The sequence below is a fragment of the Homo sapiens genome, chromosome 18, assembly GCF_000001405.40.
Source record: "Homo sapiens chromosome 18, GRCh38.p14 Primary Assembly".
Classification (NCBI taxonomy): Eukaryota; Metazoa; Chordata; class Mammalia; order Primates; family Hominidae; genus Homo; species Homo sapiens.
The window spans coordinates 21,056,214-22,156,035 of record NC_000018.10 but is presented as its reverse complement, the minus strand read 5'-3'; the positions used below and the strand labels follow the sequence as shown (position 1 = coordinate 22,156,035).

At 41.2% G+C, this 1,099,822-nt stretch overlaps 6 protein-coding genes, 7 long non-coding RNA genes, 6 other non-coding genes and 9 pseudogenes across 67 annotated transcripts in view, besides 44 other annotated features; 17 read left to right on the top strand and 11 right to left on the bottom strand.

The window, feature by feature from the left end:
- RNU6ATAC20P (RNA, U6atac small nuclear 20, pseudogene) lies at positions 25,307-25,433 on the top strand (annotated as a pseudogene).
- Positions 46,079-46,988: an enhancer, noted in NCBI's record as "H3K4me1 hESC enhancer chr18:19689009-19689918 (GRCh37/hg19 assembly coordinates)". NCBI's record gives its function as "activates a minimal SCP1, AML or CMV promoter by ChIP-STARR-seq in primed H9 embryonic stem cells {active_cell/tissue: H9 hESC(primed)}" and the evidence as "EXISTENCE:reporter gene assay evidence [ECO:0000049][PMID:30033119]".
- Positions 52,166-52,745: an enhancer, noted in NCBI's record as "OCT4-NANOG hESC enhancer chr18:19683252-19683831 (GRCh37/hg19 assembly coordinates)". NCBI's record gives its function as "activates a minimal SCP1, AML or CMV promoter by ChIP-STARR-seq in naive H9 embryonic stem cells {active_cell/tissue: H9 hESC(naive)}" and the evidence as "EXISTENCE:reporter gene assay evidence [ECO:0000049][PMID:30033119]".
- LOC124904259 (uncharacterized) lies at positions 57,250-71,227 on the bottom strand. The gene is made up of 2 exons (XR_007066304.1): positions 71,125-71,227; positions 57,250-57,665 (listed from the first exon to the last, which is right to left on the bottom strand). It is a non-coding gene; the product is annotated as an uncharacterized LOC124904259 (long non-coding RNA).
- Positions 58,828-59,037: a silencer, noted in NCBI's record as "fragment chr18:19676960-19677169 (GRCh37/hg19 assembly coordinates)". NCBI's record gives its function as "represses an EF-1alpha promoter that drives an FKBP-Casp9 reporter gene in an ReSE screen in phorbol 12-myristate 13-acetate-treated (for megakaryocytic differentiation) K562 erythroleukemia cells {active_cell/tissue: K562(+PMA)}" and the evidence as "EXISTENCE:reporter gene assay evidence [ECO:0000049][PMID:32094911]".
- Positions 68,202-68,374: a silencer, noted in NCBI's record as "fragment chr18:19667623-19667795 (GRCh37/hg19 assembly coordinates)". NCBI's record gives its function as "represses an EF-1alpha promoter that drives an FKBP-Casp9 reporter gene in an ReSE screen in phorbol 12-myristate 13-acetate-treated (for megakaryocytic differentiation) K562 erythroleukemia cells {active_cell/tissue: K562(+PMA)}" and the evidence as "EXISTENCE:reporter gene assay evidence [ECO:0000049][PMID:32094911]".
- Positions 71,194-71,488: an enhancer, noted in NCBI's record as "tiled region #2149; HepG2 Activating DNase matched - State 4:PromP". NCBI's record gives its function as "activates a minimal TATA promoter and a strong SV40 promoter by Sharpr-MPRA in HepG2 cells {active_cell/tissue: HepG2}" and the evidence as "EXISTENCE:reporter gene assay evidence [ECO:0000049][PMID:27701403]".
- Positions 85,774-86,068: an enhancer, noted in NCBI's record as "tiled region #2921; HepG2 Activating DNase matched - State 8:EnhW, and K562 Activating non-DNase unmatched - State 21:Repr". NCBI's record gives its function as "activates a minimal TATA promoter and a strong SV40 promoter by Sharpr-MPRA in HepG2 and K562 cells {active_cell/tissue: HepG2 | K562}" and the evidence as "EXISTENCE:reporter gene assay evidence [ECO:0000049][PMID:27701403]".
- Positions 103,294-103,886: an enhancer, noted in NCBI's record as "H3K4me1 hESC enhancer chr18:19632111-19632703 (GRCh37/hg19 assembly coordinates)". NCBI's record gives its function as "activates a minimal SCP1, AML or CMV promoter by ChIP-STARR-seq in primed H9 embryonic stem cells {active_cell/tissue: H9 hESC(primed)}" and the evidence as "EXISTENCE:reporter gene assay evidence [ECO:0000049][PMID:30033119]".
- RNU7-17P (RNA, U7 small nuclear 17 pseudogene) lies at positions 112,618-112,679 on the bottom strand (annotated as a pseudogene).
- On the bottom strand, positions 161,059-174,942 carry LINC01900 (long intergenic non-protein coding RNA 1900). The gene is made up of 3 exons (XR_001753529.2): positions 174,877-174,942; positions 161,607-161,773; positions 161,059-161,226 (listed from the first exon to the last, which is right to left on the bottom strand). It is a non-coding gene; the product is annotated as a long intergenic non-protein coding RNA 1900 (long non-coding RNA).
- Positions 164,003-164,875: an enhancer, noted in NCBI's record as "NANOG-H3K27ac-H3K4me1 hESC enhancer chr18:19571122-19571994 (GRCh37/hg19 assembly coordinates)". NCBI's record gives its function as "activates a minimal SCP1, AML or CMV promoter by ChIP-STARR-seq in naive H9 embryonic stem cells {active_cell/tissue: H9 hESC(naive)}" and the evidence as "EXISTENCE:reporter gene assay evidence [ECO:0000049][PMID:30033119]".
- Positions 220,902-221,548: an enhancer, noted in NCBI's record as "OCT4-NANOG-H3K4me1 hESC enhancer chr18:19514449-19515095 (GRCh37/hg19 assembly coordinates)". NCBI's record gives its function as "activates a minimal SCP1, AML or CMV promoter by ChIP-STARR-seq in primed H9 embryonic stem cells {active_cell/tissue: H9 hESC(primed)}" and the evidence as "EXISTENCE:reporter gene assay evidence [ECO:0000049][PMID:30033119]".
- Positions 221,549-222,195: an enhancer, noted in NCBI's record as "OCT4-NANOG-H3K4me1 hESC enhancer chr18:19513802-19514448 (GRCh37/hg19 assembly coordinates)". NCBI's record gives its function as "activates a minimal SCP1, AML or CMV promoter by ChIP-STARR-seq in primed H9 embryonic stem cells {active_cell/tissue: H9 hESC(primed)}" and the evidence as "EXISTENCE:reporter gene assay evidence [ECO:0000049][PMID:30033119]".
- RNA5SP451 (RNA, 5S ribosomal pseudogene 451) lies at positions 226,942-227,051 on the top strand (annotated as a pseudogene).
- On the bottom strand, positions 239,293-259,103 carry LOC105372016 (uncharacterized). 2 transcript variants are annotated; one of them, XR_935276.3, is made up of 4 exons: positions 258,820-259,103; positions 248,521-248,553; positions 240,685-240,789; positions 239,293-240,087 (listed from the first exon to the last, which is right to left on the bottom strand). It is a non-coding gene; the product is annotated as an uncharacterized LOC105372016 (long non-coding RNA). The 2 variants fall into 2 exon arrangements; XR_935277.4 differs by lacking the exon at positions 248,521-248,553 and having other exon boundaries at positions 258,820-259,102.
- Positions 244,658-245,255: an enhancer, noted in NCBI's record as "OCT4-NANOG hESC enhancer chr18:19490742-19491339 (GRCh37/hg19 assembly coordinates)". NCBI's record gives its function as "activates a minimal SCP1, AML or CMV promoter by ChIP-STARR-seq in primed H9 embryonic stem cells {active_cell/tissue: H9 hESC(primed)}" and the evidence as "EXISTENCE:reporter gene assay evidence [ECO:0000049][PMID:30033119]".
- RNU6-1038P (RNA, U6 small nuclear 1038, pseudogene) lies at positions 276,132-276,235 on the bottom strand (annotated as a pseudogene).
- Positions 285,083-451,120, bottom strand: MIB1 (MIB E3 ubiquitin protein ligase 1). Of its 6 annotated transcripts, none has more exons than XM_047437676.1 (21): positions 450,913-451,120; positions 390,093-390,264; positions 387,284-387,413; positions 382,308-382,412; positions 377,867-377,933; positions 376,351-376,555; positions 364,479-364,662; positions 357,808-357,952; positions 356,062-356,195; positions 352,022-352,129; positions 340,223-340,420; positions 336,390-336,541; positions 317,539-317,671; positions 312,819-312,905; positions 311,783-311,944; positions 308,911-309,092; positions 306,648-306,840; positions 302,818-302,896; positions 298,793-298,906; positions 297,390-297,490; positions 285,083-291,510 (listed from the first exon to the last, which is right to left on the bottom strand). In XM_047437676.1, exons 2-21 carry the CDS (start codon positions 390,242-390,244, stop codon positions 291,370-291,372), a joined length of 2,772 nt encoding a protein of 923 aa, XP_047293632.1. In that variant the 5' UTR covers positions 390,245-390,264; positions 450,913-451,120; the 3' UTR covers positions 285,083-291,369. The 6 variants fall into 6 exon arrangements, 5 of the variants coding, with proteins under 5 accessions (XP_047293632.1, NP_065825.1, XP_011524400.1 ...); NM_020774.4 differs by lacking the exon at positions 450,913-451,120 and adding an exon at positions 414,224-415,244; XM_011526098.2 differs by lacking the exons at positions 352,022-352,129; positions 356,062-356,195; positions 357,808-357,952; ... (5 more) ...; positions 390,093-390,264; positions 450,913-451,120 and adding an exon at positions 342,132-343,554.
- Positions 293,742-293,941: a silencer, noted in NCBI's record as "fragment chr18:19442056-19442255 (GRCh37/hg19 assembly coordinates)". NCBI's record gives its function as "represses an EF-1alpha promoter that drives an FKBP-Casp9 reporter gene in an ReSE screen in phorbol 12-myristate 13-acetate-treated (for megakaryocytic differentiation) K562 erythroleukemia cells {active_cell/tissue: K562(+PMA)}" and the evidence as "EXISTENCE:reporter gene assay evidence [ECO:0000049][PMID:32094911]".
- RPL34P32 (ribosomal protein L34 pseudogene 32) lies at positions 301,049-301,391 on the top strand (annotated as a pseudogene).
- Positions 324,630-330,557, top strand: MIR133A1HG (MIR133A1 host gene). The gene is made up of 3 exons (NR_110369.1): positions 324,630-324,714; positions 325,242-325,416; positions 326,584-330,557. It is a non-coding gene; the product is annotated as an MIR133A1 host gene (long non-coding RNA).
- On the top strand, positions 326,948-327,032 carry MIR1-2 (microRNA 1-2). The gene has a single exon (NR_029662.1). It is a non-coding gene; the product is annotated as a microRNA 1-2 (primary transcript).
- MIR133A1 (microRNA 133a-1) lies at positions 330,251-330,338 on the top strand. Its single transcript, NR_029675.1, has one exon. It is a non-coding gene; the product is annotated as a microRNA 133a-1 (primary transcript).
- On the bottom strand, positions 338,208-338,412 carry LOC124904362 (small nucleolar RNA SNORA73 family). The gene has a single exon (XR_007066476.1). It is a non-coding gene; the product is annotated as a small nucleolar RNA SNORA73 family (small nucleolar RNA).
- RN7SL233P (RNA, 7SL, cytoplasmic 233, pseudogene) lies at positions 361,877-362,153 on the bottom strand (annotated as a pseudogene).
- Positions 394,075-397,045: an enhancer, noted in NCBI's record as "VISTA enhancer hs1650". NCBI's record gives its function as "enhancer in: neural tube[5/7] | hindbrain (rhombencephalon)[5/7] | midbrain (mesencephalon)[5/7] | forebrain[5/7]" and the evidence as "EXISTENCE:transgenic organism evidence [ECO:0001131][PMID:17130149]".
- Positions 404,948-405,448: an enhancer, noted in NCBI's record as "H3K4me1 hESC enhancer chr18:19330549-19331049 (GRCh37/hg19 assembly coordinates)". NCBI's record gives its function as "activates a minimal SCP1, AML or CMV promoter by ChIP-STARR-seq in naive H9 embryonic stem cells {active_cell/tissue: H9 hESC(naive)}" and the evidence as "EXISTENCE:reporter gene assay evidence [ECO:0000049][PMID:30033119]".
- Positions 414,248-414,297: a silencer, noted in NCBI's record as "silent region_9345". NCBI's record gives its function as "represses an Ori minimal core promoter by ATAC-STARR-seq in GM12878 lymphoblastoid cells {active_cell/tissue: GM12878}" and the evidence as "EXISTENCE:reporter gene assay evidence [ECO:0000049][PMID:35858748]".
- Positions 414,418-415,047: a silencer, noted in NCBI's record as "silent region_9344". NCBI's record gives its function as "represses an Ori minimal core promoter by ATAC-STARR-seq in GM12878 lymphoblastoid cells {active_cell/tissue: GM12878}" and the evidence as "EXISTENCE:reporter gene assay evidence [ECO:0000049][PMID:35858748]".
- Positions 415,238-415,457: a silencer, noted in NCBI's record as "silent region_9343". NCBI's record gives its function as "represses an Ori minimal core promoter by ATAC-STARR-seq in GM12878 lymphoblastoid cells {active_cell/tissue: GM12878}" and the evidence as "EXISTENCE:reporter gene assay evidence [ECO:0000049][PMID:35858748]".
- On the top strand, positions 443,917-444,086 carry LOC124900411 (small nucleolar RNA SNORA81). The gene has a single exon (XR_007066494.1). It is a non-coding gene; the product is annotated as a small nucleolar RNA SNORA81 (small nucleolar RNA).
- Positions 448,581-448,781: a silencer, noted in NCBI's record as "peak3067 fragment used in MPRA reporter construct". NCBI's record gives its function as "represses an SCP1 promoter by STARR-seq MPRAs in K562 erythroleukemia cells {active_cell/tissue: K562}" and the evidence as "EXISTENCE:reporter gene assay evidence [ECO:0000049][PMID:32103011]".
- Positions 450,855-450,924: an enhancer, noted in NCBI's record as "active region_13138". NCBI's record gives its function as "activates an Ori minimal core promoter by ATAC-STARR-seq in GM12878 lymphoblastoid cells {active_cell/tissue: GM12878}" and the evidence as "EXISTENCE:reporter gene assay evidence [ECO:0000049][PMID:35858748]".
- Positions 451,095-451,864: a silencer, noted in NCBI's record as "silent region_9342". NCBI's record gives its function as "represses an Ori minimal core promoter by ATAC-STARR-seq in GM12878 lymphoblastoid cells {active_cell/tissue: GM12878}" and the evidence as "EXISTENCE:reporter gene assay evidence [ECO:0000049][PMID:35858748]".
- ABHD3 (abhydrolase domain containing 3, phospholipase) lies at positions 451,262-505,135 on the top strand. 8 transcript variants are annotated; one of them, NM_138340.5, is made up of 9 exons: positions 451,262-451,532; positions 452,289-452,452; positions 453,538-453,720; positions 472,071-472,116; positions 491,806-491,918; positions 496,693-496,866; positions 498,884-498,932; positions 499,010-499,175; positions 504,273-505,135. In NM_138340.5, the coding sequence occupies exons 1-9, from the start codon at positions 451,371-451,373 to the stop codon at positions 504,443-504,445; spliced, it is 1,230 nt and encodes a 409-aa protein (NP_612213.2). In that variant the 5' UTR covers positions 451,262-451,370; the 3' UTR covers positions 504,446-505,135. The 8 variants fall into 8 exon arrangements, with proteins under 8 accessions (NP_612213.2, XP_011524149.1, NP_001295185.1 ...); XM_011525847.4 differs by lacking the exon at positions 504,273-505,135 and adding an exon at positions 500,953-501,147; NM_001308256.2 differs by lacking the exons at positions 472,071-472,116; positions 491,806-491,918.
- Positions 452,385-452,534: an enhancer, noted in NCBI's record as "active region_13137". NCBI's record gives its function as "activates an Ori minimal core promoter by ATAC-STARR-seq in GM12878 lymphoblastoid cells {active_cell/tissue: GM12878}" and the evidence as "EXISTENCE:reporter gene assay evidence [ECO:0000049][PMID:35858748]".
- Positions 472,447-472,518, bottom strand: MIR320C1 (microRNA 320c-1). Its single transcript, NR_031565.2, has one exon. It is a non-coding gene; the product is annotated as a microRNA 320c-1 (primary transcript).
- Positions 504,361-504,561: a silencer, noted in NCBI's record as "peak3066 fragment used in MPRA reporter construct". NCBI's record gives its function as "represses an SCP1 promoter by STARR-seq MPRAs in K562 erythroleukemia cells {active_cell/tissue: K562}" and the evidence as "EXISTENCE:reporter gene assay evidence [ECO:0000049][PMID:32103011]".
- Positions 517,361-517,561: a silencer, noted in NCBI's record as "peak3065 fragment used in MPRA reporter construct". NCBI's record gives its function as "represses an SCP1 promoter by STARR-seq MPRAs in K562 erythroleukemia cells {active_cell/tissue: K562}" and the evidence as "EXISTENCE:reporter gene assay evidence [ECO:0000049][PMID:32103011]".
- Positions 522,516-543,722, bottom strand: SNRPD1 (small nuclear ribonucleoprotein D1 polypeptide). Of its 2 annotated transcripts, none has more exons than NM_006938.4 (4): positions 543,593-543,722; positions 533,235-533,311; positions 532,097-532,288; positions 522,516-526,974 (listed from the first exon to the last, which is right to left on the bottom strand). In NM_006938.4, exons 1-4 carry the CDS (start codon positions 543,604-543,606, stop codon positions 526,898-526,900), a joined length of 360 nt encoding a protein of 119 aa, NP_008869.1. In that variant the 5' UTR covers positions 543,607-543,722; the 3' UTR covers positions 522,516-526,897. The 2 variants fall into 2 exon arrangements, with proteins under 2 accessions (NP_008869.1, NP_001278845.1); NM_001291916.2 differs by having other exon boundaries at positions 532,097-532,165.
- Positions 543,574-543,663: an enhancer, noted in NCBI's record as "active region_13136". NCBI's record gives its function as "activates an Ori minimal core promoter by ATAC-STARR-seq in GM12878 lymphoblastoid cells {active_cell/tissue: GM12878}" and the evidence as "EXISTENCE:reporter gene assay evidence [ECO:0000049][PMID:35858748]".
- Positions 543,924-543,973: a silencer, noted in NCBI's record as "silent region_9341". NCBI's record gives its function as "represses an Ori minimal core promoter by ATAC-STARR-seq in GM12878 lymphoblastoid cells {active_cell/tissue: GM12878}" and the evidence as "EXISTENCE:reporter gene assay evidence [ECO:0000049][PMID:35858748]".
- Positions 550,999-551,068: an enhancer, noted in NCBI's record as "active region_13135". NCBI's record gives its function as "activates an Ori minimal core promoter by ATAC-STARR-seq in GM12878 lymphoblastoid cells {active_cell/tissue: GM12878}" and the evidence as "EXISTENCE:reporter gene assay evidence [ECO:0000049][PMID:35858748]".
- Positions 553,703-553,782: an enhancer, noted in NCBI's record as "active region_13134". NCBI's record gives its function as "activates an Ori minimal core promoter by ATAC-STARR-seq in GM12878 lymphoblastoid cells {active_cell/tissue: GM12878}" and the evidence as "EXISTENCE:reporter gene assay evidence [ECO:0000049][PMID:35858748]".
- Positions 555,107-555,626: an enhancer, noted in NCBI's record as "active region_13133". NCBI's record gives its function as "activates an Ori minimal core promoter by ATAC-STARR-seq in GM12878 lymphoblastoid cells {active_cell/tissue: GM12878}" and the evidence as "EXISTENCE:reporter gene assay evidence [ECO:0000049][PMID:35858748]".
- Positions 555,332-626,752, top strand: ESCO1 (establishment of sister chromatid cohesion N-acetyltransferase 1). 5 transcript variants are annotated; one of them, NM_052911.3, is made up of 12 exons: positions 555,332-555,413; positions 571,596-571,726; positions 580,259-580,364; positions 580,606-582,722; positions 587,942-588,056; positions 589,830-589,890; positions 591,719-591,833; positions 595,046-595,177; positions 616,027-616,116; positions 619,851-619,994; positions 623,376-623,563; positions 625,546-626,752. In NM_052911.3, exons 4-12 carry the CDS (start codon positions 581,193-581,195, stop codon positions 625,691-625,693), a joined length of 2,523 nt encoding a protein of 840 aa, NP_443143.2. In that variant the 5' UTR covers positions 555,332-555,413; positions 571,596-571,726; positions 580,259-580,364; positions 580,606-581,192; the 3' UTR covers positions 625,694-626,752. The 5 variants fall into 5 exon arrangements, with proteins under 5 accessions (NP_443143.2, XP_011524100.1, XP_011524101.1 ...); XM_011525798.2 differs by having other exon boundaries at positions 555,332-555,621; XM_011525799.4 differs by lacking the exon at positions 616,027-616,116.
- Positions 556,694-556,988: an enhancer, noted in NCBI's record as "tiled region #3945; HepG2 Activating DNase unmatched - State 1:Tss". NCBI's record gives its function as "activates a minimal TATA promoter and a strong SV40 promoter by Sharpr-MPRA in HepG2 cells {active_cell/tissue: HepG2}" and the evidence as "EXISTENCE:reporter gene assay evidence [ECO:0000049][PMID:27701403]".
- Positions 562,197-562,924: an enhancer, noted in NCBI's record as "H3K27ac-H3K4me1 hESC enhancer chr18:19173073-19173800 (GRCh37/hg19 assembly coordinates)". NCBI's record gives its function as "activates a minimal SCP1, AML or CMV promoter by ChIP-STARR-seq in primed H9 embryonic stem cells {active_cell/tissue: H9 hESC(primed)}" and the evidence as "EXISTENCE:reporter gene assay evidence [ECO:0000049][PMID:30033119]".
- Positions 563,655-564,384: an enhancer, noted in NCBI's record as "NANOG-H3K27ac hESC enhancer chr18:19171613-19172342 (GRCh37/hg19 assembly coordinates)". NCBI's record gives its function as "activates a minimal SCP1, AML or CMV promoter by ChIP-STARR-seq in naive H9 embryonic stem cells {active_cell/tissue: H9 hESC(naive)}" and the evidence as "EXISTENCE:reporter gene assay evidence [ECO:0000049][PMID:30033119]".
- Positions 626,753-629,923: 3,171 nt separating the features above from the next.
- Positions 629,924-913,804, bottom strand: GREB1L (GREB1 like retinoic acid receptor coactivator). Of its 29 annotated transcripts, none has more exons than XM_006722547.4 (34): positions 913,643-913,804; positions 789,900-790,009; positions 772,361-772,526; positions 771,633-771,830; positions 760,475-760,651; positions 754,710-754,886; positions 752,042-752,164; positions 720,961-721,089; positions 716,399-716,515; positions 715,648-715,767; positions 714,499-714,636; positions 711,627-711,812; positions 706,200-706,526; positions 704,885-705,013; positions 703,819-703,953; positions 701,473-701,670; positions 682,825-683,005; positions 678,680-678,872; positions 670,283-670,416; positions 665,685-666,024; positions 660,251-660,366; positions 659,338-659,582; positions 655,730-656,307; positions 655,394-655,496; positions 650,469-650,624; positions 650,087-650,226; positions 647,757-647,918; positions 647,445-647,652; positions 642,050-642,215; positions 640,392-640,619; positions 639,282-639,423; positions 637,802-638,002; positions 635,213-635,348; positions 629,924-633,378 (listed from the first exon to the last, which is right to left on the bottom strand). In XM_006722547.4, exons 3-34 carry the CDS (start codon positions 772,515-772,517, stop codon positions 633,215-633,217), a joined length of 5,904 nt encoding a protein of 1,967 aa, XP_006722610.1. In that variant the 5' UTR covers positions 772,518-772,526; positions 789,900-790,009; positions 913,643-913,804; the 3' UTR covers positions 629,924-633,214. The 29 variants fall into 29 exon arrangements, with proteins under 29 accessions (XP_006722610.1, NP_001397796.1, XP_047293772.1 ...); NM_001410867.1 differs by having other exon boundaries at positions 647,445-647,649; XM_047437816.1 differs by having other exon boundaries at positions 647,445-647,649; positions 704,969-705,013.
- On the top strand, positions 704,989-775,992 carry GREB1L-AS1 (GREB1L antisense RNA 1). Its single transcript, NR_187982.1, has 4 exons — positions 704,989-705,153; positions 754,137-754,215; positions 768,449-768,523; positions 775,361-775,992. It is a non-coding gene; the product is annotated as a GREB1L antisense RNA 1 (long non-coding RNA).
- On the top strand, positions 705,280-705,383 carry LOC124900410 (small nucleolar RNA SNORD23). Its single transcript, XR_007066482.1, has one exon. It is a non-coding gene; the product is annotated as a small nucleolar RNA SNORD23 (small nucleolar RNA).
- Positions 753,007-753,506: an enhancer, noted in NCBI's record as "H3K27ac hESC enhancer chr18:18982491-18982990 (GRCh37/hg19 assembly coordinates)". NCBI's record gives its function as "activates a minimal SCP1, AML or CMV promoter by ChIP-STARR-seq in primed H9 embryonic stem cells {active_cell/tissue: H9 hESC(primed)}" and the evidence as "EXISTENCE:reporter gene assay evidence [ECO:0000049][PMID:30033119]".
- Positions 753,507-754,008: an enhancer, noted in NCBI's record as "H3K27ac hESC enhancer chr18:18981989-18982490 (GRCh37/hg19 assembly coordinates)". NCBI's record gives its function as "activates a minimal SCP1, AML or CMV promoter by ChIP-STARR-seq in primed H9 embryonic stem cells {active_cell/tissue: H9 hESC(primed)}" and the evidence as "EXISTENCE:reporter gene assay evidence [ECO:0000049][PMID:30033119]".
- Positions 764,189-765,041: an enhancer, noted in NCBI's record as "NANOG hESC enhancer chr18:18970956-18971808 (GRCh37/hg19 assembly coordinates)". NCBI's record gives its function as "activates a minimal SCP1, AML or CMV promoter by ChIP-STARR-seq in naive and primed H9 embryonic stem cells {active_cell/tissue: H9 hESC(naive and primed)}" and the evidence as "EXISTENCE:reporter gene assay evidence [ECO:0000049][PMID:30033119]".
- Positions 768,480-769,280: an enhancer, noted in NCBI's record as "OCT4-NANOG-H3K27ac hESC enhancer chr18:18966717-18967517 (GRCh37/hg19 assembly coordinates)". NCBI's record gives its function as "activates a minimal SCP1, AML or CMV promoter by ChIP-STARR-seq in naive and primed H9 embryonic stem cells {active_cell/tissue: H9 hESC(naive and primed)}" and the evidence as "EXISTENCE:reporter gene assay evidence [ECO:0000049][PMID:30033119]".
- Positions 813,129-813,727: an enhancer, noted in NCBI's record as "OCT4-NANOG hESC enhancer chr18:18922270-18922868 (GRCh37/hg19 assembly coordinates)". NCBI's record gives its function as "activates a minimal SCP1, AML or CMV promoter by ChIP-STARR-seq in naive H9 embryonic stem cells {active_cell/tissue: H9 hESC(naive)}" and the evidence as "EXISTENCE:reporter gene assay evidence [ECO:0000049][PMID:30033119]".
- Positions 892,583-893,110: an enhancer, noted in NCBI's record as "OCT4-NANOG hESC enhancer chr18:18842887-18843414 (GRCh37/hg19 assembly coordinates)". NCBI's record gives its function as "activates a minimal SCP1, AML or CMV promoter by ChIP-STARR-seq in naive and primed H9 embryonic stem cells {active_cell/tissue: H9 hESC(naive and primed)}" and the evidence as "EXISTENCE:reporter gene assay evidence [ECO:0000049][PMID:30033119]".
- GREB1L-DT (GREB1L divergent transcript) lies at positions 913,308-915,361 on the top strand. 3 transcript variants are annotated; one of them, NR_183513.1, is made up of 3 exons: positions 913,308-913,426; positions 914,701-914,759; positions 915,029-915,361. It is a non-coding gene; the product is annotated as a GREB1L divergent transcript (long non-coding RNA). The 3 variants fall into 3 exon arrangements; NR_183512.1 differs by lacking the exon at positions 913,308-913,426 and adding an exon at positions 913,806-913,884; NR_183515.1 differs by lacking the exon at positions 913,308-913,426 and having other exon boundaries at positions 914,442-914,759.
- On the top strand, positions 972,521-975,193 carry EXOGP1 (EXOG pseudogene 1; annotated as a pseudogene).
- On the top strand, positions 975,703-1,015,463 carry LOC107985161 (uncharacterized). The gene is made up of 3 exons (XR_001753365.2): positions 975,703-975,824; positions 975,908-975,985; positions 1,015,204-1,015,463. It is a non-coding gene; the product is annotated as an uncharacterized LOC107985161 (long non-coding RNA).
- Positions 1,023,863-1,025,062: an enhancer, noted in NCBI's record as "BRD4-independent group 4 enhancer chr18:18710935-18712134 (GRCh37/hg19 assembly coordinates)". NCBI's record gives its function as "activates an origin of replication core promoter dependent on BRD2, P300/CBP, MED14 and CDK7 cofactors, and independent of BRD4, by STARR-seq in HCT116 cells {active_cell/tissue: HCT116}" and the evidence as "EXISTENCE:reporter gene assay evidence [ECO:0000049][PMID:35650434]".
- On the top strand, positions 1,035,530-1,035,632 carry RNU6-120P (RNA, U6 small nuclear 120, pseudogene; annotated as a pseudogene).
- Positions 1,036,333-1,036,886, top strand: RPL21P128 (ribosomal protein L21 pseudogene 128; annotated as a pseudogene).
- Positions 1,043,625-1,043,684: an enhancer, noted in NCBI's record as "active region_13132". NCBI's record gives its function as "activates an Ori minimal core promoter by ATAC-STARR-seq in GM12878 lymphoblastoid cells {active_cell/tissue: GM12878}" and the evidence as "EXISTENCE:reporter gene assay evidence [ECO:0000049][PMID:35858748]".
- Positions 1,043,715-1,043,934: an enhancer, noted in NCBI's record as "active region_13131". NCBI's record gives its function as "activates an Ori minimal core promoter by ATAC-STARR-seq in GM12878 lymphoblastoid cells {active_cell/tissue: GM12878}" and the evidence as "EXISTENCE:reporter gene assay evidence [ECO:0000049][PMID:35858748]".
- Positions 1,043,975-1,044,364: a silencer, noted in NCBI's record as "silent region_9340". NCBI's record gives its function as "represses an Ori minimal core promoter by ATAC-STARR-seq in GM12878 lymphoblastoid cells {active_cell/tissue: GM12878}" and the evidence as "EXISTENCE:reporter gene assay evidence [ECO:0000049][PMID:35858748]".
- Positions 1,043,975-1,044,570: a biological region, named in NCBI's record as "NANOG-H3K27ac-H3K4me1 hESC enhancer GRCh37_chr18:18691427-18692015".
- Positions 1,043,982-1,044,570: an enhancer, noted in NCBI's record as "NANOG-H3K27ac-H3K4me1 hESC enhancer chr18:18691427-18692015 (GRCh37/hg19 assembly coordinates)". NCBI's record gives its function as "activates a minimal SCP1, AML or CMV promoter by ChIP-STARR-seq in primed H9 embryonic stem cells {active_cell/tissue: H9 hESC(primed)}" and the evidence as "EXISTENCE:reporter gene assay evidence [ECO:0000049][PMID:30033119]".
- Positions 1,044,034-1,044,328: an enhancer, noted in NCBI's record as "tiled region #9828; HepG2 Activating DNase matched - State 1:Tss, and K562 Activating DNase unmatched - State 1:Tss". NCBI's record gives its function as "activates a minimal TATA promoter and a strong SV40 promoter by Sharpr-MPRA in HepG2 and K562 cells {active_cell/tissue: HepG2 | K562}" and the evidence as "EXISTENCE:reporter gene assay evidence [ECO:0000049][PMID:27701403]".
- The window catches only part of ROCK1 (Rho associated coiled-coil containing protein kinase 1), a 164,908-nt gene continuing 109,308 nt past the window's right edge, over positions 1,044,223-1,099,822 (top strand). Inside the window, exons 1-2 of the mRNA NM_005406.3 lie at positions 1,044,223-1,045,218; positions 1,085,423-1,085,504. Coding sequence (NP_005397.1) covers positions 1,045,126-1,045,218; positions 1,085,423-1,085,504 — 175 coding nt within the window. The 5' untranslated portion in view covers positions 1,044,223-1,045,125. The remainder of the gene's footprint in view (positions 1,045,219-1,085,422; positions 1,085,505-1,099,822) is intronic.

Sequence of the window (1,099,822 nt, the reverse complement as noted above, 5' to 3'; positions counted from 1 at the left end):
TGAGGCACGAGAATCACTTGAAACTGGGAAGCGGAGATTGCAGTGAGCTGAAATCATACCACTGCACTCTAGCCTGGGTGACGGAGTGAGACTCTTGCCTCCAAAAAAATAAATAAATAAATAAATAACTTCTGGGTCATTCTCTTAAAAGCAAAGAAACATGCTTTTCCTCTAACCTTTGCTCAAACTACTGGCTAGAATTTAGACGTGATGGCAGGCACTGGATCAGCCACAATGAGACAGAAGCCACATATTGCACAAAGTTGCAGTAGAGGGTGTCAGTCTGTGACATCATAGAGCTTTAGAAAAAGATCACTTAGTCTCAGACTGTTCCATGAAAGATAAATAACTTTAACTTGTTTAAGTCACTGTAATTTTGGTATTTATCTTTGCAGCCAAAACATATACTTATAAATATGTACACTTATAAGGGTATATCTAATATATATGTGTGTGGGCTATGAGAATACTGAAACAAAACCCAGTGCGGGTATTATCCAGCTTAAGAAATAAAACATTATCAATATCGGCTAGGCATGGTGGCTCACGCCTACAATCCTAGCACTTTGAGAGGCCACGGCAGGCAGATGGCTTGAGCTCGGGAGTTCAAGACCAGCCTGGGCAACATAGCAAGACCCCTTCTCTATTTCAGAAACTTTTAAAATAATAATAATAATTTTAAAAAGACATTATCAATATCTCCGAAGCCCTTGTGTTAACCTCTTTGGTCATTTCCCCCTTGCTATCTCCACAGCCAGCAGCAATCAATACTATGAAGGTTTTTGCAAATAGGTAGCTCAGATTTCTGATAGGCAGCACCTGGCACCGGGCCCTGTGCACATCAGCATTTAGCAAGGGTTAGTTCTGATGGAGATGGTAATATTACTGTGGTCTCTTGAGGTTTCAGGCTGCCCTTCAGTCCAGGGCTCAGAACCTCCCAGGCTCCCCAGGAGATACTCTTGCTGCTCCTGCACAGAATCCCTGGTGCCTTGCATTCCATTGCTGGGTGCCTCCTCCTGGATCTCTGCTGGCCAGAGTTTCCTTCACCCACACAGTGGATGGTATGTCTGCCTTCACCAATGGCACTCCCCGCTGGCTCCCTGGGCAAAGCAAAAAATGAGAAACTGTATCATCCATTGTTGACAGTCTCTTCCTTGGAGTAACTGCATAGGAGAGTTTAAAATATCTATATATCCACAGATCCACAAAATTATCTACATATATCTATAGTCAGCTATTAGCTTACCAAGTTGTTAAGACGTAGAACATGATCAGTCAGTGTCTACTGAGTGAATTCATGGTCCTATGATTGAGATTGAGGGAAGCTTTGAAGATTACTAATGTTAATAAGAGTTAATATTGGACTAGCACATGCCTCGTACCAGGCATTGTGCTGAGAGCTTTTGCGTTTTGTCTTCCTAACTCTATAAGGTAGGTACACATTTTACAGGGGAGGCACAGAGAGGCTAAGAAAATTCCCCAAGGTCACTCAGCTCGTTAAATGACAGAGATTAACTTCAAATACAAGCAACCTGGTTCTAGAGTCCAGGTACTGTCATATCTTTTATGCCTAAGACTTTCAAAGTCATGCTATGGATTCTTCTTTTTCATCCAATCCATCTGTTAAATCTAGGATTTTCCTTGCAGCAATGAGAGGCTTTAGAGACCAATCTCTCAAAATAGGGACTAGGACAAGATCAATTTCCTCTTCTTGCCACTACTCAGAGAGCAGCTAGTATTAAAATTATTTACTGCAAGGACAACTTAAAATAATCTCTTTATAAATGTGATTCCCGGCCCCCAACATACTGGCCTTGTTCCAGAAAGTCCAACTCACAAGTCTGACTCTCAATTCAAAAGAGCCCCATTCATGCACTCTCTGACAAATTTATCAGCAATTTTGTAAAAACAAAAAATAATACCTAAGTGTATATATATACATTCGTATGCACACATACATTTATATATATGTATACACATACGTACATGCATGCAATTGATTGTTATTATTAATGATAGCTATGTGCTATAAAGTTACCACAAACACTCAATTGGTGGGTACTGAGCCATTGCCCCCAGGGGAAATAAAGGGTTAAGTTTCTATGAGCCTCTGGTCACAATGTTTTCATCAACCTTGTTTTATGTGTGTTTCTGTTTAAAGACACCTTATTTCATATGTAGTGTTGATTCATTAACATTGAATTCACAGCCAATAGCACCGTAACTCATGCCTGAATGAAGCTTCTCTAACACATATATTTTCTGGGTAAGGCACATTATAGCTTTCTTGCACTTAGGAACACTAGACAGCACTTTCATACTATGCTCAGAGGCCATTTCAAATGGCAAAATCACCAACAAAAGGCACAAAAATGTGAAAAACGTGGCACTACAGAGACTTTGAAAGGACACTTGTTTACAGTATGAGCGCTGAAACAAGGCAGAACATAGTCCTGTTCAACCTCAGCTGGGAACAAGCATGTTGAACAACTCAGATTTTTTACTGCTCTGTACATATCTGAGAATGACCAGGAAAGCACCATGAGTATTGATTTAGGGATTACCAATAAACATTATTGAGTATGCAAATTTGCAAATATCAAATCTGCCAATAATGAGGATCACATCTATTTAGTCTCTCTGCCCTTTTTAAATAATCTATGATAGACTGGGCATGGTGGCTCATGCCTATAATCCCAGCACTTCAGGAGGGCGAGGTGGGCAGATCACGAGGTCAGGAGTTCGAGACCAGCCTGGCCAATATGGTGAAACCTCGTCTCTACTAAAAATGCTAAAATTAGCTGGGCGTGGTGGCACACGCCTGTAGTCCCAGCTACTCGGGAGGCTGAGGCAGAAGAATCGCTTGAACCCAGGAGGCGGAGGTTGCAGTGAGCCAAGATTGCGCCACTGCACTCCAGCCTGGGCGACAGAGGGAGACTTCGTCTCAATAATAGTAACAATAATAATAATTTATGATAACCAAAATGTGGGATCAGCATTAGACAGTGATTCCATGATGTCAAACCTTCTGATTTAAAAGTGAAAACAGGCCGGGTACAGTGGTCATGCCTGTAATTCCAGCACTTTGGGAGGCTGAGGCGGATGGATCACTTGAAGTCAGGAGTTCGAGACCAGCCTGGCCAACATGGTGAAACCCCATCCCTACTAAAAATACAAAAATTAGCAGGGCCTGGTGACAGGCGCCTGTAATCCCAGATACTCGGGAGGCTGAGGCAGAAGAATCACTTGAACCTGGGAGGCAGAGGTTGCAGAGCTGAGATCGCACCACTGCACTCCATCCTGGGTGACAGAAGAGACTCTATCTTAAAAATAATAATAAAACATAAAAGTGAAACATTTTATCTGCCTTCCAATGTGCTGTCTACACAATGACAAATGTGCCAATAATTTCAAATATGGAAATGTTCCTCTGCATACCTAGGAACAGTACTAATAGCAGCTAACATCTCCCCAGTGCTTTCTGTGAGCCAAGCTCTCCATGTGGATTGTCTCAATGTAATTCCCATAACAGCACTGCAAGGTGGGCACTGTTACTATCTGAGGGTGAAATGAAGAAAGTGAGACCTGAAGAGTTCAGAGGCTTAACCACAGAGCTGGTCACTCCAGTTCTCCAGCCCACGTGACCGCCTGACCAGCCCGAGAGGACCATCTCTTCATTATTCTATCTCTTCACTTTATGGGTGAGGGAACAGAAGCGGGGAACTAGCCAAGTGCTGAAAACCAGTCATACAATTGGGGTAAGACTCAGACATTCCACTCATCATTGCTGCGCCATTTGCTCCCTGAGTCTGTGAGATCTAAGGAGGGCCGATTACGTCTCGTTCATCTTTTTATTCCCCTCGACGCAGTGTCCAGCACACAGAAATCAGTAAATGCTGGTTGAACAAGTTGTTGCTCAAGGTTTTAGATAATTCTCCAAGCCCAAAGCATACATTCCAGCATTATCCATAGCATACCATTCCACACTAAAGACAATGATCTCTTTAGATGGCTTTTTACATTTCAACTTTTTTTTCTCTCACATCCTCCTAAATAGAATTCTAAGTCAGAAAGTTTGAACATCAGTTTTTGGGAGGATTCCATATTGAATAGAGTTGATGATCAAATGATATCTTTGGAGTCATTTTCTGATCCAATTATCCAAATATAAACAAATCCTTACTGTAGCCTGTGGAAATTTTCTAATCCCAGGCATTGTACAATTGGTTCTTAAAGGGGCTATTATTGTAAGGGTATTATTGCATTGGGCATTGTTCCTTTTCTTCTCAGACTTTGAATTTTTATAAACTTTATATTTCACAACATTCCACTCCTTCAACTTCAACTCCAATTCTAGACCCCCAAAGTCAAAATATACTCCACATTTTTTCTCTGAATTCAGCCACATATTGGTTGTGTTTAGAATTCTGAATTGGCCAATAATTTATTAAGCCTCTTAAAACAACTGCTGAGGCAAGAGTTTGAGACCAGCCTCAGCAACATAGGGAGACTTCATCTTTCCAAAAAATAAAAAAAGCCAGGTGTGGTGGCGCATGCCTGTGGTCCCAGCTCCTCAGGAGGCTGAGGTGGGAGGATGCTTAAGTCTTGGAGGTCAAGGCTGCAGTGTGTCATGATTGCACCACTGCACTCCAGCCTGGGCAGCAAAGTGAGATCCTGCCTCAAAAAAATAAAAATAGTGGGAAGCTGAGGTGGGTGGATCACTTGAGGTCAGGAGTTGGAGACCAGCCTGGATAAGATGGTGAAATCCCGTCTCTACTAAAAATACAAAAATTAGCCAGGCATGGTGGTGCGCACCTGTTATCCCAGCTACTTGGGAGGCTGAGGCAGAATTGTTTGAACCTGGGAGGCAGAGGTTGCAGTGAGCTGAGATTGCACCACTGCACTCCAGTGTGGGTAACAGAGCGAGACTCCATCTCAAAATAATAATAATAGGCCGGGCGCAGTGTCTCACACCTGTAATCCTAGCACTTTGGGAGGCCAAGGCAGGTTGATTGCCTGAGCTCAGGAGTTGGAGACCAGCCTGGGCAACATGGTGAAACCCTATCTCTACTAAAATACAAAAAAAAAAAAAAAAATTAGCTGGGCATGCTGGCATGCGCCTGTAGTCCCAGCTACTTGGGAGACTGGGCAAGAGAATGATTTGAACCCGGGAGGTGGAAGTTGCAGTGAGCTGAGATGGTGCCACTGCACTCCATGCACTCCAGCCTGGCAACACAGCGAGACTCAGTCTCAAAAAATATATATAATAATAATAATAATAATTAAAGAATTAATGGCTAATAGTACAAATCACCATGAATTTATTAAACACCAACAATGTCTTCAGCACCCTGAATGTAAAACATAGGCATACCTTCCATTTTCAGGACCCAACTCATTCTCCTCTTTTGTTTTCATCATTCTAATATTAAGGAACAGATTTCAGTCTTGAGAGTGAGCAACTTCCTTTTGCCATTAGGTATAATATAAAGAAACAGAATGACGACTGGCACATGCCAAAACAAAAACAAACAAACAAAAAGATAAAGTCACATCAAAAAAAGAGAGAAAAGAGTACACAAGAAATAAGGGTCACTGTGAAGGGCTCATTCAAATAAAATGTCAAGGTTTTCCTTTTTGTTGATCTCAATTTAAGAATACCATCACTTGGCCAGGCACGGTGGCTTATGCCTGTAATCCCAGCACTTTGGGAGGCCAAGGCGGGCGGATCACGAGGTCAGGAGATCGAGACCATCCTGGCTAACATGGTGAAACCCTGTCTCTACTAAAATACAAAAAAAAAAAAATTAGCAGGGCATAGTGGCACGTGCCTGTAGTCCCAGCTCCTCAGGAGGCTGAGGCAGGAGAATCACTTGAACCTGGGAGGCGGAGGTTGCAGTGAGCCAAGATCATGACACGGTACTCCAGCCTGGCGACAGAGTGAGAATCTGTCTCAAAAAATAAAAAATAATAAAAGGAATACCGTCACTTACATTTTCCACTGCTTTGTTCAGCATGGACTAGGGGGCCGGGGCAATGCATAGTGTGAGAACTAGAACGGGTAACCTACTTGAGGAAAATCAGTCATCGTCCTTACCAGTGTTCCTCCCTTCCTGGAAGCTGCCAGTACAGGGAAACAAGGACAAGACTGCCAAGCAAACTAAGTTTAAGCACACTTCACGTAAGACATAAGGCAGTAATTTTACAAGAATACTGGGCTCGGTGTAGTGGCTCATGCCTGTAATCTCAACACTTTGGGAGGCTGAGGGGGGAAGATTGCTTAAGTCCAGGAGTTTGAGACCAGCCTGGGCAACACGACAAAACCCCCTCTCTATTAAAAAAAAAAAAAAGAAAGAAAGAAAGAGAAGGTAGGTGAGGTTGCTGCCCTACAGAATCCTTTTTAAAAATTTGTCACCATCAGATATTCTACCTAATGGATGCACCCCAAATAGATCCATAGCAGAGACTCAGCAGAGACTCACATCAGGTCCCCTGTCCTTCTGTTCCACAACACCAAGAGCAAACATCAGTATCATCCTTTCTCTTATTTGCTTCATATCTCTCTCCCCACCTTTTTTTTAAGACGGAGTCTCGCTCTGTCACCCAGGCTGGAGTGCAGTGGCGCGTTCTTGGCTTACTGCAACCTCTGCCTCCTGGGTTCAAGCAATTCTCATGCCTCAGCCTACTGAGTAGCTGTGATTACAGGTGCACACCACCATGCCTGGCTAATTTTTTGTATTTTTAGTAGAGATGGGGTTTCGCCATGTTGGCCGGGCTTGTCTTGAACTCTTTATCTTATGTGATCCGCTTGCCTTGGCCTCCCAAAGTGCTGGGAGTACAGGCATGAGCCACTGTGCCCAGACTTACTTGCTTCATCTCTGACACAGACACAAGGACTGTGGGCTGGAAATGAGGAGGAAATAAAGGAATTGTCTCTCACTTCCTCCCCTGCCATGCACCAAATCAGGGGCCCACTGAAGAGGCATTATTCCTGGATATAATCCTAAGGCAGTCATTCTGAGGAGAGAAGCAGCATCCAAACAGCTGTTCTTTTGCCAAAGAACAACTGTCAGGCCACAGCAGAGGGGGCCCAGTGAGACTTATTGGTGGGTGACCATACACTGAGAAGTAAGAGAACAGAGAATGGGAATGATGTAGAAGGAAGATCTCTTCCAATCTGAACCCTCAGAGACTCAAGGAAAATGAGATCCATTGACTTCTTTTGAATGGAGATATAGAGGAACGCCCAAGAAAAAGCCATGAAATGGGCCAGATGGTCTTTGGGCCCCTGCTCCCATACCCAGAGTTGTGTACCCAATAGGGACTTTCAGTAGGGTACCCCAGATTCAGTCTTTCCTTCCTCTCTGTCTCAGCACTCACCTCCAAACAGGTGGCCATCAGGCTGGTCTCAGCTAGCGTGCCACTGGGAGGTAATGGGTTAAAAAACTTTTTTTTTTTCCAGTGGACACTCTGTGTAGCACAGTTTCTTAAAAGAGTGATTGGTAGAATTTCAGACTTCTTGGTGTGGTCTAATGGGAGAGAGGTTTTAGAGGAGTCTCTTAGAAACATTTAATTCCTGCCAGGTAGACAATCACTGACCACACCTACAGGTAAAATAGGTTTTACCCAATTATGACTACAGACACGGATCTTTTTATTTCAAGGCACTCTCTGTGCTTCCTAGACCACTTATTTTTCAATCTATAACTTAAATATTGAACCAAAGTATTATGAACCACTGCATTTTTGTGTTGAAATTACCTCAAGAAGGCCAATGTCTCTACTCTTAGAAAAAGTCCCTACTTTGTCTAACACATGGATGGAGAAGGAGGAAATTACTATTTGCTTTTGCTTAGAAATGTGAGCCTGTTTGGATTTCTCAGGTTTCCATAAAAACTCACAAATCAAAATAATAAGTTTGCTGCAACAAATAGGGTATTTTGTTTATAAATATTTAGTGGCAAGATGTGAGTGCTAGAATTTCAAAAATAGTTAAAATAATGGTGGTAAATCCTCAACTGCTGTGAAAACAAACAAGATACAGCTTGCTGAGCAGAGAGTGAACAATCTTCAAGTGCCATGTTATTCAAGAATGCTGCCCTATTTCAGCCATTCCATTTAACTGACTTAAAATGAACTGGTAACAAAGATTCATAGAATGTTAAACTTGGAAGATACCTTAAACTTCATTTAATATGACACCCTCACAGGAAACCTGAGACCCACAGAGCCCTGACAATTTCATTTGTAAGTTGCTTATATGGAACTTGTAACAGATTTCTCCATAGAAATAATATGATACCAGCCTGGGCAACATGGCAAAACCCATCTCTACAAAAAACACAAAAATCAGTCAGGCATGGTGGTGTGCACCTGTGGTCCCCAGCTACTCAGGAGGCCGAGGCAGGAGGATGGCTTGAGCTTGGGAGGTTGAGACTGAAGTGAGCTGTGATTGTGCCACTGTATTTCACCCTGGGAGACACAGGGAGACCCTGTTTGAAAGAAAAAAGAAAGAGAGAGAGAGAAAAGAAAAAAAAGAGAGAAAGAGAAGGGAGGGAGGGAGGAATGAAGGAAGGAGGGAAGGAAGGAAGGAGAGAAAGAGAGAGGGAGAGAAGGAGGGAGGGAGAAAGGAAGGATTGGGAGGGAGGGAGGAAGAGAGGGAGGGAGAGAAGGGAGGGAAGGCGGGAAGGCAGGAAGGCAGGGATAAATGATGGTTAGAGCCTCAAATACTGCCCTTCTCCTCCTCATTGTACAATGTTGTATACTTGAACTGCATTGTTTTCTACTATTGTTAACTGCAAGGGTATACATTTAATCTACATTCTAGGTGCATGTGAGCAATTCACTACCATTCATAACATCATGTCAGAGGGAAAACATGGCCCCCAGAGATGGGTGTATGGAGGCACCTCCAACCCTCAGTAAAAGGCTAGAATGTTTTTGGTTCCAAGAAACAGAATATCTTCTCTAACTGGGTTAACAATAAGGACATTTATGTGTTCATGTAACTGGAAGTTCAGAGCAGAATTGGCTTTAGAGTCACCTTAACCAGGACCTCCTGCCACATTTCTCTGCCACTCCCTTCCATGTGCCTCTCTCATTCTTTGGACTTCATCTTTAAGTTGGTTTTCTCTGGTGGCAAAAGGAACACGATGGTTCCTGCACATCCTGGCAGGCAGATGAAGGGAGGACTGTCACAGGATCCCAAGCAGGAGTCTTGAGATACACCTTGACTGGACCCTGTAAGTCACATGCCCACTCCTGAACAATGGCCTTCAGTGGTACATGGAATGAGCTGATTGGTTTAGCCAACCAAGTATGAGGTTGAGATCTTCTTTTCCCCAAGTACATGGGTGACGATGTAAACTAAAGTAAAAATGTGAGTTCGTTGAGATGGGTGAAGGGGAGAATGGATAGATAACTCACCATGTCCACTAACCTGTCTCTCCCCATAGTCCCCATCCCCAACCACTACGGGGAGGTATTGGGTGGCAGATCTGAGGAAGCTAGATTATCCCGGGCAGGCACATGGGTGTGGGGAGCAGAGAAGAAAATGGAAGGATTCTACTTCTGTTCACCCTACCCTAGAGTACACTCTACCCTCACCCTCTAGAAGCCCCAGATCACAGACACCCACCCTCTGTCTCAAATCCCAGCTACGTAGACTTTCACTCCAGTTTAAAACTTTAGGATCTGCCACCACCACCAGAAAGAAAAATATCAATAGAAACATACATTTTTTCTGCATAATTTAGAAGCGTCTATGTGTCTTCTGTCTTCCTCTCAACTCTACTTCCTTGCCAAAGAGAAATATAGCAGCCCTAGAAACATAACTCATTCTGGCCCGGTGTGGTGGTTCATGCCTGTAATCCCAGTACTTTGGGAGGTCAAGGTGGGTGGATCACCTGAGGTTGGGCATTCAAAACCAGCCTGACCAACATGGAGAAACCCCGTCCCTACCAAAAGTACAAAATTAGCCAGGCATGGTGGCGCATGCCTATAATCCCAGCTACTTGGGAGGCTGAGGCAGGAGAATCACTTGAACCCAGGAGGCGACAGCTGTGGTGAGCCGAGATCATGCCACTGCACTCCAGCCTGGGCAACACAGCAAGACTCCGTCTCAAAAAAAAAAAAAAAAGGAAGTGTCCCCAACTGTCTACAGAATATCCTTCTCTTTTTAGTTTATGATGGTCACAGTGTTCATTTAGGAGCCATGAAGCTATAGAAGGTAATAAATAGGATTGTGATTAGAAAATAAGCTGGAATTAGATGCGTGACAATCAATAACAACATGAAAGTAAAATAAAGGGTTAATTACTCGGCCTTTTCAGTACAATTGTCCTACATAGAGTGCGTTCAGTCTCACTCATGCTGTGCTCCTAAAATCCCAATTTCTAAAATGGTGGTTTCCCACTGAGTGACTGGCTCAGAGCCTAGGACTCTATCTCTAGAAGTTTCCACAGGGTTCCACGTAGAACAGCCTTTACTTGACTGAAAGCCTGGAAATAAATTGTCTTGTTAAGGGTTAAATTTAAAACAGTTGAGCTATTCTCTTGCGATAATAATACTATTTTAGTGTTTGTAATGGTTTACAGTCATTTTAAATGCTAACTAACTGAAGGGATGTGTATGTGCTGTATCGAGGGGCTGAAGTGAAACTCAGTGCCTGTGGTAGGCCCTAAGTGAACTTTCCATTCTAACATCTGGTCTACCAGTCTCTGCGGTGAATGAAATACCAGTATCTGAGGTAAAATACACAGCAGAAAAAGACAGCTGTCAGAATAGAATATTCTTTATAAGAATGGCAAATAATTTTTGAAAGCTTTGGCTTTTATTGAATATTATTGTTGAAAATTAAGTTTTTGTTTCAGAATGAAACAAATACATTCCTCAGAGTAGAAATGAATGTTACCTTTTTTAAAGTGATTTTTTTAAATGGATTTCTCTCCCAAATATTTGCTCCTTTTAACTAACATGATTTTATATTTTGTTTTTGTTTGAAACAGGGTCTTGCTCTGTCACCCAGGCTGAGTGCAGTGGCACAATCTCAGCTCGTTGCCGCCTCGACCTCCTGGGCTCAAGCAATCCTCCAACTTCAGCCTCCCGAGTAGCTGGGACTATCGGGCGTGCACTCTCATGCCCAGCTCATTTTTGTGTTTTTTGTAGAGATAGGGTTTCGCCATGTTGCCCAGGCTGGTTTTGAACTCCTGGATGCAAGTGATCCTCCTGCCTAGAGCCTCTCAAAGTGCTGGGATTCCAGGTGTGAGCCACTGCTCCCGTCCGATTATTTATTTATTTATTTGAGACAGAGTTTATCTCTTGTTGCTCAGGGTGGAGTGCAATGGCACAATGGCACAATCTTGGCTCACTGCAACCTCTGCCTCCTGGGTTCAGGCGATTCTTCTGCCTCAGACTCCTGAGTAGCTAGGATTACAGGTGCACGCCACCATGCCCAGCTAATTTTTGTATTTTTAGTAGAGATGGGGTTTCATCATGTTAGCCAAGCTGGTCTCGAACTCCTGACCTCAGGTGATCCACCTGTCTCGGCCTCCCAAAGTGCTGGGATTACAGACGTAAGCCACCGCGCCCAGCCGATTTTATCTTTTGTGAAGAAAAAATCATTTTAAATTTGGAGTTAAGAATAAAGTGACAATAATCAGCATAATGATATTAACCATGTTGTGTTATTAATAGCTCAATTTCAGGTATTGATTCTTGGGACCACGAACTTCTACTTTGGCATGGCCTAATGCTTCTTGCCTCTCTCTCACAAGCTTTTTCAAAAAGGACCAATGCTTTCTGGCTAATGCTGTCTGCTATTTAAATTGAGCTTTCAAGGCATGTTTTCCAAATAAGTACTCACCTGTGATTGACTTGACCCTTCACAGGGATTGAGACTGGAGGAAAACAAATGTTCACTGTAAGTGGAACATGCTGGAAGCTGTTTAAATGGAAGGGGCTGTTTCTAACCCTTCAGTTTCCCAAGAAGTTAAATGCTGACCATTTGAAACTGTCAGTGTTTCAAATATATGGGCACTAGCAAGTGGGCTTAAATGGATATAATCTTTTTGTAAAGTAACTTGATAATCAGCTATAGTAGAGAGTTTATTGCGTAACGTTACAACATTATTTCCAGGGGTGACAACTCGTACAGAATGTAGATGTTCCACAACATAAGAATGGTTAATTATGGCACACCCACACAACGGGTCATCCTATTGCCATTAAAAACATGTCTTTGAAGAATGTTTAATGAATGAGAAAATGCTCATCTTTCTGACATAATCATCTCTATGGCCAGTAAGATAATGGACAGCTTTGTTTTCTCTGTTTTGTATGTGTGACTTTCTCTATTTTACAAGTTTCTTTAATGAGCATATATTGTTATTTGAAATAAAAAAAAAATTGCAGGAATTCAGGAAGGCCCAGGCTGGGTCCTCGCCCTGGGTGTGAAGTCAGTCTGGCTGTCAGTGGGTCAGCAGGTCGGTCAGCAAATATTTATCCAGTGCCTACTTTGTGCCAGGCACAGAGACAAACACTGGAAACACAAATGACTTAAAAATAAAACCAAGCAGGCTGGGTGTGGTGGTTCACTCCTGTAATCCTAGCACTTTGGGAGGCCAAGGTGGGTGGATCACTTGAGGTGGATCACCTGGTTTGAGATGAGCCTGGCCAACCTGGCAAAACCCCGTCTCTACTAAAAATACAAAAATTAGCCAGGCGTGGTGGTGCGTGCCTGTGGTCCCAGCTACTTGGGAGGCTGAGGCACAAGAATTGCTTGAAGCCGGGAGGTGGAGGTTGCAATGAGCCGAGATTGCGTCACTGCACTCCAGCCTGAGCAACAGAGCAAGACTCTGTCTCAAAAAATAAAATAAAATATAAAACAAAACAACAAACAAGAAGGGTTCACTGAGGCACTCAGAATTCAAAATGAGTCTTGATGGTGTATCTAAGGTGAATGTTTGCAGTCCTCCTTAGGCTGGAATCCTAAGGAAAAGAAGCTAGCCTGAAAACAAATGTCTTAATAACTTTAAAAATGCAAGATATCAATCACCAGGATGTACAAATAATCTAAAAATGTTTTCTCCTACATGTCACTTTAGAAAATACAAAAAGATAAATGACAAGAAAACAAGATAATGTAAAAGATGAATTTAGAAAAAAACAGCTGATCGACATTTTTAAATGGGACTATGCTATGAGAGTTGCTGTTCACACTGATGTGAGACATTGTCCAATTTTAAGGTAAATACTTTCCTCCAGTTTTGTGTTTGTATTCTTTGAAGAGTGGAGATCCTGCTATATATGGGAATGCTAATTAACCAGAACCTCATCACTATTCTGGATAAATGGAAGATTCTGTGTTCAGAATTTAAAGTTGTTGTTAAGAATTCAGCTTGAGGTAAAGATAATTTTTGTAATTTATGTCTGTAAGAAGCTTCTATGTAAATAACTGTTATTGTTGTTTGCAAATAGTAGATTGGATTATAATGGCTGAAAATGTACATAATAATTAGCCAAAAGAATGGTAATCTTTTTTTTTGAGACGACGTTTTACTCTTGTTGCCCAGGCTGGAGTGCAATGGTGCAATCTCAGCTCACTGCAACCTCCGCCTCCCAGGCTCAAGCAATTCTCCTGCCTCAGCCTTCCTGATTAGCTGGAATTACAGGCATGTGCCACCACACCTGGCTAATTTTGTATTTTTAGTAGAGACGGGGTTTCTCCATGTTGGACAGGTTGGTTTCGAACTCCCGACCTCAGGTAATCCACCCACCTGGACCTCCCAAAGTGTTGGGATTACAGGTGTGAGCCACCGCGCCCAGCCTAAGAATGGTAATCTTATTGATAATGATTTTATTTAAGAGCAAATATACCAAAGGTGTCAAATGAGGGGGAAAAACTGAAATAAAAAACAAAAAGAGCAAGCAAGTAGCCAAGCATGGTGGCTCATGCCTATTGTCCCAGCTACTGGGGAGGCTGAGGCAGAAAGATCACTTGAGCCCAGGAGTTCAAGGTTACAGTGAGCTACAATTGCACCGCTATACCCCAGCCTGAGCAACAGAACAAGACCCTATCTCTAAAAATAAAAATTAAAAATGATAATTGTTTTAAAAGCAAATGTCTTTTCTTGAAGATGTATCGTGTTATCTGTATAATAGAAGTAATATAATTTTGAGAGAGGTCCTAGATAAGAACTAAAAATCTCTGGGCACTGGAAACTAGTTCTAGCTGTGCCCCTATCTGATCTGAGACAGTGTATCTATATCTCAGGTTTTCATTTTTCTCATCTGTAGAACTGATTCCTTGGCAGAATTGTCTGTACCTAGCTGAGGAAGACAGAAATTCACGCATTAATGCAGATACATGAAGATGTCCTTCATCTTGGTGTGTGTGCCGGGCAGCTCACCTTTTGTGGTTTCTCTGTGTTTTCATAACAGGAACAGCACAGAATAAGTGATAGATTACTATTCTTTTATTTTGCTTTAACTAAAGGAACATTTAGGCCTATTTAGATTAAGGATAAAGCTTGTCAAGTTAAATTACTACTAATAAACATGGAATAATGAAACTAGAAAACTACCATCTGGAAAACACCACAGTAACAATTGGTTCCGAGATGACTCATCAATGAAAGCTAGGCAGTCACATTATGATGAGAAACAATATTTTTACATAGTCACAAAGCAGGTCCCTAGAATACTTACTGAGGAAACAATCCTAAGTTTACAGTGGAGAAATCTGACAGATACCCACTTAACCAGGCGATTAAAGTTAACGTTGCTTGTCATGGGACAGACCTATATCACATGCCTCCTGAGACGTTCTGAGAAGAACCCAACGCCATTGCAGTGGCATGAAAATTCCATAAGGAAATATGAGACAATCCAAAACGCAGGCCATTCTATAAATAATGGACTAGTACCTTTCAAAAGCATCAAGACTTTGAAAAGACAAGGAAAGATTGAGGGACTGTTCCAGATTAAAGGAGACTGAGGAGACATGACAGCTAATGCAACCTGGGGTCTCCGGTTGGATTCTGGGCCAGAAAAAGGAGACAGTGGGACGGTTGCTGAAATTTGAATCAGGTCTGTAGATTTGATAAGAGTATGTTTTAAACTTAATTTCCTGATTTTGATAATTATAATATGGTAAGGCAAAATATTCACTTTGGGGGATTCTGAGTGAAGATTATACCTGTATTCTTCGTACAGATTTCGTATTTTTTATGCATACTCGAACAAAAACCATGTAGGATAGGCAACGATACAGAAATTTCTTAAAATTATTTTTGTGAAAGTGATACTCAGAGGAAACAACAGAAATCTGACTAAATGTAACATACATCAGAGCATCTCACAAGATCCCCCTTAAAAAGAATTAGAGAAGATAATTTGAGAAGTGGCTTGCATTTCTCTTTGCCAAACACAGAATCTCAGTACTGGAAGAAACCTTAAAGAGAATACTGAAAAGAAAGAAACCAGCCACAGCCTTACCATCCAACCATAGAGTAATAATTCTTTAGGGTTCACCCATTCCATAGACCTATACAACCATTAAAGTTTCTACTTATGAGACATCGTGTAGCAAAATGGGAAAATGTTTTTACTATAATTTCATTTATTTAAAAATCAGGATACAAGGTATATGTACACTTTCTGGCAGGGCTTGGTGGCTCACGCCTGTAATCCTAGCACTTTGGGAGGCCAAGGTGGGCAGATTGGCTGAGCTCAGGGGTTTGTGACCAGTCTGGCAACAAAAATATAAAAAAATAGCTAGGGATGGGGGCACATGTAATCCCAGCTACTTGAGAGGCTGAGGCAGGAGAATTGCTTGAACCCAGGAGGCAGAGGTTGCAGTGAGCCGAGATTGCGCCACTGCACTACAGCCTGGGCAACAGAGTGAGACTCCATCTCCAAAACAAAAACAAAAACAAAGCATGGGTACACTTTCTAAATCCAACTATTTAAAATATACACACATGAAGAAAGACAAAGGAAATACATGATGAATTTGGTTAAGGTGGTGAGATTGTAGGAGTTTTTTTCTTTTTCTATTTCTATTTTCCGAATTTCCTATGATATTTTAAATTTCAAGTGTTTTCATAAAGAAAAATAAAAGTCTTCCCAATTTTGAGCCAAAATTTTCAACCTTATTCCATATAACTACCTCTTACCTCCACCCCCTCCACCATGGGTATCTGGGGACTTCCACATACACCAGCCTCACCCACCCACGGGGCCCCTTTCCATGGGGGCAGCCAACCTTCCTAGGTTCTTGCTGCCCTAACTTGATAGGAGACTAGTCCTGAGGAAGCCCCTGAGCTGTGTAGCTTTAATATCACTGAGTTAGCCCAAAGCCTACCAGGCATTGTCTAGGTGCCTCTTTTTCATTTTTCTTCCTCCCCTGGGGTGCAGTTTCACTCCCCTGCGTGGCTGCTACTCTAACATCCTGCCTGGGCCTTGCCAGTACTCCTCCTCTTCTCAGGGGCTGAATCCTATTCCCCTTGTAAACAGTTTGCCCGGGCCGCTGTAACAAAGACCACAGATGGAGAGGCTTAATAACACTAATGTATTGTCTCACTGTTCTGGAGGCTGGAAGTCCACGTTCATAGTATCAACAGGGCTTGTTCCTTCTGAGGGCTGTGAAGGGACCTCTGTTCCAGGCCTCTCTCCTTGCCTTATAAATGTTCATCTTCTCCCTCTGTCTCTTCACATTGTTTCTCCTCTATGTGTGTATCTCTGTCCAATTTCCCTCGTTTAATAAGGACGCTCATCATTGGATTAGGACCCCCCTAGCCCAGTATTCCTCATCTTGACTTGAATATATTTACAAAGACCTTATTTCCAAATAAGGTCACATTCTGAGGTACTGGGAGTTAGGACTTCAACTTATGAATTTGGTTGGGATGGGGACACAATTCCATTCATATCCCCAGGTACCAATGGAGCTTTGCTCCAAGAGAGATAGACCACCCAGCTGGGCTCAGTGACTCATGCCTATAATCCCAGCACTTTGGGAGGCCAAGGCAGGTGGATCACCTAAGGTCAGGAGTTTGAGACCAGCCTGACCAACATGGAGAAACCCTGTCTCTACTAAAAATACGAAATTAGCCAGGCGTGGTGGTGCATGCCTGTAATCCCAGCTACTTGGGAGGCTGAGGCAGGCGAATCACTTGAACCCGGGAGACAGAGGTTGCCGTGAGCCAAGATTGCACCATTGCACTACAGCCTGGGCAACAACAGCGAAACTCCATTTCAAAAAAAAAAAAGAGAGAGAGAGATAGACCACCCAAGGGCATCAAGGTGCCTCTGGCTTGACACTTCCTAGATGCTCCTACTGTTGAATTTTTATCAGAGTCCTTTGAACAGCCTCATGATCCTTGGCTACAGGTGGTTATTAATCTGGCTGGAGGGTTGTGCCCACAGGCAAGACATGAGTGTGTCTGTCCATCATAAGGAATCTGTTTGTTACATGCACTCGTATGCTTATAGCAGCACTATTCACAATGGCGAAGATATGGAATCAACCTAAGTGTCCATCAACAGGGATAAAGAAAACATGGTATATGTACACAATAGAATACTATTCAGCCATAAAAAAGAATGAAATCATGTATTTTGCAGCAACATGGATGGAACTGCGGTCATTATCTTAAGTGAAACCAGTCAGACCCAGAAAGACAAATATCACATGTTCTCACTCATAAGTGGGAACTAAAAATTGTGTACCCCAGAGGAAGAGAGTGGAATGATCCACAATGGAGAAGTAGAAGGGTGAGAGGATGGGAAACAGGGTGGATGATGAGAAATTACTTAATGGATACTATGCATGTTGTTTGGGTGTTGGATACCCTAAAAGCCCTGATCTGAGCTCTCTGAAGTGTAAGCATATCACAAAATTGCGCTTGTACCCCATAAACTTATACAAATTAAAAAAAAGGGGGGGGGGCCAAGCGTAGTGTCCCACGCCTGTAATCCCAGCACTTCAGGAGGCAGAGGCAGGCAGATCACTTGAGGTCAGGAGTTTGAGACCAGCTTGGCCAACATGGTAAAATCCCATCTTTACTAAATATACAAAAATTAGCCAGGCATGGTGGCAGGCGCCTATAATCCCAGTTACTCAGGAGGCTAAGGCAGAAGAATCGCTTAAACCTGGGAGGTGGAGGTTGCAGTGAGCCAAGATTGTGCCATTGTACTCCAGTCTGGGCAACAGAGAAAGAATGCGTCTAAAAAAAATAAAATAAAGAATCTATTGGCCTTATCACATGAATTTTGACATTACATTTGTCAGTGAGAAAAGGAAGTATTCTTAGATTCCCTATATTTCAATTGTTTCACATTTTTAATAGTTATAAAAACATTTTACTTTTTTTTTTTTTTTGAGACAGAGTCTCAGTTTGTCACCCAGGCTGGAGTGCAGTGGCATGATCTCTGCTCACTGCAACCTCCACCTCCCGGGTTCAAGCCGGGTTCAAGTGATTCTCCTGCCTCAGACTTCTGAGTAGCTGGGACTACAGAGGAGTGCCACCACGCCTGGCTAATTTTTTTGTATTTTTAGTAGAGACAGCGTTTTGCCATGTTGCCCAGGCTGGTCTCAAACTCCAGAGTTCAGGTGATCCACCTGCCTCAACCTCCCAAAGTGCTAGAATTACAGGCGTAAGCCTCTGCACCCAGCCATTTTTTATCAATGATGACTATTGAGAATTTCAAGAGATCATTTTGTAAAAGTCTTTGTCAAGAAGTATACATGGCCATTTCAAGTATAAAAATTGATATAAAAATTTATGAAATCACTCATATTTCTCATTAAAGTTTTTCAAGGGATTTTCTTTGAATGTCTTATACAAATTTTATATTTAATATTTTCCCTATTTTTTCTCTGGTCAAACGGTATGTAGTAATTGCTTTATTTTATTTTATTTGAGACAGTCTTGCTCTATTGCCAGACTAGTGTGCAGTGGCACAATCACAGTTCACTGCAGCCTTGACCTCCCCAGACTCAAGTGATCCTCCCACCTCAGCCTCCCGAGTAGCTGAGACTACAGGCACGTGCCACCACACCAGGCTAACGTTTGTAATTTTTTTGTACAGACAGTTTTGCCATGTTGCCCAGTCTCGTCTCAAACTCCTGGATTCAAACAATCCACCTGCCTTGGCCTCCCAAAGTGCTGGGATTACAGGTGTGAGCCACTGTGCCCAGTCATTAATGCTCTAACATTAAATCTCCTTTTAAATATTCGTCTTTATGCTCTTCAATGGGCTTCCACTTAGTTTCTCTACAACACACACCAATCTCCTTCACCACCTCATGGCTATGCTTCTTTTAAATAGGATGTAAATGTGATTTCATAACTGAATGTCAGGCTCAGGTCCTATCCTATAAGGTTTCAATGAGATCATGTTTTACTGCCTGATGTTATAATCCCCACTTTGCCCTGTTTGTTACGTATGCCCTGTGTGTTTGTATATAGACGTCTAAAACCTCACTATTGTTTCTGGCCTCCTTCCAGCTGTTTTCTCATGTGAATCACTAGGCTCCTCCCGCTTCACTATTCTCCATTCTGCATTGTGCCTATTACTCTTCAGAGTGGCTGGGATCACACGTTTACCTGCCATTTTCCTCCCTTTCTCTTACTCTTTTCAAGCTCCATGTAGAAATTAGTATTTATACACTAAACTGCTGGGTTAATCATTATTTCCCAATTTTGTGAGATGCTGTCCATCCCAAACCAAAAGGCCATCATTTTAATAGCATAACTACTCAGAATCAGGATCCATAAATCCAAATTCAGTAACAAAACATCTTGATGGCCTGCCAGTCATGTCTCAGACCTTCCCTCTTTCAGACTTACAAATGTCGGTAGTGATATGCAAAGAAAATAACCAACTGGGCTCCCAAGTCCTAAACTTCATAAACTCTTAGAAATGCCTCCTTTCTTTTCTGATGAAGCCATTCATCCCCACAGAAGGAAGGGTGAACATTTTTCAAAGTCCTAGGTATTATCTTCAAGCAAACCATCCTTCTGAACACTCATCTCGGTCAATCCATTGTTCGATCAATTCTTCCTCCCCAAACGTTTCTTGAATCCATCCCATCTCTATCTCTGCTGCATTGGCTTCATTGAAGCTCTTATTATGTTCTGCTGGAAACATTAAGATGACCTCTTGTACAGGTCTCTGTCTCAGCTTAGTCTCCATAGTGCCAGGAGAGTTATTGCCTGATGCTTCTCAAAAACTGTAAGTAGCTGGCTGGGCGCCATGGCTCACTCCTATAATCCCAGCACTTTGGGAGGCTGAGGCAGGTGGATCACCTGAGGTCAGGAGTTCAAAACCAGCCTGGCCAACATAGTGAAACCCCGTCTCTACTAAAAATACAAAAATTAGCCAGGCATGGTGGCACGCAGCGTCTGCAGTCCCAGCTACTTGGGAGGCTGAGGCAGGAGAATCACTTGAGCCAGGGAGGCGGAGGTTGCAGTGAGCTGAGATCACGCCACTGCACTCCAGCCTAGGTGACAGAGCAAGACTCTGTCTCAAAAATAAATAAATAAATAAATACTGTAAGTAGCTCTCATTACTGCACAGCAAAATGCAACACTTTTGATCGTATGGTCCCAACCCCCTTTTCTGGCCTTATTCTCCATTTTGTGCCAATATTCTTGTGCAAAGAGCAACCTGAAATTCCCAAGTGTCTTATACACTTCTGCACCTGGGGCCTTTCCCAATCCTCTATTAGAGGATCCATTCTTTCAGAGAACTCCTCTGATTCTCCCCTTTACCCATACCTTGCCAAAGTTAATTCTCCTTCCTCTAGTTCCTCTTTTAGCTCACCTACTGTATTTCTGCTGCCAGGTAGACAAGGACTACATGATAATCTTTTGTTTTTTTTTTTTTTTTGAGATGGAATTTCGCTCTCGTCGCCTAGGCTGGAGTGCAGTGGCGTGATCTTGACTCACTGCAACCCCCGCCTCATGGGTTCAAGCGATTCTCCTGCCTCGGCCTCCCAAGTAGCTGGGATTACAATGCCTGCCACCATGCCTGGATAATTTTTGTATTTTTAGTAGAGATGGGGTTTCACCATGTTGGCCAGGCTGCTCTCGAGCTCCTGACCTCAAGTGATCCACCGGCCTCAGCCTCCCAAAGTGCTGGGATTACAGGCATGAGCCACCATGCCTGGCCCATAATATTTTTCCAATCTTCCCCTAGCACTTGACTTGGAGTCCGGTACATGATAAGTGCTCAAACTGTTAAATTTTCAAAAATTTTTTAGCTACTTGACCTTATATTGTTGCTTAAAATCAGCCACAGAAGAAGTATCTACAATTTACATGATGGAAATTGACAAACACTACAATAGGGACTTTGGGGACCATGGGAAAAGAGCGCTTTTCTGAAAAATTTACTAGCACTTAGTTGGACACAGTGCCTCATGCCAATAATCCCAGAACTTGGGAGGCCAAGTTAGGAGGATAAATTGAGGCCAAGAGTTGGAGACCAGCCTAGGCAACATAGTGAGACCCCATCTTGACAAAAAAAAAATTTTTTTTTAATCAGCTTGGCATAGTGGTGCACACCTATGGCCCCAGCTATTCCGGAGGCTGAGGTTAGGAGGATCACTTGGGCCTGGGAGGTCAAGGCTATAGTGATAGATGATCACGCCACTGCGCTCCAGGCTAGGTGACAGAGAAAGACCCTGCCTCAAAAAAAGAAAAAAAAAATTTACCAGCACGCCACTGATTATGTAAGTAATGCATGACTATAATCAAAGTCAACTGCTTTTTTCAGTATCCCCCACACCCAATCCCAATCTCTTCCCCAGAATTGAACACCTTGGTATGATATTCGAGACTCCTTTTTACACATTTTATGTATTATATCATTTCACAAATGTAAAGCCTGCTAATTCATTGCCTCTGATCCATGAAGCCTTCTCAGGCCTCTCCTGCTGTCACTCTTGTGACTTTCCTCTGACCTTCAGCATCAACTAAGTCATTGCTAACTCTTGTGTGCCTTGTGTTTAAGATTTTAAGTTGTTTGGAGAAAGATAACATTCATCTTTTTGTTTGTTTGTTTCCTTTGAGATGGAGGCTCCCTCTGACGCCCAGGGTGGAGTGCAGTGGCGTGATCTTGGCTCACTGCAACCTCTGCCTCCTGGGTTCAAGTGATTCTCCTGCCTCAGCCTCCCAAGTAGCTGAGACTACAGGCATGCACCACCACACTCGGCTAATTTTTGTATTTTTAGTAGAGACAGGGTTTCGCCATGTTGGCCAGGCTGGTCTTGAACTCCTGATCTCAAGTGATCTGCCCACCACAGCCTCCCAAAGTGCTGGGATTATAGGCGTGAGCCACCACCCCACCAACATTCATATTTAAATGTTTCTATGTCACACAGAACAGACCTTCAAAAATGTCAATAATTTAATTCTATTTAAATTGTTGTTTGTTTGGTTGGTTGGTTGGTTTTTGGTTTCATTTTGTTTTGTTTTATTTTGTATTCTTGAGACAGAGTTTCGCTCTGTCTCCCAGGCTGAAGTACACTGGTGAGACCTCGGCTCACTGCAATCTACGCCTTCTGGGTTCAAGTGACTGTCCTGTCTCAACCTCCCAAGTAGCTGGGATTACAGGCTTGTACCTCCACGCCCGGCTGTTTTGTATTTTTAGTAGATACCGGATTTCACCATGTTGGCCAGGCTGGTCTTGAACCCCTGGTCTCAAGTGATCCACCCCTCTCCGTCTCCCAAAGTACTGGGTTTACAGGCATGAGCCACTGCGCCCAGCCAAAAATGTCAATAATGTAATTCTTTGGTCCAAAATCTGCTTGCAATCATCCATTGCCATCTGAATATACCATTAGACATGGAAGTAGACAAAAAATCATAAGCACATTTGGGTTTTTTCCCTTATTTTTTACATAAAGGGCAACTTCAGTTTTCTCAAGGTACTGCAGTGCCACAGTCAGGAATAAAAGTTAGCATGTCTTTAAGGAGGTAAAGCCTCCATCTCTTCCTATTTCACTCTGCTGCCCTGAAACCACAGAGAATGAGAGAGAAACTTCATGAGAACCTTTGTGCTCTCAGAAAGTATTCTAATGCTAAGAGAGCACTCTAATGCCCTTCCCTGTGGGCATGGAGCATGCCATCTGACCGCTGAAACCACTGCTGTGCCCAGCAAGACACCGATGCAGCCTGAGGGCCAAAGTGGGACCCCAAGTTTGGTTTACAGGCCCACATGTCAGATGTGGGAAAAATGATCCTATCTCACAGTTCACCCAGTGTAGGTGAATTTCTTTATAACCTCAGAAGCAAAAAGAGTGGGGGTTCTGCCAGCAATCTCTGCCCTCTCTGCCACAGCCCCTTCTGAAGTGAGACCACCACAGTATCTTATCTGAAGAACTCCAAGGAAAAGGCAATAGTCTATTTACACAAATTAAGCCAGCTAAACCAGCTCTTTCTACAGTAAGATGATAAAATTTAGATATCTGAGGAGAGGTCATAGAGGTCACAGCTTTCAGTTCTTATGAGTTGTTTTCTTAAGGGTTAAATGAAAAAGTTAAAGCAAATATTGTTATGCATGGGAGAGCTTAGCCTTCTTGACCACAGTATGAGAACACCTCAGCAATGAGAAGTTACGGCCAAGGCCACCCTGTACCATCAATCTCTTCAGAGCCTTTTGGAAAAACTGAGAGATGCTGCTCTCCTTGGAAGGCAAACGAGTTCTGCATATTTTCATAGGTCTTCCTTACTTTCTTTCTTTTTTTTTTTTTTTTTTTTTGAGACAGAGTCTCGCTCTATCACCCAGGCTGGAGTGCAATGGTGTGATCTCGGCTCACTGCCACCTCCACTTCCTGTGTTCAAGTAATTCTCCTGCCTCAGACTCCCGAGTAGCTAGGATTACAGTTGCCCACCATGATGCCCGGCTAATTTTTGTATTTTTAGTAGAGATGGAGTTTCACCATGTTGGCCAGGCTGGTCTTGAACTCCTGATCTCAGGTGATCCCCTCCCCTCGGCCTCCCAAAGTGCTGGAATTACAGGTGTGAGTCACCACACCCAGCCAAGGTCTTCCTTACATTTCAAACGTCATCCTTGCTTCTTTTCAAATAAGTAAAGAGGGTTGATTCCCTTTCACTCAAAATGGAGCTGTTGGCCAGGCTCAGTGGGTCACGCCTATAATCTCAGCACTTTGGGAGGCCAAGGCAGGAATCTGCCTTGAGGCCAGGAATTCGAGACCAGCCTGGCCAATATGGTGAAGCCCCTGTAACTACTAAAAATACAAAAATTAGCCAGGCGTGGTGGCAGTTGCCTGTAATCCCAGCTACTTGGGAGGCTGAGGCAGGAGAATCCCTTGAACCCGGGAGGCAGAGGTTGTAGTGAGCCAAGATCACGCCACTGCACTCCAGCCTGGGCAACACAGCAAGACTCTGTCAAAAAAAAAAAAAAAAAAAAAAAAAACCTGAGTTGTAACAATTCAGGGTGATTATATGCAAGGCTCGCTTCTCCTGGATTCCAGGAAGTGGGAAGCAAGTTATTGCTAAAAGACAGAGGCCCCAAGATCTCAATAAAGCCAACATGTGCATTCCAGGTACCACACCTGACATGTCCATGCTGAGTGACCCCAAGATCCCTGAGTCACCTTACATAATTCAACAGCCCTTACTCTTCAAGCAAGATCCCAACAGCCACCAGACCTGGCAAACATTTTATTTTTCTTTCCTGAAGAAGCATAGGAAAAGATTTTTGGCCTAAGCTTTTAGAGTGGTCAGCTTCACTGTCGCCTAGAGCCAGCATTGTGAACCTACTGTCCCTACTCATAGCCATGATGCTCCTACTGAACCCCATGTCCCTGAGGCCTCCTGTGACCAGAGCTAGAACTTTCTGAATTGAGCTGCCATTTTCCAAATCTATCAGGGCTTGCCAAATCCCTACGCCTTCACCCACGCTGCACTTGAGCCCACAGTCTGCCTCTCTGGAATACTACCGTCACTAGAGACATTCTCTAATGTCCAATCAGAAAGTGACTCCTCTCCATTTATTCCTACAGTTCTTTATGCCTGCAGTAACAAAATATTACCAGGCCATACTATAGGTTTTTGTTTTATGGTCTCCTTTTTCTGATAAGCCTGAGCAAGTCTGTGCTCAGGAACCAAGACTCACTTCCTTTTGTGCACCCAAAGGCTATCACAGCACCTAGCATGGAGTGGGTGCTCAAATGCCAGTTGAAAGAACTGGTGAGTTTTAGGTGAAGGATATCATGGTGTCCAGGGTGCTATTCTCTCAACTTTTATGTAGGCTTGGAATTTTTCAAAGGTGAGTGTTGTATGAAAGGAGAGACTTGTTAGCACTCCCCTTGACAAGGATGGAAGAGGCCCTCAGGCCTGACAACTAACATGAAGTTAACACATTTCCACCTATTTTGTGGCATCTAAAGCATCATTTTTAAGCTGGATGTGGTGGCTTATGCCTGTAATCCTAGCACTTTGGGAGACCAAGGTGGGAGGATTGCTTGAGGCCAGGAGTGCAAGGCCAACCTGGCCAACATGCTAAGAACCCATCTCTCTCTCTCTCTTTTTTTGTTTGTTTCTTTGTTTGTTTTTTAAAAAGAAAAAAAGACATAGAAAAAAGATGAGAGGCTGAGCATGGTGGCTCACATCTGTAACTCCAGCACTTTGAGAGGCCGAGGTGGGAGCATCACTTGAAGCCAGGAGTTCACATCAGTCTGGGCAACAGAGGGAGACCCTGTCTCAGGAGAAAGAAAAGGAAAGAAAGAAAGAAAGAAAGAAAGAAAGAAAGAAAGAAAGAAAGAAAGAAAGAAAGAGAGAGAGAGAGAGAGAGGGAGGGAGGGAGGGAGGGAGGGAGGGAGGGAGGGAGGGAGGGAGGGAGGAAGGAAGGAAGGAAGGAAAGGAAGGAAGGGAAAGAAAGAAAGAAAAGAAAAAGAAAGAAAGAAAGAAAGAAAGGAAGAAAGAAAGAGAAAGGAGAAAGGAAGGGAAGGGGAGAAAGGAAGGAAGAAAGGAAGAGAGAGAAAGAAAGGGAAGGGAAAGGGGAAGGGGAAGGGGAGGCAAGGGAAGGGAAGGGAAGAGGGAGGGAGGGAGGAAGGAAGGGGAAAAAAGTGACGAAGAAAGATGAATTGAAAGGAGGTCCCTAGAGTTCTGTGTCACAGCACTTAGGATGTTCAATCTGATGAGCTCAGTCCTTCCCCCAGGGCAGCAGTCCTACTGGAAAGCCCCATGGAAAGGGGTTCTGTCTGCATGTGAGTGTGCATTGGAAGGGGTAGGGCAGGATTACTGGAATACAATATCCCAGCTTCTGGGAGGAGGAAAGGGGTTGCTCCTGAGCCTTGGGTCTGCTCTCTGCACACATGCCTGCCAGCACATCTGCCCAAGGAAGCCTTGAATTAGTATGTTGGAGAGCAAAAATCTGAGATCTAGAACTCTTCCCACTCAATTCCTCAATACACAGCTAGCAGGTGTGCAAATCCTGCCCCTTGGAAGTGGCCACTGGTGATACCACAGCAAGGCATCTGGCTCCATAAGTGGGTCTCTGTAGGTCTCTAAGCCTTATTTTCTCAGGTTGAGACTCTTCTGCCACCAGGCTATGCCTACTAATCCGAGTAAGTCAAGACCTCTCTCCCCTAAATCGTCACCTCTCTTTTGTCAGTGTCAGCAGCCACAGAGGAACCCTCGGGGAATCTTAACACTTACCTTGAGAATTTTTACTTAATAAAACGATTAGCTATCAGCTACTGGGTTCCAACAGCCTGACATCCTGCTAAGCACTAATGTTAATAATAGCATTAGATATTTGTTGAGTGCTATATGTGGTTAGTGCTATCTAAATTTCCTCATGGAATCCTAATATTGATCGTTCCTGAGCAGTGTTATCTCCATTCTACACATAACAAAACTGAGACACAGAGACGCCAAGACTGGTAGAACCAGAATTCAAAGCTACGTCTCTGTCTCCAAAAACTGTGCCCTTTATACATTATGCTCAACTTCTTCTCTTAGGCAATTTAATTTGAAATGGATGAGTAGTTTAAGCTCAAAATATGTTGAAAAGTGGGCAAAATTTAACCTCCTGAAAACGGTGAGGTTTCTGTTCTCTTGAAGAGGCCCACATATTATTCCTTTTCTTCAGCGTTAATACAATCCTAAACAGGTTAGGCCAGTGATGCTGCCCCCCAAACCTCCAGGACCATACAATGCTGCCAATAAAGGGGCTACAGGTAATCCCAGCATGTTTGCCCCCAAAACTCTGGGCATTAAGAATGGCTGGGAGGGGTCAACAATGGGTTTGAGAACAAAATAACTCAAAGTTCAGCACCATAAGATAGGGCAGGGAAAAAATAAATAAATAAAAGATGGCCAGGCAAGGTGGCTCATGCCTATAATCCCAGCACTCTGGGAGGCTGAGGCAGGTAGATTGCTTGAGCCCAGGAGTTCAAGACCAGCCTGGGCAACATGGCAAAACTTGGCCTCTATGAAAAATTAAAAAAAAAAAAATAGCTCAGCATCGTGCCATGCGTCTGTAGTCCCAGCTACTCCAGAGGATTGCTTGAGCCTGGAAGGCAGAGGTTGCAGTGAGCCGTGATTGTACCACTGCACTCCACAGAGTGAGACCCTGTCTCAAGAAAAAAAAAAAGATAACTCAAGGTTTCCTTCTCAGCTCTGACATTTGCTCTATGACATCAACTAAATCACAGTTAAATTTATTGTCCTATTTCTTAGCCCCCGATTTAGCAAATGGCCTTAGCTATACTTGTGTTATATGTTGTGCTAGTCATCTGGAGGATTAAAAATCAGTAATTAATATACAAATATTTTAAAAACTAAAAATAATTGTGTAGATCTTGAAATATGTATACAGACATTATTATATAAGCCACAGGTTATATTAATCTAAAACCTACATTTACATTTATATGTGCACAGCAAGTCATTCAGATAGACATGTGACCGGTTAACAGGGATTTTGTGTGGTTTGGTTCTGGGAATGTTGGCGTTTGTTTCTCTTAGTTTTCTTTTTCTTTTTCTTTTTCTTTTTTTTTTTTTTTTTTTTTGTGATGGGGTCTCACTCTGTCTCCAGGCTGGAGTACAGTGGTGCAATCTCAGCTCACTGCAACCTCTGCCTTCCAGGCTCAAGCAATTCCCCGGTGTAGCTGGGGCTACAGATGCATGCCACCATGCCAGGCTAATTTTTTTTTTTTTAATTTTTTGTAGAGATGAGGTTTTGCCATGTTGACGAGGCTGGTCTCCAACTCCTGATCACAAGTGATCAACCCACCTTGGCTTCCCAAATTGCTGGGATTACAGGCATGAGCCACCAAACCAGGACTTTTTCTCTCACTCTTGCTTACCCAAATAATTTCTTTCAATTTATTTATATTAATTCTAAAGTAAATGGGCTGGGTGCTGTGACTCACACCTATAATCTCAGCACTTTGGGAGGCTGAGGCAGGCAGGTCGCTTGAGGCCAGGAGTTCCAGACCAGCCTGGCCAACATGGCAAAATCCTATCTCTACTAAAAATACAAAAAATTAGCTGGGTGTGGTGGCATGTGCCTGTAATCCCAGCTACTTGGGAGGCTGAGGCGGGAGAATCACTTGGAGGCGGGAGAATCACTTGAACCCGGGAGGCAGAGGTTGCAGTGATGAGCTGAGATTGCGCCATTGCACTCCATCCTGGGCAACAAGAGCGAAACTCCGTCTCAAAAAAAAAAAAAAAAATTTGCATTCATCTCAAAAGGACATAGCCAATTTAAATAAGTCCCTACTTGTCAACAACATGCCCATTTTGTGGAGCACGGTGGCTCCCGCCTTTAATCCTAACACTTTGGGAGGCCGACACAGGTGGATTGCTTGAGCACTCGGATTGCTTGAGCTCCAGAGTTCGAGACCACCCTGGGCAATACGGTGAAACCCCATCTCTACTAAAATACAAAAAGTTAGCCGAGTTTAGTGGCAGGCACCTGTAGACCCAGCTACTCGGGAGGCTGAGGCAGGAGAATCATTTGAACTCTGGAGGCAGAGGTGGCAGCGAGCTGTGATGATGCCACTGCACTCCAGCCTGGGTGACAGAGTAAGAATCTGTCTCAAAAAAAAAAAAGTGCCCATTTCCACATTAAAAGGGATAATAACTACATTGGATTGAAGCACATCAAATATGTTTAAGTCTTTTAAATCATAGTGATACTCAAAACCAAATAAAACTAGTTCACCTGTGGAAATACAAAGGAACCATTATTTTGAAAACTGGTAGAGAAAGCATTTAATCTGCCCTTCCTATATAAACAAGATCTCAGGGCAATTGCAGAGTTGAGGAAGAAGATTTTCTTAATTGAGGTATTCCAGCTCACAAAGGAAGAAGTGATAAAATTCATCACCATTTTGCAAGCCCTAATGAATTCGTCATCTAGGCAATGACCCCCAATGGCTACAAACTTAAAAACACAGACACCTAGACATTATACACCTCCTGAGGGAAGTATATGTGTACATAAGAGATCTTGATTTTTATAAAATCTGAATTTTATCAAGCCTAAAGACCTATCAACTTACAGGAAAAACAGTTCATAGGTGAACATGTACATCAGATATCAGACTATACGGACTCTACAGGGCTAACAACCACTTTCTTCAGCATCATTCACAACAATAAATCTAGACATATTAAATCTAAACTTAAAAAAAAGGAAAAAAGCCCCTCACATTTATAAGAAAATTGGGAAAAGGTGATTGCTGACTGGGTATTTAATGAAATTAAATATATCTTTTTAGGTGTAATCAGAGGGTTTTTTTTTTTCTTTTTTTTTGGGGGGGGGGGGGATGGAGTCTCGCTCTGTCGCCCAGGCTGGAGTGCAGTGGTGTGATCTTGGCTCACTGCAAGCTCCACCTCCCGGGTTCACGCCATTCTCCTGCTTCAGCCTCCCGAGTAGCTGGGACTACAGTTGCCCACCACCACGCCCGGCTAGTTTTTTTGTATTTTTAGTAGAGACGGGGTTTCCCCGTGTTAGCCAGGATGGTCTCGATCTCCTGACCTTGTGATCCACTCACCTCGGCCTCCCAAAGTGCTGGGATTACAGGTATGAGCCACCGTGCCCGGCCCAGAGTTTGTTTTTTAAAAAAGTTCTTATCTTTTAGGATGCATACTGAAATATTTACAAATAATTTTTATTTCTAAGATACAACTGGAAAAAGAAGGTTTGAAATGACTCTTCAAATACCTGGCCAACATAGACTTTTTTTTTTTTTTTTTTTTAACTTAAAGACAGTCTCACTATGTTGCCCAGACTGGACTTGAAGTCCTGGGCATAATCAATCCACCTGCCTCAGCCTCCTGAGCAGCTGGTACTAGTGCATGCCACCACTGGCTTAACAGAGGCATTTTTAAAGTTGGTCAACATTATTTAGGTAATAAACATTCTTGTATGGCTTATAAATCCATTGTGCAGACAAATGCAAACAAGATATTTTCAGCACATGCAGTATTTTTGAAGTATTAATCTCACATTTTTTACAAATTATCAAAGAAACGACAAAACAGTGAAATTTTAGGAAGTAAGCACAATCATACATTACTGGTAGATGCATATATCAGAGCAGCCCCTTAGGAGAGCAATTTGATAATATATATTAAGAGTTAAAAACCTCTATACTCTTTAACACAGTAATTCCACATCTGGAAATAATTTGAACTATAAAAAAATGCACCAAGATATTCATTGCAGCATTTTAGATAATATCCCTAAATTTAAAATAACTCAGTCTTGCAGTAGGAGAGGGTTTACAAATCTTGAATCTACATTACACATCAGAAATTGTATTTATAATGATTTTTAGTAATGTAAAATGTTTTTTATGTTAAATAAAAGGTGATGCAATATTTGTAAAATGTTTGTAACTATATATTTTTACTTATAATATTTAATTTTAATTTTGTTTCACACTTAAAGTCACATATAAAAGAATTGGCGATTTAGAAATGTTGCTTTATCCCCACTCATTTTATGAAAAAAATTTAAGCTCCTCACAAGCATCATGAAAACTGTATCTTCTCTGTTAAATGACATTTTTTAGAGTAGACTTTTCTTGACATTTATACACACAGTATAAAGTCACGGGTTTATTGCTCAATAGGTGAACACAGGCATGTATGCACTACCCAAAAAGGAAATCAAACAATTGTCAACACCCTAAATTCCCCTTAAGTCGTCCCCTTTCCCCTTTCCATCACTACCTACAAAAAGTAACCATTATCCTAACTGTCATCACCGTAAGTTTTGCCTAATTTTGAAGCATATAAATGGAACCATGCACTATGTACCTCTTTGTGTGTGTTATCTTTCGCTTAATGTAATATTTGTGAGATTCATGTACATTGCTGTATTCAACAGTAGTTCCTTCTTCTTGCTGTGTAGTATTTCATTGTATAAATATAGCATATTTATATATTCTGTTGAACATTTTTTTTTTTGAGACAGAATCTTGCTGTGTCACCCAGGCTGGAGTGCAATGGTGCAATCTCAGCTCACCGCAACCTCTGCTTCCCAGGCTCAAGCAATTCTCCTGTCTCAGCCTCCGGATTAGCTGGGATTACAGGTGCATGCCACCATGCCCGGCTAATTTTTTTGTATTTTTAGTAGAGACGGGGTTTCACCATGTTCCCCTGGCTGGTCTCAAACTCCTGAGCTCAGACAATTTACCTGCCTTGGCCTCCCAAAGTGCTAGGACTACAGGCATGAGCCACCATGTCCAGCCTGCTGATGAACATTTTATTGTTTCTAGGTTTTGGCTATTACAAAAAGGTGCTTTAATGAACATTTTTCTATGTGTCTTCTCTTACACAGATTTACACACTTCTGTTGGGTATATGCCTAGGAGAGGAATTGTTGAATGTAAGGTGTGCATGTGTTCATTTTTATTAAATCCTGACTCAAAGTTTTCTGAGGAGCTGTGCCAATTTACACTTTCATGAGATGTATATGAGAGTCCCAGTTGCTCCACATCTTCACCAACACTTGGTGTTGTCAGTCACTATAATTTTTGTCATTCTGGTAGGAGTCTTGTTAGGTATGCTATTGTGGTGTTTTGTTGTTGTTTTGTTTTTTGTTTTTTGTTTTTAGACAGAGTCTCACTCTGTCGCCCAGGCTGGAGTGCAGTGGCAAGATCTTGGCTCACTGCAACCTCCCCCTCCTGGGTTCAAGCAATTCTCCTGCCTCACCCTCCCGAGTAGCTGGGATTACAGGTGTGTGTCACCACACCTGGCTAATTTTTTAAATTTTTGGTAGAGACAGGGTTTCTCCATGTTGACCAGGCTGGTCTTGAACTCCTGACCTCAAGTCATCCGCCTGCCTCGGCCTCCCAAAGTGCTGGGATTACAGGCGTGAGCCACCATGCCCGGCTGCTGCTGTGGTTTTAATTTTCATTTTCCTTATGATTAATGAGGTTGAAAACGTTCATGTGTTTATTGGCCATTTGTGTGTGTGTATGTGTGTATAGATAGATAGATAGATGATAGATAGATAGATAGATAGATAGATAGATAGATAGATAGATAGATGATAGATAGATAGATAGATAGATAGATAGATGATAGATAGATAGATTTTTTTTTTTTTGAGTTGGAGTCTCACTCTGTCACCCAGGCTGGAGTGCAGTGGCATGATCTCAGCTCACTGCAAACTCCACCTTCCAGGCTCAAGTGATTCTCCCGCCTCAGCCTCCCAAGCAGCTGGGATTACAGACATGCACCACCATGCCCGGCTAATTTTTGTATCTTTGTAGAGACAGTGTTTCACCATGTAGGCCAGGCTGGTCTCAAACTCCTGACCTCAAGTAATCCACTCCCCCTTGGCCTCCCAAAGTGCTGGGATTATAGGCGTGAGCCACTGTGCCCAGAATTTGAATATCTTTTGAGCGATGTGCCCATTCATGTCTTTTATACGTTTTTCTCTTTATGTGTTAATCTTTCGAAAAAAAGGTTTTAAGAAATGGGGTCTCCCTATGTTACCAAGGCTGAACTTGAACTCCTGGGCTCAAGCCATCCTTCCACCTTAGTCTCCAAAGTAATTGGAACTGTAGGATACACCACTACCCATGGCTCCTTTTGCATATTTTTCTGTTACTTTGTCTTTTTTTTTAATTTGTAGGAGCTTTTTAATATTCTGAATGCATGTCATTTGTATGATACTTTTTTTATAAATATCTTTTCCCAAGATTATCTGTGTCTTGAATGGGGAAAAGTCGAACACCTTTCCTCTAAGAACTGGAACAAGGAAAGGATGACCACTTTCACATTTTTCCCCATGTTTATTACAGCATGACTGACAATAGCCAAGATATGGAAACAGGCCAGACAGAATGTCTCATGCCTGTGATCCCAACACTTTGGAAGCCCTAGACAGAAGTTCGAGAACAGCTTGGGCAAGATGGTGAGAGCCTGTCTCTAAAAAAATAAAAATAAAAATCAGCCAGGTATAGTGGCACATGCCTGTAGTCCCAACTGCTCAGGAGGCTGAGGTGGATGGACTGCTTGAGCCTGGGAAGTCAAGGCCACAATGAGCTATGATTACACCACTGCACTCCAGCCTGAGACCCCGTCTCAAAAAAACCCCACAAATTAAAAAAAAAAAAAAAGATATGGAAACAACCTAAATATCCATCAACAGATGAACAGATAAAGAAAATATGGAAATTATCCAGGGCATGGTGGTGCATGCCTGTAATCCCAGCTACTTGGGAGACTAAGACAGGAGGATGGCTCAAGCCTAGAAGTTCAAGTCCAGCCTGGGCAACATAGTGAGATCCCATCTCTTAAAAAAACAAAGAAAGAAAATATGGCATATTTACCTGATGGAATATTATTTAGCCTGAAAAAAAAGAGAAGAAAATCTCTTTTTTTCTTTTTTTTTAATTCTTTTATTTTTATTTTTTATAGAAACAGGTCTCACTATGTTGGCTAGGGTGGTCTCGAACTCCTGGCCTCAAGCAATCCTTCTACCTCAGCTTCCCAAAGTGCCGGGATTACAGACATGAACCACCATCCCTGGCCAAAAAATGGAAATCTTGCCATTTGTGACAATAGAGATGAACGTGGACGACATTATGCTAAGTGAAATAAGCGAGCTGCAGAAATACAAATAGTGCATGATTTTACTTATAAATGGAAATTAAATTAGTCAAACTCAAAAACAGACAGTGGAATGGTGGTTGCCATGTGCTGGGGAGAGGGTGAAATGGGACAGTGTTGCTTCAAGTAGTATGAAATTTCAGTTATGCAGGGATCTAATGTACAGCAATGTGACTATGGTTAATAATAGTGTATTATATACTCGAAATTTACTAAGAAGTATCAATAAACAAAATTACAACAAATTTAGTTTAAATATCTCAGTTGTCTTACTTGTGATTCTAGAATCAGTCAGTGCTTCATTCCATAAACTAGAATAAGTGTTCTCTCACTTTCACTATTCTTATTCAAAATAGTACTGAAAGTCTTAAACAAAGCAATCAGACAAGATAAAGAAATAAAAAGCATCCAAATTAGAAAAGAAGTAAGTCAAATTGTCACTCTTTGCAGATTACATGATCTTATATATAGAAAAACCTAGACTCTCTCAAACAACTCTTAGAACTCATAAACGAATTCAGTAAAGTTGCAGGATACAAAGTCAACAGACAAAAAGTAGTAGCATTTCTATATGGCAACAATAAACTAGCTGAAAAAGAAATCAAGAAAGCAATCCTATTTACAATAGCTACAAAAATAAAACTAAATAGCTAGGAATAAATTTAACCAAGAAGGCAAAAAATCTCTACAACAAAAACTGCAAAACACTGATGAAAGAAATTGAAAAGGACACAAACCACTGGAAAGACATCTCATGTTCATAGGTCAGAAAAATTAATATTTCTAAAAGGACCTTATACCCAAAGCAATCTAGAGAGATACAATGCAATCTCTATCAAAATACCAATGACATTCTTCACAGAAATAGAAAAACATCTTAAAATTCACATGGAACCACAAAAGACCCAAATAGCCAAAACAACACAAAGCAAAATAATAAAGTGGGCATGGTGGCTCATGCCTGTAACCCCAGCACATTGGGAGGCTGAGGTGGGAGGATTGCTTGAGCCCAGGAGTTTGAGACCCCCCTGGACAACATGGTGAAACCCCATCACTACTAAAAATACAAAAAATTAGCCAGGTGTGGTGGTGCACACCTGTAATCTCAGCTACTCTGGAGGCTGAGGCAGGAGAATCACTTGAACCTGGGAGGTGGAGTTTGCAGTGAGCCATGATCGCACCCTGCACTCCAACCTGCATGACAAAGAGAGACCCTCTGTCAAACAATTAAAAAAAAAAAAAAAGAATAAAGCTGGAGGCATCACACTATCTGACTTCAAAATACACTACAGAGCTGTAGTAATCAAAGCAGTGTGGTACTGGTATTAAAGACAGACATATAGACCAATGAAACAGGTAGAGAGCCCAGAAATAAGTTAATGTACTTATAGCCAACTGATTTTCAACAAAGGCACCAAGAACATATATTGGAAAATGAATATCTTCTTCAATAAATGGTGCTGAGAAAACTGGATATTCATATGCAGAAAAATAAAACTAGATCCACCTGTCTTTCATCATATACAACATCAACTTTAAATAGATTAAAGCTTAAATGTAAGACCCAAAACCGTAAAGCTATTAGAAGAAAACACAGGGAAAATGCTTCAAGACATTGGTCTAGGCAAAGATTTTATGGCTAAGACTTCAACAGCACAGGCAACAGAAACAAAAATAGACAAATAGGACTATATCAAATTAAAAAGCTTCTGCACAGTAAAAGAAACAACAGAGCAAAGAGACAACCTGTCATATGGGAGAAAATATTTGCAAACTATTCATATGACAAGGGACTAATACCCAAAATATACAAGGAATTCAAACAACTCAATAGCAAAAAAAAAAAAAAAAAAAAAAAACCAGAAAAAAAAAATCCCATTAAAAGGTGGACAAAGATCTGAATAGATATTTCTCAAGAAAAGACATACAAACAGATATGTGAAAAAATATTCAGCATCATTAATCATCAGAGAAATGCAAATCAAAACCACAGATTTTCATCTCAACCCAGTTAGAATGGCTATTATCAAAAAGACAAATAAATGCTGGCGAGGATGTAGAGAAAAGGGAACTCATACACTGTTGGTGGGAATGTAAATTAGTACAGCCTTTATGGGAAACAGTATGGAGGTTTCTCAAAAAACTAAAATTAGAATACCAAATACCATATGATTCAGTAATTCACTACTAGGTATTTATCCGAAGGAAAGGAAATCTGTATGTCAAAGGGATACCTGCACCCTCATATTTATTACAGCACTATTCACAATAGCCAAGATACGGAATCATTCTAATCACCAACAGATGAATGGATAAAGAAAACTTGATATATACACACAATGGAAAACTATTCAGTCATAAAAAATAATAAAATCCTGTCATTTGCAGCAACATGGATGGAACTGAAGATCATTATGTTAAGTAAAATAAGCCAGGTATAGAAAGGCAGATATTACATGCTCTCACTCATATGTGGGAGCTAAAGAAGTTAATCTCATGGAGGTAGAAAGCAGAGTGAGAGACACCAGAGGCTGGAAAGGGTGAGGAACACGGATGAAGACAGATTGGTTAATGGGTACAAACATACAGTTAGATAGAAGGAATAAGTTCTAGTGTTGGATAGCACAGTAAGGTGATTATGTTAATAGTAATTTATTATATATTTCAAAACAGCTAGAAGAGAAGATTTGAGGCCAGGTGTGGTGGCTCATGCCTGTAATCCCAGCTGTTTGGGAGGCTGAGGCGGGCGGATCACCTGAGGTCAGGAATTCAAGACCAGCCTGGCCCCAGCATGGTGAAAGCTCGTCTCTACTAAAAATACAAAAATTAGCCAGGCGTGGTGGCGCACGCCTGTAATCCCAGCTGCTCTGGAGGGTGAGGCTGGAGCATCCCTTGATCCCTTGAACCCGGGATGGGGAGGTTATAGTGAGCTGAGAGCACACCACTGCACTCCATCCTGGGCGACAGATCGAGACTCCATCACAGAAAGAAAAGAAAATATTTCAAAGATTTGAAATGTTCTCAATACAAAAATAATGATAAATGTTTGAGGTGATGGACATCCTAATTGCCCGAATTTGATCACTACTCATTGTATTCATGTATCAAAATAACATGTGTACCCCATAAATATGTACAATTATTATGTATCAGTTTTAAAAAAGAATGTATGTGTCTTACCTTTTCATTCTCCATATTACATCTATATTGGGTTTTGATAATCATTATGTGGAATAAAGACAGCATAAAGAACCTCAAAATATCATTTTTAAAATTTTTTTAAAAATTTCATTTATTTATTTTTATTTTTTAGAGATGGGGGTCGGTCACACTATGTTGCCCAGGCTGGCCTGAGACTCCTAAACTGGAGCAATGCTCCCACCTCAGCCTCCTAGGTAGCTGGGACTATGGGCACACATCACAGTGCTCATTGACGTTTTGATTAGTGGAAATATTTGTGGCATTTCCTCTTATTTTTACTTGTTAATGTTTTCCTAAATTTCGGTCTGTTTGTTTGTTTGTTTTGAGACGGAGTCTTGCTCCATAGTCCAGGCTGCAGTGCAATGGCACAATCTTGGCTCACTGCAACCTCTGCCTCCTGGGTTCAAGTGATTCTCCTGTCTTGGCCTCCCGAGTAGCTAGGATTACAGGCGTGCACCACCACACACGGCTAATTTTTTGTGTTTTCAGTAGAGATGGGATTTCACCATGTTGGCCAGGCTGGTCTCAAACTCCTGACCTTAGATGATCAGCCTGCCTTGGCCTTCCAAAGTGCTAGGATTGCAGGCATGAGCCACCATGCCCAGCCATATTTTCCTAAATTTTAATTTCTCACTATAAAATAATAAAATTACTATTAAAGTAAGTATATTAGATCAATGATTAAACCCTTATATATTAGTGATGATGATAAGTTAGAAGGAAAAAATCCAGGAATCAGATTTGATTTTATCATTTGAAATGAAAGAGTTTCTATGCTCATTATTAGAAAACATAAATTAAGATAGTGTCCCTAAAATTTCACTAGAAAGTGCTCCGGAGATACTACTATAAACTGGAAGAGAGAAGCTTGAAGGAAAGAAGATAGCGTCTCTCTAGGGGGATTGTGGTGCTCCCAACTTCCTCCATTTTCCCTAAAAAAGAGGCCCATGTTGGCATCACTCATGTGACACAATGGTGAGGTGCTTCAGGAAGCCTGGAAGTTACTGTGTCCTTCTTGGGACTAGAAGGAACTAAAGTGAGTGGCAGCTTCAGGACAAGCCAGTGGGTAAGAGCCCTCCTGTGTCAGAACACAGGATCAACCCATTTGTCATCTTCACTATTAGAGCTCTCAGTTGGAGCATGGAACTGTGAGTTTAAAATAATTTAATTGGCCAGGCACAGTGGTTCACACCTGTAATCTCAGCACTTTGGGAGGCCGCGGCGGGTGGATCACTTAAGGTCAGGAGTTCGAGACCAGCCCGGCCAACATAGTGAAAACCCTCTCTACTAAAAATACAAAAATTAGCCGGGCTTGGTGGCAGGTGCCTGTAGTCCCAGCTACTCGAGAGGCTGAGGCAGGAGAATCGCTTGAACCAGGGAAGCAGAGGTTGCAGTGAGCCAAGATCATGCCACTGCACTCCAGCCTGGGCAACACAGCAAGACTCCATCTCAAAATAATAATAATAAGAAGAAAATAATTTAGTTGCTTGATATCTCATCATGTAGGAAAAAATTAAAAATTTTATTTAAAAACAAACAAAAAAGAATTTAGTTGCAACATCTACTTTCACTTTTCTTTCCTGAAATGCATTAGAAAGTCTGATTATTGGCCAGGCGCAGTGGCTTATGCCTGTAATTCCAGCACTTTGGGAGGCCAAGGTGGATGGATCACGAGGTCAGGAGTTCGAGACCAACCTGACCAACATGGTGAAAGCCCGTCTCTACTAAAAATACAAAAATTAGCTAGGCATGGTGGCGTGCATCTATAATCCCAGCTACTTAGGAGGCTGAGGCAGGAGAATCGCTTGAACCCGGGAGGCGGAGGTTGCAGTGAGCCAAGATCACACCACTGCATTCCAGCTCTGGGCAACAGAACGAGACTCTGTCTCAAAAAAAAAAAAAAGAAAAAAGAAAGTCCCATTATTGAGGAGAAAACTAATGGAAATGGAAACTCTCTGGATGTGTGGTGTGCCACCCTCTTCCCTTAGCAGTGATTTCCAATCATGCTCATCTTGTCCGTTTGTGCTTGGACCCAAGGCACAGCTTCCTTCCTGTGCCATACCCAATGGGTATTTTTACTTCTTCTTTGGAATGGAGTTGTTTTGTGGGGACACAATGATTTCCCTAGATTGCTTCATAGCTCTAAGAATGTATCCTTGACCTGGAAAATCTCTTTTTTTTTTTTAATATGACAGTATGACCTAGTGGAGTTTTGCAAACTGTGCTGCCTACTGCTAAGAAATGTAGTAATTCTGTTGTGTTCTATTCCCCACCTTAAACACTTGAAGAGGCTCATGGATTTCCTTACTTAATATTTCTTGCCATCTAAATCTACAGAGTTTCCAGTGTAAAGCAGAGAGCAAGAGATAACTTTGAATGATTCATGAAGATTCTTAAGGCCACCTTTCCTCTGCATCTATGATCACAGTAATACATTTCTCAAAGTTACCATGTTTAAGAGTAAAGTTCAATTTTGTCCCCCAAATGTGTTAATATATCTTTGAAAATATTCTCTCCCTATTTTTTTTTTTTTTTTTTAGAAACAGAGTCTTGCTTTGTCGCCCAGGCTGGAATGCAGTGGTGTATTCACAGCTCACTGCAGCCTTAAACTCCTGGGTTTGAGCACTCTTCGCATCTCAGCTTCCTGAGTAGCTGGGGAAAGTATTCATTTTTGAACTTGGAAAATGTATGAGAAAGGTCCAGATTACCCAGCCCGCAGGAAAGGGCCATTGTCTCTCACATCTCCTAGCAAAACTTCTGATCCTGCCTCACACAGTTAACAGGGTGAATCCTCTACTTAGGAGTGCTGTACAGGGGTTTCAAGAAAACAAACACCTGTGCCTGCACCCGGGTCTCGTCTTCACTCCCCCATCCCAGCCTAGGAGGTGCTGGCCAGGCTCGCCTCTCCTGTTCCCAGAACCAGGAGCAGCTCCCCCCTCCTTTCCTCTCTTCTCCCTCCGCCTGACCAAACCCTTCCTTCCTACCAAAGGACAGACTTTGGAAGCTGGAAAGTCACATGACTGTAGATTATAGTGCCTGCAACCCTTCTATATTCCTTCTAAAGTCCACTCTGAAGTTTGTTATTTTATCTTTGTTTGTTTTGCTTGTTTTTTCTTTCCTTTTTATAATACCTCTGTAAGTGGTTAGAAATCAAACCTTGCCAATAATCGGCTCAGCCAGCCCTAGAGGACAGGGTATAAAACTCTCTTTGTGACTTAAATTGAGATTTTCCTAAATGTTGTACACATGAATGCTGGCAGCAATTATGCTAAATTTTGTCTCTAAGGTTTTACTTTATCACATTACCACCAAAACATCTATCAAACTATAGTTACTTAGAGGGATGACAATAGATATATTTTGGAGTGAAAAAAAAAAAAGAACCCACACAACACAGGAATCCCAAGGACATCAGAAAGAGCGTTCCCCATATATTATCTCTGGGCTATGCCTTCCCATGCAGCGAAAATGCCACTCAAATTAGGCTGTTCAGAAAACTAGAAGTGTAAGAGTTTAAATTCCCTTGTCTTCTTTTACAGACCAACTGTAAAACAAACAACCTGTAGTATCAACAATAAAAAAGTAATTGCTTGAGCTTCTCATTCTCTCAAGACCTAAGTGTTGGCCTGGAATGGTGGCTCATGCCTGCAATCCCAGCACTTTGAGAGGCTGAGGTGGGAGGATCGCTTGAGGGTTCGAGATCAGCCCAGGAAACATGGTGAGACTCCGTCCCTACAAAAAAAATAAAAAAATCAGCTGGGCGTGATGGTGTGTGCCTGTAGTCCCAGCTATTTGGGAGGCCAAGGTAGGTGGATTGCTTGAGCCCAGGAGTTCGAGGCTGCAGTGAGCCATGATTGTGCCACTGCACTCCAGCCTGGGTGACAAAGCAAGAACCTGTCTCAAAGAAAAAAAAAAGAGAGAGAGAGAAAGAAAAAGAAAGAAGGAAAGAAAGCAAGAAAGACAGAGAAAGAGGGAAGGAAGGAAAGAAGAAGGAAGGAGGGAGGGAAGGAAGGAAGGAAGGAAGGAAAGAAAGAAAAAAGAAAGGAGGGAAATACTGGCACCACAGGCCCTGCAGGAAGAATCCCCAGTGCTGCTCCTGGTTTGTCAGAATATCTTCCTGTCATTGGTGTATGTGTCACCAGGTATGCAGGATGCTGAGTTCTGTTTCCAAACACCTTCACCTTCCTTGCTGGGCAGCTTGCAGATAAGGGAGGTGGATAAGATGAGATATGTTTTTTATTTGGGTAAACTCCAATAAAATTAATGAAAGGAAAGAGAGGCCCTGGAGTTTGGCGTCAGAAAGAAATAGTCTGTCAGAATCATCTTTTTCTGTTTCCAGTTCATCAACGGAATGGTAAAATCCCTGAGATTTTGAGCTTTCCAGAGGGTTCTAACAGGCAGAGTTGAGAACCACTGATCTATACCTACCAAATAGGAATCATCCTATTAATAAGGCTTTTATAGATACTTGATGAAAGAGCACTAAAGCGGTCCATATGCCTTGATTTATTCAAATAGCTACTATCTGGAAACTCACTCCCAACCTTTGGGCCACTGTGGTGAAGAGGCAGCTGTCCCAGTGGGGTACTGAGCACCCACCTCCTCCCTTCCCTTGAATGTGTTGAAAGTGGACTCTGGCCAAACGAGGAAAGATGTCTCAGAAAAACACCACCACACCAGGGAGATTAGAAGAAGAGAAGGGCATTTGCCTCCCATCCCTGACCCCCTTGACTGGGGCTGATTATTATGGGATGACACCATGTGTACAGGTTGTAGGTCTTTCACAGAGAACCCATCATTTGGAGCTACAGACTTTTCCCTTTCTAGGTTACTTCCTGAGTGGGGTTTCAGATGACCCACCAGGCAAAGAAACCTCAGGATTTCATTCTCCTTTTTTGGTGTATTTTTTCCTCCTAAGCTTAATGACAAAAGTCCAGATAATTATTGTGATCTTCTGTAGACCCCAGGGAAACCAGGTACTACTTAACCCTGCAGAGAGAATGAGCCACCACGTCCCACAAAGCCACGTGCCCTCTCAGCGCTTCTCTGCTGGAAGCAGCTTCCCCAGCCTCAGGCTGCATGCCCAGAGCGCCCTGGACGGATGACCCAGGGGTGAGGCAGGTCACCCTGGCGCAGGGCCACCTCCAGGGTGTTCATGACAGGCAGGAAACACTGCAGGAATCCGGTCTCTTCACTACTGGGCTCAGCTCTTCACCCACTATCTTTTTATTGTTTAGCTATACTCATAGTTTGTTGTTGTTGTTGTTGTTGTTGTTGCTTGTTGTTTCATTCACTCACCTAAATCAAGGAGGCCCAAATGTTCCAGATAACTCTAGATAACATAAGTGTGGCAGCAGTTCATACACAGTAAGCCATAGCAGAGTGAAGAAAATGCCTCCAGCAGAACAGTCGTGGATCTCAGACAGATGGGGAAATTCCCAACTTATTTATAAAGCAGGTATACACACATACAATACTAAAGATCAGGTAAACACGAGCCTAGAAACCTTCTAATCCTTGGTGGAAATAGAAACTGCTGAAGATATACACCTGAAGAGAAGTTAGTTTGATGCATAATGTTAACCCCAGACATGTATTTAAAAGTATAACAGGCTGGGCGTGGTGGCTCACACCTGTAATCCCAACACTTTGTGTGGCCGAGGCAGGCAGATAATGAGTTCAGGAGTTTGAGACCAGCCTGGCCAACATAGTGAAACCCTGTCTCTACTGAATATACAAAAATCAGCCTGGCGTGGTGGCACCCGCCTGTAATCCCAGCTACGCAGGAGGCTGTGGCAGGAGAATCACTTGAACCTGGGATGCGGAGGTTGTGGTGAGCCGAGATCGCACCACTGCACTCCAGCCTGGGCAACAGAGCAAGACTCTGTATCCAAAAAAAAAAAAAAAAAAGTATAACAAAGGAGGCAGCCATATTTGTTTATAGAAAAATATGCCAAAGCTCTACTTATGTAAAAATGTGTTTTTAAAACAACCAAATATATGTTAAAACTGACAAGTACTTTTATGGCTAAGATCCACATGAATGGACAACATTTCATTATTTCCTTTCCCTGCCTCCTGGGCCTTGCCCATCTCACCTAACGCTGGTGATAGAGTTTTGGATATATACAATGTGATTCACTCAACATTTACTGAGGACCTACATAGGCAATAGTTTTATGCCTTGAAAACAATTTGAGACGTATTCAATTCAACCCCATCTGAGGACATTGAGGGTAGGAGAAATGCCTGTGTCCCCAGGTTCACCCCACAAAATGCTGACGCTTTTGTCAGCATTCTGCCTTGTCAGCAGGGTGATATGAAGGATCACAGACCTCAGAGCCGGGCAGGCCCGTATTCAAATCCTGCTCTATAGTTCACCATCTTCATGCAAATTACTTAAGCCCTCTGAGTCCTGGACTGGACATTTTACATGTGTAAAATGGAGATGAGGCCAGGCACAGTGGCTCATGCCTGTAATCCCAGCACTTTAGGAGGCCAAGGCGGGCAGATCACCTTAAGTCAGGAGTTCAAGACCACCCGGGTCAACATGACGAAACCCCGTCTCTACTAAAAATACAAAAATTAGCCAAAGGTGGTGGCGAGCGGCTATAATCCCGGCTACTCAGGAGGCTGACGCAGGAGAATCGCTTGAACCCAGGAGGTGAAGGTGGCAGTGAGCCAAGATCACACCACTGCACTCCAGCCTGGGCAACAAGAGTGAAACTCCGTCTCAAAAAATAAATTAAATAAATAAAATGGAAGTGAGAAAGCCCACATTTCAGGATTGTTATGAGGCTTAAATAAGATCATTTAAAGTGCTTGACAACTAGTAAATGCTAATAATAAGTGCTTAAGAAATAAAAGTTTCTTCTTTCTTTAGTTTACTTTTTTTTTGAGACAGTCTTGCTCTGTCACATGTATATATACCTGTATATATATATATATATATATATATATATGTATATATATGTATCATGTCATATTATTATTGACAATAATAATATGTCACTATTATGCTTCTCTCCTTGGGTACAGAATCTGCATGTTCAGGACAAGAGGAACAGCAAGATCACATAGGTCCTATAGAGCAGTTATTAACTCTTCTGGGTTTGAACATTTGGCTGTACCCTCCTCTGTGGATAAGGATGGTCGCTGTGTGGGGAAGAATCTGTTTATATATATCCCTCAGATCTAAATTGCCTGGGCAAAAACATTTTCATTTTGCTCCTCTGGTTTCCCATCTTATTTTCACAACCTTCTTGTGGCATATTTTGAAGGTATTCAAGTCAGTTTCCACATAAGATATTTACATATCATCAGAGCATTGCAATGATGTTTTTGTTTTTTAATAAAAAACACATTTATAGATCATTGGCTTATAATTTGAATGCCTTTTTATTAAAAATCAAGATTACACAAGCAATCACTGAGGCTTTGCTCTTGAGCGACTAGGGTTTCTAAGAAATAAGATGAATTATCTAATGCATAGTGAGTCTTTTTCTTATCCTGTCAATTGCACTCAATTTTTCTAGCTAAGAAAGATTTGAAGCCAGGTGTATGCCTATAGCCCCAGCTACTTGAGAGGCTGGGGTGGGAGGATCACTTTAGCCTAGAAATTTGAGGCCATCCTGGGCAACATAGGAAGACCACATCTCAAAAAAATTTTGTCTCGAATTTACACACACATTCACATCTGTCATTTAGATATACTTGTTTGCTTAAAAGCCTTTTAGATCTTTAAAAGCTTAAGATACACCCGCCAAAAGAAGGCACTGCCACTGATGAAGAGGAGCCTGAGGAATGGGAAAGATCTGATGGGGGTGAGAGTAATTCTTCTGAATTGTTAATCCGGGAGGGCACAGCAAACAGTCTCCATTTCCCCTGTGGAGGGAACTCAGGGCCTGCAGCGAGGTGGGAAGGCTCCATCTGAGCCTCAGCAAGAACCTCATTATCGCACAGATGGCTCTCTCACCGCGGGGCTCGTTCAGTCCACTCCGCTGCTGACTGCCTCTTTGGTACCTCCTTCTAATAGGATTGTGACCTCTCCTTTGCAAGTTACTTGGGCAGTTTACAGAATGCAGGAGGTTTACTAGGTGACCTGGAAGTCCTTTCTGCCTTGTCATGCTCTGGGGCAGACCAGAGGAGGTTGGAACTCTCCCCGCCCCCCACCCCCACGTGAGCCACACCCTCAGAGGCTCTGGCTGACTTTGAGCCAGGTTTTCCTGGAGCCAGGACCAGAGACAGAAGGAATATACCAGAGGCTTTACACCCACCTTTGCCTTTATTTTGTTTGTTTATTTATTTATTTATTTTTGAGATGGAGTCTCACTCTGCTGCCAGGCTGGAGTGCAGTGGGGCAATCTCGGCTCACTGCAACCTCCGCCTCCCAGGCTCAAGAAATTTCCGTGCCTCAGCCTCCCGAGTAGTTGGGATTACAGGCATGCAACATCGTGCCCGGCTAAGTTTTGTATTTTTAGTAGAAACGGGGTATTGCCACATTGGCCAGGTTGGTCTCGAACTCCTGACCTCAAATGATCCACCCACCATTGCCTTTAATCTTTACTACACATCAGTGAGGAAAATGCTGTCATTCTCACTGTACAGATAAGGAAACTGAGGCTCAGAGAGCTCAAGGAACTTACCAAGGCTGCAGGGCTCGTTAGTAGAAAAGTCAGGATTCCCACTCTGCCTGTGGACGCTGACACCCTTCTCTCACCCACTCCAGCTCCCTCCATCCAAAGTGTGGAACCGGACCCAGGCTTCTATGACCCATCTCTGTTCTTACTTCAGCAGCTAGAGCCTAAGGTGATGGCAGACTTGCACCTTTACTCTTCCTTCCTCTCTATAGGTAATTCCTGATTGTAATGGTGGCTGACAAAAGGCAAAGTGAATTGAGGAAGATGAAGTATCTGGGTGAAGCCAGAGGTGCTCTTGCCTCAGCCCCTGGGGAGTTTTCATTCTTTCCGTTTCAGGAGGAAGTGAGATGCCTCCAAAGACAGGCAGACATGTGAAGGAGCAGGCCAGCAGCAGGACTGCTCCTTACCGCCTCCAAGTGAGCCCTACTCCCATCTCCCCAGGGTGGGACCACGTGCCCTGGGGCAATGTCCAGCACAGTGGTCAGTCGCCTCAAAGGCCTTCCTCATGGCAGGGCTAATCCCAGCATTTTGGGACCCTGAGGCGAGCAGATCACTTGAGGTCAGGAGTTCAAGACCAGCCTAGCCAAACGGTAAAATCCTGTCTCTGCTAAAAATACAAAAATTAGCCGGGTGTGGTGGCGCGTGCCTGTAATCCCAGCACTGGAAAGGCTGAGCCAGGAAAATAGCTTGAACCCAAGAGGCGGAGGTTGCAGTGGGCCAAGATTGCACCACTGCACTCCAGCCTGGGCGACAGAGTGAGAGTCCGTCTCAAAAAAACATCAGGCCTGCATCAGATCCCACTTACCCATAAGATAGGCGAGTTCTTGACCACAAGCCAAGGGGCAGAACCCCAAGATTCTGGAAGCTCCACAGACCCAGAGCCAATGTCTGGTATCCTCAGAAGAAACCTCTAGAACTTTTTGAAGCTTTGTTCAGGCCACACATGGGGAAACTGGGGCTTGAAGGGGGCCACGAGGAGGAGCAAGCCTGCCAATGTGACTCTGGAAAATTCCCCTTCCCAGGGAGCTCCTGCCCTAATACCCTACAGATGGTGACTTCCCTCCTAGGCCTGCCACAAGAAGACACAGATGGGCAGGATCTCCATAGCTTAAAAACTGAAGGCATGTTCTATGCCTGGCAGGGAACATCGGGAGGAGCCAGGCCTTCCAGGTAGCAAGGAGGATGTTTGTGTGAGGGTCAGTCCCAGCAGCACCATCTGTTGGTGAGCTCACTTTATTAAGGGCATTTCCAGGGAATTAGATGTTTGTTTTAAAAGAAAAGCTGTTCAAGGACACTTGCGCAGGGTTCATCATGTGAGACAGCCACAGGGGAATGGTAGAGGCAGGAACCCCCTACCCCCCAGCTTTCTCTCCACATGGCCTCAAAGAAAGGTGCTGGAGCCATGGACACCAGGGTCTTCTGCAGCCCAGGACTTGGCTTGGGTAGGAGTTAGGCCAGCCAGCACAAGGAAAATCTTTGGAAATGGGCTCAATTAAAGTTTCTGGATTATCTTTCCCCAGCACCCTACATACTCCTCCCTGCTCCCATTTTAAAAATATATAGGCTGGGCATGGTGGCTCACACCTGTAATCCCAGCATTTTGGGAGGCCAAGGCAGGAGGATCACTTCAGCTCAAGAGTTCGAGACCAGCCTGGGTGATATAGTGAGACCTCCCCACCCCCTACAAAAAAATTAGCCAGGTGTGGTGGTAGTGCATGCCTGTAGTCTCAGCTATTCAGGAGGCTAAGGCAAAATCGTTTAAGCCTGGGAGATGGAGGCTGCAGTGAGCTGTGATCATGCCACTGTACTCCAGCCTGGACAACACAGCAAGGCCCTGTCTCTAAAAAAAATCCAAAAAAATTTTTAAAGAGTTTAAAAATTTTAAAAAAGAAAGAAACAGTCATTCAAAAGATTAACTATTACCATACTATGGGTCAAAACATTCCACACAGTGAACTTTCTCTGAAATCCTTTGCCCCAGAAAGGAAGTATTTGGATACACAGCATGTTTCCTCCTAACTTTATCCAAAGAAGAAAATAAGCATTGAAATAGAAGAAGCTTAATTTTGTTAATGTCCTGGGATGTTGATGATAATCCATTCATATTTTTATTAGAGTAACTCTTAATGTTGAAATAGCTTTATAACTAACAGGCTCAGGGCATCTTCATTGTCCAGAGTAATTTCCCTGTGTAGAACTCTCAATGGCTCCCCACTGCCCACAGAAAAAGGCCACGCTCTTTGGCATAGCACATGGTCCTGCCCCAGCCTAAGTTTTGACTCCTCTTTCTACCACAACTGAAGCAGGCCCTGTTCTTTCCTCCATAATCTTGAGAACCATCATCTCATTCCTAGAATTGCCTTCTCCTTTATCTGTCCTCTGACCTCTTATCCCTTAGGATTCTGTTCAAATATTATTAATACCTCTTTTCCTATTAATAATTTATCATGCTTAACCATGTTCATTATTCTCCTCTTTTTTTTTTTTTTTTTTTTTTGAGACAGGATCTCTCTCTGTCGCCCAGGCTAGAGTGCAGTGGCGTGATCTCAGCTCACTGCAACCTCCACCTCCCAGATTCAAGTGATTTTTGTGCCTCAGCCTCCCAAGTAGCTGGGACTACAGGCATGTGTCACTATGCCCGGCTAATTTTTGTATTTTTAATGGAGATTTCACCATGTTGGCCAGGCTGGTCTCGAACTCCTGAACTCAGGTGATCCGTCTGCCCTGGCCTCCCAAAGTGCCAGGATTACAGGCGTAAGCCACTGCTCCTGGCCTATTCTCCCCTCTTTGACTCCACTTTTTAATCAGCATATGTGTCTCATGATGCATTTAATGATTTGTTTGCCCATCTGTCCCTGCCAATATGTTGTGATCTTAACAACCAAGAGCTTGGTGTTTGCTAATACCTCTAGAATCTAGCATTGGATATTGAAAGGACAGTTTAAGCACCACTTTTCTGTAAAATGGGAAAAAATACTACCCGTCAGCATTTTCATGAGATTAATATTATACGCAGAAGGGCCTAGCATACTGCCTAGAATGTAGTACCTATCCATTAGCATCAGTATCCATAATACCAACAATATTCATATTATGTTTGTTAAGTGAATGCTTAAATCTTGCTTTATAAAATTATAGTCACATGGTTATGCAAAAGTATACTTCATTAGATTTGGGCAAAGCTGGCAAGGTAAAAGAAGGCAGTTTGGAGGCTGAGCTGCAGGGTGACTTCTGGAATGACAGCACCTCATTGCTGACTCACTTAGCCCGTCTATGGCTCAGCTTCCAAGACTCTACAAATTAGCCAGTGAGTATTAAACACCAGCCCAGCCCACAAGGTAATCAGATCCAGGAGAGCCAGCTGATAACATTCCTGGAGTTCTATCAAAACACTGAAGGCTTACTATGAGGCAATGACAGTGGTGGATACAAACATAAATCAGGTGTTTTCCTGGCTCTCAGCTCACAGCTTCATGCGGGCAGCAGAGACATATACAAGGGACAACAAGACAAGCTGGAATTTGGCAGATGTTATAGTAGAGATACAAGCAAATACATTGATGGTGCAAAAGAGCACAAGATGAATTTTATTTGAGGGAATGGGAAGCAGGAACGCAGGTTTATTCTGTACCCATGCTGGGCCGGGGGTAGCTCATTTGGTCTTCATAATATGGTGAGATAGAGAATGTTGGCCGGGCATGGGGGCTGATACCTGTAACCCAGCACTTTGGAAGGCTGAGGCAGGAGTATTGCTTAAGCCCAAGGAGTTCAAGACCAGCCTGGGCAACATAGCAGGACCCCATCTCAAAAAAAGAGTGTTAACCTACTTTAGAGATGAGCACCCTAAGGCCCAGAGAGGTGAGATAACTTAGCTAAATCACACTGATAGTACACTAGGCTTCGAATGAAGGCCTTTCTGGTTTTGACGCCAACACTCTTTACTGCACCAGCCTAATCCCCAAGGGAGCTGAAATGGCCACATGGAAGCAGAGCGACCAAGTAGGGAGAATTGAGTGCCCCAGATAGAAGGGATCATGTAGACAAAAATCCAGAGAAGAAGGTTCAAAGATGTGTGAGTGTGTGTGTGTGTTTGTGTATGTGAAAGGGGAGAGTGGAAGGAGGGAGTCATGGCTGGAAAAAAGCCTGACAGACTAGGGCCAGATCACAGAGTACTTTGAGTTTTAGTCCTAAGATTGTTGTCCACTGTTATTTTTTAAATGATGATAATGAAACTATAATAATAATATTATATAGTGCCTTTATTTTTTTTGGTCTTATTGAAGTGTAATTGGCAAATGAAAATTGCATACAGGACCAGGTGCAGTGGTTCACGCCTATAATCTCCGTGCTTTGGAAAGCCAAGGTGGGAGGATTGCATGAGGTCAGGAGTTCAAGACCTGCCTGGGCAACATAACAAGACCCCATCTCTACAAAAAAATTAAAAATTAGCCAGGCATGGTGGCACGCACCTGTACTCCTAGCTGTTTGGGAGGCGGAGGTGGGAGGATTGCTTGAGCCTAGGAATTTGAGGCTGCAGTGAGCTATTATTGCACCACTGCACTCCAGCCTGGGTGACAGTAGAAGACCTTATCTCAAAAACTTTTTTAAAAAAATTGTATACAATTGGCTGGGCACAGTGGCTCACACCTGTAATCCCAACACTTCGGGAGACTGAAGCTGGTGGATCACTTGGGCCCAGAAGTTCAAGACCAGCCTAGCCAATATGGTGAAACCCCATCTCTACAAAAAATACAAAAATTAGCTGGGCATGGTAGAGTGCACCTATAGTCCCAGCTACTTGGGAGGCTTTGAACCTGGAAGGTGGAGGTTGCAGTGCACCAAGATCACGCCACTGCACTCCAGCCTGCGTGACAGAGTGAGACCCTGTCTCAAAAAAAAAAAAAAAAAATTTATACAGTCTTGCATCCATTGAAGTATAGAGTACATTAAATAATAAAAATAAATATTGTATATAGTAGGCCCTCTGTATCCATGGGTTCCACAGTCATAGATTCAACCAACCATAGGTCAAAAACTTTTGGAAAAACATTTATGTTTATATTGAACACGTACAGACTGTTTTTTTTGTCATGATTCCCTAAACAATACAGTATAACTACTATTTACACAGCTCTTACATTGTATTGGGCATTACAAGTAATCTAGAGATGATGTAAAGTATACGGGAGGACCAGCCTGGCCAACATGGTGAAACTCCATCTCTCCCAAAATATACAAAAATTAGCTGGGCCTGGTGGCAGGCTCCTGTAATCCCAGCTACTCTGGAGACTGAGGCAGGAGAATCACTTGAACCTGGGAGATGGAGGTTGCAGTGAGCCAAGATCGCGCCACTGTACTCCAGCCTGGGTGACAGAGTGAGACTCAGTCTCAAAAAAAATAAAATAAAATAAAATAAAATAAAGTACACGGGAGGATGTGCATTGTATATGCAATGACTATACCATTTTATATCACGGACTTGAGCATCTGTGGATTTTGGTATCTTTGGTGGGGGTTGGAGGGTCCTGGAAAAAATCCCCCATAGAAAGCAAGGGACAACTGTATATTTAAGGTGTACAGTGTGACGTTTCAATACACATACACATTGTGAAATGATCACCGCAATCAAGCTAACATATCCTTCACCTCACATGCTTTTTATTTTTATTTTTTGTGGTGAGAACATTTAAGATCTACTACTCTCTCAGAAAATTTCAGGCATATAATCCAGTCTTCTACCTATAGTCACTGTATTGTATCTTAGATCTCCATTACTTATTCATCTTGCTTAGCTGAAACTTTGTGCCCTTTGACCAACATTTCCCCATTTTTCCATCCCCACAGCCCATGGCAACCACCATTCTACTCTGCTTCTATGAGTTGCACGTTTTTGGATTCTACCTACAAGTGAGATCATACGGTATTTGTCTTTCTGTGTCTGGCCTAAGTCACCTCACATACTGTCCTCAAGGCACACCAATGTTATTACAATATAATGCCCTTCTTATGACCAACTTAAGGGTATTTCGTATCTATGATGCCCATTTCCTGCCGACATTTGCCCCAGTTTATGGATCGGATCACTGAGACAAGCACTTGTTTCAGTAACTTGTGCAAAGTCATGACACAAGAGGCAGAGCAGACCCTTAAACACCTGGTCGCTAACAATCTACTGTGCTCTAGACAAAGCTGAAGAAGATGTGGACCCTGAGCCTCAGTTTCCTCATCTGCAAGATGGACATAATACCTACAAGGGTTGTCTCAAAGAGATTTTGCAACTTCACAAGACCGCACGGCGGGGGTGGGGTGGCAGGGAGGGGGGGATCTACTGATAGGGAGATAAGCAAATATTTCCTGTAACCCTGGAAATGTCATTAGGGCCCTTAGCAAAAGAGTTCTAATGTTCAGAGAGACTATCTGGAAGAGAGAAATCTACAACTGAAAGAGGCTGTAATGATGGGCACTCAAGAAAGGAAACCACCACCTTTGCACATCTGAGCCACTAACAATGACTTTAGTTGCTGAATATGCTTCTTAGCTCCTACTAGTAAAGTCTTGTCAAACAGGAAACAGGTTTTTAAGGCAACGGGGTCCCTGTGAGTTCAAACTTCTGCTTTCAAATGTTCTTACAAGATGCACAATTGGCACTGACTTACAGGAAATATTTAATTGGAATCGGAAGGCGCTGGCTCCACGGGCCTGGTTTTATATTGTCTACAGGCTTCTGCTGAAATGATTTTGGTGTGTAAGCACCAGTCCGTCACTTATTTATATTTGCCAAGGGGGAGTAAAACCAAAACATAGCCCAAGGGTGTTTCTGGGGCACAAGTGCAATCTGCACAGGGTTAGGAAAAGAGTGGGGGAGAAAAATTGCCATGCAAAAATTCCTCTTAAAAAGGAGAAGGGCTGGGACTGAACTCAGAGTGACATATTTATGAGCTCAGTATCAGTTGCTTGAGCTGATAAGCACTGGTCATTAAAGGAAGGAAAAGTCACCTTTGTGTATATAAAATATACAAGATTCGTAGTCTGAAAAGACTGAACAGGAAAGCATTGGGTAAATAGCGGATATCCCTTAAAGTATAATGTGAAAATCAAATAACTTCAAGAAGGAAGAATGTAGGTGTTTCTTTGTAAGTGAGAGGTTGAGAAAACGAATGAGTCCTTAATTTGAAATCAACATTAACTGGCCTTCAGCCTTTTGTGGCTCAATTCTGAGAATGTAGGACAAAGAAATGCTTCCTTCCCAAAAAGCCCTTTGGTCCCTCTTTTATGTGTCCCCTGCCTGGACTCCACACTGGCTGAGAGGACAGGTTATAGAGTCAACTGCATGGAGGTCAGGCACTCAGATCTGCCTGTCACTGGCTCGGTGAGATTGGGCAAATTACTTGTTTCTTCAAGTTGTCTTCTTCTTTTTTAAAAAAACTATTTTATGTACATATTTATGTATTTGTTTGTTTGTTTTAGAGATAGAGTCTCACTCTGTCATCCAGGCTGATGTGCAGTAACATGATCATAGCTGACTGCAGCCTCAAACTTCTGGGCTTAATCGATCCTCCCACTTCAGCCTCCCAAGTAGCTGGGACTACAGGGGCATGCCACTGTGCCTGGTTCTCTATTTCTTTATTTGCAAAATATGGATAATAATGGTACTTGTCTCCTGAGATTGTGTGAGGATTACATTGTAAAGTGCACTTCCGCTGCCTGTCCCGGAGCCTGGTCTATAACAAGCATTCTGTAAAGATATGTTCTTTTTATCATTATACCCAAGACCACTGGTCTTCCCAGAGATTTCCAAACCCCAGAGGAGTTTTGCAATTATCCCAACAAAGTGTCAAGGAATGAATTCTTCCAATACCCTCAAAGAGGTTAATTTATTTTAACAACAATATGACAGTCTAGCGCACCTTGGTAGGTGAGGGTGGGAGTGCGGACAGAAGAAGAGCATTTCCTGGAAATCCTATAATGATTTCATTTTCTAATCCCCAAATGACCTTGGTCCATGGGGATGCTGGCCCTCCCTCCCTCACCCCAGGCCTTGGTTTTTTGCAGTCTTCATCTGTAGTGTCATCAGTGGCCCTTAGATTAGGCCTCCCAGGGTAGACAACAATACCCCCCCACCTCCTGTCTCCGTTCAGAGACCACTAACTCTTCCTTATCCCTTATTTCTACTTCCTCTCGGAACCTGCAGGATTCCGGTCTGATAAGCATATCTGCATTAGAAGCCAGACTTTGCATATCTCAGGATCCACCCTCACCCTTGGAATATTCACCTCCATAATCCACTAACTGGCCTGTCCCCATTCGGTCACAATTGTAGGTTCCTGCAAAATGATGGTTTATGACAAGTGTTCTTCCCTCAGGCTAGGTTAGAAAAGATTTTCTCCAGTAGAAAACAGACTAGAAAAATACCTTATTTTTGTAGAATGTTCTACCATGCAGGATAAACTTTTGTTCCTTTGCATCCACCATGTATACTGTTGGACATGCCCCTTCAGGAGCTCCTGCTTGTCAGGGAGCTGGCTGCATGGGTAAAAGTTAAAAGTTGCTCATGGAAGCCTCAATTTTCATTTCTTTTTTTAAAAATTGACATATAAGAGTTGTACTGGCTGGGCACAGTGGTTCACTCCTGTAATCCCAGCACTTTGGGAGGCCAAGGCGGGCCAGCTACTTGAACCCAGGAGTTTGAGACCATCCTGGGTAACATGGTGAAACTCCCTCTCTACAAAAAATTAGCTGAGTGTAGTGGCACACATTTGTGGTCCCAGCTACTTGGGAGGCTGAGGTGGGAGGATCACCTGAGTCTGGGAAGTCAAGGCTGCAGTGAGCTGTGATGACACCACTGCACGCCAGCCTGGCGAAAGAGTGAAGCTCTGGGCTCTGTCTCAAAAAAAAAAAAAAAAAGCACATGGGGGGCACATGTGATATTTTGATACCTGCATACAATGCATAATGAACATATTAAGGCAACTGGTATATCCATCTATCCATCACCTCAAACATTTATCTTTTCATTGTGTTGAGAATTTCCTAAAACCTCATTTTTCAGACTGATTAGAAATAGAAGTGTGGGTGCTCTCTCTCCACTTTTCCCTTCTCAAGCCTCTATGATCTTTTCCTCAGTAAAATACATTCCTAGTTTGATTTTAAGTCATTCCTAATAACCCCTGTCCTGGATTCACCTAAAATGAAAACCTCAGAGACATTGTAACGCCTCTCTCCATCTCACACCTCACAAATCCATCAGCAAATTCGAGTTTGCTTCTATTTATTTTCTGAACCCAACTACTCCTCATCCCTTGCAGCGTTCCTGATCTGGTCAAAGCCACCACTACCTCCTACCTGGTTTTCTGCAAGTCTCCTAACTGGGCTCCTGGCTTCTACTCTGTCCCTCTGGTGTCCATCTCCACACAGCAGCCAGAGTGATCCTTTTAAAACTTAGGTTAGGCCGGGCGCGGTGGCTCACGCCTGTAATCCCAGCACTTTGGGAGGCCAAGGCGGATCACCTGAGGTCAGGAGTTCGAGACCAACCTGGACAACATGGCAAAACCCCGTCTCTAGTAAAAATACAAAAATTAGCCAGGCATGGTGGTGCACTCCTGTAATCCCAGTTACTAGCGAGGCTGAGGCAGGAGAATGGCTTGAACCCAGGAGGTGGAGGTTGCAGTGAGCAGAGATCGTGCCATTGCACTCCAGCCTGAGCAACTAGAGTGAAACTCCATCTCAGAAAAATAAATAAATGAATAAATAAATAAATAAAAGTTAGGTCAGATCATGTCACTTCTCTGCTCAAAACCCTCCAATCCCCCGACCCCATCCTGAGAAAAGGTGCAGCCTCTACAAGGCCTGCAAGAAAAGGCTCTGTACCCTCCAGCCTCTCTCCCCTCATCTGTTGTGCTCCTCCTTGCTCGGTCCTTCTGCAGCCACACTGGTCTCCTCATGGTTCCTCCAATATGCCAAGCATAGCCCTACCCCAGGGCCTTTGCATGTTCTATCTGCCCTGGATGGTTCTGCCCCCAGGTAGCCATATGGCTCACTCCCTCACCTCCTTCAGCTCTTTCTTGGAATCTCACCTTCTTAATGAAGCCTCCTCAGACTGCCATATTTAAAATTGCAGCCCCTGCTCTCATATCCTCTATGTTCATTTCTTTATTTTTCGCCATATCATCTCCACCATTCAGTTGGTATTTAGTTGATCTTTGTTTTGTTGAGTTTAGATTTCATCACACTAGACCTCACTAGACTGTAAGCTCCACCAGGGTAGGGGTTTTGTCTGCTTTGTCCCAGCATCTCCAGTGCTTAGAACAATACCCAGTTCCAGTAGATGCTCTATTACATTTTATATTCAAGCTCAACAGATAAATGAATAAGATGGATGTGCTTCACAACTGAGTCACAGCTGATGTATTCATTCAATCAAGGGAGTAAGAACTGCTTAAATCCCATCTTCCACTGTTTATCAGCTGTATGACCTGTAACAAGACACAACCTCAGAGTCTCAGGTTCTGATGAGTAAAATGAGAATGACAACGGTTCCTACCTCATAAGATTGTGTGGCTAAATAAGTTTATAAAGGCCAGGTGCAGTGGCTCATGCCTGTAACCCCAGCCCTTTGAGAGGCCGAGGCAGGCGGATCACTTGAGGCCAGGAGTTTGAGACCAGCCTGGCCAACATGGTGAAACCCCATCTCTACTAAAAATGCAAAAATTAGCCAGGCGTGGTGGCACACGCCTGTAATACCAGCTACTCAGGAGGCTGAGGCAGGAGAATTGCTTGAATCCAGGAGGCAGAGGTTGCAGTGAGCTGAGATGATGCCACTGCACTCCAGAGTGAGACTCTGTCTTAAAAAAATAAAGTTTTAAAAAGTGCTTTGTCTAGCACTTCGATATGTGTTAGACGCATTGGTTAGTATTATTAGTATTATTGTTTTTGTTATTACTACTGTTGTTGTTATTCTCAGATATCATAATACCCCAAGTAAAACTCTTCAGCCACTGGGTAGAAGAAAAAAGAACATGGAATCGTTTTATAAGCAGCTACCACATAGGAGGGTGGCTGCAACCTAGGAATCTTTTGGATTTCTCATTAGAAGCTGCTGCATTCTAATACTGTAAAGTGCACCATTAATAACTTCCTTAGAGAAGCCAAAAAAGGGCATGGTAGGAAGTAGGAAAATATTTTCCAACCACTGCAGATTACAAAATAGACTCCCTGCATTCATCAAGTGTTTTCTTCCCCCAATGGGGTAATCTCAAGTACATGACACAAGATAAACACAGAGCCATGCTCCATGAAATTTATGAAAGGATGTTGTTTATTTTTATCACATTTATTGGACTTGAAAGATATCCTTTAGTTCTCAAATCAACATCGGCGTGCATGTTTAGTTCTGGGTTGCTGAGTGCTTTAACAAATAACAAAGGTCTGATCTTTCACCTCCTGAAATGCAGGCCACTCACATGCCAGAGGGCAGAGGTCTGAAGATGGTTTGGGTGGTTTTGTGCAGCAGCGATATGTTGAGGTTTTATAGCAGCTTTTTTGGGCAGTTTAAGGCAATCTGAAATTCTGAAAGATTCAGAAAATGGGAGTGGGGCTGGGCACTGTGGCTCATGCCTGTAATCCCAGCACTTTGGGAGGCTGAGGCAGGAGGATTGCTTGAAGTCAGGAGTTGGAGACCAGCCTGGGCAACATAGACAGATTCTCATCTCTGTAAAAAATAAAACAAAATAAATTAGCCAAGCATGGTGGCATGTGCCTGTAGTCCCAGCTACTCAGGAGGCTGACGTGGGAGGATTGCTTGAGCCCAGGAATTTGAGGCTGCAGTGAGCTATGATCACACCACTGCATTCCAGCCTGGGTGACAGAATGAGACCCCGACTCTCAAGAAAGAACGAAAAGAAAGAAAATTGGAGTGGTTATACCTGTCAGGAGAGTCAATCAACTCCAGTTAGGCTATTTGGATCCTCACACAGGCCTCTAATGAATGGTAACAGCTCAGTCCATACTTCAGAGCGATTTGGTGCTCTTGCCACTGCCTGTGCTAGGAGTGTCCAAGAAATAGCCCTCATCACCCCTTCCCTAACTGCCCCCTGACCTCCCCTCAGCCCTTCCCACCACTGCTGTTTTCCTTTCTGGAGAAGTCTGAGGAATGAAGAGGTCAAGGCTAGGATGATGAATGGACAGTCACGCACGTGTTCCCTCCAGCTCTGTGATTCTGCCTGGCAGTGCCAGTGTGTACTCACCCATTTCCCTATCTTGGGGTCCCTCTGCTCTGCTTCTGAGGTAAAAGGGGATCTGGGAATTTGGAGGAAGAAGCCTTCTCCATCTTTTATTCTTTACTATCCTCTTAATATCAAAAGTATCAAAATTATTTTAACTCCAAATAAAAGTAAAATTTGGATCTCTGATATTTTATCATTTTTGGATGAGAGAGAACTGTAAAGAATAAAAGATGGGGAAGTCTTCATGGCCTAACAACCCCTGTCCCCCTTTCATTTCAGAAACAGAGGAGAAGGACCCCGGGACAAGGAAATGCATAAGTGTGCACTGCCAGACAGAATCATGAGAAGTAGATCAATACTCTAGGAGGGCTCAAAATATTCTCCAAATCGTGGGCAGCAAGCATGCTGTGACTAAAGTACTGAGGGCTGAGTGGGGCAGCCCTAGGGACTTGATTTCTGAGGCTTGCCAGCTCAAAGAACTTCCGCTATTAGACAGGTAATTCTATAAGCTCCACACGCATCCCATAACATTTCCAATAAATGTCCTGCCCAAAAGATTTAGTCGAGGGCCAGGCCAGTATCCTCCTCCCTACTCTGCACTAAACACACACACACACACACACACACATGCACACACTGCACCCTCACTAGTATTATTAAGCCTCCCAATCAATTGCATATTCAAAAATCAACCTTGGCTGGGCACGGTGGCTCACATCTATAGTTCTAGCACTTTAGGAGTCCGAAGTAGGAGGATCACTTGAGCCCAGGAGCTTGAGACCAGCCTGGGCTACGTTGAGTGACCTTGTCTCTGCAAAAAATACAAAAATTAGCCGAGTATGATGGCACATGCCTGTAGTCCCAGCTACTTGGGAAGTTGAGGTGGGAGGATCACTCGAGTCCGGGAGTTCAAAGCTACAATGAGCTATGATTGCACCACTGTACTCCAGCCTGGGCAACAGAGTGAGACTCCATCTCAAAACAAACAAACAAACAAACAAAAACTAACCTTTCTGGACACTCACACCACAGTGTTAGTTGACACTGATGCCTATGGTCAGGTCCTCAGGAAAGCTGTTGCTCCCATTAAAATATCAATAGTAGGCAAAATACGCCCAGTCTGTTCCCAGAAAATTTTCCCTCTACAGTGGGATGAGAACCAGTTTCCATTTTTCCTTTTGGGTCACCTGCCCCCCAGTGCCCAGAATGATGAGAGGAGAACCGGTGGCCAGCAGAGAATCCTGAAGCCTGATTCTACCACTCCTTCGGAAGTGAGACCATAGCAAGGTGATAACCAAAGTTGGGAAAAGACACTCTTCATCATTGACCCTTCTAAGAAAAGGCGAGGTCCTTGAATTTTACCTGAAAGAAAAGATCACCCCAGAGGAGGAGGATAGTAAAATAGCATTCTTCACTGGTACAAGGAAGGCTTTCATTCCTCAGTGAAAGATGGTTCATGATTAAAACAACTTTGAAGACTGGTAAAAGGATGCTTGGAACTTCCTGACCAGGCTGAGAACACAATGACTTGAGGAACTATGTGAGGCAGGTTTTCTAACTCTCCCTTTTATTGATTTACTTTTTTGAGACAGAATCTCTCTCTGTCACCCAGGCTGGAGTGCAGTGGCACAATCTTTGCTCACTGCAACCTCCACCTCCCAGGTTCAAGCAATTCTCCTGCCTCAGCCTCCCAAGTAGCTGGGATTATAGGCATGCACCACCACACCCAGCTAATTTTAGGATTTTTAGTAGAGACAGGGTTTCACCATGTTGCCCGGCTGGTCTCGAACTCCTGATCTCAAGCGACCCACCCACCTTGGCCTCCCAAAGTGCTGGGATTACAGGCATGAGCCACTGCGCCCGGCCTCTTTCCCTTTTGTTTTCTAACATTCCTGGGCCCTATAACACTTTTGTTTCTTCTGAGAAGGGGTCTCACTATGTTGTCCAAGTGGGTACCAAACTCCTGGGCTCAAGAGATCTTCCCACCTCAGCCTCCCAAAGTATTGGGATTACAGGCGTGAGCCACTGTGCCTGGCCAGTGGAGCCTGCCACATATGGGGAATGTACCCTGCTGTGCTGCGGGGCGTATTAGACTCATTCAGCTGACTCGTGGTTCCACCTCGGGAAAGTCACTCAGGCGGCTCCAGCCTCAGCTTCCTCAGCTGTAAAACGGAGACACTGGGCTTGATGAGCTTTGAGATCCTTCCCAGTTTCCAAGTTTAGTGATTCTGGAAAGCAATGACTTCCCTGACTACTTTCTATCCTGCAGTAAGAGCATTGGAGTGGTAGCTGGTGTCCTTCTGAATCTAAAAGGTCTTCTCCAGAGTTTCATATCTGCCCATGAGTCAATGCTGAGCAAGAGTCAGTGCTGAGGCCAGGCGCGGTGTTTCACACCTGTAATTCCAGCACTTTGGGAGGCTGAGGCAGGCAGATCACCTGAGGTCAGGAGTTCGAGACCAGCCTGGCCAACATGGTAAAACCCCATCTTTACTAAAAACACAAAAATAAGCCAGGCGTGGTGGTGGTGCACACTTGTAATCCCACCTAACTGGGAGGCTGAGGCAGGAGAATCGCTTGAACCTGGGGTGGGGGCGGAAGTTGCAACGAGCCAGGATTGTGCCATTGCACTTCCAGCCTGGGTGAGAGAACGAGGTTCTGTCTCAAAAAAAAAAAAAAAAAAAAAAGAGTCACTGCTGAGGGGCCCACCCAGGAATCCCTCAGGGACAGAGGGGAACTTCCAGTGTATTCACAACCCCAGCCTGGAATGAGGATCCTGTGAGGTCCCCATGGTATCACTCCTGGTTTTATTAATTACAGAATCCCTGAGATTGGTCCTCCCTTGTCTAATAACTCAGTCATTTAATCACGCACTTGAAAAAAATTCCAAGTTCTTTACCCCAAAGCTGAATGTGAGAAGTAGCTATGGGTCAGAGGCAAAAGAACAAAGGACGCCCTCCCCCAGAGAGGAAATACAGAAAGGATTATCCTTTTTCAAAGGTGAAATAATGAAATGCTTTCCTTCCCCTGGACAGGCAATTTTATCAGGGCTCACTGCAAGGGGAACAAGATGCTACTGTCTTGACTTAATTGGCATAATATCTCCCCCTCCTCCAAATGATCAGTCAGACGGCTGCTAAACGCTTTTTGCTTAAGGATGAAATCCCTTTTGAACATTGCACCTTCCATCTGGCAACCACCCCAGAGCCTTCACAAGGCCTTGCTTTTGCTAACAACTCCCTCCTTCACTGAGCTGCGAGCTGCTGTTTCCAAGGGCTCTGGGGGATTCTCTCTGGCCCTGTTATCTTTGCCCCTCGCCTCCACCCAGCATGGGTATTAGACTTGTCAACAAGGGAGGCAGTCTCTACAAGGGAGGCAGTCCCTAGAAAAGTCATAAACTTGGAAACCAGAGGGAACATCTCTCTGGGTCTTCATGGAGACTCCACAGCTGTATAAAGGGGACCTGGGGGTAGAGACCCACTGGAGGGGAATATTGTGAGGAAAAGCCTAAACTTTTTGTCCCTTGGAGTGGAAGAAAGGGAAGAATTGAGCAATCGGTAAAGAGTTCTGCAGGTCAGAGCTTGCACGACCCGATTGATCTACCTCTTCCTTATTGTTCTTGTCAGACACCGGCCAGCTGTCCCCCCAGCCAACAAAGTCTGGCCGGCTCCACAAGGCAGGGCTGGGTGGGTGGCCACTGCTCTTATCTCCACCACCTTCTGGTGTGGAGAACGTGGAGGCAAGCTATCCAGACATCGTAGCTGCCTGCTTGTCCCTCCGGGAACCTCATTTCCAGAGGAATTTGAGAACAGAGAAACTTAAAAGTGATCTGGGGTGGGCGAAAAGGTGTAATCTCACAAGGAGAACAATAGAAAGTCCAAATGTCAGGCGGACAGATAGCAGAAGACACTTACATACAGAGCCCCATGCTGTTCCCTGCCCAATTCTGAGCTTTCTTGATAACTGAATCGGATGACTAATGGAGCTCCCACCTCACCCGCCCCCAAATCATGCATATTATTGAAGAAGACTCTTAGATCTCAGCTTAGAACTTCAACCCAATAACAAGTTAATAAATTACCAAAGGTCAAATTAAACTTACTCATTAGATACCCACCCATTCCCCACTATTATACCTTTTTCCCACCCATACACCCACACCATTCCATGAAAAAAAGAGAATTTAAATCTCTAGGATTTTTTGTTGTTTGCTTTTTTTAACCAGGACTTTCTGCACCAAAGCTTATCCAACCCAACTTGTCTACAATTGTGTCTCAGTACATGGGTTTCCATAGCCCCATTCCTGGTATGCATGAAACTCACAGAAAAGCCAGGGATCCAAATCACACTATTAAATTTCAACACGAATTACCACCAAAGAGACAACGGGCTTAAATGTCAAGAAACAAGAGGTTCCTAGCTGTTTTCTTCTTGTGGTGTTGGTTTTTTGGAAGGCTAGAAAGTTCAAAAGGACTTCGCCAAAAATAACTATACAAGTGAGAGGATTTCTAACATTATCTTCCCCTTTTTTAACTGGATAGCATCTTTCATTGGAACTGAATTTCAGACCGAGTCTGGTGGCTCACGCCTGTAATCCCAGCACTTTGGGAGGCCAAGGTGGGTGGATCACTTGAGTCCAGGAGTTCAAGACCAGCCTGGCCAACATGGTGAAACCTCATCTCTACTAAAAATACAAAAATTAGCCAGACATGGTGATGCACGCCTGTAATCCCAGCTAGTCGGGAGGCTGAGACAGGAGAATTGCTTGAATCCAGGAGGCGGAGGTTGCAGTGAGCCAAGATCATGCCACTGCACTCCAGCCTGGGTGACAGAGCAAGACTCCGTCTTGTGGGTGGTGGGAGGGTGCGAAGGGGTGAAGAACTGAATTTCACACACAATACTTCATATCTCCAGACACAAAATAAGATCAAAGAAAATTTTTAAATAACTCCAGAAAAGAAGCCAGTTTTCCTCAGTAGGTTGGAAGAATGTGATGAACTTTTATTTTTAAGTTTTAATTCTGGAACATAAGATTCCATCATAAGCTGTCCAGGATAAAAATCAGTGGTGTCGACCTGTGTATAAGTCAGTCTACCATATTGCTGGTGGTTTGGTCTAAAGGGATTATTACAAAAGCTCAAGTGCGTCAAAGAAAGGTTGTATAGAGTCATGCCCATCACAGCTGTCATACTCTTGATTGAAAAGGAGGCCTCATCCCTTGAAGCCTTCTCCAGCCTGTACGAGAATCTCAGAAAGTAGAGTGATGGTGACCTCATTATACGAAGTCCCCTGAACCAAGAATGACCAGCCTAAAGAGGCTTCCTGTTCCCCACCCCAGCACCAGCTAGCCCCCCATCCACATTTCAACGCAGAAACACACAAAGAGGCATCAACAGCCCTTAGGACTTTTGAGAAGCGATACAAAGTTAGAATGGAAATAGGTTTTAGTTGTAAAATACCAGCTTAGAGCTGAGCTTCATTTCATGGGAACCATGTTGTCCTTAGTCTTTCCCTGCTAGCATTCCTGGGGCCGGAGCATGGGGAAGAGTTAGTTTTCCCCGAGCCCAACCCCACTGAGAAAAGTGTTCACATCCATTCCAGACACAGCTCAAGTTGATAAAGCAGAGAAAATATCAAGCCTTCTCTCCTTTGACCACCATGAAGAATCCTCTTTGCAAACCTGTGTCTCTTATGCTCGAGTGTTGGGTATTGACCCATCTGACTAGTTCTCAGGCAGCAGAACTTCTGAGAGAAAAGAAAAAGAGCAGACTTAAGGGCAGAAGTGAAAGGTTTACCTTCAAAACCACAGAGCAAAGCTTCTCGGCCTTTCTGTATTACAATCCCCATTTTGAAAGTTCATTTCGCAGCCCCTCCCACAAAAAAAGATGTTAAAAAAAATTTTTTTTTCCACAAAAAGCACAGCTATTAGATCTGAGAACCAGAACCAGTTGTAAAATGGGGGCCTTAATGTTACCTGATAATAAAAAGGCAAACAGTGATGAGGTCCCCACGGCCACAAGGCTGCTGACTCCCCTTGGAATCATTTCCAGGACGAGGTAGAACAGCCTGCTACTGCTGGTGAGCAAATGAACAACTCAGCTGTTCTAGGCAACTGGTTATCCATTGTCTACCAGACATGGGGATGCTTCCTGATTATTGTCCAAAATTCTGAGTCATTCATATGTATGGGTCTTCCTATTGCCACTTACTTTTCTACTACGAAACAAACAAAAAAATTTCCATATATAATATAATAATATACAATATTAACATAATATGTTTTATATATTATAAGACATATAATATAGCATAATATATATCTTAAATAATATTAAAATATAACATATAATAATATGGTTGTATAGAGTCGTGCCCATCAAAGCTGTCATACTCCTGATTGAAAAGGAAGCCTCATCCCTTGAAACCTTCTCCAGCCTGTATGAGAATCTCAGAAAGTACAGTGATGATGACCTCATTATATGAAGTCCCCTGAACAAAGAATGACTGAGCCTAAAGAGGCTTCCCATATCCCCACAGCACTGTCTAGCCCCCCCATCCACATGCCAGTGCACAAACACACACAACCTGGTTGGCAAGTTCATATATAACATATATTATATGAGATATATATCATATCTTATATTACATGTTATATGTTATATATGATATTATAGATAATTTATATATTAGTAGTATTACTTATATAGATAGGATCTCACTATGTTGCCCAGGCTGTTCTCAGACTCCTGGCCTCAAATGACCCTCCTGCCTCAGCCTCTCAAAGTGCCGGGATTACAGGCATGAGCCACTGTGCCCAGCCTTTTAAAAAAAAAATGTTAAGACCAGCCTGACCAACATGACGAAACCCCATCTCTACTAAAGATACAAAAATTAGTTGGGTGTGGTGGCACATGAGTATAATTCCAGCTACTCAGGAGGCTGAGACAGGAGAATCGCTTGGACCCAGGAGACGGAGGTTGCGGTGAGCCGAGATCACGCCACTGCATTCCAGCCTGGGCAACAGAGCGAGACTCCGTCTCAAAAAAAAAAAAAAATTACAGAGACAGTAGATTTTTATTCTTTTCTTTTCTCTCTCTCTTGCCACCAGCACACTTTTCTAAGACCTAGGACACCTGGTTTATTCTGCTTCCTCTGCTTTTTTTATAAGCTCTGGCCTTGTGGCTGCACAGTCACAACTTGATTCTCCTTCTGCTTTTCCTTATAACAAGGATGTACTAGTTCCCCTAGTAGAGACCTAGAACTACCACTGACCTCTTTCCTCATGAAGTTAACACTTCTATTTGCTCAAACTATCTTCCAGGTTTTTTTTTTTTAATGCTTCTTTTATCATAGAAAATTGACTTATTAATCCTGGACATATTGCTACTGGTATTTAAGTGTTGTTCATCAAAAAAAGAAAAGTGGAGAGGGGGCAGGTGCTAAGAGAAGCTTTAATACCTAAGCACAGATTGCATATCAGCTGGTTTTTCTTCTCTCTAGCCACTGAGGGTTTTAACATCTTATTTCCAAAAATGAGTTCTTAAGAGAGGTTAACAGTAAAGTGTCAAATACTTTTGATGCTACTCTTAGTTGGCAACTTACATAATTAACCAAATATATTAGGAGAGTTTATAGCCAACATTTGTTACTTTGGTTATTTAACCAAAGACAATGGCTCTGGTCAAGATGAGGAGTCCGAGCCTGCAGCCTGGCTCCCTCTCAATTTGCTGTGAATTGGGCAATCCATTTAGCTTAGTAAGGTCTCTGTCTCTTCACGCAAAAACCTACCTTCTGTCTACTTACCCACAATTCAAGGCCATCACAAGATCAATAGAAGAGTGGTTGCAAAGCTGCTTGCAAGAAAGAATGGGAATCATTAATGCACCCATTCAATCAGATGCCATATGGACCTAGCACGTGTGTCAAGGGCCTAGCCCGGCATAAGGATTAGGAGATGGGATGAGACCTGGAGCCTTATTCTGCTTTTATCTATCTACATATCTGCTGCCCCCTCTAGACTATTTCCTGAGGGCAGATATTTTATGCGTTCATTCATTAATTTATTCATTGGCTTTTAACCAGCACTTTGAGAGGCTGAGGTGGGAGGATTGCTTGAACCCAGGAATTGAAGACCAGCCTGGGCAACATAGTGAGACCCCATCTCAAATTTTTTAAAAAAGCATGAGCAATTTACAAAATATTTTGAAATCTCTGGTCCCATTTTACATTGCCACAACCCGTTTTTCACGTGAAGAAATGAAAGCTTCTATAACTCTTCCGTCTGTCAGAGAGAACCGAGGCCCACAGCAGCGGCACATCTTTCCCAAGGTGACCCAGAAGCATAAAATCTGCAGGCCCACATTTCCAGAGAGTTGCTTAGCAACCTCCAATTGTCAAAAAATATATTCTCACAAGACGCATAGAGATAAGAAGGCAGTGTCTGTAAAGCCGCATAAGAGCAATCATGTAAGAGTTGTGGACTAAGCTGGAGATTTCCAGAATCAGCCATGTTCTCATACCCACAGCATCACCACAACCTAGCATGTACCATACGGAGCCAAACAAGGGAGGCTCTTAGTTACTGAGACATGTAAGAGGCACATTTCTCCATGACCCCTGAGGGAATTTATAGCCTGCTAATCCCAGCCCAGAGCATTCTTGGAAATGCCACCTGCTTATGCCAGCATTTCAGAGAAAGGAGCAGTAGGCCACAGCTACTGGTGAGAGAGCCGCAGAGTCATTTAGGGATGAGCGGTGCTGTGGGAACAGCGGGGCCTGCCAGGCACCCCCACACGGGAGGGTAGCTCTGACTGTGCTGTGCATAGGCCATTTATGCCATTTTCTTTGCAGAATCCCAGCCTTCTCCCCTCCTACTACTGCTTTCTGGTTTTCAGAGAAGGAAGAAGTCCCAGAGCAGACTTCTAAGCAGCAGGGGGACCAAAAAACCTCCTCACCGTTCCTTGCTGTTTGGGGAGTCAGTGGCCGCCCCTGCAGGCTGTTTCCCAGGACTTGTATCAATGGCTTCTGTCCAGATTTAGCAATGCCCAATGGTGGGAGATAGGGAGGAAAAGGAGGAACCTTTCTCCCCGCTCCATCACCACTGTAGAGGATGCATCTTGTCCAGGGCTCAAGCTCCTGAGAGATGGACCCACGGCGGTCCCAGCCTCTGCTAGGTGACCCCAGTGCCTACACCCAAGTAGTACAACCTCCTCCTCTGTCCCTCCAGCCTGCGTGGCAGTGGCTTCCTACGGCAGCCAACCTCTCTGTTGTCTCACTGTCCCATTTGGCTTCTCAACCATCCCTTCCCCCACATAACCAGTTCCTGGCATGGCAGCAGTCCCTCTGTTGGAAATACTCAGAGTGGGTCCTGTTTTACTTGGTTGGACAGTGACCCCGGCAGAAATAGTGGATACTATCCCAGTAGCCTTCTTTCCTGTTTTCAGGTCACAGGTCCAAAAGTAGGAAGAAATCAGTCTGGACTGAAAGAAACCACTTTGTGAATAAGGAGACCTCCCAGCGAAAATCAGCAGTGCAGCCGGCCACACGTCCTCCTGACTGGAGTGTTGAAAACAACACGAGGCTGTGGCACACCCTTGCCACGCTGAGCCACCGCACACATGGAGCCTCTTTATAACCTGCCTGCAAGGATTGGGCAACACTTGGCAAGAAACCCTGGAAAAATCAGCTGACTGTATGGAGACTTTCCTCAGCATTCAATGCCACGCAACCACCCCTGAAGTTCCCCTTGGGAAATCACCTTTGGCATCTTCAAAAGTGGCTGGGTCAGAGGTTGTTCAGAAAAAGCTCAATGTGAGCTCATGGAGGAGGCAGGGAGGCAGAGGATGTCAGGGAACCACTCGTGATGGCCAAGTATACTTCAGAGAAAGGAGCCAGGGATGGCCTCCATCAGTCTCTGGCTTTGCAGTCCCAAGAGCAAGACTTCAGAGAAGCAGGCATGGCCCATCCCTGGCCCAGCCACAATGGCTCTGGGCTGCACGACAGGAAGACAAGGGGAGTTCTATTCTGTGACTTCGACTCTCCCAGATTGTGGGGAGCAGCAAGTACAGGATCAAATGAGTTTCCCGTCAAGTAAAGTGCTCTGCTGACTGAAGATGTTTGACGCCAAGGCCCAGAGGGCACATTTGTCAAACTCTCAAAAAAATAGAAACCAGGATCAAAGCAGAAACACTTTCCAAATATAAACATTTGTCACCTACATTTACTTTTGATGTGCCCCATTTTGAATACATTTCTCCTTTATAAAAAGGGCAGCTTAATCTTTCCGTACACACACTCGGGCCCTTCAGACGGAGACCAGGGACAATTTGGGGTGGGGGGGGGGGGAAGTGAGAAAGGAAGTGCCAGCTAGGCGAAGTAAAGGTTTAGAGAAGGAAAAAAATCCCTCCAGAAGAGTGAAATGGGAAGAAAAAAGGAAACCAGCATTTATGGAGGCCCTGGAATTTTATATATTACCTCATATTTTCCCGCAAATTAACTCTGGAAAAAGGGCATCATTATTCTGATTTTGCAAAGCGTTTAAGTTGGTCACGTATCCAAGATAGCCCAAACTTGTAAGAGTACAGTCAGAATTTCCTCCCAGCTGTGTCTGACTCTGAAATCCTTGCTGTCCTCTGTAACAAACAGCCTCATCAGCTAAGAAAGGTAAGTGACCTCAGGTCAGTAGAAAGTCCATAGGGCACCCAGGGTCCAATCACACTCATGGCTATGCATGTTGAAGGTTCTAGAGCTGGAAGACACCTCTGTGGTCCTCAGATCCAGCTTCTCCCTGAGACCAGCTGCCCAATTCCAGAAGCACGGGGCTTTGATTCTACTTTTCTTCTTCTTCGCTTTTATTTTTTGAGGCAGGGTCCAGCTGTGTTGCCCAGGCTGGTGTGCAGTGGCATAATCATAGCTCACTGCAGCCTCAAACTCCTGGGCTCAAGGATCTTCCTGCCTGAGCCTCCTGAGTAGCTGGGACAGCAGGTGCGCACCACCATGCCCAGCTGATTTTGTAGAGATGAGGTCTCCCTATGTTGCTCAGGCTGGTCTCAAACTCCCGGCCTCAAGCAATCCTCCCACCTTGGCCTCCCAAAGTGTTGGAATTACAGGCATGAGCCATCACACCTGGCCTGATACTACTTTTATTTCTATTTATTTATTTATTTATTTAGAGATGGAGTTTTGCTCTTGTTGCCCAGGCTGGAGTGCAGTGGCACGATCTCAGCTCACTGCAACCTCCACCTCCCGGATTCAAGTGATTCTCCTGCCTCAGCCTCCAGAGTAGCTGGGATTATAGGCATGCGCCACCACGCCCAGCTAATTTTATATTTTTAGTAGAGATGGGGTTTCTCCACATTGGTCAGGCTGGTCTCAAACTCCCAACTTCAAGTGATCCACCCGCCTCCATAGTGCTGGGATTACAGTCGTGAGCCACTGCACCTGGCCTTTTATTTTATTATATAAATATAAATTTTTTCGAGACAGAGTCTCCCTCTGTTACCCAGGCTGGAGTGCAGTGGTGCAATCTTGGCTCACTGCAACCTCCACCTCCCAGGTTCAAGCGATTCTCCTCTCTCAGCCTCTCGAGTAGCTGGAATTACAGGCATGCACCACCAGATCCGGCTAATTTTTTGTATTTTTAGTAAAGACAGGGTTCCACTATGTTGGCTAGGCTGGTTTCAAACTCCTGGACTCAAGTGATCTGCCGGCCTCGGCCTCCCAAAGTGCTGGAATTATTGGAGTGAGCCACCGTGCCCAACCCTTACTTTTAAACCACGCAGCTCTGGCACAAGTTTCAACAAAACAGCACAAAAGATCGAGGTCTAGAAAACTAGCGTGTACCTGCCATCTATCTACGGCATGACATGTCCCTCATCTAAAATGCCTTCTCTTTACCTGTCCAAGCCATACTCACTGCTGGAGTCTCAAAGATTACCTTCTGTACAGTCTTTCAGAATATGTCGCACCCTGCCTCCTGACCTCTTTTGAACTCTATTGTCTTCTATGTGTTCCCAAATGGTTTCCATGGATTAGTCCCTATCCTTTAACAGGATTGTAAGTGCCCTGGAGAAATTAGAGCAAAGGGGAGAAATTTCAGCAAGGGATGTGGGCCGTTCTCCTCTCAGAACCAGGCTGTATGTTTGGAAGCCACTGGGGACTGAGCAAAGAGAGTAAGGAAGACGGAGCTGGGGAGGGCTCTGGCCACTCTAAGAGGTCCGTGCAGTTGCTGCCCACAGTGAGTGGCTTCTCCTACTGGCCTAGAAAAGGGAGAAGAGGGGCTGGGCATGGTGGCTCACATCTGTAATCCCAGCACTTTGGGAGGCCGAGGCAGGTGGTTCATGAGGTCAGGAGTTCAAGACCAGCCTGGCCAACATGATGAAACCCCATCTCTACTAAAAATACAAAAATTAGCTGGGTGTGGTGGTGCGTGCCTGTAGTCTCAGCTACTTGGGAGGCTGAGGCAGGAGAATTGCTTGAACCTGGGAGGCAGAGGTTGCAGTGAGCCAAGATCGTGCCACTACACTCCAGCCTGGGCAACAAAGTGAGAAAAAAAGAAGGGGGAGAAAGGGGTGCTAATGTTCTCTATCACAAATCATGAACCCTTGAAAGCCTCACTTCCTAAAAGAAAAACAGACAAAAAATTAGGACCTAGAGGGAGGAAGATGGAGCAGAGTTTGGGAGGGAGCTTCCCTCAACCTGTTACTCTGACAGGCACTGCTTTCTGCTTGTCCCCAGTGTGAAACCCTCCTGCCTTTGCTTCTGCCCAACTGGGAATCAGCCTTCCGATTCACTGAAAGGCCATCCCAGAGAGATTTACACTTCCCTAGCTGATCTATTCCTCTTGATGAGATTGTGAAATTCAGAGTTATAACATGAGGATCAGGTTTAATTTAGGAAATTTGGTCATTGTTGAGCGTGGTAAATCATCTTTCAAGCAAACACACTTACAGCCTTCAAGATAAAGTTCATTCCCCTGTGATGAGGTCGTTTCATGGAATGCCACGAGGTCCCCGGCAGGGTTTCAACGCCATTCAGTTACACTAGGTGAGACAGAGCTGCTTATAGCTGCTGGGATTTATGGGAACGTTGGCACCCAGGTGACGCGTTGGATAATCTTTAACAGAGGAAGACTGGCTGGTGCCTGCTCTTTGTTCCAACTCGACTTTCGTATTTGAGAACCCTTGTGATAGACTTTCTATTCACAGTTGCGTTTTGGGCTGTCACGGGCATGGCCTGGCGTGAGGTGCTGAGCAAACAAAGAACCCCCTGCCTGCATCTCCCTCCTGAAAGCTGGCAAGGCATGGACAGAATTCGCTCTCCACTGTACTATTTTGCAGAGGCAGCAGGGTGCCTTCTCCAACACATGTCATACCATCGCTTATTTTCTCAGGTAAAACATGATACATTTTGAGCTTCGAACACGTTTTACAAGTTTAGCTGCTGGTGTCACACAATGCATCTCTTGTCAAGGGCAGTCCATTTAGGAGGACATAAACTCACATACCCCCCCAAGCCATCACGCCCACATCCCAGGCAACTCGTTTAGACAATTTCTTGAAGATTGTTAACAGAGAAGGACTCAGGAGACAAGAAGTTGTCTTCATAACCAAGGGGAGACATTGGGAAACTGTCTGAGATGCCAAGTTCTTTGATTTGAAAGCTCTGAGTCTTTTTCTCCCCTGCACAAAAAATGCTTTGAGATACACAAAGGATATAACACAACTAGGCACTGAATGGCTAGACCAACCATTATTTTTCACCTGCACTGTACCTAATGCTAACTGTACTTTATCAATGGCCACAACATCCAACATGACTTTCATGCATTGGTTTTTTCCCAATGTGCCTCTGATGAAGATGAAGGTCTAGTCCCCGTGAGGCCAGCACTGGTCAGCACACTTTGATTAAGTTATCCAATTCTATTTGTCATATTAGTTAACCGGAAGTTCCTTGAGAGTGGGGACTGCATGTCTAGTACTACTCTGGCACCCACTCATAGGATGGGCTCAATGACTGCTTCATTAAAAATGATTGATGTGAAAGGCAAGTGCTGACCGGGCGCAGTGGCTTACGCCTGTAATCCCAGCACTTTGGAAGGCCGAGGTGGGTGGATCACCTGAGGTCAGGAGTTCAAGACCAGCCTGGCCAACATGGTGAAACCTCGTTTCTACTAAAAATACAAAAATTTAGCCAGGCATGGTGGTGGGCACCTGTAATCCCAGCTGAGGCTGAGGCAGGAGAATCACTTGAACCCGGGAAGCAGAGGTTGAAATAAGCCGAGATCATGCCACTGCACTCCGGCCTGGGCAACAAAAGTAAAACTCCATCTCAAAAAAAAAAGAAAGAAAGAAAGGCAAGTGTTTTGTTTTGTTTTGTTTTTTACAGATGCAAATGGCCACTGAGCATCACTTCATGCAACAAACATCTCTTAAACACTCACCCTTGGTTAAATACAGGGATGCAGAAATAAATCAGACACAGGCCAGGCGCACTGATTCACGCCTCTAATCCCAGCACTTTGGGAGGCCTAGGCGGGCAGATAACTTGAAGTCAGGAATTCGAGACCAAGCTGACCAACATGGCGAAACCCCATCTCTACTAAAAATACAAAATTTTCTACCAAACTGGTGTACTAATTAAAACCTCCTATGGCCCGGGTGTGGTGGGTTATGCCTGTAATCCCAGCACTTTGGGAGGCCGAGGCTGGCAGATCACCTGAGGTCAGGAGTTTGAGACCAGCCTGGCCAACATGGCAAAACCCCATCTCTACTAAAAATACAAAAATTAGCCGGGCATGGTGGCATGCACCTGTAATCCCAGCTACTCGGGAGGCCGAGGCAAGAGAATTGCTTGAACCCAGGAGGCGGAGGTTACAGTGAGCCGAGATTGAGCCACTGCATTCCAGCCTGGGCAACAGAGTAAAACTCTGTCTAAAAAAATAATAATAATAAATAAAGCCCAAAAACCAACAATAACAACAAAATAAAAACAAACAAATAAATAGGTAAGACCCAATCACTGCCTTCAAGAGCTCTATGGGTTGGGGGGCTGATGGGTGAGCAGCTAGGAAAGAATTGGTGCATTCAGTCCGTGCAAGGAGTAGGGAGCATGGCTGGGCATCCCCTCCCTGGAAGGAGAACGCGGCTGATTGACCACTGGGCCTCCTGGGCCTGCGGTAGCTCACGCTTCTCATAAAGGACACCCCAACAGCGTTAACAACTTCTGAGGCCGGAGCTGGTGCCAGTGGACAGAGCTTGTCAGCAGCCACAGAGCCAAGTGGAGCAGGGAGAAGTCTGACTGTGGAACGGAGCCTGAGCCCGTAGACCTGTGCCTTGCGCACAGAGAAAACTTGCCATTTCGCAGCACCGCCCCACACAACCGCTTGCCAATTGCTTTCCTATGGAGGCGGTGAGACCTTGGGGCAATGCAATGCAATGAACTGAATGCTTGTGTCTCCCCAAAGTTTGTATGTTGAAATCCTAATCCCCAATGTGATGGTATTAGGAAGTGGGACCTTTGGGAGGTGATTTGGTCATGAATGGGATCAGTGCCCTTACAAAAGGGGCCCAGTGGCTGGGAGCAGTGGCTAACGCCTGTAATCGTAGCACTTTGGGAGGCCGAGAGGGGCGGATTGCCTGAGCTCAGGAGCTCGAGACCAACCTGGGCAACACGGTGAAACTCGGTCTGTACTAAAATACAAAAAATCAGCCAGGCGTGGTGGCGGGCGCCTGTAATCCCAGCTGCAGCAGGAGAACCGCTTGAAACCAGAAGGCAGAGGATGCAGTGAGCCCAGGCCGCGCCACCGCACTCCAGCCTGGGTGACAGAGCAAGACTCCCTCTCAACAAAAAAAGAAAAGAAAAGGGGCCCAGAGAGTACTTCCTACCATGTGAGAATCCAGTGAGAAGGCGGCCAGATGTGGGCCAGGAAGCAGGCCCTCCCTAGACCCCGAATCTGCTGGCACCTTGATCTCAGATTTTCCAGTGGCCAGAACTGTGAGAAATAAATTTCTGTAGTTTGTAAGCCACCCAGTGTATGGGATAACTCTGTTAAATCAGCTGAAACTGACTAAGACAAAGGACTAGGGGTTGGGAGCAAAACCTCAAGGCACAGAAACCTCTCAAGGATCAACAAGAGTGAGAACCAGCATAGCCAAAATTCACTAAACATGGAACTAGATGCCCAGGACAATAATGACCTTCCCTGAATAACAGATTTTCTATTGGCAAACTGAAAATCTGTTATTTATTTATTTATTTATTTATTTATTTATTTATTTATTTATTTATTTTGAGATGGAGTTTCGCTCTTGTTGCCCAGTCTGGAATGCAGTGGCGCGATCTCGGCTAACTGCAACCTCCACCTCCCGGATTCAAGCGATTCTCCTGCCTCAGCCTCCAGAGTAGCTGGGATTACAGGCATGCGCCACCACGCCCAGCTAATTTTGTATTTTTAGTAGAGATGGGGTTTCTTCATGTTGGTCAGGCTGGTCTCAAAGAGAATAGAAGTCATTATGGAAGTAACTCAAGGATTTCTTCCCTAGGAAGGTGTTTTTTTTTTCTTTTTTCTTTTTTTTTTTTTTTTTGAGACAGAGTCTCTCTCTGTCACCCAGACTGGAGTGCAGTGGTGCCATCTTGGCTCACTGCAACCTCTGCTTCCTGGGTTGAAGCAATTCTCCTGCCTCAGGCTCCCGAGTAGCTGGGACTACAGGCACCCGCTACCATGCCTGGCCAATTTTTGTATTTTTAGTAGAGACGGGGTTTTGCCATGTTGGCCAGGCTGGTCTCGAATTCCTGACCTCAGGTGATCTGCCAGACTCGGCCTCCCAAAGTGCTGGGATTACAGGCATAAACCACCACACCCGGCCCATAGGAGGTTTTAATTAGGACACCAGTTTGGTAGAAAAATAAGTGTATTTCTTATGTGTCATATAGGACACAGGTGGGTCCTGAAATGTCGTGAGATGAGGCTTCGTGCCTTCTCAAATCATACCTGCCTGGATTCAGTGCTCTTATGTGTAAAATGAAGGATTGAACCAGGTGATCTCTGAGGTTTCACATTTCATCTATTAGCTTCTCTGCCCTGACAAATCATTTCCCCAAAACCCTCTATCAGCAAAGCCCAACACTGGCTTTTCATTCAACCACTATTTATCTTCATCACCAAAGGCCTTTCTCAAAGAAAGAAAACTCCTTAGGAAAGAAAAAGTAAGGAAAAAGAAAAAAGACTCAATAATCTCCTTACCCAGATATTTATTCATCACGATGTCTTAGGTTTAGAGTGATTTTCTTGTTATATTTAGATTACAATCAAACTGTAAAAGAGCTGTTATCTCCCTGTTCCTGCATTTTTTACTTTAAGCTCTGAGACCTTTGTCCTCCTATATTAGAGAAGCTGTAAATACTACAAGGGAATGTTTACATTTTAAAAATCCATTTTCCTGGATCATTTGTAAAAGAAAAAAAAAATCTCTGTACTAACACACCAATTCATCTTGACTTTGTAAAAACCGTTTCCCACAGCAATTACATTTTGCACAAAGCCACCTTCCCTTCAGCAACATTCCGTTTCTCCCAGCTTTTGTTGTAGTTTCACACTATGTCTCTCACTCAATCTTTCATTCTCTTCACCTTGACAAGTCCCTGATAGGGCTGAAAGTGCTATCCAAGTGGCCAAGGAAAAAGACAGGCAGAACTTGCTCTTGTAAACGTGAGACAGACCTTGTGAAAGGTGTGGAGCTTGGGAATTTGTTGTGTTCTGAATTTGAAATCAGTGTTAGTGAGGGATTTCTGTTTAGCCTTTCAGAAAAAATGGGCTTGGGAGTCCTTTCTAAAAGTTAGAAAAATCCTAATCTAGTTCTCAGGAAACCAAATAGCAGCTCTCAGTTGGTCACTGAGAAAGCAAACACCTTGCCAGAAAACCCTTTGATGACCAGCAAAAGGTCAAGAGAAAGACAAGCAGAGGTAATCCACAGGAGATGTCTGGCAAGAGAGTCTGGGGGGATTTCAGCCATCCCCAGAACAGACTTGTGGAGGGCTGCACCCATGCTCCACACGTGCACACGAGTCCAGTGGGGAACACTCCAACGACTCAAATCAGAACATCAGACAATATGGCCAGGCACGGTGACTCATGCCTGTAATCCCAGCACTTCAGAACACCAAGCGGGGATGGATCACCTGAGGTCAGGAGTTCGAGACCAGCCTGGCCAACAGTCAAAACCCCATCTCTACTAAAAATACAAAAATTAGCCGGGCATGGTGGTACATGCCTGTAGTCCCAGCTACTCCAGAGACTGAGGCAGGAGAATCGCTTGAACCCAGGAGGCAGAGATTACAGTGAGCCGAGATTGTGCCACTGCCCTCCAGCCTGGGCAACAGAGCAAGTCTCTGTCAAAAAAAACAAAAACAACAACAACAACAAAAAAAAAAAACAGCCAACGTGTGTTCAGGTAGAGCATTGACCTTGGCAGGAAGAGCCACACACAATTCACATGAGGTGAGTGGAGAGTGGAGGCAGGGCGGTGGCGAAGTCATCGTGATTGGTGACCAAACAACTCAGATCTTCACGTCTGAGGTGGACTCTGGAGAAGATGTTTCTCATCCACTGTAGGCGCCGCTGGAAGGATTTGCAGGGTGGCACTCTGTGTTCTTACTGGAGGTTCCCTTCATTCTGAAGTCACTTCTCAAACTTCTGTAGGTGTTGTGCCTTACAGAGCCTTGATAGGTCAAAATAAATACCATTACCCATATCCAGAAAAAACATGTGTGCAGTTCACACTGCCAAGACCACATTCAACAACACGCAATTCAGTCAACTACATTGTTGCACACAACCATATGAAAAGCACTGTTCTTAGAAAGAAGGGCTTGGGGGGGATAGTAAAAGAAACAAGATTTGGTTGGGCGCGGTGGCTCATACCTGTAATCCCAGCTGTTTTGGAGGCCAAGGCAGGCAGATCACGAGGTCAGGAGATCGAGACCATCCTGGCTAACACAGTGAAACCCCATCTCTACTAAAAATACAAAAAAAATTAGCCGGGCGTGGTGGTGGGTGCCTGTAGTCCCAGCTGCTCGGGAGGCTGAGGCAGGAGAATGGCATGAACCCGGGAGGCAGAGCTTTCAGTGAGCCAAGATCATGCCACTGCATTCCAGCCTGGGCAACAGAGCAAGACTCTGAGAAAGAAAGAGGAAGAAAGAAAGAATGAGAGAGAGAGAGAAGGAAAGAAGGAAAGAAAGAAAGAAAGAAAGAAAGAAAGAAAGAGAGAGAAAGAAAGAAAGAAGGAAGGAAGGAAGGAAAGAAAGAAAAAGAAAGAAAGAAAGAAAGAAAGAAAGAAAGAAAGAAAGAAAGAAAGAAAGAAAGGAAGGAAGGAAGGAAGAAAGAAAGAAAGAAAAATTCATCTCCTCCCCTCATATAAGAACCAAATAATTATAGTAGCATATGGAGTGGCCAGGCGTGGTGGCTCACGCTATAATCCCAGCAGTTTGGGAGGCCGAGGTAGGTGAATCACCTGAGGTCAGGAGCTTGAGACCAGCCTGGCCAACATGGTGAAACCCTGTCTCTACTAAAAATACAAAAATTAGCCAGGCATGGTGGCACGTGCCTGTAGTCCCAGCTACTCGGGAGGCTAAGACGAGAGAATCGCTTGAATCCGGGAGGCAGAAGTTGCAGTGAGCCGAGATTGCACCATTGCACTCAAGGCTGGGCAACAAAAAAGAAACTCTGTCTCAAAAAAAAAAAGAAGAAAAAAAAATAGCATACGGAGTGAGAGGATGGATAAGTGAACCTGGCACATATTTGGTGCTCAATAGATGTTTACTGAGTGAAGAATAATTAAATGGCAAGAAAATAGTTATCTTAGAAGAACAAATGAGAAGGGAATCATTTCTGGCTGGGGACACCCAGGAGTTGACATTTGAATTTGACCTTGAACAGTGGGTAGGATGCTTTTGGTGATGAGAAACCCATTCTAGGTAAGGGAGGAATGCCAGGAAAGAGTAGGGACTTAAGAATGTGCGAGTATGCCGGGCGCGGTGGCTCCTGCCTGTAATCCCAGCACTTTGGGAAGTTGAGGCGGACAGATCATCTGAGTTCAGGAGTTCGAGACCAGCCTGACCAACATGGTGAAACCCCATCTCTCCTAAAAATACAAAATTACCCAGGCGTGGTGGCACATGCCTGTAATCCCAGCTACCTGGGAGGCTGAGGCAGGAGAATCGCCTGAACCTGGGAGGCAAAGGTTGCAGTGAGCCAAGATAGGGCCATTGCACTCTAGCCTGGATGACAGAGCAAAACTCCATCTCAAAAAAATAAAAAAAAAAAAGAATGTGCAAGTTTATAGCAGAAGGGCTGGTGGCCTATTGGGATGGAAAATTTAAAGACAAGCAGTAGGAATCAGTTGGGATTATGACAGGCAGCTTTGGGTTTGAAAAAGGAAGTTCCAGATGTCAAAGCAGTTTAGACTGAGGGGAGGCTTTTAACTTTTTAGGATAACATCTGTAAGTTTCAATATATGGAAAAGATATCTGCACTCCCATCTTTATCGCAGCACTATTCACAATAGCTAAAATATAGAATCAATCTAAGTATCCATCAATGGATGAGTGAATAAAGAAAAGGTGATGTATACACAATGGAATATTATTCAGCAATGAAAAAGAATGAGATCCTGTCATTTGCAGCAACAGGCATGGAACTGGAAGTCACTGTGTTGTGAAATAAGCCAAGCATGGATAAGCAAATATCACATGTTCTCACTCATATTTGGGAGCTAAAAACATAAATCTCATGAAGTTAGAGAATAGACTGGTGGTTACTGGAGGCTGAAAGGGGAGGAGGTGGGGGGATGAAGAGAGGTTGATTAATGGGTACAAATATACAGTTTGATAGAAGAAATAAGACCTGGTGTTTGATAGATCAGTAAGGTGACTATGGTTTACAATAATCTGTTGTATATTTTGAAATAGCTAGAAGGGAATAAAGCAAATGTTTTAGCATAAAGAAAAGTATTCAAGGTGATGAATATCCCAATTACACTGATTTGATCTTTGTGAATTCTATGAATGTATTAAGTTATCATATGTACTCCCCAAAATAGGTACATCTATTATGTATCAATAAAAAAATTTAAAACAAAACTTATGAGGTCCATCAATTGATCAATCTATTTGCAAAGCAGTGTTCAGTTCATGGCTTTTGTATTCTCATCTATGTTGGCCTGAACCACTTCAAGTGCATTCGTAGGCCCACAAAACAATCTTGTAATTAATATTTGAGCCAAACTAGACCTACTGCAGCTGGTGCAGCCCACCTCATGAAGGGTGAATTATCAGGGCAAAAGAGGAAAGGTGCCCAGCATGGAGGAGGAAAGGATGGATTCAACTCCTGGACAACCCAGGAGAATCCAGAAGCAGCTGAGGTTTCCATTGAATTCAATATAACTAATAGTTACTAAGAACAATGCTGTGGTCATTTTGGTCTATGCTATAGACATCCTTCAGAGGCAGACAGTCTACTAGGGGACGTACATCACCAATAACCATAAAGAGCTCCCATGAGGGGCCAGTCTCAGTGGTTCATGTCTGTAATCCCAGGTGTCAGCCTGGGCAACGTGGCAAGACCTCATCTCTACAAAAAAATTTAAAAATTAGCTGGGCATGTTGGCACATGCCTGTAGTCCCAGCTACTTGGGAGGCTGAGGTGGGAGGGTCGCTTGAGCCCAGGAGGTAGACGTTGCAGTGAGCTATAATGGCACCACTGCACTCCAGCCTGGGCAACAGAGCAAGATTCTTTCACAAAACAAACAACAACAACAACAACAAAACCCCGCAAAACTCCCAGATGATTCTACAGCACAGCCTGGGTTGGTAGCTACTTCTATAGAGCAGGAGCTGACTGGGGACTTTTGGGGAGGAATGAGCTGTACCATTTGGAAATTTAGGTCATAGGAGGTGGGCAAGGAGAGGCAGAACCTGCAGAATTGGGGGACACCTAGGAGTTAGCAGGCCTTGGTGCCTGTGATTCAGTCCACAAGTACTGAAGGCCTTGTTCTCCTTAAATGAATCTCCCTGCTGTTTAGGACAGGCAACAAAAAAGAAGCAGTTTTACACATCTTAAACCTAGAGAGAGTCCTATGTTGGGATTGCGTAGGGCATTTCACCACTTTCTCTAATAAATCCTTCCAACCAGCACTCATAGATAATAAGGAGAGTAGAGAGAAGGCAAAGGTTTCATTTTATCTTAGCAAGAGGAGAAATAGCATGAATTAGAGGAAAGCTGGGGAGATGGGTATCTTAAAAAACATTTTTTCCTCTGATCCACCACCCTAGCAACCTTCCACCAACAAATAATACATGACAGAGCATATATCCTCTCTTTGGAGTGGCTGTTAATCAATATTCTAGAGGAACCAGTTAATTTCTCTGATATTAAAGGCCAACCATTCAAATTATATCAGGCTTAACTTGTAAGCCACAGACTGTACAAAGCAGGTAAGTCTCCATTTAGTAAAATGTATTGCGCATCTGTCCTGGGTGCCCCCGCACCATGCTCTAGGGGCTTGAGAACACAGGGCTGAGCAAGTCTTGGCCCTGCTCCCAAGGCCATCCAGTAGAGGAGACAGCTTCTCATGGGATAAGGACTGGGATTGTGGTAGCACACGGTTTTTGGTGGGACACACAGGAGACACATCCCAGCTGGGCCAGGGTGACTAGGTAGCCAGACAAATGGTGGTGGGTGGGCTGGAGGGTCAGGGCTTATTCATTCCAGGCAGAGGAGGCAGCAAGAGCCAAAGCATAGGAAACCTGACCGAGGATGGAGGGAGTGACCTATTTCAGTTACTTGTGATGGAACTGAGAATTCCAAGGATGAGTTCATTTTTGAAATGAGACTGGAGATGCAAGGCACATGAAGGCAGGGGCCTCAGGGCCATGTTGAATGAGAACTGTGGTCTTGATGCTAAGAGCCAAGGGTGGTTTCACAGAGCAGGGAAATGACGTCATCAGATCTGAAGACTACTCCAGCAGCTGAGTGAAGAGAACGTGGCAAGTTTCAAAAATATTAAGAACAAGGAAGGTGCCATAGAGGGATAGAAGCCCATGAAAGAGACAGAGGAGCACCTGGGGAAGCAGGAAGAAAACCCTAGAAGTGAAGGGAAGAATGCTCAAACGTGAAATCCAAGAAGCTAGGGACTGAAAAGTGTCTGCTCAGCTCAAATTTCTCTGGAGCAGACTATAGGTGACCTTGGCCAGACCTTGGCCCACAGAGTGGTGGGATCAAGCCAGATTCCAGCGGTTTGAGGTATAAATGGAAGTGAGGGAACAGGGTTGAATGTAAACAACTCTTGCCCCAAGCAGGGCAATTAAAGAGAGTAGAGAGATAGCTTGATGGCTTATGGTAAGGGCCAAATGAGATAATGCATGCACAAGGACCTGGTGACTGGTGCTCTAGGACACTTACTCATGATTATTAGAGCATGAAGTCCTATCCACATCCCCGCCACCAGAAGCTAGAGTCCTAAGTGCCAAGGAGGGCTTCCTGCCTGCCATACACCAGCTCCTTTATTCTACACTACTTCTGTGTGAGATAGGGATTATCACTCCACTTTATAGATGACAAAATTAAAGCTCAGGGAGGCAATTTGCCCTGGGTCATTACCAAGCCACAGAATGGGGATTAAACCAGACATCAGTCTTTGTGGTCTGTCTTCTTTTCAATATGTGACACTGTCCCTTTGTGTTCTTTAAATAGAGGTTCCTGGAAGATGGGCAAGGTTTTCCAGCAACCCGAGTCATGGCTTGCCAATGGTGAAGTGTGGCCAGTATGGGTCTGAGTTTGAACACTTCTTGGTTGAAGTGTGGTGGAGCCCACAGCAGCGCTTTGCTCTGGTTATGCTGTTGGAGGCATCTTCAAATATGAGTCTCCCAAGTGATGTGGCTACAGTAACTAGACTGTTTCCTCACTCTCCACTCCCTGGGTTCAAATCCTGCCCTCATCACTTATCACCTGCAAGCTTTAATTTTCAAGTCAGGGGAAAAAAATAAAGAGAATAAAATAAATCTAGAGTTTATACAGAGATAATTTAATCATCAGTCACATGGGGGAATGTTTATAAAGTACTTTGCCCAGTGCTGACACAATAAACACTGAGTAAATGGTGGCTATTAGCATTTATATTGTTCCTCCACCTCCTCCCCATTGCACATCTGCACTTGAACCCTAACCCAGGCTTACTCTCCAACAGCATAATCGACGGGGCAAAGTGCTGCTGCCGCAGGATTCAACATACCTCAGCTGAGAACTGTTGAAACTCGGACCCATGCTGGCCCAACCCCGTGGGTAATTTCAGGGAAGTCCCTTGACCAAAAGAGTCTCCTCCACCACTGGCAAAAGCCATGACCTGGGTCTTGAGAAACCTTGCCCATCTTCCAGGATCCCCTATTTAAATGCAAGTAGCCATAAGAAGGGTCTGTAGAAGGCAGGACATTGACCTCTGGCAAACAGAAAACAGGCAGAAGGCGGAAAGAAGAACCAACCGTGTCAGTGCTAATAATGTTAGAGCTTTGGCCCGGCGTGGTGGCTCATGCCTGTAATCCTAGCCCTTTGGGAGGCCGAGGCAGATGGATTGAGAACAGCCTGATCAACATGGTGAAACCTCATCTCTACTAAATACAAAAAAAATTAGCCAGGCATGGTGGTGCATGCCTGTAATCCCAGTTAGTAGAGAGGCTGTGGCGGAAGAATCACTTGAACCCGGGAGGTGGAGGTTGCAGTGAGCTGAGATTATACCACTGCACTCCTACCTGGGTGACAGAGCAAGACTCGGTCTCAAAAAATAAGTAAATAAATAAATACAGTGAAAAAAAATAATGTTAGGGCTTTGAGGTCACTGACCATAACCCTATGCTCCCCTCATTGAACCTCATTGTAATTCAGCACTGAGGCCACTCCAGAAAAATATGTAAAAATCAACAATTCCTCCCACTCTTTTCTATATCCCAGTCCCAGGAATGGACAAGGCCTTCCATTTCATGCATAACCTTCCAAATCTTTCTCTATACATACAAAAAAATTGCACATGAATGTTTGAGGATGATGCTGTTCAATTTTTCTCCAATTCACTTTCTTCACCACTTGATACCATAGACATCCTCCATGTCAGAAACCCAAATTGGCCAAGCATGCCATGGCAGCTCATACCTGCAATCCCAGCATTTTGGCAGGCCAAGGCAGGAGGATGGCTTGAGCCGAGAAGTTTGAGACAAGCCTAGGCAACAAAGCGAGACACTATCTCTACAAAAAAATAAAATAATTAGCTGGGCATGGTGGCTCGCGGCTGTAGTCCCAGCTACTTGGGAGGCTCAGGCAGGAGGATCTCCTGAGCCTATAGTGAGCTAGAATTGCACCACTGCACTCCAGCCTGGCCAACAAAGAAAGACCCTGTCTCTTAAAAAAAAAAAAAAAGAAAAAGAAAAGAAAAGAAATACAAATCTACTCTTCCCTTAATAACAGCTATATAGTTTTCTTTTTTTTTTTTTTGAGATGGAGTTTCGCTCTTGTCACCCAGGCTGGAGTGCAATGGCACGATCTCGGCTCCCTGCAACCTCCGCCTCCCAGGTTCAAGTGATTCTCCTGCCTCAGCCTCCCAAGTAGCTGGGATTACAGGCATGCACCAACACGCCTGGCTAATTTTGCGTTTTTAGTAGAGATGGGGTTTCACCATGTTGGTAAGGCTGGTCTCGAACTCCTGACTTCAGGTGATCCACCCGCCTCGGCCTCCCAAAGTGCTGGGATTACAGGCATGAGCCACTGTGCCCTGCCCAACAGCTATATAGTTTTCTGCGGTATCAATGTCGCTGGGCCTTTTAACCATTAGTTCCAGTATTTCATTTCCATAATATAGGGTCCTAGAAGTGGAAGCATTTGATCCAACTCATTTGTAAAAGCTGTTAGTTAATACAAAATCACCCTCTAAATATGCTTTCCTTTCCTTCCCAAGCCTGGAACACGAGGACTACATGGTATCCAGATACAATTGTAATCTAGCACAGTCTACGCAGGAAAGCAACTAAGCCAGACCCAAAAAAAAAAAATTACATTTTGTTGAGCTCACTTTGTTTAAAAAGGTACATAATACATATTAGGAAAGATTCCAATTCAAAATGACTCAGCAAACAATTTCTGAGCCCCTGTATTTTGCCACCTGCATTTGGTGAAGTTCTGGGGATAGGAAGACAAATAAGACATCACCCTGCTTGTTCACAGCCTGGAAGAAGAGGCAGAGACTGGGCACAGTAGGACGCTTGTGCAGGGCCTACGGAGAGTGGAAAGCCAGCCAGAAACATGGAGCAGATCTGGCTGGAAGAAACTTGGTGTGCACATGAGAAGGAAAGAGAGAGAGAGGGAAGAAGGTGCCAGATCTTGAAGGACTCTGAATGCCACACAAAGGGCTTTATACTTTTTCTCAGAAACTCTACAAAACTATTAAAACCCTTTAAGCTGGAGAATGACAGGCAGATTTTCATTTTAGAAAACTTGCTCTGGCTACAGGGTGGAGAATGGATTGAAAGGAAGCTGACTAGAGAAAAGGATGTAGGCTAAGTTGTCCCAGGGTTCCGCATATAGGGACTCAGCGTGGGTTTCTGAAGCCACATTGGAGAATGTTCAAGGCAGAAGGATGGTGTGGATTCTGTGCCTTATTCTACCTGGAGGTGAGGCCGGAGCAGGTAGAGATGTGGGGATAAAGAGGCATGGTGTCTCATGCCTGTAATCCCAGCATTTGGGGAGGCCGAGGTGGGAGGATCGCTTGAGCCCAAGAGTTCAAGACCAGCATGGGCAACATAGCAAGACCTTGTCTCTATTTAAAAAAAAAAAAGTTTCTTGAAGGTTACTGGAGAATAGACTGATTTTGCTAATGTCATGTACTGGTGAAGCCAGTTCAGGGAAGAGTTATAGGAGATCCCTCAGTCTGCTGAAAAGAAAGTATTGTAAGAACGTGACAGGGAGCACACACTAGGGATCCGCCCTGGGGTGAAGATGATCCCTAGGAGTCACAAGTCTGACTTGGCAATTGAGGCCCTGCAGGACATTTGCTCCCAAGGCCGTCTCTGTCCTGGGCCTTGTCTCCTGATCTAGCAGACGGCCCTCTCTGCTTTCCTTTACTCAGTTTATAACCTCTTTAGCAGGACACAGGGCCCGACATGCCCACAGTCTTTCTGAACGGGAAAAACAAAAACTACAGCAAAATGACAGCTGAAGTTTTTCAAAATAAGAGACCATGACTATGATTTAAAGGATTTGGGGAAAAGATGCATTATATTTAAACCCCACAGATTTCACTGTTACGTATATTTCAAAAATTTTTTCCAACATATCCCCGGAGACATTTCTTGTGTATTTTAAATGAGCCTGTGGACTTCCCTGTTTTCCAGAGACCCAACTCTGAAAAAACAGTGCCCTCAACTCACTTCAAGGAGACAATGGGCTTCTCAAAGAACCCAATACCTGGAGTTTTACCCCAATCCTGGTCAGAAACTTGTTTTCTGAGCCCAGGAATGAGCTCACCCTCCAGGGGTGTAATTCAGTATCGCGTCAACCAAGAGGGATCACAGGACACCCTCTGGGGTGGGCTGAGCACTTCCAGCATACTCCAGAGACTAACAGAGGCCAGCATTGTCGTTCCCCTCCCCCAAAAGGATCAATATGAGCCAGTCGGTGTAAACAGATCCTCCTCTGCACCAATGAAGCCACACAGGAACATCTAAAGGAGAGGTAACAACGCCACTTTGTGAAGCTGCTGGCATGGCGCCATCTTGCTTCTCTCTCCCTAGAGGGCAGGGCCATGGTGCCACCTGCATATTTGTGCAGTAAGCCTCACTACACATTTGGGAAACATCCACGAGCTATTTGAGTTGTTCGTGTGGGGCTGCAGATTCACCCCAGGCAGGAGCCAAAGCCCCTCACATAGTGGTACAAGTGCTATCTTTTCTCTCTACAGGGGCCAGAGATACTCTGTAATGTGGGTAGGGCAGGGTCTGGTCTCAGACAAATGAATGGAAGTGGGGGGGATACGGGCCGGCACTGTGTGTTCTTTTCCACCATACAAGTCTTGAGCCTCACACAAAGACCCTCCTTCAGGCGGCCAGTCTGTGCCAAGTCGGTTCTGTTTTCACACCTCTGTTTCGAGATAAGAGGTAATGCTTGGGAATCACATAACCGAGTTGCGAAATGAACCTGATCAGCTAAAATTGACTATTTTAGGTGCCAAAGTGGGAGCAAGCTTGGGAGGTGTTCAATGGGGCCCGTTTTCCTTCCTGCACACCCAAGAGCAGCACTTGCCTATAGGCCTCCGGTTGGCTGGCCCATTGGCTAAGGCTCAGAGAACTCAGGGACTTGTGCTCAGCCAAGTGCACTGACTTTCACTCACTGCCTCTTAGAAAGAACTGAGGTTAGCTGACACCAGGAAGCCCGCCTCCGACCCTCCCAACAGCCCAGGCAACTGCTCCGTTGGCAGGCAGCACCTGTCAGGAGCTCAGTTTCCCAGACCTTGGGGGTTTTAGGGGATGAAGGCTAAATGTTGAAGGGCCCTTGGATCTCTGGCCCCCTAAATATGACCAGCTGAGACACCCACAGCACAGAAAAGCAAAGTGCATAAGGATGCCATGCACTCCTGATCCATGCTTGATCCATTTCTTAAAAGGAGATGGGAGGACACCCATATTCAGATGTGTAAGCAGAAGCTGTAGGGAGGTCCACTCCTCGGAGTGGCTAATCATGATCATGTTGTTGCTGCTTCTGCTTCTTCTTCTTCTTCTTCTTCTTCTTCTTCTTCTTCTTCTTCTTCTTCTTCTTCTCCTTCTCCTTCTTCTCCTTCTTCCTCTTCCTCCTCCTCCTCCTCTTCCTCTTCTTCTCCTTCTCCTTCTCCTTCTCCTTCTTCCTCTTCCTCTTCCTCTTCCTCTTCTTCTTCTTCTTCTTCTTCTTCTTCTTCTTCTTCTTCTTCTTCTTTTCCTTCTTCTTCTTCTTTTTCAGACAGAGTCTGACTCTGTCACCCCGGCTGGAGTACAGTGGCACAATCTCAGCTCACTGCAACCTCTGCCTCCTGGACTCAAGCAATCCTCCCACCTCAGCCTCCCCAGTAGCTGGAACCACAGGTGTGTACCACCATGCCCAGCTAATTTTTGTATTTTTGGTAGACATGGGGCTTCAGCATGTTGCCCTTGGGGATTTTAGAGGATGAAGGCTAAGTGTTGAAGGGCGCTTGGATTCCTGGGCTCAAGTGATTCTCCTGCCTTGGCATCCTAAAGTGCTAGGATTATTGGCATGAACCATCACACCCAGGTATACTGCTTCTTTAATCTGTCCTGGCTACAGCCCTGCTCAAGCTTTGTCTCCTTTGGGCACCATACCTGCCTGGCTCCTCTCCTAGCCAGCAGGCTTAGGAGGCTTCTAACCACCAGCCTCCTCCAAACAACGGCTAATTACAGTTCATCATTGAAATTGTCATGGTGTCAATCATCATCCCCACTACTCTCGTTGGCCTGGTATTGCTAACTTCAACTTCATAGACCTTGGGCTCAGAGTTGGCAGCCCACACATCCTCCACAATACCTTGCACAATGGAGATGTGTTGAATGAATGGATGGGAAACTGGGTGGATGAAGAAAGTCTTTCCTATCATTGACATTTAATGAGATTAAAGGCTAACTCCTCCACAGAGCTAAGCTGAATGTGGTTTCTCTGAGTTGGGAGGGGAGTAGGGGGCAGGGATAGGGAAGTGGGTTTCATGCTCCTTGCAAACAGTACTACTTGTGTATCAACAGGTAGGTGCCAACTAATGCCAAATTTGGATAGAAAACCTGATAGAGACTCAGGATGTATTCCAAAGGTTAATTGTAACTGATGGCTGCCACTCAGCAACAAGTAGAGACAAGTGGCAGAGCACCACCGCCTCGCCTTCTTTTCTCCCAGACTCCGTGACCTTGACTGTGGTGCTTTCCTGGGTAGAAGGCAGCTTTGCCAGGCTTATGTCACTCTCCCATGTCCTTATTCCCTCTTGCCTGGCAGAACTTGGTTCTCCTCTTGGTTATTCAACAAGCCTTTTAGGAAAGGGGACTACTTATCTTTATTATTATCAATATAATTGTTAAACCATGGACTTAATGTACTGAAAGATCCTGTCCACCAAACAAACTGTATTTTTTATTGTTTTTTAAATTAAAAAAAATTTTTAGAGATGGGGTCTTACTGTGTTGCCCAGGCTGGTTTGAACTCCTGGCCTCATGGCAATTCCCCTACTTCAGCTTCCCAAGTAGCTGGAACCATAGGCGGGAGCCACTGTGCCCAGTATAAACTGAATTTAAGTAATGCATCTTTGAAATCAGCATAGATGACCAGTGTCACCATATTGGGTAGATACAATTCAAGCCCAAAGCAAAGAACCTGAGTTTCGTTTCTTTTCTTTCTCTCTTTCTCTTTCTTTCTCTTTTTTTCTTTCTCTCTCTTTCTTTTTTCTTTCCTTCCTTCCTTCCTCCCTCCCTCCCTTCTCTTCCTTCCTTCCTTTCCCTTCTTCTTCCTTTCCCTTCCCTTCCCTTCTCCTTCCTTCCTTCCTCTCTTTCTTTCTTTCTTTCTCTCTTATTCTCTTTCTTTCTTTCTTTCTTTCTTTTCCTTCCTTCTTTCTAGACAGAGTCTCACTTATCACCCAGGGACTGGAGTGTAGTGGCATGATCTCAGCTCACTGCAACCTCCACCTCCCGGATTCAAGCGATTCTCCCACCTCAGCCTCCTGAGTAGCTGGGATTGCAGGTGTGCACCACCACCACCTGAGTAGCTGGGACTACGGGCACGTGCCACCATGCCCAGCTAATTTTTGTATTTTTAGTAGAGATGGGGTTTTGCCATGTTGGCGAGGCTGGTCTTGAACTCCTGACCTCAGGTGATCTGCCTGCCTCAGCCTCCCAAAGTGCTGGGATTATAGGCATGAGCCACTGCACCCAGCCCTGAGTTTCTATAACTCATGCATTCTTATTTCAGGTCAACGCATTAATTTTGTTTTGCCATTTGTAACATAAAAATGGCTTAGAGTGGTGCTCCCACCTCTGTCCCCCCAGCACTACCTGCAGATACCAAGTTAGAACTAAAAACCATATATCGCTCCTCCTACAGGAGTGAAATCAAGGGAGACTGCAGTATAGGAAAGATCATTTTCTCCTGGTTTTTCTGGGGTAAGAAAAGCCACTGGACTCAGAGACAGATCTCATGGAAAACCCATCTCTTCAGCTTCGGGGTTGACCAAAGCAAGTTTTTTCCTATATCAGACCACCTCTTCCCCACTCAACAAGAACCGAGCTGAAGACGGTCCCCTGGAGGTGTGCTCACTTCACTCTTGTGCCATCCTAAATGACCCTTCTTTGCCCACCTCATGTAGGAAGAATGTGTGCCTCAGGTGACAGCGGTTGCCATGGCAACATTTTATTTATTTATTTATTTCAGACAGGGTTGCTCTGTAACCCAGGCTGGAGTGCAGTGGCATGATCACGGCTCACTGCGGGCCTCAACCTCCTGGGCTCAAGTGATCCTCCCACCCCGCCCTCCCAAACTGTTGCGAATATAGGCCCGCGCCACCACGCCCAGGCACCGAGGCAACATTTAAGGCCCTCTGTTATCTGGCTCTAACCTACCTCCCAGAGGATCTTATCTCCTCCACCCACCCATCCATACTACTTATTTTGCAACCAATGGTCCAGGGGAAATCAGGGCCACAGCTGGGGGTAGGTGGGGTGGGGTGGAGGAGGTTCAGAATTTCCGGGGAGGGGTGGGTGTAGTTTGAAAAATATAGTATGATCATTTTATATGTGGAAAATGAAAGCAAACTCCTATTTTGGTCCAATATAAATTACAGGAAGAAAATTTTGATAACATCTTGGCTAATGGAGAGCCACTGAAAATAACCAGGGACCACCTCAGTTTGGGGGAGTAGAGCAGTGAGTGTGGAGGTGGGGGATGAGATGGCCATGTTTATCGGAAAGTGGGGCAAGGGCATAGCAGAGCGCCTGGAATCCCAGCTGCTTGGGAGCTTGAGGCAAGAAGATCACTTGAGGCCAGGAGTCTGAGACCAGACTGGGCAAAACCCCTGTAGAGAAGGACCCGTCAAGAAGGGAGGAAGGGAGGAAGAGGAGAAAGAAAAGGGAGGGAGGAAGGAAGGGAAAGAAGAAATGGGGCAAGGCTGGGCAACCCACAGACCTCTTTCTCTGGTGGACCCAGGACAGAGCCTTTGTATTCCTGTGTTGGGCTTCACTCCACCCCTCCACCCCTCTTACTTCTTCACCTCCATCAGCTCTCTGTTCAGAGACCTCTGACCCGGCTGGCTCTCAGCACGCATTTGCTTCCTGATATTCTCACCCCCACTGTTAAGGACGCCACTGCTACTTAAGCGTTCATAGTTGGGCTCCCTAACTTGACTTTCAGTTATTTAGTAGCTTAACAGCTGTAAAGGCTCCAGAGTAACAAAGCAAGCTCAGAACTTCTTTTTGTTTTTTGAGATAGAGTCTCGCTCTGTCACCCAGGCTGGAGTGCAGTGGCGCGATCTGCAACTTCACCTGCCGGGTTCAAGCGATTCTCCTGCCTCAGCCTCCTGAGTAGCTGAGACTACAGGCACACGACATCACTCCTGGCTAATTTTTTTGTATTTTTATTAGAGATGGGGTTTCACCATGTTGGCCAGGCTGGTCTCAAACTCCTGGCCTCAAGCGATCCTTCCACCTTGGTCTCTCAAAGTGCTAGGATTACAGGCGTGAGTCATTGCACCCAGCCACATGCTTTTTGAATACATGCTGGTGTATCTATATCAAATTCCTTGCTTCTAAACACTGGACAGAATTCCATAACTTACACCAACCAATGTTGGCTTATCTCTTCCGAGAGCATTTGACACCTCAGTTGCCTCTAATCCCCGCCACCACACGACACCCCAGTGCCCTTTCCATCCCTCTGGAAGTAGGCTCCATTCTTCCATGACTGTGCCAGGCAAGTTGCAACTGGAGACATGAGGTTGGGAGAACAGGCTGCCTTCTTCCCTCTGACACCTTGGATGGTGACAGGCAGGATCAGAACTGACCCACTAATGTATTTTGGCTTTGTGCCCTCAGAATCTGAGTCTCCAAGTATAGCTTCAGAAAGAATTTTTTTTTTTTTTTTGAGACGGAGTCTCATTCTGTCACCCAGGCTGGAGTGCAGTGGTGCGATTTCGGCTCACTGCAACCTCTGCCCTCTGAGTTCAAGCGATTCTCCTGCCTCAGCCTCCCAAGTAGCTGGGATTACAGGCGCCTGCCACCGCACCCAGCTAATTTTTTGTATTTTTAGTAGAGACGGGGTTTCACCATCTTGGCCAGGCTGGTCTTGAACTCCTGACCTCGTGATCTACCCGCCTCGACTTCCCAAAGTGCTGGGATTACAGGCATGAGCCACCACGCCCAGCCAGCTTCAGAAATAATTTTCTACAGCATGGTTTAGTTTTCTTTTTGTTTTTTTTGTTTTTTTTCTTGAGACGGAGTCTCGCTCTGTTGCCCAGGCTGGAGTGCAGTGGCGCAATGTCGGCTCACTGCAAGCTCCGCCTCCCAGGTTCACGCCATTCTCCTGCCTCAGCCTCCCGAGTAGCTGGGACTACAGGCGCCCACCACCACGCCCGGCTAATTTTTTTTTGTATTTTTAGTAGAGATGGGGTTTCACTGTGTTAGCCAGGATGGTCTCGATCTCCTGACCTTGTGATCCACCCGCCTCGGCCTCCCAAAGTCCTGGGATTACAGGCGTGAGCCACTGCGCCCGGCCTAGTTTTCTCTTTGTTATGCATATGAACCTGCCCCAGCTGTGCTGTTGAGAGCCATCAGAACTTAGAGGTTATGTTGGCAGATTCTGGAGACATGAGCTTGGGTTCAAATCTCAACTTCACTGCTTACCAGCTGTATTCAGTTTCTCTTTGTCTCAGTTTTCCCATCTGTAAAATGGGGATTGCAATAGTCATAATAACAGTACCCACCTCCAGGGTTGTTGCATTTAGAACAGTGCTTGGCAGTAATAAGCATTTAGTAAATGCTGGCTGTCACTGTTTAAACTACATATAAGGGCAGAGCCTGCAGAACCATACAAGCAATTTCTGACACTGTTCAAATAGAAAAGTTAAGACATTCAAAAGAAAAGAAAGAAAAACAGAAGATGTGTCTGGCTACACCAAAGTAATTCTCTTTGTAATCTCTAATGACAAGGCCTTTACAGGCCGATTGTGGTCTTCTAATTCCAAACACTTAAGTATAAACAACAGAACCCCAAAGAAATCTGTTCCCTTCCCTCTGTCTGGCTCTGAGAGTTTTACAACTAACAGTTCTGGCTCCAAGAAGACCCCATTCCCCTCGGCTTGTAAGGTGTTCTTGGCTGCCCCTGCAGATTTTCTACTTTGTCACTTTCCAATGCTGGAGCCCTGAGAGTTTAAGTTGGATTTGGGAGAGACAGGACCAGCCCTTGGGAGCTTGAAGGCTGATACTGGCTGCAGAGATCTCCTCTTTCATGTTGTGTGACTTGCGAGTGACTCAGTCCTGACAGCCTTGATTTGGGCTGTATTTAGGAGGCAGATCTGGTGGGGCTCAAGCCTGAAATTTATAGCTTGTTTGTCTTGGACCGTGCCATATTTTTCTCGCCTTGAAGATGAAAGGGTTACTATGCCACACACTTCCCTGTCTCCTGCATTTTGTAACATGTAAACTTCTGCAGTGTCCCTTTTATTTATCTGGAGAATTAACTTCTAAAGGTTATGCTCATCTCCCTAACCAGCCATAGTTGAGGGTCTTGAAATAGAAGACTCTAAATGGACAATTTGATGGCGTTCTGCAAAACTTCTTCATGCACACTCTCTCATGTTCTTCTCACCCCACGACTATTATTTGTACTCTAAACTCCACAGAAAGACCTTTGAGTGGACAAAGAATAGTCAGTCCTGCCATAAAGCTGTAAATTATTTAAGGGTTCGCCTCTTGTGTTTCTTTGATTCATCTACAGAGCCTAGCACAGTGCCTTGAACATGGTAGATACTCAAATATTTGTTCACTGATAAGATTCCAAGACTTAGATGGGAGTGAATGGACAACACTGTCTAAGGAAACATGAATGGTTTTAATTCTCCTTATCAGGAATAGTCAAAATGCTAATTTATACCAAAATATTTAAATACAAAACTTGCAGTATCTGTGAAATATTTTATAAGCTTTGGAATCTGCCTATTGAGGTGAACTTATTGATTTGTTCATTGACAAACACTTACCAAGTGCCCATATGTGTCAGGCACTATTCTGGGCATTAGAGAAGCAAAGAGGGAGGCAGTCCCTGCCCTTGAGTTCACAAACTTAGAGGGGAGACTGGCAGGCAAGCAAGCTGCTGAAATATTCTAAGGTAAGCTCTTTGGCAAGGTGTGAGGAAATGTACAGTAGAGAGTGCAGCTGAGGTCCGGAGGCTCAGAAGCAGATCACAGGTGGAGCTGGCGTCATGTGGATCCAGAACTACTTAGGGTCATCCTATGAGCTGGGGTTGAGAAGTGGGTCCACAGTGGGCAGACCTTAGCCGGCAGGAGGCCTCAGAGAAGCCACGGAAACAGGAAATTTCCATCTATTCTTTTTTTTTTTTTTGAGAGAGGGTGTTGCTCTGTTGCTCAGCCTGCAGTGCAGTGGCAAAATCATGGCTCACTGCAGCTTCAACACCTGGGCTCAAGTGCGAGCCATGTTCAATTTTTTTTGGTAGAGACAGGGTCTCGCTATGTTGCCCAGGCTGGTCTCCAACTCTAGGCCTCAAGCAATTTTCCAGCCTTGACTTCCCAAAGTGCTGGGATTACGGGCGTGAGCCACCACACCCAGCCTATTCTTTTTTAAATCATGATGATAACACTAAAATTACAGATTTGCTGGGAGAATTAAAATTGCAGTTTGAAAATTATAAAGCACACACAAATAAGTTGTCAGAAAAAGAAGTATGAGGCGAGTGTGGTGCCACACACCTGTAATCCCAGCTACTCAGGAGGCTGAGGTGGGAGGATCGCTTGAGCCCAGGAGTTTAATGCTGTAGTGAGTCATGATGGAGCCCCTGCATTCCAGAGCCTGGGTGACAGAGCAAGACCCCGGCTCAAAAAAAATAAAACAAGAAGGATGCTCACAGGACAGGCCGCAGAGAACTGTCACAAGAATACATTTATTTTGTGGCTGTGAGGGTGCTTCAACATTATGAGGGGCTACACAGATGTCTGTACCACTGTAAAATTAATTAACACCCTACCTCCTCAAATTCTCCAAGGTTAAAACCAAAACTGGAAGATGAAAAACTAGACATCCCTTTCAAAATCCCTTACTATCATACAGGAGAACTTGACCCAGAGTTGGGCCAAATCTGAAGGCAGAGGTTTGGATGTGGCCATTTGATAATAGACAACAGCACTGTTTAATATATTTAATCTGCTCAATCTAGGAGAACAGAAGTCAAAAGAACTCCTCTAAATGCTAATCAAATTGAGTGGAATTCCGGCCGGGTGCTGTGGCTCAAGCCTGTAATCCCAGCACTTTGGGAGGCCTAGGCAGGCAGATCACCCGAGGTCAGGAGTTGAGACCAGCTTGGCCAACATGGTGAAACCCCGTCTCTACTAAAAATACAAAAAAAAAAAAAAAAATCAGCCAGGCATGGTGGCACGTGCCTGTAACCCCAGCTACTCTGGAGGCTGAGGCGGGAGAATCACTTGAACCTGGGAGACAGAAGTTACAGTGAGCCAAGATCATGCCACTGCACTCCAGCCTAGGTGACAGAGTAAAACTCCATCAAAAAAAAAAAAAAAGATTGAGTGGAATTTCATTTGACACAGTTCAATTATTTGGAACTAGCAGTAATCTACAAAAACAAAACAAGAGAGCAAAGCAGAAAACAGCTTTAGCTATCAAGCCCATAGTTTCTACTGCAAGTCCAAATGACACGTGTTCTTCCTCTGGACTGAGACTGAAAGAGTCTTTGTGTCCTGCCCTAACTTAGGTTTTTCTTGTTGAAACATCAAGGGAGGCCACACCTAAAGAGATTCTTTATTTATGTTCCTTCAGTATTATGACTGAAGAAATGAGCCCCTTAAAAGCAGGTCAGTTACACAGCCAGCCATGAATAGAGAAACCTAAAATACAAGCATGAGAGCCAGTGAATTGTTTGTGCTCTCCACCCTCTTCGGTTAAAAAAAAAAAAAAGTAAAGGATGAAGGGAAATGGGCTTAAATTTAATCAAATGAGTTTGCTAACATATCCCTCTTTTTTCCATTTCCTAATCCTTTTATAAATTCCATTGAGATGGGATTTGCTTTAAGACTGATTATGTGACTGAAAATCAGCATAATAACAAGATATTTGTTGAAAGGGAATTTCTTATCTCGGCTCTGTTTGGTTTCCTTTGTGGTAGTGAATGGATGGATGACCTGGCTGAAACCAGTTCCATCTGAGGTCTTCCCCAAACATCTCAGAGGTAAAGAGGATCTTCAAGGTAACCTCTCCATTTTTACTTTCTTTTTTCAATTTTTTTCTTGCCTGTAAACATTATATCATAAGATTCATTTTTAAATGAGGAAACCAGGACCCAAAAGAAGGCAGATAATTTTCCCAGTGACTCCGGGGCAAAACCAAAAATGGGACTCTTGACGAAAGAAGTTTTTGGATATGGAAAGTTCAGGCTTCCTCCAATTCTCTTTTTCGGCCTCAGAATGTATCTTCTGGAATATTCCAGGCCAAGATTTTTCTTGTTATTTCTTTGGTCCTCCAAAAAGCTTCCAGAAATTTTGGGGTTAATTGCTGTTCTATTATCAGTGACTATCACTTGCTTATTGTCACAGAGACATTTGTAGGAGCCAGATAAAATCTTCACTTTCCTAGGGCCTTAGTCTGGATAATATGATCTGGGATTAGGGGAAATATTTTTAATAATAATAATAGAAATAATTTTTTTTGAGACAGGGTCTCACTCTGTCACCCAGGCTGGAGTACAGTGGCACGATCATGGCTCACTGCAGCCTTGACCTCCCAGGCTCAAGCAATCCTCCTGCCTCGGCCTCCTGAGTTAGCTGGGACCACAGGCACCAGCCACCACATCCGGCCAATTTTTGTGTTTTTTGTAAAGACAAGGTCTTGCTATGTTTCCCAGACTGGTCTTGAACTCCTGGGCTCAAGTGATCCACCCTCCTCGGCCTTCCAAAGAGCTGAAATTACAGGCATGACCCACCAGCCCCCACCAATAATAATCTTTATTCATCCAAGTGCTAAGTGCTTTACTTGTTTAGCTGTTCTGATTTTCACAGTAAATCCCACACCCATTTTAAAGACAAAGAAACTGAAACCCACTCAAAGGTCACAGAGCTTTACCTCCCTCCAATCAAAGGTCACAGAGCTTTACCTCCCTCCAATCAAAGGTCACGAGCTTTACCTCCCTCCAAATTTCATGCGCTTAAACACTAAATGAAACTGTCATGCAGGAGTAGGGGTAGGAGGGTAGGAATACCTGAGGAAAAAGAGTAATAGAGACTTTCCTTAAAGAGGGTCCTAAAATATTATATATTACAAATAATATTTTATAATTACTATAATGGTTGTATAGTCCTATCTTAAGCCTCAGAAAACAAGGGTTTTTTCTCATTAAGGACACTGAAAAGACAGCCTCTTCTTACAACACCATTTCAAGTTCATGGAATATTTTAATGCATTAATGTTCCCTTTGTATCCACAGAGCCATCAAATAAGTTTGTTATTTATTCTTTTTTTTTTTTTTTTTCTTGAGACAGGCTGGACTGCAGTGACATGATTTCAGCTCACAGCAACCTCTGCCTTTCAGGTTCAAGTGATTTTCCGGCCTCAGCCTCCCTAGTAGCTATGATTACAGGCTCGCACCACCACACCCAGCTAATTTCTGCATTTTTAATAGAGACAGGGTTTCACTATGTTGGCCAGGCTGGTCTTGAACTCCTGAGCTTATGATCTGCCCGCCTTGGCCTCCCAAAGTGCTGGGATTACAGGCTTGAGACACCATGCTTGGCCTGCTTTAAATTTCTTCTTCTTCTTCTTTTTTCTTTTTTTTTTTTTTTTTTTTTTTTTTTGTAGAGATGAGATCTCACTGTGTTGCCCAGGCTAGTCTCGAACTGCTGGCTCAAGCGATTCTCCTGCCTCTGCCTCCCAAAGTGCTGCATAAGCCATTGCACCCAGCCTTATTCTTAATTTCTTAAACACATATAACATTTCTAAGCAGCAAGCATGCTTCTAATCATTTAGTCCTCACAATATCCCAAAGAGGGAGGGTCTATTATTATTCCCATTTTACAAATGAAGAAACTGAGACCCAGGAGAAGTTAGGTAACTTGCCCAAAGTTTTACAGCTGGTAAGTGGTGATGCCAGATTCAAACTCAGGCATTCAGGCTCCTGAGTCCAGACTTGACTCATTCACTGTGTTGCGTCTTACACGTTGTACAAACAGGAGTGCTGCAGCCCGGGAATGTTAGATGCGAACTCAACAACTACCAAGAACAAAGTTGCTTTGCTTTGTACAGTTGTAAGACTGCTTGTTAAAAGTGGCACAGGGCTGTTCCCAGATGATTCTCGCTCCTGTTGCCTCCTCCACAGCCCTTTACAGAGTTTGAGTATCCAGTTGGTTCTAAGGAGAGGAGGAATTAAATGAGCCAACATGTTCACTGAAGGTCAATGTTGAAAGAGGTGCCCTTCAGTGTTTCCTTTTGTTTGTTTCTTCTGGAAGTAAACAGACATTTGGAACATAAAAAGCAGCTGGGAATGTGGACCAAGGACAGTCAGGGTGCAAAGAAAAATAGCATTACTGAAGTTGTTCAGGGTGGAAAGTATTTTGGGGGGGTTGTTTCTGTTTTTGTTTTGGAGGAAAATTGCAAAATAGTTTAATTTATAGTCAAATTGGACAACTTCTTCATTGTTCCCTCGCAACATTCCAAATTTCCTAGTTAATTTCTGGTCACTTCTAAGGTCTGACGTTATTTAATCTGTATGAAAGAGGACTTTTAAATACATATTTTTAATGATAATAATTAGTTTGTTTTTACACCTTAAAAAAATGGCCTCACAGTGTAAACCAGCTATACGAAAAGTTACTTGGCTGAGCAACTTTATAATTATCAGAATACCCCTGAAATGCTGAAGCAGTTCTTTTCTTTCTTTCTTTCTTTTTTTTTTTTTGAGGCGGAGTCTAGCTCTGTCGCCAGACTGGGGGTGCAGTGGCATGATCTTAGCTCACTGCAACCTCTGCCTCACAGGTTCAAGTGATTCTCCTGCCTCAGCCTCCCGAGTAGCTGGGAATCACAGGCATGCACCACCACGCCCAGCTATTTTTTGTATTTTTAGTAGAGACAGGGTTTCACCATATTGGCCAGGATGGTCTCGAACTCCTAACCTTGTGATCCATCCACCTCGGTCTCCCAAAGTGCTGGGATTATAGGCGTGAGCCACCGGACCCAGCCTGAAGCAGTTCTTGAATACAACAATATACTCCCGTTCTAACTCAAATGGAAGAGACAATGAGCAGTGAGGGAATAGCTGGTTTTCTTTATAACTAAGCCACAGGCTCGGCAGTATGTCAGGGATAATAATTCTTACCTGCTCTCAACTTTATTCCCAGGATGCTGGAAATGACTAAGACATCAGACAGTAAAATATAATACCCGGGAAGTTAAACAGTGACTTGCGTGTTTAGAGTCTTAGGAAAAATAGGCAGGAGTGTCTACAAGAGAATTTACTACAGCAAAGCCTCACCTTTTTCCTGGCTTTTCATGAGAAAGGCGTGGAATAAGGAGAGACACAGAGGGGTTTTCGCTTTAAGTTGATGCCTGAATGCTTTTAGCTTGGCAACCAATGGGTAATTGAATAAGGGGGTGGGATGGAAGAAGCTCAGATAGTGGTATACTCACCATTACACCAATGGTATGCATTAATTACACTAATAATGCATTAGTAGTTTAATAACACCCAGTGCAGTGGCTCACGCCTGTAGTCCCAGCACTCTGGGAGGCCGAGGTGGGTGGATCACGAGGTCAGGAGATCGCGACCATCCTGGCTAACATGGTGAAACCCCGTCTCTACTAAAAATACAAAAATAAAAATTAGCCAGGCGTGGTGGTGGGCACCTGTAGTCCCAGCTACTCGGGAGGCTGAGGCAGGAGAATGGTGTGAACCTGGGAGGCGGAGCTTGCAGTGAGCTGAGATCACACCACTGCACTCTATCTAGCCTGGGTGACAGAGCAAGACTCTGTCTCAAAAAAAAAAAAAAATAGTTTAATAACTATGAAGAGGTATGGTACATTTTGTTACGTTTATATTACCACAATTTTTAAAATGGAAAAAATGTGAGGAGGAATAATATTTCATGTGACATATAGAATTGTGGGGAGATAGACAGGTTTTGAACATCATGTTCAAGACTATGTTTGCAGTAGATTGTTTGAAAAATGGACTGAGAATTCCTCCCATTCCTGTTCATATGCCCCTTTTTAAAATGGCCTTACCCCTCCTCCCATTGAGAGGTAAAATCTATTTCCCTATCTCTACCTGTGGACCAACCTTGTGTCTAACTTTGACTAGTCGAATGTAGCAAAAATTATATTGTATGACTTCTGAGCCTAGGCCTCAAGAGACTGTACAGGTTCCACTCCTGCCCTCTTGCAGTGCTGCTGTTCTGAAGAAGTCCAGGCTAGCCTCTTTGAGAATGAGAAACTATATGGAGAGAGAGGCCTAGCTGATAGCCAACACAAGACCCAGGCATGTGAGTGAGGCCACAGGCTTAGCTGGTCCCAGCCTACCTGACACCTGACTACAGTCACCTGAGTGACCTTAGCTGAGGGCAAAAGGAGAACTGCCCAACTGAGGCCATCCCCAACTGCTGACCCACTGAACTATGAGCAAATCAGTGGTATTTATTTATTTACTTATTTATTTTTAAGTTGGAGTCTCACTATGCTGCCCAGGCTGGTACCTAACTCCTGGGCTCAAGTGATCTTCCCATCTCAGCCTCCCAAGTAGCTGGGACTACAGGTGCAGGCCGCCACCCCCAGCTAAATCATTATCATTTAAGGCCACTGCATTTGGGGAAGGTTTGTTACACAGCAATAAACAACTGATATAGAAATTGGTACTGGAAGTGGGGTGCCACCATATATAACCTAAAACAAGTGGCATTGGCTTTAGGACCAGGTGGAGGGCATAAGCTGGAAAAACGATAAGGAAATTTTTTTTTGAGTTGGAGTCTCCCTCCACACTCCAGGCTGGAGTGCAGTGATGCAATCTTGGCTCACTGCAGCCTCCACCTCCCAGGTTCAAGAGATTCTCCTGCCTCAGCCTTCCTAGTAGCTGGGATGACAGGCACCCGCCACCACACCCAGCTAATTATTGTATTTTTAGTAGAGATGGGGTTTCACCACATTGGCCAGGCTGGTCTTGAACTCCTGACCTCAGGTGATCTGCCCACTTCGGCCTCCCAAAGAGCTGGAATTATAAGCATGAGCCTGGCCAATGATAAGGAAATTGCTAGTAAATGCTGGAAATGCTGTGAGGAAACTGCAATAGGAGACTGGGGGAAAAGGCAATCTGGTTTTTTGGATTTTGTTTTGTTTTATTTTGTTTTTGTTTTTTGAGACGCAGTTTCCCTCTTGTTGCCCAGGCTGGAGTGCAATGGTGCAATCTTGGCTCACTGCGACCTCTGCCTCCCAGGTTCAAGCAATTCTCCTGCCTCAGCCTCCCGAGTAGCTGGGATTACAGGCGCCTGCCACCACACACAGCTAATTTTTGTATTTTTAGTAGAGACGGGGTTTCACCGTGTTGGCCAGGCTGGTCTTGAACTCTTGACCTCAGGTGATCAGCCCGCCTCAGCCTTCCAAAGTGCTGAGATTACAGGCGTGAGCCACCGAGCCCAGCTGCAATCTGTTTTATGTAGTGACAGAACAACGGGCAAAATGTCATCTGCAGTGGCTTGGAAGATAGAAAATGTACCTAATGAACGATGGATCTGAGTAAGAAGATTTCTGTTTGGAGAGAGAAAGATAAGCTAAAGAAGGGACTACTCAGTTTGCAAGCAGAATTTGGAGGGACTCTAGAAGGTCTGGTATGTGCTCGACTGAAAAATAAAACCATTTTTCATCTCCAAGTCTCTTGAGTTAGCAAAATATTATCAGAGAAAGAAAGGGCTTCAGAAAAAGATAAAATCAAAGGTGTGGCTTTAAAACTCTCTGATCAATACCTCAGAAAGCCTATCCTCTCATTGGATAAGAACTCCACAAATCTTAAAGGCATTTTCCTGTAGCTGCTTAACTCATTGCTCAAACTAAAAAGAGGTCTACCTACTAGAGGTGACTATAATTTGATTTACTAGAAATCCATACAGTTTTAAGGGAGATATATTATATGAGACTAAAGGGGACAGAGTTTGTTCAAAATAAAAGGTTTCTGGGTCCCCAATTTTCCATGGGCAGGAAGCAGGTTGAGAAAGCTATTTATCTGAAAACGGGCTGTTCCTAGAGAAAAGGATAGGACCGCTTAGACAGTGGAGCGAAGAGCCCAGAGGGCAGAACCAAGAGTCAAGGAGAGCAATGGACTAGGAAATCACTTTCAGTTAGCAAAACTGGGCCCTAATCAAGGAAAATTCCCTACCCTTAGAGTAAAGAGATCTAAAAACATGCACCAGCCGGGCGCGATGGCTCACGTCTGTAATCCCAGCACTTAGAGAGGCCAAGGCCGGCAGATCACCTGAGTTCAGGAGTCCGAGACCAGCCTGGCCAACATGGTGAAACCCCATCTCTACTAATAATACAAAAAAATTAGCTGGGCATCATGGCACATGCCTGTAATCCCAGCTACTCGGGAGGCTGAGGCAGGAGACTCGCTTGAACCTGGAAGAGTTGCGTGAGCCGAGATTGCACCATTGCACTCCAGCCTGGGCGACAAGGGTGAAACTCCATCTAAATTAAAAAAAAAATGCACCCAGCTGGATTTCAGAATTGTCATGGACCAGTGACTGCTGTGAGTCTCTGAATGGGAATGTCCACAGTGGTTGTCTGGTCCTTCTAGTGCCATAGTATGTTTAGGGGCAGAATGGTGCAGATTCTTTTCTTTTCTTTTTATTTTTTTATTTTTGAGACAGAGTATTGCTCCATCACCCAGGCTAGAGTGCAGTGGCATGATGTGGGCTCACTGCAACCTCCACCTTCTAGGTTCAAATGGTTCTCTTGCCTCAGCCTCCTGAGTAGCTGGGATTACAGGTGCCCGCCCACCACATCCAGCCAATTTTTTTGTATTTTAAGTAGAGACGGCATTTCACCATGTTGGTCAGGCTGGTCTCGAACTCCTGACCTCAAGCAATCTGCCTGCCTCGGCCTCCCAAAGTACTGGAGTTACAGGCATGAGCCACCGCACCCAGCCAGAATGGTGCAGATTCCTGTGAACTAAAAAATACAAGTTCTCTTCACCATTCTGACTCTAAACCTACTATGGCACTTTTTACGATTTACTAGAGGAGTCTCATCCAGATCTGGATCTAATATTAAAGACCACATCCTGGACTTCAAGGCCTGATGCCCTAATGGGATAAGCTTTTGGGGAATAAGTATTGCCCATGAAAGAAGGACGTGATTTATTATGACCAGAGGTGGACTTTCGTAGATTATTTGCAAAGATGGGTATAATAATTTCTCCCATTCCTACATGCATGTCCATTTGCAGTATGACTTTGCTGTGTTTCCCATCAAGAGGTAGAGTCTGTTTGCCTATGCTTTGAGGCTGAGGGGTCCTGCAGTGGATTGTGGCTAAGATGACACTGTGCAATACCCGAGTCTAGGCTTCAAGAGTCCAGACTTTCTGTGTGTGTCTTCTTGGAATGCTGCCACCTTGTGAAAAGCCCAGACTGGCTGGCCTCCTTGAGGATAAGAGACCAGATGCAGAGAGAGACAGCCCCGACAGACAGCACCAAATGCCAGACATGTGAGTGAGGCCATCAAAAGCCATTGTCCCAGCCGGCCCACCAACTGACCCAGTCAAGACAGGCAGAACTGTTCAGCTGAGCCCAACCCAAATTGCTGACCCACAGAGGTATGGGTAAATAAAAATGGTTGTTGTGGCCGGACGCAGTGGCTCACACCTATATTCCCAGCTCTTTGGGCAGCCAAGGAAGGAGGATGGATTGAGCTCAGGAGGTCAAGGCTGCAGTGAGAGCTCTGATTGCACCACAGCACTCCAGCCTGGGAGACAGAGTAAGATGCAGTCTCAGCCCGGCACAGTGGCTCACGCCTGTAATCCCAGCATTTTGGGAGGCCGAGGTGGGTGAATCATGAAGTCAGGAGTTCAAGACGAGCCTGGCCAAGATGGTGAAACCCCATCTCTACTAAAAATATAAAAATTAGCCGGGCGCGGTGGCAGGCACCTGGGATCACAGCTACTCAAGAGGCTGAGGCAGGAGAATTGCTTGAACCCGGGGAACCGAGGTTGCAATGAGCTGAGATTGCGCCACTGCGCTCCAGCCTGGGCGACAGAGTAAGACTCCATCTCAAAAAAAAAAAAAAAAAAAAGGCCGGGCGCGGTGGCTCACGCCTGTAGTCCCAGCACTTTGGGAGGCCGAGACGGGTGGATCACGAGGTCAGGAGATCGAGACCATCCTGGCTAACACGGTGAAACCCCGTCTCTACTAAAAATACAAAAATTAGCCGGGCGTGGTGGAGGGCGCCTGTAGTCCCACCTACGCGGGAGGCTGAGGCAGGAGAATGGCGTGAACCCGGGAGGCGGAGCTTGCAGTGAGTCGAGATCGCACCACTGCACTCCAGCCTGGGCGACAGAGCGAAACTCCGTCTCAAAAAAAAAAAAAAAAAATTGCTGTCTCAAAAAAAAAAGTTGTTGTTTGAAGCCATTACATTTTATGGTTGATTTGTTACACAGTAGTAAATTAGTAGATAACTGATATTAGAGGGAAATGTTTATCACAACAGTAAAAGATTTTTTCTCACCTTCCTTTAAAATAGTTTCTGGCTCACTATGAAGTAGGTGAAGTTAGGAGGAGCTGGGCCTGGTGGCAGGGCACTTGCTGTGCGCTGGTGTGGGGTTTGAGTTTCCTGCCTCTCCCTGGGGGAGGGAGGACTCTGGGCACATGTAGCTCTCCATTAAGTCTTTTTGAGGCTTGGGACTTCCTCAATAGTGGGCAAGGGTAAGAACAACAACTTGAGCACTTATTAGCGTCAGACGCCATGCCAACTGTTTGACTTGGATCATCTAGTTTAACAACGGGTCCTATTGTACCTATTTTCAGTCAAGGTAACTGAGCCTTGGGGAGGTTATTTTGCTGGAATTCAAACCTAGTCTCCTTCCAGAGGCCTTAACCACTGTGCTAAAGCCCCTGTTTTACTGGGAACAGCAATACACGTATGGGGGGCAAATAGGGAACTGGGGTGGGCTTCAGAGGTGCTGAAGGTTGAATATGGAAAAAACGTTCAGACGGTTCTTAGCTGAGCTCTCCTCTTTTCTCCAGACTTTCGAACCCCCAACCTGGTTATTTCATTAGTTTTCTGCAGTTATGGCATCTTTGCAAATTGCTTCTAAAGGCTCACTTCTAGTTTAGAAACTCCGGGAATCTCTGTTGTAACCACCAGGTAAAGAGAATGCAAGTCGGTCTGAATTGTGGAAGGGAAGACAATTGCATGTTTATTTCTCCAGCACAACCTCCTTACCAGCTGCTTGTCAGGCATTTGGTTGTTTTGCTCTTTGCCAGCTTACCAATGACTAGAAAGCCTCTTTCTTTGATTAGCAGCTATTAAAATCACAATATGAATACAGAATCGTGAACAAAAGCAGAGCCCTGGGTACATGTACTATGGCAAACTCTACAAGCCTCTTGTGCTGGCAGGCTTTATTTTAAAGAAACGTGATGTAGGGAATAGCTGATGTGTCTGGCCATGCTCTGGGTCAAGTTCAAGTTCTCTGACTTACAGCCCCTGGGGAGAGTAGCAAGAGAAAAACAAATAAGAGGGGGAAGCTTAAAAATAGAATTAAAATAAATAGGAAAAAAGTAAAAATTAGGAAGTAGACAAAAAGGAGATTATGTTAGAAAAATAAGGAAGATGAGAGCAGAAGGGATTCATTTAAAGAAAAAAGTAAAATAAATGAGAGAAAATATGGAATGTTAGAAGGTGAGGGAAGGAGGCAGAAAGATTAGGTTTTATTTTATTTATTTTATTGTTATTATTATTTTGAGACGGAATCTTGCTCTGTTGCCTAGGCCGAAGTACAATGGTGCAATCTCAGCTCACTGCAACCTCCACCTCCTGGGTTCAAGTGATTCTCCTGCCTTGGCCTCCCTACTAGGGATTAGAGGTACCTGCTACCACGCCCGGCTAATTTTTGTATTTTTATTTTGTTTTGTTTTGTTTTTGAGACAGAGTCTCCCTCTGTCACCCAGGCTGGAGGGCAGTGGCGCGATCTTGGCTCACTGCAAGTTCCGCCTCCCGGGTTCACGCCATTCTCCTGCCTCAGCCTCCCGAGTAGCTGGGACTACAGGCGCTCGCCAACACGCCCGGCTAACTTTTTGCATTTTTTTTTTTTTTTTTTTGGTAGAGACAGGGTTTCACCGTGTTAGCCAGGATGGTCTTGATCTCCTGACCTCGTGATCCGCCCGCCTTGGCCTCCCAAAGTGCTGGGATTACAGGCGTGAGCCTCCACGCCCGGCCAATTTTTGTATTTTTGGTAGAGACAGCATTTTGCTATGTTGGCCAAGCTGGCCTCAAACTCCTCCCCTCAGGTGATCCACCCACCTTGGCCTCCCAAAGTCTGGGATTACAGGCATGAGCCACTACGCCTGGCCAGATTAGGTTTTAGAAATGAGACAATGAAAATACATATTTGTTTTGTTTTGTTTTGTTTTAGAGATGGGGATCTCACTATGTTCCCTAGGCTGGAGTGCAATGACCATTCACAGGCTCAATCATATCTCACTGCAGCTCAAACTCCTGAGCTCAAGCAATCCTCCTGCCTCAGCCTCCCAGGTAGCTGGACACAATAGGCAGACATGCACCACCAGGCACAGGTATTGATTAGAGGGTCTCATATGTTATGAAAATACATATTTTTTAAAACCCTGTTCCCCATATTCCTCCCGCCTACCACAAGGCACAAGGCTAAATGGAAATACAGTGGGATCCCTGTGGAATCAGCATCCCCACCCCGACATTCACACACACGTGCATTCACACATGGAATGATGGTCAGAGGGTCAGGGATGCTAGACTCTGTGCAGGCCTATTTTCTGTTCTATAATTCTCTGGCTCTTCCCTTTCTCTCCAAAAGACCTGTAGCCTCCCAGGTCACCTTAGCAAAGGGCAGACATGCTGGTCTGTGCTGAGTGCTGGTCTGATGTTGTCATCTCCCAAACATTTTCATAAGATAGCAAGTTAGGGACCAGTGTGTTCAAAGGGAGGATTTAATCTATTTACAGATTCATATCAGTGGGTGGCCAACTGAGTCTGAATCTTGATAGAGGACAGGAAAACAAGAAGCCTGGCTCGCTTAATCAAAGGTTTTCAAATATCCATTTGAAAAATACATGGAATTTTGAGGAAAGTCCCAAATGTTTTCAGAGGAGTCTGGTCCTCCATTCTAAGTTCCACATGACCAATAATTAACACACTGTTTACTTAGGGTTTTACTTCTTTGAGGCTTAGAACCAATGACAGAAGATTCTACAATAGCTTCAAAGGACCTTTTAACAAATACTTTCTGGTAGTTTAAGGAGCTATTTTTGTCTTTCTCCTTGAAAAAAAAAAGGCCAGCGTCTTTTCCCAAAATGAATGAAAAAAGAAGAGTTACATACTAAAAGAACTATATTCTAAATTAGAGCACTAAATACCAGTTCTTTCATCTTCCAACCTTCAACTTCGGCAAAGTTTATGTGTATTTATATGTATATGTGTATATATATATACCTATTTCTCCCCTCATGAAATGGGGTCTCACCATAGTGAGACCTTGGCAACATAGCCAAGGCTGAGCTCAAACTCTTGGGCTGACACAATCCTCCCTCATCAGCATCCCAAAGCGCTGGGATTACAGGTGTAAGCCACTTCACTGTATACTTATAATTGAAGTATAACTTGCAAGATACGGAAGATAACTCTTTACAACTTTCCAATGTCCAGAAATCACAGCTAACAAAATATGAAACACCAATGAAAAACAAACAACCATCTTGGTGTCTTTATTTTCTCTACCACGCCACCATCATCCCCCGACCTCCGTCCATAATCCTGGCTTCACTATAATGGGACAAAGCAAAGGAACTGGGCATTGAATGAGATTCTGTCTTTGTAATGAGAGCAAATAGAGAACCGCCACCACCATCTGGGTGCTACCCAGAGTCAGAGCACAGGTGCTTATGTGATGTCTAGGTTCCCATTGGCCTTCAGCAAACACCAGCACGTTCATCACCATAGCCAGGTAGGCAAAGGAAGTGGAACCATTATGATCCTCTTTTCCACAGGTGGAAAAACAAAAATCAGAGTGGTAAGGAGCTGTGTCAAAGGTCACACACACAGCCAGAAACCCAAACTGGTGGCAGTGATACAGATAGCTGTGGATCTGGCACCTCAGGGCACCTGGCACTGAAATGAACAGTTGGGAGCAGCACTAAGCTCTCCTGGTAGGTTACAGCAAGGTTTATGCCTTGGTCCTCACTGCCTGCTCCATTTCCTCAACAATGAGGCAGTACGACCTCAGAATGTCCCTTTAACTCAAAAGTACAGGAAAAGAAGGACATTGGCATTTTCCTGCAAGACGTTTAAACTTTCCCATGCTGTATGGAACAAATGTTTTGTGTAATTTTCCAGTGGCCTTGATGAAAGATGTTATGTAATTCAATATAATTGTAGCATGAAGAAATTAAAGGCCATGCCAGGCTTATCAAATGTTTGGACCCAGTTAAAGATCCAGAAGCATTAAGCATTCAAGACACGGCCAGCTTATTTCTGTGGATTCTGTTCCTTCAGGGTCTCTCCTCCTTTGCTTGGCACTCAAGTCCTCTTATAATCTGTCCCTGATCTACCATTCTCACTGTTCCAGCCTGTTTGCACATATCGTTTACTCCAGCCAGGCTGCTGGCATGAGCTCACTGCCAAGGCTCCTGTGCAGCCTTCCCACTCCAGTTCCATCTCTCTCCCGCATTTCCTGCTTACCCAAATCCAATCCCTTCATAATCCAGTGGACACACTGCTTCTTGGAAAAGACTTCCTTCACCACCCCAGTCCTCTGAGCTCCAAACTTGTCCCAGTTCAAGTCAGTCTATTGGTTTGTAAATCATTCAGGAAGCTTTTTGTGTGTGTGTGTGAGACAGAGTCTCACTCCATCGCCCAGGCTGGAGTGCAGTGGCGCAGTCTCAGCTCACTGCAACCTCCGCCTCCTGGGTTTAAGCAATTCTCTGCCTCAGCCTCTCAAGTAGCTGGGATTACAGTCATGTGCCACTGCACCCAGCTAATTTTTTGTATTTTTAGTAGACACAGGGTTTTGCCATGTTGGCCAGGCTGGTCTCGAACTCCTGGACTCAAGTGATCCTCCCACCTCCCAAAGTGCTAGGATTACAGGTATGAGCCACCGTGCCTGGCCCAGGAAGCATTTTTTGCCAGCCTGTACCCTGCATACATCCTTGGCCTCTCAGAACCCCCTTCCTCCTTCATATGAACATCGTGGTCCCTACCTCAATGGAGTTTGTAAAGATGAAGTGAGAAGGCCCACGTTAAGTGCCTAGCAGCATCTGGAACATTGGCGGGCTCCCCAGAAATGCATTTCCCCATCCCTTGTGCCAGGTACGGCACTAGGCACTGGAGGGGGCAGCTGGGGAAAGTTACTAGTATGTGCAATGGACACTGCAGAGTGGTAACAGGTGTTCCCATGTGCCTTTGAGCAAGTTTTTGCATTTCTCTCTCACCCACTTTTCCCATCCTGAAAATGGGCTGATGACAGTATCTACATCATAGTCTATGTGATAAGCTTAAAAGAGCTAATGCCTATGAAGCACTGAGAACAGTGCCTGGGCCAAAGTAAGTATTCAGGGAGCCTCGGCAATAATGCAGATGTGCGCAGAGGACATATCATGAGCAAGACAGATGTGGTTTCTGTCTTCAGGGAGTGAGTGGAAGAGATAAGACACAAATACATTTGCTCTACAATACAACTCATTTGGCATTTGACATATGTTATCTTGAGTTGCTATCTAGCTAATTACATGTATGTCTTGTCCCCCTATCAAGATGGTAAATTTATTGAGAGAGGAGAGCCTGGATCCAATTCTGCTAGGTCCCCTGCACTGACCAGAGTGTCTTGTGTATAGACATCCAATACTATTTATTGCTAATTACCTAAAGGATTGATCTTGCCTTTGCCATTAAAACTTTATTATGAAGATCCTATTCATTGATGGAGTTCTGTGGCTTTCTTGGTGTGATCAGATTCATATGTGAAAAATTAATGTGTAACCACCGTCCTGTGGACACCAGCGTCCCCAAGTCTCTGCTACACATAAATCTGTCATCATTCTGGTTAAAATGCATCGAACCCAGATACCATCAACCCACAGCTAAAGCTATCTCTGAGTCCCCTGAATTGCATTTTTCCATGAAATAATAATAATGACACTTTATGTCATTTAACCCCAACGATATTCTATAAGGCAAGTACTATTACCATCCCTATTATATAAATGGGGAAGCCAAGGCTTGGAGAGCTGAGGCTGTTTGCCCGAAGCCACAGGTGAATGATGGAGCTGAGATTTGAACACAGGTAGTCTGACATGAGGTGGAAGCATGTAATTGCTACGCCAGTCTGCCTGATTTGGTGACAAAAAGACAGCCTGGTCTCTAACAAGAAAGCAAAGACATAAAAGAACCGGTAACATGGCACAGTCCTCCCTGCAAGCCCCCAGGGGAAGATCTTAATGGCAGAGACTTCTTTCTCCACAGCCATGGTGAGACAGACAACCCTGGCCCACAGGGGGCCATTTTTTCATGGGATTTGTGGCAACTGTGCTGTTCATGCTGGCGTGGGGAACACTGGCTCAGTCTCTCATCAAAGGCTCCCACGTGGGACCTTCACTCATGGCTCCCCACCCAGGGGTCCCACTAGGGGTTAAACCTAGGGGTTCCTCCTCTAGAGCAAGGACACTGAGCCACTTTTCTCCTCCTTCCCGTTGTACTGTCTCTTATTGGTGATTTTTTTTTTTTAATTTATGATTTTCGGCCCAGCCGGTTGTTAGCCTGCTGTGTTTGGAAAAGGTAGATGATTAAACCTCCTGGCCAGGTGTAAATGCAACCTTTGTCATCTGGAGGCTGGGAGAATTACCTTGTTGAGCTGCAGCCTCTCTGTGGCTCCACATTTTCTGCTTGAAGCAGAACCTCTCCCAGGCTAAGGTCTACAAGTCTTAGGCCTACCATTGGATTGCCCTGCTCTGAGTGAGCCCAGCCCAGAAGCCAGAGATCACAGATGTCCCCACATGGCCACAAAAGCTCTGAATAGACCCTAAAATTTGGAGGTGGAGAATCAAGCACCTGTCTCTCTCTCTCTCTCTCTCTCTCTCTCTTTCTTTCTCTCCTCTTTCTCTCTCCCTCTCAAGGGAATTTTTACTAGGTAAATAATAAAAATATGTAATCATTGACTAGGCCTTTAAACCTGACCTGAAGGTACGTTTGCATTTCTGTTGCCAATAGAGATTCCCACTAGTCCCTTACTCTGCCTCAATAGCCACCTCTCAGAGTCTACTTGTCCACTTGGCTACTGGGATGTTCAGCCCCAGAGAGCTACAGCCATGCAGAGAGGAGAGAACCAGCCCGAAGGCTGCAGCTCAGGGAGGTCACTTAGAGAAATGGGTTTACAAACCCCTTCCCTTAAGGAAGCCCTACAGTTGGCCACAAACCCTGACCACAGGTCTGTGAGAGGGAGAGGCCAAGCCAGGACTGACTCCCTGTGCTGTGAAATTGTGAACCCAGAGGACAAGAAGTTCTGGATCTGCGTGGAAGGCATCAGCAGCCCAGTGTCCTGGAGCATCAGCCAGAAGCCTTGTGTTGACTTTGTAAGGCTGAGTTCTCACCAATAGACTCATGCTTCAGGAAGGCTATTTCTGAACAAACAGCATGCAGCAAGTGAGCTCTTTGTGCCTCTTCCCAACGCACTGAGCTTGGCCCCTGCTCAAGGTGAGCTGAAGGCAGCAAAACCTGTTCTCAAGTTGCTTTCATTGGTCAAAGTCCTTTCCTAGGTGTTGGGTGGCTCTTGTTGAATTTTGGTGCCATTTGGGAAGATAAGTAAAAATCGACTTGAGCCTTCTCTGTAGGCAGTAAATAAATGTTTGTCAAAGACCAAATGACTAACTCAATAAGTCAATTAGCGTGTGTGTAGTGAGCGTCTCCCCCCGCCCCTGAGCCCAGCCCTAAATAACACGCTGTGAGAGGCTCACAGACACCCCAGCAGCAGTAGCAAATTGGGAGGTGGGGGGACAAAACTAACATCCCTGGGATCATTCAAAAACAACCCTATGCTAAATGACTAAATTTGCTTTAACTTTGACCAGTTTTGCTCTTTGCAATGTATGTGACAGATGACATGGCTCTGTGAAGTTTTCAAAGGCTTTTGGCTGAAAGCAACACCATTTTAACCAGCAAGAGGATAGAGACATGCCCAGCAATGGCAGGCTCATTTAATATGCAAGCAAAGAAGGAGACTTCAGCCTGGGTTGGAGTCCTCTCATGGATGGCAGGATGCAGATTAAGTGGCAGATTAAGTGAGGAGGAGAAAGGTTTATCTCAGCCAGTGCAGGAATGCAGGGTCAGGAAGAGACTGGGGACTGGAGACAGCTCTAAAAACTGCATTGAGGGGTTTCCTTTCGGGTGCAGTGAGAAATAAGTATGCCGAGTCAGAAGGAAGAACCCCCTGCAGGGCCTCGAGGTCACTCACGTTTCTCTAACTGAGGATGGGCATCCCTGAAGAGGTGCATTTGGAAGACTGGGCCACACAGGACCATCTGCAGAACGTATCGCAGAGGAGCAGGATCAGCCCGGGAGATGGAACTTGATGGAGAGAGGAAAGGAAGAGTCAATCTTAGAGATATTTTGAAGAAGCAAAAGATAGAATGTGTGACAGGCAGGTTGTTGGAGCCAGTGGCAAGAGAACAGGGGAAGCTGCCCTGACTATCCTGAGAGATATGAGACAGGATAAACAGAACCAGGATAGATGGGAAGGGACAACCATAAGCAGAAGCGGCACTTCATCAGAGTCTACTGAACTCAGAGCTGGGTGTCCTCTGAGCAGCCACAATTCCCAGGCCCTTCTTTCTCTTTTATTTTTTAAATCTTTCTTTTTTATTTATTCGTTTTTATTTTTTTGGGGGGGGGCACTTTCCAGTAAAAAGCAGAAAGCATGCTAGACAAATTCAAAAAGAGCTGTAACACTCAAGACCTCCTTATCTGCGGCCTTAGCATCTTCTTTTCTCCTCGTTCTCAATTTGGCTTCATTTTGCCCCAGATTCTTCCCCAATCCAGTCTTTCCTCCTCTTCAAATGACGGCTGGCTCATCTTTGAGGAAGAGATGCTACTGCAGAATAAAAGATAGAACCAGTGAGACTTTTTCTTAATATGGAGACCATAGTCTTGGACATCATCAGTAGGCTCATCTTGGAGAGTTTTGATTATCCTTCTCCAAAAGACCACCCTCAGAGCACACCTGGTTTTTATACAGGGGTAATCCAAATAGAAAGATAGACAGGGGCATTGTTCTAAAGAAGGAAAGAGGGAAAAAGAAATAACTTTGTTCAGGAAGGAACGTAGGGGTTGATGGCAGGCAAGGAGAGATAACACTTTAGGCCTGGCACAGACCTCAGAAAGGGTTTCCGTTTGTTGACCAGGCACGGTGGTTCACGCCTGTAATCCCAGCACTTTGGGGAGCCAAGGCGGGAGGATCACTTGAGGTTAGGAGTTCCAGACTAGCCTGGCCAAAATGGTGAAACCCCCTCTCTACTAAAAATACAAAAAATTAGCCAAGTATGGTGGCGTGTGCCTGTAATCCCAATTACTCAGGAGGCTGAGGCAGGAGAAACATTTGAACCCAGGAGGCGGAGGTTGCAGTGAGCTGAGATTGTGCCACCGCCCTGCAGCCCGGGTGACAGTGAGACTCCACCTTAAAAAAAATTAAAAAGAGACAGGCACGGTGGCTCAGGCCTGTAATCCCAGCACTCTGGGAGGCTGAGGCGGGCGGATCATGAGGTCAAGAGATCGAGACCATCCTGGCTAATACCGTGAAATCCCATCTCTACTAAAAATACAGAACAATTAGCCGGGCGTGGTGGTGGGCACCTGTAGTCCCAGCTACTTGGGAGGCTGAGGCAGGAGAATGGCATGAACCCGGGAGGCAGAGCTTGCAGTGAGCCAAGATCGCAGCCACTGCAATCCAGCTTGGGCAACAGAGCAAGACTCTGTCTCAAAAAAAAAAAATTAAAAAATTAAAAAGAAAGAAAAGAAAGGGTTTCTGTCTGCAAAGTCCTTTCACGGGATGGGGAGGGAGGTTAGGAAAACTGGATACCAGCCACCTGGTAGTGGCTGATCGAATGAAAGAGCAGAGTAAGTGAGTGAGCGAGTGGCTTTAACACTAACATTTATGTAGTGATTAAGGCATACTCTGTGCCAAGCACTGTGCTAGGGTGGGGGGCACCTTTCAGGAAAAAGTAAACACAGCCCCTATGTGATGGGGACCCACAGTTCATACAAAGACAAATAATCAGCATGTGAACTGTCTCAACAAGGTATAGTAACAAGGGACTGATTCTTCCTGGAGGAGGTGAGAAAACTCCATGGATGAGGAGGCAGTTGATCAGGATCAAGGAGGGTAAAAACACAGATATGCACACATGCAGACATGTACACACCCATGCACGTGTGTACACACACAGTAAAGAGGAATGCAGAACCCACCAAATCAAGGGTCAATGGAAGAACATTGTTGATCCATACCAAAGCAGGGACATATGATGGTGTCCAGGGTGTTCTCATGAACTCAGGAAAGTTCTGAGGGGCTGGCACACAGGGTGTGAGGGGAGAAAGCCGAGAGGAGACTGGCCTTCCTGTGATGCTGTTAACTGACAAGAGGCCTGTGGGTGGGTCAAGAAGTTGGTGGCAAAACCATGAATTCTGTTTTGGACAGGCTTCTCTCTCACTGCCGGTCTCTTTATCCTCCTCTCACAGCAGCCTAAACGACCCCCCAAAGCCTTGTCACTTGATCTATCTCATGTTCCAAGAGCAAAATGGACAACTGAGCATGAAACAGGATTACTTTCATGTAAGTGTTTCAGATGCCGGCATTTTTTTGGTTTTCTTTTGTCTTGCTTTCTTGAAATGGAGACTTGCACTGTTGCCCAGGCTGGAGTGCAGTGGTGCCATCTAGGTTCACTGCAACCTCCACCTCCCGGGTTCAAGAGATTCTCGTGCCTTAGCCTCCCAAGTAGCTAGGATTACAGGTGTGCACCACCACACCTGGCTAATTTTTGTATTTTTAGTAAAGACAGCGTTTCACCATGTTGGCCAGGCTGGTCTCAAACTCACGACCACAGGTGATCCACCCACCTCATCCTCCCAAAGTGCGGGATTACAGGCATGAGCTACCGCACCTGGCCAGATGCCGGCATTTTAATTTACAGTCATTCTTCACTTTGGAAAGCAACTCCCAAGTGGTCAGCATTCAGTATTGTCCTAAAATGTGGTACTCCTGATCTCCAGTTTAAAATTACTAAGAGATTCCGACAAAGGAACATGACATTTTAATATATGCAAGAATGTGGGCACGTGATGGGAGATATTCCCATCTATCTTTACGCTTATGAAATGAATGACTGTACGGACTTCATGCCAGGCCCTGTGTGAAAGGCTGCAACAAGCTAAACAGAGTTCCTGCCCTCAAGTGCTTCATAGTCTAGCAAGGAAGGCAGGTGTGTAAACAAATTGTTTCAATGAGATTGCCATCATATAGGAGAAAAAGCCAGACATAAAATAAGAGCTCTTTATTGCTAAAGTACAAAGGGCAAAGGGGCATGTGGCCCAAGCCAACACAGGGACCTGGTGCCAAGTCGGAGAGTCTGATCTTTATCTAGAAGGTAATGTTGAGCCACTAAAGAGTTTTGAAGCTGAGGAGCGACATTATCAAAACCGCATTCTGGAAAGATCTATTTGGCAGCTGTGCTGATGATAGCTTAGTTAAAGAAGATTTGGGAAATAGTAGACCAGCCAAAAGGACATTTCAAACATCTAGATCTGGGGTGTCCAATCTTTTGGCTTCCCTGGGTCACAATGGAAGAAGAATTGTCTTGGGTCACACATAAAATACACTAACACTAGAGATAGTTGATAAGCTTTAAAAAAAAATCGCAAAATAATCTCTCTCTCTCTGTCTTTTTTTGAGATGGAGTCTCTGTCACCTAGGCTGGAATGCAGTGGTGAGATCTTGGCTCACTGCAACCTCCACCTCCCAGTTCAAGTGATTCTCATGCCTCAGCCTCCCAAGTAGCTGGGATTACAGGTGCATGCCACCATGCCTGGCTAATTTATAATGTTTTAAGAAAGTTTGTGAATTTGTGTTGGGCCGCATTCAAAACGGTCCTGAGCTGCATGTGGCCCTCAGGCTGCAGGTTGGACAAACTTTATCTAGATCTAGCTTTATCATAGATGTTGACATTCTGAACCAAAGGGGTGCCAGGAGGGGACAGAAAGCAAATCTAGGAGCTATTTGCAAGCTAGAATCAACGGAGTTTAGGGACTGATCTGATCCTGGAGATGCAGGAGAGGGGCATGTTGAGATACTTCCCCGGTTCCTGGCTTGGGTAACGGGGTGGTTGGTGAAATATTACCAAGAGAAGAGATCAAGACGAAAAGCAGTTTGAGGTGGGGAGATGAAGAGCAAGAAGGAGAAGAATGAATTCCGATTTAGATATGATGAATTTGAGAAGCAGAGAGTCCCATCAATGGAAGGCCTGGGAGGCAGCGGATATTCAAGCCTGCAAGAAACAAAATTGGGGCCAGGAGAACTAAATTACTGCATGACTTTCAGCAAGTGTCTCAGCCTCAGATTCTTTACCTGAAAAACGGAATAGCAGATTTGTGTATGACTCTAGGGTGCACAGAAACTGGGGGGTACCGGGGAATGCCTAGTCCTGAGGTTTCCATCACATAAGAAAGGGTCCCAGGCCCACCAAAAGCTTCAGCCATATCTTTCACCAGAAAGAGCTGCAAATGCTTGTTCCAAGGCCCCCAAAGTGGGACTGAAGATAACTCACCAAAGCAGTGCTCACTCAGCCCTGATGGTATCGCTGAATCTCAAAGTCAGCTCCTGCTCAGGCACCATCTTTAAAGAGCCAAACCATGAGACCCGGGCTTGGTGGGGGTTGTTCCTCTCAGCAGCCCGCAGTGGGCACCATTTAGACGAGGAATAGGGGTGGGCTCTCATGACAACTTCTACGGAGCCAGAGCCTCTCAGCAGCCCCCTCCACACCTCATCCCCTCCTGGCTAACACGGTGAAACCCCGTCTCTACTAAAAATACAAAAAATTAGCCGGGCGTGGTGGTGGGCACTTGTAGTCCCAGCTACTCAGGAGGCTGAGGCAGGAGAATGGCGTGAACCCGGGAGCAGAGCTTTCAGTGAGCCGAGATCGCGCCACTGCACTCCAGCCTGGGTGACAGACTGAGACTCCGTCTCAAAAAAAAAGAAAAAGAAAAGTATTGGAAGTTTTAAGATGCCTTTATGTTTCAAGTAACAGTATTAGAACAACTGAATATTCCTATGCCAAGAAATAAAATAAAATTAACCTTGACTTATACCTTACATCATAAAACAATTAACTTGGAAAGAGTCACAAACCTAAATGTAAGTCTTAAAACTACAAAATTTCAAAAATGAAACACTGGGGAAAATCTCTGTGATCTTGGGATAGGCAAAAAATTCTAAGATAGAACACAAAAAGCACAAACCATTTTTTTTTTTAGACAGGGTCTCACTCTGTCATCCAGGCTCTAGAGTGCAGTGGCGCAATCACAACTCACTGCAGCCTCAGTCTCCCAGGCTCACACAATTCTCTTACCTCAGCCTCCCAAGTAGCTGGGACTACAGATGTGAGCCACCATATCTGGCTAATACTTTTTTTTTTTTTTTTTGAAATATGGGGCCTCATTATGTTACCTAGGTTGGTCTCAAACTCCTAGGCTCAAGCAATCCTCCTGCCTCAGCTTTCCAAAGTGCTGGGATTACAGACATAAGCCACCATGCCCAGCCATATTTTTTAAAGTTCATAAATTGAACTTTACCAAAATCGAAAACATTTGCTCTCCTGAAGATGCACTTAAGAAAATAAAAAGTCAAGTCATAGACTGGGATAAAGTATTGGTAAAAGTTTACCTGATAAAGGATAATATCCAAAATCTATAAAGAATTCTCATACTTAGAAATTAGAAAGTAAAAAATGAACAAAAAGAAAATAAATCTGGCCAGTGAGGTGGCTCACACCTGTAATCCCAGCACTTTGGGAGGCTGAGGTCGGTGGATCGCTTGAGGTCAGGAGTTCAAGACCAGCCTGGCCAACGTGGTGAAACCCTGTCTCTACTAAAAATATAAAACTTAGCCAGGCGTGGTGGCAAGTGCCTGTAATCCCAGCTACTTGGGAGGCTGAGGCAGGAGAATGGCTTGAACCCGGGAAGCGGAGGTTGCAGTGAGCCGAGATTGCGCCACTGCACTCCAGCCTGAGGGACAGAGCAAGACTCCATCTCAAAAAAAAAAAAAAAAAAAAAAAAAAAAAGAATTTTCACACTTAATGATAAGAAAACAAACAACTCAATTAAAAATAGGTAAATATTTGAATAGACATTTCACCAAGGAAAAGATATGGATGTCAAATAAGCACATTAAAAGATGTTCAGTATCAGTAGTCAGTAGTCACTGCACACTTATATGTGCAGTGGTTTGGTTTCTATGACTAAACCAAAGAAAGAAAAGAAAATCAACCCTGTCAATATCGAGTGCTGGTGAGAATGCAAAGCACTGGAACTCTCATGCATCAATGGTGGGAATGCAAAATGGCCCAGCCACTTTGAAAAATCGTTTGTTATTTTCTTTTTCTTTTGTTTTTTTTGTTGTTGTTGATCAGTTTTTTGCAGATTGATGCTCCTTTCTCTTTCCCATCGAGCACCCTTCTAGCTTCAACAGGGCAGAACTCTTCTCCAGATGTGTGTAACTTATGTCTGAATATCGGGGAGTAGCTGAAGGATACAGAATTTCTTCCAAATATCACACCTCTGGATGCCAGGAGCAAGCAGAAAGCCAGTAACCTCGCTCTGTTTGTTATAGGTGGAAGATCTTCCTATGGTTCCCTTCATTTCCTGATGGGTGTTTTGGAATGGATTAAATATTCTCCCGTTTTTTATTTTTATTTATTATTTTTTTGAGATAGAGTTTGGCTCTGTCGCCCGGGCGGGAGTGCAGTGGCGTGATACTGGCTTATATATCTCAGCTCACTGCAACCTCCACCTCCCAGATTCAAGTGATTCTCCTGCCTCCAGTCTCCCAAGTAGCTGGAATTACAGGCGTGTGCCACCATACCCAGCTAATTTTTATATTTTTAGTAGAGACAGGGTTTCATCATGTTGGCCAGGCTGGTCTTTAACTCTTGACCTCAGGTAATCTGCCCGCCTCGGCCTCCCAAAGTGCTGGGATTACAGGCATGAGCCACCGCACCCGGCCACATTTTTTTTTTTTTAAACAGCGTCTCACTGTGTCACTCAAACTGGAGTGCAGTCGTGTGATCTTGGCTCACTGCAACCTCCACCTCCCAGGTTGGAATGATTGTCATGCCTCAGCCTCCCAAGTAGCTGAGACTACAGGCGTGCACCACCACCCCTGACTAATTTTTGTATTTTTAGTAGAGACAGGGTTTCACCATGTTGGCCAGGCTGGTCTCGAACCCCTGACCTCATGTGATCTGCCCACCTCAGCCTCCCAAAGTGCTGGGATTACAGGCATGAGCCACCACGCCCAGCCTTCTCCTGTTGTTGTTGTTGTTGTTGTTTAATTGAGAGGACCAGTGTGAAGACACTGGAGAAGATGGTTCTTCAACAAAAACCGATTAACTTTATGTAAAGTAAATTATATCTCAATAAACCTGTCTTAAGAAAAATAACACACCAAAAGAAAATCACTTTTACGGGATTTCTCTTTTCACTTCTAAGATAAAGTGTTTATATACATTGTTCACCAAACTGGCTCCATCATTTGGATCAGTCAGCTTTATGCTCTTCCTTGCATGATAGGATGGACAAAGTGAGAATGGAAGTCTAAGAGATGAACTCCACACAACCCTAATTAGAGTTCATTCTTCCTAGGTGTGTGCCTCACCTCAGTCAATCATTTTATCTCACACACACATACACACTCAACACACACCCCACAGAGGCTTTGCATCCAACAGCCCCTCGTGCACTGCTGTTGGAGATGTAAATGGGTATAGGCTCTGGTGGATGGGTAATTTGTATGAAAAACACTAAAAATGCTCAAATATACTTACCCAGAATTTTTTTTTAATAGAGTCTTGCTCTGTTGCCCAAGCTGGAGTGCAGTGGTGCAATGTTGGCTCACTGCAGCCTCCACTTCCCAGGTTCAAGCAATTCTCCTGCCTCAGCCTCCCGAGTAGCTGGGACTACAGGCACACAACACCATGCTCGGCTTATTTTCTGTATTTTCAGTAAGGACGGCGTTTCACAATGTTGCCCAGGCTGGTCTCAAACTCCTGACCTCAAGTGATTCACCCGCCTCGGCCTCCCAAAGTGCTGGGATTACAGGTGTGAGCCACCATGCTTGGCCTCACCCAGAAATTTAACTTTATTTTAGGGAATTAGCAAGTGCGTAGGAAATAATAGTAAATATAGTAAAGACTGTGACTTATAATGGCAACAAAGTGCCTAAATGCACAACTCAAGCTAGACTGCCTGGTTTGGATCCAGCTCTACCACTTACTTGCTGTGTGCCCTTGAGGTAAGTTACCACACCTCTCTGTGCCAGTTTTGTTATCTGTGAAATGGAAACAATAATAGTACCTACATCCTAGGTTTGTTAAGGAGTTAAATGAGATGCTTTATGTAAAGCAATCAGCACAGTTCCTGGCCCATAGTAAGGCTTTAAGAAATATCGGCTATTGTTATGGGTTGAATTATGTCCCCTGCCCAAAAAACTCATATATTGAAGCCTTGTCCCCAGTACCTCAGAATGTGACTATATTTGAAGACAAGGTGATTAAAGAGGTAATTCAGGCTGGTCGCAGTGGCTCATGCCTGTTATCCCAGCACTTTGGGAGACCAAGGCGGGTGGATCACCTGAGGTCAGGAGTTCAAGACCAGCCTGGCCAACATGATGAAACCCATTTCTCTACTACAAAAATTAGCCAGGCGTGGTGTCGGGCACCTGTAATCCCAGCTACTTGGGAGGCTGAGGTAGGAGAATCCCTTGAACCTGGGAGGCGGAGGTTGTAGTGAGCCAAGATTGAGCCTGGGAAACAAAGTAAGACTCCATCTCAAAAAAAAAAAAAAAAAAAGGTAATTCAGTCAAAATGAGGGCATTAAAGTGGACTCAATCCAATATGACTGATGTCCTTATAAGAAGAAATTAGGACGCAGACAGGCACAGAGGGAAGACTATGTGAGGACACAGGAGAAGACAGCCATCTGTACGCCCAGGAGAGAGGCCTCGGGAGAAATGAAATCTGCTGACACCTTAATCTTGGACTTCCAGCATCCGGACTGTGAGGAAATAAATTTCTGTTAATTTAAGTCACCCCATCTGTGGTATTTTGTTATGGCAGCCCTAGCAAACCAATACAGCCATTAAATTACCAAATAGGGCAATTGATTAAACAGATTTTGGTACAATCACAATGGAATACTATATACAGCCATTCAAAACAATGCTCCTGGTACGTATTTACTGATCCATAATGAATGAATTATTATTAGAGTGAGGAAAACAGGCTACTAATATGCATAGAATAACACCTTTTCGTTTATGTGTGTGTGTGCATGTGAAATGCGGAAAGCATGATTATCTGCGAGAAAGAGGATTATTTCAGATTTCTTTTTTTATTATTCATTTTTATAGAGACAGGGTCTCACTATGTTGCCCAGGCTGGTTGCAAACTCCTAGACTGAAGTGATCCGCCTGCCTCTGCCTCCCAAAGGGCTGGGATTACAGGCGTGAGCCACCGCATCCAGCTGTGCAAGACATTTAGATTTGCCCCGAAGATTAATGACTTCACAAAGCGTTTGCCAGGAACTCTTCAAAGCTGGAAACAGAAGTCCTGGAGCATTAAATATAAATAAATACTTAGTCCATTGGTTTCTTCCTTGCTTTTCAAAAGGCAATTTACTTCCTGGATTATCATTACAGTAGTCTGTTCTCCGGAAACCAAGATTGTTCAAGTGCCACAGATCAGGGTTGGGGCAAAAGAAAAAAAAAATCTCAAGATCACCCTGTTATAATTCCCCTGTGCTTGCTGTTTCCTCGTGTTGAGCCTGTGTCTGGAAAAGCCAAGGCATAAAGCATTCTTGCTGTGCGTGTTCCCCCAAAGGCATGCGGGTTTGGGCTGCAGACCCGGATTCTTTTCTCTTTGAGATTTACTAATTCCATTTGGAGAAAAAGTTCAGTTTCATTACACTAAAAAAGAAAGCAGTTGCACCGGTCACTAAGGTGGGGATTCACATCAACAAATATTTATTGAGCTTCTAGAATTTGCCAGAAACTGTATCAATGCTAGGGAAAGGCCAGGCCCAGTGGCTCACGCCTGTAATCCCAGCACTTTGGGAGTCTGAGGTGGGACCACCACTTGAGCCCAGGAGTTTGAGACCAGCCTGGGCAACATAGCGAGATCCTGTCTCTACAAAAGAAAATATGAGCTAGGCATGGTGGTGCATGCCTGTAGTCCCAGCTACTTGGGAGGATCGCTTGAGCCCAGGAGGTCGAGGCTGCTGTGAGCCATGTTTATGCCACTGCACTCCAGCCTGGGCAACAGAGTGAGACCCTGTCAAAAAAAAAAAAAAAAAAAAGCTAGGGAGAATACCAAAATAACTTAAGACCTGGTGCCACTGTCAACAAATTTGCAATCTATTGTGCAGACAAACATGTAAACAACAATATAAGATAAAGGAAATAGCTGTCTCAGCAGTGTGGGTTTTTAACTGAGGCCACGGGATGGGCCCCTGTTCTGTGACCTGCAAATATTATAGGCAAAGTGTGCATGTGCAGGCCTGGAGCTCTGCCTGGAGGTGGGGGCACACGCATTTTTCAGTTCTCAAAGGGTGGTGGCACCCACAGGCAAGAGACTACAGAAATGGGTTGGGAGACATATTCTAATCACTTCCATTTCCCCAGCAGCATCTTGCGAGTAAAGTGAAGAATCCTGCGGCAGGAGCATAAGGGCTGGGGGCCAATGGGGCATTGTTCGATTCCATCTGAAACGGGTTCTTCCAATTCTTTTTCAGTTTCCTCACATTATCCCTTTCTACGGGAGGGCATTCCCCAGAGCATTAGGTCTCAAGCTCCCGGCAGTGTGCCTGTGTTCATGTTGAAAGACTTTGGGGGCTCTTTAAAAAGTGTTTCAGACTCCCCTGGCAACACGACTGCAGCTGGGAACAGGCTCATTTGCCTATCCTGGATTTGGTATTTCTCATGGAATTTTGACCAATAAGAAAAACATATTCCCAGAATCACAGAAGTTTGTCCGCAATTTTAAGGTGGTTTTTCTTACCCCAAAAAGTATTGTTGAAAACTCTAAGTAGACTTTAGGAAGTGATACTGGAATTACCCTAACCATTTGAGAGGTCCATTCTCCCAATCCTAAATGGCAAATGTTGGTGACAGATTCATGTTATGATCCAATTAGCTAAGACAGGAGGCAAATCACAGCCCAGGAATATTCACTGGGGGCCGTAAGTACAAAGGAAAACTCCTGATCTTCAAAGTGTTGCAAAAACTGGTCTTCCCGTCTCATTAACTCTATTTTCATTCTCCTTTCAGCTTTTCTTGGAGATTTTCCATGCTATTTCATCTACCAAGAATGCTTTTTCTCTTTTTTCAGCCAACCTGTAATCTGTGCTTCCTTCAAAATCTGACTCATAATGGTCACTCAGCAAACACCTAAATCACGCCTACCCGCCTCCTATCACTCCCCTACTTACATTCCTTGAAGGCTCACTCACTCCAAACTCACCATAGGTAGTGATTCACACATGTCATTCATTCAAAACACATTTACTTAGCACACATCATGTGCTATGCACTGAAGCAAGAAATTTTATTTAAATTCTACCCCAGTCCTGTTATGACTGTTTGACAGATGAGAAAACTGAAACTCGCAAAGGGCAGAAAAAGTGTCTATTTAATGAACTCCTAGAATTTGCCAGAAGCTGTGTCAAAGCTAGGGTAGCAAAATTGTCTAAAGTTCAGACTCTGAAACCCACCCAAATCTGGTTGTAAATGTCAGCAACTGCACAGCAATTATTAGATGCTGTGCCGGTTAAGTGCTTCATCTGTATTCCTTTAATCTTTATAAGAATCCTATGAGAGAGGTACTGTTATTATCCCCATTTTATAGACAAATAAACTAAGGAGGAGAGATTAAATGGACAAGGTCACACAGCTAATACCAGGAGAGCTGTGATTTAAACCCAGGCTGTCTGGCTTCAGAGTTTATGCTCTTAGCCACTGCTGCCTTTGAAGATACAATTTCAAAGTTCATCCTTATTCCTCTGAAGCACAGTACTAATTTTCACTCCATTTGTTGCTTGTCAGTTAATAAAGTCCTTTTAACGCATGTTTGCTTTGTCTCCCCAACAAAATCACAAGTTTGTTCATTGATTCATTCCTTTAACAAGCAATATTAAAAGTCCACAGTTGTCCGGAGCTTCGGGAGCGGGTGTGGGGTGTGGGGGTCACGTGCTGTGCCAACTATTTCCTTAAGGTTTATACCACTCCTCTACATGCTAGGACCTCCCACAAAACTCAGCAGAGTTTGAGCAACAGCAGGCCCTTAGAAAATGTTGTAACTGGGACAGGCATGGTGGCTCACGCCTATAATCCCAGCACTTTGGGAGGCTGAGGTGGGAGGATCATCTGAGGTCAGGAGTTTGAGACCAGCCTGACCAACACGGTGAAACCTCGTCTCTACAAAAATACAAAAATTAGCCAGGCATGATGATGGGTGCCTGTAATCCCAGCTACTGGGGAGGCTGAGGTGGGGGAATCGCTTGAACTCAGGAGGCAGAGGTTGCAGTGAGCCGAGATCGTGCCATTGCACTCCAGCCTGGGCAACAGAGAGAGACTCTGTCTCAAAAATAAATAAATAAATAAATAAATAAATGAATAAATAAATAATGCATTTGCTATTCCAAGACCAAAGAGAGTCTAATCCAGCTCCCCTTGGAGAAATTACATTTTTTTCTTGATGGATTTCTGCTACTAAGCCATAATTTTCATTTTGTCTCTCTAGGGAAAAAAACAAAAGGTCTCCATATTTTGAACCATATTAGTCCAAGCTTCCATGCCAGAACTAGAACTTCCACAGTTGGACAACGGTACTCATGCAGCCTCATCTTCTAGAACCCCTCAGTATGGACCATGAGGTTGTTCATTCATTCAACAAATATTTACAGGGTTCTCCCCACTGTGCCAGGCACAGTTCCAGGCACTAGAGATACAGCAGTGATCAAAACAGATAAAGTCCTTGCCCTCATGGAGCTTCTATTCTAGTTGCGGGAGACAGACAATAATCACATAAATACTGCAATATGTAAGAAGGTGATGAACGCTGTGAAGATCAAGCAGAGAGAAGGTAGTGGAGTTGCTGGTTTAGGTAGGGAAATCAGGGCTCCCCATGAGAAGGAAACACTTGAGCAGAAATCCAAAAAGCATGTGGGAGTCAGACCTGTGCAAATCTTTGGGAAGAACATTCAGGCACCAGCAATAGTTTCAAAGGCCCCGAGGCAGGAGGGTGCCTGGCCTGCTGAGGGGGATGTAGGAAGAAGTGCAGCTGGCACGGTGCAGGCTTGGGGAGGGCGGTAGGAGACAAGATCTGACACGGGCCCTGTGGAGCCTACAGGCCACTGAAAGGTCTTGGAGTTGACTTTGAGCGAGATGAGAAGCATTTAGAGGGGTCAAAGCAGAGGGTAGCTTGCCATGACAGGCTATAAACTGGCCTTCAGCTGGTCTCTTCTTCCCAGCTCCAGAGATCTAGAGAATTCCTCTTTTTTACCCATCCAGATGGAGGTCATCCTTTTTTCCTTCGTAGTTCATGCCAATCTTTCCCTTTTCTGAGCTCCTAGTGATGAACAGTTCAGTCAATGGTCATTTCCCTTCTGAAATCCCCTAATGATCATGAACTCCTTGCGGGCAGGAACCCATCTTGTCATCTCTGGCCATTCAGTAGACGATCCCTCCCACATAGTGCCCAGAGGTTGTCAGCCACTGCCCGCAATAGGACTGCAATGGTCCTGTTGAAAAGTTCTTCTGTTATTGCCCTGAAAGCCACATCCTTACAACTCTCACACTTCATCCTAGTTTTGGCCTCAGAGCTACACAGGTGTGTCTGTGTCCTCTTCCACATGGCAGCACCTGGAAGCTGCTGTCATATCCTTCTTTCATGTATGCACTCTTCCTAGCTCCCTCAGTAAGTGGATAACTTCCACACAAGGCCCCAGGCTAGACCTGTCTCCCAGGCCCCAGAAGACAGCTTCACTGGGATCCCAGCCACTCCTCGCCACCATCACACCCAAAGTCAGGCTCACCCACCTCTTCCTCCCCAGCTTCTTTATTTTGGTAAAAGGCTTCATCTAGTCACCCCTGGGGGCATCCGCATCAGCTCCACACTCCCGTCCTTCCACTCCCCACGTATCCTCTGTCCACCCCCTTCTCTCGGCTCTCACTGCTGCTGACTTGGAGGAGGCCTTCCCCAAGTCTCCTCTCCGAGGTCCAACATGATCTCCGTACCTGGTATCTTGCAGCCGCCAAGTTAATCCTCACCTCTGCTCCTTGGGTGATATCTCTAGCAGGAAAATCTGTTATTATTATCCTGCTTAAAGCCCTTCAGTGGCTCCCCATTGCCTTCAGAATAAAGTCCTGACTTCCTAGTTTGGGAAAAAAATGTCTTGAAGACCCCCAAACTCCGATTATTTAGAATTAGGAATCAGCATCTCAACAGAGTAAAACACAGGTGAAACTAAAGAAAGGAAACTATTGGGGGGAAAACACAAACATCCTGCCCTGAGGTTGAAAAATACATGCTTACGTAGAACAGAATAAGGATCAGTTGGTTTAATAGCTATTCCTAATAGCTATTTTGGGAAAAACTCACAAACACCCTACACTGAGGTTGAAAAGTACAAGCTTATGTAGAACAGAATAAGGATCAGTTGGTTTAACAGCTATTCCTGAAAAAACAAGCAACCCACTTACCCTAGGGGTTTCTGACAACTGTAAACTCACTATGTGACAACAGGGTGACATTACCATCCACACAAATAGCAACTGCCTCCTCCATCCTACTGTGTAGGTGAGATGTTGGCATCCTGGAGTTTTCTTTTTTTTTTTTTTTTTTTTTTGAGATGGAGTCTCACTCTGTCGCCCGGGCTGGAGTGCAGTGGCGTGATCTCGGCTCACTGCAAGCTCCGCCTCTCGGGTTCACGCCATTCTCCTGCCTCAGCCTCTCTAGTAGCTGGGACTACAGGTGCCCGCCACCATGCCCAGCTAATTTTTTGTATTTTTTAGTAGAGATGGGGTTTCACCATGTTAGCCAGGATGGTCTCCATCTCCTGACCTCGTCATCTGCCCGGCTCGGCCTCCCAAAGTGCTGGGATTATAGACGTGAGCCACTGCACCCGGCCGGCATCCTGGAGTTTTCTCAGAGGAGGGTAGTCAAGAGAGTGAGGGTCTGAAAATCTAGCCAAGTAGAGGACTTTTTTTTTTTTTGAGACGGAGTCTCGCTCTGTAGCCCAGGCTGGAGTGCAGTGACTCAGTCTCTGCTCACTGCAACCTCCACCTCCTGGGTTCAAGCGATTCTCCTGCCTCAGCCTCCTGAGTAGCTGGGATTACAGGCTCCCGCCACCACACCTGGCTAATTTTTGTATTTTTAGTAGAGGCGGGGTTTCACCATGTTGGCCAGGCTGGTCTCAATCTCCTGACGTCAGATGATCCGCCCACCTTAGCCTCCCAAAGTGCTGGGATTACAGGCGTGAGCCACTGCGCCCAGCAAGAACTTCTAATTCATTCGAATTCTGTTCAATCCAACTGAAATGTATCACTGGACATCCATGCCACAATCTACATCACAGACATATATCACGACACCTGGAGAACTTCAAGCTCATCCCCTGTCCTGAGACTCTAGACTCCCTATACACTGCAGTAGGTACTCAATATGTAAGTGATAAATATAATTTGTATATAAATGAGACTATATGAATGATAGTCTCATGGAGATACACATAGAACTCTGTCCACCAATTGTACTAGTTTTACCTTTCAGCAAAACGGAAAAATGTGCCTTCCATATTTTTACCCAAGTTGTTTATTAAGGTATTGAAAGATGTAGGGCTATAGGTACACTGACTCAGGTGCTCCAAGAAGTAGGTACAAGGATATTCATGGGGTCAACATTGAACATAGCAAAATATCATATGTACCTGTTGGTCAATAGAGGCCTGATATGCCCAGGTTATAGAATGTCATGCAGTCTTTTATTTTTATTTTTATTTTTGAGACAGAGTCTCACTCTGTTGCCCAGGCTGGAATGCAATGGTGTCATCTCGGCTCACTGCAACCTCTGCCTCCCGGGTTCATGTGATTCTCGTGCCTCAGCCTCCCAAGTAGCTGGGATTACAGGTGTGTGCCTCCACGTCTGGCTAATTTTTGCGTTTTCAGTAGAGACAAAAATACACCATTTTGGCCAGGCTGGTCTTGAACTCCTGGTCTCAAGTGATTTACCCACCTCAGCTTCTCAAAGTGCTGGAATTACAGGCATGAGCCACAGCATCCAACTTATGCAGTCAATTTTTTAAAAGAATGAGGCAAATCTCTAGGTACTAATTTAAAACGATCTCCAAGATGTATCACTAGATTGAAAAGTAGAAAACTCATAACAGCATTTATAATACTTTCATTTGTGTTTTTTAAAGTATCCTGAAGGAATTTAAATATCAGCCTTTCCCCTACTTTTACTTTTTGTTTTGGTTTCTTGCTGTGGCCTTGGTGGTTACATTAATATGGTGGGTCTGTTTAGGAATAATTGGTCAAACAAACATTACCTGAGCACCCACTATCTGCCAAGCAGGGGCTGGAATCTAATATGTTATTTCCTTTAGTCCTTTGACATAGTGGTTACTGTTCTTATTTCACCGTTGAAGAAATTGAGACTCACTGGATTTCAGTGCTCAGGATCACACAACAACTAGATTTTACCTGACCCAGTGGCAACATGCTCTTTCCCTTCCAGCCCAGCACCTCTGTCGAGGGCAGGGTTTGCCTGTACATTCCTCTGCTTCTCCTCCTGGTACACGGACGATGCAGGGGCTTCACAGAGGCCACATGATCTTCCAGACACTCTGGCTTCCTGGCTTTGGGAAGCCTGGCCATCTCATCCCCTCTCCCCTGCAGAGGTGTGGAATGACAAGGTATTGTCACAGCCCTGTCAGAGAGCATGAGCTGGCAGGCCTGTCTCTCACCTGCCCAGGAAACAGACCCTTGCAGACACTCACAGTCTGCCTGCCCAGGTGGGGGACGGGGGCCAGATTAGTCCCATAGCCTCTCCACCGGCCGCTGCTTTTCCTCTTAGGAGCTACAGGGAGGAGAGAAGCACAGCCCATCAGGACAGCTGCAGTATCAAAGCGAGCTCTGTTATGTCTAAGACAGAAGGCCAGTAAAAATTTAGTTAATTTTATCATTTTGGGTAATTCAACAGTTTTAATGAAAAGAGGGGACCTTGGAGCGGATGGCGTCACAGATAAGGGAGTGTGGAAAGCGGCAGCAGATGGGTGACCTTGTTCTGCTTATTAACTCCTTTCCTTCCCAGCTGCCCTTCCATGCCCCCTCCCTGATTTCATTTTCTAGTCCAAGGTTTTAACAGTAGGAGGGGAAGGAATAATTAGCACAGCCAAACCTTGGGAAAATGCTGCTTCAGGGCAATCCACATGTGCCCAGTGGAGCCGCGGCCTTCAAGCAGGGCCCGGCTGGACGCTTCCCAAAGCCAGGCCTGCATCCACGTGGGGAAGAAGGCAGCCAGCCGCGCACCCACAGGGACAGGAGGCTAAGGCCATCTGCAGGGCCAGCCTGGTTGTCTGGGCTGAGGCACTCCAGGAGGTATTGATCCAGGTGGCTCAGGAAGTAGGAGAACATTGCTAATTCTCACCCACGCTAATTCAATCTCATTCAACAAACACTGATTGACTGCTTGTTCTGGATCAAACCCTATACTAGGAGCTGGGGGATTTGAAGAGGAGTTAGATGTGTCCCACTAAATAACTAACTTGTGATTGTTTTAGTAGACAGAGCCCAATGGGTAACCTACCCAAGGACCAGGAAGAAGCTACTGGAATAGACTAAGAGAAAGAAATGGGGTTGGGCGCCATGGCTAACACCTACCAGCACCTTGGGAGGCCAGTGTGGGCAGATGGTTTGAGCCCAAGAATTCGAGACCAGCTTGGACAACATGGCGAAACCCCATCTCTACAAAAAAAAAAAAAATACAAAAATTAGCCAGATGTGGTGGCTTGTGCCTGTAGTCCCAGCTAGTGGGAAGGCTTAGGTGGGAGAATCTTTGGAGCCCAGGAGGTGGAGGTTGGAGTGAACTGAGACCACGCCGCTGCACTCCAGGCTGGGTGACAGAGAGATACCTTGTCTGAAAAAAAAAAAAAAAAACAAAAACACACACAGAAATGGGCCCAAGATCCCAAACCATAGGGACCATTTGGCCCTCAGAAGCCCAAGATCTACTCAGAAACATGGGAGTCACAGCCACGGGAGAATGTCAAGAGGCCATGGAGAGTCCAAGGCAGTTCCACGTGGTAAAGATTCTATTCCATTGTTCCCCAGGGCCATTTGTATTTCTCGTACTATCTATCCTGATTTTTGGTTTGAAAATATATCTTCCTGAATTGGACGTCATGTGACTGTGTGTGTGTGTGTGTGTGTGTGGTTAATATGCTTGAAAATCTCCCGCCTTTAACCAGTCCTGTCTCTGACCTACCCCTTGAGAGGTTTATCCACCACACTTCCCACTAATTCCATCCATCTAGTTGGAAACCTACTGTGGATGTGTAAAGTTGTGAGGGTTCTATACCTGACATATTTAAAAAATGAAACAACCTCATTGGCTTATATGTAAGGGGATTATGAAGTACATTAAGTGTTTTGTTTTGTTGTGTTGTGTTGTGTTGTGTTGTGTTTCAGCCAGGAGCTCATGCCTGTAATCCCAACACTTTGGAAGGCTGAAGCGGGCAGATCACTTGAGGCCAGGAGTTTGAGACCAGCCTGGGCAACATAGTAAGACCTGCCCACCCATCTCTACAAAAAAATATATATATATATATATATATGAAAATACATAAAAATATATATTAATATATAGGAAAATATATTAAAATATATATTAAAATATATATATATATTAGCCAGGCATGGTGACATGTGCCTGTAGTCTCAGCTACTTGGCAGGCTGACGTGGGAGGATCGCTTGAGCCAGGGAATTCAAGGCTGTAGTGAGCTATGACCACACTCCTACACTCCAGCTGGGGCAACAGAGCAAGACCCAGTCTCATTTAAAAAGAAAAAAAGTATATTCTTTCAAAAATAATCATATCCCTCCATAAATGATTTTTCAAGTCATCATTAGGATAAATCCCTGGAAATTTTCAAATAAGGGAGTTCTTTTTGTTTTTTTTGGTTTTTGGTTTTTTTTCAAGAACAACAGTTCTCTGAAACAGAGCAAGACCCTGTGTTTAAAAAAATACAAAAAACTCCCTGATTTGTTATCCTTTTAAATATTAATACATGTCCAGGGCTGGGTGCAGTGCTCACAATAGTCATCCCAGAGCTATAGGAGGGAAGGCTGAGACAGAAGGATTGCTTGAGGCCAGGAGATAGACACCAGCCTGGGCAACACAGTGAGACCCTGCCTCTACAAAGTTTTTTTTTTTAATTTAAATAAATTGGCCGGGCATGGTGTCTCACACCTGTAATCCCAGCACTTTGGGAGGCCAAGGTGGATGGATCTCGAGGTCAGGAGATCGAGACTATCCTGGCTAACATGGTGAAACCCCATCTCTACTAAAAATACAAAAAAATTAGCTGGGCATGATGGTGGGCGCCTGTAGTCCCAGGTACTCGGGAGGCTGAGGCAGGAGGATGGTGTGAACCCAGGAGGCAGAGCTTGCAGTGAGCCAAGATCGCACCACTGCACTCCAGCCTGGGGGACAGAGTGAGACTCTGTCTCAAAAATAAATAAATAAATAATAAATAAATAAATAAATAAATAAATAAATTGCTACTTATTAAGCAGGTTCCATGTATCTGGCATGGTGCCAAGCACTTCATAAATATTTCTTCATTTAATCTTCTTAAAGTCCCTATAAAGTAGTACTTTATCTAAATTTACAGACAGGGACACAGAGATTTAGAGAGATCAATTAACTTGCCCTCGTTCACACAGCTGGAGGCATGAGGGAACGTTATGCTATCCAAATTCAGAGCTCACGCTGAACCATACTGCTGTACTGGCTCCTGTTGTAGCCTGGCAGGGTGTCGCTCTGTTGCCCAGGCTGGAGTGCAGTGGCGCGATCTCAGCTCACTGCAAACTCCGCCTCCTGGGTTCAAGCTATTCTCCTGCCTCAGCCTCCCAAGTAGCTGGGATTACAGGTGCCCACCACTACACTTGGCTAATTTTTGTATTTTTAGTAGAGATGGGGTTTCACCATGTTGGCCAGGCTAGTCTCGAACTCCTGACCTCAGGTGATCTGCCTGCCTCAGCCTCCCAAAGTGCTGGGATTACAGGCGTGAGCCACCGCGTCCAGCCAGTTACAAATATGTCTAAACTAAGAGTTCCTAGGCTCCAGGTCAGGGTCTGTGACGCTCTCCAACTAGGAAGGCTTCTAGGCCTTACTGGGTGTCCTTTCTTTGCTGACTTCCTTGTCCTCAAGAAGAGTTCAGACAGCTAAGACGGCCGAGAAAATGAAGCTGGCTCACTGAGGTGGCTTTGGCCCCTGGAATAGTACCTTACTCTTGTATAGCACCTATCCTAGAATTTGTTCAGAAACACACACCTAAAGCACCTTCTTTATCCTTACATCTCTGTGATACACTCTTGTTCGTCATTTTATAAAAGCGTTACATTATTATAAGAGCTTTACAACTTTAAAAATGAGGCTAGAGACCCCAAACGCCAAGATGAGAATCCACAGGAATCATGGCACTCGTGACGACCCCAACACTTCTTTGACCCACTTTCCCAAACTGTAGAGACCACTTGGCCCTTGGAAGCCCAAGAGCTGCTCAGATAGCTTTAGGCAAATATTTGCTCTCCTTTTCTTTTTCCCTTTTTTCCATTCCTTCCACATGGTTTGTTGACAATGTGGGAGGACTGATGCCAGGCACCCAAGGCAACTCCTTTCCTTCCATGGCTTCTATTCCCGTATATTCAGGAGGGAATACAGGCCAGGCAAAGGAGAGGATTTCACATCTTTGTCTTCTCAGCAAATGGCAGCTCCATTCTTGCAGTTGCTCAAGCCAAAGTCCTTGGAGTCATCCCCGACTTCTTTCCCTTTTTCTTTCACATGCCACATCCCATTCATCAGAAAAGCCTGTCAACTCTACTCCCTAAAATATACCCCAGATCGAGGCTGCAGTGAGCCATGATCGCACCACTGCACTTCAGCCTGGCTGACTGAGCAAGACTCTGTCATATACATATATACACACACCCAGAAACTGACCCCTTCTCACCACCACTGCCATGGGAATTGCCTGGTCCGTGCCACCATCCCCCTCCTACATTAGGGCAATGGTCTTCCCACTTCCACCCCTCTCCCCCTCACTCTGTTCTCCAACAACAGCCAGAGTAGTTCTTTTAAAAGTCAAATCAGGCCAGGCGCGGTGGCTCACGCCTGTAATCCCAGCACTTTGGGAGGCCAAGGCAGGCGGATCACTTGAGCCCAGGACTTCGAGACCAGCCTGGGCAACAAGGCAAAACCTCATCCCTACAAAAAATACAAAAACTAGTCAAGCATGGTGGTGCACGCCTGCAGTCCCAGCTACTTGGGAGGCTGAGATGGGAGGATCACCTGAGCCCGGGAGTTCGAGGCTGCAGTGAGCCATGATCACACCACTGCACTCCTGGACAATAGAGAGAGACCCTGTCTCCCTTGGAAAAAAAAAAAAAAAGAAAAGAAAAAAAAAAGAAAAGAAAAGAAAAAAAAGAAAGAAAAAGAAAAAAGTTAATTCAAGACAGACAGTGTACTCCTCTGCTCAAAACCTCCCCACGTCCCCCTGTTCACACAAAACAAGAGCCAAAGTCCTCTCAAAGGACTGCACCGCCTCCCACCCACTCCGTCAACCTCCTCTAAGGCATCCACTGGTGACAATTGTGTATGTATCTTTCCAGAGTTCAGTTTTGATTTTTGTTTTTTTATTCTCAAGCTTTTTCCCTGCAAATGAGACCTGGGATGCCGTGCAAAGCTGCCTGGCAGTCCTCGGAAGCCTTGGTAGTGCCTGTCTTTCCTCATGCACCAGCAAGGGGGTCTGGCGCTTGGCCTTCCCAGGCCACCTGGATGGCTCCCACCTGAGCGCTGGACTCCTCCCTCTATCCAGCAGGTGTGTCCGGCAGCCGCTGGGGCCCACCCTTCCCCCAAGGGCCACAGCAAACATTGGTGGCGACAGTAAGGACACATTTTCCTTTTCTATTTGCTGTAGATGGCAGAATGCCCAGGACCAGCCCAGTGCTAGCATTTTGGGGAGAAATTCCAGCCTGAAGAGACACCTAGAGAAAAAAGGAGACACAGAAATCTCTGTGGGTTTCAACAGTTATGCTTAGCAGCAGGCTGAAAACAGGCAGGTTAACAGAAGTGTTGGAGGGCTACCTCAGGCCAAGTCAGAACCAAGTTAGAAAATGTCGGCCCAGGCCGGGTGCAGTGGCTCACACCTGTAATCCTAGCACTTTGGGAGGCCGAGGCAGGTGAATCACTTGAGGTCAGGAGTTCGAGACCAGCCTGGTCAACGTAGTGAAACCCCGTCTCTACTAAAAATATAAAAATTAGCCAGTCATGGTGGCACACACCTGTAATCTCAGCTACTCAGGAGGCTGAGGCAGGAGAATCGCTTGAATCCAGGAGGTAGGGGTTGCAGTAAGCCGAGATTGCGCCACTGCACTCCAGCCTGGGTGACAAAGCAAGACTCTGTATCAAACAAAAAGAAAAACAGAAAAGAAAACATCTGCCTTAACCAGACAGAGCCGGGCATCTGGTGCTGGCTCCTTTACATGTCAACTCCCTCCTGCTCCAGTTGCCCCCACCAAGGGCCACCACGTGGGTGCCCAGGCAGCTTTCCACCTGCCAAGGCCAAGTCTCTTCCCCGGCCTCAGCTCATTGCAGTGTCCAGGGTCAGGGAGGGGTTAGCCAGCCATCAGACCAGGTCTCCAAATTTGTATCTCAGCCCCGTCATGCCACACCTTGCACACAGTAGGCACCTCATAAGTGACTGCTTGCAGAAGGAGTAAGTTAAATAGAGCCAACCCTGCAGAGCCCCTGGCCTCCTGCCTCCCTGCTCTGACCCTCTTTTCCTTTGATTGGGAACCCAGGAGACCCGCCCTGTCTGTTTTCTCTAGTCCCATTCCTCTGGCTATGCAAACGGCCACTTCCCCTGCTTGCTTTCCTGTCCTCTTGGAGGGACAAAGAGGCCCAGCTCCCAGAAACACCATGCCCTGGAGTCAGGAGAATTCCTGGAATGGGCAGGGACGTTGCCTGAAAAGGAGAAAGGAGAACTCTAGGTGAAGGCAGAGAGGAGCAAGGGACAGATCAAAGCGAGCCTGGACAGGGTCAGGCATAAGGAGGGCCAGCAGGGAGATAAATGAGGCCCCCGAGGGGTCAGCCGAGGGACAGGGGCCTGCAGAGGCAGTGGCAGCACAGGCACATGCTGGATGGACGTTCGTCACAGGGAGACAATAGATGCAAAAGATAAGAGAAGGTGTAAATTAATGGAGAAAACATCTGGCCAGAGATAAAGGTATCTCCTTGTAATTAAAAACGTATAGCCTTGCCATAGATTGGTGGTGTCCAAGGTTGGTGGTGGCCCAGACTGTCCTGTGTCTGAGTATGGGTAGAGAGGAAGGCGCAGGAGGGGCAGAGATAGAGCCAGTTAATCATTAGCTCCCAGCGAGGAGGTTTAGGAGCTGACTCCTCTCAGTCCCAGGCAGGAGAAGTGCCCGAGCCAAAGTTACAGCGATGGGCTAAGTGACCTACCCAGCTCAAGAAGAGCCAGTGGTGACCTCAGGCCTGTCACAGACATCCTCACTTCTTAGGCCTGGCCAGCATAGGCCCTTTTCACATTTTCAAGTTTTTATTGTTTGCTTGGTGTTAGCATGATGGTTGTTTTGGTTCTAGGGCCGGGAGCAGTGGCTCACACCTGTAATCCCAACAATTTGGGAGACCAAGGCGGGTGGACGGCTTGGGGTCAGGAGTTCGAGACCAGCCTGGCCAACATGATGAAGCCCTGTCTCTAATAAGTGGTAGTGCGCAACTCTAGTCCCAGCTACTCAGGAGGCTGAGGCAGGAGAATTGCTTGAACCCAGGAGGTGGAGGTTCCAGTGAGCCGAGATCGTGCCACTGTACTCCAGCCTGGGTGACAGAGCGAAACTCCATAAAAAAAAACGAAGGTTCTAAAATCCTAAACTCTTTCTCAAACGCTGCTTGTACCTGAACTACACCTTACTGGTTCTGCATCCAAAAAGTATGCTGGATGGCAATGCCCAACAAAGGGCATCTGCCTACATTCAGAGCCAGCTTAATAGCACGGTGGTAAAAACAGCAGATTCTAGGGCCAGGCCACCTGGGGGCTGTCCTGCCTTGTCGCCTTGCTACCCGTGTGACTTAGGGCAAGATACTTGGCCTCTCATAGCGTGGCTGTGGGTGCCCGGCTCATAATAAGAGCTCAGCAAGTGTTAGCTATAATTGTTATTATTAATTATCATCTTCATTTTAACTATTGTCACTTTTTTTTCCCACAACCTGGGAGAAATGGCCTGAAACAAGTGTAGGCCTCTTTTCAAAAATCCCACTTCCTGTCTAAGAACTTCAGAGAGCCGCCACCCCCTCAGCACAGATGCATGTGGATGCTACGCTAGGACAGCCGTCTCAGAGTACAGTGTAAAGAAACCAATATCTCAGATGTTAGTTGCAGGGGTCTGGGGAGATGATTACAGGTTCACATGCATGCTGTCTATAAATTCCTCTGTTCCTCTCCCTCACTCCTCACATCCAGTCCATCCCAAATCCTGCTTGGTCTACCTCCAAAATAAATCCTTGCCAGCTGCGGTGGCTCACGCCTATAATCCCAGTACTTTGAGAGGCTGAGGCCAGCACTTTGGGAGGATCACTTGAGATCAGGAGTTCAAGAGCAGCCTGGGCAACATAGTGAGACCCCATCTTTACAAATAAAAATAAATTAATAAAATTAAAAATTAAAAAAATAAAGTACAAAATAAATCCCGACTGCATCCATTTCTCCCCATCTTCACTGCTTCACCCCTGCTCAGTCAGAGCTACCATCATCTCCCACCTGAACTGCTGCAAGATCCCCCCTGTTTCCCTGACTTCAACTCTTACCTGCACCCCGCAATGTGCTTTGCATGCCTCATGTGCAGGGATACTTTTAAAACTATGACTATAGAAGCAATGTCACTCCCCCACTTAACCACCCTACCCACCACCCCACCACCACTGCCAGTGGCTTTCCATTGCACTTCAGATAAAAGCTCAAGTTCTCAGCGGCCTTAAAAGCCCCTGTGTAGCTGAGCCCCTGCCCACCTCTCCACAGGCTCGTCGGAGCCACACTCTTCCCTGTCAACTACACTCCAGCCTCACTGGCTTCCTCTCTGTTCTTCAAACATGCTTTCTTCCTCTTTCAAAGGGCCAACTCCTTTTCAAGTCTGAAGGTCAATGGTATTTCTTCAGAGAGGCCCTCCCTGGCTGTCCTATCTAAATACTTCCCCAACCCACCCCCTTTGCTCTCTTGCACAGCATCAAGTTCATTGGTTTCATAGTGTTGGTTTCTGTAATGAGATATTGATTTGTTTGTTAGTTTGTTTGGTTTCTTTTGTCTCCACTACCATGCTTCACCAATGTGAAGACAGAGGCCTTACACAAACAATGAAGAACTGAGGGGTATGAGTAATTTGATCACTAGGATTTGAGATCTGGGAGGAAGGAAGAGGCAGGAAGGAGGCAGGGGGAGAAATTCAAAGATTTTTTTTTTTTTTTAGATGGAGTCTTGCTCTGTCACCCAGGCTGGAGTGCAGTGGCACAATTTCAGATCCACTGCAACCTCCACCTCCTGGGTTCAAATGATTCTTCTGCCTCAGCCTCCCCAGTAGCTGGGATTACAGATGCATGCCCCCACACCCAGCTAATTTTTTTTTGCATTTTTAGAAGAGATGGGGTTTCATCATGTTGGCCAGATTGGTCTCGAACTCCTGACCTCAGGTGACCTCGGCCTTTCAAAGTGTTGAGAGTACAGGCTTGAGCCACCACAGCCAGCTGAAATCCATACTTTTTTTTTATTTTTTTATTTTTTGAGACAGAGTCTCGCTCTGTTGCCAGGCTGGAGCACAGTGGCGCGATCCAGTTTTAAAGAATTGGATTCCAGCGGGGCGCGGTGACTCACGCCTGTAATCCCAGCACTTTGGGAGGCCGAGACGGGTGGATCACAAGGTCAGGAATTCAAGACCAGCTTGGACAATATGGCGAAACCCCATCTCTACTAAAAAATACAAAAATTAACTGGGCATGGTGGCATGCGCCTATAGTCTCAGCTACTTGGGAGGCTGAGGCAGGAGAATCGCTAGAACCCAGGAGGCAGATGTTGCAGAACCCAGGAGGCAGATGTTGCAGTGAGCCAAGATCATGCCACTGCACTCCAGCCTGGGCGACAGAGCGAGATTCTGTCAAAAAAAAAAAAAAAAGAAAAGAAAAGAATTGGATTCCAAGGTGGCAGAGTAAAGACATTTCCATTTGCTGCTCTTCTCAAAATATAAATAAGTAAAATTCCAAAACAATGAAAACAAGAAATTAACACAAAATTAGAAATTCAATGAAACTAAAATATCTGAAACCCCTTCCCCAAATGTAGGAAGAACTAAAACTGATGGAGAAATGATAACTGATTCAAAACAAAGGAGGAAGGTCAGCCTAACTATTAGTAAGGTATGAAAATAGGATCAGACACAGTCCATTTATTTTGCAAAATTCCTGAAATGCTCAAGTACAGGCAGCAATTAATACAGAAGATAAGTGTAAGAGCCGGGTGTGGTAGCTCACGTCTGTAATCCCAGCACTTTGGGAGGCCAAGGCAAGTGGATTGCCTGAGGTCAGGAGTTTGAGACCAGCCTGGCCAACATGGTGAAACCCTGTCTCTGCCTAAAATACAAAAATTAGCTGGGCGTGGTGGCAGGCGCCTGTAATCTCAGCTACTTGGGAGGCTGAAGCAGAAGAATTGCTTGAACCTGGGAGGTTGCAGTGAGCCAAGATCACGACATTGCACTCCAGCCTGGGCAACGAGGGAAACTCTGTCTCAAAAAAAAAAAAAAAAAAAGATAGGTGTAAGAGAGTAGTGCTATGTTTGGAAGGTTATGTAAGAAATAGCCAAGTTCCAACCTCTACGCTGCAGTCAGGCAAACCATCACCATACCTCTACCTGATCACTCTTTGTGATGAAACTAGAGATTCCTTTTCTGGAGAAACCAAACAAAAGAAGCTCTATCCAGGAAGTTCTACTTCCAAATACAAGGAAGTCCAGAAATAGTTAAAAAAGAAAATGGAAAGGAGGAAATTATCAAAGAAATAATACAAGAAAATTTGAAGGACATGAGTCTCTGGATTAAAAAATCCAGTGCCAGCGGGGTGCGGTGGCTCACGCCTGTAATCCCAGCACTTCGGGAGGCCAAGGTGGGCAGATCATGAGGTCAAGAGATCGAGACCTTCCTGGCCAGTGTGGTGAAAGCCCATCTCTGCTAAAAATACACACAAAAAAATTAGCTAGGCGTGGTTATGCGCGCCTGTAGTCCCAGCTACTCAGAAAGCTGAGACAGGAGAATCGCTTGAACCCAGGAGGCGGAGGTTGCAGTGAGCCGAGATCACGCCACCACACTCCCACCTGGCGACAGAGTGAGACTCCAAAAAAAAAAGAACAAAGGAATGAAGAAAGGCAGAAAGGCCTGGTGTGGTGGCTCACACCTGTAATCCCAGCACTTTGGGAGGCCAGGGCAGGAGGATCACTTGAGGTCAGGAGTTCAAGACTGGCCTGAGCACCAGAGATAGACCCCCGTCTCTACTTTTTTTTTTTTTTTTTTTTTTGAGACAGAGTCTTGCTCTGTTGCCCAGGCTGGAGTGCAGTGGCACAATGCTGGCTTACTGCAACCTCTGCCTCTCGGGTTCAAGCAATTCTCCTGCCTCAGCTTCTCAAGTAGCTGGGACTACAGTTGCCCACCACCACACCCAGCTAATTTTTGTGTTTTTAGTAGAGACAGGGTTTCACCATGTTGGCCGGGCTGGTCTCAAACTCCTGACTTTGTGATCTGCCCACCTCAGCCAAAGTGCTGGGATTACAGGCGTGGGCCACTGCACCTGGCCCCCATCACTACTTTTTAAAAATAAATTAAAAAACAAAAGAAGAAGAAAAAAGAATGAAGAAGGACCCACAGCAGGACACATTATCATCAAATTTCACTAATAAATGAAAAAAAGATTCTAAAAACTTCCAAAGAGAAAATATAGGTAATATTTAAGGAATCATTTGAGACTGGAATCAACATTTTTAATAGCATCATTGGATGCTGGAGTATAGTGAAGTAATAACCTCACAATTCTGAGTATATTTTCTACCTAGAATTTTATATGTAGCCAACCACTAATCAAGTGTAAGAGTAAAATAAAGACATATTTTAGATGTTTAAGGAGACTAAAAAACAAATGTACTTCCCATGCACCCTTTCTTGGGAAGGTACTGGAGTGTATGTTCCACAAAACTGAAGAAGTACATCAAAATAAAGTGAAACATGGAGCCAACAAGCAGGGAATCCAGCAGAGAAGAGGAGGAAGGAAAGTCTCAGGATGAGAGTCATGAGGAGCTCCAGGACATCAGCTGTAAAACCACAGGCCAACTGAGTAATCATTGCAGATGGAAACAGAAAGTCAAAGGCTCTAATAGAAAATATTATCAAGAGACACACTTAGAAGAGAGGGAATGAGGTTCCTATATATGAAACGAAGTGAGAAAAAAAAAAGTGAATGAGTGAGAGAAAACTTAGGCTTCTTTTTTTGTTGTTTTTTGAGACCGAGTTTCACTCTTGTTGCCCAGGCTGGAGTGCAATGGCACGATCTTGGCTCATCAAAACCTCTGCCTCCTGAGTTCAAGTGATTCTCCTGCCTCAGTCTCCTGTGTAGCTGGGATTACAGGCATGCACCACCATGCCCGGCTAATTTTGTATTTTTAGTAGAGGCAGGGTTTCCCCATTTTGGTCAGGTTGGTCTTGAACTTCCGACCTCAGGTGATCTGCCCACCTCGGCCTCCCAAAGTGCTGGGATTACAGGTGTGAGCCACTGTGCCCAGCCAACTTAGGCATTTTTTAAGAATTAGGCAGATAGAATACACCAGCCGGATATTAACTCCAGGAAAAAAAAAATTTGGACAGGAAAGGCAACATGATCAGAGTGCTCAATTTGGCTTAGCAGGGGACAGGGTTTACAAATCCATAAAAACAAAAATCTGAAAATGAATATTATCAGAATAGGAATGTAATTATATTATGAGAATAAAGAGAGGGAAAAAGGAGTTTAAATGAGCTATTATTCCATAAGAAGCCAATAGTTAATGTTTAAAATTGATGAATTAATGATATTCATATTACTTAGAAATATGAATGTAAAAAACAGACTTCCATTTCTGTCACACAGAATAAAAAATTTTAGACTTATTCTATAGTCTTATAAAACTATAAAAATAAACAAAATATATGATGTAACTCTTTCTAGGCATCAGACAAACAATATCACAAGGATGTGGTCCTTGAGAGAAGGGAAATACACAAGGCAAGCTCCACATTCATCCCAGTTTTCTGCCTGGGAATACTTCCCAACCCAAGGCCAAGGGAAGTGGAGCCAAATAGAAAGCAACCATCTTTCTGGGTGAAGGAAACAGATTGGAGAACAGGGCTGTTGAGGCAGCAACTAGGACTTGCTTGGAAGGATAACAGAGAGGAAGCCACTGTGCAGAGGAGAAGCTCCATAAATCTGCATAGGCATCTCCTTTCATCTTCAGCTGAATATTAAGTCATACATGCACAGGGAAAGATTTTGCCAAGTATGGCAGAGAACAGTTCTGGGAATATGTGAACTAATCAGAGAAGTTCTGGAAACTGGACAATGCGGGAAGAATTAGAGTTCTAACCAGCCAGACTGGAGGTATTTCACTTAAATCCCAAGTATTCAGTTGAGACTCCAGAAAGCCATAGGAAAAATGGCTACTCTAGCCTTAAGAGTGTCCTAACAAAAACTTAAAGTAAGCCTTAATATGATCAGACTGATCCACCAGAAAATAACTTCTTTCCAGAACAAAATTCAATGCACTTTAAAAGAAAATAACAAATCCAGATTATCAATAAATACAGTACATAATACCCAGTAAATCATCAAGTTATGAGGTATGTTAAGAGACAGGAAAGTGTGACACATAATCTGGGAGGAAAATCTACAGAAACAAATGCAGAGATGACATAGATGTTGGAAATGGCAGGCAAATCTTTTTAAAATAGCTATTATAGATATGTTTAAAGATTATAAACAAAAAGATTGACACAATGAATGAAGAGATGGGTGAAATTACCATATAAAAAAGGAAAACTATAAAAGTTAACCAAGTGGAAATTCTAGAACTGAAAAGAAATTAATATCAATTCTGAAGCGAAAACTCAACTGGATGGGCTTAACAGTATATTGGAAACTACAAAGTAAGGTATTAGTGAATGGATGACAGGTCAATAGAAACTATCAATACAAAACAGAGGAAAAAAAAGACTGAAAGACATGAACACAGTTTTAATGACCTGCGGGCAATACCAAGTGATCTAACATACAGCTAATTGGAGCCTTGGCTATAGAAGAAAGATCAAGAAATAATTTTTTTTAAGAGATGGGGTCTCACTGTATCACTCAGACTGGAGCACAATGGTGCAATCATAGATTACTGCAGCCTCGAACTCTTGAATTCAACCAATCCTCTTGCCTCAGCCTCCCAAGTACCTAGGACTATAGGTGTGCTCAACCATGCCCAGCTAATTTTTTAAATTTTTTGTAGAAACAGTTTCTTGCCATGTTGCCCAGGCTGGTCTTGAACTCCTGGCTTCAAGCAATCCTCCCACCTCACCCCCACAAAGGGCTGGAATTATAGGTATGAGCAACAATGCCCAGTCTGAAAAAAATTTTGAATATAGAATGGCCAAAATTTTCTAAATTTAGTGAAAAATGTCAGCCTAGATATCTAAGAATCTCCATAAACCCCAATCTGAATAAAAACAAAGAAGATTACACCTAGGTCCATCAAGATCAATTTGCTATGAACTCAAGATACAGAAAAAAATCTTAAAAGCAACTAGAGTGGGAGAAGACAATGATACATGATAACAAAGGGTAAACAATTTATCATAACCAATAAGGTAACTCAGAAGACAATGGAATGGAATAAAGCACTTAAAGACAAAACCTGACAACCTAGAATTTTATATCCAGTGAAAATATCCTTTAAAAAATAGGTAAAATATTTTCAGACAAACAAAATTTGTGAGAATTTATGACCAGAAGACTTACACTACAAGAAATACAGAAAGTCCTTCACATTTAGTTTTTCTTTCTTTTTCTAATCACCCAGCTCAAAATGTCAAAGTTCTTCACATTGGAAGGAAGTTATCCAGATGGAAACAGATCTAGACAGAGGAATAAAGAGCCCTGGCAATAGTAAATATATGACTCTTATGTGAATAAATATAAAATACATTTTTCCTTATTTTAAAATTTCTTGGGGCCAGGCACGGTGGCTCACGCCTGTAATCCCAGCACTTTGGGAGGCTGAGGTGGGTGGATCACGAGGTCAGGAGATCAAGACCATCCTGGCTAACACAGTGAAACCCCATCTCTACTAAAAATACAAAAACTTAGCTGGGCATGGTGTTGCGTGCCTGTGATCCCAGCTACTCAGGAGGCTGAGCCAGGAGAACTGCTTTAACTCAGGAGGCAGAGGTTGCAGTGAGCTGAGATTGTGCCACTGCACTTTAATCTGGGTGACAGAGCGAGACTCTGTCTCAAAAAAATAAAAAATAAATTTCCTTAAAATACAATTGGCTATTTAAGGCAAAAATAATATCAATTATGAGTTTGTAGCATACATAGAAGTAAAACATGTCTTTGCATGTAGTAAATGTATAGTAAATAGCAAAGATGAGAGGTGTAATACGTGTAGTGAATGTATAGAAAATAGCAAAGATGGGCACATGAAAGTTTACTACTATTGAAACATTCTTACATTATACATAAAGTGGTACTGTATTAATACTGTATTAATTCAAGGTATGACAAGTTAAGGATGCCCCCCACCCAAAAAAAAAAAAAACAAAGATATGTAGCTAAAAATTCAATAGAGGAGACAAAAAAAAAGGGACTTAAAAATATAATTTATTCCAGAAGAAGTCAGGACAGAAGGAAAACAATTCTTTAAAATGGGATAATGGAAAACAAATAGCAAAACGTTACCTTTAAAGCCAACCAAATCAATAATTACATTAAATGTAAATAGATTAAAAGACAGAGATTAACAAACTGGATAAAAAAACAAGAGCAATTGTATAATGTTTATTAGAGAAATATAAAATACAGAAATATGATGCAATTACCAGAAGAATGAGCATAAAGAGTTGAAAGTGGTTGCCTCTGAGAAAAGACAGAGGAAAAGAGGAACTATTGGTTCTTCATGTAAACCTTTTTAACACTATTTGTAATCTTAAACCATTTGCTTGTAATGCGCTAAAAAATACATTTTTAGAAACTGAATGAATTGTTCTGGGAGTGCTTTATAAGCTGGCTCTTATTCTTTATCATTTTTCAAGGCATTTAAAAACTGTGAGGAGTCTGGGTGGGGTGGCTTATGCCTGTAATCCCACCATTTTGGGAGGCCAACTCAGGAAGTCTGCTTGAGGCCAGGAGTTTAAGAACAGCCTGGGCAACAGAGCAAGATCCTGTCTCTACAAGTTTGTTTGTTTTTTTGTTTTGAGATGGAGTTTTGCTTTTTCTCCCGGGCTGGAGTGCAGTGGCATAATCTCAGCTCACTGCAGCCTCTGCCTCCTGGGTTCAAGTGATTCTCCTGCCTCTGGAGTAGCTGGAATTACAGGCACCCACCACCAGGCCCAGCTAATTTTTGTGTTTTTAGTAAAGACAGGGTTTCACTGTGTTGGCCAGGCTGGTCTGGAACTCCTGACCTCAAATGATCCTCCCACCTTAACCTCCCAAAGTGCTGGGACTACAGGCGTGAGCCACCACATCCAGCCTATATATATATATATATAATTTTTTTTTTTTTTAAGCTGGATAAAGCCAGGCACGGTGACTCATGCCTATAATTCCAGCACTTTGGGAGGCCAAGGTAGGAGGATCGCTTGAGTCTAGGAGTTCAAGACCAGCCTGGACAACATAGTGAGACCTCATCTCTACAAGAAATAAACAAAATTAACTGAGCATAGTGATGCTTGACTGTGGTTCTAGCTACTCAGGAGGCTGAGATGGGAGGACTGCTTAAGCCTGGGAAGTCAAGGCTGCAGTGAGCCAAGGTCATGCCACTGCACTTCAGCCTGATGATAGAGCAAGACCCTGTCTCAAAAAAGAAAAAGAAAGAAAGAAAGAGAGAGAGAGAGAGAGAAAGAAAGAAAGAGAGAGAGAGAGAGAGAGAAAGAAAGAAAGAAAGAAAGAAAGAAAGAAAGAAAGAAAGAAACAAACAAACAAACAAACAAACAAACAAACCTGGGTGTGGTGGCACATGCCTGTAGTCCTACCTACTCAGGAGGCTATGGCAGGAGAATTTCTTGAGCCCAGGAGTTGGAGATGTACAGTGAGATATGATCACACCACTGCACTCCAGCCTGGGTAACGAGGTGAGACCCTGTCTTAAAAAAAAAAAAAAAAAAAGTGATGAGGTACAAAAACAAGGGAAAAAAGACATTCTACCCAGAAAGGCAAATGAATTGTAAGTGTGATATTATTTGCTCATAATTTCTAGGTAGAGAGGTCGAGGTACAGGCTAACATAATGACCTCAACAAAAGCACATAAACCCAAAAACCAAACCCAAGAGTGTTTCTTCTCCAGTTACTTATGCCATGTGGAAATCAGTGGGTGTCAGACTGTAATCACAGGTGGTCTCACTTAAGCCTTCTGCTACTCTAGTGGTGATTGAGACTTACAGATATTAAAGTAACAAATAGTTTTTGAATACCCATTTTATGATAGGACCTGGGCTAAACATTACATGGGGGACACAAAGTATAAAACAAGTTAAAGAAGCTTACCATCAATCTCACTCATTTACATTTTCCTTCAGTGTCACAAAGTACAATAAACTCTTTTACCAGCCATTGGATGATGCAGTGAATTGTTATAGGATAGACTCAAAGAATCATGCATCCCTATATCCACACACTTGGGTAATCCCCTCCTACATTGACTCTATATGCTTGAACATGTGCTTTGCTTTGGCCAATGGGACACTGGTAAACATAATACAAGCAGAGGCTTGAAAGGTGCTTGCTTGTGCATTGAGGCTTGGTCTCTCTCTCTTTCACTGCCTTTGGAACACAATATCATATGAATAAGGCCAGGCTAATCTTCTAGAGATACATGACCCAAACAACAACCAGCACTAATCAGCAGATATGTGAGTGAGGCTATCTTAGACCATGTGGCTCTAGCCACACTGTTGAGTGAGTCTAGGTGAGACCAGCAGAAGAACCATCCTGTTGAGCCCAGCCAAAATTGCTGATGCACAGAATTATCAGCAAATACAATGGTTGTTATTTTAAGCCAATAAATTTTGCTGGTTGTTTCTACCACAGTGGTTAACTGATACAAATGGGATGATCTGGCTGTCACAAGGGCATAACAGCATGCCTTGAATATGTTTTTAAAAATCTAACAATTTTGTATTAGGGTTCACTCAAAGAAGAAGAACCATTGGTAGGTTATTACACATACACACACACACACACACTCAATAAGAATTTGTTAAATGCAATTATGCAATTGCAGGAGCTAGTTAATCAGTCTCCATAAGGCTATTGTTTTACTATCTAATGCTAGAATTTCAAGTCCACAGGAAGATGGATGTAAAGTAGGCAAGAGCAAGGACAAGACAGGACCCACAAGTATCCACTAGAATCAGGAGGATGGACTGAAATGTGTTGTTTTTTGCCACCTCTTACATTAGCGTCCTGCAGGAGAAGCTGGTGCCGTCATCATGCAGCTGAACACAGGAGTCAGAGTTGGCCCAGAAGTTTAGTAAAGCTGCAAAAGGATCCAAGGGAAGGCAGAGCCATTGCAAGCCTGGCTGCTGCCCACGCCAACGAGGGCAGCAGGCAGATAAGTGACAATCTGTGTGAGCTACAAAACATCTTTGCTTCACTTCCACCCTCCCAGTTCACACAGTCCTCTCTTTGGGGGCCTACACTAACTGGAGACACACACAAGAGGGAATTCTGGGAAGTTCAGCCTAGCCAAGGTGACACACTACAAAGCTGCCATCCATTCAGAAAGGTTCACACTGAAAAATGTCTCCCTCCCACCTTAGTTTCTCCATTTCTCTGCCTTCAAACAATCTGTTATCAGTATCAGTTTCTTATGTTTTCACCCTGAAACATTCTATGCACATACAAATATACACAAATATCCAGCATGTGTTTTATTTTACACTAAAGATCACATATGGCTGGGAACAGTGGCTCAGGCCTGTGTAATCCCAATGCTTGGAAGGCTGAGGTGGAGGGATCGCTTGAGCCCCAAAGTTCAAGACCAGCCTGGGCAACATAGAAAAAATAAATTAAAAATAAATTTTAGGCCAGGCGTGGTGGCTTACGCCTGTAATCCCAGCACTTTGGGAGGCCGAGGCAGGAGGATCACCTGAGGTCAGGAGTTCGAGACAAGCCTGGCCAACATGGTGAACGCTATCTCTACTAAAAATACAAAAATTAGCCAGGCATGCTGGCAGGAGCCTGTAATCCCAGCTACTTGGGAGGCTGAGGCAGGAGAATTGCTTGAACCCAGGAGGTTGCAGTGAGCCAAGATCACGCCACTGCGCTCCACCCTGGGCCACAGAGTGAGATTCCGTCTCAAAAATAAATAAATAAATTTTTAAAAATTTTAGTGGGGAATGGTGACACATGCCTGTAGTCCCAATTACTCAGGAGGCTGAGGCACAAAGATTGCTTGACCCCAGGAGATCGAGGCTTCAGTGAGCTATGACTGCACCACTGCACACCAGCCTGGGTGACAGAGCAAGACCTTGTCTCTAAAAACAAAACAAAACAAAACAAAACAAAACAAAACAGATCACACACTATACCCACTGATCAACATCTTGCTTTTTTTTTTAACTACACAATATATCCTGGAAAAGTTTCCATATGAATATATAAAGATTTGCATTTTGGGGTTGTTATATTTTATAAATTTTGATAAAATAGAGACAGAGTCTTGCTACGTCACCCAGGATGGTCTTGAACTCCTGGCTTCAAATAATCCTCTCGCTTTGGCCTCCCAAAGTGTGCCTTTTTTTTTTTCTTTTTTTTTTTTTTGAGACAGAGTCTCCCTCTGTCACCCAGGCTGGAGTGCAGTGGTGCGATCTCGGCTCACTGCAAGCTCCGCCTCCTGGGTTCACGCCATTCTCCTGCCTCAGCCTCCTAAGTAGCTGGGACTACAGGTGCCTGCCACCGTGCCTGGCTAATTTTTTTGTATTTTTAGTAGAGATGGGGTTTCACCATGTTAGCCAGTATGGTCTCGATCTCCTGACCTCGTGATCCGCCCACCTCGGCCTCCCAAAGTGCTGGGATTACAGGCGTGAGCCACCGCGCCTGGCCACCTTTTTTTTTCTTTAATAGCTGCATAGTATCCCACTGTGTGGCTATATTATTATCTGTTTAATTAGACCCTTATTGATGAACATTTAGACTATTTTGAAAGGTTGCTATGTTATACAATCCTACAAAGAATGGACTTGCACAAGAGTAAATGTTTTTATAATTGATGCGTATTGTCAATTTGGCATGATATCAACCAAAATTGAGGCCAGAGTGAGAGACTGATGGTGCCAATCAGTGTGCGTGGGCTGCAGTTGCAATAAAGTTGCTCTCAGACACTCAATTCACTTTAATGGACACCATTTATAAATTCATTTTACACCTTCTGTGGACCTGCACCTTTTTCCATCTTTGACTTGGTCATGGGCTGTGACTCAGATTGTTTTGCAGCACCCTGGTGAAGTAATCTTCCCAATGAATAGCAACTAACAAGCAATTTAATATTTATGGGATCACGCTCTAAAATCCCTCATTGGCAAAAATTTACTTAATGATATAGATGTAATCATCAAAAACACAGTAACATGGAAATCTATTGACAGATAAAACAAGTGATTGACAAAGCTGAAAAATCCTTCACTGTTCCGCCATCTTAATGTTACATTTGCCAACAGTGGACCTTGCAACTATCAGATGGAAGACAAGCTGTTTCAGCAAAGAAATGTGACACTCACAAAGACAGATTGGCCAGTTTCTTTTCATACGAACATTTTCATTGATTTTTCCATTATTGAGTGTTTGCTCAAAGGCCCTTCATCACAAAGGGTTTTATAAATATCACATTTACTTCATTCATACTTTTAAAGATTTAGACCTCTCTGGAGAGAAAATATTTTTCTTTTAGAAGTCATGGCTTTAAAATATAAGCATAGCATGTCTTCATTCTTATAGCATAGTGGCAGAGAGACAAGACATGTTCCCAAAAGACAAAAACAGAGGCACTCATAATAGTACACCCCAAAGCAGTTTGTGGTACTGGCCTAAGAAAAGCTCTCAAAGAGCAGAAAGAGATCTGAAAAGCGTGACGCCTGAGCCTTCCACCCAGACTCCCAGAGCTTTTTCTGGCCCTCCAGGTCCCTGCCATCTCTACCGGCCTGTGGCTCTAGAAGGCACTTACTAGACAGTAAGTCAAAAGGTCCAGATCCCAGAGAGTCAAGATTTTGAGCCAGAAAAGAGCAGTCTCAAGGAATCATGTAAAGCCTCTTTTGGCCAGTACAAAATATAAAGGCATGAAAACAGGGGAAATGAGTTGGACTCAGACTGGGGAGACCCTGAAATGCCAGATTTGTGAGAATCAAGTAAAGTTATTCCACAAGAGGATTGGTCCCAAAGAGTGATTCCATATGAAAATACCTAATCAGGGACCTTGGGGAGGAAGTAATCTTAATAGCCATTTTATAAATGGGCACACACAAGCCTGGATGAGAAATATTAGAATTAGGACTAGATAGTGGCCGATTTCCAGGTCTGTGCTTCAGCTATCTAGCAGGCATGGCTACTTACAGGGCTCAAAAGATTTACAAACACATTAGGAAGTCTCAGCAGAGCCAAAAGCCAGGCGTGCTCCCCATTCCCAGGCCTGGTCTCCTTCACAGAAAGGCTACAACAAAACTGAGCCGTTGGCCTCCAGCCCCATCATGAATCAAGTACAGTGAGAATGCTTCATGAGCTGAGTCCAAACAAGCTCCCGCTGGGGCCTACAGACCAGCTCCTAATTAATAGGCTCTTGGCCCACAAGTAACAGTAAAAAAATGTTTGCAACAATGAAAGGAAGACAAAGAGGGAGGGGGCTCACAAAGAAAGCAGAAGGGAAAATTATGATGGGAAGATGAATCCAGGTCTCAAGTTAGCTAGCTGAGCCATAACTCAAATCTGTGTTTATTTGTTCAAGTCAGATGTGAACAACTACATAAATTTGATTCCTGGTTTTGTAATTCAGCCTACACAGCAAAATCTGAGAAAGCAGCTGTGTTGATAGGTTTCAAAAATACAGACAAATCTCCATCCGTTAATATTTTGCTCATGCCAGCTTGAGGCACAGCTAGTGCTAAGGCCTGGGAGAGTTCACCCAGAGGTGGGGAGTTGCAGGGGAACCAGACAGAGATGGAGAAGTGAGGAGACTGCCCTGACAATCTGGCTTCTGAGTGTCACTCTGAGATTCCTAAATGGATACGCCTTCTGGGAACTCTTTCTTCTCCTCACTTTCAGAGGATTCAGGACCACAGTCCAGACAGGGCTTGGGGTTGCTGTCTAAAGTGCTGGCAGATTAGAAAAGGGTGCCAGGAGCATAGAAAACAAGAGACTCCTTTAGAATAATCAGGAACACGACTTCAGAACGTTTGGAATCTTCCATTTGTTTTCACATTTGATGTGCCTTCCTGTTGCCCATCTTTTGGCATAAATTTTCTGGCACACTCTAGCCTGATCATGTCTTCATATACTAGAGAAATTTGTAATAAGGAACATTAGTTTTCAGAGACCAGTTATCAGGACAGTCAATGACAGACTTCCCATCGACAAGTGGTCAGCATTCTTAAAATGTGTGAGTTGGAGTTTTGGAACCAACAACACCTTTTTTTTTTTTTCTTTTGAGACACAACCTCACTCTGTTGCCCAGGCTGGAGTGCAGTGGTGTGATCTTGGCTCACTGCAACCCCGCCTCTTAGGTTCATGCAATTCTCCTGCCTCAGCCTCCTGAGTAGCTGGGATTACAGGCGTGCACCACCATGCCCGGGTAATTTTTGTATTTTTTGTAGAGACAGCATTTCACCATGTAGGCCAGACTGGTCTCAAACTCCTGACCTCAAGTAATCCACCCACCTCGGTCGGCCTCTCGAAGTGCTGGGATTACAGGTGTGAGCCACAGCACCCGGCCAATAACACCTTTTGTGATAGAAACAGTGTTGGCCAGACACGGTGGCTCATGCCTGTAATCCCACACTTTCAGAGGCCGATGTGGGCAGATCACCTGAGGTCAGGAGTTCGAGACCAGCCTGGCCAACATGGTGAAACCCCACCTCTACTAAAAATACAAAAATTAGCCAGGCATGGTGGCACACACCTGTAATCCCAGCTACTCAGGAGGCTGAGGCAGGAGAATCGCTTGAACCTGGGAGATGGAGGTTGCAGTGAACCGAGGTTGTGCCATTGCACTCCAACCTGGGTGACAGAGCAAGACTCCTCAAAAAAAAAAAAACAAAGAAAAAAGAAAAAGAAACAGTGTTACAAGTGGAGATTAAGTCCCTGTGCTAGTTCACAAAGTCTATTTAATAAAGTTCCTAAATATCGTGTGTGCATTTGAAATGAAAATCTATAATATTGGAAATAACTTTTTGTCAAAATTTTTATTTTATTTTATTTTTTTTTGAGATGGAGTCTCCTCTATTGCCGAGGCTGGAGTGCAGTGGTTTGATCTCTGCTCACTGCAACCTCCGCCTACACGGTTCAAGTGATTCTCCTGCCTCAGCCTCCTGAGTGGCTGGGATTACAGGCACGTGCCACCATGCCTGGTTAAATTTTTTTGTATTTTTAGTAGAGATGGGGTTTCACCATGTTGGTCAGGCTGGTCTTGAACTCTTGACCTGGTGATCCACCCGCCTCAGCCTCCCAAAGTGCTGGGATTACAGGCGTGAACCACCTCGTCTGTCCCAAATTATGTTTTACTTGTGGATTATGCTTGAAGTAAAATTACAAAGGCTATCGTGGGAAATCAACTTATGATAGTGTCTTCAAGGCAAAAGGGGTTCTGAATTCCATCTCACTTGGAGATGGAACTTGGAACTTGGGAGAAAGTCACACACAAAACACACGTACACACACCCCAAGCAGCAGAACATGTCCATTCAGGGACAATTTTTTTTCCGGGGGGTGCCAGTAGGAGAACAAGGCTGGTGGTTCTCATGTGTAAGATATTTCTAGGATATTTCTATATCAGAGATTTTTAATTTGGAAAAAAAAAGCCTATTTAATTTCTTAAATGGTAAAGAAAGTTTTAAGTCAAATTTATATCTTTCCTAATACATTTCCTCCTAAGGCTTTAATCTTGCATGGTTCCCACACCAGCCGGCTGGGCTGGCCCTTCCTTCCGAGACGCAACAGAGCACACTGGTCCTGCTCCTGGCTCGTCCTTACCAACTGGGTGACTTTGGACCTGGCAACCTCATTTACCTACTCCTTAACCCAATCAAATTAAAAATGAGGACGGTGATCTCTGATAAGTCAACCTTATAGAGTCATGGTGAGCTCTAAATGAACTAATAATACCGCCTTCCTTTTCTGTAATACTTTAGTTTTTTAAATACATTCGCACATTTTATTCTCCTGCCAATTTAGGGAGAAAAGAAAAAACCTAACTATTTAGACTTTAACATCCTCCAAGGGCCCGAAACAGAAGGAAATAAGTAACAGTCCCAGAGTACTTGGCAACTCCTGTACCCACCCATCACACCACTGCCTGCCTCCACCTCTTTCTTGTTGGCCTAACAACCAGCTGGAAAAATAACTGGGAAAAACACTGTATTTCTTGTTTCTTCTTCAATAACTCGCTCAAGTGCATAAAGAAGCCCCAAGTTTTGATTGTGGAGAGTTAAGAAGAATGTTATTCTCACTCACTTTCACAAATGTTTCCCTTGGCCAGGCGAGGTGGCTCACGCCCGTTATCCCAGCACTTTGGGAGGCCAAGGCAAGAGGATCACTTGTGGCCAGGAGCTCAAGACCAGCCTGCACAACATAGCGAGACCCTATCTCTATTTTTTTTTTTTTAAAGAAAAATCAATAAATTTCCCTACATTGCCAGTGACAGGCACAGGATCTAACCCAGGTGTACCCATCCAGGTATTGCTTGTGCTTAGCTGGTTCATGGAAAATCAAAGAGTCCCTCTTCCTTCAGCAGGTGGCAACATGCAGGCCTGCCTTCTGGCCACAACGTGCCAATTTCTTGCTCTCTCGACCTTCTTTATGGTGCCCTCAACTCACACCTGGATGGAGGCACAGCAACTGCACAAAAAAGTCACGACTCAAACGGCGGTCACTGAGACCACGCTTAACAGTGGAGTCACTGGGTTAATCATAAATCATGGTTGTCCTCGCCTAGTCTTTAAGACCAGAGTTCGCCCTTCTCAAAGCAAGTCCACGTCCTCCCTTTGAGTAATGGGTCTGACAACCCGAACTCAAACACAAGCCTGCCCACCACGCAGACTTATCAGGGCTGCCCGCAGGGCGCGGGAAGGCGCAGGGAGAGAACAAGGGCCCCTGCCGCAGGGTCGGGCATTATCGGCGGGACAGGGCCACCGCTTGTTTTCCTTTCGCTGAGCGTGTGAACTGGTGCCCGTGTACAGTACCAGGCGGTGTAAAAGGTGGTTGCTGGGCCCCTCTGTTTGTGAGGGCTGTTGACACAAGGTTGGGTCCGGGTGATGAAGGCTGATTCCCGCCCTATTTTTCTGATAGCCATAAATGAGAGAAATTCTACAGGCCCCTTTGCCCGGAGCTTGGGAGTTCCATCTTGCTGGGGAAGGAGGCTTTTTGCATCCTGGGAAGAGCTGAGCTTTCCCCTTCAGTGGAACGAGAGCACGTCAAAGAAAAGGGGTTTTGGCGGGACACGGTGGCTCATGCCTGTAATCCCAGCACTTTGGGAGGCCTAGGCGGGTGGATCACTTGAGGTCAGGAGTTTGAGACCAGCCTGGCCAACATGGTGAAACCCTGTCTCTACTAAAAATACAAAAATTAGCCAGGCGTGATGGCGTGTGCCTGTAGTCCCAGCTACTCCGGAGGCTGAGGCATGAGAATCGCTTGAACCTGGGAGGCAGAGATTGCAGTGCAACAGAGGGAGACTCTGTTTAAAATAAATAAATAAATAAATAAATAAAAGAGGCAGGGAGTGGTGGCTCACACCTGTAATCCCAGCACTTTGGGAGGCCGAGGTGGGTGGATCACCTGACGTCAGGAGTTCGATACCAGCCTGGCAAACATGGTGAAACCCTGTCTCTACTAAAAATACAAAAATTAGCTGGGTGTGGTGGTGCACACTTGTAATCCCTCCTACTCAGGAGGCTGGGTCAAGATAATCACTTGAACCCGGGAGAAGGAGGTTGCAGTGAGCTGAGATCATGCCACTGCACTCCAGCGTGGGCAACAGAGAGACTGGGTCTCCCCTCCCACTGCCACAAAAAAAAAAAAAAAAAAAAAAAGCCGGGTGCAGTGGCTCACACCTGTAATCCCAACACTTTGGGAGGCCGAGGTGGGCAGATCACGAGGTCAGGAGATTGAGACCATCCTGGCTAACACGGTTAGAGAATGGCATGAACCTGGGAGGCGGAGCTTGCCAGTGAGCTGAGATCACACCACCACACTCCAGCCTGGGCAACCAAGCAAGACTCCGTCTCAAAAAAAAAAAAAAAAAAAAAAAAGGGAAAGGAAAGGGGTTTTAGTGAAATATCACATGCAACAGTACCACGGAGAAAAGGCACTAAGAACTTGAGAACTGCTGCAGAGAGGGGGGCCTATGGCTCTTCAGCCAAACACTTGTCTTACCCTGGGGCCTATAAGACAGACTAAGGAAGGGCCTGTTCCCCAAGCAGAACTTTAGCTCTAAGGCCAGACCATGCCTTGAAGTATCTCCCATTTTCTACAGTAATTCACCTGACCCAGGGACTCGTGAGGAAGTTACTTGGATTTTGCTGCCTATAGTCCCTCTGGGAGTAAATGCAGTATTTACTCCAATTAAAAATACCACACGGCCTACCTGACCTGATTCAGGGCTATTGGCATATATTTTGGAAATTAACCTTATTCCTAGCCTAAATTTCTCCTTCCTACCTAAATTTTCTGTTTTCTTGTGGTACAGTTGTGTAGTTGTGAGCTGCTTATAATTCATACTGGAAAGGGGTGAGCCATAAGTCCAAAGTAAAATACTTCTAGAAAGGAGCTTTACATGCCCTTCCAGGACAGAATTTCCAACAGTTCTACGGGAAGTCCTTCAAGCTGTGTTAAGACTATGATGAATTTGGCAGAGGAATTTGGCAGTGGTATCAGGTTTTAGGGACTTTGGGAAATTGGGAGAGATCTAATTTTCCTCTGGGTCAAAATACAAGTCAGGGCTCCGCATCTTTTTTGAGCTAGCTTGGGCTTTGGGCTCAGGCTCAAATCCCAGCCCCTTCACTTACTAGTTTATATCCTGGGCACATGACTTAACTTCTCTGAGGCTAAGGTTTGCTCTCCATGACTATGTAGGTCATATCCACAAAGGGTTATTGAGTTCATGCATGTGACTGTCCCTGGCACAGCACACAGGAGGTTAACAGATTTTCCAATCCTCCTTTCTTTTGTTTTCAAGCTACTCTCTTTTTCAACTTGCAACCATGTATTTTCTTTAAAATGTATCACAGCATCAGGCCAGAAAACAAATAGCACCTAATTTGCCACCAATGGAAAGAGCATTTTGTTCACTGGTATATTCATGTGGGAGCTAGTGTAGTGGTTAAGAGAGCAATTTAGAGAGCCAGGCAGTCTGGATTCCAATGTGAGTTCCACGTACAAGCTCCAGGCCTTGGGCCCAATACCTAATCTCACTAGGCCTCAGTTGCTTCATCTATAAACTGGTGATAGTATTATACACATCATACACGTTTGAAGAATCAAATGAGATAATCCAAGTGAAGTGCTTCATTTAGTGCTTGGCATATATTAGGTTGGTGCAAAAGTAATTGCTCTTTTTCCAATTACTTTTAACGGCAAAAACCACAATGGCTTTCACACCAACCTAATGATAAGCATCCAGGGAATGTTAGCTATGGTTAGTGTTTAGTATGATATAATTATTGTTGCAGTTATTGTTGGTTTTACTATTATTGTAATATGGTATCATCATTATTCATACTGGGAACAACAAAAAATTGGTTTAGCTACTTGAATCTCAAATTTACTTCCATAATCTTTACTAATAATTGTACTAGTCTTGATAAAAAATGTGTCCCTCTCTACCTCCTATAGGTCAGTAGCAATTTGATAATATTATATGTTGTTACTTAATTAGAGTCAGGCATTGTGCTAAGTGCTTTCCATGAATTATCTCATTGAATCCGCATAGCAACCTGTAAACTCAGTTATTTATTGCCCCATTTCACAGCCAAGAAAAAAGGTTTAGTGAGAGGAGGTCACACTGGAAGTGGCAGATGAGAGAAGTCCCTACACCAGCTGAGCCTCAGGGGCTGAAAGGATTAGACTGAAAATGATCTCCAAGATTCCCACCCAGCACCATCATCTATTATTTTAAATTAATAATAGTTTTGCTTTATTACCATCTGCCGTATATGTGAATTTATTCATTTGGATGGAGTCTAATGTATAAAGAAAGCTATTGTGACTTTTAGAAAAGACTTTGCTCTAGCAAATTCTACGTAAATAGGCTGATTTCTTTCAGTGTCTCTTGGCTCCATGCTCCCAAAGCCTTGGAAGAACTTTTCCTCCATGTCCAGCACACTATCTCCTTCTTACACGCTCCCAGCCTTCCTAACTTCCACCTTCTGCCAACAGTGTCCACACCTCCCCTCCTCCCCCTGCCATCCCTACACCCAGACCCGCGGCGCATTCCATCTGCCGCCAAGTCCTCACAGCTATTTCTGTCAACGTTATCAAGACCCAAATCCGACCAGCAACACTCCTCACTTGGAGTCCAAAGTCACTTCAGAAAGGCCGGAGAACTCTACAGATGTAAGCTGCTGCTATTATCCTCTCCATATAGATCTGTACACTGATTATTTGTTCCTTGAGGACAGGAATTTTAAACGTTAACATACATGCAAATTACTGAGGGATCTCATTAAATGCAGATTCTGCTTAGGTTACTCTGGGGTGGGGCCTGAGGTTCTGCATTTTGACAGCTCCCTGGATGCTGCTGGTCCCAGACTACACCCTTATCTCAGTTATAGCTCTCAACACCCCTTCAAGGAAGGAATATTGCTCACATTTTATAAATGATCAATGGGCAAGAGAGGTTAAGAGATGTATCCAAGGCCCCAGAGCCGGCGGGTAGCAAAGCTGGGATCTGAACCCAGCTAGATCTTTCTGACTCCATACAACAAAAAAGAAAATAAAATAAAACAAAAAAGAGTATACACACACACACACACACACACACACACACACACACAGAGTTATGTATACGTCTGTATAATGATATCAAACATATTTCATTCTTTATCTCATTTTAACAGCATGACCCTCATAAATGCCTAGAGAAATTTTCAGTCCTGCATGTTGTCAGAACTTAATAAACATTCAATCCGTATGTGGAGTAGGAATGTCTGGGACCTGTTGCTTGGGAGGCCTCTTCCTTTCCTTATAAGCAGACTCATGAAGATCTTTCCTAAAGGTTTCCCTGGGGACTCTATACTTTACTTCTGTTACTGATTAAACTTATTGACTCTAGCACTTTTTTTTGCCTCTAGCAATCCAGTCCCATAGAGAAGCTGACAGATACGTGTTTCCCAATTAGTTTGAATTATGAAAGTAAGGGTGTGAATAATAGCGACCACTAGTGGTGAGTCAGTGCCATCTCACGAAGTAGAAACAGGACGTTGTTAAGTCAGCAAAAAAAAGGGGATGCAGCCTTGCTTCTCCAAGGAGGGTAGCTCCTCTGCGGCAGCCATGAGCCAGTCCAACACTGGCTGCCTTTTCAGGGCCCTGGAATCCAGTTGGAAGATGTGTGTAGGGTCGGAAGGAGGAACAGGAAGATACAAATTAAACAGAAAACACAAAACGAAGCAGCAAACACACAAAAGATGATTACTGGGCAGCTCTCCTGTGAGGGGAGAGTGGACGTCATAGGAGGCTGAAGGAGGTGCTCCCGGGAGCTGGGTAGACAGGAAGGTATCGTGAGGAGGCAGGACTTCAGCTGGGACTTGAAGGGAGAATGGGATTTGGAGATAATGGCATTCCAGGTGGAAGTCATGGGCCACCCAGACAGAGGCCCAGGAGATAGGGGAGTGAACCAAGGTATTCTCAGGATGGAGTGGAGGTGGGAGGGATCCCAGCCCATGAGACAGGGCAGAGAAATCTGGGTGGGCGGCCTGCTTAGTGGAGAGTTGATTACCCGGCCAGGGACTGTGGCCATCACACAGTCGGGGAATGACTTGAGGGAGACAGCAGGTCAGGGAGTAAGTAGTAGACAGGCCATCTACAGCCAGGCAAAGTGGCTTTGGACCCTGACTTCACTCCGTAATAGGTACAAAATAGGAAGGGACACACCTGTTTGAACTTTAGGTACCTCTATTTGTTACTTGGGCTTGATAGGTATTGTCCCAGCGCTTTTCTGGGGCCCCTCCTGGCATCAGAGAACAGGAATCAAGTCCAAACAGGCCTGGAGAGGCAGATACACCAGGCCCTTTCCCAATCACCTGTCACAGCTCTCTGCCCAGGGCCTTTTAGAGAGGCCAAACAGGAACAAAGACAGGGGTGCCACTAGCCACCCCGGGTAGGACACTTCTGTCCTTTGTGGGATATAAGCCAGAGGTCCAAATGAAGGATATTTAGTTTGCCTTTTTGCTAACAGATTAGATGAACAAATAGTACAAGGCCTCCCAGAACAATGAGCCCAAGAAAGGGCTGGGCCAGAACGGACTTGAGTCTGGGGTTCCTGACTCCCAAAGCACAAGGCCCAAAGGCCGCCTGGGTGAAAGGTCTGAGTCAGCCTGGGAGGGACCCGCAGCTGCTCAGGGCTGCTCCTTCTTGGGTGATTTCAAAAGCTACTCCTGGCCTCCAGCTCAGAGGACTGTGTGCCTTCAAGGATTCATTATTCAGTAAGAAGTCAGATGCTATTTGGAAAACAAACATTTCCTGCATATCCATCCAAGTGGGACACTTTAACATAAGAACACTATCTATCATCACAACAGCCCTGTCATTTAGGTATTTTTAATCCACAATTTACAAATGAAGACATTAAGCTCAGAGAATTTGATCCAAGTTTCAGAGCTGGTAAGCCACAGCTCCAGCATTCAATCCTTGGTCTCATTCCTTCCCAGCCCACCGTTTTTATCCAAGATGCCTCAATGACCTCTTCCCTGCAAGAGCCTGCCTTGAGGCTTCCGGGAGTTTTGTCCATCAAAGCTTTCTTGGCTCTGTTTTCACAGTTTGGGAAATGGTACCAACACAGGCATTTCTTCCTACTGTTTGCCCATCATGACCCACCCACTGTTGCCTCCTTAGACTGCTCCTGTGCTATTCCCAGGAGAAATATTACTGCTACTACCACTACTACTAATACAAATGATCTTCACATATTGAGTTTCTACGGTGTGCTGAGCACATGAGTTTATAAATATATGGTCTTATTTAACCCTATAATTATACCTTTTTTTTTTTTTTTTTTTTTGAGACAGTCTCACTCTGTTGCCCAGGCTGGAGTGCAGTGGCCCAATCTCAGCTCACTGCAACCTCTGCCTCCCGGGTTCAAGCAATTCTCCTGCCTCAGCCTCCCGAGTAGCTGGGACTACAGGCTCACACCACCATACCCAGCTAATTTTTGTGTTTTAGTAGAGATGGGGTTTCACCCTGTTGGCCAGGCTGGTCTCAAATTCCTGAGCTCAAGTGATCTGCCCGCCTTGGCCTCCCAAAGTACTGGGATTATAGGCGTGAGCCACTGCTCCCGGCTTATACCTATTTTCTATATTAGGATCCGAAAACACAGAGAGATAAACCCACTTGCCCAAGATCACCCAAGTAGTAAGTGGTGAAACTGGGATTTGGACGCATGACCTCTGACTTCAGAGCATGTGAGTTTAAGCACTGGATTCAATACACATATGTACACACCCAACCTGTTCTCCCTATTTCCTGTCTTGATCATTTTGGAAATAATTGAAACAGGAAATAAATGTGACAAATAAACTTGTCGCAGGTCCTTTCCTTGAGAACTAACATCACCATCTACCCATCAACCCCGTGGCTCTAGCCAAATATCTAAGAGTCATCTTGATTCGTATATATATATTTTTTTTCCTTTTTTTTGAGACAGAGACTCACTCTGTCACCCAGGCTGCAGTGCAGTGGCACAATCTCGGCTCACTGCAACCTCCACCTCCCGGGCTCAAGCGATTCTCCTGCCTCAGCCTCCCCAGTAGCTGGGATTAGAGGTGCCTCCCACCACACCCAGTTAATTTTTGTATTTTTAGTAGAGACGGGGTTTCACCAGATTGGCCAGGCTGGTCTTGAACTCCTGCCCTCAAGTGATCCTCCCGCCTCAGCCTCCCAAAGTGCTGGGATTACAGGCATGAGCCACTACACTCAGCCTTGATTCAGTGTATTTTCACATACTGATAATTATAAAGCAGGCAGAGTCTTATTTAAACCTGTGATTATTCTATGTAACAGAATTTTAATCCATTAGCATGGTGATTATTCTTCCTGAGTGGGAGACACTAGTCTCTGTTTGGTCTTTAGCCATGAAACACCTTTATACACATCACACTAAATCTCATTCTCTGCAACAAGCGCTGTCCCTCCTCTGAACGCGTGAGCCATCCAGCCTAAAACAAAGAGAAACTTTTATGACTAGCCACATTGTTTTCACTTTTAAACAAACCTACAGAAAAGAACACTCATTATCAATGTATTTGTTAATTGTAAATTGCTATCATCAAACCTAACAAGGTTTGGGCCTTTCAAGTGTTGGGAGCTTGGAATTTGGGAAGCCAGGATTGGGGCTGGAGGAGGAGGTGGCATTCTTAAAGAGATGGAAGGATCTTATCCATCTGATCAAAGAATCCAATCAAAGAACAAACTTCCTAATCTTTAACGATCCATGCATACCTTAGTGAGGACAGCAAAATGCAAAATAAATTATTATGTTAAAATTGACTGGCATGAAATTCTCATGGCGGGAAGAGAAATGGAAACCCTGGCTCACCCATGGCCTGCTCATATCCTCAGCTCGGCCAATGGGAAGTGCATTCCCAGCATCCTTGTGGTCTCCATGATGTGATCGAGGCCAGCAGTGTCCCCTCTGAGTGGCAGCTGTGCAGCGTCGAAGCCCCTCTGATGTCTACAGGACTCACCTGCTGCATCCTCTGCAAACTGCAAAGGATAAAAAGACACTGTCTGACCCTCCAGTGCTGCACCACCAGCCTCGCTGCACTTCCATTCCTCCATATTGTAAATACTCCCTTTACTTAGCTGACAGCTTCAATTTTTTTTCTTTTTTTCCCCAAGACGGAGTCTAGCTCTGTCGCCTAGGCTGGGGTGCAATGGCACGATCTCGGCTCACTGCAACCTCTGCCTCCCAGGTTCAAGCAATTCTCCTTCCTCAGCCTCCCCAGTAGCTGGGATTACAGGCATCTGCCACTATGCCTGGCTAATTTTTGTATTTTTAGTAAAGACAGGGTTTCACTGTGTTGACCAGGCTGTTCTCTAACTCCTGACCTTGTGATCCACCCGCCTCGGCTCCCAAAGTGCTGGGATTACAAGCATGAGCCACCGCGCCCAGCCAACATCGTCAATTTTTAAGTATTTGGAGCCAGGCAGCCTTCTGGTGTCAAAGACCTGGAGTGCTAGAAGAAGCTATCAGCTCCCACGAAACCAGTGTGGTCATGGTGTGATTTTGAAAAGCCCCTTGGCTCCTACCTTAAGAAGCCCTCAGAGTCTAGGAGAATGGAGTTGCCAAATGGCATAGAAACAGCGATTGTTCTGTGCTGTCTGTTACACCACTGTTTGCACAGTGGTTCTCTATGCCCATGAAATGACACCCACCAGCCAAGCAACAGAAGTAGCTGCTGCTTGGAGCCGGTGCAAAACTGAGCTGCTCGGCAAGTATAGAAAGCCCTTTTCTCTGAAAACAATATTCTGAAGTATTTGTCAAAATACTGTTATGAATCTTTTAAATTTTACAAAGCTGGCTGGGCATGGTGATTCACAGCTACGATCCCACCTTGGGAGGCTGAAGTGGGAGGATTGCCTGAGGCCAGGAGTTCAAGATGAGCCTGGGTAACACAGTGAAAACAAATAAATTAAAAATAAATGTTGAAAAATTTGAGCTGGGCATGGTGGCATACACCTGTAGTCCCAGCTACTCAGGAGGCTGAGGCAGGAGGATTGCTTGAGCCCAGGAGTTTCAGGCTGCAGTGAGCTATTAGTGCACCACTGCACTCCAGCCTGGGTGACAAAGGAAGACTCTGTCTCAAAAAAAAAAAAAAAAAAAAGCAAAAAAAGACAACGCCTTTACAAAGCTATTTTTCTTTTACAGAGATAACCATGTTAAGAGTGAAAGGTTAGGCCAGGCACAGTGGCTCACACCTGTAATCCCAGCACTTTGGGAGGCTGAGGCAGATGGATCCCTTGAGTCCAGGAGTTTGAGACCAGCCTGGGCAACATGGTGAAACCCTGTCTCTACAAAGAAAAAAAAAACCCACAAAAATTATCTAGGTGTGGTGGCTTGTGCCTCCCAGCTACTTGGGAGGCTGAGCTGGGAGAATCACTTGAGCCCAGGAGGTGGAGGTTGCGGTGAGCCCAGATCATGCCACTGTACTCCAGCCTGGGCCACAGAGTGAAACTCTGTCTCAAAAAAAAAAAAAAAGGTGAAAGGGTAAATGTACCCTGTCAGGTATTGTTCCACTAAATGTTACAAGATACTTGACTACGACTTTATTTTAACTAAGGGCTAACCTCAAAAACTGATAGCCATCTTAAAATGAAGATGACAAGCATTCCATCCTCAAATAATCTAAAATGTATTCCCAATCAGAAGATCAGTAGGTTTTACCAATATTAACATTTCTATCCTTTCCCTAATTGATTGTTTATTTAGCTGAAGGCCTCTATGTGTGATATGCTACTGGCATATCAAAAGAGGGTTATTTGTTTTTGAACCTGCATGGTGATTAATTCTGCATTTTCATTCTTTTTTTGCAGGGTAGGGAGAAGTATGAGTATAGTGTATTGGAAAGAGAGTTTTGAAAACAGAAGGATCTTAATGCAAATCCAGATTGAACCATTTCCCTCTTTGTGGTCTGGGCAAGTTCATTTCACCCCTCTGAGCCACAGTCTGTTTTTCTAACTTCTGTCACAGGTTCCAGCAGTGATTAAGTAAAATTACAAATTTGGGAGCCCGCCACGTAATAGGAGCCCTTTACCTTTTCTAATTATTTCTTACATGGTAAGCATCCCTAATAAGTATTCACACCTGGTTTGTGGAGTCTACCTGCATGCCTCAGGTGACGTGAGAACATGGTTCACGTGAGGTCTGATCTCACAGGGCGGTGCTGGCCAGGCCCAGCATTGCAAAGATTCCTTCTATTATTCCCAGATTCTTCTCATTTTTTTAACACTCTTTGCCCTTTTCCCTAGGTCAAATGGAAGGGTATGATCCCTACAATAAAGCACAGACTTATTTTTTCCATAGGCCTGTCAAATACTCCCCGATAGCCCCTGTTCTGTCCCAAGGAATGATGTAGCAACTCCTTAAGAATTCCTACCCAGCATTCTTACTAGTGAAACCTGAGTTGGTCATTACAACTATTTTTGTGGGATTTTAAAAAATCAGATCTAAATAACAAGCAAACATGTAACCGTGCATTTGTGCTATCCTTAGATTGTTATGGTTAAAAAGGGATAATTGATTTTAAGTTAAATATTCCTCATATCCTGATCCACCCCTCAAGTACTAGCTTTAATATTTTATAGACTACATGGTCCGACCTATTGACCCAGGTCCTGATGTGCCCACGGACAAGCCGGAAGGGCCATCCTTCCCACTGGCTTTGCAATCTGGAGGCTGACAACCACCCAGCCTGCCACCCATCAAAGTCCCTGCTGGTGACTCTCTCCCCCAGCAAGCTGCCTCCCTTCCCCCACTTTCCCAAACATCTTGGGCATCTCAAACAATCCAATTACACTCAGGTTGTTTAAACAAACAGCAGCACAATTCCCCAGCCCAGAGCCCCAACTGAGGGATTCCCTTGGGCCGACTCTCACCACCTCCACCCCCAACCACAAGCCACTTTCAGAGAAGAGCAGCCCTGAGCAGAGACAATGAGCTCTGGGTTAACAGTGGGTAGTTTTCCATGTCTAAATGTTTGCAGACACTTGGTAAAGTGTCCCAGGCCAAGTTTCCAAAGGACAATACCTCCACACCACTGAGTTTGTTTAAGCAGGCAATCCCAGATAAGAAGGGGGTTGCCCCTCCTCTTCAAAAGCCAAGAATGCAAGATGGGCTGGAGGCAATGCTGTGGGAGGTTGGGACAAATTCCACTGGAACAAGGAATACTTGAGTCCCTCTCTCCACTCCCACCCTCCCTTAAAATAATAGATTTACCCTAAAGGAAAGGTGAAGTCAGGAGATTGGTGGAGTTTTTCTAAGTATTTCACAAATAAGACAGCTGGGACAAGGCAGAGTGCTATTTACAATGCCACAGCTGAGCTGGATTTAGAAGATGCAAGGCATGGTGGTGGGTGCCTGTAGTTCCAGCTACTCGGGAGGCTGAGGCAGGAGAATAATGTGAACCCAGGAGGCGGAGCTTGCAGTGAGCTGAGACCAGGCCACTGCATTCCAGCCTGGGCAACAGAGCGAGACTCCATCTCAAAAAAAAAGAAAAAAAAAAAAGAAGATGCAAAGGTTGCTTACAGTTTCTCACTGAGCAGGCATTCAGTCCCTGCAGAAGGACTGACTACCTTCCCCACTGGGCATTTCACATCATGTAAAATGCCAGTCAATGCCCAATGCCTTACATTTTTTGTTGAAAAGCAAAAGAACCAACCATTCTTATCTCCAGGCCAATTCTGAAGGGCTGCCACCAAACTTGTAAGGACCATCACTCGCCCAACAAATATGTCTAGATCATCCACTTAGAACAAATCCATAATGGTACAGGGGCAGCGAATAGAGGCAATATCTAGTTTCACATGTGATAGAAAGTGGCGTCTTATTTATTTATGTATTTATTTATTTTGTAGAGACAGGGTCTCCCTATGTTGTCCAGGCTGGTCTCGAACTCCTGGCCTCAAGTGATCCTCCCACTTTGGCCTCCCAAAGTGCTGGGATTACAGGCATGAGTCACTACATCTGACGGGTAAGTGTCTTAAAAGAAGAGCAAGCAAAGACTCTGGAAGCTCAGAGAAGAGACGGCTTCTGGCTGAGAGGAGGTGAGCTGATCAGAGAAAGCTTCACAGGGAAGAGGTGTTTGAGTCAGCCCTTGAACCGGTAGGAAGGGTGAAGATGAAAGCCAGCTCCCTCATCAGGCCATGGATAGGCTCTTCCCACATATTTCTAGTTCTTTCTACGTCTCTGGAGCCTTCAGCCATTAAAACAGGTATTCTTATATTTTCTGGGTTACAGACCCTTTCAAGGGAATCCTTGAAAGCTGTGGATTCCCTCTCCAGAAGAATGTCCCAAAATATGGCATGCCATTTCAGCCAGTGCCCAGACTTATCCAGGGACTTCTGGTTAAGAATTCTTGGGATCAAATGTTGCAGACCCATTTCTGCCCAGGGTCTGATAGGAGAATTGAGAGAAAAACAAAATTTCCATCTATCCGTTCTTTACACTTTTATTCTTATTTTTAAAATTAACTAATGTATTTGGTCTACAAAACCCTAAAGAAGAAAAGAAAGGGCTTGTTCACTTTCCATGTTATTTGAAAAGTCCATTGATCTAATGAGCGACATCTTGGGAGAAACCAGAAAGCCTTTTGTACCTTCTTTGGATTGCAAATTCTGAAGAAGGCTTTTCAAAAGCCCAAAAACTGACACTCCAAAAGTGGTTTTCACAAAAGAATCTAAATCAGACTTCAGCGTGTCACTTCTACAATATCTGGGAGCCACAAACATGGATAGAAAGGTCTGGCTTAATGGTGCGACACCAAGATGGCACTGAGCCTCACTCATCCTTTGCACACCAAACATGTTTGAATGAATAAATCACTGATTGAGGGAGTGGATGAGAAGTTTTATGACAGAACAAATGGGACAGACACACATGGAGTTTCGGTGAGAGTAAAAGTGTAGGTTGGCTAGGTGCGATGGCTCACGCCTGTAATCCCAGCACTTTGGGAGGCCAAGGCAGGTGGATCACCTGAGGTCAGGAGTTTGAAACCAGCCTGACCAACATGGAGAAAATCCGTCTCTACTAAAAATACAAAACATTAGCTGGGCATGGTGGCGCATGCCTATAATCCCAGTTACTCGGGAGGCTGAGGCAGGAGAATCGCTTGAACCCGGGAGGCGGAGGTTGCGGTGAGCCGAGATTGCGCCATTGCACTCCAGCCTGGACAACAAGAGTGAAACTCCGTCTCAAAAAACAAAAAAGTGTAGGTTACTTTATACTGTAGCTCATTCCAGAATACTGGATAAATAAAACAGATGTGGAAACAAACAGATGTGTATGTAAATAAAACAGATGTGTTAAATATTAATTTGAGCAACTACCTAAAATATATACAAGCTCATAATTTAAAGGTATTTGACTACAATTCCTGATATATCTGAAAAAAAAATTTTTTTTTTTTTGAGATAGAGTTTCGCTCTTGTTGCCCAGGCTGGAGTGCAATGGTGCGTTCTCGGCTCACCGCAACCTCTGCCTCCCGGCTTCAAGCAATTATTCTGCCTCAGACCCCCGAGTAGCTAGGATTACAGGCATGCACCACCACACCCAGCTAATTTTGTATTTTTAGTAGAGACAGGGTTTCACCATGTTGGTCAGTCTGGTCTCGAACTCCTGACCTCAAGTGATCCGCCCACCTCAGCCTCCCAGAGTGCTGGGATTACAGGCGTGAGCCACCGCACCCGGCTGAGAAATATTTTTAATTAAACCTTTGATATAAGTGTAAACTCACATGCAGTTGTAAGAAATAATGCTAAGAGATCCTGGGTACTCTCTAGCCAGTTTTTTGGGTACTGATTCTTCCCACTTTATTCTCTTTCAAGATTGTTTTAGCTATTCTAGTTCCTTTTCCTTTCCATCTATATTTTACAAGAATCAAAATGGTATATCTCCCACTGATAACATCCTGCAAAACTACAGCACAGTATTTCAACAGGGATATTGACAGCATTACAGAGAAGACATAGAATAGAATGGTTCCATCACTACGAGGATAACTCATACTGCCCTTCCCTTCCACCCCTACTACTTCCTTAATGTTTGGCAATACTAATCTGTCGTTTGTTTCCGTAATTTTTTCATTTCAAGAATATCATATGAATGGAATCATTTTGAGATTCGCTTTTTTCCCCAATACCCTTGAGATCCATCCAAGTTGTTGTGTGTCTCCACCCTCTGTTTCTTCTTATTGCTGAGTGGTATTTCATGGTATTGATGAACCGCAGTCTGTTTAACCAGTAACCTGTTGAAGGACATCTGGGTTGTTTCAGTTTTGCTATTAGGAATAAAGGTGCTACAAATATCCATGTACAAGTTTTTTTGTGAACATAAATTTTCATTTCCCTGGGATAAGTGCCCAGGAGTGTAATTGTTGAGTCACATCATAATTGCATACTTAGTTATCGAAGAAACTGACAAACTGCTTTACAGAGATGCTGAAGCATTTTACATTCCCATCAGCAAAGCATGCTGGTCTTCAGCACATCTTCACCTGCAGAAATAGTGTTATCAAAACGTTTTGTTTAAACATTCTGATAGGTGTGTGGTGATATCTCATTTTGGTTTTAATTTGTATTTTCATAATGGCTAATGGTGTTGAACATCCTTTCATGTGTTTATTTGCCATCTGTATGCCTTCTTTAGAGAAATGTCTCTTCTGATTGTCCATTTTTCAATTGGATTGTTTGATGGTTTTATTGTAGAGTTTTGAGGGTTCTTTATATATTCGAGATACTAGTCCTTTGCCAGATATGTGGTTTGCAAATATTCTGTCCCAGCTTCTAGCTTGTGTTTTCATCCTTTTCACGTGGTCTTTTATAGAGTAAAAGTTTTCAATTCTAATGAAGTACAGTTTATCAAGTTAAAAAAAATACCCAACTAATTTTTTAAAGTAGTTGGGTATATTTTTTAGAATTAAAAAAAAATAATTTTTTTATTTTTAATTTTAAAATTTTTTTCTACAACTTTTTATTTTTTCCTATAATTTTGATTTTTATATAAGGTGTGAGACTTGAGGTTCTTTTTGTTTTCTTTTGTTTTGTTTTTTGCCTATGGATGTCCAATTGCTCCAGCACTGTTTATAAAAGGCTATCTTTCACTGAATTGCTTTTGTACATTTGTTAAAAATTAGTTTTGTATATTTGTGTGAGTCTATTTCTGGGTTCTCTGTACCACTGATTTATGTACGTATGTCTCTGCCAATACTACACAATGTTGATTACTATGTATATTAAGTCCTAAGATCAGGTAAGTTGATCCCAGCACAGTGGCTCACACATGTGATCCTAGCACTTTGGGAGGCTGAGGCAAGAGGATCACTTGAGCCCAGGAGTTCAAAACCAGCCTAGGAAATATAGCAAGACCTCATCTCTATTTTTTTCTCTTTTTATTTTTACTTTTTATTTTTTGAGACAGAGTCTTGCTCTGTTGCCCAGGCTGGAGTGTAGTGGCACAATCTCGGCTCACTGCAACCTCCATCTCCGGGGTTCAAGTGATTCTCCTACCTCAGCCTTCCTAGTAGCTGGGATTATAGATGCACGCCACCATGCCTGACTAATTTTTGTATTTTTAGTAGAGACGGGGTTTCACCATGTTGGCCAGCCTGGTCTCGAACTCCTGACCTCAAGGGATCCACCAGACTCAGCCTCCCAAAGTGTTGGGATTACTGGCATAAGCCACTATGTCTGGCTTATTTTTTAAAAATAAAAAATAAATAAAATTAAAATCAGGTAGGTTGATTCTTCCCACTTTATTCTTTTACAAAATTGTTTTAACTATCCTAGGTCCTTTGTCTTTCCATATAAGTTTTAAAATAATCAAAATCCTGCTGGAATTTTGACAGGAATTACATTAAAGCTGTACTTCAGGCCAGGTGCGGTGGCTCACGCCTGTAATCCCAGCACTTTGGGAGGCCAAGGCAGGCAGATCATGAGGTCAGGAGATCGAGACCATCCTGGCTAACACAATGAAACTCCGTCTCTACTAAAAATACAAAAAATTAACCAGGCGCGGTAGCGCGGGTCTGTAGTCCCAGCTACTTGGGAGACTGAGGCAGGAGAATCACTTGAACCCGGGAGGTGGAGGTTGCAGTGAGCCGAGATCACGCCACTGCACTCCAGCCTGTGTGACAAAGCAAGACTCCATCTCAAAAAAAAAAAACAAAAAACAAACAAAAAAAAAACTGTACTTCAATTTGGGGAAAATTGACATTTACTATAAATGAATCTTCCAGTCCATGAGTGTGGTATTTCTCTCCATTTGTTTAGATCTTGTCTAATTTCCCTCATTAGCATTTTGTAGCTGTCAATATACAAATCCTATATATGTTTTTTCAGACTTCCTAAATATTTTTCTCTCTTTTTTTTTTTTTTCAGCCAGAGTCTCGCTCTGTTGCCCAGGCTGAAGTGCAGTGACACGATCTCGGCTCACTGCAACCTTCACCTCCTGGGTTCAAGTGATTCTCCTGCCTCAGGCCCCTGAGTAGCTGGGACTACAGGCGCACGCCACCACGCCCAGCTAATTTTTGTATTTTTAATCGAGATGGAGGTTTCACTATGTTGGCCAGGCTGGTCTCGAACTCCTGACCTTGTGATCCGCCCGTCTTGGCCTCCCTAAGTGCTGGGATTACAGGCGTGAGCCACCGCATCCAGCCTATTTCTTTTTTTGAGCGATTATAAATGGTGTAGTATTTTGTTGTTGTCGTTTCCATTGCTAGTATATAAAAATACAATTGATTTTCATGTGTCTATCCTGTATCCCATGACTTTGCTGAACTAATTTGTTTTAGTTCTAGAGGTTTTTGTTTTGTTTTTGTTTTTTAATTCTTTGGGATTTTCTATGTAGACAATTATGTTACCTGCAAATAAAGACAGTTTCCATTTTTTCTTTTTAACCTGTATGTCTTTTATTTCCTTCACCTGCCCTGTTGCACTGAGTAGCACTTCCAGAACTATGTTGAATGTGAGTAGTGACAGCACACATCCTTACCTTCTCCCCAGTGTTAGTCTTTGATTGTCAAGTATAATGTTAGTGGTGGATATTTTATAGATGTTCTTTATCAAATTGAGGAATTTCTCATCTCTTCCTATTTTTCTGAAAGATTTTTTTATCAGGAATAGGTACAGAATTTGTCAAATGCATTTAATGATAAATGGGTTAATATAAAGTTATTTTTCTTCTATAGCCTATTAATATGGTGGATTACATTGATTGGTTCATTTTACAAAGTTTGAACCAGTCTTGCATCCTACAATAAATACTACTTGGTCTTGGTGTTTAATTATTTTCATATATTGCTGAATTCTATTTGCTATTATTTTATCAACAATTTTTGAGGCCAGGTGCAGTGGCTCCTGCCTGTAATCCCAGCACTTTGTGAGGCCAAGGCAGGAGGATCACTTGCATCCAGGAGTTTGAGACCAGCCTGAGCAACATGGCGAAACCCCGTCTCCACAAACAATACAAAAATTAGCCCAGTGTGATGGCATGCACCTGCAGTCCCAGCAACTAGGGATGCTGAGGTGGGAGGGTTACTTGAGCCTGGGAGATTGAGGCTGCAGTGAGCCATGATAGTGCCACTGCACTCCAGCCTGGATGACAGAGCAAGACCCTTTCTCAAAAAAAAAAAAAAAAAGGATTTTTGAATTTGTATTCCCAAACGATATTGTTATGTAGTTTTCTTTTTTTGTCATTCTTTTTTTGGTTTTGTTATCAAGATTATACTAGCTTCATCAAATGTATCACGAAGTGTTCCCTCTTCTATTTTCTGGAAAAAATATTGTGTAGAATTGGTGTTACTTCTTTTTTCTTTCTTTTTTTAATTTGTGTGTGTGTGACAGGGTCTCACTCTGTTGCCCAGACTGGAGTGCAGTGGCACAATCGTGGCTCATTGCAGCCTCGACCTCACAGGCTCAAGTAATCCTCCCACCTCAGCCTCCCGAGTAGCTGAGACCACAGGTGTGTGTCACCACATCTGGCTAATTTTCTTCCTTTTTTTAGAGATGGGGGTCTCCTTATGTTGCCCAGGCTGCTCTTGAACTCCTGGGCTCAAGTGATCCTCCCACCTTGGCCTCCCAAAGTGCTGGGATTATAGGTGTGAGCCAGCACACCCAGCCTAATTCTTGTTTAAACATTTGATAGAATGCTCTGGCAAAACTATTTAGGTCTAAAGATTTGTGTGTATGTGTGTGTGTGTGTGTGTGTGTGTGTGTGTGTGAATGTCCTTAATAACTATAGAGCTAGTGAAATTATCTATTCCAACTTAGATGAGTTGAGGTTGTGTGTGTGTGTGTGTGTGTGTGTGTGTGTGTGCATTCTGAGATGGAGTCTCGCTCTGTCTCCAGGCTGGAGTGCAGTGGTGTGATCTTGGCTAACTTCAACCTCTGCCTCCTGGATTCAAGCGATTCTCCTGCCTCAGCCTCCCGAGTAGCTGGGACTACAGGCACGCACCACCATGCCCAGCTAATTTCTGTATTTTTAGTAGCGATGGGGTTTCACCATGTTGGCCAGGATGGTCTCAATCTCTTGACCTCGTCATCTGCCCGCCTCGGCCTCCCAAAGTGCTGGGATTACAGGTGTGAGCCACCGCACCCGGCCTGTAGTCTGTGTTTTTTGAGGAATCAGTACATTTTATCTAAGTCATCTCAGATCTAAATTTATGGATGCAGAGTTGTTTGCAGTATTCCCTTATTGTCTTTTTGATGTTTTCAAGACACGTAGTGAAAGCCCCTATTTCACTTCTGATAGTTGTAATTTGTGTCTTTTCTCTTCCTTGCTTTGTCTCTCCTTCTAGAGGTTTGTCAATTTTATTGATCTTTTTAAAAACCAACCATTGCTTCATTGATTTTCTTAATTGTTTTTCTGTTTTCAATTTCACTGATATCTACTTTTATCTTTATTGCTTCCTTCCCTCTGATTGGCATAGGTTTTTTCCCTCTTTTCTAGTGTAAGCTTTTTTTTTTTTGATACAGAGTCTTGCTATGTCACCCAGGCTGGAGTGCAGTGGCACAATCTCGGCTCACTGTGAGCTCCGCCTCCTGGGTTCACGCCATTCTCTTGCCACAGCCTCCCCAGCAACTGGGACAACAGGCACCCGCCACCCTGCCCGGCTACTTTTTTTGTATTTTTAGTAGAGACAGGGTTTCACCGTGTTAGCCAGGATGGTCTCGATCTCCTGACCTCGTGATCCGCCCGCCTTGGCCTCCCAAAGTGCTGGGATTACAGGCGTGAGAAACTGTGCCTGGCTAGTGTAAGCCTTTAATGCTATAAATTTTCCTCTCAGCACTGCCTTAGCTGTATCCCACAAATCTTGGTATATTTTATTTTCATTTTCACTCAGTTCAATATGTTTTTTAATTTCCCTTGACACTTCCAAAAAAAGACTTTCCTCTTTATGTTTAGTTTCCAAGTGTTTGGAGATTCTCCTGTTAACCTTTCTGGTATTGATTCCTAGTTTGATTCCATTGTGGTCATAAACACTCAGTATGATTTCGACTTTCTTTCTTTTAATTTAATTTAATTTTTTTTAGAAATCAGATCTTGCTGTATTGCCCAGACAGGAGTGTAGTGGCTATTCACAGGTGTGATCATAGCGTACTACAGCCTCACATTACTGTGGCCTCAAGCGATCCTCCCAAGTAGCTGGGACTACAGGTGCATGCCACCACGCCCTCAGTATAATTTCAATTCTTTTAATCATATCTTTATATGTATCTTTACATATATCATTAATGCATCTTTTTTTTTTTTTGAGACAGAGTCTCACTCTGTTGTCCAGGCTGTAGTGCAGTGGCGTGATCTTGGCTCACTGCAACGTCCGCCTCCCTGGTTCAAGCGATTCTCCTGCCTCAGCCTCCCAAGTAGCTGGGACTACAGCACGTGCCACCATGCCTGGCTAATTTTTTGGATTTTTAGTAGAGACAGGGTTTCACTGTGTTAGCCAGGATGGTCTCAATCTCCTGACCTTGTGATCCGCCTGCCTCGGCCTCCCGAAGTGCTGGGATTACAGGCATGAGCCACTGCACCCGGCCCATTAATGCATCTTTACACATATCTTTAAATGCATCTTTAATGTATTATATATTTTGTAAATTGGGTTTATTTTAATGTGGCCTACCAGTATCCCCAAGGGCTTGTTTGCGAGTACTTCCAGCTTCTGGCTTATCTGAAGACATTAGCTCCTTTAGACCTTTTATTAAATTGGGCTATTTTCCATAGCAAGCAACTGAGTTTTAGATTAAAAAGTCTTTTTCATCTGCAATAATGAAATTTTAAATGCCATCAGCTCTTTTTTTTTTTTTTTTCAAACGGAGTCTCACTCTGTTGCCCAGGCTGGAGTGCAGTGGCATGATCTCGGCTCACTGCAACCTCCACCTCCCAGGTTCAAGCAATTCTCCTGCCTCAACCTCCCAAGTAGCTGGGACTATAGGTGCGCACCACCACGCCCAGCTAATTTTTGTATTTTCAATAGAGACGGGGTTTCACCATGTTGGCCAGGATGGTCTCAATCTCTTGGCCTTGTGATCCGCCCACCTCGGCCTCCCATAGTGCTGCGATTACAGGCGTGAGACACCGCGCCCGGCCCAGCTCTTCTTTTGATGTTGCATCTTTTTTCTGCTCCACACTGTCCTCAAATGAGAGAGAATTGGGAGATGGCTAAGCCAAGGGTCCACGGGGGAGGACAATCTTCACTTTGCTAAAAGTCAACTAAGGAAGCTATAAAACATACCCCTGCTTTCCCCTCTCTATCAATCTTAGAGAGCCAAGCACAAGAAAAAAGCAAGATTAAGATCACTCTCTAAAAAAGCCCCTAGCTGGTAAGGAATGTAAACCTGGCAAAATATTTTCCAGGAAAATCTGTAACATCCAGAAGAGGGAGAGGGACAGGGAAAGTTTTCCATTTCTTCAATTGTCTTTTCCAATGCTTACTGCAGCCAGCTCCCCACAGTGATCTATTACCTCACTCTAGGCCTTGGAAGACCCTTGCTTCATTCTGCAGCCCAGGTGAGCTGGCCCCACACATCTTGCAATCTATATTTCCAAAATAACTTGTTCATCAACTCCTGTAAAAAATACAAGCCTGCACCCATACCTTTTACTGGATTCCTGGGAGCAGAGGGGATACCAATCCACTTCCAGAGGCTCTGATGAGTAGGCCAGGGATGTTTTCCCAGCGGAGACCCAACCCTCTGGCCCCTCCTGCTTTTCTCCCCAGCATAAACACAAAGCAGAGACCAAGCTCCCAGCAGGATGACCTATAAGTGACCCTTGGACTGACCTAACACTCTGGTCACTCTCACCGACAGATTTGTTTATCTTGGAACCTTGGAGGCTCTGCACCCAAAAGCTTTGGCCCTAGACTCTAAGTCCGCCCCCAGCAAACTGTCAGTCACAGCTTAAGTGCATGTTGGGCAGTTGCGTGATAGCCTGAGTTTATTTACCAGAACCTGATGTTTATGCTGTCCAGCAATGAGTAGGGGCCATCAGCTGCTGAATTTAGTAAGCGAGGAGCCAACTAGACGTCTCCAGTGGACATCAGCCTTCATGTCCACAAAATTATCCGGGGACCCCAATAGTGTGCCTCTCTTCCTCCACCCTCAGAAATTAGAGGTCCCCTGGAGATCCAAATTTGGCATCTCCATCCAAAGGAGGGATCTGTGTTCAGGCCATTTTCCTGAGAGCTTTTTTGTTAGTTAGTTTGTTTGTTTGTTTGTTTGTTTTTTGAGACGGAGTCTCACTCTGTCGCCCAGGCTGGAGTGCAGTGGTGTGATCTCGGCTCACTGCAACCTCTGCCTCCCGGGTTCAAGCAATTCTCCTGCCTCAGCCTCCCAAGGAGCTGGGATTACAGGCACGCGCCACCACACCCGGCTAACCAAGAGCTTATTTTTATGAAACTTATGTGGCACAGCTATATCTAAGGCGAGAAAGAAGCTTTAGCTTCTAACCCTTAGTGCATGATGAAAAGCAGCTTGTCTGAAAGTACCATGGGCGTTGTTTACAAATGAGAGTGACATCTTGATATTTACCTAAAGAGAGACAGATGCTTCCTAAGTTGTGGCACTGGAGGGAGTGATGATCAACAAATTCAGAGCAAAATGGAAATCAAATTTTTACCTTTTTTTTTCCTCTTTGCCCAGGCTGGAATTCTGTGGCACAGTCATAGCTTACTGCAGCCTCAAACCCCTGGGCTCAAGGAATCCTCCTGCCTCAGCCTCCTGAAAAGGTAGGACTACAGCCATGTGCCACTAATCCTGGATAATTTTTTGTAGAAACAAGGTCTCACTATATTGTCCAGTCTGGTCTCGAACTTCTGGCCTCAAGTGATCCTCCCACCTCAGCCTCCCAAAGTGTTTGGATTATAAGTGTGAGCCACCACATGCAGCCTGAATTTTTTTTTTTTTTTTTTGAAAAATACAGTCACTTAAGGAACCCCAATTGTACTCCTATTCACATTTCATTGGTAATCCCAAGGGGATTATGGCTGTTTGGAAGATTGAATTCATTCTTACTTAGACCCTCCCTACATAATGTCTTTAAGAATGCCTTTTTCAAATGGCTAAGTAAGGTAAACATGAACTTCTAAATAAATGAGGCCAAACCAAGAAAGATGACAAGGTTGATTACAGAGGTGGGCTTTTTTTCCTCCTCTTAGCAGAAGATTTTAAATAGATCTGAACCTTCAAGGAATGCTTTTATTTGGTAGACAAGATGAGGAGAATGAGAACTACCCCTTCAGAGGGCAGTGCAGAAAGGGGACTCTCCCCTTCTCTTTATCCCATTAAAGTCCTGCTGGTCAGTGACTCACAAGGCCCCTCTATTATCAGCCTTGGCTTAAATAAACCTTCTGCCCCTGCACCCACCCGCCTCCCTCAAAGCTGCAGGCTCCATCCATCAATGTCACCTTTGCAGAGTGGCTGCCATGACAGTTCATGATCATTAACCAGCCCTGGTGTGCTTTGTGTTAAAAGTTAAGACACATCAAACGCAGCAACTCCGCAGTTCCTTAAAGTTACAGGAGACAGGGATGCACTAGGGCTGGGGCCCCCCAAACTTGACGCACAGCTTTGACAAAAGGTGAAAGATGAGCCCGGGGTTTAAAAATGCCTCAGTATCCCTCCCTGCCCCCAACTTCACTCTCAGGGGCAGAAACCAGGAGGAAAACAGACACTGAGAATTGGGCTAAAGAGCAGTGATAAAAGAATGTGAGCCACGGACACAGCGGCCCTGCTCCGGAACCCCCAGCTGCCCTGTGACATGGCCCCTCCTGTGCCGGTGACCCCCCACCCCACCCGGAGCAGACAGGCTGCTCCACGGAGAGAACCTCACAGAGAACATGCCCCTTTCTCCTGCACCCTCATCTCCTGGGCCTTCTCCCTCCCGGGCTCAAATCTCTGTAAGAAATGGAGGTTGGGCAGTTTCTCTTTCCACTTCACAAAGGTTTAGAACATCTAAGTAAGAGAGCGCGTGAAAGGTGTTGTTTGTGCCTTTGGGTGCCCCTGCTTACATTTCGTGATTTCCCTTGGGGCCACTGTTTAACGAAGACATTTGCTTTTCTTATCATGGCTTTTCTGTGGCAAGGCCCAGCTTGGGGAAATGACCTTGAGAGGAAGTTGGAAGAGGGAAAGAGGGAGCTGGCTCTGCCCACCAGTATGTAAAAATTAAATAACAAAAAGAAAACCAGCAGCCCACAACCGCCCTCCCTGCCACCCAAGCAATTCTCCTATCCCTCTATGCATTCACATGACACATACTCCACCCCTCCCATGGGCCGGGCATTGAGTTAGGACCCAGGGTATAAAGAATCAAAAATGGGTTATAACTCTTTAGGAGCTTAAATTCTATGAAGGTAGACAAAATATCTACCATAGAAATAGGCATTGAGGAACCAGAAAAAGGAGGAGGGGATCTGTTCTGATGCGATGTGTGGAGAAGGCTTTGGGGATGTGGCCAGTTGGCCAAATCTCGAGGTAGGAGCAAGACTTCAACAGAGAAGGAGGAGGATGTGTAACAGCATGAGCAAAGGGAGAAAATTTATGACAGCTAGCATTCATTAAGTGTGCACTGAAATTCAGGCAGTACACCTAGCGTGTTGCACACCTGCTCTGTAGCCACCAGCCACAGTGCTCATGAGCACTTGAAATGAGGCTGGCCCGAATTGAGATGTGCTATTATGAATAATGCACACCAATGGTTTCAATGATTTAGTATGAAAAAAATGTAAACTATCTCAGTAATAATTTTATATTGATTACATGTTAAAATGATAGTATACTGGATGCATTCGATTAAATAAAATATATTAGTCAAATTAATTTCATCTGGGGCCACGCTCGGTGGCTCACACCTGGTATTACAGGTGTGATGCCAGGATGCCGAGGCAGAAGGATCGCTTGAGCCCAGGAATTGGAGACCAGCCTGGGCAACATGGTGAAACCCCGTCTTTACAAAAAATACAAAAATTAGCCCGGCATGGCGGTTCACATCTGTAGTCCCAGCTAATTGGGAAGCTGAGGTGGGAGGATGGGTTCAGCTAGGGAGGTCAAGGCTGCAGTGAGCCATGATCACGCCACTGCATTCCAGCCTGAGCAATAGGGCAAGACCCTGTCTCAAAAAAAAAAAAAAAAAAAAAAAAAAAGGCTGGGTGCAGTGGCTCATGCCTGTAATCCCAGCACTTTGGGAGGCCAAGGCGGGCAGATCACGAGGCAAGAGATCGAGACCATCCTGGCCAACATGGTGAAACCCCATCTCTACTAAAAATACAAAGATTAGCTGGGCATGGTGGCGCGTCCCTGTAGTCCCAGCTACTCAGGAGGCTGAGGCAGGAGACTCGCTTGAACCTGGGAGGCAGAGGTTGCAGTGAACCAAGATCACGCCACTGCACTCCAGCCTGGTGACAGAGCGAGACCCTGTCTCAAAAAAAAGAAAAAAGGGTGCAGGACACCAACATGGCACATGTATACATATGTAACAAACCTGCACATTGTGCACATGCACCCTACAACTTAAAGTATAATTTAAAAAAAAAATCAACCATTTAAGGGAGTAGAGTGACATGTAAGGATCCCTTCACACCTGGCCACAATCCCCACAATTCTTCCTCATCACCATTTTATTGTATTCTCTGACAGGTTCCCAAGGCATCACAAACATAAATATATATAAAATCTCCCTTCTTGTACAAATACTGTGGCCTCTTTTTCAACTGTTTTATCTATGGACTAATAAGATTTTGCTGAAGAAGAGGTTTCTCTGCTTTAGAAAGTTTTAAAGCTACTTACTCTGTCGTCTCTGAGGTCCCTTTGAGTTCTGAAATCCTTGGATTTTGAAGTGTAATTTTATTGTTTGGTTCTGCTTTTCCACCATATTGTTGGTCATCGGTTTGATTTATTGGATGTGAAATTCTCAGCCAAGAACAAGGCCCTTTATTACAACATTGCTCCTATGGGAAAATATGATTTACTTTACAATAGGTCGCTTTATGACATAGAGTAGCTCCCTCCAACATAAAATGTTGAACTGCATGGTATTTTTGCCATATGTATTTAAGAATCCGATGGAAATGGAAACAAAATTATCCTTCTTTTACTTCAAAGAAGAATAAAGCTTCCTGCTGCTTTAACTGCATAATGGCTTTTGCATTATCCTGTGTATTTGTATGTTTCAAATCTCAGCCCCCAGCCTTTTAGTAGTTCACTGGCTTTAGTTACGTTCATTATTTAACCTCCGTCTATCTTATTTTCCTTGTATGGATCACAGGGAGAATCTTCTCCACCTCACAGGATTAGGAGGAATAAATGAAATAATGTAAAGGTGCTTAGCTTAGCTCCCTAAATATAAAAAATAATACATGTAATTTATTATTATTGTTATTGTACTTATATTTATTGACCTCTGTTATGTGCATAATATATAAAGATGGGTAATTTTTTTTTTTTGAGACAGGGTCTCACTCTGTTGCCCAGGCTGGAATGCAGTGGTGCAATCACCACTCACTGCAGCCTTGACCTCCCAGGCTCAAGCCATCCTCCTGCCTCAGCCTCTCAAGTAGCTGGGACCACAGGCACACACTGCCACACCTGGCTAATATTTTAATTTGTTGAAGGGACAGGGTCTCACTATGTTGCCCAGGCTGGGTTTGAACTCCTGGCTTCAAGCGATTCTCCCACATTGGCCTCCCAAAGTGCTAGGATTACAAGCATAAGCCACCATGCCCAGCCAAAGTGGATAAATTTTATTGCCAATCTCATAGGACTTTTTGTGGATTAAGTTAAATAACAGCCATTAAGCCTTTCTGGTACCAGAAGTATAGTAATCATTCAGTATTATAGTACAGTTAATCCTTGGAAAAACATGGGATTAGGAGTGCCAAATCCCTCCTCAGTCAAAAATCTGAGTATAACTTTGACTCTCCCCCTAACTAACTACTAACAGCCTACTCTTGATCAAAAGCATTACCAATAACATAAACAGTCAATGAGGCCTGGTGCAGTGGCTCACGCCTGTAACCAAAGCACTTTGGGAGGCCGAGAAGGGTGGATCACTTCAAGTCCAGAATTTGAGACCAGCCTGGCCAATATGGTGAAACCCTGTCTCTACTAAACATTCAAAAATTAGCCCAGTGTGGTGGCACATGCCTGTAATCCCAGCTACTTGGGAGGCTGAGGCAGGAGAATCACTTGAACCTGGGAGGCAGAGGCTGCAGTGAGCCAAGATTGTGCCACTGCACTCCAGCCTGGGCGACAGAGCAAAACTCTGCCTCAAAAACTCTGCCCAAAAAAAAAAAAGTCAATGAACACATATTTTGTATGTTATATATATTATATACTATGTTCTTACAATAACGTTAGTTAGAGAAAAGCAAATGTTATTGAGAAAAATCATAAGGAATAGAAAATATATTTACTATTCACTAAGTGGAAGTGGATCATCATAAATGTCTTCATCCTTATCGTGTTCACGTTGAGTAAGCTGAGGAGGAGAAGGAGGAGTTGGTCTTGCTGTCTCAGGGGTGGAGAGGAAGAAAAAAATCCACAAATAAGTGGACCCCCAAAGTTCAAACCTTCGTTATTCGAGGCTGAACTGTATATGCTTGTAACTTACATCTTATAAACTAAAACCTTTAAACTAAAATAGCATGATATATACAGTTGTATACTTAATGCAAAAACTAATCAGATCATCAAGCTGACATTCTTTTTTTCTCCTAAGATGGAGTCTCTCTGTATCTCCCAGGCTGGAGTGCAGTGGCCCAATCTCAGCTCACTGTAACTTCCACCTCCCAGGTTCAAGTAATTCTCCCTGCTTCAGCCTCCCAGGTAGCTGGGATTACAGGTGCCTGCCACCATGCCTGGCTAATTTTTGTATTTTTTAGTAGAGATGGGGTTTCACCGTGTTGGCCAGGCTGGTCTGGAACTCCTGACCTCAGGTGATCTACCAGCCTCGGCCTCCCAAAGTGCTGGGATTACAGGCCTGAGCCATCGTGCCTGGCCATCAAGCTAACATTCTTAATGCTATCCTAAATTGGTGCTACTCTAAGGGATTATTCCCTCATCACATTTGGCTTTTACACTCACAAATGAAAGGTGACATTTAATACCAAAGAATACTCACTGCTCTTCCATGTCACTCAAAGTCCTCATGCATGCCATCTCCTTAATTCAAATCCTTATCATACTCGACCAGAACAATTCTAGATACCATTTTATAGCTAAAGAAACTAAAGGTCTGAGTCAGCTAGGGATAGAATTTGGGTCTTCTTCTTTTTTTCTGAGGCAGAGTCTTGCTGTGTTGCCCAGGATGGAGTGCAGTGGCGCGATCTCGGCTCACTGCAACCTCCGCCCCCCCGGGTTTAAGTGATTCTCGTGCCTCAGCCTCCCGAGTAGCTAGGATTACAGGCGTGAGCCACCGTGTCCAGCTAATTTTTGTATTTTTACCAGAGATGGGGTTTCACCATGTTGGCCAGGCTGGTCTCAAACTCCCGACCTCAGGTGATCTACCAGCCTCGGCCTCCCAAAGTGCTGGGATTACAGGTGTGACCCACTGCACCCAGCCACAATTTGAGTTTTCTTTGACAAGACCCTAACCTCACACCATCTTCACCACAGGCCTCTAGGCTTAGAAAAGTGGTTCTCATACCCCGGCTCTGGTTTGTAATTGAATTCTAAAAGAGCCCACTTGTGGCTCACGTCCTCCAGGACAAAAGGACTCAGAACCTCATGAAGGTTCATATGAACTCAGTTAAGTGAGGACACTGGATAGCAGTTTGACCCAAAGTCTAGTGAAAATATTCCCCTGGTGGGAGAGAGGAAGGGGAGCCAGGGTTGAAAAACTAACTGTCGGGTACTGTGCTAAGTACCTGGGTGATGGGATCATTCATACCCCAAAGCTCAGCATCACACAATATACCCAGGTAACAAACCTGCACATGTATCCGCTGAACCTAAAATAAAAGTCAAATAAATAAATTACCTATTCCGGGTTGGCATAGTGGCTCATGCCTGTAATTCCAGCACTTTGAGAGGCCAAGACAGGAGGATTACTTGAGCCCAGAAGTTTGAGACCAGCCTGAGCAAGAGAGCAAGACCCCTGTATCTATTTATTGGTATCATAAAAAAATTTTTGGCCAGGTGCATGTGGTGGCTCACGCCTGTAATCCCAGCACTTTGGGAGGCCAAAGTGGGCGATTGCTTGAGTTCAGGAGTTTGAGACCAGCCTGGGCAACGTGGCGAGACCCCATCTCTACTAAAAAAAAAAAAAATAGCCTGATGTGGTGGCGTGTGCCTATGGTCCCAGCTACTTGGGAGGCTGAGGTGGGAGGATCACTTGAGTCGGGGGGTGGAGGTTGCAGTGAGCCAAGATCATGCCACTGCACTCCAGCCTGGGAGACAGAGCAAGACACTGTCTAAAAAAAATAATAATAATGATTTTAAAAAATTAATAAAAATAAATTTTAAAAATTCTCGGCTGGGCGCAGTGGCTCATGCCTGTAATCCCAGCACTTTGGGAGGCCGAGGCAGGCAGATCAATTGAGGTCTGGAGTTTGAGACCAGCCTGGGCAACATGGTGAAACCCCATCTCTAGTAAAAATACAAAAATTAGCCAGGTGTGGTGGCAACACACCTGTAATCCCAGGTACTCAGGAGGCTGAGGCAGGAGAATCGCTTGAACCTGGGAGGCAGAGGTTGTGGTGAGCCGCGATTGCACCATTGTACTCCAGCTGGGTGACAGAGCAAGACTCCATCTCAAAAAAAAAAAAATTCTCCTAAAAATAGACTTAACTGCATGCTAAGCATGCTAGATGGACCTTGATGAAACTGATAAAAGGAAGAGCAAAAGGTAAAGATTTTCTTTTCTTTTCTGCCACATACTGCAGACACGGCAGAACAAATGAATGTGAGCTTTAGGTGGAAAGTTGTAGTCACCTTGAAACCAAACCTTGGGATTTCTGAATCCAAAAGAAGAGATGTCAGGTTTCTGAATGAGTGACAACAGGCTTTTGTTGATCTTGTAACATGTTTTGGCACTTCCCCAGTCCCGTTATTTATGGGGTTGTACTTTCAAGTTTGGATTTATATAGATGTTTGCCGCTTTCATCCTAAATGGAGTTTTCACCAATCCTAAGCACATCCCCCTCAGGCAAACCCCCCTCACCACTTCCTAGCAACCCAGGCACTGCCAGGCCAGGCCGACCCATTCACTGACTGCAAGGGAAAAGCGACAGGCAGAGAGGACACGGTGGCCCTGTCAGTGCCAAGGGGAAGAACAACTTGGTTGCTGCCCATCAGCAACCAGGACACAGAGGGCAGAGGTTAAGGGTGAGGAGGTGAGTGCTGCGTCTCCCTGGTCCCCAGTCCTAGAACCACTCCAACTCCCAGGCCAGCTCAGGGAAAACAAAAGAAACCATAAAAACACGGCTTCCTAACATAGCTGCTATGGCGTGTTGGTGGTGGGTCTGGCAATAGGTAGAACCATTTTGGAGGCAATTTGGCAGTGGCCACCAAAATGTAAATATGTATTTCTTTTGACTCAGCAATTCTGCTTCTAGAAATTCACTCTACTGGCATGCTCACCCAAGTGAGAAAGAATACTCCTTGCAGCAATTTTATTTACTGTAGCATCTGTTTGTGAAATTAAAAACTAGAAACAATCTAAATGCTCATAAATAAAAGAGTCGTTACATAAATAATGGGGCAGCTCAATCTATGCCATTGTTAAAAGGCGCAGTGGCTCATGCCTATAATTCTAGCACTTTGGGAGGCTGAAGGTAAGAGGATCACTTGAGCCCAGGGATTCAAGACCAGTCTGGACAACATGGCGAGACCCCCATCTCTATATTAAAATAAATCTCTATGTAGAGGCATGAAGAGATCATTGAGATTGTTCTGAAAATACACATTCATGACTAATGAATCATACTCTACCACCCTGCAGTAACACTGTATGCTTTTTTAGAGAAGGCAGGGGAACTGAAGCAAAAAGAAATGAATCTGGAAGAGTGGCATTTGCAGATATCCTCAGGTGGACAAGGGAGGCTTTAGTGGGGATAAGAGGCTCCCCTATGATGCAGAAACCACAAGGTGGAAGGAGCTGCTGTTCTGCTGACTGCTAACTCGGCTTCTTTGGTTTGTTTTTGGGAGACAGGGAAGAGGGACAAGGGACTCTCAGGAACATAGTGTCAGATTGTGATTGAATCATCATCCTGGCTCATCATCATCCTGGACTCTATTCGTTGACTTTTTTTGAGACAGGGTCTCCCTCTGTCACCCAGGCTGGAGTGCAGTGGCATGATCACGGTTCACTACAACCTCCACCCACTGGGCTCAAGCAATCCTTCCACCTCAGCCTCCCAAGTAGCTGGGACCACAAGCGGCCACCACCACACCTGGGTTTTCTGTTGTTGTTGTTGTTGTTGTTGTTGTTGTTTAGTAGAGACAGGGTCTCGCCACATTGCTCAGGCTGGTCTCAAACCCCTGAGCTCAAGCAGTCTGCCCGCCTCAGCCTCCCAAAAAGTGCTGGGACTATAGGTGTGAGCCACCACACCCGGCCATCTTCATTGACTTCTGCACCTGCTGTTATTTAGTTACTTCTTTTTAATAATGCAATAAGCACCCTCAAACTCACCACCCAAAATAAAAGCAAGGAACTGGGCAATGGCCCTCATCAAACCATGTGGCCCCATCCTAGCCTCCTTCATAGCTGCTTGAATCTCCTGTTCATCCTGCCCTGGCTTTCCTTTGTAAATAGTTGTATTGAGTCTATATGTATATTTTAAAGAATACAGTTATTGACATTGTTTTTAATTATAAAAAGGGGTACCATGCTGTCACTAATCTTCTGGGACTTTTAACATATGCAAAGATTCATTCTCATTGTTATATATTGCTTAGTCCATACATTTCAATTGCTACATAATACTTATTTATACATTCTCCTGATGTCTCCAGTGTTTCGCTATTGTGAACAGTACTGTTTGATCATTTTTGTACTTATCCCTTTTATTGTTATTGTTGCTGTTGTTATTGTTATGGTGCAGAAATCACTCTTTCGTGTATCCCATAGAGTGGAACTGTTCAGTCATAAGGTATGTAAATATGCCACTTTAGGAACTAAGACCAATCAACTTTTCAACGTGGTTATACCAAATTATACTCCCACTAGCATGTGTAAGATGATCCTCTCCAACATTTAGTATTGTCAGACATTTTGTTTTTTTGCCAATCAAAGGATGCAAAATGGTATGCCAACAGCTGCCTTGATTTTTATTTTGCGGACTACTGATAACTCTGGGTGTCTCTTTAAATGTATCGTATTCGCGTATATTTTCTTTTCTACGACATACCTACTCATGTCTTTTTCTTCTCTTGTTTTTGGCTAAACAAGTCTTGCTGGTACCTGAAATGAAAGTTCCAGGGGAAACCATTTATTTTTTGTTTTTTGGATTTTTTTTAGAGACAGAGTCTTGCTGCATTGTCCAGGTTAGAGTGCTGTGGCTATTCACAGGCACAGTCATAGCATGCTACAGCCCAGAACTCCTGAGTTTAAGTGATTCTCCTGCCTCCCGAGTCACTGGGACTGCAGGTGCACCACTGCACTTGGCTGAGGGGGAAACTATTTTTTTCTTTTACTTGCCATTATATAAATGAGGAGGGAGACATTTTAAAATGCAATCCATTTCCACCTATCAAAGGAACAGACAAAATTCTAAGAGGCTGGTTTGGAGAGAGAGAGTTCAGCAAAGGTCGAGCATGAAATCCTAAGCAGTCAGAGACTCGAGGAGGCAGGTGGGGCCAGCGGGGAGGCTGGAAGGTTAGACCAGCTGTGTCCAATTCCTCCCCTTTCCTGCCCGCTCCCTATGGCAGCAGCACATCCCTGGGGTCCTGTGTCAGGGGCTTCCCTGCACTTCCCACAGCACCCTGCCAGGAGCCCTCAGCACCTAAATGTTTGGTGTTGCTTCTGGTGAGAGCAGAACAGCGAGTTCAGATTCCTACCCAACTCATTTGGCAACTGAAGTGATAACTGTAGCTCCAGTTATTAGGAAACATTGAATTTCCAGAAGTTTCTGAATAGTGAGGGAAGAACAACAACTACAGGCACAAATTTTCCAATGCATACATACATACATAGGAAACTGCAGGCCCCATTCTTTTTTTTTTTTTTTTTTTTAAGAATCTCACGCTGTTGCCCAGGCTGGAGTGCAGTGGCGCAATCTGGGTTCACTACAACCTCCGCCTCCCGGGTTCAAGCAATTCTCCTGTCTCAGCCTCTCAGGAGGCTGAGAGGCGCCCACCACCACGCTCAGCTAATTTTTGTATTTTTACACAGGCGCCCACCACCTGTGTATATTTACACAGGCGCCCATCACCACACTCAGCTAACTTTTGTATTTTTAGTAAAGATGGGGTTTCACCATATTGGCCAGGCTGGTCTCAAACTCCTGAACTCAGGTGATCCACCCGCCTCGGCCTCCCAAAGTGCTGGGATTACAGGCGTGAGCCACCATGCCCGCCTCAGGCCCCATTCTTTTAAGGAAATATATTGATATTCAAGAGGAGAAGGCCAGGCACAGTGGTTTATGCCTGAAATCCCAATACTTTGGGAGGCTGAGGCAGGAGGAGTGCTTGAGCCCAAGAGTTTGAGACCAGCCTGGGCAACATAGTGAGACCCTGCCTCTATTATAAAAAAAAATTTTTTTTAAAGAATTTCATTCCTTTTTAAGGCTAAGACTCCATTGTATGTACATTCCACGTCTTGTTTCTCCATTCATCTACCGATAGACATTTGTGTGGTTTCCATCTTTTGGCCGCTGTGAATAACGCTGCTGTGAACAACGCTGCTGTGAACATGGGTGTACAAGTATCGGTCTAGTGGTGTTTTCAAACACTTAAAATTATGTGTTCCTGCAGTGTACAAACTGCCTTGAGCCTATGTGACAAGCTAGTAAAAACTGACCCCCCAAGGCTAGGTCATGCCATCACAGTGGGATCAGTTTTAAGCTAGGACGCAGGGACCATGCACTGTCCAGGTTCTGCACAGTCTGCACAGTGCTCAGCTCCCAGGACACACCCAATCCACATGGCGTGCTGGGACGCAGAGGCAATACGGATCATGTGGGGCCTGCCAAGGCTAGACCTCACAAAGAACTCCAGGGCCAGTGAGGTCCGGGTTATCAATGCTTGCCATGGCCCTGCCTTATCAGAGGGCTATTTCACTCTCATTTTGATTAGCCAAGTACTTTATAATCATTTACTAATAGGTCTTTTCCATCATCAATAACCATCACCTGGTATGTGGAAATGAAGTATTTGGACAGGGAGGGAGCCAATTTTATATGCAAATATGAATGCAACCATAGAGGCCAAACCTACTTTGCTCTTGGGAAATAGTGGTTCCATTTAGCTAAGGGTAAAAATTAAATGTGCTGTTCTACATGAGAAGCCATAGTGCTGAGGCTGGCATGTAGCCCACTGCACCTGAACATGGTGTTAAGAACCTGCCATCCAAAAGGTTGGCATTAAGACCGTGGGCCTGCACGGGCTCCACCCCACATCCTCCTCGACTCTCCTTTGAGCTTAGAGCTTGTAGCAATAAGAAGGACAGTGGGGTAAGGAGCATGACCTGTAACAACTGATCTCAAAAAGGTAGGCCCAGGTGAGATATATATATATATATATATAAAACCACTGAGCACTGAGCAGCCTGCCTCAATTACCAATACATTCTCTCATCCAATAATGTCAACATAGGGGCTTCCAAATTCCACTCTGAGTTTCCATTTTCCTAGTCTTTTCTCTGATCCTTGGCGTGTGAAATTACACAGATTTTTTTAAAATTTTGTTTTCTAAAATGAGCATGTGATATTTAAATATAAAATGCATTTTCTTGAATTTTTTTATTTTTTTTGAGACACGATCTCATTGTGTCACCCAGGCTAGAGTGCAGTGGTACAAACATGGCTCACTGCAGCCTTGACCTCCTGGGCGTAAGCCATTCTCCCACCTCAGCCTCCCAAGTAGCTGGGACCACCATGCCCGGCTAATTTTTTTTTTTTTTTTTGAGATGGAGTCTCGCTCTGTTGCCCATGCTGGAGTGCAGTGGCACAATCTCAGCTCACTGCAACCTCCACCTCCTGGGTTCAAGCAATTCTCCTGCCTCAGCCTCCCAAGTAGCTGGGATTACAGGCATGCACCACCACACCCAGCTAATTTTTGTATTTTTAGCAGAGATGGAGGTTTCACCATGTTGGCCAGGAGGGTCTCAAACTCCTGGCCTCATGTGATTTGCCCATATCAACCTCCAAAAGTGCTAGGATTACAGGCCTGAGCCACCGTGCCCGGCCCCCCGCTAATTTTTTAATTTTTGTAGAGACAAGTTCTCACCATGTTTCTCAGGCTGGTCTCAAACTCCTGGGCTCAAGCAATCCTCCCACTTCAGCCTCCCAAAGTGCTGGGATTATAGGTGTGAGCCACCGTACTAGGCCTTGAAATCGTTTTTAACACATAAAAATCACTTGCAGTCATCATATTAAATTTGTATGTGTGTGTGTGTGTGTGTGTGTGTGTGTGTGTGATACGGGGTCTCACTATGTTGTCCAGCTGGCCTTGAAATCCTGGACTCAAGTGATCCTCCTACTTCAGTCCCTCGAGTAGCTGGGACTACAGATGCATGCCAATTTTTATGCCACATATATTATGTTATTCATTTTATATGTACAAAATATTTCACAATAAATTTAAGAATTTGTTTGTATGCATTAGCTATACTTGCACTGTTATTTTTCCATTTTTTGACCATGATATTCTCATTACACATTTCCATATCATATACTGAATTTTCCTATCTATCTTCTTATGTATTCTATCTATATATCTCTGGCCTAAGGAATAGGACAGCAGAAGGAAGCAAGCAGGAGCCAGAAAGTTCACTTATACAAAAATTATGACACATTCTTATTTCATTATCTGAAACAGAAACTGAAAAGACAATAAAAGATAGTTACTTGGGAGGCCGAGGCAGGTGGATTTTCTGAGCTCAGGAGTTCGAGAGCAGCCTGGGCAACACGGTGAAACCCCGTCTCTACTAAAATAAAAAAATTAGCCAGGCATGGCAGCGTGCACCTGTAGTCCAGCTACCTGGGGAGGCTAAGGCAGGAGAATCGCTTGAACCCGGGAGGTGAAGGTTGCAGTGATCCTAGATCGCAACACTGCACTCCAGCCTGGGCGACAGAACAAGACTCAATCCAAAAAAAAAAAAAAGATAGTTACTTGGTAACTGAGAATCTGTGCTTCGCAGATTATGGGCAGCCAAATCTTAATGGCCTCATTCAATATATTCATTTTTTTTCATTAAGCATCTATTAAATGCCTCTGATGCATGAGGTCCTGAAACTGCCAAAGTGAATAAAACCCTGTCCTGGAGAACCTGACTGTCAAGTGATTCTATAAACCAGTGGTTGGCAAACTATGGCCTATAGGCTAAATCCAGTCACAGTTTGTTTTCATAAAGTCCTGCTGGGCGCGGCAGCTCACGCCTGTAATCCCAGCACTTAGAGAGGCTGAGGAGGGCAGATGACTTGAGGTCAGGAGTTAGAGACCAGCCTGGCCAACATGGCAAAACCCTGTCTCTACTAAAAATACAAAAATTAGCTGGGCATGGTGGCAGCTGCCTGTAATCCCGGCTATTTGGGAGGCTGAGACACGAGAATTGCTGGAACCCCAGGGGACGGAGGTTGCAGTGAGCCCAGATTGCACCACCGCACTCCAGCCTGGGCAACAGAGCGAGACTATGTCTCAATAAATAAATAAAGTTTTATCGGAACACGGCCACACACATTAGTTCACATTTTGTTTTGGTTTTTCTCTTAAGAGACAGGGTTTCACTCTGTCACCAGGTTAAAGTGCAGTGGCGTAATCAGAGCTCACTGCAACCTTAAACTCCTGGGCTCAAGTGATCCTACTGCCTCAGCTTGCTGAGTAGCTGGGATTGCAGGTGTGTCCCACCATGCCAGACTGATTTTTAATTTTTTGTAGAGATGGGGCCTTGCTGTGTTGCCCAAGCTGGTCTTGAACTCCTGTCCTCAAGTGACTCTCCTGCCTCCACCTCCCAAAGCGCTAAGACTACAGGTGTGAGCCATTGTGCCCAGCCTAGTTTATGTATTGTCTGTAATTAATTTCATGCTATAATGGCAGAATTTAGTAGCTTTGAAAAATAATGACCCATAAGCCTAAAATATTTACTATTTAGCCCTTTACAGAAAATGTTTGCTGGCACCTGCTTTTCATTTTTTATTAATTAATTTATTTATTTATTATTTTGAGACAGGGTCTCACTCTGTCACCAGGCTGGAGTGCTGTGGTGCAATCACAGCTCACTACAGCCTCAACCTCCTGGACTTGAGTGATTCTCCCACCTCAGCCTCCCAAGTAGCTGGGACCACAGGTGCGTGCCACCACGCCTGGCTATAACCCCTGCTTTAGAGGAAGGAACTAACTATGGACTCCTTAAATTTCTGAAGATTCTGAGAGGACTTGTCCCTACTCCTTTCAAGAAGCCCAGATGCTCTGAGAACCCAGGGAAGGTGCTCTTGCTACTCAAAGTGTCACCCATAGACCCATATCATCAGCATCCTCTGATAACCCAGAAATGCAGAATGTCAGGTCCCACCCCAGAACTACATCAGAATCTGCGACTTAACAAAATCTCCAGGTGATTCGTAGTTACATCAAAGTTTGAGAAGCACTGCTTGTATGAGTCAGGGTCCTCCAGAGAAACAGAACTAATAGGATATGTGTATAGAGAGAGGGATCGATTTTAAGGAATTGGCTCATGTGATGATGGAAGCTGGCAAATCTAAAACTTGCAGGACAGGCAAGCAGGCTGGAAACAGGCGGGAAACTCCAGCAAGAGTTGACATTGCAGTCTTGAGTTTGAAGGCAGTCTGGAGACAGAATTTTTTTTGGGGGGGAGGGGGAGAGGTGGGGGTGGGTATTGAGACAAGGTTTCTCTCTGTCACCCAGGCTGGAGTGCATTAGAGTGCTCATGGCTTACTCTAACCTCCAACTCCTGCATTCAAGTGATCCTCCAAATTCAGCCTTCCAAGTAGGTGGGACTACAGACATATGCCACTGTACATGGCTAATTTTTTTGTAGAGACAGGGTCTCACTATGTTGCCCAGGCTGGTCCCGAACTTCTGGCCTCAAGCTACTCTCCCGCCTCTGCCTCCCAAAGTGCTGGGATTACAGGCATGAGCCACCACACCCAGCTAGAGACAGAATCATTTCTCTTTTTTTATTATTATTATTTTTTAAGACAGGATCTTGCCATGTTGCCCAGGCTGGTCTCAAACTCCTGGGCTCAGGTGATCCTCCCACATCAGCCTCCCAAAGTGCTGGGATTATAGGCATGAGCCATGGTGACTGGCCCAGAATTCTTTATTCTGTAGACTTCAATTTTCTAAGGGCTTCTACTGATTGAATGAAGCCCATCAACATTATGGAGATTAATCTGCTTTACTCAAAGTCTACTGATTTCATTGTTAATCACATTTAAAAATATATACCATGGCAACATCTAGACTGGTTGTTAACCAAACAACTGGGTACCATACCCTAGCCAAGTAGACACATAAAATATCAGCAGCATTTTTGAAGTCAACTGTTGAGATCAATAAGCATTTTAATTAATATATTTTCTAGAGGTTTATATGTTAGCCTTTTTCGATACATCACTTTCTTTTTTGTGGAGGCAGGGACAGGGCCTCGCTCTGTCACCCAGGCTGGAGTGGAGTGGTATGATCTTGGCTCACTGCAACCTCCATTTCCTGGGTTCAAATGACTCTCCTGCTTCAGCCTCCCGAGTAGCTGGGACTACAGGCACACACCACCATATCCAGCTAATTTTTGTATTTTTTAGCAGAGATGGGGTTTTACCATGTTGACCAGGCTGGCCTCAAAATCCTGACCAAGTGATCCACCTGCCTTGGCCTCCCAAAGTGCTGGGATTACAGGCATGAGCCACTGCACCCAGCCTCATTATTTCCTTTTTTAAAACCTTGGAACCTTTCCCAGTGTCTTGTTTGTAGGTGCCATTTCTGTTCTTAATTCTTCAGATATTGTCTTCTACGCAGGTTCCCATAAGGACTGAGACCACGCACGATCCCTCCTTTTCACCTGATGACACACGGCTTAAGGCACTTCCCCAGAAACGGTGGCAAGTGCAGGAGCAGAGGACCTGAATGCCAGCTGTCCTTTGATCCATGACATGGTTCTGATGTTCATCCACTCAGTCAGAAACATGTCCTGTGCCACACATCATTCTAGGCATTGAAGGGAGATACAGCTGTGAATGAAACAGGTAAATCCCTGCCCTCACAAGATGTGTATTCTAGTGGGATATACAAATGACAAATAAGATAGATTAGTAAAATACATGGTATGTTAGCTAGTGATGAGTGCTGAGAATAAAATTAAAAACGGGAATGAAATAGAAAGCAGAGAGTGGGAGTTGAAATTTAAGCCAGAGTGCCCAGAGAAAGCCTCTTTACTATCTGAGTAAAGTCCCGAAGCGAATCGGGAAGGCAACGAGGCCGTGGTCTGGTGTGTGTTGGAACAGTCCAGTGTGCAGTGGGTAAGAGGGAAAAGGTGTAGGACAGGAAGGAGGTCAGGGAAAAGGTGTAGGACAGGAAGGAGGTCAGGGATGAACAGGGGGAGATCTGTGAACACTCCATGATGTTGGTATAGATAGGTCTTCTGTAATCAGCAAATATCCTTTCTTAGGATCTACATCTGGCAGGTTTGTCTCCTCCTAGGCCCCATACCAAGGACATCATGACATCATGAGGTAGAAAAAGATTAAGACCTGTGCTGTCCAATATGGTAGCCACCAGCCACATGTGGCCATCCAAGCATGGACATGTGACCAGTCCAGATTGAGAAATGTCTGAGAGTGAAATTCACACCAGATTTCACAGGTTTTGTATAAAAAAGAATGTAAAGTATCTCAATAATTTTTATATCAATTATATGCTAAAATGATAACATTTTAGGTCAACTGGGTAAAATAAAATAGATCATAAAAATTAATATTGCCTATTCCTTTCTTTTTTTATTTGGTGACAATTTTATGTCACCAATTGTCTGTTTCTTTTTTATTTTTTTAAAATGTGGCTCTCGGAAAATTTTAAATTATATGTGTGACTTGGCCAGACCTGCTTTAAACCCTTGCTACCTGCTGTGGACTGAATTGTGTCCCACTAAAATTCATGTGTTGAAGTCCTAACCCCCAATGTGACTGTATTTGGAGACAGGGCCTTTAAAGAAGTCATTGAGGTCATAGAACCCTAACTGGAGAGGACTCATGTCCTTACAAGAAGAGGAAAAGACACTAGGGGTGCCCATGCAGAGGAGAGGCCACATCAGGACACAGCAAGAAGGCTGCTGTCCACAAGGTAAGGAGAAAGATGTCACCAAAAATCAACCCTGCCAACACCTTGATCTTGGACTTCCAGACCCCATAGCTGTGAGAAAACGAGTTTTAATTGTTTGAGCCACCCAGTCTGTGGCATTTTGCTGTGGTGCCCCTCACTGACTAATAAACACTACTTAAAGTATGGTCCCAGGGCCAGTAGCAACAGCCTCACCTGGGAGCTTGTTACAAATGCAAAATCTCAGGTCCCACTCCAGATCACCTGAACCAGGATCTTCATTTTTAACAAGATCCCTGGGTGGTTTGAGGAGCCCCGTTCTAGCGTATGAACCAGGTTTTGAGAGGATAGAGAACGCTTGTTAGAGATTTCAAAGAAGGATGGGAGAAGGGATACAGGAAAGGCAGGTGGAGAGGTGATGAAGTCAAAAGGGTTTGCTACATGGCCTCTGTCTCCTTAGGAAGAGCCTGGAATTCACACGTCCAGCCCTGGCAGCTTTGCTCTTTCTGATGCTAGTGATTAGAATCAATGCATTCCAGAGCTGGAGGTGATCTTTCAGAAAATACTCATTTCAAAAAAATTAAAGTTAGCTGGGCATGGTGGCTCACACCTGTAATCCCAGCACTTTGGGAGGCCAAGGAGGGCGGATGACTTGAGGTCAGGAGTTCGAGACCAGCCTGGCCAACATTGTGAAACCCCATCTCTACTAAAAGTATAAAAATTAGCCAGGCATGGTGGCAGGTGCCTGTAATCCCAGCTACTCAGGAGGCTGAGGCAGGGGAATTGCTTGAATTCAGGAGGTGGAGGTTGCAGTGAGCTAAGATTGAGCCATTGCACTCCAGCCTGGGTGACAGAGCAAGACTCCATCTCAAAAAAAAAAAAAAAAATTAAAGTTAAAAAATTTCAACCAAACAATATGTTATTTATTTATTTATTTGAGACAGGGTCTTGTTCTGTCAGGCTGGAGTGGAGTGACACCATTTCAGCTCACTGCAACCTCTGCTCCGCCCACCCAGGCTCAACCTCTGCTCCACCAACCCAGGTTCAGCCTCCCAAGTAGCTGGGACCACTGGCACGCGCCACCACGCCTGGCTATTTTTTTGCATTTTGGTAGAGACAGGGGTCTCACCATGTTGGCCAGACTGGTCTCGAACTCCTGAGCTCAAGCAATCCGCCCACCTCAGCCTCCTAAGGTGCTGGGATTACAGGCGTGAGCCACTGCTTTTAAGTAAGAAAAAGACTATTTTAAAAATAACCAAAAAAAGAAAATATTTCATACTCTTGACGAAAACATTGTGACTTGTCCAAGGCCATTTAAGGCGGGAGGGGGATGAGAATCTGGCCTCCTTGTTCCCAATCTTAAGCACTTTGCTACTATTTAACTCAATAGTTTAATTTATTGAAAATTCTAAGAAATAGTTACATTCTCGGAGCTGCATGGGTGGAGATTTTATTTTTTTTCAGTGCAGAGAAGCCAGTCAAGTACCTGTCCTGGACCAGGCACAGTGGCTCATGCCTGTAATCCTAACACTTTGGGAGGCCAGGAGTTCAAGAGCCCAGGAGTTCAAAACCAGCCTGGGCAACACAGTGACACCTTGTCCCTATTTTCCAAAAAATAGAAGTGACCCTGGGAAAAGGAGAGAGAATGGGCCGAATCCAGTGGGTCTGAGAGGTGAACGCATGCTGTAATATCAACCACATGTCCTTCACCCATCTGATAGGGACCCACACTTCTCACTGCAAGCTTTCTACTAAAACTTACCATATGCTGGAGGAATGTTTGTTTCACCACATGGACTGGCCATAGAGGCTGAGAGCTTTAAGTTACCGCACAGTCAGACGCAGTTAATCTGTGCCTTCATTATCTGTGTGTCTGGCTATCTAAAAACGCCCCTGGCATGGAGCTGTAACTTGTGACTGACTTGCTAATTTGAAATATAGATGTGTGCCTCCCTCCGGGGCCCTCCCTGCACTCGCATACTTCCATGTGCATTCAAGTGCAGTCAGCAAATGGATTGCATGTATTACCAACCCTGCCTGCCCTTCAGTAATTCCTGTGGCTGCGCTGCTGATTGTAGTTGGAGGATCACGCTACAGTGGAACGTCACAGAGAAGCTTGCAGAAGGGGGAAAGGGGTGGGGAAGGTGGAGGTGGAGAAGGGTTGGAAAGGGGAAATGAGAAGTATGTGAAAATTCAATTGCTGTGTGCTTCAGCTGACAACTCTTGCTGCCTGGGCGATGGGCTGAATGTTGGTTTTAGAGTGGGCTGGTTTGGAAGCAAATCTCAGCTTTGCCGCTTGCTGCATGAGTGAACCTGGGCAAGTCATTTCTATATGAGTCTCCATTTCCTGACCTTTAAGAATGGGAATAAGTTTTCCTGTATAATTTTTGCAAGGATTAAATGAGAAGATACAGAAAATGCCTTGCACATGGTAGACTCTCGGTCAATGTCAGTTTTCCTTCTTTCCTTCTGTCCTTCTTTCCTCTCCTATTGAAACTGAGGTGTTTTCCACACACAATGCTGGCATGAATTCATGTGCCCAGTAAAAGGAGAGATGACAGACGGACAGATACAATCTTCAGGAACACTGATTGCCTGGCTTTTAATGTTTTAGTGAGCTACTCACCCAAAAGATAATCTAGTGATGTTTGTGGCTGAATGTGTCATGTACATATTTTTTATAGAAACAAAGTCTCACTATGTTGTCCAGTCTGGTCTCAAACTCCTGAGCTCAAGTGATCCTCCTGTCTCAGCTTCCCAAGTAACTGGGATTCCAGACACGTGCCACTGCACCCTCGTATACCTTGAATGGACATCTCAAGGTCTGGCTACTTCTGTGCACATAAATTTAGAAGGTACCACCTCCAGAGATCTTTAGAATCAGCAAGTTTTTTTTTTAATCCCAACAGTATATTTTTAGAATGTCCTTGGCAAATAGGGCCTGTCTAGGTATAGGATGTTCAAATATTGCCCTATTATTTCAGGAGTCAAGGACACTTAGATGAGGAATGAGGCACTTCCCTGGATGAAGGGACAGTGCTGGCTCCTTGTTGCTCTGTGGCTCTGAGCGGGGAAGTTGGCCAGCTGGACCAAGAGCGGTGGCCAAAAGCCAGAGGAGGAACCTGGGCTGTCAGCCCATCCCTAGACATGAGGACATGGGAATTCAAAGGCTTTCTCCTCTAAGGAGCTGAGGACAATAAAGACCCCAACTGAAACAGACGTATGCCTCTTTTCATCTACTTCTGCCAACTCATTCCCTAAATCACCAGAAAATAAAAATAACACTATTTATCAGGCACTTAACTACATACTAGAAATATGAATTAACTCGTTCAATACTCAACACAATCCTATGAGGTAGGAAATATTGTACCCATTTTACAGATGAGAAAATTGAGGCTCAATGAAGTTAATTAACTTGCCCATGTTTCCCCAGCAGCAGGCAGTGAGCCAGGAATTGAATTCAAGTTTGACAAGTGATGCCACTTTCCAGATCAGAGGCGTTTCCTCAGTTCCTTGGAGGCTGGCTTTATACCTGTTTCAGAAGTTCATTGTATTTCCCTGGCATCTCCTTTTCCTTCAGCTAAGAAAACACCCAGGCTGGTTTTGAAGTAGTATCAATACCTGGACCTAAACCAGAAATGACTACTTTGTCTGAGCTTAGAAATTTTGGCAATCTTGTTCCATTTTGCAAACATTCATGCCGTGTTTAAATACCTGCATTTCATCCTGTTTCTTTTTACTTCGCTAATCTCACAGAGCTGCTTCCTGGGCCCCTGTCTGCTCTATATTCATTTATTTGTTTGAACACCCACTGCGGGTCTGCTGTGAGTCAGGCACTGTGTGCTTTCCCAGAAAGACAAATGTTGATAAGTACCCACCCTCAAGGTGCCCCCAGTCTAGTGGGAGAGACGGACATGCAAACAGTTTCAGTGGAGTTTTGTGACCATGACTCATTTATCTTTTGAGACCGAGTTTCACTCTTGTTGCCCAGGCTGGAGTGCAATGGCGCGATCTCAGTTCACTGCAACCTCAGCCTCCTGGGTTCAAGCGATTCTCCTGCCTCAGCCTCCCAAGTAGCCGGGATTACAGGCATGCTCCACCATGCCCAGCTAATTTTGTATTTTTAGTAGAGACAGGGTTTCACTATGTTGGTCAGGCTGGTTTCAAACTCCTGACCACAGGTGATCCACCCACTTCAGCCTCCCGAAGTGCTGGGATTACAGTCATGAGCCACCGCGCCCGGCCTGTGACCATGATAATACACTATGGCCAAAGCTGGAGGATCAGTAATGACATCAGCTGGGAAGCACTGGCGAGTGGTTCACATTTCAGTTGGTTCTTAAAGGTTGAAAAGGAGATGGCCAGGCATCAAAGTAGGAAGTGAGTAGGATAACAATAAGGTGTTCCGGGGCCGGGGGTATTTCGGGAATGTCAGTGTGTCTTTGCCAGGTGGGGAAAAGAGATGTATGGGTGATGGGGGAGGAGTTAGGAGAAGAAGTCTAAGCCAAGTATGGCAAGCCTCGTGTGCCTTGCCCAGGAGTTTAGACTCTAGACTGGGGGGCAGGAGGCGCTAGGGAGGTTTTACAAGGGGCTTGACAGAGTCTTCTTTTAGGAAGATCCCTTTGGCAGCAGTGAGAGTGTTTGCCAAGACAGCCCAGTGACAGGGAAACCAATGACACAGCTATGCAACGTGAGCTTGATTAAAAGAATGGAGATGGCTGGGCATGGTGGCTCACACCTGTCATTGCAGCACTTTGGGAGGCCGAGGCGGGAGGATCACTTGAGCCCAGGAGTATGAAACCAGCCTGGGCAACAAAGTGAGACACCGTCTGTACCGAAAATAAAAAAATTAGTCAGACATGCGGCATGCACCCATGGTCCCAGGTACTCAGGACACTGAAGCAGGAAGATCACTTGAACCCAGGAGGTCAAGGCTGCAGTGAGCAGTGATTGTACCACTGCACTCCAGCCTGGGTGACAGAGTGAGATCCTGTGACAAAAAAAAAAAAGGAATAGAGATGAGAGCCACATTTGAAGACATTTCTGAGTTGGCAATGACAGGGCAGATGGTAGCCTGAATGCAAAAATTCTGGAGCTGAGTTCAGGCCAACTCCAAGGTGTCTTACTTGGGAGTTTGGAGGATGGTGACAATATTAAGTGAAATGAGGCAGATTATAGGAAGAACAGGTTTGGAGGATTAGAGGATGGGGTAAGTGGTGTGAAATATTTTTTTTAAATATAAGTATTAATTCCTGGATCCTATTCCCAGAGATTCTGGTTTAATTTGGCTGGGATGTAGCCTGGACATCAACTTTTTTTTTTTAATCTGTGTAGGTGATTCTAATGAAAACCCAAGGTGAGAACCAGTGTTATGAAGGGATAAGATAAGAATATTAAAACAGATTCCAGAAACACGACAATTTAAAAGGCAGGAAGAATAGCCCAAGTATCCATTAATCAGTATTAATTAGATTAACTACATGATTCAAAACTCAGCCCAGGTTTCAGGTAAGATGGGGCTGAGTTTTGAGTCATGTAGTTATGACCCTATCCCCCCACCGGATGAAGCGATAAACCTGGACAGAATGCACGGCACAATGACTTGGATACTGTGAGCATCTAGTAGCAGATAGACCAGAAAGGAAGACCAGACTTTAAAGTACCTCTGAATGGGTGGTGAGTCTACTGTATTTTTCGCTTCAGTGTTGCCCAGACTAGGTGTAAGGTAGTGTGGAACCTGGACATGGGCGTCTGCATGAATGGAGAGAAGTCCAAGAGAAACCCTCTGGTTCTGGCTCAAGGGCGTGGTCTCCTAATGCTCAAAGGAGAGGGAGAAATCCCCCATTTCTTTTTTGTTTTTCTTCAGGTTGGAGGACTGAAAAGGGGAGCCCAGGACTCAGAAAGTACTAGGGACATTATAGAGAGGGAGGTATTAGGGAAAGGGACTTGATAAAGTTGTTTAAGAATCCCTGGGTTTATCCACAAGTGGAACATTCATGAATCTGACCCTAAACAGTATATCAAAAGCTTTGAGATACAACTGTAAACTATGAGGTGAACCATGTCCCACCTCCTAGACTGCCTAGACTGGCCACCAGGTGGCGCACATGCAGGACTGCTCTGAATAGCAGTGCGTGTTAGTGGAACATTGAAACCACACACCACTGAAGGATGATCAGAACTTACAACTTGAACCCAACCATACCTATAACCCACTAACGTTAAAAAACAGAATAAAATGTTTTCCATAGAATTTTAAACAAGACCCAGAGACTCATAACATTCAAAATGTCCAGAGTACAATACAAAATTTCTCACTCTGTGAAGAACTAGGAAAATCTCAACTAACATGCTGAGATAACACAGATGTTGGAATTAGCTGACAAAGACTTTATTTTTGTTTGTTTTTGTTTTTATTTTATTTTATTTTAAGTACTGGGATACCTGTGCAAGACGTGCAGGTTTGTTACACAGGTAAATATGTGCGATGGTGATTTGCTGCACCTATCAACTCATTACCTAGGTATTAAGCCCTGCATGTATTAGCTATTTATCCTGATGCTCTCCCTCTTCCCACCCCTATCCCCGACAGGCCCCAGTGTGTGTTGTTCCCCTCCCTGTGTCCATGTATTCTCATTGTTCAGCTCCTACTTACAAGTGACAATATGCGGTGTTTGCTTTTCTGTTCCTGTGTTAATTTGCTGAAGATAATGGCTTCCAGCTCCATCCATGTCCCTGCAAAGGACATGACCTAGTTCTTTTTTATGGCTGCATAGTATTCCATCGTGTATATGTACCACATTTTCATTATCCAGTCTAACATTGATGGGCTTTTGGGTTGATACCATGTCTTTGCTATTGTGAATAGTGCTGCAATGAACATACATGTGCATGTATCTTTATAATAGAATTATTTATATTCCTTTGGGTATATGCCCAGATCTTTGAGGAATTGCCACACTGTCTTCCACAATGGTTGAACTAATTTACCTTTCCACCAACAGTGTAAAAGTGTTCCTACTTCACAGCCTCACCAGCATCTGTTGTTGCTTGACTTTTTAATAATCGCCATTCTGACTGGTGTGAGATGGTATCTCACTGTGGTTTTGATTTGCATTTCTCTAATGATCAGTGATGCTGAGCTTTTTTTAATACGTTGGCTACATAAATGTCTTCTTTTGAGAAGTGTCTGTTCATGTCCTTTGCACATGTTTTAATTTTTTTTTCTTGTAAATTTGTTTAAGTTCCTTGTAGATTCTGGATATTAGACCTTTGTCAAATGGATAGATTGCAAAACTTTTCTCCCATTCTGTAGGTTGTATGTTTGCACTGATGATAGTTTCTTTTGCTATGCAAAAGTTCATTAGTTTAATTAAATCCCATTTGTCAATTTTTGCTTTTGTTGCGATTGCTTTTGGTGTTTTGTCATAAAATCTTTGCCCGTGCCTATGTCCTGAATGGTAGTGGCCAGATTTTCTTCTAGGGCTTTTGTAGTTTTGGGTTTACATTTAAGTCTTTAATCCATCTTGAGTTTAAATTTTTGTACAAGATATAAGGAAGGGGTCCAGTTTCAATTTTCTGCATAAGGCTAGCCAGTTTTTCCAGCACCATTTATTAAATAGGGAGCCCTTTTCCCATTGCTTGTTTTTGTCAGGTTTGTCAAAGATCAGATGGTTGTAGATGTGTGGACTCATTTCTGAGATCTCTATTCTGTTTCATTGGTCTGTATGTCTGTTATTGTAACAGTACCATGCTGTTTTGTTTAATGTAGCCTTGTAGTGTAGTTTGAAGTCAGGTAGCGTAATGCCTCCAACTTTGTTCTTTTTGTTTAGGATTGTCTTGGCTATACGGGCTCTTTTTTGGTTTCATATAAATTTTAAAGTAGTTTTTTTTTTTACTAATTCTGTGAAGAATGTCAATAGTAGTTTAATATGAATAGCATTGAATCTATAAATTACTTTGGGCAGTAAGAATCACAATATTGATTCTTCCTATCCACGAGCATGAAATGATTTTCCATTTGTTTGTGTCCTCTGATTTCCTTAAACAAAGGTTTATTGTTCTTGAAGAGGTCCTCCACTTCCCTTGTTAGCTGTATTCCTAGGTATTTTTTTTTGTAGCAGTTGTGAATGGAAGTTCATTCATGATTTGACTCTCTGATTGTCTATTGTTAGTGTATAGGAATGCTTGTGATTTTTGCACATTGATTTTGTATCCTGAGACTTTGCTAAATTTGCTTATCAGCTTAAGGAGCTTTTGGGCTGAGACGATGGGGTTTTCTAAATACGGGAGCATGTCGTCTGCAAACAGAGACCGTTTGGCTTCCTCTCTTCCTATTTGAGTACACTTTATTTCTTTCTCTTGCCTGATTACCCTGGCCAGAAATTCCAATACTATGTTGAATAGGAGTGGTGAGAGAGGGCATCCTTGTCTTGTGCCAGTTTTCAAGGGGAATGCTTCTAGCTTTTGCCATTCAGTATGATATTGGCTGTGGGCTTGTCATAAATGGCTCTTATTATTTTGAGATATGCTCCACCTATACTTAATTTATTGAGAGTTTTCAACACGAAGGGATATTGAATTTTATCAAAGGCCTTTTCTGAGTCTATTGAGATAATCATGCCTCAATACAGATATAATTTTGTCTTTAGTTCTGTTTATGTGATGAATTATATTTTTTCATTTGCATATGTTGATCCAGCCTTGCATCCCAGGAAAGAAGTCGACTTGATGGTGATGGGTAAACTTTTTGATGTGCTGCTGGATTTGCTTTGCCAGTATTTTATTGAGGCTTTTCACATCAATGTTCATCAGGGATATTGGCCTGAAGTTTTGGTTTTTTTTGTTGTATCCCTGCCAGGTTTTGGTATCAGGATGATGCTGGCCTCATAAAATGAATTAGGAAGAACTCTCTCCTTTTCGATTGTTTGGAATCATTTCAGAAGAAATGGTACCAGCTCCTCTTTGCACCTCTGGTAGAATTCAGCTGTAAATCTATCTGGTCCTGGCTTTTTTTGATTGGTAGGCTATGTATTACTGCCTCGATTTCAGAACTTGTTATTGGTCTATTCAGGGATTCAACTTCTTCCTGGTTTAGTCTTGGGAGGGTGTATATTTTCGGGAATTTATTCATTTCTTCTAGATTTTCTAGTTTATTTGCATAGATATATTTATAGTATTCTCTGATGGTTGTTTGTATTTCTGTGGGATCAGTGGTGATATTCCCTTTATCATTTTTTATTGTGGCTGACAAAGACTTAAAAGCAACTGTTACAAAAATGCTCCAACAAGTAAGGGCTAACTTCCTTTAAATAAATGGAAAAATAGATAGTCCCAACAAAGAAATAGAAAATATAAAGAAAAGCCAAATGAAAGTGTTCGAACTGAAAAATATAATAACTGAAATGTAAAAACTCACTGAGGGGCTGAATGGCAGAATGGAGATGACAGAGGAAAGAGTCAGTGAGCTTGAAGACAGATCAATAAAAACTCCCCAATCTAAACAACAGGAAGAATAAAGATGGTTTACCACGAACTTCACTATATGGAACAAAAAGACAAGAAAATAAACAAACAACCAAAAAAAAAAAAAGGAAGAAAGGATAAAGATGGACAAGTTGGGGAGAGAATGGACAAGCCTCAGGGAACTGGGCAACGACAACAAAAGGCTGACCATTTGTGTTCTCAGAGTGCTAGGAGAAGTGAGTAAAGAGTGCAGTGCAGAAAAAAAAATTGAAGAAATAATGACTGGAAATTTCTCAACTTTGGTGAAACACAGGAAACCTACAGATTTGAGAAGCTCAGCAAACCCCAAAGAGGCTAAACACCCCCAAAATCCATGTCCCCCAATATTATCATCAAACTACTTAAAACTAAAGACAAAATTGAAATATCAAAAGAAACCAGAGGGCCGGGCACGGTAGCTAACACCTGTAATTCCCAGCGCTTTGGGAGGCCGAGGCTGGCGGATTGCTTGAGGTCAGAAGTTTAAGACCAGCCTGGCCAACATGGTGAAACCCCATCTCTACTAAAAATACAAAAATTAGCCAGGCATGGTGGCGCACACCTGTAGTCCCAGCTGTTCAGGAGGCTGAGGCAGAAGAATCACTTGAACCCGGGAGGCAGAGGTTACAGTGAGCTGAGATCATGCCACTGCACTCCAGCTGGGTGACAGAGTGAAACTCCATCTCAAAAAAAAAAAAGAAAAAAGAAAGAAAGAAAAGAAAAGAAACCAGAGAAAAATGACATGTTATTTATAGAGGAACAATAACTCAAATAACTTGGAGATATCCCACAGAAATCATGGAGTTCAGAAGAAAGAAGAAGAGCATTTTTTAAATGCTGAAAGAAAACTATCAACTCAGAATTTCATATTCAGTGAAGATATACTTCAGGAATACAAGGTTAAGTAAAGACCATCTCAGAACAAAGAAAATGGAATTTTGTTGCCAGCAGAGCTGCTCTAAAAGTACATTCTTCAAAAAGAAGGGAAATGATACCAGAAGGAACTTGGGATACCAGGAATAAAGGAAGAGCAATAGAAGTGGTAAATATAGATGAATGTAATAGACTATTTTTCTTCTCTCAGTTTCTTAAAAATATGCTTGATGGGCCTTGTGTGGTGGCTCACGCCTGTAACCCCAGCACTTTAGGAGGCCGAGGCAGGGAAATCACTCGAGGCCAAGAGTTGGGACCAGCCTGCCCAACATAGTGAAACCCCATCTCTACTAAAACTACAAAAATTAGCTGGGCGTGGTAGTGCACACCTGTAGTCCCAGCTACTCAGGAGGCTGAGGTGGGAAGATTACTTGAGCCCAAGAGGCAGAGGTTGCAGTGAGCTGAGACTGTGCCACTGCATTCCAGCCTGGGCGACAGAGCAAGACCCTGTCTGAAAATATAGATATAGATATAGATAGATACATATAGATATAGATTAGATATAGATATACATAAAGGCTTGATGGTTGAAAACCAAAAGTATAACATCGTTTGGTACAATGTATATAGGTGTAACACATACGATAATGACAAAATGAGCCGGGGGGGAAATGAAGGGCCCTATATGATGGTAAAGTTTCTGCATTCTACTCGAAGTGGTAAAATGTCATGAAAAGGTAGCTTCTACTTGGGGGCAATAAAAGTTAAAAAATGTCATGAAAAGGTAAGGATGTATTTTGTAATCTCTAGAGCAATCACTAAAAATATTATACAAAGAGATACAGTAAAACATACACATACACACAAAATAAATAGAATACTACAAAATATTCAAATGACCATAAAGAAGGCACTATATGGGAAACTGAGGAACAAAAAACAGAGGAAACAGAAAACAAATAATAAACTGGTAGGCTTAAATCCACACATAAATAATCACATTAAGTGTAAATAGACTGAACAAATTAATTGAAAGAGATTGGCAGAATGGACTTTTTAAATGACCAAACTATACGCTGTTTTACAAAAAAACTAGCTTAAAATTATATATGAAGGTTGAAAGTAAAAGGATGTAGCACATTCCAGAGAAACAAAAACTTATGTCCACACAAAAACCTGTACATGAATGTTTATAGCAGCATTATTTATAATGGCTCCAAACTGAAAACAATCCAAATGTCTTTCAACCAATGAATGGTTAAACACGCGACGGTACACCTATACCTTGGAATACTCAGCAAATAAAAGGAACCAGCTATTCATACACCCAACATCTTGAATGGATCTCAAGGGAATTATGCTGAGTGAATACAGCCACTCTCAAAAGGTTATGTATTGCAGGATTCCATTTATATAGCACTCTTGAAATAACAAAATTATAGAGACGGAGGCAGATTCGCAGTATTCAAGGGTTAATAAAGAGTGGGGAAGGAAAGGGGTGGCTGTGGCTATAAGAGGATAGCACAAGGGATTTTTGTGATGGAGTAATTTCGTATCTTTTTTTTTTTTTTTTTTTTTGAGATGGAGTTTCATTCTTGTACCACAGCTGGAGGGCAATGGCACGATCTCAGCTCACCACAACCTCTGCCTCCCAGGTTCAAGCGATTCTCCAGCCTCAGCCTCCTAAGTAGCTGGGATTATAGGCATCCACCACCACGCCCAGCTAATTTTGTATTTTTAGTAGAGATGGGGTTTCACCATGTTGGTCAGGCTGGTCTCAAACTCCTGACCTCAGGTGATTCACCTGCCTCAGCCTCCCAAAGTGCTGGGATTACAGGCGTGAGCCACCACGCCCGGCCTGTATCTTGACTATAGTGGTGGTCACATGAATCTACATTTGTACATACATATCTACATATATCTACATACAGAGGTATGTATTTTCTCATAACTAAATACATACATATACACATACAAATGAGTACACATACATCTAAGTAAGGTCATATTGGTGAAATCTGAAGGAACTCAGTGGATTGTATGAATGTCAATTTTCTGGTTGTGATTGTACTGTAATTATGCAAGATGTTGCAATTGGCGGGAGGCGGTGGGGCGGGGCTGGGTTAAAGCTATTGTGTTGGTTGCTAGGGCTGCTGTAAGAAAGTAACACACGCTGTGTGGCTTACACAACAAAAATTTACCATCTCACAGGTCTGGAGGCCAGAAGTCCAAAATCAAGGTGGCAGCAGATTTAGTTCCTTCGGAGGGCTATGAGGGAAAATCGGTCCCATGTCTCTCTCCTTGGCTTGCAGATGCCCATCTTCTCCCTGTCTATTCACCTCACCTCCCCTCTATGTGTGTTTCTGTGTCTACATTTCCTCTTTAAGAACACCAGTCATTTTGGATTAGGGCCCATCCTAATGACCTCACTTTAACTTGATTACCTCTATAAAGATCGTATCTCCAAATCCTCACATTGTGAGGCACCAGAGTTAGAACTTCGACATGAATTTTGGAGGGGAAACAATTTAACCCATAAGAGGTATACATGGTTTTTCTCTACCTCTCACAACTACCTGCAAATATACAATTACCTCTAGATAAAAAGCATTTTTTTAAATTATGAAAAAAAGGATAAAAGGAAAAGTATGGGAAGAATTAAACTCATACAAAGTAAGTTCTATGATCATAATGGAATTAGACAAGAAATCAATAACCAAAGGAAAAAAAAACAGAAAGAATATCCAAGTACTTAATTAAGCAACATACTTCCGTTTGTTTGTTTGTTTGTTTGTTTGTTTGTTTGTGACAGCCCAGGCTGGATTGCAGTGCTGTGATCTTGGCTCACTGCAACCTCCGTCTCCCAGATTCAAGCTATTCTCCTACCTCAGCCTCCCCAGTAGCTAGGATCCCAGGCATGTACCACTATGCCTGGCTAATTTTTTGTATTTTCAGTAGAGACAGGGTTTCACCATGTTGGCCAGGCTGGTCTCCAACTCCTGACCTCAAATGATTCACCTGCCTCAGCCTCTCAAAGTCCTGGTATTACAGGCATGAGCCACCACGCCTGGCCCCCTAAGCAACGTGATTCTATATAACAATTTGATCAAAGAGAAAGTCTCAGGGGAAATTTTAAAATACACTGAACTACATGATAATAAAAATCATAAAAATACAGCATATCAAAATTTGTGAAATGCAACTAAAATATTGCTTAAATTTATAGCATCAATGCTTGCATGAAATAACTTATGTTACACACGCACTGTGGAATATCATCCAGATATGAAAATATTGGAGATGTGGAAAGAACTCTTGAATGTATTGTTAGGTGAAAAACAGTAAAAATCCTATATAGCTTGCTATCTTTGATGTGAGAAAATCAGAATAATTCACATCTGCTTGCTTCTATATAAGAAACACTGAAAGGATACACAATGAACTAATAAAAGTAATTATTAGGTCAGATATCGTGGCATGAGCCTGTTCATCCCAGCTAGTTGGGAGGCTGAGGCAGGAGGATTCATCGAGCCCAGGAGTTTGATTCCAGCCTGGGCAACATAGTAAGACTCCAGAGACCCTGTTTCTAAAAATATTTAAATATTAAGTAATTACCTGGGACAGATAGGGACAGAGGTAGGAGCATGATTTTTCAATGTATACCTTGCTTATAGTTTTCCTTTTTTACAAAATTGAGGTGAACTTTGCATAATATAAAATTAACCACTTTAAAGTATACAAGTCTGTAGCATTTAATACATTCAAAACATGTGCAATCAACCAACTTTATCAAGTTCCAAAACATTTCATACCACAAGAGAAGACTCTGTACACATTAAGCAGTGATTCCCCATTTTTCTTTCCCATCAGCCCCTGGCAACACCAATCTGCTTCCTCTATGAATTTACCTATTCTGGATATTTCATATAAATGGAATCAAACACTATTTGTCCCTTTGTGGCTGGCATCTTTCACATTGCATAATGTTTTCAAGGTTCACTCACATTGTAGCATGAAGGAGTACTTCATTCCTTTTTATGGCTGAAGTTCCATCATATGGATATACCACATTTTACATACCTATTTATCAGTTGATACACGTTTGACTATCATGAGTAATGCTGCTATGAACATTAGTGTACAAGTATCTGTTTGAGTCCCTGCTTTCAATTCCTTGGGGTATGTTCCTGGGAGTGGAATTACTGGGTCATATAGTAATCCTAATTTAACTTTTCAAGGAACCACCTCTCTGTTTTCCACAGTGGCTGCACCATTTTGCATTCCAGCTAGCAATGTACTAGGGTTCCAATTTCTCCACATCCTCACCAATACTTGCTATTTTCTGTATTTTTTATTATAGTCATCCTAGTAAGTATGAGGTGCTATCTCATCATCTTAGTTCATTTTGCACTTCTGTAACAGAATTCCTAAGACTGTGTAATTTATACTGAACAGAAATTTATTTCTCACAATTCTGGAGACTGGGAAGTCCAAGACTAAGGACGCTTCATCTGGCAAGGGCCTTCATGCTGGTTCCTGGTGGAAGGGCAAAGAGAGGGTGAGAAAGAGAAAAGGAGGCCAAACTCATCCTCTTATAAGGAACCCACCAGTCTGGGCATGGTGGCTCATGCCTGTAATCCCAGCAGTTTGGGAAGCTGAGGTGGGAGGATTGCTTGAGCTCAGGAGTTCAAGACCAGCCTGGGCAACATGGTGAAACCCCATCCCTACAAAAAAATACAAAAATTAACTGGGTGTGGTGGCACACACCTGTAGTCTCTGCTACTCAGGAGGCTGAGGTGGGAGGATTGCTTGAACCCAGTAGGTCAAGGCTGCAGTGAGCTGTGATCGCGCCACTGCAATCCAGTGTGGGTGACACAGGGAGACCTTGTCTCAAAAAAAAAGAAAAGCCACTCCCATGATAATGGCATTAATCAATTCATTAGGGCAGAGCCCTCATGGCCTAGTCACCTCTTAATGGTCCCACCTCCCAATACTGTTATGATGGTGATTAAGTCTGCAATACATGTTTTTGAGGACATATTCAAACCATAGCACTAATTGTGGTTTCTTTACTTGCATTTTCCTAATGACTAATAATATTGAGATTTTTTTCATGGACTTGTTGTCTGTTTGTATATCTTCTTAGGTTTTGTTTTTCTTTGAGAACCCTATGAATATATTTTCTATTTGAAATTTTAAAATAAGTCCATTTTAAAAGGAAAAATATAAAGATCAGGTACAAGAGAAGAAACCAGATCACTGTGGTAGGCAGAATAATGCCCCCCAATGATGTTAACATTCTAACTCCTGAAGCTGGTAAATAGGTTACCTTACTTGGCAAAAGGACTTTGCAGGTGTGATTAAGACTAAGGAGCCAAAAGTGAGGGGACTACCCTGGAGTATGCGTGTCGACCTGATGTCATCACAAGGGTCCTTATGAGAGTGAGGCTAGAGATCAGAGTCAGAAAAAGAGGCATGATGATGGGAAGCAGGAGTCAGAGAGAGAGAGAGACAGAGGCTGAAGATGCTACAGTGTGGCCCTGGAAGACAGAGGTAGTGGTCTTGGAGTCAGGAATGCAGGTGCCTCTAGAAGTAGAAAAGTCAAGGAAACAGATTCTCCCCTGCAGCCTCCAGAAGGAAGGCATCCCTGCACACACCTTGATTTTAGGACTTCTAACTTCCAGAATTGTAAGATAATAAATTTGTGTTGTTTTAACACCACCAAATTTGTGGTTTCAAATCTGTTACAGCAGCAATAAGAAAGTAATCCCATCATGAATGTCCCACTCCTTCCAGAAAATGGCATTCCCTGATAACCGCCTCACCATTGCTCACTCTCAGGAAGCACAGCTGAGTCCCACATGTCTCCTAAATCCCTGAGGGGAGGAGAAATGAACCAGAAGGGGCAAAGCTGTGTTGTCCCATGAGGTGTAAAAACATTGATGGCAAAGCAACCCAGCATGTCACACACACCCCTCCAGAGAGATGCTGAGCTGTCACTCTTGTTAGATACATGTACATGACAGACAGGACTCCAAAGTCTTGTGAACATGTAAGACGTCATTACCCTTTACAGATGCTGAGCAAGGTCTACAGAAGTCAAAGCCAATAGGCTTTTTTTTTTTTTTAATCCCCACTGCTGGTGTTACCTTCAGGTGGGAGCTGCAAGACTGAGAAGTTTACCAGTTGGCCGGGCACAGTGGCTCACGCCTGTAATCCCAACACTTTGGGAAGCCGAGGCAGGTGGATCACCTGAGGTCAGGAGTTCAAGACCAGACTGACCAACATGGTGAGGCACTGTCTCTACTAAAAATACAACAATTAGCCAGGCGTGGTGGCATGCACCTGTGGTTCTGCCTACTCGGGAGGCTAAGACAGGAGCATCACTTGAACTCGGGAGGTGGAGGTTGCAGTGAGCCGAGATTGCACCACTGCACTCCAGCCTGGGAGACAGAGTAAGACTCTGTCTGGGAAAAAAAAAAAAAAAAAGAAGAAGAAGTTTACAAGTTGCCCTCCACAGCATTCCTCCTCCCTACCTGATTCCCAGAGTTCCACTGTAACCACAGCACCTGTCCACCTACAGGTCACTCATGCTGAAATGTCTGCATGTGGTTTTGCTTCATGTGCGTCCTCTTTCAAAGCCCTAAACATGCTTCTCATCTACTGTGTGTAATGTGTTCACTTCGTGGAGTTAGCCGCAGTGTGTAACACCACGTGATAAATGATCCAATCGCAGGCTATGTAGCAGGTTCAAATAGCCAATGACCTATGCATTTTTTCCAGCTTGTTCTAGCTTCAGACGAATGAGGATACCACCATCACTATCATCACCTTCAAAGAAAAAAAAAAACACTTTGGCTCTAGGTCAACTATGAACCTAAAAATTCACTTAAAATTCATTGAAGAAGCACTTGAAGAATGTAGATCTATAACTGGGGGATAGGGCTGAATAAAACAATATAATATTTTTAGAACCCAAAAGACAAGAAGGGGTGCAGAGAATGGGTGTGGTGGTTCACACCTGTAATCCCAGCACTTTGGGGGGCCGAGGTGGGTGGATCACTTGAGGTCAAGAGTTTGAGACCAGCCTGGCCAACATGGTGAAGCCCCGTCTCTACTAAAAATACAAAAATTAAGTGGGCATGGTGGCATGCACCTATAATTCCAGGTATTCAGTGGATCACTGGATGTCAGGAGTTTGAGACCAGCCTGGCCAACATGGTGAAACCCTGTCTCTACTAAAAACACAAAAATTAAGCAGGAGTGGTGGCCGCTGTAATTCCAGCTACTCAGGAGACTGAGGCACGAGAATCCCTTGAACCCAGGAGGTGGAGGTTGCAGTGAGCCAAGATCGAGTCACTGCACTCCAGCCTTGGCGACAAAGTCTCAAAAAGACAAAAAAAAAAAACAAAAAATAAATAAAATAAAGGGAGTGTCAGTTCATCTGGGCTGCTATGCTAAAATATCTTAGAAACAACAGAAGTTTATTGCTCAGAGTTCGGAGGCTGGGAAATCAGGGCACCATCAGATTCAGTTTCTGGTAAGGGCTTGCTCCATGCTTCGCACATGGCAACTTTTTGCTGTGTCCTCACATGATGGAAGGGAGCAGGGAGGGTCCTTCCACTTCTTTTAGAAGGACACTAACTCCAATCATGAGGGTGCAGCCTCCATGACTTACTCACTTCCCAAAGGCCCCATCTCTTAAGATTATCACATCGGATGTTAGGTTCCAACATAGAATTTGGAGGGTGAAAGGGCACGAACATTCAGACCATAGTGGGAGGTAATACTCAGTATCAGCCCTAAGGAAATGTGTTATCCACAATGTGGAATTTTGTTATTGATAAGAACAATAACAATAATTGTCGGGCACCTGCTGCAGTACACCTGTGCTGTCTCAGTAACATGCTCTCTTCTAGGCATGAAGTTTGGAAAGGATTAACCTGCCCCCCAGATCAAGGTGTGAACCCTGATTGGTCCAAGCAAATCAGTTATTTCATACCCTTGGCAACAATGATTGGTCCAAGGATAGGAACCCAATGCAGACCTGAGCCAATCAGCACTTAACATTTCACAGCCACTGGTTCAGGGAAGGACAGCACCTGACCAAGTAGAGCCTAATCAGAAGGAAGCCCAGGATTTTCAATCCATGGTGGAGGGAGAGACAGCCTCTCTTCCTGACATTGACAAGGATGCATATCTTCCTGCACAGGAAAAGCATTCATCTCGCAAGAAGGAGGGGAAGTTGTGGTCAACATCTTGAAGGGCCTTGGTACAGTAACTGGGCAACTAGGTTAAAACAGCCCTGAAGTCGGCCTTGTGGATTTCCAACGACATGAAGCAATCAATTCCCTTGTTAGTTAAGCTGGTGTGTGTTGGGCTTTTTGCTGCTTGCTAACTGATGTTATCCGCTGTGTGTCAGGCAATGTATTAGGGGCTTTTCACACCTTTTTTTTTTTTTTTTTTTTTTGAGACAGAGTCTGACTCTGTAGCCCAGGCTGGATTGCAGTGGCATGATTTCGGCTCACTGCAAACCTCCGCCTCTCGGGTTCAAGTGATTCTCCTGCCTCAGCCTCTCAAGTAGCTGGGATTACAGGCACACCACCATGCCTGGCTAATTTTTGTATTTTAGTAGAGACGGGGTTTTGCCGTGTTGGACAGGCTGGTCTCGAACTCCTGGCCTCAATCCACCCACCTCGGCCTCCAAAAGTGCTGGGATAACAGACGAGAGCCACCGCGCCCAGCCGGTTTTCACACGTTCTGTCTCAATTAATCTTCACTACAGCCCAGTGGTGGAGGTTTTATCATCCCCTTTTTATAAATGAAGAAACTGAGGCTGAGAGAGGTCAAGTGTTCTATTCAAGTTCAAACTGCTAGTAAGTGATGGAGCCGGGATACGTCTCAGGTCTGTCCAGTCCCATGGCCTCTGCACCCCACCATCATGCCCCATGGGCCTCTGCTGTAAAGCATGTGGACACAGTTCTGGAGAGATTCCACCTCTGCAGTAATTCTACAGATACACAGATAACCCCCAGGAGAAATTGTTCTTATTGTTATACAAGTTGCTGTATTTCTTTTATTTATTTATTTGTTTATTTATTTTTTGACATGGAGTCTCGCTCTGTTGCCAGGCTGGAGTGCAGTGGCATGATCTCGGCTCACTGCAACCTCCTCCTCCCGAGTTCAAGCGATTCTCCTGCCTCAGCCTCCCGAGTAGCTGGGACTACAGGCGCCCGCCACCATGCCCAGCTAATTTTTGTATTTTTAGCAGAGACAGGGTTTCACCATGTTGGCCAGGATGGTCTCGATCTCTTGACCTCATGATCCGCCCACCTTGGCCTACCAAAGTGCTGGAACTACAGGTGTGAGCCACCACGCGCCGGTCTAAGCTGCTGTATTTCATATGCACATCCTGTTTCAGCAGCTGGGTATTTCCTGCAATTGTTGATGAATCACTATCAAAACATAGTAATAAATCCCTCATTGCAGAAAGCACTGCATAAAGATCTTAAATAATTCTTGTTGCCATTTTAGCTAGCAGAACTTAACACTGAGATCCTAAAGGTCACTATATGTCTAATATAAACTTACGTAATCTTAATGATAAATGTGTTATATAAGTCACTTAGCCTGGGCAATATAGTGAGACTTTTTTTAAATTAGGTGGGCATGGTGGCACGTGCCTGTAGTCCTAGCTCCCCAGGAGGCTGAGGCGGGAGAATCGCTCGAGCCCAAGAGCTTGAGGCTGCAGTGATCTATGATTGTGCCACCACACTCCACCTGGGTGATAGAGTGAGACTCTGTCTCTAAAAAGAACAAACCAGGTCGGGCACGGTGGCTCACGCCTGTAATCCCAGCACTTTGGGAGGCTGAGGTGGGTGGATCACCTGAGATCAGGAGTTTGAGACCAGCCTGGCCAACATGGTGAAACCCCATCTTTACAAAAATACAAAAGTTAGCCAGGCATGATGGCACATGCCAGTAATCCCAGCTACTCGGGAGGCTGAGGCAGGAGAATCGCTTGAACCCTGGGGGGTAGATGTTGCAGTGAGCCGAGATTGCACCACTGCACTCCCGCCTGGGAGACAGAGCAAGGTTCAGTCTCAAAACAAAACAAAAAAAATTGTTTTCCCATTTCCATTGCAAAATACACACATGTATGTATAATTCCTTAAATAATGTTCAAGGAGTTTTTCAGCTTGAACAGAAAATAAAAGGCTTCCGAAGACATTGATCCAAATCTTACCTCTGGGGCTAAAGAATCCAGCAACATCCCTGCTTCCAGCCCCTGCGAGGAGACTCACCACAATTCATGATGCCCGAACCCTATTTCAGGCATTTTTACCTGGTCCAAAGTGCCCTACATGTTTAACTCAAATCTGTATCCCTACAAGAAATAGGCTTTGGAGTTGGACAGACCCAAGTTCACAAGTTCAAATTATTATTCCTCCAGTTCCTATGGGGTGACCTTGGGCTGTTGTCAGTCTCCCTGGCTGTAAAAATAGAGATGATTATACCTGTCTCAGATCATTAATATAAGGCTTAAAAGAGATGCTGTACACAAAGTGCATAGCAACTGTACCTGGCACAGGGAGGAAGCCTCAAATAGTAGCTACTGTTGACTATTTTGGAGCACGCCCCTGAGTCTATTAAGTAGGGTTGCCAGATTTACCAAATAAAAATGCAGGAAATCCAATGAAATCTGAATTTCAGATAAAAACCATGCAATATTTGGGACATACTTATACTAAAATATTATTCGCTGATCACCTGAAATTCAAATTTCACTGGACAACTTGTATTTTACCTGGCAACCCTACTATTTAGCCAGTGGGACCATCAAGGTTGAATTGGGGATAGGATAGTGGGGAATGAACAGTGGGGTCAGGGCAGGGGAATATAGAGAAACCAGGGATGTGGCACCAACCCACAGACCTGGTGCAGAGATACTTACCTGGGATCACCTGTCACCTGCTGTGGAACTGGCTCTGGATGCTTAAATGGACACTCAGCCATATGGAGAAGAACCTGGTCATAATGGTTCATTTCCTGTCCCTTTGGAGACTTTTATTCTTGTAAAAAATCAGCCTTGGCTGGGTGCGGTGGCTCACGCCTGTAATCCCAACACTTGAGGAGGCCGAGATAGGTGAATCACTTGAGCCCAGGGGTTCGAGACCAGCCTGGGCAACACAGTGAAACTCCATCTTTACAAAAAATACAAAAAATTAGCTAGGCATGGTGGCATATGTCTGTAGTCCCAGCTACTTGGGAGGCTGAGGTGGAAGGATCACCTGAGCCGAGGAGGTTGAGACTGCAGTAAGCCATGATCATGCCACTGCACTCCAGCCAGAGAGACAGAGTGAGACCCTATATATTAAAAAACAAAATAAAAATCAACCTTAGTAACCACAACTTGAGTTGGATCACTATATAATTCACTATTTATTACTCTTGTATTAAAGAGTTCTACCTGTTCCATACTTTCTCATTTAACCTTTCAAATATATATTGGGCATATATGTTGCCTCACCTACAATATTGGTGGATATAAATTGAGGCTAAAATAAGACCTCGCTGTCAAGAATCTCATTGTCTAGTGCAATGGTCTCCAATGACTTTTATTATTTGTTCCATCAGCGAAAAAAAATTGAGCAGATATCCCTCTATATGTAAATTTATTTATGTATTAATCACATATATAAAGCCAATAATATATAATAGTGATCTAATATATATGTGTATGTATGTCTGTATATATACATATATAATAAAATATAAGTATACTAACATATTTATGTATTACATAATATACAAATATAAAAATATACAAATATAAAAATAAAATGCATTGAAATGGAGGAGATAAACAATATATAGAATTTATAAAATCCCCCCCACTATGAATCCTCTTGCATTTACACCCTGGTAAGCTCAAGCTCCAGTTTGGAAGCCACTGGGCTAGTGGATAAGAAAGACCTGGATCAAATACGTTGCACACAATGTGATAAGTACTGTCCCTGGGAGGTTAAAAGAGCACAGAGAGGGAGCGAGGAGCTCTGCTGGGGAGGAGAAGGCAGGCTACACAAGGTGGTGACCTCTGGGTGAAACTTGAAGGATGAGCAAGACTTTTGCAAGACTTGAGGACAAAAGTGGTTTTCAGGCAAAGAAAATAGCCTTTTCAAAAACACATTAGCATGGAGGAAGATGACATACTCAGAAAACCCAGAAAAAATTAGTATGATTTAAGCACATAGTTGTCAAAGGAAGAGTTAATTGCAGTTCAAAGAGTAGATTCCAGGAGATTCAAAGAATAGACTCCAGCTTATGCAGTACAGATGAAATTCAGGAAACAACACAAATGTCAACCCTGAAATGATTTGCTCACACACACACACACACACACACACACACACACACACACATACACATATATATGTTTTGTTTTGTTTTTTTGAGACAGGGTCTTTCTCCGTCACCTAGGCTGGAGTACAGTGGTGCCATCATAGCTCATTGCTCAAGCAATCTTGCCACCTCAGCTCTTGAGTAGCTGGGACTACAGGCTCATGCCACCATGCCCAGCTAATTAAAAAAAAAAAAAATCTGTAGAGATGGGGTCTCACTATGTTGCCCAGGCTGGTTTGAACTCCTGGCCTGAAGCAATCCTCCCCACTTGGCCTCCCAAAGTGCTAGGATTACGGGGGCAAACCACCATGCCCAGCCTGCTCACATTTACATATTAGAAATATCACTCTGCTGGAGATAAGAAAATTCTAAATGAAGTCTCAGAAAATTGAATTAAAGGAGTATATTACATTATAGAGTATTATGTCTAAACAGCATTTATCCTAAGATGGCCCAGATAGTTCAATTATTATTACCACAGGAATAATATGCTAATTATTATGGCTCATTATTATTTGCCTAGAATGTTGTAAAATTAAAAGAGTTAATGCATATAAAGTACTTAGAATAGTGGCTGGCATGCAGTAATTTCCTATATTGATTCCTTTTTTAATTGTGTTAAAATATACATAATATGAAATTTGCCATTTTAACCATTTTTAAGTGTACAACTCAGCGGTACTATACGTGTACATCTACATGGTTGTGTGACCAACACCACCATCCATCTCCAGAAGTTTTTCATTATCCGTAACTGGAACTCTGTGCCCATTAAACCATGACTGTCCATTGCCCCTCCCCCCAGCCCCTGGTCACCTCTGCTCTACTTTCTGTCTCTATGAATTTGCCTATTTTAGGTATCTGTCATAAGTAGAATCATATAATTTGTCCTTTTGTGACTGGCTATTTCACTTGGCATAATGTTCTTGAAGTTCATCCATGTCATGGCATCTATCAGAACTGCATCCCTTTTGAAGGCTGAATAATATTTCATGGCACGTATGTATCACTTTTGTTTGTTCATCTATTGATGGACACTTGAGTTGTCTCCATCTTCGGGCTCTTGTGAATAATGCTGCTTATGGACATGGGTATATAAATATTTCTTCCAGTCCCTGCTTTCGATTATTTAGGGTATATATTCAGATTGCTGAGACATATGGTAATTCTGTCTAACTTTTGTTTTTGTTTTTGTTTTTGTTTTGAGAAAGAGTCTGGCTTTGTTGCCAGGGCTAGAGTGCAGTGCAGTGGTGCTATCTCAGCTCACTGCAATGTCCGCCTCCTGGGTTCAAGTGATTCTCCTGCCTCAGCCTCCCAAGTAGCTGAGATTACAGGCATGCACCACCACACTCAGCTAATTTTTGTATTTTTAGTAGAGATGAGGTTTCACCATGTTGGCCAGGCTGGTCTCAAACTCCTGACCTCAAGTGATCCATCTGCCTCAGCCTCCCAAAGTGCTGGGATTACAGATAACAGGCATGAGCCACCACACCCAGCCTATGTCTAATTTTTTTTTTTTTTTTTTTTGAGACAAAGTCTCACTCTGTCTCCAGGCTGGAGTGCAGTGGCATGATCTTGGCTCACTGCGACCTCTGCCTCCCGGGTTCAAGTAATTCTTCTGCCTCAGCCTCCCAAGTAGCTGGGACTACAGGCACCCGCCACCACTCCCAGCTAACTTTTGTATTTTTAGTAGAGATGGGGTTTCATCATGTTGGCCAGGATGGTCTCAATCTCTTGACCTCGTGATCCGCCCGCCTCGGCCTCCCAAAGTGCTAGGATTACAGACGTGAGCCACTGCGCCTGGCCTAATTTTTCGAAGATCCCAAAAATACTGTTTTTCACAGTGGAAACACCATTTTACTTTCCCACCAGCAATGCACAAGGCTTCCAGTTTCTCCGCATCCTCACCAACACCTGTTATTTTCTGTTATGTGTATGTGTGTGTGTTTTCCTATAATAGTCACCCTAACGGAAGGGAAGGAGTATCTATTTTGGTTTTGACTTGCATTTCCCTCATGATCCTATATCAATTCCTAACTATAATAGCATCACAATTAGAAAGAGAAAAATTGAGCAACATAGGGAGACACCGTCTCTACATAAAATTAAAAATTAGCCAGGCATGGTGGTGCTCACCTGTGGTCCCAGCTACTCAGAAGGCTGGGAGGATCTCTTGAGCCCAGGAGGTCAAGGCCGCAATGAGCCATGATCTCACTGTACTCCAGCCTGGGTGACAGAGTAAGACCCTGTCTCAAAAAAAAAAAAAAGAGTAAAATCAGCCTCCGTACTAAAGAATTAAGAGAGAGAAGGGTTTAAGAAATACCAGTTATCTCCCTGCCTTTCAACTAAAATGTGCATTACATTCTTAAGTAAGACACATTTTTTGCATAAGATTAAGAAATGGTAGTTTTTAAAGAGCCTCTCAAATTCAAAGACAAAAGAGGGAGGATCACAGGGATGATGAAGCCAGAATTGAACCCTAGACTGATTGATTTAGAACCTGCATGCTTAGCTGCCTAAGCAAACATGAAGAAAATAGAAACTTACCATAATTAAATGGTCCTTAATTTGCTTATCTGAAGTCTAAGTTCTGTGTTAAAGAGTAAAGAGCCATCACAGTCATCAGTGTCCAGCCCTGAAGGTTAGGCAAAGAGTTGGGTAGGGATACAATGAATAACAGGGAACCACCGATGTTCTTGAGTAAGAAAGTAAGAAATTGATAAGATGGAAACAATGTTGGAGGAATGCAACCCACCTTCCCCAGTGAGCAGTTATAAGAAATGGAGTCTAGGGCTTGAGGTCAGAGAGATTTGAGTTCTAATCTCAGCACCGACACCAACTGTGACCTTAAGGAATTCACTTAACTTCTCAAAGCCTCAGTTTCTTCACCTGTAAAATGATCATAACACTTGCTCGATAAGATCTACATGAGGCGTAAATAAGATAATATATAGAATCGCTCAGCATCACACAGTACACTGTAAGCATGCATTCAGCCATCCATTCACTCCTTCAACAAGTATTTATTGAGCACCTACTATGCACCAAGCCCTGTGCAAGGCATCGCTATAGCATCTGAACAACATAGACATGGTCTCCATCATGGAGTTTAGTCTGAAAGAGGGAAGCAGACAGTATATCTATATAAATATGAGCAAATGACCAGTGGAAGCTTGTTGGAGGGAAGGAACAGGATGCAATAAGAGAATAAGAGAGTGAACATACTTTGGACCAGAGCAGATGCAGAGGTTTTGGGCAACTCCTCTCTGAGGGAGCTCCACTTGGGCCCTGAAGGATGTGTAGGAGCTGAGTGAGGACGAGGGAGGAGCAGGAGCTGGCAGAGGGCCTGGAAGAGGGAGGAGAACCCACAGAGTGTGTGGCCCAGAAAGCCAGGAGAGAGACAGGGCCAAAGGGCAAGAGACCAGCCTGCCAGTGCTGCCGCTAAGATGGAGCCTGGAAGGTGGATTTGCCACCAAGACTTGGACGAGGACCTGGACAAGAGGAATGTCAGGGGCATGGGATTCAGAACCAGTATAACTATCATCCTCCAAAAGGCATGACAGGGGAGCCTTCAAGAGTGGACGCTCCAAAAAAGCCAGCAGGAGCAAAGAAGTGTCCCTCATGGAGGGGGGCGGGCTTTGTGAGCTGAGCCTCGGACCAAAACCAAGAAAGTTTTTCAGCAGCTCATCCCTGTTCACCCGTTCACCTGTTCACCCACCCTCACCCTCCACCTCTGTGACAGTCCCCTGGAGATTCAGTCCCAAGTGGCAGCCTTTGAACTGGGACCATAAAGTAGGCATCTGAGCCTGAACAGTCAGAATTTTTTTTTTTTTTTTTTTGAGACAGGGTCTCCCTCTGTTGCCCAGACTGGAGTGCAGTGGTGTGATCTCAGTTCACTGCAATCTATGCCTCCCTGCTCAAAGGATTCTCCCACCTCAGCCTCCTGAGTAGCTGGGACCACAGGCGTGCACCACCACATCCAGATAATTTTTCTGTTTTTTAGTAGAGACAGGATTTCTCCATTTCGCCCAGGCTGGTCTCAAATTCCTGGGCTCAAGCCATCCACCCACATTGGCCTCCCAAACTGTTAGGATTACAGGCATGAGCCACCACGCCCAGCCAAACAGACAGAAAATTTGTCATGAGTCTTCACATAAGAGTCTCTGGTCACAGAACCAAGAGTCTGTGTCTGCAGTCCCACATGGAAGGGGGCATAGCAGAAAGAATTCCATCCCTGAATGTGGGGAGGCTTCCAGACATCACCCAGGCGCCCTCTCAAAGGCCCTGTCGGGGCTAAGTTGTGCTTATTCTTCATCAATTCTGAATCTGTGTTTGAAATCACCCGTTCCTTGGTAGCATCTCCAGAAATGACTTCAAAGTTCTTCCCTGGGCCTCAGACCGGGGAGTGTGAAGATGCTTTGCAATTCTGACACTGTAAGAGGTCCAGGCTATGTCCCCCTGAGCAAGACTTGTGTGTGTGAAATCACAGCAGGATGTGTCTCAAGAGCACCAGTTGCTCCAGAAAAGCTACCATTTCCTCCCTTACGGAGCCACGCTTTAGCCCACCCAGAAGGGTGCCTTTGAGGAGGAGGACATGGGCTGACAGGAGGCAGAGCCAGGAGAAGGTAAAGGAGGCCAGAGGCCACTGAGACTGGGGCTTATCTGCGACATCCCCAGGTGATTAGCTTTGGGTTCACTCTGTCTGTGAAGGTGTCATCTCAGCGCCAGACTCTCCTCTGCAGGTCAGTTGGAAGAATGAATGAGCTGACACCTTGAGTGGGAGACAGCCTTCACGAGGAAGTCGGGGAGGGCAGAGAGTCCACAGGGAGGCAGGCTGCATCCCACAGCAAGGCCCCAGGTGACAGACACCTTGTCAGAAAATCACTAGCACCCAGGAGCACTGACAACCACCTCTCTCCAGAGAAGGCCTCAAACCCTGGGGTGGGGCAGCTGGAGAGAGGCTGGGACACCCAAGGCCTTTTACGAATCCTGAGCTGGAAGGGCTGCCACTGCCAGCCCCTGCCCCTTCGTACACTGGCCCTTTTGTCCATGAGCAATTTGGCAGTTATTCTAAAGTGGCTAAAATTTGGTACATCCTCCCAGGCCTTTCCTGGTCAGATCAAATGACCGTTTCGCTGAGACCTTTAGAGAAAGGAAGGATTACCTGCCACCCCTCCCCCGGGAGGCAGGTGAGAGTAAATCCACTTAACTGACCAGCACAGCCAGTTTACATATACAACAGCCGCTGAAAATGCGGCCTTTGTTCAACTGAGGCAGGTTTCCTGGCAGTGAGGTTAGATTAGCAATTTGTCCTTTGTCAGAGAATTAGCAGAGCCTCATTGTTTTAGTGTTTATTTATCAATTTGCATCTCTTAGTAGATTGGACCCAACTTGGGGGGGCCCCAATTCCCTCACATCTCTACTGCTCATTTTACCTCCTCTGCCAAGGACCTAAGGAAGCTGGATTAGAGCACGCAGACCAAAGCACATGCAAATCCTCCTGGGCTTTTCTTCTGTTCAGGTTCAACCTCTTTGGCTCTCCCTGGCTGCAGAGTGGAAATGACAGCCCCACCAGCAGGGAGAAACAATGGCTCCTCCAGACAAAGGGGCTCATTCTCACCTGTAAACATGCTGCTTCTAGCACAGAACTCTGAACTCATAGATATTTGTGGGATAAAGAGAGTCTTAGATTTTGTTTTGTTTTGTTTTTTGATACAGGGTCTCACTATGTTGCCCAAGCTGGTCTCAAACTCCTGGCCTCAAGAGATCCTCCCATCTTAGCCTCCCAAGTAGCTGGGATTACAGGTGTAAGCCACAGCACCTAGTCCTTACACTCCCAGTTTTGATGCCAATCTGTCTTTGGGTAGTTGGACAGTTCTCACCAAGTGTGAGAGTTTCCTTTAGATGTCACTGTGGTTATGGTAAATCTGAGAGGGGTGAAGATGACCACATGAAGCTGACAAAATGCCACACAGAATTCTCTGAAGGGGCTGACCGATGGGCATCACATCCCTCTCTCCCTGTCCAAAGAAAATTATGTATTAAGCACCAAATTGTACATGATTCTGTACAGGGAGAATTGTATTATCCCAATACCTTCTCTCCTAGGATATTTTCACCTTAGGCTTTAGCTTACCCCTTTGTTTTAAAAAAATTACAGTTGCACGCCACCACACCTGGCTAATTTTTGTATTTTTGGTAGAGACAGGATTTCGCCATGTTGGCCAGGCTGGTCTTGAACTCCTGACCCCAGGTCATCCACCCACATTGGCCTCCCAAGGTGCTGGGATTACAGGCATGAGCCACCACGCTTGGCCCAGAATTTTCAAGTGTATTGTAGTGAGAGGCCGGCAGAGTTCAGGCTTTTAAGTCTGCAATGTCTGTGTGATTATCTCTTCAACTAAAGTGTAAGTCTCCATGTATATTTCTTTGCTTTATACACATAACACCTAAATCTGTGCCAAGTGCATATCAAATGATCAACAAACATGACAAATGAATAACATTTGTTCTATTCCTTTCATATAAAGATGGTACTTCTTTAGAGCCTAACTAGCTGTATGACGTTGGGAAACTTTTATTTCTCTGAACCTGTTTTCTCATGTGCAAAATGGAGAAAATCCCTCTCTTACATGGGAGCTAGGAGGATCAATAAGCATTTAATTCATCTAGCATAGTGCCCCCTGGCTAGTGCTCAATCATCATAGTGTGGGCCTGGAGGGCACACACTGAATGTTTTCTACTTAGTGACAATGGCTAAGTCTGATACATAAAATATCCTTCTGTTATTCATTGTAAAATTCTTGCCAACATTTGTAGCTACAGACTGGAACTAGAGAAGTAAACACTTCTTGAATGCCTGCTAAGAGCTTCCACAGACATATTTTTAACTCCCTCCCAACCTGATAAATCAAGTGTTATTCTTTTTCTTTTCAGAGAACTGCAGGGAGGTTAAATGACTTTGTAAGCTTGCCCAACAGTGCAGAAAGATCCGAGATCTATCTAACCTATATCAGGTACCACAAGCTAATGAGACCACAAACAAGGGCATCGGGTAGGTCTGCAGCCTCAGAATCTAGACCACTTGATCAACCCGTCATAGAAGCAATTTGGAAATAAAGACAAAAGTATAACCACAAACCTTCTCTGTCATCCAAAATTTCTTCCAGCCCTGGGCAGCATAGACTTCACAAATGCCTGACTCCTTGAGGAACCAAGCCATTCTGAAGACCTCATAAGCTGTGGCTGAGATGGTTACCTCAACTTTCAGTCACTCCAAAACATTGGCAAGGTATTTTTGCCAACCATAGTGGAAGAAAAGAGATCATGGAAGAGAAAAAAATAGAGTCACGACATATCTCTCCAAATGCAGATGAAAAGGAAAGGAGCTGCAACAGCTAATGTACCATATTTGTGATTGGCCACGTCAATATAAGAAGATATATTAGCAAACTGATTAAGAGCAAGTCATCAGGCTGGTGCAATGGTTCACACCTGTAATCCCAGCACTTCGAAAGGCTGAGGCGGGAGGATCACTTGAGCTCAGGAGTTCAAGACCAGCCTGGGCAACATAGTAAGACCCTGTCTTAAAAAATAAAAAAATTATATATATATTCTTTTTTTTAAAAAAAAGAGCAAGGCATCAGATGCAGGCAGCCCTGGGTTTGTATCCTGGTTCTACCACTCATTAGTGGAACCATCTGAATGAGTTACTGAGCCTTAGTGTCCTTACCTTTAAAATGGGTATAAGCATACTCCTCTCACAAGGTTGTTGTAAGGGTTTAAATAAAATACCTATGAGATACTTTTAATAGTGCCTGACATTTAGTGAGCATCCAATACATGGTAGCTGTACTAACAATAAAAATAATAGATGACATGTGAAGTTTTAAGAATTTACACATATTTACTCACTTCTAATTCATGACAACCATATGAAATAGAGACTATTACAGATGAGAAACTGAGGCACAGAGGGGTTAGGCAACTTGCCCAAGGTCACACAACTAGTAAGCAGCAGAAATAGAATGTGAACCCAGGTAGTCGGCCTGCAGAATCCACACTATTCTATACCGCCTGTCAGTCCTCTTGCTGCCATTGTCATTTTCATTGTCAATATCACTAAATGGTGGCAAAACTAGGGGAGGCAGAGACAGTTACAGGCAGGCAAAGAAAACCCACCAGTAGTGACAGCGAACATCTAGAAACACCCAGCCAATCCTCACAGAGAGCTTAGAGCCCCTAAGGCTGAAAGGCACCTACCTGCCCACAATTGGATCTATGCTCTAAAAAAAGATGAAACCAGCTCCAAGCCCCAGGCAGGCTGCAGAACAGCCCCAAGTATGTAACTCAATATATGTGCTAGGGATTGCATTAGGCACCGTGGGAGGTTTCCAAAGAAATACAACTAGGCCTTATGGGAGAGACATGCCATCCACATGAAAAGCCGGGCTTAGAGAAAATCCTTGGCAAAGATGGCATGAAGCTAGCCTCGAGACATTGGGATGACAGGGGACCAAAGACAGTGCTCAGGTGGGTGCTTGAGGAGTTCCTTTGGTGCTGCCATCTTACTGGCTTAGTTGAAAAAACATTGTTTCCCACAGTAGCCCAGCAAGGCAGTAGTTGCAGAATTAACCGCAACCAGGCCGGGCACAGTGGTTCACACCTGTAATCCCAGCACTTTGGGAGGCCGAGGCGGGGAGATCACCGGAGGTCAGGAGTTCAAGACCATCCTGGCCAACATGGCAAAACCCCGTCTCTACTAAAAATACAAAAATTAGCTGGGGGTAGTGGTGCGCACCTGTAGTCTCAGCTACTCAGGAGGCTGAGGCAGGAGGATCACTTGAACCCAGGAGGCAGAGGCTGCAGTGAGCTGAGATCACGCCACTTCACTACAGCCTGGGTGACAGAGAGGGACTCCGTCTCAAAAAAAAAACAAACAACAACAACCAAAAGAATTAACTACAACCTTTCCCGGGTCAGTTGAATCAGCTGGTATGAAGCAAACCAAATGTCTCACTTCCTTAAGAACATCACTGGGAAACTCTAGGGTGAAAGGTTGGCTTGGAAATAGCAAGGGTCCTGGCCCTGGAATTTTTTGACACGTTAGATTCAGGAAAAATAAATCTGTGTAGCAGGGTCATCTGTGGAGTTGCGGAAGAATGTTGGCCTTCGTTGCAGGAAAAGAAAGTGCTCCAATGAGGGTTTGGGGCTCCAGGAAACGCTGCATCTTGGCCTCTGCCCCACTACTCCTCTTCCATGTCATTAAACCGGGGGGCGGGAAGGAGGCCCCTGCTTTCTCTTCTGTGCTGCATAGATGGTGAGCACTCTTGTTTACTCTCACAGAGAAATCTTGGTCTTTTTTTTTTTTTTTTTGAGATGGAATCTTGATCTGTCACCCAGGCTGGAGTGCAACGGTGCAATCTCGGCTCACTGCAACCTCCACCTCCCAGGCTCAAGCAATTCTTCTGCCTCAGCCTACCAAGTAGCTGGGATTACAGGCATATGCCATCATGCCCAGCTAATTTTTGTATTTTTGTACAGATGAGATTTCACCATGTTGGCCAGGCTAGTCTTCAATTCCTGATCTCAAGTGATCCACCCACCTTGGCCTCCCAAAGTGCTGGGATTACAGGTGTGAGCCACCGCACCTGGCTGTTCTTATCTTCAATGTAGAAAGAATTAAGACTGGAAATATTTTGTGTCAGTAGAACTGGATCCAGATGCATCCTGAGAAATTCTAAATTCAGCTCCGAGAAAATGGATTAACATTCCACTTGATTAAAGCAAGAAAATTAAAACAAGAAGTAATAATAATAATTTAGAGTCCAAGAACAAGCCCCCTTTTCATCATAATCAAGAGAATTGGGAAATGTTAATGTTTTGCCAATGTGTGTCACTAAATTGCATTTTCATTCATTTCTTACTGGGTTTCTAACACCTAGTATGATCAAACCTGTCACCAAGAACAGGAAGTCAAGGAAAAAACAAATCAGCTGCTTGCTCTGGAATCAAGATGGCCTCAGAACCATTAGTGAGCCTGACACCTCTGGAGGCTACAATTAGGATGATCACGCGTCCTGAAGCAAAAATCATAACCGTCCTCTGACAGTAGGACAGAAGAGTAAGGCAATGAGTGATTCTCTGATCAGTGAGGTCTTTTCCCTGGACTCTTCAGTACAGACCAGGAACACCAAAGAAGAAACAGGCAGCCCAGCAAGAGCAATGAAGGATGCTGTAAGCTCAGGGCCCAGAGAAGCTAATTTCCCTTCAAGCATCCATTTATACGCAAAACAAAGTGTAATCCCTAAAATGCATCTGAACTACTCACTTTGTGGAATTAAAGAAAAAATAAACAATGAACCTACAATTCACATTTGATGAATGACCCACTAGATTAATCAAGACGCTCCTGAACCTGAAGGGGGCAGGGTTCTATGGATAGAAAGTTGGGTAGGGCCTGCTGCCATAGTACTCTGAAAGCACCCAATCCTGTCTGATCTCAAAAGCTAAGCAGGGTTGGGTCTGGCTAATATTTGGAAGGGAGAAAGTTGGGTAGGAATACGTGGTTTCGTTCTTAGCTAGCTAAATGTGCCTCTCCCCTAGGGAGGAGAGGAGTGGAAGCCACCATAACCCCACAGCCCAAGATATTCCCAACTCTGCAATACAGCTCAGTGCAGAATGGCAGAGGCATGATAAGAAGCTGAAATTCAACAGGTGCATCTCATTGGTTCTTATACGTAAACAAGGATCTTTTTTTAAATTGAGATATAATTTACGTACATTAAAATTTACGCAGTTTAGCATGCAGTTCTGTGACTTTTGACAAATGGATATAGTCACATAACTACTCACACAACCCAAATATAGGACAGTTCCATCAGAACAGGCATGGTGGCTCATGCCTGTAATCCCAGTACTTTGGGAGGCCGAGGTGGGAGAATCACTTGAGGTCAGGAGTTCAAGACCAGCCTGGCCAATAGGGTGGAACCCTGACTCTACTGCAAATACAAAAATTAGCCAGGCATGATGGTGCATGCCTGTAATCCCAGCTACTCAGGAGGCTGAGGCAGGAGAATCACTTGAACCTGGGAGGCAGAGGGTGCGAACCTGGGAGGCAGAGGTTGCAGTGAGCAAGATGGCACCACTGCATTCCAGCCTGGGTGACAGACTGAGACACTGTCTCAAAAAAAAAAAAAAAAGAAAAAAAAAAAAAGAACAGTTCCATCAACTCAAAATATTTCCCCAGGCTTTGTAATCAATCACTCTTCTATCCCTACCCAGCCTCTGGCAACCACATTTGTTTTCTGTTCCTGTAGTTTTACCTCTTCCAGAAAGTCATAAATATGAAATCATATGGTACATGACTTTTAGAGCCTGGCTTTTTCCACTTAGCGTAATGCATTTGAGATCCATTCTTGTTACCTCAGGTATGGGGAGTTCATTTCTTCTTATTGCTGAGTAAATTTCATGCCATGGATGTACCATAGTTTGTAGAACCGTTTACCACTTGAAGAACATTTGGGTTGTTTGCAGTTTGGGGCAATCACAAATCAAGCTGTTTAAACATTTGCATAAAAGTTTTTGTGGCCAGGTGCAGTGGCTCACGCCTATAATCCCAGCACTTTGGGAGGCCAAGGCAGGCAGATCACTTGAGGTCAGGAGTTCGAGACCAGCCTGGCCAACGTGGTGAAACCCCATCTCTATTAAAAATACAAAAATTAGCTGGGTATGGTGGTGTATGCCTGTAATCTCAGCTACTCGGGAGGCTGAGGCAGGAGAATTGCTTGAACCCGGGAGGCAGAGTTTGCTGTGAGCTGAGATCATGCCATCGCACTCCAGCCTTGGCAACAAGAGTGAAACTCCGTCTCGAAAAAAAAAAAAAAGTGAAATTTATATTTACCATTCAACCATGCAATCACATGTTTAGATATTTACCCACATGAAGCAAAAACTTACGTTCACACACAACTTTTTTTTTTTTTTTTTTTTGAGACAAAGTCTCACTCTGTCACCTAGGCTGGAGTTTAGTAATATGATCATAGCTCACTGCAGCCTCAAACTCCTGGGCTCAAGGAATCCTCCCACTTTAGCCTCCCAAAAACCTGGGATTACAGGTGCATGCCGCCATGCCTGGCTAATTTTTTGAGTTATTACTGTTTTTTTTTTTTTGAGACAGAGTCTTGCTCTGTTGCCCAGGCTGGAGTGTAATGGCGTGATCTCAACTCACTGCAACCTCTGCCTCCCAGGTTCAAGGAATTCTCCTGCCTCAGCCTCCGGAGTAGCTGGGATTACAGGTCCCCACCACCATACCTGGCTAATTTTTGTGGTTTTTAGTAGATAAGGGGTTTCACCATGTTGGTCAGGCTGGTCTCGAACTCCTGACCTCAGCAGATCCACCCGCCTTGGCCTCCCAAAGTGCTGGGATTACAGGCATGAGCCACCGCACCTCGCCCTTAAATTATTACTTTTTGTGTGTAGAGACAGGGGTCTCACTATGTTAACCCAGGCTGGTCTCAAATTCCTGACCTCAAGTAATCCTCCCCACTCAGCCACATGATTTTTTTGTTTTATTTTGGTTTCTAATTGTGGCCATTTTAATAGGTGTGTAGCAATATCTCCCTGTGCTTTCAAAAGGGTCACATTGGAAGTCACATAGAAAATGGCTAGGAAGGGGATTGGCACTAGTAGTGAGACTAAGGAGAAGACCATTGACAATTTCCAAGCAAGAGATAATGAATGGCTAAAACCCAAATGCAGCAGCAGGAACAGAAAGCAAGGGACAGATATTAATGACTCAACAGGTTATCATCTGGCCCAAACATTATGTGAATTTGAAAACATCTGACCAATACATATCCTTACAAGAAAAAATAGAGCCATTTGTAGGGGGCCCCGTGTACATTATAAATTGCTTCCTTCCAGCCCCCATGCAAACCCACATCTCTCCCTGGTCATCCCCCCACAAGACATCACAACCAAGTCTCTTTCCTAAAGGTGTCCATTTGCTCACCTCCATTTCATACCTTTTCAACTTACGTGTGATAAAATCACAATTTACCTTGATTCAGAAGCCCAAGTAGATTCTACTGAGATAATTATATTATTGAAGTTAAGTCAATAATTTAATGATCCAGTTAGGATGGGTTCATCATGAATGTATGAAATAAGTAAGCCCCTCTTTTTATGTTGCTGAATCACGTCCTATAAGTCACTTCTCCCTGCCTTGTCTGCTCACTCCACAATTGTCTGGATGCACAGAAGCATGGGCATTTGAAGAATCAGGACTCAAGACATGGACGGTCGGGATGCTGCCTTGCAGACATCTGCTTTCAGTGGCCCCTCCAAGGAAGCAACAGAAATTGTCCAGGAGCGGACAGTGCCCATAAAATACAGTATGCTACAGCAGCAGGAAATCTTTGGGGAGACATTATTATATTCCCAATTCAAATGCCTTTGCCACTAGTCTTTTTCTGCCCCCTGTTGTTGGCACCCCTGGTTCCCTATGAAGAAGAGTTAAAAACAGCGGGAGGGTTCTAGTCCGGGCTTTGCTCTTCATTCACTCTGAGAAGTGACTTAATCCCTCTGGCCCCAGTGTCCTCATTTCACAGATGAGATGGGACTAAAACTGGATCATCTTTAAAGTTCCCAGTTAAACAAGAAGCTGGTTATAAACCTAACTTTGCAGGAAACATCCTAATTTATAACCACTGATTTTAGTGATTAGGGCAATAAATGTCTTGTTAAAGATTTAAAACACTGAATGCTCCTTTAGTGTGCCAGTGGAACAAATCAATACTTCTTTTTGATCCACTTACAACTCATCATCCAGAACAAAGAAAAAAAATCTGGTGTCTGTTAGCAAAGTCAACTTTTTAAAAGAAATATGCAATTGTATATTTATATGTCAGCCACAGCTAAACTTTTTGCCACCTAAAAGCCAAACAAAAGAACTCTAATTACCCTTCAGTTATCTTCAGCCATCATACCAGTTTCATCACTTACTTAACGAAATTTCCAAAATCCCCTCTGGAAGAAAATTCAACCCACATCCACATACGTAAATATTGTAGAATGAGGAGTGGTATAAACTATGTAACTCTTTTCCTCACAATAATTCCCAATAAAGAAGTACTGTTAAATTTTCAGATTTTAGAGATGCAATTTCGAGAAATATAATCATTAGAACAAAATCCCATTACAACATATCAGATATAGTTATATAAGTATCGATATATAGTTAGGTGTAGTTATGTACAGATAGTTATGGTCAGATATAGTTATGCAGACTCTGTAGTAATAAAATTCCATTTCTCATCAGACAAAATCCAAGACCTGAACATTTATTTGTCCTTAAAATGACATGTAAAAACCTTTAGTGTTACCTGTATCATGTAGAGACATAAAACATTAATTTTTTATACATTTAAACCTGTTCATGTTTTTTCTTTTATGATTTCAAGGCTTCCAAAATTTCTAAAAGAAAAAATTTCCCAACTCTGAAATTATGTAAAAATAGTCTGCTAAATTGTCTCCTAATATTTCAAATTTTTTACATTTTAGTCTTATTGCATCTGGAGCTTATTTCTATACATGGTATAAAAAAGAAGTGTTATTTTTGTCCCAGGTGGAAACTGTTAGTTATGCTAGCATTACTTATTAAATAAATCATCTTTGTTTTGTTTTAGGATCTCACTTTGTCACCTAGGTTGGAGTGCAGTGGCACAATCTTGGCTCACTGCAGCCTCAACCTCCCAGGTTAAAGCGATCCTCCTGCCTCAGCCCAGCAAGTAGCTGGGACTACAGGCATGCATCACCACGCCCAGCTAATTTTTTCTATTTTTAGAGATGGGTTTTCACCATGTTGCCCAGGTTGGTCTCGAACTCTTGAGCTCAAGCGATCCTCTCACCTTGGCCTCCCAAAGTGCTAGGATTACAAGCATGAGCCACCGGCACCTGGCCTTTTTTCACTGAATTGAAATGTCATTTTTATGATGAATCAAGTTGCTATATATTCTTTGAACTATTTTTGGACTATCCATTTCCACTGATCCAAGGATATTTGTTGCTTGTTTATTGTTATTTATATTCACAAAAGCTGGAAAAAACTAGCATATCTATCAGTAAGAGAATAGATAAATAGATTGTAGAACATCCATATCACAGAATGTTATTTTTAATTATTATTTTTTGAGACAGGGTCTCATTGTGTTGCACAGGTTGGAGTGCAGTGGCTATTCACAGGTGCAATCATAGAACACTACAGCTTCAAAGTCCTAGGCTGAAGGGATCCCCCAGCCTCAGCCTCCTGAGTAGCTGGGACTACAGGCCCACACCACTGCACCCAGCCAAAATATTATTTTTCTAAGAAAATAATGAATTAAATTATAAATATTGGTCTGATGTGATAGCTATAAATACCATGCTTTCTTTTTAAAAAACAACTTGCAAGGCCGGTTGCAGTGGCTCACGCCTGTAATCCCAACACTTTGGGAGGCCAAGGCGGGCAGATTGCTGGAGGTCAGGAGTTCGAGACCAGCCTGGCCAACATGGTGAAACCCTGTCTCTACTAAAAATACAAAAATTAGCTGGGCGTGGTGGCACATGCCTGTAATCCCAGCTACTCGGGAGGCTGAGGCAGGAGAATCGCTTGAACCCGGGAGGCAGAGGTTGCAGTGAGCTGATATCAGGCCCTGCATTCCACCCTGGGTGACAGAGCAAGACTCCGTCTCGGGGAAAAAAGAAAAAAAAAAAAAACTTGCAGAGTAATGATTTGAGAGATAGAAGCTTCTATAAGTATATACATTTGTGAGAAAAGTGTTTACATTAATTATCTCAGAGATTGATCATGGGGGAGGGGAAGAATATTAACTTTATAGCCTTTCAAATTGCTTAATTTGTTTATGTCAAGTGTGTACTTTTTAAATTTAAAAATCTAACAACAGCTAGGCATGGTGACACACACACCTACTTGGCTGAGGCGAGAGGATTGCTTTGAGGTCAGGAGTTCAAGATTGCAGTGCACTGTGGTCACCAGCATTGCACTCCAGCCTGGGCAATATAGCAAGATCTCATTTTTTAGAAAAGAACAGCAAGTTTTAAAAAGTAAAAATAAGCCAGGCATAGTGGTGCATGCCTGTTATCCCAGCACTTTGGGAGGCAGAGGCAGGAGGATTGCTTGGGGCCAGGAGTTCAAGACCAGCCTGGGCAACATAGGGAGACCCCCCATCCCTAAAATAAATAAATAGTAAAAGTAAAAAATAAATATTTAATAAATAACAGATTTGTTTAAAATCCTCATTTGTCTATGTGTGAGGGGTTTTATTTGCATCACTAAAATTAAGTAGAGGCATAAAACCCAGAGGTCATAAATGAAAAATAAAAGACATATTTAGCTATATAAAAATTAACAAGGCTGTTTAGCAAAGAAATATCATAAATAAAGTTATAAAAGGCAACTCATTGAAACAGAATACGAAAGCTACATAAGAAAAACTATTTATCACATACAAAGACATTTTATCAATCAATACAAATAAATAAATAAATAATAAAATGGGCAAAGTGAATTAACAATTCATAAAAGAAATCCTTGTTGTAAAATTTATATATACTGTGTGTATATATATATGTACAAACATATATAACATATATATGTATAGTTCAACCTCATTTATTATCAAGGAATCCAAATTAAAATAAAAATATATATTTCACCCATCTCCAGAGAAATTGACAGCAACAGCCCCAAGCCTGTCCCATGTCAGAATGGTAATATCAGGGTAGCACAAAAGTCCTGCTGGAGTGAGATATTAATAAAAACAGGCCTGGACTGATGGTCCCCCACACACCAGTTGCCCATGACTGGGGTACTACAAACTAAGGAAACTGGCTTCTACTAGAGCTGCTTATTTCAAAGAGTTTAAAGAAGGATTCCTGAGGCAGAGTTGTCTGGTGGATATTACTCCTGAAAAAGAAATAATTAACAGTAGCTGAGGGCATCTCTCTGCACTGGGACTTCCTACTCCCCTCTCCCTAATACTCAGAGAGATTTGGCTTGGGGTCTGGCCTTCATCCCTTTCCCCAAACACATTACCAGAAAGAGCAGCTGTTATTCCCAGGTGAACATGAGCTCACAGGCACAAATAACTAGATACCTGAGAACGTCTCTAACAGACAAACAGTGAGCTAAACACAGATACCAGCTAAAGCAAAATGGAAACAGATGGACGAAGAATTTTAAATAAACACTATATATATATAGTTTGTATATATAAACAAGGGGTTATATATCTTAGGACCAAAAATTAAGAATTAAAAACTATAAGAAAAAGGTAGAAAAGTTGACTACGAATATATAAAAGTTGACGTAAAGAACACAATAGATAGAAAAAATAATAGAAAATTATAGAAAGCCGGGTGCCATGGCTCATGCCTGTAATCCTAGCACTTTGGGAGGCCAAGGTGGGTAGATCACCTGAGGTCAGGAGTTCCAGACCAGCCTGGCCAACATGGTAAAACCCCATCTCTACAAAAAATACAAAAATTAGCTGAGCATTGTGGCACGCACCTGTAATCACAGCCACTCGGGAGGCTGAGGAAGGAGAATCACTTGAACCCGGGAGGTGGAGGTTACAGTGAGCCGAGATTGCGCCACTGCACTCCAGCCTGGGCAACAAGAGCGAAACTCCATCTCAAAAAAAAGAAAAAAGAAAAAATAATAGAAGACAAAAGCAAAATTAGATGAACTCTCTAGCAGGCAGCAGGAAAGGATAAGGACACATTAAAAGTGCTTTAAAAGTTAAAAGATTTGAAGGGCAGAAAACATATCAATATCTAATATGAGTCCCAGGAGACTTTTTAAAATAAAAGCAGGGAATATGTGAATAAATTATGAAGAAAAATATTTTAGAATTTTTTTCAAATTAGCTCACCAATTAAAAGACAGACTCTAAGATTAGATTTGAAAAATAACACAAACAAAATATGTTGGGCCAGGTGCAATGGCTCACACTTATAATCCCAGCACTTTGGTAGGTCAAGCCAAAAAGGATCGCTTAAGCCCAGGAGTTCAAGACCAGCCTGGGCAACATAGCGAGACCCTGCCTCTACAATTAAAAAAAAAAAAAAAATAGCCAGGCATGTTGGCACTTGCCTGTGGTACTAGCTACTCAGGAAGCTGAGGCTGGAAAGTTACTTGATCCTAGGAGTTCAAGGTTACAGTGAGCTCTGATAGTGCCACTGCACTCCAGTCTGGGCAATAGAGTGAGACTCTGTCTCTAAAAAAAAAATAATTAAAAAATTATAAATAATATGTTGACCACAAAAGACATACTTGAAGACACAGAAACATTGAAAAATAAAGAATGGATAAACACATGCTAGGTAGCTATGGACCAATAGAAAGCAGATATAGCTATCTTAATACAGAAAAAATCAATTTCTGAAAAAAGTATCAAAAGTGAACAGGAAAAAACATAGAAACTGAAAAGGAGGAAAATGAAAAGCAGATATAAAAGTCGGCATGGTGTTGTGCACCTGTAATTGCAGCCACTCAGGAGGCTAAGGCAGGAGGATCACTTGAGTCCAAGACTGGGATCAGTATGTTTCCCAGGCTAGTCAAGCGATCTTCCCACCTTAGCTTCTCAAAGTATTGGGAATAAAGGTGTGAGCCCACCTCACCCAGCCAAAATAAAATTTAAAAAAAGAAAAGAAGACATAACCATCAAAACACATATACACTTAACAATACAATCTCAAGATATGTAAAACAATAAATAATTGACCTAACTCTAAGGAAAAACAGACTATAACTGGAAATTTTAACAGACTACTTTCAGGAACTAATAGATTAATAAAAAAGAAAATAAGAGATATTCAGTGCAGTTAACAACCTCAAACTTTTAGAAATATATAAACTCAGCCAGTCACAGTGGCTCAGGCCTGTAATCCCAGCACTTTGAGAGGCCGAGGTGGGCAGGTCACCTGAGGTCAGGAGTTCGAGACCAGCCTGGCCAACATGGTGAAACCCCATCTCTACCGAAAATACAAAAATTAACCAGACATGGTGGTAGGTGCCTGTAATCCCAGTTTACTTGGGAGGCTGAGGCAGGAGAATCACTTGAACCTGTGAGGCAGACGTTGCAGTGAGCCGAGATCATGCCACTGCACTCCAGCCTGGGCAACAGAGCGAGACTCCATCTCAAAAAAAAAAAAAAAAAAAGGAAAAAAAAGAAGAAAAAAAATAGATAAACTCTACATTCAACAAATATAGAAACACATTCTTTTCATGTGCATGTAGAACATTTACAAAACAAGATGATTTATTAGACCATAAAGGTAGCCTCAATAAATTCATAAAATAACAAATTAAAACTTAAAATAGTTGCTTAAAAATACTATATGCATCAAAACTAAAAAGCATATTACAAAATAATACTGTTTTCCAACTGAATAACTTGATGTTTTAAATATTGAGAATTATTTGTCATGTCAAATAATACATGTCAATGTATTATTTGTCATGTCAAATATACATGTCAAAATTTGGAGGACACAGCTAAAGCAATGCTAAAGGAAAAGTTATATTTTTAAACAAGTCTTTTTTTTTATTTTTTTGAGACAGAATCTCGCTCTGTTGCCCAGGCTGGAGTGCAGTGGCATGATCTTGGCTCACTGCAACCTCCACCTCCTGGGTTCAAGCAATTCTCGTGCCTCAGCCTCCCAAGTAGCTGGAATTACAGGCATGCGCCACCACACCAAGCTAATTTTTGCATTTTTAGTAGAGACAGGATTTCACCATGTTGGTGTCTGGTCTCAAACTCCTAACCTCAAGTTATCCACCCACCTTGGCCTCCCAAAGTGCTGGAATTACAGGTGTGACCACCGCACCTGGCCACACAATTCTACCAAGAAGCAAGAAAGGTTATACACCAGTGAGATTCAACTCAAAAAATTGAGTAAACTGTAACAGGACAAATTTTTAAAAGCAAAAAGGAAGGAAATTATTACACAGAGAAGGGTAGAAATTAATGAAGTAAGGGGCAAAAATAAGAGAATCTTAACAAAACTAAAGGGCTATTTTCTTTTAAGACTAATAATGTAGCAAACATGTTGCAAGACTGATGAAGAAAAAGAGAAAATATTTAAATGAATAAAATAAAGAATGAAAAGAATAGATATAATAGATTAGAAAATAATTATAGAAATATTATTAACAATTGTACACTAACACATTTTATGACCAAAATGAAGTGGACAAATTCCTAGGGGGAAAAATGACAAAATTGGTGCAAGAAAAAATAGAAAATTTAAATAAGCCAATAAGCATGAAAGACATTGAAAAGGTAGTCAACAAAACCTCCCCTCACAAAGAGAAAATTTTACCTTAAATAATTTACAGAGGAAGTCTAGCAAACTTTGAAAGTACAGTTAACTCATATTATACAAGTTGTGCCAGAAAATAAGACAGGTTTACAGTTCATTTTATGAGACCTATGTAATCTTGATTTCAATGTCAGATAAGAACCTGATAAGAAAAGAAAATTACAGGCCTCTTGCCCTTAGAAATGTAGATATAAAATTCTTAAATAGAACAATAGCTAACTGAATCCTGATCAATGAAGTTTATCTCAGAAATGCAAGGATGGTTCAATCTGTGAAAATCTATCAAATCAATTTACCTCGTTAGTAGGCTACAAGAGGTAAATTGCATTATCTCAAATGATGGAAAAAGTTTCAGATAAAAGTCACCACTTAATTATGATTTTTTTAAAAATCCCTAGAAAACTAGGAATAGAAGGAAACTTTCTTAACTTAGTAAAAGTAATACACCAAAGCCTTTAGTAAACATTATAGTTAAGAAAAAACTTTAGATGTATTCCCTTTAAGATAAGAATAAGATAAGACTGCCCACTGTCATTACGTCTGTTGAACATTACAAGGAAAAGTCCTGGCCAACCCTACAAGAGGAAAAGAAGTAAGAGAGGTAAGAATTAAAAGGGAAGACATAAAAATTGTATTATTCACCTATGTAGAAAACTAACAGAACAATCAGGCAAATCATTAGAACTAATAAGAGAGCTCAGCAACACCATAGACTAAAAGAGAAATGTACACAGGTCAATACCATTTTTCTACACTAGCAACTGGAAAACTAACATGCTGTGGGCCAAATGCCCTCTAAGGCCTGTTTTTGTAAGGCCCCCACCAGCTAAGAATGGTTTTTACATTTATTAAAGGGTTGTAAAACAACTAAGAAAAAGAAAAAGAAGGATATGTAACAGAGACCTTACATGGCTGCCAGGCTTAAAATATTTACTATCTGGCCCTTTACAGAAAAAGCGTCCCTATCTCTGCTCTAAACTAATGATAACTGCCTAGGAAACATCACTTTTTAAAATATAGTATTATTCATAACAGCAACAAAAAATATATAGTAACTGAGAAGTTACTAAGTTAAGAATTTATAAATCCTCTGATGGAAAACATTTTAAACTGTAACAAAGGATGTACAAAATGAGCTGAGTTAGTGGGGAGCTATGCCATCCTCTTGGATGGATTCCCTGAGTTCTCCCCCAAATTAATCTACAAATTTAGTGCAATTCCAATTGGACTTTTAAAGAAATTCAATAAACACATTCTAAAATTTATATGGAAGAAGTATCCACCAAAAATACATAATTAACTTTATTTGTTTGTTTGTTTGTTTGTTTTGAGACAGGTTCTCACTCTGTCACCCATGCTGGAGTACAGTGGTGCAGTCACAGCTCACTGCAACCTCTGGCTCCCAGGTTCAAATGATCCTCCTACCTCAGCCTCCCAAGTAGCTGGGACCACAGGCGTGTGCCACCACGCCCAGCTAATTTTTTGTATTTTTGTTAGAGACAGGGTTTCACCATATGTCCAAGCTGGTCTCATACTCCTGGCCTCAAGTGATCTGCCTGCCTCAGCCTCCCAAAGTCTTAACTGACTTTATATAAGATTGAAGAGGGGGACATACTCTAGCATATATTAAGATATATTTAAAAGCTATAATAATAAAAGCAGTGTGGTAATGTACTCATGAACAGACAAACTGACCAATGGAACTGAAGGAGACTTCAGATATACCCTCATGCATATGTGGGAATTTAACATATGATAAAGGTGGCACCATAAGTGAATGGTGGAAAGTCTGTTTAGCAGAAGCCTGGGGGAAACTTTTTTACTGTAATAAAAATAAAACTCAATCCCACGTAACATCGCAAACAAAGGTGGACTCAAGACGGACTAAAAAATTTAGGAATGAAAAATAAAACTATGAAGTCAAAACAAGAAAATGTTGAAGAAAATCTTTGTGACCTACAGGAAAAGGACTCCTTAAACAAAACTTCAAAAACATGAGCTCCCAGGCAACAATGTTAAAAAACTCAATTACATAAAAATTAGGAATTTTTGTTTAACAAAATATACTATAGATGAAGTTAAAAGATGAAATGGGAGAAGATATTTGCAATGTCTAAAACCAAGAAGGTTTTAGAATATCTCACCCTAATTTTCCCTCTTATCCCCATTTCTCACTTCTATTATCTATATGACTGAGATAATTATCACCCAATATTCAATGACAAAATCAGAGATAGGTCTAGCACAAACCATTGGTGAAAATATGACCTGAAACCAAGAATTATGATCAACCTCACTCTCTGCCTCTGAGGTCCATGGCGGGATAAATCATATTTCACAAAATCTGAGACACTCCTTGATTGTTATGATGTCATTATTTTACGTCACTAAGGAAGAAAAGCTGCCAATTAATGATATAATGCTTCCTTGTCATGTCAAATTTTATTTCATATTTTTGCAAATGCTTTTACTGCAAGAATTTTTTTTCAAGCTATGAATAGGCCTTTAAATAATTTTTTAAAAAATATTACTCTTGTCATATGTATAAAGAAGGAAAATATAAGTAAAACAAACTGGTTTAAATATTCCTAAAACTTTTTATATTCAGAATGCAACCCTTCTAGATTATGTTTTAATTCCGACTTGTCAATGCCCTTATTTCTGCACACAGTCCCATCAAGAGTGTTAGAGATGGAACTTTTCTTGTAAGTGGAACCAAGTGAAATTGCTCATTAGACTGTTTTTGACCAAAAGATGGCAAACTTATGTGATTCAACCTAAAAAATTATTGCTCTCTTATCTCCAGAATTTTCTTCCAAGCTGGTTGAAGTTTTGACACTAGTGCTCTCTTGTTCTCCCCAGAAGATATCGATGGAAAGTTGTTTTAAAGACAATGACCAATGACCAGTGATGAAGATATTACTGCTCTTTTCTCTTTCTTTCTTCCTTTCTTTCGTTTTTTGTTTGTTTGTTTGTTTGTTTTGTTTTTGTTTTGTTTTGTTTTTTAGAAACAGCGTGCCACTATGCTGCCCAGGCTGGCCTCAAACTCGTGGGCTCAAGTGGTCCGCCTGACAAATGGCTCTTAAATACCTTTTTGACTGGAAACATCAAGAGGCTGCAGGTGTCCAGTCATGCCACCAAGAATAATATCCAAGGTCATTCATGCACAGGAAGGTAAAATTCTGCTGCCAGTTGGCCAGGAGCCATTGAAAGATGTCCTGTGAATTATAAGAGGTGTTCTAATTTAAGAAGTGTTAAGCAGAGAGCCATCCTAGAATTAATAAATACAGTATGATATTCACAATAAATAAATCATATTAATAAGTGATGGCAAGTGTTTTCAAATGCATACGGTAGAAGGTGACACGAGTGCTGCGGACGCCGTCAGTGCCGTGCCCACAGTCCCCTGTACTCCTCCTGCATCCCACAGGCAGCCGATGCTGCTCACAAGGCAAGTCAGAAATTCCAGGGAGCTGCTACCCCTGGGAGTAGCTGTCAGCCAATGATGAGGACAAGTTAGAAGGAGTTAGTGATCAAATGCCTCAGCTTCCTCGCTCTTCAAGAAAGAGACTCTGAGACTGGTTCTTCATCAATTCCGAGAGCCCCCCAGGGAGCTTGAGGCCCAGTCGCCCACAAGAGGAGCTGCTCAAGATCACATCCTCCACTGGTTTCCGTCTCTCCCCTGTATCTCTTCTCTACTCTCTTGTTGATGCTTCTATTTTTTAATTTAATTTAATTTTTTTATTTGTAGAAATGAGGTCTCACTCTGTTGCCCAGGCTGGTCCCGAACTCCCAGGCTCAAGCAGTTCTCCTACCTTGGCCTCCCAAAGTGCTGGGATCGACCCTGATGCTTCTTGAAGTCTCCCATGAAACAACTTGCACTGAAATCCTTGTTTCGGTGTCTTCTGGGGAGATGCAACCTAAGAGAATTAGCAATTTCATCAAGGACCTTGCAGCATTTGGCCATCATCAGACACAAAAAAGTCATAAGCATCCCTCCCCTCAACATTAGGATTTTCCTGGGGTCTGAACCTGAATGTCACCCCCTCCTAACTTCTCCCTGCAGTCCCAGTTCTCCCAGTCTTCCCTTTGAGTTCTCAGCTTCTCTCAACCCCTCCCCATCCCACCATCTCTACCTTCCCATCATTCCTCATTATTCAGTCTACTTAACTCCTCTTCCCTCTGCTGCCCCCAAGAACTGCATTGTGGGATGGAATGAGCAGAAATTCCCCATACTGAGCCTGACCCCCAGTGGTGGAGATAAGGCATGTCCACAAGTTTCAAGATAAAAAAAAATCAAATTTAAATAACATTAAACGAGCAAGTAATTTTATCCCCCAAGACACTTATATTTAATGGTCAACATACATCAGAGAAGGCCAGGTGCAATGGCTCACACCTGTAATCCCAGTGTTTAGGGAGGCCAGGCAGGTGGATCACCTAAGCCTAGGAGTTTGACACCAGCCTGGGCAACAGAGGGAGACCCTGCCTCTACAAAAACAACAAAAACATTCATCAGAAGTAAAAAAGAAGCAACTCCAAAACTTAGAAGATGCTTGTGATGACCTCATGCTTGCAGATGATGACTGTTTAATGATACCTTATCAAATTGGTGATGTTTTCATTAGCCATTCTCAAGAAGAAACACAAGAAATGTTAGAAGAAGCAAAGAAACATGCAAGAGGAAATTGACACCTTAAAATCCAGAGTGGAATCAATTCAGTGGGTGTCAGCAGATTTGAAAGTTCAGCTGTATGCAAAATTTGGGAGAAACATAAACCTTGAAGCTGATGAAAGTTAAACATTTTATGGGCTGGGTGCAGTGGCTCACACCTGTAACCCCAGCACTTAGGGAGGCTGAGACAGGTGGATCACCTGAGATCAGGAGTTCAAGACCAGCCTGGCCAACATGCAGAACGCCCATCTCTACTACAAATACAAAAATTAGCCAGTGTGGTGGCACACACCTGTAATTCCAGCTACTCAGGAGGCTGAGCCAGGAGAATCGCTTGAACCCAGAAGGCGGAGGTTGCAGTGAGCTGAGATCATGCCACTGCTCTCCAGCCTGGGTGACAGAGTGAGACTCTGTCTCAAAAAAAATTATAATACTCTTAAATATTTGTTTAGTAAACTTGAACATTGTTTTTTAAAAATGTTCAGAATGCAGGTAAAGTCTACATGTAGCCTGCTAGCAAATCCCTATCTTTAACTAGTCATATAGCGTTAATAGGTTTGGAGATAGAAGATGTCAGCAAGCAATGGTGCCTTTTGAACTGGAGGTGGGGGAAAAAACCCCGAAAAGTTAAAACATTTTTTACTCTCCATTCTGCAATTCTTCTTTAGTAACATTAAACAGAAAATATATTCAATGAGCCATTGAGAGACACTGGGTCTCATTATAAAGCAGCAATTAGGCTCACAGAACACAAAGCCATTCAGAGCAGCGCCCATTTCTTGCACTATGCTCCCTGCAGCTCTAGTTAGATGTACAAACTTATGGGTTTAGTAAAGGAAATATGGGCTATTTTGCTTTTTTTTTTCTATCTAGTAGAAGAGGAAGAGGGACTATGAAAGGGGGACTATGGCAAACACATTTAGTTAGAAATCTTTTATTAAAATAAAACACTAAAACAAATATCTTTTTGTTATAATGATCCAGTAATATAAAAGGACACAAAATTAAAAGCACACAATGGCTTATTGCTGCACCTAGGCCAAGGGTGGTGCTGTTCATTGAATTCTTAAATAAGCAATTATGATAACCTATGGTATTAAAGACTGTTGTATTGTCGGGGAAGGTGGAGGTCGAATGCACTGTGCCCGAGAGGACTGCCTTCACTCCTTTGTGGGTTTGATCACACAGATGGGCTTGACCACAGCGCCATCTTTATCAAAAGAACAACATGTAGTTGTTCCAAAATTTTTGTTTAAAAATTTTTAAAACAAACCCCCCTGCATTTCTATCCCCACCAGGGAATAGAGTTTTAATGAACACACGAAGCAACTAGGTGACATCTTTATCAGTCCTCATAAACCTTGATTGAATACACAGTGATAAGCCCTATTTAAACTGTCCTCCTCCTGATAACACACCTGGAGGCAGCACCAGCCTTAGTAACCAGCTGGAAATAAGGCCTCTCCAAAACCCAGAGTGCAGGCCTGTCAGGCACAGAAGCTGCAAGCAATGCAAAGCTCTGGGCCCTCATTTATTTGGGGTGATGGTGGGTAGGTTGGTGCAGGCTTTTCCCTGCTGGACACTTTTTTCAGAACCAGCTTGGGCCTCTAAGGGGCAAGGAAGTGGCTGGAGGTAAAAAGGTGCTTTAAACCCTGCTGACCTTTAGCATTTACATTTGCAAACACAAAGAACCCGGGAGGGGCAGTTGTAAAGGATTTGGGAATGGCCAGCTCTGGTTTTCTTTTTACCAGCATCAAAAATGAGTGAAAGGTACAGACATCTAAAAGGAAAAGGGAGACATGGGATTTTCCCAATCAGCTTGAAGTCTGGATCCTCCTAGTCCTTTGCTTTTTTGGCCCTAGCACACCCTGGGCACTACCCACTTCCAATCACTACTTGCTTCTTCCAAATCCCATCCCCTCCAGCCTTCCCAATACAGAGCCCACAGTGACCCCCACAGGCTGCAGCAGCCAGGGTCACTGGTGTGGGAGGCTGTGATTCTAGGAAACTGGTAGGCTGGTTTTAGCAGCAAGACACACAGGCTTCTGTGGAGGCAGGCTAAAGATCCACTTCACCTGCTGCAGCAGAAACGGCTCTGATACGTCAATGGCAAAAATCGCAATTACTTTTGCACCAACCTAATAATTGGTTTGACTGTTGGAACCATTTAACTATGTACATGTATATCAAAGCATCATGCTGTACACCTTGAAAATGTACAATTTTTGAAAATTAAATTAGGCTGTGCATGGTGTCACAAGTCTGTAGTCCCAGATACTCTGGAGACTGAGGTGGGAGGATTGCTTGAGCCCAGGTGTTGGGAGGCTGCAGTGAGCTATGATCATACCACTGCACTGCAGCCTCGGTGACAGAGGGAGACCCTGTCCCTAAAAAATAATTTTTTTTGGAAAGTAAAAAATGAAATTAAGTCAAATGAGTCTATTAAAAAGAATTTTTCATATTCTCTGCAATTTTTAAAATAAAATTTAATTACCACAACAAGTTATCTTATATAGATCAGGCTGAAATACACAGCATGTCATTCCCGACATTAATAAAATAGAGGTTTTTCACAATAGCCTCTAACACCTGGATGACAATAAAATCTCCCCTCTTCTCCCACCTTGAATGTGCCAATGAAGGCAAAGAGAGACCCCTAAGATGTCTTCCTGAATGTCAGCAACCTCACGCTGTGGCAGACGGTAGTGGAAGGAAGTTTTGCAGCTGGGGAATTCCACTGATCTGTGGAAAACACCTGGCCTCTGCGATGTTCAGGGACATATATCTTCAGATGAGTTTGCAAAAGAGCTCAAGCTCTTTCGACCCAGCAAGTAAATGGGAAGCAAGGTCATGGTCATCTCTAGGGAATTTAGGCTTTAGGATAATAACCTGACTTTTGAGCTATACCTGGCACATGCTCCATGCCAGCAATTGCCCTTGAAACTTTACATGGAATATTATTTGTAAAGTGGTTTCCCATCATTTTACTATAAGTCAGCATCCCTACAACATCAGTATGGTTAATATTATTTGCAATTTTCTTACAAAGAAGGGGTTTTATGCACAGAGAGTGAGAACAAGCAAAGTGACAAAACTAGTAAGTATTGAGGCGAGGATTCTGGTTTTCTGGGTGATAACCTTATGCACATCAGTACACTGTGTGTATTTTCAGACCTAAAACCAGCAGATGTGATGATGACCATCGGTGGGCTTCTGAGGGTGATGAGGCAGCATAGCTGAAATCTCAACTGCCCGGGGCAATCTCATGCAGTCACCAAACCTACCAGAGTTCCTGGGAAGCTCCCAGAAAAGAAAAGATGCCTGGGATCCACTTCGCAGAGCAGAGGCAAGAGACCATGTCTTCACACAGCACTGAACCATCCTAACACTCATGCATTACAAAGGGAAGGAAGTTGACCTCAGGGAAGCGCCAGTTAATCTAATACTACTTCCCTGTGTTCCCCTTTGCACTTAGAGACCCTGCCTCTTTCCATACCATTTCTAGACTCAGAGCGACCATGTAACTTATCATCCAAACAAAGCCTGTGAAAAGAGAACTCTTTTCTAATTCCAACAGGCACCAACTGGGACTGGCCCGGGCAAACGGGACACCTGGTCACCCAATCCACACCCTAAGGAACCCCGTAACATTCATTCCTATCCCTTAGAAGCCATGTTCCATGCAATTCAACCGAGATCATTTTTCCAGATTTGCTGCTTCTCTATGAAAATTCAGTATGTCCAGGTCTAGACTATTATCATTTTTATTTCTTCTTTCCTTCACCAAATATTAATGGAGTGCCTACTGTGTGATATCTTCAGGTCCCCTCAGAGAGCTTGTAGTAAGTTTAGTGATCCTCGAGAGAGATTGGACATCTGGCTTCACCTTGGGTGCAGCACATAGCTTCCCTGAGCTTCAACTTTCCTAATCCATCAAATGGGGACATAAAGTAACGACAGCACAGGATTGTTGTGGGATTAAATGAGTCGGTGCTGTGTGTTACTGCAATCAACAACAGCCACCTGTTTCTTTTTTATTTTCTTTGAAACGGAGTTTCATTCTTGTCGCCCAGGCTGGAGTGCAGTGGCGCAATCTTGGCTCACTGCAACCTCCTCCTCCCAGGTTCAAGTGATTGTCCTGTCTCAGCCTCCCGAGTAGCTAGGATTACAGGCATGCGCCACCACGCCTGGCTAACTTTCGTACTTTTAGCACAGATGGGGTTTCCCCATGTTGGTCAGCCTGGTCTCAAACTCCTGACCTCAGGTGATCCGCCCCCTCAGCCTCCCAAAGTGCTGGGATTACAGGCGAGTCACCGCACCCGGTCCCCCATTTCTGTCTTAACCATTTCATGGAGAGTGATTTTTCTCCCTATAAATGTAGGTGACTCCACAGAACACTCACCTTGTCCTTTCAGCTTGACAGTGGCCTCCAGACGCAGGGCTTTGGGGAAGACACAGGGAAGCGTAAACAATGTACCTCTCTGCCTTTGGGTATTTTAAAGTGAATGGAGGAGGGAAGACATTCATAATTGGAAGTGAGAAGAACCACATGAGTACTTTTAAAAATCAGTGCTGGCCGGGCGCCATGGCTCACGCCTGTAATCCCAGCACTTTGGGAGGCCGAGGTGGGCAGATCACTTGAGGTCAGGAGATCGAGACCAGCCTGGCCAACATGGTGAAACCCTGTCTCTACTAAAAATACAAAAATTAGCCGGTTGTGGCGGCACATGCCTGTAATCCCAGCTACTTGGGAGGCTGAGGCAGAAGAATCACTTGAACCCAGGAGGCGGAGGTTGCAGTGAGACGAGATCGTGCCACTGCATTCCAGCCTGGGCAACAGAGTGACACTCTGTCTCAAAAAAAAAAAAAAAAAAATCAGTGCTTAGTAACCCTGACTACACATGAGAATTGTATGGAGATTTTATTTTTTAAAGCAGTGACCCTACTACTTACCAACTCAATGAGACTTTCTAGGGGGAAAGTAAATAACACAACATTAATAAAAGTGTTTCCTATGCCAGTGAATGGTACAGGAGTAAGTTGTGAGTCCTTTGCAATACTTAGTCATAGAGTAACAGCTGAGCTTTCTGCCGTGTTTACTATGTGCCAGGTATTATAACAAGAGCTCCATGAGTTGGTTGGGAGCAAGATGGCTTCATGGAGCTAGGACTGTGAAGGATAGTGGGACTAGGGTAGATAGAAAGAAGCTGGGCCTTCTATGATGCAAAGAAGGAAATGTCAGTGCATTTTTGGACGGGGGACAAATGGAAGAATGAACTAATTGACTTTTAAAAGGAAAGCAAATTGGTTTTATTTTATGTGTAGTTCACACGTCCTCTGTAGCCTGGATGTATTACTGAAAGCGCACATTCATCCAAAAAAGGGGAGATTTTTATCTTAAAGTACAAAATGTATGGCTTCCTAGACATAAACAAGCAAGCCAACCAACCTATATCCTCACTTCATGGGGCTTTGTGTAACTGACTGTATTCAAAACACAAACTGCAGTGAAACTCCATGGAAAATAAAACAAGAGTAGATCTGAGCAAATTCCTTCCACTTCACCCTTCCTATCTCCTGACCTCTGCTGTATTCCTTACAAAACCAGCAGTGAGTTCTCAGGGCCAGCCTGGAAGCAGCACTTTGGAATCTTAAATTTGACTTTTGGATAAACAAGAATAAAAGAACAACAATCAAAAAGAGAGACAGAGAAAGAGAGAGAGACAGAAACAAAGATTATTAGATTTTAAATTAAAAAATAATAATAAAAGCATGGTCTCATGCAATGTGAGCTCTCTCTCTAAGAGAAGTTACATGAACTGGGGTGTTAGTTAGAAATAGACCAACTGTGAGAAAGCCAAGATTATACAGACAGGAAATAAATCCATCACGTTGCACCATAGGATTTTCTTTTTTTTTTTAAGACAATTTTTTTTTCTTTTTTGTGGCAAGGCCTTGCTCTGTTGCCTGGGCTGGAGTGCAATGGCATGACCAGGGCACACTGCAGCCTCCACCTCCCAGGTTCAAGTGATCCTCCTGCCTCAGCCTCCCTAACAGCTGAGAATACAGGTGCACGCCACCATACCTGGCTAATTTTTAAATTTTTTGTAGAGACTTTTTAAAAATTTTTTGTAGAGATGGAGTCTCCCTATGTTGCCAAGACTGGTCTCAAACTCCCAGGCTCAAGCAATCCTCCCACCTCAGCCTCTCAAAGTGCTGAAATTATAGGCATGAGCCACCACGCCAAGCCAAGACAAAAATATGCATACATATAGGAAAACCAGGGGTCAAAGGGGTTAAGTGGTTTCTGGTAAATTTGGCACACAGTTCCTATTCCAAATCCCATTTCTTTCCACTAAGGTATTTTTTTTCTGCCTCTTTAGTGGGTATTCCATGCTCTCACTCACCCTGGGGTGGGCGAGATAGAGAAAGAAGCCATATTTCAAAAAGCTCTGTTTTGTTCCCAAGAGTTTACTTGCATTGACATCTCTGACACCATCTTAACCATTTAAAGCATCTGCAGACGCTATCTCTGCGTGCCCACATTCATCCCCTCCCTTGCTAACCCAGAGGATTGCATTGGCTCTGCTTGCTAAGCCCTAACACTCAAGCTGCCCGGGGTGGACTGTCCACAGAGGCCATCCTCACTCCCCCTACGCAATGATGAATTGTCCCCCAAGTGTGATGGACCAATTTCAGGAGCCAAAGAACCAAAACCCGAAGAACTTAGTAATCCTGCAACAACAACAACAACAAGAAGCAAACTCCAAGTATTATCCAGGGTCAGGTCGAGGCATGGAGATACTCCAGGCTCATGTGTGTGTTGGAATTCCCGCTGAGCCCTTCAGCCGTCCTCGCTGAGTTTTCAGTCTGTAATGTCTTACAGATTTCGGGGCTGGCCTCTGACAGCTCTGACATATCTGAACTAAGGCTAACCTCAGCTAGTTCCTTTAAAGCCTGATAAGTTATACTGTACCTGTCAAAGCCTCTCTGTTGAGATTTTTCTCCTCTTCTCCAATGGGGCAGCAATAACAACAACAACAAAAAGAATAAAGAAAGAAGGGGAAAATGAATCTTCATTTGACTGGCATAATCTCTTCTGCGTATTATAATTACTGTCATATTATTCCAGATCCTAATTCATATCAAAAAGAAAACATAGGCTGCTTAGTTGAGGGGAAAACATATCAACTCATCTTCCTCTCACTTTCTAAGAGTCATTGTCCTTTCCCAGAATTTATGAAGTCTGAGCTGGGTAAGAGAGAGAAGCAATGTCCACATTGTCCAGAAATGAGACATATCAATTTGCCCCTCCAAAAATTCAACAGGTTCTAAGATCCTCCTCGGCGGAAGTCATTTTTCTGAATAGTGTCACCCTCTGTCACCCGTGTCACCCATGTTGCCCCATCCCAAGCATCATCCTAATAGTTGCACATGTAGCTAGGCCCTGAGTCAGTCTCTGGTGGAGGAACCCTGAGGAGCTCACAGGGAAACTTTCTCAAAAGAAACTGGAAGAAAGGTAAGACCCACCTCCCTAGTCATCCATCCCAAGTCCTGACTAGTGAAGAGGTGTCACTTTAAAATTCCCAAACATTTAGGAAACAAACAACTTAGGGAGATCCAGTCAGACACTACTGCAATCATTGAGTCAGATCGGGAAGGAAAGCATTAGGAAAAAGGTAAAGGCATAAGCAATAATTTCTACTCTTTGCTAATTGCAGTTACATAAGACCTTGAAAAGATCTTTTTCATCTTTTTGTCATAATTATTTACCCATTAAAAAAAAGAAAAGCCTATATATGTACCTTTCAAGACTAATGCAACAGAAAGTAAACTAAAAGCACTATCAGAAAATAAGAATTCCGTAAATGTCAAATCACAAATGATACTGCAAATGATTTCTCAGCAAATAAAATTATCCCAGCTAGACAAATATAATTGCAAAAAGAAACTTCCGAAATGTGCTTTCAGATTGGGTCAGAGCATGTATATTGACGTGCCCAGGACTTGGGTATACGGGAAACATCCAGCCCTCTAGAAGTTTCCATTCAAGATACCTCACTTTCATAACAAATTGTCAAAATCTTTCTTACATGCATACTTTCTTATCGGAAAATTTAAACAGGCCAGGCGCGGTGGCTCACACCTATAACCCCAACTTTGGGAGGCCAAGGCGGGAGAATCACTTGAGACGAAGAGTTCAAGACCAGCCTGGGCAACATACTGAGACCCTATCTCTACAAAAAATAAAAACTAAAAAAAAAAAAATAGCCAGGTGTGGCGGTGCACACCTGTAGTCCCAGCTACTTAAGAGGCTGAGGCAACAGGATCACTTGAGCCTAGGAGCTCAAGCCGGGAGTGAACTATGGTTGTGCCACTACACTCCAGCCTGGGTGACAGAGTGAGATCCTGTCTCTCAAAAAAATAATAATTATAATTTTTTTTTATTTTTGAAAGCACCCTCTTTTTCCCCTCCCACCCCTACCCCTAACCAGCCTCACCTTTCCTCCCAGCTGTAACCCCTGTCAGCTATTTGGTGTTTGTCCCGCCAGGCCGTGTTCTGGGCATTTACTTACACATATGTATATAGTATTTGCCTTTTAAATACGCAATTCCTTACTTAAGGATTAAGGTATCTAAGCTGAGGCAGTTAATTTTTTTTGAGATGGAGTCTCACTTTGTAGCCCAGGCTGGAGAGCAGTGGTGCTATCTCAGCTCACTGCAACCTCCGCCTCCTGGGTTCAAGAAATTCTCCCTGCCTCAGCCTCCTGAGTAGCTGGGATTACATGTACCCACCCCCACGTCCAGCTAAATTTTGTATTTTTTAGTAGATACAGGGTTTCACCATGTTGGCCAGGCTGGTCTTGAACTCCTGACCTCAGATGATCTACCCACCTTAGCCTCCTGAGGCACTTAAATATTAACTTGAACCTCTGGATACGAATTTCATCTCTGCATCTGGCTTACACCCTTTGCCTGATAGAAGCTGACTCTGTAGTAATTATAAAAGAAACCAGTTCTATAGTTAACTCTCAATTATCCAGGGATTCATTTTCCTCATCAGATAACTCCTCGGCCCCCCTGCTTTTTCAGCTCTACTTGGATACCCCTCTTTTGACCATTTCACTTCTCATTCATGAGCCCCTCACCCAGAAAGTCAACTTTCAGTAAGATAGAAAATTGTTGTTATGTATTAGCCCTTTTCATCAATGTGTTCAAAAGCAGAGAAGGTAGAAACAATGTATTTTTTGTTCAATAATGCAAAATATAAGATTTGAGTCTATGTGCAAATTCCACCTACTCACTCCCTAGGGCACCCTTCCTCCACTGCCCACAAACACTGACAATCAAGGTTTGGCTTTGGTTGAGATTTATAGGGGAACATAACTGGATTTCCCTCTCCGTCCTGGTCTGCTAATGTCCAGTTGGCTGATGTTCAGGGCAAGGTGCCAGGCCTTGATTTTGGAGAAGGATCATCCAGAGAGATAGAGGCAGATGTGATTTGGCGGCTGTGTGAGATCTGGCACGGGATTTTACGTGCTGTGGTGTTATGTTTCTTAAACTCAGTACACGCACTTAGAAGGCTGTTCATCATCATCACAGAGTATCCACGCTGCACCTACTTGGCACCAGAAGCATTCTGAATATCTTTTTAAAATAATATTTTTGTGAGAGGCCCAGGATATGCCTGATAGAGTGGCACTGTGTAGTACCACCATGTTATGCTGACACTGGCATTTCATGGGAAATTCAGATCTTTTCCTGCTCCTGACAATAGAGAGAATCCTGGAAAGACATAACAGACATTTTATCATTGCTTTCATTTATTCAGCAAAAACAATAGCAGGCACACGTTTTGAAATGAAACAATATTTCTTGAGCTAATAAAAATGAAGAAGGAAAAAAGTAATTTGAGACCTTTCTCTCCACTCTTCCTCTTTGCCCTTCTTGCATATAATTCACAAATGAGAAAGATGTGCCCCTCTCCTGAACAAAGCCGTCTTACCTGCTGCTTGCAAATCTTTCTAAAACTGGTTTCCAGACCAGGCTGGGATTTCTGACTCATGATAATAGATTCTGGCAGCAGGATTTTGGAAGAGGTGCCGTTAATACTGCACGGTGAAACTCCATCACTTCATTTAACCAAGAATGCTATGATTTTGCTGTCATCAGAACAGAACCCACATATCACTCAAGAAAATAATAGGATTCCAGATATTTTTTAAAAGGATCCAAGTAAAACACCTGGGTGAGCCTTGCAGAAAAAGGTCAGCTAAAATAGAGGTAGCATGGCCCCTCGTCCCTTACTGTCATCAAGTAGCTTATGAAGTTCAGGTTACACAGATGAAGAGCATGGTTCATCTGATTTTGGACAAGGAGTTTAGTTAATTAAAGAAATGCCCTCCCATGTGGAGACTGCCTTCCTGAGGGCTGAATTTCTTCCCATACCAAAGGCAGGAGGCAGGCCCCGTGATCTCAAAGGCCCCCTTCAGATCAAGAATCCTCAGGCCGCCAGTGGGGTTTTCCCTAGTTGGCCTTTTTCCCAGTAATAAAGTTATTAGAAGATTAGGAGGAGAGGGAGATGAGTGAACAAGAGGCCAGCATATTTGCAAGGGGACCATTCACGTTACACAACACCTTGTCCTCACGCCCAGCCCAGCCTCGTTCATAGAAGAAGGCTTGGGGAAACAGACACAATGCTGACACCGCAGTGTCATTTTTTAAAAAATGACAAGTCACTCTTTCTTTCTCTCTCTCTCTTTCTTTCTTGACAGGATCTTGCTCTGTTGCCCAGGCTGGAGTGCAGTGGCATAATCACAACTCACTGCAGCTTCCATCTCCCAGGCTCAAGTGATCCTCCCACCTCCACCTCCCAAAGCTCTGGGATTGCAGATGTGAGACACTGCACCTGGCCAAGGTTTGTAACATTCTAACCAGCTAATTCTATTTTCAGTCTTTCTCATTGGCACCTTAGTTACTATAAAAATAATTTCTTTTACTAAAAATAATAAGTATCAGCTGGCACAGTGGCTCTCGCCTATAATCCCAGCATTTTGGGAGGCCAAGGTGGGAGGATTGCTTGAGCCCAGGAGTTTGAGACCAGCCTGGGCAACACAGTGAGACTCCACCTCTACAGAAAATAAAAAAATTAGCCGGGCATGGTGGTGCACACCTGTGGTCCCAGCTACATGGGAGGCTGAGGCAGGAGGATCACTTGAGCCCAGGAGGTCGAGGCTGCAGTGAGCTATGATCATGCCACTGCATTCTAGCCTGTGTGACAGAGCAAGACCATGTCTCAAAAATAAGAATAGAAATAGACAAATAAACAAATATCAATAGATAAAATGACAAATAATAATAGGTCTTTCTCTCATTGGTGTTATGAGGATTCAATGAGATAATAATGTATGGTAAACCCTTAACACAACAATAATTAGCTGTAGTAAGTAATAATTGTTAGCTATTGTTGCATGGGTGGCAACCCACTTTTACATGGTCCCTTGATTTATGATAGGAATTTCATAAATTTCATGTTATTTCACCTAGTCCAATGTTTAACACATATTTAATGAATGCCTACCACCATGTGCCAGACACCCTTCTGAGCACTGAAAATACATGAGTGTACAAAAGAGACAGAACCCCTAGTCTCACAGGATGTGTGTTCCAGTTGGGGGAGACCAATAATAAACAAGAAAATATGGCGGGGCGTGGTGGCTCATGTGTGTAATCCCAACACTTTGGGAGGGTGAGGCGGGAGGATTGCTTGAGCCCAGGAGTTCAAGACCAGCATAGGCAACATAGTGAGACCCCATCTCTACAAAATATATATATATATTTTTAAATTAGCCAGGTGTGCTGGCACATGCCTATAGTCCCAGCTGCTTGGGAGGCTGAGGTGGGAGGATCACTTGAGCCCAGGGTTTGGAGGCTGCAGGGATCTGTGATCATGTCCCTGCACCACAGCCTGGGTGACAGCAAGAGACCCTGCCTCAAAAAAGAAAGTTTAAGAGCTCTGAAGCTTAGCGTAGAAACAAATGCTTGTGTCTGCTTCAAGCATTTGTTGAGATGAAATAAACCTACTGGCTTTGGGAGCCAGAGAAGAGAACCTGCACAAACGGGGAACAAACTCATCAGCCACATCCTCACTGTCCTCCTGAATCCTTACAAAATAAATCCCGCAGCCGCTGAATGTGGCAGGTTCTGTGACACCCCCTGTTTCCGGCAGAGGAAAGGAAGGCTGGGAGGGTGACATGACTTAGGCCAAGGTCTCATACAGCTTGTGGGGGCAGAGCCAGTATTGACTGAATCCAGATCGAGGGAGACTCAAGCCTGATCTTTCCCCTTCTCTGCACTGCCCCCCAGAACGGGAGCAAGATAAGTGAAAGTAAAACCAGCCAGGAGACTCCATGCATGCTTGCATTATGAGATACTCAGTTTGATCCAAACATTCTCAAACCTTGCTAGCTCACAAAGTAAGGAATTTGGGGTGGGGTTGAAAAGGGTCAGTAAATTAGATTTAGACTTCTACTTTGGTTAAAAATCCAAATTTCTAATCAGTTTACTGAAGAAGAAAAGTTGCTTCCACTACAGGCTGCAGAGTGTCCAAGAATCCATTAGCAAGATTTGGGGGAACTCCATTAAAATTTCTGCAGGAGATAACCCTACCTTCTCCACCCAGTTAGGGAGTCCCCAGCCTACTTAGGAGGAAGCTGCCAAGAGCTTTGGTCCTCAGAGAGGAGACAAAGCTACATCAATCAAGTCAGTATTTATTCAGTGCTGACAAGCCCAGAACTGGGATCTGCCAGCAAGAAATTCTGGTCCCTGTCACCAATTTGTTTATAATCTGACTAAACAGAGATCTGCTTACGCAAAATGCTTTGTAAGCAATTCAGTAAGATTTAACTGCAGGCTAGCCCAGAATGGGTGCTTAACAAATATGTGTTTCAGAATTTCTTTTTCTTTCTTTTTTTTTTTAAACTTGTAAGAGCTCAGATGCAGGAGAGATCCACGGGCCTCGGAGCTGCTGGGAAGGTTTCATGGCTGGGGGTCAGAATGGGGATGTGCACTGGATGGGGAAGATTTAGAAAGGGAAGAGCCTGAGCAAAGCTTTCATCATCCCCGAGCCCTGGTGTGTTAGTCCGTTCTCACACTGCTATAAAGAACTACCCGAGACTGGGTAATGTATGAAGAAAAGAGGTTTAATTGACTCACAGTTCCACAGGCTGCACAGGAAGCATGGCTGGAAGGCCTCAGGAAACTTACAATCATGGCGGAAGGTGAACGGGAAGCAAGCACGTCTTATCATGGCAGAGCATGGGAGAGAGTGCACGAAAAAGGAAGTGCCACACACTTTTAAGCAACCAGATCTCGTGAGAACTCACTCATACCCCGAGAACAGCAAGGGAGAAACCCACCCCCATGATCCAATCACCTTCCACCAGGTCCCTCCCCCAACACTGGAATTACAATTCAACATGAGATTTGGGTGGGGACAGAGCCAAACCATATCACCTGGAGAAAGTGGACAGTTGTGACCCAAGAAGGCTGTCTCTTCTCAGGTCCCAGTTGAGCGCTTGCTTTTGTGACATGAATGTCCCCTAACCTTTTTTACTGGCACAGTGACTCATGGCAAAAGCAATGCACTTTGTCCCAAGCAGAGACTGCAGCAGTAGGGAATATCAGGAAACCTTGGGATCTGCCCGCCTGCAGGTGGTGAGGTCCTATTAGTGGGTGGACAACGCGTCCTTGTTTGCCATGGGTGTGAGATCATTGCTCTGCTGTCTGCTGGCACTCCCCTGGAGCTGCCTCAGGCTGGTGGGTGAGTTAGGTCTCTAAGGATGTTCCATACAGGGACTGGCCCTAAAGTTAATGCAGCTTAGGCTGCAGGACCCTCATTTGCACAGGCCCTCCAAGGCTTGGGAAGGGTCCAGCAGTGTTTTCACATTTGCATGATTACATTGTTTTTTCTTTTTCTTTTCTTTTTTGAGACAGGGTCTTACTCTGTCAACCACACTGGAGTGCAGTGGCACAATCTCAGCTCACTGCAGCCTCAACCTCCTGGGCTTGAGCAGTCCTCCTGCCTCATCCTCCCAAGTAGCTGGAACTATAGGCACACACCACAATGCCTGGCTAATTATTTTATATATAGAGAGAGAGATGGGGTCTCACTGTATTGCCCAGGCTGGTCTCAAACTCCTGGGCTCAAGGGATCCTCCTGACTCGGCTGTATTCCCAAAGTGCTGGGAATACAGGTGTGAGCCACCACACCCAGCCAAAAATAATATATTTAACTGCTATCAGTTATGACTATTTTCTGTTTCTACTCTCACTTTCCTTTCTCCACTCTTTCCCTGTGCCAGGTGGGATGGACCAGCCATGGGCATATCTGAAGGTACATTGAGGCAGATGAGAATGCATTGAGGGTACATTTATTTGGGGTTTTGTTGGATACATTTATGTGGCTTACAATTACTTCTGTGAATTCTTCACTTATTACTTATTACTAAGCTATCTTAGGAGCACCCTCATCTCACTCCCTGCCTAGTGTTATGACGGGAAGAACCAGGGCTATCCCTATACACTGTGTCCTATGGCATCTGGCATGAGAAGTACATAGATTGTGGAGGAAAAAGGTTTGAAATGAATCAAGCCAGAAGGTGGTCTGTGAAAAATTCTTCCAACTGTCAGACATGGAAAATGGTAAGCCAAAGGTTCCATTAACAACTACTAGTCAATGGCGGAGTATGGTGACTCATACCTGTAATCCCAGCACTTTGGGAGGCCGAGGCAGGTGGATGGCTTGAGCCCAGGAGTTTAAGACCACACTGGGCAGTTTAGTGAGACCTCATCTCTATTTAAAAAATAAATTAAAAGAAAAAAACTAATCAAAATGGAATTTGTCTCCTGTGAAGAATATGTTAGCCGGGTGCGGTGGCTCACGCCTGTAATCCCAGCACTTTGGGAGGACAAGGCGGGCAGATCATGAGGTCAGGAGATCAAGACCATCCTGGCTAACATGGTGAAACCCCATCTCTACTAAAAATACAAAAAATTAGCCGGGCGTGGTGGCAGGTGCCTGTAGTCCCAGCTATTCTGGAGGCTGAGGCAGGAGAATGGCGTGAACCCAGGAAGCGGAGCTTGCAGTGAGCTGAGATCGTGCCACTGCACTCCGGCCTGGGTGACAGAGCAAGACTCCATCTCAAAAAAAAAAAAAAAAAAAAAAAAAAAAACGAATATACCTGATAATACAGCACATACAATTATGAACAAACTTTGCTTTTTTTCTTTTTGGAGGGGATCACACAAAATACAATTTTCAGAATTTCTCTATAGGTATGGGATAAAACTGCAGAAGCACTACAAACAGCAAGTTATAGTCATGTGTGAAATCCTATGTGTTATGCATCCCAACCATCAATAATAATTACCAAGCAACCACGCTAATAGGAACAGCTGAATTACATTTCTATTTTCTCTACTAAAAATGATTGTAGAAAATTGCAGACACATTGAAAGACAATCAAAGAGTATAAAGCTAAAGATATGGGGGAAAGAAGCATTAGATACGTTAGGGGGCTCAGTAATAAAAATGTGCATTTTTTCTGGATTTGGAGACATTTGTAGTCTTTTTTCTAATTGTGATCAGTTGTGATTTATTTTCTCATTCTAAATAAAAATTTATTTTCACATATACATTTGTATTTGTCATTTTCTGTTATCTTCCTAAAGATGACACCCAAATTATATACGCTCTGGGCCTCACAAAACCTTGATCCACCTCCTGAATGTCCATATTAGCTTATAGAACTGATAATCATCCTTGCCAGGACCATGGAAAACACTGATTTTTGTTTCTCTGGTAGACAGGCAGTATGTTATGATGCTTAGGGGCCAGGAACTCTGGGACCAGAATGCCAGAGTTCAAATGCCACGTAAAGCATGACCCACAGTTTCTATCATTTATAAGACACTTAGAAAGTGCCGCTTCATAACACTTCGTAAATATTCACTATATTATTATTAGACTTAGACATGTCTTCTCTTGTTCTAAACCCTTATCCAGTTACAATAATTGCAAGATACAGAATTTTGAGAAATCATTTGTGATTATATTTTATGTACAGCAATTTTTAAATGAAACACTACTCTAAACTAAAAGTAAAGAATGAATTAGGGCTGGGCACGGTGGTTCACACCTGTAATCCCAGCACTTTGAAAGGAGGTGGTGGCAGGAGAATCGCTTGAGCCCAGGAGTTTGAGGCTGCAGTGAGCCATAATCATGCCACTGCATGCCCTCCTGGGCAAAAAAGCAAGACCCCAACCCTAAGGGAAAAAAAAAAAGAATGAATTGGAGCTCTCTGTCCCTTTGTTTCCCACCACATGGTAGCATGAGGATGGAGTGCAAGCGCTGGATGAATTCAGCTTGAGTAAAGCCAGGTGATGGAGAGGAGAACGTGTAAAGGTCAGAGGTCCATTCACCAATGCAATGATCCTCACTGCCCCAACGCTAAGCCAGGGAGGAGCAGGGCTTCATTCTATTCACTAAGGGGATTTTACTGACCCCTTGTGGGAGAAGAGGTTGGTGCATCCAATAAACATCCCAGTTTGGGGAACATGTTCTCCTGCAGTCCTTCACCCGAAAAATTCAAGGAACAGAAAGGTGAGGTAGGTTACTAACTGCCCGAGTTCTTCCCATTCAACTCGAAACTCTTTACAGTTACTTCTCAGATCAACTTCTTTCCTGACACTCTTCAGAGTTCTCATCAAAGGCAGGAGGAGTTTGATGTCAGGAATATGGGCTTTGGGTGTTCAAAAACAAAATGAAGGAAGGAAAGCAGGGAGGAGGGAAGCAGGCAGGGAGGGAGGAAAGATAAGAAAAAAATTTTTTGGATCTTAGCACAGCTACTGGCAAATGAAAGACTGTAAGCAATCTGTTTAACTCCCTGGGCCTCCCTATCCTCACAGGTGAAATGAAACTCATAATGCTAATGATTGAATCAGATGGTGTATATAAAGTGCCCGTGCGCAGCCCACAGTGGATGCTAAATAAGTGTCTGTTGTTATCGTTAAACATGATGCTGCCATATTTACTCAGTATCATGATACTCATTCGACAGTTACTTCACACTACTATAAAGCACATCTTTTGAAAGAAAAAAAAAACAGAAGTTTCTTTTAAAAGAACAATTTCCTCAGCAGAGACCAGGCTTGACATAGTCTCTGACAGTATACACAGATGGAAACCACTTCTTGTCCAGACAGCCCGGCTTACCTCGTGCAGGCCAGGCCATTCCGGGGTGGAGAGGGTTGGGAGGGGTCACGGACAGCACCACCCCTTCTGTAGAGCGGGCGGGGCAGCCTAGCTCGGGCGTGTCTTCACTTCTTTTCCCGTAGGAAATGCCTAGGGTCCTACGCAAGTAAATTCTCTTTGCTGCGACTGGAGAGAGACGATTCCCATTTATCCAGCCTCCTCATGTTCTGGCCTAAGACGCCCTCGGCCCTCCAGGGGAGTGGGCTCCCGAGCAGGGCGGTTCCACGGTTAGATGGAGAGGAGGGGCGCGGGAAGACCGCACAAGGCCGGCTTCGCTCCCTCCGCGGCAGGTACCAGGGGCCTGGGCAATGCCTCCTCACTCTTTTCGCCTTCGTCCCCAGGGGAGGGGAGATGGGGCTGAAGGATAACAGACACAACTAAACTGGAGAGACTGGGTTAGAGGAAAACGAACTGCCTGGCTTGGAACCACTTGGCCAGACCCCTGGAGTGAATCCCACACCTTTCCAGGCTGCTTGACCTCCCTACTCATTAAGCCAGTGCAGCCCAGAATCCTGACCTCCCAGGCCTCCTTCCCAAGGTCCCCCCGCTCTGGAATGGCAGCATCTCCGACTTTTCCTTTTTCTGTCTCCCGCTACAGAGCAATCGAAAAAATAAGTTCTTCTATGTATAGTAAGATATTAAAAGTCATTATTGACCATGCGCAGTGGCTCACGCCTGTAATCCCAAAACTTTAGGAGGCCGAAGCAGGAGATGGCTTGAGTCCAAGAGTTTGAGACCAGCCTGGCCAACATGGCAAAACCCCATTTCTACCAAATATATATATATGTATATATATATTTTAAATATATATATATGTATATATATATTTTAAATATATATATATATTTTAAATATATACAACATATGTATGTATTATATATATGTATGTATGTATACAAAAATTAGCCGGGCTTGGTGGCACACGCCTGTGGTCCCAAGCTACTTGGGAGGCTGAGGTAGGAGGATTTCTTGAGCCAGGGAGGTTGAGGCTGCTGTAAGCTGAGATCCCGCCACTGGACTCCAGAGAATGCGACAGAGCAAAACCTGGGCATCAGAGTGAGAACCTGTCTCAAAAAAAAAAAAGTCATCGTTGTTAAAATGTGAAAAGTTAGATGAGGTCATCATGTATGCTATATGTATGTTTTTAAAAAGAAAGGAGATACCAATACATACATGCGTGTATTTCATAATATTAAAATAAAAAACAGTGTATTTTTCTACTAAAAATACATTAAACACTGTCTCTACTAAAAAATTAATAAACTATACTATTGTTTATAGGAGAATGAGGAGCTGAGTGGAAGAAACAGGGATAGAAGAGAGACTTCTTCCTTGCAGATGAGCAGTCTGGGTAATAATCATTATCATCATTTAAAAAAGAAAGAAAAATAGGAAGATAGACTTCTTTGAATATATTGTTTTGGAGAACTGACTTTGGAACAGTGTACATATTTTTCATAATTTAAAATGAAATTAATAAATGAATTAATAAAATAATTCTTAATATCCAAAAGTAAAATTAAACTTCTGCACCCAGTTGATAGCATAACTACACAGATACTATACCAACAGACTGTAAAACACGATAATTTGATGATCTATCTCTAGTTAGATACACCCTAATGATAGAGCCAAACAAAAAAATTCAACTTTTCGGAAATCATATTGTTGATAACATTAATATTGTTATTGTACAATAAATCAAATAATTTTTAAAACATTTTTTAAAAAGAAATGTAGGTATAAGATCAATAAGGTGGCTGGGTACAGTGGCTCATGCCTGTAATCCCAGCACTTTGGGAGGCCAAGGCAAGTGGATCACCTGAGGTCAGGAGTTTGAGACCAGCCTGGCCAACATGATGAAACCCCATCTCTACTAAAAATACAAAAAATTAGCTGGGAGTGGTGGCTGGCACCTATAATCCAAGCTACTCAGGAGGCTGCAGCAGGAGAATTGCTTGAAGCTGGGAGGCAGAGTTTGCAGTGAGCTGGAGTGCCCGCTGCACTCCAGCCTGGGCAACAAGAGCAAAACTCTGTTTCAAAAAAAAAAAAAAATCAATAAAGTTGTAAGCAGTCCTGAATTTGAATTGCAAAGTTCAGTTTGAACTCACTTATTTTTTTTCTTTAAAATATTCTTAGCCAACTGGGTTTGGTGGTTTACACCAATAATCCCAATATTTTGAAAGGCCAAAGAAGGAGGATTGCTTGAGGACAGGGGTTTGAGACCAGCCTTGGCAACACAGCAAGATCCCAACTCTACAAAAAATAAAAAATTAGTCAGGCATGGTGGCACGCACCTGTAGTCCTAGCCACTTGGAAGGCTAAGGCAGAAGGAGCCAAGTACTTGAGCCAAGTAGTTCAAGGCTACGGTGAACTATGATTGCATCACTGCACTCCAGCTTGAGCAACAGCGTAAGACTCTGTCTCTTTAAAAAAATCAAACAAACAGAAAACATTCTTAGCTCTTTCCACTGAAAAGAAAAAGTCTAAGAAATAATGACCAGCCCAGTAGCACTGACGCCCCTGATACCCACATTGTGATCTCTAAATGTCATTTCCTTAAACAGAATCAGGACTTCTTGGAGCAATGTTTTATTTCAGGTCAGGCATTTCAGAAACAAGAAAGCCATCAAAGATTAACAGATTTGTGTCAATAGGACTGCTGAATGAGTGTCTGCTAGCCAAAGATGGGCAATGTGAGCATCAGTGAAGACAAGAACTGAAATACATTGAAACATCTAAAACATGTTTAAATCCTTAGATTTGTACTGTTATTTTTAAAAAACATATTGGTCATCTTTGGAAGATGCTAAGGACCAACTCATTAATCAATAAAATAAGAAATGGCTGGGCACGGTGTAATCCCAGCATTTTTGGAGGCTGTGGTGGGTGGATCACTTGAGGTCAGGAGTTCAAGACCAGCCTGGCCAACACGGTGAAACACTGTCTCTACCAAAAATACAAAAATTAGCCAGACCTGGTGGTGCACGCTTGTAATCCCAGCTACTCGGGAGGCCGAAGCAGGAGAATCACTTGAACCCGGGAGGCGGAGGTTGCAGTGAGCCAGGATCACAGCCACTGCACTCCAGCCTGGGTGACACAGCGAAACTCTTGTCTCAAAAAAATAAATAAATACGTAAGAAATAACCAGTCCCTGCCTTCGTTTAGCAGGGGTAAGGAGTGAATATACCACACAGAAACAAAGCTCCGTGTCTGCTGTGAAGGCTTTGGAGGAGACAGACCATGACCAGACACAGGCCCTGTTTCTGATGCTGAGAAGAGAGGAACTAAATAAATCCTGGTTAACAAGTGCATCAGGTGAAGATGGGACTTGGAGCCCCAAGCCAAACTTTAAATTTTCTCAATAGGAGCCTTGACAGGGACAGACTCAGCACGATACTTGTGAAGGTCATTAATATTCTTTTTCTTTTTTTAAGTTGAAGTACCATTCACATATTATAAAATTCACCACTCTAAAGTGTGCAATTCAGTGGGGTTTAGTAAACTCACAGAGTTGTCCAATCAATGTCACTATTTAATTCCAGAACATTTTCCTCAATTCAAAAAGAAACCCTGTACCCACTAGCAGCCACTCCCGTTAACCTCTCCCCCAAGCCACCAGCAATTACTGAAACCTATTTTCTGTCTCTATGGAATAGGTGTGTCTATTCTGGATTTTTTTTTTTTTTTGAGACAGAGTCTCGCTGTGTTGCCCAGGCTGGAGTGCAGTGGCGCGCTCTCAGCTCACTATAACCTCCGCCTCCCAGGTTCAAGTGATTCTTGTGCCTCAGCCTCCCAAGTAGCTGCAATCACAGGCATGCGCCGCCACACCAGGCTAATTTTTGTATTTTTAGTGGAAACGGGGTTTTACCATGTTGGCCAGGCCGGTCTCGAAATCCTGACCTCATCCTCGGCCTCCCAAAGTGCTGGGATTACACCCGTGAGCAACTGTGCCTGGCCTGCACACTTTCATATAAATGAAATCATACAATATGTGGCCTTTTGTGTCTGGCAATTTCTCAAAAGGTTAAACAAATGGTGAATATGACCCAACAATTCCACTTCTAGTTATATACCTAAAATAATTGGAAACTGTAGTATAATTGGAAATATACTTGGTCTTTATTCCCCATTCCTGGCACAGAGCTCCTAAAAACCCTTGAAATTTCCTATGTGATCAGACTGCTTTTTGTTTTTCATAATGAGCCCCTTTTGACTGCACCTAAATTTATGTTATTGAGGTGGTTTACGGTGGGCCCCTAGATAGCCTCAGGATGGGGCTTGTCACCAGGAAGATCAAGTGATGGGAGGGTTGGACCTTTCAGCCCTAATCACTAACCTTTGAGAAGTGAGGCAGGGATGGAGATTAAGCTCTATAAAAACTCTTGAACTAAGAGATTCAACAAGCTTCCAGGTTGATGGATGCATCTAGGTGCTGGGAGGGTGGCACACCTCAATTCCACATGGACAGAAACTCCACTCAGGACCCTTCCTGGCCTTGCCTTATGTGCCTCTTTATCCGGCTGTTTCTCTATATCCTTTATAATAAACCAGTAAAATGTAAGTAAAGTGTTTCCCTGAGTTCTGTAAGCCATTCTAACAAGTTATTAAACCCAAGGAGAAGATTTGGAACTTGCAGTTCACTAACTGCTGCCCGTTGGTCAGCAATATGGGAGGCCAAGACTTATAGTTAGTATCTGAAGTGGAGGAAGTCTTGTGGCATGTAGCTCTTTTTTTTTTTTTTGAGTCGGAGTCTCGCTCTGTTGCCCAGGCCAGAGTACAATGGCGTGATCTCAGCTCACTGCAACCTCCATCTTCCAGGTTCAAGCAATTCTCCTGCCTCAGCCTCCCAAGGAGCTGGGATTACAGGCTCCTACTACCATGTCCTGCTAATTTTTGTATTCTTGGTAGAGACGGGGTTTCACCATGTTGGCCAGGCTGGTCTCGAACTCCTGACCTCATGATCGGCCTGCCTCAATAGAATCTGACACTAACTCTAGGAAGATAATGCCAGAATTGAATTGAATTGTAGGACATCCATTCGATGTCAGAGAACTGGTGGTTGTGAGAAAACCTGCACATCTGGTGTCAGAGGTGTTGCCTGTGACAGTATAGAGAAACAGTATTTTCCAGAGAAACATATATTGACAGAAACACTTTTTCACAAATATTGCTAACATGCTAGCAGTATTATTCATAATAGCCAAAAAGTGGAAACAACAATCCAATTTCTATTGACTAATGAATTGATAAACAAAATGTAGTATATCCATGCAATGGAGATCTGTTTTCATTCAATTGTTAATTTATTAATTTCTCCTTAATTTTTGAAGGATAGTTTTGCCATATACAGAATTCTTGGTTGGCAGGTTTTTTCCTTCAGTACTTTGACTATGTCATTGTACTGCCTTACTCCATGGTTTCTGATGAAGAATTAGCTGTTAATCTTATGAAGACTCCCTTGCAGATGATGAGTAGCTTCTCTGTTCCTGCTTTCAAGATTCTCTTTCTTTAGCTTTTGACAGTTTATGATGTGCCTAATTGTGCATCTCTACTGCTTGAATTTATCCTACCTGGGTTTATTCTACTTGAATTTCATCATGTTTATTGCATGCATAGATTAATTTTTTTATTAATTTTGGGAAGTATGGGGCATTATTTCTTCAAAATGTTTTTCTTTTTTCTTCTTCTAGGACATTTTGCTGTAATTCATTCATTTAAATTGCTGCATAGTATTCCCTTTCATGAGCTTACCATCATTTAATGGTATTTAATTGCTGAGGGACATTTGAGTTTTTTAAAACTTTTGGTTGTAATAACACTGCTCTAACATTCTTGTACATGCATCCTGCTACACGTGTATACACATTTCTGTTAGATACTTATCTAAGAATGAAATTTCTTTATTTCAGGGTATTCATGTCTTCAACTTTAATATATAATGCCAAACTCTTTCCCAAAATGTTTGTATTCAGAGGAAGATTTACAAAATTACCATGACATTAATGAATATAAAGCTTGCATGGCTTCTGTGAATAGTTAGAGTGCTGGCAGAATGCACTAGTGAGGGATGGGTCACCAAGTAGCAATTAGAAAGCATTTCTGGCCAATTGCCTAAAGAGATTTCAAGAGAAAGAACCTGAATCTCCAAGGCTTCTGTAATTATTTTGTGGTTAGTTTTCTCGTTTAGATATTCATTTTTGTATTAAATTTTATTCATAATTTACAGTTTTTAAAGATGGCTCTCAAAATTGTATGTTTCAGACTCCTCAAAACTTGGACTACTCCTGTTTATACCAGAGTGACTTCTAAATACATTTTTCCAATCCAGACATCTCCCTTGACATCAGGATCTTAAATACAACTTCTACTTGGGTCATTTGCATATTAAGAATCTCAAACCAAATGTAGCTAAAATATAATTCATTATTTTTCCTCTTAATCCTGTTTCAGTCACTCTCCAAACATGTTCCTCTCCCACCACTCACCATTTTGGTTAAGTGACACCATTGTTTACCCAGTTACTCTAGTCATTGTTGATTCCTCCTTATACCCTCTACATCTAATTCAATGACAAGTCATATCTGCTCCACTTATTATACAAAACATATCCTGAATGCATTTACTTCTTTCCAACTCCACTGCTATCACCATCATCCAAGCTGATGTAATTTCTTTTTTCTGAGATGCCGTCTTGCTCTTGTCACCCAGGCTGGAGTGCAATGGCGCGATCTCAGCTCACTGCAACCTCCTCCAGGGTTCAAGTGATTCTTCTTCAGCCTCCCAGCTAGCTGGGATTACAGGCGCCCACCACCATGCCCAGCTAACTTTTGTATTTTTAGTAGAGACAAGGTTTCACCATGTTGGCCAGGCTGGTCTCAAACTCCTGATCTCAAGTGACCCACCCGCCTCAGCCTCCCAAAGTGCTGGGATTACAGGCATGAGCACCGTGCCCGGTCAAGCTGCTGTAATTTCTTACTTGGAATGATTCAATAGTCTTCCATTTGATCTTCCAGTTTCCATTTTTCTCAAGTACAATTCATTCTCAACACAGCAACCAACATGATTTCTTTTTAGTTTTTTGTTTGTTTGTTTGTTTGTTTGTTTGTTTGTTTTTTAAGAGATGGGGGCTCACTGTGTCACCCAGGCTAGGGTACAGTGATGCAATTATTGCTCACTGCACCCTCAAACTCCTGAGCTCAATGTATCCTCCTGCCTCAGCCTCCCAAGTAGCTAGAACTGCAGGCATAGGCCACCATGCCCAGATAATTTTTTAAATTTTTTTCTGTAGCAGCAAGGCCTTGCCATGTTTCCCAGGTTTGTCTTGAACTCCTGGCCTCAAACAATCCGTCTGCCTCAGCTTTTCAAAGTGCTGGGAGTACAGGCATGAGCCATCACCACTGGCCCCAACATGATCTTTTAAAATATTAGATTACATCAGTCCCTTGCTTAAAAGCTTCCAGCAGTTTTCTTTTGCATTTAAAATACAATTATAATCCCTTTTCCTTCCCAGAAGGAAAATGATCTCAGATGGAAATGTGAAAATGCAAAAATCATGACAAACACCAGGAAGGTAAATATGTGACTAAATATAAATGAGTATTAACTGAACAAAACAATGAAAATAATATCAGGCTGGGTGTGGTGGCTCACGCCTGTAATCCCAGCACTTTGGGAGGCCGAGGCGGGTGGATAATGAGGTCAGGAGATCGAGACCATCCTGGCTAACATGGTGAAACCCCATCTCTACTAAAAATACAAAAAATTAGCCAGGCATGGTGGTGGGTGCCTGTAGTTTCAGCTACTTGGGAGGCTGAGGCAGGAGAATGGCATGAACCTGGGAGGCAGAGCTTGCAGTGAGCCGAGATCACACCACTGCACTCCAGCCTGGGTGACACAGCGAGACTCCATCTCAAAAAAAAAAAAAAAAGAAGAAAGTAATATCATATGGTATTTAAATTACATGTGCAACTAAAATGTGTAACAATAACAATGTAAAAGGTTAGAGGAGGGTAAAGTGAAATTTTACATTTCTAAGTTTATAGCTATTTTAGAAAAGTGAAGTCATAATTCATATTAGACTTTAAAAGTAGTTTCAGGGGTGGAGCCAAGATGGCCAAATAGGAACAGCTCCACTCTACAGCTACCAGCGTGAGCAATGCAGAAGATGGGTGATTTCTGCATTTCCAACTGAGGTACCGGGTTCATCTCACTGGCGAGTGCCGGACAGTGGGTGCAGCACACCATGTGTGAGCCGAAGCAGGGCGAGGCATTGCCTCACCCAGGAAGAGCAAGGGGTCAGGGAATTCCCTTTCCTAGTCAAAGAAAGGGGTGGGAGACATCACCTGGAAAATCGGGTCACTCCCACCCTAATACTGCGCTTTTCCAACGGGCTTAACAAATGGCCCACCAGGAGATTATATCCCGCACATGGCTCAGAGGGTCCTACGCCCACGAAGCCTCGCTCATTGCTAGCACAGCAGTCTGAGATCAAACTGCAAGGCGGCAGCAAGGCTGGGGGAGGGGTGCCCACCATTGCCGAGGCCTGAGTAGGTAAACTAAGCAGCTGGGAAGCTCGAACTGGGTGGAGCCCACCACAGCTCAAGGAGGCCTGCCTGCCTCTGTAGACTCCACCTCTGGGGCCAGGGAACAGACAAACAAAAGGCAGCAGTAACCTCTGCAGACTTAAATGTCCCTGTCTGACAGCTTTGAAGAGAGTAGTGGTTCTCCCAGCACGCAGCTTGAGATCTGAGAACGGGCAGACTGCCTCTTCAAGTGGGTCCCTGACCCCCGAGTAGCCTAACTGGGAGGCACCCCCAAGTAGAGGCGGACTGACACCTCACATGGCCGGGTACTCCTCTGAGACAAAACTTCCAGAGGAACGATCAGGCAGCAGCATTTGCGGTTCACAAATACCTGCTGTTCTGCAGCCACCACTGCTGATACCCAGGAAAACAGGGTCTGGAGTGGACCTCCAGCAAACTCCAACAGACCTGCAGCTGAGGGTCCTGACTGTTAGAAGGAAAACTAACAAACAGAAAAGACATCCACACCAAAAACCCATCTGTACGTCACCATCATCAAAGACCAAAGGTAGATAAAACAACAAAGATGGGGAAAAAACAGAGCAGAAAAACCGGAAACTCTAAAAATCAGAGCGCCTCTCCTCCTCCAAAGGAACGCAGCTCCTCACCAGCAATGGAACAAAGCTGGACGGAGAATGAATTTGATGAGTTAAGAGAAGAAGGCTTCAGAAGATCAAACTACTCCGAGCTAAAGGAGGAAGTTCGAACCAATGGCAAAGAAGTTAAAAACCTTGAAAAAAAATTAGATGAATGGCTAACTAGAATAAGCAATTCAGAGAAGTCCTTAAAGGACCTGATGGAGCTGAAAACCATGGCACGAGAACTATGTGATGAATGCACAAGCCTCAGTAGCCAATGTGACGAACTGGAAGAAAGGGTATCAGTGATGGAAGACAAAACGAATGAAATGAAGTGAGAAGAGAAGTTTAGAAAAAAAAGAATAAAAAGAAATGAACAAAGCCTCCAAGAAATATGGGACTATGTGAAAAGACCAAATCTACGTCTGATTGGTGTACCTGAAAGTGACGGGGAGAATGGAGCCAAGTTGGAAAACACTCTGCCCGTTATTATCCAGGAGAACTTCCCCAATCTAGCAAGGCAGACCAACATTCAAATTCAGGAAATACAGAGAACGCCACAAAGATACTCCTTGAGAAGAGCAACTCCAAGACACATAATTGTCAGATTCACCAAAGTTGAAATGAAGGAAAAAATGTTAAGCGTAGCCAGAGAGAAAGGTCGGGTTACCCACAAAAGGAAGCCCATCAGACTAACAGCTGATCTCTTGGCAGAAACTCTACAAGTCAGAAGAGAGTGGGGGCCAATATTCAACATTCTTAAAGAAAAGAAGTTTCAACCCAGAATTTCATATCCAGCCAAACTAAACTTCATAAGTGAAGGAGAAATAAAATACTTTACAGACAAGCAAATGCTGAGAGATTTTGTCACCACCAGGCCTGCCCTAAAAGAGCTCCTGAAGGAAGCACTAAACATGGAAAGGAACAACCAGTACCAGCCACTGCAAAAACATGCCAAATTGTAAAGACCATCAAGGCTAGGAAGAAATTGCATCAACTAACGAGCAAAATAACCAGCTAACATCATAATGACAGGATCAAATTCACACATACCAATATTAACCTTAAATGTAAATAGGCTAAATGCTCCAATTAAAAACACAGAGTGGCAAATTGGATAAAGAGTCAAGACCCATCAGTGTGCTGTATTCAGGAAACCCATTTCATGTGCAGAGACACACATAGGCTCAAAATAAAGGGATGGAGGAAGATCTACCAAGCAAATGGAAAACAAAAAAAGGCAGGGGTTGCAATCCTAGTCTCAGATAAAACAGACTTTAAACCAACAAAGATTAAAAGGGACAAAGAAGACCATTACATAATGGTAAAGGGATCAATTCAACAAGAAGAGCTAACTATCCTAAATATATATGCACCCAATACAGGAGCACCCAGATTCATAAAACAAGTCCTTAGTGACCTACGAAGAGACTTAGACTCCCACACAATAATAATGGGAGACTTTAACACCCCACCGTCAACATTAGACAGATCAACAAGACAGAAAGTTAACAAGGATATCCAGGAATTGAACTCAGCTCTGCACCAAGCGGACCTAATAGACATCTACAGAACTCTCCACCCCAAATCAACAGAATATACATTCTTTTCAGCACCACACCACATCTATTCCAAAATTGACCACATAGTTGGAAGTGAAGCACTCCTCAGCAAATGTAAAAGAACAGAAATTATAACAAACTGTCTCTCAGACCACAGTGCAATCAAACTAGAACTCAGGATTAAGAAACTCACTCAAAACCACTCAACTACATGGAAACTGAACAACCTGCTCCTGAATGACTACTGGGTACATAACGAAATGAAGGCAGAAATAAAGATGTTCTTTGAAACCGGCGAGAACAAAGACACAACATACCAGAATCTCTGGGACACATTCAAAGCAGTGTGTAGAGGGAAATTTATAGCACTAAATGCCCACAAGAGAAAGCAGGAAAGATCTAAAATTGACACCCTAACATCACAATTAAAAGAACTAGAGAAGCAAGAGCAAACACATTCAAAAGCTAGCAGAAGGCAAGAAATAACTAAGATCAGAGCAGAACCAAAGGAAATAGAGACACAAAAAACCCTTCAAAAAATCAATGAATCCAGGAGCTGTTTTTTGAAAAGATCAGCAAAACTGATAGACCGCTAGCAAGACTAATAAAGAAGAAAAGAGAGAAGAATCAAATAGACACAATAAAAAATGACAAAAGGGATATCACCACTGATCCCACAGAAATACAAACTACCATCAGAGAATACTATAAACACCTCTACGCAAATAAACTAGAAAATCTAGAAGAAATGGATAAATTCCTCGACACATACACCCTCCCAAGACTAAACCAGGAAGAATTTGAATCTCTGAATAGACCAATAACAGGCTCTGAAATTGAGGCAATAATTAATAGCTTACCAACCAAAAAAAGTCCAGGACCAGATGGATTCACAGCCCAATTCTACCAGAGGTACAAGGAGGAGCTGGTACCATTCCTTCCAAAACTATTCCAATCAATAAAAAAAGAGGGAATCCTCCCTAACTCATTTTATGAGGCCAGCTTCACCCTAATACCAAAGCCTGGCAGAGACACAACAAAAAAAGAGAATTTTAGACCATATCCCTGATGAACATTGATGCAAAAATCCTCAATAAAATACTGGCAAACCAAATCCAGCAGCACATCAAAAAGCTTATCCACCATGATCAAGTGGGCTTCATCCCTAGGATGCAAGGCTGGTTCAACATACGAAAATCAATAAACGTAATCCAACATATAAACAGAACCAAAGACAAAAACCACATGATTATCTCAATAGATGCAGAAAAGGCCTTTGACAAAATTCAACAACCCTTCATGCTAAAAACTCTCAATAAATTAGGTATTGATGGGACGTATCTCAAAATAATAAGAGCTATCTATGACAAACCCACAGCCAATATCATACTGAATGGACAAAAACTGGAAGCATTCCCTTTGAAAACTGGCACAAGACAGGGATGCCCTCTCTCACCACTCCTATTCAACATAGTGTTGGAAGTTCTGGCCAGGGCAATCAGGCAGGAGAAGGAAATAAAGGGTATTCAATTAGGAAAAGAGGAAGTCAAATTGTCCCTGTTTGCAGATGACAGGATTGTATATCTAGAAAACCCCATTGTCTCAGCCCAAAATCTCCTTAAGCTGATAAGCAACTTCAGCAAAGTCTCAGGATACAAAATCAATGTACAAAAATCACAAGCATTCTTATACACCAATAACAGACAAACAGAGAGCCAAATCATGAGTGAACTCCCATTCACAATTGCTTCAAAGAGAATAAAATACCTAGGAATCCAACTTACAAAGGATGTGAAGGACCTCTTCAAGGAGAACTACAAACCACTGCTCAATGAAATAAAAGAGGATACAAACAAATGGAAGAACATTCCATGCTCATGGTTAGGAAGAATCAATATCGTGAAAATGGCCATACTGCCCAAGGTAATTTATAGATTCAGTGCCATCCCCATCAAGCTACCAATGACTTTCTTCACAGAATTGGAAAAAACTACTTTAAAGTTCATATGGAACCAAAAGGGAGCCCGCATTGCCAAGTCAATCCTAAGCCAAAAGAACAAAGCTGGAGGCATCATGCTACCTGACTTCAAACTATACTGCCAGGCTACAGTAACCAAAACAGCATGGTACTGGTACCAAAACAGAGATATAGACCAATGGAACAGAACAGAGCCCTCAGAAATAATGCCGCATATCTACAACTATCTGATCTTTGACAAACCTGACAAAAACAAGCAATGAGGAAAGGATTCCCTATTTAATAAATGGTGCTGGGAAAACTGGCTAGCCATATGTAGAGAGCTGAAACTGGATCCCTTCCTTACACCTTATACAAAAATTAATTCAAGATGGATTAAAGACTTACATGTTAGACCTAAAACCATGAAAACCCTAGAAGAAAACCTAGGCAATACCATTCAGGGCATAGGCATGGGCAAGGACTTCATGTCTAAAACACCAAAAGCAATGGCAACAAAAGCCAAAATTGACAAATGGGATCTAATTAAACTAAAGAGCTTCTGCACAGCAAAAGAAACTACCATCAGAGTGAACAGGCAACCTACAGAATGGGAGAAAATTTTTGCAACCTACTCATCTGACAAAGGGCAAATATCCAGAATCTGCAATGAACTCAAACAAATTTACAAGAAAAAAACAAACAACCCCATCAAAAAGTGGGCAAAGGATGTGAACAGACACTTCTCAAAAGAAGACATTTATGCAGCCAAAAAAACACATGAAAAAATGCTCATCATCACTGGCCATCAGAGAAATGCAAATCAAAACCACAATGAGATACCATCTCACACCAGTTAGAATGGCGATCATTAAAAAGTCAGGAAACAACAGGTGCTGGAGAGGATGTGGAGAAATAGGAACACTTTTACACTGTTGGTGGGACTGTAAACTAGTTCAACCATTGTGGAAGTCAGTGTGGCAATTCCTCAGGGATCTAGAACTAGAAATACCATTTGACCCAGCCATCCCATTACTGGGTATATACCCAAAGGACTATAAATCATGCTGCTATAAAGACACATGCACACGTATGTTTATTGCAGCACTGTTCACAATAGCAAAGACTTGGAGCCAACCCAAGTGTCCAACAATGATAGACTGGATTAAGAAAATGTGGCACATATACACCATGGAATACTATGCAGCCATAAAAAATGATGAGTTCATGTCCTTTGTAGGGACATGGATGAAGCTGGAAACCATCATTCTCAGCAAACTATCACAAGGACAAAAAACCAAACACTGCATGTTCTCACTCATAAGTGGGAATTGAACAATGAGAACACATGGACACAGGAAGGGGAACATCACACACCAGGGACTGTTGTGGGGTGGGGGGTGGGGGTAGGGGGTAGGGATAGCATTAGGAGATATACCTAATGCTAAATGATGAGTTAATGGGTGCAGCACACCAACATGGCACATGTATACATATGTAACAAACCTGCACGTTGTGCACATGTACCCTAAAACTTAAAGTATAATAATAATAAAATTTTTTTAAAAAGACTTTAAAACTTCAAAAATACATATTATAATATTTAGGGTAACCATTGAAATATAACTATAAAATAATGCATAACAAGTTAATCAAAGGGGAAAATGGAATTTAAAATATTGAATTAGCTCAAAAGAAGTAAGAAAAGAAATATACAGAAGGACTAAATAGAAAACAGTAAGATTATAGATACAAATTCAACTATATCTATAATTACATTAAATGTAAATAGATTAGGTGTTCCAACTAAAAGACTAAATTGTAGACTGGATTTTATAAAAGAACTACAGTTTGTGTTTTGCACAATTACTATATGTACACGTTTCAGTTAGCACAGTTTAGTTAAATACACCAATACCACAACATCATGGCTTAGATTTCTGTTACCGTGGCATATTAACTGTAAGTGATTGCATAAAATACAAACTTTGCAGCTATCTCTCCAGTCTACAAATCAATACATAAATAACAGGCATATGATGATTACTGACAATCTACATCCTTCTTTCCAAGTCTACTAGTGACTGGCCAAAGCAGATCTGTTACTCAGTTCACATGCAGACAGCAAAGAATGTCGTTGCGTTGCCTCCTCGTCTCCCAGTGGTAAACCCAAGTGACGCTTTACAAAAATGGATAATTGAAACAGGTAATTTGGCCTCTAAGATAAAAGTTCGCTAAAGCAATGAAAAGTGATAATGCTGGAAGTGAAAATCAAATAGAATGTAAATGGGGTTATAGAAGAAATAGGTGAGCATGGAGTTCCCATTTACCTCCTCCCCCACATGCATGACCATGGGAACGTTGACACTGCCACCGTAAGAGAAACTATAGACAGCGAGAAGAACGCAGTGAAGGTGGCCTGATCAACATAAGCAAGGAAAGTAGTGTGACAAAAAGGATGAAAGTGACCTGAAGAAAGCAATGAAGGCAAAATATTTCACATTAAAGGGACTCTGGGAGACATTTTATGACATTGAAAGCACAAAGATGACATGTTGGAAGCTGATCAAACTTAGAAAGGAGTATGACAATTTGCCAAAGAACAGAAAAAAATGCTTGCTCTGTATGGTATGTTATACAAGAAGCCAAGCATGGTTCAAACTACGCTTGGCTTTGGTTTTTTTTAGAACAGCTTTAGGTTTACCAAAATATTGAGCAGATAGTACCAAGAGTTTCCGTTTATCCCCTTCCCCACATAGAGTTTTTTAAATTATTAACATCTTGCATGGGTGTGGTACATTTGTTACAATGGATGAACCAATATGAACACAGTATTATCAACCAACACTCATAGTTTACATTAGGCTTCACTCTTTATGTTGTACAGTTCTATGGGTTTTAACAAACGCATGATGTCTTGTATGATATGTATGATACCATTACAGTATCATGCAGAATTGTTCCACTGCCCTAAGATTTCTCTGTGCTCAGTCTCTTCATCCCTTCCTACTTCTACCTGAACTTCTGACAATCACTGGTCTCTTCACTGCCTCCATAGTTTTACCTCTTCCAGTATGTCATATAATCAGAATCAGAACCATATGCAGCCTGTTAGCCTAGTGCCCTTCAGTTAATGATATGTATTTAACAATCCTCCAAGTCTTTTTTTTTTTTTTCAGTCTCGCTGTGTCACAGGCTGGAGCGCGGTGGTGTGATCTCGGCTAACTGCAACCTCCGCCTCCCGTGTTCAAGCCGTTCTCCTGCCTCAGCCTCCCGAGTGGCTGAGATTACAAGCACGTGCCACCACACCTGGCTAATTTTTGTATTTTTAGTAGAGACAGGGTTTCACCATGTTGGCCAGGGTTGTCTTGATCTCCTGCCCTTGTGACCCACCCACCTCAGCCTCCCAAAGTGCTGGGATTACAGACCTGAGCCACCACACCCGGCCATTCCATGTCTTTTTATGGGCTGATAACTCTTTTTTCAATTTGACATTTTTTTTAAATATTGATACATATTAGATATACACATTTTCAGGGTGCATATGCTAACAGGATACACTCATCTAATTACATAGGAATATTCATCACCTTAAATATTTATCTTTTCTTTATGCTAGGAATATTTGAGTTAATCTCTTCTAGCTATTTTGTTGTTGTTGTTGTTTTTCTTTTTTTAAGATGGAATCTTGCTCTGTTGCCCATGCTGGAATGCAGTGGTACAGTCTTGGCTCACTACAATCTCCACCTCCTGGGTTCAAGAGATTCTCCTGCCTCAGCCTCTGAAGTAGCTGGGACCACAGGGGCCCACCACCACGCCCAGCTAATTTTTTTACTTTTAGTAGAGATGGGGTTTCGCCATGTTGGCCAGGCTGATCTTGAACTCTTGCCCTCAGGTGATGCGCCTGCCTTGGCCTCCCAAAGTGCTGGGATTACAGGCATAAGCCACCGCGACCAGCTTTCTTGTAGTTATTTTGAAATGTATTACCAATTAATGTTAACCCTACTATCAGTATAGCCACCCTACTGGTCTGTTGACTACCTGCTCTTTTTTTTTTTTTTTTTTTTTTTTTTTTTGAGACAGAGTTTCACTCTTGTCGCCCAGGCTGGAGTGCAGTGGTGCAATCTCGGCTCAGTGCAACCTCTGCCTGCCGGGTTCAAGCGATTCTCCTGCCTCAGCCTCCTGAGTAGCTGGGATTACAGGTGCACACCACCACACCTGGATAATTTTGTACTTTTAGTAGAGACAGGGTTTCACCATGTTGGCCAGGCTGGTCTCGAACTCCTGACCTCAGGTGATCTGCCTGCCTCGGCCTCCCAAATTGCTGGGATTATAGGCATGAGCCACCATGCCCAGCCGAATACCAGGTCTTATTTCTTCTAACTAAATGTATTTTCAGGGGAGGGTGAAGACAGGTTTAAAAAAAAAAAAGGTCAATTAATGAGAACAAAATAATTGAACACAAAATAATATTCTCACATAATTAAGAATATTATTTCTGAATAATATTCCATCCTATACACTTACTACAGTTTCTTTTTTTTTTTCAGGCTTAATTCACTTTATTTTTCTTGTATAAAAACCCTATGTTAACAATATGGAACGCTTCACAAATTTGCATGTCATCTTTGCGCAGGGGCCATGCTAATCTCTGTATCTTTCCAATTTTAGTGTATGTGCTGCTGAAGCGAGCACCTACAGCTTCTTTAACCATTCACCTATTAAGGAGCATCATGGTTGCTTCTAGTTTCTGGCAATTATGCTTTTAGTTTTTGGAGCTACCAACATTCATGTGCAGGTTTTTGTGTGGATGTAAGTTTTTCAGTTTATTTGGGTAAACATCCAGGAATATGATTGCTAGATTGTATGGTAATATTGTGATTAGTTTTATAAGAAACTGCCAAATTGTCTTCCACAGAGGCTGTACCATTCTGCACTCCCACCAGCAATGAATAAGAGTTTCTGTTGCTCCGCTTCCTTGCCAGCATTTGGTGGTGTTCATTTTTTAGATTTTACAGACATTCTAATAGATTGGTGGTGCTATCTCATGGTTTAAATTGCAATTCCATAATGACATTGGTTCTGAGCATCTTTTCATATGCTTCTTTGTCATATATATAGATATACATATGTCTATATCTTCATTAGGGAGGTTGTCTGTTCAAAGCTTTTTGCCTTTTTTTTTTTTTTTTTTTTTTTTGGAAACAGAGTCTTGCTCTGTCACCCAGGCTGGAGTGCAGTGGTGCGATCTCAGCTCACTGCAACCTCCACTTCCCGGGCTCAAGCAATACTCCTGCCTCAGCCTGCCAAGTAGCTGGGATTAAAGGTGCCCGCCACTGCATGCAGCTAATTTTTGTATTTTTAGTAGAGATGGGGTTTCACCATGTTGACCAGGCTGGTCTCGAACTCCTGACCTCAAGCGATCTGTCTGTCTCAGCCTCCCAAAGTGCTGGGATTAAAGGTGTGAGCCACTGCACCTGGCCGCCTATTTTTTAAATTGGGTTCTTCATTTTGTTATTATTCAGATTGAAGAGTTCTTTGTATGTTTTGGATAAAAGTCTTTATTAAGTGAATTTTGCTAATATTTTCTTCCAATCTGTGGCTTTTAATTTCCTTTTTTTCTTTTTAACCTTTTTTTTTTTTTTTCGACTGGGCGTTGCTCTGTTGCCCAGGCTGGTCTCAAACTCCTGGTCTCAAGTCATCCTCAGCCTCTCAGAGTGCTAGGACTGGCATGAGCCACTGTGCCCAGACTCTTTTCATGGTCTTGACAACGCCTCTTACAGAGTAGAACTTCTAAATTTTGATGAAGTACAACTTATCAGGCTTTTCTTTCATAGATAATGCTTTTGGTGTTGTATCTGAAAACTCATAGCCAAACCCAAAGTTACCTAGGTTTTCCTCTGTGTTATCTTCCAGAAGATTTATATCTTGGCATTTTACAGTCAGGTCTATGACTCATTTTGAGTTAATTTTTGTGAAAGGTGTAAGACCTGTGTCTAAATTTTTTTTTTTTTTGCATGTGGATGTCCAGTAGTTTCAGCACCATTCTTGAAAAGACTATCCTTTCTCATTTAATTGTCTTTGCTCCTTGTTAAAGACCTGTTGACTATACTTCTCTGCAGAGTTCATAGAAATAAAGTTAAAAAGAAAAACAAAAAGTCCGGGTGCGGTGGCTCACGCCTATAATCCCAGCACTTTCGGAGGCTGAGGCAGACAGATCACAAGGTCAAGAGATTGAGACCATCCTGGCCAACATGGTGAAACCCTGTCTCTACTAAAAATACAAAACTCAGCTGGGCGTGGTGGTGCGTGCCTGTAATCCCAGCTCCTCGGGAGTCTGAGGCAAGAGAATCACTTGAACCCAGGAGGTGGAGGTTGCAGTGAGCCAAGATCGCGCCACTGCACTCCAGCCTGGGTGACAGAGACTCCGTCACAAAAAAAAAAAAAAAAAAAAAAGATCCGTTGACTATTTGGGTGGGTCTATTTCTGGGCTCCGTTTCTTTTTTGAAAAAAAAAAAAACAATGTTAGACTGGGCGTGGTGGCTCATGCCTATAATCCCAGCACTTTGGGAGGCCGAGGCAGGTGGATCACCTGAAGTCAGGAGTTTGAGTCCAGCCTGACCAATATGGCGAAACCCCATCTCTACTAAAAATGCAAAAATTAGCCAGATGTGGTGGTGTGCGCCTGTAGTCCCAGCTACTCGGGAGGCTGAGACAGGAGAATTGCACCCAAGAGGCAGAGGTTGCAGGGAGCCAAGATCACGCCACTGCACTCCAGCCTGGGCGACAGAGCAAGAGTCCGTCTCACAAAAAAAAAAAAAAAAAAAAAAAATATTGAGGTAAAATATACATATAAGATTTACTGTCTTTACCAATTTTACATGTATAATTCAGCTGTAATAGTATATTTATATATTTTTCCCCTTCATTGCCCCGCTTTTCACCTCCTCTTCCCCACCTCTGGCAACCACCAGTCTAACTCCTTATGTCATGAGATCCACTTTTTTAGCTCCCACATATGAGTGAGAACATTGGGATATTTGTCTTTCTGTACTTGGCTTATTTCACTTAACATAACGGCCTCCAGTTCCATTCATGCTGCTGCAAATGACAAAATTTCATTGTTTTATGTTTGAATAATAGCTCATTGTGTATATATGCCACCTTTTCTTTATTCACCCATTGATGGGTACTTAAGTTTATTCCATATCTTGGCTATTGTGAATAGTGCTGCAATAAACATGGAAGTACAGATATGTATTAATTTTCTTTCTTTTGGGCATATACCCAGTAGTGGAATTACTGAATCATATGGAAGTTTTGTGTTTAGTTTTTTTGAAGAACCTCTATACTGTTCTCCATAATGGCTGCACTAATTTATATTCTCACAACAATGTTTGAGGCTTCCCCTTTCTCCCAGCATCTTTTTTTTTTTCTTTTTTTTCTTTTTTTTTTTTTTTTTTTTGAGACAGAATCTCACTCTGTCACCCAGGCTGGAGTACAGTGGCATGATCTCAGCTCACTACAACCTCCTCTGAACTCAAGCAATCCTCCCACCTCAGCTTCCTGAGTAGCTGAGACACAGGTGCATGCCACAAAGTCTGGCTAATTTTTGTATTTTTAGTAGAGATGGGGTTTCACCATATTGCTCAGGCTGGGCTCAAACTCCTGGCCTCAAGTGATCTGCCCACCTTGGCCTCCCAAAATGCTGGGATTACAGCCCTGAGCCACCACACCCAGCCACCAGCATCTTTTATTGCCTGTATTTTTTATACAAGCCATTTTACTGGAGTTAGCTGATATCTCATTGTGATTTTAAGTTGCATTTCTCTGATAATTAGTGATATTGAGCATTTTTTCATATACCTGTTGGCCACTTGTATGTCTTATTTTGAGAAATCTCTGTTTAGATCTTTTGCCCATTTTTTAATGAAATTGTTTTTGGTTTTTGCTATTGAGTTATTTGAGCTCTTCATATATTCTGCTTATTAATCCCTTTTCAGATGGATAGTTTGTAAATGTTTTATTTTGTTGATTGTCTATTCACTTTGTGGACTGTTTCCTTTGCTCTGCAGAAGCTTTTTAGCTTGAAGTAATCCTAATAGTCTATTTTTGCTTTGGTTGCCTGTGCTTTTGAGGTGTCACACAAGAAATCTTTGCTCAGGCCAATGTCTTGGAGTATTTCCCCAATGCTTTCTTCTAGTAGTTTCATAGTTTCACGTCTGGGATTCAAGTGTTTAATTCATTTTTGTTTGATTTTTGTGTATGATAAGAGGTAGGGGCCTAGTCTCATTCTTCTGCATATAGTTATCCAGTTTTCCCAGCACCATTCACTGAAAAGATTGTCCTTTCTACATTGTAATTTCTTGGCACCTTGGTTGAATATGAGTTGGCTGTAAATGCACGGATTCATATTTGGGTTCTCTATTCTGTTCCATTGGTCTATGTATCTGTTTTTATGCCAGTATCATACTGTTTTGATTACTATAGCTTTGTAATAAATTTTGAAGCCAGGTAGTGTGATGTCTCCAGCTTTGCTCTTTCTGTTCAGGATTTCTTTGGCTATTTGGTCTTTCGTAGTTTCATATACATTTTAGGATTGTTTTTCTATTTCTGTGAAGAATGTTATTCATGTTTTGAAAGAAATGGCATCGGATCTGTAAATTGCTTTAGGTACTATGGTCACTTTAAAAATATTAATTCTTCCAACCCATGAGCATGGAATGTTTTCCCATTTGTGTGTGTGTATGTGTGTCCTTTTCTATTTCTTTCATCAGTTTTACAGTTTTCCTTGTATAGATCTTTCACTACTTTTGTTAGATTGATTCTTAGGTATTTTATATTTTTTTGTAGCTGTTGTAAATAGGATTACTTTTTTGATTTTCCAGGTTGTTTGCTGTTGGCATATAGAAATGCTACTGATTTTTGTATGTAGGTTTTGTATTCTGCAACTTTACTGAATTCATTTATCAGTTCTAACATATTTTGGTGAAGATTTTAGGTTTTTCTAGGTATAAGATCATGTCGCCTGTGAACAAGGCTAATTTGATGTCTTCCTTTCCAATTTGGATGCCCTTTATTTATTTCTCTTGCCTAATTGCTCAGCCTTTAATTTTTCTCCATTTAGTACAATGTTTAGCCATGGGTTTGTCATAGATGGCCTTTTATTATTTTGAGGTATGCTCCTTTAATACCCATCATAAAGGGATGTTAAATTTTATCAAATGCTTTTTCAGCATCTATTAAAATAATCACATGGTTTTTATCCTTGATTCTGTTAATGAGATGTATCATGTTTATTGACTTGTGTATTGTATGGCAGATGCACCTGACAGCAGTAACTTAAGCATACCCTGAGAATGACCCTATGGTCTAAGAAGAATGTGTGCTCAGAGTTCCATGCTAAGGAATCCAGTAGTGGCTAATCTGGAGATTCACTTCTTATGAAGGACGTTGAACCCCTCTGCCCATTCCTTGAAACATAGGATGTGCAAGGAAACGAGGCCACTTTTCTTGGTTAAATGAAGTTTGCTAGGTTGGTGTTGCTACGTGAAAATGCCATATAAACTGCATGCTTTTTACAAACAGTAGCAGTGCTCCTGTCCACCCTGTCACCTCTGGACTGCCTTGTATGTAAGTCCTCTGTAAACCCTGTCTCGTTTACTGGCTCCAGGTCTCTTCTGGGCCTCTCAGACACAATGCCATCTCTTTTGGAGTCAGTAGGGGTCTGGCATGACACATATGTTGAACCATCTTTGCATCCCTGGGATGAATCCCACTTGACCATGGCGAATGATCTTTTTAATGTGTTGTTGTATTTTGTAATATTTTGTTGAGGATTTTTGCATCTATGTCCATAAGGGATAATGGCCTGCAGTTTTCTTTTTTTTATTGTGTCCTTGTCTGGTTTGGGTATCAGGGTGATATTGTTTGGCTCTGTGACCCCACCCAAATCTCACCTTGAGTTGTAATAATCCCCATGTGTCAAGGGCAGAACCAGGTGGAGATAATTGAGTCATGGGGGCAGTTTCTGCCATGCTGTTCTCATGATAGTGAGTTCTCATGAGAGCTGATGATTTTATAAGGGGCTTCCCCCTTTGCTCGGCATTCATTATCTCTCCTGCCACCCTGTGAAGGGGTGCCTTCTGCCATGATTGCAAGTTTCCCGAGGCCTCCCCAGCCATGTGGAACTGTGAGTCAATTAAACCTCTTTTCTTTATAAATTACCCGGTCTTGGGTATTTCTTCATAGCAGCGTGAGAATGAACTAATACACAAGGTAATGCTAGCCTGATAGAATTTGTTTGGAAGTATTCCCTCCTTTTCAATTTTTGGAGGAGTTTAATTGGTATTAATACTTCTTTTGAACGTTTGGTAGAATCCACCAGTGAAGCAATCAGGTCCTTGGGCTTTTCTTTGATTGGAGACTTTATTGGGGTTTCAATCTCATTACTTGTTACTGGTCTGTTCAGGTTTTCTACTTCTTCGTGGCTCAATCTCGGTAGGGTGTATGTGTCCAGGAATTTACCCATTTCTTCTAGGTTTTCCAATTTATTGGCATATCATTATTCATAATATTCTCCAATGATCCTTTGCATTTATGTGGTATCAGATGTTATGTTACCTTTCTCATTTCTGATATTATTTGGGTCTTCTCTTTTTTTAGTCTAGCTAAAAGTCAGTCAATTTTATCTTTTCAAAAAAACAACTTTTCATTTTATTCAACTTTGTTTCTTTCCTAGTCCCAATTTCATTTATTTCTGTGCTGATCTTTATTACTTCCTTCCTTCTACAAATTTTGAGTTTGGTTTGTCTTTTCTTTGGGAAATTTAGTCCATTTGCATTCCATGTTATTATTGATAAGAACTTACTATTGCCATTTTGTTCTTTGTTTTCTGGTTGTTTTATAACTAACTCCTCTCTTCCTTTCTTCCTTTCTTTGTGGTTAATTTTATCTCTGGTAAAATTTTTTTTTGTTTTTTCTTTTTATTTTTGAGACGGAGTTTCACTCTTGTTGCCCAGGCTAGAGTGCAGTGGTGTGATCTCAGCTCATTGCAACCTCTGCCTTCCGGTTTCAAGTGATTCTCCTCAGCCTCCCGAGTAGCTGGGACTACAGCTGCGTGCCACCACACCCAGCTAATTTTTGTATTTTTAGTAGAGACGGGGTTTCACCATGTTGGCCAGGCTGGTCTCAAACTCCTGAACTCGTGATCCACCCACCTCGGCCTCCCAAAGTGCTGGGATTATAGGCATGAGCCATTGCACCTGGCCATATGGTTTATTGCTAAATTAAAATAAAAATGAATAAACAAAAATTAAAAATGTTTTATTTTTTTCTATGAAGATCTTCTATTAACACTTCTGGTAAGGCCAATCTACTAGCACCAAATCCCTTCAATATTTGTTTCTCTTAGAAAATCTTTACTTCTCCTTTATTTTTGAAGGATAATTTCACTAGATACAGAATTCTTATTTGGTACTTTTCTTCTTTCAACCTTTTAATCATTTCCTTTTACTCTTCTTGTTTGCACAGTTTCTGGAGAAGTTCAATATAATGCTTATCCTTGCTCCTCTATCAACAAGGCCCCTCCCCAACACCCCAACCCCACCTGGAGTTCTTTCACAATTTTTTCTGTCTTTGATTTTCTGTACTTTGAATATGAGATGGTAATGTTTTGATTTTTAGTATTTATCCCGGCTGATATTCTCTAAGCTTCCTGGATCTGTGGTTTTGTGTCTATCATTATCTTTGGGATATTCAGTCACTCTTGCTTCAAATGTTTCTTCTATTGCTTTTTAAAAAAATAAAAAATAAAAAAAAATCTGGCTGGGCGTGGTGGCTCACGCCTGTAATCCCAGCACTTTGGGAGGCTGAGGCAGGCAGATCACCTGAGGTCAGGAATTTGAGACCAGCCTGGCCAACATGGTGAAACTCCGTCTCTACTAAAAATACAAAAATTAGCTGGGCATGGTGGTGGGCGCCTGTAATCTCAGCTACTCAGGAGGCCAAGGCAGCAGAATCGCTTAACCTGGGAGGTGGAGGTTGCAGTGAGTGGAGAGCGCACCATTACACTCCAGCCTGGGTGACAAGAATGAAACTTCATCTCCAAAAATAAATAAATAAAATATTTAAAAAGTCTTCTGGTATTCCCATTTGTAGCATTTTTTATTTCAAGAATCTTTTGATTCTTAGAGCTTCCATCTCTCTGCTTATATTACCCATCTTTTTTTTTTTTTTCTTTTTTCTTTTTGAGACGGTCTTGCTCTGTTGCTCAGGCTGGAACACAGCAGCACAATCAAAGCTCACTGCAGCCTCGAACTCCTGGGCTTAAGTGATCCTCCTGCCTCAGCCCCTGAGTAGTTAGGACTAGAGGCACATGCCACAATTCATGGCTTTTTTTTTTCATAGAGACAGGGTCTTTCTGTGTTGTTTAAGCTGGTCTTGAACTCCTGGCCTCAAGCAATCCCCCTACTTGGGCCTCCTAAAGTGCTGGAATTATCTGAATTGTCCACTTTTTTCATCAGAGCTCATAGCATATTAATTGTTGCTGTTTTAAATTCCTTTGATAATTCCAAAATCTCTTGTCATGCTTGCTGGTTCTGGTTTCCCTATTGGGGTAACCTCACCTATAACAGTATTTCCCTGCCTGTCAGTGTCATACTCTTAATATTAATGTTTTGTGGAAAGAAAGAACACAGATGGGAAGGAAGACAATACTTTCAAATATATGAAAAATAATGAATATATTATCTTGGAAATCTGCCTTTCAGAAAGCTCCTCTAACTGTAAATGCAGAGCCCTAGCATGAAGTGGTACCTGCAGCCTGAATGCATCGCATCTGAGTTATGGGCAAAGGCAGCACTGCCTGATGGCCTCCTTCCCATGTCATCTCCTCACCGATGATCTGTTACAGGTCTGGTCTTCCATTTTCAAATAAGGTCTATCATTTTTTTGTCCTTAATAAGATAAAAATGAATTTATCGAGTTTTATTATAAGGGAAAAACTATTTGCCAAATGATTATTCTTCAATAAATAATTTATCTGAGAAATTATTCTTGGTGTTCTATTTTAATCTGTATACTCATTATTATCTTATAAATGCCTATGCACCCTTTAAATGTTTTGGGTTTTTTGTTGTTGTTTTTAAGAGACAGGGTCTCACTCTGTCACTCAGGCTTAAGTGCAGTGGTGTAATCTCGGCTCACTGCAGCCTTGACTTCCCGGGCTCAAGCGATCCTCCCACTTCAGCCCCCCAAGTAGCTGGGACTACAGGTGTGTGCCACCATGCCTGGCTAACTTTTGTATTTTTTGTAGAGACAGAGTTTTGCCATGTTGCCCAGGCTGGTCTCGAACTCCTGAGCTCAGGTATTCCACCCACTTCAGCCTCCCAAAGTGCTGGGATTACAGGCATGAGCCCCTGCGCCTGGCCTTGAATGTTTTCATTGTCAATACATTTGGGAATGTTGTGCCAGAAGACTATCAAATAATTTTAACCTCTGTGAACAATGAAAAACTATCAATGATGAAAAATATAAAGCAAATTTTCTAAAATGTCTTTATTTTTAAAACCTATAGTTTCAATTTAGTAAAAAATATTGCCATGAAATTTCTAACTATACAGCAACAGAAACAAAAAAATACAGTTAATTAGAGGTTACTCAAAATAAATTCACAATTTTAAAGTTGGAATATATATGCTTTTTTCAAATAAACAAAAGATATTTTTTCAGATGTTTTTCCTCTTAAACATCAGATATACATAATCTTTTGAACTGGAGCTAGATGACCTCTCAATAACTTCAGAAATAAGTGCTTATATTAACATGGAAAATAAAATAACCCCCAAACCATACAATTAATGATTTACTCATAAAACTAAAACCCAAATAGATCATTGCTTTAAAATATCTACCTCTTGAAAATGAAATCTACATCTGAGTTGTGAAGAGGAATAAGCTTTTTATAGAAAAAGCTGAATCTTCCAGACTGGTTAAGTTACTTCCTATCAAATTTATCCTATTCAGACTATTTTCATATGTCTTAATCCTGAAAGAATGTGAGGTGTTAAAATATGAAATGCTTCTTTGGCCCTTTAGATAGAGGTACCTTAACTGTAAACAACTGCAATGAGAGCCTTCTAGATGTGGACACTTATGCTGAATTGAAGATGTACATCCTTGTTTCTTAAAGGCATGGTAATTTCCTTTTTAACAATAACAGGTTTTTTAATGTATTGAGATTTGTTTTTAAATGCTTTAAAAATCAAAATTCATGTATACTACTATAAAAGAATAATTCTCCAAAGATCAAAGAAAAGCATTATATGATATTACACCATAGGTTTTATTAACGATAAATGTTTGCATTACTTTTAAAAGCTTAGCTCTTACTAAGCATTCTTTAACAAAAGCTAATAAGCAAGAAATCATTTGCCATACGGAAACTATATTCACAAACAAGACTTTAATCCAATATTGAAAGCTAAAGAATTAGAAAAAATACAAAACACTGCTATGAGTCAATTGAACTGCTATCATTGAATTTGCTGCATTTAGAATGACATAAACATACTGAACATAAAAACAATTTTATGGATTTATTCTATAAGACTAGCATTAAGAATGACATACAATTTGTGATTTCCTTTAAAAATAATTTTTTACAACAGAATCCATTTGAACAAAGGGTCTTTTTTTTTTCCCCTCATTTGAGGGGAAGACAATCTATGTTTCCCAAACAGATCCTCCTTTCATACTAAAATAGCAAACTGTGGCCTCGATCTCCTCTTCCCAGATGCTACTTATAGATGACTTTGCATAATAACTTAATTAGAATTACTTTTCTGGTAACAGTGTCACGGCCATAAATAATCAGTTTTTAAAAAACAAACATCAAGTGCAAATCTAGAAAACTTCCTTTAAAGAATTACCCAAACCCAGCACACATGCAGAATCATTATTAACAAGCTAAGCAATATGACTTTAAAACGTGTATATAATGATACACGTGCACTAAAGACCATCTTTTATAAAGTTTTAATAGTGTTGCCAAGTTAATAATTCTTTCAAGGCACTGGAGAATTACACAGATGGAGTTTCCAAAATATAACTGACAATTGCTTGAACTGTTAAAAAGCCCTGAGTCAGAACTTTCAATAACTTCCTGAAATTATAGATTGCAGACAAAATGGCACGTTTATTTTACTTTAAAAATTACAGGACCATTTTGCTTTTTGGAGGAAATAAGCTGGGTTTATGAAACAAATCATGCAGACTATACAGGAAAAGTAAAATATTCAGCATATGACCTTTCTTAGACATTTTGTACATGTCGATCACAACTTGTAGTTACAGATTTAGGCACCAAATTAATGTGACAAGTCACTTCTCCTGTACCTACTGCTTAAATTCTCAATGAAACAAAAATGTCAATTTTAACCTCAGGTTCCCATTTCCTCTTTACTCACAAATAAGAATAAATGCTGGAAAAAGTAATACTCTGACAGAAAAGGAGGTAGAAAATGCCAATGTAGCAATTTACAATTTTAATTCATCGGCTCTACTGTCTAGTTTACGTTTTTATACCAGAGTTTCACATACTACTAACCAGTAAATTGAGGCTCAATCTAAAGGATATTCCCCCTCACTGTAGTAAAGCAATGTACACGAGACAGCATTAAAGTTTCCTCAAATTTAATGTTTTAAAGAAGTACAACTATCATTATTAATACTGCTATAGTTATATATATGTTAAATTTCCTAGGCTATATATGACTATCAAGTAATATCAGTAAGCATTCCTATCATAATATTCAAGCAAATGAAGTAACGTTGCCTTTTTGAGGGAAAACATATTTTGAAACTTTTACAAGCAGACATAAAGACAGTTGACACTTCCAACAAGGCACACATAATTTATGAAAATCTATTATGTTCCCAATTGTACAAACTCAAAGCTAATCTAATTCTGATATTTAAAATGTGCCTCTCCCCTCTGGCTCAAAATGAAATAACAAACCCTTCCAATGAATAGACATTTAAAACCTACTCAATTTAATTGCTAACAATTCAGAGGAGAGGTGCACTGTCCCTCCCAAAAATTTTAAGAACTTAATGTTTACCATGACCTTAGATCTTGCAAACACAAACAACTAAAGAATTTAGGTGTTTCTTGATTTATATGGAGTCAAAATTCTATTCCACTGAGGAGAAAACAAAAAGGGGAGTTGTTTAATGGGTATGGAGTTTCAGTTTTGCAAGATGAAAAAGTTCTGGAGATCTGCTTCACAACAGTGTAAATGTACTTCACATGGCTGAACTGTATTCTTTAGAAACAGTTAATATGGTAAATTTTATGTTATGAGTTTTTCATCACAAAAAATACAAAAAACTATTCAAAAATTCAATTTTTTACACAAATTATTACTATAAAACATGGTAGACATTCTGATAGGATAAGTGCTTTTCCTTTTGGATTAAAAAAAGCAACCTGTATTAAAGCCTATAATTTGATGACATCTGTATGATCCTCTTTTTTTCTCTACACTCAAATGCTGACTTTCCTTTCCTATCTGTTGTAACCCCACTGTCCTGATCCTACTCTACCCCATCTCTAATTCTCTTAGTTCATGAATTTAACTAATTCTTAGTCCAAAAAGGGTCCAGAATTCAGAGTGGACAAACAGCAATTGGGCAACACATAGACAGTATGTTTCTACTATGTAAAAATGACCCAGCAAGTTTTGATATTTGAACCAGACACATCTTAAGCAGCATGCATTTCAATATGCTAAAATGCTCTTACAGGCTAACACCATAAAAATATAAATTTTAGAAATGTATTTCCAACATTAATTATCAATTAATTTTATGCTTCCATAGCTAGCTGGTCAATTTGCAATGTTTAAAGTTACAAATATCTTATGCATAATTTGACCAACTAAACATTTGTCTAATATATTCCTACACTAATACAAAATTATCTTTTCTTGAAAACCTTCTTGCTCCCAACAAAATTAAATATGTATATAGTATAAGCAGTAAGAACGTTAAATTACGTGAACAAATACCATTAGAACAGCACCATCTGGTATGTTGTATGTGTATGTTTTGAGTAACAACGCTAACAATCTTAGAAGAATAAAGGAGAAAATGGTAGGGTGAGGGATACAGAGAGGAAATCCAAACACTACTCAATGACAACTCTTCTGAAACGTTAGGAAATGTTATCAGGACCTTTGGATCTCTTCCTTTTAACTACAGATTCCTTAAAATACACAACTGCTGCACAATAAATTCTGAGTGTGCTAAGATGCCATTTTTCCACTGTTGTGTATCTAATCCCTAAAGCCCAATAAATACTTTTTTGAATGAATGCGTGTCAGTTTTTTTCTTTTTTATAAATGTTTCTAAGAAAAGTAAAAGCTCTTTTGAGGCACAAGATAAAGAGGTTTAGCTAATGAGCAGGGTAACGAACCTAACTGGAAAAGTACTGCTAAGGGACATATAATAAGAGGTAGCAGATTCAGAGAGTTGGAGGAAAGTCACTGAAATGATGAAGTTCTTAATCTTATTATCTCTCACAAACCCAAAATAAATTTAAAATAATTCTAAGTGATTGAAAACATGAATAAAGAAGTATTTTCTATTCATGGAACAAATTTCAAGGTGATACAAATACAGAAAACCCACAAGTACTAGCACTAAAATTATAATGACATTATTTCTATAATAAAAATTTATGTCATATTCTTATAAAGGAAATAATTAAACTAGTCTGGAAGATGCTATTACCTTTTAGGGATCTGTTTTAGCACTGCAGCTCAGAAAACAGAAAGGATTTGTTTAAGGAAAGTAGAGCTGGAGACCACACAATTCTCTGATTGGCCAAACTCTGCATGAGTCAGCCAGGTGCTCCCTCCTCACCAGGTGATCTAGTGGGAAGAGATGGGTAGCCCATGGCATGGAAGGAAAGGAAAAACCTGACATGCTGTTTTCATGTCTGCAACATGATAGTCTGTCTGTCTCTTTATGTGAACATCATCAGTCAGATGTTCTACCTTTTTATAACTTCAAAATAGTTTTAAAAACAGCGTCGGTGGCCCCTTATTAGATAACTGAGTGTACATGAATTTTCAAATTTGAAATCTATAAAAATTTTACTGTTCTAAATGATAGCAGTTACTCAGCTAAACACAGACATGGAATTGTTGAGACTACAAAACCAGCCAGCAAAGCTCCCCATTGCTTTCACCAGGACTTGCAAAGGCAGCAAGGATTAAACAGCCAGAAACAGTGTAAGAGGGCTAGAGACTTCATACTTTCAAATTTAGTTGGTGTTCTATAAAAACTGAAGTAAGAAAAGCTAGCCAGATTTAAAGGAGGGAAAAAAACTACAAAAGAGGATAACTATTTTTAGGAAAAAGCTTATCAACAGCATATAGTAGACACTATGTAAACACCTGATATAATCTAGCAGCAATGAATCCCCAAACATTTATGTGTATATTTACTCAGGAGACAATAAGATTACAAAGGAGATAAAAGGAGAAAAAAAATGATTAAATGCTCCAAAAATTTTGTTTGTTTTTAAAGTCTACAGGTAAGCAGACATTTCTATACATGTCCTGGTCACTCTTTCTAAAGTATTTATAATTAGGTTATTGACCATGTCTTGGATATTGTTGGCAGTTTAAATAATACCCTCATCCGTAGGTATACACAGAAAGACTGTTTTCTTTATAACAAAAAATACTATAAAGAAAGAGATAATGGAAATAAGGCCTATAATGAAGACAGAATCACTAACACTGTCAGAATTAACTGATACAGAGAAGAAAAGATTTTTTCTTGGAAAAGGCATTAATTTTGCAGATCACTGGGATACTATGTACATCTGCAAAGCTAAATAGAACCTCAGAGGTCCAAATAGGGCAATGTCATTTCACTGGTCAGATCAAGCCCAGATAAGTAATCACAGAAAACCGGAAGTACACTTTTCATAGATTTTTTTTAAAAACACTGGCTGAACAAAATAGTGTATAAATTAATGTAAGAAAGGCAACTGTTAGTGGCCAGTTAATAGATACTCGTTTTTTTTTTCTCTTCAGTTGCCCACTATTATTGCTTATTTTTCCTTTTCTTGTCTATCAGTCACCTTGAAACTGGTAATCTGATTCAAGTTAAACAATGTTCCTTTTGAATCTAGAAAACAAGAGAAATGCAAAGTCATTATTCCCTCATTCTATGCTTCCATTTACTCTAAGAATTCAGAAACAAACATGTGGGTAACTTCCTGTTATCTTAAAAAAAGAATCATCCCTTCGGTATTCCCTTAACTATCTGGAACTTGTACTGTCATTTTATAATTTACCATGTGACATAATTGTTTGACCTGCCTCTTTTATTTGATGCATGACTTCTCAGAGAACCTGTTATCAACTCACTGTGTAAAACCACGATGAAATGAAGGATAACTGATCACAAAGAATTATGTCTTTTGAGATCCAACAAATTTACAAATTATAAGAGAAAAATGCAATTTTTTAAAAAAGGATATCCTTAAAGGACTTTCCTCTTAGAAGCCAAAGGTAAATTATCCTATGAGTTACATGAATTTGATGTTTCAAATTTAAAACAAAAACAAAAAACACAATTTCCAACACCATTTTGTAGGGTTTTTTGTTCTGGTACATTTACAGCCCAATTATACTCTAGTAAAGAAACTATGATATTAGAAATTAACTCATCAGAACTTCCAACTAGATCAAAAGCCTATTAAGATCTCATGACTAGATACATTAGCTAACAAAATACACCATGTGTCTTAGTTAATACAAAAGAATCCTTCGTTCAATAGCCTTGCGACAGATAGGACATTCACTCATGCGGTCTCCACAGAGTTGACAGGTTCCGTGACCACAAAGGAAAATCATATTCTTCAGACGATCTAGACACACAGGGCACATTGTCTGTAATGTGAGATAACAAAGTAATAAATTAGACACTTTATATTTGGAAAGTGACAGACTGTTATATATCATTAATTTTCTTTAGTTGTTTTAGTCAAATAATATTTTGGTGGTTTTTAAAAACAATTTTTTAACATTTTTAAATAGTTAAAATGTCATCCCTATAAAATAAAATAGAAACACTGGTTGTACTATCAGGATAGTATGAAAGGTACTACATAAGATTAAAAACTATTAATATATAAAACACAGCCAGACACCCTGGCTCACACCTGTAATCCCAGCTACTCAAGAGGCTGAGGCGCGAGAATCACTTGAACGCGGGCAGCAGAGATTGCAGTAAGCCAAGATCGCGCCGCTGTGATAGAGGCAGGAGGCAGAGAAATTCTAGGCAGACAAGGGTGGGTCCCCAGTGAAACCCAACCTTTGAGCTGAAAAGCCTGAAACCCACAGGCCAAAGTGAGAACTTCTATTCCTGCTTGCCCACTCTCTCCCAATTGGTTCTTTCTTTCTTTTTTTTTGAGATGGAGTCTCACTCTGTCGCCAGGCTGGAGTGCAGTGGCGCAATCTCGGCTCACTGCAACCTCCGCCTCCTGGATTCAAGTGATTCTACTGCCTCAGCCTCCTGAGTAGCTGGGACTACAGGTGCGCACCACCACACCCAGCTAATTTTTTTGTATTTTTAGTAGAGATGGGGTTTCACCATGTTGGTCAGGATGGTCTTGATCTTCTGACCTCGTGATCTGCCCACCTCAGCCTCCCAAAGTGCTGGGATTACAGGCATGAGCCACCACGCCCAGCCCAACTGGTTCTTTCTAAATAATGTCTTTTTACCAATCGATTGTTGCCTTTTCCAAAACTACCCACAGCCCACCCTGCCCACTCCTCCCATGTTGTGCCTTTAAAGACTCCAGACCCAGGTAGTAGAGGGGAGAGAGGCAACTTGACTTCAAAGGGATGACTGGACTTCGGAGGAGAGATGGCTTAACTTCAGGGAAGAGATGGCCGGACTTCAGGGGAAGATTACCTACCCGTCCCACCCCCACTCCAGTTCCCCTCTCTGCTGAGAGCCATTTCCATCACTTAATAAAACTCTCTGCCTTCACCATCCTTCAAGTGTCCAGGTGACCTCATTCTTCTTGAACACTGGACAAGAGCTCGGGACACACCGAGTGTGGGTACCCAAAATAAGGCTGTTACACTGGCCCTTTGCCCTCACTGGCGGAGGGCAGCTACCCCACACTATGAGGCAAGGGGCCAACTGAGCTGATAACACACCGCTGTCCGTGGACGGCAGAACTAAGAGAGCACTCTAACATGCCCTCAGGGGCTTTGGAGTCGCAGGCACCCCCACCTGGGTGCCGCTGCATGGATCCTGCAATTGCTCGTTCATGTGCTCCCTCCCGCAAACAGTTGAGCACAGTGGCCAAGTAAGCAGCGCACCTCTGTCGCAAGTATGACAAAGGGGTTGAGAAAAATCCTGCATCAACTGCTCTCCAGCCTGGGCGACAGAGCAAGGACTCTGTCTCAAAACAAACAAACAAAAAAACCTATATAAACCAAAACGTAATAGGAAATGGATGAAAATAGCTCCATTCAGTCTAACTGAAATTCCCTGAATCTAGGTACTCAGCTGCTCTTGCATAAAAAGAAGGCAATGTATCATGCAATACATGGTGCAGGGTGGGGAGCAGTGCTGAGAAGTAGCTGAGAACACTTGTCAGGCACTATGCTTAGATAGGATACAATCTCAGTCCTGGTATCATTCCCACTTGGAAAATGAGGAAAACGAGGCTCAGCGGGATTGAAAACCTTCCTCAAAGCAAGCCCTAGAGTGAACCAACTCAGGGCCCCAAAGTTCTTGCTCTTAGACACTGTGCTGCACTGTATTACTATCAATGTAGATTCCCCTGAATTAAAACAAATTAGCCTTAGTTACATATTAATAAATGTAAATTTCATGAACTTGAAAGAATGTAAAAGTATGTCAGGTATATGTCTGAAATACTATTTATTCACAAAACACATTTTACATTTATAAAATCATATTTGCCTTAATGTATAATACTTCTGATTTATAGCTTTCCCAAATAACATGGAAATGAAATAATTAAAAAGAAATGTCTTCATTAAAAAACTAGGCCTAAAGCCTATATGACATGTTGTTACCAACTGTTACCAACTTTGAGAATACCAGAGATCATTGTAAAAGGAATTGTAGCCTAAATTGGTAGCCCCACTCCTCCAAAGCAAACTGTCACATTTTTGTCTTAAAGTTTTGAGAAGCAAAGCTATAGAAAATCCCATCTTTTTAGATTTTTAAAAAGCCGGCCAGGCGCGGTAGCTCACGCCTGTAATCCCAACACTTTGGGAGGCCGAGGTAAGAGGATCACTTGAGCCCACGAATTCAAGACCAACCTGGGCAACACAGACATCATCTCTACAAAAAATAATAAATTAGCCAGGTGTGGCAGCACATGCCTGTAGTCCCAGCAACTTGGGAGGCTGAGGTGGGAGAACTGCTTGAACCCAGGAGTTTCAGTATGCAGTGAGCCATGATTGTGCCACTGCACTCAAGCCTGGGTGACAGAGTAAGATCCTGTCTCAAAAAAAAAAGAAAAGCAAAATAGATTGATAATGTTATTAATAATTTCATGTCTATTAAATTTTCAAGAGGTCTTTGTAATATTGAATAACTCTTATTTCCAAAAGTAGACACATCTGTGCAGCCTGTGTTTACTTTGAGATTAGTATATCCTTAATACCAAGTTAAATTAAATTTTATCTGTTAAAGACACATTGGGGTAATAGACTGGAGATTTAAATGAGCAGAGTTATTCGAATGTTTTCTGGTTGTTGTTTGTTTTTTTTTTTTAATAACCTTGAAGGGAGTCCCTATAAGAAATCCCATCATTCCTCATAAGATGAGTTTTGATAAAACTGTTTAAATACTTCAGTGATAAAATATGGCGATGAGGATTATTTAAGAAAGTATAAACTTGGGTAGAATGCTAAACTTTGGATATAGTAGAGCAGAATTATTCTTTTAGGATCCATATAGGGTTCAATAAATGTCACTATTCATGTTAAGAACAATTTTAATTCATAATTAGAATATAAAATGCTTTTTATAGAAGATGTGTTCAAAACTCAGCTTATTCTGTAGATGTCTTATGGGAAAGGAATCAAGATGCTAGGAGCTTCAAATGTTTAAAAATGTTTTTATTTTATATTAGATGTATTATATTAGATGTATTAGATATATTAAATGTTTTATTTTATATTAGAACTAGCCAAATATGTCCCAAATTACATTAAGAACCATTAAATTCATATTGATCTTCACTTATTCATTCTATAAAAAGTATTGCTAGATGCTGGATTTCAAAAGAAAAACTGGCCTAATCAGAGTTTTCATCTCTTCAGATGGGGGTTTAAATGCCTAATAAATTCATACATTCAATTCTTTCCCTCCACCCCCTACAAAGAGATGGTTTCTCACTCTGCCGTCTGGGATGGAGTGTAGTGGCGCTGTCATAGCTCATTTCAGCCTCAAACTCTTGGGCCCCAGTCATCCTCCTGCCTCAGTTCCCCAAGTAGGTAGGACTCCAGGCATGTGTCATAACAGTCTGCTGATTTATTTTAAAAATTTTTGTAGAGACAGGGTCTTGTTACGTTGCTCAGGCTGATCTCAAACTCCTGGGCTCAAGCAATTCTCCCAGCTCAGCATGCTGAGCAGCTGGGATTACAGGTACACATCACTCACTGCAACTGACCAATTCTTAATTAGTTATCACAAGGGTCATTAGTTATCCTGGGCCGCTAACTACTGACTATGTTATTTTCTTATAAATTCAGATAGAAAACACAGGAGTGATGATTCTAACAACTGCATGGCAATACTGACGTGATTGGCCAAACTAAAGAACTGCTCAAGCCTGTGAATCAGATTTAGTAACTTGGTCAAATGGTAAGGTATGGCCAGAAAGAAAAAATACTTGCTATCTTACTTAACATAACAAACCTACAAGTTTTTGCTAATTTTTTTATCTTATTGTTGCTTTTATTAAATATTAGGTAGAAATAAAAGAGCATATTTGTTGATATATATAAGACGTAAAGAACAGCCAGGCACAGTGACTCACGCCTGTAATCTCAGCACTCTGGGAGGCCAAGGTGTGTAGATCCCTTGAGGCCAGAAGTTCAAGACCAGCCTGGAAAACACGGCAAATCCCTATCGCTACTAAAAATATAAAAATTCGCTGAGGGTGGTGGTGTGCACCTGTAGTCCCAGCTACTTGGGAAGCTGAGGCATGAGAATCACTTGAATCTGGGAGGCAGAGGTTTCAGTGAGCCAAGATTGCGCCACTGCACTCCAGCCTGGGTGAGAGTGAGACTCTAAAAAAAAAAAAAAAAAAAAAAAAAAAGACATAAAGAACAACATAACCAACACCCAGGTTAAAGTATGGAACGTTACTCTTATTTTTGAAGCCCCTCTATAAATCCTCCCCAATCCTTTCCATGTATCCCCCACTGATGACTACTATTGTGAATTTTGCATTATGTTTCCCCTGCTTTTCTTTATGGTGTATATGTATACAGACACATTTTTCCTTTTTTTTTTTTTTTTTTTTTTTTTGAGACAGTCTCACTCTGTCGCCCAGGCTGGAGTGCAGTGGCATGATCTCGGCTCACTGCAACCTCCACCTCCCGGGTTCAAGCGACTCTCCTGACTCAGCCACCAGAGTAGCTGCGACTACAGGTGCGCGCCACCATGCCTGGCTAATTTTTGTATTTTTAGTAGAGACGGGGTTTTGCCATGTTGGCCAGGCTGGTCTTGAACTCCTGACCTCAAGTGATCTGCTCGCCTCAGCCTCCCAAAGTGCTGGGATTACAGGCATGAGCCACCACGCCCGGCCCCTTTCTATTAAAGTATCACATGTATATAGAAATGTTCATGACTCATAAGTGTACAGTTTAATACAAGTTCACAAACTAATCAAATTCATTTATCTGGTACTCAGATCAAGAAACAGAGCATCCAGACTCTAGAAACTTCCCTTCTTCCCTTGTGCCCCTTCCCAGCCATCTCTTACCAAGAAAACCACTATCCTTGACTTTTTTTTTTTTTTTGAGATGGGGTCTCACTCTGTCACCCAGGCTGGAGTGCAATGGCGTGATCACAGCTCACCACAGCCTCGATCCTCAGGTTCAAGTGATCCTCCCACCTCAGCCTCCAAGTAGTTGGGAGGTCACCACACCCAGCTAATTTCTTATTTGTAGAGTTGCGGTCTCACTATGTTGTGCGGGCTGGTCTTGAACTCCTGGGCTCAAGAAATCCTCCTACATTGGCCTCCCAAAGTGCTGAGATTGCAGGCATGAACCACTGCGCCTGGACTACCTTCAACTTTTAATACCATCTGTATGGGTTTTTTCCAAGTTTATATTCCAAACAATAACCTGTTCCATTTTATTAGATAATGACAAACTGTCTTCCGAAGTGTTTCTACTAATATATATTCCCACCAGCAGTGTATGAGTTACGGCTGCTACATATTCTGCCTAACATTTGATACTGACAGTCTTTAACATTTTCCTCAATCTAATACTTATGAAAACTTCCTTGTGGCTTTAGTTTTCATTTCCTGATCACTAATGTGGTTGGACCATTTTTTCATATTCATTGGCCATTTGTGTGTTACCTATTTTGGAAAGTACCTGATTAAACCCTCTAATCAGATTATTACTCATTGCAAATATGCAAATAATACAAGTGATACACTAATATAAACCATACTTATTACAGAAACACTAGTAGTTTTACGGGAAAATATTCAGTGCCATTCACAGCATCACTGTTTACATGAAATCATTATTACCTGCTCTTTAATGTCTTGTAACTGTTGCTGCAACTTTTGCACATCTGCATTGACATTGGTATTATCCTTGTCCTTTTGTAATACTGGAATATTCCCACTTGCTATAATATAGATTTAAAAAGATTTTCAGTTATTATTGCTTTGACAGAATGACATTTATAAAATAAAATATTACTGTTTTGTTTATTAAAAACATAAAACTATTATTAAAATCCTCTTCAAAAATTTTTCTCACACTTGGACAACATACAGTAGTGACGTTCTGTTACACTTTTCCATTTATGAACTCCAAAAAGAAACAGTTTGCACATTAATTTCTAATTATATTTATCTCAGCCAGAGCACAATCCAGACACAGACTTCTGGGTTTTCCAAGGCTCTACGTGCTTCCTTTGGCAAGCTCATCAATACATTTTATGCTTGCTTCCTCTGCTCCTGTACCATATGAACCAAGAAAGTAACCAGCAGGGCTTTGGTCAGCTTTGGCAGCAATAATTATTTTAAAGTCTCTCAGATGATTTTTATGAGGACGTACACAAATCTAGCCTCCTTTCTTTATGACTAAACTTCCTCGTTATTACTGATCTGAGATGAGGAACTCAAGAAAGGCCATCATCTGTAGTATGCAAACATGGAGGGAAATCTTTGATTTCACTTTTCCTATTCTCTAGATTCTTGGTCTTTTATTCTAGTTAATCTGTCCCTGAGATTTTTATTATTCTGTTCTATTTGTGATAAAGACAAAAGCCTCAGACAGAAGTTGCTACACACTAATGCTCTTCCTCATCTGCTCATAAAACATGTTCAGAGAACAAAGAAATCAAAGAAACCATTCAGCTAATATCTAATGCAAAGAGAAAAAATACTTTGAAACAACTGTACTATTGAAAATGTTGAGGGTAAATCATTTATTTTTCATTTTTCCACCCTTTCACTGTTACATTTTTGTTTACCTATAGTTACTCTGTCCCAAATAATTACCATTCCATAAAATACTTAAATGAAGCAAATAAACCTGTTGCATAATGGAAGCAGGTTAATACTTTCAGTAAACTGAAAAATAAATTGTAATATGGTGTCCCACCCCTTGACAAAACACACTAAATTTCATCTTAAAAATAGAGCACAAATTTTCTTTATGCAAGAACACAACAATATTCTTTATAGCATACATGCAGGTTTCTCAGAAGACTGATGTTCACAGTTCCATAATCACACAAAAATAGAACTTCAGGTTTCTTATAATATAATAAGAGCACCAGAAAACAATACCTGTTCCACTGTGGATCCAAGTCAGACATCTTAGGTTTTATAAGGCAGTAGTGTATTACGAAAGAGAAGAGGTGTTTATGCAAGTCCCAAAAAAAAGCAAAATATGAAAATGCTTAAGACAATCGACTTACAGATATCATCAGTGGCATCTTCTGAACTTTTCCCTCCACAGCACATAATGAAAGGCACTCTTCGTTCAACTACTGCTCGACACTGCACACACTTTTTCATCAGGTTAGCACAGTCTGGAAAACGGTAACACAGACACTTCTTACAAGAGAGAACATTAATAGGAGTGTTGCCTTTCTCTGCTAATTTTTATGACTTAAATTTCACACTGAAATAAATGTTATACAAGTTATAGCAATATGCAATTCTACCTCCTTAAAATGTTATCAACCTAAGAATGAGTATTCTCCATCGGTAGCCTCCAGAATAGAGAGCCCATCATTATGAAAACAATGACATTTTCCAATACAGCTGAATAAACTGTGAAATTTGTTTTTTAAAGAAATAAGTGACACAATAAATATTTCAAGATTTTAAGACTTGAGAATAAAGGAGAGAGATACTATTGACAAATGTCAACTAATACTAGAATTATAAGCTTGCTTACGTGATAATTTTCTTTATATTTCTTTATTTTTATTTTACTTTAAGCTCTGGGATACATGTGCGGAACGTGCAGGTTTGTTACATAGGTACAAGTGTGCCATGGTGGTTTGCTGCACCTATCAACCTGTCATCTAGGTTTTAGGCCCTGCAGGCATTAGCTATTTGTCCTAATGCTCTCTCTCCCCCTGCCCAACACCCCCGGACATGATAATTTTCTAAAAACATTTTCTTTTGTAAATGGCTTTTCGCTAAAATACAATGAACAATTATTTCCTTCTCTTATCAAATTGATGCAATGTAACAAGGAAATTGCTTAGTGATTACTTTTTTAATATAGCAGTTCAGGAAAAAAATTTAATTTTCATAAAAGACTATCTTTCTAATATTTGATTTACAAAGGCTATAAACAATATTTCAGAAGAATGCATTCCTATTCCAATAAGAAATATCTAGGCACAACTGTATGTTGTTATGATTGTTTTTTTTTTGTTTTGTTTTGTTTTTTGTTTTTTGTTTTTTTTTTGAGACGGAGTCTCGCTCTGTCGCCCAGGCCGGACTGCGGACTGCAGTGGCGCAATCTCAGCTCACTGCAAGCTCCGCTTCCCGGGTTCACGCCATTCTCCTGCCTCAGCCTCCCGAGTAGCTGGGACTACAGGCGCCCGCCACCGCGCCCGGCTAATTTTTTGTATTTTTAGTAGAGACGGGGTTTCACCTTGTTAGCCAGGATGGTCTCGATCTCCTGACCTCATGATCCACCCGCTTCGGCCTCCCAAAGTGCTGGGATTACAGGCGTGAGCCACCGCGCCCGGCCCTGTTATGATTGTTAATACTACCTTACATCTAAACTTGTTAATTAATTATAAAATAACACACAGCAATTCAACATATTCTTTCTCATTAACATTCATTATGAAAATATATTCCATATCTTAGCCTACATATCAAGTGTCTTGTTCATTTCAAAAATGGGAAAAATAATGGGAACCATGGCAGAATATCCAGGTTATGGCAAACCACTAGATTTGAACAAAGCACAAAACCACTGATGTGGACAAAGTAGGGCCTACACTCCTAATAGTTTGCCATGCACACTGCTGGATGGAGAACAGTCAGTTACCAAGGCTGACCTCTTGCCAAAGCCTAAACATAAATGGGTCTGACGCTCGGTTATACAAGTGCACTAGGTAGGAGCCAACGTTAAGTAGAAATCTGGTTTGGGATTTGTCTTCAATTTGAAGGCAGATTTTTTTCTTAAACATAAAGGACTAATTGACTAAATATATAATACATAAACACAATTATCTAAAATTAACTGTTTAGTTCAGTTATTGTATTGTTTCTATCTTTGCTTCTATCTTCTCTATTTGTGTTGTTTCTATCTGTATTGTTTCTAATCTTTCTTCAGCACCTCCAAAAGGGATGTAATCTCTCCTTCCTTTGGCTTGCCAAGGCACTTTCACCGCCTAACATGACTGCGATGGGGGTACTGGACGAACTACATTACTGTATACTCCTTGGGAAAGGCATATGTTCCACCTCAGTTTCATCTCCGTTAGCAAATAAATGTTTAAGAGCATGTCTATAAAATCAAGAAAACCATCTACTTCTTAGGATTGTTCTGAAAATAAATGAGGAAATACTCAAAAAGAGATTAAAATGCCTGGTACAGAATTAAGAGCTCAATAAAAGTTGGTGTTGCTCTCGTTATTAAATGCATTTTAAAGCAAAGACTGTTTTTCCTCTTCCAGAGATGCTATCTAGAGGCACTCAGCATGATCCAGTGTTTGACGCACCATCATAGGCTTTTCTACAACACAGCATCTAACAAAACTAGGCTGTCCCAAACCCTGGTATTGTTTACCTTTATATCAAGAAGGTAGGGAAAGCACCAATGTCTGCATGTGGCGTGTGCCCAGGCAGACTTCAAGGGATTTATGCTGTGAGACCTCAAGTTCTTGTGAGGTTGTCTAAAATTTTAAAAAGTGTCAGCACGACCAATGGTGTTTCCATGACTGCTAAATGTATCCACGACAGGACCAAGCATGCTTTCCTTTCAAAGAGCAGAATGTCGTCGTGAAAATGTTGAAGGCACAAGCCCAGAGTCAGAAAGCTAAATTTAAAGCTGAAGCTTTTTTAATTAAAAAAAAAAAAAAAAAAAAAAAAGGAGCAAACGCCATGTAAAAAATTCTGGAAGCTCCTGGGGGGAAATATTATATTAAGGCTCTAGAATCTGTGTGAACAACTAATAATTATAATCATCTTTCAAGTCTCATGTAGGTATCACTTTGGTGAATGACAGATGTCAGCAAACTACACCTGAGGGCCAAATCTGACGTGTCATCTGCTTTTATGAGACCAGTTTTATTGAACACAGTCAGGCCCATTTATTTACATATTTTCCATGGTTGTTTTTGCACTATAGTGCAGAGTACAGCAGTGGGAAAGAGCTGAGTGGTTACTACAGAAACCATGTGGCCTACAAAGCCAAAAATATTTACTATTTCACCCTTTACAAAAAATGTCTGCCAACCTCTGGCCTATGAAAACTTAAGTAACCTGAGTCCTTTTTTACTTAAGACAGAGAATTCTCTATGTGCCCTTTTGATAGTATTGGGTAATAGCCATTATACCACTCTTTGGTAAACAGAAACAGTCACTTTAGGCAAAATGTTACAGAAGAAAACGTTCACCCTTTCTTTAGTTGACCAGCTGCCTATTGGAATTTTTTTTTTTTTTTTTTTTTTTTTAAGACTGAGTCTCAGTCTGTTGCCTAGGCGGAGGACACGAGAATCACTTGAATTGGGAAGGCAGAGGTTGCAGTGAGCCGAGATTGTGCCACTGCACTCCAGCCTAGGTGACAGAGCGAGACTGTGCCAAAAATAAAAAATAAAATAAAATAAAATCTTTTATTGACAAAATGAAGAAAAGCAAAGGGAAGAGAATATTTAACAGTGTATGAACTTGAACAAGGGCAATATGAAAAGCAAAGGACTTCAAGAGAATATGTTTAAAAGAAACTTAAAAACATTTTTTAAATTTTAATACTGCCCTCACAAAGAAAAGATTTCTAAAAGCTCTCTTGACATAAAAGCTTACAGAAGGCCAGAAATTACAGCCCCAGAAATGGTTGCTGTTGGTTCTTCTGCAGTGAGGAAAGTACACAGGAGAGGCAATATTAAGGTGAAGCCAAATGAAGACGTGCTAATTTCATATGTGAACAAAGGCGAGACTAAATGTTTCAACATTTATTTTTCAAAATAAATTTCTATTATGTGTGGAAAGAGACCCTTTTGTGCTAATACAACTGAAATCAAAATCCAAGGTGGCAGAACACAGCATATTCAGTCTTCCCTAATGCTCAGACGCATGGAGGGAAACAGCTGACGTTCTAGTACAGAGAAAGAAATAGAAGGTACTCGAGGCCCATCAACTTTTTTATGAGTTATCCAAAATCAAAAGCAAAAAAACCCTCAAAAACATAATTTTTGTTTCACTTTCTATTTTTATAATAATATTGAGGAACTCTGCATAGGCTACTTACTCTCACAAGCACACATGTGGCCACAGGGTTGAAAAAGAACAGCTGCTTTCTTGTCAGAGCATACCACACATTCTTCAATCTATAGAAAAAGAGGTTACAGCACAGTGACCATTTACAGATAAATCTAGTAACTCTTAACAAGTTCAATTATATCCAAATGTATTTCCTCTGTAAGAAAACACCTAGGCACAGAGAAATTTAACACACACTTTCCTCCCATCCTCTACTTTCCTGGTTATTCATTTTCACATCTTTATATACCCTAGCTTAACAGGCACTTATTTCTATTCTACCTTCATCTCCCTATCTGTCCTAAAATATAGAATAGAAAAAACTCCATTTCCTCTGAGGAAGCCTCTGGAGGCTTCAATATTTTTTTCCCCCAAAAACTACTTTTGAGGGGAAACTAAAAAAGACAACGAACAAATAAAGTAGTAAAATAAGAAATGACTGAAAGACAGATTTCTAATATTAATAAAAATCTAGCTAGATTAGCCAAATTGCTAAAATCCACGAGGGATTTTTCTGTTTACCCACATTTAAGAAACTCTACCTTAAAGTGCCCTTTTCCAGGACTTGGTCAATTCCCATGCTGCCTGAAGCCCACAGCTTTGGGCTATTCTTTTTCCCTGATCTCTAGCAAGACTTCCACAGCCTATTCATAATCTCCCTCACTTTCACCTCTTCTTCATGTCCACTTAATCTGAGCTTGGACATTTAACTATTAACCACCTTGGCTCTGGCTTCCTGTATCCCTACCCCATAGCCCTTGGCTACTCATCTGTCTTTCACCTATTCTCCCTTCTAACACACAGTCACATTTAGCCATCTCTTGTGTCACCAAAAATGGTAACTACTACTCACCTACAGCATCATCCAAACAACCAAATACATGCACGTGTGCTCTCTCTCTTTCTCTCTATGGACTTTCCCAACTTACACCTCAGTATGTACATAGAATTTATGTAAGTATAGAAAAAGCAGAATGCAGAATGCAGTAAGACATAGTTGATCAAGACACTGACATTCCTGGATTCAAAATCTACCTCCAACACCAACAAATTACCTAACATTGTTGAGCTACAACATTATTTATCTAAACAATAAAGAATAATCCTTCACAGAGTGATAAAGAGTAAATCAGATATGTATAAAGTAGTTCAATGTGTAATATATAAAATCAGTGCCTAATACATAATAATTATCTTCTCCTTTCTATATAACATGTTGATTTTTAAAATGATTTCCATTGCATTTGTCTTTTTGTCTGAATTGTTTCTGAAGAGTTTAAAATAATACAGCAAACTGATCTAAAAACCATATCTGTACCTATTCCGCTATTATAAGAAAAAAAAACTGTAGCCATACCTTTTCCTCCAATTATTTCCTCAGGTTATACTTCCAGGAGTGGAGTTACTAAACCAAAGCATATTGTGTAATGTCTGTACATATAGCCGGGTTGGCCACCTAGCCTCCAGCAGTGTTTAGAGAGTGCCTGTTTGCCATTTTCCTTGCTAGCACTTTTTAAAATGTATTTTTGCTACTTCAACTGAAATAGTTCATGTTAATTCAATTAATTTCCTTCTTTGTATTTCTCTAACAGAAAAGGATCCCATGCTTGTTTATACCTCCCTCCAAATACTGTAATTTGTTTTTCTTCAATGAAGACATTCATTATCCTTTAACCACTTGGGGTCACTATTTCTTCGTAGTCAAAGGCTCTACAACCAACCTGGCAAATCTGTTGGGTGGGTATATCCGTAGTTTTTCTACTTTTCTATAGATTATAAATTTATAAGATTATAAATTATAAAACTTTCATAATTTAAAAATCAAATTGCAAGCCTATTAATTCTCAGAATAACTATATTCAAAAGGTCTGAAAAAGAACGAAAGCATATTCTTTCCTCTTTCCTCTCTCCTCTGTTCCATCAACTATCCCTTGCAGACATCGTTCTTAATTTTGTCTATGCATCATAACACAGTGAAAAGAACAGGGGCTTAAGAATCAAGAGACCTGCATTCAAGAACCAGATGTCAGTCCATTTCTTTGAGCTGCAGCTTTTATAAGAATAACTTCATAGCTGAGACTCTGCTTCTGACAACCAGAGGCTCTGAACTCCTACTCAGTTTTTAACTCTCTTAAAGCACCTACAACACCCAATATGGCAGAGTTGCTTATATATAAGTCATAGTTTACCAATAGATTACACATTTTTAGCAGGTAATTATTATATACATCTTTGTCTTGACTATAAAACAGATGTTCAATAAAGGTTTGTTGAAATAGGGCTTAATCTAACAAAAAGTTTCAAACACAATGGCAGAATACACAGATCAATCTAAAGACAAAAGAATGGCTTAAATTTTTGTTCTTCTTTTGTATTCTTTCCCAAACTATTACTTCGTAAACAGGTAGCTAAAGCGAATTATAAATGCTAAGTAGAATGATCCACATTAATTTATTAAGCAGGGTTAACACCTATTTAATACAAATGAAATGCCAACACAGTGTCTGGCACACAATAAGTGCTATTAGTTCACCCTTCTCAGCTTTATGAATTGATCAAGCAGCTACATACATACAAGCACTCCAGTATTCCTATCAAAAATAACTTCCTTGTGCTTTTTCCTGTGCCAAAAATTCTACGAAAGATACATTAATTTGGATCATAAAAACCATCCAGGCTTAGAAGGTTGAAAGTAGAAGAAGCAGGGGCAAGGCAACACCTTTTAAGTCCCTGCCAGCTAATTCATTATGATAATTACTAACAGCTCCTTTCTTATTAATGATGGTTAATGAATAGCTTAAGAAAAAATAAATAGCAAGACAGAAATAAAGATTATAAAAAGAAGGGAATGGAAAAAGAGTATAAACTCCATGAGTTTTTACTTCAAAACCAACATGCTCTTTGGTTTAAACTATTCACCTTGAGAGAAACATTTGTAAGAAACTCAAATTTCACTTTATATGCAATACACACACACATTTGAGTATTGAAAAACTAAAAAATAAATTATTTCAGTAAACCAAAATTAGTAATCTGGTACAGTTATAATAAAGCACTAAGTTACTCAGAAAAGAACTATACTTCTCAAAAAGCAAAAGGAGTCAGGAGAGAGAAAAAGTTCAGAGTAGATATAGATTTTGGCCATCACTAATTACAGGGAGACAAGACTTTATTTGCCTCCAGATGGGACATAATGTAAAGTGTGTGGCACCAACTGTGAAGCTTTCTTGCCAAAAATGTTAAGCTGACCCTGATCAAACTATTACATCTAACTTCCAGCTTACAGGAAACACAGAAGATAGCAAGTTAAACAACACCACGATAGAACAATCAAATCTAGAATGTGTGACATTCTACCAAAAAAATGAATTATTTTACAAACATGAATGCAAAACAGTTTTTGTACTCCAAAAAAAGTGCAACATATAAGTAACTATAATCCAAAGTGGAAGTAAATGTATCCTTAGGTTATAGGGAGCTTTGAAAGCAAAATGGTAGATAATTTTAACTTTACCATACTTTAGATATAATGAAGGAAACACATTAAGAGCTAAAAAAATTTGACAGTAAAAATGGTGTATCAATAAACTCAAACAATAATTAACTTAGCAAATCAGTACATTAATAAGCAAGACTGTAAACAAGCAATAAAATAAGAAATTCTGATCTGATAAATGCAGAAATTATATATTCCTATATTTAAATCATTGTTTGGAAGAGCAAAATTACACAGACGCATGATGTCATTAAATCTTATTTATCATTAATTCTAGTCTCAACTTCATAAAATGACAAAATACTATATTAAATATATCTTACCTTTGTCCTGGATTGAACCTGTTCTTTACAGATGAGGCATTTCTTGACACGTGGAGAACATAAAGAACAGGTAGCAATATGTCCACATGGACCAAAAAGAGTATCTCTCTTCATATCTGAGCACACCATACACTCTTCTAAGGTTTCAGAATCATTACTAATCATAGAAGGACTCCGAGAACCCACTTGACCACTAATAAAAGAAAGTATTTCAAATCAAGCCTATCTTATTACAAATTCACTAATTAAAATGTTTTAAAATATACCTGGAGCATCATTAGTATACATAAAAACTAGTCATATTAAAAAATTAAGCTTTAACATCTGTATGTGAAACATTAAATTTTTGTGTTTATATGCGTCTCTGCATCTTTAGATACTTCTAACACAATTCAAACTTCAAACTGAACACTCACTCACCCAATGGAAAAGGGTGAATCTTCTAACAATGAAATAAAAAACAGCAATTAAAAAAAAAACTTAGCATAAACAAAATTTTGCTCAGAACCTGTTGTATCTATATAGAACCAGCAGAGGAAGGCATAGGAATAAAACAAAAATCCTCACTAGCCCCCATGTTAGTTGCCTTACTAAAGACGGAACAAAGCATCATCAGAGTCCACAACAGATAGGGCACTTTGGAAAATTTAACACTTCAGCTGCTGTTTTGACATTTTTAAGTGTATCCTTAAGGAACATAAAATTATATTACAGAAAGATAGACTGCATCCGTAAACACAGATACAAGGAACAGAAATACATATGACCACCTACAGCTACAGAAAAGGGATGCCCTGTTTCTACCACAATCTTCAGAAACTCACGAACACGTACACAACACGTACACAGAGGGTCCACCTTAGACTCCATTGTTTAAAAGTTATTACTGCAATAATTATAGTGCCTTATATCTTTATATTTATAGATTTTTTTTTTTGGAGACAGAATTTTGCTCTTGTTGCCCAGGCTGGAGTACAGTGGTGTGATCTCGGCTCACTGCTGCAACCTCCGCCTCCCGGTTCAAGCAATTCTCCTGCCTCAGCCTCCCAAGTAGCTGGGATTATAGGCATGCGCCCAGCTAGTTTTTGTATTTTTAGTAGAGACAGGGTCTCACCATGTTAGTCAGGCTGGTCTTGAACTCCTGACCTCAATCCACCTGCCTCGGCCTCCCAAAGTGCTCAGATTACAGGTGTGAGCCACCACGCCCGGCCGATGCATTCTCTTTTTGTAATAGAATTTCATGTTCCTTAACAATACACTTAAAGAAATGTATATACCTCACTATATTAATTTCCTCTATAACACAGTTCTATGCACAGATTCCAAAGAGATGACATTTCATCACTACACATAAATTATGAGAGAGGCAAGGAACACTAAGGTTAAGGAACAGCTACTGAAATTTCAGTGACAAGAACCAGGTACAAAGGGCAACAACAGTTGCACAGCACTGTTCAGATTTAAAAAAGCAATGAGATGTGTACCTTTTTGTACATCTATAAAATCTCATAAGGAAATTAGTTATGTCATAAATAATAATTAAAATCACTGACATATCTTTCAGAAAAAGAGACAAATGTGAAATGATCATCTTTAGAGAAAACTCCACCAGGACTTGGTGCATTCATTTGTTCATTCTCCACTGATACTGAGTGCACCTGTCAGGCACTGAGCAGGGTGCTACAGTTTGTGTGAGATATACCCTGTTCATGGAGTATAAGTTGCCTGTCTTAGGAAGATTCTATTTAAATTTTAAATATAGAGCCAGGCACAGTGGCACATGCATACAGTCCCAGCTACTGAGGATGAAGCAAGAGGATTGCTTGAGCCCAGGAGTTTAAGCCCAACCTGGGCAACACAGCAAGACGTATTTTTAAAAAATAATAATAATACAATAAAAAATAAATACAATTTAAAATACATGTAACATTAACAACAGCAATTTTACTAGAAGACTTTTTCTCATAAATCCCTCTAACACATGGGAGTACTAGAAGATCAGACTAGTTTAGAAAAGTTTCTCAGAACTTATTAAGTATAGAGCATTGCACTCAATAATGTGGGGAATATGGCATAAAATAAGAGACATGCTGCCTGCAGAAAAATTTTCAAGGAAGAAAAATTTCAGGAAAGAAAGGGTCAACACAAATATACAGGAAGAGCAAAGATGAAGACATTTTCAAGTAGCCACGTCCTCCATTACGAAACCACATGATATTTTCTGTACAGAATATTAAGTTTTATGATAATAAATAATACAAACCTGACTTTTTCCTTATGACACTTTGCCAGTGCTTTGCAGAGATTCGGATCAGGACAGAGATCAAGTGGCGATTGACCCTTCTTATTTCGAATGCTCAGGTCAGCACCATTGGCTGCCAAGAAACAGGCAATAGATGCTGCACTCTTCTTCTCTGCCCCCTGGGTACCAAGTCCCATTATTAACTGCAATAAAATAAAGAGTCATGATTTTCCCTCTAGGAATCTGCCATCAATTCTTGTCATCATATATATGTATGTGTGTGTGGTGGACACTTATGAGTTCTAGTCCTAATGTTCCCTCCCCACCACTCTACCCCTGGTTTTCTCAAGCATACACACAAGTATGCTTTCTCCAGTTGTAGAGGTGGACCTACATTCTCCAGCTGCAGAGGTGGACCAAACATGGCCCAAACCAGTCAGATACCTCTACCTTACCTATATGGCTAGAACCGGGATGGACACATAACACAAATCAAGTCAATTAAGCCCAACAGAACTCAAAAGTGGAACTTCTGATTGAGATACTAAAGAAACAGTACTCTCTTTCCTAATTAATTTGGCTCTGGAGCAGCTAGCAACCAACTTGAAACAATGACAGGAGAGACAACTGAGAAAAGAACCAATGACTAGGAATTGAGCCAAGATACGGAGAATGAGACAAATTAGGTTCTGATAATATTATCTGAGATTCTTCTCATCATCTTATGTGAAAATAGTCACAATAACTGTTAACATTTATTGAGTGTCTAAAATGGATCAAGTATTATTTTACACACTTTCCATGATCTTTACAACAACCTTATCGAGGTAAGTGCTCTCCTCTTCCCATTTTAAAATGAGAAAAAAAGAGGCACACCGAGCTAAGAGAACTTACCCATGGTCATAAATAAGGCAGAGGTCTCAAACACTTTGGTCTCAGAACCTTTTTACCCTCTAAAAAATGATTTTAAAATTCTTATGGAAATGTGAAGGACTTAGAATAGTCAAATAACTTCGAAAAAACAAGAAAACTGGAGGACTGACACTACCTGACTTCAACACGTATTATGTAGACAGTAATTAAGACTGGGGGCTGGTATCAAATAGCTAAAAACATAGACCAACAGAACAGAATACATGATCCAGAAAGAGACCTTCACATAAACAATTAACTGATTTTGGATAAAAGTATACTGGCAATTCAGTAGAAAAAGAAAGTCTTTTCAGCCGAGTGTGGTGGCTCATGCCTGTAATCCCAGGACTTTGGGAGGCTGAAGCAGACGGATCATGAGGTCAGGAGTTCGGGACCAGTCTGGCCAACATAGTGAAACCTTGTCTCTACTAAAAATACAAAAAATTAGCCAGGTGTGGTGGTGTGCACCTGCAATGCCAGCTACTTGGGAGGCTGAGGCAGGAGAATCGCGTGACCCCAGGAGGCAGAGGTTGCAGTGTGCCAAGATCACACCATTGCACTCCAGCCCAGGCAACAGTGCAAGACTCTGTCTCAAAAAAAAGAAAAAAGAAAAGAAACAAAGTCTTTTCAACTAATGGCACTGGAACAACTGGATATCCACAAGTAAATAAACCTGGATCCATATGTCACACAATATATACAAATTAACTCAAAAAGAATCATAGACCTAAACATAACAGCTAAAACTTTATAAACTTCTAGTACAAAACATAAAAGAAAACCTTAGCGATCTTGGGTTTGGCAAAGATATCTCAGACAGAACACACACAAAAAACACAAATGATGAAAGAAAAACTTGATAAATTAGACTTCCTCAAAATTAAAAAATTTGACTCTTCCAAATCACTATTAGAAGAATGAAAAGGGCTGGGTGTGGTGGCTCATGCCTGTAATCCCAGCACTTTGGGAGGCTGAGGCAGGCAGATCACGAGGTCAGGAGATCAAGACCACCCTGGCTAAGGTGAAACCCCGTCTCCACTAAAAACAATACAAAAAATTAGCTGGGCGTGGTGGCATGCACCTGTAGTCCCAGCTACTTGGGAGGCTGAGGCAGGAGAATTACTTGAACCCAGGAGGCGGAGGTTGCAGTGAGCCAAGATTGTGCCACTGCACTCCAGCCTGGGCGACAGAGCGAGACTCCATCTCAAAAAAAAAAAAGAATGAAAAGACAAATCTCCTACCAACTGGGAGAAAATATGTGCATTCACATATAAAGAACTTGTATTCCGATTACATAAAGAACTCTCAAAACTCAGTAGTAAGAAAACAAACAGCCTAACAAAATAATGAACAAAAGATTTGAGCAGACACTTCATAAAATACATATGGTGACAGACAAATGAAAAGATGCTCAATATCAATAGTCATTAGGAAAATGCAAATTAAACCACAATAAGATACCACTACGTATCTATTTGAATGGCTGATGTTAAAAAAGAACTGAATGGCTGGGCGCAGTGGCTCAGGCCTGTAATCCCAGCACTGTGGGAGACCGAGGCGGGTGGATCACCTGAGGTCAGGAGTTCGAGACCAGCCTGACCAACATGGTGAAACTCCGTCTCTACTAAAAATACAAAAATTAGCTAGGTGTGGTGCAGGCGCCTATAATCCCAGCTACTTGGGAGGTTGAGGCAAGAGAATGGCTTAAACCCAGGTGGTTGCAGTGAGCCAAGCACTCCAGCCTGGGTGACAGAGTGGGACTCCACATAACAACAACAACAACAACAGAACTGAACAACTTTTGGTAAAAATGTGGAGCAATAAGTTAGTACTGACTAGTACTAAGTTCATAAACTAAGTTTCTAAGTACATAGCTCTGATAAAATATTTTATCCAATACAGGTTAGATTACCAGTAAATATAAGATCTTGCATGAAAAGATTCTTCCACTGGTACTGAATGAAAGATGATCTTTACTCACCGTGTTTTTGGATGGCTCCCAGGCAGCATCCACCTTCCCCACATCTTGCATATCTTGGAGCTGACGTAGCTGAGACAAAGTGTGATGCCTTAGAGCTTCATGCAAAGGAGTATCCCCATCCTTATCCTGAATATCAAGCTTGGCACCTGCACGGACCAAAAGCTAAAAGAGAAAGATGTCTCATTTTGGCAAAGTGTCCACATCCATAAGAAACTTCAACATATCTAAAGTAATGGTGAGAACACCCTGGACCTACTGAAGAAGTTACCACTAAAGCTAATCATTTTTATGCTTTTGCCTTCTACTCTTCTCCAACCCTGTGGCTCCTTACAAAGAGTCACGTGTTCTGGTTATTTAAATATATTGAATTAGAGAAAATAAAAATATATGAGAATCAATATGTTGCTTAATTCATCTACTCTAAGATGATGATAACGGAGGGATATTTAGGACTTTATTTCTCTTTTCAACTTTAGATGTATGACTTGAGATATTTTAAGCACTTCCACCAGGACCAAATCATAATGTTCAAAATTCTTCTATTATGTAAACAAACAAGGAACTGTTATTATTGATTCCATTCTCTTTTGGTCAATTTTCTCCAAATGTATGGTCATGAAGAAAGCCATGGAGGATATCAAGAGGAATTTCAAATAACAATAAATACGAACAGTGTTTGCTAAACTACAACCCCCTAAATAAAAATGCACAGTTGACATATTTCAATAGATTACTTAAGCAGTAAATATAAGTTTATTAAAACTTTGCTTATGGTGCTTTAACAATTTTCCTAATCCCTTCTACGATACTTACTGAAGAGCTTTAGAAAAGTACCATCTATATATAGAAGCCAATCTCAAGCATATGGTCTCATCTGTCTTGGCAGATCACATTGTATTTAGATATTTAGATTTACTTATATCTAACTATGCCAGCTTGAGACATGTAACACTGTATCATTTCAATTTTCAGGAAGTTCTAAAAATCTGTATGGTTAAAATGTAATTATAAGCTAAAATGTATGTCAATACTTTACCCTAACAATCTGGGTATGCTGTCGTTCAACAGCAAGGTGTAGGGCAGTTTGTTGGTTCACATTCTGGATATCCAGGTTTGCATTACCCTGAACGAGAAGAACAAATGTTAAATGGTTAAAATTTGACAACAGTAAAGAACATGAAAACTATAACTACTCATAAGGAATAAATAACACCGAACACTGCTGGCTACTTTCTCCTTCAGCTGCTGCAATGTTATTCTCATATGGTAACAGTTGCTGTTAAAGTAGAAAAAAATGGATGGGGCAACAAACTTTCTGAAGTAAAACAGCAAGTTTTAAAAATCATTTTTATTATGGTAATTCCACCCAAGAACAGTTAAAAAGGACAAAGCACAGTAGAGTTCAAAGACAGATCTCTTTCAATCTCCACTATAAAGCAATGGAGATAATCAACTCCTTAGAACTCTAAATATTTCCTGAAAAGTTATAATAATGAGTCTTCATACTGGATTTAGATTTACTTTAATGACCTAATAAGTTCACTTCCCCTTGCTGCATATTTGAGCTCTTCCTCACTCTGTGAAAAGAAAGTTTGCTTTAGGTGAGAAGGTAATGCTTAATTCGTACATAAAATTATGCATTAAAGTAAGCAGAAAATCCTACCCAAGAACCTAGGGCAGCTGAAGAACCGTATGAGAACAGCTGAACCCTAATGAAGAAAGAGACTGAGGAGCAAAATAAGTGCACTTGGGAGTCAGGGGACCTAGGTCAAAACTCCATCATCTACTTCCTCAGCTCCAAAATGGTGACAGTTAAAACCTATTTCACAGGGCTAATGTGAAGATTAAGTAAAATAACATATGAAAATGCCTAGCAAATGTCTAGCATAATTTAAAAATTTTTTAAAATGAGATCAAGAAAAGAGCTAAAGATTCAAAAGATAAACCGATCATTTCGTTTAGGTCTTAGAACCATGCATGCCCTCTGGTTACAACTCTTGATACTGGCGGGGTATGCAGAGCTGAAACTTTGGTAATGTTATGTCATATTCTTCAAGATGGGAATTTCTCATTTGTTTTTATTATGTTTCTTTGAAGTGTGGTCAGAAGGTACCTGATCTCAGCTTCTTTTCTTCTTTTTTTTTTTTTTTTTTTTTTTTTTTGAGATAGGGTCTCACTCTGTCACCCAGGCTGGAGTGCAGTGGCACATAGCTCACTGCAGCCTCAAACTCCTGGGCTTAAGGAATACTCCTGCCTTAGCCTTCCGAGTGTCAGCTTAATTCTTTATCATGTCTATTTCTCACATAAATGTGCACAATGGGGATTTTTCTTTAAGTTTCCTGAGCTTTTCCATCATTGACATTTCACTAAGTAGTATTCATTGCATAGGTGCACCACAATTTGCACAATTTGTTTATCCCAGCACTACCTGAACATTTGGCTTCGCTTCCAGTATGGGGCTAATAATAGCTGCTACAAACATTTAGTACAAGTATTTGCTTGGAAAGGTGTCCTATGTTCTCTTGGGTACATACCTAGAAGTGGGATAGCTGAGTCACATGATAAATATATGTCAAACTTTGTAAGAAACCACCAATTTGTTTTTCAAAGTGCCTGCTTTAAAAAAAAAACACCAGCAATGTATACAAATTCTAATTGTTCCACATCCTAACCAATACTTGGTTTTATTGGTCTTTTAATTTTAGTCATTCTAAGTGGGCAATTGTAGTAACTGGTTGTGGTTATAATTTCTATTTTGTTAATCACTAATAATGCTTTCACTTGCCTATTTGCTAACTGTATATCTCCTTTAGTAAAGTGGATGTTTAAATCTTTTGACCATTTTTATAGAGTTATTTGTCCTTTTATTTATTCATTTATTTTGGAGATGGTGTCTCACTCCCTCTTCACCCAGGCTGGCATGCAGTGGCATGATGCTGGCTCACTGCAACCTCTACTTGCTGGGTTCAAGCAATTCTCCTGCTTCAGCTTCCTGAGTAGCTGGGGACTACAGGTGCGTGCCACCACGCCTGGCTAATTTTTGCATTTTTAGTAGAGAAGGGGTTTCACGATGTTGGCCAGGCTGGTATCAAACTCCTGACCTCAAGTGATCTACCCGTCTCAGCCTCCCAAAGTGCTTGGATTACAGGCATGAGCCACCGCACCCAGCCAGTCCTTTTATTATTAAATTTTCAGAGTTCTGGATTCCAGTCCTTTGTCAAATATGTTCTCCCTACTGTGGCTTTCCTATTTGTTTTCTTAATGGTATCTTTTGATGAGCAGAAGTTTAGTTTTTGATGAAGTGTTATTTATTAATTTTTCTTTTAAGATTATGGCTTTCTGTCTCCTAAAAACCTTTGTGCACCTCATTGTCAGATAATATACTAATACTAATTTTTTGTGTTTGTTTTTTGTTTTATTTTTAAGACAAGGTCTTGCTCTGTTGCCCAGGCTGGAGTGCAGTGGCGCCATCATGGCTCTCTGAAGCCTCAACCTCCCAGGCTCAAGTGATCCTCCCATCTCAGCCTCCCAAGTACCTGGGACACAGGCACATGCCACCACACCCAGCTAATTAAAAAAAAAAAAAAATATATATATATATATATATATATATATATATATATATACAGTAGAGATGAGATCTCACAATGTTGCCCAGGCTGGTCTCGAACTCCTAGATTTGAGCTATTCTCCTGCCTCAGCCTCCTAAAGTGCTGGGATTACAGGCATGAGTCAACAGGCCTGGCTGGCTTTATGGTTTAAGCTTTTACATTCAGGTCTATAACTCATTTAATTTTTGCGTAAGTTGTGAAGTAAAGTTAAGGTTTTTTTGTTTGGGTTTTTTTGTTTTTGGTATACGGATATCTACTTGGTTTAGCCCTATTTGTGGGAAACAATCCTTTCCCATATTACTTTGGCACTTCTATAAAAAAAGTAATTGACTATATGTGTGGTTCTTTTTTTTCTTAATTTGAGTTGCTGTTTATACATATGTGTGGTTCTACTTCTGCATTTTTTATTCTTTTAGTTTGTATGATTGCTATATAGAAAATACTAAGTAATCTGTAGAGAAGATACCAGAATAAGTTTAAGCAAGGTCACAGGATATATGGAAAATATACAAAAATTGTATTTATATATACTAGCAATATGCAAATGGAAATTGAAATGTAAAAACAATTCTATTGAGTGACTCATTGATTGACTGGGTCTCGCTCTGTTGCCCAGGCCAGAATGCAGTGGTGTAATCATAGCTCACTGTAACTCAAACTGCTGGGCTCAAGCAATCCTCCTGCTTCAGCCTCCTGAGTAGCTGGCATTACAGGGGTGTGCTACCACATCCAGCTAAAATACAATTTATAATAACATCCGCAAAAAGCTGCTGAAGAACAAATCTAATATGTGCAAGAGCAATCAAACTCCCAACAGACTTTTTAATAGAAACTAATAAGCTGATTCTAAAATTTATATGGACAAGGCATGGTGGCACTTTGGGAGGCTGAGGCAAAAGGATCACTTGAGCCCAGGAGTTTGAAACCAGCTTCGGCAACATAGTGAGACCTTGTCTTACAGAAAAAATAAATAAATAAAAGCCAGGCATGGTGGCACATGCCTACAGTCCCAGCTACTTGGGAGGCAGGAGGACTGCTTGAGCCTGGGAGGTCAAGGCTGCAGTGAGCCATGATTGTGCCACTGTACTCCAGCCTGGGTGACAGAGTGAGACCCAGTCTCAAAAGCAAACAAAAAATTATATGCAAATGCAAAAGATCTAGAACATTAGAGTAATCCTGAGAAAGACAAAGAAAGAGGATTTAATCTACCTGATTTCAAGACTTTCTATAAGGCAACAATAACCAAGGCAACATGATAGTGGCATAAGTTCACTTAGATTTTTGAATAAAAAGGAATTATCATAATTAACAGAGAGCAGTAATTTTAATAGCAAAGATTTAAAGTAGTGGGGGGGAGGTGGCTTAACTTTTGATATATTTCTTTAAATTTCTGTAGTTTTTGGAATGTATACCTTATAATTTGGTATTTGATTACATATATTATTTGCTAAATTTTTCTGCTGTTTCATCTTCTTAACTAGACTATAAATTCCTTGAAGTCAGGAATCACAGATAATTCTTTGATAACTTCAGTGCATCTATATGGTTTATGCTTGCACATGAAAAATTTGCTGAAATTACTAAAATATCCTAAAACTACAAAATAGGCTCCTCCCAAAATCCAGGCTCATAAAAACGTAGTGTCATCCTATTCTGAGATGAATGAAATGACCAAGGTGAGTCTGTACTGCTATCGAGCCATAAATTCCAGGGGTCAGCAGTAGTTACGAAATAAATCCCCTGATCTTAGCTGCAAACTGCAGTCTGATGACAACTGGCCATACTGTTTAAGTATCAACACAGATGGTTCTTGGTGCTCTGGTTGATGATACTTCCGTAACAGTGGCAGCCATTCTGGGAAATCTCTGTTAGTTGATGCCCATTTCACAGGACCAATCCAGGAAGACTGTGCAGAGGAAATCCTGGGAATTGAGGGACTCACTCTCAAACACACATCACCATCCTGCATTTAAGAAGTATTAGGCAGAAGACAGAATATGCATTATATCTGAATTTTCATCATCATGAGGTTTTACTGGAACCTACTAATAGGCAATTTATAAAGCAATAAATAAATGAATGGCAATGGTCCCAAATTGTTTAAAAAAAAATAAAAAAGAGGGAATTATTTAACTCTTTTCTTACCTGATGTACCAACAGTTCAGCCACTTCTACGTGATTATTAAGGGCAGCCAGATGTAAGGCAGTATAACCATCATCTTTCTTCTCATCCACAATCCATGGTCTTGGTAATTTAGATAGTAAAACACGCATTGCACTGAAAGTTAAATTCACATTATTTCTATATTTGCATAATTTGATATACTCAAAAGAAAAGTTTGCAATCAAATGAAGATACTCCTCTTTAAAGAAAAAAATGCTCTTAGAGACAAATAGAAATTCTACTTTTCTAATCTCAAATGTGCAGCTTTAATTTAATTTTTTTTTTAAGAGATGAGGTCTTGCTATGTTGCCCAGGCTGGCCTTGACAGAGACTACAGGTACATGCCACCATGCCCAGCTAGCTTTTTGATATTTTGAGAGGTAGACACACTATTACTATCTGGGAAATAGAATCAAAACAGAATGGAAGTGCTACAAGGAGGAAACCTAAGAGGAAAAAACCAAAGAGAAAAGAAATATACCCTAATGAGGGCACCACTTTGGCTTTGGGGAACCTCTCAGGTTCAGTATCAACAGTATTTATTAATGAAAGAGTTAATGAAGAACAGCCAGATAATAATTTTTAGAAGTAGGAAAAACTGTGATAATTAATACACTATATATGCTGAACCATCTTAGCTGACGATTATTGTGTAGCTGGTTATCATGAATTGCAAAGTTAAAACTTGACATATGTCATTTAGAAGTGGTAAACCAAGTCTGGAGCAAAACACACAAAATGGCCATTATAATTTAATATTTAAAATTTAAAAATCAGTAATAAAGTATTTTCAAAGCAAAAAAGAGAAAGTTATACAAAAGAGAATTAAAGATTTAAACTCCAACCACCGAAGAGCAGAACTAAGTTCAAGAAGTCTGAGAATGGGTTGTGGAGGATTGAAGAACCTCTAAAATTACACTTAAATCATTTGGAAACTTTTATTAGACTTTTGTTTGTCTGTTTGTTTTCCTGAGACGGAGTCTCGCTCTGTCGACCAGGCTGGAGTGCAGTGGCACGATCTCAGCTCACTGCAAGCTCTGCCTCCTGGGTTCATGTCATTCTCCTGCCTCAGCCTCCCGAGTAGCTGGGACTATAGGCGCCTGCCACCATGCCCGGCTAATTTTTTGTATTTTCAGTAGAGATGGGGTTTCACCGTGTTAGCCAGGATGGTCTAGATCTCCTGACCTTGTGATCCACCCGCCTCGGCCTCCTAAAGTGCTGGGATTACAGGCGTGAGCCACTGCGCCCGGCCTTTTATTAGACTTTTTAAACAGGTTTATGAACCCAAAGTATACTGAGAATCACAGCTTACAGAGCCCCTTCCATGGCTGTAACTGAGTAACAATCACTGTTTGGGGATAACAGGCTTCTTTGGAAAGCTATAGGCTCTCCTCCAGAGAAATGCATGTCAAAATCTTTACCTATTAATACAATTTTGGGTGAGTCTACAAACTCCTAAATCCCATTCATGGGCTTCATAGAAGACTAAGGTTTTCTGCTTTTGTTTTCAGTCACTAGTAAGGATTTTAGTCCTCCTCATTCCATAAATTAAAATAAAATACTAGATATTGTATAGACTTTGAGATTCTCAATGGGAAAAAGTATTGGTACGACATTATACTACTGATGTTTGGATAGTCATGATGTTAATGCCATACATTATCTCTTACCCTACACATTTGAGCATGTGAGAAACAAAATTTACAGGGGTAAACAGTTCTGGAAAATTTAAAAGATACAAGTATTAAATCATGTGAAAAGTGGAAAAACGTTTTATTAAAAACAAAATGTAAAAATAATAATGTAAATACTTGTCATTAATTTAAACAAAAATTGTGATATAATCATGTTGAAAGGAATGGTAGTAACAGAGGGTATTAGTTTTAAATCTTCATTTTCCATAACATGAAATCACTAGATGCCTATAATTGATAAATTAAGAAATTACAGGATAAGTTCCAAGTTGTTGGTCGGGACAAAAAAGGGGTAAGGAGGGATGACGCAGAAGACATTTCTCTTTCATTATAAGTTTTGTAGTAACATTTGACTTAACTATGTACATATATTAGCTTGATTAAAAACTTTTTGTTTTTAGGAGAATGGCGTGAACGCAGGAGGTGGAGCTTGCAGTGAGTGGAGATCGAGCCACTGCACTCCAGCCCAGGCGACTGAGCGAGACTCCATCTCAAAAAAAAAAAAAAAAAACCTTTTGTTTTTTTCTGAGACAAAGTTTCTCTCTGTTGCCCAGGCTAGCGTGCAGTTAGTGGCACGATCAGAGTTCACTGCAGTTTCAACCTCCCAGGCTCAAATGATCCTCCTGCCTTAGCCTCCCGAGTAGCTGGGAGTATGGGTACATGCCACCAAGCCCAGCTAATTTTTTTGTATTTTTTGTAGAGGCGGGGTTTCACCATGTAACAGCCCAGGCTGGTCTTGAACTCCTGAGCTTAAGCCATCCACCTGCCTTAGCCTCCCAAAGTGCTGGGATTACAAGCATGACCCACCATGCCCAATCTAAAAACGTTTTTGAAACTCTTCAATATAATAGTATTATGACAACTCTAAGATTATAGATGTATACTCAAACATAGTACAAATACCTCTTTGCCCCCTCCTCTTTCCCAATACTCCTCGTGTGTGTTTGTGTGTGTGTGTGTGTGTGTGTGTGTGTGTGTGTGTGGATATATATATATATATTTTTTTTTTTTTCTTGAGATGGAGTCTTGCTGTGTTGCCCAGGCTGGAGTGCAGTAGCTCAATCTCGGCTCACTGCAACCTCCACCTCCCAGGTTCAAGCAATTCTCTGCCTCAGCCTCCCGAGTAGCTGGGATTACAGGTGCCCACCACCAGGCCCGGCTAATTTTTTATGTGTATTTTTAGTAGAGACAGGGTTTCACCATCTTGGCCAGGCCGGTCTTGAACTCCTGACCTCGTGATCCACCCACCTGGGCCTCCCAAAGTGCTGGGATTACAGGCGTGAGCCACCGCACCCGGGCTCCTCCTATATTCTTGATCTTGATTACCCTTCTTACCATTTAATCAGCCATTCTACTCAGAAACCAGGGAATCATTCTAGACTCTTTCCTCTCTTCTTATGTCCACATTCAATTTGTCCTGCCGTTTCTCCTTTTTAAAACTCAACTGTTCTTCCCAATGGCCCCCAGTCTCCTTTCCACTCTATTCTCTATACCACCCCACACAAATCTGACCATTTCACAATTTTCACATATTCTTTTTAAATAAATCTTTTAAAAATAAGACTAGTCTTGATAAAAAAAAAATTCTAAAATATACTTCCCTGCCTTTAATACACTTTTAAAAGAACATGAGACTAAACATAATATTTTCTTGAAATCAATTATAGCAAAATCAACTTGATTTACTAAGCTGTGGAGAAACACTGCAGATAGCCCCAAATCAAAACTAATGCAAGGGTCAACTAGCCAGGAGTGGTGAACTTTTTGGTTTTGTTTTTAAATATCTATTTTAAAGCAATGTTAGATTTATAGAACATTGCAAAGCTAGTACAGAGTTCCCATATACTCCTCCATCCTTGTTACTAACATTTTACATAGTATGGTACATTTGTTTCAATAAACCAATGTTGAAGCGCTGTTATTAACCAAAGTCCACACCTGAGATTTCCTTAGTTTTATTCAATGTTCTTTCTCTGTTCCAGAATACCCCTTTACATTTAGTTGTCTTTTCTCCTTAGCTCCCTTTGGTTGTGACAGTTTCCCAGACTTTCCTTGTTTTTGATGAGTCTGACAGTTTTGAAGAGTACTAATGGGATATTGTGTAGACTATTCCTCAGTTGGAATTTGTCTGATGCTTTTCTCATGATTACGCTGTGCTATTGGTTCTTAGTAAGAAGGCCACAGAGATAAAGTGTCATTTAATCACATCACACCAAGGGTACATACTATCAACATGCCATATGACTCTAGAAGTTAACCTTGATCATCTGGCTGAAGTAGTGTTCTTCATGTTTCTCCAATGTAAACATTTCCGTATCTCTAAACTATGCTCTTAGGAAGGAAGTGACTATGTACAGCCCACACTTAAGGAGCGGGAAGTTATAGTTCACCTCCTTGAGGGTGCTACATAAATTATTTGAACAGAGACCTACAGCCCTCTCATCTTAATCAAAAATTGCCAACCCCCTCAAAAAAAAATAATAATACAGGGCCTCAAGAAAAGAGGTCATCTTTGGGCCCAGCCTGCAAGGTAAGCTAAGGGAAAGTTAAGCAAAACAGTTTCTGGTCCCATCACTCTCACGTCAACAGCAGTAGTTCAGAGCAGCCTGTCTCCTTTCTTTCCATGAGGCAGGCAATCTTAGGAAGACACACTATAACCACAAGGACAGCAGCAGGCTGTTCCCTGCAGCACTTTAGTTAATTAAGAGGAGACTGTTAAGCTGCAAGCACTGAGGTCCGTAGAGTTACTGGGAAAAAGGTGTTACCAGCTCGAGAATTCAGTAATTTTGTTAAGCCAATAGACTGTCTCACCTGTGGAGCATAGTATATGAGATTTAGAGATATTTTCCCTAATGCTCAATTTGGTTGTTTTCCAAGAGGTTAAGGACATGGATGTTTTAAAGATAAGATCTTACTACCAGTTAAGCAGGCATTTGTGAATAGTGCCAAAGAAGCATTAAGTTCCAGAACAACTAATAGCAGTGCCTACCATAATCCCTGGCACATGATAGTATTCAAACGTTTGCTGAATGATGAACAAATGAGTTATAAAGAAGCAGAGGGGACAAGCAGCTGTCTACACTGGTATGCAGTATTCAAGTGGCACTGGGTCAATTTTTAGGGCCTGCCATGCTTTGCAATCTTTCTTCAGAGGCAGGCAACATTTTCCCAAACCCTACTAGCTAAACTGTGGAGGCCTTACATGTTAGTACTACTTAAGGCAAAACAACATTAGAATAGCACTGTAGCACATATTAGGTGTTCAATAAATGCTTGGTAAATTAATAAACAATCCCTCAAATCGGTAATGTAGATTAGTCAAGAATTCAAAAAGGAATTTATTAAGAAAACTGATCAACTGCCAGTAGTTCTTTTGGGCATGCTAAAAGCAGGTTACTATAAAACTGAACACATTTTGATCAAAAAGGTATACTTTGTATACCTAGTATAGGGAACTCAAAGTTTTGTTGAATGGAAGAAATGAATAAACAAATAATCAAATAATCATCTTTCTGAATATACTGAGGCAAAGATATTGGCAATATATATTTGATGCATGGTTTTGTTCCCAAGAGGAATAATTTCCTAACTCATTTCATTATCACAAATCTGAGGAGCAATGTGGCATAGTGGTGAAGAGCTCCCAGTCTGAAACCAAATTATCTGAGTTCAAATTCTGGCTCTAGCCACAATGGCTAGTGACTTCAGCAGATTACTTAACTTCTGTGCCTCAGTTTCCTCATCTGTAAAATGTGAGAAGAATCACAAATCCTACTTTATAGGGTTGTTATGAAAATTAAATGAGTTAATATTTATAAAGGGCTTAGAAAGAGAACCTGGCACATAACACATTATGTAAGTGTTTGCTTAAAAAATAAGTACTTTCACTGCTACAAAATCATTAACAAAATGGGGTACTTGAGAAAACTGAAAATTAACCTACTTTATACTCTGAGACATGTCATCTTCTCATAATATGAGTAAAATTATTTCAATATCTAGGAAAGCTGTTTAAAATTGCCCAATATCTAAAGAAGTATTCCTTATGCCACTGTTTTAAAACAGACATTCAAAATAATTAAACTGCTATGATATTAAATGCTAAAGACAACAAGAATGTGAAGGACAAACTTCCGTAGGTGAGTAAGCTCAGAAAACTCGTAATAGTTTTTCTTGTTTCTTAAGAGGACATATTTGGATTAAAAAACAAGGTATAGCTGGTTTCTCTTCTGCATTTTTATGTGAGATCTTAAACTATATCTCCACAGGTTTACTGGACTTCATGTTTTAATATTTTTTCTCTTTGATTAAAAAAATTTCAGTATCAAAATCTATTGTGAATATGCTATTAAAATTTAAAACAAAAGTATTTTTACCTCTGAGTCACATACTATGTAATAGAGTTATAGACAGGTTAATGACTATTTCAATCTGTGTAAAGTGTGCAATGATCATGCCTAAAAGTCACTTCAGAAAATTAGAGAAACATGACAATGTAGAAGGGACAGCAAAAACACTACACATTTGAATATAAAGTAGAATTCATAATAAAATGCATCTGAATACTTGTATAATTACTCAAAAGCATACTGGACCCTGTTTTTTACCAAAGCATTATAAAAAAAATTAACTGAAATTGACAGTGAATTGTTTTAAGTAGCACTTCTAAGATTTCATTTACATACTACTTTCTTCTCCCTTGATGATGTCTCTCCACCACCAATATACAGGTCTTACCTACCATTTCTATACATTTTCCATTCAATAAACTTTAAAAGCATGTATATGGCAACAACTAGCTCTAAAGATAACCCTACAAAATCCTTTCAGGCCTTTAGATATGTAACATATCACCATCCATAACATTTTTTATCAATCAAAAAATCAGGTTATAAAATGTATTTTGGCAGCAGAGGGACTTCACTTGTTCCATAACTGTCTAAAGATTGTCTTGCTACTAGCCATGGTAATTTTTTTCCTCTTTCCTTTTTTCTCTGCAGTGCTTCTAAGTATAGTGACAGTGCATCAGGCTTTCCTAGTCTCAGCGCAAGCTCAGTGAAAATCTGGGAAATGTAAGTGGAAACATGAGAGACCGCTTTATTTGGCAGTGCTTACCCCCCCTCAAAAAAAAAAAAGTGGGGGGCAGGACAAATGGCTAAGCAGTGTTTGGACCGCAGGATGAACAATCAATAGGCAGAAAGCAAGATTGAGGCTTCCTCAGCTTTTGGATCGACAATCGACAGCTGAGAGGCTATTTTTTGCTATGGTTGACTAAATATGGTCAGGGAAGAGAGAGGCACAAGAGAGCCTGTTTGCCTGGGAGTGCATGTTTCAAATGCTTAGCTGCCTATAAAGCTGTAACAGTTTAGCCAGTGGTCACTGAGGAAGAATATAAGTTAGCCTCGTAGTGACCATGTGGAAGTCCTGACCTCGCTTGCAGACTTGACCTCTGGATGTGACAAGGTAGCTTCACTACAGCTCTACTATTTAATCCTGGAAACTAAAAACCAAAAAAAAAAAAAAAAAAAATCTAAAAGCAAGAAAGATGCAGACTATTTCCTAAGAAGTCAGAAGAACCCAATGTATTCTGGAGGGCAAAGAAAAACAGGGTGAATGTTTACAGTTATTTGGGGGGAGTAAGGTGTGTTTTGGGTTCTGTTTTTGTTTTTTTTTTTTTTTGTCTTTTTTAGACTATAAAATTAACTTCTGCAACTTTTTCCCCTCTTCTGAAGCATTTCATCTGACAAGCTAGGTTCATTTTCTTGGCCTTTGTAGCAACCTTTTTTGATTGCTTAACTTTCCCTATATAACTGTGCAAGACTGTTATATGACATTCCAAATCAAATGGCCAACACTGATTCAATTTTAGAGTTGTTTTTGTTGGTGGTTTTTGTTTTTGTTTTTGTTTTTGGTAAAGGGAAGAGGGGAGGAGAGGGAAAAGTAAGCTTGTTTTTTGTTTGCTCGTTTGTTTTTCAAATTTATCTTAAAAGGTGAGGTTCTGTGTTCACTGATACATCCCCTTCCTTCACCGGGCTCATGAAAAGAAATGCTGAATCAGCAAATAGAGTGAACGAACAATCAAGATGAGATGGCTGCTGTTGATGTGATTCTCTAGGTTACTACCTTTCTTCCTGCTGCAAATGCTGCATGACACTAAGCTTACAGGTAACAGAGCACCATAAGGCCTGTACTTTTAAGGATGCTTATGACTTTCTGCATGCTTACCTATTATTGACTCAATATATGTTCTCATTGTTAAATTAAATTCTATCTAACCATAGCCTAATTTCACAATTCAAGTTAAGAGCTAATGTAGTGTAAAAAGGAATATTGTTCAGATACTATGGCAGTAACTTTTTATCTTAAAAATGTACAAATACATTATTGTCATTTACATTATTAAAGATTTAGTCATTATTGTTTCAGATTAAGTGATGATTTTGCATCTCTAGTAAGTCACATCCTGCTTCCAAAGTATACTTATTTTCTAAAACTATTAGCTTCTATTTCAAGGTTTAGTCAACCAAGAAACTTGGCAGATCATAAAATACTTTTTAATGCTTACTAATAATTGGCCACAAAAATAAATCAGAACGTGCATGGTGTAATTCTAATGCTGCATTGCTGAAACTGCTGTAGTGCTGGGCTATCTACTGCTACATTCTGATTTGCTCTCTATAAGCTGCACTAGCTTTTTATCACAAGCTGCAGAAATTCTACTATCCCTGCCCTTTTTTTTCCTCCTTTGACAAATCTGAAAATTTCTTGAGGTTTTAAATTAACCTTCTAATACCACAATAACTGAAGGCTACTTACCAACTATAATTTCTTTTCATTCTAAACTATCAAGGTAAATAAAACCCAGGTGCTCACAGACTAAAACCTTTCAGTTCTTTGAAGTGATACTTTCTAAAAGTTGACGATTCTGACAGTTATCCTTTATACTAAAAAGATTAAAGAATCAAAACAACTTAAACTCACCAAAATTAGATATTTCTACATCTATTTGAATTTGTATTCAACTCATATTTGTATTTAACCCAAAGAGAAGCATCAAAGTGCAAACTTCAGGTAAGGAACTAATAAAGAAAAAAGAATGACAAATTTTCAAATGATCACGAGTTCTTATCTGTGACCTTATAAAACACTAACAAAAATTCATAATCTTTAAAAAAGTTCAATTCACCCACACTCATCCTGGTTTTTCTCCTTGTTGTTTCAACTTCTAGAGTCAATATCAGAAATACTTATTGGTTAATTTGTTAGGTTTTGAGTAAGATATCTAGTTTGTAAAAAAAAAATTGAATTTAATTAATTACTATCTACCTGTAGGATCTAGAAGCAGACTACAAAAAAAGAAGAAATTCACTCTGAAGACTGAAGAAACACTAGGCTGATCTTAAGTTTCCGAAATACACTCTGTAACACTACACTGATTCTTTGAATCTCTTGCAAAAAGAATCAAACCAGGACAAAGTTCAACAGATAACTGGTCAAATGCTTAGGAATGTCTATGTCCACCAAGAATATGGAACCATTAATGCCATGCTTCAGGTAAACTTGTTACAAAATTTAGTCTTCGATAAATTAGTCTCTGCAAATGATTTACCATTGCTCTACATTAGTAAGCTGAATGTTTCACTAACAAATAAGAAAATAAAATATTTCATGTTTTTACAGCTAACAACTTAGTAATACCTACTCAGAGTACATACTTCTTTATGTACCCATATGAACATACAATGCTATGGAATGTAAAGAAGTATGTATTTTTGGTAGGCAATAAACCACCAAGGGAGAATTAAACTGAGCTAAAAGAAGCTCTTGCTTCTTTCTACGTGAATGACCGTCATATGGTAAATTAACCTAGTCATGAACAGATGACCTTTGGCAATACTAACACCAAAAAAAAAAGGTTATCTACTACTGATAGATAGAAACTATCCCTAAGGTTTTTATTTCATGAAGGAAAAGAAGATCCAGTGAAGTAGATTTCAATTATCATGAAACTCCTTTTAAATCATCTAAGTTTAAAACAGACATCTTACATTTTTAAATTAGGCACTCTCATTATTAAAATTTGACTGCAAAAGGGAAAATAGTATTACTAGCACAAAAGAATGAGGAATACACATGACCTATTTTCTGTCTCCACAATTTAATCTTAAGTATATCTCATTAGTAGGGCTCACTGATTTGTACAGAAAAATAAGATACTAAGAGCTGGCTTCATTCACATAATAAGCTATTTCTTCTCATTTTGATAAATGTATAATTAATATTAGAGGAATTTCTGACCAAAAGTTTTGTTGTTTTAAAAAGGCTTTCTTTTTTGACAGCTACAAACATAGTGGCCCTTGTCCTTCCTTCTCAAGTTTATCAGGGTCTTAACCCAAATCTCTACTTTAAATGTGAAGTTAAAACTTAAAATTAATTAAAATGTAAGATTTAAGCATGAAAAATGACAAAATTCTGGTCCACAGCTGTAAGTCAGCAGGGTATATTGGTAACAGACTACCAAATATTTAAAAGAAATTAATTTATCTGTATTATCTTCGAATTTGCTTTCTCCAAAGAGGGCATGTAAAATGAAAGCACTATAGTCAAGAACCAATTTATACAGATCGAAGAACTGTTTTTATTGTACTATGCAATTACAATTCAATTTCTCTAAACTTGATCAATCCATTGTTTAGAAATATCAAAATACTTTTATTTCACACAGTTTGTATATTATTTATAAAAAATTCCAAATAATGCTCTTAGCAAAATTTATAAGCAGTACCTGTTTTAAGCTACTAATGACAAAGTTAGAAAATAAGAGTAATATTCACATATTCTAACCATTTCTTACTAAAAGTATTATTTCAACTGAAATATTTACACATGTATAAAAGCATAATATTTTAAATTTTTTGTATCAGAAATTGAATGGAAATGACTAAGTTTAACTATAGTTCATTTTCTGTTTAATAAGACTAGTTAATACAAAGATGATTTTCATTTTATCAGATTATAAAGAATGAGAATGACTTACACATGGCATCATATGTGTTACTGCATGTTTACTGGAAATTATAAAAGGCACATAATTTTAAAATTCTACACTTTCAAAGAAATTAGTTCAAAGCTTAACTCACATAAGCATAGCCCTTCTGATCATCCACAAAACAGAATGGCAATGATTCATGTTCTATTTGGTAAGTTTACCTGTATAGGTCCTAAATACCAAGAACTCAAAATATATACCTCAAAAGTAGAGGTTCTTCTATAAAAATACTCAAAGCTTATTACTCTACTTGTGTTTTATAATAAACAGTTATATTGGTCATTCTATAGGTATACAAGTTGTTTAATAATCCTTCTCAAACATCCTAGCAACTAAGACTCTCTTTGCTATAATATTAAGACTATATAAATAATCCTTAGAAAATAAAATGACAGGCTATTCATTTTTAAAAGTAAAATTATATGCTGATTCTGGTGCTTGCGAGTTTAACTTATCTAAGAGTATTTTCAATCACTCTAAAATGTCACATCTATCACTTAGATCAGCTGTTCATTTTTAACTGAGTACATATTAAACTCTGGGCATCTGCTGACACTGGTATAACTCAAACATTTCAACTGTCTCCCTGACAGGGATAACAGATGCTGACATTATCAAATGCTGTACTATTTTTTTCCCATGGCCTCTCCTTGCCCCGATATGGCCAGTATATGAAACTGAACTGCCATCCAAAAACACACTTGAGCAACTGGATCTGCTAAACAGCTCCCATATAACTAGTAAAAATAGAAGCCAGTATTATTGCTATCTTCAGCACTTAAGTTTAGGCAGTTTAACACCTGTTTCACTTCTACTAGAAAAAATGATGAAAAAGAATTGTAGTTAATTTCACCAGCAGTATGATACTTACCAACCAACAGACGCAGAATATACTTAGTGTAAGAGTCATTTGCATACTGCCTGAATTAGCGTTGACCTCTCAGTTTAAAATAGTAACTGTAAAGAATATTTCTCTACTCTATATTTCTCTGAGAGCACTTAACTTTATAGGCAAATTATAATTTATCAAACTTTTATTTTATGCAAGAAGACACCCCTCTCAAGACATTGAAATCAACAGTAAAACCACATTATAACAAAAATTTACTCTGATTTTTCAAGTATTATCCACACAATAGATTTTAATACTTGTATCCATGGATTGTAACTAACCACCATGTATTACTAAGGCGATAATGAGAAGTAACTTGGCAATCTGTACCCAAAATGACAAAGAACTTAGTCAAGGAAATAGACCTTTAAAAGGGTTAAATTACTAAGCTATGATTAGTAACACCACGTAAGCAAAAACAAAGAAAAACTGGCATGCATGGTAGTTCCTTTCGACACAAGTCCAAGCAATACACTGAATACACATGTGATCTATTTATAAATCAAAGGGCAGAGGTACTTTCTTAAGGCCACTGATATTCCTACACCCATCAACAATTTGCTATTAGCCCTCAACTATAATGCTAAAAGAAGCAGTGGCAGTAGAAGGGGGTGACTAACTGAACTCTTCCCCAACCTTTTAGCTTAACTATTTATCTGGTTTGCTGCCTAGAGATAAATGGAAAACATTACTCTAAAATACATCAAGGTCTATTTGTTCCTTTAAATACTATTGGTTTTGAAATAGCTTATTGTCTACATGTAAGAATTAAGCAAAGACTTCGGCTGTGGACAAGATTAGAAAAAGAAAAAGAAGCAAAGATGTTGAAAACAAAGACGTACATTGATCATTCCTTAATGCAGTAATGTGTTAAAAGGAAAAGATTTTTAAACCATTAAGCGCAGGAAAACAGTAGGAAAGTGACTTCAAAATGGAAAATTTGACATTCAGTGACTGAAGCATTGGTATGATAATTTCTAACACTTGTAGAAGGTCCATGACTGTAATTTTACCAATGAAAAGCATTTAACTGTTTTGGATTCCAAACTAGCAGCACTACAATGCTTTGCTAGAGCTGGTAAAATGGAACCAAATCGCCTCTTCAATGGATTTGGTCCCCTTCAACCAGCTGTAGCTATGCATTGATTACTACGGGACAACCAACGTTTTCATTTGTGAATATCAATTACTTGCCAACTAATTTCAACTTATTTACATTATGCAGACTGTGATTATAATCAAATAACTTGTTACTGTTAATTCTACCTGGAAAAGCTAGAATGGTTAAAGATGTTTATAAAAAGCTTTATGAAAAATGTATGGATGACTTAAGGATTTCAAATAAAAATTTTACTTATTATGGTCTCTTGGTATTAAATTTCTTATCCTTCAGAAAAGAAAAGAACTGGTAATAAAATGTAGGCTATGCTTCATAATAACAACAACAACAAAAACTTCCTTCAAAGGAAGAAAATATCTGGAAAGGTCACCTAAAACCCACCTGAACACATAATGGGATTGTACAGTGTGGTTTACATGGATGTGTGCATATTTAAATTAAAGAAAACTGTAACATTATATAACACTCTAGAAATGTTTAGTCACTATCTTCCATAGTATTGGCCTTTAATTTTACCGCTATTTACCTGAATGTTAGCAGGTAAGGTGAAAAAGATGATAACTGTAGAATATCTTGTGGAGAGGCTTAAAACAGTTATCTAGTTCTTCTGACCCTGAATCAAAGGTTTTTAGTCTTCAAAAAAGAAAGAAAATGCTAAGCATCACTACTTTTACTCATGAAATATTTCACCTCTCCATATTTGTTTTCACAGCTGTAAAATGAAGAACTCTGCTAACAATAAATACTATGACTCTCCTCACTGTCTTCTTTGTCCCTTATAAAAAATATACACACAATATTCTCCTTCAGTGGGGATAAACTGAAGTAAAGAAAAAAAGTGACAATTACTCTAACATCCGTATAATTTTCTTAATGATTGCAATAAAACTATAGATAATTTAATATTATTTAATAGAGACAAACATTTCAGCAATTAATGAAGATTACTGAAGACAAGAGTAGTTTAAAGACCCAGATGTTCACACATTCTCAACTCCTGACCACTCCTCCATTTCAAAATGAACATCATTCTCTAAAAGACTGTGGGCAAAAGGAGACATATATAAATATATATCTTATCACTTCATTCAAGATCTTCTTCCTCCTATTAATTACACCTCAGTCACAGAAAGTACATTTGTGTATTACAAGGAATATGGTGTTTGAGAGTAGATGCATGAGCATACATTAGAGAAAACACACTCTAAGTATCCTATTACCGAATAGACTCAGCTATATTTTGTAGATAGCACTCAGCATGTTTACAGTTGTAAGGAAAGCATTAAACACCAAAATACAGTACAGCTTATCAAATCTTCAAATAGCCAACATAGTCTTGTTTACAGACCATATTTCAGAATTTAAAAAGTAAAAAAAGCATCACAACATTCGAGAAGGAAAACTATGAGTTGCTCACATATTCAGTAAGATTTGTAATATGTGTCTTTGTGGGAATTAGTAAGCAAATAAGAAACGCCTGTGAAATTATCTTAGTACCAACCTAAAAACAACATATATCACATCAGGTGATTCACTCATATTTTACGTTTACTTTTCACATTCAATTTCTATTCAAGAAAAATTCGTAAATACTATATAAACTTTATAATTATATTATTGTTACCTGTACTTCCAAAATACCTATCGATTGTTTTTGCCAGCTCTGCAGAGAATACTGCTGACTAATTTATTTTCATGCCTGTAAGGGAGCTCTAAAAACAGCTAAAAATGCAGCATCTTTACAGAAAGTACCTAAGTAACATGCTGATTATGCTACTCCAAAGAAATTCAGTTTTCACTTTTATCAGCAGAAATAATTTCTACTCTTACTTTAAATCCAAAATTTTACCTATATACTAAGAGATGATAAATATGGCTAAACTCTAGATGAAAACATGCCTATAAATATTAACTATCAGAACAGACAAACAGCATTGTTCTTAGTTAAGATTTCTCAAAAAAAACAAAACTGTATTAAAACATGGTGTAATTTCTACTTAAAATGCTCCAAACTTTATAAAGCACAACCAAAGTACTCAGGGTCTCATAGTGAAAATTTATATTCCCTTCCACAATTCTAAAAGACAACAATAAATGGCTTTGTAACTCTTTTCTCTTAATGTGTTTCAGTTACTATCATACTATGAGAAAACATCAAGATCAGCTTTGAAATCTAGACTCATATTGATCTGCACCTTTGAAATAGAGACTTCAAAGGACAGTCTTCAAAAATATAGGACATCTAGACACTTCATCAGGTTCTGGAAATAACAACGTGCTATATCTGGTTTTCTTTTCTTTTCTTTCTTTTTTTTTTTTTTTAGAGACAGGGTCTTGCTATGTTGCTCAGGCTGTAGTGCAGTGGCACGATCATACCTCACTGCAGTCTCAAACTCCTAGGCTCGAGCAATATTCTCGCCTCAGCCTCCCAAGTAGCTGAGACTAAAAGTCTGTGATGCCACACCCAGCTGATTCTTTTTTTTTTTTTTTTTGATACAGTCTTGATCTGTAACCCAGACTAGAGTGCAGTGGTGCAATCTCAGCTCACTACAACCTCTGCTTCCTGGGTTCAGGTGATTCTCATGTCTCAGCCTCCCGAGTAGCTGGAACTACAGGTGCGCACCACTACACCCAGCTGATTTTTGTATTTTTAGTAGAGACAGCATTTCACAATGTTGGCCAGGCTGGTCTCAAACTCCTAGCCTCAAGTGATCTGCCTGAGTTGGCCTCCCAAAGTGCTGGGATTATAGGCATGAGCCACCACGCCCAGCCTAATTTTTTAATTTTTTAGAGACAGGGTCTTGCTACATTGCCCAGGTTGATCTCAAGCTCCTGGCTTCAAGCAATCCTCCTGCCTCAGCCTCCTAAGTCGCTGGGATTACAAATGTAAATCACCACACCCTGCTGGTTTTCTATAGTATAAAGGCCAAAAAGACTGGTTGTTATTTTTAATTCCGAGTACACTAAAAATGGCACCTTCTGTCTTCTGACATCACTGGACAGTATAGGGGGGGAAAAATCAACCTTAAGAAAAAGAAATTTGATATGAAAAAAAGAATTCAAAACATCCCAATTTGCAATTACAACTGGTAATATAAGCTGTGTCATCTGATACTCTTCAGTGTCCAATTAAAATCACACTCTATCTGGCAATCTATAGTCACAACTACCTAAAAATGTCTTAAGGAAGTAGGAATAAAGAAGGCATGTAGCTTTAACTGAAGCACTACTTTGTTAAAGAATAAAAGCATTTTTTTTTAAATGTCACCTGACACCAAATATCTGGTTGGAAGAGGTGCTGTTTTAAATTTTCAGGGGAACCCTCAAGATTTATGCAAGAATTGAAAAAAATAAAAGTAAATTTTCTCTTCCTTGTATAGGCTTAGCATTATTGAATATACTATGCCTACTCTCAATAAAAATGAAACAACTCAAAATATTTAAAAGATACTTGTTTCCTAAGCACTTCAATTCTCAGTTTATACTAAACTTTATGATTTCATATTCCCTCAATAAATCCTAAATTCTCTCAATAAAATCTTTTTGACCATTGTAATCTGAAGTAATTGCTGTTTGAATTCCTAACACAGTTTCTCTACAGAATTCATTTTGTAATTGATCATATAACATCTTGTGATATTTAACAGTGTGCTCACTGTCAAAGTAAGACTAACATTTATTGAGTGCCTTGTATAGCCAGAGCATATGTAGGATGAACAGATGAATATGAATGCCCACAATGTAAAGAGAAAGACAGAAGTGCACATAGTAATAAACAGCACTAAGCAGAGTATATAGTAAGTATAATAAATAAGAACACAGAGGAAGGGCGCGGTGGCTCACGCCTGTAATCCCAGCACTTTGGGAGGCCGAGACAGGCGGATCACGAGGTCAGGAGATCGAGACCATCCTGGCTAACGTCGTGAAACCCCGTCTCTACTAAAAAATACAAAAAAAATTAGCCGGGCATGGTGGTGGGAGCCTGTAGTCCCAGCTACTCGGGAGGCTGAGGCAGGAGAATGGCGTGAACCCAGGAGGCAGAGCTTGCAGTGAGCCGAGATTGTGCCACTGCACTCCAGCCTGGGTGACAGAGCAAGACTCTGCCTCAAAAAAAAAAAAACAAAAAAAACAAAAAAAACACACACAGAACAAGGAAGTATAGAGCAAACAAAATAATTCCAGTGATGACACAGGAGGTAGCTCTGGAAGAAAGACGGTTAAGATAAAGAAGCGGGATGGGGCATCCCAAAGAAAGAAAATGCTCCAAAAAATAGAAGAAGAAAGCAGACAGCATATTTTAGGAAAGGAGAATAGACGATGGGCAAAGCGGGCTGAGGGATTGGATTAGCAGGAGATAAAGTTAAACAGACTCAGGACACACAGAATATGGGTCTGAATGCCAAGCCAAAGTGTGTAGATTGTATTCTATGTTAACAGACAAAAACTGAAGTTGGGAAACAGGGGAAGAGAGCCATTTAGACCTATGCTTTCAGAATGGATAATTTGTAAATGTATAAAATTTAAATCAAGAAAAAGACTGAAATCAAAGAAAAAAATTAGAAGAATAGTATAATAGTCTAGGTAAATGTGGTGAGTACTTAATTGGGTCAGCAACAGTGGGAACAGAATGGAATGGGTTGGAAGGATTGGTAGAATGAGTAAAATTTTAAAACTAGTTGGAAGCTAAGAATTGGTGAGAGAGCAAAGATAACTCTAAGCAATGAAGCAGCAAGAGGAATGAGGTATTGACACATTCACTGCCCATGTGTTTTGGTCTTGCTTCACAGACAGACCATAATACAGAAAAGGTGATGTAAAGTGGTTTAACAGTTATGATTCTAAAGTCACCTAGACCTTGCTCAAGTTACAGCTGCTTCAGTAATCAGCTACGTGTTCTTGAATAATTAAATTCATCTCTATAAGCCTCATATTCTTCACGTGTAAAATGAGGATATTAACACCTGCCCCAAAAAGCTGTTGAAAGGATTAAGTGAGATGATGCATGTGAAGCACTTTGCAGAGGCTGGCATGTGGAAAGTGCTATCATAATCTTCTGTTTGAAGGGCAGGGAAATATAATACTACTGTCTTCTTCACAATGCCAAAATCTGAAGTGTTCAAATATTTGCAATTTGGAAAAAAAATCAAGATGTGATCTAAAATATGATCATTCATTTTGTCCTACAATATATACCCACTGTTACAGTTACCAATAAGCAGTAGCAATAAAATCCTTTTGTTTCCTGTGGTCACCCTCTAGTGGTGATCCTAAGAAGCTAAAGGAAACATGATATAAAAATACAATAAGGAACCAAAGAATAAGTGTTCAGAATAGATAAAATTATCAAAATAAAAATCAAAGTGAAGATTTTTCTTAGTCCAGGTATACAGGTTTGACTCAAACATAAACAGAAGACATCCAATGCAGAATTTCCTAAAATGCTTAGGGTAAAGTTGTTCCAAAAAGTGAGTTAATGGAAATCTCTAAATTAAGCAAAGCTAAGCATTTTCCCATTCTGTGGGACACCGCAGATCCTTCATAAAGAATGTGATTCTCCAAAAGGAGTCTTTCTCAAATGTCAACCAGCAAATACTTTTTTCAGTAGAATACTATTGCTGTAACAATGGATGAGGGGATAGCTATACTAGAAGTTTATATAACTAATTACATTATTAATAAGGAATTAGGTAACTTAGTATTTATTTAGTCTTAAGTTTTAAAAAATAATTATCGTGCAAATGGCAACATGAAATTAGAGGACACCCAGATAATTATTTTGAAGAAACATAAATCTCAAAATAAAATGCATTTTAATTAAATCTTTAGAAAGAAACTAGTATTCCTGATATTTTACAACCACATTTAATATAAACTTAAATAATCATTTCATAATATTTGTATTAGATTAACAACCAAATAATCATCATATAAAACTAAAGGCATAATATTCACAAAACTTTAAAATGATTTAAAATACTAAAATAGCCAAAATTATTTCTTCATCAGTATCAGAAAAAGAGAATCAACAGTAGGAAAATATTTTTGAATTGCACCTAAAATAGTAAGGGGTGACATACCTGGGATTTCCCCTTAGTGCAGCATGATGCAGAGCATTAAATCCATTATTGTTTGTGATGGTAACATCTGCTCCAGCTTCCAAAAGAACTGCTAGGATATCATCACGTTTCTTACTTATTGCATCATGAAGAGGGGTATCACCTTCAGAATCCTTTAAGTTTAAAGAAATTTTCATTAGTTCTTCAATTAATTATCCCATCTAATAGTAATACTTACACCAAATGCTAAGCAAACAGAAGCAGAGACCACATCCAACAAATACCAATAAAAGAGCACTTTCTGTGATAACTACAAAAATATAGGCAAAGGCTGGGCATGCTGGCTCATGTCTGTAACCCTAGCACTTTGGGAGGCTGAGGCGGGAGGATCAGCAGAGGCCAGGAGTTCAACACCAACCTGGGCAACATATAGAGACCTTGTCCCTACAAAAAATTTTAAAAATTAGCCGGGCACGGCGGTGTGCACCTATAGTCCTAGGTACTCAGGAGGCTGAGGCAGAAGAATGGCTTGAGCCCAGGAGTTCAAGGCTCCAGTGAGCTATGATCATGCCACTGCACTCCAGCCAGGGTGACAGAGCGAGACTCTATCTCCAAAAATATAAAAAACAAAAATACAGGCAAGAAACACTGGCCACATTATAGTAAGGAAAGACATACTCAAATCTAGTTGGAAAACAAAATAAGCATGCTGGAATTTTTTTTTCTTTTTTTTGAGACCAAGTTTCGCTCTTTCACTCAGGCTGGAGTACAATAGCGCGATCTCAGCTCACTGCAACCTCCACTTTCCGGTTTCAAGCGATTCTCCTGCCTCAGCCTCCCAAGTAACTGGGATTACAGGCACCCACCACCATGCCCAGCTAATTTTTGTATTTTTAGTAGAGACGGGGTTTCACCACGTTGGCCAGGCTGGTCTCAGACTCCTGACCTCGTGATCTGCCCACCTCAGCCTCCCACAGTGCTGGGATTACAGGCGTGAGCCACCTTGCCCGGCAAAGTTCTTTTTTTGTAGAGATGGGGGTCTCAGTATGTTGCCCATGCTGGTCTTGAACTCCTGTGCTCAAGTGATCCTCCCACATGAGCCTCTCAAGGTGTTGGGATTACAGGCATAAGCCACCACTCCTGGCACATGCTGAAGCTTTACAAAGCAAAAAGAAAAGAAAAGAAGTAGCCTCAAATATAACTAATGACAAAAACCAGTGAAGTGATAAAGCTGCCCCCCAAATTTTATAAGTTTAAAATGGCCTTAATTGTCATACCCTGAAATTCCATACCAAACCTACACCATAACAATGAATTGAAAGTCGGTGGCTTTCAAACTTGGCTGCTCATTAGAACCTGCTGGGGAGATCTTTTAAAATCTGTTGTACAGAGGAAAAAAAAGAGAAAAAAAAATCTGATGTCCAGGCTGTTCACCATACTAAATCTCTAGAGGTGAGAGTGAGGCATGAGTAATTTTTCAAAGCTCCACAGATGAACATCTTGTGCAGTCACAGGTGAGAAACATTAATCTAAGCGTTTTCAAAGGGCAGCAAAGTGGCTAGTTAGCCAAAGGTAAAACAATTGTAAATTAAAATTTAGCAATCTCAGTCTACCATTTTTTCAAGCTGACTACTTTTTACATTAATCAATTGACTTAGCAGTAAGTTTTTATTCATTAGCAGTCATGTACAGACATGAATAATTTAAATTTCATTCATTTCATAGTTGAACAGATGCTATTCTCAGTAAAGTCATATACAACCTGGCCTACAGCATATACTACAGTTGCCAAATTCAGTTTGCCACTTGTTTTTTGTTTGTTTTATTCTTTTTTACTAGACATATTTCCTGCATGGTTTGTCTCCCCAGTCACTGTCCACAGGATTCTGAGAAGCTACAGGAATATGAAAGTGCAAACACCAGACCCAGCTTCATCTCCAACACTGAGGAAAGGGACTGTACATCATGGGGCAGAGCCCTATGCTCCCCTAAGCCATGTGGACAAAGCCTAGAAAAAATGATATCCCAGGATATTACACATTGGAGCCACCTGTTTTTGTAAATTAAGTTTTATTGGAACACAGCCACACCCATTCATTTATGTATTATCTATGGCTGCTTTCATTCTGCAATGAGAGTTAGATAGTTGTGGCAAAAGCCAATAAGCCACTATTATCTGTGCCCAATATAGAAAATGTTTGCTAATCCCAGGAATATATTCATCCACCTACATAAAGAATTCCTGCTAGGCATGGTGGCTCACACCGGTAATCCCAGGACTTTGGGAGGTGGGAGCAGGAAGATTGCTTGAGACCAGAAGTTTGAGACCAACCTGGGCATTTCTACAAAAAATTAGCCAGGCATGGCAGCTCACACCTGTAGTCCCAGCTACTCGGGAGGCTGAGGTGGGCCCTGAAGGTTGAGACTGCAATGAGCCATGATCACGCCACTGAATTCCAGCCTGGGCAACAGAGCAAGACCCTGCCTCAAAAAAAAAAAAAAAAAAAAAAAAAGAATTCCTAACCCAAGTTCAATCCAACCATCTACCATCTACCTTCTACTCCTGTATCTGGCGGCACTAAAAATCTGTAGTGTTCAACCTGAAACGGGCTTCTAACATGATTGGAACACCCTTCTGCAGGTCCCCAAGTCCTTATCACTCTTCTCAATTACTCTTTCTCTACCCACCACTCTCAACAGATGAACTTGTCTCCCATTTCAGACAAAAAACGTCAGCAGGTATAAATCACCTCTCCTTACAGATTAACACCCCCCCAATTCTTCCCTCATCCTCCAATCCTGCCTCCCACTTACAAGGACATACTCTAGATCCCAACAGTTCCAAAACAGCTGCACTTCAAAAACCTTAATTTCTAATAATTATCTAGCTGAACAAAATCTATTCTTTCAGTTCTTCTCAAGCCCTCATTCCCACTACTACTGTTCTTTATTTCTTCTCTGAGATCTATCCAATCCAGCAACCAATTCCTGGATGCTGTAAATTATCTAAACTACAAGCAGCTTATGATTCTAACCACTGCCCTACTTTTTAAAAAATCATTATTGAGTTTCCAATGGAAACAAATTATGTTTTACATATTCAAATAGTATTTCAGGGAACACTTTTATTTAAAAATAATATGTTGTTTCAAGCCTATTCGGTTAAGGAACCTAAAAGTTGGCAAATTAGATTCAGGAGCTACAAAATTACTAAGTATAGAAACTTTAATCAAACAGGTGCACAAAAGACAAGTTGCTTAGTAACCAAACTAAGCAGAAAATGGACACAGACTACATTTTCTATATATTTGTGGTTTAATTTATCTGGTTATAAAACTGTAGCTGGGGATAATCATTTCTTAGGCAATCATTGCTTCAAAAATTAGATCCTACTGTAAATCAACTCTAAAATCCTATACATTTTCCAAAACAGAAATCTCCGAAGATTACACTAACGACTATTCAAAGTCCCTAAGCTACAATAAAAGCTACAATTAAAATAATTTAAATAGTTATGAAGTAACTATTATGAAATATAGCCTATTACACTTCTTTAAGCTGTTGAGCTCACTGTCATGATCAATAAAGTTAAATCCATTCATAAGCTGATATTTTTACAAAGAAGTCCTCATTCTCCCTGCCCAATCAAAACCCAATCTATTGGCATTTTCCCTAAAAAAAAACAACTTTTTAAAAAAGAAATAGCTGCCAATTTTGTAACATCTTACGCCTTTGGTATCATTTACTATGACATATGAGAACGGTAACAAAGGAATGCTTACCATAGAACTTAATGTTTCCCTTTAATAGGATCCTAGCAATACCTGCAGGATGTGTTTCTTTAAAGGTTTTACCTGGAGACTGGGATGACAGCCAAAGTCCAATAAAGTCTTCACAACTTGAAGATGACCTTTATTGACAGCAATATGAAGTGGTGTCTGTCGGCGCTTGTTTCGAGCATTCAAATCAGCACTACCTCGATGTAGTACTTCTATAACAGCGCCTTCATCTCCAAAAGCTGCATGGTGAACTGCTCTATCACCATCTTTATCCTAATCATTAGTATTGAAATGTGAATTAGTGAATATTTTAGAAAGAAAAAAACCTTGAAGCTATAATAATATACCAAGAAGCAGATTAATTTGAGAAAAGGCAATGTAGGAAACAACAAAATAACTAGAACTTGACCAGGTGCAGTGGCTCATGCCTGTAATCCCAGCACTTTGGGAGGACAAGGCAGAAGGATCACTTGAGGCCAAGTAAACTGTAAATGTGAGTAAGATTTCCAACAATACCAATCTGGGCAACATAGCAAGATCCTGTCTTGTAGAGAGAGCCAGGCATGGTGGCACCCACCTGTAGTCCCAGCTACTTGGGAGGCTGACACAGGAGGATTGCTTGAGCCAAGGAGTTTCAAGTTACAGTGAGCTATGATCGCACCACTGCACTCTGACCGGGGCAACAGAGTGAGACCCTGTCTCTATAAAAAAATTTTTTAAAACCTAGAAACTGACTTGAACAGTGACTAACTCCCAAAGATAAATGATAAACTTAGATCATTTTATATATATGTATTTATTTATTTATATATATACATTTATATATAATTTTATATATATATATATATATATATATATATATATATATATATATATAAAACCAACAGCTTGAACTTTCAGCATTCCTCATTTATCAGCCATGATGGTAAGCCAATTTTTTTTGACATTTAAAAATTTTTACAAAGACCATTTTTGTTGTTGTTGTTGTTGTTGTTTTTAAAGAATCAGGGTCCTAGGCCAGGCGCAGTGGCTCACACCTGTAATCCCAGCACTTTGGGAGGCCAAGGCGGGCGGATCACCTGAAGTTAGGAGTTCAAGACCAGCCTGGCCAACACGGAGAAAACCCGTCTCTACTAAAATTACAAACATTAGCCAGACATGGTGGCACATGCCTGTAATCCCAGCTACCCGGGAGGCTGAGGGAGGAGAACTGCTTGAATCCGGGAGGCAGAGGTTGCAGTGAGCTGAGATCGGGCCACTGCACTCCAAGCCTGAGCGACAGAGCAAGACTGCCTCTCAATAAAAAAAGAATCAGGGTCCTGTTCTGTCACCCAGGCTGGAATGCAGTGGCAGTCATAGCTCACTGCAGCCTTTAACTCCTGGCCTTAATAAATTCTCCAACTTCAGCCTCACAAAATGCTGGGATCATAGGTGTGAGCCACCGTGCACGTCCTACAAAGATGACACAAAAAGTAAACTAAGATGAGTTGTGTGATTGAAAAAAAAAAAAAGAATGCCAAACAATGTGATCTCAACTGGCTTTAATGGGGAGCAATTTATCAACACATTAAAACTGGTTAAGTGATGAGCATACATTTTTCTGTATATTCGAGAACAGAAAAAAAATTAAATACACCATTAAAAGATAAAAACGAAGCATAAACTACCAAAATTCCATATATCAAAAATTCCAAAACTATTTCAGAAGAATCAAATAGATTTGCCTCACCTCCTGTAACAGGCATATTTCTGAAGAAATGAGAAGGCAGGAAAGACCAAATTGCTTAAATTTTTTAAAACTAAAAGAAGGTACTTTATAAAGGGGAAAAACTGCCTGCACTGCGCCATGAAGGTAGTATACATAGCTTATACCAAAAAGTATGAAAAGAAGTCTCACTGCCTTGCCAGAAGCAGATGGAAAAGGGTAGTAGGTATAAGCGTATTGCATTTATTCCAATACTGCATTGCAAATTTTAACACCCACCAAGACCATGTGTCTGTCCCTGATCCTGGTACTCTAAGACTTCCTCCATCCAAAGCAGTGGTTTCCGATTCCCAATACCACTGTGCCAGCCCCTGGTGGACTCCCTAGTTTTGCAAGGGGTCTGACAATCCATATGGCACCCAGGATTATCTGAACTACTTTCAAAGAAAGCACAGATAAACACTGTTATGATTAAATGCACTTAAATAGTTCATTCAAAACAGTTACAGAACTCAAAGTAGTTTTTGGTCTTTGCGTATTTTCTCAAACAGGTATTAAAGGTAAAAGCACTCATGTAGGAATCCACAACAGTAGGGACCTACAACTCAGGGATATTTCTACCTTACTGATATTTCCAGCTGAATCAGTTTTTGTTACGTATCAATTTTGAGAAAGGAACTGGCAAACAACCACATCTAAGATTTAAGATTCAACTCTTGTGCCTTTTCCCTGGGGGTCTTGTGGTTAGGATTTGGCACCTCTCTCAACTCTTGTGCCTCTGAGTAGCATTATATTCAAACATCCCAGAAAAACAAGTGTTTTAAAAAACAAAACAAAAATAAGATATATATGCATGTATACATAAGTTAATCTCTCTAAGTTAATCTCTCTAGTAACAGATATAATTCAGAATCTTAGAGTTAAAATCTTCCTAACTTCCAGTCTTTTTTTTTTTTTCTGTTACAGTTTTTAACCCTATTTTGTGATTCACCTTCCATTAAAAAAGGGAACATCAGGCCACTAACACTGTATGGTTGTTAGAAAATCACTACTGAAACACTTAATGCAGGCTGTCAATAATTTACATAAAAATAAACACCAAAGAATTAAAAACTGATATGTTTGTCAAAAGGAAATAAATAAGAATAATTTTTAAATTATGGAAAATACACACGCACACTAGAAAATTACAATTAAATATAATTAAATTTACTTCCAGGTTTCTCTTCTAAATTAGAAAACTGCAGTTATAATAAAATCTTAACTTGTAAGTTTTGTTGCTTTCTTCTGAATCCATCTTAAATACTCCAAATAAACCTAAAACACAGCTCATGTGCCTGTCCTGTTCCTAGTGCCAAAAGAGAATTTCAAGGAACAAGGTTACAGCTAACCTCTATAAGATTATCTCAAAGAATTTCATAAAGAGGCCTCAAATTAAATCTAAAACGGATCGTGTTTCTTTCTATCCCCCTGCCCTATTCTCTCTCCATTTTCCAAAACCTGCTCTTATTTAGTATTGCCTATCTTAGCTGATAGAACTACAGACCATATGGTCAACAAAATCAGTATCTGTAAGTCACAGTCAACTGCTTCCTCTCTGTGACCCTCTATGTGCAATCACCAAACTCTACAGCTTTTACTCCTCAATTTATGCTCATATCTATTCTCTTTTCCAACTCTACCACAGACTAATTCAGGCCTTCATTCTTACTCACCTGGATGATTACCACAACTCAACCTCCCTTCACTTTCTTATCCCAATCTATTCTTCACACCAAAGTCATAATTCTTTCTGTAAAACACAAATTTTATGTTTAAACCTCTTCAATGTCTCTCTACTATGTACAAAACAAATCTCTTTAGAGACCTACGTCTGTGAACCATTCCAGCCTCGCCTGCTGCCACAGTCCCCTCAGATATCAGGCTCCAACTTATCAACTTATGGGATCCTATACATTTTCATATGCTACTCCCTAGACCTGGAGTGCTCTTTGTCGTCACCCTCTTGGACTGGAGACTAGATATCTCATAAAACTCAGCTCAGGCATCACTTCTCCTGTGAAATTTCCCCTGACTCTCACAAATTTATTATACCATTTCTCACACTATAGTATAATTATTTGTTTGAAGTCTTTTTTACTTGGCTGTGGGCTTCTTGGGGGCTATGACTGTGTCTTAGTCATCCTTATTTCCAGGAGCTAGCACAGTGATTATTAACTAGTAAGAATAAAAATGGGTGTTGAATATAATCCTTAAATAACCATCATGATTTTTTAATATTTTTATTGCAGCAAAATATACATAAAGTTTACCATCTTCACCATTTTTAAATGTACAATTCAGTGATATTAAGTACATTCATATCACTGTGCAACCATCACCACCATCCATCTCTAGAACTTTTTTCATCTTGCAAAAGTGAAACTCTATACCCATTAAAAACTGAGAAAACTGAAACTCTACACCCTATTCCTCCTACCCCCCCATCTCTGGAAACCACCATACATTCCACTTTTTGTTCCCATGATTTTGACTACTATCTATACTTCTTAGTGGAACCATACAGTATTTGTCTTTTTGTAACTGGCTCACTTCACTTAGAATAATGGCCTCAAGGATCTTATGTGTCAGAATTTCCTTTCTTTTTAAGTTTAATGATCTACCATTATAAGCACATACCACATTTTGCTCATCCATTCTTCTGTCAATGGATACCTGGGCTGCTTTCATGCTTTAGCTATTACGAATGCTGCTGCTAAAAACACAGGTGAACAAATACCTCCTCAAGACTTCCTTTCCAATCTTTGGGATATATATTCAAAAGCAGAACTGTTGGATCATATTGTAATTCAATTTTAAATCTTTTGTGCAACTGTCATATTCTTTTCAGCAGTGGCTATACCATTTTATATTCCTATGAACAGTGCAAAGAGTTCTAATTACTCCACATCCTCACTGACAGGTTTTTTCTGGTTGTTTTGATAACAGCCACCCTAATGGCTGTAAGGCAGTATCTCACTGTCATTTTGGTTTGCATTCCCCTAATAATTAGTGACGTTAAACATCTTTTCATGTGCTTATTGATCATTCATACATATTCTTTGCAGAAATGTTTATTCAAGTCAAAAGGAGTTTTTTAGGTTTTCTTGATGTAGAGTTTTAAGAGTCTATATATATTTTGGATTTTAATATCTTATCAGATACATGATTTGAAAATATTTTCTCCCATTTCATAGGCTGCTTTTTCTCTCTGTTGACAAATGTCCTTTGATACACGTTGTTTTTAATTTTCATGAAGTCTAATTTGTCTGTTTTTCTTTTGTTGACTGTACTTTTGGTGTCATATCCAAGGAATCACTGCCAGATACAATGCTGTGAGGTTTTTGCCCTCTTTTTCTTCAAAAAGGTTTATAGTTTTATATCGCACTTTTAGATCTTTCAGGTATTTTGAATTTATTTTTGTATATAGTGTTAGGTAAGGTTCCTACTTTATTCTTTTACATATGAATATCTAGTTGCCCAAGCACCATTTGTTTAAAAGATTGCTCTTTTCCCATTAAATTGTCTTGGACCCCAAAAAGCAATTGACCTTAATGCAAAGGCTTATTTCTGAATTCTCAATTCTCTTCTTTCAGTCTTTATGTCCACCCTTATGTTAGTAATACACTGTCTTGATTACTGTTGCCTTGTGGTAAGTCTTGAAAGTAGGAAGAGTGAGTCCTCCAACTTCTGTTCTTTCTCAAGATTGCTTTGGCTGTTTGGGGCTCTCTTGAGATTCCTTATGAATTTCTGGATAGATTTTTCTATTTCTGCAAGAAACATCTTTAGGATTTTGACAGAATTTCATTGAATATGTAGATCTCTCTGGGTAGTACTGACATCTTAACAATATAAATTTTCTAATCCATGAACATGGGAAGTAGTTCCAGTTATCTGTCTTCTTTAATTTCTTTCAGCAATATTTTGTAGTTTTCAATGTATAAGTCTTATCTCCTTCGTTAAGTTCATGCCTAAGTATTTTATTCTTATGCTATTGTAAATGGAGTTGTTTTCTCAATTTCCTGAAAGATTCATTGTTAACAGATTGTTCAATTAACAGACTGTTCATTGTTAATGTATAGACATACAACTGATTTCTGTGTTTTAACTTCGTATTCTGCTAAACTGCTAAATTTGTTCTAAAAGTTTTTTTGTTGAAATCTTTAGGTTTCACTAAGATCACTGCAAACAGAGATAATTTTTATTTCCTTTCCAATTCGGATGTCTTTTCTTTTTCTTGCCTAATTGCTCTGGTCAGCACTTCTAGTACTGTTAAATAGAACTGGTAAAAGCAGGTATCCTTGCCCTGTTCTTATAAGAAAAGTTTTCAGTCTTTCACCATTGAATATCATGTTCACTGTGGGTTTTTCATATATGGCTTTTATTACATTGAGGTAATTCCCTACTATTCCAAGTTTATTCAATGTTTTTATCATGAAAGGGTGTTAAATTATGTCAAATGCTTTTTCTGGTCAATTGGAAAGATTATGCAGTTTTTCCCCATCATTTTGTTAATGTGGCATATTACACTAATTGATTTTCCTATGTTAAACCATTTTTAACATTCCAGGAATAAATCCCATTTGATCATGGTGTATAATCCCTTTATCATGCTGCTGAATGTAGCTCACTAATATTTGGTTAAGGATTTTTGCATCAATGTTGATATGGTATATTGGTCTGTAGTTTTCTTGTAGTGCCTTTTTCTGGCTTTGTACTGGTTTTGCTGGCTTTTTAGAATGAGTTAGGAAGTCTTCCCTCCTCTCTAATTTGTTGGAAAAGTTTGAGAAAGAATATTAGTTCTTTTTTAAATGTTTGGCAGAAATCCCCCCTGAAACCATAAGGTCCAAGGCTTTTCCTTGTTAGGAAAATTTCAACTATCGATTCAATCTCCTTACCAGTTATAGGTTTATTCAGGTTTCCTATTTCTTCATGATTCTGTCTTGACAGGTTTTGTGTTCTAGAAATTCATCCATTTCATCTAGGTTATCCAATTTGTTGGCATATTGTTCATAGTACTCTCTTATAATCCTTTTTATTTCTGTAGAATTAGTAGTAATGTACCCACTTTCATTTCTGATTTTGGTAATTTGAGTCTTCTTTTTTCTTAGTCCATCTAGCCAAAAAATTTGGGTTATCTGACAAAGTCTAGTATTGTTCCCTACTACTAATCTTCTCCATTTGAAGCAGTTTTTTTTTAATTAAATGATGAAACTACCCCAAACTACCCCAAATGTCCTTATAACTTAAGCAGATGTACTATGTTTGGAAACTCATAATAAAGACATATTTTTAAAAACTCATCTCCCATCCAAATCTCCATACCTTTACTATTATACTTCATCAGTGGGGGAAAAAAATAGAGTCCACGGCAGATCCAAAATTAGCTCACCTATATCAACATACCTAAGATATCATAGTCCTTGATGCCTTTACCTATACGTTAAAGAAGAAACAGAATGTAATCCTACTGAATTCAGTAGGTCAATATATGGAGACAATCAACTTTCCAAAAGAGCTCTTTGAGGTTTCCCTAAGAAAAAGAAATAGGAAACAAAATATAATCTTATCACATGTTCCAAAGGTATGCTATGTACCAAATAATTGTTTGATAACAGCTTAAATCAACCAAAAACTCTGCAATAGTCATCTATGCTACGGGCCAGCAACTTTTCTGTGAAGGGCCAGAAAGTAAATATTTTACTTTTTACAGGCCATATAGTCTCTTATCGAAACTACACAGCTACTTTACTGTCACACTAAAGGAGCCACAGACAGTAAATAAATGAATGGCTGTGCTGTGTTTCAACAATACTTTACAATACAGATGGAGGGCTGGATTTGGCCTGCGAGCTGTAGTTTGCAGACCCTGATCTATACTCTCTTGAGCCTACTTCCTAATGCATATAAAAAAGAAAGGTTACCAAATGAGATAACTAGAGAACAAAATATATTATTTCCTTTATTCTTCTGCTAACTCCAAAGCTTTTAATAAAATCAGATTTTTAAAAAATCAATTATTACCATTTTTAGGTGTAATAAAGTTTTTTAACATTTTCAGGTGTGATAAAGGTGAGAAACTTTTTAAAAGAGCCCTTACGTTTTGGAATACATATTAAATATTTACTAATGAAATAATATGGTATCTACCTAAATCTGCTTCAGAATAATTCAGTAGGGGGAATGGGAGGAAAGGTGTATAGATAAAACTGGCTATGAGTATTAATTGAAGTGGGGCAATGGGTACATAAGATTCATTATACTATTATCTCTACTTTTGTATATGTTTAATATTTCCAATGATAAAAAAGTTGATAAAAAAACAAATCACTTTATAAACAGGCTGGCAAATTATGAATGACAAATCTAAGTGCATCTGCAAAATTAACTATTTTCTCCACTTTAGCACTACTGACATTTAAAGCCAGATCACTGTTGTGAGAGCTGTCCTGAGCTCTGTAGGACATTCAGTAGCATCCTTAGCTTCTATCCTCTAGATGTCAGCTGTACCTCCTCCACCCACCCACTTGTAACAATTAAAAATGCCTCCGGACATTTCCAAATGTCCCTTGTGGAGCCTAAATGCCCCCAGCTGAGAACCAATGTATTAAACAAACTATATAGTTGTTTAATAGGCAATGTTAATTCTTATATCCTAGAAAAATTAAACTTTGATGAACTTTTGCTTTAGTCTTGGGCTGTAGTCTTGTTTGAGGTAGGGTCTCACTCCTGCCACCCAGGCTGGAGTGCAGTGGTGCAATTTCAGCTCACCACAGCCTGGGCTTCCTGGGCTCAGGTGATTCTCCCACCTCAGCCTTCCAAGTAGAAGAGACTATAGCTGTGTGCCAGCACACCTGGCTAATGTTTTATATTTTTAATAGAGACATGGTTTTGCCACGTTGCCCAGGCTGGTCTTGAACTCCTGGGATCAAGCAATTCATCCACCTCAGCCTCCCAAAGTGCTTGGATTACAGATGTGAATCAGTGCATTTGGCCGATATTTATATTTTAACTCAATTTTTCAATATAGTTTTTCCTTTACCAATTGGGAAACTGTGTTCTTAATATCCCTTTTCACACTTCTACAAACCGCACCTGCTTATAATGAATTTTAAAATAAAAAAATGCACAAAATGGAAATCCAAATGAGGAATATGGTAAAAGTCCCATGTATCTCACCGTTCTAGTTAGCAGTCAGTTTGCAAACTTAAAAATACATTATTTGGCTGGGCACGGTGGCTCACGCCTGTAATCCCAGTGTTTTGGGAGGCCAAGGCAGGTGGATCACGAGGTGAGGAGATGGAGACCATCCTGGCTAACACGGTGAAACCATTTCTACTAAAAATACAAAAAATTAGACAGGTGTGGCGGCGTGCGCCTGTAGTCCCAGCTACTCGGGAGGCTGAGGCGGGAGAATGGCGTGAACCCGGGAGGCAGAGCTTGCAGTGAGCCAAGATCGCGCTACTACTACACTCCAGCCTGGGCGACAGAGCAAGACTCCGTCTCAAAAAAAAAAAAACAAAAAACAAAAAACTATTTATAAATATCTAGACTACCAAGACTCACTTCAACTCCCATCATACCATGTTTATAGTATTAACTAACTGTTTGTTTTGTATTTGAGTACAATTAAGAAAAAAAGAGGCTGGGCGCAATGGCTCACACTTGTAATTCCAACACTTTGGGAAGCCAAGGCAGGAGGATCACTTGAGTCCAGGAGTTTGAGACCAAACTGGGCAACATAGTGAGACCATCTCTTTATAAAAATTTTTAAAAATTAGCCAAGCATGATGGCACACACCTGTAGTCCTAGCTACCTGGGAGGCTGAAGTGGGAGAATTGTTTGAGCCTGGGAATTCAAGGCTGCAGTGAGCCATAATCATGCCACTGCACTCCAGTCAGGGCAGAGCAAGACCCTGTATCAAAAAAAAAAAAAAAATCTGGCCAGGCATGGGGCTCATGCCAGTAATCCCAGCATTTCAGGAGGCTGAGGTAAGCGAAATCACTCGAGGTCAGGAGTTAGAGATCAGCCTGGCCAACATGGCGAAACCCCAACTCTACTAAAAATACAAAAATTAGCCCAGCGTAATGGTGCACATCTGTAATCTCAGCTACTCGGGAGGCTGAGGCACAACAATCACTTGAACCGGGAGGCGGAGGTTGCAGTGAGCCAAGAACACTCAACTGCATTCCAGCCTGGGCAACAGGGGGAGACTCTGTCTCAAAAAAAAAAAAAAAAAAAAAGGAAAGAAAGAAAATTACTCTTGAAAAACAGTGCCAATTTCATTCCTAATTCCACAGCCGCAAACCCATTCTGCAAAACCTCTCATGTGAACAAAAATCTCTAGAAACGCAAATATATGAATAATCCCATGCTGCCAGGTTGGTGATTAAATTCTGAATCTGAAAGCAACTTTAAAAAGAAACTTAGGCAAAAAGAAATGTGGTTTTTCAGCTTCTTGCCTTATTAGCTGTAATCAGAAGGACTTTGGTTTTTCAGTAGTTGTTGCTATTGGAGTTTCTGGATTCACTAAATTAAAAATCAGATATTCAACTCAAGAAATTTCATACCATTCCACCAAATAAAACTAAAATAATAAGAAAATAAAGTAATTATATTCTATATACAAAACACTAAAATTAACTTTAATTACCAAAACAAAACTTGTAACACACACTAGGTTCCTAAACTTACAATCAAGAAAGATGCAACTTAAAAATTACTAGTGCAAAAGTAACATCAAATTATATAATCTCATTCATAAAGACATCATAGTAATAAAACTATTGTATAGTTCATAGATATCTAATATGCTAATTTAAAATTCAAGTTCTTAGGCGCGGTGGCTCACACCTGTAATCTCAGCACTTTGGGAGGCTGAGGCAGGCACATCACTTGAGGTCAGGAGCTCGAGACCACCCCGGCCAACATGGCAAAACCCTGTGTCTACTAAAAATACAAAAATTACCCAGGTGTGGTAGCAGGCGCCTATAATCGCAGCTACTGGGGAGGCTGAGGCATGAGAATCACTTGATCCCAGGAGGCAGAGGTTGCAGTGAGCTGAGAACACGCCATTGCACTTCAGCCTGGGCAACAGAGTGAGACTCTGCCTCAAAAATTAATTAATTAATTAATTAATTTCAAGTTATTTCTAGGCAGCAGAAAATTCCAACATTATAGATGACCTGTTTACCCTTAAAAACCACAGGCTCTTTAGTAGCTGTCCAACAATTCAAAATACATACAATTAGAGAAAAAAGAAAAAGTAACATAAGACTAGAAAAGGCTTCTCTTTTCCAATATGCATCTTTTTAAATTTTTTAATTAGTAAAATCAGGTTGATCCACCAATTTAGCCCTCAGCAATTCAAGTCCTCATTAAGCACTCACAGATGAGAGTGTTTTTTAGACAAAATTGCAACATTCTGCCTAATTTAAATTTGCTAGAATTTGATTTATTCTAAATAATCTTGCACTATACTAAAATAAGTGTGATTCAAATACATTTTTAGTAATGAGTAGTTAAGTAAGACAAAGCAAGACATCCTTCACAATAGAGATACAGAGAGATCCCCAGTCAAGACTCCAATGATATTAAGAAGTGTTTCTCTTTTATAAGAATATATTCTAAATTAAATGAAGCATATATACACACATATGGTGATAAACATGCATTATGAACTCTTCAAATATTCACATTAAGGTCAAGAAACAATAAAACTTAAAAAATGCTAATTCAGTTATGACAAAACAACAACAAAAAAAGTTTCCAACTGTCACAGAGATCAGGAAAGATTCTGACCCAGTGGATTTATATTCCTCGTCCTTCAATTTCCCTAGTATGATTCTTGATTCTTGGACAAGCCCACCTTTAGCTCCTAAAACATGATGGTTACACCACAGTAATATGAAACTCAACTCCTATCTTTACCTAGGACTATGGCTAAAATATAAAGGATCACAGAAAGACAAGAACTGTTTCAAGTTGCCTCTGTCAGATTTTTATTTTCAATCAGAAAAGCCTTAGTTGGATACTAAATTTCAAAAATAAAAACAATCCATCTCATGATATAGAAGTATTATTTCTAGGAAATAAATGTTTACTTAAAATATTTTTCAAGTTTACTTACCTCTGCTTCGACATCCACGTTTTGCTTCAAAAGTAACTTCAAAATGTCAACATGTCCATTCTGACTAGCAGCTTGCATAGCTGTGTGGCCAGCACATTGCCCATTTACCTACATTTTTTAAAAAAAAGAATGAAAGAATGAATGAATAATCAGAAACAGGCAATATATACATACGGTGTAGGTTTAAGTCTAGTATACTGTATGATTCCACGAGAATAATTTAGGTTGGTGTTCCATATATCATAGTTCAGATAACTACAGACTTCTTAATTTTGAGAAGGGAAGCAAGCATTGTTTTAAAAAACAAAAGTTTCATTGTCCAAAGAGTTACGAAATAACTGTTAGGCAATCTGCAAAGTTGAAAGAAGGGAGAAAGAAAGGAAGTAAGTTAAGTTGGTTTTGTATATATATTTCTTTTTAGATTAATCTCTGAGTCCATGGTTCAATGAAAAAAAGCACTGAAGTGAAAAGAAAACTTTTAGAAAAGATATTAGCTGCTAGGGATAAATAAATTCAATTCAACAAAAATACCAAACATCAACTTGCAGGCAAACTGCAAGGACAATAAATAAGGATATATAAATAAGTTAGCAAGGTAGTTATATACAACTATTATAAAGCAGTAATTTCCAACCTTTCCTTCACTTCAGATGTTGTGGACATGTATAACTAACCCATGGACATACCCAAGGCCAAGTGCAATTCTTTAATTCTACCCCTTTTACATCCCATCCACAAAATCATTAAAGATAGTTAAAGATGGTAGCTTGGCCACATGTTTATATACTATCTTTCCTGAAACCACACTAAAATGACAATAAAATAATTTAAAAGGTAAAAATCCATAAAGATAAAGGGAGAACATTAGAAAACAAGAAAAAGTAACACATTTGTGAAAGAGAGAAAACAAATGGAAAAGCATTATCTGACTTTAGAGAGAACAGGAAGCCACAGTGTAAAGAGCACAGGGAATCCCAGACAAACTCAAAGCCTACAAACACAAGCACATCATAGGTAACAAGGGGAGCCTCAGGTATAAGTCTGATGTGCAATGGCCACACTCCAAGCCCACTACTCAAACTCAAGGACAGAACACTAGCTGCCTGCATCTCATCCCTAGACAGGAAAACTTGAACAACTGTAGAGAATAGATTGCTATAGGATGGTATTTAGAGATCCCCCAAAACTCTACATACCCAATCACCATAATGCAAAGTCAACAAGTCCAAGTGAGGAGAGCTATCAATCAGCTTGTTAAGGTCCTATTGAGATATGAATGGACAACCAAGGATTGGAGATTTGTCCCCTCTTATAGAAGAACAAACAACCAAGGATTACCAGACATCTAAGGAATGGCTCTGACGTGAAAAAAGTAACTTAGAAGAGACAAAAACTTAAGCAGGCACAAGAAAATGTTTTCTTATAAAGACCTATCATTAGTATGTTCAGTAAGGAAAGACATGACATTGTATCCTCTTTAAATACCAACATGATACTATCAAAAGGAATGTGAAAAGAGCAACCAAGAAAAGCTTGAAATTTAAAACTGATGGAATAATAAAAACCTTGGAAAAAGGGTGGGAAAATTAAGTTAAGGAACCTCTCAGAAAAGGAGTGGAGGAAAGAAAAAAAACAGGAAAAAAAAAGAAAATTCGATGAATAGTCCAAGAATAACCAATAAAATAACTAAAGAAAATTTGCAGATATGAATGACATGATTTCTAGTTTTAAAAAGTCAAACACCTAAAGCAATAGATGAAAAAAGATCCACATCAAGGTGCATCATTGTGCAAGTTCTTAATGCTAACCAAGACAAAATATCATCATGCTTGAGAGAAAAAACAGCGTACATGTAAGATCAGGAATCAGAATGGCTTATATCTTCTCAATAGTAATTCTGAAATTATTCTACAGGAAAATGACTTCTAACCTAGAACTCTATTCCAATCTAAAACTTAATTGTGAAGTTAAAAAAAATTCAGATATTAAAGGTCTATTTCCCATGCATCCTTTCTCAGAAGCTAATAAAAACCTTACTTCACCAAAAAGAGAGAAAATGTAGAAACAAAAAGACAGGGGATACAGAAAACAAGAAATCCAACACAGGAGAGAAGAGAAGGGAACCCTCAAGCTGATGGGTGAGAAGACACTCCAAGTGGGCATCCAGTGCAGAGGACCCTGTTCAGACGGAGATTATCAGAAGGCCTAAGAGAAATGTCTCCCAGAAGATGAAAATGAACACATTTCATCTGTTGTACCTAAATGTCTCGAGCAATTGAGGTATGTTACAGTTAAAGGGGAATTTAGGAAGAAATTAAGTATAAGAATACAGATTACTAACAAATGAAAAAATATAAAAATTACATGTAAGGTAAAGAGGGACTGGGAAAGACCACAAGTAACTTTTAGGAATGAAGGAAATATTCTACATCTTAATAGAGGTGTGGACTACGTGGGTGGTATGCATTTGTCAAAACTGGCTGATCCACATATTTCACTGTATGGAAATTATACTTCAGCTTTTTAAAAATGACAACTGTGAACTCCAATTAAAACAAAAAGTTAGGCAGGAAAACATAATCTAATATACTCCACAGCATGGCTATGAATGTCATTTATATAACATACACAACTAATTTTAATCCAAACAAAATTACAATATAACTACATGATGAAGCTAGAAACAGTATGTGTGTGTCTTGTGGGCATGGGATGGAAGTGGTGAAATAAAGCTAAATCCTCACCTTCCACTGTGAGGTATCAAAAGATCCAGGAAAGGAAAAGGTAAAGGAAAGGAAGAAAGAAAATTAAGACATTATAACAGAGGTATACTGGTATGTTACTGGAAAATGTAGAGGTAAATATGAAGGCTATCAGCCAGCTAAGAATAGCTGCCTCTGTAGAACAGGAAAATAGGGGTGAGAAAGAGGAGATGTTATTTTTCATAACAAATCTTATAGAACTGTATTTTCCTTTAAATTTTTAGTACTATAATGTTCTTAAAAAATAATTTTAAAATAATTTAGTAAGTAAATGAAGAAAAAACTTAAGTACAGTAAAACCTAAATCTGCTTGACTGGAATACAAAGGAAATCCGACTATCTTTCAAACACAAAAAATACTTGGTACTTCAACATTTGAAGCAAATTATTTTTACATAGCTCATAACCAATCAACAAATTGCTGTGCTGTATTGCTACAATTGATTTCTCTATAATAAAGCTAACATGTCGAGCTTATAGGAGAAATAAGACATTAATACTTTACAATTATAGATCTCATCTTCAAACTGTCTAGCATACTTAAAAACAAACAAACATCCAAAGAAAGGTATGGCAACAAAAACCCTTACAACACAGTGAGAATGATTCAAATTGTCACTCCAACTACAACTTCTTGGCTGACACCGAACGTAATACTGGTGCCAGCAAGGTATCAATGCCAAAGCCAAAGCACAATGACTAGAATCAAAACTGCCCACTTAAAAGATAGCTTGAATGAATGGCAAAAACACAACATAACCTAGGAAGAGTTATAAAATATATGGCCTTTAATTCATCTGCCTTATAAATTGTGAAATAGTCAACTATCACTGGGGTGGAGAGGAGTTACATTAAATATTTTGAAAAGAAGGATTGAAAATTGCTTATATACACATCTGCTATGTACTCACAAAAATTAAAAATAAAAAGAAAATTGCTTATAAAATTCACTAAAATATACTTAGAAGATGTCATAAAATGATGTTTACATGAGGAAAAAAAAAATCGCTGAATTTCCCAAAAGGATACTAGTCTTTAAAAACCAAAATGTAAGTGTGTAAATCATAAAAAAGGTCATAATGTTAAATACAAAAATGTCTGGTTTTTTTAGAAATGCACACTGAAGAATGTCTGATGTCTGCTTTAAAATACTTCACAAAAACAAGAAAGAAGAAATAAATGAAGCACATCTGGCAAAATCTTAGTAATTGTTGAGGATAAGGTTCATTATACTATTCTACTTTTTGTATGCTTCAAAATAATTTTTAAAATGCTCACATCCACATCTGGTCTTTTAAGCAAATCTTCCACTTTAGCAACATCTCCATTGGCAGCAGCCTTAACTAATTCTTCATTGAGGTCACCAGATTCTTGGGTTTCAAATAATTTCTTCAGGAGTTGTGAGAGTCTTTCTGTAAAGCATCAAATAAAGCTGCTAATATAGGAGGATCTCAAACCTTAACTACTAAGAAACAAGTATTACCCAATATTTCTATAATCTTTTCCTATTTTATTCTTTCCATCATTAATGTTATTTTTCTACCCATGCAAGTTATAATCACTACTATAAAAAGCTGTATTAAATGCAAGCCCTTAAGTATTCCAAGTTTTCTCCAATTCATGTATATCAAATTATAATTTTAGAAAAAGTAGTGCATTATATACTAATAATAATTCAAGATTTAAAAGTCATCATAAGAAGTTTATGAATAAACACACTACCATGGGAGTACCACAATGATACAAACTTCCTTTCAGGTTTTAAGGACACTACAGTGACTCTCAGAGCTCAATACTACAGACTTTAAAATAATTCAACAGATTAATGGTTATGATCAAAAGCAACAATCTCTGTAATATCTGGGGACATAGTTTAGGGTCAAACCAATTTTCTTTAGGTTGAAACTGGACATCTAAGTGCTAATAACTTTCAGTAAGTGCCAAATGATTGGTTTTGACAAAAACAACAATGAACCAGGGATGAATATACCTAAACCCTTTCATAAGATATTTTTTTCTAAATAGTATCAATCAATACAGAAGCTACAAAGCTCTAACTCCTTAATTCTTGGGGTACTTATTATAAAGCAGAGAAATCACAAAATAGGGCAAGGGACAAATGACAAAGTGGGCCAAGTCCACATAATTTGAGAGTAGGCTATTAACTGTCCTTCACTCTTTTACTTTGTATGTAGTCAACCTACTATGGTGTCATTTAACCTCAAGGTAAAAATAAACACTGGATTTAAATGTTAAGCATACTAGCAAATTACAGCAGGAAAGAATAAACAAAAAGGCAGAGGAAGCAGAAAGCAGGACAAAAATAAAATTGGAAGTCACTTTATGTTTTCCTTTTGTTTCTTACTATTTATAGTTATAGTTCTATCTCCTTTTCTGGATGACAACATGTACACACAGTAACTTGTATTATGTTGTAAAATGAACTGAGTCTGTGTATACAAAGCTGGAGCACAGGAAAGAAAGACTATGTGAAAGAGTCAACTCAAGCATCCAGGATGTTCACATTTTAGCATAGTTTCTAGTCACGGTAGCATGTATAACAACTCATTAAATGGTAAGAGAAAAAATAACTGATATGTAAAAATATACAGGAAGGAAAGCCATCTGCTAGCAATAATGTTGGAAATACAGAAAAAATAAAGAAGTCTAAGAAAGTGATGGTTCTTTGGCAGAAAACAAAAGTTCTGACTAAAGAGTAGAATTCTGAATTTTAGGAATCTCAAATTTGATGTGGAAAATCCCCTGATATGCCCAAGAAAAAGCACACATTTTATGGAACTTCTCCAGGGAGTACTTCAGCCAGAATAAAGGTTGTTCAACACATTATAAAAAACAAAAATTTTTAGTGAAAGTTTAAAAGGTGGTCAACATTCAAGTAAGGCTGTGTAATCTGGGACAAAGCCAAGCACATGTACAACATTATCTGTATATGAGAACTGGGGAATTAGCAAAGGTTTTAATGTAAACCACATTACTCTTAAAGAAACACAATATAAAACATACCACCAGATGCATTGCTAATGGCTGATCCTGCAGATGCCACCTTGGAAACTGCTGCTGGATTGTATGTCCAAGATGTTCCACAAACTTCCACCTTTAAATCACTGTCTGAATAAATCTGTTGTACTCGGCCAACTTTACCTAAAGTCTTGGGGAAAAAAATAGATTCATGTTTCCAAGTCTAAAGTATATACCATAAAGTCAATCACTAGTTTTTATATGCTTAAAGTAATGATTTTACTTATTACTAATGAAAAAACTTTCAAAGGATAACCATACTGAAATGGGTTATTTGAATAAGTACAAATGTTAAAAAATATCTTTTAAAATAATAATAAAACTACTTCCACAAGAATATGAGACAAATCATGATAAAGTCTATCCTATTCATACGAGTTCATAAACATCTATTTTGATGTTCAATCCTTACTTCTGAAATCTGTAAGGTACATTTTGAGAACTTGCAACTCAAGTAGTCTAAAATCTATCATCAATATAGCCTGAAAAAGAAAATTGGATTTCTAAAAAAAACAAAAAATAAAAAAATAAACTAATTTGGCCAAGAAGGGCTCAAGCTTACATCTATGTTTAAACCCTTTTTGGAATCATCTGATTTCTGCCAGTTCCTTTCCTTCCCTTCCTCATATTCCTAAACCTGTTCATTTTCCCAAAATTTTATTCCATAGGTTTTCACTCTTCTTCGTTGAAAATTCAACCCACTTTGACAACTATCACCTTTTTTTTGAAAACACAAAATTACCGCTCACCCCCACATACACATACTAATTCTAATTTTTTAACAGCCTATTAGACATTTTCACTTGGAATTTTCCATTATCATCTCAAACTCTATGAGGCTACATTCTTTGTTTTTTCCCCTCAACTTTTTATTATGGAAAATTTCCAAGAGATACAAAAGTAGACAACAGCATACTGAATCCTCATGTACCCATCAACCATTTGTAACAATTATCAGCTCATGGCTAATCTTGTTTCCTTTATTCCCCTACCCATTCTCTCCTCCAGTATTATTTCAGTATGTACCTCCAAACAATAAGAACTCTTTTTTTGATAACATATTCTACAATGCTATTTATTATCAACTCACCCAAAGTTACAATAGTTACATATCACAAAATTCCAGTGTTCAAACTTCCAATTACCTCATAAATTATCAATTTTTTGTTTGTTTAAATCAAGATCCACATAATCAATTTTTTGTTTGTTTAAATCAAGATCCACATAAAGTCCACAAGTACATGTTTTTCTTTGCAAATTATTTGTTGAAAAAACAGTTCTTTATCTTACAAAGTTTCTTACCATTTGAATTTTACTAATTGGTGTAGTTTTAATAACTCGTCAGCCCTCTGTATATAGTCAGCAAGAACCCCTTCAAGTTGGCTCCTAGGTCCTTTTAACATGGTCCTAGAAACCAGTGACAGCTTCCTTGTTACCTGGTACGAGGCTCATTTTGTTCACCTCTTGTCAAAGAGTCAGAATTAGCCATTTCTCCAAAAAGCCTTGGCTCTTTATTGAGAAAGGCTGCTTGAAAACCATAACCTGGGCACTAAGTTTGGTTATTACTAAAATGGTCACAGTGGAGGCATTTTCATGAATACAGCTAGGAAATAGGAGCTTTTGTTTGGGACATTTTTTTGTTTTGTTTTAATTTTACTTTAAGTTCTGGGATACATGTGCAGAAAGTGCAGGTTTGTTACATAGCTATACATGTGCCATGGTGGTCTGCTGCACCTATCAACCCATCATCTAGGTTTTAGGCCCCGCATGCATTATATTAGATATTTGTCCTAATGCTCTCCCTCCCCTTGCCCCCCACCCTGACAGGCCCCAGTATGTGATGTTCCCCTCCCTGTGTCCACATGTTCTCATTGCTCAACTCCCACTTATGAGTGAGAACATGTGGTGTTTGGTTTTCTGTTCTGTGTTTGTTTGCTAAGGATGATGGCTTCCAGCTTCATCCATGTCCCTGCAAAGGACATGATCTCATTCTTTTTTTATGGCTGGAAGAAAATTTTTGCAATCTACCCATCTGACAAAGGTCTAATATCCAGAATCTACAAGGAACTTAAACAAATTTACAAGAAAAAAACAAACGACCCCATCAAAAAGTGGGCAAAAGATATGAACATACACTTCTCAAAAGAAGACATTTGTTTTGTTTTTAAAGAAGCATAAATCATACATTCAAACACTCTTTTCATTCAAATTCAAGACTACAGGGTTTTTACTTCACCTCCTCTATATTATATCTGCATCTCCTTTTACAACTCTGATAATTCTGATTCTCAAAGTCAAAGGAGTAACAGAATTATCACACAAGTACTCATTTGTTTTTTGGTACATCTAACAATCTCGGAATAACAATATCAACGCTACTACATGCAATAAGATTTCTGAAAAGTGTTAAACATTTAATTTCCATGCAGTTCTTTAGGGTCTATTCTTCCTATGAAGATATAAAGAAAAATTAACTGTGTTTAAAAAATTACTTGGAATTTTCTCTCTACATGGTTATGCTAACAGAAACACACTTAGTTTCATTTATTTCATTTCATTTTCCACTTTGAGGAGTTTCCTTTTTAAATTTAACTTCGTTTTACAATTGTATTAAATATGTATGTGATTTCAAATCAAATCTATAAAACAAGACATATTCAAAGAGGTCTCCCTTCCTTCTTTGCCCCTTATATCATCCTATTCCCTTTTTATATAGGTAACGCTTATTTGTAACTTCATAGTTTATCATTACATTGTCTGCTTTAATATAGTTTGTATTGTCCTAATAATTATATATTATATATATGTGTGTGTATATATAAAAATAAATATAAATATATATTTATATATTATGTATTATTTATATATTATATATATTATATATTTATATATTATATATAATATATATTTATATATTATATATATACATATATATTTATATATATATAAAATCTCGACTTGGTTCCCTAATATGTGCAATACTGAAATTAGTCATTCATGTGTCCTTACTCTTTCCTAATATTTTGATCTAAAATAATAATATTTAGTCCCAGTTAATACAACTAAAAGGCAAACAGCATATTAAACTTTTCATGTGCTCAATTTCCACCCCATTTTTTACAACTAAAATTTACATTGTTAGAACATATAATTGTTATATATTCTACCCTTTCCTTTACAACATTCATTTAATCTTAGTTTAACAAATCAATACATATTCCATGATCACTAGTCCTTCACTTGATGTCTCTACAGTCGTTTTGGTTGTCTGAAACTCATTATCTAGCAAATTACTTAGAAAGGACTCATGGGAACAAGAATTCTCACATATTCATAGCACAGTTATACTTGAAAGTTAGTTTGGTTACATATAAAATCTTCAGCTTATATTCTTTCCTTGAGTATCTTAAATGCGATCTCACTGTTTTCTGGCATAAAACACTGAGATGAGACTTTTTTCTTAACAGCAAAATAATTTTCTTTCCTTTAGCACCAATAACCTGTCTGGTCTTTTTTCCTGGATACTTTCTCTCATCTTGAAGATTCAGTTATTTTACCAGAATATAGCCCAGTGTTTGCTGTTCTGGGTCAGTTTTCCCAGGTATGCAATGTGCCCCTTCAAAATTTAGTTTCAAATTGTTTTCTTAATTCCAGGAAAATTTTTCTAAAATTACAAATTTTCATATTTGTTTCATTTCATTTATTTGGGTTTAGTTTTCCTTTCTACAAGGACTCTCTTGTAGAGAGAGAGAGAGAGAGAGAGAGAGAGAGGCTATTTAATGTTTACTTCTTTCTCTGAAATACTTTTCACCTTTCCTATTTTTAAAATTTTCCTGCTTTTTCACCTTCTATTTCTCTTAGCCATTATCTCTTGCATTTATTTGCTCTGCTCTGTGTTCCTTCCAGCTTAGTCTTCACTTATAAAATGACTTTTTCACTTCTTTTTAATTATGTCCTAAGTTATATCACCTAATTTCTGATTTCATTCTCTTACACTTTTTTCATTTTCTTAATTTCTTTTAGCTCATTTTTCGTTTTTTTGCAATTTTTTTTAAGAGTCAGTCTCACTACATTAGCCCAGGCTAAAGTGCAGTGGCTATTCACAGGCATGATCCCATTACTGATCAGCACGAGAGTTTTGACCTGCTCTGTTTTTGATTTTGGGCCAGTTCCCCACGCCACAGGCAACCTGGGGTTCACCCAGGAGGTCACATCCTTGCCGAACTTAGTGCAGACATCCACACTACACCCAGAGCTCTTGAAGTCAAGTGATCCTCCTGCCTCAGCCTCCTGAGTAGCTGGGACTACAGGTACACACTACTGTGCCCAGCCTTTTAGCTCATTTTAAATTATAAAAGTACAGTTTTCATCATTTTTCTGCACGTATCTTTCTGATATGCCTTTTTTTTTTTTTTTTTTTTTTTTTTTTTTTGAGACAGGGTCTCACTCTGTTGCCCAGGCTGGAGTGCAATAAGTGTGATCTCTGCTCACTGTAGCCTCAACCTCCTGGGCTCAAGAGATCCTCTCACTTCAGTCTCCCAAGTACCTGGGATTACAGGCACACACCACCACACCTGGCTAATTTTTGTATTTTTAGTAGAAACAGAGTTTCACCACGTTGTTCAGGCTGGTCTCAACTCCTTGGCTCAAGCAATCCACCCATCTTGGCCTCCCAAAGCACTGGGATTACAGACATGAGCCACCACGTCTGGCCTGATATACTTTCACTATCTGTAGAGAAGTTCTATTCCTTATTCCCTTTTTTCAATAATAACTGTGTATGGGAATTTAACCATGATCCCTTCTAAATTTTATCTGGACCTTCTCCTTCCTTTGTCCCTACTGTCTCCGTCCTACTAAATTTTGTTTCTATTCCCAGCACTTTCTCCTCAAAGTGAGGCTCTGCCTTGGAAGGGAGCTTTGGCTGGTTAGTTTTGAGTTTAAAGGCCCACACTAGTTCCATCCTTTCTGACTTTAGCATGGACCTATTTTCTCATCCCAAACTGGAGTCTTCAGGAACTCTCTCAGGTTCAGGTGCTGCTAAGACAATTGTCTACCACACTAGCCAATGAATATTTGCTAGCTGTTTTGGAGCTTTCCTGTTCTCGGATCTATCAGATGCCTCATTAATTCTCTCTGCTCCCATACGAAGAGATGCAGACTCAATAGCTGTCAGTGGTTTATCTCTACTCATTCATATTTAGGGTTCAACAGGTTACTCTGAAACCTAGTTTTGTTATAGATGTTTGTGGCTTTTTTGGTTATGCTAATCTAATTGTCTATTTTTATCAAAAAGGATTTGATAAGACACAAAATCTGTAACACCACTACTGGAATCCCAGAATTTCCCTTTAGAATTCTCTAGAGGTTTTATCTATATAGCAGTTTGAAATGGCAGAAAGACTGCTTAGGTTTTGAAATAAGACAGGTCTGCGTTCAAAATCCAGTTCAGAATCGCACCTCTGATTTCCTCATCTTTAAAATAAGGATGCTATAACATCACCCTCTTGTAATATTGTATGTATATGTGTACGGCAGCTACAAACTGTGAAGTGTCTTTGAATAAAAGCATCATAACAACAGAGATTTTATTTTTTTGTTTTGTTCACAATTATTCACTATTTTTTCTGTATTGTTCACTATTGTAGCCCTGCCTAATAGGCATATTATATGTGCTAAAATACCTACTTAGGGAATAAGGCAGAAAGGACAGAAGGGCTAATGGAGGGTCAGGACAACAGGAAGGAGGGACTAGGCAGGATGGGAGGGGATGAGATGGGGCAGGAGTTGGGGCTGGATGGGAAGAGAAGGAGGTGCTGGCCAGGAGAAGAGACCGAACAATTACAGTAGAGTGGGGGTAATAGGATACTAAGAGGGATGTGAGATGAAGTACATGGGACAGGATGGAGGCACTGAATGGGACTGGAATGGAGGGACAGGCAGGACAGGAACTGAGAGGCTGGATGAGACAGGAGATGGGAGTACGCAAGGTGGAGAACTACAGAGGAGGACACAGCAAGGTGGAGGAGGAAGGGAAACAGAAGAAGGAAGCATAAGGGATGGCAAGGTGACAGAGTAATACCAAAGGCAGGGACAGAAGGACAGAAGCAAGGGATACAGACAGGGAAAGGGAAGGATGGTTGAAGAGAGGGCAGAACAAGCAAATTTGTTTGTTGTTGATGAACATTTGACGAAAAAATGACTAAATAAAAAACTGTAGCTCTTTGGGAACAAATTCACTCTATGAAAGCACACACATTTCTGAGCTGCTCTTTCATACTCAAGTTTTAAAGAGGCAGGCCCCCACATCAGGAAAGCTGCACTGGTCCAGCACTGCTAGAGACCAGATGGGCATAGACCTATATCATTCTGGGGTTAAGTATCAGAAAAACCACTGCTGACTTGCACCACACAACATTCTCCAATAACCACTCTATCAAAAAATATTAAATATTAACTGTAACCTTTTCTGGATCTTCCCAGGCTAATTTAACTGGGATAAATTAGAAAACAAAATGCACGAGTATGTCTAGGTGCAAATGGAGAGTACAATTCTAAGAAGTTTTATGCCAATTTAATTTCTACATTAATTTACTTTTAAAAATGACATAAGTATATTGTAATTTCTAGCCCAGAATTATTCTAAACATACTTACTGGAAGCATCGCTTCAGCCCATTCTCCATGTCCTCTTTGTAGAAGTTTAATTCGTTCCAGGTCATAACAAACTTGTACAAGATCACCCACTTGAAACTGCGAGGTGCCTCCTTCTGCACCCTGAGCAGCATCTCCACTTCGGACAATGTTCGCTTTAGTGAGAACAGCAGGATTGAAGGTCCACCTACAAGAGCAAAGCTAAACCTCAAAATGGGTAGCTTTGCTTAATTTTAATACAAAATTCTTAAACAGTGAAGATCAAAAGAGTAAGGCAATCCTTTGCAATTATATCCTGAATGATTTGTGTTTATTTATATATACACAAATACATATATATTGATACATTGTTTGTTTTCTGTTTTGTTTTTTTTTTTTTTAGACAGAGTCTTGCTCTGTCACCCAGGCTGGAGTGCAGTGGCATGATCTCGGCTCACTGCATGATTCTCCTGCCTCAGCCTCCCAAGTAGCTGGGATTACAGGCGCATGCCACTGTGCCCAGCTAATTTTTGTATTTTTAGTAGAGACAGGATTTCACCATGTTAGCCTGGCTGGTCTCGAACTCCTGAGCTCAAGTGATCTGCCTGCCTCAGCCTCCCAAAGTGCTGGGATTACAGGTGTGAACCACCGCCCCAGCACCTCCTTTTTATAATTTTAATATACAAATTTGGGGAAAGAGTCATCCATAATCTTACCACCTTAATACAAGTGTAAATACTTTGGTATACGTTTGTCTATTCTCCCCTGCATGTTTTCAAAACTGTTATAAAAGTAATATACAATTATTGTTAAAAATTCAAACATTTCAGAAACATGTAAAGTAAAAGTTCCATTTCACACAAACACGCTGGATCACCATTCCCATCCCACTAGAAACCACTATTAATATTCTACTCTGTGTCCTTACAGACATTCTATCAATACACTGAATGACATTCATAATCTAGTTGTTTTCCATAAATGGGAATATTATATACATATATATGTATACGCAGACATAGGGACACATACATATATTTTGTGACTTTTTTTTCAAAGAATGCATCTTGGAAGATTTATTTTTTAGTGTCACAGATACAGACCTATCTTAAATAGGTCTAAGAATACAGACCTAAATTGAATAGACCTTAATTCAATTTAACTGCTACAGAGTATTCCATCACTTGGATATACACTAATGTACTTAACTATTCTCCTATTGACTAGCATTTAAAGTGCTTCCAAATTGTCACCAATATGTACAGTACTGTAAAGACCATTCCTGCGTATACATCTTTGTGCACATGAGGTCGGTATTTCAGTAGAGATTCTTAAAAGAACTATCTGATCAAAGCATACATTTGTTTACAATTCCAATAGAGCCAAACTGCTGTACAATGAGTGTACCATTTCCCCACACCATTGCCAATTTAATGGATAAAAATATTATCTAGTTTTAATTTTCCATGCATGGATATTTACCATAATTGTAATCATTGTAGCAAACTAATTTGAATGCTGATGTCTTTATACAGGCATTTTCCACGCTGCTATCATCTTCAAAATAATCGTTTTAATGACTACTTAATATTCCATCAAATAGATGTACCACAATTGATAACAGAACACCTACCCTAATTCCACACTGAACTCCAAGAGTAAAGGTTCCCTTGTCAAGTAAGTTTCTACAATATTGGCATATTATATCCTCTTCTCCTTAGTCCAAATGGTTATTAGCATATAAAAGCCTGTTTACTAACTTTCTGTAACCACACAAGTAAACTGTTCTTTGTTTGCTTTATTTTTTCTTTTTTTGATACAGAGTCTCACTCTGTTACCCAGGTTCAAGCAATTCTCCTGCCTCAGTCTCCCAAGTAGCTGGGATTACAGGCATGCACCACAACGCTCAGCTAATTTTTGTATTTTTAGTAGAGGCAGGGTTTCGCTACGTTGGCCAGCCTGTTCTCGAACTCCTGACCTCGGGTCAGGAATTTTAATATCAGTGTGTCAATTTCTGCAAAAAAAAGTACCAGGATTTTGATAGGGATTACACTTAATCGGAAGATTAGTTTGGGAAATACTGCCATCTATTGTGGGTTGAATTATGCCCCCTTCCAAAATATGCTGAAGTCCTAATCCAGGTATCTGTTAATGTTACCTTATTTGTAAACAGGGACTTTACATATGTAATCAAGTTAAAGTGAGGTCATACTGGATTAGGGTAGGCCCTAAATTCAATGTTTAGTGTCCTTATAAGAGAGTCATGTACCGACACCCACCAAGAAACACAGACTCACAGGGAAAAAGGTCATGTGAAGACAGTGGCAGAGAATATAGAGTGATGCATCTACAAGCCAAGGAACAAAGATTGCTGGGAACCACCAGAAGCTGGGAGAAAGGCATACAACAGATTCTCCCTGAAAGTCTCCAGAACAAACCAATCTTGCCAACACCCAGACTCTGGACTTCTAGCCTCTGATACTGTGAAAGAATAAATCTCTGTTAAGCCACCCAGTCTATGGTAATTTGTTATAGCAGCCCTAGGAAACTAATATACCATCTAAACAATATTAAACCTGATCTAAGAACATGGAATGTTTTGTCATTTATTTAGGTCTTCTTTAATTTCTTTCAACAATGTTCAGTAGTTTTCACTGTACAAGTCTTGCATCTCCTTGGTTAAATTTATTCTTAAGTATTTTACTCTTTTTGATGCCATTATAAATGAAATTGTTTTAATTTCATTTTCATATTGTTCATTGTTAGTGTACAGAAAGACAACTGATGTTCCTATATCAATCTTGGTTCCTGCAATCTTGCTGAACTCATTTATTAGCTACAATAGCTTTTGTGGATTCTTTGGGTTTTTCTATACATGGTATCAGGTCATCTGTAAGCAAAGTTAGTTTCACATCTTCTTTTTCTTTTACTTCTTCCTTTTATTTCTTTTTCTTACCTAGTTGCTATGACTAGAACCTCTGGTATAATGTTGAACAGAAGTAATAAAGTGGACATTCTTGTCTTGTTTCTGATGTTACCGGGTAAGTATTCAGTCTTTCATCATTAAGGATGATGTTAGCTGTGGTTTTTCATAGATGTCCTTTATCAAGCCAAAGAAGTTCCCTTCTGGTCCCAGTTTGTTTAGTGTTTTTATCACGAAAGGGTGTTGGATTTTGTCAAGTACTTTTTCTGCATCTACTGATATGATCATGTATGCTCGTAAGATTTGAATACAATCAGGCCTAATGCTATACCTAGGTAAGCAACTTAATGTTAACTTTTCTTATTCTATATAATATCACTTCCCCAAAGAACCTCAGGGAATTAGTTTCTTTATGTACATGTCAGTAAGACAATTATTCAATTTATTGATTTTTCTTTAAAATACTATAAACATACTAAAGTGGATTAGATATGTTTTGGCCCAAATAAAATTAAAAAGACATCCCTAGCCTCCAAGAAACTTGCAATCTAGAAATCAAATGAATTTTAATAGGTAAGAGTAAACCTAAATAGATGAAGAGTATATGCATATATAATACTATGGAGAGTAAAAGGAGAGAGGAGGTTCGCAAATCATATAAACTCAGTATTTATAGGATGTAGAGGAATTAATCCAGGTAACAAGGGAGAAAAAGAGGAGCAGGCATTTTACTTAAAGGGAGTAGTATGTTAAAAGGTACATAAGTGAGGAAGTGCATACAATTTTATACCGCTGATAAGGATTAGTATATGTGTACATATCTGTGGCAACGCCAAAATCTCAGAGTAGAAACAATCTGGCTTCACTCTCCCCAACAGAAAATCGAAAAAAAAAAAAAAAATACCCAGCACCAAGATTATCACCAGCAATATCCCAGAACTCAAGTCTGAAGCTGAAATGATCCCTGGGGCCAGAGACATGAAAAACGCCAAGCAGATAATAAAAGAAACGAATTTCTGTATCTGCAACATCCTTCCCCCTATCTACCAGGCACAAAGCACAGAAAATTCCCCCAGGAATCACAGTCTCTACACTGGAAAAAGTGAGATCAAGGCAGAGAGCCAGCTTCCTACCAACTTGGGTTCCCTTGCAGGAAAATCATTCCTGCCTCAATCCACAGGAAGCCTTATGAGTACCTGCAGGAAGAAAAATCCCTAAGGGTAGCTACAGTCAAAGAGAAGAGACAGGACTAGCAAACCTAGCCCTTGAAACTCTGCTCTTTATCTTAGCCAAGAGAGACATCAAATCAGAGTGGCTGTTCAGCAGCACTATACTGCAGGAGGCACACATTCCATGGGTCTTCTGGCCATAAATCCCTAACCAGACTTCCCACATAGCCAAGGTACCACTTTTGGGATCCACCCCCACTCCTTCCCGCCCAATTCAGGATGAACAGAGTTCCAAACATTTGTGACACCCAAGGCAAACTTGGGCTTAAGGCACCATTTAGCTCTGAAAAGGAGGCAGGCAGCAATCTATAATTTAGGGGATTCAACAGGCAATTGCAAAGAACTTCTAAGCAAGTATGCCCTAGAAAGACCAAAATAAGCAGACAGCAAAAACTGGGAAAAAAAAAAAAAATGATCTTTCAATACGAAGCCATATAAGGCAGATAAGAAAATAAACAGGAAGCCAATGGACAAAGCAAAGTGCCAATGACCAACCCTAATAAGGCAGCAATATGTAAGCTCTCAGTTAAAGAATTCAAAATAGCAGTTCTAAAGAAACTCAGTTGAACTCTAAGATAACACAGAAAACCAATTCAGGAATTTATCAGAGAAATTTAACAGAGATGGAAATGATGTTTTCAAAATCAAACAAAAATCCTAGAACTGAGAAATGTATCTGTTGAAATGAAAAATGCATCAGAGGCTCTCAACAGCAAAATTAAGCAGTGGAAAAAAATAAAAACAGTGGGACTGGATATAAGCTATTTGAAAATACACAGAAGAGAAAAAAGAATGAAAAGGAATGGAGAAGGCCTACAAGATATAGAGACTAACTTCAAAAAAGCAAAACTGAGTCAATGGCATTCAAGAGAGAGTTGAGAAAGAGCAAGGGGTAAGAAGCTTATTCAAATTACAACAGAAAACTTTCCAAATCTAGAGAAAGATAAAAGCAAAAACTATAAAAAAATAAATATCAATGTACAGCAAGGTCAGAAATCACCAAACAAATTAAATCCAAATAATAACCAAATAGAGCTGGGCGCAGCGGCTCACGCCTGTAATCCCAGCACTTTGGGAGGCCGAGGCGGGCGGATCACAAGGTCAGGAGATTGAGACCATCTTCGCTAACATGGTGAAACCTCGTCTCTACTAAAAATACAAAAAAATTAGCCAGGTGTCGTGGCAGGCGCCTGTAGTCCCAGCTACTCGGGAGGCTGAGGCAGGAGAATGGTGTGAACCCAGGAGGCGGAGCTTGCAGTGAGCCGAGATCGTGCCACTGCACTCCAGCCTGGGTGACAGAGAGAGACTCTGTCTCAAAAAAAAAACAGAAAAACAAATAGACTACCCCAAGACATATACTAATCAAACTCTCAAAGGTCAAAGACAAAGTAAGGATCCAAAAATAAGCAATAGAAGAGAAGGAAATAACACATAAAAGAGCACCAATTCATCTAGCAACAGACCTTTCAGCAGAAACCATACAGGACAGGAGAGAGCAAGATGACATATTCAAAATGCTAAAAGAAAAAAACTGGTAATTAAGAATACTGTACCAACCAAAACTTTCCTTCAAACATGGAGGGGAGATAAAACCTTTCCCAGATGAACAAAAGCTGAGGAAATTCATCACCATCATTTCTTATAAGAAATAGTAAAGGGAGTTCATCAATCTAAAAGAAAAGGATAGTAATATGCAGAAAGAAAACATGTGAAGATACAAAATTCCCTGGTAAAAGTAATTACACAGACAGATTCAGAATACTCTTAATACTACAATTACGTGTAATCACCTCATAACTCTAGCATAAGACTAAAAGACAAACTTATCAAAAAAATAACTACGGCAAACAGTTAAGAGATAGGCAATATCAAAAGATGTACACAGAGACAACAAGTCACAATGTGGAGGAGTTAAAAAGTGTAGAGTCTTTTAGTTTTCCTTTGTTTGATTTTCTTTGTAATCAAAGTTAAGACGTCACCTGTTTAAAATAACTTGTTATATCTATAATATAGGGTCCAGCCCTACTGGGCCTGTGGGTTTTTTTCTTCGTGGGCGGAGACGAGAGATCATAGAAATAAAAACACAAGACAGAGAGATAGAAGAAAAGACAGCTGGGCTTGGGGTACCACTACCACCAAGACGCGGAGACCGGTAGCGGCCCCAAATGCCTGGCCACGCTGTTATTTATTGTATACAAGGCAAGGGGGCAGGGTAAGGAGTGTGAGTCGTCTCCAATGATAGGTAAGGTCACACAAGTCACATGTCCACCGGGTCACACGAGTCATGTGTCCACCAGACAGGGAGCCCTTCCCTATTTTGGTAGCCGAGGCAGAAAGAGAGAGAGGACAGCTTACATCATTATTTCTTCTACGCATTTTTCGGAGAGATCAACAGCTTTAATACTTTCACTAATTCTACTACTGCTATCTAGAAGACGGAGCCAGGTGTACAGGGCGAAACATGAAAGTGGACCAGGAACGTGACCACTGAAGCACACCATCACGGGGAGAGGTTTAGGCCTCCGGATGGCTGCGGGCGGGCCTGGCTGATGTCAGATCTTCCACAAGAGGTGGTGGAGCAGAGTCTTCTCTAACTCCTCCGGGGAAAGGGAGACTCCCTTTCCCGGTCTGCTAAGTAACAGGTGCCTTCCCAGGCACTGGCGTTACCACTAGACCAACGAGCCCTCTAGTGGCCCTGTCTGGGCGTGACAGAGGGCTCACACTCTTCTCTTCTGGTCACTTCTCACCATGTCCCTTCAGCTCCTATATCTGTATAGCCTGGTCTTTCCTAGGTTACAATTGTAGAACAAAGATTATTACAATACTGGAATAAAGAGTAATGCTACAAATTAATGATTAATAATATTCATATATAATCAAATCTATACTCCATTTCTAGTATAACTATTATAACTATTCTTATTCTATATATTTTCTTTATTATACTGGAACAGCTTGTGCCCTCGGTCTCTTGCCTTGGCAACTAGGTGGCTTGCCGTCCACATATAAGATGTTTTTTGTAAGCTTCATGGTAACCAAGAAGAAAAAACGTATAGTAGATAAACTGAAAATAAGCAACACAGGGCTGGGCGCGGTGGCTCACACCTGTAATCCCAGCACTTTGGGAGGCCGAGGAGGGCGGATTACGAGGTCAGGAGATCCAGACCAGCCTGGCCAACATGGTGAAACCCCCTCTCTACTAAAAATACAAAAACTAGCTGGGTGTGGTGGCACGCGCCTGTAGTCCCAGCTACGCGGGAGGCTGAGGCAGGAGAATTGTCTGAACCAGGGAGTCGGAGGTCACAGTGAGCCGAGATCACACCACTGCACTCCAGCCTGGTGACATAGCGAGACTCCGTATCAAAAAAAAAAAAAAAAAGCAACACAGGCTGGGTGCAGTGGCTCACACCTGTAACCCCAATATTGTGGGAGGGTGAGGCAGGAGGATTGCCTGAGGCAAAGAGTTCAAGACCAGCCTGGGCAACATCGTAAGACCCCATCTCTACAAAAAAAATTTTTAATGACCATGGTGGTGTGCACCTGTAGTTCCAGCCACTTGGAAGGCTAAAGTGGAAGGACTGCTTGAAGCCAGGAGTTCAAGGCTTCAGTGAGCCATGATCATGTCACTGCACTACAGCCTGAATGACAGAGTGAGACCTTGTCTCAAAAACAAAAAATGATAAAATTTATTTAAAAAACACATTAAAACGTACTACCAAAGAAAATCACCTAACCACAAAGGAAGAGGGCAAGAAAAAAAAAAGGAAGAGACGAGTTACAAAACAACCAAATAACAAGTAACAAAAATAGCAGTAGTAAATCTTTACCTATCAATAACAACAATGAATGTAAATGAACTAATTCTCCAACTAGAAGACATAGAGTGAGGCCGGGCACAGCGGCTCACACCTGTAATCCCAGTACTTTGGGAGGCTGAGGCGGGAGGACCACCTGAGGTCAGGAGTTAGAGACCAGCCTGACTAATATGGTGAAACCCCATCTCTACTAAAAATACAAAAATTAGCTGGGCTTGGTGGAGGGCACCTGTAGTCCCAGCTACTCGGAAGGCTGAGACAGGAGAATTGCTTGAACCCGGGAGGCGGAGGTTGCAGTGAGCCAATATCGTCCCACTGCACTCCAGCCTGGGCGACAGAGTAAGATTCCATCTCAAGAAAAAAAAAAAAAGGCATAGAGTGGCTGAATGGGTAAAAGAAAATTGTTTAAATGACCCAACCCTGTGCTCCCTACAAGAAATTCATTTCACCTATAAAGACACATGCAGACTGAAAGTGAAGGGATGGAAAAAGATATTGCACACAAATGGAAACCAAAAAAGAGCAGGAATAATTATACTTTTATATCAGATAAAATAGACTTTAAGTTAAAGACTGTAAAAACAGACAAAAGTCACTGTATAATAATAAAGTGGTCAATTCAGCAAAAGGATATAACAATTATATATGCACTCAACACTGGAGCAACCAAATATAAAACACAAACATCAATAGATCTAAAGGGAAAGATACACTGCAATATCTTTAACAGTAGGGGACATTTCAACATTTAACTTTCAGTAATGAACAGATCATCAACTAGAGAGAAAATCAACAAAGAAACATCAAAGTTAAACTACAATCCAAACCAAATATACATAATTGACACTTACAGAATACTTCATCCAACTGCCATAGAATACACACTGTTCTCATCAGCACGAGGAACATTCTCCAAAAGAGACCACATATTGGGCCACAAAACAAGTCTCACTAAATTCAAAAAAGTTGAAATGGTATAAAGTATCTTTTCTGACCACAATGCAATAACACTAGAAAGAAATTAAACATTATCCTGAACAATGAAAGCGTCAATAAAGAAATTAAGAAGGAAATTTTAAAATTTCTTGAAACAAATGAAAATGGAAACACAACATATCAAAATCCATGAAATACAGAAAAAGCAGTAGTAAGAGGGATATCTATAGCAATAAACACCTGATCAATAATTTAACGCCAGATGCAGTGGTTCATGCCTATAATCCCAGTACTTTGGGAGGCCAAGGTGGGCGGATCACGGGAGGTCAGGAGTTCAAGACCAGCCTGACCAACATGGAGAAACCCCATCTCTACTAAAAATACAAAATTAGCTGGGCGTGGTGGCACATGACTGTAATCCCAGCTACTCGGGAAGGCTGAGGCAGGAGAACCGTTTGAACCCAGAAGGCAGAGGTTGCAGTGAGCTGAGATCGCGCCATTGCACTCCAGCCTGGGCAACAAGAGCGAAACTTCGTCTCAAAAAAATAATAATAATAATTTAAAAAGTAGGAAGATTTCAAATAACCTAACAATACAGCTCAAGGAACTAGAAAAGCAAAAACAAAGCAAATCCAATAGTAGAAGGAAGAAGTAATAAAGATCAGCAGAAATAAATGAAATTGAGACAATAAAAAGAGAAAATATCAACAAAATGAAAAGCTGGATTTTTCAAAAGATAAACAAAATCAACAAATCTTTAGGTAGACCAACTAAGATAAAACCAGAAGACCCAAATAAAATCAGAAACAAAAATGGGGACATAAATGATACCACAGAAATGTAAAGGATCATGACAGAATATCATGAACATCTATATACCAACAAATTGAAAAATCTAGAAGAAATAGATAAATTATTGGACATAAACAACCTACCAAGATTGAGACATGAAGAAGTATCAACCCTGGCCAGGGGCGGTGGCTCACCTGTAATCTCAGCACTTTGGGAGGCCAAGGTGGGCGGATCACTTGAGGTCAGGGGTTCAAGATCAGCCTGGCCAACATGGTGAAACCCCATCTCTATTAAAAAATACAAAATTTAGCTGGGTGTGGTGGCACATGCCCATAATCCCAGCTACTTGGGAGGCTGAGGCAAGAGAATCATTTGAACCTGGGAGACGGAGGTTGCAATGAGCTGACATCGTGCCACTCCAGCCTGGGTGACAGAGGGAGACCCCATCTCAAAAAATAATAATAATAATTTTATATATATATATATATATATATATATATATATATATATATATATATATAACTTGAACAGACCAATAATGAGTAACAAGATCAAAGAAGTAATAAAAATATCTCCCATCAGAGAAAAGCCCCAGGGCCTGATGGTTTCAATGCCAGATTCTACCAAACATTTAAAGAACAAATATCAATCCTCTCAAACTACTGTTGCTTTTACTGGCCAGTCGAGGTGGCTCAAGCCCCCAGCACTTTGGGAGGTCAAAGTGGGAGGATCACTTGAGGCCAGGGGTTCAGCGCCAGCCTGGGCAATATGGCAAGACCCTATCTCTACTATAAAAAAAGTTTTTAATTTAAATTTTTAAAAAGAGAAAAAAAGAAAATGGCTTTTCGGATGCTGACAAGAACACACGAAAAGGGGAACACCTGTAGACTGTTGGTGGGACTTTAAATTAGTACAGCCACTATGAGAAACAGTATGGAGGTTCCTCAAAAAACTAAAAACAGAACTACCATATGATCCAGTAATCCCATTGCTGGGTGTATATATACCCAGAAGAAAGAATATCAGTATGTCAAAGAGAGATTTGTACTCCCATGTTTACTGCAGCACTATCCACAATAGCCAAGACATGAAATCAACCTAAGTGTTCATAAATAGATTGAAAGGATAAAGAAAATGTGGGCCGGGTATGGTGGCTCATTCCTGTAATCCCAACACTTTGGGAGGCCAGGGGAGAAACATCACTTGAGACCAGGAGTTCAGGACCTGCATGGGCAATACAATGAGACCCCTTCTCTAAAAATAGAATAGAACAGGAGGTACATATACCCAAAGGAGTATTACTCAGCTATAAAAAGAATGAAATCCTGTCATCTGCAGCAACATGAATGGAACTGGAGGTCATTATGTTAAGTGAAATAAGCCAGACACAGAAAGACAAATACCACATGTTCTCACTCATATGAGGAGATGTAAAATGTGGATCTCATGGAGATAGAAAGTTGATTGGTGGTTACCAGAGGCTGGGAACAGTAGGAGAAAGGGGGGGATGAGTGAGATGGTAAATGCGTACAAGACTACAGCTAGATACGGGGAAAAAAATCTAATGTTTGATAGTACAGTTGGGCGACTATAGTTAACAACTTGTATAGTTCAGAACAGCTGGGGAGAGGAACTGGAATGTTCCCAATGTAAAGAAGGGGTGATGTTAATACTGATGGTTGCCCCAATTGCCTGTTTGATCATTATACATTGTATGCATGGATGAAAATATCACATGTATCCCAAAATATGTACACCTCTTGTGTATCAATAAAAACAAAAAATAAGAGATGACCCTGGAGATATGCACCAAAGGAGTTTTAATGTAAAACCCTTCCTATTCAGGGTAGACTGATATAGTCCAATACGAACACAGAACTTTTAAGCTGTATTCAGACCTAATAGTGATATAATGTATTCTCCTCTTGAAGGAAAAATAGTGTACAGAACACTGTATCATAAACATCCTCATATAAATTCACATACACACACAAGACACACACACACACACACACACACACACACGTAATTCTTATCATTTGTTTCTCTCCACCTTACCAATATATATTCTGGATTTTTACTTACCATCTAAAAGCTAGCTTTAATGAGTATTTGGTTGTATCACTTTATTTGCTTTCTCTAAGACTTTTCTCTATATTAGTTTTATTTGTCATTGTCAAAAATTGAGAGATATCACCCACCTATTGCCACTTGGATACTGTACTACAATGTCATGATCTTCATCAATGCCACAAACAGTTCCAGTTGTAGTTAAAGTCTCAAACATTCCATCAGTCCATCCTCCATGACCATGCTGCAAAGACTGTACAATTTCGAGGTCGAGATCTATATTTACCAGGTCACCAATCTGCAATCCACCAGGATTCCTGTTGCCATTCTGCTCACCTGTAATTTCAGAGGCAATTGAATAAAGGGAGAAAAAAACCTCACAACAACAGGCAGCTGCATTATCTTTAAATAACATGTAGATATTTTAGTTTCAGGTACCATCTAGTTTTAAAAGGTCTTGAGAATTCCCTATAAGTATAAAATTTTAGAACTAGAAAGCTTTTTTTAAAAAAAGAAAAAAGCCAAACAGACTCAAAAATTGAAATAATATGAGTTATAACAAAGACTGAGTAAAAGTAGAGTCTATAAAAGACTATTCAACCTTGTATCAGAACACAAAGTTCCAGGTGTTGAAAATACTCACTTTTATGCCTGGATAACTTACTATCACTGCATTAGAACCACAATAACTAACTAGAGAATATGAATGAAAGCCCTGGAATTATTTTTTCCATTAAGTGCTTAGTACTATCTTATTTTAACAAATGGTTCCTGTGATTCTTGCCCTAAAGAGCTTTTTAAAATATGTCAAAGCTTATTCCCTAGATTATTTTCAAAAGCTAGTTCTGAGATGAATTCATGATCATGAAACACTATACTGAGATCCAAAATATGCATGTTGATTTTGCATTTTTCTTATGAAAGCAAAACACAAAACAAGAAAGCTTGTTTTGTGAAAGCAAGATAGATGAGCTCATTAAAAAATGTAAATTTTTTTATGCATTCTCCTTTTTTAAAAAAAAATTAAGGTATACTGCAAAAAAAACAGCACTTTTTGCGACAAAGGCAAGTCAAATGATTTGGAAGGAGAAACACAGTTCACATGAGAAAGAAAACCATTCAGAGAATAAAGATCAGGAGAGTGTGGTAAATGTTCATCCAGGCAACAATAAATCTACAAAATGAAGGTAGTTTTGGTTTTCTTGTTCCCTTTTTTTTATTTTAATGATACATGAAATTACATATATTATCTTAATCTTGGAGCTGTACTTAGGAAGACAATTTGACAAAAATTCTAAGGAATTTTTAAGCACAAAAGTGTCAAATCCTATTCTCAATAGTGTATAACATACAATTGTTGTAATCTAATGCAAAATTTTTCAACAATATAATTTGCAGTTAAAACATAAAAGTTTCAAATGTATATTATGACATAAATGGCCAATGAATTCTCAAGACATGACAACTCTGAGTCCAAATAAAGCATAATAAAAGAAAAAATACTTTAAGACCAAAGGAAAGCCAAAAAATTTTTTCTCTAAGTAACTTTAGTGGTAATTAACTTTTCTAACATCCAATTTAAGCATTTTACTGATTCCACGAACTCTGACCCATTATTTAGTAATACTCTCTAATCTTCTCACTCACCTAGCACAGGGCAGTGATCTCTGTAGAAAGAACCTCCCTTGGCATCCTGGACACATTTCAGATCAGACTAAGAAGAAAAGAAACCAGAAAAATCACCCATGAAACTTCAAATATGGCTCAGTATCTGAAACAGGCAAGAATATTCATTCAGAACATACCCAAAACAGAAATCAAGAACAGTCTAGGTCAACAATCACACTAAACACTGCTTTCAAAAGTACTTGTAAAAACTAGAAACCTGATCTTCAGATAGGTCATATTTTATTTACTTTCAGCATTCTTTTAAAGCTCAAAATTAGAATGTCTGAATCTGGCTGTACACGTTGGCTCACGCCTGTAATCCTAGGACTTTGGGAGGCCAAGATGGGCGGATCACTTGAGGTCAGGAGTTCAAAACCAGCCTGGCCAACATGGTGAAACCCCGTCTCCACTAAAAATACAAAAAAAATTAGCCATGTGTGCTGCTGGACACCTGTAATCCCAGATGCTCAGGAGGTGGAGGCAGGAGAATCGCTTGAACCCGGGAGGCAGAGGTTGCAGTGAGCTGAGGTCACGCCACTGCACTCCAGCCCGGGCAACAGAGCAAGGAGACTCTGTCTCAAAAAATAAATAAATAAAATAAAATGTCTGAATCTTATTACATTAGACTAAAATGCTTATAATTAATAAATAATTATAATAGTTTGAAAAACACATGTTAAAAAAGGACAACAAATATCTATTATTGGAAATGTGCACAGCACATTCTTTTTTGTGTGTGTGTGACAGAGTCTTGCTCTGTTGCCCAGGCTGGAGTAAAGTGACTCACTGCAACCTCCGCCTCCTGGGTTCAAGCGATTCTCATGCCTCAGTCACCTGAGCAACTGGGTATTACAGGCATGCACCACCACGCCTGGCTAATTTTTGCATTTTTAGTACAGACAGGGTTTCACCACTTTGGCCAGGCTGGTCTCAAACTCCTGGTTTCAAGTAATCCACCCACCTCAGCCTCCCAAAGTGCTGGGATTACTGGCATAAGCCACCACGCCGGGCCAGCACATTCCATTTTAAAGATACTTTTACCAAAAACAAACCAAAACCTGGAAATTATTCAAAACTAATAGCCAATACAAAGTAAAAAATAACAAAACCAAATACAGTCTTTTGATTCCTTGTCCAGCTAATTTTCCTATTTACATCAATTTTTTTTTTTTGAGATGGAGTCTCGCTCTGTCACCCAGGCTGGAGTGCAGTGGCGGGATCTCGGCTCACTGCAACCTCCACCTCCTGGGTTCAAGCAATTCTCCTGCCTCTGCCTCCCCAGTAGCTGGGAATACAGGCATATGCCACCACACCCAACTAATATTTGTATTTTTACGAGGTTTCACCATGCTGGCCAGGCTGGTCTCGAACGCCTGACCTCAAGTGACCTGCCCACTTCAGCCTCCCAAAGTGCTGGGATTACAAGCGTGAGCCACTGCACCCGGCCTTACATCAACTTTAGTCCTTACTTCGCCATAACCTGGTTAACTAACATTCCTTCCCACTTATCTTTTACAAGGAAACAAATTACTAAGTATCTGAATGGGGGAGGTAGCTGTGGTATAATTAAAAGTACAGAAAATGTGGGCTTAGAGGAAGAACCTTGTGTATACTGTGAAAATTTAGATGTGGATTTACTTAAAAGTGCCTAATAGTACAGGTGTATATAGTAGATGATTAGAACATCTTACCCTATCAAGGAAAGGAGCTCCTCTAATACAGATGCACATGTGCACCTGCAGGTATGCACATGCATGTGCACACACACGCACACTCACACAGTACCCAACTCTTTTATAGCATCTTTTACTGTCATTGAATCCTGGCCAAAGAGACATAGGTGTCAAATTGGTTTTTTGGGATTTTTTTTTTTTTTTTTTGAGACAGGGTCTCTCTCTGTTGCCCAGGCTGGAGTGCACGATCACGGCTCACTGCAGCCTCGACCTCCTAGGGCTCAAGTGATCCTTCTACTTCCACCTCAGCCTCTCAAGTAACTGCGACTACAGGTGCAAACCACCATACCCAGCTAACATTTTTTATTGTTTGTAGAGATGTGGTTTTGCCACATTGCCCAGGTTGGTCTCAAACTCCTGGACTCAAGTGATCTACCTGCTTTAGCCTCCCATGGTGCTGGGATTACAGGTGTGGGCCACCCCTCCCAGCTGTCAAATTGTTTTAATATACTACCCTACCCCAGCAATTTTACTTCTAGGAATCTATCCTAAGGAAATATACCCATAATGTACAAAGGCATATACACAAGGATGCTTACTGACACACTGCTTGAAGCAGTAGGGGAAACAAAATCCAACCCAGGTACCCATCAAGAGATCTCATTAAATAAATAATGGCACAACAACATACTCGGCCATCAATCTATATAAATACCATTCATTTAAGTACCTGAGCACATATAGCACACAGGCTTCATTTGAAGAAAATTAACAATCAGTTGGAATCCTAAAAAATTGACAATTTAAAAACAGGCAGAGGCATGAAGAAAATGAAAAGCTGATAATCACTGCTATATACAATAATAAAAATTGGCAACTAAAGTATTTGTTTAAATTCACATGGCTGGCTTTTAATATATAAGTGGCATGAATTGGTCAGCTGTAGTAGCTCATGCTAGTAGTCTCAGCATTTTGGAAGGCCAAGGTGGGGGATCGCTTGGAACTCAGGAGTTCAAAACCAGTGTGGACAATATAGCAAGACCCTATTTCTACTAAAAATTTTTTAATATTAGTTGGGCATGGTGGCACACGCCTACAGTCCTAGCTACTCCAGAGGTTGAGGTGGGAGGTTTGTTTGAGCCCAGGAGTTCAGGACTTCAGTGAACTATGATTGCACCACTGCACTCCAGCTTGAGTGACAGAGCAAGACCCTGTCTCTAAAAATAAATAAGGCCAGGCGTGGTGGCTCGCGCCTGTAATCCCAGCACTTTGGGAGGCCGAGGCAGGTGGATCACGAGGTCAGGAGATCAAGACCATCCTGGCTAACACAGTGAAATCGCGTCTCTACTAAAAATGCAAAAAATGAGCCGGGCGTGGTGGTGGGCGCCTACAGTCCCAGCTACTAGGAAGGCTGAGGCAGGAGAATGGCATGAACCCGGGAGGTGGAGCTAGCAGTGAGCCAAGATCAGGCCACTGTGCTCCAGCCTGGGCGACACAGCGAGACTGTGTCTCAAAAAATAAATAAATAAATAAATAAATAAATAAATAAATAAAATGGAAATAAATTAAGGGGACACTGGGATACTTTCTCCATTCATTCAGGCCACTGCATTCCAGCCTGGGAGACACAGCGAGACTCTGCCTCAAAAAATAAATAAATAAATATAAAAAATAAATAAATAAATGGAAATAAATTAAGGGGACACTGGGATACTTCCTCCATTCCTAACAAGAACATAGACAGTTGATTTTTAAAAAGGAAATGTAAAGAATTCTTTGAATACGGAATGTATTCAAAATGAAAAGGATGTGAAAGGCATTAATATTTTGGCATTTATTTATTATACTCTATACATTAAATAGCAAGATCAACTTTTTTTGAGATACAGTCTCACTCCATTACCTAGGCTGGAGTACAATGGCGTGATCTCGGCTCATTGAAAGCTCTGCACCCCGACCCTCGTGGTTCAGGTGATTCTCGTGCCTCAGCCTCCCAAATAGCTGGAATTACAGGCACATGCCATCAAACCCGGCTAATTTTTGTATTTTAGTAAAGACAGGGTTTCACCATGTTGGCCAGTGTGATCTCAAACTCCTGACTTCAAGTGATCCACCCACCTGGGCCTCCCAAAGTGCTGGGATTACAGGCGTGAGCCACCGTGCCCAGCCAAGATCAGCGCTTGAACAATGGTCCATGAAATACAAAAACATAGGACAACTCATTGAATAAACCTCCATTATTTTTCTAAACACTTAAGTAATTCAAGGTGTTTCTAAGTCAATCATTTTCAATTATCAACACTATACTTTAAAAAATACCAAGGGGTGGAGAGGAATCTCCTAAAAAATAATTTTAATATTTGTTGTAATTTATACTTTTATATAAGCTACCAGAGCACAGAATACAAATATATCACAAAACCTCATTATAATACCGTCTTCCAGGTCCATCCACGTCAAGGAATGGTCTTACAGATGATTCCCAATCTTTTTGATAGATTTTCGTAAATAAACCCCCTGGACTTACACTGAAAATGGGTCACCTCTACACCACCAATATATAGTAAGGTACTCAAACATTAAACTAAAGGCAAATCATATTTACTATTAAATAGTTTAGAGAAACATAGTAAAAACGTAAAGGTTCTGACAAAGGGAGATGACAAAGGAAAAATAATAAAAGAGCAGTAAGAGCTATTCACCCATCCAACATTTTCTTTCACCTGCTATGGCTCTTCACTACTTACCATGCCCTCAAAGCCAACTCTGTAAAGGTTCTTAGCACCATTATCCCAGAGGACATATGCTGCGCTATGTGGGCTTGATGCACTCCAGTCCTGGATTTCTGTTACCTAACAGAATAGTTTTTGAGAAAAGAAGTTTTTTAAAGGGGAGGGAAGAGCTTAGTTCTTTTAATTATTACATTTAAATCTTAAAAATCATTTCATCTAGCAACCTGTGTAACAGGATCATGAAAAATACTTATTTGCCAAATATGTCACTGCTAACATAGTTAAATTATCATTAGAGCCATATTTTTCCAGAATTATAAGGTAATTTCTAAAACCTCTGTAGAAATTTTTAAATCAAGAGGCTTGGGGATTACAGTGATAGATTATCAGAAAATAGAATTTGATAGAAAATTTAAAATATTTTTATTCTTAAAGAGATTCCTTTAAGAACAGTTTTTTGTTTTTTGGTTTTTGGTTTTGAGATGGAATCTCGCTCTTGTCGCCCGGGCTGGAGTGCAGTGGTGCGATCCTGGCTCAATGCAACCTCCGCCTCCCGGGTTCAAGCTTCTCCTGCCTCAGCCTCCTGAGTAGCTGAGATTACAGGTGCCTGTCACCACGCCTGGCTAATTTTTGTAGTTTTAGTAGAGATGGGGTTTCACCATGTTGGCCAGGCTGGTCTCGAACTCCTGACCTCAGGTGATCTGCCCGTCTAGGCCTCCCAAAGTGCTGGGATTACAGGTGTGAGCCACTACGCCCGGCAAGAACAGTATATTCTTTTAAGCCCATTACTCAATATGAAATTTAAAATCTCTGTAAAATACCCAAAATGATTCAAGATAAACCTTTTTGGTCAACTAAAAATTAACAAGCACAAAGCTCTTGAAGAGCCTTGGTGGCAATGTTCAAGTAGGTCTTGAGTTGCTTTTGCTCCTCCAACAGTATCCCGCAGTTGCAGGCCACCTAAGCTAAAATGGCATGCCTACCATGGAAACCCAGACAACATCTCCAAGCCCCACACCCAACTAGTCTGATTCTTGAATTCACTGGATTAAAAAATATATATATATACTGGGGTTGCCATTGCTTTAAGGCCTAGAATCACATACAGGTTGAGTTTACTTATCTGAAATGCTTAGGACAAGAAATGTTTTAGATTTCAAATTTTTTCAGATTTTGAAATATTTGCACTGTACTTAGAGCATCCCAAATCCAAAAATCTGAAATTCTAAATGCTCCAATGAGCATTTCCTTTGAGCACCATGTCAGTGTTCAAGAAGTTTCATATTTTGGAGTATTTCAGGTTTCAGATTTTTTTATTTGGAATGTTCAACCTGTACACAAAAATGACAAACAGCATTAAACTTGGACCTTCTCAAGTAAACCTGACTACAGCAAAGAGTGGGAAGCTGCACACATGCAATTCAGATTACTCTTCTCCATCTTGATACTTACAATCACAGCCATCCTTCATAGTTACTTAGAATGACAGGCTGAAGTATAACTTTCAAGGTATACACTTAAAAACTATTACTTTAAATAAGATATATAATGACCATTCTTTTTCATCCTGTACTAAATAGTTTTGTAAGCCAGGTATTTTATGATATATTTGTGGAAATAAAAAGGTTTTATGTTTAAGATCTAATGAATCACTTGAAACATATTTTAAATTGTTAGTAATTTAGTCCATTTACTCTTTTAAATTTTGAAATACATTACACATTATAAAATACAGCATATGTAAATTTTTTTTTTTGCTCTTGTCACCCAGGCTGGAGTGCAATGGCACGATCTCGGCTCACTGCAACCTCCGCCTCCCCGGTTCAAGTGGTTCTCCTGCCTCAGCCTCCCAAGTAGCTGGGATTACAGGTGCCCACCACCATGCCCGGCTAATTTTCGTTTTTTTTTTTAAGTAGAGATGGGGTTTCGCCATGTTGGCCAGGCTGGTCTCAAACTCCTGATCTTGTGATCTGCCTACCTCAGCCTCCCAAAGCATATGTAAACTTTAAGGAATAAAAAAATAAACTGAACACCCATGTAATTATTACCCAACCTAAGAAAAAAAATAGAACCAGTACTTTTCAAGTCCCCTATGTCCATCTCATCAATCCCATCCTCCTGCCTTCCATTAGAGGTAACTACCATCCTGAAGTTAAGAGTCCACCATTTACCTTAATTTGCTTTATGATTCCTGCTCAACTAACCACTACATAACCTTCTAAAGTAACAGTTTCTAGCACTCGAAGGTAAAACATGCAATCTGTAGCAAAAAGTTCCTTCTGATTCTAATATATTCAGATTCAACTTCATTTGTTTTAAAAAATGTGATGCTATATTAAGTCTGTATTTTATAGGATGAGTAAAAAAGCATTTGGCTAGCTAAAAAACAAAGACAAATTTTAAATCAAATTTACTTTAAATTTCAAATTACTTGAAATAGAAGTAAGTTCATTAGTCAAGCTCCAAATCATTAAATGAAATTCCTTCATTTGTTAATATGACTTGATTTATTATTGAGGAGGAAACAAAGTGGAGGGCATAAGAAAATAACTACAGTAATTTCACATGTAAGGAACAGCTGTTAAAACCATTAGGTATAATGTTGCCAAGAAACTCTGTAAAGGATACATCTGACAAAATTTGCACCTGTTCATCAATCTTAACATCACTAATAGCAGAATAATCAGACTTTATGTGCCCCTTTATATGATACAATAGAAAATACACAGCATCACATATGAGGTATGTTTGCCAAAATAAAATTGAACCTGAATCTATCTAATCAAGCCTCTAGATCTAACAACTAATTTATAGGAAATACAAAGATTAAAAGAACAAGTTAAAGAAGTTAAAGAATACTATAAAGAATCAATTGGCCAAATAGAATCTGGTTTCTTCAACAAATAAATGGTATTTTTTTAAGTTAATAATTGTTGAAGTTGGGTATGAGTGCATGGGAATTTATTATACTATACTTTCTACTCAAGTGTATGTCTGAAATACTCCATAATAAAGAGCTTAACAAAAAAACAAATATGATCTAGTATACTTAATCATATTTGTAAAACAAACAGCTTTAAAAGACTAACACGTATAGTGAGACTTAAAAAGCCCTTTAAGAATAGGCTGGGCGCGGTGGCTCATGCCTGTAATCCCAGCACTTTGGGAGGTGGAGGCAGGAGGATCGCTTGAACCCAGGAGTTCGAGACCAGCCTGGGCAACACAGCAAGACTCCATCTCTAATATATATTAGAAAAACAAAAAGGAAGAATACACTACATACAATTAACGTGGGTTACATCAGGGGAGTGGGATAAAGCATCCAGCACTGAAGGGGAAAAAGGGATGTTAACTTTCTTCATTCACATACATAGGCCAAAACAAAAAAGTCAGACAACAGAAGTTACACTTGGTCTTAAACAATGTGCTTAACAATGTTACTCTAAAGATTTATTTTATAAAGTTCCCTCACTTGGAGTCACATGTACAAGATGGTTTCATTTCTTTTTCTTCATTTTGTTCTTTTCGTTTGTCTGTTTTGAGATGGAGTCTCACTCTGTCACCCAGGGTGGAGTGCAGTGGCACAATCTTGGCTCACTGCTACCTCTGCCTCCCAGGTTCAAGTGATTCTCCTGCCTCAGCCTCCCTGGTAGCTGGGACTATAGGCATGTACCACCATGCCTGGCTAATTTTTGTATTTTTAGTGGAGACAGGGTCTCACCATGTTGGCCAGGTTAGTCTCAAACTCCTGACCTCAAATGATCCACCCGCCTCAGCCTCCCAAAGTGCTGGGATTACAGGCGTGAGCCACCATGCCTGGCCCTCATTTTGTTCTTAAAACACAACATGTGTTAAATCAAAGCAAACCAAAAATGTAACAGAATGACTCAAAGCCTCAAGAATGCCTTCTTTTATCCCAAAAAAGTGCCAATACAGAAAAAACCAGGAAGTTCCATTTATGTGGCTTCAAACAGCAAATGCCTTCAAAAGCTGATGAGGAAAGATGACTTCCAGCCCCCTCTGACCATATAATTAACTATGAGGAAAAATACACAGTCAATTAAAATTTGACTTCTCACATACTCTTTCAAAAGAAGTTACTAGAATGTGTGTCCTACCAAAAGAGACAGTAAGCTAAGTAAGATATCTAATGGGATACAGAAAACATGAGATCCAGCCAGGAAAAGAGGCAAAGGCATCTTTGTTAATCACAGGGCTTCAAAGGGCGCTTCCAGGATGACTGCTGGGCACCAGGCATGGAAGGTGACCCATCCAGATTGCAGCCGTGTAATATGTGGTGGCCAAACAAGTTGAAAGCTCTTATCCCTACTTCCACTGTACCGTTTTTATTCAACTGTGGATACACTGCCCAAGTGAGCCTGACTCACGTTCTCCAAGTGTACTTGGCTTATTTGGACTATGTAATGATGACATTCCCACTCTCCTCTTCACCCCCATTCCCTGCCACCTAGATCAGCTGAGGTCTCTCATTTCACCACACAGAATATTCTGCTTTGACCTACTCCTAAAACTCTGAGCCCGCTATGCTATCTGCAAAGGATAACAGAGGTAGGTGGGCTCGATAACAGCATAATTGCCCACTGTGCCTCAGAAACAGGTCTTTGAGGGAAGAGAATATAAAACAAGTCAATTCAAATGAAATTTAAATAGCAGGAAAGTTGAGGACATGAGATACTGCTTAGGGAGGGACTGGCCCAAATGCGTTCAGAAAAGCATGCTAGGTAACAAAATGACAATATGAAACCTGAAGGTGGGAAGGTAAAACCTACCTAATGACCCTCTAAGGAACATCAATGCTTACAAAAAGCAAGAACAATCTTTTTACTTCCAGAGAAAAAAGAAATCAAGATTTTAAAAACTGTTACTGGCATGGAAAACAATGGACCAAGAAATTCATTTATAGTAGTAATAAAAAGGTTCTGAACATATAATACTCTAGAATACATAATGAATTCAGAGAAACACTGTACCTTTCCCCTACGTCCATTTCCTCCATCTTGATCTTCCCACTGCCAGTCCACTCCTCGCACCACTCTGGCACCTGCAAAGATTCCTCTGGCTGTAATCTTCTTAGATTTCCTACGAGACTCTAACAGAACCCTAAAAATAAAATTATTTATTTTCAAGTTTATATAAAAATAGGTAACAATAATTTACTTTTTAAAACAAAATTATAAAAATGTTATTTTGAAAGTAAAAAGATTCTTCATTGTTCTGGTTACTACCATAATAGCATGATACAGGAATACCTTTTATATTCCACAGGTGATGATGATGATGGCAGTAGTAGCTGTAATAATAATCACAGCTAACTTTTACTAAGCTTTTATTATATAATATGTAAAAGCACTTGCATAGGAGTAAAGTGTGTTACACTCCTTAAGAGAAAGTTACCGCTATATTATCCACTTTATAAATGAGGAAACTGAGTCTCAAAGAAGTAATGTGCCCAAGGCCACAAAAGTTAAAATGTAATGGACTCCACATATGATCCTAGTCTAAGCATTTCAGGGTATCTGGGTATCACTATACTCTTCACTATTGTAGAGATGGCAAACTCAAATCGCTATAGCTTCTAGGTGAGTAATGACAGCCCAAGAAAGACAGCACTACAATGGCAAATGGCACTTGACCTCAGACTTGGGAAGATAACAGGAAATGGCAGGGACTTTGGTTGACTCAAAAGCATCATCAGTCTAAAAGGTCCAGTCTAAAGGGCTCCATTGCTTCAACAAACTGTTGCCAAGAACAAACGTAAGCCCAGTACTGATAGTCTTCTGTATTGGCGGGGGCAGTGGGGGGAGCAGGGTGTTCTATGAATCCATCAACAGATTTTTGTGTGAAATCACCTGTTTTTAAAAACTAGCCATTATTCCAGCCAGGCATGGTGGCTCACACCTGTAATCCCAGCACTTTGGGAGGCCAAGGCAGGTGGATCACGAGGTCAGGAGATCGAGACCATCCTGACTAACACGGTGAAACCCTGTCTCTACTAAAAATACAAAAAATTAGCTGGGTGTGGTGGCGGGCGCCTGTAGTCCCAGCTACTCGGGAGGCTGAGGCAGGAGAATGGCGTGAACCTGGGAGGCGGAGGTTACAGTGAGCCAACATTGTGCCACTGCACTCCAGCCTGGGCAACAGAGAGAGACTCCATTTCAAAAAACAAAAAAAAAATAGCCATTATTCAAAAATTTAAGAGTACTGTATTGATATGATTTGGTTGTGTCCCCGCCCAAATCTCATCTTGAACTGTAGTTTCCATAATTCCCACACGTCGAGGGAGGGACCCAGTGGGAGGTAACTTAATCATGGGGGCGGTTACCTCCATGCTGTTCTCTTGATAGTGAGTTCTCACGAGACCTGATGATTTTAATAAGGGGCTTTCCCCCTTTTTTGCTCAGCACTTCTCCTTGCTGCTGCCATGTGAAGAAGGAAGGGCGTGTTTGCTTCCCCTTCCACCATGATTATAAGTTTCCTGAGGCCTCCCCAGCAATGCTGAACTGTAAGTCAATTAAACCTCTTTCCTTTATAAATTACCCAGTCTCGGGTATTTCTTCATAGCAGTATGAAAAGGGATTAATATATGTATGTATCGGTAAAATACATCTGTGGTCTGGATTTTACCTACACTAACCTGTTCTCACAGTACTACATACTTACAGAAGATTATGAACCTTGATAAAGATTCTACACTCAAGTATCTGGTCCAGCTTGGTTCTCCAAGACCATGTATCCCTATTGTTCTACATCTTTCTCATTCACATAATCAGAAAGGTTTGGAGATTTTTGTTTTGTTTTCCTAATTTTATTTTATTGTTCTATTCTTTTCATTTATTTACTTATTTTAATAGAGATGAGGTCTTACTATGCTGTCCGGGGTGGTCTTGAACGCCTGGCCTCAAGTAATCCTCCCACCTCAGGCTTCCCAAAGTGCTAGAATTAAAGGCATGAGCCACCCGCCCAGCCTTATTCATTTTTACAGTGTCTTTATTATTCCTTAATTTTAATTGCAAACAAAAGACAAAAATAACCAACTTGTTCAAAATTACTCAGTTAATAAGTGGCACGATTATGATCTACACCAAGAGAGGTATGACTCCAAAATCTATTTATCTACTCCTACTCCTAGCTGCCTCCCTATGACTGGCTGGATTCTCGCTCCTTTGCAGTATCTGTATCTACATGAGAAGATCCCATTACCTAAAACTCCGCCCCCATTAACAATGAATACTCCTCTCTCCTTGCTCCTAAGACACTTAATACATATCTCTAACACAGTCTAAAACATCACATGATAATCACTGACTCATTATTTCCTTTAATTTGTAAACTCCTTAAGAATACTATGTGTCTTATTTATCTTCTAGTGTCCATAAACATAGTAGATGTTGTATAGTCCTAATAAATGCCTACTGACTCAATCAATGAGCCCTACCATTCATCTGATATCAATTAACAGACTAGAAGGCATAGTGAGAAGAAAACAATTGGTATCTTTTTGGATACCCTTGTATTTCCAAATGTAGAGTAGTGCTAACCCTCTAAGCCAGAGAAAGAATAGCCCAGATTACCTTGGAAAAGTACAGACAGCTCCATCTTCAAAGAGCTCTTCTCTTGTTATATGGCAGATTTGGTCCACTTCTATCCTACTATTGGGTACCTCCTGTTAGTAAACCAACTGTCAGAAGCTATTTGCTAATCCTATTTTTAAGGCCCAGAAGTACATAACTTGAATACAAACAAAAACCCTCGGTTGAAGAAGAAAAGGGTTCTCCCTACCTCTCACTTCCCGGTGTAGTAATTCGGTAAAAGCGATGTCTTAAATGATGTTTATCTCCATGATAACACACTGTGCACAAATCATAATTTGTACACTCTGCACACTTCCATCGAATGCCAATGATTGGTTGCTGGCGGCAGGTATCACACATGGTTCCATCATGCTTGATGCCTATTAAAACAAGGACACATGCTCAGATTAATCACAAATTTTATTTATTTGAATATTATTCCTTGGGGGAAAAAAATAAGAACAGAACATTTTACAAGATATTCTAATAAATTAGGAAATAACACTTCAAATTTAACACATATAGCTTCAAGATAATGGATCTCAACTACGTTAATAAATGCGAATTATATATATTTTCCCTCTGCTCCCTTTTTCATTAGTAAGAACACATCTCAGTAACTCTTTCCTCGCTCTCATCCACAAACTAGAACTTAAGTTCAGCACAGAGAAAGAAAGAATCCTTTATCACTAAGGAGATGTTTCAGACTACAAAACCTCAGAAATCTTTGAAAGAATTTTCAACTATTTTCTAGGTAAACAATTACTCCAAAAGAAAAGACCATTTTGCCTTCATGATATCATGGAAACAAACTATCAATTAACCTAAGCATTTACCACCCTTAGATATTGACAAGTTTTTCCCATAGTCAGGAAAAGTTAGAAAATGATTAGGAAGCAAGTTTCCCTATTTTAAAGGAAACAATACACTATAGTGGGGTTTTATCCCCTTAGGAAACAAGAAATAATAAGCTCTAGAAAAAATAAACACTTGGTAAAATGACCTCCACTAAAATTAATCACATGGATGAATGAGACAGACATTAGAACTATAAAAGGTACCAATATAAGTAATGAAAACAACCTTCATTTTCAGGTGAAATAATTGGGGGTAATACTCCTTTACTATTCTATTGTTATATTAATATCACTTGTTCAATAAATAAAAACTAGGATTTTTTTTTCAACAATGTGTGGCTTGTCAACATCAGTGTCACTACTTTATAAACACATCCTGGATGGTCAAGCTCAATGCTGACCAAGCAAGGGCTGTATTATCTGTCCAAAAGTGACACTCTCCTGGATTCAAGTTCTGACTCCGTCTGTATTTACTTTTATGTCCTTGAAAAGGTCGTTTTATCAGAAGTATTTACGTATAAAATAATGTGGGGTTTTTTTGTTTTGTTTTGTTTTGTTTTTTTTTTCAAAATAACTGGAGGGAGGCAGAGGGGAAGTAAAGTGGGATTTAGGTAAAACAAGATTAGCCGTGCTGAAGTTGGGTAATGGGTACATGGGAGTTCATTACATTATCTTCCTCTTTGTATCCATTTAGAACATTTCCATAATTAAATAGAAGAAAGGAGCCCTTTCATTCTCACAACCTCAGTCCCCTTTGGGGAATGTAATATATTCTTTAAAGGTGAGACAACGTGTTCTAAAAATCAAGTAACATGCTACATATGTAAAAACTAGAGTACAAAAGTGGTCATATTACTAATATAATACACTACTGGGTACTTCCCGATAAGAAAGAAAAACAAACCCTATGTTATTCATTTTCTATATTCAGATAACCAGATTCTAAACAAAGGGCCAAACCTGAGTGGTATGCCTGTTTTGAGGGAAAGGGAGGGGAGGGGCAAGGATCAGGAAGGAAGAGGGAGGGAAGGCAGGAAGGAGGGAAGCAAGGAAGGAAGGAGGAAGGGAACGAACACCTGAAAGAACTGGGATACCTAGTGGACTACAAAAAAGCCTGATACCCCAACACCAAATATGTTTTATGTGCAATCCTTCTGCAGTCTCCTGTCACATAAATGCTTGACTGTAGGGACAGAAGATAGTGGACATGAGTGGCTACTGATTCATCCAGAACTATTTCTTTATTACTACTGCAGGCATGCCCTCTGCTGCTTTCAAGTATCACTCTTAGAGCCATGTTCATGCCACTGCACTCCAGTCTGGGCAACTAAGACTCTAACTCAAAAAAATAAAAAAAATAAAAAAAATAAAAAATCACTCCTGCTGCAGTGTGGAGAAAAAAGATATGAAAAAAGTAAAAGTGGCTAGAGAAAGGGAGTCAGATTAAAAGAAGTTAGTAGCAGTCCAGCTAAGATAATGGTAGCTTAAATTAGGGTGTTGACAGTAGAAATTGAGAGAAATGGTTCCAGAGATATTTAGGGCTTGGTAGCTATGGGTCAGGAGACAAAAGATGTAGAGGATATAAATGAGAAAGTCTAAACGAGATCATTCAAGAGGAAACAGGTTAAGTATTAGAAATATTTAGCAATTAAACAGTATAATAAACTGAAATCTAGAACTGCTCTGCTTAAAAACAAGAAGGGAGTCACCAACAAAAAATAAGAATATCTAATAAAAAAATACAAGCCCAGGTCTCCATTGATAGAAACTCGCCTTAGAAACTAAACAGGAAAAAAAATCAGGAAAAGTTCCACAGAAATGATGGACGAGTAGATCTTTCTAAGAAAGGAAGAAATCACAGAAAAGCAGAGTATGTTCAATGAACCAGGAACGACTTTGCTTAGCAGAAACATGCAATACAGCCAGAGACTTGGAGATAAATTATAGAGTTACGCTAGAAATTAACAAGATCAGACATGATTTCTAACCTGTATACAATATGGTAAAACTGCTACCTCAAATGGTAAAAACAAGCGTATGTGATTTAAGAATTTACTTGTATAACTTACTATCCACTTAATATTCAAAATCAACTTAAATACTCTGGGACCAATATTCTCATCTATAAATTAAGAAAACACTTCCTTTCACATGGAAAGAGACATTGTGAGGCTAAATTGTTAGAAACTCCTAGAAACAGAAACTTCATTTAAAAAAAAAAACAGAAAAAAATTAAAGTGATAGGTAAACACACTTTCAAAAACTTTAAAGCAAAATATACATATAAAGAATTATACTGCACTTAACTTCATCTTAATATAGATTTAGTAAATGCACTAGTCATCTATTTAAATAATATCATAATCAGAATCATCACCTATCCCAGACAAATTTTGCAATACTTATACAGAAATCAAAGAGCTTAATAAAAGTTTAAATTTTTTCAGAGACTGTATATGGGGAACATTTAATTATTCATCTGTGAATTAAAAGATTAAAATAAATAAAAACTTCTAAATAGCAATTATATACCATATTACTAAAGTAACTAAAGTAATTTGAAAGTTGGTTTCTGTAAAGATTTGCTTAGGTTCCTTCCTGTTTTTGTTTGTTTTTAGTTTAAAGTGGCATACATGGCATCTCTGATGCTTATACTTCATGTTAAATGCTCCTACTCACCCAGCTGCTTCCTAGGATTAATATACACTCAGTGTAGAAAACTTGGAAAACCACAAAGGCTAATCCCATCAGCACATCCAGGGAATTACCTTTCTAGTTTTTATATTACATGTATTATGCAATTTAGATGCAAAAATGTCACATTGTAGTTCCTTGCAAACTACTTTAAAAATGGTATTTTACCATGTCAGTAATAATTCTTCTACAACATGGTTTAATAATTGTATAGAATTTCCCTCTGTTAATTAACATAATTTACATAATAATAGTCCCATATTTTCAACACTGGTTATGTTAACTTTTTGTCTTTATCTGCCACAAACAAGTATCTTTGAATGTGCCTTTTTAAAACATTGAAGGCAGGGTCAAAGTTTTTGATGGCATTTGAAACACTCTGTAAGTGCCTTCTATAGAGATTGTATCCATTTATATTTCCCTTTCAGCAGTATCTGACTGGCTTTCTTGACACATCTTTAACATGCACTGAAGTAGTATTTTTAATCTGTGCCAATTTGAGAGGAAAAAATTGGTATTTCCTATTTTCTTTTTAAAATTATAAAATTAATAACACACTTATAATAAAACTTTAAACAACTCAAAAGCATACAGAACAAAATGTGAAAGTCCCCCCCACCGTGTACTCCCACCCATTATTAGCAGTTTGGTGGGGGTTTCCAGATTGTTTTCTGGGTACACATTTTCTATGTGTGCTCTCATCGGCATGTGTGTAACTTCTGAGGCTTCGTGCTTAGAAAGACTTTCCTTAAAATGGTAAAATATACTACTCAATTCTTAACCTAGCACTTTTATGTTTTCTCAGCATTGGCTCAGAGCTCCCGGTGCAGGCAGGTTGTGAATCCTGAGGGGAAAGACAGTGACAGACAGACAGACATGGACAGACAAGCGACATCTGCCTTGCCTTTTGTGACCAAACCTCAGAATTCACAGTGTCACTTCCTCTATACTCTATTAATTGAGGCAGTTACAAATGTCCACCCAGGTCCACTGAGGGAGGGAAGCAGCCTCTTTAGGTGGAATGTCATTGTCTCCTAAGAAGAGCAGGTGGGATGGGATGTAGACTGGTGTGGCCATCTTTGAAAAATAACATCCGGCATGCCTCTCCTCCATTTTAAATATACATTTGGTCTTCCAGGAATAGAACTGTGTATAATGCCTATATAAAACAGAGGTATACCTGTATTTCAGTATTAAAGTGTGAATTTTAAAAAACTAATTAAATGGATTGTTACTGTTGGCACTTCTCTTTACAAATGGCAGTTTCATGAAAATTTAATATTCAGTTTAATAGCCCTGCACCAGACAATTATGACAGTTCTTCAAAATCTTTTTGTTTATGGGTTTCACAATTTACCTTAAAAAAAAAAAAAACCACTTTGTGTGACCGAGAATAGTTTTGCAACTAATTTTGTAAACTTTTGGTATTTGTGTTAGAAGCAATAATATAGAAATAATTATAAAATTATTTTTCCAAAATGGACATTATATGGAATTGATTACATATTGATTTAAAGCAACCTCATTGCCAAACACCTGAAATCAGATTCTAATAACTGTATCTGTCTTAGCACAGGAAAGCCGACAAAAAATACCACAATTAATATCAAATACCAATGACAGTAAATGTCCACAAAATGGCTAAGTTTCTGAACAAGGTCTAAAATAAATCTGATTTAGTTCCATCATCACAAAAAAGTAAAATAGACTAAACAAATCAGTATTCACTGCACACTTAGAAGTTTATCCTGAATTAACTGACTGTGCAGCTCTTCAAATGTGACTTGGTTGATGAAAGACGTAGGGAAAATGTATCCCAACTACCCCATTCAACAGAAAAAAACTGTCCAGTTTGCAACCACTGCCTCATTTACATATTTTTCATTTCTAAGTTCATTTTCCACAACATACAATGATAACAGTCATGAGCTCATAATCTGTGTACAGGCTTTCTTTAAAAGGAACCATTTAAACACACATGACAACTGGTTAAAAAAATTCTATAATTCATGGTTTTAAAGAATACCTCAGGAAAACCATTAATGCACACAAAAGCACATCCAAATGCTTTCTTGGTTCCCACACTTCAAATGCCAACAAAGCTACTGAACAGCTGTGAAACAGACTAACACTAAGAATTGAAAAATGTAAACAAAGCAACCCATTCCACTACCAAAATGAGCACTACAGAATTTTTAATGAGAATACAATTAATTGACTTCAAAACAAAAGTTGGTATTTAAAGAAAACATAAAACAGAAGAAAGGGCATTAAATAAACAAGACCAACATTTTACTAATCTCTTACTGTACAGTGGTAGCTTTTTTGTTTCCCTCACTACATCCACCCAATTCATTTTCATCTAAAACCATTAGCCCTGGCAACAGTTTTTCCTTAAAATTTTTATTTCATAAAATTTAATTCCTTAACTGGATCCATTAAGTTCTTTTTTTTCCTTTCTATAGAATACCATATTACCCTAAGGAGTTAATGCCCTTTTCCTTTGCTAGGCTTTATGAAGACATCTGCCGCCGTTAAATGAACCACCTGATGACAGCTTTTGACCCATTCTACTAATACTCAAATGACCATCTGCTCTAAGTTTTAATGGTATCTTGCCTGAGTTTAACAACTTAGAGAATTTGTATAGCTGAAGTATTTTTGTTGGAAAATTTTATGAAAATAGTAAAACATGTTGCTTAAGATCAATAACTACATTCTTCAGAGACCTAATGAAAATAGCTCAAACTCACAAAGCACTGATTTAAGTAAAATGTTAAATTTCTGGGTAGAAATGATGGCTGAAAGAGAAAAGTAGAGTTTTCACTACAAGCAGTTAAATACATATGAAGTGCTTCAACAGAACAAAAATCTCTAAATTATCACTTCGTATAATAGCAAAAGTAAAAAGTAAACAACATAATTGTTCATTAACAACAGAATGGATACATATATTAGGGATACAATGGAATACCAAAAATGAATGTTCAACGGCCACGCAATTCAACATGGACATACCCTTCACCATAATGCTGAATTTTTTTAAATATGGAATACAAAGGCCAGGCACGGTGGCTCACAAGTGTAATCCCAGCACTTTAGGAGGCCGAGGCAGGCGGATCAAGAGGTCAGGAATTCGAGAACAGCCTGGCCAACATGGTGAAACCCCGTCTCTATTAAAAATACAAAAATTAGCTGGGCCCAGTGGTGCGCACCTGTAGTCCCAGCTACTCGGGAGGCTGAGGCAGGAGAATCGCTTGAACCCAGGAGGAGGAGGCTGCCGTGAGCCGAGATCACGCCACTGCACTCCAGCCTGGGCTACAAAGCCAAACTCCGTCTCAAAAAAATATATATATACATATATATATATACACATATATATACACACATATGTATAGAATACAAAATGTTGAAACAATACTATTATTTACAGATATAGACAAATGTGTAATATAAAGAAACTCATGGGAATGATAAAAACTAATTTGTGACAGCTGGTTACCTTAGGCGAGGAGGGGAAAGAATGCAAGTGAGAAATACTACAAAGGGTGTTCAAATGTTATTAGTAATGCTTTCTTTCTAGATGGATTCCCAGTTATTGGTTATATTACTCATTTATTCACTTGTATACATTAAATGTTATGTAATAAATTTTAAAACTTTTTTAAAAAAGAAACAGTCCTTCTAGACTAGTATGGTGCCTAACTATACCCTAAACTTTGCCCAAATTCAAAGATTTCACCTAACATCAAAAAAAATTTATAAGTCAGCTGGGCGCGGTGGCTCATGCCTGTAATCCCAGCACTTTGGGAGGCCGAGGCGGGTGGATCACGAGGTCAGGCGTTCAAGACCAGTCTGGCCAACATAGTGAAACCCTGTCTCTACTAAAAATACAAAAATTAGCCGGGTGTGGTGGCACACGCCTGTAGTCCCAGCTACTTGAGAGGCTGAGGCAGGAGAATTGCTTGAACCCAGGAGGCGGAGGTTGCAGTGAGTCAAGACCACGCCATTGCACTCCAGCCTGGGTGACAGAGTGAGACTCTGTCTCAAAAAAAAAAAAATTTACAAGTCAACCTTTATTTAAATGTAACTACTTATTGTGGCATAACTGTTGATGTCATTCAACAAACCAAGAAATTCTAATTTATGGATTCATTCAACTTTAACCGCAAATCAAATGTAACAAAAAGTATTACAGAGACTAAGGAGGGTTAACCAACAAGAATATCCATCTTATTTTCCCTGAACCATCAAAATATTTAACTGGTTTAGAAATTGCCTCAACTCTAATTAAAATTCCCAGTGAGGGCAAGGCCTTTGTGACCTGCCAGCTGGTTGGTAAAGTCCACATTCCTTTCTCTAGAGAAATACTAAATTAATGAAAATAGGATTGTTGTTATTAATAATACCAGCCACTATCTATTAGTACCAAGCTTGGTTCTTTACACACATTTTATTTAACCTTCCCAACAATTCTAAAAAGTAAGCAATTGTTATCCCCATTTTATGGATGAAGAAACTGAGTCTCAGACAAGTAACCTGCCTGAAGTCACACAACATTAGTAAGTGGCAGGTTCAAATTCAAACCCAACTGGGTCTGATCACAAAACATGGCCTCTTAAAGCACTTCATTCACTCTACCACGGTTTTTTGTGGTTTTTCTTCCGCACCTAGCATGGATCTTATTTAAAGAATAATTACGTATCTAGGGCATCATGTTCCCCCATGCACTCTACTGGATTTAGAGTATAAGTTATTAAATCCTATTTCAATATTCAAATAAATCTCAGACATATTTTAAAATGTTAAAAGACTGGCCGGGTGTGGTGGCTCACATCTGTAATCCCAGCACTTTGGGAGGCCCAGGTGGGTGGATCGCTTGAGGTCAGGAGTTTGAGACTAGCCTGGTCAACATGGTGAAACCCTGTCTCTACTAAAAACACAAAAAAGCAGCCGGGCGTGGTGGCATGAGCCTGTAATTCCAGCAACTTTGGAGGCTGAGGCAGGAGAATTGCTTGAACCAGGGAGGCGGAGGTTGCAGTGAGCCGAGATCGCACAACTGCACTCCAGCCTGGGAGACAGAGTAAGACCCTGTCCCAAAAAAAAAAAAAAAGACTGTCTTTTTTTTTTTTTTTTTTTTTTTTTTTTTGAGACAGAGTCTCACTCTGTAGCCCAGGCTGGAGAGCGGTGGCATGATCTCGGCTCACTGCAACCTCCGTCTCCCAGGTTCAAGAGATTCTCCTGTCTCAGCCTCCCAAGTAGCTGGGATAACAGGCATGTGCCACCACAACCGGCTAATTTTTGTATTTTCAGTAGAGACAGGGCTTCACCATGTTGGCCAGGCTGGTCTCGAACTCCTGACCCCAAGCGATCCACCCACCTTAGCCTCCCAAAGTGCTGGGATTACAGGCGTGAGCCACCGCATGGCCTAAAAGACTGTCTTTTTTAAGTTAATGTAAATAGTGTAGTTGACCACCACACCATCTACTTCCAACTCTTACCATAGTAAGAGTTGCATTAAGAAAATGCATTAAGAAAATGTCTTGAGCTGCTAAAGGATTATGTAGGAAAAAAAGAAAATGTCTGTGAATGTGTCACCCAAAGTTCACAACTCCTTCATACCTTTTCTGTTAGACAAATTATTCTATTTTGGAAGCCTCTGCCAGTCTATTACAAGTATGCATAATGCCACACACATTCCAAAAGAAACAAGTTCTCAAAACTAGACATAAAACTGGCAATTTTAATAATGGATTTGTTTATATTTTTGGCATTTTTTTACATAGGAGTCAAAAAATTAATGAGGTGAAACATAAAATTAAGAAAATACATTTTGACTCCACGTGCGGTGGCTCACGCCTGTAATCCCAGCACTTTGGGAGGCCCAGGTGGGCAGATCACCTAAGATCAGGAGTTTGAGACCAGCCTAGCCAACATGGCGAAACCCCATCTTTACTAAAAATACAAAATTTGCCGGCCACGGTGGTGTACGCCTGTGATCCCAGCTACCTGGGAGGCTGAGACAGGTGGATCACTTGAACCCGGGAGGCAAAGGTTGCAGCGAGCCAGGATTGCACCACCGCACTCCAGCCTGGGTGACAGAGCAAGATTTCATCTCAAAAAAAAATAAAAAAAAGAATTTTATACATTTTGAAATAACTGCACTAACTGGTAAAAACTCATAATTTGATTTTAGAAGCAGAACACCTGTGTACCTTGAACTACTCTGATTTCATTTTACAGGTGATGAATGAAGGCTCGAAATGGAGGGAAAAAAATGACTGACAGACCAAGATTTGAATCTCCACCATTAACTTATTACTTGTGGAGTCTTGGACAAGTTAGTTTATTTCTCATGGCCTATTTTATCATCAATAAAATGAAGCCTAACAAACAACGAGATAAAGTATACAATGCCTGACACATGACTGGAGCTCAGTAAATGTTAATCCATTCCACTAGTTAATAGTCTCAATTGATAAAATCCTTGATTTCCTGGCTCCTAAGCTACTGCATTTTCTACTATCCCCTGCAAAGAAACTGGGGGGTAAGGGATGAGTAAGGCACCATGATGTAAAATATTTCAATTCAAAGCTCTCGGGATTTATTATCACTAGCCCTGCAAAACTGCCACAAATTAAACAATAATTTATTTTAATATTACAAAGTCTCTGCTCCATTTCTTGTTGGTTTAGGAATAAAATTATCATCAAGACAATAAATCCACTCCTGAGGAAACCAAATACTCTTATCGTAAGTGTGCTCTGAGAATATAAACGAATTCTAACCCAAGCAAATATCCATGAAAGTAAATTTGCTTTTAAAAAAGTAATAAATATATAAATAAATAAGTATTCCAAAGCCAAAAATGAATGTCTGGACTATCTGCTGTTTTCCATTTCTTATGACATTATCTCCTCCACTAATTTAAATACTACCTTATCTTGGTTGTGTTCCACAAGTCCATTTTATAAAAGCCAGTTGTTGGCCGGGCACGGTGGCTCACGCCCGTAATCCCAGCACTTTGGGAGGCTGAGGCAGGCGGATCACGAGGTTAGGAGCTCAAGATCAGCCTGACCAACATGGTGAAATCATGTAAAAATTAGCTGGGCGTGGTGGTACGCGCCTGTAATCCTAGCTACTCAGGAGGCTGAGGCAGGACAATCGCTTGAACCTGGGAGGCAGAGGTTGCAGTGAGCCGAGATAGTGCCATTGCACTCCAGCCTGGGTGACAGAGTGAGACTCTGTCTCAAAAAAAAAAAAAAAGCCAGTTGTTTACAATTCAGAACCCATTTTCCCTCAGAAACAAAAGTTTAAAGATAACTTAGGTATCAGACTAGTTCACAAGAACCTGTTTACACTACGTAGTGCTAATCTACAGGCTTACAAAGATAAAAAATGTTGTGTTCCTAGTTCCATCTGAGGAAATGGTTAAATTGCTGTAACTATGTTCCCAGACATGATAAGACAAGCTAAACAAGACAAACCACATAATACACCACCCCTAGAAGTGGGGAAACAATGAAAAAAAAATGACTTAAAGAAGGGGTCCCAAGGAACTAGGATGCAGACCTTTAAAGAGGTGCTATGACTGGCTGATACAGGTGTCCCGGAGGAGGGTGCAGAGTAGAGTTTCGTTGTTGTCAGAAATACTGTAGACCCTCCTCATCCAAAGGGACTACTTTCCAATACTCCCCAACGGATGCCTTAAAGTGCAGATAACAGTGAACCCAACTGCTGCCAACTGGAACAGATTTCTGTTCACATCTTCCACCCACAAATTTAGTGCCGTTTCCATCTTAACTAAGCACTTAGGCACTGTGGCCCTAACTTTTGTAGTTTAAGATGTGACAGCAAAACTAACATGAATTTCTTTTACTTTCTTCACAATTTCATGGATAGACGGTTCATTACTGTAGATCTCAGAATCCTCAGCATAGGATTTTTTCCTCTTTCCCTGAGAACTTTCACCTTTTTACTTAAAGGATGCACTTGATGGCTTCTCTTTGACCTGTCTGAATTGCCAACATCACCGCTCTTCAGCTTTGGGGCCATTATAAAGTCAAGTAAGGGTTATGTGAACACGAGCCCCACAATACCATGACAGTTGATCTGATAAGAGGCAGCTACTAAGTGACTAAATAGGTGGGCAGCATAGGCAGTGTGGGGAGGCTGGACACGGTGACAGATTTGGTCCCAGGCAGGAGAGTTCATCACACTATTCAGAATAGTATGCAATTTAAAATGTATGAATTGTTTATTTCTGGAATTTCTGATTTTATATTTTCAGACCATGGTTGACCTCAGGTATCTGAAAATGAGGAAAGCAAGAGGATGGATAAAGGGGGACTACTGTATGCAAACTAAAATCAAATACTGATAGGGAAATCAACATCCCATCCCAGCTTGCTGGGTGGAATGATACCACACAGGAAAGAGCAAGTCAGATCCCCAATCCAGCCTTCCAGTCTCCCTCTAGTGCCTCCTACTGGCAGAGCCAACAGGGATCCAACTGGCAAAGGAGAAATACAGTGTGCAGAACCAGTCCAGCCTCACAGGGCAGAGATGGGGGTTAGGAGGTGAGTTTAATAATCAGCATACATCCATCAGAAATGCACTTTTTGGCCAGGCGCCATGGCTCACACCTGTAATCCCAGCACCTTGGGAGGCTGAGGCAGGTGGATCACCTGAGGTCAGGAGTTCAAGACCAGCCTGGTCAACATGGTGGAATCCTGTCTCTAATAAAAACACAAAAAATTAACTGGGTGTGGTGGCAGGCGCCTATAATCTCAGCTACTTGGGAGATCGAGGCAGGAGAATTGCTTGAACCTGGGAGGCAGAGGTTGCAGTGGGCTGAGATCGCGCCACTGCACTCCAGCCTGGGCAACAAGAGCAAAATTCTATCTCAAAAAAAAACGAAAGAAAGAAAAAGAAATGCACTCCTTTTATTAGGATCTATGATCTGTCATTTTGAGGTCTCTTTTTGAGCTACAGCATCCAGTAAAACCAAGAATTGAAACAAACAAAACTTAGACTTGACTTACTATTAAACTGAAATTTTCAAAAATGAAATCAAATTGGTCTCATCTCATTTAACAAAAAAAAATATTTTCAGGCTGGGCATGATGGCTCACACTGTAATCGCAACACTTTGGGAGGTCAAGGTAGGTGGATCACTTGAGGTCAGGAGTTCAAGACCTGCCTGGCCAACATGGTGAAACCCCGTCTCTACTAAAAATACAAAATAAGCCAGGTGTAGTGGCAGGCACCTGTAATCCCAGCTACTTAGGAGGCTGCGGCAGGAGAATCGCTTGAACCTGTGAAGCCAAGGTTGCAGTGAGCCGAGATCATGCCACTGCACTACAGACTGGGCAACAAGAGCAAAACTCCATCTCAAAAATAAATAAATAAAAATAAAGAATATTTTGAGAAACAAAATACCAAAATATCATTCTGAAGGTTTAATCCCTTCAGTCTACTCATCCTTTTTCTACATATATTTTTCCATAAATAATTTTTTAGTCTTTCAAAAATGTACTTTAAAAGCACAGTATTGGGGTAGGGAGGGGGCAGAAAAAAAAGAAAAAGCACAGTATCTATGTTAGCCCTTTGAAACTTGCTTTTTCACTCAACATGTATTTGGCAAACACACATCTAATTCTTCCATTTTAACTGCTAATATTTTACTTATGTTTTCATTAGTCTGTATATAAACTTTTAATTCCTCAATTATTATTTTTAATAAACAATATTGCAATGAATTTCTTCATACATATCTTTGTAAATATGTGCCTGAGAATCTCATGAACATACACCTGGAAGATGTTTTCAGCTGCAGAACATGTGTTTTTTGTTGTTTTTTGTTTTTTAATTTACAAGATGTTGCCAAGTTGCTTCTCAAAGTGGTTGTACGGATTTACTGTACCACAAGGCCTGGAGAGTTGTTTCCTTATATTCTTCATTAATACATACTATAATTAGACTTTTAATTTTTGTCAATCTAATTGAAGTGAAAAGATATCTTTTGTTTCATGTGTATTTCCCAGGTTACATGAGTTCGTTGTATGAATAGCTTTAGTTATTAGCTTTTTCAAAGCCAGAGGAATATTTATACTTAAATTTATCTAATCCATTTATTTCCTAAAGGAAAAAGCTGGCTGACCCAATTCTAACTGCTAACTGAAAATTTTCTCCCTTATCAGGTAACATAATTATCCATGACCACATACAAACATAAATATTAATTGGGCAATTTTCCTCATTAAAAAAAAACTTTATAAAGCATGTAACATTTCAGTAATTTGAATACTATTATATGATAGTTGAGCAGATATGACAATGTCACATCTTCTGCTGAGGGCAGAGCTTGTCCTCAAGAGCAGAGCTGGGACTTTGAGCCAATGTGTTTGGAATAAAGAATAAAAGATAAAACGACCCCAGTACTACTACAATAGTAAAGGCTGACCAGCTCAAGCTGGAGGATCTGACAGCCTTATATGAAGCTCAATTACTTGCTTTAACAACAAAAACTCTTTCATGGGACTAATATGTTTTCTTACAAGAAGCTAAATATAATTATATATAATAAACTACCTGTGACATATTGTGTACACACACACACAAACACACAGAGTCCCAAAAACCTATTAATGTCCAACAGTGGTATTACATTAAGTTAATCAAATAACCACAGCATGGACAAGCATAGGACTTCTCATATCCAACATTAAATGCTAGAACAAGGAGGCAGTTCTGACAGAAAAATATTTTGAATCTAGAATTGCATATTCAACCAAATATCAGTCAGGTTTAGGGGTGAGAGAGACAGTGTGGCAAAATAAAGCAATTTTCAGGCCTGCAAGGACTCAAACTACTAGAAAGAAAGAAAAGAAGGGAAGAAAAGGGAAGAAAGAAAGGAAGGGGAAAGGATTTTTCCCCCAATAAAATGAGAAGGGAATGACATGAGATATAGTATAAGCAGCAGTAATAAGAAAGAACTACAATTTTAAATCCAATTAATTATTAATAATATAACTGTGAGCTGGGTGTGGCAGGTCACGCCTGTAATCCCAGCACTTTGGGAGGCAGAGGTGGATGATCACTTGAGGTCAGGAGCTCCAGAGACCAGCCTGGCCAACATGGTGAAACCCCATCTCTACTAAAAATACAAAAATTTGCTGGGCATGGTGATGCACACCTGTAGTTACAGCTACTTGCAGGGTTGAGGCAGGAGAATCACTTGGCTGCAGTGAGCCAAGATCGTGCCACTGCACCCCAGCCTGGGCAACAGAGACTATGTCTCAAAATAAATAAATAAATAAAATAATAATAATAACTGTGACGTTTAATGCAATTTTATGAGCCAATCTTTTTCTTTTCTTTTTTTTTCCCCTCTGTTTGAGACTGGGTCTCATTCTGTCACCCAGGCTGGAGTGCAGTAACATGATCTCAGCTCACTGCAACCTCTGCCTCCCAGGCTCAACTGATCCTCCTGCCTCAGCCTCACCAACAAATAGCTGGGGCTACAGGCACACACCACCATGGTGGGCTAATTTTTATATTTTTTTGTAGAGATGGGGTTTTGCCATGTTGTCCAGGCTGGTCTCAAATCCCTGGGCTCAAGCAACCTGCCTGCCTCAGCCTCCCAAAGTGCTAGGATTACAGGCGTCAGCCACTGTGCCCAGCTGAGCAAATCTTACAACATAAAAAGAAGCATATATTTACAGGAGTATGGTTGGGGAGAAAGGACAATGCAAACAAAAATTTGGGACTAATTTTCCTGAAAATTTACATAAAACCAACACAATGAAAAAGGTAAGAGGTGTGGGGCAGGAGATGGCCGGGCGCAGTGGCTCACGCCTGTAATCGCAGGACTTTGGGAGGCTGAGGCGGGTGGATCACCTGAGGTCAGGAGTTCCAGACCAGTCTGGCCAACATGGTGAAACCCCATCTCTACTAAAAATACAAAAAATTAGGCCGAGCGTGGTGGCTTACGCCTGTAATCCCAGCACTTTGGGAGGCCGAGGCGGGCGGATCACAAGATCAGGAGATGGAGACCATCATGGCTAACACGGTGAAACCCCGTCTCTACTAAAAATATGAAAAGTTAGCGGGGCATGGTGGCATGCGCCTGTAATCCCAGCTACTCAGGAGGCTGAGGCAGCAGAATGGCATGAACCCGAGAGGCGGAGCTTGCAGTGAACTGAGATCTTGCCACTGCACTCTAGCCTGGACGACAGAGCGAGACTCCGTCTCAAAAAAAATAAAAATAAAATACAAAAATTAGCTGGACATGGTGGCACCCGCCTGTAATCCCAGCTACTCAGGAGGCTGAGGTAGGAGAATCGCTTGCACCCAGTAGGAGAATTGCTTGCACCCAGGAGGTAGAGGTTGCAGTGAGCTGAGATCATGCCATTGCACTCCAGCCTGGGCAACAGAGTGAGACTCCACCTCAAAAAAATAAAGAAAGAAGTATGGGCAGGAGTAATTAAAGAGACTGTTTAGTTTTTCTACATGCAAAAAAAACCTAATTTTTCAATCTGTTTGTTAAATATTAAAAGGTAATAATTAGCAGAGCAGAAAAAAAGGTGATAAAATTTCTAACTCACTGGTTAAAAAAAAAAATACAAGAAAACTGGAAAGTTAAAAAGTAAGGTAGCAGCCAGGTGTGATGGCTCATGCCTGTAATCCCAGCACTTTGGAAAGCTGAGGTGGGTGGATCACCTGAGGTCGGGAGTTCGAGACCAGCCTGACCAACATGGGGAAACACGGTCTCTACTGAAAATACAAAAAATTAGCCGGGAATGGTGGGGCATGCCTGTAATCTCAGCTACTTGGGAGGCTGAGGCAGGAGAACCACTTGAACCTGGGAGGCAGAGGTTTTGATGAGCCAAGATCGCGCCATTGTACTCCAGCCTGGGCAATAAAAGGAAAACTCCATTTCAAAAAAAAAAAAAAAAGAGTAAGGTAGCAGTAATTAGAAAAAATGTATCAGTTGTCACAATACATATGAACAAGTTAAATTCCTCTATTAAAAGACAAATGTTCTCAAAGTCAGTGAGGACAATATTTAGCCATGTCATTTATAACAGAAATTCCTGTAACAAATTAATTTAAAAGCTAAAAATTAGTACACAAAGGTATGTATACACAAAGATACTTGTTGCAGTGTTGTTTAAAATGACAAAAAAGAAAACACTATAAATGTCTATCAAAAGAATAGTTAAGTAATATATTTTTTAACTATTAAATACTATGTACCGACCAAAAAGAATAAGACAGATTCTTATGTGCTAACACTGCAAGATGTCCAAGACAATATTCATTTAAAAAGAAAGCTGAAGAACAGTACATATGGCATACCTATATGGAAATACATATATATTTCTCTCTAAGTAGTTAAGACATAAATGTCACCTTATTTTACCATATAGGAAGTACATATTAGATTATTTATAAGGAATACAGAAAACACACGTCAAGTGGAAAAAAAAGAATGAAACAAACTATGTATACAGTAAAACCTTAGCTGTGCAAAAAAGACACACTAGAAAGAAACAAGCAGGGCTCAGTGGCTCATGCCTGTAATCCAGGCAATCTGGGATGCTGAGGTTGAAGGATCACTTGAGGCCAAGAGTTTGAGACCAGCCTGGGTGATACAGCAAGACCTCAACTCTAAGAAAAATAAAAAATAAAAAAAAATTAGCCAGGCTTGGTGGTGTGCACCTATAGTCCTAGCTACTCGGGAGGCTGAGGTAGGCGGATCACCTGAGCCCAAGAATTCGAGGTTGCAATGAGCTATAATCACACCACTGCTCTCCAGCCTGGGCAACAGAGTGAAACTCTTTAAAAAAAAAAAAAAAAAAAAAAAGGCTGGGCATGATGGCTCACAGCTGTAATCCCAGCACTTTGGGAGGCCAAGGCAGATGGATCACTTGACCTCACAAGTTCAAGACCAACCTGGGCAACACGGCAGGACCCTATCTCTACAAAAAAATACACAAATTAGCTGTGCATGGTGGTGCGCACCTGTAGTCCCAGCTACTCAAAAGGCTGAGGTGGGAAGATGGCTTGAGCCCAGGAGGCAGAGGTTGCAGTGAGCCAAGACTGCACCACTGCACTCTGGCCTGGGGGACAAGAGTGAAACTCCAGAAAGAAAGAAGAGAAAGGGAGAAGGGGGGAAAGAGGGAGAGAGGGAGAGAGGGAGGGGGGAGAGAGGGAGGGGGGAGAGAGGGAGGGAGGGAGGGAGAGAGGAAGAAAAGCAAAGCAAAGCAAAAAAAGAATGGTTTTGAAAAGAGCACTGAACAATTTACAACAGGATGTATCACAAAGTTTCATTTCTAAATTGGTTTACATTTCATTATCAATTTTCCCACAAGCAAAGTGTTACAGGTGGTCATGTTTCTGAACCACTATACTATAAAAGAAAAAGAGAATGATACTGAGGAAAAGCAATCAACTGGCATTCATCCCTACTATCTGCCACTCACCAGCTTTGTGACTGGACAAATTTCTTAATCTCTCTGAATCTGAGTTTCCTTTTATCTTGTTTTAGGATAATATCTATCTAATCTCTGATCCAATGAGTCAAAAGCTCTTTGAAAAGTGTGTCTGATTCAGAAAATACTCATCCAGAGACATGGTTCTGCTAGAAAATGGAGATACAAGAATAACACAGACCCTTTCCCTTAAACTAATAATCTAGTGCAAAAGACAATTACAACACAGCATACCCTGCTTTAACAGATGAAAGCACACATGTGGGGATATCACACTAGCTAGCAATTATAGAGGGTGGAGGAGAGACCCTGGTGGGTGGCTACCTGGGAACACATTCAAAAAGAAATAGCTAATCTAATCAGAGGGACAGGCTGGAAAGTATAGGATCGAAAATACACATTAAGATAGCATTACACTTACAAAAAGTACATATATTAGAAAGGTGTTACATGCTCCTTTATTTCAGTTGTACACACTTCTCTTCTCCCCAACTAATAATGCCAATCTAGTTTTAAAGACATGTATTACCAACAAACAATCAAGGCTTGGAATCTGTTGAAAGGAAAAGGAGAAAACAGAAACGCAGGGCATCTCAAGTAGACAAATAGTCACTTAGTACTCTGCTATTCAAAGTGTGTCCTTGAGCCTGCAGTATCTGCATCACCTATGAGCTTATTAGAAATACTCTCGCAGAATCCCAAACTTACTGAACCAGAATCTGCATTTTAAAAGGTCCCCAGGTGATCTGTGTGCTTTAAGTTTGAGAAGTACTGACACAGGGGTCTACTAGTTGATTTCTTGAAGTCCTCAGCTCAACCAAGCTGCAATCTACAGGGACTATTAAGAACTAGATAGACTTTCATAATTTACAACATTGTTTTAGTGGAGGAAATAAAATAAGAAAGACATTTTACAGAAGCCTTTAAAATAGGTAGGATCTATGAGGAAATAAAGTTTTCCTTGCAGATGTCATTAATAAAAAACATTTTGTGATATTTCATCCTTTCCAGGTGTGGCATCCTGCTCCCCAAACATTGTTCCCTCAAATCCTGTTTTTTCCTACGGCTTTGTGTCCTGACAAATACCCCTTTCTACTGTGGTTCTAGAAACAGATCAGAATAGGGGACTCTATTCTGATAAAGAAAAGCTGAGGATTATTAATTCATTTCATTTTTTTAATCCAGGGTCAGCCCTTTTAAACCTTCAACTGAATACAAAACATCTGAGAAGTTTTTCCACGTATGACTGGAGAGGCATTCTTTGCTAGCGGTCAAAGACAAGGACAAAGAACTACCCCCAAAACAGTTTGAATGAACTATGACCAGAAGCTGGTTTTGAATAAAGCTGATTTTCTATACCTCTAACTCTGTATTATCGACACGAAGAATGACAGAACCTTAACAGGAAATCTACATTCATTTTCTCCATTATCTCTGGTAACAATACAACACTGTAGTCAAGTGAACACAAAGCAAGCATAAATAAAAACACATTTTTCTCCAACTCCTATAAAATCAGTGCCTAGATGATAAAAAGTCAACTATACCTACTTGACTACAGACTTTACAAAATTAGTCCAAACTAATTAAATAACATCCCATATAGTCCCAAAATCTTCTTGCTCACTACAAATGAGCCAAATGAATCTCGAAACAAGACAGACGTTATATCACTCAAACAGATACTAAATGCTCCTCTCTGCAAAGTTTAACTATCCTAGACCATAAATTCAAACATATCATGTGTGTCCTGAAAGAAAAAATAAAGCTGATATGCCAAAATATTAGAGACCCGCATACAACTCCCAGACAAAATCTTCAAAATGTAGTGAGAAAAATCGTATCAGAAAGATTCACAATGATCCAACCACTCCAGAATCCTTAACTCCCAGAAAAGTTGCAAGGAATCTTATGCTGAAGGTTACCCATTTCTTAATTCCCAATCATACTGCAATAAATTTTCTATTCATATAATATAGGTGGAACTAGGGAACAAATGATGAATAATCAAAGGCAACCTCAGTTCTCCCTCTGATAAATATAAGGCTTTTTTTTAAATTAAGTACAAAAATATGACACACACAAAAATATAGAAAGGGCTGGGTGTGGTGGCTCACACTTGTAATCCCAGCACTTTGGGAGGCTGAGGCTATGGATCACTTGAGGTCAGGTGTTCGAGACCAGCCTGGCCAACATGGTGAAACCCCGTCTCTACCAAAAATACAAAAGTTAGTCAGGTGTGGTGGTGCATGCCTGTAATTCCAGCTACTCAGGAGGATGAGACAGGAGAATTGCTTGAACCTGGGGGACGGAGGTTGCAGTGAGCCGAGGTCACACCACTGCATTCCAGCCTGGACCACAGAGGGAGACTGTCTCAAAAAAAATAAAATTTTGTGTGTGTGTGTGTGTGTGTGTGTGTGTGTGTGTTTAACACCTATGCACTCACCATGGGGTAGGTTTAATCACAGAACATTACCAAAATACTTAAATGCCCCTGGTGTACTTCCACCAATCGTGCTCTCCACTCCCTTCACCATAAGGATGTCCCACTCTCTTAAATTTAGTGTTTATCTTACCTTTACGTGGCATACTTTTACCACGCATGTACATATCCCTAAACCAATGAGTCTCAATTGGGAGCAATTTTGCCCCCACTAGGGGACATCTGGCAATGTCTGGAGATATTGTGGGTTGCCACAAGGAGGTGGGGTGCTACTGCTGCTAATGGGTAGAGGCCAGGGATGCCTGCCTACAATGCACAGGACATTCCTATAACAAAAAATTATCCTATCCAATTCAAAATGTCAATAGTGCCAAGGCTGCAAAACCCTACCCTAAAATAGTTTTGTTCCGCACTTTAACAGACCGTAGGTTTTCTTTTGCAACTTACTTTATTTGCTTAACATTCTCTTCTATACAGTACTGCACTATACAAATTCATACAACTTATCCAGTCTCCTGCTAAGGTACATTTAAGTTTTTTCCAATTTTCTGTTTTTACATGCAACACTGCTGTGAACATTCTTTTTTAAATTTTATTTATCTCAAAACCATAGTAACTGCTGTGAACATTCTTATACAAGCTTCTATGTGCTCAAATAGAGATTCTCTCCAGGGCAGTGACTTTTAAAGTGTTATTCTTCAACCTCTAGGGAAATCCTCAAGACCCTTTGAGGGACTTCATGAAGTCAAAAGTATTTTCACAATAATATGTAAGATACAAGTTATCTTTTTCATACTGGCATCACATTGCTGGTACAAAAGCAACAGTTGGTAAAATTCCTGGTGACCTAGCCGAGTTAACGCTATAATTAATGAGACATACGAACACCATGTACCTCCTGGTACGATGCACTAACAAGGGCAAAACATCATTTCTATGATATTCTTGCCGAAAATACATAATCTGAATTTAATCATGAAAAAGCAGCAGAAACACCCAATTTGAGAGATAACAAGATTGTTTTTCATTACTTTGACACTGACTAAAGACTGAGGAACTCACCCAGATTGGAAGAGACCACTAAATGCAACGTGTGATCTTGGATGAGAAAAAGAATACTAGTAGGACACTAATAATAACCACTGCATATAATTTGAATAAATAAAATTTGAATAAGGTGTATAGATTAGTTAATACAGTATTACCGTATTAGTGTTAATTTTCTGGTTTTGATCATTGTACTTGCTAAGATATTAACAGCTGAAGAAGGTGGGTAAAGGGCAAAAGGCAACTCTTACTAGTTTTGTAATTTTTCTGGAAGACTACAATTGTTTCAAAAACAAAAGTTAATTTTTAAAATGTTAATATTATGCAAATAAATATCAAGTACTTAATAAATATTGAGTAATCTTATAGAATGTAATAAAATGTCAGTGAACACTGATTATTAAATATTTTGAAGAAAAAGGAAAACACTGAAAGTAGTATTATAGTCCTGGGGCAAAACAAGAGCCAGGAGCTTACAATTTTGCTCAGTTCTAAAAAAAAAAAAAAAAAAAAAACCCTGAAGAATTTAAAAGGTTGAAATTAAAATATATTTCAACAAGTATTTCATATGAAGGTTGGCTATCCTGCTCTTAAAATGTTTGTTAAAAGACCAAATGAACAAGATAAACCACTACATATAACAAATTAATGTATAAAATTATCTTATTAAACTAAGATTCTAAAACAGTTACTTCTGAAAAACATCTACGTTTATATTAAGATAATAAAACTATTAATATGATAGATACACCCCATACTACAAACATATAGATAACATTAATGTCCCTTCAAAAATCACCGTAGTAAAGAATCTGTTACACTTTACCCTAGATACTTAAATTTCCTCATAAAGCTACAATTACTGATACCAAGAATTCCTCCAAATAAGGGTTGTGGTCAGACTTTAGCTTGAGCTAGCACGACAACAAAACTTCAAGGCTGCAGGTAACAAAACAAAACCCTGTCTCAAAAAAAAAAAGAGTAGGCAGAAATTAGGCATAGGCCTCAAACACTGTTGCTGGCAGTTTCAACTCACAAAACGTCTTCAAAAAGCAATTAGTCAACATCTACCAAAATGTTAAATATGTGCAATGTTTTGATGCAGCAATTCCACTTCTTCAGAAATACTCAACACATATACACAAGGATATATGTACAAGGATATATTCACTGCATCATTGTAAAGAAAACATGAAATAATAAAACGCCCATCGATAAAGTCCTGGTTAGATAAATCACCGTATCCAATCACTGGAATACTATGCAGCCATGAAACAATGGAACAATCACCAATATAATTTAGTGAAAGAAACGAAAGTGCAGAGGAGTGAATATAGTTTATTATCATTTGCACTTAAAAGGGGATTAGATTTATAGTATAGTCACACACATGCTTGCCATGCAATAGAGTATTCTGCAAGACTACACAAAAAACTGGTAACAATGGCTGCCCCTTTTTGTGCTGTTGAATCTTTTCATTTTCTTCTAGTCATGTACATACACCCTTTTTAATATTCAAAAAGCTATCTGAAGCCTGGCCTTGTGGCTGACTCCTGTAATCCCAGCATTTTGGGAGGCTGAGACAGGAGGGTTGCTTGAGGCCAGGAGTTCCAGACCAGCCGGAGAAATAAAACGAGACAACTGTCTCTAAAACAAAAATTTTTTTTAATAAATGTTTTTAAAAAGCCAGCTAAGGAACACAATTTTACGAATTATCTGTTCAAAAACTGAGTTGGCTTGTGTTAATTTCTTTATTGCTACTGATAATAACTGTGAGCCCATTCCAAGATTTGTAAGGCTTTGCCAAACTCAATGTCTTAGAAGTAGCTCATTTAGGAATTCTGAAAAGTACCCAATTTTAAATGTGAACTATTTTCTACAGAATCAAGGATAAATATCAAGGATAAATAATACCAAAGATGAATCTATATGAAAATGAATTTGTTATTTATTTTGTGAAAGCAAGCCTTTGGTTTAATCATTTAGAAACTCTAGCGTCAATAACAGACCCCTAAAATTCACTAATCAAGATTCACTAATCAAGGACCCTGACTCACTGCTGGGTGAATGAGTAAGATTCTGACATCACCTTACTGAGACGGACGTTAGTGTAACAAAAAATAACATCAGGTGTCCCCCACGCCGATCTGCCACTTGGAAAAAGTATTTAACACAAAGAAATGGTTCAAGAGCTCAGGATGTTTTTCTCTCTATTGATATAAAGATATAAAATAGAACAATTTGGATGAAAAATCATTCCAGAGTCCCAAGTAACATTTGGCTACTGAACTCCAAGTAATTCTGTGTCACAGGAGGTTAAAAAAAAAAAAAAAAAAGGCATCTCCACAAATCCGAGGTACCAAGGCCCCTTGGCAATTATAAACGGTCAGCTGAGCACCATATGGCAAAGCAAGCCTCCCTTCAGACAGTTATCACTTGGTGGCTGATTAATTTCAATGGCTTATTAGATAGGCCTCTCCAGACCCCTTCCCAAGAGGAGGAGTCGGGTTGGGGGACCTGTGTCTGTTCTCTTCCCGGTGCTTTGTGTCTTCCAGGCTTGAAAGCATCCCGGTGATGGTGCTGCCATCATTTCCCTTGGGGGTAGAGGGTCTTTTCTGAAAGTGTTTGTTCACCCGTTCGGAACCTAGAATTCCTTTGGCGCTTTGCCTTTCCGCTCGCTCCAGCCGGGCGCTGCCCACCAGGTGTCCCACTGCAGACCTCTCCCCGCGACACCGACGCCCACCGCAGCTCGCCCCTTCCCCCCGCGCGCGCAAGCCCTGGCCAGGTGGCCGCGGCTTACCGGTGGGCGCGCTGTCCAGGATGCGGAGGTCGTAAGCCCCGGAGCAGCGGTAGTTGGCAGCTGTGCCGTTGTCCCACACTACCACCACCTCCTCGGGGCTCTCGAAGCTCCGGACGGTGCCCACATGGCCCTCGCCGCCGTCCTGCTTCCCCCACTTCCAGTCCGGGCCGCGCACTACCCGAGCGCCAACCCCTTCCACCATCACCCGGTTATTCCGGGAGTTACTCATCGGGGCCCGGGCGGTGGGCTCCGCCGCTGCCGCCGCCGCCGCCGCCGCTGCCGCCGGGGGGCCCGTGAGGGAGTTGGGCCCGGGCCGGACTCTAGGCGTCGGCGGGGGCGGCAGCGAGCCCCGGGGGACGTGAGAATAACTCACGGGGGCGGCGGCGCGGTCCCCGCGGAGCCCAAAGCCGCTGCCCAGCTGTCGCCGCCGCGCCCCCCGCTCGGAGTGGAGGGCGGCCCGCGGCTGCTCGGAGGCGGCGGCGGAGAGCGGGCAGAGGGGAGGGGGCCGTGGGCGGGGACTCTCCCGCTTCCTCCGGGCTCCCCGGCCAGGCTACAGCGACGGCCGCAAGGAAACCACGCTCTCCCCCGGCCGGCAGCGCGAGGAGCGCAGGGGGCCGGGGGAGGCTAGCCCGAGGGGGGCGGCGGGGAGCAAGCTTAACTGCCGGCCTTTCTGCCACCCCGGCCCCTCGCTCGGGGGCGGGCACCCAAGCGCCGGCGCCGCCTCCTCCCCCGTGGGCAGCGGTGGTACCTCCCGGCGTCCGGCGAGCGCCCGGGCCCTCAGGCCCCCTTCTCTCTGCCCCCGCACCAGCCGCCGCGCTCCGCCCCGCCACAGAGTCCCAGCCGGGCGAGAGCGACTCCACATCCGGGTACCGCCGTACCCAAGGCCGGAGCGGCACCTTCTCAGAGTGTCTAGGAGGGGGATCCTCGGCAATAATAGAGTGGGAAGGCTTCCAGAGAGCCGCGCGATCGCGGGAAGAAAGGAGGAGAAAACTGATCCCTAAGCGTCTCTCCAGGGTCCAAGGAGAGTGCGCATGCGCGCGGTCTAGAAAAAGGGCGGACGGTTGCCCAACCCCAGCCCCGGGCGATGGAGGGGCGGGCCCAGGGGCGGATCCCTGGAGTTGCCGCCCGGTGGTGCCGCGCGCCCAATGAGCTATGAGGAAAGCGGTTAGGCCGTCCTGGAGGCGGGGCTGGAGAAAGTGAGGGTGGGGAAGCTACCCGGGCTGCTGGAGCTGTGCGGCTGTGATGTGGCCAGTTTTTCACTAACTGCTAGTTTTCCTAGGCGAACTAAATGTGAATTAGGGATTCCATATTCTTTTAGTCTTCTTTTTTAACGAAGGTAGAAATACATTCACAAATTCAGGGCGATCTGTATTTGTGTGTAAATTGAAAACATTTCAAACCAGACAGAGCAGGTTAGTAGTGTGTTTTTAAGCTGAACAGCATGGTATGGAATGTTGTGAGCAACGGTAAAGACTTTTAGAAGGTGTGTCTTGACTTTATGCAGAATTAGGGTGATAGGCAGACTCCAAACTTTGCTCATTAATAATTGCCTCCACTCACGAAAAAATTCAGTCCCTAATTACAAAATACAACCTTCAAAGGAAGATTCGAAGACTGTAAGAGAAGTTTCTGGTTGCCGTTATTCAAATGACATTATGCTGCATAGGGTTTAAAACCAGTGTTTCCACAGGCCAGCACTGTTGGCACCGTTAGCATGCATTGTTAGCATAAACTGTTGCTTTTCCTGATAGTCAAAGGAGGGAAATGCTAACAGAATGGATAATCAAGGGAAAAGACAAGAAAACGGACGTAAAATGTACCCAAGGAATTACTATGTACTGAAATAAAATTTTTTTTGTTTGGTTTTTTTTGTTGTTGTTTTTTTTTTTGCTTTGTTTTTGAGACAGGGTCTCACTGTCAGCCAGGCCGGAGTGCAGTGGCGCCATCTCCGTTCCCCGCAACCTCCGCCTCCTGGGTTCAAGGGGTCCGCCCACCTCAGCCTTCTGAGTAGCTGGGACCTCAGGAACGCACAACCACGCCCAGCTAATTTTTTGTATTTTTGGCAGAGATGAGCGGGGGGGCAGTGGGGAGCTTCTTGGGGGATATATCTCACTATTTTCCCTGGCCGGACTGGTCTCGAACTCCTGAGCTCAAGCAATCCTCCCACCTCAGCCTCCCAAAGTGTTTATCCCAGGGATAAAGCCAACTTGATAGTGGTGGATAAGCTTTTTGATGTGCTACTGGCTTCTGTTTGCTAGTATTTTATTGAAGATTTTCGCATCGATGTTCATCAGGGATATTGGCCTGAAATTTTCTTTTTTTGTTGTGTCTGTGCCAGGTTTTGGTATCAGGATGATGCTGGCCTCGTAAAATGAGTTTTACGAAGGAGGGAGGATTCCCTCTTTTTCTGTTGTTTGGAATAGTTTTAGGAAGTACAGTAACAGCTCCTCTTTGTACCTCTGGTAGAATTCGGCTGTGAATCTGTCTGGTCCTGGACTTCTTTTGGTTGGTAGGCTATTACTTATTGCCTCAATTTCAGAACTTGTTATTGGTCTGTTTAGGGATTCGACTTCTTCCTGGTTTAGTCTTGGGAGAGTGTATGTGTCCAGGAATTTATCCATTTCTTCTAGATTTTCTAGTTTATTTGCGTAGAAGTTTTTATAGTATTCTCTGATGGTAGTTTGTATTTCTGTGGGATTGTTGGTGATATCCCCTTTATAATTTTTTATTGCATCTATTTGATTCTTCTCTCTTCTTCTGCATTAGTCTGGCTAGTGGTCTATCTATGTAGTTGATCTTTTTCAAAAAAACAGCTCCTGGATTCATTAATTTTTTTGAAGGGTTTTTCGTGTCTCTACCTCCTTCAGTTCTGCTCTGATCTTAGTTATTTCTTGTCTTCTGCTAGCTTTTGAATTTGTTTGCTCTTGCTTCTCTAGTTTTGTTGGTTTTTTTTTTTTTTTTTTTTTTTTTTTTTTTTTTTTTTTTTTTTTTTTTTTTTTTTTTTTTGAGATGGAGTCTCACTTTGTGGCCCAGGCTGGAGTGCAGTGGTGTGATCTCAGCTCACTGCAAGCTCCATCTCCCGGGTTCACGCCATTCTCCTGACTCAGCCTCCCGAGTACCTGGGACCACAGGTGCCTGCCACCATGCCCAGCTAATTTGTTGTATTTTTAGTAGAGATGGAGTTTCACCATTCTAGCCAGGATGGTCTCCATCTTCTGACCTCGTGATCCGCCCGCCTCGGCCTCCCAAAGTGCTGGGATTACAGGCGTGAGCCACCGTGCCCAGCCTCTCTAGTTATTTTAATTGTGATGCTAGAATGTTGATTTTAGATCTTTCCTGCTTTCTCTGTGGGCATTTAGTGCTATAAATTTCCCTCTACACACTGCTTTAAATGAGTCCCAGAGATTCTGGTACATTGTGTCTTTGTTCTCACTGGTTTCAAAGAACATCTTTACTTCTGCCTTAATTTCCTTATTTACCCAGTAGTCATTCAGGAACAGGTTTTTCAGTTTCCATGTAGCTGTGAGGTTTTGAGTGAGTTTCTTAATCCTGAGTTCTAATTTGATTGCACTATGGTCTGAGAGACTGTTTGTTATGATTTCCATTCTTTTGCATTTGCTGAGGAGTGTTTTACTTCCAATTATGCAGAATAACCAGCTAGCCTCATAATGACAGGTTCAAATTCACACATAACAATATTAGAATTTTAGAATAAGTGCGATGTGGTGCTGAGAAGAATGTATATTCTATTGATTTGGGGTGGAGAGTTCTGTAAATGTCTATTAGGTCTGCTTGGTCCAGAGCTGAGTTCCAGTCCTGGATATCCTTGTTAATTTTGTCTTGTTGATCTGTCCAATAGTGACAGTGGGGTGTTAAAGTCTCCCACTATTATTGTGTGGGAGTCTAAGTCTCTTTGTAGGTCTCTAAGAACTTGCTTTATGAATCTGGGTGCTCCCGTATTGGGTGCATATATATTTAGGATAGTTAGCTCTTCTTGTTGCATTGATCCCTTTACCATTATGTAATGCCCTTCTTTATCTCTTTTGATCTTTGTTGGTTTAAAGTCTGTTTCATCAGAGACTAGGATTGCAACCCTTGCCTTTTTTTGCTTTCTATCTGCTTGGTAAATATTCCTCCATCCCTTTATTTTGAGCCTATGTGTGTCTTTGTACATGAGATGGGTCTCCTGAATACAGCACACCAATGGGTCTTGACTCTTTATCCAATTTGCCAGTGTGTGTCTTTTAATTGGGGCACTTAACCTGTTTACATTTAAGTTTAATATTGGTATGTGTGAATTTGATCCTGTCATTATGATGCTAGCTGGTTATTTTGCCCATTAGCTGATGCAGTTTCTTCATAGCGTCGATGGTCTTTAAAATTTGGCATGTTTTTCAGTGGCTGGTACTGGCTGTTCCTTTCCATGTTTAGTGCTTCCTTCAGCTCTTATAAGGCAGGCCTGGTGGTGACAAAATCTCTCAGCATTTGCTTGTCTGAAAATGATTTTATTTCTCCTTTGCTTATGAAGGTTAGTTTGGCTGGATATGAAATTGTGGGTTGAAAATTCTTTTCTTTAAGAATGTTGAATATTGGCCCCCACTCTCTTCTGGCTTGTAGGGTTTTTGCCGAGAGATCCGCTGTTAGTCTAATGGACTTCCCCTTCTAATGGGATTCCTTTGTGGGTAACCCGACCTTTCTCTCTGGCTGCCCTTAACATTTTTTCCTCATTTCAAGCTTGGTGAATCTGATGATTATGTGTCTTAGGGTTGCTCTTCTCGAGGAGTATCTTTGTGGTGTTCTCTGTATTTCCTGAATTTGAATGTTGGCCTGCCTTACTAGGTTGGGGAAGTTCTCCTGGATGATATCCTGAAGAGTGTTTTCCAACTTGGTTCCATTCTCCCCGTCACTTTCAGGTACACCAATCAAACATATATTTGGTCTTTTTACATAGTCCCATATTTCTTGGAGGCTTTGTTCTTTTCTTTTCACTCTTTTTTCTCTAATCTTGTCTTCTCACTTTATTTCATTGAGTTGATCTTCAGTCTCTGATATCCCATCTTCCACTTGATCGATTCAGCTATTGATACTTGTGTATGCTTCACCAAGTTCTTGTGCTGTGTTTTTCAGCTCCATCAGGTCATTTATGTTCTTCTCTAAATTGGTTTTTCTAGTTAGCAATTCATCTAACCTTTTTTCAAGTTTCCTAGCTTCCTTGCATTGGGTTAGAACATGCTCCTTTAGCTTGGAGGAGTTTGTTATTACTGACCTTCTGAAGCCTACTTCTGTCAATTCGTCAAACTCATTCTCCATCCAGTTTTGTTCCCTTGCTGGCGAGGAGTTGTGATCCTTTGAAGGAGACGAGGCATTCTGGTTTTTGGAATTTTCAGCCTTTTTGTGCTGGTTTCTCCCCATCTCTGTGAATTTATCTACCTTTCGTCTTTGATGTTGGTGACCTTCGGATGACGTCCTTTTTGTTGATGTTGATACTATTCCTTTCTGTTTGTTAGTTTTCCTTCTAACAGTCAGGAACCTCTGCTGCAGGTCTGCTGGCATTTGCTGGAGGTCCACTCCATACCCTGTTTGCCTGGGTATCACCAGCAGAGGCTGCAGAACAGCAAAGATTGCTGTCTGTTCCTTCCTCTGGAAGCTCCATCCCAGAGGGGCACCTGCCAGATGCCAGCCAGTGCTCTCCTGTATGAGGTGTCTGTCGGCCCCTACTGGGAGGTGTCTCCCTGTTAGGATACATGGGGGTCAAGGACCCACTTGAGGAAGCAGTCTGTCCCTTATCAGAGCTCGAACGCTGTGCTGGGAGATCCACTGCTCTCTTCACAGGTGTCAGACAGGGACGTTTAAGTAAGCTGAAGCTGTACCCACAACTGCCCCTTCCCCCAGATACTCTGTCCCAGGGAGGTGGGGGTTTTATCTATAAGTGCCTGACTGGGGCTGCTGCCTTTTTTTCAGAGATGCCCTGCCCAGAGAGGAGGAATCTAGAGAGGCAGTCTGGCTGCAGTGTCATTGCTGAGTTGCAGAGGGCCTCCACCCAGTTCGAACTTCCGGCAGCTTTGTTTACACTGTGAGAGTAAAACTGCCTACGCAAGCCTCAGCAATGGCGGATGCCCCTCCCCCCGACCAAGCTTGAGCATCTCAGGTCAACCTCAGACTGCTGTGCTAGCAGCGAGAATTTCAAGCCAGTGGATCTTAGCTTGCTGGGCTCTGTGGGGATGGGACCCGCTGAGCCAGACCACTTGGCTCACTGGCTTCAGCCCCCTTTCCAGGCGAGTGAACGGTTCTGTCTTGCTGGTGTTCCAGATGCCACCGGGGTATGAAAAAAAAAAAAAACCCTTGCAGCTAGCTCAGTATCTGCCCAAATGACCACCCAGTTTTGTGCTTGAAACCCAGGGCCCTGGTGGCGTAGGCACCGGAGGGAATTTCCTGGTCTGCTGGTTGTGAAGACTGTGGGAAAAGCACAGTATCTGATCCGGAGTACCCCGTTCCTCCCAGTACAGTCTCTCACAGCTTCCCTTGGCTTGGGGAGGGAGATCCACTGACCCCTTGTGCTTCCTGAGTGAGACAATGCCCTCCGTGGGCTGCACCCACTGTCCAACCAGTCCCAGTGAGATGAACCAGGTACCTCAGTTGGAAATGCAGAAATCACCTGCCTTCTGCATCCATCTCGCTGGGAGCTGCAGACGGGAGCTGTTCCTATTTGGCCACCTTGCCAGCCAGCAAGTTCTTAAAATCAACACTTAATCATACACTGCCATATGATCCAGCCATTCCACTCTTCAGTACTTACCCAAAAGGAAAGAAAATACACAAGGAGACTTGAAAATGTTCATGGAAAATGTGTATTATGAAAAAACTGCATGGAGTTCCATTTTTTGTGTACCAAAATTAACTCCTATTGACTTGTTATAACATGTCTGAACAGGATCTAGTTTGAAGCACTAAGAAGGATAAGACATTAGTTTGAAAAGAGTCCCTGGCTGGGAGCGGTGGCTCATGCCTGTAATCCCAGCACTGTGGGAGGCCGAGGCGGATGGATCATTTGAGGTCAGGAGTTCGAGGCCAGCCTGGTCAACATGGTGAAACCCTGTCTCTACTAAAAATACAAAAATTAGCCAGGCGTGGTGGCATGCGCTTGTAGTCCCAGCTACTCGGGAGGCTGAGGCAAAAGAATCACTTGAACCAGAGAGGTAAAGGTTGCAGTGAGCTGAGATCGTGCCACTGCACTCCAGCCTGGGTGACAGAGCAAGCCTCTGTGAGAAAGAAAGAAAGAGAGAAAGAGAAAGAGAGACAAGAAAGAAAGAAAGAAAGAGAGAGAGAGAGAGAGAAAGAGAGAGAGAGAAAGAAAAGAAAAGAGTCCCTATTAGAGCAACATGAATTCTGTTAAAATCAAAGCAGGAACAGCCAGGCACGTTGGCTCACACCTGTAATCCCAGCACTTTGGGAGGCTGAGGTTGGTGGATCACGAGGTCAGGAGATTGAGACCATCCTGGCCAACACGGTGAAACCCCGTCTCTAATAAAAATCCAAAAAATAGCCGGGCGTGGTGGCGGGCGCCTGTAGTCCCAGCTACTTGGGAGGCTGAGGCAGCAGAATGGAGTGAACCCGGGAGGCGGAGCTTGCAATAAGCCAAAATCGTGCCACTGCACTCCAGCCTGGGTGAAAGAGCGAGACTCTGTCTCAAAAAAAAAAAAAAAAAAATCAAAGCAAGAACAAATATCATATTTATGGTGAGGCTTAGATGCTTAGATGGAAGAATGGTGAAATCGATGATGCTTAATGAGACGTTTATGGGGACAATGCCCCAAAGTAATCAGCAGTTTTTAAATGGATAACTCATTTTAAGAAAGGATGAGATGGGCCCATCTGAGGTCAGGAGTTCGAGACCAGCCTGACCAACATGGAGAAACCCTGTCTCTACTAAAAATACAAAATTAGCTGGACACGATGGCACATGCCTATAATCCCAGCTACTCAGGAGGCTGAGGCAGGAGAATCTCTTGAACCTGGGAAGCAGAGGTTGCAGTGAGCCGAGATTGCACCATTGCACTCCAGCCTGGGTGACAAGAGCGAAACTCCATCTCAAAAAAAAAGAAAAAAGAAAAAAGAAAGGACGAGATGATGTAGAAAAGCCTACAGCAGCAGACCCTCCAGCTCAATTTGTAAAGAGAAAAATTAATCTTGTTCATGCCCTAATTGAAGAGGACCAACTATTAACAGCACAAAAATAGGCAATACCAGCCAGGTGCTGTGGCTCACACCTTTATTCCCTCAGGAGGCTTACGTGGGAGGCTGAGGTAGGAGAATGGCTTGGGGCCAGGAGTTCAAGACCAGCCTGGGTAACACAGTAAGATCCAGTCTGTTTAAAAGAATATAAAAATTAGTCAGGTGTGGGTACACACGCCGGTAGCCAGCTCCCACCTACTTCAGGGGCTGAGGCGAGATGATCACTTGAGCCTAGGAGTTCAAGGCTGTAGGAAAGTATGAACCCCCACAAAAAAATATTATAAACATCTCAGTTGGTTCAGCTTACATAATTCCACTGAAAAATTAAAATCAAGCAAACTCTCTACTGAATGGGTGCCAAAACTATTTCACTCACATCAGCTGCAGACAAGAGCAGAGCTTTCAAAGGAAATTTTAAACAAATGGAATCAAGCCCCTGAAGCATTTTCTGAAAGGACTGCAAAAAGAGATGGAACACAACTTTACCAGTACGATCCTAAAGACAAAGTACAATCAAAGCAATGGCTACCAAGAGGTGGAAGTGGTCCAGTCAAAGCAAAAGTGGACCGGTCACAAGCAAAGGTCATGGCAACCGTTTTTTGAGATGCTGGAGGGATTTTGCTTGTTGACTTTCTGGAGAGCCAAAAAACAATAACATCTGCTTATTACAAGAGTGTTTTGAGAATAATGTACAGAAAACCTCACCAGAGAGTTCTTCTCCACCACAACAGTGTTTCTACTCATTCCTCTCCTCAAACAAGGGATATTTTGTGAGCGTTTTGAAGGGAAATCATTAGGCATCCAACTTACAGTGCTGCTTTGGCTTTTTCTTGTCTCCTAACTTCTTTTTGTTTACTAATCTTAAAAAATCGTTTGTTTCCTAATCTTAAAAAATCTTTAAGGCCTATAATCCCAGCACTTTGGGAGGCCAAGGTGGGAGGATCACTTGATCCCAGGAATTCATGACCAGCCTGGTCATGAATAGCAAGATCCCATCTCTACAGAAAAATCAAAAAGCTAGGCAGGCATGGTAGCACATGCCTGTGGTCCCAGCTACTCAGGAGGCTGAGGTGGAAGGATCATTTAAGCCCAGGAGATGGAGGTTGCAGTAAGCCTAGATCATGCTACTGCACTCTGGACTGGGCAACAGAGCAAGGTCAATCCTGTCTCTCTCTCTCTCTTGCTCTGTGTGTGTGTGTGTGTGTGTGTGTGTGTGTGTGTGTGTGTGTATACATATAATATATATATTTTTTTAGATGGAGGCTTACGCTGTTGCCCAGGCTAGAGTGCAGAGACATGATCTCGGCTCACTGCAACCTCTGCCTCCTGGGTTCAAGTAATTCTCCTGCCTCAGCCTCCCTAGTAGCTGGGATAACAGGCACATACCACCACACCCAGCTAACTTTTGTATTTTTAGTAGAGAGACAGAGTTTTGCCATGTTGGCCAGGCTGGTGTTAAACTCCTGACCTCAAGTGATCTGCCTGCCTTAGCCTCCCAAAGTGCTGTGATTACAGGCATGAGCCACCGCGCCTGCCACCAAGAAGTATATATATATATATATTTAAAGGGCACCCATTTTTCTTCTTCTTTAGTGTAAAAAAGACTATTATCAATATGGTTAAATTCCCAGTACCCTCCGTTCTTTAGGGATGGACAAAATGGCTAGAATCATTGCTTACAAAAGTGTCTTAAACTTTATGGAGCTTATGTTGGGAAATAAAGTTTGCGTTTTTAATATTTATCTTTTAATTCCATTTTTCCACAAAGTTTTTGAAGTCTCCATATTCATACAAAGTTTTGTACACAGATGTTCACAACAGCTTTTTTTTTTTTTTTTTTTTTTTTTGTGAGACGGGGTTTCGCTCTGTTGCCCAGGCTGGAGTGCGGTGGCGCAATCTCGGCTCACTGCAAGCTCTGCCTCCCGGGTTCACGCCATTCTCCTGCCTCAGCCTCCCGAGTAGCTGGGACTACAGGTGCCCGCCACCACGCCGGCTAATGTTTTGTATTTATAGTAGAGACGGGGTTTCACCGTGTTAGCCAAGATGGTCTCGATCTCCTGACCTCGTGATCCACCCGCCTCGGCTTCTCAATGTGCTGGGATTACAGGCATGAGCCACCGCGCCTGGCCAGCTTTATTTGTAGTAGTTGAAAACTGGCAAAAATATCATCTGTCCTTCAACAAGTGAATAGATCAGCATCTTGCAGTATAGTCATACAATAGAATAATACTCAGCAATAAAAAGAAATGAATATTGAAACATGCAACAGCCTGGATGAATCTCAAAATAATTATGCTGAGTGAAAGAAGCTAGACAAAAATAAAGTACCTACACTCTGGAGGTTGATTGATGAATGAGAAAGACAGTCACTGCACCCCAGAAACTTATAATCCAGTGGGGAATCAAGACCAATACTCAGGTACGTACAATTCAGAAGGATAAGTGTATTTGATGGGAATAAACCCAGAGAGCGTCACCTAAGTCCATTTTAATGGATCAAAGAAATATTTTTAACCAAGGGTTGAAAGGTAAGTACAAGTTGGCCAATTCACTCAGGAGGTGAAAGTAAAAAAGAGAACTCCAAATTTCTAGGTAAAAGGGACCACATACATGAAAGCCCATTGGCAAAAGAGGGGGAAAGCATGAAACACTGGAGAAACCAAAAGATCTGCATGGCTTCAACAAAGAACAAGAGAGAGAAGTAGAGGTCCTGCAAGACTGTTGAAATTTATCCTAATAGCAATGAGAAGCTATTAGAGTTTGAAGGAGGGAGTGACATGATCAAATTCGGATTTCACAAAAAGCAATTTAGTTGCATTATATAAATAATGAATTTGAAATGAATGAGATTTAAGTCAGAGAAATTGTTTGGCAGACCATCAAACTAATATTGAGAGAAGATGGTGACCTGGACCAGTGCAATTACAGCTTTCTGGCTTGGGCAACCAAGTGAAAGGGTAGAGCCATTCATTGAGACAGAGAACAACAAAAGCACGGTATGGTTGGTTTTTTTTAGACAGAGTCTTACTCTGTCTCCCAGGCTGGAGTGCAGTGGCGTGATCTCGGCTCACTGCAACCTCTGTCTCCTGAGTTCAAGCGACTCTCCCGCCTCAGACTCCTGAGCAGCCAGGACTACAGGCGCACACCACCACACCCAGCCAATTTTTTTTATTTTTAGCAGAGACGGGGTTTCACCATGTTGGCCAGGCTGGTCTTGAACTCCTGACCTCAGGTGATCCACCCGCCTCGGCCTCCCGAAGTGCTGGGATTACAGGCATGAGCCACTGCGCCCAGCCCAGTGTTAATTTTTTTAAACGTAATTTGGAAGCTTGGAGGAGAAATATGAGCCGAAGAAAGGAAAACATGAAAACCAAAAGGATCTAAAGGACACAGGAACAAAGAAGACACTGATGACTTTGAAAAGAGTAATTTCAGAAGCTTCATGGTGGCACAAATCAGACTACAATAAATAGATTGAAGAATGAAGGAATTCAAGGAAGGTAAGATAGTGCAACCACGCTGGCATAGATGGCTAGTTCTTGATCCAATATTCATTCTTTCCAACCATCTTAGTCCATTTGAGCTGCTATATCAAGATACCTTAGTCACAGTTCTTGAGGCTGCAAAGTCCAAGAGCAAGGCACATAGATTGCTGTGATCTGAATGTTTGTCCCCCAAAAAATGCATGTGTTGACACTTAATCTCCAATGTGATAGTATTAAGAAGAAAGTCTTTAGCAGGTGATTAGGTGATGAGGGCAATGGGATTAGTGCCTTTATAAGAGAGGCTTGAGCTGGGTGCAGTGGCTCACTCCTGTAGTCCCAGCACTTTGGGAGGTTGAGGCAGGCGGATCACTTGAGGCCAGGAGTTCGAGACCAGCCTGGCCAACATGGCAAAATCCTGTCTCAACTAAAATTACAAAACTTAGCCGGGCATGGTTGTGGGTGCCTGTAATCCCAGCTACTTGAGAGGCTGAGGTGGGAGAATCAATTGAACCCGGGAGGCAGAGGTTGCAGTGAGCTGAGATCATGCCACTGCACTCCACCCTGGGTGACAGAGTGAGACTCCTTCTCGAAAATAATAATTATCATAATAAGAGAGGCTTGAGGGAGCCCTTTTGCATCGTCTACCATGTAAGAACACAGCAAAAAGGTGCCATCTATGAGGAATGGAGCCCTCATCAGACATCAAGTCGGCTGGTGTCTTGATCTTGGATCTTGGACCTCTAAGCCTCCAGAACTGTGAGAAATAAATTTCTATTGTTTATAAATTACCCAGTCTAAGGTATTTTGTTATAGCAGCCCGAACAGACTATGACGCCATCTTCCTCACTAACCAAGCCCAGATTTGTTGAGGGAAGTACCCAACTAATAACTATCTTTCCCAAAGACCTATAGAGGTGATGTTGCCATGTGACACAGTTCTATATAATCAGATATATAAGCAGGTCATTGAGTGGGCTGTCTGAGATAGCTCCTTAAAGAGGAGATCACCTCTGCAGGCACCTGCCTGAGATGCAGTTGAAATGATTGGGGGAGTCATAAAAGTAACCACACACTGAGCAGCAGAAAGAAGCAGCCAGGGACACTGACGACATTCTTTGAGTTGTGGCCACAACCCTGGGATACCTGCCATTAGACTTTTTGTCACATGAAAGAAGAAGTCCTATCTTAGGAAGAATAAACTCAAGTTTTATATACCACAATAGAGTGACTATCATTGGCAACAATTTATTGCATATTTTTAAATAGCTAGAAGAGCAGGTTTTGAATGTTCCCAACACAAAGAAATGATAAATGTTTGAGATCGTGGATATGCTAATTACCCTGATTTGATAATTACACATTGTTTACATGTATCTAAATATCACACTGGACCCCCCAAAATATGTACAATTATTATGGGTCAATTAAAAGTAATAAAATGAAAAAAGAAGAGGCCCTATCTTGATGAAGTCCCCTGTGTAAGCAATATGCAATTTCTGTCTGATATCCTACTCTTTTAAGATATTGGTGATGATGTGGAGAACGGGTGGACCAGTAACTACAGGAAGACATTGGATTAGGGATAGTTTTTTGTTTTTTTTTGAGACGGAGTTTTTTTCTCGTCTCCCAGGCTAGAGTGCAATGGCACCATCTTGGCTCACTGCAACCTCCACCTCCCGGGTTCAAGCAATTCTCCTGCCTCAGCCTCCCAATTAGCTGGGATTACAGGTGCCCACAACCATGCCCGGCTAATTTTTGTACTGTTAGTAGAGACGGGGTTTCACCATGTTGGCCAGGCTGGTCTCGAACTTCTGACCTCAGCCAAGCCGCCCACCTCGGCCTCCCAAAGTGCTGGGATTACAGGCGTGAGCCACTGCGCTCAGCCTAGGGATAGGTTTTTAAGACAAGAAAGACTTAACTTTATTTAATTGCTGATAAGAGAGAGCCAAGGGCAGGGAAGCGGTTGGGGGTGGTGGGTAGTTGAAGGTACCAGAGAATGGAAATGCTAACTGCATATTAGTTTCCTATTGCCTAGCAAATTGCCACAAATTTAGTAGCTTAAAACACATGTTTATTCGCTCTCAGTTTCTGTGGGTCAGGACTCCAGACACAGCTTAGCTGGGTTCTCTGCTCACAGTCTCACAATGTTGCAATCAAGGGGATGGACATGGCTTTAGTCTAACCTGAGGTTCAGGGTCCTCTTCCAAGTTCATGTGATTGCTTGCAGAATTCATTTTCTTGCAGCTGTAGAACCCGTGGCAGCTTGCTTCTTCAAGGCCAGGAAACCAAAGAGTCTCTGACTTCTTTTTCCATTCCTGACCTCTGGACTCTATTTGTTTTTTGAGACAGAGTCTTGCTCTGTCACCCAGGCTGCAGTGCAGCTCACAGCTCACTTTAACAAATTCCCTGGCTTAAGCTATCCCCTCACCTCAGCCTCCCAAGTACTTAAGACTACAGGCATGTGTCACCATGCCTGGCTAATTTTTCATTGTTTTTGTTTGTTTGTTTGTTTTTTGTAGATAAGGGAGTCTTGTTATGTTGCCCAGGCTGGTCTCAAACTACTAGCTTCAAGCAATCCTCCCACCTTGGCCTCCCAAAGTATTGGGATTACAGGTGCAAGCCACCACACCCAGCCAGTGTTAGTTATTGCAAATTAAATTGTGGGCCAGGCGCAGTGGCTCACACCTGTAATCCCAGCACTCTGGGAGGCCGAGGTGGGCGGATCACTTGAGGCAAGGAGTTCAAGACCAGCTGGCCAACATGGTAAAACTCCCAACTCTACTAAAACACAAAAATTAGCCAGGTGTGGTGGTGCATGCCTATAATCCCGTGGTGGTCAGTCCCTTTAATCGCAGCTACTCAGGAGGCTGAGGCAGGAGAATCACTTGAACTTGGGAGGTAGAAGTTGCAGTGAGCTGAGTTCACACTACTGCACTCCAACCTGGGCAACAGAGCAACACTCTGTCTCAAAAAAAATAAATTGAACTGCGAAGTCTCCTAGGAGGGTTTACTTTCCAATGCCCACTTAGCATGGGGCCGTGGAGAATAATAAACAAGGAAGCATCTTCCAGAGTGTGGAGCCAAGGGCCAGAGAAATAAGTGCAAAAGTGTTCATCCTTGAGAGCAGAACCAGGATGTAATCCCCCAGAACTTCCCCCACTGCCAAAGTGAATGATCTTCACAATAACCACCTAGAAGGATTCTGATTCTCCCATTTATATGGACTTTGCTGTGAGTCTCACATTTTTCACTGAACTTAGGGTTTTAATGCAGTGTATCTATGTAGAAGCATGTGGGAATCATTGTTACGGGGGGAGTGAAGGGATGCACAGGCAATGATCTCAGTCAACATTTAATAATGTTCCAGGGACTAATGCATCATCTCAATCTACATAGCCACTCCCTGAAGTTTATACTATTATGATGGAGTCAAGTAGCTTGGTCAAGGTTACACAATAGGCAAGTCTTAGAGCCAGGATTCAAAACCGTGGGGACTACCTTCAGAGCGTTCACTCTGAACCCTATCATCTTTTATAATTACGGAACTCTATTGGGCATGATGAGGGACATAGAAATCTCAAAGAGGAGACAAGGCAGATACACAAATTCAGGACAAGATAGTGTTTTATCTAATGCAGGTGACATTGAACTGTTTTCATTCTGTCGGAACGTAGACAGATTTCTCTCATTAACCATTTTTTTTTCAATAGAGATGGGGTCTTGCTATGTTGCCCAGGCTGGTTTCAAACTCCTGGGCTCCAGCAATCCTCCCACCTCAGCCTCCCAAAGCGTTGAGATTACAGGTGTGAGCCACCACGCCCAGCCAATCTTTTTTAATTTTTATTTTCTAAAGGGACAGGGTATTGTTCTGTCACACAGGCTGGAGTGCAATGGTGCCATCATAGCTCACTGCAGCCTCAAACTCCTGTTCTTGGTGATCTTCCCACCTCAGCTTCCCAAAGCACTGGAATTACAGCTGTGAGCCCCCATTCCCAGCCTCTTTTCCATTCTTTTTCAACTTAAATGAGTTGCCTTGCTTCAAAACTGATTTTAGCACATCTCTGAAGTGTTTCATATGACCACTCCACACTTGAAAACAAACTGTTTGAGAGTTAACAGACAGGGTGTTTTCACAGATGCTGAGGTGGCCAAAAATATTTCTCTTTTAACTACTTATGATCAGAAAGTTACATCTTTGCATGAAGATGAAATAGAGAAGATTTATATTGAGGTTTTATTAAAATAATGGTATCTCAATCATTGCAGTTAGAACCTGATAGTTTTCCTTCCTTCCTTCCTTCCTTCCTTCCCTCTCTCCCTCCCTCCCTCCTTCCTTCCTTCCTTCCTGTTCAACTGTCTTTCAATCTTACACAAAGTGTGTCTTTGACTTTCCCCTCGGGAAGGAGGAAGAGGAAGCTTTTATTTACTTTATGTTTGTCCAGTTAGGTTATAGTCTGTAAATTAATCCCCTCCAGAGGAAGATAGTCTCAAATGACTCCAGTTACCTTAGAGGAAGGTAACTTATCTCCTATTATGGATACGACTTGGCTGTCAAACCCTGAATCTAATAAACACAAATTGATAATGATGGAAGCTTTAAGCAGATTTCGACTGCAGGCTCCAGTGGTAAGTCTAAACAGTACAGATGGGGAGTGGGGACTAGGGACCACAACCTCATCTGCCCCCTTAACCACTAAGCCTTCAAATAATTCAACTTGCTTCTTCACTAGGACTCCACAGGCGGTCTCACATATACATTCCTCCTTTCCAACATGACCTTTCTGCCTTCCACATTTTACATTTTTTCATCTTGAAGTCTCCAGCTTCAGTTCCTAAGACAGAATGCGCCTCCAAAAGAAATGAATCAATTGAAAATCAAATTGTTAGTGTTAAAATTAGGGCCACAAATAGTGCAATAAGTATTAGAACTGAGGTTGGGGTCACAATGGTTTATTAATAAATAATTTATGACATTCGTCTTTTTTTTTTTTTTTTTTTTTTGAGACAGAGTCTCGCTCTGTCACCCAGGCTGGAGTGCAGTGGCACAATCTCAGCTCACTGCAAGCTCCACCTCCCGCGTTCACGCCATTCTCCTGCCTCAGCCTCCCGAGTAGCTGGGACTACAGGCGCCCGCAACCATGCCCAGCTAATTTTTTGTATTTTTTTTAGTAGAGACAGGATTTCACCATGTGAGCCAGGATGGTCGCGATCTCCTGACCTCGTGATCCGCCCGCCTCGGTCTCCCAAAGTGTTGGGATTACAGGTGTGAGCCACTGCGCCGGGCCAACATTTGTCATTTCTTATAACAATCCATATAGACTAATATATATATATATATATATATATATATATATATATATATATATATTTTTTTTTTTTTTTTGGATGGGGGAGACAGAGTTTTGCTCTGTCGCCCAGGCAGGAGTGCAGTGGCATAATCTCAGCTCACTGCAACCTCCGCCCCCACAGTTCAAGCAATTCTTGTGCCTCAGCCTTCTGAGTAGCTGGGACTACAGGCATATGCCACCACGCCCGGCTAATTTTTGTATTTTTAGTAGAGATGGGGTTTCACCATATTGGCCAGCCTGGTCTCAAACTCCCGACCTCAAGTGAGCCACTCGCCTCAGCCTCCCAAAGTGCTGGGATTACAGGCATGAGCCACCACACCCGGCTGACTCTAATATATTTTTTAATTGAATGTAACCTAAAATTTTTTTCATTAAATGTATATGTTATGATTTTCAGTTTTGGCATTCTCTTCAAGTATAAACCACTCTGTATTCCTTCTGATTTCTGTTACTGATTTGACATAGATTTGAGGAAGATAAGGATATAGTCTGTATCCTATCACAGATAGAATTTTTTTTTAAGGTTAGTCAAGTGAAGCAGTGGGAGTAAAGAAGAAACAAAGAAATCTGTTTCTTCCGTAACTGGTTGTGATCAATTAGTTGTAAACACCACTGTACTCAGATCAGCCACAGATAGAATGTTACTTTAACCAAAAATCAAAAATAAAATATGAAAAACATTGCTAAGAGGTTTAATTCCTCCTAAAATCCCTGAGGGAGTTCACATAAAAGAGTTATGCTCTGGGCTGGGCAAGGTGGCTCATGCCTGTAATCCCAGCACTTTGGGAGGCCAAGGCAGGAGGATCCCTTGAGTTCAGGACCAGTGTGGGCAATAAAGGGAGACCTCATCTCTTAAAAAAAAAAAAAAGTTAAGCTCTGAATTTATGTTTAGCTTACTTTATAAACAGATGTGGATTTATAAAAAAACAATTATAGCCGGGCACAGTGGCTCATGCCTGTAATCCCAACACTTTGGGAGGCTGAGGCGGGTGGATCACGAAGTCAGGGGTTCGAGACCAGCCTGACCAACATGGGGAAACCCCGTCTCTACTAAAAATACAAAAATTAGCTGGGCGTGGTGGCGGGTGCCTATAATCCCAGCTACTCAGGAGGCTGAGGCAGAAGAATTGCTTGAACCCAGGAGGCGGAGGTTGCAGTGAGCCGAGATAGCACCACTGCACTTCAGCCTGGGCGACAGAGAAAGACTCTGTCTCAAAAAAAAAACAATTATAGATATGTATATACACATGGTTTAATATACATACATATATTACTTAGCTCTGTTGACTGAGAGGCCCTAAAAGCAGTGATATCCAGTAGCAGTGAGTACACTCAGAACCCACATCTTGGTTTCTAAATATCATTCTGCAATAAGAATAAGGGAAACCAGGGATCCTTGGTGACATGGCTCATTCTAGGCCTGAGATAGGGAAAATACAAGATGAGCCTGGAGTATCAGCCTCCACAAAGTATCAGAAAGTAAAGAATTGCTTAAAAAAAACAAAATAATGGGGCATGTCAAAGGGACATAAGCCAACATAAGAGAAATTCCAAAGGCAAAAGCTGGAAGAATTCGAAAAACAAAATAATATAGTTTTGGATTATGATCCAACTATAAAGTAAATATACATTGAGTCTATACTGATATAAATAAAAGATTGGATAGATAAATAAATGGGGAGAAGAGACAAATATTCCTCGCAAAAGAATTCCAAATAATATATATATAGATACTCCCTCCTCCAGGAGGTAGAGCTTAATTTCTGCTACCTCCGTCTTAAGAGTGTGCTAGACTTGTGACTCTCTTCCAAATAGTTACTTTACAGTGCAGAAACCTGGCAAACAACTGCTTTAGCCAAGAGAGGAAGGTGAACATTCCTGGTGATGTCATGTGGCTATTAGGTACACCTTCATAGGATGTGATAAGAAAGGCATTTTACCTTTGAGGTATCCTTTCCAAAAACCCATAACCACTCCAATCATGAGAAAAAATATCAGACAAACCCAGATTGAGAGGCATTCTACAGGATACCTGACCAGTTTTCTTCAAGCATGTCAAGGTCATAAAAACAAGGAAAGAGGCAGGCATGGTGGCTCATGCCTGTAATTCCAGCACTTTGAGAGGCTGAGGCAAGCAGATCACGAGGTCTGGAGTTCAAGACTAGTCTGGCCCACATGGTGAAACCCTGTCTCTACTAAAAATACAAAAATTAGCAGGGTGTGGTGGCAGGCGCCTGTAATCTCAGCTACTCAGGAGGCTGAGGCAAGAGAATTGCCTGAACCCAGGAGGTGGAGGTTGCAGTGAGCTGAGATCCTGCCACTGCACTCCAGCCTGGGCAAAAGAGCAAACTCCATCTCAAAATAAAAAATAAAAATAAAAACAAGGAAAGACTGGGCCGGGCGTGGTGGCTCATGCCTGTAATCCCAGCACTTTAGGAGGCCGAGGCAGGTGGATCACGAGGTCAGGAGTTCGAGATCAGCCTGGCCAACATGGTGAAACGCTATCTCTACTAAAAATACAAAAAATTAGCCAGGTGTGGTGGTTCGTGCCTATAATCCCAGCTACTCAGGAGGCTGAAGCAGGAAAATCGCTTGAACCCAGGAGGCAGAGGTTGCAGTGAGCTGAGATCACGCCATTGCACTCCAGCCTGGGCAACAGAGCAAGACCCCGTCTTAAAAACACACACACACACACACGGAAAGATTAAGAAGCTATCACAGACCAGAAGAAACTAGGAAGACATGACAAGTAAATGCAATGATAGACCCTGAATTAGATTCTAGAACATTAATAGAAAACTAGTAAAATTCAAGTAAGTCTGGAGTTTGGTTAATAGTAATGTATCAGTGTTAGTTTACTAGTTTTGACCAACACTCCACAGTAATGTAAGATATTAATGAAGACAACCAGGTGATCAATATGGGAACCCTGTACTATCTTTGCAACTTTTCTCTAAGTTTAGAATTATTCAAACACTTTCAAATTTATTTAAAATATATTTTTAAACATAATTATACTCTAAAAGAGCATTTTTCACCCTACCCACAAGCTACAGTTTTATTACAAATGCCTCTTGAAAATGAATAATGTCATACATACACAATTGCTTTTCAAAGATACCTGAGTTTCTTCCTTCACAACTTGGTATTTTCCCCAAAAAATATTCCCTTGACACACATCTCTCCCTCCTCTCCCCAAATTCTATCAGATACTATCCCAGTCACAAAAATAAGTTTTAGTAAAATCATAATTTTAAAGCTTCTTTAGGCTGGGCACGGTGGCTCATGCCTGTAATCCCAAAACTTTGGGAGGCTGAGGCGGGCAGATCACTTGAGATCGGGAGTTCAAGACCAGCCTGTCCAACATGGCGAAACCCTGTCTCTACTAAAAATACAAAAATTAGCTGGGCGTGGCGGTGTATGCTTGTAATCCCAGCTACTTAGGAGGCTGAGGCAGGAGAATCACTTGAATCTGGGAGGCGGATATTGCAGTGAGCCAAGATCGCACCATCGCACTCCAGCCTGGGCAACAGAAGGAGACTCTGTCTCAAAAAAAAAAAAAAAAAAAAAAAAAAAAAAAAAAAAAAACTTCTTTAAAATGTTTAAATCTTTCAAAAAAATCTCTTACAGGAAAAATAACTTTTTATTACATGAAATTTCTAATATATACAAATTTAGAAAGACTAGTACAATGAATGTCCATGTACCCCAGTACCATCACTCAGTTGCAGCAACCTTGTTTCATCTCAATCCACACCCACTTCTCACTAGATTTCTTTTGTTAAGATAATGGCTTCTCACTTTGTTGCCCAGGCTGGAGTGCAGAGTGCAGTGGCATGATCATGGCTTACTGCAGCCTCGAACTCCTGTGTTGAAGCAATCCTCCTGCCTCAGCCTCTCAAGTAGCTAAGACTACAGGTGCACACCACCATGCCTGGCTAATTTTTTATTTCTTATTTTTTGTAGAGACGGGGTCCCCCTCTGTTCCCCAGACTGATCTCAAACTCTTGGCCTCAAGCAATTTACCCCTCTCAGCCTCCCAAAGTGCTGGGATTACAGGCATAAGCCACCGTGCCAGGCTTGTAACTCCTTAACTTCGCCAAATATCCAGTGTCTTCACATTTCTCTGATTGTCTCAGGTAATTCCATTTTTTTCTTCTGTTTGTTTGCTTTGAATCAGGATCCAATCATGAGTTACACATTGCATAGACCTCTGATTCTACAAGTTCCCCTTCCACTTTCTAAAAAAAAAAAAATTATTTGAAAATAATGTATTTAATAAGCCAGATTGTTTGACCTATAGAATTTTCCATATTCTGGATTTTCCTAATTACATCCCTGAAGTGTTGTTTATCTCTGCAGGATACCCTTAATTTCTGGATGATCATGTGTTCCTGATGGTCAGATTGATTCGGAGAATTGTCATCCTCATTCACCTATTTAAAATGTCCCCATTAGCTTTTATGGCATAAACAGCTATTGATACTCATTTACTAGACCTATAATTATTTTATTAAAGGTTACAACATAGTGATATTCTATTTCTACCATTCCTTCATTTTGTTAGCTGGAATTCTTCTATGCAGAAGAACTTTCCTTCAAAGCTATTTGGTTATCCTGAGGTATGATTGATATAGAAAAGGCAGGAAATGCTGGTTTCTTTCCCTTTATTTAGTATTATTTGGACTAATGAACAGGTTCCATACTATCCTTCAAATGTGACCAAAGTTTTCTGCAAAACGTCTTATAAATCTTTTTTTAAACGTTTTATTCTTAGATATCTCATATTTGGGTTGCTAGTATAAATGTGTATACATAAGCTTTTCCATTGTTTAGTTAGGAAAATTTTACTTTGAAACTTTTATCAATGACAACAATATCAAGGAAGACTTATTAGAAATGAGAAAATTTTAAGTCAGTGCTTCTCAAACTATATTAAAGGGTCTGTTTTTGTGTAAATAGGAGTGAGTTTTTAGAAAAAAGTAAAAAAGGGCCGGGCACAGTGGCTCATGCCTGTAATCCCAGCACTTTGGGAGGCCAAGGAGGGCGGATCATGAGGTCAGGAGTTCCAGACCAGCCTGGCCAATGTGGTGAAACCCCATCTCTACTAAAAATACAAAAAAAAAAAAAAAAAATAGCCCAGCGTGGTGACGTATACCCATCGTCCCAGGTACTCCGGAGGCTGAGACCGGAGAATCACTTGAACCCAGGGGGCAGAGGTTGCAGTGTGCAGAGATCGCACCGCTGCACTCCAGCCTGGGCAACAGAGCGAGACTTCATATCAAAAAAAAATTTTTTTTAAACTCTGTTTCTGAGATTTTTAATACTTCCCATCTATTGAGGCCAGTATCTAAAATATAATAAAAATTAATTACCGACTTATATGATTTCATATGGTCCTTTTTTTCTTCACAGACAAGGTCTCACTCTATCACTCAGGCTGGAATGCAGTGATATAATCATAGCTCACTGCAGCCTCAACCTCCTGGGCTCAAGCAATCCTCCCACCTCAGCCTCCTAAGTAGCTACCATGCCTGGCTAAATTTTTTTTTTTTTTTTGAGACGGAGTTTTGCTCTTGTTGCCCAGGTTGCAGTGCAATGGCATGATCTTGGCTCACTGCAACCTCCGCCTCCTGGGTTCAAACGATTCTCCTGCCTCGGCCTCCCAAGTAGCTGGGATTACAGGCATGCGCCACCACTCCCGGCTAATTTTGTATTTTTAGTAGAGACAGGGTTCCTCCATGTTGGTCAGGCTGGTCTCAAACTCCCGACCTAGGGTGATCCACCCACCTTGGCCTCCCAAAGTGCTGAGAGCCACCACACCCAGCCATGCCTGGCTAATTTTTTAAAATTGTTTTTGTAGAGATGAGGGTCTCACTATGTTGACTAGACTCGTCTTGAACTCTTGGCCTCACCTCATAACCCTCCCAATGGGTCGGGATTACAGGCATGAGCCACTGCACCCAGCCCCACATGGTCCTTTGTCTACTAACACCAAGGAAGGTGCCTGAACTTGAACCTGTCTTGCCAGTAACTCACCCAAGATAGTTGGCCATAGTTTTGGTTAACTATTGATGCGTAAGAACTCAGCCAAAACTTAGTTACTTAAACAACAATGCATAATTCGCTCTCAGATTTTTGTAGGGTGGCTGGGCTCAACTGGGCAGTTCTTGCTTGATGTCTCTTGTGTGTTTGCAGTCAGATGACATCTGAGGCCAAAGTCATCTACAGATTTCACTGGGCTGAACATTCCAAGGTGGCTTCTTTACTCACATGTCTGACACTTCAGCTGGGTTGGCAGAAACAGTGGGAGCTGACCAGCTATTTTTTTCTTTCTTTTTTAAAAAAATGTTTTATTTCCATAGGTTATTGCGGAACAGGTGGTGTTTGGTTACATTAGTAAGTTCTTTAGGGGTGATTTGTGAAATTTTTGGTGCACCCATCACCCAAGCAGTATACACTGCACCCAATTTGTAGTTTTTTATCCCTCACCCCCTATCCACCCTTTCCCCCTGAGTCCCTAAAGTCCACTGTGTCATTATTATGCCTTTGCATCCTCATAGCTTAGCTCCCACTTATGAATGAGAATATACAATGTTTGGTTTTCCATTCCTGAGTTACTTCACTTAGAATAAGTCTCCAATCTCATCCAGGTGGCTGCAAATCCTATTAATTCATTCCTTCTTATGGCTGAGTAGTATTGCATTGTATATAAATACCAGTTTCTTTATTCATTCACTGACTGATGGGCATTTGGGTTGGTTCTATATTTTTACAATTGTGAATTGTGCTGCTATAAACATGTGTGTGCAAGTATCTTTTTCGTATAATGACTTCTCCTCTGGATGGATACCAAGTAGTGGGACTGCTGGATCAAATGGTAGATCTACTTTTAGTTCTTTAAGGAATCTCCACACTGTTTTCCATAGTGGTTGTACTAGTTTACATTCCCACCAGCAGTGTAGAAGTGTTCTTCGTTCACCACATCGATGCCAACATCTGCTATTTTTTATTTTTTGATTATGGCCATTTTTGCAGGAGTAAGGTGGCATCGCATTGTGTTTTTGATTTGCATTTCCCTGACCATTAGTGATGTTGAGGATTTTTTCATATTTTTTTGGCCATTTGTATTTTTTCTGTTGAGAATTGTCTATTCATGTTCTTAGCCCACTTTTTGATGGGATTGTTTGTTTTTTTTCTTGCTAATTTGTTTGAGTTCATTGTAGATTCTGGATATTAGTCCTTTGTCAGATGTATAGATTGTTAAGGTTTTCTCCCACTCTGTGGGTTGTCTGTTTACCCTGCTGACTGTTCCTTTTGCTGTGCAAAAGCTCTTTAGTTTAATTAAGTCTCAGCTATTTATCTTTGTTCTTATTGTGTTTGCTTTTGGGTTCTTGGTCATGAAATCCTTGCCTAAGCCAATGCCTAGAAGGGTTTTTTCAATGTTATCTTCTAGAATTTTTAGAGTTTCAGGTCTTAGATTTAAGTCCTTAATCCATCTTGAGTAGATTTTTGTATAAGGTGAGAGATGAGGGTCCAGTTTCATTCTCCTACATTTGGCTACCCTGCACCATTTGTTGAATAGGTTGTCCTTTCCCCACTTTCTTTTTGTTTGCTTTGTCAAAGATCAGTTGGCTGTAAGTATTTGGGTTTATTTCTGGGTTCTCTATTCTATTCCATTGGTGTATATTCTTATTTTTATGCCAGTACCATGCTGTTTGGTGACTATGGCCTTATAATATATAGTTTGAAATCAGATAATGTGATGCCTCCAGATTTTTTCTTTTTGCTTAGTCCTTCTGTGTTAGGTAAGTCTCTTGAAGGCAGCAGATAGTTGACAGGTGAATTCTTATCCATTCTGCAATTCTGTATCCTTTAAGTGGAGCTTTTTTTTTTGAGATAGAGTCTCACTCTGTCCCCCAGGCTGGAGTGCAGTGGCGCCATCTTGGCTCACTGCAAGCTCCACCTCCCGGCTTCACGCCATTCTCCTGCCTCAGCCTCCTGCGTGGCTGGGACTATAGGCGCCCGCCACCATGCCCGGCTAATTTTTTTGTATTTTTAGTAGACACAGGGTTTCACCGTGTTAGCCAGGATGGTCTCCAACTCCTGACCTCGTGATCCGCCCACCTCAGCCTCCCAAAGTGCTGAGATTACAGGCGTGAGCCACCGTGCCCAGCCTAAGTGGAGCATTTTTTAGGCCATTTACATTAAACATTAGTATTGAGATGTGAGGTACTATTCCATTCATTGTGCTATTTGTTGCCTGTGTACGTTTGCTTTTTGTGTTTTTTAATTATATTTTTGTTTTATAGGTCCTGTAAGATTTATGCTTTAAAGAGGTTCTGTTTTGATGTGTTTCCAGGATTTGTTTCAAGATTTAGAGCTCCTTTTAGTAGTTCTTATAGTGCTGGTTTGGTAGTGGCAAATTTTTTCAGCATTTGTTTATCTGAAAAAGACTGTATCTTTCCTTCATTTATGAAGCTTAGTTTTGCTGGATACAAAATTCATGGCTGATAATTGTTTTGTTTAGAGAGGGTGAAGATAGGGCCTCAATCTCTTCTAGCTTGCAGGGTTTCTGCTGAGAAATCTGTTGTTAATCTGATAGGTTTTCCTTTATGGGTTACCTGGTGCTTTTGCCTCAAAGCTCTTAAGATTCTTTCTTCCTTCTTAACTTTAGGTAACCTGATGACAATGTGCCTAGGCAATGATCTTTTTGCAATGAATTTCCCAGGTCTTCTTTGAGCTTCTTGTGTTTGGATGTCCAGGTCACTAACAAGGCCAGGGAAGTTTTCCTTGATTATTCCCCCAAATATGTTTTCCAAACTTTTAGATTTCTCTTCTTCCTCAGGAACACCAATTATTCTTAAGTTTGGTCATTTAATATAATCTCAGATTTCTTAGAGGCTTTGTTCATATTTTCTTATTCTTTTTTCTTTGTTTTTGTTGGATTGAGTTAATTCGAAAACCTTGTCTTTGAGCTCTGAAGTTCTTTCTTCTGCTTGTTCAATTCTATTGCTGAGACTTTCCAGAGCATTTTGCATTCTATAAGTGCATCCATTGTTTCCTGAAGTTTTGATTTTTTTTATTTATGATATCTATTTCACTGACGATTTCTCTCATTTCTTGTATTTTTTTTTTAATTTCCTTAAATTGAGCTTCACCTTTCTCTGGTGCCTCCTTGATTAGCCTAATAAGTGACCTTCTGAATTCTTTTTCAGGTAAATCAGAGATTTCTTCTTGGTTTGGAGCCATTGCTGGTGAGCTAGTGTGGTTTCTTTTTGGAGGTGTTGAAAAACTTTGTTTTGTCATATTACCAGAGTTGGTTTTCTGGTTCCTTCTCATTTGGGTAGACTCTGTCAGAGGGAAAGTCTAGGGATGAAGGCTGTTGTTCAGATTATTTTGTCCCACAGGGTGTTCCCTTGATGTAGTACTCTCTCCCTTTTCCTATGGATGTGGCTTCCTGAAAGCCAAGCTGTACTGACTGTTATCTCTCTTCTGGATCTAGCCACCCAGCAAGTCTACCAGGATCTGAGTTGGTACTGGGGTTGTCTGCACAGAGTCCTGTGATATGAGCCATCTGTGGGTCTCTCAGCTGTGGATACCAGCACAGTATTTGGAGTGTCTCCTGGGTCCTACAGGAGCAATCCACTTTCTCCAGAGGGTTCATGGGTTCTCTCAACTTTCTGATTTATTCCTGGAGTAGGTCTAGAGCAAAAGTTCACGAAGCGAGACTCCACACACTGCTGCCCAAGTGGGAGCTGCAATCTAGTCCTATCTCCTGTCTGCCATGATCCTCCATGGGGTGATCCCCCCCAATTTACTGCCTTTTCATGAGCTAGGGCCAAAGCTCTGCAATTCTCATCATCTGGTCTTTTAGGCTACCAAAATTGAGATAATGAGGACACAGAGCTATTTTTCCTCTCCAGTAGCAGCTGATGGAGCAGAAAGCTCCTGATCAGGTATTTCAATATGAGCAGCCTCACAGCATGCTGGTTCCAGAGGAGTAGGACTTCTTACATGGCAGTTGGTTTCCCTAGAGTGCATGTTGTGGAAGGCCAATTTGGAAACCACAAGACTAGTTTCAGAAATTTCAGTGTCATTTCCAACTCCCTTTATTGGTAAAGCAGATCACAAGGCCAACCCAGATTCAGCATGGGAGGATACTATGCAAGAGAGTTGTAGTGCACCGAAAGGCCAACATTGAGACTAACTCCCAAGGACCCTGGAGAAGGAGACTCCTGGAGAAGAAAGAAACTGTGGAGACAGAGATGGGGGAGCTAATTAAAATATACTGAGCAGGAGTGGGTCTTTCAGAAATTATGCAGTGTAGAGGTCTGTGGATCCACCTATTTCACACTACCTGTTCCCCATGCCCTATCCTCCCTACTCCCAGCATGAAACTCACGTATTCACCACCAAGAGATCTAGCATTTGTGCACTTTCTGCAAAGAGGACATTTGCAATGAAACTCCCAGTCCAACAATTCACAACTCTGCTAATCTCTTCCTCTCTGGTCTGTTACGTAGGCAGGGAGGAGGAGGAGGCACCTAGAGTGATGGCTTTGGGCGATTTGGCCAGCTCAGACATTTCTTACTAAACCCTGGAGATCTGTGTAGATCCACAGCTTTTGGTACTTGACTCCTCTGTGCATGGATATGAACTGCATTCACCAATTCCAGAGAAGGAGGGAAAGCACTACTTAACATCTTGTTACACTGGGCAAGGCCACAGCTGCAAACAAGCCTGCATTATAGCTGTTTGTGCTCCTATTAAAAATTTTCTCCAAATTTCATCCTGTAAGGAATGTGACTTAATGAATTTCCTGTGTAATTTAAAAAATGGAAAATGGGGCCAGGTGTGCTGGCTCACACCTGTCATCCCAGCACTTTGGGAGGCCGAGGAGGGTGGATCACTTGAGGTCAGGAGTTCAAGACCAGCCTGGCCAACATGGTGAAACCCCCACCTCTACTAAAAATACAAAAAAAAAAAAAAAGGAGAGGGGTGCAGGCATGGTAACTCATGCCTGTACTCCTAGCATTTTGGGAGGCCAAGGTGGCAGGATTACTTGAGCTCAGGAGTTCAACATAATGAGAACTTGTCTTAATTAAGCTTTTTTTTTTTTTTTTTTTTTTTTTGAGACAGAATCTTGCTCTGTCGCCCGGGCTGGAGTGCAGTGGTGCAATCTCAGCTCACTGCAACCTCTGCCACCTGGGTTCAAGCAATTCTCCTGCCTCATCCTCCCGAGTAGCTGGGATTACAGGCGCGTGCCACCATGCCCGGCTAATTTTTTTTGTATTTTTAGTAGAGACGGGGTTTTGGCATCTTGGCGAGGCTGGTCTTGAATGCCTGACCTCATGATCCACCTGTCTCGGCCTCCCAAAGTGCTGGGATTATAGGCGTGAGCCACCGCGCCTGGCCCAGAGTTCTTTAATTTATTAATTAAATAATTTATTTTCCATCTGGAAATTTAATTTATTCCAGATGGGCTTGGTGGCTCAGGGTTGTAATCCCAGCACTTTGGGAGTCTGAGATGGGGGGATTGTTTAAGGCCAGGAGTTCAAGACCAGTCAGGGCAACATAGTGAGACCCTGTCTCTATGAAAACAAAAACAAAAATAAAAAAATAAGCTGGGCATGGTAATGCACACCTGTAGTCCCAGCTACTCAGGAGGCTGAGTGGGGAGGATTGCTTGACCCCAAGACTGATTCAAGGCTGCAGTAAGAGGTGTTCAGACCATTGCACCCCAGTCTGGGTGACAGAGCAAGACCCTATCTCAAAAAATAATAATAATAAATATAAAATATTCCTATAATAGATACATTGGTGGGCAAAAAAAAGAGCCATTAATATTTATTAATCTTTAAATGATTTTGTAGGACCCTTTTATATTCTCTATTAGGTTTCTATTGCTGCACAACAAATTACCACCAACTTAGCAGCTTCAAACAACACATTTCTTATCTAGCAGTTCCCATGGGTCATAGGTCCAGGTACAACTTAACTGGGTCCTCTGATCAGGGGCTCACAAGGCTGAAGTTAAAACGTTGACCATGCTGTATTTTCATCTGGAGATTTGACTGGGAAAGAATCTCCTTCCATACTCATTCAGGTTGTTGGCAGAATTCATTTCCTTGCAGTTGCAGGACTCAGGTCACCAGTGTTTTTTGCAGTTGTCTGATGGAGGCCACCCATAGATCCCAGAGGCTGCCTACAGTTCGCTGCTATGTGGCTTTCTCTGGGGCAGTTCACATGGCTGCTTCCTCAAGGCTGAAAGGACAGTCTAGCTCCAGTCTGCTAAGGAGTCTTATATAACATAGTATAATCACAGGAGTGTTGACATCCCATTACCTTTGCTATCTCTATCGTATTGGTTGGAAATGAATCACAGGTCCTATACACACTCCAGGAGAAGGGCACCAGGAGGCAGAGATCACTGGGGGTCTCCTTAGGGTCTGCCTACCACACATTCTCTGTGCAATTCTGATTTCTCCTTTGAAATACAAATAGAATTAGAAAAAAAATGACAAAGAGCTTCATGAGCATTTTATACCAACCTATAAAGGACAACTGTGCTGCTTTAGGTCTGTTGTTTCAGGTACAGACTTGATCAGGATTTTTAAAAATAAACAACTTCCTGTATAAGCACTGTGCTAAAATCGCAGAAACTAGGACCATATCTTGGTTTTTGTGATAATGCTAGCAGAGTACACAGAAGAATAAACGTAACAGCATTGGATTATAAAGACTAGGGTGAGGCCAGGCGCAGTGGCTCACACGTGTAATCCCAGCACTTTGGGAGGGCAAGGCAGGAGGACTGCTTGAGCCCAGGAGTTCGAGACCAGCCTGGGCAACACAGAAAGACCCCGTCTCTATAAAAAAGAAAAAACTTAGCCAGACATGGTGGCATGGGCCTGTGGTCCCAGCTACTTGGGAGGCTGAGGCAGGAGGATGACTTGAGCCTGGGAGGTCGAGGCTGCAGTAAGCCATAATCACACCATGGCATGCCAGCCTGAGTGACAGAGCAAAACCTTGTCAAAAAAATAAAAAGAAAGAAAGAAAGATTATGATACCAAAGTGACACAAGTCGTGAGCTCTTGTGAGGAAAGTCATCGGCTTTATCCTCTTTAGAGTTAGATTGCTGGGGTGGATATAAAAGATAGGGTCTGGCTGGGCGCAGTGGCTCATGTCTATAATCCCAGCACTTTGGGAGGTCGAGGTGGGCGCATGATTTGAGGTCAGGAGTTCAAGACCAGCCTGGCCAATATGGTGAAACTCATCTCTACTAAAAATACAAAAAGATTAGCCGGGCGTAGTGGCAGGCACCTGTAATCCCAACTACTCAGGAGACTGAGACAGGAGAATTGCTTGAACCCAGGAGACAAAGGTTGCAGTGAGCCAAGATTGCACTACTGCACTCCAGCTTTTGTGACAGAGTGAGACTCCATTTCAAAAAATAAAAATAAAAATAAATAAATAAATAAAATGTGGGGTCTGGAAAATCTTTCTTTCTTAGAAATTTATTTCCTAGTTCTGTAGAAATGGTAGTATTAGGTATTCTCTATCATTTAATAATATACTTGTGGACTAAAAGATATAAGTGCTGTATAAAATCAGCCAATTAGGCCAAGTTCAGTGGCTCACGCCTGTAATCCCAGCACTTTGGGAGGCCGAGGCAGGTGGATCACCTGAGGTCAGGAGTTCAAGACCAGCCTGGCCAACATGGTGAAACCCTGTCTCTACTAAAAATACAAAAATTATCTGGGTATGGTGGCACATGCCTGTAATCCCAGCTACTTGGGAGGCTGATGCAGGAGAATTGCTCGAACCAGGTAGCCAGAGGTCGCAGTGAGCCAAGATCGTGCCACTGCACTCCAGCCTGGCGACAGAGACTCCATCTCAAAAAAAAAAAAAAAAAAAAAATCAGTCAATTATGTTAAACTAGCATATCTATCTTTTTTGTGTTTGTCATTGGCCTGAATAGAAAGGCCTTATATATTTGAGACAAGGTCTCACTCTGTCACCCAGGCTGGAGTGTAGTGGTGTGAATATCCCTCACTGCAGTCTTGAACTCCTGGGCTCAAACGATCCTCCCACCTTAGCCTCCCAAGTAGCTGGGACTACAGGCATGCACTACCACACCTGGCTAATTTTTAAATTTTTTGTAGAAATAAGGTCTCAGTATATTGCCCAGGCTGGTCTCAAACTCCTGGACTAAAGCAATCCTCCCAACTTGGCCTCCCAAAGTGCTGGAATCAGAGGTGTGAGCTACTGCACCTGGGCAAAAATTGATTTTTTGGGGAAAGTATTTGAATGAATTTTGTTTAGTATTGTATTTATCCAATAAAGTATTTCAAGGCCAGGTGCAGTGGCTCACGCCTGTAATCCCAGAACTCTGGAAGGCTCAGGCGGGCGGATCACTTGAGGTCCGGATTTCTAGACCAGCCTGGCCAATATGGTGAAACCGTCTCTACAAAAAATACAAAAATTAGCTGGGCGTGATGGTGCATGCCTGTAATCCCAGTTAACTCGGGAGGCTAAGGCGGAGGTTGCAGTGTGCAAAGACCACACCACTGCACTCCAGCCTGGGCGACAGAGAGAGATTCCATCTCAAAAAAAAAAAAAGAGAATTTCATTAGTTTACAAAAATTAAAAACATAAGCATATTCTAAGCAAGTGTCTTAAAAAATTTTGAAGCAATGATTTCATTTTCTTTGTTTCTTCATCACAAAGGTAATATTTTTAATGTAGCATTGTAATTCCCAAAACAGGTTTTGGAACCACCCAGTCTTTGGTTCAAACCCCACTCATTTGCTATGGAAACTTATTTCACTTGATATTTGCTTCTATCTTCAGACCCTTGCACATGCAGTTCAATCGTCCTATACAAACTCTTCACCTTCATCTCTTCTTATCTAGGTCTTTGCTCACATCTCTGTCAGGAAGTCTTTTCTGATCTTCCCTAGGCTGTTGGATGTGGCTAAGTTGCTCCATTACATGCTTGAGGTAAACATTTGCATTCTTTTTGACTGCCCAGCATCTGAACCTTCATCTGTGTTTGGGGACTTTTCAACAAATGAAGCAGCATGCATGTCCCCCCACAGACACTGAAAATGCCAGATATTTGTTTTCCTACCTCCACAGCTGGGAGGAAGGTGAGATACAACCTAGACTGCACCAGTCAGTTCCATTCACAACAGACTTTGAATAAATAAGGATACAGTGAAATTAAGAAGCAGGGATAATCCATTGTAGTGAGGGGGCAGAAGTGGTAACACCCTGTTTCCAGAGGCAACAGTGTCAGGGATTTAGAACACAGCCTTGTGCCCAGCATAGCTGGTCTGGATGCCAAAAACCATGCAGTGTAGCCGAGAGAGAGCAGGAGTATTGTCATCACAGGACCAGCACCACGACTTTTTTTTTTTTTTTTTTTTTGAGACAGTCTCGCTCTTTCGCCCAGGCCGTAGTGCAGTGGCGTTATCTGGGCTCACTGCAAGCTCCACCTCCTGGGTTCAGGCCATTCTCCTGCCTCAGCCTCCTGAGTAGCTGAGACCACAGGCACCCGCCACTGCACCCAGCTAATTTTTTTTGTATTTTTAGCAGAGACGGGGTTTCACCGTGTTAGCCAGGATTGTCTCGATCTCCTGACCTCGTGATCCGCCCGCCTCGGCCTCCCAAAGTGCTGGGATTACAGGCGTGAGCCACCGCGCCCGGCCTCGCCACGACTTTTAAAGGCATTGTTCCCAACTTCTAAGCCTTGTTCTCTGGCCCTTCTGGAGTTTCATCAGCTATCACATACCATTGTAATAAATTTCCTTTCTGCATATGGTAAGCCCAAATTGACTTTTGCTGTTTGCTACTAAGAACCCTGTGTACCTGCTGCATCTGGAACCATCCCCAGACACCACACTTTTTGTAATGTAACTGCTTACTCCTCTGTTGCCACACTAGACTCTAAGTATTATTATGATTGGATCCTCAGTGCCCTGTAATCACCCAAGAAGACACTGATTGAATGAATGAATTAAACTTTCTGAGCTCTCATTTCCTCATGTATAAATTGGGAATAACAGTTACTTGGTTTTTTGGGTTTTTTCAGGCAGTTTCCCTCTGTCGCCCAGGCTGGAGTGCAGTGGCATGCTCTTGGCTCACTGGAATCTCCGCCTTCCCGGGTTCAAGCAATTCTCCTGTCTCGGCCTCCTGAGTAGCTGGGATTACAAGCACCCACCACCATGCCCAGCTAATTTTCTTGTATTTTTAGGAGAGATGCGGTTTCACGATGTTGGTCAAGCTGGTCTCGAACTCCTGACCTCAAGTGACTCAACTGCATCGGCCTCCCAAAGTGCTGGGATTACAGGCGTGAGCCACTATGCCCAGCCAAAATAGTAGTTCTAAAGAAAGATGGAGAATGTTTTTCTAACAGGAAATAAACTTGGACAACCTCCATCTCAATCATCTCATTTTACAGACAAGGAACTGAGGCCCCCAAAGAGTAAATGATTTGCCTAAGTTTGGTGGATAAGTTCAGAGCTGTTTTTTACTCCTAGGTCAGTACATTTTCTACACACCATGATGGCCATAAAATATTATAGGCATCAATGTTTGTATCCCCCGCCTCCACCTTCACATGTTGGAGCCCTAGCCCCTCAAGGTGATGGTATTAGGAGGCACGGCTTTTGGGATGTAGTTAGGTTTAGGCGAGATAATGAGGACAGGGTCCCTATGATGGAATTGGTGCCTCTAAAAGAGGAGGAAGAGACATCAGAGCTTCCTGAGAAGCCATCTGCAAGGCAAAAGAGGGCCCTCACCAAAACCCAACCACATCGGTACCCTGATCTCAAACTTCCAGCCTCTAGAACAGTGAGAAATACATGTATGTTTAAGTCACCTAGGCTATGGTATTTTGTTATAATGCCCAAGCTCAGACAAACATTTTATTCGATAATACTTTCACTTTAAACTTAAACTGGGCCAGGCACAGTGGCTCATGCCTGTAATCCCCGTGTGTCCAGAATTAGTGGGTTCTTGGTCTCACTGACTTCAAGAATGAAGCCGCGGACCATCGCAGTGAGTGTTACAGTTCTTAAAAGAGGGGCGTCCAGAGTTGGTTCCTTCTGATCTTCGGATGTGTTTGGAGTTTCTTCCTTCTGGTGGGTTCGTGGTCTCCCTGGCTCAGGAGGGAAGCTGCAAACCTTCGCAGTGAGTGTTATAGCTCATAAAGACAGCGTGGACCCAAAGAATGAGCAGCAGCAAGATTTACTGCAAAGAGCAAAAGGACAAAGCTTCCACAACGTGGAAGGCGACCCCAGTAGGTTGCCTCTGCTGGCTCGGGCAGCCTGCTTTTATTCCCTTATCGGCCCCACCCACATCCTGCTGATTGGCCCATTTTACAGAGAGCTGCCTGGTCTGTTTTACAGAGAGCTGACTGGTCCGTTTTGACAGGGTGGTGATTGGTACATTTACAATCGCTGAGCTAGACACAAAATTTCTCCAAGTCCCCACAGAGCACTGATTGGTGCATTTACAAACCTTGAGCTAGACACAGGGTGCTGATTAGTGTGTTTACAAACCTTGAGCTAGACACAGAGTGCTGACTGGTGTATTTACAATCCCTTAGCTAGACATAAAGATTCTCCAAGTCCCCACCAGATTAGCTAGATACAGAGTGCTGATTGGTGCATTTACAAACCTTGAGCTAGACACTGAGTGCTGATTGGTGTATTTACAATCCCTTAGCTAGACATAAAGGTTCTCCAAGTCCCCACTAGACTCAGGAGCCCAGCTGGCTTCACCTAGTGGATCCCACAGGGGAGCCGCAGCTGCCCACCAGTACTGCCCCGTCAGCCCCACACTCCTCAGCCCTTGGGCGGTGGATGGAACCCGGCTTGGCAGAGCAGGGGGCAGCGCTCGTGGGGGAGGCTTGCCCCGCAGGAGCCCACAGTGGGGCGGGGGGTGCGGCTCAGGCATGGCGGGCTGCAGGTCCTGAGCCCTGCCCCGTGGGGAGGCAGCTGAGGCCCAGCAAGAATTCCAGTGCAGCGCTGGCGGGCTGGCACTGCTGGTGGACCCGGGGCACCCTCCACAGCTGCTGGTCTGGGTGCTAAGCCCCTCACTGGCCAGGGCCGGCGGTGCCAGCCGGCGCTCAGAGTGCAGGGCCCGCCGAGCCCACACCCACCCGGAACTCCCGCTGGCCCGTGATCGCGGGGCACAGCAGCCCCGGTTCCCGCCCACGCCTCTCTCTCCACACCTCCCTGCAAGCAGAGGGAGCTGGCTCCGGCCTCAGCCAGCCCAGAGAGGGGCTCCCACAGTGCAGCAGCGGGCTGAAGGGCTCCTCAAACGCGGCCAGAGTGGATGCCCTGGCCTGAGGAGGTGCTGAGAGCGAGCGAGGGCTGCTAGCACGTTGTCACCTCTCACCAGCACTTTGGGAGGCCGAGGCGAGTGGATCAGGAGTTCCAGACCAGCCTGGTCAACATGGTGAAACCCTGTCTCTACTGAAAATACAAGATTAGCTGGGTGTGGTTGTGCATGCCTGTAATCCCAGGTACTCGGGAGGCTGAGGCAGGAGAATCACGTGAACCCGGGAGGTGGAGGTTGCAGTGACCCGAGATCTCGCCATTGCACTCCAGCCTGGGCAACAAGAGCAAAACTCTGTCTCAAAAAACAAAACAAAACAAAACAGAACAAACTTAAACTGAAATACGCATGCATTTATTGGTAGGTAGTGCAGAAGGCTGGTGCAGGGGTTATGAAGAATGCTATGAAGTTTCAAGTATGGCAACCAGCATATGCATTCACGTTTGCTATGTGTGCTCAGGTGTGAGAGCCAGAGCGTGAAAATTACTTCTGCTCACGGGGAGTCCAGTATATACACTATCTTGTCCTCTCGGGAACTCTATAAAGTAGAAATTGTTACGCTACAGATTATTAAAACAAGAAAAAAACAGGCTCAGTAAAGGTAATTGAATTATTTTGGGTGCTGCAGCCAACCACCAAGTTGCAATGACCAAATCGGAGCCAAATAAATTGCTCACTTCTGGTCCGTCTCATGTCCCCATCTAAATTACATCATTAATTTACAATCCTTTGGCATTTTTCATAATCTAGACAGCACTTTCCCTTCTTTCGTCTGTTTAAGTCTTGCCATTCTTCCTACCTCTCTGAGGAAGGAGTTCATAAGAGTAGGAATAGGCTATTAAATTCTAACCATTTCAGATAACCATAAGTATCCTGATTTATCATATTGCCATAAATAAGCCTAGGAGACCCTACTTCATAAATGGTTTCTTGTCTGTACATTAGGTAATCGGTGTGAATTTCCATAAGTCTCTAAATTCAAAGCATTAATGAACCACAAATAGGCTTTTAACAATTGAATCCCGGTTGCTATTCTTGACCTTTTCATTTATTTTCAGAGACCACTTCTCATTTAAGTGACACTTAGCAACTAAAAAGATTCACAGAGTGATTCAGAGTCGAGTATGATGTCCTCACTGTTGAATGCTCATAGAATATTTTTTCTCTTTCCATAGTCTTGAGGACCAACGCAAACGTCTAGAGGATGTGGGATTCTTACCTGCTAACATATCTTTGGCATTAACTCCCCAAATCTTTGAATGCAAGGCACGCTTACCTGACACCCTAAACTGCTAGTTTAGGGACACCCGCCGCAGAGCGGAATCGTTCAAGGTCACTGGGGCTGCAGGTGCGGGGCCTTAACCAGCGCTGCCGATCCGTCAGCTCTCGGCCCACCCTTGGGGATCCCCATCGCCCACTGCGACCTAGCTGGGAGAACCCAGTCCGCCCGCCCTCCCGGTGGCCGGTCTTGGAACCGCGCTTCTGGAAGGTTCCTGAGTGGCTGGCAGTGGGGGCGGCTCCAGGAAGCCGGGGCGGAGCGGGCGGCGTTGGAGTCTCGGGCTACGCCTCCCTGGGCCGCTCCGCCCCGCCCGTTGTCGGAAGCCGCGCTCCGCCAGGCAGGAGACACTGTGGTCGGGAGTAGGCAGCGGCGCCGCGTCCGCTCTCGCCCGCTCTCGCCCGCTCGCCAGCCGGCTCTCCTCCCGCCGCAGGACCCGCGCGCCGCGCTCGGGGGCCATGCAGCGCCTGGCCATGGACCTGCGGATGTTGTCCCGGGAGCTCTCCCTCTACCTGGAACACCAAGTCCGGGTGGGGTTCTTCGGCTCGGGGGTGGGCTTATCCCTTATCCTGGGCTTCAGCGTCGCTTATGCCTTCTACTACCTGAGCAGCATTGCCAAGGTGAGCCGGGGGTGGCGCAGGGCCGCGGGCTGCTGGGCCAGGAGCTAGGGTAGCAGGCGCGGCGCGAGGCTGCGCGGCCAGGGGCGGTCGGCAGCCCCGGGGATAGGCGGCGAGCTGCTCCCGAGCGGCAGCCCCCAGCGCGCGCGGGAAAGCCAACAGGCCCCGCCCGTTCGCCCGCCCCCTGGGGGTCCCGGCCGGGTGGTCCTCGGAGCGCAGCCTGAACCCGGCTGACTTCTGCGCTGCGGCGCTGCCCGGTCACCGATCGCGAAGCCGGCGGCGCACTCGGGAACGCCGTGGCGCTTTTGAAAATGACTCCGGGCAGGGCACGGTGGCTCACGCCTGTAATCTCAGCACTTTGGGAGCCCGAGGCGGGTGGATCACCTGAGGTCAAGAGTTCGAGACCAGCCTGACCAAAATGGTGAAACCCCGTTACAATTACAAAAAATTAGCCGGGCGTGGTGGCGGACGCCTGCAATCCCAGCTACTCGGGAGGCTGAGGCAGGAGAATCCCCTGAACCCGGGAGGCGGAGTTAAAAACAAACAAACTCCCTTATCGCGATTCTCGCCTTCCCCTCGGGGCATTGGCGAAACCCCCGTTTCAGTCCTCTGTGACTGTGAATTTTTTGCGTCAGCCCTCCAGAAAGAGTTGTAATCGGAGGAAGCGCGCGCGCGAGCGACAAGTCTTTGCCGGTTTCTGGTTTACGGTTGGCAGAAACTTTGCTCTGGGCCCTTCTCTGATACTGCTTTTCCCTTCAGAAACCCCAGTTAGTGACCGGGGGTGAGAGTTTCAGCCGCTTCCTTCAAGACCACTGTCCCGTGGTTACAGAAACGTACTACCCGACGGTCTGGTGCTGGGAGGGTCGAGGACAGACCCTGCTTAGACCTTTCATCACTTCGAAGCCCCCGGTGCAGTACAGGAAGTAAGTGAATTTCCGTTTTCAGTCATTTCTGCAAAATCACAGGTTGTTTGTTTGCTTGCTTGCTTATTCCCAGTTCTTGGTTAATAGAATCTGCTTTAGGAAGTATATAGAACAGAAAGAGGGAATGAAAATGGAAGGTACGTCCCCGGCTCCACCCCCAGCTGCAGGAAAATACCCCAGCTGCAGGTATTTGCCTCCTGGTCCCCGCCCTAACCGCCAACCTGATGTAAATGGTTTATTTTTAGGATGAGAGAAGTGTTTGGGGATTACTGTCTCGCAGTTTGTCATACATCTGTCAGAAAGACCCAGATCTTTTGATGATCTGCATTCATTCATTGATAAGTAGCAGATACTGGGGGGGGGGGTGGGGTGAGAAGGATGCCACTTAATTTGGGTTTTGGGCGATTTATTGGTGTAAAATGACTTCCTATTGACAGGCAAATGGGATCTTGATGATAATAGCTCTTGATGTGTTAAAGATACGGTCCAGGATTTATCAGGAACCAGATTTAAATGGTGCCTGTTATTAATTTCCCTTAGTCATCTATCCTTCTGGAGTTTATTTTGTTGCCTGGAACTTGCACTGTTTGTTTGGGAAAATTCTGTAAGTTCATGAATACTATGTGAGAAATAATTTAAATTATTTCAGAAGAAAATCTTGAAGTATACTATACAAGGAGACTGCATTATTGAGTCCAAAGAGCTAGAGCAGTGGTCAGAGATTAGATCAGCATTTTACTTACTCAGACTTCCCTGTCGCATTAGTTGAGTGACCTCAATCAAACAAGGGTTAAATGCTGGATGTTTTGGAGTAATGAGTAAGTATTCATTTATCTTAATAATTAGCAGTTCATTTTTATATACGACCTTGTACGGAGGTTGCTGGAAATACTTGATGGTACTAATCTTCATAAAATCCTTCTAATGAAAGAAAATGATATGTAGATCGAGATATGGGTGTGTGTTCGTGAATGCTGGAAAAATGTTATTTTTTGATGAGCAAATAATGTCATGTGTTTAGAATTAAAATTAAGACATGACTTAAAACATGTAAATAGTAATGTCTTCTGAATTATTCCTTTCAGTGAACTTATTAAAACTGCAGATGGAGGACAGATTTCACTGGACTGGTTTGATAATGATAACAGTACGTGTTATATGGATGCCAGCACCAGACCTACTATCTTATTGTTGCCTGGCCTCACGGGAACAAGCAAGGAGTCATATATCCTTCATATGATCCATCTTAGTGAAGAATTAGGATACAGGTACCAGTAAAAGATTTCTTTTTTTTCACTTGATCCATTCCAAATGAAGTACAAATATATCTACATGTTTGTTTCAGAAATACTTAGTACTTCTTGCATAGAAAAGCAGTCCCTTAAATTATTATTTTTCTCTGCATTCTTTTTTTCCTCTTTCTTTTCAGGAAGATGCATAACTGAATCATCTCACAAGAAATGTCACTTAGCATAGTAGACACTCTGCAGATTTAGGCTGAGTTAATGAATGAAATTAGAATCATCTGAGCATTGACTGAGCCCTTCCCCCCATCCCCACCCCAATGGAGAGTGTGTTATGGAGGGAGAACAGCAATTACAGACCCCTGAGAGAGTACACAGTGGCCGTCATGCCACATTCTGGGGCCTGGATTCACTAATCTTGTCGCCCTGGCTCAGCTCCCAAGTGCAAAAAATATTCAGAATCAGCTTGTAGGTTGTCCCTATTTATCAAAGGTGATCTCTGCCTCTTCTGACCACCTGAGTTTGCAGGTGCACTTGGCTAGTCTCCAGTTGTTGATGCCACAGCTTTTCTGAGTAACCATTATTAAGCTCAGTCACCAGGTACAATTTAATTTTTTGCAAGTGATTAGCAACTTTGAGTTTCAAGTTCAGCTCTAGAATCTTAGAGTCATTATAAAAGGTACTGCTTTTTTGTGCCTCAGCTTTTTTTTTTAGCTGATAATTATTGTAATGGAACACTCTGTGAGTTGTATTTAAAGTAGAGTTGTATCTTTTGTTAAACTTGAAACACTTGTGTGAAAAGCTGATGGTAAGTTTACCTTAAAAAAATAATTTTAGGCTGGTCACAGTGGCTCATGCCTGTAATCCCAGCACTTTGGAAGGCGTAAAGCCGGTGGATTGCTTGAGCCCAGGAGTTCGAGACCAGCCTGGGCAACATGGTGAGACCTAGTCTACAAAAATTAGCAGGGCATGGTGGCATGCACCTATAGTTCCAGCTACTGACAAGGCTGAGGTAGGACGATCAGTTGAGCCCGGGAGGTAGAGACTGTAGTGAACCATGATCGTGCCACTGGACTCCAGCCTGGATGACAGAGTGACACCTTGGGCAAAAAGAAAAAAAAAAAAAAGGAAAGAAGAACATTTTGATGTTTGATGTAAAGGGGAAAATTCCATGATAGCTAACTTAATTTTAACAAGTTAATTCTGATCTTTTATAAATAATAGCCTATTTTGTCCATGAAGTAACATTCTCTCAAGAACTATGATGTTCAAGAATTATATTCAAGAAATTTGCTTAGCAGTAGCAGGAATTCATCATTATTCCATGTTTAAGCACCATACAGTTAGATGTGAGGCTTGGTTCCTTTTTTTTTTTTTTTTTTTTTTTGAGGCCAAATCTGGCTCTGTTGCCCAGCATGGAGCGCAGTGGCATGATCATGGTTCACTGCAGTCTCTTACAGGCGTGAGTTAATGCTCCCAGCCTGGTTCCATTTTTTTTTTTTTTTTTTTTTTGGCTAAAACTTAGTCATGCTCAGAAAGTACAGAAGATCATAATGCCTTTTGTACATATTTAAATTACTGCTTCTAGATTTGGCCTGAGCTGTCTCTCAAGACTTAGAACTGCTTTTAAAAACAACGTGGGCCAGGTGCAGTGGCTGACGCCTGTAATAACAGCACTTTGGGAGGCCGAGGCAGGTGGATCACTTGAGGTCAGGAGTTCAAGACCAACTTGGCCAACATGGTGAAACCTCGTCTCTACTAAAAAATACAAAAATTAGCCAGGTGTGATGGTGGGCACCTGTAATCCCAGCTACTCAGGAGGCTGAGGCAGGAGAATTGCTTGAACCTGGGAGGCAGAGGGTGCAGTGAGCCAAGATTGTGCCATTGCACTCCAGCCTGGGCAATAAGAGCAAAACTCCGTCTCAAAAAAAATAAAAACAAAAAAATTTGGGCCAGGTACAGTGGCTCACGCCTGTAATCCCAGCACTTTGGGAGGTCAAGGCGGACAGATCACAAGGTCAGGAGTTCGAGACCAGCCTGACCAACATGGTGAAACCCTGTTTCTACTAAAAATACAAAAAAATTAGACAGGTGTGGTGGCACATGCTTGTAATCCCAGTTATTCGGGAGGCTGAGGCAGGAGAATTGCTTGAACCTGGGAGGCAGAGGTTGCAGTGAGCCAAGATGGCACCACTGCACTCCAGCCTGGGCGACAGAGCGAGACTCTGTCTCAAAAAAATAAATAAATAAAAATAAATAAATAAAAACAATGTGGTTGAAACTCAAGGACTGAGTCTTATAAGCTCTGGAGTTGCCAGTGCACATACCTTTTGTCCATTGCTTATAAAGGTTGCCAGATTTTAGCCGGGTGCAGTGGCTCACAGCTGTAATCCCAGCACTCATCCACAGGCTGAGGCATGCGGATCACAAGGTCAGGAGTTCGAGACTAGCCTGGCCAACATAGCGAAACCCCATCTGTACTAAAAATACAAAAATTAGCCAGGCATGGCAGCGCGTGCCTATAATCCCAGTTACTCGGGAGGCTGAGGGAGAATCGCTTAAACCCGGGAGGCGGAGGTTGCAGTGAGCCAAGATTGCGCAATTGCACTCCAGCCTGGGCAACAAGAGCGAAACTCTATCTCACAGACACACACACAAAATTACAAAAGCAGAAGCTGCAGGGCCTCTTGAGGCCCAGGCTGAGAACTCCCACAGTGCTACTGGTCAAAGCAAGTCACATGATCAGCCCAGAGTCAAAGTGTAGGGAAATAGACTCTGCCTCTTGATAGGAAGAGCTTCAAAATATTTTTGCAACCTACCACAGAAAGCCAGGTAGTTTTAAAGACCACTAAGAATAAAAATAGATCTGGAAGTTTGGCGCAAGGCTGAGTTGAGTCTTTAGGTACCAAAATGATCTAAGTCATTGGTACTGTAGCATGGGATCTAGCAGATAACAGGGTTTGTGAAAAGCTGTGTAATATGACGGAATGTGTTTGGGCTTTGGAATCAAGCTGGATTCAAATGTTCGAACTGCCACTTTCTAAGGGACCCTGGCCAGTTAATTTAAGTTCCCTCATCACAGCGTTCTCATCTACTTCACAGGGTTTAGTTAGAGTGTGTAAAGTAGGCCAGGTGTGGTCGCCCATGCCTGTAATCCCAACACTTTGGGAGGCTGAGGTGGGTGGATCACTTGAGGTTAGGAGTTCGAAACCAGCCTGGTCAACGTGGTGAAACCCTGTTAACCAGGCATAGTGGTGTGCGCCTGTAATCCCAGCTACTCAGGAATCTTAAGACACGAGAATCGCTTGAACTTGGGTAGTGGAGGTTGCAGTGAGCTGAGATCGTGCCACTACACTCCAGTCTAGGAGACAAAGCAAGGCTCCATCTCAAAAAAAAAAAAGTGTAAAGTACTTGGTTGGGTGCCCTGCACAAAGTGGGTCTTTAGAAAATGTTTATGTCAGCCAGGCACAGTGGCTGACGCCTGTAATCCCAGCAGTCTGGGAGGCCAAGGTGGGTGGATCACCTGAGGTCAGGAGTTGAAGACCAGCCTGGCCCACATGGCGAAACCCCATCTACACTAAAAATACAGAGAAAAATTAGCTGGATGTGGTGGTGGACACCTGTCATCCCAGCTACTTGGGAGGCTGAGGCAGAAGAACTGCTTGAACCTGGGAGGCAGAGGTTGCAGTGGGCCGAGATGGTTGAACCCGGGAGACAGAGGTTGCAGTGAGGTACTGCACTCCAGCTTGGGTGACAGAGCAAGACTCTGTCTTAAAAAAAGAAAAAAAAGAAAATGTTTATGTCTTACTTCCCTCATCATCTATTCCCTGGCCAGGGTAGAAAATGTTTTATAGGCCGGGTGTGGTGGCTCAAGCCTGTAATCCCAGCATTCTGGGAGGCCGACGTGGGCAGATCCCCTCAGGTCAGGAGTTGAAGACCAGCCTGGCCAACATGGTGAAACCCCGTCTCTACTAAAACTACAAAAACTTAGCTGGACGTGGTGGCGGGTGCCTGTAATCCCAGCAACTTGGGAGACTGAGGCAGGAGAATCGCTTGAACCCAGGAGGCGGAGGTTGCAGTGAGCTGAGATCGCACCATTGCACTCCAGGCTGGGCGACAGAGCAAAACTCCATCTCAAAAAAAAAAAAGAAAATGTTTTATAATTCAAAAGAATGAGTACAAGCAAATCTACCTCTTGGGATAGAGAAACATGTAGTTTCCTTGTGGGAGTATATAGATGTTACCATGTCTGCTATAGATGAGAGTTTCAGTATCTTCAGTATGAACATCCCTGAGGCGCAGGGTGCACTTGCCATCCTGTCCCAGTTACTATTTGTGTAAAGGTTGAAGGTTTAGGGAGAGTCATGAATTATGTCAGGTCACCAGGGAACTGTCAATGATTTACTGGTGAGATACGAGATATGATTTAGACATTAGAGAGAACCTAACTCCCAGCGTATGGTCAAAGGAGACATAATGGTTTATTGTTGATGTTAAACCATTGTTTTTTCCCCTCTACCTGAAAACTAACAAAGTACTTTTCTGTTAAGGTGCACTAATTCAAAATTCAGGATGGATGGGATGGAAACTAGGCTTAAGTTTGTTTAAGATAATTGTGAGCAAACGCTTTACTATGTAAGTCAAAGGTAAATAGAATGAGGCTAGGCATGGTGGCTCTGGCCTCTTATCCCAGCACCTTGGGAGGCCGAGGCGGGTGGATCACTTGAGGTCAGGAGTTTGAGACCAGCCTGGCCAACATGGCGAAACCTTGTTTCTACTAAAAATACAAACAATTAGCCGGGCATCATGGCATGCACCTGTAATTCCAGCTACTTGGGAGGCTGAGGCAGGAGAATCGCTTGAACTCGGGAGGTGGAGGTTGCAGTGAGTCAAGATCATGCCACTGCACTCCAGCCTGGGCAACAGAGTGAGACTCTGTCTCAGTTTTTTTAAAAAAAGGATAAATAGGCTGGGCACGGTAGCTCACGCCTATAATCCCAGCACTTCGGGAGTCCGAGGTGGGCTGATCACGAGGTCAGGAGTTCAAGACCAGCCTTGCCAATATGGTGACACCCCCTCTCTACTAAAATACAAAAATTAGCCAGGTATGGTGGTGCGTGCCTGTAGTCCCAGCTACTCAGGAGGCTGAGGCAGAAGAATCACTTGAACCTGGGTTGTGGAGGTTGCAGTAATCCGAGATCGCACCACTGCACTCCAGCCAGGGCGACAGAGTGAGACTCTGGCTCAAAAAAAAAAAAAAAAAAAGTTAATAGAATGAGATGGGAAATGTTTGGCCTGCCTACATGAAGATAACCTGTCCATCTTCACTGGTGGATTGAGTATGTACTCTTTTGGATAGTTCCTGCCCGCAAGAGGAGAAAGTTGCTAAGCCAGATAAATTCTTTCAGATTTTATTAATCAGTTATGTCTACCACCTCCTGGAAGGTAAATAAAATAAGAGAGGCCAGGAATGCCAGGTGCAGTGGCTTATTCCTATAATCCCAGCACTTTGGAAGGCTAAGGCAGGAGGATTGCTTGAGCCCAAGAGTTTGAGACCATCCTGGACCACATAGTGAGACCCCCCATTTCTACCAAAAAAAAACCAAAACTAAATAATAACAATGAATAATAATAATAAAAGACCAGAAATATGTTTAGAGAGAAGCCCTCTTCATGGAAACCAGAAAGCTGGAGAAAAGGCAGTTTTCTCTAACAATTTATACCTATATGATTGATAAAGTAGTTAGAAACTTTACCATTCATTCCAAAAAATCTCCAGTAATATAGCCTAATAGGTATTATTTTATGTACATTAATAATATCTTGTTTTCTTAAATCCTTTTACCATTTTCTGAATTGATTTCCAGTACTACAACAAAAACAAGGAGAAAGGCCAGGCACGGTGGCTCACGCCTGTAATCCCAGCACTTTGGGAAGCCAAGGCAGGCGGATCACAAGGTTAGGAGAGTGAGACCATCCTAGCTAACACGGTGAAACCCTGTCTCTACTAAAAATATTTTTTAAAAAAACTAGCCGGGCGTGTTGGCAGGTGCCTGTAGTCCCAGCTACTTGAGAGGTTGAGGCAGGAGAATGTCGTGAACCCGGGAGGCAGAGCTTGCAGTGAGCCGAGATCGCGCCACTGCACTCCAGTCTGGGCAACAGAGCAAGACTCCATCTCAAAAAAAAAAAAAAACAAGGAGAAAAACAGTAACTCCAACAAAATCTGAATCATCTTTTGACTTTTTAAAATTGAGAGCCATTATTACTAGGGGGGAAGAAAAAGAAAAAAATTTAAAATTTAAAAAAATAAAACCGAGAGCCTTCATTTACCATTGTATTCCACCCCCAACTAATATTAACAAGAATGACCCATCCAGAATTATACAGTTGTAAGTTCATTGAAATCTAGGTCAGTCATAAGTATTTTGGGGCTGCAAAGTACAATATCAGAACCTATTCCCAAAGAGCATACAGTCTAGTTGAAGTGGCAAAGACTGTGCAGCAGCAGCAGGGAAATGTACATCAGAAAGGAGCAAGATTGGCTGTAAGTGACAAAAAACTCAAAATAGTAGTGACGGTATAAACTTATTTCTCTCATGTAAAAATCTAAGAAGGTAGATCACGGCTTGTATGGCACATGTCAGTGTCAGGAACCTAAGCTGCTTTTATTCTTAGGTTGGTGCAAAAGTAATTGTGGTTTTTGCCATTAAAAGTAATGGCAAATTTAATGCCATTAAAAGTAATGGCAAAAATAAAAGTAATTTGCCATTATGTTTAATGACAAAAACCCCAATTACTTTTGCACCAACCTAACATGTTGCTTCATAACATGGATGCTTCAGCAGTAGCCATCACATCTGCATTCTAACACCCAAGAAGGAGAAAAAAAGCAGGAATAGGAAAGGTACCATCTTCCTTTAAAGATGCAGCCCAGCAATTGTGCACACCACTTTTGCTTGTATCACATTGGCCCGCTCTTGGCTGCAAGGGAAGCTTGAAAATTAAATCTTGGCCATGCATGATGGCTCACGCCTATAATCCCAGCACTTTGGGAGGCTAAGGCAGGCGGATCACTTGAGGACAAGAGTTCGAAACCAGCCTGGCCAACATGGTGAAACCCCATCTCTACTAAAAATACAAAAACTTTAGCCTGGTGGCGGGTGCCTGTAATCCCAGCTACTTGGGAGGCTGAGGCAGGAGAATCGCTTGAACCCAGGAGGCGGAGGTTGCAGTGAGTTGAGATTGCTCCATTGCACTCCAGCCTGGATGACAAGAGCGAGACTCCATCTCAAAAAAAAAAGAAAATCATATCTTTATTTTGGACAGCCATGTCCCAATTAAAATTGGGAGTTCTGTTGCTGAGGAAGAAGGGAAGGATGGATATTGGGAGATGACTAGCAGCTCGTGCCGCTGAGTAGTCAAGAGTTGGCAGTACTGGGATTCAGAAATATCAGAAGAGCCAAAAGGGTCATTTTATGGAGGGAAGGAGTAGATCAGCGGTGTCACATACAACTTAAAGGAGAAGGAGGATGAATAAAGCAAAACATGAGAATCTCAGTAGAGCGATGAGGAAGGAAGCCAAACTGCTGGATAGATGACCTCAGTAGACAGAGCAGGAATGGATCACCCATTCGATGAGTTTGACAGAGAAAGGAGAGAAACAGGACAGTTGTTAGAAGAGGGCAAAAGGATCACTCGAGGGATTTTTGCAAGATTGTAAACTTGTGTTTTAAGACATTTCTTACTGTCTTGTTACTTTATTTCCTACTTAGAGAAAAAACTAATTTTTTGGTATGGTTTGACAGAATTAGGATCTCTTATTCTTCATTGCAGAGCCCACCTACTGGTAGCAAGGATGTCACCGTTCATCATTTATATTCTTGAGAGACTCAGTGTAGGAGATTATTTAAAAGTTGTTAAAATTTGCTTCTAAATGTGGTACTGGCTGGGCACAGTGGCTCACGCCTGTAATCCCAGCACTTTGGGAGGCCAAGGCCGGCGGATCGCTTGACGTCAGGAGTTCGAGACCAGCCTGACCAACATGGTGAAACCCCATCCCTACTAAAAAATACAAAAATTAGCCAGGTATGGTGGCCCCCACCTATAATCCCAGCTACTCGAGGGGCTCACTGCAACCCAGGAGGCAGAGGTTGCAGTGAGCCGAGATTGTGCCACTGCACTACAGCCTGGGTGACAGAGCGAGACTTAGTCTCAAAAAAAATAAAAATAAATTTTAAAAAAAAATGTGATCCTGAGAATATTTTATGTAGAGGAAGTAGCAAGTAAATGTCATTTGAAGTTATCATAGCTCTAGATGCAATTTAGCTTTTCCTGCAGCATTAGAGGTGCCTTGGTGGGGGACAGGGGTGGAGAGTCTAGCTACAGACTTCCTGAGGGAGGAGAGATGAGAGAGGCTGAACTAAGGAAAACGAGACAGCAAAACAAAAGGGTTAGTTCTGACCACGCTTTCCCTCATCTAAAAGCAATGTCTTAGATAAGAAATCATTTTAAATTAACACCAGAATATTTTTTTCTCAGTAACTCATTTTGTTGTTGTTAAAATAATTTGGTTTTTAAACTTTTGGGAATAAGGCAGTTAACTGATCATTTGTGAGACTAGCCAGATTGAGTAATGCATGTTAGAAAGCACTGAATGAAGAGGTTAGCTTCTTTCTTGGTATTCCAGAAAAAGTTATGGTGGAGACTGACAAGTGGTCCCATTCTCTAGGGCACTAATTGTTAGCTGTTCCACTGCAACATGGCACCTCAATTAAACCTTCAGGGACAAAGCTCTTTTTATCAGAGTTGGCATGCCCTCAAAGGGTACTCTGTGTTCAGAGCACCCGTCTTCTTTGGAAAAAGAGACCTGAGTGTTACAGCTTAGGTAGTGCTGGGCAGTGAAGTGAGGTGGTTAAGTGGATTCTTGAGTCGGATCTGCCTGGGTTCAGATCCTAACTCTGTCATACACTACCTGCCTACCCACAGACAAATTATGTCATTGCTCAGCACCTGTTTTCTCATCTGTAACAATACCTAGACCTCACAGGGTTGTGTGGATTGCGTGTAATGTGTATAAAGAATGTTGACTAGTACAGGGCCTATGGCAAACATTTTGTTAAGTGTTAGCTATGAAACCTTAAGAAGTGAATTAGGACCATTGTATGGCTTAGGAAAGAGCCCCACTGTTGTAATCTGGTCAGATTAAAATGAGATACTGCCTACGCCTTACTGTTATTAATACGAAGAAGATGCCACTCCAAGAGAGCCCAGAGACAACAGTGTGCCTGGCAAGCCAAAGGGTAGTACAGAGAGAAGGAAGGAAATGTCTTGCTAAGGTAGAGTGGCCGCTGGAATCGACATTGTCCTGTAATCCATGTCTCTGAGTTTGTTTTGGGTAATATAGTTTCCAGCAGTGACTTGTGACACTGGAGTAACAACTGTTACTTACAAGCACTATAAATTTAGAGCACTTTGCTTATTAAATAGGGCCAGTTCAACTGGGTGTTTTATTGACAAAATCTGCAAAAATACCAAAGAGACACAGCTAGAAATCAAATGAGTGAAATGAAATATGAGAACATCAGAAAGCAGCTGAGTAAATTTTAGGATCACAGCTAAAGCAGAGAAGGGAAACGACTGCAATAAAATAGAATAAGATCACTGGAAGAATTAGCCATGCTGGTTGTATCATTCGTTTCCAGCTTCCTCACGTTAAAGACACCTTTGACTCTTTTCCCTTGTGCCCACTGGTTTTGAAATATACCTAAAAAATAAACTGCATTAATTAAATATTAACTTGCTATTCTTTTTTTAAAAAAATTCATAGGGCCGCTTAGAACTTATGATCAGCAAGAAATAACCAGAATTGCCACTTTGGTTGGTTACAATTAAATTCAGCTTTGCTGAGTGCCTGCCACATGATAGGCCCCATGCCAGGCATTATATATAGGTTATCCTACTTAGTATATATCCAGTTCAAGATACATATTATAAACCCCATTTTACCAAACAAAAAGCAGAAATTACTAACAAAAGTTAGTAATTTGATCAAAATTAGCTGGTGTGTGACAGGGTTAAGATTGAAATGTAGGGCCGGGTGCGGTGGCTCACGCCTATAATCCCAGCACTTTGGGAGGCTGAGGCAGGTGGATCACCTGAGGTCAGGAGTTCGAGACCAGCCTGGCCGACATGGTGAAACCCCGTCACTACTAAAAATACGAAAATTAGCCGAGTGTGGTGGTGGACGCCTGTAATCCCAGCTAGTTGGGAGGCTAAGGCAAAAGAACCGTTTGAACCTGGGAGACAGGTTGCAGTGAGCTGAGATTGCACCATTGCATTCCAGCCTGGGCAACAAGAGCAAAACTCCGTCTTAAAAAAGAAAAGATTGGAATGTACAGGCTTATTACAGATAAACATATGATTTCTGTGAGGCTTTTTGAAATGTTGATAGTTCCTGAAAACCCTTCTTTACTACTATTTTATACCCTTGGATGCCTTAGGCTCTTAGCTTGGGAAAATCTAGCTCTTCCAATCCCATGATTGTTGCTTAATATGATAATGCATACCTGTGATATCATTGGGACTCAGTTTTATCAGGGAAATTCAAGACATGACAGGCAAATAAATCATGTTTCCTACTCAGATAATAGATTTTATAGGGAAAGAGTTGAAACGGGAGATAATGAGGTTCCTGAATTATGAATTGACTTTCAGTGTTCTCCATTACCATATGATAATCATGAGTTAGGCATGTAATAGTGAATAATATACTCACATTAATTACTGCGTTTGATTTCTGAAGCATCTTAGAAAAAGGTACGTGAATTATGTTCATTTGTTTTACCACCTTTATGACCTTAGTAAGCTTGGAAATGTTTAGATAGCATCATTTCTTGAAAAGAATGTGTATTCTCTTGTTGGATGTGGTGTTCTGTACATTTAAATTTGGTTACTATTGATAATGTTTTTCAGACTATAGCTCACTTTTATCTTTTATCGATAGAAGCATTTTAAAATATAGTTGTAGATTTTGTGTTTCTCCATTTAATTCTATTAATTTTGCTTCATGTATACGGAAGCTCTGTTAGACACATACACATTTAAGATTGTTAGTCTTCCTATGAATTAACTTTTTATCATCATGAAATGTTCTTCTTGACCTCTTGTCATGAAGTTTGCTTTACCTGATATTATCATAGCCACTTCGTTCTTTTTTTGCTGAGTGTTTGTGTGATATATCTTTATTTACACTTTAACTTTCAGAGTATCTATGTCATTGTATTTAAAGTGTATTGTAGATAGCATGTAGTTAGATCTTGCTCTTTTTTTTTTTTTTTTTTTTTTGAGACAGAGTCTCACTGTTGTCGACCTGGGCTGGAGTACAATGGCATGATCTCGGCTCACTGCAACCTCCTTCTCCCAGGTTCCAGCAGTTCTCCTGCCTCAGCCTCCCAAGTAGCTGAGATTACAGGCACCCACCACCACACCAGGCTAATTTTTGTACTTTTAGTAGAGACGGGGTTTCACCATGTTGGCCAGGCTGGTTTCAAACTCCTGACCTCAGGTGATCCACCTGCCTCGGCCTCCCAAAGTGCTGGGATTACAGGCATGAGCCACTGTGCCCAACCAGATCTTGCTTTTTTTTAAATCCTGTCTGACAATCTCCATCTTTTAATTGAGGTTCTTATTCATTTACATTTAATGTAATTGTTAATGTGGTGGATTTTTTTGTTTTGTTTTTGAGACAGTCTTGCTCTGTCGCCCAGGCTGGAGTGCAGTGGCATGATCTCGACTCACTGCAAGCTCCGCCTCCTGGGTTCAAGCGATTCTCCTGCCTCAACCTCCTGAGTACCTGGGATTACAGGCACCTGCCACCACGCCTGGCTAATTTTTGTATTTTTAGTAGAGATGGGGTTTCACCATGTTGGCCAGGCTGGTTTCAAACTCCTGACCTCAAGTGATTTGCCTGCCCCGGCCTCCCGAAGTGCTGTAATTACAGGGGTGAGTCACCGTGCCCACAATTACATGTATGTTGTTTTTTTTTTATATTGTTTCACAAATCACTGAGGTTCTACTTTTTTTGGACCTTTTTCCTCTTATCCTATGTTCGAGCTGCAATTTGCAAATCCAGTGAATTTTTTATTTCAGATTTTATATTTTTTTCTAGAATTTCCATTTTAATAAATTTTATTATGCTGAGATTTTCTTTTTTTTTTTTAAATTCTTTACAAGCTCCCCCACCCCACCACCCTTAATGTCCTTGAGTTATAGTAGCTACTGTAAAACTTCATCTGCTAGTTCTAACATCTGGACAATCTCGGGACCAGTTAGGTTATCTCTTGAGTGTGGGTCATGTTTTCCTGTTTCTTCATGGTCTAGCAATTTGGGGTTGTGTTCTGGACAGTTTGAGTGATCCATTGTAGAGACTCTGGATTCTGTTATACTTTTGCAAAGAGTGTTGCTTTTTGTTTGCTTTATTAGATAGTTAACTTGGCTGCACTCAAACTTCAAACTCTCTCTCCTCTGTTGTAAATTGCAGTTGAAATCTTTGTCCAGTTTTTTAGCCTTAATTGGGTTGCTTGTAGTGTGTTTCACATATGTATAGATGAGGGATCAACTAGAGATTTGGGCCCAGCTTTTAGTCAGAATTTACTGCTCTTTCTCTGTGTATCCATTCTAAGATTTTTTTCTGCTTGTTTTTCAACTTCTATTGTTGCCCCAAACTGTTTTAATAGTTCTTCAAGCCTGTGAGACTGAGCATTTCCCTTTTTTTTTTTTTTTTTTTTTTTTTGAGACCAGATTTCACCCTTGTTGCCCAGTCTGGAGTGCAATGGTGTGATCTTGGCTCACTGCAAACTCCGCCTCCCGGATTCAAGCAATTCTCCTGCTTCAGCCTCCCAAGTAGCTGGGATTACAGGTGCCTGCCACCACGCATGGCTAATTTTTGTATTTTTAGTAGAGACAGTGTTTCACTACGTTGGCCAGGCTGGTCTCGAACTCCTGACCTCAGGTGATCCACCCACCTTGGCTTCCCAAAGGGCTGAGATTACAGGCATGAGCACTGTGCCCAGCCAAGAGACTGCGCATTTCTATCCAACTTTTATTTATCATTGAGTAATACCCAACTACTGCCTTCCCTCAGGTAAAAAAAGGAGAAGCTGTAAAAATTGAAAACTCACCCAGTATGATTTTCATTTTCCTAGTGTCAACTCCCATTCAGTTTCTGCATGCTTTTTGTTGTCATTGTTGTTCTCTACTGCCTTTATATTTTTTCAAGAATGTATAGTTATTATTCCATGGAAAGTTTGGCCCTAAAGGATCTACCTGGACATTACTAGAGGCAGAACTTCCTTATCTTTTCTTTACCTGGAATTCAGAGCCTTATGTTTATTTTTGTCCTAACCTGTTTTTCCATTCTTATTTTCTATTGTTACTGTCCGTGTAACCACTTCTCAACTGATAATTGATTTTTCGTCCCTTAGAACATTTAATACATACTCACCTTATATCTTTGCTTGGATTACTCCCTTTACAATGTATCTCACACTTGCCTTTTGCTGGAATCTTTACTGTTTTTCAAGTCCTAACATAAGATCTGTCTACCTTTTATGAAGCCTTTCTTAATCAATTTTGCCCATCCTGACCTCATAGGGTTTTATTGTCTATACCACTCCTTGGACATTGAATCCTATACTGTCTTGTTTTTTGTTGTAGTCACTCAACTGAAAATATGGTGCAAATCTTTTCAATCTAACTAGATTGTACCCTCCTTGAGGCCAGGAACCTTATGTTGATACTTTATTTCTCTACTACAGGCTCTAACTCAATCTTTAGTTCAGTAAATATTATTGAATGAATAAATGAGTTATTCCAATATTAATATTCATGTAAAGTGCTTAGAACATGATCTGGCACATAGTAAACACTAGTAAACAGTATCTGTTGTTATTATTATTACCTGAAATCAATCATATGACTAGCTGATCTCTGAATGTTCCTCTCATTCTACCCTTTGCTGATTATCATTTCTATTGTTAGACTTGAAGATTTGGGGAATCTTAGAACTGAAATATTTCAGATTGCCTGATAAAATTACAGATTTGGAAACTAGGCCTAGACAGGTACTCACAACCCATGGAAGTTTCACTGCTTTTCTTAGGTGCCCAAGCTCAGAGTCTGCTACTTTTTTTGTTGTTTTTGTTTTTTGAGACAGGCTCTCCATCACCCAGGCCGGAGTGCATTGGTGTGATCACAGCACTGCAACCTTGACTTCCAGGGTTCAAGCCTGAGCAGATTCAAGGTTCTCTGGTCCATCTCACTGTGACAGTGGTTCTCATCCTAGGGGCCGTTTTTCCCCCAGGGAACATTTGGCAATGTCTGGAGACATTTTTGGTTGTTATGCCTGGGGCATGTGCTACTGGCATCTAGTTGGTAGAGGCCAGAGATGCTGCTGAGTATCCTATAATGCACAGGACAGCACTGCTACAAAGAATTATTTGGGCTGAAATGTCCATAGTACTAAAGATTGAGAAACTCTGTGCTATAGGTAGTCTCTTCCTTTTATTTAACCTTCATTAAAGGACACCCACCTGTTTCCCTGGTTAATGGGTTATCTTGTCACAGAAAGTTCTTCTTACCAGATCTGTTCTTTATTTGATATTTCTTCTCTTTATGTTTTCCTTGTTTTGAGGGAAAAAAATTATATAGTTCAAATATGTAGGAAAAATATGCTTTGCAGAACAATTTCCCTCATATACACGCCCTTTAGAATTGTTTGAGGTAACTGTAAAAATTAATTGGAGAGAACTGTTACAGAAGTTTAACAGAGGCGGCTGGGTGTGGTGGCTCACGCCTGTAATCCCAGCACTTTAGGAGGCCAAGGCAGGTGGATCACGAGGTCAGGAAATCGAGACCGTCCTGGCTAACACGGTGAAACCCTGTCGCTACTAAAAAAAATACAAAAAATTAGCCTGGCGTGGTGGTAGGCACCTGTAGTCCCAGCTACTCGGGAGGCTGAGGCAGGAGAATGGCTTGAACCCAGGAGGCGGAGCTTGCAGTGAGCCGAGATTGCGCCACTGCACTCCAGCAGGGGCAACAGAGCAAGACTCTGTCTCAAAAAAAAATAAAAACAGGCTGGGCACAGTGGCTCATACCTGTAATCCCAGAACTTCAGGAGGCCAAGACGAGAGGATTGTTTTGAGCTCACAAGCTCAAGACCAGCCTGGGCAACATAGGGAGACCCCGTCTCTACAAAAAGTTTAAAAATTAGCCAGGCATGGTGGCATGCCCCTGTAGTCCCAGCTACTCGGGAGGCTGAGAATCACATGAGCCCAGGAGGTTGAGGCTGCAGTGAGCCGTGATTGTGTCACTGCACTCCAGCCTGGGCAACAGTGAGACCTTATCTCTAAAGAAAAAAAGAAGAAGAGGTTAACAGATTTTTCAATGCCTTAGGAATAGTAGTTTCACAGCCAGCCCTTTTAGTTCAGTGTTCCCTGATGACTGTCAGAGTAGCAAAGGGGTTAAATGAAAAGAGCTGGTTGCTCATCCCCAGCTGGAGTGGGAGAAAGGGCAGGATGGCAGCCTTCTTTCTGCCGTCCTCTGTAACTGCTTTGCTTCCTCATTCTTCCTTATCTCTCTGCCCCACGTCCAAGGCTTTAAGTATACAATGATGACTGCTACTGATTGAACACTGTTAGGATCAAAGCCTTATGGAGTGGTGAGTACAATTCGTCCTCTAGCAAGAGCTACCAGAACTATGATCCACTTTCCAAAGTTGCCTGAAGGAAAGTGCAAATATCCCACTCTGCAGTTTAGAAGAAAATCCCAGATGTACAGGCTGCTTTTTCATGAGTTTGCAGATCATCTTTTTCTTTCCCGTCACTAGTGTTCTTGCCTTCTCTCACTGGCAGTCACATGATGACATCTTGCTCCAGAAGCCATTTTAATCCTTATTTAATGTTTGTACTCTAAAGTGGTTCTTTTCTGAATGACTGGGAGCTTCAAGTTTCAAGATCATAATTAACTTTAGCACCGGTTCCTGTGTGACTTAAGTGCTTATGCAAGTAAATACAAATGGCCAACTGAAATCTTATTTATATCAAGATATCTTGCCATTGTTTTTAGCAAGAAAAGATAAAGGAGTCACTGAGACTACTCTGACTTTTCTGTATGTATTTACAGTTTATTTAAGATTTCTCTGGCCAGGCACAGTGGCTCATGCCTGTAATCCCAGCATTTGGGAGGCCAAGGCAGGAGGATCACTTGAGCCCAGGAGTTAGAGACCAACCTGGGCAACATGGTGAGATCCTGTTTTTACAAATAACTTATAAAAATTAGCCAGGCTGGCCGGGCACGGTGGCTCACGCCTGTAATCCCAACACTTTGAGAGGCCGAGGCAGACAGACCACTTGAGATTAGGAGTTTTAGAACGATCTGACTAACATGGGGAAACCCCATCTCTACTAAAAGTACAAAAATTAGCCGGGCGTGGTGGCACGTGCCTGTTATCCCAGCTACTCAGGAGGCTGAGGCAGGAGAATCACTTGAATCTGGGAGATGGAGGTTGCATTGAGCCGAGATCATGTCACTGCACTCCAGTGTGGGTGATAGAGCGAGACTCTGTCTCAAAAAAAAAAGAATAAAAATTAGCTGAGCCGTGTTGGTGTGCACCTGTGGTCCCAGCTACTCAGCAGGCTGAGGCAGGAGAATTGCCTGAGCATGAGAGGCTGAGGCTGCAGTGAACTGTGACCGCGCCACCGCACTCCAGCCTGAGTTGCAGAGTGAGACCATGGTCTCAAAAAACAAAAAGATTTATCTTAGGTGAGTTAATAAAATGTAATATTTCTAGCTTTTTCTCAAATAGGATTTCTGAGGTTTCTAAACATTTCTCTTCTTTCAACTGGGCCTAATAAAATTTTCTATATGGCTTTTCAGTTGCAAGAAAATTCCTTTGCAAGAACATAGCCTGCATACCACATTAAATGAAGCTGGTGTGCCTTGAGATCTAAACTCCCTGAGAAGAGACTCAGAGTTGTGTATGTTCTATACAGCAGTAGGTTCTTTGTTGCTTAGAACCTGTACAGTGCTCAGCAGCACCCTGCAAGAAGAGATTTGGAATCTTAAATGGCCTTGGTTGGTTGAATAGGTAATCAGACAAAAACTAAATGAATTTTAATTGTTATGAATATAGACTCACTAAATCAGTGAGAACCTGTGTAGACACAAATCAAGATTTTGTCTAAGGATGGTAAAAATACATATCTGGGCCTGTGGCTGCCTGAAAGTTAAATGAGAGTTACATATTTTAAATACTGAATAACTTTTGAAACCAGCACGACACTACAACTACCATTATTACTAATAGCTAACTTTCACCGAGTACTTACTTGAGCCAACATTGATCTAAACCCTTTACATTGATCTGAGCCCATTTACCCAGCAGATGCAAACAGGATCAGAGAAAGCACAAGGTCATCTTTCCTCCCTAGGTCAACTGAACACTAAGCAGTAGCATAATGGGGCCCATCCCACCAGCTCAGGTGCCAGGCTCTTTGTGGCTCACCTGTGATGTTTACACCTCATGTAAAATTCTGGTGTCCATGTTTGCTGAGCCTTAAGAGAACAAGAGCTGTTTCTTAGAATATAAATAGATACGTATGAATGTTACAAATGCAATGGGTAGAGGATATATATTTTTTCTTTGTTTAAAGCAAAAACAAGGCCAGACGCAGTGGCTCACGCCTGTAATCCCAGCACTTTGGGAGGCCGAGGTGGGCGTATCACCTGAGGTCAGGAGTTCAAGACCAGCCTGGTCAACATGGTGAAACTCTGTGTCTACTAAAAATACAAAAAAAAATTAGCCGCGCATGGTGGTGGGTGCTTGTAATCCCAGCTACTAAGGAGGCTGAGGCAGGAGAATCGCTTGAACCCTGGGAGGCGGAGGTTGCAGTGAGCCGAGATCGCACCATTGCACTCCAGCCTGGGTGACAAGAGCGAGACTCCATCTCAAAAAAAAAAAAAAAAAAAAAAAGCAAAAACATTTAAATTTGACTTGTATTTAGAATTGTTTTAAAAACACTTGTTGGAGGCCCACGTATGTGCGTAGGAAGAAGTTGGAAATAGTCTACTCTTGGTAGGAAAAATTAACATCACTTCAGTATACAGTTTTCTAATTTGAACCCACATGTGGAATTTAGAGAACTGGAATTTTATTTTAGTGCATTGCATTTAGATGAAATTGCCAAACATTACAACTACAAGACAGATTTTTAAAATCTTTTAGTGCTCTAAATCAGTGTCAGTAAGATGACTTTAATATTATATCATGAGCAAGAATCATGTGTAAAAATAACAAAAATTGCTTTCCTGGTTTTTAGATGTGTGGTTTTTAACAACAGAGGAGTGGCGGGGGAGAATCTCTTGGTAAGTAAATTTAAATGACAACAGTCTTAACTTTTTAAAGAATCATTTCTAGTTTTATAACAAAAAGCATATTCTTTTTATTTAAAATAACTCTGTTTATGTAAGCAATACAAATTTATTATACAAAAATACAGATATGGAAAAAAAGGAAATTTACAAGACCGATAATTGTATAACCAAGGAAATTCCCTTAGTCTGTGTTCATTCAGATTTCATATATAAATAAAATATATATAATATATTTCTATTTTTATAAAAATTAAGATTCTATTTTGTAACTAAACTTTTGTACTTACTACATTTTAACATCGATAGTTATTCACCTACATCATTTTTTTTCTACCCTCTCAACCCAGCTTTTCCTGACTCTGGGAAGAACTGGGAAGAGAAGGCCTCATTTTTAATGCAAAACACATTTTCCTTAAAAATTAACCAGTGCAAAACAAATTAACTAATACAGTGATTTTTTTTCCACTTATGAAATTTACATTTGTCATGAAACAATTTTGTATGTCACATGCCTGTTTGCCAGCTGAAGTTTACATGGTGGGAATGTTATTGAAACCTTTTAAAATTTATATCAGGTCTTTTTTTCCCCCTCTAATTCTGAGTTTTTGCTAGGATAGATCTTTCACCTCTTAGAAAATCACTCTATCTGATCTTTAAATCCGTGAGTTGGAATGAGAAATATTCCACTTGCTAAAATTTTCTTCAGCTTTTTAACTTTTTACAATCTCAACAGGTCAAAGGCAATTCTACTAGAATTGAAAGAAACTTTTTTTGGGTCATTGATAGAGAATGACATTAAGACTATAAATAAGTCATGCTGGAAATAAAAATTTACAATCAGGTCACAAATGTCAACACTTTATAAGAACTTGGGAAGTAAAAACCTCTTGTACTTGGCTTTACAGTGACTTAGGCACTGGAGGAAATGAAGATCAACACGATTTCGAAAGCAAAAGTTGCAGAGTGTTATGGTCTTACTCAAGTGCCTTGTAATAAATAGCTTGACGTGAAGGTTCACGTTTTCTCATTCAATCCAGCCCTTTAGGAATCTCGTAGACAGATAGTACTCTAAAGGGAAAGATTTGAATGTGTCACTGTGGCCCTGGCCCAGGCAAATCATTTTGAGCAGCTCCTGTCTGCTGTGCATTCTTCCAGGACACAAAGCCGGGGGGGAAGACATGGTCTGAGGCTCTCAAGGAAATAATGTGCTGCAAAGCCAAGCTCGTTAGTTCTTTATGAAGTGAGGGACAAAGATCTGTTCATTCAGCAGAGCCGTGGTATGTGCCTGTTAAATCGGGCACTGTGCAAGCCAATAGGGTGAAGATATACATATTAATGAGACACAGCCCTAATCTTTAGGAGCTCAAACTTTAGTTGTGGGAGAGACAGTCAAGTCCATTAAAATATACACAGTGCTAAGTGTTTAACAGTAGCCTTTGTTAAGGCTACAGAGCACAAAGGGAAAGAGTAACAAAGCGCCTGGGGGAGGTGGGAGAGCTTAGAGAGGAGGTAGCGTTCTGAGTTGGATCTTGAAGGCTGTGGTATTGAACCTCCAAAGCGGGGAGAGAGGCTCTCTCAGCGCAAAGACCAAGGTATTATAAAGTGCGTACAGTAGCAGCTACTTACTATGGCTGGATGATGATGATAATTTTATCTAATATTTATGTAATCCGTAGAATGTATCAGTTATGTCTTTTCCTATTTAATCTTCAGAAATAGAAACAGCCCAACAATTTAGGTAAGTATAGCCCCCATTATCCCTCATTTCCTTTTGGAGACAGGGTCTTGCCCTGTTGCCCAGGCTGGAGTGCAGTGGCACAATCATGGCTCACTGTAGCCTCGACCGCCTGGGCTCAAGTGATCCTTCCACCTCAGCTTCCCAAGTAGGTGGAACCAGAGGTGTGTGCCACCATGCCTGGCTGATTTTTTATTTATTTATTTGTTTGTTTTGTAGAGATGGGGTCTCACTCTGTTGCCCAGGCTGCTCTTAAACTCCTGGGCTCAAGCGATGCTCCCAAAGTGCTGAGATTCCAGGTGTGAGCCACTGCACCTGGCCCCTGTCCTGCATTTTACAGATGAAGAAAACAAGACACTGGTAGGTTAGGAACTTACCCCTCCCAACAAATGACAGAGCCAGGATTCAGACCCAGGTGATCTATGTGCTTATGTTTTTGACCATTATGTTTTATGCTTTCTTACTTTTCTGGAAGTGACAGGAATTTGCTAGAAGGGTAGGGCCAGAATCACATGTAGACTCCTAAGAACCTGGTATTGAATCATTGATATTTTGAAGCAAGGGCATAATTTGATCATGGTCATGTTTTAGAAAGAGAACCATGGCAGTGGTGTGTAGGAAAGAAAGAGATGGAGGGGAAGGAGGCTGGAGGCTGGAGGCTGGGAGGCCAGTTAGAAAGCAGTTACTACAGACCTACATGGAGTTTGGAGTTTGAAAGCAGACGGAGGGGGAATAAAGACGAGAGAACAAAAATGAGTAGTATTCAAGGGGAAGAAAATAGTATTAGTCGTATTGTGGGAAGTAAAGACAAGGGAGTCTAGGGTAATGTTTCTAGCTTGGCTGGCTGATGGAAGATGCTGCTATTTGCTGAAATAGGAAATTTAGAAGAATTTGTGAGATTATGATGTAACAAAGATAACAGATTCCATTTTAGATGTTTAGGGTGCTTTTAGATAATCCCGGTGGAAATTTTCAGTAAGTTTTTGGATGTACTGGACTGGCCTTCAGGAGAAATAGGCAAGCAAGAGAGAGACAGACTGAGATTATCAGTGTGCAGGTAGAAGTTGAAGCTCAGGAGTAGCTGAGATTAGTTAGGGCACGTGTAGAGTGAAAGGGGAGATTGGTGGTTAGAAGCTTAAGAAACAACAGGCTGGGAGTGGTGGTTCACACCTGCAATCCCAACACTTTGGGAGGCCCAGGTGGGAGGATCACTTGAGCCCAGAAGTTGAAGACCAGCCTGGGCAACATATGGAAACCCTGTCTCAAATATATATGTGTGTGTGTATATATATATACACACACACACACACACACACACACACATTTGAAAAAGAAAAAAAGAAACAACAAATAGGAAGGAGGAGAGAAAAAGAGGAGAAGGATACTTTAAAAACATACTCTCCTTAGTATTTAAAGTTAAATTAGAAATTTGCTTTGAAATAGTACAGCAACCCAGTAATTTTCAGCCCATAAGCTTTAATTGTATTTTTGAAAAACCTCCAGGAAGAATTCACTGAGTTCTAAGTAACGTAAGAGTAGCTGGGTCTCTGGAGTCTTACACAGTGTGTCAGTTAAATTTTGATTAACTAGTACCCCCCAGCAAATATGTGTCTCAAAATAGCTAATAACACACTAAGCTGTTAGAGTTACAGTCTGGCAGGCAGCTTGGGTTTATGTAGCAGAAAGTACCTCGGACTCAGAAGTCCCAAGTTCAAGTTCGGTTGTCACCACTAACCAGCTATAAGTGATAAAGTACAAGTCAAATAACCTTTCTGTTTCTCTTTTTCTTAACTGAATATGATAATGTGTACTTGCCACCTCACAAGGATGTTTCAAGTTCACATGAAATAATAAACATGAGACTGGGCACGGTGACTCACACCTGTAATCCCAACACTTTGGGAGGCTGAGGCGGGTGCATCACTTGAGGCCAGGAGTTCGAGATCAACGTGGCCAATATGGTGAAACCCTGTCTCTACTAAAAATACAAAAAAATTAGCCAGGTGTAGTGACACATACCTTTAGTCCCAGCTACTTAGGAGGCTGAGGCAGGAGAATCATTTGAACCCAGGAGGTGGAGGTTGCAGTGAGCCAAGATGGCATCACTGCACTCCAGCCTGGACGACAGAGCAAGACTCCATCTCAAAAACAAACAAAAAGAAATAATAAACTTGAAATATCTTGTAAGATAAAGCTTTTTAGGGCCAGGCACAGTGGCTCATGCCTGTAATCCCAGCACTTTGGGAGGCTGAGGCAGGCACATAACTTGAGCCCAGGAGTTCAAGACCAGCCTGGCCAACATGGCGAAACCCCATCTCTATTAAATTAAAAAATAATAAAAAATAAAAATAGGCCAGGCGCGGTGGCTCAAGCCTGTAATTCCAGCACTTTGGGAGGCTGAGGTGCGTGGATCATGAGGTCAGGAGTTTGAGACCAGTCTGGCCAACTTGGCGAAATTCTGTCTCTACTAAAAATACAAAATAGCCGGGCATGGTGGCACATGCCTATAATCCCAGCTACTCGGGAGGCTGAGGCAGGAAAATCATTTGAATCCAGGAGGCAAAGGTTGCAGTGAGCCCAGATCGTGCCACTGCACTCCAGCCTGGGCGACAGAGCGAGACTCCGTCTCAAAAAAATTTAATTAAAATTAAAATTAAAAAAAGTTTTTTATAACCCAAGGCATAACTACTACTGTATTAACTCGTTAGATCATTAGGGTATAAGAAGTATACATTTAATTAATTAGTTTACTTCCTTGAATTTCTTTTTTAAAGTACTTGTTCTAAATGGACATAATTACCTTTGGTTATTCTACATCCTTATTACTCTTTTTTGAGTTGGATCAAAAAATGAGATGCTAATATCGATTATTAGAGCTAACGTTGATATTTAGATCCCTTGATAATCCTGCTTCTTTCTGTCTTCAAGCTAAGAACAATTACTGTTTCATACTAGAGGAACTCTGATGTTTATTTATACCTCACCTTGTTCCAGAAATAATTTAATGTAGCTTAGACCCAGAGTAAGCGAGACTTTAGGGTAGGCATAAAAAAGAACAAAAGATGAATCAGCAGAGATCAAACAGGAAGGAACTGTCTCTAACAGAAATTAGCTCACAAGAACTAGCAAAGCTGAAATGAAATTTAGGGTAAGCAGTTCTCCTAGGAGTGGCAATGTTAGAGATATACTTAGAATTTATAGAGATTACTATGGCTCCTACAAAGGAGAATAAGGAAGTAGAAATTTTCCACTGCCATTCTGTCCTCATTTCCAATTAGTTATTGTAGGATTGAGGGAAAGCCCAAGGCCTTTCTTATTAGGAAATGAGCATCCTATACACCTTTTCTCCTTGGGTCTGTTTCCTGCAGGAGACAGACAGTCCTAGTCTCAGTAGAGCAAACCTCAGATATTCCTGTAGGGTTCTAGGAGCCTTGGAATAGACAGGACTTTTTCTTCTACTCTGCAGATTGGTTTTCAAGGATAGGAATCCAAGCTACCCACAAATTCTCTAACATTGTTGATTACTTTGTAAACTTAGTTTAGGAATAATTTACAAATAACTCAGCCAAGATTTGTTGAAAGCTATTTTTAGTTATAGGATCTATAACTAAAAGCTACAAATTTAGTTATAGATCCTATAACTAATATTCAAAATAGGCAAATCTGTAGACACAGAAAGCTATTTTTAGTTATAGGATCTATAACTAAAATTATAGATCCTATGTAAAGTTATAGGATCTTGGGTTCCCTATTTTTAGTTATAGGATCATGCAGACTTCTGTGTTCCTAACCCAGTAAGAAAAGCATCCTAGCCACTTTGGAAAATAGTCTGGCAGTTCCTCCAAAAGTTAAAATAGAGTTACCATATGACCCAGAAATTCCTGAAATGAAAATATATGTTCTCACAATAACTTATACATGAGCCAGGCACAGTAGCTCATACCTGTAATCCCAGCACTTTGGGAGGCAGAGGCAGGAGGATCACTTGAGTCCAGGAGTTCAGGACCAGTCTAGGCAACATAGTAAGATCTTGTCTCTACAAAAACAAAAAATAGCCAAGTGTGGTGGCATGTGCCTGTTATACCAGCTACTTGGGAGGCTGAGTACAGGAGGATTGCTTGAGCCCCAGGAGTTTGAGGCTGCAGTGAGCTGTGTTTGTGCCATTGCACTCCAGCTTGGGCAACAGAGACCCTGTCTCTAAAAAATAAAAATAGGTTGGGCACGGTGGCTCATACCTGTAATCCCAGCACTTTGGGAGGCTGAGGCGGGTGAATCACATGCTGGCTAACATGGTGAAACCCTGTCTCTACTAAAATACAAAAAAATTAGCCAGGCGTGGTGGTGCGTGCCTGTAGTCCCAGCTACTCAGGAGGCTGAGGCAGGGGAATCGCTTGAACCCGGGAGGTGGAGGTTGCAGTGAGCCGAGATCACGCCACTGCACTCCAGCCTGGCGACAGAGCAAGACTCCGTCTCAAAAATAAATAAATAAATAAATAAATAACCAAAAACAAAAAAGTAAAAAAACCTGTACATAAATATTTACAGCAACATTATTCATAATAGCCAAAAGGTAGAAACAACCCAGATATTCATCAACAGATGAATGGATAAGCAAAATGTGATAGCTCCATATCCTGGAATACTATTCCACATTAAAAAGGAATGAAGTCGGCTGGGCATAGTGGCTCACGCCTGTAATTCCAGCACTTTGGGAGTGCCCAGGCGGGCGGGTCACGAGATCAGGAGATCGAGACCATCCTGGCTAACACGGTGAAACCCTATCTCTACTAAAAATACAAAAAAAAAAAAAAAAATTTGCCAGGCGTGGTGGCAGGCACCTGTAGTCCCAGCTACTTGGGAGGTTGAGGCAGGAGAATGGCGTGAACCCAGGAGGCGGAGCTTGCAGTGAGCCAAGATTGTGCCACTGCACGCCAGCCTGGGCAACAGAGCGAGACTCTGTCTCAAAAAAAAAAGGGAATGAAGTCTTGAATGCATGGGCACTTTGAAAGCATTATGCTAAGTGAAGAAGCTCATCTCAACAGGCCACACATTGTATGAGTCCATTTATATGAAATATTCAAAATAGGCAAATCTATAGACACAGAAAGTAGATTAATGGTCACCTAAGGCTTGAGGTGGACGATGATTGCTAATGGAGGTTTCTTTTTGGTGTGATAAAAATATTCTTAAATTATGATGGCACAACACTGAATATATTAAAAACCATTGACTTCTACATGAATTATGGTATGCAAATTACATCTCATAAAGCTTTAAAAAGAAAATCCTCCTTTAGGTGCTTTCTAGTTCAAGTTAGGGCTGGCTCAGCAGGTAAGGGAGGGCCAAGAAAGTCAAGCAGAAGCTGGAAAATAATTTAAAGCAGCACTGCCCAAAATGTATCCTGTGGACCAACTCTTTTCCTCAGGGTACCTGACTCTAGTCCCAGACAAGATAAGGAGCTGAGATAGAATGTCAGCCAACTTAAGGCCGGATGCGGTGGCTTATGCGGGTAATCCCAGCACTTTGGGAGGCCAAGGCGGGTGGATCACTTGAGGCCAGGAGTTCGAGACCAGCCTGGCCAACACGGTGAAACCCTGTCTCTACTGAAAATACAAAAATTAGCTGGGTGTGGTGGCGCATGCCTGTAATCCCAGTTACTTGGGAGGCTGAGACAGGAGAATCACTTGAACCCAGGAGGCAGAGGTTGCAGTGAGCCAAGATCACACCACTGTGTGTAGCCTGGGCTACAGAGCAAGACTCTGCCTTAAAAAAAAGTTAGTTTTAAAAATGGACAAAAATTTTATGTATTTATTGTATACAACATGATGTTTTGAAATATGTATACATTGTGAAATGGCTAAATCAAGCTAATCAACATATACATTACCTGAGAACATTTAAATGAGTAAATGATTTACCTAAGTTTGGTGGATGAGTTCAGAGCTGGTTTTGACTCCCAGGTCAGCACTTTCTACACATCATGATGGCTATAAAATATTGTTGTAGACCCAATGTTTGTGTTCCCTGCCCCAGCATTCATATGTTGAAGCCTTAACCCATCAAGGTGATGGTATTAGGAGGCACGGCCTTTGGAGGTAGTTAGGCTTAGGCGAGATCATGAAGGCAGGGTCCCTATGATGGAATTAGTGCCTGTAGAAGAAGAGGAAGAGACATCAGAGCTTTCTCCCTCCACCATGGGAAGACTTTCAAGTATATAATACATTGCCATTAATGATAGTCACCATGATGTACAATAGATCCCTTGAACTTATGCCTCCTGTGTAACTGAAATTTGGCTGAAGTGATCTGCCCACCTTGGCCTCCCAAAGTGCTGGGATTACAGGCATGAGCTACCAGGTCCACGGCCTGTAAATTATTTTTTTTTAAATAATGGTTAATATACTTTAAAAGCACATAAACCAATTTCAGTTCTGTACACTTTTTAGATAAGCTGACTTTTTTTCCCTCATCGCAATATTTCCTTAATGAGAGAAGCAGCTTGCTGATTTACATTCTGATGCCAGCAGCTTATCCTGAACTGGCATTTTGAATGGCTCTACTTCAGAGGTCCACAAATCCTCAAAGACAAAACAAAACAAAACCACCTCAGGCTGGGTGCGGTGACTCATACCTGTAACGCCAGCACTTTGGGAGGCCAAGGTGGGTGGATCACGAGGTCAGGAGATCAAGACCATTCTGGCTAACACAGTGAAACCCTGTCTCTACTAAAAACACAAAAATTAGCTGGGCGTGGCAACAGGCGCCTGTAGTCCCAGCTGCTCGGGGGGCTGAGGCAGGAGAATCGCTTGAACCCAGGAGGCAGAGGTTGCAGTGAGCCGAGATCATGCCACTGCACTCCAGCCTGGGCAACAGAGCGAGACTCAGTCTCAAAAAAAAAAAAAAAAAAAAAAAACCCACCTCATTCCACAGATGAGGACACCTCTGGAGAAGTGGGGTGACAATCAGAAGTCATAAAGCTGATGAGTGGTCTCACGGCAGGAACTCAGGCTGTGCAGCCTGGTGTCTTGACCTTTCAGTACTGGCTTCCAGTCAAGTCAGCCTGAAAATCTGGGGATAGATGGAAGGAGGGTTTTCAGAGAGAGGATCGTCCCTCCAACCTCAGATTCTTTGGGGTTAAGGACTCAGGTTTAGAGAAATCTGTTTTTGTTTTCTACTAGCTTTTCCATGGAAGCTAGTAGTGTAGGAGGGACTTAGAGTTCTTCCCCCACCCCATCCCTCCAGTTCCTCCACCCCACCCCACTGTGGGCCATTTTCTGAAGAAGGCATTTAGAAAGGATTAAAGGACCTCCCTGATAGCCAGAGGGAGGAGGGGTATAGAGGTCAGGGCCAGCCAAGGCACAATTCAGTTTCAAACTTCTACCTTCAGGCAGTGCCTTTCTCACATGCAGTACCTCCCTACTGGACATATTGTTGCACCCAAGTCGGCCCTTTCCTAAATGCTTCAAAAATAACCTGTTCCTGCTCCCCTTACCTTCCTCTATATAACAACCCAGGAAGGCTGGTCTCAGCCAGGTGTAGGTGTGAACACATTTAATCCTTGAGAATTTTCTCCCAACATTGATAGGTGCAGTCCAATAATAACAAAAATTTTAAACGTAGAAGATTGTGACCAGGTGTGGTGGCTCACACCTGTAATCCCAGCACTTTGGGAGGCCAAGCCAGGAGGATCACTTGAGCCCAGGAGTTGGAGACAGGCCTGGGCAACATAATGAGACCTTGTCTCTACAAAAAATTTAAAAATTAGCTGGATATGGGCATGGTGGCACGTGCCTGTAGTCCCAGCTACTCAGGAGGTTGAGGCAGGAGGATCGCTTGAGCCCAGGAGGTTGAGGCTGCAGCGAGCCATGATCATGCCACTGCACTGCAGCCTGGGCAACAGAGCAAGAACCTAGCTCAAAAAAAAAAAAAAAAGTTCAAAATAAAAGAAAGAATGTTTTGTTGAATAATGGAAGAGTTTTAGAAATAATAATTTAATAGCTAGGTATCATGCTTAATATGTGTCAGGTGATCCTGTAAGGTATGAGATGTTTGGGAGTACTTCCCCATACACTTCAAGGAATCCAAGAGTTCAGACCCATATAGAACTGGATTTCCCTTCTCCCAAGTCACTCAAGAAAGGTTTTACCATTCTTACCACTGCAGCATCCTCCTTGGCTTAGCTCTCACCCTACTTATTCTCTTGTTGCAGAGGTTCTCAACTCTGGCCACCCATTAGAGTCCCCTGGGAAGCATTGAAAAATACTGATCCCTGGCCAGGTGTGATGGCTCACACTTATAATCCCAGCACTTGAGAGGCCGAGGCGGGTGGATTGCATGAGGCCAGGAGTTTGAGACCAGCTTGGCCAACATGGTGAAACCCCTTCTCTACTAAAACTACAAAAATTAGCCAGGCATGGTGGCAGGTGCCTCTAATCCCAGCTACTCAGGAGGCTGAAGAAGGAGAATTGCTTGAACCCAGGAGGCGGAGGTTGCAGTGAGCCGAGACTGCCACTGCACTCCAGCCTGGGTGACAGAGCAAGATGCTGTCTCAAAAAAACAAAAAACAAAACAAAACAAAAAACAGCTGGGCGCGGTGGCTCACGCCTGCAATCCCAGCACTTTAGGAGGCCAAGGCGGGTGGATCACCTGAGGTCGGAAGTTCCAGACCAGCCTGACCAACATGGAGAAACCCCGTCCCTACTAAAAATACAAAATTAGCCAAGCGTGTGGTGGTGCATGTCTGTAATCCCAGCTACTCGGAGGCTGAGGCAGGAGAATCGCTTGAACCTGGGAGGCGGAGGTTGCGGTGACCTGAGATCGTGCCACTGCACTCCAGCCTGGGCAACAAGAGCGAAACTCCATCTCAAAAAATATTGATCCCTGAACCCCATCCCCCAGAGATTCTGATTCATTTGGTCAAGGGTGGAGTCCAGGTATCTGTAATTTATTTTAAATAAACACTTCTTGGTGAGTCTAATGTACAAACAGGGCTGAAAATCCCTGGGAGGTGATGAGTAGTCCTGCATGTGATAGCCTCCATGACCCAGGTGAGTCACGAGATTTGCCTCTTAGGAGCCTGGACTGAAAATAATTCCTGGCTGACCTGCTCTAAGCCACTAACAAAACTGCTCATTTATTGGTGTAGCTTGTATAACCTGACATCATGAGCATGCACGGCTGCCATCTGGAGCGCTGGCAGGAATGTGACACAGAGGCCAGCCTCAAAGCTGGCCAGGATATTTCCTGGGGCCCTTTGTTTTATGGGTAGTTGATTTTTAAAATTAGCAAACTCCCAGGCAAATTTAGACAATGGTCATTTAATATGTCTATCAATGACTGGGTGAAATGATGGTTCATTAAACTGCTGGTTTTATTTATGTGCAAGTAATTTTTCTTCTGTCTGACTCATTATTTAATTAACTCATATTCCAAAAATAAAATCAATTTTCCTAGGGACAACTTAGGCAATTTGTTAGGTACTGGACAGGGGATGGGTGGAATGAAAACCACATCACACTGTAGAGATCAATTAAGGAGCATAATTAGTCCTATTTTAAAAGCATTGTTCCTCTTGGGGAGGCCCACATCCACACAGGAATCACAGACTTCATTTAAATGCATCTTATCCAATATTTGAGTGCAAATCATTAAGTACTTGAGAGAGGAATACTCAATGAAATATTCTAAGATCCTGATGATCATCAAACATTACAGTTAATATGAAACGTAAATGATTTTTTTACCAGGCATTCGTGTGTCTTTTTCAGATTTCACTTTGCTGGACAGAAAACTAAAATTCTCGATAGCTTAGTTCAGCATTGGAAGTGCGGTAACCCCAGCCCTGAAAGAGAAGGATTCTGAGTTATGGCTTCCACTGCAGAGTAGCAAATTAATCTCCTCCAAGAATAGCTAGGGAGAGTCTGGCTACCTGATTAACAGAGGGAATTTTAAAATTTGAGTCTAGGTCAAAAATTGTTTTTTTAATGAAAAGAATTTTAAATTCTGAAACAGATTTTCTAAATCTGGTACAAGAAAACTGTCAGGAGAAATCAGCTTGTCAGCTTTTAAGAAGCCCTTAGTTGATTAAGAAGGATAAATTAGATGTAGTCCATAGGTAAATATAAAATATATGCTTTATTGTTTTTCTATTATATATGAATAATAGTAATTAATGATATTTCATTCTCTTCAATGCATCTTTTAAAACTAACCTCTTTCAGCCATTAAATTACTGTTGTTGGCCAGGCATGGTGGCTCACGCCTGTAATCCCAATACTTTGGGAGGCTGAGGCAGGAGGATTGCTTGAGCCCAGGAGTTTGAGACCAGCCTGAGCAAAATAGTGAGACCTCATTTCTATAAAAAATAATAATGATAATAAATAAATTACTGTCATTGCTCTCTGATCATAGTCACAGTTGGATAATTTAAACAACCTTGGCTTGTAATTATCATCAAATTATTCTAACTTATTGAATGTTTATGTCCAAATATCTGCTGGAAGTGATATATCTTTTGGATTTTTTACATTTTTCCCATCCTCATCCCACCCAGAAGGAGTTTCACCACCCAGCAGAATCCTCCCAGGTCTTCCTTCGTCTCTCTTCTGATTAGATGTGATTTCATCTACCAGAAGGATAGCTGCCAGTTGCATTACTAGCCCGAGTAACAGAATTTAACCAGAGTTTTTTGTCTAAAAGGCTTCTAGTTGTATCTTCAGGCCTGGAGACAGTTTCTGCAAAGCCTATCAATTCAATATACTGCCCCATAAATGTCTTTGCTGTGTATTCTGGGTGATTCTTTAATGGGTCCCAAGTTCTGTAGGCTGTGCTTATTTCTAACTTCAGCTCCTGTGAAGAAAGAAGACAGATGATGTTTCCTGTTGGAACCCATCAAGCAGCAAGCGGCTGTGCGATAGAACTGCATAGTTGTGTATATCAGAACTTATTAGTTAATCAGGTCTCCTCCCTTTTAGTCCTGTGTGTCAGTTCAGTTTGACAAGGGTTTATTAACAAAGCTAGAGGTGAAAAGACAGTGATAGAGACTCACATGGGATAGGGCATGGAGCAGGCTGGACAGGGCAATTAGCAGGATTGAGAACAGCTGTGAGGTCCTAAAGGACAGGGGCCAAGTCTCACCTGTTGTGACATTTATTTATTTTTTTGAGACAGGGTCTAACTCTGTCACCCAGGCTGGAGTACAGTGGCACGATCTTGGCTCACTGCAACCTCTGCTTCCCGAGTTCAAGCAATCCTCCCACCTCAACCTCCCAAGTAGTTGGGATGACAGGCATGTGCCACCACACCTGGCTAACTTGTATTTTTTGGTAGATAGGGGGTTTCACCATGTTGTTCAGACTGGTCTCGAACTCCTGACCTCAAGTGATCCACCCTCCTCAGCCTCCCAAAGTGCTGGGATTACAGGTATGAGCTACCATGCCCAGCCTTCTTGTGACATTTATTCCATGCACAATTTCAACAGGCAAGGTTGACAGAGAAGGACACCAGGCAGGTGAAGGTCACAGGTGGCAAGGATATTAAGGGGCCTAGCAGGCAAGAGAACAGTATCCCATTGGTCTGCATCTGTACATTTGGAGAAATAATAAAATACAGAGCTGGAAGGATTGCTCGGCGTCATATTGTGGAAAGTCTTGAATGCTTGGCAGAGGCTTAATTCAGTAGGCAGTGAAAAGCTAATGAGAAATTTTAAGCAGAAAGACTGTCATGATTACAGCTGCAAGTGTTCATTAGGAAGATTAATCTGATAGTGTAGATTAATGATGTAGGATTATGAATGATTATCAAGAAAAACTGGGAGTTAACCAGTTTTGTGGCAGTCCAGGTGAGAGGCAAAAAGGCCTTGTAGCAAAGACAGCTGGTGCTACATCCTTACCCCCTTGGCACTTACCATTCCCACGTATGCCTTTTTGAGGGCTTCCTGCATCTCTGTGACTGGGGGCCTTCTCTAGCCATCGGAGCCTGCTGGAACTGCACTTAGGGCAGACCAGAAGTACCGGGGCGTTAACATCCTCCAGGATAGGCTTCAACCAGTGGCTAAAAGGGAATTGGTGGATAAATAGCTCATTTGCCACTCAGTGGGGATCATTGTAAGCCTTGTTCAACAGTCTCCCAGACTATCCCAAGGACTTGAGTCCCAGTTGCCCACAGCCATAAACTGCCTGGTATCATTTTCTTATTGACTTCCTGCCTTTCCTGACTCACTCTGCCACTCTCCCGCGGGTGCTTCCTGGTGTCGCCTTCCATATGAACTGCTGGCACTCACATCCTTGCTTCAGGGCCCCTTTTGAGAGAATCCAACTTACCAGCCCTGTACTCGAGAGGAGTTTCCTTTCACTGAGGAGGAAGAAGCTACAGGATTGGGCAGTTTATCAGCTGTGCAGTTAAGGGAGAGGGAGAATGCCATGTCGCCCACAATTTTAACTAGGAAAATATAAGTGCCATTTATAGGGAAATGGGAAGTTAGGAGAAGCGTTGGGAGTTTTCATGAAGAGGAAAATGGGTTAATCTTCGTGCATGTTGAGTCTGAAGTACTGGTAGAACATTACAGGGCAGCTGCCTGCTGGAACTTGGAAATTTGAATCTGGAGCTGAGGATGAAAGTGACAGTGGAGGTTTAGGTTCAGTCACTGGGGAGAGGTGATTGATGAAGATAGGGGAGTAGATAAGAGCTTCAAGAACTGGGTATTGACCAGAAAATAAGCAGATACAAGCCTAAGACAAAACTTTTGGGAATGAATACCTACCTGCATTTGGGGTTGGGGGAAAAGTGAGAGACTGGGTAGGAAATGGAAAGCTAGCAGAGCCGCCAGGGGAGGAGCTAGCAGGAGGCCGACTATGATGGAAAGGTTCTAGATTTGCTGAATCTCAGAGTTCTGGAAACTGTCGATCTTTACCATTGGATCATTATGTATTGAGGCATAAGGAGCTTTATATAGTTTATTTACTCATTTTGAGACAGAGTCTCAGTCTGTCACCAAGGCTGGAGTGCAGTGTCATGATCACAGCTCACTGCAGCCTCTACCTCCCAGTCTCAGGTGATCCTCCACCACACCTGGCTAATTTTGGGTGTGGGTTTTTTTTGTTGTTGTTGTTTTTTAATTTAGAGACAGGGGTCTTGCTGTGTTGCCCAGGGTGCTCTCAACTGCTGGGCTCAAGCGATTGGCCCACCTCAGCCTCCCGAGTACCTGGGACTACAGGCATATGCCACTACACCTGCCTAGCTTTACATATTTTAACATTTTAAGTGTCTATTGCAGTGTAGCACAGCTGGGGCTATACGGCTATACTATTATAAAAGAAAATAATATGTCAGATTGTATAGTGCTTTATCTAGAATGAAGGCAGTGCCAGAAATCCACACTCCTTCATTGGCAATATTATCAGTGTTGATCTTAATGCAATCTATTTGGAGAAAAACGTTTAGGGAAAAATCAGCCCCTATATCTGAGGGTACCAGATAATGATTTATTCACTGTATACCTCATGGAACCCTGGTGCTTTACAAGAATTAGGTTCTTATTACAAACATATAACGCAGGCTCTGCTACTTTGTGACCTTTGGCAAATTACTCAACCTTGCCAGGCCTTAATTTCCTTATGTGTAAATAAGGAACCAAGTGACATCTATGGTCCTTTTGACACAAAGATTCTGTGATCCTAGCAATTTTCCTTAGGGCATTTTTCTTATGCCCTAACTCTGTATGTGTCTATATGTATGCATTCTTACATATACACATATAGTTAAAGCCTATATAATAAGAATATATATTGGGGACTATTCATAAATAATTCAGAAATTTTAAAGCTGTGCAGTGTGAATAGACTCACCTGCAATAAAAATGCTGAGTAAGGATGATTTCATCACCCAGGTTCTCATGACAAATTCTGAAGTCACTATGAATGAGCATAGTAGAAGATATTTTCTTTTCTTTTTCTTTCTTTTTTTTTTTTTTTTTTTTGAGATAGATTCTTGCTTTGTTGCCCAGGGTGGAGTGCAGTGGTGTGATCTCGGCTCACTGCAAGCTCTGCCTCCTGGGTTCGTGCCATTCTCCTGCCTCAGCCTCCTGAGTAGCTGGGACTACACGTGCCTGCCACCACACCCGGCTAATTTTTGTATTTTTAGTAGAGATGGGGTTTCACCATGTTGGTCAGGCTGGTCTCGAACTCTTGACCTCAGGTGATCCACCAGCCTCAGCCTCCCAAAGTGTTGGAATTCCAGGAGTGAGCCACCACCCCTGGCCACTAGAAGATATTTTCTATTTAGATTTTACGTTGAATTTGTGCCCCCCGCCCCTTGTGATTGACGTGCATTCAATCAAAAAGTATTTTTTTTAAGTGTCGGAGCATAGTCAGTTAGTAGCTGTTAAGATGTTACAGGAGTTATTTAACCTCTCTAAATTCAGTTTCCTCATTTATAAAATAGATACACTGGGATCTTCCTCAGGGTTTTGTGGACACAAATTTAATGATCCAATAAATGTTAGCCATCGGAAATATTGTCAGGTTAACGTTTTTCTTTCAGAGAGTCATGTTTGCAGATTCCAAAAGATGCCAGTAGGGAATAGGCTGTGTTTTAGGGATGAGTTTAATTGAGGCAATTGTTAAAAATTATAATTTTCGGCTGGGCGCGGTGATTCACGCCTGTAATCCCAGCACTTTGGGAGGCTGAGGCGGGCGGATCACTTGAGGTCAGGAGTTCAAGACCAGCCTCAACATGGAGAAACCCCATCTCTACTAAAAATACAAAATTAGCCAGGCATAGTGGTGCAGGCCTGTAATCTCAGCTACTCGGGAGGCTGAGGCAGGAGAATTGTTTGAACCTGGGAGGCGGAGGTTGCGGTGAGCCGAGATCTCGCCATTGCACTCCAGCCTGGGCAACAGCAGGGAAACTCCGTCTCAAAAAAAAAAAAAAAAAAAAAAAAAAAGGGTGTGGTGGTGGGCGCCTGTAATCCCAGCTACATGGGAGGCTGAGGCAGGAGAATGGTGTGAACCCAGGAGGCAGAGCTTGCAGTCAGCCGAGATCGCACCACTGCACTCCAGCCTGGGCGACAGAGCGAGACTTGTCTCAAAAAAAAAAAAAAATGTAATTTTCTCAGGCTACTCATTAGTGATTGAACAGTGGGTGATACAAAACTTTCCTAGCATGATCATGGTTAATTGACATAGTGAAATTGGGTGGTGTAGATAACTAGTTTCCATGTTTTCTTAGAGTAATGTTACCAGATTCCTCTCCTTGTTATTAAATTTCTGGTTATTTTTTCGCACATATACTTAATTCTGACACACACACTCACATATATTCTACCGAGAGGATTGCCCCCTCCTCCCAGATCTCAAGTGAAGCATCCGTGATGCTTTTCTGCTATAAACAGAGCCCTTATTGATGACATTCACATGAAAACCATGTGTTTAAATGTGTTATATATTGAAGCATGGTCAACTTTACATATTTTAATATTTTAAGTGTCTACTGCAGTGTAGTACAGCTGAGGCTATCTGTATATACATACTATTAGAAAAGAAAATGTTTGGCCAGGCACAGTGGCTCACGCCTGTAATCCCAGCACTGTGGGAAACCAGGGCGGGTAGATCATTTGAGGTCAGGAGTCCCAGACCAGCCTGGCCAACATGGTGAAATCCTGTCTCTACTAAAAATTCAAAAAAAATAGGCCGGGCACGGTGGCTCACACCTGTAATCCTAGCACTTTGGGAGGCCAAGGCGGGCAGATCATGAGGTCAGGAGTTAGAGACCAGCCTGGCCAACATGGTGAAACCCCATCTCTACTAAAAATACAAAAATTAGCCAGGCGTGGTGGTACGTACCTGTAGTCCCAGCTACTCAGGAGACTGAGGCAGGAGAATCGCTTGAACCCGCGAGGCAGAGGTTGCAGTGAGCCAAGATCGCGCCACAGCACTCCATCCTGGCAACAGAGCGAGACTGTGTCTCAAAAATAAAATAAAATAAAGATTAGCTGGTGCACACCTGCAGTCCCAGCTACTCAGGAAGCTAAGGCAGGAGAATTGCTTGAACCCAGGAGGCAGAGGGGTACTAGTGAGCTGAGATTGTGCCACTGCACCCCAGCCTGGGCGACAGAGCAAGAATCCATCTCAAAAAAAATAAATAAAATAAAAATAAATTTAAAAATAAAAGAAAATATTCAGTTAATAAATTAGACCGTAGATTGCTTTATCTAGAGTGAAGACAGCACTAGGAAACCATACTCTTTCATTGGCAGACAGCACTCAAGGTGGAGAAAACAGTTCCCCAGTTAGAAATGAGCTACAATTTAAAATTTTGGGGATTTGGGGTACACTATTGAAAAGCCCCTTTTGCTTTTTTTTTTTTTTGAGATGGAGTCTCACTCTGTCACCCAGACTGGAGTGCAGTGGCGTGATCTCAGCTCACTGCAAGCTCCACCTCCCGGGTTCACGCCATTCTCCTGCCTCAGCCTCCTGAGTAGCTGGGACTACAGCGCCCACCACCACACCTGGCTAATTTTTTGTATTTTTAGTAGAGACAGGGTTTCGCTGTTTTAGCCAGGATCTCCATCTCCTGAGCTCATGATCCACCTGCCTTGGCCTCCCAAAGTGCTGGGATTACAGGTGTGAGCCACTGCGCCTGGCTGCTTGTTTGTTTTTTAATAAATAATGATTTTACTTGGGAGGCCAAGATGGGAGGATTACTTAAACTCAGGAATTTGAGACCAGCCTGGGCAGCATAGCAAGATCCTGTCTCTACAAAAAAATAAAAAATTTGCCAGGCATGGTGGTGCATGCCTATAGTCCCAGCTACTCAGGAGGCTGAAGCAGGAGGAGCACTTGAACAAGGAAGTCGAGGCTACAGTGAGCTGTGATCATACCATTGCACTCCAGCCTAGAAACAGAGCAGGACCATGTCTCAAAAAAATTTTTTTTGGCCAGACGTGGTGGCTCATACCTGTAATCCCAGCACTTTGTGAGGCTGAGGCAGGCGGATCACTTGAGGTCAGGGGTTCAAGATCAGCCTGGTCCACATGGTGAAACCCCATCTCTACTAAAAATGCAAAAATTAGCCGGGCATGGTGGTGGGTGTCTGTAATCCCAGCTACTCAGGGGAGTGAGGCAGGAAAATCATTTGAACCTGGGAGGCAGAGGTTGCAGTGAGCCGAGATCACATCACTGCACTCCAGCCTGGGCAACAGAGCAAAACTCCATCTCAAAAATAATAATATTTTTAAAGTTACTTTGGGCCAGGCACAGGCTCACACCTATAATCCCAACACGTTGGGGGGCCAAAGCAGGTGAATCACTGTAACCCAGGAGTTCAAGACCAACCTGGACAACATAGCAAGACCCCCCTGTCTCTACAAAACATTTTTTTAAAAATCTGTTTGTGGTGGCCTATACCTGTGGTTCCAGCTACTTGGGAGTTTAAGGTCAGAGGATTGCTTGAGCCTGGGAGGTCGAGGCTGCAGTGAGCTGTGATCATGCCACTGCAATCTAGCCTGAGTGACAGTGCAAGACTCTGTCTTTCCAAAACAAACAAAAAAAAAGGTTATTTTGTCTTTGAGGGTACAGGTTGTTTTTTGTTTAATAGAAAGCACAGTTCTCTGCTTTTTTTCCTAAACTGCTCTGGTTAAGTTGGAGACACGTTTGAGTATGGTACTTTGTTTAATTGAAGGTATTTGTATTGGTCTTGCCCCATCTGCATCAAGCCTTCCTTGCATGTTCATGGTCTTTTTGTTAGTGCCAACTCTAACTGTGCTGACTTTAAATGGCATGTATGTGCGCTGCAAGACAGGAAAATGATAAATTATTAATACTACAGTATGTGCAAACAAAGGTTATTTTCTCATATGTATGACTCCTTGCTCCTGTTTACATTTCTGCATTTTACAAATCATTAACCTCACATTGTAATTTTTGTGCTTTACTTGTCACTACTTCCAGACGCCAAGGACTTATTGTTGTGCTAACACTGAAGACTTGGAGACAGTTATTCACCATGTACACAGCCTGTACCCTTCTGCTCCTTTCCTGGCAGCAGGGGTTTCAATGGGAGGGTAAGGTTTTCCCTTTCTAAAATAATCTCTGAGAGGGAAGCTATTTTATTGGCTGTCTCTTTGAGAGGACTATAAGCTAGCTGTATGGACACTTTTTAAATAAATGTCTGATTATGTTTATCATATTTTATTAAATGCGGTTGATTGAATGAACGAAGGAAGGAAAGAATTAATTCAGGTGAATTTTAATATTTTTCTTAACTACGGGTCTCTGTGACTGCGGATTTTGTGAGCCTGAAGGTTTGTCTGAAGCCCATGAAGTCGATTGCATCACTCACCGGCTGCCATGTTGACCTTCTGATTCCTGACGCACTCCCAGCCATCCCTGGAGCTGCGTTCTGAAGCTGAACTTGTAGCATGACTTTCATCACTCCAGTTACAGAAATAATCACTTATTGCTCTCTCCAGCTGCAGTGGCCTTCAAAATTATTTTTCCCCAGGTGGTATTTTGTTTTGTTTTGTTTTGTTGCTGGGCAAATGGAACTACTGTGGAGTGCTCTCCTAGAAACTGAAATTTTGTTAACCCCCTACTCCAGCTGTTATTTTAAGCATACGGATATTGTCATTTGTGCTGCTTGCAATTACTTTGGGGCTTATTTGGAACTTTCCTATTTAGGCTTATTTCTACTAATTGTTTTTGGGGTTTTTTTTTTTGGTTGTTCTAGTGATGGTGAGCTTAAGGAAATCCAAAATTTTTATTATCGGGAATTTTACTAAGCTTTTAGATTCCTGAAGCCATTGTCCAAAACTAGTTTTTTAAATCAGCAAATACTGAAGATAGAAAATGATATTTTTTCATAATTTTATAATTGGTTTATCTGTCATTTCAGTTTTTAGAACATCTTGAACATGAATCACTTGAAAATGAATAGCATTTTTCTATAGCCAGTGGCTGTGAAAAAGAAAAAAAATTTTAATTTTTTTAAAAAGATAATGAACAGCATTTACAAATGATAGACTCTAAAAAACAGGCCTTTAACCACAGCTTTTTAGATTCTGATAAACATAAAACTAAGAAGAAAAGAATACATTTCTTCCATTAGCATGGAAGGTCTGACTTGACCTACTAAAGGAAGAAATCTCAATCAATGGAGAAAACCCACGCAGACTCTCTGAATTGTGCTTAATGGACGGAGTTTAGCGTCACTTTCCTTTCCCCCATAATGTGAACCTTAAAGGACTGGGTGAGAGCTGAACTTTTCCCTTAATCATATAAACGCATGGCTTTTCTAAAGGCCGGAGCTTACATACACAGGTTCAGATTCTCTATTCAATGCTCCTGGGAAATGTCTATTCGTGCCGCATTGAAGCCTCAGTGCCTGAAGGCAGAACTTGACCATTAGCCTTTACAGCTGGTTGAACATTAATGTCTTGTGAACTGTTAGACGGAAGCACCCCTTCTAGTTGCCTAGCACTGTGACACGATCCCAAGTGGGCTTACCACTTGGGGATGTGTTTTATATCTTGACACATTTTTTCTTATGGAGATGCAACACGCAAAAACAGTCCATGGACGATCCTTATGCCCAGTGCCCCATGGACTGGGGTAATCCCTGTGATAGAGCCTATGATGCCCCTGGGGCCAAGTGCCAGCAACTCATGGATCATCTCGTTTCATCAGTGTCACCCCCTCCCCTCTCTCTCCCAACTCTGATTATTGTGTACCAAATCTCAGACATCACTTATAAATAGTTGGTATCTCTAAAAGGTGGGCCAGGTGTGGTGACTTACGCCTGTAATCCCAGCACTTTGAGAGGCTGAGGCAGGCAGACAACCTGAGGTCAGGAGTCCGAGACCAGCCTGGCTAACATGGTGAAACCCCCCATCTCTATTAAAAATGCAGAAATTAGCCGGGCATGATGGTGCATGCTTGTAATCCCAACACGCTGGGAGGCCAAGGCGGGCAGATCATCTGAAGTCAGGAGTTCAAGACCAGCCTGGCCAACATGGTGAAACCCCCATCTCTACTAAAAATACAAAAATTAGCTGGACATGGTGACGCATGCCTGTAATCTCAGCTACTCAAGAGGCTGAGGCAGGAGAATCACTTGAACCCAGAAGGTGGAGGTTGCCATGAGCTGAGATCGCACCAGTGCACTCCAGCCTGGGCAATAGAGCGAGACTCCGTCTCACACACACAAAAAAAGGCCAGGCGCGGTGGCTCACACCTATAATCCCAGCACTTTGGGAGGCCAAGGCAGGCAGATCACCTGAGTTCGGGAGTTCGAGACCAGCCTGACCAATGTGGAGAAACCCCGTCTCTACTAAAAATGCAAAATTAGCTGGGCATGGTGGTGCATGCCTGTAATCCCAGCTACTCAGGAGGCTGAGGCAGGAGAACTTCTTGAACCCAGGAGGCAGAGGTTGCGGTGAGCCTACGTTGTGCTATTGCACTCCAGCCTGGGCAACAAGAGCAAAACTCCATCTCAAAAAAAAAAACAGTGGAGTTTATGTTTTGTGGGTTTTTTTGTTTGTTTGTTTTCTTTTGAGATGGAGTCTCCCATTGTCACCTGGACTGGAGTGCAGTGGTGCGATCTCAGCTCACTGCAACCTTTGCCTCCTGGGTTCAAGTGATTCTCCTGCTTCAGCCTCACGAGTAGCTAGGATTACGGGCGCCCACCACCATGTCCAGCTAATATTTGTATTTTTAGTAGAGAGGGGGTTTTGCTATGTTGGCCTGGCTCAAACTCCTGACCTCATGATCTGCCTGCCTCAGCCTCCCAAAGTGCTGGGATTACAGGCATGAGCCACTGCGCCCGGCTGGAGTTTATCTTAAAAAACAAGCAACAAAAAAACAAAACCATATTACTGTTATTACACCTGAATAAAATTAACACTAATTTCAAACTATCATACAGTATTCAGTAAGTGTTCACATTTCCCAAATAGTCTTGTTTGCTTGTTTGGTTTTAGTTTAGTTAGAAGCCAGGAAAAGTCTATACATTGAGATTGGTATGCTTTTTAAGTCTCTTAATCCAGGGGTTATTTCTCTTTTTTTTTTTTTTTTTTTTTTTTAGCTTGTAGTTTTTTTCTTTTGGTGAGAAAATAGGGTCCTTTTCCTATAGAAGTAAAACAGTCTTTTTGGGGATAACATCTTAGCATCATTTTGCTGCTGAGTAATAACCAAGACGTATTCCACCTGCTTGGTCATATCTACTTCTGAATCTTCCTAGTCCTGAGTTTCCCTTCAAGGCCTTCTAATTTGTGCATTTTACCAGCCTCCCAACAATATCTGACCTCCCATCAAAGAGTAGGGCCACCAAAACTAGGACTCTAGAATGAACCCTTTGCAGAAGAGTAAGCATTGTCCTATATATGGTTTGGTGAATCACAATACTGTATACAGATAGTTCAGTTGTTATGAAGGATCATTTTCAAAAGCTAAATGTCCACTTTCCATCTAAAACTTCATCATATTCACCCCAGCAAGTCATTTGAACTGGAAAAAAGAATGAGGGGGAATTTTAAGCCATTTCTCCTATTTCAAAACATGGACAATTGAAGAAATCAAGTACAAAAAATATAATGAGAAACAATTAGGATATCATCCTGTTACTAGGCAGCATTAAACTTTAGATTTTCAACATTGTGTATGTAGATTAGACATGATTATGGTCTCTCTTACCAAAATAGAATTAGCATAGAATCAAGAAAATTAGTAGAACAAAAAGAACAGAAGAAAATATGTGTTAGGAAATAAGGACAAATAACAGGAATAGAAAGAGAAAACAAGTTACTTTAGGGGTCAGCTGTTCTACCACAACTCAGAAAGTCTAGACTAGAGAGCAATTTAGAAACTTGCCACAGGGTGCAAGGATCCTTGGCAGCTAGGGTAGTGATCCAGACCAGTTAACTCACAATCTCTCAGGGTAAGACCTAGACATCAGTAGTCATTTACAAACTCCTCAGGAGCTAGAGACCAGCCTGAGCAACATAGTGAGACCTCATCTCTACAAAAAAAAAAAAAAAATTTTTTTTTTTTTTTTTAATTAGCTGTGTTTGATGGCGGACACGTGTAGTCCCAGATACTGGGGAGGGTAAGGTGGGAGGATCACTTCAGCCCAGGAGATCAAGGCTGCCCTAAGGTGTGATTGTGTCACTGCACTCCAACCTGGGCTACAGAGCCTATCTCAAAAAAAAAAAAAAAAAAAAAAAGGCCGGGTGCAACGGCTGTAATCTCAGCACTTTGGGAGGCCAAGGTGGGCAGGTCACTTGAGGTCAGGAATTCAAAACCAGCCTGGTCAACACAATGAAACCCCGTCTCCACTAAAAATACAAAAAATTACCGGGGCGTGGTGATGCATGCCTGTAATCCCAGCTACGCGGGAGGCTGAGGCAGGATAATCGCTTGAACCAGGGGGGTGGAGGTTGCAGTGAGCCGAGATCGCACCACTGCACTCCAGGCTGGGTGACAGAGCAAGACTCTGTCTCAAACACACACACACAAAAAAAAAAAACTCTAGGTGATTCCAGCATGCAGTCACATCTAAAAACCACTCTTAGGGTGGATTTCTCTTATGTTTGACTTCATAGGATACATATATAAGGAATAACTATGATTTGTCCCATTTACCACATAGTTGACTGCAAGACAAATAAATATATGAATATAAGGAAAGAATGAAGATGCTTGCATGCTTTTCCAGGATAGAGGACTTAAACACTAGTTTATATTTTTCTTCTCCATAGTTAACATAAAGTCTGTAGTTAGAAATGGATGTCTTCTGTGATACAACAAATTAATCACTGAGTTTCCTGTTTCTCCCCATTTTAGAATGCTGCTTCTAAATTACTTGGGCAAAATTGGGTCCAAAACGCCTTTGATGGCAGCTGCAACTTTTTCCGTTGGTTGGAACACCTTCGCTTGCTCAGAGTCATTGGAAAAACCACTGAACTGGCTACTTTTTAATTACTATTTGACAACCTGCCTTCAGTCTTCAGTTAATAAGTGAGTCATCTTTAAAATCTGTTGTCTCCAGGGCCGGGCCCGGTGGCTCACGCCTGTAATCCCAGCACTTTGGGAGGCTGAGGCGGGGGGATCACGAGGTCAGGAGATCGAGACCATCCTGGCCAACATGGTGAAACCCCGTCTCTACCAAAAATACAAAAAAATTAGCTGGCCGTGGTGATGTGTGCCTGTAGTCCCAGCTACTTAGGAGGCTGAGGCAGGAGAATTGCTTGAACCCAGGAGGCGGAGGTTGCAGTAAGCCGAGATCGTGCCACTGCACTCCAGCCCGGGTGACAGAGCAAGACTCCGTCTCAAAAAAAAAAAAAAAAAACTATTGTCTCCAAATGATTACATGCCCCAACAGTAAAAAAATTTAAAGCGTAATACTACCAATATATGTATATGTGTTTATACACTGAATAAATTTACTACTGTACCAAAATATTATCTTTGTTGTAAATGCATATAAATAAAAAATGTAAGTATAAGTTAAAATTTAAGCATAAGTTAAAAATATAGCTAAAAGTTGTAATGTTTTCCTTCTGAACCCCAGTGGATTGTCTTGTACAACCCCTGAAGTATGTGCCCCATTTTTAGTGAAGGTACACTATTGAAGGTTACTATTCTAATCACCATTCTAAATTATTCTAAAAGACTAAAAATGTTAGTATGGAATGTGTTAAGTGGTGTGATGGGCTGTTTCCCTGGATTTTCTACTTGTTGCTAATCTTAGTAATACCTAAGTCTTTCCTGGATAGTAATGTAGTAAGTACTTTCATTGCTGAATAATACAGCTCCTTGAGGGTGTGCTTATGAGCATAGTATGTTTTAGAGACAGGAGAATGCAGTTCACTTAGATAATCTCAGCCCTCACAGCTCTTATACTACCAAAATACTATCTTTGCATTAGTTTTCTCTGGAATTGTTTGTGTATTTTCTTTTTTTCTTTTTCTTTCTCTCCCTCTTTTTTTTTAAGACTGGGTCTCTCTCTATTGCCCAGGCTTGAGTGCAGTGGTGTGATCATGGCTCACTGCAGCCTCAGCCTCCTAGGCTCAAGTGATCCTCCCATCTCAGCCTCTCAAGTAGCTGGGACTACAGGCACATACCACCACACCTGGCTAATATTTTATGTTTTGCAGAGATGAGGTTTTGCCATGTTGCCCAGGCTGGTCTCTAACTCCTGAACTCAAGCAATCCATCCACCTCAGCCTCCCAAAGTGCTAGGACTACAGACGTGAGCCCCCCGCCCAGCAGAGATATTTCTGTTTGCTTATTTCTTTCTTTAATTTTTTTTATTTTTAATTTCTGTGGGTACATAGTAGGTGTATATATTTATGAGGTACATGAGATATTTTGATACAGGCACGCAATGCTATAATCTTTATTTTTTTATGACTGTTACGTACTTTTAAGTGAATTGATGAATATAAACTTTAAAAGTACTGTTGATTTGCACATGACTTACTGAAAACCTTAGTTATCCTGGAAGTTGACATTAAACACTGGATTAGATTTTACCAGGCCAGGCAAGGTGGCTCATGCTTATAATCCCAGCACTTTGGGAGGCCGAGGAGGGTGGATCACTTGAGCCCAGGAGTTTGAGACCAGCCTGGGTGACATGGCAAAACCCCATCTCTACCAAAAGAAAAAAAAAACCCACAAAATTGGTGGGGTGTGGTGGTGCACACCTGTAGTCCCAGCTACTCTGGGGCTGAAGTGGGAGAATCACTAAAGCCCAGCAGGCTGAAGGTGCAGTGAGCCGTGATCATGCCACTACACTCCAGCCTGGGCGACAAAGCAAGACTCTGTCTCAAAAAAAAAAAAAAAAGTACTTGAAGAAAATATCTTCAGCACAAACATTATTATTCTAATCCTGCCGTACCTGATTAAGCAAATATTTATTGAGTGCCAACTTTGTGCCCTGTGGTAGGCTGTTTAGTAATTTGTTTTTAAGTCCTTTTAGTATGATGGAGTAGGAATGATCTTGATTTTTACTTCCGAAATTCTTTTGTTCCAGGCACCGACATATGTTTGTAAAACAAGTTGATATGGATCATGTCATGAAGGTAGGAGAGAAACTTTATGTAATACTTTTATTTCTTCTTTTGGGCAAGACTAGATATAATTTGTTTTTGTGTTTCAGGCTAAATCCATCAGAGAGTTTGATAAGCGATTCACTTCAGTCATGTTTGGATACCAAACAATTGATGATTATTATACTGATGCCAGTCCGAGTCCTAGACTGAAGTCAGTAGGAATTCCAGTATTGTGTCTAAATTCTGTGGATGATGTTTTCTCACCCAGTCATGGTAAAATTAACATATTTGTATATATTTTGACATGAATCAACTTTTAATATATTGTTATTTTTAAGGAAATATAGTAATAAGAAAATGTGTCATTTCCATTATGATAAAAAAACTAGATACTCATAACACAGTATCTAAATGTCTCAAATCACTTAAATATTTTCACAGACCCTTATCTAGTCCATTGTGAGAGGCTCAGAACAAATTATGACTCACTGTTTTGCTCATTCTCATTTTTATAACCTTTCCTTCTTACCAAATACACTGTTCTTTGGACAGATTATGTTACAGTCCTTTTGCCTCAGGAGAATATTGTTATCACTTGCCTCTTCTTCCTGAGATTCCTATAAAGAAGAATTTGAAGTTTTTCTTCCCTTTTAATCTGGAAGAGAACTTGAGACTTTATAAACACAGTGGCTTTGAATATCTCAATTAGTGAAGCATATTTGGACTAGAAGGTCATATTTAAAGAGAAACATCCTTTCCTTTTCCCTGGAATACTGTATAAAAGAAAATTAATTAGCTGGGCATGGTGGTGTGTGCCTGTAGTCCCAGATACTTGGGAGGCTGAGGTGGGAGAATCACTTGAGCCCAGAAGTTTGAGGCTGCAATGAGCTATGATCATGCCACTACACTCCAGCCTGAATAGCAGAGTGAGACCCTGTCTCTTAAAAAAAAAGAAAATTATTCAGAAATAAACTTTCCTGCTTTCTTTTTCGCTCTGTCGCCCAGGCTGGAGTGCAAAGGCACGATCTCGGCTCACTGCAACCTCCGCCTCCCGGGTTCAAGCAATTCTCCCTCCTCAGCCTCCCAAGTAGCTGGGATTACAGGCACCCGCCATCATGCCTGGCTAATTTTTGTATTTTTGTAGAGATGGGGTTTCACCATATTGGCCAGGCTGGTCTCAAACTCCTGACCTCAGGTAATTCGCCTGCCTGGTTCCCCCAAAGTGTTGGGATTACAGGCGTGAGCCACCACACCCAGCCTAAACTTTACTGCTTTCCTTTTTTTTGTTTGTTTTTTTGTTTTTTGAGATGGAGTCTCACTCTGCCACCCAGGCTGGAGTGCAAAGACACGATCTCGGCTCACGCCTCCCGAGTTCAAGCAATTCTCCTGCCTCAGCTTCCCAAGTAGCTGGGATTACAGGTGCCCGCCACCATGCCTGGCTAATTTTTGTATTTTTAGTAGAGATAGGGTTTCACCATGTTGGCCAGGCTGCTCTTGAACTCCTGACCTCAGGCGATCCGCCTGCCTCAGCCTCCCAGACTGCTGGCATTATAGGCATGAGCCACCACACCCCGCCAACTTTCCTGCTTTCTTAAGTCAAGAAATATGAAATTTGATAACAAAGATAAGGAGCAGCCTGGCCCACGCAATGAAATTCCACCTCTATTAAAAATACAAAAATTAGCTGGGCATGGTGGCATGTGCCTGTAATCCCAGCTACTTGGGAGGCTGAGGCAGGAGAATTGCTTGAACCAGGAGGCGGAGGTTGCAGTGAGCTGAGATCGTGCCACTGCACTCCAGCCTGGGTGACAGAGTGAGACTCTATCTTGGAAAAAAAAAAAAAAAAAAACTTTTTCTCTCTTTCCCCTCAATGCATTAAAACCATTTTCCCCAAATACTTCATTTAAAAAATGATTCTGACTATAAACATAACACATATGTTGTGAAATTTTCAGAAAATCCCCAGTGTGTGTATATATATATATTTTTAAATTACCTATCATTTCTCTAGGAGATCCTATTTTATTGTGTGATTTATGTTTAATCACAGGTAATCTTAGAAGCTGAAACTTACAGCCTTGACCACAATTTAGAAAATGAAACTCTGAACTTTAATATCAGTTGACTTACATGGTGATTGTTTTAGCATATTTTCATTGGATTAAGGAAGTCCAGTATTTCTCTACCCGTTTTTATATTTCACTGCCCTTTTTACCAATAAAAAGTTCCCAACATTTTAACCTTACCCACTTGGGTGAAGTTTGAACTCATTATTTCCTATTCTTTCCCAAGCCTTTAAAATAGTCTTGCCGCAATGAAATAGTGGACAATTGTCTGCAGTCTGAGAGAACAGGCAGCCAGCATCTTTCACATGCCTCAAATGTGGCCCAGCCTTTTGTTCTTCTGATATGACTGTAACTCTCTGTTAGAAATTTCTGAATGTATCCAGAGTGTGAAGTTTAGGCTCTTGATAATTCCTTTAGAGGCAAATGAAACACTCTAAATGTTTGGTGAAAAAGGAAAAGCAAAAATAGTATCAGCCATTCCCCCTTAAGTTCCCACACCTGATCCCAAGATAGATGTTCACTTTTAGGTGTTCTTTCTTGGGACGGACGTGGCTAGCTAAGGACGTGAACTCAGGACCACTTTTTGATAAGAACTTAGCTTGTTGAGCCTTGCTTTAGGGCTATCGGTTTATTCTTTAGAGTGTTATGAAGGGTCAAATTTAGAGCACTGTCTAAACAGTCAATTTGTGGAAGGGCCCCAGTTCTCTTACAGTGAATTTTAGCTTCCTTTTTCTTACAAGGGGGTGAGGTAGAGAAGCTGTTACCTTTAATTAGCTCATTTGCCCCTAAAACTCAGCCCAAGTTGTGAAGTTGTAATTATTGCATCAATCACATTATATATATATATTTGGAGACAGGATCTTGCTCTGTTGCCCAGACTGGAGTCCACTGATACTACCATAGTTTACTGCAGTCAGGCCGAGCGAAGTGGCTCACGCCTGTAATCCCAGCAGTTTGGGAGGCCGAGGTGGGTGGATCACCTGAAGTCAGGAGTTCAAGACCAGCCTGACCAACATGGTGAAACCCCATCTCTACTAAAAAAAAAAAATACAAAATTAGCTGGCCGTGGTGGGACACACCTGTGATCCCAGCTACTCAGGAGGCTGAGGCAGGAGAATTGCTTGAACCCCGGAGACAGAGGTTGCAGTAAGCCAGCCGAGATCACACCATTGCACTCCAGCCTGGGCAACAACAGTGAAATTCCATCTCAAAAAAAAAAAAAAAGTTTACTGCAGCCTTAAACTCCTGGGCTCAAGCTGTCCTCCCACCTCAGCCTCAGCTAGGACTACAAGTGCATGCCACCACACAAGGCTTTTTTTTTTTTTTTTTTAACATTTTTTGTAAAGACACGGTCAGTCTCGCTATGCTGCCCAGGCTAGTCTCAAACTCCTAGCCTCAAGAGATCCCCCCAAAGTGCTGAGATTACAAGCATGAGCTACCACACTGGCCTCAACCATGTTATCTTAATTAGGGAGATAAGATTTGGCAGTATCTGAAATCAAAACACTTCTCATGCCAGGTTTTGATCCATTAGAGACCTTATATCAAAACATTTTCACTGACCTCTAAGCATGGGAGAAAAAAAAAACTTTAATTCATATCTTTTAAAGGTTATACTCAGGCCAGACAGGTAGCATACGCCTGTAATCCCAGTGCTTTGGGAGGCTGAGGCAGGCAAATCACTTGAGGTCAGGAGTTCTAGACCAGCCTGGCCAACATTGTGAAACCCCGTCTCTACTAAAAATACAAAAATTAGCTCTGTCACCAGGCTGGAGTGCAGTGGTGCGATAGTTCACTGCAGCCTTGGCCTCCCAAGTAGCTGGGATTACAGGCGTGCACCACCATGCCTGGCTATTTTTTGTATTTTTAGTAGAGATGGGGTTTCACCATGTTGGCCAGGCCGTTCTTGAACTCCTGACATCATGATCCACCTGCCTCTGCCTCCCAAAGCACTGGGATTACAGGCGTGAGCCACCACACCCAGCTCTTTTTTTTTTTTTTTTTTTTTTTTTTTTGAGATGGAGTCTTGCTCTGTCGCCCAGGCTGGAGTGCAGTGGCATGATCTTGGCTCACTGCAGCCTCTGCCTCCCGGGTTCAAGCAATGCTCCTGCCTCAGCCTCCCCAGGAGCTGGGATTACAGGTGTGCGCCACCACGCCCAGCCAATTTTTGTATTTTTAGTAGAGATGGGGTTTCACCACGTTGGCCAGGATGGTCTTGATCTCCTAACCTGGTCATCCACCTGCCTCAGCCTCCCAAAGTGCTGGGATGACAGGCGTGAGCTCTTTCTTTTTTTTAGTTGGAGTCTTGTTCTGTTGCCAGGCTAGAGTACAAAGGTGTGATCTCGGCTCACTGCAATCTCCGCCTCCCGGGTTCAAGCGATTCTCCTGCCTCAGCCTCCCAAGTAGCTGGGACTACAGGCACGTGCCACCACGCCCATCCAATTTTTGTATTTTTAGTAGAGACGTGGTTTCACCATGTTGGCCAGGATGGTCTCGATCTCTTGACCTCGTGATCCACCTGCCTCAACTTCCCAAAGTGCTGGGATTACAGGCATGAGCCACCACACCTGGCCTCTCTCTTTCTTTCTTTTTTCTTTCTCTCTTTCCTTTGTTTTCATTCTCGTTCTTTCTCTTTTTCTTTTTCTTCTTTTTGTCTTTCTCTTTCTTTCGTTCTTTATTTTTCTTTGCTTTCTTCTTGTCTTCCTTTCTTTCTTCTTCCTGTCCTTTCTTTTCTTTCTTTCAAGATGGGGTCTCACTATGTTGCCCAGGCTGGTGTCGAACTCCTGAGCTCAAGTGATCCTCTCACTTCGGCCTCCCAAAGTGCTAGGATTACAAGCATGAGCCACCATGCCCAGCCACATCATGTAAAGTTAATCAAAATAATACCTAATGAATTTCTAACTCTCACAAAGATGCTAAGCTTAGTTTTTTCCCCTGCCCTAACACTTCAGTGGGAATTTTATAGCCTATTATGAGGATTCACCATTCCTTGAATTGTCTTACTTTAATTTCTCAAAGTAAGACTTGATGTATACTTTTGTGTTATGAAGAACAATCTTGGATTGATTCTTCCCAAAATGATTGTGCAGACATGACCATATATATGAACTGTTGTAAGAATATAGTTGATATAAGGTAGACTCATTCCATTTAACTATGCTCATTACATATATTTATATAATGGTGTTTTGATTTCTGTTTATTAGACATGATAAAGGTATATGCTTTTCCTGACAAAAACATAATGATTATATTTTTCTCTCTCCTTCTTCTCTCTTATTGCCATGTTTTTTTTGGTCTGAAGCTATTCCAATAGAAACTGCTAAGCAAAATCCTAATGTTGCTTTGGTCCTTACTTCTTATGGAGGCCATATTGGTTTTCTGGAGGGAATCTGGCCAAGACAGTCCACTTACATGGATCGTGTCTTCAAGCAATTTGTGCAAGCCATGGTTGAGCATGGACATGAACTCTCTTAACATGTAGTTCTTTGGGTGCATTTTGTCTGAACCACAATTGTGAAGGCAGCTCAGCTTAGTGCACAAATTTTAACTGTTGTATATAAAGCAAATAAGCCAGCAGATGGGTGAAGAGGTCCAGAATGATATGCAAAAACTACTTTTTAGAGAAACAAAACAACTTTGTAGCAACAAATTAAATATAGTATTAGATTGTTACTTACGTAGATTTTATTTTTACTATGCCTTACCAAGTACATCCTTAAACAAAGTAGTATGTACATGAAATTGCACTTAACCAAAACTATTGTGTAAAACAAATTTTAATTCCTCAGGGTTTTAATTTAAACTAGTATTTTTTTAGATTATTTGTTTTAGGTGATTTAATGGTACTTTAATAACTACTAAGAAATATTGGCTATTTCAATGTAAGTTATAAGGTGGTACATTCCTAAGGGTATTTATAGTTGATGATAACATGAAAACTGAAATAAGATAAAATACAACGTGCTAAATCTTTTATGTATTCTAACTTTAAAAGACAAGTGCAACAAAGTTAGACTGACTTCTATATGTGCTCTTTTACTCTGATAATATTAAATTAGGACTAACTTATGTTTTATAATGATTATAATTTACATGCTTATTTTTAAAATAGTATATGTGGACACATATATATCATTATATTAAAATAAATTCTACCATTTTAAATTGGTCCTTTGTGAGTTTTTATCTGCTAAAAGGGCCCAGAAAGTAATCCCTAGAAAGTAATTTATGATAATTTTATTAATGCATTAGTAAGAAACATTAATACTGTTTTGCTTTACTGTTTCCAGAATATTGAGCTCACACCACTTGTACCAATTAAGAATACTTTCAGCTGCAGGAAACCTAACAGTGCCTTAAGGAAAAATTATATCTCATTAACTTGTATTATAAGAATTCTGGTGGGCAGGCCAGAGCTGGTGCAGAGGCTTACCAATGTCATCAAAGACCCAGGCTGTTTCTATTCCATCCTTATCACGGTGGCTAGTTATCTCCTAAACACAGGATGGCTGCTGCAGTTCCAGATGACACATTTGTGTTCAAAGAATGAAAAGGGAAGAGTGGAGCCAGACACATCTCCCCTTTTAGGAAAGTGAAAGCTTTCCCAGAAGACTTGCACTTACATCCATTAGCTAGACCCCTGTCACATGGCCATCCAGGTGGAGTGAGAGACTGGGAAAGCAAGTAATTTGTCAGTTACATACTTTATCAATCATAGTGAAGGCAGGCAAGGGAAAGGGGATTGGCAATGGTTATTGGGCTAGCCAGCTAATAATAATAATTTTCACATTATTCAACATCTTTTCCCTCCTCGTTACTTCAGCCTGTTTATAAAATACATATTTTTTTCCTCAGGTAACACGTTGAGAGAACCATGTACAAAAAATATATATTAACATAAAATTATTTACTAAAAATGCCACCATTTGGAGAACTCCTGAAGATGTACTTGTAGACTCCCTCAATACTGTATCTAAGATGATAGCAATAATAATACCAGTGCTTTTTTGTCTGTACAAAATATATTCTGATTCAATCATAATAATTACATTAGGTCTGTATGGATGAGGGGGCTGATCCTGCCATGGATGCTGGCTGGCCTGAATCTTTTTTTTTTTTTTTTTTTTTGAGACGGAGTCTCGCTGTCGCCCAGGTTGGAGTGCAGTGGTGCGATCTCGGCTCACTGCAGGCTCCGCCCCCCGGGGTTCACGCCATTCTCCTGCCTCAGCCTCCCGAGTAGCTGGGACTACAGGCGCCCGCCTCCTCGCCTGGCTAATTTTTTGTATTTTTAGTAGAGACGGGGTTTCACCGTGTTAGCCAGGATGGTCTCAATCTCCTGACCTCGTGATCCGCCCGCCTCGGCCTCCCAAAGTGCTGAGATTACAGGGGTGAGCCACCGCGCCCGGCCCTGAATCATATTTTTTAACTTCTTTTCTTTTTATGAGATGGAGTCTCACTCTTGTCACCCAGGCTGGAGTGCAATGGCGCGATCTCGGCTCGCTGCAACTTTCGCTTCCTGGGTTCCGGCAGTTCTCCTGCCTCAGCCTCTGGAGTAGCTGGGATTGCAGGCGCCCACCACCACACCTGGCTAATTTTTGTATTTTTAATAGAGACAGGGTTTCACCATGTTGGCCAGGCTGGTCTTGAACTCCTGACTTCGTGATCCGCCCGCCTCGGCCTCCCAAAGTGCTGGGATTACAGGTGTGAGCCACTACACCCGACCTTAACTTCCTTATTGAGATGTAATTCACATATAATAAAATTCACCCATTTAAAGTACACAATTTGGAGCTAGAGCAGTGAGCATGCACCTGTGGTCCCTGCTACTCGCTACTCGGGAGACTGAGAAAGGAAGATCACTTGAGCCCAGGAGTTCGAGGCTGCAGTGAGCTATGATCACACCTTTAAACATCTGCCGCACTCCAGCCTGAGCAACACAGCAAGGCCCCATCTCTAAAAAAAATTAAAGGGCATAATTCAGTGGCGTTTGTTCACAGAGTTATGCAGCCATCACCATAATCTAACTTTAGAACATTTCATCACCCTGAAAAAAAGACCCTCTACCCCTTTTAGAAGAAGTCACTAATCCCTCAGCCCTAGACGACTGCTAATCTCTGTGTCTATAGATTTGCCTGTTCTGGGCTGTTTTACGTATATGGAGTAAAACAATGTATGCTATTTTGTGACTGGCTTCTTTCACTTAGCATAATGTTTTAAAAGTTCATCCATATGTGGCATGTACCAGTTCTTGATGTTCCTTTTTTTTTTTTTTTTTTTGAAACGGAGTCTCGCTCTGTCACCCAGGCTGGAGTGCAGTGGCACAATCTCGGCTCACTGCAACCTCCGCCTCCTTAGTTCAAGCCATTCTCCTGCCTCAGCCTCCCGAGTAGCTGGGACTACAGGCACACGCCCCCACGCCCGGCAAATTTTTGTATATTTAGTAGAGACGGGGTTTCACCATGGTGGCCAGGATGGTCTCGATCTCTTGACTTTGTGATCTGCCCGCCTTAACCTCCCAAAGTGCTGGGATTACAGGTGTGAGCCACGGCGCCCAGCCTGATGTTCCTTTTATGGATGCATAGTATTCTACTGTGCAGATAGAGATCAAATTTTGTTCATCAGTTGATGGACATTTAGGTTATTTCTTTTTGCTATTATGAATAATGCTGCAATGAACATTTGTGTAGTTTTTGTGTGGGCATATTTTTCATTTCTCTTGGGTATATACCTGGTCATATGGTAATTCTACACTTTTTGAGGAACTACCAGGCTTTCCCAAAGCAGCTGTACCATTTTACATTCCAACCAGCAATGTACATGGGTTCTAATTTCTCCACATCCTCACCAACACTAATTGTATGTTTTATTTATTATAAACATCCTAGTGAATCTGAATTATAAGTTTTAACCATGATATTCTACCAAGACCAAAATATGAACTAGCACTGTAATGTTTAAAGATTTAAAGATAACCACTAGTGTAAAACAAAAATAAAACACAACTCTACATGCATGTAATTATGTACTTGTTATTTATAATGAGATGAATATTTTCAAGTACTGATTCTTGTATATCGAGGATTATTCTCCCCAGCTGTTTCTTCACACACTAGCAAGCTCTGAGAAAGAAAGGCTGTGTTTTAATTATTTCTTACATCCCAAGCAACTAGCATATTGCCTAAAACACAGTAGGTCCTTAGTCAAAATTAGCTGAGTGATAGTGGTATAAACATGAAAATACAACTTTGTGAGCTGGCGCTTATTTTGAAAAGTTCATTTTAAGCATATCATGGAATTTTTTTCTAGTTTCCCTCTCATGTTTCTGTTTATTGTCATTATCGAAAATTTATCCCAAGTCTTCTCTATATAGAGCATTGTATTCAGCACTAGGGATGAAAATAGATACAGTTTTCTCTTTTCTTTTTTTTCGCCAGGGGTGGGGTGGGGTGGGGGGTGGGTGGGGGAGAAGCCTCAAACATTTTTTACACTTTGAACCCAATAAATAAACACACTCCCCCGCCCCCCGACCGAGACAGGGTCTTGCTCTGTCGCCCAGGCTGGAGTGCAATGGCGAGATCTCGGCTCACTGCAACCTCCGTCTCCTGAGTTCAAGTGATTTTCCTGCCTCAGCCTCCTGAGTAGCTGGGATTACAGTCATGCGCCTCCACACTCGGCTAATTTTTTGTATTTTTAGTAGAGATGGGGGTTTCACCATGTTGGCCAGGCTGGTCTCGAACTCCTGACCTTATGATCCGCCCACCTTGGCCTCTCAAAGTGCTGGGATTACAGGCGTGAGCCACCACTCCCGGCCAATAAACACACATTTTATAGAACAATACTCGTATTACGTGCAATACATTCTCATATTTTCTAGCCCATCCTAGTCTAGTCTGGTCTATTTTTTTTACTTGAACATCACTGTTTTTTCTTTTTAAGACACTGTCTCACTCTGTTGCACATGCTGGAGTGCAGTGGTGCAATCTCAGCTCACTGCAACCTCCACCTCCCGGGTTCCAGCGATTCTCCTGCCTCAGCCTCCTGAGTAGCTGGGATTACAGGCATCCGCCAACAGGCCAGGCTAATTTTTGTATTTTTAGTAGAGACAGGGTTTCACCATGTTGCACAGCTGGTCTCAAACTCCTGACCTCAGGTGGTCTGCCCACCTCAGCCTCCCAGAGTGCTGGGATTACAGGCATGAGCCATCGCAACCGGCCCATTTTTATTTTTAAAATGAAAGTGAGGCCGGGCGTGGTGGCTCACGCCTGTAATCCCAGCACTCTGGGAGGCCAAGGCTGGGGGATCACCTAAGGTCAGGAGTTCGAGACCAGACTAGCCAACATGGGGAAACCTGTCTCTACTAAAAATACAAAAACTAGCTGGGCATGGTGGCACACACCTCTAATTCCAGCTACTTGGGAGGCTGAGGCACGAGAATCGCTTGAACCCTGGAGGGAGGTGGAGGCTGCAGTGAGCAGAGATCGCACCACTGCATTCCAGCCTGGGTAAGGGAGTGAGACTCTGTAAATAAATAAATAAATAAAAATTACTGTAAAAATGTATTTTTTGAGACATACCAATGGGTTGCAACCTGCAGTTTGAAAAACACTGGGATTCTAGAAGTTACTAGAAGTTAAGGAAATCACTATTCTCTAGCAGTTATCACACTTACTGATAGCTTCTTTATTTACCTGCTTTCTCCAGCAGACTATAAGCACAGTGAGGATAGGAAACATGTCTTTTTTGCTCTCCTTTTTTTCCCCGGGGCCAGTATAGTGTCTGGCTCATTCAAAATTCTTAATAATTATTTGTTAATAATAATAATACTTGAATGTTAGGCCACGACACTGATGGAAAGGTAAGACTTGCAAATCAGGAGTGGGGAGAGGAGGGATTTTTGCAACCTGTCTCTGAAGCAGAGCATCTGTTAAAGCATTCTGTTTCCCCTGCAGACTTCAGAATCAACATGGTAATTTTTAAAATCTCACAGTTACTCCGAACCTAATATAGCACTGGTTGGTCACAAGGTAAGCACTCAACATTTTAGAACTTAATTTGGAGTTGATGAGGACAATTTGCAAGGTCAGGTGATAAAGAATACCTAAGAAATGTGCTATTTTAACTCGAGGCCTCACTTAAAAGACAGTATTTTGACTCTCACCTTTTTTTTTTTTTTTTTTGAGACGGAGTCTCGCTGTGTCGCCCAGGCTGGAGTGCAGTGGCACAGTCTCAGCTCACTACACCCTCCACCTCCCAGGTTCAAGCTATTCTCGTGCCTCAGTCTCCTAAGTAGCTAGAACTACAGACACGCACCTCCATACCTGGCCAATTTTTGTATTTTTAGTAGAGATGGGGTTTCACAATGTTGGCCAGGCTGTTCTCAAACCTGGCCTCCAGTGACCCTCCTGCCTTGGCCTCCCAAAGTGTTGGGATTACAGGCGAGAGCCACCGTGCCTGACCCTGAACATCTTTTAAATAAAAATATTTACTTGGATCAAATAAGAAAGACTTCTTGTTACTGTTAAGACTGTGACTCAGTATTAATTTATAACTCGACAATTTGTCTATTTGTGCCTTCTATAAATAGTTATCTTCCCCCTAGAGTTAGATACTGGTACCCAAATCTTGCAAACAGTACAATAATCATATCTATTCTATATATACTTCAGGTTTGTTGATCATATTACCAAGAACTAAATACCAGCTGGATATTGGTAGACAAGCTAGCAATACATTAACAGATCTGAATGATCCCAAAAGAGCATTATTCAGCAGGACGTGGTGACTCACGCCTGTAATCCCAGCACTTTGGGAGGCTGAGGCGGGTGGGTCGCCTGAGGTCAGGAGTTCGAGACCAGCCTGGCCAACATAGTGAAACCCCGTCTCTACTAAAAATAGAAAAATTAGCCGGGCATGGTGGTGCATGCCTGTAATCCTAGTTACTCAGGAGGCTAAGGCAGGAGAATCACTTGAACCTGGGGAGCAGAGGTTGCAGTGAGCTGAGATCATGCCACTGCACTCCATCCTGGGCATAAGAGTGATACTCCATCTTTGGGGGCAGTGGGGGTGGGGGGAAGAGCATTATTCTCTGCTTGAAACTGTTAACCCACTAATTAGTATCTGTAAATTTTAAATATACTGTTTATCTATTTTACTTTACCTATGGGCAGATGCAAGGATTTCAGGCCTCTATTTTTCCAAGCTCTGTACTTAACTCCTGGTCCCTGAATATAGTTTATTTTTCCTAATGCTATACAGAAGTGTTCCAATATGACATTTGAAACTTCCAGGTTTTCTTAGAGTTGAAGTAATGCTTGGAGAAACATGATGTAGAATAAACTAGTATATATATTTTCATGACACATATTTAGAAATAGATTTTTACACACAAAAAATGCCTAATATTCTATATATATACCTAGAGCTCTTTATAATCATTAATCATTGATCCTAGTATTTGTAAGTTCTTTTCTTGGGTAAGAAATTTGGACTTGAATTCAGAGCACTTGAATTTGGTTCTTAGCTCTGCTGCTGATCTGCCATTTGACCTGAAGCAAATCATTTACCCTTGCTAGACCTCAGTTTCTTCATCTATAAAATGCAGATAGTAATATCAGTTTTAGAGTTTGTATGAGGATTAGAAAGATAACATAAAAATGCTTGAACTATTGAGTACTATTAAAATATAAGAAGTTGATGGCCGGGTGCAGTGCCTCACATCTGTAATCCCAGCACTTTGGGAGGCCGAGGCGGGTGGATCACAAGGTCAGGAGTTCGAGACCAGCCTGGCCAACATGGTGAAACCCCATCTCTACTAAAAATACAAAAAGTAGCCAGGCGTGGTGGTGTGTGCCTGTCAAAGAAAAGAAGTGAAAACATTAAGAAATACCAGAAAATGAGAGGCAGAGAAAAGGTATGGGAATAGTTAATCTAAAATAGTTATATTTATACTCTCATTTTCTTTTTTAGTTCTTTTTGTTGTTGTTGTTATTGTTGTTGTTTAAGCTTCTGGAAAGATAAATGGTATCTGCTATGGTTTGAATGTGCCCTTCAAAGCACATGTTGAAATTTAATCCTCCACGTGGCAATTTTGAGAGGTAGGGCCTTTAAGAGGTGATTGGCTCATGAGGGCTTAGCGCTTATGTATGGATTAATCTATTCATGGATTAATGGATTAATGGGTTATCATGGGAGGGTACTGGGTAGCTTTATCCGAAAAGAGAGACCAGAGCTAGCATGCTCGGCCTCCTGGCCATCTGATACCCCGCACTGCCTCGGGACTCTTCAGAGTCCCCGCCATAAGACAGCTCTCACCAAATGTAGCTCTTGACTTTTGACTTCTCAGCTTCCATAACTGTAAGAAATAAATTTCTTTTCTTATAAATGACCCAATCTCAGATATTTGTTATTAGGAGCAGAAAACAGACTAAGGCAGTATTAATCTAATTAAGTAATAAACAAAAGTTACTCTGCATAAAAAGATAAGAAAATTGAGTAAATGGTTCAAATAACTGACACATTCAACAAAAGCAGGAGCGCTAAATTTGACCCCATTTTCTCTTTTCCCTAACTTCTCACACCAGGATTTTTCTCCGACAGAAGGTAAGTAACAGGTGACACCTTCTCTATGCACACCTTGTCTCCAGCTTTAGCAAAAAAAACAAAAACCTCATACTTTGAGAGGGAGAGGCCCACTGTCTTAGTCCCTTCAGGCTACTATAGCAGAATACCATAAACGGAGTGGCTTTACACAGCAGACATAAAGGTCTCACAGTTCTAAGAACTCCCTCCATCCAGCCTCTTTTATAAGGACATTAATGTCACTCTGGTTCTGCCCTCATGATCTAATCACCTCCCAAAGGCTCTCTTTTTCTTTGAATTGCATTTTCCAATTAAAAAAAAATTGTTGTTTTGTTTTTGTTTTTGTTTTTTTTTTGAGACAGAGTCTTGCTCTGTCGCCCAGGCTGGAGTGCCATGGCGTGATCTCGGCTCACTGCAACCTCCGCCTCCTGGGTTCAAGCAATTCTGCCTCAGCCTCCTGAGTAGCTGGGATTACAGGCTCGCAACACCACACCCGGCTAAAAATTGTTTATTTTTTAGAGATGGGGTCTTGCTATGTTGCCTGTGCTGAAGTTCAGTAGCTATTCACAGATACAATCATCAAGCACTAAAGTTTTGCACTCCTGGACTCAAGCAATTTTCCTGCCTTGGCCTCCTAAGTAGCTAGGACGCCAATTTTTTTTTACTGATATACAATACCTGTATCATACAATTAACTCATTTAAAATGTAGAATCCAGTGGTTTTTAGTTTCGTCACAGAGTTATGCAATCATCTCCACAATTTTAGAACATTTTTATTATCCTCCAAAAAGCTCAATAACCATTAGTAGTCATTCCCCATTTCTCTCCCCTCGCCTCTTAATACCATCACTTTGTTGCTGTTTTTTACTTTTATTACTTTTTTATTCCTTTTTTTCTTTTTTGTATTTTCTGTAGAGACGGGGGTCTCACTATGTTGCCCAAGCTGGTCTCAAATTCCTGAGATCAATCCATCCTCCCACCTCGGCCTCCCAAAGTGTGGAGATTACAGGCATGAGCCACCACGCCTAGCCATACCATCACTTTGGGGGTGATAATTTCAACATATAAATTTTGGGGAAACACAAACATTCTGATCATAGCACCCACCATGAATTCAGTCTGTATGTTATTAAATGAAAGTAAAAATACTCAAAGTGTTAAAAACAAAAGTAGTATACTACTCTTCAAAAACAGGCAAATATGGGCCAAGTGCAGTGATTCATGCCTGTCATCCTAGCTATCTGTGAAGCTGGGGCAGGGGGATTCTTGAGCTCAGGAGTTTAAGACTGCAGTGAGCTATTTTTGTTTGTTTGTTCATTTGTTTGTTTTGGAGACAGGGTCTTGTCCTGTTACCCAGGCTGGAGTGCAGTAGCGCCATCTCAGCTCACTGCTGCAGCCTCTACCTCCCAGGCTCAATTGATCCTCCCACCTCAGCCTCCTGAATACCTGGGACTACCGGCACAGGCCACCATGCCTGGCTAATTTTAGGGTTTTTTTTTTTTTAGAGATGGGGATCTCACCATGTTGCCCAGGATGGTCTCAAACTCCTGAGCTCAAGCCATCTTCCCACCTTAGCCTCCCAAAGTTCTGGGATTAGACTCGTGAGCCACCATACCCAGCTCCTACAGTGAGCTCTGATCATGCCACTGCACTCCAGTCTGGGCGACAGGGAGACACTGTCTCTAAAATCAAACAAAACCCCAACTGATAATAATAATTCATAATAATAACTAACATCTACTGATCTTAAACTTTATGCCAAATACTATTCAAAGTACTTTACATGTATTTATTATTTTAATCCACCCAATGCACCTTTCAGGTTTGATGGATGAGGAAAACGAGGCACAGAAAATTTAGATAGCCTGTCCAAGGTCACTCAAATAATTGAAGGGCAGAGCCAGTACTCAAATTCAGAGTCTGGCTCCAGGAATCCCCTCTTTCATCAATATGTTACACTGTATAAGAAAATTTAGCCTGGTGCGGTGGTTCACGCCTGTAATCCCAGCACTTTGGGAGGCCGAGGCGGGCGGATCACTTGAGGTCAGGAGTTCCAGACCAGCCTGACCAACATGGAGAAACCCCGTCTCTACTAAAAATATAAAATCAGCCAGGCATGGTGGCGCATGCCTGTAATCCCAGCTACTCAGGAGGCTGAGGCAGGAGAATCTCTTGAACCCGGGAGGAGGAGGTTGTGGTGAGCCGAGACCGCACGATTGCACTCCAGCCTGGGCAACAAGAGTGAAACTCCGACTCAAAAAAGAAAAGAAAAGAAAATGTAAATAACACAAGAATGAAATACAGTATGGTAACGGAGGGCGTCAAATAATCGACAAAAGGAAAAACCAAAAAAAATTAAAAATGATAAACAGTATGAATGCCAGGTATGAAGTATTCTTGACAAAAACATTTTCTTCTCTTTTTTTCTCCCAGCGCCTTCAGATGGAGACAAAAAAACTAAACTTGAAGAGTTATCAGTCCAACTAGATCAAACCTCCAGTTTAGGAGACATTCAGGGGACAGAGGAGCATGTTAAAAGATAAGCTGGGGGCCGGGCGCGGTGGCTCAGGCCTGTAATCCCAGCACTTTGGGAGACCGAGGAGGGTGGATCACGAGGTCAGGAGATCGAGACCATCCTGGCTAACACAGTGAAACCCCATCTCTACTAAAAATATAAAAAATTAGCCGGGCGTGGTGGCGGGTACCTGTAGTCCCAGCTATTCAGGAGGCTGAGTCAGGAGAATGGCGTGAACCTGGGAGGTGGAGCTTGTAGTGAGCCAAGATCGCGCCACTGCACTCTCCAGCCTGGGTGACAGAGCGAGACTCTGTCTAAAAAAAAAAAAAAAAAAAAAAAAAAAAAAAAGATAAGCTGGGGATGCAATCTTGCAATCTGCAAAATACAGAATTTGGAAAACTTTATTAATTGTAAGGGAAGACCTAAAATGGAGTAAGAAAACAAACAGGGCCAGGCTTGGTGACTCACACCTGTAATCCCAGCACTTTGGGAAGCTGAGGTGAGCGGATTGAGCCCAGGAGTTTGAGACCAGCTTGGGCAACATAGAGACATCATCTTTACAGAAAAAAAAAAAAATCAGGTGGGTGTGGTGGCATGCACCTGTAATTCTAGCTACTCAGGAGGCTGAGATGGAGGATTGCTTAAGCCCAGGAGTTTGAGGCTACAATGAGCTATGATCATGCCACTGCATTCCAGCCTATGTGACAGAATAAGACTCCATCTCTAAAAAAATAATTAAATTTTAAAAAAGCACAGAAGGATAGATAAAATGTATGCATGTATGTCACAAATATGCATCAGCAATAAGCAGTCAAATTCATTTTGGATCCTATCTGTATATATATTGTAAAGTTTTGGGGTTTCAAAAGTACCAATTAACTACACTCTCCATCTCCAGATTTTGAATTAAATTGAGAAAACAGATGGGGGCTATCTGCTTTATTAATGGTAAAGCTAGATTTAAAACATAGATTGGATTGGAAGATAAAGTGAAATGCCCTCCTTCCCCCAAGGCACAACTCAGGATGAGTTTATAGGGAGAGCTGAATGCACACAGCACATTTACCCCAAGTGTGGGTCACGCACAGAAAAGAAAGCTATATAGTGTGGAGCTCCTCCAGGCCTGCCTTTTGGTGGATGCCCCCAGGGAATGCCAGCAGAACACAGACTCCCTTGCTGAGGGAGGGAAACAAAATGGTCAACCCTCTTCTACCCTCAATATTTTATGAGCTGTATTCTATTTTATAGGCTCAGGCAGGAATATAGAAAGAGGAAGAAATGTGTTGCCCTTATACAAAAGATAATTTAGCCAGACACGATGGCTCATGCCTGTAATCTCAGCACTTTGGGAGACCGAGAAGGGTGGATCACCTGAGGCTAGGAGTTTGAGAACAGCCTGCCCAAAGTGGTGAAACCCTGTCTCTACTAAAAATGCAAAAAATTAGCCGGGCATGGTGGCAGGCGCCTGTAATCCCAGCTACTCGGGAGGCTGAGGCAGGAGAATCACTTGAACCTAGGAGGTGAACGTTGCAGTGGGCTGAGATCGCACCACTGCACTCCAGCCTGGGCAACAAGACCGAAACTCCATCTCAAAAAAAAAATAAATAAATAAAGGTAATTTATAGGTTAAAATTTTCATAAATATTCCCTGAGAGGTGTCATTTTATGAGAACATTTAATAAAGGCTAGAACCTGTTAAGTGTGATTAGGAAACTCAAGCACATTATTTCTTACTGAAATATAATCCACAAAAAATAAATCCATAATAAATTCAAAATTATAACTCCAAAGAGACCTTGGCCTAATAAACATGCTTCTCACTGAACTACAATATGTTCTTAATAGAACATTTGCTTCTTCTAAGTTGGATGCCAACAAAACATCCACATAAACAGACATTGTCAATGTGTAAATATAGAAGAAAAATATTACACAAAGTGTAAATATAGAAGATACATGCAGAAAGGCAAGGTTGCAGTTTAGTGGGTGGGAAAAACTAGGTTAAAGGTGAAAGTGACCGGGCACAGTGGCTCACGCCTGTAATCCTAGCACTTTGGGAGGCTGAGGCAGGCAAATCATGAGGTCAGGAGTTCGAGACCACCCTGGCCAACATAGTGAAACCCCATCTCTACTAAAAGTTCAAAAAATTAGTTGGGCATGATGGTGGGTGCCTGTAATCCTAGCTACTCAGGAGGCTGAGGCAGGAGAATTGCTTGAACCTGGAACGCAGAGGTTGCAGTGAGCCAAGATTGCACCACTGCACTCCAGCCCAGGTAACAGTGTGAGATTCTGTCTCAAAAAAAAAAAAAAGTGAAAGTGACTAATGGTGAGTAGATATGCAAATGAGGTGATGATCAGGAGAGAAGATGTGAAGAATTGGGCTCTGTGATGGTTAGTTTTATTGTGTAAACTTGACTAGGCCACAGGGTGTCCAAATATTTGGTTAAACATTATTTCTGGGCGTGTCTGTGAGAGTGTTTCTGGATGAGATGAGCATTTGAATCAACAGATTGAGTAAAGAAGATTGCCCTTCCAAATGTGGGTGAGCCTCATCCAACCCATTGAGAGCTTGAACAAAACAAAAAGGAATTTGTTCTCTCCACCTGTCTGAGCTGAGACATTGGTTTTCTGCCCTTACACTGGAATTCACACCATCAGTGCTCATGGTTATCAGGCACTGGGACTCACCCTGAACTATGCTACTGACTTGTCTTAGTCTCAGCCTCCATAATCATAGCCAATTCCTTACAATAAATTTCTTTCTGTATCTCTCCAATCGGTTCTGTTTCTCTGGGGAATCCTAATACAGTCCCCCCAAATAGTTGATTGGTTTTCTTTAATCTATTAATGTCCTGGCCCGGTGCATTGGCTCACACCTGTAATCCCAGCACTTTGGGTGGTAGAGACAGGCGCATCACCTGAGGTCAGAAGTTCGAGACAAGCCTGGGCAAGATGGCAAAACCCTGTCTCTACTAAAAATACAGAAATTAGCCTGGCATGGTGGTACACACCTGTAATCCCAGCTACTCTGGAGGCTGAGGCATAAGAATCACTTCAACCCAGGAGGCGGAGGTTGCAGTGAGCAAAGATCATCACACCACTGCACTCCAGCCTGGGCAACAGAATGAGACTGTCTCAAAAAAAAAAAAGAAAGAAAAACAAAATTTCAACATGAGATTTGGAGGGGACAAACACCCAAACTATAGCAACCTGTATATTTAGATGCATGCTAGCCAAATCCCTCAGATGATGTAATCTTTCTAGCAAGCACAAAAAATAATTATCAAATGCTCTAATCGTGCACAGTTAAGGGGAAGTACTCAATAAAAACAAATGCTAGGCCTCTGACTCAAATCTTTTTTTTTTTTTTTTTTTTTGAGACAGAGTCTCGCTCTGTCGCCCAGGCTGGAGTGCAGTGGCGTGATTTCGGCTCACTGCAAGCTCTGCCTCCCAGGTTCACTCCATTCTCCTGCCTCAGCCTCCCAAGTAGCTGGGACTACAGGCACCTGCCACCATGCCCAGCTAATGTTTTTGTATTTTTAGTAGAGATGGGGATTCACCGTGTTAGCCAGGATGGTCTCGATCTCCTGACCTCGTGATCCACCCGCCTCAGCCTCCCAAAGTGCTGGGATTACAGCCACTGTGCCCATTTTTCTTTTTGTTTTTTAATTGAGACAGAGTTTCACTCTTGTTGCCCAGGCTGTAGTGCAGTGGAATGATCTCAGCTCACTGCAACCTCCGCCTCCCGAGTTCAAGCAATTCTCCTCCCTCAGCCTCCTGAGTACCTGGAATTACAGGTGTGTTCCACCACGCTCAGCTAATTTTTGTATTTTTAGTCGAGACGAGGTTTCAACATGTTGGCCAGATTAATCTCGAATTTCTGACCTCAGGTGATCTGCCCGCCTCGGCCTCTCAAAAGTGCTGGGATTACAAGTGTGAGCCACCACGCCCAGCCCTCTGACTCAAATCTTAAAACTTCAGAATAGAAGTCGGATTCAGATTGTGCAGAAATATACATCAGCCTGTGACAAGGAGCAGACATGGAAGTGACTCTTAATTGGAAACATCCTGCTGGAACCTGAATCTTTCTTTTTTTTTTTTTTTTTGAAACGGAGTCTTGCTCTGTCGCCCAGGCTGCAGTAGTACGATCTCGGCTCACTGCAAGCTCTGCCTCCCAGGTTCACGCCATTCTCCTGCCTCAGCCTCCCGAGTAGCTGGGACTACAGGCTCCCGCCACCACGCCCGGATAATTTTTTTATTTTTAGTAGAGATGGGGTTTCACTGTGTTAGCCAGGATGGTCTCGATCTCCTGACCTCGTGATCCGCCTGCCTCAGCCTCCCAAAGTGCTGGGATTAAAATCTCATCCCTGATTTAGAAGGCTCTTACTGGGGAAAAAAAAGTAGCCATTGAATGGCTACTCAACCAACCATGGATTAAGACAAATGAAACCGAAGCTCTAGTCTTGGAAGTTTTCATCAGTTGCCTTTCCATATTTTATTTTAGCTTCTAGAATTCCATGGCTGATTTTCATCCCCAGATGCATCAGACTTACCCGAGAGGTTCCCCAGAGTGGAAGGCTCCGGGTCAGGTCTGTCCTCAAATGGCCAGCTCTGTCACTGTGAAGCCTGCTTAATAGTAAACACAGGACAATCGTGGCCTTAGCTGCCTTGCAGTTTCCCTCCTCCAGGACCTAGTGCTCCCCTGCAGCCAGCAGACAAGAGCCAATTATTATGAGATATGCAGTGATTTGGAACGAGAATTGATAGAGAGGTTTTGTTTCCAGAGCATGTAGCTTATTGGAACCCTATTTCAGTCAAGAGATATTGGATGGTTTCTTACCTCCTCTCCTAAAGACAGGCTGACCCAGTGTGGTGTGTTCCTCACTGTAATTCTAGGGTACACTCGGGTAAAAATATAATTGTTGCTTAATTTTCCTGAGCATCACTATAGAAAGATGGAAATAGTCATGATTATAGTGGTTTTAATATGATTGTCATGTTTTATTTTCGAGTCCATCAACTTTTATCTTTAATTACCCAAAGGTCAGTCTGTACTGACCTTTGTATGAAGCCATAATGGAGCCAGGCGTGGTGGCTCACACCTATAATCCCAGTACTTTGGGAGGCCAAGGTGGGCGAGGTCAGGTGTTCCAGACCAGCCTGGCCAAGATGGTGAAACCTCGTCTCTACTAAAAGTACAAAAATTGGCCGGGCGCAGTGGCTCACACCTGTAATCCCAGCACTTTGGAAGGCCAAGGTGGGCGGATCACGAGGTCAGGAGATCGAGACCATCCTGGCTAACATGGTGAAACCCCATCTTTACTAAAAATACAAAAAACTAGCCGGGTATGGTGACAGGTGCCTGTAGTCCCAGCTACTCGGGAGGCTGAGGCAGGAGAATGGCGTGAACCCGGGATGCAGAGCTTGCAGTGAGCCAAGATCGCACCACTGCACTCCAGCCTGGGCAACAGAGTGAGACTCCGTCTCGGAAAAAAAAAAAAAAAGTACAAAATTAGCAGGGCATGTGACACACACTTGTAGTCCCAGCTACTAGGGAGGCTGAAATGGGAGAACTGCTTGAACCCGGGAGGCAGAGATTGCAGTGAGCTGAGATCATGCCATTGCACTCCAGCCTAGGCAACAGAGTGAGACTCCGTCTAAAAAAAAAAAGAAAAAAAGAAAAAAAAAAAAAGAGAGAGGAAGAGGAAGGAAGGGAGGGAGGGAGGGAGACACATAATGGAGAATACAAAAGGAAGAAAAGAAGAAAAGATTTCTACCCTAAAAATATTAAAATCGGCTGGAGACAAACTGAACAAGACAGCAAGACTTAAGGATATATGCTGAATAGCATTTGAGTAGTACAGAACAGCTTAGCACAGAGAAAACCCACACAAAGGGAAGCCATCAGTGACTGTGACAGGGAGTGAAGGAGGGCAACTGGGGAATACATCCTAGGAGGTAGGAAAAGCACAGAGCCCGTGCATCCTCCAGACACCAGTGGCTTATTGTGGCCCTTGGGCAAATAAGTTCCACCTCTGTCAGCTTCAGTTTGCTCAACTTGAAAACAGAAGGCAAGGACTAGATGGTCTGTAATGTCTTTCAGCTATAATGATACAGGATTCTTAAGGACAAACACAGAGAACTTGGGAAGGTGAGGATGTTACAGGAAGAGGAAAGACAAGCACAAAGCCACAGAAGTAGGAAAACACTAGTTGTGCATAGGCAGCGTGTGTTGTGGGATGGCAAAGACCCTAAACAAGCCTGTTTAACTGTTCTTTTTTTTTTTGAGACATTTAAAATGGCCCCCAGGTTTAGTGCTGTCGTGTTCCTAAATTCAAGAAGGCTATGATGTGCCTTTTTGAGAAAATAAGTGTTAGATAAGCTTTGTTCATGGATGAGTTAGTGCTGCTAGCCATGAATTAACAAATCAGTAGTATATATGTATTACATATACTACTATATATGTCTCTAAACAGAAACACTCATAAAACAAGGTTATGTATTGGTTGGTTGATGAAAATGTGACTAGAGGCTTGCAGGAACTTAACCCTATATTTTCCCTAGAAGTAGTGGTTTAGTATTAACAGCAACTTTACACAACTACTGAAAATTCCAAGAATTGACTGCACTGGGTATCTACAGCCTTGCTATTATTACTATTTTCTTCATAAACTGAATCTCACTGTATATTAACATTTCTCAAAATATATGGAATACGTAAACAAAACCCTAAAACTTCACTGAGAAGAAAAGCTGGTTCAGATAGAGAACACTACTATGTTCCCACACAGAAAGAACTTAGTATTACAAAGTTTATCAGCCGGGTGTGGTGGCTCACGCCTGTAATCCCAGCACTTTGGGAGGCTGAGGCAGACGGATCACGAGGTCAGGAGATCGAGACCATCCTGGCTAACACGGTGAAACCCCGTCTCTACTAAAACTACAAAAAATTAGCCAGGCGTGGTGGTGGGTGCCTGTAGTCCCAGCTACTCGGGAGGCTGAGGCAGGAGAATGGCATGAACCCGGGAGGTGGAGCTTGCAGTGGACTGAGATTGCACCACTACACTCCAGCCTGGGTGACAGAGCAAGACTACGTCTCAAAAAAAAAAAATTTATCTTCCTTTTCAAAAGTACTCCTATTGGCTGGGCGCAGTGGCTCACACCTGTAATCTCAGCACTTTGGAAGCCTGAGGCAGGCAGATCGCTTGAGGTCTGGCATTAGAGACCAGCCTGGCCAAAATGGTGAAACCCTGTCTCTACTAAAAATACAAAGATTAGCTGGGTGTGGTGGTGCATGCCTGTAATCCCAGCTACTCGGGAGGCTGAGGCACGAGAATTGCTTGAACCCGGGACACAGAGGTTGCAGTGAGCCAAGATCGCACCACTGTACTCCAGCCTTGATGAAGGAGTGAGACTGTCTCAAAAAAAAAGAAAAGAAAAAAAAACGAAAAGAAAGTACTCCTCTTTATTTCACAGATCCACAAGAATTTCACATTAATAAAGGCCAGTATCAGATATACTTTTAATGCCTTTAGAAAATGTCTGCTGTTGGTTTATTATGACAGAGATTCTTCTTGTTATGGAGTTATTTTCTAGGTTAAGTCTTCAGGAACAAGAACTGTATGTTATTAAATGTTATATGTATGATATCTATTATAGGTAATACATGAATTGTTTGCTGACTACATTAATCTATTTCAAAATACTAAGTTATGCTCACATAATTATGATAGATTAAAAGAAACTGATATTTCATTTTCTATTCCTTCACTTTGGGTTTTCTATCTATATTCATAATACATTTCTTTAAAAACTAATGTTCGGCCGGACGCGGTGGCTCACGCCTGTAATCCCAGCACTTTGGGAGGCCGAGGCGGGCGAATCACGAGGTCAGGAGATTCAGACCATCCTGGCTAACACAGTGAAACCCCGTCTCTACTAAAAGTACAAAACATTAGCCGGGCATAGTGGTGGGCACCTGTAGTCTCAGCTACTCAGGAGGCTGAGGCAGGAGAATGGCGTGAACCCGGGAGGCAGAGTTTGCAGTGAGCCGAGATTGCACCACTGCACTCCAGCCTGGGTGACAGAGCTAGACTCTGTCTCAAAAAAAAAAAAAGAAAAGAAAAGAAAAGAAAAGAAAAGAAAAAAAACTAAAGTTCATATGTAACATCTCATTAAATATCAGATGTGTACAAAATGCTGCAGTCCTAAGATCCCATCTGCCTTTTAGGGGGTGGTGAAGAGGGGTCAAGAGAAGCATGTTAAACTCTAGTCTGTTTTCTATTCATACTATAATGCTTCCTTTATAGCAAATGATGGTAATCAGTTCAAATAGCTTTTTCTTCACCCAATTTTAGCCCTTTCACATGGAAATGAAATAATGACCTCTAGTGGAATAAACTCAATCTAGTACCCACTGTGATTTATTATTACATTTAAACTGTTACTAGACTGGCTTCACACTGCAAACATCCTAGACACAAAAACTCTCAAAACAAATTTTTTTTTTTTTTTTGAAACAGTCTCGCTCTGTCACTCAGGCTGAAGTGCAGTGGTGTGATCTCAGCTCACTGCAACCTCTGCCTCCAGGGTTCAAGTGATTCTCCTGCCTAAGCCTCCTGAGTAACTGAGATTACAGGCACCCGCCACCACACCAAGCTAATTTTTGTATTTTCAGTAGACAGGGTTTCACCATGTTACCCAGGCTGGTCTCGAACTCCTGACCTCAAGTGATTCGCCCATCTCGGCCTCCCAAAGTGCTGAGGTCACAGGCATGAGCCACCATGCCAGGACAAAACGTAATTTTAGATCTCTTATGCTAAGTGGCCATTTTCATTTAAATTTTAAATTTAAGAGCCAGGTCTCACTAGGTTACCCAGGCTGCTTGCAATCATAGCACGCTACAGCTTCAAATTCCCAGGCTATAGCGATCCTCTTGCCTTAGCCTCCCCAGTAGCAGGGACTACAAGTGTGCACCACGGCACTAAGCTCCAATTTTTATTTGTTATCTGCTTCTGTCTATAAGCTCCACGAGGACAGGAGCCAACTGTTTATTTCCTACTCTTGCAGGGTTTTGTTTGACCCCTTCAACAAATCTCTCCACTTGCTGCATTACAGGGGTCTCTTGCCTTTTGCCTTCTACTTGGATACAAGCAATAGGAGCACCAACAGGTCAGAAGATGGAAAAGAATGAAATCCAGTTATTTATTCCCCCAGCTTATTAATTAATGAAAGGTATAGGCCGGGGACGCACGGTGGCTCACGCCTGTAATCCCAGCACATTGGGAGGCCTCGTGCAGATCATGAGGTCAGGAGAACGAGACCATCCTAACACAGTGAAACCCCGTCTCTACTAAAAAGACAAAAAATTAGCTGGGTGTGGTGGCAGGCACCTGTAGTCCCAGCTACTCGGGAGGCTGAGGCAGGAGAATGGCCTGAACCCGGGAGGCAGAGCTTGCAGTGAGCCAAGATCGCGCCACTGTACTCCAGCCTGGGCAACAGAGCAAGACTGTCTCCAGAAAAAAAAAAAAAAAAAAAAAAAAAACGTGTGGAGAAAAATTACATATTGGTTGTATCTTGTCAAGCCAACTCACCTTTAATATATTTACTATTAAAGAATTGTCTTAAGTCTGGCCAACATGGTGAAACCCCGTCTCTACTAAAAATACAAAAAAATTAGCTGGGTGTGGTGGCGCACGCTTATAATCCCAGCTACTCTGGAGGCTGAGGCACAATAATCTCTTGAACCCGGGACGCAGAGGTTGCAGTGAGCCAAGATCGCACCACTGCACTCCAGCCTGGGTGACACAGCAAGACTCTGTCTCAAAAGAAAGAAAGAAAAAATTGTCTTAATCATCATGAATTTCATACATCCCTTTTTGGATCATAGAACCTGTAATACAACTGGGTGACCACTGCCAATAATTTGTGGGGGAAAAAACGCTAATTACTATATAACTTCAATGACTTACAAAAAAAAATTATCAACTGTGGAAAAATCAAAAAGCATTTGAATTTACTTGATGAGGTAAGATACTTAAAAAAATATATATCTAGTATTTATTTATACCAATATATACATTTATATATCTAATATATATGACAGGTACATTCTACATGTATACTAATATATCTATTAGTATATATTTATATATTAGTATAAATACATATATATATAAATACATATATATATCTCTCTCTCGATTTTTTTTTGAGACGTAGTCTCACTCCATCGCCCAGGCTGGAGTGCAGTGGCACAATCTCGGCTCACTGCAACCTCCGCCTCCTGGGTTCAAGCAATTCTCCTGCCTCGGCCTCATGAGTAGCTGGGATTACAGGCGCCTGTCACTGCACCTGGCTAACTTTTGTATTTTTAGTAGAAATGGGGTTTCACCCTCTTGGCCAAGCTGGTCTTCAACTCCTGACCTCGTGATCCACCTGCCTCGGCCTCCCAAAGTGCTGGGATTACAGGCGTGAGCCACCACACCCAGGCTAAACTTTTTTAAGGTAACGATCTTTGCAGAAAATTTCTTTACTTAAAAAAAAAAAAACTCACATACATGATGAAAATACAGATTTAAGCCACCCACATCCTCAGTTGTTTTCCTTAGCATATAAATACTTCGTAGTAAGCTTTACAAAGAACTGATGCACTGAGAGACATTTTTTCTGAGCTTAGCAAATCAAAAACAATTTTTAAAAGTCCTTATTAACAATTAGAACAGTTTTGCTGTCAAATAAAGTAGGTCTTTTCTCTTTTATTCTCAAAGAACCCCTTAATAAAGGAGGCACTGACAGGTACATTACACATTAATAGGAGATTTTAACACTGCTCATAACTGATAATCTAGTGACCATTAACTCCAAGTTATAACTTGGAAAACATAAAACTATATCCTATTAAGAACTGATTAAAAAGCAAAAGAAACAAAAGTAAGACATTAGCAGCTAGACAACAAAGCAATGACCCTTAATTTAGAAGACAACTTTTTACCAGGTACCTAAGACTCCGTGGAGTAAAACTCAGGAAAGGAGAATCAATTCTAGACCCCATCCCATAAGGACTTTAGTTTCCGAAATACCAAAACAAACTTCTTACTTCCCCTGTGGGTAGGTGCCACAGAATGAAGAGTAAAGCAATAAAATGCATATTCAGTGCATGTGAAGTAGAAGGGTATATATCCTATATATATTGTTAAGTTTAGCCTAAAGTCTCTTTACATATCTCAAGTTCAGCTTAAAGGTTTCTCAGTACATAGAACTGTAGCCTAACTGGACGTGTAAACAGACGGTACCCTACTCTTGTGGCAATCACTAAGTTTCAGCCAACCAAAGACAGCGAACTGTTCAAACCATATTCAAATAAGGCAAACGCTGAACTGTAACTAATCCGGCTGTTGCTGTATCTCACTTCCATTTTCCATACATCACTTTCCTTCTGTCCATAAATCTTCAACTATGCAGCTGGGCTGAAGCCTCTGAGCCTATTATGGTTCAGGGGCTACCTGATTTGTGAATTGTCCTTTGCTCAATTAAACTCTGCCAAATTTAATTTGTCTAAGGCTTTTATTTTAACCTTATTCATCATAAAAAGAAAAAGAAAAATTTTAGTTCAAAAACTTAAAACCTGATCAACTAAAAATGAAACTGCCCAGTAGAAATGCTTAGCTCTCACTGTGGTAATTTCGTGAATGTGGAGGAAACTACTAAAACTTTGATATACTAAATAGACAGCTCTGTCCCACATTTATGTTTATTAAAAACTGACATAAACAAACACAACCTGTACAAAAAATATCCCAAATCTCATATGACTTTGAAATCTTGAGAGACATTATCGCCTAGGACCCCCTCTTCCTCTGCCACGGCCACGTCCTCTTCCTCTTCCTCTTCCTCTGCCTCTTCCTGCAACTGAAGGAAAAGAAAAACAAACCAAGTTCAATTCTCTCCTGCACCAATGTTACCTAGACACCACAAACAACATTTACACACACACCTTTCCCTGTTTATAGCTCTTTATTAGTAGCTACAGTAAATAAAGTTTAACTAGCTTCTGTTAAATGTGTTAGACTTCAGATTCCCTCCACCCCCCAACACATTATCATGCAGAACCAATAACTAAAGGCCTAGGGAGATTATTATTTGTTTCATTTCAATTTATTTACTAAGAAATGTGTCAAATTTAAAAATACTTTTTCTTTATATCATGTCTCAAATTCACCATAAAATGATTTGAACCTCACAAAAAAAGGGAAGATATATATCACAGAATAAAACATGATCACCTTGATGCCAGAGTTTTGGTAACTGAATAAAATCCAAGCAAGTTAATTCAAAACCAGGAAAGTTTAAATGTATTACATCAAATCACAATCTTATTAACTCTTCAGAAAATTAAAACTCATTTGACCTACACATAATCTAGTGCTTTAATCCAAATAGTAATATCCCTACTGGGTCATCCTAACTCTAGTTGAGTATCATGGTGATAGGGAATTCATGACCCAAATAAACTTATTTCATCTTCAGACAGCTAAGAATATTAGAAAATCTTGACATAGAAGTCAGTCACATTCTAAATGTTTTTGTTTTTGTTTTTTAAATACAGGGTCTCACTCTGTAGTCCCATCTGGAGTGTAATTACACCTCACTGCAGCCTTGAACTCCTGGGCTCAAGTGATCCTCCCATCTAAGCCTCCTGAGTAGCTGGGACTACAGGTACAAACCATCATGTCTGGCTAATTTTTAAAATTTTTGTAGAGATGAGGTCTCCCTTTGTTGCCCAAGCTGCTCTCAAACTCTTGGGCCAAAGCAATCCTCCAGCCTCAGCCTCCCAAAGTGGTGGGATTACAGGTGTGAGCCACCGCACCTGGCCACATTAGAAATTTGTACACACTGATTCTAGTCTTACCATTCTAAGCAATAAATAGTAAGTTTAAGATGCTAATTAAGGGACATTTCACAAAATAACTGGCCCGTACTCTTACAAAGTATCAAGGTCACAAAAGGAAAACTGAGGAGAACCAGCTGATACGCATTAAAGGAAACTAAGGAAACGTACAAGTAAATGCAACCTGTTGTACTGGATTGGATCTTGGACCAGGAAAAGGACATTAAAGGGACAATCAGAGAAATGTGAGAAAGGTCTCTAGATAATACAGTAGTGACACATCAATGTAAAATTTCTAATTTTTTGTAGTTATATGACATTTTAACATTTAGACAATCTTGGTGAAAAGTGTATGGGAATTCCTTGTACTATTTTTGCAACTTTTTGTGTCTAAAATTATTTCAAAATGAAGTGTTTAAAAAAATAAAGAAAATGGGAAAAACAGAGTTGGAGGGGTGTTGTAAAACAACAACAACAACAACAACAAAAGGGCTGGGCACCTGTAATCCCAGCTACTTGGGAGGTTGAGGCAGGAGAACTGCTTGAACCTGGGAGGCAGAGGTTGTAATGAGTGGAGATCGCGCCATGGCACTCCAGCCTGGGCAACAGAGCATGACTCTGTCTCAAAAAAAAAAAAAAAAAAAAAAACCCAAGAAAAGAAAATGGACCAGGTATGATGGTGGCTCACACCTATAATCCCAGCACTTTGGGAGGCCACAGCAGGAGGATTGTTTGAGACCAAGAGTTCAAGACTATCCTGGACAACATAGGGAGACCCTGTCTTTACAAAAAAATAAAAAATAAAAAATTAGCCAGGTTTGGTGGTGCATATCTGTAAAAAAGAAAGATAAATTAAGAAAACAACTGCTCACTGCAATCTCCGCCTCTCGGGTTCAAGCGATTCTCCTGCCTCAGCCTCCCGAGTAGCTGGGACTGCAGGCGCCCACCACCACGCCCAGCTACTTTTTTGTATTTTTAGTAGAGATGGGGTTTTACTCTGTTGGCCAGGCTGGTGATCCACCTGCCTCGGCCTTCCAAAGTGCTGGGGTTACAGGCGTGAGCCACCGCGCCCAGCTGCTGCTTCTTTTTTTTTTTTTTAAAGAAAGAAAATAAATGTTTATTCAAAAAAAAAAAAAATCCAAACATTTGGGAGGCCAACGCAGAAGACAGCCTGAAGCCAGGGGTTTGAGGCTGCAGTGAGCTATGATCATGCCACTTCACTGCAGCCTGAGCAACACAGTGAGATCTTGTCTCTTACCAAACAAACAACAAACAAAACAATTTTTTTTTTTTTTTTGAGACCAAGTCTCTCTCTGTTGTCCAGGCTGGAGTGCAGTAGTGCGATCTCGGGTCACTACAACCTCTGCCTCCCAGGTTCGAGCAATTCCCTGCCTTAGCCTCCCGAGTAGCTGGGATTATAGGTGACCGCCACCACACCTGGCTAATTTTTGTATTTTCAGTAGAAATGGGGTTTCACCATTGGCCAGGCTGGTGTTGAACTCCTGACCTTGTGATCCAGCTGCCTCAGCCTCTGAAAGTGCTGGGATTACAGGCGTGAGCCACCACACCTGGCCCAAACCAATAATTTTTAAATAACTCCCTAACACTAGACTATGACAAACTTGAAACGAAGACTCATTTTCATTATTTAATTTGTTGTAGTTTCCTTTTTTTTTTTTTTTTTTTTTGGCGACAGGGTTTTACTCTGTCACCCAGGCTGGAGTGCAGTGGCGTAATCTCGGCTCACCGGAGCCTCCATTTTCTGGGTTCAAGAAATTCTCCTGCCTCAGCCACCCGAGTAGCTGGGATTACAGGCATCTGCCACCATGCCTGGTTAATTTTTGTATTTTTAGTAGAGACAAAGTTCATGCCATGTTGCCCGGGCTGGTCTCGAACTTCCGAGTTCAGGCGATCTGCCCGCCTCTGCCTCCCAAAGTACTGGGATTACAGGCATGAGCCACCGCACCTGGCCAATTTCAGTTATTTTAAACCGTACTATTTTAAATGTGTACACACAAAAACTGTAAGTCTAGAACACGTTAAAATGGGCCAAATTGACCACACTTACCTTCAATTTCTTCTGAAATAGTATTTATGATAGAAAAGGAACAAAAATGATAACTACCCAGAGGAACAAAGAAAAGCAGAGAAAACACAGTAGATAAAAGATTTTGGGCCAGGCACCGTGGCTCACGCCTGTAATCCCAGCACTTAGGGAGGCCCAGGCAGGCGGATCATGAGGTCAGGAGATCGAGACCGCTTGGCTAACACGGTGAAACCCCGTCTCTACTAAAAATACAAAAAATTAGCCGGGCGTGGTTGCAGGCGCCTGTGGTCCCAGCTACTGGAGAGGCAGAGGCAGGACAATGGTGTGAACCCGGGAAGCGGAGCTTGCAGTGAGCCGAGATCGCGCCACTGCACTCCAGCCTGGGCGACAGAGTGAGAGTCCATCTCAAAAAAAGATTTCGGCTGGGCGCGGTGGTTCCTGCCTGTAATCCCAGCACTTTGGAAGGCCGAGGCGGGTGGATCACTTGAGGTCAGGGGTATGAGACCAGCCTGACCAACAGGATGAAACCCCACCTCTACTAAAAATACAAAATTAGCTGGGTGTGGTGGCACACACCTATAATCCCAGCTACTTGGGAGGCTGAAACAGAAGAATCGCTTGAACCCAGGAGGCAGAGGTTGCAGTGAGCTGAGATCCTGCCACTGCACTCCAGCTTGGCTAACAAGAGCGAAACTCCATCTCAAAAAAAAAAAAAAAAATTTTTTTCAACAAAATTTTAAATAGAAAGTAGACTGGGAACTGTAACATTTAGTAAAGGAAGAATAACTTCTGAAAAATCTAAGATTCAGAAGCGTGGAGTAAGATGATATGAGGCGGGGGGCTTTCAATCATCAATTCCCCGACAGGTAGGTAGGTAGTAAAAAAAAAAATGTAGAATAACCCTAACGACATTAAAGCAAAACATCCTCAGATTTGAAAATACAGCCAGCCTTCAATATCCATGGGTTGCACATCCATGGATTTAACCAACTGAGGATCAAAAATGTAGTTTAGGCCTATGATGGTTGTATCTGTACTAAACACATACAGACTTTTTCTTGTCATTAACGCCTAAACAATACAGTATAACTATCTACAGAGCATTTACATTATACTAGGTATTACAAGTAATCTAGAGATGATTTAAAGGGTACAAAAGGATGTGCACTGAAACACTACTACCATTTTATGAAAAGGGACTTAAGAATCTGTAGATTTTGGTACCCACAGGGGGTTTTTTTAAAGTGGAAAGCAGCATGAGATAAAGGACCGAGAGAGAGATTAAATCATTGTTTTTCAAGCTATGGATTACAATCATATATATATATATATATTTTTTTTTTTTGAGACAAAGTCTCACTCTGTAGCCCAGGCTGGAGTGCAGTGGCGTGATCTTGGCTCACAGCAACCTCCACCTCCCAGGTTCAAGTGATTCGTCTGCCTCAACCTCCCGAGTAACTGGGACTAAAGGCACGCACCACCACGCCTGATTTTTTTTGCATTTTTAGTAGAGAGGGGGTTTCGCCATGTTGACCAGGCTGGTCTGGAACTCCTGGCCTCAGGTGATCTGCCCACCTTGGCCTCCCAAAGTGCTGGGATTACAGGTGTGAGCCACCCTGCCCGACCACATCGATATTTGTTGTTTGGTTTTTTTTTTTTTTGAGACAGTGGCTCTGTCACCCAGGCTGGAGTGCAGTGGTGAGATCTCGGCTCACTGCAACCTCCGCCTACTGGGTTCAAGCGATTCTCCTGCCTCAGCCTCCCGAGTAGCTGGGATTACAGGCACCCGCCACCATGCCCAGCTAAGTTTTATATTTTTAGTAGAGATGAGGCTTCACCATGTTGGCCAGGCTGGTCTTGAACTCCTGACCTCGTGATCCACCCGCCTTGGCCTCCCAAAGTGCTGGGATTATAGGCGTGAGCCACTGCGTCCGGTTGCTCAATGTTTTTAATAGCAACACCAAGAATTACTATACATACTATAGGAAATATTAAACAACAAAGACACTTGTGTTGTTTGCAAATAATATCTATATTATGAATAGTGTGGATTAGGATTAGCATTCACAAAAATGTTTATAATCCTTCAAACTTACCAGCTTCCCTTTTCTTAGATTTCACCTTAGGTTCAACATCCACAAGTAGTGTATCCAGAGGTAAACTGTCTGGTAGAATAAAATACCGAATGTTATTTCCTCGAATACTCAGCGTTTCCAGCTGTACAGGTTCTCTGTTCTTCAGGGTCATTTTCACAGCTTTAAGATGTGTATTCATGCTGACATCCACACCTAAAGAGGAAAATAATTGTGCAGTTATTAGTATGATACAAGTTAAGGCAACTAATTAATCTACTGAGCCACAGTAAATACTGGACTACAAAAGATTACTGTTCTTCTACAAAGTGCAAGTTTTCTATGACACAATTTAGCACATGTGCAACTGGTAAATGGGGGAATGTCAGCAGTGTTTCCTTCCTAGAGATTTTTCCTAGCACACTAATGTTTTGCTTACAGAAGTGAATGCAGCAAGCCATGGAAGAACCCTGACTGGGCTTTAGGCTCACTACTGATGTGACAGGTATTTCTTTCATGTTTCTCCCACTGTCTTTGTAACTTCCTCATAATCCCCATTCCACCAAACTATCCTCACCTTTGTTTCTGCTTCTCTCTGTATATAAGAATTGTTACTGCTTTTGTTAAGATGGATCATGAGGTCAGGAGTTCGAGACCAACCTGGCCAACATGATGAAACCCCGTCTCTACCAAAAATATAAAAAATTAGCTGGGTGTGGTGGCACGCACCCATAACCCCAGCTACTTGGGAGGCTGAGGCAGGAGAATTGCTTCAACCCGGACCCGGGAGGCAGAGGTTGTAGTGACCTGAGATTGTGCCACTGCACTCCAGCCTGGGTAACAGAGTGAGAATCCGTCTAAAAAAAAAATTTACCCGGGCATGGTGGCAGGCACCTGTAGTCCCAGCTACTTGGGAGGCTGAGACAGGAGAATTGCTTGACCCCAGGCGGCGGATGTTGCAGTGAGCTGAGATCGTGCCACTGCACTCCGGCCCAGGTGACAGAGCAAAACTGTTTAAAAAAAAAAAAAAAAAATTACATAATTCAGACAAAAAAAATAAGGATTTGTACTACAATAATGTTCATTAAGCAATAAAAAAATAAACTCTGGCTAGGTAAAAGAGAAGAAAAAAAATGTTATAAAAGCAGTCCAACCTCCGTACCTGTGATTGTTCCATGGACCTGTGTTCCGTTCTTCAATTCAATGGTTACAGTTTCATGACTCAATTTCATCAAAAATCTATAAATAGGAATAAAACCATTTTTACCTGTAACACTTTAAAATCACATTTATTAAGGTGAAAGGGTGAAACAACTCGATGTTGAAAATTTGCTAGATGCTATCTGCATCAATTCCTATCAATAATCTGCATAACAATTTCAGCTTTCCTGAATTATATCCTCAACCTTTATGAAGGAACACAACAATACTAACATAAACTGTCATTTGGACGTTTCTAATTCTCAAACCTGAAATCCAGACATACAAGATCTTAGACTCATTATAAACCATGAAAAAGAAATAGGCCAGGCGTGGTGGCTCACGCCTATAATTCCAGCAGTTTGGGAGGCCAAGGCGGGCGGATCACGAGGTCAGGAGATCGAGATCATCCTGGCTAACATGGTGAAACCCCGTCTCTACTAAAAAATACAAAAAATTAGCTGGGCATGGTGGCGGGCACCTGTAGTCCCAGCTACTCGGGAGGCTGAGGCAGGAGAATGGGGTGAACCTGGGAAGCAGAGCTCTCAGTGAGCCGAGATCACGCCACTGCACTCCAGCCTGGGCAACAGAGCGAGACTCCGTCTCAAAAAAAAAAAAAGAAATAAAGAATTACAGTCGGTAAAAAGATTACAAGCTTATTATAATGCCTATAAAGTAAAAATCTCCCTTCCTAACCCCCTGCACTGTGGGTATGTAGGAATATTATTCCAGATCACTTTATATGCATTCAGAAGGATATATACAGATTTCTTTTGACATAAATTGGGTCATATTTTATTCACGTCTATAACTTGTAGTCCTCGTTTAGCAGTTTATATTGGACATATTTCCATTTCAACATACAAAACATTCTAAGAACTGAGGCTGGGCGTGATGGCTCATGCCTATTTATAATCCCAGCACTTTGGGAGGCCGAGGAGGGCGGATCATCTGAGGTCAGGAATTCAAGACCAGCCTGGCCAACATGGTGAAACTCCATCTCTACAAAAACACAAAAATTAGCTGGGCAGGATGGCGTACGCCTGTAATCCTAGCTACTCAGAAGGCTGAGGCAGGAGAATCGCTTAAACCTGGGAGGCAGAGATTGCAGTCAGCCAAGATCGCACCACTGCACTCCAACCTGGGGACAGAGCAAGACTCCATCTCAAAAAAAATTAAAAAAAAATAAAAATAAATTAGCGAGGCAAGGTGGCGCACGCCTGTAATCCCAGCTACTTGGAAGGCTGGGGCATGAGAATCGCTTGAACCCGGGAGGCAGCATTTGCAGTGAGGTGAGATTGTTCCACTGTACCCCAGCCTGAGTGACAGGGCAAGACTCCATCTCACAAAAAGCCAAAATAACAAAATAACATTCTAAGAACTGGAAAGTATTCCACTATATGGAAATGTCAAAATTTATTACCGCCTGTTGACGGACATTACTTTGGTTCAATTTTTTCCCATTACAAACCCAATTATGCAAACCCTCACCAACACAAGTTGCTATAAGTCTTTCAAATTTTTGTCAATTTGATGGGGAAAAAATTTGCTTTTCCTTAATTACCTGTGAGATTGAATATCTTATCTTTTTTTTTTGACACAGAGTCTCGCTCTGTCACCCAGGCTGGAGTGTAGTGGCACAATCTCGGCTCACTGCAACCTCCGCCTCCTAGGTTCACGCCATTCTCCTGCCTCAGCCTCCCGAGTAGCTGGGATTACAGGCGCTCGCCACCACACCTGGCTAATTTTTTGTATTTTTTTTTTAGTAGAGACGGGGTTTCACCATGTTAACCACGATGGCCTTGATCTTCTGACCTCGTGATCCACCCGCCTCGGCCTCCCAAAGTGCTGGGATTACAGGCATGAGCCACCGCGCCCTGCCTGAATATCTTTTCATTAACATGGGAAAACTATTTCTTCCGTGAATTACCTGTTCACATTATTGACATTCTCAATTAGGTTGAGTTTTTCTTTTATTTTCTACTGGTTTGCCAGTCATTCAAGTTTGTTGTTTATGGTTTCTTTAGTCACACAAACTTTTTTCACTTTTATGTTTTGAATTTGTTCACCCTCCTGGGATACATAATTTACCTAAGAAAGGGTTTTTTCTATGCCAAGATTGTAAAAAAATAGTGTCTTATTTTCTTCTACTTTTAGAGTTCTAATCTACTTGGAATTGATCTTTTTTATGCAGTGTAAGGCACAAATCTGTCTTTATTACTTTCCCCAACTGAATAGCCAGTTGCCTTGATAATATATAATGAACAATCTATCCACTTCTCACTTCATCTAAATTTCCGTTCTCCCCTTTTTATAAAATTTTGCAGAGGATGAAAAGTTAAAGGGTTTACAAATATTGTCAATTGCCAGTGCAGTGGCTCATGCCTGTAATTTCACCACTTTGAGAGGCCAAGGTGGGATGATCACTTGAGGCCAGGAGTTCGAGACCTGCCTGGTCAACAAAGCAAGATCCTGTCTCTACAAAAATAAAAATAAAAAAAAAATTAGTTGGCCGGGTGCGGTAGCTCATGCCTGTAACCCCAGCACTTTGGGAGGCCAAGGTGGGCGGGTCACAATGTCAGGAGTTGGAGACCAGCTTGGCCAATATGGTGAAATCCCATCTCTACTAAAAATACAAAAAATTAGCCAGGTGTGGTGGTGCAGGTCTGTAATCCCAGCTACTCAGGAGGCTGAGGCAGCAGAATCGCTTGAACCTGGGAGGCAGAGGTTGCAGTGAGCCAAGATCATGCCATTGCACTGCAGCCTGGGTGACAGAGCAAGACTCCATCTCGAAAAAAATACAAATAAAAAAATTAGCTGGGCCTGTTGGCTCATGCCTGTAGTCTCAGCTCCTCGGAGTCTGAGGTGGGAGGATCGCTAGAGCCCAGGACTTTGAGGCTGCAATGAGCCATGACTGTGTCACTGCCCTGGAGCCTGTGTGGCAGAGCAAGACTCCGTCTTTTTTTAAAATTCTATTTTTTTTTGAGACGGAGTCTCGCTCTGTCACCCAGGCTGGAGTGCAGTGGCATGATCTTGGCTCAATGCAACCTCCACCTCTTGGGTTCAAGCAATTCTCCTGCCTCAGCCTCCCAAGTAGCTGGGACTACAGGCGCCTGCCACCACACCTGGCTGATTTTTGTATTTTTAGTAGAGACAGGGTTTCACCCGTTGGGCTGGTCTCGAACTTCTGACCTCAGGTGATCTGCCCACCTTGGCCTCCCAAAGTGCTGGGATTACAGGCGTAAGCCACCAGGCCTGGCCCTTTTTTTTAAAGACAGTCTTCGCCAGGTGTGGTGGCTCATCCCTGTAATCCCAGCACTTTGGGAGGGCGAGGCAGGCGGATCACCTGAGGTCAGAAGTTCGAGACCAGCCTGGCCAACATGGCGAAACCCCGTCTCTGCTAAAAATACAAAAAAATTAGCCAGACTTGGTGGCACTTGACTGTAATCCCAGCTACTGGGGAGGCTGAGGCAGGAGAATTGCTTGAGCCTGGGAGGCAGAGGTTGCAGTGAGCCAAGACTGCACCACTAAACTCCAGCCTGGACAATAGAGTGAGACTTTGTCAAAAAAACAAACGAAAAAAAATTGATCACACCATCTCAAAGTAAGTTGTAGGCATTACGACACTTCAGCATGCATTTTCTAATGACATTCTCCTATATAACCATAATCTCACAATCACATCTAAGAAAATGAACCCCACACTATCATACAATACACAGTTCATATAAAAACTTTTAGTCTATAATATATACTTTGAATTAACAGATCCTATCATCACACTAAATGGTACACATAAGATAACCTATTATCCTCCCGCACTAGACTATTCTTGAGGGTAGGGATCGTAAGCTCTATATCTAATCCTAGACTGTAATAGGCACTGAATAATGTTGGCTGAAATGTTTTAATGAATAAAGGGAAACCAACCTTAAAATGCCTTTTTTTAATTTCTTTTTTTTTAGTGGTATAGACAGCCATCACAAAAAAGAAATTACTTGGTCTGGGATATAACAAGCCTCAAACTTTAAGAAGACTCATGAGTTGAATCTCTTTTTATATATGACATCAAGAAAACGTTTTTCTCAACGAATTGGTAACACTTTATTTCACCAGAGAGTTATTCAGCTCCAAATTTAACAATCAATTATAACTAGAAAAGCCTAGAATTCTGAACTAATGGTTTCCTCCCATTATCAAGTTTTTGTTTTTATCTTTTACACGAATTTACTATCCCAGTTAGTAAGAACTTTTACTATAAAAGTTCTTCAAATCATTTTTGGAAGCAAAGAAGATAAATAAAAGGAAAAAAAAAACCTTATGTGGCCAGGCGCGGTGGCTCAGATACATAAAAGATACGTAAAAATAACTAAGTTGTAGAAAGCAATAAAGATATACAGAGGTTTTTTTTGTGTTTTTTTTTAAACAGAGGTTTTTAGTTTAGGTTTTTTCTGAGACTATGCCACCATGCCCGGCTAATATTTTTTAAATTTTTAAATTTTTTGTAGAGATGTGGTTTTGCCATGTTGCCTAGACTAGTCTTAAACTCCTGAGCTCAAGCAATCAGCCTGCCTTGGCCTCCCAAAGTGCTGGGATTACAAGCGTGAGCCACTGCACCCAGCTACACACAGGTTTTTTACTAAGAATATATTGTAGCATGTGGAGAGGGGAGTCAGGTATTAGGGGACTCCTAGTAAGAAGCCTGAAAAGTTGGAAATATGCAGCAAGAAGAAACAAAAGAAAAAATACAGCATAAGACACAGAGTAATTATAGATACAAAGATGGAGTCTTGTTCTGTTGCCCAGGCTGGAGTGCAATAGCGCAATCTCAATCTGAGCTCATTGCAACCTCCGTCTCCCGGGTTCAAGAGATTCTTGTGCCTCAGCCTCCCAAGTAGCTGAGACTACAGGCGCATGCCACCACACCCAGCTAATTTTTGTATTTTTAGTAGAGACGGGGTTTTACCATGTTGGCCCAAGTGATCTGCCTGCCTCGGCCTCACAAAGTGCTACGATGACAAGCATGAACCACCACGCCTGGCCGATGAAATGTTAAGTTCAATATTTTAGGTCCTATGAGTAGAGAGGAGTTAGGCAGGTTCCTTTCATGGAAAGCCTAAGCTCTGTTAAAGAATTCCTCTAGGAGAGCTACTGAAGGATTTTCATCAATGAAGTGGAGTACCAGGCTCATATTCACATTTAAAAGAGAACCTAGGGCCAATGTTCAGAAACAGATTTTAGAAAGACAAGAGACCAAAGTATAATCTCTAGGAAGACAAATTATGTGACTAGAGCAGTACATATACAAGTTAAAACTACAGTAATCGAGACATAAGGAACAACAAATAGATCAATGAAACAATACAAGCAAACAGATCTATTTCTGGTCCCACATTTACATGGTTGATTTAGCTGGGATTACAGGCACTCGCCACCACAACCAGCTAATTTTTGTATTTCTTTTTGTTTTAGTAGAGCCGGGGTTTCACCATGTTGGTCAGGCTGGTCTCGAACTCCTGACCTCAGGTGATCTGCCTGCCTTGGATTCCGAAAAGTGCTGGGATTACAGGCATGAGCCACCAAGCCTGGCCTTATATGGTTGATTTTTTACAAAGGTGCCAAAGACGTGTAACAGGCAAAGGAAAGTGTTTTCAACAAATGATGCTGGAATAACTGGAAATCCATACAGAAAAAAAACGAACCTGGACCACTAACACCATTTTCCAAAAGTAATCCAAGATGGATGATAGTCACTTGAGCCCAAGAGTTCCAGATATAGGCTGGGCACAGTGGCTCACGCCTGTAATCCCAGCACTTTGGGAGGCCAAGGCAGGCAGATCACAAGGTCAGGAGATCGAGACCAGCCTGGCCAAAGTGGTGAAATCCCATCTCTACTAAAATACAAAAAAAATAAGCCAGGCATAGTGGCACATGCCTGTAGTCCCAGCTACTCGGGAGGCTGAGGCAGGGGAATCACTTGAACCTGGGAGGTGGAGGTCGCAGTGAGCCGAGAGTGCGCCACTGCACTCCAGTCTGGCAACAGAGCAAGACTCCATCTCAAAAAAAAAAAAAAAGACTTAAAGAGTTCCAGATACATAAAAATCGATCAGTCAGGCATGGTGGCTCACGCCTGTAATCCCAGTACTTTGGGAGGCCAAGGCGGGTGGATCACAAGGTCAGGAGTTCGAGACCAGCCTGACCAACATGGTGAAACCCTGTCTCTACTAAAAATACAAAAATTAGCCAGGCGTGGTGGCAGGCGCCTGTAATCCCAGCTACTTGGGAGGCTGAGGTAGGAGAATCGCTTGAACCTGGAAGGCAGAGGTTGCAGTGAGCTGAGATCGCACAATTGTACTCCAGCCTGAGCTACAAGAAGAGAGACACTATTAAGGAAATGAACATGTAAACCACACACTGAGAGAAAACACATCTGACAAAGAACTGGTATCCAGGACACAGATCTAATTTCTACAACTCTGGGCTGGGCGCAGTGGCTCACGCCAGTAATCCCAGCACTTTGGGAGGCCAAGGCGGGCGGATCACGAGGTCAGGAGATTGAGAACATCCTGGCTAACACGGTGAAATCCCGTCTCTACTAAAAATACAAAAAATTAGCCGGGCGTGGTGGCAGGCGCCTGTAGTCCCAGCTACTCGGGAGGCTGAGGCAGGAGAATGGCGTGAACCCAGGAGGCGGAGCTTGCAGTGAACCAAGATCATGCCACTGCACTCCAGCCTGGGTGACAGAGTGAGACTCCGCCTCAAAAACAAACAAATAAGCAAAAAACCGACTAAACCCTAAGGAGATACCACTACATACCCACTAAAATGGCTAAAATTAAAGACTGAGCAAACAACACCACATACTGGTGAGGATGTGGACCAATTGTTATTCTAATATATTGTTAATGGAAGTGTAAAATGGTACAACCACTTTGGAAAATGGTCTGGAAATTTCTTAAAAAGCTAAACACATAACTATGTTACAGTCCATCAACTCCACTCGAGTATTTACCCACGAAAATTTGTTTCCCTCCAAAAACCTGAAGAATATTCAACGTAGTTGTAAACAAAATACATAACTTTTTATTTTATTTTCTTGTAATTTTTTAAAATACGGAGCTTTTTTTTTCTTTTTTCTTTTTTTTTGAGACGGAGTCTCGCTCTGTTGCCCAAGCTGGAGTGCAATGGCGTGATCTCAGCTCACTGCAATCTCCACCTCCTGGGTTCAAGGGATTCTCCTGCCTCAGCCTCCCTTGTAGCTGGGATTACAGGCACCTGCCACCATGCCCAGCTACTTTTTTGGTATTTTTAGTAGAGATGGGGTTTCACCATGTTGGTCAGGCTGGTTTCAAACTCCTGACCTCAGGTGATCTACCCGCCTCGGCCTCCCAAAGTGCTGGGATTACAGACGTGAGCCACTGCGCCCGGCCTAAAATACAGAACTTCCAAACACACAATGCACTAATATCCAGTAATAAAAATGAACACATTACTGATACACTTCACAATGTGGATGAATCTCAAAAACATGTAACTAAAAGAAGTTTTACGCAAAAATACTTTGTGATTCCAAATATATGAAATTCTAGCGCAGGCAAAATTCATTTCTGGTGGAAGAAACTGGTTGCATCTAGGGGTATGGAGCCAGAGGTTGCCTGGGAAAGGCTTGAGGAAACTGTCTGAGGTTTTGGTAATGTTACTTCTGTTGATATGGGTTTAGGTTACAAAAGTGTTTACATTTTTCAATAGCAGGAAATATACACTGCATTTCATTGTATAAGATATTTACCTTAAAGAAGGAAAACAAAAATCCATGAGTGGGATAAAAAGGGCCTGAACTTAATGGTGGTGACTGGAATGAAAGGCTACTATGGGCAGGACAAATACACAATTATCCCTCCCTAACTGAGCCCAGGAACCAAATGGATTCAAATTATTTTCAGATGAATCTTTCACTGTCTGAATTCTTTCCACTTAGTGAAACTTGGATATCAAATAGTAACACAGTGTCCCTCAGTATAAAACACACTATTTGAACCCAAAAACCAAACAGGATAATGTGGGTCACTTTTATGAAGTAGGTAAAACTGGCAAAATTGGCAATGTATCAAATGTCAAGGACATCAGGAGAGAAAAAGTCAAGCTCACCTCCCAGGTTTTTGGTTAGGGTGACAGTGAGAATAAGGATGACAATGCTGCCAACTGAGATACAGAAATAAATCTACTGAAAATGCAAACCAGTTAGTCAAACAATCATTTTCTGGAGGAAAAATACATTCTCTGGTAAGAAAAAAAATTTGTTTCTATATTTTACCTAAGACACAAAACAGGATTCAGTACAGGTATTAAAAATTACTGGAAAATTGTCATAACATGCAGTATCTTTAAAGGGAACAAATGGAATCCAAGGTGTATTACACAAAATTGAACTATGAGTGGATTAAGATTCAGATTGGCAGGTATGGAGAAATTTCAAAAAATGTAATTTTCTTTTTTTGAGACCGAGTCTCACTCTGTTGCCCAGGCTGGAGTGCAGTGGTGCGATCTCAGCTCACTGCAACCTCCCAGGATCAAGTGATCCTCTTACCTCAGCCTCCTGAGTAGCTGGGATTACAGGCGCCCGCCACCATGCCCGGCTAATTTTTGTATTTTTTCGAAAGAATGGGTTTCACCACGTTGGCCAGGCAGGTCCTGAACTCCTGACCTCAGGCGATCCGCCTGCCTCAGCCTCCCAAAGTGTTGGGATTACAGGCGTGAGCCACCACGTCCAGCCTAAAAAATGCACTTTAAATTCTATGACTTCCTATCCAAAGTTATAGTTCAAATAAAAATATACCAAAAATTAACCTTAAATGTCTTTTGTACCAACTCCTCCCTGAATATAATTTTTTTTTTTTTTTTTTTTTTTTGAGATGGAGTCTCGCTCTGTCGCCCAGGCTGGAGCGTAGTGCCACGATATCGGCTCACTGCAACCTCTGCCGCCTGGGTTCAAGCGATTCTCCTGCCTCAGCCTCCTGAGTAGCTGGGATTAAAGGCGCGCGCCACCACGCCCCACTAACTTTTGTAATTTTCGTAGAGACGGGGTTTCACCATGTTGGTCAGGCTGGTCTCGAACTCCTGACCTAGTGATCCACCCGCCTTGGCCTCCCAAAGTGCTGGGATTACAGACGTGAGCCACTGCGCCTGGCCTCCTCCCTGAGTGTTGAAGGCTTTTATGTGTTATTTAAAACGTTTCAAACAAACGTTACTTCAGACGTTATCTACTTGTCTGTCATCCCCACTAACCAGAAAACTCCAACAAGGCAGGTACTCTGCCTTTTAAAAAATCCTATTACCAGCGCCTAGTATGTAACAGGTGCCCAATAACTATTTAGCGGATATTGACAATCCTTGACTCAACAGGAAAAAAACAAGCTAAATATTTATAATTGCTGGCTTAGCTATTAGAAACGTCTGCCTCTGTTCCAGGCTTAGTCTCAAGGAAAAACACCAAAACCAAATCTACTTGCAGGTAGTTTAGAATTATTCACATCAGCAAACAAGTTTTCAGAAGACTCACCTAACTGACAGGGTCTATTTATTTCTTAAGAAATAAAACAGGAGAACTATATATTATCTGAGTAATCAGCCACAATTACGTTGTGATAATTTCTGCCCTATATTGGGAGATTTTCCTAAATAAAAAGCCTACCTTAAAGGGAAATAGAGGTGGAATAATCAATCACAAATCTAAGGAGGATAAAAAGGTAAACTTAAAAATCGGCCGGGCACGGTGGCTCAAACCTGTAATCTCAGCCCTTTGGAAGGGCGAGGCGGGCAGAAAGCTTGAGCCCAGGAGTTCGAGACCAGCCTGGTCAACAAAGTGAGACACCATCTTTATTTAAAAAAACAAAAACTTGTGAAGCCGGAAGTCCTTCTCTGATTTAAAATATTTTGCAAACAGGTTTGTTTCCAGATAAGCTCATACAGCTTTCTAAGTACTGTTAAGCAGGACTGGGGAGTTCCACTCAAAAAGAAAATGAGTAACTGTAAGAGGGAGATGTGTCCCAGGAGGCGCTGCATCTTTAAAGCCTCTAAGTCACTAGGCAGGAAGAAAAGGCTCGGCCTTTATACCAATCTCTTGGAAGACACGCGGGATCCGCGAGCGACCCAGGCGGAAGCCCAGGCCCGAGCACGAGCTGCGGGCGCAGTAAGGCCGGCCGTTAGCAGGCCGCGCACACGCGGCTTTCCCGCCTCCTGCAAATGGGAGAGCCCAGCCTTCCGGACTCCGGGCCAAGCCCTCCCTTCACAGCCCCCAGAGCTGCTTGGTCACTCCCTCACCTCACGAGCTTCATCCTAGCGGCGCCGTCACCCTCTGGGTCCGACAGCACACAGAATCCTTCAACCGAACACTGACCGACTGCAGTATGAATGGCCGGAAGCGCCTACTCCAGGGGCTCCGGACGTCAAGAGCGCGCGGAGCACTGCAGGCGCATGGCGGAAACGCCGAGGCTGCGCTGGGCCGCACTCTCTTCCGGCCGCGAGGAGCGCGACTGCGGCCCCTGGCGGCTGGAGGTTGCCTTGCGACGGCTGAGGGTATCGAGGGCTGGTCTTGGAGAAAAATGTCCTACAAGAGAGGGAGATTCGAAGAGATTAAATCCAATTAATAGGACTGTCGCATTTTGGGAGGCCGAAGCGGGGGTATCACCTGAGGTCAGGAGTTCAAGACCAGCCTGGCCAACAGGGTGAAACCCCCGTCTCTACTAAAAAGACAAAAAATTAGCTGGGCGTGGTGGCGGGCGCATGTAATCCCAGCTACTCGGAAGGCTGAGGCAGGGGAATCGCTTGAACCCGGGAGGCGGAGGCTGCAGTGAGCGGAGATCGCACCACTACACTCCTGCCTGGGCAACAAGAACGAAACTCCGTCTCCCAAAAAAAAAAAAAAAAAAAAAAAGTACTGTCACCATCACGTTTCTGAACAGCAGGGCACTGTGAGTGCAGCACCTAATACAAATTCCTCACTGAACGGAAAGAAGGTCTTAGAGAAGCCCAAAGTCTTATGCTGATTCTGTTCCAACACCAGGAACCTAGCATTGCTTACTGTACCTGAAGCAAATCACACAATGGGCCAGGCGCTGTGGCTCAAGCCTGTAATTCCAGCACTTTGGGAGGCCGAGGCGGGCAGATAGCGAGGTCAAGAGATCGAGACCATTCTGGCCAACATGGTGAAACCCCGCCTCTACTAAAAATACAAAAATTAGCGGGGCGTGGTGATGCGCGCCTGTAGTCCCAGCTATTCGGGAGGCTGAGGCAGGAGAATCGCTTGAACCCAGGAGGTGGAGGTTGCAGTGAGCTGAGATCGTGCCACTGCACTCCAGCCTGGCAACAGAGCGAGACTCCGTCTCAAAAAATAATAATAATAAAAATAAAATCCACAATGTAGCAGATTATTTTCACTTTAAGTTCCAATCTATAAGACAAACTTTTCAGTCTTCATCTTTCTCAACATCTCATCAAAATATATATATTTTTTATTTTTTTGAGATGGAGTCTCACTCTGTCGCCCAGGCCGGAGTGCAGTAGCGCGATCTCAGCTCACTGCAACCCTTGCCTCCCGGTTTCAAGCCATTCTCGTGCCTCAGCCTCTCCAGTAACTGAGATTACAGGCGCGCATCACCATGGCCCGCTAATTATCGTCTTTTTATGTATGTATGTATGTACGTACGTATGTATGTATTTTGAGACAGAGTCTCCCTCTGTCGCCCAGGCTGTAGTGCAGTGGCGCGATCTCGGCTCACTGCAAGCTCCGCCTTCCGGGTTCACGCTATTCTCCTGCCTCGGCCTCCCAAGTAGCTGGGACTACAGGCGCCAGCCACCACGCCCGGCTAATTTTTTTGTATTTTTAGTAGAGACGGGGTTAGCCAGGATGGTTTCGATCTCCTGACCTCGTGATCCGCCCGCCTCGGCCTCCCAAAGTGCTGGGATTATAGGCGTGAGCCACCGCGCCCGGCATTATTGTCTCTTTAGTATGTGAGCTTCATCAAAATTTAACACAAACACTCCCCTTCCCTCTTTCGGGTTTCAGGATGCCAAGCTCACCTGGCCTTTTTCCTTATCCTACTAACTACTCTTGCTTTGTTTTGTTTTGTTTATAGACAGGGTTTCTCGCTCTGTTGCCCAGGCAGGAGTGCAATGGCACAATCAGGGCTCACTGCAGCCTTGACCGTCTGGGCTCAAGCTATCCTCCTGCCTCAGCCTTCTCAGTAGCTGGGACCACAAGTGCGTGCCACCATGCCCAGCTAATATTTTATTTTTTATTTCGTAGAGAAGAGGTCTTACTATGTTGCCCAGGCTAGTATCCAACTCCTGGGCTCAAGAGATTCCACTGCCGTGGCCTCCCAAAGTACTGGGTTTACAGGCCCAGAGCCTCCATGCCCAGCCTCTAACTACTCTTTCTAAATCTCCTTAGCTGGTTCCTCCTTCCCTATGGAGCCAATACATGTCACAGTGTTTCCCGGCTTGTGGCTGTAGTCTTTTTATGTATACTTTTTCTTTTAACCTGGTAATCTCCTCCAAAACCATGACTTTGATTTGTATCTCTAGCCTAGACTTCATCGCTGATCAACAGAACTCTTAGATATTGTAAGACAATACTTATCGGCTGGGCATGGTGGCTCATGCCTGTAATCTCAGCACTTTGGGAGGCCGAGATGGGCAGATCATGAGGTCAAGAGATCGAGACCATCCTGGCCAACATGGTGAAACCTCGTCTCCACTAAAAATACAAAAATTAGCTGGGCGTGGTGGCGCATGCCTGTAGTCCCAGCTACTTGGGAGGCTGAGTCCCAGCTACTCGGGAGGCTGAGGCAGAAGAATTGCTTGAACCCGGGAGGCGGAGGTTGCAGTGAGTGGAGATTGTGCCACTGCGCTCCAGCCTGGGCGACAGAGCAAGACTCCGTCTCAAAAAATAATAATAATAATAAAAATTAAAAAAAATAAAGTTTCCCCAGGTGAGTCCTACACACATTAAACTTTGATAAATATTGCCCTTTTTTTGTTGTTTGAGACTGACTTGCCACGCCTGGCCAAAACTTTATATTTATTTATTTATTTATTTATTTATTTTTGAGATGGAGTTTCACTCTTGTTGCCCAAGCCGGAGTGCAATGGCACGATCTCAGCTCACTGCAACCTCTGCCTCCTGGGTTCAAATGATTCTCCTGCCTAAGTCTCCTGAGTAGATGGGATTACAGGCACTCACTACTGCGCCCAGCTAATTTTTTGTATTTTTAGTAGAAATGGGGTTTCACCATGTTAGCTCGGCTGGTCTCGAACTCCTGACCTCAGATGATCCATCCACCTTGGCCTCCCAAAGTGCTGGGATTTCAGGCTTGAGCCACCACGCCCAGCCTGGAAACTTTAAAATGAAAATCTGATTCAATCGTTGTGGGGCCTGAAATTCTGCAGTTCTAACAAGCCTTCAGTTGATGAAGCTGCCCCTACTCTATACACATCAATTTGAGTAGCAAGGCTAAAACGGATATTTGTGTGTTGCCTTCTCAACATCTATTCCCTTGTCTTTCCAAATGTTTCTAATATTCTTCTTGTGATCCTTGTGGTCCTAAGAAAGCTGACTCTACCCTTTTAATACTCCATTCCATTACTTGTTCACAGTAGGTTTGGGATCTAAGTTGATCCAATTGGACCTTTAGAGGGAATGTTCTTTTCTTTTGTTGTGAATGGAAAGGGAGTAACCCCTGGAGCTGTTGGGAACTTCCTTACAACCAGGAGAAGAACCAATTTCAGGACATAGTGTTGTTTGTTTCTTTGTTTGTTTGTTCATTTAGACAGGATCTTGCTCTGTTGCCCAGGCTGGGGTGCAGTGGTGTGATCCTAGCTCACTGTAGCCTTAGGCTCCTGGGAATAAATTGATCCTCCCACCTCAGCCTCCCAAAGTGCTGGGATTACAGGGAGCCACTGTGCCCAGCCAAGGACAGAGTTTATAAAAAACTAAAACCTGTGATGACATCAATGAGCCCCTAGATAATGAATACTGCCTGAATGTTGCTATTTAGAATTAAATAGCCAGCCCTGCAGTGCATGCCTATAGTCTCAGCTACTTGGAAGGCTGAGGCAGGAGAATCACTGGAGCCCAGGAGTTTGAGGCCAGCCAGGGCAGCACAGGAAGACCCTATCTCAAAAATGAAAAAAATTAAATAAAATTTAAAAATTCAGCTCCTCAGGCCAGGTGTAGTGGCTCATGCCTGTAATCCCAGCACTTTGGGAGGCCGAGGCAGGTGGATCATGAATGAGGTCAAGAGATCAAGACAATCCTGGCCACCATGGTGAAACCCCATCTCTACTAAAAATACAAAAAAATTAGCCGGGCATGGTGGTGCATGCCTGTAGTCTCAGCTATTCGGGAAGCTGAGGCAGAAGAATTGCTGAAACTTGGGAGGTGGAGTTTGCAGGGAGCCGAGATCACGCCTCTGCACTCCAGCCTGGGCGATGAGCAAGGGTCCATCTCAAAAAAAAAAAAAAAAAAAATTCAGCTCCTCAATTTTGGTAACTGCATTTCTTTTTTTTTTTTTCGAGATGGAGTCTTGCTCCATCACCCAGGCTGGAGTGCGGTGGCTCCATCTCAGCTCACTGCAACCTCCACCTCCTGGGTTCCAGCAATTCTCTGCCTCAGTCTCCCAAGTAGCTGGGATTACAGGGGCCCGCCACCTCATCCGGCTAATTTTTGTATTTTTAGTAGAGACAGGGTTTCACCACCTTGGCCAGGCTGGCCTTGAACTCCTGACCTTGTGATCCACCCTCCTCGGCCTCCTCAAGTGCTGGGATTACAGGCGTGAGCCACCATGCCTGGCCTAGTAACTACATTTCAAATACTCATATGTGTCTATGGCTACCCTTTTGAACAATGCAGATATATGAATATTTCCATCATCATAGAAAGTGTGATTGCACAGTGTTTTTTGAGGACCATATTTGTTTCCTTCTTAGCATTTAATTATTTACTTATTTATTGTCAGATACAAGATTGCAAACTGAAAGCAGGGAATTATGTCTTTTCTGTTGACTGCAGCACCTCCAGCATCTAAAATAATGCTTTGTTGATATGTCCTCAATAAATATTTGTGAAATAACTAAATGCCTCGGCTGGGCGTAGTGGCTCACACCTGTAATCCCAGCATTTAGGGAGGCCCAGGTGGGCGGATCACCTGAGGTCAGGAGTTCGAGACAGGCCTGGCCAACATGGTGAAACCCTGTCTCTACTAAAAATACAAAAATTAGCCGAGTGTGGTGGCGGGCGTCTGTAATTCCAGCTATTCAGGAGGCTGAGGCAGGAGAATGGCTTGAACCTGGGAGGCAGAGGTTGCAGTGAGCCAAGATCGTGCTACTGCACTCCAGCCTGGGCAACAAGGTGAGACTCTGTCTCAAAAAAAAAAAAATAATAGGCCGGGCGCGGTGGCTCATGCCTGTAATCCCAGCACTTTGGGAGGCCGAGGCGGGCAGATCACGAGGTCAGGAGATCGAGACCATACTAGCTAACATGGTGAAACCCCATCTCTACTGAAAATACAAAAAAATTAGCCGGGCGTGCGCCTGTAGTCTCAGCTACTCGGGAGGCTGAGGCAGGAGAATGGTGTGAACCCCGGAGGCGGAGCTTGCAGTGAGCCGAGATGGCGCCACTGCACTCCAGCCTGGGCAACAGAGCGAGACTCCATCTGGAAAAAAAAAAAAAAAAAAGAAAAAAAAATAATAACTGAATGCCTCTTCTATTAGGATGCATGCTCCATGAGGAAGGAGACTTGAATGTATTGTTCTCTGCAGTATCCCCAGTACTGAGCATGGGGTACTCCTCTCTATTATCTTGAAGGCCCCTCCTACTTTGGGCTGATAAAAGAAAATAACTTGTATTTGATGAATCAGAGTTTTTTAACTTTATCAAGCCCAGAGAAACATTAAAATGAGACACACGTCTCATTCATCTATTGAAACTGTTTGTGGCCGGGCCTGGTGGCTCACACCTGTAATTCCAGCACTTTGGGAGGCCAAGATGGGAGCCTCCCTTGAGCTCAGAAGTCCAAGACCAGCCTGGGCAATATGTTGAGACCCCAAGTTTCTACTAAAAATACAAAAAAAAAAAAAATAGCTGGGCATGGTGGTGCACGTCTGTGGTCCCAGCTACTCGGGAGGCTGAGGCAGGTGGAGGCTGCAATGAGCTGAGATGGTGCTACTGCACTCCAGCCTGGGCGACAAAGCCAGACCCGGTCACACACACACACACACAAAACTGTTCACTATTATTACAAGTAGCTATAAATTACCTACTAATGCCACACCAGACACTAAACCCCATACTCTATAGCTTAACAATGCATAGTCAATCACTAATCAATGTTATTTCTGTAAGCCAATGATAATTCTTGAAAAACAACTTTCTATCAGCTCACTCCCTGTCCAGGTTTTTTGCCTTTAAAAACCTGCTTGTAACAAAGGCCAAAAGGAGCTCGTATTCAAATTTACTTGTGTCTGAGTCTTCCGGGCAGCTGTCCTCACTTTGGCTCAAGTAAACTCTTTAAATCACATTTTGTGTTTCAGCCTCTTCCTTTTAGGTTGACAGGGGCCTGCCTACTTCTTAAGCCATCCCCTTTCCCCTCAATAGTATAAGAATATTTGGGGCTGGGCGTGGTGGCTCACGCCTGTAATCCCAGCACTTTGGGAGGCTGAGGCAGACAGATCATGGGAGGTCAGGAGTTTGAGACCAGCCTGGACAACATGGTGAACCCCCGTCTCTACTAAAAATACAAAAAATTAGCTGCGTGTGGTCGTGGGTGCCTGTAGTCCCAGCTACTTGGGAGGCTGAGGCAGGAGAATCACTTGCACCCAGGAGGTGGAGGTTCCAGTGAGCCGAGATCGCACCACTGCACTCCAGCCTGGGTGACAGAGTGCGACTCCATCTCAGAAAAAAAGAAAAACAAAAATGGAGTTCTTGCAATTCATCAAGCTTACTTCCTCTCCAGTCTTTCATACATACAGTTCTTTAATCTGGCTAACACCTACTCATCCCCTCTCAAGTATGTGGGGCCAGCATTATTATTTGTATGGTAGTGATGTGTCTCCCAGATGGCAAATTGAAATGTCATTGTCAGTTGATTTATCCTAAATTGCTGTACTTTTTATTTTCTAGCTCAAAAATTTTTTAGGATTTTTACTTTCTCATAGCATAAAACCATCAAAGAGTCCTGAAATAAAGTCAACAAGAGTGGGGCAACAAATAATGCCTTAATTTCCTGCTAGCAGGAGGATTAATCTGAAAGTGAGATTGTCCTGTCCTCTGTGATTTGGCAGAGGCTTTATCTATTGCAGGCATTTAGATTGGTCACAAGACAGAAAAGGAACAAGGAAATGGGAAAATAATACATGGAGCAATGCAACTATTCCATTATTAGTTTTCAGAAGTAGACATCCTACTGATAAGCAAAGGCAGAAAAGTATATACTGCAATTTAGAGTCAGTAAGGAAACAAGCAATTTAAACAAGTCCAGGAAATTACATTCATGGTTTTGAGTTCAGCAGGAGAACATGGTCTTTTAATTCTTGCTGTAGGGGGTGTGAAAAAGACCTTCACCACTTATGTAACTATAATGTTGAGCACCACGATGTGTCATCTAGGTTATAGCGTTTATTTCTAGCACTGGTACACATCAAAGCTGAAACAATCAAAGATGTCCCCAGGACTTTCTTGGGAGATCTCAGAACGGGGGCCACTCTTTTCACTGAAACCAGTTTGCTGTGAACTTATGTAATCTCTGCCGAGTTGTCAGGAAAGCATACTTGAGAATGAAACTAATACAGATGAAAGAAGAGCTGGGCATTGTAGAGTGTCCTGCTGACATCATCTGACATCCTCAGGTTTTAGGATGACCTGAGGTCAGCAGTTCCCCTATAGCTCCTGGTTATGGTAGCAATACTTTTTTTTGTTTTTTTTTTTAAATGTTGCTCACATGAGTTTGAGCTGGATTTCAGTCATTTTCTAACTAAAGAGACCTGACTAACATTTTGTTTGGATTATCAAACACTACTTTCTTTTTCTAAGTTGAATGTCTTCCTACAGTTATCTGAAAAAATATTTTCTTGCTAGTCTTAGACCCCCTTTGAACTAAAACTTGTGATTCTTTCAGTTGTGATCTATAATTCTCTACCTGTTCAATGCTAGGCTTCTCACTAATTGTAAAACTTTTAACATTTAAAAATATTTATTCATTCATTAATAAAAATGCTTTAGATGTAGACATAAGTAACAGTTATATTTCCAAATTATAAGTTATATTTTTATTTTTCTTTTTTACAAAATTTTTAACTTTTATTTTAGGTTTGAGGGTACATGTGAAGGTTTGTTACACAGGTAAACACGTGTCATGGGGGTTTGTGGTACCCATTATTTCATCACCCAGGTATTAAACCCAGTACCCAACAGTTATCTTTTCTGCTCCTCTCCCTCCTCCCACTCTTCCTCAAAAAACTTTAATTCTTTTTTTGTTTGTTTGTTTTGAGATGAAGTCTTTGCCCAAGTGGCACGGTCTCAGCTCACTGCAACCTCTGCCTCCAGGGTTCAAGTGATTCTCCTGCCTCAGCCTCCTGAGTAGCTGGGATTACAGGCAGGTGCCACCATGCCCGGCTAATTTTTGTATTTTTAGTAGAGACGAGGTTTCACCATGTTGGTCAGGCTTGTCTTGAACTCCTGACCTCAGATGATCTGCCCGCCTCGGCCTCCCAAAGTGCTGGGATTACAGGCATGAGCCACTGTGTCCGGCCAACTTTAATTCTTTACTCTTTCCTGAAAGAGACTGTAATCTCAAAGACATTTAAATAATAATGGATTATTATTTAATCAGATTATTATTGTTTCTTAGTAGACAACCAAATTAAATGAACCAAATTCCAAAGCTCATAGATAGAATGCTCTAAAAGAAAACTACCGATAGAAGGAAAAACAAATATGATATAATAGTTCAGAGGAAGATTTAATCAATTACACTACAAATTGAGACTACTGGTATTCATGAATCGGAAGTGAAAAATATCCTTCAAAATGATAAAGAATAATGCTCAAGAAAGTTTATTTTTTCCCATGAACGCAAACTATTTATTCTTTTCACAGAAACTGATTATATATAGTTTTAGAAAAGAAAATAAGGCCAGGCACGGTGGCTCATGCCTGTAATCCCAGCACTTTGGGAGGCCGAGGAGGGTGGATCACCTGAGGTCCGGTGTTCCAGATCAGCTTGACTGACATGGTGGAACCCTGTCTCTACTAAAAATACAAAAAAATTAGCTGAGCGTCATGGCGGGCACCTGTAATCCCAGCTAATTTGGAGGCTGAGGCAGAATTGCTTGAACCAGGGAGACGGAGGTTGCAGTGAGCCAAGATCACGCCACAACACTCCAACCTGGGCAACAGAGCAAGACTCTGTCTCAAAAAAAAAAAAAAAAAAAAGAAAATACAGCATAAATTGCAGGCATGAATTATGTATCGAAAATACATGATTTATTTCGTTTCTTGTTTTTTTAAGGCCACTGGCTGGGATCAGACACCAGGGTCAGCAGAGCAACAAGCTGCTATGGCCTAGGCTCCTGGCCGGAGGGCTATGATTTCATATGGTCTGATATTTGCACGAATTCCTATGCTCCTGATTGAGGCCAATTTAGCACATAGAGTGGAATAGACTACTCAGAAGCAGAGGCCTATTTTGTGAGAATCGACACTCATAAATATGGTTTCTTTGTATGCCAGAATTTGAATTACTATAGACAAAGTAGTTTATCCAACCAAAAGAAGTCCCACCAGTTGTCTGGCAATCAGAAGACGAAGATGAAGGGAAACATAGGTCAGGTCTCCTGATAAATAACCAGCTTTTAACCAGACCAGTAGTTTACTCCTGTTCCCCCGCCCCACCCCCCGCCCCCAATTTGAGCTGTTTGGCATATGTCATTAAAGTGTGTATCAGGGACTGGAGCTGAAGGTGGAAGCAGCGGACAGGTCTTTGCCAAGTAACACAACTATGGTAATGTGAAGAATGGCCTCACCCATCAATACCTCCCAAACAGCTGGGATTACAAACGTGAGCCACTGCGCCCAGCCTCGTTTTTGTTTTTAAGCCATAACATCTCCCTGCGCAAACTGACAGGCAGCTCACTATTCGTGGAAGATGAATTGTCAGAAAAACATCAGGTTTGACAAACTTAGAGCACATTTTGGTTGTACTTGGCTTCAAAGAAGGAGGGCAGGAAGGGGAAAACCCATTTATGATCACCTCTTCCCATTCTGAAATGCAGAAGTACCGAACTAGCCTCACAGTTCCGCAAATAAGCAAAGGGTAGCACAGAACATATGTTCAAAAGCAGTCTAGTAGCCGGAGCAGTGGCTTAGGCCTGTAGTCCCAGCGCTTTGGGAAGCCAAGGAGAGAAGAGAGGATCACTTGAGGCCAGGAGTTCGAGATCAGCCTGGGCTGGTCTCAGTGAGACCTTATCCCTACAAAATATAAAAAAATTAGCCTGGCGGCCGGGCGCGGTGGCTTACGCCTGTAATCCCAGCACTTTGGGAGGCCGAGGCAGGTGGGATCACAAGGTCAGAAGTTCGAGACCAGCCTGGCCAAGATGGTGAAACCCCGTCTCTACTAAAAATAAAAAATTAGCCGGGCATGGTGGCAGGCACCTGTAGTCCCAGCTACTCAGGAGGCTGAGGCAGGAGAATTCCTTGAACCTGGGAGGCGGAGGTTGCAGTGAGCCGAGATCGTGCCATTGCACTCTAGCCTGGGTGACAAGAGTGAGACTCCATCTCAAAAAAAAAAAAAAAAATTAGCCTGGCATGGTGTCGTGGGCTTCATACATGCAGTTCTCAGGGAGGCTGAGGCAGGTGGGATCGCTTGAGCCCAAGTCGAGGCTGCAGTGAGCCGTTACTGTGCCACTGCACACCAGCCAGGGCTACACAGCAAGATCCTTCCTGTCACAAAAGAAAGAAGTGTGGGAACCATGAATCCTAGTGATAGAATCTTGGATTCTATCTCTAGAGGCGTCCAAGAGCGAGCCAAAGCTTTGTCTGAACACTCAGTCTGACTAAGTCTAGCAGAATATTTTACAATTTCTGATGATTCTTGCACTCTGATACACAGGAAGAAAGTGTGCAAGGAGAGGGCGAAGCCCTGCATTTTTTGGAGGTGCTGGAGGGCAGTGTAGGGACTGCACCCTCCTTTTTTTTTTATTTGAGACAGGGTCTCACTCGTCCAGACTAGAGTGCAGTGGCCCAGTCTCAGCTCACCACAACCTCCGCCTCCCAGGCTCAAGGGATTCTCCCGCCTCAGCCTCTCGAGTAGCTGGGATTACAGTCGCACGCCACTACCACCCGGCTAATTTTTGTATTTCTAGTAGAGACGGGGTTTCACCATGTTGGCCATGTTGGCCAGGCTGGTCTCGAACTCCTAACCTCAAATGATCCACCCGCCTCTGCTTCCCAAAGTGCTGGGATTACAGGCGTGAACCACCGCGCCCGGCCCCACCCTCCTTCTTTACATTGGCTCATATGGAAGACCAAAGGCACTTGGATTATACATCGCAGACAGAAGCAGCCAAAACCTACATGGCAACCAGTTGCGACAAATTTCCAAGGTAAACCACAACCGCTGGGGGCCTGGGTGGTTTTCAGCTCAAAGCGATGACCCCAGGAACGACAAGCGGCCGCCGCTAGGGGGCGCCGCCACTTCCCTGCCAGGCGACCACCCGCGGAGGCGCGCGCGCTAGGCCTCCCACCGCGCCTGCGCTGAGGATGGACACTAGCTCGCCTTTCCTCGACGCCCAGCCGTCCGGGCCGGGGTGAAAAACTGCGTGACACGCAGTGAGCGTGGCGGCCATCTTCGTCTTCTGGGCACGTCAGCTGAGCCGGTTAGGGCTGAAGAGGAGCGTTGCGCAAGCGCACCCAAGACGGTCACAGGTAACTCCCATCTGACGAGCGAGGCGTCGCCGTCGTCGCCGGAAGTTTGGTGTTTGCGCCGCGGGGGAGGCGGCGGCCGCAGCAGAAGCAGCTGAGTGTCTCCTGATACCCGGATGTGAGGCGATCCGCTGGCGCTAGTCTGACCCTCCGCCAGGCAAAAGGAAGGTACGCGAGCGTCCCTGACGGTCCCCGCCGCCTGTGTCTTCACCTCTCTTTTGCCAGCCCCTTCAGGGAGCGGACAGTTCTCCCTCTTCCTGTTCCACCCTCGGTGGCGTGTTGCCTCGCACGCCCCTTCCTACTGCTCCGGTCCCAGCTCTTCGCGCCCCTGGGAGGGAGGTGGGAGGCTCTAGGCTCCAAGACGCCGTCGCTTGAGGTAGGCAGCTAACGTGCTCGCGTGTCCGCGCACCACCTGCCGCTGTTTGCTGGGCGGTCGAAGTTCATAAGGGGTCGTGACCGCCGACGGGGCAGGGCCGGAGTTCCCAGCACTGCCGCGAGGGCTCCGGGAGCCCCGAGGTGGCGCGCAGCCATTGCTAGCACCGGGGCAGCGCCAGTGCTGGTCCCGCAGGTAGCTCCGGGCCCCGTCTCCGCCCCCTGCGTTTTCTCTTCCCGGCGCTTCACCGGAGCCAGTCCCTCGCCGCCTCCTGGCGCAACCCGCTGACCCGGCCTGAGCCTGGAGGCCTCTGCAGTTTGCGGGGCGCGATGTGGGGTCTTGGTTTTACAGCCTTCAGTTTGGGAGGGGAGCGGGCCCAAGGTCATAGAGTAACTCATGCTGCAAATGGGGGTCTCGGCACAGGTAGGGCGGCTCTGGAGTAGAAATGAGTGCATTGAGGGCCGCAGTGAAGTTTATAGCGATGGAGAGAGGCGAACCAAAGAGAATTGGGTCCTCGATTTTTATCACGGGTTAAGATTATTTTACTATGGGGGTTTATTTTGCACAGGCAGAATGGGATAGCAAGTCCAACAATTCGAAGACTACCTCCTCTCCCTCCGCCTCTCAATGATGCGTCCGAAAATCCGGCGTGTGCTTTATTTTCCGGGGCGATGGGGACGCAGCGGGGACCAGGGGAGGGAGGAAGAGGAGGAGGAAGGAGCTCAAGCTTTGCGATTTGAGAAGTACTATGAACCATGTTTTCTGTAGTCTTAGCTGCAATGAGATTCCTTTAAACAGGAATCGCAGCACACAGTATCTAGATAGTATTACAAAACGATATCTCAATAAATAAGCTTCGCAGGAAACAAAAGCGCTACTTGGTGGCATAAGGTGTGGTTAGTCCCCCCACCAGCATTGGCTTTTTTAAAAAAGTGGATAAAACATAGATTTCAGTTGAAAACATCCAGGTTGCAGTGAACTATGCTATATTCACTTTGTCTTCTGGTCAAGTACTTAGTTTCTGCTTTACACAGGACACCAACACGAATAAAGTTTTAAGTTATTATTTTATTTTGAGACGGGGTCTCGCTCTGTCGCCCAGACTGGATTGCAGTGGTGTAATCACTGTTCACTGCAGCCTTGACCTCCCTCCCCGGCCCCAAGCAATCCTCCCACCTCCGCCTCCCTGAGTGGCTGAGACTACAGGCGTCCGCTACCATGTTAGGCTAAGTTTTCTATTTGTTGTTGAGACGGCGTTTCGCCATGTTGCCCAGGCTGGTCTCGAACTCCTGGGATCAAGTGATCACCTGGGCCTCCAAAAGTGCTGGGATTACAGGCCTGAGCCACTGTGCCTGGTGAATTTTTTTTTTTTTTTGAAAAGCAAAAAATCTAATCAATGGAATTAGACATGGGAGTAGGATGAGAAGTGCTTTAAAACGTGCTTAATTTGGAAGTCGCAAATTCAGGCCTAGAGCATGTGAGGAAATGAGGAAACTAGGACTGTAATAGAGCCACTTTTTCCCTTTTAGGCAGAATGCAGAGTATCACTGTTGGGTCAGATATGTGACTTTGGAAGCACAATTCCAAAATTTGTCCTGGCTTACGAGCTAGAACTCCTTTATCATTGCTAACTGAGGAAAATATGCTATTGTCTCACCTTTCTCAATCAATATTATAATCCTGTAGTGAACAAGTAATTGTTTGTTTTTTTTTTTTGAGATGGAGTCTCACTCTGTCGTCCGGGCTGGAGGGCAGTGGCGAGATCTCGGCTCACTGCAATCTCCGCCTCCTGGGTTCAAGTGATTCTCCTGCCTCGGCCTCCCGAGTAGCTGGGATTACAGACAAGTGCCACCATGCCCGGCTAATTTTTTTGTATTTTTAGTAGAGATAGGGTTTCACCGTGTTGGCCAGGCTGGTCTTGAACTCCTGACCTCAGGTGATCCGCCTGCCTCGGCCTCCCAAAGTGCTGGGATTACAGGCGTGAGCCACCATGCCCGGCCAAGTAATTTTTTTAATGTCCGTCCCATACAAGGTGCTGGCATTTAAATTGATAAATTATGCTTCACAGAATAACTAAAAAAGTACCCTAATTAATGAATGCCATTAACTTCTTTTGCCAGATAGTCCTTTTTAGCTTGGTAATTTATTATGCAGAGCTGATTGTATTTATTCTGTTAATGAACGTGACCAGCGCTGCACAGTTCGAATAATGGATTTTTTTGTAATAGTTAAATATTTTTTCATGACTTTTATTGGCAGATTTTTGTACCACATAGAGTTCTTGGAATACCTTCTATTGAAGGTGATTAAAATTTAGGTACTAGAAACCAACTCCAGTAAAATTGTTACTGTAGATAATTAAGGACTATATTACCCCTTTTGTAACCCTGACTTTCATATTTTTCTGTGGATCATTCAATGAAAATCCTTTGGTTCTGTTTTTCCTGTATAAGTTCTGTATTATAGCTGTATTATAATACTGTAGTTACTTTTGGCAAATAAGAGCATTCTGTTAACCCAGCCATCATGTCTTGTCTTTTCCTGAGGGGAAGGGGCATATACATCTTATGCTTGATTGCATTACAATGCTTAAAGGAAGATTTATATCCTCTGCTCTGTTCAGCTTCCTTTAGACATTTATGGCAGCACGTGTAAGATTCACACAAAAACTCAGAGGGTAAATTAAAAGGTGGTATTAAGTATTACTTTAATGTAGTGGTTCTCAAACTTTTTGGTCTTAGGATCCCCTTACACTCTTAAAAATTATGTAGGACTCCAAGTAGCTTTTGTTTATATAGGTTTATATCTATTGATAGTTACTGTATTAGGAATTAATTTCATATATATTAATTCATTTGAAATAATTAAACTACAGCTTAATATAAATAACATTTTAATTTTAATTAAATTTTTTTTTTTTTTTAGTAACAGTGGCTCACTGTGTTGCCCAGGCTGGCCTTGAGCTCTTGGGCTGAAGTGATCCTCTTGCCTCAGCCTCCCAAATAGGTGGGACTACAGGTGTGCATACCCAGCTTAATATATTTAATAAATAACATTTTAATGAAAAACTATATTCCAAAATAAGTTAGTGAAGGAATGGTGATGGTATTACATTTTTGTAAATCTCCTTAATGTTTGGCCTTGATAGAAGACAGCTGGATTTTCCTATCAATCTGTTGCTATATATGTTTCTGGTTGAAGTTTATGACCAGTATGTTGGGTGGGGTATTTTAGCTTTTTCAGATAGTTGTAATACTCTGATTCTGCAACAAAACTTAACAAGTGGTAATTTCTTAAAGGTTAGTTGTGATGTAGAATCTGAAACCATGTCTACATGTGTTTTGCATTCTGTTGCATTAGAATTCATTGGTCTGTTTTGTACTTTTAATCTTTTGCTCTCGTATGATTTTGATCTCAGGAATCCTGAGAGTCCCCATATCACATTTTGAGCACTACTGCTTTAAGGTAAATAATTGAATGTTTAGAATTAATGTAGTTGTTGAAACTGAAGGGGATAATGATAATATGGAAATTGAGTTGGCAAGTAGTTAAGCGAAGCCAGGAGTAACTAAGTAAATTTTTTTTTATTTTTTTGAGACGGAGTCTTGCTCTGTTGCCCAGGCTGTGCTATCTCGGCTCACTGCAACCTCTGCCTCCAGGCTTCAAGCGATTCTCCTGCCTCAGCCTCCCGAGTAGCTGGGATTACAGGCACCTGCCATCATGCCTAGCTAGTTTTTTTTATATTTTTGTGGAGACGGGGTTTTACCATGTTGGCCAGGCTAGTCTTGAACTCCTGACCTCAGGTGATCCCCCTACCTCGGCCTCCCAAAGTGCTGGGATTACAGGCGTGAGACACCATGCCTGGCCAATATTTTCTATCTTTTCATAAAAACATTTTCCCTGTAATATTATTATAGCTAATTATTAATATTATTATAGCTAACACTTAAGCACTGGTGATATATCAGGAGCTTTTCTAAGAACTTTAAACATTTATGGCAGCATACGTAAGATTCTCACAGATAAAAACTCAGAGGGTAAATTAAAAGGAGGCATTAAGTATTACTTTAATGCAGTGTTTCTCAAACTTTTTGGTCTTAGGATCCCCTTATACTCTTAAAAATTATGTAGGACTCCAAGTAGCTTTATATTAGGAAAGGTTTCTTTCTGTTTTTTTTTGTTTTGTTTTTTTGAAGAGACGGGATTTCACTATGTTGCCCAGGCTGGTCTCAAATTCCTGGGCCCAAGTTATCTGCCCACCTTGGCCTCCCAAAGTGCTGGTATTATGGGTCTGAGCCACCACCCCTGGCCCAGGAAAGGTTTCTATTATGGCATCGTTGGAGAGGATTAAATTTAACTTACTTTTATCCCCCATAAATAGTATAGTCTTTGTGACAAGTATTATTCTTTTTATTTATTTATTTTTATTTTATTTATTTATTTATTTATTTTTTGAGATGGAGTCTCGCTCTGTCGCCCAGGGTGGAGTGCAGTGGCGTGATCTCCGCTCACTGCAAGCTCCGCCTCCTGGGTTCATGCCATTGTCCTGCCTCAGCCTCCCGAGTAGCTGGGAGTACAGGCGCCCGCCACCATGCCCGGCTAATTTTTTGTATTTTTTAGTAGAGACGAGGTTTCACTGTGTTAGCCAGGATGGTCTCGATCTCCTGACCTCGTGATCCCCCCTCCTTGGCCTCCCAAAGTGCTGGGATTACAGGCGTGAGCCACCGCACCCCGCCTATTTTTTTTTTTGGAGTCGGAGTCTCGCTCTGTTGCCCCTGCTAGAGTGCAGCGGCGCAATCTTGGCTCACTGCAAGCTCTGCCTCCCGGGTTCAGCCATTCTCATGCCTCAGCCTCCCGAGTAGCTGGAACTACAGGCACCTGCCACCATGCCTGGCTAATTTTTTGTATTTTTAGTAGAGACGGGGTTTCACTGTGTTAGCCAGGATGGTCTCGACCTCCTGACCTCGTGATCCACCCGCCTCGGCCTCCCAAAGTGCTGGGATTACAGGCGTGAACCACAGCGCCGGCCCCTTTTTTTTTTTTTTTTTTTTTTGAGACGGAGTTTTGCTCTTACAGCCCAGGCTGGAGTGCAGTGGCGTGATCTCGGCTCACCATGCCCGGCCAAGTATTATTCTTTGTAACACAGATACTGTTCAGTTTTAGAAGATATACGCCACTTAGATAATTTCTCCATAAGCTATTTGAGGGTGGGAATATGCCTATACCCAGCATCTATCATAATATATGTTTAAAATATATACCATAGGCTAGGCATGGTGGTTCACATTCAAGCCTGTGATCCTAGCACCTTGGGAGGCCGAGGCAGGTGGATCGCTTGAACCCAGGAGTTCGAGACCAGCCTGGGCAACATGGCGAAACCCCGTCTCTACAAAAAAAACACTAGCCAGACATGGTGGTGCTCTCCTGTAGTTTTTCATATATAAAAAAGATACACACACACACACACACACACACACACACACACACACACAGTAGTTGTAGACTATTTTAGCCCATCAGAAAATCGAGTTGTTAAATTAAACAAATACTTGTTGCTTTTAAGAAGTTAAAGTTGCTCCCATGGAAATTTGAAATTTACTGTTGTGTTTTGTTCAACTAGTGTTTGAAAGTTTGTTGTTATCACAAGACACTGGATTAAATTTTTCTTCAAAAATAGATAATTTTCAGAAGATAAATTTAGTCTTTTTTTTTTTGAGATGGAGTCTCGCTCAGTTGCACAGGCTGGAGTTCAGTGGTGCGATCTCAGCTCACTGCAAGCTCCGCCTCCTGGGTTCACACCATTCTCCTGCCTCAGCCTCCCGAGTAGCTGGGACTACAGGCGCCCACCACCACGCCTGGCTAATTTTTGTATTTTTAGTAGAGATGGGGTTTCGCCATGTTGGCCAGGCTGGTCTCGAACTCCTGACCTCAAGTGATCTATTAGGCATTTTAGAATGTGAGAAATACTTGGGTTACCTTAAATAATAGTAGTTCATTGGGAGGATATGTAGAAATAAGAGAAGACTGTTTACAGAGCTACATCTTGTAGAAGAAAACAGGAATCACCAAACACTAGGCTTTGCTGAAGAACAATTCACCAGCTCTTACAGAAACCTGAATATATTTCAGGACTCAGAAGGTGGCTGAGAATAGTACAGCTCTAGCAGTAGGCTTGCCTTGTTTTAATTCCTCAAGCAGCAGGTATCCTGTAATTCCTAATTTAGTTCTTTGCTGTTATAGTAGTAGGTCTCAACCCAGGGTGATTTTGCCTCTGAGGAGACATTTTGTAGTGTCTAGAGATATTTTGATTGTGAGGACTAGGGGAAGGGTTGCTACTGGCATCTAGTGGATGGAGGTCGGGGCTGCTGCTGCTCTTGCTAAACAGGCTGCTGCTCCTCCATGCACGGGACAGCCCACCCATAACAAAGACTCTATGTGGTTCAAAATGTTAATAGTGGTGAGTTGGAAAACCCTGCTTTATAGTGACTAGATATTGGCACCTCTTGGGTCACAAACCCACACTTGATCTAGTTAGCTATGGGAAGCGTAGCAGGGTCAGGACTTTCAGGATATAACTGAATTGTCTAAGGTTTTTTTTTTTTTTTTAAAGGAGGTGCCTGTGGCCATGGCAGGTTTTTCAGAAAGGAGTTATGAATTTGACAAGCCACTAGACTCAGATTTGTAGTCAGTACTTCTCTCTTGTTCCTTTGATGTGGTTAAAAGGTTGTATAGTTGAAATGCATTAAGAATTGGTAAATAATTAAGGAGATTAAGAATCTGTGGTGGCCCTCTCCCTCTCCCTCTCCCTCTCCCTCTCCCTACGGTCTCCCTCTCTTTCCACGGTCTCCCTCTGATGCCGAGCCGAAGCTGGACTGTACTGCTGCCATCTCGGCTCACTGCAACCTCCCTGCCTGATTCTCCTGCCTCAGCCTGCCGAGTGCCTGCGATTGCAGGCGCGCGCCGCCACGCCTGACTGGTTTTCGTATTTTTTTGGTGGAGACGGGGTTTCGCTGTGTTGGCTGGGCTGGTCTCCAGCTCCTAACCGCGAGTGATCCACCAGCCTCGCCTCCAGAGGTGCCGGGATTGCAGACGGTGTCTGGTTCACTCAGTGCTCAATGGTGCCCAGGCTGGAGTGCAGTGGCGTGATCTCGGCTCGCTACAACCTCCACCTCCCAGCCGCCTGCCTTGGCCTCCCAAAGTGCCCAGAGTGCAGCCTCTGCCCGGCTGCCACCCCGTCTAGGAAGTGAGGAGCGTCTCTGCCTGGCCACCCATCGTCTGGGATGTGAGGAGCCCCTCTGCCTGGCTGCCCAGTCTGGAAAGTGAGGAGCGTCTCTGCCCGGCCGCCATCCCATCTAGGAAGTGAGGAGCGCCTCTTCCCGGCCGCCATCCCATCTAGGAAGTGAGGAGCGTCTCTGCCCGGCCGCCCATCGTCTGAGATGTGGGGAGCGCCTCTGCCCTGCCGCCCCGTCTGGGATGTGAGGAGCGCCTCTTCCCAGCCGCGACCCCGTCTGGGAGGTGAGGAGCGTCTCTGCCCAGCCGCCCCATCTGAGAAGGGAGGAGACCCTCTGCCCGGCAACCGCCCCGTCTGAGAAGTGAGGAGCCCCTCCGCCCGGCAGCCGCCCCGTCTGAGAAGTGAGGAGCCCCTCCGCCCGGCAGCCGCCCCGTCTGAGAAGTGAGGAGCCCCTCCGCCCGGCAGCCACCCCGTCTGGGAAGTGAGGAGCGTCTCCGCCCGGCAGCTGCCCCGTCCGGGAGGGAGGTGGGGGTCAGCCCGCGCCAGGCCAGCCGCCCCGTCCGGGAGGGAGGTGGGGGGGTCAGCCTCCCGCCCCACCAGCCGCCCCGTCCGGGAGGGAGGTGGGGGGTCAGCCCCCCGCCCGGCCAGCCGCCCTGTCCAGGAGGTGAGGGGCGCCTCTGCCCGGCCGCCCCTACTGGGAAGTGAGGAGCCTCTCTGCCCGGCCAGCCGCCCCATCCGGGAGGGAGGTGGGGGGGTCAGCCCCCCGCCCGGCCAGCCGCCCCATCTGGGAGGGAGGTGGGGGGGGTCAGTCCCCCGCCCGGCCAGCCGCCTCGTCCGGGAGGTGAGGGGCGCCTCTGCCCGGCCGCCCCTACTGGGAAGTGAGGAGCCCCTCTGCCCGGCCAGCTGCCCCGTCCAGGAGGTGAGGGGCGCCTCTGCCCGGCCGCCCCTACTGGGAAGTGAGGAGCCCCTCTGCCCGGCCACCACCCCGTCTGGGAGGTGTGCCCAACAGCTTATTGAGAACGGGCCATGATGACAATGGTGGTTTTGTGGAATAGAAAGCCGGGAAAGGTGGGGAAAAGATTGAGAAATCGGATGGTTGCCATGTCTGTGTGGAAAGAAGTAGACATGGGAGACTTTTCATTTTGTTCTTTACTAAGAAAAATTCTTCTGCCTTGGGATCCTGTTGATCTGTGACCTTACCCCCCAACCCTGTGCTCTCTGAAACATGTGCTGTGTCCACTCAGGGTTAAATGGATTAAGGGCAGTGCAAGATGTGCTTTGTTAAACAGATGCTTGAAGGCAGCATGCTCGTTAAGAGTCATCACCACTCCCTAATCTCAAGTACCCAGGGACACAAACACTGCGGAAGGCCGCAGGGCCCTCTGCCTAGGAAAACCAGAGACCTTTGTTCACTTGTTTATCTGCTGACCTTCCCTCCACTATTGTCCTATGACCCTGCCAAATCCCCCTCTGTGAGAAACACCCAAGAATGATCAATAAAAATAAAAATTAAAAAAAAAAAAAAAGCATCTGTGGTGATCCATGTGAACTTTGGAGTTGATGATAACAGTGTGATTGGAGAAGAAAATTATGATTGAAGAATTTCTGGTGATCAGTAGGAATACAACAATGAAGAAAGAAAGTTTGATAGCAGAATGGCATAAACCTTAAAAGAGATGTGTAAAGAATTTTGTGTAAGATAAAAAATGGTTGTGCTGGGAAAACTGTAGGCTTCTTGATGTGATATATATAGCCTGCTTAGGAGAGACCAGTTTCCTATGTCTGCTTTAATAAATTATCAGAAACCTGATGGCTTAAAACAATAGAAATTTATTATCTTAAATTTGTTCCTTGCCTCATCTAGCTTCTGTTGGTTGCCCTGGCATTCCTGGGCCTATGACCACATTACTCCAATCTCTGCCATCATTTTCATATTATTTTCTCTTGTCTGTGTCTGTCTCCTTCTCTTACAAGGATATCTGTGCCACTCTCTTACAAGGATATTTGTTATTGGATTTAGGGCCTACCTGGATAATCCAGGATGATCACATCTCAAGATCCTTAATTTGATTATGTCTGCAAAGACCTTTTTTCCCCAAATAAGATACATTCACAATCCCTAATTCAGGGATTAGGACACAGGTGTATTTTTTGGGGGGCCCACCATTTAGCCACTACTGGAGAGTTTTAGAGAAAAGGGTATAATTTCAAGAGAGTGGATTTTTTTCTTTTTTTTTTTTCTTTTGAGACAGTCTCGCTCTGTCGTGAGGCTGGAGTGCAGTAATGAGATCTTGGCTCACTGCAACCTCTGCCTCCTGGGTTCAAGCAGTTCTGCCTCAGCCTCCTGAGTAGCTGGGACTATAGGCACGTGCCACCACGCCCAGCTAACTTTTTTGTATTTTTAGTAGAGATGGTTTCTTCACATTGGCCAGGATGGTCTCGATCTGTTGACCTCGTGATCTGCCCACCTCGGCCTCCCAAAGTGCTGGGATTACAGGTATGAGCCTCTTGCCTGGCCGAGAGTGAATTTTCAATTAAGGGTAATTAAATTAAATTTAAATTAAATACAAATTCAATTAAAATTGAAATACAAATTCAATTAAAGTAAAATTTGTATTGTGAAGAGATTGAATATAGGAAGCTGCTTTTCATAGAAAAAGGGTTCATGACTGGGTGCGGTGGCTCATGCCTGTATTCCCAGCACTTTGGGAGGCTGAGGCGGGCGGATCACGAGGTCAGGAGTTCATGATCAGCCTGGCCAATATGGTGAAACCCCATCTCTACTAAAAATACAATAATTAGCTGGGTGTGGTGGCGCGTGCCTGTAGTCCCAGCTACTGAGGAGGCTGAGGCAAGAGAATTGCTTGAACCGGGGAGGCGGAGGTTGCAGTGAGCTGAGATCATGCCACTGCACTCCAGCCTGGGCGACAGAGTGAGAGGCAGTCTCAAAAAAAAAAAAAGAAAAAGGGTTCATGTGGGTGAGTTTAAGAAAGGAAGTGATCAGCAGTATAAGGAGAGTTGGAAGGTAGTAAGGGAAAATAACTGACATGATGGACTTGCGGCCGGACGCAGTGGCTCATGCCTGTAATCCCAGCACTTTGGGAGGCCGACACGGGTGGATCACGAGGTCAGGAGATCGAGACGATCCTGGCTAACATGGTGAAACCCCGTCTCTACTAAAAATACAAAAAATTAGCCCGGTGTGGTGGCGGGTGCCTGTAGTCCCAGCTACTCGGGAGGCTAAGGCAGGAGAATGGCATGAACCCGGGAGGCGGAGCTTGCAGTGAGCCGAGATGGCACCACTGCACTCCAGCCTGGGTGACAGAGCGAGAAAAAAAAAGAGAGGAAAAAAAAGACGGACTTGCATTTGACTGGTGGGAATGGATCTGTGCAAATTGAAGGCCTTAAGTGTGAGAGGTCTGATGTTCTCGGTAGACTTTGCCGTCTTTGCTTTGTGCCATCTTCGAGCTAAGTATTGCTGAGAACTTACTCTCTACTCTGTTGTCCCAGAAGAGAAATCTTTCCCAGCTGTTTAGATGGCTTTCTGAATTTGCACCAGTGTTTTATGGAACTGAAGAGGCTTTCATAGCAGCTTGGGGAAAAAGTCCTTCAGTAAATTATGTTGGGATTGAGAGGTATACGGGGTTTGATTCTGCAGTAAATCTGATGGAATTACTGTACCTTGAGATAGCTAGAAGTTTCCAGTGGTGTGTTGAAATACAAGACGATTGGATAGGAGACTATTTAAGGGCAATAAATAAATAAATAACAAAGAAAAAAGTAAAAAAAACCATCAAGATGAGGTTGGGCAAAATAGTCCTAGGGTTGTGTAGGAAAAAGGCTGATTAATTTTAAGAAGTGACTTGGAGGGGGAAAGTGGCTACATTGAAGTAATAGGGTAATTGTTTTTATTTGACTTGTTGATGTTATCTATTTTTTTTTTTTTTTGAGACGGAGTCTTGCTCTGTTGCCCAGGCTGGAGTGCAGTGGTGCAATCTTGGCTCACTGTATCCTCTACCTCCCAGGTTCAAATGATTCTCCTGCCCCAGCCTCCTGAGTAGCTGGGATTACAGATGCGCACCATGCCTGGGTAATTTTTGTATTTTTAGTAGAGATGTGGTTTCACCATGTTGGCCAGGCTGGTCTCAAACTCCTGACCTCAGGTGACCTGCCCACCTCGGCCTCCCAAAGCGCTGGGCTTACAGGCGTGAGCCACCGCGCCCAGCCGATGTTATCTATTATTAACATTTCTAAAATTAAATCATCTCTGTATCCTATTTATTTATTTATTTATTTGACACAGAGTCTCACTCTGTTGCCCAGCTTGGAGTGGAGTGGTGCGATCAAGGCTCACTGCAGTCTCCCGCCTCAGCCTCCCAAGTAGATGGGACTATAGGTGAACGCCACCATGCCCGGCTATTTTTGTATTTTTTGTAGAGATAGGGTTTTGCCATGTTGTCCAGGCTAGTCTCAAACTCCTGTGCTCAAGAGATTTGCACGCCTCAGCCTCCCATAGTGTTAGTATTACAGGCGTGAGCCACCATACCTGGCCCATTTTTCTCTTTGGTTGGCTGTTTTATTAATTTGTAGGATATCTTATACATATTGTATAATCTGTGCATACCAATCCTTTGTAAGTTACTATTTTCACCTTTCACATTTTAGGTCTGTAGTCAGTCCATTTGGCATTGACTTTAGTATTGTATGAGGTAGGGATACAATTTCTTTTTCTTTTTTTTTTTTAGAGTAAAGTAAAAGCAAGTTTATTAACAAAGTAAAGGAATAAAAAATGGCTACTCCTTAGGCAGAGCAGCCTAAGGATCCAATTTCATTTTTCCCCCATGTGATATCCAGTTATCCCAGTACTATTTCTTTAAGGTGACAGTGCTGTCTCTTAAAAACCAAATGATCATATATGTTAAATACTTGGTTTGATTCTGGTCTATTTTGTGTCATTGATCTTTTCCATTGGTCTGTTTGTTTATCCTTGAAACAATATCACACATTAACGTGGTTTTATAGTAAATCTTGATATCTGATAGGACAAATCCACCCACCTTGTGGGTTTTGCTTTTTTTTTTTTTTTTGAGATGGATCCTTGCTGGGTTGCCCGGGCTGGAGTGCAGTGGCTGTTCGTAGGCAGGATCATAGCACAGTCTAGGCTCAAACTTCTGGACTCAAGTGATCCTCTCACATGAGCCTCCTGAGTAGCTGGGACTATCGGCATGTGTCACCAGACCCAGGGGCACCTTGTGTTTTATTTTGTTGTTGTTTGTTTGTTTTTTGTTTTGACGTTTTGCTGTGTTGCCCAGGCTGGAGTAGAACTCCTGGCCTCAAGTGATCCTCCCGCCTCAGCCTCCAAAGTTGCTGAGATCATAGGTGTGTGCCACCACACCTGGCTAATTTATTTTTTGTAGAGATAGGGTCTTGCTGTGTTGCCCAAACTGGTCTTGAACACCTGGGCTCAGGCAATTCTCCCACCTTGGCCTCCCAAAGTGCTGGGTTAATAGGCATGAGCTACTACACCTGGCTACTTTTATCTTTTTTAAAAAAGTTTTTAATGAGAGAGGACTCAAATTACCAAAATAAGGAATGAGAGAAATTACTAAAATAAGGAATGAGAGATATTACTAAAATAAAAAGGGTTAAAAGGGAATATGAACAATGGTATGCTAACCATTTCGATAACCTAGATAAAATAGACAAGTTCTTATAAACTGACTCAAGAAGAAATAGAAAATCTGAATAGACCTATAACAAAGAGATTGAATAAAAATACCTCCAAAAATGAAAAGCCCAGGCTCAGATGGCTTCACTGATGCAATCTACCAAACATTTAAAGAAGAATTAACACCAATCCTTCATAGACTTTTCAAAAAATAGAAAAGGAGGGATCTCTTAGTTCATTTTATGAGGCTGGTATTGCCTTAGTACTAAAAAGACATCACAGTGCTAAAAAGACCTTAGTACTAGGCAAAGACATCACAAGAAAACTACAGATTAATATTTCTTATGAATATGTCCACACAAATCCTCAACTAAATATTTGCAGACTGAGTCCAGCAACTTATAAAAATGATAACACACAATGACCAAGTTGCATTTATCCCTGCAGTGCACAGTTGGTTCAGCATATAAAAATCAGTATGACACACCATGTTGATAGAATAAAGGAAAGAAACGGACATGATTACCTCAATAGATGCAGAAAAAAAATCTGACAAAATGAAATATCCTTTCATGATAAAACTGCTCAACAAACTAGAAATAGAAGGGCATCTGTGAAAAATCCACATCTAACATCATACCTAACAGTATGCAAGACTGAGAGCTTTCCCCCTAAACTTAGGAATAAGATGAAGATACCTGCTCTTACCACTTCTTTCAACAGTGGAAAGGAGGAGGTTTCCACTGGAGGTTCTAGCCAAGGTAGACTGGCAAAAGGGAAAGAAATAAAAGGCGTCCAGATTGGAAAGGAAGCAGTAAAACTCTCTCTCTTTGCAGATGACATGATCTTACCTGTAGGAAATCCTAAGAAATTCACACAAAAAAACCTATTAGAACTCATTAAATTTAACAACGTTACAGGACACAAGATCAATGTACAAAAATTAGTTTTGTGTACACTGTGATGAATCATCCAAAAAGGAAATTAAGAAAATAATTGCTTTAATAAATCAGTATATGGAAGAGATACCTGCATTCCCATGTTCATTGTGGCACTGTTCACAATAGGCAAGACATGGAATCAATCTAAGTAAGTGTTCATCAGCAGATGAATGGATAAAATGTGGTATGGAATGGAATATTATTCAGCCATAAAAATATGAAATCTTGTCTGCAGCAACATGGATAAAACTGGAAGACATTATGTTCAGTGAAATAGCTAGGCATGGAAAGATTTACTGCATATTCTCGTTCTTATGTGGGAGCCACAAAAAAGTTGATCCCATGGAGGTAGAGAGTAGCATAGTGGTTACCAGAGGCTAAGAAGGGTGTGGGGAGGAGAGGATAGAGAGAAAGTGATTAATGGTTATAAAAATACAGTTAGAAGGAATAAGTTCTAGTGTTTGGTAGCTCACTAGGGTGACTGTATTTAATAATTTGTTGCGTATTTCAAAATAACTAGAAGAGATATGAAATGTTCCTGATACAAGTAATAAGTGTTTGAGGTGATGAATTATCCCAGTTATCATGATTTGATTATTACGTGGTTGTATGTCTGTATCAAAATGTCACATGTACCCCAGAAATATGTGTAATCATTATGTATCAATAAAAAAATTCTTTTAGGCTGGGCTCAGTGGCTCAAACACCTGTAATCCTAGCATTTTGGGAGGCCGAGGTGGGAGAATGGCTTGAGCCCGGGGGTTTGAGACCAGCTTGGGCAACACAGGGAGACCCCATCTCTACAAAAAATAAAAAAATTAGCCAGGTAAGGTGGCATGTACCTGTGGTCTCAGCTACTCAGGAGGCTGAGATGGGATGATCACTTGGGGCCAGGAGTTTGAGACTTGCCTGGGCAACATAGAGAGACATAGTCTCTAAAAAAAAGAAAAAGAGTAGCAAAGTTTTGGGCTCACACTTCATCTTTTAAAAACTGACTAGAAAGCTACAGTAATCAAGATTGTGTAGTCCTGGTATAAGATCATAAAGACCAATGGGATAGAATTGAGAGTCCAGAAATAAAACCATACATTTACGGCAATGGATCTTATAAAAGGGGCCAGGACAATTCAATGGGTAAAGAATACTATTTTTTAACAAATGATACTGGTACAACTTGATAACTATAGGCTGGCATCTGGTTGGCCAAAGTAAGTCAGGTGGCCAAGACGATCAGGTCAGGGAAGTATAGATACTCTGTCCCCACCGAGGCCAAAATAAGGCATGTGACCAAGCCTGGTATCTTTTCAGAAGGAAAGTATAATTCTCTCATGGAGGTGGGATAAGAAGTAGTGATTATATTTTAAGAAAAACTGTATTATATGGTATAAGATTGAGATGGTGACCATGCAGTTGTGTAAGTTTTTTTTTTTTTTTTTTGAGATGGAGTCCTGCTCTGTAGCCTAGGTTGGAATGCAGTGGCTCGATCTCGGCTCACTGCACCCTCTGCCTCCCGGGTTCAAGCAGTTCTCTGCCTCAGCCTCACGAGTAGCTGGGATTACAGGCACCCGCCACCACACCTGGCTAATTTTTGTATTTTTTTAGTAGAGACGGGGCTTCACCATCTTGGCCATGCTGGTCTTGAACTGACCTCGTTATCCACCCGCCTCGGCCTCCCAAAGTTCTGGGATTACAGCAGTTGTGTAATGTTTTGCATATAATTGTGAAAAATCATCACAGGCTTTTTGTTGTTGTTGTTGAGATGGGGGTGTCACTGTGTCACCCAGGCTGGAATGCAGTGGCATGATCACAGCCCACTGCCAGCCTCTATCTCCTTGGGCTCAGGTGATACGCCCACCTCAGCCTCCGAAGTAGCTGGGACTTACAGACGTGCCAGCACCCCAGGCTAATTTTTGTATTTTCGAAGAGACAGAGTTTCATCATGTTGCCCAGTCTGGTCTCAAACTCCTGGGCTCAAGCGATCCTTGATCCTTGATCCTTCCACCTCTGCCTCCCAAAGTGCTACAATTACAGGGATGAGCCACTGCACCTGACTGGGCCATTTTTTAGTCTAGGTTTGTCTAAGTTGTTTTAATGTATCAGTTAATAGTGATATTTTTGTATTTTTTTTTTTCAATAGATTGTCTTTGGCTATAGAGTTTTTTTTTTTAAAGATTACTAAACATACAGGAAGTGATAAGAAGTATCATTCATCAGAAGCATCATTCATCAATCAACTTGAAGAAAAAGGTGATATATTATTTCTTTAAGGTAAGTGGCATATAATTTTATGATTTAGTATCTTCCAAGATGATTAATCAGTGTACCAAATATATTTTATATTTTCAGAGAATTTTAACTTACATTTTTATTTTTCAACAAGGTTATATGTCTACATGATAAAACATTTCAGTGGGTATATAGTGAAAAGTAAGCTTTTCTCCTACTCCTGGTACTTGGTCTAGTAGTTCTCTTGTTTAGAAATCATCACTATTATTAGTTAGTGTCTCCTTCCAGATATATTTTATGCATAAAAGGCATATGATTCTGTATATTCTCTTCCTTCCACCATCTCCTTTTTCTCTCTTTACACAAAGGGAGACATGCTACATTCTCTCTTCTGCACTTTGCTTTTTTGGTTTAATAATGTTTCTTCGTCATGGTTCCATATAACTTACATCTCTATTTGTTGGACAGCTTTATTAAAGCATAATTTATGTATAATAAACTGTACTCTCTTAAAATTACAATTTGGTAGCTTTTGACAGATTTAAATATTCATGGAATCACCACTACAGTCAAGATAAAGAACATTTCTGTCACCTCCAAAAGTTAATCTCCCTCTCTCCACTCTTCATCCCAGGCAATGACTGAGCTGCTTTTTGTCACTGTAGATTAGTTTGCTTTCTCTAGAATGTCTTTTCTTTTTTTTTTTTTGAGACAGTCTCTCACTCTGTTGCCCAGCCTGGAGTGCAGTGGCATGATCTCGGCTCACCATGACCTCTGCCTCCTGGGTTCAAGCGGTTCTCCTGCCTCAGCCTCCTGAATAGCTGGGACTACAGGCACATGCCACCACACCTGGCTAATTTTTGTATTTTTAGTAGAGATGGGGTTTCACCGTGTTGCCCAGGCTGGTGTCAGGCCCCTGACCTCACGTGATCTGCCCGCCTTGGCCCCTCAAAGTGCTGGGATTACAGGTGTGAGCCACCCTGCCTGGCCTAGAATTTTTTTTTTCTTTTTTTTATTAGTGCCTTTGTAAAAGACAGAATTTCTTGAAAAGTGGAATCATACAGTATGTACTCTTTTGTGTCTAGCTTTTTTATTCAGAATGATTGCAAGGTTCATCCATATTGTTTACTATTAGTAGTTTGTTTCTGTTGATTTTTTTGTTTTGTTTTTGAGACAGAGTCTCGCTCTGTCACCCAGGCTGGAGTACAGTGGCACGATTTCGGCTCACTGCAACCTCTGCCTCTTGGGTTCTAGCAGTTCTCCTGCCTCAGCCTCCTGAGTAGCTGGGATTACAGGTGCCTGCCCGCTAATTTTTGTATATTTGTAGAGACGGGGTTTTGCCGTGTTGGCCAGCCTGGTCTCGAACTCCTGACCTCAGGTGATTCGCACACCTTGGCCCCCCCAAAGTGCTGGGATTACAGGTGTGAGCCATCACGCCAGGCGTGAAATTAAACTGTTTGAAAATTAGCACTTAAAATTTTGATAGGTGGATTGTCCTGCATAGACATTGAATCATTTGTAGTAATGTAAGGTACCTGACACAAACATTTACCAAGAGTGTATTGTTAAACTTCTTGATCTTTGGCCAGTTTGATAGGTGAAAAATGATATTTTGTGTTGGTTTTAATTTGTATTATTATCTTGTTATCTATTATACCAGCCATTTGTAGTTGTTTCCCTGTAAATATATTTTGGTTATTAGCTTTTGCTATTTCTTGCCAGTATTTTTCCCCAGTTTTGCCCTTCAAACTTGGCTTCTCAATTTTGTGACAAGGCTTAAAAGTTAAGCCTTTCTCACGTGAAAACAAATATTTAAGGATTTCCTGGCTGGACATGGTAATGCCTGTAATGTCAGCACTTTCAGAGGCCGAGGCGGGCATATCACCTGAGGCCAGGAGTTCAAGACCAGCCTGGCTAACATGGTGAAACCCCATTTCTATTAAAAATACAAAAAATTACCTGTGCATGGTGGTGTGCACCTGTAATCCTAGCTACTCGGGAGGCTGAGGCGGGAGACTCGCTTGAACCCAGGAGGCGGAGGATGCAGTGAGCCAAGATTGCACCATTGCACTCCAGCTTGGACAACAGGAGCGAAACTCCATCTCAAAAAAAAAAAAAAGATTTCCCATACTTTAATCTGTGTTTTAATGTTTTTATTTTAATGATTAACATTTTTCTTGAACATTTTCTTACTCATAAACTAGAATAGGTTACCTAGATGGTTACCCAGTTTTTCTAACACCAATTAATTAACTAATTAATTTATTGGAGATGGGGTCTCTGTCGCCCAGGCTGGTGTGTAGTGGCATAATCACGGCTCACTGAAGCCTTGATCTCCCAGGCTCAAGTGATCCACCCACCTCAGCTTCCTGAATAGCTGGGACTATAGGTATGCACCACACCTGGCTGATTTTTTTTTTCTTTTTTTTTTTTTAGTATAGATGAGATTTCACTGTGTTGCCCAGTCTGGTCTCAAACTCTGATTAATAAATTTTTCTTTGAGATGGAATCTTGCTATGTTGACCAGGCTGGTGTCAAACTCCTGGGCTCAAGCAATCCTCCTGCTTCATCTCTGAAGTAGCTGTTATTACAGGTGTGTGTGCCCAGCTAGCAGCAATTGTTGAGTAATCTATTTTCATTAATTTGAAATGAATGAAATCAATACCACCTTTATATGTACTAAATTCCCTGATGGATTAGGGCCTATTTTTATTTTTATTTTATTTATTTATTTGTTTTTTGAGATGGAGTCTTGCTCTGTCGTCCAGGCTGGAGTGCAATGGCGCCATCTCACCTCATTGCAACCTCTGCCTCCCGGGTTCCAACGATTCTCCTGCCTCAGCCTCACAAGTATCTGGCATTACAGGTGCCCATGACCATGCCCAGCTAATTTTGTATTTCAGGCCTATTTTAGAGTCTATTTTGTTCTGTTAATCTCTACAAATTCATATGTTGGAACTAAACTGTTAAATATTACAGCTAAGTGTATTTTAATATTAGTGTAAATCTACCCTGTTTTTTTTTTTCTTTTGAGATGGATTCTCGCTGTGTTGCCCAGGCTGGAGTGCAGTGGTGCAGTCTCGGCTCACTGCAAGCTCTGCCTCCTGAGTTCACGCCATTCTCCTGCCTCACTGCCTCAGCCTCCTGAGCAGCTGGGACTACAGGCACCCGCCACCACGCCCAGATAATTTTTTTGTATTTTTAGTAGATACCGGGTTTCACCATGTTAGCCAGGATGGTCTCTTATCTCCTGACCTCGTGATGAGCCCGCCTCGGCCTCCCAAAGTGCTGGGATTACAGGTGTGAGCCTCCGCACCCGGCCTACCCTGTTATTTTTTAAGTGACAGAATGAGACTCCGTTTCGATGGAGTTTTGCTCTTGTTGCCCAGGCTGGAGTGCAATGGCGCGATCTCAGCTTACCGCAACCTCCGCCTCCTGGGTTCAAGAGATTTTTCTGCCTCAGCTTCCCAAGTAGCTGGGATTACAGACATGCACCACCATGCCTGGCTAATTTTGTATTTTTAGTAGAGACGGGGGTTCCTCCTTGTTGGTCAGGCTGGTCTCGAACTCCTGACCTCAGGAGATCCGCCTGCCTTGGCCTCCCAAGTTGCTGGGATTACAGGTATGAGCCACCGTGCCTGGCCAATAGTAATTCTTTTTAAAAAATTCCTTTAAACTAACTTATTTATACTTATATTTATTCATATAAACTTCAGTAAGCACACACATGTGCAGTCTCATTTTTTTGTTTGGTTTCTAAACTCCCTCCTCTTTTCTTCATTTTAACATGCTTATTTTTTGGTGCACATTCTCTTGTAGACCCTAGAGGAAGATGTTTGGGAGTTAAATTTTTTGACACCCTGCACATCTGAAAAATATTCTAGACTCCACACTTAATTGGGCATTGAATTCTACTTGGGACATAATTTTTCTTCAGCATTTTGAATAATTTTCCCATTATCTTGCTTCCAGTGTTGCTATGGAAGGTTTGTTGTAATTCTGATCTTAATCATCTGTATGTAGTCAGGATTTTTCCCCCCTCTAGAAGTTTGAGAGTCATCTTTTTATCCTTATGATAGGTTTTTTAAAAATTAAAAAGTTTTTTTCCTCATTGCCAGCAGAAACATAGAAAGGCTGAAAAAAAATTTTTGGGGGCTGGGCGCGGTGATTCATGCCTGTAATCCCAGCACTTTGGGAAGCCGAGGCGGTTGGATTACCTAAAGTCAGGAGTTCGAGACCAGCCTGACCAATACACCGAAAACCCGTCTCTACTAAAAATACAAAAAACATTGGCTGGGTGTGGTGGTGCGTGCCTGTAATCCCAGCTACTCAGGAGGCTGAGGCAGGAGAATTGCTTGAACCCGGGAGACGGAGGTTGCAGTGAGCCAAGATTGCGCCACTGCACTCCAGCCTGAGCAATAGAGGGAGACTCCATCTCAAAAAAAAAAAATTAAAAATAGATAATTTTTTTCATCCATTATTCTAGATACTCTTAGGTCCCCTCCCTGCTGTGTGTGTGTGTGTGTGTGTGTGTGTGTGTGTGTGTGTGTGTGTGTGCGCGCGCGCGTGTGTGTGTGTGTCAGAATCTCGCTCTGTTGCCCAGGCTGGAGTACAGTGAGTGGCGTGATGTCGGCTCACTGCAACCTCCACCTCCTTGGTTCAAGCAATTCTCCTGCCTCAGCCTCCCGAGTAGCTGGGATTACAGGTGCCTGCCTCCATGCCCAGCTAATTTTTTTGTATTTTTAGTAGAGACAGGGTTTCACCATGTTGGCCAGGCTGGTCTTGAATTCCTGACCTCGTGATTCACCTGCCTTGGCCTCCCAAAGTGCTGGGATTACAGGCGTGAGCCACTGTGCCTGGCCCCATTTTTTTGTTTTTTTGTTTTTTAAAGAGATGGGGTCTTGCTTTGTCACTCAGTCTGGAGTGCAGTGGTATGATCGTAGTTCACTGCAGCCTCAGACTCCTGAGCTCATGTCATCCTCCTGCCTCAGCCTCCCGAGTAGCTGGGCCTGTCTACAGGCGCGTGCCACCATGCTCAGCTTATTAGAAAATTTTTTTGGCCAGGTGCAGTGGCTCATGCCTATAATCCTAGCACTTTGGGAGGCCAAAGTGGGTGGATCACTTGAGGCCAGGAGTTTGGGACCAGCTTGGCCAACATGGTGAAACTCTGTCTCTACTAAAAGTACAAAAAAGGCCAGGCGCAGTGGCTCATGCCTGTAATTGCAGCACTTTGGGAGGCCGAGGCAGGCAGTTCATGAGGTCAGGAGTTCGGGACCCGCCTGGCCAACATGGTGAAACCTGATCTCTACTAAAAATACAAAAAAATTAGCCGGTGTAGTGGTGCGTGCCTGTAATCCCAGCTACTCAGGAGGTTGAGGGAGGAGAATCACTTGAACCCAGGAGGTGGAGGTTGCAGTGAGCCGAGATGGTGCCACTGCACTCCAGCCTGGGCAACAGAGTGAGACTACATCTTGGGGGAAGAAAAAAATAGCCAGGCGTGGTGGTGCATGCCTGTAGTTCCAGCTACTTGGGAGGCTAAGGCACGAGAATCGCTTGAACTTGGGAGGTGGAGGTTGCAGTGAGCTGAAATTGTGCCACTGCATTCTAGCCTGGACAACAAAGCGAGACTTTGTCTCAAAAAAAATTTTTTTTTTCTTTTTTTTCGTGGTAGATCTTGCTCTGTTACTCAGTCTGGTCTGGAACTCTTGGCTTCAAGTGATCCTCCTGCCTCAGCTTCCCAGAGTAGCTGGGATTATAGACATGCCACTGTACCTGGCAGTCTTGGCCCTTTTAATCAGGAAACTCATGTCATTCAGGTCTAGGAAAATTTCTTGAATTCTTGATTTTTTTTCCCCCAGTGCTTTTTTTCTATTCTCTGAAAGGTCCAGTTAATGGCCAGTTGGACCTCATGGCTCGTCCTCTAATTTTCTTACTTTTTTTTCTCCCATGTGCCATCTTAGTCATTTTGATCTACTTTATAGGAGAGCTCCTTGTCTTTACCTTCTGATGGCATCTGTTGACTTTTTCACTTTTTTCTGTAGTGTTTTTAATTTTCAGGAGTTCTTTTTTGTATGCTGTTCTTGTATATCTGTTTCATGACAAATTAGCTTATTTTTAGTTTTTGTCTCTAATTTTGTCTTCAAAGCTACTTTTTTCCTGTTTTTTCTTCATATTAAGGCTTTTCTTGTATTTGTGGTGATTCTTGTTTAACTGCTTATGGTTAAAAGTGATTGGAAATTGTATGTATTTGGATGGTGGAGTGGCTGGTAGACTCCCGATTATAGGGTGTGTGTTTGTGTGTGTGTCTTAGCGATTATAGGTAGACCTTATCAGTATTTTTAGGTATTTTCTCTAGGGCTTGCCAAATTCAGTAGTACTCATCTTCAGAACGATCAGTAGAACACAATCTTTCCACTTCCTTAGTAGAAGGTATAGGCTTGGCTGCTATCCTCTAGGAACCTTTGAGTAGGCAAAGAGGGTTTTGAATGAACAGAGTGGGTTTCAGCAATCAGTGTGTATATTCCTATTTATTCCTTCTGTTGTCAGTATGATACTTCCATCCTCAACTGTGCCTGTTAAGCCTGTAGACCTCCTGTTTCACTCCTTCTAGAGATTTATACCTCTAGTCTTCTGAGTGCTAGTAATGGGAATGGCAATCTGGGAGAATATCTGCTTTTTTTTTTTTTTTTTTTGAGACGGAGTCTCGCTCTGTCGGCCAGGCTAGAGTGCAGTGGTGCAATCTTGGCTCACTGCAAGCTCCGCCTCCTGGATTCAAGCAATTCTCCTGCCTCAGCCTCCCCAGTAGCTGGTACTACAGGCACCTGCCACCACACCCAGCTAATTTTTTGTATTTTTAGTAGAGACGGGGTTTCACCATGTTAGCCAGGATGGTCTCGACCTCCTGACCTCGTGAATCTGCCCGCCTCGGCCTCCCAAAGTGCTGGGATTACAGGTGTGAGCCCAGCCTTTTTTTTTTTTTTTTTTTTTTTTAAAAAAGATGGAGTCTCACTCTTGTTGCCCAGGGTGGAGTGCAATGGCATGATCTCAGTTCACTGCAACCTCCGCCTCCCAGGTTCAAGTGATTCTCCTGCCTCAGCCTCCTGAGCAGCTGGGATTACAGGCATGCACCACCATGCCCAGCTAATTTTTTTGTATTTTTAGTAGAGATAGGGTTTCACCATGTTGGCCAGGCTAGTCTTGAGCTCCTGGCCACAAGTGATTCGCCTGCCTCGACCTCCCAAAGTGTTGGGATTACAGGCCTGAGCCATTGTGCCCGGCCCTATCTGCTTTTTTGAGTCCCATTTTCTTTTTTTTTTTTGAGACAAGAGTCTCGCTCTGTCGCCTAGGCTGGAGTGCAGTGGCACAATCTCAGCTCACTGCAACCTCCACCTCCTGAGTTCAAGCGATTCTCCTGCTTCAGCCTCCCGAGTAGCTGGGATTACAGGCGCCTGCCACCACGCCTGGTTAATTTTTGTGTTTTTAGTAGAGACGGGGTTTCATCATCTTGGCCAGGCTGGTCTTGAACTCCTGACTTCGTGATCCACCTGCTTTGGCCTCCCAAAGTGCTGGGATTACAGGTGTGAGCCACCGCACCCGGCCTTTTGAGTCCTATTTTCATCCGCATCTCTATGGAGTCTGATACTGCCAATTCCTGAGTCTCGGGTATAAATAGATCTTCTCAGCTTTCCACATTTCTACCTGAAGATTCAGATTTTCTTGAGCCTACTAAGTCAATTATTTGTCCTTCTCTGTAGCATCTGTACTTCTAAATTTTTATCTTCTACTGTCTTGTTCTTTATCCTTTGGGTTTATGGCATTGTCTTGGTTTTTTATTTACTTACTTATTTTTAGATATGGGTCTCACTCTTTTGTCCAGGTTGGAGTGTACTGGCATGATTATAGCTTACTGCAACCTTCAACTCCTAGGCTCAAACAATCCTCCTGTCTCAGTCTCCCAAGTAACCTGGACTGTGGGTGCATGCCACAATGCCTGGCTAATTTTTAATTTTTGTAGAGACAGAATCTTGCTATATTCTCCAGGCTGGTCACAAACTCTTGGCTTTAACCTTCTGCCTCAGCCTCTGGAGTTTCTAGAATTACAGGTGTGAGCCACCACAACTGGGTCTTGTTTTGTTTTAGTCCCTCTATTGCTTTTTTTTTCCAGTAGGGTTTGAATCGGAATAGAGGTAAATGTGTTTGCTTAAATCTTCCTTCTTTAACTGTATTTCAGTCTTTTTCTATGTATATAGTTATCTATGTGCTTTGTTTTTTCCCCAAAATAGGATTTTACTTTATTGGTTTAACCAATTTTATGCTTATATTATGAATTGTTTTTCATATTTTAAAACTTTTTTTCACAACATGAATGAATGCCTACTAGTCCATTGGCTGCATATAGTTGAGTGCAAATTAGAAATACTAAAATACTGTACGTGTAATATGAGCTTTGAGGAAATAATGACTAATGGTAGGACAGGATGAAATTATGGAGCGTTATATTTGATGAGAGCCGAATGGATGATTACATCTTTCCTTTGTCCTTTTGAACATTAAAAAAAACCCTTTTTCTTTCAGGTGCTGTGTGATGTGTTAAGAGCATATTAGAAGGAATGGTTTTGTCTAATTTTCTTCATGAGTTATGGTGGCTGAGACATCGAGTCTATATTTTGGGGCAAAAACTGTAAGTAAACCTCAAGGAATACACTGATTTTCAACTATTCTATGCTTATGTAAGACAAGTTATTGATTATTCATAGGAATATACTTGGGATACTTCGTTCTGTTAGCCTTAAGTGTACTGATTAGATACTTCAAAAGGAGGAGTTAGATTTTCCTTAAATCAAGGTTATTTCTGTGTAGTATTAGCATTGACATATTTCATGGATTGTACAAAACTTTATTTTTGTTTTTTAATTTTTCAGAAACGGCAGCACAAAAGGAAATCTATATTAATAGAATATTTTGTTGAACAAAGGAGGTTAGATAAGAACTGCAAACCAACAGACTCAGCAAACAAGGAAAGAAACGTGTTAGCCATAAGACATGTTTCAAGTGAATCGAAGTCCAATAACTGTAGACTTCAGAAGAAAAAAGTTTTCAAAAATTTTATCAAAACAGGTCACTGATAAATAACTCCTCCAGTAATAGAGCTAGGCCTGAAACCAAAATTAATTAAAAAATTAACAAAACAGATTGAACCTGAATTAAATTTCTTTTGATAAAAAAACTTATTAAAAATAATCAAAATTTTCCTCAAATTTTTATTACCTTGTCCAAAGTAAAGCAAGTGTCTTTTAGCATTCATGCCAGCTTTTCTCATGTTCTAGGAATGACAGAAACCTTACTTGAAGCAAACTAGTATTTTTGTTGAAAATGTATATCAGCATCAGTTAAAGTTGATTTTTCAGACCTGCTCCTCAGTAATAATACTAGCTAGTCAGCATTCACGCCTACCAGGACACAAAAATCCTCTTCAAAACTACTCAGAAAAGAAAGTCATTACTCAGGAATGATGTCCATTCAGGAGAAATCAAAAGAGAATTCCTCCAAAGTTACTAAAAAAAGTGACGATAAGAATTCAGAAACAGAAATTCAGGATTCTCAAAAGAATCTAGCAAAAAAATCAGGTCCAAAGGAGACTATAAAATCACAGGCTAAATCTTCCAGTGAAAGTAAAATAAATCAGCCAGAATTGGAAACACGCATGAGTACAAGGTCATCAAAGGCAGCATCTAATGATAAAGCTACTAAATCCATTAATAAAAATACGGTGACTGTGAGGGGATATTCACAAGAATCTACAAAAAAGAAATTATCTCAGAAAAAATTAGTACATGAAAACCCTAAAGCAAATGAACAGCTTAACCGGAGATCACAAAGGCTACAACAATTAACAGAGGTTTCAAGAAGGTCGTTACGCAGTAGAGAAATTCAGGGTCAAGTTCAAGCAGTTAAACAGAGTTTGCCACCAACTAAAAAAGAGCAGTGTAGCAGTACTCAGAGTAAATCTAATAAAACAAGTCAAAAACATGTGAAGAGAAAAGTACTGGAAGTAAAGTCTGACTCTAAAGAAGATGAAAATCTAGTAATTAATGAAGTAATAAATTCTCCCAAAGGGAAAAAACGCAAGGTAGAACATCAGACAGCTTGTGCTTGTAGTTCTCAATGCACGCAAGGATCTGAAAAGTGTCCTCAGAAGACTACTAGAAGAGACGAAACGAAACCTGTGCCTGTAACTTCTGAGGTGAAAAGATCAAAAATGGCTACTTCAGTGGTCCCGAAAAAGAATGAGATGAAGAAGTCGGTTCATACACAAGTGAATACTAACACAACACTCCCAAAAAGTCCACAGCCATCAGTGCCTGAACAAAGTGATAATGAGCTGGAGCAAGCAGGAAAGAGCAAACGAGGTAGTATTCTCCAGCTCTGTGAAGAAATTGCTGGTGAAATTGAGTCAGATAATGTAGAGGTAAAAAAGGAATCTTCACAAATGGAAAGTGTAAAGGAAGAAAAGCCCACAGAAATAAAATTGGAAGAGACCAGTGTTGAAAGACAAATACTTCATCAGAAGGAAACAAATCAGGATGTGCAATGTAATCGTTTTTTCCCAAGTAGAAAAACAAAGCCTGTGAAATGTATACTAAATGGAATAAACAGCTCAGCCAAGAAGAACTCCAACTGGACTAAAATTAAACTCTCAAAATTTAACTCTGTGCAGCACAATAAGTTGGACTCTCAAGTTTCCCCTAAATTAGGCTTATTACGAACCAGTTTTTCACCACCAGCTTTAGAAATGCATCATCCAGTGACTCAAAGTACGTTTTTAGGGACAAAGCTACATGATAGAAATATAACTTGCCAGCAGGAAAAAATGAAAGAAATTAATTCTGAAGAAGTGAAAATTAATGATATTACAGTAGAAATTAATAAAACCACAGAAAGGGCTCCTGAAAATTGTCATTTGGCCAATGAGATAAAACCTTCTGACCCACCATTGGATAATCAGATGAAACATTCTTTTGATTCAGCATCAAATAAGGTAATCTGTTTTTATTATGCACAATAGAGGTGCCGAAATATTTTCTGTAAGAAATGTCTTTATAACATTTTAGCATAAGAATGAAGTCATAAAAGATTGAAGAGTTGTTTAAGTTCTCCTGTTAAGTTGTTAGCGAGAGTTTTATTAACCCAGTCTTGTGATAGAACTTCAGATGTCTCACATTTACTTGGGGTGCTTCTCATTGTTTCCTCATTTTTACTCTTCATTTTTATTTTATGTAAGCATAAGCCGGTTGAATTCCAGCTTTTCTTTTAAATTTAACACACTGATTTTCTGTTAATTATAACCATAGAAAGTACGTTTCTTAGGGACTACTTTTTTTTTTTTTGAGATGGAGTTTCGCCCTTGTTCCCCAAGCTGGCATGCAATGGCACAATCTCAGCTCACTGCATCCTCCGCCTCCCAGGTTCAAGCCATTCTCTAGCCTCAGCCTCCCGAGTAGCTGGGATTACAGGCATGCATCACCATGCCTGGCTGATTTTGTATTTTTAGTAGAGACGGGGTTTCTCCATGTTGATCAGGCTGGTCTCGAACTCCCGACCTCAGGTAATCCATCCACCTCGGCCTCCCAAAGTGCTGGGATTACAGGCGTGAGCCACTGCACCTGGCCTTTAGGGACTACTTTTGACCTAAATATTAAAATTAATTTCAACTAGGACTAATCAGCCTTTTTTCCTACTGGATATAATTTAAAAGTTAAACATTTTTAAGGAGATGACCTTTGTGGCCATTTTGAATAGTTGGCAAGTAGAATGTCTGTCTGAGAGGTATAAATAATTCAGTCTTCAGCCTAAGAATAAAATTGTAGTGGCCAAGACTCTGAAATGGAAAAGTAAACTGAAAACCAGAATCTTGTATCTGGAATAAATTTTGATTACCTAAGAAAGTAGTTTTAAATTTTATGAAAGCAGCTGAGCCCTTTTCTTTCTAAAGTAAATTATATGTAGACTACTAATATATAAAACCAATAAGCAGAAATTTTATATGCATAGAACCCTGGAACTCTAACATAGATCAAACTGATTTATTTGTACTGTTTAATTTTATAATAAGAAAACTTGGAGTGGAATGTGATTTAGGCAACACGTTTGGTGGCACAAATAGAATTAGAATCCAGGTGTTCTAATTCTTAGCCCAGCATTCTTTCTAAAACAACATACTCTGAACATTAGAAATCATTTGAGCAAAAAAAGTAATCATGAATAGAGAAAAAAGTCAAGTCATTTCAAAGTTTTGCAAGTGATTTAAAGTTCTCTTTTGAGACATTTTGTCTAGGAGCAAATGTGAGTGCATTAGGAGTCTGGGCTTTATTCCAGAAGCCATGAAAATAGATCAGTGTCTATTATTTTTCTTAAAGGGAGAAGACACCATATTGTACTCTCAGATTTTATTTTCTATATAGACAGGAATGCAAGCATCAATTAAAAGATGATTGTTCAGAGAGATTTTACCAGTCAGTGATAGTAATTAGAAATAAGTAGTGAGTTGTAGTATGAGTAATAAGTTGTGGCTTTGTGCAGAGATGTAGTGGCTTTTTATTCAGGATTGTGTCTCCAGATGTAGTTGGAGAGTGTGTCTTCTAATTGCTTGCTGCATAAATGCCTGTCAAAACTCAGAAGGCAGTTTATGGAGAGTATATTGATGGATATGAAATCTAATTCATTCCTTTGTACTAAACTGTACTTGAATGAAGATGTTTATGTAGACCACATTATTTTGACCTTTGATAACATTGCTTTTACTGAAAGATACTTTGAATTTATGCAGCCCCTCTGTTTGGAGGAACATTATAAGAAACCATCCTGCCAGGCGTGGTGGCTCATGCCTTTAATCCCAGGACTTTTGGGAGGCTGAGGCAGTTGGATCACCTGAGGTCAGGAGTTCGAGACCAGCTTGGACAGCATGGTGAAACCCCATCTCTTCTAAAAATACAAGAAATTAGCTGGGTGTGGTGGTGCACACCTGTAATCCCAGCTACTCAGGAGGCTGAGGTGGAAGAATCATTTGAACCTGGGAGGCGGAGGCTGCAGTGAGCCAAGATCACGCCACTGTACTCCAGCCTGGGTGACAGAGTGAAAGTCTGTCTTCAAAAAAAAAATATCCTAAGAAACTTGTTGCTATGTTAAAAATCTTACGGTTTGAAATTCTGGAATATTGCAAACATTTAGAATATAGCAGAGATGAACATTACTCTCATATGTCTACCACCCAGATTTGACAAAAGTTAACATTTAAAAAAAATTACTGAAAATCCTTTAAAGTTACAAAAGGTACATTACAGGTGTAGATGAAGACTGCAACTCTTTTTTTTTTTTTTGAGATGAAGTCTCACTCTGTCACCCCGGCTGGAGTGCAGTGGTGCATCTCGGCTCACTGCAGGCTCCGCCTCCTGGGTTCACGCCATTCTCCTGCCTCAGCCTCCTGAGTAGCTGAGACTACAGGCGCCTGCCACCACGCCCGGCTAATTTTTTGTGTTTTTAGTAGAGACGGGGTTTCACCCGTTGGCCAGGATGGTCTCGATCTCCTGACCTCCTGATCCTCCCAACTCGGCCTCCCAAAGTGCTGGGATTACAGGTGTGAGCCACCACGCCTGGCCGAAGACTGCAACTCTTTATTCCATTTACCCATCTCCCTATAGTTAAAATGTGCTCCTAAAGTGGATGTGGATCTTTTCAGTTTTTATTTCTGTGATTTTATGTGTATATAAATTCATAAAGAATACTTAGCTTTGTTTGTGTTTCAGTGTTTTACAAAAATACTAGCACATATATTTTTGTAACTTGGCTTTGTGTAATCAACATTATATTTGATACTTATTGATACCTGAGTATTTTTAAAACTATGGGAATATACAACAAGTTTATCTTTTCTTCTATGAAAAGACTTTCACCTTGGGCCAGGCACAGTGGCTCATGCCTGTAATCCCAGCATTTTGTGAGGTTGAGGTGGGAGGATCTCTTGAGCCCAGGAGTTTTAGACAAGTTTGAGCAACATAGTGAGACTCCCTCTCTACAAAATAATTTAAAAATTAGCTAGGAGTGGTAATGTGTGCCTGTGGTCCCAGCTACTTGGGAGGCTGAGGCGGGAGGACCTCTTGAGCCCAGGAGGTTGAGGCTGCAGTGAGCTGTGATCATTTCACTGCATTCCAGCCTGGGTGACAGAGTGAGACTCTATCTCAAAAGAAAAAGAAGACTTTCACCTTTCAGATTGTTTCCAATTATTTTTCACTAATCTCAACATTTTGACCACTGTCACAGAGTGATCAGGAAATGTGGTGGTGACCATATTGGTTCAGGACATATTTGAGTGCCTGCTGTATTCAAGGTGCTGTGCTGTGCTAGGACCATAGAACATGGATAGGTTTCCTGCCCTTAAGAAGTTTCCATTTCCATTTCCCTGAGATAGCCACTGTTGATGGAGTTTGGAGTATTTTTTTCTTTTTTGAGACGGAGTCTTGCTCTGTCGCCAGGCTGGAGTGCAGTGGTGTGATCTTGGCTCACTGCAACCTCCGCCTCCCGGGTTCAAGTGATTTCTCCTGCCTTAGCCTCGTGAGTAACTGGGACCGCCACCACACCCAGCTAAGTGCAATGGCATGATCTCGATCACTGCAACCTCTGCCTCTTGGGTTCAAGTGATTCTCTTGCCTCTGCCTCCCAAGTAGCTGGGATTACAGGTGCCTGCCACCACACCCAGCTAATTTTTGTTTTTTAGTAGAGACGGGGTTTCACCATCTTGGTGAGGCTGGCCTGGAACTCCTGACCTCAGGTGATCGGCCTGCTTGGGCCTCCCAAAGTGCTGGGATTACAGGCGTGAGCCACCATGCCCGGCCTCACGCCCAGCTAATTTTTTTGTATTTTTGGTAGAGACAGGGTTTCACTGTGTTGGCCAGGATGGTCTTGATCCCTTGACCTCATGATCCACCCGCCTCAGCCTCCCAAAAGTTCTGGGATTACAGGCGTGAGCCACCACGCCCCGCCTGAAGTATTTTCTTTTGTTATTTACTAATTGAGTATCTGCTTTGGCAAGGTTCTGAATTAGAGGCTATTAGGAATAAAAAGGTAAATATAATATGGTTGTTGCTTTTAAGCTTTATAGGTAAGTCAGACACAAATAACTGATTGAAAATAAAAAGTGATAAGCACACGAAAGAGATTTAGACAAAGTAGATGAAGAACAGCTAGAGAAGATTGGGAAAGGCTTTATGGAAGAGGAGCAATGAGTGGAATTTATATAGGGGGAAAGGTATTCTGGATCAGCACTATCCAGTAGGAATATAAGTGAGCCACATATGTGATTTAAAATTACCTGGTAGCCACATTAATGGAGTAAAGAGAAATAGATAAAATTAATTTTAATATCTTTTATTTAACCTGTCTTTTTTTTTTTTTTTGAGATGGAGTCTAGCTTTGTCACCTAGGCTGGAGTGCAGTGGCACTATCCTGGCTCACTGCAACCTCCGCCTCCCAGGTTTAAGTGATTCTCCTGCCTCAGCCTCCCGAGTAGCTGGGATTACAGGTGCTTGCCATCACGCCCAGCTAATTTTTGTATTTTTAGTAGAGACGAGGTTTCACTGTGTTGGTCAGGCTGGTCTTGAACTCCTGACCTCAAGTGATCCGCCCGTCTCGGCCTCCCAAAGTGCTGGGATTACAGGCATTAGCCACTGTGCCCGGCTGGGTGCTTAAGTTCAAAATCTGGTGTGATTTATGCTTTCAACACATTTCAAGTGATACCACATTTTAAGTGCACTCACTAGTTAGATGTGGGAGTGATGACCATATTGGACATTATAGTCTAGACAGACGAAACTTGGAAAAAAGGTATAGAGCCAGGAAACTATTGAATATATCTGTGGAAGAGATATTTCCTTTTTTTTGAGATAGGGTGTCACTATGTTGTCCAGGCTGGCTTCAAACCCCTGGGCTTAAGTGATCCTCCCCTTTTAGTGAGGCTTCTGAGTAGCTGAGACAACAGGCATGCACTGCTGTACCCTGCTTGTTTTTAAATTTAGCATGAAGGGTAATAATGGGCCCTGATGGTGAGAGGGTAGCTTGTAGCAAGATCATGGGGAGACTTCATGTCTGTATTAATTGCTCCAAATAAAAAGTATGTTAAATTTTTTTAGTATGCTAAAATTTACTGAAAGTTTATTTAGATAAAACCCAAAGTTGATGTAAAAATTTTGAATTATATGTGTTCAGAATTTCAGCCAATGTTTGGAATCCAAGCTAGAAAACAGTCCAGTGGAAAATGTTACTGCTGCTTCGACTCTGCTCAGTCAAGCAAAAATTGATACAGGAGAGAATAAATTTCCAGGTAATACTTTGGAAATATTATTTGGATTTCATAGTCTTCAGTGACATTTTTGTCAGTATTACAGAAAATGTTATATACCAAATAGGGTTGTTAAATTCTTTTTAACCATTGCTGTATTTTTCAAATATGTGATTATCATGACTATCACCCATGCTTTCAGAATTACTTCTGTTGATTGGTTTGTTTAAAGTACCTAAGTACTACCCTTTGACTCCCTACCAAAAGTTCTTTTGTTTTTTAAACAACTTTTATTTGTGACTTACTTTCTTGAGAAGTGTTCTTAATGAATTGCATAAAATAGTGGTAGCAGCTTATTTCTTAAGTACTTTATTATTTGTGCTTTACCATTTCAGGTTCTTATCTTTAACCCTTATTTACTCAGTTTTCCATCTGAATGATCCTATCTCTAAATTAAGGATTTAATAAATGCTGCAAATTGTCCACTTTGCAAATTGTCCAAAAGCTTTAGTTTTGGAACCTTGTGAACTTTTTTTTTTTTAATAACACATTATTTGGGCCGGTCGTGGTGGCTCAAGCCTGTAATCGCAGCACTTTGGAATGCCTAGGCAGACAGATCACTTAAGGCCTGGAGTTCGAGACCAGCCTGGCCAATGTGGTGAGACCTCCGTTTCTATTTACTAAAAATACTAAAAAAATTAGCAAGGCATGGTGGTGCACGCCTGTAATCTCAGCTACTTGAGAGGCAGAGTCAGGAGAATTGCTTGAACCTGGGAGGCAGAGATGAGCCAAGATTGCACCACTGCATTCCACCCTGGGTGACAGAGTGAGAATCTGTCTCAAAAACCAAAAAACCAAAAGAAAAAAAAATTATTTGAACTGTTGGATGAGGATTTGGTCACTTATATTGGATGAGACAGCAGAGGGTATAGAAAAGAAATCTCTTAATTCCTGTTGTTTCTCTGCTAAAGGAAAGGTATACATGGAGCAAAATGTTGAGTTCGGATAATCATTGACATGATTTAACTTTTTCTCTGAGTTGGGGAAGAGAGAATGTAATATAAATATGAGAAATGCATTTATTCATTAGAAAATAAAATGAATTGCTTATTGCCTTTATTATTCTGACTAAAATTCCAGAGACCATTTTTTTTTTTTTTTTGAGGCAGAGCCTTGCTCTGTCCTCCAGGCTGGGGTGCAGTGGCGCGATCTCAGCTCACTGCCACCTCTGCCTCCCAGGTTCGAGCAGTTCTCCTGCCTCAGCCTCCTGGGCAGCTGGGATTACAGGCACACATCACCACACCCGGCTTATTTTGTATTTTTAGTAGAGACAGGGTTTCCCTATGTTGGCCAGGCTGGTCTCGAACTCCTGACCTCAGGTGATCCGCCTGCCTTGCCCTCCCAAAGTGCTGGGATTACAGATGTGAGGCCACCATGCCCGGCGTCTTTTATTTTTATTTTTTTAAACAAGAAAATGTTTTCATTTGTTTCTACTTAGAGATTATATAATTATGCAGGCATTGAAACAATTTCCTTATTATTCAGTCCTAATAATTGCTGGTTAAATTAGAGGCAAGCTAATCTACCATTACAGCTCTTTGCAGCTTTGTAGTCTGAGTATGAGACAGCCTTTCTGCCTTTTGTCTGAAGAATGGTATCTAGGAAGAAGGTTCTAATTTTATCAGATGGTCTTTATTAAAAATAAGTCATTTAATGCATTGAAGGTTTTTTTCTTTATGTATAATGATTTTATCCATTAGATGGAAAACTAGTATAAAACTCAATATATAACCCACCTTCTTGATTAAATTACAGGTTCAGCTCCCCAACAGCATAGTATTCTCAGTAACCAGACATCTAAAAGCAGTGATAACAGGTAAGCTATTAATTAAATTTTAGAGCTTAAGGATTTTAACTTACAAGTTTTGAGTTTAGGGGATTCTTCCCTAAAAAGTTATGCTAGTAACCCTCAGTTTACCTACAGATTCTCTTTTCATTACAGCTTTTTCTATGCCTATACATACTGTTTACTATGGACATTTTTTCTACCCTACTACCTCATTCTTTATTTCTTTATTTATTTATTTTTTAGAGTTGAGGTCTTGCTCACTTACCCAGGCTGGAGTGCAGTGGCACAATCACTGCAGCCTTGAACTCCTGGGCTCAAGTGATCCTTCTGCCTCAGCCTCCCATGTAGCTAGGACTATAGTGTGGCACCATACCTGGATAATTAAAAAAAATTCTTTTTTTAGAGAGAAGGTCTTGCTATGCTGCTCAGGCTGGTCTCGAACTCCTGGCCTCAAGTGATTCTCCCACCTCGGCCTCTCAAATCTCTGGGATTATAGGTGTGAGCCACAGTATCTGGCAGCTACCTTATTCTTCTAAATTCTGCATTAAATTTCATTGTGTGACTTTACCGTGGTTTAACAGTTCTATGCTTTATGAACATTTTGGATATTTCTGGTTCATTTCTATCCAGAAAAGACAAATCCTATGTTAAACACATGTATCTTTGCTTACTTGTGTGTCTGTATCTCATAGCTATAGAACTTATCCCGCATTGTCAGACTTTCCTCCAAAGTGGTTGGCCTGTCTCAATAGTGTTTGAGAATGCCCTTTTCCCTAGACTTCTAGAAATACTAGGTATTAGCAACATGTAAGAGTGTTTAAGTAAGATTAAAAGCTTTTTGTTTTCTTTTTAATGTCAGAATTAAATAGATCTGACTTATTTTGCCTTTTGGATTAACAACAAACAGTATTTAGTACAAATTGGAATGACTTAGATAGCTAAAACTATAAAACTTAAAAGCATATTCAAACTGTGGTAAGTGTTGCCTTTTTTTTACTGAAAATTAGTTTTTGTTTTTTTACTGAAAATTAGTTTTTGTTTTTTTACTGAAAATTAGTAATTTTCTTTCCCCCTTTATTTTTATTATTATTATTTTTTGAGACGGAGTCTCGCTCTGTCGCCAGGCTGGAGTGCAGTGGCGTGATTTCGGCTCACCGCAACCTCCGCCTCCCAGGTTCAAGCAATTCTCCTGCCTCAGCCTCCTGAGTAGCTAGGACTACAGGCACACGCTGCCACACCTGGCTAATTTTTATTTTATTTATTTATTTTTATTTTAGTAGAAACGGGGTTTCACCGTGTTGCCCAGGCTGGTCGCGATCTCCTGAGCTCAGGCAATCTGCCTGCCTTGGCCTCTCAAAGTGCTGGGATTTTATAGGCATGAGCCACCATGCCAGGCCTGCTCCTTGATTTTTAAAAGGTTTTTCTCCCTCTCTTGAAGCTGAAATTTATCAGCGTTGTGTAGAAAATAAGTTATTTTTGCCGGGCGCGGTGGCTCACGCCTGTAATCCCAGCACTTTGGGAGGCTGAGGCAGGCGGATCACGAGGTCAGGAGATCGAGACCATCCTGGCTAACATGGTGAAACCCCGTCTCTACTAAAAATACAAAAAAAAAAAATTAGCTGGGCGTGGTGGCTGGCACCTGTAGTCCCAGCTACTCAGGAGGCTGAGGCAGGAGAATGGCATGAACCCAGGAGGCAAAGTTTGCAGTGAGCCAAGATTGCGCCACTGCACTCCAGCCTGGGCGACAGAGTGAGACTTCGTCTCAAAAAAAAAAAGAAAATAAGTTATTTTTTCCCCTTCAAATGATGTGAAATGACTTGGATCTGTAACATTTAGTAATTTTATTTTTTTTAAGGGAGACACCACGAAATCATTCTTTGCCTAAGTGTAATTCCCATTTGGAGATAACAATTCCAAAGGACTTGAAACTAAAAGAAGCAGAGAAAACTGATGAAAAACAGTTGATTATAGTAAGTACACAACTTGACCATTTTGGTGAATTGTTGTTAGAACCATCTTAGTATATTTCATGTTGCTATAATACGATATCTGAGGTTGGTAATTTTTATAGAAAAGAGGTTTATTTGGCTTGTGGTTCTATGGCCTGACATCTGCATCTGGTGAGGGTGGCAGATTGCTTCAACTTATGGAGGAAAGCAGAAAGGGAGTGAGCTCATGTGCAGAGAGACCACGTGGTAAGGGAGGAAGCAAGAGAGAGAAACCAAGGAAGCCAGACTCTTTTTTTTTTTTTTTAACCCTGCTCACCCCAGCAGGAGGGCATTTGAGGGCATTAACCTATTTGTGCGGGATTCACCTCTAAGACGCAAACATATCTCACTAAGCCCCACCTCCAAACACTGTCACATTGGACATCAAATTTCCCCATAAATTTTGGTGGAGACAAATCAAATCATATCAAAATCATAGCAGCATTGTATTTATGCAAGGTTTTAAAGAATAAATTCATTCACTTTTGCCAAAGAGCCTTTTTGTCATAATAAATTTTAGTATGAAAAATGTTCCCAGGCCAGGTGCAGTGGCTCATGCCTATAATCCCAGCACTTTGGGAGGCCAAGGTGGGTGGATCACCTGAGGTCGGGAGTTTGAGACCAGCCTGGCCAGCATGGTGAAATCCTGTCTCTACTAAAAATGCAAAAATTAGCCAGGCGTGGTGGCAGATGCCTGTAATCCCAGCTACTTAGGAATCTGAGGCAGGAGAGTCGCATGAACCTGGCAGGCAGAGGTTGCAGTGAGCTGAGATGGTGCCATTGCACTCCAGCCTGGGCAACAGAGCGAGACTCTGTCTCAGAAAAATATTCCTGGTGTTATTACAACCCCCTTCTTAAATAGTGACTTTGTCTTGTAACAGTAATTGTTTTCATACTTCTAGTTTTATAACAAATTGTGATACTTTATTTCACATCTGTTACTTTCTTAGATTTGTCATTTGATCACTACCTCCTTTCAGTAGTTGATTTAAATGTTAAAATAACATGGAACTTGTCCAGGTGCAGTGGCTCACGCCTGTAATTCCAGCACTTTGGGAGGCCGAAATGGGCGGATCACCTGAGGGTGGGAGTTCAAGACCAGCCTGACCAACACCGAGAAAGCCCATCTCTACTAAAAATACAAAATTAGCTGGGCGTGGTGATTCGTTCCTATAATCCCAGCTGCTCGGGAGGCTAAAACAGGAGAATCCCTTGAACTCGGAAGGTGGAGGTTTCGGTGAGCTGAGATCATGCCATTGCACTCCAGCCTGGACAACAAGAGCGATACTCCATCTCAAAAAAAAAAAAAATAATAACATGGAACTTAATGTATAAAATGATTTTGAATATCTATATTGCAGAATACATTATTATTTTAAAGTTACATTTTAAATTACAGGAAGATAAATTGGAAAACAGGAGATATTTTGATTGATTAAAAATCTAACTTGAATGAGTGAATATAAAAAAATTAAGGCACCCAAAGTACTAGGAACATTTATGTAGTTACAGTCAACATAATCAGTAGGATTTTTTTTTTTTTAAGATAGGGTCTCATGCTGTCACCCAGGCTAGAGTGCAATGGTGTGATCACAGCTCACTTGCAGCCTCAACCTCCCAGCCTCAAGTGATCCTCTCACCTCAGCCTGCTGAATAGCTGGGACTAACAGACATGCGTCACCACACACAGCTAATTGTTAATTTTTTTTTTTTTTTTGTAAGACGGAGTCACCCAGGCTGGAGTGCAGTGGCACAATCTTGGCTCACTGCAACCTCTGCTTCCCAGGTTCAAGTGATTCTCCTGCCTCAGCCTCCCTAGTAGCTGGGTTTACAGGCACGCACCACCGTGCCTGGCTATTTGTTGTATTTTTAGTAGAGATGGGGTTTCACCATGTTGGCTAGGCTGGTCTTGAACTCCTGACCTCGTGATCCAGAGTGCTGGGATTACAAGCGTGAGCCACCTCAGGTGGCCCCCCAGACTTTTAAGACATTAAAAAATGGAATGGATTGGGTGCGGTGGCTCATGCCTGTAATCCTAGCACTTTGGGAGGCCGAGGCAGGTGGATCACCTGATGTCAGGAGTTTGAGACCAGCCTGGCCAACATGGCAAAACCCGGTCTCTATTAAAAGATATAAAAATTAGCTGGGCATGTTGGTGGGTGCCTGTAATCCCGTCTACTCAGGAGGCTGAGGCAGGAGAATCGCTTGAACCCAGGAGTGGGAGGTTGCAGTGAGCCAAGATGGCGCCACTGCACTCCAGCCTCGGTGACAGAGCAAGACTCTGTCTCAAATTAAATATAAAAATAAAAAAGAGTCTACCTGGGTGCAGTGGCTCACACCTGTAATCCTAGCACTTTAGGAGGCCGAGGCAGGAGGATCGCTTGAGCTCAGTTCTAGACCAGCCTGGGCAACATGGTAAAATTCTCTCTCTGCAAAAAATATAAAAATTAGCCAGGTGGCGAGGCGTGGTGGCTCATGCCTGTAATCCTAGCACTTTAGGAGGCCAAGGCAGGTGGATCACCTGAGGTCAGGAGTTCAAGACCAACCTGGTCAACATGGTGAAACCCCATCTTTACTAAAAATACAAAGAATTAGTCCAGTGCAATGGCACGCTCTTGTAATCCCAGCTACTTGGGAGGCTGAGGCAGGAGAATTGCTTGAACCTGGGAGGCAGAGGTTGCAGGAGCCAAGATCATGCCACTGCACTCCAGCCTGGGTGACAGAGCGGGACCTTGTCTCAAAACAAAAACAAACAAAAATTAGCCAGACATGGTGGCACATCCCTGTAGTCCCAGCCTGGGTGACACAGTGAGACCGTGAGACCCTGTATCAAAAAAACTTTTTCCTCTACACACTAGTAGTATAATTATTGCAAATACGAAATATATATTAGTTCTCATTCATAGAGTATTTCCTATTTGGGGCTTTAGGACTAAGTTTGTAATATTAAAGCTATTTGTCAGTTTTTAAAAAATTGTTATATGCCGTGGATCAGGTTACTAAAATGGAAACATTTCCTAGTAAAATTACATGCAGATTTCAGATTAACGTGTTATTTTTAGTAATTAACATTGAATGTTATTCATGTAGATTAAACAATTCTTACTTTATGCTCACACTATAGCCTTAGAGGCTGATATTCTGAAATAATTCTTTTGGGAGGAAAAAAACTTTTGTGTGTTTTTTGTAAATAGGATGCAGGACAAAAAAGATTTGGAGCAGTTTCTTGTAATGTTTGTGGAATGCTGTATACAGCTTCAAATCCAGAAGATGAAACACAGCATCTGCTTTTCCACAACCAGTTTATAAGTGCTGTTAAATATGTGGTAAGTGGAATTTGTGAATTCTAAAATGCAAAAATCAGATAATTAGGTCGGTCTCTTAATGAGATGAGTTGCCAAATTTAAATCACTGAAAAATTTATGTTTTTAAGAGATAATAATATGTACAAAGCACGTGTAGTATGTATACTGGCTTTTTAAAAACAAAGCCAAACATAAAAACCAGCTAATTTATTCTGACTGGTTTATGTTGTGGGATTTTGAATTTAAATTTTACTTTTCTAAAGTAGTGATTGTACTTGTCAGAAGTAATGCTATTTAACTTGTATGTTTTTTAATAAAATTCCTTTGATTTCAATAATTATTTACTATTGATAAATCTATTTAATATTTACATTTCTTGGCACAGTTTTATATTGGAGATTGATCGTGATAGGTATTATACCAAGTAGGTTGTTTGGAGATTTCCTTTACCTTCTCTTTGTTATCATGAGGGTTTTTCTTTATAAGATTAAAAAAGAAAAATTCTAGAAAATTAAGACCTCAGAATTTGTAGTATACTAAAAAAAAAAAAAAAATTCCCACAGAGTAAATCTGTTTTAGTACAAAATATATTTTTTAATGGAAGTGCATTTTAGGCATAATGGGTATTATTTAATATTTGTGGAAATAGCAAAATTTTTTTAGCAATATTGAACCATTTCAGATATCTTGTGAAAATAGTAATTTAATTGAATTGCTGTTTACCCATATCTGAAATGGAATCTCTTTTTATTGTATACATGTTACCTTCAGTACTGTACACTCACGTTAATAAGACCTCCAGGATATCTGAACTGAGATCACCAATTCATTTCATATAAATCTTTATATAGGTACCAGATACTAGATTATTTAAAGGTCTTTATTGGCCTCCGTTAAATTCATATGCTTGTATTAATACTTACCTTCGGTTGAAGGGTTTGTATTCATTGTTTCATTCATCCAGCTACTTCTACCCAGGATAGGGTGAGTTTTTACTTTTTTGGTTCTCTACCTGTGGTCATCCTTTATATTTCTTATTTCATCTGACTTCTCCACACACTCTCTCCTACCACTTCACCAAATATAAGGTGCGTGGACATAGAATATCTATAGCTGGATATTGTTTTATCATTTGAAATTTGTACTTTTTCAATTTGACTATGTTAATATCCTTGCATTGTGAAAAGAAAAATAGTTCTCTCAGGTAGCTAAATTATAGAATACTTCTAGGACAAAAATAGTTCAGTATATTTTATATACAAACCTCGTAGAGGAAGTTAGTTCAAGTAAATTCTACTCAGTGTACATTATTCAATTCTGGTGATCATTTAGTTTCCTAAAATTATAAAAACATTTTATTTCAAAGTCTTAATTCTTCACCTTAAGGAAAATTCTTAATTTCTGAGAGGAAAAGTAAATAAATCAATCAGGAAATATCTGCTCTACTCTTCCAAGATGTCAAGGGAAGTTGATTTATGGAACAAGGTGGAGTCATCATCTTCCAAACACATTCTGGCTCTCTTGCAAAGCTGCAAAGCAATGTAGCAACCTAGGGAAGATTATTTCCTGCCCCAGCCAGACCCCTCCTCCAACCCCCCCTTGATGGGACAGAGCCATGGGTTATTTTTTTCATTTTTGAAATAAGCTCAAGAGAAGGAATTGAGTTTAGCAGTTGGCCATTCTTTGCTGTTATCAAGGTCGACATTCTTATCTTTTGCTGTTTTCAAATGTAGGTATACACAGAGTCTAAGGAAGAGACTCTTCCAAAACATTGTGGTATTCTATAGTGTATGGAGAGAAGAAGAAAACGTACCTATCTTAAAGCTGTTCTGCTATGATCACTGTTCTAGATTTTGGGTTGTGACTTTAAAACATTTATTGGGCTTTTCATTTTATGCCTTTCATAGACATTAAGTACTCACAAATGCTTGACAAAATATCTTAATTTTATTTAATGCCAATTTTATCTGTTAGGTTTGTCTGTTGGTGAGAAGTATATAGAAGAAGTCATATGGTACTCTGGTGTTAATTCATGTTAAATGGACAGTATCAGGAAGTGGAAATAAAGTTTTGTTCTACTTAAGACTAAAAATAGAATAAATTAGAAACAACTAGTTTTACTTAAAACAAGTTTTTTTTTTTTTTTTTTTTTTGAGGCAGAGTCTTGCTGTGTCACCCAGGCTGGAGTGCAGTGGTGCAATCTTGGCTCACTGCCTCCTCCACCTCCTGGGTTCAAGCAGTTCTCCTGTCAGCCTCCCAAGTAGCTGAGACTACAGGTGCATGCCACCACTCCCAGCTAATTTTTGTATTTTTAGTAGAGATGGAGTTTCACTGTATTGGTCAGGCTGGTCTTGAACTCCTGACCTCAGGTGATCCACCCACCTTGGCCTCCCAAAATGTTGGGATTACAGGCATGAACTACTACGCTTGGCCAAAATTTTAATCAAACATTCTGTAGAAAATATGATAAATACCTTTTTCTTTGGGTAAAAATTTTTTCTAGGCAGATTAATAATCTGATAACAATTGGAAATGGCTAAAAGTCGTATTTTCAAAAGGTTAAAATAAAAGGTAGAAAATACAGTAAGAAAATTTTTTCTTACTGTATTCTTTCATTTTACCCCATCTGCTTGGCTGACACCATTTGGGGAAATGAATTTTATTTGACTTATTAGAAACTAGGAAGCAGCTGAGGCAACATGTGGAACCCCATCTGTACAAAAAAAGTTAGCTGGGCGTGGTGGCATGCGCCTGTAGTCCCAGTTTCTTGGTGGGGCTGAGGTGGGAGGATCGCTTGAGCTCAGGAGGTTGGCTTGAGCCCAGGAGGTTAAGGTGAGCCAAGATTGCATCACTGCCTGCGTGACAGAGCAGGACCCTGTTTCAAAAAAAAAAAAAACCCCAAAAAACAAAAAAGCCAAAAAACTATTTAGGAAGAAACCTCTTAATGCTTTCAGGTGGAGCCTGGACTCTGGTTTAGACCTAGGAAACTACTTCAGTTTCCTTCCAGAACTAAGGTACTGTTCCCTAAAGATGTGAAGAGAAAGCACGAGTTCTCTCCCCTGGCATACATATTGAGCCACGTTGCAAGGCCAGGAAACTGCCAGAAACCTATCAGGAACCTATCAGGAACTCAGCTATATTTTGAGCTTTTAGTAATGCCAAAGAACAATGTATGTGTTCTTGGCTGAGAAAAACTCAATCCTTTTTTCCTGTATTATCCTTCTTAACTCCTTTGAATTAATTCACATCTGAGTGAATGTTGTGTGGAGAGCACTACTCTCAGGGCTATGCCCTTTCCTTCAAGTTTAGGAACAAAGGCTGAAAGAAATGAAAAGTTAATAAAAGATCTAAGAAACTATTAAAGCAATAAATCAATATTAAATATTTAAATAAATCATACATTAGCTTTGCAACTTAGAAGTGGTCAGAATGGTTTGTTTTCATAGACAGGAAAGAGTTAAGATTTGATTTTTAAAATGAACATAGATAGTCATCTATGATTGGTAACAGTACAACTAAAGAGAAAGCTTAACATTTTTGTGAGGAATAATGAGTAGATCCTTTTTATTGAATCAGGATTTTTGTGGATAATGAGACTAGAAAAATACAATCAAGTCAAATTGTGATACTTTGATTTTGAAAGCTATATGGACTTTATTCTTTCTGTTCTTTTAAGTTTTGAAGAATCTCGAATATTTTGAATGATAAAAATTTAAATAACATTAAAACAATATTTTGATGAAGTGTAGGGAGAGAAGTAATATTTCAATGGCATATATAGACAGTAGTATACATATTAGGCATGTATAGTGCTGAATTACTATGACGTTGGTAGAAATAGGAAAGAACATTGATGAGAAACTTTGAAGAAAGAGTCGACAATACCGGTCAGTGGCTCATGCCTGTAATCCCAGCACTTTGGGATGCCGAGGGGGTGGATCACTTGAGATCAGGAGATCAAGACTAACCTGACCGACATGGTGAAACCCCATCACTAGTAAAAATACAAAAATCAGTTGGGTGTGGTGGCACGCGCCTGTAATCCCAGCTACTCAGGAGGCTGAGGCAGGAGAATCGCTTGAGCCTGGGAGGCGGAGGTTGCAGTGAGCCGAGATCGTGCCACTGTACTGCAGCCTGGGCAGCATAGCGAGACTCCATCTCAAGGGGAAAAAAAAAAAGAGTTGACAGATCTCTGATTGGCTACAGAGCTGTGCTGTCCTGTGAAGTAGCCACTAGGCTACATGAAATTAAAAATACTGTTCTTCGGTCGTACTATCCAGTGCTTAAAAGCCACACATTGCTAGATGCTACTGTGTTAGGTGGTATATAGAATGTTTGCATCATCACACAGAACGTTCTCTTGGATAGTGCTGCTACAGAAAGTTGAGGAAAGAAGTTACATGTGATTAAATTTTTGATTTAGGGAAACCATGTTCCAGTAACTCTTGCTTAATCTTTATTTTTTTATGTGAAATTTGAGTGCATATAATTTAATTATGTATACTTTATTCCTTTTCAAGATTGTTAGGAAAAAGAGGAAACTGGGCATTAGAGAAAAGAGAAGTGAATAGTAGTAGAGCAGGATTAGAGATTTTTTTTCTGATTTTTAAATTTTATTTTTATTTTGAGTCAGGATCTTACTCTGTTGTTCAGACCAGAGTGCAGTGGCACAGTTATAGCTCACTGTAGCCTCAAACTCCTGGGCTCCAGCAATCCTCCCACCTCAGCCTCCTGAGTATCTGGCACTAAGTTGTGTGCCACCATGCCTGGCTAATTTTTGTATTTTTTGTAGAGACAGAGTTTCACCATGTTGCCCAGACTGGTCTTGAACTCCTGAGCTCAAGCTATCTGCCTACCTTGAGTTCCCAAAGTGCTGGGATTATAGGTGTGATCCACTGCGCCCACCCTGTTTTATTTTTTGAGACAGGGTTTTGCTGTGTTGCCCAGGCTGGAATGCAGTGGCGCAATCATAGCTCATTGTAACCTCAAACTCCTGGGCTCAATCTTTCTTAGCCTCCTGTGTAGCTAGAACTATAGGCACAGGCCACCAGGCCTGGCTAATTTTTCTTTTTCCTTTTGGGACAGTGTCTCGCTCTGTCACCTAGGGTGTAGTGCAGTGGCACAATCATGGCTTACTGCAGTCTCAACCTCCTGGGCTCAAGCTATCTTCCTGCCTCACCATCCTGAGCAGCTGCCACTACAGGCGAGTGCCACCACACCTGGCTAATTTTTAAGTTTTTTGTAGAGATGGGGTTTTGTTTTGTTGCCCAGGGTGCTGACTTTATGGGTGTAAGCCACCATGCCTGGCCTAGACCTGTTTTAGATCCACAACAAAATTGAGCAGGTAGTACAGAGAGTTCCCATATACTCCTTAATTCCACACGTGTATAGCCTCCCTCACTGTCAACATCCCTTATCATAGTTGTACATTTGTTATAACTGGTGAACCTACACTGACACATCATTATTTCCCAGAATCCATGTTTCATATTAGGATTTTCTTGTATATTCTGTGGGTTTTGAGAAATGTATAATGACATGTATTCACCATTATGATATCATATAGAATAGTTGCACTGTGCTAAAAATTCTGCTTTGCTTATTTATCCCTTCTTCCTACCTTAACCCCTGCCAACCACTGTTCTTTTTAATGTCTCCATAGTTTTACCTTTTCTAGAATGTCAGAGTTGGAATAATATAGTATGTAGCCTTTTCTGATGGGCTTTTTTCACTTAGTAATATGCACTTAAACATCTCCCATGTCTTTATTTAGTTAGTTAGTTTGAGACGAAGTCTTGCTCTGTCACACAGGCTGGAGTGCAGTGGCGTGATCTCTGCTCACTGCAACCTCCGTTTCCCGGGTTCAAGCAATTCTCCTGCCTCAACCTCCGGAGTAGCTGGGACTACAGGCGTGTGTCGCCACACCTGGCTAATTTTTTTATTTTTTATTTTATTTTATTTATTTATTTTTTGAGACGGAGCCTCACTCTGTCCCCCAGGCCAGAGTGCAGTGGCATGATCTCTGCTCACTGAAACCTCCGCCTCTCGGGTTCAAGCGATTCTCTGCCTCAGCCTCCTAAGTAGCTGTGACTGCAGTTGTGCACCACCACTCCTGGCTAAGTTTTGTATTTTTAGTAGAGATGGGGTTTCACTGTGTTGGCCAGACTAGTTTTGAACTTCTGACCTCAAATGATCTGCCCCCTCCGTCTCCCAAAGTGCCGAGATTCCAGGTGTGAGCCACCACGCCTTGCCTAATTTTTTATTTTTATTTTTTTAGTAGAGATGGAGTTTCACCATGGTGGCCAGGCTGGTCTTGAACTCCTGACCTCAAGTGATCCACCCGCCTCGGGCTCCCAAAGTGTTGGCATTATAGGCATGAGCCACTGAGCTGGGCTCCCATGTCTTTTTATGGCTTTGAAAGCCCGTTTCTTTTTAGCGCTGTGTGATATTCCATTGTCTGGATGTTTCACAGTTTATCCATTCACCTACTGCAGGATGTCTTGGTTGCTTCAAAGTTTGGCAATTATGAGTAAAGCTGCTGTGTATAGGTTTTTGTGAGGACGTGTTTTCAGCTCTTTTTGGTAAATACCAAGACGCTTGATTGCTGGATCGTATGGTAAGAGTGTGTTTAGTTTTGTAAGAAACTGCCAGACTCTATTCCAAAGTTGCTGTATTCTTTTGCATTTCTATCTGCAATTAATGACAGTTTGCCTTGCTTCATGTCCTCACCAGCATTTGGTGTTATCAGTGTTCTGGATTTTGGCCTTTCTAATAGGCTTGTAGTGGTATGTTACTGTTTTAATTTGCATTTCCCTATTAATACATGATATGGAATATCTTTTCATGTGTTTATTTTCCATTTGTATATCTTCTTAGGTGAGGTCCTTTGCCCATTTTTTATTTTATTTATTTTAATTTTAATTTTTCAATCAGGCTGTTTTCTTATTGAGTTTTAAGAGTTCTTTGTATATTTTGGGTAACGGTTTTTTTTGTGTGTTTGTGTTTTTTTTTTTTTTTGACAGAGTTTCCTTCTTGTTGCCCAGGCTGGAGTGCAGTGAGTGGCGCAACAATCTCGGCTCACTGCAACCTCCACCTCTCGGGTTCAAGCGATTTTCCTGCCTCAGCCTCCCGAGTAGCTGGGATTGCCGGCATGCGCCACCATGCCCAGCTAATTTTGTATTTTTAGTAGAGACAGGGTTTCTCCATGTTGGTCAGGCTGGTCTCGAACTCCCGACCTCAGGTGATCCGCCCGCCTCAGCCTTCCAAAGTGCTGGGATTACAGGCATAAGCCACTGTGTCCAGCCAGGTAACAGTTTTTTAATCATTTACTTCTTTTGTAAGTATTTTTTTCCAGCCTGTGGCTTGTCTTCTCATTCTCTTAACAGTATCTTTTTCAAAAAAAATTTTTTTTTTTTTTTTTTTTTTTTTTTAATAAAAATAGAAATGGAGTGTTGCGGTGTCATCTTAGCTTATTTCGAACTCTGGGTGCAAGTGATCCACCTGCCTTGGCATCCCAAAGTGCTGGATTACAAGCAAGAGCCACCGTGCCCAGTCCAAAAAATACTTTTAATTATACACTTTTTCTTTTGTGAGACAAGGTTGTGCTCTGTCACTCAGGCTGGAGTGCAGTGGTGTGATCACTGCTCACTCTATCCTTGACCTCCTGGGCTCAAGCAATCCTCCTATCTTAGCCTTCCTAGTAGCTGGGACCACAGGGGTACACCACCGTGCTTGACTAATTTTTTAATTTTTTGTAGAGTTGAGGTTTCCCTATATTGCCCAGCTTGGTCACAAACTCCTGAGCTCAATCAGTTCTCTTGCCTCTGCCTCCCAATGTGTTGGGATTACAGGTGGGAGCCACCATGCCTGGCCAACAGTATCTTTTAAAAAGCAGACATTTTAAATTTTAATGAAGTCCAGTTGATCAGTTATTTCTTTCATGAATTGTGCCTTTGGTATACTTAAAATGTCATTGCCATACCCAAGGTCATCTAGTTTTTCTCCTATGTTACTTATATTTCTGCATTTTATGTTTAGATCCATTTTGAGTTAATTTTTGTGAGAGATGCAAGGTCTGTGTTTAGATTACTTTTACATGTAGATGTCCAGTTCAGCACCATTTGTTGAAAGGCTGTCTTTTCTCCATTATATTGCCTTTTCTCTTATATCAAAGATCAGTTGACTTTTTATATGAGTCTGTTTCCGGGTTCTCTGTCCTGTTTCATTGATCTGTTGTTTCACCAGTACCACTGTATTAGTCCGTTCTCACGCTGCTATAAAGAACTGCCTGAGACTGGGTAATTTATAAAGGAGAGAGGTTTAATTAACTCACAGTTCTGCATGGCTAGGAAGGCCTTAGGAAACTTACAATTGTTGCAGAAAGGGAAGCAGATTTGTCCTTCTTCACATGGTGTCAGGAGAGAGAAGTGCCGAGCAAACGGGGAAAACCCCCTTATAAAACCATCAGATTTTGTGAGAACTCACTGTCACAAGAACAGCAGCATGGGGGTAACTACCCCCATGAGTCAATTACCTCCCACTGGGTTGCTCCCATGACACGTGGGGATTATGGAAACTATAATTCAAGATGAGATTTGGGTGGGGACACAGCCAAACCATATCAACCACACTGTCTTGATAACTAGCCTTATAGTAAGTTTTGAAATTGGGTAGTGTCAGTCCTCCAACTTTGTTGTTCTTCAATTTTGTGTTGGCTATTCTAAGTCTTTTCCCTCTCAATACAAACTTTATAACTAGTTTGTCAATATCTACAAAATAGCTTGCTGGGATCTTTATTAGGATTGCATTGAATCTGTAGATTAAATCAGGAAGAACTGACCTTTTGACAATATTGAGTCTTCCTATCTGGTTTTGTAAATTTTTATTGTACACTGGAGATTGTGTGTAAAGGAAAAGTAGAGACTGAAGTAGATAGTATCCTTTCCCTTACCCATGAGTGCTTTCTCTTTTCTTTTGTCTTAACTGTGGTGAGGGGCTGATTGCTTTGATCTAATTAGAAATTGAATTGGGTCAGGTCAGAGTTGGGTTTGAAACTGTAGTTTTCTGTTCTGGTATTAGGTGTCTCTCTCCAGCTGAGATTGGGGATCTAAGCTCCACACGACACTAGAACTCTCTATACCTTCCAGCCCAACTGCAGTTGTCCCATGGGAGAGAATTGGTAGATAATTATTGCTGTATTTGGAGTTTCTTCAGATTTCAGACTGCCATGTCAGGCCACGTAATTCTGGTTGGTTTCTCTTTGTTCCAGCAAGAGACTCTTCTCCTTGTCCTCTGTCTGTGGCAGGCTTGCTTGTTCACTCATGCTTCCAGACTTGGTCAACATCTTATGGTTAAAAATGGCTACTTGTGTCTGCTCACTTAGGAAGGGCTGGTTCATCTCTGAAGATCAGTTCATTTAGACATTGAGTTTCTTTTTTTTTTCTTTTTTTGAGACGGAGTCTCGCTCTGTTGCCCAGGCTGGAGTGCAGTGGCACAATCTCGGCTCACTACAAGCTCCGCCTCCCAGGTTCCTACAGGTGCCGCCACTACGCCTGGCTAATTTTTTGTATTTTTAGTAGAGACAGGGTTTCTCTGTGTTAGCCAGGATGGTATCGATCTCCTGACCTCGTGATCTGTCCGCCTCGGCCTCCCAAAGTGCTGGGATTACAGGCATGAGCCACTGCGCCCGGCCTGGACATTGTGTTTCTATACATTTTCAGTGTCTTTTAAAAAAACATGCTTTTTGTTTTCTTTTTTTTTTTTTTTTTGAGACAGAGTTTTGCTCTTGCAGCCCAGGCTGGAGTGCAGTGGCGTGATCTCGGCTCACTGCAAGCTCTACCTCCCGGGTTCATGCCATTCTCCTGCCTCAGCCTCCCAAGTAGCTGGGACTACAGGCTCCTGCCACCATGCCCGGCTAATTTTTTGTATTTTTAGTAGAGGCGGGGTTTCACCATGTTAGCCAGGATGGTCTTGATTTCCTGACCTCGTGATCCGCCCATCTCGGCCTCCGAAAGTACTGGGATTACAGGCGTGAGCCACCACGCCCGGCCAACACGTGCTTTTTCATTTATTGGGTGTTTTCTTATTACAACAGTTACAGTGATCTTTTGTGACCTCCTTTATCCTAAATGGGAGCAGAACTCCCAGAGATGTACATTGTGATAACATTTTTCAGTAATAGACTTGTTGGCTTTGTTTAATTTTGGCTGTAGAGGTGGAGTGGAATTTGGACCATGAGTCTTTTAAAGTCATAAGCAATACCGATGAACTCAATGTGTTTGCTAAGTCCAAATGACCTTTGAGATGAGATTTACATCAAATAAAGTATTTCTTACATACTGGGATATTGTTGCTACCTATTGAAAAGTGCTTAAAATGTGAATCCTAATAAAGAGATTTTTAGGATTCTTTAATATTTGAAGACAGAAGAGAAAAAAGTATCATAATTCTTCCCATTTGACTTTTTATTGGGTCTGACCCAGGCATATCTTATGAGAAATATTCATATAGTCGTAAGGTTTAGATGTTATAGTAGAAGTTCACTTAATCAACGTAATTGGGAAAATTGGATCAGTTAACTAAATAATAACTGAATATCTAAAAAGTTGATGACTGTTGGTTATTAACTGACCCAGTTCTCCCAATTACGTTAAGTTGATGAGACTCTTCTTGTTCTCTGTTGCAGGCTTGCTTGTTCACTCATGCTTCCAGACATAATCAACATCTTAGGGTTAAAAATGGCTACTGGTCTCTGCTCACTTAGGAAGGGCTGGTTCATTTCTGAAAATCAGTTCATTTAGACATTTTGTTTCTATGCCTTTTCAGTGTCTTTAAAAACACATGGATTTTCATTTATTGGGTGTTTTCTTACTACAGTAGGTACAGTGATCTTTTGTGACCTTCTTTTTTTTTTTTTTGGAGATGGAGTCTTTGTTGCCCAGGCTGGAGTGCAGTGGCGTGATCTTGGCTCACTGCCACCTCTGTCTCCTGGGTTCAAGCAGTTCTCGTGCCTCAGCCTCCCAAGTAGCTGGGATTACAGGCATGTGCCACCACACCCAGCTAATTTTTGTATTTTTAGTAGAGACAGGGTTTCAGCACATTGGCCAGGCTGGCCTTGAACTCCTGACCTCAGGTAATCCACCCGCCTCGGCCTCCCAAAGTGCTGAGATCACAGGTGTGAGCCACTGTGCCTGGCCTTTGACCTTCTGTATCCTAATTGGGAGCAAAACTCCCAAATACATACATTGAAACCAACCGGACCAACATGGTAAAACCCCGTCTCTACTAAAAATGCAAAAATTAGCTGGGCGTGATGGTGTCTGCCTGTAATCCCAGCTACTTGGGAGACTGAGGCATGAGAATCGCTTGACCCCTGGAGGCGGAGATTGCAGGGAGCTGAGATCGTGCCACTGCATTCCAGCCTGGGCAACAGAGCGAGACTCCGTCTCCAAAAAAAAAACAAGGAAGTCTGGAGGTGTGTCATGTCAGGGTGGTTCCATCTAGCAGTTCAATAGTGTCATCATGAATGCTGGCCATTTCTCATTCAGCACTCTGCTGTCCTTAGTGTGTTGACTCTTGTGCTTCACAGTTGTAACATCATGGTCCTAAAGTAGATTTCTGTAGTCCAGATACCATATTCAGGTTCAAAGCAGGAATGTTGGGTGAGATGGATACTCAAATGGCATTTTGGGGTTTGTTTTCTTTTTAGAGACAGGGTCTCAAAAATTAGAGCAGGGTTTTATATTAAGAAACAGCCTTTACAAGCAAGTTGTATCAAATGATTCTACTTCTAGGACCCTATCTTATGGAAATGCAGTTTTTGAGATCAAAATACTGGAGCTAATGGTTAAAAGACCCAGACACATTGATACTTCAGAAAACTCTGTAGCTGTTAATAAGGAGGGAATAGATTTATATTTCTTGCCTCTTTTTTTTTTTTTTAAGAGACAGGGTCTTGCTCTATTGGCCAGGCTGAAGTGCGGTGGTGCGATGAGCTCACTGTTGCCTTGAACTCCTGGGCTCAGGGGATCCTCCTGCCTGAGTCTCCCAAGTAGCTGGGACTACAAGCATGTGTCACCATGCCCAGCTGATTATTTTACTTTTTGTAGAGATAAGATCTTGCTTTGTTGCCCAGGCTTGTCTCAAACTTCTGGGCTTAAGCAACCTGCCTGCCTTGGCCTCCCAAAGTGCTGGGATTACAGGGGTGAGCTACCATGCCTGGCCAATTTTTAAATTTAAAAATTTTTTTTGAGATGGATATTGCTATGTTGGCCTGCTGATCTTGAAACTCCAGCCTCAAGCAGCCCTCTCACCTCGGCCTCCCAAAGTGCTGGGATTACAGGCATGATCCACCACCCCCCTGGCCTTTTTATTTTTGCTTTTTTTGAGACAGGGTCTTAACTTTGTTGCCCAGGCTGGAGTGCAGTGGCGCAATCATGGCTCATTGCAGCCTCAACCTCTCAGGCTCAAGCGATCCTCTTGCCTCAGCCTGCTGAGTAGCTGAGACTACAGGCATGTGCCATCACACTCAGCTAATTTTTCTATTTTTTTTGTAGAGACAGGGTCCTACTGTGTAGCCCAGGCTGGTCTCAAACTCCTGGGCTCAAGCAATTGTCCTGCCTTGGCCTCCCAAAGTGTTGAGATTACAGGTGTGAATCACTGTACCTGGCCTTCCTATATTTTTTAGTTCATAGCATTCCCACCACCAAGAATGCCATCCCATTTTTATCTGTGCCTTTCAAGCCCAGGGAAATAACTTTTCTTTTTCTTTTTTCTTTTTGAGACGGAGTCTTGCTCTGTTGGCCTGGCTGGAGTGCAGTGGCGCCATCTCAGCTCACTGCAAGCTCCACCTCCTGGGTTCACGCCATTCTCCTGCCTCAGCCTCTTGAGTAGCTGGGACTACAGGCACTCTCCACCATGCCCGACTAATTTTTGTATTTTTAGTAGAGACAGGGTTTCACCTTGTTAGCCAGGATGGTCTCGATCTCCTGACCTCGTGATCTGCCCACCTCAGCCTCCCAAAGTGCTGGGATTACAGGTGTGAGCCACTGCGCCTGGCCGGAAATACTCTTTTCTATGAATATTTTTCTTTTATTCCTCTCTTATCCCAATAAGCATTTTCTCTATCTTCCTAAAACTATTTTAACACTTTGCTTATATTATTTTGCCTTTTCTTGTAGGTTCCTGCTTCAGTTTGATAGCTGTTTTTTTGAGAATTAAGAAATATATTAAATATACATATTGGTAGACTGATTTTGGATTCAGAAACATTGAAGTATAATAAATAAAGCTTATTTTAGAATCAAGGAAAATTTCCTTTCAAGCATATACTTTATTGCACCTTGTATTAAAGACATTTGTATACTATATGTTTCTCCTATTAGATTTATAAGATTCTTGAGGTCAGTGTGGCATAGTAGAAAAGAAAGTGAGCTTAACTATAGAGATGTGGTTTCCTAATGAGCCACTTTCTAGTTGTATGACCCTAGCAAATTAACTCTTTTTCTCTTTAGTTTTTTTTTTTTTTTCAAATCTGTAAGCAATGACAGTAATCTCTTATGTGATAATTTTTTCGTAGGCTTATTTATTTCTTAAACATTTATTAACTGTCGACCTTGTTTTTAAAAATTATTATAAAGATCTTTTATGTAAGTTCACAGATCAGTGCGAGGGACGATGGATAAACATTTAAATAGTGTGGAAAATGCTACAGTAGTATTTTAGGATATACAGGGTATTATATAGAGCATAGAGCAAGGACATATGACAAAGATTGGAAAAGTCGGGTTAGCACTTAATAAATTCAGAAAGGATAAGTAGGAGTCCCTTGAGCTCAGAAGGGTATAGAGCAAAGGCATATCAGGCCAAGAGAGCAGTATGTGAAAGGCCAGGCAAATAAAAGTATTCCATTATGACTTGTGACTGTGTTGTATTGGAAAAGCTGCAAGAGATAAGGCTGAAAGAGGTAAATGGGGGACCGGATCATGAATGACCTTGTAAGGCAGGAAGGCATTGAAGGTTTAAAAACCTAAACCAGCCAGGCACGGTGGCTCACACCTTTAATCCCAGCACTTTGGGAGGCCAGGGCGGGAGGATCACTTGAGCTCAGGAGTTTGAGACCAGCCTGGGGAACATGGCAAAACCCTGTCTCTACAAAAAATAGAAAAATCACCTGGGTGTTGGGCTGCATGCCTGTGGTCCCATCTACTCGGGAGGCTGAGTTGGGAGAGTTGCTTGAGCCTAGGAGGCTGAGGCTGCAGTGAGCCATGATTGCACCACGGCACTCCAGCCAGGGCAACAGAGTGAGACCCTGTCTCAAAACAAAAACCAAAACCTACTAAAACAATTAAAATGCTTAGTTGCTGTAATAATCGGAACTGTTATTTATTGAGTACATATTATTGTGCTAGGCCCTATGGTCAACATTTTATAGTGTTTTCTCATTTAGCTTCTCAGTCGTTTTCTGTTGTTTTTTTGTTTTTATTTGTTTTTGGTGGAGGCAGGGTTTCACCATGCTGCTCTAACAGGCTGGTCTAGAACTCCTGGGCTCAAGTGATCCTCCTTCCTCTACCTCTCAAAGTATGGATTATAGGTGTGAGCCACTGCACCAGGCCTGTTTTTGTATCTGTTTTATAGGTGAGGAAACCAAGTTTTAGAGAGGTTAAGTAATTTGCCCAAAGCAGGGCAGCTAGTGAGTAGCAGAGTTTGCATTCGAATTTTAGGTTTTTCTGATTTTTGAAATCCTCCTTACCACTATGCTATACTGCCAAGATAATGGTTTGTATACATGGTAGGTAGTCAGTACAAATTTACTGAATTGAGAGAATTTTTCCATGTGTATGTCACTTTCAAACTAGTAGTAATATCTAAGACTTTTAAACACTTTGAAGTTCAATATGGCCATATGGATTAGACACACATCTTTACCAGTATTGGGTTTTTTTTGTTTTTGAGATGGAGTTTCGCTCTTGTCACCCAGGCTGGAGTGCAGTGACATGATCTCTGCTCACTGCAGCCTCCGCCTCCTGGGTTCAGGTGATCCTCCTGCCTCAGCCCCCCCGAGTAGCTGGGATTACAGGCGTGCGCCACATGCTCAGCTAATTTTTTGTATTTTTAGTAGACATGGGGTTTCGCCATGTTGGCCAGGCTGGTCTCGAACTCCTGACCTCAGGAGATCCACCCGCCTCAGCCTCCCAAAGTGCTGGGATTACAAGTGTGAGCCACTGCGCCCGGCCTCAACTTAACTTTTTAAATTACTATTGAAATGCCTATTTTTCTAATTCCTTTAGTAAATTTTTTTTTTTTTTTTGAGACGGTGTCTTGCTCTGTTAACCGGGCTGGAGTGCAATGGTGTGATCTCGGCTCGCTGCAGCCTCTGCCTCCCAGGTTCAGGGGATTCTCCTGCCTCAGCCTCCTGAGTAGCTGGGATTACAGGTGCCCGCCACCAAGCCTGGCTAATTTTTGTATTTTTAGTAGAGACGGGGTTTGCCATGTTGGCCAGTTTGATCTCGAACTCCTGACCTCAGGCGATCTTCCCACCTTGGCCTCCCAAAGTGCTGGGATTACAGGCATGAGCCACCGCACCTGTCCAGTAATTGTTTTTAAGTAAAATTTTTACTGACTTATAACATGTAAAGAAAGTACACAGGCTAGACATGGTGTCTCACATCTGTAATCCCAATTCTTAAGGAGGCTGAGGTGGGAGGATGGCTTGAGCCCAGCACTTTGAGACCAGCCTTGGCAACATAGTGAGACCCCATCTGAACCAAAAAAAGAAAAAGAAAGTACACAGCGAGTACACAGCTTAATAATGGTGTATTTTCACAAAGTGAACACACCCATGTAAGAAGAAGCAACATTACTGGCACCTCCAAAACTCCTTTGTGATCCTATTACAGTCACTGCTTTATCACACTTCAGGTCTAGCTGCTCCTGTTACAGTCACTACTTTACTGCACTTCGGGTCTGGCTGCAACGCTGACTAGATTAGTTTTGCATTTATTTTTTACTTCTAAATACTTGAACAAACCTTGGGCCATTGGTACAGTTTTGACAATAGGCAATTTGAATTTTCCAAAACAAGTTTAATACAGCACACACACACAGAGTAATGAACCCCTTTGTACTGATCACCTACCTTCAACAATTCATGGATAATCATCTAACTTTCCCAATTATTTTGAAGTAAACTTAGGCATCATGTTATTACTTTAGTAGATATTTCTAAGTATGTACTTCTTTTTTTTTTTTTTGAGATGGAGTTTCACTCTTGTTGCCCAAGCTGCAGTGCAATGGCATGATCTTGGCTCACTGCAACCTCCACCTCCTGGGTTCAAGTGATTCTCCTGCCTCAGCCTCCCAAGTAGCTGGGATTACAGGTGCATGCCACCACGCTTGTCTAGTTTTTGTTTTTTTTTTGTTTTTTTTTTGTATTTTTAGTAGAAACGAGGTTTCACCAGGTTAGCCAGGCTGGTCTCGAACTTCTGACCTCAGGTAATCCGCCTGCCTTGGCCCCCAAAAGTGCTGGGATTACAGGTGTGAGCCACCATGCCCCACCTCTAAATATGTATTGCTTAAAGATGAAGATTACTCCTTTTTTGTTTGTTTTGAGTTGGAGTCTCGCTCTGTCGCCCAGGCTGGAGTGCAGTGGCGCGATCTCGGCTCACTGCAACCTCTGTCCCCTGGGTTCAAGCAATTCTCCTGCCTCAGCCTCCCAAGTAGCTGGGACTACAGGCGTGCACCACCACACCCAGCTAATTTTTTTGTATTTTTAGTAGAGACAGGGTTTCACCGTGTTAGCCAGGATGGTCTCGATCTCCTGACCTTGTGATCCGCCTTCCTCAGCCTCTCAAAGTGCTGGGATTGCAGGTGTGAGCCACTGCGCTTGGCCAAAGATTATTCCTTTTTTAAACATAAAAGTACCTTAAAGAATATAACTACACCTTCAATAAATGAATTAATTGTTGAAATCAAGTTTTCTATCAGAGTTCAAAGCTTCCCAAATAGCTCATGATTTCCTATGTTGCTTATTTGTTTGAATTAGGGTTTATATATTACATTGGTTGTTATGTCCCTTTAGTATCTTTTAATCCCAAAGTTCTCCCTGGTTCTGTTTTTTTCCCTTGTAATATTTGTTTATTTTTTGAAAAGCTGGTTGTTGGTTTTATTTCTTCAAATATTCCTTCAAATGTATATTCTCATTCAACCTTTTCATGAAATTGTGATTAATGTGAACTTTTAAAGTCGGGGTATTATTTATACAATTAAATCTACACATCTTAAGTGTTTGGTTTGAATTTTGATCATTGTATATACTCAGTGTATTTACCACTCAGTGTATTTTGTTTCCAATTGTAATCCTTTTTTTGATGGAAAAAGGAGAAATCCATTCTTTAGACTGTACAGTTTAGAGTAACTCCAATAGCAAGGAGAAAAGAGTAATAATTTCTTAATCCCAACACTTTGGAAGGCCAAGGCTGGCGGATCACCTGAGGTCGGGAGTTCGAAACCAGCCTGACCAACATGGAGAAACCCTGTTTCTACTAAAAATACAAAAAAAATCAGCTCGGCGTGGTGGCACATGCCTGTGATCCCAACTACTCGGGAGGCTGAGGCAGGAGAATTGCTTGAACCCGGGAGGCGGAGGTTGCAGTGAGCCGAGATTGCGCCATTGCACTCCAGCCTGGGCAACAAGATTGAAACTGTCTCAAAAAAAAAAATAAATAAAATAATAATAATTTCTTGCTGTTAGAAATACAAATTAGGAATATAAAGTTTTCTGCTTTTCATGAAGCAGAAATGGATGAAGTAAGAAAAAATGGGTTTTGGAAAATACTACTTGTTAGCAGAGGGTTATGTGTAACATACTAGTCCTGAAATATGTTGGAGCTAAAGGTCAGAAGTGTAAGTGCACTGCATTGGAATTTATTTCTTTGCAAAAACGTTGTGGCTATTTGATTATTCTTCTAAATTGCATGCACTCTTTCCTGAACCCTGCTTCTCCTCTGCCTTAATTTTAAGCATTGGATGGACTTTATCGCCTCTAAGTTTCTCTGAAGTAAGGAGGGTCATGTGGTTATTGTGACTAGCAGTTAACTGTAGTTGAGGCATAGATATGTCTTGAGTATGTTATTTGAACAAATATTAGCTAACTTGTTTCTTTCATCTTTTATTTGCCTATGATTTGAATTTATTGCTGTATTTACCCTTGGGAACATTTATTGATTGACTGTTTTGTTAGATTAGTGCATTGATCTTAGTTTGATACTAGTAAGAAGGGAGAATGGAAGTTGCTAAGAGTTACTTAGTGGCTACTCTTTGAGCAGTCATCTTAAATACAGCACCCTCGTACCTACCCAAGTGATGGAGGTGATGATAGCCATTTTTTAGAATGCTAAGATCAGGAAACAGAATCAGAGTTCCAGTGATTTGCCTAAGGCCATGCATCTAGTAACTACCAAGAACAAGGATCTAAACCCTGAACTTTTACTCTAGAGTTACTTAAAAGTTTTCACTGAAATATGCTTTCTTAGCTTGGCATGGTGGTGCACGCCTGTAGTCCCAGCTACTTGGGAGGCTGAAGCAAGAGGATTGCTTGAGCCCCAGGAGTTTGAAGCTGCTGTGAGCTGTGATCTTGCCACTGCACTCCAGCCTGGGTGACAGAGTGAGACTCTGTCTCAAATAAGTAAATTACATTAATAAATAAAACTTGCTGTTTTCATGAACATTAGAAATCTAAGCAATACTAAGTATCCTTTTGCAGCCTTTGCTTCTTAAAGGGCTTTTATTTAGTACATGAAAAAAAGGTACTATTTAAAACATAAAATTATATCAAATGGAATTGTGATAAAAATTTCGGCATGAACATACAAGTCTGAAGTTGTTTCAAGAGAAAGTTTTGCACTCAAAAATTAGTAAAGCAAAATAATTTGTCTAATGTCTATAATGCAATATAATGACATGAAACCAGTATTACTGTTTTCAAAGGCATTTAATAGGAAAATAGTTTATGGAACTGTCTTTAGATGATTCAGTTCAGGAAGAATGGTTTTCTTATAACTTGAGGTTACTTACATTTTTAGGTCTTTTCGATGTTTTAAAGTGAAAATCTCTTTTCATTTTATTAAAAATAGGTTCATAAATTTAAAAGCTTTTTCATAAAGTAACATTAGTAATAGAAATTTGTTTTTAAAGAGGTGATGTCTTGTAAATCTTCTAAAAATTGTTTACCTATATTCAGATCTCTATATGATTCAGATTTACTTTCTTTCTTTTTTTTTTTTTTTTTTTGGGACAGTGTCTCGCTCTGTCACCCAGGCTGGAGTGCAATGGCGCGAACTCAGCTCACTGCAACCTCCACCTCCCGAGTTCAAGCAATTCTCCTGCCTCAGCCTCCTGAGTAGCCAGAACTACAGGCGCGTGCCACCACACCCGCCTAAAAATACAATAATTTTTTGTATTTTAGTAGATTCGGGGTTTCCAGGATGGTCTCAATCTCCTGACCTTGTGATCTGCCCTCCTCCCAAAGTGCTGGGATTACAGGCGTGAGCCACTGCACCCGGCCTTAAGTTTCTTTTTTAAAACCTTATTTACGTTGAAGAACTACAGATTTAGTTTCTTAGATGAAAAAAGGACTTCTGTGGCTATTGTTTCTGCTCCTTTCTTTTCAAATCTTGAGAACATTTTACCAATCATAATTTTAATCATCTGAATTTTAACTTGGGTACTCTATTATGTAAACAAATTTTGGATTTTAAATATTTTAATTTAAATTGTTACATATACCAAGCTTATTACCTAGAATTTTTGTTCCCAACTATGATCTTTCTACCTTCCCCCTCCAAAAAATTCCTGATGGTTTAAGAAAACGAATCTGCTTTCACACTTGCCATAGTATATTTTTAAAGAAATCTAGTTGCCATTTTCTTGGTTTCATTGAGCTTTTTGTGTTCTTAGAAGAAACATCAGAAAAAATATGGTGGTTTTCTCTACTAGAAGTATAAATGGCTTCTGGAAAGGCCTTTTTATGTAAAGTTGGTTGGGTTAAGACAACTGGAACAACTAGTTAAGCTCATTCCTTCTGTACTTATTTTGAACTTCAAAGCTCCTAGTTTTAACCTCTGGTTCAGTCCCATCTTACTAGATTTAAGTGGCTTTTGTTTTGTTTTGTTTTTTTATGCAGGTTCTGCTCATTAATCACCACGAGTGTGGATCTGAAGAAGAGTTTATTACCTCTCTTTTTTTGAGTATGTTTAACTTCAGATACACACAACGTAGCTTCTCCTTCCCTATTAGATTCTTAGAAGGTAGTTATATTTTTTATAGTCTCCTTCTTGTGGCTTTGGTAGTTGTGATCAATAAGCATAAGACTATTCCTTTCATACTGGGCTACTGCATGCAAATCAGTTCATTTAAAACCTCCTGGAGGTCTTTGGCATGCCAGACATAAAACTTGGAGTGTTTGTTTGTGGAGGTAACCATGTTCCAATGAAATATAAGAGTTTAATTCTTTTATCAAGAATCTGGGAGAGTTATAGTTTCTGGGAATTACTGACTTTAAGGGGCTTGCTTTTGGTGTGTGGCTTTCAAAATTAATTTAAAACGGGAAATGATAAATTAGAAATACTCTTGTGGTATTAGATATATCTCTGAATGAGTAGTAGAGAGAAATTAGCTTGCCTTGTACCTATTGTATGCTTAACAAAATAGCCGATTTATCATGCTTTATTAAGCATTAATGAGCATATATTTTTCATGTTTGCAATTTTTAGACAAATTGATGTACTTTTTATCTTGTACGTGGATATAATGAATAGAATATACATAAAATTCATACTTTACATATGTGTGTATATATATATATATATATCTAGGGCTGGAAGAAAGAAAGAATTCTGGCTGAATACCCTGATGGCAGGATAATAATGGTTCTTCCTGAAGACCCAAAGTATGCCCTGAAAAAGGTAAATTTCCAGTGAAACTTCATGTAGAGTGGATAATATCATTTTGCAGTTAATTTTTTTTTTTTTTACCCTGAGACAGGGTCTTGCTCTGTCGCTCAGGCTGGAGTGCAGTGGCACGATCTCGGCTCACTGCAACCTCTGTCTCCCGGGTTCAAGGGATTCTCCTGCCTCCACCTCCCGAGTAGGTGGGACTACAGATGTGTGCCACCACACCTGGCTAACTTGTATTTTTAGTAGAGACAGGGTTTCACCATATTGGCCAGGCTGGCCTCGAACTCCTGACCTCATGATCTGCCTGTCTTGGCCTCCCAGAGTGCTGGGATTACAGGCTTGAACCACTGCGCCTGGCCCATTTCGCAGTTAATTTTAAGAGGATAACAGATTGCTGGCATAGTATATTGAAACACCTATTCTGAAAACAAGAAATAAGCGTTTAAAGGGTATAACCCAATTCAAAAATTATGTTAAACTTTGTAGTGTGTCCAGTATATGAATTCTAAATGAACTGAGTACTGTCCAGTATTATTACTAAATTGTCCTGTATTAGTAGTAGTTAATAATTTGAGTGCCAAAGTAGATATGCTTATCTTCTGTTAAGTGAATAATGCCAACTAAAAGATTTCACGATCAGAAATAAAAGCTGAATTATAATAATTTGGATAATTAATAAAATGTAAAGTTTCATTCTAAGGGAAAATTTCTAAATAAAAGCTTATTGCAGAAGGGGATTGCTAAGTAGGTCATAGTAAACCTGAAATTAAACATGACTTAATCTTATAATATTTTTAAGATATAAGGATATATTCCAGTTTATAAATATAATGCGGAAACATAAAAGTTTATTTTATCTAGTGTGAGGCAGGTGTTAGTCTAACTTAGAGTTCCATACTTCAAGTGTTCAGAGAGTTTATTGTGTTGAGAAGTGAACCAGATAATGAATCCTGGAACCATTTTATTATATAGGTTATTTTAAAAATCAGGAACCAAAAGGTAAACTTATTTTTAAATAAGTTTAATATGTTCATTACACTTTCAAATAATATACTCAGTATGTTTTTCTTCAACCTCTGGATGCTTTTTCAGAAGAAATACCTCATAATGTTAGCAATGGGTTCAGTTAAGTTTATCTGAAACACTTTAGTAATTATACTAGAGTGTGTCCCAAATGTCTGGAAACAGGAGGAAAACAGTTTATTATACTTTTTTTTAGGTTAACAATTGGACTTCTTTAAACTTAAGAATACTTCACCTGAAAAGTTGGTTGAAGGAAAATACTTTGCGCCTGTTATTTGAAAGTTTAGCTAATAATCTATTTAAAATATGTAAGTTTATTTTCTGATTCTTAACTTTAGATACTCTGTTTATCCGAATGGACAATCTTAGATACCCAAATAAGCTTTCATATTACTGCTGCCTAACAGAATAGACAACAGTATTTACAGTGACATGTAAACATGCCCAACCTGTCTTGTATTTGAAACATTGATTCTTGCACAATAGTAAATTCTTGTTGAATTAATGTTGGATCAGTGATTAACCACAGCTGACCCACGAACAGTGTAGTAGTTATGGGTGCTGGCTTCTCATGCAGCCAAAAATCCAATTATAACTTTTTTTTTTTTTTTTTTTTTTAAGAGACAGGGTCTCACCGTGTTGCCCAGGCTTGTCTTGAACTCCTGGTCTCAAGGGATCCTCCTGCCTCAGCCTCCAAAAGTGCTGGGATTATAGGCGTGAGCCACCCTGCCCAGCCCAAGTACAACTTTTGATTCCCCCAAAACTTAACTGCTAATAGCCTACTGTTGACTGGTAACCTTATTGATAACATAAATAATTGATTAATCCCATACTTAAACTAGTATCTACATATATTCTATGCATTCATGACATACCTAACCTTTTCTTGATTTTTTTTTTTTTATGTTTCTAGGCTACATGGTTCATCTGCTAGTTTTTTCATATTGTCACAATTCCCAAAAAAATTTTCCAATATGTTTATTGAAAAAAGCCCTACATATAAGTGGACCCACACAGTTCAAACTTTTGTTGTTCGAGGGTCAACTGAAATGAAAATTAAATTAATGAATTTTTGGAATTCCAGCTATTCACATTTGGAAATGCACATGGGAACTTTTGCTACACTACCATATATGGCAACCAGACTTTTCTTAGAAGGAACCCTCAGTAGATGCTAATTTCCTCATTTTAGTTTATCGGAACAAAATCTTAGTAACCCATAATAGGTTAAAAATTAAAATCTAGGGAATTGTGAATCACTTGTCTTTAGGAATTAGGAGTTGTAGGATGCTGTGTCAGGATTAGGAGGACTTAATAACATAAATGAGTGTTATTGGACTCTATTTTTAGTTTTTTGTTTTGTTTTGTTTTTTAAGAGAATTCCACTCTGTCACCCAGGCTGGAGTGCAGTGGTGTGATCATAGCTCACTGTAACCTCAAACTCCTGAGCCCAAGTGACCCTCCTGCCCCAGTCTCCTGAGTAGCTGGGACTACTGGCAAGTGCCACCACATCTGGCTAATAAAACAATTTTGTAAAGATGGGTTCTGCTGTGTTGCCCAGGCTGGCCTTGAACTCCTCTAGCCTCAGCCTCCCAAAGTGCTGGGATTATAGGCATCAGCCACTGCTCTCTGGCTTTTGTTGGCAGTATCTTTTAACTGGGGAAGGAACTAATGGTTGAGTACCTACAGAGGTCTTAATTTTGGTTGCCTGCAAACAGTTTGAGCTTACCATGTTTGACTTTGGTCAGTTAGGAGCTAAACTGCAAGAAGCATGGTTTGATGCCATAGTAACATTTTGGGTTCACATGTGACTCTGCTGCTTGATTTTCTAGATGTCTAATATCTGACATGGGAAAGTTCTTTAACTTTTGAGTATTATTTCTTCCATATGTAAAGTGAAGAACCATAAACCTCCAAGAAATGTGGGATTTAAGTGAAATATTTGTAAAGTGCTTTGAATAATGTCTGGCCTATAAGTGGTTGATAGGAAGTAAACATGAGTTCCTTTTCTCTATACTCACTTTTGTTTTACCGATGAGAGTACTAATTAAGGGTTGGGAAGAAGAGTGGCTTGCCTGGCTAAGATTGCAGTGAAGTTCTCTTCAATTCACAGATTAGATGCTTCTAATAGGAAGTCTTAATGTTCCTAATAATCTATTGTAGGAGCTCTCACCCCATCCCTCTTGTTCTCTAGACTGTTGGGTTTGGCATCCCCCTCCAGTTCTTCCTTCATTTTGCAAAGTGTTCCAAAGGGGTTAAAAAACAGTTATTGATCAGTACAGTCATTCAAAAGAACTTTTTTTTTTTTTTTTTTTGAGATGGAGTCTCACTCTGTCACCCAGGCTGGAGTGCAACGGCGCAATCTCGGCTCACTGCAACCTCCACCTTCCAGGTTCAAGGGATTCTCCTGTCTCAGCCTCCAGAGTAGCTGGGATTACAGGCGCACACTGCGGCACCTGGCTAATTTTTTAATATTTTAGTAGAGACAGGGTTTCACCATGTTGCCCAGGCTGGTCGTGAACTCCTGAGCTCAGGCAATCCACCCGCCTTGGCCTCCTAAAGTGGTAGGATTACAGGTGTGAACCACCACACCCAGCCCAAAAGAACTCTTTAGAGGATGCCCTGCTTGGAATAAAGTTGATCTACTGAACTGAAATAGTGTGTTTTTACATGTATATAATATTTTCATTTAAAAATAATTACTGTTCTTTATTTGGCAGGTTGACGAGATTAGAGAGATGGTTGACAATGATTTAGGTTTTCAACAGGCTCCACTAATGTGCTATTCCAGAACTAAAACACTTCTCTTCATTTCCAATGACAAAAAAGTAGTTGGCTGCCTAATTGCGGAACATATCCAATGGGTAAGTGATAAAAGAGTGTTCTTAAGTAATTTGGTGTTTAATGAGTTTACAACGTAATCCCAAATAACATAAATCCTGATAAATTTGTCTCCATTTCATGTAAAGATCAGTTTTAATGCAAGAATTCCCATGTGTGAGTCTTCACCATAGTGGAATAATGGTTATGCATGGGAATTAGTTTCTCAAGTCAGTAAGATAAAAATTCTGTAGAATCAGAATACCATCAGGCTGGGCACACTGGCTCACGCCTATAATCCCAGCACTTTGGGAGGCCAAGGTGGGTGGATCATGAAGTCAGGAGTTTGAGACCAGCCTTGCCAACATTGTGAAAACCTGTTCTCTACTGAAAATACAAAAATTAGCTGAGTGTGGTGGCTCACGCCTGTAATCCCAGCACTTTGGGAGGCCGAAGTGGGAGGATCACAAGGTCAGGAGTTCGAGACCATCCTGGCTAATACGGTGAAACCCTTTCTCTACTGAAAATACAAAAAATGAGCCTGGCATGGTGGCACGTGCCTGTAGTCCCAGCTATTGGGGAGGCTGAGGCAAGAGAATCGCTTGAACCCGGGAGGCAGAGGTTGCAGTGAGCCAAGATTGCGCCACTGCACTCCAGCCTGGGCGACACAAGACTCGGTCTCAAAAAAAAAAAGAAAAAAAAAAATAGCCAGGCGCGGTGGTGTGCACCTGTAATCCCAGCTACTCAGGAGGCTAAGGCAGGAGAATCGCTTGAACCCAGGAGGCAGAGGTTGTAGTGAGCCAAGGTCACGCCATTGCACTCCAGCCTGGGTGACAGAGTGAGACTCCGTCTCAAAAAAAAAAAAAAATCAGAATACTATCAAAGTTTATTTTGGAAGTTTCCATGTTGGATACCAATGTAATGTCTTTCTCAATTAGTCCCTCTAGCACTGGAGTAAGTCAAGGCTAGGCGAACTAGAGTGGGCAAAATCCAGCTTGTTTTTGTAAATAAAATTTTATTGTCGCCCACCAACACCCATTTGGCTTACATATTTATGGCTACTTTTGTACTACAAAGGCAGAGTTGAATAGTTGCAACAGAGACCAGGTGGACTGCAGTGCCTAAAATATTTGCTATCTGTACCTTTATAAAAGGCCCACACCACCAGGCATAGTGGCTCAGACCTGTAATCCCAGCAATTTGAGAGGCTGAGGCGGGCAGATCAGAAGGTCAGGAGTTTGAGACCAGCCTGGCCAACATGGTGAAACCGTGGTCTCTACTAAAAATACAAAAATTAGCCAGATGTGGTGTGTGCCTGTAATCCCAGTTACTCGTGAGGCTGAGGCAGGAGAATTGCTTGAACCTGGGAGGCAGAGGTTGCAGTGAGCTAATATCATGCCACTGAACCCAGCCTGGACAACAGAGCAAGACTCCATCTCAAAAAAAAAAAAAAGGCCCACACCTGGAATAGATCACCACTTCCTTTGTTGAACTCTGAATGAGTAGTTATCTTGTGTTTAGGAGCCAACTTGTACAAAAAACAAACAATGGAATCATGTATGTTTACATTATGAGTGTTACTAGAAACTGCCGAGACCATTCTAAGAGAACAGAAGCTTCTGGACTCCCTAATAATGCTCACTTTGAGGCAGACCTGAATTCTATCTTTTTCCAGCTAAGTGCTTGCTCATGAACTCAGTGTACATTGTGTGTGACTACTGTTCAGATGGTGTCTTTTAGCATATTAACTCATTTATGCCAAAGGTTGCAACAATTTTTTGATTTTTTTGCATGAGTGAAAAATAAGACCTTGGCGATGACCTTGAGCAGTAGGATATAAATAACTCCCACATGCTTAGTGTTCCAGTAATGGAACACTAGGCATAAGTGGGTTAATAGCTGCTTGCACAGATGTATGCTTGATCATAAAATTTTCTAAAAAAGTGAAAAGTCAAAGCAAGTTTGCAGGAGTTTCTCTATATATGTTAAGCTACGTGTTTAAAAAATTCAGCTGGGTGTGGTGGCACCTGTAGTCCCAGCTACTTGGGAGGCTTAGATCGGAGGACTGCTTGAACCCAGGAGTTTGAGGTTGTAGGGTGCTATGTTTGTGTCTGTGAATAGCCACTGCACTCCAGCATGGGCAGCATAGCCAGACTCTTGTCTCTTAAGAAAAAATAATAAATGAGTAAATAAATATTCAGCCTGAAATTATTATATAGTGCTTATGAACCTTGCTATAATAACAAAATTGATTTAAATAAGTAACTGATAGGGTAGTTTGGGGAAATTAATTTGATATAAATTGACTAATTCATAGAAGTTTGCCATACTGAAATTGAATTAATTTTACATAGTGCGAACTATTGTGTTTTTAAGGTTCTATTCCACCTAGATCCATAAATGACTTATAGCGGTGTTTAGACTAGAAGGATAACTATGTAATGTTTGTTAGGGTTGTTTTTGCTGACTCTTAACTGTGTTGTCTGTTTACTTTTAAGTTTTATATCTTGTCCCATCAGAAGGCTAGTCATGGCTGGGCACGGTGGCTCATGCCTGTAATCCAGGAGTTCAAGACCAGCCTGGCCAACATGTTGAAACCCCATCTCTACTAAAAATACAAAACTTAGTCGGGCATGGCGGTGCGTGCCTGTAATCTCAGCTACTTGGGAGGCTGAGGCATGAGAATCTCTTGAACCCAGGAGGCAGAGGTTGCAGTGAGCCGAGATCGCACCACTGTACTCCAGCCTGGGCGACAGAAGAAGCTCTGTCTCAAAGAAAAAACAAAAAAAACAACCAATTGTGTTATTTTTTGGCAGCTAGACTGGCAGAGATATTTTTTATTTTTTATTTTTTTCCCATAAAGCCAGCCACCATAAAAGAGATATATGTTTTTTAAGGTATTTTTTTTTTAAAGAGATTGCAGTGTGATGAAATGGCTTTTTAAATTATTGATTTCTCTGCTATCCCTAGTCTCAGTTCTTGTACAACTGTGAAATCTAGAACTGTGACAGCAATCACAGAAACAGTTACTGCTGTGTTCTTAACATGTACTTTTGCTGGTTCTTGGAGTGCGGGAGGTAGAGAGAACTAATGTTCAGTTCCTATTGGGGGGGCTCCTCATGATGGCAAGGTACTTTGCATATATTACTTGGTTTAATCTCTCAAAATGAGAGATGATGGATATCGCCAGTGAGGAACCCAAAGGTTAGAGAAATTGTAACTTACTTTCATGGTCATACAACTAGTAAGTGAACTGGAACAGAATGCAGATCCAGATTGTCTGTTTCCTAAAAATGAGAGTGAAAGCATAAGTGGCCCCATAGTTTGTTAAGCCAGTCAAATGTCATAACCGCCTCAACCAGATCAGTATTAGTTGCTAATTAATAATCTCACTTAAATTTTTTCCCCATTTTTGACACCTGTAGGGCTACAGAGTTATAGAAGAGAAACTTCCAGTTATCAGGTCAGAAGAAGAAAAAGTCAGATTTGAAAGGCAAAAAGCCTGGTGCTGCTCAACATTACCAGAGCCTGCAATCTGCGGGATCAGTCGAATATGGGTATTCAGCATGATGCGTCGGAAGAAAATTGCTTCTCGCATGATTGAATGCCTAAGGTAACTTGAATGTAATCCTTCAAATCATTTTTAGTAGTTTAGGACTTAGGCAGAGCTTTAGTGTAAAGATTGGCATTTAATTAACATGCGTATAATCTTTATTTGTATTAATTACAAATTTTGCATGAGGTTATCAGTGTATTGGATCTGTAAGTACTTTTTATGAGAATGTAATGTGAGGAGGAAGAAAGCACTATAGGCTAAACACTATTAATATTAAGCTGTTTCGACTTACTTATTTGTAACTATGATGTTAGGCCAAAATAACCTGCCTATTTCAAGTTGTGCTTCATTTTGAAGAATTTTAAATATAACCAAAGAAATGTGGAAAGTTCCTTGGGAGTTCAGCTTTTAGAGAAATTTATCTTAATTCAAGAATATTATTTGTAAACTATCAAAATCTCTTATTAGTTTTTCTTTTATCACTTGACTGTCAGAGATATCAAAGGGACACTCAGAAAAATTGTTTTGTTTTTTGTCCTATAAAGTACCTCTGATAAAGATTAATGAAGGAGGTTAAAATTAATTATTCAAAAGAGGTTTTTAGGTCAGCCAATTTTTTTTTTTTTTTTTTTTTTTGAGATGGAGTCTCATTCTGTTGTTCCGGGCTGGAGTGCAGTGGCGTGATCTCTGCTCACTGCAACCTCTGCCTCCCAGGTTCAAACGATTCTCCCACCTCAGCCTCCCAAGTAGTTGGGATTACAGGCACCCACCACCTCTCGAACTCCTGGTCTCAAGTGATCCACTCGCCTCTGCCTCCCAAAGTGCTGGGATTACAGGCGTGAGCCACTGCATCTGGCCAATTTTTCTATTTTTTGTAGAGATGGGGTTTTGCCATGTTCCCCAGGCTGGTCTCGAACTCCTGGGCTCAAGCAGTTCACCACCCTGGCCTCCCAAAGTGCTGGGATTACAGGTGTGAGCCATCGCGTCTGGCCCTAGGTCTTTAATGTCTTACTGCAGTGTTTAATAGTTTTCAGTGTACAAGTCTTAATGCTTCTTTTGTTACATTTATTCCCAAGTATTTTTTTTCTTTTTTGGAGACAGCATCTCACTTTGTCACCCAGGCTGGAGTGCAGTGGTGCAAACACAGCTCACTTCATCCTCAACATCCTGGGCTCAGGAAATCCTCCTGCCTCAGCCTCCTGAGTAGCTGAGACCATAGCCATGTGCCTGGCAAAAATTTCATTTGTTTTGGTACAGTCGGAGTCTTGCTATGTCGCCTGGGCTGGCCTTGAACTCTTGGGCTTAAGCAATCCTCTCACCTTGGCCTCCCAAAATGCTGGGATTACAGGTGTGAGACACTGTGCCTGGCAAGTATTTAATTTTTTTTGATGTTATTATAAATGGACTTTTTTCCCCCTAAATTTCAGTTTTAGGTTGTTCATTACAAGTGTATAGAAACAGTTTACTTTTGAATATCAATCTTGAATATGCAGCCTTGCCAGACTCGTTTATTAGATTTTTTGTTTGTTTTTGTGAATTTTTTAGGATTTTCTATAAACAAGGCCTTTTCATCTGCAAAAGAGATAGTTTTATTTCTTTCTTTCCAATCTGGATGATTTTTATTTCTTTTCCTCATGACGAGAACCTCCAATACAATATTGAATAGAAGAGGTGAGAGTAGTCTTCTCTTATTCCTGATCTTTGAGGAACAGTTTTCAGTCATTCACCATTAACTCTGATATTCCTTGATGTCTTTGATCAGGTTGAGGAAATATTTCTACTCTTAGTTGAATATTTTTATCATGAAAAGATGTTGGGTAAATGTTTTTACATTGTTGCTTTTATTAAAATTTAACCTCAGGTTATTGATATTATAGATGAATAATTATTTTCAAAAATTTTGAGCACATACAGCAGTATCTAAAAAGCTTTTTTAGTCAAATTGTATTTGACAGGTTATTCCAGTTTTAATGATTAGAATTTTTTTTTTTTTAACATTTCACACTTAACCCTTCCCCCCCCCCATTTTTTTTTAATAGGAGTAACTTTATATATGGCTCATATTTGAGCAAAGAAGAAATTGCTTTCTCAGATCCCACTCCTGATGGAAAGCTGTTTGCAACACAGTACTGTGGCACTGGTCAATTTCTGGTATATAATTTTATTAATGGACAGAATAGCACGTAAAACAAATTCTTGCCTACACCACTAGAAGACATCTATTGAAGAGAATGGATTGGTTGCTGACTTTAACCAGGAACTAGGGCCATTTTTATTACAATGAACTCAGGACTGGCAACAACCATATGGTTGTTCCATTTTCATAAAATTGGAAACAATGCAGTAATAGCTTATTGTTTTGTTTTTTAAAGAAGATATTTTATTATCTTTTACAGAAATTTATGATTGATGTATTTTATCTATAGTTATTTAGACATGTTTACATGCAGCAGATAATTGTTCATAGTGGACTGAAAACTAATGCAAGGACTATGGTCTCAGTGATAAGTATATTTTGAAGTTCTTAATATGGAAATATACCAGTGTAGCTTGGTACTGTATTTTTTTATATTGATCTGCTGATACCAGTGATAGGCTTAAAGATTGTATTTTCACAGAGTGGAAACCAATTTTTTTAGTTATTGTTCAAGGAGGGTGCAATATTAAGTGTTTTGGAATTTGAAGCTAATTTTTAAAAGGCCTGAACTATACTTTGAAGAAACCCCTATAGAAAAGGAAAGCTCCAGCTAAATAGGAAGAATTAGAATATTGAGCTTTTTTTTCCTGATTTTTCTCTTTCCTATCTTTGATGGAAGGAGGAAGTAGAAAGTGGTAAAGAATTGAGGCTTTCCTTCTTGGAGAGCTGTAAATGACAAGCATTAGGAAAGGTACCCTCCTAGATTCATTATTCTTTCATTCTGGTTTCACTTTTAAAATAAATGGCAACTTGGCACACCTAGGCTGTTAACAAATCTCAAAGAGGTTTATAAAAACGTATAGAATACTTGGAAGCAAAGTATGGATGACTCGGTATCTGCTTTGTTATTCCTCAGAAATACTGCACTGAGTATATGCCCTCATTACTGGACTTCATTTTGATACTTGTCTATCCTTCATAGTGCCCTCTACTTTTAAAGGGTTTATATGTTGAAAAACTGCTGTGGCCTTTTATGACCTGTATATAATGTAGAATAAAAATAATAAAATACTTGATAGCTTTTTCTAAGTGACCAATGTACTAACTGAGAATAATGGTGTGTTGTCATTTGTGCTTTTTCAGGGTGTTTTTTTGGTTTGATATCTTGAAATATGATTAAAACATTGGCTTCCTAAAGGCAGTTTCCACCAGTTTGCCAAAGGATCATTGTGTCAGCAGCAAATCAGCTGAACTTTATTTCCAAAGGCAAAATCCTTTCTGATTATTTTAGTAACATAGTACTTTTATGATGTTGCAAATAAATGAAGGGCCCACAGCCCAAGAATGAATTACCACTGTGGTTCAACTTAGGTTATTTTTGTGAGCTGAAATGATCATATCTCAGTTGAAAACTGGCTAAAATTTAGGGCCTTAAATTAACAGGTATACATTTTATTTCCCTATAAATTTTTGCTTTTACAATTTCTAGGCCAGGCGCGGTGGCTCACGCCTATAATCCCAGGACTTTGGAAGGCTGAGGCGGGCGGATCACGAGGTCAGGAGTTCGAGACCAGCCTGACCAATATGGTGAAATCCCGTCTCTACTAAAAATACAAAAATTAGCTGGTTTTGGTGGCATGCACCTGTAATCCCAGCTGCTCAGGAGGCTAAGGCAGGACAATAGCTGGAACCTGGGAGGTGGAGATTGCAGTGAGCAGAGATTGCACCATTGTACTCCAGCCTGAGCAAAAAGAGCAAAAAACTCCACCTCAAAAAAAAATTTTTTTTTCTAGAGTGGTATAAGACTCTACATTTTGTATGGGTAGAATGATAGGGCACGGTAAATATTTCCCCGTGATTCATCAAGCTGGTCTAGCTTTTTTTTTTTTTTTTTTTTTTTTTTGAGACAGAGGCTCACTCTGTCACCCAGGCTGGAGTGCAATGGCATGACCTCAGCTCACTGCAACCTCCACCTCCTAGGCTCAAGCGATTCTCCTGCCTCAGCCTCCAGAGTAGCTGGGATTACAGGCACCTGCCACCACGGCCGGCTAATTTGTTTTTGTATTTTTTAGTAGAAACAGGGTTTCACCACATTGGCCAGGCTGGTCTTGAACTCCTGACCTCACGTGGTCCACCTGCCTCGGCCTCGCAAAGTGCTGAGATTATAGGTGTGAGCCACTGCACCTGGCCCTAGCTTTTGATACTGTCATTTCCCTTTGGGCTTGAGACTGTTCTAGTCAATCCTGGTCTCATTGTTTGCCTGACAGGTACCATGATTTAAAAAAAAAAAAAAAAAACAGAATGAAATTTTGGGATATAGTGTAGACTCTCTAGTAACTGTTAATCCCATAATACAGGTCCAATTTCCATAAACAATAGTATACTACTTTGACTACTTTTGACTTGGTTTCAAGGTGACCTGGAGGTGGAAGAGGGTATATTGGGTGGTTGGTTTATATGTTATTATTACTGAGAAACCAGTTTATTTTCATGTTTATACTGAAGATATAGCCTCCCAAATTTTACAATTTAGGTATTTCTCTAAGAATAGTATTATTAGTTAATACCTAACATTTGAGTGTTTGCTATGTGTCAGACCCTGTGTGTTTAGTCCTGCATTATTTTATGTAATCATTACGACAGTCCTATGAGGTAGGGTTTATAATTGAGGAATCTGGAACTTAGATGATAATTAAGAGCCGTTTGTGTGAAAAGTGTTGAAACACTGAACTAAAGCTGTGATGTGGAGATGAAGACGAGACAGATACACATTGAAAAGATAAAATTGAAGAATTGACACAGTTGAATTGATAGGAATTTATAAACAACCAGAAAAAGATCATGGCAAAGAGGTTAAGGTAAGTGGGAATTTTGGTTTGGGTAATTGAATTAGATTGACAGATGGGAATACAGGGGAATTAGGTTGGGAGGATTGGATGGGGATGTCCTCAGTTTTGGTCAAGATTTTAAGGTGGTTGTAGAAAGAGTCTCTTAAGTGGAGAAACCTTTTAGTATACAATTGGATATGTGAATCTAGAGTTTCAGAAAGGTTCTAACTGAGAAACAAATTTATGAGTTCACTTATTTATTTGAAGGTTCACAAGGTCACCCTGGGGTTTGTAAAATGAGAAGGTAGAAGAGAGTTGTGAGGTACACCATCATTTAAGAGTCTCAAAGAAGACTGCCTAAGAAGGCATGAGCAGCAAGGTAGGAGAGCCAGAAGAGAGTGGTAGAAACCAAGGGAAAAATGTCAAGAATCAAAGAATGATCAACCCTGTCATACCACAGTTGAAGACTGAAGAGAGCCCAAGTGATGTTAGGAAAAGAGCAGTCTCAGTGGAGTGGTGGAGGCAGCAGGGACACGGTGAGTGTACACTAATGGCCACAGACTGTAGAAGAGGGTGAGTCTGTAATTGCTGACTATATAAAGGTGCTTATAGATTTTTTGTTAGCAGCCCTCATGTAGTTGTTGGTTGTTTATAAAAATATCTAGCATAGAGACATGGTAAGAGCCACAAATATAGTCAGGAACTACAAGATTTTATGGGCGATGCTTTTATCTGCATGGACACACAGATAAAAAGCAGTATTTTACTACTTCATAATATGCAAGAGTGAACTTGGTTTATCTACTGAAAGCCTGACTGTTGTAAGGACAGTCAGTGAGTACAACAAACCTGCAGTGTTATTTTAATTGTTCTTGTTTACTTTGCACGGCTGCCCAGCTATAGAGTCTTATCCTTCTGGATGGGAACACAGCTGTATTCCTGCCCATCCACATTGCAGCTAGGGTTGAGATTGCTGAGTGAGTTGATTTCTAGGGTAGTGACTCTAGACATACATTTTCTTTCTCATGGCTCCTGAGTCTTTAGGCAGAAAAAGGGATGAGTTCTGTCTTTTAGCAACCCCCCACCCCCACCCTTCTGGTAAAAATAAAATACACTGGACTAGTAAAAATAAAATATGTGGAATGAAGTGGTCAGAAAAGAACTTACTGGTGTTGCCTTTTTTTTTTTTTTTTAACTTAATACCATCATCTATTGTCATAGTCACTGAAGTAGATGCTTTAACTCAACAACACTTGATAGTTGAGAGCACAGTGAATTTATTATGTGAATGACTTTTTCTTTGGCCTTAGCGGCAATTCCTAAAGTCATCTTTAGCAGTATTTTTACTGTTGTTGTTTTGTTTTCAGTGAAGCCAAGGTTTCAGTGTTAGAGTAGTATTCTCCTAGACTCAGAGGAAGCTTTAAGGGCCAATTTCCAGTTTCTGTGTCTAAAGAGAAGCTTGATAAATGTTCGTTCTCTGGATGTTGTTTCAGGCCTAAGTAGTTTAGTGTGATGTTGCAGCAGTCAGTTTCACAGTTAATTAATAGTCTTTTCAAGGCAGCTGCTTTGGAATGTATAGTGGAACACCAGTAGTCTTTACTTTCCTCTGAAAGTCTGTCATTACACTTACAAATATTTATTGCCCTTCCTGAGGGTCCTTTGGCCTAGAAGATTGTTTTCATGGAATCTATGTCAAATTCTTTTAATTTACTACACTTTATTAATAGATTGAAAGCCATTTTTCTGGGACAACAAAGTTGTTATTCTCAAAAGTTGGTAAAATTTTTTAAGAAGATATAATTCATACTACAATAACAGCATCTTCATACTACATAGTTCTAGCAACTTTGAGACACTCTCAAAAAGTTTGAGAAGTTTTAACTGGAGATTAACAATAACAAACACCTTGTATTAGTTTTAGCAACCCAAAGTTGTTCTGTTTCCAGAAGGACATCAAAGTGAGTGTAGTTGCAATCTGTCAAATAAAAGATTGGTATCTACTATGTATGTTTTCAACACCTCTTTAATCTTGGTTGTCCAACCTATAATGTGACTGACTTCCAGCCTTTTTAGGACATTGCCAGAGTCAGGGAGCTTGTTTTCTTAACAAACATGCCAGAAAACTATAAAGAAAAAATAACTTTTTGGAGGGGGTGGGAGATAACTTTAATACATTAAGCAAATTAAATCAAAGGACAAAAATATAACAGTAGACACAAGACAATTTTGAATCATTAACAAAATGTGAGGTAGACTAGTGAAATTCACCAAATTTTGGTTAAGAACATTTTACAGTAATAACACGGGTGCCCCATTTTCTAAAAATCACAAAAAGCAATTGCATAAATTACAGCCAAAAAAAATTATAACAATTGTCTTCTAGTTTTTCGTTTACATTCAGTATTAACCTGTGTGAACTGTCATACATGCTGAGGTTCAGCAGGTCTACAGGTGAGTTACTGTGTGGGCCTAGCGAATCCATTCATCCCACATCAGTGTCCTAAGGGATTGCAAAGCTTAAAGCTGAACACACTAGGATATATATATATATACACACAAATCATGGTGTCCTGTGCTTGTGCAATTTTATCCTTAAAGAAGGACCTAACATACTCAAGAATTATACTGATGATAAGATGATTTTAAAAGATCCAAACATTAGTAAGATAGGCTTTGAAAAGAATAGGCAGATCAATTTCTCCATTATAGGGGTGATGGTCTTTTGGCTTTATTCTGGCATATCTCTTCCAGAGTTAAATAGTATTTAAGAGCTCATAATAATAATTTGAATTTTCAGAGTGCAGCCCTAACTAATGGAGTACCTGCATCTGATGTAACTACTTAAAAAAAAAGTTCTTTAAACTATGAAGTCATAAAGCCAGAAGAAACCCTGAGAGGCCATCCACCCCAGGTACAATTGTTTCAGAATTCTTTCAAGTATTTTATTTGCCCTATGTAAATGTTATTGGAATATTGCACAGACAGTGGGTTTCTTGGTATTATTTGCATTAGGCCCTTTCAACAAAACAGGAACAAGTGAAATACATTCATATTTAAACCAAATTGCTTCAAAACATACCTCTTTACCAAAAATTCTGCTGTACTAAAATTAAGGAGTATTTTTTAAAGCATATATAAGGCAGGTCCTCTTTGAAGGACAATTAAAAATGGGGTTAAAAGGAATTGTTCACTTCAAAATACAGTTAAAGCATTATAAGTAGCTATATTAAAACCAAGAGATCTGCAAACCATTTTTAGTCTAATACATTCCATTTTTTCACTAGCTTTGTAAACTCCTTGTTGTCATAAGATAATAAAGCTGGTCAATTAACACTATTTGTTCTAAGTAAATGCAGGCTTAGTAGGCCCCTCAGTAGTTTCAGGTCACAAACAAGATTGATTCAAGTAAAAATGGCCATTTTAAGTGGGGATAAAGTAGTAAATATGGGCTAATGAGAAAACTCTCAAGAGATTGTTCAATGATGAGAACTGGAGTAATTTAAGAGTAAACTTCTAAGACTTAGTTTTATCTAGAACACTTTCTAAAAATAATGTTTTTGATTAAAATATTTGAGAAATCTGTAGAAACATATGCCTCCCATTGCCGATACTGGACAAACACCCCCTGCTGATTTTAATGAATCAAAAAGACTCTTAATGGAGTCTTCCTTACTCCTCACAAGAGTCACTGGTAAGATTAAGTAAAAAAACATTTCTCTTTCTATGGCTCAATTTCCCAATTCGGCAATTTCTGTGGCGTTGTCAGTGTAAGGTGGTAATATTTAGTGCATCTTTTAAAGGAAGCTTTGCTTGAGTCCCTGAAAGGAAACAAACTAGTTTCACTCTGCAACAGAACCTCAGCCTGACATTTAGGTTTGCTGGTGCCAACTGCTTAATTCCAACCAAACGGTGGGTGCAGGTTACCTGCTGAAAGCTTCTTAACTGACTTAAGTTCTTGCAAAAGATTAATCACTGTTCCATAGTCTCATAGATAAGATATTCTTAAAGACTGGAAACACATTTAAAGAGTGGGTAAAGCAAAGGAATTAGGCTAGGAGAAGATGCATAAATGCACACAATGCCTGCTCTGCATTTACTGATTTGTTTGTTCAGTTTAAATAGTAAACTTCTAACTCCTGTGGAAATTTTGCCAAAAGTTTCAATACATAGAAGATTATAAATCTTAAACTAACACTGCACAGAGAAAGACAAAGCTACTTCTTTTTTTAAATACAAATATCGTCTACATTCTATCATTTCAAACCCCTGAGTAATACTGTACCAAAGTACAGATCTGAAGAGAAACTGAGGGTTCAGGCCTCAAACGTTAATCTTCAATTGATTCCACACCAATGGCATGAGTCTCATGTAACACATTCAGGCTAGTTAATCCTGACAGTCAGTTTCCCCCTAACATAGTAATAGAAAAAAATAATGCAAACTCCATATTCACTCTCCAAAGTATATCCTCCTCAGGATCCCATGGGCAGACCGTATCTTAAGTAATTGCATAACTGCCTAGGATAGAGTTTACCTGAATTTAAGGGTCCTGTAATTGGAACTGAAGGAAAGTGATGTCCCCAAAGACCTGGATCAGATTTGGGGAGTTCTTTGGAGAATTTAGACAAATATGTTGCACTTTGCTCCACAGTGATTGTACTTTAAAGGAAAAAGAAAAATCCCAAATTGTTTCTGTCCCATCCCACCTAGGCATCTTTTTGCTGTTTTGGTCTCTTCAAAAGCTCATACATGACGTCCAGTAAGAAAGTAGAGAGGCTTGTCATCACTGCTGTTAGCAGTTTGAAACTCGTCCCGGAGGCGGAACTGCCACTCATCTTCTAGCTCTAAGCGGACAATTGTTTGGCGCAAGGAACTTCTGTCTTGGCAGATGACACACAGTGTAGCACCTTCAGGAAAAAAGACAGAAATATGTCCTAGGCTCAGGGATTGAATTTATAAAGAACTTTATCTCTGATTATATTTCCTAAGCTAACACATCTGAGAACCAACAGATGGATAAGCAATCTATCAGAATTGTTTTATTTTATTAAGTAGTTTTGCAAATTCAGTAATTTTTTTTGTTTCTTTTTTTGAGACGGAGTCTTGCTCTGTCTCCAGGCTGGAGTGCAGTGGTGCGATCTCGGTTCACTGCAACCTCTGCCTCCTGGGTTCAAGCAATTCCCCTGCGTTAGCCTCCCAAGTAGCTGAGACTACAGGTGTCTGCCACCAGGCCCAGCTAATTTTTTTTTGTATTTTAGTAGAGATGGGGTTTCATCATGTTGGCCAGGATGGTCTCGATCTCCTGACCTCGTGATCCACCTGCCTCGGCCTTCCAAGGTGCTGGGATTACAGGTGTGAGCCACTGCGCCCAGCCCAAATTCAGTAATTTTTAAGAGTATAAAGTAAGTAATCTTCCAACCACATTCCCTCTTCCCTGTGATAACTAATGTTATGTTTCTCATGTGTTCCTCCTAGATTAGGGTTTCTGAACCTCAGCACTATTGGACTTGGATAATTCTTTGTTGTGGGGGCTATTCTGTGTCTTACCTTTTTTTTTTTTGGAGACGGAGTCTTCCTCTGTTGCCCAGGCTGGAGTGCAGTAGTGCAATCTTGGCTCACTGCAACCTCCGCCTCCTGGGTTCAAGCAATTCTCCTGTCTCAGCCTCCCAGGTGGCTGGGACTACAGGTGCACGCCACCACTCCCAGCTAATTTTTTGTATTTTAGTAGAGACGGAGTTTCACAGTGTTGCCCAGGCTGGTCTCAAACTCCTGAGCTCAGCCAATCCACCCACCTTGGCCTCCCAAAGTGCTGGGATTACAGGCGTGAGCCATCACACCTAGCCTTGTTCTGTGTCTTGTAGGATGTTTGGAATCTAAACATCCTGCAGTCTTGGCTTCTGCCCACTATATGCCAGCAAGCAGCAGCCTCCAGTGCGACAATCAGAAGTGTCTCTGTCTCCTGGGAGGCAAAATCTACCACTCCCCCATCCCCAATAAGTCTCTAAATAAATAAATAAATAAATAAGTGAATGAATGAATGCACAGTCCCCGCACAACCCCTCTCCCTGTTCTCATGCTGCACAGCGTTCTGAACCTCACTTTCTTCACTGATCTCAAAGGTCATTTTATAAGGATTATCTGTGATGTTTAATCTTAGTTTGTTCTTAGGCCAGTCTCTCTTTTTTTTTTTTTTGAGATGGAGTTTCACTGTTGTTGCCCAGGCTGGAGTGCAATGGCGTGATCTTGGCTCACTGCAACCTCTGCCTTCCGGGTTTAAGCGATTCTCCCGCCTCAGCCTCCCGAGTAGCTGGGATTACAGGAGCCACCACGCCCGGCTGATTTTGTATTTATTTATTTACTTTTTTTTTGAGACGGAGTCTTGCTCTGTTGCCCAGGCTGGAGTGCAGTGGCGTGATCTCAGCTCACTACAAGCTCCGCCTCCCAGGTTCACGCCATTCTCCTGCCTCAGCCTCCCCAGTAGCTGGGACTACAGGTGCACACCACCATGCCTGGCTAATTTTTGTTGTATTTTTTAGTAGAGACGGTTTCACCATGCTAGCCAGGATGGTCTCGATCTCCTGACCTCGTGATCCACCCGCCTCGGCCTCCCAAAGTGCTGAGATTACAGGCGTTGAGCCACTGCGCCTGGCCTCAAGTGCTTTTTAAAAATATCTTTATCTTCTGTATTTTGCTCAGTGGGAACCAATAGCAATTACAAGCAAGATACTAAATTTGACTTACCTTTTAGAAATTTAAATTTCTTAAGATCAGCACCTACAAAAGAGTCACAGAGGTACAAAAGGAGTCCACTGAAAAACACCCCTTCACAGTTGACATTGCTGGAGTGGGGTCTGGAGCTGATATAGCATATGGCCACCTGAAATCATCAAGCAAAAATAGCATGGGCATTTCAAGAGCAAGCAAAATATCTGCAGTTCAGCAGAATGACTCAGTACCTTCCTTTTTCTCTATTTCAGGATAAGGTAAAGGAGATGAGTTTTTTCCAATATTAACTTAAATGGCTTGGTTAGTTAAGCTTTGCAGCCTCCTTTATGTAGCGTGCCAAGTGTTAACCTGTTTAAAGCTTCTCTTATTTATGTTTCATAATAAAGGACTATTAGGAGACAAATTAGTAGTAAGAAACAAGCCCTTCCATTTAAGAGTCTTTATCAAATTTAAAAAACTACCTTCCACAAAAAAGCATACTTAGGAAAGATTAAATGTTTGGATTGCCTTATTGGTGAGAATAAAAAATATTTTTGATCAGCTTTCCATTTAGATATACTTAAATTTTCAATTGGATAGAAGCTTAAGACAGTGCATGGGCTGGGTGCGGTGGCTCACGCCTGTAATCCCAGCCCTTTGAGAGGCCGAGGTGGATGGATCATCTGAGGTCAGGAGTTGGAGAGCAGTCTGGCCAACGTGGCAAAATTCCATCTCTAGTAAAAAATACAAAAAAAATTAGCCAGGCGTGATGGTGTGCACCTGTAATCCCAGCTACTCAGGAGACGGAGGCAGGAGAATCGCTTGAACCCTGGAGGTGGAGGTTGCACTGAGCCGAGGTTGCACTGAGCCGAGATTGCACCATTGCACTCCAGCCAGGGTGACAAGAGTGAAACTCCATCTCAAAAAAAAAAAAAAGACAGTGCATGAATTTAAATTTTTGGTTCTATCTGGCTTCTGTGAACAGATGATAACTGCAAAAATTACGGAGAAGTAAGTAAGATAGTTGGGAGTTAAAACAGTGGAATGGCTAAATGCATGAGCCAGTCTGCTTGGGTTCAAATACTGGTTCCTCCATTTAGTAGCCATGGAACAATGAACAGTCTCCTTCATTTCACTATACCTCAGTTTCCTCATCTGTAGAGATAACAATAGTACTTGTTTCATAGGATGTTTTCTGAATTAAATAACTTAGTATTCAGTAAATGTTAGCTGTTGTTAAGTATTGAGATTGTGTTAATACGTAGAGCCCTGGACTCTAGGATAGGGGAATTGGAATATCTGGGTCAGACATGTAAATTACATACATCTTTTACAGTACTTACATAAATACTGTAAAAGATGTTATTAGATCTCGTGGGTGTGGGTTTGTTTTGTTTTTTTTGAGATGGGGTCTCTGTCACTTAGGCTGTAATGCAGTGGCACAAATCAGATCACTGCAACCTTGAACTCCTGGGGTCACGTGATCTTCCCACCTCAGCCTTTTGAATAGCTGGGACTACAGGCGTGCGCCATCACACCTGGCTAATTATTTTTATTTTTTGTAGTGACAGGGTGTTACCATGTTGTCCAGGCTGGTCTCGAACTCCTGGCCTCAAGTGATCCTCCCACCTCAGCCTCCCAAAATGCTGGGTTATAGGCACGAGCTTCTATGCCTGGCCTTTATATCTGATGGTTTTTAAGGTTCCTTCTACTTCTAAAATTCTATAATTCATTACCCAATCTACAGTGTAGATTACTGAAACATAAAAATGGGAATGTAAAATGTTTACACTGTGAAATTTTAAAAATTAGTTTCCAAAACTGAATACAGTGACTTTAGCGTTAAAAGAGTACGTGTATGGATATGTGTGTTTTTTTCAATACATACAAAGAAAAAGCCCTGGAAGGAAATGTAGTACACCAAAATATTCTTCTGGCAGGTGACTTTACTTTCTTATGATTTTAAAACATTTTTTACAAGGAGGATGTAGTACAGTAATCATTTCTAAAGGGACAGCTTAGTAGTAGGAGCCTGGAGGTGCAAGTGGCAGTTTAAAAAAAACTAAAATGTGAAAAATTTTAGAAAGAAGTCCAAGGGGTGGGAAGTGGAGAAATGCCACCTCTAAAGGCTTCAGGTGATACACATTTATTTGTTCGGTAATCACTGAGCTCCTCTTACGTATGTCTAAAACAATGCCTAAGACATTGTATGTCTTTGAAGAACTCACACTTTTATGAAGAAAAACCCACATAATTACAGTATAATCTGATGAATGTTAAGAGAAGTGGGAACAAGCAACTGCTGCCCAAAGTCACCGAGGTAGGCTTCTTAGAGGAGCTGACAGCTGAGTTGTATATTCTCTGGCTCATTTGTGGAGATAAAATAGGCATGGGGAGGGCAAACTGCCATTGCATGTTGTGTGAACCTTTGCATAAGTGAGTATGCAAAAGGGTAGAAATACAAGTTTTGATCTGTATTACTATCTTTAATAAAAGTTCTGGCAAAGGACCAGACTGGCATCTTGATTGATATTTCATGTCACAGGCTCCTTTTTTGTAAACAGCTAAAATGAGAAAGAAATGGATGGATGTAGGTAAGCACAGTATCCCCCACACCCTTTTTACCTCTGGTCCAATGTTAAGGTAGCAGTCAATGGCCAGCACAGGACTCCTGAAGTTATGGATGGCTTTGGGGAAGAGTTTATATGAGGCGTGCTGAAGGAATTTCTCCAGGAGAAACTGTGCAGGGGCTGCCAGTAGTGTGTGTTCACTGTCGGGAGCACAGATGTATTGAAGGGGCAAGATGGGTGCTAAGCTCTCTGACACCTGAAATCAGAGGCGAGATGATCATGGGAAACTTGTCTGTCACTGGATTAAACAGGTGAGGAAACACTGAAGTGTATCCTAACAGTCGCCAAATAATAGCAGTAGCACAGTGAGGGGTGCTAGGTTCAAATGTATGTTAGTAAAGGGTCCTGAAAATTTTTTTCTCTTGGGAATAGTAAAATAGGATTTAATGTAAGTTACACACAGCGAGGGCAGAAGAAAGCAGGCTTCTCTGAAAGTTACCACATTTAACAGGTACACTGTGAGATCCAATCGGAAGCCTTTTACAGTGTGTGTGGGTTAAATCCTATCTCATCCTAACTCTACCCCACAACCCCACCAAAAAAATGGCAAAGAGGTTTCTAAGCTCCACTGGTAGCCCCCATGCTGTGAATTACTACATTCAGTAGATTTCTTAGAAAAGGGTAGTAATACAGGTTTTGATCTTTATTACTATCTTTTAAGAAACTTCTAGCAAAGGATCAGACTGGCATCTTGATTTATATTTCTCTCATGTATTACATAAAGAATGTAAAAATGTGGTGGTGCGTGGTGGCTGAGGCAGGAGAATCGCTTGAACCCGGGAGGCAGAGGTTGCAGCGAGCTGGGATCATGCCACTGCAGTCCAGCCTGGGCAACAGAGCGAGACTCTGTCTCAAAAAAAGAAGGTAAAAATGTAAAGTTTGCCATCTTGAAACTAAAGCCTTGAAGGATGTGTTAAGGCTTAAATCCAAAGAAACTTAGATTTAAGGCTGACATCTAAAGTAATTTTGTTGGATTGTCAAAACAAATGTTTTGGCTCTAGATGAGTCTCAGTAACAGAAATGAGATTGAAAATTTGACATTAAGAACTCCCTAATGGCCGGATGCGGTGGCTCATGCCTGTAATCCCAGCACTTTGGGAGGCCAAGGCGGGTGGATCACTTGAGGTCAGGAGTTCAAGACCAGCCTGGCCAACATGGTGAAACCCCATCTCTACTAAAAATATAAAAATTATCCAAGCGTGGTGGCACGGACCTCTAATCCCAGCTACTTGGGAGGCTGAGGTACAAGAATCGCTTGAACCCAGGAGGCAGAGCTTGCAGTGAGCCGTGATCACGCCACTGCTCTCCATCCAGCCTAGGGGACAGACTGTCTCAAAAAAAAAAAAAAAAAACTCCCTTGTGTTATTTCACTTTTCTAATAAAATAGAAAGTGCTTAATGCCAACATCTAATAACAAAGATAGTCATTATCATTGTGCTTATTTTCAGCACTTGAATCAAGCTTGCGGTACTCACCATGATCTTTGGTTTAATGATAAAGTCCCTTTGCCCTCCAACCTGAACATGTTTCTTCATGAGACTGAAGTTATTAAAGCGGCAGATGAGCAGGCCACTACTGTTTGTTCTCAGATTAAAGTCAGCATCTTCACAGAAATACCTAAATTGTAACCACAACAATAGTTTTCTTCCGCTGGCATATCTCAACCATGATAACTATACACAGAGAAATAAATGTGTGGCAAGATATTAGGAGCCTAAAATAATCAACCATGCTTTTGTGGAGCTGGCCCTCGTAACACTGACCTGGAAAAACTCTGATTTGGGCATTACAGCCTTTCAAGGAAGGGGAAAGTGAGATTATTTTTGTCCCAGCTATGTCACAGGTTTTAGGTATCCCTATGCAAAAACAGGACTATATTCCTATTTGATACACTCCGGCAAAACAGGAATGCAGAGGTGCTCCCAGTTTTAAATTTCTGGCTACAAGCAGGATGAAGCCTCTGTCAAATTTAAAACAGGAGTGAAAGCAGCAGCTATTCTATAACCGTAAGTTTGGCATAAGGACTTTATGGTTCCTGCCTTCTTGCTTGGCCCTCTCAGGTTTTGTAGGAACCTGGACATAATTTATTTGGGAGGCAAGGCCATGGCTACCCTGCTCATCCCCATCTGCTGCCTTTTCCCTACAGTAGGATTTCCCTGAATCCTACTAACATTCAGGAAAATTGATTTCCTTCTGAGTCTGGAGGGTGAAGGAGGGCTTAGTCTAACATTCAGGAAAAGTGATTTCCTTCTGAGTCTGGAGGGTGAAGGAGGCTTAATCTTAGATGTTTGTGGGTCCACACACTGACTTGAGTCAGTAGTTTTTGTGTCTTGAGTTCTTGTTGAATAATGAGATGGCTAAAGTGTTTTCTCTAAGCATTTCACATTGTAACCCCTGTTAAGGTCTAGGTCAGTTTGCTGATAAAGGGGCACACTTTGGGGCTTGTGATCCCCCTTTCTCCTTGCCCACATAAAGAGTCAGCTTCTCAACTGAAGACATACGAATAAAAGCATTACAGAGGCTAGAGCTGGGCAGAAGCAATCAGTAGATGCCAGGATTACCTGCATCCATGAGGCCTGACTTACCTGTTGAAGTCATACTGCACATTCTGAGTCAAGTCTGTGTTGAGGAGAATGAAATCATGCACGTGACACCTAGAGAATGGGGCCTTTAGGCTCTGAGAAGTCAGCTTGCTGCTCCATTTCTGTATGCCCAAGATTGCATAGTGGACAATTTTTGGTGTGGCTTCAATGTGCTGCAAGACAGTCTTCAAGGACACATTCTTACTGGAAACTCCTACTTCCATGGGCTGGCTATGAAATATAGTTTATATAAGATGTTGATAAATATTACAGAAGAGAGGATCATTTGTGAAGTGTCTACACACTACTATATACCAGTAATACTCTCAAGGATAAAATTAACTGATTTACTTCGTATTAGCAAATGGAGAAGAATGTCAAGCCCAGTTTTCACACTGCCTGTCACTATTATAAAGAAACTGCCTTTTGGGGTGGGGCTTATCACTTTCGGGCAAAGAAAGAAATCCGGCCTGTGTCAGAGTGAACAGTGAATAAAGAGTTGCCAAAGAAGAGGTAGCCGGAGGTTGGAAGCATAGAGGTATCCTTCCCAGTTCTGGTAATTGTGTATAATAAGGAATATTTGAAAATTTCACTGGCTTCAAATCCAAAATAGGAACAAGGACACAAAATCACAGTGTTTGAGCTGGGAGGGGCTTAAAGGTCAGCTGGCACAGTGTTGCAATGGGAGTGCTATTGAATTTTGGGGGTTTATTGTGTCGGACTTCTTAAAATGTTTGGCATTCTCTGGTCCTCACAGATGCCCCGACCAGCACCCCCTAGCAATGTGAGGGGGCACTACCCCAGGAAGAGAACCACTGATTTTGGCCCAGGCGTAATTTTACAGGTGATGGACTTGAGATATGGAGAGGTGAGATGACTTTCCTTTTTCATACAGACAGTTAAGAAGCATGACTGCGTGTGGTGGCTCACACTTGGTAATCCCAACACTTTGGGAGGCCAAGGCAGGAGGACTGCTTGAGCCCAGGAGTTCAACACCAGACTGGGCAACATCTCTACAAAAAATTATAAACAAAAAACAGAGTTGGGGCTAAAACCAGGTCTCCTGATTTGAGATGTCAGCAGTCTTTCTCCATAAATCATAGTGTCTCAACAGACTTTATTTTTGTTTTTTTGAGACAGAGTCTCGCTCTGTCACCCAGGTTGGAGTGCAGTGGCACAATCTCAGCTCACTGCAACATCTGCCTCTTGGGTTCAAGTGATTCTCTTGCCTCAGCCTCTCAAGTAGCTGGGACTGCAGGCATGCGCCACCACGCTCAGCTAATTTTTGTATTTTTAGCAGACAGGATTTCACCATGTTGGCCAGGCTGGTCTAGAACTCCTGGCCTTAAATGATCAGCCCGCCTTGGCCTCTCAAAGTGCTGGAATTACAGGCATGAGCCACTGTGCCTGGCCGCAGTAGACTTTAATAGCTAACCAACGCTGTGATCCCAGAATGGTCCAGGAATTTAATGGGCTACTGAATGTCTAAATAAAAGATTCCTAAGTCACCACAAAATGTTCTAGTGAGGGTGGTCTCATGGTTGACTGTTTTGCTCTGGAAAGCTGTCTCTCTCTTTCTTACTTCCGTATGTAACTGTAGTCAAGAAATGTATTGTCCTGTCTATAGCATTGTGTCATACGCCCCCAGCTTGGAAGTCTACCTGGATGGCTCCTGAACACTGTGAATGTTCCATAGGACACATGAGTCATCCATCATGACGATGAAAGGCCAGACACACTGGCGTTTAATGCCTAGCTCCTCCAGGCGGTTTCTCTCCAATTCTAGGTTGTGATATGATAGCTCCTTGATGAGGAACCTGGCAGCACCTGGAAGGCAACATAACCACATCTGCATATCCACACATCCTTCACTCAGGCTTGGCTGAAGCCCCACAGGCAGCTATATTCTCTCCACAGAATGCCTGTTCACATGGGAACCATGCAGGTGGGAGCCAACCAAATGTTCAGAGCAGTGGCTCTCAAACCAGTGTTACTGGGAATCACTTTTAAATGTAGATTCTTAAGAGTCCATTACTAGAGCTGCATTTGAGTCGGTATGGTGTAAGGGCCAGAAACCAGAGATATCTTTGAGGATGCAAATGGTATGAACCACACTTTGAAAGTATTGCAAGAATCCAGTTTCCCTCACAGGACAAAGGAATCCACATCTAGGAAATGCTGTTACTGTTTACTTCCTTGAAGCATGACAAGAGGCTCTCTCAGACTTGGAAGCAGCCACTCACATGTCCTGTACTAGGGAGTTAACTGGGCTGCAGTGAGTGGGTATGCCAATTCCACTGATATGTCCCCTGCTTTAGATACTTCAAGGAAACTGACGGCAGCTTCTTTGAAGAAGACAACTCTGGAAACTGGCACCCTTTCCCTAGATCTGCCTTTTGCAAGAGGCAATATGGTATAGAGATTAAGAGAAGAGACAGGAGCCAAACTGTCTGATTTTGAATCCTAATTCCACCACTTTCTAGCCATGTGACCCTGAACAAATTAAACCCATTGTGCCTTGGCTTCCCCACCTCTAAGAAGACAATAATAATGCCGATCTCATAGGGTTGCTGTATGATGCTCAGGATAGCGCCTAGTACCCTCTAAGTACTCGGTGAATGTTAGTGATTATCAAGATGATAGTCAGTAATCAGCCAAATTTTATGAGTGGGCCATCGTAAAATGAAACAAAACGTAGGTGATAAATGAAAGAAAAGCTATTAAATCTATGGAAGAACCAGAAGCAGTGTGAACAGATCAAGGGTAAAACTGGGATTTAGGAAAATCTACCTTCCAAGAACGTGTGTGTAATAGTTTGCATTCTCAACATAATAAAGGCCATATATGAAAAGCCCACAGCTAACATCATCATAGTCAATGGTGAAAGACTGAAAGCTTTTCCAAAACTGAGATCATGAACAAGACAAGGATGCCACTTTTACCATTTCTATTTAACATAATACTGGAAGTCACGGCCAGAGAAATTAAGGAAAAAATAAATAAATAAAAGGCAACCAAAGAGGAAGGAAGTAAAATTATCTCTGTTCTCAGGCAACATATACATAGAAAACTAAAAATTCCACCAAAAATCCCCTTTAGAATGAATATGTGAATCCAGCAAAGATGCAGATGCAAAATCAACACCAAAATCAGTTGCATTTCTATACCTCAACTGTGAACAATCTAAAGGAAATCAAGAGTTCCATTTACAATAGCATCAAAAAGAAAGACTTAGGAATCAACTAAGGAGGCAAAAGACTTGTACAGTGAAAAGTACAAAGCATTGATGAAGGAAATTAAGGAAGACACCAATAAATGGAAAGACATCCTGTGTTTATGGATTGGAAGACTTGATATTAGATATCAGTGCTACCCAAAGTGATCCATAGCCTTAATGCAGTCCCTATCAAAATCCCAAAGACTTTGCAGAAATAGAAAAATCTATCCTGCGATTCATCCAGTATCTCAGGGGACCCCAAATAGCCAAAACAATCTTGAAAGAGAGGCAAAGTTAGAGATCTCACACTTCCTGATTTCAGAACTTACTACAAAGCTATAGTAATGAAAACAGTGTGGTAGTTTTGATCTGGGCCTATAGAAAGCCCAGAAATAAACCCTCTCATATATGGTCAAATGATTTTTGACAAGGGTGCCAAAGCCATTCAGTGGGTAACAGATGGTCTTGTCAACAAACACAGTTGGGGGCTGGGCACGATGTCTCACACCTGTAATCTCAGCATTTTTGGGAGACTGAGGTAGGAGGATCACTTGAGGCCAGCAGTTTGAGAGCAGCCTGAGCAACACAGACCCATGTCTCTACAAAAAATTTAAAAATTAGCTAGGCATGGTGGCATACGCCTATAGTCCTAGCCACTCAGGAGGCTGAGGTGGGAGGATTGCTTGAGCTCAGAACTTGGAGGCTACAGTGAGCTATGGTCGTACCACTGCACACTCTAGCTTGGGTGACAGAGCAAGACCCTGTCTTAAAGAAAAATGGTGCTGGGAAAACCTGATAGTCACATGCAAAAGAATGAAGTTGGACCCTTACCTTAGACCCTACACAAAAATTAACTCAAAATGGATCAAAGACCTAGACATAAAAGCTAAAACTATAAATCATTTAGGAGAAAACATAGGGGAAGGCCTTGTGACATTGAATTTGGCAGTGATCTCTTACATATGATATCAAAAACAAAAGCTAAGAAAAAATAGACAAACTGGACTTCATCAAATAATAGAGTAAAAGGCAATCCATGGAATGGGAGAAAAATTTTTTTTTTTTTGAGACGGAGTTTCACTCTTGTTGCCCAGGCTGGAGTGCAGCGGTACGATCTCAGCTTACCGCAACCTCCACCTCCCCGGTTCAAGTGATTCTCCTGCCTCAGCCTCTTGAGTAGCTGGAATTACAGGCAAGTGCCACCATGCCAGGCTAATTTTGTATTTTTAGTAGAGACGGGGTTGGTCAGGCTGATCTTGAACTTCCTATTTCAGGTGATCTGCCCGCCTCGGCCTCCCAGAGTGCTGGGATTACAGGTGTGAGCCACTGTACCCGGCCGGGAGAAAATCTTTACCAAGAGTGTATCTGATAAGGCATTAATACCCAGAATATATTTTTTAAAAACTGCTACAACTCAACAACAACAAAATAATTCAGTTGATTTTTCAACAAAGGACTTTGGAGACAAGTCTTCAAAGAAGATATACAGATGGCTAACAAGCACACAAAAAGATGTTCAATATTACTAATCATTAGGGGAATGCAAAACAAAATCACAATGCAAAACACCTCAAAAAAAAAAAGTGTTGGTGAGGATGTGAAGAAATTAGAATCCCTGTGCACTGTTGGTGGGAAGGTAAAATGGTGCAAGCCACTATGGAAAACAGTATGGTGATTCTTCAGAAAGTTAAAAATAGAATTGCCACATGATCTAGCAATCTCGCTTCTAGATACATACCCAGAAGAGTTGAAATAAGGGTCTGAGATATTTGTATACCTGTGTTCATAAAAGCATGATGCACAACAGCCATAAGGTGGGAGCAGCCCAAGTGTCCACTGACGGATGAATGGATAAACAAAATGTAGTAGATACATAAAATGGAATATTATTCAGCCTTTAAGAAGGAAAGGAATTCTAACACATGCTACAACATGGATGAACCTTGAGGACATGCTAAGTGAGATAAGCCAGTCAGTCACTAAAGGACAAATACTGTATCATTCCACTGATATGAGGCACTTAGAGAAAGTAGAATGGTGGCTGCCAGACGCTGAGGGGAGGGAGGGAATGGGGAGTTGTTTAATGGGTATAGAGTTTCTGTTTCACAAGGTGAAAAGAGTTCTGGAAATCAGTCTTAAAACAATGTGAATGTACTTAACACTTCTGAACTTTAACACTTTAGAAGTATTAAAGCAGTACTTTTTTTTTTTTTTTTTGGAGACAGTTTCACTGTTGTCACGCAGGCTGGTGTGCAGTGGCATGATCTTGGCTCACTGCCGCCACCAGCTCCCGGGTTCAAGTGATTCTCCTGCCTCAGACTCCTGAGTAGCTGGTATTACAGGCGCACACCACCACACCCAGCTAATTTTTTTTTTTGTATTTTTAGTAGAGATGGGGTTTCACCATGTTGGCCAGGCTGGTCTCAAAACTCCTGACCTCAGATGATCCACCCACCTCAGCCTCCCAAAGTGCTGGGATTACAGGCGTAAGCTACCGCACCCGGCCATGGCAGTAAATTTTATGTTATGTGATTTTTACCAAAAATAAAAATAATAATTTGTATATTTCATTTGCATATGTGTGTTGGCTTCATTCTCCCCAAATTATTGCAAAAATGGCAAAACTAGTACTAAATAGTTTGGTCAGATCTAGGATGAGAAAACTTTCTCCTAAGGATCAGGCAGGCACAGAAGAAGGTCATATTCATATAGAAAAAGGCTTCAGTTAGTATGAGTATAGGTGGTTTTGGGGAGGCTGAAGGAACAGAAATATTCAGAAGCCTTAATTCACTTGATATAAAGTGATAAACAATTATATTCAAAACAAAACCATTTTTGAAAATATTTTAAGCCCATATTAAGGCTGTTTGAAGTTGAAGGACATGAAAAGGCATAGAAAGGAACAAGAAATGGGAGAGACCTAAGAAGGAAGGGAGAGGCAGAGGCTAGGTTGGGAGACAGTGGAGAAAGAGGAGACCCTGGAGAGAAGAAACACGTGGGTTCAAGAAAACTACTCAGGTCTTATCTGCCCTCCAGTCCAGCTCTAGGCTGGGTGTTATTACTTCCCTTTAAAATGGGAACAAGCAGCTCCTGACTTGGCACTGAGGCACCGACAGAAGCAGATGGGCCAAACTGTTTAGAACTGCAGCGCAAGAAGTGTCCAGAAGAGCGCAGCTCTAAAACACTGGATTCAGTTAGAGATGTCCTGCCTGAGAAAGGAAAATGAAGGCATTCTGACATCTACAGTCTCCACAGCTCTGTCATACATACAACAAGACTGGCCCCCTTTGAGAAATCAGCGCATTGCTCTTAAACTCCAGGAGGAAAGCAGGACTTCTTTCAGGCACATTCCTGTGTCATAGGCAGTAACGATGCTTCCAGCTCCCTGGTTGTACAACAGCCCCCTATAACTTGCTACGTGCCTTAAAGATGAGATGACCTAGGGGCCCCTCTTGATCTGGGTGAACCACTAATGCTGCCTCTCCCTTAGACCATCTTTTTTCTCATGGTTACATTCCTTCCCCAGAGTGCTCAGCTCAGGAACATTTGCAGCCTACATGGGGAAGAATCCCAAACCTTCCCAGGGTGCTCAGTACACCAGTGACTTCTTCCTTAATTACCAGTCCTCAGAGTTAATTCTGCAAAAGTGCAGATAAAGGGAAAAAGAAAACTCAAATTCAAGGGAGAGTCAAAAAGCTTTTTTTTTTTTTTTTTTCCGAAGAGTGGTGAGGAGGGCAGGACAATTTCTAGAGGCAGGGGAATCTGAAAGTTTCATGCCAGGGGAATGGAGCTCAGTTTATCTTCGAAGCCCTTCTCCCCATCCCAGGGGGGCCCCTTACCCACGCCTGCATTATTGAACATGCCGGGAAGCACCAGCATGATGTGGTTGGGCCAGTACTTGCGGTACAGAGGCATCTCATACTCTTTGACCACCAGGAGGTGAAGGTGGCTGATGCCCTCCATGGCGTGGAAAAGGTTTAGGAGTCCGTGCTCATGTCGACCACTGGAAGGAGTGAAAATAGGGCTCTTGACTGCATTCAAATTCTGCTGAAAGGGAAAAAAACAGACCATAAAGGGAAATTAAAGCCTCTAGATTGAAGACGCTTAAAGAACTAGGTCTGGTGCCTGCCAGTCCAGATGCTCTCACCCACCTTGTCTGAAACCAGGGGCAGCCGCATGCTCTCCAGGTGCTTGCCCTGCTTGCTGAAGACAAAATGACTCTCTTTGGATTTGGGAATGATGAAATAGAGCTGAACCTCTTCTCCCAGCATAGAAGAAGAGAATGTGAAGGCATGAAGGGTGGAGTCAGACATCTACATTTGCAAAGAAGAAAGGGAGGGAACGTAAGTAAGCCCACAGTTTCCAAACTTCCAGGCCACTCCTTCAGGTTGTTATTAAGAGATGGAAACTAACATGAACTGGTAAGTGCCACCAGAGCAGGCTGTGAGCAGCCACGTCTAAAAGGTTGATAAGGCAAACACTTCATTTAGGAGCTGCCACTGACATGACAGCCCGCCGTCTTGCACCTGCATAGCCTCAGTGGAAGAAGTACTTGTTGCCTGGCACTGCATTCTGTGTGCTCTCAGAGCCACAGCTGCTTCATCCTGTGCAGAGGTCAGATATATCTGTGGGATGTCCTGCTCTGTATGCATTCCTAAAGGTCCCCTGTTAATCGGAGGGAAACACTTCTGCTCTATGCGGGTCAGATCAAATGAATATCAGCTTTCTAAATATCAGGTTTGACATTAAAATGCCTCTCCAGCCCCATCTTTCCAGGCTACAGTGGATGCTGAAGAGGTTCAATCATTTAGCCCAGAACTCTGGTTTCAGAAAAGAGACCATTTGACTCACTGAAGCCAAATATAAATCTAACCTACATTTAAAGTGCTGCAGAGTTCACGTTTTTTCAGTAACCTATCTCAGTGAATAATTATATAATAGGTCTTTTCACGCTTTTAATGTGGATAAGATTTGGCTTAATAAAAGGATACCATCAATTTTCATCAGCAACTAGAATCGAAGTAGGTTTCCCAATGGTTTTAACCAAAATACTATATTTCATAGAAAAATAACATTACACTTCTTCCCTTAATTCTAGTTTATTCTGCCTCAGAAATGTGGGAATATACTACTTAGTACTGTAGTCACACAGAAACTTTATGAATAGAGGATTTCTAATAAAGAGATTTTCTAAAAACCTATAATCTGTAGACCAGGGGACTTGGGTCTTCTATATTCTATAAAGCTTTTATGAGCTTATTTCAAAGCAGCCCACCAAAAGTTTTCAGTGACACCAAGAAAACAAATGGGATATAAAAGGTAACTTGTATTAGAAGGGCAGAATGATTCGATCAGTTTTTTAAAGTATATCCTTTCTAGTACTCATTTGTATTTCAGGATGAGATGTGGGAAAAGGGTGACGACCTGGCCCTGAAGAGCAGAAACAGGTTTAGGGGAGTCAGTATGGCCTACCAGAAGCAGGAGTTGTTTCTGTGTGTTCAGAGCCAAGTTATAAAAATAAAGATGAATTTGGGGAAGTAAGCTCTGGATATTACTATCATTTGTTGCCTTTCCATCTTTTGTGCTTAAAGATGCACTAGCCAAAAAGAAGCCACATACTAAGGGTTATTGGCCCATGTTCTTCATTCCTATGTCTCAGTTCTCACTGCATAAAACAAACTGACTCCACTGGCCAAGCCACCCCACGCAGGTGTGAGAATATGACTAGGTTGGTGCAAATCAACAGTCTTGTTAGAATCACAGCTCAAAGGGCACACCCTGTGGATCTGAGATAATAGTGCCATTTTAGTCAGTGCTCCAAAGGGAAGAGGGGGAAACCCTTTTATCAAATATACTGTAATATATGGATTGCAAATAAACACCTCAGCTACTTCCTAACCTAAACATGACACGTGTAACCATTTGAAGAAGTAATTCAAGACACTAAAACTAAGCTGCCTCCTCTCCCTCCCATAATCCAAATAAACCCAACATTCATTTAATTATGGCTTCATGCATTGTGCTTTTTTTTTTTTTGAGACGGAGTCCCACTCTGTCACCCAGGCTGGAGTGCAGTGGCGTGGTCTCGGCTCACTGCAACCTTTACCTTCCAGGTTCAAGCATTTCTCCTGCCTCAGCCTCCTGAGTAGCTGGGATTACAGGCATGTGCCACCACACCCGGCTAATTTTTTGTATTTTTGGTAGAGACGGGGTTTCACCATGTTGGCCAGGATGATCACGAACTTCTGACCTCAGGTGATCCACCCGCCTCGGCCTCCCACAGTGCTGGGATTACAGGGTGAGCCACCGCGCCCAGCCTTCATGCATTTTTCTCACCAATGAGTGGCTCCTTCTTATGAGTAAACTATCCTTTACCAGAGGCCTGAAACTAGGGGCCTTATTTTTCATCCCTCCACCCCCCACCCTTACATACAAAATCCATACTGGGTGACAGAGGGCGAGGGCGAAGGTGGGATGGTACCTGGGAGGCAGAGGTGAAGTCCATGTACTGGCGGCACTGTTCACAGTGGTGAAAGGTGTTATAGGCTGCATATTTGGTCAGCATTATGGATACAGTTTCCCGTTTCCTGGGCTCTTCAACTTTGGATTCCTTTATCACTTCTGTGTATAAAGGGGCAAAAAGCCATCCCATGAGATAACATGTTTTCCCTATGCCTGGAAAGAAAAGTCCCTCTTTCCCCAAAATGACTTTTCCATGTATTCTGTAATTTATGCCCTAAGAAACAGTTATGAAAATTTAAAAAATGATGCGCATAAGAGCGAAAGAAAAGTGAGATGTAAGGCACCCTGAGCTAGTGTCCCCTTAACCCAGAGAGGAGGTGAACTTGGCTGATTGCACTGACCTTGTTTGACCCCTGCCAGCTTCTCAGTATACACCAGGCTCATCAAACTGTACTTGGGGTCATGCACACTGACATCAAAAGGCATTTTACTGAAGCTCTCGATGTCAGGCCAGGGCTCTCCCTCTGACTGGCTCACTTCACTGCTTTCATTGTGATCTAGGACAAGAAGGAAGTGTGCAGAGCAGGTGACTGGCCTCCCTCTTCCCCATGTGTCAGAGAGAATGGCTTTTATGGGACGTAGAGCCCAGATGGGTGGACAAAGGCATTTCTGAAAAATGAGCTCCCCTGTCCCAGTAGAGGAGGCAGAATTGTTCACACCCATGCTGAGAGGAACATTTGCCCTCACTGGCCCCCAGCATTCGTCTCTGCAGACCCAATTCACAAACTCTGGCATCTGTAAGATAACCTAGTCTCCACCAGGCCAAATTTCCTTAAAAGTTTAATTTTGGATGATCTTATTTCTGTCTTGAGATTTTAACTGTGGGGTGTTAATATACTGACACCCAAGAGATTTTAGGATGCACTGAGCAAGATTCCCAATGTCTTCCGCACGTTACAATCAGCTGGGAGCTGGTAAAAATTCCCACACTCAGGCCACACATCCCAGAATAGTTCAGTCAGAATGTCTGACTGCCCAGGATCCAGTCATATTGTTTAAGGCGCCTCAGAGTGTTCCAATATGCAGTCACGGTTGAGAGCCAGTAGACCTGGGTGTGAATCCTGGCCCTACCCCTTACAGCGTCACACCTTCAGGCACTGTACTTAACCCTGAGTCCCCAGATTATAGTAAGCATTAATGCAGCCTCAACCACCTGGGATCAAATGATCCTCCCACCTCAGCCTCCTGAGTAGCTGGGACTACAGGCACGTGCCACCATGCCCAGCTAACGTTTTTGTAGAGGCAGGGTCTTACTGTATTGCCTAAGCTGGTCTTGAACTGCTGGGCTCAAGCAATCATCCTGCCTCAGCCTCCCAAAGTGCTGGAACCGCAGGTGTAAGCCACCATACCAGACCCTTTTCTTTTTGTTTTTGGAGACAGGGTCTCACTCTGTCACTCAGGCTAGAATGCAGTGATGCAATGTAAGCTCACTGCAACCTTGAACTCCTGGGCTCAAGGAATCCTTCCACTGCAGCTTCCTGAGTAGCTAGGATTGCAGGCGTGTACCATCACACCTGGCTAGAGTTTTAAAATTTTTGTGAGAGATGGGGTCTCCCTGCTGCTCAGGCTGATCTCAGACTTCTAGCCTCAAGCCATCTTCCCACCTTGGCCTCCCAAAGCACAGGGGATTACAGGTGTGAGCCACCCTGCCCAGCCAGAGATGGTACATTTAAAGTGCCAAGACACGCTGGACATGGTGGCTCACACCTGTAATCTCAGCATTTTGGGAGGCCGAGGCAGGCAGATCATTTGAGGTCAGGAATTCGAGACCAGCCTGGCCAACCCTGTCTCTACCAAAAATACCAAAATTAGCTGGGTGTGGTGGCACATGCCTGTAGTCCAGCTACTCAGGAGGCTAAGAATCACTTGAACCCCTGAGACGGAGGTTGCAGTGAGTTGAGATCGTGCCACTGCACTCCAGCCTGTGTGACAGAGTAAGAGTCTATCTCAAAAAATAAATAAATAAATAAAATAAAGTGCCTAGACAGTTGCAGGCACACAGCTGGTGTCTAACAGATATTTTTTATGATTGGCCAGGTGCAGTGGCTCACACCTGTAATCCCAGCATTTTAGGAGGCCGAGGTGGGTGGATCCCCTAAGGCTAGGAGTTCGAGACCAGTCTGGCCAAAGTGGTGAAACCCTGTCTTTACTAAAAATACAAAAAACTAGCTGGGTGTGGTGGTGCATGCCTTTAATCCCAGCTACTTGGGAGGCTGAGGCAGGAGAATCGCCTGAACCTGGGAAGCAGAGGTTGCAGTGAGCCAAGATCGCACCACTGCACTCCAGCCTGGGTGACAGAGCAAGACTCCATCTCAAAAATAATAATAATAATAATAATGATAATAAAGTGCCAAGACAGTTGCAGGCACGCAGCTGGTGTCTAACATTATATTTTTTATTAGTGGCCAGGTGCAGTGGCTCACACCTGTAATCCCAGCACTTTGGGAGGCCGAGGTGGGTGGATCACATGAGGTCAGAGTTTGAGACCAGGCTGGCCAAGATGGTGAAACCTCACCTCTACTAAAAATACAAAAATTAGCTGGGCATGATGGCGTGAGCCTGTAATCCCAGCTACACAGGAGGCTGAGGCAGGAGAACTGCTTGAACCCAGGAGGCAGAGGTTGCAGTGAGCCGAGATCATACCACTGCACTCCAGCCTGGACGACAGAAACTCCATCTTAAAATATATATTTTTTTATTATTAATAATAATAAAATGTATAAGATGAAAAAGTAGCTTAAGACAACTTTCAAAGGGAGAAAAGAAACTTTCCAAAAAAGGCTAAAGATTGGAGGTACAGCTAATATCTTTTTAACACATATAATACATTTATTTTTATATCCCTGAACTAAAGTCTGCACTTTCAAGCCTAGTTTAGTTTTTAAAAAGGTGTCATTGTGCCTCTTGAGAGCACCATTGCATTAACCTGCACTAAAATGAGGGAGAAGGGAGAAAGCCAAACTAACAGTGTTTCTTACTACAAAGGTCAAACAGGCTGTAGCAGACTCTCACAGCTCACCGGCACAGAGTAAGAGTCAAGATCACTGTAGCATGATCTGAGGAAAAAAATCAAAGGCATCACTCTGCTGTGGTGCCAGCGAGCCTGGCGGGAGAGCTGGCAGAAGGGCAGGCCTCGACTCCCGGTCTGCTTGGCTCTGGCTTTGCCCTTCTGGCTCAGCTCTTTCTGGGGGCCTTGGGGTGTTTTGAGGCCAACCTGGTGGGCCCGACGATCTAGTGCAGCTTAGCTGGGAAAAAAACAAGGAGATGTAGATGGGAAGATGAATTCGTGTGTGTGTCTAAAAACATGTATGTGAATTGATGAGAAATGGAAACAGGCCTGAAGCCATAAAAAAGTGGTTAAATATGGCTGATTTTACCTACTCTTGCTCGGCCCTAAACTAGTTTCTTGGGCTGGTCATGGAACAGGTTCAGCTATTTAGGTAAAACAAGTGAGGTGAGATCTCCAAGAGCTAATTTGGTAGATGATGCCAAGGGCTTTCCCTATTCCAGACTCATCTTTGAGAGGCTTGAGAGGAACTTCCGCCTGGTTGCCTCTACTTCCTCCCCACAGTTCCCTGCCAGCACAGTCAAATTGGTGGGAGGTGTGAAGCCACAGTTTTGAGCCACACTATTCTTCTTCTTCTTTTTTTTTTTTTTTGAGACAGAGTCTCGCTCTGTCGTCCAGGCTGGAGTGCAGTGGCGTGATCTCAACTCACTGCAAACTCCGCCTCCCGGGTTCAAACAATTCTGTGCCTCAGCCTCCCAAGTAGCTGGGATAACAGGCACCCGCCATCACCCCCGGCTAATTTTTGTATTTTTAGTAGAGACAGGGTTTCACCATGTTGGTCTCGAACTCCTGACCTCAGGTGATCCGCCCGCCTTGGCCTCCCAAAGTGCTGGGATTACAGGCGTGAGCTACTGCACCGTGCCAGTGCCGAGCCGAGCCACACTGCTCTTAGCGGCAGAGTGGAATCAACTCCCTGGTGCCAGCTGGGGAAGACAGCTGGAGTGGTCTTGGTATGCCCACTGGCTTCCACAGCCCTATCAAGCACCTGCCCTTGTGTCTCAGTGCCGATGTTTTGTTCATAGTGCCAGCATTCAGTTCTACACATAGAAGTTTTCATCTCATTATAGTAATCCCGTGCCTTCACTCAGAGCCTATGGGTAAAATATAAGACATACTCTGACCAATCAACAAAGGACTAGTATCCAGAATACAAATATGCCCTGGATCCTGAAGCAGTTGAATACTACAACTCGAATTTTACAATAGTTAACCATCTAGGCAATTAATCTACCTAAAAAGCCTTTATAAAACACTTTTTTGCAGCCATAAAAAAGAATGAGTTCATGTCCTTTGCAGGCACATGGATGAAACTGGAAGCCATCATTCTCAGCAAACTAACACAGGAACAGAAAACCAAACACAGCATGTTCTCACTCACAGGTGGGAGCTGAACAATGAGAACACATGGACACAGGATGGGTGAGGGGCAAGAGGAGGGAGAGTATTAGGACAAATACCTAATGCATGCGGGGCTTAAAACGTAGATGACGGGTTGGTAGGTGCAGCAAACCACCATGGCACACGTATACAGCTGTGTAACAAACCTGCACATTCAGCACATGTATCCCAGAACTTAAATTAAAAAAAAAAAAACAGCCCAAAAACCAAAACGCCTTTTTGCCCAGCACCTCGCAGGACATTGTAAAGAGGCTAAAAGTAGAATACACCATCCCTGACCTCAATGAGCTAAAAAAGGCTACAGTTTACTCAGAACTATTTGCCGGGCACATTCTTTTTTTTCATTTCTTTCTTTCTTTCTTTTTTTTTTTTTTTTTGAGACAAAGTCTCACTCCATCACCTAGGATGGAGTATAGTGATGTGATCTTGGCTCACTGCAACCCGCCTCCTGGGTTCAAGTGATTCTCCTGCCTCAGCCTCCTGAGTAGCTGGAATTACAGGTGTGCACAACCATGCTTGGCTAATTTTTATATTTTCAGTAGAGATGGGGTTTCACCATATTGCCCAGGCTGGTCTTGAACTCCCCATCTCAGGTGATCCACCCGCCTTGACCTCCCAAAGTGCTGAAATTACAGGCGTGAGCCGCCATGCCTGGCCTTGGGCACATTATCTTTAGCCTCCCAATAACTCTGCAGGTTAGGTACTGTAGAAATCCCAGAAGCCAAAAGCAAGTTCCCGGGATTTGCAATTCAATGTCTTTGTCTCTTGCCCCTCTGCCCACTCCCTGGGCTCAGCACTCACCGGTGTTGATCTCCTCCTCATCATACACGTCCACCTCCAGGAGCCTGATGAGCATGCGGAAGAGGATCCTGAGGAACTGTAAATAGGAGCCCGTCTTTCCCACCTAATGGAAAGATTTTTAATTGGGGAGGAGTGGAGGCGGGAAAGAGAGGGGAAGAAAAGAGAAAAGAGATTTCACACCTTGGCTCTGCAGTGTCTCCTGCCTGAGAGGCCTGAATGAGGTCCTCACTGCTCTGTCACACCTGCTCCACCCCCAAGAGGTTTTCTGGCTTCTACTTCTTGAGGAAGACGCGCCAACCCCAGCCTAAGAAACGGCCCCGGCTGGCTTGGCCCTACCTGTGGGGGCCCTGTCAGCAGGAGCCGTCGGGGGTGGAAGTTTCGGGTGCCAGAGGCCGGGTCCAGCTGGTTGCTATAGTCAGCGTGGTGCTGCCGGGCCAAGGTCCACTGCCTGTAGTAGAGGGACTGCTCCTCACTGCTCATGTCCTTGTTCAGGAGTGGCCGCAGGGAGCTCACCCAGGCCACGTCGGCGTGGGGCAGCAGGGAGGAGGAGGATGGCAGCTTGCCACTCTTCTGGGAGCCCAGGAGACTGTAGGCCGCTTTGGATAGGATCACCACTGGTGGCAGGGCTGCCTGTGGGCCCCGGCAGCCTCTGATGGGCTGTCCCGGCCATGGGAGGGTCCTGGGTCCTGAGGATGATGATGACGGCTTGGAGGTGGTGCTGCTCGCCATCTGGGGGCCCAGGGAGTCACATTCCTGCTTCAGAGTCTCCCCGGCTCCGGCTCCAGCTGAGCTGGCGGAGACCCCTTCATCCAGCCCCAAGCTGGTGGCTGGGCTCTGAAAGCTGGGGGTCAGGGACTGCTTCTGGGACTTGTCAGCTGTGCTGGAAGAGCTCACTCCATTCTCCATGATGGAACCTGTGAGAGAACAGACAGAACCCACCCCACAGCAGCTCTGTTACTGATCTAGGGTGTGGAAGCAGACAAAGGCCAGGAAAGCAGTGGACACTGGGCTCGGCTCCGCGGCTGCAGACCCTGAGCAAGAAATCTTCTCTTTGCCGCTCTCCACATTGCTCCGTGTTGCTTCCTTGCCCTGGCTTCTCAGTTGGTTTGGCCAATGGCAGCCACCAGCAGGAGATGGGGTGCTTCTTCTGTGGCTTCCCCCTGCATGGTCTTCAGGGGTGAACCACCTTTCTCTACTGTGGGCTGCGGCTCAGGTCTGGAGAGGTGCTCCCACCCCTCCCTGTGTCAGGCCCACGGTGGCCAGGGCTCCCTGGGGTTAACCACCCCCCAGCACAGCACACCTCTTGCTCCTTTTCCAAGTTCTGTTCACATCTTAGTAAATAGTCCCTCTACTAAACGCTCCTCAAATGACCTGGTTTGGGTCTGCCCTCTGATTCCTCCCAGGACCCCACCCAAAACAGGCTCCACATTCAAGTCCTGTCCTGGCAGCACTGGCTTCCTTCTAGGGACTGAGGGCCTCATGCCTCTGGCTTCAGATCAGCTCCCCAGACTGCAACCCCTTCCATGGACTCCGAAGCTAGGGTGGGGGATGCCCTGCGCGAAGTGGGACATAGGCGTATGCGACTCCAAGGCCGGTGGCTTTTCCCTAAAGTAGCCCCACATATTTGACCAGTTCCTTTCAAGTGTGTTTGTCCTCCTAACAGACCAGCCACTCTTTGGTTTAAAGACAAACCAAAAGCTCAACTAAAGGCCCTCTCTGAGCTCGGCTTGTTGCTGCCCAGACAGGGAGGTCGAATCCCAACCTTGGGAGATCCTGAATGAACAGCCATCAACAAGACATGATTAAAACCCGCCCCTTCACTTGCTCAGCTGCCTGTGTCTCTCTGCCTTGGGGGAGAGCTTGCCTTCTCCCCGCAGCACTGTGCATTCTGGGCAGTGAACCTCCCCGTCACCCTCTGAGTCAGCCATGGCTGGGGTCCCTGTGCTCTGTGTCATGAGCATGGCCTGTAGGGAGGGACACAGTAGCCAAGGGCAAACCACCTTTGTGAGTTCAGCAGAGCAAGGCCAGGGAAGCGCTCACTTTGTGGGGCAGCTCAAGTGAGGGAGAGGAAGGAGTGGGACGGAAGAACCACAGGAAGGAAGACAGGCTGTGCTCCTCCTCCTCATGCTGGTATCCAAAAGCTTCCAGGTGTTATCCCCCACCCCCCTTCTGTGAACCTTTACTATCCTTCAAACCCCTTGACTCTATTCTGAAACTGCTCTCAGAGAGAAAACTGGGGAGCCTGTTGCGATGGGGTTGAGGCAGGCAGAGTGGTCCACATGGTCAGCCCTAACCCCTGGCTGGGGGAGCAGGGCAGCTCCAGCAACTCCAGGCTGAGGGTCACTATCAACAGCAAACCCCACAGACCCCTCCTCTTCTGTTCCTGCCCAGAGCCATCCAGCAGCTGCTGCCAGAATGGACAGGAAGACCAGTGCTGCTTTTGGACAAAATTATGGTGTGTTCGCATGTATGTGTCAGAGTGATGGAAGGATCTCAATGATAGCTCAAAAAAAGGGTGAGAGGCTGGGCGCGGTGGCTCACGTCTGTAATCCCAGCACTTTGGGAGGCTGAGGCGGGTGGATCACCTGAGGTCATGGGATCGAGACCAGCCTGGCCAACATGGTGAAACCTCATCTCTACTAAAAATACAAAAGTTAGCTTGGTGCGGTGGCGGGTGCCTGTAATCCCAGCTACTCAGGAGGCTGAGGCAGGAGAATCGCTTGAACCTGGGAGCTGGAGGTTGCAGTGAGCTGAGATCGTGCCACTGCACTCTAGCCTGGGGGACAAGAGCGAAACTCCATCTCAAAAAAAAAAAAAAAAAGGGGGGGGGGTGGTGAGGGGAGAAGGAGGGGCATGTGACCCAACATTAAGAGTGATTACTTCTGGAAGTGGGCGTGTGTTTCATTTTTAATCTCAGAATTCTCTGTACTTTGTTACATTCTCCATGTTTTCTTTCTTCTTTCTTTTTTTTTCCCTCTCTCTTTCTTTCTTTTTTTTTGAGACAGAGTTTTCCTCTTGTCACCCAGAATGGAGTGCAGTGGTGCGATCTTGGCTCACTGCAACCTCCACCTCCTGGGTTCAAGTGATTCTCCTGCCTCAGCCTCCAGGGTAGCTGGGACTACAGGCGCCCGCCACCATGCCCAGCTAATTGTTTGTATTTTTAGTAGAGATGAGGTTTCACCATGTTGGCCAGGCTGGTCTCGAACTCCTGACCTCAGGTGATCCACCTGCCTCGGCCTCCCAAAGTGCTAGGATTACAGGACCACTGCACCCGGCCGACATTTTCCATGTTTTCTGCATTAAGCTTTATTACTTTCATAATCAGAAAAAATGGAAAGAGTGCTGCATTTGCTATAATACAATTTATCAGAAGAAAATTCATGCCAGGCACTGCCATAGACCTGCAGTAATGCTGCAAGACAGAGGCCGGCAGGCTGCAGGGTGGGCCTTCACCATTGACAGTGGCCCCAGAGGAGCCCTCAGCATACAATGCTTGCTGTTAACTGTTTAGAAAAGCCATTCATTCATTCATTCATTCTAGGAAACATTTTGTGCCAGGTACTAAGCCATTTAGCACAAACATACAGCTTCAGGACCTGGAAGAAAAACAGGGCCTTTGTGCAAATATGAGATGCATAATAACCATGAGAAGATTAAGGGTAGAAAAGACTAGGGAAAATGGTACAGGCTAGGGTTGATAAAATTGTTTTTAGCCTATTACCAAGCTCTTCCTTAAATGTTTACCCAGGAAAGTATTTTGTGGCTGTTCAACAGTCATGTTTTCCAAGCATCTCCCACCTGGAGCTGGGTCTGGAGAGGATGCCAGTCCCTGAAGGCTCCTCTGAAGGCCGTTGGGGTGTCAGTAAATGCCTCTGCCTTCCAAATTCCTACACACCTCCTGACTCATGTCTCTCACTCCATGAAAGAGAAAAGAAAGTACTGACCCGAGGTCCCTGTGACAGCGCTGCTGTTGCTCTGGGGCCGCTCCAGGTCGATGAGCAGCTCATCGGAGTCATTCTCACTGACAGCAGCTCTCTCCTGCTCCTTCCCGCTGAGGTCCAGGGCAACAGTGGGTCCCCGGATGACCTCTTTTGAGACATAGCAGCATGCCAGACCCACCTCCTGCTCCAAGGCCGTGCGAGTTAAATAGCTTGAGTCAATTAACCGGAGGTCACAGTACTTCAAAGACCTGAACAAAAGTAATTGTGTTGTTGGTGAGTCTATCTGGCCAGGCACGCAGTGTGTATGTGTGCCTGGTGATCTGGATGCAACACACAGCAGTTAAAATCATAGGTTTCAGTGCCAGGTGAGCCTTGACTGAAACCTCAGCTCTGCCACCTCCCAGCTGTTATGACCTTCACTTCTTTGTGCTTCATTTTCTTCGAATATAAAAAGAGTGGATAGTGTCGGGCTCATATGGTTGTTTTAAGGACTGAATACATGTAAGGCATTTAGGGCACTGCCTGACACGCACAGTAAGCATTCAGCTAATGCTTTTATTGTTGATGTTGTTGTTGCCCTCCAGTCTATGGAGTCTAGATCCTTGAGGGGTGCAGGAATAGCAGATTAACAAAGACAAAGCACTTTATAAAAAAAAATCCTGCTTTTCCTCCCTGCCTCTCTGACATTTCTCAAATGTGGCTATCGCCCATTCCCAAAATTGCTGGGTGTTCTCTGGAAAGCTAAAAAAAAAGAATAAAAGAAGGTTGTATGGCTGTATTTCTTGTATCCCTGCATTAAACAATCCTCTTCTCATTACCTGCCAAACAAAGGAAATGACTGGGCCATCAGCCAAGTTTTAATCATCAGTTCAGCTGGGCAACTGATGAAAAATGGAATTAATTATTGAAACTGTACCTGGGAAAGGTTTCTCCAAGAGGATCTTTGCCAGTTAATATCACAATACAAGGTAGACCGTCTAAATCTTGGTATGTCCGAGGGATCCACTCTTCTGGTTCATTTCCTCTCCAACTCTACAGAAAGAGACCCGTATGTTAAAATTAAAACTCTCATTTAAGTTTCCACCTTTTTTACAGGCTTCTGAGTCCAGATTTTAGACACACTGTGCTTTCAAATTACTCCACTAAGTGTTTACATATGTTTATGTATGTATATTTTAACTGCTACTACATCGCATATACAAGGCACTTCTGAAGGAACGAGGGCTGTAGTTTATCTCAGTAGGATAAAACGGAGATGCTGGTATACCTCAGACATTAGTAACACAAGCCAAAAACACATACAATGTGAAATATCCCACTAGTGATGGAAACCTTACAGAAATCCTGGCTAAACTACCTGAATCCAGGCACTTAAATATACTTTCTTCACACATTGGAGAAATTCTTGGGATTGGAAGACTGAAAAAGAGTTTCAGTTGTGAATGACTCAAAAAAGAATCTCAGAATTCCATTAAAACAGACATTTCACCAAGAAAATAATGAAAACATTGAACCACTCTTGATAGTTATTTTCCCTCCTTCTTGCTTTACTGACTTTTAAAATAACTAACAAGCAATTATTGGCTTAGGGCCTTGAAAGAATCTCTCTCAAGAAGGCTAAAAATATAACCAGACCTGGATTGAGAAAAAAACAACAAAACGAAACTGCCCCTCATTTGGAGGGGTAATGTAATTGGCTTATGGTTTCTCAAAGAACCTATTAAGTATCAATTTTTCATATAAACACACATATACATAGACATACATATCTTTAATAAATGGAACACCAATCTTGAAAACATAAACATATCAATGAAAAGTAATCCCGCCAATTTGAAAAATATTCAAAAGTAAAATGATCTTACAGATGTGTCTATTTTAGAACAGAAAGAAAAATAACCATCTCTTAAGTAGATAAGGTGGTTTCTACTGCTTTTCATTAAGTGTGTAGCATGTACCTATACTTTTTACTACCTTTCTAGCAGGAGTTATTATAAGCAATGAACTGACATTTCTGATAACGTTTTAGGGGAACAGACTAAGAAGCAAGGTGTTAAGTAATACATACAATTTTTTTTTTTTTTAGACAGAGTCTTGCTCTGTTGCCCAGGCTGGAGTGCCGTGGACAGGTGTGAGCTACCATACCTGGCCAGTAATGCATACAATTTTGTTTTAAAATAGACTGGTACTTCCTTTGCTAAGCACAAAATAGGATAAAAAGAAAGTCACCAAGCAAAAGACAATAGGGTTTGATTGGTGATTTGCTAATGCCTAGAAAAGGCTCAATAAAGAAAAGGCTCAATAAAGAAAAGCCAGTCTTTAGAAATAAACATTCCCACAATCACTTCAAATAAAATTTCTATAATTTGTAAAACTGGAAGAAGCTTAACCATTCTTAGGCTTTTACTTGTTGTCCAATCTTTTATTATATATGTGCATACTAAGGGGAAATAGGGAATCTACGTAACTGTTCACAAGTTTCACAGACTTCCCGTGTTTTAGAAAAATCAATGTGTCAAAAAGATTTTTTTAATGCTAGAAGAAAAATTCTCTGTAAAAATTTAATTTTCCATACCATTTCATGTCAGGGGGAACCATAACATTGTCTCATTTAAAGCAAACCATTCTGGAATAGAAATCACTTTACTGATCACATTCACACTGGACGCATGGTATCCCTGACACTGGGTTTCTCCCTGAATGTGTTTTATCTCCCAGAACTGTCTCTATAGAGGTCATAGCTTTACCAGGAAGAGGTCAGGTTTATATTGATGGAATAAGAGTTAAAATGTTTTACTGTATGAGGACTTTTTTTTTTTTTTTTTTTTTTTTTTTTGAGACAGGGTCTCACTCTGTCACCCAGGCTGGAGTACAGTGGTGCAATCTTGGCTCATGGCGACCTCCACCTCCCGGGTTCAAGCGAATCTCCTGCCTCAGCCTCCTGAGTAGCTGCGATTACAGGCACCCACCACCACACCTGGCTAATTTTTGTATTTTTAGTAGAGATGGGGTTTCGCCATATTGGCCAGGCTGGTCTTGAACTCCTGACCTCAAGCGACTGCCCGCCTCAGTCTCCCAAAGTGCTGGGATTATAGGCGTGAGCCACTGCACCTGGCCTATATGAGGATGTTTATTTTCAGATTAGTAGTCAAATCTCACTTTTACTCTTGACCAACCACAGCTAGCCAAACCCACTATAAAATGCTTTTCCATCACATTGCTCCTTCTGATGACTGATGGCTGCAGTTCTCCTGTGCATCAATCAGGCCCTCAAGATGACATTGCAGAAGCACTTAACACAAAAGATGGGGTGATCATTGAGTTCAAGGATAATACAAGGCTTAAGAACAAGGACATCTAATGAAAGCTTCACCTGCCTTCTGGAGGAACTGACTTAAACTTTGTATCCTTCCAAAGGGGTCATCATCAGTATAAGTTAACCACAATACATAACAGGATAATTAGGGGTAAGCACAAAAATAAGATCACATAATAGAAGTAGTGTTGGATTTTACCCAAAAGTAGAGATAGAAGGCACAATCTTGCCATCCTGAAAATGGTGAAGGAGGTTGATAACTTAGAAATAAATGAGTGAGCCGCAATCTACTTGACAATTCAGTCTTGCTTACGATGTGAACATCCCAACATGATCTCATATTTTTACTCCCACACAAATACAGAGTATAAAAAGGACTGATGTGATCCAGTGATTTTGAGAATTTGGGACTTGTTTATTTTTATATATTTTTAAGAGACAGGGTCTCACTCTGTTGCACAGGCTGGAGTGCAGTGGTGGGATCATAGCTCACTGCAGCCTCAAACTCCTGGGCTCAAGCAAACCTCCTGCCTCAGGCTCCCAAGTAGCTGGGACTACAGGCATGAGCCATCACAGCAGCCAGAATATGGGACACTCTTATACGTACTTGTTGCCTGGCAGCTACTCATACCAATTGAGGAAGATGTCACTGCCTTGAGAAGTCGTAACTTGAGGCCCCCTTCGTTTAGGGCACAGTGATTGTCAACTAATGTGCCTCTGAAAGCCCTGCAGGTGATTCTGATGAGCTAGCAGCCAGGTGAAGAACCTCAGGCCTTGACTGTGGTTTTCCAACAGTGGTCCAGAGGGGTAAATTATTTAGGACAGACTGATTTATACTGACTTAGTGACTGGCCCTTCTGAACACATGATTAAGACTCTCTAAGTAGCTTCACTTAATCAGTGTCAACAGAGACCAGGAGAAGACCCAGCAGCCTCACGTGCATTTAGGTCATCTCTGGCAACAGATGTGGGAGACTTAGCATGGTGCTGCTGATTGTCCGCCTTTCCAAATTCTTTTTCTTTTTCTTTCTTTTTTTTTTGAGACAGAGTCTTGCTCTGTCGCCCAGGCTGGAGTGTAGTGGCACAATCTCGGCTCACTACAAGCTCCGCCTCCCGGGTTCACGCCATTCTCCTGCCTCAGCCTCCCGAGTAGCTGGGACCACAGGCGCCCGCCACCATGCCTGGCTAATTTTTTGTATTTTTAGTAGAGACAGGGTTTCACCGTGTTAGCCAGGGTGGTCTTGATCTCCTGACCTTGTGATCCGCCCGCCTCGGCCTCCCAAAGTGCTGGGATTACAGGCATGAGCTACCGTGCCCAGCCTCCAAATTCTTCATCATTAGCAATATTCAAATGGTCTCAAGCCCGTAATTCATGTCTCCATGAATTATACTGTAAGAAGCGTTTCCGGAGTTTTGTTATTCATCCTAGGAATTCCACTGTAATGTAGTCTATGACTATAACATAAAATTGTGAACGTGTATCTATATATGAAACATAAATGTTACAACTTCTAAATTTAGGAGTTTCTATTTTTTGGACAATTTTATTTGTTCCAATTGCTTATTAAGCTAATACAAGATATTTTGTCTGCATTTTGGATTATTCAATTTAGGTTAGCTAACTGAACACAAGAAGAAGATTTACATCTCCAGAACAATTTTTTTTTTTTTTTGAGACAGAGTCTCGCTCTGTCGCCCAGGCTGGAGTGCAGTGGTGCGATCTTGGCTCACTGCAAGCTCCGCCTCCTGGGTTCACACCATTCTCCTGCCTCAGCCTCCTGAGTAGCTGGGAATACAGGCACCCGCCACCACACCTGGCTAATTTTTTTTTTGTATTTTTAGTAAAAACGGGGTTTCACCATGTTAGCCAGGATGGTCTTGATCTCCTGACCTCCTGATCTGTCTGCCTCAGCCTCCCAAAGTGCTGGGATTACAGGCATGAGCCACTGCGCCCAGCCCAGAACAATTTTTGAACACTAAATAATCATCCCCAAATTAGAACTCTTAGAGATTATACAACCCAATTCTCTCATTTTGCAGATGGGAAACCGCAGCCCAGGGTGAAAATGCAAATTCCCCCATGACTATGTGCCTTCTTTTCATAAAATTTGTGCTGAACCAGATTTTCCTTAACCCAATTTAGCTCAGCATTTAATGTATAGGGCGCAGAAACAAGTTGGTCTAACTCAGACATACAGTAGCTAGCTCAGTTCCATACCGACATGTAGGTGGATATTTGATTAAATGCTTTCTAATGGCTAGGCCCCACTGGATTACAGGCCCAGAAAAACCGAGTCAGGCATAAGGTAGGGAGTTAGGTTAGTTGGCTGAGGGTTCTACTCCTCCCACCCTGATGCTTGACAGGAGAGGAAGGGGAGAAGCAGTCAATCACTGGCCGTGCAGAGGGAGCAGTGAGGGACTCAGTCATGCACTAAATTCTTCTGTAGGGCGCCTGGCAAAGTCTCAGTCCAGCCAAAGCCTTGGGGCTGAGGGTCAAAGCAAGTAAAAAGAAACAACAAACTGCTGAGGAATCCACATGCAAGAGGGCTAGGAACAGTTCTGAGTACTGAAGATGAAACAGAATACTTTACCGACTCTAGACATGAGCTCACAGAGAGGCTAGATGAACAGAAAAGAATTAGTGAGTTGAGGATACTTAAAACATTACCCCACAGAGGTCTGAGAGGATAACTTACCTTTTTTTCTCAGAAAACAGATGGCCATGGGCTACATGCATCTTGAACAAGGCCAATAAACATGGGGTCAAATTGGGTCATCTCATTTTTTTGCACCTGCAGTTGGAGAGCATGGAAGACCAACTGCATGCACTAACTGCATGCTATAAAGGGCTGGGCAATCTTTACAAACTGGTTCTAATTAAGAAAGTGAATATGTCCCTTAATTTAGCCTTATCATTGTCATGGAATCACACATGTGATTCTATTAAACTCAGGCCCCTGAGCCACCTATGTAGGATTCCTAGAAAAGAGAAACAAATGGTATTTTAAAGGAGAAATGTCTGTCCATTGCTAACCTTTAATCGCGCCACAAAGTGAGTTGCAACACTGAGTTCGGTGGCCGGGTTCCCAAGGATGATCTCAAACCGATACTGCAGACCCAGTTTGTCGCGCACCTCCTGTAGCCGCTCCTTGGCTAACATCGCCAGCTGCACCGAGGGCACCCTGATAATGAGCATGTGTCCCCTCCCACTTTTGTTTTTGCCTGGGGAGCTGATGAGGTCATCCATAATGCTGAGTGTTTCTGGTGTGCTGTGGTCGCGGAGTGACGCCATGGTGGTGAGAGCCATCAGGGCCTCAGAGTACTGCTGGATGAGAAGATAGCAGCGGACGACCATGCTGTGCAGCCTGGGGTACCTTCAACAGAAAACAAGGCACTAGCACTCAGGCAGCAGGGCCAGCTGGGAGCAGCAAGGCCTGTGCAGTAAGAATGCAGATTAAGCATGGTGGGGAAGGGGCTACTGATCAGTGTGGTGGGGCTTTAGTTCTAGAATGACCTGGGATCCTACATCACTGGAAGGAAAAGGTTGAGCTTCCAAAGCATGTGAATCAACCTGTTGGGATAAGTACAGCACAGTAAAGGGGTTTAGAGATTGTCTAGAAACCTCTTCTCAAAGTATGGTCTACAGACCACCAGCAGCAGCAGCACCTGGGAGCTTGTTAGAAATGCTCAATCTCCCCACCCCAGACCTACTAATCAGAATCTGAAGCTTAACAAGACTCCCAGGGAATTGCATGCACGTTAAATTCTGAGACACGCTGGTCTATTCCATTCATTGCCAGCATAGTCATCATGGATAATTCCTGGATCCTCACCTCTTGCTGGTGGTATTGGGTTAGAATGGCAGCACTGTCCACTTATTTCTCTGATATATAAGATTACAATACAGGAAACTGAGGCATTAATGTAATATCTGTCGAGTATTAGACATAAAAAGGGTAATTATTACTACTAATCTGAGGTCAGCCTCACAGATAGCAATTTCTATCTTTCCATAAACTGTTCCTTGGTGCTGGAGAAACTTGGAGCTGACTGGAGAAATAGCACCCCCTAGTGTTGTAGCCTCATCACCTGAGACCTGGCTCCGTCAAGGGAGCCAAGCAAATCTGAGCCTGGTAGCAGCAGCAGCCTTTGGTACCATTTTCCCCTAAGCCTGGACTGCCAGGGAAGAGGATCCCTTTGTTAAAATCGGCAGTTTTTACAATTATAGGAGGTAGAAAACAAATCTCTCCTTTTGGTGCTACGCCTCAGCCAGGCCTGATGACAAAATGAGTACGAATGGGCAAAGAGGACCCAGTTACAGGCATGAAGAGCTGCTAGTCAAGAAAGCAGGTGCTTGGCTACCCTGAGCACACTGCCCAGCAGTACTTCTGCTGCTGAATAAAAATAAAATTTTTTAAAAAAGAAAGTAGGCTGGGCGCGGTGGCTCATGCCTATAATCCCAGCACTTTGGGAGGACGAGGTGGGTGGATCACTTGAGATCAGGAGTTCGAGACCAGCCTAGCCAACATGGTGAAACCCCATCTCTACTAAAAATATAAAAATTAGCTGGGTGTGGTGGCGGGCGCCTGTAATCCCAGCTACTTGGGAGGCTGAGGCAGGACAATCACTTGAACCTGGGAGGTGGAGGTTACAGTGAGCCGAGATCATGCCATTGCACTCCAGCCTGGGCGACGGAGTGAGAGTCTGTCTTAAAAATATAAAAAAGAGAAAAAGAAAGAAAGTAGGTGCTGGCAAAGTGGGCTCTGGGTCCAAGGTTGGCCAATGCTCTCATGGAGCCTGGTAGAATAAGGCTGGGGCTGTGCACTTTCTTTCTGGTTGCCATTTGGTAGCAATGCAGCCACCAGCAGCTGGGTAGGCTAATGGGGGATTTCACCTTTGTTCCATTCTATAATTCTACTTAAAATACAACAAGTGGTCCACTGGCCTTGCACAGAAAACCTCCAGGTCAAAGAAATGCCAATGACAGCTATCAAATGAATAACACATGAACACTTTTGAGGTGTTTTAGAACTGGAAAGGACCAAGATGCCCTGTATATGAACAACTCTGCCTTTTCTTTTTCTTTTTTCGAGACAGAGTCCCGCTCTGTCACCCAGGCTGGAGTGCAGTAGTGCAATCTTGGCTCACTGCAACCTTCGCTTCCCGGGTTCAAGCAATTCTCCTGCCTCAGCCTCCTGAGTAGCTGGGATTACAGGCATGCGCCCAGCTAATTTTGTATTTTTAGTAGAGACAGGGTTTCTCCATGTTGATCAGGCTGGTCTCAAACTCCTGACCTCAGGTGATCCGCCCACCTCAGCCTCCCAAAGTGCTGGGATTACAGGTGTAAGCCACTGCACCCGGTCTTTTTTTTTTTTGAGATGGAGTCTCACTCTGTCGCTCGGACTGGAGTGCAATGGCGCAATCTCAGCTCACTGCAACCTCCGCCTCCCAGGTTCAAGTGATTCTCCTGCCTCAACCTCCCAAGTACCTGGGATTACAGGTGCCCGCCACCACGCCTGGCTAATTTTTTTTTTTTTTTGTATTTTTAGTAGAGACAGGGTTTTACCACGTTGGCCAGGCTGGTCTCGAACTCCTGACCTCAGGTGATCCACCCACCTTGGCCTCCCAAAGTGGTGGGATTACAGGCATGAGCCACCGCGCCCAGCCCACTCTGCCTTTTCATAGAAAGAGAATGAGTTCAGGGGCAGAGAGAAGTTCAGCTGCTTGTCCCAGTTCATACAACTGATCAGAGACAAAGCTAGCTCTAGATTTTATCCAGCCTCTAGCAAGGTCTTCACACATTGCAAGGATTTAGCTGGCTGGGTAGAAATGAAGAAATCCTTCAGTTCAATAAATCCTGGGCTGGTCCCTTCAGGTATTCAGTAAGTCATAGCTACTATTAGGCTGGGGTGACTGGGTTGGAGGAAATAAGTATAGATAATCTATGTTTCAAGCTTAATGCTTTTTGCTGGGCCACGTAGAAAAGCCAAAGTTAGAATAAATGGTAACTTTGATATCTGGCATTTCTGTTTCATACTCTGGAAGAATCATGAAGTCAGAAGTGCACAGTTTCTCCAATCTGTCATGCTTGCATTAAACTATACTTACAACTTTTGTAGCACAAAACTACAATAGAAAGTTGATGAGATCATCATTTAAAATAAAAGTTAGGAAACTCTGAATGATGTTACCAGAAAAAGAAGATGCATTTCAAGCTGGTGGATGTAACAGGTGGGTAGGAATGCTTAAAGGGGGTACTCATGGAATGATTTTGGAAAATTAAGACTACATGTGCTGTGAAAGGATTAATGTCACAGTGTCAGTTAAGACTTTCCAAATCCAACAGCTGCAAAAATATCAAACCGTACTTGAGCCTGTGCTCTTTCCGGATGCAGTATTATAATCTACTGAATAGGATGCATCCATAGGTCCTCATTTTAATTTCCTTTTCTTTTTTCTTAGCAAAATTATGGACAGGTTTGTTAAATAGCTGTTAAATAATATGATCAATTAAAGCCATTCTAAGAACTATAGCTACTAAAAATTAGAATTTGCCCCATAAAATAAAGCCCAATCGCCCCAACATTGGATGATCAAACAGAATATTGTGGAGGGCAGAAAGGGACCTTTATTAGGTTAGGTAAATTCTAATGTCTCTACCTACCTCTGAATCTATGATTCAAGGTCACAGAGGGAAAAAAACTCTTTCAGAGTTTAATCTGAAAATGGGGATTTTTTTTTTCTTTTTTTAGAAAAGGGAAGAAAAGACAGCAGTTATGTTCCTTAATCCCTAAGGCCAGGGACTGGAGGAGGAGCCCCAAGAACTGAATTCACCTCAATTATCTGATTGCTCTTTAATTTCTTCCAGTGTATACTTCAAATCTCTCATAGTAAAGTTTAGTTTTTACTGAATCATCTTAGGGTCCTTGCCTGTGGTGGACAGGGGAGAAAAGAGGGAAAAATGTCAAAGTCTGAGGTGTAGGGTAGGAGAGGCCGGAGCTCAGAGAAGTGGGACTTTTTTTTTTTTTTTTTGAGACGGAGTCTCGCTCTGTCACCCAGGCTGGAGTGCAGTGGCGTGGTCTCGGCTCACTGCAAGCTCCACCTCCCGGGTTCACACCATTCTCCTGCCTCAGCCTCCCAAGTAGCTGGGACTACAGGCATCTGCCACCACGCCTGGCTAATTTTTCGTATTTTTAGTAGAGATGGGGTTTCACCGTGTTAGCCAGGGTGGTCTCGATCTCCTGATGTCATGGTCCGCCCGCCTCGGCCTCCCAAAGTGCTGGGATTACAGGCGTGGGCCACCGCGCCCAGCCAGAAGCGGGTCTTGAATAAGCAAATCCCTCTCTGCCCTATCCATCTCCTGATGATAGCAGTGAAGCATGACCGGGAGCTGACTCAGCATGAAAAGTAGTGCAATGGCCCACTTTGGTTGTATTTTCCTTTATTGATCTTGGATGATCACATAAAACAATAGTAGGGCATCTTAGGAAAGGCTGTTTTAATTTGGCCTTTGCACGTCATCTGCAAGGGCTCCATCAAACACCCCGTAGCACTGACACAAAAGGCTTTTGGCTATTTTAGATCTGCAAGTACAGCTAGAGAGAAGAGCAGAAGGCCTTATTTACTATTTACCTCTCCAAGAGTGTGTTCACCATTTTTTCAAAAGTCTCGTCACATCTCAGAAGTGGGCTCGTGATCCCCCACTGCAGAGACTTGCTGTACTCACTCAAGCCAAAGTACAGCTTCTCCTCGCAGCCCACGTCCTCCTGGTTCAAAATACAGAGCAAAAACCCAATGAGGACAGGATACAGTGTGTCTTGTTTTCCAGAAAGTGGGGTTTACAGAAATGACCGCTGTAAGAGGTTATTTCCTGACAAGTAAGAAAAAATACTGTTTCATTATGTAACCCGACACCAACTCTGCAGTCATCTCTGAGGCACTAAGTGAAACTTCTTTTAATTTCAAAGGAACTGAATATGTGATTAGTGGAAAGTTGACACACTTCCTTCAGGCACATGGTTTGTTTTCTTTTTTTTTTGTTGGGATACACAAGGTCAGACAGCCTCAATTCTCAGCCTTTTTCCCTGCTGGAAGTAGTTCTCTATACAGATAAATAGGCTTTCCTCAGAACGCTCTAGAGATTGACAAACTCCTCTGTTACAGAAACCTTAACTTTTCTGACATCATTTCATAATGATAACTCATAAAAGCTTATCTTTGCAAACAAATTTTACTTTAAAAATGGAATATATGCTTTCCTTTAACAGGATCCACAGTATTTAACGTAGCCCCCTCTTGATGAGTCAGTCATCACTATGAAAATGAATAGCTATTTTAGGATGTGACATAAGGATGCCCTCAGAGGATCTTGAGAAGTGTGACAAGTTGCTTATCCTTAAACTCAGAAGCTCTACGATATTAAATAAGCTTTTTGAGTTCATGAATCTGTTTTTGTTTGTAGCTTTCTTTTGCATCTTTTCTACATTAGTTTTTTACAGTCACTGCTTGCTGTCATGTTGCCTGTGCCATTTGGTCTCACTTTTGTTATTTTATTTTATTTTTGAGACCAAGTTTTGCTCTTGTTGCCCAGGCTGGAGTGCAATGGTGCGATCTTGGCTCACTGCAACCTCTGCCTCCCGGTTTCAAGCGATTCTCCTGCCTCAGCCTCCCGAGTGGCTGGGATTACAGGCACCCACCACCACGCCCAGCTAATTTCTTTTTTTGCATTTTTAGGAGAGACGGGGTTTCGCCACGTTGGCCAGGCTGGTCTCAAATTCCTGGACTCAGGTGATCCGCCCGCCTTGGCCTCCCAAAGTGCTGGGATTACAGGCGTAAGCTACTGCGCCTGGCCCACTTTTGTTATTTATTATGTGTTGACATTTTTATTTAAGTGCTCTCCAACTCATAAAGGAAATAAGGCAGCTTTAAAAAATGTAATAAGATAAAGGCTGGGCGCAGTGGCTCACGCCCGTAAACCCAGCACTTTTTTTTGAGACCAGCCTGGCCAATATGGTGAAACCCCATCTCTACCGAAAATACAAAAATTAGCCAGGCGTGGTGGCGGGTGCCTACAGACCCAGCTACTCAGGAGGCTGAGGCAGAAGAATACCTTGAACCCGGAGGTGGAGGTTGCAGTGAGCCGAGATTGTGCCACTGCACTCCAGCCTGGGCGACAGAGTGAAACTCCATCTCAAAAAAAAAAAAAATTATATATATATATGTATGTATGTATTAAGATAAAAATAAATTAAGCAATCAGAGGAAGAAAAAGCAAGGGTAAGAGAAGGAAGATTGGGCCAGGGATAAAGTAAGTATTCCCTAAAATGCATGCCAGCAGCTGCTGCACATTTGGTTAGAAGTGGGCTACAAATTTGGTAGCCCAAATTCTGAGCTTTTTTTTTTTCTTTTTTTTTGAGGAGTCTCACTCTGTCACCCAGGCTGGAGTGCAGTGGCATGATCTCGGCTCACTGCAATCTCTGCCTCCTGGGTTCAAGCCATTCTCCTGCCTCAGCCTCCCAAGCAGCTGGGACTACAGGCATGTACCACCACACCCAGCTAATTTTTGTATTTTTAGTAGAGATTAGATTTCACCATGTTAGCAGGCTGGTGTCGAATTCCTGATCTCAGGTGATCAACCTGCCTCGGCCTCCCAAAGTGCTGGGATTACAGACATGAGCCAATGTGCCCGGCTGGTTCTGAGCTTTTCAGTAACCATCTAAAGAGAAACAACTGTATGATTTATAAGGTCCATAAGATAAAAATAAAGCATGTTTTAACTGGCAGCTTTTAATTTTTTGAGGTCCCCCCCAAAACCCTGCTTTTAGGAATAGGGTTTGAGGGTAAACAGGCTTTATGAGAGCACCGGAATATGTTCCTAGAGATACTGGAGACTGACAACATAGATTGAATGACATCTATTTTCAAGGCTAGAAGCCTTTGCTTATTTCCTTCTGGGCTTAGCTGTGTTCTGGGTAACTGTGTCAAATAAGTCATTTCACAGGGAAAAAAGTCATTCATCTAAGTTTCCCTCCTTATCTGGACTGCAGACACAGAGTCATCTGGAAAAGCTTTATGAAGTGTGTACTTGGTCTTCACGTTTCCCTCTCACCCTTGGCCCCTGTTTCTTTGGGAAAATGTCAAATCCTATTCCGAGCCTGCTGCTCTTCCTGACACAGCATTAGAACTGCTGGATACGATGCATCCGCCTTGCATCCACCTGTCCTCGTTTTTATTTCTCTCTCTTTCTTCTTAGCAGGTTGGTAAATAGATGGCCTGTGATTAACTAGAGCCAGTATGGGTTTTGAGAACTAGAGCTACTAAAAATTAGAATTAGAAGTGAATGGTTTCTCCATCTGTTCTGTTTGCATTAAACTGTAACTATGGTTTTGTGTTACAAAAGTTTTAACAGAAATGAGTGGAACCATCCTTTAAACTATGAGTTATGAAACTGAATGATTTTACTATAAAGATACGTTTCAGGTATCATAAATCGTCTGACTTATTGAATCACTATTTCTGGGGGGAGAATGTCCCTTCTCATAAGGCAAACTCCCCGCTGTGGAAGGCCTGCCCTTTCAGTGACCCTCCATGCTCCCTGTGCTTTCGCTGCGGGCGTTGGTGATGACTTGTTGGCCCTTGGTCTCACTACCCTCTTGGCAGTTCTTTGTTATTTTCTTCCATGATTCTAACCACACCAGCTGCTTCAATGATCATTGTTTGTAAAAAAAAAAAAAAAAAAAAAAATCTGTAATCTACACAATGGTGTGCTCACCTGCATCTTAACTCAAAGTCAGTCTCATCTGCCCTCCACAAATCAAACTTCTTTCAGGCCAGGCGCGGTGGCTCACGCCTATAATCCCAGCACTTTGGAAGGCCGAGGAGGGCAGATCACTTGAGGTCAGGAGTTCAAGACCAACCTGGCCAACACGGTGAAACCCCATCTCTATTGAAAATATAAAAAATTAGCCGAGCGTGGTGGCACATGCCTGTAATCCCAGCTACTCAGGAGGCTGATGCAGACGAATCGCTTGAACCCGGGAGGCAGAGGTTGCAGTGAGCTGAGATCGTGCCACTGCACTCCAACCTGGCTAACAGAGTGAGACTCCGTCTCAAAAAACAAAACAAAACAAAAAACTTCTTTCAACTTCTTTTTTCCAACTAAAGGGAACGCCTCAAAAATATTTCTGGTTCTTCTCTCTCCCTGAATAAACAAATCCTAGAAAATGTACCATGTCTCCCATCCATTTTACTACCAGGACCATCATTCTAATTCATGTATTTGTTCATTCTAACCCAAATTATCAGAAAAGCCACTGACTGATCTACTTCTAATCACTTTGACTTAGCCTCTAGATTGAATGAACTGCCTCTCAGTAGCTATTAAAGCTGAACATATGAGTACCTGATGACACAGCAATTTCACTCTCAGAGACCCAAAAGAAATGCATACATACGTTTACTAAAGGGTGTGCCAGGATGTTACAGCAGTACTATGTGAAATAAAATAGGATGGATACATGAATTGTGGTGGAGTCATATAATGTAACACACACACAGAGCAAAAAGAATGATTTACGATTCATGAAAACTGCAAATTTCACAAACATCATGTTGAGCAAAGGAAGTCAGATACAAGAGAGTACATACTCCATGTTTCCATTTATATAAGCTCCATACTGAGCAAAACAAATCTGTAGTACAGAAGGCCAGAATAGTGTTACCCTTTAGTGGGGGTGCCTAGAAGGGACACAGGACTTCTCGGGTGGTGGTAATATTCTGTTTCTTGATCTGAGTGCTGGTCCCACAGGCGTGTTTCGTTTGTAAAAATTCATCAAGCTGTACATTTACATTGTTAATATAAACAAGAAACAGGTAAATTCTAATAATGCTATATATATATATATATATACACACACACACACACACACACACACACACACACACACATACATATATACTGTTGCTCAAAAATCCTTAATGCCTGTATAATAAGTATAAACTTTGCTAGCCTGAAACTCACAGCCTCCATGTGTATATTTCCAGTCTTCTTTTGCATCCTATCCAGCATTCTCTGAAAAATGCCCACAGTTTTCTCCTCTGTGTCCCCTGCCCACACTGTCTGCTGCCAGGAGTGCCTCCTCCTGCCCCCATCCCCCTGCCCAGGCCTTCCTGTCTTTCCAGGGCCATCCCCTGTTCTCTCTTTTCCACGGAGCTTCCTCTGGACCTCTCAAATAAATGTGACTCCTCCCTCACTTCAACTCCCAGAACATTTTGATTTTTTGAAATTGTCTTATTCTCCTCTGGATAATAGTGACTTAGATATGTACTTTGCTTTCTCCTCTAAACCATCAGTTTTCTTTTTCTTTCTTTCTTTTTTTTTAATCTGTCACCCATGCTGGAGTACAGTGGTGCTATCTCGGCTCTTTGCAAACTCCGCCTCCCAGGTTCAAGTGATTCTCCTGCCTCAGCCTTCTGAGTAGCTGGGATTACAGTTGCCCGCCACCACGCCTGGCTAATTTTTGTATTTTTAGTAGGGATGGGGTTTCACCGTGTTGCCCAGGCTGGTCTCTAACTCTTGACTTCAAATGATCTGCCTGCCTTGGCATTCCAAAGTGCTGGGATTACAGGCATGAGCCACTGTGCTTGGCCTAAACCATCAGTTTTCTGTGTGTTCTTTGCAAGATTCAACACAAGTCCACAAGTGTGCTCAATCATATTTTTTGAATTAAATTAATTTGCTTTTTTCCAATTACTCCTCCTGGGATATAGGCTTCAATATAACTAAAGGACGCTAATCATCAGGAGCTTCTCCCTTACATGTATAAGGTTGTTGTATATTAAATTAAATGCTTTTTTTCCCTTTATCCCATGTTGATCTCAATTTCAGGGATGATTTCTTTAAATCTTAAATTGAAGAAGAGTATAACTATTCACCTCTCAATTAGTTTGAACAAATACCTGATATCATATCTTTAATCCAGAAGTACATCACTAGATATATCTAAGATAAGAAGCCCCTCCCCTCTTTTTGTTTTTGAGATGGAGTCTTCCTCTGTCACCTAGGCTGGAGTGCAGTGGCATAATCTCGGCTCACTGCAATCTCCACTTCCTGGGTTCAAGCAATTCTCCAGCCTCAGCCTCTGGAGTAGCTGGGATTACAGGTGCCTGCCACCACACCCAGCTAATTTTTGTATTTTTAGTAGAGATGGGGTTTCACCACATTGGCCAGGTTGGTCTCGAACTCCCGACCTCAAGTGATCCACTCATCTCAGCCTCCCAGAGTGCTGAGTTTACAGGCGTGAGCCACCGCGCCTAGCCAAAAACCCTTTTCAGAAACATAACCACAGGCTGGGTACAGTGGCTCATGCCTGTAATCCTGATACTTTGGGAGGTCAAGATGGGAGGACTGCTTGAGGCCAAGAGTTTGAGACCAGCCTGGGTGATACAGTGAGATACTGTCTCTACAGAATATTTTTAAAATTAGTCAGGCATTGTGGTATGTGCATGTAGCTCTGCTACTTGGGAGGGTGAGGTGGGAGGATTGTTTGAGCCCAGGAGTTTGAGGCTGCAGTGAGCCATGATTGCACCACTGCACTCCAGCATGGGCGTCAGACCCTGACTCAAAAAAACGTAAAAATAAATAACTGTAATACCATTATTAAACCTTAAAAATTAATCACTTCCTTAAAATGATTTTTTTTTTTTTTTGAGACAGGGTCTTGCTATGTCTCTCAAGCTGGAATGTAGTGGCATAATCTCAGCTCACTGCAGCCTTGACCTACTGGGTTCAAGCAGTCTTCCCACTTCAGCCTCCTGAGTAGCTGGGACTATAGACACATGCCACCGTGCCTGGCTAACTTTTATACTTCTTGTAGAGATGGGGTTTCACCATGTTGCCCAGGCTGGTCTTGAACTCCTGGGCTCAAGTGATCCACCCACCTCGGCCTCCCTAAGTGCTGGGATTACAGGTGTGAGCCACTGTGCCTGGCTAAAATGACTTTTAAGGAAAATTATTTTAAGCCTGTTTCTCTATTTCATGGTAGGAGAAAATAAAGGGCAGAGGCTATTGGTCCTTCTTCCTATCACTGGGGTGTGATCCCTTTCGGAAAAGACTGAATTAGGACAGTTGTCTCTACACTCCAATATATCGAAATTTAATGCAAAATAAGAGAACTATCTGGGGGATTAAAAAATTAATTAGTCTTGGCTGGGCATGGTGGCTCACACCTGTAATTCCAGGACTTTGAGAGGCCGAGGTGAGTGGATCAACTGAGGTTGCGAGTTCGAGACCAGCCTGGCCAACATGGTGAAATTTGGTCTCTATTAAAAAAACAAAAATTAACCAGGCAAGGTGGCGAGCACCTGTAATCTCAGCTACTCTGGAGGCTGAGGCAGGAGAACTGCTTGAACCTGGGAGGTGGAGGTTGCAGTGAGCTGACTTCGCACCACTGCACTCCAGCCTGGGTGACAGAGCGAGACTCTGCCTCAAAAAAATAATTAATTAGAAAAATAATTATTCTTTCCATTCATTCTCTTGGCAATCCATTCTTTGTCAGAGCAACCCAGCAGCTACTTGGGTAGCCCACAGGCTCCCCTTGTAGTTTGGAGGCAAAGGAACTCTGGCAGCTCTGTTATCTCACCCCTACCTCAACTGCCCAATGAATGGCTGGAGCTGGCATGGAGAAGATACCAAGAAAGCAAAAGCTCAAAGTAATCTCTAGTGATAGAACACACTGAGTTAGTTCTCATAAGGCAGTGACTGCTGAAGACAAGATTCAAGGACCTGAGCTTCCTGCTTGCAAGGAACAAACCAATGCTTGAAGACAAGAGCGCCAAGTCAGAGAACTTACCTACTTCATGACAGAATAAAATGCACTGGGTTGAAAAATAAATGTTAGTTTTATGTAAGACATTTTTGGTGTTTTTTACTTAAACATGTTTATTTTAAAATATCCAGTGTGTTCAATATTTTTAAATGAGGGATCCATTGCTTAATGGCTAATTTTTATTATTTTTATGAAACTCACATTTCTTTTCTTTGATAGTATATTTAGCATACAGTTTCAGGTCATAGAAAATATTTTTCAATATTAGAGATTGGAGTAAAAACTATAAATCCCTGGATATATCCAATGTTGAGATGGGTAGTCTCAACACATTCACTGCTACTATGGAGTTATCTAAAGTAACAGTGCCATCATCCCATTTCATACAGAAGACTGTGAAAACTGATTTAAAACAAAAACCCAGTTGCTGGAGGAGCAAGAGAGTAATTAACAGTGATGCAGATCATCAGACTAAAACATGACAAAAAGGCCATCCAAGAGGACAATAAAATGTCCAGGTCTCAGGGTGAAATTAATCATATGAAGGCACAAAGGAAATCCAGGATATTGATGATGGCCTCAGATAACATCAACATTTTCTTTTTGAAAAATTATATACGACAGATAATTTTGTATCTGCATGATACCTAAGAACCACCTAATCAAATTTATATAGGATATTATTCACAAGCCTTTAGTCTTATAATAATTGTTAAAATATATGGAACTTTTGGAAGATACAGAATTATGTTAGTTTTTTGTTTTTTTTTTTTTTGAGACGGAGTCTCGCTCTGTCCCCCAGGCTGGAGTGCAGTGGCACAATCTCCGCTCACTGCAACCTCCGCCTCCCGGGTTTAAGTGATTCTCCTGCCTCAGCCTCCTGAATAGCTGGGATTACAGGCGTGTGCCAGCACACCCGGCTAATTTTTTGTATTTTTAGTAGAGACGGGGTTTCACCGTGTTAGCCAGGATGGTCTCGATCTCCTGACCTTGTGATCCACCCGCCTCGGCCTCCCAAAGTGCTGGAATTATAGGTGTGAGCCACCGCACCCAGCCAGATTTTTGAACTCTTACATAAAGCATTACGTTAGATTTTGAATTCTTATGAATATGGTCTTAAGCCATGACACATTTTGTTACAAGGTCCTACCCTCTTGGGAACTGAGAACATGACAGTGTATCAGACAGCAGGCAAGAGACTCACCCCAGTATCCAGCTGTATCCAGTGAACCTCATTGCTAGAGCTAATGCGGGACTGTTGGGTCTGCAGAGTGTATGGGAAGGAGCTGACCTGGAGCACCAGGAGGTTGAAAGCTTCCAGAACTTCTCTGCAATTAATGACTCTATCAGCTAGCCCATGACTGGGTTCGCTATGTGACAAAGAGCCTGAAATGACACTGTAGAAAAATTGAAAGTCATATTAATACCTCATTTAACCAAGTAGATATAGAATCAGACACTAACATGGACATACTGTTTTAGTTTTTATTTTTCTATCTCTTTTCAATTGGGAGCAGAGAAGAAACAACTAAAATTTGACACGGAAAGGAAAAAAAATTTACATTCCTTCTTTTCAGACAGATTTCAGGAATATGTATTTTTTTTCCTTTTCACTTTATTCCCAATATACCTCAAAGTGCAAACTCAGTCATTTAGGCCAGTGATATCTAAATCTGCAGTTGGGCCAGGCATGGTGGCTCACGTCTGTAATCCCAGCACTTTGGGAGGCCAAGGCAGATGGACCACCTGAGGTCAGGAGTTCAAGACCAGCCTGGCCAACATGGTGAAACCCCGTCTCTATTAAAAAAAAAAAATACAAAAAAAATTAGCTGGGTGTGGCGGTGTGTGCCTGTAATCCTAGCTACTCGGGAGGCTAAGGCAGGAGAATTGCTTGAACCAGGAGGAGGAGGTGGCGGTGAGCAGAAATCACGCCACTGTGCTCCAGCCTGGGCAACACAGCTAGACTGTTTAAAAAAAAAACAAAACCCCAAAACAACAACAACAAAAAATTAAATTCAGAGAAGTCCCAACATGTATCCTCAGAAATATCACCCAAAACTTTCAAAGATGAGGTGTACAGGGTCAATGAGCTATTCCTGCTCATAGAAGACTACCAAGACCTAAACAGATGTGGGCAAAATTTCTTTTCCCGCTCTCTCTCTCTCTCCCTCCCTTCCTTTCTTCAAAATCTAACAAGTTCTACAAGATCTTATTTATACCTATGTATGGCTCTAGGTTTCAGATTGTGGAGTATTATCAAACACTTTCTGGCTTCTGAAAAAGAGCTTTGCAATTCTGACATTTCCCTACCACAAACCAAAAACTTCCAGATTCCTAACCTCAGCATCTCCTGGAGAAAAGAACATCTACAAATGCTTGATGATGTCTGAAATTTCTCTCCCCACTACATGGTGAGGACAAACCATGATATGTAATACACGATGACTATTTGCCACCCCCGACCCCTGCTGATTTGCTTTTTGATCCATAGGAGCAAAGATGCCCCCTACCAGATAATTACTAGAATTTGATCTGGGAGCAAATATGGATCCATATTTGACTCTTTTTTTTTTTTTTTTTTTTTTTTTTTGAGACGGAGTCTCTCTCTGTGTCACCCAGGCTGGAGTGCAGTGGCATAATCTCCGCTCACTGCAACCTCTGCCTCCTGGGTTCAAGTGATTCTCCTGCTTCAGCCTCCCTAGTAGCTGGGATTACAGGCATGTGCCACCACGCCCAGCTAATTTTTTTGTATTTTTGGTAGAGATGGGGTTTCACCATGTTGGCCAGGCTGGTCTTGAACTCTTGTCCCCAAGTAATCCACCCACCTTGGCTTCTCAAAGTGCTGGGATTATAGGTGTGAGCCACCGCACCCTGCCAACTTTTCTTTCATTAATAAGTTCATCCAGGCCAGGCATGGTGGCTCACGCCTGTAATCCCAGCACTTTGGGAGTCCAAGGTGGGTGGATCACGAGGTCAGGAGTTCAAGGCTGGCCTGGCCAAGATGTTGAAACCCCATCTCTACTAAAAATACAAAAATTAGCCAGACGTGTGGCGGGCGTCTGTAATCCCAGCTACTCAGGAGGCTGAGGCACAGAATTGCTTGAACCCGGAAGGCGGGGGTTGCAGTGAGCCGAGATCGCATCACTGCACTCCAGCCTGGGTGACAGAGTGAGACTCTATCTCAAAAATAATAATAAGTTCATCCAGTAAATATGATACTCTCTTGTTTAAACTGGGAAACTGGGGAAGCTTTCAGGTCATCAAAGTGGCATCTCTACTGCTTTTAAAGGCAAGAGGGGAGAAGGGCAAGGAAGAGGAGAAATAGTGAGAGAGGAAGGAAAAGAAGCAAGGCCAAATGGAAAAGTGGGGTGGAGGCAGAGAGGGAAGCACATCTCCCTTCCAGGAGCTCATTCATCTTAACCTCCTTATTGCTGTCCTTTCTCTAATGAAGCTGAGTTCCACAAAGCTCTTAAAACAAAATTTTTTCAGGAATCTCTAAATTCATCCAGAGTGCAGTGATATGGTTTGGCTCTGTTTCCCCACCCAAATCTTATCTTGTAGCTCCCATAATTCCCATGTGTTGTGGGAGGGACCCGGTGGGAGATGATTGAATTATGGGGATGGGTCTTTCCCATGCTGGTCTTGTGATAAAGAAAGTCTCATGAGATCTGATAGTATCATAAGGGGGAGTTTCTGGCTGGAGAAATTTGCATAAGTAACAAGGAGCGGAATCTTAATCCCCAAGACAATGGGGGAAAATGTCTCCAGGGCATGTCAGAGGTCTTCATGGCAGCCCCTCCCATCCACAGACCTAGAGGCCTAGGAGGAAAAAGTATTTTTGTGGGCCAGGAGGGAAAAGTGGCTTTTTGGGGTGGGCCCTGTGCTGTGTGCAGCCTAGGGACTTGGAGCCCCACATCCTAGCTGCTCCAGCCATGACTAAAGGGGCCAATGTACAGCTTGGGCTGTTGCTTCAGAGGGTGGAAGCAGCTTCCACATGGTGTTGAGCCTGTGGGTACACAGAAGTCAACAACTGAGGTTTGGGAGCCTCTGCCTAGATTTCAGATGTATGGAAATGCCTGTATGCCCAGGCAAAAGTTTGCTGCAGGGGTGGGGCCCTCATGGAGAACCTCTGCTAGGGCAGTGTGGAAGGGAAATGTGGGGTCAGACCCACCACACTGAGTTCCTACTGGTGCCAGTAGCCTCTTTGTTTTAGCCAATTTCTCCCATTTGTAATGGCTGTATTTATCCAATGCCTGTACCCCCATTCTATCTAGGAAGTAACTAACTTGCTTTTGATTTTACAGGCTCCTAGGCAGAAGGGACTTGCCTTGTCTCAGATGAGACTTTGGACTTGGATTTTTGGGTTAATGCTGAAAAGAGTTGAGACTTTGGGAGACTGTTGGGAAGGCATAATTGGTTTTGAAATGTGAAGATATGAGATTTGGGAGGGGCCAGGGGCAGAAAGATATGGTTTGGCTCTGTATCCCCACCCAAATCTCATCTTGTAGCTCCCATAATTCCCACGTGTTGTGGGAGGGACCCAGTGGGAGATGACTGAATTATGGAGGCGGGTCTTTCCCGTGTTGTTCTTGTGACAGTAAGTCTCACGAGATCTGATGATATTATCAGAGGTTTCTGCTTTTACATCTTCCTCATTCTCTCTTTGCCTGCCGCCATCCATGTAAGATGTGACTTGCTCCTCCCTGCCTTATGCCATGATTGTGAGGCTTCCCCAGCTACGAGGAGCTGTGAGTCCAATGAAACCTCTTTTGTAAATTTTCCCAGTCTCGGGTATGTCCTTATTAGCACCATGAAAATGGACTAATATATGTAGTTAACATAAAACCAACATGAAATCGATGAGAGAAGTCGAGGAAGCAAGAAAAGGGTAGGAAAAAGTTACCAGTAAGAAGATGGCAAAGATTAGGGTCCCTGGGCTTTGGAATCACCTTTAACACATTTTCTTTTCTTTCTTTTTTTTTTTTTTTTTTTGAGACAAAGTCTCACTCTGTCACCCAGACAGGAGTGCAGTGGTGTGATCTTGGCTCACTGGAACCTCCAGCGCCTGGGTTCAAACAATTCTCCTGCCTCAGCCTCCCAAGTACTGGGATTACAGGCATGCACTACCAGGCCCAGCTAATTTTTATATTTTTAGCAGAGATGGGGTTTCACCATGTTGGCCAGGCTGGTCTCTAACTCCTGACCTCAAGTGATCCACCCGCCTCAGCCTCCCAAAGTGTTGGGATTACAGGTGTGAGCCACCGCGCCTGGCCATCTTTAACATATTTCATTAGGTAACAATTATTCCTGTAGAAGGGAGACTCCATTTGCTCACTCTGAACCAATCACCTCGTTAGTTCCACATGGGAGTTGTCATGAACTAGCACAAACAGTGTGTACGGGTTCTGTTTCACTCTCCTCATAAAAACTTCAAACTTGGTTTGAATCTCATTGTCTAGACGAACAACATATTTTTCTGCTCTCTGATGGGCTGTCCCATTTTCCTCCAGACCCAAGTCTACAAGGACACCTGCCAAGAAGAAAAAAGTTCATCTTTTAACACACTTTTACACATACACACACACACAGGAGATAGACTTGAGTTCATTGTCAGCTGACACTGGGTACCAACTGTATGAAGAGATTTACAGAGCAGATGTTTTTTCTTTCTTATGTTCCCCATCACAGTATGAGGAGGAAATATCAGATATCCTTTTCTTTGTAACACTGCCGCTCACCTCCCATCCCTGACACAAATACAGGGAACATTCTGGTACATGAGATAAAGGCAGCTGAGTGTATGAGACCTTTGCTTCATTAAATTCTATTTGTATATAACATGCTGCTGCTAATGGCTTCAACAGGCCACCTGGAAAAAAATTAAGCTTTGGGCTACAGCTCTTGACCAAATTAATATAAGCCTTTTTAACCCTAAATTTGGCAACAAACCATATACAAGAAAAAAAAAACCAATATAATGTTCAAGGATACCACGTTAGATTGTCAGCTTTTCATGGTAGTGTTTTACTCATTTTTATACAGTGACCATCTTGCACAGTATTTAGAGCACTGGCAGACCTCAGTGAATGTTGGATTTAGGTACCAACTTAATAAACTGAACTGAATTAGTCATGACTGCTATATTCTCAAAATATTAGAAACTATGAAACTTTGATACTGTATCATTATCTCTGTCTATAATAAAATTACTTCTGCACACATCTAAAGTAGTTCTAGGCACATAAAACTGTTGTTGAGATAATTGATTAAAAGAAGAAATCTTCCTTTAAATGAAGAGACTTTTATGAATTATATTGACTTAATTTTATCTGTCTTTTCTTTTAATATAAATGCAGCTCAGTGAACAATTACATGCAATTAGCATCTAGAATCTGTAATACTAACAGGCCTAAACGGTATAACAGAAAAAAAGTTTTACCATATGAAAAATTCTTTATACCAGAAAAGGTGGAGAGAAAGGTAATTTTGCTTTCAAACACTGTTCATTAGGAGGCTTTACTCACCATTTGTTTTCAATTCCCACCCAAATGTAGTCAAATTTTGCTGTGAATATTTCCAAAAGCAATCAATCAAACATTTAATTTGGCAGGTACTGTGATTTTTTGTGAAAGTGGATTGTGGCTGGGTGTGGTGGCTCATGCCTGTAATTCCAGCACTTTGGGAAGCTAAGACAGGCGCACCACTTGAGGCCAGGAGTTCCAGACCAGCTTGGGCAACATAGTGAGACCTTATCTCTATAAAAAATACAAACATTAGCTGGGTGTGGTGGCGCACGCCTGTAGTCCCAGCTACTCAGAAGGCTGAGGAGGAGAATCGCTTCAACCCAGGAGGCCGAGGTTGCGGTGTGCCGAGATCACACCACTGCACTCCAGCCTGGACAATACAGTGAGACTGTTTCAAAAAAAAAAAAAAAAAAAAAGAAACAAAAGAGAGGAAAAAACTCATTCAACCTTCGATAGCTATTTATTGATCATCTACTGTGTGCCATGCCACTTACTGTGCTAGGTCTGGGGATAGAGGGGAACAGGACTAAGATCTAAATCTCATGGAGTTCATGATGGAGAAGACAGAAAATTCTGATGAGTGTCATGATGGAGACAAGGTACTATGGGGTAGGCAGAGGAAGCAGGTAGAGGCATTAGACAAAAGAACCTACTTAATCTCTGAAGTGTCTGTTTCCTTATCTGTAAAATAGGGAGTGTAGTACCAGTTGCAAATTAGTCTGTATTTCCTGTCTATCCTTAGGAAATAAGCAGCGTGAGTTAAGCCATCCTAAAAAGATCATAAATAATTCATAAAGAGGATAAAATATACTGTATTGATAATTAAGAGTTTGCTGCCTTTCAAAACAAATGAAATAAAGACCGATTGTGGTTTTTTGGCTAAGGTCCAGTGTAAAGATGACTGTGTATCTTTGACAGGTCAATTCCATACATTCCCTTACTGGAAAAACAAAGTTCCAGAAATCTAAGAGGTTGTTTTCTTGGATATAACACAGTATATTAGTCCATAACTATGCAGGGTGCTGGCTCTGTCCTCAGCAGGCACATCAGAGCTACCTGATTGTTTTATTTGCAGCTGGGCATTTTTAGTAGATCATCCCTACTTTTAAATTGTGTTATAGACTTGCTTTTATTTTTGTTTTTTTTCCTCATAATGAAAGTGATAGATACTTATTTTGGAAAAACTGGAAAGTATAGAGATACATTTAAAAATAAAAATGTATCCATAATTCTTTAATTCACTGCTTCCATTTTTGTGCTTTCTTTCCTGTTTTTTTTCTATGCATATTGTGCAGCCTGACTCACATTTTGTAATTGTATATCCTGAGATATATATATTTGGCTTATAACTACAAAGAAACAAAACAAGTAAGAACAAAACTATCATTGTTTACTAATAATATGTCTGTGTAGAAAACACAAAATAATCTATGGATGAATCAATAAGAATTTAGTTGATAGATTCAAAATCAATTTACAAAAATCAGTTGCATTTCTGTACACAAGCAGTAGTTAGGAAATGTACTTTAAAAAAACATTTACAGTAAGTTCAAAAAATATTATGTATCTAGGAATAAATCTTACAAAACGTATGTAAGACCTTTATGGAGAAAATGATGAAACTATTAATTATGTTAAAAATGATCTAAATAGAGCTATATCATAAAATAAAAATTAAATTTTCCTCAAACTTATCTAGAGACTTAATGTAATTCCAATAAAATTACCTTTTTTAAAAAAAAATTTAAAGAGACAAGAGTCCTGTTCTGTCACCCACGCTGAGTGCAGTCGTGTGATCACATCTCACTGTGGCCTTGAGCTACTGGGCTCAAGCTATCCTCCTGCCTCAGCGTCCTGAGTAGCTGGGCCTGCAGGCATGTGCTAGCATGCCTGGCTAAGATTTTTTTTTTTTTAATAGAAATGGGGGTCTCACTATGTTGCCCACGCTGGTCTCAAACCCCTGGCCTCAAGCAGTCCTCCAGCTTTGGCCTCTCAAAGCACTGGGATTATAGGCATGATCCTAGCCCAACAGGTTTGATTTTTTAAATTTTACTTGAAAAAATGTTTTTAAAATGTATATGGCCGAGCAAAGAACCAAAAAGAGTCAAGATAGTTCTGAAGTAGAAAACATGGGAGAGGTTTGTCTCACTGGAAATTAAGAATTTCTTTGTTAATAAGACAGTGGTTTGGGCACAGAAGTATGAGTTAGTAATTGTGTAATTACCAGAAAAAAAGTCAAAGAAGTGAATATATTGTAGATAATGAGAACTAGGTTTCTTCCTGTCAGAGAAAGAAGTTACAAATAACTCATATTTTTAAACATAGATAGGTAGATATAGAAATAGAGAGGTATATGTGTGCATTCATGGGTTAATATACATACATATCATTTCCTAGCTCTGTCTGCTGAGTGGACTTAGGCACAATGACATCCTAGTAGCAATGGGCACACTTAACGCCCACATTTTCATTTCTAAATACCATTCTTCAATACAAGGAATCAGGTTTCTTGGAAAAAAGGTTAATCCCAGTGTTGAGGCAGAACAATACAAAGTAACCCTCGAATATCTTATGGTTTCAGAAAGTAAGAAAACAGTATGTGAAAATGGATGATAATATGTTAAAAAAAACCACAAGAGCCTGCCTGAAGGCGCCTCCAATGGCCAATGCTGGAAAATTTGAGCAAAATAATAATGATCATCACTATAGTGTTGGAAATAACCCATAGAATAAAATAAAAATGACCTGTATTTATAAATACATACATAAATGAGGAGGAACAGCTTTTCCTTACAGAATTTAATTAACAAACTCCTACTAGTAAATGTAGGGAAAAAATGACAGAAAATCATCAACTTGGAAATACTACAATAAATTGCAGGCAAGATCCACTAATGGATGCAAAAATTAGTGGTTGAAAGTTTGATGAAAACAGGATATTACCATTGCTCAAAATATTTCCACAAGATTTTAAATCACTTCCAAAGAAGAAACTAGTAACTTTACAATGCAGAAACTTGGCAGACATACCTTAATCAAGTGATCAAGGTTAACATCACCAATAATAAAACATCAACCTCATGTACTCCCTGACATGATGCAATGAGGACACAGTATCACTTTTGTGGTTTTCTTGCCAAAAACTCAAAACCTCAATTTAATTGTGAGAAAACTCAAACATTCCCTACACAAAACAATTGATTAGTATTCACTTAAGGTCATGAAAAGCCAGGAAAGACTGAAGAAATGTCATAGATTGCAGGAGATGAAGAGGACATAACTGAATGCAATGTGTGAACCTGGACTGGAACCTGGAACAGGAAAAACGACATGAAGAGAAAGATTGGTGAGATCTTTCGTTAACAGTATCATTCTGGCACTGAGTTCCTGCTCTGATAATTGTATTATAGTTAGGTAAGTTGTTAACTTTAAGAGAAACTGAGTGAAGGGTTTAGCGAACTCTATGATTTTTTAACAGCGTTTGTGATTGATATAAGCATGTATTCACATATAATTTACCCATTTATAATGTATAATTCAATGGCTTTTAGTATATATTCATGGAGTTGGACAACAGTCACCACAATTTTAAAACATTTTCATCACCTCCTAAGGAAACTCCATACATTTAACCCCTCAATTCTTCCCTCAACACCCCCATCCCTAGGCAATCACAGTCTACTTTGTGTCTCTATAGACTGGCTTATTCTAGACATTTCATGCAAGTGGGATTGTACAAGATGCAATCTTGTGTGATTGGCTTCTTTCACTTGGAATGATGTTTTCAAGTTTCATCCACGTTGTAGTATGCATCAATACTTTATTTCTCTTTATTGTTAATATTCCATTGTATGGATATACCACATTTTATTTATCCATTCATCACTTGGTGGATATTTGGGTTTTTCTGCTTTTTTGCTATTATGAATAATGTTGCTATGAACATTTGTGTTTTTGCATGCACGTATATTTTCACTTCTCTCTCATTTCGTATCTTTTTTTTTTTTTTTTTCAGATGGAGTCTCGCTCTGTTGCCCAGGCTGGAGTGCAGTGGCATGATCTCGGCTCACTGTGAGCTCCACCTCCCGGGTTCATGCCATTCTCCTGCCTCAGCCTCCTGAGTAGCTGGGACTACAGGTGCATGCCACCACGCCCAGCTAATTTTTTTGCGTTTTTAGTAGAGACAGGGTTTCACTGTGTTAGCCAGAATGCTCTCAATCTCCTGACCTTGTGATCCGCCCGCCTTGGCCTCCCAAAGTGCTGGGATTACAGGTGTGAGCCACTGCGCCCGGCTCATTTCATATCTTGGAGTGGAATTTCTGGATCATAGAGTAACTCTATATTTAATCATTTGGACAACCACTAGACTGTTTTCTAAAGCGGCTGTACCATTTTAAATTCCTAACAGCAGTGTACGAGGTTCCAACTTCTCCACATATTCAACAATTCTTACTACCTCTCTTTTATGGGTCATACTAGTGGGGTGTGTAGCAGTCTCTCATTGTGGTTTTGATTCGCATTTCTCCAATGGCTAATGAGGAACATCTTTTCATGTGTTCATTGGCCATTCATGTATCTCCTTTGGACAGATGCCTATTCAGATCCTTCATCCATATCTTAATTAAACAATTTGTCTTTTTATTATTGAGTTGTAACAGGTCCTTGAATATTGTAGATATAGTCCTGTATCAGATAAATGATTTCCAAATAGTTTCTCCCATTCTGTGGCTTGTCTTTTCACTTTCTTGATGAGGTCCTTTGAAGTACAAATATTTAGAATTTTGAGGATTGTCCAGTTTATGTATAAAAGTTTATGCTTTTGGTGTCATATACAAGAAATAATTATTAGTATTCCAAGGTCACAAATATTTATACCCATTTTCTTCTAAGAATTTTGTAATTGTAAATCTTACATTTAGGTCTTTGATCCATTTTGAGTTATTTTTTGTATGTGAGGTAGAGGTCAAACTTTATTCTTTTGCATGTGGATATTCAGTTGTCCCAGCATCATTCGTTGAAAAGACTGTTCTTTCTCTGTTAAACTGTCTTGGCACCCTTGTCAAAACTGAATTGATTGTAAATGGGAGGTTTATTTCTGGAATCTCAATACCATCTTGTTTATCTATATGTTTATCATTTTGTCATCACCACACTGTCTTGAGTACAGTAGCTTATATAGTTTACTGTAGCTTAAAATGGGGAAGTGAGAGTCTTCCAACGTTATTCTTTTTCAATAATGTTTTGGGTATGCTGGGTCCTCAAATTTCCACATGAATTTTAGGATCAGCTTGTAAATCTCTGCAAAGAAGCCAGCTGGGATTTTGGTAGGGGATGCATTGAATCTGTACACCAATTTGGGGGAATATGGTCATCTTAAAAATATTAATATATCTTCAATTTTATAAATATGTCTTTTCATTTATTTAGGTATTCTTTAATTTTGTTCAGCAATGCTTCATTATTTCAAAGCATAAGCTTTGCACTTCTTTTGTCAAATTCATTCCTATGTATTTTTTGGATATTCTTGTGATTAAAATTTTCTCAATTTCATTTTCAGATCCCTTGTACTATTTTTGCAACTTTTTTATGTCTAAAATTATTTTAAAATAAAAAAAATTTTAAGGAGGTATGCGCATACCAAATATTTACTGAAGCACATACATTGCAGGTGGGAGTGTAAATATAATCACTTTGGAAAAAATTTAGCATTCTTTGGTAAAATTTAAAATGTTCATAACCTGTGCTCCAACAATTCTATTCCCAGAGAAACTCTTATATGTGTACCAGCACTGTTTGAAGGAATCAAAAAACTAGAAACATTACAAATGTACATCAGTAGTAGAATTGTGCTTTTTAAAAGATATGTGATGTATTTATATAAAAGAATACTAAAAATCAGTAAAATGAATGAATTACAGCTACAAACAACAGCAGGAACAACTTCAGGGACGTAACATTAAGCATAAAATATAAATCACAGGAGAATACGTAGAATGTAGTTCCACTTAGGTTTAAAGTATATGAAATTAAGCACATATGGTTTAGAAGTTAAGGCATTATGGTAAAACTATAAATAAAAGCAAGGGAATGATAAACACAAAATTCAGTGTAATGGTTACTTTTGAAAAGAGAGGGACATTAGCATCAAGGAGGCGCACCAGGGAGGAACAGTCTTCCATGTTCCTTATTTTGGTGGGTAATGAGTGCTCATTCCATTGTGATTTTTAAAATATCCTTTATAAATTTGATCTATTCAATAATTAAAACTTCTTAAAAAGGGGGAATGTAAATTACCCATCCATGTTTTAGAAACTATTTGAGGACAATAATAACTCTACAGAATTCCATCTGAAAGATACATTATCAATGAAAAGCAACTATTTTAACTTCACATTCTATTTTGACTACTGCAGAAATGGAAAGACTAGTGTCATAAATACCTGTATACTCTTCAATTAGATTAATCAGTTGTTAATATTTTGCTACATTTGCTTTTCCTTTGTTACTTTTTATTGTTGTGTTTTTGCTAAATAATTTGGAAATAAGTAACGTATATCATAATACTTTACCCTTAAATCCTTCAATATGCTCTTCCTAAGAGCAAAGGCATTCTCCTGTATAACTACAATATCATTATTACATCTATGGAACTGAACCAACATCAGTATAATATTCTTTAATACACAGCCCATATTCGAGTTTCAGTAATTGTCCCAGAGCTGTGTTTTAACTTTTTATATTTTACTCAAGTATCCAATTAAGAATTAAGCATGGGTTTTGGGGCTGGGGAGATTAGGTTTATTAAAGGACACAAAATTTCAGTTAGGAGGAAAAGTTCAGGGAATTGATTGTACAACATGGTAATTATAGTTAATAATAATATATTTTACACTTGAAAATTGCTAAGAGAGTAGATTTTAAATGTTCTTCACCACAAACAAATAATAAGTATGTGAGGTAATGGATATGTTCATTAGTTTGATTTAGCCATTCCATAATGTTTACTTAACATGTCATGTTCTATATCAAAAATATATACAATCTTTGTCCACTAAAAAATAAATGAATTATTATACTTGGTTGTCATGTCTCTTTATTCTCCATGTTTAAAATAACCAACAGCCTCCCTGACTTTTCTTTTACCTTTTTTCTTTTTAATCTTTCATGACATTATTTTTTAAAATTCAAGCTAATTGTTTTGTAAGATGCCACATCATCTGGATCTGTCTGGAAGCTTCCTTGTGATCAGACTCAGGTTGAACAGTTTTGGCAATTATACCTCATAGGTGACATTGTGTGCTTTTTTGCACATAATGTCAGTTTGTCTCATAACTGGAGATGCCAAATTTTGATTACTTGGTTATGGCAGTGTCTACTGCCAGATCTCTCCATTGTAGAGATACCTTTCCCTCTTTGTTAGCTTTTGATCCATGGGATGATACTTTGAGACTTTGTGAATATTTGTTCCCTGACTTTTTTTTTTTTTTTTTTTTTGAGATGGTGTCTCTCTCTGTCCCCAGGCTAGAGTGCAGTGGCGCGATCTCGGCTCACTGCAACCTCTGCCTCTTGGATTCAAGTGATTCTCCTGCCTCGGCCTCCTGAGTAGCTGGGATTACAGGCATGTGCCACTACGCCCGGCTAATTTTTGTATTTATAGTAGAGATGTGGTTTTACTATCTCTACTATAAATGGTAGAGACCAGGATAGTCTCGATCTCTTGACCTCATGATCCGCCCCCCTCGGCCTCCCAAAGTGCTGGGATTACAGGCGTGAGCGACCGCGCCCGGCCCCCTAATGACATTTTATTCAATGGCTTTAGTATCCATCTTTGTCAGAATCAATAATTACACATTGGTACTACAAAGTGGGGATTTTCTAATTCCATCATTTTTCCTGCATTTATTAACTGGTACTCTTCTGTAGAGAAGGCATTCCCCTAACCTCTCACTTCTCCTGTTCCTTTTATTTTTTAGTATTGTTCTGGACTCATGGGTTTTAAAAAATTTTTCAATAGGTTGCAATCCATTGCTATCATTCCTTGTGACGCTAGAAATTTCCAAATTTAGCCATAAATCCCCTCAGGCAGGCTGCCATGTCCTTTTGGCATGCTCCAATCAATCTTTGCACTTTCTCACTTTCTGGCACAACAAAATATTCCAGAAATGTTTCCACTTCAGAGCTGGGACAGTGGGGAATGGTGTTACAAGCCCAAACCTAAATGCTCCATGTGCTCACAGATACGAGTTTGAGACCAGCCTGAGCAACGTGGTGAGATCTTGTCTCTAAAAAAAATTAGCCAAGTGTGGTGGCATGTGCCTGTAGTTCCAAATACTTGGGAGGCTGAGGTGGGAGGATTACTTGAGCCTGGGAGTTCGAGGCTGGAATGGGGCATGATCATGCCACTGCACTCCAACCTGGGCAACAGAGTGAGACCCTGTCTTTCAGTGGACAGGAGGATTTTTCTTTTTTCAAATTATGACTTCACCCTTTCATTGCCAATTTAAACCTAAAATGAATATTTCTTATTTTCCCATTTCACATTTGAAGTTCCCATCTTTCATTTGAGAACCCTGGTTTTCAACATTCAACTACTGCCGGGTGCGGTGGCTCACGCCTGTAATCCCAGCACTTTGGGAGGCCGAGGAGGGCGGATCATGAGGTCAGGAGATCGAGACCATCCTGACTCTCATGGTGAAACCCCATCTCTATTAAAAATACAAAAAATTAGCCAGGCGCGGTGGCGGGCGCTTGTGGTCCCACCTACTTGGGAGGCTGAGGCAGGAGAATGGTGTGAACCCGGGAGGTGGAGCTTGCAGTGAGCCGAGATCACGCCACTGCACTCCAGCCTGGGGGACAGAGCGAGACTCCATCTCAAAAAAAAAAAAAAAAAAAAAAAAAAAAAGAACCATTAAGCTATTTACCTATCGGCTCTCTCCTATGATATACACAAAATAGTTTTAAGATTATCAGTAATACTCCCAGTAACAAACATTCTAATTCAAATTCAAGATTTCTTTCCAATCTTTTTCCCCATAGGATATGTCACATTAACAACATACAGTAAGAAAACTGTTAAAAAATTACTTGAATTAATTCTTTTTGCTGTGTGGTTAATGTTATCAATGTGATATGCAGTTAGGTTCCTCCATTTGTTTGTATTAAATTTTAAGTTTGCCTTTCCCCATTATTTTATTTTTGAATATATAAATCATTTTCAAGGCTCAAAAGTCAAAATTACAGTCATTCCATACCTATCTCTTCCATCCCATAGATGAACTTTTTCATTAGGCCGGGTGCAGTGGCTCACACTGGTAATCCCAGCACTTTGGGAGGCCAAGGCGGGTGGATCACCTAAGGTCAGTGGTTCGAGACCAGCCTGGTCAACATGGCGAAACCCCGTCTCTACCAAAAATACAAAAATTAGCTGGGTGTGGTGGTGTGTACCTGTAATCCCAGCTACTCTGGAGACTGAGGCAGGAGGATCACTTGAACCTGGGAAGCGGAGGTCACAGTGAGCCAAGATCGTGCCACTGCACTCCAGCCTGGGTGACAGAGCAAGACTCCACCTCAAAAATGAAAACAAAACAACAAAACAAAACGAACAAATAAACTTTTTCATTAGCTTCTGACTTAACTTTCATGCTTTGTTTTGTTTTTCAAAAATAAGCAGAGGCAAGGAATCTGAAAATGTCAGAAGTGATGAGCAATGGCCAGTCTAAGAAACGTCACTTTTATTCTGTTTCCTTACTAACTTAATTTATCACAGTTCTATGGAATTAAACAAGTTTATTTTTCAAATGAATCATAAGCAAATTGTCACACCTTTCCAACTCCACAATAAAACATGGATATCAGCAGGGCGCACCTGCGGCACTGATGGTGGTACTAAGAGATCCAGGGCTGTGTCTAACTAAATACTAAATCTTACTTTTGACATGAGTGGGAACATAGGAGCACCAGTAACTCTTCTTCCTTCCTGACATCTTGCAACTCATTGAGTTCTAGAACAGAGCCAGTGGTGGTTGGGAGTCACCGTGTTCCCTAAAGGTTTAGATTAATAACCTTTTAGGGAACACATTAACTAATGTCTCTTACTCTTGGCCAAAGTAGATTTCTGGAACATGGGCTTTAATGACTAAATTTGTTTTTACCAGAGGGCCACGAAATCTTAAATATTATTTCTGTGTTTGCCTTTCAAAATAGATTTGAACTTAAAATTCAACAAAATGTTGAATATTTGTTCAGCAAATATTCATGCATAGTAAAATATTCATTTTACTTTCTGGCTGAAGAGAAAGATCATTAATAAACATGCAACTACAACACACAGTGTGTTGAGTGCCAGGGCTGGAGAACTGCAGTGTGTGCATGAGCACCACGCACACACACACAGTGGGAGAAAAGCTGGGAAGGAGCATGCCCTGGCAGCCAGAGGAACCAGAAGGAATCTAATGAAAGGAATGGAGGTCTCCAGTGTTGCCAAAAGCTCAAATAAGGACCGAAAAGGTCACTGGTGATACGGGCAAGGGTGCTGTGAGGGTGGGAGCCAGTTTGCCAGGTGTCGGGGAGTGACTGGGAGACAGAGGTGAGGATGGACAGCCCTCTTGGTTTGGCAGTTGGTAGGAGGAGGGGAGCTGGAGGGCCAGGTGGGATTAACAAAGTCTTGTTTTGTCTTTGAGAGAGTGGGGCAGGTTGACACTGATGGAACGAGACCCCAGAGAGAAAAAAGTTGAAGCAATGAGAGAGAAGAAAAGCAATAGCGTGAGGTTCCTCAAAGGTGGAAACTCTATCTGGGGTGAGGCGTGTGGGTCAGGCTGAAACAGAGCAGGGCCAGCTCCTCCACTGATCAGCAGGGAAGGGGACAGGTGTATACACAGTTAGGTTTCTAGATTCCCAGGCAGGAAGTTGTTGGTTTTTTTTCTTTTTCTTTTTTTTTTTTTGAGATGGAGTCTCACTCTGTCACCCAGGCTGGAGTGCAGTGATGCGATCTCGGCTCACTGCAACCTCTGCCTCCCAGGTTCAAGTGATCCTCCCACCTCAGCCTCCTGAATAGCTGGGATTACAGGTGCATGCCACCTTGCTTGGCTAATTTTTGTGTTTTTAATAGAGACAGGGTTTCACTATGTTGGCCCGGCTGGTCTCGAACTCCTGACCTCAGGTGATCCACCTGACTCAGTCTCCCAAAGTGCTGGGATTATAGGCATGAGCCACCATGCCTGGCCTAGAGGCAAGTTTTTATTTGAAGTTTTTGTTTGTTTTTTTCTTTGGGTGGGGTAGCATGGTCATTTGCTAAGAGAGAAGGATGAGGGATGAAGTCTGGGGTTTGAGGAGTGAAATGGAGTCCATGACAGCCACTGTGGAGAATGGGAGAGAGAACCAACTAAACAATCAAAAAAGGGCTATGCACAGTGGCTCACGCCTGTAATCCCAGCACTTTGGGAGGCCGAGGCGGGTGGATCACCTGAGGTCAGAAGTTCGAGACCAGCCTGGCCAACATGGTGAAACTCCGTCTATATAAAAAAAATTAGCCAGGTGTGGTGGTGCATGCCTGTAATCCCAGCTACTCAGGAGACTGAGGCAGGAGAATCGCTTGAACCCGGGAGGCGGAGGTTGCAGTGAGCCAAGTCTGTGCCATTGCACTCCAACCTGGGCAACAAAAGCGAAACTCTGTCTCAAAAATAAACAAACAAAAAAATTAGCTGGGCATGGTGGCACATGCCTGTAATCCCAGCTACTCGGGAGGCTGAGGTAGAAGAATTGCTTGAACCTGGGAGGTGGAGGTTGCAGTGAGCCGAGATCATGCCATTGTACTCCAGCCTGGGCCACAAGAGCGAAACTGCATCTCAAAACAAAAACAAAAACGAAAACAAAAACAAGACAAAACAAAACAAAACAAGAATTTAGTACGGCATCAACTGGAAAGGTTGATTTTTCCCCACACAGTGAGAACATGTTGTATATGTGTGGCCTGAAGGAGAGTGTGGCCTGAAATTGGGAACATCTGAATGGGTGATTCCAGGATTAGGCAGGGTCCAGGGTATGACGAGGCGGGCAGTCATTGTGGCTGTGGTGAAGCGGGGGGTAAATGTGCCTGAGGGTGAGAACGGAAGGTACTGAGAGCTGGGTATTGGCTGGGCCATCCCCCGGACAGCAATGCATGTGCTGGGTTATGCTTGCACAAAGCAATCTCTCGTGTTTCCTCTACCTCAGGACAGCAGTTTCCCAGTACATTCTTCCTGGGCACCTGTTCCCTGTGTCTTAGTCACTGAACAAAAAATACTGTCTTTTTTTCTGTTGAAATTTTAAGTGACCAACAAGGGAGTATAAGGTTGGTGAGACCAAAAAAATATGTCTTTATTTTTTTATTAAAATTTTTTTTTGTTATTTATTGTTATCTTACAGAAGAAAGCTCTGCCACAAGAAAATCTGTTTTTAGAAACTGAGAATGCCGGCCATGCGCGGTGGCTCACTCCTGTAATCCCAGCACTTTGGGAGGCCGAGGTGGGCAGATCCCCTTGAGGTCAGGAGTTCAAGACAAGCCTGGCCAACATGGTGAAACCCTGCCTCTATTAAAAGTACAAAAATTAGCTGGGCATGGTGGTGGGCGCCTGTAATCCAAGCTACTCGGAAGGCTGGGGCAGGAGAATCACTTGAACCTGAAGGGCGGAGGTTGCAGTGAGCCGAGATTGTGCCACTGCACTCCAGCCCGGGCAACAAGAGTGAAACTCCGTCTCAAAAAAAAAAAAAAAAAAAAAAAGTAAAGAAAAAGAAAAAGAAAAGAAAGTGGGAATGCCTTCCTCTCTCTCTTCACTTCCCCTGCAATGTCTACTGCTTCCTTAAAACTGCCTTATGTCCATTTGAATAGAGTAATCTCTATATCAGCAGACAAATACGTCTCTCTGGCTTTGTTATAATCATGCATGTGTTAAAGTATCAGATTTGTGTCATTCCCCTGACAGGATAAAACTTCCTTGCCTGGATACCTCCAGATCCGCTCCCATTTGCTAGGGCTCCCACCAACACCATTTTACAAGCAGGGAGGCAAAAAACGGACAGTCACTTCCTGTACTTCTCTCTCCCACCTTGAACTGAAATGGGCTTGCCTTTGGATTGCACCAGTATGCTAGTATTCTCATTCACAGAATGCGGGGTCCTCCGAATTAGAATTATGCTACCACTTCAGATTTCTAAAAAAAGGACACTAAAATAAAATAATTTCCTATAGTATAAAAATGCTCCTTCCCCACGATCACTCCAGCAGTTACAAGTCTACGTTACGCAAACTTAAAAGATGTTAAACCCGCTCCATTTCTTTTTTTTTAACCTTCAAATTCTGTCCATGATATTTTGTTTTGTTTTCCTTTTTCCTCCTCCCTCCCCTCTTTGCTTCATTTCTTCATCAGAATGTGTGCTGAGGTTTCAAATGCTTCACTTTAGTGCTGGATCTGCAACAACGTGATGGTTTCTATTTTCATCCTTTTACTTTCAGCCATGCAGGCACTGCCAAGGATGTGCCCTTTCTGCATACTCTGGCAGCTCTTCCCTGCCTGGGTGCTTTTCCTGGCAGACTCTGCTGGAATGCTTTCTTTAGTAAAGGAGGCAAATGGAACCAGGACACAGAGACCTTGGACACTGTTTCTCCTTCTGCCCATCTCTTTCTCCTTCTAGCCCTCCATTCAAACATCAGTTGAGCACCTGCTGGTGCCAGGCCCAAGAGAGGCATGAAACGAGGCACTAGACATGCAACAATAAAAAAACTGTCCTTGGGCCGGGCGCGGTGGCTCACACCTGTAATCCCAGCACTTTGGGAGGCCGAAACGGGTGGATCACCTGAGGTCGGAAGTTCGAGACCAGCCTGACCGACATGGAGAAACCCTGTCTCTACTAAAAATACAAAAAAATTAGCCAGGCATGGTGGCGCATGCCTGTAATCCCAGCTACTCTGGAGGTTGAGGCAGAAGAATCGCTTGAACCCGGGAGGTGGAGGTTGTGGTGAGCCAAGAACGCGCCACTGCACTCCAGCCTGTACAACAAGAGCAAAACTCGGCCTCAAAAAAAAAAAAAAAAAAAAACTGTCCTTGCTCTCAAGGTACTACCCTCTGTGATCTCAGGCAAACTAGGCTCTTCTCAATTCACATGATGACATATGAGGAAACTAAGTCAGATGATTTCTTAAAAACTTTCTGTTTTAACAGCTATGATTTTAAAGAGTTATTTTAATGGATGCTCTCCTGCTATTTATTCTACCCGGAGCAATTTCTCCGTACATTTTAACATGCTTCTAGTCCTTTCTCTTCTATCAATTGGTATGTGTTCCAAGAATATGAAGGTATTTAAATATCAAAATAAATACTTTTTTTGTAATTATGATGTGACTATACATTCATTAAGAATGATGCTCACAAAAGATGTTCATGACATGGAAAGAGGTACACACTGTAATGCCAAGTGAAAAAAACAGAGGTAGGGAAGAGAGGTGGAACACTAGGTATTAAGTTATTTGTTAATGCCAACATTTTAACAGTGGTTACCCTTGAATGGTAGGATTATAAATGTTTAAAGGTTTCTACTTTATTTTTTAAAAATAAGGCATACCATAATCATGTTTTTATAACAAAATAAAGGTATGTTTAAATATACAGAAGTGATTGTTTTTGCAGCAAAAATTTCAGTATGTATGCCAAAGCCAGATGTGAATAATTCTAAAAATATGCTTTGCTTTGAGTGTGCCAAACATGTCTATTACAATGATTTTTTTTTTTCTGGATTCTAAGCTTACATAATTGGTCAAATTCTGGTACCTTTTTGAGAGGTGATAATCTTAAAACACTTTAGAAAAATCTGAGGGCATTGAGAAGAGAAAGGAAAAAACCTGCACAATTTATTCATCTGTCAAAAATGTAAGGCTTTATTTAGGAGCTTGCATTTATTAGGAAAGGTGAAAGTGCAGGTCACTGAGAGGTTATTTCAGGAAAAGGCTCTGCAGATGATTTCGTCACTTCAAACAGGTGCCATGATGTGTTTGCTCAAGCACAATTTGGGATATCAGATCACAAACTCAGGGAGGCCACAAATGCCAAATGGTACAAGTAAAATACTTAAAAGACAAGGCCCTTCCTCCATGTTACGAAAGGAAAAAAATCCATATGAAATAACAAAAAATCTGGCTACTGCTTGGTGTGACCGACAACAACCCACTCCCCATACTGGAGAAGGGGCAGGAAAAATAAATGCAGAAAGAAGCCGGTAGCTGAGAGAGAGAACTCACTTTGGTTTTTGGGAGAGCCATGAGAGAAGGCATTTGACCTTTTCCAGCTCATCACCTACAGGTCGATATTTCCAACAAGTCATTTTGTAACCTGTCATTCCAAAACTGAGAGGCTAAAAAGAAGACTGCACTGTCAACCAGACACTTGGGACTCCAGAAGGTGTGGACAAAACTTCACATGTCAGTCACAGCCACCAAGAGGGGTTAAAGAGATAGAAACAGGGAAAAATGTACTGTCAGTCAGCTCATTTGGCCTCTGGAACAAGAGGCCTTTTTAAAAACTTTTAATTTCAAATTTTGTGGGTACACAGTAGGAGTATATATTTATGGAGCATATGAGAAAATTTGATACACGCATGGAATGTGTAATAATCACATCAGGGTAAATGGGGTATCCATCCCCTGAAGTATTTATCCTTTGTGTTACAAACAATCCAATTACAATACTCTTTTAGTTATTTTTAAAAGTACAATCAAGCAAGATTTCTCACTGAGCCATGCTACTCAAAGTGTGGTCTTCTGACACTGGCTTCACTATAAGCTTGTTAGAAATGCAGAATCCGGGCTGGGTATGGTGGCTTATGCCTGTAATCCCAGCACTTTGGGAGGCTGAGGCTGGTGGATCACTTGAGGTCAGGGGTTCAAGACCAGCCTGGCCAATATAGTGAAACCCTGTCTCTACTAAAAATACAAAAATTGGCTGGGAGTGGTGGTGCACACCTGTAATCTCAGCTACTTGGAAGAGGCTGAGGCAGGAGAATTGCTTGAACCCAGGAGGTGGAGGTTGCAGTGAGCCAGGACTGTACCACTGCACTCCTGCCTGGGCAACAGAGTGAGACTATGTCTCACAAAAAAAAAAAAAAAAAAAAAAAGCAAATGCAGAATCCGGAGCACAACCCAGACTCACTGAAGTGGAATCTGCATTTTAGCAAGATCCCCAGGTGATCTTTATGTAGGATAAAATTTGAGAGGCACAATATGACAGGTATGAACATATAAACCACATTTTAAGCACTTCTGGATTTTTCTGCTTCCTACCTGTTTTTAAATATATTGAAAGTAAAATTCTTTGTTTTTTTGTTTTTTTTTTTTGGGAGAGGGTCTCACTCTGTCACCCAGACTGGACTGCAGTGTCTTGGTTCACCACAGCCTCTGCCTTCCGGGTTCAAGTGATTCTCCTGCCTCAGCCTCCCAAGTAGCTGGGATAACAGGCATGTGCCACTACCACCTGGCTAATTTTTGTATTTTTAGTAGAGACGGGGTTTCACCATGTTGGCCAGGCTGGTCTTGAACTCCTGACCTCAAGTGATCCACCCGCCTTGGCCTCCCAAAGTGCTGGGATTACAGGTGCGAGCCACCGCCCCCGGCCGAAAGTAAAATTCTTTACTGTGGCAAAAACAGTCATCTTCCAGATCTAAAATCTGCGTGTGTGTGTGTGTGTGTGTGTGTTTTCCTCAGCTAAGGTAATCAGAAGCAACTTGACATTTATAATTTCGTTTTCAAACCTAGTTTACAAAGGCAAGCATTTTACAGCTGTTTCAAGTTTCTAAATTCCTTATAACTTCTTGTAATTCTAATCAAATTTTATTTCTGAAAAGGGATATTATTTACCACAGACTTGTAACATTTTTTTTTTTTAGACTTGTAAAATTTTTGCTCTCTACCTTTTCACATTTTCTGGGAAAAACATTTTTTTTTCTTTACACTTAAAGTTATTAGAAATAACGCTAACCTTTTTTTCTTAAAGAACGTCATTGCTGACATGGGGGATGGTGTTCTGGTTTCCAGGTCCCAGACGTGCTGTTAATGTGCTAGATGGCCAAGAATCCACCTATGCAAATGAGGCCTGCAGGTGGGAGGAGTTCAGGTGGCACAGACGCCATCAACCCATGCAGGGCCATCCTCGCCTTGAGAAAATTTCTCTTCATCCATAAATGACCAGATTCTAGTCCCACAGATTACATCATGAACTTAATGATACCTGGCAAACATGCACAACAATTTACCCTTGACCTTGAGGGAAAAAGGACAGAGTACTTTGAGGGAAAACTTCAGATAAACCCAAAATAACAAAGTGCTTTTATGATTTTTATTACTGAAGAAGGTTTTAAGCATCCTCTAGACGTTTGGATTAAGCAAAAGAAAGAGGCAGAGGGGATCTGAAGCTGGATCTAGGTGGGCTCCTCTTTGAAAGTTCACTCTTACCTGATTGTCGAATCCGCTGAAGAGTTTGCTGAACCAACACCTCCGATCTGGGAACAATGATGATGAAGTCTACTTTGCTGAAGTGACCGAGGTCCAGGCTCTGGCTGCCACTGTCCGCTATAGCACACACCTGGGATAAGAGTTTTCTGGCAACTGTTAGCTGCGGTTGATAAATGTGGAAGGTTTCATTATCTAAATCTAAAATTTAAAGAGAAGTCATAAGAACAAGGTTAATTTACTTCCCTAATGGCCACTGTGAATCTCTATGAGGACACATACCACACAGACGGTAATGTAATACACTCTCACTACGAATTCTCACCTGCTATTTGCACTCTCTATTGAGTTTTAATAGATTTGCCTATTTTCCCTGAAACGTGGATGAGAGGATGTGCTCAGGAGTGGATGCTGCAGTTTTGCAAATGTATTATTTAAAAATTGATTGATTATCTCACAAATGCCTAATTCAACACCCCTATCCCAACCCAGAAGTGGAGGAGACCGACTACACTGTCGCAGCTGGAGCCAAGACTCATCCCTGGAAAGGGTAGCATTTCCAGTTTTCTTTAGAAATATCAGCACAGGCCAGTTCTCCAGCCCCGACCCAGTTCAAGGAAAGAGGGGATGCCATAATGATCATGATGCTGAGTTCCCCTGAGCTTTTCTGGAAGGCACTACAGTAAATATTTCCTCTTTAGCAAGTCAGTTGCAACATGGTCGGAAATTCCCTCCCCAGTCACTACATAACGTGGGTCATGGAGACACGACCTTCACCTTTCTTCCCACTGGACTCCACTTTGCCAGTGCTGTGACCTAGCAGGTCTAGGTGGTTGTGGCCAGCTCCAGTGCTGATGCCTGGACTATCTGAAGACACCTGACTCATGACATAGCCAGCTGGCCACTCAGCAGGTGACATATTACAAAAACATTTCCCAGATACTCTAAGCAGGTCAGTAGCTTTTTATTGCAAGTATAATCAAGCGATCAATCTTTCTTATACGTGCATGCACATCCACACACACAATGAAAGAAGTTTAGTCAGCTAAACACGTGAGCAGGCAACATCCAATGCTTCTTTAAAGCACTGGTTATTATCAGGAACACATGTGGCAGTTTAACTGCAACAGGGCCTAATTAACCTGTGCTAATTAATGTTTTCTAAAATCAAATGCAGCCGAGGCAAAGACAGCCGTCAACATATCCCAGTTACCATGGATACTGACAGCAAGTGGAGATTTAGATGGATGGTCTCCCTAGTAGTTGAGAGAATCCACTGGAAAAGCCCAAACCTGCAACTTTAAATAGAAGCCCAAATAGTCTTTGTACCACAGACTACTAATCAAAATATATCTGTCTTTTAATACAGTTAGGCTGTTATTTCAAAAACATCTTTAAACAAGGTTTTTAAACAGGGAACCAAGAATGTACTCCGGAATCTGTAAGTCCTCTCAGAATGTTTAAATTCTAAATGTGTTAACAATTCAAAACAGTTAATATAAACACATTTTAGATCATCCGGATCATCACTTTATTACCAAATACCATTGAGAAGTCAAAACATTTTACTGCCTATATTTGCATTTGTTTTAACAACAGAGCTGACTGCCAAGCCATGCTACTTTTATTGCCTGAGACAATCCTAATATATAAATGATACATTCCTATCAAGTGGGGGCCAAGTGGCTGTCAGCAGCAGCTTATATGGGTCTGTCTCCCAACTATCCTTTCTCCTGTTCTTTTTTCTGTCCTGTCCTATGTCATTCCTGTCAATCAGTGAATTGGGGAAGAAATCTGAACCCAAATGAATCCAGTCTTAATGATCAGACTCCTCATCCCTGACACTCCCACTTTGAGCCCCTGAAGCTTGTTGTAGGGCAGATGACATGTTGGTAGCGCTGCTCTATCTGCCAATAAAGCCTCACTATCCCTGAGATAATGTGTGTTTTACAAGTCAGACAGGAAGTGAAGGAGCAGGAGCTGGGGACCCTGCACTGCCTGTAGTCTGACTCTTTCAGACGGTTTTTTGAAGTCCTCTGGGCACAGCTGGTGGAGCTAAGGAAAATGAGCCAATGTCCTGGAATCTTTCAGAGAAAAAAGAGAGAGTGCTTAAGATAAAGTCTTTGACTTTGATTTTCATTCCAGAAGACTTTTACTAGGAACAAAGCCTTTGATCCAGGCCACATGGGAAAGCATTTTTAATTTCAACCAGGTTTATCATGTAGACAATCAGGAAAAGGCTGTTGTGGTCTGTGACTTGAAGAATCCTCAAAACCCTTAGAATGACTTAGTTTTTACAATGTCTGTCCCAAGGACTGACTTCCTCCTCTTGGTCTGAGATGACATTACCCAGGTTTTGTGTGGGAATCATAGCAGCAGCCTCCTGGGGTGACACACATTCATTAAGGTCTCCATCGAAAGGGGTAACCACACTGTCTCCTCTTCTTTGTTGCATTTTTTCCAGCAGCTTGTCTAGGTCATCGCCTATTACAAAATAGAGATAAGAAGGTTACAAGGAAGGATATGTTTGTTTCATTTTTATTAACTGCCCAAGTTGGGCAGTTAGGCTGTTCTCAGTAGATTTGTTGGTCAGCCAGCAATTCATATCAGCATTTACACTTGGCCATCTTTATAGTATACTGGTGTCTCTATATCAAGAACTACTCTCATTGATATAGTGCTTATAATTTACATGCTTTCACATGTTGTATCTCTCTTGACTTCCCTAATACTCAAAAGCAGACAGAATGGGATTAGAAAACTGAGTTCCAGGCTGGGCGCAGTGGTTCATGCCTGTAATCCCAGCACTTTGGAAGGCCAAGGCACAGGAGGATTGCTTGAGGCCAGGAGCTGGAGTCCAGTCTGGGCAACAAAGGGAGACCCAGTCTCTACAAAAAATTAAAAAATTAGCCAGGCATGGTGGCACATGTCTGTAGTCCAAGCTGCTTGGGAGGCTGAAGTGGGAGGATCGCTTGAGCCCGTGAAGAGGGGTGGTGTCAAGCAGTGAGCTATAATCACGCTACTGCACTCCAGCCTGGGCGATAGAGTGCAACACTGTAAAAAAAAAAAAAAAAAAAAAAAAAAAAAAGGAAGGAAGGAAAGAAGGAAGGGAGGGAAGGAGGAAGGAAGGAACGAACGAACAAACCGAGTTCCAGGGAGAGAGAAACTCGCCCAAGGTCACTCAACAAGGTTGTGGCTGAGCTGAGACTTTTGAATCCAGTACCAATGGGCCTTCCTCTAGACCCCCTTACTGCTTCCTGTGGTGTTAGTGACAAAATACTTAGGATAAACCATTTCAAATGAAAGATCAGCTGGCAAGCTTGAGCTCCACACTCATCTTGACAGGCTAAGATTTAAACTCAGAAAATCATACAACTAGGGGCTGCCAGTGTTGCCAAATCTTACAACCACTCACCTAATGATGTGGTTTTGAAATGTGATGCCAGGAAACTGACCTTTCCTGTGATAAGCTCATAACTAATTTCTTTCAAAAACTCACTTGTGGTGAGCATGCTCTCTGCCAGAGCTCGGGACTGGTGCTGACCTGCAGGATGGAGGAGAGAAGAGAAGACTCATCAACAGAACAAATGTTGCTGGAACATTACTTATAATGGCAACAATTGGAAACAATCAAAGGATGTCACTATAGGGACTTGGGTTAAGAAAATTATGACACATCAAAAGGTATGGACAATTATATAGCATTTGAAATATCAATTCTGACTCTAGACAGAAACAGAAATGTTTATAATACAGATGATCAGGGGAACAAAATGATGTACCTTATGTAACTGAAAATATGCACGTTTGTGTTTAATGACTAAGGAAGGTCCCTGTCCCCGCCAGGGGCTGTGAGCAACACCATGGCTGCCCCAGGGCTGGCCAATTGGGCAGATGCCCAGGGGCTGAGAACATGGGGGAAAAACAGACTAGGGAAGAGTATGAAAAACCTTATAAAAATTGTGCTTGCATGGTTATAATGAATTTGCTTTAAAAATATAAACATGTTTTTTACAAATAAAAATGAAAAAATATTAATGTATCACACTGATGAAGCTTTCTGGAAATACATGTAGCACAGAAAAATGGGCAGACAGGTTTTGTCAAAGTGAGGGGGTTTTCTTAGCTTCTTTGCTGGAAGAGGTGAGAGCCATTCAGTACAGAGAAGAGAGAAGCAAAATGTAGTCCAAATGGCTACCCAAGAGGGTGCCTGATAGAAAATCTGCACAGTGCAAAACAAACAAACAAAAATCCCCTCCCACCCCCCAATTTTGTAGTGTACCAACTTTCTGAATCTTTTCTTTAGAGACTATGTTACAATATTAAATAGACTGTTCAGTGAGAAGGGGAATATATGAGCTAATTTTCTGGCAAATTCGATTAACTGGCTTAGGCCACCTGTGGCACTGGCTTTATCACATGCTAGAGTAGTAACATTTCCAAAATCTTTAAAGGACAGCAGTTACATGAGACAGGGGTATCTGTTACTAGGGAGAGCTTTGAAATAATGCTCCCACAACCAGCTGACAGGGGCACCAGCCAAACTGAGGGCTACACAAAACCTGATCTGAGAAGGAAAGGGAAAGTTAAAATTAGGAGGATGAGCCCAAGCTCCAGCAATTAATCAGAGGTTGATTATGTGGATGCCTGAAACACATAACACACATTTTTAAATGGAAAAATGGTCGAATGAATTGATTAAACAAACAAAAAACAAAAAAATTACTCACCTAACACTACCACACAAAATTCATTTCCTCTGATTTTCGATGCACAAATTACCACCACATAATCTGGCAGCCTTTGATAGTGTCTCATTTCACTGAGAGTCCTTAAGGTCTCTGAAATGCCCTCCGCCAAAGAGTTCTGGGTCACAACCACATGAACCAAGTCTTGAGATACGCTGGCAATTAATCTAGCAAGCCAGGGGAGTTGTCCTGGTGACACAGGGACACACTGAGCACCTATCTGCAGGGCTCTTTCTCTCAGAGTAAATTCTTGCATAGCTTTCAGCATAATTTGCTCAAATTCTTCCCTGAGAGGTACCTGATCAGGACCTATATAGAAGAGAATTACAGCTGGAATTTAAAGAATCACAGGGAGGAGAGACACACACACCCATATGCTTTCCTGCAGTCCTTCTCAGCCCATCATACATACTCCAACTAGAAAATAACCTCTTTTTCTTGGAGTGGTCACAAGTATAGAGTCCCTACTAATCATTCCCTGTTGGAAATTATTTTTCTTTCTGCCTCAATCTTTGTAAAAAAAATCAGGCTTCTGTTTTTCTGTATTCCTGATCTCTTTAAAAGAGGAGGTACCAAGAGAAACCATTAATTCCACTGTATGCCCTCGGAGCTGGTCCTTGCACATGGCATATTTCTTGACCTATTAAGCTTGGCATTATAGAAATTGTTAATGACTAATGAAAAAAGAAGCCAACCTACTGGTATATAACCGATTTTAAGTTTCAGTTCTCATTTTAGTCATAGGCATTTTGGAAAACATTTTAATGTGTTGCTTCTAAGCCTAATTTTGAGAATACTGTGCAGGAAATGAAGTTTAATTATTTTTCACTCCCAAGTGATATTGGAGGCAGCCTCACATTTTTCCCAGATAGAGAACGCTTTCATGATCTAGTTATTCCCCAGCATTCTGGATTGTTAAATATGCCATTTGGCCCTCTTCTCCAACCAGTTGGAGCAAAACTTATACTGCTGACCTGTGGCCCCTGGAATCAGGGGGATTTTCTTCCTTATTCTCTTTAGAAACTCAACCAGCCTTTAGAACAAAATAAGCAAGTCAATGTTTGGTATCCAAATGACACAAATGAACTAAGATTTCAACATTTAGTTTAAATTGAAAGCAGTGAGAATACAGTCACTCCCTCTATTCAATCATTTCTTTTGCTGTGTGAACCCAATATTTGAAACTCAGGCTCCCATAAACCAGCTCAGACACCTCAGTGTCTGTGATCTGAGACCAAGCAACAGCCCCAGAACCCATGGCTAAAAGCCCCTTATGGAAGAACAAAGGGGTGATGGGCTGGACTTCTGCATGAGAAGGAGGCACCACAAATGAGTCAGACCCATTCCTTCCTCTAATAGGGATCTAAGTGGTTTCTCTGGCCCTTCCCATCTTTTCTGGGAAAGTAAGAAAATGAGGTGTTTAGTAATGCTCTTCAGATATGGAAAATTAAATAAAATCTTATACATTATAAAAACAACAATTTTAATTGGAGAAAACAGTTTTTCCAGGATTGGGTGGAGGCCAGGGAGAGGTAGGAGAGTAGAATTCTCATAAACAGATTTTTCTCCTCTATACATGGAAACAGGGCAAGAAAATGGTAATGTATACATTATGTCTGTGTTTCTTCTATGCTGCTGCTGCTGCTTTTTTTTTTTTTTGAGACAGTTTCCCTTTGTCATCCAGGCTGGAGTGCAGTGGCGCGATCTCGGCTCACTGCAACCTCCACCTCCTGGCCTCAAGCAATTCTCCTGTCTCAGCCTCCGGAGTATCTGGGATTACAGGCATGCCCAACATGCCTGGCTAATTTTTGTATTTTTGATAGAGATGGGGTTTCACCATGTTGGCCAGACTGCTCTCAAACTCCTGACCTCAAGTATCCACCCTATTCAGCCTCCCAAAGTGTTGGGATTACAGGTGTGAGCCACCGTGCCTGGCCTCTACTGTCCTCAAAAAACTTGCTGGGAATGTGGAGGGATGCTCTTTAAAAAAAAATCACCTAGGAGCCACCAAGATGTCTGATCTTCATTCAGCTTTATCAAATTGGCATCATGGTTAATTGTCACTAGGTAAACACTTTTCAGTGAGCTCAAAGTGGATAGAAGGTGGTCATTTATTTAACGCTTTCTTCCACCAGAACATGACAGCTGAAAAGCAGGTGGCCCTGGCTGTCTCCAATTCCCTACCGTCTTTCATTAACAACCTGAAAGCTCAGGGGCCTGGTTAGTAGTCCATAAGACTCACTCCAGGACTAAGTAACATATTCTATCAGGAGGCATAATTAATTGAAAGCACAAAGGCATTCTGGGAAAATAAAATTACTAAACATGTTCACAACATCCTTTGTTGCCTTAAAGCTCGCTTTTATACAGTTTTGACTGATGTACAATTAGGAATCAAGAAGTGGAGGAAAAGGTATTAAGTTTAAATGAGGTAAGAGACTTCTTAGAGTAAAATGCCTTGTTTCCAAAAATCAACTATCACTTTTTCATCCTCAGCCTTTTAAAAAAATTTTTTTTTTAAATTTTTTTAATTAGAGACAGGGTCTCTGTCTGTCTGCCAGGCTGGAGTACAGTGGCACAATCATAGCTCACTGCAGTTCTGAACTTCTGGGCTCAAGTGATCCTTCTGCCTCAGCCTCCCAAGGTGCTGAGATTACAAGCGTGAGCCACCACACCCAGTACCTCATCCTCAGCCTTTACAATTACATTGCAGGTGTCTTTTCTCCACTTTCGCAAGCTTGATAACAATAATCTTTTCCTTCAAGTGCTGATCTCCAATAACTTAGGTTAGCTGAGGTATCAGTTTTAATGACTTTTCAGAAAGAACTACCTTAATAGGAAAAGTCAAGGTTTAAATAGACTCAGAGCCTTACAAGAATCTCTGGATTTGCTGATTTCATTATCTACTTCAAAGATTTTCTGACTGTGAAATGACTGAGATTTTTTAAAAGTGACTGTAGTGAAGAGGTATGGTTCCTTCTGAAGAATCTTGCTTTTCTTCTTCTCTGATACCTCTAAGTAACTGAGCCGCTGAAGTATTAAAAATCCTTTTAGAAGTTTAGATTTATTTTTTTAAATGTCTATAATCTATGCCATATGTGAAACTATTCTTGCTTGCCTTCTTGAAACCTCCAGAGGCAAGAAATAAAGAAATAAATAAATAATAAATAAATAAAGGACTCCAGAACAGTTGTTGAGGGATAGAGATGTCTCAATGTACAAAGCTTAGGTTTTAAAAGAGAAATAGCTATTCATGTATATCGAGAGGCCTAACTGATTGACTGCAAGTCAAATTCAGGAAAGAACTGATCCTGCAGGTCAGAGAAGAATCTGTGTAATTAAATTGAAATTGTTTCTTTTTTTCTTTTCTTTTCTTTTTCTTTACAAAAGATAAGAGCATTTAGTACTTTAAGAAAAGATATCTTATTTTGACCACTTGGTTCATTTAATTAAATTAGACTCCGATTTTAAAAATTGCTATTAAGATTGAAAAGGAGGCCGGGCGTGGTGACTCATGCCTGTAATCCCAACTTTGGGAGCCCAAGGCAGGTGGATCACCTGAGATCAGGAGTTTGAGACCAGCCTGGCCAACATGGTGAAACCCTGTCTCTACTAAAAATACAAAAATTAGCAGGGTGTGGTGGTTCACGCCTGTAGTCCCAGCTACTCGGGAGGCTGAGACATGAGAATTGCTTGAACATGGGAGGTGGTGGTTGCAGTGAGTCGAGATCGCACCACTGCACTCCAGCCTGGGAAACAGAGTGAGACTCGGTCTCAAAACAAACAAACAAATAATCAAACAAACAAACAAACTGAAAAAGAGTGCTATAGTGATTTTCTTGGTTGGCTATATCATCACTTTATGAAGCCTGGTTTTACTAATTCTGGGTGCATTTAGAAGTTGGCTTTAGATCTTAGAACACAGTCTATAATCTAATTTCAGTATGTAGCAATTAAAATTATGTCATCAAATGAGCTGTGGACCCAGATGAGCTTTATAATTGTATTACCTTTCAATAAGCATCATTAGTAAGTCCTAGGTTTATCATGAAATTGGTGCCTTGTAAATTTCAAAAGGCCATGTCGAAGCAGAGGCCAAGTCAAGGCAGCCTCTCAGGGCACAGAGTTCTAGTCAAGATTGCTAGCTAATGCACCAAACACTGAATATGCCCTAATAAAGCTTTTTTCTTTCTTTTAAAGTTATTTAGTCCAGTGTTTTTATTATCTCCTAACACTGAAGTATTTTCTAAAATTAAAAAATTTCACAAGAGTGCATACTAATATTTTTATGTGTAATTTTACATCTCAAATATTTTTTTCTTTTCTTTTCTTTTCTTTTTTTTTGAGATGGAGTTTCACTCTTGTTGCCCAAGCTGGAGTGCAATGACGTGATCTGGGCTCACTGCAACCTCCGCCTCCCGGGTTCAAGCAATTCTTTTGCCTCAGCCTCCTGAGTAGCTGGGATTACAGGCATGCGCCACCACGCCCAGCTAATTTTGTATTTTTAGTAGAGATGGGGTTTCTCCATGTTGGTCAGGCTGGTCTCGAACTCCCCACCTCAGGTGATCCGCCCACCTTGGCCTCCCAAAGTGTTGGGATCACGGGCGTGAGCCACCGTGCCCGGCCACATCTCAAATATTTTTCTAAGTAAATCAGTGGCTTGAAGTGATAGAGTGAGTGTATAATTAGATGGCCTACTGCCATTTGCAAAATAAAGGACATTTCGATGTAAATGCTGCTAAGCCACTCTAGTATTGTCAGGGCACCTGCATACACCCACTTTGGGGCTTCGGAGAATATATCAGATAGAGGAAGTGAAGGGTTCATGACCTACATATCCCCCTTACCCTATAGCTTAAAGACCTTCCAGGGAGGTCCACAGTTATGACCTCAATGATGGAAAGCACGATGGGACTCCATCAAAGGGGTGTAGCTGGAGAAGAAAAAAAATGGGTGTAGGGCCAGTGGATAAACAAGATAAAAAGGCTAAGTGGAAAACTGGAAAATAATTGTTTAAGACAATGGCTGTGTTTGCACTCCAGATGGTAGGTGCACTTTCAGAAAGGTGGCCTGGCCAAGCTCCCCAGAGAAGGGGTGCTCAAGGCACAACCCTTTAAGGTTCTGCCTACCTTAACTACTTTGGAGACCTTTGCAGCATCATGAGACTGGACACTAGGTGGTGCAATTCATCTCCTCTAGGACCCAAAGAAGAGGAAAGGAAAGGAGTAGAAAAGAAATGAAGGAGAGGAAAGGGAAAAGTTACAGAGAATGGGGTTGAAGGGAAAGAACATTAGAAGCGAAAGAGGGAAAATAAGAGATAGGAGGATAAATGTGAGAAAGAAAGAAAAAGTACATCACAAAAAATCCTCAAAAGTAGTCACCAGCAAATGATTATGGAAAATGACTTACCCAGCCGCACAAGATACTGTATCGTCAGAAGAATCATGTTTTCCACGCTCAGAAATTGGCTGCCGGTCAACCCTAATTTTTCCAAATCTTTGTTTTCCAACTGTGGAATCTTGTAGCAATTCACCAGCAGAGGACTCACAACAATGTCACCAACATTTCCATAGAAATAGGGTAAAGTGCCATAGCCTGTCCCAATAGAAGCAGGTCAGTACAGTTCAACATTTCTTTTTATGGTCCAACCAGGTACACTTGCTCAACGACGATCAAAGCTGCTTAACAAAATTCCCTGCCCTCTGAGATAGCTACCAAACAAATCACTCAAACATATCAATCCCAGGGAATTCACTTGGATGCTCCAAATTCTATCCTTATATTAAGTTAAATGAACAGGAAAGAAAATACAGTTGGCCCTCTATGTCTGTGGGTTCCACGTTCAATCAACCGTGGACTGAAATAGTCAGAAGAAAAAATTCCACAAAGTTCCAAGAAGTGAAACTTGAATTTGCTGTGGGCTGAGTAGTACACTGAATTCATGTGAATGACGTGATGTGTAGGCACTGTATTAAGTATTACAAGCAATGGAGAGGTGGTTTAATGTATATGGGAGGATGTGCATAGGTTATATGCAAATACTGTGCCATTTTATATGAGGGACTTGAGGATATTCGATTTGATATGGGACGGGGCCTGGAATCAATCCCCCAGGGATACTAAGGGACAACTGTACTCATATTATCTCTGTTTCTCATGGAAGGAACATGTTAATATTTTGCTGGAAGACTGATGAGTTTGCAAAACATGTCTGTATCCTCTGTAAAACTGCAATGATAAAATATTTCTGATAAAGTCCCTGATCAAGTTTATTTTCAGATAAGAAATCAGAAAACAAACAAATGACAATATGGCTGGGCAAGGTGGCTCACGCCTATAATCCCCGCACTTTGGGAGGCCCAGGCGGGTGGATCACCTGAGGTCGGGAGTTTGAGACCAGCCTGGCCAACATTTTCACCTTTAGTAGAGGCGAAACCCAGCCTCTACTAAAAGTACAAAAATTAGCCAGGCATGGTGGCATGCAACTACATGGGAGGCTGAGGCAGGAGAATCGCTTGAACCCAGGAGGCAGAGGTTGCAGTGAGCCGAGATCGCGCCACTGCACTCCCGCCTGAGCCACAGAGAGAGACTCCGTCTCAAAAACAAAAAACACTGGCCAGGTGGGGTGCAGCTCACGCCTATAATCCCAGCACTTTGGGAGGCTGAGGCAGGCAGATTGCTTGAGGTCAGGAGTTGAGACCAGCCTGGCCAACATGATGAAACCCCATCTCTACTAAAAATACAAAACTAGGCTGAGCGTGGTGGTGCACGCTCGTAATCTCAGCTACTCAGGAGGCAGAAGAATCACTTGAACCCAGGAGGCGGAGCTTGCAGTGAGCAGAGATTGTGCCACTGCACTCCAGCCTGAGTGACAGAGCAAGACTCTGTCTCAAAAAACAATGACAAAAAACAAAAACAGAAACAAATGACAATACATGTTTCACTTCCTGAGATTTCCTTTCCTTTCCCCTTTCCTTTCCTTTCTGACACTATCCACCTGGAGATATTCCTGAGATTTTCTTTAAAAAAAAAAAAAAAAAGTAAGCTAAATTCATTGATTAATAGCAAGATTCTTCTAGTTTCAGGTGCTTGGAGATCCCTGTTCCTTTGTTATCTTAGCTATTTTTGTGAGGTTGTCTTCCTAAATGTCAGTAAACAGTCTCAAATTGTTTTGAAATAGATAGGATAAAATATGTCCAAAATATGCTCTGTTTTGGTGGTTGATGGAGAGGATAGTCCCTCTGTGAGACTTTCTAAAAGGCAGGCACCAAAGGACCAAAGGGTCCCACGTTCTATGCATCTTTCCAAAGCTTAGTGGCACTATGTTAATGTTCAAAAAGAGCTTCCTAATCTATACAGCATTTAAGCAACTGGGATCCCCTCAGTACCTACAGATCTAGGATTAGCAGATAAAGCAACCAGGTAAAGGACATGACTCCAAGCAAAACCATCCAATTAGGCAGGCTCAGGCCAACCCAAAAAGCAAATAACACTGCATGTAAACACACCCTAAAGATGTGGGGAACTTAAACACCCTATCTATTTTGTCCTTAAGGTAGAGCAAGCAGTCTCCTTCTGGCCTAGGCCAGCCCTAAACCAAGGAGTCTCCTGAAATGGGTATGAAAAGCACTAAGTTAGTCCTGGAATGTAGGGACCCCTAAATGTCTATACCTCCACTTGTAGACCACCTGGAAGGACTCAGCCTCCTCAAAGATGCTAAGGTTCAGACCTGCAACTGTAGGGCCTCTTGGTTCTCTTGAGTAGGGTCTTTCAGCTGGCTTGGCTTGTTTCATTTCTTTGTGGTTTGGCTCCCTTTGACTGGAATGTCTCCTCCCTGACCTTGTCCACTTTGACCAACCTTCAGGACCCAGCTTAACCAACACCTCTGGGAAGTCTTCTCAGATCCCTCCAGGCAGAGGTAAGCCCTCTCTCAGAGCTCTGAGTTCTGGTTGCTCCTGGTTGTGAACCTCTAAGGAGCTCACATGTCACAGTGTGCTATAATGGTATCGCCCATGTGTTGTAATGCTTATTTACCAACGCTGGTGGCTCATGCGAGGTGAGACTCCCCCACTAAACAGTGCTCCTTGAGGGCAAAAAGACTTTGCCTTATCCTCAGCTCCTAATCACATGTTTAATATAGCATGAAAGAGCTGACCAATAAAAGCTGACAGAATCAACAGATGGATGAATATCTTCATGAATACATGAAAAAACACAATGAAATGGAAAAACACTCCTAGATTCCAGCAGACACAGGCAACTTGGAATTCCATTACCTTACCTATCAGAATTACTGGTCTAACTCCTGAGTTACTCAGCAGGTTTTCAGGAACAATTACAGTTTCCCCTGCAGGAATGGGCCTGGGTTGTAAAATTCCAGTTAGTGGGGTCTGTGGAACTGGGGCAGATAAAAGGGGCTCTGGAAAAAAAAAAGTTTGACAAGAAAGATGGCGTGAAAACTAAATGAAATACAATAGAAAGCAATGCAGTTTTAATACTTTTAACAGAGAAGCATTAGAAATCTAATGGTTTGTTGTGTTTTTCATTAGGTTTATTGTGTAAAGTGATAAGTGAAAAAAACAAAAGGAGAAAAAAAATTAACCATAATCATAACATGTGGCTACAACTACTATTTAGCATTTTGCTGATTTTCCTTCCAGTTGTTTTTTCCATATGCAATATTTTGGATCCTGTTTGGTATCTTAGCTTTCCCCCCAAGATTATCAAAGGCATATATCTGTTCATTACATACATTTTGAAAGGTATAGAAAAGTGTGAAGAAGGATGAACTCATCATTAACCAGTACTACCTACAAGCAACCATAGTGACAGACTGGCATAATTATTTGTGTATATAAGATGTCTATGTAGTCTTTAAAACTATTTATTTAAACAAACATTTAAATAACTCATTTATGTCTTAAAACCAGTATATTTACAATTGTCTGTGGTTTGTTCAGCAAGGTAGACAAATGTTTGAACTGTGGATACCAAATGGCTACAGTTAGGTGTTCTGAAAGAGAGCCAGTTGGTTTTGGTTTTTCAGGTTTCTAGCCACAGACTGAACCATCCAGGTCAGAAATAATAAGCGTGGGTCACATAAAGAACCAGATAACAGCAGGGAAAATCTAACACCACTACTAGCAAAACAAGTCCATATATGCTCTATGATGGTGGGTTGGTAGCATTGTGTCCCATATAACGAATGGCTTTTCAATGCTATGGGTTGAAATTAAGCCAAAGGTTGAATTCAGATCAGTTGTAATGATCTTGTGCATGTAGGGAAGGCAAATGTGATCGGGACAAAACATTAGCTACTATCAATATCCTCATATAACTCATTGTCAAGAATTCAGGGAAAGAATGGAAGTAGAAGATATCTCTGCTAATTAAAAACACACTTACAATCCATCTTCTGTTAAAATCTTACCCGTTCTTGAAAGAGGGCGAACTGTAGGGACAGGTACAACTAAGCCAGGTTGGGGGAGAGGTGACCCAGGATACCATCCCCGGTGTCGTTTCTTTGGTGGCCCAGAAATGAACATGGTAGCTGAAGACAAACAAAAAAACAAAAAAAAGAGATAGTCTTGTTCTCAGCCATGTGGAAGAAAGGAAAGAACGCCAGAGTAATATAAGTAATACAGAACCTTTAATTTGATTATACTCAGAAAGTCTAAATCACTCCTTTAGAGGTAAAGTTTAAAAAAAAGCCACATTAGTAACCTAACATTACAATAACAGCCACTTAACATCTGTATGTTGTTTTACAGTTCCCAAGTTTATGTAGGTTATTTCATTTGATTCTACCCACAACCTTGTGGAGTTGTAGGGCAAATATTGTTGTTATACCCATTTTGTAAAAGGAGAAAGGAAAGTTCAGATTTGTTCAGGATCACACAACAGAGAACTTTGAATCCTGTACTTTAATCAGCTAAACCCATGGTTTTTCAAGACACTTCCTTATACATTTGTTTCAACATTATTTCCCAGTTAGGTCATCCACATAGAATCCCAAGATATTTACTCATTACTGTTCACACCAATTACAAACTTTCAAAACACTGTATGACGAACTGAGAAAAAACTCTAGAGTGTGTTGCCAGATAATTCATTACAAAATCTGGAGCACTTGTAACCACTGGTAAGTGCATTATTACAAAACTCTACGACAGGCATTGTACCTTGATCTCCTGATGCATAGCTAGGTCGTGGTGACAAAGAGTAATTCCCTGTGTGGGCTGGAGTGGAGCTGGATGCACTGCCCTTCCCTCCATGGCTACTGTTTCCATTAGCAGCATCTGTAGAACACAAGGAGAGGAGTGCTCAGAACAGAGGCTGGGCGGGGCACTGCTTTCTGGGATGCTGGAACCATCTGATAGACCTCACACTCTAGGATTCCAAGAAACCTCACGGATAGGACTCAGTCCAGTTATACAAAACCAACTGCAACTGTCAGAGGAAGATCTTCATTAAAATTAAATGTCACTTAGAAACAATTTCCTAGGACCCCAAGAGATCTTCTGGAATCAGTTTCAGTGAAGTCTTTGGAGATGATGGGTGGGAGGAAGGGAAAAAAATTCTTATATACACTTTCTTAACTTTGCATCATGGAAAGTTTCAAACATATAGAAAAGTAGAGAGAATAGGATAATAAACATCTACATACCCACCATCCAATTTCAACATTTACCAACACAGCCCATCTTGCTTTATCTATACCCTTACCTCCGTCCCCTCCACATACACACATGCATGCTGTGAATTATTTTGAAGCAAACCCATATCATTTTTGTACATAAATACTTCTATGTGCTTCTTTCTTTCTTTTCTTTTCTTTTCTTTTTTTTTTTTTTTTTTTGAGACAGAGTCTCACTCTGTCGCCCAGGCTGGAGTGCAGTGGTGCGATCTTGGCTCACTGCAAGCTCCGTCTCCCAGGTTCATGCCATTCTCCTGCCTCAGCCTCCCGAGTAGCTGGGACTACAGGCGCCCACCACCATGCCCGGCTAATTTTTTGTATTTTTTTTAGTAGAGATGGGGTTTCACCGTGTTAGCCAGGATGGTCTCGATCTCCTGACCTCATGATCCGCCCGCCTCGGCCTCCCAAAGTGCTGCGATTACAGGCATGAGCCACCGTGCCAGGCCTTTTTTTTTTGAGACAAGGTCTCACTGTCACCCAGGCTAGAGTGCAGTGGCGGGCTCAGAGCTCACTGCAGCTTTGAATTCCTAGGCTTGAACGATTCTCCTGCTTCAGCCTCTCAAATAGCTGGGACTATAGGAGTGTGCCACCACACCTGGCTAATTTTTAAGATTTTTTTTTTAAGAGAGAGCATCTTGCTATGTTGTCCAGACTGGTCTCGAACTCCTGGCCTCAAGCAATCCTTCCACCTTGGCTTCCCAAAGTGTTGGGATTACAGGTGTGAGCCACCACACATGGTCTTATGTATGAGTTTCTAAAAGAAAAAGACTCTTTTAAAAATAACTGTAATATCATTGCTATACTTAAAATTAGCAGTGATTAATACTTTCTTTTTTTCTTCTTCTTCTTTGAAACAGGGTCTCACTCCATCATCCAGGCTGGAGTGTGGTGGTGCAATCACAGCTCGCTGCAGTCTTGACTTCTGGGCTCAGGCGGTCCTCCCACCTCAGCCTGCCAAGTAGCTGGGGCTACAGGCATGTATCACCATACCTGGCTAATTTTTGTATTTTTTTCTGTAGAGACAGGGTTTCCCAGGCTGGTCTTGGACTCCTGGGTTCAAGTGATCTACCCTCCTCAGCCTCCCAAAGTGCTGAAATTATAGGCATGAGCCTATAATAAACATCTACATACCCACCATCCAATTTCAACATTTACCAACACAGCCCATCTTGCTTGATGGCATGAGCCACCGCATATAGCCAATAATTTCTTAATATCATAAAATATCCTATTAGTATTCAAAAATTTCCCCAACTATCTTTTAATTATCTGTTAAAAAATATTTTTTTAAAACAGTTGGCTTGTTCAAATTGGAACTCAAAAAAGATGCACATACTGAATTTAGTGGCTACGTCCCTGAAACCTCTTTTAATCTATAAGATGTCCTTCCTTTTCTTTCTTACAATTAATTTGCTGAAAACCTGGCAGAATTTTCCATTTTCTAGATTTTGCTGATTATATACCTGTGGTGTCACTTATTCTCTTGTCCCCTGTATTTCTAATAAACTAATTATTAGATATAGAGGTTTGATCAAATTCAGGTTTTTTTTTTGGCAAGAGTTATAAGTACTGTGGTATACAGTACTTCCATCAGGAGGCACATAAGCCAGTTTTCTCTCTTCTTATGATATTAAGATTGATTAGTAGGTTCAAAAGTTGTCAGCATAATCCTTGGCATTATAAAGTTGTTCAGCCTTTCATCTGATCGCTTTAGTAACCATGATGATTACTGATCTATTACTTGATTCTTTTAATGCTGTAAAAACTTGATTCCATTGTTCAAAGTCTGTAATCCAACCAGAAGATAGATCCTGCAAGAATTGTTGGACCTGAGTAAGAACAAAAGTGGGCTGTGTAAAGTATGATGCCTAACTGTTGAAAAATTTCCAAAAATGGCCAGGCACAATGGCTCACACCTATAATCTCAGCAATTTGGGAGGTTATGGCAGTAGGATCACTTGAGCCCCGGAGTTTGAAACCAGCTTGGGCAACATGGGGAAACACTGTCTCTACAATTAAGAAAGAAAGAAAAAAGAAAAGTTTCCAAAAATGACAGGCTCTCTTTATGCTCATTCTTCTACTTCTCTTAAAATTTCTTCTACCACTAAACTTGGCTGGGTGCCATGGGTCATGCCTGTAATCCCAGCACTTTGGGTGACTGAGGCTGGCTGATCACTTGACTCCAGGAGTTTGAGACTAGCCTAGACAACATAGCGAAACCTTGTCTGTACAAAAAATGCAAAAATTAGCTGGGCACGGCAGCATGTGCCTATAGTCCCAGCTACTTGGGAGGCTGAGGTGGGAGGGTTGCTTAAGCCTGGGAGGTTGAGGCTGCAGTGAGCTGAGATCGCACCAGTGTACTCCAGCCTGGGTGACAGAGAGATACCCTGTTTCAGAAAAAGAAAACACACACACACACACACACACACACACACACACACACACACACACACCACTGAACTTTTCTGGGATTCTATCTTTATGTTTTTGAGATAGATTCTCATTCTGTCACCCAAGCTGAAGTGCAGTGGCACAAACATGGCTCACTGCAGCCTTGACTTCCCAGGCTCAAGCCATCCTCCCGCCTCAGCCTCCTGTGTAGCTGGGGCCACAGGTGCACATAACCACACCCAGCTAATTTTTTTATCTTTTGTAGAGACAAGGTCTCACTTTGTAACCTGGGCTGGTCTGGAACTCTTGGTCTCAAATGATCCTCCTGCCTTGGCCTCCCAAAGTGATGGGTTTACAGGCGTCACTGTGCCTGGATGAAGCCTATCTTTTGTTCACAGCTTGCCTCAGCCTACATCTCTCCTTGGCTTATAGTATTTACCCTGATGACTTTAACTATATGTTGGTGGCTCTACTCTATACCATCAGTCCTGAATTATCCCTATGATAAATTAAATGGCTGTTGAACAGCTCCACATGGATGTCTTATAGGAATCTCAAACTCAGCATTTCTAAAATTGAACTCTCAATCTCCCACTGGAGAACCTGATCCTCCTTCTGTATCCCTGTCTCAGATGATGGCAATCACCATAAGCCCAGAAAGATGAATGTCTATTGAGACCCCTTCTTCTCCTTGATGCTCACGTTAATCAGCTAATTCCTGCTAGTTTCACTTCCCGAGTAGTTCTCTAATTTGTCCTCTCTTCTGCAACCTGTTATCATTCTAGCCAAGGACCTCATCATTTGTCACCGAGACGACTGAAATGACCTCCAACTAGTTTTCCTATCTCGTCTTCTTCTTACGCATTACAGCCAAAATGATCTAGCTCAAGTTCAAATCAAACCATGCCATTCCTCTGCTCTATAAGTTATAGAGTGAAATCCACATTTCTTAGGCTGGCTGCCTATAACTTTTCCCTTAACCACCACCCACTCACCTCTTGCCACTTTTTGAGCTTTGCATTTTATGGTTCTATCAAGTCCAAATCGCTGGAAGTTCTTGCGTACATCATATTGCTTTTCCCCCTTCCCTTCTTTTCCTTTTAACCATTGTTTCTGCTGTTCCCTGAATCTGAATTGCTTTTCCTCTACTCCTTTGTACAGTGAAGATCTCCTCATTGTCAAAGACCAGGCTCCTCTGAGAACTTACTCTTAATTACTCCTACAATGCTGGGCTAAAACCCTTTGCTCTGCGTTCTTCTGTACATTGCCATATTTGCTACAGTACACTGAAAATATCTTATCAGAGGTCTGTCTCCCCCACTAGATCACAAGGAAGTTGGGGGGTCAGGGATTGAACCTTATCTTTGTATTCCCAGTTCCTAGTTATAGCAGGTGCCCAAGAAATGTTTGTTAAATGGAATCAGATTGTTATGTCACTTCCAAGTAACAAGTGTCATTCCCTGACTCTTCTGGTTGGAAGGCAGAGAACATAAAGCTTCATACACTAGTACATTATTATAGACAGCCACACTTCTCTCTTCAACTGGCAGGGAGAGGCAGCTTCTGTTTTCTTCTATCAATTTGTCAATTAAATGTCACACAAGTCTTTTATGGACTATGTATTTACCAAAGATATATAAGTGAGGAAAACATCACCTGCAGCAAAAGTCTTCCCTACAACCTGCAAAGATAAAGCCAGTGGTTTCACAACATTGTTATTCCGGGTCAGGTCCTGAGCTCCACTTAAATTGATTGCAGAATTAGCTGGACTGAGAATCGGCGAATCTTTAAAATGAAAGAGTTTGTTTAAATTAGCAACTATTTATATATGCAGGAAGGAAGTTAATTCAACAAGAGTTGAGAAAAAGGAGATTATAGAATTTCAGTCCTTTCCTTGAACTATTCTGACATTTTAAAAAGTCCATTTCTATGTGGACTGGTTTTTAATTTTTTACTTATTTAACAAACACTCACTAGAAGTTACCACGTGATGCATGCTATTTTAAGCACTTTAAATATATTAATTCAGTTAATTCGTGTAACAGTGTTGTGAGGTAAGTATTACTACCTTAAATAGCAGCAGCCATTTAACCTAGTCAAAGTTAACTGTGGAGGTGGTCTCCACAGACCCCCTCAAAGCCATATATATATATATATATACACACATATATATACACACATATATATACACATATATATACACACACACACACACACACACACACACACACATATATATATATATACTATTTTTTTTAGATGGATTCTCACTCTGCTGCCAAGGCTGGAGTGCAGTGGTGTGATCTCGGCTCACTGCAACCTCTTCCTCCTGGGTTCAAGAGATTCTCCTGCCTCAGCCTCCTGAGTAGCTGGGACTACAGGTGCACGCCACCACGCCCAGCTAATTTTTGTATTTTTTGGTGGAGGTGAGGTTTTGCCATGTTGGCCAGGCTGGTCTCGAACTACTGACCTCAAGTGATCCACCTGGATTGGCCTCCCAAAGTGCTGGGATTACAGGTGTGAGCCACCATGCCCAGCCTCAAAACCAGATTTTAATGAGATGTATTTATCTCTACCTAGATGAGTTTATTATTTTAAAAGTGTCATGCAAACCAACTCACTGAAATGTAGGAGAAAGCATTTTTCTCTGAAAGAAAGTTGCTTTAGTTTTTTTTTTCTTTTAATAAATTAGAATTAATTTACTGCAATGCCAGGAACATCCAAAAGAAAGCTCTTTGGATTAAGAAAATAATTCAGCCCAGAAAACCACATTCTATTTCAGAGACAGGCTGTGGAAGAGAGAAAGATTCAAGCCAATTAGAGTTTTTCTAAATGAGTAGAGACCCCAAATCCCTGACTACTCCAGCAGAACAGCTAGATCGATTAACACAGGAAAGTGTCAAAAGGGACTGTCAAACCTCTCTGAGAGTCTGAGAGCATGCTCTAAGGAACAGGATACTTACTAATGGTGCTCCCTTAGAAATTACCTAGAAAATTATTCATCCCACAACATGATTCCTGATTCATCTAATCATTGTTTCTCAACAGAACTCAAAAGAATGAAATGGTCCCCCACTGGCTTGGATGAGTTAACATGCTTCTCTAAGGGCCTGACTTACTCACCTGTGAGTGATTTAAGGTCTGCTGGAAGGACCCAGTGCACACACAACATTACAAAGTTGTGGGAAACTGAAGATGACCCCAGTTTTTCATGTCTTAACAGAGCCTTACAGGACAAGAATCCGAGTTAAGTTTGCTATGCTCTTACACAGATCTGTCATTATGTTTCAGGCCACAGTCATATTGTTTGGAAGATTAGCAGCTTTCTATACTAGTTTATACCTATAATTTTAGCATATCCCTAATTTGAAGAGTGATAATTCATCTTATATTTTTAAAACAATGAATTCAAATTGGTACAGAATAATGTTTTAAAAATCAGAAGGTACAAAGTTAATCTACAGAAATAAATCTTCATATATATAAACAACAATCCATAGTTAAATAAAATGCCTATGAATAAGCTTAATAAGAAATGTATGCAACTACATGAAGAAAACGTCATAATATTTCTGGACATAGTATCTGGGATTTGTCTTAACATATTGAAGGAGGAAGTTAGATTAAATAATAATCACTATGTGTTCATAAGTACTGAAACTGGGTGATAGGTCATGGTGGTGGTTTACTTTATTATTCTATTTTTATATGTGTTTGAAAATGTCAGCTGGGTGCAGTGGCTCATGCCTGTAATCCCAGCACTTTGGGAGGCCAAGGCGGGTGGATTACCTGAGGTCAGGAGTTCAAGACCAGCCTGGCCAACATGGGGAAACCTCGTCCCTACTAAAAATACAAAAATTAGCCGGGTGTGGTGGCACACACCTGTAATCCCAGCTACTTGGGAGGCTGAGGCAGAAGAATTGCTTGAGCCTGGGAGGCGGAGGTTGCAGTGAGCCAAGATCATGCCACTGCACTCCAGCCTGGCTGACAGAGCGAGACACTGTCTCAAAAAAAAAAAAAAAAAAAGAAAAAAAAGAAAATGTTAAATAATTTTTAATTAAAAAAAAAACTTACGAAAATCATGAATATACACCTGAACAAATACGAAGACATACCATGCTTCTGAGCAGAAATATTCAATGTCAAAAAGATGCCAATCAACCTAAGTTAACCATTCAGTAAGTTATATTGAGGCAATTATGTACATAGGAAAAAAATAAAGTTGTACCAACATCTTACACCAGGTGTCAAAAAAAAAATCAAATGGACCAAAGATATAAACTTAGACTCTGAAAATATAAAGATAATAGAAAATATGGAAGAATTAATTATCACCTTGATATGGAAGAGGCCAAATTATTAATCAAAATGCAGAAGCCATAAACAAAAGACTGATAAATTCAGTTACAAAAAATAAATAATTTCTGCATGGCAAAATTTTATAGCCATATAAATAGTAGCCAGAGAGAGATGGAGTGGCCATCCTAATCTCAGAAGAAATAGACTCTAGGCCGGGCACGGTGGCTCACGCCTGTAATCCCAGGACTTTGGGAGGCCGAGGTGGGCGGATCATGAAGTCAGGAGATGGAAACCACCTTGGCTAACATAGTGAAACCCTGTCTCCACTAAAAATACAAAAAAATTAGCCGGACGCGGTGGCAGGCACCTGTAGTCCCAGCTACTCGGGATGCTGAGGCAGGAGAATGGTGTGAACCCAGGAGGCGGAGCTTGCAGTGAGCTGAGATCATGCCACTGCACTCCAGCCTGGGCGACAGAGTGAGACTCTGTCTCAAAAAAAAAAAAAAAAAAAAAGAAAAGAAAAGAAAAATAGACTCTAAGACAAAAATTATTACTACATGAAAAAAAGAACACTTTATAATGATAAAAGGGTCAATCCACCAGTAAGACATAATTATAAACATATACACACCTAACAACAGAGCCCCAAATAAATGAAGCAAAGATGAACATAACTGAAGGGAGAAACAGCTATTTAATAACAAGGGTTGGGTACTTCAATACCCCACTTTCAATAATGAATAGAACAACCAGGGAGAACATCAATAAAGAAATAAAAGACTTGAACAACACTGTAAACTAACTAAGCCTAAGACGTCAGTAGAATATTCACCAACAAAAGCAGAATATACATTCTTTTCAAGGGCACCAGGGAGATTCTCCAGGATAGACTATATGTTAGGCCATAAAACAAGCCTCAATAAACTTCAAAGAACTAAAATCATATAAAATACATTATCTAAACTCAAGAGACTCAAATGAACAATCAATAACAGAAGAAAATTTAAGAAATTCACAAATTTATGAAAAATAACACATTCCTAAATAACCAATGGATCAAAGACATCACAAAGGAAATTGTATACAACTTTAAAATAAATGAAAATTAGGTTGGATGCGGTGGCTGACGCCTGTAATTCCAACACTTTGGGAGACCGAGGCAGGCGGATCACTTGAGGTCAGGAGTTTGGGACCAGTCTGGCCAATGTGGCAAAACTCTGTCTCTACTAAAAAATACAAAAAAATTAGCCACGTGTGGTGGTGGGCGCCTGTAATCCCAGCTATTCAGGAGGCTGAGGCAGGAGAATCACTTGAACCCAGGAGGTGGAGGTTGCAGTGAGCCGAGATGGTGCCACTGCACTCCAGCCTGGGTGACAGAACAAGATTCCATCTCAAAAATAAATAAATAAATAAATAAATAAATAAATAAATAAATAAAATAAATGAAAATTAAACACAACATACAACAACTTATGGGATGCCACTAAAGTAATTAGAAGGAAATTTATAGCTGTAAATGCCTATATTAAAAAAAAGAGGCCAGGTGCGGTGGCTCACGCCTGTAATCCCAGCACTTTGGGAGGCCGAGGTGGGCAGATCACCTGAGGTCCGGAGTTTGAGACCAGCCTGACCAACATGGAGAAACCCCGTCTCTACTAAAAATACAAAATTAGCCAGGTGTGGTGGCGCATGCCTGTAATCCCATCTACTCCCGAGGCTGAGGCAAGAGAATGGCTTGAACCTGGGAGGCGGAGGTTGCTGTGAGCCAAGATTGCACCATTGCACTCCAGCCTGGGCAACAAGAGCGAAACTCCGTCTCAAATTAAAAAAAAAAAAAAAAAAAAAAAAAAAGATCCCAAATCAATCACCTTAAGAGTGATCCCAAATCAATCACCTTAAGAAACTAGAAAAAGTGAAAACTAAACCCAAAGAAAGAAGAAGAAAGGAATAAAGACAATCGACAGCAACAGAAATTAATAAAGTAAGGAATAGAGAAACAATAGTGGAAATGAACAAAACCAAAAGTTTGTTTTTTGAGTGAATCAACAAAATTGACAAGTCTTTAGCCAGATTGACCAATGAAAAAAAAAGAAGATATAAATTACTAAAACTAGGAATAAAAGACGGGGCATCACTGGCAACCTTAAAGAAAAAAAAAAGCATTATAAACAAATGCTATGAACAATTGTATGCCATTGTTATAGACTGAATTGTCTCCCCGCAATCCATATGTTGAGGCCCCAATTCCTAAAACCTTCGAATGTGACTGTATTTGAACATAGGCCCTTTAAAGGGGTAATTATGATGAGATGAGGTCATAGGGTAAGGGCGTAATCTGAAATGATTTTTAAGGACTGGTGTCCTTAAAAGAAGAAGAGACATCAGGAATGTGCCCATACACAGAGGAAAGGCCACGTGAGGACACAGCAAGAAGACGGTCATCTGCAAGTCAAGGAGAGAGGCCTCAGCAGAATCCAATCCTGCCAGCACCTCAGTCTTGGACTTCCAGGTGTCCAGGACCGTGTGAAAATAAATTGCTATTGTTTAAACCACCCAGTGTGTGGTATTTTGTTAAGGCAGCCCTCGCAAACTAATATAGCCATCAAATTAGATAAATCTAATTAGGTAATTAGATTTGAAATTGACAAATTCTTAGGACAGAAATGATCAAAATTGACTCAAGGAGAGAGAAAAATTCTGAATAGACCCATAACAAGCAAAGAGACTAAATTAGTTAAAAACAAAACCAAAAATAAATCCCACAATTATCCACAAAGAAAAGCCTAGTTCAGAAGTCTTCCTTAGTGAATCCTACCAACATTTAAAGAATACCATGCTTTCTCAAATTTTTTCAAAAAGTAGAAGGAGGAGCATTTCCCAACTCAACTTCTTAAGGCCAATATTACCCAGACAAAGACATCAAATGGCTGGGTGCCATGGTTTGCACCTATAATTCCAGCTACTCAGGAGGCTGAAGTGGGAGGACTGCTTGAGCTAGGAAGTTTGAGGCTACAGTGAGCTATGATCACACCACTGCACTCCAGCCTGGGTTACAGAACAAGACCCTGTCTCAAAAAGAAAAGGAAGAAAGGAAAAGAAGAAAGGAAAGGAAGAGGAGAGGAGAGGAGAGGAGAGGAGAGGGGAGGGGAGGAGAGGAGAGGAGAGGAGAGGACAGGAGAGGAGAGGAGAGGAGGGGAAGAGGAAGGGAGGGGAGGGGAGGGGAGCGGAGGGGAGGGGAGGGGAAGGGAGGGGAAGGAAGGGAGGGGAAGGGAGGGAGGGAAGGGAGGAAGGAAGGAAGGAAGGAAGGAAGGAAGGAAGGAAGGGAGAATAGTTTATGAAACACATGAATGTGTACATAACAATGCTCAACAAAATACTAGCAAATACAATCTAGCAGCATATAAAAAGGATTATAGGCTGGGCACGGTGGCTCATGCCTGTAATCCCAGCACTTTGGGAGGCCAAGGCTGGTGGATCACTTGAGGTCAGGAGTTCGAGACCAGCCTGGCCAACATGGTGAAACCCCACCTCTACTAAAAATACAAAAATTAGCTAGGTGTGATGGCGGGCACCTGTAATCTCAGCAACTCGGGAGGCTGAGGCAGAAGAACTGCTGGAACCTCGGAAGTGGAGGTTGCAGTGAACCAAGATCGTGCCATTGCACTCCAGCCCGGGCTGACAACAGCGACACTCCGTCTCAAAAAAAAAAAAAAAAAAAAAAAGAGATAAACCGCGATCATGCCATTGCACTCCAGCCCGGGCCGACAACAGCGACACTCCGTCTCAAAAAAAAAAAAGGGACTATATGCTATGGCTAAGTGAGATTTATAGCTGAAATTCAAGGTTGGCTTAACATATGAAAATCTATCGCTGTTATTCCATACACCATATTAACAAAATAAAGGACAAAAACCACATGATCATCTCAAGAGACACAGGTAAAGCATTTGACAAAATCCAACATTCTTTCACGACAAAAACACTCAACAAATTAGAAACAGAAGGGACCTTCCTCTACTTGATAAAAAGCATCTACAAAAAAAACCACTACTTCCAGTTTCAACACAAGAGGACAAAAAAAAAAAAAAAAAAAAAAAAAAGACAAAAAGACAAAAACCCAAAATAAAAACAACAAAAAACCCACTACTACCATCAGACTGAGTGGTAAAGATCAAACTATGATCTGGACGAAGATATGTCCACTCTTTTTTTTTTTTTTTTTTTTTTTTTTTTTTTGAGACGGAGTCTCGCTCTGTCGCCCAGGCCGGACTGCGGACTGCAGTGGCGCAATCTCGGCTCACTGCAAGCTCCGCTTCCCGGGTTCACGCCATTCTCCTGCCTCAGCCTCCCGAGTAGCTGGGACTACAGGCGCCCGCCACCGCGCCCGGCTAATTTTTTGTATTTTTAGTAGAGACGGGGTTTCACCTTGTTAGCCAGGATGGTCTCGATCTCCTGACCTCATGATCCACCCGCCTCCGCCTCCCAAAGTGCTGGGATTACAGGCGTGAGCCACCGCGCCCGGCCAAGATATGTCCACTCTTGCCGCTTCTATTTAACATGTACAAGAAGTTCTATCTAGGGTAATTAGGAAGGAAAATAAAATGTATCCAGGTTTGAAGGAAGAAGTTAAACACATCTATTTGCAGATGACATGATCCCGAATATAGGAAATCCTAAGGAAGCCACTACAAAACTACTAGAGCTAATAAATGAGTTCACCAAGGCTTCAGGACAGAAGATCAGTATTCAAAAATCAGTTGTATTCCTATGTAATTGCAGTAACCCCAAAATATACTTAAGGAAAAACTTCCATTTTATAATAGCATCAGAAATAATAACTACTTAGGAATAAACAGAACAAAAGAAGTGTAAAACTTATACTATGAAAACTACAAACCATTGTTGGTTTTTTTGTTTTTTGTTTTTTTGAGGCAGGGTCTCACTCTATTGCCCAAGCTGGAGTGTAGTGGCATGATCACAGCTCACAACAACCTCAAGTTCCTGGGCTCATGTGATCCTCCCACCTCGGCCTCCCAAGTAGCTGGGATGACAAGCACATGCCACCATGCCCGGCTAATTTTTTGTATTTCTTGTAGAGATGAGGTTTTGCCATGTTGCCCAGGCTGCTCTTGAACTCCTGAGCTCAAGAGATCAGCCTGCCTCAGCCTCCCAAAGTGCAGGGATTATAGGTATGAGCCACCACATCTGGCCACAAAACACTGTTGAAATAAACTAAAGAAGACCTAAACAAATGTAAAGACGCCCATCTTCATAGATCAGAAAGGTTAATATTAAGATGGCAATACTACTCAAACTATTGTAAAGATTCAGAGTAAGCCCCATCAAAATTCCAGCTGGTTTCTTCACAGAAATTGACAAACTAATCCTAAAATTCAAGTAAAAATGCAAGGGACCCAGAATAGCCAAAACAGTTTTTTTTTTTTGTTTTTTTTTTTTTTGTTTTTTTTTTTTTTGAGACGTAGTCTCGCTCTGTTGCCCAGGCTGGAGTGCAGTGGCACGATCTCGGCTCGCTGCAAACTCTGCCTCCCGGGTTCACGCCATTCTCCTGCCTCAGCCTCCTGAGTAGCTGGGACTACAGGTGCCTGCCACCATGCCCAGCTAATTTTTTTGTATTTTCAGTAGAGACAGGGTTTCACCATGTTAGCCAGGATGGTCTCGATCTCCTGACCTCGTGATCCGCCCGCCTCTGCCTCCCAACATGCTGGGATTACAGGCGTGAGCCACCGCATCTGGACAGCGAAAACAATCTTGAAAAAGAAAAGCAAAGCTGGAGGACTTACACGTCCCCATTTCAGAATTTCATACAAAGCTACCATAATTATGCAGTGTGGTGTTGGCATAAGGACAGACATACAGATCAAGGAAATAACACTGAGAGTCCAGAGATAAACTCTTACATTTTATGGGCAAATGAAATTTGACAACAGTGCCAAGAAAATTCAAGGGGTTAAAAAATTTAGTCATCTTAACAAATGGTTTTGTGACAACTGGATATCCACAGGCAAAAGAATGAAGTTGAACCTCTTCCTCATACCACATACAAGAATTAACCTAAGGCCGGGCGCGGTGGCTCATGCCTATAATCCCAGCACTTTGGGAGGCTGAGGCAGGCGGATCACGAGGTCAGGAGTTCGAGACCAGCCTGGTTAACATGGTGAAACCCCCGTCTGTACCAAAAATACAAAAAATTAGCCAGGCGTGGTGGTGGGCGCCTGTAGTCCCAGCTACTCAGGAGGCTGAGGCAGAAGAATCACTTGAACCTGGGACACAGAGGTTGCAGTGAGCCGAGATCGAGCCACTGCACTCCAACCTGGGTGACAGAGGTAGACTTCATCTCAAAAAAAAAAAAAAAAATTAACCTAAAATAGATTATACATCTAAATGTAATGGCTAATAGCTAATAGCTATAACACTCTTAGAAGAAAACACAGGAGTAATTTTCATGACCATGGATTAGGCAATGGTTTCTTAGCTATAACACCGAAAACACAAACAAAAGAAAATATACATGAATTAGTCTTCATCAAGATAAATAAACTTCATGTTTCAAAGGACACCATCAAGAAAGTAAAAGACAACCCACAGAATGGGAGAAAATCTTTGAAAATCACGTATATGATATAGGACTTGTATTCCAAATATATTTTAAAAACTCTTGTAAATCAATAAAGAGTCAACCCAACTGAAAAATTGAAAATTGATTTGTATAGATACTTCTTCAAGGAAAATATACAAATGGCCAATAAGCACATGACAAGATGCTCAACATCATTAACCACTGGAGAAATGCAAATCAAAACCACAATGAGCTACTACATCGTACCCACAAGGGTGGCTATAATAAAAACAGACATTAACAAGTGTTGGTAAGGATATGGAGAAATTTGAATCCTCACACATTGCTGGTAGAAATGTAAAATGGTGCTGCCACTTTGGAAAACAGTTCTCAAATGATTTTACATAGAGTTATCATATGACCCAGCAATTCCACTCCTAGGTTTGAAATGTGAGAGAAAGGAAAACACGCATCCAGCCAAAAACCTGTGCACAAATGTTCATAGCAGGATTGTTCATAATAGCTCCAAAATGGAAATAACCCAAATGCCCATCAACTGATGAATGGCATTTATCCACAGATTGTATATTGTATGGATAAACATAGGTTTATGCTTCAAAGGACACCATCAAGAAAGTGAAAGACAACCCACAGAATGGGAGAAAAATCTTTGAAAATCATGTATCTGATAAAGAACTTGTATCCCAAATATATATATTTAAAAAACCTCTTATAAATCAATAATGGACAACCTGACTGAAAAACTGAAAATTGATTTGTATCAACTTACCTATTAAAAAATTGAAAATTTATTTGTATCATATGTTTATCCATACAGTAGAATATTATTCAGCAGTAAAAAGGAATAAAGTACTGATACATACTACGATATGGATGAACCTTGAAAACATTATGCCAAATGAAAGAAGCTACTCACAAAAGACCATGTGTAACAATTATATGAAATGCCCAGAACAGACAAATACATAGAAATAGAAAACAGATTTGTGGTTGCCAGGGGCTGAGGAAAGGGATGAAACAGGGAATGACTATTAATGGATATGGGATTTTTCCTTGGAGTGATGAAAATGTTCTGAAATTTACTGCGGTGACGATTGCATAATTCTGTGAATATAATACTTAAAAACACTGAATTGTACACTTTTTGTTTTTTATTGAATTATATACTTTTAATGGATGAATTGCATGATATATGAATTATATCTTAATAAAGTTGTCAGTTTATTTTATTTTGAGACAGAGTCTCACTCTGTCACACTTTATTTTGAGACAGAGTCTCACTCTGTCACCCAGGCTGGAGTGCAGTGGCACAATCTTGGCTCACTGTAACCTCTGCCTCCTGGGTTCAAGTGGTTCTCATGTCTCAGCTTCCCAAGTAGCTGGGATTACAGGCATGCACCATCCATGCCCAGCTAATTTTTGTATTTTTAGTAGAGATGGGGTTTTGCCATGTTGGCCAGGCTGGTCTCGAACTCCTGGCCTCAAGTGATTCGCCTGCCTCAGCTTCCCAAAGTGCTAGGATTACAGGCTTGAGCCACTGCACCTGGCCAAAGTTGTTACTTTAAAAATACTATGTATAAACAAAATTATAAACCAGGGAAAATTCTGTGACTAATATCACAATAATTACACTATGCATTACTGTCAACAGAGGCCAATAAGAGAAAAACATTGTAGTAAGCGGATGCTTTGTTGCCCTACATCACATCCCTTTGGTCTACCTTTGATTTCAGGAGAGGCTCTAGTGGACAGTTCTGCATGAGCTCAGACTCCTGGGGATAGCATCCTACCTCAAGCTCACATCTAGCTTCTTTTAGTTATTTGTCTCAGGGCCTTCTCCAAGGCCACAAAGCTCTCTCAGCCCTCTGTATAGTCCAGAAGTGCAAGAACGTATAATGCTTGTAGGGCAATCCTAAATTAATAAGGGATGTAAGAATAAATGTCCCAGCCTCCCGAGCCTCGCATTCTTTTTTCTTTGAGATGGAGTCTCACTCTGTTACCCAGGCTGGAGTGCAGTGGTATGATCATGGCTCACTGCAGCCTCAACTCCTTGGCTCAAGCAATCCTACCTCAGCCTCCCATGTAGGTAGGACCAAAAGCGTGGGCTACCACACCTAGCTAATTTATTTGTATTTTTTGCAGACAGGAGGTCTCCCTATGTTGCCCAGGCTGGTCTCAAACTCCTGGGCTCAAGTGATCCTCCTGCCTTGGCCTCCCAAACTGCCGGGATTACAGGCATGAGTGAACGCGCCCGGTCTGAGCCTCCCATTCTTCAGAAGGATAATTCTTTGAGGAATTCTGCATGCTTCTTGGAGTATCTAGTGGATTCAAGCCTTTCTGTTTTACAGGAATTATGTACAAAAAACACTCTTATGTTGGCTTATTCCTGCTTCCAAGGATTATTTCTCAAATAAACAACCTGCACCTAAGTCCTTCCCTTAAACTCTGATTCTAGCAGAACCCAAACTATGATAACCAACAACTCAATAACTAAAGGGTAAAGGTTATGAACTTAGAGTTTATAGGAAAAAATGCAAACAGCTTTTAAACAAATGCAACAATGCTTAATGTCAATAAGGGAGATGCAAATTTAAAAAACAGATTTTGGGCCAGGCATGGTGGCTCATCCTGTAATCCCAGTACTTTAGGAGGCTCAGGCGGGCAAATCACAAGGTCAGGAGTTCGAGATGAGCCCGGCCAACATGGTGAAACCCCGTCTCTACTAAAAATACAAAAATTAGCTGGGCATGGTGGCACCTGCCTGTAATCCCAGCTACTTGGGATGCTGAGGCAGGAGAATTGCTTGAACCCAGGAGGTGGAGGTTGCAGTGAGCCGAGATCGCGCCACTATACTCCAGCTTAGGCAACAGAGCAAGACTCCGTCTAAAGAAAAAACACAGATTTTATTTTTCACCCATCAGATTCACAAAAATCCAAAAGTTCAATAAATAAACTCAATTAGTGAGCCTCTGTGGAAATATTGGTACAACCTGTTAGGAGAGTAATTTGACAGCATGCATAGAAATTACAAATGAGTATATGTTTGATCCAGCAATCCTGGACATTTATATATATGTGAGAAATGATATATATTGAGGTTATTCATTGCTACATTGTTTCAAAACAATATAAATGCCTATCAATAGGGAGCAGGTTAAATAAATTATGGCATATCCAGATAGTATGTGGCAGTAAAAAATTAATGAGGAAGTTCTCTATTGATTTGGAAAGATCTTTAAGACACAGCAATATGAAAAAGTGAGGTGCAGAATCCTGCATACAAAATTTTGCCTTTGGAGTAAGAAAGTTGTAAAAATAAGAATTTGCATTTGTGCTTGCTTGAATAGATATAAAGAAAATCTAGAAAAATACATAAGAAAAATAATTACAGTGGTTACCTGTTTGGGAGGAGACTAGAAATAAGGTGAGATGAAAGAGAAACTTTTTACTGCATATATATGAATATATTATATATGTATGTATATACACACGCACATAGGTATTTTTGAAATATGTAAATGTTTCAGAACAGTTTTGATTATTTGGGAGTAGCCCCTAAATATCCAAAATGTGATCCCCTGTCACCTTGCTCAGACACGAATTTGAACCATGGGGCTGTGAGGCTACCGTGCAGAACCTGGTGCTTAGTGAGTAAGTAGCTGATTTGCTCAGCATCTACATCTCACCAAGGCCTCATTCTCTCTACTAATGATTTCATATCCATTTAAAGAAGGAACTTGTAAGCACTGGAGGATTCACAAACTTGGAAAGTTCCTTGAGCAAGTCACAGCTCTGCTCTCTACATTGTGGTAGTTTGTAACTTCTTGTTTCTCCCACTAGGTCATACAGCTCCTTGAGGGCATTCCCAGCTCCAGGTACAATGACTGTCACATTGTGGCTAAAGAAATAAAATGGAAAAAAATACCAAAATAATCTCCTTATCCTCTTTATACAATAGTTCAATTACTTTCTGTTAGCCCAAAATCACTGGGGGAAAAAATCTTCCAAAACATAGGGAGCCAATTACGTAGCCAGTAGAGAGTTTGAATCTTGATTTTTGCCACTCGTTACCTCTTATTTCACCAATTATTAACCCTCCTTACAGTCTGTTTCATGATCTGCAAAATGACACTACAACCTCACAGTAGCAATGAACATGTTTAGCACAGAACCTAGAACACAGTAGATATTCAGCAAATGCTTTGCTAAATCTTGTTAAAGGTTTTCCAGATGACCAAGAGCTTAAGTCTTTATGAGCTCTCCTTTTGCCTTTGATGCCTGTACAAAATGTAGACTATAATTTGCTTCTTTCCTGGGTTAACTACAACGGACCTCTTTTCACATTCACATGCAATTAATGTCCTTCTAATGTAGACACCATATTTCTATTATTGCACTCTGAGCCTGCATTAGTTATGTCAGCCATGTTTTATTTTTGATTCAGTTGAATTAGCATTTAATTAAAATATAACATATTTCCCCTCTAAAACTCATGTTAAATCAGGTATCTTCCTAATCCATTCTTATGCTGTTGATTTTAAAAATAGCTTTATTGAGGGATAATTGACAATAAACTGCACATACTTAAAGTACACAATTTGGTAAGTTTGACATATGTACATACACATGAAATCATCACAATCAAAATAATGAACATATTTATCATCCCCACGTTTCCTTGTACCTCTTTGTAATTCCTCCCACCTATGCTTCCCTTGCTCCCATCCCCAAGAAACTGCTGATCTGTTTTCTGCCACTATAGATTACTTTGCATTTTCTAGAGTTTCTATGCATAGAATTGTACAGTATCCCTTTTTTTGTTTCTTTTTGGTCTGGCTTTTTTCACTCACTAGATTTATTTTGAGATTCATCCACATTGTCATGGGTATCAAGAATTCATTACTGTTTGGATATATCAATTTATTTATCCATTCACCTGTTATAGACTTTTGGGTTGTTTCCAGTTTGGGGTTATTACAAAGAAAGCTGCTATCAACAATTGTATACAAGTGTTTGTATGGATTTTATTTTCTTTCCCCTCTGGTAAACACCTAGGAATAAAATGGCTAGACCATATGGCTGGTATATATTTAACTTTTTAAGCAACTGTCAGACTGTTCCAAAGGTGACTTTATAATTTTATGTTCTCAGCACTGCATTAGAGTTCTACCACCTCTACATCCTCACCATTGCTTGATGTAGTCTTTTATTTTAGCCATACTAATAGGTGTATACTGGTATCTCATTGTTATTTAAATTTGCATTTCCCTAATGATTAATGATGTTGAGTATCTTTTCACAGTGCTTAACTGCCACCCATATAACTTTTCTCATTTTAAAAACTGGCTTATTTTCTTATTTTTCAATTTTTATAGGGCTTTAGTTCAGAAACAATCCCTTTATATGCTTTGCAAAGATTTTTCTCCTATCCTGTGGCTTTTCTTTTCTTTTTTTTTTTTTCGAGATGGAGTCTCTCACACTGTCGCTCAGGCTGGAGTGCAATGGCATGATCTCAGCTCATTGCAACCTCCGCCTCCCAGGTTCAAGTGACTCTCCTGCCTCAGCCTCCCGAGTAGCTGGGATTACAGGCACCCGCCACCATGCCTGGCTAACTTTTTGTATTTTTAGTAGAGATGGGGTTTCACTATGTTGGCTAGGCTGGTGTCAAACTCCTGACCTCATGATCTGCCCGCCTCGGCCTCCCAACGTGCTGGGATTACAGGCGTGAGCCACCGCGCCCGTCTGTGGCTTGTCTTTTCATTCTCATTTGAAGGAGAAGTTCTTAATTTAATGAAGTCCAATTTATCGATTTGTTCTTTTTTAGATTAAACTTTTGGTGTTATATCCAAAAAACCATTACCTAAGCCAGGTCACAAATATTTTCCCCATGTTTTCTTCTACAAGTTGCATAGTTTTTGGTTTAACATTTACATCTATGACCTATCTAATTTTTGTATGTGGTGTGAGACATAGATCAAAGTTCATGTTTTTGAATATGGACATTCAACTGTTCCAGTACCATTTGCTGAAAAGGCTATCCGTTCTTCATTGCATTGTCTTTGTGCTTTTGTTAAAAAGTCAGTTGTGGGTGGGCACAGTGGCTCACGCCTGTAATCCCAGCACTTTGGGAAGCCAAAGCAGGTGGATCACTTGAGGTCAGGAGTTCAAGACAGCCTGGTCAACATGGTGAAACCCTGTTTCTACAAAAAATACAAAAATTAGCTGCATGTGGTGGCATGCGCCTGTAGTCCCATCTACTTGGGTAGCTGAGGCTGGAGAATCCCTTGAAGGGAGGTGGAGGTTGCAGTGAGCCAAGATCACACCATAGCACTCCAGCCTGGGTGATAGACTGAGACTCTGTCTCAAAAAAATAAAAACAAAAAGTCAGTTGTCCCTGTATGTGCGGGTTTATTTCTAGGCTTTCTAAAAATACAATTGACATTTGTATATTGCTCCTGTATCCTGCAATGTTTATGCTCACTTATTGGTGCTAGTAGCTTTTTAAAAGATTTCATTGGGTCTTCTACATAGACAATCACGTGGTCTATGAATAAAGACAATTTTATAGTTATGTTTGCTTAGTGACAGAAATATGCTCTAAGAAATGTGTCATTAGGCAATTTTGTCCTTCTGCGAACTCTAGAATATACTTACATAAACCTAGACAGTATAGCCCACTATACACATAGGCTATATGGTATGGCCTACTGCCCCAAAGCTACAGCAAAACTATACGGCATGAATAGTTTTGAATAATTACAACATGAATAACTACTATATGAATGCTATAGGCAATTGTAACAAAATGGTATTTGTGTATCTAAACATATCTAAATATAGAAATGGTACAGTAAAAATACAGTATTATAATCTTATGGGACCACCTTTGTATACGAGGTCCATCACTGACCAAACATCATTATGTGGTACATGACTGTACTTCCTTTTTTAAAAAAATAGTCAATAAATACATGCTTATTGATTAAACTGAATTATGAAAAACAAAACCAGGCCAGGCACAGTGGTGCACGCTGGTAATCCCAGCACTTTGGGAGGCTGAGGCAGGTGGATGACTTGAGGCCAGGAGCTCGAAACCAGCCTGGCCAACATGGTGAAACCCTGTCTCTAATAAAAATACAAAAAAATTAGCTGGGCGTGGTGGCAGGCACCTGTAATCCCAGCTACTTGGAGGCTGAGGCAGGAGAATCGCTTGAACCCAGGAGGCGGAGGTCACAGTGAGCTGAGATTGCACCACTGCACTCCAGCCTGGGCAACAGAGTGATACTCTGTCTCAAAAACAAAACAAAACAAAACAAAAATATTTTTTTAAAAAACAATAAAAATAAAAATACAACAATAAAAATACAAATTTAAAAACCCAATACAGTATAACAATTATTTATATAACATTTACATTGTATTCAGTATTATAAGTAATGTAGAGAAGATTTAAAGTATATGGGAGGATGTGCACAGGTGATATGCAGATATTATGCCATTTTATATAAGGGAATTGAGCTTCTGCAAATTTTGTATCAGCAGGGGTTCTGGAATCAAGCCCTTGTGGATACTGAGAAATGACTGTATATCCTCACTTGCCACTGTAAAACCTCAGGTGATGTTGCAAAATTTCATGTATAAGAACTTTACAATAATGAACTTCCATATTTCCCCTCCTGGCCTTTAGACTATTGTCATACAATTTACTTTTAAATGTATTATAAACCCAAAATATATTATTATACTGGTGTAACAATCATCTTTTAAATAGATTTAAATTTAAAAATTAAATACATTTATCTATGCAGTTACTATTTTCAGTGGTTTTCTTTTTCTTTTCTTTTTTTTTTTTTTGAGATGGAGTCTCGCTCTGTTGCCCAGGCTGGAGTGCAGTGGCACAATCTCGGCTCACTGCAAGCTCCACCTCCCGGGTTCATGCCATTCTCCTGCCTCAGCCTCCCGAGTAGCTGGGACTATAGGTGCCCGCCACCCCGCCTGGCTAATTTTTCAAATATTTTTAGTAGAGACCGTGTTAGCCAGGATGGTCTTGATCTCCTGATCTCATGATCCACCCGCCTCGGCCCCAAAGTACTGGGATTACAGGTGTGAGCCACTGTGCCTGGCCTATTTTCAGTGGTTTTCAATGCCTTGTAAAGATTCGGATTTTCATCTGCTATCAAGTCCATCTATCTGAATGACTTCCTTTAGCATTTCTTGTAGTGTGAGTCTGCTGGTTGTGAACTATTCCATATTTTGTACGTCTTAAAGTGTCTTTATTTCATCTTCATTTTTGAAAGATTATTTTTTGTTTGTTTGTTTTTGAGATGGAGTCTTACTCTTTCATCCAGGCTGGAGTGCAGTGGCGCGATCTTGGCTAACTGCAACCTCTGTCTCCCGGGTTAAAGCGATTCTCGTGCCTCCGCTTCCCAAATACAGGCCCACATCACCATGCCTGGCAATTTTTTTTGCATTTTTAGTAGAAATGGGGTTTCACCATGTCGGCCAGCCTGGTCTCAAACTCCTGACCTCAAGTGATCCACCCACCTCAGCCTCCCAAAGTGCTAGGATTACAGGCGTGAGCCACCGCACCTGGCCAAAAGATATTTTTATTGGGTATAGAATTCTAGGTTAACTTTAAAAATATTGCTCTGTCTTCTCATTTATATTGTTTCCCATGAGAAATCTGATGTCAGGCTTCTTTTTGTTCCCCTGTACTAATTACATGCCTTTTCTCTCTGGCTGCTTTTAAGATTTTTCTCTTTACCATTGCTTTTGAGCAATTTTATTTATTTATATTTTTATTATTTATTTATTTGAGATGGAGTCTTGCTGTGTCTCCCAGGCTGGAGTACAGTGGCATGATCTCAGCTCACTGCAACTTCTGCCTCCCAGTGATTCTCCTGCCTCAGCCTCCCAAGTAGCTGGGATTACAGATGCCTGCCAACACACCTGGCTAATTCTTGTATTTTTTTGTAGAGACAGGATTTCACCATGTTGTCCAGGCTGGTCTTGAACTCCTGACCTCAAGTGATCTGCCCATCTCGGCCTCCCAAAGTGCTGGGAGTACAGGCATGAGCCACTGTGCCCAGCCTTGAGCAATTTATAATGATATGCTTTGGTGTAGTTTTTTTTTTTTTTTTTGAGATGGAGTTTTGCTCTGTCAGCCAGGCTGGAGTACAGTGGGGCAATCTTGGCTCACTGCAAGCTCTGCCTCCCGGGTTCACGCCATTCTCCTGCCTCAGCCTCCCGAGTAGCTGGGACACTACAGGTGCCCGCCACCACGCCCGGCTAATTTTTTGTATATTTAGGAGGGACAGGGTTTCACCATGTTAGCCAGGATGGTCTCGATCTCCTGACCTCGTGATCCGCGGTGTAGTTTTATGTTTCTTATGCTTGGGGTTCACTGAATGTCTTGGATCTGTGGGTTTATAATGTTCACCAAGTTTGGGAACCTGTGGGGGATTATTTCTCCAAATACATATTTTGTCTCCCACACCTTCAGGCCCTCCAATTACTAGTATATTAGGCTGCTTGTAGTTGTTCCACAGCTCACTGATGTTCGTTTCATTTTCTTTTGTTTCTGAGTTTAGCTGCAGATAGTTTCCATTACTGTGCTTTCATTATTCTTTTCTTTTTCAATGACTAACCTGTTGTTAATCCCATCCAGAGTGCTTTTCTTCTCAAACACTGAAGTTTAATTTGGGTCTTTTTCGTATCTGTCATGTCTACTTAACTTTCTGAAGATATGAAATATAGTTATAATAATTGTCTTGATGTCTTTCTCTGCTGACTCTAACGTGTCAGTTCTGCACTGGTTTTGATTGATTAATCTCCTTGGTATTGGTTGTATTTTCTTGCCTCTTTGCACCCTGGTAATCTTTCACTGGATGTCAGGCATTGTCGATTTTATCTAGTTGGGTGCTGAGTGTTTTTATATTCCTATAAATATCCTTGAGCTTTGTTTTGTATACAGTTAAATTATTTGGAAACAATTTGATCTTTTGGGGTTTTGCTTTCATGATATTTTAGGCAGTACTGGAGCAGTGCTCAGTCTAGGGCTATGTATTATCTGTTACTGAGACAAGACCTTCCTAAGTGCTCTATCTTATGCCTGATGTATTATGTGGTTTTCCTGTTTGGCTGGTGGCTGGTGGGAATAGCCACTTTTCTTGGCCTTGTGTGAATGCTGGGCAGTTTCCTCTAACCCTTTTGGGTGGTTCTTCCTTTCTCTTTCTCTCTTTCTTTCCTTTTCTTTTCCTTCTCCTTCCTTCCCATTCTCCCTCCCCTCGCTCTCTTCCTTCCTTCCTTGTGTCCTTCCTTCCCTCCCTCCCTTTGGGACAGAGTTTCATTCGCTGCCCAGGCTGGAGCACAGTGGTTCAATCATAGCTCACTTCAGCCTCAAGCGTTCCTACTGCTTCAGACTCCAGAGTAGCCAGTGCTACAGGCACACGCCATCATGCCTAACTAATTTCTTTATTGTTTTGTAGAGGCATGGTCTCACCAGGTTGCCCAGGCTGGTCTCAAACTCCTGAGCTCAAGCAATCCTCTCACCTCAGCCTCCTAAATGCTGGGATTACAGATGTGAGCCACCACGCTTGGCTTGAATGGTACTTTTTAAAGATCAGCTTTGAGTAATTTCTTCACATGCAGGTACCAAGTAATACTATGTTGAACATTTGAGGGACTCTTTGGATATCTGTGGGTTTCTCTCTTCTTTGTGCAGCTCTCTTCCCTCTGGTACTTAGTCCTGTGAACTCTAGCTGCTCTGGTCTCCCCTCTCAGTTCCTTCTACTTGACTTAAGGAGTCTGCTGGGTTCTACCACTTTCCTCTCCCTATATCATGGTCTAGAAATTGTGAAGACAGCAAGCTTGGGCAATCATAAGACTCACTTTGTTTCCCATCTCTCAGGGATCACTATTCTTTGTTGCCTGATGAATAGTGTATTTAAAATTTTTTTAATGTATTTTTGTCTGTATTTTGTTGTTGCAGTTGTTCCAGGGGGAGGGTAAATCCAGTCTCTTTTCTCCATTTGGGCCAGGAGCAAATGTTGAGCTGATCTGCTACTGATTCTATAACCGTGGTGTTCTCCCTTTGTTTTCCTGTTCCTACTACCCCGATTCTGCTCTTGAAATCTGACATACGTGAGCATTTTACAGAACTCTAGGTAGAGCTCAATACCATCTTTGTACCCTCATCTCCTAGTACCCAGTAATTGCCAAATATAATTGTTCAGTAGTGAGCAGAGAGTTCAAAATCTAGTTATGTTATCATCTACCTGTATCTTGAACTTGCCTACATTAGGTATTGGCCTTTATTTCTACACATGCAGAGCTGACGAGAGATCAGTAAAAAGCAGACATTTTCTACTAACCTATACATTTGGATTAATTTTGAGAATTTTTATGTTTATGAAAATTATAACATAAAAGAAAATTCAGAAAAAGAAACAAACATGCTGAAGTCTTACTTCTCCCACGAACCAGTTTTTTTTTCTTTTAGTACATGCCCTTCTATGTTTTATCCACATTATCTTTTTACGTGATATGACAAAAAATCATTTCAATTTTACTTTTATTGCTTAACAGAATTATTTCCTAGGTGGCTGCACGGTTCATAATGATCTTTTTTAGCATCTTCATCATGTGTGTATGTCACGATTTGCTCAATTGTTGCTATACTAAGGTTGCTTTTCCTTTTTAGTTAATATAAAGGGAACTGCAGTGAATATCTTGACTCTCCATTTCGGTTATTTTCTTGGTTAAGCCCGCTAAAGTGAGATTATTATAGCAAAAGGTATAAATATTTTAAATGTTCTTGTTACATATTGCCAAACTGCTTTCTTAAAAGGTCACACCACTGTTCACCTTTACCAGCCTGGCTGAGAGTGTCGGTTTTACCAGCACTGCATTTTAACACTGAAATAAAATATTTTGGCTAGTGTAATAAGTGAAAATGACTTCACTGTTATTACTTATGGGTTTCTTCATTTCCACAAAGTGGGATATTCTTCCTCATGCTTACTAAGGGGTTGCATTTTCTCTTAGCAGGAATAGAAGTCTCACAAGCACATGCATGACCCGTAGCCTCCTCTCCTGTCTCAGAGGGGAGTAATCATTGTTTTCCTTCTCTCTCCCATCCATGAGTTCATCAAATATTTATTGAGCCTCTTCAGCATGCCAGGTACTATGTTAGGCTCTGGGAATGCAGTAGGGGAATAAGACAAAGATACAATCCCTACCTTCAAGGAGTTTACCGTGTAAAGGAAAACCCCGCGTGTTCTCAGTATCTGGCTAGAAGTGGGCAAATTTGCCAAAGGGTTCCCACCATATTTGGAAAAAAAAGAGACTGTTTTAGAAAAGCATTAACTGAGTATTCATAAGAAACTAAATTTAGAAAATCATGCTGGAGGAACTTTTGATGCACCTAGAGAGGGAAGGGGGAAGTAAGTGCCCAAAGGAGGACACAAAGCGGAAGGAGACAGACACGGCCACATCTTAGGGACGGTTGAATGATACACTCCCATACAATCTGCTTCTTAAACAGCCATCATCAGGGACAGAGGAGGAGTCCTGGGGGAAATGGAAACAAAGTGATAGGCTATGTGAGCAGGGTAGGCCTAGGTTAGGGGGTGGCAGATCACAAAATATTCTGGACACACAGAGGGCAGCAGGCAGCATGAGAGCTCTAAACTCTTGGAAGGCAAAGGAAAGGAGGCCATGGTGGAGGACGGGGAAGGAAAAGTGTTGGACATTTACAGAGTTCCATTTAGAGTTGTTCCTGCCCACTCCCTTCTTAGACAGTAAAGTCAGCTATGAGAGATTACTATGACAGCAACAATCCCACTGTACAATCACCACATGCGAAACAGAAAAACTCAGAAGACACAAACATTATTATTACACCATAGCATCCCTGCCTATGATACTACTTGCTATCAAAGTATGAGGACTACATACATTGGTACATATATGTAGTTTGGTGGTGGGGGGGGGTGGTAAATCCACCCTTTTATTCTCATTGAGATGTATCATAATACAGAAGAGTGCACAAAACATTTATAGCTTAAGGAATAACCACAGGCAAATATCTATGAAACCACCATCCAAGTCAAAGAAACAAAACAAAACAAAACAAAATACTGTCAGCAGCCAGTAGCCTCCTGTGTGCTCTTCCCATTCCATCTCCCTCCTTCTGCCCAGAGGTGATCACTGTGTTTTGTATGCATTCCTCAAATAGTTTAGTTTTGCCCTTTCTTTAATGTAATAGAAATGAAATAATATTGGACGGAGTCTTTTGTGAATGACTTTTTTGTTCAGTATCATCTTTGCAAGATTCCTTTATAGTGCTAGGTGTAGACATCTGTTTGTTTATTTTCATTGCCATATGCTATTTCATTTTATATATATATTTGTTGTTGTTTTGAGACAGGGTGTCACTCTGTTGCCCAGGCTGGAGTGCAGTGGTGAGATCACAGCTCACTGCGGCCTTGACCTCCCAGGCTCAAGAGATCCTCCTGCCTCAGCTCCCCAAATAAGTGGGACTACAGGCATGTGTCAACACACGTTGCTAATTTTTAATTTTTTTTTTGTATTTTTTGTAGAGACAAGATTTCACTATGTTCAAGACAAGGCTAGTCTTGAACTCCTGAGCTCAAGCAATCCACCAGCCTCAGCCTCCCAAAGTGCCAGGACTACAGGCATGAGCCACCTCATCTGACCCTAAATATGAATATCTCACAATTTACTTACCCATTCTATTTTTTTTTTTTTTTTTTTTTTTTTTGAGACGGAGTCTCGCTCTGTCGCCCAGGCCGGACTGAGGACTGCAGTGGCGCAATCTCGGCTCACTGCAAGCTCCGCTTCCCGGGTTCACGCCATTCTCCTGCCTCAGCCTCCCGAGTAGCTGGGACTATAGGCGCCCACCACTGCGCCCGGCTAATTTTTTGTATTTTTAGTAGAGACGGGGTTTCACCGTGTTAGCCAGGATGGTCTCGATCTCCTGACCTCATGATCCACCCGCCTCGGCCTCCCAAAGTGCTGGGATTACAGGCGTGAGCCACCGCGCCCGGCCCCCATTCTATTTTTAACGAACACTTTAGTTGTTTCCTGTTTAAGGTGACTGTGAAGAACACTGCCATGAACAATCTTGAACATACCTCTTGGTGCACATATACAAAAAGTTCCCTAGAATGGAGTAGCTGGATCAGAGGATATGCACATTTTCTACTTTACTATGTATTGCAACCTACTTACAGAGCTTTGGTATCAATTAACACTCCTACCAGCAGTGTATATTAGTTCTTATTACTTGAAATCCTTGCCAACATCTGGCTGGGCACCGTGGCTCACGCCTGTAATCCCAGCACTTTGGGAGGCCGAGGCAGGCGGATCATGAGGTCAGGAGATCGAGACCATCCTGGCTAACATGGTGAAACCCCGTCTCTACTAAAAATACAAAAAATTAGCTGGCCATGGTGGCGGGAGCCTGCAGTCCCAGCTACTCGGGAGGCTGAGGCAGGAGAATGGTGTGAACCCGGGAGGCGGGGCTTGCAGTGAGCTGAGATGGCGCCACTGCACTCCAGCCTGGGCGACAGAGTGAGACTCTGTCTCAAAAAAAAAAAAAGAATCCTTGCCAACATCAACTATTTGTCATTCTTAAATTCACTGCCAATTTGGGATCTGAATATAGTATCTTGTATTTTTAATTTAATTTTCCTCATTACCAAAGTAGTTAATCATCTTTTCATGTATTTATTGCCAACTTGGATATTCTCTTTTGTGAAGTGCCTGTTGAAGTTTCTGCTCACTGTTTCTATTGACATACTTCTCTTATTAATTCATAAGTATTCTTTTTTTTTGTTTTTGTTTTTGTTTTTCTTAAGATAGAGCCTAGCTCTGTTGCCCAGGCTGGAGGGCAGTGGCAAGATCCTAGCTCACTGCAGCCTCAACCTCCTGGGCTCAAGTGATCCTCCTGCCTCAGCCTCCCAAAGAGTGAGCCATGTGCCTGGCCCATAAGTATTCTTTATATATTCTTGATACTAGTTCTTTGTTAGTTTTATGTATTACACATATCATCTCCCAATTTATGGCTTTTTTTTTTACTCTATGGTGACTCCTAATAGTTAGAAGTTATAATTTTAATGTAGTAAAATATCAGTCTTTTCCTTTATGATCAACACTTTGTCTTTTTTTTTTTCTGTCTCCCAGGCTGGAGTGCAGTGGCACGATCTTGGCTCCCTGCAACCTCTGCCTTCTGGGTTCAAGCAATTCTCCTGCCTCAGCCTTCCCAGTAGCTGGGACTACAGACACTTGCCACCACACCTAGTTAATTTTTATGTTTTTGGAGAGACAGGGTTTTGCCATGTTGCCCAGGCTGGTCTTGAACTTTGGGGCTCAAGCGACCTACCCACCTCAGCCTCCCAAAGTGCTGGGATTACAGGCATGAGCCACCGTGCTGGCCTTTATATATAATATTATAATAATATATTCACCTTTATACTGACAGTTATAAAACATAATTTGACATATTTTTCTACAGAGGAAGAGCCTACATAGGCAAAGATATCTAGGGCCCAAGAAAATCATAAAGTGGCCCTGCTTCATAGAGTCTTCCTAAAAGCCATACTATTAGTGACAGGGGCAGAGCTTAGGAGGCTCACCCCATGCTTCCCTACAAGCTAAGGGATAAAACATGTGTTCTTCTAATGGTGGATGAGCATATTATCTTCATTTAGAAAGACAGTACATACCAGTACTATTAATAAATTAATAAAGACTAAATTAATAATCCCCAAATGCTAATTTCTAATTTAAATAAAAACAGAATTCAAATAACATTTATTTCCAGGCATTTGTCTGGTACTAGGTGATACAGAGATAAACAAAAAGAACATAAAGCTTCTAGCGTATAAGAGAATATACATGGTTTGCAAATCATTATAACAGGGAACAGTGTCACACAAGCAGAAGTGTGGTAGCAAGGCTAAGTCATTCCTCACAAAGATGCAAAACAGGCGTTGTTAATTTCAGTTTTTGCAAATGAGGAAAGGAAACCAAGGCACAGAAAAATTGATTGGCTTGCCCCAATTTTCAGCCAATATATGTCAGGTACAGTATCTTAATAGCAGAACTCTGACTCCCAGCCCTGTGCTGTTTACCATCTGCTCTGAAAAACTGCTCACCCCACTGTAGATATTCAATAAATTAGATTGTATTAAACTGAAAGAGAAACAGTGCCACCCCAAAGGATTATGAATTTTCTCAGAGCAGCTTTTTAATCTATTTTTCTAGCTTAATTGAGGCATACTTTATGTATAAAATTTGCCCATTTCAACTATACAATTCAATGATTTTTAGTAGCCTTACCAAGTTGTGTAACCATCACCATAAATCAATGTTAGAACATTTTCATCCCCTTAATAAGAATGCTCACACCCCATTTTCTGTTCATCTCCATTCCCACTCCCTGCTCCAGGCAAGCACTAATCTACTTCCTTCCTCTATAAATTTGCCTTGTCTGCACATTTCATATACACAGAACCATACAATATGTGGTCTCTTTCATCTGGTTTATTTCACTTAACATCATATTTTTGAGATTTACCCATGACATAGCTTATGTCGACAGTTTGTTTCTTGTTATCGCTGGATGGTATTCCATTATATGGATACATCACATTTTTGTCCAGCCATTCACAAGTTAATCAACATTTAGGTTGTTGCTAGCTTTTTGTTATAACGAATAATGATGCTATGAACATCTGCATGCAAGTTTTTATGAGAACATATATTTTCATTTCTCTTGGGTAGATACCTGGGAGTGGAATTGCTGGGTTGCATGGTAGTTTTATGTTCAACTTTTTGAGAAATTGCCAAACTGTATTCCAAAATGGCTGCCACATTTTACCAATGCATTCCTATCAGTGGTGTATAATGGTTCCCACTTCTCCACACCCACAGACACTTGTTACTGTCTTTTTTATGACAGCTGTTCTAGAGGATGTGAAGTAGTATCTCATTACTTTTTTTTTTTTTTTTTTTGAGATGGAATTTCTCTCTTTTTGCTCAGGCTGGAATGCAATGGTGCAATCTCGGCTCACTGCAACCTCCACCTGCCGGGTTCAAGTGATTCTCCTGCCTCAGCCTCCCGACTAGCTGGAATTACAGGCATGCACCACCACACCTGGCTAATTTTGTATTTTTAGTAGAGACGGAGTTTCTCCATGTTGGTCAGGCTGGTCTCAAACTTCTGACCTCGGATGATCCACCTGCCTCGGCCTCCCAAAGTGCTGGGATTACAGGTGTGAGCCACCGCACCTGGCTCTCATTATGGTTTTGATTTGCATTTCCCTGACTAATGATATTGAGCATCTTTTCATGTGCTTATTAGCCATTTGTATCTATTATTTGAAGAAATGTCTATTCCAAATCCTTTGCCCATATTTCAGTTGGACTGTCATCTTATTAAGCTGTAAGAGCTTTTGTAAATTCTGGGTGTTAATACTTTATTAGATTTGTGTTTTGCTAATATTTTTACCACTCTGTTGTTTGCCTTTTCATTTCTTGATGGTGTCTTTTCATTGACAGATAATAACTGTACATATTTATGGGGTACACATATTTTGATACATGCATACAATATGTAATGATTAAATCAGGATAAATAAGATATCCATCACCTCAAACATCTATCTTTTTTTGTGTGTGTATTGGGAACATTCAAATCTTCTCTTCTAGCTATTTAAAAATATATATTATTGTTAACTATAGTCATGCTGCTCTGCTATCAAACACTAGAACTTATTTTTTCTATCTAACTTTATGTTTGTACACATTAGCCAACCTCTCTTCATCCCCATCTCCTCACCCTTTGCAGCCTCTGGTAACCATCATTCTACTCTCTGTCTCCATGAAATCAACTGTTTTTAGCTCCCACGTGTAAGTGAGAACATGTGATGTGTGTTGTTCTGTGCCTGGCTTATTTTATTTATGAGAATGACCTCTGGTTCCATCCATGTTCCTGCAAATGACAGGATTTCATGATTTTTTTACAACTAAATAGAATTCCATTGTGTATATATACCATATTTTCTTTATCCTTAAAATTTTGAAGTGTAAAAGTTTTGAATTTTGATGAGGTCCATTTTATCAATTTTTCCAAAAACAAATCCTTATATTTAGAGTTAATTGACTTATGAAGTTTAAAATATTTTAATTTTGATGAGGCCTATTTTATCAATTTTTCCAGAAACAAATCCTTATATTTAGAGTCATTTGACCAATGCAATTCACTGATGAGAAAACGGTCTGCTCAACAAATGGTGCTGGTACAACTGGATATCCACACATGAAAAGTTGAATTTAAGCTCTCATTTCATACTATACAAAAATTAATTCAAAATGACTCATAGACTTAACTGCAAGAGTTAAAACAATAAAGGCTTTAGAAAAATACTTGGAAATTTTCAAGATCCTGAGTTAGACAAATGTATTTTTCATCTATTCCTGAATTCTCGTCCCGATTAAACATCATCTATGTGTATGTCATGCTTATAATGCAGATAGATAAAAATATAGCCCCCTTCAGTAAAAATGATAGAATATTCCACTGAGATTGGTGGCCAAAATTTGAATTAGCAATTACATGAAAATGTTAAGAGAAGGCCAGGTGCGGTGACTCATGCCTGTAATCCCAGCACTTTGGGAGCCAAGGCTGGTGGATCACCTGAGGTCGGGAGTTCAAGACCAGCCTGACCAACATGAAGAAACCCCGTCTCTACTAAAAATACAAAAATCAGCCGGGCGTGGTGGCATGCGCCTGTAATCCCAGCTACTCGGAAGGCTAGGGCAGGAGAATCTCTTGAACTTGGGAGGCGGAGATTGCAGTGAGCTGAGATAGTGCCACTGCACTCCAGCATGGGTGTCACAGTGAGACTCCGTATCAAAAAAAAAAAAAAAAAGGAAGAAAATGTTAAGAGAAAATATGCAAGCAATAAGTGGTAACCCAGCCAGAACAGAATATATATAGCTTAGCAGGTAGAACTCAAGACAAAGGCATGCAAATAGTGCATTAAACTCTTCTTCAAATACCATACAATGTGTGTACCCATACTTGAGGCTAAAAACTGTTGATTACAGACAGTCACTGACTGCAGATTAAGATTAGGGAGAAAACAATCTCCTATAGAAAGGTGAATCTCAATCCATCAGTTAAGGAAGTGCTGCACATGCTAATATTTGCAATGGTATCATAATGCCAACATGAAATTTCTACAGTCCATTATGTTCAAGTGTCAGAAGAAAGAAATTATTGAAAAGTCTATAAACATAATTCATTAACACAAAAATTTTAGATACAAAGCATCACTTATAAAGGCACTTTCTTTTATTACATTTTCTGGGTTGCATCTGAAATTGTTAATAACTAATTTTCATGGTCAAATTACCACTTACATCCTCACAAGGGACACAAAAGAATGTGAGCATTAAAACTTGGCCACTGTGTTCACGGTGAGTCAGTCAGTGCCTTCCCCTTGCTCCTGGCCTGTGTCTCATGATGGCAACTGGGGAAGCCTTTGCTAAAGCCTGAATCTTGATTTCCTCTTTCAAAGCAAAATTTGTTTACAAATTATATTTTCCGGTAGAATTAAAATTGTATTACTTCTTATTAACATTTTAATATCGTCATTATTTTCAGGTACAACTGGTTATTTACATACCTACCTCTCCCTCTTAGGAAAGGTTACATGTTTTATTGTTCTTTTTTTTTTTTTTTTTAGACAGGGTCTGGCTCTGTTGCCCAGGCCAGAGTGCTGTGGTGGTATCTCAGCTCACTGCAACAGCACCCAGCTAATTTTTGTATTTTTAGTAGAGATGGGGTTTCACTATGTTGCCCAGTCTGATCTCAAACTCCTGAGCTCAAGGGATCCACATGCCTAGGCCTACCTACTAAAGTGCTGGGATTACAGGCATGAGCCACTGTGCCTGGGCCTGTTTTATTGTTCTTTAATCCCTTATATTAGTTTTTTTTCTTTTGCGACAGAGTCTCACTCCATCATCCAGGCTGGAGTGCAGTGGCACAATCTCGGCTCATTGCAACTTCCACCTCGTGGGTACAAGCAATTCTCGTGCCTCAGCCTCCCAGATAGCTAGAATTACAGGCGCATGCCACCATGCCCAGCTAATTTTTGTGTATTTGATAGAGACGGGGTTTTGCCATGTTGGCCAGGCCGGTCTCGAACTCCTGACCTCAAGTGATCTGCTCACCCCAGCCTCCCAAAGTGCTAGGATTACAGGCATGAACCACTGCGCCCAGCCATGAATGTTTTTTAAATCATTGCAGACATCAGTCGAGTACTGAAACCCTGCCTTACAGCAACTGATAAGGTTCTTAAAACGAAATAAACACTTGATACGTTTTTGTTGTAATGAAGTAAATCTTAGCTTTTAATACTGTGGTTTTAAAAATTATATTTCACAGCATAACATATCACGGGATCAATCAAATTACATAAATGATATTCTAAGAGAGACATGCAGGTGTTTCATTAATGTAATGAAGGCTATGCTTTCAATGGCCAGAGCCAAATGCTAACTTGTTTCTTTCTTGAATACCTAGTGACACCATGTTCTCTCATTTATTCTAAAGAGAAGTGGTCTATTCTCTTAGATCAGAGCCTCTATCTAAATCTCCCGTGCAATTTAAAAGCCAAACTTTTTACAATCCAGGAAGAGGTGGACTTAGCTGAGTACAGGCACATAGCAAGAAATGCCCCAAAGAAAGTTAGCCTTATTATCATTGCTGCTGCTGCTGCTAACATATTCTAATAATCACTTCTATCTTGAAAATAAGTAGAAACAATTGACCAGCTCATCAGAATTTCACATTAATTTGAAAGAGGTATGCTGTGTAGCAAATGAAGACCACCTTCTTCTCAATTTGTGATTAACACTGGCAAAGTACATATGCTATGAAGTTTGTGTATCAGATGAGTAAAATGTACTCCACAAAAAACAAGTGAACTGAAACAAATTCACAAAGTCTTTTAAAATACTTTCCTTCTTGCCTAAGATATAACCAAGGCTGGTTTTGAGTAATTTTCTCAAATACTATCTGCAGTGATCTTTTCAGGCAAAGCCCTCCAGCCCTTTGGCCACTTGGAACCATGAAGTTCCACCTGGAATCTTATCTTGGCCTCAGGGCCTGGGCTGGTGCTCTATACTGGAGGAATTTTTAGAAGCCTCAGACTGGTAGCTTATCTGCTCAGTAGGATCAGTCATTCTGCTGATCCTGCTCTGATATTGTGACCTAGTTTCAGGCACTAAGATTTTATCTAGTTATTCATAACCAAGTCCCTCTCTTGTATCACTAGAAACTAGATCCTGGATTCATCCGTTGTGATCCACAATCCTAGCTTAGGACCTTGTTTTGTATCCCAGATGGTGCACTACTCCCTATGACGTTCTGTGGGCTTAGTTAGAGCCCTACCCTGGAACTCCAGTCTTAATGACTGTGTCTCTAATACTTGCCACTGGATGGCTATGATGCAGACTCCCCTCATGTCTGGATTTCCACTTATTGCCTACTGTCAGTCTCCCCTAGAATGAGGTCCTAGGCTCCAGCTAAATTTCCTACCAGCTGTCAGGACTGTGAGGACTTGGATTCTGGTCATCCACAGATTAACCCATCTCAAGGCTGAATTCTAACTCTAATAGTAACTCAAGTAATACCTTTATTTTGAAATATCTCTATTCAAACCAGCCAGCAGTAAGTATATATTTTAAAAAGTCTCATTAAATATACATGTGATGCTTGAAATGCCAAAAGAAAATATCCCATACCTGTCTGAGTGAATCCTGATTTGTATCCATTAGTTGTCCCATTTTCTGGGGTCACAGTTGACGACACTGAAGAGCTTGGCTTAATAGAGTGGCAAGAAGCAGAGGATTGTCGGCTTCTACATTCTGGAAAAGAGTAAAAATCACATTGTATGAAGTGACCAATGTTCTGTTAAAACAGGTGATGGGGACGCAATCCATAAAATCTCTAAATTAAATCGCTGCTCCTTAAGCGGCAGCCACTTTAATTAGAGATCACCTTCCCCATCCTGACTCCAACAGAATGTTTCAACTAGTGAACACAATGCTTTTGTTTGGAAGACAAAGAAATGGTTTCAAAGAAATTGGACCTTTGTTCCCTACATACTAGTTCCCAGAGGAAAAATACTCGTAACCAATATAGTCATGCTAGTTTTATGGGTAAGACAGAGGTTAAAACATTAGTAATTTATGAAAACCTAATAGGCCTTTCAATACCAGTTAACATCCTACCTGGGATTGGTTTAAATGTAGAACAGTAACCTAGGGTCTGTCTAGGCTGCCTATAACCTATTCTCTTCTCAACCTTAATTTAGGTCCAAAAACAGAAGCAAAGAAAAATGTATAGGCAGTAGAGAAAAATTTTAAATGCTCAAATTAATATTATTCTCAGTTCTTATTAAAGGAGACAGCCAATAGTCAAAGTGGTTACGGATCATGATATGCCAAGCTTCATTTTAAGTAAGCCAGTATTAATGGGCCTCTGGTATATTTTAATAGTGCTTTGTACTGATTTAGGTAGATAGTAAATACTATGACAGCCTGTGGGACTGTTAACTTCCAACCAAATTTTACCCTATTCGTCTCAAAAAGTAGCATGTGAAAAAGGAATATAAATGATTTTATATGACAAAGTTAATTACAGATGGTCCTTTAGAGTGTCTCCAAGTTTATGAGATACATACAAGGACTGGAAGCAGTTTTCTATAACCTTCTATGCTATGACCTGCTATGAAGAGCTATTGTATTCTGGCCTAAGAGCTTATCTCCAATAGGTAATATACGCATATATGTATATTGATATTATATGTGTATATATATAAATTATATAAATAAATATAATTTCAGCTCCAAAATAGCAACTATTATAAACGTGAGGCTTCTTTCACAAATGTTATTCTTTATTAGAAAAATGAGGCCAGGCATAGTGGCTCATGCCTGTAATGCTACCACTTTGAGAGGCCAAAGTGGGTAGATGACTTGAGCCCAAGAGTTCGAGACCAGTCTGGGCAACATGGCGAAACCCTGTCCCTACAAAAAATACAAAAATTAGCCAGGCACAGTGGTGTGTATCTGTAGTCCCAGCTCCTTGTGAGGCTGAGGTAAGAGGATCACTTGAGCCTGGGGTGGGAGAGGTTGCAGTGAGCCACTGCAGTCCAGCCTGGGCAACAGAGTGAGAGCGTGTAAGAAAGAAAAGAAAAGAAAGGAAAGGAAGGGGAAAGGAAAGGAAAAGGAAAGGGAAAGGAAAGGGAAAGGAAGAAAGAAAAAGGGAAAGGAAAGGAAGGAAGAAAGAAAGAAAAGAAAAAGAAAAGAAAAAAAGATAAATGAAAAGAGAAGGAAAGGGAAGGAAGGAAGAAAGGAAGGAAGGAAGGAAGGATGAATTGCCACTGAGTACTAAGAAGTTAAAAATATTTTATGCAACCAAAACAAGGCTAAAGAAGGGAATTAAAAGGGAGGGAGGTGATACCTATCCTATTTTTATCCTTTTCTTAGGATTCATGACATTCAAAATGATTTTTCTGAGAAAAGTAATTTAATAGGATAAACACTTATCTATAATTCACCAGCTTATGATTCAGTGGTCACAAGCGTTAAGTTCTGATGATACCTGTCTCGGAATTATACCCATTTCCTAAAGAACTATATAATGCTACTTCAAAGATAACTAAGAGAAATTAAGGTGAAGGACTCAGAAACAAATCTGCAGTTGTAATTTGGAATATTATGCTGTTTTTCATAGTCAGGAAAAACATCAAAAATAGTTATTATATGGAGAAAAAAATCTCAGCACCTAAGAAACTGATCAATAGAATAATAATTAAATACTTCTTTTCTTTAGCACAGTGAAGAGAACTTCTGTCAATCCTGTCAAGCACATGAAGATGTGAAGTTTCAACTGGATTCATTTCTATAAATAAGTTAAGTTCTTCCTAATTTATAAGAAATAACACTTGGACAACTTAATAGTGTATTTTCCCAGGTATTATGAAGAGAACATTAATGTTTATTCTAAGTATGTTTAGGTCTAGTTAAAATAGAAAAAATACAGATGTTTGAGAATCTCCAAAGAAATTAAATAGAGTAAAAACGGCATCTAACCAAGGAGCTGTCACCCTGAGGTCCTCTCTAAAGGACAGAAGAGCTGGAAAGAGTCCATTTTTCCCCTTGAGAGCTGTACCCCCTTCCCAAGAGACGAATACAGAGACATTCACTTTCCTAAACTTGAATTGTCTCTGTTAAAATTAGTAAGGGGCAAGTCAAATAACCTACCAGAAGGCTTTAAATTTTGGGATATCCTTCTGAACTTAGGATATTTATCTGTATCCCACCTGAACTCTGAATCTTGTATGGGTCACTTGTCACCACCGTAAAATCTCCATTCCCTCCCCTTTTCTTCCTGGAAATTGACTACCTTTCCAGCAGATAAGAGGTCCTTTAGACAGTACACCCTGGGAGCTTCTGACTAGGTAGTACTTTAAGTGCTTCTGCTTCTTTGGCTGAGTGGTGAGCTTCAAGTTAATGTGGTTGGAAAATTCCGTGAAATATCGAAATCCTCTTTCTCCACAGCCGATACAATTTCCAGAAAACCCTGAAGTCAGGAAAACCAATGTTACTAATGGCCTTGTAAGTTGATACAATACTTTTACGTATTAAACAGCATAGAAACATTCACATTCTTTGACCCAAAAATGTCTCAATCTCAAGGAAATAATTCAGAGGGAAAAAAACCAGGTACATGTTTCTTTAGCAGAGTTATTTTATAACAGTGAAAGACTGGAAATAATTTAAATGCTGCTCTAAAAGGAAAGGAAAGGTTAATCTCTAAAAGATTAAGGAAATAGAGTAGATAAATACAGTAGATAATGGTTAAGGTTAAGGAAATAGAGCACATAATATAATGAAAAGCTTGGTTCTAGAATGTCTATTATTTCTTCCCCACATACTCCTTCCTTAGAGAACCTGCGTCCTCACCCTGGTTCTCTGCCCTCTCTACCACTCGAACTTGCCTCCATGGCCACAGCTGGTGAGCTTGTGGCCCACCGTCTGACCCAGTCTGGGACAGTCAGAATCTCTCTCCTGGAATTTTGAAATAAATACAAAAAGTCAGGCAGGTGGTACTGGACCCTGGATTTGTAAGGTTTTAGAGAATTGGAATCCGAATTAGGGTTATGTCAGCCACATGTAAGCTAAGGTACGGGAACCAAGAACCATGAAGGGAAGCTGATCTGCGAAGAGGAAAGCAGAGCACAGGCCAGATGTTCAAATTCAGGGCTTTGTCAGCTTCTAGTTTCTGTGAGATCTAGCTATACTTTCTGACAGGAGTTCCATGAGATTCCTATTTCCCCTTTTCTAACACCTGTTTATTCATACTGGCTTCTTATTCCTTTAGATCTAATATCCAAACAATTCCTCACTCAGACAAATCAAACAAAATAAAAATTTTGGTGACCTGGTTGGAACAGGGGACATGGAAAAAAGAAGAAACAGAAAACTGGGAGGATGAAAAGCCATACTTTTTTTTTTAATTGAAAATCAATTTTTCCATCCCCCTTAATACACAGAGTAAAGCAGACAATAAGAGTGAGTTCTTCTAGTTGTGTCTGATGAGGGCATAACACATTTACTGTTATATAGATGAACAGGAAAAAAAAAGTTGTAATAAGAAAGGGCATTCCATATCGTATAAAGGCAATATTTCTATATGTAAATAACAGAAAACAAATTCACTGATGAAGTGATACACTCTTTTCAGACCCCTAAGCTAACCTGATATATATTAATAATTAACAAAGATATATAAATAGAGAAGAGAAAAGCCACAAGGATTAAAGATAGAATATTTCACAACATCCTAATCTCAGAATGCTAACCATCAATTCAAAGCATTTATAAATTGGAAGTCCAATTTGTTATGATTCAATCAACAACTATTTATTGAGCATCTACCTATATGCTAGGCATTTTGCTAAACACTGGGGAAACAGTGGTGAAGAAGAGATATTCATAACCTCTGGTCAATCACATAGAATTAACAACTTATTACCGCCACTTTATAGACATGCAAACAATATAATTTTATAAATGACTTAAAATATATTCAGAGATGGATTGTATTTGAGAACATTTGACTATTTGTCCAATACCTTAAAGCAGTAGCCCCTCCCCGCCAAAAAAAGGTTGCCAGTGGCTGTCTAGGTCACTAAAGTTATCCATCCATCCATCTATCCACCCACCCATCCATCTATCCATCCATCCATCCATCCATCCATCCATCCATCCATCCAACCATCCATCCATCCAACCATCCAACCATCCATCCAACAAATACTGTACTCTATTATGTGCTAGACACTGTGGCAGGCACCAGGTTTTTTAGCACTGAACAAAGCAGACAAAGTCCCTGCCTTTGTGGAAACTACATTCTGGTCTGATTATGGCATCTTCATGGAAAACTGCCTGACCTGTGAAGTAGATATGCCACACCCAAAACACAGAAAAAAGCTACAAGAACCTTTCAGCCAAAATAATCAAGAACAGTGCCAAAACATGAGGCTTAACTGATAGGTCCAAGTGGTTTAGAAAAGATTAGTGTGAGAATTAACAAACTACTGAGGTTGAGTTTGATCTTTTCCTCTGTCTATTCTGAGGTGAAAAGCAAGAGTGTGAAGAGGAAGAAAAGCCATGGGTCTGAATAATCTGCAAAGGAGAGAATCTTCACATTAATGATGAGTTAACAACATAAAAGAGTTAGAATCCTACAGTCCATTTTAAAAACCCTGTATGGCTTCAGCATTAGCCTTCCTTCAAGGGAGATTTTATCTGCTTGAAGTTCTTGTTGTCATTGAAAACAAAAAATAACACCACTCACAGCCAAATTACCTTCTAGTTTTTCTGGCAATCAAGTCTTCCAATTGCATGGTAGATTTGGGGCACATGCACTACCAACTGGATCAATATATTTTTAAATCAATTCCCCCATGGTCTTTGGAATCTGCATAATTTATATAAAAATTTAGACAAATTGATATTTGAATCCACAGGGGTTCCAGAATAGTGGAAGCTTAAACATTTTTCCACTATATTTTAATGCATACGAAAATCATCCACTTTAAGTAAGAAATGTTGGATGAAAGTTTTTGGACAAGAGTATCAAACATGTAAAAATCCCAGCAATGTGTTTATTTAAGAAAAACCTGCCATTTTGTTATTGCACCACACTTTTACATGGAGAAGTGGTTAGTAAAAAATTATGTCCACTTACAAGGCTAGAGAAAGTAAGCAAGGTTCCAAGTCTGTAAGGGTATTTAATAAATACAATAGTAAATAACTGCCATTTGAAGAGCAAATACTATGTCCCAAGCACTGTGCTGGGTGGGTGCTTTAAGGACATCATCTCATTTGATCTTTATGACCCGGCAAGGTAGGCGTTAATGGCCCCATTATATGCATGAGCAATCTAAGACTTTAAGTTCTTAAAATACTTGCTGAAGTTCTTAAAGTACTAAGTGACAAATCTGGGATTAGAACACAGTTCTGATTCTAAAGCACATGGTCTTTGGTCTCACTCCTAATTTCTAAGGATTATGAAGTCTATTATACTGATGGTGTTTTCTGTGTCTTTTCCATGACATATTCTAAGAGGATTCTCTAGTCACAAAGAATCATTGAACAAAAAATGCATTATGAGAGATTTTCATTGTCGACAGTCAGAGCCACACCTGAACTGTTTATCATTAGATGAGACGATAATGCTTTTCAAATGCTAAAAAGTTTTCTGAAGTTGTTCTACTACAGCCTACTAGGTAGTAAGCTCTGTGAGGAACAGGACTGAGTCTTTTAACTGTTGTGTCCCTACGTAAGAGCCTCGTGTGATTTCTGTCACACAGTACATCCTGAATAAATACTGCTGAATGAAAAAACGAGTAGTTGGATCTTCACTGCTAATTTACTCCAGCATATTAGATTTATCATTAGACTTCTATATTAAACCATCTGCTCAATTTCACTAAACAAAGTGAAAACGTTTTTTCTTTTTTTCTGAGACAGTCTCACTCTGTCGCCCAGCCTAGAGTGCAGGGGCGCCATCTTGGCTCACTGCAAGCTCCACCTCCCGGGTTCACGCTATTCTCCTGCCTCAGCCTCCCGAGTAGCTGGGACTACAAGCGCCACCACGCCCAGCTAATTATTATTATTATTTTTTTTTTTTTTTTTTTGAGACGGAGTCTCGCTCTGTCCCCCAGGCTGGAGTGCAGTGGCGCGATCTCCGCTAACTGCAAGCTCTGCCTCCCGGGTTCACGCCATTCTCCTGCCTCAGCCTCCCAAGTAGCTGGGACTGCAGGCACCCACCACCACGCCCGGCTAATTTTTGGTAGAGACGGGGTTTTTTTTAGTAGAGACGGGGTTTTTTTTAGTAGAGACGGGGTTTCACCATGTTAGCCAGAGGTCTCGATCTCCTGACCTCATGATCCGCCCACCTCGACCTCCCAAAGTGCTGGGATTACAGACGTGAGCCACCGTGCCAGGCCGAAAATGTTCTTTTTTTATGAGAGCCTTATAAAAAATGAAAATTACCATTTCTTTTCCTATGAACCATAAAAAGTCTTTAAGCTATAATTTAAGGAACTTCTATAAAGCGTGTGCAGGCTCACTTATTGATCAGTGTATTGCTAGACTTTCTGATGACACTATATAACTAGGAAGAATGTATCAAACTACAAAAATAAATACACATCATGATCAATACAATATTTGAATTCATTGCTCTATTCTTTTTCCTTTTTACTGATATTTGTGCCTGAAACATGATTTCATCTATAGTAAGACAAATTCTGAGAAACAAAAACAACAGTAGAGAAATGGCAGCAGTAGAAAAGCAACAAATCTCATGTGCTCTCTTATCTTTTTAATTATTTAAAATAAAATAAATCAAGTCTGTTATTTCTTGTGATATAGGGAAGCTATGTTGTGAAAAAGCCCAGACTCTAATATCAGAAAGTAAAATAATTCTAGATAAAGTCATTTACATTTTATATCATATAGATAGAAATATAAAGATACATAGTCCTAGTTATTTTGGGTGAACTAATGTTAAATATAAAGTGAGAATCACATCACACAAGTATAGATAGAAATATCTATCTATATGACATTGGAATGAGTGGTATGGAAAAACAACAAATAACTTACAAAGTGAATAATCCACAGATAAATAATTGAGTTGACTTGATATCAGGTCCAATATCAGAGCTGACTTGATATCAATGACTATAGAGAGTGAATTCTCTTTTCTTTATAAAATATTAATTTTTGATAAATTGCATGCTTTTTAAAAATGTCTGGTCAAAAAAGTCATTTAATTAAGCTAAGTGTTTTGAGAATTAATAAAAATGAAAAGGCCGGGCGTGGTGGCTCATGCCTGTAATTCCAGCACTTTGGGAGGCCAAGGCAGGCAGATCATCTGAGGTCAGGAGTTTGAGACCAGCCTGGCCAACATGGTGAAACCCTGTCTTTACTAAAAATACAAAGAGTAGCTGGGCGTGATGGTGGGCGCCTGTAATCCCAGCTACTCGGGAGGCTGAGGCAGGAGGATTGCTTGAACCCAGGAGGCAGAGGTTGCAGTGAGCCGAGATCATGCCACTGCACTCCAGCCTGGGTGACAAGAGCAAAACTCTGTCTCAAAAAAAAGAAAAAAAAAAAAGAAAGAAAATAAATAAATGTTTAAGAAGTTACCGCCTGTAATCCCATCACTTTGGGTGTCCGAGGTGGGCAGATCACGAGGTCAGGGGTTTAAGACCACTCCGGCCAATATGGTGAAGCCCTGTCTCTACTAAAAACACAAAAATTAGCTGGGTGTGGTGGCATGCACCTGTAGTCCCAGCTACTCGGGAGGCTGAGGCAGGAGAATCACTTGAACCTGGGAGGCAGAGGTTGCAGTGAGCCTAGACTGCACCATTGCACTCCAGCCTGGGCGATGGAGCAAGACTTCATCTCAAAAAAAGAAAAAAAGAAAAAAAAAAAAGAAGTTACTAAAAGAAAAAATGTCTCATAATTGAACTAAACTATATAATCCCCAAATAATCCTCTGGTATATTTTTTAAAATTCTGCAGTAGTTTTAAATAAATGTGTATTTTAACTCCCTCATATTGGAAGGAATTTTATAAGCATGAAACACTCACCTAAAAGTGCATTTTTTCCATGATCATCTGGTAGAAATCGCTTGTCCACAGCACAAACTAGGATGTGTTCAGGCAGATTGGGAGACTTGGCCCCCACCAGGAGGAATCCTGCTGGGATGTCAATTTGTTCCATACACAGTGATACCAAACGCAAATCCTTTCCTGCTTGACAAAAACCTAAAAACCAGTTTAAAAAAAAGGACACAGTGAAATGTTTAGTGAGATTATATCTTCTTATCACTCATTTGGAGAGTAGATTTATTTTTGAGAATCACTATTACAGACTAAATTAAAGTCCCTATACCCCTATACTCCAACCAGAAGACAAATCTGCCAAGTGTGGCCCTCTGAACAAAGCTGAAAAGACATTGAAAGGAAATATTTCCGTCTGCTTCGCTTCAGCCAAAGCGACAACTTCATATTTTTTCTTTTTTTTTTCTTTTTTTTTTTTTTTTTGAGATGGAGTCTCGCCCTGTCGCCCAGGCTGGAGTGCAATGGTGGGATCTTGGCTTACTGCAACCTCCACCTCCCAGGTTCAAGTGATTCTCCTGCCTCAGCCTCCCGAGTAGCTGAGATTACAGGCGTGTGCGCCACCACACCCGGCTAATTTTTTTTTTTTTTTTTTTTTTTAGTAGAGATGGAGCTTCCCCATGTTGGCCAGGCTGGTTTCGAACTCCTGACCTCGTGATCCACCCACCTTGGCCTCACAAAGTGCTGGGATTACAGGCGTGAGTCTGGTCAACAAGTGGGGCAATGGTGAATACACAACAAACTTTGAAAACCACGTAGTTTTTATGTGCATGTAATACGATTATTTTACTTCCAATCCAAATTCACTTCTCTAGATGGGTACAGTGTCAGAATAGAGATACTCTTTATTTTCACAGAGGAAAAGACTGAAGCTCAGAATTTGGTGACTCCTAGATGAACGGGCCAAAACTGTTACAGCATTTCACTTTTTACCATGACATGACATGACAAGATGTGACAAAATCTTACATAACCACTTTGTATATCATAATGTATTATATGAATTCATCTGTTCATTGTTTATTAAACAAACATTTGCAACAGATGCTGTCCAAGACCAGGAGATACAGAATTGAACCAAATATAACTTCCTCCAAGAACTCACATTGCAGTCATTTGGAAGAATGTATAAGGAACCAAGAATCACAGACAGTGTTATAGGGAACAGCTACAGTTCTGCTGCAAATCTTCTGGGGAATGATTCCGTCTGTACTCACTGTAATCATATGACTTCCCCAGGGAGTTGTGACACTCCAAATTGATGTGGAGCTAGGACCTGATCCAACTGGGCCACTTTGATAGCCCAACTTTCTGGCCATAGTTGATTGGTCCAAGGGTGGACATATGACATAAACAAGGCCCATCAAAGCCTTTCCCCTAGAAAATCTGAACATGGAGCCAAGGAGAGCATGGCTCAGACTGCTTAGTGCCAGCCCTGTCTCTTGACTTGGGAGGGAACTCCGTCAGCACAGGCAGGAGGCTGAAAGACTGTTCTGGCAGTATCTGGATCCCTCAGCCCGCTGTATCTGCCTTTCCCAAGGTCTGGCCATGAAACCTTTTCTTTGGAATTCTTTCAGTAATTTCTTCATTTTACCTAAGCCATTTTCAGTTGGGTTTCTGTCATTTGCAACCGAGAAAGGCTGAATAAAAGTATGATAAATGCTATTTCAGGCCGGGCGCAGTGGCTCACACCTGTAATCCCAGCACTTTCGGAGGCCGAGGTGGGTGGATCACTTAAGGTTGCGGTTCAAGTCCAGCCTTGCCAACATGGTGAAACCCTTCTCTATTAAAAATACAAAAAAAGGCCGGGCGCGGTGACCCGCACCTGTAATCTCAGCACTTTGGAAGGCAGAAGCGGGCGGATCATGAGGTCAGGAGATCGAGACCATCTTGGCTAACATGGTGAAACCCCGTCTCTACTAAAGATACAAAAAAATTAGCCGGACATGGTGGCAGGCACCTGTAGAGGCGGAGCTTGCAGTGAGCCCAGATCGCGCCACTGCACTCCAGCCTGGGCAACAGAGCGAGGCTCTGTCTCAAAAAACAAACAAACAACAACAACAACAAATTAGCTAGGCATGGTGGCACATGCATGTAATCCCAGCTACTTGGGAGGCTGAGGCAGGGGAATCACTTGAACCAGGGAGGCAGAGGTTGCAGTGAGCCAAGATCGCACCACTGCACTCCAGCCTGGGCAACAGCGTGAGACTTGCTCTCAAGAACAGGGAAAAAAACGCTATTTCAGAAAATTTTGGAAGCAAGGAGGATGCCTACCTCTCCCTACACAAACCCGAGGAGAGCACCATTATCATTGCCCAATACAAAGTAGGGAAAAACCATGCTAGATTCTCCTAGCATCAATTCATGTTATGATTTTAACCAAGTGTCAACAGATAATTGAATGCTATCAGTTACTGGCATGAGAAATAAAAAAGAAAACACCATGAAAACATTGGATGAGGCGAGGTGCAGTGGCTCACGCCTGTAATCCCAGCACTTTGGGAGGCCAAAGAGGCAGATCGCTTGGGTCCAGGAGTTCAAGACCAGTCTAGGCAACAGGGCGAAACCCCATCTCTACAAAAAAATACAAAAATTAGTCGGGCCTGGTGGTGAGTGCTTGTAGTCCCAGCTACCTAGGAGGTTAAGATGGGAGCATCCCTTGAGCTAGGGAGGCAGAGGTTGCAGTGAGCCAGGATTGTGCCATTGTACTCCAGCCTGGGTGACAGAACAAGACCCTGTCTAAATTTTTTTTTTAAAGAAAAAAAATTAAAATTTAAATTTAAAAAAATGGATGAAGCGGTGGGGCATATTAAATTTACCATATAGTTTGGGTCACCAAACCTCAAAAACAAGCCTAATAGAATTGGGAAAAGTCAACAGAAGAAAGAATAAAATTATCAAGACTGCAGGGCTCAATCATTTCAAGCTTATAGATCCCTTTTTAACATTAATAAAAGTCAATTTAAACTCTAAAAGTCAATTTAACTCTAGAAGTTCATGAATTAAGAAAAAATATAAAAACTTATGAATTCTTTAGCAATTTTAAGTGCATCTGCATTTGTTCAAAATATCATTTATATTTATTTGGAAAATAGTCATTAAATATGTCGGTCATATTACTTCGTTTACAAATATTTTTTGGAGCCTATGGATACATGGAACCCATTGGAAAAAAAAAATCTGCTGTGTCCACCCACCTCTATTAAGGAACAGGGCTCACAGGTTTGAAAGTTGGGAATTGATGATGATGATGATGGCAGCTAAAACTTATGGAGCACTTGCCATAGCCAGGCACAGTGCTAAATACTATATAGATTACCTTATTCAATGCACTCAACACTCAAGACTGGTACTAACCCTGTAGATAATCTTTCTTGTACAGCATGAATATCAAACAGTATATGAATAAACTGATCTAAGTAGGCCAGGTGCAATGGCTCACGCCTGTAATCCCAACACTTTGGGAGGCTGAGGCGGGTGGATCACCTGAGGTCAGGAGTTCGAGTCCAGCCTGGCCAACATGGCGAAATCTTGTCTCTACTAAAAATACAAACATTAGCTGGGGGTGGTGGCATGGACCTGTAGTCCCAGGCACTCGGGAGGCTGAGGCAGGAGAATTGCTTGAACCTAGGAGGCAGAGGTTGCAGTGAGCCGAGATTGCACCACTGCACTCCAGCCTGGGCAACAAGAGTGAAACTCTGTCTCAAAATAAATAAATAAATAAACAAACAAACCAATCTAAAATTACTTTCTATTTAAAATCAAGTCCTTATCACATGCCATGTAATGACAGAATTAATTTTTAAATCTCTGAATTCAAAAGATTACACACTATTATAAGAGACATTTGTGAGTCAACGATTGAGGAACACAGATCTGTTCTAACCTCTTTAATATGTAAATGAAAGAAGGGCCCCAAGAGACTAAGAAAGTGGCCCAAGGCCAAATACTCAACCACCAGAAACAGTAGATCCAGAACCCAGGTCTCTTAACTCCTAATTAACTGCTCCTTTGACCTCATTAACACCTCTCTGACTCATATACAGTCATTTATCACTTAACCACATGGATGCATTCTAAGAGGCGATTTTGTTGTGTGAACATCATAGAGTGTACTTTCACACACCCAGATGATACAGCCTACCACACATGTAGGCTAGATGGTATAGCCTAATGCCCCTAGGCTACAAACCTGGATAGCATTCTATTGTACTGAATACTATAGGCAGTTGTAACACAATGGTTAAGTATTTGTGTATCTAAACATATGTAAACACAGAAAAGGCACAGTGAAAATACGATATAAAAGATAAAAAATGACACACCTGTATAAGTCACTTAAAACAGAGCTTGCAGGACTGGAAGTTGCTCTGGGTGAGTCAGTGAGTGAGTAATGAGTGAATGTGAAGGCCTAGGACATTACTGTACACTTTGTAAATGCTGTACCCTTAGGCTACACTAAATTTACTAAAATGTTTTTTTCTTCAATAATAAATTAACCTTAGCTTACTGTAACTTTTTAACTTTATCACCTTTTTAACTTTTAAAAACCTTCTGATTCATAATAAAACTTAAAACACAAACACTTTGTATAGCTGTATAAAAACGTTTTCTTTCTTATATCCTTATTCTATAAGGCTTTTTTGTATTAAAATTTTTGTTTTGTTTTGTTTTTTACTTTTTAAACTTTTTTTGTTGGCCTGGCGCGGTGGCTCACGCCTGTAATCCCAGCACTTTGGGAGGCCAAGGCGGGTGGATCACAAGGTCAAGAGATTGAGACCATCCTGGCCAATATGGTGAAACCCCATCTCTACTAAAAATACAAAAATTAGCTGGGCATGGTGGTGGGCGCCTGTAGTCCCAGCTACTCAGGAGGTGGAGGCAGGAGAATCACTTTAACCCAGGAGGCGGAGGTTGCAGTGAGCCGAGATTGCGCCATTGCACTCCAACCTGGTGACAGCGCGAGACTCCATCTCAAAAACAAAAACAAAAACAAAAACAAACAAACAAACAAACTTTTTTGTTAAAAACTAAGGCACAAACACACACATTAGCCTAGGCCTACACAGGGTCAGAATCATCAATATCACTCTTCCACCTCCATATCTTGTCCTACTGGAAGGTCTTCAGGGCAAAAACATGCTTGGAGGGTCATCTCCTATGATAATAATGCCATCTTCTGGAATACCTCCTAAAGGACCTGCCTGAGGCTGTTTTACAGTAAACTTTTTTTTTTTAATAAGTAGAAGGAGTGCACTCTGAAATAACATAGATAATAAAATAACTAGGTAATAAAAAATAACATTTATTACCTAGTATCATGTGGTGTACCTAATTGTATGTGCTATACTTTTATATGACTGGCAGTGCAGTAGGTTTCTTTACATCAGCATCACCACAAACACATGAGTAATGCATTGCACTACTTTACAATGGCTACAGTGTCATCAGGCAACAGACATTTTTCAGTTTTGGAACCTACAGGACCAATGTCATATATGCAGTCAGTCATTGACCGAAATGGTGTTATTTGGCACATGACTGTATACTGTTTCACCTTCCTCTAGTCTGATGGAGAGCTCTCCTATAACTTCATCCTTGCCTATTTTTGTTGGGTCCTATCACTTGACTTCCCTGTGGCCTTTTCAGATTGATTTCTGAGCATCATTTGATACACCAGCCCCTGCCAGCCATTGACTGTGTCGGCATTCACCTATTTCATACTTGTTAATGAGTCCTTAAAATTCAAGTTTTGGCAAGCCGCAAAAGTAATTCATGCTCACAGACTGACATTTCTGCTGAGCTTTCTCAAGCAATACATTGCAAAAGGGAGACTAAGAGGGAAAAGTTACAATTTTGTTTCTGGGCTAAAGAGGTATAGAGTAGAGAAGGCACAGTTAGTGTTGAGAAGGCCTGAAGAAAGCAGGATTTTCTAGGGAAGAGAGATTATTTCAGAGCAATTTCTGTGGCAAAATGAAAACTACACAATCCACACAAATAGTTTTTAGTATTACAATCTTTGAGGGTTTTCCCATTTATGAGGACACCTAGAGGAGAAAAGCAATAATTATTAAACAATTACTGTATTCTATGAGAGGTGTGTGCCTAACCTCCTTCCCTTAAAAAAAAAAAAGTCAAGAGGTTCCTGTGCCCGTGAAAAGAGAAAATTCCTATTTGATGAAAAAAAAAAAAAAAAAACCCACCCCATAATGATGGGGGTTTGTAAAAGTGGCACGAGAACCAACTGAGATCCCAATGTCCAAAACTGAACAATTTGAGCAACAAAATAAATTAGTATTGGATTATAAACATAAAATAAATGTAGGTATTTATGGCCATAATGACATAAATAAACGAATGAACCCATCAATAAATGGGAGAGAAGAGATGAATTCCCAGGCAGTAGAATTTCAAATAATTTACGTAGCCTGCCCTCAAGGATGTGGAGTATAACTCCCTGCTCCTTCAGTGTGATCTGGGGATTCCTTCCACAGTATGTAGTGGAAGGAGAGTGGGGATAACACTCCTTCAGCCCCTCAGCCAGGTGACCAAGGTCAACAGCAATAGTGTTAAATCATGTTGATAGTATGTACCCTTGAAAGAATAAGATAAAAATTTACCTCTGTGATCTTCCTCCCCAGATCCCATAACCTCAATCTAATAAGGAGAAAAACATCAAATGAATTCCAATAGGGGGGTCTCCTACAATATGCCTAATACTCCCCAAACGGCCAAGGTCATCAAAAACAAGGAAAGTCTGAGAAACTGTCACAGTCAAAAGGAACCGGTGAAACCCCATCTCTACTAAAAATACAAAAAATTAGCGGGGCGTGGTGATGGGAGCCTGTAGTCCCAGCTACTCGGGAGGCTGAGGCAGGAGAATGGTGTGAACCCGGGAGGCGGAGCTTGCAGTGAGCCGAGATCGCACCACCACTGCACTCCAGCCTGGGCGATAGAGCAAGATTCAGTCTCAAAAAAAAAAAAAAAAAAAAAAAAAAGGAACCTAAGGAGACATAACAATTAAATCTGATGCCGTATCCTGGATGGGATACTGGAACAGGAAAAGGATATTAGGAAAAAACCAAGGAACTCAAATAAACTGTGGACTTTAGTTGTTATTAAAATTAATAAAAATGTATCAATATTGGTTCATTACTTGTAGCAAATGTCCTATACTAAGATATTAATAATAGGGCAAACTGTGTGGGGATATATGGAAACTGTACTATTTTCTTAATTTTCACAAATTTAAAGCTGTTCTTCAAAAATAAAATAAAATAGTTCTATTTTATCTTTTACCATGTAGCTATTTGCCAATACAAGCCACACAGGCAATTTAATTAAGAAGAGAATAGGAAAGAAAGGCACAGCAGGGCTGTGTCTAGGAACAGGGTCCAGAAGAAATCAACTCCATGCCAAAAATGCTCATTAAGTCAAGCAAAAGTTTATGAATTCAGTTTGTAGTTATTCTAAGAATAAGTTCGCCTGCCAAGGGTCTGGTCTATTTCTGTAAAGTATGTATCTATTTACTATTTCCTCCAAATCCTCATTGCTGGGATTCAGATCAGCTAATGATATACAAAATATATCATGAGGGATCCCTACGAGAGTAAAAACATTATGCAAACAGCAATATTTAATTTAGTTTTTTCAGATGGAAAATAAGCTGTGTATGTCTGTAAAAAAGAGTGGATAGCTAAAAACAAAATCTATGAAACATTCTATCTCAAGACATAGGATCCCAATATCCAGTGTGATAGGTAGTTCTATTTTCCCACTACTAGAAATATGTCTGATTAATAGTCTAATAAACATCAAATATTAAATCTCAGTTAAAACCTTGAACTAAATGAAAAAACAAAACAAAACCTTAGGACTCCCCAACAGGGTAATTCTGAATTACATCTAAATAATTCTGAAGGACTGATGTGATCTTTCTTTTAGAGGCTACGAGAAGATCTGGTTAAGAGTATCCTAAGGGAGGATCTAAGCCTGTTCATACTCTACAAGCAAAGAAACGTAAGTTAGTGATAACAGGCATACAAATAATTTTTTTGACAAATCTGCCCCTGAAATAATTTCATTTTCTGAAGATAACACTGAAATGTTGCTCTAAAACCAGAGCAAATGATTTTAATTTTTTTAAAAAGGAATAATAGTAGACAGGTCTTCTTTATAAACTTCATCTGCATTTCCTTAAGAAAACAGCCAAAGATTTCACTTCACAGAAACAGATTAGCATTCTCCAATTATCTCCAACTTGAAGGTTACAGAGTAAACTAAAAGAGGGCAGGGAAAACTTTACAGAACCAGCTATAAACACAAACTAGAGTAATCAAAGCAGTATTTGGAGGCCTAAAATTTGGTTGTCCTTTACCCCTCTGGACAATCAACTGCCTCCCAGCAGGGTAGGAACCTACACTACTCCGATAATTTACATAAGAAATTAGCAACCAAAATTTACATCTGAATGGTAAACCCCAGCAGCCCATCAGGTGTTAAGTATTTGCTTATCTAAATTGCCTCTAAAAATAGCTTTACCTTTCTTTGAGCCTTAAGTAAATAGAGGATTTCCCATGAAGGGAAGGTGGTATGCTTATTTAGGTTCAGGCAGTATATTGCCCTATTTCACTGCCATTTTCATAAGGAAAATTTCAGAACTGTTCTCCCTTTGAGTAAGAAGGCTCTTAAAACTATCTTAGAATGAGTTCAATTGAAAGAGCTACTGGCTGGGCGTGGTGGCTCACGCCTGTAATCCTAGCACTTTGGGAGGCCGAGGCAGGCGGATCACGAAGTCAGGAGATCTAGACCATCCTGGCTAACACGGTGGAATCCTGTCTCTACTAAAAATACATAAAAAAGAAGCCAGGCATGTTAGCGGGCGCCTGTAGTCCCAGCTACTCAGGAGGCTGAGGACTCAAAAAAAAAAAAAAAAAAAGCTACTGGCCAGGCACAGTGGCTCACGCCTATAATCCCAGCACTTTGGGAGCCGAGGAGGGTGGATCATGAGGTCAGGAGTTCAAGACCAGCCTGGTCAAGATGGTGAAACCCCATCTCTACTAAAAATACAAAAATTAGCCAGGCGTGGTGGCGGGCACCTGTTATCCCAGCTACTTGTGAGGCTGAGGCAGAGAACTGCTTGAACCCGGGAGGTGGAGGCTGCAGTGAGCTGAGGTCGCGCCACTGCACTCCAGCCTGGGCAACACAGTGAGACTCCGTCTCAAATAAAAAAAAAGGTATCTACAAACTATAAACTACCAAATTAATTATAAACTTTGTGTTTTAAATGCCTTCCCCCAAGGTGAATTAAAACGGGAAAAAAATGGACATTAATTATAAGAACCAAAAGTAGCTGATACAGGAATCTAAGTGTAGGACTAGTGTTTTTGAATTGTTTTGGAATATAAATCTTGAACTTGAGTGAGACAGTTAAAAAAACTGCACCTCCTTTATCTTTAAAATGATATTACCCTTCCCATACACTCTCATATTCTCATGTTTTAAAGTTTAAGAAATACTGGCTATCTCTAGATCACTAAGTTTATTATACCTTGGTGGGTACTAAACAGCTCTCCATACCTGCTTATAAAAAACACCAGTGTCAGATACCCTGTAAGGCAAACTAAAAACATACCTAGGGCACAGGAAGAATGGAAACCTCTCTCCCATGTTTTGGTATAAAATTAGATATTTGAAAATTATCCTCTAAAGCTTTTACTCTATGTAACTCTCACACATAACAAGATTCTCAATGGGAATCCAACAACGTTTTAAGCACTATTTCACCTTCCATTTTGTTACCTGATAAATGAGTTGACAGCTCAATTAAATAAAAGGCATGAAGATGGACGTAAAGCAAGTAAGAAGAAACATAATGCTAGTCACCTCCTACACCTCCACAGGCTTAAAGGCCTGTATTATGTCAATAATGAATAAATCCATATATATTATATTAAGTTTGAGCAATCATAAACAAATTCATAAGGAATAATGCGCTACAGGCAGGGCCGAATCAAAGAGCAGTAGTACTAATTGCTAGAGGCCACCTTTAGTGAATTGGGCACTTAAGAAGCTACCAGAATTATTCAGGTTTCCTCATCTCCTAGGTAGGGGATTTTGACTCCTTTACGGTTTATCACATTGTCCAAAAAAAAAAAAAAGTCAAGAGAAAATAAAACTCCCAAGCAGGGCTTTCTGACTTTCCATATTTGAACCTCTAGTTTTTCTCTAATTCTTTGCACTTTAAGCTTTGTAAGAGGAATGTTCTGAAATTATATCCCTTTTCTTCTTCTCCCATTTCCCCCACTCCAAAATTTTCATGCACTGAAATCATCCTAGGTCCAAGTCATTCTGGGTATAAGAACAATACTCTGGCTAATCGGGACAAAGTATTATTCATGAACTAATTAGGCTGGGATGGTCAGAAAATAGCACAGTAAACTATTAAATGGAGGGAAGAGAGTGTAATTTAAGTTATGATATCACCAAAACCATGAAATACTGGAAATGCTTTATACTAGGATTTTCTTGTAAAGTGTGAAGCCTTGGTGGAAGAGGAGGTTGACCCTAATAAATAAAAAGGGATTAACAAAATATACACATTTTAATCCTCTATAAATTTTTACATTTATAATATGTATAAAATATTTTAATCCTCTATATCGGATGAGTGTTCAAAATAAATGTAAACGGTAAATATGAAATCTCTAATATCTCTCTGATTGTTTGCAGGGCCGGGGGCGGGGGGGAATAGAAAGAAGTACGAAGAGGGAATACTAAAAAAGTCCTAAAATAGTAGCATTCTTGCAGAAAGTACTTGGAATACTGGAAAAGCCTTGACCTGGGTTTAGAATTGCCTCTGCAATTCTAAACAGACCATCTCAGGGAAGTCAACAACTGTGAATTTCAGTCTCTTTATCTGTTAAGATGGGATGATAATACTTGTCTTTCTTACAGACATCTGTTGTGAAGTCACAGGAGATAATGTGAATGAGAGCATAATCATTTCTCATTCCTCTCCATACGATAATTACTAGTTTCCAGCCTTGAGCACCTCATGTAATAATTAGAAATATGTCAGACAATATTAGAGACAAAATAGCAAAAAGAAAACACAACTGAAACCCACCATCTGTAGTGCAAGATCCTTCTGGGGCAGGTTTTTGTGAATAGGGAATTGGTGGGCTGTTTGAATCAGACATTTCTTCATCGTCTTCATCATCTTCCATTTCATTAACTGTTAGATTGTTAGAAAAATCCAGACTTCCATTTTGAGTGTAGCGGTTTACCAAATCTTTGTCCAGATCCTCCACCTTGGGTTTGACATCTGGGTAAGCAAATAAATCACAGCAGATTTAATAAAAAGATGCTTATGGAAAAATGCACAGTTCTGAAAGACATAATTGAAGAAAAAAGGTCTAGCATTTTCTAACATTTAGCCAATTTATCTCAGAGGTCCCAAGATTTGGAATCCCCACTTCTAAAACAAGAATCCCACTTTTTAAAAAAGGAGTCCAGTGGCCGGGTGCAGTGGCTCATGCCTGTAATCCCAGCACTTTGGGAGGCGGAGGCGGGCGGATCACGAGGTCAGGAGTTCAAGACCAGCCTGACCAACATGGTGAAATCCTGTCTTTAATAAAAATACAAAAAAAATTAGCCAGGAGTGGTGGCGTGCACCTGTAATCCCAGCTACTCAGGAGGCTGAGGCAGGAGAATTGCTTGAACCCAGGAGGCAGACGTTGCAGTGAGCCGAGATCACGCCACTGCACTCCAGCCTGGGCAACAGACGGAGACTCCATCTCAAAAAAACAAAACAAAAAAAAAGAATCCAGAAATGTGTGTGATTGAGAAACTTACCTGCAGATGAGAAAGGATGCTGGTCAGGGTCCAGGTATAGCTGGGAAAAAATTGGCCGTGGTACCACACTACTACATCTGAGGGAGGCTTCTATGGAGTTGTGGAGAGCTTCCTCAAATCGAGCAGATTTCAGTTGCCCAGCATATGAATTCCCCATGATCTACACCTACCCATCCCCAAGAAAAAGAAGAAAGGATAAAATTGATATAATTAGAGGTTCTATGTCTCAAAGTACAGGTAGAGCTAATTTAAACTATGTCCATATATCTTGTTAAGATGTGAAATATATGAACTACCCAGAGATCTTAAGACAGCTTGTGTAAGTTACTTGTTATCATGTCACGTGTGCTTTTTGTCTTCACAGCCCAAACCCAACTCAAAAAGCCCCTTTGAGGGATTTTGTATCTATAACAGTAATAAATGCTTAAGTCAAGGCTCTCCAACCAGTAAATCAAGACTGACCTGTCAGTCATGAATCCCAACCTGGTTAACAATGTGGCCATATCACCTTTATAGGAGGCTACTATAACTCCCTAGAAACTCTATCAGTGGTTTCAGAGTAAGTAATGAATTTTCTCTTTACAAAGATCTATTACTCTAGATGGGGGAAAAAGGCTCTCTTCTGGAAAAAAAATGAAAGTTTTATGGTTATATATTTAATTAAATTTCTGAAAGCAAGACGAGCGTTTTCAACTTGAATAATTCATTTATGTATTACTAGTATTTGAAAAACACTGTTATTTCTTTTGCTTCATCTGAAGTACAATCTTATTTGGGACCCTTCAATTAAGTATATGGCAAAAAACTTTGAAGTCATGACCTTTACTTCTCATCACTAATATTTATATAGTACTATAGTACTTGCTGGTTATAAAAATTTCCATGTATAGGGTGGGCATAGTGGCTCATGCCTGTAAACCCGGCACTTTGGGAGGCTGGGGCAGGTGACATGAGGTCAGGAGATTGCGACCAGCCTGGCTAACATGGTGAAACCCCGTCTCTACTAAAATACAAAAATTAGCCAGGCATGGTGGCATGTGCCTGTAGTCCCAGCTACTCAGGAGGCTGAGGCAGGAGAATCACTTGAATCCGGGAGGCGGAGGTTGCAGTAAGCCGAGATTGCGCCACTGCACTCCAGCCTGGGCGACAAGAGCAAAACTCTGTCTCAAAAAAAAAAAAAAAAATTCCATGTATAACAATAATAACTACAATTTATTGGGTGCTAATTAATGGCTAATGATACTCAAAGGGTCTTGGGGGTGGAGGTGGGGCCAAGACCCTACCCTTCTGATGGTCCACAAAGTCAAAACTATTTTTTTAAAAATTTTTTTGAGACACAGTCTCACTTACTCTGTTACCCAGGCTGGAGTGCAGTGGCACAATCTTGGCTCAGTGCAACCTCCGCCTCCCAGGTTCAAGCAACTCTCCTCAGCCTCCCAAGTAGCTGGGACTACAGGCACACAGCACCATACCAGGCTAATTTTCGTATTTTTAGTAGAGACGCAGTTTCCCCATGTTGGCCAGGCTGGTCTCAAACTCCTGACCTCAAGTGATCCACCTGCCTGGGCTTCCCAAAGTGCTGGGATTATAGGCATGAGCCACCACACTCAGCCAAAACTATCTGAAACTATTTAAACAAAATTTTTTTTTGTTCAAAGCTGGTAGGTAAGGCTTGTAGGAGCTGGTTCAGCTGTTCAACAGTGCTCTCAAGAACAGAGCTCTTCCTGTCATTCTGCTCCATCACCCTGAATGTGTTGACTTTTACTCTCGATCTTGTCCCCAAACAGCTGTGACAAACCAAAGCATCATGTCTACATTCCAAATAATCAAAAGGGCAAAAGACCTTCTTTTTAGAAACCTTGGTCTCTTTATTTGGAACGGAATGCCTCTTCCCAGCAAACTTTTCCTTGAATCTCTGGCTAGAAATGGGTCAGCTGTCCATTCCTGGGCACATCATCAAACTACTACTAGGATATTATTTGTCTTTTTGACTCTGATTCACTCATATGTGTACATGGAATTTTCCAGAATCTGCAGGATGTGTGATATTGCAACAGGTTGAATGCAGAAGCACATAAGCTACTCACTAACTTGTCTTTGGAAAATACAATTATTTTTCATAAAATATGCTATCTATGTTCATATACAGTGGGGTTTTATTATAATTTCTAAAAGTAATACATATTCATAAAATTTTTCAGTTTTAATTTTTAATAAACAAAAATGCTATGGGGTCCTCAATAATCTTTTTTTTTTTTTTCTTTTTTTGAGATGCAGTCTCACTCTGTCGCCCAGGCTGGAGTGCAGTGGCGCAATCTCGGCTCACTGCAATCTCTGCCACCTGGGTTCAAGCAATTCTCCTGCCTCAGCCTCCCGAGTAGCTGGGATTACAGGCGCCTGCCACTGTGCCCGGCTAATTATTATTATTATTTTTGAGACGGAGTCTCGCTCTGTCGTCCAGGCTGGAGTTCAGTGGCACTATCTCGGCTCACTGCAAGCTCTGCCTCCCAGGTTCACGCCATTCTCCTGCCTCAGCCTCCCGAGTAGCTGCGGCTACAGGCGCCCGCCACTGCACCTGGCTAATTTTTTGTATTTTTAGTAGAGACGGTGTTTCACTGTGTTAGCCAGGATGGTCTCGATCACCTGACCTTGTGATCCGCCCACCTCGGCCTTCCAAAGTGCTGGGATTACAGGTGTGAGCCACCGCGCCCGGCGTGCCTGGCTAATTATTGTATTTTTAGTAGAGACGGGGTTTCACCATCTTGGCCAGGCTCGTCTTGAACTCCTGACCTCGTGATCCACCCGCCTCAGCCTCCCAAAGTGCTGGGATTACAGGTGTGAGCCATTGCGCCTGGCCAATAATCTTTAACAGTATAAATGGGTTCTAATACTAACAATCTGAGAACTATTGGGCTAGATAGTCTACTAAGCACTTTACAAAAATTGTTGTATTTAATCCTCAGTATTCTGAAAAAGGTATGACCTCTTTCCATTTCACAGATTAAAAAACAAAACAAAAAACCAAAACTTGAAGAAACGAAGTGACCAGTTCACTACCATTCAACTATTAAGGGATAGAGCCAGGACTCAGTATCTAGTCATGTGATGACAAAGCCCGCACTCTTACTGTACAGCCTCACCTTGGATAAATCTCATTTCAAGACAGGTAATTTTGAGAATATCTTAGGCCCCCCTTCTATCAAAGAGAGGGATCGAATTTAAAATTTATCTGGAATGCCAACTCTGATTAACTCCCTGGAGAGAGTCCCTGGAGGACTGGTTGAGAAGAACCCTGAGGATGCATCAGTGTTCATCAGGAAAGGGCGCCAACACCCAGCGTGCCCACTCATGAGCAGGGAGGAGATGATGCATGGGAATCCACAACTCTATCTCAAGTTTCCCAGACACACACTAAAGCTCTGCAGAAGATTTTGGTGCCCCTGAGCTACTTTTACACAGCAAAGAAGACTTCTGATGTGATTCCTGGTGGCAGTGCGTAGTATGCGATGATTTCCATCAGAGTGGCTGGGTTTGTCAAAGCTTTATTAGAGATTCCTATGATTTGAAGAAAAAGCCAGGGTCCTATTTTGGCAACTTTTCTGATATAAGTAATAAAAACAAAATGCCATGAATTTAAATTGTTAGGTTTCTTTTTTACAAAAAGTTTATACTCAAAATGTACAATACCCAATTACAAGTTGCATATGTATATAAAATACCCAATTAAAAGATGAAGAAATAGAAGAAAATCAACAAAGTCTGTCAACTGAAATGTTCCTGAAACACCAAGTTTTTGGCCAGGCTCCTAAGACTCCCCACCAGTACAATACAAACATTAAAAATTTTTAAAGCTCAGAAGTAATTTACTTTTCAGCAGCACCACACGTGATCAAAACAGGGGGAAGGTTGGAGGAGAAATAGGCTGTGCCACTAGTTTATGCGTCTAAACCAAAATCCAACAACCATTTCACCTTCCTTGCTAAAGAGAGAAAAGGACCAGGAACTAGCACAGAGTTAACCATAGGATTGCTTATCTGTGAACAATGAAATAACATCAAAAGTGAACTTTCAGCCTTTTTCCAGAGCACCAATGTCTGGAAATATTGCTGCCTCTTAATCTATTACCACTCCAACAAGTTATCTTCCTTTCATCATTGAAAATCTTGAAAACCTCCTGGCGTGGTGGCTCACATCAGTAATCTCAGCACTTGAGAGGCCAAGGCGGGCAGATCACCTGAGGTCAGGAGTTTGAGACCAGCCTGACCAACATGGAGAAACCCGCTTTCTACTAAAAATACAAACTTAGCTGGGCATGGTGGCACCTGCCTGTAATCCCAGCTACTCGGGAGGCTGAGGCAGGAGAATCGCTTGAACCCGGGAGGCGGAGGTTGTGGTGAGCCAAGATCATGCCATTGCACTCCAGCCTGGGCAACAAGAGCGAAACTCCTTTCAAAATAAAAAAGAAAATCTTGAAAAGCTACATTCTCCAACAGGTCTTTTTAGTTTAATTTTTAAAAAGTACCCAGTTATACATGGAGGATCACATAATCTCAATCTCTTCAACTTAGAGTTTAAGGAGTAATACGACAGAACATATATAAACAACAGATAAATATCATGCTGAATAAAAATATTAAATCAGGCTGGGCCTGGTGGCTCATGCCTGGAATCCCAGCACTTTGGAAGACTGAGGAGGGAGGATCACTTGAGCTCAGGAGTTGGAGGTTGCAGTGAGCTATGATTGTGCCATAGCATTCCAGCCTGGGTGACAGAGCAAGATCCTGTCCCCCCCCGAAAAAAAAAACACTAAATTAATTTAAAAATGGGCAATGGAGTTTCACCATTACAGAAGACATACAGAATCCTACAAAAGCATTAGCAATATTCAGATGAAGTCAATGGGAAGTATCTATTCCCTGCTGAGACTTGGTAGAATAAAAGGAATTAGCTGACTCTATTCCAAATAAAAACATAACAGGGCATTTAAAAAATGATAATGGTGGCTAGGTGCGGTGGCTCACGCCTGTAATCCCAGCACTTTGGGAGGCCAAGGCAGGCAGATCACCTGAGGTCAGGAGTTTGAGACCAGCCTGGCCAACATGGCAAAACCCTGCCTCTACTAAAAATACAAAAAATTAACCAGGCATGGTGGTGTGCTCCTGTAGTCCCAGCTATTCTGAAGGCTGAGGCAGGAGAATCTCCTGAGGTCGCAGTGAGCCAAGATGGCGCTGCTGCACTCCAGCCTGGGCAACACAGCAAGACTCTGTCTCAAAAAATAAAATAAAATAAAAAATAAAAATAAATAATGGTAATGTAAAGAATTACGTAACTGACCCCAGACTTAATTTAGTGCTGACTATGGAGTTCTGCCCTTGATATCCCAATGCTACCCAAAGAAGAAGGGTGGAGTTCAAAGGACGTCTGTGTAATATATTCTAAATGTCATATGCCATGGTATTCAGGGTCACTGAAATTGTTGGCATTATCCACCAGCCTCCGTTTCCTCTAAATCTCAAAGAGCCCCCATGCCTGAGATGGTGTAACACCTGACTGGAAGTCAATGTGAATAAATTTGACTTCAGGCAGAAGATGGAAAGATACTTTTCAAAACTAGTCATTACATCAAATGCAAAAAGAAAGGCAACTTCTGGACAGGCATGGTGGCTTGTACCTGTAATCTCATCACTTTGGGGGCTGAGGTAGGATTGCTTGAGGCCAGGAGTTTGAGACCAGCAACATAATGATACCTTGTCTCTGTTTTTTTTGAGACAGAGTTATACTCTTGTTGCCCAGGCTGGAGTGCAATAGCGCTACCCCGGCTCACTGCAACCTCCCGCTCCTGGGTTCAAGTGACTCTCCTGCCTCAGGCTCCCGAGTAGCTGGGATTACAGGTGCCCCCCACCACACCTGGCTAATGTTTGTATTTTTAGTAGAGATGGTCCATGAAGTCAAAACTATTTTTTAAAAAAATTTTTTGAGACACAGTCTCACTTACTCTGTTACCCAGGCTGGAGTGCAGTGGCACAATCTTGGCTCACTGCAACCTCCGCCTCCCAGGTTCAAGCAACTCTCCTCAGCCTCCCAAGTGGCCAGGCTGGTCTCAAGCTCCTGACCTCAGGTGGTCTGCTCGCCTCGGCCTCCCAGAGTACTGGGATTACAGGTCTGAGCCACTGTACCCGACCTCTCTGCTATGTACTTAATAAATACTATAGAAGTACAGTTTTAATAATAAGAGTAATTATTAACTAAGAAACCTTTCACAAAAAGGAAATGAAAACATACAGGTTAAGGAGTACTGTCCCTCAGAGTGCATTACTACTTTTTTCCATTTTCAAAAGGAAAAGGAGAATTGAGGAGAGGCGTGGAAGCATTAGCAGGCACCTATTTCCCAAGCTACTCTTTTTTTTTTTCCTTCCAACCTCTCTAGCCCCACTTTCTAAAGTCACCGGGGATAGAGGCTGCCTGTTTTACCCACATCACCATTCTGCAATTTTTCTTTCTGTGGAAAAAGGGAAAAGGATAGAGCAGAAAGGCTGCAAACCACAATGTTGTGGTGGTTTGTAGTTGATCCAGTCTGCATTTGGAGCAATTAATTAGGGGTGCAGAAAGATTTGCTCATATTTTTTACTGTCCTTTTCTTTGACATTTTCTCAAAGTCACAGAAGTGCTTGTTAATATCTCAGAGGTCTGTAGTGCTATGACAAAATATTTAATATAGTTTGTCCTTTTGTAATTTTACAATAAAAATTATGGAAAAGCAATGTAATGGAGTCTTATAAACTTGATGTCAGCCAGATACATACAATACATAAGTATATACTGGAAATTACAAGTTGGCTTTCTTTTTTTTTTTTTTTTTTTTTGAGACGGACTCTCAGAGTCTCGCTCTGTTGCCCAGGCTGGAGTGCAGTGGTGTGATCTCGGCTCACTGCAAGCTACGCCTCCCGGATTCACACCACTCTCCTGCCTCAGCCTCCCAAGTAGCTGGGACTAGAGGCGCCTGCCACCATGCCCGGCTAATTTTTTTGTGTTTTTAGTAGAGATGGGGTTTCACCGTGTTAGCCAGGATGGTCTCCATCTCCGGACCTCGTGATCCGCCCACCTTGGCCTCCCAAAGTGCTGGGATTACAGGCATGAGCCACTGCGCCCGGCCCTGTCTATTTTTTCATAATTATGTCTTAGAATCTACAGAAGTGACGTGAGATTTTTGGGCCCCTCAGTTCTTTGTTTTTGCTTTTTTTTTTTTTTTCTTAAAAATAGGCCAGGTGGCTCATTCCTGTAATCCCAGCACTTTGGGAAGCTGAGGTGGTGGGTGGATCACCTGAGGTCAGGAGTTTGAGACCAGCCTGGCCAACATTGCAAAACCCCGTCTCTACTAAAAACACAAAAAATAGCCAGGCATGGTGGCAGGCGCCTGTAATCCCAGCTACTTGGGAGGCTGAGGCAGGAGAATCACTTGAACCCTGGAGTGGAGGTTGCAGTGAGCCGAGATCACGCCATTGCACTCCAGCCTGGGCAACAAGAGCAAAACTCCATCTCAAAAAAATTTTAAAAAAGTATACAGCAGAGAGAGAGAGAGAGAAATGCCCTCCTCAGTGATAAAATTTTCCCTTAACTCTCAAAGACTTTTTAGAATTAAAGCATTGATTTCAGAATATACAGTCATACTTGTAGTTAAAGTTGTATGTGAAGCACATGTTACAATGGCAGGCATTACTGGCAGTTAATATAATAGTAGCTGTTGTTATTATTACTAGCAGTAGTGATGGTGGTGGTGGTGGTGGTGATGGTGGTGGTGGTGGTAGTTATTGTCAAAAAATGTGAAAGAAAGCATCCCTTCAGTGATTGCAAGAGTAGCATGGAGAGCTTACTAAGTGCCGAGCAAGCACTATTATTACTCACATTTTCAAGATAACTGAGGCTTAGAGAAGTTAAGGAACTTGCCTAAGATCACCCTACAAGGAAACAGGTAAACAGGGTAGAACCAAATCAGTTTGGCTCAGAAGCAGCTCTCTTAGGTGCTATCTTTATCACTCAGACCATTAAGCTACTAACCCACTGACCAAGATGGCCCAATTGGGTAAATGAATGCTTGGTAATGTACTATAAAACTGCTGACCTCCAAAGAAAAAAATCAGAAAAGAAAATGTTTGTTTGCTGATGTGGCCTCATCTCTATTTATCACAGTTGCAAGACAGGCTGAAAAGGAAATTTTAACTTAAGATATGAGCCTAAGAGTCACAAAGCCAAATAACAATTTTAAAAATCACAACAAAATAACCGTACCGCTCTAATAAAAAACTCCTCACATCAGGGCCAGGTGCGGTGGCTCACGCCTGTAATCCCAGCACTTTGGGAGGCTGAGGTGGATGAATCACGAGGTCAGAAGTTCGAGACCAGCCTGGCCAAGATGGTGAAACCCGTCTCTACTAAAAATACAAAAATTAGCCGGGCGTGGTGGTGCGTGCCTATAGTCCCAGCTACTCGGGAGGCTGAGGCAGAAGAATCGCTTGAACCCAGGAGGCGGAGGTTTGCAGTGAGCCAAGTTCGTGCCACTGCATTCCAGCCAGGGCAACAGAGTGAGACTCCATCTCAAAAAAAAAAACAAAAACAAAAAACAAAACAAAACAAAACAAAAAACCTCCTCACATCAAAAATTAGCCAAGATTGGTGGCAGGTGCCTGTAGTCTCAGCTACTTGGGAGGCTGAGGTGGGAGAACTGCTTGAGCCCAGAAGTTGAGGCTGCAGTGAGTCATGATCATGCCACTGCACTCCAGCCTGGCTGACAGAATGAGACCCTGTGTGGAAAAAAAAAAAAAAAAAAAGGAAAAGGAAAAAAGTTCCCCTTTTGATTAAGTATAAATATATTTTCAAGTACTGCACTTGGGGTTTTAATAAAAGTTTCTTTTAATACCAACTATCTGGAACAAATAAACATTAATTTTTAAAAGTATTTTTAAAAAGGAAATGACAAGGAAGAACAAGAAAAACACTGATTTTTAAAAAGATCATGTACAAGCTAAAAGAAAAAGAACTGAATCTAAAACACTAATTTGGGGTTGTGTGATTTTAACAGCAAAGTAAGCTGTGGTACAGGTAGATGGGGATGTACATATTCTAAGTAATAACTCATTTGAAGTTTTAAAATATGTATTTCTAAGCTTTGTCTACTGAAAAATCTGAGAAGCAATACCATTCAATTACTATTAATAAGCACTTCCTATACTCTGATTGTAGTGGCCTAATGCCTTCCACACTGAAAGGAATCAAGATTTTTTCAAGGTATGACCAGTTCCAAGTCTGGGGCAGGGAATACTCCAGATGAGCCTCGAACATCTGAACAAGAAAGCAAAGGTTATCAAGAACTAATAAGGCTGGGTGCAGTGGCTCACACCTGTAATCCCAGCAATTTGGGAGGCCAAGGCAGGCAGATGACTTGAGTCCAGGAGTTTGAGACCAGCCTGGGCAACATGACGAAACCCTGTCTCTACAAAAAATACAAAAATTAACTGGGCATGTGGTGGTGTGTGCCTGCGGTCCCAGCTACTCAGGAGGCTGAGGCATGAGAATTGTTTGAGCCTGAGAGGTGGAGGCTGCAGTGAAGTGTGGTTGTGCCACTGCACTCCAGCCTGGGTGACAGAGTGAAACCTGGCCTGAAGAAAAAAAAAAGAACTAATGAAGCATGTTAGAAGACATACGAGACTACCTGAAGAGCTCCCATAGGCTAAAGATTAGAGAAACCAAACATAAAAGAGAATAAATCCAACTGACCAAAGCAATTTAAAATATAAAAATTCACAAATTAATTTTGCTACTACAGGAGAAAAAGCAAGAGCTCCTTTGGAAAGACAAAAACAAAGCACTACAAGCAGGAAAAGAAAAGAGCAAAGCATTTATTCTACTCTTTCTGTACTTCAAAAAGAAAAGAACAAAGCATTTATTCTGCTCTTTCTGTACTTCCAAGTAACCAAATAGTCCTGATTATTGAGAGTTTGAATTTTTTTAAAAGAAGAATTCCAGCTAAAAAATGTTCAAAAAGAGGGCCAGGCACAGTGGCTCACGGCCTGGAATCCCAGCACTTTGGGAGGCCAAGGCGGGTGGATCACCTGAGGTCAGGAGTTTGAGACCAGCTTGGTCAACATAGTGAAACTCTATCTCTACTGAAAATACAAAAATTAGCTGGGCACGGTGGTAGGTGCCTATAATCCCAGCTACTCGGGAGACTGAGGCAGGAGAATCGCATGAACCTGGGACGCGGAGGTTGCAGTGAGCTGAGATAGCACCATTGCACTCCAGCGTGGGTGACAAAAAACTCTGTCTCGAAAAAAAAGGAGGCAGGGGGCAAAGAATGACAGAATTATAAAATTATCACTTTGTAACCCCTAATGAAAAATTCATGCAGGCAATGGTAATAAGTGAAACCATGAGACAGAAGGTTGATAGGGAACTTTATAATGGAGAGATCCCGCTGTCACCTCCTGAACCCACTGGTTGAGCTTAGCATCACTAAAAGTGAGGCAGTGAGATGATGCGTGCCTTCTCAGTGGAGACGATATGAAGCACACTCACCACCTAGGAAGCATTCCTGCCAAAGGGTATCATGAATTTAGTCATCCCTCTAGAACAGGGGTGTCCAATCTTTTGCCTTCCCTGGACCACACTGGAAGAAGAAGAAATGTCTTGGGCCAAACATAAAATACATGAACACTAACAATAGCTGATGAGCAAAAAAAAAGAAAAGAAAAGAAAAAGGAAAAATTGCAAAAAAAATCTCATAATTTTTTGTTGTTGTTTTGGCATGATCTCGGCTCACCGCCACCTCCACCTCCCAGGTTCAAGCGATTCTCCTGCCTCAGCCTCCCAACTAGCTGGGATTACAGGCGCCCGCCATCATGCCCAGCTAATTTTGTATTTTTAGTAGAGATGGGGTTTCTCCATATTGGTCAGGCTGATCTTGAATTCCTGACCTCAGGTGATCCACCCGCCTCGGCCTCCCGAAGTGCTGGGATTATAGGCATGAGCCACCGCACCCGGCAAAAATCTCATATTTTAAGAAAGTTTACAAATTTGTGTTGGGTCACATTCAAAGCCATCTTCGGCCACACTGGAAGAATTGTTCTGAGCCACACATAAAATACACTATCGACAGCTGATGAGCTAAAAAACAAAACAAAAAAAATTGCAAAAAAAATCTCTCGTGTCAGGTATAATACTAAAAAGACAAATTTGGGGCCGGGCACGGTGGCTTATGCCTGTAATCCTAGCACTTTGGGAGGCTGAGGCAGGTGGATCACAAGGTCAGGAGTTCAAGACCAGCCTGGCCAAGATGGTGAAACCCTGTCTCTACTAAAAATACAAAAATTGGCCTGGCGGGGTGGCGGGTGCCTGTAATCCCAGCTACTTGGGAGACTGAGGCAGATAACTGCTTGAACTCGGGAGGCGGAGGTTGCAGTGAGCCGAGATCATGCCATTGAACTCCAGCCTGGGCAACAGAGCGAGACTCTGTCTCAAAAAAAAAAAAAAAAGAGAGACAAATTTGTATAACTTCGTAGTTTTCTATTACCTTTTTCTTTACAGATGTCACTTTCTAAACTTTAACAATTAATCACTCAGCATTTATAGAAATACTACTGTCATAGGGATTAATTACATTGACTCAGGAGTCCAATGACCTTAATTCAAATCCTGTACCCACCTACTCCTAGTATGATATTGGGCAAATTGTTCAATCTTTCATCTGTAAAATGGAGACAGTACTTTCAATTTCATAGATTTTTGTGAAAACACATGAGATTTTACATACAGTAATAAGTTTTTAGAATAGTGCCTGGCACAGAAAAAAAGTGCAGAAAATGTTGGTAGTCATAGTAGCACCTTTTTTTTTTTTTTTTTGAGATGAAGTCTCAAACTGTCTCCTAGGCTGGAGTGCAGTGCTGTGATCTCGGCTCACTGCAAGCTCCGCCTCCCAGGTTCATGCCATTCTCCTGCCTCAGCCTCCCGAGTAGCTGCGACTACAGGCGCCCGCCACGCCCGGCTAATTTGTTGTATTTTTGGTAGAGACAGGGTTTCACCATGTAAGCCAGGATGGTCTCGATCTCCTGATCTCATGATCCGCCCACCTCAGCCTCCCAAAGTGCTGGGATTACAGGCATGAGCCACCGCACCTGGCCAGTAGCAACCATTTTTACTTTAAAAAAAAAAAAAAAAAATTGTATCATTGTGCCACGTTGAGGATATGAAGAAAAGTAAGATGCATTCTTTCCTTTATAAAAGTTGGGCACTACAGTAGATTCTGGAGCCTTGTTTCTAGGAAAAATAATGTAAAAGTTCCAAAGGCTGCTATTTGGCACTATATACAATTTATTTATTAAGAAATTGTACAATCATATATACAAATCATGAGATGACCTTTGACACCAAGAACAGCACTGCCCAAAAGAATTTTCTAAGATAATGAAAACGTTCATATTCTGGACTGTCCAATATGGTAGCCACTAGCCACATGTGGCAGCTGAACACTTAAAACGTGGCCAGTGTGACTGGGGAACTAAAATTTCAATTTTATTTAATTGTAATTAATTTTTTTTTTTGACACAGAGTCTTACTCTGTTGACCAGATTGGAGTGCAGTGGTGTGATCTCAGCTCACTGCAACCTCCACCTCGTGGGCTCAAGCAATTCTCCTGCATCATGCCTCAGCCTCCCAAGTACCTGAGACTAGAGGCATGTGCCACCTGCCCGTCTATTTTCTGTATTTTTTTTGTAGAGACGGGATTTTACCATGCAGGCAAGGCTGGTCTCGAACCCCTGGCCTCAAGCAATCCACCTGCCTCAGGCTCTCAAAGTGTGGAATTATAGGCGTGAGCCACTGCGCCCAGCAGTAATTAATTTAAATAGCTACATGTGACTAGTAGCTGTCATACTGAACAGTACAACTCTAGAGTATGTACAATGATTGAGAGATAAAAGATTTCTTAAGTTCTAAGAGGCTTGGCTGTGTCCCTACTAATGTGATCTTGAACAAGTCCCCTAACCTATCTCAAGCTCAGTTTCTTCATCTGTAGAATAATTCTATAGGATAGATTATGACTGTCCCTTACAGTGATAAAACTCTTTGTATAACAAAATTATTTGTTACTGTATTTCTGCTTATATGCTCTTTCTCTATTAAAAACATTCCCTGATGAGAGTGAATAATGTATGACTCTCAGACAAATAAACCAAACACACTTCCTGTAAGTTTTCAGTCTCAAATCCAAAATATTAAACTATTACATATTTTTGTTCTTTCTCTTTTGTGCTCTCTGAGCATTTCATTTATTCTTTTAAATTGATATTTGTCATTCTCAATTATAGTTAGTTGGGTCTAGTATCTGTCTAACTTCCCCCAATAGATTGTGAGTTTTGGGGGACATATAATTTGTTTAAAGCTGGAACTGAGTAAAAAAAAATGAATAAATTGAGCTTTTGTGTCTTATCCAATTATATATTAAACAGGTCTGAAGAGATATCTCTTCCCAAGCACATTCCATAAAAGCACAAAGCTAACCATGCATTCAAAACAGAAGTGCTTTATTTCATTTTTATTCATCCTTTTGCTGAGAATGTTTAGAAAGTGCAAACAGATTAAAAGACAAAAATTTTAAACTCCTTTAATAGTTTTGTACATTTAAATTTGGAAATTTGGATGAATTTCTTTTTTCTTTTCTTTTCTTTTTTTTTTTTTTTGAGATGGAGTCTCGCTCTGCTGCCCAGACTGGAGTGTGGTGGTGCGATTGTGGCTCACTGTAACCTCCGCCTCCTGGGTTCAAGCGATTCTCCTGCCTCAGCCTCCTGAGTAGCTGAGATTACAGGCGCGTGCCACCACGCTTGGCTAATTTTTGTATTTATTTAGTAGAGACAGGGTTTCACCATGTTGGCCAGGCTGGACAAATTTATTTTTATAGTTTGTAAAGCCAAAAGTATTTTAGGTATTCAAATAAAAACCCAACCCTATTAACTTAATCCTAAAATTTACCCTTCTTAGCAATATACTTACAGATATGCAATATATATTAAATTTTTTTAGAAATAATTATTGTACTATGCTAACTAATTTCATAATAATGACTAAAAACTATCATGACTACAATGCTGTTTTTCCTTTGTAACAAAGAAGTACACGTTACCACTGGAAATCTTTACTTTTCCTTGAAATGCCAGAAATTCTTCTGTAAAATAAACACCTCTTGTCAAGACTCTCTGGAACTAGTATAATTACCAGAGGCAATCCTTGTGTAAGATCAAAGAAGCAAAACAATAATAGGCAACGTGTGACCTCTACCATGTCACCAGAGACCAATTTTTCAACAGGGAGAACAGTCAATAATCCAGAACAGAAAACATTAAATAACCAGAAATGCTTCCAAAGTGTGGCTCACCACATCTTTCAACGCTGTCACATTCAGAGTTCAGAGTCTCTATGGTTTCCGAAAACAAACTTCTGGGGATTTATCACAACAATCATTAAAATCTGCATAAAACACCAGAGGCAAAAAACAATTCGCCAATTTCCCAAATGCAGAGTAGAATTTCAAAAGATACTATAATAATTTTCCAAATTTCATCTGATGCTTTAAAAAGTATAGTGAGAAAGGCATAGATAACTAAATATTTTCCACCTAACACTCAACTGATTTCTCTTATTTACCTAGCCCCATTTAATTTTCCCAAAAAAGTTGTTTGCAAAGTTGGCTATGAACATTAACCAGATAATTAGTAATAATAACACATTAAATACTTCTACAGGTTTTTTTTGGCTTTGTTTTGTTTTTGATAATGGTGGGTCACTAAACCCAGAAACAAGGTCTCCTGTGTAATATATTTGAGTGACTAAGCATTACAAGGGCACAAAGAGGGGTAAATAAATTCCCAAAGTAATTACAGTAAAACAGAAGTACATTTAAAACTGACTTCTAAAAAGTACCGCAAATCAAATTGTGCCTTAGAATCAGCAAAACTTGATTGTTTTTCTTAAATACTATTGCCAAATAGCTGTCTTCTTTCAAAATCAGATGTGAATTAGGGGCTGAACAAATATATTTGAATTATTTAACCTGCAAAGCACACATTCCACTGGTAATTCAGAGAGTAAGTAATAAAAGAAGGAGACTTTGCTTGAAAGAAAAAGCACTATAAATTCAAAGCAACCGTGAACACTGTTTTTTTTCTTAAACATTCTATTCTTTTATGATTTCTTGCTACCTCCATCTTTCCACTCTGTCATCTGCTCCTGTCTTTCCATCTTCTTAGCTTATTAACATTGCTAATCGTATTTGTCAGTTTTGCCACAATTTTAAGGCCTCTTAAACAGCTGTGGGTTTGCTCTAGGCAATTATCAGTCACTATACTTAGGTTTCTAAATTAGTTGTTGAAAGGTGCTTTAACCTTGAGAAAATAGAAAATGAGCAGACTACATGCTAAGCCTTACATTTATGTGTATGTTCCTTTAACACGAGTGATTATCAAAAATTCAAAACAAATCACACACAAGTAGTAGATATTGTAAATTTATAAATTAACAAGGCCTATTATAGGCCTTATCATTTTATCTTTCTTCCCTTACTATATACATTGTAATATATGCTTTCTCTCTATATATGTGTATAGATTGAAATATAAATGATAGTATATAAACTGGAATATCAAAATACTGCCAAATTCCTCTAACAGTCTCCTTTCATAACCTGTCAGGTGGCTAATACCTTTCAAAGGTATCCACAATCATATAAGCGGTCTCTTGAGGTCATGGGTTGTGGTAAAGAGAGCTTTTACAATATGCAGATTTTTCCCTTCTCCATTTCCCTTCAAAGAGAAAACTCCTTACTGTATTGCTTTTCTTATTCTCTATTCTTGACTCTGACACTGATTTTCTTCTTGACCACATTCAGGAAGAAACACAAGATTTAAGGTTGTTTGTCAACTGACAGCCCTTTCTATCAACAACTAAATAAAAAAATCTGTATTCCAGAAACATGACACTTCATGTACCACCCATTTTCCTCGTAAGTTAAAATAAATTCAAATATTACTTTTTAGAGTTAACAAGTTTTGGTGTTTTTAAAGGTTTAATAATAATACCTTGTTTGCAGATTAGGCCAAAAGCTTGTAGAATGATTTTTAAATTAATGTAAGTTCCCGGCTTACCTCTCCCCGTCCACCCTCCCTCACTCCCCACCCGCTACCGCTTTCTGCTCCAAGGAAAGAAAAAGGTGATATTTCAACAGTGCAAAATTCTTCCTGAGAGAGAAACACTAAAATGATAAACATTTTGAAAAGCAAAGTACACTTCAAACTCCAACTGTTCTTTCAGACCTATATTGACTCTTATAGACGTTGCCAACATTTGGTAAGGATTATCCTTCCATTAGACAAAAGCGAGCATTCCTTAGATAAATCAGGAGTTTTTGCCATAAGACTCATAAAACCTTTTCACAACACAGATTTTCAAGAGAATCCTTTAAGGTTTAGGAGGCTGCTCCTTTTACTAAGTAACAAAATACACCCCATGGTGTCTCACTGACCCCACTCAGCTGTCCTTTGACCTCCTCAATTGTTGCAGCCTAACTCCAGGGTCCACAGAATGTGCCTCCCATATCAAAAAGGCTAATGTTGCTTCCTCCTAGCACCTGGTGAAACAAAATGCAACAGTTCTCTTTCTTCTGCCTCCTCCGCTCCCTCTCTGACCATTTTCCAGATGTTCCAGGCCCAAATGTTAAGCCCATCCTGGGTTTCAGTATCTGCGTGGTCACCATGAAGGAACAAACAGGGACCAGGCTGAAGTGGCAATGACCCTCTTGTTCTTTTTGGCCTCAAAAGGATACAACGTGTTATAAAAGAGGAAAAGATCTTTGGCCTCTCTTGGAAATGCCAGGCTATTTAAGCACATTGTAACTTCCAAAAGGAGAGAAACAGTCTTGGGATATGCCCCTTCTGACAGACAGGAGTTACCTAAACAGTAGCCTTAAATTCTCAATTCTAAGCAAGCATCTGATTTTCTTTGATGGGGGTGGGGGGTGGGGAGCATCACCTTTTTCCTTTTCTAAATTAAAAGCCTCCTAAAATAGAAAAAAAAACTTTTATAAAATCTTTAGAACATATATCTCAGGATAGTGTTATATGAGACAAATATATGCAGTCAATAGGGATAATCTGGGTATTTATGCAGAAGCCTATAATCTAGAAGTCTCATTTATTAGACAATTTGAAGCATAAAATCATAATCAACAAAAGGGAATAAAGAACTGAATTCTTATTTTCTTAATTTAGGTATATAGGAAATACAGGGGTTGTTGTAGAGAAAGAACTCTGCAGAAGCTTTCTGGTATGGGGTAAGGGGATGGGGGAGGGGAGAGGAAAGCAGGGAAGGAGAGGAGCTCATGGAAGTATCTTATTCACTTTAAGAAGCAAACATAGTAGTTTTATTTGAATTCTAAATACAACTTCCTAAAACAAATTTGATCTTGAAAAATTGGGGAGGGTCATATATAATTGTACAATACCTTGGTTTATTTATTAACATTTTTGAATCACAGTCATGATTAAGTTGGGCAGTCAACACTTCAGGGAGTCTGTTGCCTAGATTTTAACTTGTTTAAAGCTTTTTGTGCACCTGCAAAAACATAAAAAATAAAAATATATACATAAAGACATGAGTTAATTTCCAAATACATATTCTATAATATAATAATCTAAATATTTATAATTCCATGAAAATCACAGTTAGAAATTATCAAAGTCTCACACTTTCCAACTCCATATACATTATAATGAGCAAATATACAGATACTCCACTTTTCTCAATAGTCTCAAAATAATTACTCCTAATTATATATACTCAAAGATAATTTCTGTTGTTCTTATGATTTCCCCCACTAAAAGTAAGTTGAATAAGTCTGTCAAGTCTGCATTTATGGCAGATGTTACCATAATATCAAAAGCCAACAGACTACTTTTAGGAATGAAATTAGTGGAAGGTAATTTTCTTATCTAAGGAATTTAGGAGTAATAATCCCTGATACCCGGCCCAAATTTATCTACTCAAAGAACTATCAAAAACGTAAAACATAATTACTATTGATTGAAAATTTTCCAGTAAGAAAGCCTGCAAAAAGAACAAGAGCTATTGTTTCTTACCCTTCTGAGTAATGTATTCCTAGAAGATATTAAACTAAATAATTATAATTGCATATAATTGGTTGAAAAGTATAGTATGCATGTTCATCTCTCCTCTAAATAGATTATGGTCAATATAAACTACTGCATGGGAAAATAGGAAATATAGTTGTAAAACATAAAGTGAAATGAAAACTACTTGTCATTGATTTTTATAGATAACATAGAAGCATTTCTAGTCCTTTGTTACTTTGTTTAAAAAGAAAACAAAAGAGGATTTTCCTAAGAAACTAACTTCAATATAAATATCTATATAACTAAAATATTTGAAGTAAAATTAATTTATGTTGTCTAAAAATGGTTTTTTTCATTTTACTTTTCTCTTATGCCGACTTGAAAGAAAAAAAATTTTAGATTTTTCGAATAAAAATATTTATCTTACCTCTTACTGTCAGAAGAATGTCTTCAGGCAAAATAATAATTAAAAATGGAAGGTCTAGGTTTTCAAACTCACATATATCCCACCCGCCCACACATAAATAGACATCTTTTCCTAAGTCAGCAGGAGCCTTGCTACCTACATCCAAACCCAAGATTACCCCATATGGTCAACAAGGTCAAACTGCATTACTGCCAATGAAACTATATTACTCCACAAGGACCCTAATGATTAAAAAAAAAAAAAAAGTCAGTAATCTAATTCCAATAGCTTCAGAGTCTAAAATTGCTAATTTTTGGCCACGTGCTGCACACTTCACCTGTTAGTAATGACATTTTTGTATTTTCTTCTAATTACACTCAAAGCTAAGACCTTTGGCCCTGGGCCACAGACCCCTATTCAGGCTGCACACATTCTCTTAAACGACCTGATCCTTTGTTGTCACTCTTACTCTTTCATCTATTATTTACATCCATAGAGAAGGAAGATACTCAACCATTTGTATAGCTTAAAGCTTCTAATCATCTTAATTTCTTTGCCTTTCAACCTATGGTCTTTTTAATAGACAAATGCCAAGAAGTTTGACAAAATCATTTTTTTTTTTTGCAATCATATTGCCCCCTCTTCTCCTTTCTTACTCCCTGGCCAACCTCCTTCCTGTTCCTTGTCTTTCACAGGAGGGACTTTGTATTAGCCAGGATTTATAAATTTTGACCTTCACCAACAAAATAAATTTCTAAATACAATACAAATCTCCAACTTGTTCTGACAGATCAATAACAATTATATTTCTTTTTTTGACCAAAGAGCCCCTTAAGTTGAAGGTTACTGAAAATAACTTAAAATCTGTCCCCAGCCTCCCAAAAGCCTGAGCACTGAATTTTCAGAATTCCTCTACAAAAGTGCCAAAAAGCATTTAGTAAACAATAAGAATATTAGTTATGTGGCCAAAACTTTTCATTTTAATGTCTATGCTTGCTCACTTGTTTACAAAAAGAAAATTTAGAAAAAAAGAGGAAGGAAAGAAAAAAAGAAAAAACAAAAATTTTAAGGTTAGATTTCTAATTTAATCTTTAAAACATTTAAAAGACTACTAATTCTCCAAACAGCAAAATCCTCACATAATATATTCTGTATCATTATGATTATTTCCCAATACTTTATCAAGATTAAAAAATATATATTCAAACACATTTTGCAAATCCAAAGCATGGAATTGTTTACCATGATGCAGATGTCTCCCTCAGATCACGAAAGCCACCAAAAGATTCTGATTTCCAAGATGTTTATAAAATGACATCTGATCCATCTTTGCTCTCTTCCTCTATTGCTCAGCTTACTCTTGATTTCTAACAGTGTTTCCTTGTTGTCTGTCCCCTCTGCAGACCCTGAAACCCCTTGATTTTCTTATTTTCACCATTTGCTTCAACCAGCAGTTCACTGGAGACCCATCCATCTTGTAATGCCTAAAGTGACAGATGCTCTCAGAAACGACCACACTGCTGAGTGAACAAAAGATAACATCACCTCCAGGAACTCCAGAGAGAAATACAACTGCAAGCTTAAGACAGGGGCTGACTTGACAGACATTGGACCATAAACCTCTTCTAAGCAAAAAAGAAAACAATTGCCACACACACAAAAAAAATCTGACACAATCAAAGGCAGAAAAGAGTGATTATTTGTGGATTGCCTTTTCACTCTGTAACTCACTTTTCCCCACCCAATGCTTTTATATCGGGGCAATTCACTCACCAATAGGCAGGAGGAGTTCTTGTGTGTGTGGGGGGGGGGGGGCGGGGGGGAGGCGGAGTGGGGGCAGGGGGAGCCTTTCTCAAGTATCTTCTTTTATTCATCAATATTCAAAGTGAAATTCATTCACAAGTGTTTCAGGAAATCTAAGTCTACCATACAGCATTCTTAAGCCTGACTCTTAATATCTGGACTCAGAAATGCTGACTCAATTCTACTGCGGTGAAAGGCACATGCATGCTTTGCAAATTAAAAACACATTAGAAATTAAAAAGCAACCTGTGACAATGTCAACAATATGTGCAGCACATTTGAAAAAGCCAACCATTCATCAGACAACCTCCAACTTGGGTTAAAAAGACATTTTACAAGAGGATTCTGGGAAGGGCTGCACAGCTCTTTTCTAACAAAGGAAAGGTCATATTAACATCTCCCAGCAACAAACTAATGACAGGGAAGCTGTAGATGCAGGAGACTCTGCTTGATGCCATCTAGGTTCTAGGACTTTCGTTGTGACTGTTGTTTAAAACATCTTATTTAAAACTATCAGACAGAATAGGAAGTAAATATAACTCTAACATTCAGACAAATACAGTGAAGGGGAAATTTCGAAGAACATAAAAACAAAAACTAACCTGGAGGTCAATTAAGAACATCATGTGGTCAATGCCAATTATGGAGATTAACAACCCGTTTTTAGAATAGATATCGAGCAACACAGGAAAACCTCTGTTGGAGCTAAATACATTATTCTTCTCAAAAAGGGCAAATGATACAAATATTTATGTTACATCTAAAGAAAAGAGCCAAAATGCTTAAGAAAATTTCCATTGACAATATTTCTAAGAAGAAATCTAAATACTTATAATGGCATTTCTTTAATAAAAATATTTTTTTCTCTAAAATGTTTGCACACAAAGTCTTTAAGTTATGCTACAATCATTTTTCTTTGGGGTTACTAATGACTCCTCTCCTCCCCACTTTCCAAAAAAAACACAAATTTTAAAATATATTTTGTCTCCTGTGATTGAATTACTTGTGGGGAGGAGGTTAAAAAAATTTCAACTTATATAAATCAACATATCAGTTACTTAAACATTTTTATGTCTCTCTTATTTCCTCAAACACTTCAATGTATCTTTCATAAATAACAGTATAATATTTCATAATCTCAGAATTTTCTGGGTTTTTTTTAAGGCTGGCAAAGTAGAATACATACAAAATAATAAAATGAGTATGTAAAATCATATCACAATAGAAAAAAGATTAAATAATTATAGAACACTTATATAAAATACTTGTTCTAATATGGACTGGATCTTTAACTAGGAGACTTTATAAACAAAGCCTTATACACACTGGCCCTAAGTAATCTCCCACAATCTATTAATCCAAAACTACCACATCATTCAACACTTTCAAACTCTGGCATTAATAACAAGAAAGAGAAGTGACCTTGAAATGACAGCTCCACTGCAGAAGGCTCAAAAAAAGATCCAATTAAATGATCTACTTTAAAACACAATAGAATCAATATGCATGCTAGAAAAGTACATCCCTGTGGAAAGTTCTTATTGTCTGACTGATCAAAAACAAAACTTTTTTTTTTTTAAGGGCCCCTTCCAGATCACAGTCTGTACCAGAAATCCACACAGGAAAAAAAAATCCATCAAAATGAAACCCTAAAAGGGTTTACTCTTCACCATTCTATTTGCACTTCAAAACCCTGTCAGTCCTTCAGTTAAACCCCAGGGCTGTACCATTTCAATAATAAGAGAGGTGGCCAGTGGTGATTTATCTCCCATTTGGCCTCTGGACAGAGCTGTAATGTCTAGGAAGCTTCCCTTCCCTGACTGGATCCCTCCCCCAAGTCTCCACCTTAATTTGTGCAGCCTTGGGTCTGCAATACCTTAGAAACAATTCATGTGCCCCTTCCAATCAGATGCAGGAACACTCTGTACTCAAGATTTGGGTACATTTTCTCAGCAATAATTTCACAAAATGGCATGCTGCTGAGTACTCAGAGCATGGCAAATACCAGCTTAAATTTCAGATTCTCTTTGTTATAAGTTAGAGCAGAAAAGAAACTTCCTTAACTGTAGCCTCTCTCTTCTCACATACGTTATCGGAACTTCACAAGCTTTTCCCAGTGTATACTTTGATATCCTTTATGTTTTGGACCACATTAGCCAGTATCCTTCAGTGTGGTACTCATCTAAATTTAAATCTTTGCATTGTAAAATACCTTAACAAATCCAAAAAAGTGGAGATTTCATAGGTCACAGACTCCTGGGTCAAAAAGACCTAAAAATAGATAACAGACCACCACGACTTAACTGATTTATTCTACCCTTGTTATCCAATATGTACTGTAACTGTCATCACATACACTCACCAATTTTCCAACAATGTCAACAGTTATTTAAATGGAAATATAGATCCCAGAAGTCACCAAATGTGAAACACAGTGAAATTATTCCTTAAAAATGGAGGATATTTTATCATTAGGCATGACTTACCTATTTCATAATTATGTTCATTTGCTTTCTAAAATGGAAAGAGAATAAAAAGCATGTATAACCTTTTCTCTACGTATTCAATTTTTTGTTTTATTTAAATGAGAGGAGTTTTTCTAATTGAGTCTGATAAATTCTATCTCAATGTCACATTAACACTTTGCACCAAATGATTCAACTATAGTGATCTAATTTTACCAGTTGAAAATGTTCAAGCTATTTCACTAAATTCATAAGTTTAGAGACTCCATAGGCAAAGATATATGTATTTCATTTAATCCTAATATCAGTCACCGGGTGCAGTGGCTCGTGCCTGTAATCCCAGCACTTTGGGAGGCCGAGGCGAGTGGATCACCTAAGGTGAGGAGTTTGAGACCAGGCTGGCCAACATGGCGAAACGCCATCTCTACTAAAAATACAAAAAAAAAAAATTAGCTAGGTGTGGTGGCAAGCACCTGTACTCCCAGCTACTTAGGAGGCTGAGGCAGGAGAATTGCTTGAACCCGGGAGGCGGAGGTTGCAGGGAGCCGAGATCGTGTCACTGCACTCCAGCCTGGATGACAGAGCGAGACTTCGTCTCAAAGAAATAATAATAATAAAACAAAAACAAAAACCCTTTGTTTTAAGTTAAGAAAGCTTAAAAATAAGAAAAATAAATATATGACTGATAGTTTAAAATACAAGAAATATAACTGTCAACTGAAAGAATTATTCACAATTTTGGAAGTATTTATCAATAAAAGTTATATTTCTTCCATTAAAAAATACACCACAAACATCCTTATACCACATTAGCAAATGTTTTTCATTTTCAGAGCCCTAAATACCACAAATTCCAGAAAAAACAACCCTCCTACCAAATTACTTTATTGCATGCAACCAGATCAGTGACTCTCAGATGACACATTTGAGATGATATATTTGAGATGACACAAATATCTAAACTGGCATTAGTAACAATATTCAAGAAAACAAATTTCTTAACCTACTTCATGAAAACAACCATAACAAAAAGAAGCTTTCCTCAACAGTCAACAAGAGTAATTGATGTACCACAGAGGAAATATCCAATCTTCATTAAGTATTTATTCAGTGCAATAGACTGTTAAGTGCTATTTAGACCTCAAAGAAGAAGCAGTTCCTGTCTGGTAGGAATCAAGTCTTAGGAGAACTGAATGGAGATGAGACGCAGTTCCTCAAGTCGTGACACTATACTTCAAAATGACAATGCTAAAAACTGGAAATGTGCTATAAAATGTATATTATCACTTTGAAGTCTAATACCAAAGAAAGTGATACCTAAGGGAATACTAACTTGAATAAGACTTGACTGAGTAGTTCTTGATTTTATTTATTTATTTTTTTTTGAGATGGAGTCTCATCCTGTCACCCAGCCTGGAGTGCAATGGCACAATCTCGGCTCACTGCAACCTCCACCTCCTGGGTTCAAATGATTCTCCTGCCTCAGCCTCCCAAGTAGCTGGGATTACAGGCGCCTGCCACCACGCCCAGCTAATTTTTGTATTTTTAGTAGAAACGGGATTTCACCATGTTGGCCAGGCTGGTCTCGAACTCCTGACCTCATAATCCGCCTTGGCCTCCCAAAGTGCTGGGATTACAGGCGTGAGCCATTGTGCCCAGCCCCTGATTTCTTATTAATGTAGCATGAAAATATTTGGATACTCAAGTTGTGCAGTTCCCAAATCTGCCCGAGTAACCATGGCCAAGACACCTATCTTCCCTGGGCCGCCATTTCCTTATCCATAAAATGAAGATAAAAGTAATACACTTCTAGATTGAAAACATTTATGGTGGTCTCTGCAGATGACATGATCTTGTACATAGAAAACCTTAAGATTCCACCAAACAATTGTTAGAACTAATAAACGAATTCAGTAAAGTTGATACAAAATCAACATACAAAATCAGCATTTCTTCTTTTTCTTTTATTCTGTGAAGTTATTATCTTTTCATTTTATTTCAACAGTTTTTAGTGAGCAGGTAGTTTCTGGTTACATAAATAAGTTCTTTAGTGGTGATTTCTGCGATTTCGGTGCACCCGTCACCTGAGCAGTGTACACGCTACCCAATGTGTAGTCTTTTATCTTTCACCCCCACTCCCAACCTTTCCCCCAAAGTCCATTATATTATTCTTACACCTTTGTGTCCTCACAGCTTAGCTGACACTTATAAGTGAGAACAGGCTGGGCGCGGTGGCTCATGCCTGTAATCCCAGCACTTTGGGAGGCCGAGGTGGGCGGATCACGAGGTCAGGAGATCAAGACCATACTGGCTAACACAGTGAAACCCCATCTCCACTAAAAATACAAAAAATTAGCCGGGTGTGGTGGCAGGCGCCTGTAGTCCCAGCTACTCAGGAGGCTGAGGCAGGAGAATCGCTTGAACCCAGGAGGCGGAGCTTGCAGCGAGCTGAGATCTCACGACTGCACTCCACTCCACTCTAGCCTGGGTGATAGAGCAAGACTCCGTCTCTACATAAATAAATAAAGAGAACATACAATAACTGTTTTTCCTCAAAAATCAGCATTTCTATATGCTAACCACAAATTATCCAAAAAAGAAATGGAAAAAAATCTTATTTATAATAGCTACAAAATAAAAAAAAAATTTAGGAATACATTTAACCAAGGAGGTGAAAGGTCTGTACACTGAAAACTATAAAACATTAATTGAAGACACAAATAAATGGAAAGATATCTTGTGTTTATGGATTTAAAAAATGAATATTGTTTAAATGCCCATATTACCCAAAGCAGTCTTCAGATTCAATGCAATTCCTATCAAAATTCCAACACATTTTTCTCAGAAATAGAAAAAATAATCGTAAAATTTATATGGAACAACAAAAGACCCCAAATAGCCAAAGCAATCTTGAGCAAAAAGAACAAAGCTGGAGGCATCATACTACCTGATTTCAATTATTTACTACAAAGCTATAATAATCAAAAAAGCATGGTACTGGCATAAAAATAGACCAATGGAACAGAACAGAAAGCCCCCAAAATTAATCCACGCATTTATGGTCAACTGATTGTCAAGAAAGAGGCCAAGAACACACAATGGGGAAGAACAGTCTCTTCAATAACTGATGCTTGGAAAACTGAATATTCAGGTGCAAAACAATGAAATTAGATCCTTACATCATATAGAAAAATCAACTCAAAATAGACTTAAATATAAGACCTGAAGCTATAAAACTACTAGACGAAAACATGGGAAAAGCTCATGACATTGGTCTGGACAATGATTTTTTTGACTATGACTCCAAAAGCACAGGCAGTAAAAGCAAAAACAGACAAATGAGATTGCATCAAATTAAACAGCTTCTGCACAGCCAAGGAAACAATCAACAGGGCGAAGAGCCAACATACAGGATAGGAGAAAATGCTTGCAAACCATACATCTAATTAGGGGTTAAAATCCAAACTATAAATAACTCAAGTAGGCTGGGCGCAGAGGCTCACGCCTGTAATCCCAACACTTTGGGAGGCTGAGGCGGGCGGATCACGAGGTCAGGAGATAGAGACCATCCTGGCTAACATGGTGAAACCCTGTCTCTACTAAAAATACAAAAATAACCAGACGTCGTGGTATGCACCTGTAGTCCCAGCTACTCAGGAGGCGGAGGCAGAAGAATTGCTTGAACCCAGGAGGCAGACGTTGCAGTGAGCCGAGATTGTGCCACTGCACTCCAGCCTGGGCAACAGAGTGAGACTCCATCTCAAATAAATAAATAAATAAATAACTCAAGTGATTTAACAGTAGGAGAACAAATAACCCTAATTTTAAAATGGGCAAAGGACTTGAATAGACATTTCTCAAAAAAAGACATACAAATCGCCAACAGTATATGAAAAAATGCTCAACTTCACTGATCATCAGGGAAACATAAATTAAAATCACAATGAGGTATCACCTCATATCTGTTAGAATGGCTATTATAAAAAAGATGAAAGATAACAGGTGTTGGAGAGGATGTAGAAAAAAGGAAACTCTTGCACCATGTTGGTGAGAATGTAAATTGGTACAGCCATTACAGAAAACAGTATGGAGGTTTCTCAAAAAATTAAAACCAGAACTACCATATGGTCCAGCAATTCCACTACTGGGTATGTATCCAAAAGAAATGATACTGGGATCCTGAATAAATATGTGCACCCCCCTGGTCACTACAGCATTATTCATAATAGCGAAGTTATGAAATCAACTTAAGTGTCCATCAACAGATGTATGTACAAGGAAAATGTGGTATATATACACAATGGAATACTATTCAGTCTTTAAAAAGAATGAAATCCTGTTATTTGGAACAACATTGATGAACCTGAAGGATATTATATTAAGTGAAATAACCAGGCACAGAAAGACAAATACTGTATAATCTCAATTATATATGGAATCTTAAAAAGTCAAACTCATTGAAGCAGAAAGTCAAATGACAGTTATCAGGGGCTGGACTGGGAATAGGTTGAGATGTTGGTCAAAACACACAAAATTTCAGTTAGAAGGAATAGGCTGGGTGCTGTGGCTAATGCCTGTAATCCCTGCACTTTGGGAGGCTGAGGTGGGCAGCTCACCTGAGGTCAGGAGTTCGAGACCAGCCTGGCCAACATGGTGAAACCCCATCTCTACTAAAAATACAAAAAAAAAAAAAATTAGTTGGGTGTGGTGGCACATGCCTGTAATCCCAGCTACTCAGGAGAATGGCGTGAACCCGGGAGGTGGAGCTTGCAGTGAGCCGAGATTGCACCACTGCACTCCAGCCTGGGCGACAGAGTGAGACGCCATCTCAAAAAAAAAAAAAAAAAAAAAAGAAGCCTAATTATTTTAAAAATAAGTATTTCTCATACAAAATTAGAAACAACACAATTCTAATTAAATCTCAGTAGAATTTTCATGGAACTTTACAAAAACATTTATAAGTTCACAAGGAAGATAATTTAAGACAAGAAAAAAATCTTTTCAAGAAGATTATAAGGGGAGGTGAGTAAGAACCACATTAAACCATGTCATAAAGAAAGAACTCTGGGTCAATAAATCCGTGTCACTAAATCCAGTGAACATTTTTCAGTTCTCATCTAACATGCCTTTGAGTAGATTTCTGAAACTTCCTTCCCTTCTGCTGGATTTCATCTCATTGCTTTTCTGGTTTTCCTGTATCCATAGGCTGCTTCTCAATTTCCTAAATGTTAGTGTTCCACAGGGTTTAGTCTGTGGTAGCTATCTTCCAAGGTGGACTCCAGTGATTCTTACTTCCTGTGAATCAAGGCTGACTTGTGTGATCAATAAAATATTGAACAAGAAGGCCAGGTGTGGTGGCTCACGCCTGTAATCCCAGCACTTTGGGAGGCCGAGGCAGGTGGATCACGAGGTCAGGAGTTTCAGACCAGCCTGGCAAACATAGTGAAACCCCATCTCTACTTAAAATACAAAAATTAGCCAGGCATGGAGGCGTGTGCCTGTAGTCCCAGCTACTTGGGAGGCTAAGGCAGAAGAATTGCTTGAACTTGGGAGGTGGAGGTTACAGTGAGCCGAGATTGCACCACTGCACTCCAACCTAGGCTTCAGAGCAAGCCTCCATCTCAAAAAAAAAAAAAAAAAATTTAACAAAAGACAGCATGTGATTCCAAAGGTCATAGAGGATACTGCAGCTTCTGACTTGATCTCTTGGATCACTTTCTCTGAGGGAAGGCAGTCACCATGCTCTAAGGACACTAAAGCAGCTCTGTGGAGAGACCTTCATGGGTTGGAACTGAGGCCTCTTCCCAAGAGCTGGTATCAACTTGTCTAATTGTCCTCCTTGCCTCCTCTCTAGCACCTTCCAATCACTTCTCTGCATTACAATGCAAATGCAATCATGCTAACCCTTTGCTAAAAGCCTTCGAGATTTTACATTTCTCTCAGGAAAAAAATCAACATCCTAAGTATCCCTGCACATCTCTCCAGCCTTATCTTGCAATGTTCTCTTCCTAAATGCTGTGTTCCAGCAACACTGATCAACCTTTAAATGCTTACATTCCCTCTGCCTGAAATACCACCCACCCCATCTTTTACTTTTGTCTATTTAAACTTCTTTTGCCCTTTAGATTTCAACTCAAGCATGGCTCCTAATGGAAGCCATCTTTGACTCCCTCCGTCCTTTGCTAAAAGCTCTCATAGAACCTTGTTCATCTCCCTCCTAACAATTAACTCACTTTTAAGCTGCATGATAATCTGTATGATTAATGTTTATCTTCCCTATTATATTCTAAACTCCATGAAAGCAAAAATTATGTTTTTCTGTTTTTGCCTATTCTGAAATCACAGCACCTACTGTAGTACCCACCAACATAAGAGGCACTCAAACTATTTTTTTAAACTTCTTGTTGTTGTTGAAAACTGGGTCTCAATATGTTGCCCAGGCTGGTCTCTAATAACTGGGCTCACGCTATCCTCCCACCTCTGCCTCCCTAAGTGTTGGGACTGCAGGCATGAGCTACCATACCTGGGCAAAACTATTTTTTGAATAATAATCTAACGTATCAGATTGGCACAAAAATGAAAAGCTCAATGGTGACAGTCTGAAAAACTTTATTATTTATAAGAATTCTTATGTGACAATTGAGGCATTATAAAATAATAAAGGGAAGGACAAATTACTCATTTAATGATCCTAAAATAATGATCAACAATTTTAAGAATAACAATTACGAAAGAATTAATTTATAGGCTGGGTACAGTGGCTCACACCTGTAATCCCAGCACTTTGAAAGGCTGAGGTGGGTGGATCACTTGAGGTCAGGAGTTCAAGACCAGCCTGGCCAACACGGTAAAACCCTGTCTATACCAAAAAATACAAAAAAATTATCTGAGTGTGGTGGTATGCACCTGTAATCCCAGCTACTCGGGAGGCTGAGGCATGAGAATCACTTGAACCCAGGAGGCAGAGGTTGCAGTGAGCCGAGATTGCACCACTGCACTTCAGCCTGGGTGACAGAGAGAGACTCTGCCTCAAAAAGAAAAGAAAGAACTTATATGAGACACTAAAAATAAATTTGAAAGAATAAAAGATTAAATTTAAATGTCTATACATAAATGCATTTACATGCCCATTCATATCAAACCATATAAAAACTAAGAGGAAACAGAAGTATTTATTACAGATATATATCACATATATTACCAGCATTTATTATGTTATAGTGAAAGTTTAGCTTTCTTAACCTAGAAATCACAAAGGCTGACATAGTTGACTAGTGAAAATATAAAACATCTGTATATTACACACCTAAAACAAATAAAATGAAAAAAGAATCAGCTAAGAAAAATGTTCCTGAGGAGCTAATGTCTATTATATATATAATAAAGTAAAACATTAGTACCCCCACCCTTGAGAACAAATATTCCATCAATAGAGAAATGGTTAAGCATATTCTAGTAACAGTAATAGCTGCTACTATTGAGTACCTGCCATGTACCTTGCATACCCTGTCTCGGTTAATACTTACAAATCCATCCGTAAGTGAAACACTATCATACTATATTTTTGACATAGATATGTATTTACAATACATTAAATGGAAAATATGTTATAAAAGCAATATGGTCCCATTTCTTTCTTCTTTTTTTTTTTTTGAGACAGAGTCTCACTTTGTCACCTAGGCTGGAGTGCAGTGATGCGATCTCTGCTCACTGCAAGTTCCGCTTCCCAGGTTCACACCATTCTCTTGCCTCAGCCTCCTGAATAGCTGGGACTACAGGCGCCCGCCACCATGCCCGGCTAACTTTTTTGTATTTTCAGTAGAGACGGGGTTTCACCGTGTTAGCCAGGATGGTCTCAATCTCCTGACCTCATGATCCGCCCACCTCGGCCTCCCAAAGTGCTGGGATTACAGGCGTGAGCCATCGTGCTCAGACTATATGGTCCCATTTCTATAAGGAAAAAATAATTTAATAAGATATAAATTCATACAGTGATATAATCACATTATGTGGGTGATGTGATTATAGAATATAAATTTTTCCCTTTATGCTCATTATTTTCCAATTTTCTACAATGAAATTGTTACTTTAAAAATATAAAAGCCGGGTGCAGTGGCTCATGCCTGTAATCCCAGCACTTTCGGAGGCTGAGGCGGGTGGATTGTTTGAGCTCAGGAGTTCAAGTCCAGGCTGGGCAACATGGAGAAACCCTGTCTCTACTAAAAATATAAAAATTAGCCAAGCATGGTGGCATGCACCTGCAATCACAGCTATTCAGGTGGCTGAGGCATGGGAATTGCTTGAACCCGGGAAGCGGAGGTTACAGTGAGCCGAGATCTCACCATCGCACTCCAGCCTGGGCAACAGAGTGCATAAAAAACATATATATATATTTATATATATATAAAAGCACACTGCAAACTTAATTAAGCCCTGTATTTATTATTATTATTGCTAATACCATTATTGACTTTGGACATTTGCTATTGCAAAACATTGACGTTTTCATGACAAGTAATACCTTTTCACATCAGTAGGTTTATTGTAGATAAATGTACTGTGACAAGTACAGTTTATGGATGTTTGCATAGTAAAGACTACAAATATAACTTGTTTTTAATACCCCATTCATATATTATTTTTATCATAAGCCAATGAATTTGATAAATTTATTTAAAATAGCTTGCATGGCTGGGCGTGGTGGCTCACGCCTGTAATCCCAGCACTTTGGGAGGCAGAGGCAGGTGGATCACGAGGTCAGGAGTTTGAGACCAGCCTGGCCAACATGGTGAAACCCTGTCTCTACTAAAAATACAAAAATTAGCCGGGCGTGGTGGCGCGTGCCTGTAATCCCAACTACTCAGGAGGCTTAGGCAGAAGAATTGCTTGAATCCGGGAGGCGGAGCTTGCAGTGAGCCAAGATTGTGCCACTGCACTCCAGCCTGGGCGACAGATTGAGACTCTGTCTCAGAAAAAAATAAATAAATAAAATAAAATAAAATAAAATAGCTTGCATAGGTGAAGCTTTGCAAAACTTTCCATGACCATACAGGAAGTAGTCTGAAACTGATAACCTGCAGGATGAAACACAAGTTTCACAACCTAGTGTTTGAAAACTTTCGTTATCTTACCTTTCTGTGCCTATTGAAACTTATCACCTATCATACCCCAGAATGTAATATCTATTCCTTTCCATTTGATTTTATTGCCATCCCCAACAATAACAAGCCCATATCCATCTCTGTGCCTTTTTTTTTTTTTTAAGACAAAGTCTCACTCTGTTCCCCAAGCTGGAGTGCAGTGGCACGATCTCGGCTCACTGCAACCTCCACCTCCTGGATTCAAGTGATTCTCCTGCCTCAGCCTCCCGAAGAGCTGGAACTACAGGCATGCGCCACCATGCCCTGCTAATTTTTGTATTTCTAGTAGAGACGGGGTTTCACTATGTTGGCCAGGCTGGTCTCAAACTCCTGACCTTGTGATTCACCTGGCTCAGCCTCCCAAAGTGCTGGGATTACAGGTGTGAACCATCACTCCTGGCCAACAGTTTTAATTTTTAAATAATTGAATTAACCAGTTTTCAAAATGTTAAGCAGTTGTGTAGAAACATCTACATAAAGCAGTATTATATTTCCTAGAGGCTCTAAGAAAGCAAAACAGTAGAATAGAGGGAGAAAGAGACAAGAAGGAAAAAAACCTATTTGAATAAATGTTACATTTCACTTAAAAATAAATTAAACTTTTTCAGTGTATTGATTATTTTGTAAGGGGAACAAAATATATATATTTCCATCTTACCCATTCTCTCTTGCTATTACGAAAGGGGCAGAAACTCAAACTCCCCCACCACCACCACCTCCAAAAAACAGAGAAGAAGAATGAGAATAAATAAGATGAGGTTGAAGTAGCCAGCCAGGAATATGGGGTATGGGGTATGAAGGGAGAGGATCTCAGATAAAAGTGTCAAACAGTTTTTTTCCAGCAAGGTTTTTTACGGATTTTCTCCCTGCATACCCCAAATTCCCACTACAATCTTTTCCCCACTTCTTATAGATGTTCTAACTTTCTTTAGTTCATTCCTGAAAAACATGGGATCCAATCAGTTGTTTCCTATCGTCTGTGCTGGTGACTCCTCCATCTACATCATTGCCCATGAAGTCTTTTCTGAGTTGCTGCTCCCAAGCTAGAAAAATCTAGGAAACATCATTTTTGTGTTATGCCATCCTGTCAAACTCAATATGCCAACTCAACATGTTCAAAATATGTAAAACATAAATTATTATTAAAGCAAAATCTAGCTGGGCGCAGCGGCTCACATCTGTAATCTCAGCACTTTGGGAGGGTGAGGCGGGTGGATCACCTGAGGTCAGGAGTTCAAGACACGCCTGGCCAACATGGTGAAACCCCATGTCTACTAAAAATACAAAAAATTAGCCGGGTGTGTTGATGTGTGCCTGTAATCTCAGCTACTCGGGAGGCTGAGGCAGGAGACTCACTTGAACCCAGGAGGCGGAGGTTGCAGTGAGCTGAGATCACGCCATTGCACTCCGGCCTGGGCAACAGTGTAAGACTCTGCCTCAAAAAAAAAAAAAAAAAGAAAGAAAGAAAAGAAAAATCTATTCCCTTTCCCTGATTTTATTATTTTATTCATGTATTCACCTAGAAACTACTGAGAACTGTGCTAGGAATGATGATAAAGGCAGTCCCTAATCTCAAAGAGAGTCCAATCTAGACATGCAGACAGACCTGTGAATGTATAAATGTTCATTAGAAGTAGGAAAAAAGTACTATAAAAGCTCATAGGATGTAGCAACTCTGAAGAAACAGAAACAACATCACACAAGAGGTGATATTTTGGGTGGTTTTAAAGCAGCAGTCCCCAACCTTTTTGGCACCAGGCACTGGTTTCGTGGAAGACAATTTTTCCACAGCCAAGGGTTGGGGTATGGTTTCAGGATGACTGAAGCCCATTACATTTATTGTGCACTTTATTTCTATTATTATTGCATTGGAATATATAATAAAATAATTATACAATGCACCATAATATAGAATCAGTGAGAGCCCTGAACTTGTTTTTCTGCAACTAGATGATCCCATCTGGTGGTGATGGAAGACAGTGACAGATCATCAGGCATTAGATTCTCATAAGGAGCATGCGACCTAGATCCCTCACACACACAGTTCATGATAGGTTTTGGGAGCCTACGAGAATCTAATGCCGCCACTGATCTGACAGGAGGTGGCACTCAGGTGGTAATGCTCGCTTGCCCACGGCTCACAACCTGTTGTGCCGGCCCAGTTCCTAACAGGCCACGTGGCCAGGGGACTGGGGATCCTTGCTTTAAAGGACAAAGTAGGAATTCATCAAATTAGGAGGACCTCACAGGTCAACAGAACAGACTATCAAAGGCATAGTGTATTTTAGAAATACTAAAGTTAATTGTTGGGTGCATGATTTGGGGGATGGAGATTGAGTGGCAAGAGAAAAAAAATTTAAAAAGTAAGTTGGGGCCAGTCTCTGTAAGGAGACTTATACACTAAATTAGGGATTTGAATATAATTCTAGAAGCAGGAAAAAGCCAATGGAAGTTTTCAAAAAAAAAATAACATAATTAGATGTTTTAAAACATAAAAGGTAACTTTGGAAGTGTGAAAGCGTGATTAGAGACCAGATAAAAAGTTTCTGCAGGAGTCTAGGAAGAGGTGATGGAGCTTGCACATAATCAGGGGTGGAAGGAACAGAGAAGAGAAGCCCTTTCATTGTGCACTGAGAAATTCAGGACTTGACTTCAGGATGTGAGGACTGAACAAGCAGTCCCTGGAGACAGAGGGCAGCCACACAGATGGCCGCTATGGACACTGGGTTTTTTGTTGTTGTTCTTGTTTTAAGACAGGGTCTCACTCTGTCACCCAGGCTGGAGTGCAGTGGTGCAATCATGGCTCACTGCCACTTCCACCTCCTTGGCTTAAGTAATTGTCCCAACTCAGCTTCCCGAGTAGCTGGGACTACAGGTGCATGCCACCATGGCTGGCTGATTTTTAATTTTTTTTTTCTTCGAGATGGAGTCTGGCTCTGTTGCCCAGGCTGGAGTGCAATGGTGCGATCTCAGCTCACTGCAACCTCTGCCTCCCGGGTTCAAGCGATTCTCCTGCCTCAGCCTCCCGGGTAGCTGGGATTACAGTCACCTGCCACTACGCCTGGCTAATTTTTGTATTTTTAGTAGAGACAGGGTTTCACCATGTTGGCCAGGCTGGTCTCGAACTCCTGACCTCAAGTGATCCACCTGCCTCAGCCTCCCAAAGTGCTGAGATTACAGACATGAGCCACTGTGCCTGGCCTAATTTTTAAATTTTTTGTAGAGATGGGGTCTCACTATGTTACCCAGGCTGGTCTCAGACTCCTGGGATCAAGTGATTCTCCCACCTAAACCTCCTAGAGTGCTGGGATTACTGGCATGAGTTACCATGCCCAGCTGCTATGGGTACTGGTGAGATTACCTGGTGACTGCCTAGGTGGGAGAAGTATGTGGAATGAGAGAGGGTCCAGGAGGAAACCATGAGAAACACTGTCATTTAAGAGTCAAGCAAGCCAGGCGCGGTGGCTCACGCCTGTAATCCCAGCACGTTCGGAGGCTCAGGCGGGCGGAACACGAGGTCAGGAGATTGAGACCATCCTGGTTAACACGGTGAAACCCCGTCTCTAATAAAAATACAAAAAAATTAGCCGGGCATGGTGGTGGGTGCCTGTAGTCCCAGCTACTCGGGAGGCTGAGGCAGGAGAATGGCGTGAACCCGGGAGGCGGAGTTTGCAGTGAGCCAAGATCGTGCCACTGCATTCCAGGCTGGGCGACAGAGCAAGACTCTGTCTCAAAAAAAAAAAAAAAAAAAAAAAAAAAAATTAGCCGAGTGTGGTGGCACGTGCTTGTAGTCCCAGCTACTCGGGAGGCTGAGGCAGGAGAATCACTTGAACCTGGGAGGCGGGGATTGCAGTGAGCCGAGATTGTGCCACTGCACTCCAGCCTGGGCGACAGAGCAACACCCTGTCTTAAAAAAAAAAAAAAAAAAAAAAGGTCGGGGGGCTGGGCATGGTGGCTCACGCCTAATCCTAGCACTTTGGGAGGCAGAGATGGGTGGATCACCTGAGGTCAGGAGTTCGAGACTAGTCTGGGCAACATGGCAAAACCCCGTCTCTACTAAAAATACAAAAAATTAACCAGGCATGGTGGCAAGCTCCTGTAATCCCAGTTACTTGGGAGGCTGAGGCAGGAGAATTGTTTGAATCTAGGAGGTGGAGGCTGCAGTGAGCTGAGATCTCACCATTACACTCCAGCCTGAGCGACAAAGCAAGATTCTGTCTCAAAAAAAAAAAAGAGTGAAGCAAAGGAAGAGTAAAACCAGCAAAGAAGATGGAGAAGGAGCAGCAGAAGCAGGAAGGGAGCCAGGAGCAGAACAGTGTGGTGAAAGCTGAGGGACAAGACAATCTGGAGAAATGGAAGGTGGTAGACAGTTACAGTTGTTGTTGGTTTTTTTGTTTTTGTTTGTTTTTTTTTTTTGAGACGGAGTCTTGCTCTGTTGCTCAGGCTGGAGTGCAGTGGTGCAATCTCAGGCTCACTGCAACCACTGCCTCCTGGGTTCAAGCAATTCTCCTGTCTCAGCCTCCCTAGTAGCTGGGACTACAGGCACCCACCACCACGCCCAGCTAATTTTTATATTTTTAGTAGAGACGGGGTTTCACCATATTGGTCAGGCTGATCGGTGGTAGACAGTTTTAAAAGGTAGGAGAAGTCAAATAGGATCAGGAATGAAAATGTCCCATGGCATGCGATTAGCCTTTCAAGAAGCAAGTGTGGTGAACAAGGGTGGAAATAGGTTGGTAATTGTCAGAAAGGTACAATGGCAGGAAGAAATAATTAGAAGGAGGGATGCTTGCAGGATGAGGTTCTTTCCTTAAAGAAAAGGAAGAGTTGATGACTAATGGAATAAGGTTCTAGAGGGGGCAGAGAAGAGAGAGAGAACAAGGATGGAAGCCACACATTGATGGCAGAAGCACGAGACAGGACCGAGGCTCCCTGATGATAGCAGAGATGCTTTATCAGTCTTGGACTGTTACCTCCAAATGTTATGCCAAGAAGAAAGAAACTTCTAACTTGCTGTTTCAGGTTTCCTGTCATTTGCAGACAAATGTAAACCTAATTAGGACAGGAGAAAGGGCTGTGGAAAGAACAAGAATAACCAGAAACCTCTTAAAAGCATGAAGACATGAAATAGCACAGTATGTCCAGAAGATAAGACCAAGACCAAGTAATCTTGGTCTAGACTCCCAAGTGTGAGAGAGGGCATGTTAGGAAAGAAAGATGGAAATATAGCCCAGGTCTCAATTGCTGCAACTAGATCCTATAGATAAAAGATAGCCGTGAATGAGTGTTAAGCAAAGAAATGACATGTTCACATTTTAGCTTTGAACGGATTTCCCCGGTGGCAGTCTGGTAGGGGCTTGTGAGGAAGTAAAACAGGATGCAGGGAGAGTGTTTAGAAACTCCTACTATAGTCCTAGTGAGTGGTCATGATAGCCTGTGTGGGTGCAGTTATGGGAGGGTTACAGAGGGTGGGATGAGCCTGGGAAATATTTAGGAATGAAATCAGTGGGAATTAGTGATTGATGACACGGCGAAGTAATTCAGGAGGACGTCGAGGTTTCTGCCTTGCATTGCTTCTTTTCTCCACCCCTATTGTCAGTAGCTTAATCTAGGCATGCCGCTACCTCATTTTCTCATTCAACGAGTATTTACTGAGTGCCTTCTTTGTGTCAGGACTGGCAGATACAGAAGTGAGTGAGTCAGAAATGATCTAAATGATCTCTGCTCTATTCGGTCTTAGGGATACCTATGATGAATGCTTCATATGTGAGAACTCATTTAATCCTCAGAATACCCTGTAAGTACTTTTTTTTTTTTTTTTTTGAGATGGAGTCTCACTCTGTCCCCAAGGCTGGAGTGCAATGGCATGATCTCAGCTCACTGCAACCTCCAGCTCCCAGTTTCAAGTGATTCTCCTGCCTCAGCTTCCTGAGTAGCTGGGATTACAGGCACATGCCACCATGCTTGGCTCATTTTCGTATTTTTAGTAGAGATGGGTTTCACCATGTTGGCCAGGCTGGTCTTGAACTCCTGACCTCAAGTGATCCACCCACCTCGGCCTCCCAAAGTGCTGGGATTACAGGTGTGAGCCACCGCACCTGGCCTGTAAGTACTATTATGGTCTCCATCTTTCAGAAAAGGTAACCCAGTCTTAGAAAGTTTAATAGTTGGCTCAAGGTCACACAGCTGACTGACAAGTGATGGTGCCAGGAATCAAACACAGATCCATCATACTTCAAAGCCATGTTTTTAATCACTTGACAATGCTATTTCTCATGCAATTATACACAACGTGTTAAAGACCACGACAAGGATTACTGCAGCCTCCTACCTGGACATGGCATGTTCCAGCCAGAGTAGTTCTTTTTTCAGGCAAACTGGGGTGGATGATGGTACCTTTTCTGATTCAGGGAACCCTGAGAAAGAAGGTGAGATTTCTGGACAGAAGGTGATCCATTCAGTTCTTAGACATATGGTTTTCGAAATGGCTGTGAAACAACCAAATGGAAATATCCAGCAGTAATCTAATAGGGTCTGAAGTGCAAGGGAACCCAGGGTTGGAGATAAAGAACTTGGCTTCACTAGTACTTAGGGTCAGCTAAAGTCAAGGCAATTAATGGGACTCTTCAGGGATTCCTAGAAGTGAGAGGAGCAGCCTGCTGAGAAAGGGGCAGGTGGGTACAGGCTTGAAGAGAGTGGAATAGATTTGGAATAATTGATTAGATAAAAAGGAAAGGAACTCAGCCAAAGGCAGTCAAAGATATAATTAGGTCACATTTAGGGATAGGGACAATGAATTTAGAGTGATCTCAGTCTGCAATGATGAGAGATTTTCTCCAGTAGCGATCACCAACTCAAGAGTAGGAACACTGGCCAGCATTTTACTGTAAGTTTCTTTCATTTCTTACAGTCTTATTTAAGACTGCCTATGAGTTCCCAGATGACCCTGAATTTACCTTTGACCAGCTATTAAACACCTGGCCTACGAAGTTGTATTAAAATCCATCTTTCCTTTAGATTTTGAAATCTTTAGAGTCACAGTTTGTGTTTTATTCATTTTTATTCCCACTAACTCACACAGTACTACTTGTATACTTGTTTTATTCCCAGATTAGACTGTAAATTCCCAGAGGGGAGGAACTATAGTTTCAACACCTTTGCAGGAGCATCACCTCAGTACAACATCTGTGAGATCAGATTGACTTTACACTGTCAGTTGCAATGGAGAAACAAGCCAAATGTCTAACACTATCAAGCAGTTGTTGTTGTTGTTGTTGTTGTTGTTGTTGTTTTTGAGACAGAGTTTTGCTCTGTCGCCCAGGCTGGAGTGCAGTGACACAATCTCGGCTTACTGCAACCTCCACCTCCCGAGTTCAAGCGATTCTCCTGCCTCAGCCTCACGAATAGCTGGGACTACAGGCGCCTGCCACCAAGCCTGGCTAATTTTTGGTATTTTTCATAGAGACGGGGTTTCACCATGTTAGCCAGGATGGTCTCGATATCCTGACCTCGTGATCCGCCCGCCTTGGCCTCCCAAAGTTCTGGCATTACAGGCGTGAGCCACCGCACCCAGCCTCAAGCAGTGATTTTTAAGTGTTCAGACTTGGAGTTAACAATCCAGGCTGGGCATGGTGGCTCATGCCTGTAATCCTAACACTTTGGGGGACTAAGGCAGGTGGACTGCTTGAGGTCAGGAGTTCAAGACCAGCCTGGCCAACACGGTCAAACCAGTCTCTACTAAAAATACAAAAATTAGCCGGGCATGGTGGTACACACTTGTAGTTCCACCTACTCGGGAAGCTGAGGTGGGACATGCCTGTAGTCTCAGCTACTTGGAAGGCTGAGGTGGGGGAATCACTTGAATCCTGGAGGCAGAGGTTGCACTGAGCCAAGACAGTGCCACTGCACTCCAGCCTGGGTGACAGAGCGAGACTCTGTCTCAAAAAAAAAAAAAAAAAAAAAAATCTCTCTTCTCAACCTTCTGCTCCCTGTGTTTCATTAAGAGGTAGCGAGGACATGTCCACCCTGGTATGCGGCCATTTTGTCTTTGGGGTTTGGGCTCTACTGGCAGCTCGATAAATTCTGTGACCAGGGACAAACTACTAAGCACTTCTGGGTCTCTTGATCCTCATTAGTAAAACTGAGTGGACTGAACCCAATAATTGCTTATGCCCTCTCTTGTTGTATAATCCAAAGATTCCATGACCTTTGGGAGACCTTTAAACCATACCTGAGAACCACTGTCTTGTGAAGCACAATAATACATGGGCTCTGTGTTTCCCTACTGGAAATGGACAAATCCCTCTCTCTATAAAATTGGGTTATAATCTAGAGATCATAGCATTTCTAAAATGAAGACACTAACATTTTATATTTATTGCTTTGACAGCTAGGCAAGACATTTTATCAGATACAAGGTTGTTTTTCAATGGTAGGTTTACCCATGAATCCAGTCGGGGCACTTTAGTTCACTATGATAGTAGAAAAGAAAGCTAGAAGAATATAAAACATCATCTTGGCTCTTATATGTACCTTGCTGACTAACTCCCTTTTTTTTTTTTCCAGATAAGAAACCAAAAGGTGTCCATGACTTAGGTACTAAATGGCAAGGCTGGAACCAGAATCCAAGTTGCCCAGTCACACAGTTTTTGTTTTTTAAATAACCAAATTGGTCAAAAATCTTCCTCAAAGACAAAAACAGATGAAGGTAAAATGCCAATTGGTTAAATTTAAACAGAGACTTCACTTTGTTCTTTTCAGGTTCAATAATAAACAATTCTAGTGATTAGCATGAGGGGCTGGCAGAGGAAACATTCTGACTCCTAAACAAAAATATTTATATTTTTGCATGGTGGTTAGTAAATCAATTGTAAAAATTATATGGAAAACAAGGAGAATTAGAAAACCCACAGCACAATTTCCTCTACTCTTTTGGGGGACAGATGAAAAAACAAAATGAAATCCCTGTGGCTACCTTCATTAGCAGCCAGGGTGGTGAGTCCCATTGTAAATCTCACTTATAGAGGCTCATGGCTACCTGCAGAGCCTAGGAGAACAAATCACATTAGTTAAGACACCAGATGACCAAAGGAAGCAGTGAGCGTCTGGTAAAGCTAGTAAACAAAAGGCAGCATTCCAGATGAATGCCATTGCTAGAGCCTGCATTGTAAAATGCTTGGATTTGAGAACCCTAAAGCAGATTAGCTTAAAGCAACAAAAGATTCAAATAAGATACAAAGAACTCATTTTGGCACATTAAGAAATTGTCTTCATTAGATCATCAGGTGCTTAAGTGTAATTATTACAGAAAAAAAAAATCCCATCTAAGTTTTGTTTGAGGCAGTGAAGCCTAGAACAAGGACCTAAGGATGGTTCTTGAATATAACATGTTCATGACCAAAATTCACCAACCAGACACAGTGGCCTTTTTCTCTTTTAATCTTCTTAACATTTTAAAGGTCTGTAATGACATTAAAATTTGTTGTGGACATCATTTCAACATTCAGTCCATGATGATGGACTGAACATCAATTCAGGCCATCAATCAGTCTGAAATTTTACAAATGCATTTAGAGACCCTATAAGCACATAGGCAAAAATGGTTCCAATAATTTAAATGCTAATCCTAAAACCCTAAAGCCAAAATTGAGGTTTAATAATGAAAATCTTTCCCTATAATTTCTATTTTCAGGAAATTAATTTCTCATCATATCTCCCCAGTTTTGTTTGATTATAACAATGGCCCCTCACCACCAACAAAAGCAGTTCAGCTCCCACTTTCCCTTTGAAAAGTATTCCCATCGTTTTGTCAAAGCCTAATAGGGTCATAAGCAAGGCTGCACTGACATGGAAGGAAAGACCTTACACCTAATACACTGCTGTCACCTGAAGCTTTCAGGCCAGGTGAAAGCTTTGACTTCATTTGTGTTCAAGCAGAAAAACACTAGAAAAATTCAGTCAGTATGAACTCCAAAATGCTTTTTGGCTTCACCACTCCTTTAGGTTTAAAAATTATAATAAGTAGCCAGGTGTGGTGGCTCACACCTATAATCCCAGTGCTTTGGGATGCTAAGGTGGGAGGATCCCTTGAGGCCAGGAGTTTGAGATCAGCCTGGGCAACACAGCAAGAACCTGTCTCTACAAAAGATTTAAAAAATTATCTGTGTGTGGTGGTGTATGCCGATAGTCCCAGCTACCCTGGAAGCTGAGGTGGAAAGATGCCTTGTGCCCAGGCTGCAGTGAGCACTTGCAATCACATTTGTTTGACAGAGGACAAGGGAAGTACAGAAATCAAGAAGCTTGTGGCTGAGTCATATTTCAAGATGATTGCAGATGAGAGGCACGGCTCCCCACCACAAACTTTCAACTGGAGGAACCCTTGCCAATGCTGTGGCCTCTCCTGTCTTTCCAGTTTTGTCATAAAGACAAGTGGCAGGTATCTATCCTATCAAGTCAGTGACTAGTACAAATTCTCAGATAGCTCCTTATTTGCTGACTGCAACACACAGGGTCTCCTTCCATTTTCTCATCTACTCCTTTCCTCTCTTCTTGGTAGCCAAGGCAGGACCAAAAATGGCCTGACCATTACTGCTCTGAAAGCCAAGACAGGCAGTGGTGATCATGCTTCACTACTTCATAATCATGTAGCTTGAGGCTAGTTATCTGTAAAATGGATATATCTCCTACTTCATAGTGTTACAGTAAAGAAGATAATGTATGTGAAGTACGTTGCATGTATTAGGTATGCAACAAATGTTAACACTCCTCCTTATATAAATCCCTAACCATGGGAAGAACACACTTCTCTACTTTATAGAATTCTTTCATGTATATTATTAACATCTTGGTTAGGGCCGGGTGCGGTGGCTCAACGCCTGTAATCCCAGCACTTTGGGAGGCCCAGGCGGGTGGATCATGAGGTCAGGAGTTCAAGACCAGCTGGGCCAACACGGTGAAACCCCGTCTCTACTAAAAATACAAAAAAATTAGCCAGGCATGGTGGCGTGCGCCTGTAATCCCAGCTACTCAGGAGGCTGAGGCAGGAGAATCACTTGAACCTGGGAGGCAGAGGTTGCAGTGAGCTGAGATTGTGCCATTGCACTCCAGCCTGGGCGACAGAGCAAGACTCCGTCTCAAAAAAAGAAAAAAAAAAGAAAGAAAAAATCTTGGTTAATCTTTATAAAATTACCACACTCATAAGTAGCCAAATACTGACACTCAAATGCATGTCCTCTGACTCCAAACCAATGTGGTTTTTTTTGTTTGTTTGTTTTTTGAGACGGAGTCTCGCTCTGTTGCCCAGGCTGGAGTGCAGTGGCACAATCTCAGCTCACTGCAAGCTCCACCTCCAGGGTTCACGCCATTCCCCTGCCTCAGCATCCCAAGTAGCTGGGACTACAGGTGCCCACCACCATGCCCGGCTAATTTTTTTTTATATTTTTAGTAGAGACAGGGTTTTACCATGTTAGCCAAGATGGTCTTGATCTCCTGACCTTATGATCTGCCCGCCTCAGCCTCCCAAAGTGCTGGGATTACAGGCGTGAGCCACCACACCCGGCCCCAATGTTTTTCTATTGTGCTGCAATGAGGGGTTGTGGTAGTGGGACCACAATTATATTCCTGTAGCATCAGATCCTGCGGGTGGGGGCGAGGAGCATGGCCTGAGCCAGGAGGGATCTTAGAAGCAAACAAATGAAGCAAAAATAGAGACACAAATAAACCCATACCACTTAGGTAGCTGCCAGAGAGGTGAGGTGGACTTGGGTTTTGTCAATAAAGTGTCCACTGTAAAAGGTAATCAGAATAAAAGTGAAAATAATTGTATTGTTGTAGGTTCTAGATCTTTGTAAGAATGTTATTATTTTAGGTTGCTCAAAAAAAATCTTATGAACACAATAGACCCAACAAAATGTTATCTTAGTCTAAGGTTGAGAGAGGTTTCCTAATTGTCATTAGACATAACCAATGTCTAAATTAACCAAAATTTTATAAACAACATCTCAGAACTGCATTGAAAGCTTTGAACACTTTGCTTCACTTAATTCTTATAATGACATTATGAGATAGAGCCTTTCATTCATTACATGAGAAAACAGACTCTAAAAGGTTGAGTGACTTGTTCAAGAAAGTTAGCAGTGCTAAGATTCAAACCTAGGTCCTTTAAAATCTATCATATGCTTTTCAGGCTAAGCTACACTAAATTCTCCATAGTCACAGAAAAGAATATGTAAAATGGTCCAAACTGTAATCAAATTGTTAATCAAAATTCAAGGGAGAAATAACTAATGCTATGTTGGTTAAACATGATTTTACTTACACAGCTTGTGAAAATTCCTGATTAGAAATATCTGAGGTCAGACTGACAGCCTAAAACTGCCTTAGAATAGAAGAAACAATATGGGATTCCTAGTCCACTCTTACATGATTCTATACAATCAAATACATTCTGACTCCACTATGTGCCTTTTAAATTTCAACTTTTCTAATAAGATAATTTTTTTTTTTTTTTGAGATGGAGTCTGGCTCTGTCACCCAGGATGGAGTGCAGAGGTGCGATCTCGGCTCACTGCAACCTCAGCCTCCTGGGTTCAAGCAATTCTCCTGCCTCAGCCTCCTGAGTAGCTGGGATTACAGGCGCCCGCCACCACGCCAGGAATTTTTGTATTTTTAGTAGAGACGGGGTTTTGCCATGTTGGCCAGGCTGGTCTTGAACTCCTGACCTCAGGTAATCTGCCCACCTCAGCCTCCCAAAGTGCTAGGATTACAGGCGTAAGCCACTGTGCCCGGCCTAATAAGATAAGTTTAAAACCTAACTCAGACTGATAATTTTTGATCCACGGACATGATCCTCACTCTCCTTTATAACCTTTCATTCTGTTATCTGCCTTGGGAAAGTCTTTGTTGAGAAGTAAAATATAAGGAACCTCCTAAAGGAGTTGAGATATGTAGGCTGGTGGCTTAAGTTGAAAAACAACTTATTTTTATTTTGGGGTAAAAAGTGAAGAAACACAGGAGAATCCTAGGAAGAAACAGCATGGAGAAACAAGTGATCATAGCTGTGGATGAAGACAATCAACAGACAAGTGAGGTGGAGTGGGTCAGCCCTGAGGCCTGGTGCCCAGAGATAGGCTCTGAAAGTCATTTTGCTGGTCTGACAGTGATGGTGGTGGTAGAAAGTGCTGAATGATAAACTGGAGTAGCAAGGAAGAATAGAACAGATATTTCCATTTGTTTCAGCAATGGCTACAGCATGGGCTATATTTGATCTGAATATAACAAAATAGAAAATCTCTTTGGAATTACTACTGATTTTCCCTGATGTGACTGGTGTGGCCAATGAAACACTCTTTACATTCAGAATTTTAGATCAGTGTTTCTCACAAAGTCTAGCTCAAGGACTGCATCAGCATCACCTGAGGAACACTGTTGCCATGTAGAGCTCTTATTCCCTCTCAGAGATTCATGAGTCAGTGGGTCTAGGAAAGGACTCAGGAGTTTGCATTTTGAACACCCCAGAAAGGGTTGATGGATTAAGAAAATAGGCAGCCCTAAGCTTGATTCTATGACATTAGAGTTTGAAAAACCACTTATTTGGATTAAGAGAGAGATCAAAATTGTGTATAATTATTAAATGGGATGCTTATTTGTAAGGATTAACCAAACATATTAAAAAGAAAGGAGAAAAAAAGAATTTTTTTTCTTTTTTTTTGAGACGGAGTCTTGCTCTGTCGCCTAGGCTGCAGTGCAGTGGTGCGATCTCGGCTCACTGCAAGCTCCGCCTCCCAGGTTCACGCCATTCTCCTGCCTCAGCCTCCCGAGTAGCTGGGACTATAGGCGCCCACCACCACGCCCAGCTAATTGTTTGTATTTTTTAGTAGAGACGGGGTTTCACTGTGTTAACCAGAATGGTCTCGATCTCCTGATCCCGTGATCTACCCGCCTCGGCCTCCCAAAGTGCTGGGATTACAGGTGTGAGCCACTGCACCCGGTGAAAAAAAGAATTTTTAAAAAGACCTCTCACTGTCTGACTTTAGGACTAGATAGTTGACTGCTCTGTGCTTCTATCTCCTCCTTCAGAAAATGGAAACAAATCAGTTATGGTGCCTCTTAAGCCCCTTGCCATTCTATGGTTCTGTTCACAAAGTGCTCAGAATTCCTCAAGAAGGGTGCTTACAAGCACCAGAGAGTTTTGAAAGGCCGTTTTGCCATTACAGCAGCAACTGGTCCTGGGATGAGTATCACGTCCACTCTCCACTACTTCTTGGATGCCTGTAGCATTTGACCTTTACCTTTTCCTCTCAGGCTAGCACTATCCTGGAACAAGAATACTAAACACAATTAAACACTGTTTATCAACTAGGCTCTTTATTATAAAACATAAAAAAAAAATCAAAACACTAAAAACAAACAGCAAAAGAATCCCAAAAGCTTCATCAGAAATAAAACCTCACAAAATCACTGAGATTCAACAGTATGCTTAGGATCTGAAGAAAAAGGGATTCCTCCAAGTTTTATATTCTACTTTTTCTTCTAAAATGGCTTTTAACCAAGCTTTCAATAATCATCACTGGATCCTGCATCACATCAAGGGTATGTGTTCCTAAAGAACACTGCGGAATGTTCAACTATGTAATAAGAGATATCAAGTCTGTGGAATTTTGAGGTTAAGGAGGCTGCAAATGATACTTGACACCCTCATTTCATGGAAAAGTTAAGCAATAAAATCACATTATTGAATACTAATTACTGAAGTATTTCACTAGAGAAGGATAAACCAGAAAGGAGAAGAGTTCTGATAAAGTGGTCCAGAAGCAAAAAGGCTGGAGCGGGGTAGGGAGGGTATAGAAAGATGCACAGGGAGTCTGCAAAGATAAATTCTGACCACTAGCAGTATGCTGGTGGTAAGTAAATGCCAGTGTGCCTGAGAAATCATGGTGCCGCTGCCTATAGCATCGTGCTCTGGCTTGCTAAAGTTAGTGTATGCCAGAAAGGGAAATAGATCACTGTATAAACTGAAAATTAGTCCCATTAAGTAGAGCACATGCAAAAGAATAAGTATAATCTGACTCCATATAAGGGGGACCCAGCAGAATTTATGTGCTTATTCAAAGTTTCCTTGCAGCATTACTGTCATAAGGTCCTGTTGCTTTACTACTAATAGGTATGCGGGCAGCTGGGGTGAATGTCATCCCATGTAATTCCCAATGCTAAGGGATTTATTTTGCTTATTGCTATATAATAATGCTATTGGATTACTGGTAAAGCAATCAGGGTCTCTCACTATGGCAGCTACGCAGGTCACTTCACGGAAGGAAGGGAGACACCTGGTTCACATGGCCAAGCACAGCAAAGGGAGCATGTGAACTTTCAACAGAAGAGAAAGCTTTCTACCAGATGTGAAGAAGTAAAGTTTATTTTTCCATTTAGCTTGTTTATTTAAGTAAGAGGGAAGAAGAGGGTGGTTGCTTCCCATTCCATACTACTCAGGGAATGGCTTTTCTTTTTTTCTTTACAAATGAACAGAGTTGGCTATTACAGTTTCCAGTGGGATCTGGAAAGGTACCAAACTACTAGTGATTACCTTTCACCTGTAGCTAGTTTAACCTTTGAAACCTGCCACTAACAGAGGAGACCAAGATAGAACGTCAGTGCAGCCTTGCTCATCTAGCATCCTCTCACTGAAAGAATGAAGAATGTTTTAATGATGAAATTATTTTAAGAAATGCAAAACACGGCCGGGTGCAGTGGCTCACACCTGTAATCCCAGCACTTTGGGAGGCTGAGGAAGGTGGATCACGAGGTCAGGAGATCGAGACCATCCTGGCTAACACGGTGAATCCCCGTCTCTACTAAAAATACAAAAAATTAGCCAGGCATGGTAGCAGGCGCCTGTAGTCCCAGCCACTCGGGAGGCTGAGGCAGGAGAATGGCATGAACCCGGAAGGCGGAGCTTGCAGTGAGCCGAGATTGAGCCACTGCACTCCAGCCTGGGCAACAGAGCAAGACTCTGTCTCGAAAAAAAAAAAAAAGAAAAAAAGAAATGCAAAACACATTATAGCTATAATCAAGGCCTTCATAAGATTAGTTTAAATGCTCAACAGCTGAGAAACTCTCAAGTCTTAAGTTAATTTGCCTTTTAATCATTGTGTATAAGAAGCAGTGTGATAGAGCTTTTACATGTAAAACAAAATAGCCCTCCAAAAAAATCTTTTGTCCTTGATTCATCTAACTTCTCAGATTAATTTTGTCTTACAAACCATTTGTTTTTGGAATGAAGACCTTCTTGATATACATCCAAAGACACACATGATCTTTTTCACAAATTGTTTTAACATTATTCTTAATGCTAAAGGTATGATATGCTATTAATAAATAATACAAAAAATAACACAAAACAATCATGGGTATTTTGATCATGTATCCATACTCAAAAAGGCTAGGCTCCAAAGTATTAAATGGCCTTTTCCTATTATACAGTCATTTAAAAAACGTTTACCGTCTCCTCTTTTCCCATAATAACCTGCTGTCCTGCTTATTACGGGGAAAGAGAGAACACTGTCACTAAGATTAATGGAGCATCAGTAAAATATGTTAGGTACAAATGACCCACTTTTATGTACTGCCAGAACAATTTAGCAAGGGTTTAGGAAGGAGAAAACCCAAAGTTCTTTTCCACTGAATTCATACAGCTAGTGGGGGGATAAATTGATTGTTCTCTTTTAATGGTAGGCTCACAAAGACAAAGAGAGAAACATTTTCTGTAACTGGCTATATTTTTTATTAATTAGTAAACTTTTATCTTCAAATGTTCTAAGTCATCAAGATGAATTACCTCCAGTTTTAATTAAAGCCTCTCAAAGGTTAATTCATCCTGCTAAAAGAGAGCACAAAAGGATAATAATGGGGCAATTTTTTTTTTTTTTGAGATGGGGTCATACTCTGTCACCAGGCTGGAGTGCAGTGGCGCAATCTCAGCCTACTGCAACCTCCGCCTCCTGGGTCCAAGTGATTCTCCTGCCTCAGCCTCCTGAGTAGCTGGGAGTACAGGCGTGTGCCACTATGCCCGGCTAATTTTTTTTGTTGTTGTTTGTTTTAGTAGAGACGGGGTTTCACTGTGTTAGCCAGGATGGTCTCGATCTCCTGACCTCGTGATCAATAATGGGGTGATTTTTTTATCCAGCAAGACAAAATGTAACAGAATCATCAATTCCCTCTTCACAAAGGAAGAAGAAAACTTTTTTGGACTTTTATTTTCCTGGAACTGTTTCTTAAACACTTTCTATGTTTCATGAGAATCATCACTTTAGTTTTATCATCTTCAAAAAACTCAAACTGGATATGGAACTGATAATAAAGTTTAGATCCTGCTCAAAACTCAAAATTTCTAAATTTTGAACCTAAATCTATTTACCCAGGTACTGATACCAAGTGGAATTAAAACAAGACTCACTCACTTCGTCATGGCTACAAACTCTTACAAAAATCTGAATCGGACCCTACAATTACTATAGTTACTGCAAAACTTACTAACATTAGCTAATATTTAACGCACATTTTAATGATTTTGTCTTGAGGAATGTAATAGTTCATTTTTATTTAAAACCAAGGTTTGACTACCATTTCACAATAGCAATGTTGGGGCCCTAGGAAAGGTAGGGAAGAAGTATCTAAAGTGGTACAGTCACTAGAAATGTAATTTTTTTTTTTTTTTAGGCAAGATCTTCGTCAGTCGGTCACCAAGGCTGGAGTACAATGGCACAACCATGACTCACTGCAGCCTCAACCTCCCAGACTCAAGCAATCCTCCCACCTTAGTCTCCCAAGTAGCTGGGACTACAGGTACATGCCATTACTTTGAGCTAATTTTTAAATTTTTTGTAGAGATGGGGTCTTGCTGTGTGGCCCAGGCTGCTTTTGAACTCCTGGCCTCAAGCAATCCTCTCACCTCAGCCTCCCAAAGTGTTGGGATTACAGGGGTGAGCCACCAAACCCAGACTAGAATTCTTTTTTTTTTTTTTTTGAGACAGAGTTTTACTCTTGTCCCCCAGGTTGGAGTACAATGGCATGATTTCGGCTCACCACAACCTCCACCTCCTGGGTTCAAGCGATTCTCCTGCCTTAGCCTCCCAAGTAGCTGGGATTACAGGCACCTGCCACCACACCCAGCTAATTTTTGTATTTTTAGTAGAGACAGGGTTTCACCATGTTGGCCAGGCTGGTCTCAAACTCCCAACCTCAGGTGATCCGTCTGCCTTGGCCTCCCAAAGTGCTGAGATTACAGGCATGAGCCACCATGCCCGGCCTTAGAAATCTATTCTTAAGGCTCTGATATAAAACTATTACCCTGATGATATAATCACAGAGTAACTAAGATAATACATTATACATAACATAAATATTGTATCACTATCACTATACAATTAATAGTTAATAAATGAACCCAGTTATAATAAATGAACCCAGTGCATGCGAGTGTGTATATGTGCATGTATAGTAATACATCCTTCCAGGCACCAGACTTCTGGGAAACCTCTACTACCTAGCCTAGAACCAGTTAGATACCCAGAAATAAGAGAGACCGTATGTGCGCGCGCGCGCGCGCGTGTGTGTGTATTAACATAGGGTCTCTGTCACCCAGGCTGAAGTGCAGTGGTGTAATCATGGCTCACTGCAGTCAGCCTCAACCTCCTGGGCTTAAGTGATCCTCCTACTTCAGCCACCTAAGCAGGTGGGACTACAGGTATATGTCATCACACCCAGCTAATTATCTAACTTTTTGTAGAGACAGGGTCTCACTATGTTGCCCAGGCTGGTCTCGAACTCCTGGGCTCAAGTGATTCTACCATCTCAGCCTTCCAAAGTGCTGGGATTACAGGTGTTGAGCCACTTCACCTGGCCAAAAATAAATTTTTACAGTGGTAGGCCAGGTGTGGTGGCTCACGCCTGTAATCTCAACACTTTGGGAGGGTGAGGCAGGTAGATCACTTGAGGTCAGGAGTTCAAGATCAGCCTGGGCAACATGGTGAAAACCCACCTCTACTAAAAATATAAAAATTAGCTGGGCATGGTGATAGGCACCTGTAATCTCAGCTACTTGAGAGGCTGAGACTGGAGAATCGCTTAAACCCAGGAAGTGGAGATGGCAGTGAGCCAAGATTGTGCTACTGCACTATAGCCTGGGCAACAGAGCCAGACTCCATCTCAAAAGAAAAAAAAATTTTTTTTTTTTTAGAGTGGAATAAGAAAATAAACGGAACTGGTTTGTTTTGTAGGTACAGGCTTACCCTCAGGTATAAAGCAAAATAGCCATTTACCAGCAACATGATAAATACATTCTAGGGAGAAGAGATAACATAACTTACCTGAAAGAAAGAGACTCCATTTGTATAAAAAGTGACAGTAGAAATAAAAATGCGGCTGCTCAGGCCACTTAGCATAGAGGCAAATAACCCTACACCATGCTTCAACAGTCCCTGAGGATGACAATGTATTTCAATGTAGTACAACAGCAGATCTTCATATTTATGACCCTGGGTCAGTTAATGTGCATTATTTAAAAGCCAGAGTATTAACTAATGAATTTTAGGAAGATTTTTCATTGAAATCTTTTTTGTTGTTGTTGTTTAAGTTTTGAAGTTTCAGTTATCTGGAAAATAAAGTTACTTGGAACAACTTTACTATTCTTATGTTCCATGAAATATATTGAGTCTCTAACTTTCAAAGGTTTTTCAGAATACCAATTTGTTTTGTTCAGAGTGACTGTGAAGAATGTAAATACCTTAAATATTATCACTATTTACAACTAAATTAAATCATACAATTAAGTGAATTTTTTAAAGATACCTTTTCAGATTATAGAATTCATTGCCTTGTTAAAAACTGTGTTTATTAATCTTCTGTACAATTTTTGGTTGTACTGCCCGTATCTCCTCTGCCATATCACTACAAGAAACTGTTCCTGGTTTGTAATAAGTTATCACCTACATTATTATGTCATTGTTAAAGCTGATATACAAACTCAGGTATTAAGGTTTCTGAAGATCTGCATGAGGAACAGGAGGAGGAATTTCTTGAAACAGAAATTCCAGATTCATTCATTACTCCTTGAATGTCATGGATGTAATCCAGGGGTCTCCAAGAATTCTTAGAAGACAACAGAATAAGAAGATTTTAGAGCAGCTGAAATCTTTAACTCTCTTTCTTTGAAAATCTTCTGTCACAAGTCAGAAGGATAATGTCTCTTTTTACCCAATGAGAAAGCTGTTCTCACACGAGCATAATTAATCTTCTGACACCATGACAAAGAAATTCCTTAAAGGGATTTCTCCGATTTCCTCTCAAGACAGAAGATTGTCTTTATCCATCATCTGTTCTTCCTGATCCCTTCTTTTTGAATATCCACATCAGCAGAATTGTCCATCAGAGGAGACAGCAGGAGGGAAATCTCTGCATGATTGATAGGGCCCCAATGCTCTGCATGCCTATTTAAGTGCAAGCATCTATTGTTGCAAACTTACTTTACAGCAGTTAAACAAATATAATAGTCACCAATTCAACCATTGTGTAGCTCAGACTTGACTAAAACTAGTAAGTGAAGTTTGCTAATGACAAGGCACTGATTTTGAAGCCAGAAAAAAACTCCGCAGATGAAATAGCCTGATGTTGATTTATAAAAAAGAAATTCTCAAAACTATGGAACAGTATATGTATATTAGAAAGTGTTATAACCTATACTGTATGCAGATGGACATTTCCATTAAAGAGCAAGAAAAAGCCAATACTTATATAATGTTGTGATTTTTAAAAATTCTAACAGTCACTCAGTGCTTTTTACCTCCATTAATGCTATCTAGGTCGGGAGGAAGTGGGGAGTTGGGATGGCATATGTTATCATCCAAAAAAAAATTAGGTATGTCAAGGAAGCAAGTTTGCTTCTGACACTCCCTTAAAATTTTTTTTTTCAGACTCATTCTAGTAAAGTTTTTTCAAAGAGAGACTTAGGTATGTCTGTGTGTTCTTACCCCCCTCAGTGGAAGAAAACCAAAGGCCATTTGAGACTTCCTGTGAGTACTTGCCACTTCCATGGGTGGGACTAATGAGTCAGAGCAGTATAGGTCAGTTTCAAGTGGAGGAGCAAAACATGCAGGGCAAAGGTCCAATCCACAGAAAATGCAAGCTGGGCTCTACATTCAAAGCAATCAACACGAAATGGAAACGGATCTAGAGATTTCTAAGTGGTGGTAAGAGCGCACCCAGTATCAACAGCAGAGGTTACAGCATGCTCTGTGTTCTTTACAGATGCTGCCAAGAGAGGCCACTTAAGGCCAGACACTAGGACACACTGACACCATGCATTCTGTCTGTACCACAGTGACCTTGAATACTCAGTTCTGGACGCACCCTGTGAAAATATTTGTTTATCCTTCCCAATTTCCAAATAATGAGGCCAGCCCTCACGAGCCAGGGCTGCAGCTCGTTGGTGCTGCCCTTGGCATGGTTAGGACAGACTGCCACTGCCTGGCCCTACTCTGGGGCTTCTTCTCCAGCTGACCTGCCTGCCCAGCCAACAGAGCAATTGACAGCTGACCCATAGCCAGGACCCACATGTTCTATAAGAACTGGCTTAATTATGGTTTTTCTTCAGTTACAAAGTTAAATGCAGGATTGATGACCCCTTTGAAGACCTAGGGAAAAAGTTATATCCAAGATAAAGACCCCCCCCCCCCAAAAAAAAAACCATTGTGGGTAAAGAGGAGTGCCAAGAAATTGGAATGTAGGATATACTCCAGAATTTGAATACAGAGAATCTGGAAATCAAGAAAGAGTGAGTTGGTAGTGAAAGTAACACAGGAGAGGGGGCTAGATGGGAAATGCATGCAGCAGCCCAGAGGGAACTCTAAAGTGTTCCCTCAGCAGCAGAGGACCAGAAATTAACAGGATTGTGAGGGTTGTTTTGGGGAAGGGGGACCAATCCTCATTGTTTTTGTTTACCTATTTTGCATCATAAGGCATCTCGTCAAGGAGACCAATAAACATTTACTAATGGTTAGAATGAAACTTGAGCAATAGGCTACTAATGCTGCTCAAAGCCAGGTGCGTAAGACCCAGGAAAAGGTCTGGAAAGTCTTCCTTGGACACTCTGGGTGGAAAAGCAATCAAGTCCTTGAGATTAAGTCCAAGTTCAAAAGGAGTATCTTTTTGCCCACAATTATCCTTGGAGTTAAATCATTCATGAGAAAAAAAAATACCAGTGCTCACAAAAAAACTCAAGGAAAAGCAAACATTTCATTATTTTGCCCTTCAGAGATCTTTGTAAGACAAGGGTCAATTGTAATATGGTCCATTACAATTTTTTTTTTTTTTTTTTTTTTTAGACAGAGTCTCACTCTGTCGCCCAGGCTGGAGTGCAGTGGCCTGATCTCTAATCACTGCAACCTCCACCTCCCAGGCTTAAGCCATTCTCGTGCCTCAGCCTCCCAACTGGTTGGGATTACAGGGACACACCACTATGCCTGGCTAATTTTCGTATTTTCAGTAGAGATGGGGGTGGCACCATATTGGCCAGGCTGGTCTCAAACTCCCAGCCTCAAGCAATCTGCCTGCCTTGGTCGCTCAAAGGGCTGGGATTACAAGGTGTGAGCCACTGTGCCTGGCCTCCATTACAATATTTTAAGTCTAATTGTGCTTACAGCAGTGACTCTGGATTAAGACATATGCTGACTGGATCCCAGCTCCCCCACATTTCAAGGGTGTGTGTGACTCAGTCTCTCTTTGCTTCAGTTAACTCATCTGTAAAGTGGGGATAATAATAATGGTGACTACCATTCACAAGGTGGTTTTAACAATTAAATACAAATCCTGACATTTGGCAAACAGTACATAATAACTGATTACTATCATTTCCTGTTTTCCCCTTTCCCCCTGATTCATACAACCCCCTAAGTGGACACACCCAGTTCTATGTCTGGGAGTTCATCTTGAGACACATACACACACATGCACACATATTCACATATGCACGTACACACACACACATGCACGTATCAGATGCATCAGCCTTCAGTGCTAAGAAAGGAGCAGGTCCAACAGATTAAGCCAAATAGACCCCCCTGAGCAAGTGAGAGAATAGAATGAAGAAGTTAGGCAGAACAAGCAAAGAAGATCAGGGCAGGCCAGGGTGACATGAGGGCTGGACACAATTTCTCAGGACTCCATTTGAACTACTGCAGACTTTCTGTGCCTAATTCTGCTTCATGCAGCTCAGCTGGACCACTGGTCAGTTTCCTGGTTGTCTTGGCACTATTTTCAGGTTGGGGTCTTACTGGGATACACAAAGCATATCCTGTACTTGCTTTTATTTCACTCGATTCAATGCATTGGGACAGATGCTGAGGATACACACATGAACAAGACTACACTATCCAGAAGTTCACAGCTCAGACAATTCCATCCAGTGTGATTAGGGCTCTCATAGAGGAGCACACACAGTGCTTAAACATCCTGGGGAACGGGGGGGGGCAATGGCACTGAATCAGGACTTCAAAGATGACCAGGAGTTCATGACAGAGAAAGGTTGAAGCTGAAGACATTCTTCATAAAGAAACAGGCAGAAGTAGGTGTAGCTTTATGTGGGTCCTGAAGTTAGGCTAGAGAGTGGAGCTAGGTTAAGAAAGGCTGGGGTTGGCCGGGCGCTGTGGCTCACGCCTGTAATCCCAGCACTTTGGGAGGCTGAGGCGGGCGGATCACGAGGTCAGGAGATCAAGACCATTCTGGCCAACATGGTGAAACCCCGTCTCTATTAAAAATACAAAAAAAATTAACCGGGCATGGTGGTAGGCACCTGTAGTCCCAGCTACTCGGGAGGCTGAGGCAGGAGAATGGCGTGAACCCGGGAGGCAGAGCTTGCAGTGAGCCGAGATCGCAGCCACTGCACTCCAGCCTGGGTAACAGAGTGAGACTCCGTGCCCCCCACCTCCCCACCCCACCAAAAAAAAGAAAAAAAAAGAAAGGTTGGGGCCTTCTTCTTTCTTCCTTTTTTTTTTTTTAACAGATAAAAGGGAGTCCTTGAAGACTGTACTCAAAAGAATGGTGTGATCAAATGTGCTTTTCAAAAAGATAATTCACAGGAGATAATTCAAAAAGATAATTCAAAGATAAAAATGGAAGAGTGGGAACAGGAAGAGGAACAGTCCAAAAGCAGGGAGCCCAGTAGGGAGATGACTACAATGGTCTAGATGAGAGATGAGGAGGGACTGGCAAGGAGAGTGGAGCTGAGATGTCGTTTATTTAAGGCTTACGTAGGATGCTGAGTCGACAGGGTTTAGTGACCCAACAGGTCTGGGACATGAGGAAGGGAGGGAAGCCTAGGATAACTGGGAAGTTTCTAGTTTGAGGACTTCAGCAAATGTCATCCCATTAATTTGGATGGGAGTGTTGCCCTTTGTATGTGTGTGAGTTGAATTTGCATCATGACATGCCTGAGGGCCTTTCTGTTTACCTTGTGTTACTAACACCTGGACTCCCCAGGAGGGAATTCAAGAACAGATTGGAACCTTAGGAAAATAACATTTTAAAATTTGTTTGTAGTAAGCTATCCTTTTACTTCTTTTCCGAAGGAATCCTATGACACACACTATTGATTGTAATTTTTAAGTTGCCCCAGAAATTCAAGGTTTCATGATTTATTTCATAAACTCAATGTCTCAATGGATTTTGTGGCTAGACCAATCTTTAAGCCTGATACAGCCAGGTGAAAAAAAACAACAACAAAAAAAGAAGAGCAGACATCTACCAAAAGGCTTCATGTGCCAAATGGGAAATGAGAGCAAGTTTAGGGAAAAAGGAGGAGGGAACAACAGGCTGGTTAATACTTCTATTTAACAGCTCGGGAAGTTTCTAAATGGGAAGAACTTGTTTAACGATGAGTTTAATAGAGATCCAGGTCAAAGAGAACTTTTCAGAAGGCAGTAGCAGTCTTATTCTCATGTTATTGTTTTACATGTATCTATTATATCAGATTAAAAATGATTTGTATTAACAATGAACTAAAGTGTTACAAATGTAAACAAAATTAACATGATGCTTTAGTGAAAAGCAACTTGGTTTATTCACTAAAAGACATGATCATCCAACAGGTTCACTTTTATAAAAAGAATATAAAATTACTGCTGAGAGTCGGGGAGGACTGTAGACAGGATGCCTGGAGCCCCAGCGACCGGCTATCGGTGTCTGTAGGAATGTTGGGGATCTAAAGACAGAAAAAGCCTGGGTCCCTGACACCATCTTGGACCTAGATTGCCTCCCTTGGGACTTCCTAAAAGAGAGAAATAAATTCTATTTTATTTAATCTACTATTTCTTAGCTCTTTGTTACTTATTGCCAAACCTAATCCTAACAAAATCAACTCCTTTTAACATTTTTTTCTATATGAACTTTTTTTTTGTTTTTGCATGTGTGTGTGTAATTTCTCGCAAAAACGTGGGTATCATATTATACACACTGTTCTTTTTTCCATGTATCAATTTATGATATTTTCATATGCTAAAAACAACTATGAACAAATCTTTGAAGACTGTTTGAATCCTACAGTATGAAAGTACCATCATTTATTAACCAATTCCCTGCTTGGGGACATTTGGTAAATAGTTTTATTTAGACTTTCCTAATTTATTATATACATTATGTAAAGTTTAGACACAATTTTAGTTTTTGAGCTTCCTCATGACACCAATCTCTTTGGTAGAAAAATCCCAAGTCTTATCTACTTCTGTCCAATTAGGCTAGGGAATTTGTCATAGAGATTATAAAGAGAATGTTTTTGCGCATGTGAACCCCGTAGTCTGGGACATGGGACTTTTTTTTTTTTTTTTTTTTTTTTTTTTTGAGACAAGGTCTTGCTCTGTCACCCAGGCTGGAGGGCAGTGGCATAATTCACGGCTCACTGCAGCCTCAACCTCTAGGCTCAACTGATCCTCCCACCTCAGCTCTCTGAGTAGCTGGGACTACAGGCATGCACCACCTCACCCGGCTAATTTTTTACTTTTTGTAGAGATGGGGTCTCCCTCTGTTGCCCAGGTTTGTCTCAAACTCCTGGGCCCAAGTGATCCTCTTGCCTCAGCCTCCCACAGCGCTGGGATTACGTATGTGAGCTACCGCAACAGGCCCTAGTTTATTATAATTTACTAAATGACATAAAAAAAATATATACCTGTACCTTCACAACAAGTCAGCATGACCATATTCTCTGCCATATAGTATTGAGCAGTGTGGCCATTATTTCATTCAGTTCAATTTCTGTTGGATTCGAGCATAGAAGAGATGTACAAGAAAAAATGTAGCAGATACTTGGTTATTTGTCTCCCAAAGGTGGAGAAGAATTGTAGATAATGCTGCTAATCTGGATCAACTTATTATAACTAACATTTTACCAAAAAGCTTCAGACTAGAAGGTTCATGTCCACAAAAACGCTCTCTTCATAATCTCTAAGACAAATTCCCTAGCCTAACTGGACAGAATTAGATAAGACTTGGGATTTCTCTACCAAAGAGACTTCAGTGTCATTAGGAAGCTCAAAAACTAAAATTGTGTCTAAACTTGACATAAAATAAGGAAAAGATCAATAAAACAGACTTCTACCAGTAGTTTTACTTAAAATCTTTCTGAAATTCCAGTTAAGTGTCTTGAGAGCAATGAAAAGGCAATCCTGGGTATTAAATTACCAGAATCTACACCCATGCCATACGGAACTGCTTCTGAGGACTGTGACTCCAGGACCAGAAGGAGTCCTCATATGCAGCAATTAACTTATGACAAATATGGTTTCCTTCTACAGCAGAAAAGTAGAGTAATTCTCCTTAGAAGCATTTTGTTTGTTTGTTTGTTTTTTGAGACAGAGTCTCGCTCTGTCGCCCAGGCTGGAGTGCAGTGGCACGATCTCGGCTTACTGCAAGCTCCACCTCCTGGGTTCATGCCATTCTCCTGCCTCAGCCTCCCCAGCAGCTGGGACTACAGGCACATGCCGCCATGCCTGGCTAATTTTTTGTATTTTTAGTAGAGACGGGGTTTCACCGTGTTAGCCAGGATGTTCTCGATCTCCTGACCTGTGATCTGCCTGCCTCAGCCTCCCAAAGTGCTGGGATTACAGGCATTAGCCACCACACCCGGCCAGAAGCATTTTTTAATGATAAAGATTAAAACAAAAAAGTTTTCTGGTTGATTTTGACAGAGACAAAAATTCCCAGTTACCTAGAATTTCCATTTATCTGTTATTTTCTCATATAAAAATGCCTTTCATATTTAATCAAGATTTATCTTTTCCCCAACAGCCAAATTATACCATAGAAATAGGGAGTACATCTGCACCCAAACTCCCACAAACTAAGCTCTTGAACACAGCTTTTATCCTTATTTGTGATAATAGGACAATACAGTACTGCTTCAGTTAGATTCGGTAAGTGTGAATTGGCCATCTATGTGCTGAGCATATTTTATTAAATATTATTAGTTAAGAACCATAAGTACATGCCCAAATTTTCCAACAATTCAAATATAGTAACAACTTCTCTATCTGGGAGTCACTGACTGGAATTCCCAGTGACTGGAAACAGTATCTAAAAGTAATCAAATACCCAACAGGTAATTTTCCATCCCTCATCCCCCTCCCATCCTTCTCCCTTCAGAATCTCCAATGTCCATTATACCACTCTGTATGCCTCTGTGTATCCATAGGTTAGTTTCCACTTGTAAGTGAGTACACGCTGTATTTGGTTTTTGATTCCTGAATTACTTCTGTGCCTCTAAAAGTTTGATAGAAGTTACTAAATTACTGTCCACAGAAATTATATTAATTTATAATCCCACCAACAATGTGTGAGAGCACCTCTTCATCACACCTTCACCCATGGAATGTTATCCTAACTTTCAGAACTTTGATTTAAAAAAAAAATTTTTAGAGATGGGGTCTTGCTATGATACCCAGGCTGGAGTGCAGTGGCAATGTATAGGTGGTATCATAGTGCACAACAGCCTCGAACTCTGGCCTCTCAAAAAGATCCTCCCACCTCAACGTTTGGAGTAGCCACAGGTACTATGCCCATCTTAGAAGTTTGATTATTTAATTGAAGAAAACCAGTAGTAGCTCACTGCAGTTTTAATTTGTATTCCTCTTATTTTGAGTGAGGCTAAGCATGCTTTCAAGTTTAAGAGCCATTTATAGCTTTTCTGTGAAATGTCTGTTCATATTCTTTATTCATTTTTCCATTTTTTGTTGGTTGATATAGAAGGACTCTTCACAAAGTCAGGATAATTAGCCCTTTGTCTGTAGTATCAGTTACAAATATTTTTCCAGTTACTCTTTTGTCTTCTGACTTTAACTTATATTATTCAATTTTGATTTTTTATTTCATTTTTGAGACAGGGTCTCACTCTGTCACCCAGGCTGGGGTACATGGTGCAATCTCGGCTCACTGCAACCTCCTTAACCCCGGGCTCAAGCAATCCTCCCACCTCAGCCTCCCAAGCGGCTGGGACCACAGGCACACACCACCACATCCCGCTATTTAAAAAATATTTCTAGTAGAGGTGGGGTCTTGCCTTGTTGCCCAGGCTGGTCTTGAACTCCTGAGCTCAAGCAATCTGCCTGACTTGGCCTCCCAAAGTGCTGAGATTACAGGTGTGAGCCACTGTGCCCAGCCAATACAATTTTTATTTCTATGTATTGAACTTAACAATCTTTTATATGCAAACTTAAAAAGTCCTAAGATTAAGAAAAAAAAAATCCCATGTTTACTACCATAAGTTTTACACTTAAATATTCAATTAATTTTTCATTTATTTTGGTTTAAGATGTGGAATATGGGCCTAATTTTACTTTTTTCCAGATTGCATCCAATTAACTTAAGTCTGTTTACTAAATAATGTATCTTTCCCCCTCTGGTCTGAAAGGTCTTCTCTATTATATCCTAAATTCTAGTATGTATTTGAGTCTATTATAATTAGTTCACTGTTATATTTATCATAGCTTTAGATACGTTTTAACATCTGATAGGGATTACTCTCTATACACTACTACTGTTCTTATTCAGAATTTTTCTAGAATTTTTTGCTTAATTTTATATATGAACTAGAGAATCAATTTTTCTGGTTCACTTTATTTTTACTGACATTTCATTGTATTTATATAACAATTTAGGAAAATTTTATGTATTCTACCATTTAGGAGCTTCTTATCCAAGAACACAGATTAGCCTTCTTTTGTGGTCCTAAGTAGCATTTTAAAGTTTTCTTTACCTAGATCAAGGCTCCTCAACCTACCACTACTGAAATTAGACAATAAAAAATGTCTCTAGGTATTGCTAGATGTCCCCTGGGTGGCAAAGTCATCCCCAGTTGAGAATCACTAATCTAGATCAAGCATACCTCTGTTTAAATTTAATACCAGCTTTTTTGTTTTTTTCCTTTACTTGTTAATCTAAATGATTTATTTTCCTCTAGTTTGTCTTCTAGTTAGTTGTTTATACATATACGCTACTTACTTTCACATTTAAATTATACATCCAGCCACCTTCTGAATTCTGCTTATAATAGCTTTTCAAAAGTCGATTTTCATGAGTTTATGAGGTAATCACATCTGCAAATAATAATTTCACCTCCTCCTTATTCTAATTTTTTTTGAACTTTATTGTCAATAGCCCACAATGATGATAAATCAAGCTGCTAATAGTGAACATCCTTATGTGGAATGTTCCTAGTATTTACCCATTAAGCATGACGCTGGTTTGGGGTTGGATATATTGTGTATCATGCAAAAGAAACATCCATCTTTTGTTACTTTTTTAAGGAAATTTTAACCAAGAACAAATGTTAAATTTATAAAGTGCCCTTTTGACATCTATGGAGATAACGACATGCTTTTTCCATTAATGCACAAATTATTTGAACAATTCTAGAACTGCTAGCAGAAGCCCTACTTAGTAATGGCATAGCATTTTTTTTGTTTTTGTTTTTTTTGAGACATAGTCTCACTGTGTCGCCCAGGCTTGGAGTGCAATGGCGCAATCTCAGCTCACTGCAAACTCTGCCTCCCGGGTTCAAGTGATTCTCCTGCCTCAGCTTCCCAAGTAGCTGGGATTACAGGTGCCCGCCACCATGCCCAGCTAATTTTTTTGTATTTTTAGTAGAGACGGGGTTTCTCTATGTTGGCGAGGCTGGTCTTGAACTCCTGACCTGAGGTGATTCACCCGCCTCAGCCTCCCAAAGTGCTGGGATTACAGGTGTGAGCAACCGTGCCTGGCCTATCCTTCATTTTTTAAAAAACTGGGAAACAGTATTTTCAATCTGTTGATGGAAGATTTCTTTAGTTTCTGATAAGGTTTCTTAAGATTTTATTTTATTTATTTAATTTTATTTTTTGAGACTTCTGTCGCCCAGGCTGGAGTATAGTGATGTGATCTTGGCTCACTGAAACCTCCACCTCCCGGGTTCAAGCGATTCTCCTGCCTCAGGCCTCCTGAGTAGCTGGGATTACAGGCGCATGCCACCATGCCTGGCTAATTTTTGTATTTTTAGTAGAGACAGGGTTTCACTATGTTGGCCAGGCTGGGCTTGACCTCCTGACCTCAGGTGATCCATCCGCCTCAGCCTCCCAAAGTGCTGGAATTACAGGCATTAGCCAGAGCACCAGGCCAAGTTACATCTTTAAATATTATTTTTGATATTTTTCATCTTATTTAGGAACAGTAGTTATGCAAATATCAGACTTGTTTTCCATATGTATCATTTTTCCTCTAATTTTTAAGAACTCTTCATTGTCATTTCATTTTCTCTTTTCAATCCTCCTCCTGTCCTTTACTGTGTTTCAAAATGTTTCTCTTCCTTTGTGCTGCTTCTAGGAAGGCCTTTGTTGCTAAAATAGTTTTTTCTTTTTTTTTTTTTGAGACAGTCTCGTTCTGTTGCCCAGGCTGGAGTGCAGTGGCGCGATCTCAGCTCACTGCAAGCTCCGCCTCCCGGGTTCATGCCATTCTCCTGCCTCAGCCTCTTGAGTAGCTGGGACTACATGCACCCACCACTACGCCCGGCTAATTTTTTTTTGTATTTTTACTAGAGACGGGGTTTCACTGTATTAGCCAGGATGGTCTCAATCTCCTGACCTCGTGATCCACCCATCTCGGCCTCCCAAAGTGCTGGGATTACAGGCGTGAGCCATCACGCCTGGTCCAATAGTTTTATTTTTCTAATCTGTTTTCTTGAGCTTTACTGTATTTCATCTTTCATTTGACTTGCCATATAGTCCCTGAGCTCTTGTATCTGCACTTTAAGCTCTTGTTTTTTAGCAGTAATTACAATATTTTATACATACATTTTATATATATATTTTAGTGTATGGCTTATTTGGTGACAATTTCTATATGCTCTTCTAAGGCAACCTTTTTTCTTGTTAGTGGGTGTTAGTATTCTTCATTTACCAATTTTCTCCCTTTTTCTGGTTGTAACTTTGTACATATTCTGTGCAGTTTCCTTTTTGATTACTCATTCTTGAATGAGACAAGTTCTAGGACCAGCAATTTATAGCAGATTCATGTAGAACTGAGACTAGGACCATATTTTGAGCTAGCAGGAATTCTCTCTTTGACACAATGTTGTGTGTGTGTTAGCTTTAACTTCTTGATCAGAAGAGAAGTGGAAGTTAAAGTCCTATTCAAAAATTTGAGTCTCTTTCCTTTACCATGCCTTACCCACAGACTGCTTTATACGAATGATATTTCTGTGGGCATTCCTTATTTAGCTCCAACCACCTTGCTTTTTCTTTAGGCCAAACCAGCTCTGGGGAAGCTCTTGCATTAGTTTGCACACCTATTCTCAATGTTCATAACTAAAAATTATTGGTTTTGCCTCTAAGGGTGCTCCTTTTCCTTTCATAACTGTTCTGCCAGCTTTGTCTCCGATCTTCAGCACAGGGCTCTCCCCTCTAAGCCTCTACCCATGCCCTGGTTTACTTTCACTGTATTTGGCAGTGCCTGCTCATGCATTATAGTTTGGGTTTCAGATGTTTCAAAGTCTAAGTTGGAGGTTTAACATCTGTTTCTCTTTTTCCTAGTTGCCTTTTTAAGATCTCTGAGAAAAAGGGAAAACATACTAACTTTTCTCTGTAACTAAAATTGGAAATTCTATCCAGCTAATTACACTAATTCTAAAACTAAAACATTCTAACTTTTGTTTATTAACTCTGAAAATACAATATAAGAGTATAGGGCCTTCCGGCATAATTTCCTAACATTTATCAACATACTTGAAATGTAGATAGGAGAATAAATAATAGGAAAAGCCTTTTAATTTGGCATGATTGGGATCTACAATTGGTTGGTTAACCGAAAGAAAGAGTTAAAGTGGATGTGCAGGATTGGGCTTCGTCAATTTGGTTAACCTAGGAAATATGTTTCCCCTTCTCTGTATGATTTTGAATTAGACTTTGTAGGTATGGAAGAGGTTGGCGTGAGATTTGGAACTGGAAGTGAAGAAACAGCCATTACCCTTAGAATATTGCTTCAGTTAAAAACTGACAAATGGTCACTGGTGCCAGAATGGATATCTGCTTGTTCTTGCTCTCCTCTCTTCCACATCTAGGTTTTCTTCCTGACTGTTGGCCAAGAGGGACTCCAGGCCCACCACCAGTTACTGGCTGCGCATTCACAGAGGCAGCTACACGGGGGCTAAGCAGCTCCCCATAGACCTCTCCATGCGGTGAAGTCCTTCTTCCAGAGCAGGCCACACTCAGCTTCCACAAAGTTCCTACTGTTCACTCACACCAGTGTTTCAGGATGACTGGTTAGCGACCCTGTGATCCTCTGAGTCCTCCTTTCAGATCTTCACTTTCCCAGCTCTTCTTGGTCAGTGGGCATCTGTTACGCATGTTTTATATATGGGAAGGAGAGCCCTGGTGACTCCTACAAGGTTAAAAGAGCTGTCACTATAATCTGAGTCTGACACATCTCACAGATTGTTTTTGGAATACATTTCTTATACTGGCATATTTACCAGTGACTTCCTCTTTAGGAAGGTAGAGTATAGAATATGCATGAAAATGTATCTGAGTTTCATACTCACTGGATTTACATTATTTAAAATTTTCAAAATTGTAGATATTAGAAGGTACAGACCAATTATGACTGGGTTTTGACCCATAGATGTGGGCCCTGTTGTGAAGATCGCATTATCCTTGGAAGAATCTAGACCAATTTTTAAGAGGCACATAATGAAAAGAATTAAGAAAGGATAAGGAAGAGTCTTTAAGGTCCCACCTGGGAGGAAAAGAAAAACAAAATCCGAAAAACCTATAAGATACCAGGGGTTTTCATCTGAATTTAAGGACTAGTCTACTATTACTTGCTGTTTTTATCCTTATCATCCTTCTTTTGCTGTGGCCTGATCAAACAGATTTAGATTCTCTAGACATTTGTTGAATACTTTCTACATACCAAGTTCTGAAATGGGTATTTTCACAGCAGCATCTCATTGAACTCTTACACCAATCCAGGAGGCTATTCTCATTTTCTTTCTGTTCTTTCTCTCTTTGTTTTTTTTTTTTTTTTTTTTGACGGAATCTCACTCTGTTGCCCAGGCTGGAGTGCAGTGGCATGATCTCAGCTCACTGCAACCTCCACCTCCCTGGTTCAAGCAATTCCCCTGCTTCAGCCTCCGGAGTAGCTGGGATTACAGGCACATGCCACCATACCCGGCTAATTTTTTTGTATTTTTAACAGAGATGGGGTTTCACCATGTTGGCCAGACTGGTCTCCTGACCTCAGGCAATCCACCCGCCTTGGCCTCCCAAAGTGCTGGGATTACAGGTGTGAGCCACCGTGCCTGGCAGATTTATCCTCATTTTCTAACTGAGGAAACAGATCAGCAGGATTGGGGACTTGACTGAGGTTACCCAGATGTAAGCAGCAGAGCTGAAACTGACTGCAGGTCAGCTCATTGGCTTTTAGTTCATAGCTGTGAGGAAAATGAGCAGCAGATCATACTTCTTAGTCACATAAAAGATACTTGATAAACTAAATTTTTTTTATACTTGCACATTTATTGATTAATTGATTGAGAAAGGGTCTCACTCTGTTGCCCAGGCTGGAGTGCAGTGGTGCAATCTTGGCTCACTACAACCTCTGCCTCCTGGGCTCAAGTGATCCTCCTGCCTGAGCCTCCTGAGTAGCTGGGACTACAGGTGCATGCCACCATGCCTGGCTAATTTTAGTATTTTTTTTGTAGAGGCACATTTTCGCCACGTTGCCCAGGCTGGTCTTGAACTCCTGGGCTCAAGTAATCTACCCACCTTTGTCTCCCAAAGTGCTGGGATTATATGTGTGAGCTACTGCGCCAGGCCTACAATCACAAACTTATTGTATAATGAGTTTGCAATTTTTTTTAACATTGTATAACTTTAGATAGGGGATCTTTTGATTGAATTGATTGATTAATCCATTGATTGATTTTTAGAGACAGGTCTCACTATGTTGCCCAGGCTGGCCTTGAACCTCCGGGCTGAAGGGATCCTCCTGCATAGCTGCGATTATAGGCACGTAACACGGCACCCGCTTGGATAGGAGATTTAAAAAAATATATTAGAAAAGAAGACTCCTGGCCAGACGCGATGGCTTACACCTGTAATCCCAGCACTTTGGGAGGCCAAGGCAGGCGGATCACCTGAGGTCAGGAGTTCGTGACCAAGCTGGCCAACACAACGAAACCCCGTGTCTACTAAAAAATACAAAAATTAGCCAGGCATGGTGGCCCGTGCCTGTAATCCCAGCTACTCCGGAGGCTGAGGCAGGGAGAATTGCTTGAACCTGGGAGGCAGAGGTTGCAGTGAGCCAAGATCATGCCACACTCCAGCCTGGGCGACAGACCAAGACTCCGTCTCAAAAAAAAAAAAAAAAAAAAAAGACATAGTCATAAATCATGGTAACACTGGTGACAATACAACTTTGTATTTATACAGATACTTTATTTTCAACAACTTAAAACAACTTCTGAAACTATTATCTATTATCTTTTGCAACAGCCCAATAGCAAGGAAGTGGTTTTTACAGCCAGGTAACATGGGAAAAGGCAAGCTCAGAAAGTTCCAAGAGCACAAAAGCATGTGGATAAAACAGGAATAACCATCTCTGTGCTTGATGTTCTGCCTGTTAATTCTAGCTTCATCTCTTCAGGTGCCTTTGAAATGCGTCACTGCTATTTGGCAGAGACAAAAAGATCTGGGAGACAAATTTCAGTTGTAACCTCAAGAGTATTCTAATATAACATTGTACCTTCTTTGAGTTTTTATAATTTGAGCCAGATCTATCTTCTACCACTTAGACAAAGATTGGTACAAAAGGAAATTGCTCATGCCCTACTTTTGCCAATAAATAATGCCAACGTACTCCAGCCTGGCGACAGAATGAGACCCTATATCAAAAAATAAACAATAAACAAAAAATAAAACCAGGCAAATGCTCCCTTGCCCTGGACCCTGTGTTTTAAAGCAGCCTCACTGTGGCCCTCCTCTGGCTCCTTTCCTCATCATGTGATGGGCGGGTACACAGAGAAAAAGGTTATCTCCATAGAGTCTGAGCCATCCTTCTAGACCAATTCTCACAGTACTTGGAGTCCTGAAATGCCACGATGAAAAGGTGCTGCTTAGCCTCCTTCCTCAGGCCTATCCCCGAGGGCAGACTGCACAGCACTGTGTGCACCCCAGGCCCACAGGGGGGAGGGTCGGGTCACAGAGTGTTGATGGACTTCGATGTGCGGGTTGTGTAAGGCTCCTCTTGCTGCGGGGCTGAAACAGAGCTGGGAGGCGGAGCAGGCTGGCTGCCTCTCCTCAAGCCACCACATTCCAACAGGGAATTCCAAAGAGTCTGAGAATTCTGGATTTAAACCTGGCCTTCCAGGTCATTAAGAAGGCGTATTTGTCCAAGCAGAAGGATGAAACGTACTTTAGCAGTCTGTTAGCTTGATTTATAACTTTAAAATATTTAGACATATATTAGTAGGCCTCCCTGTGTCCTCTTGCCCTGGGCCACAAAAATGCTGGGAGGAGGCTGGTAACAGATACATATTTTTATGTAAATACATCATAATAGACTTTACCATTCCTCTAATGCTGAACATTTAAATGATTCCTAAATTTTTATTTAAAATGATATGTGTTGAACATCTGTACATAAATATTTGCCTTTATTGCTGATTATTTCTTATGACATACTCTGAGATGAAAAATTACTGGGCCAAAGGGCAAAAATTCTTAATGATCAATGTCTTAAACTAAGCTGGGCGTGGTAGCTCATGCCTGTGATCCCAGCACTTTGAGAGGCTGAGGCGGGAGGATCACTTGAGCCTAGGAATTCAAGACCAGCCTGCGCAACATAGTGAAACCCCATCTCTACAAAATAATTTAAAAATTAGCTGCACATGGTGGTGCGTGCCTGTAGTCCCAGCTACTTGGGAGACTGAAGTGGGAGGATTGCTTGAGCCCTGGAGTTTGACGTTAAAGTGAGCCATAACCATGCCACTACACTCCAGCCTGGGTGACAGAGTAAGACCTCATCTTCAAAAAATAAAAATAAATAAATAAATAAATACCTTAAACTAATAGATTATAAGCAGATCTTACTGAATGTAATCCTTACCTCTCTACCCTCTACCTACATGCCAAATCCACTGACCTACATTAATGGTTACAAAGGCAAAGCCTAAAGACTTTTACATGTGCTCATTTTGTTTCAAGACAGGAAGCTGACTCACCTAGTATCTTTTGATCTGAGGTCCATTAAATTTCCACCCTTAAAATCAAGGATGGGTAAACCATGCTCTCCCACCAAATCTAGCCTATAGGCTATTTTTGTAAATAAAATATTTTTGGAGCACAGCCATGCTCATTCATTTTCATATTGTCTAGAGCTGCTTTCACATTAACACTGCAGAGTTAAGTAACTGCAACACGGACCATAGATGATTGGCTTACAAAGCCTAAAATATGTACTGTCTGGCCCTTTAGAGAAAGTTTGCCTATCCATGATCTAAAATTGTCACAAAATACAAACCATGAAACAGGGAATTAGGAAATACGAAGTCATAAATCTGTAATAAGTTCTTCTTCCCCATTTCACAAGTCAGATGCCCTGGCCTTGTTTTGATGTTCCTGCTGACATCTTAATCAAGCTACCATCATTTCCTATTCAACAGACACTTATCAAGTGCCTACTATGTGTCAAGCAGACCTTGTTTCAGGTGCTGTGGGCTTATGAAACAGTAGTTAATCATTTTTGACCTCGTGTGAAAGTGTGGAAACTGTGAAAGTTTCCACGCTTTCACACAAAACCAATGGGGTCTTCCTAAACTATCTAAACTATATCCTAAACTATCTTCCATCACATCTGAGATCCTAGGAATGGGATGTGTAAGGAGCAAGCATTATAAAGAAACTGTAGCAAAGAATAGAAGCATCCTCACCATAGCAACTTGGAGTTTGAACCACAATACTTAGGCCACCTTGGTGAAAAGTCACTAATAGCAGATACAGGAAGAGCAGGTGAACAGGCAAGACAAATAATTCCTAGGTACCAGGTAATCACTTCTGCAGAAATTCTCTTATTGTTTTTGCTATAGCCAGTCAGGGAAAAGAATGCCCACTTTTTGACAGTAGGATAAGCAAGAGATTGGTCAACAGTTATTTCGTTTACTTAAAAAAATTAAAATTCATGTCTAGGAGGGAAAAAACCCATACAAACAGTGAGTAAAGAGAAATAAAAGAAGCTACCACTGTTGTTTTTTATTCTTTGTAAAGATGAGGAAACAGCAGAGTAATTTGGCTTTGGGAAAGAACATAAACCTGAGCCAAGTACTTTGGCAGATTCTAAGAAATGTGGTTTGACACAAGATGTTTTTGTTTTTTGTTTTTGAGTTTTAGCGGAAAGACAAATGGGAGGAGAAAGTATTTAAAACCCAGATACCTTCTTTTTTTGTGTTGGTATGATTAGCTAGTTATCAAATTACATTAGAAAAACTACAAACCAAAAACAAATGTCTTGAAATGCTCTGTTGTTTTAAGTCACTGCTGGTATGGCTGTCCTACATCATGGGGTGAAAGAGAAGATTCTGCATCTGTGGACTTGCACTCCTCCTTTGCCCCTCATTAGCTGGGCAACCTTGTCTACATTTCTTTACCTCTCAGAGCCTCATCTTCTGCAAAATGCTGACAATACCAGTGACCTTGCCAGGTTGTCTTAAGGATTAAATGAGGTAACAGGAGTTAGCTCATAACAATAATTGGCTTTTAGTAAGTACTCAATAAAATATTGCTTGCTATTGTCTTCATATTGTATAATACATGTTAAAGCACCCAAAATGGACTTTTCAGAGTTGGTGAAGTAGACATAGTTGCCTACATGATTTTGTATGGCGATTACCTTCCTGGCTCTTATTTTTCTTTCTTAGTCACCAAAATTCTACTACCAGCAATATTAAATAAAAATATTTAATATTTTTTAATATTTTAAAAAATATTAAAATCTTCTCTGTTAGCTTCTGCACAGCAAAAGAAACTAACAGAGTAAACAGACAACCTACAGAACGGGAGACCATTTTTGCAAACTATGCATCTGACAAAGGTCTAATATCCAGCATCTATAAGTAACTTTAACAATTAAAAAGTGGGCAAATGACATGAACAGACACTTTTGAAAAGAAGACATACATGCAGCCAACAAGCATGTGAAAAAAATCTCAGTATCACTGATCATTAGAAAAATGCAAATCAAAACCACAATGAGATATGATCTCACACCAGTCAGAATGGTTATTACTGGACCGGGTGCAGTGGCTCACACCTGTAATCCCAGAATTTTGGGAGGCCAAGGTGGGCGGATCACAAACTCAAGAGATCAAGACCATCCTCGCCAACATGGTGAAACCCCATCTCTATTGAAAATACAAAAATTAGTTGGGCATGGTGGCATGCGCCTGTAGTCACAGCTACTCGGGAGGCTGAGGCAGGAGAATCACTTGAACCCGGGAGGCGGAGGTTGCAGTGAGCCGAGATCATGCCACTGCACTCCAGCCTGGCGACAGGGCGAGACTTTGTCTCAAAAAATAAATAAATAAATAAATAAATAAATAAATAAAATAAAGAATAAAAAAAGAATGGTTATTACTAAAAGGCAAAAATAACAGATGCTAGTGAGGTTGCAGAAAAAATAAAATGCCTTTGCACTGTTGGTGTGAGTGTGAATTACTTCGACCACTGTGGAAAAGCAGTGTGGCGATTCCTGAAACAGCTAAAAACAGAACTGCCATTTGACCCAGCAATTTCATTACTGGGAATATACCCAAAGGAATATAAATCATTCTATCATAGAGACACATGCACGTGAATGTTCACTGAAGCACTATTCACAATAGCAAAGACATGGACTCAACCTAAATGCCCATCAATGGTAGAACTGGATAAAGAAAATGTGTTAAACATACACCATGGAATACCATGCAGCCATGAAAAAGCATGAGATCATGTCCTTTGCAGGGACATGGATGGAGCTGGAGGCCATCATCCTTAGCAGAGTAATGCAGTAAACCAAATACCACGTGTTCTAACTTATAAGTGGGAGCTAAATGATGAGAACTCATGGACACAAAGAGGGAAACAACAGACACTGGGGCCTACTTGCGGGTGGAAGGTGGGAGGGGGATGGGATCAGGAAAAATATCTATTGGGTACTAGGCTTAGTACCTGGGCGATGAAATAATCCGTACAACAAACCCCCGTGACATGAGTTTACCTATATAACATACCTGCACATGTACCCTTGAACCTAAAATAAAAGTTAAAAAAAAACCTCTCTGCCATTGAGAGTGGCCAGAAAAAATGTATACATTTCCACATGCTTGTCATCTCAGCATGCTATAATTAATTGAGATTTTTGCCATTACTTTTAATGGCAAAACCTAATATAGCCAGGTTATATTCGATTGCACCAACCCAATATAACCAAGCTGTTTCTGGAAATTAGGTGGTATCCTGCAGCGCATAGTATCTTTAGAATAATGTTTCCATATTGAGCAGCACATGTACCTGGAGGGAAAGATACATTGAGTAGGCAGATGGACGGGTGCCGCTTAGGGCAAAATTTAACATTTTTCAGAGGATTATCTTCAACGACTCATTTGTGGAAATATGTTCATTTGCAAAGAGGAACACCCATCTGCTAAAGGAGTGGTCACTCCTGCCTGGTGATGCCAATCCAAAACCATTGGAATAACTTGTTCTGACCAACTTAGAATAAACCTCTATACCCCTATTAACTATTTATATTGTCTGACTCTGTTACAAAAACACCACTGTCAGAATATCTCCAAATTTTATGTGTAATTTGCTTTGAGGCATTTATCACCCCACTGTCAAAGACATTACAGTTTTGTTTATTTTACTCTTGTGAGAGAAGTCAAAATAACTAATGCTTGCATTGATAACTGGCTCTTTCAAAGTGTCTTGATTCAAGTGTAACTTCGGCTTAGTCCTTGCCTGGAAAATCAACTATTGTCCTCTGTCCCTCACCAAGTGTTAAAGTAGTTTATCTCAACTTCCTCACCCTCCATCACTCCTGTCACTCCTTGTAAACATTACTTCTACAATCACCATTTTATAGATATTGTTTTCTCAAAGTTTGGTGATATAGGCCCTCTACTCACCAAACCCAAAGGCCTTACATTCAAAGACTTCATCCTCTACAATAATGGGTCTCCAAGGAGGTGTGCGTTGTGCAAGACAGCACTTGAGGTGCAGGAAGAAAAAATGTTTAACTCTTATTCATGTTTCTAATTTCAAACTTAAAATTTTTTTCTATTTTTTTAACAACGTATTTAACATAACAGTATAGCAGAGAGAATGATTACTAATGATGGAAATGTCAAACTCTTAGTAATAGAATATGAAATCAATAAAATTTTGCAGCCTACTTTTCGGTTTAGCAGTAGTTCTCAAAGTATGATATAGGGACCTGTGGGGGTATCTGAGATCCTTTCAGGGTGTCGGTAAAGTCAAAACTGTTTTAATCATAACATTAAGATGGAATTTATCTTTTTCACTCATTCTCTCATGAGTATACAGAAGAGTTTTCCAGAGGCTACATGACATGTTACATTGAATGCAGAAGCAGATATGAGAACCCAGTTGTTTTCTAGTAAGTCAGACATGAAAAGGACTTGCAAAAAATATAAAACAATTATATCTTTGTCATTACATTTCTTCTTTTAGAAAATAGGTATTTTTCATGTAAAAAAATGCAGCAGCCTTGAGCTTTTGGGCTCAAGTGATTCTCCTGTCTCTGCCTCCCAAAGTGCTGGGATTACAGCACTTGATGAGTCTCATGGCTTCTTGAAGATACACTTACCTTGCAGCTTCCTCTAAACTCCTTCATCGGTCCTCTCTTCTCTCAGTTACCAACCTTTTCTGCCCAACATTTGTAAACCAAGGTATTTAGACAGGATACATGGTCTAGATTTGCACTGTCTAGTATGGTTGCCTCTAGCTAGAGTGCAGCTGTTTAAATAAAAGTTAAATTAAAAATTCAGTTTCTCAGTTGCCCTAGCCACATTTCCAGTGCTCAACTGCTACCTATAGTAATGACTACTGTATAGAACATTTTTATCATCACAGAAAGTTCTACTGGACAGGTTAAGGTCTAGATTAGGGTTTCTCAACCTTAGAACTATTGAGATTTGGGGCTAGATAAGTCTTCACAGTGTGTGTGGGGAGGGGATGGGGGGCTGTTTTGTGCATTGCAGGATGTTTTTAGCAGTATCCCTGTCCTCTCCCCACTAATTCCAGTAGCACTCCCTCAGTGTGACAACCAAAAATGTCTCCAGACATTGCTAGACCGTGATTTGGATGAAACCATACAGCTATGGGTTATGTTTTGCTCACCCACAGAGAAGGGGCAAGATGAATTGAGAGAGAAAATGGGAGAAATATATTTAGGGCAGGTTACAGGGGACAAAGTAAGGGAAAAAGGCCAGAGGGTAAAAGGCTGATTATGACTTTTACTTTTTTATAACAGGTCCTAGTCATTTCGTAAGGTGCAGTAGTAGATTTTCTTCTGGCTACCCCCATGGCCCTTAGATCACTCAAACAGCATCGTGCAGTGCCCCAGTTGTAGTGTAGCATTCTGGCTGTAGTACAGAGTGATGATGTCTCTTGTTCAGAATACGACATGCAGGGCTGCCAAAACACTCTCACATAATGATGCTAAAGATGACCGTGAGGCCTTCCCAACTGGGCAGGGGCACTCACACGGACAGAATAGGGAGTGTCAGATCTTTTTTAACATGCCTGATACTGTGTCTTCTGACTGAACAGCTCTTCTGGGTTAGCAGGCATTGACAGCCATGTAGGGAAAAGTCTACAGCCTAAGGTTCTGGTGGATACAACTCAACTATACAAAGCAGGTTTTCCTAAAATGTGGCCAACAGCCTTAAGAGTTGCCCTATAGTGAAGAAACTTTTTAAAGACAATGTCCCAGTCTATTTAACTACAGGCTCCTTCTTCTGAAGTATATCCACTGAGTATGTTTTACCCAATGCCAACATAAAGAAAAGACTTGTGCTTAACTGAAATCTTCCATCTGCCCAGAAGGGCTTCCTTGATACTCTACAAGATTCCCACCCAAAGAGACGAAGGCACAAAAGAGGTCCTGTTATGAACTCAGGAAATGGTCACGCTTGAGAATCACAGAGGTCACCATATAGAAGTAGGAGGTGGAGGCTAGAATAGAACAGGACAGGCCCAGGCATCAGGCACAACTAAACAAGCTGATGATTTCTGCTTATCAAGCTCCCAAGACAGGAGATTTACTGAGGACTAATGAGTGTCAATAGCACCATGAGCTGTAGGGACACAGAAATCAGGCTGACATCTCTCTCCTCAGTCCAGGGCCACAAAGCACTGACAAAGGTTCAGGAAGTGGGCATCAGAGAGGTTTACAAAACTGGTGGTATGACCCAAGAAAACAAAATAAATCACGGAGTGAGAGTGAGAGACACCGGCAGGCTGAAGCAAGGCACTGTGTGGTACCAATATTCTAAAGATGAATTAGGGCAAAGCCCATCCCTCCACGTTCTCCCAATCAGCTCCCTATGGACCAATGACGATGATGACGACGGTGATAGTGGCGATGATACTCTCAGCTATTGTTTAGTTTTGGCAAATGTGTGAGGCTGCGATGGAAGGACTTCATCTCTGTCTGGTCCAGGACTGTGAATTACAATTATCTGAACACCTAGAATGTTCTGTAAATACACAGTTAAAATAAAAATTTATAATGGCAGGGACCAAATAGTGTTCAGCTTTGTATCTGCCTGAGATGCATACTCCATGTCTGGTTTACAGTAGCTATTTCATAAACGTTGACTGAATACTAAAGAAGGTAAAGGAGAAGCTGTCTATCTCACATGACAGACCAGAAGGCAGTGACTCTTCTATTTTGTGCCTACTCCACAGACTGTATTAAGGTGATATGTATATAGTAGGTACTTAGTCAAAAATAGTTGATAGTGTCAAAATTCCAAGAAACAGTAAGTCATTTGTATCAGATGGGATCCAAACAGGAAACAGATGGCACATCCAAATTAGCATAACTTGTAGAAATTTATCTGAAAGCAACTATTTGCAAAGATATGCACATGGTATCGGGGTACTAAAAGGGATACTGCTCTAATTTGGCAACAGTAACGGCAGAACTGTTACCACTCCTGGAGGAAAAGAGATGAGAAGGATTGATTACAGGAACCCCAAAGGAGAAAGTCTTATAGGGAAGAACCATGACCTTAGGTCGAGGGGCACGGGCAGCCCAAGGCAACCCCACAAGGAGGGAGCAGGAGAATAATGAGCCTGACCTCACTCCTCCCCCCCGCCCCCGAGTCTCCTGCTGGGGCTTTGCTACTGGCAGAAGTCAGAGGGCACAGGAGACCCTCACTGTGGTCCTCACAGACAGCCTCCCGGGTAGGGAGACTTAGGGTAGAGGAGGGTGAAAAGGTGACCAGAAGGGGTAAAAGGAAGATATCTTCAACACAGTAATCACCATCCCTGAACCAGTGATGTTTAGAAATTTTCAAGGTGCCAATTCACGATCAATCTATCCATAATCCAATGAGAAAGAATCACTTTTAAACTCTTATTCTGTATTGCTGATTAAAATCTCAGTGTTAGGACCACCTCTCTAATTTAAAAACAGGATATCATCCAGGACAAAAATCAGATCCCAATTAAGAAGAAAGTTATATTCAAATAACAGAGAAACAGTGAACCTTAATTCTACCAGGCCAAGTCGGTCAGCCCCAAATCCACCAGCTCTAGATTCCTGCATAGTTCCTACCAGGGGAACTGATCGAAGGATTAATGGTAACTGCTGCATGTAACTAAAGCTTTTATTGTGAGAGAATGTAGCAGAACTCAGATTTGGGTACTTGCCATTGGAACAGGGGAAGGAAAGGGGCTCAAAACTCCTAAAGGAAAAATTGCTACCGTGCAGTGGAACACAGAAGACAGTTGGGACTGGGAAATTTGTGAATGTCAGTGGGAAAAGTTCTTAACTTTGAAGTCTGCTACTTTTACTAAGAATGTAGAAAGGAAAACATTATCAATCACATGACAGAAAATAACACAATGGAATAATGGAAAGTAGAATCTAAGAAGATTCCTAGAGTGGTCTGAGAAATAAAAAAGATAAAACATATCACCATCTTTTAATTTTGGTGAGTCTGTGCCCTATAACCTACTGATATTTATCAGCAAAGAGCAGCAAGGGAAAGAAAAAGATCTTTCTGTTTTCTTCTCCCTTCTCCCTTAAGCATAGGCATATGCCCAATTTATTATGCTTCATTTGTAAAGATTTAGTCACAAAAGAAATAGTAAGTTGTCATTATCTACATGTTCATTAATTCCTGGAAAATCATTATATATTCAGAAGCTTTGCAGTTAAATGAACTGCTGTTTACCACACTGAGTCTGCAATTTGATGTTTTCTTTCTTAAGAGAGATGTATGCATGGCTACTGCCTGTTCAGTGCAAGCTGTTCTCATTGTAATGAGTACTTACCACGATTTCAGACTCTTATCTGCAAGGAGTACACTTCGTACTGTTGTTCAAGCACATAACACATCAAGTTGCAAAGAAAAGTATGCAGAACTGATAAATGATGACCAGTTTATATACACAGGCATTACAAGAGAAAAAGCTATGATTGCTAGTCTCTTTTCCTTGCCACAAATTGATTGAATAACCAGAAGAGAAGGTTCATTCCCTTGCCCATAGACCACTTAATTATCATGAAAAATTGGCAGGAATATCCTCCCTAAAATACAACCTATACTTACCTTTAGTGATTCAGCAGTTTATATGCCTCATGGGCCTCAATATTCTCATTCACTAATTCAACCATAAACATGTATTGAACACCTACTGTACATACCAGGCAATGTTACAAGCACTGGGGATACCTCAGTGAACAAGACAGACAAGGTCCCCACCCTCATGGTGCATAATTCTAGTGGGGATGGCGAATTACAATAAACAGGTACCTAAATCAATGAGAATTTTAGATAGTGATGTTTGCTAGGAATACAATAAAATAAGGTAATGGGATAAAAATTAACACAGGAGGGAGGAATATAATTTAGATGAGATGTTCAGGGAAGGCCTCTCTGAGGAGTTGACATCTTAGGAAAGACTTGAACAACAGGAAGAAGTCAGCCATGTGAAGATCTGGGGAAAGAGTATTCCAGGACAAAGATCAGCTAAGATAAAAGCCCCTAGCTGGGAATGAGCTGGGCAGGCTTGGGGAATAGTCAGAAGGCCAGTAAGTGAAAGGAAAGTGATAGGAGATAAGACAGTAAAGGTAGCTAGATACCAGACCAGCAGGGTCTCACAGGGCAAAGAATTTAGATTTTGTTCCAAGAGTGATGGGAAGTTGCCATAGGGTTTTCAGCTGGAGAGGATCTGACTTCTGCTTTAAAAGAATCATTCTGGCTTTGCATGAAGAATAGACTGCAGGGGAGAGAAGGCCATTGTAGTCAGTCAAGTAACAGGTAATGATGGCTGGAACTACAATGAGAATATGAACATGGGAAGAAGCGTACAGGCTGGGAACCCATTCTGGAGATAGGCTTACTAGCAGATTGAATGAAGGATCTGTTTAGAGAAAGAAAAAATAAAAAGAGCAGGTAGATATTGTCAATAACTGAAAGGGGGTTGAAATGGAGACAAGCAAGAATGAGGTAGATAGAACAGTTATGTAAGGGAATCAAACAGGTACGTAAATCAATAAGAACTTTACATAGTGATCTTTGCTAGGAATAAAATAAAATAAGGTAATGGGATAAAGATTAACATAGGGGCCGGGTACAGTGGGTCACATCTGTAATCCCAGCACTTTGAGAGGCCAAGGCAGGTGGATCACGAGGTCAAGAGATCGAGACCATCCTGGCCAACATGGTGAAACCCCGTCTCTACTAAAAATACAGAAATTATCTGGGCATGGTGGTGGGCACCTGTAGTCCCAGCTACTCGGGAGGCTGAGGCAGGAGAATCGCTTGAACCCAGGAGGAAGTTACAGTGAGCCAAGACCGTGCCACTGCACTCCAGCCTGGCAACAGAGCGACACTCTGTCTGGAAAAAAAAAAAAAAGATTAACACAGGAGGGAGGGGTATATAATTTAGATGAGATGTTCAGGAAAGGCCTCTCTGATAGTTGACATTGTAGGGAAGACTTGAACAACAGGAAGAAGTCAGCCATGTGAAGATCTGGGGAAAGAGCATTCCAGGACAAAGATCAGCTAAGATAACAGCCCCTAGGTGGGAATGAGCATTTTCCATTCCCATTCCCCCTCTCCTCTCAGTTATTGACAATACCAAGCTGCTCAGGCTATAAAAACCTAGGGGTTATTTTTTATTTTTTCTTTCTCTAAACAGATCCTCCATTCAATCTGCTAGTAAGGCTATCTCCAGAATAGGTTCCCAATCTGTCTGCTTCTTCCCATTTTGTACATCTTACATGTCAGATACCTATTTGTATCCAAATGGAGATATAGACTGGACAGCTGTATGCATAAATCTGGGGTTCTAGGGAAAGGTCACACGTACTTTTTTTTTTAAATAATCCAAATGAAAAATAGTAAAAACATACACTTGAGAAAGGTGGGGACTGTGTCTTTAAATGTCCTCTATAGGCTGTTGTGCCTCACATAGTGAAGTGCTGAAAAAACACAGAATGATGTGAAGTAGCAATCATAAAAACAAAAACTTAAATATCATCTTTTGTTTGCTCAATGCTCTTGCCAACTTTGTTCAATTATTCCCCTACCAAAGACTGTATGACTGACAATAACTTATATCAGAGAATGACCACAATCAGGAAATAATAATAATAATAATAATAATAATAATATGGGCTTAACTAGTGAAGATTTGAAAGTAAGTCAAGGCAGTACTCTACTGATTCACAACCAGACGCATTGCTCTGATAGTTTAAGCCTGACACATAGGTCACACCCAGATGATATCTAAGAAGAGGCATGACAATTGCAGGAAAGGTTTATCAGTACTGCTACATCAAAAGAGTAAATTCTATGGGGGGGCAACTGACTAAAAGGTGTTAAGAATGCATTAATGCTTTTTGCTATTTTGGTTGTAGATCAACAAAATTTCACAGAAATGTGAACATCTCTTGACTAGGCTGTTCCCCAACACAGTGTCAGCTTCTGATTGACCCTCGTTTACTTTACTGCATAATCCAGGGAAGTAAACAAAAAGCATTTCAACTCTCATAAGACGAACTCTCAAGTCCCAATAAGTATGACCTTATATTATACAATTAAAAATATTCAATTAAAGGTTCAAATGAAAAAGCAAACGTGTTAAATTTAATAGACATGCAAATATCAAGAATTTTTCATTGGGCTGACTTCTTTACAGTAAGGTTACTCACGAAATCCCTTTGTAAGGACAATAGGGCCGGAAGTGGCAAAGTCATAATCAGTGAATGACCTTAGATCTTTTTGAAGTGCAAAGAAGCAAAGTAACAGCCTACAGGGTAAAACTAACATCACACCTTTGAATCAGTAAGTGAAGAGTGAAAACCATTAACAGCTAACCAATTCTTTAGTGACAATTTCAAAATCAATTATAAAGTCTCCGGAAAAATGTTATATTTATGCTTAATAGTTTAGTTCTCCCAAACATTTATTTCCAATATATTTCAGAATTTTTTTAAAAAACAAAAGAACAAGAATTTTTCCATTTGGGAACTTTTCTCCCCCTATTTTTTGTTTAATTCTAAGAGATTAGTTGGTGATTTCTGTGCAAGTCTAACAGATGACAGTAACTGCACCCAGAGGGTGAAAATACAGTGCATAAAAACTTCAAGTTCACCTTAAAGGTATCCATGTGAAAACCTAGACTTCAAGAACACATTGCATTCAAAAGGCTTGCCAATGTAGAGTGAAAGTAATGCTAAATAAACATAGGGCTGGGCATGGTGGCTCCCAGCACTTTGGGAGACAGAGGTAGGCAGATCATCCGAGGTCAGGATTTCGAGACCAGCCTGGCCAACATGGTGAAACCCTGTCTCTGCTAAATACAGAAAAATTAGGCCGGGCACAGTGGTTCATGCCTGTAATCCCAGCACTTTCAGGGGCGGAGGCGGGTGGATCACGAGGTCAGGAGATCAAGACCATCCTGGCTAACATGGTGAAACCCCGTCTCTACTAAAAATACAAAAAATTAGTCAGGCATGGTGGCACATGACTGTAGTCCCAGCTACTCGTGAGGCTGAGGCAGGAGAATTGCTTGAACCTGGGAGGGGGAGGTTGCAGTGAGCCGAGATCACGCCACTGCACTCCAACCTGGGCGACAGAGCAAGACTCCGTCTCAAAACAAACAAACAAACAAACATTATGGAAGGCCATTGTTTGGAATGAACTCCTGCACTAAGCTCCAACAGACCAGACCAAACCAAAATGAAGTCACTCATGTTAAATGTCACATCATCAAACTGAGGCTTTAAGGAAGCCGCTATGTCCCAGTGTGCCTGAGGCAGTACAGTAAGGAAGTCCTTCTGCTTTAACCCTTACAAAACAGTAACCTGAAATAATCTGATATTAACCAATCAGCTTTCCCTCTCTATTGTTCTATTTTTTTTCCACCTTACAAAACCCACTATTCTGCCATTGCCTAGTAGGAGCTCTCATTCTATTTTGTAGAATGGAGGCTGTCCTCTTTCATGAATTGCAAATAAAAGCCAATTAGATATAAAACTAAATTTGTTGTAATTTTGTCTTTTGACAGTAATAATTAAAATCCTCTGAATGTGGAACCCCCACCTCCTCCAAAAAAGCATACTACTACTTACTATTCATTCCCAAGGCACTCTTTGGGTAACAAGGTGTCTTTCTTTGAATCTTCCACCCTCCATCCCAGAAAAAGTTGCATACCTTAGATCTTAGTTGGCTTTTCCTTAGTTTCAACATATTTATAGCCATACATGGGAGGGGAGGAGGAGAAGAAGAAACAAAACAGAGAAGGAAGAAAGTAAAAGGCTATCAATGTTCATTTCAACATACCAGAGTTAAAATGTGGTAAATGCTGTCAAAAGTATGTCTACCAGGGTATCTATGTTCTCAGCCTCTCTTCCTGAGTTTCCTCCTTTTTCTCCCTTAGTCCATTCTTCCTCCCTTAAGCAACCTCCTTCCAATTCCTCGTGCCAGCAATGGCCAGATCATGCAAACGCAGGCCAAAAATTAAGTTATGAATATGCTTCAATGGCCTGTACCATATTAGAACTGGCCATTTTTAAAGTTTGCTAATTGGTTTGAGCTGAGCTGAATAAATATTCAAGATTAGTGATTCTTATTCAATAAATCTGAAAAAAAGTTCGTTTGTTTTATCTCATCAAATATCATAACCAGCTATAAAAGACTGATGAGGATTTATCTAAGACCATGTAATTAAATTATATCCCATGAGCTATTTCTAGAGTTTCCTTAGGAAAGATGGCCATAAGAAACCTAACTAATATTTAAATTCTACCACTTCTAGGCTTTCTCCCAAAATTTCCCTAGCATCTGGGGTTCTAGAACATGAAAAGAGTCCAGATATCTCAAATGCTTTCCATTTATTGACCTAAATTTCTTTGTGAGCACAGTATTCATGAATATCATTTGCTAAAAGGGGTAACTGGGAAGGGGTAACTGGGCTCCATGAAAGCCTCTCAGAGAAATCTGGTAGGAACTAAAATGTTCTGTGTCAAAAGACAGCCTCTGGGAGGAAAAGTTTGGCTAGCTTCCCTTCCAAGATACCAGCACCTCAAGGAAAGCCAAGGATGGCCTCCTCCTGTTAAGTTTTACAAAGCAAACAAAATAACCTGTTGTCAGCTTCACTCTAACAATGCACATAGATAAGGAGGCTCAAAATCCCTTTAAGAAGCCATGAAATAAATGGCAAATTATCTCAGTCAGTTACATTAAATGCTTCTAAGACAACATGCAGGAATATTTACATTCTCTTTTCCGAATAGCATCCTGCCAGATATCAAACACTCTCAAATGCCAGTAGCACAGAAAGCATCATGCTACTGAATTAAACACAGGCTCTACCTCAGAGATAAACATCACAGACATCAAGAAAACACAGGAAAGACTCAAACTTCCTTTAGGCACATGTGAGGCATGACTAGATCTTGAGTAAGTCTTACAATGCCTCCCTGAAAGTAAGCTAGGGAATAATTTTCTAAGAGCAAGATCCTAGATAATGTGATCTTGTTCAAATAGGCAGCCTCCCTCCCCCCACCACCCCTCACACACGGATGGTGTGTGTGTCCTGTTGGGGAAGAAGGGGTGAGGAGGGAGTGTTTCAAGAAAAGATGATGAAAAAGGAAAGAAAATAGGATAACAGCAAGAACACAGCAGTGGAAGAAGTCCTCCATACTAGTATAAAACCTGCCACCCAGATGGACAGACTAGGTGAAAATATGTTCCATTCTTTCTGCTTATGTTGGGTTGATTTTATAGATTAAAACAACGTAATTACATCAAAGCATCTCTGCAAAGATAAAATCTGGGGCGTTTTCAAAAGAGAATGTTTAGAGAGGGGGATGGGAAAGGGAAGAGGTAACAGAAGTTAGAGCAGGATAAGAGAGTCACAAAACTGGCTTTGGAGCAAAAGAAAATAGAAGCATAAAACATTTAAGAGTGTTTCTATTTGTATAATTTCTTCCTAAATCAATGAAAACATTGGCTTATGATGGATTTACACCACAGTGAAACTCCTGACAACTTCAAAATCAACTTCATGTTTGGGTTCCATTCTTTCAGGTGATGAATAGTGGGAAATCCGTGAAGGAATGTCACTTGAAGTCAGCCATTTATCATGAACCAAAATGGCTAAGTACCCCATAAACTGCAATGATCCATTTCCTATTAGCATCACACAACAGAAGGCAACCTCATCTGCATTAACAATTTTTATGACCTCCGTAGGCAGAAAAGCTAATGTTAGGAAATGGCTTATTTCTGTTCTCTTATAAATGTTATTATACCATAAAGAATTCTTTAAGGATATAAACTACTGATCGATGCATTAAGGAATTCTTTAAAAAGATTTTCTCCAGGTTTAGATTTTTTTTTAAAGCGTTGATTTAATTTCAGTAAAGTAGTTTCATTCTTTCTGGTCAAGCTCTAGCTGGTATTCTATATGTAATATACATTTATTTTATCATAATGTCTAATATCATAACAGACTACAATTAAAATATTTTCCCCTTCAAAATTTAGGTGACACTGACAATTTTCAGTAGTCCCAAGTTTCAAAATATATCTGCCTTTTGAATTTGGCAAATAACTAGGTTTCAGAATTCCAAGAAAGGGCGTGAAAATAGCATGTCAAGATTTGAAACTAAGTGAAATTGTTAAAGCATTTAAGTTCAATACACTGCCCATAAAATACAATCTAACGGTTTAAACATCTTAGTGGGTCACATCCAGATGGCTAGTGACACTCTTGATGACAAACACAGCCAGGGATTACCTTCCTACGACAAATGGTATCACTTCCGAACAGAGGGGAAAGAAAGAAAGAAAGAAAAAAAAAAAAAGAAACCCAAATGGTAGGAGGAGAAAAGCAACTAAGGAAAATGAGTACCATATAAAAAGGTGAGGAAAACAGGGATATTTACTAAGAGTCTATATATTTATAATTTTTAAAAAACTTGTTTTGAAATGAGTCATTGAAAGCACAAAAAGATCCGAATATTTTCTGGCTTAATTTTAAACCATGTAGCTTAAAATGAATACTGGATATTTACTGTATTTTTGAAGATTTTTTTTTTTTTTTTTTCGAGACTGAGTCTTGCTCTATCACCCAGGCTGGAGTGCAGTAGGCACAATCTAGGCTCACTGCAACCTCCGCCTCCAGGGTTCAAGTGATTCTCCTGCCTCAGCCTCCCGAGTAGCTGGGATTACAGGCACCTGCCACCATGCCTGGCTAATTTTTGTATTTTTAGTAGAGACAGGATTTCACCATGTTGGCCAGGCTGGTCTCGAACTCCTGACCTCACGTGATCTGCCCGTCTCAGCCTCCCAAAGTGCTGGGATTACAGGCGTAAGGCACCAGGCCCAGCCTTTTGAAGATTCTTTAGCCTTTCCTTCCTACACCCTCAATTCCTCCTCAACCCCCTCCCCAGAGACAGGGTCTCGCTTGGTTGCTCAGGCTGGGGTACAGTGGCATGATCACAGCTCATATGCAGCCTCAACCTCCCAGACTCCAGTGATCCCCCTACCTCAGCCTCCCAAGTAGCTGGGACTACAGGCATGCGCCACCATACCCAGCTAATTTTTACATTTTGCATAGAGACGAGGTCTCACTATGTTGCCTAAGCTGGTCTCAAACTCCTGGGCTCAAGCGATTCTCCTGCCTCAGCCTTCATTTTTTTCATTGGAAATATTACAAACTTGAAAAACACAAATGTATATGGCAAAGTATTTTTAATTGGTTACATTCAGTCAGGAGCACCCTTGAAAATAGCTATTTTATAAAGTCACAAATCCCCCAAGGAAATGACTCATCTTAGAAAATCATCATTATTTGTACATACTTAGCAAAAAGCCCTAAGAAGACAACGAAGAATAAGATATGGTCCACGTCCTCAAGGTGCTTACCATGTATTTTTGGAGATAAGATATAATCATAAATCAGAAAAATGAAATAAACTCTAAGTGAGTTATTAGAAAATAAGTAGATACCACAGTTACTTTTCAAATATCGAAACTAAAAAAATACTTGTTGAACTAGTAAAGAGAATTTTAGGAAGTGAGAGAGACAAAGAGAGAAAGAGAGAAAAGGAGAACAAGAAATAGAGCCTGAGACTGAGAGTGAATGTGGACGCACAGTGAACTGGGGTAACTAGGGAAGAATTCCCAGAAGAGGTACAATTCTAGCTTGGCCCTGAAGAATAAATCAGTTTGACATACCAATAATTTCAACATTTATTTCCAAATAAAACAATCTCCTGTAATGTGTGGGTTCCCTTTTGAGGGCTGTCCCTACTGGAGTATATAGTCCTGATTCCACAAAAGCAAGCCTTTCATACTTGGACTTTTAACCTCCCCATTTCCTAAAACTCCTCCTCACTGCCCAGTCACCAAATGATGGCCATCATTGTTTTCCTTTCTCCTTTGAAATCCACTAATAACCCTCAAGTCAGATGATCCCACCCACCAAGAACTAGGGGGTCATGCAGAGTGAGTGCTGAATGTTTATGACCTTATTTATGCCAAGCAGATTTTAATCATCAGAATTCTCCCTACCCTTAGAGATAATGCCACACAAGCATAAACCAAAACAAAAACAAAGTTAAAAGGTGTCTTCAGAAAGGCATAAGGGAATCTGTTGAAATTCCTTCCAAGCTTTGCTCTGAAGACTTGGGAATGGTATATAAGTGCTATCCCGATTCTTAAGCATGACCATGCTCCTTAGTTGTGGCTTCTCTCACCTTGTGTGTGAATTATTGCAACTTTCTCCTAACATGCCTCCCAGACCCCAGATCACCCCCAACACAGTCCATTCTATATGTCTCTGTCAAGACCTTCTTCCATCACAACATGACACACATAACATCCTTTGATCACAAATCTTCAGGGGATCCCCACTCCTGACAGGTGCTCTGTGGCTGGTGCTCCCCTGCCCTTTTCCCTCAAGGCGCCCAAAGAACTTGCAATATCCGAGGAGCACAAAGAGATAACCAGAGGAGACTTCTTGCCGACAAGAAGTACAAGCATTCCTAATGGCTTGAGGGGACAGTATTATCACTGCACACCTGTAATTCATGCCCAGCCCAGTATAAGGGCTGGGAAACCTGGTTAGGTAATCAGGCCCTCTGCAACCATATTTCTCATCTTTTCTCTACAGCAGTGCTTCTCAAACTTTAATGTGTATAGGGGTTACCTGGGATCTTGTGAAAATGCAAATTCTGTTTCCCTGGGTCTGGGAATGGGGCCTGACATTTTGCATTTCTAAAAAGCTTCCAGGTGGGGCGGCTCTGCTGGTCAGAGAACCACATTCTACGTAAAGAGACTCTAGCAATGGTCCCTCACCTCGGCTGTACACTAAAATCATGTGTAAAACTCAAAAATCCTGATGCTCAAGCTATACCTTAGATCAATTAAAGCAGAATGATGGCTCATGCCTGTAATCCTAGCACTCTGGGAGGCCGAGGAGGGTGGCTCACTTGAGGTCAGGAGTTCGAGACCAGCCTAGCCAATACGGTGAAACCCCGTCTCTACTAAAAATATAAAAATTAGCCAGGGGTGGTGGCATGTGCCTATAGTCCCAGATAATCAGGAGGCTGAGGCAGGAGAACTGCTTGAACCCATGAGGTGCAGGTTGCAATGAGCTGAGATCACGCCACTGCACTCCAGCCTGGGCAACCAAGTGAGACTCTGTCTCAAAAAAAAAAAAACAAAAAACAAAGAAAAGCTGAATGATTGGGGTGCTGTTGTATTTTTTTCATTTATGTGTATGTACTGGTGATTTTTTAAAAATAATTTCCACTTTTATCTTAGATTCAAGGGGTATATGGGTAAACTGAGTGATGCTGAGGTTTGGAGTATGGATGATCCCATCACCCAGGAACTGAAAGTAGTACCCAATAAGTAGTTTCTCAACCCTTGCCACCCTCTCTCCATCCCCTCCAGTAGTCCCCAGTGTCTACTGTTCCATCTTTATGTCTGTGTGTACCCAGTGTCCACCTCCCATTTATAAATGAGAACATGTGATATTTGTTTTTCTGTTCTTACATTAATTCACTTAGGATAGTGGCCTCTGGCTGTATGCATGTTGCTGCAAAGGACATAACTTCATGCTTTTTTATGGCTGTGTAGTATTCCATGGTGTATATGTACCACATTTTCTTTATCCAATCCACTGCTGATTGGCAGACACCTAGGCTGATTCCATGTCTTTGCTATTGTGAATAGTGCTGCAACGAATATGTGAGGGCATGTGTCTTTTTGTATAATGAGCTATATTCCTTTGGGTATACACTCAGTAATGGGATTCCTAGGTCAAATTGTAGTTCTATTTTAAGTTCTTTGAGATATCTCCAAACTGCTTTCCATAGTGGCTGAATTAATTTACACTCCCACTAACAGTGTGTAAGTGTTCCTTTGCTCTGCAGCCTCACCAGCATCCATTGTTTTTTGACTTTTTAGTAATAGAGAAGTGTTGTTAAAGCTCCGCAGGTGATTTTCATGTGCAGCCAAAGTTGAATTTTCTACTTCAGTCAAACCATTCTACTCTTTCCCTCTACCCTGTGCCTTTGTCCCTACCTGTGTTCCACATATAGCCTGACCTTTCTCTCCTCAGGTAAGTCCTGCCCTCCTTGAAAGACCTCCAGGAGGACTTGCCTGCTTCTGTCCTCTCATCCTGCATTAGCAGTGGAGGGCGCTCCTTGAAGCAGGTGTTGTTTATTATACTCCTGCATATGCTCAAGGCCTGGCAGGTACAAATGTTAGATGAATCTTACTATGACTCTGTCATGGATTTTTAGGGAAATTCAGCAAATAACATTAAGTGAGTTCTTCCGCATCTGAAAAGAAAAAACAAAACAAAAAAGTCCTCACAAAGCACACTTTCCAGCCAGAAGGGACATTTTCAGGACTTGACCCTGCCTGCCGTACAGGTGCAGATATCCAGTTCCTCTTCACTAAGAAAAGCAAAGCCTCTGTCCAGTCACTAAGATTTGCTCTTAGGAAGAGTAAAAAGAAAAAAAAGAAGTCAGAGGTTAGGGTCATGACCTTTAGGTTAAGATGTGGAGAGGCTTGAATAACAAGCCGTTCCTCACCATGAGGAAGCAAGGTTCTCTGACCTGATGGTCACAGGAGCCCATTCAAATTTGGGAATGAATGGACTGGGTCCTCCAATTTAACTGACGAATTCCCTAACCACCCCATTTTAGGATATAAAAGGCTCCTAGTGCCATAACTATACAGAAAAAGAAGAGACATTTTTAGTAATTTCCAAAATCTGAGTTCATGAAATTCTTTGTTAATGGGATAGACTCATCTTATAATACCTATCTCTTAGCCAGAAAATATTTTAAATATGAAATTAGAGACAAAAAACTAATAGAAGATGTCTAATGGCCAGAAATGAATCATGGGACACATACCAAGGGAAATTCATCACAATGCCAAACTGAGAAAAATTTAAATTGAAAGACATATTGTGAAGAGATTGATCTCTAAGTCAAACAGGCCTGGATTCAAATCCTGACTCTCCAGTCCTTGTGTCTTCCCTGGCAAATTTCTTTAACTTTCTAGGCCTCAATTTTCTCTCTGTGAAATGAGAATGCTAATGACTATTGTAAATGACAAATATGGCAGTTCTTCTAACAATGTATACCATAAAATAAATGCTGTGTTAAAATTGTTTTTAATCTTTACCCTTTACCATAAAAGCCATTTTTGTCATTATTATATTATATATAACTATTATATTATATACAACATTATTATATTATAATAACCACTAAACAATTGACCCTACCAAGCCACATGGCTTTTCTGGAACTTGCATACATGTTCCTAATGCCTCAAGGATTCTGCAAATCTGCCTGAAATGAACCTCCTCCACTCCCTCCCCACCCTTTGTATTATTATTATTATTTTGTTTTCAAAGTCTCACTTCCATGTTATCTCCTCTCTGCTGGGCGTTTTTCTTGTCACTTCCACCACCAGAAGCATCTCTTGAGCTTCTAGGGCATTTTATAGGGACCTGTATTGGAGGATACATCACACCCTGAATTGTGATTACCTGTTTTTCTATCATTTGACTGTGAATTTCTAGAGCTGTGCTATCTAATGATAGCCACTAGCCTCACATGCCACTATGAATATTTAAATTAATTGAAAATAAATAAAAGTTAAAGTTCAGTTCTTCAGTCACATGAGCCACATTTCAACTTCTCAAAAGCCACATGTGGCTGTGACTACCATACTGGACCATGCAGAATAGGACATTTCCATTGTCACAGAAAGTTCTGTGTGCAGTGGCTCATGCCTGCAATCCCAGCACTTTGGAAGGCTGAGGTGGGCAGATCACTTGAGGCCAGGAGTTCAAGACCAGCCTAGCCAACATGGCAAAACCCAATTTCTACACAAAAAATACAAAAATTAGCCAGGCATGGTGGCACACACCCATAATCCCAGCTGCTCGGGAGGCTGAGGTATGAGTATCACTCGAACCCGGGAGACAGAAGTTGCAGTGAGCCGGGATCACTCCACTGCACTCCAGCCTGGGTAAGAGAGCAAGACTCTCTCTCAAAAAAGAAAAAAAGAAAGAAAGTTCTGTTGAACAGCACTATTATAATCTAATGGATAGGGACCATGTCTTATTCATTCCTAGAGCCTAGCTCTAACTATAGTGACTTTGTAAATGAGTGACTATATTGGCAAACAGGCATATTTACACATACTGTTTTGGCTGAATAAAAAGGGATTAATTATTAGTATCTAAACCCATAAGAGAAAATATACACAATATATACAAAATACCTAGCACGAAGGTCATCACATAGCAGGCAATAAATGGTGCTTAATTAATTAGTTGGTTAAGAAGTCCAACTCCTTGCCTTCTTCTGGTAATTCATAATTCATATTGTACCAGAAGACCATTAAATAATTTTTTTAAATCAGGTAACACTTCATTACATAAAATAAAATGATTGTTCCCATTAAAGAGATTTTATGTCAAGGGTTACCACCTTCAATGGGTGAATGGTCAGTTCTGTTTAGTAGTTTGGCTGTATTTTATTTGCCTCACCTTGCCAAGTCTACTTGCTCCTTAATCGTAGAACCAGAGTGTATCCCTCTCATGTGAGAGGGTGCAAATCAGTTCTGCAGTCTCTTACATGCACAGACAAGGCCAGTGGCATAGCCAACAGAAAATATTTCTGCCAAGGCCATACCAGAGCTGCAAAATCACTCATTTTGTGATTACTGCTTTCTTGCCAATGACTTCCCCAGCCCCTCTTTGTTCCTTCTCCATCCTGAACAGAGATTGTTAAGATATCCAGTTACTAAACTGCCCCTGCTTCGTGATGCCACCCAATCCAATGTTGATCCTCTCTTCCTGGTCCTTCTTTAGAATCATTCAACATAAATCTAAACCTTACAAAAAGACCTTTATGCCTCTGAGATGCCCACAGTTCCCCTGCTGTGCTCTCTTCCTTGCTTCTCCAAGTTAAAAAACCTAACTACAACTACAGTAGCATTCCTGAAGTCTTTCCCAGTGACCAAACTTCAGAACCTAGTCTACGATGGCATTCATTTCACTCCATAAAATTTCCCATAGCAGGAAGTAACAAAATGTCTTTTGCTCATCTGATTTTTGATCAAGAGCTGCATTTCTCAATTCAGCCTTGAAAAGAGGTGAAGTACTGATACATGCTTACATGGACGGACCTTGAAAACATCAGGCTAAGTGAAAGACGCCAGACACAAAGGGCGACACATGATATAATTCCAATGAAACATTCAGAATAGGTGAACCCACAAACACAGAAAATATTAGAGGTTGCCAAAGACTGAGGGAGGCAGGAGTGAGAAGCGATAGCTAACGAGTACGGGGTTTCTTTTGGGGGTGATGAAAATGTCCTGGAATTAGATAGTGGTAATGGTTGTACAACCCTCTGAATATACAAATAACACCAAACAGTATACTTTAAAAGGCTGTTTTTTATGGTACGTGAATTATGTCTCAATTTTTAAAAAGAACCAAATTTCTGCCTTTGACTTAGAGTACAGTTTTTTGGTACAAGCATCAAAGCCAGCTTTATCCTCCTAACACAGCACCAGACAGTGCATCAAGGAAGATCAGCCTCTTAAAGCATCTCATTAAGCTATGCTGGACAGTTACTTATTGATGCCAGTAGCACCTAACAAGGCTTCCCATGTAAATCCTTCTACCTTGTCTTCATCCCTAATTTGTTTCCCCTCATTCTGGTACTTCGATTTTTTACAGAACTCATCAGTTCTGTATCTTTTGAAATTTTACTATAAAACTGCCCCAGCAGATAATTTAACTCTTCAAATGTTGTTCTATACTTAAAACCAAGGTAGAAATATTGCTTCCCTAGTCCACTGAAAATAACATCCAAGCCCATCCTGTATCCTCTACAGTTCATGTTACACAAATATTCAGAGTAAACTATGTAGACCAGTAATTCTTTACAGTGGTTTTTGTTATTCTTAACAAATCTTTCAGCCTTTTGGTGTCATTATGTAGAGATCCCTGCACGTACGGCCAGGGGCGTTTTCATGGTTCCACGCGTGAGCCACCATGCCCAGCCTCCATTTCTCTTTAAGGTTTTAGTCCCCAATGAGCTGCATGAGTTCAACCTTATAAGGAAGTCTTGGGGAACCACCTTCTTCACAATATTGTGGAAGGTTGCCACTGATTCATGATTTCAGTATGCTTTTTAATACACAGCCATTGTGTTCACAGTATTTTCAAATAACATGGGCTCTTCACTTCCTCCCTCTTTTAATAGTATAAAGGAATAAAAAAGGATAAACATGACACAGGCTGCCTCTTTGTTCATTCAGCCAACCAAGTACTGCACTAGGTATTGAGAATACAAAGGAGAAAAGGCACTTACTCTACAGTGGTGAAGCAGACACGTGAGCTCAACATGGAAATGCCCCACATGTCTCTAACATGAAGAGTGGATAGTGAGTGAAGGGTAGATAGCGAGTCAGGGAAGGCTTTAACAAAGAGGTAACCCTAGGGCTCAACTGAGCCAGGCTGTCATCAGGCAAACAGGTTTGGGGAGAGTCAGGGCGGGACAGCACTCCAGGTGAGCAAAGAAATGGTGTGTACAAAGTTGCTGAGATGTGAGAATGCTTGGGTTTCAGGAACAATGGGTCAGGTCCTCAGTATAGCTAGGGTACTGCCTGGGGGGAGTGGGAGAGGAGGTGAAACAGGGCCAGATTGTGATGTGTGATCACCTGGCTGAAGAACATGATAGAATATTGGCCTAGAAATTAATTTTTAGTTGATGACATCAGTAGAATAAATATAGAACTATGTTTAGAGAATAAACTGCTTGGCTGGACAAATATCCTATAGGACAAGCGTTGCTCATTATAAAGCATTTCAAAAGGGGAAGTCTCGTTATATAAACAACAGCTACTAATGTCAGCTCACAGGTCTGCTAAGTGTTACATGACTTGACTCGACAGTAAAGTTCACCATAAACTTGAGATGGTCTATCTTTTTTTTTTTTTTTTTTTTTGAGACAGAGTCTTGCTCTGTTGCCCAGGCTGGAGTGCAGTGGCTCCACCTCGGCTCACTGCAACCTCCACCTCCCAGGTTCAAGCGATTTCTCCTGCCTCAGCTTCCTGAGTAGCTAGGATTACAGGCACATGCCACCACACCCAGTCAACTTTTGTATTTTTTAGTAGAGACGGGCCTTCGCCATGTTGGCCAGGCTGGTCTCAAACTCCTGACCTCAGGTGATCCACCTGCCTCAGCCTCTCAAAATGCTGGGATTATAGGCATGAGCCACTGCACCTGGTGAGATAGTCTATCTTAAATGGATTTGTTTTGGGGGGAAAAACCCAAATCATGATTCAGAAAAGTGAAATGGAACCATCTGCCCAGTAGTTAAGGATTATATAAACATTTATATAAGCTGTGTTTTTAAAGGGAATTTATATTAGAGTATTGTGATTTCAAAATAAAGCAGTGATTTACATATAAAAAGATGACTCATCCATTTAATACAAAATACAGCAAGGCTGCCTGAAAATTAAAGGCTAAGAAACTTATTTCATCCTTAAAAGGAATATGGTACTACCATTAGCATGCATTGAAACCCCTCACTCTCTTGTTTTTGCTACATCTAGAGGGCGATTAAAATGATCCGTTCGGTAGTTGAATGAAGAAGTAGAATATGAAAGCAGGTGTTCTATCTACTGTTATATTTTCCACAGAAGCACTCCAAGGCCAAAGCCCACTCTACCTTTTCCATTTCCCAGAAGCCAAGTAACAGCATAGCATTTGTCAGCAATCACAGAGACAAGGCAGTAGTAAGTCACTGGTAAATCCCAGGAGTCTCATCTTTTACAGTCACTGCAGTCAGTGAGCTGCTGATTCTGAATAAAGTAGCTCTGACAGCACCCTTTTTGCATGTTCTACAAACACTATGTGTCTTGTCAACAAAAAACCCTCCATGTCCTCTTAATTCTGGAGGCAATTAGTAGCCACCAAGAATGTAGCCTGTTGTTACAGTAATGGCATATCACCATCAAAAATCACCCATGGACAAATATACAATTCTGATTTAATTGCCTAAAGCAGAAAACAATCCAGATTATCACAGTGACTGTACATTTGTCCTCCAAATAAACATGGATTGTTTCCCTTCCTATGCTAAATCAAGGGTGCAAAGTAAACTGGAATCACAAAATATACAAAATAATTATTTAAGTCAGTATCAGTAAAATGATAATTTACATTCTATTTAAATAGATACATATGTTAAGGATAAGACCAGAAAGCCTTTTTTTTGCGGGGGGGGATGGTCTCACTGTGTCTCCCAGGCTGGAGTGCAGTGGCATGATTATAGCTCACTGACTGCAGCCTCAAGCTCCTGGGCTCAAGTGATCCTCCCACCTCAGCCTCCCAAGTAGCTGGTACTTTGGGTGCTAATTAAAAAAAATGTTTTTTTGGAGAGAGGAGGTCTCTCTTACATTGCCCAGGCTGGTCTCAAACTCCCGGGCTCAAGTAATCCTCCTGCCTCAGCCTCCCAAAGCATTGAGATTACAGGCGTGAGCTACCACACCTGGCCTAAAAAGCATACTTTACAGAAGATCCTCTCTGGTAAATTTTTACCATTGTAGGTCTAGGAAACAGAAGGAAAGAGAGGTGGCTGTTAGCAGTTTCCTTTCAGTAAGTCAGAGTTCCTTGAATGTACAGAAGGGTAGCTCAGCCTCTAATGAAGAGTATGATGCACAGTCTTCATTTTCTTGTCCTCAGTCACTGGGAGGGTGATCAAGAAAGAGAAAGAAAGCATGGTAGCTGGCCAGGTGCAGTGGCTCACGCCTGTAATCCCAGCACTTTGGGAGGCCGAGGCGAGTGGATCATGAGGTCAGGAGTTACAGACCAGCCTGGCCAACATGGTGAAACCCTGTCTCTACTAAAAATACAAAAATTAGCTGGGCGTGGTGGTGGGCGCCTGTAATCCCAGCTGCTCAGGAGGCTGAGGCAGGAGAATCACTTGAAACCAGAAGGTGGAGGTTGCAGTGCACCGAAATCGCACCATTGCATTCCAACCTGGGCGACAAGAGTGAAACTCTGTCTCAAAAATAAAAAAAAAAAAAGGATGGTAGCCTTACAAGTTCTATGCCATCTATTTCAATTCCCTGCTTTTTGTAAACAGCATAACTTCCCACATACCCCCAGAATTTATCTCAAAATTAAACCTGCACAAAAGTTCTTAGACTTACATAAAAGGGAAATAGTTATTTCAAAAAATCTGTATGTATGATTGGGGACAAACTATAAAAAGAATATCCAATTAATATAAAATGGGAGCCTTTTCATTTTTATTTACTGTTGAAAGAAATAACTCTCTTGGTATTTTTTCGAACCTGCGCTTACCACTATTCATTAATTACTGGTGCTGACTGGTCAGCCCAGACAGTGGTCCTTGGTCCAAAAGCAGTAATCTGGCTACAGCCCTGCAGTGGCACAAATGTGTTCACACCAGAAATGAGGGACCAGCATAGCTCCCTCCACAGAGAGATTCACACCCATTTCCCCCAGGTGGAAGAAAGATCACAGCTCTTTTTTTTTCTGGATAATCTTCTTGTTCTGGGAAAAAAAGCTTTTGGGGCTATTTTTAGCTAACACAACCCAAAATGTCTTATGCATCATACTCCCCACTAAAAAAAAGAATGGGGGAAAAAGTAATAATATTATACTGACTTTTAATAAGTTAAAAATGATTTTTAAGCCAGGCGCTGTGGCTCACGCCTGTAATCCCAACACTATGGGAGGCTAAGGTGGGCAGATCATGAGGTCAGGAGATAGAGACCATCCTGGCCAACATGATGAAACCCCATCTCTACTAAAAATACAGAAATTAGCTGGGCATGGTGGTAGATTACAGGGTATGCCTGTAATCCCAGCTACCCGGGAGGTTGAGGCAAGAGAATCACTTGAACCCGGGAGGCGGAGGTTGCAGTGAGCCGAGATCATGCCACTGCTCTCCAGCCTGGGCAACAAGAGCGAGACTCCATCTCAAAAAAAAAAAAAAAAAAGATTTTAAACTTATTTCATGCAGATAGGTTTAAGTTAATGTTGATATTCTTTTCCTCCTCTCACAGGCTGCGAAAACCTATTAGACTCTTCCTCCACTTCCCTAGAGCAACAACTCTACCCATATGAAAAGATGGTAACTATTAACTCTCATGCTTGGTACACAAATATATTCAAGGGCAATGTTTCCCTTGTTAAAAGTAGGAGTGAGTCATAAAATACTAGGCTCCTACAGGGAACAAAAATATTGGCTATGTTTTAAATTAAAATTCATTTTTAGTAACATGTAAGAAAAATAGACAATTCTTCCGATGATCTTCTTTCGAAAGAAGATACAGATGACAGGGCTATGAATGCTTGATAAAAGACAACTGCAAATATCTGGGCCATTTATCAAGGAACATATATCTCAAATGGCAATGAACATTGCACTCCATTTTAACAAAAGACCTCTCCTACTCCCCAAGGAGTTATTATTTGACATCTACAGAGTGCCAATAGTGTGGAGTATGCAATTCTTTAGAACAATTAGTGCAAGTTCTTGGTGTAAGTCTTGGTGTGGGGAAAAAATAGCATGTATGACTAATCACATACTCTATTCTATTTCTTTTCTGTTTTTCGAAACAAACAAAAAACTCAGGCAAAAAAAAAAATTCCTATATAATTGCTCTACTAGAGGGTTAGCTCATTTTAAAAGGCATGGCACTAACAGGACTCAAAGCAGGCTAGGTGAAATACTTTATTATATTCAAGGTAGACACAGGACCTTAAAAACCTAAGCATGTAGTTCGGAGAAGCTACATGACTAGAAGTAGAGTATAAAAGGTCCCTTACAAAATGTTAAGATCTGACCAAGTGCAGTGGCTCACGCCTGTAACCCCAACACCTTGGGAGGCTGAGGTGGGAGGGTGGCTTGCATTCAGGAGTTTGAGACCAGCCTAAGCAACATGGTGAGACCCTATCTCTAAAAACAAAATCAAAATAAAATCAAAACCATAGGCCAGGTGCAGTGGCTCATGCCTGCAATCCCAGCACTTTGGGAGGCCAAGGCAGGCAGATCACTTGAGGTCACTGCACTCCAGCCTGGGTGACAAAGTGAGTGCCTGTCCCAAATGATAATAATAATAATACCACATGGGATTGTTGTGAAGATTAAGTGAGATTATATATGTAAAGTGCTGGGAACCATATTCAGCATGTAAGAGAGGCTCACTGAATACTTCTGCTGTTGCTCCATTTTTACTTCCACAGCCTCAGACTTGACCACATATTTATTTGTTTGTTTTTTGCCCAAAGTCTCATGACTTATTTTTTGAAAGGCTCATTGTGTTTCATTTTCCTCCCTATAATCAATCTTAAACATGAACATTATTTCTAGAGATGCCATTTCTATTTTATTACACCCTCCTCCTTCCTGTTAGAATCTTTTTACCCTACAGAATGAAGAATAGCTAAATTTTTGGCCTCATCTCTTGGAAGACATAATCATCTCCTGTTACCCCTGAGTATACATTCTAGTCAAAGAGATCTCCTAATCAACTTCACATACAGGTAATCCAAGCCCTGGCATAAGCTTATCAGGATAGTTCTCCCTCTAAACCACTGCTTCTGAAAGTGTGGTCCTCGGACAAGTACAGAACAGCAATTTGACAGAGTTACTTTATGCCTGTTTAATCTAATATTGAAAATGTGGGAGTTGTATGTTGTATGTCTTTTAAAATTTAATTTTTCTAGTTATTTATGTTTCTTGCATTTTATAAAATTATTGTCCTATTCCAAGTTCAAAAGAAAATAAACTGGTCTTCATCACAGACCATTTGAGAAGCACTGCTCTAACATACTACCCTGCTCTATTAAATGCTGTCTATTAAAAAGGGTGAGCTCAGGTAATCTGAACACTGAAGACCATGCTAAGCTGTAGAGAACCACCTCTACCCCACAAGCAAGTATAGTCACCTATTTACATACATGTGTTAGCTGTAATTTTTCCCACTGGAATTTTGCTAGATAACAACTTAGTATGGCATTAAATTCTATATAGGGTTAGTCCATTTGGGGCCCCTTCCAAGCACCTTTCAGGTTTTCATTCACTATTTTAATAAGATGCTTTAGATAGAAATTAATTTCAGACAAAAATATTTAAATAAGTGCTCCTATGGCATGAACCACAAAGAACATTTTGAGGAGGTTCTGGTTGATTTGTTCTAACAACAATTATATTCCCAGGGATCTTTGTACCTAGATGGACTCTCCAAGTTCTTCCTGCATTGGTCTCATTTTCCACTACTCTCCCAGATATGACCTGGCCTCCAAGAAAACCTGCATTTATTGTATTCTCAAAAATTCATGTGCTTTCAACTATGTTGACAGATGTTTGTACCATAAAACTTAGGAAAATAAGAATAATATTTGAGCTATGTGGCAAAAAGGATATTTTCCACTAAGAAAACCATAACATAGGTGTAAATCTCCATGACCTTGGATTAGGCAACGGTTTCTTAGACACAAATCACAAAATATAAGTGACAAAATAAAAAGATAAACTGAACATCATCAAAATTAAAAACTTTTGTGCTTCAAAGTATACATACATCAAGAAAATGAACAGAAAATTTTTAAAATGATAAAAATTAAAAAGTAACAAAAAAGAAGAAAAAAAGAAAATGGACAAGCCACAGAATGAAAGAAAACATTTTTAAGCCGTTTATCTGATAAAAGCCTTGTATCTAGAATATGTAAAGAATTCTTACAACTCAACAATAAAAAGGCAAATATGATCAAAAACTGGGCAAAGGATTTAAACAGGTATTTCTCCAAAAAAGACATATAAATGGCCAATAAGCAGATGAAAAGGTGCTCAATATTATTAACCATTAGAGAAATGCAAATCAAACCCACAATGGGATACTACTTCATACCCACTGGGATGGCTAAAAGAAAAAAAACAGACAGTAGCTAGTGTTGGTGAGGATATGGCGAGAGAACAAACCTCATACCTTGGCAATGGGAACATAAACTGGTACAGCCACTTTGAAAAACAGTTTGGCAGTTTCCTTAAAATGTTAAACATAGAGTTACCACATGACCCAGCAAATCCAGGACTAGGTACGTGTCCAAGAGAAATGAAAACATACATCCATACAAAAATTTGTACACGATGTTCACTGCAGCAGCAAGCACTATTTATTATAGTCCAAAAAAGTGGAAACAGCCCAAATGTCTATCAACTGATGAAGAATAAACAAAATGTGGTATAATCATGCAATGGAGTAGCATTTGGCAATAAAAAGAAATGAAGTATTAGTACATGGATGAACTCTGAAAACTATGTTCAGTAAAAGAAGCCCGTCACAAAAGCCCCCCCAATTATATAATTCCATCTGTATGAAATTTCTAGAATAGGCATATCTATAGAGACAGATACATCAGTGATTCTCTAGGACTAGGGGATTTGGGGAGTAATGAAGGTAACTGCTAATGAGTACAGGTTTCTTTTGGAGGGTGATAAAAACGTTCTAAAATTAATCGTGATCATGGTTGTGCAACTCTGTAATTATACTAAAAACCACTGCATTGTACATTTTAAGTGGGTGAGTTTTATGTGAATTATAGCTCAATAGAGCTTTTTTTTTATTTTAACAGACCATTGAATCAACTGGGGGATGAAGTAGGGGTGTGTGACAGGCTGACAGGTACAACACATACAAAGGGGGTGGCAGGGACAGAGCATTTTGTGCCCCTAACATTGGGCTTCCTGGCTGTCCAGGTACTGAAGTGGGGTGAGAAGGAGTTGCATTTGCAAAGGAGGAAGCTGGCTTTAAAAGTTTTACAACCTTTGAAAATTGTCTTTTTAAATGTTTGTGACAAGGCTTTGGTTGTCATGCCCTGGCTATAGCACAGAGGAAAGTGTAGGGAAGATTATAGGAAAACACACATTGTTCCTTAGGAACCAAGTTGATCCTGGGCTTGCCCTTACCATCTAACTTGTCCATTGAACAAGATGTTCATATCCTAAAGACAGTTAATACAGACTGCAAATAGCTAGTCATTTCAGAAGAGCAAAACTCTCAGACTCGTTGACTCCAGTGACTTGAGTACCCTGCTCATGTTAAAGGATGTTTCCTAGAGGTGTTTCCTAGATGCTGAGAACTTCCAGAGCCTTCTCCAGAATGCCCAGTCACTTCCCCACTTGGCCAAGTAGTGATCTATTAGTGCTAAATGAAAGCTTTTTAAAATTTGTTTTTGGTTTAAAAGAAAGTCTCTCAGCTTGTATCCAGTAAAGCACAGCTCCAAATCAATGATGAGATACCCCAACACAGACAATTATTTAGGATAAACAGGCATTAGAAACCTCAGGCTTCCTAACCTAAAGTGGGTTCTTCACCTCTTCATTTGGGAATTTTAAGTAAAGCAAAAGCACTGTGATGTTGCTGCTGCCTTTCAGCAAAATAATATCTAGGATTTTTTTTCCCACAGAATTCCTGCCTTTCTTCACTCTTTTGGATCAGTATATCTGATAAAATATATGTTCAGCAAAATATCAGAACCCATAATGTAGAACAATTTAACAGGTATTACCAACAAATAACTGATAGGTTCCCTATGCATGGAATTTTCTGAGGTACATTAAAATGGAATTATGTAAAAGCCAGTTTGTTTTGCTCTGAAGTCATTCATGATTAAGTTTAAGTGAAGTGGAGACTTTCTAGGAATTTATTCTAAGTAAAAAATCAAAAAAGGATGAAAAAGCTAAATGCATAAAAGTATGCATTACATCATTTTTGGCAGTAGAAATTTTGAAACAGCAAAAATGCTCATAGAAAAATAGGTAATTAACGTACAATACATGTACCTTATGAAGTACTATGCATTAGGTTGCCATTAAAAGTAATGGCAAAGGCTGGGTGCAGTGGCTCACGCCTGTAATCCCAGCACTTTGGGAGGCCAAGGCAGGAGGATCATAAGGTCAGGGGTTCGAGACCAGCCTGGCCAATATGGTGAAACCCTGCCTCTACTAAAAATACAAAAATTAGCTGCGTGTGGTGGCAGGCGCCTATAGTCCCAGCTACCTGGGAGGCTGAGGCAGGAGAATCACTTGAACCCAGGAGGCGGAGGTTGCAATGAGCCGAGATTGTGCCACTGCACTGCATCCTGGGTGACAGAGCAAGACTCCGTCTCAAAAAAAAAAAAAGTAATGGTAAAACCCACAGTTACTTTTGCAACAACCCAATAACTGTCAACAATAACTATGTAGCATATGGAAAAATGGTTAGCGTGCTGTTTTATCATCACAATTTAAATTTCATACAATAATTATAACTATGCATCAGTATGTAAGCATATAAACAAGAATGAAAAGAGGTAAGCAAAAATTTATTATGAAAGTGGATTTCATATATTTTGTAAGGTGAGGGGAAAAGAGTAGGGGAGAAATACAATGTGTTAATTAAACACCATTTATACTTTATAGATCTAAATTTAATTTGTCGACATGAAAGGTATTCACCATAATTTTTTTTTAAGAGATGGGGTCTTGCTCTGTTGCCCAGGCTGGAATGCAGTGGCTCCATCACAGCTCACTGCAGGCTTGAACTCCTGGGCTTAAGTGATCCTCCTGACAGCGTCTTGAGTAGCTGGGGCTACAGGCACATGCCACCACCCCTGGCTTCTTTTTTTTAAATTTTTCGTAAATGTGGGGTGTCACTAAGTCACTCAGGCTGGTCTCAAATTCTTAGGCTCGAGTGATCCTCCTGCCTTGGCCTCCCAAAGTGCTGGGATTACAGACATGAGCTGCTGTGCCTAGCCACACAATAAATTTTTAAGTGAACAGATATTTATAATATATATGTTATAATGATTTGAGTTTTCTTTGGCTGGTTAGTGGGAAATTTCTAAAACAACTTTATCCAGTTATAACTTACATACCATAAAACACACCCATTGTAGGTATGTATTTCAAAAGTTTTCCACAAATTTGTAGAGTTATGCAACCATTACCACAATCCAGTTTGAAGATGTCACCTCAAAAATATCCCTCATGCCTGTTTACAGCCAATTCTCAACTGCTTTCTATCTCTAATAATTGTATCTTTGAGACACACAAAAATGAAAATAAATCATGTTATGTATTCATACAGAAAAGTCAGAATGGACATGTACCAAAATTTTATGCAAGGGTCTGTTTATAGCAAATATTAATTAACATTTTGAAAAATATTTTTCTGACGTTTTTAGCCAATTAGCTTCTATTACCTATAGAGTTTTTAAACCTTCCCTTTAACAAAAAGATACATGAGTATTCCACATAAATATGGCAGATTGTACAAATGCATTTATTTTCTCTTCCTACCAAAACCCAACTAAAAGTATAGTAAAGAGGTTTTTAAAGGCATGAAATCAGAAGGACAAAAGACAGAAGTAAATGAAACAGCAACAACATTTATAAACTTGAAAGCAAATGGACAGGCAATAATTGACCTTGCAGCAATGAGAAGTTGAATCTCAACTCAGCAATGAGGGAAGCTTAGAAACAACTAGTTTTACACAATAAACCACACCACCTCCCCAAAGGCAGCACCAGGTTAGGTTCCAGGTATGGAGACAAAGGTGAGGTTATTAACAGGAGAAATTAACTGAAATTCTCTTTTACAAAGTCAGATCAATCCCCAGATACCTTCTTCACTTCCAGGCAGGCAACTATACCTTCCCTTTTCTACAGAAAGCTGGACAGCCAGAGTTGTGGGTGGGGGTGCCATTCTGCAAACAAGGGGATTAGGTGAACATTGTATATACTGAAAGCTGAGTCCACCTACCTCCAGACCTCTTTTCCAACTCAGCTCCCAGAAAGATAGTAACCAGTCCTACACCATCATGACAGGAGGCTAGGTTTCTCTCTGTAGAATCTAACCAGTCCAAGGAGAAATGCTTAACATACTGACAGTAGGCATTTCTCAGTGAAAGAGCGAGAAAGCATGGATTACAGCTTCTTATCAGCTTTATGGGGCACTACTCTTAAATAAGAGCAGACAACCAGAATTATTAGACAACTGAGAAACATCTCAGACATGGAAAATAGAGAACAAAACAAGCAAACAAAAAGCAACCTGGAGAAAACAGGCTCTGAAGGGAGAAAAAAAGTGTTTAAACACTTATTTCATTAATACATTCGAGATGGAAGAGAAGACAATATATGTATTAAACAATAACAAGTAGATATAAATACATATACTTTACCCACAAGTTGAAACCTTATATCTATACAAACAAACCTGCACACAAGTGTTTTTAGCAGCTTTATTTATAATTGCCCAAACTAGAGGCAACCAAGATGTTCTTCAAAAGGTGAATAGGTAAACTGTGGTACATCCACACCATGGAATATTATTCAGTAAAAAAAAAAAAAAAGAAAGAAAGGAGATATTAAGCCACAAAAAGACATGGTAGAACCTTAAATGTATATTGCTAAGTGAAGGAAGCCAATCTGAAAAGCCTACCTACTATCTGATTCCAACTATATGACATTCTGGGAACAGGCAAGATTCAAGAGGCAGTAAGACCTATGGTTGCCCAGAACTCACAGGGAGGGAGAGAGGAATGAACTGGTGGAGCTCAAAGGATTTTTAGTACAACGGTAGAGCACAATCAAACTATCCTGCATGATATGCTAATAGTAACAGATGAAACTATGTATGTGTCAAAACCCATACAATGTACAACACAAAGAGTGAACCCTAATATAAACTATGAATTTTAGTTAATAATGTGTAAATATTCATTCATCAACTGTAACAAATATACTACAGTAATGCAAAATACTAATAATAGAGGAAACTGGCAGAGGGGTTCAAAACGGTATATTTGGGAGCCTCTGTACTTTCTGCTTCATTTTTCTGTAAAGCTAACACTGCTCTAAAATAGTCTACAAACTAAAAACAAAACAAAAAACAACCAATAAAGTACTGTTTTTTAAAAACCTGCTAAATCAGGACAGCCACAGGTGGCATGCACCTGTAGTCCCAGCTACTCTCATGGCTGGGGTGGGAGGATTGCTTGAGCCCAGGAGTTTGTGTGGTGCGTGATGATCGATCCTGTGAAAAACCACTGCACTCCAGCCTGGGCAACATAGCAAGACCCCACCTCTTAAAATGAACACAGCAAGACCCCATTTCTTTAAGAAAAAAATTTTAAACCCGCTAAATTCGCAGTGAAATTGGTACTCTTACATTCCGGGGGAATTAAAAATTGGAAGAATCTTTTGGAAAATTATTAAGATATTATGTATCTAAAAGTATAACTTTCAACTGAATACTTTACTTCCAAAAATCTACCCTAAGGAAAAAGTACAAAGTATGCTGGGAAGGGATCCGTAAGTACAGAGTAAAACACTGGATCTCATTTAAAGTATCCAGTAAATGATAAAGAAATTTAGGCATATAATTAGATGGAATTAGGCTTCCATAAGAAATTATAATAATAACTATTCAGTAACATCACAGAAAAATATTCATGAGAGAAATACTAACTTTAAAATAAGAATATAAAATTACATATATAATTACAATTATGAAAATAAACGTTTCTGCAAAAAGCTATAAGAAGTTGGTGGGATTATAGATGCCCTTTTTCTCTATTTCTCAAATTTTCTAAAATGTAATCTTTTCTTTAAACAAGGAAGGGATTTGAAATGATGAGACAAACTGCATTTTTAGAATGATTTTAATATAAATATTAGATTTGGTAATGTCTTAATGATTTTTTTACTTTATTGAATGCTTATTTTTACAATAAGGTATTTGTCAGGAAAATTAAGAAACATGGAGTTAGCTGTAAATAACACTACTTCATAGGACATGTGTTCAGATGTATAGGAACTATTGCTATTCTAATGTAACTATTAGACTATTCTAATGTTAATTAGTTTCAAATTTCCAAAAGTCTTGAGTTTTTCTTAATGAAACATTGACATTAAGACAATCTGAATTTTAAAAATACATAATCAATTGGTTTCTGCACTGAGTTTGGCATACATATCTTTTCCTTATGATTTCTGACTGATATTTTATTCAAATCTGGACTCTGAAAATCATAATTTTTCTACACATCTACCACATGACTGGTGTTTTTTTGGTTGCATATCTTTTAGTTGGTGTTATGAATTGCTCAAGGATTAGTATTCTGACTTCAAAGTACTGAGAAACAGTTGATACCAGAACATTTTACACCCAGAACACTTTACACTGAGTGCTCTCAATACCACCAAGTACCAAAAATTCAGGTACGAAGCAAAAGTGTGCTAAATGTTAAATGTAAAATTCTCAACATTTACCACTAAACTTCATGTTTTGAGGAGGATGCTGTTGTAACTTTATTTATTTATTTATTTATTTATTTATTTATTTATTTATTTTTTTTTTTTGAGATGGAGTCTTGCTCTTGTTGCCCAGGCTGGAGTGCAATGGCACGATCTCGGCTCACTGAAACCTCTGCCTCCCAGGTTCAAGCGATTCTCCTGCCTCACCCTCCCAAGCAGCTGGGATTACAGACGCCTGCCACCACGCCTGGCTAATTTTTATATTTTTAGTAGAGATGGGGTTTCGCCATGTTGGCCAGGCTGGTCTCGAACTCCTGACTTCAGGTGATCCACCCGCCTCGGCCTCCCAAAGTGCTGGGACTACAGGCATAAGCCACTGTGCCCAGCCTTGTTGTAACTTTAATATCCTTCAATCTATAAGCCTAAATGGCTTCAACACTAAATAAAAAGTCACTTGTCATGGCTATACCCATTTCGACAGGCCTCATGAGTTTTTGTTGTGTTTTATCAGCAGGCCCTAGAGTAAGGAGAACATTTTTGGCACTTTCTTGCTTTCACTCTTCTTCCTTACTTCCATTCTCTCACACATTCATTGAGCAGACTCAATGTACCGGACACTGAAGATACAGAGATAAAAAATGAGATCCCTGCCCTCAAGAAGCTCAAAATAGAATTGGGCAGACAGACAAGTCACAGAGCATGACGGTCTGGTGGCTCATGCGGTATGACAGGGTGCAGCACGGCATGGTGTGGATGGCATGACAGGGGTGACAGGGAGTTGAGTTTTGACTATGTTCAGTTTGAGATCACATTAGAACATCTAGGCATGCAGATCTCCTAGTAGGCACTTAATGGAGGAGTTTACACAAAGGCCTAGGCTGGGACTAGAGATTTACAAATCATTAGTACAAAGGTCATGGGATTGCCTAGGAAGAAGGTGACAAAAGGGGCTAAGGATTGAAATTCTACTTAAGAGGCAGGAAAATGAGTAAGAGCATGCAAAGCAGCTGAGGAAAAACCAAAGTGGGAAACTAAAAGAGAACAGTATCAACAAAGAAAATGAAGCACATTTTAAGAATGAGGCAAAAGCCAACTCTATCATAAGCGCCAAAGAATCCAAGAAGACAAGGATGAAAAGGGTACCCCTAGCATGGCAACCTGGCCAGGGCACCTGCACGAGCCTCACAGGAGGCTAAATCTTATGACATAGTGAGGAACTGGTGACAAGTGGACAGCCTGTATTCAAAAGGCTGGGCTGGGCCGGGCACGGTGGCTCACGCCTGTAATCCCAGCGCTTTGGGAGGCCGAGGCAGGCGGATCACAAGGTCAGGAGATTGAGACCATCCTGGCTAACACGATGAAACCCCGTCTCTACTAAAAATACAAAAAATTGGCTGGGCGTGGTGGTGGGTGCCTGCAGTCCCAGCTACTTGGGAGGCTGAGGCAGGAGAATGGCGTGAACCCAGGAGGCGGAGCTTACAGCGAGCCAAGATCGCACCACTGCACTCCAGCCTGGGCGACAGAACAAGATTCCGTAAAAAAAAAAAAAAAAAAAAAAAAAGGGCTGGGCTGTAAAGGGAAGGAGAGCTGTGTAGGACAATTGGTGAGAAATGGAGGATCCAAAGAAGTATCAAAAACGCTTCCTTTCTTCCTTTTCTTTCTTTCCTTCTTTCTCCCCACCTCATCTCCCTCTCTCTTCCTTCTTTCCTTCCTTCTTCCCTTTCTTCCTTTTTTTAATAGAAAGACTAGAAATGAACTAATTTATAAGCTAAAGAAAACATTTTAGAGATAAAATGCTTACAATAAAGCAGAAGGAAGGTGTCACAAGTGGATTCCTCACTCTGAGGAATGAGACAAGGTTAAGATCCAGGACTTACTACATGAAGGCCTCCATTTTCTCTGTGCAGTAGAAGCCAAGTTCATTTTCAGAGAGCTGGAAAGGATGGTGGAACAGGCATGCTGATGTGAGAGAAGAAAGGTTAGGCTGGCCACCCTTTAGAGGTAACTGGAGAGGAGCTTATTTGGAATCATGTAAGATTTCAGGGCAGCGTTCCCAGCCCAGGGGAGAGACCGTGAATGTAGAACGGGTGGGAATGAACCACCCATTTCCCAGGTTGTGTGAATTTCTTCAATAAAACTCAACAACCTGAGTGCAAGAGCAAAGAAGAATAAATGGTTGGAGAGTTAGGTATTGATGAAGGTCAGAGAATGGGTCTTAAAAACACCGAGGCCTCCGGGACTGGTTTACCACGGAAGAGGTGGTGTCGCAGAAGAAGGTCATCAGGGTAGAAAGACTGGTCGATTGAGGACTGATCCAATGGGAATAAATGCATAAGAGAGGACAGGTCTTATGTAGGCATTCGCATGTAAAAACCTGACCCAAGACAAGTTCAAGATAAAACAGAATGAGAATGAGGAAGGAACCTCAAGAGCCCAACTGGTCCATTCTCCTGAAGCTAAACGGAACCACCAAAAACCATCCCAAAGAGAAGAGACTCTACATTGTCTTCCAAGACCACCAACAGTGGATTTTTCTTTATATAAGAGGTCAGGAAACTGAGACTAAACATCGCTGGTTTTGACGTCACATTCAACGACGTCACATTCAACTCCGTCACTGTAGCTCAAATGCAGTCAGAGACGATATGCAAGTGAACAAGCATGGCCATGTTTCAATAAAACTTTATTTTCAAAATAAGACATGGACTGGATTTGGTCTAGGATGAGTTTGTCAACTTCTGCCCTAGATCCCTTTCTTCTGAGGTATTTGTTCTTTTAAAATTGATTGGAAGAATGTTTTATATGTAGAGAATATTAACACTTTATTTTATTTAATCCTGTCATCCAGGCTGTCATCCAGGCTGGAGTGCAGTGGTGCAATTTCAGCTCACTGCAACCTCTGCCTCCCAGGTTCAAGTGATTCCCCTGCCTCAGCCTCCCGAGTAGCTGGGATTACAGGCGAGCACCACCACGCCCAGCTAATTTTGCATTTTTAGTAGAGATGAGATTTCACTATGTTGGCCAGGCTTTTTGTTTATTATATATACTGCTACTGCACTTCAGCCTGGGCAAAAGAAGAAGACCCCAGCTCTAAAAAAATAAATAATTAAAAATTTTAAAATAACATACTTGTAACAAAAATATTTTCCCCCACTTATTTAAACCTATTTCCTACATTTCTCTCAACTAGTTTAGTTTCTCTCCTTCCCTTTATGAAATATAACCAACATTTTTATTTATTTATTTAGAGACAGAGTCTCACTCTGTCACCAGGCTGGAGTGCAGTGGTGCAATCTTTGCTCACTGCAACCTCGACCTCCTGGGTTCAAGCTATTCTCCTGCCTCAGCCTCCTGAGTAGCTGGGATTACAGGCGTGTGCCACCATGCCTAGCTAATTTTTGTATTTTTAGTAGAGATGGGGTTTCACCGTGTTAGCCAGGATGGTCTCGATCTCCTGACCTCGTGATCGGCCCACCTCGGCCTCTCAAAGTGCTGGATTACAGGCATGAGCCACCAAGCCCAGACTATTTTATTTTTTTCATTGTTATTACAAGTGTGGTATTTTAAAATTTTTTAAATTAATTATTATTATTTTTTTAGAGATGGGGTCTTGCTGTGTTGCCCAGGCTGGAGTGCAGTAGCGCACTCATAGTTCACTGCAGCCTTGAATTCCTGGGCTTAAGCGATCCTCCCACATCAGCCTCCCAAGCAGCTGGGACTATGGGTGCACTCCACCAGGCCTGCCTAGTTTTCTTGTAGAGACAGGGTTTCACCATGTCACCCAGGCTGGTCTCAAACTCTTAAGCTCAAGTGATCTGCCCACCTCAGCCTCTCAAAGTGCCAGGATTACAGGCATGTGTCATTGTGCCTAGCCGGTATTTTTAATTGAAAAATAAAAACTAAATAAATTTGCCGGGCATGGTGGCACATGTCTGTGGTCACAGCTACTCAGGAGGCTGAGGTGGGAGAATCACCTGAGCCTGGGAAGTGGAGACTGCAGTGAGCCGTTATCATGCCACGGGACTCCAGCCTGGGCAACAGAGTGAGACCCAGTCTCAAAAAATAAAAATAAAAATTGTGTTGTTTGTGTGTGTGTATATATATATATACTTGGTATTTGCTATGATCTGAATGTTTGTGTCACTCCAAAATTCATATGTTGAAATCCTAACCCCCAAGGTGATGGTTTTAGGAGTTAAGTTTTTGGGAGGTAATCAGGTCATAAGGTTATATCCCTCATGAATGAAATTAGTGACCTTATAAAAAAGACCCCAGAGAGCTCCATTGCCCCCTCTACCATGTGAGGATACAGCTAGAAGGCATCATCTGTGAATCAAGAAATGGACCCTTAGCAGATACCAAATCTGTTGGTGCCTTGATCTTGGACTTCCAAGCGTCTAGAATTGTAAGAAATAAATATTTGTTGTTGATAAGCCAACCAGTTTGTGGTATTTTTGTTATAGCAACCAAAATGCACTAAGACAGTATTTACATATCTTATTCTAAAATATTTTATGATGGCTAAAATGTTTATTATACATTGTCATCTAAAACAGTAAGTTTTTCTTTCATTTTTTTTTAATCACATGCACAAATGCATTAAAGTAAAGATCCAGTGGCCTTACCATGGTCTGGAGGCCCATGCTTACATCTCCACCTGTCCTGTCCCTCCAGCCGATGGCCCTAGCCTTCTTTCTCAGTTCCTCCCGTGTGTCAAGCACTTCCTCTTAGCACCTTCAAACATTCTGAAGTGCTCTCTCCCCTACTCTCCATTGTGCTTTGTCTCAATCTTCCTCTTCATCTCAACACAGAAAACCTCTTCAAAAACTTTCTTAAATCTCCAAGACAAATTATGAACTCCCAGTTAGTCTAACCTTTTCTAGCCCTCATCCCAACGAATAAAATCATTTAATTATATAATTACAGATTAGTGTGTGTATTAGTTATCTTCTGTTTGCGTAGGAACTCACTGAATGTTGGTTGAATTAATGAATAGACAATTAAAATAGTTAAGTATGACAAATATTATTAATAAAATAAAAATCTCATTTATTCTTCACAGATGTGAAATATAAGGCCACTCAAACTGAACAGCATACTTAATATATTTATGAAAAAAATTTAAGATCTTCACCTCATAATCACTTGAATAGAACTAGATGTGACAAAATATTACTACATATGTTAATTATTTGTGAGCAGCTAGTTCAAATTATCATTATCATTTATGCTACAAACTTTTGTTTTTTGTTTTTTTTGAGATGGAGTCTCATTCTGTCACCCAGGCTGGAGTGCAGCGGCACAATCTCAGCTCACTGCAACCTCCGCCTCCCGGGTTCAAGCGATTCTCCCTGCCTCAGCCTCCCCAGTAGCTGGGATTACAGGCACCCGCAACCACATCGAGTTAATTTTTGTATTTTTAGTAAAGATGGGGTTTCGCCATGTTGGCCATGCTGGTCTCAAACTCCTGACCTCAGGTGATCCACCCGCCTCAGCCTCCCAAAGTACTGGGATTACAGGCATGAGCCACTGTGCCCAGCCTGCCAGAGAAAAACATTTTTATAAAAATTATATAAATAAAAATTTTCATGAATTTAAAACTAGCTTTTTCTCTTTTTAGTCTGAAGTTTTACTCTTGTCAATACATGCATTTATCTATTTGGACATTAATTCAATTACATCTTTTTTTATTATCTTCTTGGCATTAGGCCCTGGTGATTAAAAGATGAACTGTACATAGTCTTCACCCTCTGAGTTTTGAGCCAAGTGAGATGTATGCCAACCAGTTATTACAGCTAAGGGGTAGCCCAGCACAGAAGTAAATGCAGTGAGCTGCTTATTGTCTGGAGAGGTCAAGGAAGGTGTTTTGGAAATAACGTGCTTGAGGCTGCCTCATATTTTAACCGTTGATAAAGAGGAAAAGTAGGTGAAATATCTTTAAGAAATATCAAAAAATTATAAGTCCATTTATAACTTCTTATGAAAGCCATTTTTTACATTTGTAAAAAAATACCTTTATCCATTTTGTCAGCTGTCTTCAGTGACAACTAGATTTCACTCAACTGCAGTGTGGCAGAGGCTGGCTAGATGCACAGCAAACCCACTTCCTCTCCCTGGAGACAAGGTCGAACATTTCCTAGCTCTGACAATGGAACGTGGCTGATGTGAAGGACAAGACAGTTAAGAGTTGTTTGCCTTCCCTATATGCTCTCTTCCTTCCACAGCAATCTTGAAGTCTAGAATTGGAAGATAGTAGTGGAACAAGATGAAAGGACCTGGATCCCTGAGTGACGGCAAGGAGAAGTGTCTCACCGTGTCAGACTACAGCATGAGCAAGTAATTAAGCCAGTGGAATTTTAAGGATGTGTGCTACAGCAGTTAGCTTATCCTAATGAATCATTCCATTGTGAGGGTAGTGTGTAGTCAATCATAATTTTAAAGAACATAATGAATGACAGATATTCTTAGTCCTGTTTTTAGTATCTACCCCCACTTCTTTGCTAACAGGACTCCAGTTTTGTTTGGGGTGCCAATTTGCACAGCTTTAAGGGAAGATTTTGGTTGGTCTAAACTCATCATGAGAATTCTGTTCCCCACGCTTTTAGCCTCCCCTGTAGTGAGGGATGGTCATGCAGCCCAGTTCTAGCTAAGAAACCTAATGGAAAGTCCACCGCAGGGATTTCTGGGAAAGGTTTTCCTTCCCTGATAAAAGAAACCTGCATGGCTGGCATCATCCCTTTTTCCCCTCTACTTAACTTAAACAGCAACCTGCATGAGTGGGGGCTACATTCTGGACTAACATAATAAATGCATTCTTTTTTTTTTTTTTTTTTTTTGAGACAGGGTCTTGCTGTCACACAGGCTAGAATGCAGTGGCAAGACTATAGCTCACTGCAGCCTCAAACTCCTGGGCCCAAGGTATCCTCCCACCTCAGCCTCCCAAGTACCTGGGACTACAGGTGCATGCTACCAAGCCTGGCTATTTTTTTTTTTTAGCTTTTTATAGAGACAGAGTCTCACTGTATTGCCTAGGGTGGTATCAAATTCCTGGCCTCAAGTGGTCCTCCTGCCTTGGCCTCTCAACGCGCTGGGATTACAGGTGAGAGCCACCATGTCCAGTCAATAAATTAATTCTGAACTAACATGACAATACACTAATGCCATAAATTTGTGGGGTGATATGGGACATGCATGAAAGAAGAGTGCATGCCCCATCTAAAGACATCCAAAGATATTTTTATTTAAATATTAAAATGACAAAACAAAGGCCTCAATGGGCCCAAAACCACTCAGTTCATGAAATTTGAAATATAAAGGTCTGTTATATACTGTTAAATAACAGTCACACTTCATTGTTTGTCATCATCTATTGAATACAGAACATGTGTCTCTCATACTTTCTTAATGTGTTTCCTTTAAATCAATATGATGTACTGGCTAATAGTTCAGGCTTTGAAATCAGGCTGCCTGGATTCAAATCCCAGCTCTGGCACTTACTGTGTGAACTCAAGTGTAGTGTACTAGACTTCTACCTGTTTTTTTATTACTAAGATGGAGATAATCATAGCATATATGTCTAAGGATGGTGATAAGGATGAAATGACACAATCAATACAATGTACTCGGTTGAGTACACAATGCTCAATAAATACAAGCAGTTATTTTTATTACTTCCAAATGTCACCAGAGAGCTTCAAGTAGTGAAATAACCCATTGAGAAAGTCCTTGCTGACTATGCGTGTAAGTGTACTTTATGTTCAGGGACTACTGATGAGTAAACTAAAGAATAATTAAGGTTGCCTGGCAGCCTGTGGACTCCTTGGATTTTAGGCAGGGTTAAAACAACATCACAGCTTAGTTGTTTTAAGTAAAAGATTAGTCAGTGACTAAGAGTCAAGGGCGGGATGAGAGAGGACACTCGAAGAGTGGGTGTGTGCCCTCTCCTATCCCTATGAACTCTTACACCCTGGGCTTATAGTATCTGGGGCCTGGCTCTAGACATGATGAGAAAGAGATAAAAGCCAAGGAATAGCCACAGATGATAATCCTAACAGCGCAGGCAGCCAGGCTTCCCTCCTACCACTCCATCCACCTTCCCCATGATTCTCCAAAATGATTATTTGCCCTAACAAGGATTAAGGCCCATGTTTTTCTGCCTCTACATCTCTGCTCATGCAACTCCCTTCCCTAAAAAACCCATCAGCCCATCTCTGCCTGTGAAACACTATTTGTTTCTCAGAGTTAAGCATAAATGTCCCCTTTTTCACTTTGTTGAACAAGTGACACTTCTCAGATACATCACAAGATAGCATGTTACACTGTTAAGAGCACTAGCTCATAGACAGGTTTTCATCAATCTCCAAAGTACCAAACGATATGTTCAATATATTTTCCTAAATGCATGTACATACACAGAATTATCTCAGGAAGGGTATACTAGAAATGGAGTTATCTCTGGTTAGGGGATTTGGGTGACTGGGAAACAGGTGTAGAATGCAACCTAATTTTCATTATTAGACTCTTTAATATATTTAACAGTAAAGTAAAATATGTTTTAAGTTCTTTCTTGTTGTATGTTTTATCTTCCTCTGTGAAATTTTTATCCTAATCCTACCTATTTCTGATCTCTAGAGATGCCCGGTATAAATCAAGTATGCTGACTAATTAATTGATAAACATGTTAATGAACTGTTGCTAAGAATCATATAAATATGTATATACAACTGAGTTTTTACTAAAGCCCTGAAAGTATTAATAACATATTCTTTTAAGTGAGTTAAAAATTTGTTCCAGTATGCTTAAACAATCCTTTTTTTTCTTACTATTACACCATTTCCAAATCAGTTGTCTTCATTAGTTTATTTCCTCTTCTGACTCTCATGTCTTGTTTTAATTAATTTTTTCCATAGGCCTTGTATTTTCATTCCTACTGGCAGAAAGCACTTGTTGCCTAAGGCATTAAGTTGTTATCTTGTATACTACATGAGCAGCTCTACAATGTTCTTGACACCTGTAGTGCCCTCTTATTGCATGAAGCCGTAAGACATGTTCAGTAGCTTTAAGGATACATAAAGAATTCCCAGAATTGGGCATAATCCCCAAATTATAAAACATCTTTGAGAAGAAAGGCCATTCCTAAATATTGTAAAAAAAATTATGGAATGAATAAAGATATCCTCCTTTACCATTATGAATAGGTGATTATACTGGGAATCAAACAGCCTATGCTCTAATCCTGGCTCTTTAAGTATCTCTGGGGCCCCAATTTCTTCTCCATCAGTAAAACAGACATGAGTATTAGACTAATTTTGAGATCGCTTTGCACTCTAGTTTTCTGTTTATGACATCTTCATCCCAGAAAGTACCCAGGCATTACAGTACACGTATTAATAATTAGCATTTATAACTACTCACCTAATGAAAAGTAACCCTTTTCCTGGGGTATGGCAAGGCTTCTTTAGTGCTGGAATCATTTACTGGCTCCAGACATTCTTCTTGTCACTTACCAACAATGAACAACTTGTACGGAGATCTTCACAAGCCTATTTGTGTTTTCAGATATGACCAATCTCCTCATTTGAACTCTAAGAGACTGACACCAGGGCCGGGCACAGTGGCTCACACCTGTAATCCCAGCACTTTGGCAGATCACTTGAGCCCAGGAGTTCAAGACCAGCCCGGGCAACACGGCAAAACCCCATCTCTACAAAAAAATACAAAAATTAGCCAGGCGTGGTGGGTGCACCTGTAGTCCTAGCTACTCAGGAGGCTGCAGTGGGAGAATCACTTGAGCCTAGGAGGCAGAAGTTTCAGTGAGCCAATATTGTGCCACTGCACTCCAGCCTGGGCAAGAGAATGAAACCCTGCCTGAAAAAACATATATATATACATGTATATATATATATATATATATATATATATATATGTGTGTGTGTGTGTGTGTGTGTGTGTGTGTGTGTGTGTATATATATATACATATATATATGTATATATATACACACACACACATATATATAGACATCATGAAACTTGTTCCTAAACTCGCCTGACTTTGTAGAGGAACAGGGGACTTCAAGCAAGAAGAACTATGATTCCCACCTACGGTGTGTACTGTAATTGGTAATTCCTCTGAAAGTACCATTAATAAAATTCAGCTTGATTCCATAAGTACTTCTTTAGTGTCTACTTGGCACACGGCAATGTGCCAGAAGCTGGCACAAACACTTCTCCCTTTCCCACACAAGACAAAGGCAGGAAATATGAAAGGCCTTCTATGGATGAAAGTGCTGCTTTTGATTCCGCTGTGCTCATCAAGCACCTGCCTACCCCTATTAAGTCTACCACCATTACTAGATTCCAATAGTGCATCTGGAAGAACTTTCCTGTAATTCATATCCTTTAGTCCTAGTTCTCAATATCATGAGAACCAACTGAAATCAGGGGGCAAAAGACCCTGAAGTCAAGGCTGCCAATGTGATCCTCTTACAACATATTCCCCTATTTGCACTTGGAATATCTGGAAATCTCCTCACTTCACCATTCTACTGTGCCTCAGTTTCTTATTTGTATGGAGAATCCTGATTTCCATGTTAAATTTTTTAGCTATTAGGCTCTCTGGGAGCAATGATCACTTTTTCAGACAATGCAGTATTCTGGCATCCTGGGCAAAAAAAAAAAAAAAGCTTGGGGTGGGACTGGCTTATCTCAACTCTCTGTCACTTCTACTATTTCTTAAGGGCAGAAAGCAAAAGTAGAAAAAAAAATTCCTGCAAATACCTTCCCTTATCATCATTTATGATTGGATGGGGTCATAAGGCAATCAAGCAACTGCTTCTTGCACTCATTTCTCTATCAACAGGTATTTACTGAGCCCCTACATCTGTGCTAGGATCTGAGGAATCCAAAAGCAAAAACAATGAAGACATTGTTCCTACTCTCTGTAACTTCATGATGTAATGGGGAGGTGGGGTTTCTCAAAAAGCCCAATTAAGAACAGCTAAATGTGGCTGGGCACAGTGGCTCATGCCTGTAATCCCAGCACTTTGGGAGACCGAGGCAGGTAGATCACCTGAGGTCAGGAGTTCGAGACCACCCTGGCCAATATGGTGAAACCCAGTGTCTACTAAAAATACAAAAATTAGCTGGCTGTGGTGGCATGCACCTGTAATCCCAGCTACTCAGGAGGCTGAGGCAGGAGAATCGCTTGAACCCGGGAGGCAGAGGTTGCAGTGAGCCAAGATCATGCCACTGCAGTCCAGCCTGGGTGCTCCGTCTCAAAAAAAAAAAAAAAAAAAAAGCGGCCGAGGCAGGCAGATCACGAGGCCAGGAGTTTGAGACCAGCCTGGCCAACATAGTGAAACCCTGTCTCTACTAAACATACAAAGATGAGCCCAGTGTGGTGACACACGCATGTAGTCCCAGCTAGTCAGCAGACTGAGGTAGGAGAATCGCTTAAACCCAGGAAGTAGAGGTTGCAGTGAGCCAAGACCATGCCATTGCACTCCAGCCTGGGAAACAAAGTGAGACTCTGTCTCCAAACAAACGAAAAAACAAACAAAAAAACAGCTAAATGTCAGATTATCTGATACTGACAATAAGAGAAGAAATAAATCACACAATCTTAGAACTGTAGGAAATCCAGGAGGCCATCTAACTCAACCTTTCCTCAAAAGCAGAAATCTTCCAACATCCTTGCCAGGGTCATTAATGTTCTGCTTTAATGTGGAACTCACATCTCACAAAGAAGTTCATTTAATTTTTCAAAGTCTCTTATTGCTAGAACATTTTATTGTAATTTGAACCAAAACTCTCTCACTTATTATTCTATACAGCAGTGTTTTTCAAAACTTTAATTTTTAAAGCATGCAATGTGTTTTTAAAAGAAATAGTAGGCACGAACACAATATATAAAGCAGTTAAAAGTGGAACTCTTCTGTTGGCAGCTGCAGGGGGCCCTCAGCATGTCCACTTGTCTCTGGCTCTTCTCTACCTCCCTGCAGCCCAAGGCTCACCACAAAATCCCTGAAGCTCTGCACAGCACAATTTGAAACCACTGCCTTAAAGGTAATTAGAGTAAATCTAATTCCAGCTGCATATGTCAGCCCTTGAAGACAGATATCTTGTCTCTCTTTAAATCTTTTCTAGATTAAACTTGCCCATTTCAAATGATCTATTCCATCTATGTTATTTTCCCTTTGTATCTCCCCCATCCTAATCATTCTCCTCCTAAAAATGTTGAAACCCTATTTGAACACAATTCTTTTGATACCGTAACCAGCTGAGGATACAGCCTCTCTTGACTATCTTCCGGACACCAGCAGCTGAAGAGGGCTTAGTGAATGGAGAAGGACCTGAGCCAGACCTTGAGACATATAGGATTTAATAGGTAGAGATGAGAAAAGATAAAATTGCAGGCTGGGAAACTAGCATGAACAGAGATACAGAAATTAAAACAAGGGCCTCCTGATACATTTTTAATACTTTTCTTCCAGATCCTTATGGGTTTTTTTCCATTCAGCCAGCTGCCTAGTCTCTTAATTATTTCTTGGAAGAAAATTAAGCCAGATCTTATCTCCATGAACATAGGCTTTTACTGTATTGCTGTGTTGGGGCCAAATTAGTGACATGATCTGATCAATACTAAAATTAGGTCATTTCAATATTACAGTCATTGCTACAGGGAAAAGAGTATTTAATGAAGATGTTTGATAAGCCCATAAAAAAAAAGAAAAACTGTGTCATCTTCCAATTGAGTCAACATCATGGCGAGAGGATTCATAAAGGTTATAACACTATTGAGAAGCATCCCTGAAGAGTCTCAGTTCTAAAGCCAACCCAAAGAACACCTTGTCTCCACAAAATAATCTTTTGCTTATCACTCATCAAACCACAGGTTTGATATGTGCCCCAAATAGACTGTAAAAACAACAGCATTTCAATATAGGTGAGTGCTAATCTATCAAGACAAATCATCCTGTAAAAACAAATATAAAAAAAAATGGTTTCAATAAATATGCCCATCACCGTCCATTTTTTCATGCTACTTGATTTTACCATTTACAGATAGGAATTCAAGCTCATCAGTTTTTTATGTAATTTGGTTTTTCATTCAGGAAGGAAGATCTTAAAGACAGTATAGTTCACTATATACCTTTTTCCTATAAGATACATTCTTTACTGATTATATGAATATGTACTATTTCACCTTACAAGAATGGGAATTTCGTACACACAGCATCACAAAGTTGGGAAAGTGAACTTGTCCTAAATTTTAATGTGTTATGAATCTAACAATTTTAAGGCATTAAAAAAAACTGATCTTACTAGTATTCAGGGTATTTGATTCAGACATTTTATTTCCATTATTTTCTCTTTTTCCTTCATCTCAAAAGGAGATAATCTGAATTGCTCTAATCTGAAAAACAACAATAAGTGTAGCAAATACTTGACAATGAGATGGAAAGCCTCTAAAAATCTGTTACCTTAGTAACAGCAAGAATGTGGAAGAATAAGAATACACTGTCAGGACATCATTTCAGTTTCTACAGATTTGAGGCCTAAATACAGTCAGCTTTCATTAGCTTTTTGTTTTTCCCAGCAGGTCCTTGGACTTTGAAACAAAACCTGAATGACAGCTATGAGCAATTCCAGCCTGGCTCCTGATTAGCTATGCCAAACAAAACAACTCTCTGCAGTGTAAACTTTCCAGGCATCTGCAACCAAGCCTCTGTAGAGACTATAATTCCTCAGTGAGATTTGAAGGAGAGTCAGAGGTTGGGGGGCGTGGGGCGGGGGTGAAGGGTGACCAGGAGGGGGGGAGGGGGAGAAAGGATAAGACCTTCCCCTCTACCTCGAACTAGTCCCCTGAACTAGTTTCGGATTAAAGCAGGGGGAAACTAAAGTAGAACTTGTCTTGGTCTTGTTGTTGTTGTAGCTTTTAACTCTGGCTTATTTTACAGTTTAATTAACCAATCCTCTAAATCCGAGTATTCTATTCCAATGAACATCCATGACACCCTTAATATCAGTGTATCCAAACTACTCATGCATTTAAAGCAAATAAGCAATTCTGAGACCTTATTAGCATCGAATAGAGTAAGGAGTAGATTAAAGTGATCCAAAAGAGAAGAGGAACAACAATTATAAGTGGATAGTGCCCTATATGGATGCAAACTAAGATTTTGTGTCATTTGTTGTCATCGTTTTTTTTTTTTCTGGATGCAGATCTAAAATTAATTACACTAAATAACAGCAAACTGTGCTGTGTGGTCCCATCTGCTACATAATTAGATCCCTAAGGAACTAACAATTAAGCTTTTTTCTTGTGATCAGGCCCTTTGATTCTACCTAAACAACATACCTTTATCTACACAAATGAATTATAGGTTAGATCTCAAAGCAGTTTATTTTGATCAGATGCTTGATTTTGAAGTTATCAGTGGTTTCAGAGAAAATTCTGCACTGGGGAGTCACAAGGCAATTCAACTGTAAAGAGATGAGAATTAAACTAAAAGGTAGACAAAATCTGCCAACAATCTTCCTATAACTTCAGAAGTGAAAATGATTGTTTTTGTATTTCTTGGTCATACAACAAAATGGTAGCAGTGAAGGTTGTTCTTGTCTTATGAAAAATGACACTTAACTACTCTCTGATCTCTATTGCTTCTGAGATAACCTACAAAAACTGATGACTGACTGACTTAGAATGCTAGGTGACAGAGATCCCTACTTCTCTAGTCAATAACCATTTATTAAACAGTGTCACAGTGAGTAGGTAGCATTTAAAGTAAGGAGTAGCTCTACCACCCTAAAATGTAATTTGCAGATATATGACAACAGATATCACAGAAAATTTACCATTTACATAACCATATCATAAAAGTCTAACTTAGATTTAGGACAACATTAAACTTAAGTCATTGAAAATTCAAATGGAAAATTCAAGTTGAGACTTAAGAAAAGATTCTATATAAAGATTTATCAAAAATCACAACCAGGGAGATATGAATTCTGGAAACTAAAGACAAGGAGATTTCAATGTTTAAGACAGGTAATACACAACTAGAAAACTACATGTCCAATTATTTTATTCAATTTTTCTGTAATCTCAGCACAGAAACTACAGAAAACAACCTTAAGGCTATTTTTGTAATGGACGAAGACAAGGATAGTGACCTACCAACAAGTGAAAACCCTTCAATATGAGTCTGTGCTTGCAATCCCAAACCAAACGTGCTGATTCAGCACAAAGTCATCAATGGAGTTCTTATCTTTTCAAGGAACAATCCATTGTCTGGCTGAAACAAAGGGCAGTGCACAGGAAATCAGCCAAATCTGGGCCAGATGGCCACTGATTCAAGTTTCATTCTCCCCATCCCCCACCTTCCCTGGCACTGCAAAAAAAGATGCAGGCAGCACTTTCAGTCACCAGGTAATAATCTGCATGTGGGGTATAAACCTTTTACAATTACATATACTCCCCACCTCAACACCATGTAATTTGTTAAAGCAGAATGTCCTTATAAAATGTTTAATGAGGAAGATCTATAAAGCAATTCTTGAAAATACCCCTGTAAGCCCATCGTTTCTTAGGCATGGCATGAAGTTTTAGCAGACGAAATGATTAAAAATATTCATACTAACTTGTTCTCATCTACTGTTTTTCTCAAACCATGACACAAACTAGAAATGAACCCAGAGAAAACTGCTTTATCATGGCCATTTCCATGGGTTGATATCACTGGCCCACCGCCTTGCTAAGAACTTCTAGGTTTTGTAACCTAGAAACACTTTGTACAATTACAATGACAAACTACTAATACAAGTAATTAGAATAATGATTAATACTAACTTCCAAATCATGTTAAGAAACATAAAATTTTTGTTACAAAATATCTGTCTTAAACTAACTGGGCTTTGATCCAAATGAGGTAGAACATTGCTTTCTGTGTGAAATAACAGAAACAACTGTTTGGGAAAGCAGAAGTGTAACGGAGCAAAAGTATCTCTAAGCACGTAATCTTATAAAAAATTTTATAAAGTATTCACATACTCCATCTGGGATGGGAAAAGCCCAACCACATAAGTAACCCCATAAGGTCTGTCATTCAAAACAGAGAAAGAATTCTAGTTTTTAAAGTTCACTTTCTCCAAGCCTCAGAAGTTAAGAGGAATGGCAAGGAAGTTGGAGAAGGAGCAAAAAAAAAGATCTGTGTTTGAAAGGAGAGGTAGTTACTACCCCTAAGAATGATGCCAATAACTCCTGTTCTCAAGGAAATCACCCCTACATATTATTCTGGAATCACGGAGTAAACAGGAGAAAAATGCTAGTGGATTTTCATAAAAACCAGTGTGTCTGACCGTGTGTCATAGAATCTGTAAATTAGTATACTGCTATAAATACACAATTTGCATCCTTACTGGTTACTATAAAACTCAATTTTAAATTCTAACCAATAACTATTAATTTAAAGCAAATCATACAGAATTATGTCATACTTAAATCATGGAAACATGTATATTAAAGAATGGCATAAGTAAAAATCTAAGACCTCAAAATGTTCAAAACACTTTTACTTTTCCTAGCTTTATAAAATAAAGGTATTTAGAAAATAAAAAATTAAAATAAAATAAAGGTATTTAGAATAAACAAAAGTCTTTTCTTTGATGGCAACCCTTGACTCTATAGGGGTTGCTTGAGAAATATTTACATTTATGTGGCTTAAGTAAATTTTGTCAACCAACAAATAGCAATTCCTTTAGTAAATTTTATAATCCTTTTTATAATTACTTTGGAAATGTCAATGCAGGAGTAAATTTTATTGGCATGCTACAGTGTCGCTTTTCCAAAATTTACATATAGAAAGGTTAGGGTAGATCAAGGAGGTTTTCTGCCTACTTGTTTGTTTTTTTAACACAAGATAATCACAGGCTGGTAATGAAATGACTAAAGACAAAAATGACTTGAAAATATGCAATCAACAGCAACTCACACAAATGGCCTATTTTATTGTAGGGAAGTTGAAAAGGCTGCTAAAAGCAACAGAAGGTAACCTTGCTTAAGAGAACATTCATGGTAGCTGACACAATCCCAACAACAACTATGAAATAAAGCAAAATTACAGAGCTTCAAATCTTGACCTGTTTTAAAGAGAATAGCGGTAAGCAGAAGCTTCCTTAAAAACTTGTCCTCAAGAATTGCTCCTGGAAGTTTATTTATAATTACAGTATCAGACTAAGTGTAAGACTAAATTTTAATCAGTGGTGAAGAATATATTCAAGCCAGCAACTGTGTGTTGGAAAAATATATATATAGTCTAAATATTTACATAGTATATAGATATGTGTGTGTCATACATAGGTCAATGTGTTTCTGCTAATGTTAGCAAGCTTTTTCACAGCTCAGATTTAATTATTAGAAATGTATTTCCACAGCCTGATTTCTCTATAAAACACTACTGTTTTCCTTTACATAGAACTAAAAAATAATACTCAGTATCATACTAGAAACTTTAAAACGAGGTAATTGAGTATTGGCTGTTTAATAGGTTTTCTTTCTTTAGTATAAAACCGATTTTAGTATTCATGAAAAAAAGAAAATGACTATTCAAATTAAAATTCTCTACCTTCTGAGCTCAACTTTAGAGTCTCTAAGATAAATTTACATTTAAATGAAACACACACAATGGCAGCTGGACTATCATAACCACCCCACACACATTAATGTTTTCAGAGATTTAAATCTCTAATTCTTAGGAGAAAGAAAATTGTGACTATACAACTATTTTTAATCAGTCATACAACTATTTTTAATTAGATTTATATGTTAATGCTTTAAATATAAGAGTTAAGGGAAAAGTATTTCTAAACACCTAAGACAAAACAGAATTACTACTAACAAAAGTCAACTCGGAACAAATGGTCCTTTGCATGTTAAGTCTCTGGAAAACCAGCTACTGTGAGGAGCTAAAATTTAGCAGGCTAACTTAAGATTTTTAGTGGATCCTAATATAAAGGACTAACAGTTTAAAGCTAAAATATTATTGTACAAGGAATAAGTTCTAATTAATCTTTCAGTCTCTTTCCTTTTTTTCCCTCCTTAATATGTATCTTCTTTTCTCTGATGGTCCACAAATCAGGTAGAAAATTTAATTTCATTCAATTAAAAGGAAATGTATTTAAAAATAACATACTTATGGTAAATATTTTGTCTATTGTTTTTTAATACTGCTCATGATGAGAAATATATCAAGGACCAAATTAGAGTACACACAGCTTTCAGTGATATAAAATTGCTGAAAATCCAAATTTCTAAAAAGTGAATTTATAAGAAAATGCTTTAAGATCTATGTTTCAAATATTTATTTCTCAATATAATCTACATCAGTAGAATAGTTATGTACTAATTAATCGTGTACAATGTGCTTTAAACATAGTCTGAAGGTCCAAATGAGCTTTCATTCATTTTCTTTCTAAATGATAATTTCTCATGCCTTAAATTTCTATATAAAGAACATCTCAAAAGCGGTATACTAACTAAAGTTAGTTTCTGCTCAATAAGACAAAAAAAAAGGATATGAGTTGAACAGTGGTCAAATTCATACCCCCACCATGAAAAAAAAGGAATGCCACAGTTTTAGTATTATTTATAGGTACCTTAATATCCATGAAGTGTCACTAACAACTTAAGGATCATACCATGATTTTCTTAACATCACCAATACCATTTCAAATTTTATAATACGTTCGATGCCTCATGAACAAGTTAAAAACATCTTCTAGTTTTTAAAAAATTAAATGGGCATAAAATTCCATTTGATATAAGTTCAATTGAATTCTTTTGTAATTTAGGTATTGGGAAACAGGACAAAAAACACCTTTACATATTATGTTATATAAATATTTTCCTATATTAGTAATGGTTTGAGGAACATGGTTTGAATAAAATGAGATCTGAATCTAGAAAACCACAAGTCACATTACTGTGTTTTAACTAGACTGTCAGTTTCCCCAAGGGCAGGGACAGCTCTTCATTTTCCTCTCTCTCTCCACAGCATCCCTTCCAATTATAGGTGCTTAAAAAAGACTTATTAGCTTACTTATTGTTAATTTCCTGCCCATTGGTGTATTCTATTATCCCCACTGAATAAACACCTCTTGCACAGTAGAAAAATTATGAGAAAATTATTTTTAAAGAAGTGACAAATGTATTTCATGAAATCATTCCTTTTACCCAAATGAAAACTGAGAGACAGTTTGATAATTATTGCTGCCAATTATTACTTCAAATCCTTTTTAAAAATCAGTACAGGTTAAACAAACCTTAATCTAGGATAGAATTATGGTGTCTGTTTGCAATATGTGAACTTTAGCTTTCCAAGGGTAAACACCATACAGATGTCTGGTAATCTCCCATGCAACAGTATCTAAAATAAGCCCACACTGTTTTGATTTTGGACGTCTTGTCCATTTAAAATCTAATAAGCAATATGAATTGTAACATCTATACTGTACAGGAAATGTCACATTTTTCAAAACACTTTTTTCCAGACTATCAATTCCATGGCTCTATTCCACTATGCAGTATTATCCTGGAAATACACGGCTTAGACTATTTTTTATTAACTAGGATATTTGTTGGCAAATTTAAAGCCCATATTACTTAAATTATATAGGTACATTTGTAAGTAAGTAAATTTGATGATCAATTGAACACGCACGAAGGATTATAAACACATCATCATTTTGTGTAATTCAAAAACAAAAGGGAAATGAAATGTATCTCCCTTCACCTCTGCCACAGAATTGTTTTGAATTTATTTTTCCTCATTACCATCCTTTATTTAAAAGATAATGCTACTGAACTAGCTTCCAAAGGGCATGGGTCTTGTGTTGGTATTTCCAGTCAACGTAATAAGCTTATGTTGTTCCATTACCCTCCCTTGCCCCAACTCCTGTGTAGTCAGTGGCTTAGATCAGAAGGAAGTTTGGCCTAGGTTAAGGATGTAATACATAGCCATGGAAGAAAGCTAACAGTTCCTACAGACCTGCTACTATTATTTGTCATTAACAAATATTTATTGAGGGGGCAACTATGTGCTTGGTCTTAGGTGCTGGGGATAGAACAGTGAGCAAAAGGGACAAAGCACTTGCAGTCTGGTGAATAAACAAGATCTGACTCCCACTGGCACCATTCCTTGCCAACCAAAATTGAGCCTTGTACAGCCTGTTACCCAAAAATATGGCACTAAATGGTCCCCTAGTGGTATGTGCAAAGGCTAAAATGTCCCTCGGCAGCTACCTATAGCACCTTCAGCAAGAACAGCAACATTTGCCACAAGTTACCTTTCTGGGTAATATAACACATTGTAAGATGCAATTCCTGACATCCCAATCTTATAATCTAGTTGAATCACAAAACAGGTACCCAAGAGTATGACACAGAGGCAGGAACAAAAGTTTTAAATCAGCCAGACTGAGATTTGAATTCTGACTTTACACTTAGTACCTGAAGGCTCTTGTGAAATTTACCTAAGCCTTATCTGAGTCTTAGTTATCTCAGCTGTAAAGGTGAGAATAATGATGCCTACTTTACAGGGCTGTTGTGAGGATTAGAAATGATATGTGCACAATGTGTGAGGTGGGGTACATTTTTAATAATATTGTTGAATTAAATTATTAATTTCTGCTATTAATTAAATCAATAAACAGCAGAAGACTAAGCAGAGAAGACCTTTATGGCAGTTTTTTAAATCAAAAGCTGTGTTTTGTGCATACACACATACTCTGACATACATATGCTCCCTTTGAAATTCCAGATATGCAACTATGCCATGTGTTACACTGTTCCATCACAGTTCCTACTCTGGAGGCAGAAGTTGAGATAATGCATACCACTGGCTCAGAGGTCTTTATGATGGCATAAAACCTCAAATATTTAGAATACCTGAAATACCATAACCAGACACACATTTACAGACTCTAAAAGATCTTCAGTAGATTATGCAAATGGTCCATTTAATACCTACTGATATGAAACAATTCTGATACAATTTTTGACCAACAATACTGTAAAAAATACCACAGTTAGTATTTTATTGCTCCATTAAAATGAACAAGGGGGGGAAAGGTTATTTTTACATGTTCTAATTTTTCCAGAAAAGAACCTAGTAACATTTTTAATTCAGAGGCAAACGCTTAAAACTAAGCGTTTTAATTGCGGCTGGGCACAGTGGCTCATGCCTGTAATCCCAGCACTTTGGGAAGCCGAGGCGGGCGGATCACCAGGTCAGTTGAGATCGAGACCATCCTGGCTAACACGGTGAAATCTCGTCTCTACTAAAAATACAAAAAATTAGCCGGGCATAGTAGCAACTAATTGCTACTCTCTAATAAGTCTGAGACTTGTCATTCAAATTCAACAAGTCTAATGAGGAAAAATAACTAACATTTCCTGAGAGTCTTTTTTTTTTTTTTTTTTTTTGAGACGGAGTCTCACTCTGTCACCCAGGCTGGAGTGCAGTGGCATGATCTCGGCTCACTGCAACCGCCACCTCCCGGGTTCAAACAATCCTCCTGCCTCAGCCTCTTGAGTAGCTAGGATTATAGGCGTGTACCAACAAACCCAGCTAATTTTTATATTTTTGTAGAGATGGGGTTTCACCATGTTAGCCAGGCTAGTCTCGATCTCCTGACCTCAAGTGATCTGCCTGCCTCGGCCTCCCAAAGTGCTGGGATTACAGGCGTGACTGGGAGTCTATTTTGTACCAGCCATCATGCTTGGCAGCATTGATTCATTATCTCAGAAATGTGACCTGTTTTGGAATCAAATTATGTGGCAACTGTCTCAGAGTAAAAAATATCAAGAGTCTCAGGAAGGTAGTTATTTGTTCAATAGAGATTTTATTCTTAATAGATTAGATTGATTTTTGTACCAAAAGGTAATGAGCCTACCAGAGAATGTAGTTGTTTTCACATCACCCTGGGGAATGATACAGTCTGTGAAATTATGCACAAAGAGAAATATTCCTCACCTTAGAACTAAGTGAGTTGCTGCTAGTCATGACTACCCTATTACTATTCCACCTTGATCATTCACTGTGCTCCAACTTGTGAAAATGTACACCTAACTATTCTCTAATGTTGCCAAGATCTTAACCTCCTGCTCCAGCGATTTTCAGGCCATTATTAAATCATCAAAGTAGAGCAGCCAGAACAGCTACCTGAATTCTCTAGTTAATCTGGAGAAGAACCCTGGTTCAAGAGGGGAGTTCATTTGCAACAGAAAGTTGCTTTGTCAACTATGGCTTCAGAAGTTTGACTAGTTTATGTTCCACAAAGAGAATCAAAAGATCAGGGCACTTTAAAATAGCCATTTTTTAAAATGATGCTAATTTATTATGGGGAACATCCTCATATACTACTTGTTAGAAATATAACCAAGATTTTCAGGTTTATTTCCAACAAATAAAATTAAGAAAAAAAATTACAGAAATACTCTATCATCCATATTCAATATTGCAGACAGTATTATGATTTTCAAAGAACTGCCAAGTGAATATACTATAGATTGACAATTCTGTAGAATGTAATTAAGCAGTCAATACTTCATATTTACTATGCACCCTATTTTATATTCGATGTTTTGGAAAATACAAGTGATAATATGCCATAGTACCTCCTCTTAAAAAGCTTATACTCTAATATTCAGGAAGAATACTTTCTGAGACAATTAGAGAATATTAATATTGTAAAGAAATTCTAAAACTTTATATATAAACTATGAATGCTATAGAAGTCTAGAGAAGGAGAAAATTAATGAAAACTCCAGTGGTCAGTATATTTCCATAAAAGAAACAAAACTAGATCTCAAAGCAGTGTTCTTCATCTTTATTGGGCATGAAAGTGGCTCAGGGCCTATTCCTAGGGCTCAGAATCTGCATTTAAACAGCATCTCAAACAGCTGATTCTCATCTAGGTGGTCCATAGTTTGACAAACACTGTGTAAATAATAGGTATGCTTTGTAAGAATTTCTAGAGCAGTGCTTTCCGTCAGAACTTCCTGTGATTATGGAAATGTTCCGTTCCTTCATTATCCAATACAGTAGCCGCTTAGTCACAGGGCTACTGAAGTGGGACTTGTGTGCCTAAGGAATTAAATTTTAAATTTTAATTAAAACAGCCACATTAGCTCTAATAAACAGGGAGAACTTTCTAAGAAAGTGAAATAATGTATATCAAGGTACAGGTAGGAATGCACATGAGCAGGATAGATAGGCAGGAAAGACAACTGATTGGCTTGTCTAGAATAGAGGTTTTATATTAAATTATCATGGGGTCAGATTATGAAGAGCCTTGAAGGGAACTAAGTAAATTCAATTTTATAGCACACACTGCTGGTTGCCTAATCAAGCCATTTCCTGATCTTTTTCAATATTAACCCCACAGTTTGTACATGCTTACCTCAAAAAATAGACCCTTTCCCAGGCTCTGGAGTAAATCTTGAATATTCTACATCAGTTATGGTAATCCCATTTTCCTTGTCAGTGACTGGCTGACGCATGACCATACAGTGAAGTCTCACTAAGATTTGGGACATCAATGTGTGTAGGTAAATTCTTTTAAAAGCATTTAGCCTGAACATAAAGAGCCTTTTTCTGACTCCAGTCAAAGCTGTGTGAGGGTATGAGTCGTGTGTGCTGCAAATATCTTGGGATAGTGAAAAGACAAGCTGGAAGACAAACACCAACAAGCTGAGGATGGCGGAGAATGACCAAAAGAATCTTGGTTCTTGAGGACATTGTCAAGCACCCAAATTAACCCAAGAATTGCAGTGCCCTTCCTGCCACCCTGAGAAATGTTGGTGATATAACCAACTCATTACTGTTTAATACCTTTAGTTTTTTGTGCTTTTTTTACATGCAGCTGACAGTGTAAGACTGGGGTGTTAATGTTTAAGCGTTTCCCACCCTTTGGGAAACGCTAAGGGAGGCAACTGGTACCTATAAAAGACATTTGATCATTTGTAGAATGATACAAAACAATGTTCAAGGATTAAAAATGATACGCGTGAAAAACAGAAAGTAGAGTCATGCAGACCAGCTTAAAAAGCCCAAAAGCGGCTGGGCATGGTGGCTCATGTGTGTAATCCAGCATTTTGGGAGGCCCAGGTGGGCTGATCACCTGAGGAAAGGAGTTCGAGACCAGCCTGGCCAACATGGTGAAACCCTGTCTGTACTAAAAATACAAAAATTAGCTGGGTGTGATGAAGTGTGCCTGTAATCCCAGCTATTCGGGAGGCTGAGACAGGAGAATCGCTTGAACCCGGGAGGTGGAAGCTGCAATGAGTCAAGATCGTACCACTGCACTCCAGCCTGGGAGACAGAGCGAGACTCTCTAGCAAAAAAAAAAAAAAAAAAAAAAAAAATATGCCTGAAAGCCTGGACAGCAAAGTGACACCCTATCTCCACAGAAAGTTTTTGAAATTAACCAGGCATAGTGGTACACACCTGTAGTCCCAGCTACTCTGAAGGCTGAGGCAGGAGGATCCTTTGAGCCCAGGAGTTCGAGGCTGCAGTGAGCTATGATTGTGCCACTGCACTCCAGCCTAGGTGACACAGAAAGATCCTAACTCTAAGGGGAAAAAAAAAAAAAAAAAAAGCCTGGAAGTCAAAGTTACCAAAAGATTTGGGAAATATTAGGGAAATCATATTAGCAGTATGTAAAATCATTAATGCATAGAGATAAATACTTGAAGCAGAACTGCAATAACAGTTCACTTTGTAAGGACGGTAGAATTACAAGTAATGTTTCTTTTTCTGATTTGTTAATATCATTCTCACATGCTACTATTTCTATTTAAAATCTAAACACATTACATTTAATTTCTCTAAATGTGGTATATTCGGTTTTTGAAAATGAGAAAAAATCCTTGAAATAAGTGAGCACGGTGGCTCACACCTATAATTCCAGCACTCTGGGAGGCCAAGGCGGGTGGATCACCTGAGGTCAGGAGTTCGAGGCCAGCCTGGCCAACACGGTGAAACCTCAACTCTACTAAAAATACAAAAATTAGCCAGGCATGGTGGCACATGCCTGTAATCCCAGCTACTAAGGAGGCTGGGATTAGAATCACTTGAACCCGGTAGGTGGAGGTTGCGGTGAACCGAGATCGTGCCATTGCATTCCAGCCTGGGCGACAGAGCAAGACTCCATCTCAAAAAAAAAAAAAAAAAAAAATTCTTGAAATATGTTTTCTCTATATTAGCTGCAATTACAAGTATAAGAAGGCACTGTGAAACAATATGGTAAACCAGAAAACATGCAGGACTAGTTTAGTGATCTTGGGCAAGTCAAGTAAACCCTGCAGTGTTTTCCTCTCAGGGTAGATTGATCTATGGCTCTAAAATCCAACAAAGCTCTGTCTTAAAACAGAAGGAAACCCTTTTGAATACAAATGGGCAACTGATATCAAAATTAAATTTTCTAAGCTCTGTTCTCATAATTTGGCTTATGAGCTAAGACTGAAATAAAATAAAAGTCAATCTCCCTCAAATTATCTGAGCAAACAGGAAACCCTGGGAAATTATGTTTTATAGCTTTAATAAAACTTTCTTTTTTGGGGGGTGGGGAGGGACAGTCTCACTCTGTCACCCAGGCTGGAGTGCAGTGGTGCTCACTGCAACCTCCGCCTCCCGGGTTCAAGCGATTCTCATGCCTCAGCCTCCTGAGTAGCTGGGATTACAGGCACCCGCCATGACGCCCAGCTAATTTTTGTATTTTTAGTAGAGACAGGGTTTTGCCATGTTGGCCAGGCTGGTTTTGAACTCCTGATCTCAGGTGATCCACCCACCTCGGCCTCCCAAAGTGCTAGGATTACAAGCTTGAGCCACTGTGCCCGGCCACTTTTAACTTTTTTTTTTTTTTTTTTTCAGATGGAGTTTCACTCTTGTTGCCCAGGCTGGAGTGCAATGGTGCGATCTCGGCTCACCGCAACCTCCGCCTCCCTGGTTCAAGCGATTTTGTTGCCTCAGCCTCCCGAGTAGCTGGGATTACAGGCATGCGCCACCATACCAGGCTAGTTTTGTATTTTTAGTGGAGACGGGGTTTCTCCATGTTGGTTAGGCTGGTCTCGAACTCCCGACCTCAGGTGATCCATCCACCTCAGCCTCCCAAAGTGCTGGGATTACAGGCATAAGCCACTGCACCCGGACTAATATAACTTTCAAAACAAATGTTTCTGCACAGATTTTTCAAAGAACAAATAAACTACTTCTGGAAATTTTAATGTTGATTAAAGTTCTATAGTAATATCAAGTAGGTATCAAGTGATAGTTTACTATTATTTGTAACTTGCATTTCTAAACAACTAATAAGGCTAAGCATTTTTCATACTTATTGACCATTTGGAATAGTGGTTCTGTGAATAGCTAGTGACAATGTTTGCAAAATACTTTAAAATTATGTTTCATAAAATATTTTATTACCATTTTATAAGAGTTCCTTATAAACTAGAGATGGTAATCCTTTTTTTTTTTTTTTTTTGAGATGGAGTCTCACTCTGCCTCCCAGGCTAGAGTGCACTGGCACAATCCCAGCTCACTGCAACCTCTGCCTCCTCGGTTCAAGCGATTCTCCTGCCTCAGCCTCCTGAGTAGCTGGGATTACAGGCATGCGCCACCATGCCCAGCTAATCTTTGTATTTTTAGTACAGACTGGGTTTCACCATGTTGGTCAGGCTAGTCTTGTACTCCTGACCTTGTGATCTGCCCACCTTGGCCTTCCAAAGTGCTGAGATTGCAGGTGTGAGCCACCGTGCCCAGCCGAGATGATAATCTTTTATTTGCATATGGTACAGATTTTTTTCCCCAATCTATCATATGTCTATGGCATTTATTTATGGTTCTTGCTTTACAAAAATGTTTTTAAATTGTGTTATCATATGTCTATCTTTTAATATATACCTCTTGTTTCTTGTTTGGCTTAAATAAATGCCCTTCAATGAAGTAATGGTTGTTTAACTGTGGAATACAGATGCTATAGATTATTTTTATAGGATATTGTATAATAATTTAAAAGAATAAAGACAAGCTATACCAGTTAACTTAGAGTTATGTTCCTTGTGTTTTATTGAATATTAGGTGAAAATTAGAAAGATATGATAGCACATATACAGTACTAAAATATATATAAGGGTACATGATCATGGAAAAAGTTGTAACAACATAAATAGATGAGTGACATTGTTGGAGTGAAAAGAAAGGGGAAAGGGAAAAGACAGCCCTCAAATTTTTAAAAAAGAAGTAACTACAGTTTTCGTTTGTTTGTTTGTTTTTAGAGATAGAGCCTCATTACATTGCCCAGGCTAGTCTCGAACTCCTGGCTTCAAGTGCTCTTCCTCCCACTTTGGCCTCCCAAAGCACTAGGATTACAGACATGAGCCACTGTGCCTGGCCTACAAGTTTTTTAAAAAGCATAATATGATCCTATTCATGTAAGATTATTAATATTGATTATATATAAATATGCATGGAGATGCATAAAAGAATGGCTACCAAAATGTTGATGATGTTTGACTTAGCGTGGTTAGATTTCAAGGAGAGAAAAGGAAGAAGAAAGGAAACAAGAGGAAAAGAAAGAAAACATGAGAAAAAAACCAAAGAGATATAAATGTGCCCTTTCCAAAAAATAGAACAGACTGTATGGGTGAGAGGCAGAACTCTCAAGTGAAAAGGTTCCCCCACCCTCTGATGTGGATACAAGTTATGGTAACAGACTCAGAGTTCCCTGAATACCCCAAACAGATATACATGTTAACTTATATTAGTGTCCATTTAAATTGGTTTAAAAATACAGAGAGATATTATACCAATTACATCTTCTCTTCACACTAACCTATACAGGCAGAGGTGACAACTTCAAGTGCATCTGCTCTAAAAATAACTAAAATTACAGAATGATACATTTGAGTAGTAGTTCTAAGACTTATGTCCATAAAAACCACCTGGGAAGACACTTAAAATGCACATTCATCCTCAGACTATGGCAGAACATTTTTTTTAAATGCACATTCATGGGTCCCACCCTAGAAATTCTTATTAGTGGGTCTAGTGATCAATAATCCGTATTTAACAAGCACCCCAGGCAAATGTGGCAGGAGGAATTGACAGATCACGCTAAAGAACAGTGAATTTCAGGATGTTTGATCTCTTTACAAACTGATTAACCAAAGAATCTGAGAGTGTGGTGCACTAGAGAGAACAAAGAATTTGAAGTAAAAAGATCTAGATTACCTCTCTGACCTAATCCCCCACTCGCTCCCTCGCTTACCTCTCCCCATCTGCTCCCAGGCCTCCTAGTTGCCCCTCTAACAACAAGCTGAAACCCTCTTCCCCTAACCTTTCCAGTGGCTCAGTCCCTCACCTCTTTGTGTCTTCACTCAAGTCACTTCTCAATGACACCCGTAGAAAATTGCAACCTCCAGCTTACTTTCTAATTCCCCTTTCTGCTCTACTTTTCTCTCTGGCACTTCTCACTACCTAAAAAACATCATATTTTCCTCAATTTCTTTTGTTCATTGTTTGATTCTCCTGAGAACAGAGATATTTGTCACTTTTTTTTTTTTTTTTAAAGACAGAGTTTTGCTCTTGTTGCCAGGCTGGAGTGCAATGGCGCAATCTCAGCTCACCGCAACTTCCGCCTCCGGAGTTCAAATGATTCTCCTGCCTCAGCCTCCCAAGTAGCTGGGATTACAGGCATACACCACGATGCCTGGCTAATTTTGTATTTTTTTTTTTAGTAGAGACAGGGTTTCACCATGTTGGCCAGGCTGGTCTCAAACTCCTGACCTCAGGTGATCCACCGACCTTGGTCTCCCAAAGTGCTGAGATTACAGGCATGAGCCACCACACCCGGCCAGATATCTCTCACTTTTCTTCCCTGCAGCATCCCCAGCACTTAACAACAGTACCTGGACAGAGGTCAGATTTAACTTGGCCAAGATAAAACAACTGAAGCTTGAGCAATTCAGTGATAGAAGGCAGATACCACTAGTAAGCAGACAGTTTGTTAATAAAGATTCCTGGGTCCTGCCAGAGATTCTGATTCAGTAAGCTCGGGATGGGGCCTGAGATTTTGAATATCTAACAAGAATCCAGCTGATACGGATGTTATTTAGAGAGTTCTCAAGTGCCTCTGCTCATGTTTTAGTGAAAGTCAACCCATCCTACTATAAGAGCTGTAGGCTAAAAAGGGAAAGCTCTGTCATACTCATGTGCGTTTGTGACAAGAGAAAAAGTGATCCCCAAACCCCTTGTAACTAAGTTATCTACCTAAATAAAAAAAAAAAGATTCTACAATAGAAATAGTTTCACGACATATGTAACACTATTTTCATAGATATTTACTACAACTTGATTTTTAATAACATGGTGTTTAGGTGGTTTCTAATGTTTTTACTTTTATAAATAATGTTTCAAGTGATATTTTTGCTATATGCCTTTGTGCATTTGTCTAATTGTTTTTTTCTAACAAATTCCAAAAAGGGAAATTTCCAAATCAAAGAGTTTAGACCAGCACTGTCCAACAGAACTTTCTCCAGTGATGGAAATGTTCTATATCTACACAGTCCAACATGGCAGCCACCAGCCATGAGCAGCTATTGAGTGCTTGAAATGTAACCAGTATAACTGAGAGACTGAATCTTTGGTTGTATATAATGTTAACTAATTTACATTTAAATAGCCACATGTGGCTAGAGGCTACCATATTGGACAAGGCAGGTATAGACATTTAAAGTCTTGAAACATAATGCCAAATTACTCCCCAGAAAAGTTGTAATCATTTGCCATCAGTCTTAGTATAAGAACAACCATTTATTTATCCAATTGCCAACATTAGATTTTATCAATCTATTGAATCTTTGTAATCTGAAAGTTAAAAAGTGTCTGTGTGATTTTAATATACATTTCTTTGATTATTAATAATGTTGAATGGGATTGTTTCTTCTGTCATCACACTCATTCAAATGCAAATATGTTCACCCATATTATTTAACTCAGGGGTTGGAAGTTATCTGGCTTCCAGATTATTAGGTCCATGTGTTTTCTTTAAAATGTATTGCCAACATTTAAATTCACATAAAAATGTGAATTTCTAGCTTCACCTGAAAAATCAAATGGCCTAGCAACAGTGGCCCACAACCCCAAAAGGCAACAATCAGTGGAGCCTTAGAAACTCTGCCACCCTCAGACTTTCTTGTCCACCAGAACTCATCACCTCTATTACTTTACAAGTGTCTTGCTTCACAACTCAGGTTTACTGCTTGGCCCCTCCACACATCTGAGTTTACAATTCCTACCTGAATTAAATTTAGAGAGATTAAAAGACAAATAGCAGCTAATAATAGCTAATTTTCATTCCATGGTTAGCATGCAAAAATGATTTATGATATTTCTGGATTATTTTATAACTAATATTTAACTATTAGGAGAATACTTTTTTAGTGGGCGCTGAGGTTTCTTACTCCCTAGAACAGTGCTTCAGTATCAGAAGGGTTGTTAAAATGCAGATTGGTAGGCCTTATCCCCAGAATTTCTGATTCAACAGGTCAGAGTGGACCCCAAGAATCTGCATGTAACCTCAAGCTCTAAGTGCAACTCTACATCAAGATGAGGTTTTCTCAAAGATATGGACACTCCTAGAAGGGTAGTGACATTATGTAATTTTGACAACATAATACGAATTTGTAGATCCTTTTTTCTAAAATATGTCTACATTTATTATTTCATTTTATCTTCAAAATAAACCTATCCAGAAGGTTGGTAATTAGAGCAGTAATTGTTAATCTCATTTTACAGAAGAAAAGTAAAGCACAGGAGTTAAGAAAGTCTCCTAAGCACACAAAAAGTTGGAAGAGCCGTAACAAGCAGGTCTCCTCCTAACTCCTAACCTTGGTAATATAGGCAAACACGGGAATACAGGACACAACTGGTGCTTGCTTCTGCAGACTGGCACCATAAAAACAGAACTATGACCAGGAACAGAGAAGACAATACAAGATATAGTTCACAGCAACAAACATTTATCAAGTGATTATGTGTTAATCTATGCTAACATGGCTACAGTCCCTACTGTAGGGACTGCTGAAGATACTCATAAAGCATAGGGAAAAATAAAAATAAAATCTGAAACCACAACCTTGAAAAGATAGTGAATTCTCTACATCATAGGCAGGTCAAAAACAACTGCACTGAAGGGTGGGGTGGTAGGGGCAAATACAGAGTTGGGTAGAAGAGAAGAGTCACTGTGGGACTCCACATCTGGACTTGAAGGAGTTGCTGTCACCAGTCAAGAATGGGAGGGAAGAAAGTGTACACAATAGGGAGCCCTCCTGGGGCTCAACAGCACAAAGAGCTGCTGTTATCCATGTTGGGTGTATATTTGCCAAAAATATCAGGGATGCTGGAACTCCAGAACTCACAAGGGCATGCTTTTTGTAGTCTAAATTACCTTGACTATATAAGAACTCAAGTCAGTGGGCATAACTTCATTATCCATTTGTAGCCAAAAGATAACATGATTGGAGATCATAAATTTTCTCTCTGATTTTTCCTCAAGTTTTGAGAAGCATTCCTAGTAAAATTCCAGCAAACTGTGATCACAATACTAACCACAAATCAGCTCTTCAAGGAAGATTGCATTTTCACTTAAATATCGTTTATATCTTAGTTAACAGCTACTTTTCTAAGAGTTAAATAATAATAATAGCTAATAAATATTACCATAGACTGAAAATACAAGAAAACTACAATTAGTTTGAAAAAAGTCTATTGGAAAATTTGGTTCACTATTCATTAGTGGTGTAACTGACCACCCCTATATGTCTAGCTTATGGTACAGCTCAAAATGACTGAGGTAATGAAATTTCCATCACTCAGTTTGGAAAACTATAGCAATATGGCGGAAAAAACTATCCCTCACTTTGTATAAGACTAAAGAAATGCAAAGCAAAAGAAAGGTATAAAATGTTACACTGATTAAATTAGTAACAATAATATGTTTTAAGATAACATAAGCACACACATAGATTGTTAATGACAGTATAAATTTATATAGTCCTTTTAGAAAGTAATGTGGAAATTACTGTAAATCTAGAAATTTCCTAATAAAAATAAGAGCTAACATTTATGTGTTTCATGTGTTATTGCTTTTTATCTTAACTTTAAAGAACTATTAATATAACCCATTTTACATCTTAGTAAGCTAAAGTTCTGAGAAAATAAATTACTTGTCCAATATTGCCAATGAGTACTAGAGCTAGGTTTAAACCCACAACCTCTAATTTTAGAACCCACCCATTTACAACTACATTATACTATCCCTCAAGAAAAAAAAGATCCTAAGGAAGTTAAGGGAAAAAGAAGAAAAGAAAAGAAATAAAGTTACATGTATAAGAATAGGCATTATAGGCCAGGCATGGTGGCTCACGCCTGTAATCCCAGCACTTTGGGAGGCTGAGGCGGGCAGATCACGAGGTCGAGATCGATGAGATCGAGACCATCCTGCAACACAGTGAAACCCCATCTCTACTAAAAATACAAAAAATTAGCCAGGCGTGGTGGCAGGCGCCTGTAGTCACAGCTGCTAGGGAGGCTGAGGCAGGAGAATGGCGTGAACCCGGAAGGCGGAGCTTGCAGTGAGTGGAGATCGCACCACTGCACTCCAGCCTGGGTGGCAAAGCAAGACTTCGTCTCAAACAAAACAAAACAAAACAAAACAAAACAAAACAAAAAAAGAATAGGCATTACATTTTTTATGCTGCAAAATCAAAAACAGGAAGGCTTAAGTTAATAATGAACATCCATTGCATAAACTTTTATAAAATTATTGTAAATAATGGGAAGTAAGCTATAGAAAAAATGTTTATAAAAAACAGGGTGAAAATTATCTGCAATATAAAACATTTGTAAAAATATTCATTCATATGGCAAGATTGGGAAGGGAGCTGGAAAAAATAAAAACCATTACCATTTTGAAGAATTTCACTACTGGTATTGAATTTTCTTTTGTTTCTGTCAGCTTCATTAATCAATCAATATTACTCTAAGTACCCTTACAAATATATTCTTCTAGTTCTTATTCTTAGGATCCCAAACAATTCCTACAGCGAATTTATAATTTATATTAGACTTATTCAAAATAATTACATATGTTTCATCAGCGGTGCTTTTAGAAAGCTTTAGCTTTCAGTATGAGATCTCTATCTTAACATCAACACTTTTTGCAATCATCGCTTACAGTGTACCTTTGAAATCCCTTAATTTAGACCATACGCAGTCACTAAAATCAGCTAATTTTTACTTTCACAACCTTACAATCACTCCTTAACTCCTGTCCCCATCATTAGCCCAAAGGCTGCAGGTACTTTACAAATTAGAAGTTTCCTAATAAGAACATACTCCCTAGGTGAATATTTATCAAGTAACTAAAATATCTTAGCTATAAGGGATGTTCATAATCTAAACACTTCAGAGAAGTATAAATTAAATTATGTCAAGTCTCTTTCAAGTAGGTAAAGTTAATTTCCACTTTACCAAAAAGAAGAGTTTGGTAAGAGTAATTTTCCTAAAAATGACACTGTGGGCTGCGAGGAGAATTCACTCTCCTTAGCCACACAAGGTGACATGAGAGGCCCTCAGCCCGGTGTTTGGCCTCTATCAGCAACATAAACACACATTCTGTGGGTAAGGAGAGTAGCTGTTCTCCAATGACATCAAACTCGTAAGAGCAGGGATATAGTTTAAACATCTCTAACCTCCTCTTCATGAATCCACCATTCAGGAATGTTTTTTGTCGCCCCACTGTCTAACATCCACAGTCCAATGGTTATCTTTAGCCAGTTTTAGGACAACTATTTTAATCGTAGAACTCTGGAGTTCGAAGGACCCTTAAAAATCACATAGTTCAATTCCTTTATCTAACTGAGTGGGAAACAAAGTTTTCCAAAAAAAAGTTACGTCGTGTGGCGGGTTTGTGGCAAATCCAGGCCTAGAATTAAGAGATGCAACCAAACATCTGAAACTCGGCCTTCGTATTTATCCTTTACCACTAACATCTTTATATTATGTCATGTCAATGGGAGTATACACACGCCCTTTCAGTGTTTTCAGATACACACTGCGGTAGACAAAGTAAACTACTACAGTTCTCATTCTCTACTTCATAAAGAATTCCAAAATGGAGGAAAAATTCAATAAAGATTGCAAAAACCAGTGTAGGGAAACTGGTGTGTGTGCAGGAGGAGATATTAGTTTAATAGTTTTGCTTTCCACTGCATACTGTTCTAAGATTTTTAGCCCTCTAACTGATCTTCAAGGTAATAATTGTCCACATTTGGCTAAATAATCTCATGTCATCATGAGTGGGTATCAAGTTAATGGTCATCACCACGAATATATAGTTCAGTCTTATATTCAATCCCTTTCATCATCTATAATGTAATTCCATTTTAATAGACTTACGGAAAGATATACAAAAAATATACAACAGTGGCTGCCTCTGAGAAGGATGAAGGCTTGTATGGAGGAGAGGAAAGAGGGCTTAATTTACACTGTATACTCTTCACTGTTGTTTGAAATGTTTACCCTACTTATATATTCATTCATTAAACATTTTCCTCTTGAAATACATACCTATATGCATGTAACTGTATTACTAAATATTTCAACAATTTAATTTTTTCTCTTTTAAATAATTTTTCAGTATCATTCACAAAACCTCCTAGAAAATTTCAGCAAAGAGAAGAAACAACACAGTCACAACACTCAAAGCAGAGTTCCAGGATTTAAAGTCTAAGAACATATATAGATGAATGAGAGGTTTTATTAAGGGGGACTGAGTTCAAAAACCTTTTGTGGGAAAGCTCTTCCCTGTATTTAAACGGCTAGGTTTAAAAATGTGATTTAAGCAGGGATTCCCGCCTCGAGGCGGGGGGAGGCGGAAAAAAACACCTTACGGTGTGAAAAGCAGAAATTAAAATGTGGTTTCTATCCTCTCAGCCGGGGCCAGAGGAGTGGGTGGGGAGGATAAGGACCTTGGAACCGTCACGTTCACCGGAGAAAGGGGCAAGACTGAGGAGTTTCTCCAGGACCCGCAGCCTCGGTTAGAGGCAGCGGCAGTTCCGGGCAAACGAGTCGCGTTCGGGGACGTTCCTTGGACTCATGTAACTGAGAAACCCCACGCACTGAATCTCCACATGGAGTTTCCTCTTAATGGAGCTGGGAAGAGGGACGGCGGGAATGGATTTCCTTTAACGAGTCTCCCTCACCCTCCCCGGCCAGGGCGCACCTCACTCGCTGTCTGCTTGTGTCAGGGTCAGCTGTCAACACAACTCTTTGTGTCTCATTCGGAATAAGAGTGGTCCTCAGCCATGCACAGAAAAATGGACATGCTGGCCGGAAGACACGCGCGCCCGCTCGTGACGAAGTGACATTTGGTGTTGAGGAAAAAAACCCACAGACGCCGAGCGAGCGCCCAGCCACCTCTGGACGTTCTCAACTTTCCCAGGCTGAACTCCATCCATCCTCTCCCCGCCACCTCCGCGGCGCCCTACCTGTCGCCCGCCCGCCTGCCCGGCACCCCCTCACTGCCCCTGGGCTCGGGGAGACGAACCAGGTGCCCCCTCGCCGCCTCCGCCGGGGGACCCCGCGCTACTCGGCGCGCCGCAGCTCCCTCGTCCCACCCCCGGGCCGTCTCGCTCCCGCCACAAAGGCAGCGAGTAGAGCCCGGTGACAGGCCTTCGGCCTCTGGGCGCGGACAGCACGGCCGGGTCCCTTCGGTGGGCGACGCGAGGCGGCAGGGAAGGCAGGCACGGCTCCCAGGTTGGCACTGGCGCTCCCTCGCCACCCGCACGCGCTCCGCTCACACCCCCGCTGAGCTTCCCATCCCTCCGGAAAAGTCCGCTGCGGCGCTTCCCCGCGCGGCCAGGGCGTCCAGCCCGCCAAAGGGCAGCTCCTGCCGGTCACAGGCGAGCTCCCGCGCCCGGTTCGCGACCTCTCACCTCCTGCCCGCGCCCCGGAGTCCCCGCGGCCGCTCACCTGGCCCTAGCGGGGCGCGAGGGCAGAGGACCAGGGGGTGGCCCTCGGCTCGGCCGGGCTGGTCTCCCCACCCCCAGTGCCGTTCCCTGCGCCGCGCTGCGCTCCGCTGCTCCGGCCGCCCGACTCCGAGGTGCTAGCGCCGCCGGCGGCTGGCGTCTCTCTGGCAGGCGCGCGGTCCGCGCGCTCAGTTCCCCGGGGCGGAGCGAGGCGGCGGCCGCCGCAGCCGGAGGCGGATTCCTCAGGTGCTGCCCCTCCCGCCCGCCCTGGCCTCCGCAGCGGGGACCCCCGCGCCCCCTCCCCCCGCCCCGCCTCGCGCCTTCCCGCTGCCTCGGCGTCCGCGAGTGGCTTTTGGGGGTCCCTCGCCCTCTGTGAGGGTGGTGGGCGCGCATTTCTCCCCTACCCCCCTCCAACGACGCCCCCCGCCCAGCCTGTGGAGCCCTCGATGCGCGGTCCTCACGCCTCCATTCCCAAACCCCGCCGCACAGACGAACGCGCAGCCCCGCGGGGGTGTACAGGGGGTCGTGCGGGGGGGGGGTCTTCTGTGAGGGAGGGCTGCACCCCAGTGTGCTGACGCGCGAAGCCAGGAGGAAAAATTATTTCCCCTGGAGCCCGCGTTCATTCAGCCTGCTCTCGCCTCTGCGCAATTGCTTTCTCTGTTCACTGGACGGCGGCTGAAGAGCCCCAAGCGTGAACTCGGCCTGGGCAGTGGTGGCTCGGAAACCCTTGGCCTTTTGCATGAAGGGGGTAGGGTGGGGGCAGGGCGCGGACAAAACCAAACAAACCCGGGAGCTCCGGGCCCAAGCCGACTTTTGCACCTCCCGGAGGAGCACGCCCTCCGGCCCCGGGCCCCGGCTCGTCGGTAGCCTCCCGGGACCACGGGGACGGCTCCACCCCAGGGCAGCCGCGTCCAGCTGGCCCTGGGCCTTGACGGGTGCTGCGGGGAAAAGGTTCTTGAGAGATGCTGCGGCCCGGTAGAGAGATTTAGCTCCACTTTTCACAGCTGGAGGCTTTTGTTATTAGAGATGCGGCTCCATTTTTAAAACTAATTGTTGCCACAGATAGGCGACTACATCTCTGGAAGCAGCAGCTCCATGCTGGATGTGGTGGAAGAATCGAGGTAAGGAAAGGCTGATGTATTTTGAGTGCCTTTAGTGCAGTACAGCCCGGGGGAGCTCCCCGTGTGCGTGGGAGTGGGGAGGCAGCCGCGGCGCCCAGGCCCGGGTGGGTTGGAATCATTGTCAAGTGATAGGTACCATTTAAAGACATTGTCAATTAAACTAGTTCTCATACGATGTCCCAGTACTTTTGTTTGCTTGTCTTGCATTTTTCTTTTTTGCCATATCCGAAATACATTTTTTTCTTTCCTGTCACTTTTGATCCATGCAGAGGGAATGGACTGGAAGTTTGGAATCACCGGAAAATAACAAGGCATAGCTAAGCTGTGACTAGCAAGATAAACGATTTGTTCGAGGTTTGATTGTCCTTTCCCTCCTCCACTCGGAAGACATAGTTGTCTTTTTTTAAATCATGTTTTGTACCGAAATATTTTTATTTTATAATTGAATCCCTGTTGTTGGGCCTTTAAAAACCCATAGAAACATTGTTATGTGCCACGAAGGTGGGAAACACGGCTTTCTCAGTCATTGCTGTACTCCCACAATTCTGGGTCATGCACACAATACAGGTTTAGTAAATAAAATCCGTATGTTTTTGGCCCCACGCGGTGGCTCATGTCTGTAGTCCCAGCGCTTTTAGCCTGGGTGACAGAGACCCTGACTCAAGAGTGTGTGTGTGTGTGTGTGTGTGTGTGTGTGTGCGCGCGCGCGCGCGGGCGGGCTTTAAAATAACTACAACAGAAAGGTGCAGATGATTAGCAATAGCTAAAAGAATCCAAAGTCACTTAGTAAACTCATCATGAGAACTGGCCATACACGTGGAAAAGACAGTGCTGTAGAAACTGAAATTTTAAGTTCACCTGGTGAATATAAACTAAGCTCATAGAAGTTAAAGCAGGTGAGAATCTTTTGAAAAACTCAACCCATCACAAGGTCTGTAGAGTGTGTGGGGGTTGGGCAGAAGCAAAACACCTTCCAATTTAAAGATAAGGACACTGAACAAGGAGCCGCTTTAAAGTAAAACCACCAGTGCAGTTTTCTCTCTTAGTGCAAGGACCATTTGTTGAGTGCCAGGTACACTAGACCCTAGAAATGTGAAAGCAAATCTGGCAGTCACTCAAGGACCATAGTCTAATATTACAGGACTCTGGTATTCATTCTTCATCCATTCAACAGATATTGAGCACCTAATGTGAGTTAGACGGCACAATATATCAGTAGTAGTGGTGATTTGTCAGTAAACAAGGCAAGTCCCTAACAAGGGTAAAAGTGAGAGTAATCTATATATCCTGGTAGATTGAAAAGAGTTCAATGCCATCTTCATTAGATAACAAACTCCCAGCCGGGTACAGTGTCTCACGCCTGTAATCCCAGCCCTTTGGAGGCCAAGGCAGGTGGAACACTTGAGGTCAGGAGTTCGAGACCAGCCTGACCAACATGGTGAAACCCCATCTCTACTAAAAATGCAAAATTAGCTAGGTGTTGGTGGCACACACCTGTATTCTCAGCTACTTGGGAGGCTGAGGCAGGAGAATCGCTTGAATCCTGGAGGCGGAGGTTGGAGTGAGCCAAATTGCGCCATTGCACCCCCAGCCTGGGCAACAAGAACAAAATTCCGACTCAAAAAAAAAAAAAAAGATTTCACACTCCTGTGTCCTGAATTTGTGTTTCTGCCTTGTCTTCCCTTTGGGATTTCTATGTCCCTCAGCATGCCCAGTAGACCTCCATAATTATAAAAGATGATAGGGTTCAGAGTGAACATTCTGAAAAAAGGTCCCATAGTTTTGAATCCTGACTCCAGCCTGGTGACAGAGTGAGACTATGTCTCAAAAAGAAAAAAAAAAAAAGAAGATGCATTAGTGCCTGAAACACTTTTTTTTTTTTTTTTTTTTTTTTTTTTTTTTTTGAGACAGAGTTTTGCTCTTGTTGCCCAGGCTGGAGTGTAGTGGCATGAACTCGGTTCACTGCAACCTCTGCCTCCCAGGTTCAAGCGATTCTCCTGCCTCAGCCTCCTGAGTAGCTGGGATTACAGGTGCCCGCCACCACGCCTGGCTAATTTTTTGTATTTTTAGTAGAGACGGGGTTTCGCCATGTTGGCAGGCTGGTTTCAAACTCCTGACCTCTGGTGATCTGCTCGCCTCAGCCTCCCAAAGTGCTGGGATTACAGGTATGAGCCACCATGCCCAGCCCGGAACACTATTAAATGTTGACTGTGATCATTGCCTGTGCATCCCTCCACTCTCTCCCATAACAGTGATTCCCAAGTGTTTCTACATAGATACGCTGCCTTAAAACCCTAAATTTAGTGAAAAATATGAGACTCACAACAGAGTTCATACATAAATGGCAGAATCCTTCTGGGTAGTTACTGTGACGATCCTTCACCTTGGCAGTGGAGGAAGTTCTATGATTACATCCTGGTTCTGCTCTCAAGGATGAACACCACTTTGCATTTATTTCTGTGGCCCTTGGCTCCACACTCTGGAATATTCTTCCTTGTTCATTATTCTCCATGACCATATCTGAAGTGCAACTAGGAAGTAAGCCCTCCAGAGACTTCACAGTTTTCACAGCGCATTTCCTGCTGGTATAAGTTTGGAGTCCTGAGGGCTCATTCATACTTAAGGATTTTGTTTTGTTTTTGGTTTTGTTTGTTTGTTTTTCCTTTTTGTGGACAACGAGGTCTTGCTATGTTGCCCAGGCAGGTCTCAAACTTCTGGGCTCAAGCCATCCTCCAGTCTCTGCCTCCCTAAGTGCTGGGATTATAGGCATAAGCCACGACTCCTGGCCTACATGTAAGGCATTTTAAAGGCCAGGTTTATAGCTGATTTGACCTTACGGTTTTCTTAGACACTTAGTAGACTATTCTCTTCCTATGAGTTCCATGGACCAGTAATCATACCCAAAGTTCTTTCCTGGGCAAAGCTGCAAATACTTTATTTCTTTGCTTCCTCACTGTGTTTCCCTTTCTCTCAATTTAAGATCTGAGGCTTAGTGGCTCAGCATACGCATGCATTATAAGAATTCACCTTCTGGCCGGGCGCGGTAGCTCACGCCTGTAATCCCAGCACTTTGGGAGGCCGAGGCGGGCCGATCACAACGTCAGGAGATTGAGACCATCCCGGCTAACATGGTGAAACCCCGTCTCTACTAAAAATATAAAAAATTAGCCAGGCGTGGTGGTGGGCGCCTGTAGTCCCAGCTGCTCAGGAGGCTGAGGCAGGAGAATGGCGTGAACTCGGGGGCAGAGCTTGCAGTGAGCCGAGATCATGCCACTGCAGTCCAGCCTGGGTGACAGAGTGAGACTCCGTCTCAAAAAAAAAAAAAAAAGAATTCACCTTCTACTAGAAAGGGTGCTACTACTTTCCCACTCAAAGCCAATTCACTGGAAAGGAAAACCAACCTACCACCATCTTCGTCAGAGGGGAAGATACACTGTGGGGAACCGAACAAAGGTCTCTCTAATTCCAGATCGGATGCCAGTTACCAATGCTGAATGATCTAGATCTTCACTTAGAAATATGAGCAGATAAAAAATATCACCAATCATAAGGAGAGAATCTACCATTTGAAAGAAGAGGACCAAATGAGAGCAAATATCACCCACTAAAATGGAGTTAATGCAGGAAATAAGACAAAACTTTTTTAAAAATCTTGTTCATGTTCTTAGTGAAATTTAAAGAGTAACAAGCAGGTTGTGAAAATGAAGCAATCTGAAAACCAGAATGATGTTGGAAATTAAACAGTAGATGACTATTTAAGTTGAAAAAACTAAGCAGTTAATAGAAAAAATGGATACTGCTGAAAACTGAATTAGTAAATTATAAGACCATCTCAATATTTCCAGAGTACAGAGCAAAAAGATGAAGAAATTGAAATTGTGAAAGAAAAAATAAAAGAGAAAAAATAAATTCAGGGGAGCTACTATTGATATGTTGGAAGCTTGAAAAATAAAATGGAGCACATGATATACACTATAACTGCAAAACATCATTAAAAGAAATGAAAGAAAACCTAAGTAAATGGAAAGACATCCTGTGTTACTGGATTTAAAGACCTAACATTGTTAAGATGGCAGTAATCTCCAGGTTGATCTACAGATGCAATATAATCTCTATCAAATTCCATTTGCCTGTCTTGTAGAAATTGATAAGCTGATCCTATAATTCATATGGAAATGCAAGGGATCAAAAATAGCCAAAATAAACTTAAGAAAAAAGAACCTAGTCAGAGGACTACACTTCCCAATTTCAAACCTCATGACAAAGCCATAGTAATCGAGACAATGTGGTGCTCATATAAGTACATACAGATCAACAGAATAGAATTAAAAGTTCAGAACTAAACCCATGCATCTGTGGTCAACTGGTTTTCAACAAGGATATCAAAATAATGCAATACATTGGGAAAGAATAGTCTTTTCAATAAATGGTGCTGGGACAGGTGGATATCCACATGAGAAAGAATGAATTTGACATCTACTTTACAGCAGATACAAAAATTAACTTAAAATAGATCACAGATCTAAATGTAAGAGCTGAAACTGTAAAACTATAGAGTTATTTGACACTGGATTAGGTTTCTTAATATGACACCAAAAGTACGAGCAACAAAGGAAAAAGCTAGATAAATTGATTCATAAAAATTGAAAACCTTTGTATATCGAAGGACAGAATCAAGAAAGTGAAAAGACAACCCATAATACGGGAGAAAATATTTGCAAATCATCTATCTGATAAATATCTATTATGGAGATATATAAATATCTATTATGTAGATATATAAAGAACATATATGTATATATATAAAGAATATTTGATGCTTCTTGCAATTAAATAAAACTCAATAAAGAGGTAAATAGAGAAAACAAAAAGTACTGGAGAGTAAAAGCCCCGTGGGATCTAAAAAATTATTGATAATGTTTTTATAAAATCTAATACAAATGCTATATAGCATAGAAAAAACAAAAATTGAAATATTAAAAATAATCTGTAATTAAAATCCCAGTTTATTTCAATAAATTTGGGTGGTATGGGCCCTTGGGGAGTGAATTTTAACCGTTAAAAGTCTCACTATGTTTGGAGAAGAGAATGGGAAATAAGAAAATATATACCACCAGGCACAGTGGTTCACGCCTGTAATCCCAGCATTTTGGGAGGCCAAAGCAGGAGGATCACTTGAGCCCAGGAGTTTGAGACCAGCCTGGGCAACATCGTGAGACCTTGTCTCTATAAAAAATAAACAAATTAGTCGGGTGTGGTGGCATGATCCTGTTGTCCCAGCTACTTGGGAGGCTGAGGTGGGAGAATCACTTAAGGCCAGGAAGTTAAGGCTACAATATCCATTATGGTGCCACTGCACTCCAGTCTGGGTGACAGAGATCCTGTCTTAAAAAGAGAAAAGATACATCCTTTTTTTCTTTATAAGCATATCAGTTATTTATAAACATATCAGGTTTTTTTTTTGTTTTGTTTTAAAGATACTGACCACAACTTCTTGTAGAACTTTCAAATAATTTGAGAAGAAAGAAATACAAAGAAACCAAAACCAATACCACTTCACCAACACCACAAAAGTCAGGAAGAAAAGGGAAAAACAAAGCATAAAAAAGAGAAAACACAATTTAAGGTGTATGAATACATTCTTAGCATCAATAACAACAAATTCAGTGGGCTAAATTTCCCTATTGAAAGACAAAAATCTCTCTGAAAAAACAGAAGAAAATACAGCTATATTCTCTTTATGAATAATATCTGAATTAAAACAACATAGATTGAAATTAAATGAATGGCCAACAAAGGTAAAACAAGTGAAGACAAAAAGAAGCAAAAGTAGCAATATAAAATCAAAGTGAAATTGATGATTTAAAAGAAAGCATGGGCCGGGCCTGGTGGCTCATGCCTGTATATCCAAGCACTTTGAGAGGCCAAGGCAGGCAGATCACAAGGTCAAGAGATCCAGACCATCCTGGCCAACATGGTGAAAGGCTGTCTTTACTAAAAATACAAAAATTAGCTGGGCGTGGTGGTGTGCACATGTAGTCCCAGCTACTCGGGAGGCTGAGGCAGGAGAATCACTTGAACCCAGGAGGCAGAGGTTGCAGTGAGCCAAGATTACGCCACTGCACTCCCGCCTGGCGACAGAGCAAGATTCTATCTCAAAAAAAAAAAAAAAAAAAGCACTGCCAGGCATGGTGGTGCATGCCTGTAATCTCAGCTACTCAGGAGGCTCAGGTGGAAGGATCTCTTGAGGCCAGGAGATTGAGACCAGCCTGGGCAACATAGCGAGAACACCACCCCACCCCTGCTGCCACCTGCCCCATCTCAAGAATCAATGAATGGGCCAGCTGCGGTGGCTCATGCCTGTAATTCCAGCACTTTGGGAGGCTGAGGTGGGCGGATCATGAGGTCAGGAGTTTGAGACCAGCCTGACCAACATGGTGAAACCCTGTCTCTACTAAAAATACAAAAATTAGCCAGACATGGTGGTGCACACCTGTAATCCCAGCTACTCAGGAGGCTGAGGCAGGAGAATCACTTGAACCCAGGAGGCACAGGTTGCAGTGAGCTGTGCCACTGCACTCCAGCCTGAGCGACAGAGCAAGACTCCATCTCAAAAAAAAAAAAAAAATGAATGAATGAATACAAAAAATAAGCATTAAGTAGGACAAGACAAAAGAATAGTGAGTATCTTTTGAACACACCTGTAGTGAGAATGCTTTAAATACATCTCAAATAATCTTTACTACTCCATGGAGTGACTGTGGTTAATGCTTTCTTTCATTTTGCAAATGAGGACTAGACATCAGAGAGATTAAATGATGTTCATAGTTCACAGTGATAGATGGACATGGAACTCAAACCCTGATATGCTAATTCTAAAGTGCAAGCTCATAACACCAAAATATTTAAATAAATAACTAATGGGGATAAAAGAATTTATTTTAAAATTTTTAACCCATTTCTTTAAGAATTTGACAGATCGCATAGACCAAAAATAAACAGAGAGGATTTGGAAAAATAAAACACATATGTCAGGAGGCTGAGGCAAGAGAATCGCTTGAACCTGGGAGGCAGAGGTTGCAGTGAGTGGATATCGCGCCACTGCACTCCAGCCTGGTGTCAGAGTGAGACTCTGTCTCAAACAAACAAACAAACAAGAAAACACATGTAATACATATAGATAACGTTGAACTCTAAAAAGATAGTACATGCATTCTTTTCTTTCTTTCTTTTTTTTTTGGATGGAGTTTTACTCTTGTTGCCCAGGCTGGAGTACAATGGCATGATCTCGGCTCACTGCAACCTCTGCCTCACAGGTTCAAGCGATTCTTCTACTTCAGCCTCCCAAGTAGCTGGGATTACAGGCACCCACCACCACGCCCAGCTAATTTTTTGTATTTTCAGTAGAGACAGGGTTTCACCATGTTGGCCAGACTGGTCTCGAACTCCTGACCTCAGGTGATCCACCCACCTCGGCCTCCCAGGGTGCTGGGATTACAGGCATGAGCCACTGCACCCGGCCTACATGCATTCTTTTCTAAAGTCCAAGAATATTTACAAACATTGAAATGTTCTAAACCACAAGGAAAATCTTAACAAATTCTAAAGAATGGAAATCTAGAGCTTAAGCCATAGTTTTTGACCCTAAAATAAGAAAACTACAAATTAATTATTAAAAGAATAAATCTGCTTGATGAGTTAATTTTTTCTATATAAAAAATAAATATAATCTGCAATTACAGATTAGTTAGAAGTTATGAACAGTTAAAACATACTTACTAAAACCCAGGGGTTCATGACATTGGATTTGGGAATGATTTCTGAATATGACACCGAAAGCGCAGGCAGCAAAAGTAATAACAGATAAAACAGACTACATCAAAATAAAAAACTGTGCATCAAAGGACACAATCAAAGAGGGAAAAGAAAAATTACAGAATGACAGAAAACATTTGCGAATCTTGTTTCTGATAAGCGGTTAATACTCAGACTATATAAGGAACTCCTAAACTCAATAACAACAACAAAAGACCAGGCTGGGCGCAGTGGCTCACACCTGTAATCCCAGCACTTTGGGAGGCCGAGACAGGCAGATCACTTGAGGTCAGGAGTTCAGGACCAAGCTGGCCAACATGGTGAAACCCTGTCTCTGCTAAAAATATAAAAATTAGCTGGGCGTGGTAGCACGTGTGCCTGTAATCCCAGCTAGTCAGGAGGCTGAGGCAGGAGAATCACTTGAACTCAGGAGGCAGAGGTTGCAGTGAACCAAGATCGCCCCACTGCACTCCAGTTTGGGTGACAAAGTGAGACTCCATCTCAAAAAACAAACAAACAAAAAACCAAAAGACCAACCAGATCAAAAAACAGGCAAAGAATTTGAGTAACATTTTCCTAAAGAAGACATACAAATGGCCAACAAGCACATGAAAGATGCTCAACAACACTAATCACTAGGGAAATGCAAATCAAAGCCACAATGAGGTACCACCTTATACCCAGCAGCATGGCTACTATTAGAAAGAAAGAAAAAATAAAATAACAAGTATTGTCAAGAATGCGGAAAAATCGGAATCCTTGTGCGCTGCTGGCAGGAATGTAAAATGGTACGGCTGCTGTGGAAAACAGTATGGCAGTTCTTCAAAAAATTAAAAACAGAATTGCCACACATGATCCAGTAATTCTGGATATACACTTAAAAGAACTGAAAGCAGAGACTCAAGAGAGATTTGTACACCCATGTTCATAGCAGCATTATTAACAATAGTCAAAAGGTAGAAGCAACCCAAGTATCCATTACAGATGAATCAATAAATGAATCAATAAACAAAATGTGATAAATACATACAATGGGATATTATTCTGCCTTAAAAAGGAAGGACCTCTGACACATGGATCAGCCTTGCTTTAAAAGCAAGCCTTGCCAGCTTGCTTTTAAAACTCTCTAGGTTATTTTATTTTGTTTTATTTTATTTTATTGAGATGGGGGGTCTCACTGTCACCTAGGCTGGAGTGCAGTGGTGCAATCTCAGCTCACTGCAACCTCTGCCTCCCAGGCTCAAGAGATCCTCCCACCTCACCCTCCTAAGTAGCTGGGATTACAGGTGCACACCACCACACCCAGCTAATTTTGTATTTTTAGTAGAGACGGGATTTTGCCATGTTGGGCAGGCTGGTCTCAAACTCCTGACCTCAAGCAATCTGTCCACTCAACCTCCCCAAGAGTTGGGATTGCAGGCATGCGCCATCACACCTAGCCTAGGTTATTTCATAATGTCCTCTTTAAATGCTTACCTCTCTTCACAGATACATTTTAGTAGAGAGATAATAATATCTGATTTTTTTGAGACTACACAGAATGAGTTGTTGGAATTTTTCATGTTTCCTTGGATTGTTTTTCTTAGGTTTTTTTTTTGTTTTTTGTTTTTTGTTTTTTTGAGATGGGAGTTTTGCTCTTGTTGCCCAGGCTGGAGTATAATGGCGCGATCTCGGCTCACTGCAACCTCCCCATCCCGGGTTCAAGCGATTGTCCTGCCTCAGCCTCCCAGGTTGCTGGGATTATAGGTACCTGCCACCATGCCCGGCTAATTTTTTGTGTTTTTAGTAGAGATGGGGTTTCACCATGTTGGCCAGGCCGGTCTCGAACTTCTGACCTCAGGTGATCCACCTGCCTCGGCCTCCTAAAGTGCTGGGATTACAGGCGTAATGGTTTTTCTTTTTAACTTTTTGCTTGTTTCTTTCACATTTTTAATTTATTTACTTATTTTCCATTCTTATACATGTTTCATGCTGATATTTTCTTATTTTAATTACTTAAGTAATTCAGTTAATTGCTGAAGAATAGTGTGGGGTGGAGGAACTGGGCAAAGGTTAAATAAATTGAGGGAGTCCCAGCTATGATTTGGAATTTTTGGTCATTAATGAACTCTTATCAAATTTGATATATCCTTTCTCCACGGACATGTCTCCTTTTAGTTTTGGACATTAAAAAGACAGTGTTGGCCGGGCGCAGTGGCTCATGCCTGTAATCGCAGCACTTTGGGAAGCCAAGGCAGGCAGATCACTTGAGGTCAGCAGTTGGAGACCAGCCTGGCTAACATGGTGACACCTCATCTCTACTAAAAATATAAAAATTAGCCAGGCATGGTGGTGCACGCCTGTAATCTCAGCTATTTGGGAGGCTGAGGCAGAAGAATTGCTTGAACCCGGGAGACAGAGTTTGCAGTGAGCCTAGATCGTAGCACTGCACTCCAGCCTGGGCGACAGAGCAAGACTCCATCTCAAAAAAAAAAAAAAAATGCACAGTAAACCTTTACATCTTTTCCCTGTCATCCAGTAATCACTGTCTCCCGTCTTTCCATTTTACCTCTGACAGTCTCCCTTGGCCTCACTACTGAGTTATCAGTGATAAAAATGCCATGGTTACATAATTTCTATGACTTACCTCAGATGTTCTGTAATATAGTACTTTCCCCTTACCTCAGGGGATACATTCCGAGACCCCCCAGTGGATGCCTAAAACAATGGATAGTACCAAACCCTATATCTACTGTGCTTTTTCGATCCGGTAACCAAGACACTACTAAGTGACTAACAGGTGAGTAGCAGAGATAGGGACACCTCTGTTTTATTGTGCTTCACTTCACCGTACTTCAGATACTGCATTTTACAGACTGAAGGTTTGTGGTAACCCTAAATCAAGCAAGTCTATGCGTGCCATTTTTCCAGCAGTGCTTACTTCATGTCTCTGTGTCACATTTTTGTAATTCTTAAGATATTTCAAACGTTCCCTTTTTTTTTTTTTTTTTTTGGAGATGGAGTCTTGCTCTTGTCACCCAGGCTGGAGTGCAGTGGCATGATCTCGGCTCACTGCAACCTCCGCCTCCCGGGTTCAAGCGATTCTCCTGCCTCAGCCTCCTGAGTAGCTGGCGTTACAGGCACACACCACCACACCCAGCTAATTTTTGTATTTTTAGTAGAGACGGGGTTTTGGGTTTTCCCGTGTTGGCCAGGCTGGTCTTGAACTCCTGGCCTCGGGATCCACCCACCTCGGCCTCCCAAAGTGCTGGGATTACAGGCATAAGCTACCGCGCCTGGCCCAAACTTTTCCATTATTATTATATCTGTTAGGTGATCTGTGATCACTGATCTTTGATGTAACTATTGTAATTGTTTTGGGGTGTCATGAACCATGCCCATCTACATACGACGGCGAACTTAATACATAAATGTTGTGTGTGTTCTGACTGCTCCACCAAGCAGCCATTCCCACTTCTCTCTCCCTTACCTCAGACCTCCCTTTTCTGTGAGACACAATAAGATTGAAATTAGGTCAATTAATAACCCTACAATGGCCTCTAAGTGTTCAAGTGAAAGGAAGAGTCACCACATGTCTCTTTCTTTGTTTGTTTTTTTTTTTTTTTTTTTTTTTTGAGACAGAGTCTAGCTCTGTCGCCCAGGCTGGAGTGCAGTGGCACAATTTTGGTTCACTGCAAACTCCGTTTCACAGGTTCAAGTGATTCTCCTGCCTCAGCCTCCCAAATAGCTGGAATTACAGGCGCCCACCACCACACCCAGCTAATTTTTGTATTTTTAGTAGAGACGGGGTTTCACTGTGTTGGCCAGGCTGGTCTCGAACTCCTGACCTCATGATCCTCCCACCTCAGCCTCCCAAAGTGCTCGGATTACAAGCGTGAGCCACTGGGCCCAGCCGTCTCTCACTTTCAATCAAAAGCTAGAAATGATTAAACTTACTGAGGAAGGCATATCAAAAGCTGAGGGAGGCCAAAAGCTACACTTCTTGCACCAAACAACGAAGTTGTGAATACAAAGATAAAGTTCTTTTTTTTTTTTTTTTTTTTTTTTTTTTGAGACAGGAGTCTCACTCTATTGCCCAGGCTGGAGTGTAGTGTGACTCAATCTCGGCTCACTGCAACCTCTGCCTCCTGGGTTCAAGCAATTCTCCTGCCTCAACCTCCTGAGCAGCTGGGATTACAGGCGCCCACCACCATGCCTGGCTAATTTTTGTATTTTAAGTAGAGACGGGGTTTCACTATGTTGGCTAGGCTGATCTTGAACTCCTGACCTTAAGTGATCCGCCTGCCTCAGCCTCCCAAAATGCTGGGATTACAGGCGTGAGCCATCGTGCCTGGCCAGAAAAAGTTCTTGAAGGAAATTAAAAGTGCTACTCCAGTGAACACACAAATAAGACAGTGAAACAGCCTTATTGCTGAAATGGAGAATGTCTAAGTGGCCTGGATAGATCAAACCAACCACAACATTCTCATAAGCCAAAGCCTAAACCAGAGCAAGACCCTAACTCTAACTCTCTTCAATTCAATGAAGGCTGAGAGTGCTGGAAGCAATGGAAGAAAAGTCTGAAGCTAGCAGAGGTTGGTTCATGAAGTTTAAGGAAAGAAGCCACCTCCATAACAAAAAAAGTGCAAGGTGAACCAGCGAGTGCTGATGTAGGAGCTGCAGCAAGTTATCCCGAAGATCTAGCTAAGATCATGGGTGAAGGTGGATACACTGAACAACAGATTTTCTTTTTTGTTTAATTTTTATTTTTTGTAGAGACAGAATCTCGTTTTGTTGTCCAGGCTGGTCTTGAACTCCTGGGCTTAAGTGAGCCTCCCACCTCAGCCTCCCAAAGTCTGGGATTACAGGCATGAACCACCACACCAGACCACAGATTTTTCAATGTAGACAAAACAGCCTTATATTGGAAGAAGAGGCCATCTAGGAATTTCGTAGCTAAAGAAAAATTAATGTCTGGCTTCAAAGGACAGGCTGACTCTCTTCTTACGGGCTAATGCAGCTGATGACTTTAAGTTGAAGCCATTGCTCATTTACCATTCCAAAAACTCTAGGGCTCTTAAAAATGATGCTAAATCCAGCCTCGCCTACATGGCGAAACCCTGTCTTTACTAAAAATACAAAAATTAGCTGGGTGTGACGGCATGCACCTGTAGTCGCAGATACTCTGTAGGCTAAGGCAGAAGAATCACTTGAACCTGGAAGGTGGAGGTTACAGTGAGCCAAGATCGCACCACTTCACTCAAGCCTGGGTGACAGAGTGCAACTCTGTCTCAAAAAAAAAAAAAAAAAAAAGCTAAATCTACTCTGCCTGTGCTCTGTAAATGGAACAACAAAGCCTGCATGACAGCACATCTGTTTACAGCATGGTTTACTGAATAATTTAAAGCCCACTGTTGAGACCTACCGCTCAGAAAAAAAAACATTCCTTTCAAAATATTACTACTCGAGCCGGGCGCAGTGGCTCATGCCTGTAATCCCAGCAATTTGCGAGGCTGAGGCAGGTGGATCACCTTAGGTTAGGAGTTCCAGACCAGCCTAACCAATATGGTGAAACCCCGTCTCTACTAAAAATAGAAAATTAGCTGGGCATGGAGGCGCATGCCTGTAATCCCAGTTACTCAGGAGGCTAAGGCAGGAGAATTGCTTGAACCCGGGAGGCGGAGGTTGCAGTGAGCTGAGATTGCGCCACTGTATTCCAGCCTGGGCAACAAGAGCAAAACTCCAACTCAAAAAAAAAAAAAGTTATATATATATAACTGCTCGTTGACAATGCATCAGATCATCCAAGAGCTCTGATGGAGATGTATGAGTAGATTAAAAGTTGTTTTCCTGTAATCCCAGCACTTTAGGAGGCCGCAGCAGGTTGATCACCTGAAGTTGGGAGTTTGAGACCAGCCTGACCAACGTGGAGAAACCCCGTCTCTACTAAAAATACAAAAGAATTTGCTGGGCGTGGTGGCGGTTGCCTGTAATCCCAGCTACTTGGGAGACTGAGGAAAGAGAATTGCTTGAACCCGGGAGGCAGAGGTTGCGGTGAGCCGAGATTTCACCATTGCGCTCCAGCCTGGACAATAAGAGCGAAACTCTGTCCCAAAAAAAAAAAAAAAATAGTTGTTTTCATGCCTGCTAACACAACATCCGTTCTGTAGCCTATGGCTCAAAGAGTAATTTTGACTTTCGAGTCTTATTTTTTCTTTCTTTCTTTTTTCTTTTTTTTTTTTTTGAGACAGAGTTTCGCTCTTGTTGCCCAGGCTGGAGTGCAACGGCATGATCTCGGCTCACCGCAACCTCTGCCTCCCAAGTTCAAGCGATTCTCCTGCCTCAGCCTTCCAAGTAGCTGGGATTACAGGCATGTGCCACCATGCCCTGCTAATTTTGTATTTTTAGTAGAGAAAGGCTTTCTCCATGTTGGTCAGGCTGGTCTCAAACTCCCGACCTCAGGTGATCTGCCCGTCTCGGCCTCCCAAAGTGCTGGGATTACAGGCATGAGCCACCACGCCCGGCCCTTATTTTATTTTTGAGATAGAGTTTCACTCTTGTTGCCTAGGCTGGAGTGCAATGGTCCAATCTCAGCTCACTGCAACCTCCACCTCCCGGGTTCCTGCCACCACAGGTGCCTGCCACCACACCCAGCTAATTTTTATGTTTTTAGTAGAGACGGGTTTTGCCATGTTGGCCAGGCTGGGCTTGAACTCCTGACCTCAGGTGATCTGCCCGTCTCAGCCTCCCGAAGTGCTGGGATTACAGGCATGAGCCACTGCACCCAGCCTTGAGTCTTATTATTTAAGGAACACACTTTTTGACCGGGCATGGTGGCTCACACCTGTAATCCCAGCACTTTGGGAGGCGTAGGCGGGTGGCCCCTGAGGTCAGGAAATCGAGACCACCCTGGCCAACATGGTGAAACTCTCTCTACTAAAAATACAAAATTAGGCCGGGTACCGTGGTTCACGCCTATAATCCCAGCACTTTGGGAGGCCGAGGTGGGCAGATCACCTGAGGTCAGGAGTTTGAGACCAGCCTGGCCAACATGGTGAAAACCCGTCTCTACTAAAAATACCAAAATTAGCCAGGTATGGTGGTTGGCACTTGTAATCCCAGCTACTTGGGAGGCTGAGGCAGAAGAATCACTTGAACCCAGGAGGCAGAGGTTGCCGTGAGCCTAAATCGCCCCATTGCACTCCAGCGTGGGCAACAAGAGTGAAATTCTGTCTCAAAAAAAAAAAAAAAGAAAAAAAAAAAAATTAGCCAGGCGTGGTGCTGCATGCCTGTAATCCCAGCTACTCAGGAGGCTGAAGCAGGAGAATCGCTTGAACCCGGGAGGCAGAGGTTGCAGTGAGCTGAGACTGCACCATTGCACTCCAGCCTGGGCAACAAGAGAGTAACTCCATTTCAAAAAAAAGAAAAGAAACACATTTTTTAAGGCTATAGCTGCCATTGGTAGTGATTACTCTGGCGAATCTAGACAAAGTAAATTGAAAACCTCTGAAAAGGAATCACCACTTAAATGCCATTAAGAACATTTGTGATCATGGGAGGAAGTAAAAATATCAACATTAACAGGAGTTTGGAAGAGGTTAATTCCAGCTCTCACAGACAACTTCGAAGGGTTCAAGACTTCAGTTGAGAAAGTAATTACAGATGTGGTAGAAATAGCAAGAGAACTAGAAGTAGAAGCAGAGCTCAAAGATGTGACTAGATTGCTACAATCTCCTGATAAAACTTGTACAGGTGGCCGAGCACAGTGGCTCACGCCTGTAATCCCAGCACTCTGCAATGCCTAGGCAGGCAGATCACGAGGTCAAGAGATCGAGACCATCCGGGCCAACATGGTGAAACCCCGCCTCTACTAAAAATACAAAACGTAGCTGGGCATTGCGGTGAGCGCCTGTAATCCCAGCTACTCGGGAGGCTGAGGCAGGAGAATAGCTTGAACCCGGGAGGCAGAGGTTGCAGTGAGCCAAGATCACGCCACTGCACTCCAGCCTGGTGACAGAGCGAGACTCCAACTCAAAAAAAGAAAAAAAAAAAAAGAAAAGAACAGGTGAGGAATTTTTTTACTTGATGAGCTAGCAAAGAAAGTGGTTTCTTGAGATGGACTCTACTCCTGGTGAAGAGGCTGTGAACATCGTTGAAATTTTCAGACAACAAAAGGTTACTCGCAGTGGCTCACACATATAATCCCAGGACTTTGGGAGGCTGAGGCAGGCATATCACTTGAGACCAGGAGTTCGAGACGAGCCTGGCCAATATGGTGAAACCCAGTCTCTACTAAAAATACAAAACTTAGCTGGGCATGGTTGCACATGCCTGTAGTTGAGCTACTCAGGAGGCTGAGGCAGGAAAATCACTTGAACCCAAGAGGCGGAGGTTGCAGTGAACCATGATCACACCACCGCACTCCAGCCTTGGAGACACAGCGAGACTCCAACTCAAAAAACAAACAAACAAAAAATGACAACAAAGGATTATTCCATAAAGCTAATTCATAAAGCAGTATCAAAGTTTGAGAGGACTGACTCCAATTCTGAAAGTTCTACTATGGATAAAAGTGGATCAAACAGCATTGCATGCTACAGAGAAATCTTTTTGAAAGAGTCAATCGAGGTGGCAAACTTCACTGTTTTCTTTTAAAGAAATTGCCAGGCCTGGCACGGTGGCTCACGCCTGTAATCCTAGCACTTTGGGAGGCCGAAGTGGGCAGATCACCTGAGGTCAGGAGTTGAAGACCAGCCTGGCCAACATGGTGAAACCCTGTCTCTACTAATAATACAAAAAAATTAGCTGAGCGTGGTGGTGCACACCTGTAATCCCAGCTACTCGGGAGCCTGAGGCAGGAGAATTGCTTGAACCTGGGAGGCAGAGGTTGCAGTGAGCCAAGATTGTGCCATTGCACTCCAGCCTGGGTGACAGGAGTGAAACTCCGTCTCAAAAAAAAAAAAAAAAAAAAGGAAAGAAAGAAAGAAATTGCCACAGCCCCCCAACCTTCAGCAACCACCCTTCTCATCAGTCAGCAGCCATCAACATCAAGGCAAGACCCTCCACCAGCAAAAAAAAAAAAAAAAAAAAAAAAATGATGATTCTCTGACAGCTCAGATAATTGTTAACATTATTAGTACTGCTACTTTTTTAGCAATAAAGTATATTTTAATTAAGGTATGTACTTTTTAAAGATGTAATGCTATTGCACATTTAATAAACTATAGTATAGGCCAGGCACTGTGGCTCATGCCTGTAATCCCAGCACTTTGGGAGGCTGAGGTGGGTGAATCACGGGGTCAGGAGTTCAAGACCAGCCTGACCAAGATGGTGAAACCCCATCTCTACTAAAAATACAAAAATTAGCCAGGTGAGGTGGCAGGTGCCTGTAATCCCAGCTACTCAGGAGGCTGGGCAGGAGAATCGCTTGAACTCGGAGCGAGGAGGTTGCAGTGAGCTGAGATAGCACCATTGCACTCCAGCCTGGGCAACAGAGTGAGACTGTCTCATAAATAAATAAATAAATAAATAAATAAATAAATAAATAAATAACAGTATAATGTAAACCTAACTGGGAAACCAGAAAATTTGTGTGACTCGCTTTATGGAGATACGTTGTTGCAGTGGTCTCGAACTGAACCCACATTTCCCAAGTATTCCTGTGCAGCATGGATGGCTAGACAAAAGGATGATTCATCTCCCTGGTAGGATGGAGTGGGACGGCATGAGATTTAATCATGCTACTCTGAAGAGCGTGCAATTTAAAATGTATGAATTGTTTATTTCTGGGATTTTCCATTTAATATTTTCAGATCATGCTTGACTATGGGTAACTGAAACCACAGAAAGCAAAACCACTGATAAGCGGGGACTGCTTGATACAATTTGGTCTCATTAAAGGAATATTCCCTGCTTTTACTGAGGCCAATCCACACTCTGATAAGGGGATCCTGAATATGTTGTCAAGTCACTGACATTCTCACCTAGGGTATGAGAAGGCTCTTTGTGAACTCTTTTAAGCACCCTCTCTCTCTGGCCTCCAGCTTTTACAACATTTGACAAATGTGTGTCATAACTTGTTTGTTTTGTGACTGTGATGGTGAGTTTATGTATCAACTCAGCTAGGCTAGAGCACCCAGTTATTTATGTTATTTATGTTGCTGTGAAAGTATTTTGGAGACATTGTTAAGACTTACAATCGGCCAGGTACAGTACCTCACGCCTGTAATCCCAGCACTTTGGGAGGCCAAGGTGGGCGGATCACCTGAGGTCAGGAGTTCAAGCCCAGCCTGGTCAACATGGTGAAACCCCGTCTCTACTAAAAATACGAAACAAATTAGCTGGGTGTGGTGGTGGGCGCCTGTAATCCCAGCTACTCAGGAGGCTGAGCCAGGAGAATCGCTTGAACCCCGGGAGGCAGACGGTGTGGTGAGCTGAGATTGCGCCATTGCACTCCAGCCTAGGCAACAAGAGCAAAACTCTGTCTCAAACAAACAAACAAACAAAAAAAGACGTACAATAATTTACTTTAAGTAAAGGATCTTATCCTTGATAGCATGGGTGAGACTTATCCAGCCAGCTGAAAGGCCTTAAGAGAAAAACTGAGGTTTCCCTGAAGAAGAAAAAATTCTGACTCAAAACAGCAGCAGCAGCTCCTGCCTGAGCGTTTCCAAACTGCTGGCCTGCCCTACAGGTTTCAGATTTGGCAGTCCCCACAATCATATAAGCCAATACCTTGAAATAAGATAGACAGAGAGAAAGAAAGAGAGTGTGTGTGTGTGCGCACGTGTGTGTGTGTATGCTGAAAATACTTTTTCCAGTTGGGCACAATGGCTGTAATCCCAGCACTTTGGGAGGCCGAGGTGGGCAGATCCCTTGAGCTTGGAAGTTCAAGACCAGCCTGGGCAACATGGCGAAACCCCGTCTCTACAAAAAATAAAAAAATAAGCCAGGCATGGTGGTGGGTCCCTGTAGTCCCCAGCTACTCGAGAGGCTGAGATGGGAGAATTGCTTGAGACCAGGAGGTAGAGATGAGCTATGACTGCAACACTGCACTCCAGCCTGAGTGACAGAGCAAGACCCTGTCTCAAAAAAAAACAAAAAGAAAAGAAAAAGAAAAAATACTTTTTCCATCTCATATCTTGTCTTTTCACTCTCTTTATAGTGTCTTTGATGAGCAGACGTTCCTAATGTGAACTTTTATTTATCAATCTTTTACCTCTCATAGTTTACACTTTTTAATCATCCTCTACTCCCAAGTCTTAAAGATAATTATCCTAGGTTTCCTCAAAATCATAAAGTTTGTTTGTTTGAGACAGGGTCTTGCTCTGTGGCCCAGGCTGTAGTGCAGGGTGCCATCTCGGTTTTGCAGCCTCAACCTCCCAGGCTCAAGCAAACTGCCCACCTTGGCCTCCCAAAGTTTTGGGATTACAGGGATGAGCCACCACGTCTGGTCAAATTTAAGGCTTTTACTTTCACATTTACGTTATTAATCCAGCTGAAATTAAGTTTTAAAAATATGATATGAGGGCCGGGCACGGTGGCTCATGCCTGTAATCCCAGCACTTTAAGAGGCCAACACGGGCAGATCATGAAGTCAGGAGATCGAGACCATCCTGGCTAACACAGTGAAACCCCGTCTCTACTAAAAAAAATACAAAAAATTAGCCGGGTGTGGTGGTGGGTGCCTGTAGTCCCAGCTACTCAGGAGGCTGAGGCAGGAGAATGGTGTGAACGTGGGAGGCGGAGCTTGCAGTGAGCCAAGATCACACCGCTGCACTCTAGCCTGGGTGACAGAGCGAGACTCCATCTCAAAAAAAAAAAAAAAAAGATATGATATGAGGTAGGGCTCCAGTTGTCCACACGGCTTTATTCCTTTACATTGTTTTTTTCTTCAAGATACTTATTATTATACTATGTGATATTTTATTATGCATTTATTTATATATTGTCTCCTCTTCCACTAGAATGTACGCTACATGAAGGCAAGGATTTTATTCTGTTTTGCTCATGCTATATCTTCAGCATCTAGAACAGTAACTGACATAGGACAGGAGCAAATCAATATTCATTGGATGGATGGATGGATGGATGGATGGATGGACAGATGCATGGGTGGATGGGTGGATGAGTAAATGGATGGATGGGTGGATGGATGGTAAATAATGAATCAGGGTGGATGGATTCTGCTTGGTTTTATAGCTCTTGCTTCACCCTATGCATTACCCACCAAATTAAAATCTCTGTGGCAGCTGTCTCACTCTGCTTTATAATCCCAAGGCACCTAGCACAGTGCTTTACATTTCAAACATACTCAGTAGATATTTATTAAGTCGAATCAAATCTACCTCCTTATAACCTTTCTCCCTCACTCTTATGCGTCATGCACAATTCTACAGGATTAAGCCACCTAAAATCAGGTCTGATCTACATCTCTGTCCTACTCAAAAATCCTCCAGTAAATTTTTTCCATGAACTTTGACATGAAACCATTGTTTTGAGAAATCTTCTATTTATTATGTACAGATAAAATCTTCTATTTTTTAAGGAAGTAGCATATATGTTATTTAATCCCTACAATTACCCTGTAAGACAAGTAATAATAGCCTCCCCACTCGACAGGTGAGAAAACAGCCTGAGAGAGGTTTAACACTTTTTCCAATGTCAGTTACCTAATAAGTATATGATCTATCTGATTCCAAGAATGTAACTATACTACATTTTGCTGTAACTTCCCTGGTACTCAAAACCTTCCACAACATGATCCCTATCAATTTTTCCAGTATTACTTTTCTACTATAGCCAGAAATTACTATTAAATTTTAGAAGTATATCCTTCCTATGAAGTCCATGTAAATAGTAAAAAATGGGAAGCAAGCAATTGGTCAACCATAGGGAAATAATTTAAAAGAAAATCAAAATTCACTGCAAGAAATATAGCAATTGAAAATAATGTCAGGCCAGGCGCAGTGGCTCACGCCTGTAATCCCAGCACTTTGGGAGGCCAAGGCAGGCGGATCAACTGAGGTCAGGAGTTCAAGACCAGCCTGACCAATATGGAGAAACCCCATCTCTACTAAAAATACAAAAATTAGCCAGGCGTGGTGGCACATGCCTGTAATTCCAGCTACTCAGGAGGCTGAGGCAGGAGGATCACTTGAACCTGGAAGGCGGAGATTGCAGTGAGCCGAGATTGCGCCATTGCACTCCAGGCCTAGGCAACAAGAGTGAAACTCTGTCTCAAAAAAAAAAAAAAATGAAAGAAAGAAAGAAAGAAAAGAAAAAGAAAAGAATGTCTACACGTGTACTTTGACATGTTTCTTATACCTGTAATCCCAGTACTTTGGGAGGCTCATGTGAGCAGATTGCTTGAGCTCACAAGTTCAAGACCAGCTTGAGAAACATGGTGAAAACCTGTATCTACACAAAATATAAAAGTTAGCCAGGCATGGTTCCATGAACCATAGTCCCATCTACTTGGGAGGCTGAGGTGGGAGGATGGCTTGAACCCAGGAGGCAGAGGTTGCAGTAAGCCAAGATGGCACCACTGCCCTCCAGCCTGGGCAATAGAGCCAGACCCTGTCACAAAAAATAAAAAGAAACATGTTTAAAAATAAGATGGATTGAAGGATGAATAGAGAGATATGTGATAGAGCATTTATAGTAAAATGTTAACTGTATAAATAAGCGATGAGAATATAGGTGTTCACAGTAAAACATTTTCAACTCTTCTGTATGCTTCAAAATATTTAAGTAAATCTACTGAGAAAATTGTATATAAAAATTACTATAAATGTGTAAAAAGAGACTCTGCCCTACCCAAGAAAAAACTAAAGGAAATTTACTAAATTATTAATAGTAGCTGTGTTTGGATGGCATCATATGAGTAATTTTTATTTTTTCCTTTTTGTACTTTTTAGTATTTTACAAATGTTTAACAGGCATGTTACCCAATTCTAATAAAAACCATTTTTAAGAAAATAAGGATGCATATTATCTCATACTTTACAATCTTATAGTAAAACTAGTAAAACTAACAGGACATAAGAGAGAGAATGAGAATCAACGGATAGAGGCAGACAGATAAAATGGAGAGTTGGCCCTAAGACTGCCTCCATGCTTTAATAAATATAACCTGAGGAACTTAAAGGACCGCCCCTTTTTACTGAAAGGTCTCTACTGTTAAAATATGTCTATTTTCCTTTTTTTCTTGATGATCAAAAAGACCACTTCTAGTGGAAATCCTTTCACACTCCCTTACGTCCTATTGCTTAGAGCTGAGCCAGCCCTTGGAGCCCTTGGCTGCTGCCAACCACTACTACCCACTTCGTGTGTTAGTGGAGGCCTCCCAGTCCTGTGGAGCTGATGATCTGGTAAATAGCTCTTGAGGCTTTTTAAAAGCATATTCCCCCAGAATTCTGGCTCCCTACTGTTAAAATAAATAAATTCTCTACACCAGCATGCCAGAATGGAGTTGGGCTTTGGAGCTAAGGTCAAGGGTAGGGTCAATCAGCAGGGGTCTCACAAAACCCCAGAGGCTGACATTTCGAGGCAGGGTAACTTTTTTAAATGTAAAAGTAAGTGTTTGCAGATTCTGGAAACAAACAAACAAACTTGACTTGGTATCTTTTCTTGGGGGTGGAGGCAATCTGTAGTTATCAGATGGTAAAATCATAATTAAACAAAGCTCCAGGCTTTATTTAAGGAGGTAACTTTTCTGAGGTTTAACCTTGTTTTGATCAGGTAATTTTCCGCCACAGAAAAATGGGCTCATATCAAACAGAGTCCTTTTAATGGACAAACTTAAGCACAAAAAGTTGTTTCTAAGGTGGCATCTTTGGCAAAAACACTAGAGAATCAAAAGACTATAAAATTAATATCAAGAAAATATTGAACTTCAATTATATAATTGGCACCATTTCAGTCTTTTAGCATAACACACTACCTGTAACTGCCACCTGGTTTAGATTACTTGAGAAAAACAAACAAACATGTTCTCTAAGTTTGGTATGTATTAAAAAGATCACATAATTCTTTTTTTTTTTTTTTTTTGATATGGAGTTTAGTTCTTGTCGCCCAGGCTGGAGTGCAATGGTGCGATCTCTGCTCACTGCAACCTCCATCTCCTGGGCTCAAGCTGTTCTCCTGCCTCAGCCTCCCGAGTTGCTGGGATTACAGGCGTGTGCCACCAGGCCCAGCTAATTTTTGTAATTTTAGCACAGACGGGTTTTCACCATGTTGGCCAGGCTGGTCTCAAACTCCTGACCCCAGGTGATCTACCCGCCTCGGCCTCCCAAAGTGCTAGGATTACAGGCATGAGCCACTGTGCCCAGCCCCAGCCTAATTCTTGTATATTCTAAGTGACCACGCCTGGCCTAATTCTTACATGTTCTAAGTGAAATTAACACTAGCAAAATAATTAGATTTCGTATAGATCTACAAAAATACATTTAATGTACAAATGCAGAATCACAGAATTAAGCCAGAAAAGGCACTCTTCTTGCCCAAGTTTTTAGAGCACAGTCCTACATGACACTTCATTTAAAAGGTATCCTATAGTCAAATAAGTTTGGGAAATGGTATATATTAATACTTTACCCTCATCTTGAGAAGCCACAATTCAAATAATCATATTAAAGGTTGCAAGAAATTCTATTATAAGAACCCAGTATAACTTTGTTTAACCGGTAGTTTGTGAAACACACATGAGCATGTAGCACCCCCCCCGCCTTTTTTTTTTTTTTTTTTTTTGAGATGGAGTTTTGCTCTTGTTGCCCATGCTGGAGTGCAGTGGCGCATTCTCAGCTCACTGCAACCTCTGGCTCCCAGGTGCAAGCAATTCTCCTGCCTTAGCCTCCTGAGGAGCTGGGATTACAGGCATATGCCACCACGCCTGGCTAATTTTCTATTTTTAGTAGAGATGGGATTTTACCATGTTGGTCAGGCTGGTCTGGAACTCCTGACCTCAGGTGATCTGCCCGTCTCAGGCCCCCAAAATGCTGGGGTTACAGGCATGAGCCACCACGCCCAGCCCCCGACCCTTTTTTTTTTAAATATCTATTAACATTTTGTAGAACCTCTTTGGGAAACTGCTCTCTAGACTGATGCCCTCATTTTTATAGAAAGATAGGATACAGGGATAAACCGATTTGCTTAACCAAACAGTCCCTTATTTACTTAGACAAACTCACAGGTAAGTAAGCTACACAGTATTGTTATTTTTATTACTTATTTATTTATTTATTTTGAGACAGGGTCTCTCTCTGTTGCCCAGACTGGAGTGCAGTGGCGTGATCTCGGCTCACGGCAACCTTTGCCTCCCAGGCTCAAGCAATTCTTCTGCCTCAGCCTCCGGAATAGCTGGGATTACAGGCGTGCACTACCACGCCGAGCTAATTTTTGTATTTTTAGTAGAGATGGGGTTTCACCATGTTGGCCAGGCTGGTATCGAACTCCTAACCTCAAATGATCCACCTGCCTTGGCCTCCCAAAGTGTTGGGATTACAGGTGTGAGCCACTGCCCCTGGCCTTTTTTTTTTTTTGAGACAGAGTCTCAGTCTGTCACCCAGGCTGGAATGCAGTGGCACAATCATGGCACACTGCAGCATCTACCTCCTGGGCTCAAGTGGTCCTCCCACCTCAGCTTCCTGAGTAGCTGGGACTACAGGTACACGCCACCACACCCAGCTAATTTTTTGCATATTTTGTAGAGATAGGGTTATGCCATGTTACCCAGACTGGTCTTGAACACCTGGGCTCTAAATATCCTCCTGCCTCAGCCTCGCAAAGTGCTGGGATTACAGGTGTAAGCCACCTTGACTCTTAAATCAGATTATGTAAATCAAATAACTCAGCATCTGATGTAAATTGAACTATTTTGGGGAAGGGAGTAAATTAACTGTTAATGACCTAGCTATGAAAATATCACCATAAACGGCCCTTACAAAGTTCAGCAGAGTTTCCACTACCCTACAGAATCTTCTCTGATAACTCCCATTCAGAGTGATTTTGCCCTTCTCTGATCAATATGTCATCAAATTCTGTCTTCTATTGTTACCTACCTGCCTCGTGTGTAATCTTATCTTCCTGAGCAGATTGCAAGTTCCTAGAAAGCTAGAAGGAATTCTTACTTTTCCTTAGAGTCACTTGAGTCACATAATAGTCTCAATAAATAATTTTGAAAAGCTCACAAATGACCAACTGAATGGAATAGGGTCAGCATGAAGGATTACAGAAGGAGCCAGCCATCCACATCCTTTCTATCTTAAGTGCAACACTCTCCCTTCCTTCTCATTGTATGGCTAGCAATTACCTCTTGGCAATTTTTTCTAGAGGTCTACAGTAAAGGAGGCTGCCATTGCTCAAGGACGCTGCTTGATCCTACCAAAATTCCCATGGATCTGTGAGGAGCTCCTCAAATCAGCAGGACATGCCCCTGTCCTGCCCAAAATCTGTTTGGAGATCAAATGGGCCTTACTCAATAATAAAATGGAAGCCTGAATTTATTTCTATTTGTTTGGCCTCTGATTAATTAGGTACATTCTCCAGAATACAAAGCAGCTGCTTTTTTGACCATTAAACTGTGTTCCTTAAAGAGAAGCGCATCCCCGAGTAGGAACAGTTCTAATGATTTGTTTTAGTTTGTTTTATGGCAAGACCTTAGAGAAGTCGAAGAGGAAGAAAGGAGACTCCCTATCCCTCCTTATTGCTGACGATCCAGGCTGACAGTAGTTGGAGAGCAAGCTCCGTGCTGAAAAGATTCAAACACACCCATGACCCACAAACTGCAAACTGTCAGATTAATTGTTTTTGCCTACAGACAACTCAATGAGTGCTCATTGTGCAGACAGCATGTTCTCAGCACTGCTTTAGGCGCCATGGGATTATAGAAGAGGTATAAAGGTATGTTTCCTCCCTTCCAGGAATTTACAATCTAATAAGATGAGATAAGACTAACATTGAAAGCAGCTGTGGACAATACAAGGCAGGCTATAGGATCTAGTGCTGACTTTGGGGCCTTGGACTTTTAAATGTAACAGAAATTCAGAGAGGGAGGAAAAGTCACTGGGCGTTTCAGTCTTACAAGAAGACTTCATGAAGAAAATACAACAGGAGTTGAACATTAAAGGAAAGGCAGCATTCCAGGCAAAGGAGGCAGGCTGTCCTTTTCAGTTTCAGACAATATTGTGTTAATCATTTTACATGCCCCAATTCTTGATTGCTACAAGGCGAAAAGGTATATAAGCACCCATACTTTCAATCACTGGGCTATTGCTTTTTAAAAATTACCTTTAAGATATGGTTGTCTTAGTGGCCTATAAATAAATTTGCTCAATTTTCCATTTTACCCATTTGGCATGCTCAGATCAATAATTTGACTTATTAGCTTTAGAGTTATTAATTACACGGATGCAGTTTATTAACAAAAAGAAAACAAAGTGCTTACTATGTGCTAGGCCCTGTGTTAGGTGCCGGGGATAAAACAGTGCATAAATAATCAAGATGCCTGTCGAGTTTAAAAGCAATAGCAGGCCGGGCCCGGTGGCTCACGCCTGTAATCCCAGCACTTTAGGAGGCCGAGGCGGGCAGATCACCTGAGGTCAGGAGTTCGAGACCAGCCTGGCCAACAGTGAGAAACCCCGTCTCTACTAAAAATACAAAAATTAGCCGGGTGTGGTGGCGGGCGCTTTTAATCCCAGCTACTCAGGAGGCTGAGGCAGGAGAATCGCTTGAACCTGGGAAGCAGAGGTTGCAGTGAGCTGAGATCGCACCATTGCACTCCAGCCTGGGTGACAGAATGAAACTCTGTCTCAAAAAAAAAAAAAAAAAAGTGACAGCAGACACAGACATACAAAGAACAACATGATTATAATTACAGTATGAGTCATCAGAGAAAAACATAGAGCTAGAAAAACAGATATCAGATAAGTCTAATTTATATTGGAAAGGCAGTGACAAATTTCTTGAGGAATTGATAATTTAGGCTGAGACCTGAAGTATGTAGGAGTTACAGGCAGGGGAACAGGAACAGAAAGGCAGCTAATATGCTCTGAAGAGCAGAGCGAGATGAGGCTAGTCAAGTAAGTAGAGCTGATCATACTTATCTATTTATATTACAAATAAATTATAAATTATAGCAAGCTGAACTATTCAGCAGTGATGACATTTAATTTTTATCCTTTTATCACAAGCTAAAATGATAATTAATTTCTCTTTACAATAAAAACAATTTGAGAAGATGAACTCGAAACAGAAATGCCTTGTTGTATTTCATTCCATGTTGTCTTTCACACAGTAGCTAGCTACAAGATACAAATGAAATGTTAAAATTCCAGCTAAAGTGGTTACCTCTAAAATTATGAAATAAACTGAGAGAAATCAATCCCCCAGGAGGCAACATAGTGAAGTAGGTAGGTGCATGGAATTTTGGAACCAGACTTCCTATCTTGAACTCCTGGGCTCAAGTAATCCTCCCACCTCAGCCTTTCAAGTAGCTGGGACTATAGGCTACCAGCAACTATAGAAACCAGATTCCCTGGGTTGAATCTCAGCTCAAAAAACACCATCAGTCAACTGGATATGACTGACATCTATAGACTACTTCCTCCAGCAATAACAGAATACACATTCTTCTCAAGTTCATGTGGAGAAAGCCTTCACCAAGGTAGATCATATTCTGGGCCATAAAACACACCTTAACAATTTTTTTTTTTTTTGAGACAGAGTCTTGCTCTGTTGCCCAGGCTGGAATGCAGTGGCGTGATCTCGGCTCACTGCAAGCTCCACCTCCCGGGTTCACACCATTCTCCTGCCTCAGCCTCCCGAGTAGCTGGGACTATACAGGCGCCTGCCACCACGCCCGGCTAATTTTTTTTTGTATTTTTAGTAGAGACGGGGTTTTGCCGTGTTAGCCAGGATGGTCTCCATCTCCTGACCTCGTGATGTGCCCGTGTCGGCCTCCCAAGGTGCTGGGATTACAGGCGTGAGAACAAATTTAAAAGAAAAGAAATCATACAATATCTGCTCTCAGATTACCGTGGGATTACACTAGAAGTTAGTAACAGGTGGCTCATGCCTGTAATCCCAGCACTTTGGGAGGCCAAGGTGGGCAGACTGCTTGAGCCCAGGAGTTCGAGACCAGCCTGGGTAACAGGCCGAAACCCTGTCTCGTGGTGCTGCACGTGGTGGCACATGCCCATAATCCCAGCTACTCTGGAGGCTGAGGTGGGAGAATTGCTTAAACCCGGGAGGCGGAGGTTGCAGTGAGCCAAGATTGCACCACTGCACTCCATCCAGCCTGGGTGACAGAGTGAGACTCTGTCTCAAAACAAAACAAAACAAAACAAAAAAAAACAAAAAAAGAACAAGCAAAAAATAAACACAGTATCATTTACATTAGCACCCCCCAAAATGAAATAATTAATTTTAAATCTAACAGAATATGTACAAGGTTTATATTAGGAAAACTGCAGAACTCTAATGAAATAAATTAAAGAACTAAATGAATACAGAGATTATTTCATGTTCATGGATAGGAAGACTCAGTATTGTCAAGCTATTAAGTTCTTCCCAACTTGATCTATAGATTCATGGCAAGTCCAGTAAAAATCCCAGAAAATTATTTTGTGGATTTTGACAAACTGATTTGAAAGTTGATATGGGAGCCAGGCACAGTGGCTCATGCCTGTAATCCCAGCATTTTGGGAGGCTGAGGAGGGTGGATCACTTGAGGTCAGGAGTTCAAGACCAGCCTGGCCAACATGGGGAAACCCCGTCTCTACTAAAAATACAAAAATTAGCCGGGTGTGGAAGCGCATGCTGGTAATCCCAGCTATTTGGGAGGCTGAAGCAGGAGAACCGCCCGAACCTGGGAGGCGGAGGCTGCAGTGAGCCGAGATAGCACCACTGCACTCCAGCCGAGGGAGTAGAGCGAGACTTCATCTCAAAAAAAAAAAAAAAAGTTGATATGGAGAGCCAAAAGCCAAAAGACCCAGAATAGGCAACACAATATTGAAGGAAAAGAACAAATTGGAGAAATGACACTATGTGACTTCAAGACTTACTACAAAACTGCAGTAATCAAGCCAGCATGATATTGATAAAGAATAGACAAACAGATCAATGGAACAGAACAGAGAGCCCAGAAAGAGACCCACATGAATACAGTCAACTGTTCTTTGACAAAGAAGCAAAGGCAATACAATAGAGATAGACTTTCCAACAGATGGTACTAGAACCGAACATCTACATTCAGAAACTTGAATCTAGACACAGATCTTAACACCCTCCACAAGAATTAACTCAAAATGGATCACAGACTTGAAAAACACAAGACCATAAAACTCTTAGAAGACAACATAGGAGAAAATTTAGGTGACCTCAGGTTTCATGATAAATTTTTGATGCAACACCAAAGTTGTGATTCATGAAAGAAAGAATTGATAAGCTAGACTTCATTAAAATTAAAATGTTTTGCTCTGTGAAAGACACTGTTACAGGAACGGGAAGACAGGCCATAGACTGGGAGAAAATATTTTCAAAAAATATACCTGGTAGAGGATTGTTATCCAAAATATACAAAGAACTCTTAAAACTCAACAATAAGAAAACAAATTACCTGATTAAAAAATAGCTCAAAGATCTTAAGTCACCAGAGCAAAGAAGATATACAAATAACAAATAAGTACCGTACACAAATGTTTATAGTCGTCTTCTTCCTTCTTCTTTCTTCTTTCTTCTTCTTCTTCCTCCGTTTCTTCCTCTTCCTCCTCTTCCTCTTCTCTCCTTCCTTCATTCCTTCCTTCCTTCCTCTTTCTTTCCTCCTCCTCTTCCTTCCTTCTCCTCCTCCTCTTCCTTCTTCTCCTTCTTTTCTCTTTTTTTTTTTTTAGACAGGGTCTTGCTGTGGCCCCAGGCTGGAATGCAGTGGTACAATTACGGCTTACTGTAGCCGCAACTTTCTGGGCTCAAGTAATCCTCCCACTTCAGCCTCTTGAGTAGCCGGGAAAACAGGCACACGCCAGCATGCTCAGCTAACTTTTGTTTTGTTTTTTGTTTTGTTTTGTTTTTGTTTTTTTTTTTGTAGAGGTAGGTTTTGCCATGTTGCCCAAGCTGGTCTCAAAGTCCTGGGCTCAAAAAATCTGCTCACCTTGGACTCCCAAAGTGTTGGGATTACAGGTGTGAGCCACTGTGCCTGGCCAGTAGCTTTATTTTTAATTGCCAAAACTTGGACACAAGCAAGATGTCCTTCAGGAGGTGAATGGATAAATAAACTGTGGTATATCCAGACAATGTATTATTACTCAGTGATGAAAAGAAATGAGCTATCAAGCTATAAAAAGATATAGAGTAAATGTAAATGCATTTTACTAAGTGAAAGAAGAAGCCAATCTGAAAGAGCTGCATGTTATAAGATTCCAACTATATCACATTCTGGAAAAGTCAAAACTATGGAGACAGAGTAAAGATCAGTGGTTGCCAAGGGTTGAGGGGAGGGAGGGAAGAATAAACAGCACAGAGGAGTCTTAGGGCAGTGAAACTACTCTGTATGCTACTATAATCATGGCTACATGTCATTACACATTTGTCTAAACCTAGAGAATGTACTCGAAGAGTGAATCTTAATGTAAACTGTGGACTTCTGGATGATAATGATGTATCAATGTGGGTTCATCAGTGATAACAAATGCACCGCTCTGGTGGGGGATGTTAAAAATGGGCAAGACTATACACATGTGGGATAGGGGGTGTGTGGGAAATCTCTGTACTTTCCTCTCAATTTTGCTGTGAACCTAAAACTGCTCTAAAAAATAAGGTTTTGTTTGTTGTTGTTGTTTTACCAAATAAAGTAGGCAGATTTAAAAAAAAGGTCTTTTTTTAAAAAGAAAAAAATTATTGGACTATGAAACTCATATAATTGGCTTCCTATTCCCAACAGCCAAGGCCACACTTGGAAAGATCACCTTGTTCTCGGAGGCACACTAGAGTTTGGAGGTTAAAGACATTTAGAAGGATAAGGCCAGGGCCAGGGCCAGGCCAGATGTGTGTTCCCTTCTATGTTGCAATTTGCTCCTCAGATTTCTGACTAAACTAAAACTAAAGGCATAGTGGTAGATAAATGGTTTATTTTATACCATAAACTGAAGCATGGTCACTAAGAGAAATTTAACTCCAAATTCAACATTTAGTTGTGTGCAAAAATAAAATAATATAGTTGTAGGAGACTAGAACATTTCAAAGTCAACTTATGAATGAAAATGACAAATTCCACTCATTCATTTATTTTTGCATCCTATTGAAACTCTATTAACATAATAATAAAGGGATTTTTTTTTTTTTTTGAGACGGAGTCTTGCTCTGTCACCCAGGCTGGAGTGCAGTGGCACGATCTCAGCTCACTGAAACCTCCGCCTCCTGGGTTCAAGCAATTCTCCTGCCTCAGCCTCCCAAGTAGCTGGGACTACAGTCATGCACCACCACAGCCAGCTAATTTTTTTGTATTTTTAGTAGAGACGGGGTTTCACCATGTTGCCCAGGATGGTCTTGATCTCCTGACCTCGCGATCTGCCCACCTCACCCTCCCACAGTGCTGGGATTACAGGCCTGAGCCACCAAGCCCAGCTGGGATTTTTTTAAAAGACAGAAATCCATAGGGATATAAAGGACCAGAAAGGAGACAACAGGAACAAAACTTTGGAAGCTGGAAAGAGATGGATATATGACAACGGATCTAGCAGATTTGAGAAAGCTAATGTCTAAACTGGCAAACGGGAAAGCATGGAAGCAAACACATATACAAGGATTTTCCAGAGACTTAGGAATTGGTGGCATCAGCTATAGTTGGAAGTTGGGGCTCAAAATAGAAGGCTAAGTTGAAACTCTATGAAGTAGTTACATTCCCAGATCTCCTCTTCAATTCCACAAAGCTGGATGACTGCCTTTTACCTCGCAAAATAATGGAGGTTTATTCTTTAAAGGTGAAACAGAGGTTCCTGGCCTGTGAGCACAACAGGCACACCTGTAGTTGGGGGTATTAGTCTAAAGCAGAAGTATTAAGTGAATATTTGTAAATTTTGTGCTGAATCCTATAAGCCCTCTTCCCCTTTAAAGCTCACAGGGCACTACATCTAGATATTAACCTCCAGGAGGGTGATTGGAAGATCTTCTCTGAGGAAAATTAACCCTCCAAGGGAAACACCTAAAGGTACACATAAAGCGATTCCCCAAATAACTGATCCAGCCAGATCATCCTCTGTTAAAGCCCTACCCATGTGCTCAAAGATTTCTGTCGGCTTCTTAGTGTCCCTCTTTTGAATGTGAACTTATAACCAAGGACCACCGAATACTGGAGAAAAGTCTCTGGTAAAAAAGGTAAAAACCAAAACAAAGTGGAAAAAGAAATATGGAGAGAACAGAGCTATTCATAGTGTTATTAGTCTGTTTTCACACTGCTATAAAGATACTAACCGAGACTGGGTAATGTATAAAGAAAGGAGGTTTAATTGACTCACAGTTCTGCATGGCTGGGGAGGCCTCAGGAAACTTACAATCATGGCGGAAGCAGAAGCAGGTATGTCTTACACGCTGGCAAACGAGAGAGTGCCTGTGAAGGAGGAAATGTCAAACTCTTATAAAACCATCAGATCTTGTGAGAATTCACTATCACAAGAACAACATGGGGGAAACCACCCCCATGATCCAATCGCCTCCCACCAGGTCCCTCCCTTGACATTTTGAATTGCAGTGGGGATTACAATTCAAAACGAGATTCGGGTGGGGCCCCAGAGCCAAACCATATCATGTGGAAATGAAAATGTCAAATAATAAATCAATATCTTTAGAGAGATGAGATGATATTGAATATATAAAAGAACAGGATCATGTAAAGACAGCTCTTGGAAATTAAAAATGTGTTCAGATAAATAAAAATATAAGTAGAAACACTGGAAAATAAAATTGAAAAACTCTTCCAGAAAGTAGGGTTAAAAAAAAAAAAACCAGAAATGGAAAACTGAATAGAAGAGTTAGGAAAAATAAAGGATCAGTTCTAGAGATCAACATACAACTAACAGAAGTTCTAGATAAAGAAATGAAAGGAAGAATATTATCAAAGAAATAATTCAAGAAAAATTTCTAGAAATGAAGGATTCAAATTTTCAATTGAAAATATCCAACACTATCAATAAAAATAGACTCACCCCAAAGCATATCATTTTGAAATGTGTTACAATAAAGAATAAAGACAGGATTCTACAAGCTATTAGAAAAAGCAGGTCATATACAAAGGATCAAGAATCAGAATAGGTTTATACATCTCACTAGAAATAACTGGAATCTAGAAGACAATAAGGAAATACCTGCAAATTTCTGAAAGAAAATTATTTCCCAGTGATAATTCTAGACCAAGCTAAACTATCAATCAAATGAGAGAGTCAAATAAAGACATTCTCAATCACAAAAGGTTTCAAAGCTTTACCTTTCATGTATTCTTTCTCAGGAAACTCAGATAATGTGCTTTATTAAAACAAAGAAGTAAATCACAAGCAAGGTGTAAGAAACAGGAAACAGGCCGGGTGCGGTGGCTCACACCTGTAATCCCAGCACTTTGGGAGGCTGAGGCGGGTGGATCACGAGGTCAAGAGATCGAGACCATCCTGGCTAACATGTGAAACCCCATCTCTACTAAAAATACAAAAAAAATTAGCCACGCATGGTGGCAGGCACCTGTAGTCCCAGCTACTTGGGAGGCTGAGGCAGGAGAATGGCGTGAACCCGGAGGCGGAGCTCGCAGTGAGCCGAGATCGCGCCACTGTACTCCAGCCTGGGTGACACAAGTGAGACTCCATCTCAAAAAAATAAATAAATAAATAAAATTTTTTAAAAAAGAAAAAGAAACAGGAAACAAAAGGCCCAACATAATAGAAAAGCCAAGAGAATTCTCAGAATGATGGTGAAGAAATAGCCCAAGACAATGTCTATCTACCGGGATAGAGGGCAATTGGTCCAGACTGGAACAAGCCAGAAAACACAGGGAAAGCTTCTTAAGATTAAATTGATGAAACACCTGATACATGTGAATGTATTAAGAGATTTAGACAATTAGTGGAGATTTGGGGGTTGACTTAGTGAAAAAATATTTATATATAGATAACAAGGCAAATGAAAGACATTCCACAATAATTAATACTAGAGAAAATAAAGAGTCATACAGAAAAGACTAAATAATTATAGTTTCCTATATGGCTTAGCTGTGAATAGTATTTACATAGTCATAATATGTATATGTATAGTTAGATCCATATTATTTATATCATTATCTTTGTTAGATACATCTTATTTATATAATAATTTTATAATATAATACTTATATAATTTACATTTTTTTTGTTTTTGAGATGGAGTTTCACTCTTGTTGCCCAGGCTGATGTCCAATGGCGCTATCTCAGCTCACCACAACCTCCACCTCTAGGGTTCCAGCAATCCTCCTGCCTCACCGAGTAGCTGGGATTACAGGCAAGTGCCACCATGCCCAGCTAATTTTGTATTTTTAGTACAGACAGGGTTTCTCCATGTTGGTCGGGCTGGTCTGGAACTCCCAATCTCAGGTGATCCGCCCGCCTTGGCCTCCCAAAGTGCTGAGATTACAGGCATGAGCCACCACGCCCAGCCATTTATATATTAATAAGTAATATGGATATGACAAAAATTATAACTGTATTGGAAAGATGGAGGATAGGAAGAACTCAAGTATGTTGTGGGAACATGTAGGGGAGGGGAAAGATCTAAATATTTGTCTTCCTTCATGCAGTTTTATTCATAATGCCTAAAACCGACAAATCATAAAATAGCAGTATAAGTGTATTATTTAGATAGAGGTAAATATCAAAATTATTAGATAAGAGGAGAAGTGGTAAAGGATAGCTGTTTTTCCTAATAAACCTTGAGAAAGAACTACTTGGTTCTTTCAAGTATAGGCATGTATTATTTTGATAAAAGCCAAAGTAAAGAAGTTTAGGCCCGGCACGGTGGCTCATGCCTGTAATCCCAGCACTTTGGGAGGGTGAGGCGGGCGGATCACAAGGTCAGGAGATCAAGACCATCCTGGCCAACATGGTGAAACCCCATCTCTACTAAAAATACAAAACATTAGCTGGGAGTGGTGGCGCGTGCCTGTAATCCCGGCTACTCAGGAGGCTGAGACAGGAGAATCGCTTGAACCCAGGAAGCAGAGGTGGCAGTGAGCTGAGATCGAGCCACTGCTCTCCAGCCTGGGTGACAGAGTGAGACTCCGTCTCAAAAAAAAAAAGTTTATACTGGTGCTGTGGAAAATACAAAATGAACAAGATCCAATGCCTCAAACTGCTTATTGTCAAGTTGGCGGAAGAGGGCTTTTGGGTGATGGTTAATGTGATTTGCTCTGAGAGATTAAAACGAAAACTATGGGAACCCTGAGGACAGAGAGGTTATACGCTTTGGGGATAAAAATATTTATCTTGTCTGGTGAGGAAAGTATGATATGATTTCATCTGATGTAGTGAAAGCAGGATGTACTGAGAAACAAGGCCAGGGAAGGAAATTGAGGACAGACCTCTGGATGACCTTGAATACAACATTAAAGCTTTTGGAACCCGATGGAAAATGGTTAGGTATTTGGAACAGGGAGTTGATATGATCTTAGCTGTAATTTAAGAAGATCATCTGGGAGTAATATATAAATTGGATCGAATAGAGAAAAAAAGAAGGCAAGAAAATGAGAAAGAACCTAATTCAATAACCCAGGGAGGAGGTATGAGAGTCTGAACTTGAACAGGGTTGGTAGAAAGAGGAGGTCAGGGAAGGATAGGAGATATTCCAGACAATAGTTAAACTCACTTTTCATAATTTATCTATTTGCTTCTGCTTTACTCCTGTTGGAAATTCTTAACGGGGACTGCTGCTTTTTTTTTTAGTTGGATTTTTATGATGATTATATTTTTTTTTTGTCTTTTTAAATTTTTTTATTATACTTTAAGTTCTAGAGTACATGTGCACAACGTGCAGGTTTGTTACATATGTATACACGTGCCATGTTGGTGTGCTGCACCCATTACCTCGTCATTTACATTAGGTATATCTCCTAATCCTATCCCTCCCCCCACCCCACGGCAGGCCCCGGTGTGTGATGTTCCCCTTCCTGTGTCCAAGTGTTGGCTGATTATAAGGAGGCCAGGAGCCAAGTAAACCACATTGATTTGTAGCTTATTTAAAAAAAAAAAAAGCCAACCAGTTAATAAGCCTTAGAACATTCTGATCTTGGTACAAATGCTTGATGTAATCTTATTTTCTAACATTATATTTCATTTCAGTTGCTTGCTATATTGTTGACTAGGGACTTCAAAAAGAACTTTGTTTTACTTTTCATCCTCTCATTATTCTTATGAGCCGAACTGTTTTTTTGTTTTTTCGTTTTTTTTTTGAGACAGAGTCTTGCTCTGTCGCCCAGGTTGGAGTGCAATGGCATGATCTCGGCTCACTGCAACCTCCGCCTCCCCAGGTTCAAGCGATTCTCCTGCCTCAGCCCCCCAGGTAGCTGGGATTACAGGCGCCCACCACCACGCTGGGCTAATTTCTGTATTTTTCGTAGAGACGGGGTTTCACCATGTTGGCCAGGCTGGTCTCGAACTCCTGACCTCAAGTTATCCATACGCCTCGGCCCCCCAAAGTGCTGGGATTACAGGCATAAGCCACCACGTCCGGCGAGCCAAACTATTTTTAAATAAATTAAGAAATAATAATAAATTAGCAAAATCAATTACGTTCAGTCACTACAGTGATTACACAGCCAGTCACACTGACTTCAGTTTCTTCCATATTCCCATTCTACCTATCATTCACAACACTGTCAGATTAACGTTCCTATTTAATATTTAACCACCCACTCAAATTTATACAGTGATTCCTTAATGCCTGCCCCCACAAAGCTACAAATTTTCTGCTTGCTATTCAAGGCCTCCAAGACCCAGTCCCATTCACCTGTGCACCTTTACCTTCAATGACGTCTAACACCACACCTCCACTCCATCCTGGCTGTCTCATTACCCCCTACCCTCACCACGCACATTTGCACCTCAGTGTTTTGCTTTCTGGCCTTTCCTACCTGGAATTCCCTCCCTTAACCTTTACCCTTATTCAGATTCTTACTTGCCCTTTAAAGCAGTGTTTTTCCATCTCTGCTTTCCTCTGAGAAAATGAGATCAGGCAGAGTCTTCCCAAGTATCAGCAAAGGTGGTCAGTAGCAACTCAACTTAATTCTGAACAGTTTAGTAAACCCAGGAGAAAGACTACATATAGTTCGCCGTGGTTCTGGAAAAAGACCCAAGGTTGACTCTCATTGGCCTGGATAGGAGCACATGCTCACCCCTGAACCAATTACAGCACTTCTGGCTAATTCGGCTTGGGTCACATGATCAAGCTTTGAACCAGGGGCATGGGGCCAGTTTCCCGCAGGTGCAGGCCAAGAATAGCAATCGCGGCATTGTCCCTGGAAGAGGAGGAAATTATCCTGGGCAGACAAAAACAGTGGATGTGCGCCATACATTTTCTATCTCACATACCATTTAAAATATTATAGAATCTCTTTCAAATACTTAAATAAGATATACTTTCTTGAGGATTCTATTTAATTTTGAAGCACGATGGTAAAAACATGTATGGGCACGATGTGCCATCTAAAAAAGTGGAGAGTTATATTTTTATTCTGCTTATGTAAGCATTGTTAGTCAGGTCAATCATAACCTACAGTAAAATAATATTGCCAGACAGCTGGCACCGGGGCTTATGGCTGTAATCCCAGCACTTTGGGAGCCTGATGCAGGAGGATTGCTTGAGGCCAACTGTTCCAGGCCAGCCTGAGCAACTTAGTGAGAGCGAGATCCTGTCTCTAAAACAAAAATTTATAAGAATAGTAATATTGCCAGATTAATCTTCCTCAGTTATTGATTGACACAGATTTGAAAAGCACTGATTCATGTGGTATTAAGCGTCTTAACTAAATCAAGCATTTTGTCCTTGTTTCCTGTGCCGTTAGACACTGATGAACTTCAGGAATGAAGACATTCACCCTTTGGCGCATTCAAAATAGAAAACAAGTTTGGTAATAAGTCATAATGACCATAGTTATAAAAATAAACAGTAATTTAGCTTTAGGCTGGGTGCAGTGACTCACCCCTGTAATCCCAGCACACTGGGAGGCCAACTTGGGCAGATCGATTGAGCCCAGGAGTTGGAGACCAGCCTGGGCAACATAGCGAGATCTCCTCTCTACAAAACATACAAAAATTAGCTGTGTGTTGGCTGGGCACGGTGGCTCACGCCTGTAATCCCAGCACCTTGGGAGGCCAAGGCGGGTGGATCACCTGAGGTCGAGAGTTTGAGACCGGCCTGACCAACATGGAGAAACCCCATCTGTACTAAAAATACAAAATTAGCCAGGCGTGGTGGCACATGCCTGCAATCCCAGCTACTTGGGAGGCTGAGGCAGGAGAATGGCTTGAACCCGGGAGGCAGAGTTTGCGGTGAGCAGAGATCGCGCCATTGCACTCAAGTTTGGGCAACAAGAGCGAAACTCCGTCTCAAAACAAACAAACAAACAAACAAAAAATTAGCTGTGTGTAGTGGCGTGCAACTGTGGTCCCAGATACTTGGGAGGCTGAGGCCAGGGAATCGCTTGAGCCCAGGAGGCGGAGGTTATAGTGAGCCGACATCCTTCCACTGCACTCCAGCCTGGCCAATGGGAGTAAAACCTAGTCTCCAAATAATAACAATGTAATAAATAAATTAATTAAACGAAAGAGGAGAATGGGGGGGATAGGAAAAGAAGGGGAAAAATTGGAACTTTGAAGTCAGAGTACTCCAAATCCATTTTCCCACCACTTACTAGGTATAACTTTGGCAAAATTTTGCATTTTCTCCAAGCCTCAGTTTTCTCTATGTGTAAAATGAGCATAACAACTGTATATAGGTTGTTTCAAGGATTAAATGAGACCATGCATGTGAAATATTTAGCACAGTACCTGGAGTAAAGCCAGGCGCTAATTATCAACACACACACACACACACACACACACACACACACATATGATTTTATTTATTTATGTATGTATTTATTTATTTATTTTGAGACAGAGTCTCACTCTTTTGCCCAGGCTGGAATGCAGTGGTGCGATCTCGGCTCACTGCAACCTCTGCCTCCGGGGTTCAAGGGATTCTCCTGCTTCAGCCTCCTGAGTAGCTAGGACTACAGGTGCGTGCCACCATGCCTGGCTAATTTTTTGTATTTTTAATAGAGGCAGGGTTTCACTGTGTTAGCCAGAATGATCTCGATCTCCTGACCTCGTGATCCATCCTCCTCGGCCTCCCAAAGTGCTGGGATTACAAGCGTGAGCCACCGTCCCCGCCCCATTATTATTAATATTAATTCTTCAGGTAAGTTATTTGAAGGAAATGATGAACCATCTAATACTTTGGAAGCAGGATTAGAAACAAATTGAATGGGTTAGGCTGGGCGCAGTGGCTCACGCCTGTAATCCTAGCACTTTGGGAGGCCAAGGCGGGATCACAAGGTCAGGAGATCGAGACCAACCTGGCTAACACGGTGAAACCCCATCTCTACTAAAAATACAAAAAATTAGCCGGGTGTGGTGGCGGGCGCCTGTAGTCCCAGCTACTCGGGAGGCTGAGGCAGGAGAATGACATGAACCTGGGAGGCGGAGCTTACAGTGAGCCGAGATAGCGCCACTGCACTCCAGCCTGGGTGACAGAGCAAGACTCTGTCTCAAAACAAACAAACAAACAAAAAACTCGACAGTACATTTGCAAGCATAAACCAAGATGGGTCTTGCTAGATTCCTGAGCAAAGAGGTAGAGGGGTCCCTTGTGGATGTCAAGGGGTGAGGGTCAGCCACGAATGCTTTTGTAAAATCAGGGATTGTTGTGTCTTCCTCACATCTATATCACGTGTGCCTGTATCCCAGGACACAGCTGTGGAATGAGTGGAAGAATGACTCTAGGATACACTCATGAGGACATATGTCCATTCAGAAATCATAAAGTGATTCTGTAAGTATCAGAATTTTATAAACTATCTTTCGGCTGGGCACGGTGGCTCACACCTGTAATCCCAACAATTTGGGAGGCCGAGGCGGGCGGATCATCTGAAGTGTGAGACCAGCCTGGCTAACACAGCAAAACCCCATCTCTACTAAAAATACAAAAATTAGCCAGGCGTGGTGGCACATGCCTGTTATCCCAGCTACTCTGACACAGGAGAATAGCTTGAACCTGGGAGGCGGGGAGGTTGCAGTGAGCCGAGATTGCACCACTGCACTCAGCCTGAGCGACAGAGCCAGAATCCGTCTCAAAAAAAAAAAAAAAAAAAACAACTTATAAACAATCTTTAATTTCTAGAAAAGGAGAGATCGTGGTACCCGAACCTATCTTTGTAAGTGATCACTGAATGTCCTAGCAGCATATGGATCCCTAAAAACCAGCCAATCAATAGCTTAGCCTTGGTTGCTATGTTGCTGCTGTTTCCAGAATACCTGAGCTCTGGGCAGGTATGCAGCACAATGGGCTATGAAGCTGGGATCAGATTCAAAGGATGATTCGTTTTCAAATTCATTTCGGCTGATTTGCTGAATGTGTGTGGAGTGGTCAAATCAAAGCCTCTTTGGGTAGTTTTAAGTACTTAGGCTTGTTTTCCGTGCTTCTTTTTAAAAAAAGCATTGGCTGGGTGTGGTGGCTCACGCCTGTAATCCCAGCACTTTGGGAGGCTGAGGTGGATGGATCACCTGAGGTCAGGAGTTCGAGACCAGCCCAACCAACCTGGTGAAACCCTGTTTCTACTAAAAATACAAAAATTAGCTGGGCGTGGTGGTGGTGGGCACCTGTAAGACCAGCTACTTGGGAGGCTGAGGCAGGAGAATCACTTGAATCCAGGAGGCGGAGGTTGCAGTGAGCTGAGATAGCACCATTGCACTCCAGCCTAGGCAACAGAGCAAGACTCTGTCTCAAAGGAAAAAAAAAAGTGTCACTCTGGTGTATCTTGTCTACCTGTTCAGATCGCTTGCTGGCTGCCATTTGTGAAAATTACTTAAATGTGGGCTGAGACTGCAAATGAAACGGTAGTGACAACAACAAATTTTAATCAATAAAGACCACATACATTGAGAAGGCAATATATAAAGACATAAGAAAAAGAAGTAAAAACACTTTTAACAATTACCTAAGTGCTGTGTAAATAAGGTTTAAGAATGGTGGTTGAGACTGAGCTATATAAAGTTCAATAGGGTGTGATGACAGAGCTATTACAATATGCATGAAAAATGACATTTTTTAAAAAACAAAAGACGTCTTCTATAACTACTACACCATTGGATTTTGGCTAAAAGTATTGAAAAACAGAAGGCTAAAAGAGAAAATTTGTTAAGAAAACTAATATTATAAAAGAAGGTAAATAGGCTACAAATAAAGAAATATGAGATTGAAAGATGTTTGATGAGTTTTTGCTGAACCTGAATTTTTGCAGAGGAGTGGTGAGGTGAAGGTGTTGGGAAGGGGTGGAGGAATCTCTAGCCCTCCATATCAAAGAAAAGCCAGGATTTTAAGCCCAGAGCCTGGAACTTTCTTGGGACTCTGTAATGACCAGCATCTGCCACTGTAATTACGAAACGTGTTACCTGACCAACTTCATGCTACAATGTTAGCTTATTGGTGTGAAGCAAAACAAAATTTTACTTTCTTAACATCCTTTAAGTAGGTGTTACTTCCCTTAATAGCACTGCCATGCTTGGTCGGGGAGGAAGGGAAATCTAAATCCTCATGTAACAGCTTTAAAAATGTTCCAGCTATTATTTTTAAGCCTATACATTTTCCCCTCTAAAATTCTCTAACTTCTTCTAAGTTTTATGTTTTTTTTTCTTCTTTCTTTGATGCTTTAGGTGTTTTTAATGTGCTCTCAATAGAAGTGCCAAATACTTATTAGAAGTTCTTTAGATCTTGTCTTTAGAATGTATAATGTAAAATTCTAAATTTATAATCAGAACAAAAATAATTTTCCTTTAATTTGTGTGGCATATAGTTTCCAAGTATTTTTTTCTCTGTTATAACTGAATATCACAACTTATTTCAGGATCAAAATATAGTGTGAGGAAGAAAAGATTTATCTAGTGATCAAACCTAAATTTAATTTTAACATTTTCCCCTGGGGTAAAATAGGGATGAAAAATAAGTTATAAATGTCTATATTCTGGCCATAGTTTAAATAGATAATATTTTCTGTCTTCAGTGATATTTTCATCTAATATCCAACATTTCTTAAATAATTAAAGCAAACCTCCTAGAGAATAACAGAAATTATGAGGAAAGTCCTATATATAAAATAATGAATTAACTATTGCTAGTTAAATTTATGTTTATGTTTCTTTAAAAAAAAAAAAAGATGGCCGGGCGCAGTGGCTCACGCCTGTAATCCCAGCACTTTAGGAGGCTGAGGTGGGCGGATCATGAGGTCAAGAGATTGAGACCATCCTGGCCAACATGGTGAAACCCCTTCTCTACTTAAAAAAATACAAAAAATTAGCTGGGCGTGGTGACGCGCGCCTGTAGTCCCAACTACACAGGAGGCTGTGGCAGGAGAATTGCTTGAACCCGGGAGACGGAGGTTGCAGTGAGCCAAGATGGCGCCACTGCACTCCAGCCTGGTAACACAGTGAGACTCCGTCTCAAAATAATAATAATAATAATAATAGTTACAGTCTATGACTAGCCTGATCATAAATCAGTGCAGCACCTCTCTGGGTCTTAACAGATGCTCCACTTATTTCGCTTATAGTCATCTCTCCTTTAGCACTCAGTCTATGTTGGTGTCCCAAGGTGCTGCTCCTAAGGCACATCCATCAGCCTAAACTTTCATCATTTTCCCTGGTAGTGTGAGCAGAGGACTACTAGCACTTGAGGGTTTTTTAGGCTCTTAGAAATCTACAGGACTCTTATCTACTTCACAACAAAATCAAATGCCATGCAAGATTGTGGCTTTTATATCAACCATCATGGCCGCAAAACATAGATAATAGATATAGATAATCTCTATATATAATTGTGTGGACTTTTACATATACTATATATAGATAGTAGTTTGGATTTTTTTTTATTATTACTAAAAGTGGTACCTAATTTCTCCGGTTAATTTTGAGAAATGTTTTATGAGTCTGAGGATGCAATTTTAAAGACAATCGAGCAAGTGCTTTCTAAAATTGTCCACTTGGCTCAGATGAGTCTCCATGTTTGAGTGCATTTTAGACTAGTTCATTGAACATGATAGAAAATGTCAAGGATTCAAAATCTCCCAAACACTTGAAGTTTGTAAGTTATTCTTGTGAGTATCCACTTGAGAACATTTGCAGGGAAGAGCAAGCATCAAAGGAATTGTAGTTTGGTTAAAAACAAATAAAGAAACAGATTGAGTCCAGAAAGAACTGGGGCTTGAGCCCTGCAGTGTCACATACTGGTTATGTGGGTTTGGGTAGTTTCTTAACATCACTGACCTCAGTTTCCTCAGCTGTAAAACAAGAGAGCAACACCTACTTGATAGGGTTGATGTGAAGACTAAATAAGTTAAATGGGAAAGCACAGAAAGTGCTCAGCTCAGCCACTGACACATAAAATATATTCAATAAATGGTAACCAATGTTATTAAAAATATATTAAGGAAGCAATATCTAAGGCATGACTCCTATTTATAATGTTGGCTACCGTAATCTGGACAGTTGTTCCCTATCTCTTCTGTCCAATCTTGGAAAAAATATTTTTGGAATAAGAAATGAAAAAATTTTTAATAGTTTTACACAAACTATATTAGAAAACAAATTAACTTGAATTTAGAAGCAATAACTTCTGTGCCTTAAAAAGGGTGCCTAAATATTATTTTCAGATAGTTATATGTGTTTATAATGTTCCTCCCCTGTGGTAAACTGAGGATGGAGGAATAAATTGAATCAAAATACATGGTGAAAAATAACTGGATTCAGAAGACCCTGAGAGACAAAAAAAAAAAAAAAAAAAAAGAAGCAGATGATAGGAACACTTCATTCCAATCCCTTAAAATGTGATTCTCAGTTTCTCTGTTAGATCCAATGACAAAAGAAGCATATTATCTAGGCTCAGGCTGGCTGGAGATTGATCTGCTGAATGGAGCTAAAAACAAATTTCCAAGAAAATTTAATAGATTGACCTTCCCTATACCATACCAATAAATTTTATGGGAGAAATTACCCCTCTTTAATGAAAGGAATAAGATGTTGCTCCATTTCTAACTTAATCCGTGTAAATCACCCGGGAAGGGTAGGCTTGTCCAGTAAATGTTCTCCAATAAAATGAATTGCAAAGAGGCTAGACTATTTAATAACAAGATGAAATTTTCAGTTATTTGAGGAAGCTGCATTCACTATATAACAAAAAGCGTTATTACCACAGGAGAAATACTTTCAAGATTCACTGTTCTTTCACTAATATAAATAACTCCTTTTGGGCAGTTCGGATTATTTAGAATCCAATAGAAAAAGAACATTGCTGGTAATATCTGCTGTAATAGAAAGCAATATCAAATCCTCTTTTCTGGAAGCATAGGATTGTGATGGCTAGACAATGTTCCTACAATTCGTTGCTTAAACTGTTTCATGGTTCTTTTTACTATATGAACTTTCTTAGATTAGTTCAAATTTGAGGAGTTTTTACCTGAAGTTGTTCCTTAAGGGTTCTATGTAAAATAGATTTAGAATGGAGTTGGCCTCTTTCCCAGAGCTGAGGGCTTATAGTGGCTTGGGCAGCTTGGGCAAAGAGACCATTAAGAAAATTCTTGTGGTAGGAGAGAGGCAGTGGCTTGGACCAAGGTGGTGCCAGTGGAGATAAGAGTAGTGGACAGATTATATATATATACACACATTTATATATATTTATATATATATATTTATATATTTGTATATATATATTTTATTTTTATTTTTATTTTTTTTTTGAGACAGAGTCTCGCTCTGTCTCCCAGGCTGGAGTGCAGTGGTGCGATCTTGGCTCACTGCAACTTCTGCCTCCTGGGCTCAAGTAATTCTCCTGCCTCAGCTTCCCGAGTAGCTGAGATTACAGGCACCCACCACCACGCCCAGCTAATTTTTGTATTTTTATTAGAGACGGGGTTTCACCATGTTGGCCAGGCTGGTCTCGAACTCCTGACCTCGTGATCTGCCTGCCTCGGCCTCCCAAAGTGCTGGGATTACAAGCATGAGCCACTGCGCCCGACCTAGAGATATATTTTGAAGGAAGAACCAGTAGATTTATTTGCTAATGATTTGGTTATAGATTATGAAGGGAAGGGAAAAATTAGGAATACCACAAAGTTTGAGGCTATAATAATTGAATGGGAGTGGAGCCATTTACAGAGCTGGTAAACTGGGAGAGTGTTAGATTTGAGAAGGAAGATAAAAGGTAACATGATATGAGTCTTCTGTGTATAAGAAACATCTAAAAAAATTAAAATAATTAAAGCACTATCAAGCCTTTGCTTTTGAAAACATGTTCTAAATTTTTTTCCATGATATAGTATTGTTTTGGTGTAATCTTCAGACCTCTTTTAAACTATTTAACACTTTGATAGCTCTACAGATAATCATAATAGATCATAAAATATTTACTACTCATTTGTATTGCAAAGGGTTAGTTTATCTTTTATGAAGATTAAAAGACAAATTTTTCAGCCCTCTCTCCAAGTTCCATTATTTTACCCCCCAAAACACAATTAATTACATGCTTTTGAAAATCAATATATTTGTTTCAATAGCAGTACTAACTGGGATGGCAGGGCTAAGCCAATTTATTTAATGGAGTAGTTTTTGTTTTGGGATTGAGTGATTCCTTGTTGAACCTGCATACATATAAAGACTTGGTTTCATTAAAACAAACAACAAACAAACAACTTCAGGACAGAAATGCTTTTATTTTTAACTCTGAGATTTAACCAGGAAAACGACAATTTTAAAAGCTGAGTTTAGACGTAGAATTAATAGCAACTCATTTGCTCAAACAAAAGATAAGAGTGCCATCTAGTGTTCATTAGGAGTATCTGTAACTTGGACTACTATTTTCTCAATTACAGCAGAAAAACAAATGAGGGGAGACAAAGGAAAAAGACCACTGTGATAGCCACAGCAATTGAAAATAGGGACATGATTCCTGAGAGCTCAGAGAGGGGCACCAGATCTGAATTTAGAAATTAAGAAGTTGCATCATGAAGTAGCTACCTCCTGAGCTGATAAAGGAGGAACAGTCACAGGTGACAAGGGCAGGAAGAGCACTGATGTCTAAGACATGAGTCAAGGTGGGAAATCAAAGAACAACATAATTTTGTGGGCAAGTTTAACTGCTTGAGATAAAGCAGTGGAAAGTGAGTGCCTGGAAGGAAGGCTAGAGACGGGAGCAAAGCTGAGATCAAAGAGAGTTTGTATTTTCTATGCAATGGGAAGCCACTCAAGAGACAGCCTTTCATGGTGGCCCACCCCTGTAGTACTAGCTACTCGGAAGGCTGAGGCAGGAGGATGGCTTGAGCCCAGAAGCTTGAGGCTGCAGTAAGCTATGGTCATGTCACTGCACTTCAGCTTGGGTGACAGAGCAAGACCCTGTCTCTAAAAAAAAAAATAAAGATAAAGATAGAAAACAGAGAAACAGCCTTGCAATTCAGATACAACCCTGGCACCATATGGGGGATGTATTAGGGTGGGAATTGAGACTAAAATTATGATGTAATTATAGTAGATGATGGTAGTAGTAAGCAGGAAAAAAGGATGACTCAAATAATTGGAAGAAAAGATAAATAATTAGGTTTGATGGCTGGATGTCATCTTTTAGAGTTCAGATAGATTATATTTTTATCAATTAACATTTTAAAATTCTATTTAAAAGAGTAAAGTTAGTGGGAAAGATGATTAATTTCATGTTGACAAGTTAACCTTGAGCTGCATGGGAAATAGTGATGTGTTGATGCTAACAGGCAATTGAATATCTGGTTCTTAAAGCTTTGAGGAGAAGGTTAAGTAGAAGATATAAATTCATTTTCATCAGCACAGTGGTGGTTGCTGAAACAATGTGAACAAGATCACTCAGGAAATATATATAGTATAAAATAAGAGCCTGGATAGAAAAGACATTACTAATGCTTAGTTTAAAAGAATGATTTGAATTTGGATATGTTCAGAATATATTAGAAAGAAAGGAGATAATTTCTTTAATCTCAAATTATAATTCACTGATGAGGATCAGTGTTTCAGAAGTTCCCTGTTGAGGTCTATCTATACAAATATTCAATGAATACATTTTCTATTTATGAACTATATTAATCAGGACCCTTTCAGCAAAGGATAGGAGCTAAAGTTGCAAAATAGTTCGAAGAGTTGCTCATATCCTTCATCCAGCTTCCCCTAATGTTAACTGACATATTATATAATTTTAGTACAATAACTTGACAATTTTTTATCCCAGAAAAGATGGTATCCTTTCTAAAACATTGTGACATAAATTCCTGGTCAATTAAGATGAGATGTGACTATTATATTCAATAGTATTTCCTTAGAATTAAAGAACAAATTTAAATCTGGAAGTTCTTAAAGTCAAGGACATTTGACATCTTTGCTCTTTTCCAGTTGTATTTTAGATAAAACGTTTGCTTGTCTAGATAATAAATTGGGCTGTTTTTCCTCCCCTAGAGTACTGATGAAAAGTACCACAATAATTATTGAATAATATATGGGAAATGTCAACAGAGAAATGGAAACTATAAAAAAAGAGCCAAACGGATATTCAACAACTGAAAAGTACAATTTCTGAAATAAAAACATTCACTGGCTGGGCTTAATAGTGATTGGGGATGGCAGAAGAAAGGGTCAGTGTGTTAATCTGAGTTTTCTGAGAAGTAGACACCAAGAAGAAACCAAACATGCAAGGATTTCTTTTTATTGCAATAGTTTTTGGGGAACAGGTGGTTTTCTTGTTACATGGATAAGTTCTATAGTGGTAATTTCTGAGATTTTGGTGCACCTGTCACCCAAGCACATACGCTGTACCAATGTACAGTCTTTTATCCCTCACCCCCTCTCTCCCTTCTTACCAAGCCTCCAAAGTCCATTATATAATTCTTATGCATTTGTGTCCTCATAGTTTAGCTCCTACTTATAAGTGAGAACATACAATATTTGTTTTTCCGTTCCTGAGTTACTTCACTTAGAATAATGGTCTCCAAATAATGGTCTCCAACTCCATCCAGGTTGCTGCAAATGTCATTATTTTATTCCTTTTTACGGCTGAGTAGTACTTCACAGTGTATATATACCACATTTTATCCACTTGTTGGTTGATGGACACTTAGGCTGGTTCCATATTTTTGCAATTGCGAATTGTGCTGCTATAAACATGCATCTGCAAGTGTCTTTTTCATATAATGACTTCTTTTCCTCTGGATAGGTACCCAGTAGTGGGATTGCTGGATCAAATGGTAATTCTTTTTTTTTTTTTTCAACAGAGTCTCACTCTGTCATCCAGGCTGAAGTGCAGTGGCATGATCTAGGCTCACTGCAACCTCTGCCCTCTGGGTTCCAGCAATTGTCCTACCTCAGCCTCCCAAGTAGCTACAACTTGTAGAAACTACAAGTGCCCACAACCACACCTGGCTAATTTTTGTATTTTTAGTAGAGACGGGGTTTCACCATGTTGGCCAGGCTGGACTCGAACTCCTGATCTCAAGTGATCTACCTGCCTTGGCCTCCCAAAGTGCTGGGACTACAGGTGTGAGCTACCGCGCCCGGCCTGGATCAAATGGTAGATCTACTTTTAGTTCTTTAAGGAATCTCCATACTGTTTTCCATGATGGTTGTGCTAGTTTATATTCCCACCAGCAGTGTAAAAGTGTTCCCTTTTCACCACATCCATACCAACATTTTTTTTTTTATTTTTAATTATGGCCGTTCTTGCAGGAGTAAGGTGGTGTCTCATTGTGGTTTTAATTTGCCTCTCCCTGATAATTAGTGATGTTGAGCATTTTTTCATATCAAAACTGCAAGGATTTTATTAGTGGAAACACTTGCGAGAGAAAATGGAGACAGAGCTGGAGAAGATTGGGACAACCATCAGATTGTAACGCAAGTCTGACCCCAAGTGAAGAGAGGTTTGGAAAGACAACGGAGAGTCCTTGAGTCAAAGCCAGCCAGCAGAGGGCTCCAGTGTCTCCCAGGAGCAGGCTTCCCTTAGCTCCCTGCCACCGTCATTCATGTCAAGCATACTCCAGATGCAAATGCAGCAATAGATTTCAGAGCACAGTAGCTATGGCCTGTGAGCAATTATAGTCCCTGAAACTGGAGATCTGAGAGGTATATTCTTGTGGCTGCTGCCATTGACCACTTCTGCTCCACAAAGTCATGTTTCTACATAAGTGCGAGGAGCAACTCCTTTATAGCTCCTGCCAGCCTTTCTTCCTGAGGGGAAACTCAGAAGAGAGAAGTTAGTGTGATAGACAATAGCCCCTGTTACCATAGTTGCTCTCGGGGGCCACAGTTGGAACTCATCCTATCCCTCCTCTTCATCCCATCTGACTGGATCACAGATTTGTCCACCAGTCCTCTGTCCTTCACATAACAATCCTGCCTTGGTTGAGCATTCAAATGTCTTCGGAGCTCTACAACTCTAACAATGAGGTCTTTAGCCTGTCACTCAGCTGGGCCTACCATTCCTCTGTAGAAATAAGGGCTTCTTTGTAAGCTCTCACTGAAGATCTGTGGCTTGTCTCTAAATTTTTGCTAATAGTCGTCAATCCCTCATTATCCTTCTGCAGAATGTCAATGCAATTTAGCAATAACCAGCCAACTCCACTGACTTTGTAGGTATTGTTTCCCCATATTTTTCAAAAGTCTCTGTTTTTTTGTTTGTTTGTTTGAGATGGAGTCTCACTCACGCCCAACCTGGAGTGAAGTGGCCCTATCTCAGCTCACTGAAAGCTCCGCTTTTCGGGTTCAAGTGATTCTTCTGCCTCAGCCTCCTGAGTAGCTGGGATTGCAGGTGTGCGCCACCATGCCTGGCTAATTTTTGTATTTTTAGTAGAGATGGGGTTTCACCATATTGGCCAGCCTGGTCTTGAACTCATGGCCTCAAGCGATCCACCTGCCTTGGCCTCCCAAAGTGCTGGGATTACAGGCGTGACCCACTGTGCCTGGCCTCAAAATCTCTGTTAACTTACTTTTTACAATATTGCTCTCCACTGATACAGTTTCTCAGTTCACCACCAGTGAAATATTCCACAATAGAGCTGCTGTCTTTTTCCAGGGGCTCTCTTTGCTCCACTTGCCAACAGAATAGCATCCTGTGTGCCTGCCAGGTAGTGGGTGAGTCAACCCCAGAGCCTCACCTCACTGCGTGTTTTGTCAATCCGCCCATGATTTAACTTATTTTATTCAGGTGTCCCTTCAGAGCAAATGCTAAGACTGGATTAAACATGAAAGGCTTTTATTCAGGGAAATTATCGTTATAGAAAATGAGGGGGAAGGGAACTGGGGAAGGCTGTGGGAACCTCCAAGTCTGTCCTGGAGTGAAGGGGAGAGGGAAGGAAGGTTAGGTGGAAGCTTCCTAGACTGTCTTGAAATCCAGGGAAAATTCAGCAAGGCCACTGGGGAGTACTTGAGCCAAAGTCAGCCATTAGAGGGGCCCTTAAACGTTTGCCATACTCAGTGTTTGAGTGGGTGCAGCCTGTGGGAAGTGCGTCCTCAGCACAAACATAGTGATGAATTTCAGAGCGTGGCAGCTCGGACCCTCAGTCAATTATGCTTCCCGTAGCTACAGGCTTGGTCATTCTCATGACCACTATAGTCCATGAACTTGGAGAAGGACCATTAGAAATTATGCATTTTGAAAATGAAGGGGAGCAAAGATGAACAATAATGAGCAGAGCCTCAGTGATGTGTGGGATATTTTAAATGATCTGTGTTAGTCTATTTTCACACTGCTCTACAGAACTTCCCGAAACTGGGTAATGTATAAAGGAAAGAGGTGTAATTGACTCACAGTTCTCCATGGCTAGGGGGGCCTCAGGAAACTTCCAATCATGGTGGAAGGTGAAGGGGAGGCAGGGACCTTCTTCACAAGGTGGCAGGAGAGAGAATGATGCAGGATGAACTGCCAAACACTTATAAAACCATCAGACTTGTGAGAACTCAGTATCAGAAGAACAGCATGGAGGAAACCGCCCCCATGATCCAATTACCTCTACCTGGTCTCTCCCTTGACATGTGGGGATTATGGGGATTATAATTCAAAATGAGATTTGGGTGCGGACACAAAGCCTGACTAACATAAGTATAAGTATAAGTTGTCTAACATAAGTATAATTTCAGTCCCAGAATGAGAAGGGAAAGAGAATGGAACAAAAAAAGAGCTGAAGAAAAAAATAATTGAAATTCCCCCAAATTTGGTGGAAATAATCTACTTACATATCAAGAAGCTCAACAAATGCCAGCAAGATAAGTACAAGAAAATCATAACTGGACACATCGTAGTGCAACTACCAAAAACTGAAGTAAAGAGATTATATTGAAAGTAGCTGGAGAATGACATTACATAAAGAAAAACAGTGACATAAGTGATGGATAATTTTTTCCTGAGAAACAGTGGATGCCAGAAAAAAATGGAAAAACATCTTTAAAGTGTATCTGGAACATGCATCAACATGAATCATGTGTTAAGACACAAAACACATCTCGCAAAATTTCCAAAATATTGAAATTTTACTATGTTCCTTGAACACAATGAAATTAAAGAATAGAAAAGAAGTAAAGTTGTCTTTATCCACAGGTGACATGACTGTTTCTACAGAAACATCAGAACGAATGCCCAAAGAACACTAGGTGTATTAAGTGAATTAGTACAAGGTCAAAAGTACAAGGTCAAGACACAAAATTCAATTATATTTCTGCTAACTGGTAAATAATTAAAAATTAACATTTAAAATGCCATTTACAATCACATAAAAAATGTAAATCACTGAAATGTAAATGTATAAAAATTACGCAAGATCTCTACACTAAAAAAATATAAAACATTGAAAGAGGTATTAAATAAAACATCAGTGAATGGAGAGCTATATCAAAATCATGGATTAGAAGACACAATATTGTTAAGATTAATAGTCTTCCAAAAGTGATCTGTAGATTCAACGCAATTCCAACCAAAATTCAAATAGAACTTTTTTTTTTAGAAATTGACACATTGACTCTAAAAATTTTATGGAAATGCCAAAGACCAACAAGAACCAAAACAATCTTGAAAAATCAAAGCAAAGCTGGAAGATGTACACTACCTTATTTCAAGACTTTGTTTAAAGCTACAGTGGGGCGGGGTGCGATGGTTCACGCTCGTAATCCCAACACTTTGGGAGGCCGAGGTGGGCAGATTACCTGAGGTCAAGAGTTCGAGACCAGCCTGACCAACCTGGTGAAACCCTGTCTCTACTAAAAATACAAAATTAGCCTGGCGTGGTGGCACGTGCCTGTAATCCCAGCTGCTCAGAAGGCTGAGTCAGGAGAATCCCTTAGAACCCGGGAGGTGGAGGTTGCAGTGAGCCGAGATCATGCCACCACTGCACTCCAGCCTGGGTGACAGAGCGAGACTCTGTCTCAAAAAAAAAAAAAAAAGAAAGAAAGAAAATACAAATAAACTTAATTATATGAAAAGATCTCAATGACAATAATGTAAGTGAAATTGAAACTACAGTGAAATGTGTTTTATCTGTTATATTCATCATGATAAAAAGTGAAAACACTTGGTGTTAGCTGGGAATGAGGAAAAGTGAGGAAACAGGTTTTTTTGGTTTGTTTGTTTGTTTGTTTTTTGAGATGGAGTCTCGCTCTGTCGCCCAGGCTGGAGTGCAGTGATGCCATTTTCACTCACTACAACCCCTGCCTCCTAGGTTCAAGCAATTCTCCTGACAGCCTCCTGAGTAGCTGGGATTACAGGTGTGCACCACCATGCCCAGCTAATTTTTGTATTTTTAGTAGAGATGGGGTTTCACCATGTTGGCCAGGCTGGTCTTAAACTCCTGATCTCAGGTGATCCTCCTGCCTTGGCTTCCCAGAATGCTGGAATTTCAGGCATCAGCCACCACACCCTGCAGAAACAGGCATTTTTATACATTCTGGGTAGGAACATAAATTGATGTCCTCTCTAAGGAGGGCAATTTGACCCAGTGACTGAACTTATGATATTTATCTTGCGGCTACATTCTGAGAACTACAAAATAACTCTTGGCAGAACATGAGCTCTAAGAGACCTGGCCAACTCCAGCGTGGCTTCTGGCTGCCTAAAGCTGCATCCTGGGACAACCTCGCTCCCTTTGAGTTCCTGTCTGTGAAAGCTCAAGCTCAGTTTGTTCTAGCCAACACCTGACAATAGGCCCTGACTCCTTCTTTCTTAGAGAATTTAGTTGAAAGAAGCTTACATTTGTAAATCCTTTCTCCGTCACTTTGGGTTATAGAGCCAGTGTTTTGTATCTGTTGGATTCAATCAACTGTGGATCAAAAATACTTGGAAAAAAATTGCATTGTACTGAACATGTACAGACTTTTTTCTTGTCAGCATTCCCTAAACAATACAGAATAACAATTATTTATATAGCTTTATATTATATTAGATATTATAAGTAATCAAAGATTATTTAAAGTATACGAGAGGACACATGTAAGTTATATGCAAATACTACACTATTTTATATCAAGGATTGGTGCATCTGGGAATTTTAGTACCTTTGGGGGTCCTGGAATCAATCCCCCATGGATACCGATGGTATATATACATATCTCATATAAACTAGGCATGCCATTCTCAGGGACCTGAAAGCCATTCTTTTGAAATGTAACCACCAGGAAGGATAGGACCTGTCTCTCAGTCTGTAGGAGAGTCCTAACTTCAATAATTGCCAGCTAGTAGGCCAGGTGTGGTGGCTTATGCCTGTGATCCCAGCATTTTGGGAGACTGAGGTAAGTGGATTACTTGAGGCCAGGAGTTCGAGGCCAGCCTGGCCAACATGATGAAATCCCATGTCTACTAAAAATACAAAAATTAGCTAGGCGTGGTGTTGTATGCCTGTAGTCCCAGCTACTCGGGAGGCTGAGGCAGCAGAATTGCTTGAACCTGGGAGGCAGGGGTTGCAGTGAGCCAAGATCATGCCACTGCACTCCAGCCTGGATGACAAAGAGATACTCTGTCTCAAAAAAAAAAAAAAAAAAGCCAGCTAGTAGACATAGCTGGCCTAATCACATTTACACTCACCCACCTTTTTTTTTTTTTAGAGTGTCACTCTATTGCCCAGATTTGAGGCGCAGTGGCATGATCACAGCTCACTGCAGCCTCGACCTCCTCAAACAATCTGGCTCAAGTGATCCTCTTGCCTCAGCCTCCCAAGTAGCTGGGACTACAGGTGTGCACCACTAGGCCCAGCTAATTTTTGTAGTTTTTGTAGATGGAGTTTCACCATGTTGGCCAGGCTGGTCTCAAACTCCTGAGCTCAAGTGATCCATCTGCCTTGGCTTCCCAAAGTTCTGGGATTACAGGTGTGAGCCACTGTGACAGGTTGACCCAACTTCATACCCACTTTTTGTAATTTTTCACTTCCCTGACTGTATTTGAGCCCCCGTTTATTCCCCTTCCCTTCTCTGTTATTCTTTTATTAAATTGCTCAGTTACCTCTGGATAAATCGGAATGGAGCTCACCTCTTTCAGCTACTGTCAGTAGTTACTGAATAAAATCTGTTTTCATTACTTTAATGTCTGTCTTTGATTATCTTTAGCAATTCACACATGTTGAAAATGACATACAGGTTGGGTATGCTGGCTCATTCCTGTAATCCCAGTACTTTGGAAGGCTGAGGCTGGAGGATTGCTCGAGCCCAGGAGTTTAAGACCAGCCTGGGCAACATAGTCTCTACAAAAAAAAAAAAAAAAAAAAATTAGCCAGGTGAGGTGGTGCACGCCTGTGGCCCCAGTTACCTAGGAGACTGAGGTGGGAGGATCACTTGAGCCAGGGAGGTTGAGGCTGCAGTCAGCTGTGATTGTGCCACTGTACTCCACAGAGTGAGACCTTGTCTCAAAAGAAAAAAGACTGGGCACAGTGGCTCACACCTGCAAACCCGGCACTTTGAGAGAACAAGGCAGGTGGATCACCTGAGGTCAGGAGTTCAAGACCAGCCTGGCCAACATGGTGAAACCCCATCTCTACTAAAAATACAAAAATTAGCCGGGCATGGTGGCATGTGCCCATAATCCCAGCTACTTGAGAGGCTGAGGCAGGAGAATTGCTTGAACCTGGGAGGCAGAGGCTGCAGTGAGCTAAGATTGTACACTGCAACTGCACTCCAGCCTGGGTAACAGAGTGAGACTGTCTCAAAGAAAAAAAAAAAAAGAAAGAAAGAAAAGAAAAGTACAAGGCAGTTCATTATAGCATTGTTTGTGATAGTCACAGATTTGTAACAACTTTTAATTTGTAGGAGTCCATCAAGAGGGGCCTGCTTGAATAAAGCATCATAGCACATCTATACAAACAGTACTATTCAACCATAAAAAACAAGGCACTTTATGAAATGGTAGAAAGATTGCCAAGATTTGTAGTTAGATGAAAAAAGGCGCCGAACAGTATGTGTTGTCATTATTATTTGTCTAGAAAAAGAAAGAAAACAGGTGAATATCAATTGTATGCCATTTATATACTGGAAGGACAATAAGACACTGAGAACAGTGGTTACCTGTTATAAGGAGACAGCAATTACCCCTGGAAGGGCAAGCAGGCACCTGATATCCAGAGGTGGGCAGAGGCAGACACAGTTCATACTTTGTTGGGGAGCTGCTTCCTGGGCAGCTGATCCTGGACTTCCAGGAGGTGCTAGGCCATGGCAGATGGCCAGCACTGAGAACAGGCTTGAAGGGATGAAAAGGTAATTTTTTTTTTTCAAGATGGAATTTCACTCTTGTTGCCCAGGCTGGAGTGCAGTGGCACGATCTCAGCTCACTGCAACCTCTGCCTCTGGAGTTCAAGTGATTCTCCTGCCTCAGCCTCCAAAGTGGCTGGAATTACAGGAAGGCACTACCACACCCGGCTAATTTTTTGTATTTTTAGTACAGATGGGGTTTCACCATGTTGGTCAGGCTGGTCTTGAACTCCTGACCTCAAGTGATCCACCTGCCTCAGCCTCCCAAAGTGCTGGGCGTGAGCTGCTGTGCCTGGCCTGAAAAGGTAATTTTTGGAGAAGGCAGAGATCAACAGGGCCAAGGTTAGTGGGCCATGAAGCAGAGTGACTACAGAGCTTCAGCCAGCAGATTGGATTACATTTAATACTCTCCTTGCTCCAAAGTTCTGGAGAGGCATCAGAAAGGGAAATGCCACTTAGCATGTGGGAGATCTGCTGAACCTCAACTCCACGTGGCCGGAGTATCCTTATTACAGATTATAGTACATTATTGAATGAACTCTATGGAGCAGGGATGAAAATGCACCACTTGGATTTCCTAATGCAGGGAAGATAGTTGGCAGGGAGCCTCAGCTGCCGCTCCCCAGCCCCCTTCCAGGTTGCAACAACACCGTGCTCCCCAGGCTGCTTTCCTGTGAAGGACTGGGTATGGTTGTGAGTGCTGGTTCAGGGTGCTCCTGTAATGGGTGGCTTTGGCTTGAGGGTTTCCCACTGGTCTGGTGAAACTTTCTTAGAACGGAGTCCCTTTCTAGTCAAGCTTTCTTCTTTCCCCACTTGCCTTTCACAGGTGTCAGATCAGCTCCAAAATCTGAAGGCCCTTCCTGCCCAACCTGTTCCCCTTGTCCCTCCTGGGCATTTCTCCCAATCTACCTCTTGCATCTCTAATATTACTCGCCTAGCACTTCCTTATCAGAGCACCTGAAGTCACACAGACTCCTTATTTTACACTTCTGGTTTCCTGGCCTCTTCAAATATTTGATTTTATTTTTAATGATTATATTCTGAAATCGAGATTTTATTGAAGTTTAGAAAGAGAATGGAAAGAGATCTTATTTAAGACCCACTAACTAGTGGATTCTATAGGATACTTGGAGTTCACCCAAGGGATTCTCATCAATAATTGAGGAAGAGAACTTTGCAATGGGAGCTCAGAATTGTTGACATTACAGGTGCTGTCGATAACCCACTTCTCACTCTCAGGTTTTTAGAGAAGAGGACCCCAAATGGGTCTCTTGGTCTGTTTATTCAGTTCTTTCATCTCTACCACAGTTACTCTAGGTAGTTCCAGAATAGCCTCACTCTTTACTCAGAATCACCGTTCCCAACACTCAGATTGATGCAGTCTGGCCCACTCTCCAGACTTCTGCGCTCAGGAGGATTCCCCTAAGGGCTTTCACTTTCCTTATCCAGCTCTGGTCATGTCCCTCCCTCCACCCATCCCCACACCTGCTCATCAAATGTGTCCAATCATGAAGAGAGTTCAGTTCCTTTTCCACAGGACTCTTGGAACCCATTCGAATGTGGAAGTATGCCTAGGCACATGTTTAACAGTCCCCAGACATTCCATTTAAAGCAAACATGTGGCTGGGCAAGATGACTCACACCTGTAATCCCAGCACTTTGGGAGGCTGAGCGGGCAGATCACCTGAGGTCAGGAGTTAGAAACCAGCCTGGCCAACATGGTGAAACCCTGTCTCTACTAAAAAATACAAAAATTATCCAGGTATGGTGGCTGGCACCTGTAATCCCAGCTACTCAGGAGGCTGAGGCAGGAGAATTGCTTGAACCTGGGACGTAGAGGTTGCAGTGAGCCGAGATCTTGCCACTGCACTCCAGCCTGGGCGACAGACAGAGACTCTGTCTCAAAAATAAATAAATAAATAAATAAAGCAAATATGTGGTACTTTGGGTCAGATAACTGCCGAGGGTATTACTTCCCACCTCAGAGGCGCCTGGTGTTTTTGGAGTGGCTGCACGGTCAGGGCTATAGTGGGCACCATGGGAGTCGGCTCACAGCCCTGCAGTTCCTCTGGAGTCAGGGTGCTGAGGCAGTGGTGGCAGTGAGGGGGCTGGATGAATCTGCAGAAAAGGCTCTGGGGACAATTTGGATTCCCTTTAACTGGAACAGAGACAAGGTGATGCAGACAGAAAACATTGTATATTTAAGCCTGGTCCCAATATCCCTCCAACCTTCACTGCCTTCAGCGAGGACCATGTTGGAAGCAGGTAGTCCTGAGGACACACGGCTCCAGCTGGAAATAACAAATGTTCAAGTAAAGCTGAAACCTTTTACCTTTCTACTATTGTGCCTTGGGATTTCATAATAATTCTGGATGTTGAAACAGAATAGAAATGTTCTGTTGAGAACTGACAGGGAGGTTTGAAGATATTTGGGTAGTATCTTGGCCTTTGACCTTACCGCAGACTAGAAGTGATGGAAAGAAAAGAGGTACCAGATGATCGGTGAGACAAGATGGCAGTCCCCTCACACCTTTATGAGGTGATCCTGGCCTGTAGAAGCCCAGTTTCTACAGAACTAATGCCACTAGGGGCCTTTGTGATACCCAGTGGAGGCACTGGCTTCTAGTCCTAGTTAATTGGATTCCAAGTGAGCCTCTGGGACCTAGAGAAGTTGTCAGAACTGATGTTTTTTCCTTGTTTGGATAGAATTAGTGATGTCAGAAATATCTCCTCTGTGGACACTTGTAAGCACCTGGATTTCTAGGAGTTCACTCTACCTGAGCACAAGAAAGATTGAGGAAGCCAGATCAGTGGACACACTGGAAAAATTCCTGGAAAATTTGAAGAATGCAGGGATTGAACCAGATGATTACTTCATGAGTCTCTGTGAGAAGAAACTAGAAGAACTCAAAGCTAAGGAGCAGTCAGGAACCCAGACAAGAAAGCCATTCTGGTTTTCATCTCAGAACATGTGTGATATTGGCAGGACGCAGTGGCTAATGTCTGTAATCCCAGCACTTTGGGAGGCCGAGGCAGGCACATCACTTGAGCTCAGGAGCTCGAGACCAGCCTGGCCAACGCGATGAAACCACATCTTTACCAAAACTACAAAAATTAGCCAAGCATGCTGGTGAGTGCCTGTAGTCTCAGCTACTGGGGAGGCTGAGGCAGGAGAATCACTTGAACCCAAGAGGCAGAGGTTGCAGTGAGCTGAGATTGTGCCACTACACTCCAACCTGGGTGACAGGGCAAGGTTCTATCTAAAAAAAAATTAAGTTAAATAAATAAGTAAACAAGAACACATGTGATATCATCTGTAAGGAAGCAGGCACGCCCTCCTTACACTAATATAGTGGCTTTGCTTTTTGCTTTTTTTTTTTTTTTTTTTTTAAAGACATGGGGTCTCAGTCTGTCACCCAGGCCAGAATGGAGTGGTGTGATCATAGCTCACTGCAGCCTCCTACTTCTGGGCTGCTCAAGTGATCCTCCCGCCTCCACTTCCTGAGTAGCTGGTACCACCCACGTGTGCCACCACCCTCAGCTACTAGTGACTTTGCTTTAAATAAATGGTGGAATCCTAAATTTACAATTAAAAATTTCCCTAAAAGATGAAAGATCTACAATTTTTTGGTTGGGTATTTTATAGGACTTGGGAACTAATTGTTGAGGAAGCTATGACACCTGCAGATGGAGGGCTGATCTTGTATGGAGTTAACAGGAGGACCGTGTCCACAGATGACGCTGCATTTGTGTTTCTCTGGATGTGTAGTATTGTGAAGACATTGCTTACTTTTATGCCTCCAAATCATGCATCACCTTTGATGTATCTGTTCATCCTTCTTGAAACTCAGGATTGTACAGTCTGTTCCTCCTGGGACCTGAATTTGTCTTGGAGGTGGCTTTTAGAAATCCTCTATATGTTATCCTGTTGACATGCACTGTGTATTCGTTTCTTCTTTCTCCTCTCCTGAACCTGCTATTCTTCCATTTCTGTCTGTGTAGAAGCACTCAACAACTACAGTTTCTGCTCACTTAATGCATTCTATATATTCGTTCTATACACTGGACTCAGTGCTTGCCACGTATTGTCTCACAATGACCCTCTGAGGTAAATACCGCTATCCCCATTTTATCTGTGAGAAAATTGAGGCTTAGAGAGCTTAATGTCTTGCCCAAGGTTCACCTTTCCAAAGTAGGCATCCACAAAGTATGAGGCAGACAGTTCTAAAGAAGAAAGATAGCTGAGGTTGACTCAAATCTTCTCTCACATGGATGGAAGTTTTTGACTTAGAAATACATACCGATTTCCATGGGTATCTGTGGGCCCCAGGCCTGCTTGGTAAAAGGGGTCTGATTTCTTGTCTGCTGTGTGAGCCAAAGGAAGCTTAACATCCTCTGAACTGAACCTTCCTTCGCTCTTTGGAAGGAGGCGGTCACCACAGGTACTTGGGAGTTAGAGGACAGGACTTTGTAGGGTTGATCCGAGCCCCTGCTTGCCCGAGGCAGCAGTTCTTTCAGTGACCAGACGGTGCCAAATCGATGTTCCTTGCTTTCCAGATGAGCTTTTTGTTTTTAAGATTAAGGAGGCTGAGAAGGGTCTGCCCACAGTCACCAGCTTACGGTTTGCTGGCCTCTGTGCCTGCTTATCTACCTGGGTAGCACTGGGCAGGTGGTGCTTTGAGCCAAAGGTCCAAAGGCCGTTAGCATTTCTGGGGAAAATAGTGGCTGTTTTTCTGAGCCAGATCTCTAGATTTGGGTTTACATGGGGTCCTTTCATGGACTATCCTGAGTATCGGTGGTAAAATGTCTTGGGGCATACAAATTTGTCTGAATCTGACATACCACTGCTATCTTTCCAAGTGGTATTACAAGAAAAAAAATTTTGTGATGTGTTTGTTCTAACAGAAATGCCAAGGCTTTAAGATAAAGATAAGATGATAATGGGAAAAAAGAAAAACAAATATAAAGTCCTTTAGGGAGATGTTTTCATATCTCTCAGGCCAGCCTGACTCAATCTCAACTCCCTTCAGCCAAGATAACTTAATTATACCGTTTATTATTAATAATACAGTTTTATTATTACATGAAGTCCTCATTTTATACTCCTGGTTGCCTAAAATTTGCAGCTATTTTATTTTGCTTTTACATAATTTCATTCTGAGATAAAGAGTTTCTACCAATTTATCACTTATCCAGGAAAAGACTGTATAAAGGAAAAGACTACCATTTGTCCAGAAACAAAGTATGTTCTCTAAAAGAAGTCATCAAATTAAAGCTGAAGTGTGGAAGTAATAACATTGTTATCATGCTTCTCTTTGAAAACAGCTGGTTATCACACTTTAGAAAACCATGGGCCCAATGACTGTCTCAAAAGGAACACAGACCTTTGGCATCATTGTACCGGTGAGTACCTATCCCACCATACGGTGGCTGAGCTAGTGAAATCTATTTATATAACCCTGCTGGTGTTCTTCGTACATGTGTTAAACAATCAAGGTGAAATGGTATTACTATCAAAGATAGTCAACTGAGGAGAGGCAATTATAAGCAGCCAGAATCTGCGAAACAGCTATGACATTCACTCATTTTGCATTCAGGCTTGTTTTTCCGCCATTTCTTTTCCTATATGTGGCTATGCTACCACTAGATGGCAGTGCAATGGCATTCTGGTGGTCTTTAAACGAAGAGCCACGATACTGGCTTCAGGACTTCCCCTCAGCCTGGCTGAAAAGTAGAACTGAGACTTCCATTGCCTTCATCTATCCATCCATCCAACCATCCATCCATCCATCCATCCATCCATCCATCCATCCATCCATCCATCCATCCATCCATCCACTCATTCACCCAACAAATATTCATTGCCTTTAAAAATAACTCTTGATAATTATACAGTTGAGTTTAAAATGATATTGCCAGAATTGTATTAAAGTTGACTGAAAGAGACCAGAGAGAAAATGAACAGATTGAAGTACATTGTTTGTGCACCGTCGGTACAGGGTAGAAGTCCAAAAGTGGGTGCTAGGATGTTTCCAAGCACAAGGGATCAAGCATTAGGTTTGGTCTCAAATCAAGGAGGTAGTAAAGGGCTGAGGGAGCTTTGGGAGCCATTTCTTGGGATGGGATCAGAAATCTAAAGTAATTGAAGGTCAGAGTTTTGGAACCAGAGTAACAGATAGCCACCAGTCAGAAATACGGTGCTGTAAATGAATTTTGGTCGCTGATGTCCTTGTGGATCCAGGCAATTTTGTAGAATTCTCACACATATAGCTGCCAGCAGAGGCAATTTGGTACTCAGCTTGCCAATTCTTAAGCACGTACTATGAGTTTCCTTGTACACAGTCAAGGAGAGAAGCATCTGGTTCCTTTGCTTACATATTTGCTGCTTGTGTACTTCTTTCCTGTTCTGTTGTTTCTAGCCTATATTTCACCTGCATCTGTTAGAAGTTTTAACTTCTTTACGAAGAGAGCTTTATAAGACTACTCCTAAACTAAAAAGGGTCTGGGCATGGTGGCTCACACCTATAATTCCAGCACTTTGGGAGGGCAACATAGCAAGACCCCATCTCTACAAAAAATACTTAAAAATTAGCTGAGCATGGTGGTGCGTGCCTCTAGTCCCAGCTACTTGACAGGCTGAAGTGGGAGGATCACTTGAACCCAAGAAGAGGTTGCAGTGAGCCGTGATCCTGCTACTGCACTCCAGCCTGGGCAACAGAGTAAGACCCTGTCTCTAAAACAAAACAAAACAAAACAAAACAAAACACTACTGAGAGAAGTGGATTATTCTCCCCATCTGACTTCTTCAGTTCAAACTGCCTTCCACCAGAACATTAAAAAGGGCAAAATTTGCTATCCCCTAATGATCAAAAGTATGATTTTATTCTTTCAATATGTAGAGAGAACCACATAAAATTGAGAGGGTAGCTTTGTCGTCTAAGGTAATGGCTTTTAAATCTTTTAGAACCCAAACCTCAATCAGAAATATATATTACTTCACAACTGTGGCGGCCCCTGGCCTGTTTGCTCTCAAATCCTTTCCTATTCTGCTGCAATGTCATGGGTATGCTGATCCCAACAGGCTGTGTTTCTGAGGCTCTCATGTTGTTAAGTGATTACTGGCTGGGTCCTACTGATACGAGGCCCTGCCACAACGCTGGAGAGTGGGAAGAATGGAAAAGCTAGGATGATTCTCCTTGCCTTTCTCTGCCCGAGGTGCATCTCTGACAGTGGCTAAATCTCCTCCCTGGCTCCAGCTCCAGCCAGAAAGGCCCTCCTGTCATTAGATGAGTCCAGTTCTGGGATCTAACCACACTGCCTCCTCTCTTTGTCCCTCTAGTCGAAAAGGATTAGTGGTTTCTGCTGCTGCTAATCTCTGGTTGCCTCACCTTCCCCTATTTGGCTTCTCAGCGTTATCATTTGTGTAACCAGTTTCCTGTATTAAATTCCGTATATTAAAAACAGATCGAATGACGGTTTCTTTTTTGTGACACATTATTATAGTACATATATACATATATATGAAACTGAAACAAATGTTTCATTAACCATATTCCTCTTACTGTGTGCAATGATTTCTTATATTAGTCTATTTTCACTTTATGCATTTATTTTGAGGCAGAATCGCTCTCTGTCGCCCAGGCTGGAGTGCAGTGGTACGATCTCAGCTCACTGCAACCTCCACCTCCCGGGCTCAAGCAATCCTCCCACCTCAGCCTCCCATTTAGCTGGGACCACAGGTGTGTGCCACCATACCTGGCTAAATTTTTTCTACTTTTTGTAGAGACTGGGGTCTCACATATTGCCTAGGCTGATTTCACACTCCTAGGCTGAAACAATCCTCCTATCTTGGCCTTCCAAAGTGCTGGGATTACAGGCATGAGCCCCACAATGGCCAGCCAATTTCACTTTTTTAAAATGCCAGTCACAACCCACTAAATTGAATTCACAACTGACTCACTGATGGATTATATCTTACTAATTTGAAAAACTCTCGCTTTAGAGACTGCATTTATTCATTTACTTTTTTCATAGTCAGGCTTGCTGAGTTATAATCTAGGCACAGTAAAATACTTTTTAGGTGCACAATGTAGGAATCTTGACGAATGTATCCAGAATATTTCCATCATCCTCAAAAGTTCCCTTGTGCTCTTTTGTAGATAACCCCTCCCTCCCTCCCTAGTCCCTAGTAACCACTGATGTGCTTTTGGTCTCTATAGTTTTATCTTTTCCAGAATGTCATATAAATACAATCATATAATATATAGCCTTCTGGCTGGGCACAGTGGCTCATGCCTGTAATCCCAACACTTTGGCAGGCTGAGGTAAGCAGATCACCTAAGGTCAGGAGTTCGAGACAAGCCTGGCCAACATGGCGAAACCCCATCTCTAATAAAAATACAAAAATTAGCCGGGCATGGTGGCTCATGCCTATAGTCCCAGCTACTCAGGAGGCTGAGGCACGAGAATTGCTTGAACCCAGGAGGTGGTGGTTGCAGTGAGCCGAGATCGTGCCACTGCACTCCAGCCTGGGTGACAGAGCAAACCCTGTCTCCAAAATATATATATATACACACAAGTATACATATGTGTGTATATATATATACATATGTGTGTGTGTATATATATGTATATAAATAGCCTTCTGCATCTGGTTTTATTCACTTAGCATAAGGCTTTATATAGTCATCCATTTTATTTTTTTTAAAATTTTTTTATTTTTGAGATGCTCTGTTGCCCAGGCTGGAGTGCAATGGCGCATTCTAGGCTCACTGCAACCTCTGCCTCCTGGTTTCAAGTGATTCTCCTGCCTCAGCCTCCCAAGTAGCTGGGAGTACAGGCACATGCCACCACACCTGGCTAATTTTTGTATTTTTAGTAGAAACAGGGTTTCACCATGTTGGCCAGGCTGGTCTTGAACTCCCAACTTTGTGATCCACCTGCCTCGGCCTTCCAAAGTGCTGGGATTACAGGCGTGAGCCACCGTGCCTGGCCTATAGTCATCTATATTTCTGCATATAAAATTAGTCCATCCCTTTTACTGCTGTGTGATATTCTATGGATGTACTATGATGTATTTACCGATTCAGCTATTGAAAGACATCTTGGTTGCTTCCAGTCATTGTTGGTTATGAATAAAGCTGCTATAAAAATTTATTTATTTATTTATTGAGATGGAGTCTCACTCTGTCACCCAGGCTGGAGTGCAGTGGCTCTATCTCAGCTCACTGCAACCTTCACCTCCCAAGTTCAAGTAATTCTCCTGCCTCAGCCTCCAGAGTAGCTAGGATTACAGGCGCCCACCACCACATCCAGCTACTTTTTGTATTTTTAGTAGAGATGGGATTTCACTATGTTTGCCAGACTGGTCTCAAACTCCTGACCTCAGGTGATCCACCCGCCTCTGCCTCCCAAAGTTCTGGGATTACAGGTGTGAGCCACCGCACCCAGCCATACTGCTATAAAAATTTATATTCAGATATTTGTATGAACACATATCTTGATTTCCCTTGGGTACATACCTAAGAATTGGGATTGGTGGTTCATAGGGTAAATATATTTTTGTTTTGTTTTGAGACAGAGTCTCACTCTGTCGCCCAGGCTGGAGTGCAGTGGCTGCAATCTCAGCTCACTGCAAGCTCCGCCTCCCGGGTTCTCGCCCTTCTCCTGCCTCAGCCTCCCAAGTAGCTGGGACTACAGGCGCCTGCCACCACGCTCGGCTAATTTTTTGTATATTTAGTAGAGACGGGGTTTCACCGTGTTAGCCAGGATGGTCTCAATCTCCTGACTTCGTGATCTGCCCGCCTCGGCCTCCCAAAGTGCTGGGATTACCGGCGTGAGCCACTGCACCCGGCATATACATGTTTAACTTTATAAAAAAGCATGAAATTATTTTCTAAAATGGCTGTACATTTTGTATTCCCACCAGCAATGCATGAGAGTTCCAGTTGCTCTGCATCCTGGCCAGCATTTAGTATTGTCATGTTTTTTGGGGTTTTTTCTTTTTCTTTTTCTTTTTCTTTTTTTTTTGCCATTATAATAGGTATGGAGTGCTATCTCATTATAGCTTTAATTTGATTTTCCTTAATGCCTAATGATGTTGCACAACTTTTTATATGCTTATATCTTGTTCATATATCTTTTTTGGTGAAGGGTCTATTCAATTATTTTTCCCATTTTAATTGGATTGCTTGTTTTTTCTTCCTTTTTTTTTTCTTTTTTTTGAGACAGAGTCTTGTGCTGTTGCCCAGGCTAGAGTGCAGTGGCATGATCATGGCTCACTGCAGCCTCCAACTCCTGGGCTCAATCGATCCTCCCACTTCAGCCTCCTGAGTAGCCGGGGCTACAGGCGCACACCACCATGACTGGCTAATTTTTGTATTTTTTTTGTAGAGATAGGGTTTCACCATGTTGCCCAGGCTTTTCTCGAACTCCTGGGCTCAAGCAATCCAACTGCCTTGGCCTTCTAGAGTGCTGGGATTACAGGCATAAACTACTGTGCCTGGCCAGATTGCTTGTTTTCTTATTATTGATATATGAGAATTCTTTATATATTCTAGATATATGTGATTTATAGATATTGTACCCAGTAGGTAATTGTCTTTTAATTTCCTAATAGTGTTTGTCAAAGAGTAAAAGTTTAAAAAAATTTTATTAAATCCAATTTATTGATTTTTTTTTCTGTTGTGGCTCATATTTTTTTGTGTGTCCTATCTAAAAAATCTTTGTGTAACTCAAGGTCGCAATAATTTTCTTCTATGTTTTCTTCTTCCAGAAACTTTATATTTTTAGATCTTGCTATATGGTCTATGGTTTTATTTAAATGGTCTATGATCTATTTTATTTTATTTTTATTTTTTGTTTTTTTGAAATGAAATCTCACTCTGTCACCCAGGCTGGAGTACAGCAGTGCAATCTCGGCTCACTGTAACCTCTGCCTCCTGGATTCGAGCTATTCTCCTGCCTCAGCCTCCCGAGTAGCTGGGATTACAGGTGTGTGGCCCCACAGCTGGCTAATTTTTGTATTTTTAGTAGAGGTGGGTTTTCACCATGTTAGCCAGGCTGGTCTTGAACTCCTGATCTCAAGTGATACACTCGCTTTGGCCTCCCAAAGTGCTGGGATTATAGGTGTAAGCCACAGCGCCCAGCCCTATGACAGATTTTAATTTGATATTTGTATATCTTGCAGGATGTGGATTAAGGTTGATTTTTTATGCTTTTGAGTGTCCAATTGTTTTGGCTTCATTTGTTAAAAAGGGTATTCTTTGTCTACTGAATACTTTTGCTCCTTTGTTAAAAGTCAGTTGACCATCTATTTGTGAGTCTATTTCTGGATTCTCCATTTTGTTTCATTTATCTACGTCCCTATTTTTTCACCAATTCTACATCCTCTTGGTTACCGTAGCTTTAGATTAAGTGTTGAAATCAGGTTGTGTGAATCCTCCAATTTTTAAAATATTGTTTTGATGATTATAAATCACAGTCAATTTTAGAATCAGCTTTTCATATATACAAAGAAGTCTGCTAGAATTTTGATTGAGATTGCACTGAATCTGTAGACCAATTTTGGGAGAATCGGCAAAAATATTCAGTCTTCTAATCCATGAACACTTTAAATCTTAGAGACTGTATTTTAGATTCAGAATGGATATTGTACTTCTGATACTTGTTTTGTTACCCAGTTAGTCTGAAACCATGCAGAACCTTTGAAGAGATCTTAACTGCTGGGGCCTGATGATTAAAGGTGCAGAGGCGGGAGTTCAGCACAGAATGGCCTCAACTATCTTTATGTTCAAAGGCAAGAGAATAATAGCCTGGGCTCTGGAGTCTTCCCCCCTGGATCAAATTCTGCATTCAACACTTGCTACCTCATGATCTTGAGCAAATTACTTAACCTCCCTTAAGGTGTTTCTTCATCTGTAAAATGACATGATAAGAATGCTACACGTTTCAGTGAGTTTTTGTAGGGATAAAACAAAACAAGACAAAATGTGTAAAATAGTGCAATAACTTGTCACAGTCAGTACTCACTAAATCAGCCTATGGTCTATGAAAGCTAGTATGAATTTTGCCAATTGAAAGGTCAGGAAGAACAGCTTTTTTCAAGACCAACTCGCTCCTTTAAGGCCCAATTGCTCGCTTCTAAATGCCTGGGAGGAGTGCCATTACCAACAAAGGAGGAAAAGAGGCCAGATTCAGTCCATGGGATCAGGAAGAAACGTCTGTGAAACCCAAATCTGTGGACTGCTCATTTACTCTGGCACCTGACTTTATTAAGTTAGGTGGTCATTAGACTCTAGATCAGCAGATACGGGGTGAGGAGTGGGATGGAGTTCACATCTCCTTCTTTGTTTATTTTTATTTTTTGAGACAGGGTTTCATTCTGTCACCCAGGCTGCAGTGCAGTGGCACTATCATAGCTCACTGCAGCCTTGAACTCCTGGGCTCAAGTGATCCTCCCACCTCAGCCTCCGGAGTAACTGAGACTACAAGCACGCCCCACCACACCCAGCTAACTGCTTTATAATCTCCCCAGTACAAATCATGTTTTGAAAAGATGCAGGCAGCATGGTACCACAGGGAATAACCCAAATTTAAAGTTCAGAACACGTTGGTAATAGCCTGAATTTGACACTTTTTACCGATCTGACCTTGAGCGAGTAACCTAGTGTTGCTGTGTCCTAGTTTCCTCATCTGTAAATGGGTATATAACATGATTATTTCCCATGAGGCTTCCTGAATCCACTGTCTTGCAGTGTTTTCAAAATTAACATTTTATGGCGGGGCATGGTGGCTTACGCCTGTAATCCCAGCACTTCGGGAGGCTGAGGCGGGTGGATCACTTGATGTCAGGAGCTCGAGACCAGCCTGACCAACATGGTGAAAACCCGTCTCTATTAAAACATACAAAAATTAGCTAAGTGTGGTGGCGGGCACCTGTAATCCCAGCTACTTGGGAAGCTGAGGCAGGAGAATCACTTGAACCTGGGAGTCAGAGGTTGCAGTGGGCTGAGATCGCACCATTGCGCTCCAGAGTGAGACTCCGTCTCAAAAAAAAAAAAGTTTACAGTTTTAATTTTTTTTTTTTTTTTCAGATGGAGTCTTGCTCTGTTGCCCATGCTGGAGTGCAGTGGTGTGATCTTGGCTCACTGCAACCTCCACCTCCCTGGTTCAAGTGATTCTCCTGCCTCAGCCTCCTGAGTAGGGACTACAGGCGCGTGCCACCACACCCAGCTAATTTTTTGTATTTTTAGTAGAGACGGGGTTTCACCGTGTTAGCCAGGATGGTCTCGATCTCCTGACCTTGTGATCCACCCACCTCAGCCTCCCAAAGTTCTGGTATTGCAGGCATAAGCCACCACGCCTGGCCAAAAGCTAACATTTTATTATAGCTTATATAGAAAACACAGTTGATCATTCAAATATGGCTATTCAGATTTGAATTATATGCACCTTCTGTGATATCATGAGCCTGGAGATTGTTTCTGTGAAATTATTTGTTATTGCTGTAATAAAGACTGATTGAGTTTATAAAACACTATTCCACCTGACCCCTGAATGTCAGTGCTTAATATGCATCAGACATTCACATTCTAACAGCCTTTGTGTTAGTATAATGGGCCAGCGAATTCTATTTGCTGCCGGGAATTCAATCATATCCTACAAACAAAGACAGATTGTTTTGATTTGGTATGTGTTGGGGAAATATGTTCAATTGGTAAATTATGTGTGAGTTTTAATCAACTTGAACATATTATTTAACAAGTCATATTTCTCTGTAGAATGAAATGTTTATGAATTAGATAAACCAAATTATTGATCTATATCTACATATTTAAATGACACTTGCAATACACATTTTATTTGTGCACGTGTGTGTGTGGTGGGGGGCGTTTTGTTTTGTTTGTTTGTTTTGGAGACAGTCTCACGCTGTCACCTAGGCTGGAGTGCAGTGGTGCAATCTCAGCTCACTGCAGCCTCAACCTCCCGGGCTCAAGTGATCCTTCCACCACAGTCCCACAAGTAGCTGGGACTACAGGCATGTGCCACCATGCCTGGCTAATTTTTTTGTATTTTTTATAGAGATGAGGTTTCACCATGTTGGCCAGGCTGGTCTCAAACTCCTGAGCTCAGGCAATCTGCCCACCTCGGCCTCCCAAAGTGCTGGGATTATAGGCGTGAGCCACGGTGCCTGCCTGCAGTATACATTTTAAAAACACATTTTAGGACTTTCAGAAATCCATGTCAGTGGCTGAGCATGGTGGCTCATACCTGTAATCCTAGCAGTTTGGGAGGCCAAAGTGGGAGAATGGCTTAAGCCCAGGAGTTGGAGACCAGCCTGGGCAAAATGTGAGACCCCATCTCTAAAGAAAAAGAAAGCCATGTCAACATAGGATACCTGTAGTTTAACTGTTTTCTGCGGAGCCTCATCCAATAATATAATGTAATATAATATATATCCATCATTGTATTATAGAATATCTATTATATACTTGAAATTGTGTTACCTGAGAAATGCAAAGATGAATAAGGTAAGGAGCTCACAATTTATTGAAGAAATAAAGATACAAACAAATAATTTATAGTACTATAAAAGGAGTAGTATAATCAAAATATTAATTCATTAAATTTTTTTGGAATAAATGTAGTACTGGCATGTGCCAGACCCTACACTAGCTATTAAGAATAAGATATAAGACTTAAGGAGTTTATAATCTAATAGAGGAGACAGACAAATACAGAAAAAATTACCAGAGGGTACTGAACCTAACCATGTTGTATGGTACAGGAATGAGCTCCCATAGATGAAATTTGAACCTGAGTTTTGAAAAACTAACAGGAGTAAGAGAAAAAGAGGAATAAGGGTATTCTAGGCAGAAAAACAACTTTTGCAAAGGTCCAAAATGAGGAAAACTGCAAATCATTTAGTATGTCTGGATCCTGGGGTCCCTGGTGGAAAATGGCAAGAGTTACAGTTGGGATGAGTAGATGAAGGTAATGAAGGGCTGTGTGGGCAGTTCTAAGGGGCTGGACTTTATCCAAACTGTTGAAGGGTTTTCAGTAGAGACTATACACACACACACACACACACACACACACATATATATATATTCATAAAGACATGTGCATATGTGTGTCTATATATATACTTTATTGAGATATAATTCTTGTATCGTGTGTGTGTGTGTGTGTGTGTGTGTGTCCAGACAGAGTCTCGCACTGTTGCCCAGGCTGGAGTGCAGTGGCGCGATCTCAGCTCACTGCAACTGCTGCCTCCCGGGTTCAAGTGATTCTCCTGCCTCAGCCTCCTGAGTAGCTGGGATTACAGATGTGTGCTACCTCATCTGGCTACCTTTTGTATTTTTAGTAGAGATGGGGTTTCTTAATGTTGGCCAGGCTGGTCTCAAATTCCTGGCCTCTATCTTGGCCTCCCGAAATGTGGGGATTATAGGCGTGAGCCACGGCACCTGGCCTATCATATAGTTTTAAAAATATATTCACTGAGTTGTCCTACTGTCACCACAATAACTTTTAGAACATTTCATCACCCCAAAAAGAAACTGTATCCATTAGCAGTCACAGCCCAACCCACCCCTAGCCACAGGCAACCACCAATCTTTCCACCTCTTTTAGTGACAGAACTAATTCTGTCTGCCTCAAAGGGCTTTTGCCTAGAATTATGCCCTATTTCCATTTGGTTAACATAAAATAGTCATTTTCTTGTTTTTATTTTTGCTCAAGAATTTGGGGTCAGAGGAATATTATATTTCAAGTGGTTTTTTAAATTAGTTTCTCTATGTTTTGATATCACAATGGAACGAGGTGCATCCTTTGGTAGACTTTCTGGTTTCTGGAAAGAATTTTATTTTATTTTTCCTTTTCTGTGTCATAAATCCCACATTTTAAATAGGTTCCCTTACATTTTTTTCCTTTTAAAGTGAAAATATCCTATAGAAAGGGGAAGGGATAGTGGGTAAACACAAGTTGTAAATGCCACCATCGTTGCCTCCCCCTCCCCTTTTTGCTCTGCATTTATTATTTTTGATGCAATAGGAAATACAAATCAGTCTTTGTCTCTTGCTCAATTTATCCTCCTCTTCAGACCCTACTGCCTAATGACCTCTAACAAGCCTTTACATAGAGCTGTGTAAAAAAATGTATTCATGGGCAAATATAAAGCAAATAGAGATATGCTTTGTATTTCTAGCATTTGTGATGGTAGAATATAAGATACAACAAAATTTGGCTCTCAAAGAAGACCCAAAGCTAGAAGTTCAGGAAGCAAGATATTAAATATATGTCATAAAACACTCAGCAAATATTTATTGAACATTTTTTATGTGCAGCGAATCCAGCTGATCACTGGGGAAGTTACAAAAGTGTGTAAAATGCAGGTCTTACCTTTGACAAACTTAACAGTTGAACGGAAGAGACACAGTCACATATCCAAACCACAGCACAAATTATAAGAGATTTGAAAATTACTTCAGTGATATAGGAGTGTCTACAGAGTATTTGTTTGGTCATTGTTGACAGCTCTATTGAGATATAATTTATATGTGATAAATACAACTACTGGACATGCACATTTGAATTGTTTTTGGTAAATTTATACAATTGTACAACCATCACTATGATCCAGACCTTGGCACCCATGACTCAGGTATTCATTACCTTTGGGTAGATGTTGGCAGAAGTGCACATGCCCGACCCTGAAAGTGAGGACCTACTTAAAATGTGCACCTAGGCACTTTAGTCCTGGTCCTGGCTAGCAGTCATAGTCAGTAGTGGTGGCAATTTTTGTGACAACCGGATGCCAGTAGGAGAAAAAAAAAAAACTGGTGATTTCCAGCCAGCCGCAGTGGCTCATGCCTATATTCCAACACTTTCGGAGGCCGAGGCAGGCAGATTGCTTGTGTCCAGGAGCTCAAGACCAACCTGGGCAACACAGTGAGATCTCCATCTCTACAAAAAATAAAAAAAATTCACCAGGCATGGTGGTGTGCACCTGTACTCCCAGCTACAAGGGAGGCTGAAGTGAGAGGATTGCTTGAGCCTGGGAGGTTGAGGTTGCAGTGAGCAGTGATTGTGCCACTGCACTCCAGCCTGGGCAGCAGAATGAGATCCTGTCTCAAAAAAAAAAAAAAAAAAAAAAAAGATGAGTTCCACAGGGAACCATGAAGTGTAATCTTTGAAAAACTCATAATACAACAGTCACTGTGTAAGCAGCATGTAGGATGAATGTTAGAGTGGCCTCAGAAACAATATGCTTTGTTGACTCAACTCTTCTGTGGCACATGGTGGGCTATAAATGTAACAATGAATCAGTCAATCATTTAAAACATTTTATTGCATATGAAGACTTGGGATACACATGGATATGTGAATTCCCTTTCCACACATCAAATTGTAGTTGATGTATTATATTTATTCTGGAAAGCTAGAGAAGTTGCAGCCATGTAGTTGTGTTATTTTCTACTAAATATTTGCCTTATAATGAAGGGAAACAAGCATATTTCTTAAGGAACAGGTGTGTGTGCTAGTGGTCAAGAGAGTAGCAAACAGCAGTGGCCTGCTGTCATGGAAACAGTGTGGTATCCTAGCAACAAGCATATTCATTTGCCTGGCCTGCCCTGTGGAGTTCTGTCAACACAGGTAAAAGGTTTATCCTTTACACAGAACTTGAGCGACAGCCTTTCTACTCCAGAGTAAAGCTACACCCATATATGTAAATCTGGAAGTGGAGGGGAAGGTGAATTTTTCTGCCAAGGAGCCAGTGGCTTGGGGGCTACAGGACAGCAAAGTGGGAGTTAAATGTACTCATCTAATTCTTCGTCTAGATAGGCTAGAAATAGGTCTCTTTCTATATTTGTTGGCTCTCTTAATGGAAGGATCGAAAATTCAGTGGCAGTGGTTAATACCATGACCTATGGCTCTGCTCCTCTCTGCCCTTCTTTGGGTTAAAAAGTGCAGTCTTTTCCCAAAACTTCATTTGTCCTCAGCTGTTCCTGTGTTTTAAGCCACAGAGACTATGGGGAAGAGGGCAGGACATACCTGGGTAGTGATTTGAAGGTTGTAGCTTCCTTTTTTCCATATATTTTAACTGTAGTCCCTAAATTCTAAGAGAAGATTGAGAACATTTTTGATCTGGAAAATGTCCAAAATATCTCATGAGGAAATCTCAAATTATTGGAACCTAGTTTGGAATAGCAAGCATCCTGCACTATGGCATAACACAAAGGGGAAATTTTCTAGTTCAGGACAGGAATTTGATAGGATTTATACCCTGACTTCTTTTTTAAAAAACACTTTATGTCTCCCTTTTTCCATTTTTTTTCCACATTTATTTACTGTGTGCTAGGAATTATTCAAAGCATAGTGAATCATGATGGTTTCTCTATAATTCTAGAGATGTACAAAAATAGTAGGCATCCACAAGCAAATGTTGAATTTCAATTCAGGGCTAACAAATTCAATATTAGATCAGATATGTCCTCAGGGAGCTAGATGAATTGGGAATTTTACTGTTGTCAGTTGGGGGATGTGTTAGGCCATTCTTCCACTGCTATAAAGAAATACTTAAGACTGAATAAATTATAAAGAAAATAGGTTTAATTGGCTTAAAGTTCTGCAGGCTGTACAAGCATGGCACCAGCATCTGCTTGACTTCTGGGGACACCTCAGGGAGCTTTTACTCATGGGACAAGGCAAAGCAGGAGAAGGCACCTTACATGGCGAAAGCAGGAGCAAGAGAGAGAGAGTTTGGGGAAGGCGCCACACACTTTTAAACAACCAGATCTCATGAGAGCTCACTCACTATCATGAGGACGGCACCAAGATGATAGAGCTAATCCGTTCATGAGAAATCCACCACCATGATCGAATCACCTCCCATCCCACCAGGCCCCACCTCCAACATTGGGGATTACAATTCAACGTAAGTTTCAGAGGGGATACATATCCAAAGTATATCAGGGGACTAAGACTTTTCAATGGATTCTCAGTAAACTTTATTCAAAAAAAGATTTCTCCTAAAAGATAATCCATCCATCTTGGGGTTTTTTTTGGTTTTTGTTTGTTTGTTTGTTTTGAGACAGGGTCTCACTCAGTCACCCCAGGCTGGAGTACAGTGGTATGATCTCAGCTCACTGCAACCTCTGCCCCCTGGGTTCAAGTGATTCACACCTCAGACACCCAAGTAGCTGGCATTATAGGGGTGTGCCACACTAAAAAAGCCCAGCTAATTTTTGTGTGTTGGTTTGTTTGTTTGTTTTGAGACGGAGTCTCACTCTGTCGCCCAGGATAGAGGGCAGTGGCGTGGTCTTGGCTCACTGCAATCTCTGCCTCCTGGGTTCAAGCAATTCTCCTGCCTCAGCCTCCCGAGTAGCTGGGACTATGGGCATGGGCCACCACATCTGGCTAATTTTCTGTATTTTTAGTAGAGGCGGGGTTTCACCATGTTGGGCAGGCTGGTCTCAAATGCCTGACCTCAGATGATTCACCCGCCTTGACCTGCCAAAGTGCTGGGATTACGGGAGTAAACCACTGCGCCCAGCCATTTTTGTGTTTTTTTTTTTTTTTTTTTTTTTTTGTAGAGAAAGGGTTTTGTTAGGTTGTCCAAGCTGGTCTCAAACTCCTGGCCTCAAGCGATCCACCTGCCTCGGCCTCCCAAAGTGTTGGGTTACAGGTGTGAGCCACCCCACCCGGCTGAGAATCCATCTTCTAGATAAGAAATAGAGTATATTGAGAATGAATATTTTTCTCCTGCTTTGTATGTGTGTTTACACACACACACACACATACACACACACATAATTTTAATGATGGAATTAAAAGAACTTAAATACAGGACTTAAGTTAAACTTTTATTCTCTTAGAATGGTTCAACTCTTTTATCAGTTGATGTCATAATTTAGTAGTCACATAAACACATACATAAAATGTTTTAGTTTCCTAAGTAAACCATGAAACACCAAAAATAAAATCACTGGTGGGGCGCGGTGGCTCACACCTGTAATCCCAGCACTTTGGGAGGCTGAGGCGGGCGGATAGCTTGAGTTCAGGAGTTCAAGACCAGCCTGGGCAACACGGTGAGACCCCATCTCTACTAAAAATACAAAAAAAAAAAAAAATAGCTGGGCATGCTAGTACACGCCTGTGGTCCTAGCTAATCAAGGGGCTGAGGTGGGAGGATTGATTGAGCCTGGGGGCAGAGGTTGCAGAGGGCCAAGATTGTGTCACTGCACTCCAGCCCGAGTAACAGACTGAGAACTTGTCTCAAAACATTAAAACAACAACAAAAACAAAATCACCTTAATAATAAATTAGTTTTTCTTAGTTTCTAAAGGAAATTCAGGCTTTCATTTTGACTCAAAATGATGATACATAAAATTCTTATAAATTATTATTTGGAAGCCAACAAGGAGGGTAATGACATAAATTATAAAAGTTCAAGTGGATGCCTGAAAAATATTTTTGTAACTCAGGAGATAATTGTTTACATATTGTGCAACTATATTGTTATTGTTACTGCAACTCAGGCTTTTAGAAGGAAGTTTTACATGGAAAAAATTATTTCCTACCTCCGAGTTGGTGACCAACCAATGAATTTAGAGATTAATTTCAGTATAATCTTTCAGCTGATTACTTTTAATTAAGTAGTAAAAGGAAACTACAAACAGATGAGATATGCTTTTTTTTTTTTTTGGTGTATGATTGGCAAGGGACAAAAAAACAAATTATGCTGAGTAATTGCATGGTGCATGTTTCAGCAAAGCATAAGGAGACACCAGGAAATAAATTACAGGTAAAGCTAATCAATACAAGGGCAGGGAGTTTTGAAGAAGACAGCAAAAGAAAGATTTTGTTAAAAGCGAATATGAGGAAAGTTATAAATGTGTATATTGTTAATAGCTCAAATGCCCAAATACATTTTAAGTAATGCCCTTAATTAAATGTAAATAGCAAACTTAGTAGTTACGTCAACTTCTTTCTTAGTAACATGTTTAAAGCAGATTACAAATCTCTTAGTAACAATGTAGCCGCAGTCCTTCTTGAAAAAAAAAAATTGCTTCTCTTCAGTTGGTTCTGAAAGACAATATATTTCTAGAAATGAAATTTGCTACCAATGAGGTCTTATTTTGTAGGTGAATTATGTGACTTTTAACTTGCAGTATGCTTGTTGAAAGTACATTTAATTTTCCAAAGGAAAGTTCTCCACAAGGTTAAACAAAAGGTTTAACAAAAGTTTGAAAGTCCTGCTAAAGATTTCCTAAGAGCTCTCATCTTGCTCGCTTCCATTTTACTTCTGCTTCTCTGTGGTCACTATTACTGTGCAGGAAGCAATTTTGCAAGCATTTATATGGCTGTGAGCCATGCATGAGTCAATTAGATTGCCTATTTTTTAAATCTCTCTAACAGTTTATAGAACAGACTAACCCCTTCACTCGCACTGCATCTGACTTGGATTCTGCCCTTTTGAGGAAGAATACATTAGACCAAAAAAAAAAAAAAAAAAAGGCATCTCACTGAGATGAGGACAGAAAGTATCAAACTCTTCTTCCTCTTCTCCCTTTAAAAATGCTCCACAAGGCCAGATGTGGTGGCTCATGCCTGCAATCCCAGCACTTTGGGAGGTCGAGGATCACTTGAGTCCAGGAGGTCGAGACTAGCCTGGGCAGTATAGTGAGACCCTGTCTCTAAACAGCAACAACAACAAAAACAAAAAAACAAAAGCTATACAAACTCCTCCTGAGAGTTATTTGAAATGCACATACAATGCTCAGATAACAGCAATTCTTTAGTAACAGGGTCTAACAGATCATTGTCAGCCCCCTATTCTTCCAGATTTGTTTATTTTAGGATAACTTAGCTGCATTGCAAATAACTTTCCATAAGAGATCCCCCTTCCATGAATGCAGGTCTGTATAGATAGAAGAGAAAGTGCTGTAATATAACAGCCTGTTCAGTATCCGTCTAGGCCAGTATTTAAGCTAAATATAATGGACTAATAAAAATGGGTAATACAAAAACAGGAGGTAGAATAATTTTTTTTTCTTTTTTTTGAGATGGAGTCTCACTCTTTGCCCAGGCTGGAGTGCAGTGGTGCGATCTCAGCTCACTGCAAGCTCCGCCTCGCCGGTTCACGCCATTCTTCTGCCTCAGCCTCCCGAGTAGCTGGGACTACAGGCGCCTGCCACCACGCCCGGCTAATTTTTTGTATTTTTAGTGCAGACAGGTTTCACCGTGTTAGCCAGAATGGTCTTGATTTCCTGACCTCGTGATCCGCCCGCCTCGGCCTTCCAAAGTGCTGGGATTACAGGCGTGAGCCACTGCGCCTGGCTGAATAAAAATATTTTTAATATCCTTTGGGGGCAGCAGTTTTGCCTTCCTTCCTTTTTTAGTTCCTTCCTTCTGCCTTTCATTTCTATTTGTTGATGTGGCTAATATTAGCATTAGTTTGCATTCCCTGAGCACAGAGCAGATGCCTAGGTCACTTGTGATGAGAAGTGAACTAATAATGTGCTGAAAAAATTTCATTTGGAATGTCTGCCTCATATGTTTTCATCGTAAGAACTTACTTGCCTGCCTTGATAACTGGATGCTATTTTGTTCTACATATGCCATCTCTTTTGGGCCTTCAGCAATTGATGTTGACTATTTAGCTACATAGGAGCAGGGACTGGACCTCATTTTACTCATCATTGCAGCCTAAGAACTTAGCAGAACATGACATAGAGTAGGCACTCAATAAATATTAAGGAATGAAGTGACTTTGGGTTAGTTTTTCTGATCATTTACACATGCAAATGAATAAAGACAACTGCATTGAACTAGCCATGCTAAAATTAGTTGCCCTTCCTCAAACACACCATGTTCTCTGTATCTCCCTGTATTTCCACCCATTTTTTTATTCAAGTAGAATTTCTTATAGCCAGCCTTTTACCTATACCTTCCTACTTTAGATTCCTAATTAGCCCTCATTTTTAGATGAAACAAAATTGTGATATTTCTTCCTACACACGGTGCACAGCATCTCATACAGACTGGTCTCTTATGACATTGTGATGGCTTATTGGTCTAAAAGGATGCTCTCTCCCTAGTCTATTCATTCCTTAAAGGAAGGTGAGATGGTTAATTTTATATGATGGCTTGACTGGGATACGAGATGCCCAGGCAGCTGGTTAAGCATTATTTCTGGGTGTGTATGAGGGTATATCTGGAGAGATTAGCATTGGAATAAGTGGACTCAACGAAGCAGATGGCCTTCCCCATTGTGGGTGGGCATCAGCTAATCTGTTGAGGACCTGAATAGAACAAAATTGTGGTGGAAGGTTGAATTCACTCTCTGACTCCTTAGGCTAGGACATTGATCTTCCCCTGCCATCAGTGCTCCTGATTCTCAGGCCTTCGAATCTGGTCTGGAATCTACATCACCGTCTTACTGGCACTCAGGATCTTTGAACTACACCACTGGCTCTCCTGGGTTTCCAGCTAGTAGATGGCAGATCATGGGACTTCTCAGTGCCCATAATCACATAAGCCAATTCCTTATAATACATTTCTTCAGCCAGGTGCAGTGGCTCACGCCTGTAATCCCAACACTTTGGGAGGCCAAGGTGGGCAGATAACCTGAGGTCGGGAGATGGAGACCAGCCTGACCAACATGGAGAAACCCCGTCTCCACTAAAAATAGAAAAATTAGCCGTGCATGGTGGCACATGCCTGTATGCCCAGCTACCCGGGAGGCTGAGGCAGGAGAATCACTGGAACCCTGGAGGCAGAGGCTGTGGTGAGCCAAGATCCTGCCACTGCATTCCAGCCTGGGCGACAGAGCGAGACTCCATCTCAAAAAACAAAAAACAAAAAACAACGGTCGGGTGCAGTGGCTCATGCCTGCAATCCCAGCACTTTGGGAGGCCGAGGCGGGCAGATCACAAGGTCAGGAGTTCGAGATCAGCCTGGCCAATATGGTGAAGCCCCGTTTCTACTAAAAAAATATAAAAATTAGCCGGACATGGTGGCATGTGCCTGTAGTCTCAGCTACTCGGGAGGCTGAGGCAGAAGAATCGCTTGAACCCAGGAAGCGGAGGTTGCAGTGAGTCGAGATAGTGCCACTGCACTCTAGCCTGGGCGACAGAGTGAGACTTTGTCTCAAAAAAAAAAAAAAATTACATTTCTTCTTATATGGATTCACAAAGATATATTCTATTGGCTCTGTTTCTCTGAAGAACCCTGACTAATACAGTAGGAAACATATCTTTTCATCATTGTATAGTCCCAGTCTTAGCACAGGTCTGATTTGTTGAGATCCATACAATGTCAGCAGAATAGAAATCCATTTTCTTTCACATTCCAACAGGAAAGTCAGACATCTTAACCAATCAATTGGGATAAAATGTGACACATATTATAGTAGAAATATAATACAATAAATTCCATGGGAGCACAAAGAAGGGAATGGTTATTTCTTCCTAGAGATCAGGATTAAGATATATAGAGGAGGTAACATTTGACCTGGCCTTGGGACCTTAAAAAAAGTTCACCAAGTGGATGTTCTAGAAGAGATAACAGTATAAGCAAAGAAAAGAAGATTTAAAAGTACTTAGCATGGCATTGGAATTCTGATTCCAGCCAAGATGGAGTAACAGGAAACAGATTTATCCTCCCACCTGAAACAACTGGAAAAAAAAAAAAAACAGACAAAATATATGAAACAATGGTTTGAAGATATTAGACATGGGTAACAGAGGACAGTGATCGGTGCAAGATGGAAAACAAGTAAGATGAGCCCTATGATTATCCCAGTTTACCTAGAGAGAGTTTCCTAGCCATGGCTCAGGATGAGGGAACTTAGTCAGACAGAGCCCATTGGTCTTCCTGAGTGGAGGAGACTCTCTGATCTGAGAGTCTCAGGAGGCCAGGATTGTAGAGTTTACAAAGAAAAGTACTGGGGCTGCAAAGAGAAGGAACTCCAGGGCACAATGGCTCACACCCGAATCCCAGCACTTTGGGAGGCCAAAGTGGGTGGATCACTTGAGGCCAGGAGTTTGAGGTCAGCCTGGGCAATATGGCGAAACTATGCCTCTACTAAAAATACAAAAATTAGCCAGGCGTCGTGGTGAGCACCTGTAATCCCAGCTACTCGGGAGGCTGAGGCATGAGAATTGCTTGAACCCTGGAGGCAGAGGTTGCAGTGAGCTGAAATCGTGCCACTGTACTCCAGCCTGGGTGACAGAATGAGACTCTGTCAAAAAAAAAAAAAAAAAAAAAAGGCCGAGCGCTGTGGCTCATGCCTATAATCCCAGCACTTTGGGAGGCCGAGGTGAGTGGATCACGAGGTCAGGAGATCGGATCAGCCTGACCAACATGGTGAAACCCCGTCTCTACTAAAAGTACAAAAATTAGTCCAGAGTGGTGGTGTGTGCCTGTAGTCCCAGCTACTCAGGAGGCGGAGGCAGGAGAATCGCTTGAATCTGGGAGGTGGAGGTTGCAGTGAGCCAAGATCGCACCACTGCACTCCAACCTGGGCGACAGAGCGAGACTCTGTCTCAAAAGAAAAAAAGAAAAGAAAAGAAAAGAAAAAGAAGAGAAAAAAGAAAAAAGAAGGGAAGATATAATTATTATCTCTATTAAAGAAAAAAAAAAAGAAGTCAGGAGTTTGAGACCAGCCTGGCCAACATGGTGAAACCCCGTCTCTACTAAAAGTACAAAAATTGGCTGGGTGTGGTGGTGGGTGCCTGTAATCCCAGCTACTTGGGAGGCTGAGGCAGGAGAATTGCTTGAACCCAGGAAGTGGTGGTTGCAGTGAGCCAAAACTGTGCCACTGAACTCCAGCCTGGGTGACAGAGCGAGGCTCCATCTCAAAAAAAAAAAAAAAAAAAAAAAAAAAAAATCAGAAAGAATTCCAGAGACCTGAAGAGATTCCCCCTGGAGTATTTAGACTGAGCACGGAATAACACATGCTGTACAGAAACTACCTGAGGCTGGGGAAAGAGCAACAAAAAAATTAGAAGGAATAATTCTTAGAACTAATACATTGGTGGAAATACTTTCCTTTCCAATAGCCACAGTGGAAAACCCCATAACTCACAGAGGATTGGACAGAAAGATTTTGCCTGAAGAGTGGGGCAAAATTAGCTCTAGACTCAATGCTGCTCTAGTCCCATCTAACAAAGCTCTAAAGCAAGAACCATGTATTAGTTTTTTATTACTGCATAACAAATTGTTACAAATTTAGCCACTTAAAACAACACAAAATTTGTCTCAGACTTCCTGTGGGTCAGGAGTCCAGGTATGGGCTATCTGGTTCCTCTGCTCAGGGCCTCAACAAGTTGAAATCAAGGTGTGGCCAGGGTGGTGATTCTTATCTGAGGCTTGGAGTCCTCTACCAAATCATTCAATTCTTTACAGAATCCACTTCCTTGCAGTTGTAGAATGAAGGTCCCTGTTTTCTTTTTCTTTTTTTTTTGAGAGGGAGTCTCGCTCTGTCACCCAAGCTGGAGTGCAGTGGTCAATCTCGGCTCACTGCAACCTTCGCCTCCCAGGTTCAAGAGATTCTCCTGCCTCAGACTCTCGAGTAGCTGGGATTACAGGCGTGTGCCACTATGCCTGACTAATTTTTTGTATTTTTAGTAGAGACAGGGTTTTGCCATGTTGGCCAAGCTGGTCTTGAACTCCTGGCCTCAAGTGATCTGCCTGCCTCAGCCTCCCAAAGTTCTGGGATTACAGGCATGAGCCACCATGTGCCCGGCCTCTCTGATGCTTCTTGTAAAGGCTCCTCTGGTTTTGTCAGGCCTACCCAGGATGGTGTCTCACCGCCAAAGGTGTGTAGAGGAAAGATTTAACACAATTGCATTTAAAACAGGGGAAGTTAAGCAGATATAAACAAAAAGCATGGTTTTTAAACGTTATTTGAATAGTCAGTTGTCAACATGGGTAAACTGTGATAAACTGTATATATATAAAATATAATGCCCAGAGTAACCACTAAAAAGCTATTCCTGGAGGGAGGCTTCAAGATGGCTGACTAGAAGAGCCTGGCACTTGCCTCCTCCACCAAAAAGTACCCGAACACTAAGCAGATAATTACACACTGAACAGATTTCCTAAGAGAGAACAGTGGAATTCAGCAGGGAAATGACAGGGAATCTCTGAGGCATGCAAAGAGAGGGAAATGAAGCAGCCAGCCCAACTGGGATCTGCCTGGAGCCAGGAAGACGTCTCCTTTGTGGGGAAAAGGTAAGTGAGAGGTCTCCAAAGGTCCAAATTCCCACTATTGACTCCTGCAATCCTAGCCACAGGAAATTCCCTTGGCCCTGATGGGCCCTGAGACTAGTATAGGTAGCTGTCTGGAGTTCACATGACAGGATTGTTCCAGAGGGAGAGTTCATGCTGGGTCTCACACACTCCCTGAAACCCAAGCAGCCGCAGCATGGTACGATGTTGAGCACACAGTCCATGCCAGATTACATCCTGTCCTGGGGCCCAGCAGCCCCTGTATCTTCATATCCCGAAGCCTGCCCCCGAAGCCTTGGTTGACATCCCTCCATGTCCACCGAGAGGGCTGTAGCATCATGACACTGGCAGAACCCAGCAGTGCTGTTGGGTCCCTAGCCTCCTAGCCCATGCAGTGTCCTAAACCCTAGGGCATGGGCAGTACAGTGCATGAAGGAGACTGGCCCCAGGATAAAGGAAGCTGAAGCATGTGTTCCCCAGAGCCTGAGAGCCACCTGTTCAGGGCCACTAACCTTGACAGCAATGCCATTCCCTCCAGCAACAAGGCTGCGTGAACCTTCAGGGGGCCTGGAGACTGCCTTACCCAGGCTCTGTTTTGGGGCCTGAGGACAAGTCCACACTACCCACTGCCACCTATGCCTGAAGATGTTTTCTGAGGGCCTAAGGACAGGTCCACTCCACCTGCCAGTGCTGGCGTGGTGCCCATACACACCATCAGGTGACCTGATGATAAACACATCCTGCCTACCTCTGCCAGCATCTGTACATGACATCTGGGAGCGTGGGGATCAACCCACACTCCTTACTACCACAAGCACCCACATGCACGATCCAAGGGCCTGAGGACAGAGCTGCCTCACCCACTGCTGCCACTGCCAGTGCCCATAAGTATCATCCAGTGGCCTGGGGATTGACCCACCCCATCTACCACTGCCAGTGCTTTCACATGCCTTTCCAGGGCCTAAAGACAGTCCCAGCCCATTCACCACCACTGCCTGTGTGCACTGTCTGGGGTCCTGGGGATAGGCCGCTTGGTGACCATGCACACCTCTTGGGGACCCAGGAACTGGCCCACCTAGCCTGCAGCCACCATCACCAGCAGCACCCACCCACATGTGCCACTTGGGGGCTTGGGGACTGGCCCACCCAGTCCAGCACTGCCACCATTGGCACACCACGCGTACTTCTCAGGGGCCTGAGGGTTAGCCTGCCATCACTGCTGCCATGACTGATGCCATGCATACTACCCAGTAGCCTGAGGATCCATCCACCTGCCTACCCCACCACTGCCACCATTGTCACCAAAGCAAGCTGCGTGGAACCCCAAGGACTGGCCCACCCATGACTGCCACTACTAGTGCCCACGTATGCCAGCCAGCTGTGATGCTTGGGCCACTGACACTACCACTGATACCTGAGGACTAGACCACCTGGCATCCCCATCTTCAGCAAAGCGTTACCACAGCCTTTATTAACCACAGCCCGAATCACTGAGGAACTCAAAGATGCCACTGACACTGATCATAGCCATAGAAATCATATGGAAGCTATACTACCGCACCCACCAAGAATCAAAGCCAAAGCACCCTACCCAACCAACATTATAGATACATCTGTAGGAAAAAGTTTTTTCTTATAAAAGAAAATCGATAAAATTGAAAGAAGAAACTGTTACACCAGATGTGCAGATATCAATGTAAGGACAAAAGAAACATGAAAAAGCAAGGAAATGTGACCCCTCCCGAGGAAAACAATAATTCTCAGCCAGGAATGGTGGCCTATAATCCCAGCACTTTGGGAAGCCAAGGTGGGAAGATCACTTGAGCCCAGGAGTTCAAGACCACCTAGAGAGAGTTTCCTAGCCATGGCTCAGGATGAGGGAACTTAGTCAGACAGAGCCCATTGGTCTTCCTGAGTGGAGGAGACTCTCTGATCTGAGAGTCTCAGGAGGCCAGGATTGTAGAGTTTACAAAGAAAAGTACTGGGGCTGCAAAGAGAAGGAACTCCAGGGCACAATGGCTCACACCCGAATCCCAGCACTTTGGGAGGCCAAAGTGGGTGGATCACTTGAGGCCAGGAGTTTGAGGTCAGCCTGGGCAATATGGCGAAACTATGCCTCTACTAAAAATACAAAAATTAGCCAGGCGTCGTGGTGAGCACCTGTAATCCCAGCTACTCGGGAGGCTGAGGCATGAGAATTGCTTGAACCCTGGAGGCAGAGGTTGCAGTGAGCTGAAATCGTGCCACTGTACTCCAGCCTGGGTGACAGAATGAGACTCTGTCAAAAAAAAGAAAGAACAAAAATTCTCTAGTAATCCCAACGAAAAGGAAATTTATAAAATACTTGAAAAAGAATTCAAAATAATGATATTAAAGAAACATTGAGATACAAGAGAACATAGATAAACAATACAAAGAAATGAAGTAAACAATTAATGATCTAAATGAGAGATTGAACAAATAAATGGATATCATGAAAAAGAACCAAACAGAAATCTTGGAACTAAAGAGTTTAATGAATGAAATAAAAAATACAACTAAGTGCTTCAACAATAGATTAGATTATGCAGAAAAATTTAAAGAATTTCTAACCTTGAAGACAGTTTTTTTTTTTAAATAACCTAGTCAAGAAGAAGAAGAAATGAAGAAAGCCTACATGACATCACATACGAGACATTATAAAGTGACCAAATATTTTAATTTTGGAGGTTCCAAAAAGAGAAGAGATAGGCAAAGTCATAGAAAACCCATTTAATGAAATAATAGCTGAAACTTCCCAAGTCAAGCAAGAGATCTAGACATCTAGATACAGAAAGCTCAAATATCTCCAGATAGATTCAATCCCCAAAGGTCTTCTCTAAGGCATATTATAGTCAAACTGTCAAAAGTCAAAGACAAAGAAAGGATTCTAAAAAGAGCAAGAGAAAAGCATCAAGTTACATATAAGGGAATCCTTATTAGACTAACTGGATTTCTAAGCAAAAACCTTACAGGCTAAGAGAGAATGGGATGATATACTCAAAGTGCTGAAAGAGGCCAGGTGCAGTGGCTCACGCCTGTAATCCCAGCACTTTGGGAAGCCGAGATGGGAAAGAAAGTCAAGAAAGAAAGATTGGATTTAAACTGGACTTTAGACCAAATGGACCTAACAGACATTTAGAGAACATTTTATCCTATAGCTGCAGAACCTTCTTCTCATCAGCACATGGAACATTTTCCAAGATAAAGCATATTTTAGGCCGCAAAACAAGTCTCAACAAATTTTTAAAATCAAAATCACAGCAATCATATCAAGCATCTTCTCAGATCACAATGGAATAAAAATAGAAACCAATTAAAAGCTGACCTTTGAAAAGTGTACAAATAATGGAAATTAAATGACATGTTCCTGAACAGAAGTCAAAAAATTTCTTGAAACAAATGAAAATGGAAACACAACATACCAAAGCCTATGGGATACATTAAAAGTAGCACTAAGAACAGGTAACAATAAATACCTTTTTGATGTAGGCAGCAATAAATACCTACATCAAAAAAGTAAAAAGGTTTCACATAAACAACCAACAATGCACCTCAAGGGGCTAGAAAAGCAAGAACAAACCAAACCCCAAATTATAAGAAGGAAAGAAATAATAAAGATCAGAGAAAAACTAAACCACATAGAGACTAAAAACCAATACAAAGGATCAATGAAATTAAAAGTTGTTTTTTTGAAAAAATAAGTAAAATCGATAAGCTGTTAGCTAGACTAACCAAGACAAGAAAGAATTTCCAAATAAATAAAATCAGAAACAAAAAAGGAGGCATTATAACTGATACCACAAAAATACAAAGGATCATTAAACTATTATGAATAACTATATGGTAATAAATTGGAAAATCGATGGGAAATGAATAAATTCCTGAACACATACAACCTATCAAGATTCAACCAGGAAGAAATAGAAAACCTGAAAAATCCAATAACAAGTAACAAGATTGAATTAGTAATAAAAAGTCTACCAAAGTTATGAAAATTTTACCAAAGTTATAAAAAATTAACAACAATTTTTCTCAAAGTATTCCAAAAACTTGAAGAGGAGGTAGTTCTCTTCCTAACTCATTCACAAGACCAGCATTACCCAGGCACTAAAACCAGACAGGGACACAATAACAAAAAACTACAAGCCAATATTCCTGATGAACGTAGATGCAAACACCCTCAACAAAATACTAGCAAACCAAATCCAACAACACATTAAAAAGATGATACACCAGGATTGAGTGAGATTTATCCCAGGGATGCAAGGATGATATGCAAATCAATGCATTATCAATACATATGCAAATCAATAACTGTGATACATCACATCAAAAGAATGAAGGACAAAAGCCATATGATCATCTCAGTAGACACAGAAAAGGCCTTGATAAAATTCAACATCCCTTCATGATAAAAACTCTCAACAAATTAGGCATAGAAAGAACATACCTCAAAATAATAAAGGTCATATATGACAAACTCACAGCTAACATCGTGCTGAATGGGAAAAAGCTGAAAGCCTTTCCATCAAGAACTGAAACAAGACAAAAATGTCCACTTTCACTACATTTATTCAACATAGTATTTTAAGTCCTTGCCAGAGTAATCAAGCAAGAGAAAGAAATAAAAGTCAACCAAATTGGAAAAGAGGAAGTCAAATTGCCTCTTTGCAGAAAACATGATCTTATATATAGAAAAATCCAAAGACTCCACCAAAAACTCTTTTGAGCTGATGAACAAATTCAGTACAGTTGCAGAATACAAAATCAGCACACTAGAATCAGTAGCATTTCTTTTCTTTTTTTTTTTTTTTGAGACAGAGTCTCACTCTGTCACCCAGGCTGGAGTGCAGTGGCCCAATCTCAGCTCACTGCAACCTCTGCTTCCTGGGTTCAAGTGATTCTACTGCCTCAGCCTCCTGAGTAGCTGGGATTACAGACACGCGGCACCACGCCCAGCTAATTTTTGTATTTTTAGTTGAGACGGGGTTTTGCCATGGTTGCCACGCTGGTCTTGAACTCCTGACCTCAGGTGATCCACCCTCCTCGGCCTCTCAAAGTGCTGGGATTACAGGCGTGAGCCACCGTGCCTCGCCAAGAATCAGTAGCATTTCTATACACCAATAATGAACTAGCTATAAAAGAAATCAAGAAGGCAGCCCCATTTACAATAGCTGAAACAAAAATTAAGTAGCTAGGAATAAATTTAACCAAGGAGGTTAAAGACCTCTACAATGAAAATTATAGAACACTAATGAAAACAATTAAAAAGGACACATGCTCATGGAATGGGAGAATTAATATTGTTAAAATAATCATATTACCCAAAGCAATTTACAATTCAATGTAATCACCATCAAAATACCAATGATATTCTTCACAGAAATAGAAACAACAATCCTAAAATTTGTATGGAGCCCAAATAGCCAAAGCAATACTAAGTAAAAAGAATAAAGCTGGAGGCATCATATTACCTGACTTAAAAATATACTACAAGTCTATAGTAACCAAATCAGCATGGTGCTGGCATTAAAAACAGACACATAAACCAATGGAACAGAATAGAAAATCCAGAAAATCCACACATTTACAGTCAACTAATTTTTGACAAAGGCACGAAGAACCTTCAATGGGGAAAAGATACCCTCTTTAATACATGGTGCTGGGAAAACTGGATATCCATATGCAGAAAAATGAAAGTAGATTCCCTGTCTCTCACCATATAAAAAAATAAAAATGGATTTTAATGTACAACATGACACTGTAAAACTACTAGAAGAAAGCATAGGGAAAATGCTTCAGGATATTGATCTAGGCAAAAATTTTGTGACTAAGACTTCAAAACTATAGGCAACAGAAACAAAAATAGACAAATGAGACTATATTAAGTAAAACAGTTCTGAATAGCAAATAAATAGTCAACAGAGTGAAAAGACATCCTGTAGAATGGGAGAAAATATTTGCAAACTATTTATCTGACAAGGGATTAATATCCAGAATATACAAGGAACTCGAACAACTCAACAGCAAAATAACAACATATAATAATAATAATTTAATTAAAAAGAGGCAAAGGATCTGAATAGACATTTCTCAAAGGAAGACATACAAATAGCCAACAGGTATATAAAAAATGCTCAATATTACTAATCATCAGATAAATGCAAATCAAAATCACAATGACATATAATCTCACCCAGGTTAAAAAGTCAAAAAGTAACAAATGCTGGCTAGTGTGTGAAGAAAAGGGAATTTTTTTTTTTTTGAGACTGAGTCTCGCTCTGTCGCCCAGGCTGGAGTGCAATGGCACCGTCTTGGCTCACTGCAACCTCTGCCTTCCCAGTTCAAGTGATTCTCCTGCCTCAGCCTCCCTAGTAGCTGGGATTACAGGCATGCACCACCATGCCTGGCTAATTTTTGTATTTTTAGTAGAGATGGGGTTTCCCCATGTTGGCCAGGGTGGTCTTGAACTGCTGACCTCGTGATCTGCCCGCCTCAGCCTCCCAAAGTGCTGGGATTACAGGTGTGAGCCACTGCACCTGGCCAGAAAAGAGAATTCTTATACACTGTTGGTGGGAATGCAAATTCGTACAGTTACTATGGAAAACAATATGGAGGTTTCTCAAAAAAACTAAAAATAGAACTACATATGATCCAGCAATCTCGCTACTGGATATTTATCAAAGGAAAGGAAATCAGTATGTCAAAGGGATAACTGTACCCCCACGTTTATTGCAGCACTATTCATAATAGCTGAGATATAGATTCAACCTAAGTGTTCATCAACAGATAAATGGATAAAGAAAATGTGATATATATATACACAATGAAATGCCATTTAGCCATAAAAAGAATGTAATCTTATTATTTGCAGCAACATGGATAATCATTATGTTAAATGAAATAAGCCAGGGTGAGAAAGATAAATATCACATGTTCTTACTCATATATGGATGCTAAAAATGTTAATATCATGGATGTAGAGAGTAGTATGATAGTTCCAGAGGCTGGGAAAAGTGGAGAAGGGTATGAAGAGATGGTTGATGGGTACAAACATACCATTAGATAGAAAGAATAAGCTCTACTGTTCAATAGCACAGTAAGGTGACTATAGTTAATAATATGTTGTATATTTCAAAATAGCTAGAAGAACAGATTTGAAATGTTCTTAGCTCAAAGAAACAGTAAGTGCTTAAGGCGATGGATATCCTGCACACCCTGATTTGATCATTACATATCGTATACATGATCAAAATATCACATGTACCCCACAGATAAGTGCAACTATTATGTATCAAAAATTAATTTTAAAAAGCGATTTCTTCATCTGGGACTAAACATACCACAGATAAATAAAAATGGAATTTTAAAAAATGTTCAAGTAACCTATAGGGAAAGAATTAAAAAAGAGAAACAAAAATAAAAATAAACAAAAAATAAAATGGTAGATTTAAGTCCTAAAATAACAGTAATTACATTAAATGTAAATGAACCAAAACACCAGTGAAGACTCACTATAAAGCTACAATAATCAGGACAGGTTGGTACTGGTGAAAGAACAGACAGATAGATAAACAGAAGAGAACAGAGAGCCCAGAAATAATCCTTATAGTCAGCTGATCTTTGACAAAGGAGCAAAGACAATTCCATAAAGAAAGAATAGTCTTTTCAACAAATGGTGCTGAAACAGCTGAATATTCACATGTTAAAAAAAAAGAGTGTAAACATGTATCTTACATCTTTCACAAACTTAAAATGGATCAAAGACTGCCAGGCGTGGTGGCTCACGCCTGTAATCCTAGCACTTTGGGAGGCCGAGGCGGGCAGATCACGAGGTCAGGAAATCGAGACCATCCTGGCTAACACAGTGAAACCCCGTCTGTACTAAAAAAATACAAAAAAATTAGCGGGGCGTGGTCGTGGGCGCCTGTTGTCCCACCTACTCGGGAGGCTGAGGCAGGAGAATGGCGTGAACCCAGGAGGTGGAGCTTGCAGTGAGCCTAGATTGCGCCACTACACTCCAGCCTACGTGACAGAGCGAGACTCAGTTAAAAAAAAAAAAAGGATCAAAGGCCTAAATGTAAAACGCTAAAACTGTAAAACTCTTAGAAGATATAACAGGGCAATGGTGGTGGGGAGGGGCAGAATCTAGATGACCTTTGATATGATGATGATTTTTAGATACACCAAAAGCACAATCAACAAAGGAAATAATTGACAAAATGGACTTCACTAAAATTAATGACCCTTGCCCTGCAAAAGTATTGTTAAGAGAATGAGAAGGTAAGTCGTAAATTGAGAGAGTATCTTTGCAAAACAAATACCTGCAAAAGGACAGATATTCAAAATATACAAAGAATTATTAAAATTCAACAATAAGAAAATAAACAACTCAATTTAAAAGTGAGCAAAAGACCTGAACCAGGTGGGTATGGTGGCTTCATGCCTATAATCCCAGCACTTTGGGAGGCTGAGGCAGGTGGATCACTTCAGGCCAAGAGTTCAACACGAGCCTGGGCAACATGGTGAAACCCTGTCTCTATTAGAAAAATATGAAAATTAACCGGGCGTGGTGGCGCTCACCTGCAGTCCCAGCTACTCTGGAGGCTGAGGTGGGAGGATCGCCTGAGCCTGGGAGGTGGAGGTTGCAGTGAGCAGCGATCATGCTACTGCACTCCAGCCTTGGTGATAGAGTGAGACCCTGTCTCAAAAATCAAACAACATCTGAATGGGTACCTCACCAAAGAAGATATGCAGATGGCAAATAAACATATTAAAAGGTGCAAACATCATGTGTTATTAGGAAAATGAACATTAAAGCAACAGTGAGATACCTCTATACACCTGTTAAAGAGCCAAAATCCAAATTCACAACACCAAATGCTGGTGAGAATATGGAGCAACAGGAACTTTCATTGCTGGTGGGAAAACAAAATGGTATAGACAATTGGGAAGACAGTTTGGTAGTTTCTTATAAAGCTAAACACACTCTTACCATACAATCCAGTAACTGTGCTCCTTAGTATTTACCCAAATAGGTTGAAAACTTACGTCCACACAAAAGCTTGCACACAGATGTTTATTGCAACTTTATTCATAATTATCAAAAGTTGGAAGCAACCAAGAGATCCTTCAGTAGGTGAATGGATAAGTAAACTGGTATGTCCAGACACAGGAATATTATTCAGTGATAAAAAGAAAAAGAAGGCCAGGCCAGGTGGCTCGCGCCTGTAATCCCAGCACTTTGGGAGGCCGAGGCGGGTGGATCACCTGAGGTCAGGAGTTTCAGACCAGCCTGGCCAACATGGTGAAACCCTGTCTCTACTAAAAACACAAAAAAATTAGCCGGGCATGGTGGGGCTCCCAGCTACTTAGGAGGCTGAGGCACGAGAATCTCTTGAACCAGGAGGCGGAGGTTGCAGTGAGCCGAAATTGCGCCACTGCACTCCAGCCTGGGCGACAGAGCAAGACTCTGTCTCAAAAAAAAAAAAAAAGAAAAAGAAAAAGAAAACAGCTGGATGCAGTGGCTCATGCCTGTAATCCCAGCACTTTGGGAAGCCGAGGCAGGTGGATTGCTTGAGCTCATGAATTCAAGACCATCCAAGGCAATATGGCAAAACCCCATCTCTATAAAAGATACAAAAATCATTAGGGTGGCACCTGCAGTCCTAGCTACTTGGGAGGCTGAGATGGGAGGATCACTTGAGCCTGGGAGGCAGAGGTTGCAATGGTCCAGGATCATGCCACAGCAATCCAGCCTGGGTAATAGAGCGAGATTGTTTAAAAAAAATAAAGGGAAATCAACTATTGAAAAACAAAAACAAACAAAAAAATTGAGGAGGCTGGGCACGGTGGCTCAGGCCTGTAATCCCAGCACTCTGGAAGGCCGAGGCGGGTGGATCACCTGAGGTCAGGAGTTTGAGACCAGCCTGACCAACATGGAGAAACCCCGCCTCTACTAAAACTATAAAATTAGTCGGCCATGGTGGTGCATGCCTATAATCCCAGCTACTCGGGAGGCTGAGGCAGGAGAGTTGCTTGAACCTGGGAGGCAGAGGTTGTGGTGAGCCGAGATGGCTCCATTGCACTCCAGCCTGGGCAACAAGAGCAAAACCCCATCTCAAAAAAAAAAAAAAAAGTATATATAGATAGATAGAGATAGAGAGAGGAAACTTAAATGCATATTACTAAGCAAAAGAAGCCAACAATCTAAAAAGGCTACATACTATTTGATTTCAATTATACGACATCCTGGAAAAGGCAAAACTATGGAGATAATAGAAAAGATTGACGGTTGCCAAGGGTTTGTGGGGAGGGAATAATAAATAGGCAGAGTACAGAAGATTTATAGGGCAGTGAAATTATTCTGTATGATACTAAAATGGTGGCTACATGTCATACATTTTTTAAATTCCATAGAACATAAAAAATTGAGTGAACCTTAATGTAAACTATGGCTGATGATGCGTAAATGTATGTTCATTGATTGTTAACAAATGTGCCATTCTGGTGTGGAATGTTGATAGTGGGGGAGGCTGTGTATGTTGGGGAGTGGAAGGGGTACAAGGGAACCCTCTGTACTTTTTGCTCAATTTTGTTGTGAATATAAAACTGTTCTGGCCGGGCGCGGTGGCTCATGCCTGTAATCCCAGCACTTTGGGAGGCCGACACAGGCGGATCACAAGGTCAGGAGTTCGAGACCAGCCTGGCCAATATGGTGAAACCCCATCTTAACTAAAAATACAAAAAAAATTAGCTGGGCATGGTGGCGGGCGCCTGTAATCCCAGCTACTCAGGAGGCTGAAGCAGGAGAATTGCTTGAACCCGGGAGGCGGAGGTTGTGGTGAGCCGAGATTGCACTACCGTACTCCAGCCTGGGCGACAGAGGCATACTCCATTTCAAAAATAAAATAAAATAAAAAATAAATAAAAGAGTAAAACTGCTCTAAAAAATAAAGTCTGTTAAAAAGCAAAACACAATATAAGAAGGCCAATGGAGCCACTTATAAAGGAAGCAAAACATCCAGATCAAGGGACAACCTTGTTAAATTTTAAAACAATGAGGACAAAGAAAAAAATCCTAAAATCTTCCAGAGAATTGAAAAACAAAAGCGTCAAGAATCAGAATAGGGCTGGGCACAGTGGCTCATGCCTGTGATCCCAGCACTTTGGGAGGCCAAGGTGGGTGGCTCACTTGAGGTCAGGAGGCCAACCCTCCTGGTCAGCCTGGCCAACCCAGGAGGCGGAGGTTTCAGTGAGCCGAGATCGTGCCATTGCACTCCAGCCTGGGTGACAAGAGTGAAACTCTGTCTCAAAAAAAATCAGAATAGCACTGGACTTCTCAACAGTAACCTTGGATGGTAGAAGACAATGGAGCATGCCCTCAAAAATCTGAGGGAGAATTACTTCTAAATTAACATTTTATACCCAGCCAAAGCAACAGTCAAGTGGAAGAAGAGGAAAGTAAAGATGTTTTCGATCATACAAGTTTCATAGAAAAGAGACAAAGAAAATTACCAGGCAGATGATGATTAGAGTTCACTAGGCATAATGGAAATTAGTCCAAATGGAAGTAGGAGGATAGCAGGCTTAAAGAGGGATGTCTCCAAGGAAAAGTTGAAATTTATAGATAAATCAATGTGTGTGAATTTATCAGGAAAGAAATAATATAATATAGGTATACAGAAAATTAAGCAAATAAGCAAGGCAATAATTAACTAGAAGAAAGGCAAAGAATTATGAAAAGTGCAATCATAATACACCATAAATTAGATGTGAATAATTAACACAGTTTAAATACTGTATATTGCTAACCAAAAATTATGTGCAGGGTGTATATTAATCCAGGTCCTTTAAGAAGCATATGCCAAGAAGGAATTAGATGTGAGAGAACATAAACAGGAAGCTGAGGGAGGCTTGGAGAGCCATCAGACCTCTGTGCATGCCTATGTGAGTGAAGGAGAGAAGTTTCATAGTCTGTAATCAAAATCTAAAGAAAGGTCAGCAAGCACATTGCAAAATCCTTGAACTAAAGCTATTGGCCAGAGGAGCCCTGTCTTCCAGGAATGAGCCTTCCTTAGTATGTCTGTTATACTCAGTTGTTAGTTAGGAGCAGCCTGTAGGAAGAATGGCCCCAGTGTGCATGGCAGCAATGGATTTCAGAGCCCACAGTAGACTGTCAATTATGTTCCCTGCTGTTGGAGAAATGAGAGGCACATTATCAGGGCTACTCTAGGATGGATCTAAAGACCACTATTTTTTATTTAAGCCCCATAAAGCTATTTGACCTTAAAAATTAGATAAATGTATAGTTTTAATAAAAATAAAATATTAATGGGCACCGTGGCACACGCCTGCAGTCCCAGCTACCCAGAGGCTGAATCAGTAAGATCACTTGAGCCCAGGAGTTCAAGGGTGTAGAGAGCAATGATCGTGGCTGTGAATAGCTACTGCATTCCATCCTGGGCAATATAGAAAGACCCTATCCCTTAAAATAAATGAAATAGTTCCAATCTTCCAGGTTGGTTAAAAATAAATAAATAAATGAAATGTTAAAATGTCAAAATGAATTTAAAACTGCTATTTGTGAGTCATTTAGGGTGCTTTACAGCATGTCTAAACTTGATTTCTTAGCCACACAGAGATGCTTCAGATTTTCAAAATTTTTCATACTTCTATCATGTATTATAATAGATGCTGTAGAAGGATTAATGTAGAAGAATAACATACTTCTATTAAAATAAAAGAGCCATATTCTGTCAAGGGGGCAAAAAAACACCAAAAAAATAGATATACTCATGAGGTATACAATGTGAATATATACACCATATGTTTTTTAAAATCCCTTAAAAGTATAAGTCTTTGGTGGTTTATATTTGATACCAGAGAAGGGAATATCTTCCTAGCTTCCTCTTTTAATACAATTAAAAATAATACAAATTCTTTACTTGTATATTCACACACACATGAATACACACAAACACATGGAAATTCACAGATTATGAAGTCAGAGACCCAAGTTAAAATTATGTTCTGTCGGCCGGGCGCGGTGGCTCACGCCTGTAATCCCAGCACTTTGGGAGGCCGAGGCGGGCGGATCACGAGGTCAGGAGATCGAGACCATCCTGGCTAACACGGTGAAACCCCGTCTCTACTAAAAAAATACAAAAAATTAGCCGGGCGTGGTAGCGGGCGCCTGTAGTCCCAGCTACTCGGGAGGCTGAGGCAGGGGAATGGCGTGAACCCGGGAGGCGGAGCTTGCAGTGAGCCGAGATCGCGCCACTGCACTCCAGCCTGGGCGACAGAGCGAGACTCCGTCTCAAAAAAAAAAAAAAAAAAAAAAAAAAAAAAAATTATGTTCTGTCACATATCTAGTTCCTGACATGGCACAAGTTAATTCATATTCTGAGGCTCATCATCTTTATCTGTAAAATTGAGATATGTCAGTGGATTATCTTAAGTAAAATGAGATAATCAGATAAAATCTAGAACTGTACAAGGCACATAGGCTTTACTAAATCTTGATAAATATAATAAATAGTCATTAGAATTATAAATATTAACTATTAGGATTATATTCATCCAACAACTCACTCTGATGTTTTATTCCATTTAAGTTATGAAGTTTAAAATAAATGTCTTAGTGAAATACCTATATTTGTCTTTTAATTACAAAAAACATAAAAAGTTCTTTTAATTAACATTTTAAATCTTTTGGAGTGCTTCAGTTTAAAAATCTGGTCATTAGTTTTTAATAGAGAGCAACGGAATAATGAATACTGATATCCATTCCGAAACTGGAATATGAATTCTCATATTTATAAATATGAATAGTTTGTAAACTTATGTGTTTATTTCTTCGTGTTTCTATCTTTCACAAACGCCAATCCTTCATCACTATGAATGTATTTCTTCCTGTCCCACTTGCCTGTTTAATGCAAAATGTGCAAAACTCCTATTTATTTGGAGTGCAAGCAATTGAGAAAATCAAATAACTGAAAATCTCCTACTCTTCATATTTGCAAGCAATCCACCCGCCTTGGCCTCTCAGGGTGCTGGGATTATAGGCATGAGCTACCATGCCTGGATAATAAACTATCTTAAAATATAATTTGTTTTAATTATTTTTGTCAACCTCACATACTTCAAAAAAACACATATACTTTATATACAGACTTTATTATTTCTTCTTCTTATTATTATTATTTTGGAGACGGAGTGCAGTGGCATGATCTCGGCTCACTGCAACCCCTGCCTCCCAGGTTCAAGTGATTCTCCTGCTTCAACCTGCCAAGTAGCTGGGACTACAGGCATGTGCCGCCACACCTGGCTAATTTTTTGTATTTTAGTAGAGACAGGGTTTCACCATGTTACTCAGGCTGGTCTGGAACTCCTGAGCTCAGGCAATCTGCCTGCCTCAGCCTCCCAAAGTGCTAGGATTACAGGCATGAGCCACCGCACCCAGTGCATACAGACTTTATAACTATGTTTTGCATAGACAAGTTACACAGTGAGGCTATATCTGCAACTGGCCTTGTCTGCAGCAGTGTATATATACATATATATATATCTTATATATATATACATATATATCATATATATACATATATATCTTATATATACACATATATATCTTATATATACACATATATATCTTATATATACATATATATAAGATATATACACATATATATCTTATATATACATATATATCTTATATATACACATATATATCTTATATATACATATATATCTTATATATAATATATATCTTATATATATACATATATATCTTATATATATACATATATATCTTATATATATACATATATATCTTATATATATACATATATATCTTATATATATACATATATATCTTATATATATATATTTTGAGCTACAGTGATGATTAAATATGAATTCTGAGAACTTCAACACTGGTATCTAGGGGCAATATATTTTAGAAATAGTGGAGCAAAGATTTTTACCTTCTCAAATTTAGTCTTTAAAAGATAAGATGTACCATGTATATTCGTGGAAATATTTTGTGTACTTAAAATACCTCTAAATAAACATGGCTACATAGAAAATAATGTGGATGGATTTGATCATCTTGTTGAAAATAGAAAGCAGAGGAAAAAATATAAAGGATAAAGGACTTTTAAAAATAATTTACTGAAATGCCAACTGCCTCTCTTCATAAAGGAAACAAGCAATTGGAAAGAAATATAAGCCAAATAAACATGTCAACTTTTTCAATTAAAACTAAATTATTAAGGTGATAAATCATATTGGTGCATATAAAAAACAACATTAATAACATTTACTTAGAATGTTGTAGTTTATTAAATTTTTTCCAATCAATTATCTTATTTCTCAGAACAATTCCCTGCAGGAAGCATTATAATCCACATATGCCAGAAGAGAAATTTGAGACTCAGAAGAGGTACTCCCCATTTTCATCATTTAATATTTCTGCCAAATCTCACCAAAGACAGTGTTCTCTTTCTTTAGCAGTAAGGGCTGTTTTCTGATTTGTAGCATTGGGTTTTTTTGTTTTTGTTTTTAAGTTTTTTTAGACAGGAGGCTGAGGTGGAAGGATTGTACACACACACACACAACTACCCGGGCATGGTGGCACCAGCACCTAGGGAGACTGAGGCAGGAGGAACACCTGAGCCCGAGAGGTCAAGGCTGTAGCGAGCTGTGATGGCACCACTGCACTTCAGCCTGGGCAACAGAGTAAGACCCTGTCTCTAAAATAAACAAATAAAAGTGTGTATGTGTGTGTTTTTTAAAGAAAATAACAGTCATGAATAAGTAGCGAGGGATACTATTTCCTACCCCAATTACACAGCAAGCTATGCTGGCTTATGCTGCCTTGTTAGGACTAAAAACACCCTAACAAAACTCTGCACTATCCTGAGGTCCAGAAATAGATACCAGTTGATCCTGGCTCCCTCAGGAATTTAGGATGGCATTTAGGGAGTGGGAGTGTGTGTACTCTGGCATTAGGGGTCACTCTGGTAGTCCTATTGATGTTTGCTGGGAGAACATTAGTTTCCAAGAAGTATAAGACAAGAAAGCAGGCTAGAGGTCCTAAAATGCAAGGAAAAACACAACAGAGGGTTTCATATAGGATTTCAAACTTCAATCTATGATTCCCCCTAACCGCCATAGAATGATTTCTAAAATTTTTCTCTTTTGCTAATGTGAAAATTCCTTGTATTTGGAGGTTATACGTTTCAGTCACTACACAGCTCTCCACTTGTTGTGCAAGTCAAATAGTTCTGTTTTTAGAAACATGTAAACCACTGTAGTTTCTGACTAAATTAGATTAAGATATGTGACTGGGGAATGTGAGATGGAGTACTTCCAGTTCACGAATCTGGATAGCTTATATTAAAGGAGATTTGGAAAAAGAAGTAAAGTTTGAACATCCCTTCTCCGAAGTGCTTGGTCCAAGAAATGTTTCAGATTTTGTATTTTGTATTTTTTTCAGATTTTGTAATATACACATACACATAATGAGATATCTTGGGCATAGGACCCAAATCTAAGCATAAAATTCATTTATGTTTCATATACACATTATATACATAGAATGAAGGTAATTTAATACAATATTTTATTTTATTTTATTTTTATTTTTTTGAAATGAAGTCTCACTCTATCACCCAGGCTGGAGTGCAGTGGTGCCATCTCAGCTCACTTCAACCTCCGCCTCCTGGGCTCAAGCAATTCTCCTGCCTCAGCCTCCCAAGTAGGCGGGACTACAGACACACACCACCATGCCCAGCTGATTTTTTGTATTTTTAGTACAGACAGGGTTTCTCCATGTTGGCCAGGCTGGTCTTAAACTCCTGAGCTCAGGTGATCTGCATGCCTTGGCATCCCAAAGTGCTGGGATTATAGGCAAGAGCCACCGCGCCCGGCCCAATACAATATTTTAAATAATTTTGTTCATGAAACAAAGTTGGATACACTGAACCATCAGAAATCAAAGGTGCCCCTACTGTAGCCACCCATGTGGATGATCTGTAGTGGTTTGGCGTCACCATCATTCCTGACTCTGAACTCATATGCTACCGATAAACAATCATTTTCTTACACTTATTCACACATGAGTACCTAATAGTAAAAAAAAAAAAAAGACATATCATTAATACTGAAAATGATATGACATATCACTAATGTCGAAAAAATAATGTGTGCAGGGTAACAAAACAGCACAGCAGCACCACCAGAATACTTGGATCAGCTGTTAAACAACAGCATGAAAAACAGCGGCAGGATTTCAATCTCAACCCACCATGCTGTGTTTTGACTAAAAGGTAACTGTACATTGTATTTTTTTTTTTTAGGTGAGAAGAAACATTAGAAGCAGTCAAGAGACCAGCAAGTGGGTCCTCTAGGGATGAGGAGGCATCTGAATAGACTGGGTTGTACTCCTATGTTCTGACTGCAACCCATCCATGGAGTCAAGTGTGGAATTTTCCATTTGTGGTGTCATGTCAGCACTCCAAAAGTTTCAGATTTTGGAGCACTTTGAATTTCAGATTTTCAGATTAGGAATGCTCAACCTGCATTATTATGAATAAAGAGGAACATTACATAATTAAAATGTGTAACTCATTAAAGAGGTAATAATCCTAAATGTGTGTGCACCTAACAACAGGGCTTCAAAATATATGAAACAAAAGCTAAAAGAACTAAAGGAAAAATAAAGAAATCTGCATTTATACATGTAAACATCAACACTTCTTTCTCAGAAATCAATAGAAGAATTTAATTAAAAATTAGTAGGATATAAGAGAACAATACTATCAATTAAGTTGACCATATTAGCTTTTTTTTTAACAACATTTTACCCAACATCAACAGACTACACAATCTTTCCAAATGTACATGGGACATTAACCAAAATAGACCATACTCTGGACCATAAAACAAATATTAACAAGTTTAAAGAATTAAAAGCATACACAGAATAGACAATTTCATAGAGACAGAGAATAGGCTAGTGGTTACACGAGGTTGGGGGAAATGGCATGCTATTGTTTAATGGGTACAGAGCTTCTGGTGATGATGAAAATGTTCTGGAAATAGTGATGATGGTTACACAACATTGTAAATGTGCTTAATGCAACTGAGTTGTGAACTTGAAAATGGCAAATTTTATATCATGGTTATTTAAAAAAAAGTCCACTGGGGAAAAAAATCCATATATATAATCTGTTATCTCACCAGAGCAGGATTAAACAAGAAAACAATAGAACGATATCAGGAAAATCCCCAAATATTTGGAAATTGAACCACATACTTCTAAATAAACCATGTGCCAAAGAGAATTTTCAAGGAAATTAGAAAATATTTTGAATTGAATAAAAATAAAAACAAATAAATAAAAACACATTTAAAAAAATCAAAATTTGTGGACTGCAGCCAATACTTAAAGGAAAACTTACAAAACAGAATGTATATATTAGAAAAGAACAAGTGTGTAAAAGTAATAGCCTAAGCTTTGAGCTTAAGAACCTAGAAAAAGGATGAAATAAATGCAAGCATGTAGAAAAAATAAAATAATAAATATAGCAGTGGAAATCAATAAAATTGAAAATAAGGAAATAATAAAACAATGAAATAAAAAGCTAATTCATTGAAAAGACCAGTAAAATGTATAAACCTTTAGCCAAACTGACCAAGAAAAAAGAGAGCAAAGGCAAATTACCAATATTAGGAATGAAAGAGAGGCCATCACTAGAGACACTACCAACACTATAAGGACAATAGGGGAATATAATTTAAAAATTTATTCTCAGAAATATAATAACTTAGATGAAAAACACAAATTAACAAAGCTCCCTCAAGAAGAAATGGGTAACCTGAAGAACCTTATATCTACTTTTAAAAATGAATTTATGGTTTAAAAGTTTTAATAAAGAAAATTCTAGATTTCCCCAGTGAGTTACACCAAACAGTTAAAGATATTATAACAATTCTACATAAACATAGAAAATAGTAGAGGACAGGACACTTCCCAGCTCATTGTATGAGTCTAGCACTACTGTGATAGTGAAACAAACCAAAGGAAAGGGAAAAGAAAAAAATAAGAGAGAGAGAGGAAGACACACGCACACACCCCCCACAGACATGAGAGAGAGAATATAAACATAGACACCTAAAATCTTCTAAAATGTTGGCAAATTGAATCCAGCAATTTATTAAAATAGTAACACTTAATGACAAGTTATTCAAGAAATGGGATAATGTTGGTTTAATATTTAAAATGTATTTAAAAGTCAGTGTAATTTACAATATCAACAGAATTTTAAAAATCATATGATCATCTCAATACATGAAGAAAAAACATTCATACTTTAATTTCTAAAAAGCCTACCAAACCAAGAAGGGAACTTCTCCATTTTAATAGAGGGCACATGTAGCTAACATAATGGTAAATGACTGAATGGTTTCTCCTAATATCAAAAACAAAGGAAGGATGTCCACTCTCATTGCTTCTATTCAACACTGTACTGCAAAGCCAAGCCAGTGCATTAAGACAAGAAAAAGAAATAAAATGAATACAGATAAAAAAAATAATTCTGTCTCTATTGGCTGACAACATGATCATCTAAATAAAAAACTCCAAGAAATACATAAAACATCTAGTGGAGCCTCTCCCTCCTCCCCCTCCCTCCCCCCCCCCCCCCCTCTTCTTTCTTTCTTCAGTCTCCCTCTGTTGCCGAGGCTGGACTGCACTGCCGTGATCTTGGCTGGCTGCAGCCTCCCTGCCCTGGGCTCCCATGGTTCTCCTGCCTCGGCCTGCCGAGTGCCTGGGATTGCCGTCGCGTGCCGCCATGCCTGACTGGTTTTTGTATTTTTGGAGGAGATGGGGTTTCGCCCTGTTGACCAGGCTGGTCTCTGGCTCCTGACCTCGAGTGGTCTGCCCGCCTCGGCCTCCCGGGGTGCTGGGATTGCAGACGGAGTCTCGCTCACTCAATGCTCAGTGTTGCCCAGGCTGGAGTGCAGTGGCGTGATCTTGGCTCGCTGCAACCTCCACCTTCCAGCCGCCTGCCTTGGCCTCCCAAAGTGCTAAGATTACAGCCTCTGCCCGGCTGCCACCCCATCTGGGAAGTGGGGAGCGTCTCTGCCTGGCCGCCCAACGTCTGGGAGGTGGGGAGCCCCTCTGCCCGGCCACCCCGTCTGGGAAGTGAGGAGTGCCTCTGCCCGGCCACCCCGTCTGGGAAGTGAGGAGTGCCTCGGACCGGCCGCCACCCCGTCTGGGAAGTGAAGAGCGTCTGACTGGCCACCCATTGTCTGGGATGTGAGGAGCACCTCTACCCGGCCGCCCTGTCTGGGAAGTGAGCAGTGCCTCTGCCCGGCCGCCACCCCATCTGGGATGTGAGGAGCGCCTCTGCCCGGCCGCCCCGTCTGGGAGGTGAGGGGCATCTCTGCCCGGCCGCCCTGACTGGGAAGTGAGGGGTGCCTCTGCCCAGCCACCCTTCGTCTGGGAGGTGAGGGGCGCCTCTGCCAGGCCGCCCCGTCTGGGAGGTGAGGGGCATCTCTGCCCGGCTGCCATCCCGTCTGGGAAGTGAGGGGCGCCTCTGCCAGGCCACCCCTTCTGGGAAGTGTACCCAACAGCTCCGAAGAGACAGCGACCATCAAGAACGGGCCATGATGACGATGGCGGTTTTGTTGAAAAGAAAAGGGGGAAATGTGGGGAAAAGAAAGAGAGATCAGATTGTTACTGTGTCTGTGTAGAAAGAAGTAGACATAGGAGACACCATTTTGTTCTGTACTAAGAAAAATTCTTCTGCCTTGGGATGCTGTTAATCTATAACCTTACCCCCAACCCTGTGCTCTCTGAAACATGTGCTGAGTCAACTCAGGGTTAAATGGATTAAGGGTGGTGCAAGATGTGCTTTGTTAAACAGATGCTTGAAGGCAGCATGCTCGTTAAGAGTCATCACCACTCCCTAATCTCAAGTACCCAGGGACACAAACAGGGCCGAAGGCCGCAGGGACCTCTGCCTAGGAAAACCAGAGACCTTTGTTCTTGTGTTTATATGCTGACCTTCTCTCCACTATTATCCTATGACCCTGCCACATCCCCCTCTCTGAGAAACACCCAAGAATGATCAATAAATACTAAAAAAAAAAAAAAAAAAAAAAAAAAATCTAGTGGAATGAATAAGTGAATTTAGGAAAATCACAACTTTCTTTTCTTTTTTTTATTTTATAAACTCCAAAACCCATCACTTGTAAAAATTAAAGGATTTAACATCAATATACAAACACCAATTGTACCTCTATAAACTAGGAACAACTATTATATATTGAAATTTGGAGAGAATAATATATATAAAAAATGTAAAAATATGAAATATTTGTGTATAATCTAACAAAATATGTGCTAGAAATTCCAAATTATTAATGTAAGAAATAAAAGAAGGTGGGCTGAGTGCAGTGGCTCACTCCTGTAATCCCAGCACTTTGGGAGGCTGAGGCAGGCGGATCACCTGAGATCGGGAGTTCGAGACCAGCCTGACCAACATGGAGAAACCTCATCTCTACTAAAAATACAAAATTAGACGGGCATGGTGGTGCATGGCTGTAATCCCAGCTACTCGGGAGTCTGAGGCAGGAGAATCGTTTGAACCTGGGAGGTGGAGGTTGCGGTGAGCCAAGATTGTGCCATTGTACTCCAGCCTGGGCAACAAGAGCGAAACTCTGTCTCAAAAACCAACAAACAAACAAACAAATAAAAGAAGACATAAGTAAATGGAAATTATATGGTGTTTATGGATTAGAAGACTCAGTATTATTAGGATGTCAGTTCTTCCCAAATTTATTTATAGATTTAATGTAATCTCAATCAAAATCCCATTAGGGTATTTTGTAGCAATCAGCAGGTTGATTTTACCATTTACATGGCTGGGTGTGGGGCACACAGTAGTTTCAGCTACTCAGGAGGCTGAGGCAGGAGGATTGCTGAGCACAGGCGTTTGAGGCTGTAGTGCACTGTGATCATGCCTATGAATAGCCACTGAACTTCAGGCTAGGTAACATAGCAAGACTCCCATCTCTAAAAATAAATAAAATTTAATTTAATTTAAAAATAAAACAAAATAATAAATAGAATGTACATGGATAAGCAAAGGACCTATAATAGCCAAAACAATTTTGAAAAATACAAACAAAGCTGCAGCAGTCACACTTCTTGATTTCAAGGCTTTTATAAATCTAGAGTAATCAAGACAGCATAGTATTGGTAAAAGACAAACATATAGATCAATTGAATAGAATAGAGAGTCCAGAAATAGACTCACACAAAATTGCTTAATTGATTTTCAGTAAAGTTGCCAAAGAAATTAAATGGTGAAAGGACAGTTTTTAGCAACTGGCAATCCAATAATTTGACATCCATATGCAAAAACAAAATGGAATTATATTTCTGTTGTGGATTTCTAACATAATTTTATTATGGTCAGTTAAAATGCTTTGTGTGGTTTCAACTTATGTAAATTTGTTAAGATTTGTTTTTGTCCTTCATGTATCTTAAAACCTTGTTATTAGATGTGTACCCATTTAGGATTATTATGTCTTCTCCAAATTCCTTTTGATTATTGTTTGCATGGTATATCTTTTTCTACCTTTTTACTTTTTGCCTATCTAAGTCTTTATAATTAAACTGGCTTTCCTGAGGACAGCACAGAGATTTTTTAAGCCAATATAGTAACTTTTATCTTTTAATTGGTGTGTTTAGATCATTTATATTTAATGTAATTATTGGGATGTTTAGATTTAGTTATATCATTTTATTATGTATTTTTTTTTGTCCTGTCTGCTTTTTTGTTTCCCTATTTTCTCTTTCCCTTTCTGCCTTCTTTTGGACTGTTTGGATAGTTTCAGTATTCTACTCTATTTTATCTGTTGCTTTTTGGTTCTCTCTCACTCTCGCTCTTTCTGGTTGTTCTAGAGCAAGGTTTCTCACTCTTAACACTATTGATATTTTGAAACAGATAATTCTCTGTTTTGGACCAGATAAATCTTTGTTCTGCATTGTGCAATGTAAAATGTTTAGCAACATTTCTGACCTCTACCCACTAGATGCCAGTCACACGCCTTTCTCCAGTTATGGCAATCAAAAATGTCTTCTCGACTCCAATTAAGAATGACTGCTCTAAGTAGTACAATAGAAATACTTAACATTTCTGGGTCTACTTAGAGCAATGTTTTACTATTTAAGTAATATGCAGATGCCTTACAACCATAAAGGTCCTTTAACTTCCTTCCTTTATGTCATAGTTGTCATATATATTAAATATACAGAAGCATTAAAAACCCCATAGGACAAGGTTAAATTTTTCTTTCAAAAATTTTTTTTTCTTTCAACAATTATACATATTTTAGGCCGGGTGCAGTGGCTCATGTCTGTAATCCCAGCACTTTGGGAGGCTAAGGTGGGTGGAACACGAGGTCAAGAGATTGAGACCATCCTGGCCAACATGGTGAAACCACGTCTCTACTAATAATACAAAATTAGCTGGGCATGGTGGCGCGTGCCTGTAATCCCAGCTACATGGGAGGTTGTGGCAGGAGAATCGCTTGAACCAAGGTTGCAGCGAGCTGAGATCACGCCACTACACTCCAGCCTGGATGACAAGAGTGAGACTCCATCTCAAACAACAACAACAATAACAAACAACAAAAAACAAAAAACAACAACAAAAAATTATACATATTTTAAAGAACTAAATAGGAAGAAAAAGGCAAACAATCTTTTAGATTTACCCAGCTATTTACTGTTCGTGTTGTTCTTCATTCATTCCTAAAGTTCCAGGTTTCACCTAGTATTATTTTGCTTCAGTCTGAAGAACTTCCTTGCACATTTCTTTTAGTTAGCTATGAGTTTTCTTAGTTTTCCTTCATCTGAGAATATCTTTGTTTCTCCTTCATGCCTGAGGATATTTTTGCTGGATGTGGAGTGCTGGCTTGACAGTTTTGTCATAATTTTACAGATGTTATTCCACTGTCTTCTGGCTTCTGTGGTTTCTGATGAGAAGTCCAACATCATTGTTAACATCATCGTTCTCCTGTATATAATGTGTCATTTTTCCTTAGCTGCTTTTAAGATTTTTTTCATTACATTTAGTGTTTAGTAGTTTGATTATAATGTGTTTGGGTGCGCTTTTCTCTGAGTTTATTCTATTTTGGGTTCGCTGAACTTCTTAAATCTGCAAGTTGATGTCTTTTTCTCCAAGTTTGGGAAGTTTTCAGTCATTATCTTCAAATGTTTTTTTCCATACCAATATCTTTATAGGACTCCAGTGTTATCAGTGTTAGACTTTTGATATAGTCCCATGAGTCCCTGAAGTTCTATTCAGTTTTTTTCCGATCTTTTTTCTCTTTGTTCTTCAAATTGGATAACTTCTATTAATCTGTCTTTAGGTTCACTTACTCTTTTCTCTGTCATCTTCATTCTGCTATTGAACCCATCCAGTAAATTTTATTTTACGTATGTATTTATTTTGAGACAGGGTCTCACTCTGTTACCCAGGCTGGAATGCAGTGGCACAATCTTGACTCACTGCAACTTCCACCTCCCAGGCTCAAGTGATCTTCCCACCTCAGCCACCTGAGTAGCTGGGACCACAGTTACGTGTCACCATGCCTAGCTAATTTTTTGTATTTTTGGTAGAGACCATGTTGCCCAGGCTGGTTTTGAACTCCTGACCTCAAGTGATACATACGCTTGCCTCAGCCTCCCAAAGAGCCGGGATTACAGGTGTGAGCCACCATATCCGGCCCCATCCAGTAAATTTTAAATTTCAGATATTGTATGTTTCAATACTAAATTTTCTATTTTCTTTTTTAATGATCTTTCCACTTACTTTACTTAACATGTGTTTTCCTTTACCTCATGAAGCTTATAGTATCTATTTTAAAGTCTTTATTTGACAATGTCACCAGGTGTGTCATCTTGGGGTTGACCTTTGCTAACTGTCTGTTCTCTTAAGAACTGGTCACGGCCAGGCACGGTGACTCACACCTGTAATCCCAGCACTTTGGGAGGCTGAGGCGGGCAGATCACAAGGTCAGGATATCGAGACCATCCTGGCTAACACGTGAAACCCCGTCTCTACTACAAATACAAAAAATTAGCCTGGCATTCAGAGGGGACAGCGTGCTGGCAGCCCTCGCAGCCCTCGCTCACTCTTGGCACCTCCTTGGCCTCTGAGACCACTCTGGCCATGCTCCAGGAGCCCTTCAGCCTGCCACTGCGCTGTGGGGGCCCCCCTCTGGGCTGGTTGAGGCCAGAGCCGGCTCCCTCAGCTTGCCGGGAGGTGTGGAGGGAGAGGAGCGGGTGGGAACCAGGGCTGCGTGTGGCGCTTGCAGGCCAGCTAGAGTTCCGGATGGGCGTGGGCTTGGCGGGCCCTGCACTCAGAGCGGCCCTGGGCAGTGGGGCCAGCAGCTGCGGAGGGTGCACTGGGTCCCCCAGCAGTGCCTGCGCTCGATTTCTCGCCGGGCCTTAGCTGCCTCCCCGCGGGGCAGGGCTCGGGATGTGGGCTCCTGCGCAGCCCGAGCCTCCCTGAGCGAGTGCCACTCCCTGCTCCACAGCGCCCGATCCCATCCACCGCCCAAGGGCTGAGGAGTGCAGGCCACGGCCCAGGACTGGCAGGCAGCTCCACCTGCGGCCCAGTGCGGGATCCACTGGATGAAGCCAGCAGGGCTCCTGAGTCTAGTGGGGACTTGGAGAACCTTTAGGTCTAGCTAAGGGATTGTCAACACACCAATCAGCACACTGTGCCTAGCTCCGGATTTGTGGATGCATCAATGGCACTCTGTATCTAGCTAATCTGGTGGACACTTGGAGAATCTTTATGTCTAGCTAAGGGACTGTGAATACACCAATCGGCACTCTGTATCTAGCGCAAGGTTTGTAAATGCACCAATCAGCACCCTGCGTCTAGCTCAAGGTTTGTAAATGCACCAATCTGTGGGTGCTCTGTGTCTAGCTGATCTGGTGGGGACTTGGAGAACCTTTATGTCTAGCTAAGGGATTCTAAACGCACCAATCAGCACCTTGTCAAAATGGACCAATCAGCTCTCTGTAAAACAGACCAATCGGCTCTCTATAAAATTGACCAATCAGTAGGCTGTGGGTGGGGCCAGATAAGACAATAAAACCAGGCTGCCCAAGTTCCCAGTGGAAACCTGGTCGGGTGTCCTTCTACACTGTGGTAGCTTTGTTCTTTTGCTTTTTGTGATAAATGTTGCTACTGCTCATTCTCTGGGTCCACACTGCCTTTATGAGCTGTAACACTCACTGCAAGGTCTCCAGCTTCACTCCTAAAGTCAGCGAGACCACGAACCCACGGGGAGGAATGAACAACTCCAGACCGGCTGCCTTAAGAGCTGTAACACTCAAGGTGAAGGTGTGTAGCTTCATCCCTGAGCCAGCGAGACCACGAACCCACCCAGAAGGAAGAAACTGAACACATCAGGAGGAACAAACTCCGGACATGCCGCCTTTAAGAACTGTAACACTCACCAGGAGGGTCTGCGGCTTCATTCTTGAAGTCAGTGAGAGCAAGAATCCACCAATTCCGGACATAAGATGGCGGCAGGCGCCTGTAGTCCCAGGTACTGTGGAGGCTGAGGCAGGAGAATGGCGTGAACCCGGGAAGCGGAGCTTGCAGTGAGCCTAGATTGCTGCACTGCACTCCAGCCTGCGTGACAGAGCGAGACTGTCTCAGGGAAAAAAAAAAAAAAGAACTGGTCACATTTTTCTGGTTTTTTGTTGAGTAAGTTTGAATTGTATTCTGGACTTTTCGAATATCAAATTGTGTGGATATAAGTCCTATCAAAATTCTCTAGGGGATGTTATTATTACTTTATCATTTTAGCAGGCAATCACTCCAGTAAGCTTCAGACGGCATGTTTTAAAAATCACTTTCTGTGGGCAGTGTTCCAATCTCAGTTCAGTTTTCAAAGTGTAGTGAATGCTGCTTTGGGTCTGTTCAACACACATACTTCTAAGAAGTTAGTCTGAGACTTGGGTGGTGGTTTACATATTAGTTCAATTCTCAAACCTTTGCTATGTTGTCTTAGGTCTAGTCCCATGCATATGCACCTCAAAGGTAAACATGGATTTGTATAGTTTCTTATATATTATTAAGACATCCTGTTCTCCGGTACACTTCTCTCCAGGATTCCTTCTACACTCTGTCCCATGGAGATCCCTTTTTCCAGTTCTGTGCAGAAAGATAAGGTTTCTTTTAAAAGTGTTAATTGCCTGGATCACTGCTACTAAGAAGTTCTGCACTTGAGGCCTGCCCTTGGGGCACAGCCACAGGAGAAAAGGGGGAAAAATGAGAAGTCATTCTCATATGTGTTGCTTCTTCAAGTTTTGACTCCACATCACTATTTGCCTGTTTTACTTTCAAGAGTCCTCAGATTTTTTTTAAATTTTGTCCAGAGTTTTTAGTTATAATCAGCAGAAGATATAGGTCATAGTGGATGTGCTCCATTTTGATCCGAATAGGAAGTCACATCCTGATATTTGATGTAAGAAAAAATTTTGGCAGGGCCTGATGGTTCATGCTTGTAATCCTAGCACTTTGGAATGCTGGGGCACGCGGATTGTCTGAGCTCAGGAGTTCGAGACCAGCCTGGGCAATATGGTGTAAACCCATCTCTACAGAAAGAAAAAAAAAATCATTAGCCGGGTATGGTGGTGTGTGCCTATGGTCCCAGTTGCTCGGGAGGCTTAGGCGGGAGGATGGTTTGAGCCCAGGAGGTGGAGGTCACAGTGAGTTGAGATTGTGCCACTGCTCTCCAGCCTGGGTTACAAAGTCAGACCCTGTTTCGAAAAAGAAAAAAAATTTTTTTGAGAATATTTGTAAGGATGTATGAAATTCATATAATGGAAGGATGAAGTCTTGGAGATCACATAGTCCAGTGGAACTCCCTCAATAGTTGCCTAGGGTAGGAGGGGGGTAAGAGTGCTAAGTATAGACAATATTCATCAAGTGTATTCTTAAAACAACTGACTGAAGTCAGAACTCAAGCATTCCAGTTATGTTGAGATCTTGATGTCTTTTCTCATACTCTTCTTTAGTGGGTAGCCTTGCACAAACACCCTCCAATGATGTCTAGGATCATCGTTTAGACATTTTGCTACTCAAAGCTCTAGGCATTCCACAGAGCAGTTTCAGGGCCAAAAGCAGTGGTGTGTGGGTGGACTTGTGTTATTAGTGCCTGCTTCAATTAGAGCAGCCCACTTTGATCTCTTTTTCATATTGGACTGCAAGATGTTATAACACGATTTACAGTGGTAAACAAAACATGACAAATCATAGAAAACCACCAGTTTACAGTAAAGAGCCTGGGATTGGATTGATCAGCAGTAGCAGTATATGATGTTGCTTTCCATTTCTTCTCTGATGCTTGTAAAACAGCTGACACACTAGATAGGAAGTAGTGACAACTCTTCAGGGATTGCCTGGGACACTAGGGGAGGTTTAGAGCAGACAACGTTTCTGTTCCCTTGCATTTAAAGCACTTGTCTGTATGCTGGAAAATGCAACATTAGCTGTCATCGGCTTCTGTGTATCACTCCCTTACTACCAGAGTAAACCAGTTCTGCTTGATGACCTAAAGCTATCAAACCAAGATGATACTAATTTTACCTTTTTGGAGAGTATTTGCTTTTTATAAGAAACTCCTGAGAATGGTAAATTCTTTACAACACAAAGAAATTGAATACTTGCATTTAAGGTATCAGGCTAGTGGAAGAAGAGACTCTTCCTTGGTTATCTTATAACACACAGGTTATATAAAGTTAAACAATCCTGGACCCATCTGTTAGGGCTAGGGTGGTGGCTGAGTATTAATTACACCTAATAGTTATCCCAAGCTTCCGATAAATTCTCATAAAGTAGTACCAAAAAATGAAAATGCACGACACACAACAACCTGTGAAACAAAAGATAAAAGTCAAACATAGAGGAGAAACCTAGAAGTATTTCTATTAAACTCTTAGTAGAGCCAAATTAAGAAACAGAAGTGCATAGTGATGCACACAGCACCTTTTTTTTTTTTCTGTTTGTTTTTTTGTTTTTGTTTTTTGAGACAGGGTCTTGCTGTGTTACCCAGGTTGGAGTGCAGTGGCATAATCATAGCTCACTGCAGCCTTGACCTCCCAGGTTCAAGCGATCCTCCCATCTCAGCCTGCTGAGTAGCTGGGACCACAGGCATGTGCCAGTGCACCCAGCTAATTTTTTTTGTTGTTGTCTTTTTTGTAGACGAAGGGTTTTGCCACGTTGCCCAGGCTCGATCTCCTGAGCTTAAGCAATCCACCCACCTCGGCCTCCCAAAGTGTTGGAATTACAGGCATGATCCACCATGCCTGGCCTCATATAGCATTTTTTGAATTAGGAAAACACAGCTGGAAAATAGGTAAAAATAATTGTTTCATATCTCCCCTCACTTCCCCTGAGTGCCCAGAGTTTGGGAACACAGAGCTTCGTTAATGAGAAGGCTAGGCAGCCATGGCTTTCACCGTGTGAAAACTGATTTCTGAATGGTCAGAGTGTCCCATCCTGTCATTAACAGCCCCTTTTAGCCAATTCAGGTTCAATAATTCCCAGTGCATAATAGGCTAGGATAAAGAGAATGGAGATCTTGAGATACGAAGTCCTCTCAAAGGTAAAGAATTTCAGGTGGGGTAAATGTAGAGGAACCATAAAGGTGGTGCAATCTGGGGAAGAGTTAGAGTTTTCATTCACCACTCAATGGCATTAAAGGATAAATATGCTTAAACTTCTACACTTCTCTAGGTTAAACATCCTCTTCCTAATATAGAATTAGGAAGAGACTATTTCATTTCAAAAAAATGACACAAGATAAATGCTCGTTAAGCAATAAAAACTGGCTTTGCATGTCAAATCACGAAGTATTAGAGAAGCGTCCATCAGTACCTAAGTTATTATTATTATTATTATTATTTTTTTTTTTGAGACAGAGTCTTGCTATGTCACCTAGGCTGCAGTGAAGTGGCACAGCCTCAGCTCACTGCAACCTCTGCCTCCTGGGTTCAAGTGATTCTCACGCCTCAGCTTCCCGAGTAGCTGGGACTACAGGTGTGCGCCACCACACCCAGCTAATTTTTTATTTATTTTTTATTTTTTAGTAGAGATGGGGTTTTGCCATGTTCCCCAGGCTGGTGTCAAACTCCTGAGCTCAGGCAATCCACCTGCCTCAGCCTCCCAAAGTGCTAGGATTACAGGCATAGGACACCGCACTTGGCCAGTACATAAGTTAGATGTACTAAATAGCAAAACTCTGTACCTTCTCTGTTTCCAAACTCTGGGCCTAGATATTTTCCCTCCAATTTGAAGATGAGAAAATAAGGGAAAAATAGTGGAGCCTAAGGAAAAAAGATCTTAGTATAAGACAGCTCTTCTAGGAACTCAGAAAAGTCTTCATCTAATACTGATTTTCTACAGGCAGAGGAAGAAATTTTAGAAAGATTGTTTATTTTAAAACAAAACCTGTATGTTGACTGACAGGTGAATGGGTACACAAAATGTACTATATACACATAATGGAATATTATTCAGCCTTTAAAAAGGAATGAAATTCTTATATATGCTCCATTGTAGGTGAAACATGAAGACACTATGCTAAGTGAAATAAGCCAGCCACAAAAGGACACATATTGTATGACTGCATTTACATGAGCTGCCTAAAATAGTTAAATTCATAGACAGAAAGTAGAATAGTGGTTGTTAAGGGTTGTGGGGAGAGAAGAATTGGGGAGTTGTTGTTTAACGGGAATAGAGCTTCAGTTTGGAAAGATGGAAAAGTTCTGGAGATGAATGGTGATGATGGTTGTACAACAATGTAAATGTATTTAATGCCTCTGAATTGTACACTGAAAAATAGTTAAAATGGCATATTTTATGTTAAGTACATTTTACCACAATAAAAAATGCAAAAAAAAACTATGAAAAACCAAAGAAGTCACAAAAAAGTATATACTGTATTATTTCATTTCCATGAAGTTCAAAACCAGGTAGAACGAATCTATGGTGATAGAAATCAGAATATTGATTACTTTTGATGGGTAAGGTTTGTGGGAAGGGAAAGTGAGGAAATATTCGGGAGTATTGAAAGTGTCCTGGCCGGGCGAGGTGGTTCACACCTGTAATCCTAGCTCTTCGGGAGGCTGAGGCGGGTGGATCACGAGGTCAGGAGCTCGAGACCATCCTGGCTAACACAGTGAAACCCCGTCTCTATTAAAAATACAAAAAAATTAGCCGGGAGTGGTGGCGGGCGCCTGTAGTCCCAGCCACTCAGGAGGCTGAGGCAGGAGAATGGCGTGAACCCGGGAGGCAGAGGTTGCAGTGAGCCGAGATTGCACCACTGCACTCCAGCCTGGGCGACAGAGCGAGGCTCCGTCTCAAAAAAAGAAAGTGTCCTATATCTTGACTGGGGTAGTGTTCACCCAGGTGTATACATATATAAAAGTCCATTGAGTTGTATACTCAATTTGTATGTTTTACTAAATATACATTATATTTGTATATATTATATACAGTGTATTATATATAGTATATCAGATATTATATCTAATTGTATATATTATATCTGCACCTATGAAATACAAACAGGCTATTAAAAAGAGAGAAAAGTCTAGGCCAGGTGCAGTGGCTCATGCCTGTAATCCCAGCACTTTGCGAGGCCAAGGCAGGTGGATCACGAGGTCAGCAGATCGAGACCATCCTGGCCAACATGGTGAAACCCTGTCTCTACTAAAAATACAAAAATTAGCCGGGCATGGTGGCGTTTGCTGTAGTCCCAGCTACTCAGGAGGATGAGGCAGGATAATTGCTTGAACCCAGGAGGCGGAGGTTGCAGGGAGCCCAGATTGCACCACTGCACTCCAATCTGGGTGACAGAGCGAGACTCCGTCTCAAAAAAAAAAAAAAAAAAAAAAGCAGTCTAAGATGAGATGAAAACAGATTGAGATTCAAAACAAACCAAAACAAAAAAAAACAGGCTATAAAAGCCTTCAAGGAAATCAAAAATTTAAAAGGCAGTAATTCTTTGAGAGGCTGCAGCAGGAGGATCACTTGAGGTCAGGAATTTGAGACCAGCCTGGGCAACATAGCAAGATCTTGTCTCTACAAAAAATTCAAAAAAAAACCCAAAAATAATTAGCCAGGTATGGTGGTGTGTGCCTGTAATCCCTGCTACTCCAGAGGTTGAGGTGGGAAGATTGTTAGAGCCCAGGAATTTGAGGCTGCAGTGAGCTATCATCACACCACTGCACTCCAACCTAGATGACAACATGAGACTCTGTCTCTAAAAAAATTTTTTAAAATAGAAATTAAAATGCAGTGACTCAACATCCATTTTGGGAACAGTTTATAGCAGACTTACAGATCAAATCATGAAGTACTAGAGATTTACTAATAGGTAAAAATAATTTCTCAGTGCAGAAAATTAAATTCATGTTTCAGAAGACAAACTTTGAAGTCTTCCCAGAATGCAGAATAAAAGAAAGAAAAATAAAAACAGATGAGGACAGAGATAAGACTGTGAGTATTGATAATTGATGTTCCAAAAGAAGAAAACAAAATAAATGGGGCATAATCAATAAACTAATATATGAGAAGAAAATTTTACTGAGGAGAAAAAACCGAGTCAAAGAGTTCTCTCTTTTAGAAAAACATTATGGGAGATGCACCTCTGGGATTATACCAGTCAAGTTTTTGAATTTCAGAAATACACAAAGAATCTTACGAGAGCTAAGCTGGAAAACATTGCCTATAAAGTAGCAAAGCGCAGATTGTTTTTTAACTTTTTCTCAGTGGCACTGAGTCTAAAAAAGAAAATGGAGCAAATGTAATGAATTTTGAGAAAACTCTATCTACCCATGTTGTCACTGATGTGAAGACAATAGGCATTCTTACCCAAGCAAGATTTCACCTAAGTATTTTTCATTTTAAAATTATTTAAAGTTTTACTTTAGGTTGCCCAAAATGAGTCAAAATTAAAACTCAAGAAAACAGATTCTCTAGGACTAGAAATAAACATGGGAATTAAACATACAGAAAGAAATCTAAACATTAATCATAGTTTAGGTACAAATCTGAATTAGTATTGTAAAACTTGGAAAAAAAGGTTATAGTGTTTTTAAAAGAGAGAAAGATAAAGTTTGAGGCAGCAAATGTGCCAAGTTTCTCATCCAAATAGAAAGTTAGAAAGTTATCATTTTATTTTTAAATTTATGATCAGAGAAATGTGTGGTCAACATTGCTTATGTTTCAAGGTAATTATTAGTAAACTAACAAGAATTTTTTAATCCGAAATCCAAATCATTGCAGAAGCAAGAGGAAAATAAGGTCAAGGTTATAGAGCAAATTATAGAAAGCAAAAACAACAATTAAGAAGAAATTTTAAAAAAAAAAATGAGGGCAGGTATAGTGACTCATGCCTGTAATCCCAGCACTTCGGGAGGCCAAGGTGGGAGGATCGCTTGAGCCCAGGAGTTCAAGACCAACTTGGGCAACAAAGTGAGACTCCCTTGACCCCACCTTACCCTCTCTACAAAAAAATGGAAAAAAATTAGCCCATCGTGGTGGCAAGTGCCTGTAATCCCAGCTACTCTTGAGGCTGAGGCAGGAGGATTGCTTGAGTTCCAGACTAGCCTGGGCAACAAGTGAGAATCCATCTCTACAAAAAATAGAAAAAATTAGCTCAGTGGGCTGGCTGGACCCCTGTAGTCTGGATCACTTGAGCCCAGGAGTTTGAAGTTGCAGTGAGCTATGATCGCCCTACTGCATTCCAGCCTGGGCAACACAGTGAGACCCTGTCTAAAAAATATATGTATATATGGATATGATTGTGTACCTATGGGAAGAATAAAAGAAACTGAACAGCCATTTCCTTTTGTGAAAGGAACTAAGTGGCTTATGGAGGCTTTATTTATTTTTATGGCTGCCTTCCATTTATGAAAAATTATGTTTTTTCATCTTCCATAATGGTATAACGTTTTTAAGTCAAAAAATTATACAATTAATGGAGGAAGAATTATAATAATACTTTTCATTGTATACCCCATTGTCTCTTTTAAATTTGTGTGATCATATACATATACTAATTGTTTGAATAAGGATAGTATAAAATTTTCAGAATATGGATTGCAACAAGAGATACTTCTCAATCTCTGTTAAACTCACTGTATGTGTATGATGCTGAAGTTGTATTTGGCTTATATGTAGAGAAAAGTAGAAAAAGTTGGTTTTAAGGACATGGGGAAAAGAATAAAGTAGACGTAGTTGAAAAGATGGAAACCATTTAGGCCTGAAAATTCGAAGAACATGCTTGTTCATCGGAGCTTCTCATCTCCTGGTTTTAGTTCCTGGCGGTGCCCAGCTATACTTTCTGCTGTTGCTTAAATTGGCTTAAGTTGGTTTCTGTTTCCTGCAATAACCACATCAAAATACCTAAAACCTTGGTGATACAGTTGTAAATAGGAAAATCCTAAATAAACCGTTCAAAAGTAGCAGTACATTGGGATGAATGTGTGTGTATTTATCTCTAGAACTATGAGGGTAACATAATATTACCCTTGTAACATAATATTAGAAATTTTCTTTCTTTTTTTCTTTTTAAGATGGAGTCTCTGTCACCTAGGCTGGAGTACAGTGGTGCAATCTTGGCTCACTGCAACCTCTGCCTCCCAGGTTCAAACAATTCTCCTACCTCAGCCTCCCAAGTAGCTGAGATTCAGGCACATACCACCACACCTGGCTAATTTTTTTGTATTTTTGGTAGAGACAGGGTTTCACCCTGTTGGCCAGGCTGGTGTCAAACTCCTGGCCTCAGGTGATTCAGCCGGCCTCGGCCCCCCAAAATGCTGGAATTATAAGTGTGAGCCACTGTGCCTGGCCTGGAACTTTCTTTATATGATACATATGTCAATCATTAGCTATATAATAACTTCAACATATACCAAAAAAGCAATTGATAAAATATTAAACAAATTCCTAATGAAGCTTCAAAAGCAGATTGGATAGATAATTTTAGATGGGACTCAGCATAGTTTTAACTGTAGTGATAACATTATTCTATGTCAATTATCTTCGTAGTCTAATTACTTCCGAAGAAAGTTTGAGTTTGGTGCACTAGTATACAGTCTTAACACTTTCCTAACACTTCCTAATGTCCTTTTTTTTTTTTTTCCACTGAGCAGTTGGCATTAGGCTCAGTGCCTTTTTTGTTGTTGTTGTTGAGACAGGGTCTCACTCTGTTGCTCAGGCTCGAGTGCAGTGGTGCAATCATGGCTCACTGCAGTCTACTTCCCAGGCTTAGGTGATCCTCCCACCTCAGCCTCCCAAGTGGCGGGGGCTACAGGTGCTCGCCACCATGCCTGGCTAATTTTTTATATTTTTTTGTAGAGATGGAGTTTCGCCATGTTGTGCAGGCTGGTCTCAAACTCCTGGCCTCAAGTGATCTGCCCGCCGGGGTCTCCCAAAGTGCTGCGATTACAGGCATGAGTCATGGCACTCAACCAAGCTCAAAGCCTTAAGCAAGGAATAGTAATAGAATGTTACAACATTGTTTTTGTGTTATTTTATTTATTTTTATGGTTGCCTTCCATTTATAGAAAATGATTATGTTTTTCCATCTTCCATAATGGTGTAAAGCTTCCTTTTTAGTGGAATTTAAATCTAAAAAAATTACACAGTTAAAGAAAAACATTAGGTAAATAAAATCATATGTTGTAGTAGATATGATGTTAGTATTTAACTGATGTCCATACATCAGTGAATAGAAATACAGTCTTTACATGATAGCGAGTATTTATTTTAAATCAAAACTTAACATATGCTTAAATATGAGTTGTTTCTGAGGAAAACTGACAAAAGACAAGGATATCTGTTGTCTGTCTCTACTGCTGTAGTTAAAGCACTGAGACCTGAAATAGATGTGAGGTATGATTACTGGTAAGAAAGAAACCAAACCAAATGTGTAAACATTATTTAGTATGTCTAACACATGATATTTTGTCAAATTTAAGATTTTTTTTTTCACATTTTAGACTCCCTGAAATTGAGATACATCTCAAAAATGATAGCTTGTTAGTGTCCTTTCCTTTGGTGGTATGTAAAATAATTATATATCTTATAATTGATATTGTTTTACATTAAAATATGGTAGTTATCAATAAACCCTTAAAAATTTCAAAATGAGAAAATTTTGTAGACACAATAAGTTCAATAAAATGGCTGGGTAAGAGATGCTAAATATATCATAATCAATAATAGTGAAATAATCAAAATAAAAGTCCTTTTCAGAATGACAGCAAGATTTTTAGAATATCCAGAAATAATCTCAGTGAAAAATCTGTGTGGTCCAGGTGATAACATCTATAACATTTTGTTAAAAAATATTTTTAAACATTTTTGGGCTGGGTGTGGTGGCTCATGCCTGTAATCCTAGCACTTTGGGAAACTGAGGCAGGCAGATTGCTTGAGCCCAGGAGTTTGAGACCAGCCTGAGTAACATAGCAAAATTCTGTCTCTACAAAAGAATACAAAAATTAGCTGGGTGTGGTAGCAGGCACCTGTGGTCCTAGCTACTCAGGAGGCTGAAGTGGGAGGATCACCTGAGCCCAGGAGGTCGAGGCTATGGTGAACAGTGATTGTGCCACTGCACTACAGCCTGGGTGACAGAGTGAGACCCTGTCTGAAATAAAAATAATTTTTTTGAATAAAAGTTACCAATTATTGATTGGGAATAGCATAAATATTTCTTTTCAAATTAAATTATAATTTAAAATATTTTCAGTTAAAATGGCAGTGGAATGGGGGTACAGTGAGGAAGAACTTGAAAACTTATTCCAAAATTCGTATGTAAGAATAACAAGTTAAAATAACTTTTTAAAGAAGAAAAGTAACAAAAGAAGACTAGATTTTCTGGGCTATCAAAACACACCATATGACTATAGTTATATTACTATACTAGTAGAATAAATATATTTACAATGAAATAGAAGAGAGCAGGAATATAGTTACACATAATTCATCCTTGTTAATGAAAGTATCACAATGAATCATTAAGACAAACTTATTTAATAGATGGTATTAATAGAATTGTTTAGCAATTTGAAAAAGTACAACAGATTCTCACCTTCTTTAATACATCAAAATATATTCACTTATAATTAAAAATAAAATATGGAAAACCAAGCCATGGTGGGAGAGTGCGGGGACAAAAGTAAATAGAAATAAAAATATATTAAGCCTTTGGAAAGTGGAAGGACTTTTTTTTTTTTTTTTTTTTTAGACGGAGTCTTGCTCTGTCGGCAGTCTGGAGGGCAGTGGCGGCAATATCGGCTCACTGCAAGCTCCGCCTCCCGGGTTCAAGCGATTCTCCTGCCTCAGCCTCCCGAGTCGCTGGGACTACAGGCATGCGCCACCGCACCTGGCTAATTTTTTGTATTTTTAGTAGAGACGGGGTTCACCATGTTGGTCAGGCTGGTCTCGAACTCCTGACCTCAGGTGATCCGCCTGCCTCGGCCTCCCAAAGTGTTGGGATTACAGGCGTGAGCCTCTGCGCCTGGCCGGAAAGTGGAAGGACTTTCTAAACATAAAAACAGCAAAAGAAATGCTCACTTGGGCAGCACATATACTGTAATTGAAAGATACAGAGATTAGCATGGCTCCTGTGCAAGAATGACACACAAATTAAATTGTTTAAAAAAGTAAACGTTTTGGTTGTCAAAAATATACTCAGAATTTAAAAATAAATAAAAAAATTGGTAAGAATGTGCAATTGATAAAGGTTAGTATTGTATTTATATTCATACAAATCAATAAGAAAAATTCTGAGTCAATTGATGAATAGGCACAGAATGTAAATTAATGCAAAAAAAACAAAAACAACTAATTGACAAACATATGGAACACATATCCAACCTCATAATAATCAATGATATGCAAATCAATAGAACAATGAGCTCAGATGTAAATAGTAACACACCCAGTGCTGAGGAAAAAATAAAAGGCGCGAAGGCTAGGCGTGGTGGCTCACACCTGTAATTCCAGCACTTTGGGATGCTCAGGCAGGCGGATCACCTGAGCTCAGGAGTTCGAGACTAGCCTGGCCAATGTGGGGAAACCCTGTCTCTACTAAAAATACAAAAAATTAGCCAGGCTTGATGATGCGCCCTGTAGTCCCAGCGACTCAGGAGGCTGAGGCAGGAGAATTGCTTGAATCCAGGAGATGGAGGTTGCAGTGAGCAGAGATCGGCCACTGCACTCCAGCCTGGGCAACAGAGTGAGACTCTATCTCAAAAAAATAAAAAATAAATAATAAATAAAAATAAATAAGAAGGCATGCAACTACTAATAGTGGGAGCATAAACTTGTATTACCAAATTAAAACAAACAAACAAACAAAAAACTCCCTTCCTTTTGGCCGGAACCGCCATTTTCTAGTAATTCGCCAAAATGACGAACACAAAGGGAAAGAGGAGAGGCACCCGATATATGTTCTCTAGGCCTTTTAGAAAACATGGAGTTGTTCCTTTGGCCACGTATATGCAAATCTATAAGAAAGGTGACATTGTAGACATCAAGGGAATGTGTACTGTCCAAAAAGGAATGCCCCACAAGTGTTACCTTGGCAAAACTGGAAGAGTCTACAATGTTCCCCAGCATGCTGTTGGCATTGTTAACAAACAAGTTAAGGGCAAGATTCTTGCCAAGAGAATTAATGTGCGTATTGAGCACATTAAGCACTCTATGAGCTGAGATAGCTTCCTGAAACGCGTGAAAGAAAATGATCAGAAAAAGAAAGAAGCCAAAGAGAAAGGCACCTGGGTTCAACTGAAGCCCCAGCCTGCTCTACCCAGAGAAGCACACTGTGTGAGAACCAATGGGAAGCAGCCTGAGCTGCTGGAACCTATTCCCTATGAATACATGGCATCATAGGTGTTAAAAAAATAAATGATCTCTGGACTGTAAAAATGTTTCTCTTCATTGAGTAGAAGTGTGGTCTCCTCTCCCCAAAAGAAATATTTAAAGCAAATTTTAATTGTGTCCTAATTCATTATGTAATGTCTTCAGTATGCAAATTTAATGTATTTCTTATTGAAATATGTGAGGTAGCTTATTGTGCAACAAATTACTGAATTCTTAGAAAAAGTCCAGGCATTATGTGTGAAATATTTGTACTGGTTTGAAGATAGTCCCTCTAAATCATCAAGGAAGAGATAAAATTATTTACAAAAAAAACCCAACTTTATGTACAAAGATGTTTATAGTAGCATTATTTATAGATGAACAGAGTAATGGTTAAGCAAACTATGGTAAATTTCTAGAATGGAATATTATGCAGGTTTCAAAAGTTACAATTAGAGTAAATATAAGACTGTACGCTGTAAAAATGTATACAATAATTATACATATAGCATATAAAATGAACAAACAATTGCAGAGGGAGAAAAAAGATGAAAAGGGAAACTCCAAAAACATCAACAGTGATGGTAATTGGGTGGTGGGAATATGGGTGATTTTTGTTCTCTGCTTACTTTTCCATATTTTCCAAAATTTTAAAAATAAGCATGAACTATTTTTACAATGAAAAGAAAAACATGATTATTGCTTTTAACGTCCTAGCCTATGCCCTAGGGAATGTATGAAGCAGCAATGACAAGAACACATAAACAAAAACAAATGTATAAATTCAACTAGCAGAGTATTTACACTGCAAATTAAAAGGGGTAAAGTGTATGAGTTATCATGGCTATTAAGAAAGAACACAGAGAGTGTAAGGGTAACATTTATATAAATATGGGTGGGCATAAGGAATCAGTGTCTCTCTTCCAGTTAGAGAGATTTTTAGGGAGGAGGTTACATTTCAGGAGGTATTTGAATGATAGAAGGGAGGGGAAAACAGTGAAATGTCAGAAACATTTTTCTGTTTCCAAGTGTTTGGTATGGAAGTCTGAAAGTTGGGACTGAGATGAGTGATAAAAGTTATGACAAATAAAAAAGAGAAGTAGATATTGAGTGACGAGCCCGTCACTGCCAAAAAAAGGCAAGTCACCAGTTTAGGAACATTAAAGAGGAAGATGTCAGAACCTAAAAAGCAATAGGACAGAAAGTACACTTGGTCTTGGAACTCAGTGGAGTGGTGCTGGGTGGGAGGGGGAAATCTGGATAGGAAGCTGTTACAAAAAAATGAGAAAGAGTATGTAACCAGCTATGTGTAACTCCTTGATCTGGGCTTCCTTCTCTTATTATGGCCACATACCAACTATCTCAGAAATTCCACAAACATAACAGCCCCCACCCTTAGAATAAATTGTAATATCAGCCATTTGCATGCTCGGGGTTGTGAGTTTGATAACAGTAGTGTTATCAAAATGGCAATGGCATCAAGCAGGGAAGTAATTGTTTTACAAAAATCCTTTTCCCTCTATTTCTTCATTCTGTTTCTAGGGTCAGTGCAAGTATTTTTGCAGTTGAATGGAATAGCAGCTTCTAAGAAATAAAAAACAGATGTTAGAGGAAGGCATTCCAGGGTGAGTCAGGAGAAGTCTTAAGGGTACTCTGTGCTCACAGCTTGCCCTACACTTTTCCTTGCTGTAATCTTGATAGATGCCTACATCCCCAACTCTGCGTAGGCAGCATCAAGGCCATAGTAGATCTAAAAATGTCAAAATACATTTACTCCCACGCCTGAATGTCTTGTGGAAAGAAAAGCTTGACTGATCTCAAAAGGAGTACTCTTAGGTAAAGGAACATACTCTCTTGATTCGCTTTTCAGATCTAGGAAAATACACACAGATAAACTACTTATGGGTAAATATTAATCATATAAAACCAACCTGTTAAAACAGAACTGAACTTAATTTTTTACAACTTTCTGTTTACTAAAGTTGTTCAGTATCAAGTGAAGTTATTCTATGTGAATAAAAAAGGTATTGCCCTTTGGAAAGTTATATTAAACATAATAAGTATCATACTTTCTTGGAAATGTTAGCTAAAGTTTCTATAGGAACTTAGCCACATCACACTGTTAACACGTTTGTGGTATGCATTTTTGAAATAACATGCAATTTATAGCACTGAATTAGAATTGATGTGTGATCATACCTGCATTTTTGGTATGTTTTTGAAATAGAATAAACATGATTATCTTCTAAATTGAGGAAATAGAAAAACATAGGTAGAATGTGTTTATATGAGAATATGATAATTTTGTAATAACTTAAAACACCTGAAATCATTCTTTAATTTGTTTAAAAAGCTTTTACATTTCTTTTGGACAGAGTTTCCACTGAAGTGAAGATTAACATGAGTTAGTCTGTCATTCCTTTACCAAGGGTCTATTGTGGGCAGCTTCCTTTCATAGTGGGTAATATAAAGAAGTATAAAAGGCATTCCCAACATATATCTCTCTATATATTTACTTATGATTAATTCTTTTCTGAAATTCAACTGTTTTGTCTTGTATTGCTGTAAAACTATGCCAAAACCTAGTGGCTCAAAGTATCAACCATTTTATTATTTGCCCATGATTCTGCAGTATGGGCAGAGAGCTTGGAGGGATCAGCTTGTTTCTTATTCTACGTGCCATCAAAGCTTGGGGGCTGCTGGAATGGGCCAGTCTGGGGTCTCTGTTCTCAAGGTCTGTAGGATTCTTTGGTTGTCTTCCATGTGATCTGTTCATGTGGTTACTTAGCTTGGGTTTCCTCACACCATGGTGATCTCAGTTTAGTCTGACTTCCCAGAGCATAAAACTGTTAGCTGCCAGGCACCCTCAGAGCTTAGGCCTCCTGCTGGCACAGTGCTACTTTTGCTGCATTGTACTGGTTAAAGCAGGTCACAAGACCCCAGCCCGGATTCAGTGTGGGAGGGAATGCCACAAGGGTGTGAATATTGGAGACATAGTTCATTGGGGGCAATCTTTGGAGGCTAGCTAACACATCAATGTTTATTAGAGAAATTCACGAACATGATACCAAGCCTATTTCCTACCAAATGACCAAAAGCAAAGGAATGCTCAGCTTAATTGTCTTTTACTATACAGAAGTCTACACCCAAATCTTTCTGATGTTTCCATGATCTCTCCCAAATATGCCTCATTCAAATTCTTTCAGCACTGCAGTCTCTTCATTAGGTTCTAGCATGACTCTCATCTACACTAAATGTTTCCAGATGCCTGAATTCCAAAATTCAGAAAAATTAAGATATAACTAGTTTAGTCTATATATTTACAGAGAGTTGTCAACTTTGTAAATTTTTTTTAATAATTATTTTTTTCTTTTTTAGAGACAGGGTCTTGCTATGTCACCCAGGCTGGAATGCAGTGGCTTGGTCCTAGCTCACTGCAGCCATGAACTTGTGGGCTGAAGCAATCCTCCTGCCTCAGCCTCCCAAGTAGCTGGGACTATAGACACATACCACCACGCCTGGTTAATTTTAAACACGGGGATTTCGCCATGCTGCCCAGGCTGGTCTGCAACTCCTGAGCTCAAGCGATCCTCCTGCCTTGGCTTCCCAAAGAGCTAGGGTTACAGGCATGAGCCACTGCACTTGGCCAACTTCGTAATTTTTTAATTGCCAATTAAGAACATTAAAAAATGTACCATCTACTATTACTCTTGCTTCTTAAAGTATGTTTAATTTTTTAAAAAGTAACAGAATTTCATACTGAAGGGCAGCCTTAGATCTGGTTACTTTATGAAAACTTAACTATATATCTTTATTGTTCTCATTTTGCTGCAAGTCATGAAAATCCCACCAAGGACTGCCACTGGTTCCTGGACCCAGTGTTTGGGAATCCCTAGTCAGTTCGGTGTTACTGAACATTTTCAAGGCCTTCTTAAAATTTTTTTTTTATTTTTTGAGACAGGGTCTGGCTCCATTGCCCAGGCTGGAGTACAGTGACATGATCTCAGCTCACTACAACCTCTGCCTTCCAGGCTCAAGTAATTCTCCCACCTCAGCCTGCTCGGTAGCTGGGACTACAGGTGCCACCATGCCTGGTTAATTTTTGTATTCTTTTGTAGAGATAGGATTTCACCATGTTGCCCAGGCTGGTCTCCAACTCTTGAGCTCAAGTAATCTGCCTGCCTTGGCCTCCCAAAGTGCTGGTATTACAGGTGTGAGCCACCACACCCACCCTTCAAGACCCTCTTCATTCAACCTGCTAAAATCATTTCACATCTTTACCTAAGGACTGTAATCAGACTGATGATATTGCAAATTCTATAACTCCCTCATTTACATGGAATCATTTAAATCTGTGCTAATGTAAATAATCCAATTGTTAAATACTTGTCACTGTATTAGGACTAGATAGTGTTAACATAGTCATAGTTATGAATGGGGGAGTTCTGTAGTTAGATTGTCTCTGTTCCAATCAGGGTCTGAGCAAATATTAACAACATTTCTCTCTGCACTTCAGTTTCCCCATCTGTGGCATAGTTTTAAAGAGATTATGTATAAAGTGTATGGAGTAGTACCTAGCACATGGTGAGCACTCAGTATGTTTGTTATATTATTATTATATTTATACATGGTATCAGTATTTTGCACTTGCATGTAGGATTTTAACATACTTTATATTTTAAGGGTGATCTCAAATATCCACAATACTTTGGAAGAGATTAGTCACAATTAGACGATAGAATTTTAAGGTTGGAAGGGAACTTTATTTTATTTTTATTTATTTATTTTTTTGACACAGAGTCTCGATCTGTCACCCAGGCTGGAGTGTAGTGGCGCCATCTCGGCTCACTGCAACCTCCGCCTCCCGGGTTCAAGCAATTCTCCTGCCTCAGCCTCCAGAGTAGCTGGGATTACAGGTGCCTGCCACCATGCCCAGCTAATGGAAGGGAATTTTTAATATAATATGATTCCACCCTATTAAAGGTGAGGACCTCTTTATTAAAAAAAGTTGGCCTGGCGCGGTGGCTCACGCCTGTAGTCCCAGCACTTTGGGAGGCCGAAGAGGGTGGATCACGAGGTCAGGAGTTCGAGACCAGCCTGGCCAACATGGTGAAACCCCATCTCTACTAAAAATATAAAAATAGGCCAGGGCAGTGGCTCACGCCTGTAATCCCAACATTTCCGGAGGCCAAGGTGGGCGGATCACCTGAGGTCGGGAGTTCAAGACCATCCTGACCAACATGGAGAAACCCCATCTCGACTAAAAATACAAAATTAGCTGGGCATGGTGGAGCATGCCTGTAATCCCAGCTATTCGGGAGGCAGGAGAATCACTTGAATCCAGAAGGTGGAGGTTGCGGTGAGCCGCGATCGCGACATTGCACACCAGCCTGAGCAACAAGAGTGAAACTCCATCTCAAAACAAAATAAAACAAACAAAACACCAAAAATTAGCTGGGCGTGGTGGCGTGTGCCTGTAATCCCAGCTACTCCGGAGGCTGAGGCGGGAGAATCGCTTGAACCCGGGAGGCAGAGGTTGCAGTGAGCCGAGATCGTGCCACTGCACTCCAGACTGGTAGACAAGAGTGAAACTCCGCCTCGGAGAAAAAAAAAAAAGTTAATTTAGAGTCCATCTATCTTATGGCAGAAGATAACTAGATTTAGAGTCCATCTATCTTATGGCAGAAGATAACTAGTGATGTGTCACAATAATCAGAAGAGCCTTGTAGGTAAGTAAGCTATATATGGACCCCACCTATATTTCTAGTAGATATTTCTAGAAATATATGGACCCCACATATATTTCTAGTAGTTCTGCCAGGTTGGTTATCACTTCCACTTATATTTATCAGTGTCACTCATGTATTGTCTTAACTACTTGTATTTTTTCGTATGTGTCTAAATGGAAAGCAACATAATGTTCACGGTTCTCTGAGAAACAACAAAATTCCTAATACCTAAAAATGGTAATAATAATAAAAAAAAGACAAGCAGGGTTTAGGAAATTTATTTTAGGGCAACTGCCTGATTTATTTTAAGCCCTATGCTTAAAAATAAGTCTAATTCACATGACTTAAAATGCTGGAGCCAAGAAAAGTCGCTGCAAAGGCATTTAATGAAATACCTGGTTTGTCTAGTTGTCTTTGTTATGATTTTTGTATAAACCAAGAACGTCCTATCTTGATATATATAGTGGATTTTATATCTAAATATTTCTTGTATTTAATAAATTGAAAATAGAAATAGACATTTTTTCAAACAGTGTAAGATTTTCCTAACCTCTGACTCACATCGTAAGGCTGGTGGACTGTTCAGATGCTGTACGATGCTTTTTACTCCGATGCTTTTTGGTTCATCTGTAGCATTTTCCATCATGGGGTAAAAGATCCACATTTTCTATTTCTAGTGATCCTTAATTTGGCTTCTGAGCAAAAATAAAGTTTGATGAGGAATAAATTAAGGTAGATTTCCTGCTGAAACCAGTGAAGAACATAACTTTATCAGCGGGGGTGAGTGACAAGTCTTTCACCTTTCCTCACACCACAGTCAACGAAGTAACGGAACTAGGAGAAATGCCCATTATTCTCATGTCCTACATTAGTTCTGATAAAAATCACAATTAAGTTTCACTGAATGTTTTGACATTGAAACGGCAGCATTACACGTCCAGGAGAGAACTACAGTAGGGGTGTTATGAGAACTAACACGAACGACTTAAAAATATTGATTTTTTTCTACGAGATTATTTTCCTTTAAAAAAATTAAATTGAGCTTGACTTCTATTGACTGTATCTTCCGGAGTCAGTATTTTATGGCTCCCCTGACACACACGCCTGGCGTGGGAGGGCTGAGCGCTGCAGCGCTTCGGAACTTTCCCAGTGAATCGTAAATGGGTTCAACGCCGGGGCTCGCGGAGGGCTGTCCATGGAGTACCACTGAAAACCAAACGCCACTGGTGCTCAATGCTGGTACCTGCCGACGAAAAGGCTTCTTGCCTAAAAAAGAACCTATTGCCCCACCCTAACAGCAACAAGGAGAACAAGCACTCTCTCCTCGTCAGAAGTCTCTGGACTGGCTGCAACCCAGAGGAAACAGAGCTGGGGCATCTGCCGGGACAGCGATCAGAAGCAGCCAGAGCTCCGCCTCCGTCCGGACCTCCAAGGCCGCTCCAGAGCCCTGCATGGCTCCTCAGAGCCGGCCAAGGCGAGAACCTTGCCGGCAGCTGCTTACCCGCACTCGGCTCCTCCCAGCGGTCCGCCTTCTCCACCGCCTGCCCGCAAGGCCCCGCCCACCTCACCGCCCCGCCCCACCCCACCCTGCGGAGGCGACAGAGTGCGCGCGCGCGCGCGGGGTCCCGGCTGGTTCCCCTTCCGAGCGTCCGCGCCCCGCATGCGCAGTCTGCCCCGGCGGTCTCCGTTTGTTTGAACAGGAAGGCGGACATATTAGTCCCTCTCAGCCCCCCTCGCCCCACCCCCCAGGCATTCGCCGCCGCGACTCGCCCTTTCCCCGGCTGGGACCGCAGCCCCTCCCAGAAGCTCCCCCATCAGCAGCCGCCGGGACCCAACTATCGTCTTCCTCTTCGCCCGCTCTCCAGCCTTTCCTCTGCTAAGTCTCCATCGGGCATCGACCTCGCCCTGCCCCACCGGACACCGTAGCAGCAGCCCCAGCAGCGACGGGACAAAATGGGAGAGTGAGGCTGTCCTGCGTGGACCAGCTCGTGGCCGAGACTGATCGGTGCGTCGGGCCGGGCCGAGTAGAGCCGGGGACGCGGGGCTAGACCGTCTACAGCGCCTCTGAGCGGAGCGGGCCCGGCCCGTGGCCCGAGCGGCGGCCGCAGCTGGCACAGCTCCTCACCCGCCCTTTGCTTTCGCCTTTCCTCTTCTCCCTCCCTTGTTGCCCGGAGGGAGTCTCCACCCTGCTTCTCTTTCTCTACCCGCTCCTGCCCATCTCGGGACGGGGACCCCTCCATGGCGACGGCGGCCGGGGCCCGCTAGACTGAAGCACCTCGCCGGAGCGACGAGGCTGGTGGCGACGGCGCTGTCGGCTGTCGTGAGGGGCTGCCGGGTGGGATGCGACTTTGGGCGTCCGAGCGGCTGTGGGTCGCTGTTGCCCCCGGCCCGGGGTCTGGAGAGCGGAGGTCCCCTCAGTGAGGGGAAGACGGGGGAACCGGGCGCACCTGGTGACCCTGAGGTTCCGGCTCCTCCGCCCCGCGGCTGCGAACCCACCGCGGAGGAAGTTGGTTGAAATTGCTTTCCGCTGCTGGTGCTGGTAAGAGGGCATTGTCACAGCAGCAGCAACATGTCGACTGGGGACAGTTTTGAGACTCGATTTGAAAAAATGGACAACCTGCTGCGGGATCCCAAATCGGAAGTGAATTCGGATTGTTTGCTGGTGAGTAGCGCTGTTCTCTTTTGCTTGTCTGGGGTTTTGCATGTCTTTCCTTCCTCTTGCATTAGTCTGGTTCGCTGCAAAAGTCTCAGGTGTGCATAATCGTCTTGGAAAATGCTAGATTTCTGTTTCCTGAAGAATCTTGGAGTACCATTAACATCTCATGGTGTGGTCCTATTTGCCATTTGACTGGCTCTGTACTAACTACTCTGAACTTTTAATTCTGACTCAGTTCATGAGTACCCGAAAGATACTTACAAACTGCTATTGCAGGCATCCTATAAAAAGTTATCACGTCAGAGTTACTGCAATGTATACAGTTTGTTGAATGGCGATCGTAGTAATTAATGTTAATCTTTCTGATCCGTTTGACAGTTAAATTGGAAAGACTACTTTGCATTTTTTTTCCTTTTTGCGATTTAGCTCCTAGGGGTTTAGTTTTTAGCCTTGAAAATGATAACGGAGAATTGCTATTGAGGAAGTGATTTTTGAGCCAAAATTTCATAGGTGATTTGAGTTTGAAGGAACTTTTTGCTAAACTATTGTAAAAAACCAAGATAATTGGTCATAGGTAATTACAGTGTTAACTTATTTTATTGTATTATTGGTTACAAAAGTACGTACCATACAGTTATTGTAACTGTCTTTTTGGTGGTGTGGCACTTAACATTGTCACTTGTAAAACATTCTAAAGAGGGTTTTATGACATGAAAAACCACAATCCCATTTTAAAAATAGTTAAGTGGTTGATAATACAGTTATCTGTAAATAATTGGAATTCTTAGGTTTGATACATTTCCTCTGTAAATGTATCAAAGTTGTTCAGAGTTTCTGAACAACTAAGGGTTATATAATATTTCTTGGTCCAAACAAAACCACATAATCTCTAAAATAAGGTTTCAGGGAGCATGTATATGGACAGGATTTCACAATGTCTTCGGTGAAATAATGTTAGATATGCTCAATTTTGGGGATTAAGATTAAGGAAACAAAATAATACCATTCAAAGAAATAATACAATTCAAAAATCGCATCTTGAATCAAAGGAAAATTAATGTAGATTGTTTAAAATTAACGTGCATTTCAGTTACTCTAAATTTCTGTTTATTTGTATTTTTCCACGTGTATGGGTTTTACAACAAGCTTCCCAAAGCTTTCAGAATTGTTGTAAGCATCCCTGACCAGGAAATAAGACTATTGTGGGTTGTTTGAAATGTCTCACCACATTATGGATGCTCTTTATATTGAGAGATAGTAAAGAAGGTTGATGCGTAATAGATTTTAAAACATTTTATTAAACGAGATAAGTGGAAGGAATTAGAATATATCTTGTAGTAAGGATTTCTATAACTTCTAAGAAGTCTGATTTATCTTTTAATATTTATCCAGTTTTCATATATTTTTGATTTTATTTTGCTTTTCGATCTCCTTATTACATGAGTGGTGTTATAGGGAGGGTTTAGTAGCTTTCTTTTTCTTTAAATCATCTTCTGGCCTCTTGCTATAGCTTCATTTGGTGGGGACCTTTATTTACATGTGGAGGATACAAGGAAATATAAGTCATGACTCTTTCCCTGAGAGTCCAATCTATTTAATGGAAGACAAAACCTTGTCTCACATATATACACAGAAACAAAGCTAAACACTTCACAGATTGAGAAAATGTGATAAATTCCAGATGATTGTTTAGATAATGTATGTTCTTGGAAATTGAGAGAAAGAAGTCACTGTGAGTTGAGAGAGCCAAAGTATGTTTTATAATGGATGGATAGGATTTAGGTAGAGGGTACTCAAGAGGAGTGGAGGATAACGTGAATAGAGGGTGGAGACATGACTGGCTATGACATGTTTGGGGAAACAAGGAAGATAAGGTTGGAAGGAAATATTAGCGTTAGATTGTGGAGGATTTGATTGGTAGGCTAAGGATTTTGGATTGCCTTTACACTGTTGTGGCTATTAAATATTTATAAATAAGACCGTGCTAGGATGAATGAAGAAGATGAATCTGGTGTGTGGAAGATGGGTTAGCATGGGAAAAGATTGGAGAGACAGTGAGATTGGACAGTTTTTTAAAATTGTTATTATTGTAATAGTCCAGAAATGATTGAAGCCCAAAATTGGGGCATGAGAATGAGAAAAGAAGAATTAATGGAACTTTATTGGCAGGGAAAAGATGGGGAACCAAAGAGAGAGGCAATAGTCAGATGACTCTAAAGAGGTTGAGCCTGGATTATAGGGAGAATGGTAAAAATAGCAAAGTCAGGTTTGGAAATTGCTTGTGAAGAATAGGCCTACAGATAAATTCAATTTTAGATTCGTTGTGTTTGAGGGGATAGTGGAGCAATCATGAGAAAATGACCTGTAGACTGTTGGAGATACAGAACTGAGCTCATAATTACAGATAATGATTTAGAAGTCATTTGCACAAAGGTGCAAGTTGATATAATGGTAAAGGGAGAAACAATGGAGGGAAAAATGAGGGTGAAAGATGAAGGTTGAACAAAGAGGAAGAGTGGAGGAGGTAAGCCATCAAGGCCTCCAGAGTTAGGACAGCCAGGTATCATGGAGCCCAACACTTCTAAAACAACATTTTGTTAAAGAGAATAGTCAACAGACAGATTTGGTTGTTTTTTCCCCTTCAAATCTTATAATCTTGTCCTCTTTTTCTGTTTAGTTCCACAGCTGTTTATTGATAGCTGTTACTGAAATTTTATTACCCCGTCAATCTGAACTTGGTAAAGACTGAATTTTCCTTTTTTTTTTTCTGAGATGGAATCTCACTCTGTTGCCCAGGCTGGAGTGCAGTGGCGCGATCTTGGCTCACTGCAACCTCCGACTCCTGGGTTCGAGTGATTCTCCTGCCTCAGCCCCCACGAGTAGTTGGGATTACACGCGTGCACTACCACGCCTGGCTAATTTTTGTAGTTTTAGTAGAGATGGGGTTTCACCATGTTGGCCAGGCTGGTCTTGTACTCCTTACCCCAAGGAATCCGCCTGCCTTGGCCTCCCGAAGTACTGGGATTACAGGCGTGAGCCACCGTGCCTGGCCCAAGACTGAATTTCCTTTAGAGACAAAAAATCCTTTTTCTGGGTTTGTAGTATCTAGCATGAATTTTCTTCGCATGATGTTTTATGTTTAACATTGAGCATTCGTTCGTTCATTCATTCATTGTGTCATTCAGGGTGACCTATCAGGTGACTTCAGCTTTTTCAGTGAGTCTGTTCTTGTTCTTCCCTATCTGGACTTTGGACCTCTCATGTATTATAGGAACAAAACTCCTTTTACATTGGTTGCCTTTTTCTGTTATTTTGACTTTTGTTGATTTGTGTAACTGATACTTACTTATTAGTGTGTATTATGTGCCACGTGCAGTCCTTTAGTTCTAGAGTTGTTTTTGTAATCCCAAAAATAAGGTTTTCAAATTGTTTCTTCTCTACCTCCTTTACTAGATTCATGCTTAGAAATGGAAACTTCCAAATCTTTTGGTTTCAGAAATTTGCTGGTGTATGTCCTTTTAAACTACCTTACCTACTAAACAGCTTTTTTGTTGAGACACTAATGATGAATAGCATCCGTAATCTGAAATTTGAAGTGCTCAAAATCTGAAACTTTTTGAGTGCTGACATGACGCCATAAGTGGAAAATCCACCTGACCTTGTGAGATGGGTTGCAGTCAAAATGCAGTCAGAACTTTGTTTCATGCACAAAATTATTAAAATATTGCAAAAAATAACCTTCAGGTTGTTGTGTATAAGGTATGTATGAGACGTAAATGAATTTCTTATTTAGACTTGGTCCCCATCCCCAGGGTATCTTATGTATATGCAAATATTTTAAAATCTGAAAAAGTCTGCAGTCTGAAACACTTCTAGTTCCAAGCATTTTAAACAAGGGATACTCAACCTGCAGTAGTTTAGAATAATGTAGCTGGAAGAACTCTGATAAGTGGCTATCCAATCTTTTCTCGAACACCTGTAATTTTTTTCAAGAACTAAGTAAGTTCAATCTTCATATCATGTATAAATGCTAAAATAGTCTGCAAATACTAAGATACATTATGATAACCATTCACTTGTTTCCTAGAGCATTCAAATTAGTCAACTTTGGTTTTCTGTAGGTCAGATTCTTTCCAGTGTCCTAATGGTTGTCTTTCTTACTGTCCATGTTACAGTTTATAAGGATTATCGGGAGCTATTTCTCTTTTCCGGACTTCCTTATCTTCTAATTATTTTGTCTAGGGCCTGTAATAATTTCTCAGTGATTTTGAGTACCTTTGAAAACAGAATAAGGGATGGAGTTTAGTTAAGTCTATTTAATCTTTGCAGAGGAAAAAATGCTTATGATTTGTAAATTAAATAGGAAAAACAAGGCCGGGTGCAGTGGCTCGCTCCTGGAGGGCTGAGGCCAGAGAATTGCTTGAGCCTAGGACGGGGAGGTTGCAGTGAGCCGAGATTGTGCCACTGCACTCCAGCCTGGACGACACAGTGAGAACTTGTCTCAAAAAAAAGGAAAAACAAAAATGGTTGGGAGGGTTATAGATACATTTGTTTTGAAGTTTGACATACTTTTCATGAAAATATCTTGCTTGTAGCATATTTATTGGCACATCGCTTCATGATGCCTGTTAAGAACATGACCTTTCCACTTCTCTTCTGGCTGGTGGAGGTGTAGCAACGGGTGAGCGGAGGAGACAGAAGGGAACCAGTATTAGTCAAATAGTGCCTGTTGAGTTCTAACACTGTGCTGTTTGTCACTACTATTTCTTATTAGGGAGTTTTTCAGAATGTGGAAGATAAATGTAAATGAAATTTCTGGTGTTAGTCTTTGAGTTTTTCTTCCTTTAAATTATCTTCCTGGGCTCTCTTGACCTAGTGCTTTCCCATCTTTTCATTCTTCTTTTTTTCTTTTCCTCAATCTTTGGCCTATCATACTTATCTTTGTCTTCACTCTCTTGAAGAATTCATCCATTCTTACAGCTTCAATTATTATTATCTCTATGTACATGATACCCAAATCTTTATTTTTAGTCTTTTGTTTCAAACCTTAAATATCTGACTGCCTTGTAAGCATTTCTACTTGGATGTCATGTTAGTCTCAAATCCCTCATATTCCAAAACAAGCTTCCTCCCATAAACTTATCTGTTTTGTCATTAATTCCACTATTGTCCCTGTCGCTAAACTGAAATTTTTGTTGTGAACTTTTTTGACAGTGTTAGTCCACACATTGGGTTATTACAGCAGATTTTGGGTAGCATTTTCGAATCTGGATTATTGCTGTCTAATCCCCTGTATGCCTTGCCAGTTGAATTGATCTGTTTTGGGGGTATATTACTCTTGGAATGAAAAGACCTGAGGTCATTAAATCTTTGAGCCTTAAAGTTGTATCTCTGCCAGTGTTCCTAGTTTGTGAGTTAATAGGTGTTATTAGTATCAATTGCATATCTGGTTAGTTTGGACCAGACTTTTTTGGATGTTAGTATGTTGCAGGAACTTCTTTTAAAAAAACAAGTTACTCTCCTAATTCATTTTTATTCATTCAGCAAATCTTTGTATAGGGCCTAAACTTGGATTGAAATCTAGGCTCTGACATGTATTTGCTGAAATATTTTAGGGAGTTATTTTAACCTCTCAATGCTGTTTCATCTTCAGAAAAATAAGAGGGGATAAAAGTACTAGATTGTTGTAAGAATTGAATAATATAGTCAAAGCAACTATCATAGCATTTGGTATTTAGTAAGCATTTGTAATATTGTCATATTTATAATATTTCTGTTATATACTAGTCAGTGTGCTTAGTCTAGAAGTTGATATTTATTGTCGTCTCTAAGTACAGAGTAATTTATCTGGCACCTCAAGCCGCTCATAAATTCATAATCTAGCTGTGCGTTATTGACGTCTAAGCCAATTGTAACTGAAAATTGAGACATTTATTAATAGATTCAATAAATGGGGAAGATCTTTTAGAGACTGTTTATTTGTTTAGTTGTGATTTATAATATGGTATATACTTTGTGCCAAGGGTTTAGTTGGATATAAAAGGCAATTGGGAACTAATTTATGGAGATTGAGTTGTTATCTTGTTCTCTTTCTGTGTGTATCTTTTATACTTTCAGTGTGTGTTCTGTAAATAGGCCCTCTTGCACTACAGGCACCCTGTGGGTGTGTAGAGACGTGGCTCAGAGTAACGGCTGAGATATGAATTGGTTAATTCATTAATCTTTTGAGTCAGAAATGTTTTTTTTCCGCCCAGTCCGAAGTGCCGTGGCGCTATCTTGGCTTACTGCAAGCTCCACCTCCTGGGTTCACGCCATTCTCCTGCCTCAGCCTCCTGAGTAGCTGGGACTACAGGCGCCCGCCACCGCACCCGGCTAATTTTTTGTATTTTTAGTAGAGACAGGGTTTCACCGTGTTAGCCAGGATGGTCTCGATCTCCTGGCCTCGTGATCCGCCCGCCTCAGCCTCCCACAGTGCTGGGATTACAGGCATGAGCGCCGCACCCTGCCCAGAAATGTTTTTAATCCAGAAGAAGGAACTACATATAAAATTTTATGTTGAATAAAGAGTAAATTCTCAGTTTTAGATTAGACTTTGCATAACTTTACACCAGTTTTGCTTCACGATTATAAGTTTTGGTGTTATGGATATATGGTGAAAACTACAGATTCTATTACGATAATTGATAGAAAAACCCACTTATCAGGAAATATTATATATAGAGTTCTATTGCTGAAGATAATCCAATAGCTCTACTTCTCCATTCCTCATCCCCACTAAAAAGGGGGTATATCCATTTAGTTTAAGTCCACAGTATAGCTGTTGGATACGACACACATGTGTTCAAGAAGATGAACAGGTAGTACTGCAATTCACAATGGAAAGTATTCTTAAAAATATGCCATTAGTGTGGTGTGAAAAGAACACTGGACTGAAAATTCAGAGCATAGTCTTGTTTTGCTATTAAATCTCTGTGTAATGAAGTACATCATTTTTCTCATCTAGGCTTCAGTTTCCCTATTTGTAGAACAAAGAGTTGGACCAGATAGTTGCTGATGTCTCTTGTGTCTCTGAAAATTCTATGATAGGCCTGGCATGGTGGTCTGTAATCCCAGCACTTTTGGAGGCCAAGGTGCAAGTATCCCTTGAGCCCAGGAGTTTGAGACCGGCCTGGGCAACAGAGAGGGACCTCGGCTCTACAAAAAAAATAAAAATATTACCTGGGTGTAGTCTCAGCTACTTGGGAGGTTGAGGTAGGAAGATCGCTTGAGCCCAGGAGATTGAGGCTGCAGTGAGCCATGTTGGTGCCACGGCACTCTAGCCTGGTTGTCAAAGTGAGACTCTGTCTCAAAAAAAAAAAATAATAAAATAAAATTTATTAAACAAAATCTATGAGACTTTGTTTATTACACTTCAATTAAAACTTCAAAAAATTGTCTTTGATTTATTATTTAAGAAATAAAACTTAAACAGTTAAATGATGTTGGGGTAGAAATGTAAGACTGTCAACCATCTTTAGTAAGTGCTTTTTTTGGAACTAGTTCCTAAATTAATTTCAATAGTTATATTTGCCATTATTTTTTGAATTTGTGACTTACGTTCATAATTGTAGGGGTTTGTACTTTCTGAACATAGGAAGTGTAATTTTTTATTTGTATATCTATTAAAATGTAAAGATATGATTTTCTTCTCTAGTATACTTGCCCTCTCTGTTTGGGATTATGAAATATAGAGTGTATTTTTATTACAGTTCCTAAACAATTAATAGGAAGGTAGATGTTCAAATTAACGTCCAAAGTCTGATATCTCAGGGAGGTGAGAGTTTATCTTATACTTGTGTTATATTAAGGGTAGGCCAACCTGTGCCCCTCTTAATTGATCCATACTTCTGATACCAGATTTTTGGCAAGAAATTGAAAATTTTCTCAGATTGTTGTCTTGAACTACTTTTTTTTTTTTTGAGACAGGGTCTGGCCCTGTCACCCAGGCTGAAGTGTGGTGGCATGATCTCAGCTCACTGAAGCCTCCACTTCCCGAGCTGAAGCCATTCTTCTGCCTCAGCCTCTTGAGTAACTGGGACTACAGGCAAGCGCCACCATGCCTGGCTAATTTTTGTATTTTTTTTGGTAGAGATGGGGTTTTGCCATGTTGCCCAGGCTGGTCTCAAGTGAGCCATTGGCCTCAGCTTCCCAAAGTGTAAGGATTACAGGCGTGAGCCACAGCACCCAGCCCTCAAACTAATTTTGAAACAGTGGACTGCAATTAACTTTCCTTTTTCTCTTTTCTGTTATTCATTCATTCATTTGACAAATGTTTATTTGGTGTGTACTGTGTGCTAGGAATTCTGCTATGCAATGGAACACCATGGTGAGTAAAAACAAACATGTCCCACTTTCATGGAATTTATAGTGTCAGGAAAAGGATTAATTAAATGTCTATCACACTAAGATAGGAGTGGGGTATGGTGAAGGGCAGGTAAGAGATATGATCATGACTTTCCTTTAAGGTTTGGTTTACTTGTAGTAAAGCAATTAAGTGTATAGTTTTCAGATATGAGGCTGTAGATTGTATCAGATTCACTTGAGGCACTTGTTAAAAATGGAATCTGGGATCTTGCGTAGACAAACAAAATCACAATTTTTTGGGATGATTCTTAGGATTTGCATGAGATGTGGATTCTTAGACACACTCAAGTTTGAAAACTGTAGTTACAGTGGAAAGAATGTGAATTTTCATTCTGTTTGGTAATTTTATGATAAAAATTTCAAATATACGCAGAAGTAGGGAAAATAGGATAGTGAACTCCTGTTACTCAGATTTTGCAGTTTTCAAAATGTCATCACATTTGATTTCATTAATCACCCTTTTTCTTACCAAAATATTTTAAAGTAAATTCCATATATTGTCATTTCATCCTTACATACTTCAATAAGCATCTTTGAAAAAAAAAAAGGACATTTTCTTACATAATCATAATGGCCATTATCATGCCTAGCAAAATTAAAAGTGCTTTGGTATCATTAATTCCCAGTTTATATTCATATTTCTGATTGTCTAAAACAGTGTCTATTTTACAGTTGCTTTATTAGAATCTGGATCCAAAGTCCAAATGTTGCTTTTCTTTGGTTAGGTCCTTTAAGAGTCTTTTAAGTCTCTTAATATAGAGAAATCTCATTCCCCCAACTTCTCCAACTCCCCTTCCCCTGCATGTTGAAGGAACTAGGTCAGTGGTACTATACAGGACCTTGTTTTACATTCTGGATTTTTCTTTTTACTTTCCTAATGATGTAATTTAACTTCTTCCTGTATTTTCCATATTTCCTATAAAATGGTAGTTAGATCTAAAAGCTTGATTTACTTATTTCAGATTTCTAGTCAAGGGTACTCAATAGATTGTATTTTCTTTTGCCTCACACGGAGGTGCATAATGTCTGCCTGGCCTGTAGTGATGCTAAGGTTGATCATTCTGTTCAGGTGGCATCAGTCTGTGATAGCTTCCTGTAAGAATCGTTCATTAACCTTTCATCTAATGGTTCCATTCATTCATGATCTTTAACTGAATCCCTGTTATTTCATTAGGGAATAGCAAAATAATGATTTTCTAATTCTGTTATTCCTTTCACATTTATTAACTGTAATTCCTCTGTTAAGAGTAGAACTTTTACATATTAATATCAACTAGGGCTGTATGTTTACCATGAAATCCAATTCATGAAATACAGGATGAATACTTCAATCTTTTCCTTAATTGCCACTTGTTATAGCAAGGTATTTTGGAGACTTATTATGATAGATATGCCACAAACTGGGTAACTTGAGGGGAGTTTAAGTAAAGGACTGTTTACAAAGGTATAGATAATATTTAAGGAAACTGGTAGGGATGGTACAGTGCTCTGTGACTAGTCACAGTGAGGAAGGGAGTTGCGATCGCCTCAAGGCCAGCAGGAAACAGGGAAGAGGAAAGCAGCTGAGGAGGGTAGCTCTATGGAAGAGGTCTGTCTGATGGGGAGTGTGCTTTCAAGTAAAGAGGAGCTTGTGGATCAAGTATTAAGGGAGACAGAGGAATATATCCCCTACCCTTATTCTCCTCCCTCCCTACATGCAGTCTCCTTCTGAGATCTCCCATTACCTGAAAAGCTAATATGCAAAAGAGCCTGTTGATATGATCCATATGAGTCACAAACAAGACATAACCAACATTTATTTATTTATTTCGCTCTCAGTCTTTTTTTTTTTTTTAAATTTTTGGCATCATTATAAACACATTTAAAAATATTTTTGGTGTGTTTTCAGTCAATTTATGTCATCCTTGCTGATACTCAGTTTGTCCTGTCTTTGGCTGATGGGGGCTTCTTCAGGTTGATTCTCATGTTATTTGTATATGACCCTAATTATCTTTGATAGAGCTTCCTTGTTTTTTTTTTTTTGCTGCAGTAAGGTACTCAGGCTCATCTTGTACATTTCTTGCCTCAGACTTGGAAATCAGCCATTCCTCCAGGAAACTCTTTCCTTTTGGTGGGGAATGCTACTCTTTACTATTGGATGAAATTGTTTCTTGTCCTTGTTCAGTGAATAGAGCTATGATATTTTATTTTTGAGAAGAAGAAAAAGTGACTGATTATTTCACCAACTTCTTGTCAGTTAGGCTCTTTCATTTTAGGTTTTTTTTTTTTTTCTTTTTTTCCAGTACTTAAAAAGTGCTTTCTTTACTTTTTGATGTAATTTTATTTTATTGTGTATGTGAAACATTTACATGCTTTTTGGTTGGTTTGGGTTTTTTTGTTTTTGTTTTGAGACAGTCTTGCTCTGTCGCCCAGACTGGAGTGCAGTGGCACCATCTTGGCTCACTGTAACCTCCTCCCTCCAGGTTCAAGCAATTCTTCTGACTCAGTCTCCCTAGTAGCTGGGACTACAGGCATGTGCCACCATGCCCGGCTAATTTTTGTATCTTTAGTAGAGGTAGGGTTTTGCCATGTTGGCCAGGCTGGTCTCGAACTCCTGAGCTCAAGTGATCTTGCCTGCCTCAGCCTCCCAAAGTGTTGGGATTACAGGCATGAGCCACTGCGCCCGGCCTGTTTTTTGAGACAGGGTCTTGCTCTGTCCCCCAGGCTGGAGTGCAGTGGCATGATCACGGTTCACTGCAGCCTCTTCCTCCTGGGCTCAAGCGATTCTCTCACTTCAGTTTCCTGAGCGGCTGGGACTATAGGCACGTGTTACCATGCCTGGCTGATTTTAAAAATGTTTTGTAGAGATGGAGTCTCGCTGTGTTGCCTAGGCCAGGATCAAACTCCTAGGCTCAAGGGATCCTCCCACCACAACCCCCCAAAGTGTTGGGATTAAAGGTGTGAGCTACTGTGCCAGGCCCATTTACGTGGTTTAAAAGTTAAAACTATATCAGATATATTCAGAATATTCTTACTTTGATCCACGTCTCTCTACCCTGTTCTTTTCCCTTTACTCTTTTTTTTGATTTGACATTTCAGTGTTTATTCTTATAAATATAAGCAAATATGTATCCATATACACATATACATAGATATATACATAGATATATTTATATTCTTTTTTAATCACTTTCTTACGCAAAAAGTAGCATGTTACATATTGGTGTATGATTTTCCTCCTTCCTTTTTACAGCTGAGTCCTGTTCCATTTTGTGGGTGTTAGCATTGTTAATTCAGTCTCCTATGGATGGACATTTGAGTTGTTTATATTTTTACCAGTGTGTCTTTGGAGTAGATTCCTAGAAGTGAGATTGCTGGGTTAAAGACACATGCATATATAATTTTGCTCACTGTTAAAATATTCTCCCTCTCCTAAGAGTTGTGCTATTTTACATTTCCACTAGTAATGATATGGGATTGTCTGTTGTCCTCACCAACAATATGTTGTAAGACTTTTGAATTTTTGTCCATTTAATAGGTGACAAGTGCTATTTCAGTATAATTTGAATTTGAATTTTATTTTCTATTTTTTCTATTCTAACATTAATATCAATTTCTGTTCTTCTCATGAGTAAGGTTGAATATCTTTTCATATTTTAAGGGCTATTTGAATTCCTTCTGTGATCTGCCCGTCCATATTTTTTGTTCATTTTAAATTGTTTTTCTTCTCAGTTTTTAGAAGCTCTTTATGTATTAGGGAGCTTAGCCCTTTTTCTGTGGTAAAATGCAGATTTTTTTTTTTTTTTGCAATTTTTCATGTTTTAGACTTTGCTTCTGCATTTTGTTACTTTGCCGCACAATTTTTAAATGTCTCCAAATTATCAATCTTTTGTTGCTTCAAAATTTTGAGTCATAGTTAGAAAGATTTCCCCTATGTCCAGATCATAAAGGAATTCATCCATATTTTCTCTGATGCTTAATGTTTTTTTCAGTTTTTACTTTGAAATCTACTCGGAATTTATCATGTATGGTAAATTTTGAGATACATCCAATTTTATCTTTATTCAAATGGCTATCTGTTTATCTCCACAGCATTTATTTTAAAAATGCCTATGTTTGTTGGTTGACAATGCCACTTTCTTCATATATTAAATTTCCATGTGTACTTGGGATTATTTCTAACCTTCTGTTCCATTGGTCTCTCTTGCTTTTTCATGTGCTAATACCACACTGTGTCAATTATAAAGGCTTTCTAATATCTCTTCAGCTTTTAAAATGTCTAGTAGGGCCATCTCCACCCCTGCTCTCCCATGCACATACACCGTCACATTGAAGCACATGGGTGTTTTTTAGGGATAACTAGCTTCCAACCCTGGCTTTGTTGTTTACTAGCCCTTGGTCCTTGGACAGTTTACTAAAGCACTGTGATATCCATTTATCCCATCTCTGAAATGGGATGATGATGCCTACCTTATATTGTTGTAAGGATTACATGACACCAGCAGAACTGCCTTGTCAGGCATGAATTCTGGAGTCAGACTGGGATTTTTCACTCCCACCCAGGTCGACCACTTATTAGCCCTGTGACTTTGGGTAAAGTTCTTAAGAGGAACTCAAACACATCACCTTCAAATAAGATTAATCATAGACCCTCATAGAACTCTTAAGAGTATTAAACGTGGTAATGCATGTAAGTGCTTTGCAGAGTTCACAACATTTAGTAGATGTTAGCTGTTTGTAATCATCGTCATCATTATATATCCTTATGATTTGTCCTTGGGAAAAACTACTTTTGATCTAAGTGGATTATTATCTATCTCCCAGCTCTGCTGGCCAGGTTTTTATTTAGTTGTGTAATCTTGGACAAGTTACCTAACTTTTTTGAGTCTGAATATATTTAATCTGCAAAATGAGAATCATGATAATACGTCATAGGCTTAATTAGGAGGATTAAATGAAATAATTTATAGGTGGTGCCATGGTTACATACAAGTATTAGTAGTTAATTCTTTTCCTTTGTTTACTTTTATAGTATAGGTTGGATGAAGGTTCCAGTATAGGCAAAAATACTACTTGGGGGTAAAGTAGAGTGTGATACTTTATTTGAAATGTTCCCTGAATCTGATCTTTACTTTTTGTTACTGCTGCACTACCCAAATCCAAATTTTCATCCCAACATTCTTGGATTTGTGGGACAGCGTAGCAGCTTTCCAATATAATCTATACTACATCTTTTCTTAACTTTGGTGCTTTTTGTCATGTGGTCTCAGTGTACCTATTTACTTAGTCTTTATTCCCAGCATTTCCCAAAATAGACTGCGCTCTACTGGATTTTCTTGCTTTCTATAGTATCTCACCTACTCTTTCCTACTTTTGCTGTCGTATTTCCAGGACCTACCTTTCTCTCCCCTTGAGTTCTCCCCCATGTCCTCCTCACACAATTTTCTCATCTTTATAGTCTGACATAAATCACAACTGTGTTAAACTGTTACTTTCTTTTTTGAACTCCTGTAGTCTCATGAAATTTAGAAATTGATCATAGTTGTCTTGTATAGGGCTATTTTGTTTGTTAATCTTACCTAATGAGAATTCCTTGAGGGCTAAGCATAATTCTAGACATCAGTGTTCAGTATTACTTATTGATTGGTGTGAATGATTATCTCCCCTTTCCCCATTCCTTTGTTTTTTCCCTTTCTTTCTCTGAATTAGTTGATCATACCTATCTGGTATAGGGCTATCTTGTTTGTTAATCATACCTAATGAGAATTCCTTGTGGGCTAAACATAATAATTCTAGACATCATGTTCAATAATGCTCATTAATTATTGTGAATGATTATCTCCCCTATTTCCATTCTCTTGTTCTTTCCCTTTCTTTCTCTGAATTAGTTAGGACTCTTTCAGTTGTAAGTGATAGAACCCAACATAAATATTTGTAGACAGGCTGGGCATGGTGGCTCACGCCTGTAATCCCAGCACTTTGGGAGGCTGAGGCAGGCAGATCACCTGAGGTCAGGAGTTCAAGACCAGCCTGGCCAATGTGGTGAAACCCTGTCTCTACTAAAAATACAAAAGTTAGCTGGGCATAGTGGCAGGCGCCTGTAATCCCAGCCACTCGGGAGGCTGAGACAGGAGAATTGCTTGAACCCGGGGGGGCAGAGGTTGCAGTGAGCCAAGATTGTGCCACTGCACTTCAGCCTGTGTGACAGAGTGAGACTCCATCTCAAAAAAAAAAAAAATTCGTAGACAAAAAATAATTTTAAAAATGCTTTATTTTAAATTTTTATGGGAACATAGTAGATATATGTATTTATGGGGTACATGTGATGTTTTGATATAGGCATACAATGTATAATAGTCACATCAGGGTAAATGGAGTATCCATCACCTACAACACTTGCCATTTCTTTGTGTTAAGAATGTTTTGATTCTACTCTTATTTTTTTTTTTAATTTTCAATTTTTGTGGATACATAGTAGGTGTATATATTATGGGGTACATGGGATGTTTTGATACAGGCATGCTGTGTGTAATCACATCATGGAAAATGAGGTATCCATCCTCTCAAGCATTTATCCTTTGTGTTACAATCCAATTATTCTCCATTAGTTATTTAAAAATATATGATTAAATTATTATTGACTATAGTTAGCCTGTTGTGCTATCAAATACTAGATCTTATTCATTTTTTCTAGCTAGTTTTTTTTTTTTCTTGTACCCATTAACTATCCCCCCAGTCCCTTTCTCCCCTACTACCCTTCCTATCTCTGTCTCCATGAGTTGAATTGTTTTGAGTTTTAGATCCCACAAATGAATGGGAACATGTGAGATTTATCTTTCTGTGTCTGGCTTATTTCACTTAATGTAATGACCTTGAGTTCTATCTATGTTGTGCAAATGATAGGATTTTATTCTTTTTTATGGTTGAATAATATCCCATTGTGTATATGTACCGTATTTTCTTTGTCCATTGATCATGGACACTTAGGTTGCTTCCATATCTTGGGTGTTGTGAATAGTGGTATGATAAACATGGGAGTGCAGATATCTCTTCGCTATACTGATTTCTTTTCTTTTGCATATGTACCTAGAAGTGGGATTGCTGGATTCTATGGGTAGTTTGATTAGTTCTTTGAAGAACCGCCAAACTGTTCTCCATAGTGGTTGTACTAATTTACATTCCCGTTAACATTGTAGGAGAGTTCCCGTTTCTCCACATCCTCAGTTGTATTCATTATTGCCTCTTGGATTAAAAAAAAAAGCTACTTTAACTGGGGTGAAATGATACCACATTGTAGTTTTGATTTGCATTTCTCTGATGATCAGTGGTGCTGAGTACCTTTTCATATACTTGTTTGCCATTTGTATGTCTTTTTTTTTTTTTTTTTTTTTGAGACAGAGTTTCCCTCTTGTTGCCCAGGCTGGAGTGCAATGGCGCAGTCTTGGCTCACCGCAACCTTTGCCTCCCAGGTTCAAGCGATTCTCCTGCTTCAGCTTCCCGAGTAGCTGGGATTACAGCCATGCACCACCACACCTGGCTAATTTTTTTGGTGTTTTTAGTAGAGATGGGGTTTCTTCATGTTGGTCAGGCTGGTCTCGAACTCCAGACCTCAGGTGATCTGCCCACCTTGGCCTCCCAAAGTGCTGGGATTACAGGTGTGAGCCACCGCGCCTGGCCATCTTTTTTTTTTTTTGAGACAGGATCTCATTTTGTTGCCCAGGCTGGAGTTCAGTGGTGGGGTCATGGCTTACTGCAGCATTGACCTCTCTGGCTCAGATGATTCTCTCACCTCAGCCTCTTGAGTAGCTGGGACTACAGGTGCGTGCCACCATGCCCGGCCAATGTTTGTATTTTTTTTTCTTTTTTTGTAGAGACAGGGTTTTGCCATGTTGCCCAGGCTGGTCTCAAACTCCTCGGCTTAATGATCCTCCTCCCAAAGTGCTGGGATTATAGGCATGATAGACGTCTTCTTTGGAGAAATGTCTATTCAGATCCTTTGCCCATTTAAAAATTGGATTATTAGACTTTTTTTCTCCTGAGTTGTTTGAGCTCCTTATATATTCTAGTTATTAATCCCTTGTTTGCACATATTTTCTCCCATTCTTTAGGTTGCCTCCTCACTTTGTTGATTCTTTAAAAAAGAATTTTGGATTCAGGAAAACCTAGTCTCATTAAAGGTAAAGATTAAGTTGAACTTCAGTAAAAACTAGAATTTGGGCTTAAATGCAAGCAAGGCTCATTCTCTGTGTTCTCTTACGTTTTTCTTTGTGTTGGCATCATTCTCTCAGATTGTAGACTGGTTTTAGTCACATGTGGAAAATATGGCTGCCTACAGCACTGGAACTTTATATCTAACAGCTTCAGCTTTGACCATTGACTTCAGATCTTTGAGTCTTGAGTATAGAGCTCTGGAGGAAAAGATTCATTAGTTACATTTAGGTCAGTTGCCAGGTGCCCACTCCTTGACTAATTTTTTTTTTTTTTTTGAGATTGAGTCTTGCTCTGTCACCCAAGCTGGAGTGCAGTGGCATGATCTCGGCTCACTGCAACCTCCACCTCCCAGGTTCAAGCGATCCTCCTGCCTCAGCCTCCCGAGTAGCTGGGACTACAGGTGCACACCACCACACCTGGCTAATTTTTTGTATTTTTAGTAGAGATGGGGTTTCACCATATTAGCCAGGATGGTTTCAATCTCCTAACCAAGTCTTGATCTGCCTGCCTCGGCCTCCCAGAGTGCTGGGATTACAGATGTAAGCCATCGTGCCTGGCTCCTTGACTAATTAATTGTGATCAGGCGGGTAGGGTCACATGAGAACTTTGAGAATGGGGAGGCAGTTTGCAGGAAAATGAGGGCAGTAGGGCAGGGCAGACAGTGCCGTAGGTGTACATTATGCTACCCTTTCTTTCCTCTTTGTCCTTAGAGAAGTCATATACACTCTTCTAAAGTGCAGTTTTCTCAATCTGTAAAATTGAATTAACAATAATTTATTTCATGGGGTACTGAGGAGGACTAAATGAGATAATTTAGAAAGCAGCATTTGAAACTTCACAAAAACAATAGAGTAACCTGGTGATAAGTGGCTGTACCTTGGTCTCTCACAACGTGCCCTGTGCTTATTTGGCCTGGCCCCAAAGGTTTTGCAAATGATGTGACTGCAGCTGGTTTTCCAGATCGGCTTCTTTGGTGTTGTCCACCAGAGAACTTGTGATTACAAGACGAGTGCCAGTAGCTTCTAAGACTATTTGTTCAGGTACAGTGGAAAAAGTCTTTTCTTCTTACCTTCAAATAGAATCTCTAATTGATCTGACCAATTTAGATATAATGTACCCATATCTGAATCAATCTCAGTCAAAATAATGGTGTGCTGATGAGCATAGGTCTGCATCATGTGCTCCAGTCTTGGAACTGGGGAAGAGCCAGCTTATACCAAGATACATTACGGTTGCATGAAGGAGGGGTGGAAATTGGAGTTCATTTACCATTATTAAATTATCTGACATTAAAATAAATATTGCCAGCCGTTTGCCAAACCTCAACTTAAGACCACCAACTGAGATACACTTGGACCTTTAAGAGAGGGATACCTGTGTGCTGCATTGCCTTGATGATATGTCATAGTGAGGATTACCAAATGCCTGTTGATGGATCCAGTCACATTAGAACCAAATACAGATTCTTGTGATTCATCACAGCTCCACCATATGAGAATTGAAGAAAAAGTCTTGTTTCCCATTTAATAAATTATTTTATCTTTTAAAAAATGTGGTTTAAAAAATGCCAGGCTATATGAAGAGGATGAGCATTTTCTGACACTTGCTAAAAAGAAGTTGTGTTGGTTTTTTTTTTTTTTTTTTTTTTTTAAAGATGAGGTCTTGCTTACCCAGGCTGGAGTGCAGTGGTGCGATCATGGCTCACTGCAGCCTTGACCTCCCAGGCTGAAGCAGTCCTCCCACCTCAGCCTCCCGAGTAGCTGGGACTACAGACCTGTGCCATCACAGCTGGCTAACTTTGTTGCATTTTAGTACAGATGAAGTCTTAACGATGTTGCCCAGCCTGGTCTTGAACTCCTGGGCTCAAGCAATCCTCCCACCTTGGCTTTCCAAAGTGCTGGGATTACAAGCAGTGCCTGGCCGGTTTTGTTTTATTTTGTTTGGTTGATCCAATTTTTTTAGTGGGGAAGGGAAAATCAAATTTTATACAGAAGCCAAATAAAGAGATTCCCTTAATCATCATTGTAACTCTCCAATACCTTGTTCCTTCACCTGTCAAAAGGAAGGGATTGGCTGTTTAGTAATTTATGAAGACATTATTTTAATGTGAAGAGGCTATAAAATAATAGTTTTACAATTGGTCCCTGAACAGCATGGTGGTTAGAGGTGCTGACTCCCCTAATAATTGAAAATCTGCATGTAACTTTGACTCCTCCCCAAATTTAACAGTTTTTTATTTTATTTATTTTTTGAGACAGCGTCTCGCTCTGTTGCCCAGGCTGGAGTGCAGTGGCATGATCTCGGCTCACTGCAACCTTTGCCCCACCGCCCACCCCCGGTTCAACTGATCCTTGGGCTTCAGTCTTCAGAGTAGCTGGGATTATAGGCATACGACACCACGCTGGGCTAATTTTTGTGTTTGTAGTAGAGACGGGTTTCACCACGTAGGCCAGCCTGGTCTCAAACTCATGGGCTCAAGTGATCCACTCGCCTCGGCCTCCCAAAGTACTGGGATTACAGGTGTGAGCCACTCTGCCCAGCCCCAGATTTAACAATTAACAGCCTTACTAATGTAAAGATTCAACTAGCACATATTTTGTGATATATGTACATAGTTATTTAATTTTTGAGATGGAATCTCGCTCTGTCACCCAGGCTGGAGTGCAGTGGCATGATCTTGACTCACTGCAACCTCTGCCTCCTGGGTTCAAGTGATTCTCCTGTCTCTGCCTCCCGAGTAGCTGGGACTACAGGTGCGTGCCACCACACCTAGCTCATTTTTGTATTTTTAGTAGAGACGGGGTTTCACCATGTTGGCCAGGCTGGTCTTGAACTCCTGACCTCGTGATCCACCCACCTCGGCCTCCCAGAGTGCTGGGATTACAGGCATGAGCCACCATTCCTGGCTATTATATATCTTATATACTGTATTCTTACAGTAAAGTAAGCTAGAGAAAAGAAAATATTAGGAAAATCATAAGGGAGAGAAAATATATTTACTATTCATTAAGTGGAGGTAGATCTCATAAAGGTCTTCATCCTCGTTATCTTCATGTTGAGTAGCTGAGGAGGAGGAGAGATTGGTCTTTGTATCAGGGGTGGCAGAGAGGGAAGAGGTAAAAGAGATGGAAGGGGAGGCAAGAGAGGCATACTCGGTGTATATTTTATTGAAAAAAAAAATCCACATATAAGTAGATCTATGCAGTTCCAACTCATGTTGTTTAAGGGTCAACTGTTACAGAAAAACAGATATTTTCACAGATTAAAAAGGTTTAAAAATTTACTGTTCCTATGAGATTAATTTTTTTTCCCTAAATGGTAATAAATTTTGCTTACTTAGCTTTTATGCTTCTGATCTATTGTACTTTGAGATACTGATGCTCTTACATGTAAGCTCTGTGAGAACAGGTATCTCATTGTCTTGTTCACTGTTGTATCACTGGTTCTTAGAGCCCTGCTTGGCACATTATAAGTTTTCAATAAACATTTATTTGTTGTTGTCGAATTTCTGGAAAATATCTTTTGCTTATTTGTTTCTGTAACAAGAGCTGAAGATGGTTGACATCATGTTAGGGAATAGGATATAATTGATAATTTGTTTAAATGTAAACTGTACCTATCCGGGGGATAACATTTTAAAACTGCAGGAGGTCTGTATGAAAATATAGATATTCTGCTCCCCACCCCAGTACCTCTTGAATTTTGAATGAAGGACCAAAAGCCAATAATGTGTTGTTTTGTGTGTGTGTTTTTTGATACAGAGTCTCAAAAATAAAGGGAATCACTTTATTTGGCTTCTGTATGCAGTGGTGGGATCATGATTCACTACAGCCTCAACCTCCTGGGCTTAAGTGATTCTCCCACCTCAGCCTCCTGAGTAGCTGAGATTACAGGCATGCTAATTTTACCTGGCTAGTTTTTGAATGTTTAATAGAGACAGGGTCACACTGTGTTGCCCAGGCTGGTCTTAAACTATTAGGTTCGAGGGATCCTCCCGCCTTGGCCTCCCAAAGTGTTGGGGTTACAGATGTGATGAAATGTGTCAACATTTGGCTGCATAATTCAAGGAACCAGTATTTTCTAAGTGACCAATCAATGCATGATGTTATAAAATCATCCATGAATAAAAGATCCATTCAAAGTAGAAGATAGACCAATAAATTTTAATGTTGCAAACTGTGCAAAAAGTTCAGAAACCATTGATATAATTTCAGATTCTACAATGCCACTAATCTTTAAGAAACACCCCTCGTCAAATTTGATGTAGTAGCAAATAATTTCCAGTTATCTGAAAAGACTGTTAACATACTCTTCCCTTTTCCAACTACAATCTCAGACTTAATAATGGTTCACTTTATGATTTTTCCACTTTATGATGGTGTGTGTAAAGCTATATGCATTCAGTAGAAACCGTACTTTGAGTACCCATACAACCGTTCTGTTTTTCACTTTCAGTACAGTATTCAATAAATTACATGAGATATTTGACACTTTGTTATAAAATAGGCTTTGTGTTAGATGATTTTGCACAACTGTAGGCTGATGTAAGTGTTCTGAACATGTTTAAGGTAGGCTACACTAATCTATGATGTTAGCAGATTAGATGTATTAAATGCATTTTCAACCTACAATATTTTCAACTTACAAGTGGTTTATCAGGATGTAAACCCCACCCATTATAAGTCTAGGAGCATCTGTCCATATCTGTGTGAAGTTAGATTTTCACGCTTCAAACCAAGGCAATGTATTGTCATAGATTGAATGCAGGCGCAGATATGAGTGTCCAGTTGTCTTCTATTAAGCTAGATGCTAAAGAGATTTGTAAAAATGTAAGATAATGCCATTCTTCTTCCCAATTAAAAAAAGTTTTAGGCCGGCTGCGGTGGCTCACGCCTGTAATCCCAGCATTTTGGGAGGCCAAGGCGGGTGGATTGCCTGAGGCCAGGAGTTCAAGACCAGTCTGGCCAACATGGTGAAACCCCGTCTCTACTAAAGATAGAAAAAAATTAGCCGAATGTGGTGGCGTGCCCCTGTAATCCCAGCTACTTGGAGGCTGAGGCAGGGGAATTTCTTGAACCAGGGGAACTTCTTGAACCAGTGGAGGTTGCAGTGAGCTGAGATTGCGCCGCTGCACTCTAGTCTGGGCAACAGAGCAAGACTCCGTCTTAAAAAAAAAAAGTTTTAATAAAATATGTTATTTATAATAACATATAATGGGAATTTTTTTTAAATTCCTGTCCTAGTTTATTTCTGCTGCTATAACAGAACCAAGACTGGGTAATTTATAAAGAACGGAAATTTGTTTTCTCATAGTTCTGGAGTCTGGGAAGACCAAGATCAAGGCACCAGCAGGTTTGGTTCTCTGATGAGGGTCTAGTCTCTGAATCCAAGAAGGTGCCTGGAAAGCTGCATCCTCCAGAAGGGAGGGGTCAGTATGTCCTCACATGGTAGAAGGCAAAAGGACAAAAAGGGTCCAAACTCCCTAATCAAACCTGTTCATCATGGCATTAATATACTTATAAGGACTCTGCCCTCATGACCTTTACACCTTCCCAAAGGCCCCACCTCTTAACACTGTTTCTCTGGGGATTAAGTTTCCAATAAATGAATTTTGGCACTTTCAGACCATAGCAAATTTGTTCAGATGATCCCTTTCTAGTTTCTTGAGAAAGGAACTTAGATTATTAATTGAAAATTATTATTCTTTTTCTTTTCTTAAAAAATTTATTTTAAGACAGGGTCTCACTCTGTCACCCAGACTGGAGTGCAGTGACGTGATCATAGCTCACTCTAGCCTTGACCTTTCAGGGGCTCAGGCTATCCTTCTGCCTCAGCCTCTCCTGAGTAGCTGGGACCACAGGCGTGTGCCTCGATGCCCCGCTAATTTTTAAATTTTTTTGTAGAGACGAGGTCTTTCTATTGTTACCCAGATGGGCCTTGAACTCCTGAGCTCAAGTGATCCTTCCACCTCAGCCTCCCAAAGTATTAGGATTATTGGCCTGAGCCACTGCGCCTGGCCATCATTACTCTTTTCTAATCATTTAATGCTATACATTTTTCTTTTAGCAGTGATTTAGCTGTATTCCACAAATTCCAGTGTTGTGTTCTCATTTTCATTCAGTTCAATGTATATTTTTATTTCCTTTGAGGCTTTCCCTTTGACCCAGAAATTATTTAGAAATCTGTTGTTTAGTTTCCAAGTGTTTGGAGATTTCCCTACTATCTTTTTCTTATTTATTGTAGTTTGTACATTTTGGTCAAAGAACACATTCTGTTATGATTTTAATTCTTTTTAATTTGCTGAGGTTTGAATTATGGCACACAATGTGGTGGTCTGTCTTGGTAATAGTTCCATGAGCACTTGTAAAGGATGTGTATTCTGCTATTTTGGGTTAGAATGTGATATAAATGTCAATTAGATCTTGTTGATTAATTGTGTTGAGTTCTTGATGATTTTGTGCCCAGTTCTATCAATTTTTAAGAGAGAAGTATTCAAGTTGCCGACTAAAATTGTAGATTTGTCTATTTCTCTTTTCATTTTTGTCAGGTTTTGCTTCACTTGTGTTGCAGTTCTGTTGTTCTGAGCGTACATGGTTCAGATTATTGTGCCTTCTTGGTGGATTGACTCTTTTGTGATCATATAATTTTCCATTCTGTGCCTGGCCATTTTCTTTCTCTGAAGTCTGCCTTGTCTGACACTAATATAGCCACACCCACTTTCTTTTGATTAATATTTGCATGGTAAATCATTTCCCATTCTTTTACTTCCAACCTACCTGTATTGTTGCATTTTAAGTGAATTTCTTGTCTGTGGATGGGTCATGTTTATGTATCCAGGTCTACCAATCTGTTTCTTAATTTGAATTGTTGTCTAGACCATTTATATTTCATATAACTATTGTTATGTTAGGGTTTAAATCTGCTGTTATATTCTTTCTTTTCTGTTTTTACCTCCCTGTTTTTTGTATCTGTGTTCCTTTTTTGCCTTCCTGGGCCACTTGAACATTTATTGTAATTCCCTTTTGACTTATCTGAAAGTGTTTTTGTGTGTATATGTCTTTGTATAGCTTTTTAAATTGGTTACTCTAGGTATTAAATTAGGCATAGAAAACATCACATTATATTGGTTTTGATATTTTACTAGTTCAATTGAAAGGTAGAAATTTTTCCTCCTTTTTGTCATTTTACCCTTGTTCGTAATATATTCATGTTTAATATCTTCTTACATGCATTGAGAAACAAGCAACATTATAATTTTTGCTTTAACTTTCAAGACAAGAAAAATGTATTATCTTTTCCCATATTTTTACATTTTGTTCTTCTTTTCTGATATATGATATACCAGATTTATTTCTTTCATCGTCTTCTATTTAGAGAATTTCCTTTAACCATTATTTTAGAATGTCTGCTTGTGACAAATCTCTTGGTTTTTCATCATCTGAGAATGTCTTAATTTTTTTTTTTTTTTTCAGTGGATGTAGAATTTCGGTTTGACATTTTAAAAAATTGGCTTAGGTTTCTTTGGGTGTGTCCTGTTTTGATGTTTGGTCAGCTCCTTCAACCTGTAGGTTTATGTCTTTTGCCAAATTTGGGGAATTTTTAGCCATCATTTGTTTTAGTCCCTTTTAGCCCCATTCTATTTTTCTTGTTTGTCTTCTGGGCATCCAGTGATACAAATGTTAAATCTTTTGTTATAGTTCCATGGAAAATGAATGATTCTCTTCATTTTCTTTTCCATGATCAAGGTCTGATTGTATGATAATTTGTATAAGAATTTTAAGAAAATAACAATTAGCTGAGTTTTAAAAAATTATTTTCAGGCTGGGCGCGGTGGCTCACGCCTGTAATCTCAGCACTTTGGGATGCCTAGGTGGGCGGATCACTTGAGGTCGGGAGTTCGAGACCAGCCTGTCCCACATGGTGAAATCCTGTCTCTACTAAAAATACAAAAATTAGCCAGGTGTGGTGGTGCATGCCTGTAATCCCAGCTACTCAGGAGGCTGAGGCAGGAGAATAGCTTGAACCTGGGAGGTGGAGGTTGCAGTGAGCCGAGATTGCGCCACTGCACTCCAGCCTGGGCGACAGAGTGAGACTCAGTCTCAAAAAAAAAAAAAAAAAATTATTTCCATACTACTACTAACCAAAGAATGTATGACATGTATTTATTTTTCCCCAAAATAACAAATTAGATACTTAAAAGAATCGTTTGAGAAATGACAAACTCTCTCTCCCCAAAGTCTGAACCATCTGAACTTCTTCAGTTACTCATGCCAGGAGAAAACTTTGATTGTGTTCACCCATACCTATAAAACTTTAAGGCAGTAGGGAGGAAATCCTCCTTGAAATTATCCGTGAATATATTTTTGTGACTCATTTGGATAAATCTTTAAAAAATAAAAAACAGTCCTGTGTGGTTGTTACTGATACTATCTTGTTTTACAGATGAGAACATTGAGGTGGTGATGGGTTAAATAACTTGCTCAAGATCACATGACTACTAAATATTCTAGCTTGGAATATGAGACAGGATGCCATTTCTGTAGAAGTATTCTCTTACTTTACAAGGTTAATGTCTTAACTTGGTATCTTAAGCCTGTTCTCCCTTACATCTTTTGGAACCTTGTTAAATCATGTATCTTCTATAAAAATATCTTTTCTACCTAAAAATGTTTCATCAAGTTTAAGTTTTAAATCATGCAAACTTCTAGTCTTTCTCATTTATTTAGCCATTTTTCTCATTTCTTCATTTTCCATTAATTTTTCTACCAACCATAAGCTGGTATGTGCACCTTCTCCTCTAACGAAGCATTCTAATTAAGATTAATAATGCCCTTAAAAATTGGCAGTAAAATATACGTAACATGAAATTTGCCTTTTTTTTTTTTTTGAAATGGGGTTGTCCAAGCTGCTCTGAAATTCCTGGGCTCAGGCGATCCTCCCACTTCACTTTCCTGAGTAGCTGGGATTACAGGTGCATGCCACTGCATCCGCCTCCGTTTTAACTGTTCCTGAGTACAATTTGGTGGTGTTAAAGCACATTCACAATTTTGTGTTTTCACCAGTATCTGTTTGCACTATATCATCTGTCTCAAACAAACTCTGTATCCATTAAACAGTAACTCTTTTATTCCCTGTCCCTCCAGCCTATGGTAATCTCCATTCTACTTTCTGTTTCTGTAAATTTGCCATTTCTAGGTACTGTGTATAAGTGGAATCATACAATATTTTTCCTTTTTTGTCTGGCTTATTTCATTTAGCATAATGTTTACAGATTTTATCTATGTTGTAGTATGTGTCAGCATTTCCTTTTTTAAGGCTGAATAATACTACAGTGTATGTACATACCACCTTTTATCCATTCATCTGTTGGTGTACAATTGTGTTGTTTCTACCTTGAGCTATTTTGAATATGCTGCTGTGAACATTGGTGTACAAATATCTGTTCGAATCCCTTCTTTCGGTTCCTTTGGGTGTATACCCAGAAGTGGAATTACTGATCAGGTGGTAATTTTATGAGAAACTGATACACTATTTTTCACAGCAGCTACACTGTTTTACATTCCCACCAGCATTGCCAAGGGTTCCAGTTTCATTACGTTTCATTCCAGTTTCATTCTAACACTTGTTCTTTTCTGATTTTTTAAAATAATAACTATCCTAATGGGTGTCAAGTGATGTTTCATTGTGGTTTTGATTTGTATTTCCCTAATGATTTATGATGTTGAGCATCTTTTCATGTGCTTATTGGCCATTTCTGTCTTTGGAGACGTTTTTATTCAAGTTTTTGCCCATTTTAAAATTGAGTTGTTTTGAATTTTAGGAGTGCCCTACATATTTTGCGTAATAATCTCTTATCAGATATATTATTTGCAAATATTTTCTCCCATTCTGTGGATTGCCATTTCACTCTGTTAATACTGTTCTTTGATGCACAAAAGTTTTTAATTTTGATGAGGTTTAGTTTGTTTTTTTTTTGTTGCCTGTGTTCTTGGTCTCATGTACAAGAGATCATGGTCAAATTCAATGTCCTGAAGCTTCCCCCTATGTTTTCTTCTAAGCATTTTATAGTTCTAGCTTTTATGTTTTGGTCTTTGATCCCTTTTGAGTTAATTTTGGTATATGGTATATTGTAGGGGCTCCCACTTGATTCTCTTGCATGTGGATATGCAGTTTTTCCAGCACCATTTGCTAAAAAGACTGTCCATTATTGAATGGTTATGTCACACATGTTGAAATTAATTGACCATATGTATGTGTGGGTTTGTGCCCCTTTTCCCCCCGCCATTCCATTTTTCTGCACAATTGACCCTTGAACAACATGGGGATTAGGGGCACTGACCACTACCCTCTCTCCATACATTTGAAATACATGAAATACATACTTTTTTAATTTCCCCAAAACTTAACTACTAATAGCCTGCTGTTGACTGAAAGCCTTACTGATAGCAAAACCAGTTGATTAACAACACGTATTTTGTATGTTATATGTAAATATATGTACTGTATTCTTACATAATGTTAGCCAGCAAAAAGAAAATATTACTAAAATCATAAGGAAGAGAAAATATATTTACTGTTCATTAAATGGAAGTGGATCATCATAAAGGTCTTCATATTCACCATCTTCACATTGAGTAGGCTGAGTAGAAGGAAAAGGAGGAGTTGGTCTTGCTGTTTCATGGGTAGCAGAGGTGGAAGGAGGTATAAGTGGACTCATGCAGTTGAAACTTATGTTGTTTGAGCACCAGCTGTATGTGCTTGTCCTTATGCCAGCAGTACACCATTTTGGTTACTGTAGCTTTGTAGTGATTTTTGAAGTCAGTGAATTTGAGTCCTCTAACTTTGTTCTTTTTCAAGATTGTTTTGGCTATTTGTGATCTGAGATTACATTTGAATTTTAGGATGAGGTTTTCTATTTCTGCAAAAAACACCATTGGGATTTTGATAGGGATTACATTTAATCTGTATATTACTTTGAGTAGTATTGCCATTAAAAAAAATATTTTTTCCAGTCCATGAACATAGGATGTCTTTTCATTTATGTCTTCTATAATTTCAGCAATGTTTTATGGTTTTCAGTGTACATGTCTTTAGCCTCAGTTAAATTTATTCTTCAGTATTATTTGTTTTGATGCTTTTATAAATGAAACTGCTCTTAAGTTTCTGTTTGGATTATTCACTGTTAGTATATAGAAATGCAACTGATTTTTGAGTATTGACTAACCTGTAACTTGGCTGAATTTGGTTATGGGCTCTGACGGATTTTTTTGTTTTGTTTTGTTTTGGTGTGTGTGTAATCTTTAGTTTTCCACCTATAGGATCATGTCACCTGTGAATAGATAATTTTATGTCTTTGTTTCCAATTTGGATGCCTTTTATTTCTTTTTCTTACCTAATTGCTCTGGCAAAAACTTCCAATAATGAGTTGAATAGAAGTGACAAAAGGTGACATCTTTGTCTTGTTCCTGATCTCAGGAGAAAAGCTTTCAGTCTTTCATCATTGAGTATGATGTTAGCTGTGGGATTTTCATATGTGGCCTTCACCATGCTGAGGAAGTTTCTTTCCATTCCCTGTTTGTTGATTGTTTTTTATTATGAGAGGGTGTTGAATTTTGTTGAACATTTTATCTGTATCTAATGAGGTGATGTGGTTTTTGTCCTTTATTCTATTAATGTGGTAGATTACATTAAAATATTTTTGTATGTTAAATCAACTGTGCATTCCTGGCATAAATCCCACTTGATCCTGGTGTGTACTTCTTCTCATATGTGCTATATTCTACTTGCTGTTATTTTATTGGGCATTTTTATGTCTATATTCATATGTTTCATAAACTCTGATATGTAATTTTTGTGTGATATTTTTAGTTTTGCTATCAGGGCAGTGCTGCACTCATAGAATGAGTTAGGAAATATTTCCTTCTCTTCAGTTTTTTGAAAGAGTTTGAAAAGGATTCGTGTTAATTCTTCTTTAAACGTTTGGTAGAGGCCGGACATACTGCCTACTCACAATCTGTAATCCCAGCACTTTGGGAGGCCAAGGCAAACAAATAACGTTGAGCTCAGGAGTTCAAGACCAGCCTGGGCAGCATGGTAAAACCCCATCCCTAAAAAAAAAAATTAACCAGGTGTGGTTGCTCACACAAGCTACTCAGGAGGCTGAGGCTGGAGGATAGCTTGAAGTCCAGGAAGCAGAGGTTGCAGTGAACTGAGACTGTGCCCCTACACTTCACCCTGGGCAACAGAGTGAGACCCTGCCTCAAAAAAAGGAAAAAACAAACAAATAAAAATACATAAATGTTTGTTAGAATTCACCAGTGGAGCCATCTGGCCCAGGGATTTTCTTTCTTGAGAGGTTTATTATTACCATTTCTGTCTTCTTACTTGTTACAGTTATTGGTGTATTCTGACTTTCCATTTCTTTATGGTTCATTTTTGGCAGATTGTATGCTTCTAGGAATTTGTCCATTTTATGTAAGTTACCCTTTTTTTCTGGTGTGCAGATGTTCATAATATTCTATTACAATTATTTGTAGAATTGATAGGAATGTCGTCACTTTTATTTCTGAAATTACTAATTTGAGTCTTCTCTCTTTTTCCCTTAGTCAGCTTAACCAAATATGTGCCAATTTTATCTTTTCAGAAGACCTACTTTGGGTCACATTGGCTTTCTCTGTTATTTTCCTATTCTGTGTTTTATTTATCTTCACTTTAATCTTTATTCTTTCCTTCTGTCAGCTTTGGGTTTCATTTGCTTTTCTTTTTCTAGTTCCTTATAGTATTAAGTTAGGTTATTTTTATTGATTTTAAAAGCTTTTTTTCTTTTTAAAATGTAAGCATTTATAGCTATAAATTTCCTCCTTTGCACTGATTTTTCAGCATCCTACTAGGTTTGGTACATTGTATTTTCATTTTCATTTGTCTCAAAGTATTTTCTAATTTCCCAATGATTTTTTCTTTGACCCATAGTTTTAAGAGTTCATTGTCTAATTTCCACGTTTGTAATTTTCCAGTTTTCCCCTATTATTGTTTAGTAGTTTCATTCCATTGTGATTGGAAAAGATACTTTGTGTCATTTTGGTCTTTTAAAAGTTATTAAAACTTGTTTTGTGGCATAACATAATAAGTCTATTCTTGAGAATGTTCCATGTGTACTTGAGAAAAATGTGTATTTTGTTACTGGATAGAGTGCTCTCTCTCTCTTTATAATCTGTTAGGTCCAGTTGGTTTATAGTGTCGTTCATGTCCTCTGTTTTTTTATTAATCTTCTGTCTGGTTCTATTCATTACTGAAAATGGATTATTGAAATCTCCAACTATTTGTAGAACTATGTATTTCTTTCTTAAATTCTTTCAATGTTTGCTTCACATATCATGGGGCTTGTATATTTATATACCAAATGTACATATTTGACGCATATAAATTTATGATAATATATTTTTGGTGAATTAACTCTTTTATCAATATGTAATGTCTTTTTTGTCTGTTAACCATTTTTTTAACTTAAGGTCTGTTTTGTCTGATATTAGCCTACCCACCTCAGTGCTTTTTTTATTTACTATTTGCATGGAGTATTTTTTCCCATCTTTCACTTTTAACCATTTGTCTTTGGACTTGAAGTGAGTTCCTTATGGGCAGCATATAGTTGGATCATGGTGTTTTTGTTTGTTTTTTAAAATCCATTTTGTCAGTCTCTGTAGTTTGATTGGAGAGTTTAGTCCATTTATACTTAAAGTGTTAGTTTTTAGCTCCAGAATTTGTTTGGTTTCTTAATATAGTTTCTTTCTCTTTGTTGACATTCTCATTTTGGTCATATATAATTTTCCTAGTTTCCTTTAGTTCCTTTTCTGTGTTTTCCTTCAACTCTTTGAACATATTTAAGACAGTTTTTAATGTCTTTATCAAGTCCAATGTCTGGGCTTCTTGGATATGGTTTCTGTTCATTTATTTCATTCCTCCCAGCCGTGTTTTTCTGTTCCTTTGTATATCTTGTGGTTTCTTTATGGAAAATTGGCCGTTTAACTGTTATAATGTGGTGATTTTGGAAATTAGATTTTCTCTATTCTCCAGGGTTTGCTAGTGATATGGCTTTGATGAGTGGGGGAACACCAGGGTCTTCGTCTCGAGTCGAATTAGAAAAAAACTACAGGAACACACGTGGATCACATACCGAAAGGAAGGAGAACGCTTTTGTTCTCACTTCTCTTTCTAGATGGGTAACAGATCGTCTTCAACATGCACTCCCCTGGAGTGTATTTTAAAGCACTGGGACTCCTTCGACCCTAAAACTTTGAAGAAAAAGCAGTATTCTACTGCACAAGGGCATGGCCTTCCTATCCTCTTCGTAAACCTGGCCTGGGGAGACTTAATTTTAATATTATCCAACAGTTAGAACTTTTCTGCACACAGGAGGGCAAATGGACTGAGGTCCCCTATGTACAGGCTTTCTTTGCTCTGCGAGACAACCCAGACCTTTACAAGTTCTGTACAATCGACCCAGTTCTTTTAGTAGCCATGGCAGGCAAACCCACAGGGAGTAGTTCCCCAGAGCTAAAGCGGGCTCCAGAGGAGCAATCTAAGACAGCTACTGAAGTCCCAACCCTTCCGGTTCCACTCCAGTTGTACCATCAGCACCACCATCTCCAGTATGTCCTACTCTCCCCTCTTCACTCTTACCCCTCCAGGAAATGCCTGATGGGAATGGTGCCATAAGGGTTCAAGTTCCCTTCTCATTGCAGGACGTTAAGCAAACAAAGGGAGACTTAGGTCAATTTTCTGATGACCCTGATAGGTATATAGAAATTTTCTGAAATTTAACTCAGGTGTTTGATCTCACGTGGAGGGATGTTATGTTGCTGCTAAGTTAAACCCTCACTACAGCTGAAAAGCAGACAGTTCCGCAGGCAGCAGAAAAATATGGAGGTGAGCAACATGCCTCCATACAGCAGACCAAGGAAAAAAAGAGGAGAAAAGGAAGGTGAGGAAGAGGTGAAAACTTCACTCCTGCAAGGAAGGGAAGCAGTTCCGGTAAATAACCCTAACTGGGATCCCAATAACTCAGCAGATGAATGGAAAAGGAAGCACTTTTTAAGGTGTATATTAGAAGGCCTGCGAAAGACCACAGCTAAACCTCTCAATTACTCCAAACTGTCCATGATAGACCAAAAACCAGACAAGAATCCCACAGCTTTTATGGAAAGGCTGAGAGGGGCACTAATAAAGCACACTTCTCTATACCCCAATTTAGTTGAGGGACAGCTCATCCTGAAGGACAAGTTTATTACACAGGCAGCTCCCAATATTAGAAGAAAGCTACAGAAGCAAGCAGTAGAACCAGATAGCACCCTAGAAAGCCTCCTGAGAATAGCCACTTCAGTCTTTTACAAAAGGGATTGGGAGGAGGCCCGAGAAAAGGAGAGGAAGTACAAGAGAAAAACAGAGGCTCTAGTAGCAGCATTACAAGCTTGTAAAGTCCTGAATCCCCAAGGTGCATCCACTAGCTGTTATCAATGTGGTCAGTCAGGGCATTTTAAGAAGGAATGCCCAGGAAGCAAGACAAAGCCACCTTGACCCTGTCCAGCCTGTGGTGGAGACTACTGGAGACAGACCTGCTTTGGTCTTTTGTTCTGGGTTCAGAACTAGTCTCACAGATGGTCCAGCAGGACTGATGGGTCCCAGAGCTCAAACTCCATCCACTCAGACTGCCATTACAGCACAGGTGCCCCGGGCTTTCCTGCTAGACAAGAGCTGCGAAAAACCTTCCAAAGGACCCTTTTTTTTCCTCTCTATCTGCCTAAAATAATTTCTTAATAACTCCTACCACACTAGGTTCTCTCTCTCTCTCTCTCTCTCTCTCTGTGTGTGTGTGTGTGTGTGTGTGTGTGTGTGTAGGTGGGTGTTTTGAGATAGAGTCTTGCTCTGTCACCCAGGCTGGAGTGCAGTGGTGCCATCTCAGCTCATTGCAGCCCCTGCCTCCCGGGTTCAAACGATTCTCGCACCCTAGCCCCCCAAACGGTTGGGACCACAGGCGCACGCCACCACACCCGGCTAATTTTTGTATTTTTAGTAGAGACGGGGTTTCGCCATATTGGCCAGGCTGGTCTCGAACTCCTGGGCTCAAATGATCTGCCTGCCTTGGCCTCCCAAAGTGCTGGGATTACAGGCATGAGCCACTGTGCCTGGCCAGTTTGTTTTTTATTGCTGATGGCTGTAGTACAAATGACTGCAGTCCATTTGTTTTGAGACTTTTCCAAATTGTTTTTGCAAAGACTATTCCTTACTGTGAGTGATTACTGAAGTCTTGGTTCCTTTAGCTTGTATTCAGCTAATGTTTGGACAGAGATTTCCTTGAATGTGAGATGCTCCAATACATACCAAAAAAGCCTCAGAAAACAAAAAGAGAACCACCTCTCAGTCTTTGCAGATTTGCCCTCTGCTGGGGTACTCCTTTACCACTTAGCTAGGCTTGTTCTGAGTTTCAGGATGAAACTCACATGAGATGAGAGCTTAGGATCTTCTCAGGATTTTCCTTAGCATGCTTTTTTTGCCTGGGCTTCACACGGCTTTTTATATTCTCCTGTATACATGGCTGCTTTTGAATCATCTAATTTCCCAAAAAAGTCTCGCCCCACTTCTCCTCTGGGCCTAGATGGTCTATTGTATGTGTTGTGTCCATTAGTCCTCCCTACTCCCCCATCTTTTACCTCAGGTGTGTCAGTAGGTTTTGTAGTTAGCTTCCTTGTAGCCTTTATGAGCAGCACCAGCTGCTTTTCCTGCCTGTGTTCTGAATTATGTGAAACAGAGTTTAGGTTCTTGCCTTAGTCCTTCAGGTATCTCCCATACAAGATAGAATGAACATACACAGTATGGTCTTATTCTACCCTCTTGGGTTCAAGGTGTGGGGGAGTAGGAAGAGGAGGAACCAGTCTGCTACCTGCTCAAGACTTAAGACTGTCCTTGGCCGGGCGCGGTGGCTCACGCCTGTAATCCCAGCACTTTGGGAGGCCGAGGCGGGTGGATCATGAGGTCAGGAGATCGAGACCATCCTGGCTAACAAGGTGAAACCCCGTCTCTACTAAAAATACAAAAAATTAGCCGGGCGCGGTGGTGGGCGCCTGTAGTCCCAGCTACTCGGGAGGCTGAGGCAGGAGAATGGCGTGAACCCGGGAAGCGGAGCTTGCAGTGAGCCGAGATTGCGCCACTGCAGTCCGCAGTCCGGCCTGGGCGACAGAGCGAGACTCCGTCTCAAAAAAAAAAAAAAAAAAAAAAAGACTGTCCTTTTCTCTGGCAGGGGGTGGGACAAGAGCAAGTAAACTGCCATAACACTTTCCTACCATTTGGGATAGCTTTTACTTGATTGGATATTTGCTTGTTTTTTGCTATAAACCTAAATTTTCCAGAACTATTGCAGACCTGCTTCAGATAGCTTGTTACTTTTGATGTTTCTGTCGGTGAAGGAGAGCTTGGAGCTTCCTAGTCCACCAATTTGCTGACATCTGATAGTGACTTAAAATAAATTATGGCTCTGTGTGTGTGTGTGTGTGTGTGTGTGTGTGTGTATGTACCAAGAGGGGAGGATCACTTGAGGTCAGAAATTTTAGTCCAACCTGGCCAACATGGTGAAACCCCATCTCTACTACAAATACAAAAATTTTTATGTGTGTATATATATGTACACACACACAAACGTATCATAAAACTTATCATTTAACTGTTTCTTTTTTGTTTGAGACAGACTCTCCCTCTGTCACCTAGGCTGGAGTGCAGTGGCACGATCTCGGCTCACTGCAATCTCCACCTCCTGGGTTCAAGTGATTCTCCTGCCTCAGCCTTCTGAATAGCTGGGATTACAGGTGCCTGCCACCATGCCCAGCTAATTCTTGTATTTTTAGTAGAGACGGGGTTTCACCGTATTAGCCAGGCTGGTCTTGAACTCCTGACCTCAAGTGATCCTCCTGCCTTGGCCTCCCAAAGTGCTGGGATTACAGGCATGAGCCACCTAGCCCATTTAACTGATTCTAAATGTATAGTTCTGTGGCATTAATCATTCACGTTGTTGTGCGACCATCAGTGATGTTTAAATGGCAAATGATTTGGCTTCTTTTGCATTCTCTATTCTGTTTGACTTCCTGAGATGTTTTAAATTCATTCTTAAGGCATTTCTTCTTTTTAAGTTCCTTCTCAGCTTCCTTGGTACTATTCTGTCTTTCTTCTCTGTGTCCTCCTCCACCATTTTTGCTCTGTGTACCTCTTTTTTTTCTTTCCTTTTTTTTTTTTTTTGAGACAGAGTCTTGCTCTGTCACCAGGCTGGAGTGCAGTGGTGCTATGTCGGCTCACTGCAACCTCCGCCTCCCGGGTTCAAGCGATTCTCCTGTCTCAGCCTCCTGAGTAGCTGGGACTACAGGTGCGCATCCCCATACCCGGCTAATTTTTTGTATTTTAGTAAAGAAGGGGTTTCTCCATGTTGGTCAGGCTGGTCTCAAACTCCGACCTCAGGTGATCCACCAGCCTCGGCCTCCCAAAGTACTGGGATTTCAGGTGTGAGCCACCATGCCCAGCCTGCTCTGTGTACCTGTTAAATGTTAGTGTTTCCCAGTGTTCTATTCTTCAGTCTTTCTCTACTCTCCCTGTTTATTCTTGTTGGATGATTGCATATGTTCTCATGGATTTAAGTGTGCTCTCATGACTCCCAAATCTGTATTGTAGTCCCAATCTCTCTGTTAAACCCAAACTTATATTCAGCTGCCATCTAGTTATTCATGAAATGATATCCCAAAGGACCTCAGATGTAGTGTGTCTGAAATATTTATCATCTCTCCAAATTATATTATCTGCCTTGGTTAATGAAGTCACTGTCTACTCACATCAACTTGAAGATCATATAATCATTTTCAACCCTTCCTGTTCCTCTTTCAATTATTCATCAGATTCTTTTGCCTCTAATGCCCCATTCCTGTTTACCCAGTTTTTCAGTCTTTTATCCTTTTATGCTTGTATTACCACAGTATCCTCCTAGTTGCTTTCATCTCCACCTGTCTCTTCTACTTTTAATTTATCATCTTTATCATTGCCAGACTACTAAAATAAAAACCAGTTATGCCACTTTCTCCCCCGCAGAAATTCCTGTGGTTCCAAATTATCAGAAGGTAAATTCTTCTCCTGGTATGTTATACCTTTAACATTCTCTCCCTGATCATCACAGCTTTGACTCCTTCTCCTTCATCTCCTTCTCACCTTTCCCAGTCCAGAACATTCTATCCTCATTCTCTGAATTCTCGTTGCTTTTCACCTCTAGATTGCCTTGCCCCACTTCTGTCTTATTCCTTCATAATTCTATTCTTCAAGGTTCAGCTCAAATTTCATCTTCTCTGTGAAGCCCCAAATAGCCTTTTCTCTATTTATGTAGTACCTACTTATAACACTTGATATCCTGTATTTACTTTTTCTACCTACTAACTAACTTCTGAACTCTGAGAGACAGGAAGTATTTTTTTTCTGCTTTCCTGCAGAAGAGGAGGCAGATTTAGAAATAAATAATTACAGTATAACAGCTAAATACATAATTTCTGTAATAGCACAAAGGAGGTTATGTAACATTTCCCCTCAGGGCACTGGGGAAGGCAGCACAAAGTAAGGGACATTTGAGGCAGTCTTAATGTAAGAATGTTCACATTCCAGCGGGAGAATAGAGCAGGTGCAAAGGCCCCATAGGGTAGAGTGAGCCTGGCTTATTTGGGAAATGGCTGGTAGCACACTGTGGCCTAAGCCCAGCTATGTATGTGTAGAGAAACAGGCTGGACAAAGGTATGATTGGAGACTGATTGGGAAGAGCCATTGTTTGTTGTACTAGATAATTTGGAACATTATTTACTTATTTATTGACTATAAATGTCCTGGGCAGCATTGACATGGGTATAGTAATGTCACACCAGTTAAACAGATTTTAACTGTATTTAATATCAGGTTGTTAAAATTCCCTAAGGAAATTCTGTTTTCATTTTCATAGCTGTGCTTAATTTTGATGAATTATTTCTTTATCAAGTGAAGAGAGATTGACAGACTGATTGATTTTTAGAGACAGGGTCCCACTCTGTCACCAGGGCTGTAGTGCAGTGGCAAAATCATAGATTACTGTAGCCTTGAGCTCCTGGGCTCAAGCGATCTTCCTGCCTCAGCCTCTCAAGTAGCTGGGACTGCAAGCATGCGGCACCACGCCCAGCTATTTTTTTTACTTTTATTTTTGTAGAGATAGGGTCTTGCTATGTTGTCTAGGCTGGTCTTGAACTCCTGGTTTCAAGTGATCCTCCTGTCTCGATCTCCCAAAGTGCTGGGATTGCAGTTGTGAGCCACAGCATCTGGCCTAAGGGACTTAGTTAAAACAACATTCTACTACATATACCAAAAACATTTTCTTTAAATGGTATATCCTCTCTTACCAAAGTTGGTCAGCAGTCTTTAGTACCAGTGGTCAGCCCATTTTAGAAGTAGTTTGATTTTCAGAAGCCCCAGTTTTGCTGCCATAGTTTTCAATGGATTTTGAGGGTGGGGTGGTGTTTCTCCAAAAATATGTCTGTTAGGTTTAGAATAATAACCATTTAGGTTTTGAAAATTTACCTAAAAATGAATGTTTCTTATAATAGTGTAACTGTCCTTTCCTAGTGCCATTAAATTCTCATACCTTATAATGTGTTACTTTTAATGGATTTAATCCTAAATGATGTTTTACACCTGACTCATATTTGTTAATTCAGATTTATCCAGAAAACTAAAGTTTGTAGTAGTGTTGAATAATTTTCTTTTGCTTCTGCTTTCACTTGAACTCTGTTGTGGCATAACACAATGGACCTCTACCTCCTCTTCCCCCTGCTCCCCCTGCCATATCAGTGCTTCTCAGGAAATGTGAAGTGTTTTTACTTTAGAGATCACTGTAAAATGTTATACTTTTAATTGATTATGCCTGCCTTTGTGTGTATATGTGAAAATACTTCTCTTATGTAACTACCTTCTTTTAAAATGTAACTGCTACAACTGGTCTACTACCCTTGTTCAACTATTAGTAGCAAAGAATTTAATTACTGTAATTTTTTGACATTGATTGGCCCCTCTGTTACATATTTTCTCCTCCACTTTTGTTTTTTTTTTTTTTTTTTTTTTTTTTTTTTTTTTTTGGAGACGGAGTCTCTTTCACCCAGGCTGGAGGCATGATTTTGGCTCACCGCAACCTCTGCCTCCCGGGTTCAAGCGATTGTCCTGTCTCAACCTCCCGAGTAGCTGGGATTACAGGTACCCACCACCACCATGCCTGACTAATTTTTATATTTTTAGTAGAGATGGGGTTTCACCATTTTGGCCAGGCTGGTCTCTAACTCCTGATCTCAGGCAGTACGCCTGCCTCGGCCTCCCAAAGTGCTGAGATTACAGGAGTGAACCACCGTGCCTGGCCTCCTCTACATTTTTAAATTGATGATTAAGCTATATGATGGACATGTTGTGAAAGTAGAAGGTAGTTTTGCTCATGCCTAAATCATAAAATTAAGTGAAGGATCAGTGGAAGTATATCCTTTGATTATCATTCCTCGTGAATTGTTTTTGCACTTGGATGAATGTTATGTTAACATTCCGAGTCCTGGTACTAGAATTTGGACTTTTAGGAAGTGTGGAAGTCTTATCTGCATTATTTTATGGAACTTCAGAGTATTGAATAAAAGCTAAGGTTCCTGCCTCATTTATAGTTGGACATACACATTCCTTGCATTGTGCAGCTTTTCCACTGCATTAAAATGGAAGCCTGCATCCCTCTCTCCCACCCCAGTGTCTTGACTCCCCTTAGAAACCTCAGTTGGTATATGCTTTGGTTAAGTTAGAAGAATACATTCTTGCCAACTTTATTTCCCTAATAAAGGCACACAAGTTTTGCTTATGGGTGATGCTGAAAAGTAATAGACTATCCCATGGTATTGTAGAATTAAAGTGTGTGGTACCAGGTCCAAACACTTAGTGACTATATGTAATTAGTGGAGGCAGCTCATTTTTCATTAACAAACACATGATCAAATACTTGGTCACGCAAAACTCAGATGCCCATGTGTAACAACAACAAAAGTACTTTGGATTACTGCATTGGGGAAGGGTTTAACATCATGACCTAAGATTTACTTTTAAGGTTTTATGACCACGTGACTAAAATGTCTGTTTTCTGTGTAGGTCATTCCTGTTAATAGGGAGACTAACATTCAGAGCTTTCAAATGTCAGTAACAGAAATAAAAGAGAGAGAAGTGAGACTATTAAGGTCCAGACACTTCACATGTTAACTCATTTAATTCTCACAAATCTGTTATGTGTTGTAATCATTATCCCTCATTTTACAAAAAAGAAAACTGAGGCTCAGAAAGGTTATGTGACTTGTTCTCCCAACGGTATCATGTAAATATACTATTTTTTTCTTTAAAATGCTTTTGCCTGGTTCTTTATTTTTTTAATGTTTTGACCTGTCTGGAACTGATTACATTATTAAGCATCACGCAAAAACCATTCTTTTCCATAGTGCTATTCAATTATACAAACAACATTTACTAAAGAGTGAGACTTTATAGTGAAGATTGCTTAGGATTATCTGAAGTTCTTCCAGTTCCTGCCATGCAGCAGGATATAGTCTGAATAGATGCTTTCCCACTTCAACACTGCTTGGTATACCTTCACACTGCCATGCACTTGCTTAGATAATATTTAAATATCCACTTAAAAGCAAAAGTTCGGCCAGGCGTGGTGGCTCACACCTGTAATCCCAGCACTTTGGGACTCTGAGACAGGAGCAATTGCTTGAGGTCTGGAGTTCAAGACCAGCCTGGGCAATATGGTGAAACTCTGTCTATAAAAAGACGAAATTTAGCCAGGTGTGGTAGCGTGAGCCTGTAGTCCCCGCTACTCAAGAGGCTGAGGCAGGAAGATGGCTTGAGCCCAGGAGGTGGAGGTTGCATTGAGCCAACATTGCACCACTGCACTCCAGCCTGGCCAACAGAGCAAGACCCTCAAAAAAAAAAAAAAAAAAAGCAGAAAAAATGCAAAAGCTCAGGTGTGTCCTTTACTGCTAGCTTTCCCTAGAAAGTGCCTCAAAGAAAGAAAGAAGACCCATGACAATCTAATACATTTTTATAATTAAAAATGTATATAGCTTGCATTTGTGATTATGCAGTATTTATTTTATATTAAACCTCACATTTTATTATTATTTAGCTGTTACCTTATAAAATATTTATAGTAACAAATGTAGGTTTTTGATGTCTAAGATAAAGATAAATGCAGTAGTAAGGAGAAGTAATGCAAAATAAAATTTCATGTCCTTATGAGGGGAAAAGTGCATGGATTGAAATCACTTGCAGCCAATCTGTGGTAATTTTCTTGCCCCTGGGCCTGGCAGACTTAGAAGGTAAAAAGAACTGCATATGAAATGAAAACCACTTTTCTCCCAGTACTCATCTAACCTTGTAGAGGGTGTTAAATGTACACAAGATGTGTTAGGGGAAATTAAATATTAAAGCGTATATTTTATTCTTTCATAAAAAAGGAGACTGTATAATGTGATCCAAAAAACTAACCATTGTTTGTTTGTTTCTTTAGGATGGATTGGATGCTTTGGTATATGATTTGGATTTTCCTGCCTTAAGAAAAAACAAAAATATTGACAACTTTTTAAGCAGATGTAAGTAATTTTTTGTGGAGGTTAATGACAGACTTCATATAACTACATTTTCACTTATGTCATTCAAGCCCTTATTTTTTCTTCTATTTACTTTTTGGTGATTTCATCAATGATTTCTACATAGAATTTAGTAGGAAGTGTGAAAGAAACAATTTGGATGCCTGTTAGGAGAACCAAAATATTTTGAAGAGAAAGGGATGAAAAATAGTTAAAATAAGTATTCAAAAAACTGTGCATTGAGTTTGAATAACTGCACATTGAGTTTGAGTAACTGCTGAGACATGAGAATTTTTCTCCATGAAAGCTGTTTTATATTTAAATTTTACAGATATTCTTTTCCGAAGGCTCCTTTTTAGATTGGATTTTATCATTTAAAAATTTGATTAAATAACTTATAATTTCAAACTTTTAATCTTAAAGAATTGATAAGATTTAGATCATAAAGTCCTCCTTACTTTATTTATTTCTGTTTCTGAACTATAAATATTGATACATGTAAGTTTGATTGGTTTTGGTGTTATCTTTCAATTTTGGTTATATATGTTTTATTACAAAGGTTTTGTTTTTCTAAATAGTCATATCTTTTTGATTTTTTAAATCACTTCTATACTTTGAAATCTTGTATTAGAATTTTTTAATTTTATGATCTTTTAGTTTTTCAATTTTTAAAAAATTATTGTTTTATTTTCGTTTTTGAATATGGTGCCAGATTCTGAACTGAGAAGTTTTTAAGTATAAAAGTTTTAATTATTTCTCATGTCCTATGGACATAGCAGTAAAATTTTATTAATATTTACAGTTGCTTACCTCCCTACCTGACAACATAGTGAAGGAACTAAAAAGATGGAGAGGCTTGACTATTTATCTTAATGGTAACTGGCATTTATAGAGATGGTGTAGATAAGGGGTAAATGCTCCTTAGTACAAAGGCAGAGGGTGGGGCATGGTTTTTTTTAAAGTAATGGCTAGCAAGAATGAAATTCATGCTTCCTTAAACTGTGCTACTTTGTTGCTTTCATAATGTTAAGTATGCTTGTATATTTTATAAATAGAGACATTAATGCTTTAGTAGAAATAAGTGAAATAAAAGTGTAAATCTAAAGTAAACTGTTTTAACTGGTAAACCTGTACAATTTATTTTAATTTTTAAATTGGAGAAAAATGCAGAGAATAATATAACAAAATTTTAGGGCAGTCATATGTAGCAGTAGGTAAAAATCATGACCAAGGATAGTTTATGCCAGGATTACTAAGTTAGTATAAAATTCAAAAATCAGTTAGCTTAATTTACCACATTAACATATTTTAAAAAGGAAATTTAGTAGATGCAGAAAAAGCATTTGATAAAATTTAATATCCATTCACAATTTTAAAATATCTGTCTGCAAACTAGGAAGTGAAGGAAGCTTCCTTTCCCCAATAAAGGGAATCTACAAGAAACCTACAGTTTAGATTGTATCTACTTGTTTAAGACGAATGCTTTTCCCCTAAGATTGGAAAAGGCAAATCTGTCCTCTCTTACCACTTTTATTTAACATTGTCTTAGAAGTTCTAGCCAGTGCCATCAGGTAAAATAAAGAAAAGCCGTACAGATTGAAAAGGAAGAAGTAAAACTTTCCCAATTTAGACAGCATGATTTTCCATATAGAAAATCCTCAAGATTCTGCAAAAAAGCTACATGAACTAATAAGTACATTCAGCAAGGTTGAAAGTTAGAAGATTAATATCCAAAAAGCAGTTGCACATACATTTATTAACAACAAGCAATTGGGAATTAATTTATTATAACAAATACAGCACCATTTACAATAGAAGCAAAAACATGAAAAATTTAGGAGTAAATTTGACAAAATATGTGTAAACCTGTTTACTGAAAACTATACAGCATTGTAGACAGAAATTAAGGAAGACCTAACAAGATATTCAATGTTCATGGATTGTACAATTCAATATTAAAATGTTAACAGTCCCCAAATTAATTGATCTATAGAGTCCGTATATTCTCAGAACCTTAGCAGACAGTTTTTTGTATAAGGTGACCAGCAATTCTGTAATTCATATGGAAATGTAAAGGACCTGGAACAGCCAAAACAGTTTCGAAAAGTAAGAGCAAGTTGGAGGATTAAGGTCAATATCAAGACAGTATAGTCTTGATGAAAGAATAAACACATAGTTCAGTGGAACAGAAAAGAGCATCTAGAAATAGACCTGTGCATGCAAGTATATGGTTAATTGATTTCAACAAAGGTGACAGGATAATTCAATGTTCAAGCCTCAGTTTCCACTGTATACAAAAATTAACTCAAAATAGATCATCAACGTAAATGTAAGAGCTAAAACAATAACACTTCTAGAAGAAAACATAGAACATATTTGCCACTTTCCTTAGGCAAGTTTTTCTTAGATAGGACACAAATAACACAAACCATTTTTGAAAAAGGATAAATTAGACTTATCGAAATTTAAAATAGTTCTCTTCAGAAGACACTGTTCAGAAAATGAAAAGATAAGCCAAAGGCTGGGAAAAAATAGTTGCAAAGCATGTAAAAGAAGAAAGAATAGTCCTTTCAACCAGTGGTGTTCAGACAACTGGATATCCGTACGCAAGGGAATGAATTTGGACTCCTACCTCATATCATGTACAAAAATTAACCGAAAATATAAAAGTTAAAAATGTAAAACTCTTAGGAGAAAACATAGGTTGAAATCTTCATGACCTCGGACTAAGCAGTGGTTTCTTAGACGTAATACCAAAAGCACAAGCAACAAAAGAAAAATAGATAAACTGGACATCATCAAAATAAAAAACTTTTATTTATGCTTCAAAGATACTATCAAGAGTGAAGGCCAGGCATGGTGGCTCACGCCTGTAATCCCAGCACTTTGGGAGGCTGAGGCGGGCAGATCAGTTCTGTCCAGGAGTTCCAGACCAGCCTGGCCAACATGGCGAAACCCCATCTCTACTAAAAATGCAAAAATTAGCAGACATGTTGGCAGACACCTGTAATCCCAGCTACTTCAGAGGCTGAGGCAAGGAGAATTGCTTGAACCCAGGAGGTGGAGGTTGCAGTGAGCCAAGATTGCACCACTGCACTCCAGCCTGGGCGACAGAGCAAGACTTTGTCTCAAAAAAAAAAAAAAAAAAAAAGAGTGAAAAGACAACTTACAAAATAGGAAAACATTAGCAAATCATATGTCCAATAAAGGACTGGTATCTAGAATATATAAACAAGTGTAACAACTCAATAATAATAAGACAAATAGTTCAGTTTAAAAGTAGGAAAAATATTTGAATAGACATTTCTCCAAAGAAGATGTAAAAATGGCCAGTAAACATGTGCAGAACTGTTCATGGTGGTTAGTCATTAGGAAGTTGCAAATTATGGCCACAATAAGATACTAGTACACCTCTATTAGAATGATTAAAACTTTCTAAACTGACAATATCAAGTATTTATGAAAATGCATTGCAGCTGGAACCCTGTACATTGCTGACTGGTAAATGGTAAGGCACTTTGGAAAACAGTTTGGTTGTTTCTTATAAAGTTATACATGCACTTTACTATATGACCCCAGGAATTCTGCTCCTAGATATTTACTGAAAAGAAATGAAAGCATATGTCTGCACAAAGAGCTGTATTAAAATGTTTAAGGCAACTTTATGTTTGCTGAAAACTGGAAGCAACTCAAGTGCCCGTCAGCTGATCAATGGATAAATTGTGGTACAACCACATAGTGGGATATTACTGAATAATAAAAAGTAATGAATTACTGCTATGTGCAATATCCAGCAATCTCAGAAGCATTCTGTTAAGTGAAAAAAGCCAGACACAAAAAGGCTACATACTGCATGATTCCATTTGTAGGACATGCTGGAAATGCAAAACTTTGAGCTAGAAATCCTATGGTTGAGGTAAAACTTCAGGAGTTAGAAAAGGGTATGAAGAAACCTTGGAATTCTGTAACCTCTTTGTGGTGATGATTACATGAGTATATGTGTTAGTCAGAAATGCATTGAAATCTATATACAAAAAGCATCATTTACTCTATGTTTATTAGTTATATTAACAAACTCAACCTTAAAAAACATGAAGTTTAATGCTCATTTAGTAATCAGCCTAATTCTAAACCAATATGTTACTTCAAGAAAAAAAATTACTTCTATGTAAGTTAATTTTTTAAGGAAAACAATGTATGTGGCTACCATGAAATCATAATAAAATTTAAAGACATGAACAAAAACAAGGTGAATAAACATGTTATAAGTGTAAATAAACATAACAAACTTATTTTTTCAATATAATTAGAACATTCTCCTTCAATTACTGGCATTGTGTTTTTATGTTTCACACAGAGCAATAGATTTGTATAGGATAGCATTTTACATACCGCTGAAATTCTTTTATATAGATTTAGCTTTCATCAGCAAGCACATCAAAATTATTTTATTAAAGGTAAATTTTTGTTTTGTTTCTAATTGCTTTTTGCTGACATATATCAGATGTAGTGATCTAAGAATATACCTGGAATATGGGATAAAATATTTTTCTTTAAAAAATTCAGCTTAAGTCATATTAAATTAAGCCTCAAATATAATTTTTAATCATCAGGTTTAATTATATTGCAACCTGTTAATTTTTATCTCTTTGTGTTAAGAAGTGTGTGGAAACAAAAGGGAAAGGAGAATCTGTGAACATTTGACTGAATAGTGAAATATAAAGATTTACTTTTCTGGGCTCTGGTGTATGATACCTAAATAATAAGGCTGCAAAGAAGATGTTTATCAGCCTCACATACCTGATAAGGAAAGATTTCAGGTGACATTTTCATAGGAGTTAGAGAGATGATACCAAGATAAAATTAAGCGATTGTTGTGGGAGTTAGTCACAGTTTTGAAGACACATGTTGGGAGCCAGAACATTGGGAGGATGAAGGGAGAGAAAATTTGGGAACAGTGATTATGATTGTATATGCTTATAAACCATTATGGATGTCACAGAGACTTTAGGGTACAAGATTCATAATTATATGTTAATAGAAAAACATGTTTATCAAACAAATCTTAGTCTAAAAGAAGATAATGGAGAAGGTAAGACCATTGAATGAAGAAAATTCATGAACCTCCGGGTATAAATGCAAGAGAGCTCATTTGTTTGGCTTAAAAAAAAAACAGAACTGATATTTTATGTCATATACTATATCTTTTATAATATAGATTACAAAAGTGACATAATAGCTATGGTAGTGATAAAAGCATACAGTACAGTTGGTAAATTTTTGGTTGCTTTGGCACTAGTACAATTACTGAGAAAGTAATGCGAATAATCACTATTCAGAGTTAGTGATCAAAAGCGATGATCATTTAGAATGTTACACAGACCTTGAGACAAAGCATTCAGTTCACTTTAGACCAGGGTTTCTCAAGTGGCACCAATGACATTTTAGGTCAGATAACTCTTTGCTGGGAGGCTGTTCTTTGCATCGTATGATGTTTAGCAGCACCCCTGGCCTCTGCCTTCTTAATGCCAGTAGCATATCCTAACACCTATCCCCAGTTGTGATCACCAGAAATATTTCTAGACATTGCCAAATATCCCTTGAGAGGCAAAACTGCCTAAGACTTTATGTTGATGAAGGAAAGAAATAGTGGGCGCAGTTAGACACGTGCTCCAAGCTTAGAAAATGTAATCAAAAGCAATAAATATTAGAAGGTTGCAGCCATAGAAAGCAAGGTTCTTCCACAGGGAGTTCTCAGCTGAGATTATAAAGTTTTATGAACCAGATCAGAAGTATGAATACATATCCAGGGATAAATACAAAAGAGTAGTATAAATCTATTAAAAATGTGTTAGGCTAGAAGACTATAATGAGCCACAACTTGTGAAAAGCTCTTAAGCCCTTTACAAGTCATTCTCTCTTCTACTCCCATCCTTCCTGGTTAGAATTAGGATTCAAGATGTGTGAGAAAAGGATAATTTCACTACATGAGACCATTCTTGAAATAGTTTTTGAATGACCAGTTACTAAAGACATGAAGAACAAGACTGTTTTTCTTAGAAACTGTAGCTCTTACCATCTCATGGATGGAAACACACACAGATATACCTTATAATAGTAGAAGTTTGTAGAGAATGTAATGATACACAGATCTTGAATGGGGTAAAGAAAGGCTTCCAAAAGAAAGTAATATTTGAGTCTTAAAACATGGGCTAGATTTTTCAATGGAGGAAGGACAGTTCTGAGAGGGAGGACCATTTAAATCACAGAGTCTTCCAAAAGTATGACATCTTTGAGGAACCAGGAGTTTGGTGTAAATTGAACTTGGTTTATAATGAGAGAGAAAGGGTCGGGAGGACGGACTGCAGGGGATGAGACTGAAATGGCAGGCTGGGGCTTTTGGGTTAATGGGTTGGATATTAAAAAAAATTACTTAGTTGCTTGTTTTTTCTTTTCAAATTCTCATGAGTTTTAAAAACTTAGATAAAGAAATTGAAGTAAGTTCAAGGAAGAGGAGAAAGTTTGAGTGTTTTAAATACCTCTAAATCAAGGCAGTTTACACCTATTGAATTAACATGCTGAGGTGATTGAAGATCTTTAGAGAAACTTTGGAGAATGATGGAGTTCCCAAAAAACTAAAGATAGGTAAATGGTCTGGTTATAATAAACCAAAGAAAAGACTGATAAGTGCAGATTTCTGAACAGTGGCAGTCTTCATACAGAGGCTTGACTTTCCCTCTTTTTCCAACACAACTATTGTTTAAGCTTCTTCATTTTCATTTAAATGATCACAAAAATCTTCCATTCAGTCTCAATAATACATCTACTTTTGCCTATGTACAGTTACCTACGTTGCTGCCAGAGGATTCTTTTTGAATAGTAAATTTAAGTCAAATTCCATTCCCAGCTTTTTGGTGGATTTTCTAAACTTGATGCTATCTAAGCTTCTAAATTACATTCTTAACTGTACACCTCTCCTCCTTGTTTCCTTACACATCAGCTACACGCTGACATTTATTTCCTGGAAAGTACCATGACACCTCCATAAGACTTTTCAGATGTTGTTTTTCTCTTTCTAGAATTCTTTCCAACCCACCCAACTCAAAGCAGTCATCCTTTAAATTTCAAATAAGCCTTCATTTTTGTTCCCTAACCTCTTGGTTATCTAGGCTTCATGGATCTGACCTTCTGAGCATGTACTTCTATGGCATCTTGTATACTTATCACAGGTTATATTTATTTGTATGACTATTTAATTGGTACCTGCTGTGGTTTGAATGCCCCCACCAAAACTCATTAAAGTTTAATTGCCAGTGCTAGTAGGTGGGGACGTTAAGAAGTGATTAGGTCATGTGGGTTCCACCCCCATGAATGGATTAATGCTGTTATTGTGGGAAGGGGTTATAAAAGTGAGCTCTTGTGCATGTATGCTCTTACTCTTCCACTTGTCTACCATTGAATGACCCTTGCCAGATGCCCTTTTTTCTTTTATAAATTACCCATTCTGTGGTATTCTGTTATAGCAGCAAAAAACAGACTAAGACAGTATCCATTCTCCTTTTTCTCCTTCTCCTGTCACTAGATTTTAAGTGCCATGAGAGCAGGGGCATTTATGTTTTTACTGCCAAACCTGACAGCATAGTAAGTACTTGTTATATATGAGCTCAGTGCATTAGACGTTGGATACTGACTTGTTAGAGATGATCTAGAAAGTCCAGGTGGTCTCTGACTTTAAAATTTCCAGCTTTATGAGGGTTTCATTGGAACATAACTCCATCATAAATCTAGGCACATCACTGGTGATGTTAACGCTTATCATTTGGTTTAAGGTAGTGTCTGGCAAGCTTCTCCACTAGTAAGTTACCATTTTCTTTTTCCAAACGCTGTGGAGGGGAGCGTATTCCCTTTCCATACTCTCCTGGAGGGGAGACTTTACACGTATTATTTGGAATTCTGTAGGGAAGATTTGCCTTTTCTCCCCCATTTATTAATTTAGTCATTGATTTATATAATATAAACTGCATATATTTATTTCATACTTTGGGTTGTAATCCAGTAGTGTGTTATTTATTAGGTTGGTGCAAAAGTAATTGCAGTTTTTGCCACTATTTTTAGCAAAAATCTCAATTGCTTTTGCACCAACCTAATACTTTGTTACTTAAATTGTTCTCATTTTTGCCTTTTGGGAGCTCCTTCAGGTTGGACCCAGCTCCTACTCCTGTGTTCTTTGACATGTTCTTACTTTTTTTAAAAAAAGGAACACTTCTTTACTTTCTGGCATTACACGATGCTCCAGGCTCATCTTATATTTTCCCTCAGCCCTGAAATCAGCCATTTTTTCCAAGGAGCTCTGGTTCCTTTTATTGGAGAATGATATTTAGAAACCAAGATCTGGGTGCTAGGTGTGCTTATTGCTACTGGTGATCACTGTTTCAAGGCCCTCTCAGCTGCCATAGCTAGGAAATATATGTATGCATGTATACCAGCCTGTGACTATACACATAACTATAATTCTATACCTGTACACATGTTAAACGTGTTTAGACTGATATTACCAGCTCTAAACTAGTATCACAAGATTCATTCTAGCTTTTGCCCTTGCCTGTTTGTAACTTTTTTTCTCTGATGATGAGAAACCTGGCTCCCATTATTGGTATTTACTTACTCAACCCTAATATTCATGTAAAATAAACCATACACCCTGTGAGAAATGGATTTACCAACTGGAACACAATATCTTTGTACAGTTCCTTTTTTGTCTTTAGCCTTAGTTTCCAGCTAAAACAGTTTTCCAGCATTACGTAGTTCAGCTTCTTTTCCCTCACCACCTTCAATGAGGGCATGTCATCTTGTTAGTCATACATTTAGATTCATTTGTTAGAATCTGGATTCCATCCTGAGATCCCCCAGAATCCCAATTGATTTTTTAAATTTGCATAAAGTGTGTATAGTTCTGTGGGTCTTAACAAACACATAGTCTTGTCTGCAACACCCCAATACCATTCGGAACAGTTCCATCACCCCCACTCCTGGGAAACACTGATCTCTTTTTCTGTTCCTATAGTTTTACCTTTTCCAGAATGTCATTAAATGGAATCATACAGTGTATAGCCTTTTGATTCTGTCTTTTTTTCACTTAGCAAAAATGCATTTAAGGCTGGGCACAGTGGCTCTTGCCTGTAAGCCCAGCACCTTGGGAGGCTGAAGCGGGCAGATCACCTGAGATCAGGAGTTCAAGACCAGCCTGGCCAACATGACAAAACCCCGTCTGTATTAAAAAATACGAAAATTAGCCGGGTATGGTGGCAGGTGCCTATAATTCCAGCTACTTGGGAGGCTGAGGCAGGAGAATCAATTAAACCTGGGAAGTGGAGGTTGCAGTGAGCCAAGATTGCGCCATTGCACTCCAGCCTGGGTGACAGAGCAAGACTCTGCCTTGAAAAAAAAAAAAAAATAAAAGCATTTAAGATTCCTTCATGTTGTCCATGTTGTGTGAAGTAGTTGCTTTTTCCTTTTTTCCCCTAAATTGCAGAGCAACCTTCTATTGAATGGATATACCTTGGTTTGTTTGTTCATTCCTCTGTTGAAGAACATATTCGTTATTTCCTGTTTGGGGCAATTATGAATAAAGCTGCCGTAAATATTCGTGTACAAGTTTTTGCATGAATTTAGGTTTTTTTTTTTTTTTTTTTTTTGAGATGGAGTTTCGCTCTTCTCGCCCAGGCTGGAGTGCAATGGCACAATCTCAGCTCATGGCAACCTCCACCTCCCAGGTTCAAGCAGTTCTCCTGCCTCAGCCTCCCTAGTAGATGGGATTACAGGCATGCGCCACAATGCCCGGCTAATTTTGTATTTTTAGTAGAGACAGGGTTTCTCCATGTTGGTCAGGCTGATCTTAAATTCCCGACCTCAGGTGCTCTGTCTGCCTCGGCCTCCCAAAGTGCTGGAATTACAGGCGTGAGCCACCGTGCCGGCCATGAATTTAGTTTGAAATTCACTTGGGCAGATATGTAAATACACAGATGTAGCATTGCTAGGTTGTTTGCTAAGAACAGGTTTAACTTCTTAAGAAACTGCCAAACTGTCTTCCAAAGTGGCTATACCATTTTATTATACATTCCCACCAACAATGAATGAGAGTTTCTGTTGTTGTGCATCCTTGCCGCATTTGCTACTGTCAATTTTCATTTGCATAATGTCTTTCATAGAGCAAAAATTTTAATTTTGATGAAATCTAACTTATATTTCTGCATTGATTGTGCTTTTTGTGTCATATAAAAATCATTGCCAAACTCAAGATTGATTTTTTAAAGCAACTTTATTAAGTTATCATTTACATGCTATAAAATTCACCCGTTTGAAGTATACAATTCAGTGAGCTTTTTGGGTGTATGTGTATTTTCAGAGTTGTGCAACCATTACCACAGTTGCTTTTACAACATTTTCATCACTTCGTAAGGTAACCTCATACCCATTAACAGTCAGTCTCCATTTCTCTCCAGGCTTCCAGCCCTAGACAACCACTAATCTATTTTCTGTCTCTATAGATTTGCCGACTCTATAGAGACATTTCCTATAGAAGGAATCATCAATAAAATGGTCTTTTGTGACTGCCTTCTTTGGCTTAGCATGTTTTCATTGTTCATAGTGTTATACCATGTGTCAGTATTTCATTTTTAATTGCCAGTAATATTCCATTGTATGGATATACCACATTTTGTTTATCTGCTTATCAGCTGATGGACATTTGTATTGATTCTCTTTTGGCTTTTATGAATAATGCTGCTATGAACATTTGTGTAGAAGTTTTTGTGTAGACATATGTTTTTATTGTTCTTGCGTAGATACCTAGAAGTGGAATTGGTGGGTCATATGGTAATTCTATATTTAACATTTTGAGAAACTCAAGATGGATTTTTAAATATATACTTTTATTACTTTGGAGTAAATATATATGGCTTTTCTGTTGTTCCTGAATAGATAAATGCAGCATGTGTTTATCTCCATTTGTATATAATGTCATTAAGTGTTTTTAATATTTCAGTAGCATCGAGCACAAGTATAATCTCTATCCTTAAGGATTGTGGGGACATACAACGTAATAGAAGAAACAGACCTATAGAAACAATTCCAGTTCAGATTGTTAGGTGAAATATAGGGAAATAATGTCCCAGAGAAGGGAGTCATACCTTGTGCTTGAGAGGGAATCAGGAATGTCTAAAGAGGAGATAAAAGATTAGATCTTGTTTAATAGTAACTTGGTCAGATAAGGTGGTGGGGGAAGTCATTTTAGGCTAGTGATAACATCTGGAAAGGCACAGAGAGATGAAGCAGTATGGGCTTATATAGATAATTGCAAATAACTAGGCATTGCTAGAGCATGGTTGTGGGGAGTATCTTATCTAGAACTATAAGACTGGACAGTCACTAATGATATATATATATTTTTTTGCCATGTTGAGGAGTTTGAATTTAGGAGTCTGGATTTTTTATATTTATTTTTTGTTGATCTGTTTATCAAACTGGATTACTCTGTGTGTATGTGGGTGGGTGGATGCGTGCCTATGTGCCTATGCAGTCAAAATGTAGCACATCTTCCTAGAGTGTGATTTTATTTGAACATTTGGACATGAAATAATTTTCTTAATTAAAACAGTGCTGGTTGCAGTGGCTCACATCTGTAATCTCAGCACTTTCGGAGGCCGAGGCAGGTAGATCACTTGAGCCCAGGAGTTCGAGATCGGCCTGGGCAACATGGCAAAACTGTGTCTCTGCAAAAATACAAAAATTAGTTGTGCATGGTGTTGTGTGCCTATAGTCCCGGCTACTTGGGAGGCTGCGGTGGGAGAATCGCTTGAACTCCGAGGTGGAGGTTGCAGTGAGCTGAGATTGCATGACAGCGTGAGACCCTGTCTCAAGGAAAAAGAAAAGAAAAATCAGATTTTTATGGAATTGAATATAACATTCTTGTGAATTTTTCAAATAAGTTTAATTTTTGAGCTTTTTAGGGCTGCTTTCACTACTCTAAAAGTATGCAATGTATACTGGGCTTTTTTAGGCAGAGTAGCAGTATTCTGGTCAAACAGTACAAGGTACATAATGTTTATTATGATATTTTACCTATTGTGACATTTAAAAAAACTTTGAACATTTTTGAAATTAGAATGTATCTTAGAATCTCTAGTGGTACATAAAGTAATGGTACGTTTTATAATCTAGGATCTTAGGGTAGGCAAAATACATCTTTTGTTTTTTTCATTAGAAAAGCAACAAAGGGTCATTATAAAAAACTTAAAATATATAGAAAATGTGGCAGAATAATCTGTAGTCTCACCAAACTCAGAGATGACTGCAGTTATTGTTTTGGCATATTTTCTTCTGGCCTTTAAAAAAATCCATATCTGTGTATCAGTATATAATTATGTTTTTAGAAAATCAAGTTCATATACTGTATACAGTTTGTTCTATTTCTTTGCACAACATTATATGCTGAACATAATTCTATGTAATTAAATATTCAACACAATTTTAAATGTTACCTAATACTCTATGTATATGAAATTATTTGCTCTTTAAAATTGTAAAAACTACTTTATTGTAGATATCTTGGTCCCACATTGTATCTCATTTCCTTAGGATAAATTCCTAGAAGTAAAATTTACTGGGTATAAAGTTGATTTTTATTTATTTTTAATTTAATTTAATTTTTTTCTTGATACAGAGTCTCGGTCAGTCACCCAGGCTGGAGTGCAGTGGCCCAAACTCGGCTTACTGCAACCTCCACCTCTTGAGTTCAAGTGATTCTTATGCCTCAGCCTCCTGATTAGCTGGGATTACAGGCGCCCACCACCGTGCCGGCTAATTTTTGTGTTTTTAGTAGAGACGGGGTTTTGCCATGTTGGCCAGGCTGGTCTTGAACTCCTGACCTCAAGCAATCCGCCTGCCTTGGCCTCCTGAAGTGCTGGGATTATAGGCGTGAGTCACAGCGCCTGGCCAATTTTTAAAACAGTATTAGGAAAAATCATCCATTTGCTTTCTTGAAAATTAGATTGAAGAGTTTATATATGATTGAAATGCTTTTGAATTTTTGGTAACCCAGAAGCTGTAAGTTAGCCTTTTTGCACTGGCCCTTTTGCTAACTTGTGATCATTTGGAGAAAGATTAACTCTAAACGACTAGCTCTAATGATTAGCTAGTTAGTGGTTGTCAAGACTGTGGTTCCTATTTATGACTCAATTTGCTCATTTTATTTCTTGCTGAATATGTTGCATAGTAGTATTTCACTTCTCTGAATCTTAGCTTTCTGCCAGCATCACCTGACTCAATATAGTTGACAATCAGAAATTGCTAAAAGAGTCTAGATGGTCACAACATCCTATTTGGAGGTTTTAGAATGAAGGAAGACTTACCAGATTTGTGATTTTGCAAATATTATTTTGCATAAAACTAATTTTGTGAATAACAAAGAGGTCAAAATCTGCCATAGGAAAAGATACAACAGTTTAAGAAGGATCGGAAGTTCTGAGAAGTTTGCTGTTTTAGGTAAGGTGGCCAGGGTAGGCCTTGTTAAAAGGTGACATTTGAAAAAAGAGTTGAAGTAGTTGAGGGAGTTAGCCATGTGGATGTCTGAGGGAAGAGAGTGGCATACAGAGGAGCAGCTAGTGCAAAGGCCTGAAGGGAGGAGAGTGTACCTGGCCTGTTTGAAGAACATCAAGGAAGCCAGTGTGGCTGGAGAGGATTAGGCAAGGGGGAGAATTGTAGGATGATATCATAGAGGTAAGGAAATGGGGAGGCTAGGTCATGTAGAGTCTTGTAGGCCATTGTAAAATCTTGGGCTTTTGCTCTGGGTGAGATGGCAAGACATTAGAGACTTTTGAGCAGAGAAGTGACATGATCTGACTTGTGTTTTAAGAACATCACCCTATGTTGAGAATAGACACAGGGCAATCAGTTAAGAGTCTATCACAGTAATCCAAGGAAGAGATGATGGTGACTTGGTCTAGCATGGTAGCAATGTAGAGGGTGAGAAGCTATCAGATTACAGATATATTTCAAAGAGAGAGCCAACATATTTTCCTGAAAGATAGGATGTGGAGTGTAAGAAAAAAAGGAGTCAAGAATGCCCCCTAGGTTTTTGTCCTGAGCAAAATTGAGCCATCGGCCAAAGTGTGGGACACATAGGTATAAGTTTTGGGTGAGAATATTTCTTCAGTTTTTGGCACATTAAATTTGAGATGTTTTTCAAAAGAGGATATATTTTGAAAGTAATTGAATAGATAAGTTTGAAGTTTAAGAGAGACATGTAGACTAGAGATAAAAAT

Excerpts from the sequence above, each read along its gene's own strand:
- MIB1 (NM_020774.4), bottom strand. The coding sequence starts at position 414,452 with ATGAGTAACTCCCGGAATAACCGGGTGATGGTGGAAGGGGTTGGCGCT. Across the intron at positions 357,953-364,478 it reads GGGCTGAAGCGATGCTTCCA|ACTTTAGGTAAAGTTGGCCG; the intron begins GTAAGTATGTTT and ends TTTTTCCCCAAG. Across the intron at positions 306,841-308,910 it reads TGTCATAAGGAAAAAGTCAG|TGGTCAAGTGGGTTCTCGGA; the intron begins GTTTGTATTATT and ends TTCTTTTATTAG.
- ABHD3 (NM_138340.5), top strand. The coding sequence starts at position 451,371 with ATGCAGCGCCTGGCCATGGACCTGCGGATGTTGTCCCGGGAGCTCTCC. Across the intron at positions 451,533-452,288 it reads ACCTGAGCAGCATTGCCAAG|AAACCCCAGTTAGTGACCGG; the intron begins GTGAGCCGGGGG and ends TTTTCCCTTCAG. Across the intron at positions 496,867-498,883 it reads CTTCAGTCTTCAGTTAATAA|GCACCGACATATGTTTGTAA; the intron begins GTGAGTCATCTT and ends CTTTTGTTCCAG.
- SNRPD1 (NM_006938.4), bottom strand. Across the intron at positions 532,289-533,234 it reads GGTCCATGGAACAATCACAG|GTGTGGATGTCAGCATGAAT; the intron begins GTACGGAGGTTG and ends TTTCCTCTTTAG. Across the intron at positions 526,975-532,096 it reads ATCTAAGAAAAGGGAAGCTG|TTGCAGGAAGAGGCAGAGGA; the intron begins GTAAGTTTGAAG and ends CTTTTCCTTCAG.
- ESCO1 (NM_052911.3), top strand. The coding sequence starts at position 581,193 with ATGATGTCCATTCAGGAGAAATCAAAAGAGAATTCCTCCAAAGTTACT. Across the intron at positions 595,178-616,026 it reads TAAGTGCTGTTAAATATGTG|GGCTGGAAGAAAGAAAGAAT; the intron begins GTAAGTGGAATT and ends ATATATATCTAG. Across the intron at positions 616,117-619,850 it reads CAAAGTATGCCCTGAAAAAG|GTTGACGAGATTAGAGAGAT; the intron begins GTAAATTTCCAG and ends TTTATTTGGCAG.
- GREB1L (XM_047437809.1), bottom strand. The coding sequence starts at position 772,517 with ATGGGGAATTCATATGCTGGGCAACTGAAATCTGCTCGATTTGAGGAA. Across the intron at positions 760,652-771,632 it reads AGGATCTTGCACTACAGATG|GTTTTTGTCAAGCAGGAAAG; the intron begins GTGGGTTTCAGT and ends ACTGGTTTTTAG. Across the intron at positions 642,216-647,444 it reads GTTCAATAATGCAGGCGTGG|GTGCTGCCAGGTTCCTCATC; the intron begins GTAAGGGGCCCC and ends GTTGCCTTCCAG.